At 40.5% G+C, this 1,013,452-nt stretch overlaps 39 protein-coding genes and 1 long non-coding RNA gene across 66 annotated transcripts; 20 read left to right on the top strand and 20 right to left on the bottom strand.

Annotated features, from left to right (window-relative positions):
- Positions 1–797: 797 nt before the first annotated feature.
- LOC143180414 (deubiquitinase DESI2) lies at positions 798–2,984 on the bottom strand. Of its 2 annotated transcripts, none has more exons than XM_076380128.1 (6): positions 2,534–2,984; positions 1,706–1,886; positions 1,566–1,638; positions 1,391–1,484; positions 1,183–1,324; positions 798–1,114 (listed from the first exon to the last, which is right to left on the bottom strand). In XM_076380128.1, the coding sequence occupies exons 2-6, from the start codon at positions 1,829–1,831 to the stop codon at positions 938–940; spliced, it is 612 nt and encodes a 203-aa protein (XP_076236243.1). In that variant the 5' UTR covers positions 1,832–1,886; positions 2,534–2,984; the 3' UTR covers positions 798–937. The 2 variants fall into 2 exon arrangements, with proteins under 2 accessions (XP_076236243.1, XP_076236242.1); XM_076380127.1 differs by having other exon boundaries at positions 2,538–2,984.
- Positions 2,985–3,786: 802 nt separating this feature from the next.
- On the bottom strand, positions 3,787–13,246 carry LOC143180461 (neurotrimin). The gene is made up of 10 exons (XM_076380203.1): positions 13,112–13,246; positions 11,199–11,300; positions 8,529–8,747; positions 7,182–7,303; positions 6,963–7,104; positions 5,771–5,868; positions 4,806–5,108; positions 4,312–4,504; positions 4,178–4,231; positions 3,787–4,104 (listed from the first exon to the last, which is right to left on the bottom strand). Exons 1-10 carry the CDS (start codon positions 13,149–13,151, stop codon positions 3,971–3,973), a joined length of 1,407 nt encoding a protein of 468 aa, XP_076236318.1. The 5' UTR covers positions 13,152–13,246; the 3' UTR covers positions 3,787–3,970.
- Positions 13,247–35,087: 21,841 nt separating this feature from the next.
- Positions 35,088–45,931, top strand: Dcma (decima). Its single transcript, XM_076379974.1, has 5 exons — positions 35,088–35,347; positions 35,581–35,747; positions 40,524–40,660; positions 41,423–41,599; positions 45,710–45,931. The coding sequence occupies exons 1-5, from the start codon at positions 35,222–35,224 to the stop codon at positions 45,877–45,879; spliced, it is 777 nt and encodes a 258-aa protein (XP_076236089.1). The 5' UTR covers positions 35,088–35,221; the 3' UTR covers positions 45,880–45,931.
- A 3,037-nt stretch (positions 45,932–48,968) lies between these two features.
- Positions 48,969–50,251, top strand: Atpsyno (ATP synthase subunit O, mitochondrial). Its single transcript, XM_076380055.1, has 4 exons — positions 48,969–49,084; positions 49,285–49,329; positions 49,489–49,599; positions 49,692–50,251. The coding sequence occupies exons 1-4, from the start codon at positions 49,052–49,054 to the stop codon at positions 50,136–50,138; spliced, it is 636 nt and encodes a 211-aa protein (XP_076236170.1). The 5' UTR covers positions 48,969–49,051; the 3' UTR covers positions 50,139–50,251.
- A 241-nt stretch (positions 50,252–50,492) lies between these two features.
- Positions 50,493–55,132, bottom strand: LOC143180037 (uncharacterized). Its single transcript, XM_076379561.1, has 9 exons — positions 54,189–55,132; positions 53,695–53,927; positions 53,331–53,618; positions 53,094–53,254; positions 52,870–53,005; positions 52,495–52,798; positions 52,263–52,422; positions 51,323–52,179; positions 50,493–51,250 (listed from the first exon to the last, which is right to left on the bottom strand). Exons 2-9 carry the CDS (start codon positions 53,917–53,919, stop codon positions 51,162–51,164), a joined length of 2,220 nt encoding a protein of 739 aa, XP_076235676.1. The 5' UTR covers positions 53,920–53,927; positions 54,189–55,132; the 3' UTR covers positions 50,493–51,161.
- Positions 55,133–55,270: 138 nt separating this feature from the next.
- On the bottom strand, positions 55,271–60,988 carry Tsr (Cofilin/actin-depolymerizing factor homolog tsr). Of its 2 annotated transcripts, none has more exons than XM_076379563.1 (3): positions 60,834–60,988; positions 55,997–56,239; positions 55,271–55,913 (listed from the first exon to the last, which is right to left on the bottom strand). In XM_076379563.1, exons 1-3 carry the CDS (start codon positions 60,834–60,836, stop codon positions 55,713–55,715), a joined length of 447 nt encoding a protein of 148 aa, XP_076235678.1. In that variant the 5' UTR covers positions 60,837–60,988; the 3' UTR covers positions 55,271–55,712. The 2 variants fall into 2 exon arrangements, with proteins under 2 accessions (XP_076235678.1, XP_076235677.1); XM_076379562.1 differs by lacking the exon at positions 60,834–60,988 and adding an exon at positions 56,307–56,444.
- Positions 56,993–57,797, bottom strand: LOC143180039 (uncharacterized). 2 transcript variants are annotated; one of them, XM_076379564.1, is made up of 2 exons: positions 57,442–57,797; positions 56,993–57,182 (listed from the first exon to the last, which is right to left on the bottom strand). In XM_076379564.1, the coding sequence occupies exons 1-2, from the start codon at positions 57,680–57,682 to the stop codon at positions 57,022–57,024; spliced, it is 402 nt and encodes a 133-aa protein (XP_076235679.1). In that variant the 5' UTR covers positions 57,683–57,797; the 3' UTR covers positions 56,993–57,021. The 2 variants fall into 2 exon arrangements, with proteins under 2 accessions (XP_076235679.1, XP_076235680.1); XM_076379565.1 differs by having other exon boundaries at positions 57,517–57,797.
- A 2,407-nt stretch (positions 60,989–63,395) lies between the features above and the next one.
- On the bottom strand, positions 63,396–66,663 carry Rtf1 (RNA polymerase-associated protein Rtf1). The gene is made up of 7 exons (XM_076380870.1): positions 66,476–66,663; positions 65,814–66,069; positions 65,314–65,718; positions 64,994–65,234; positions 64,184–64,910; positions 63,841–64,108; positions 63,396–63,749 (listed from the first exon to the last, which is right to left on the bottom strand). The coding sequence occupies exons 1-7, from the start codon at positions 66,554–66,556 to the stop codon at positions 63,643–63,645; spliced, it is 2,085 nt and encodes a 694-aa protein (XP_076236985.1). The 5' UTR covers positions 66,557–66,663; the 3' UTR covers positions 63,396–63,642.
- A 362-nt stretch (positions 66,664–67,025) lies between these two features.
- Positions 67,026–73,406, top strand: LOC143180891 (uncharacterized). Of its 5 annotated transcripts, none has more exons than XR_013002200.1 (15): positions 67,026–67,650; positions 67,796–67,949; positions 68,568–69,181; positions 69,264–69,440; positions 69,515–69,876; positions 69,956–70,222; positions 70,290–70,652; positions 70,732–70,975; positions 71,050–71,258; positions 71,332–71,470; positions 71,548–71,804; positions 71,871–72,036; positions 72,119–72,291; positions 72,386–72,478; positions 73,268–73,399. XR_013002200.1 is itself a non-coding variant. In XM_076380924.1 (15 exons), exons 1-14 carry the CDS (start codon positions 67,147–67,149, stop codon positions 72,402–72,404), a joined length of 3,648 nt encoding a protein of 1,215 aa, XP_076237039.1. In that variant the 5' UTR covers positions 67,026–67,146; the 3' UTR covers positions 72,405–72,431; positions 73,268–73,399. The 5 variants fall into 5 exon arrangements, 4 of the variants coding, with proteins under 4 accessions (XP_076237039.1, XP_076237038.1, XP_076237037.1 ...); XM_076380924.1 differs by having other exon boundaries at positions 72,386–72,431; XM_076380923.1 differs by lacking the exon at positions 72,386–72,478 and having other exon boundaries at positions 71,955–72,036; positions 73,268–73,406.
- Positions 73,407–76,375: 2,969 nt separating this feature from the next.
- On the top strand, positions 76,376–78,185 carry LOC143180649 (delta(3,5)-Delta(2,4)-dienoyl-CoA isomerase, mitochondrial). Its single transcript, XM_076380528.1, has 7 exons — positions 76,376–76,556; positions 76,710–76,860; positions 76,933–77,021; positions 77,118–77,245; positions 77,330–77,610; positions 77,728–77,854; positions 77,937–78,185. The coding sequence occupies exons 1-7, from the start codon at positions 76,505–76,507 to the stop codon at positions 78,033–78,035; spliced, it is 927 nt and encodes a 308-aa protein (XP_076236643.1). The 5' UTR covers positions 76,376–76,504; the 3' UTR covers positions 78,036–78,185.
- LOC143180650 (dynein regulatory complex protein 8) lies at positions 77,736–79,631 on the bottom strand. 2 transcript variants are annotated; one of them, XM_076380530.1, is made up of 4 exons: positions 79,521–79,631; positions 78,857–79,097; positions 78,540–78,750; positions 78,310–78,432 (listed from the first exon to the last, which is right to left on the bottom strand). In XM_076380530.1, exons 1-4 carry the CDS (start codon positions 79,624–79,626, stop codon positions 78,310–78,312), a joined length of 681 nt encoding a protein of 226 aa, XP_076236645.1. In that variant the 5' UTR covers positions 79,627–79,631. The 2 variants fall into 2 exon arrangements, with proteins under 2 accessions (XP_076236644.1, XP_076236645.1); XM_076380529.1 differs by lacking the exons at positions 78,310–78,432; positions 79,521–79,631 and adding an exon at positions 77,736–77,876 and having other exon boundaries at positions 78,857–79,514.
- Positions 79,632–80,018: 387 nt separating this feature from the next.
- Cpsf1 (cleavage and polyadenylation specificity factor subunit 1) lies at positions 80,019–86,063 on the bottom strand. Of its 2 annotated transcripts, XM_076380526.1 has the most exons (20): positions 85,895–86,063; positions 85,303–85,517; positions 84,908–85,215; positions 84,579–84,829; positions 84,312–84,493; positions 83,950–84,234; positions 83,699–83,872; positions 83,457–83,594; positions 83,229–83,378; positions 82,978–83,139; positions 82,679–82,914; positions 82,387–82,597; positions 82,150–82,316; positions 81,835–82,078; positions 81,583–81,768; positions 81,251–81,499; positions 80,849–81,178; positions 80,506–80,779; positions 80,293–80,422; positions 80,019–80,205 (listed from the first exon to the last, which is right to left on the bottom strand). In XM_076380526.1, the coding sequence occupies exons 1-20, from the start codon at positions 86,061–86,063 to the stop codon at positions 80,019–80,021; spliced, it is 4,248 nt and encodes a 1,415-aa protein (XP_076236641.1). The 2 variants fall into 2 exon arrangements, with proteins under 2 accessions (XP_076236641.1, XP_076236642.1); XM_076380527.1 differs by lacking the exons at positions 80,019–80,205; positions 80,293–80,422 and having other exon boundaries at positions 80,520–80,721; positions 80,858–81,178.
- A 6,484-nt stretch (positions 86,064–92,547) lies between these two features.
- Positions 92,548–110,921, top strand: LOC143180424 (uncharacterized). 2 transcript variants are annotated; one of them, XM_076380138.1, is made up of 4 exons: positions 92,548–92,736; positions 106,690–106,940; positions 109,784–110,037; positions 110,718–110,921. In XM_076380138.1, exons 2-4 carry the CDS (start codon positions 106,692–106,694, stop codon positions 110,719–110,721), a joined length of 507 nt encoding a protein of 168 aa, XP_076236253.1. In that variant the 5' UTR covers positions 92,548–92,736; positions 106,690–106,691; the 3' UTR covers positions 110,722–110,921. The 2 variants fall into 2 exon arrangements, with proteins under 2 accessions (XP_076236253.1, XP_076236254.1); XM_076380139.1 differs by lacking the exon at positions 110,718–110,921 and having other exon boundaries at positions 109,784–110,041.
- A 3,419-nt stretch (positions 110,922–114,340) lies between these two features.
- Positions 114,341–395,293, bottom strand: LOC143180792 (uncharacterized). Its single transcript, XM_076380754.1, has 20 exons — positions 395,250–395,293; positions 385,441–385,609; positions 238,833–238,923; positions 181,365–181,411; positions 153,534–153,631; positions 138,508–140,468; positions 130,700–130,772; positions 130,230–130,270; positions 128,572–128,730; positions 126,664–127,737; positions 126,469–126,587; positions 126,224–126,384; positions 125,783–126,054; positions 123,829–124,069; positions 121,408–121,542; positions 118,865–119,059; positions 118,111–118,173; positions 117,188–117,456; positions 115,021–115,238; positions 114,341–114,642 (listed from the first exon to the last, which is right to left on the bottom strand). The coding sequence occupies exons 2-20, from the start codon at positions 385,606–385,608 to the stop codon at positions 114,367–114,369; spliced, it is 5,661 nt and encodes a 1,886-aa protein (XP_076236869.1). The 5' UTR covers position 385,609; positions 395,250–395,293; the 3' UTR covers positions 114,341–114,366.
- On the top strand, positions 389,834–391,383 carry LOC143180098 (uncharacterized). Its single transcript, XR_013002073.1, has 5 exons — positions 389,834–389,842; positions 389,922–389,964; positions 390,085–390,136; positions 390,223–390,626; positions 391,361–391,383. It is a non-coding gene; the product is annotated as an uncharacterized LOC143180098 (long non-coding RNA).
- A 9,467-nt stretch (positions 395,294–404,760) lies between the features above and the next one.
- Tfiia-s (general transcription factor IIA subunit 2) lies at positions 404,761–406,384 on the top strand. The gene is made up of 4 exons (XM_076380934.1): positions 404,761–404,966; positions 405,257–405,361; positions 405,448–405,577; positions 405,677–406,384. The coding sequence occupies exons 1-4, from the start codon at positions 404,895–404,897 to the stop codon at positions 405,706–405,708; spliced, it is 339 nt and encodes a 112-aa protein (XP_076237049.1). The 5' UTR covers positions 404,761–404,894; the 3' UTR covers positions 405,709–406,384.
- Positions 406,239–408,481, bottom strand: S2p (membrane-bound transcription factor site-2 protease). Its single transcript, XM_076380933.1, has 6 exons — positions 408,295–408,481; positions 407,853–408,131; positions 407,310–407,660; positions 407,059–407,217; positions 406,715–406,972; positions 406,239–406,607 (listed from the first exon to the last, which is right to left on the bottom strand). Exons 1-6 carry the CDS (start codon positions 408,367–408,369, stop codon positions 406,239–406,241), a joined length of 1,491 nt encoding a protein of 496 aa, XP_076237048.1. The 5' UTR covers positions 408,370–408,481.
- A 775-nt stretch (positions 408,482–409,256) lies between these two features.
- LOC143180529 (8-oxo-dGDP phosphatase NUDT18) lies at positions 409,257–411,525 on the top strand. The gene is made up of 4 exons (XM_076380319.1): positions 409,257–409,521; positions 409,783–410,323; positions 410,829–410,934; positions 411,025–411,525. The coding sequence occupies exons 1-4, from the start codon at positions 409,425–409,427 to the stop codon at positions 411,262–411,264; spliced, it is 984 nt and encodes a 327-aa protein (XP_076236434.1). The 5' UTR covers positions 409,257–409,424; the 3' UTR covers positions 411,265–411,525.
- An 803-nt stretch (positions 411,526–412,328) lies between these two features.
- On the bottom strand, positions 412,329–414,279 carry LOC143180612 (uncharacterized). The gene is made up of 3 exons (XM_076380470.1): positions 414,064–414,279; positions 413,682–413,888; positions 412,329–413,298 (listed from the first exon to the last, which is right to left on the bottom strand). The coding sequence occupies exons 2-3, from the start codon at positions 413,886–413,888 to the stop codon at positions 412,423–412,425; spliced, it is 1,083 nt and encodes a 360-aa protein (XP_076236585.1). The 5' UTR covers positions 414,064–414,279; the 3' UTR covers positions 412,329–412,422.
- A 1,274-nt stretch (positions 414,280–415,553) lies between these two features.
- Positions 415,554–419,746, top strand: LOC143180212 (uncharacterized). The gene is made up of 10 exons (XM_076379776.1): positions 415,554–415,704; positions 415,846–416,053; positions 416,267–416,551; positions 416,618–416,891; positions 416,964–417,159; positions 417,279–417,463; positions 417,544–417,739; positions 417,823–418,038; positions 418,217–418,462; positions 418,666–419,746. Exons 1-10 carry the CDS (start codon positions 415,656–415,658, stop codon positions 418,812–418,814), a joined length of 2,004 nt encoding a protein of 667 aa, XP_076235891.1. The 5' UTR covers positions 415,554–415,655; the 3' UTR covers positions 418,815–419,746.
- LOC143180096 (chymotrypsin-2-like) lies at positions 419,032–420,624 on the bottom strand (the record flags this gene model as incomplete). The annotated part of the gene is made up of 5 exons (XM_076379627.1): positions 419,032–419,274; positions 419,752–419,886; positions 419,990–420,094; positions 420,145–420,337; positions 420,449–420,624. Coding segments are annotated over 5 exons (852 nt in total), but the record flags the coding sequence as incomplete, so codon positions are not given.
- A 1,095-nt stretch (positions 420,625–421,719) lies between these two features.
- On the top strand, positions 421,720–429,178 carry LOC143180095 (uncharacterized). Its single transcript, XM_076379626.1, has 23 exons — positions 421,720–421,822; positions 421,935–421,943; positions 421,986–422,068; positions 422,122–422,139; positions 422,183–422,363; positions 422,410–422,632; positions 422,710–422,994; positions 423,309–423,582; positions 423,722–423,923; positions 424,024–424,202; positions 424,310–424,505; positions 424,615–424,830; positions 424,900–425,139; positions 425,250–425,390; positions 427,458–427,760; positions 427,816–428,084; positions 428,161–428,271; positions 428,315–428,605; positions 428,650–428,663; positions 428,725–428,878; positions 428,916–428,941; positions 429,030–429,061; positions 429,105–429,178. Exons 1-23 carry the CDS (start codon positions 421,720–421,722, stop codon positions 429,176–429,178), a joined length of 3,624 nt encoding a protein of 1,207 aa, XP_076235741.1.
- A 718-nt stretch (positions 429,179–429,896) lies between these two features.
- Positions 429,897–642,952, top strand: Nachralpha6 (nicotinic acetylcholine receptor alpha6). Its single transcript, XM_076381441.1, has 14 exons — positions 429,897–430,265; positions 490,487–490,626; positions 499,774–499,818; positions 532,668–532,777; positions 549,279–549,459; positions 565,592–565,667; positions 569,211–569,405; positions 583,763–583,849; positions 600,262–600,348; positions 638,241–638,350; positions 639,813–640,015; positions 640,530–640,730; positions 641,100–641,233; positions 642,839–642,952. Exons 1-13 carry the CDS (start codon positions 430,130–430,132, stop codon positions 641,182–641,184), a joined length of 1,656 nt encoding a protein of 551 aa, XP_076237556.1. The 5' UTR covers positions 429,897–430,129; the 3' UTR covers positions 641,185–641,233; positions 642,839–642,952.
- A 15,719-nt stretch (positions 642,953–658,671) lies between these two features.
- Positions 658,672–660,994, top strand: Mrn (general transcription factor IIH subunit 4 marionette). 2 transcript variants are annotated; one of them, XM_076380437.1, is made up of 7 exons: positions 658,672–659,416; positions 659,512–659,636; positions 659,705–659,910; positions 659,976–660,149; positions 660,226–660,312; positions 660,398–660,613; positions 660,697–660,994. In XM_076380437.1, the coding sequence occupies exons 1-7, from the start codon at positions 658,903–658,905 to the stop codon at positions 660,776–660,778; spliced, it is 1,404 nt and encodes a 467-aa protein (XP_076236552.1). In that variant the 5' UTR covers positions 658,672–658,902; the 3' UTR covers positions 660,779–660,994. The 2 variants fall into 2 exon arrangements, with proteins under 2 accessions (XP_076236552.1, XP_076236553.1); XM_076380438.1 differs by lacking the exon at positions 660,697–660,994 and having other exon boundaries at positions 660,408–660,573.
- Positions 660,995–661,029: 35 nt separating this feature from the next.
- On the bottom strand, positions 661,030–662,951 carry Cycc (cyclin C). Its single transcript, XM_076380442.1, has 5 exons — positions 662,501–662,951; positions 662,322–662,428; positions 661,919–662,125; positions 661,576–661,827; positions 661,030–661,496 (listed from the first exon to the last, which is right to left on the bottom strand). Exons 1-5 carry the CDS (start codon positions 662,530–662,532, stop codon positions 661,294–661,296), a joined length of 801 nt encoding a protein of 266 aa, XP_076236557.1. The 5' UTR covers positions 662,533–662,951; the 3' UTR covers positions 661,030–661,293.
- Positions 662,952–664,550: 1,599 nt separating this feature from the next.
- On the top strand, positions 664,551–668,263 carry Spred (Sprouty-related protein with EVH-1 domain). Of its 3 annotated transcripts, XM_076380441.1 has the most exons (7): positions 664,551–664,705; positions 665,711–665,835; positions 665,932–666,038; positions 666,118–666,286; positions 666,486–666,547; positions 666,615–667,165; positions 667,376–667,532. In XM_076380441.1, exons 1-7 carry the CDS (start codon positions 664,686–664,688, stop codon positions 667,530–667,532), a joined length of 1,191 nt encoding a protein of 396 aa, XP_076236556.1. In that variant the 5' UTR covers positions 664,551–664,685. The 3 variants fall into 3 exon arrangements, with proteins under 3 accessions (XP_076236556.1, XP_076236555.1, XP_076236554.1); XM_076380440.1 differs by having other exon boundaries at positions 665,711–666,038; positions 666,522–666,547; positions 667,376–668,263; XM_076380439.1 differs by having other exon boundaries at positions 665,711–666,038.
- Positions 668,264–671,577: 3,314 nt separating this feature from the next.
- Positions 671,578–673,407, bottom strand: Fdx1 (Adrenodoxin-like protein 1, mitochondrial Ferredoxin 1). Of its 3 annotated transcripts, none has more exons than XM_076381360.1 (5): positions 673,193–673,407; positions 672,469–672,562; positions 672,304–672,355; positions 671,871–672,118; positions 671,578–671,789 (listed from the first exon to the last, which is right to left on the bottom strand). In XM_076381360.1, the coding sequence occupies exons 1-5, from the start codon at positions 673,259–673,261 to the stop codon at positions 671,686–671,688; spliced, it is 567 nt and encodes a 188-aa protein (XP_076237475.1). In that variant the 5' UTR covers positions 673,262–673,407; the 3' UTR covers positions 671,578–671,685. The 3 variants fall into 3 exon arrangements, with proteins under 3 accessions (XP_076237475.1, XP_076237476.1, XP_076237477.1); XM_076381361.1 differs by lacking the exon at positions 673,193–673,407 and adding an exon at positions 672,845–673,074; XM_076381362.1 differs by lacking the exon at positions 673,193–673,407 and having other exon boundaries at positions 672,469–672,667.
- A 13-nt stretch (positions 673,408–673,420) lies between these two features.
- Positions 673,421–676,666, top strand: LOC143181122 (sorting nexin-24). The gene is made up of 3 exons (XM_076381363.1): positions 673,421–673,591; positions 675,530–675,723; positions 676,123–676,666. Exons 1-3 carry the CDS (start codon positions 673,439–673,441, stop codon positions 676,280–676,282), a joined length of 507 nt encoding a protein of 168 aa, XP_076237478.1. The 5' UTR covers positions 673,421–673,438; the 3' UTR covers positions 676,283–676,666.
- A 9,644-nt stretch (positions 676,667–686,310) lies between these two features.
- On the bottom strand, positions 686,311–686,907 carry LOC143181119 (uncharacterized). Its single transcript, XM_076381359.1, has one exon. It carries the CDS (start codon positions 686,900–686,902, stop codon positions 686,324–686,326), a length of 579 nt encoding a protein of 192 aa, XP_076237474.1. The 5' UTR covers positions 686,903–686,907; the 3' UTR covers positions 686,311–686,323.
- Positions 686,908–687,044: 137 nt separating this feature from the next.
- Positions 687,045–947,471, bottom strand: LOC143181118 (semaphorin-1A). Of its 2 annotated transcripts, XM_076381357.1 has the most exons (15): positions 947,379–947,471; positions 918,979–919,158; positions 849,046–849,142; positions 845,154–845,205; positions 805,914–806,084; positions 737,183–737,270; positions 716,761–716,865; positions 714,219–714,307; positions 713,736–713,877; positions 698,168–698,516; positions 697,612–697,694; positions 697,430–697,528; positions 696,100–696,384; positions 689,123–689,266; positions 687,045–687,393 (listed from the first exon to the last, which is right to left on the bottom strand). In XM_076381357.1, exons 2-15 carry the CDS (start codon positions 919,073–919,075, stop codon positions 687,077–687,079), a joined length of 2,118 nt encoding a protein of 705 aa, XP_076237472.1. In that variant the 5' UTR covers positions 919,076–919,158; positions 947,379–947,471; the 3' UTR covers positions 687,045–687,076. The 2 variants fall into 2 exon arrangements, with proteins under 2 accessions (XP_076237472.1, XP_076237473.1); XM_076381358.1 differs by lacking the exon at positions 689,123–689,266.
- Positions 947,472–953,140: 5,669 nt separating this feature from the next.
- LOC143180309 (uncharacterized) lies at positions 953,141–953,808 on the bottom strand (the record flags this gene model as incomplete). The annotated part of the gene is made up of 1 exon (XM_076379944.1): positions 953,141–953,808. A coding segment is annotated over one exon (531 nt), but the record flags the coding sequence as incomplete, so codon positions are not given.
- Positions 953,216–956,173, bottom strand: LOC143180308 (alpha/beta hydrolase domain-containing protein 17B). 3 transcript variants are annotated; one of them, XR_013002105.1, is made up of 4 exons: positions 955,047–956,173; positions 953,973–954,105; positions 953,755–953,892; positions 953,216–953,340 (listed from the first exon to the last, which is right to left on the bottom strand). XR_013002105.1 is itself a non-coding variant. In XM_076379943.1 (4 exons), the coding sequence occupies exons 1-4, from the start codon at positions 955,745–955,747 to the stop codon at positions 953,809–953,811; spliced, it is 777 nt and encodes a 258-aa protein (XP_076236058.1). In that variant the 5' UTR covers positions 955,748–956,173; the 3' UTR covers positions 953,683–953,808. The 3 variants fall into 3 exon arrangements, 2 of the variants coding, with proteins under 2 accessions (XP_076236058.1, XP_076236057.1); XM_076379943.1 differs by lacking the exon at positions 953,216–953,340 and having other exon boundaries at positions 953,683–953,892; positions 955,047–955,535; positions 955,677–956,173; XM_076379942.1 differs by lacking the exon at positions 953,216–953,340 and having other exon boundaries at positions 953,683–953,892.
- A 136-nt stretch (positions 956,174–956,309) lies between these two features.
- Positions 956,310–960,106, top strand: Homer (homer protein). Its single transcript, XM_076379941.1, has 6 exons — positions 956,310–956,503; positions 957,632–957,788; positions 957,862–957,993; positions 958,072–958,566; positions 958,670–958,945; positions 959,042–960,106. The coding sequence occupies exons 1-6, from the start codon at positions 956,478–956,480 to the stop codon at positions 959,225–959,227; spliced, it is 1,272 nt and encodes a 423-aa protein (XP_076236056.1). The 5' UTR covers positions 956,310–956,477; the 3' UTR covers positions 959,228–960,106.
- Positions 960,107–962,087: 1,981 nt separating this feature from the next.
- Positions 962,088–971,202, top strand: Sbf (SET domain binding factor). Of its 5 annotated transcripts, none has more exons than XM_076380591.1 (21): positions 962,089–962,799; positions 962,997–963,082; positions 963,155–963,442; positions 963,513–963,732; positions 963,818–964,059; positions 964,142–964,447; positions 964,531–964,708; positions 964,788–964,992; positions 965,072–966,673; positions 966,745–966,935; positions 967,032–967,427; positions 967,498–967,714; positions 967,793–967,994; positions 968,072–968,217; positions 968,297–969,142; positions 969,208–969,355; positions 969,425–969,570; positions 969,648–969,874; positions 969,955–970,161; positions 970,238–970,320; positions 970,392–971,202. In XM_076380591.1, exons 1-21 carry the CDS (start codon positions 962,700–962,702, stop codon positions 970,482–970,484), a joined length of 6,129 nt encoding a protein of 2,042 aa, XP_076236706.1. In that variant the 5' UTR covers positions 962,089–962,699; the 3' UTR covers positions 970,485–971,202. The 5 variants fall into 5 exon arrangements, with proteins under 5 accessions (XP_076236707.1, XP_076236706.1, XP_076236705.1 ...); XM_076380590.1 differs by having other exon boundaries at positions 967,029–967,427; XM_076380589.1 differs by having other exon boundaries at positions 966,745–966,938.
- A 427-nt stretch (positions 971,203–971,629) lies between these two features.
- On the top strand, positions 971,630–977,579 carry Ap-1-2beta (adaptor protein complex 1/2, beta subunit). Of its 2 annotated transcripts, XM_076380256.1 has the most exons (11): positions 971,630–971,739; positions 972,117–972,279; positions 972,877–973,047; positions 974,300–974,326; positions 974,427–974,672; positions 974,755–975,015; positions 975,094–976,201; positions 976,277–976,505; positions 976,566–976,917; positions 977,006–977,197; positions 977,276–977,579. In XM_076380256.1, exons 2-11 carry the CDS (start codon positions 972,172–972,174, stop codon positions 977,348–977,350), a joined length of 2,769 nt encoding a protein of 922 aa, XP_076236371.1. In that variant the 5' UTR covers positions 971,630–971,739; positions 972,117–972,171; the 3' UTR covers positions 977,351–977,579. The 2 variants fall into 2 exon arrangements, with proteins under 2 accessions (XP_076236371.1, XP_076236372.1); XM_076380257.1 differs by lacking the exon at positions 974,300–974,326.
- Positions 977,580–977,734: 155 nt separating this feature from the next.
- Positions 977,735–978,869, bottom strand: Rps27 (ribosomal protein S27). Its single transcript, XM_076380258.1, has 2 exons — positions 978,758–978,869; positions 977,735–978,066 (listed from the first exon to the last, which is right to left on the bottom strand). The coding sequence occupies exon 2, from the start codon at positions 978,063–978,065 to the stop codon at positions 977,808–977,810; it is 258 nt and encodes an 85-aa protein (XP_076236373.1). The 5' UTR covers position 978,066; positions 978,758–978,869; the 3' UTR covers positions 977,735–977,807.
- Positions 978,870–979,605: 736 nt separating this feature from the next.
- Positions 979,606–986,851, top strand: Ubr1 (Ubr1 ubiquitin ligase). Its single transcript, XM_076381341.1, has 3 exons — positions 979,606–979,758; positions 980,079–980,306; positions 980,549–986,851. The coding sequence occupies exon 3, from the start codon at positions 980,582–980,584 to the stop codon at positions 985,862–985,864; it is 5,283 nt and encodes a 1,760-aa protein (XP_076237456.1). The 5' UTR covers positions 979,606–979,758; positions 980,079–980,306; positions 980,549–980,581; the 3' UTR covers positions 985,865–986,851.
- A 1,642-nt stretch (positions 986,852–988,493) lies between these two features.
- LOC143181111 (CDK5 and ABL1 enzyme substrate 2) lies at positions 988,494–994,282 on the top strand. Of its 4 annotated transcripts, none has more exons than XM_076381343.1 (10): positions 988,494–989,062; positions 989,922–990,299; positions 990,383–990,506; positions 990,578–990,705; positions 990,905–990,943; positions 991,485–991,570; positions 991,644–991,750; positions 991,826–991,932; positions 992,016–992,220; positions 992,305–994,282. In XM_076381343.1, exons 1-10 carry the CDS (start codon positions 988,641–988,643, stop codon positions 992,443–992,445), a joined length of 1,737 nt encoding a protein of 578 aa, XP_076237458.1. In that variant the 5' UTR covers positions 988,494–988,640; the 3' UTR covers positions 992,446–994,282. The 4 variants fall into 4 exon arrangements, with proteins under 4 accessions (XP_076237458.1, XP_076237457.1, XP_076237460.1 ...); XM_076381342.1 differs by having other exon boundaries at positions 991,617–991,750; XM_076381345.1 differs by lacking the exon at positions 990,905–990,943.
- A 6,100-nt stretch (positions 994,283–1,000,382) lies between these two features.
- Positions 1,000,383–1,008,738, top strand: LOC143180537 (T-box transcription factor TBX6). Its single transcript, XM_076380327.1, has 5 exons — positions 1,000,383–1,000,598; positions 1,002,020–1,002,167; positions 1,005,690–1,006,002; positions 1,007,950–1,008,096; positions 1,008,181–1,008,738. Exons 1-5 carry the CDS (start codon positions 1,000,499–1,000,501, stop codon positions 1,008,703–1,008,705), a joined length of 1,233 nt encoding a protein of 410 aa, XP_076236442.1. The 5' UTR covers positions 1,000,383–1,000,498; the 3' UTR covers positions 1,008,706–1,008,738.
- A 2,461-nt stretch (positions 1,008,739–1,011,199) lies between these two features.
- LOC143180094 (phospholipase A1) lies at positions 1,011,200–1,012,646 on the bottom strand. The gene is made up of 4 exons (XM_076379625.1): positions 1,012,364–1,012,646; positions 1,011,476–1,012,223; positions 1,011,368–1,011,419; positions 1,011,200–1,011,319 (listed from the first exon to the last, which is right to left on the bottom strand). The coding sequence occupies exons 1-4, from the start codon at positions 1,012,644–1,012,646 to the stop codon at positions 1,011,200–1,011,202; spliced, it is 1,203 nt and encodes a 400-aa protein (XP_076235740.1).
- Positions 1,012,647–1,013,452: the final 806 nt, after the last annotated feature.

Raw genomic sequence — 1,013,452 nt, 5'->3', positions numbered from 1 at the left:
TATAATGCTTCTGTATTTAATCCTATGTCGTGCAAAATTCAAGAGCACCTTTACAGAATTTGACATCCATATGATGTAAAATCGTTGACTCAGAATATTTTTCAATTATAAAATTATAAATACATTTTTCCATTTTATAAAAGTACTTGCGGAAAACACATTTTCATTGAACCATACATGGAAACAAGTTATTTGTAACTTGATTATATATGCATTACGTATGAATGTCAATATTTATTAAATTCATTATTCATTTAATCTTCCTAACAATATTAGTGGCAGCTGTACAGAAAATTGTCGCATGTATAAATAATATAAATAATCATATACTCAATTTTACTTAATCAAGTTCATCAAGTAAATAAATGTTTGGAGGAAACATCACAGAATACTTCTAAAATATAGTATAAAAATTGAATGAAGTAATTTTTTAGTGCTTTGACAAACATTGATATAATTAATATAATTTAAAATATTAATTTTGTAGTATAATTTATGAAATAAAAGTCGCATGCACAAACCTTTTAGATTCGGAAAATTTCTTAACATGTAATGTGCTTAACTGATACATAAATAAGTTCCAGTCTCTTTATGGCTTTGATTTATCCATAATTACCTATTAATTATACACCTATTAAACTTCGACTGTGTAATACAACAAAGAACACACGCGACATTGTATACTGCCGTCCAATGTTTAGGAGACGACATGTTGCAAGAAAGGCAATTCTTTCAGTACTATATTAATCACCAGTGGAATTCAGGAGTACAATATTAAATTTGTACCTCATTTTGACGGTTCTGTTTCACGGATTCCATGATCCTGGCGATGTATTCACTGTCATGATAAATTTTCTTTGCTTGTTGCATAAATTTTCTAAAAGGTGTAACTCCTACGGCATTTTGAATCTCCTCTTTCCTCAGAATTAGCCGTATGTTACAAGGAAGTATCAGAAGGTGGTGTGCTTTCATGATGGCTGACCTGACTCAAAGAATGTTGAAGTGCATCAGGCGTTAGCCATTCTTTTGGTAAACAACGTTGAAGGAATGGTACACAAGAACTAAAATAGGCAAGACGGTTTACCCAACCAGGTATTTCTTGACCACATAAAATCTGAAATTCAGAAAAATAATATACTATTTTGTATAAAAAATTTTTTTATCATAATTGCATGTACGCACAAGAGTAAGTTGGCTGCTAAAATGGTTACAGTTTTTATTCATTAAATGATAGCGGTCACCCCTAAAATCTTTTCCTAATTCAGTAACAATTCTGCTTACATCTTCTTCTGTAAAATCTGTATATCCAATATGCACTGATTGCCTGTTATAAGAACAAAATGCTATTATATTTGAAATTTTGATAGAGGAATGAATGAAGTGACCTTACCTATATCTAAATTGCTCTCCTAATTCTTCAGCTACTCGTGGTGTGATTTCAAAAATTCCAGAAATCGGTTTAGAATGTCCACCATATGCATACTCTATTGAAAAATAATAAAACTTTTACTGAGGAATATAAATATTTTGTTTACTGAGGAATGTAAATTTTTTGCTCTGCTTACCTGTTCCATAAATTTCAACTCCTGAGTGAAATACACCTAGTCCAATAGGTGTAGTATATTCATTTATCCAATACTAAAATAAACAGTTTATTTACTGAATGCTGTACACAGATGATAATAAAAAAAAATAATTTTCTTACCATATCATACACATTAAGAACTATTGGCTCACGAGCCATTTTTGGTATTAGCTCTTCACTGTCCTGTGGGTAACCCAGACAACTGGGGAAGGAGAGATTACAGCTAAGACCTGACGAAAACATCATACAGATACTTGTACTCGAAGAGACGAACAGCAGCACTACCTATGTTCCAACGCACCTAATAAGCAAATACATATGCTATATACTTTATCTAAACTAAGCAAATAGCCATGAATTACTACTAAAATAAAATCTAACACTACTTCTTTACATAGTATCAAAAATTTATATATTTTTTTTTTCATGAAATATATATTACACATTGTTTTCTAAATAAAAAAATTCTAACAAAAACATGATTATTTCATAAAATATTTCTGAATAAATTATATATAATTTAATTTAACAATTTCCTAATAATTCTTAATTTCATGCTTCCATCTGTAAGAATATGTTAAAATATCCAAGATGCAAACATTAGACACATTAACACTAGTAATGCAATTTATACAAAAGAAATGATCAATCAACAAATACCACGTCTGATTTTTTAGAAATATCAAATAACAATGCCAAAGCCAAAACATAAACAAAGGAACTTGAAACTACCTTTTGCAATTCAGAATTTATCTTATCAACACTACTAAATTGTTAGATGCATATTAATGATACAACATAGGAAATTAGTTAACAAAGCCTTCTACCTAAGTAAGAAGCCAAGAATAAACGTATTTCACAAGATAAGAAAAAAAGGAAATGTAATATGAATCATCATGTCAGATGTTTTGTATGTACAATGACAGAAATCAAAATGAACTCTGTTACCTACAGAAAAAAATGATGACTTCAGCACATCATTTCTTTTGTGGTTGGTCACAAAGCATCACAAAGTCGCAAGTATACGGTAGACATCAAATTTTCTTAGAGAAGTTGCTGACATTAAACAATACACGAAGTCATTGCATGATTTCGAACAAGGATGTTTTCGGTGACCGAAAGAATAAAGCGTCCTTTATTTATGTGCTACAAACTTGGAAATAATTGTTCAAAATCTTTAGATACTCATCAACACGAAACACATTCAATATTCTCCATTCACAGAAAGTGATTTACAAACAGCACACATTGTGTCAGTAAGGAATCTTTCTCCCCACTTGAAACATGCTAAATAATCAACAAAAACTTCTCCTCTATGATTCAACTGTATATATCAGACACTACTTGTTATTTTTAATGAAGGGTTCAATTAATTGTCTGCAACGACCACTAACATTAAATTTTTTCTTTGTCTAAAAGTTTACACAAATTGTTTATAATAAGAAACGATTGCCATTTATCTAGTGATATCGGGTAAATTTCTCTAGGTGGATATTAAATGTTGGATATTGGACAGTATAATAATTGATATACTTTTGTTTCCTAAGTGTTATTTAAAAGATTTTGAAATTTTACGTTAACTACTTAATTTTTTTTTTTATTTTAAAATGTGTTCGAAAGATAAAACATGGTAAAAAACGTATTAACTAAAAGAATTTTTTCTTTTAATAGTGTTGGTAGCGGAAGATAAAAAAGTATTACAATTATTGAAAGGATCAAAGTGCAATTTAATTTATTAGATACATCTTATCGTTCCTTTAATGTAATTTTTCTATATATAGTTATTTTTCGTTTATTGCTGGAAGTATTTATCTTCCTAAATATAACCATAGATTTAGAATATTGGTATAGACTTATTTTTCAACGTATTTTGTGTCACACTCAACATTATCGATTCAGTTTAAAATAAGATTGCAGCGCCACCAGTGGTGGGAATTAAATCTCAGTGGAACGAAGATCCAATGTAAGTCGGTATTGCAGACCATTTGACTCTATAGAAATAAAATATATTTGAAATTTGAATTTCAAATATATTTTAGATTGCAGATGGATTCCGTGTGAAATCAAGCATGATTTCATTACAGTTACTGCGTCAAATTTTAGTTCACACTACATGGCAATAAACAGAAAATAATATTCTATATAAATTAATAGGATTTTATGTAGCTCAAAGTAAATACAATATAAAAAAATGATCAAAATGTTGTATATCTGAGTTTATTTACAACCTTAAATCTTATGATCTTCTCCTTACAAAAACTTTATCCTAATATAGGACAATTTCCTTCTAGACCTAATTTTTTACATATAATGTTGTGACTAACTCTATAAGACAATTTTAATTAAATGATTCCGACTGTAATTTTATACAAACACTTTGCAGTCTCAAAATTTCACATTAAAAGTATATACTACACTTATCATCAGCATTATCATCATCATCTTCGCTCGATTAAAAGATGAACCACTTCTTTCAGATTCCAAAGGAGAATGCTGCGACATCGATGCAAGTTGCACCACTGTAAACCAAATGTGATTAAATCTTCTCATTGTTATAATCTATATCACTCAAAGACGAATGTAGATTTTTACCTGGTTCGTCTTTGTTTTCTTGAATGGCATTCGTTATGTAGTTATCCGTATCGACTGCAATAAGTTATATAAATCATTAGAATGCATCGATGAGAACGATAAGGAAGAAACGTTCAGTTATCTTTATTACTCACGAGCTCCTTCCGTGGCAAACCTCATTATTTCCGAGGGTTTGCTCCACCCATAACGATTCTTCGATAGAACGAGGGCTTCATAGTGGGTCGCTTCTTCTAATCCAGTCAAATTAAAGGAATACGTATGAATAAAGCTGTTGCCATCGTTGCCACTAGGTATATACAACGTGTGCCATTGGCTGGGAACATTGTTCTAAACAGAAAACAATTTATATAGGGTATTTTTTGAACAATTGACTATGAGTTAAAAATATAAAAATTAAAACTTCTCGTGTCACACAAAATTTAAGTTTTGACTTTTAAGAAGAGTTTCAGGTTCCCTGTACATAAGCATGTATTCTGAGTGAAAGAGATATGAATAATGGATTAATCCCCCTTTCCCAGTGAATTAATATAATTAGAAAGATTACTTCAGCGGAAAGAAGCCTTAAAATAAGAAGGGAAGCAATCGAGGCAATTGCACCCGCTGCGATCCAGGCATTAAGGAGTCTTACCCTGTATTTACGAAATCTGAACTTGTATTGGACAATGGGACTGTAACTGTAGACCTCCCAGACGAAATTGTACGAGGTCTTGGAGAGGCTGTGGGAGGTCTTCTTAAAGGTGGCGGGATTCGCGATGCCCGACAATTCGACCGCAGCCTCGGTAATTCCCAAGGAATTAGAAGCCCTGCACAGGTAGAATCCATAATCCGTCGTCCTGACGTTCCTTATCACTAAACTGTGATCGCTGCCCGCGTTGTGCTTCACTATCCTCGACGAGTATTCCACGCTTCTATTGTTGAAGTACCACTCCACCTACGTGAGCAAGATTTCACACGGTTGACAGAGGAATTCAAAACAGGAGCTACGTGTATTCGTCTGTCAGTCAAAGAGAGGAATCGTCGATGACGACACGAGGAAAAGTAGCGCGCTTCAGAGTGCATCGACGATTCGAAACTTTCTTTATTGAGAGAAGAAATGCAGCGTCAGCGTAGAGCTTTTAACCCTTCTTCTTGTCACTTCTCAAGAGAAGCGTCGCCGGTGACGTTTCTGGCGAATTGATTTGTCAGGGGTTGTTGCATTAAAGGGCAAGGCGGTGCAAGATTATTTGAGTAAAATTCAAGGATTATGCATTTATCAGTAATTGGAATTTTGTTAACAGCAGTTTAGCTATTGTTATAACACGTAAATTAAGACTGAGTGATAGGTGTTCCAGAATTTAATTCCAACATGTTTGAATATGACTAACAACGAGATGCACGCGAAACGTGGATGCAGAGGAATATGCCTCATTCCTGATGCATCTAACAGCGACTTGAAATCCAAAAACAGAACTGGCAGCACGGGAAGCAATTAAAAGTCCGACAAGAGATTCTGTCCCAGACGAGAACGGGGGTTTGGTTCAGCGTGAGCGTATTGTTATTCGAACTGTTAATTACTAGCGTATTGTAATTACGTAGTCTTGTAAAACGGCTCACCGTTGCCTCAGGCCAGGCTGTCACTGCGCAATGTAACTGCACTCGTACTCCAGGGGGGGCGTGCATCCAGGTCTTCGTCATCTCGATTCTGGGCTTGTCTGATATCGTTTTCGATTTTCAATCGTTTCAGTACAAAAGATAGAACAATGAAAAGAAAAAATAAAGTAATAAATCAGAGGACAACGTTTAAAGAAATGAACAGAAAAACATAATTTCGCGAAATGTAGCATAAAAACGTAAATGCACATATTGTTATATATGTATTATGACACATGAAAAGTGCACATGATTAATTCTTGCCCAGATCTCTGTAGCTTCGTTATGTCCTCATCAGTAGAGCAGTTTAGCTCGCGCCGTTTTCACTAATTAACGAAGGAGCAACGTTCAGCACCGACTGAAGTTGTTATCGTGAGAAGATCTCTTCTGATAACGTTTTACAATTTCCCGTAAACATCTTACTATCCCGTTTCCATTTCTCTAATCTCCCTCATTTTCCCAAGAAAACTTTCGCGCGGAAACCTTCCCGGTTCTACTTTCGTCGGCCATGACGTCGTTGGCTTCGCCAAGCTATCGCGATAACAAACATGTTTCTCTTTAATGAAACGCAGAAAGCTAGCGAGGATTCTTCAGGGTGCAGCTACGTTTGAATTAATCGTCTCGGGAACGTACGTCCGTGCACGGAAGTAATCGCGCGCGTCATCCTGGATGCGCTCTTAAACGGTCCTAATTAAATTAGGAAATTGCCAAGCATTCCTCTGTTTAGTATTCCGATCGAAGGCTTGCACGATCTAATTGCTGCCACGCGACGTTCGGATGCGTCAAATCGTTCGCAGATGATAATCGTTCTTCGAGACGATCGCAGCTTTTGCCGGAAATCGCGGATTAATCACTCGTTACTCAAAGAACGACTCTATAGACTCTTTTACATTCCATTTATGACTAAGTAAGCTTGTTGCACGAAACGATTGAGGCGACCTGTTTTTGGCATTCAAGGTTTTGAATATCCAGATATTCAAATTTTCAAAGATTCAAATTTTTAAATATTCAAATTTTCAAATATTCAAATTTTTAAATATTCAAATTTTCAAATATTCAAATTTTTAAATATTCAAATTTTCAAATATTTCATTATTTAAATATTCAAATTTTCAAATATTCCATTATTTAAATATGCACTGCAGAATTTACTTACATCTGATGTACACGTCTATGGTCGCACTGGCAGGCTGGCCGACGTCGTTATTTGCGACGCAAGTGTAACGACCACCGTCGGTGGGGCTTTCAGCGTGGAATCTCAGACGCGGTCTGGCGTACGGGAACGGCATGTCCTCATCCTGCCGATGAATTCAAATTGGCACAGTTCTCAAGATTGAAGACTCACCTGGGAAGACTCTGAGAACCCTGAAATTACCTTATGCTTCCAGTATATGAAAGGCACCGGGACTCCTTTCGCAACGCAGGATATGTCGACCTCCTCTCCTAAATTCACCTCCAGTTTTCCAGACTCTGGCACAGGCTGCACAGTGGGAGGATCTGCAAAGAAAACATTCCAATATACTCACACTCGATTGAAATTAATAGAATCAGCCCGACCACCGCTGATGAAAGGCATGTTCGTAATTCTCACGATCGGAATTGGATTCCACAGTATTTGAATTTAAATATCACAGAGGTTTTCGACGTCCGATAATATTAATTAGACCGATATCAGACGTTCCTGAAATTAATCTGGCTCGGCCCAGAGGTAATCGTGATTGGACGAGGTGCTACTCCGATTCCCGCGGGACAGAGGGAAAGCGGAAAATTCGATTGCACGGAGGAACAGCGTTTCCTATTTTTACACGCGGCAGCCAGCGCGCGACACGAAATGGAACCGAAATCCTGCCGACTGGGGGGAACTCCATGGAGGATTCCACAGCGAAGGAAACTTTCCTGAATTTGTTTGCAGAACGGCGCGCGAACTCAAAGGCACCCTCGAGCCGTCCATAATTTCACGGTGACGCGATGGAATCGATACTCGTGTTTAGCTTCGCGCGATACGGTTCTTTCCCCCTCGCCGCAGCTGGTTTTAAATTATCGATTCCAATTAATTGCCGCGCTCCGTTGCTCACTGTTGCGTGGCGAGCGGCAAGAAAAACGGGGGATTGCCAAACAATTACCGAGCGTTGGTATTAAATGTTATAAAATAATGGCGAGTACACAGAGTGAACTGTGATGGGAGAACTAGTTATTGGAAATGCTTTGTTAACATGCATCGAGTTACCGTATACCTACGTACCTTGAGAATCGAATGGGAACAGCTTTAAAAGAGGACCTGGAGTTCGCAGTTTCGAGTTTACCAATTGCTTGTGAATTTGGATTTGGGAACAGGTGGAAACGAATGAGTTTGGGATTGAATGCTGAATCGATTCGCCCACCTTGTTTACAAATAATAAATCTAAGACGTCAAGATTATCTTTGTTCCATTTTGAAGAGTGTCCTCACTCGATTTTCAAGGCAAAAATGGTATCACTAATCGCGAGACTGTCTTTCACCAGACTGCTCTATGTGCTTAAGATCCTTGGCTCGAAGGATCTAGTAAAGTGGGTCATCAGTGTCTCGAGGTACCCTGGATTGCGAGATCGCGAGAGATCGATGGCTGGGCTGTTGATTTCTGAAGATTCCACGTGTTTGCTTTCGCTCAGGAATCCTTGGTACCAAGCGGATATTTACTAAGCAGGATAAACAGGCAGCTTATCGTCCATGGCGATGTACTTACACATTACTTCAATGTCGTGCACTTGCGTGGCGTGTCCCCAGGGAGCTGGTCGAGACGCCTGGCATACATACTTCCCAGTATCGTTCTGTTTCACGTACGAAACTTCCAAGCTTCTGTTCGCGTACATGCGAATTCTTTCGGGCGATACATGCTGTGGTTCACCGCTGTCAGCCAGAAGGATACGGTCCCTCCACCATCTTACCCTAGTTTGCACGTTGTCTAGACAGAGAGAGGCATGAAACTTTTCAATTTTCTCGGGACTTGAGATATAAAAAAAATTAATAGTATAGTTGAAGGTTTCTTCCTTATCGTAACCTACAGGGTGTTTGACGAATAAGACGAAAATGAAGATAAACGAAATTCGATTTTAGGCTTCGTGTCAGAATTATCAGAGTAAAATACGCGCGAAATGTGTCTGACTTGGCACTTATTCTACTGACTTTGCTGTGCTTGACTTGACTAATGTACGCCGACAGTAGAATAAGTCCCAAGTCAGACACATTTCACGTACATTTTAAATGGTTTCGCAACAATTAATGATTCTGAAACGAGTTTTCTTTCCCCTAAACTTTCTGACATCTATTGTCTAACATCCTCTATAGACGATTTCGGGTCACTGTCATAATAAGATGAATAAATACGGCAGTATTAAGAGCAGGAGAATACTTGAAAGTTGAAATACTGCAAATTGCTTTACATCAATGTAAACGCCTCGAGGGGTCTTTTGTTCTTAGATTTAGGGTGGAATACCCCTGGGCGTGGGTCAAGAGGTCAGGCTTCTAAAAGCTTCTGGGTGAGCTAGCCCCTTTCAGTCCTTAGTTCCTATTTACTAAACTTTGATTATTGCCAAAGTACACATCTTTAACAATTTAGCATTTAATTGACCCAAACGAGGGGCTGTTTATTCCTAAATACTCTGTCATTATTAATAACAGTAGATAGAGATTGGAGAAGGACAAATTAGGTGCTTCCTCTGTAAGTGCTTTTCCCTCGACCTAATTTGTCCTTAATCCCCTGTCGATAGAACACGAAGGGAGGCTCGGTGGGTAGGGCAAAGGGACCGTGTACTTAAATCCGCATCAAGTCCTTAATCCGTGGCGATCTTACTAACCCTTGATCGTCTTAGCGTATGCGACCTCTTGTCCAAGTTGCGACAAGGTAAAGCGAATGGCTGACAGGCAATCCTGTTTAGCGAAACCGCCGATGACAGCTCGATCGATTGTACGGTAAATTGTTTGCCGTCCATACCTGCGTATGGGTCTCGCAGTGGACGCGCTTCCATGCTTAGGGAAATTAGCATCGATCGCTGCCCGAAATTCTGACACCGTTCTCGTTCTTTAAACGATCGTGTTAAATATGGGACGCGCGGTTTTGCGGTGTTAATTTTCGCGCGAGGAAACTGTACGGAGAAAATACAGCGCGATATTAGCGAAAGAGCTCAGAAACGTCTCGTGAATTAACTCTTAACGCACTGCTTTTTTGCGATTAAGGGACTGGATTACTTTGATGTCCTGAAGAATAGAGGAATTTTGGGTATTAATTCTGGAAAAATTGCACACGCGATTTTACTTATTTTTGGGTATGCTTCCTTCTGGTCTCTTTCCCTTAAAAAATGGAGTACCTAATTGTATAATAAATAGGTGAAGATTAGAGTATTCATGCTAAAACAACCTCTGTCAAATTTTATATTTTTAGATGATATTTAGTGGAATCTGTTTTTTCTTTTTTTAGAAAAATCTGTACCAATTGAACAATAATGAAAGATGACTGTAATTGAAACAAAGAATACTGCAATAAAGGTTCAAAGTGGTGACCTCGAGGCAAGACTGATTTTTATTGCATCATTCTACTATGTACTAACGTAGATTATGGTAGTAAGGAATATTCAGAAATAAGTAGAATATCAAAGTTTCGCTCCGAGTTTAAAACAAGAGGGAAAGAAAAATTTGCACAATTTATAATGAATGATATGAAAGATTCGGATGAAATATGAAGGGTTAAGGACAGCTGTAAACCAAGTCCTTTCTCAAGGCTACTTGGTTGAAGGCACATAAATAAAAATCTCTTTTGTTCAGAGAAACTTTGGTTATAAATTTTTCCAGCAGAGAATGAGAAAGGGAATCAAAGTTCTCGGAGGTCTCGCGCTCACATATTAATCAGAAGAAATTATGCGATCATTTAAAATGTCAGCTAATTTGATTAACTTCAAGCTCTTGTACCAACATTTAAATATTCTATCTTCAACAAAGTGGTCAAGGTTCTCTAAATATCACTAATCATTTAATAAACATTGCTGAATCCATAAAACCTTCATAACTCCAGCAGATAACATTTCCATCCCCAAACTTAATATTCCACGACTCGTTTATAACATTTACAACTTCCATGAATCTCCAGTCACACCTTTATTATTTACTCGATGCAACAGGTGATATTTGTTTGCAACACTTCCTTTTCCGTGTACGCGTCACACCTATCCTTTTCATCCTTCGATCTCCTGTTTCCGAACAGTACAACCTATCGACTCCCCCAAATGGCTGCGCTCTTCCCAGGTGTCAAGCAAGAGGAGAATCGATCGCGGTCTGCTCTCGTAGTTGGCATTTCGCAGAGATTCCACGATTGATGAAACCAGTCGCTCGTTAAGCGCGAGAACTTAGCGTGGAAACTTACCGAGGTCCTCGACGTAACACGGAAGTAGAACCGTGTCGTTCTCGAACGTCTTCACCGTCGTTGGATAGCTCTTGAACCCGCTGTTTACGGCGGCCCCATATCCTGCAACACAGTATCAGTTCACACTGTCACCATTTTCTCGTTAACGAACTGTCAGAAACTGTTGGACCGAAACTCAGCTCGAAAATATTCCGTTCCGATTCCCTATCCGACCTCGCTTGTTTTCGTCGGTCAGGACGCGCGAACCTACTTTCCAGTTGACCAGCGGCTCTAACTCCAGAATTACGCGATAATTCGTTTCCTGGTTTCCGTCGAAACTCGACTCGCGAAAAGTTTGAACGTAGGTTTCCTATGCATTATGTATGCGCAATTTTCGCGCTGCGTACGGCGAAACGTCGACCAGGAACTGCGGGTCACCTCGATTCACCGTGTCACGGGGTTACTTCGGCTTTCCGGATTACTATGGAGGGCTGACAATTTGGAGAGAATAGGTAATTGTCCCAGCAGCTGACTGTGGCCTGGACACTAACGCTAATTTTGTTTAATTTTAAACCTGAATTTTAATAAAAAGCCAGGACTACTAATATGAAAACGAATGATATCATCATAAAATAGTAGGTTTAGTTATTGAGATGGATTTCAAGTGGCGAGGTATGCATTCTTTGGTTTCCCACTTGCTGGACGTTTGATATCTTGAACGTCCAGATATTGGGACATTTACCTTAATCCATTCGAGATGAAATATTTCTTGTCAGATCCTCGGGAAATGACATTTTCTTTTATTTATTATACTACACATACGAAGTCTCATGCGTCTTTTTTGCTAGGTACTGCGTTACACACTTGGGATATAATGTATATTGGATGTATCAGCAGAAAGGAGACGAGTAACTTTGCGTGTCTTGGGACGAGGTTCAAAGCTGCTATTTCAAGAATTTTTAATTACGAAACGCGCTGCAGTGTTGTATTCTGAAAGATATTTGTAAGAGGAGTGCTCGATGTCGTCGAGATAAGCCAGAAACAAACGTGGAAACTATTGAGGACGGAGGGCGAGATTAATTTCGACGAATTTAGCGGAATTGAGAAAGTTCTAGGGAAAATTGAATAAATTCTCCTGTCTCGAATTGCAGTTAGTTTATACAGGAGGAATACGACTGTTCTCTGTATGCTTGTGTGTTCCTCTGTTCGTGCAAACGCTTCGTAGAAAAAAAAAAATGTCGAATTACCGCTAGTGTTCGCGCGGAATGTCGTTTATCCGAGTTTTTGACCAAGATTAACGCGTGCGTGGAAACAGGAATCCATGCGGTCATGTCACACCCGTGTCAAAAGTTTTATCAGACGAGCGTTTTGCTTGGACCCGATTGTCACTGGGTTTGGAGCGGAATAATGGCAGTGACAGCGAGAAAAAGAGATTATCGCATTTTGAGCTCTCTGGAATACGTAGTTTTCATTCGCGAATTTGTTATCGAAAGAAAATTCACAAAAGGGAAACTTTCCAAATATGCGTTAGTCAGAGTAATCCATAATATTTCGTATTGCCTTATAAACCAGATTTAGTATCGAATGCATGGAGAAAATGACTGGGTATTAATTAATTAACGGATTAGTGAGATAGCATTAATAAATAATTTCTCATTTTCATTCCGTTTGCTGTCATTTCCATGTACAAAGATACTACATTTACTTTTTAAAAAACTACAATTTTGAGAAACTGATTTTTCAGATATGTATAGTCAATATTCTAATTGACCTGAGCATACGAATATGTCAGTGACAAATTATTATGAGCAGCAGCGAGTGAGAAATGTAGCATATAAAATACCTGAAGTACCAATTTTTCCCTTTTTTGGACGCACATATTGCGTCGAGAAAAGAATGCGTGATTTCAATGGAAAATGCTTGTATCCACTCACCGATGACGAAAATGCAAAATATCCAACGTAGAAGCATCATGTTATAGAACCATGTACGTTCCACCACCCTTGAGCCGCGAACACACGAAGAATAGGAAGAGAGCTTCCGAATCGTGCTGTCGTGCGCGTGTACTCCTCGACTTTTCACGAGACACTGATCTTCGGTTAAGATGGTGATCGTGTCCCCGCGATCTTAACACACACACGTTCCAGCTCACGCACACGCCCCTCGTCGCGTGTAATTATGACCAGTTGCCCATTGCGGTGTTCAGGGATGCTCATGTCGTGACCCATGAAAGCGCCTCAAGTGCTGCCATTGTCTTTCGAGGGGGGTCTCCCACTCTTACCTCTAATCACGAGTGTCTCATTAAAGTCAGTTATTTCATTTTGTTAAACAATAATTCATAATTGAGGGTCAGAGAGTAATTGATTGAGGAAGCTTTTGGAGCAGTTTTTGAGTTACAATTAGTAGTAACAGCAGGGAGTACTCGGAAATGCATGCAAATGTAGACCTAGTCTTCTTAAACTTTCAAGTTTCGTCGTATAAGACTGCACTCATACTGTGACAGTTCTTCATTCTGTTTCACGAACGAGTTCTATTGGATTTGTGAATCTGAATGAATTCTGAAGGACGGAAAGTTTTAGGAAGAGATGGTGAAGTTGTTACACAAACTGTCTGACGAATAAACTTTTGGATCTGAGGTATGAAGTATATAGAAAACGGTCGAATTTTGCGGTAACGTTCGTGGAAAGTTTGTAAGAGGGATGGGTCACGTTCGAGCTGAGAACCGTCGCACCCTATTGCGAGTAGCTACTGTGTATACGTGCACAGGGTGTCCATCTACCAACACCAAAGGCATTCTTCTATAATTTGTTCAATTTACGCACTGACACGTACCATACATAGAGTCATTCATCGAGTTATCCATTAAATCGTTAATCTAATACGTGAATCGACGGTCCGTTTTAAAAAGAGTCGACAGAGTGTACCCTCATCGAGCGTAGTAAACAAATGAAGATGTCATAATGTCATTCACTCTATCAGGTTTACATATTTCAAAAGACTTCAGCAAGCTTAATTGTTTAACGTAATTTTGCACTATGAAATGCTCTCTCAGCGCTGGCATGAACAAAAAATTGATCTCTTCATCCGATGAAAACAACGCTTTCAACTCGACTAGACTCTCAGAAACCTCGTTGCGGACAATGCAACTGCATTAAGGTGGCATTCGTTCTAAGATTCAATTATAAGTGGCAGCTTGACCCCGCCCAGAGGTAATCTTAGATTTCTATATTTCTGTTCACGTAATAGGTAAGTCATAATACAATTTCCACGAAAATCGTGTTAAGCGTTTCACTGAATCCAAGATTCCTGAGGATTTGAAGATCCTCAGGATTTCGAGGCTCGTCTTCGTACAATCCCTTTTTCGCGTTTACGTTTTTACCATTTTCCAGGAATACAATATTGAATCATCGAGTTTGCGTCGACTCGTGCCTCGTAGTTAACCGCGTAATGAAAAGGGGATTCGAGAACTCTTGGTCTCTGCTAATGGAATGGAAGAGCCTTTGTGTCCTGCAGACGGAGGACGTCTCTCGGTGGATTATCGCGCAATTCATTGACGTGCAGCAATGCTTTGGCCGAGGACATGTGTACCCTGGCAACGTTTAAGAGCCATTGAACAGTCCCAGAAACGAAGCCAGTCGAAATGATAGCTAAGACAACAAATGAGAAGGTTGACAAAGTCGAGGGCAGAAGGAAATGACCGCGAGTGCATAAGAGAGATATTATAGTCCACTTAACTGACTATTGTCATCGCGGAGAATACTATTGGACTGCATTGTTCGTGTATTATGAACAGGGAATGTGCAGGGAGGCCCAAGGATCGTTTGCCCCGATGTATTGATAATGTTATGCTGCATAGAGTGAGATCGAGTCAGGCATTGACGTCATTGTGCAACGAGCAACCTGTTCCCAATCTATAAATAACGTGAAATTAACGGAAGGTTTTGATAAACGTCATTCAATGTCACGCGGACTACGTTTTGGGCAGATCCACACTGGACGAAACTGACGGATCCAAATTGGCCATACATCTCAGGCAAAATTAATTTGAAACGAACAGATGACCCATCGTGACCCCTTATATAAAAATGGATGGGAGTAACAGCGTTCCATTTATTAACGAAAATCTCGCAATATTGTATTAAAATAAATCAGGATACGGCAATGTCAAACTCGAGCATTCGATTAAAATGTTGAAAATTCTGATTTTAAGAGGGATTTTTAAAAAATAAAAATAGTAGTATCATTTTGAATATTGTCATACAGATTTTATTTCGTATTTGAAGTACCTTGTGTAATGGTTTCCCAGCAATATTTTTTGGCAATTGAGGTACTTCAAATTTACTCGGGGCGTATCTGCCTTAATCTGGGCCACGTCGAAACAGTGATAAACATGCTCCCCAAGACAGTCCCTTTTCCTCGCAGTATTTCATTCTCCCTGCAAATAAAATTACGCAGATGTTCTCTCGGCGCTGACCAAGGAGATGGTTTTCAAACGTCGATCTTAATTTACAATTCAACGCTCTCCCGCGATACTTTATGCGTCGCCATGAAAGTTCCCGCGTGAGAATGCACGCTGGAAGCTTTTTACAGTCACCTCCTCGCTATCTCGGGTTTACCGACCGTTTTTCTTCTTATGTAAATGCGACGAAATGGAAGAAGTAGCAGCAATGCAATGTCCTCCCTTCGAAACTGCACCCCCTGAAATCAACTTAGATATTTCGATTCACTTCGGTCTTCATCGCGACATTATAAGGGCGCGTTACACCCCATAGTGTTCTGAAATGGCTACCCGCAAAAAAATCAAAATTTCCATCTCTGATTATTCAATCCATGGTGTTATTAAGTTCTTACATTTTCGAGGATCTTTGTTTGAAATTTTATTTAAAAAAATTGATGACCGTTATTTTACATACATCTTATAATTCAAAATGTTGTGTAACATTAAAACATTTCTAATAAATATATTTGCTTTCCTCTTTAATTAAATAATTTCATTTTCACTTAACATAAAATAATAGAAACTTATTAAGCAAACTTAATGTCACTAAACTTGTTCACAAGAATTTATCCACCGCCAAGGTGAAACAATTTCTCGTACCTAAATCGTCGTTTTCGAACACTGTGCATCGCCTCCGTTTTCCCGCCCCCTCGATCGGCCCTGCATTAATTCCACCCCGATGAGAATGGTCGCTTTTATGAAACCTCCCCCGCTGAACTGAATTCCCGAGGTTTCCCGATCGTTGCCACTTTTTCTACCTTCGAGAACGTCGTGATCGTAAATATTCATGGCTGCGATGAAAGCTGCGACGGTCGGGTAAATATCGCCGACTGTGCCGCCCTATCTTTCCTTTTCGCGAGGCATTCAGCTGCCGCTGACAAATTGCGCAAACCGCCGTCGGCGACGCGCGTTTTCGCTCCCTTTTGCACCATCCGAAAACTGCATCTCTGCGGGGTGTTTGCTCCTGGTTTTTCCGTTTCACTGTGAGGCATAGCTAGGCCTCCGCCAAGCGTTTTCGGTTTTAGAGGGTGGAAATTGTCTTCTTTCGCGGGGAGGACGTGAAGATGGAATTAACGGTGTAACGAGTTCAGAGGTTTTAATGGAACTCCTTTTTTATATTCTTCGTCTTCCTTTTTTTGATACTTATCTGAGTTCTTCGTATGCATGGCATTGTTCTCGTTGGAAACTAGTTTTAGTCGGTTTATGATGTTATTAAATTTGAGCGTGAAATTAGACAAGGTTCAGGTGAGAGCTTTATGTAATTTTTCTATTGCAGTCTTTTTCCGCTGTTCGATTCTTTTGCTTTGAACAGGAATGCATTTTCCTAGCTTAATTACAAGCCATTCGCAGCATTACGTGCTGCATGCGCTTTACCGCTTCATTATGCCGCGCTTATCACTTAGATAATCGAAATAACTCGCCACTCGAAGGAGCTTTACACGTATCCCGACCGCATTAAAAGCTCGCTAAAGTGCTCCGCGTAATAAGCGGCTCGCGCAATCCCAGTCTATAAATAATGGCCCCAAGCTACGCGAAAATTTTGCCCGCCACGTTCGCTAATTTGCGTATCGTGTTTTTGTTCAGAGAGGTGCTCGGTTATAATTACGTTCGGATATCCGTATGATTTTTGTGACCTTTAGCTTCTGTTTCACACAATTTCGATACAGTTTATTTATACCTTTGAAAATTTGAAAATTTAAAATTTTTGAAAATTTAAAAGTTTGAAAATTTGTGAAATTGAAAATTTGAAATTTTAATTGAAAAATTTGAAAGTTCAAAAATTGAAACTTTCGCACGAAAATGCGATGAATGTAACTAATGAACTCTTCGCCCTTCGACGAATTTCCTTGATCAAAATCGCCCACCTCGCGAATAGTTTCGACGTACTAATTTGATAGACGTAGTAACTACAATCAGGCATCCATGTACTTTGATTTCGCAACGTTCCTAATAGAATACCAGAGCATTTAGCTCGCGACTGAAGCTTGCTGTGCGCCGACGAAACTTTCAAGGGCGTTTTTGCCTTTGATTACTTATGCATTCTTCGAATAATCTGCGGCTTACATCCGATATTTCCGGTGGAAAGGACGAGGTAAGAAGATATCCTGAAGTCACATACGTCTCTCAGCATTTCGAGGAAGGTAAAAAAAGAAAGGCGCAGAAGCGTGAAAGTGAAGCTGAAGCGTCGGGAGAGGAAGTAATCCTTCTCTCTTCAGCTTCAAGTAGGACGTACCAGTAGTCGTGCGAATATGTGTGAATGTGCTTAATCCAACATGAAGAAGACACTTTAGAGCGGTTCTCAATTATCTGATACACTCAGTGAAGTGGCATAGAAGGCCTGTTAAGCTGATTGCAAAATCTGTTTACCGAGAGAGAGGTCAACGAATTCGGAGCGCTCGCTCATTCATAGTTTACCGAAAAACCACGAGGAAATTAACGTGTTCCACGATTATCCACAGGATGCTAGAAGTAATTGACTTTTTTACGGCTTCACAAAGGCGGGGATATCGATTTGCATATGAATTAGTGACCTTAGAAACTCGGTCACCCTCTTCAGGAAACTGAATTTTGAAACTTCAACCCTTCATTAATTCTCAACGTTCTTTAAAACAGTAACCTCTGTCAGCGATTAATTGGATCCAGTAAGTGGAACTCTGAAATACGTGTCATTATCAACAAGTGCCCAACATACAGAGTCCCATCCTAGCAAATTTTATTCGCTCCTCCCGCAGCGTCGCTACCCCAGACCGACCCTGGTGCAGAAATTGTACTGTCATCGAGCAGACGGTGACTAAAAACTCGTGGTTTAATTAGCGCTAATTTACCGAAGCCCTAGCCACAAGCGAGGCATCGTAACTGGATGTGTGTTTACACGGTGGGCTCAAAGGAATATCTGCCAGTTAGGGTCGGAAATGGGATTAATTGCATAGGTCACGGTGGCCACACCGGAAACTTTTCACGCGCCAATCCACAAACGAACGCGGTTGATCGTTATAACTTTAATTAAAAACTCGCTGACGAAGGGCTCACATTATTCGGAACAGTCGCTGGCATTTTTTCTTCTGTGGCATTGTCGGGACGCGCGACAACTCAGCGCACGGCGATTATTTCGCGAAAAACGATGGCAATTTGCGCGGGCAGGCCGCGACAGGAAATTGCACCTTGCGCTCCGTAAATAATATCAGCAGGGGCACGAGGAATAGGGGGAAAAAGGATGTAAAAACGCGCGGGATGAACGTGCGTCCTCCAGTGGCTCGCGTGAAATATTTGGGGGAAACGGGTCGATTAATTCCCGCCCGTAAATTAACGCGAGATTTTATCAGCGGCCCAGACTAAACGGCCCGTTTCGAGCAAACGCCGAGACGAACAATATTTTGAGTCGCATTTACACGTACGCAATCGTCATTTGTTCCAGCCACACCGAAAATGCACGCGAATGTATGAATAGAACTCGCCGCGTGCACGATAAAGCGACCTGAATATTCCCAGAGAAATAAATTTTTATACCTTGAATTAAGGGTGCGAACACATTAGGGTACGAATACACTATTGTCACGTCACGTGAAATCACGCCACAGATTATAGCAAATCCATAGTTTGAACCGAGGTTTTTCCCTTATTTTAGACTCACTTTGCTATTTTGCTATAATATGTAACGTGACAGTAATATGTTCGTAGCCTAATTGACGTATTAATGCAAATCAATGTCACGATGCTATGTTGAAGGGAATCAAATCTATCGAAGTCGTGCGTATATGGAGCACAGGGTGTTGTACTTTTTTATTGGGTATAGTATATACCCAATAAATAAATAGGGTAAATAAATGGGGTGAAACGGAGTGATGTAACGTGGGCGAGGGACGGTGGAAAACTCGGCCCACTTTTCGAGGTAGAAACCTGAAGCACGAGATGGAAAGGTCGGTTTAGAGAGGCTCGTGTTGTGAAACCAGCCGCATGTGATTCGAGGAACAATGAGAACATGCCGAGGAGACCACAGCCGAAGGAATAATTGCTCGACCCTTGGTCAAAGTAAATTCAAAGGAAGGAGAGTATATTAATGAACGCTGTCTTAAAGATGGAGCGCATGGCTGACATCACGAAGAGACTGAACAAATGCAGTACTATAAATTGAAAGATTTTCAGAAAAATCCTTAGCTCTTTGTGACTGCCTTTTGTACCTAATTATCAGACAAATTGTCTTTTTTCTGTTTTAGTATAGGAGATTTTCGTTTAATCAGCTTAATTAATACATTAAAGTTATGTGTCACACTTTTTTGATGACTAATTTTATTATCCTCAGTAGATTACTGTTAAGCCATAATTGAAGTGTTAATTAATATTCTGTTATATATTTATCGTCAATTTCAAATAAAGGAGACTACAAATAATTGAAACCCAGTTAATCAAAGTTCTGCAGTATCTTCCACCCAATCTCTCTCATGAAGAAAATATCAAAGAAATCTTGGGTAAGAACCCTTTTCAATAGCGAGCGATTTGTAGTCGTTCCATTTGTAACTGATATCGAGCTTGTGACCGACGTTGGCTTCTCTGCATACAAAATGAAAAGGGTTCATTGATTCTTAGGTACTATAGGGCTTTTCATGTCGCTGGTGATTAGTATAAGTTTCAAGCTTGTTGCATATTCATACCTGCCGTATGAAATATAAGTTACTGTTTTCGTGGGGCTGCCGCGACTCGCAGTCTTCATAATTTTACTTTTATAAAACGCAATGTTTTATTCATGAGAAAGTTAGCTACTGACACGGAAGAAAGATGAGAGTATGGTGTGTAGTGGTCGAAACAGTGGTAGGTCACTGTTCAGGTTTCCATGCAACTTAAGAGAACCTAGACTATGTCTAATGGAAGATAATCATAACAGTATATGGGCAAGTCGACGCACAGACATAAATGGGAGACGTATGATAGAGATCGATGCGAGACGCAACGCACTTGGGTCAAAGGTTGCGCATCAGCCACTGCGATCATTGGAGTGCATTAAATTTACATCAAGTGAATAATTCTATTACAACTCGACAATCTGTAGCATGAATTCATACTGTAAGGGACTACAGAAAATTCTCAAATATATACTTTCCAGTTATTTAGATTAATGTTCACGGTCATTTATAAATCGACTGTGTTAGAAGTGTCCTTTTTGAACTTTTGAAGACTCTTCAGTCGCTCTTTAGAATTTTTACCGACCCTCGATGACCGTATCGAAAGAGGCTCATCGAGGGAAAGGGGTTTTATCTCGCCCCGTAGTCGTCAAAGTCGTGCAAATCGGATCCATTAGGAATCCTCTACTTTGAAAAACTCTCTAGCTTACCCTATTAGCATTTTCTCAGTCTCGATGACCGTATCAGGCCATCGAACAAATGGGACTCTTCCCTCGCTTTGTAGTTGTCACAGTCATGTGTAAATCGGATCCATTAAGGATCCTCTACTTCGTCAGACACTTTAGCTTCCCTCCCTGACATTTCTCTATTCCCTGTGTCCGTGGCAAAACTTAACATTAAGAAAATGGGTCTAATTTTTCCTGTAATCGTTTTTAAGTCAGGTCTCCTGAGCGTTTTCCACTTTGCTAAACTGTGCCACTTTAGCTACCCTGCCACCCTATTTTCTGCCTCTAATAGCGATCAAGGCTCATCGCAGGAGACGATGAAAATTCCAAATATTTATCTCGACGTGCTTTCGATGTTAATTATTCAAAGCAAAATGGGCGAGTTATGCTTCAAGGAGTATCTAGGAGCGACAAGGGCGCATGACCTATTCGTAGAACAGATTCACCGAGGACTTCGGGGTCGTTTGGCGGCAGCTAGCGAAAGCCATTAGCGTGGGCCCTGAACTCGACTCATAAGCCAATCGACTAATGAGAGGCGATACGGAATCCGATTACCACACGAGCAAAGGCTAGCGTTTCGGTTCACCGTCCAGTTGTTACAGGATTTGGTCAGAGTTGCTTTCAACCGTAGTGTTTGCAAAAGTTTCGCTACCTCATCCGATTTTCTTCGTGGTCACAGTTCCATGACCGATGTTGACTACTGTATACTCCCTGGTTTAACTTCTGGTTTGGAAACTAAAGTCAGAAGGTTAGTTTGGACCATATGGAAGCTCCAACTAAATTTACCCTTTCTGGTGTTTTCTTTTAAATACTTATTGCTGCGTCAGAGGAATATTTTTGTATTATTATGCAAGCTAAGTGCTTCTATTTCATAAAAATAGGTAAGTGAATACTGTGGATACTTCTTCGAAACAGCTGTCAGAAGAGAAGTGGTAGCTACTTCGTCTGTCGTCGTCGAATAACTCGACAGAGTCTATTCAAGTCATGGTGGCCGTATGATTAATCCGACGCTTTGCGGTGGCCACGTTTGCCAGAGCAAGAGGCTTATGACATAATAAAAGCGAGATTACTATGACAAACACAAGCCACGCTGTTGTCGTTGTTAAAGAACGATTTAAACATGGCATCCTCTACTCTCACTCTATGCTCTCGAGTACTGAGAGAATCTCTTCGCGAATATTCCTTAATTGGACCGCCTTAACGTAATAGAATTTCACTAAAATCCCGACGACTATCAGTGTACATGATTAATACCGTCGGAAAGGAACATTTTTTGCAAGACGAGAATTATTCTAGGAACGGGATGAAGCATGGTCTGGGTGAACCACGGTTCTCACGGAGATCAAAGGGAATACACAAAGAAGCGACAAAGTGCGAGCCAAAGGACGAATAATTCATACGGTCCAGGAGATTAATTTGGTTAATTATGAAGGACTGGTACCAGACATTTTCAACCAAGCCTCTCTCGCGTATTAAAATCGAACGAAAACGTCTGAACGTCAGAGGAATCTTTAATTTCGTTCCTCGAAGCCTGCCGATAACGAGGAACAATGGAGGATGACCTTTACTGGAATCCCGGAACCGGGGGAGAGGGGCAACGTCATGACATTGACTTTCATCCAGCGATTCTTCCACAGACATAGCGACAAATTGAATCGTGACGATGATCGTTCCAGGCTAAGTGCCTCTGTCAGGAAGTAACTCGAAAAGGAGCTATCGATCGCGTGCAGAGAGGACAAGGCCGAACTGTCGTGGGAATTCTCGAGAGAGACGTGTCCTTTTTAGCGTCCAAGTTATCCTAACCTGGTCTCCTCGGATTTGTCCAGGGAATCGCATGTTTTATTCGACCGTTCAAACATTTACGGTCAGCGAACAATGGATTATCTGAACGGACAAACAGACGACAGTTTCGCGGCTAAATGGCTTAAATGGACTTTGGTTGAATCGTTCCTTTTAACGCCCCGAATTATACAGGACGTTAACAAAGATGTGGGACACTTTTACGGAATTGGTTGGAGGCATTAAGATGATTGAAGAAGTTCGTGCATAAAGTTTCGCTTTTCAGGGGGACACCATTGTACATTATCTATTATATTGGCTGAGAAGGCCTATACAGGCTGATATAATGGTCTCACTTAGATAGCGCAGTCCACTTTTCTTCTGTTGAAAATGTTCAAAAATTTCTGACATGTTATTGTACCCTTAGCAAGAGTAAAATATGCTACTAAAGTGGAACCATCCATTTTGGTGTTACTCTATAGACTATCTACTATCTCCAACAGCAGTTGACTCAATCGTCAGAGGAACTATAACACACTGCATATTTTACTTTCGTCGGATACTACTGCAGAGAAGTTAATAAAATAAATTGAGATTTATTAGAAAATTCCTTTCCTTAAGGCCATGTAACCTAAGCAGCCATATTGACTCCAAGTCCTTAACCAGTCCTAAAGTTGAAAGACCTAGGGCTGAAACTTCTGCTTTCTTGGTACAGATTATTACAACTGTTAGCTAGCAAACAGGTAGCTCCAATTCTCGTAATATTTCAACCTCTCTGAACATACATTTCTAACGCCACTACCACTACCTCGAAGTTCAAGTCCTACGAAAGTATCCCACATTTTTATTGACGTCCTCTATTCAAAGTCTGGCCCAAAGGTGTGCATCGGGGAGGACTTTTTAACGAACTCAGTGGATGCGATTAAAGCTCGCGAGTCGAGGAAACAAAGGGGAGGAAACTAAGTTATCGTGTCGTCACAGTTTGCCCGGACGTGAAAGAGGCTTCGGGAATCCGGAACGAAGCGATACCAGAGACAATGAGACGCCTTATTTCCGACGCTTCGACGCGTAAATCGTTGATTTCGACGGAAGAACGAATCGCTGAACAAAGTTTACGTTTAGTCGATGGAGAAGGATGGGAACACTCCTTGCGTGACTAATCCGATAACGAGAGATCGCTCCAGCGAATTCGTCTTAGCTCGTTGAGACCGTGTTCCACGATGACGCGGCATAAACTAAACGCAGGATCATCTGTTGTTTATCTCGAACCGGAAACAGCGATTTCATTCGGTCTCTGATGCTACCTGGAACCGATAAGCTCGCGTAAGTTTCCAGGTGCTAATTAGACATCTGTTTTTCCCGATTTAGCACACTCGAGATGAGTATATGGAAGTAAATGTCGATTTAACTCCAACAGGGAGAAACTACTTATTAATTGAACATCCGCTGTGCTCTCGAGAGATGAAGATGGTGGCTGACGAAGCCGAGGCGAGGTTACTATCGACGTGAATTAATGTTGGAAGGAGTGAAAACAGGAAATGATGTATGGCTTGATTGTACGACTATGAGGTAAATACCAGAGGGAAATATAAGTTACTGTAGATTCATTTTGTAATCAGTCTTTATGACAATTACTGTCAATTTTTTGCGTTACACAATATAAACTTAAGCTTCAAACTGTTGAATTATTAGAGTTCTGTTAACATTCTGTTAATTAACAGGTAAGCTTACTGATATAAAGATTTTGTATGAAATTTTCCATTTCAAAATATATCTAAATTCTTCCAGATCCCTCAATTCAATTAGAAGACCCTCAATTCGAATTATTTTACTTAACTCTAGTATGATCGCGAATATTCAAGACTCGTGAACGCCATCACCAAAGTCTCTGTTTGTCTCACGCCCATGTATAACCTCGTTGTCCCTCTTTCACAAGTTACGCAATCCCTTTGATGCAATCTAAAGACGGCATCTATATGCGTCGTACGTTCTCCACGTACGTGTGAAATAGTCTATGCATCTACGTGCGTATTTTGACAACTACATCGAAGGGGGGAGTCGGGGTAAAGAAAGTCTAGACCTAAGAAAAGGAAAAGAAGAAGCTCTGAACAGAAAGTGGAGGTATGGGGTAGCTCGGTGTCGGTGGCGTAAGAGAATGAAAGTTCTTAAAGAGATAGAATACCGAAGTGAATTGTTAGACGCCCCAAGAAAAGGATCAAGGCGAAGCCACGGGATAAGGCGTGATTGGTTCGAGACGCGCGATTGCAGCTGACTTTCCACGCTTATTCGATTTTCGACTGTCGATACGTGGTCGAGAGCCAGCCGACAGGTTCTCACAGATTTTCGATAGCTTCTTTCTCCCCGTGATCCCGTACCCACTCAGCAGAGCGCTCCAGTTTCAGCCGCCCGTCGCTCGCGTTTACCATCTCCATCTGTTTCATCTACTTTCCCCCCTATTACATCCGTTTTTCTATTGCTTTCGCAAAGCGACACCCCTGTGTCTCGCTCGTGCACCCGTCGGCTTTCTGTTCTTGCTGTTTCCGTACCCTCTGTGCGGGCGAGAATGACTTCCTGTTCCCGATTGACCCACTGACACACAAATTTAGACTTCTCCGTTTCCCTTTGAATTATCCGGTCAGTTTCACCCTCCTCGCTTCACGGAAGCTGAATTTTATGACCCGCTCGGTTTTTCGCGATCCCTCTCGGGAATTCCTGTCGACCGTGGTGATCGCGGCCGATTGATTTCCATCGACCTAATTATTTTTTCCTGCCCGCGTAGTTCTTTCCAAGGGTCTCTCCAAGGCGAGTCCCCTGTGCCACGGCGAGACTGAATACATTTCAGATTTCTTAGTGTGTAGAGGTATTCGATATTTCCAAATTGCATAGTATTTATATTTATAGACCTTGTACAATCATTTGAGATGAAATTTGTAGCCAAAAGTATATTACACAATTTTATTTCATGTACTTTACATGTTTCAATAACGTTAAGGTGTCCAAATACTTATGCATAGTAGTGTATGTAACCTTTTTTCTTTATTTCTGTTTTTCAGCTATATAAACTCCCACTCAAAAGTACTCAACTCACTACTTCGCAAGGTATATTCTCTAGCTATATAAAAAATCTTCAGGATTTACAAAAAAACGATTTAATATTGATTTTCGAGCGAAGATGTAATCTAATCGTTAGCCTGCCCTTGTTCCCTTTTTTACTTGAGAATTTCTCGCTCCCTACTGTGCTACCCCTTTAGCAAACGACCCCCGTGTGACTGCGTTTTTGCCTTCCTCGTCTGGTCATCTCAGGTCTCCGTCATTTTTCATCGTTGGTGGTGAACGCCAGACAATTTTCCTCGGCAAGAACGAGGCAAGCTGAAGCGGCGGCAACCAGCGATTTTCGCGGAACTTTGGACAAAGTGTTATCTGTGCACTTCGCCACGGTCCTGTGCTTCTTCGCGCTTAATCTCACCTCGTCCCTCACCCCCGAGCTCGTAAATAGTTGAACAGAGGTGGCGCGTAAATTCACCCGCGGTCGTTTAGCCTGGGATCGATGATAAAATATGCAAATAAGACGCAGGGGCAGGAGGGTCGTGCTAGTACTTAAAAAATTCGAGAAATATCACACCAGCGAAATTGTGTTTCGGCCTGTCGAACGAATTCTCGTGTAATTGCTCGAAATATCAGCGATACGATTGAAAAAAGTATCCATTTCGGCACCTGTTTATCATGGAGGGTTGAAAGCTGGAAAAACAGTCAGCCAGCTCGTTAATATTTTGTCGGAAAATTATTTTCTTCCATTGACAATGCAGCAGCGTGTGCTTTTAAATGTCGATGGAGGCTCTCCCAGTCGCAGTCCAAGGGCCACGAGCGACGCCAATTCGAAACAATAAAGTGGCTCGCGCCGCGCTACCAGCTTCGACGGATTAATTAAAAATCTCATTTTGTACGCTCGTATCGCACGAACATGCACGGTGGCTTGTACATTTGAATTTAAATGCCGAGCCCCCGTAATCTCGTGGCGAGTTTCTGCAGCCTTAAAAATATTGAAACAACTGATGAATCAGCAGTGGAGTAATTCATTTTTAACAGTTCGTAAATGAATGGTGAATTGCTATCTTAATCTGAACTCCTTCGTTCTGAATTAAAATTAAAGAAATTTTAACTAAAGAAATTTCCCCCTTAAAAAAAGAAACGAGAATCAGTAAAATATATTTATTTTCTATTTAATTACTTGTACGTTTATTTTAATCTTCATAAACTCGACTTTAATCCTCTTTAATTAACTGGTGCATTCCCAAAATTTTAAGCGGCTGTATAATATTTAACAGATAACAAAAGAGGTGGGTAGACCGCCAGAAGTTCGTCAAAATCAGAGAGAAACCAGTTGAGCGTTTCTCTCGTAAGCTTCACATAACTACACCACTACACTGTTCACACGACCACGAACATGAGAACCGTCCACGTGAAAGGCGAAACTGGGCAAGCAGGATCGTGCATTGAAAATGCTCCACCGAGGCCTTCCCATGTTCGCATTTCCATCGTGGCCCGCTAGTCCCGATTATCGTTGACCGCAGTTCCGATTTTTAATAGATGCAAAACGAATGCATACATGCATGGCGACATGCAAATCGCGGATTGCAGGGAGCGTGTGCGCGCCAGGGCGAAAAGTGCATGGGGAGAGATTGAAAATCTGCATATTCCTGGAAGCGATTCCTCGGCGCAAGAAGATTAATTTAAGTCGAATTCCTGATCTGGTCGCGGACGTCCGTCACGACTTTCTGACCATTAATCGAGGGGCCAACGAGTGAACGGTCCCGATTCCTATCAGCCGCTTCCTCTTTCATCGATTTCCGTTTGCAACGCGCTGCTGAAGTACGCCGCGCTAATCGCCCGACCTGGCAATTCCAGTCGCGAGTCGATGTAAATGTAAATTCGCATCTGGCACGGATGTATCGTGTGTCAACGGAACGCTACCATTGAAAATTAGGACCGATATTAATAGAATACCTCCGACAGAATTATTGCAGGCCTCGGTATCTCACTGTGAATATTGTCTAAATATATAGCGTATTTCCTCGAACACGAAATTAAAGGGTTTTACCAGAGGAATTCGAATCGAATTTTACTATTTTTCACTTCTGCAGGGACAAACAATAGGGGATTGTATCGCTGAAATTCCGCGTATCGTGTTTATGAAAAAGTCGATTTTCGAAACGTGTGTCAAGAGAGATTAAAAACTGATCTCTGTCAAATGAGAATGAAACGTCGCTGTATGTAATATGTGTTGTTCAATAAATACGGCGAAATGACGAGCCATCAGGATGATTGAACAACGTTTAGTACACACATTTTCCATTCGTTTGCGCTTTATTGCGCGGATGATCGTAATTCGAGGATTTACGGGTGACAAGTGTCTCTTTCCGTCAGGCTCGAGCAATAAGCAACAATTTCTTTCGTCGGTTGATATTGCAGCTCGACACACTTGGTTCAGCGTTGGGAAACCTGCGGCCTTTATTGTGGAACGAAGCGACGAAAGAAGTGAGCGCTGTACTTTAATACGTCGGCCAGATTAATATTTGAAGGACCCCTAGACCATGTCTGAATCCCATCCTCGGAAGGTTGAGAGTCCCTGTTTCTGTGTCGGACGTTTATGACATGAAATTTGCCACGGATATCCGTTTCCTCGAGCACAGAAGCCACGCCACTGGTATTTGTCTCTGAGCTTTTGGCTCGACAGCTGACAATGGTATCTATTGTAATTCGTTAATGTGTACATATGTTATATACTTCAGACTAATTAAACGCGTCCTATATTCGTAATCATTCTTGTGAAATTGGTTCTTGTTATCCTCCCTCTAACTCGGAGTTATAATTTTGATTATTATAGAAAATAATATATACTGGAACTTCAATTAACCAATTTAACATAAATGTCAAACGTGGAGTACACTCCTCTGATAATTAATTTTATTATCCTCAGTAGAGTAATAATAATTAAATTAAAGGTCAAGTCTTTTTTAACTCCTGTCAAGTTCAATCTACCGTATTGTACTATCCTCTCATTATTATTACATCCAAAATGCTGTCCTGAATAAACGAGACTGGGCATAATTGAGACACGGTTAATCAGAATTCTACTGTATGTGTATTTTCATGGTATGTCCATCTTCAACTCTGCTATTCTTATTATTAAACATATGCTATTCAAACACTTTCCTTTTTATTATTTCTAATTTTACTGTTTTACTTTACGCAACTGAAGTTCTAGGATCGAATGCACCTTCTTGTATAAATGTATTTACGCCACAAAACATGATGTTATCGAGCTTTCCGTTGCCACTCTGTTCTCCGAATCGAATTACCTCTGGAATCAAGTAGTCTAGTCTAGCAGAGGTCAGACAGCCAGCGTCTTATGTCTCGTTCCATTTTTGAAATTGATTTCAGTCGCGACCCTGGCTTACTTATACTTTTATGCTTTCAAAGATTAACAAACGTCGTTGGCAATACGAGAGGGGATCAAGTATCACGTGAATGCAAATTTTAGTATCGGTTATCCCAATTGCATGCTAGGAAACTCATTCTATTTTAGCGAGTTTTCCGTGTGATCCCTGGAGGCTAGAGTGTCTCATAGAGTGAGAAGATACGAGTCTAACTTGCTAAACCTCGTGAAGGCGACGATTTCTCCGAGATCGCAGCAAAAAGATTATCTGCTGGCCTCGAACCGAGCAAAAAGGAGGATTCTTGCTTTACAGACTTTCGTCCGCAAAACTTGGCAATGATTGATGTCAAGGACCCTCTTGTGAATCCTAAGTCGACGCAATACAAATTTCCCTCGTTATGGGGATGGTCTGACAATCGAGGGAACGACTGGTTCACCTTCGTGTAGGAAAATTGACGGAAATTTTGTAAATAATGAAAAAACAGAAGTGGGAGCGAGTAAGCAGTGATATATGGAGGATATTCATGAGCAAGTATTAATTATTGGACTCGTTCAAATATTGACCGGTATGCTCCGCTCCAAGTTAATTGTTATACTCTGCTAAATTGATTAAACGTTTTCGAAATAATGCAGGAATGGTTTATTGCTGTAATGCTTCCATTATGAAAGGTAATATGTATTATATGATGTCGAGAGTGGATCAGCTACAAAAAGAAGGGAGAAGGAAAAATACATTGCCGCTAGATGACATGTTGCGATGCAAGCGCATCGTGTCGCAGAGAACTTCCAAGGGGATTGTAAAATCGCTTGGGATATCCTTCTAGGTTCAACAGACCCGTAAACCTAAAAGGTCAAGTACTTCTATGAATTAGATACTGTTTGGCCAAGGAAAGTAACCAAATTCAATAAGGAGAACTTTGGAATAAAATATGTTCCTCTAACTCTAAAAGTGGAATAAGAATATTCGATAATCTGAATGAATACACAAAACGAACTCCTTAGAACCATACTAATCATGGCCTTTAGCATAAAATGATGACCCCTTTATATTCTTACTTTACCTACTCCCGTCTATCTCGCCCTTCTTATGTACACTGTCAACAATCACTGCCAAGATTCTCTCTCACTGGGAAGTTCCCTTGAGTAAGTATCCCAGGGGGTCGAATGTCTGACCATACACCGTTCCCACTACTTACTGGATAATACCTGCTAACTTTGTACCATTTACATATTGACATATCTATTGAATTTTACTACTTGCTCTTGTCTAACCATCTATTGGTTCGTACTACTTATACATATGTATATTTAGTCTCCTTCCCACCCTTCTGCCTCTCATACCCCTTTCGATTTTCCTTTTCCATTTCTTATATACTACTGTCCTCCTTCCTTTCCTGCTCATGAAGGACGATAGAAAAAAAAGAATAGGCTAAGGAGAGGAAACAGAGGAAAAAGGAGAGAGAATTTAGGATGTAAGTCCTCTAAGGGATAGGTCAAGGATCAGAGGAAACTCCCCCGCGTGAGAAAAATAAGGATTAGGAGGAATCCTGTCCCTTGAGTGACCATTCTTGGAATGATCACCCAAGGGGACCTGAGAGTGAAAAAAGGGACAAAGGGACAGGATAGTGGTCACCTGTCCCTTGAGTGACCATTTTTGGGATGGTCACCCAAGGGACCCAGAGAGCCCAGGGAGATCCATCCCCGACAAAGTCGAGGAGGAATCTAAGGAATCCACGATTCGGAGGTTGTATTTATACCAATCCAAGAGAACACCGTAATGACCTCCATTTAACCGATTGGCTGATTAAACCTGTCGAATCGAGCTATCAAGGAATATTTCGCGGGAAATCGATGTATCCCATAAAATAATGATTGTCATAGTAATTTTATCCATACATACTATTATCAACAATTCTATCTTTCATTTACTGCACACTATTAATTATTATTTTTCTCTAACACCAAAATTCATATCAATTCGTTCAATTTTGCAGTACTTTCTCATTTCAAAGGAATTTTCTCGCTCTTATTTCCATCTCCTGGTTAGTATATCGTACACACTGTGAATGTGTATTCAGTCTTCAGAGCGTTTTTCAGTCTTCCACATCAAAGCGATCACCATTCGCGTACAGTGTTTGCTCGCACTGTTTGTAGTGGATGTTCAGAAATATTGCTCACCGCAGTGTAGACCCGATTTATGCAAACTTACTAGCGGGCAAGCAGTGCATTTGACATGTGCTTTTAATCGCGCATGCACCTGATGATGCGCCCTAACGTGAAATTGGTCTGTCAGTTCATCGCGCCTGTTGCTACGACACGGGCTCACCCCCTCCAACGCAAACGCAGGTGGTGTACCTGTTACTCGGAAGAGCAACCGTTTAGTTGCTTTCGATCAGTGACTTGGATCGGAAAGGCTGAAAGTGGTCTCGCTGTGGAGGATCACGACACCAAGTGAATACTTTCCCCAGCTGCCATGTACAGCATTTACTTGCTAGTGCTCTACCTGTTATATGTCATTTACCGCATCTACGTTCTGATTCGCATCGCGACCCAATAGAGGACGCACAGAGAATCCTTGCTACATTGGCAGAGTGTCGACGCCACGTGATTTATTCCAGACTTGGGTAAATTTGGTTTCAAATGAGAATATAAAGTAACATTCTGAATTAATGAACTGTATTATCTTTATTTTAAAAATAACGTGGATAAAAAAAGTAGCTTTATTTTGTGTTAAAGTTAAAGAAGTCGATTTTGTATTTAAATTACGTTTTATTTACTTGTAATAAATTGTTGCATTTATAGAGTCTAGAAATTTTTATAACGTAACCATGTTACTTTTCAAAATTGTTCTTGAATTTATATTTCTGCTCCTGATATACTTAATTGTTTCTCAAATTTTTATTTAAGCAGTGACCAAGCCTGATTTATTCTCGTTTATCACCCCTAGACACCCGTGCTGAGTGGCTTGCTGATTCTAATTCCACCGACGTCCAGACTAAAAGAAAGAAAGAAAAGGTAGCATTAATAATCCTAATCTATACCTATCTCTGAATCCAGTTCTTTTCGACTGGGGGATCGAGGGAGCTACGCGACAATAGCACCAATCAATCCACGACACCCATTCCACGTTCGAAATTTCATCACAGCACACTATATCCATCTAGTCGTGCTGTTCACGATACTACCATTGTATCTTCTCTCGTCCTTCGAACAGTACGTGCATCTTTAACGAATACAGAATCCGCAGTAGTATAGCGTCGAGCAAGTCAGTCGAACAACCGCAACAAAGGATCCAAGATCTCCTTATCATCCCTCGCGGTGCCTTCCACTCGGCAATTTGATGATACCAGAATCTGTATTCACGTTGTCAATAGGAAAAGTGACCCGACGTGAGATTTGTAAAGGTCTAATTGTAAGATAACTTTTCATCCCGCCAGAAGATCTTCCATAACGATTGGCAAGGAGACATTAAATTTCATTGTTCCTGTTATAATAGCTGGTCGGAGGGATTCCTCTCTGATGAGACACGAATTCTCTAGGCAATTACTTTCCACGTAGAATGGCATCCTAACTTGGGCGGCTGGGAGCTCCTTTTAATTTAAAATTAGTCCACGAGATTAAGAACGTAGCTCGCGGAGCGAACGAATAACACGGTGGAAATAGAAAATTCTTAATCTGTGTTTCACTTTTCTGACCAGCTCTGCATAATTCCTGCCAAAGTTTCTCTTCCTTTCTCCCGAGTCCGACTGGCAGTATTACTCAAAAGGCTGAAGAAATATTATCGTCTCCAGGAAAAGGCGCTTGCTCCTTAGACCACGACAGTTCTTCCGTCTTCTACCAGAGAGAAGACCTTGGTTATTTTCCTGCGTCCCATCATCCTCCCTGTTGCATCTCGTTTATTTTTCTCTGAGCATGTTAGATACACACGGTTGAGAAGAGACGCGAACGGAAGGAAAGGACACCGGAGACTCGTTGGTGCCAAACTGTCGTTAACGTGCAGGCGAAATACAAGCGTGGGTCTTGTTAACCGTACAACGAAGGTAACTGTATGCGTAAATGACATTACGCGGTGCATGCATGTGGTAAATGTTGCGCGTTAAGTGGCCCGCAATTCTCCGCGATAGGAGCGCGTATGTGGGCTGTCCGGAAACGCTGAGGCTGAATCGATATAAGACATTAAAGAGGTTGAATAAAGAGAGATATTTGTACTCGGAAACTTTTAAGCAGTCTCTGAAGGAATTCTGTTTCGATTCATACGGATCCAAACAGTTTGGAATCGCTTACCAATTTCTAATAAAGTAAACTGTATGACAAACTTTTCTTCGAGATGGAGTATAAACTTCAAATAACGATTGCGACATTCTTCGTTTCAATAAAATCTGAAAGATTGAAGGATGAAAGAAATGAGAAAAGTATAGAAGAAAATGTCGTGTCATTAAACGAATGAAGTAATCAAGTACCTGCTCCAAGGAAAATCTTTACTTTATTATAGTGTGTATAAGATGAACTATGGAACTTCAGATCCGATAAATCGAATACTCAAATATACTTTGAATGTCGTTTCAGTAGATTTATTCCATAATTATACAGACATATTAAAGAGGATGTAATTTAATGAATTGAATGCAAAGAGATGAATGAGAATGCAATTCCCTCATGCCTGAACGATAATAATAATGAAAACATTCCCTACATTATTAATTTAAGGAAAGAACTTTCTTAAATTCTGAATCCAATAGTTATTAATATATGTTTGCTCGACAGAAGAATTCTTATTTCGCTTAACTTATAAAGTGATTCTAAACTTCTGTCTGTTATTTCAACGGAACTCCTGGAAACTCCCCTGCACAGAATTATGAAGTATCCGGAAATAAAATGATTAATTTAGGAAACAATTGTACGTACTGGGTAAGCAGTGAACGCAGTATTGTTCGAATAATTACGATCAGTAGCGTCTGTAGGCACAGTTGTGTGGATGGATCGAGCGAGAGGGTTATAGGTACGCGACAGTAGTAGACTGACAGGCGAAGTCAGACATGCGCTCTTAAAGAGGGAACCGCGGCCAGTGAAAGAGGTCCGTAGCAAAACCCACGTTTCAGTTTGTCGCGTGTGCTGGCACGGCGCGCATATCGTCCCGGCGATAACTCGTCGAAGGATGTCGTGGAAAGTCGCGACGAATTCGCCGGGAACAGTCAGAAACACGCGAACCAGTTCGCCGAATTATCGCGAAAGATGAAGTCAGCGTCGAGACCTAGCTCGAGTACCAACAAGTGTGGCATCTCGTTCAACTTCGTAAGACTCATCCAGAGAATACTTCGGCCGATAAATTGTCGCGTTTTCCCCTGTTCCCAACGTCAGAATCGTTAAACACCTTCGTTTAATAGCCTCACGAACTAGCATTGCCTAGTCGACGACTACTTTGCCCCTGTTATGCGAAGAGAACAGTGGTTTCAATAGTTCCCAAGGTTCAAAACTGACAAACGTATTGCATTTGTGTCTCGCAGACTTCTGTGGTTGCATCTTGATCGCACGATCTACGTATGTGATCGATACTCCTTTTGTATCTTCAAGCCGCAAGGACAGAGGTTATTCTGTTCATTTTTCTTCATCGGAGGACGGAAGTCTTTTCTGTTGAAATAGTCGATGTAAAATGCTGTTCGTATGTTTCATCCTTTTCTTGTATCGTTCGGCCAGGAACAATCGGTCGGGCTGAAGCAACCGTTCCAGAAAGAGGATAAGACCGAGGAAGCTATATTTCAATTCCAGATACGTGCTCTTTGGCCACAGAAGTATCTTCGTGAAGCATTCTTTACATCGACACGTGTGTTCGAGAAATGGATTGAAAATAAAACGAGTATTTGAGTGTGCTCGCTGGTGCATCTTTTTGTTTGTGCGATAAACAGCTTGCAATATCGGTAAATACGTGAACGCCCTATTGTTAATTGCCTTATGGCAATTAGCAATCAGTAAGTCGTCGCTGAAACGAAATAATGACAGAATCGCTGGTAACGTCGGTGAGCAGCAGCCAAATCCAAACTCCAGCGCCGAGCCAAAATCAGCCTCAAAATCATCCACAAGATGACAAAAGCGAAAAAACGGAGAAGGCAGTTTTCATGGTAAATTCGAATTTTCCTTTGACTATGTTCGTAACTAATAATCGATGTACTCTCTTTTTTCTGGTACAATATTGTCTGTGCCCATTTCATATTAAATCAATCATCGAGATACAGCTTAATCCAGTGATCGTTAGTTACGCAACGAATTGCTCGATTTACATCCTCACGAAGGGTTTAATCGACCTGTTCACGAGCGCGCGGGATTAATCGCGTGCCTCAATTTTATTTCGCAGCAAATACAAGAAATTAACATACAAGTAGCGCAGTTCCGTGATCTGCTGTTGAACGTTGGCCAATCGCGGGACTGTCCAGAATTACGAGAACGAATACGCAGATTGCGTCGAAATTGCGTGGAATCGTGTAAGAGCACCGCCCAGCTAATACTGCCACAAGTACGAAGGTACGTAACATTTTTCATTGACAGATTCTTTAACACTTCAGCAAGGGCTACTGCATGTCCTACAGACTCCAATTTTTCAGATATCATCATCAAACGCATATAGAATGCACCGAGTCATAGTCAGGTTTAGAATTTTATTCAACTTAATTTTCCAATGTTTGTAAAATTCGTAGCTATTTAGCTTAGAAGACGCAACCTCTCTCATGCTGCAATTTTCATTTCTACTTACATAACCATTTTGGGATTCAAAATATGTCATCGGTGAAGGATTGACGTTGACATGTTAGCCACTGTGCAATTTTTCAATGTCCTTCGTATCTTTTCATCTTTGAAACTGTGGGTACAATAGACTCGTGTGGTTTTGTGCAGCCACAAATAAGTACATAAATCAAAATATCTGGGGTTCTGCATATCCTGTTCCTGTATGTAATTTATATGCAGTTGTATGGTCAAAGTTAAATGAGTTGATCATACATTCCTAGAATTTCAAATTACTTACCAGTTCAATGTTATACGAAGAAGTCTCCTTAAAATTAATTTGTTATAAATTTCATAAAGTACTGACAACAGGAAGGTATCCAAAGACACATATTATTACAAAGCAAATTAGAAATTATAGGAATAATACTTTCTTGGAGGTCTATATATTCACATATAGAAGCACAGTATTAATGACGATGAACCAAGGCGTTGTTACGTTTCTAAGAATACATGGGACGTCACGTTCAAGTAGAGGAATCCAATATAATTACCGATTATTGATTTCAATAAATACGCAGGGGGTGAAAGAGAACAAAACGAATCACTAGCTAATGTATCATCACATCCGAAACTCACCGAAACAATTGAGATAATTATCTCCGCGAGCATAATATAGAGGGTCTCTAAAAACAGACATGCAGTTATATTTCTAGCCACCTTCCCTAAAACAGATTACCTTCCTCTCAGATATCTCGCACAAAGGATACCGCGCGAAATTGCATAACAATGGCGGACGCGTTGACTCTCTTGGTCGTGCCTTTTCAACTGCTCAAGTACCTTGAGTAACAATATGCATCTCCACAGAAATATTAAATCGCGCGAAATTATCTCCGCGTAGCTCGACTTTGCAGCAACCAGAGTGGTCATGCAAGACTAAAACGCGAAAGAAGAGCGTGGAGACACCGTGACGATTGATTAATTAGTTTACGTCAATTAGTCCTATCGAACGTTAAACGAAGACGTCGCGCGGAACGAATTCAAATTGCTTCCGGTTAATGAGATTCCAATTAACACAGTAAATAGATTGCTAGGATAGAGGCCGAACGGTGAACACGTTCGTGACCAGTTTCCGTTCCGCTCCCGCGGATAACCAGACGATCTCCCTTGATGATACTCGAAAATGCGCCGCCGTGAGCCGGAAATCCCTAAATAAAAGGCATTGTCCGTTTCTATTGTGCCTGGAAGATTTATCGGACTTATTACGACTACGCTCGATCCCTACCGAATTACATTTAATTCCCGCGGGAGAGGAAACAGCTCAACCCCTCGAGTGTAACGCGAACCGACTCGCTAAGCCCAGATTTGTTCGCGTTTCCTGAAATTATCGTGACAATCTTGACATATATTCAAGGGAAAAAGAGGGAATCGCGAGAGCTAGTTGTTTCGAGTTCCTAGGGAAATGTTATCGATTCATAGAAAAGAAGATACGATTGGACGGTCGCAGAATTGGCAAAGTAGTCTCTGGGAATACTTCAGAAGCTCCTGCGATGTGCTTTCCTTTGAGGAATAACTTTTGATCATTCGAAAAGTTACACTTTCTTAAACTTGTTCTGCCTATTAATTTATCATTGAGGGATTCTTAATTGCTTTCTTCATCGATTTATAAAAGAGAAAATGAATAGACCTTCCCACGTAAAAAGGACCAGACTTGTTGATTCTTATAACCGATAAATTGCTAATTAAAAAGAAACTGTCTTTGTTGGATAATAAACCATTGTAGCGCAGAAGTCTCGTCTTATGTCGCACGTTTGAGCATCGCACTCCCGTTTATTATACGTTGCCATTTATGTAACTGTTTAATTATCACATGTACTCTGAGAGCCGCTGGACAACACGCTGCACCGCGACCCTCTTGACTCACGTAACATTGCATATAATATCTGTCACGCTACAAATGTCAGGCACAGGGGATTTGCAATAATTTAAGCGTCGCTGAAGCATCTATCTCGCGAAAATTGGACGCGCGATTGCACACCCGTCTAGTTTCGCGACTCCGTGAGGAAAAAGTATCCAGGCTTCAGCCATCGATACCTCGCGGAGAGCACCTCCGAGTCTACAATATGTCACGAGGTCGCGGAGAAACGCTCAAGAACGCCTCGCGTTTGATTTATCTTGCAAACAGTTTTTCCGATACTTCCGCGCTGGTACAATAAACGCGGCTCGTGCGACCTTATCTTACAAAATCACGCTACTTCTCTATCGATTACGTGACACACGCCACGCGCTCCTTCTCGTGCTTCTGTAAAAATTGACCTCGCCCCCTGCTCCCCTTTACGTGGCCCCGCGATCATCGCTGTCGAAGAGTTTACGCAGAACCCTGCGAGTTGACGATTACATGTAGCGCTTTCTTCGCGAACCTTGTGGCAACCTCTTTGAACGTTTAATGGATGTCAGAAGTTGTGAACTGTACTCCCAGCGACACATATATTCAGATAGTTTCTATATACGTCAAGTACTGTTGATAGCCCAGAAGTTGTCAGTGGATCTGATTGGCTCCGCAGAAAAATACATAGAGATGGTATACACGCATTTCCATTATTGGCCAAATTGGTCACACCTATTACTGCTACTTGCAGTGAACTGAGCACTCCTCTTACGCCTATGCCGTCTCACTAACAACTTCTGAACTCCAAACAGTATATCCTAAAGGCTTGTTCAGACACAAAATTCAAGCCACTTGTATTCCAGTAGCTCCATATCAAGCTTGTGTTCACACAAATCAAATTAGGGTATTCGAAAGTCTCGTTCAGATTAGTGGAGTTACTTGAATAAAATTCAAGCCACCTGAATTCACATAATTTTACTAACCTAAGGAAACCTTAATTGAATACCTTAAAGCTTTAGGGACTTGAAAAAGCCAAGAATTGTGTAACAGAAAATGACCCAAATTCTGACTTCCTCGCAATCAGGGAGCCTTTTTAAAACACTAAGCAACGCGCCTAGGGGGTTGCAAAGTTCGTCCTTAACGATTTCGAGCTACATATCTGACAGCCGAGTGTATAAGGGAGAACCAAGAGGAATCGAATTTGCTCCATAATTACGTTAACAGCGATAACTCGCGGATACAAGCGAGTTTCTAGACCGCGATTGGATTGGGAATTGGACGATAAGGGTAACTCCGAGCATCCCCCTGACTGTAAAACGCCAGCGACCCGACATTAAACACAGCGAATCGATGGCTGATTCTCTGGAAACGTTTTAATAGATTTTTACGACGGCGAAATAATGACCGTGCACCGACCGAGGGATCAAGCAGCACGTGAAAATCATCTTTCGTTCCGCGTAGCCGAGATCTGAGGCTAGTCTAGGGAGATATAAAAGTCGGTGTCACGCGAGGCGATTTTCCGACGTCACAGTCGTGTTCGGCCGTTTAACCCCCCGTCGAGGAAATTACGCGACTGTAAAAAACATCGGGCGAAGTTTCCCTCGGGTTCGTCAGCTGGGCCAAGTTTACACTTGTCGCCCGCGCTGGCCACCGCGCGGCTCGTTAATTCCGCGATTTACCGCCTCGGTTTTTTTTCTCTCCTCGCGAAGAAGAGAAAGCCGCGGCTGGCGATGCTTCAGCCTCGTTACAAATGAAAACGCTTTGATTTCGTGTTTGCGGGGAAAAGGAGTTAAATATTCAACGATCAGATGAACGCGAGAATTGAAAATACTCGGGGATGGTGTACAGGCTGTTTCACAGCGCGTGAGCGGAGCGGGAGGAATTTAGCGCGGAAAAATAATGAAAAAAGTTGGCAGGAACGTCTGCCCCGCGCGACCTTGTTTCTCGAGTTACACAGACCCGCAGGTTTCCACCATTCGCGAGGAAATGTCTTCTCGTTGGCTTTTTGCTGCGTTCGAAAGTTTCGGGCATTGGTATGGCTCGCTGGGAAACTTTTTAACGTAGGGGAAGTACATCGACGTTGTTTGCAATTGTTATTATTATTATTGTTAGCGTTTGACTTGGTCTGACCTCCCCAGTGCCCAGTGTCCACGGAACTAAAGGTAAACTTTCGGCGTGTGTAATAATGGAGACTTGGACGTCCAGCCGATTCGGTTCTAGACTCCCTGGCTGCGTATCGTGGAACGAACTGTAGACATTTTTCCTGTTTCGTGTGGGACGAATGAAATTCTCTCTGCGAATTAGTTAACGCATTGCTCGCACTATTGTAGTTTCTCTCTTCTTTCGGTCGAATTTTTCGGCCCTCGATTGCATTCCCTTTTAGTTCAAAGAATTAACAGAAATGGTACACGGTGCAACGAGAGCAACGTTAATTGGCCTCGAGGGGGTTCCTTCGATTTCCCTCGGATGTCAGTAACTGCATTTTTCGTGTAATTAACTCGATGAGTCGCGGAACGAGAGTTCACTAAGTTGTCGGCCACCAAATGAATTACGGTCAACGGACAAAAGCAAAAGGTAATAATTGCGAGGGTGTAGGAAGGGGAGGACGGTTTTATGACCAGGCGAAATCTTTAACGAGGGAACTTCCACGGTAAAAAGTAATACTCCACCGAATGACCTTTTGCTTTCAGGACTACGGACATCGGGATCCCCGTAGACAGCCAGAATTTGACTCTGCTCTTCTGCCTCGTTCAACTATTCCTACGCGAGCTGTGGAAGAGTAGAAACTTGATCCGTATCGTGCCCATGGACATGACCGATTATTACAGTGAGTACAGAACATTCCCGTATTTCGAGTTGAAATTCCTCCGGTCAGGGTCGCGTTGAGGCGTTTGAATAAATTGACAACGAGGCCTGTGACATCGTTCATGAATGCAATATCGCGTCGACCTAGTGGACGAGTTGCCGAGAACGCGATAGCAAATTAGATCTTGTGGCAACTCCGATCCCAAGATGGAAAGAGGTCAACGACTAACGAAACTTTGTCTGCTGGAAGAATTCTGACCAGTTCGTTCGATGGTACCGTGATTTTTTCTATGCAGGGTGATATCGAAATAAGTGGCTCCACTTTGCTGGCGTATCTTTCTTTTCTTGAAGATAGAAAAAGGTTATACACGTATAAGGTGTTCGATGACAGTGTCAGACATTTTAAAAGGTGATTTTCCATGTCGAAATAGGACGAAATTTGAAATAGGATAAAAATGTTTAATAAAACTTCTGTGAAATGTGTCTGACTTGGGACTTATTCTACTGTCGGCGTGCATTAGTCAAGTCAGGCACAGAGAAGTCAGTAGAATAAGTAGTGAATCAGACACATTTCAAGCACACTTTAGACGTTTTCTCAGTAATTAATCTATACTCAATTTCACCTGTCATATTAAACATCCTGTATTCAGAAAATTTCGGAGTTCCTCTGTGGAAGTGTTAGTTGTGAAGAATTCTCTCATGAGTCTATAGCTATAACGTTCAAACTGTCTTTGAAACTCTTAATTAGCACGGTAATAAATTTTTAACTTCGCGAATTTTGCAGAGTCTCGACCCGGTGCTCCAAATATTGGCAACGCAATTTCGCAAATTCTCCTGTGCAAACCAATCACAGTGGACTTCGCTAAAGAAGAGCTGCGCAGCATCAAGAAAGATTCAGAGGAAATTCGGAATCTGATCGACGAACTGCAAGAGTTTATGCCCCAGTCGGACGGCGAAATAGGTGATGTCGTATTTTTCTCTGCCATTCTCGCCCCCGTTCTCTCCTTTTCGCGGAATTTTATTTCGCAACATAGGGAACGCCTCTTGTTTCTTCCATTCCCACGTTCCCACCTTGTTGGTCGAATTTATACGCGCGCTCGCTTTCGGGGGATTGCATTTATAAGCGCTAGCGGTTACTGAAGCATGAGTTTAATATGATTCAGAGATAAATGGCTCAATTGCAGAATGGTACATAGTACCAGTAACGAAAATCTTTAAAAAAAGTAATGATTGAAACAAGAAGTTAAAAAATATTTCTGTTACTTCACTGATCTGCAATTTTGAATCTTTCCGTATGCCAGATAAAATACAGCAAGGCATTGTAATTCAATCTTCGCTTAAGACTCTTGGAAGTGTATCGCCTTTTTTATTCGCTTCTCCTCCGAGTTATAAATTCCTTTCAAGTACCCATCTCTGAATCAGCCAGTACACCATGGCAAGAGCGAGCGTCTTTCAAGAAGATAAAACCCCTCGCAGCCCGAGCTTCCCCGATAAGTCTTAACCGATTTCCAAACCATAAACAGCGTCGTTAATTCAATATGGCGTTCCCGTGAACGCATCAATCTATTTATCCCTTAATATCTCATTCACCCTCGATCCCTCTTTCCCCGCTCGTTCCTATGCCACTTCTCGCCCACTCTATTCAACCATCTCTAATCGGGTTACCCCAGAGGCCAAGGTCTGGATTTCAAAGGAGAACGCGTTCTCCACCTCCGTCTATCGAACTTCGTCCTGCTCCCTCCTGCCCAACTACCCATTGATTCCACGGAACAAACGTATTACCTTCCGACAGGATAAGGCTCTCGCTATAGGGTTATCCGGTTCAATTCTCAACCGGATGCTACACGACGGGCCTTAATTGTCCGTCGACATAACGAGCGAGGTTCGAGAGCGTTCTCGAGTCGATCGAAAAAGAATCGCGGAAGCTGAGGACCGCGTATCGTTGCGCCCGATCGTAAATCTGAAATTTTATGCACGGCCATCGAAGCAGAGGCGAGAAAGAGGACGGTACACAGGGTGTGACATTGAGGAGGAACCGGGTCAAGGTCGAACGGAAGCTGGGACTTCCTCCTCCAGTGTTCGCCGGCCGAGAAATTCACGCTCGAGAGAGAACGTGTGCGCGCCGCTACAGAAGGAAATAAGAAGCCGAGGGGAATCGTGTCCGACTTCTCGGCTGAATTTTCGAAAAGGGTCTCGTTTCATGCACGCTGTACCGCGAGAATTCGGTCGAGGGAACGCGTACACGGGCGCGACGGCGGGGAAAAAGGAACGCCTCGATGGTTTCAGGAGGCTCCGCGGAGAAAACTCGGGACACGGGGGTCGAGCGTGACATTCGAAAATTCGGTGACAGCGATCCTTCTCGTTTCGCCAAGGTGCATTTAAACCGAGACGGTGAATCCTTATTCTTTCCACATATCGGCGAAATTGAAGCATAGTTGAACATTCCTCAGCACCTGATAACCTTTCAGTGGTACAAAAATTGGATGGTTTCAAATGATTGATATCGTTTGTAAGTGGGGACACTATTCATCTGATAATGGAATCGCATAGGGGTCATTTCAGTGGGAAAATGGACACTTTGAAGTACAATCAAAACAGAAAAAAGTCTTAAAAAACATACATAAGACATCCAAATATCATAAGACCTTCAGCATGAAATCGACATAAAACAGACGTCGTTAAAACGTCATGTGGTATCTGGGAAAGCTTCTAACAAACAAGCTTCCTCTCTCTCCACTTTCTCCTAACTCATTCTAAATACACGTTAACGCATGAGTGTAATGGAAACGCGTGTGTACGCGTAACAGCGGCAGTGGAATAAACGTGTACGCGTTGCGGAAGCGCGGGAGCATTATTTAACGTTAAACAGTGATCGAGGTCAAGGATAGGTGGAAACGTGGAACCCACGCTCCCGCGTTCCCTCCGCCTGACCGCGGAAATGGGAATTCGTTGCTCGTGGAAAAAGGGGTGGTGGGAAAATCGAGACGGGTCGGGGGAAATATGTTCAACCGCGAGCTGATAAAGCAATTCGAGCCGACGATTCGCGAAACAATCGCGGCGGCCGAGGTCGATCAAACGTTTCGCCCGCGTAAATCGGCCAGACTCTGAAACGTCATGGGCCGACCTTTACTCGATTTCATCCCTGGCCCTCTGTTTCACGGGATGAAATTAATATGCGCACGTACCGACGACGCGTTATCGGTGTCGAGCGTAGCCGAGGGGTCAAGGACGCGCGGGTATTTCATGTTTGCCCTCGCATCGCGACGGGGAGATTTCCGGGGGAAAAACGGGAAAAAGGGTTTTCGTCGAGTGGACGAAACGCGAGGACAGGGGAAGGGGTAAACAAGAGAAGGAAATGGCTGGCGAACGAGCGAGGCGAATTTCGGCCACGTTTCCGCGGAACGAGGGAATCGGGCGTCCTACGTGATTTTTTGAAATTCTGCTCCCGTCGAGCCGCGGGCAACGTTCATCGTTAAGATTTTCAGGTTCTATATGTCAGCTTCATTTTCAATCCTTGGAGCAGAATGCGAAAAGTGCTCTGCTTAGGCATCGTAATTTGTCACGGTCGCCGCAGCCGTCGGGAGTTTAAAGGGGTATTCCCATGTCGAGGTCTTGTTAGAAGAGGAATTTTTTCGCAAACTATCACGCGAGACATTTTCAATTTGTCTATGTTGATGTTGCGAAATAATGAAATTCTGAAATATATTTCGCTTGGAAATTTAGAAATACTGCGCGGTAGAGAAATTGTAGGTTTTTAAAGGGAATTCATAGAAATTCCTCTAATGATCAAGTCTACGATTGAAAATATCTTCTTAACTCCGTTCGTAATAGTATTCCTTTGCATCGAAATAGCATTAGCTTCTCGGAAATGAAGACACTTCGTCTGACTATTCACTTCGATATCTCCTTGTATCTTTCCAAACGTTCTGCTCTTCGAACATAAAAAAAAAGTACTCATCGATCCTACGTACCTCACTTTCCTCCACTGAAAATCATTCCTCCTGGCAGAGGAAGGCTCCTTCCTTTGACAAATCTTGAAATGTACCAGCGTCGATCCACGGTTATTCATCGGGCGTCTGAAGCAAAAAGAATTCGAGCTTCAAGGAAAAACCGCATCGAACCATCTCACGAAATTAAGTCGTTATCGATTACGGTACGATTTGCTTTTTTAATCTTAAAGGAAACCTCAAAAAGGATCCCTTCAATTAGAAACGCATTTGCTTCGGAACTTCTAAGGAACTAAATTACCCTCCATTAACTAATTATACGTTGAGTAGCCTCTCATTCGGCCGCGCAGTACCACGAACTAACGTCAAACAATCGCGTAATAGTATTCCACCGTTTCGGGTAGTTGTTTTTAAGGGACAAAGTAGCATCTCAGGAGGGTCACGCAGCGCAGTGTTCCTAAATTACATTTTACCTTCAAAGTGTACAAATCGCTGAGAACAAGTTATCTTATTAAGAACTAAAACTTTTCTTAATTATTTTCTTCATGAATTCAGTATACGCAGGGTGTTGGACACGCAAGGCTATTTTACGTATTAAAAGAGGAAGAAAATCAAGAATAATGAAACTGCTTTGGAGCTTCGTTCCAGAGTTATTAATTGGTGCGAAAACGTCTAACAAAATTCGTGTGAAATGTGTCTAGCTCGGCGTGCATTAGGTCAGACACAGCGAAGTCAGTAGAATAAGCCCCGAATCAGTCGAAAACGAATCGTGAAATCCAATTTCATCTGTCTTGGCAAATGGCAGCTGAAAATGCATCGTAAGCGTCTCAATTTTGCCTCATATAGGTACCTACTATTTAACGATCAAAAAAAGTAAATGGAGAAACTTTTCTCAGTCCGTGCCAGTATAAGGAGTTCTACTCCAAAAGCTACCATTTCGGAACACTGTGCAGCGTATCACCAGGCTCCATTTTAGAAGCCCGTCACGGTGGTCTCTTCAGGAAAATCTCAAACATTGATGGAATCTCTTTGCCCGACGGGATTCACTTAGCGATAATTTGCTCTCGGCGAAAGGCCACGTCGAAGACGGAAGCTAAGAAAATTCTGTTTTGTGCGTGTCGCAGAGAAGTATACGGCGCTGCAGAACTCGGCGAACAGGGGCCCCCGTGTGAACGGGAAACGATTACATCGATGGAAACAGAGCAACGACAGGCCAAGCAGATTCGCCAGACAGTCCTACTTCCACGGAGCTATGAATCTCTTTTGCTGCACCGCGAGAGCCAATTACGTCTAAATCAACCGACCGTCATACATTTGCCCGCCAAAAGAACGCAACTTTCGTTTTGACCACGTCCAACCAGACTGCACACGCTCTTCGACATTCTACGTGAACCCTCGTTGCGTTCGGGAAGCGTTCTTCGAATCGTAGGGCACTGTCAGCGAAGGGAAAGGCATTCGACGCTAACACCCGCCGCGTTTCGTAATTGTGGAACGCGACACCTGCAACTCAGTCGATTAATCGGTACGGGAAACCTGAGGCAAGCTTTATTTAGTTTGTAAGTACAGAATCTACGAATATATGTATACTTACGCGCACGTGTTTGCGCGGTACACGCGTTTTCTCGTAAAGCGGACATATTTTTTTAAAAGAGCTTCTCATTTACCAAAGGAACCGTTCAGGGTTGTATTTTATCTGACTTCGATGCAATCGCGTTGGACGTTCGCATCGGTGATCGACCAACAACTTCCGTGTAACGATCGATTCCTCGGTGGATTATTGTACACCTATATTTTTCGAGTCCCGAACTGCAACGATAGTTAGGTGGATTATATATCGTACTTGTCGCGAAGGAGGGTCGATATCAGAAATGAGTATCGTAGATGTAACGTCGTCGTTTGATCGTCTAATTGTGAACTGGAACACTTACGTATGGAATCGTGCAACAATTGTAGAGTTGTAACTGATTCATGCTGAGGTGACCAGTGAAATCTAACTTCGAAACTCAAACTCCATGGATAATTAAAGTTGGGGGCACACGATACAGGTGAACCTGTACGCGATCAAATGTCTCCCTGACTGCGCGCTATTTGGAAAAGAAAAAGAACGAGAGGAAAATTGAATCGTTGGGACGCGTCGCCAGCGGAAAGTAGATGACAAATTGCCAATCAAATTAGATGTTAATGATATTCGATATTCTCGTAAGTGGACCAACGTACACCACATATCGCTCGTTTACAATAAGAATGACGCAACTGAATATTTCTCAATTTCGAGAGTTTAGCTACGATGGACTTTGAAAGGTAGTGTACCTTTGTGATAAATAGAGTTAAATTCGTACGTTGATTTTTTTCGACTTTATTATATATAATCATTTTTTACTGTTTAAAGAGGTCAGTTTCGAACACCTCCCTCGATGCAATGTACGTAGGATCGTTTGAGTTGCTTCGCTCTTATCGCAAATGACCGATGCGATTGTATACACGATTTATTTTGAAGTCAAATATATTGCTATATGAGTGTTAGGGAAGAGGAAGACGATATATATATATATGGGAAATCTATATACACGTACAGATATCTATACATATGTACACACATTACACGATCACGTCCCGTTCGCATAAAGTGTCGGACTGTTTTTTTCGAAATTAAGGAGTAAAGGTAGAAACAAATGTTAAAGGAGTACAGAACAAAGTAGAGAGTAAAGGTAGGAAGTGAAAGTAGTCGTATTAATAAACAGAGAATAATCAAACAGAAAAAATAATCAAAAGTGATAGGGTGGTACAATGATAAGTACATGAGTTAGGGACGGAGATAATGATAATGTACTTATACTACTATAACTATAGGGTGAATGAGAAAGGGAAGGCCAGAGATAAGGTGAAGGAAGGCGCTTGGTAGATAAAGCGAAGTAAGGGAAATAGTGAGGGTAAATGAGGTAAAATGGTGAAGTGGGCAAAGAGTTGAGAATGATTAAAATTATGCTACAGAAATAGTGAAGATTGATAAAGTAGAGTGAAAACAGTGGTGGGGATTAATGAGATGGAGTGCAAGGGTAAGCGAGAGAAAAGACGAGGAAAAATATTGAAATTGTAAAGAAGGAATTAAAAGATGAATTGAATAAGGAGTACTATTTAAAACTTTTCTCAATTTCTGAAAAAAATAGTTTGTGACACTTTGTGTGAGACACCTTATGTATATCCTCTTGATTCGTTCATTATCGAAAGTGATTAATTATTATTATTCTATTATCAATTGCAAACATCGGAGTAAATTATGGTTTTAAATGAAATGTCATGTCTAATATACCAAACAAATATTTCGAAACCAATTAAATCGATTTGACATGACGATAATCTATATTTCACTGGCATAAAGAAATCATCAAAAATCTATAATTTCGATCAAATCTAGAAGATATAAGAACGATTTTCGCACCTTTAGCTACTTAAAAATATACTTCAACCCACGTTAATAATAATGTACGGTTGAAATGAACCTGTGTCCAAATTCTCAACTTGGAAAGTCGAATATTCGGGAGACCGCATTTAATTTATTTATCTATTAATCGACATGATTGTATGTACACTCGTCAAATTCCGTTTTCCCAACGAGTCAAATCATATAATGTTCTATCCATGTTTCCCATTGCAAAAAGTTCCAATAAATCGTCAGAAGCACGAAATTGGATTTCGGAAGCACAAATTGAATGCGAATACAAACAAGAGTATGCAAAAAGCAGATAATACATATCAGTTGACAATTTAATTGGAGAGTTTGTCCTGGTTTGATTACAATGCTATTACACTGCACACAACATGGAAATTGATGTGAATGTAACGATGTATGTACTCGTAAATGTCTTCTCTAAGCAACTAATTCCCGCGTATTTCCATTATCTGGCGGTGCAAAGAAAATTACTTGTTTCAATCGGATTCTTTATGAAAAGTATCATTGTACGTTACATCGTATTTGAAAGGTAATAAATGGATCACATATTTAAATAGCATGTGAAATTTCCATGCGTGCTAATTGTAACATTAAACAAATAAACTATACAACCTATTACAAAAATCGTATTTCTTCTGCTTACCTCAAATCGTAGTGTCCAAATATTTGTGCAACATCTGCATCCACACTTCTTTGATTTTTCCTCTTGGATTTATTTGTTAACATTTTTTCCTAATGAAGAGCGCGAAGATTTGAATAATCCTGTAATTTCAACAAACGGTTAAATGTCACAGAATACGAAATTTCTATAGACAGTACTTGTTCGTGGACTTATCGACGTCGACTAATCTGCAGTCGATAATGGAAGCATGTTGCGCCCTCTAGAGATGTCGCTTTGAAAATCGAAGCGTGTTTAGTGTATTTGCCAATATGTACATGTGAAGCAGCTCAAGTTATATAATGGTGGACGTATAGGACCACATTTGCGTTCACGGATTTGGATAAAGTGCTGTGGATGTCTATCACAATGTCTTTTAGCAGAGTAATTGTAAGTTGTGTAAACATCTCAGATTTGTTACATTATTTCTGGTCTTAAGGTATTATTTCAAATAACTTTGTAACATTGATTTTCGTAAAAGACAGTACAGTTTTAGTGACAACCTACCTGCTAAATTGGTGAAACGAAAACACTTATAGCTCGATTTAAAAGATATCGTACATAAATAATAATATGTATTTCTTTTTTAGGCACGATCATTTTCCTCCACCTCTGCTGTCCAGCAAATGGTCAAGGTATACTTTTTAAATATATATTTAATACAAAATTATATAACTTAAAGTGAAATGATTAACTTAGATTCTTGAATTCACAAAATAATAATTTATTGTAAAAAGTGAACTGTACAAAATTACAATTATAGTAAATAATATAATGTTTCTGCTTCCCATTAGCCTCCTATCCAAGTGTTTGGAGTGGAAGGACGGTATGCTACAGCACTTTATTCGGCAGCTTCAAAGCAGAAGTCACTGAACAATGTTGAGAAAGATCTGATCAAATTACAAGTACGTAATTTCAAATTGTTTAATAAATTCAACACTACAGTGCATTAAATATTAATTACTTTTATAATAAATTAGCTTGTGTGTCATACTAGGATGTCTTGAAAAAAGATAAAACTCTGAATGAATTTGTGAAGAACCCATCAATAAAGCGAAAAGACAAAGTTGAAGGCCTTAAGGCTGTTAGCACCAAGATGAGTTTGAGCAAAGAAACTGGAAATCTGTTAGCTCTGCTTGCAGAGAATGGTCGACTTGGAAAGGTAGACAGTGTAATTAACACATTCAAATTATTAATGGCTGCTAGCAGAGGTGAAGTTGTTTGTGAAGTAATTACTGCTAAACCACTTGATGCTGATATGAAGGCAAAACTTGAAACTGCCTTAAAAGGATTCTTGAGTAAAGGCCAAACTATACTACTCACGGCAAAGGTTGATCCTGCTATTATTGGGGGTATGGTTGTATCTATAGGTGATAAATACGTAGATATGAGTGTTGCTAGTAAAGTTAAAAAGTATACTGAAATTATTACTGCTGCAGCGTGATCACTTTTTATAACATTCAGTAAGGAAACATAAAGTACTCATATAGGCATTCACGAGTACAATGTACATCGTTGAAAAATAAATTATTCCAAATCCAATTATACCTGTTAAAATGGTGTTTCTTATTCCATTAAAACCATTTTATGTATAAATTAATTACAAAATTTTTTTTGTACGTATTATATAATAATAGCGACGAACTAAATCTTATTTTTCTAATATTTAAACAGTTTTATTTAACAGTGATAAAATTCTAGAATTGTCATCAGAAAAGTATTTTTATTTGGTATTACTCATAAAGTTTACAAATTTCCTGTTGTAGCATATTAGTATGTCTAGAAATTAAAGACATTTGCGAGGATTTTTATTAACATTTATATTATGATCAAAATACACATTGCTATTATTTTGATTAAAAAAACAGTCTATTTTGCACAGAAATTGGAATGCTATGAATGACAATGTTTTTATAAAAACAAATATGTTTAAAATATTTTAAAATGCGTGTCTCAACACATATAATACTTTACAATAATAAATCTTAAGAAAAGATTTAAACATATCACAATTTTGCTTTCTACAAATGCATAATTGTACAATATTATATCATTTAAAACATGATTACGCATAACATAAAAAATAGATTACAATAAAATGATGATAATACCTCAAGATATAAGATTTAAAAAAATTTTACAATACTAAAATAATGCAACAATACTATACATACCCATCCTAATAAACAGTATTCAATGGATATTGTATAATTTTTCCTTCAATCTTGATTAAGTAATATGAACTGCATTAAAATAGGACTAGAAGACCAATATTGATTCGAAATGATAAACTTTAAATTTTATGTGTTAAAATGCACATATAGAAAAGCTTATGCTCCATTTGTGAATATATTCATTATAACTAGAAGTGCAGAAATAAAGTGAAGGCACACCTTCATAGGACATGTCATTTAAGAACTATGAATTAAAAGTAAAATAATTTACAATTCTTCCTGACAATAAGATTTTACAGCACAACTGAAGGTATATCATTTTTTACTAAGACCCAATCTTCTTCTTCAAGTGTAGTTGTCAACATAGGTTCTTTTGATATAACTGAAAAGTTAAATATTTATGCAGCTGTAAACGTCTATTAATAATTAACCATATTAATTTCTTTATACTTACTATGAAATTGGACGTCTAGTTCATGCCTGTCTATTTCTGTTGTATGTGATTTTCTTGTGTCACTATAATTACTCTGTAATAGGGGATTAGTTAATTTATCTTGTAGAAGTTTCTGTCTACATTCACCTAAATCTTCCAGTTTTTTTAATTCTGTTTGATAACTAACGTCTTCATCTTCAGATTCGGTGTCTGTATGATCACTATGTTCATTATATTCATTCTGCGTATTATCTTGTCCTTCCATTAAAGAATCATTGGAATCTATCTTACAATCGATACACGTAATTATGTCAGCACACTGAGACATATTTGAATCACTGGTAGCAATTTGACTACTTGTCATATACTTTGACAAATCGAAATCTAAAACATCGGCCAGAAGCTTTTCCTTATCTTCAACATCTCGTTGAATTGATTCAAGATTTCTATCAGTTTTCAATATCAAATCGTTATCGATGCTGAGCGTTAGTAAAGAAGAATGTGTAGTCTTTGCATCATTAGCATTTATTCTATCTTTATTAAGAGTAGTTAAGTCATTAAAGTTAGACAACGATGAGCAATTATCATTTCCGTTTATTATCCTATTGCGAGATTTCTTAATTTTTCTTTCTGGAGTAAAAACAACATCTTCAAATTCTTGCTGACTAATTTTTTGGAATATCTGCCTTCTATCATTGTACTTTTCATTTTGTTCAGTAACATTTCTCGTAGAAGCATCACTCTGTTCTGTTGTCGTACTACTCTCTGCTGTTAACGAAGTATTTAAATTATTTGGCGTTTCAGATGGTATTTCAACAGCCTCTTCAGCTTGTCCAATCGAAATTGCATCAGCATCAGCTGTAACAACTGGTACAATACTAAAAAAACAGTATTTTACTTAAATAATTTTTGTACATTTTTAAAAAGAGTTAAATCAGATGTTTTTCTTTCAATATCTTACCCCACAGATTGAATGATATTAGATGGATTAATTTTATGAAAAGGTATAGCTGGAACTATCGCGCTTTCTTTCAACTTAGAAGTCAATTCTAATATACCACTAGTAACGGGTTTACTAATTTCTGCAAATGACGATAATGCATCTGGCACATTGTTTACTTCTAAAAATTTAGTAATTCTTAAAAACTGGGAAAATAATCGAAGGAAAGATTGGAAAAAATTATTATATTTACCCGATGAAAACATATTACTTTCAGGATAATAGGCAATGCGTATGATATTCCGTTCTCCTTCCAAAACAAATATTTCATCTTTAGTACAAGCAACATAGGTAACACGTCGTAAATCTGTTACGATAGACGTTATCGCAATAGTTTGGGGATTTACAACATATATAATATCATCGCTATACGTGACTAATAAGTCGTCGCAGAACGGTAAAATAACACCAAACGTCGGTTCCCCACGATTTCTTTTAGAACTTTCTGGTGCAGGATTTAGAAGTTGTACCTCTGTGTGCCCAGTACGAATAGCATCCTAAACAATACATTTTATGAATAATAATAATTGATGATAATAAATTTAAAGGAATCTGCTTTAGTGTGTACCTTAAAAATAAGTGTTTTTAATACAGTTCCAGTTTTATCAGCTTGCCATAAACGTAGTCCAGGTCTGCTAGCATAGATTGTTGAATCTTGTCCATAGTTTTGCCGACAACCAAATATAGCACCTAATTTTCCTAATCTGAAACATTCGATCATTAGTCTTTTTTTTTTTTTTTTATTTTTATAAATCATTATTATGAATTGTCCATTAGAAGTTTAGTACTAACGTTTTTCGTTCTTTTTGACCAACTTGTGTTACTTTTCCATTCTCATTCCTGTTCACTAATATTGTTCGTAATGTAGTTGAAACCAACAATAAGCCTTGCTGATAGTTTAATTGTACTATAGCATATTTTTCATTCAATAATTCTGATGATTTTGACAAATGCTATTAAAATTTGTAACGAAATTAGATTATGATAATTTCAAAATAATTATATTTATCTTTATTTTTCACCACATACCATATAAAAATCAATTTCAGTTAGCACTACTAGGCCATCCTGATCTCCACTAAATAATTTCATTCCATTCTTCGACCATTCAACTGTAGTTACAGAGCTATTGTGTAAACCACTAATACTGTATCTTTCTACTTGCTTCTTTTGCTTTGGTTTTAAGCTATCTGGCAATGAATCTGGTGGATCTTTAGGTATTTGAAACACAGTTACAACACCATGTTCACTACCAACAGCAACCATATAATCTACAGTTGATATAGCTTGAATGCATGTGATTTTTGAATTAACATTCTGGAAAGTAGAAATCACTATAAATACAAATATAAAACAATCCATCAATCAGATATTTATTATAAATATTATGTACCTCGCATCTAAGCCTCTGTAAATCCTGCTTCTCTCTATTAAACCAATATACTAATCCATGATTAGTTCCAATAGCAATATATTCAGGTACTGCTGCGATGCAGGTAAAGCTAATATTGTGAGTGAAAAGTCCAGTTTGAACTTTAGCAGGTATTTGCTGTAAAAGCGTTGCAAGGGGAGCCCATTCTCTTAAAGGGCCACCATCTTCACACATAGGTGTTGTCATTGTAATTTCTATAATGAAAATGTTGCAGTTTTAACATGCAGCATGTTAAGTATACATTTCATAAGTTGCATTCTATCAATAACCACTCATAAAATGAGCTTGATACAAATAAATTGTAAATATTTTAACATATTTATATAGAATATCATAACATTTTATGTATCTGCAAACTGTGTCTTACTATATGATTATTAATAAGTTACACTATACTGTCAACACTATTTACACTACCGTCATCACACAAATATATTGTAAGTATACTTCACTACCTTGTTGGTGACAAAACAATTCATAGAAAGTGGTACAGTGTTATTAGATTACATTTTTTCATCGAACTATGTAAAGTAATATCCTTTTATCGTAAGGATTACGATATTTCTTCTAATTGTTTGACACTTCGGCAATCAGCATCAATCAACATTGACTGCACGTCCTCTACTCAGTTTGCCATAAACTACGTCGTATATAGAATGGATACGATAATAATATTGCTGTACTCGATGAATATTATTTTTTATATGTGATTTTTACAAGGTAGGCATAATTTATTTTATTTCACTGATATTACAAATACAGTAGTGTTTTATGCAAAGCTTTTCACTTATGGAAAATATCACGAAGATAAATATATCTATAATAGAATGCGTTGCAATGAAGGCGCATGTGTAAGTGTTGCCACGAATGCATTTGCACGTATGCTTTTAATGCACATGCTTATATTATCTTATCGGTTTCTATTCTTCAAATTTGAAGCCATATTTTCTCGATACTCAATAGAATTGAAAAATTACTTTAATCAAAATGAATGCGATAAAAAGTTTCTAGTAGGATGCATATTTTTAGTAGGGTGTCTCAAAGTATAGAATAGAAATAAAACTCGGTTATCGAAATCGTAGCTTTGACAACAAAAAAATAAAGAACCTTTTTTGACTTAGTAAAATTATATAATATGCATTCGTACAAAACAATCACCTAATACATTATTAGTTATCGTTCATCACACGTGGTAATAAACACTAAATTTGTAATATTACCATTTGCCAAGTATCTTACACAATCGACTTTAATAATCAACAAAAAACAGCGATTGTTCACTGCATAAATCGAAATATAACAGTCGATACTACGTTAAAGTATTTGGAACGTACTTTTTTTTACATTTACATTGAATATAAGGACTTGTAGAAAATAACTGAAGCAAAATTTATTTTATATATAAAACGATTAATTGACTTATCATATACAAACGATATTACTAATTGCTATTATTCTTTTTTTATATAACAAACCAAACAACTGAATTTCACACGTTAGGAAAATGTGGGACTTACTAACGGGATCTCACGAGAAGTCATTATGAAATGAATTTAATTTAAACATTATACAGCCGATGACAAAAGTGTAATGCTTCCATTCTTACTGCCTGACTGGTTGTAAACTGTTATTCTTTTACAAGTATCTTATAATTATAATAATAGTATAATATTAATATTAGATCAGACAGATTCACACAACGTTCGCAGTATGAAAAGTGATTTTTTTTCTTTATATATATTTTTTTGTTTCTTTTACGTTCTTTTCTGCTAATGTATACGCTCCCCAATGACTAATACATATAGCGCAAATACTTGGTAAGTCGTTTCCGTTTAAAAGTGAAAAATGTGTAAAAACGTGAACCTTCGATGCGACGATGGTATAGAGCATTATTCTGGGGAAGGGAATTTGCGTATTGTTTTTTTCACTTGATTTTTCTCATTAATATTAATAAATTTTGGATTCGCTGAAATATACTCCTAATTCCTGTCGGTGGCTCGAAGCTTCTCTTCAACAGCTTCTTCAGAAGCCTCTGAAAGGTCTGTTGCCTGTATGTACTTTTGTACACCAACTAAGGACTTTTTCAAAGCGTCGAAAGAACTCGAGTACAACATCTTCTTCTTCACTTTGGCCGTGTCAGGACACCACGACATCAAGAACAACTTTTGTTTCTTGGAAGCCTGGAAAATAATAAGTTCCATTTGAACATCTACATTCAAGGAAAGAAAGGTACAATTCAACATTAAAATAATAGAAGTATTACCTCAGAAGTACCCTGACACTGATGGGTGTACTCGAAGTCGAAGAGGCCGTAGCGACATTCTCCGCTTCCACCCTTCTGCAAATCTTCGAGGAACTTATCGTAAGCCGCGTCGCGGGGTCCAATCACTTCAACGTCAATTTGCTTCTCGTCCTTAATGTAAAAAATTACATATCGATGCTTTTTGTCCTTTTTAATCTCCTCGTACGTTGTCTTACAAACGTCCGCCACTGTTACTCCGGATGCCTAAACAAACAAAAACGTAATGGTTATTAATAAAATCGCCGCACACTCCACAGTTGGTCACACGTACAGAAAACATTTATTATACAAGGAATTGGCTTCCCCGCGAAGAGAGAACTAATAGAAGGTTTCAAGCGATATGCAATCCTCGTCGGCACCGTAAAGACAAATCAAGTGTAATACTGAGTCACAACGTTGCATAATAGCTCGATGAAAAGTTTGTTTATAAAACTTAATCGCACCTGTTGAAACTGATATCGCCGACAAGACTTATAGCTCCTAGTACGATTCATAGAACCTGTATCTTTATCGCTACCACTAGGAGACTTGCGTTTTCATTTATATTTCAAAACGGGGGAAACTTATTTACAAACGAATAATAACAAATAATACAATGGGGCCTATCGAAATGCCAGGCAATCAAAATTAATTGCAGCAGTTGATAAAAACGTGATTTGCTAACGACAATAATACTCTGCATCATTTTTCAAAGATTAGAAGCTATCGGCGATCAACCTCACACTCTGGCGCACTCATCGATCAGGGATCCTTCGTTTAGTGCCGTGTGAGGAGATTATCGAGCGTCGGACATCTTTCTGCATTGCGATAGAACAGTCGTTGACTGACGAGGTGGAAAAGGGGAGGAGGAGGAACAGGAGGGCCGTGCCAGTATCGGCTGCTATCGGTATTACGCATCGTGTTAGTCTGGCCGTTTAAGCTTATTTCGCGGGCAAACGTGGGGGGACTCGTACCGAAATAAAGTCTTCCCACGCACGACTCCGACGCTAAAAGAGATCCCCGACATCCATTTCTAAAGTTATCCCCTTACCCGCGGGGCACGTGCCACACGGTACACGAAGAAAGCTCCCCTGTCTGACTGCTCGTGTTTCTTCCACTTTGTGGAAATTGATGAAATACGATATTTCCTTGTTACAGTCGATACAGCCTGAAATTATTAAGTGCTGAAAACTTGTACTGTCATTCAATCTCGCTTACAATTTGGGTAAGACTAATGTGGGATACCACGAGCACGAGTTAACCTCAAAAACATGCCTTACGCTATGCAGGGTCTGCTCGTTATAGACTCACAGCTCACTAATGAATTCATAGCGAGGGATACATTTTTGAGGTTAACTCGTATATCTCTACATTTCTGGGGTTAACTATCCATGATAACTCGTGCCTAATAAGAAAGGCTCGTTTACTTGAAATAATTTCAAGATATCGCGTATGTAACATTTGGTTTCTGACAAATGTAAGCTTGTTAGTAAGTAATGAACCTATATCGAGGGAATACTGTACGGCCATGACATGATGCCTGGCGCGAAGATTTTGCAAATGGGGAGAGCGAAAAACCGCGCGCGCGCGAGCAAGCAAAACGGAGAAAAAGAGAGTAACGAAAGGGGAGGGAGGAGTAACACTACGGATGCGCGACACGACACGCATAGAGTGAAAAGTTCGAAGTGGGATAGTAGTTATTTTTGAACAGCTTTCGTCTAGGATCAACGCTTTCGAATGGGAAAGCGTTTATTCAAATTCACGAGAGAAAAAAAGAAACTCGTATTCCAACGAACCGCGAGAAACGATGTTGCGACAAAACGGAGATTCCACGGTTATAAACAAGAAACTGCAAAACCGCTAAAATTAGTCGTATAAAACGTAATTCGATATTTAAAGTTGAAGGCGGATCGTTTGCCAGCTCGCACGCCTTCGAACGTTCTAACATTCGATCATTCATCGAAATAAACGATTTTACATACAGTATTTCCTTGCTACGAGGTCGCTCTTATATCTTGAAATTATTTCAAATAAACGAGCTCTTCTTGTTAGACAGTGTCATTCACATTTTTGGTAAGCCTATACATAAGTTAACCTCAGAAATGTATCCCTCACTATAAACTCACTAGTGAGCTACGAAACTAAAACGAGGAAACACTGTATGCGTGGGGTGGTTCCGAGAACAGAAAGGGTTCTTGACTCTGCAAATAAAACTATAGAAATATTTATTTTCAATTACATTTCCTTGTTAACATTAACCTGAGTATTTCTGTAATTAACCTAAAAAAATATAAAGTACTAGTTTCAAGTAATCGGTAGTCTTGCTATATTCTAAATGCATTTGAACGAACGGCCATAGCATTGTCTACGCTCCAGCATAATGAACGCGTAAGGGTCGATCGGGGTGCAAAAGGGTCCGGACGAAAAGTGTAACGTGGTTGGAGGATAGCCAGTGGATGGAGGATGCAATTCCTCGGTCGATATTCTGGCACGACGGGGGATGCCGGTTAGGGCCAGACTTGGCTCCCTCTAGGGCGTTGTTGTAAACGTCTCTTGTGTGTGGCACAAGGTCAAACGGAAGATGATTCACCGACGAGGAGCGACATGGTCGGTCGTTTGACTGGCAAGTAAACTGGTCGTTTACATGTATGGCTTTACGCGCTATCGCCTGCTCGCTTAATAAAAAGAGACCGCGACAGTGTTCGGCCTTTGTCTCGAAACGACTGAAATACCTTTTGAAAAACGTCACGTTGCTCAGCCGAATCCGCGTAAATTTCGATGGTCACACGTGAATGAACACTGAAACTCTACTTTTCCTCAATATTTCATGATTCTAGCTCCTGGCTACACCCATTTCTCTTCCTCGAGCGGAGTGCCCTCCCTAATCGTTTCAGATTATCGGCTACTGTCACCAGAGTAGATTACACGCAAAGGATGAGTAACAGTCGATAAAAGAACCTGACGATTGCATTTTTTGACGCAGAACGTGAAACAAGGGAGGACAAACGACAGCACAAGCAAGAAAGAGCAAACAAGATTGACCGTCGCAATGTCGAGGATAATCACCGCGCTTATTCACCGCGTTTACGATGGCGTCAGTGAACTTTGAGAGTCACTGGCCTGCAAGAACCGACCTCCTTACGGGCTCATTGAATTTTTCCCTCTCTACCAGAACTTCTCTTGTAGTTCACTGTCATCCTCGAGGCTAGAATGAGATAGATAGAACAGGGGGGAGGGAGGGTTAGTTTCACGAGGAAACCCAGCTCTTCATTACCAAGGATACAGAGCGTCCGTATCGGTAACTGGCGTTAATATTTCAAGTATAGTTGGAGAACGGTAGTTACTACTTGTGCCAGTTTCACATGGTTAAGTTTCTGTCGCCAATTTGCCGGAAACGGAACGCGACTATGCTTAATTAATTCTTCCGGAACTTCGACAGACACGCCGCGCGTACGAGAAGAAATCACTCGTCAATCGTCGATCATACAAATGGGACCTTTGAAGAAAAATCACGCACGATTCGAAGTGAATATCGTCGACGGTTACGGACGATTAACGTCCTTCAAAATGGCAAAACGGAACGGTGTCCCTATGTCGAAAATAATTGCAGTCGATAGATAACACTGATAAATGAAAATGGCAGAAGGCAACTGTTTCGCGATGTGATAAATCTGTCTTCAAATAAATCACGGATTGCGCACTCTTCGTTCACACGAATTTATTTCACACTTGTACAGCGCACAGTTGACAAACTTTAACAAAGACAAAAGGTACACGTTTGAAATAAATCAAGCGATAAAATGAATTCGAAAGCGTACAGTATTTAGTGGAAAGAGGATAGTGGATGATCGATAGTATAGTTCAATATTTCGACATCTTGTCCAAGAATTGGAAGGAAATTTCGATCTGGCGTAACCTACGTTCGTTATATAAATTTTTGGCAATTACGATGCAAATTTGAAAGGTGTTCAAACTCGTGACGAAACTGCACGATGATAACAGTATTCGAACATATTTCGGAGCGTTCAATGATATTAACACGAAATACACGGAACAAAAGAGTACAAATATTCATAAGCCACTCAATCGGTAATAAAAATCCTCCAAAAAGAATTCGCCGCACTTATTTTTGCTGTCGCGAAATGATCATGAAACCTTCGAATCGCATTGGACTGATTCACACTGAACTAAGAACATGTGACGCGAACGAAATAAGATTACTCGTCGAAAATACTGTAATCAACATCGTAGTCTTAAACAAGGGGACTCAGGATTCGCCCAATCCATGTGCAATTAAATACCACGACAACTGAGAAAGAGAATTCGCCAAGACACGATTGCCATGCGACGCGATACGTTACAACACAACAGGGAGTTTCTACTCTTCGATGATGGAACGATTTTTCTCCAGTCACCGATCACAGTTGTTCCTCGAGTCTCTGATTGCCGTATCGCGAAACTGGAAATGAATCATCGTCGTTTCCTGGAAGCAAAGGAATCGCGATTGGCACGTAAAAATGCAGCTACGTGAGAGGTTTTCGAAACGGTTCTCGTTTCTTGTTTCAACCGTGCGTCGAGATATGTGAAAAATCGATGAGCACAGATTCCGAACGGAGCGGCTCGGAATAGAGGAATCGATGGATCGGTGTGGCCGCGAGAGAGGAAAGCGATCGTTCTCGCGGCCGTATTGCCGGGACAGAAATGGCGACCGGCGCGTCTGCTTCGGCCATAACCACAAAGTAACCCATATCCCGTACCGGTTCCCCCAGGATCGTTGACATTTTTCAGAAGACGGATGCATGCACAGTGTGATATTTACCATTTCGTGATGCCGTAGCCGGTGAGAAGAGTCACGTAAACAAGCACTTTTAACCTACACTTTCACGAGAGCCTCGGTTCTGGTTGGAACTGGATAGGCGCAGTGTGTCCAGTCGCGGGGGTCGCGGCTCACGAACGAACGGAACGAACGGAACGAACGGGAAGGGAGGCTCCTCTCTCAGCCAGCTTTCCGCGAATCCTGTATCCCTACGCCTGCGCGCGCGCACTTCACATTAACACTGTCTTGATTGGCCGGCTTCTGACTAACGAAAAAATTCGCGATCGAATTTACGTACGCTTTCCACGATGAAATCGTCTAGCGGAACGTCTACTACGTTGTTCCCAGCCTTTTTACTAGAGACGGACGATTTAAACTCGCGTGAAAGAGAATTTTAATTTCGAGCCGGTAGGATCGGTTCAGTGCGCAAGCGTTGTGCGATGCGGTCGTGCCGGTCGCTCGCCTGGCTTTTAATTTCGACTAGAATACGGGTTTCTGATTAATTAAGTTAAGAATAAGATTATAGGGAGGATTCTTAGAATAGATTGGGATGACTGTTGGATCGATTCAAGTAGCAATGACATGTCATTTGTGAGAATTAATCATCGACGTGAGCTGCCGGTCATAGGAGCCAATCATCGTGAGGGATGTGGGGAAATTACCTTATATGGGCAGCGGCATGCAAGCGACCGCATACAGACGTCGCGCGTCGTCTCGTGCGCATGCTGCATGGTTTGCGTGCGCATGACGCGCAACATATGTGACAGTTTCAAAACAGACCGAACCGCGACAGCACGTTATTGTATCGGTAATCTCTATCGGTAAATTTACGAGAACACGGTAGACAGTATAATTAGATATATCTATCTGAAATGGTTTTATATAAACGATTTACGAAGATACGTGCTAAACGCAATTTTTATATATTTAGATTGGGAAATGTTTAACTAGTGTATTTGAAATATTAAAGTCGTCTCCTTTCACATTTTTTAAATTAAATTAATAACTTTATTGCTTTATTAATTTGAGATAATACAACTGAGGTGACAGATATCTATGTTTTTAAGAGATAATTAAAACTTACGTTAATACGTGCTAATAATGATTAAAGGTATAATAAAGTTTGTTTTATAATTTATTTGGTCTAATATAAAAACTGAGTATTATAACATGTATAACATGTATTCCAATTTAATTCAATTTATACAATATTGTTTATAATTGAAGAAAATTATAAGTCTTTCTAGAACTTCTCATCCTACAGAGTTTAGTGAATTATCTAAAAAATGTAAAGTGTCTCAGATTCTCTTATAAATAAAAATATGAATTTTTCTGATTTTTAATGGTATACTGTGTAGGTACATAATATGTACAGTTTTGGCAAATTTATAGATAATGACAAACACATGCTTCATTTTGACAGTACCTTCTACATATTATTCTATATTATTATTATATATAAGCATTTATCATATTTGTGAATAAGTTTAAACATCTTGGATAAATAAAATTTTACAATAAAATTATACAATTTTAAATAAATATTTACGTGCTCACTTGTTCAGTTATTTTAGTATCTAAATTAATTTTTTATAAGTATTAAAAAATACATGTCCTGATACGTTGAAGTATAAAAATCTATTTATTCAAGATATCTTATCTATGATCACATAGTAAAACAAACCTAGCAGACAGATAAAATACAAAAAAAGGAATATCTAATTTCAGTTAGATACCATAGTAAAAATAACATTGCCATAGTATAGTCATTAAATATCTGTTCGACTTGATAGACTAAATTAACAATAATTGCTGAATTAACTAGACAAAATAAAAGTATACATCTAAAAATATGTTTTCGTCATTGTTTCAAATAGTAATGTGTATATATATATATACACATTACTAAGAATTTAGCAGTTTAAATTACTTGGATTATTTAGGGAGTATGTACAAATTGTTATTGTAAAACACATTTTGAAGCTTCAGTGGCCAAAGTATATTGGCAGTATTTTGCAGCGTATACGACTCTTGTAAAACACTGCAGAAGAATAAAAAAATATTGATACGTATATTACTCTCACAATGTTTTCATACCAAGCAATGAATTATATTGTAATTAATATTTTTGCTCACTTTAAATTTATATAACGTTTATATTTTTTTTCTTATTTTTGTTACGAGGTGGTTGCTTATCGACGTTTATTTTAGAATACGCAAAGTGAAAGAATATCACATAGCAACATACATAAATCATGATTAGTATATTTATTATCAGTACCGATTTCTAGTATTAGAACTATCTATTCAATATTAGTTTTTATTGAGAAATAAATAGTTTTACTATTTATCGTATTTTATCTTGGAAGATGAAAATCTAGGTATATTTCTGATAAAAAAGTCACATTATTGAAACAAAAAACAAATGCAATTACAAAGTTCTTAAATAATTCAAATCGTAATACTTTTTTTTAAGTACTCTTTAACAATATCATTTAAAAAACAAAAATGTTTTAACGAACATTGGAACTGCATTCTTTCAACACAGAATGCAGTGACTATGATGTTATGAATATAACTATATGGTAGGAACCACCATGTATCCTTTCTAAGAAAAGGAGTCATTTATAACAGAAAGAAAGTAATCATTAGGAGAACTATACATAAGCTAGTTCCTCAGTCAACTGTTGCAAGATTTCGCTCTTGTTTTAATCAGATGATTCAAGAGCTACTATGTGTGTTTCCAGAACTACACGATAATGATACAACTTAGCTTTGTAATATGTTTCGGATTTCTAAAGCTAACAGAACGTTAGATGAGCCCTCGTTTTTTCTTATAATCCTCTAAGTTCAAAGATCGCCGAGGTCCTGTATCTTTAATATTACTAATAGGCTTCGGCAATACACTAACCGGATTATCTGTAAGAAACATGGATCATGTGCAATGTGTATTTTTGTTCGGAACACGTAATATGAAAATTTTGTGGTAATATTTTTCAAGAGAACTTACTTGGGATTGGTACTTCTAAATCTATTGTAATGTCAAAATCATGAGCATTAAATAAGTCTTCAGTACTTTGCTTTTTCTTTGTTTCTTGTCCATTTTCTTTCTCATTATTTGTTGCTACCATATCAGTTTGTTGAGGAGTTGCTTTTTCATTTACTGGAACAGTCGATGTTACTTCTTCATCTTCTGGCTTATAAACCATTCTTGGTTTAGTACTTCGTCTAGTAAATGGATCATCTACCTTTTTACCCTTATTAGCCTTAATTTCTTCCTATGATGTGAGAAATATATATATTAAATCCTAAAATTAATCAAATTCTACGATAAAGAATATATATTAAATTACCATAATAGCTTTTTCCGCTTCTTCAACATTCTTTTTTCTGTTACGGTCATTAATATACGATATACTAGATATTGTTGCAGTACGCATTTTATCGAGTTCAGAAGCGCGTTCTTCAAGCTCGCTCAATTCTTGATTAAGCCGACTAGCAGTTTCATCGTCCCCTCTACAGTTAGCTGCGTCTCTTTCTCGCATAAGCTGTGCCTTTTTCATTGCGTAATTATATGGAGTTTGTTTAAACCTTTCTTTTTCTCGTACTATTTTCTCGATGTCTTCTTCTTTGAATTCATATACCAAGGCTTCTTTTATGTCTTTTAATTTTTGTTCAACTTCTTCAAACGTAGGCATGGATATCCCTTGTAAAGCACAAGTTTCTTTCCATTTGAAGAATTCAGACTCAGTGAATTCTTGATTTGATACAAATTCTAATCTGAATACTCGTTCTTGAGCTCCGTGTCGTAATTTTAATCCTTTATTTGTTCTTGTACCGCCAAGTTGATAAATCTTTCCTGTTTCACAGACACCGCTAATTTCAGCCACTCTGTAGACAGGTTTTCCATTGTTATTTCCAATGCCAATCCTAACAAAACAACCTTGTACTACTCTGTCAAAGAAAGGTAGATGTACGAATCTTTCCATTTTATGGCGAGATAATCTAATTTTATTGAGGTCCTCCTTGGTACTGACATATATTGGTTTTTTCGGTTTGGCCTTGTTACTAGTAACCGATCTGTAAAATTGTACATTTGATTATTAAAAAATGATACCGCTACTTTAATTAGTATTCGTAGTTCAGAAATAATAGATACTGACTTTTTATCATTGTCTGAATCAGTGTCTCTACTATCACTTGAAGATGTCCTACGATGAGACGACGGCTTAGCAGCTTCTTCATCTTCTCCACTATCTGATGAACCACTGTCATCAGAATAAATATCAGACGCTTTAAGTTTTGTTTTATTTGCACCTCCTTTATGATCATCTTCTAATTCTTCCTCTTCTATGTCTTTTGATTGCTGTTGCTGTTGTTCTATCCTTTGTTTCTCTTTTTCCTCTAATAAAAAAGCGTATGTTTTTGAAACAAAATAACTAAGAAATGAAAATATATGAGTACTACTTGTTTGTTAGTTTACCTCTCTCCTTTTTCTCTTCTCGTCTTGCTTTCAGAAGAGACATTGCATGGAACTTCTTATCCTGCTTTTCTTCTATTGTTTTTTTACGATCTTTGCTACGTTCTTTAGGATCTGGTGCTCTATCCACCTTCTTCTCTTCTGTACTTTTTTCTTTCTTCCTTGATTCTTTTTGTTTCTTCAGTTCTTGTTTTTTAGCCATTCTCAATTTCTTTTCAATTTCAAATCTTGTTTTCATGATTTCACGTTGTTCTATACGTTTAAAGATTTCTTGTTCACGTTCTTTTTCTGTCATTTGAGCAAGTCTTGCCTGATCTTCTGCATCTCCCATTAATTTGTCATCATATCCATCATTAAACTCTTCTTGACTTGAATCAGAAACACTGGCATCAGAGTCTGATACTTCACCTGAAAGTGTAAAATTATTTGTTAAATTTGTTAAAACTCTCTGAATGTTCATAATGATAAAGGATAATTTTCTTGGTAAATATTAACACAATTACCTTCCTCTGGTTCTGAGACCTTCTCAGTTTCCTTTTCACTAGCACTTTCTTCACTACTAGATTTTGTCATCTTTCGTTTATTTCGCTTAGTTGGCACTTTCTTTTTCTTATTTTTACCAGCCTTTGCACCCCAGTCATCATCAGAATCCGATGTATCTGAATCTCGTTTGTCTTTTTTAGCAGTTCCATTGTCCTCGTTAGATTGAGCATCCTCTTGAGTTTTGCCCTTTTTCTTTTTAGCAAGTGACAGTAGGTCCTGATTTAAACAATAATTGTGTGATTATAAATCAAATACATTCTGCGTACAAAAAAAGATGTATGTAATACAGAGCATGCCACGAAGAATCACTATAAGTTCTGTTCACGGTTTCAGGTTTAATAAAATTCCACGTTATTTCGTGTATAAATAAAACAGAAATTCTACAGTAATAGAACTTCAAACATATATCGTTTAAGAGTATAACTAGGTTATGTAAAGCAAGCTTTATTTGTAGATCGTTTCTCTCAAAATACGTTTCGAATATACAGGAACCGATTAGGCAAGAACAATTTTATTACTGAGACGCACCAGATCGACTTCTTAAATATAAAATATTAGCGAAAAACTGTAAGGTAAGCGAATGTACGAGACGAAATTTGTATTGTAAGGTTATATCATTTACATTATCTAAATCTGAACCACTTTCCGACGCACTGCCGCTACTATCGGAATCTATAAGAGCTTGATTCTTTCTCTTTGGCATCGTCACGACGATTTGCACACGGAGATCGTGAAAATTGCACGCCCTCCTAACAAAGACAAATCTAACGTCATGCAAGATACAATAAACTAGGAAGACCGCGTAGAACTCGAGACGTTAAACATCAACGCCGACACAGTGGCGTATAGCACGGCATTCGATTTCATCAACCTAGTTTTAAAATTCGTTTTATGATTTACTATACTCAATTATTCTATACAATAATCAGCGATCTACCAAATAATACGATATTTAATGTGTAACATTTCTTTCCCTTTACACAATTAATAAATTTTAATTTTTTTTACTTCAGTGTTAATTTACCAGGTGTAACGGCTCTCGAGTTAGGAATATTCTCTTTCATGTATTGGCAGCCATGAATGTTGACACTTTTTACCGTCAATGGCGTACGCTAGACGCGCCTGTGTCGATGTGTCAGAGAAATTTTGTACTATATTGGATTTTGTATGACGTTACGGTCAAGAAGTGAGATGTAATTATAGGAGTGGCATTTACAAATTAATTGTAATAGATAGTAGTGTCGTAGAGAATGTGAGCATTCTAATTACGGATGTTTAAAATTAGAATGTTCAATGGCTGTGAATATGGAAGTAGGAAAGGATACATCCAAAGAGGTTGACACTGAAATTTCGGCTAGCAATTCGATGGAATTTAACAATGGCATTCGAAATGACGATGATACTATTCGAGATCTCGAGAATTCGTTTTCATCCTTTGGAAACAGAACGATCGACAGCGAAACATGCGAGCGTACCGTTATATACAGGGAACTTGGAGATCCTGACGTTTACGTCGAGGATTTAAATGATAATAGAATATCGAATGATGACAAGCGAGAAGAAGATATCGAGAGTGAAGAAAAAGAGGAGGAATCGTCGGATGTTAAGAATGTTTTAAAGAATGACTGTAACACCCAATGGTCAGAGGTAAAAACAGAAAAATCTGATGGCTATGCGTCTCAAGCTCCACTAGCTTTTACAATTGATTTTGGTAATAAAGAAGTTGACACAACTAGGTATCACAATTTATTTGAAAGATATAATGCCAGGCATAAACGAAATCTATCTGCATCTAAGGTATACACTGTTGTGTACTTGAATTAATAAATGTAAAATTAACTGTTAATATTACTATATAAGTAATATAAATTTAAGTATGGCATGCTAAAAAATAACATGGACTTTAAAAAATATGTGACTGAGATTGTATTTAATATTTCAGGTAGAAATGAATTCCAAGAAATCTGGCAGTTCATTTTCTTCTAATTTAGCTCAAAAGCAAAAAGTTTCTAGTACTCATTCTGAGGGGTATTTTAGTAGCGAAGATGATACAAAAAGAAAAACAGATCAGTTGTCAGAAAAACTCAAGCAGCTAGGTAATTTGAATAACTTAATTATGAAATATTCTTTTTATTAAATTGTAGATGATTTAGTTAAAATATTTCATCTTTTAGCATGAGATGCAACACACATGATTAATAAATTTTTACCAAAATAACATTAATTTTTTGTATAAAATTGATATTTACATTTTTTAAACATCTACTAATATGGCACTCTAACTTGTAGCATGATTTAATAATTTTATCTAATGAACATATGTTTAACTTGAATTGTTTGAAATAATGCTTGATATTTTTGTAATCACTGAAGAACAGTTCCTTCTGAAGAGCCATTTTAATATAATGGAAGACTATATCTGTAATGTATGAGTCATGATGAAGTCATCTTTACTATGCTTTTTAATATTCTTCTCAAGTACTTCGATATGCTCACAGTATGTAGGCTGTTGACATCAATGATTTTAATATGGCATTGACATTATACCTTTAAGTTAAATTGGATTGGAAAGTTATGGTTATTAATATTCAAATTTCTCACTAACATTTACATGTTATTTACAATTACTATTCATTTCATTGTTATGTTTCTATTGTTCTATTTCATTATTGTGTTTTACATTTTCATGATTGTGTTGATTGATTTCTTTTTAGGTTCAAAAGTATTTTCAAAATCATCTCAAATTGCAACAAGATCTGATTCTGCAGTGAAAGTATCAAATTTTCAGAACAAGCATGATATAAGAACTAAATCTTTCGAACAAACAAACCAGAACAAACTTCCTCATAAAAATCTATCTTTGGAACTCAGTTACACAGAAAAAACAAATGTCTCACCATATTGGGTACCTCAAAAGTCTGCTACCATAAACGATTTAAGTAGAATTCAAGCAAACAATTATGATGATAATAACAGTGAAAAATTGTATACAAAAAATATAGATCGTGAAGACGATTATGAAGATGAAAAAGTCTCTAACATTAATTATATTAGAAATAAAAATGTTAGTATGAAGGAACGCAATTTATCTAGTGTTAGTTATACAGTGGAAGTAAATCCAGATGAACCAGCTGATACAGATATAGACACTTTCAATGTAAGTAATGTTGATGGAGGATCAGATGGTGCAATTAGTGAAGCAGGAACATATACCATACACAAAGATTATACTGACGAAGAAAAAGCAAGAATGGACATTGATAAAGTATTCAGTGTTGGTGTTTTGACTGAAGATGAAAGTAACGAAACATGTATTCATAGCTTTAAGGTAAATTTAATATGCCTTAAATTTTTATTATTAGCACACGATAGTCTCTTGTATTAATTATTACAATATTTTTCTTTCAAAGATGAGTGTTTCAAGGGACAACAACACATGGATATCAGAGTGGGCTAATCAAGTAGCGGAACACAACTCTCTGCCACCAGCAATTGGTGGACCAACTGGTCGTACTCCTCCACTAAGTCCTTCCAAGATACCGTCTCCTATTCATACTAGATCTCAAAGATTGGCTCGCGGTCGCAATGTAGGAAGTACACGTAATTGATACAATATTACTATGCATGCAGGTTAAACTTATTCATCAATAAAACTTTATAGGAACAAAGTGATAGCAGTTTAGATGCAGAATCGTATTTGCGAATAAAAGAAAGAAGTGGCTTGATTTCAAATCAACAAATACTCATTGATTCTGGCGGTGAATCAGACGACGATACCAGCAACAGTTATAACACACCTCCACATAGTTCACAAAGAACGCCGGTACATGGTACTTTAGCACGGCGGGGAAGCTTATCTGAATCTCTTTTTAGAAGGATTAATACCAGTGAAAGTAGAAGAAGTATTCGCAAATATTTGAGCTCAAACAAATCAAAGACTGAAGATGCGAGTGCAGAATTAAGTAGTCCGTCCAAAGATTTTGCTTCCCTTCATTTAGGAAGACGAAGTAGCTCCTTGGACAGGTAGAAAAATAATTTTTATACACGAAATTGATCATTGTAAATTATGCACAAATACTATTTTTAATCCCTCACTATACAGGAGAGAATATACATCTGATACAACTGAATCTAATACGTCCAGGAGAAGTAGCGTGAAATATTACCAAGACGATGAATCTAAATATACGAATAGCCCTGTTTTAAGTCGTTTAAGGCCTTCTACACCAAAATTAACTAACAGTCCAATCGTAACTCGTAGAACAGTTACACAAATTCTTAATTCGCCAGTCTTAGAAAGGACTAAGCACTTGGCAAAATCTACTCCACAAGCTAAAAACATTGGGTACTTCACGTGTGTTGAAAACAGGTATGCATGTCAAATAACAGCCAAAAATACTATGTGTACACAATATTAAAAAATTTCCTTCTTGAAGTCCGTACATGCTAAGGAAGTCTAATAGTACTGCAAGTTACCACGAAGCAAGCGTCAGCTTTAATAACAAAGAACCTCTGACAAAAACGAACAACGTTCTTCAAAATAGTCCAAATCTACAACGTAATCTGAGTATCCAAAGATCATGTAGTAATGCGAATATTAGAAACATAAAGTCACAAAACCAATCGTCTCGACGCAGTAGTTTTAATAGTAGTGACATCGAAAGAACATCTTCGGGAGGAAGATGTCTTGCTGCTTCTGACAGTAGCAGTGAGACTGGTGAACAACAAATCAAATCTTCGTTAGCTTCGATATCTTCTGGAATTAAATTAAATCGAGCTTTTAGCATAAGAAGAGCAAGGTACTTCCATAAAGATACAATATAATTGATGTAATAGGTGAAATCGTGAATAATCTATTCAAAATTTTTTGTCACACAGATTAAACTGTGAGTCTGATACAACTCCAAATACAACTCCTGAGGAAAGACGTAGAAGAGCTCAGAGTGAAGTAAAAACAACATCTGTAAATAAACAACAAAGTTACCATCGAAGTCGTATAAGTAGCGCGAACACGCATAACAAGGAACCTCTGAAAAAAGCAGAACCCATCAAACCTAGAGCTGTATCTATATCAAGGACAGATAGTACTAGAATTAGTATGAGAGTACCAAAATCATCTCATGTATGCATCTTTAATACACCATTTTTTGTGATGCACATATGTCGTAATTTATTCCAATATTATGATATTTTTAGCATACTTCTACTGCACAGCAGCTGAATCAAAAAGTAACTAAAGATCAAAAATCTGGTAGAAGTAATTCAACATTAACATCAAAGGAGGTAGAATTTCAGAATTGGAAGAGAAGGAAGAGTTATGATCCAATGAAAGCAGCTGCCGAAGGCAGAAAGAAATTAGTAGATAATTCGAAAAAACATCACAGTACGGAAGATAGTTCGGGAAAGTGAGTATGAATTTACGAAACATCTTTAAAATCATTTATCATTCATAATTGTAATCTTTGAATATTTTTTCAGTCAAGATAATTCTGTGTTACGGTCAGCCAGTTTTCATGGTACTGGTGGTGCACTGTCATTAGCTAATGAATGGTCTGACAACGAATTAGATTTTGCTCAGAATGACAATCAAGTACCTCCACCGTGTAGTCCTCAATTGGTAGATACATACATATGCCATTTCTAAAAGAAAGTGTAACTTTCTTATAAATAAATAATAATTTTTTTAATATGTAGGAAAGCGACAGTGACGGGGAAACGTCATATTATTTACAAACAACACAAAATGTTGTGTCAGCTATGACAGCCCGCATTACAGTCTGTCGTTCACCTTTAATGGATTCAGATAACGAAAGCGACGAAGACACTAGTCATAGTCTACATAAAAATATCTCAAAGACATTACATCAACCTAGCGATACAGAGAGTAGTGATGATCGTCAGCCTAATACACAGAGTGCTATTTCAAATACTAAATATAACAGAGCGTTTAGGTAAAATTCATAATATTTAACTTAGGAAGTGTTATGATAACTTGTATTCTAACAATTTATTTATAGTTTACGTAGAGCAAGATTAGACTTACAACCAACAAAACTACCAATAAATGTAAATAAAAATAAATCAACTACACATGACAACAGGGGAAGATCTGAATCTGTTACGAGTATTAGCAGGACTGATTCTGGACGTTTTAGTATGCGATCAAACAGGACCTCGAATACTGTACATATCTTTTTCTATTTAAACCATGTATCTCATACGAGGAATGCTTTAAAGACATTTCTAGACAAGTTTTTTATTTTAGGGTCCTAAAATTAAGCCAAAGGAAACGAAGAAATCTGCAACACCTAATGCAAGAGAAATCGAAATGCAAAATTGGAAACGGCGTAAAAGTTATGATCCCATGAAAGCAGCAATGGAAGGAAAGAGAAAAGCGGGTTTAGCAAAGAAAAATGCAAATACAAATCTTTCTCCGAGGTATGTTTTTGCCCATGTTTACTAACTGAGGAAATAATACAAAAGTATTTAGGTACTTTTAATATAAAAAGTAATTATTTCATTATGTTGGTAGGACCGATAGCGATCGATAATCTAATGACCGTCGGTACAAGCAAGTGGTACGGAAAAGACTTGTTTGATTTTGCGATGTAGATTTTTTTAAGAGGTACATTAAAGAACGTAACTTTTCATGTTGTTGCTAGGTCTGGCCTCTTGAGAAAATCATATTGCAATAATGCTGCTTTTTAATTTTATTTGTTGTTTATATTAATCTATTGCCTATTATAATGCACTATTAATTCGTGAATACTATGGATATTATCTCATATAAAACATTATATGAAGTATATTATTTTCTCTACACTATACGTGATTGATTTTATTTGTGTCACATAAATAAAATCCATATTATTCATTTCTCACTTTTTGGCATAATTTTTAAATGAATTGTTTTTTAGCCAGTTTAGCTACAGAACATTTTTTTATTTTTATTAAAGAAATGTTACTTGTAAATGAAATAATTAAAGGATGAAATTAAGTATACACACATATTTCTGTATAATAAGTGTGCAGAAACCACAGGCTAGTTTGTTGTGGCTTATTAATGTGATATACGGCTACATTAATTTTTGAAGCCTTGTTTATTATTTTGGTTTGTTTTGCATGATTTCAGAAAGAATTAAATGTAATAATCATAAACATGTTTATCATTGCACAGTTCCTAAGATCTCATTTAAAAATTCATAGTTAATTGCATAAGATTATAGAAAATAATCTAGAGTCATTATTGACTCAATCGCGAGTCAATCCTAAGTCATTGTTGAGTCAATCTTTTTTATTCTAGTTACATACGAAGCTTTTAACAGTTTACAATATTGCAATAAATGTGATTTAGTAAGTGGTTTTTTCTTCATATAGTATTACTTAACACAAATATTGTTTGTTTTGTTTTTAGTCACGTTGCAAGATCACGCAGCTTCCATGGATCATCAGGATTTGGAGTTAGCGATTGGAGTGATGAAGAGTTGACTATATCTGCAGATGAAACTACTCTTTATTAGATCCTGCTAGTAATGGTATATAAATGAATCTAATTATAAGAATTCAAACTATAGTAATTAATGTATATAAAAAATAACGAAATCAGTTCTTACAGAATCGCTCTATAAATAGTTCTATACATTTAAAATTGTATTGAATGGAGAAGAATGTTAAAAGATCTTTTCTATATTAAAAGATTCTATTTTTTGCAACTTTTAAAATTAAGAAACTATAGATCCATCTATCCATGGCTGTCAGTTTTTAATTTTAAGTTGAAATATTCGTAATATTAATAATTCTGTGTTCTCATACTTTAGATTCTTATGTTTCACAGTATAAATTCTAATACTACATATTAGAATATGTTGTGTTTTATATTGTATGCTGTGTATTTAAAAGAAAAAAAAACGTCAACACTCTCTAAAATTTGTGGTAACGAAAGGATCGATTATAGTTCCAATCTTAAGGCCTAAAGTTAATGAATACTAAATACACAAAATGGTATGTGTAATTGGTTTAATTGTGATTGGACCAATTATATAGAAATATAGAGTCACTAATACCTTTATATTTATTTTTCGATGTAGTTACATTAATCATTTACAACGATTTCTAAATGCAATTTTTTACAGTATTGCATGCTCTCTAATTTTCTGCAATCAAAACTTACTTGTTGCTTTACATACTATTGAAGTTGATGTGTATCAATAATAGTACCAGAAATTTACTAGTTTGTAATAAACAAAGGTATACATGTTGCTTGATGACAAACTAAGAAGGGTTTCCATATGTCATTAAATTTGTATATGAAAATGTCTGTATTTCAGCATAATGTATACAAAGGAACAGCTCTATTTGCTCTTGAAACGTATAAATGTAATTACTTCCAATAATTTAATAATTATTGTGATCATATTATGCTTTAAGATGTTAGCAGATATTAAAATATTATATTTTATTATTGACCAATTTAATTGTACATCTTTACGTTTCTCATGAATTGTGTAAATACTAGGAAAGTTTTTGAATCGATTATGGCATCGTTGCATATTCGCTTAATAAAGCTTAACGCGATTAATGCATTGATATCAATCGTATAATATAGGAACAATATTAAACTCATTACTATATGATTACAACATTGTCTGAAGAAGAAATTTTAATACGCACTTGTTCAGAGGTTTATATAGTTTGGTTGTACTGTTTGTTGCTCTATTATAAATTTATTGACCTCTTAGAACTGTATAAGATTCAGACAGCTCGATTATTTTTGTGTTCATCTTATCCTGATGAACTGTATTATGTACATTTTTTACTGCATAATGTTTTATATCATATTTCATTTTCTATTTTACATATTAATAAATCTCCAAAAAATATTAGTACATATATACTCAAATATTTCGGAAATTGCTGAATTTTTCACTATACATAAAAATTGCATATCATTTTATCAAAAATTATGCAGTAAAAAAGAATTATATCATCTGATACTTATAAAAGGTAAAGGTATCAATCAATGAAATGTAATACTGTACTTTATTCAAAGGTTCTTTCAAAAGGAACTTCATTATTGAAAAAAATTATGTGTTCTACATATTATTATTATTATGATTATTATTATTATTATTATTATTATGAACATGCAAATCGCTTCCTGTATGTTTTGTTTTAAAGAACCTAAGAAGGTGCTAAGTATAAAGTTTCTTTAATTTAGTTTTCCAAATCCCACTTTTCCACTCGATCATAGTAAGTTAAGTAATTTATAAATGATATGATTAGTGGATTTACAATTTAGCATAAATTTTATTTCAATATCATGAACGATAATTTTTTCATGTACGAATAATTTTCTCGCGAATGGTGTAAAATAAGTTTCACATTATAGAATATGTTTATATATTACAAATTTTTAATGTCATGTTAAAAATGATTCATAATGATGCATACTTATAGTGTTATTGCACCTTTCTTTGAAATGAATATTCATTTCACGTTTTTTCTTCAAATAAAAATGGGCTTCCATTGTGAAGATTATTGTGATTTCAAAACTATTGCTATATTATCGCTTAGAAGAAATTGACGATAATAATCGCTTGTCTATTGTTCCGCTTTACAATTGCAAAAGTGAAAATATTTTACGAATATTGCTTATTATTTAACTGATGATTGGTTTGTATTGTCAGTAATCTCTCAATTCCATACAATTTTAATAAAACATAAAAAGAAAAACATTTTCAGAAACTTGTAAATAATCGAAAATTTGATGAAATGATATTATTATAATAATAAAAATATTTTCTTTTGCAACTGATAGTTCCAAATTTCACACTTGTATACGACAGCAAGTCATTCATATGCGTGATATTTATAACTAGATATTTGTATCTTCTACTCATTTCAATTCAAACTATGATTAGGCTCTTTCTTGTTAATTAAAAAAATTATACTGGATATTCGATGTAATATACTATAAGATTCCTCTAAAATGTTTTAGAGCGAACGCCTATACGAATATTATGTTCATACGGCATAGAAAACGCGATATATATTTTTCTATCTGCGATGCCTAGTGATGAACGCAATATGTTCGATCTTGATTGTTAATGATTTTGTATAATAATTTTCAGACTGTACACGATTTGTTCTGATCATATACGTGTTGTTCAAGATGTAAAATGAAATAGTAATCACGGTTGTAAAACATCCTGACATATTTGACAGGGATATAATAAATCATGAAAGAACAATAACCTAAGCATTTGTTCACTCTTAAACTTAATCTCCTGTAATTACTATCTATCGTTTGGGTTGGGCACCAGTTGGATAAAAATATTTAGGTTACATAGTTAATAGTAAATACTAACATATCAGTATCATAGTAAAAAATAAAAAGTCAATGTAATATATATGATAAAAATTGATATAACAATTTAACTAACATCACAATTGTCAAAACACAGATTGTGTTATATAAATACTTTTTGGACAAAATATCTTTATTATTAAGCAACGAAGTATAATCTAGTTATTTGATGTTCGATACTTAGTCGATTCCATTCGTGTGTGAAGTACACATATATTTCGCAAAGTATAAAGATTTATTAGTCTTACAGTCGTATTTTATAAATTGCATTTTTGTCTCAACAATATGGCGTTAAATGTAGTCAGACGTCATTTGTTAACGAACTTATTCAAATCACGTAAGCAATTTGCATATATAATACATATATTCTGCTTTCTTGTTATATTTATGACATTAATATGTTTTGGATCATTAATCGATATTTAAATTCCGCATATACAAATTTTCAGTTTAATTAAGAAGCTTACTAAATAATAGTTGTACTTTTCAGAAACACAATATATTAGCAAAATGAGTTCTGCTGCAGATAAAATTTCCGAAAAATACAAAACATTAGCTGTATCATCTCCCAAGCAGTTTCTTTATATGGTACAATTAAATAGACCTCAGAAACTTAATGCTCTCAGTGATAGTATGTGGAAGTATGTATATCTGCTAAATAATAATTAATATTATTATTGAAATTTGATATTATTTGTTTCATACCCATATAGAGAAATTACGAATTGTTTTAATGAGTTAGCAACAGAATCAGATTGCAGAGTCATTATTCTTTTAGGCAGTGGTAAAACATTTTGTGCAGGTATATTCTTTTCTTTTTCTCTTTTCATTTTATGCACAAATATGTTGTTCAGTAAAACATTAATCAATTGTAAGTAATATAAAATAAACTTTACAGGTATTGATGTTCAAAATATGTTGCAACTAGCACCCCATTTAGCAGAACAAGAAGATGTTGCACGGAAATGCAGAATTTTGGAACAGAAAATAAGAGAATACCAAGACAGTTTTACTGCAATAGAAAAAGTTATTCATTAATCATATTCATTTTTTATATGATTATATTAAATATTTTAACAATTAACTTGTTTATGCAAAATTATCTTTCAGTGTCCAAAACCTGTAATTGCAGCCATACACGGTGCTTGTGTTGGTGCTGGTGTAGATATGACATCTGCAGCTGACATTCGTTATTGTTCTTCAGATGCATGGTTCCAAATAAAAGAAGTTGATTTTGGTATGGCTGCTGATGTAGGTACTTTACAAAGATTTCCTAAAATTATAGGCTCTGATAGTTTAGTCAGGGAACTTGTGTATACTGCAAGAAAATTTAGTGCTTCTGAGGCATTGCAGCATGGTTTTGTTAGCTGTTTATTTGATGATCAAGCAAGGTAGGAAACTTTTATATGTATTTTATATAAGTAACACATGACAAGATAATGTAATCATGTTTATTAATACTTTTGGGTATCATGTGTAAAATTACAAGTATGTGCCATTCTTTTCAGCTTATTGAAAGGCTCGATAGAACTTGCTGAAAACATAGCAAGTAAAAGTCCAGTTGCAGTACAGGGCTCTAAATTAAGTTTAAATTACTCAAGAGATCATTCTGTTCAGGAAGGTCTTGAACACATTGTAAGTTTTAATATTATTCCACCTATAATGATAAAATTAATATTATGCAAATATATGTATATTGCTTAAACCATGTTAATAGGCAATGCATAATAAAATTATGCTTCAAAGTGAGGACTTTATAAATGCTGCAATGTCACAAGCTGCTAAAACTGGGACTCCAGTTTTTTCAAAATTGTAAATGTATATTAATATACATGTAACATATGCAAAGCATGTGTATATAATAACGATTTTTATATTAAATTTTATATAAATATTTTTATACGAATCGTACTAATATAAATGAGGTATATGTTTCTACAAAGTATTTTGTTTATAAAAGAAAATATATATATATATAAAACGCATGAAAAAACTTTAATCTTATTTTGGTACTAACAAATCTTTTCCTAACTGTACTTCCTTTACTAAGCAATGTTACTTCGAATAATTGTAAAACTATATTCTTCAAGTTAAACATCTGGAAAAGACATAAGAAGGCTTTCCAATCTACGTTTTTTAGGCATAGCTTCTAATCTTGCACGTTCCATTTCATCAAGGATAGAGTAGACATTGAATTCATCAGGTATTTTTACCTACAAATGATACTTGAACTTTCTATGTTCGATATTTAGACATTTCAATTCTAATAACTCTTATACAGAAAAAAAATGAATGAACTTAAGAAATATTTGATACATACAATTAGCAAATTAATGTAATGTTCATAATTGATCTTTTTTGTTTCTGGATCACATGCAATGGCCATCATATCAGCTATTTCTTCTTTCGAAAATGGTTCTCCAATTTCCATCATTGCCTTTTCCAGATCATCGCGCATAATATACCCTCGATTTTCAGGATCAAATAGTTGAAATGCTTCTAACAAATCTTCTGGTTCAGCTGGTTTATATCTAAATGATGAATGTAACATAATTTTAGTTAAGGTCATAAATGTAAAAGAAAATAAATTACTTATTTATTATGTGTTTGGTAAAGCTAAGTTTGTAAATAACTAACTTGCGTTCATTAATAGCTTTACTCATATACTCTACGAATCTGCTTAAAGGTACACAGTTATTGGCCACATCTTCTACTTGAACTTGTATCTCCTGTAATTCCGCCTCAGTAACAACACATCCTAATGCTCTAATAATAGTTCCTAAGTCTCTAACATCTATTTCACCGGTTTTCGCGTTATCAAATACATCAAATGCTTCGCAGAGTCTCTTATCTAGCAACGATGTTTCCATAATAGACACTGTATAGAAGAAAATCCAAAGAAGTACGAATACATAAAACGGATATTTTTATAAAAATGTATAATTTAAAGTTACAAAATATGTACAAAAAGAAGAACAGTATAAAATAGATGGTAGGTACATAATATTAAATAATTAAGTAGAATATGTTATTTTAGTTTGATTACATTGTGTCAGCAATCTCAACGTATTTGAAAACATTTTACTTACTGCTAATTTTTTATGTTTATATGTAACAATTATATTACACTCAAGTTAACTACTTGATTGTACGTGGTTTGTGATTGTTTGATCAATATGATGTCGAAATCAAAACATTGATGGTGAAATATTTTTCTTTTATAGTAACTTAGTTTTTTACTTTGGATACAACATTAACAATCTGCAATATTCTGTGTATATAAACACAGATTAATACGTACTTCGTATACTTTCTCGTTTACTTAATCGCCGATTAGCAATGCTTTGTCTTATAGATGCCCGACTTGGTGCTTGAGTGGCGTTTCGAATACTTGTTGTCGACTGCATTTTGATGTAATTTTTTACTAATGTTCCTATTTATATGTTCATACAGTTCTAAGAAGTACTTAAAATATTATTAGTTTTTACAGATGTTTATTTTATATTGCATACGCTTTTATGATGGATAATGACTTATGAATTTAGCGAGATAAAAAATCGACAATAAACTTTTAATTTGTACATAATTCATTTAGACTCACATCACACCATACACTGGTTTATATATGCACACTTCAGAGCTTTCACAAGAGTTTTGAGAAAAATACTATCGTTGCCATGATTAAATGTATATACATCGGGTGCAAAAAATATGAGCAATTACTTTTTTATTTGAAATAGAAAAAATACTCTCTTTCATTAAGATGTTTGTTGCGTGGAATGACAAAAAAGGCAGCGTCTTAGAAATGAGCAGTTAGTCGATCTATCTCGGTGAGATCTTCTATAATTTCTTGTACACGCGTTCCAATTTTTTTCGCTACGTCTATTTTTTCATTATTAGGTAAATAAAGATAGCGCCAAACTAGATCGCCATCAATTATACCCCTTGCAGGATTACCTTGAGTTCGAACATAACTTTTGTAAGTACTGAAAAAAATATTAGTTATAATCACAAAGGATATTCCTAACTTTAAGTTCCAATTTCAGTACATGATTTTAAATAAAGATAATTACCGGTATGCCTTGGGATTCAGTCCAGCGATATGACAAATATGAGTTACCAAAACATTTTGTAACATAAGTAATCTTCTGTACGTTTTTTCTGGCACAGGTAAAATATAACCCAGACTGCCATCAAGGGTTGCTAACAAAAGTCAAGATTAACATGTTACTCAAATATTTAATTAAGATTTATATTTTTTTCCTAAATTTTTAAATTCAACTCACCATACATAGTAACGTGGCGCTTATCTGCACCAGAAAAGTGTTTTTTGTCATTTGCAGGGTCTGAAACTCTGCATTTTATTCTAAAGAATGTATTTGCTTTCTGTCCTAAATGAAAATCAGCTTTCCTAATTAATTTCTGTCCCCCAAGACTTTCTCTTGATTCTGGCTGATACATAAATAACGCAATATTACTTTCACCATCAGCCACAAGAAATCCTAAATTAGTATTATCAATTAAGTATTCAATAGTGTATACTTCAGCTGGTCTAAAATCCTGTAAAAAATGTTCTTTTGAAAAATCTGATATTATAGAAAACATAGTTAGGAATTAATTTTTACTTACCCTACTAACAAGTGACAATGTTCTGTATTCTTCTTGAAATCTTAATAAACTAATTGATTTATATACATCCGCTATTAAAATTAGGCTTTTAATGCTTAACATTTGATGGATATAAATTTGCGTGTCTATAAAAGCAACTCCAACAAGATCATTGTCCTTTAGTTGCCAAATATATATCTTCTGTCCAACTGCTGAAACTAGAAATCCTGATACTTGTGTGATGGCAGTAATCGGACCTTTTTGTTCTTTTGCATAAATCTGTTTGAATCTATTCTTCGTCAATGGTTGTCCAGGTTCAGGTACAACTTCAATTATGTCAAATATAAGTATCTGGAAGAATGAAAAATTCATATTCTAGTCACATAAATATAGTGACTAAGATATATTAATTTTGAGGTTTACCCTTCCTCTGCTTGTAATATCTTCACCATAATTATAATTTGTTCCCAATACTATGTAACCTTTTAAACCAGATCGTGTTCCTTCGTAAGCTAACGAAACATTTTTTAGGCAAGTAACATGTTCCCACTGATCAAGTTCAATTTTAGTGTTGGGAATAGTTTCCCAAGAAACGGGCGAAAATAATACTATTGAAAATTGTTCTTGGGAAGGGTATATAAACCTATCAGATCGTTCTTCTTCTGTGAATTCCTAAATAAGAAAAGGAAAGGATAAGGAGAATTTCTGTTACTCAGAAGTGTTATATAAAGCTTTTAACTTTTAAGTATTCATACCTTATCTTCGCCGTTAAATCTATAATAACTTTTAAGTGGTTCAGCTATACTCGTTATCACACAATACGTTTTACTTTCAAGATGGTATGTAACAAAATGAGGTGTACATCGTAATGGTACCTTCCTAACAGGCCATGGAGCGTCATATGATAAATGAGTTGGTAATACACATATCCTTAATTCTTCCTGAAAAGTAAAATAGAAGATATACATTTATATTCTTACTTATAGTAATTTGTTATACGACGATACCTTTCTGTTGAAATAAAGAAAACCTTGTGGACAATTTATATTATTAAAAGGTGCAAAGGAGGTAACAGGACCGTCGATACCCATCGGATGGGTACGCAATTCACCACGTCCTGTAAGAAATATCCAGTGAGGATAATCACTGCAGATAAATACTCCATTGTATCCTGCGATATTACTAAAATATCGCATCATGCAATGCCGAGTTTCATTCATTACAGGCATGTCTTCATCTTTTGGTTTTGGCCTATAAATGAGTAATAGTAAACGAATGATAGTTATGAAATAAAAAATGTCAAATTTTGGAAGAAGAAGTACCTTAACTGTCCTGGTATTATACCATGATCTAACTTCTTGAACCTTAATTTCAAATGACCCTTGGGATATCTATAAGTTTGATAAATTTGAAGTTCTGAATCAAGTCGTACTAAAAGCATTGGTCTGTTTCCATGATGACCTAACGCTACCATTAAAATCTCGCGTACCTAGGATAAATATATTTTTACATAAGAAATAGGTTTATTATTTGACATTTTTTAAAGTGATTTACAATACCTGCATCTCAGGATTGGGTATCTCATTAACAGGTGCTGTTTGTAATGTGGTAGATTCCATACTGTCATGTAAAACATATTGTCCATATCCGAAATTGCGGATAAGGTAAGATAATCGTAAATCAGGAAGAGAATAGATTTCTAGCGTTCCGCTATCTCTATATACCAATAACCAATATGTCGGTTTTATTTCTTGTAAATGTTTTTGCCACCTAAAAAGATTATTATAATTATACGTATTATATAAAAATACGTTTATCCATGTATTAAATAAATAGGTAAAATTAAATTACCAAGGAGTCTTTTTAGACGATCCTTCGGGCACTTTACTATGCGCTGATGCAGGCATTTGAAAAGCTGGTGCATCGCCGTAAAGAAGATCATCTTCATTATCGATATTGGCAACGATTGGTGGTTCTTCTATGTTATGTTCTTCTTCAGGTACTTCATCTTCTATATTTTCAGGTAATTGTGTAGTGAATATTCCACTAACATCTCTGTAAGCACATAGTGCTTCTATTTGAGGGCGCTAAAATTTGAATGATGAGCAGAATAGCAAAGATTAAGGTATTTTATAAAATGATTAACTTACAAACAGTAAATTAGCTGTTTGAGCGTGTAATTTCGCAGTTCCACGTCCTTCTCTAAGAGTCAGTAACATGACTTGTCCATCTTCAGAAAGTAGTGTTACATAGGGATCTGCACAACTTGCGTGTACAATTGGACATCCTAGATCTATAGGCATGTGCTGGATCTATAATTAGGATATGTAAAAATATATCTATAATTATTTTCATAGATTAATACATGAATTATTAATTATCATGCGAATATTATATGTACCTGTTCAATTCCTTGCAGAAGTCGTACACCCATTTGTGTAACTTGTACTATGTATCTATTTGCACCAAGATTTCCAGCATAAACCGTACTTCCCTGTGTACTAAATCCACTTTGATCCACTTCATTAATTTCCTGGCCAGTTTGTAATATCTGGAAACATTACATTGTTAAATGATACATATTACATTTAAATATAGGAAAATTTAATTTATGCAAACTGCATAATACCATTGTTGAATCTTCTTGACTTAAGATTAAAAAGGCGTGGGATCCTTCTGCTTCTGGTCTTACTTGTTCATCATTATTTAATGTGCCAATGACAGTCCACATATCTTCGCATCCTGGTAATTCAAACGTCGTTACAACCTGTTTTATAATTCAATAGCATTTTTATTAGGTGATGTAAGAATATATCAGATAAATTAAAAAATGTAATTGACTGTTAATTTATTAAGATTCGAAATACTTACCTGAGGACGAATAGAACGTTGAAGCACACAGAGTGCACCATTTTTGCCATATCCAGAAGTTGTAACGAGCTCAACATCGGGATCTGGACTGTGTGAAAATTCCTCTGATAAAAAAGCAGGTTCACCCATTGATATATTGCCACATGGACCAATATTTAATAAACTATCACATACCTACAATAGTTTAGTTAGGTAATTATTTTTATTTTTAATAAATCTGTCCATGAGCAGATACATTTGCACATAAATACCTCAAATATGTATGATGTGATTTGAATAGAAGTGTGGGTTTCACTTCCATATACTTCTAGCTCTTCTGGATCTTTTATATCTAATACATCAGATGCCATCCAATCTCCTATGAAATCTTGTTTCACTTTTTTCGCTGGTGTTTCCTCAGTTTCATTTTCTTCAATTGTTATTTCACTTTCATACAGATTTTGCACATTTTCTGACTCCTTCTCCGTAAATCTTAATAAAAGGGAATTACCAAGACGCGAACCCAGGAAAAGGTAATTATCTTCACACATACATACCTATGAATTACATTTTGTAGTAAGAAGTATTTTGCATATGTAGAAGTTGAGTATTTTTTTCTATAAAGTATACTTACACATGAGGTTAAAACACTTGCAGCAGCTTTGTCAAAGTGAAAACCTCTTACTGAACGCATACTATCAGCAAACAAAGACAATACGTACAACTCTCCACTCTTTAAAGAAATTACTAATCGATCTGAAGATATAAATGCTACTTGAGAACCTTCTAAACTGATCTTCACTCCTTCTTGTGGTTCTGTAATCACATAGGTAATTGCAGTGTGTAATTGTGGAGAAGTTTTCACTTCAAAAGGAATATTTATTAATTATTCAATACTAACTTAGCGGAAAATTTGTACTCGTTTCTGCTAGATTATTCAGAGAAACTCCATAAGGTGGGATACTTTGATTTAAATAAATGAGTGAATTGACTGCCATAATTAATGTTCCACCAAGTGGTTTCTTCACAGGTACTGCTTGATAGCAGTCAAATGGTAAATTTGATACAGACCAAATTATGGGATGTACTCTTTGTTGAATATTTAGGGATATTGCGACCATGGCACAAGTATCCTGTCTAACTGCAATACGCCTATAATTTTGTATTATATTAATTGTTTATCAATGAATTTTTACTAGCTAAATTAAATAGAAAATATATAAAGCTTACCCTGAAAATGTTCTTACTGGTTCATACAATATCAGTAATGTTGGTTCATAATAGCCATGCAGAAATTGTAAATCTATTATATTGTCCATTTTTTCTTCCAAACTTTTTAGAACTATCATATATGATGACAATATAGGAGTCTTATTTGACGATATTTTGGCATTATCAAGTAAATCTCCATCATCAAGACTTGGATCCTTCTTAAAAGGCAATACAACTAATTTTCTACCATATATTAGCATCACTGCACATCTCCCCTCAGGATCTACCCTAACTATAGGTATATGATGATGATTTGTCCACCCATCCTAAAAGGGAATTGCATCAAGTGTTAACAATATCCTTTTTACAATATAAGAAGTAAAACACATTCACTTCATTTAAAGTGTAATTACCCGTATTTCTTCTTCTTCAAAATAATGTAAAGATACTGTTCTAAGATCATGAATATCTTGGTCATATTCTACCACTGATAATTTTGCATCTCTAAAGCTTAACAGAAGAGAATCCCTCTGAGACCCAACAAGAGTTACTGCTTGCATTGACATTACATTTCCATGTAAAGTATATTGAGCTAAACATTCTAATTTCATTTTTGGTGGACGAGATTCTATAGGAAGAAGAACATTGCTATTTTAATAAATGTTGCTCAGTTTGATAATCCTTCAACAAATATTCTTTTAATCAATGTTATACAAACAGCTGATTAGTCTATAACGAAATAAAGAAAAGTAGTATCTTCTATTTTGTGAAAGTTAATGATGTGGTATTATCTTTAGTGTACATATAATTTGTACCATGTGTGTAATTTTACACAATATTTAATACTAAATTATAGTGTTCAAATGTTTATAAGATTCAAGATACTTTAGAAGGGGAATGTACAACAGGTTCATACTAATTTAAATTAACTTGAATTAAATTTTGGCGGGCATTGACCAATTCTTCGAAAAATAGGTAATTTGGATAATAAATGATCAAACATACCAGTATATTTTTCTCTTTTTGTTATATCAACGTCCGGTATTAACCGGAATACTCTAATAATATTTGCGCCTGCCACAACAAGACATTTTTCCAAACGATTAAAGAAGTAACAAGTTATGGCATGTTCTACTCCCGTAGCGGGATGAGTACTTTTACAGACTGAATACATCGTAAATTCTATCGTTACTTGTTAACAATTAAAATCATATTCCGTAAAGGTTAACGTATCATGAGTTAAAACGTATCGTACACAATACCGCAGATGGCAAAGATATAGTCATTGATCATTTGTAGCCTAGATTTGTCATCTACTTAATCTTTTCTGTATCACAAACTCGAGAACACGAGAGCCCTCTTGCTTACCATATCGTGTAATTCCCCATTACTATTTCTGTGTCACACTCAATGTTACCAGCTGGGAGTAAAATAAGAGTGCAGCGCTACGAATGGTGAGTGGTAGGAATTAAAATTATAATGCCGAAGCGAAATTAAATTCTGACGAGTTGATAACAAATTGATAAAAAATATGTAGGAAGCTAAATAGTTGACGAAGTTTACTGAAAATCCAAAACTTCTATAATTCCAATTATTAAAGCTCTCTAATTAGCTCAAGTTCCTTAATAAATTATTTTCAGACATGAATTCATATGAGCTTTTTTTCTAAAAAATAATTTTTTATTACGTTTGTAATTAGACAATTCTAATTCTTCGCAATTTTACAGCTAAATTAATATTACATATCAAAGTTGTACAGTGATATAAAGTTGTCTGCGTTTAAACAAAAAGAAGGGGGACGAGATTTGATTAAAAATATGGTAAAAAGATTAAATGTACAACAATAAAGACTTTGAAGCCAAGTTTTCTAAAAGGGGATCGTGAGACACTCGATTAATTATGTCTTACGTCATAATTTAATAAAATTTGACCTGTGCTTCATCCTAATCTACATAATTAGAGAAGTATCATATGATACGCACGCAGAGACGGTCTTCTCTGCATTGTGTACAAATTTTCTACGTCTGTCCTTGCTTTTCTTATCTGTAGCCAACATAAACTACCCTACACTAGATTACACGTTTTTATTGCATCCACAGGAAAAGACTGTGTTTCTGGAGAACGTGTTATTGGTTGACGATCGTGAGCAACGATCGCCAACAGTAAATTACAGGAAGTATAGCAGCCTCCTGATATTTCGAATGACGCCTATATGGATCAGTGGTTCCGCATTTAAAACTGGTCGACCTTCGTAAGCAAGCGAGAGAGAGACAAGGAGAAAGAAAAGATCAATCTACAGAGCGGGTTTTAACTTCAAAAAGTTCAATGGTTTGTAAATGATTAATGGAGGAATCGCGATTACGAACTAGCGTCATTGCACAATATTGGAAATTAGAAGTACAGTTGCGTGAAATATTGCTTAGCTTTTATTAATGCAGGAATTATTTGTTGCTTGGCGATGCGTGCAGTTTAAAGTGAGAACATGTGCTTTCGATTCCCTTCAGAAGTTAATTGGACAAATAGGAAAAATGAAGAATAATTGAGCCACTTCGATGATAAGTGACGTAAATTTAAAATATCATAGGTCGTTTCCAAATAGATTTGTTTATTATACTTTAATTATTATTAATATATTATTGATACTTGTCTAGGTACTGAATGGTAACTAAATAATGGATATAAAAAATTAATGTTAAAAGTAAGAAGTAGATATAATCTCATAATATGCTTTGTAATTACCTTATTATTTTGATATCTTCATATCTCATACACGCACATTAAGATTTATAAGAAAATTAGTACCTGAGTTAAGTTAATTTTTACTATTACACATCTTTCATAAATCCAAGAAAAAACATCACCATTGCATTTACCAACTAAACGATTCAGTTATGAATAAAATACGTATTTCCTTTAATACTTTTTTTCTGCCCATAATTGTTATACACATTCGATGGTTATCTGATTTTGGCTGCTTTTATCGCGGTTAAAATTTCTAGAATAATCTTGGTGATTTCATCATTCGAAAATGACTCTGACGATATTCTTCCCATACGCAGATACCGCGTTGAGAGTACTTAAAAGTGTCAATCTCGCTATTAGCATCGATTTTCTCTCTGTTAGATATGTCGTTAACGCGTTGAACGGCGCGCAGCACAATTTTCCGGAAAACAATTCAAAGACGCAGTTTCATTAAACATTTTTACTCTAGATAACTAAGAGTCTTACTGGTTGATTTACAACTTCAATTACAACGTTGACTGGTGATTCGCTTGTCGACCATTATTTCACCTTCAAAGCAGAAGCTTGGAATTAATGTTGTTTGCATTTTATCAAATAAATAAACCATGGCCAAATGGTTCTCAGTAAACTACATAATTATTCTGTTTTCGTCGCAAAAAGCGTCTCACAAGGCTTTAGTGAGTCGTAATTAAATTTTGGGTTTTAATTACTGTTCAAGTACAGAATATCAAAGAAGGTCACGAAATTCGTTTTGATTAACCAGGGACTATGTTGGTCACATGTTATTGTTCCTAAATTTAATTAATGATCCTGTCTCACGATAAATTGTTTCCTATTTGCTAGGACTTTGTTCGAAGCGCTAGTTGCGCAGAATATTTCACGAGGAGGATGATATTCCTTATCTGGTTTAGGCTATCACAGATAAAACATTGGGACGTCGCCTTATCGGCGTCGCATTACGTGACGCATTTCAGGTAAATTTTCCAGGTCATTCGATGAGCTATTATTCCCACGGGAATGAGGCTTCGTAGGTTCATTCTTATTAAAGTAACTGAGATTTTTGTGAAACTGAAAGATTATTCATGATTTCTACTGATTTTTTTATTTCGGCGTAAAGGGAGAATATTCCTTGGTAAAACCTCAAATTCATGTCCTTATTTTGTAAGTTCTATGTATTTACTTTGAACAGAAACGCCAATTCTACTTGTAATAACATTAATAGCGCATCAATCATTTTCAATTGCTCCATGCATCGATTTGCATACATTGATTTACAGAACTGCTATGCTGAATTTACATTGAATTATTTCTGAATCTATTTGTTCAATGAATTCGAGATGTTTCAAGTAGTTCTCTCACGCAAGTAAAAAGCAATTTGTTTTTCAATAACCATAAGTATCAGATCTCTTAGTAATTCATAGTTCTAATTCATGGTGTCAGGAAAGATTTGTTTATCATTAGATCTTACTTCGTGACAGAAAACGAAAGAACTAGTCATTTTTATCAAGATTTTATTTACTGACGCAAATTGTAGTAGTAAAAATAGTTTCCAAGGAAATAATTTTTCTTTCCTGCAATTGAAGAGGAAAAATCCTCTTTATAAGCAATATGACTGATACATCTGTAGATATGCATACAAATACAACTCATCCTTAAGAGTTCATTCTACTTGCTCTGATAAGAATAAGAAAAAGTGTTATATATTCGAAAGTACTTGCTTTCTGAATTGTCGATACCTCTTGAGTGCAGTAGTTCTTTGTGGGAATCTCCCACAAGGCTGATAGACATAAGTACTGTTATCACTATATTCTAAGACCAACAATACTGTTGATCAGATAAGCTAATCTGATGCAATATTATCAGTCATAAGATCAGATCTTTGTGAACATATCCGTTAAGAACTTTCTTTATTCTCGATGCAACTAGGTCTCCAAGACATGAAAACTGCTGTGCAGTAAAAAGAAATCAAAACTTAGATGTAATTTTACCGTGATAGTTATTCACAAAACTTCTTTTATATAATCTTTAGGAACGCAAAAATATAGAATACAATATTTCCAAAAAAGTTCACAGGAGATAGAATCTGGAACTGGAGTCACAGCTTGGCGATTAACACCCAGCATAATATTTACGACTCCTGAGGATTCACAAATCTTCCAACGCAAAGTTTAACTTTCACATTGGACATCGTATAGCAGCAAACATCCATATTAAATATACAAGAACCTGATCATCTGGCATTTTAATGTGTTGAATATTTGAACAAGATTTTGTTTAAAAACCAAGTTAATGGTGTGCTTAATGACTATTCAGTTATCTACTACGCTTACTCAAACGATTTTTTAAAAAGCTGTTCGTCCGTCATGTTACAATTTTCCTGTAATAATCGTTTGGAAATTAAATCGATAACAAAAACCGCAGGGAGAGTTCGCATATTGTTAACACAGTGTTTATTGATAACATTGGCAAAGTGAAAGTAGTGTTCTGGGAGATCACGGAGAGGAGTGGCCGCCGAAGGAAACCACGATTAAGGCCAGAGGAAAAAGAGAAGACTTCAGACGTTAATTGGGCAGAGGAACAATGGGGTAATGTATTATTCCCCGACAAGTCGAAATGAGTCATGCTTATGTGCGAAACGGGATGTCTAGTGCTACAGTCAGGCCAAAATCGAGTGGTTCTTCAAGGCCATTGAAGTACTATCACCACAAGGTGATTTCATTTATTTGTCTTGCAGAGTGAGCGTAGTCGCTTTTGATCACGCAATAAGAGAAGCATACTGCTGAAAAGGTTTAGAATTCTCTAATAATAGAGTCGAAAGTTAGTCTACTAATTTAAAGTAGAATAAGACATTTTATATCAGCCTGTAAAAAGTGACCCCTATACGTAATGATTATTTAATGAATAACGATTATAGCTGCCACAGCACAGTAGCTATGCACTATAACACGTGGTACATGCACTTTTATGCTTAACTTATCGAGCAACTTTGTAGATTATCTAGAATACCGGAAACCACTTCTTCGCAACGTGGTATTATAAATTATGTATATGTTTTGGTCCGTCAACTAGAATCGGCTTCTAGCTACAATTTTGTAACAAGAAGAAAATAGAACTACCGTTTCGTACATTGAACTTCTCCCAATACACGCTACGAATTTCAACGCGAATAACGCTCCATTGAAAGAAATGCAAATGGCTTTTGACGTGTCGAAATATATTGTTTCGGACGAGACGTCAATCGCGATAAAAAACATTTTTCCGTGCTATCAGGGATTTAGAAAATACTTCGTCACCACGTCGAATAACTCTGCGTGTATACAAATAAACAGCAGCTTTTTTCGAGTAAAATGATTAATAGGTTTTTCCTGCTTAGGAAAGTACACTATATAGAGCCAGAAAGAGCAGTGTATGGATTATTATTCGCAGACAGTACTGATATAGAGTAGAGTGGTCCATAGAGGCTGTTGAGTCCGTCTGTCTCTGAGCGTCCCATTTCACTTACGCGAGATAGAAGTGTCTATCACAGTTGAATCATACAGGGAAAAGCGAGCAAAAACAAGGGAAGTCCATTTTATCTCTGAGTGCATTCGGTACAGGAGGTTTCACGCGATTCGCAGAGATTTTGAGAATAGATGGAGATTACAGTCGTCTCGTCTGGGGAACGTTAATTGTACCGTTGCTCCAAATGAGGCTGACGCGTAAACGATGCTTATCGAGCCATGAAGTGGGCAGCAGCTCGGCTCGAATCGTTCCCAAGTCTCCTATCGTGAAACGAAACCGATAGTTCTTCACAAGCTCGCACATTTTTTATCGATTAGATCGCGCGAGAAACTGTCAGCATCTTTGTTCTAATCGAAGGCTGACGCGGGTCAACCGAGAGGCGCTAATGGACAATGAATTGAAATTAATGTCGCCCGATGCTCTTGAGCCCGATTGACATCTTTCAATGCCACAAACAGAACGAAAAACTATTTGCGATGGCATCTTGCTCGTACCTTTATCAGCAGCTGTCTACGACTGCTGTTTAATTTTTAGGCTAATATTGGGACTCATAAATTGGCAGCTGGAACGAAAAAAAGTATGGATTTATAGTAGTTATCTGGATGAAAAATTATAGCTGACTCGTTGAATCGAGGAATGTAGTTCTAGTAAATAGTACGATTATCATATCTCGTTTTGTTTCACAGAAAAAAGTGATTTAATGGATTATAAGAAATGTTTATCTACTCTTTGAGCTTTGAATGTTGAGATTATTATAGGATTTAATGTCACACTTAGAAATATTAATAGAGCTGCAGAGAAACGTTTGGAAAATACTTCAAGTAGTTCCAGATAACCAGGGTCAGACGTCTTCTAAAACATGAATCTCCACTGCACCGCGAATATATGTACATACAAGGGTAATAAAACAAAATAATTAAAATTAATCAAAAGCTTGCAAACTTTGTTCTTCTGCAGTTTTATACAAAAAGACTGCAGACTTCCACTTTCACAAATAAGAATTGGAGATTGTGTCACATAATACAGAAGTAGTATACAAAATATATAAATCCAGATCAGTTTACACATAATTGATCGATGCCATCTAACATGTTAAGAGTACCATCTCAGCTCACCTTCTCCGCCAAACATTTTCCAAAACTTTCCCATTACCATGCTATCGAAGGTTCATAATCACTGTTCACCTTCGGTGTCTCATTGCCAAATGCAGCCGTTTCGCGTTCGACAGAGCCCGATCGTACAGCAGCGTTCAAGAAACGCGTGCCATGGGACGTGACGCGAAGGCAACGGGACGTCTGCGCTGGGCATCAATGACACGCGCTATACTCGTTCCCGACTCGAGCGGTAAAACTGGCAGCGTGGGTTAGACAGTGTGCAGAGCCGAGAACCGTGTCAGTTTGCGCCGAGTCCTCCGTGTGGGAGCTGCGCTCTCTTGGTGTATCGCAACGTGGGGGTTGCCTCGACCGTATCGTGACCGATTTCCAGATGCACAGAAGAGCAGCGAGAGCTCGTCAATCGAGGAACAAAGGTTCAGTGAGTTAAGTTTGTGAGTGAGAAGCGGTGACCGTCGCCACTTCGCAGCCAGTCCGCCACGTTCAGTCCAGGTAGGCTCCTCTCGGACGCTACTCTCGTTCCGTGACCCTGATGACGAATACCAGTGACAGAAACTCGCATCCGGAATAGCCTCGACTTGGTTTACTTCTTCGCCATAAGCTGTGCCCAGCGGTTGGTCCCTCTTGAATGTGATGGTCATTCTTGAGCAGCTTGACCACTGCTGGGAGCAGATTGGCACTCTTTTAATTGGGCACACTTGTTGCGAGTTTCTGGTATTTCAGAGATTTGGGAAGATGTTTGAAGACTAGTAAATATTATAAGCAGCTCTGGTTTATTCACGAAGGTATAAGAAATGGTATGAAGTAAAAAGGTACAAAGCGTACTTGTGAGTTTTTAGATTGTTAAGTTATGTATTATGAGTAGCTTTGATTTATTAAGGAGGGTGTACTGAATGAGGAATATTTAAATGTGAATTGTATGTGTATATACAATATTTTACCCTAATGAAGAATATTGTAAATTTTATTGAAGGTACTCCAGGTCAAAAGTAGGTACTTTCCTATATAGTATTACTTGGATAAGTAATAGCTAGTGATTCGAAACTTTCGACCTGTACTCTATTGTATATTCTGTTTAGGATGATATTCTCGCAGGATTTGTAACAATGACCATAGGAGTCTTTTAAGTCGACGTGCCGACGCCTTTACTGACCTGCAACAACACGATTGTCATTATCAGTCTTCAGGGAGATAATTCCTTATCTCTAGTTCCAAATGTCTGTGACTTTTCTAGCTCAGAATTTTCTGATATAGAGTGATCTTCTTAAATGCTATATCTATTTATAAGCTCGTGTACTTTGCCAGTTGATACTTCTCTAAAATGAAACTTGAGGATAAGCAGACGCATAAACGTAACATTATATCACAGAGTTAAAATAACCTTTGGTTCAAGTAGGATTTTCCCGTAGCATTTGCTTGAAAAATTCCTCCTACAAGTAATTGTAAGTTCGTTATAAATACTTTCACGAAGAAAGAATCAAGAACCTAGTTCAACAGAATATTACGAACTATGTTTGAAGTATTTGATCTGATAACTAAAAATGTTTTCTAGATTAGCAAAGGTATTTATACATTCTAAATCATTTTCTAGAGAAGGCATCCTTAGACACAGGTCATTTGTTATCTAATCATCAGTTTACCAGGAATTGGAATCAGAAATACCAGCGAATGTCACTTCCTTAATTTGAACACAAGGTGCCCACGTTCTAAGCGTGAACTCATTGAATATACAAACTGTCAGAGTGAACGGTGCCGTATGCTAGGATGTTGTCAAACAATGTTTCACTGACATCATAATTCCGCCAAATCCGTGGTACTAAGAGATACTGTGACGATACTTTCGACGTTCCACGAATTAGAACGACTTCACATGTATGCACTATGGTCAGAAAAAATATACATCTCTAGCTCGTTCCTTTTTCGTAACATTAACAAGTTAGCTTTTCATATGGTATAGAATCACTTATATCATGCAATTTATTTTACAGCTTTCACAACAGAATCTTGCTGTACCAACTTCTCCCAGTTAGTACCAGAACTTTCAGTATCTCTACTTCTCGACTATTTTATAACATTACTCATTCCGATTTCAAAGTTACAAGCTCTTGCTCCATTACAAAATTAAAAATTGATTACACCACACTGTATCATAATAATTTAGTTTCCAATTACAAGACAATATGATGCAAACAATTTCAACTTCCTGCAACGATCAAACAGTGTTACCAATCGATTGCGAATCTCGCAGCTATATGAATCATTTTTCCGCTGAATATCACTCGTTACACGTACGATCACCGTTGAATCTACGTCTATCTGCTTAATAATGAGGGTACGATAAAAAACACAAGGATATTCTGATGTTTGACTTTGAGAACGTCACCTACTCCGAAGGCGTGTTTCGATGCAAGACCGATTAGGAAACGGGATTGGTCGTATCGACACGGTAGCAATCTACTTGCGAACCGGTAATCGCGATGCCCGTAAATCGTTTTCCATTTTTGCATCGCTTTATTGTTTTTTTCCCTCTTAAGACAGAGTCACATGCATAGATATCTCGTCCTTGCGTGGCAAAACATGCATACAGAAATTAGCAATCTTATAATTAGCAGTCCGTTGGATCGCGCACACGTGAATCGTTCGAACACGTGTCGGAGGCCAGAGACTTCCCCAATGCGTCTGCTCACATTTTCTCAGTTAAAATTTGAATTTAAAAGTGCCGCGAGTGGGGGGTTTCCATTCATCAGGAACACACGTCAATGTGCTCTCGTTCCATTGATACGAGAATATTCTTCGAACCGCCAGGGCGATTGCTTACATTTTATTTGGGAGTGAATCATCGAAACGCGGAGGAAGTACCTCGTGACGCAAAACGTGTGGTTCTTTTACAATCAGCTGCGAAAATAACTTCGCGAAGGGGAAATCATATCATTATCAAGTTTGAATTAGAAGAAGTCGGCTGTTTCATTTTTCTTGAGAATTCTGTCTAATTGTTTTGTATTTTGCTGAATTGGGGAAGAACGTGTTATTAGTTTTGTTATACTCTTCAAACCAGCTTTGTCATTGGTGTTTGACACAATCCTTATTGTGGATAGAAGAAACGGTTTCAAACCTGAATATTTACACATTTCAACTCAAATGTCGAGCGGTGTATTTACTTGTCCTTATTGGTGGATGTGTGTTTCAGGTTTGGAGACATGATACAGCTTGGTGGTATGTGGATAATATTATATAAAATTAATATCATTAGATTGATCATTATTGTTGGGAAAATGTTCCCCACTGAAATTCGTAATCTAATAATTTAGATTATATCGAGTAGTTTTACTGTTTACTGCAGGTGATATATACAGTATGTTTGATCTCATCATTATCGTTAATTATGCATACTTAGAGGGGGGACAGGGCGAATCAGTTAAAGTACGAAATGAGATTAGATGCGTTACGATAATTTAATTAAGTTGACAACTTGCGTTTTTTCTAACACAGCAACGAGCTGTAAATTAGTTTTTTTTATGGCTGATTAGAATGTACAAGGTCACTAATAATAGCATTACTTTCAATATTACTGGATGTTGTTACCTGTATAATTTACTGGTGGTGGAATATTACATTTACCAAGCGAGGTCTTTGAATATCCTTCTCTATTTATTTCTTTTTTTTTTTATAGCGAATATAAATCTTAAAAAACGTAGTTAAAGTAACACGAGAGATTTCGTGCAAACACCAGGAAATTATTGACAACTAACGCACAATCACGAAAGACCATTCACTATTTCACAATTCACGCGCGGTCACACGAGATCGCTACGTACAGGGTGTCTCAAAACTGGTGGTAAAAGCAGAAAGCGGGTGATTTCTTTTACATGAAAAAGTTGTGTGAAAGTACAGTTTAGAGTGTTTTAACAGAACACAACGTAAGGGGAATATTTCTGGTCTGACCACTGACTAGAAGTATTCTCCTTTCGTCGTTTACCCCTCAAATGCCTAAAACTGTACTTCGGTACACTCTTACTCAGCTAAAATTTAAAGTCAATTTTCTCGAAAATGAAGACAATATTAAAAAATTTGATTCTACATTTACAAGTTATTTTTTTTATATAGAATCACCCTCCTTCCATATGTACCATCAGTTCTGGAACATCCTGTGTGATAGATAGTCTGCACGCAAGCCATGTTAGCTAGACTGTTTTAACTGATTTAAAAAAAGTGTCATACTATGTAATATAGCTGTAAGTTGTTTTCACTAACTTTTTCTACTTAAGTGTTCCAATTTCATTTCGCGCCTGTGCAAATTGAATAAGAAGAACTCAATTTTGCAATCACGTTGTGAATATAAATTGTTTTTCGTTTCACATACAAGTTTCCTTTACAATTTTTCCATGCTTAAATTTGACATTTGGTTGCTCAAGGCTACAGATTTATAAATCGTATGTGTAGATAGCATAACACTTTGCATCGTTATGTGTTAATGAATTTTGTAAACAGCGAGGAAGTAATTACAAACGCTGCCTGCGGCATTAAGAATGACAAGAACCATTGACTTCCTTTTTTTTCAGACACAATTACAAGCTTACTTCTGATTTTCTATTAATGAAAATGTAAATAGTTAAGTCTTGGTTTTATACTTAGAATAAATTTTAAAATACACTATGCATCTGGTAGATACTCACTACCAAGAAAAATGAATGAAATATTTATAGAAATTCCTGGAGAAATTGCTCGCAACATAAATCTGTACATTACTGCAAAAACCTGAAACCTGTTCAGTTTTACTTTCTACAGTTTATCTTTCTTTTTCGTCTCCATGTTGTTTTTTCTTTGCATCTATGAATAAGTACTAACTCAGAAGTATTCGAGGCTGACAGCTTCTTTTAAAATCTTAAAGTAGGCACCGTACTGAAGTGTTACCACAGACAGTTAAAAAGGATTTTCTTTTCAAAATACACATGCTTTATTCTCGACTCAGCGTGGCAGAGATAAAACCTACTTGCCTTCCGAACGACCTATTCAACGATGACGATTTTATTCAGCTTCCTTACAGCACGGTACCAATGAGAGTCGACAGAGATTCGATCAGAAATGAAGAGAACGCCTCTGCATGCCATTTTATCCGTTTGGATGCCATTCAGGTCGCAGGTGACTGGCAAAATCAAGCTCAAGTAAATTATCTCGTAGATTGTCCGCGTGATGAATATTTTAGAACGTAGAATATGAAACAGAATTGGCATTACACTTATTTAGCAACTCTAACTTTGCTATGAAACTTAATTAAAATAAAAAATTGGAATTAAAACAAATTACCAGCTCTAAGAAAACTAAACTTCGAACCCTTTTTAAGGAACACTGTGTACACAAATGAGTCGAAAAGCTTTTCAAGTTAGATTCTATCAGAGCAGCAAGGTTACAACGTAGATCGCAAAACCGTGATAGAAAACTTCAAGCTTCTCTCTTACGAACTAGAATCTAAACATCTCCAAGCGCCAACATGTAACATTTAGCTCACAATTTACTTAAGAAGTTTCTACTCGGTGTTGTTAGCGTTTCTTACTATAAGCCCCATGATATACGATCGCTCTCGGTTATTTAAAAACGCAGATTGCTGTGGCAAAGTTTGAACCAGCGCGCGAAAGTTTCGATCGTGGCGTGACTATTTATGTTGAGTCTATGGTACCGCGATAGCACGTTATCAGTGACGCAAACGCGATGCTCGACGTATTCGTTGTTCGTGTGATTAAACACACTTTTTATTCCCTTCGTTTGCTTCTCGTTGCTTCGTTCTCGGGGTAATATCGTTCACGAGACTATAAATCAGTCACCGAAGCTAATGACAGGTTTCTTTGTTTGGTTACACGTAACAGGGGTGTTATAAACGATATGGGTGATTCAGTACAGACGATTTTCTTCGTTTCAATCGATCTGCCGGATCGAATGTGAACTTCTTCCTTCTTCCTCTGAATTGTCTCTTTTCCTGGAGGGGTTTGACAGCCGTGGAGAACTCGCGTGCTTACGTACGCGTGACTCCCGGGCCTGATTAGTGTAAACGATGTTTTCTGACGTCTTGTGACTGTCTGTGTATTTCCACATGTTTGATGTGACGCAAGTAGACGGGGTCTTTGGGATTTTTACTGTCTGGGATTCAAGAATAAATTTGAAGCTTCGTTTCAGAGTCCTTAATTGTTGCAAAAATGTCTAAAATTCGCGAGAAATGTATCTGACTTGGGACATATTCTACTGCCGACGTGTATTAGATATGTTAGACACAGCAAAATTAGTAGAATAAGCCCCAGGTTAGACACAGCGAAGCCAGTAGAATAAGTCTCAGGTCAGACACAGGGAAATTACCAGAATAAGTTCCAAGTCAGACATATCAAAGTCAGTAGAATAAGTACCAAGTTAATCACACCGAAGTCAGTAGAATAAACTCCACACCAGACACAGCGAAATTAGTAGAATAAATCCCAATCTAAGCGTGACAAAAATCGACTTTAAAATAACTCCAAGCAATCATCTTCAATATTTCACGCTACTCCTACAAAATCCAGTACCTCCCAAGACACTCATGCAAACTCGTTCTCAAGAATCGCAGCACTTTCAACCGAAAGAACTTTCAATCCCCCCGTGTCTATACAACGAGAACGACCGAAACAATCGCGTTCGTTTCGTAATATTTAATGCTCCATTAGATTTTGCAGGTAAAACTAGTGCAAAGGTAATCGTTTATTTATCGTGGTTCTCGGCAAGGTGCGAAACCGGGTTAAGGTTATGCTGTGTAACCGGTAGCCATGTAACAGTTACGTCGCAACGATCAAGTCATACCGAAAGGTTTCGCCAGGGAAACCGCGACGATACACGCATAATTTATGATGGGGGATCGCGCGTATTAAATATAGAAAACTGTTGCCGGAGGGATGCCGGCAGACGACTGCTGGCGCTAGCCTGGAGACACGAGAAAGTGTACGCGGATCGATTCCACATATCAGGTTTACGAGAAGTTCACGTTGGCTGAAATTGCACGTTGCGATTCACGGGGACTACAAGAATATCGTGTCTTCCTTGGTTTCCTCTTGGGAACAGCCAGCTTGTACACGTGATCCCGTCCGCTCCTTGGCATGCCTTCGAGTCCACTTGAATTATTGGCGAGTTTCGTTGAAACTGACCGTCTAACTTTTACGTGGCAAAAAGGGATAGGATTTTGGTCGACGTATGCGCGACGCAGGTAGTGGAGGATCGTTTCTCTGCTGAATCGCGGGATATGAGAGACGAGAGTGACTGGAGTGGTTCTGCTTAGGTTGAGCTTGGGAATGTTGCTTGCGTTTGGCGATGGAAGGGAAAGCTAGCTATTTTCTTGGGGTCTATCTTCTTCTGATAATACTGTCTGTGGAAGTACAGTAGAGTTACGGTCTTCTAAAAAAAGCACGTGGATTGTTTATGAGAATCTTCACGAGGTGGTTTCTTGCTTTAATAAACACTTAATGTCGCGTTGGCTGAGAGTGACTATTAATAACATTATATAAGGGAATCCGTTTTTATGATTTCATTTTATATGTATTTATTAACGTGCGTTTTTAAGGTGCACTTTGCGTGATGGTAAGTTGCTTTTTTTTATAAAAATAGGTGGGAAGCTGAAATTAACTGAAGCTAAAACCTAATGAAATGAAAAGGAACTGAAGAAGCAAATAGATCGCTAATCTCCTCATGATTTTACATTTCTACATTTCTATATAATAGAAAATTGCTTAATAATTTCCATTATTCTAAAAAAGACGCCCAAGTGACCTACAGAATTTGTAATATTGCGCAATATTCCAGGAGATAATACTTCTCGACGCAATACTCCTAACTCTTTATCGATCACGTGTAAACAAAGTACACATTGGATCACGCTATTGAAACTCGTAATCAACTACAATTTGCACATGTACGCGAATTCTCACGTTAAAGAATTATGAAACATTACTTTGTAATTTAATTACACATTCATTTTGCCTGTAATTTTCTTGCAATCAAGTTCTTTATATCGAATGTACGAAAATCGACAAGCTGATTGAGAAACAATTATAATTCGTGAAAGCTGTAGCCATGAACAGAATATTTTCAGATGGAAATATCGATAGCAATTCGACTTGCGTACTGTCGCAGTTCGATCACGTTTCTCACGTCGGGGATCACGTTTCCCGCATAGCACGTGCGTTATTGCGTAGTGTTCTCTGCTCGAATAACGAAATCTGGGAATCCTTTGACTTCCACATGAAGAACAAACTGGATCACTTATGTACGTGACATTTGCAGGAGATCATAAATAATACTGGATTTTTTTTCTGAAAATTAAAGAAGGTATCAGTACATAGAAAACATGCTAGCTTATAATTAGACGCGCTTCGAATGTTTTCCATTCGTGGAACGTGGTTAATCCTTTCGACTAGATTTACATCTTATTATAGACTGGCATGAGTCGGTAGTGAGAATAACGCTATAAACTCAATACTTCGTCATCGGTGTTTTTATCGAGTCTCGTTCGTCTTGCTCGTCGGACAAATATGGGAATCAAAAATTTCTTTCGCTCTTATCGATAGAGCATCCCCCAGCGGCGTGTTGAAAAACAGGAAATTCGTGTTAAGAGGAACCCGTTTTATAAGCTATTACTTATTTTAAGCGGCAGGCGTTTTTCTTCTGAAGAGATGAAAAGACAGAGTCTGTGTGTACCTTGTTTGCGTACGATTGATCAAAATTGCTCTCAACTTGTTCGCACATTGTTCTTATAAATACGCTTCATTCATTCGGATCTATCTTGGGCGCTAATAAGTTGCGCAATTACTCAAGGATTTATCTCCCATTACGCACACACCGCTGTTATCCTATTGTTTTGTTATCGTCGTGATGACTAAAATATGGGGATTAGTAATTTATTACTGAATTGTAATTAAGCGATCGATTACTACTCTTAGAATCATTCGAAAGTAAAATAAATATTTTTGCTGCGTGATCTGCCAAAGGAGAGTCAAATATATTGTTTGAAGTACTCAAACTATAATATTGGCTTAATACTGACTCTTTAAGACAATTAAAGCATTTTTCTGCCCATTTAGTATTGTCTATAAAACTTCTTCCTAACGATATGTGTTCATAATTTATCCTTTTTCATCATCTAGACATGTTTTGCAGTTCGAAGAATTTTGTAACAAATTTATTTTATTGATCTGAGGCAAAGTCATGAAGGATAGATCTATCTTTTATTTATTTAATAATGTTTACTTGTCTGCCTCATGTGCAAAGATATTGTTATATGAACTATCACATGTTCGTCAAGCTGGCATCACGAGGTTAAACGACAATTAAAAGTAATCAAGAGCAAAGATATCGAGCTAAGATATCACAATTTCCGTACACTAGATGCGTATCGATGGGATTAATTTGGATGTCTGAGCGTCCGTTTTTGGTCGTTTAGATAAAACGACGTGTCGTAAAACACCAAGTACAAGTGCAATTCCATCGTACCACACACGATAGATTGTCAAAGACAAGCAAATATTTACACGTAACTTCTTACAAGTACTATCTCGGATTAACAGACTTTATGACTTATATCACTACGTCCAGATATTTCTATCGCTAAAGGAGACTATGCTATATTTTGCTACTATTATCTTTGCGAATCTAAAATTACTCATTTATTCTGTTTAAGTAGCTTAGTCCTGTTTTATCCTATAAAATCCTAGTTTTTCTGTATTCGTGCACCATTTGTAGAATAGTAGTGGTAATTTTTTATAATTGCAACAATTTTCTAAATGAGGGGCTTTACTTATTTTTTATCATAGAGAAACAAATTTTTTTTTTAATTAGAAATATAATAAAATTCTGAATTCGTAGAAAAAAATAAGGACATGTGTACTTTAGTAACGAATGCACTGTTTATTTATCTTTGCCAAGTGCAAGTGTACCCATTTTTTTTAATCAGTGCATCACTCATTCTTGAATGTTTATGATTATTTTTCTCCACGAAAATATTCTAAAGTTTAATTATTCGTTTGTTGTTATCGGTAGATCAGTGTAAGATTTATTAAAAAAATAAATATACGAAATTAATAGTATCAGAACCAATTTGTAGCTATTAATCTCTAATTCGAACAATGTTTCATATCACAGATTAGGTGTCACTTTTCTATCAAAACTTTAATACATGCGAACGGCTGATAAAAAGACTTCTTAATCATATTAAATCTCTGCTTACACAAAAGAAGTTCTTGTTTTTTGTTTTGTCAAAGCTTAAGTCCAAACATGTGCATACATTTACAGTGATTCAATTGTATGCAAGAATGAAAACGAAGGCGGAACGTGACAGAAAACTTGTCTGGCTACGACACGTCCCATTCTACTGTTAAAGAAATTACGCACGCTTGGTAGACGAATCTCCCGTTGTTCGTGCCAACCGTCGCGAATGTGGAATAATTTTTAAGAAGAGAATTGTTTTGTTATAAATGTTCTATAAACAACGAAAATTACAGAGATATCAGTGACTGTGAAATGTAATAATATTGTGCAACATTGGTTCGAAATGCACAGTAATTCGAATTAGTGACGGCTGATTAAAGGCACGACTGCATTCTGTGAGCGTAAATGGATCAAGCATAATTATGGATATTTTTGTAAATTGTAATACATAATTAGCAAGAACGTTTCAATATTTATTGGGATCAGGAAAATACCGTTAATGAAGATCGATGAGCGATTATTTTTTTTCAATGCCTGCTTATATTAATCTTTATCATATACATAGTAATCGCTCGTGTACTTGTAATTACGCAAGACATGGTAGAACAGTGTTGCGAATTATTCAGCTATATAGCTCGAATTGTTAATTACCTATTCTTTTAATTTTGCTTCTTTAGTGTTACATTATGCTATTTCCACTGAAGTTCCTCGTATGTTATCCATGCCAGGAAATACGATAGCGTCTTCTCGGTAGGTTATCAAAAAGAGATGTTCCTCGAATCGTCTTCCATCTACATACTTTGATAAATAAAGCAATTTTAATGCATATAGATATATATATTTCCGATTTCTACGCTCTATACGATAAAAAATCTAATAAATTTCTGCGTCTAATAATTTTCATGCTCATATTTTAATACTTTAAAATAAAGTAAAATATATGTATACTGAAAATTTAGGAAACATTTTATGGACACCATGAAACAGTCGGAAGCAGAGTCTTTTTACCTTCTTCGTATTTACAATACAATTTTAGCGTAGCAACGTGCAAGCTTGTAACGCGAATCTTCGAACTTCAACCTAAGTAAATATGCATATTATTATCTACTTTATTTGACACTTGTCATGTTTACCTTCGTTTCGAACAAAGTGCAAAAACTGCACACGAGTGCCATCTAACTAAAACTGATAGACGTAGAAAAGGATTGTCATAGTATATTTTGGTATTTCGGCAAACTCATTTGCCACGGCTGATGTGATAAATTTCAAAAATACCACCTGTTATCTTTACGATTCTCGTCTCGTTATCAGATGTAATCATTAGTATAAAGTCGTAACCCTGTGTGCCGCGTATAGATGCGTATTTTAGTCGCTTTGGAAAGTGTCACCAGTATCGCAGCAGTAGTCGTATCGAGAAATGGATGAGATCAACGGTAAACCATTAATTCAAGGGTTAATTCGCCTTGATAATCGTCGCTTAGTGCTGGTCCTTGATACAAGTGTGTCAGTGAACGTCCTCATCATTCTGCTTTAATCCTCCATCGAAGTGCAAAGTGTCTGGATACAAAATCTCTCGTTTCCATTGGCGAACGACATAGTATTCCCTTGAATTTTTCGTAGACTAAAAACAGTCTCCAACAGCTGATGGTATTCATCCTTCTCTAGCTATTGGAATCTCAAATTCTTAAAAATGTCTAAAGGAAACTCTGTGTTTCAGTCGCAGTAAAGTATCTATTTTCGAGAACTTAGTGTCCCCAGTACTTCAAAGAAACTTTACGTCTTTCCACTTCCCGAAACCTGTTTTCGTCTCTCCTGTTCTTTAATTCCCTTTCCCTTGCTCCGCACCAGCGGAATCTATTTTTCGCTCTTTTTACGATCGTTGTGCAACATCCAGTGGTCTAGTGCACGTGCAAGTCCGCCGATTCGCGGGAAAACGCTGCGCTCGATAGTATCGCAGGACATTGTTCGCGTTTCCACCAGGCCGCGGGAATATCGGCGCGAATGGGCACGTTAATGTTTTATCGCATCTTACCTCGAAAATAGCATAGGACGGGGAAATGACAGATATCGATCGCGAGATCGCGAACAGCCATGATCGCCGGTGTATGTTCATTCTTGCGTAGCCTACTTTTCGCGCAGCCCCGCGAATATTTATAGACTTTTACTCCGACCGAGCGTATTTCTTCAGCACTCAAAACAAACCCGACGGGGCCGATCGATTTGTATTCCGACGGCTGGTTCTGCGAGCGCTCCGTTGATCGTAGCCAACGTCACTGAACCCTCAACAAACTCGGCCGACATTTGTTCAAACATCGGGCGTAATTAACTTTGGAACACTCTCGCGTCGAAACATCATAAAAGTGTCAAGGTTGTTGCACAATTTATACTTGGGCGAGTGCATGCACTTGCGTCGGGGGATCCCAAAATCAACGTTGGAAAAGAAATACTCTTTCGAGTAGTTGCGTCTGGCACTGAGAGGCATTTTCTACTCGCGCAAGTGGAATTCAGTGGCGATAAGTCTGTACCTCAGAGTCAGACTAATCCAGGTCTGTTTTTTTTTAAATAAAGTTTTTTACAGGATATTCCTTTCTCTTCATTTTATTAGGATAATAGGAATTTAGTTAAGTTACGTTATAAGTGGAAAAAGATTAATAGTATAAACTATTTCAAGTATTATGTTAAGAAGTAGTTGTATTTATTTTTCGGGTATCCTGAAAAGTAATAAAAATGGGCTTGGGTTAGGCTGGATCTGAGGTGCAGAATTATTGAGTGTAATATTAATTAAATTTCGAAGAGTATGTATTAAGATCTGTTTTTTGCTTAATCGAATGAGATGGATATATTTTTAGGATTTTAATTCAATTTTCGAGTGTTCAGTCACTCATGCGATGAATCGATTCTTGTTTTTGAAAATTGTGGAACAGAAATAGATTATGAAAAATTGAAGGTATACGTCGATTAATAGCTACAAATTAGAGTGCAGATTAGAGCGGAAACAGTGGTATTTGTGACATCTTGATGATATAGTGGATAGCGAGTGTCCTCGAAAGGGAAACAAGTGCGTGTTCGGTCAGCTAATTTTTCTTCAGAAGCTATCATTTACCGTCTATCTAGTTCTCAATGTTATACGTCATTCCTGATGGCATCCAATAGCTGCTTTGTTCGACTAACCTACTTCGACGAATATGTTCCTTCGTCTCTACCTGTCAGGTAGAGTCACCTCAGTAATATCGTCATCATTTGTATTCATTGAGTTTTAAATTACGGAAGGATATTAATAAGGACACTTTATATTAAAGCATGACCAGTGCTGAGTGTGCTCGTTGAAAAGTCGAGTTTGTTTTTTCAACAGAACGCCCTTCTATTTTTTATAAGATAGAATAATTATCCATCACTTTAACTTTCTCTTCAATTCAATTCGAATTAATACAAAACTTATAATTCCAAGCATTGATTCGAACAATTTAACAGTTCAATTATATAACACTGCCAAGAAGCGTTGTTTAATTTCGAAATCGCAGGGCCCTCTTCATACTTTCAACTCCACGGATAAGCATATGCCTATTAGATAAGAGCCAAAGTGGAGCAAAAATTCATATGTATCTATTCAGAACGTATCGAGACCAGTGAGAATATATTTAACACGGTAAATGCGATCTGGACAGAAGTTCAGAGTTCTAGTTGCATGTAGATCGTCGTGTACACGTCGAATCAATACCGTATAGCTAGAAATAAAGTACGTGGCAATATCCTTACCGTTGTTATATATAGCTTCATTTTCTAAAATTGACCAATGCCATAAATAGAAGGCGCTCTCTGAAGTCATACACGAGCGTAATCGAGACATAAAAGTAGAAAATCATTTAAAAATACACTCTGAGGTGTACCTGGGGAATAGTTAATTGTGCTATACTTACACTATATGAAATCTCTAAGTAACGCTTGATTACTTAATCCCCCTTTTCGTGCACTAAAAAATGTAGCAAATAAAAATTAAGTTCATTTCATTCATTTCACGAAATATCATTCTGTATGTCCATTTTCAGGATTTACTTTTTCAGATATATCCTAGCCCAACATAGTTTCTTATCAGGAAACTCTATGTTCTATCGGGAAAGTGAATTTTCCTCCTTCGTTTTCAAAGGCCAAACGAGGCGTGCAGTGAACGCGTCACAAATAAAGAATTGCTAACACCAGTTGCAAAACTAATGAGTGGTCTGTTTGCGATTTCAGCAATGTCCTTGGAGGATTCGCGACGATCGCAGCGGCCGTACAGGTACGGGATGGTTCTCCTGTGCGTCGGAGCTCTGATAAACTGGTTAGGCCTCGCCGAGAACTACGTCGAACCGGTACGATATGTCGGTGTAGCTTGCATAATCGCGGGGGCTCTTCTCATATGTGCCGCAATGTGCTGTTGGCTGCACGCACCGCCAAGTAGGGCAACCATGCACACACAACACACGAATCATCCGATCACTGCTCAGGTAAGACTTCATTTCCTTTTAATGGACCGATAAAGTAGGAAAGTGTCGCTTGCTCGACGCGTCTTGGTCCCATATTACACTATTCCTCCGAGAAACCTTTATGCAAGCGTCGCTGAAGTTGGAGGCAGGTGGACTTGCACCGAGTGCTACAGTTGGGGAGCAGTGGCAGCTGTTGACAGCTGTGTTATTTCATTAGTAGCTAAGCGTTGCGTAGAAACACCTTCTATAGGTAAAGTCGAAAAGTGTCTCAGTTTGTGGTACTCTGGTACAAGTGGTAGTCTGGTATAATTGTATCGTGTGGTCATTTTGAGTTATGAGGAAGGAGAGCTCTTAAGTGTACAGATTTTCTTGGAACGATTTTACACGATTCACAAAACTCTGACGGTCTGCAATTAGTATGGATGATTAGTTGAATAACGCGTAAATGATAAATGCGTAACAGGGTGACTTGAGTGGTACTGCATTACGTGGATATAGTACTAAGATTGATGTCTGGTAACGTGTAGATTTACGTGTCTGCGGGATGAATCAGGCGCTGCGTGTGCAATGAAAATAAAAAGTTGTCCTCTCTAGCTTACATTGACAAAAAGTGTTGCTCTGAGCTTAGATGACTAAAAAACGATATTCCTCGTAATATAGATCTCTAGTACTAAATCTCAGCGTTGCACGTAACCAGTGAGCTTATCCAGATTACTGAAGTCAGCTCAGTTTAATAAACTGAACTTTACGATAATCCAGGATAATCAAATTCATGATAATTGAAAAGTTTGAAAATAGTTCTTAATCGAAACCTATCGGTTTATAGTCTTGAATCGATTCTGCTCAACCCCCTGCCACAAACTGCGGAGTGCTCGTCTATAATGTACTCCATGCAGTCTAGTGATTATCGTCGTCTGTAAATGGCTCACGTGATAAAAATAATATCCTTCGATCGAAATCGTTGCCATCCCCTTTTTCTCTCGAGCGATTCGTTCCTCTCGAATCGAGGATATTTATATCTGCCGTCTGGCCTTTTGTAAAAGTCCGATGACAGACATAAATTCCATACTGGCAGATTCAGTAGTTAATAAAATTTACTCCCAACGTTTATAGCTGAACGCAGAAACCTTGGGTCTTTGGAATCAACGAACGCAGGGACACAGCGTTTCGTCGAATTCAGATGATTTCGCGATTTTCGCTGAAATTACGAGAATTCTGGGAACCTATCAACTCGTTTTATCCTGACTGTATCCTGCTTTGACTCTTGTCGCGCTGAACCATCTTCCTGCGATTCTGTCGCGTCTTCGTCCGCTATGATCTCCTATTGTCTCTCATGAATACACTCCCATTGTGTTCGGGACAGAGCTTACGTGTCTTCCACAAAAATTGTTTTAGGAAGTTCTTCAATTTCTTCGGCCAGTACGTAGGTGTAGCATGAAGGCGCGACTTGAAACAACGACTGTCCTTCTTTCCGCGGCGCGAGGAGAAACAATAGAAATGCAAAGGTCTGTCTGCGGCACGATGCACAAAAGAGGTCGATGGTAATTCCAATACACTTAACTACAGGCGGAAGGATATTCACTCGAAAACTCGCGTCTATATTTGTCAGTAGTTATCCTTCGATTTGTGTGCATGTACTGTAACTGCAATTTGCATACAGTGGAGTTAATTTCAATATTTCTGTAATAATTAGCATCATTAGGAGATTGGTGATTAAGAAGAAGTTTTTTATTTGGAGAAGTATTGTAAAAGTTTTAAAGAAATCTTAGAAAAACCGTGGAACTAATTAATTTAGAATTACAATAACTGACTCTGATATATTGGACTGATACTGTCTTCTTTTAGGCCTGTAGATTGAACATTCATCTGGTTTGCTTAAATTTTTTAGGGATTGAGTTTTCTTAGTTTTTTAAACTTTTTAAAACCTACGACATCTTCGATTATACTTCAAAAGCAAATTTGTGTTTCTCTACATATAAAATTCTCACTTAATTAATGATATAAATTTCGTACCAGACACCATAAATTCTAGTACCCATAAATCTCGATCACTCAAGCTGAATTTTTCTAATTCTAACTATAACACTCGTTTTCATCTCAGATTCCCTCATCGAAACACTGAAATCCTTCGTTCCGATTCTGGACCACGAACAAAACTGCCAAGAACATAAAGCAGCAGCTCGACCAGTCGCTCCGTGTCGCAATCGCGATTTCGCAGACCCCTGTCTAAGCGTGCCACGAGCACCTCAAAATTCGATGAACAGCACCAACCACTGGCTTCAGTCGTTCACCTTGCAACTACGATTATGCAATATTCATTCCTTATAGTCTCTTACAACCGCGATTTTATTTCTGTTCTCTGCATCCCATCAGTCCCAACGCGCCCTTTCGTGACTGGCAGAGTCGACCTGCAAAGTTTGTAAAGAGCGCCGAGGCGAACGTATAGCTAGATATCTATAGACGAGTCGCGATATATATAGAAGAATACCCATTTCGGGGTTAATATCCTTGTGGCTCGGTATAATGTCGTCGTAAAGTCGCGCAGTAAAACTTGACTTAAAGGGTCATTCGTTGGAGTTTTATTCTTCATTGATTGAACACGGGAACTCCTACCATCAGGATTCTTTTGATTCTTGCTTCGGTGAAGAACTGATTGTCCTGATTGGGGATTTACATTTATCATGACTCAGATTTGGCGATTTGAGACATATCATATATAGGGTGTTATTTAACTCTTAATGAAGTTGATTGCGATGCCTACTAAGAGCCCACATTTTAAAGTCTCAAATAGTGATGGCTACGAATTCTGTAGATGTAAGATTGTGATTTATTGTGCGATTCATATGGTAACTTTATTCCCGCAGATAGACGATCCCATTCATGTAATCTCAATCGAGGAACCATCTAGTGGATCCAGACAGAAGCCGCCAGACTATGAGGCTGTCGCGGATGCGCCACCTAGTTACGATGATGCTATCAAATTGAATCCTAGTCATCTGGTTAGGTTGAGTAACAGCAGTAGCGCGTTGTCGTTGCCAACTGTGCACAATATGGTCCCGAGAACTGTGGAAATTGTCTCTAGGGATCCAACGCCATCGCCACCTCCACCATATGCTAGGTAAGCTTCATTTGCACCCTTCATCTTTTAAGATAAATTAAATTCCCTAGTTGCGCGATCACTTTATAGCAGTTCCACTGAAAATAGTGTAATGACCAGCAACTTAGGGATTTTCTCGACTCGAGAATCGCCAGGCTGGCCTGACGTATGATGGCAGGGGAATGAATGAGAACGCAGAGTTCTATGTATACACGTACAAGGAACTGTGACGTGATTCGTGACGCTAGGTACTGTCCCATAAAATATGATGACGTCAACTCTTGCTATAGATGGTATAGCAATTACATGTGAAATATAGATAGAGTTTGATGATAATAAATTAGAGGTCGTGGACTCGTGCTCGTCTAAATTGACGTATGAGAAAGAAATATTCTGAGTGAATAATTTATTGAGTCGTAGAAGCTTACTAAGCATAATTTGTTTTTGATGATATTGATGAATGGCTTGACTATATCCTGCTATTCTAATGTATTTTTAGACATAAATAAGCGCGTCAAACGTTCATTGAAATGAACGTGTAGATTTCATGTTAGGATAATTTTGATGACTCTTATAATATTAGTTTTTTTTTTTTTTTCAAATGATAGAGGAAGTTACTATTACTTCCATTGCACTTCAGATATGTTTTTGCATATTTTCTGAAGATTCTTCTCCTGATCGATTTTTGTTTTGAATTACAGGTGAAGTCTTTGGCTGCGCCAAACATGCTCGCACCAAACGAGACCTGCGGCGTATGTCCAGCGTTTTGCGATACTATTAAAATTCGACGAGTACAAAAGCGTGATAAGAGTTCGAGGACTCCGTCGATGACGCGAGCGTACTCAAGAAATGGTTACGATGAACTGTCGTAAACTCTTGACCTCGTCAATATAGACTAAAACTCTTTGTGTTCAAAGGATTACCGAAGTAATCCACCAAACAGGATCCAGCTTTCGTCACTGCATAAACACAATCACACGAAGATAGAATTTTACGATGTTAGTTCTTCTATCGAGCAGTGGACTCGCTTAAGAAACGAACAACGATTGAGCTTCGAAGGAAATCGAAGAAGAGATCAACGAAGAAGTCACGTACACTGTGTTTCTCGCGAAACGAGCCTAAGAAGATATTCCGAAGTACCGACCTAAGCAAGAAGCCTAAACTCTGCTGGAAATTCAGATGAACTTTAGGATACACTTGTGTGAAGTATGAGTATGATTATCGATTCCATTTGGCTGATTTAGAGCGAGTCCAAAATAGCAAATAGGAATCGTTGATGAAGAGATACGCACTGTTTCGATGTGTTGGTTGGGAAAGTAGTGTGGAGAAGCTTTCGTATGTGATTCGAACACTTTTCTTATGAACTACGAAAGGTGTGGTCACAGCTGTCGAAGAATCCTAGCAAGAAATGCGGCGGAAGGTGAAGGAAGAAAAGAACAGGATGTCCCAAGTGTTGGAATTGAAGACGTTCTGGGCTCTCATCGCTTAGACATTTGTACAGCTTGTTAAAGGGAACATTTTTGCTTGCCATATGATTTGTCCATCATTGTCATTTTACACGTATATATACACATGCGAATCATTCGCACGTCCATTTTATTGTGATACGTATTATGATGCTGGTATTGCGATATGTCACCGTCGAACACGACGTTGCTTTGTGAAACAAGACTCTTTTTTTAATAATGAAAATGCAAATACAAGGATAATAAATTCGTAAAGTGAAGTGGTTTCTCCTTTATCCTGTTCCTCTTTTTATCCCCGAAAGAAAATTCGGAGGTAAGGCTCTGCTGAAAGTTTGTGAATCAAGCGTGAAAGAGTTGAGGGTCTCTACTTTTGAGAACTCTAAGAAGAAAAGAATTTTTGAATCTTCTCTTCTTTGTATTTCTTCTTTAACGTTTTCGTCACAGGATGAAGTTCTAAGTTATTTTTATTTTCATTACGTTTGGAGTACTTGTGTAAGTGGTTGATTTTCTTTCCAAGAGTAGCTTTTCTTTTCTTATAAGGAAAACGTTGAGGGTTCATCGATAAATACCCTTTATTCAATCGGAGTAACATTTATACTTACTTAAAGCATGTCATTGAACTTATATATTCGTACAACTTTGTTAACGGCAACAATAATAATCGTAATAATGACAAGAGAGAACGTAACGACAATAGAATGGCAATAATGGTAATAATAGCAGTAATACCGGAATGGTAACCCTCGAGAAGATCCATCGATCTCTAGAGATCGCCACTTCCAATCTTCTCGCCCGCCTGTGTCGATCCACGAATTGAGCAAAAAAATACTTCTAATCACAGTGACAGTGGTAATCATAATCGTAATGATAATGACAATGACAAGAATAATGATAACGTCGAGATTAATCGTAACCGCCGGCCGACTATCGCTATATTTTAATTTATTATTACCCTCACTACACGGTGTTTGGTTAAAGTATAGTTTCCATGTTTTCACGATATCTCTCCTTGTGTTTTCCTCTCGAAACAGACAAATAATTGATTCTCCGCTATCATCCCTTCGCCTCCTCCTACATGTATATACACTGTCTCGTTCTAATGACCGTAACGAAATTATCAGTCCGCGAAATAATAAGCGCCGCTCGTCGATATCTTCGCCTCGTTGAGTCCTCGTGCCCCCTTATCATCGGTCTACGTGAAAATTACTAACGATTATAATCTCCTCTTTTTCGTATACTTGTCGATGCCGAAAACGAACCGAAAGCGCTTTGGTTTGCCGATCCAGCCGTGGTCTATTGTCGAAGACGTACGTTCACACTCGAGTTAAGCTTCAAAGAGGCGGAAGATAATCGGTCGCCTCGCGATATTTACACTAAGATCCGCGCTTATATTACAGTACACTAAAAACAAGAAATCATAGGAGGGGGTTGCTTTAACGGAACTAATAACAATTCGCGGCAATGGCTCCGCGTATCACCCGGTAATTAAGATCCATCCAACAGAAAGATGAAGATATTGCACACACACCGAACGAGTGTCCTTCGTTCTAATGGATCCGCGACGAGCACGAGGATTGGCTCTCCACGTTTTCGCAAAGCTCGTCAATTCTTCGCCCTTAATATTTGAAATTCGATAAATACACCGTGTTTACGATTGACATCCGTTGACGATGGGGCAGCAGGAACGATTCCAAGTACACTGTGCAATTTCGTCCTCCCTTTCGCTCTTCTTCTTATTTTTTGAATTCATTTCGCGCGCACAGTCTCCTCGTCACGCTCCCGCCACCCCTGATCAGCTTCTCGCCGATCGATCGTATAATATTCGTATCTTTCCCCTCTGCGACTATGTACACCCTATGGACAATTGTGTGTATGTTGCACTGTTCGTAGCGCTCGTCGATAATATAAATGCGTCTCGGTATACTCGTCGCTATATTCTATATCAGACAGTAGTAAGAGTAGTTGGTAGCAATAATAATGATTGGATTAATCCTAGAAACGATCTCGGGTGGTTGTAACAGTGACGAGAGTAGTAGTAATAATAATATCTAGCTGTAATAAATACGCAATAGTAATTCGTAAATAAGTAGCCGTCGGTTTTAGCAGAAGCAGCATTATTCAGCGATCCATCGCGGCCGTCATGAACGTTGATTCGCTTGACGATTAGTTAACAGTTACACATTCGGTAAGAGCGACACGTTTCGATATACATTTAAGCTAAACCATTCGTTCCCTCCCGCTAACCATCGACTCGGTCTTTTTACACGCCTCGGACGACCGAGCGTTACCTTCGAATAATAGAAATGTTCCGTCGTCTTTCGGCCTATTTACACGATGACTGCGCGGCCCTCGGGGACCTTTTAATACTTACGCGGTACAAGTTAAATTAATTATGTACAAAAGATATCGCTATGAGCAACGTCAGTTCGCACGAGATCCGTCTGATCACCCTGATCGACCATCGGGGGATACATTTAGATACCGTTGTAACATTTACTAACAGTTTGTACAGCCGTCGGGGAGGCTTCGAGCTTACCCTCAGTCGACACCTAGAAGTGGTTGAAAGCACCATGCTCGCTCGGTAGGCGAGCAGATCACCCGTTAATACGTAAAAACATTGTTTTCCTTTTTCCCTCTTCGAACGAGAGGCACTCTAGCAAACTCTCTCGATCTAGAGTCTTTATACTTAAGGAAGAATCACTTTCTTCCCTATGTCTTGCATCTATTATCAACACAGGATAATCGTTTCACATTCATACAGACTGTCCAATCGGCAATCGTATAAGAAGCGATCTTCCTTACTGTTCGTCACAAGAATAGGTCACTTCGTGGAAACGCGTCCGTGTCACGTTACATCAGAACTTGTCGAGCATTAAAGATGGTCTCAGATGGGTGTTGGTAGAACAGTGAAGTCTTGAAGGGCGGTTTTCACCGTCTCGTATATCGGTCGGTTCGTCTCGTCCGCGCAATAGCCATCGGCGGTGCACAGGGTCTGCAGCTTTGTCAGGTAACTGTCCAAGTTCTCGTGGCCCATCTTTTCCTGCGGTCCACCCGGGGCGTTCGGTATTCGCACGTGCTCCAACAGCGTGATCATGTTCTCCCGCAGCGACTGATAGTACTCGGTCAGATCGTTGTTTCGCTGAGAAATGGCTGTTGTTTCCTGCAGAGAAACAAACCTTTCTTTACGAACATGAAGATATATTAAATGTGCACTTAAAATTCTATAGGAAAGGAATTCAAAAGTCTACGTCTGTTATCAACAACTGGCAGCAATGGTACTCTACGTTTACTACAGAGTCTAGGCTACTTGGATACATATTTTGCTTCTGACCTGGGCTGAGACTTGTAAAAAGATTGTTATACTTATATTCCCTGAGATCTGAATTTGAGGAAGTTTATCTTTGAAACTAGGCGTGTTCGAAAAGCTCTCTGCCCAGAGTCAATCAAGCTCTACATGTCCAATAACTGGTAATTACTGTGTCTCCTCTATCATCGCACGGTAATAATCAATTACCGACTGAGTAACAAGCCTACTGACCTTTTCACCTTGCTTCAACTGATTCTCCATGGCGGTGATATCGGAGCGCAAGCGCAGCACCTGCGACTCGACTCGAGCGTTCTCCCTCTGAAGCTCCGTTATCTCGGCCTCCAGTGTGTAGAGATCCTCGCCCTGACCACTGGCGGTACCGCCACCACTCGTGTTACCCTGACCCGTACCCACCGCGCCCCCGTGAGCCGGACCACTGGTGTCCACCCCTGAATATAGGACATACACGGTCCACTTTAACAACCTATCCTATGTCTCATGGGGTACATTTGTTTTACCAATTTCTAACAGCCTCCTCCCTCGACTCGAGTTCTCGAGACGTTCGATAGTATATTCGATTCTTCGAAAACAGAATGTCAATCAAGTCAGCAACCTCGAGAACCCGTTTGCCTGGCGAGGAGAACCGTCAGAAGCCAAGGCGGCTAGCTCACAACCTAATCTCGACTGTAAGCTCGATCAAGAACTCTGTCCACTCGTTACGGAAGCGGTTTCATATTACAGAGACAAATGTACTAATACGTTTCTTGATAGGTGTGCGGGGTTCATATATGCGTAATAAAATGTGAGAATGTGGCGAGCATGTAAGTAGCGCCTGGGGGGGGGGGGAAGCTTTTCGGGGACAGCGATTTGGGTTGGATCATCGAAGCAAATGTTCACAGCAAAGACTATAGTTAGCCGTTTCGTCTCGCAACGCTAGTCGGTTGCCAGGCAGTTCTAAGTGTCCCAAGTCGCTGCACGGGATTTGTTTGAGATGTGGGATCGGTTCCGTCTGCAAGTGGTTCGTGCTGAAGTGATGGGAACGATCTGGTTAAGAACCGTTCTTTCGGCGAAACGAGTGACTCGGTTCATCGACATACGCACGAACCTACTAGGAGAGTGCCGCGGGAGCAGAATGATCGGGAGCGATGTTAGGGTGTCTTGGGGTAGCGTGAGGTGCCATCATACCAGATAGAAGAAAAAGATGAGAGACACCGAGTGCTGGCCTTTTCTTGTGGCATGATACGTGGCGTTTTCGACAGATATACAACAGTGTAACAGCTTGAACTGTTTAGCAGAGCAGCGCGGCATTGGTGTAGCCAACACTCGGAACGTCATCTCGTAAAAGTAAAATTACTGATGTGTGGATTTTTGTATGTAACACCGAAAACACATAGAAAACAAATGGCGAGTACGTCAGTCCCTTACCTTCAAAAGTAAATGTTCTCCTCAAAGCTCAATGACAGGAAAGGAGCTGATCGTGATCCCAGAATAAATCAGAATACATTATTTTTCATTATTATGATATAACGGTTGCTTTTGTTTGTCTTGGCTTTACATGTTTCTCTTGCACATAATCATTGCGGGAGGTAGGATCTCGCGAAGGGCCAAATTCGTATTTGGAGAAGGGAGATGGGGGCTAAAAGTGACATAGCGTAGGCCGGGGGTGTCTAAGTTCAGGTTTCTCACTTCTTTTTTTTCTTTTTTTTTTTTCTCTTGCTGACCAAAGAAGGCTCTGTGTTTTATGTGAACACCTGAATACGAATATATCAGAGAAGAAAGGAGAGAACTGAAGGTAAGAGTCAAGTAGAAACAGTAAAAGAAAGTAACTGAATAGAGAGGTAGAGAGAAGTGGGAGAGGAAGAAGGACGAGGTAGCTCTTGTTGGTATGACAGCACATCATTGCGTGAAGAGTAGAGTATGGCATAGCACAGGATCAAGTACAAGGTCATATATGCACAAGTTTACAAATAAGGGTTTATAATTTTGTCACGGTATGCTGTCGACTCGCCCAGCCAATTTCCAATTTCCAATTACTCTTCAATCTCTTCTCTTTTTGCTCAATCAAACTCGATCCAATGGACTTCAATGAAACGTCACGACTGGACGAGTGCGACATGAAAGCGTAGAAAAAGAATTTTAAAAGGCAAACTTAGACGATCATGCCTACTCTACAATCCCTCTTCTACCCCATTTCGGTAGTCAGTCGCATATCGCGACGTGGTCCGTGGCTCAACGTGAATAGAGTCTCCATTTCATTCAGCCATCGAGAATTCATTCTATCAAATCTCAATCGACTCGTTTCACGCGGAGCCGCAGGTACCTTCTCATTCTTCAATCAACAGTGCCGTGTATCGGTATTCGAGGACATGAATCACATCAGGGACAGCTTGATCCTCACCGGCGATTCCTTTGCTGTACATGCTCGACATGTCCTCATATTTGGGCTTCTTCACTGCGTGCCCAGCTATGGGGCAACCAGACAGGGACCTGTGGGTCGAGAATGACCCGTTTATGTGGCCGATCCCGTCGCAGCCTGGCGTGGGACAGTTGACACCCTCGAACTTCATCGCTGTGGCCGCTGCGACCGCTGCTTTGTGCTGCTCCAGGGTGCTACTTGATTCTAACACTCGCGGTTTGTTCCTGTTAGCCATGGGGCAGCCGGACGCGCTGCAACAGGAGTTATCAAAAACGCTATTGGAGTTATATTATTTCACCGTTCCTGGTGAAGTTCTTCATGCTTTGGTACGCAAGTGCGTGGATATGAGAAGCTTAGAAGAGAGATTGATGAGTTAGTTAGCGGATATGATAGAGCTCGAAGTTAGAATATTCTAAAGCTGAGAGTTACTTTTACTATTTTCAATGTTGAGGCTTTCTAGTGGATCAGGGGAGGCAGGAAGACTTAATACGATAATTGTCATGATGGACACCAATCACCACCAATTGTTTTCAACTTATAATGTTCTCTTATAAGTGGAGTTATCCAAGTCAGAACTCTTTAAAATACACATGGATAATTTAGTGAAATGAATAAACTGAAAAGCTGCGAATTTTCTATGCATATACTATATTACTTGACTTCTGATAAAGCTACAATGCATACGAAACATTAAGAAATATCTTCAACAAGAACAAGAGTTATACCCAAAAGTCTCAATATTGAAAAAGCCTCAAATTTTCAAAACTAGCTTTAACACGTCCATTGTCCCATGCATGGCACATGATGCACAGTCTATGACAATACTCGCTATACTAAAGGACTGGACAGTAAACGTGTCAATTTTTACAGCTCCATTTCCACGATAAACCGATAGGAATTTTTACCTGCGATGCGACAGGAATTTGCCAGTGGCGTGGCCAGAGCCGTCGCATCCGGGGATCGGACATCTGTAGTCCAAAAGCCAACATCACCATTACCCAAAACCATGACATCCCATCCACACAGAGTGAGCATGAAACGAGCGGAAACCACTAGTTATTAGTCAGCGTCTTTGCGCCAGGAAACGAGGATAGGGTTCGAAAGGGAAGCTTCTTGTCTCGGCCTTCAGACGGATCTTAGTGTGGGCGATGTGGTCAGGAAGACAGCACAGTCGCAAGTAATGCAAACGAGGTGAAAGCGTGAATTAGGATCGCGATTAGGGGCAACACACGAAATTGCACAGTTCACAAGAAATTGGTGTTCCCATAGAGTCTACTACAGCACCCGACAGACTCGAATATGCAAGTTTTAGATAACACATCAATGGAATGTTTCACATGTCTGCAATCTTAGTGTAAAACACGAACCAGATTGAAGCTATCAAGAAATTTGGGATTGTAATTAATGACAACGCAAAATTCTAGGGTTCCCCAGAAATTGGGACTTTAACTAATCCCATAGAGTCTCTAGTTGCATCTGAAAAAACCAAACACGCGAACTTCAGAAACCCAGATTTCAATTAAACAGTAGATAATATAGACTTTAGCGACTTCAATCGAAAGGTAGATGTTAATAAAGCAGAGGAAGGCTAAGGCAATAAAGACAGAAGGATGTTATGGTAGACTGTGTGCTTGAGGAAGACAGTGTACCATGACTAACCTCAATGGCTCAGAGTCTTGTCCATCCCGCGGCTTACTCTTCGGTTTGTTAGCCCGTGGACAGCCCGATAGACTTCTGTGAGAGGAGTAGTTCCCAGTCACGTGACCAGACCCATCGCATCCAGGTGTAGGACACTTCAGCTCTTGCGAGTGCGCTTGGATTTGGGAGCGGTCAGCTCGCGGGCAACCGGACAGGCTGCAAAGGAAACAGAGGTTCCTGTTGTACAAACCTGTTCCAACTATACCATGACGATTCTGCGATACTTTTAGTTTAATATCAGCAATACAAATGATTAGAGCTTGCTCGAGGAATTAGTAGCGCATGAATCCCCATGGTCAGAGTTACGAACGCACACCTCAGAAACATCCAACGATGGCTTCAGCAACACATCGCATGCAATTTACGCGACGTTGCCAAGAAGTCTCGGGTACTTACGTCCATTTACCAGGTAGAAGATCTCGACGAGCCTTTAACGAATTCTGAATAAAGTTTCAACTAGTTTATAAAGTTTGGTTCATGTTTGCAAGTTTAGCTCACCGAGATCGTCTACTCAGGCTGCTTACACATTAAAATCACTGTCAAAAGGCAGCCTTCCGCACGGATTGCTCTTAGACGACTTGCCTTGCGTCCAGTTCGAACGAAGACATTAAACAGGGAGGTTTAAGACTCGTGAAGAACAGTGCGTTCATTCTCTCTCGAACGATCGAATTGAGTCTTAGGTCCCAAACAGAGGTTTATTCCCCAGGCTAGGTAAAATAATAGTCGCACAGTCGAAACGGGCAATCGACGAAGTGTAATCGTATAATAATATGATAGCATGCAAATGGCAACGCCGTGTTCCAGTTGGATCACTCATGAGGTGTCGCTCGCACGAACGATCGCGTTTTCAGGTTCATGTCAAGTACAAGGTTAGTCTTACTCTAGGAACACTGAAGGGGAGAGCAGGGAGCACACTCACACCTGACCCCAGTGAAACTCGTCAATTGCCAATTGTCACATTCTTTTTCTCGTTCCATTGCGTCTTTTCCAGCGATCTCTAAGTTAACAAGTGAGCACGCGTTGCCGAATTGCGGCACTCCGTGATCTTCGTTACATTTTTTTTTTTACGTTCTCTACGTACTTCTGCTCTGACATGGTCATTGACAACAGTTCGCTACGAAGCTGCCCACTCGAGGCTGGCGAAGCGGTTCTTGAACTGGCGGGTTCGGTGATCGGACATAAATGCGCATGATAACGAACATCTACGTTAAAGACTGGTGGAAACGTCTTTACCACGGTATTCTTAGTCGCTCTTAATGATTTTGCCATCCCTTTTCGTAGGGGTCGGGTCGAAACAGGGAGCAAATGGTAAGTCATTCAACACGAAACTCATCTACACACTTTGGTACATGGTACATCGTACGGTAACGCAATAAGGCTGACTGGCTAAGTATGTAAAAAGGTACACAAATAGAGAGAGAGAGGGGGTGGGGGGTTGGGGGAGAGAAAAGATAGACAGACCGTGAATGAAAAAATAACAAAATAAGATGCGTTACATCGGTATGCTTAATAATGTAAATAGCTATTGTACCAATGAGTAATCCACACGTATATGATAATATAGAAATACAACAATATCGAATAAGGTAGTACAAGACTGGTTCAGCCGGGAAATGGTTGGGGTGACTGGGTATACTAAATAAATGATTAGTGTCACAAAACACTTAAGAAGCCACTACGCCACGGACCACCAATATGCATCGATGCAATATCCCATCCATGTATCTCGCACTTTTGTGACGTTACTGTAATGTATGCATGTTAACGTGTATAATGTACGATTCCCCTTTTAAGGAATGTGTGTTCGTAAAATTTTAGGGATCGTACTACTTGAGGAATCTGTTTTTGGGCGAGAATAATGGGAGAACTGAAGGAGTCTCGTCTGTGTGGGTATAATGTAAACGTAACAGAATTATGAACCAATATCCCTACTATTAAATGAGATACAGAGTCTTCGTTCTTTAAAATTAATCCCATTTCACGGGAAATAGTAGCAGAGAAATTGGCGAGACTGTCAATTGCTTTCTTCTTAAGCGTGACGTGTAAGTAGAAACGTATGGTATGTAGTCAGACACGCGAAATTATGAATAAATACAGTACATTTCTTACTATAAATCTGTTACTTATTATTTCCTTCTGTTTACAATGAGAAGTAAACTTCTGTTACCCTATTCTCCCCTTTCCATTGTGACTTTGCTTTAACTTTGACCCGTATGTAATAACTTAGCAAGCTGGACTAGAACAAGTACCGAAAAGTTGTTTGATATAACCTACATGCCCGCGGATAAAAAAGTTAACTCGATAGCGTGATGTGAGAAGTTCCATATCTCGATTAATTCCAGAGATATTAGTCTGCAAAATTCTACGCCCCCCTGTCTGTGTGTACGTGTGTGTTCAGCGTGCGTGCGTGCGTGCTGCATCGCTATATCAATATATATAAATATACACAATCGGATGTCGTCGTCAATGTTTGAATGTCAGTGTGAATGTGAATGCTGCCTTGCCTTCTGTGGGTAGCGTAGTTTCCCGAGACATGACCCATGCCATCACAGGACGACGTGGGGCACTGTATCAGCTCCTTGCCGTCGCGACCACGAGGGGCGGGCCGAGGCGCGAAATTCAACGAGTGCCGCCTCATACTGTATCGAACAACATCACAACGATAAAACACTCTTAACGCGATTGCTCGTCTCTCGTATGCCTGTTTCTAAGTGTCTCTTAATTGGTCAACTACTAACATATTCACCAAACGTACGGTTGGTGATGATGAACGCGATTACTGTTATGTATTATTTTCTTTGACGTGGATTTAATGTATTGTGGGTGGAAGGTCTTCTTAGGAAAATATTATTATTTGACGAAGAAGAGTTTAGGGGCTCACGTTGTACAGTTTACGTTAATTAGTATATTATGGTGCAAAATCGAACCTCATTCGAATAATCTAAGTAGTAATGGTCAACCACTTCAGAAACCCTCAAGCAGTCAATGACTATTTCAAAATTTGTCTACTTTACGCCTACTGAGAAACATAAGACTCATAAAAAAACCTGTCAATCTCTAAAGAAATATTGACTCTCGAACGACACCACTCGATTAACGTTACCACTCGTCTCAAAGCCTGTCGGTAGTCTCGAGCACCCCGTCACATTCCTTCCACTCACAATACATCAGCAATCGGACATCCAGCGTACGAACGTGGCCGCAACGCAATCGCCGCATCGTTACAGCACGGTATAGCGACGGAAAAGTTTTATTGCGCTCCGCAACTTTTCCTTCTCGCGGCGAGAGGGAGGGTGCGCCGTGTATGATGGTGGGCGTGATAGCGACATATGAGCCGAAAAAAAAAAAAATCTGAAAAGTTCGAGTTGGGTAGAGAAAGAGCAAGATGATGGCGCAGGAGGAGGAAGAGGCGAAAGGAATATACGCGAGAGCGGTTTGCTTCGGCTTTTTTCTCGTCTCCTCGTAGATGAACCAACTACCGCCGGCTATGAGAAGCCTCGAAAACCTCGATGGCCCTTGAGTGGCCACGATATTGCTGGGCAACCGAGCCGACGGATGCGGACTTGAGTGCAATTCACCGCCCCCCGGATGCCCAGCCTCCGTATTTCCCGTGCCTCCGTCTAACCAGTTCCCTCTACTTTCGTATGGACGATAAGTCGCGATGTCGAATCCCTGGCCCTTCAACCTCTAACCATGTACCGCCACCGATAAACAGGGACGAATTCCCGAACGTTCACCGTAGTCGATACGATATACTATTATTCTTGAGAATGCATGGCTTCTCTACTTAATTGTCTCGAATGGTTCCCATCGTTTGAGCGAAATGAGTCTTTGAGGGGAGCCCAGGTAATATGATCGAAACACAAACGAGGGTTGCGTCGCAAGTGCCATTGATAAGGTCGAAATTTCTGTGGTAACATGAGGATTCACTGGGAGGGTCTAATTTCGATTCACTTTGACGAACACTCCTAAAATTTGGCAACAGCATCTTCGCTCGATCATTATGATATTTTCTATTAGCGATACTGTTCGTGCAAATATATTAGATTCCAGACTGGGCGGGGATTAGGAAAGAAACGAAACGAAATTTTGCCCGAGGTGCATTTCAAGGGTCTAACCTCGATGGGACGACGCAGGGTCTCGTCCCATAATCCAGTGCGGTGGCAACTGATTATACCCCACCTTCCCCTTCGACCTTATCCACCCTCGGCAGCTCACCGCCTCCCACACCCTCGCTCCGCCGCCTCCTCTCTCCTTATGCGCCGAACCGCGCCTTCTCCACCCTACCGCCTGAGCTTTACGTCAATTAGAATAAGGTTGGCACTTTCGGTACGAAGAGTAATTACTTTAATTAACAAAATGGAGGTAGGTATGCGCGACCTGCGCCTCCCTCTACGCCGACGTTAGCCGCCGTCACTGTTTTGCCCCCGTGCGTCTTTTCACCCGCGAATATATATCGCGAGAGAGATTCGCGCGACCCCTTCCGCAAGGCAAGTACCAAACGTGCGATGCTCGCATGCACGGTAATATCCGTGGACGTTCGTCTGACTCGTTGGACGTTGCGTTTCCCCTTTGGCTGATTAACTTGGTCCAAATATTTTGCATTTCTCTGTTCTCTGGTTGTCGCGTTTTCAAGTATCGGTCGTACTCACAAGTAATAATAGAGAAAAACGGGAGAAGACATTTGAGAAATGAGGTACCTGATATTACTTGTGAGAACTTGTACTACTTTTTTGTCCAATCATGTTGCGCGAAAAGGACTAAAAATTAGGTCCAGGAAATCGAGGCGTTTAAGTATTAATTCAGAAGAATTTTCCTTTTCCTTTGAACGGTTTCAGACGTATTTTGCGTGAACGGGGAACGTCGTTGTTTCTTTAGTAAACGCGTTGCTGCTTTAGAGAATTAGATATTCGTTGGTTTCTTACCTATCGTCTTTACCCGTAGGCTTATCGAGAGGCCCCATCGTATGCTGAGGAGGTGGCATACTATAGCAGGGTGTCGGCGTGTAACCCGCTGGGATTTGGTAACCGGAGGTCACAGGCCCTCCTGGATAGGTTCCACCGCAATTATAGCCAGCAGTGGGGTAGGGGGTGTAAGTGTTCCCAGGGTACTCCGGTTGTACGCCAGTCATGCCGTAGCCTGGATGTGGACTCATTGGTCCATACCCTACAAACAGAAATTATTCACAATATTAATTCTATATCACGCACAACTCCCCAGCAAAACAGAAATAACATTTACTTAAAAACCTTCTTCACAAAAATCTACCACACTTTAAACCTAAATTCCTATATCCCATTTTCTCTCAATTTTCACCAACTCCATTACACATGCCTAAACCCACCTTCGCAACCACAGACAACTCTGCATCTCATATTTTATTATTTGTCACAAACAGCACACAAAGCAGAATCACTTTACCGCATTAAAAGCTCGAGCAGCGAAAACGACGCGACTATGCATTTCATCTGCTGGACTGCACCCCTTTATGAAGAACCATCCTCGGGCGAGGAGATTCGCGGACGAGGCAGCGTAACGAAGTAAATAAAGAAGCGCAGGAAAAGCATGGAACAGTAGACGAACAAAGGCGTAGCGAGAAAGGTTCAGTGCGACGCGACGCTTGATTAACCCGTTGTGAGATCTATGCATTCATTTATCGGCCGGGAAAGAATTCATTTCATCTGCAGCGCAAATAGCTTATGGACCAAGGGCGACGTCGCTCGCGAACACGACAACGCCGAACGAACGAACATGCCGGCGTGCTGTGTGCCTCGAATGTTTCAATTTCAATAACTACTCCCCAGCGTCGGAGTCCGCACAATATTGGCCGCGCCGGACTTTTGCTACGGCTACGTGTACGCGAAATATTGATAATTAACAATGGTCGTGTACCGCCACAGAGGGGGCGGCTCTGGTAGAAAGGGGTGCCTGGTGTACATCTACGGAACGGCAGCGCGAGAAGGAGATGGACAGGTAGGGCGTGAGAGGTGCCGACGAGGACGGACAGAATGGGTTCTAGGTTTGGAACGCCAAGGCACAGAGAGACCGAGGAAAATGAGAGTCGGGCCATAGGTGCCTATTATGGCAGTCATGTACTGTTCTGGCGAATTTTTATTCGACGGTTGTAACGGCGTATCGTTCCCCTGTACCACCCCCTCTCGGACCCCCGCGCCACCCCAGCCCCTCCAGCTCTTTGTTCTTTTTCCTATCCCTCATCTGTGGATCTCCACCGCTGCACCTCCCCTGACCGTTCACTGTTACACGCTACCGATGTAGCAGCACGCTCACGGCGTCGCGTGTATCTCGTTCATACACAGACGCTGGAGAGTTAGCATGTCAAGGACACATTGGCGTACCCCCGCGTTCCACCCACCTCACGGATAATTTAGGACAGCGCTACTGTTTAGGGTGCAACAGTTTTTGAAATTGTTCGAGAAGTTGGGGTTTTTTGGGATTGCAGTAGGCTGTGGAAATCCTGAGTTAACATTTTGGGTAACTAGCAGGATAATGTCAGAGTATTTTAAGATAAGGCACTGTGTACGTGAGAGATCCACATCTCGAGAGTTAACTCTATACTAAGAGCATAGCGCAACATCGATTGAAACTTGAACTATTTTATATTAAAAATAGACAATCATCAAAATCAGATATCAAAAGAATAGATCAGGTTTGATCCTGTGAAGTTAGTCAAAGTTCCACTGGACAACCTCTTGACCGACTGATATAATTTCTAGAACTGTTTCAATGCGTTTGGATGCTGAATGAGTCAACCAGTGATCTCTAACGATGAGATGGTCGTAAGTCGCGGATCATAAAGTATTTCTGAGAGATGGATGAAGAGTCGCCCGCTAAGTTAAGCGATAAATAGCGATAGCTCACCAGTGGGATCACGGTAGGCGTCCATGTAGTGGGAACCCCCGCTGTCAGGGGTGCTCTCTCGACTGTACGCCGTGACGTGCACACCGGGTGGCGGAAATCCTGGTACAGGCCTGATTCCTGGCCCCCCGCTGAAATTGACCGGCTCGTTCGCTGTTGAGAAGTCAACGGGTTCGGTTTGCTCCTCGATTGGTCTGGGCGCTGGGAATCCTGGTCCAACTGGAACCGCTACAGCTTCTCCATGGCCAGTTGGATACTGGGGACTGGGAGCTCCGCTGCAATCAGATGAAAATGATATACGATTTAATATTACTTCGTTTCACTAGAGAGGAACTTTCATTTTAAGTTTGTTAAATGAAAACAGTGAAATGACAATCTGAATAAAACACGTTTGTTGTGGCTCATGACATGGCTTTTAATGTAAGAGAATGAACTTTTAATTACCTGTGCAGCCTATTCACACTGAGGTCGAGGGTTTGACCCTGTGGACTCGGGACCTGAGGACTCGCCGTCAAGTGGGGACTGGCTGCCGCTTGGGGACTGCCGCCCACAGTCTGACCACCACCGTACTGAGGACTTAGACTATTAGAGCCGTATGGAGGTGCCTGTAACAAATTCCACCAAATATTTCCAATTAAAAAATCCGTCATTCTTTAATCATAGACATTCTAAAAATTCTCAGTACTCGCCTGTGGACTAGTAGAAGTCACGCTAGAGGTCGACAAGTCCATCACGGATCCTCCAGGAGAGGTCGGAGGACCCCCAGGTTTCTGCATCTGCTGCACTTGCGCGACAGTGACACATTTCACTGGAACAAAACATCCACAAAATCAGATCCAACCACGTACCAATAAACCAACCTATTCTCTCACTTTCAAACTGACCATCCTCTGTCTTCATCATTCCAACAGCAGTAGCAGCAGCCATCGCCATCTGATGCTGTTGAGCAGCTGCCGCAGCCTCTTGATGATAAACTCTTTCCTGCTCCTCCGGAGTCATTCCAGTCTGGCCCAGATAGTACATATTCGTCCTCGAATGCAGCTGCTGTTGCTGCTGCTGTTGTTGTTGCTGCTGCTGTTGCTGTTGCTGCTGCTGGGATTGAATCGGTGCACAGCCTTGAGTATCGTACCTCTCGTAAGCTGACGTGGTACCAGGATCGTACGGTCTGTGATTGGCAGCGCTGGCTACCGCGTTTTCGTAGCCCCTTGCGTTCGCGATCTCATTGGAGTAGGACACTACTGGTCGCGCTATATTATTCGCGCCAGGGTGCATGTAGGCCCTCGCGTGCTCAGCTGATCTGTGATGATAAAGCTCCTCGCTGGTGGTGGCCGCAGCAGCAGCAGCCGCCGCCGCTGCCATCATGGCCGACGGCTCGTAAGGAGATCTCTGGGACATCTGATGACTCATCCTGGTGTCCTCGACCATGGGCATGGGGTAGGCGACCGTGGGCTGCATCGGCAGGACGTGGTGCGTCGGATGCTGGCTTGGATGATGTATCGTCGCGCCGATGGATCCCCTGGAGCCCATCGCGTCCATCGAGGACATGGAGGAGGAGTTCGAGTCCTGATTCATATAGGAGTCGTAACTGGGTCGTACAGTTGGTGGTGGTGGTGGCGGAGGTGAGTTCACTCGACAGGAAGCGGCGTCCTCCGTCTTCGGCACCAACAGATCGGCGTTCTGCCCTCTGACTGGCAAAGTGCTGCAGCAACTGCCGCTCGGCGTCATGTTCTCAGTTTTAGGGACCACTTTAGTGGCACGGGACGAGGGACTGTCCTCCGGGGTTTTCGGAGGTTTCACGTTGATCCCCGTGCCCTTCGTTGTCGTGTAGTAATCGTAGGTCAGGCTGTTTAAAACTGGCTTTGTGTCCTGCGTCGTGGATCCGTATTGCGCGTAGCTTTTGCTATCCATCGACGAAGGCAACAGGTTCGTGCTGATGTACTCTGGCGGTATTCCCGACACTGTCGCGAAAATAGGGTTACGTTTTATTTATGTTGCTGTAACGTTACTTGTAGGTGGCTGTTTAGTATAAGGTGACCTGCATGCACTTTGTACAGGGTATTCAGTTACAGGTGGAAGACAATTCAAGAGGTGATTCTAGTTTTCAAGGTAAAGGGAAATTGCAACTGAGTCTTTAACAATTGCTTGATAAAATTCATCTGAAATTTGACAAATCGAATGGCAGTATTATTATCGAGTATCGCAGAATTCTTTTTTACGCCAGTGATTATAGTCAACGCTTATAGTTGACAAATGAAGGCTCGAATTTTTACATTTAGGACCACTTCTTAAATTTTTGGTAACTGGACACCTTGTACAGTAAGAAATACAGCTACAGTGTAAAACATTACTAGTACTCTATATCTACCGACACTATGTGCAAAGAGCAGATTTCTAAAAATAAGCCATGGAAGATAATGATTCATGAAACGTGAGATATGACTAGCTGAACACTATCTAGAATTCAGTATTAAAGTCCTCACAGTAATCTATCACATAACTCAAAAATGAATTAAAGGATCTAAAATTTCGTTTGCGAGGTAGAAAGGATGTCTAAAAATCAACTGAACATGATAAACCTATCCACAAAATCGCCATTACTTCTATCACCACCGTATCAAAAACAGTCGAAATAGAAGGATCCGATAACTGGCAAGGAACGATCGCACGTCTCACGTCGGCTTTCTTTCCCCGAGTGTGGAAAGCTTAAGCTCCCGGGTCTGATTTCACGAAGGGGCGTAGGTCGAATTTCGTGCTGGACGAATTCCAGGCACGTTGGAGGGCTGCCGCCTTACCTTGAGCCTTGTGTCGTGCCTCGCGTGCGGCCTGCTTATTGGTCGCGGCAATGGGACATCCGGACAGGCTCCTGTGCGTGTTCCGGTTCGGGGTGACATGGCCACGGCCGTTGCAACCAGGCGTCGGGCATTTCAAAATAGTGTCATGCATCGCCAGAACTGTGAGAACCCAGAGACACGTGGCGTGGTTACAAAGAACCGTCCTTGGACGATTTAGCGACAGCAATCATCGAGCCACACGCACATACACGCACGTCTGACGAGGAACCACCCCTGGAGGTGTTCACCTTCTGTCGCCTCTCTTATGCATTGAGTATAATTAGACGGTCGTGACTGTCGGCGTTCGTTTCGGTTCGACGTAGGACACCGTAAGAGAAGAAGAGATAGAAAGAGAGACATGTTGTGTGATAGTAGTATACAGAGGACAGAACAGAAAAAAAAGTAAGTAATATAAGGAGAAGAAGTAGAGATAAATCAGACGGGTTACAACAAACGTCACGGGATGAAAATACAAATCAATGTGTAACAGTACAATCAAGTATACCGAGCGGGTAGAGAGAAACTCAAGTAAAGACATAATCAATTCAGTGAAAATTAATCAGATAATAATTTGTAGCTTGTGTACTGTGGTCCTGGGTTTGCTACGTGTACCTGGGGCGGGACTGTTTGGAGGTCTCTCGTGTGTCTGATATACAAAGTGCAAGTTACTTAGCTTTTTTGCGAATATACATATCTTTCTATTTTATCTTCAAGGTATAGAGAAGCATCCAATGCAAACTTTATCATAATAGAATCTAGTAACTTGAGACTTCGCTGCAGTGGTATTTATGTTTGAAAGAATCTCTGACAGTAGACTTCAATATTTCATAAAGTAATCTGTGCTTAAAGGGAAAATAAGGGATTCTAAAAATTCTCCACTATCTTCCCCAGTTTCTATCTTTCCGTGAGACGTATCTAGGTGCGTGGCTCGTCAGGGAACCGTGTCACAGGGGTGGTTGATCGCCGTTTAATTATACTCAATCGCAGAAGTCCTCCCGTCGACTCTGCCGTGTGCGCATACGCATATATGGGGATGGTCGTACCGCCCGTGTCTCGAGTTCTCCAGATGTTCGACAGGCCGTCGGCCCAGCGTAAGTAAAATTCGAGTGTGGTGATAGAACTCTCTACTAATGATTGAACTACAAACAGAAACGGTGAATGAAGAACGGAAGATGAACGCAATAAATAAAGCTCTCTACCCCGCAAACGAAAAAGCACAAAGAATATAACAGACAGACACATAGACACACACAGACGGGTACGTTTCAACGCGTCTCACTGTCGATTCACGTTTGAATCACGCACGTCCATGTTCCTCGTTACGTCACTGTCGCGTTTACATTCGCGTCGAAGCCCCGAAGCGAGGAAGTTTGCGCAGGTTTCGTCCCAAGGAAAATTAATTTCTACGCGGGCGCGGGTGGAGAAACGTAAGAAATCGTTGCACTATGAATTTTTCTTGAGAATGCAGATCCGCGATGAACGAAATGAAGTGTCGGCAGAGGATAAGTGCATTTAGGTTCAGTCGCCACTTCCTTGCCCCGTCGCGCGAAAAAAGGCAGTCTCGCAAAAAGAAGATGCATCTATGTAACTACGATAAGAGCGATATTGCGGTTACTTACTTTCTGGTGTTAGTTTACCTTTCCTTGGACAACCGGAAAGACTGGAATTGTAGTAATAGAAAAAGGTGAGTTCTGGTTGCGATTGATAGTGAGTGGATAAAATATTGGACTTCGGGAAACTAAAAGAATTCGTGAGTAATTATGTCGTCTAAACATATTAAATATTGTTCATGGTAATAAGTGATGTATGTAATGCTACTGATAATTACTGTTCCAGTTACTGTTCCATTTTAGATTCAAGTAGCCTTGTATTATACTGCGAGATGCTAAAGGTCTCTCAACGACTATTCATGGCAAAACAGTTAGACCCTCGATTGTATGACTCAGTCATGATCCGAAATGTAGAGTCGGTCTGTTCATGGCACAACTATTCACGCACGGTTCCGCTTGGTGTTTCCCTCCTAGCGCGTAGGTGTCTAATCGACCAGGGCAAAGTGCAGAGCACAGGTTAATTACCGATAATTGCTTACCTGCGGTGGTGAGAGTAGTTTCCGGTCACGTGACCCTGCCCCGTGCAGCCTGGGGTCGGGCACTTGTTGCCTTCTGTAACAAATCAGACCGTAACAAATACTTAGTAAATTTCGTACAACTTCAATTTATTTTCTCCTAATTTTCCTAATACATATTCTTATTTAATTAATGTAAACGAGAACTGCTTTTTAGACTGAACTATAATTTACATTGTAAAGTAGGTAACAAAAGCTTGAAATGGAACATTCAATTTAAATTAAAAAGAGATGTCAATAATTATATCGATCAATGGGCGATCAATGTGGAGTGAACGATAAAACAGTCCCCCTTTCGATTCAAGTGACGTGTTACAACTGATCGTATTGTGTTCCTTAATTAATATCGATTGCATGCTGCAGAATTGTAATATTGAATAAAGTGTAACTCATTCATCGTTTCAATTGTAAACGAATTGTGTAGCCATGTCGTGTCGAAATTTCGATATAAATGATGTTGAAAACGCAAGTGATTCCATTTTATGACAAAATATTGTTACTACAATGGGACTTTGTAAAACTGAACTACCCGTGATGTATTTGCATGTTCACTTTCGCTTTGAATTATCGAGTACACCTGTCGATGATCACATATACACAATAGGTGCAATGGGATAGTGCTTTCATTGCTCTAAAAAGAATTTGTACTATAACTCCTGCGTTTGTGCTATTTAACTTAGCAACACTGTTTAATATTTATAACGCTATTCATTGTTTATATTCACATTTAATTAATAAAACACGAACTATTTTATCATGCAATACCAGTACAGAGCCAGATCATAAAAATATGATATTAAATGTCTTGCATTGTTTTCCTACTTCGCGTTCTTTCCATATTCAAAAATTTAATATTATAATTGTCGCTAAAATTTTTCATTTAAAATTATAGCAGACTCTTAATTCAATGAAGCATAAAATTAGGCAGAATCTCCTGAAATGCCGCAGCACCGTTATAAAACAGAGTTTTTAATTAGCACAGCGAGATTCAGCCAGCAAAGAAATACCAGGAGCAGTAAAAAGCCCGTCGGCCAATATCCTTTCAAAGCGACTACAACGTCGCGTGAAATTGAATGAAAATTAGCTATCGAATGGATGACAACTGCTATGTCCGACACCGTGGTGTACTTTTACTCGCTGCATCGTCAGGAATGCGTCGTATTTCTAGTTCGTCAATATTCGTGTATGCTCAGATCGTTGAACTTTCAAGCAAATAAACTCGTCATTGATTACTTTATTTAATGAATGAAATCAAAATTGTGAAGATCTGAAGTTTAGTACGTACTCTGTCTCTTTTTATACGATTCATCCTCCTGCTTCACAAAGTAGCTTGATTTTGCAAAGTCCGGTTAATCGAGCTAGATGAAAACTGACAAGGATAGGCAAGGGATCTGAGATATCAGCGTGTGGCTATCTTGGATCATGTTGCACGAGTTACGCAACTGCGAATAACCATCAGGATTTCTCTGTCCCGTAACTAAGCCTCGGGGATTAGCACTGTGTACATGTTCGGACTAAAATTGCTAGTAAAACGGGAAGAGAACCCAGCTTCTTCGACACTCTGAGTACAGTATGAACTAGTCAATCTCATCAGTGTTACGGTGTAAAATATTGAATGTTAGAATATTGTATATTACTGTCGCCTAGGATCTGTTGCAAGAATTATATTTCTGTACCATCACTAACTTCGATTATACACACGTTTTACACACTAAAAATTTGCGAATCTTCACTCGCAAGTTCCATTAAACATTCCCATTTAGATCTGACTTCGCTTTACTATTCAGGTCCACAAAAAAGAAGGCCAAACTTCTGTGAGACTAAAGTTACAAGAAAACTTTCACGATACTCTCTGCATCAAGAAGAACAGTATTTCGAAGCCTTTGTAGAGTATAAACGTCAGCGACGAAACTCGTACACCAAATTTGTCCAATTGTTTCCCCTGTTTTTTTCGCAATTTTTTTGCCTCGACGATCACCGTCCTTGCAACAGTCACGAAATTGCATCGGTGACATGCTCAAGCAACCTGCACCATCTGTCCTGCACTTGCTGTAACTTAATGGCTGGTATGGCGCACGTCACGTACGATCGTGTTCGTGTTCTCAGGGTGGTCTCGCGTGACCAGACAATTACAGGTTTCCAGCACGCTGTATGCAGCCTAGAAACGCTGATCCCTCAGGATGAGACCACCGCACCAGGGTCTCTTCGTTCTTAGCCCGACGTTGATTTTAATAACTATAGAGAACTCTTTTCGCGGAGATCGAGATCAGATTAACTCTGCTGTCACAGTTGCCTAGCGAGAACTGTAATTCTGATAGGCGATACGCTAGACTTAGTTTTCCAGCACTTAACACTTGCTGTGCACTGTGATTTTCTCGGTAGTCGCGCAAGATTTTTAATGTACACTTTGATGAACGATTTTGACAATTATCTCATGGATTAAATCTGAATTAAGTCCGCGTTAGTTCTGGGTTATTTTCGGTTTCAGCGAGACTACTTAATTATTATGTATACTCAGTTTTTCATACATAGAACTTTGGTAGTCTACAACTCGTAACTTACTAGCAACGTGTAACTTCCACTAGCACATGTAACATAATTACGAGCTATTGTGTTACTAGGGTGCCTTCAAACTCGATCTCCGTATTTGACACCTCGTCGAACCCCTTCAGACAAATTCTGTGTTCTAGTAATCCCATTTAGACGTGTTCCAGTGGGATCAGGGATCTTTATCTTACGTATTAGCTGGTTTCATCGTCAGCGAGGTCGATTCGACGTTTCTTAACACGAAGAGCCTCGTTCCGACGATGGTACACGTACTTTCGTCGCGTGTGTTAGAGGGGTTCGAAAAGGGATGTCGAAGCTTCGAAGGGGAAAGGCAACTTTAGGTTAGTCGTAGAGGTTTCCCTTGAAGAGAGCGCACTTTTATAAACTTTGTCGTGTACTAATCCTCCTCTGGCCCTGATCCCGTCTAGCCAACTACGCCTGGCTCCGAGGAACGGCCGCCATGATGCCGAGAAACTTCATCAGGCTGTCATTTCGCGTTTCCTAAAAAGAGAGACGTAGAGGAGGAGCAAGGGAGGGTAAGAGAGAGAATCGATCCCTGCTTAGATACTCGCCTCCTCTTAAGGCTGGTCCACCTTCCGTAAATTGGATTACGATACGTGACGTCATTAGCGACATACTTTATTCGACGAGCAGGAAGAGGCACGGTGAAACGGCAGCGTTTCGATCCTGTCGATGGAACGCAAGAAACACGGCCAATAGGTATTAATAAAACGAGAAATGATTGAATCTGCCATTTTTGTTCCCGAACGAATGGAATTTCTACTGGATTTTCTGCTCGAACGAAAAGCCTGACCTCTGCCCCGGGGGGATGAAATCTGGCTCGTTCCATGGGAACACGTATTTTTAATAATTCATGTTAGCGGATTCAAAGTGTAATTATTGCGAAAAGAATTAATTACAGGTTTCGGATGGAACGTATGAATACCTGTATTTATTTTTTCGTATTTTAACGTGCAGTTTTCAAAAGGATATGCGAATCGGTATTCTGGACGAGAATTCATAAATCTGTTACGTGACAAATGTTATCTATATTAATTGTAGAAAAGTATTATTTTTCCTTGGCTATAATATTCGATGAACAGTATTATAATAATTCAATTCTGGGAAAATTTGTATTTTAGAACGCACGTGATGTTATAAGTAGTAATATCCGTCTAGATCAGGCATAATATAGTCAGTTACTCATTCATTGACCAAAACTACTTATTTCCATACCAATGAATATCTCTAAAAACCCTCGAAAAAAAATGTTAAAAAATGACAAAACGTGCTGCATTCTAGCTACATTTCTACCGAAAGAAGTCACACCCATTTCTCTCACACTGTTTTCACGCTCAAAACGATACACAAATCCTTCCACCCCCATATTCTCCGCTCTAGACTCTAAAGCGAAAGTGGAACGATTTCCCCTAGAACAAGTGCGATTCAAAGTTTCGATTAATAGTTTCGATGGTCGTGAGCACGCGATACTGGCGAAAGAAAAAAGAAATAGAGAAGGAAAATAAGAACGCGAGGAATTACGGGCACGAAACCCGTGAAGGAACGACGCCCGGATTCCGGTGTTTTTTAATTAGCGGGAAGGTAAAAAACGGCAAGCGGGGCTAAAGTGAGGGCGAGCGGTCGGCCGCCAGCGGGATTAATAAATTAGCCGTAAGGTTTTAAAACGGGCGGCTGGTGCCTAAGCCCGACCGAATAGAGGAGGAAGTGGGAAAAAGAACGAAGGGGCAGATAATGGTTCCGGTCAACAAAATGAATACCGGCACGCGCTGTTCTTTCCGGATCTCTGAATAGACTTGTAACGAGTCGGTCGGTGCCTCTCCACTATTTCTCTCTTCGCCACGTCCACTCCCTATCTCCTTCGTTTTTTTTTTTCCTATGGGAAGCCGACGATGGGACTGCGGGAGGGTCAGAGAGAAAAGAGGGAAGAGGGGGTCCGATGGGGGCGCGAACGAGGATGAGTAGCTGGCGGCTGAGGGTGAGGCCGTGGCCGAGTGTGTAATTGTGTTATTTTGTTGCCATTTCACGTGAGGGTCACCACGGGCGGGACAGAGGTGTACATAAACACCAGAATTGTTTTATTCATTCGGACCACCGCGCGTACGACGCGTGCCGAGCTCTTTCTGTTCTCTGTCGTCTCGTTCCTTCTCCTTTCTTTTATTTGCGATCGCGTAGGAGTGTCGAAAAGGGAGTAACAGGATTATGGTTAACCCTCTCGGCAGAGAGCAACGGTAGGTCAAAGTGGCTGGAGTTAAGGTGTCAATATTAATATGGTGGGATCACTGTGATTCCATCATGATAAATTATTAACCCTTTCTTGTCCAGTTTCTCTTTTACTGAATTATTTTCTGAGAAGTGGGTCTATCAGAGAACCACAACAGAACACTTGTGATATCAGACTGAATTCAAACTGAATGTCAAAAAACAGTGATACACATGAAAGTCGCGACAGAAATCTTTAAAAGTTGTCCAGAGACAGTTTTCGTATCAAGTATTAAAAGTTGAGTTAATATAAATACTATCATCCCCCAGAGGAGTCTACTAGACTTCAAAAATTGTTATAGTTTCAACTTTGAAGCCACTTATACCAAAAATAGCCTTGTCATAAAAGAATTTTAAATTTCAGAAGACACTCTCTATTTTCATGTTCGCAATCGATGAGCAAGTCCACCTTGCATGCAAGCATATCAGTAAATAGCAGCAGTTTTATTTTAATCGCTCGATATCTGCGACCTTGTCTCGTTTTAATCATAGAAGAAACCCTCAAGTGAGACTTCTTCGACCCTGTAAGTATCCCCATCACGTTGTCGTCCCCATCGCATCGTCATAGGATCAAGATGATGCTCATCGGTACGAGCCCAGCAAGGGCAACCGCGGCCCTACCCTACATCCTATAATTATTCCAAGCAAATCGTGAAATCCTTCGACTTGAGCAGGTGTCGGCCGCAAAGTAGAAGACGAAGGATTCTAAAAAAAGTCTCGCAGGGCAGGGAGCGATCGCGGGGTACGGTATTTACACGGGGCGGCGCGCGCCCTTAACGCGAGGGTAGAGCCCCAGCGCGCGAGTAAAGGTCCTTTTTATGTGTGCGGTCGCAAAGGCAGCGTAAAATTGAGTTACAGGGCAGTTTATTTTTTTATTAGCTAGGCCAACCCTGCCTGCCTGCCCGTCTGCCTGCCGCGCGCGGTTTCAACGCGGAAAGGGTGGTTTTTGCGGCCGACGGATTTCCCGATAGCGGTTTTATGGCGTGTCAACACGCTCTTACGCGGACGCTGTGTGCTGCCTCGTGCACGTTGTGTGGAAAAGGGCAGCGAATGTGGGAAAAAATATGAGAGGGGAGGGACGACGGGGTGCACGCGATCCTGTCGCTACCGTCGAAAGGATCGGGTACGCGTACGGCGAGAATGGGCGAGACGAACGACTGCCGCGATTAAAACTATAGCTCGACCAGGGTCCGTCACGCTTGTAAGTATGCGATTAATCGTGACCACTTATCGCGACCCCACGTTTATTCGCCGAGATTTCCGTGGCGGTGGATTACTCGGCCTATCTGGGCCCTGAGATCTTTTAATAATCGACCGTTGCGCGAGATTGACAGCTGACAGGGAAATTTCTTCAGGATAAATGTTACGTGTGACGATAAAAAATTTCTTTTTGTATGATTATTAGTAATATAATGTTGGTGTGATTTATCAAAAATCGTGTGTGTAGTTGTTGTTTATTTTACGTGCAAGAATATTTTTATGTACACGAATTTGGGGATCAATCCAATACGATTTTTTAAAATTATATATATCTAAGTGTCTCAACTGAGAATACTTTTAGATAACTAAAATCTAGTTATGAATCCATGAAATTCCTGTTAATATTTTCCTTTGTAGTAAATATTTCAAGTATTATTCTTCTGTATGAAAAGTATCGAAAAATATTGCTATGTGTTGTCTCTCTCCCATGTCTAGCCGCCTCAATTCGCTTCGAGATTGTTCATTTCAGCCGTGGCCAGAGAAAACGCTAAAGGGATAATGAGGACAGGCAGCAGAGCCGCACGACGGTAATAAGGTAGCATGGTGCGCCGCTGGGTTGCTAGTCACGTTTCTAGATGCTGACAGCTGCGGCTTATACGTATGACGTGGTATCAACCCCAAATTTCCCCGCCTAGGCACATCGTGTCATCGCTGCCCTAAGACCCTGGAATGCACTCGAACTCCCACCTGTCACACCATGCGATACCCTCCCTTGCCAGCGTACAAGAAATTTTCTTTGATTCCCTGTCATCGCATATCGGGGGGATTTTCTGCTAAACTCCGCTCAAGGGAAGCTAATCTCTTTGACTTTGATAAATAACTTTTGATAAACATCCTCTTCTTATTAACTGCCGTCGAAACTATCGGAGCTAGATAGATACAATATCCTTCTGTAGAATATTAAAACATAACCACGATAAAGAAAGAAAAATATGAAATTAGTTTAAGTTAGTGAGGAAAGTAGTGTTATTTAAATATTGTATAAGCAATTTGGGTAAATATTAAGTGCTCAAAGGATAATCCCAAAAGTGTCTACACATGTGTCTCTTGTAGTACCGACGCTCTAAAGTGTCTCAAAGTACCTGAATATGTCTAACGGGTGTACGTTTCCCTGTGTTATGACTTGAAAATTATCGAGACATCCCGCGACGTAGCGAATAGTTTCGAAGCAGCGTCAAAGACAAGGACAAAGGCGACTGCAGCAGAGGATACGTAGAATAACTTTACTTTGAGAGACCTTGATTTCACCATTTGAGTCATCGCCCCTCGCTTCGTAATTATTGATTTTCCGCGCTACCCTAACTGCCCTAACTTCATAGAGAAAGCAAGAGACAGGGAGAGTGAGAGACTGCGAAGAATACAGCACGCGGGAGAGTCGAAAATGCCCCCTCTCGAGGAGGATAACGCACGGACAGCAACCCTACCGAGCATTAGATTCATCAATGATTTCAAGAGTTTCTTATCCGAACCTCGCGAAGCCTAATAACTCGCAGAACCTGTTCGAAACGTTGCTCCTACTTGCAGTCGTTGAAGTCTCGACAAAATATACCGATTCAACCTTTCAACTATCCTTAATAATACTTTCTATGGTATCCTTAAGTCACTTCATAAAGATCCATACAAAAATACCAGATAATCTATATTCAAGGATCAGAACTCCCACTAGAAGACATGAAAAATCTCACCTCTGCTGAGACTGGACGGTGACATGGACATTCCCGGTCTGCTTCCGTCAAAGGTACCAGACCTTTCCGGCATTTTCATCACATTCTCTTGCTGTCCTGACCCAGTTCCAGACGATACATCGGCTCCCGTCGTGGGACTGGACGTGGTCGTGCTGGTCGAGACGGCGGTAATAGAGATACTACTCACATTGTTCCCATTCCCGTTACTAGGGTTAGCATTGTTGCTCCCGCTACCACTACTGCTGTTCGCGTTCTTGCTAGCAACATTGTTATTACAGTTCCCGCCGCTACTGCTGCTGTTGCTCCCGCTCGTCGTGCCACCGTTCGTAGTGCCGCAACTGGTGACAGCCGTGACACTGACTACCCCTTCCCTGGCTATGTCTTGTATAGCACTGGCTGCCCTCGAGCCAACCCCAGCTGGCTGAAGAATCGTATACTGTTTCGAGGAGTCGGGACTGGTCACTGCTGGGAGGCCACCAGTTGGGCTCTTGTTGCTTGTCACAGCGCTAGGTGATATCTCGTGCCTCGTTACGTGATGGACCTCCTCCTTCGGTGTCTTCAGCTGGAGTAGGGAAACCGTGGAGGAATGTTTATCCTCCGCGGTTGGCGATATGCCTGTAACAGGTTGCGGTGTGGGCATCGTGGGTCCTGGCCCAGGTGCTGGGTAACCGACAAACGTAGCGGATGCTGGGTACGGGCCGATTGGTGGAATCGCCGCGGAAGGCACGGCCACTGACGCTGTACCGCGACCAGTCGTCTTCGCGTGATCTGTGTTGGGTGGTCTGAACGCTGAGGTCGCGGAGAATGGAGAATTCGACGGTGGCGAGGACGAGGAAGACGTGGCAGCGTTTGCCAGCTTCATACCGTTCTCGTTGTACTGTCTATGGTAATTCGAGTAGAGTGGGTGTTGCTGTTGCTGCTGCCTTCCAGCGTTCTGGGGTGACTGCCCGTTCCTGCACGCGCGATCCCTGTCCCTGTCGTTCATTTTGTCCCTGTCAACGTCCTCCTTCTCGGTGCTTGGATCTGACATGTCAATCTCTAGTTCGTTCGACGAATCGTCCACCAGTTCGTTGAAGTCTGGCGGGTCGTATCTGGAGTATTTGTCCGTCTGTCGACCCTGAAGATCCACGTGACTGCCGACCATGCTCTTGTCATTTCTCTCTTTGCTTGACAGTGATCTGACAGACACTGGCCTGATTTTCCCTTGCTCGCTGTTGATCTGATTTTGCACCACGACATTCTCGTTCTCTGTCCTCAGCAGAGTCTCGGGCTCCTTTTTGATTTTCACTGGGTGCTGTTGTTGCTTTGATGGATCTTGCAGTTTTAATTGTTGCTGGGACTTGCTGTTTCTGTCCTGCTGCCCACGAAACGTTATCACGTCCTTTAGAGAACAGCCAGCTTCGTTGCTGGTTGTCGAAGAGTTTGACACTGAGGAAGGAGATAGCTTTGGGTTCTCTTTCTTCTCCTCGAAGAGATTCTCGAAATTCGACTCGTACTTGTCTTCGTCCGAGTTACCTCTCTGATACAGAGAACCTCTTGGACCAGGCCAGCTTCCCGATAAACTCTTCAAGGCTGCTTCGGTTTCTCTGATAAGAGTCTCATCGTCTTCAGGCTCTTCTGAATGTTTACTCGATTTCCTCGCCGGGCTGCCAGAGTTCCCAGCAGCGAATGCCCGCTTCTTTTGCGGCAACGGTATACTTTTGCTCAGGTCGTTCGTGTCGATGGACTTTCGCGTGTCATCGTCGCGGACGCTTTTCCTCCTTCGTTTAGCGGCAGCATCAGCTGTCTCCATTTCTTGGGGAATAGTCGTTTGAGCGGGCTTCTTGATCAACGGTTGCTGCTGAAACTGCTGTTGCTGTTGCGGTTGCTTAGGGTTCGGGCTGACAGACTCTGCTTCCAGCTTCCGTTTTTTGAGATGAGCCATCGCATTCTGGCCACCTGGCACGCTGGTCAGTTCCACCCTGGAACACAAAAATTCCAGAGGATCAGGAAATCTGCTCTCTCGACGGATGCATGGATGCGGTGAGCTCGATCTACGAGTGCAAGCTCGTTGCTCAAGGTCGGCGCGATCTAACGAAACCGACCGCCGCAGCTCGTTACCATTATCTCTGTCACCTCCGAAGCATTCAGACCGCCCTTCTTCTCGACAGCCTCTCGTCTCTCTATTTACTGAATCGTGCATTCAAAGCCTAAAGTACCCCAGTCTTTCGAAAAAACTTCACCTGAGAACAGCGGAGGTCCATCGCGGACATCGCCCCAAGTCCCAGGACCCGTTCCATCCAGTCCAGCCGTTCCAAATCTCCGAATGAACAGATGCCAGCGAACGTATATATCTTTATATTTCCTTCGATTAAACAACACTCTCTCTGTCGGTTCAACTTTCTCTTAGGATCGATCCGATAGCCGTCGAACCGATCGTCGGTGCACGTACCATGACGCGGCACGCAAGCGCGCGCGCGTGTTTCACGCACCAGTGTCACGCGTGCTCGTCGACTCGCCGATACGTATGGACGGACTTTGCGTCTCGCAAGTGCGCGGAGAGCCCTTCCAGGCGGGGTGCTCGTGAGCTACTGTGCTATGTTTAAGTCGGTGCGGGGGTGGCGATCTTCCAGAGGCGCGCGGAGGGGATGGAGACTTGCGCGGGCAACCGGCAGCTTCTGCTTCGCCGCGAAAAGTGGGGGCGGGTTCTGCGCACTGTCCACCCCTTTCAGCTTAGCTGAAACGCGATTCCCGGCCTCTCAGCACGTCCCCTTATTCACCTTACCACCCCCATCGCCTGCGATCGCACAGAAAGGAACACGGCCCCTGGATGCACATCAGCCTGTTCAGTGTGTTGGGGTACGTGCGCCGTACACCTCTGTGTTCGTTTATAGTCGTCCACGTCTCAACTTCCATACCCCTTCCCCTTCTCTGACCTCTCTCTCTCCCCCTCTTTCTCTCTCTCTCTCTCTCTCTCTCTTTCTCTGTCTCTCTCCCCCCCTCTCTTTTTCGTTCTACCTATGCGTACCTGTGCTACCTGGTCCTCTTTGCTGCCTTAAGAGTTCTGGCAACGTTGGTTCCCGGAGACCTCCGTGTTTTCTGCCTTTTCCTCGACGTTTGTTGTGACATCCGTCGCGTAACGAGGAAAGTCAAATTAAATTAAAATCAGCAGCGAACGCGCTGTGTGACCACTGTTGGTATTTAACTTTGATTATGCAAGCGGTGGCTCTTCTCTACGGGCTTCTATTGGGTTTACAAGAAGTGGGCTCAAAGTGCACTTCTTTCTCTCCTGGATATTGCGTTTAGGTGGATAGTTGTATCGTTGATATGATTTTATTCAGATCGGTTTGTAAATTATTTTGTTACTTTTAAGAAATACGAAATTTTAGTAACAAAGAATTATTATCTGGAATTAGTATCTTTCTCCATAATTTTTGACTACTTATGTTTCTCTGGTCAAGTAACGAACGTTGAGAACATTAATTATGCTGGCCCTGAGGTCTTAAAAAATCCTTAAAAATGTCTGTCTTCCAAACAGCCACGAGAATGTTTATACTTTCAATCGCCAGACATCCCTCGATCTGCTCGTACGGTTGGGAGCGATAGCGGGAACGTACAACTCGAATTAGATAAACCCAGGTTCCAAGAGGCGGCGCAGGAAGAAGAAGAGCAGGATCAGCGTCGGCGCTTAGCGAAGCTTCCAAGGATCTCGGTAGCGAGAGGGCTTTCCTTAAACCCCAAGCCCATCCTCAGACCGCGGTAGCTCGGGTTTAGTCGCTCTAAACTCCTAGCAAGGGCCGCGGGAAGAGAATGTGCCCCAAAATCGGAAGTTAAATCGCATCGACGGCTTAAGACATTATCACTTTTCTTTGCTAGCCAGTGCTTATCGGTCCAGCAGTCTGTTGTCGGCGTGGAGGACGAGCGAGAGGATGGTGGAAGCGGGCGGAAGAGGAGCAAGGAACAGTCAGAATCCCTTCCAGTTAGGGATCAATGCTTCCTCGTCCACCCTCCAATTACGTGTCATCCCTTATGGCCTGTGGGGAATAATTAGAAAGCAGCCCTTCTCTCAGGCCGAGTGCCTGCGTTCGTGGACGTATCGCGAAAAGATTAGTTTCGTTTTCGCAGGAAAAAGGTCACCCGTCTGCTGTTAAAGTCTCTGCCTGGACCAGTAGCCGCTTCATCGTAACAGAGAAAGCCAGGAAAAAGTTCTTCCGAGGTGCTCCATTTAATTTACCTTGCTAATACGGCTGTTAAACGGCAGAGTCATTGGAAGTATTCGGTCCTGGGATGACACAGTTACTGTCAAGCCTGCGCCAGTAGATAACGGTCCTCTCTCTAAACAGACGCGAAGATTCTCGACACCTCAAAATCCGTACTCGTCAATTAATTAGCAAGTAGCGCCCGTGGAGGTGGGGATGGTTACCCAAGAACACTGGGCTCTAGAGCGGACGATGGTGCCTCCTCTGAAGGGATTAGAGTATTAGGCGACGTCACGTCACTAGAGTCTAAAGGAGTCTCCTTGGAACTGTGCTCTTAGAGATAGCCCAAACTTACACACCCCCGCCTTACCGATGCTTCTTTAGGTGCTCCCACTCTCCTTGTCTCTCATACCCTGCTCGAGGCTGGTCCTTCTTCGAGCCCTCGACAATTCCAATTAGATAAACCACCGACGGATCACGGTGTTCTTAGCGGTTTTATTGGAGCTCTGTCTTAGAATTTCTGTATCTTTTCAGGAATACCTGATTGTAAAATGGTAAAATTGCGTGAAACTTTAGAAATGGTATCTTCGATTTATCTTCATAGATATATGATTATTATTTTGAGAATTAGTATTAAGCACTGTTCTATTTATTTAATAAAATATATGTTAATGTACCCCAAATGCGTCAGAATTATTATCATTACTCCTGCGCCGTCTGAACACCCGCCGAGGGTGTTCTCGCGAAAGGAACTCGTACATCTTTTTCTCGCCGACGTTCAAGGGTGGAAGAGGCCGCCGCTAGGCGAATGCCGGATAATTTAGGGGTTTCTCACGCGTGGATAATGGGGAACTTGGCTAATGCACCCCACTTGGCACCACATGGATTCGCGTGAATTCTGCGGCCCAGTCTTTCCGTTTTCCCCTGGCTTTTCTTAAACATTGGTTAAGTGCCACATACACTTGGTAAAATTAACGCAATTTTGATGAAATTGAAACCTTCAATATAAGCTACAAATTATGATAAAAAAGGTGACGTCAAAGATGCCCACAAAATTTTTTTTAAACTGACATCACACAAACCTACAATTTTTAAAAATACCTAATATCAAAATTTTCAAATAAATATAACCAGCCAAGGTAATTAAAAAGTTGCTAAACAGTAAAATAGTTGAACCACCTCGAATAGGAGTGTTGAGAACTCTTATTTAACACAGAAGGATTAAAGAGCGCTATTGTCTGACCATAGACAGTGGCATTCTACTGAGCCCGATTCCTGCCCGAGAAACCTAACGAATTGGCTTTATTTCCAAGGGGATTCCGTGATGCTGCCGTTGTTCCCTGTCGAGCCACCCCTGTGCCGGACTCCGAGAGAAGATTTTAAAGCGGACTCGTGTCCTGGCATCGGCGGAAACCAAAGGAAGAGAACGCTGTGACTGGGACAGCTGGACACCGCTCCACCGCTCGGCTCCGGGGAATACCTCGTCCCTTTGCCAACTATCCACCCTTACGTCAACCACTTTGCCCTCTTCCCTTTCTTTTCCTCTTTCCTCCTCCGTGGCCTGGCCTCGCAGACTGACGTTTTAAACCAATCGAATTCTGATCAAATATTTAGCGCTGCCGGAGCCAGCGCTTTAAGTGGCTCTTCCATCGCTGGACCCTGTTCTTCTGCAGACCTTGCGTCGTTGTCCTCCTCCGTCCAGCTACTGCTCACTCTAAGTGGGAAATATGGTCCCTTATTCCAGGAACTTCTGAGTGTTCTTACGGCAGCTAAAATGGTTTCACTGGACCCTCGTTGTCAGGTCATTCCTATCATTTCTGAATTCTTCTGGTGTTGGAGAAGAAGAGTCGAGATGATGGTAATTTTTGAAAATTGTCGGATGTCACAGGCCAGCTCTTGGCTCGATTAAGAGATCAGCCATTGGATCAACAGGCACGGTCGAAAGCGTAGGCTTTTTTGTCCCTTTCAGCATACGGCAATACGTCACGCGTCCCGGTTTCGGGGCGTAATTAAAGAGAGCGCAGAACAGCATGACGCCTCGGGCCTGTCTGGGGTAAGGAGCGGGGCGAGACGGCCCTGTCGAGGGTGTGGGGTATAAGGGATGTGTTTTACCGAGGGATACTTACGCCATCCCTACGCGGCACATATTTTCATATAACAAAACCATCTGCGTGCCGCGCATAACAAATTTCAACTGATTTATAGGGAGGTCGGAGTAGGCGGGCGCAAATTTTCGCAGTTACGTCGACGCCACCGTCAGGAACTCGGACGACGCTGCTCTTTTCCGCCGATTTATACGAGGCGCTCTGTTATTGGTGGCGCGATCGCGAAACGAGTGATTCTTTGCGGAAGAATGCATCGGAAGTGTGGGAAGAGCCTTTTGGCAACGAGTCCTCGAGTTTGCGATTAATGGATATTAATATAAATATACTGTGCATGAAACTGTACATTTTCTATTCAAACAAAATATTAGTTCAGTTATTGCTTACCCAATTTCGATACTTCCATATCATAAAATACTCAGACACATAATTTCAGCTGTATTTCAGCCTTTCACTATATATCTCTAGTTCTTAGAATTTAGCACTTTAACTTTGTGAAACACGTTTCATACTTAATTATCATTAAATAAGTTTCTCGAATTATTCTCCTCGAAAATATTTGAATAATTCTAGTACTCATTCTCCTTCAAATAATTATTTCCATATTCCCCGCCACTAAATAGCTGCATAAAATTCCACGAGATTAAAATATGAAATCGCGAAGGCATGTAAAACCGTCGGGCAGAAAAGTTTGTACATATGCTCCAATATTTCTGGGATCCTGCACGAGAGAAATCGGAAAGGACGGGTCTGTAAGCTTCACACTGATATCTACGAGGAACGCGACCCTAAAGGGTTGCACGGAGGGGGTTGCAAAGTCGGGTATGTACAGAGAAGGGTAAAGAGGGAAGGGGGGTGGTAAGAAGGGACCGTGCTCGGACCAACCGACGACGGACCGAGCCATTGGATCGATAATGTCATAGTGACAAGTACCAGCACGTGTATCCTTCTTATGCTTATGGCAATATTGTGCACGTTCGAATCCACCTCAAGGGCTGTTATACACTTTTCCCATTTACGTTCAGCAAATACTGTTGGGAGACCAGTCATAACTCGATGGCGAGTTGAGACAGAGTATCGAACCACTGTAACCGAAATGCAATATTAATTAAAGACACTCTGGTCTATAAGAAGAAAATACGAACGATATTGATCGTAGCCTTAATGAATTATATAGGGCGATACAAAATATGTGACACAGTTTAGAAAAAGGATACATGATAAGTATTCAGGGCTCGTGAGATACATAATTTTGCAGAGAAACTTCGCTTTTGAGAGACAGAATTTTTATACATTTTTTTTTTGAAGTTATATCACACGTTTTAGGACACCACGTATAATGAGAAGTACCTCTAGCGACATGCTACCCAGAGAGGTCCGTAACTTATGATTGACAATTTCATTATGCCGGTTTATATAAGAACAGAGGCATCTGGAAGGGAAACGCGGTGAAAACTAACGTCAGAGGGAAGAGTTCTTACTGTAAAACGCGGAGGGCAGTAAATCCTGAAACGAACCTGGAATAAACTGTCCGAGATACGACTATAATAATATGCCTCCGTCGACGCCGCCAGATTGTTACGGCTTGTTGGAATTGCCTTGCCGAAAACCAGTCCCGCTTTCGCGGTGTTCTTGGATTACGATGCAATTTCTCAAGCCTCATGGGCTTGCACTGATGACGACCCTTAAAACTCGAGAGCCCCCTTTTGTCGAGGCTCTCGCCGTCGGAATTATGTGTGGCCGTGTGTGTCGATGAATTCGAACGATGCGCCCTTCGCTGTTTCCGGTGTCACAAAAGTTTTTCGCCTGGCGCATCTCATGAATAAATGAACCGGTCATTTCGAAAAAGCCATAACTACGGGTCCTCCGCGATGCTTCATTTCTTTCTCTTTTATTTCGCTTCGGCTGACTTTATTTTTCAAGTCAAAATGATTTCTTATGTCTGCAGTTGCACGGTGGAAGACAATTTATGACATTCGCTAGAGCTATACGAATGGAAAGTTTTTAGGAAATTTTTTAGTAAATTTGTGGGGTAGCTGCAATTTTTTTTTAGAAATATGTGACCTTCTTGCTCTGAGTTGAGAGGAAGTTTTGTATCTCTGATAATTTTAATGTACATATGTGAATTATAGGTCGCTGTAGTTTGAAAAACTTTTATTTGGTTTACTAAGCCTATGTGATTGGGTAGTCTTCCTGAGATATCTCACGAATTTCTAACCAGAGTATACTCCTTTCTTAGGTCAAAGATTTCAGAGTGATATACTAGAATTTTTTATAAAAATATAGTGATTTTTATTATTCAAAATTTGTCGAATAATACTGTCCTTAAGAACACAATTCAGAGCCTCCTGTAAGTCGAACACCACGTACAAATCTCGTTTACGACAGTTCTCGGTCTCTCTCGCCCTCTTTCAAGTAGAAATATACGAAGAACGCAGAGTTCTTTGGCTCTCTCTTATTCCGTGCCACGAAGTGTTATACGTGCGTGCACGCGGCCATAAAGTGAAAAAAAGGTCCAACAGCAGTTTGTTACGGGGAGCAGTTGTAACGGAAGGGCACGTATCGGGTAACGTGATTACAAATATATCATAACCTTCTTCGCTTTTCCTACGGCCACGTTCCTCGAAAGGGCCCGTGTGGGAGCGTCGAGCGTGTCCTTCGACACGCGATACACGTGCGTCGCCTGTCGATGCGGCTTTATCGCAGCAAATCACTGCCGGCCCGAAGAAATAAAGACAAAAGGGGACCGGGGTGAAAAGGGCACGTAGCACATCCCCTCGGTTAAATCGAATTGACAGAGCACGTTCCGTGTGTACTCGATGGTCGAGAAAGGAGTCTGGCTGCTTTATCGTCCTGGGATACAAACACTGCCCATCAAAGGGACTTACTGGGCTTCATTTTTGCGAAACTTTAAATCGATAGAGGAATTAAATAGAATATAAGTTGGTTGAAACAGGCATGACCTACTTGAGGAAAAATAACGAGACATTCTTTACTTTACCTTTCCTATGATCACAGTCTTATGACCCATATGTGGATCAGGATAATTTAACGATGATTTTGTACAGCATTAGAAATTTCTCAGATTTTTGTCCAATTTCTGACATTTCTTATCATTTTCGATAATTTCACCACACTTTTATCACTTTCCTGAATTTATAAATAACAGTACATTTTTGTTAAGCTACAATGGTATTAATACTACATTATTTATATTGCTGACGTACAAAACATTTAAGGCACAATCAATCATCATCCTCTATATCACCCTATATTCAGACAATTGAGCAAATCATCGTTCCAGGGAAACACACATCCCTCACATATTGAACCTGGACCTAATGAAACCCTGTGCATCCTTCTCCGTCAGACGGCATAATTTGTACGACAGCCAATGTCGGTGGCTCCGAAGCGAGAGTCCAGGGGGTAAAAGTGAGCTGAGAGAAGAATATCGTGGATAGAGGAGCAGCGATCGTATCGCGGATCAGCGTACCGGAAACGGGGACCGTCGCGCGAGCAGCCAGACAGCCAGATATCTCGGAATGTTTTACACCTCATTAGGCAACAATGTGTTGTTGCCAGGGTGAATTATATCGGGCATGAGACGCCCGTCAAGACAAATGGCTCGAACCGGAGGTAATTGTGGGCTTTTATTAGCTCTGGTTTCTCCTGTTGGCTGCGAATCGCGCAACGCCGTCAGGGAGAAGCAGAGACGACGCCGAGCGCGAGGCAACAGCAACAACCAGCAAACCTATAGCAACCCTTCCGCCACCTTCTCGTCTATTTTCCTTCTCCCTGTGCACCGACGTTCGTCTTTGTTCCTCTTTCGCGGCACGCGCTTAATTACTCGCGTGACAGTAATGCGGGAATGCGAATCTCGTCCCTCTAATTCCTGCAGACTCATCCTCGATGCTCGACTTGTAAGTAAGCGGCTCGAGTCAGTTGCGCTGAGGTCTTTGCTGAAGCTCTGCCTTTTTAGGTTGGCGATTAGAAGCGCGGTCGACTGCTGGATCGTGTGGCAGAGGAAGAAGGAAGCCTTTGATTATATGAGAATTTTGGGGGTGGATTTGATGCGATGTGGAATGAGTCAGAGAGGTTGATAGTTTATACTTGGAGCAGTTGAGAGTTTTTGGAATGATTGTATGCAGTGATGAGATTGTGATTTGTATTTGAGGAAAGGATCTGTAGAGATTTTAGAAAGTATTCAAGAATTTATGAGATATTAATATGTGGTAAATGAGGTTCCATAGAATTTCATGCTTAGGAGAGGACCCTGATTTCCTAGTGTTAGTAGGTTCTACACAGGTTTTGGGTTATTTACGTGGGACGATAAAGTCTAGCTGTCGACGTTGGTTAAAGTATGCCAGAACGGACGGGCAAGATTAATGTGGTCAGCGTGTTTCTTGAGATATTTCACATACTTGCAAGGTTAATTACATCGCTGTGAAAATTGTTGTGGCCAGGGTACTGCCTATGACGAGACCTGAAATTTTAGTGCTTTTGGTCTTCTCAGTTCCCTAGGTCTTCAGAAGTTCTAAATATAATATTGATAAAGATTCTGGGTATAGAATTAATTATTTATTGACAGTTTGTTTTCGAAATTTAAAGATTTGAAAATTTGAATATTTGAATATTTGAATATTTGAATATTTGAAAATTTGAAAATTTGAAAATTTGAAAGTTTGAAAATTTGAAAATTTGAAAAATTTGTAACTGTAATTCAAAGCTGAAGATAAAATTTTACTCTGAATTTTCTACTACTCATTATACTAGAAGTCTGACTATAGACTGCACTCATACTACTAATCGCGTGTCTGGTTACAGACGGGGCATATTCCACTACCAAACTGATGCAGCACATTTGCCAATATTCTCTTTAAAGTTATTTAACCCTTTAATAGGCTCTTTTCCCCCATGTTTGCCACAAACATCTACGAGATACCGAAAAGACCGGAATTCCCATTTACTTCTCATGCAGGGCAGACTTTCGAGGTCGGTGCCGAAATCGCAGTATTTTTTCCAAGAGGGAGGAAACCACAGCATTCTGAAAGGCCGCATTTTCGCGAGAAGAGGGGCCACGTATCCACGCGTTATTACGCCTCTAGGAGGTACAACACGCTCGGAGGCATATGCGGGCCAAGCTTGTCCCCGTCCCCCTTTCCCTCCGACGTGGTTCATGTATTTATGCATTTCCACCCAACCGCCGCTTCTTGACTAACGTCTACGCGCAGACACATAGACGAACGTGGACGAGGCATTGTGTACCCTCGCGATTTACATGTATTGCTCCTCGATGATGTGCCGTAAAAGATGACTGGGGGTGAAGGGTGAAAGCGCAGCGGAGAGGACAGAGAATTGCTTTTAAATTAGCAACGTCGGTATACCGATGAATTATCATTTCGTGCAGGGTATTAAGAAGAAAATCATCTAAGTTATCCTTTCATGCGTTTGGTATATCTTTTCAGAATGATACTGCACAGATCAAAGGGAAAAATAAATTATCACAGTTATATGCCGAACGAGTACTACTTTCAAAGTTTTTGCTACTTATAGAACTCTCTTAAAGAAAACTTTATGATATCCAGTAAATCCGCGAGTAAGATAATTGAAGACGATTTAAATTTACAGAAGTACATAAACGGTAATATTAAGCCAAAAAATGGACCAATTTAAATTCTACTGTTACAAGCCCGCAATTAACGATCACTACGCAGAAAACAGTTAATTATGATACACCAGAGCGATTTAATTAAGCTCAAACGAAATGTTAATCGCGGTAACTGTTAGCAAAGTTCGGCCAGGGAACTAGAACACGTTGTATACCAGCTGTAACGTCAAAGTAAATTTCAAATTTCTGCGGAATCTCTCTTTCACGGTAACGAATGGTTCCGTGGTTGGCTTTCATTATTCGACCGCCATATTTACTCATTGAATTCAATTCGGATTCACTTATGGTATGATTTACTCAGCGAAGGCGTATCTGAGGATGGTGATGGGAATTTATTGGAGACGTAGGCCGTCCTGAAAACGGAGAAGGAAAATGCAGACAGAGGCGGGCAGGATGAGAGAGTGAAGGAAGGAGAGAAGCTGAGAGAAAAGCTCAACGAGAGGGACAACGGGCAACGAGGGGAGAGGGAAGTGAAGGGCGTCCTTTCTCATATTCTACATCCCACACGATGGCTCGTGAATGTTACAGCGGTACCTATCTTTCCAAAATTTAGATTTATAGCCTGATGTGTATATTCTATTTTTGATACTGCAAATATCTCAATTGATTAATTTTTTGACTGTAGAATGAAGTTCTAGGGTTACATAAATGGGATCTATTAGAGCTAATTTTAAACAAATGTTTTTCTGTGGATTATTATGAGACTTCATTATTTTGCAGATTTGATTAAGAATCTACTGTATCAGAATTGTATAATTATTGCCTGCTCTTTCAAAGATGTACTTTACATGTTTGGATTTTATTACAGGCATCGGATGTGTCATATAAATCTGTTGAACGTGAATAACTTCTATGTTGTATTCTGAATAAAAAAGAGCCGAATATCTGTGGGGGGTCTTTCTGAGAATAAAATCTGTCCAGCGGCGTGATGGTGCTCTGAATGTATAGGATGTCGCTTTATTGGAGGATGCTGAATTTTTATCCGTCCCCCGCACAAATAGAGGCCATGTAGAGCCATCCAGTATGGTCGTTCTTTAAAATGCATGCCGCCCTTAAATCAAGACAACAATAATTGTGTCCACTATTTGGATACGGTCGATCGAATTTGGAATATTTGTTGCTTCCTTACCCTCTGCTACTAACACCCCTCGTATTTGTCAGATCTGCTGACTCTTCAGTTCCGTGTAGAAAGAAAATGCACTCAAAGGATAAGATAGACGACTTTTAGAAGCAAGAACTTTGGAAAATATTGGAAATGGTATTTTCAAGATGCATTCTTCATTTTCTACTGAATTTAAGATTTATAATTTAGGAGAGTGACTAATTTCTCTATTGCTACTCCTATTTTTTAAATAAAAGCCTCCTATTTTTGAAAGTGTATCAATTTTTGTCATTTTATTTTAAAATGCTTCTATCAAAGATGAAGAATATTAAATATGATGCATTAATTTCTTTCTCTGATAAATTTGAAAAGGGGGAGTAAGTAAAAAATGAACAACAATCCCGTCGTTGTGAGCGTTAATTTATGCCCACAGTGAATTCTGGTCGATCAACAGGGGAGCTCAGAATGTCACAGGCTCGAGTGATACCAGAGGGTGGAAAGGAGAGGGCGGGCCTACCCCCCGCGAACTCGAACATGAATTAAAGTTTTAATTTCTCTAAATCACTGTTCGCCTTCGAGAGCTTTCCACCAGACGGTCCGTTACTTATAGCCTTTGCCCTTTTTACCGCCTTCTTTTTTCCCATTCGCCTCGATCTTACCACCGTCCAACCCTCGCCAATTGGGAGAAATCGATATGCACTTATCCGATGACTCTCGAGACCCCAGGCCCCCTACCCTTCTTCTTTCCTTTTTTCGGCCGTACTTTTCTAGGCATAACTGTCGGCAATCGTTCGCTCGTAGAGATTCAAATTTTACTAGCCACCACTTTCCTCGATATCACTCGAAAACTTTAATCAATCGCTTCACGATATTTACTTAAAAAAATAATATAATGCAGCAAGACAGATCAATAAGAAGAATGTTAGAAGAACAGACAATCTCTAATACACCCACAATCACAACTCTAATCCCTGCTCTAAATACTTAAAGTATCATAGGAAGTGTTTATCGAAGTAATCCACGTTACTACTAGTACCATGCTTAACATATTTATAGTTTCATGACCCATATATGAGTCAGCTACCTAATTCTAATATTAACTAGATCTTCTTAATGACGACATATTTTCTTCCTTATTCTTCAGTGGACTGTGATCGAATCAAGCATTACCTCAAATGATATCTCCCTAACTCCACTTAAATCAAAGTTTCCTCAAGTTCGCGACTGAAATACGCTGACAATGACTCACGATCACCCCATGAAAAGTGTAACAAGAATCGATTCCAGAGCAGAATGGAAGCTGGATCGCGCGGCACACTTTGCGCTCGATATCCCTCGTGGCGACGGGGGTGAAACGGGGGCTGTTCATTTAAAATCATGACGCTGGGTAGGGCGAGCAGTCACGGCGGAGGCGTTAGTATTAACGTTAGGTAGGTAGCAGACCGGGGCCACCTACAAGAAGTTCGCGCGCCCCCTTACCCGACCGGGTAACATATTGTTTCCATTCTGCTCTCGGGCTAAAGCGCAATAAAAAACTGGCATAAATATCGTCCCCCCTCGTCCCGCGGCGACGATGCCACCAGAGTGGTGGGCCGCGACACCGAGCCAGAACCACTGCAAGAACAGAGTCTACGCGGAAACGTTCTTTCCCGCTGGAGAAACGCCGGGGACTAATTTGTCTGAGTGGCTTTTTCGACGGGTTTATAGAAAGGGAGCCGCAGATTGCGAGGTCCCTTGATGTTTCGGGCTCCTGCGAATTGTTACGCCAACGAAATATGGTATTCTCGCGTTCGGGATGTTAAGGAATCATTAGAGCTTAAAGGGCACGTCGAGAGGAGAGCGTAGGGCTTGGGAAAGTGAGTCATGTCAGATTTCTGACGTGGAAAAATCTGGGGAGCTTCTGAGAGACGCGATTTTCTTTAACTCTGACTTCTGACCTGGTTTGAATTTTGATAAGTAAATTTATGAGTACTTACAGCGTGACAGGTTCCTCAGGGCTCGAAGGTGAAATTGAGAGGGACATCGTGCTTGGTAGACATCTTGATGTTCCTGGCGACCTGACTCGGTCATTCACCTGTAACAAAAAGATCATGTCAGAGCTGATGGACACTTATCTACGAATTTTTAAATGAGTACCTTCTAATATTTTCTGAAAATAGTGTGACAGTATAGTACTTTAGTCAAGGGTATGGTACACTGTGAAATTGCTGGATACATTTGTCAGGGTTCAAGACGATCCGCTTTAAAGAGGATTATGCGAGCGATCAAATTGAAAAATACTGAAGAAACATTCCTTCGTGCACCTTTCGAATTCTTTGCACGATCCTTGCTGTCGTCGATGGGGAATTGAGCAACAGGTAGAGCAGATATGTCCTCGAGGCATCATGCTCGACAGGGCATACGCGTGATTTACTGTATAAGTGACTCATCGAAAGCACCCTTTTCCCTCTCTTATCTTCGCTTTTCTACTTCAGACCAATGTGAAAGAAATAATCCTCTTATCTGTCACTCCGATAATGTTATATTTATAAGAGAAAGTGAACGACCTGCACAAGAATTTGTCATATTATTGGATTTCCACCGGGAAGTACTTTCATAAACATCAGTAGTAGTAGAGCAAGTAGAAAAGTCTATCAATGGTCAGACAAGCAACTGAAATCACACTTAATCTTAATTTAATTTTTAAGATTCACTCTTTTTAGATATACAATTTCTTTAAAAAGCATGTTCCACGCATTTTTCATATTATTACACAAAAACTTACATTTATCTCCATTGTAACGCTACTGAAACAATTATTAAGTAAGATATCATTCAGAATTTTTTCTCTATAGAAAATACATTTAAAAACTCACAAAATTAGAAAATGTCCCGTGTTCCTACAAACATTTTCGACGTCTCTTAATCAAGGCAGTGGCAACGAGCATAATCGAATCGGCGCGAGCCGACAAATTCAGTCGGAATTGAGCGAGCCCGCGTCCAAAGAAATATTACCGCCATATTTTTCTCGAGTGAACGATGACTGAAGCCCTCCCGCGATTTCCGAGGGATTAATAATGGCAGTAGGACCGTTCTACGACAATCGTAGAGAGAAACAAACGCAGCCCCGAGCAAGTGGACCAGACTCGCACTGACATCAATCTGAACGAGCGAGCCGCACCCCTAACGAGCCACCGAGTCATATAAATTTTATTGCCATTTCATAAATCCACCACTGCCGCGTTGTAACCGTTCCGCTGCTTCACCAGAGATTATCAGGAACGTATAAAGTTGCAGATCGTTGCACTATTATGGCTCGACTGTCTTTCGTAATGCTTTTCGTCTCGCGGGGTACCCGCAGGGGTTGGTCGCGAAAAATGTCGCGAAAACGATCGAGTAATGTCACTAGTTCTTGTAGGTGATAAAATGAGGATTTAAAGTAGAAAAATTGTATTTTCCAGCAATTCCCTTAGTGTCGTATTTACAATGATTATGACGTACACTTTTATTGATTACATAGGGGGCTAGTCTGTTACTTAATTGTGACATTATTGCTATTATTACAAATCAGTGTGTAATATAAATGAATTCTCTAACTCTAAACGTTTAAAAATATTAGTCAAAAACTAAATGCATTGAAACTGTCCAAGTGGTAAATAATTCATTTGCAAACAAGTGTCAATTATCTCAAAGACGAAGCTGCCTAGAAGAAAATTTCATGTCTCATTTTTGGCCAACTTTCGCGGGAGAAGTAATTCCCTCTTCGTTTATTCCACGAATTACGCGTCGCTCCGTAGTTTTCGAGCACTATCCCAAAGGCATTTCCATAGCGCATGAAAAATGCATGTATTACGGCTTTAAGATGTAAATAAAAAATATAAAATACGACGCGTGCACAAGCGGGAGGCATGGAAATGCCGGGATTATATTTATAATAAATAAGACAGCGGTATGTACGCGAAGGAGGAAGAAGAAGCACAGTTAATTCAGTTTTATACGACAACACTTCCGATCCACGGTAAGCCGGCGACAGTCTCAAGTTCCTACCCTCGCGTTCCTCTTCATCTTAACGCAAAGACGAACCAAAACCTGATTTACATTTCTTTCTCTCCGCCGCTATAAAAATTCCGCGACGATAACTTCCTTTGTTCCGACCCTCTACGGTCGTGGGGACGAGAGACCCCTGCGGCTGGAAAGCCACAGGGAGTCCTCATAACACCCGACTAGTTTTCGGTTTACATTACATTTTTTCCTTAATTAAAGACAATGCGAATTCACCTTTGTCGAACGACCTTCCTGTATCCCTAAAAAATGTCAAGGAACCCCGAAAGCCTTTACTCTATGTATTTCTGAATCATTTATAATTGATATGAATTATACATAATAATAGAACTAACGAAGATACAAAAATTGACATTTTATAAGAATATTCTCAAACTTCTTACCAAACTTCGTCAAGAATCTCCTAAGAAAATACATTCTTCGATTTTCATGTACCAAGAAAGCAAGGTGCAATATCCACAAAAAATTCTTCCACTTTTTTCCACGAAGAAATCAAGATCCAATATCCACAAGAAACTCTCCACACCGCGAACTCATCGCATCGCAACGACGAGTACCAAAGTCACCATTACCATATCCCGAACCGCCACGACGTATCTGCATAATGACAGTCCCAGCCGATGATCGTTCATTCAACCGTTGCCAACTGACGCAAGTCAGGCGAGGGGTGGGGCCGAGAGAAAGAGGGCAAGACAGGATCGAAATGTAATTAAGAGAGCAAATAATCCGAGTCGAACAAACTCCATGAAATGGATCAAAGAACTGGTAAGCGAGAGGGGTTGGCTGGCGAGGGGGTTGGCGGGGGCATGTAGCCGACGATAGGAGCGCGTTGGTGAAAGGTAGCGAGGACGAACTACGACCGACTGCTTCTCCCTGTCGTTCTGCCGTCTAGCCCGAAGGAGTAGGGCAACGAGGGGCCTCGGCAAAGACCCTCGATAAATATTTCCGTCAAGTGACCGGGGTTGGAATTCAAAGAGAGCCGAAAGGTGGAATCGAGAGCGAAACGAGTCCATCCTCTCTTCAAGCGGCAGTTCAAGGGACGGTCGACGCGGAACGGTGGGTGGAGGAGGCCTGCCAGCCAGTATATTTGCGTTACGTTACGTAGTTGCGCGTTTAATCAGCCGTATACCCGGAAAGGGCGCGTGTGAGAGGGAAGAAGGAAAAGAGGAACCCGGCCTCGACTTCCGGATACTAAAGGAGGACGAGCCCGAACATCGTTCCGCCTTTTGTGAGGGCAAAGAGAGCAGATTCTGTGTTTACTACCGGACTCTACGACTGCTTGTATGGAAGCAGATCGTCGCTTGTTGGAGTCCTTTTTCTGCTTACCTTTTTTCCTTTCCTGCATTTTTTTTAAGATTGCATGGGTACGCATTGAGAGACTGATTTAAAATTCACGAGAGTACTAATCGTAAGTTTTTAGTGTAATTCTGTGTATCATTTTGTCGTTCACCATGCATCATTTTTATTTATTTTTTAAACTGAAGATATGAAATTATTCTGTCTGTTAAAGTTAGAATAGAGTTCCTTAAGATTTGTTAAAGTTTTGACTTGAAATGTGATTCCGTTGAAGTAGGTATATTACTGTATGGTTATTAAGCATATTTTGTAATTTAATTTTTTAGTGTATTCATAGATGCTGTTGGAAATTCGTATGAGAGAAGGCGTAGGAGGATAAAGGAAGCAAGGGAAAACGGTAGAGACGGCGCCTACGAGACGTCGATGGCGTGACAGATTGCCTCCAGTATTTTCCACCACATATATCATCGGCATCCGCCAGTTCTTAGTTCTAGTTCAATGCTCACCACCGTCGTCTCCCTTAATTGGCACTACCTATACCAATCTACCTGTGCCATCTTTCAGAAAATTTCCTACCACAGTTCGCTGAGATAGATTATATTTAGGAGAACGATATTAAGTGAGAGACAATTAAATTTGTGTGATCAATTTTCTGTAGACTCTAGCGAATAAATCTCTTAAATATTACTACTTACTTAAATATTATTCTACTGCTCTCTATATCCTCAGATTTTTTCATCAATTTTTTAATTTCTGAAATCTTGACTTGAAATCTTAGCTAAAAGATGCTGCCTGAGTTTTAAAAATAATATTCAGATAAAAGAGCGTTACATAATTTTGTACAATTTTCATTAAACCTGAAAGTTTTTTCCTACATCGCAGAAAAACCCTAAAACGATATATTGTTTGATAAATACCTCACGTAAATCCTATTTAAAACTAGTCTATCGTTAATTATCCCCACGCCGACGAGATTGGATTTCAGAATTAAACTAAGGAGGCGCTGTAATATATCGATAACAGAGCGAAGGGTCAGTGACAAACTGCAAACCGCACTTTCATCGTCAGGGATGCGATTAGGGAAAAATTCGTCCTGTTTTAATGGGCAGTGAAAATTAAATACCGTGGTGTCCACCCCTTAGGTCCAGCCACCTAATAATTCATACGAGGAATGTAAAAAGGGCGAGCCCTTTTTCCGCTCCCGTTCCCCGTTGTACCCGCGCGAGGACGAAGGAGCGAGGACGAGAAAAGCCAAAGGGGGTAGAAAAATACGAGGCCGTGTTTATCTTAAGATTTGTAGCCGCTCTGTTCTCGATATTTATTGGCCCTTTCCGAGGCAAGGGCAATGCCACCGCCTGACGGACCGTTAAATTTTATTATGTTTTTTCCACTGATGCCGACATAACGCGTCACAGGATATGGCTCGAAATGCCGCAGTAAAGATAAATCCTGATCGTTCGCGGATCATCGTTTCTTCGCGGGAACACACGTCGTAACGCTTGTGTTTACCTCGAATTCTGGGATGTCTACCCCCAGCGATACGCCAACTATACATGTATGTGAACAAAGTTATAATGGAGGTTCTCTGTTCGGATCTCGAAATGCTTTAGGTTTGCCAAATGCGTCGCTGAAGGTAATCAGAGAACTGCTTTTCTAATCCTTCTAACAAGAAGATGAAAATATTAACTATGGATACCAAATATGGCTTATATGAAGAGGAACTGTGAGATCTTTGAATATTAATACACAGTAGAACCTGGATTGAGTGACTTAACACAATATTCAAAGTTGAACTACTACCTATAACAAATGAGATAATACTTCAAAAACACTAAACCGAAGATCTGTAGGACCACAACTGTGACACTAATGATAACCCGCGTCTTACGCCGACGAATTCATAAAGAAGGATCTCGAGGACGCGAGGGTATATGGAACAGCCTAACTGCCTACCGAGGTCATATTTAGGATTAAGGAGACGACGCGACGGTTGCAACCTCTTCAGGGCGATAGTTGCGAGCGCAGCGGAGTCGCCTCGCTAAACCGGGCAGCCCATTATCTTAACAAATCTAATCTCGCGGTGGGTGTTTATAAATGTCTTGTTTTCCAGCGTAACGCCGACACGAGGCGAGGGGAAGAGCGTTTCCAACCACATTTCGGCTGGATTCCCTCATTAACGGAAGTGGGTGGCGAGAAACGTGGCATACACTTGCGAAACCTTCGTGCTCCTTGAGGGCAACCCAACTTCTCAGGTCTTTGAGTACAGGGTGGCGAAATTTTTAAGGAAGCTTGAAGGCTTTGTAGAATATTTATGAAAGCTAATTTGGGAATTTTGGAGGTCACGATTTAGTGAAAAAAAAGAGTGAAGAAACATTTCATATGCTCTTAGAGTAGAGTATTTTTCTATCGAAAAAGAAGGTACTAATAAGTAGTAAGATATCAGTTGGGAGTTAAAAATTCTTATATTTGATCTTAAGAAAAGGAATATTTCAGCTGCTACAACTTTATACTACCTAATTGACAGGGAAAAGAATAATTAACATGCTGAAGATCCAAACAATTTACTAATTCATTTAAGCTTCTAATCTAGTTCGACTTTCTCGTTCAGACGCTGATCAGCATCAGTCTGTCGAGGAATTCGCCTAAGTTTAAGTGGAGAGCGTGCCTAGAGCATTGAAGGTAGCGTATATGCAACGAGAGAAGCTGATGAACACAACTAAGGTATGCGAGGGTGGGGTGAATGTCTGTTATTATAGGACAGAGAGTACAGCTCGTCGCAAAACTAGAGGCTCTAATCCCTTAAGAACAATAATAAGAATCCTTCCTCCGTCGCCAGGATGGAATCAGTGTTAAAATTGCCGAGGCGTGTGGAGAGACAAAGACGAGGAGGAAGGCTCCAACTTAATTCAAGGTCTCGGCAGAAGGTTGCGCAGCGTAATCTCCTATTCGACTACCCCTCGAGATCCTTCAAGAACGCCTGCTTAAACCTTCGCTCACGCTTTCTTTTAACCCTTCTTACATTGTATCTTACTACGCTTTTCATAATTTAAGCACCACCAGGGAATGACTAACCTCGGATTGCTGGAATAGAATGAGGACGATTGTTGCTGAGGCAAATGGCGTTCATGCAATAAAAGTGAAGTTTAGCGAATGAGCAGGGAGTGTTAATGAAATATAAAGCTTGTAATTTTTCTAGTTATTCCGAGGAGAAAATTATAGGACACTATATAGACAGTGTTTGGAGATATTCAATTATTTGTAACTTTTAATTATGATGGAAATTGATTTAACATAGAATATTTGAGAATCTTGCTAGAAACTTTTGCCTCCAGTTTTGGGTCAACTTTTCTACTTTTTATCAATATTAACAATACAGGAGGATTAATTAGGCACCTCGCCAAGGAGCCATGGCTGCAACTCTTTTTCTGTAAATTTTCATTCGACTCTCGTGCGAGGAGTCTACGTTGAGGACTTGTTTCATCTTTGGAGCCAGGACCGAGGCTCTTCCTCGTCCTCGTCCTCGGCGTAATTTGCACGCAAAGTACCGGGAAGCTGTACTTTGCGAGGCCCCGTAGTGTATGTGCACACATAGGCGTTATGCATGGTCTGTATTCAAAAACATTATGCTAACGTCCCTCTCTTCCATCTGATGAGCACATCTTAATGGTTATTGTGTGACTATGTACATCATATTTTCATGTTAACGTAGTAATTACGAGGGACACTTTAGTCTCGTATCTTCTCTTTAATTTCTTTAACATAAATATCTAGCAAAAGGTGTGGTTCATTCACAGTCAAATATACGAACGAATAATTTGTCTACAAATATAGAAATTATGAAAATTTTTCATTTAAAGGTTTCCCGATTTTTGTACCCTAATTTGTCTCCAATTTGAATGGTAAAAGACTAATAGGGAATTAGGTACATCACGTGTACACACAGCTAACGAGCTCCGAGCAGCGTCAACGAACGAAGAAGGAGGCCTTCCATCAGATAATAAAAAACCTGTCACGTAGCGGCGGGTCCGCCGAGGACCACCAACTGAAACCAGGAGGGTGGCGAGAAGGAAGGAAAAGAATACTAATTCATTATTCAATCTGGGTCGAGTGATTAGCATGCGCCGCTACCCAGCGTCTTCGTCCTCGACTCCTTCTAAATAATGTAAGACGTATACCGCCGCAAGAACGTGCTACTACAGGAATCCCATCCCTCCATCGTGCAATTTTGTTCTGTTTCAAGTTCACATTTAAATAATTATGCACGACGCTCTTGCAGCGTGCATGGAAAAAATATTTATTCAGCTGATCCTTGAAGAACTAACATGTGCATTCTCTGATGAGAAAAAAATATGGCGAAGGGAGTTAGATCCCTTGAGGACAGACACAGCGTTTCGCGTGGAACTTTAGCAAAATTTGTAATTTTAATTTCACAGGAATAGACAAATCAGGCAATTCTGATCTGAGATAAAAGCACTTATTCTAGGGATATTCTAGGGAAGGAATAATATCCTAGTAATATACTAATGAAATTTCAAGTGAATAGCAAAAAGTGAGGATAGAACTGTTCTATTAATTAGGCAAACTAAGGCAGAAGAGTGTAACGAAGCTAAAACTAGAAAGTAGAAAGAAATAAAATAGAAACTAGGAAAACGTCCATTCCTTTTCAGTTCGATTCTCTGCGCTATAGCTGCAACACTATCGATCACAGCGCTTTTCTCAGTTACTACAATCGTATTATCGTAAGGGAAGATTCCACTCTGCGCTCAGGGCAAACAAAAGAGCGCAGCAGCGAAACTTCACGATGTCTGCAGGCATTAAATCAACCTTCGTCAACGAAAAAAATCTCGGGAATCTGAATCCGTAGTCGGGGGTAGACGGTGCGAGCAGAGATAAAGCATTTTTAATACAATTAAGCGAGAACCTCCACGGTATCTGTTCTTCTTTCTTCATCCCCCTGTTAGCAGCGTCACCCGAGGCCCTGGTGGTCTCAGCTCGAGATCTGGATGTAAGAAGGGTTGTACTCGGCTCGCCTCCGGGGCATGTTAATGCACTCCAAGATCTTAGCACTTACACTCCAACACGCCTATCCTCGACCTCGTCGTTCTCCTGCCTGCTTTTCCATCCCCAGCCATTTTCTCTTTCTCTTAAACTACCCCCGACCCAAGTCTCCGCCGCCTCCAGAGGGCTTTCACGGACGACGCCTTAAATCCGGATCTCTGCCCTCCTCCCCCGCCTCCAACCCCCCCACGATTCTTATTCAGCCACCTTCTCAGTCGCCTCCTGGATCCGGCAGCGTTGGTGCTGCGATTTTCTTCGCTGGAACGCCCAGAAATCGGGTTTCCAGAATGTACGGCTGCGGTGGCGAGAAGGCCAGCCAAGCACGATCGAGGGGGTATGGCTTGGGAGTTTCCTGTGGCCTCCGGGCGACGATGGTTATGGTTTCCAGTGCAAGCTGCTGTGATAGGGAATAGTTTCTGCGTGGAGGTATCGGCAGGTTCATTCTGCTCTGTGTTTACTCCTTAGAAATACTGTAAATCTTCAAATTGTTAAATTTGAAATTCAAATTTGGAACTTCAACTGTAATACATTTTGAATTTAAATTCAAAAATTTAAAAATCTATTTCGAATTTGAAGCTTCAAATGTATATTTGAAATTCAAAAATTTATTTTGAATCTGGCGGTTTTCTTTCTTCTGAATGTTTCATTACTTCCTCAAACGTGATTTCCGCAGGCTCGGGAAACACGATTCCAAAGACTTTAAAGTATCAACAGCAATTCTTGCACACCCTCAGAAGTACTTTTGAACTTTGTAACTCTGTCAATTCTTCAAACTAGAATCTAAACTTCGCTGGTGCTGTGCCAGTGTCGCGAAGTTCGCGAGACAAGAGGAAAAAAATGTTGAATTTTTTTGGTTGCCTCGAAGTGGGACACCCCTTCAAGCGCACGACGGTTCCGCTGGACCCCTGGAAATCCGACGAGGGAAAAAACGAAGGCAGAGAGGGCAGAGGGGGCGGGCGATTGCTCGCAGAAAGAAGTCTTAATTAACGAAGCCATTGTTTCAGCCGTGGAAACGTCGACGAGAGGCGACAGCCACGAGGATCGAGCGCGGCTTACCAGCCTCGCTCGCGGGGGAGGTCGTTTCGTCGCTGGCTAGGGGTGGAAAGAAAAAAAGGGCCGATTTTTTTCAAGGACGATGGGCACACCGGCCGCACCGACCACCGACGGTGCCGCGCACAAGGGTACACAAAGCCCTTGACGGATGGGTAGCTTGGTGGCTGTGCCGCAACCCTCATGGTTACGAGTGACCACCTGTTGAGGATCCTGCACGCACCTGTCCACGCACACACGGCTCGTCCTACGCGCTACCCCACGAGCCCCGTCACCGTGGATGATATTTCCATCCGTGATGACCGAAGAAACGGCCCGGAATAACGAGTGTCGACGCGCTGTGTCCACACCGTGTCAAGTCGCTCGGAAGAATGGCCAGCCAACAGGTACCACTGCCACGCGAGCACTGGAAGGCTGTGGTCCACGCGAAAGTGGGGAAATAGAGTATCGTGGTAGTGAGTGAAGGGGATAAAGATGGGTGGTCCATGAGTGCTGAGTTTTTGAGTTGATTGAAATTTAATGGTGGACAGTTTGATAACTTTGAGAGAGGAGTTTTGACAAATGAAGATTTTTCTGTTTTTTTGCATTTTTGATAGGGTTGATTGGAAATACTGAGATGAGGATTGTAATCAAAAGTATCTGTAATGGATTTTCACATCTGCGATTATAGTAATTTCTCGGCTATGCATGAGACAAAATTGAATAGATGAATACATATCACTATTTTAGTAGGATTAGTGGTGATTTCAGAAACCCACATTAGTATTATTCTAGGTTTCAGTAATGCCCTACTGGTGATTCTTCACATCAAGTGAAATAATATTCTAAATCCACGTATACATATCCAAAATTCTGTATCCTACATTAAAAATTATAGCTATAAAGTTACCACAGCATCAGTGCCACAAGAAGTAGCATTCAATATGAAATATTATAGTAACATTTAAAGCACCCAACTTCCCCAGGCAAATGCTTCTCCAAAATTCCATAAGACCCACGAGTCGCGATAAACCCTTTCAATGACCGTGACCGAAAGTCCACTTAATCGTCCGATTAATCACAGCCGAAGTCCCCTTTACATTTATCGGAGTGGTCGTAGCGTGAACGCGGTTCGAAGCAGTCGGTCAGCGTTTCGAACGTGGTGAAAAAGTGCTCTGTCGTTTTTACCGGTCGAGTGCTCGTCAATCCGTAGATCGAGGGCGGTTTTGTTTTATTTTCTGTCCCCTTTTTCCTCGTCCTGGTCCTGGTGGCTGGGACCACAACTGAAGGACGACGGGGAACGCTTTATTTCCACCCCCGTCGCGATTATTCCATTTGTTTCGCAGTTGGCATCGCATGGCTCGCGGCGACGGGTTTTCTCTCTTACCTTCTCTCTGTTTACCCTCTCCCCCTGTTCCCTACAACGATATGGAGAGTTCCATGTTGCGTCACCCTCGCCAGCGGATTCGAGCGTTGAACGAATCGAGCGTCCAGCGTTATCTCGGCATATCCACAGGTACGCTTAATACCTACCGTCGACGTATTTATTCACCGAAACACTCTTCCATTTTGACGAATGACGCGGCCTGTCGTGCCTCTGTTTGAACGCTGTCGAGTATATTTGCGACCAGCTTCGATCGAGCTACGGTTCATTGTAAATTTGGATGGCCTGGAGTATAAAGCCTTGAGATTCATTGTAAGATGTAAATTGTGGAAGTTCAGGGGACTGAGAGTTTTCGAGTTTAGGAGAATTTGAGGACTGCAGGAATTTGTGTGCGTAACTGTGAGAGAATTAAGTGTATTACTAGTCTTGAACGTCACGAAATATTTGTCTTAAAAAAGTACAGTGATTGTGAGAAAATGTAGAGAGGAATAAAGTGAAAATCCTGATGTGCCTTTTTATGTATGAAGTCATATATAATTAAGTGATATAAAGAATGATCAACCAGTTATTCTTGAATACAATTAACTTGCTGATATTTACTGTACAATGAAAATCAAGTAAGCGAGGTTAAAGGGGAGGAACCTAGAAGTGCTGAGGAGGGGATCGATGCTTATTAGTAATCCAAGATCGTCTTAGCCATTACGCATTAAGATTCCGAGATAACCCCCGAGATGCTATTTCCAACCCTCTATTCACGTTTCACCTTCTCCCTGGCAATCCTTCGTCATCAGTCTCAACCGTCTTGTCGTCGCGTAAGACTGAACATTACGTTCCTCGAGGATGTAGGCACGTCTTCAAATTGCATTGGCTCGTGTCACCTGCTCGAATCTGTCCCTGATTTTATCGCCCTCAGTTACGAACGCGTTACCCTCCCATAAATTCCTATTCATTGGTAACTAAAAATACCGTGTCAAGTAGTGAGAAGTAATTACAGTAACTACTGTAATTTTATTTACTACCGAATCTCGAGCCTTTTTATTTGGAATTCTATATTATAGAACAGAGATCCTCTACATAAATTAATTCTCTCCAGAAAAAATGAAATGAAGTGTTCTTTAAAGAACTGAAAACCAAAGTATCAGAAAGCAACAGAGACATGTATCCCTTTTCAATCGAAGGATTCATCAAACCAGCGTCAATCGATCTCCTTAAACAATCCATCAACGTCCCATTGCAATTGAATCTGGTCGGTCCAGCGTCCAGCACGCTCAAATTCGTCAAAGTGGTCAAAGCGGCATGAAGGAAGGAGAGACCCAGAGGCCTGTCAGCGGAGGGAACGGTCGGTTGCATCGAAAGGCAATCGACGAAGAAAGTGGCAGGAGTGGGCCAGCGGTCGAGCGGACTGGGCTTTTTCAACTTCACCGTGCCACAGCTGGAAAGAGATCGCCGTTTAAGTGGCGACTCGCTAATGATAGTCCAACCCTTCGAGGACTCCGCCGAGGCTGGCCTCTCGAAGTCAGCCTGCATCTGATGGTAACTTCAATCCGTTAATTGGTGTACAACTTTTTTGCCCGTGTTTCTTCTCTTCCTCTTGCCTTCCCCGCTCCCTCCCACTCTGTCGCTCTCCACGTGCTCTCCATCGTTCTCGTTCCTCTTTCTCGTAACGGTACAAAAGCGAGGAAAAAAAAAATTTATTAAATTAACGGGACGACAGGTGACGTCGTTCAGTGGCTTCACAGAAAAAATATCCCTCTTCTCTGTAATCTCCCTCCGAGCCCTCTATATTTTCACCCCCCCTTCCCTCCTCACCCCTCCGTCGCGGAGCACTTTATCCTGGCTGGTCTCGCTCGTTCTCGACATTCGTGCTTGAGAGAACTTCGAAAACTCGTTTGATCGCACGGCGAGTAATTTTTTAAGCCTTCTCGGCAGCAGAAGCGCGGCAAACGCGACCTCCGCGTCGCAGCGTGCTGGGCAGTTTTGCTCTCTCTCAAAGAGACTCGGCCACACGAGAGAGCAGATAATTTGCGGAATCTCTTCCAGGGGGATTTACCAATCGTGTCCGCGTGTATCTGTACAAAGTTAGCAGTCGTTTGGATAGATTTAAATATTGATCAAGTCGATAGCAGCGACGATGTGCCCACGATCAAACGTATCGGATAAACCATGCGTTCGATACTCGAGGGTCGAGGAAAACGAGAATTCGGGAAAAGGACTGTTTTGAGGGAGGGTCCTGCAAAATGCATGGTGGTTACTTTTGCGAGGGTCATCGGTTGAAACACGATTCCTTTTTTATACTGTATAAAAAATGAATAGTATTACTCTCAACTTACTGTAATTAGAAATTCTTAAGACTTGAGAAATAATAAGGAATCTCAAGAAAAGTGAGAAATATTAAGACTTACAGAGTAATTTTTGAAAAAATAAAATAGAGAACTCTGATATTTTTTATTTTAATTGAAAAAAAGCTGGAAGGCGAATAATGCAAAAAAGTCGTTACATTACTGAAATTTGAGAGGCTCCACGTGGTCTCAGTTATCGTTATTATCGATTTACGCTCGTCGAAATGATCGTTTAGCAATTCTAACTAAAACAATCGGCGAAGAGGGACAGAAGCGGCGCTGATTCGAATCGATTAAAAAAGGAAGTAGATATCACGACGGCGTTGAAATCGATTACACGACAAGCAATGTAAAAATTATGCAAATGCCGTTTACAAGTGAATGGGACCCTCGCGGGGCGAGCGAGGCTACAATTAAGCAGGAGCCAATTTAATATCGACGGAATATTCAGCGGGACGGTATTAAACGAGTCGACTGACTCGTTTATGGAAAAGTGAATCGATATTATCGTTAATCTCGACTCTCTACTGTTACACATCATATAATATATCGTAGAGGTATTGAAATAAATTCTTATTAATATTGTATACTAAAGATTAATGTGTCTTAAAATTGTATGTGAATATTTTAAATAGAAACAGTATGAAGGCGTTAAAACATTTAAATAAAATATTCTCAAGCGTTTAATTTGACATGAAATTATCGTGTTGGATCAGCGACACGAATACATCGTTGGGGCAGACTTTGCTCCCATGCTTAAAGCATCGATGGAATTACCGGTGGGTGATGAGTTTAACAGAAGGGATAGACGAGATGAGAGATCCCCTCCCCTCTTCATCTTCACCTTTCCATCGTACCCATCTTCTTCCCTTTTCGATCCCGGTCTTCCTGTCTCCACCATCCAGTGGCAAAGCGTGGTGTTAGGCCTCATTCCCTCGTCCTTCATTTAGTCGTTAATATTATCGCGATGTCTGCGAGCGTCTAGCAAGATATTGGTAATCTAAGACCGACTGCTCTTAAGGAAACTAACAAAAATGACAGTGAAGATTTTCTATATTTTAGTGTCGTATATTTGGCAATTTCTATTTTATAAATAAAAAAAGTTGAAGGAGTTAAAGACACGTGGATCACATGATTTTATAATAAACATCCAGAAAATCGGATAGATCATATGAAACTGTAATATTTTGCTACATGAAGTTAAAGTTACGTGATCTGACTAGGCATAGCCATAATTGCATCCGAATAAGTATTAATTATAAAATCCACAAGTGTACTTTGCAGTGAGTGATTTGTTTCAAATATTATCGAATTAGAAAAATGAATGAATGATCGTTTTTGAAGGACTCCTCGAACGTTACATTACGCGGCTGCTCGCGGTGGCCTTCATCTACATATGTTCTCGTCAGCTGCGCTTTGTTTCCGGAATAAGAGCTCATTACGAATGCAAAACCGTCAATTCATATTCAAAATTTTATATCTCGTCCGCGTTCCCGCGCCGGGGCTAATTTATTCGGATTCGATCCGTGCCATGACAAATCCAACGACTCTAACTCTCTCCTGCTCCCTCCCTTTCGAAGCATCCCCTTCTCATCTTCTCCCCTATCCCCTCCGTTCTATTTCGTCTTCACTCTCACAGCTACTAATAATACCTCGCTTTTTATTACTCGCCTCCTTCTGGTTTTCAGATCAATTTTTACAACCGAAAGAGCCAGCTGACGTGATCGCGTGATTCTAAGGGGTTTCGATTGGATGTACTGAATTGATGAAATTTGTTCCGAATAGATCAGACATAAAAGGATTCGTAATGGTGAGGTTAAATATTAGTAAAATAGAGAAGAAACGAATTAGCTAGATGAAAAGACTAAAAACAGGGAGAAGGAGAAAGAGTTTGACCACTCACCACTGACCCATCACTTCTACTCTCAGGCAGGGGGTAGTAGGACCCTTCTCCATGGGTCAGGCGAAGAGGGGGTAGGACACTTGGAACACCTCTCAGATGGGGGACGTCCAGGGTACTTACCTGGAGCTCCCAGGAGAGCCTTCCGTCCCTGTCGGAGTCCTGGAGACGACTGAGAAATTTGTAGGTCGCGAGGTGTATTTATACTCTTGCTAAGGTAACGATATGTAAACACGGTGATTGACAGATCACTGACATCGCGATATCGGACCATCGAATGTTATTTCTGGAGAAACTATTTTTTATAAATCATAATTTCATCAATGATTATATTTTATGTGTCCTACTTTAATTATTCATTAAATATTGAAGTATAAAGCATTTGGAATAATTTTCTGTTTCAAATCAATTTTGTTTTATTTCTAACATGCAAATGTCCACTAAATATTCATTCAAATGTATGTAGTATATCATACAGATTTTTACTTCAGAATCTCAACATCCTAATACGATATACGTGTATACCCTTACAAATTATATCTTCAAATTTTCATGCATAACAGCAAGGGCCTGTATAATACCACTCCGCGAAAGTACATCAGAGTTGCAGGGGAAAAAGTCGAGTGGCTCCCGTGTTAATACTAACTCGCTCCTTCGACACCGAGAACCAGATACCAGGCAGCGCATCGGGCTCTGCACCTCGTTCCCTCTTCACCCTCCGCTTCTCTTTAACTTGCTTTACTTCTCGTCGAAGAGATAATCATATTAACCGGGCTATAACTTGTCTATGCATAAGCATAATACCGTGGCTTGGTCTCGGGATCCTGGCCAGGATACGGGGTATATTTTACGCGCACAACCCCGCAGGACCAGGCCAGACCCCAAGCTCTCTCCGTAGTCGTTGCTGGGCCGTTCAAGCCCTGGCGGAAGGGCGAGGCACGGGGAGAAGTTGCAACGTACAACGTTAATCAGGCTAATTGAATTAAGCACGCGCGACTGTTGTAATTATGACTATTTATAATGATTCCACCGCGCGTATCTACCCTCACGATTCGTCTTTCTCGCGCCAGCACGCCGCCGAGGAATATTAGTTTACACGCGCGTACAAGGCCTGCGTTTAACGCCTCCCGCCGCTGTTATACGAGCTCTATTCGCTTCCCTATCGAGAGAAACGAGAAATGAGAAGGTAAGTTCTCGTGGAAGTACGGTGAATCCAGCTATGATTTATGTCCTCGAATTGTTACTGGGGATGACATGAAGAGTTGGGGTGAAACTTGAAGTTCAACTTCAAAGACTGAAATTTTAAATCCCTCCTGTTGTTTCTTGACACAAATTTGAGAGGTTTCCAAGATTCTCGTTTTATCCTCTTGCTAGGTATTTTAGTTTGTTTATTGCATCCTTGTATATTTTATTTTAAATTAAAGATTGCTATTTATGTGAATCGTGATATTTAAATTTTCTAATATATTTGAATTATCTTACGTATCCTACGAAATAACTCACAGTAATTGCCAATAGTAAACTCTTCGAGTAACACTGAAATTCATAAAAAGAAGTAAGAGTATCAGAAAATATGGCCAATATCGAGAAAACCGCAGAGTTCCAAGTGACACAGAGACGTAAAGAATCCCCCGCGTTTTTCGGGGGCAAACAGCGTAACCTACTTATCTAATTCGCTCCCTCTTTAGTCGTAAAGACGTCCTGAGTAAACGTAGCGTGATAATGAAAGCGGGTGTTTAGTCAGGATTTCCGGCCGAGTCGTTCTCTTTGCGCCTTTCTCTCTTTTCGCTTCTGTGTATTTATACCTTCCCCATCCCTGAACCGCCCCTCGCCACTCCCTCCGCCCCGTGCACGCATACACCGGCAGCATGCATCACGAGTCGTACTTCATTAAGTCGGTAACACTTCTTCCAGCCACGTTACTCATCCCTTTCACGGGACGGCTCTCTATGAGAGAGCGGGAGATCGAGAGGGAGTAAGATTAATTGCATTCCGTCAAGAGAGGAGGCGTATTTTAAACGAAACCGCCGGTGCTCGCGCAGAAACGCCGAGGCGAGCTGAAAGGAACGAAAGCAGAGGAGGAAGGAAGAACAGCGCTGTGGGGGGGTGGGAGAGGGGGAGGGAAACGACAAGCCCTGAAGAGGAAAGACGAGACGAAGCCGTGAGCAGAGCGAGATTCCTGCCACCGATGGAAGAAGAGGACCCCCGTTCTCGCGGCTGCAAAGAGAACCCTCCCCCGCCCCTCTGATGAACGAGGAGGGTGGAACGGGGAGCCTGGAGAGGAGACACCGCCTAAGGCCTTGTTGTATTTATCATATAATTACCATAATAGAGCCTCGAACCACCCGTCGCCACCTCCTGCTCCACCACGGCCCCCCCCCGTTGCCGACCACCCCCAATCTACGCTCTGTTCTAACAGCCGCAACCGCAAATTGGAAACTCTCGAATACATTTTCCCTTCGTTTCTCTCTCGTTCTTCTCGCCCGAAATTGTTTGCCGCTGGATGTCGGTCGGTTCCGGATGGGAGGATGTTAAGTACTCTATTGAGGATCATCGTGACTGAAGTATTAGTGGCTGGACCAAATGGTGGATCGTCTTTTGGGTGGAGTTGATTCTTCTTCTGATTCTCTTTCTGAGCTAGAGTTCACTAATATTTTGTCACTGTGCAAGTTGTCTTCCAAATGGGTTGGTAAGCGGAGTGATTGGATAGTACTTGTAAAAGGTACCTAATTTTGATCTTGTTCTCTGTGCAGGGACGTCCTCATACAATTTGCTATGCATGAGATTTCATGAGGTTTGAATATGTAAAGAAGAAGCTATTTCGTTATGATAATTGAAGCTAAATTTAAGATTTCATTGATGTATGATTCACTAGAAAATTTCTATCTACTGGTTCCACAGAAATTTTAATTCTAGAAAACTAAAGTGACTTAGTAATATCAGTCTTAACACTATACATCACTTTTCATTTTATACTACCCTCTATATCCTCTTTCCCCAGACACCATGCAAGAACCATACGAGCCACTTCCCAAGACGATCAACGTTCAATCTACTTCCAGCGCTAATTTCACGGAGGATCCTCTCCTAGAAAATAAATGAGCAATCTGTCGGGGCACATAGAAGCGTCAGTAATGGACAGGAGAATTTTCAAAATTTCATTTCTCCAGAGGATTTCGCCCAGTTGACTGGGGTAAAAATTCGCGGACCATCCACGTCTTTCAGGACGTCCCTCGCGTGTCTGCGCGCGTGAAAAGAGAACTCCCGACGCTGGCGATGCATACGTTATTCGCGAGCAAACTTTTCCCCGAGAGCGACCTCTCCTCTCCTTCCTCAATTTCACGATATAGCGTCGACGACGGCGTAGACAACGATGGCGTCGGCGGCGTCAGTGAATGGAGCAATTTATATCGATAGCTTACTCGGCCTGGCTGCGCGATCGGTCCCGAATCTATTTTCAAGGTCTATTTCGAGTCGTTTGTATCCTTTCCTCGCGATATTGGCTATGACATCGGGCCAGAGTGCGACAGGGCTTCGAAGATGGCTGCTTATGGTTCTCTCTTCTGGTCGTTTCGCTTCAACCACCCTGCTACCGTCGCGGTACGCACAATATCTTTCGCTCGCGATGGCCTCCACGGTGATTCCTTTCAATAAGGGTATCCTTCCAGTTTCTTACTACTCTTCCATTAAGGGGTGGCTGTATATCCCGCGGAGAACTTATGGCCATTTATTGGGACTCCAAATCAGGGCTGTTATGCGGAAATATGAAGCTGATAATGGTCGTCATCGAAAGAAGATTGGAGAATTCTTACATAGATTATTGCGAGGAAGTAGATGGCAGTAAGGGGTAGTGCTGTGTTAGTTCTGATTGGTTTGTTTTGAGAACCAATGCTAATTTTTGTGATCATTGTAAACACAGAGTTCAATAGAGGATGACTTCTCTATGGTAGTGTTTACTACTGAAAAACATGTTCATCGATTATTATTATCCTGAAACGATATACCAGAAGGTTTGCTGTACCTATTTTTTTAAATATAGTTACCTAAAACTTATCTGAACTTCCAATTTCTTAGTATCGTATTATCAGTCAAGGAAGAAAGCTCAATGGGTATCAATAGTTTCGCAAACTTTCTAACAGTAGTTATTCATTCTTCTTCTTTGTTACCTAATTATTACTCGAAACGTTCATCCCGCTGTGAATAAATAGGTTAATGAGAATATTCGCGAAACAAGTTTTCCAGTATTGATTATTTTCAGCCGTATTCACACTTCCTTAATTTCGTCTACCGGATCAGGTCGAGTGACTTTGAATGAACCGAGGAAAGAGAGGAACAGAGGGAGAACGAAAGATAGACGGTTCTTGAGAAGGGCCAGAGGTGGCTTCTCTGGTTTCTTCGCCAACCACGAATCACCACCTCGACCCCTTCCATTCACTCTCTTTTGGATCCCTAGATCCCCCCCTTTTCCTGGTCACCGATGTGCACCCGCTGGAAAGATATTGCAGCTAAACACTCGGTTCTTTGATGCCTGCTAACCCGCCCCCCTCGGCGCAGCCAGATAATTAACGTTAAAGGTTAATCCTGCGAAGAACGATGACCAGATAAAGGTGAATCCATAAGAGACAGGTTTAATAACAGGTTGCCTTTCGCTGAGGCGATAGCGACGTTCTTCGTCAAAATTCCACGTGAAAGTAATATACTTTTGTCGAGTAAGGAGACTGCAGAAAATAATCATCTCTTCATAATATCAGCAAAAATGCCTGAAATAATTGAAATTATAACCAGAATTTTTAAATTTCGCAAAATAAGATCTAAGTTTTTTATTTTCAGCCACTGATATAATTATTACCGATTACATGTGATGCAAACACCAACTTCAACAATATTTATGTTTAATTTCGAAAAAGAAGCGACTTGTACGGCTCACTGTTAATAATAAATCATCTATATGTATCGATTAATCAGAGCACAAATAATCTTAATTATCACGACACTCCCTTAATAGCGCAATTAACTCACGCGCGACTCAAGCGGAGGCGAAATGAACGCGGCGGGCAGCGTCGAATGTCCTTTACGGTCGTTTCTTCCACGTGAAATTGTCGGGTGGCAGAGCGGCGCGCGAGGCGCGTAAAAACGTCTAAATTGCGCGTAAATAATTATATTTGCATATTCATTGAAAGGTAAATATTTAATGCCGACGCGGACAGAAAGGGGCAGCGTGAAGTGTAACGTATACGCGGAAAGCGAGTGTCCGGTACATGGAAAGAGGGGAAGGGGTTGGAGGGACGGGGGGACAAGGGGTTGTCCTGGCTGACGAGGCTGGCCACTAGCAGCGAGAGAGAGGTCGACGGAAAAGGGGTTGAATATACATCGCGCGCGGCTCGACGCGGAAATTTTAGCTTAATTTTACTTAACTACACCGGGGGTCTGGTTCGGCGTGGGGCTCTCGCCGCTCCCAGGGACAAGTGTTATTTTTGTAATTCTCGGCGGCGCTAATGGGAGACCTCGGCTTAACTCCCGGCCACCGACAAAAGAGAGTGTTTACCGCCCAGCGACGAATATACAAATCCGCCAGTGTAAACGACACCGACCTGGTAACTGGATTTTAAGCGGCGCTGATACCGCTGCGGTCTTTGTTATTTGGGAAACTCTCGACGGGTGGCTGCGTTTCGGCCAGACCTTCCTTTCGACTCGGGGAGAATTAATTCCTTTTTTGTTTCGTTGAGGAATTTCACTGATGTTACAGGGATTGAGAATGAGTCGATGGTTGGGTGGATCGAGAGACGTGTGAAGTGGATATGGATTATTTGCTGTCAGACATGTACAAGTATGACCATATCTAGTGAGGAGAATCTTGGTAGATACATTTGGGGTCTTATAGGAAGTTAAGAGTTTCATAGGTTTGCAAAAGTATAGATTTGTGGGGTGTCTGATATGATACGGTACACATTTACTTCAAAGGTAGAAGTATCTTTCATGGTATGAAAGCAATCGAAACTTGATCGAATTTGAATTAAAAAAGTGAAATTACTAAACATGAAAGTTGCTATTAGAGTACGTAGAGCATGGTTTGTTAATATTTTTTTTTGTATAGCAAGTAAATATTAAAACTACCTTTACATCTCGAACTTTAATTTTGCATATGTGCTGCTTCAATTTACCCAAACCGTGATTCAACTTTTAAACACGTTTCCCCAATTTGACGATATAAAAGCGTCGACCTAACCGTACCAGCTGAACTCATTATAAATTCGTCCAACTTATTTCACTTATAAATTTTAATTTTCCAGCGAGTCACGTGAAAAGGACACTGATGAGATGAAATTTCCGTTTTCAGATTTCCCAGCTAAAACTGTCTGACAGCGAGAGCGTGTCTGTTACACGACGACGCCACACTACTACCAATTGAAACCACTAAAAAAATTACTCTCACAGCAATTATTACCAAATTCATAATACACCAATTTCACCCTAAATCCCAATCTATCATATTTAAAATCGCAAAAAAATCAGAGTCCCCATTAAATCAATTAAAAGTTCCCGAAGAGCGTGCCTCTTCGCCGCCTCCCTCGGAAGTAACAGTACGAATCGAAAACAGTTTCCTGCCGCGGCGAAACGAGGTACACGTTACTCAAGAAGACGCGAAAGGGACGCTGATGAGATTCGAGGGAAAGTGTAGCAGGTATCAGGCGTCGCAAGTTACAGAAGCTGGGACGCGTATCGAGCGTGAATATTACATCGATCAGGGTTTGACGATGATAGGGGAATAGGGGGGCAAGACGAGGGAGGACAGCACGGGATCCAAGAGGGTGGAAGGGGGGATGATGTCGCCTATTATCCGGTGAAACACCTGAGCCCCTCGGGTTCCCCGGTTACACGTCGCTCGTGCCTCTCGCATCGCGCTCGAGAGTGTATGAAAACCAGCACGCACTCCACCGCCGGCGGCGTCGGTATCGCGGGCTAAATTACACGGGCTCCGCGTATTATCCGCCCCTAAATTATTCCCTGCTAACCACAAAAATAGCCCCTTGCCGACCCTATTCCTCTTCGCATGGTTTCACGGTTTTCGCCGTTCTCACCGGTGTCACCCGGCACGGTCATCGTCTCGACCACATCGTCGGTATACAGGGTGAGACACGTAAACCCAAACGAGTAGATACCCTCCAAACTATAGTGGATATAAATATGAAGGTACCAAATATTCGAATTAACAAAAAGGTGGTTGAATTTCAGAGTTAATTCACACACTATGATTTTTTCTCTTTAAAAAGGATGTTTTCAAATACAAAATACGAGTAGTTACTCAAAGTTAAAGATGTAAAGATGAAAACTGGTCTTGAAAATTGAAACTCTATGCCTGAAGTAGAATATCCTTTCTTGTATCGGTTATGAGGTTGTGGAAATTGATTAGAAATATGTGTATTTAAGTATTAACAGATGTCTGTCTATGATGTGTCGTTTCTACTTACGCATCAGTCTTCTAGAAAGCATATAATCAAAAGCAGTATATTGTTACTGCTACAGTGTTAGGAAATTAAAGTAGATAAAAGTTGTGAATAATGACATATTTTCAGGACGTCAGGTCTGAATAATAGACGCATCAAAGGTGCATCAATAATCGTTAACAAAATTTCTCGCACGTCCATCGACGTTTTGAACTTTCCCAGGCGGTATCAGGCGGCACAGGTGAATATTAACGAATGTTTGCCTAGGGGAATGTGTCCTGTCCAAGCATGATGGACGCTTTCGAAGGCAGAAGTTCGGATAGAAGTAAGCCTCTGACGTCCAACGTTCGACCCCTGTTCGACAAGAGATGGATCATCCAATTCCCGCTACACGTATCTGCCCTGGGCTACAGCTACCTATATAATTTATCACCTCAATAATATATTAATAATTATATTTGTCCCATTATTTCGACCCAAAGTTCAATGCAGCTAAGACGTATTGCACGTTTCGTGAGAAAATCTTACGTAAGTGGCTTCGTGTATTGAACTGACAACTTCTGGATTAATATTGATAAACTTGGAAAGACGATCGACGCAGTGTGCGCATGTGTGCAAGACAGACGAAAAGTTTAATCATAAAAATTGAACGTGGAAAAGGACAGCTGACCACTCGTCCCGATGAAAGATATATGCTGTTCGAATCTTGTTATATTTTCGCGTGATGCATTATATAAGCATCAAGTTTTGAAAAAATCTTAGGCCACGTCGACGGAGTCCTCGACTGTATAGGTAATTTTTCTTTGCTTCCTGTATTCAATATATTGGCAACAATACTTTTATTTATATGTTAAACTCCCGAAATTGCGTTTTCAAAAGTACTAAAATATATTTCAGATTTTTATCTTGCTTTCTTTTAGACAATATCCCAAATTATTACGTACGAGCTTTCCCATTTCTAAATTTCAATTATTCTCATGTGTCTAGCTCATCCATATTAATGTATTGTATAATAAAGACGTATTATTATTAACCACGAGTTTGTAGGTGAAAAAAGACCTTCGAGAGCAACCAGACCTGACCACCAGGTTGTATTCGATAAAAGATGGATGGTCCAACATGGAACATACGGCCGATCGGTCTCCGAGCTGACGCTCTCGAAGATGAAATGCACCCTTGGCGACGTCGAGATCGACCCCAGCTCTTCCACTCGTCCTTTGCCCCCTTTTTGCAAAGCGACCTCTCGAACGGGCATATTTACGAGAAAGATGCGTGCCCCGCGTTGGAAGCTGCGATCATTGCCTACTCCCTTCGATACCTACGATTTCGAATATAAATTCTTCCATATGTAACTTCGAGAAACGGTTATTGGCCCAACTAAGGGTTATTAGGTCCGACGTAAGTGGACCCTGTTTGGTGACCAGGCGTCTCACGTACCCTCGTGAACTGGGATGTTCCAGATGTAAAGACTCTTACACTTATTTACGGTGGAAGAACGTGTATCAAATAAAATATCGTCTTCTCTTAATTTCTTTACAAACTATCTGTTCTATGCTATCGAAAATAATTTTTTAATTCGACTAAAAGTTCCCACACTGTACATAAATCACCATAGAAAGATTGCAAATTGTATACTATTTCTGACTCAGATCCCCCTTCTCGCATTTCTCTCGCAATAATTCCGCTAGATCAAGTTTATCCTCCTACAACCCTCTCAACTGAGGAACCACAGCAAGGAGCAGCAAACCATGAAAGACTGCCTCAAGAATGGCTCAATAATACTTCCATTCGCAACTTAAGGAGATTTAACGAGTGTACGCAGGCAAGGTGGCCCGGTCGGAGATTTATACGAAGGGACAAGCGAGAGAGACGTGGGCGAAGAGGGCGCAAGGGGTTTCCCGTTTCCTCGCGGGCTGCACGATGGCCGCCCGTAGGTACGGCAGTACATTATTTCTTGATGTCAAATAAAGCAATTAGCATGTGCCCTGACCAGGGTCCACGGGTTCTAACCCGAGTAATCTCGCCACGGTCCCCGGCGTGTGCGACATCTTCATCAGAGACGGACCCTCCCCCTGGCTCCCTCCTTTCTCCGCCACTTTCTATTCTGCCCACTCCCTTCTCGCTGGACGATACTACGCTCACGTGACCGTCTTGCGCCCCCCAGAGACAAGGGGCGTTCAGAACGAGAACAAGAGCCAGAGCGAGAGGGCTGAGTGGAATTGGAGCGACGAAGGGGCGAAGGAGGAGGGGGACGAAAAGGCGTGTGTCCATCCGGTGCAGCCGCTTCCAAGGGAAATTTCACAGAGGCTGACCCGCTGCTAATGAATGTTATATAACCCTTTTAATGCTTTAAGCCTCTTAGATTTTTCAGAGAGCCCTCTCCACGCGCCTCCTTCGCCGCTTCCACGCCGTGCCCCCTCGGTGAGGACCTCTTTTCCTGTGGCGCGGCAGAAGTGACTCGTCGACGCGGGAGAAAAAGAGCGGGACGGAAGCGGGGCGGGTCGTGGCCTCGGGGGTAGGTAATTATGTGGCGGACGTAAATTAAGCTTGTTTAGATTGGGATTTTTATTAAGGCCTTTTATAAAAGAGTGCCGCCGCTAAATGGCGCCGCGAACGCTTTATCCCCCGGTATTCCTTTTTAAACGCTGCTCGAGGAGGAACGACGCTGCCTTTATACACGTCGATCATGAAAGTTAAATCTTTTTAGTCCATCGAATTCGGAGAACTTCGGATCGCGGCTTGAAATTATTATTAGCATTTAGATGGGAAAAGGGTACTTTCCTCGGGCGACGTTAAACGCTTTCGATATGGTGAATCTTCTGTGGAAGATCCCAGGAAAATCGTAACCAATGATTAGGGGAAACGTATGTAGAGATAGAATGTACGTAACAGGGTGTACGGAAGAAATAAGTAAGGGTTAGTTTAACTGTGCTTTAGGAGTGTATTTCGAAGGTTTCAGCGTTCCTGTTGTCCCCCATTTACTGGAGGCAAGGAAAAACTTCAGTGAATTGTGTAACTAAGGGCAAGACTGTCGACATAAAATATCTGACAAAATAGAAGTTCCAGTAAAATTGACACACGAATATTAATCATTTTTCTATTTTTTCTTCTTTAATTCCTACTACTAATAACACGTAGGAAAATAAAAGATTTGAATGAAAAAGATGTGCAACAGATTAAACGACGGTTGTATGCAGAATAACTGAAATAATTGAATTCGTTCTTGCACCTAAGGAACAAGGATTTCCTTCTTACCAATCTAATAATTCCCGCAGAAATCTGCCCCGAGACATGTTAATTTTACTTCGCCTTTAACGAGGGACCACAGCAAACAGTCAGCCCCCTTCGCGCGAAAGGTTTGCACGCGGAACTTCGGCAAGCAGTTCGCAGATACAAACTGTTAGCTATATATTGGAAATACGCATGCCTTCGGAGCGGGCGGAGAACGAACTTCTCGGTAGAAGTTTAATTTAACTGGGCGGGCAGCCGGGCGTGAACGCTGAATGATTTGTTGCAAATCGAAACCGCTTCAGCGCACTTTTGCGCCCGATTCGAGCGAACGGTGCCTTATTTGTCGCCTCGTGCTCGCTTCGATGCATTTACATACATTTCAAATATAATTCTTGCGTAACAGGAAATCTTCAGTCGACAGAAGTCTACATAAATCTTGAAATTAACACGAACAAGTGTATTTATAAAACGAGCCAATATGAAATGACTAAAAAGTTAATATTCACTGAGAACTAATAACCTGATCACTTCTATGAATAACTGCTCAAGTAAATAAGCTGATTCGATGAAGTTGGGTGCAATGATCACTACCCATCTTTCTATTGAATTTATCGTTAATTTCATCGAATTATTGAACTATTGCGCCTTCTAATTTTCTCCACATTCCAAGCTAATAACCTTCGCGGATGAAGAATCGTTTCAGTTTATTTCCCGCAGTCCCAGACGAGCATCGCCTTCAAGAGCAGAAAATAATCGATAGCAATTAACGAACGACACGATCGTTACCGTGGACTCTGGGAAACATCTTTCGAAAGGACGGCAGTCCTTCGAGTATTGAAAATCGAGGTTCAACGTTGGATTCTCTGGGATAGCTTTCGCGAGCGAAGGCTCGGGGTATGCTCGCTCGTTCTCTCGATTAGGCTTTGCCGTCATTAAAAGTTTATAAAGAAGCAGAGTTACCGGTTGCTGGGTGCTCAGAGACGTGAAGAAGAGAGGGTAGGGCGGAGTGAAGGGATCAGCACTCCCCCCAAACGTCGAATGGAGGCTACAGAAGAGAGGCAGACAGCGTTGAAACGAGGAAGAAAGAGCGAGAGATTCCAAGCAAGTTTTCTCATGTGCAATGCATAATGAGGAAAGGCAGACGGCGCACAAAGGACCTATAAATGAGGCTTGGGTTGAATGTATATATACATTGTAGGCAGATACGCGCAAGCAACACGCGCGAAGCTGTTGTAACGTGAATAACGCAAGAATGAGCGCAAGTGACTTCATGTAACCCATAGATTATAGGGTTACAGATACCTAAGCGCGCGAAAGTTAAAAACTCTTCTCTCTGACTTTAGTTACATCCAGTGACTTCGAAAAGGATGGACTAGTAAAACTTTTTGAGAATCTGCCTATAATATTACGTATGTAAGAAAAGATACCAAACCTAGTGAACCCTGTAGATTTTAATAATTTGCGTATAGATCTATAAGTTTCCCTCATGATAATAACTGATAATTTTCTTTTCGTATATCTATAAATTAATAGCCCACGTTAATAATTATCAATATACAGCTCAATAAAATATACAACACTACGCTCTATAATACTTTCCTTCTTTAAGAATAATATGAGGGTCTTAATTAATGTCTATTCACTTCAAATACCTCAATTCTTCCCTCCTAAGTCCCAAAATCATTACCAATAATTTGTATAGATTACCACGATTCAATAATCGCCCACTACGAATCGTCAAGGACTGTTACACCTCTATCAATAGATTTTCACTCATGTAAGGGTTGTTGATTGCTTGGTACAGGGAGGGTAATGGCGAGCAAAAGTACGGAGCACGCAATGACCAAGGCATGCATGAAAACCGATTAAAGGTGTTGGATCGATCTTCCCTAGTAACTGACTCGCTCTACACCCGCTGATGGAAGGTGCAAATCGTCGATCGAGTTGGTAACCGCGCGCAACACTACTCACGCGGAAGGTAAATACGCTGGCTCGAGGAGCCTCGCCACTGATTTCGGGCATCGAATGTTTCGTTTTCTATCGATTAAACTACTAAGCGAGCGGAACACCTTCCTGTGGCTTACCTTGTTCATGATTTGGCGGGGATAGTCCCGCCTTGCGAGGGGCGACTCTGTAACAGAAACAAAAATATGTTAGAGGTGGGTTTTTAATTAATTATAGGATTTTGAATAATTGTGATTTAGAGATGTTCATGCAGTATATTGATGTTGATCCTTGGGAAAAGAATTTTCCAATTTTTCTTAAGTAATAATTGTATTATTAGGTGCAAGGAGGTCTTCAGTGCAAAACTTGAATATTGGATAAAGTGTCTTTAAACATTATAAAGTTTACTCCTTAGTGGTGACGCTTTTTTTTGAAATTTTTAGGATAATTAATCTTAGAACCTTCTTGCATTTTCGATGACATCTTTAGTATTAATTTGCGACGCATAGATTCGTAAATTTTAAGAATAATGCAATGAAATGCAGTAAAACTTGATGTAGTTTAGAGTCCTCAAGCTGTTCTTGCATCCAACAGTACAATTTTGTGTTATTTATTATTCCCCAAACATTATACAACATCCTCGCTACTCCCCCACTTCCTACTCTTGAACAATTTCTATTCAACTCGCACAATCTTCCCGAAAAACCCAAATCCCATGTGACACTTGAACTGGGTGTCATTCGCCCGCAAAAAGGGGTAATTTTCTTGCTCCCCGTGAGGTCGAGTCTTCGATGCTTTTCCTCGTTGCTGTACTTCATGACGGCAGCCAGTGCACGCAGGGGTTAATCCCTGATCGTGCATACAGCCCCCCCGTCTTCTCTTCTCTTCCACCCCTCAGCGGGCACCGCCGAATTCCCGTAATCTAATGAATGGCCTAACCCCAATATCCTCTCGGTTCAGGTCCGCCTACCCTCTATGTACTAGAGGGCCGTATGTACCATGCATGTAAATACGTTTACGGGCGAAAGACTCGGGACGATATCAGCGCTCACTTGCGCTCGTTTCTCTGCATTGCGAGTTCTTTAAACCGTCGCGACCCTCCAGCGATAATTAATTATCCTGACGTTATCGCGACCATTTCCTCGATGCTCAGCCCCTCGACTTGATACACCCGAGACGATCGAATCAGACGTCCAGAAATTTCCTCTCGCTGCCCTCTCAAGCCGCGCCGTCGCCTTGCCCGCGGTTAACGAAGAAACTTCAGCGAGCGTAAAAATAAGGAACGTTAATTGTTGACGAGGCCCGTGGACGTGCCGTCTGGAGACGAGGAAAGCAAGGCTCGCGGTTGTCGGTGACTTTCAGTGGTCGGGGGCCACGAAGAAATTAGTCGGAAGCAAATTGGTAAGCGGCGAAAGTTTTCAATGTGGCTCGTTAGGTGTAGTGACCCACGCAGGGCCGAGCAATGTCTAATGGAGTACTGTCTGCAGACTCGTGACCAAGGATGCGGCGAAACTTTGAAAGAACAGGAAAATGACGGTGCGTCGATATCTGTATGCAGCGAGGGTCGGCGGGAAATTTCAAATTGATACTTCTTCGGGGAGTTTCGGTCTTGGGAGATTTAATAAAGAGATTCTTCGGAGACTTCTTCGGGGATTTAATAAAGAAAGATTAGAAGAAAGTTTCTGGCTGATCATAAATCATTTTCTTGAACTACTTGCGATGTATTCCTTGTATCTGTATAAACAATTTTAATACTAATATTGATATACCATGCTGATGTTACTAATAGTGAATACAGATTTTTCACTGTGAATTACCCAAAGTCTAAATTCGTCTTAATCTACTGAAAATAATCTATTATTGAATTCTCCTTAAACGACGTCCATGGTTTGAACTTTCATAATAATATACGCGTCACAGAACTGAAACATAAGCTTGTCTCCCCAGACCAATAGCTAATTACACGGCGGGGCAAGTCGAAGTTCTTCCGGGCAGAACGAGGGACGAGGCAAGTCAAGCTGGAGGCTGCAGGCCGCCTCGCGAGAGGGCAAGGAAGCGCAAATGTGTTTATTTTCGGGGAATAATAAAAAGGGTCGTCCAACGTCCGTGACGCAGGCAATCGTACACCAAAGTTGAGAATAATGTTTCGGACACGACGCTCGTCTGGCTCTGCCCTGCCTCTACACCACTCGTCCACCCATCCACCCACCGACCCCCTCCGCCACCCTCCGATCTCCAGCAGCCTACCCTTATACGCGTGTCCGCCGCAGATTCAGACTCCTAATTAAGACGAGGGTGCGAGAGGGGTTTCAGGGGTTTCTCCCGGGTTCTCCCCGTAGGGAGGTGGGAGAATGTGGGCGAGGGTAGAAGGAGGAGGGTTTTCACGAGGTAAGGGGCACCCATACCGCGCCGGAGGGGTAAAGCCAAGGCAAAGGGGGTAAGGAATATTGATCACGAGGCCACCACGACGGCGAGGCAGGGACTGCCCGTACTCCTCCTCTCTTTTCCACGCCAGGCCACCATCTCTCTCCCTCCCTTCTATCGTCTTGGTCTATGTAAGCGTGTCCTACGCTCTCCCACGTAACCGTCGCCCGTCTTTCGCCGCTGCTCTCGCCGTGCAACCGGCCAGACTAAACCACCAAACGCCAGATGCGTGAAATCAGTCGGTTAAAGGCTGCCCCGCAGCCTTTGCGAATTATTGACGCTGAAACCGCGACCGCGGAACAGATGATGCTGCGAGCCATTCCGAGCTCAGCCTTCAGGAAGAACCAGTCACCTCGCTTGACCCTGACAGACGTATAATGAATTGCAGTACGCGGAGGACACTAGGCGGCTGTTTTGCGGTGGTGAGGAAATTAGTTGGCGTTGGGGATTTGTGAGCCGTTTGGTCGTCTTTTTAGAAAACGTGAGAAGAAAGTAGGTGTGTGGGTATTTATGGTGTTTAGATGATCATGCGTGAATTTTGGTCATTATTGATTTCACATCGTAGAAAATTGTTAATATTTGGAAATATGCAATTTTTGGGAGTGAAATAGAAAAATTTGAAAATTTGACAGTTTGAATATTTGAAAACTAGAAAGATTTTCAAATTTGAAAATTCAAAAATTTGAAAATTTGAAAATTTAAAAATTTGAAAAATTGAAAATTTGAAAATTTGAAATTCCTTATAACAGAGAAATAGTATTGAGGTCTCTCGTCAACCCTCTCTTCAATTTTTCTTTGATTTCCCCTCTGAACGATGTATCTATAACTCAAACACCTCACATACACCTATATCAAAAGCGTCTACCATAATTCCCAGATAAACAACGAAAAAACTAAAGTTCTGCGGAACTACTGGCGTGAGTCTTGCTCCACAGGTGAAACGAATTCGTCGAAACGGGGAAGGCGTAACGTCGAACAGAGAAAGAGGACTCCGTCGTCCGAAACTTCTGCTCCCCCAAAAGCGGGGGTGGCCTGACGAACTTTGACGCACACGCTCGGCCGAACAGGATCCACGGTCGTAGACGTGTGCAGCGTTCTCACGAGTTTTCGAGAGATCTTCCAGAATGGCAAGGAGGAACGACTGGGCTCGTTCCCGGGGCTGCGACAGAAAGAGAGCGGGACGACGGACGAGCCCGAGTTTACACGACGTACCGACTCTCGCCTTTCTGTCCGTCGCTCTGCCTTAATTAAATCTCTCGACCTTTCTCCCCCGAAGAACTCGCGGCTCTAGCTGGAGAACTAGAAGTAGAACGGCCCTCCCTTGTCGTTTCTTGCCTCGACTTCGCTGTCGTAGCGTGTCGGGCTTGTGGAGATTTTTCGTGCTAATTACTGGGGACACATTATGTGAACGCAGCAGCGCGGAGTTGGATGATGTGGAAATGTTTTTCTTACCGTGTCTCTGCAAGGTTTCTTGGGACTGATGACAGAAGGGGACGTATGATTCGGATGATGATGAACATAATGTCATGGTGACTGACAATTATCTTTTATCGAGAAGAAGATTTCTGGAGACTCTTACCAAGAAGGGATGCGTACAAGAACTCTTTTGTAATGTTCCTATTTTTTTTTAATCTTGTATGTTTGTAGGAGGTAGATACAGTTTATCCTGAAAGGCATCATGTAAAATATATTCTTTACACTCATCTCTCTCTCTTTATATAGCAATGCATAGTCCTCGTTAAAAGAGTATCTAATAGACATACTCTCATACCGAAAGTTATCGATCCTCCATCGTACAATAGACGCTTGATCTATCACGGACAGCGTCGTTCCTTGGCCGACCTCTTCAGAGATTCAATGCTCCACCATTTTCATGGTACTAGGTGCCGTTATTCGGTCCGGTAACGAACGTCAAGGGCGACCTCGACGAGGCCGGAAGAGATCTCATTGTCCAGAAGCGGAGGCCACGATAGGAGGGTTGCGCGGCTGCCGGCAACCAGCCAACTCAAACTTTGATATGGTTTCCTAAATAACCAAGGCGACCGATACCGCAGCACGATAGTCCTCCCACCTCGTCCCATCCACCCCTGTCACCCCCTTCCTCTATGCCCCCCTCTGACCCCCGCCCACTCGTCTCTGCATCCACTCCGATCTATGGCAGGGTCCATGGTGGGTATCGTAACTACTGTCGAAGCATATTGAAACCCTCACACCACATCGATGACCTAACTCTCGACGCCACCCTTTTCCCACCCCCGATGCAGGATCGGGCACAACCGGTGCCCTTCTCTCGCAAAACCTTCAGACACGAGTGCGTTTGTCGTTTCAACGACGAGGCTTGCCCGCATGCACGTCCTGGTCGATCGACCTCTGTAACGACACTGGCGTGATACGGTGTCTGATTTAAGAGCGACAGGCAATGTGGATGGTAGATGAGAATCGAGGAATGGGGGACGGAATTGAAACAGAAGTGCAGATAATGGGGAACGATTTGTCTGCAAGAAGAGAAACGAATAGCTTAACATTTTTTGAGATTAGAATTTGTGGTTATAGTTACCCGTGGAAAATCAGCTGGGGTGTCGAGGTAGATCTAGTAAAGATACTGTCATGAATTTCTTCATTGGCTTTTCTACTGTTCGGAATAATGTTGAATGTTTTTCTTAATTACGTGCTCGAATCAGTCACGATTCGGGGCATCGAGAAGTCCGAATCCGAGCTAATGTTCAGAGGGCCATTATCGCCGTCTTAAAAGACAGAAGTGCTTGATAACGATCGAGTACGAATTCACGCGCACAGAGAGCTTAGAATATCGTAGCAGTAAGCACGGGCGAGCGGCTGTATCTGGAGGTTAACTGTTTGTCCGCTAATTAGAAGCTAACAGCAGAACTAAAGTTCGGAACTTTAAAGTTTCTTGCTTCTGCAGGAACCTCCTACGCCCCCCCTCTGTACCCTTCTTTAGGGGCGGTGCAGACACCCCAGAGGCAAACGCCCTGCCGTCCCTCTGCACTTCTTCTCTTTCACTCCTTCGTCTACGACCGGCTAGCGTTAATTACTAATTAATTGTTTCGCATGTTTGAGTTTTAAATGGATAAGTTAAACAGCGCATAAGAGCCCCTGGACGTGCAGAGCCGTGAGTCTAACTTCCCCCTTTTCGTAACTCCTCTTCTATATTCTTTCTTCTTCCCCCTCATTTCTTCTACCCCGCCTCGTTTCCCCTTTGCGCACGATTACCGTGCAAACGGAGTGCTGTCGGTTAACGAGGTCAGAATGTCCACGCGAGCGAAAGCTGGACTACCACGATAGGTATGTGCTTCGCTTTTTATTTCATCGTCCAAGCGTTTCATTTTCTTCCGTGCCTTCCATAGGTGGCAAATATTGATGCAAGAATACGAAAAAGAATACGCAAGAAATATACTATACGTATATTTAGTATATAAGAAATGCAAGATATTGTAATGATTATGCAAGAAGATTTGACGAGTTTTAGAGTGCTGGAATTTCGAGTGAAACAGCTTTTAAATATTGCAGTCAGCAGAACAGTAAGAGCTTGCGATGCTCTGCAAAAGATCTCTGTCTTCTAATCAAAATTTCATTCATCATGAAATAATAACCATTAATTTAAATATTTAAATTAATGCTTCGCATTACTCCCGTCTTACAGACGAGAAATCCCCGATGACTGGGTGTCACAATCCTACAAATGGTTTTACTTCCATTTTGAAGCGATGGAGGGGGTTGGTTTACCCTTCAAAAGTGGAACAAGACGTTCCCGCAGCTGTAATCGGTGCTCAAATAAAAAGGCGCAATGCCAGATAAAACATCCCATTTGTCTAACGACGATCCTCTCTGGGCCACGGTGTACCTCTTCTGTCTCTTTGGATGAGGGAGAGCGGGAGATGAATCGGGGTGGTAATCATCTTAAACACCATTGTCACAGACACCTCCTCGTATACGCCGCTGCCACTCGATGCCACACCACCTGATTCTTTCGTAATTGAGATGGATCGATAAGGACAACCCCCTCTAGGAGAAGAGAAAGAGAAGAAAGCAAGAGGAGCCGAGGGCGTTGCTTTTTTAATTCGATGAGCTAATATACCGACAGTTACATTAATGGTGTCCCTGGAGTGTCGCTTTTCTCCAGAATATCGAAGCCCTGCTCCTTCGAATCCCGAATTTTAGAATCGATAGATTCCTCAAGAGTCAAAGTAAATGTATCATGAAACGTGACTCAAATTAAATCCCATGCCAGATGTAAAATAGAGAAAAATTCTTTTCTAGCGAAGTCTACAAATCTATACTTATCTAAAATTCAGAGAACCTTTTACAAATCCAATACATAATAAAATTTGTCTACTCTACTATCCAAAATGATACTCTAAATCCTGCACGACCCCTTCCCACAGCCACCAACTGAGCAACCGAGTCGAAGACACGTTCGAAACGGCTGGTAGCTGGAACCTCCGCGGGGGTAAATAATGAAGAACGGAATAGAGTGTCGTGGTGCAGGGGCCAGGAATAAATCTGGAATAATCGGAAAACGGGTCGTCGAAATCGACGTCTGTTATTGACTGGCGTGCAGGAGCTAGCTGCGGCTGGAGGGGGTGGAAAAGGAGGAACCCCGGAGGTGGGAGCGTCAGAGCAGAAAGGTAGAAAACAAGAGAGCGTGGGGCGAATCCGGTGTCTTAACCGGCCGACGGGGGGAGGACAATTATTTACCGGGGGCGTCTAGCACGACGTTCTAGCGCGACGCTAGCGTTGCGTCGTCGACGAGAGGCGAGAGTCCGCGGCTGTTAATTGCTGGCTGTCAGGGGCACGCAGTGACATGGACCACCGAGGGACCGCCTCGTCGAAGGCTTCGCACGCGTTTACCAAACCCTCTTTTCTGGGGAAGATACGAATTCTACGACCGATGTTGAGCTATGCTTCTGTCTAATCTTCCACGATGACCAGAGGAAACTTTGGTATGTTTTTTATTTTCTAGAAATACTCTATAATCTGGAGTGAAGGAGAGACCTTGTGAGTGTACTTGATTTTGATATTATAGTGCTGCCACATAGAGAATAAGAAGTGAAGTTGATTAAGAGTATTCGTGTGGACCATTGGTTGTATAGTGAATAATGCAGTAGATAAGATCAGTAAGAGTCAGACCTTCGAAGAGGGTTAAAGGTATATTAAGCAGCGTGTAGGTTAAATCTTGGCTACATATCGCATCATCCCTAAAAAAAGTTATCAAAGGTTCACACGGAAAATATAGACTATTTTTATTTCATTAATTCTTGTAATATTTTTTCAGCCCTTGGAGTTCAATAATTTCATTAAAAGAGCACCAAGGTATTATCGATAACCAGAAGAATATAATAGCTAGAATGTTAAAGAAAATCGATTAAAATCTTTCATATCCCCTTCAATTCGGCCCAAACCCTTCGATTCTGATCGAGCCAGGTTAGACGAGCAGTGACGGAGCAACGTGGCGAGCAACTCCGACGCAGGACGTAATTTGAACGTTGACAGGTATTTATCCTGCGCGGCAGGAAGCGGCGCTATGTGGGCGGTCGAGCGAAGGTGGATAGGAGGAGCGGAGAAGTAGCGTGACGACGTTAAGAGCATTAAAGAGACGTTTTCCGCCCAACACTTAGGTTTTCGTTCTCGCGCCCACTCCATAGATTCCCGGCCTATCGGCTTAGCGCTTGGCGGGCGGTCCTGAGCCACCCTTGGCTTCCTTCTACGTTGTCTTCCACCGCCACCGAGCGAAAGGACGGTTGTTACCGTTGCCGTTTCTCTCTAAGAAATATTTTCCTAAGTGTGTAAGAACTTAAGTACCACGGGCCCCGTACGGGGCTTCTACTCATTAGAGAATCTTCTTTGTAGAGTAACAATGTTGCGGCATTAGGGAAGCGAAGGAGCAAGATGAAAGACGAACTTTCCATGAGCCAAGACGATATTCTATTTTTGTCTCAATATATTACAGAAATATAAAAATCTTTTAATTAGGCTTCTGAGAGTATTTCCTGCATTTTTAATTATTTTGTAATAACTAAATTTAGACACAGAATAATAAGCATTTAAAAATACTGACAAATTCTCTGGAGTTTTAAGAACTATTTTAATAAGAAAAGGAATGTTTAATAAACAAGAGCAAAAGTTTCAGTACCTAAGAAAGATGGTGAAGGAACCTTTCATTTCAGTATTTGGAAGCCAACAGGCTAGGAAGACCGAGGGTGGCGGAACGCGTCGCTTGCGGTTGCGAATTATCAGCTAAGAGGAAATTATGGAAATAGATATAAATCTAGAAGAGTGCAGACAGCGTCGTCACAGTCAGACGAAGCAACCAATTTCTGGAGGGCACCGTAAGTCGGTGCACCGTCGGAGGCTGGTCCGCCTTTAAAATAATGGAGCTTAAGTAGCCAATTTGAAATGTAAAGATCCATCAGCATAAATTAAATATGGCGTGTCGACGTAAAGGATTGTGTTAGCTTCGCCGATGATCGCTTCTGCGAAGGAAATGGTTTTGACGAAATTCTTGTACAAGGTAATCATTCATTTAGATACATTATTCGATAGTATCTCTAGTTTAGACTTAAAAAGATAAAAAATATTTAAGGAGAACTATTAATAGTTCCCACTTTAGCTTCCATTATATTTCATAGACAAAAGCCACATCTGATTGGGTGATAAGTATGGCAAAATGCCCCAGAAAAATAAAAATTCCTGAAAAAGTCTCCCCATTCAAAAATCATCCCCCATCTTCGTAAAAATCCAAATTCAAAATTTAGTCGTCCACAAAGAGAGCAATATCTACAGGGTCAAGTGCTCGTCGGCACGGTCGATTTGCCAGTAATTTTTCCTTTCGTTTCCTTTTTGTTCCAGCGAGGGAGATCCGTGGAGGCCACCCCATTGGCGTGAATTCGCGCGGAAAGATCGAAAAGCGAAGAATGCGTGGGCCGAAGCTGGAGTCAGCGAGCTCTCGCGTCATGTGCAGCAGACGCGACGCGTGAATTAACAACTCACGCGTCATATCGCGCATTATTATCCGATACATCGAGTTATATATCAAACACCTTCGACCCCCTCGGTCGGCAGTCGAACACGAACGTACGCTCGGCGTTTACGCGGAAAACGCGCCAACATCGTGCTTAACGAAGCTCCTGTGGGGAGGAAAGGAGGGCTATCAGTTCCAGACGAAAGCCAAGACACCGTTTCGACGTGCTCAGTCTCGCGTATCACGAGTCGTTAATATGCCCTGGCTCACTTACACCTACGTTTCTTCGCGAACGACTACCATCGACAATATTTCGAGGCATTTGCAAGCTCTCCTGAGGGGATGACGCTGATACACGCGAGTACTGAACCGCTCTTCTGGAAAGCTTTAGGGAATATACTTAATTTAATTATGATTTCTGCGATTATTGCTTCTTTGAAATTTTTGAGATTAACGAGCCTGTCTTCGTAATTCCTTGACGATATTTTTTATCTAATTTTGTGAGAAGTTCAGAGCATATTAGAAGCTTATTACTGCTTCATCGATTTTTATTTTTTATTGTAATGTGAGTAAAAATGATCTTCCATAAATCTCTGATCAAATTATAATCACATCGAGGTAAGACTATAAGAAGTTACTCAATATACACAGTAGAAGATATCACCCTTCTATCCCTCTTGCAAAATATCAAGTGAGTTCAACTACTCCACAGGCCATCTCCTTTCCTCCAGAATCCCTAGAAAGCTATTTAATCGAATTCTGCGGCGGCGAGCTGCATACCCTGTAAAACGCAATTAACACATGCTGCGGCATCAATATTTCTTCGAATATTGATCGACGGAATTGGCGAAACGAGAGGGAAAAGCTGGTGAGTCGCGTAGCAGGAGGTTAACGCGTTTCGCCCGAAACTGCACGCGTTGAAAAGGGTTGATTAGGGATTCGGCGCGTTGGGAGGGGGCCGAACACGTCGGTTACGTTGAAAGGATGCTGGACCGTGCTTGTAGGCATCCGTCGGTTCGAGGGCCCCAGCGAGGTTCAGGGCAAATGGCAGCGGGATGATTGATCGCCCGGCTAATTGGATGATCGATGACTCAAGTTCATCAGTGGCTGTTCAGCTCCTGGCAAAGGATGCCTGGTTCGCACGTGAGCTACCTTGTAACCTACGCGTGTCTGAGTCGGTGTCTGTGTCGAGACCGACGCGTTCCACTGTGTACGAGGCACGCGAGGAGGACAGATTCGGTGTCCCTGGCGAGCTGGGAACGAGCTTATAATATTCTTTGGTAACCACTGCCTGATTCCCTTATTATCCACACACCCCATCCTTTGACATCTACCTTTTTATTTATTTTATTAGAGATGAAGTATTTACAATGATCTAAATATCTATGAATCGTTTAATTTCCTCAGGGAAATTTCCAAAAATGACCCAAATGAATAAAATTGTATTTGTAGTTTTTTCAGAATTAATTCCCAAAGTTTTCATTATTTTTGAGGGAGTCACAATGAGGAAACCCCTTAAATATTCCTCGATGTACACTTTATTTTAAACAGTAATTAAACTAGTATTTAAGAATGTCTAATAGTTTTCTATAGAATCTATCAGTGTGGCAAATTTTGTCACCTTCCTCGATTACGTTTGAATAATCCATGTCTATAAGATCTTCTGAAATAGAGTACTACTGAAAAGTGACGACGCCTATAGCAAGCGTCTTTGAGCGAAAGTAGTTCTAGAGAATGGGGTAACCGGTAGAAAGCTTAGTTCACAGTGTATGCATGATATACGGTTGGCACGTGAATGCAAATCAGACCGTAAATCACGGGAACAATGTCTTAATGTCCCGGTCATACGACGCCCACTGGCGCTGCAAGACAACAGCCTTGGTTTTCGCGGGAAGGAAAGGGTGCCTTTTCGGATATTCATAGGGAAATAAATTAGTAGGCACACGCGTCGCGAAGGAGCCATTACCGTCACCACCGTGTATCTCTGGCTCATAGAGGGGCGTAAAACTTCCCGATGAAATTACGATCGGAAATTAAAGTTGGTTTGAAGAAAGATAGATACGCGTTAACACTGCGTGGCCCGATTTTTCTTATACATTTAGGAACAAATCTGTACTGATAAATTATTTTGTCATAAAAAGAAATCATTTGTAAATCTAAGGTTAGAATTATAAACGTAGAGATTAATTTTTATTTGAAATACTTCTTAAGAGTGATTCAAAAAAATTCTAAAAGTCATATGGCAATGAATCTTGTGCACCTTTTCCCTACTTCGAAGGTCTTAAAGTTTCCAGATAAAGAAGGCAAGGACAGACAAAGAATATCGCCTTCGAGTGTTCGTTTATGTCATTTAACTTGCAAATCCTTCCACGGGGACTGCTGATACCCGTGGAACATGTGTGGAAACTGAGGGAAACTCTTAGCCTTGCCTCCACACCGTGAGCAACTACCAGGAGGGTAGATGGTGGATCGGAAAATGCAGGAGCTATAGAAGGAAGGGGTGTGTAAAAATCTGAAGAAGCAAAGGTGGCAGAATCCTATTAAGTGGAAATGGAAAATAATCCCTTGTAAAGGGGATACCTACGTTTTACTTAGAAACGTATTAATACTAAAAATTGTTAACTCCAACCCTTTTCTCAATTCCATGAAAGAAGTTTGTTTATGTGCTGGGTGCTCATTGAATACTCCTTCCAAAAAGAAGATGAAACCTAAATACTGAACGATGTAATTGAAGTTGTTGCTTAAGTTTAAAGCTTGTACAGTGTTCGAGAAGGAAGCAAAGAGTTCAAGAGTTTAAAGAAGAATTCACTGAATGTAATTCAAAGTAAAGGAAGAGTTAGTGAATAGCGACAGGCTATGTAAAAGGAACAATGAATGTATTATTTTTATACAGATCGATTCAGAAATAGAAGCAAACTTTTCTTACTTTGAGATTAAAAATTAATTAACTAAAAATAAACCTGGCAGTGCTACCTCTCTGCGTTAAACTGGCTTTTTACTGCAAAAAAGTTTTACACTGCTCGTACAGATCACAAGTTGCTTATTGACTTTTTAATATGCATAAAATGCATCTAATCTCATTTCATTAAACATCATTTTCTACTTTTCTAAGGAAAATCATCCCCTATAATTTCCATCAGAATAATTCTGAAGAAGTCCGACAAAAAACTGAAAGTGATGAAGTACCCAGTTTTGCACGCATTATGCTCGCGATAAATCGTCACGAGAGGAGTATAACAAAGGTCGTAGGTCCCGCAACGTATGCCCAGGCGAACGATAACCAGACCGCCGATAAAATCACGGCAACGGTTATCAGGATTCAATGGCGGTCGTAGGCGGTGCAACGAGGCGAAAAATTGCACGATTCCGCGTGTTACGACTGATACACTGTACAATTTCTCCTCTGCAGCGGCGCGATAATGATATTCAACGGCGTCGTCGCTTTTACGAGCGATTATCGCCACGGAATCCTTCCCCTCTTAGAGAAAAGGATATCCTCGAAGAAGCTAAGATTCGTCGGCGGCGCCGGACCCGCGGCGGGCATAAAGGGAATCGCGCCATCATCGTAAACCGACTAACCAACCCCCCTTTCCCTCTAACGTCCCTCAAAGAGAGGAGAAGAGCGACGTCGGGGAGAAGATTCGAAGCAGTTCGACGTAAACTATCCGGCAACCGACTTTGATCGCACCCACTTCTCCATCATCCTCTCGTCTCTGCCACAGTGCTGCTGTATTCGTAGGGAGTATGTACAGGGTGATTCAAAAATAAGTGGCTGAAATTTGGAAATGTATTCTGTTTATCTTGAGAGGAACTCAGTTGTGAAAAATCGCTAAATTTTGAGTAGATGCAGAATCAAGAATAGAATATATTTTTTTAGTAGAATAGGACTAAGGGGTGAATTTTCCCTCTTTTTAACTTTTTTGAGTTTTAGAGAAAAATCAGAGTCAGTATATTATTCTCTTATATATTTGTTAGTCATACCTTTCAACAACTGTCATCCATAACTGTCTCACCCCTGCAAGTTTTCTAAAATCAGTCACCGCCTTCTAGGTATAGTAGACTCTATAAAAAACCAGCAGTAGTGTCTTCGTCGTGGCATCTTTCTTTCAGTCTCCTAAGATTCTTCCGTAACGGCACAAATTTCCGCCAATAAATCCGTCGGGGCAACAAGAATTTCCCCCTAGACGAGTAATCGTATTCCCGTTTTAAATGTATTCACTGGCCGCCCCCTCGTGCGTATATGGGTGACTGCCTCGCGTATACGAGTGACGATAGAGCGGGGTGCACGTTTATCCGTATAAAGAAAGGTGGAGAAGGCGTGGAGTGAGGGAGTGGTATAAGAAGGTAACAGGTTTCGCGAAGGACTCTCACGGAAACACATGTAAGGGCTGCTGGGGGTGGAATCGGGGTAGGTGCCGGAGGTTTCGCCGAGGGGCAAGAAAAGAGGATTCGGACGGCTTGTAATCTCGGCTCAAGGTGTCGTTCGCCGCCTCGATATCCTGCTGGACAGTGGGGGCGAGTCTGAGACGAAAGGAGATTAGAACGTGCTGGGTCTGACTTCAGGATGTCGCGTAAATCGACGGTAGTCAAGTAGAGACATTTAAGGAGAAAATTGTGATCATCGTCCTCAGCTGTCTAGGAGAAATAAAAAGAGTTAAGAGTGATGGAGTTGAGATTTTGGAAATCAGGGGTGGGTCTAGGTTAGTATTTAGTCTGACTTCAAAATGTGTAATAAAATGGGGATAGTTAAGTGAACATTTGTGAAGTCATTTGCTATGTTCTAAATATGGAATCTCAAGTTTGAAATTATATACATAATATTAGAAAAGGGACATCTCTATGCAAGTATTAAAAAATTCATGGCTCTCGACCTCATTATACTGAACAAAGCAAAAGACCAACTAATTCTCTCTACGCGTTATTAAGGCGAGTATCCAGGATCGAAATAAGCAATAAGGAAGCCCTCGACACTAGGGTTGCAAACAATTTTGTACTTGTAAATAAGGCCCGTAGGGGGAGGCATAAGTAAATTAGGCCGGACGAGACGAAAGGTTCTGATAAGAATCTCTCCCTCGGCTTTTTTAAAAGCTGACTCCCAGGGAATTGAGACGTCATCACGATGCTCTCGCTCGTTTTCCCCCTACCAGCCCCTCGCCCTTGCTTTTCTGCCTCCTTCGAGAGCCGTTTAATACCAAAGCGACGCGCGTTTGCCCTAGCGAGAGCTCGCTCGCGCTTCATCCTTTGTTTCGCCTTCATGAGATTTTTAAACGGCGCGAAATGAGCTTCGCAGCTCGTCGCCCTAGAACGAACGATTATCGTCTTCTTGGACGGCTGACTTAATTCCTTCATCCCCCTCGCGAGCGACAGAGAATTTAAAAAATTACCCCTCAAACGAGCCACCCCAGAGCGTCTCTCCTCTATTTCTAAGCAACTCGAATATACGCACGGTTTATTAGCGTCTATAAAAATTCAGCAGTATAATTTTCTCCGAAGCACATAAACAGGGGGTGGAACGTCATAGACAGTACAAATGGCCAGAGGGTGATTGCATCAAAATAATTGAAGAATATATAATAAGTCCATCTTTAGCATGCAAATCTGAAAACGCTAAAGAATAAACTACCTCAATAAATTATTCAAAAATAAGTAACACTTTCCATTAGTCTACTCAAGGATTCAACTCCACAAAACGTCTATAAAAAGAATTATTACCCAAGATGATCGAAATAATCACCACACAGTGGTTCTACGATTGCCAAAGATTGCCCAATTTCTCAAAGGCGGACGCGGAGTCAAAGACAACTCGTCCCGAATTTCCAGCGCGAGGATCTGACCGCGAGAAGGGGATGCAAGCGGTCGGGGGCGAATTCAGGAAGGAAGGGAACCGGATTCCAAGCATTTGTATCGTTTTGTCGTACTTCAGTGTCGGCACGCGTATCGTATGGCATCGCATTATTGCTTTTATGGCCAATAAAAGGAAGGCCGCTCCGGTGAGGCCAGCTCGTCCTCCGCAACGACCGTCCCCTCGATCCATTCGGTCCGTTCTATCCAGAAACCATCATCCACTCTCCACCCCCCACCGATCCCCTTTGATTCCCCTTCTGTGTCCATGGCTGTTATTGCCGCCGGGTCGTTCGTACGACCATCGTAGGTGTTGCGATTGGTTTCGTATTTGGAGGGAATATAGTTCGGGGACTCCCCGGCCCAGTTAACCGTTCGGTCACCCTTTGGGACGTTCCGAAAGGAAAACGGCTCCTGGACCTCTGACACCTTCTTACCTTGTGCAAATAGGGGGCTTCTTGGTCAACATTTACTTGTACCACGGATATGGTCTTTGTTTTCTTTCATGTTTGGTCAATGGGTTGGGGGCAAGTTTCTTCAGAGAGTTTGGGATGGAAGGAGTTTTTCTAGATATGTCTGGGATGGATGGTGCTTCTCTACTTATTTCATTATTTATACTTTTACTTTATATTTAGATATTTACGAAGCCATTTTTTGACCACTTTTTTAAATGTCAGTGAATTTTATGTAAATCCACAGCATATTGAAACATATTAAAAATTAAGATTGTAAGTTCCAGGTCAAGTTGCCCTAAGCAGTGTACAAGAGTTAATGCATGCATAATGTGTTATAAATACACCATCCCTGACAAAACTACAGGCTCCTCATTTTTCCCATTCATTAATCACAACAATTACCCACTAATTACGATCATTATTCACCAATCCCGTTACCCAGTGATCACAATCGTTATCCATTAATCACATTGTGCGGAACCCTTAATCACCCAGTTCCAATGTATCATCAATACCAGCTCCAGAATCTGTAGTTTAAATAGTCGGTGGCACAGGGTCGGGTAAAATTCACGCAAGAGGGAAACTTCAAAGAAGCATTTCGAACAATTACGTTTCGTCGTCCAACGACGGGTTACAAAGGCGAGCCGCTTATCTCGCGTGACGCACAGAGGAGCGTCGCGGGACCAGCGGGACGCGTAGAACGCCAGGCGTCGTTAAGGATAGGAACTTGTCATTCTTGTAGAGCGTAAGCTCGTCTTTTCCTCGAGAAAGAGGCGATCCGTTGCACCTACAGGCGAAAGATAACCAGTCCCTGTCCCCGACACATCCAACGCCCCGTTCCATCTTGGTTGTCCCGAGCGACGATATATCTCCCGTCGTCCCCTTTCGTCGCGCGTCTCGGCTGCCGGCGTCGCCTCCTCCTCGAGTTCCGATGCCCCAAGAAGGGTGCACGATGACACTCGGTTACGACATTAGCGACGTTTCCCACACTGTCTATGGGGTTTACTTCGTCAATGTCAGCCAACGCGCGACACCACCGTCGACTTTCCGTGAAAGAACTTTCCGAGAAATAAACCCTGGAGATTGGAGAGCGCCGAGCGACGCTGGACGAGGAGAATAATGCCACTGATTTCGGGGATGTCTTTGGCAATCGACGGAGTTTGTGAAATATCTGTCATCGTAGTGGAGAGTTAGATACTTCGGGTTTAGAATCTTCACGCGGCGTTCTTGGGGAATTTTGAAGTCTTGGATGCTGAGTTACTGCTGAATGGAAGATTAGGTTTATTGTAGGTAAATATTGTTGGTAAAAGATGGGTTAGAATTATGGAAATTATTGATATTAGTAATAGCAAGTAGTAAAGAAATGCTTAGATAATATAGATTCTGAAATTACATCGTTGTCTGACTGCAAACTTGACCATTCCCCTTAAGTATTCAACTTCTTTCAATGTTCTTCAAAATTAAATTCACTTATCTTCACCTATACGCGGCGACGTTTGAACACTTTGGGACCCCCAATCAAGGAAACAAACCGAAGATCGGTAATTGATCGCAGAAATCGGAGGGTTTGCATCAACCATGCTTTCCAACGCGACAAATTAAATCCCTCTCGTCTGTCTCATACCCTTCGTCCTGCATAGAGGAATCTGGGGATTTCTAAGGAGTTCCGCTTCGTCGTACGCTGCTTTCTGCCTTTCCTAGAGGAAGAAGCTCTCTATCTGCGAAGTCAATAATCAATACTGTTGCCTCTAATTCCTGCTCAGCCATGACCGCTAATAAAACATTTACTTAAAGAAGTTACAATCATATCAAAAGTGACATAAAAAACCACCTACTCTTATATTTCAATAAAAGACTATGAGTCCATGTATTCTTCGTTCATCCCTCGACCATCCCCTAGTTCCATCCTTCTAAATACAAGCCTCAGATCTCACTCGACAAGCGTTCACAAACACGGTGAAATCAACACTATCGACAGGGAGCCAAGAAAGCCACCCACATTTGGTGTCTTTCAAAATCGAACTCTGGCCGCCTTGAGGGCTTGATTTACGTGTGTAGATGCTCGGGGAAGGCATCGCCTCGCGCCCCGCTACTCTGACGCAACCACTCTGATTCCAATAACCATGAATCTATCAGACGTCAAAACGCAATCTCCACCTGAAAGCGGCCTGCCTTCGGCTGTACACTACTACGCCCTGGCGACCACAAATCTCACGGTATCTAAAATCGTATATCTTATACTTGCTGGCACCGCGTGCAACGTGGATGTAAAAGAGTCTGGGCTCAAGAGGGAGGGAATAGTCCCTGGGAAAAGGAGAGGGACGCCAGGTCCGCTAGGATTTCTCTCTGTTCGACGCCGACCAGGAGGAGAGCGGCAGGAGAAAATCGGGGAGATTGCACGGAGCGTCGGAGAAAGTTGCAAACTCGAAAACTTTCAGAGGCCCTATTATCTCCGACGAGACCACCGTCCGGCACCAAGGGGGTTGTCCGGTATACCTCGACCTCTAAATACTCCACCCTCCGACGTACCCCCTCGTCTGCTTCGGAGGTTATTTCAGAAAAGTGGGAAAAAGAAGACGAGGCGAAAGGATGTAGAATGCATGGATGTAAGGAAAAGCTGAGGTTTTGGAATGGTGGATACGTAAAAATTTCTACTTGGAATATATGAATTTCTGGCGTGGCATGGAATTCAGAAATTGGTACGACTATTCGTGGATTTCTAAATTAATTTTTGCTTTCATATTAAAGTCTTTTTAAGATGGCTACTGGTATAGTCTAGAAGGTTTCAGAAATACCAAAGATTAATAACCCTAATTAACACACGAAGCAATTCCTTTTGAATATTTGAATCCTATATGTTCAAACATTAAATAAAAGTATTAAACAAGCTTAAAAATTCCTCAGATGAATCTGAAAAATTTCTTCAGTGGAATACGTAGTGTCTAAAAGCTACTCTCAGGCATCCAACTCTCCAACTCTGTGCACTCTTACGCCACGTCTGACAAGATATCATTACTTTCACTTAAAATTCTTATCGTGAAAGCCGCTATAAAATAGCTGAGAATACAAGCCCGTGAAAGGAACTTTGGAAGGCACCATCTTGCAGAAATAAGTTTAGCGTGATTTCAAGACGTCTGTAGAAGACGGTATCGCCCGTCCGCGAGGAAAATGAGGAATGGTGCCAATGACAGTGTTAACGCTGTACAAATGAACGCACGCCAAGGCTTTGACGCGGGGTAATTTATCACGTTATCCTGTCGCGCCCTTCCGTCGACTTCTTCGGTTAAGAGAAAGCGGAAGACGAAGCGCGAGAAAAACGAACGGGTGACTGGAGGGAGCCTGGGAATCTGGTGACGGTGATTGGGGACAAATATAAATAAGCCAATCACCGAGGGGTTGCCACCCGCGAATTTCTCCGTCTTCTTTCGCGCTCGTCTCTAGAGAATGGATGTAAACATGGCTTAGCGGATCTTCGTAATCCTATGGAATAGAAGAGAATGTGTGAGGATGCGTGGGCCTGAGAAGCTTTGGGTTATCGAGATCGTTTCGCGTAAAAAATGTCGCGTGATTACTCTATGTTTCTTTGACAGAGGATGGCGTACCCCTTTCGCCTGAGTATTACGCTTCGTCTGTGTACATACCACTACACTATGTGATAAAATTGTTCAATTATAAAGACATTGGATATAGTTTTAAGTAGTGCATATGCACTATTTTTATTAAATAATTCTCAAAAAATGAGTAGTTATGTTAAACAGAAAATAATAATAAAAGAAACCTACTTGCTAATATAGTTCTCATTTTCTGATTTTCTAATTTTTGAAAAAAGATATTTTTTACGCGTGCCAAAGAACCAATTGTTTCATAATATTCCTCCCAGAACGTGTATCAGCGATTCAGAAGAATAAGATCAATTTTTCATTCAAAATCCGACAATAAATGACCCCGCAGCCGTGACATTGCTCGCAGCTTCTGGTCGCCACCTTTTCTCCCTTTCTCTCTCCCTCTCTCGCTCACGCCAAAAGTTTTTCCAACTTCGTATAATCATTTTTCCCGGAATGTCCCGGTGGTACCCCCTCCCGCTCCTGTTCCCACACCCCTGTGCCTAAGCCGTCGCTTCAGTCGGCAACCCTCCCCTACGACCGCTTATCTCAGAGAAATTCTTTTCGCGGTTTCTTCCAGGGAACACAGCCGTTCCCTACCCCCTTCCACTTGCAGGTTCGTTGGCGCAGAAGAATTTTAATTCTTCCCCTTTCCACCCGCCGAGAAGTCCCGGATGATTTTCTTTCCCACGGATTTCCGCGAGCATTCGTACATCAAAGAACGCCCCTTGTTGCTTTTGCGGGGAAAAATGTTTCGGTTGTACGTTTTCGTAAGCGGAATCGTAGATTTCGAGGATTGTTATTCTAATTGTTGCACGGCTCTCGTAGAAAATTAATTTCTTGTGGAGTGAGCCACGCTCGTCTGAGATATCCCTTTTATCTCTGGAAAAGTTTCTGTCTGTTGCACTGACTCTTGAGCACGATAAATTATTTCTGCTGTATGCAATTTTATCTCTTCTTATTGCATCTCGCAGTCTCCAGGAAGTTCGTAATTAATTTTGTAAATAATTTAGGGGTCTACGGTGCTGGGAAGCAAATGTGCTCTCACTTATCCGAGATATGTAAATTTTTGGGGCTGGAAGATTCTTTACACAAAGAAGTGGCGCAAGATTTTGTAATTTGTTTCTGGGATGCAGGTTTGTTAAGAAGAAAACAGGGATTTTCGGGGGACTGTGCATTCATTTATAAGATTTATATTCATTCTGAAAATTGGGTAATTTTTACTATGTTTATTTGAATTTTATTCATTAGCAGGGATGAGAGAGGAAGGCCTTAGTCACCTTGTAAAAAGTGTGCTGCTAACAAAGTAAGCAACAGAATCCCGTCGATTTTTAATCTGCCCCGCTAGCATTAATAATACATGAGCCTCGCGCGTTTATTCGTCGAAGGTTGACCGTTTACAGGTCGCATCAAATATGCAGGTGTCCCGAGGAGCGGCAAAGAAATAAGGAAAAGGGAAGGTGGAGGAGGGAGCGCGTGGTGATTAGATAGGGGAAAGGTCCAGGACGTCGGGTTTATTAACGATATCGCGAGCCAACGAGGGTGGAAGAAAGGACTCTCGATAATTTGCTGGCTCATGCACCTTTCAAAGAAAATCCATATTCTGAAGTTAACGAGATTTTATAGCCTGGCATTGGCTGTTACTAACCAATGGTGCTTGTAGATACTGCTGAGATTAGAGGGGATAACTGGTCGGTCCAATGAACATCCATAATTAATGTCTTCGTTAGTTATTATTGCACGAAATTGCAGAGTTCATTCTACAATTTTCGGAAAATTACACACGACTTTAACATTTAATACTTTTTATTTCGTTCTATATTAATACTGTCTCCATTAAAATTTATAGTTTAGAAAGTGTAATGTCAGTAATTTGAATTAGTACTAGAAGTGTGACTTTGAGTCTCCCTAAATAATATTTTCCCTAAATTAAGATTCAAGCATATATGTACTTGCAAGTTGCTGGTCCAGGTGGTGGAAAGACCACAGTCTCTTCCACAGGCCTCGCAGCCGCTGGTTCTTTCGCCGAAGGACGAGAACGACAGAGACTGGCACCTCCTCGCAGCGACAAATATGGAATTTGCATATAAATCGGGTATTTCCATCTGTGGCCCTGGCCCTGCAACGCCGGTTGGTTCGTTCATTCGTTCGCGTGATACAGAAATGAAGAGATCTCCCATTTCCTCTTACCAACCTACCACCCTCCTATCCCCTCTCTTTCCTCTTCGCTCGGAAATACTAACCTCTAGATATTATTAATAACCCGAGATGAGATCGAACGCATCCCTCTTCGCCGTATTGAAGGGGTGGAAAATGGGAGGAGTCGAACGAAATCAATCTGCCATTCACTCGTCGAGATGTGACTGCTCTCTTTTCCGATTCCCTTTTATCAAACCCGCGTTCTCTGTTCTACCCTCGCGAATCTGGCAGGTGACGTGAAGTCTGCACTTCAGAATGGTTAAAAACTTAAATATTAAGTGCTAAAAAAATATTAAGTATACTCTCACGATAGTTAATTAAGAAGTATGCATAACCTAATACGTGATACTAATTGGATGTATCGAATGACGTTTCACAAAATTCCCGACAATTTCACAACGTATTAACTTCCCTTTCGTGCGATTAAATCATGGGTCAAGCATAAACGTCTCATTCCACTGCCCTCGAGATTCCAGCCAGGAGGAGCGATCTCAAGATCGCTCAGCTCAAGATCGCGTTACACCGTTTACCGCCCTCGCTCCCGGTGAGAGAATCTGCAGCACTTCCTCGCACTTTTTTCCTCCGCTCTCTTGAAGAGGAACGAGAAGGGGGGCGGCACGGGAATGGGGCGGAAAGCAGCTTTGTAACCGAAAACCTCCTTAGGCTCTCTATCATTTTTAATCGGGAGAATAAATCGTTTGATTCAATTATCAGGGGCATCTCTCTCGTGCCGCCCTCGAGCACCTCCGTCGAGTGGCTCCAGCCAAAGGGAAAAAAACCGTCTCTTTGTCCGGCTTAAGAATCTCAGAGACACTTAAGAGGCTTAGGATCGGTTAAGGTCTGACGTTAAACATTGCGACCCCTTCCACTCGCTCGTCCTCGCCGAAGACTCTTAATATTCCTTCTGCTTTTTCTCTGAGTCCACGATCGCTTCGTGGCCCATCTGTTCCGATAGTCCACGAAACATGGAGGCGTCCGTCTCAGGGATAAAATTCGAAGTGGAAGGAGGTTGTTACTCAGAGACCGCTAATAAAGGATAAACTCGAGGATAAAAAGGGAGCCACGTGTTGCGGCATGGCGAGTGTGCGTGCCAAGCCTCCAAGGAGTATTTCAGAAGAGGTAGAGGGGCTGAGATGGAATAGTCGGTCGGAGTCTTTTCCTTATTTTTATCAGGTTTTCCAAGGGGATGAATATTTAAGGGAGGCGGACTTAATCTGCGCTCGGGGATTCGCGGCAGACGCGTATCGCAAAGCAGCCGATCTCTTCCTGCTCTTTTTTCCCTCTCTCGCTCTCGCTCGTTATTCCCTCGCCACCCTCTGCCCCCCTCGTTGGACGGGGGGCAACGGAGTCGAAGGAGGCGAGAGACCGGAGGTGGAGAAATAACGAAGAGCATCCTGGAGGATGGAGCACGGTTCGCGGTGCGTGTTTCCCTAAATATTTTATGGCCGTTATCGACTCTTGACCGAGGAAATTCCACTGGTAATTTCAGCCCCCGTCGGCTTTTGATAGCGAAAACTGATTTCGCGGCGCGGCCTTAGATACGTCAGCGAACGCTATCCTGCGGGGCGCTGGTGCAAGTGTAATTAAAGGGGAAATTGAAAAATGAGAGGAGATAGAGAAATTTTGGGACAAGAAAGTAATGCAAATTCTAGCATTATTAGAAATTAGCGAATTAATAATCTTCAGTTTTACCTTCAGGATTTTGAAATATGGAGAAACTGGGACAAATTCATTATTCAGTAGAATAAGTCAGCGACTCGAGTGGCTTCTTTAATTTATCTTCCGACGCTAGCTGAAGATAGTAGAATTTCAGGAAACAAGCAACTCAGGAAATTCAATCATTATTAAAAATTAGTGAACTGATGACCTTCGAGTTCCTCGATTCATCCGATTTCTCGAATAAAGTGTTCCACAGTCTTCAGAATAACCAGCAAAATCCACCCCAAAGATGCTTAAACGCAGCTTTCACAAGCCTCACTTTGCAAGCGATCCTCCATTAAGGCTGTCCTAATAAAAACGTTTCTCACCTGCGAAACTGTTTTTCGCATCGCATTAAAACGTCAAGCTCGTTGATCCGTGGTCTGGTTCGTTTCTGGGCCGACGGGAAGCTGACGGACCAGCGACCCTCTGACACCGAGACAGGATCCCAGGGCTTTCCCTTGCAAATTCTCTCTTTACCACTTCTCTGTAGCCCACCGCCCCAGGCCCCGACCACTCTTTCTCTCCCGGGGGTTTGTTTTAGCAAGAACTCGCCCCCGAGTTTTCGGATATACACGTATATACGTATACACACGGGGTAGGTACATGCACAGGGTGCGTGTGTGCTGGTGAGGGTGTACTAGGGGAGATCGGCGGAACCTCCACCGCAACCGGCGGTTGCTGCACGAGCAAGCATGCCTGCCAACCTTTATTGGTTTTTACCGAGCAACACACAGTCCGATATTTTTTTATTACGACAAAGCACGCGCTTAACTCCCTCCCCCGCAGCCAGACCGCGCATTGTTCGGCATTAAACGCTGCAAAGGTTGCCCGGCGGAAGGAGTTAACGTGCCTTCGCGCAAGAAACGATAGCGGCAGTCCGGAGGGATCTTCTCGGGGTTTGGAAGCGAAGAGTGGATCTGGAAACGCTGCAGAGGAAGTGATTCAGCCGAGTTTCTTCTTTTTATTTCGCTGTTTCCACTTCTCAGTGAGTTGTATTCTTATCTCTGCTAATGACACTCTGGTGTTTGGTTTTTAAATTTCATTTATTTTATCTTTTAGAGTCTCAACTACTGTAATTGTTAATTTTTGTGTATTTGGAAAGTTGTACATGATTACTTATGATAGGTCAGATTTTTAGACTATTCTGCGTCTCATGCTTTATATCATAGTATTTTTTGATATAGATTGCACTTGAATGAAATTTAAAGTTTTAGTATTTTTAAGATTGAAAGATGTTTTTCGTACACCCGTTATGCAGGCAACTTCGACTTTCCCGAGCATGTTCGTTTCCGAGGTTCCGTGAGGGCTGAGTCGAAAGTAGCGTGCCAACATTCAGCCACGGGAATTACGAAATACTTTTACAAATTAAATACGCGTAGGCATACGAGGGAAGGCTCACTGGCGTTGGCTTCCATCGGACCGCAGACTCTCGACGACGTATTTTCAACAAAGGGCGAACACCCCTTTCGGATCGTCGTCTCGCCCTCCACAATTTTTCAAAGACGGTTCTACGTTTTCCTGTGTCCAAATGCACTGCAACTTCGCTGGTATGTAGCCAATTAAATTGCTTCATACTTCAATTACGGAGAATTTCCTTTGCTAGTAATATTAACAAAGTGCTGCGCATAATTCCGTATCCAGGGAGCCTCACAAAGAACACTGAAGAGCTGCTCACGTTTCAAAAATTAAACTCCTTGACTTCTTGTAGGTAATTCTACGTATTAAAAAATGATATGTAGTTCATACACTTACTTTCAGACCAGAATAGCCTAGCGCTGAAAATTTCATTAGTATTCAAACCTTCTCTTTTAACATAGTCTTTCCAGTGGAACTCCACAAAACTGCATACACGCATCTCCAAGTTACAGTGCATTCTCTACCCAATCAAACACAAAATAATAATTACCATATTCAGGAATCACCCGCGCTAGTCATGTTAAAATATCTGGATAATCACATCTCCAAACATACTAAATCCCTTTCCAACCTTCCACCCCAAGCGAATCGATCCCAAAGTGAAAAACAATCAGGCAACAGTAAAATTCGTTAACGTTCCCCGCGTCGAGCCATTGAAAATGAGCAACAGAGTAACGCACAGCCAACAGTTCGTCTTTTTAAGGCGGTGGCAGAGCGGGGGGCAAGAGCGAAGCAGGAAAAAATAGCGGAGCATTAAACGCAAACAAGGGTAGCAATTTCGGAGGGGACTCGAGGAGTCGAGAGGTCGCGAGAGTGGAAGCGGAAGACGAGGGACTCGGCTTGTACGCGTAGAGTCAGTCTAGAGGAGGAAGGTAGCCGCTAAGAGACGAGGACCGAACTAACCCAGCCGCAGCAGGGATAGAGAAAGAGAACGAACGAGCGAGAGGGTTAAGGGGCTGGCTCGACCAGGGTTAAGAACGCTTTAGAGGGAGGCCCGCCGTTCTGGCGCAGTCACACGATACTTTTTAATTTACTAAAAATGCGCATTCAACCCGTCAAGTGGCTGGGAGCTGCTGAAAGGGAGGCTGAAAAATCGACGGAGCAATCTTCGAGAGCCTCGTCGATGAACTTATTCTGCTTCGAGGAAATGGAGGCAGCAGAGAAGGGGAGTCGAGTAGAACTAGCCGATCCCTGGCCAGGTGTAGATGACACGGATTTATCGTATCCCTTATTCGTGAACTCTTTTTTTCCCAGTCTTCGTGGGTGGTACGGCGGTATTCTTTCGGAACTAGAAATTAGTCGACTGGAATGAAGGGTATTCTACCTTCCGAAATGGTCATATAAATTTTCCTCTCGAGTTGGCCAGAATCGCGTCTGGCTTTCTCGCGATATAATTTATAGCGTTATAGAGCGTATAGAAATCCATGGTGACCGAGTGTCCATGGGTTGAATAAATGATCGTTACCAGTAAACTGCAATTAGCGGAGAGATACGTGTCGCGAAAGTGGATTAACTTCGAAATGAAAATTTTCCTTACGAGGGCCATGAAATCTTCCCTCGCTGAATTTTTCGCCCCCTCGATGACAATCCAAGCGGAAGAAGCGATCCCAACCCCTGTCCCGTCGCTGGCCACCCACGCAAAGGCAACCTTCTCCCGTTTCCATCGGCTTTGTTTGAAATCACGAGGTAAAAACCCAGAATGGCTATGTAATTAGGTATATTAAGCCCATGGAAGATGGAATCGATTCGACGTTTTCGATGTCAACAGGATCTAATTGGCCTCATTATGGTGTACGATTGGTCTTCAAGAGTCGAGGAAACCAAACTGCTCATTAGCGTTTCATACTTTGTAGAAATCTTTTTAATCAGATTTTATGGTCGATTTTTCACTGAATTGAGTCGCTTAAAAATTATAGTTTGATTTATAGGGTATTGTTTTAAGGATTCCTGTCGCGTTCAATGTTCTCATGGATCGGATGCTAAAGCTCATGACCTTGTGGATTATCGACTAAAGACCATATAGCAGAAGGGGTAGGGTGCCTGGGAATAGTTAGGGTGGAAGATAATTTGAAGTAACCGCGACAAATTCCAATATCTGGAGAAATATGCGGTGTGGCGCGTCGTTACCAGCCGCTATGGCGTTCCTCGCGGTCATGTCTAACCTTCGTCTTACTACCAGAGGAGCGCGAGTTGAACTGCCTTCCCTTTTTCATTCGTCAGGTTGTGTACCCCTGATAGAAGCATTGGTGGTTGATTCTAATTGTGGTATCAAAAAATTCCTGGATATCTGGATTTGTCATCTAGAGGAATATCAATTTTTATATTCTAGTAACTTTGGGGAATTATCTAAAAGTCACGGGGTTACATTTTTTTATATTTTTGTGTCTTTACTACCTTCCTAGTTTCTGCCTATTTTTTTTCCTAGTATTCCTCGAGTTCCTTTTTTTAGTCCTTTACTTGTCTTTTTCATTCATCTATTTCTTAATCTAGTAAAAGCAAGATATTTTCTTTCAACAGGGAAATCTGAGTCAAGAAGGGAAGTTATATACCTTCTTCTAGAAATTTCCCTGAAATATCCAGTCGGACCCTGTTTCCCTCCCGATCGTCCCATTTGCTGTTCCATTCCCGATTCATTCCGTACACGTCACAGTTTGCATTGTGCCCGCCAGGCCAATGTGCCCAGCGTAAAGCGATTCCCTGACGAAATTTAATTAAAACAATCAAATTATGGAAGGAGACGATGGCTGAGCCGTCGAGATCGCGAGGAAGAAAGGAGAGAAAGGAGGAAAAGTGACGGGACAAGCCCACGAGACTGGAAGCCGGATAAGATTTTCTTCTCTTGCGTTTATTTTCGCTCGGTTTCGCCCAGCCTCTCCATCTTTCCTCTTTCTTTATTTTCTTGCTTGACGACTTAACCGTATTTTCCTCCAACAAGTTTCTTAGTATTACCACATTCTTCACCTATTGTATTGCATTTTCTGATACTTGGTAAAAAATACTCAGGAGCTTGATGAACCAATTAATTAATCGCCCAAATATTCCAGCAAGAAAATCTGGTATTATATAGTAGCTTTACATCAAATAAGCTATTGTCACTATTTAGAGTGTCAATAAGAAAAGAATAAAATGTCTGCTTAATGCAAGCCCTTAAATCTTAAAGATCACTAAATGTTTTCTCCATTATCGCGTATTATTCGCAGATACTACATAAACTCGCAAGGTGTCTAAGAAGCAGTCCGCCAAACTGCGCCATAGTCAGCTTGTTGAGGAAGTTCTCGTTACTGCGTAACTTTTTGGGAGTTCAGTTCGTCATTATACAGCGGGAAAGTTTCGGCGGAAGTTCAAGTTCGTATTCGAAAGTTCGAGTTCGGGGAAAAATGAGTGCCAGTGAAAGTTCAGCTGAAACAAAGTAAAACAATCCCGTCACGACTGCGATATTGGAATACGTCTCTATTTTAAAATCATAACGACGAATGTCTTACTGAATCCAGGGTGCGCAGCTCCCTAACTTATCATATTACTTCTTCAATTAGTTCGGTAAATATGTAATGGTTACCGAGCGTCAGTGAAGTTTCCTCTCGCCAGTAAAGTTTCCGCCGGTGTCTCCGCTTACATGTTTGCTGTAATAACTCCATTCTCCTTGATAACTTGGCCAAACTTATGCAAGCAAAATAAATGCTCCTGTATTTAAATGTTACTGGTTTATGCTATGCTAATTACTCTTCTTCGGTTGCTTTCGATGACCCAATTCTGAACTCCTTCAAACTCCATTTATTTCAGAAGATTTAGTACACTTAGTTTTAAGAAATTCATCGGTATTCAGCGATTATCCACACTTTATTTACGAGGAAAATTCAGCGTGTAGAGGAGAGTAAATATGATAAGACATCAAAGATCTATTGACACTAGACCTTAGAATAAACTCAGAAGTTCTCGTGCACATCCTCAACATAGTTACAATCGTCTACTAGTATGAACACTAATAGGTAGCGAGAGATTCTCAAGTAGAAACCTACAGTCAATCCACTGTTGCCTCCAGCAGCTCACTAAAACACGAACCAATCGAATTTTCACTGCAAGCATGACGCGACTGGTTCATTCAGCTCCTTTTTGCTGAAGTTCGTTCCCAAGGAAAGTTCATCATGGCGAGCACTTTGGTACGCGACAAACGCGTGGCCGTCCGTCCAGTTCCGGTTAGTTGGCCCGCGGCTACTTAGCAGCTACGTACCTACTTTATACTTTGTTTGCTCCTGATGGCATTAACCCCCGGGGGTGATTGCGGATCCTGCCTCGGTTTGCCCTAATACACCCTCCTCGTATCCACCCCCGCGCGCCCGTTGTCCGTCTGGCTATCCATCCTCGAAGGCAGGATAGCTCTCGCTACCGGCTACGAGGCTGTTAGCATTGGCTCCACGTGCCTGGAAATCCTGATCGACACCTTCGCCATGCAGCCGCTATCTGACCGCTTTTGCTCTTCGACCTCCAGTTACCCTGCTGCGCCGCGAATTCAATTCACTGGCTGAAGCAGCACACCTCCTCGCTCGTTTATTTATTCATCGGGAGAGGACGATGCCGAGGTAAAAATAAAGCACCGTGCTAAATCATTCGACGAGGAACTATGATTTAATGATGAGAGTCGCGTGGAGGTTGGGGGACTGACAAAATTGCTGTGCGCCCAGGGACAACGTTCTGAGGGTTTCATTGAGAAATGGAGACGAAATTAAGGGCGTGACGAATGATTTTGAGCATTGAAAGTTAATATTTAGCAGTTGGGAATTAGTAGTTGGTAGCTAGCAGTTGGTAGTTGATAGCGTGACTTAAACGTCACGAGGAAACACCAATTTTGAACTATGTATCGTATTCATCACTCACAGTATATCACTATAATAAATCAATAAAATCACAGTCACAAACTGCATAAGCAAGATGCAACCAAATTCCTAGATACCACATATTTCATTTTACAAGCAAAGTTAACCTCAGCTGTAACCAAGAAATATCCCACCTCTATAAATCGTACCAAAACGCTGGTACACGAATATCGGAGCTTCGATTGGCCTCCGATAAGGCGCGCTAATGAAATTGCGAGGCGGAAAGGTTCTGATGCGAAACCGCGAACCACGGCTCATTAGTTGCCGATTTTATCCGACGTAGGAGGTTAAGGGGTGCCTGAGTGTACTGAACCAGCAATATACGAATAATCGATGGATCACAATTAACGGATATTTAATGCACTTGTGGCAAGTTAAAAATATTTCATAAAAAGAACTTTTGCTGTCATATTTAATACCCTGATCTGTGGAGGTGTCACGGAATCAGTGCTGGATCTATATTTCGCGAGGATCCATGGCCCAGACGAGGGAAAAACGAAGTTTGGCCAAAAGAACGTGGGGGTGGTGCCGAGGGCAGAGAGGTGTCGCGAAAAGGCTCGGTAGCGTTATTGGAAAACGATGATTTACGGTAATGGGGGGTTTTTCCTCCCTCGCCAGGCGGACGAGGATGGCAGGGCGTAGGAAGAAGAGAGTTTAGAGGCCAGAAGTGAGTTCCTACCTCCCCGTGGAGCTTGAAAGGTGGGGCGTTAATAACGTTAATTAATATTTCGCGAGAGGTTTGGCGGTTCGCGAGGGGCCGATACCGGGCAACACGCTGCCAGGAGTCGTAACGCGCTACGGCAGCCTGCCAGCTGGCATAGCTACTGGCAATTTAGGATGGCAGATCGCGATAGAACCGTCAAAGCCTACTGGCTTTCCGTCTCTAATTGTCGCTCGAGGTTCCTTTTGGATTTGGTGAACCACACTAAGAACCAACCACCACAGGGATTATCCTTTGCATACGAGAGTAGGCGAGACTCTGATCCTCCACTTGACTCAAATTTCGTCCCACGCGAGATGAACTATTGCAAACTTTTTGAATTTAATGGTGGATTCTCTTATTTTCTGAGGATTTTTATCAATAAGTACCTGGCGACAAAAGGAACCAATGGTAGAGTATCTGTAGTGGAAGAAGAGAAAGACTTGAAATGGATGTTCAATCAGACGTCTCATCCCTGGTCCAACGAATTCAAATCCGTCGCATCAATGTTTTATTACGGGCATTCCTCATGTAAATTTCTCGAGACTTTATGACAATGTAATCCTCACAACCGCAACGAGTGCGACGACGCCTCTAGAACGGAGCCCCCGTTGGTCGTTCGCTGTGGTCCACGATGAGGGGTGATTTTTATCTTCGCCAGCGTCTCCAACCTTCTGAATACTATCGCGTATTGTCGGCTGCTCGTAACTCTAAATCTCGTATTTTATTTCTTACTTTTGTCTGAATCAGCTTACATGCCTGTCAAACTAGGTAATCTGGTTTCTTTAAATTTTATCTTCCATAGATACGATCGCTACATAGGTTAACATTTTAGTATGATAGTTGTCAATGGAGTAGAATACCTAGTATAAAGGTATACAAATTTTAGTTAGTACAGAATTATTCGTTGAAACACCTCGATTCTTTTTTAAATACTCAACAACGAAGAATATTGTTCCACAGCAATATCACACAATATTAAATTGAATACTAATTAAATATAAGAATTTTCTCAAACCACTCGATCTGCAATTCTTTCGAAGTAACACTCGACAGGAAGCAGTACTATGAAAACCAACTACGAAAAATTCCAAAACTTCCAGAAGCTTTTTGCATACCTTCGAATCCGGAAGCGCCGAAAATAACCGATTCGAACAGTTCCAAAGAAGGAGCGTAATCGAGAACCGCAAGACCAGTTCCAACCACGAAATTTCTCGATTTTATATCGCCCCGAAAGTTCCTCGTCTCCGTGGAAGTTTAGTGAAAGAACGAGCCGCTTCAGAGGCGAGTCCCTCTCATGACCGAAACGCCATTGAGCTAAGAACGAGTATAACGCGGAGGATTCGCGCACGATGAGGGGATGGATCGGGTGGTTGACTAAGAGAATGAAGGAGACAGGGGTTGCACGGAAGAAGAGGCGTGGAAGGGGTGAGCAACCTGGGATGGGTAGGTGACATAAAGCCGGTGTACTGAGGATTGCGTACGAATAACGGAAATTAAGTGTCAACCGAAAGAGAGGAGAGAGAGACTCGAGTCGAGTGGAGTCGAGGATCCCCCTCGTTCCCCTGTCGCCAACCCTGCCAGCGACTCGTACTCCTTTTCAACAGCGTCGCCTGTTCGGGGGTGAGAAAGACGAAATACGATACATAAGCGCCCAGCCAGGATTAACGCTACGTGCACGGCAAGCCTAAAATTACCAAGGCCTATCCTTCCTTCAACCATTAACCATTTCCTCCTGCCGTTTATGGGATTTTAACAACACGTTGTACACTGGGCCAATGACGAAACGTCGACAAAGTTGTCTCTTGGATTTTCAGTGGAGAACAAGTGTTCTGAGTCTTGGTAATTATCCCTCTTTTGAATAATCAATTTTTACTAATTTCGAGGTAATGAAACGATAATACGACGCCAAGGTAGTAAGGCAGACCAATGATTCTGCGTATAATGGGTAAAAATGAAGCTATAGTCGTAAGTGGAAGATCGCCGATAGTAAAATCTTCGATTTAACTCGGATCCACGGGAAGAATATAAGAGGAAGGGTTAACCGTGGGTTCGATTGAATCGAATAAGATCGTCGTAAAGGGAGCAGAGGACGGTAAGAGACAACGTAGAGTAATCCTACGTGAATAGTCCGAGGGGTTAGATTCTGTGGAGGGGGCGATGCCAGCGTAGCCAACCGATGCTCCGATCATATTTATGGGTTCACTGGCTTCTCGGTGTGGATTCCCGTGCTTGGATTACGCCGCCAAATGGGATACCTTACGGTATCCAGCCTGCATCCCTACTTGCTCCTTTTTTCTGATTTATCGTGAAGGAAGATCAGCGTGGATCTTGACTCAGCTTGTTTTGCTGAAAAGACTGATCTTGGGAAATTATATGGTGAACAAATTGCACGAGTGTTTATTTCTGTTAGAGCTCTCTGTTTCATTGCAAACAATTTCATAGCGTGGATTCGTGGGGATAATACTTTCATATAGTAGTTTTCAATATTATTGAGTTTGAAAATATTTTTCGAAGAACCTTGCGAAGAAGGCTTATGGAAATAAAATTTGTGCGAGTTTCAGTCTAGAAATTACTATTTTAAGTTCCACTTAAAGTCCTGGGCTCAAATTCATACAAATTCTATTCTAGCGAATTAAGAGCGATGACGTGTCGTCGTGCTTTGTCGAGGAACATTTCGACTCGCGAAACTATGTTTAGAAGAATGTCAAGAGGATTTTGCTAAGTTGCGCGAAGATACACGATACTTTCGGGAGACGACATTTCATCTACCCACGAACGATGCGGGACTGCGATTAAATATAATTACGTTTGCGAGTGTCAGTAAAATGTGGAGAAGAGAAACAGGGAACAGAAGACGTTCTCGTGGGACTAAGAGAGCCGACAGCTCTCAGTGATAATGATTCACCCGGCGCGGACCGCCTTAAGACTCTTCATTTGTATTTTAATTAGTGTCGTTATGCTAATTATGCGCCATTGCTTCTTGTCCCGAGACGTTTTTGTTTTCCATCGTCTTCTCGTGATATTCGGCGAAAAATACCTTCAGTACCTAATGGTGGGCGAGGGAATTAAATTCCGTACGCGACTTATGCTTATCCAATTCTAGGGATATTTAAAAATGGAACTGGTAATTAGTTTCCTACGATAATGCAAATTGTAGAGAAATTTCATGCTAGCAGAGAAAGTTAATATACCAGACATGGTAAATGGTCCCTCCTTCCTACGATTTTTCTATTGTCATCAATATTCAGTGCAACTCTTGTACAGTGGATTATATAGAATGTTTTTCTGGAAACGCTATTTTTTCTTAAATTTCTAAATACTATTTTTTACCCTTCTAAATAATAGAATAAGCAAAAACAGAAATTTAATATAAATCTGGAATAAGTTGCATATGAATCATAATTTCTCCGTAAATAAGTTCGATTAATATGTAAGAAATCTTGCACCCCCCTAAAAATCAAGTCATTTCACCTAGCCCTCCGTTCTCACGTCTTCTTTGTCACGCTCCACCCCCTCCCTCGGCGCTCGGCCGAGCTTGTTGCTTTTTCCTCCCCCGAAGCGAGGCTGGGAAACTTTTTGTTATAGTCGCGCGAACTTCTTTAATAATGCAACTCTTTATATTCACGGGCGTTTTTAACAAGCGTCGGCCTCGAGATTAGGTGAGAGGAGGAAAAGTGACTGGGCGCGAGGTCGAGGGAGGGCGGCGGCGAGATAGAGGGCTAGAACGAGAGAACTCGAGGCGTGAACTCGGAAGGACCGCGGCACTCGGCTCCGAATATGCCGCCGTTACGATGTTTCTTAATTATTATTATTGCCATTGTGTTGCCACCGCGCTAAATGTGACCCAGCCCTCGCCGCTGCGACAGTAACAACCGCGCAGCTATGAATTGCTAATCTCGTGCGACTACGCAGTCACCCCCGTGAGCCTCCGCGAGGAAACGGGGGTGATCTCTCCCGTCTCTCCTTCAGACGGGGCAATTTCACTGACGACCTCGCAGTATTTTTGTATTTCCTGCTAACGAAAGGACCAGGATGCAGGGTAGTCTCAGGGAATCCAGACCCACGTTATGTTCTTGAAAAATTACCTGAAGTTTGACGAATTCGTCTTGAAGAAATAAGGAAATGAAGAAGAAATATTGTTCAATGGGGTGTATTTTGAGAATATCCTCGTTCTTTGGCTGCTGGATGTCTCTAAATTTCTTAGTGTCTGATTTTGAGTTACCATATTGGTAACTTATATTCTGTATCAGTATGTTACGTGAGATGGAAAAAAGGAAATACTTACGGTGCAAAAATTGGAGTATTGTTAATTCTACGAGTAGAAAAATGAGTAGAGTAGCTAATCTGGAACTCGTGTGCATGAAATTTCGACGTCCATACGAGACAAAAGTATACGTGGAAATGGTGTATGATCTGTGAAATAGAAAATTCACGGGATATCGCTGACCGTTGTATCGCGGTGAAGATAAACGCGAACACGAACGCGTATCTGATGGGATTGAAAAGGGGTCTGCAAATTTTTATGGTGATTGGTTAAGCGTTGGAATTAAAAATCGTTAGTAGAATGGGAGAGAAAATTTTTGATTGCTCTTTTTACAGGAAGTAAATATTTTATGTCACTCCCGGAGAATTGTTTCCATTATTCTGTTTCCCACGTTCTGTGGTATGCAAATTTACTGTTTCTAGTTTTCACTGTATTTCAAAGGGTTAATTAAAACCAGAATTTTTATATGCAAGTGTTTTCGAAGGCTTCAAAGCCTAATATTTTTACCTTAGAAATGAAATTATTATACCATATAAAATGAAAGTCATGTTCCATTGACTTGTTACCGATTTTCCAAGGAAGGCGACTCTGTTTTTCGATGGCAGGAGGGTTGAATCGTAGAAGGTGGGCAGTGAAAGAGGAAATTCAGGTTTTTCGCAGTCGCTGCGGGGGTGCCGCTTTTCAGGCACCAAAGCGATTATGGATTTCTTTAATAAGAGGCCGCGTTTAAACAGCTTTGATCAATTCACCCGAGCTAATTCCCACCCGCCGCGACCACCACGACGACCTTCGCTCTTCTCTCGTCCTCCCACACCACCGTCGGTTTCCTAACGCTCTGTGACGTCTCGCGTTACGTGATTTAAGGGGCTCTAAAAACCTTCCTCTGATTAAGCGACTGGCTCTGCCGGAACGTCGCTTGCCCTTTTCAGGGGCCGTCGCCCTTCTTTTTGCCCACGACCCCCGACTTATGGACTTCGTGAAATCACCCTGACGACGACGATCGACGAAAGTCCATTACGTTTCTACTGGAATTTCAATGAATGAACCTAACGACCAACGCGAAAAACACTGCTTTCAGCGCCGACTAAGTCAAGAGATTTATACACATAATGAGGATGAGTTTTGAGAGATTTTCTCTATAAATACATTCGAGTGAAATTATGAAAATATTCGAATCCTTTTATTGGCAAGCTGGTTTCAATTTTGGAAGTTCTAAAAGGGGTAGTTCTGTTAATCAGAGCCCTATCTCCTGGAATTAATAATTTATGGGAATCACTTCCTGTTCTGTGTTTTTGTTCAAGAGGGAAAAGAAGGGAATATATTTCAAGGGTTAGACACACAGGACAGATATATGCTGATATTAATTTTCCAGAATTCTAGCTTCGAGCTATCCAAGGTTTTCGAAAGACAGAAGATCTATAGCTGGAAGTCGGTAAATGAGGATGAGGCGACGGAAGAGGTCGATCCATGGTCGTCAAGTTAGTGAAATGTCTTTGCGGTGATTGAGCAAATATTTGATGAAGCCAGCGAGCCCTGCTCCTTCTGCCTGGGGGATGAAACGTGCGGACGCACAATCCTCTCTGCGATAGAGAAGAACGGAGAAATCGATAGGCATAAGCGATATTCACCAGGGGAAACGAGATTCGATGCTACATTCAAATTGATTTAAAACCGTTCATTGGTCTCTTTGCGTTGCATCATCTAGCTGAAGCAATTAGAATTACTCTAGGACACGTTGCACCTATTTTACGAATATATGAGTAATGGAATTATGCAAGTACCTATATGTATTAAGAATGGAACTTCTGACAGTAATTCAAAGAAACTACAATGAACTACCACTTGCCATATGAATAACTAGTAACCAATAAGTAGCATCAATTTCGCTAGAAAAATTGTTTTCTAAATATTCCAAGTATCTAAAATATTCTATGAGTACATATATCCTGATCATTTTCGTAATAACAATCGCCTACGTTGGCAATCAATGGAGGGAGAACTCGGTCGGAGCAGGACCGAAAGTAAATTGAGTTTAATTTATCCTAATGCTTATTGCCGGCATCTGAATGGGAAGAGATACAGTATAAGCTTAATGAAAGGCCAGATGGAAGTCAGAAATCAGAGGACCGACCTTTTCTCGGCGTTTCACAAATTAAAACTCGCGCAATTAAGCGGTCAGGGAGGCCGGGGTAAATCTTGCCTTCCTGTTTACGCTTGCGTTCCTCTTCTCGTCCGAAACCCGACTGAACCTTTGCCGGCAGGACACGTCCCTTCTTCTCTGGACGAGGAGAGAGGAAAAAAGGGAGGGAAAAGTGAACGCACAGCGTCACGACGGCGACGCGACGCCGCCGTTGGCTGGCACGAAAGCAATTATACAATTAGTTAAAGTATCTGGCTGCGTAACGGCCCATAAAACAAACATGATTGCGGCCGCTAACTACCGTGAATGGAGGGCGATACAGGGGCAAGGGTTTCGTTCTGAATCCTGCTGACGAGCTAATAACTGCCTAATGATTTTATTGGCAGCCCCTTAGGTGCCTTTCAACGTTTTCTTGTCTTTCTTGTTCCTCGTAAATTGCGCTATTGTACCATTGTATCAGGATTATTTTCACTTGACAGGTTTTCTTTAATGTACATGGTACTTTAATAATAAAACGCACTGGACTATTTTATCACAGAATTATAAATGCATCATCAACTTAACCACTAAAAAAAAAAGAATAAAATACAAATTTGTTGTATAAATTTCTTAGTGTATGTTAGAGTATATAAAGTTACTCTGTATTAATTTTTAAAAAATTGTCTGAATCTCCACTTTACCTTTTCGATCTTTAAATTTCATATACTTCCAGTATAGCTATTCAGCCTTTTGGTCTCTATAACTCACGATAGCTTATGATCCCCTTTCTTCCCGTTCCCTCGTGATTCCCGTCAAATCGTTGACACTCGCGGAGGCCATAAAGAGGGTCGATAAATATTTCAGAAAAACATAAACACCCGGCCTGACGCAAATCTCTCGAGCGTCAGCGCGAACGCAAAGTGATATTTGAGCGAGGTCGGTTGACGCGGTACTCGAAAGAATTTTAACATTCCTCGGGCATGTGCTCTGTTCGAGCACCCCAGGGCTCTCGTGTATTATGCATAGCCCGCAGATCGCGTTTCCACTTCAGAAGAGACTCGCGAAGTCGCGAACACTGCGGCTCCACGATTTCCCGTGGAATGCCCTCGATGTGAAACCGAGCGAATGAATTAGCCCTCAGCGAAATGGTCGCTCTGGAGTGTCGATTGTTACCAAAGAAAGACTCTGTTATAACTCGTTCGATGCATTAGCGTTGGCTTAGGTAGGGTTAATGAGCCGCCAGAGGTCCGAGGCTCGACGAGAATAGAAGAATTGGAAAGGAAGACACGGTTTATCGGTGACTAAGACTGACTAGCTCGAATCAATCGATCATCACTGTCAGTTGAAGTAACAACTCATATTCCTTCGTGCAAAACGGTATCGAGAAGAGATTAGCGGCCCTCTCTCCTCCCTATCGTGAATCGAGTTACGAGAATCACTTTTAGCAGCGCGGCAGAGAGTAGAGTCTGCTCACGTGCTCGCAGGCCATACATTTTCACTTTGGCACACGTGTCGTCACCTTCGTCGCCCCTGTAGCAGCCGTCGCCAATGTCGACGAGGGGGACATCGGGAGAAAAAGACGACCTCTCGCCCATTTTCTCGATACAACGCCGCCTCTTTCCCGCCTGCAGAGAGACGAAATGGAGATACGATGATGCGCTCGGTTATGCATTATGTATATACGGCCAGCTAGGTCGGGACACAGAGCCGCTAACTGAAAACCGATTTCTAGTCTCATGATCTGGGTACCACGATTTTTCTGCCATGAAAACGAGCACTTCTCGCGAGTAACGAGTTTCAAATCCTTGGATTCCCTTAAAAGACACGAAAGCGTCTAATCAACAATTCTATAATAGATACAAAAGGTTTCAATATTTGCCACTGTGTTCTACCAGCGTAAAATCCACCACCGTTGAACAGTTAATTTTCCCTGCTCACATGTTAACTCTAATGAAACCAGCCACGACACTTTACAATCTCCTTGGCAAGGGAACTACCACAAGAGTAAGCGAAAACGAAGGCGTTTCAACCATTGACATCACCGTTCCCAGAAATTCCAGCCAACCAGCGCCTATATTAGCGGTAAGGAGAGGTACACGGGGCGCGAGACGAAGACTGCATAAATAAGGCGAAGGAAATTTGCAATTATGAATCGAGGCTAGAAATACACGACTGCTGTCCTCAGCACCTACCCCTCCTCCAATCCTTCCGCAACCACCGTCCCCCGTTCCCCGCGCCGATCCCGAGGGTTTCTATTCGACGTGAGTGCATACCCGCACCACCGAGCTTCCGCAGAGTTCCATGGAGGGTGTGTCGCAGGAAAAGTTGAAGGAAGCACAGCTGACGAGTATGCAAATGCGAGCCTCCCCCCTCTACGTCCCCGTGCACCTCGGCGACCCTCATCGCGCTGGGTCCTCCCAGACACCGACGAAACAGTGCAATCCCTATGTGCGGATTCGCATTAGCGAGCAACTTTCTCGAGAGCGGTTTCCAGGGGAAGTGGAGGAGGGACGAAAGCCGGGACTGCGGAGCCATTGATGTTGCCGGCTGATTTCACGGCCTGCTTAAATGCAGTAGAATGAATCGTTTAGAGCGTCTGTCGATTAAGGGGCCATTCCACTGGGAGATGACCAAGGGTTGAACCTTCTCTGTTGATTTTTGCGGTGGTTTGTACTGTTTAAGGTGAAGTAGTAGAAGAATTTCTTGGATTGAAATTTGAGAAATTCTTATAGATACAAGAGTTTGGAATGAAAATTTGGGAGATCAGATTTTTTGAACTTTGAGAAATTTTTAAAATTGCGTCTTCCATGACGCAACTAAGTCTTCTATTAAGTGTCTACATTTTCTTGAAGAATCCCATGTTTAAAATATCATTTCCCTGTGGAAAATAGATACTGATTAACGTCTGCAATTTTGGAACCCTACATTCTCAAAAGACGTATACTCTTTTTCGAAGGAAAATGGCTCGACGGTGAAACTCGTTTTCATAGTGACATAAACTCCAGCGAGGAAGAAGAAAGTCTCCTCAAGATCAGTCACATGGACTCTCCGCCAGCCGTAGATCTCATTTCCATCTCTCATTTCCATATAGGTTCGAACCATTTAGTTCAAACATTTCTTTCCTCGTGCTAAAAGCCTCCGCAGTTCCAGAGACGTCTTCGATGGCACCTAACTTACAATTTAAATAAAAGCAAACACACGTACGACTCCACCTACCGTATGACGTTACTTCGTATACTCTTTAGACCAACCTATTGCGATGCGACAGAGAACTTTCAATGGGCTCGGAGATAGAAGACGTCCCCGACAGATTCCGGAGGGTGTGATGAATGTTCCTTAACCTCGCGGCTTTTCAGCGTTCTTCCCTTGACTTGGAGATCAATCGCTGGCTTATTCCGTCGAACGCTGCGCAGTTTATCGTGCAATGGCTCGATAAACGTTTCATCCTGGTGACTGATTACAGGCTGCATTGCGATGGGACATTAGCTGTTTTATAGTTGAGGTTTCAGCAGGTTCATGATAAATTATTTCAGTATAAATATCCATATTGTAATGAATTTTAAAATTATTGAACAAGATACTATTAACCTACCATCTCTATATCTTATAAAATAGAAAATGTTGAATTCTGATGACTCTAAAAAGGAGGACTCAAAATGAACTGCTTTCCATTTTTTCTATAGCAGGAGGCAAGAAGAACTCCACTAATTTTTTGTCAGAGCAAGTAATTATTTCCTCGCAATCAATCATGCTATTCACCATACTGAGCCCAGCAAAAGGATTTTTGGGCTCGGAGGATCAATTGTTTTCTACTTTCAATGCAAGGATCGAAATGGAATGGCGAGCATCGTCGCTAGTAACGCGGACAATGAATTTCACGGCACGTGCCCGTTGTATCTAGCGTTTATACTCAGAGCTTCTGATTGCTTCGCACAAAGAAGTTCGTGAATAGTTCTCGGGGCGCTGTAGCCGGCGTACAAAGGAGGAATTCGATCTTTGGCGAGGAGAGAAGAAACAAGGGACAGCAGGGAGGGTGAAGAAGGGGAATAGAGAGAGGGCGAAGCAACAAGGTTCGTTAATTTTACGAGCGCCGAATTCGCAATCCGACCGATCGGATACTAGGATGATCCCGACTCATATATAGAAGCCAAAGATCAAATAGCCTGGGTCAATTTGATAGAGCACGAATGAAATGGTTATGCGTAGGCCTGGACCTCCAAACAATCTCGTGTTCCTTTTTCCATAGTCCTGAATATTTACAGAACATTGCGTTAAAGCGAAATTACCTGCTGAAATAATAAGCAGCGATAGGATAACAAATACTGAAAAGATATTTCTGCATTCCAGATATATCTGTATTTAGATAACAGATTTATAGTTCTTTTCATAATTCTGAGATATTCTCTATACTGCCACTTTGGTCCAATGGAACGATGGCGAAAAATTGTCCTCCAACCCCTAGCATCTTACTTTAACATCGCTTACTGAATCACCGAAAATTTCCCACGAAACTACTCTACAGATATCCAACTCGGCGAAGTTTGCCCTAAAACCGATGCTCGGTGGAAGCATACGAGGGATTTAATAAATCAAGCGGCATTCGTTAATTATGTACGTCATTTCCCTCGGAATGATCGTCCGGGCAATTAGGATTCTCGCGATTCTCCGCAAGGCAAGCGATGTCCCCGTCGATTTCGGCCTTCGCCACCGGAGCAAATTTCCCGACCTACGGTTCTATTTGAGGTTACGCTAAGCAAGTTAGCACAACCCCAACGTATCGCGTTAAATTATGCTCAGAAGCAACGCGCGGCTGTCGCGGATATGTACGTACGCACGTAAGGGGTGCACGCGCGCGCACGCGACACGTGTGCAGCAGGTCGACCCTTTAAGCACCGTAATCACGGTAAGCGTTGCACGTTTACCAGGGCGACCTTTTCAGAAACGTTCCAACCGTTCGGTGTCACGCGAGTCGCATTAGGCCGCAAGAAAAAGGAAATCATCCGTCTCCATTTTCTTTAGTTGTCGTAGCACGAACGAACGCTGCCCAACTCTAGCCCGCCCCGCGTGAAAATGAGCGCAACGGGGACTGGAACCGCATTCGTGAAATTGAGGTGGTTAGTCGGGGTTGCATGTCCCATCGTCGCACTGCTGACTCTAGTTTCTGTATTTCAACCATTTTAAAATTAGATCGCCCGGTTCTCGATATGCACAATAATTGTCGGCTGCACTCGTTCTCCTTATCTTTAAAAGCCAGCTTGTTTTATTCGTGGACTGTATTCGACGTGTTTTGAGGTGCAATACATATTGAACGAGCTGTTAATCGTACGTAGTCGGTGTTCGTAAATTAGCCATATGTGGGCTACATTGCTTAACAGATCATTAAATGGGGAAGCAAGCTATAGACTCCCTCTGGGAGACACTGCGATCAGGCGTCGAACCGTAGTCATTTGACTGTGTAACGGTGACGAATCAAACCGCACCGATTTGACATGGACGTGTATAATTACGTCGACTCTATTTAACGATCGAACGCTGATATAACGGCGGTTAACGGAATTACACGTTGCTTAATGTATCCACTATCTGCCCGATAACCATCTCCCTTTGTGATGTATTGCCTCTGTGCTTGTGACACGTCGTAATCGATCGTCATGCATATCGTACGCTAGTAGGTACATCGTCGTACGCGTAATTGATTCGGCAAGTGAATCCGGAAATAGGAGTGCTCCTTGTAAGCTAAGCGATGAGACAGGCTAATCAGAGAGAACAGGGGTAGATGTATGAACCCTATAGAGTTTTTAAGATACTAGTGAAGGATATGTTAATATAATCACCGACTAAATTAGTTAAAATAAAGAAATTCTTTGTAACAACGTTATTTTTAATATATATGACGAGTTTAATAATCCAAGGGGAAGCGGTGACTTTAAAAACAGACAGTCTTGTAATTCGAGGTCGACGAAACGACAATGAACGGATGAGGAGGTCGCATTGGCGGCTTCTCCTTGGATAGAAACGGTAGCTAGACTGCTCGTAGGCGCTTTGGGGCCTATAATCATGCGTCTTGATTAATGCCGTGCGCTCAGTGATCATCCCCGGGTCTCTAATGCCTCGCTTCTGCGTGTTCTAGTCCTTTCTAGCCCCTAACGCTCTTCGGCTCCTCCGTAGGCCAAACTTACCAATATTCCTTGTCTAGGGTCTAATACCCGGTGGCACGAAAGAGCTGGTAGCATTAATAAACTTTCAATCTTTTGAAAGCTTTATGGACCTAATCTACTTTGACTGTAGGTACTCAGTGGGTTCTAGATTTAAGATGTGTTACTGTGGGAAATAACTTCGACGGTCTGACGAGCGTTTCAATTGTTTTTATCGGATTTTGTGATTCATGAGTTTAAGCTTCCTGATCGTTTTTAATGGTGTTTCACTTCTGGGTGCACTTTGGGAACCACTACTTTCAGAGGCTTCTTACTTAGAAAATAGTATTAGTCGGTACACCCGATATATACTGCATGTAGCGTTCACCGCAAGGGGTATGCCAGATAGACAGGTATATAACATCGTTCTAGAAGAGGCTGCAGATGAGCTTGGAGGAAACCATTACAGGCTCGTGTTCTCGTTTGATCCTTCTATTCGTCTCTCTTTCCACTTACAAGCGCAACCTCTTTAGGGAGATAACCCAAAGCTATGATGGGAGCTTATCTCGAGCTTACATAGAAATTAAATTTACAACTAAAAAACAGGACTCCCCTAGAAGATTCTCCAGCCTTCAATGAGCCAAACAGAGCACCATCTTCCAAAAACCAGGATCCTTAATCAAATCTCAAGTCTACCACTGAACATAAAGGAACAACTCCAAATAAAGAAATAAAGGAAAGAGAACCATTCGCTCAGCATTCATCAGATACCTACTGGCAAACACAGACAACTGATAATACTTCTCAATTGACAGTCAAATAAATCCAGGTCTCGAGTAACAAAGGGGGAAAGTTGAAAGGGTGGCTGGCCGATAGGTAACCAAGCGTAACCACGAATAGTTGTAACCAGCGCTAAGTGGAGTCGTAACTACGCGGATTCGTGGGTCTGGAAAGTCCTGGCAAAGCGCAAGATTAAGCAAATCGACGGTCGGTCGGCGTTTAAGGTCCTGGTCAATGGCGCGGAAGAGACGCGGAAGGAGGGCCGAGTAAGCAGGTTATAGCGGCGGGCAGGCCGTGCTCTTCTCGCCGCTGCTACAGATGGATAGGTAGATAGAGGACTGGTTTGGGTGGACCAAACTGATACAATTAGATGTGATCTTAACGCCATAACTCAGGGCTAATCTCAGGGTCTAGACCGAGCCTCGGTGAATTCCGCCTTCCGGCCAAGGCGCGGACTCACTTCATTATTCATCCCGCTCTGCTGCCGGCCCAGTTATCTCGCGCTATCCTAACCGGATGTCGTCCAACCTACCGACCTATCGACGAGAAAGCCCAATTCCTGAACCCTCTTACCCCTGGCTAATCGGAAATCGAAACAATTATCGGTGCTCGACACAGGTTATTTGCGATTAGAGTACATTTTTTGGATTGTAGATTAAGCTGACGTTTCGCTGAAGGCATTTGCCTCATATGACGCTTCCAAGTGAAGTATATAGGGTGCTCATGGTGCACCAGGCTACCTAAAGATCTCCTCTGTTTTTAATAACATTAAATTTTAGACAACTACAAAAAATGGTCCTGCAGAAAAAATTCGTGTCGATAAAAATAAAAGAGATATTTATATTTAGGTGGCCTCGTTCAGCGTGGGCACCCTGTATAGTATATATTCCATAAGAAAAGATAAAAGATTAAACTCTGTGTTATCGATATTATAGAATACTTCAATTAAAAAAATTGTAAGTTGTAGGAAGACAGCTAAGAATGAATTCTAAGTAGTGGATCTCGTTTTGGTACACTGTTTCCTGGTGAAGCAAACGTCGTCCCCCGGATGGATGTCGTAATACGACAATCATTCGAAAGGGGAGCAGTTTTTCCGTTTAATAAACTATAACTTCGTTCGTCATGAAAATGAGAGTCACGTTAAAATTGCACCCACGAAAGCTTCCTCGTTCGTCGGTTATTGACTGACTTCGTTTACGTACTTGCTGTTTATGATGCTACTAAAGTTCAAGAGAGGCGTCTGGAATGAGACTGTTAAAAATAAAGTGCTTGTGCTCCGTCAGAACTGTTCATGCCTTATTTCGTTTACTATACTCCTCCGTTCTTTACAGAAGTAATCACATTTCTAAAAATAATATTTATTTAAAGAGGACTTTATGGAAGACACTAATCAGATAGGAAAATGGAAATGCAATTCAATTATTTTACTAATATTTCAGAAAATCAAACTTCAATTATAAAAGTGACAGAAGTAGTATAAATGAAAGTAGTTCAAGTCAATGATTTTTCTGCCATAGAGAAGTATCGTACGTGTATGATGGAAATTAAGTTTGCATTTTTACTGTTTTGTTATTTAGAAGACTTGCACAGAGATAAGAAAAAAGTAAAGAAATCTCGGAATAAAACAGAGCTCGAAAAGATTCCAGCTACTGTTCTGTTTGGTTCACTGACTGAGATCAATTCGGGCTTGCGAGCAAGTTAGATGGCTTGGAAGTGCACGATGGTTTCTGACCCATTTACCCAAATCTAGCAGCGCTCAGACGGAATTAAAGATCCCGAGCGAGTCCAGGAAGCAGAAAGGAATATTTCATTAACGATAGGGAGAAGATTCAGCACGAATCATGTACCTAGTTCCTACTTGAAAGCAGTATATAATTACTCAAGAACTTAACTTTGGAAAAGTATTTCAAATTATCCACATTTCTCTTCAAATAATGTTTTCCAGCCCAGAATATTATACAACATACAAACTTTCAAGGAACAATTATCTGGAACCAAAGTACACTAGATCCACTAGGACTTCTCATTCCAATATTCTAAATGAGAAAAATTTTCCAAACCTTTTCTATGAACAGAAAAAAGTACACCGACAAACTCCAGCAAAAATAACTATACCTACTCTTTCCAAAGGCTCCCCCTTTGTCATTTCCTCGTTAAGCCCGCGAACTAAGGTCGAAGCCAGCAATTCGCGATAGAACCCAGCAGAAACGTCGCAGACAGCCGCGCCGCGAGTTTCTCCGCATTCCTAACCAACCAATCAGAGTAATGCCTTGTCATCGTTTCCCCTCGTTTTCTATTTCGTCCCGGTGCCGCCGAGTTCAGAGCGAATTTCAGGCTACCTGTGGCTTCGCCTAGTTTCACCGAGGAGCACGACAATGGGCGCGAATTAGCACTGTTGCGCGTGCATACGTCATATCGTCTGTATCATCAGCATTTGATGGCGCGGAAGGCGCGGCGAGGCTGACGCCGGTTGCCGTAGGGAACCAGCTGGCCGCTTTGTACCATCAGCCTGATTATATTGCCGTTCGGCGAGAAACATTGAGTCGCGCGAGCAACCGAGGGGCAGACAGGGTGGCGGCGATGAACGTCACACGCGGCAACTCGTCGTATACGCCCGTCTGTCGTGTATTCTGTATTCACTTCGCTGTTCCGAATACGTAGCGGGGTACAGGGACGCGCGTCTTTTGTCGGTCGAAGGGTGAATGCGGATACCGAGCGGGAGTATCGTCGTTCTTCGCCTTCACATATACCAAGCCCGAAACAATGCGCAATAACGAGCTGAAGATGCGGGATTAGCCATCGCGGAACGGGGATTCCAGCGAGAGAAAGGGATTTGAGGTGAAAGAAGACATGCTTGGGAGTATCGAGCTGAGAGCGGAGAATTGCAATTTAAGTGCTGGGGGCTAGGATTATTTGGGGGACAAGTGACTACAAGGGGCATGGAAGTGGTTTCGGATATGGAAAGTGTGTTTTAAGTATTGTGGATTTTAATTAAACAATTTGTTAATTTTAAGTAGCTTTTTTAAAAAACTAGAATGACTATAATTTAAGGATACCTAGATTTGACAAAGTTAAAAGTCTGTTCGCCTCTTCCTCAAATTTCATCCACCAATAAATTACACATTCGACCATAAAGAATTCTATGAACCAACCTTCCTCTTCATTTAATCACAAAATAATCGAGCAAACTGATAACATCAGACAAATGAAATACACTCGTGAATAGCTTCACTTCCAGTAACTCGTTTTCTTTAATCCGACGTCTCGTGGCGGACTTCCTGTCTTCAAGGAAGTCTGTTCTTGCTTCTCGTTCCACTTCACCCCTCCCAACCCTTGGCGTCGTTCCTTTATCAAGCCGCGAGAGAAACGTTTTGCGGTAACGTCGTCGTGACGCTGGCGGCTGTACGGTTTTTTTTATGACATTATTTATGATATTAATTTTGCCCCGGTAAAGGCAACCCCGGCGGGAGTTGTAAAGCGGGCTCCGCTCTCTTCCTGCGATATCATTGTCTCGAGCAGGCAATGGCATACTGCGGGCAAAAGGGGTGGGAAAGAAAAGGGGTTCCTGAGGCGGCGTGAATAGTGGCTCTCTTCTACAGGCTGGCAACGAGTGGAAGGAAGACTTTCGGTCTGCTAGTGAAAAGAGGAAGTTCTCCGCGACTTCTCTCGCTCTCCAGTGAATTGTTTGAGGGAGTCGCGCAGGAGAAGAGGAGGGTCCTGGTGTCAGAGGTACGGGTGTGTCGTCTGCGAGAAATCTCGCGACGAGCCGAGAAAATTCCTACGAAGTGCCGCGGCATCCCTTTGAGCGGCTGTAAGAGGACTTTTCGCAATAGTTTCTGGAGGAATTATCAGGGACTCCCGGGACTCGTTTCTCAGGATCTGCTAAGAGCTGTCGCTTGGTACACGCTTTAACGCCACTTCGACTCTTCTTTAATTGGAGTTGTTGAGTTTAAGACGAGGAATTTTTACTCGACGAGTATTCGAATGTTTAACGTTGTTTAGAGTCACTTAGCACCAGAGGTAAATTTGATGAAGAGAAGATAATAAAAATTCTACTCTTTGCAGAAGAATTCAGTAGAACCTCGATCAATACGTTTCAATTATTCTTATACTTCTTTTATACAGGATTAGAAGGATACAATGGAACACTGATTGAGACTCTCACTATAGTTTGATAATACTTCATCCAAAGTAATAAAATTAGCCACCAGAAGGGCACTTCGAGTTCAACTCTCGTAATAGTCCTACCTTACCAATTTCAAAATTACGTCTCCAGAAAATCTGACAGAGATCATACCAACCCTTTACGAAGTCTCAATCCCCATATTTTATACGTTAAGAATTTATTATCTGGCCCAAACTGAAGGCTCTATCGCATCTTCCGAAAGAACTCCCGACCATCGCTGTGTCCAATGATCGAACACTTACACCGAGATTGCCCCAGAAGTAGAGGTCTTGTCGCCCCGAGGGCGCACGAAAGAACGACGCAAGAAAATCCAACTCCCACGGATAAGTAAAATTTAAAACCGTTCCCTTCACGTCCTCAAATTACTTTCCGGAAGGCGGGAGGAGGGCTGAAGGGAAAGCGAGACCGGATGATGGTTCGCGAGATAAAAGCAAGCACCCGAGGAGCTTCGGTCGCCACCGAAAGCTCAAGGCCGCATTAATCTCGGTAATTACGTCACCTCTGTTTATCCCACCCGCAACGCACTTGTTTCTCTCTCTTACCACTCCCCCGTCTCTTTCTTTGCCCTTTTCCCTCGCCACGCTCCACACTCCCTCTTTCGCACTACAGGTCGTCAAATCTTGCAGTCGATTCACTTCTGAGAACACCCTTCAACGAGCCTCAAAGGCAGTCGGCAAAGGGTTGACGAAGCGCTGGCATTTTTCATCTGTCTTTTAATGCAGCCGAGATGTAATTAAGTGGCGCCGGATGAAAAAGGCAATTAGACATTGTAATGTCGCACAATTGCGACGACGAGTTTGCTCCTGGGTTAGGCGGGGGAAGTAACGTCGAATGGAAAGTAAATTGGTTGCAGGAGCTTGAGGAATCTTCTATTATGTTCTTGATTTAACTGTGGGGATCTGGGTGGTGGAGTGTATGAGGATGAGGGAATTGAAAAAAATGAAACAAATGGGGGATTGAATGTTATTCGAGGGTTGAGGGAATAATTGTTTAGAGTGTAAATGAAGGAGAAAGATGTGGAGGTGTAAATGCGGGAAGAATTTGAGAGAGTAATTAGAGGAAAGCACTGCTGTGAACGAGCCAGTGAACGACTTGAAAGAATGAAGTACGGTCTCTTATTTGCTCAAGTGTACGCGAGACTACTTTTCGGTGACACGCGATTAAGGGGTGTGGAAGTCATTTAACACTCGCTTAGAAACCAAATTTCTTGAAAAGGAAACAAGTTCCCGAATTTTTAATCTTTTCTATTTTAAATACGAAGTTTATTGAAATTACAACATTCAAAAGCTCAAGTTTGAACACGTGTCACCCCCAAGCTATTAATCTGCGAGAGACAATGACGAACAGGAATTAGACGAAGGAAGTTGCTGTCGTGAACTGATGTTTCGAATACTTTGCATAGTTCACGAGTTCGGTGGAACAGCTTATCGGCAGAGGGCGATGGGCAAGCGTGATTAGATTTCGTTCGCGCTGGATGTGGAGAAAGGAGCACGAGAAGGAACCCTTTGCCGAGCGATGTTGTCGGAACCGCATTTTCCCAAGAGAAGCGAAGAGGTTACGGGGAAGGCAGCGCTATGGTAGACCGCAAAACCAACAAACGATATGCGCCAAGAGCCTATGAGCCCACGTGTGGCCAGCATTCTTAGGTACACGTGCATGAAACCGTGGATGCCACGGATTTGAGCTGATAAATACAGCACTAGAGAAAGTAGAGTTACATACTTGTTTCAGGAAATTATATTTAGAGGAAGTACAGAAATTTAAATAAGGACATTGTGGAGAAAATGAAACAATAAATATTAAATAAAAATTCAATTAAAAAGTAGTTATTACTTTTACAATTAAAAGCAGTTTACAATTAAAAGTAGTTAGAATATTATTTAAAGAACTGACGATTAAATGCTAATAAAATAAAATTGCCTTCAGAAAGTAAAAATTAATTACTCGGATTTTAACATTTATTTTTAGGCTGATCATTGCATACCAATACCTATTCCATTACATTGGTACAGGAAATACAAACACGGAGGGGTGTGCTTCGGAGCGAATTGCCCCTAATTCAGCAATAGCATAGCTTAACCACAAAGCCAGCTAATACAGCGATTAAACGCTATGTACAAGCCAGTGACGTTTGCTCGGGGCGACACTTCTACTTGCATCGTGTCGATGCACGCACTACTTGGATTATCGACGTCGATGGCTTCAAATATTTAGGTACTCACGAATTACTAAAACGAGACTAACATCTATTATCTCTCTTATATCTTTTAAAATGTTTTACACAAACTAATATGAATTGAAGAAAAAATAATTTTCACCATATCTAGTATGGGCACAATGTCTGATATGTCTGACTTGACTTATACTACTAGCATCGCTGCGTCTAACCTGGCTACTCTATTCCGACAGTAGAATAGGTAAGTTCCGAGTCAGACACATTTTACGCGAATTTTAAACATTTTTGTAATAAAATTTTTCCAATTTTTTATTCTTGATTTTCGTCCTATTTTGACGTGTAATTGAGTGTAATGTGAACATTATTATAACAAAAATTATATTAGTATCCATAACAGTAGAGCACGTCACCAATCCAGAAATGAAACTACATTGAAGGTGGTAATCAGAGGGTCATCATGAGCTTCATCGAAACCACGAAGAAGGCGAACAGTTCGATCGAAAGATGCACCTCAGATTTCGAAGCCATCTGGTCCCGGTATTTCGTAGCTGGCTACCCTTAAGGGCCTGTCCATGGGGCAACGGTCAGTCGTTGCGGTCAACTACACAGCTTGTCTGACTCGCCTTCGTGCTTCGGGTCCTTTGGTGATTAACGAGAGGTCAAACCTACCGCCACCCGAAATACGAGCAAATACTCTCTCTCGTGAAATTGGGTTCCAAAGCGAGTCCTGATTGAGGTGTCCGCCATTGCAACCTTCGCTAGGCTGACTACTTCATCCGCGGCTAGACCAGTCGAGATGATGAGGAAAATTTGACAGTGGGTAGCAAACTTTCCCTACATGTAATAGACGAGAGAATCGAATATCGTCATAGCAATTGGAACGAAATTGGAAAATTAGATTGATTCTACTGTCAAGAGAAGTAGTTGAAAGGAGGTATCAGAAAAATGGATGACTTGCTTAGTCAAATTTTTGCACCTGTCTTAAGAGATACAGAAATGCAAAAAGTACTTTAATTATTAAAGAAAGGGCAACATTTTTACACTTCCCTAAATTAGTTAATCCAACAGAAATATAGTTCTCACAAAATATTCGTGGCAAATTGGATGATACACTTTGTCATACATCGTACCTATCTTTCACACCATGGTCATAATAAGATAATACACGAGGACGTCCCTAAGAAAGTACAAATGACGGCTGCCTAAGAGGCAAGTCTTCGTTAGCACGAGGACCCTAGAGTTTATTAGTCAATATAGAATGCTTAGTGTCATATCCCATCAAATGGAACGGCAGCCGAAGGAAAGAGGTTCGTGCGAGCCTGCCACTTTATCGGATTAGTCAGTCACGGTAAAAGCGTTCGGGAAAGCGTACCGTCCAATTTGTTAATTTCCCAAGTCGTGGTCGTTTCTTTCGCGCTGATATTAATTGGCCTAGACGTTCACGAGAGCCTCTCAATCCGAGGGAACATTGTATCGTAGACCTCGTGTATTATGAAACACAGCAGACTTTTAGAACATTATTTTCTGGTGCAAAAAAGGAAACAGGATTTTGACAGAAAAATAATAGAACGACATTAATAATCTAACCTCTCAGCTTCCGTTAAAACCTAATTACGTTAACACAGATGGATCTCATCCATCTCTAAAAATTGTGTTCCCTGGAACCCGAATAAAACCTATACAAACAAAACCAGCAGCAAAGAATAAAAAAATAGGACGTCTCAGTTTCGCTCCCGAGATCCTATAATACACCTGAATATTCTCTGAATAAATATTCCTCTTACAATATATATCCTTACACGATCCAAACGGACACAATTATCCCCAAGAACAGCAGCGATACTTTCCCTATCGTTAAGCCGACACGGTCGACGAGCGCGTCCCCATTGTCGCGGCGAACGAATCGAACGTGGATTCCCTGATCTGGCAACGTAGCTGACGGCGACGATCATTTTTTCAGCACGTCCCAGTCGAACTTTTTTTCGGTAGGGGAGGTTCGAGTATTGTTTATTCAGGAACGTATCAACGTTGCGGAGCAGGAGGATGGCGACCACGACGGGAAGGCGGACGAAAGCGAGAGGGCCGCGTGAATGGCGCTTCCGGTGGGACGACCAGTCGAGGTCCGTAGGGCTTCGCAGACTCTCGCTTCCGGTCAGGCGTCCGCGCTTCTACCCCATCGAATACACCCAGTCTCCGGATCTCCCTGTGTTCGTCGCCACCGCCTTCCCCCCGAGCGCCCTGCTTGCATCCTTTTCCCTTCGTTCTCCACAGGCTAGCAGGAGTTCGCTCGTACATCGGACCCACCGGCGTTCGTTAATTAAGATATCGATTCTTATTGTCCGCTGGCTGCCGAGTCGAGCGGACGTCCTGGTCGGCGTCCGATTTCACGCCCACGGTGCGCGTTCTCGGTCATCCACGGCTACCAACCCTCGGATTACGGAGATGTACTGTATCGATGCTTGTAACCCCTGCTCTTTGTGCCCTGAGACTTGGACTCTCTCTTCGTTACGACTGCGGGACGTGAAGTGCTTTGAGTGGCTATTTTGGGGGAGCAGAAATCGGGTTGTGAGGTTTCTTGTGTATCTGAGGAGCATGAGAAGCTGAGGAACGTGGAAAATTGAGGAGCGTGGAAAGTGAGAAACGTAGAAAGCTGGGAAGTATGGGAAACTGAAGTTGGGCATTTCTGAGACAGTGAATGGTTTTTTTCTTTCGTTGCGCGCTCTCTATCTCAGAACGACTCGACTTTAGGAAACGTGGAAAACTGAGAAGAAGTAAGAACTAATAAACATGGAATATTATAAAATATAGGAAAATAAGAAAAGTGGAAATCTAAGAAATTTAGAAAACTATGCATCTGGAAAACTATAAACCCTGAAGAATTAAAGAACACAAACAATAAAGGAAACCAGGCCGATTTAGGATCCAAAATCGGGGTACAATAATCCCAGTACATCTGTCACGAATGAAAATCTCTGAAGAACAGATTTCCTTCGTCAAAATAAGGGGTGATTTAACATTCTTCGGTCCAATTCTCCCTTCGAGGAAAAGGTACGAGGAATCTCTACAGAGGAAAGAATGCGCAAGGCTATCATCGAAAAGGCGGCACGCGACTGGCCGAAGGGTGAACCCAGACGTCCGTGGAAACCCTCAAGGAAGGAAGGATCGTAAAGGATGACCAGGGTTGTCACCTGATAAATATCTTTATGGCCGAGCCGACCAAGGTCTCACAGGGTCGCCATTCATCGCGTCCAGCCCTTTTCGCCAAGGTACGCCGCAGACGACGCTGAGGTGTGCAAGCTGCCGTATAAAAACGAAATACACAAGGGTGAAAGGGCCCTCCAGAGAAGAACGGAATCGGGTAATTATGAGGATTAATCTTAAGTCCCGTAAAGTCCACCACTTGTGGAATCTGATCCCCTTTCTGCCGCGGCGATTCAGCCATGAGCTTTTACTCCAGAAACGATGAAAAATCTGTCTGGCTGACGCGTGATTCATGATCTTCGCTCAAGTAATCGTCCTGGATAGATCTAATCCAAGAAAGTCACGATACTTTCCTAATGGGTCATTTAAATGAAAGTTGTAAAATTCAAGAAATGTAAAATAAAATACGAAACAGTGAAAACTGGATAGATCTTTTCATTTCACTGTATCGTCACTATAACTTCTCCAAATTGCAATATTGGACAAGAACAAAGGCTTGAAGATGACCAAAAATATTTTCCCCCGAATATGAAGGTACTAAAAATGGAAACAAATCGTCTAAAAATGATAGAGAAATTATCATACTATCGCATGGGCCGTGTCTGCATCTTATGGAAATTTTCTACGGCGATAATTTTTTTCCTCCCCACGTTCCCTCGGTGGGCACACGGCCGGCGTACGTACGCACATATGTAGAACGTCGAAGCTACAGGTGTCAGCGAGAACAGTATTTTTCAGTGAGCTCTGGCCGAGGGTGTAGGTGATAGAGGAAGAGAGCGAGCCGGGCAAAGAGCAAACCGGTGGAGGACAGACAGAAAGAGAAGAATGAAAAGAGAGGAGGAGAGAAAGAGAGAGAGAGTGGCCTCACGACGGCAGGGTGGCAGCCGTGTGCCGGCACGCACGTTGAATCTGCTAAACGTTCCCGCTCGTGCGTGAAATGCCTCGATATCACTGTTTTATTTCGGCTCGTTCGTTCCACGCCGCACTCTCGCTTTTGCAATTCTATCCTTTTTACCCTCGGCCCGTTCACGAGCCACACGCATACGCAACCCTTCCTCTCTATTTTCCGTGCCAGTTCGTGCGGATTTGATGACCCTTCCTGTTCGATTTGATGATCGTTTAATCGCCCACGATTAATCAAAGCACGCCGAGACTATACTTCGTTGATTGTACGTGTTCCATCGATACGCGTCACTGTTGCTTTTTCTGCTTGCCAGATATTTTTTAATTTTCGATAATATGGATTTTTCTGTGAAAATTGAGAGGGCTTTTCAATGTACTTTAACTATGAAATAATATCTGTATTTTCGAATTTACTGTTCCTGAGTGCCTTCCTGGAGATTCTATTACTTTGTCTGACTCATCGCAGGGTAATACTACTTAAAGAGAGTATACCATTTAGAAAGGACATAAATTGTCCTTTATAATTTTGAAAAACGTCACGTTTGAAACTCATGTAGCTAGGTTCTAGGGGTCATCGATGGATCGACGAATCGCAAGGTGGGCCGTTAAGATCATTTAATTAATAATTATCGACTGGCATAGGAGCACCTCGGCACAATGGACGCTGCTTCCTTCTGGTGTAATCCTTGGAAGATTAACGAGCCCGTGCCAGGAGGGACTTCTCATTTCCTTTCCCTCTCTGTCCCTCTCACCCTCGTCCATTTTCTCTTCCGTGCTCTCCGATTCTCTCCGGTCGGGTCCCTATCTCTCTTACGGCCGCAAGACGCCATAGCGCGCCTTGCGGTGGTTGCGGCAAGAACCCTCGCCGTACCCGCATTAACGCAATTATGAATTTGTCGCGTTGGGATCTGACAATACAAGATGTCGCTACCACCCTCCCGTCCCGCCGCCCTTATCCACCACGACGTCTCCCGACACCCTAAGTCGACGATCCACATTTACACTAAAACCGATTTAGATCTCCACTGGTGGAGAGGATTACCACTGGCGATAACTCCGCCCTTTTGAATGATAAAAACTGATGGACGCTTAGAAATATAATTAAATCTTTGCGAAATGTAGAAGAATGAGGAAGTACTGTATTCTTAGTGGTAATAGACAGTTATCATGGTTTAATAATAAGATTCGGGGGACTCATTAAGGAATTGCTGGAGAATCTTTAGCTAGTGTTGGGAATATCATGAAGGTGCTATAATCGATATTTTACAAAAATATACAAAGTACACATACCTATTTCAATGCTTTAGAGAATAAATTGGTTCCTAGTTCTTTTCATTTTCGTATCAAAAAAATGAAAGCAGCCTCTGTTAGAACTCTGACTACCTTAAAATCTACTCAGCTACCTAAAGTACCCTATCTACAATATTCTTACAAAATAATCCCCTTTCTGGCTTGCTTATCAACCCGCTCGATAACAGCTCGAATCTAAGTCCTCATCTCGCGACACGAATCTCGACTGGTGTATTTTCTTTCTCGAATCGATAGCAGCCATGTATCGCGTGCCACCTTGTTAACCGCGCGAACCGTTTCGTGGCGAGGAAAGCGGGCGCAGTTTCGGCCAAGGCAAGTTAGTTTCGAAGGGTCCCGACGATAGCAGTGGCAACGGTCCCCCTGTAGCATGCGGTGGCGTACAATGGCTAGAACGACGGCGGATCGTTGCGGCTGGCCGCAGGCGACTGCTGCGACCGGTTTCTCGCGACAAATTTCTCCTAGTTCGAGCGTTTCACTCCGCCAACCCTCTTCCTTTTCCCCTCCCTGACGGCAGCCTACGTTATCGCGTGCTAGTGAGCCATCTTCCTCCCCCGGTCCGTGGCGACGTTGCAACGCGAGAAAATCAATCGACCCGATGAGAGAGGTCCAGCTGGGAGGTGCAAGGATCCTAAGAGTCCTTCCTGTCCTCGTCTGGTCAGCTCGAGGGGCTGCCTAAATGCAAGGGGTCACGGGTCTAAACACCGAGCGGGGGCAAGAGGGAACGGTTCGATGGGGTTACCAGTGAATGCCTAGTCAGCCCTTAATATCGTAAGAGCTGGATCCACGCAAACAATCCTGGCGAACCTAACGCAGCCAACGGTTAAGCACTGGGAAGCCCCAGCTTTACCGTTCGACCGCCGCTGGCCCTATTATCGCTAACTAATAAGGGACCTAATTGAAACGTCGGTCTTTTGTTTCCAGTACTCCAGCGCTGCTCGCTTTTCCAGACTCGCTTGTACACGCCGCTGTTTGACCAGCCTGACGAACCAGCGGAGGAACGGAGAGAGAGAAAGCTTGAACCGAGGGGACTCAAGTACGGATTGAAATTAATTTTCGAACTCGATTCGCTGGAATGAATTTTCGTTCGAAGCGTCTAGAATCGACGCGAGGGAAATCGATGGCTTGAACGGTTTATCTTGAACAGTGCATTCTGTGAAAATTATTTTATGAAATATGGATTATATTTTGGTTTAACTATTACTTTAGGGTCTTAACATTCTTTGGTAATCCAAATATCAAACCTGTTCTTCATGTATCTTACTTTGGCCGACTGACGTCAGATGAGGTATAGGAGATCCCCTTGAAAGAGGAGCCCTCATCACGTCATATAAAGGACTCCAAAGTCCTAGGATAGCACAGTAGCTTATAGAATTCTATTCTGATTGCTGATAAAGGGAGAAGAAAACAAATTTATCTTATTCTGAGATAATAAAACACTACGAAGTATCGAATGAAGGATAGGAAATGATGAATATGAGACAGCTATCCTCTTTAAGATGTCCTTCGAAATAGGCTCTATACCAAGTTCTCAGTGATAATTTATAAGCCTCGACCACAGGGTAATACCTTTCGTGGCCTTCGTCGCGACACGCTCAAGGCTCAAGCATAACTATTTTCCACGGGCCAAGGGAGAGTGGGCCTCGATTAAAGTAACCACTGTCATCAGAAGAGATCGCTTTCACCCTCGAGGCGATGCACGGTTACTCGAGGAGCACCATTGTCGTGGACGTCGTTCGTATTTCGTATTCCACGCATACAGCCATGCTGTGCTCACTTCGAGCAGGACATTATTCCTGCTGGATGCAATCATATTAGTTTCCGAAGTTATTAGAATATTTATGCGAGACCGACGTGGGGTTATGCACGGTGCTCGCTCTCCTCTACGCTTTCTCGTCCCCTACGATCCGCTCGTCTATGTCGCCGCAATTCAGATCGTGAAAATCGTGGCCTATTGGTCGATAAAAGTGGAGAAAATACTCGAGCACTGTCTTTCTTCGCGGCGATAACTCGAAGGAAACGATATTTGTAGTGATTTGTGAATTTTGAAGCTTGAATACTTTAACAAGTAGTGCATGCTCTCATAAAAATTTTATAGGTGATTCTTTGAACTAAGGTCGACGTATTGGTGTCTCATTAAACTTTCATTTTTAATGGAACTACTTTTTCTAGTTTCATCTGTTTTTGTTTTAGGATTAAATTAAGACATAAATTAAAACTTTTGTGTATTATGCAAGTCGCTTCGACTTGCAGTCACAGATATAATATTCCTAGTCTCCACATGGCGACTAGGAAAAAAGAAGATTGCTATAAAGGTAATAAAAGACTCGAAGAACAAAGACTTACCTTGTTGACGCGCAGTTGGACTAGCTGCTTGTGTAAGACTTCTGTGCAAATCGTCTGAAAGGCCACTCTGCCGTGTTTTGCTCAGATATAGCTAAAACACAGAAAAATAAAACATTTGAATACCTTTAAAGCATCGTATCGTTAAATAACTATTAGTTTCTTTCACATCAAACGCAGAATAACGTAAAAAATTGCGAGGCGATGCTCGTACGGGCCAAGCCTCTCACCGACTTTACTCTTATCAGGGATCCACTCGACTTTTGTTTCGTCCTCCAATAAGGAACTCAGGACCCGTCCGATCGAAGGCTTTCGGTATCCTGATCACGCGCTAAGGGCGAACCATCCCCTTTAATATTAGGACCAACTCGGACCCGCCGCTCGTCTTGGTATAAAATAAAGGGCTGACATGTGAGCACAGGGTAGAGAGAATTGAGCGAGGGAGGAGAGCGTCGAAGGAGAACGGGATACAGGGCGAGCAAGGAAGACGGCTGAGGGAAGGGTGGCTTCACCACCATCCTGAGGGATGACTGAGCGAGTCGGTTAAACGGGCGTCTTCTTTCATAAATTTCGAGGGCCTCCCCCCGGATAAAGGTTTAGAATAAATCGTTTGGCCTGTTATCCACTCCGACGTCGGCGGATAACGCCAGACGAGCTGCCTTGCGCGGTTCCAAGCTTCCTTCTTACGCTCTTCTTTGACTTTATGTGATAACAGATTGCACAGTGTCTCGTAAACGTGACACAACAATCTCATGAGAATCAAATAAAAATTTGTCTTAAAAAATTATCGACTACTTTAAAATTTTGAAATATTCAATCTCTATGAGGGCGCAACCTGGATCATCTACTGCTTCTTCAGTAGTTGCAACATACTCCTCAAGGGAACTGTATGAAAGTGCTATTTTCAATATCACTGATGAAAAATGATTATCCTAAGCAAGAGATCTCTGCAGTCTGCAAGCATGACTCGCTATCGAAACCGACGCAGCAAGCGCAATATGAAAGTGGAAAAAGCGGGCCTGGAATGCTCATAAATACGTCCTCGAAGATCGCACAAATCGCTCGTCGGAGGCCAATCCCCTTCGACGTAGGCTGCCAGAGATACGAGAGGGAACCCTTCTTCGTCTCGCGGGTAGATACTCTTGAATACGGTAAGTATACACGTACGTGTAGGTGTGCGAGTATGCACATACGCGACGATATAACCAGTCCAGAGGCATATAGCACTAGCGATATAGAAAGAAGGAAGAGGGAACGGGAGGGAGCTAAGGCGGAGGGAGCGACCGAGGAGGGCAGAGAGGTCAAACCAGCCAGAAAGCCAGTCCAATTTCTCAAACCTGTCCAATCCGTGTCGTATGCAAAATCAATCACGTTCCTGCTTCTCCCGCCGTGTCCCGGGGACCCCACGATTTTCAAATCCAACCGAAGCCACGCGGTAATCCAACTCCTGGGGCGAAATTTCTCGCCCGTCCGCGATCGCCTGGCCGCCGGGACATCTTCGTTCCATCGTCCTCCCGTCTGCGAGGGAACCTTGACGTCTCCTATACGCGGTATTGTTGAATTTGGATTCGTCTTAGATTCAATCAATGGGGTATTTTCCTTGCTGAATGTCTTGAATTATTTTTCTACACTAGATGCATGTTCTGTAGTTGAGGGTAAAGAAAACTAATAGGTTTCAATAGTAGAAAAATATCAAAAATACTTCTATAGTTATTTTGCATTTTTCAGGTATGCACTCTGTCCTAATTATTTATTATCTCTTCCCTAGCTTCGTTCAGTCTCATCTCCTTATACTATATGTAGGCACCCAAGAAACTCTAAATCACAAATTTCTACAAATCTAATTAATTATATCATTATTAAAAATAGAACTGAAGTTCAAAAGCACTCCTTTAATATCCACATCCAAACTCAACTTCAACTCCAACACAGTCTCTCTAATTTGCCCCCCAATCGAGACAGGAGAATCATAGAGTAAGACAATCCGTACCCGGCAGAGAGATGCAAATTCACAGGAGCAAACACGCGGACGTGCGTGCAGGGAAAGATGAGAAAAGTTAACCTCTGCCGTGAGGTCATTAGAAAGTTCTTCCACATGGGCTCTCCATTTGGAGCCTACCCATTGATATGCATCACCTTCGATCGGTCGGCTGCAGTCATTACGTGTGCTAAGGGTGGCGATGCGAGGGCGCCAAGGCCGGGTGGGCTTTAAAAAAGTAATTTGCCCTTGGACGTCGGCGACTTCAAAGTGCTTACGGAACATTTGTCCCGCGAGCGGCCGCCTTCCTGCGACGCTGCCGGCCACATTCTACTTGCGCACCCTTTCTAGTCGACGGCGCATCAGACTTGCTGATTTTTCCTGGGCGAGAACGTTGACAGCGTTGTCCAGTGTCGGCTCGCGCGCTAAGGGTGCCGGAATTCGGACGACCGTGGCGGAAGGAGCGTGGCAGAGGGCTATCGACTGCGAGGGGTTCGAAAAGTTTAGCATACGCATTTTGTACATTGAAATCCCAACACGCTCGTCCAACTTTAAATTGAAACTCGGCTGCCTCCGATCCTGTGTCGTCGCCGTCTTTAAAATGGCGTCGCCTAGATCAGCGCGAGGAAACGAGCTTTTCGAAGGGAACCCCTTCCCTTAACTGTTCGACATTTCGGAGAAACTCGAGCGGAAAATTCACGCAAAATGCGAGCCTTTGGGAAATGCGAGCTGTAAGTGCTACTGGAATTTTTAATCTATGGGTTGTAACTTTGTTTCGAGGTGCTTTGGAGGTTATTGGAAAATTATTAGGGATTGTAATATCTCACTCAAAAAATTCCGAGATCGTCTTAGGGTGTTAGACACATGTTTCCTATTAAGATTTTTAAAAATGAAAAAAAAAATATTCTGAATTTTTTAAATGTTAATTTTTTGGTTAATTCGAAGCCTCTTAAAAGCCTGTGATGGACAAGTGTCCAAGTCGTAACCAAAGAGTAATAAATTTCCATGGAAATCGAAGACCAGCAACAGAGATTCGTCGCAACACTTTTTCTGCCTCCCCCTCTAGCAAATAATCCAATCTGCGAGCAAGTTCCCGCGCAGCTAAGGCCGGTCTTTATGAGAGGTGACCATAATGAGACCGGGCATTTTTAATTAAATAATACTAATCACGGAAACCCTCTTACGCAGGCAAATCTCATCTGGCCCCCTCTCTTCCCTCCTATCCCCCTACCAATCGTCCCTTCCAGAGCCCCCTCCCGTACCAACTATCTTTCTCTGTCTTTCGCCACCGCGAATCGTCTCTCTTTTAGACTTCGAATTGTAATTAACATTTGGTTCTCCCATTAGTGTAATTAAAGTGCCATTCCATAATCTAGGAGGCCGAGAGAGAGAAGAGAGGGGTACCTTATCTTTCAGACTTCAGCCTCGGCTGCGGGGGTCGTTTTAACCCCGCCGGGCGTCTCCAGCCCCTTTTCACTAGCTAGCGCGCTGCCTGTAGCTTCCTTCGGCGATAACTCCTTTCTGGAAGAGGACTCTCCTTTCCAGAAGCTGGGGGAGAGAGGATCGAGGAATTGAGGCGGGCAGGGAAAAGAAAAACGGCGATTAAAACGTTTGGAAATCCGATCCCGTGCCTTTCCTTCGCCTCCAGAGTCCAGAGGCGAGAATGCTCTCGAGAGCGGCAGGGAGAGTTCGAATGGAAAGCATCCGCTACGATCGACTCAGATACGGTGATAAAGTTTTAACGAACTTGTCAAAAGGGCAATGCTCTGTCTAATTCCTGCATGGAGAAGCGGTTGGCGATGTTTAGGATGACTCAAGGGGTCACGAGGAAGGGATTATTTGGTCTATGAGCTAGAAAATACAGGTAGTGTTGGAGAATAATTTTTTCCCTTTTTTTTTGGAAGACTTTATAGTAAAGGGTTAAAGAGCCCTGGAATACTCTGAAGAAACACTTAATCTTCTTATGGCTATACAAGATATTCTATACTAAAGTGAAGTATCCCTGTTAGAATTGCTCAAAATTCTCCAGAAAAACGCGACCTCATATACCTCATATACGGTCTAGCTATCGCCTAAAGAATTCGTCAATCTGACTAATTTCCTTAAAGAAGGATCCCAGATACTCCTTATCAATGATAGAAAGCAGACTAAAGCGAATAAAAGTCGGTTGGCACGTGTCACAGGGGGCAAGAGAAGCGACGATGCGGGTGGGAAGTCTCCTCAGCGTTAAAATAAAGAAAAACAAGGAGATAAGAGACCCTGGTTGCGTTGACATTTTCCGGTGGTTGAGTTCATAATGCGCGCGGTACACAGGCCTCCGTCTCACCGGCTGGGGGTTCGCGGTTGCCCCGCAAAGTGCCACCATAAAAAGGCGTGGATGTGTTTATTCGGGAATTTGCCTTTTTTCCTTCCTCCGTCGAGCGATCCGCCGCCGCTGCGAGACTTTATCTTATTTTCGGCGACGATTCCCGAGGATTTATGCCCTCTCGGTCGTCGCTGGAGGAAGAAGGAGAAAGAGGGAGCAAGATGGCGATAACCGAGCGACGCAGAGGCAACGAGACAAAAGGGGCGAGGGAATGAGTGGGTGTCGGGAAGAGTCGAAGGAAAAAGCGGAAGAATCACGATGCAATTATTTTCGTTCCAGCTCGTGAACGGATTTTAAGGCCGTCCAGCCGCTGGACCGAGGAGGAAACCGAGCTGCTCGGGGAGGAAGACCGAAGGCCAGGAAGAAGGATTAACCTCGTCAAGTGGGAGAGTCCGTGACAAAGACGTTAAAGTGGTCGGAGGGGATGGGATATATATCGGACGAAATCTGGGGTGGTGAACGTTCACATCGCTCGAGCGCCGTGGGACGTCGAGACACTAATGGCATTTTTATTATTTCTCCACGGAGCCCCTACGCCGATAATGGGCCACCTATATGGTCCATTGGACGCGTGACAGGCCTGACAGCTCCTCTCACCTTTTCTTCGGCTCTCGGACACACGACTAGATCAATGCTTAAAGGGCCAAGCGAATCGCGATGGATCTTGATTTCGAGAAATGGTACTAAATTCGATTCTGCCATGAAAAAGGAAAATTGTGACAAAATACCTGTAATATTACTACTTATATATTGGCGATAATATTGTCTGAATTAATATCCTAAATTCTAAATACTTTTTAATTTCTTTTTACACCAGAAGTTTTAATATACAATATTTAAATATTTAGTATAAGTGTAACTTATGTTTGAAGAGTATAAATAAGGAAAGAAATTTACATATTACAGAGAAGTAACAGTACAGTGCATAATGTTTTCTGGCTACGTCTAATGCCCTATGATCGCAAATCATAAACAGCTCGCAAGTGCGACTCACTGTGAACTCATGTGCCCACAGAACCATTGGGCTCCACTGGGTTTTGATGAATGAGCCTCTCATAAAGCTAAAGTATGGTAAAAGCTACGGCGGCTACTACCGTAATATTCTATCCTGCCTGCTTTTAGAATCGTTAATGACTAATGGCACCAAAAAGAAGCCCCTCTACTCTGCTCTGCTTAAGAAGCAGTATGCTCCGTGTTCGTATATGTTTGAAAATTTCTATTCCTTAGTAGAGTTAAGTTAAATCGTTTAAATTATGGAATTTGTCACTTTGATAGATTTAGAAAATGAATAGAAGAAAAATTAGGAGTTACCTTCAGGATACTTTAAATGCTTTAGCAAATATAGTAAGTAAAGTAATACGTTGAGGCTATAATTTTTTGAATCATCGAAATTTTAAAATATAGCTATAAAAATTTAGTTATTAATATATGTCACTAATCTTCTCATTATAATTATTAGAGAAAAATGGGGAATTCATGATTAATGTTCCCAACGCGATGACCATTGTCTCTCTAAGTAGCCGGCTTATCGTGAACGAGCACACAGGGAACATCACGTACAAGATACGCAATAGGCTTAATCAGAGCTTACGATTACTCGCGATTCGAATAGCAACGAAACTGACGAGAGAGGAAGAACGTGAAGAAAAGAGAGGCGTAGACGAGGGAGCTGGGGCGGTCCAGAGCTACGGATTGGCGTAGAAAGGAAAGGGGGAATCGAAAAGTACTTTAATATACGGCAATCCCCTTGGCTTGGAACTCGCAAACTCGGACCGACTAGCTCTCATTGCTGCCATCTCTCCCTCTGCCTCCCACGCTCTCAACCCCTTTCCTCCCTTTCACCGCGTGTGTTTCTCTGGTAGTCGTCCCATGGCTTGCAATGAAATTTCGCGTCTTCCGCGCGGATCGTCTTTGATGATCGTTGCTGTTCTAATTGCAGAAATACGTGGAAATCGGCTTCCATTTGTACGCAAAAACTATCCCTCTGCCGCGTCAGTTCTGGCTGTAACTGAAAAAGACTCCAAGCGAGAATCGACTAACCGTTGCTCTCGTAATATGAACTCTGCTAGCGATTAGCAGACTGCTTCGTGATTTCATTTCAATTTGGTGAGGGGTAGGTCATTTCATTTCTTTTGATAGAGATTTGTAGTTTTATAATCATACAATTTTATGGGAGAAACTATTGATGCTAAACGAATTATCTATCAACTTGTTTTTACAGAGTTTTTAAGGGTATAGAGTTGTAAAAATACGGACTCTGCAAAGAGAGAAGTAGGAAATGTTCTAAGTTGGGAGGTTTTCTATGTGGTTATCGTCTGAAGGCTGGCGAAGTACCACCTAAACTGTTTACTTCAAATAATGGAAGTAAATGAACGCCTCTGAGCGAAGTGAAGCGGTCCAATAATGATAAAATGTCGAAGAAGACGAAGGAGAGCTGGACCCTACGTCTTTCCTGTATACCGCTTGATTTGGCTCTCGAGTCCCATGAGAACGTAACGTCCATGGAAACTTGAACCTATCATTTATCCTTTTATCGACCTCGATACCTTGGAAAAATCGTACGTTTTAGCGACGTTGCAATTTTTCTTTCTAGTAGAGCCTCACGATCCACGAGACTAGTCGAGACTACAAGAAGATGTACATTTTGATTTAAGATTGAAATTGTGCAATTTGATGATGGTGCAGCGTTCCCTAATGTTTGGTATAGTTACCTTAAGACGTAACCTGAAACTCAGTTAACAAGGTTCCCCGCTGATTGCTAGCGAGAAACCATTCGCGTGTAATTTGTTTATCCCGATCACGCTCGTTGTTCATAATTGCTTAGCCCTGTTCGACTGTACGTTACCCAAGCGTTCACGTGTGGCGCCAGAACAGTGGCTATTATCACGTCTGACTCGGGGCTTCCTTTAAGAAAATTGAGATAACACCACCTCAAGGAAGCACAGTAAGTTCTACATTTCTAGAAAGGGTATCAAAGAATAGTGGACTTATTGAGAAAACTTGGGGATCCTCGTTTACACCTAATTCTTTCTAATTGTAAGATATACCCCAAAGAAATCAAAAGGATCGAGAAGACTTGGAAAGAAATTGTACTTAAACAGAACATTACACTTTTAACACCCCCTGAAAACAGCCTCCTCTTATCAAAAAATTGATTTTTATACAAACTGATCAGGAACATTTTTTTTCAGCTTCATTCCAAATGACACACGAAAAGTCTATTCCAGATACCAACAAAACTCAACACCCCCAAGCCACTTTCATATAATCTCTATAGAGACATATAATCATTCCCCACGAAAATAAACTGTATTCTATTACAACATCTTAAAGAACTCAAAATGTAGATAAAAAGGTGCTAAAAATCGCAGAGAATACATAATCAAAACGTTGTCCTCCTGGTTGAAGAAGATCAGAGTCGAAGGTCGGCTATCGCGGGACAGCAGGGTCTTCTCTTTGGTCCGCGGCGGGGCGTAAACGGCGTAAAAGCGGCACCACCCCTTATCTACATATCAAAAAGGCAATCCGGAGAACTCGCTTATGTAAACGGCGTGGGAGGCTTCGTGTCCCAGGGCGGGAGGGGGATAAAAAGAATTCCGAAATCCGTGCGCTAATAAACCTGCTCTCTGGCACCACGAAGCTTCGTCATGCGAGGCCGCGAGGGGAGAGAGGAGCTCTGACGAGATATTCGTGGGGTTAAGCTCTTTAAGCCGCGGATTAAGCGAGGCGGCATGAGAATTTAAAGTTCTCCCGCCGCCGCCGTAGCTGACGAGCGGACGAGCTTCAGTAGCCGGCTCGGCCGCGCGCGTACGTGCAAAAATAAAAATTAAAAGTATATTAACTTCCGCCGAACTTTTTACATACACGCCGAGCGGATATTAACTTTCACGGATAATAACGAAATACCACCTGACACGGGGCTAAAACTCCGTTTCGCGAGGAAAAGTTGCTCGGGGCGCGCTCGAAACCGCGCGAGCACGCCTGCACCGACTCGCTTACTTTATGTGTTAATTTACGAGAGCAAATTCTCTGTTCCTTCTTTTTTCTCGTGCACTTTATAGTGTCAAATTACCAGCGTTTTTTTTTTCTATCATACGTGAATCACGGCGCAAGTTCAAATTATTGAGCACAAATTTGCTAAATTATATACAGCAAGTCCGTCTACTTCATTTGCTGAACATAGTTAAACATAGTTAAAGCTGTGTAAATATGGCTTATAGGATGTTTCCAGCGACGACTCGTCGCTACTTGCAACTCGCCAAAGCGAGTGCACTTTTAAGTACTAACTTTCCCAGGAAGCAACGAACATCGGCGTAAAGTGATTTAATAATTTTCACGGGGCAATTTTCGCATTTGCAGCGCGTGGGATTCAGTGTAAACACGGTCGGAAGAATTTAATCAGTTCGAGGGCTGGAGAGCATTTTCGAGCGGGTACACGTCCTTCGGCTTGGTCTCTTTGGGTTCGCCTCCGATCTGCCTCCTCGAAAGCCCCGCCGCCGCTCTCTCTTGTCGGCGTCGACCAAACTCTTGGCAGCCCTCTCGCCTCTAATTCGAGCATTCGTCAGGCTGCACACACGAGCCATTATAGCCGAAAGTTTTGCCGGCATTAAATGCTAATGAGAGCGGCTGGATTTTCCAGCGGTCAGAGGCCACCGCCACTCGTACCGATTACGATTTTCAGCGGATTCGACCGCGCTGTACAAAGCTCTCCTTTCATTCAACGTTTGGATCCGATTCTCGACTGTTATTTCGTTTCGAGAACCGAAACTTCACTACTCACTTCGGCTTGTGGACACGCCCACTCGTTTAATCGATGATTGGTGGAGTGGTGGTCTGATTATTCCTTTAATCAGGGTAATTTTCATGGAAAATTTAAAGGTGTTGAAACGTGTGTTGATTGTTCAAATTGGGAATCTTTTTTGGAGAGATGTGAAGCAATCGATTTCAATTTTCGAAGTTTCAAAAGTTATGAATTTTTTATGTAGAGTTTTCTATGTAATTTGTTAGGTTTTTGAAAATCATCCCCTGAAACGCAGGAAATACTGTATTTCAGACTTCTATTTGCGAGTGAATCCTTTTAAGTTAAATTAAATTGAAATTAAATTTATATTGAATTGTTTGATGAAATAGTAGAATCTGTATCAAAGAGAAATTGATTAAACTATTAACATGTTGCACCAGACCATTAACTTACAACTCCGCGAGCTGGGGATGATTAATTAATCGCTGGCCGGGTAATTTGCAATTTAAAGGAAGGAATTAACTTTACGAGTAGCATATAATTTAATTAATCTTCTCCCTTCGATTAAACCAGCGCGCGTACGTGAGCCTCGAGCCTGATACACGATTAATTCTAGGCGTTGCCGATAAGACGATGCAACCGCACAAAAGGACGATGTATAGGTAACTGAGGCAATATCTGACGGCGGGATGGAGACCGGCCAATTAAGTGGACCCTGCAAAATTGCTTTTTAATTGAACGACAGGAATCGACGATTTTAATTACGAGACTGCCTGGTTACTCGACTATTATTAATAAAACTTTTATTGAACGTGAGGTGTCAATTTATCGCTCGACTAAAGCCCACAATGAAGGAACTGTGACAAATTAGCTAGCGCTGTTCATGGGTGACAAAACCTACATACTAAATTCCACAAGAAATTTACGACACAATTATATAACAGTGAATACTAAAACAAATGCAAGGGAGTATAGTTCTTGGATGATTTTTCTGTATCAAAGCTGTACAAATTTTCGGGACAAGGAAAAATAATTTTCACACATGAAATATGAAGTAACTTCAGCCTCGCGCGAGGTGACGAAATTGCAAGCACGAATGAAGGCACAATATATAAATGTATGTACGTAATGCAGTCATAATTTTCCTCGGCTGAAGTCGTCTCCAGCGGGCAATGGATCTCGCGTTTCCACCATCATCCCATCATCCCCCAAAGCCTGCAGACGCAACAACCCCCGTTGGCCCCCCTCACGGCCGCCTTTCACGACGCTGGCTAATGTCTTTTCTGTGTTGCGCTAGTCGTCGTCCCTCGACAACGCGGCTGGAACGTCCTGCCATGGTATTATCCTATTTCGCGAGCCGTTCTATCCTCAACGTTGAGTTACGTGGATAACGTGCACCGCAACTTCGCCCAAGATACCTCGCCGAGAATGAAACTTACGGAGGAGACAGGTCCTGGCTGCTCAAGGCTACTATGTGGCTGTCCCTTCTCCCATCATGGATTTTAATCATTATATCCCTTCTCTGACCTCTGAGCTCTTTAATACATAATATGAGAAAGAGTCCTTTACCCATAATTTCGTTTAGTTTGTCAAGGAGAAGAATGACAGGAAGAAAGCGATTACAGTAGGATTTACTCCTTTCAGTTTGTAGTCTCTGTGTTCCACTAGACTGTCATTAAATCAGTTCTAACTTCACTCACAATTCTATTGTACCTATATGTACATTAGCACACCCAATAATCGAAACTCTGAATACCAAAAAAAAGTCAAGATCCAGTTGACTGAAGTGCTACTGTACAAGACTTATAACTGAAAAATACTGTATTCATTTAGAAGGGGAGAGTAAAGAAAGGTTGAACAGATATTTAATACAGGAAGTATATTATGGAAAAGGATATCAGTTTTCCGAGACCACGAGGCTTTCCACGGACACATATTAACAAGAGTTCAGTATCTACTGCTTAGGTGCGGCATTAAAGACGCTGCCCCTGACTTAGGATGCACAGGGAGGACCGCGGCTGGATCACGTTGTAATGTAAGAACCAAGCAATTTGTTGGTATCAGGTGCACCGAGTATCCCAAGTTGTAAGCCCCCGGTTTCGCCCTCTGCCGGCAATTAACTCCATTACCACCCTGTAACGTCGTGAGCTGACTTGCCTCGCAGGAAGTACTCGCAACTCGTTAAGCCTTCGGGTTTTGGACTTGGGCCCTTCGCTGAGCTCAAAGGGACACTAGATGGGATGGAAGTCTAAGACCAAATTAAGTACCGTCGAGCTTGGTTTTTGAGGAATCAACACACATAAAAGTCAAACTTCAGTAATATAATATCCTCTATCTACCCTCATACCTGAAACAGGACTCTGAAAATTCAAAACCATAGATCACCAAGAATCCACCTACTCTACTGTCCTCAGGCCAACCTCAACAACCTGTTAGAAAGATTTCGGTAAATTTTTCGACACCAACGCGTGAGGGATCCTAACAAATGGCTCTCTTCCGTCTCCCACGTCCAAGGAATAAAATAATTCAGCTGAATTATTTCCCCCAGCCTAAGACAGAGTATACAGCGCGCGGGGGCGATGCGAGGACGTGATACATTTGTGGTGATATTAGCGCCAAGGGATGAAACCAGGACAGGAGCGTCTCGCGACGCTAACGTATGACCGCAAACCCCCACGAGTACTCGTCGTCCATATAACTCCGTGGGTTCGATTCATATATTCATAGGGAAATGGCAAGGCGAGAGGCGGAGAAGTTCGCTATTTGGGGATGGTGTGTGTTCTGCGATTGCTACCGGTCGCGACCTCATGCATACATCACGGACGGAAAGTGATGGAACGCACCCCCGACACCCAGGTCACCTACGTCAACCTGACTGATTACCAACTCCCTAGGACGTGTACCGACAATGATTTCGGGTCGTCTGCCAACCCATCGCCATCTGCTTCTCGCTTACTTCTGACAGTCTCAAAGACGCCTGGGGTGTCCAGCAGGTGGTGGATGTTGTGGAATCAGTAGTGGATGCTGGGATTAATAATAGAGGGAAGCAAGAAAATGGGACTTCATGAAATAGTGAAACCCTAGATGATAATATAACGTGGTATTCGTATCTAAGATGCAAGCATAGGTAAATAAAAAAGGGAAAATATGTAATTTAAACTAAAAAACGGAAATTGATGTGTTGTAAGCCGCTAGGATATTCTGAATGACTCCGCGTTATGATGATCGTTAGAAACCTATTACCATAGTACATTAATAGATACCTGGACTTCAAGGCTAGTGTATTACCTAAGTGCCCTAAGTCACACTGTTCAAACTTTGCAGGAAAATAAATCAAAAGTGCAAGAACCTTGTAACTTTAGAATTTGTAATTTTTTATACCTTCATTTTTGAAAAAAGTGTATTTAATACACTCTGGCTCTGAGGTTCAAAGATGGATTCTCAGGACATACACTGAACCCTTATTTGAGATACATAGTACTCTGGTCGCAATGAAAACAGAATAATTTCACGACGCGAGGAACACGAGGGACACACAGCTGCCCCATTCTCGGCTACGTGAGGCGGAAATGCGTCACAATTTGTAAAACGCTACATCGCGCCGCGGAGAAGCATAACCCTCGCCGTAGGAGAATATGACGTCCTCGTAAGCAAAGACAAGGAGAAGCCAGGCAAAGAGGAGGAGGCGGCAAGACGATAGAGAGTTTACGAGCGAGGCACTATTAGACGGATGTTGTCAACGCGTAATTGCCAATGGTGCACTAACTCACTTCCTACGACTTCGCGGCTCTTGGCTCTAACGATGCATCAGCATGGAATACCGGCAATAACAAATAACATAGCCCCGTGACTAGCACCTTCCTCTATGTGTCATGCTGCATCATCAATTATTAAGCAGCTTAGAACTACCGATGGCCATTGGGTGACCAGACAGCTGGGGTAATAATAAACTGCTATACTTCAGAAGCTGATAATTCATTATATTTTTAAGCTTTCATTGAAACTCATCCCTATCTAAACCTCAGTTAGATCAGGTCATAGTATCTATACTAACTTAAGTTTGGTATAAAAAATGTCTCTTGATAACTGACAGAGATTAATACATTGAAAGATTGTGGATCTTCTATGGTGACTCCTCACATCATATTATAATACTAACACTGTGTTTTGTAGTCAAACTACTTCTTTCACGAATACCAAAACTACCCAGGATTCGATCCTCGAAAAAGGGCCAAGAGAAAAGTTGTCAAGAGGACCCAGCCATCAAACTTCCCATCGAATGACGACGTCCGTGAATGGTCAAAGGTCGCCTGGAATAGGACTTGTACAGGCCCGCAAGTGACCATCGCGAAAAGGGCGTTCGAGAGCACGAAACGAAGGAGAGGTCAGAGAGAGCGAGGAACGACGAGGAAGAGAGAAGCGCGGAGGTCGAAGGGATGGATCGAGGCCTAAGCACGTTCTCACCCTTGGCGCTGCTCGTGAAGACCCTCGGAGGGCCTAACGAGCGGCTTTGTCATTTCTGCGTCTTCCATTCCCGTCCTCCCCGCTCGCGCTTGCGTTTCGTACTGTCGCTGTCTTTCTCTGTTAATGATGCCCCTTCCAATACACGTAAATAGGTCCAAGCCCTTCGCGACGCGGACTGGCAAGCAGGATGAGCGTGGTACACGCTCGTCTTCCGCCGTTAGCCACTCAAGGACGAGTTCCCATCCACGCATGTTGCTTCATCCGGGGGACGCTTTGAGAACGTAGGCGGTGGAAATTCTACGCGAGGCTGGAACACTTGTATTATCATTAACGACGATTAAGGCGCGTGCCAGGCACAGAGATTTCGATGGGAACAGGGACCACGACCGCACGTACGGTTATGAATACATTACGGATGCAGGAGGGACTCGTGCTGTGCAGTGAGGACATCGTTCCATTGGTTGACAGAGGTGGGTTAGGGAGATAATGGACCTGGTTTTTGACCTGGAAGCTTTCGATACTTGTAGTTCGGTGAAGATTTATCATTAAAAGAAGCTGGGCGCTTTACTTGTTTTAATAATTTAAGGAGTAGATTTCTGAAGCGTCAGACTTAATTGTTCACTGTGAGATAGAGACACAACTAATCTATGGCCGATTTAAAAGACTTTCTGAAGCATAACATTAAGCGACAGTACCCTTGTATCAACTTTTACTCTTCTAGATGCTGCACTACATCTACTGTTAATGGACCACTCTTTGTTGAATTAGTCCTCATTCTCTGTAACTGTTACTCCATCCCACACAACCTTATATAATATTATTTCCAATAGACGTTCCCGAACGATCAGGAGTGTGTACACACAGACCCATATTTTGAGATGTTTAAGAAGTTAGGTGGGGTTCCACGCAGCAGGAAACGCTGATTAGTATCCGGTAGGAGGAAAGTTTCTCAAGGCAGCATTATACGAGTTCGCCTTGAGATTCTAATGGATTCTCATTTAAATAGAAATCTCATGCCGATGCACAAGGGTCGTGAGCCTCTATATGCGGCCAAGATGGAAGGACAAACCAACAGTCCAAGTGTGTTTGCCATCCAAGTAATGGCCACGAAGGGTCCTCTTCTGGCCTGCCCCATGGACAGTCACGGTCAAGGATGGGTATGCAGAGAATGGGCGCGCAAACAAGGCACCCATGACCCCATGTCTGTGGACACGACTCTTCCTATACAGTCTTTAACTTCCCATTCGATTTCCTTATTTCGTCCATACTTTCGAATTCATTTTTACCGACGAGGTTCATATGCCTTCTTCTAACTTATGAAGATTCTCAAACTTTACCGAATAAAGTTTTCAATTAAAGGAATGTATAAGAAATATCGATGTCCCAACAATAAAAATGTAATTCAGTAACGAATTACTGATAGCTATAAACTGCATGGAAAACGAAAATATCTCAATGCGAACCAGAAATAATTTATTCGAATCGTCGGAACTGGAGCGGTCGTTTTGCTCTAAGAAAACGTCTACCATTCGGAGATATTTCTGTCCGCGTCTCCACAATGCGGTTCCGTGCAGAGACCGTGCCTATATATACATATAAAACGCTCCTGCTAGCTTTTTCTCCGCTACAGAATTTTCACCCCATTTCGCAAGCATGTCACTTCCTGCCGAAGTTCGTATCGGTCTGCGGGTAAAAAGGAGCACGCGGGAACGTTGCGTTCATACGTTTCCACAATGGTTGCCCGACGTCCATGGTCAGTCGACTGGTGGTGCTTTGCATGCAAACACAAAGCGTTACATCTCCTCTGATGGCTGGTCAAAGGGACAGTAAATTTTGAAAACTACTGGCGTCGACCCACTACTTATCGCTGAGCTGGTCCTTTTTTCCCTTTATTTATGTCCAGCACAATTTTTTGTCAAAGGAAGTGTGCATTACAAAATAGCGGTACCTAAAGTATTTTTAATTGTTCAGAAGATTGAAGATTCATAAAATTAGGACTCACAGTTTAAAAACTTGGAAAATTAAGAAATTAAAAAGGAAATAAAGCTCCACTAAATGAAAGAATTTAGGTACCTACATTATTCAAAATTTGAAGAACTCAACTGTACTTCAGACTATTCGATTGTCCCATTAATAACCACTTCTATATAAAATAAACAAATCCATTTGCCGCAATTTCCCACAGAATCCTTTCAATTAAAGCGAAACCTCAGGGTATCGACTTCAAGAACGCTAGAACTGAAGACATTTCCCCACGTAATGCCATCGTCCTGCCGATTTGTTGCATCCAAGGAAGGAACGGGGCAAAAGAACGACAGCGAGCGGAATCAAATCAAAGTTAGACTCGCAATTGGAATCCTAGAAGGAACGCGAGACAGCGCGAGCAAGGGTAGAAGGGAGCGAAGGGGTCGTCGCAGGGAGAAGAAAAGAAAGCGAATAAGGACAGCTAAAGGGGAGAAGGGAGAAACGGCTGGCTGGCTGTTCTCGCCGATCAAATTTCCAGAATGGCTCGAGCTCCATTAAACAGGTCCTACTTTTGCTCCTGCAGCACGGGGAACCCGGTTAACCCGTCGCAAAACGTTCAACGAATACCTTCATGGGCTACAGGGGGACAGTTTCCCCCTTCATTTTTCTCGTGCCGCAGTCGGAAACTCGATCCACGAATCCGAGGATCCCCGAGGTCTCACACGATTGAGCCCAATCCTGTGTTTGATATTATTGGTCCGTCTCGATGACATTTTCTCAGCAAAAATTCTACGGATTACTTGTCGTCTGGGTGGACTTAATGAAATCCTTGAACAATCTTTGTGAGAAGTTGCTCAGGACACTTGATAAGAGGATCTCTAAGGAAGCTCTAAAAGAAATATTAAAGTGGGGAATAGAGAAAGCATTGGTCTTTTTTTAGAAGTGTAAAGTGTGCATATTGTGAAGTTTGATGAGTAGAAGGTTACATCGAATTTCAGTTCTAAGTGCACCGAATTGGAATTATTCGATTGATCTTAGAGAGAGAGAATGTCCTCCATTCTTTATTAGATGGATCAAGAGAAAGTGTCTTTATAGTTCACGAGACAGAATATAGAGTTCAAGCTAGCTTAACGATCCCAACTCTTAAAATTGACAAGTTTCAACCACCATATCAAGCTCCTACCTTACAATTATGATCATTACAGCTTCAAACACGAGCCGATACCATGTCGTCATAACGAGCAGACTCTGAAGCATAAGTCTCGCATCTATTCTTACACACAAGGCCTGATAACCGATTGGAGTGTTGCCTGCCTCCGAAACTTTGTCTACTCGCGTTACATAGCGCGCGTAGTATCTTCAGTGTCTTCTGTTCCTTGATATCAACAGCTACTCTGCCTCGCCTCGATACTTCCTTCGTCCAATATCCGCATTGTCTTGTCTTCTCCGCGTCCTCGCTTGCGCCTAAACTAACCCCTCAGTGTTCGACGCCGTCTCTTTTCGCCTCCCTCTTCTGCTTCTCTTTCCACAGTGTTAGTCGAGTTTGCGTTCCAAAATCATCCCTTGCCTCTTGCTAGCGGATCTTCGCTCGGGGATAAGGCTATCAAGTGCACGTTGCGTCTCAAGACTTAGCTTCGAGATGGCTACTGTTTTGTCCGGAGGATGCTGAAGATAGCGAGCTCGTACGAGAGTAATTAATACTCTTATGTGCAAATAAACTATACCTTTAGGTTCAAATTAAGACAGTCATCATTACTGGCTCTACAAAGTGAATTAATCGAGATTGATTGTGATTTCTCGTGAAGTTTGATTTTCAGTGAATTCTGAAATAGTCTGAATTGTCAGTCAGTATAAAATCTCTAATTGTCAGACTAGTGATGTCATAATCTCCTTAAAGATACATCACGAGATGTACTTTGCACTGATTTTATTAGATTATACATTTTTGACGTAGAAAGAATTTTCCAACCTCCGTCTATCAAACGTGGCATGAGAAATATCAGAGATTCACACCAAAAAAATAAAATAAAAATAGAAGAATCTTCCCATGAAATCTCAATAAGGTTCCCGCTGTTCCCAGCATCCCAAGAAGCAACACTGTCAAGATACTAATGCCACGAGTTACTGGCTATTACCATGCCCAACGAGAAGCACCTATTACGTCGTATTCAAATATTCCCTGGGAGACGGTGTATGGGGCCATATAACCAGGACCAGTGAGGTATCGAAGTCCCGTAGCCTGTAAAGAGTTTATCGAAGAAGAAAGGCCGTTAAGGGTAAAGGGTAGTTTTGAGAGCGCAAAAGAAAAGAAAGGGAAAGAACGAGAGGCAACGAAGGGGTGAAAGAGCGAGGTAGAGAGTGTAGCGGGACAATCTCATCTCGATCCCATCGTACATCGTGCCACCCGAGACCCTACATCTCCAGCCTCGTCCTACGTCCCTCTGAGGGACCCGTACACCCTCCTAGAGTCTCCTCCACCATCCCCTTCCTTTACGTTCTGGTAGGTACACCGGCTCCTGCGACCCTCGACGTGGCAAATTGAGCACACTCACCCCTTGGAAAAGAGCGAGTAGCGTTACGAGCGATATATGTGAACCATTCGACAGACAAACGGCTCTCTTTCCCTCTCGGATACTCCCGTATTGTATGTCTTTTCTCCTTCTTTACAAGCCACCCCACCCGGTCCCCCTTGGATCGTAAGTCGAGGAGAGCAACGCGAGTCAATTGAATGACGACTTAAAAACCTTTCGATTGAAGCAGAAGAGATGGGACACTTCGTAATTAGGTTGAGGCTAACTGTTATTTTTTGTGTTACGGTGAAGATTCTTTAAGGGAAGTCCATAGGGAAGTGGGACAGTCTTCAAGAATGAATTATCAATAGAAAAATGTAATTAATATAATAGTAAGTTCATAGTGGCAGATATGGGTGATTGAAAACAAATTTCGCTGAAAATTGGGTTACCGAATACCCTTGATCCTCAGTGAAAATCGCCTACGAAATTCCTTCGAGGAAAAATGCTGACTCCGAATTCGTCGCGAAAGAAACGGCGAGGGTGGAAAAAACAGAGGGGAACGGCGACAGCTGAAAGTATCCTGGAAGCTTTTCATAAATAGTGAACGATACCCAGGGCGAATTCAGACGCGGTGCTGGCCTTCTGAATCGGGCTCATCTCGCGCCAGCGCGAAAGCGGTGGTTTTCACTCGGGTCTAATAAAGGGTTAATTAATACGCTTTAAACCGTCGCTCTCGAAAGGGGTGCCCAGGGTGGAGGCACGACCTACAAAGTCCTCGAGAGGACGAGAGAGGGAAAGGTAGAACGAGAGAGAACGAGTAGAGAGCGAAAGAGAGGCGGCATGGCTGTCGCTTTCACACCGCACGGGCCTCGAATCGAATCACTGGGTGTTATTGCGTGAATCCCCCTTTACCGACACCTCGTTCCACCTGAAAATACTAACAAACATCGTTTGGGATTTTTAGCGAAATCCGTGTTAAGAGAAGCACTCGTGGGTGTTGAATGGGGACTAGAGAACTTTGAGGTCATTTATTATGGAGAGTAAATTTACTAAGAAACTATCGGTAGTAATGAAAGTCATCAAGATAGATATTCTTATCCCTTAAGAAACGAGAAAATGAGAAGACGTAAGTCCATAATACGCCCTTGATATTGAAAATTTGAGTAGGCTTGCAGAGAAACGACGACAATGTATCAAACAAGAGCAGTAAAGGTAACTCTGCTAGGTCCCATTTCCTTAACAACGCACTGCAGCGTAGAAATACGAGACGCAGAGAGTCGTGACGAGCCGAGAGAGAGATCTACGTATTCACACGTAAAATTTGTGCAAGTAGCTAGCGGAGGCTGCATAATTACCCTCCCGGTGACACGACACCGTGCAGGGGACGTAAAATCAGCCGCATTACCGGTAAATCCGTGCACCGGCAGCGTCGTGGGAGGCTCGTTGGAGCATACGGGAGCAGGAACGACGCCTCTTCCACAGTAAACCCAATTTATTTCGTTCCGGGCAAGGGAGGTGAGAGCGAAACGAGAGAAAGCCCTTCTCGGGGTGGGCGCCAAACGGTGATGCCACCGGCGACTTGTGAACCACTTGTCGCTGTTACGGCCCCATAAATTCACGGCGTCGCCGACACAACGAAGAAGCGCCTCTCCGTTCCTCGCAGACTGCTACTCAGAGTCCCTCAGACGCGTGTTTGGATGCCTGCTTACTTACGCTTACCCCAGCCCTGGCTGGGATTCACCGCCCGCCACTGGGACCCTAATCGAAATCAACGTTTCCGCTCGTTACACTATTCTATTGTCATGTCCTAACGGGATTCTGTCGAGGAAACATGGGAAAAAAGGGAAGACGCTCTGACAATGGGAAGGTAAAAGATTCATGTGATTTTGGAACGCTAGATGATGGTACGAACTCAGATTCAGCCCAGTGTCTTGTATGCGCCTAGTATCTATAGAAGAAAGTTACCACAGTTGGATCACCGTGTTGGTACTAACTCAACTTCAGGAAGCTTGTCTATTTTTTGGATAAGCACTACCATAAGATTAGTTTTCTTATGCCAGCTGAGGGTGAATACTGCGATGGTCTCCTATCTAATTTAATCTTCGAGAGACTGCTAAGAATAGCTAAATCTAGATCACCTGAACCTGGGGACCCAAGAAATTCCAAGACACAGAGTGGTAGAACCCAGAAATTCCAAGGCTCCGAGATTTGAAAAACAGAAGCACCGAGGAGCTAACAACTAGTCCCAGGTACTTTCTGGCGACTTTTTCACTCGCTTTCAAGCAGTATCGATTTTCAGGCGTGTGTTTTCCCGAAAAGCTTGAGGCTTCCCAAGTTCGCCATGTGGGCTATCTACCAGCTAAAGGATTGAGCGACTGTAGAACAGCCCGACGACGAAGAGGGTCAGGCGATGGATGACAGACATGCGTGGAAGAGAGAGGTGGGCAGAAATGACGGGGAAGAGAGGGACAGGGAGAAACGGTAGGCTTCCTGCATCCGACGTCTCGTCGAGGAACGTAACATAACGAGATGAAGTCAGTGGTGTATGACGTCACGGTGGTGGGCGTCCTCGTCGTTGCGCTAGCTCGCTTCCTGGCGACTGTTTCCGTGGAACGGCGGAGACCGTCAACAAAGGACGACCAGCCAACCACCCGACGAGGAAGGGAAGGATCCGTCCCACCCATATCTCTCTCTCCCAGTAACCGTATCGCACTGGGTCCTACTCGACCACTGGACTCCGTGTTCTGCTGCCGATGCTTGAGACGAGATTGAAAAGCAACCGTGCAAGACGATTATATCACGGAAGCAAGTGGTACCCTAGTCATGGGGACCCTTCACGGAACACTTGGGAAGACGGATGAGACACTTTGACGCAACGAAGTGGATCTTAGCCAAACAAGATACTAGGCGGAATAAAGAAATTAAAGTTAAATAAATGTGTCTTCCTTCCTTAAGCGCAAATGTTATAGAATGTTTAAAGCGAAACTAATTCAAGAATCGAATTGAAGTTTGCAGAAAATACATATGTCATCGTATGTTCTATTTCATTCTATAAGGAACCAGTTATTTTGATCTGTTCCTAGGATCGGTTTACAGACCACTAGTCGACGCTATCTCGGTAGCTTCTACAGAGTGCGTCAGATCCGTCGGAGAATACAGGATGAAGAAAAAGGAACGCCAAGGAAGGACGAAGCACAGGGTTGTAGCCATATATACGACGGCCCCCATTGAACGTCGTACTTTGAAAACTTTGGACGTTAAGAGAAAGGGTAGCTGGCTGCTCAGGACGTACTGTAAAGGCTCCGTCTGGGTGATAGAGATGGTTGGCGTTGGTGTAGGGGTGGCACTACTGCGAGAGCTCCTAGACATCGAGTCGATTTAAGGAGTGCCAGGACCCATGCAGTAGCAGAAATGCTGGGATTTTGGATTCTATCACTGAGGGCACGAGCTATCTTTAGAAAAGGGGACAGAGCAATGAAACGCTTTCATTCTAGTGAAATCTTTAGATAGAAGTGAACGAGATTGAGGAAAATATAGGGGGACAAAATCGAAATTCTTCGAAGGCCATTCGTTATAAAATAGCTATCTTTATTTAAGAGCTTTTAAAGAAAATGCCTCCCTACGTAAGCTTTTAAACTTACAACAGTATAAGACTTCCCAAAAGCTTAGGATTCGAGCGACAGTCCGTCTCTCTGAACTCAGTAGCGTTGTTAGGACAATGGTCCATCAAGGATATCAGAAGGAAGTCATTTTCCAAGGCTCGAAGACTATACTCTCATAATAACGCTTCGTCCATTTTGTCAGCGTAAAGACAGCTTTTAGCTGGCCCGCCAGCCAACCCACCTAAGCCGCGTTGCGCTGTTGATTGTAGGGAATGGTTGAAACGCAAGGACTCGTGCTAATGAAGGACGAGCAAGAGTGGGTAGTCTGGCACAACGACGCGAGCAAAGGCCAACAGGTCGCCATTAGAGCATACTGTTTCGAACTACTAATAGCCAATTCATGCGCCCGCCCAGCCAAGCCTTGGTCCGACAGTTTCCCCTCCAGCTACCGCGACTAAGATTGTTGCCCCATATAAATAGACGTGGCAACACCATGACTCTCCCGATCTTACTGATATACATACGTGCCATACGCCATGCAACTGGCTGAGATGTTGTTAACCCTTCGAGCATCGCGACTGTGAAAGCCATCAAGCTATGTTCGCGGTTTACCAATTGTCAGTGGTCGATATTTCATATTGTCGGTGGTGACATCATTTAAAAATTTCCAGGTACTCAAATATTCAAATATTTTAACGATTCAAGTATATAAATTTTGTTATCACTTCACAGTTACTAAATCACAGTTGACGATTGGAATAAGAATCTTCCCACAAATTCTTCGCAAGACCATTTTCATAGTACTTATCTATCAAAGGCAAGTGTTATAACTCTGAAACGTTTGAATGAAATCAAAAATCGTCCGTTACTTCATCCTTAGTTCACTGGTCTTAAAATTCCTAAGTTTGCGGGACTGGAGAACGTGGAGAATAGAATGCCGCGCGATTATCGTCAAACTTTCCTGCATCTTATTTCATGGCAGCGAAGAGCTTCGACAGGAGTCCTATACATTGGCTGGGCGGGTAGCTACCAACGGATATACGAGCTATTCCCAGTGGTCCGCACCCTTCTTGGTACAATACTTGGTCTTCGTCTTGCGCGCTCTGCCCGCGTAATTACGAGGGGAAAATTAAGCACCGACACAGCCGCCGGTCGGTCGACCTGTCGGTCCTTTCGCTCGGTTAACGAGAGCAAGACAGGGTTAGAACGCGAGCGAACGAGGGACGGGGACATCGAGGAGAAGGAAAGGAATCACGTTCCTGGATGCTTACACGAGAAAGACGACAAGGAGATGGGGGTCTGTGCGAACCAGCCGCCAGGAGTCTTCTTAGATCTCGGCAATGGATCCAGCCACAAAGCGACCATTAAAAGATCATATCATCCCGACGTTACGGCCTTTTGAAATCCTTCATCGAGATATTCCTGCAACCGCCGAAACGGCTATTCATCCATCTATCCATGATTACAAAAGTTATTGTTATCCTCTCCACGCTGTTTCTTTTTCTCTTCGAGGGTGACGTGAGAGCTGGAATACAAGATCCAACGCGTTTGAGAGTTACCCATTCGATAAAGGCTTGAAAAAAATGTGCAGGATAAATGTGTCTTGTCTTTCTGCATCGAAAGCAATTTTTCCCGCGCTAGTTTATGTATAATTCCATTGACGCCGAAAACTTTTGGAAGATCGCTAAACCAACGAACTTATGTTATACCGCAGCTTATGGAAACTTCCGATGCAAGTGCCCTCCTTTTTCGGCTCATACAACGCGTCTCTCCACTTTCTTAATCCGTTTCACCGCGCAGAAGATTATTTTACGAGCCTGCGGTACTGTGGCATCAGCTGCGTCTTCGTTGAAACCCCAGCACTCTCCACTGGAAAGAGGCGAAGGGAGGGAGCAGGACGCCAGCGAGGAACTGTGCTCTAATGCGAGTTAATAATACTCCCCTATTTTTTTAAGGGTCACTATTTTATTTATAAGGCACAGTCCCATACGCGTAGAGCAATATTTACCAGACAAACGACTATTATCTCGCACCCCGCTACGTTCGGTTAACCGAGGGAGGGAATCCATTTCCGAGAAAGATACGACCCTTACTGTGAAAAATTCTGCACCCTCGTTGCGTATGCGAGAATACTGTTCCCGATTAGTATGAAACTCTTCGAGCGGATTAAGGTTCGAAATGCCCACGTATTGGGGGATGAAGCTCGTATACGTAAATAATTCCTTAGATGAATGTGGAGTAATTTGCTACGTGAATTTTTATACAATTTTCTAATCTACGAATAATACTGAAAAGTGTCCTATTAATTTTCGTACTTCATTGTGAATGCTTCGACAATGCTCAAATTTGATGGACACTACTGTCATATCCTAAGCAATATTTTAATATCTTAGAGTGAACTGATGTCCAGTAAGGAGACACATTTCTTAAAAAATTAAAAAATCAAAATTCAGTAGAATTACCAATGAAAGCTTAATAAATATTACTTTCCATCAGAATTCTCATCATCTAAGCATCTTAATACTCGAGCTCTCCTATACCTTAAATAATATCATCTATCAATAACTAACATAAAAGTTTTCATCTAGAACAAGCCAGCTCAATCACGCGTAAGGTTTTGTTTCTAAATACTCGCTTCATAGAAGACTTCCTTGAGCACCGAGCCCACAGTAACAACGATGGTAGTAAGGTAACGTTCCAGAAAGTCCGTTTAACGTCTGACAAAGGAGCCCATGGAACCAGAGGAAACCTTGGCGCGGCAGTGGCAGGACAAAAGCGGTCGCTGCGGTAATTATCGTCTGCATGGGCGAAAGGAAAGGACAAGGCGCGTCCACGTGAACGACGCGGTCATCGTTGGAGCTCCGCAACGGCGACCAAGAGGAGAACGACGACGATGGCCGGCAGCAGGGAGAAGCTGACTGGGCTTCGCCGAGTTTCTAGCCAACCAAGCAGCCATCCAGAGTGCTGGACAAAGTTTCCGCTAGTCGTCGGGGCTTCCAGGCTTCTGGAAACTTTCGGCCCAACCCCCGGCGGACAGTCACCGAGAATTGGGCTTCTCTGTCCACCCACCTGGTCTGACCACCGGCTGCAAACACGGCCGCTGCAGTAATTGCAATAAACGTCTGTTCGCCGTCGACGGAGAATTTGTTCGCCGACGGAGAACCTCGAAGCTAGTGGAAGAAGACAATCGATCCGCTCCCCCTACGTAATGGTTCACGGAGAACCTTGCTTGGGAATTATTGCATATTGCGTCGAATATACCGAAAAATTGCACCGCGAGGAAAGAAAAATTGCTTCTTGGAAGATTGGATAAGAAGGATGAATTCTTTGTGGAAAGAGCTATTTTTATAGAGCTTTTATCCAAAGATTGTTTTCTGGGAAAATACTGTGTTTTCCTACTATGAGATCATGGCTTATTAAGGAGACTATAGGAAAGAACATGTTTGTAAGGCCAGCTGGATTACTGGTAGCTCAGTTCGATCTGTGGTAAAAAGATAACTGTGTATAGAAAGATATAAAAAATGTATTCATTTGTTCTAAATAATTTGTTAAATTAGTGAATACTTATACATATGTAGAAACGTAGCGTCCAAGCAGAAAATACTTTAATTGATTACGTAAGATACTCTAGACAATGTTATCAATGGGTCAAACTGAGTAATTCTAATTTAGAGAGTCTAGGAAGTCTTGGTCACAGTTACTCCTACATTTTCCAAATTTGTCAACCCTCTAACTATACAGAGAGAAACCCACGATGTCCTCCTACTGGTAAAAACACATGTACGACCTAATTGAGTAGCATCTCGAGGCAGTGAATCCAGTGAAACCCGGTTGCGAATCTCAGAATTCATCTCTCGTCTCTCGCCAGCAACGTAACCAATTACAGTATTTTCCAGCAGAACGGCGCGTCTTCGACGTGCTCAGTCACTCCTGCCCGTGTCTCTCTTATGGAGCGTATGTAAATTAGACTCTCTGTTCGAAAGCACAGCCTCCTTCAGAATCTCGGTGTCCCGCTTCCATCCATCTTTCCCTTTCCATCCCCGCGAGCACACGGAGTCCTAAGACCGCGAGCGCCGCCGCTGATGGGTTTGTATTCTAATTTCGGGCTTTGGTTTTCGCCCGGCTTTCCTCGCGAGAGGCAAGCCAAAGTAACGCGGCAGCCACGCGGGGCCAGGGGTGTACGTTCTCCTGCATCCACCCACGAGGATGAAATCGCTTTCCGACTAATCCCAGCGGAGCGTTCCACCCTCCCCCGAACGCGGCAGCCTCGGTTCCACCGCGCGATTCACCTTTCTTATCCCAGAGCCAGACTCCTTCTGGCCCCCGTCAGCTAGGCAACCGAGGAATTCTGGATTTTAATACGCGCAAAATGAAAATTAACCCCGTGTATTTGCATCTGGTAATGGGAAAAAGAACGGTTGCTCGCGTCTGAGAATTCTGGTACACAACAGGCGTCTTGGGAAACACCTTTCCTTGGAGGCCTCGAGCTGGGGAGGGAAGTAGAAGAGGTGGGGTTTGTGAAATTAGGGTTGGAGAAATTTTATTTAGAGTGTGCTGTATTTGTTGCAATGATGTGTGCGAGAGAATCACCTTGTTGGAGTATTAGAAGGGGGAGGAAGTTGGTTTGGGGAGTATTGAAGAGACTACTTGGTGTAGATGAGGTGGGAGGTCTTATCTTGCAACAACTGTGCCGAATGTAAGTAATTTTAGATTATAAACGAAAGTTGTCAGATTTACTAGATAAAAGAGAGTAGAATGGAATCTGACGTATCCCATTTCAAGTAACCACGAACCAACACAAAGGAGTTGAGGTTTAACCAAGCCTTCGAAGGTGAATCGCAGCGTAAATACCTGTGAAATGTCCTCTTTTCCCTGACTGACCCTCTACTGAATACATCCCCTTTCCGTGTGCCATAGAAAAGTCAGCCTTTGCCACCCTTTCTGTCAACCCCCTTCAAAAAAAAAAAATTGTCTAACAACCCCAACGCATCTCTTCCTAGTCCCTTCCTCTTCCTGCTTCCCTTGCACGCTTAAAAATAAATACGACGCATCGATCGTTTCCCAAAATAATCAACCATGCATCCTGCCAACACTGTGCTACATGAAAAACGTAAAATGCACCCTCGCGCGGCGACCAACTCGCGTGAAATTCCATTCCTCGCGAAAGGGAAGGAATGGTAAGGTCGCCTTTGAAATCTCAGTTCCTATCAGCGCGACGCTAAGTCGGCTGTGCCTTAATTCGCGGGTTTATATGGGGATAGGCGAACATTAATTTAGATTACGCCTCTAGCCGGTTGTGGCTAGTAAGGATAAGGGTCGGGCAGAGCTGGAATTGAAATCTCCTCGGTGACCGACCACGGCTATACGTTACACACCTTTCGCTATTAAGTTCGAGTTCGGCACGGGGCAATATGATCTACTGTGCAAGCGGTATTGAGCGTAGGAAATCCTTATCGCCAGCGAAGGTACACGGGAGATCCGAGATAGGGAAACGGCAGGACTAGTGGGGCAAAGGACCGTGTCTATAGAGGTTCGTCCAAGTCCTAACCACGGCCTAACGACGGCTATCAGCGGTATATCGGGAAAGGAGAGCCTCTGATCTTATCGGCGCGTTACCACCTAAGCTGTTTGCGTCTTGTAAACTCGAAGATTACCAAAGTGGTCGACGTCTCTCTCTCTATCTCTCCCTTCCTCCATCTCTATCCATTTCTGTCGTTTGTCCTCTTCCTTTCCTGATACCAGATAACGTGACCGTCGAGGAAGCCGTGGACGAGGGTCTTCAAGTGGATGGAGGCGAAGGAACCTTGGAAGGCATTGAATGTGTGAATTGCGGTGTCTGGGCTCCCTCGCCTCATCGTGATTTCACTCTGTAGGCGCACGCAGGACCTCGCGAAGGGATCCCAGCGATATGACTGATATGGAAATTCTGATTAATCATTGGCTGGTGAAATGGGTGGCACCTTATAATGAACCCATGTCAAAAGGTGGATGAGTCTACTTAAAAAGGCGATAAGAATATTAAAAATTTAGCTCTGAATTGATACGACAGGGTCACAGGATTTATGCTGATTTAACTTCGTCAAATTTTTGTGTACTATTACAAGCCACTTCTAATGGAACAGCTGTGATATTGCTACATTTTATAGCAAGACTAACACTATACAAACTGAAGGTTCAAAACGATAATCTATAGGAGAGTCTCTCTGAAGACTCCTTCACTCCACAGAACCATAAATATAAAAGAATCAGTAACTGACAGTAAGTGACCAGACACAAAACACTATGCCCAATGTTTCCCCAGCACCAGCAACCACAGCCACGCGTATCGCTCGCGTTCGATTGCATTAGTCAAATCACGGAATAGTTGGTAAAGCATTCGACTCGCAGAGCAACACTCGTCCGACTAAGTCTAGGAAGTTCGGATCTACCCAGTGTCACGTAGACACGGTCGTCGATACACTGAATTCACGGAGGCATTTGCTATGCAAAGTAACGAAGTTTCTGCAGCTAGCAGGCTGGCTCGTGAAAACGGCAAGACCCGAAGAACCGTAGGCGGAATAGGCGAACGTGGCGCCCGTAGAATCGCGGATTCGCCAGCCAAGTAATAACTTGGAAGATGCCATGGGTTTGCCTGCGGTATCGCGTTTAGGGAACACGTACGAAAGTGGATAAGCAACCGACGGGCGAACTTCATTCGCGGACTGACGCGCGCGGAATAGGTTATAGGTAACGTGGGCATCACACGTATTCCACCGTCTAACTCTTCTCTTCGACCGACCCTCCCCTAGCACGAGTATGCAATAACGACTAGGAGTTGCTGCAGCTCCCTACCGAGTCGAGGAGACGCTTTAACGCTGACTCCTGTGACCGTAGTTAGCCCACATTAGTAATCTCCCCTAGGTGTTCCGGAATTCTGTGTCCTCCGCGTGTACGCGGACGGTCATCGAGGATCATTATGAATTCAAATCGGAGGTTCGAGGAAAGACGATACATGGAGAGATTATTATTGAGAAAGAGTCAAAGTGAGGGAAATTCGTATGAAATGAGAAGTAATTTCAAAACTGAAACGCTGCAGCGTTTTGTATCGTGTGATGAGAAAGTATTTTTCAATTGTATTCTAAAGAATATTTCCTCATGATATAATATTCATACTACAAGTCAAATGTCTAATAAAGTGATGTTTCTGAGATCGATTGAATTAGATTGAAACTCGTCTGCCCTTAACAGTAGAGTATGACAGTCCCTACTTTAGTCCCTTGCTAATCTTCAGTGCCTGCATTCAGTTAGTATACCCCTTATCCCTAGTGTAGTTAGCGAACCCTTTGTCTCTAAAATACTATCTGTAAAAGTCGTATGAAGTATCCCTAATTTAATTAAATTGAGACTATTAGGTATTATTGGAAAAATATATCCTAGTATCAGTAAATTGTGTAAAAGCATAGCTATCGTTGCGAAACTTTTTTCCATTCTCGTATCCCACGTGAATCGCGGCTACTTTTCTTCGATCTGCATATCACCCCCTCACCTCGTTCGCAGACCACTATCGCCGTAACAACTGTTACAATTCGCAAGTTCGCCGTTCTTCGGTCACGAACCATTTATTCGCGCACTCGTTAGTAGCGAGTTAATTAATACGCGCTGCAAGTATCGAGCAAACGTTTTCACGAGGGTCTACCGCGTTTAGGTGTTGTCCACAAGGAAACACGGCTGCCACGGGATTATTCGTGAATCGTGTCCAAGGCGAGGCGAGTCGGAATCGGTATCGGGGACTTCGACCCCTCTTGTCACGAGGCGAATACGAAATCGACGAGTCGGTCTCCGGAGGGTCGAAGGGTCGTTTCCATCGCCTTACGGGTTCGCGCCAGACCAAATTAACCATGAATGGCCAATTAACCTGGAGACTGTGCCAACTAACCGCCATGGCCGACGTTACTCGTGAACCGAATTGATCGTCGTCCTGCTAGTCGAACAGTTAATCGCTGCTGACTATGGTAACGAATACACGACGAACGATTTTGCAAACCCCACTTCAATCTGTCGCTTTTCGATTACCTTTGATCTCTTAGACTTTGATAAGACGCTTGACTATTTAATGAGGTAAGAAACTCTTTTTATATTTGAGAAAATACTTCGTGAGTACTTTAAGAAAATTGTACTAGAATTGGGTAAATATTAAAAATATCAGGACGCAGTAAATATCAAAATTATCCTTTAGCTGTAATAGTTTCTAGGAAGTGTATATTAGTTTGTAAGGGCTAAAATTATTCTCAATGCGATTATGCGTACTGCCTAAATGATAGTCGTGCAATCGCCACTGTTAAAACACGAAATGGTACCTGGGGTTTGAGAAAAGAAGCACCCCCCGTTTCCCACACTCTCAACGCCCTACTCTAAACCGTCTTTCACGGAGAAAAGGGGCGAGAGGGAGGTGGTTACCGTACCACGCGATGGTACATTTTTAATTACTTACACCCACGCAGCTGCATCGCGCGATGAGTATAAATCAAGCGAAGCGCCGCCCAGCAAAGTAATTACAGCTTGAATTTTAGATAATGTTGCCGCAAGCACGGTTCACCCACCCCTCAATTCACCTCTCCACCCGCTCAGAACCCCACACTTTTCATCCCACCAGGGCTCGCAGTTTGTCTTGATCCATTGTAAATAAGTCGTTACTTGATCCCTGTTGAGAGACAGTTTTTTCCGAAAGTATCACGAATTTGCTTACTTCATGTACAATGTGTGTAAATATAGTACATTGTAAATAGACACAACATGAAAATGGATAAATATGAGAACTTTACCCCAAAAGCATCTGGCCAACCACAACGTGTGGAATATTACTATGCATAGAATATTGCATTTTGATGCCCATGTTAATAGAAACTACCGCTAAGATAAGAACTCGTCTCACCTCTCTACGCCATATATCCCACATTTAAAAACCAGAGTCTACCAAAGTGTTACAATCAACACAACCCTGCCTGGTCCTCGATCCATATTTCGAGCAGTAGCACATACTAATTACGCTCCTTGCTAACTTCTTCCCGCTCTTATACGTGTCCCTGCAAGCTCTCACCAGGAATAGTTTCAAGATTTGTCACGGCTGACGACACCGGTAAGTATAGAGTCGCGGTTAAGCGAAGGGTGGAGCGAGGGGGCAAGGCGAAACGACGCTGGAATTGTTTACATAATTATGCGCCAATTAAGAGAGCAGGCTGAAGGAGGCGCAAGAAGGAAGAGCTGGGAGGGAGGATCGGTAGCGAGTGGCTGGTGAGCAGCCATCTCGATTCCAGCGCAATTAAGGTGCGGTTGAGGAAACCTAAAAAAAAAGGCGAAAGAGAGAGATAGAGAGAGCGAACGAGCAGTACGCTAGGAAAAGAGTGGAATTTAATTAGGAGAGCTCGTGCTCTCTCGTATTTCCAGGCAGCCATGAAGCAACAAGACAGAGCGGCACGAGAAGTTGGCGGCGAGGGACAGAGGCGGTCCGCGGATCGGAGAAAAACAGCGGAGCGACGGAAAGAGAGAGCAGGAGAAATTATTGAGGCGCGTAATTCAAGAGAGACGAAGAGAAAACGATGGAGGCAGCGACGGGATATCGTCAGCGAAGACATAACAATCAGGAATATGATAACACGCAGGATAGATGCTTACCTTCACCTCAGACCTCCTCGCGGAGGATTCTCAGGAGCCGAGGCGAGCTTCACGGGGGAGGGAAGGTGAAGCGAGATGAAAGATGATGAGTGAAGGAACCGCGTAGGGGTAGGAGGCGCTTAATTAGAGCCAGACTTCCGTAGGATGCTTGAGGCTTCCCTACGCTCTAAAGTTCTATCTTCCCACAGTTTATCCCCGTAAAGTGGCTATCTCGAAATTACCCTCGAAATTATATCGAATTTCGGACTCAGTCCGTGGCCCGGACTGTCATATTTCGTTTCGCGTATCGGGGGGAACCGCGACGTTTCTAATTCGTCGTCTTCTACACAGAATTCGTCGAGAATGTTATACTCTCTAAATGAATACGCACCAACACAGGTAGAAATACCTACTTTCTATATCCAGTGTTGATGACATACACCAAACCTAGATTAAGTTTTCTTATTATACTGATTCTAGTTTAGAAACTTCAAAGTATAAATATTTAAAAATTTGAAGCTTTCAAATATGTGCCCCCAAAAGATGCTACATTACACTCGAATGTAAAGAGAAAGTTTCAAGTCTCAAAAAGTGACCACTTTGATATAAATTATCTTTACAGTCAAGCTCACAAATTTTCTAGAAGCTCCATTCTCGTAACGCACGAATTCATAATTTGATAGAAGACGCCCGCTACCAACTTCATCTTAACCCTCCGTTTTCTAATAAGGACAACGATTTCCGCGGAGAATGGAGTCATTCCCACGAACAGCAGCGTATTTCGCGCGAGCAATAGCCGCGACGGCAAGTCGATGTTTACTTTATCCTCGCTAATCAAGGGACGTATTTGCGTTTTATAATCCTTGGTCGGCTAAGAGGGTAAAATCTGAAAGCTTAGTGGAATCTCCTTTCGGTCGGATGGGTAATCCTGGCTTCGACCCTCGATTCCACTCCCCTGCCAGCCCTACGGTCCTCCCAACTGCTGCTGGAGGAAAGCGTCTTCATGAACGTCTTCGTATAACGCCGAAGAAGAGACTCCGCGGCAGCGTCGCTGACTTAATGGCTTATTTTATCCGGTAATATTGCTGCCTCGACTTCTAGTATAACCGCGATGAATTATTGGCACGATCGAGATTCGCGCAGCCATTCAACCAGTCGTTGTGCGCGTGGTCTCATTCTGCCGACGCTTTTATGATAAATTCGATTATATACAGAAACTTGATTTGTGACGCAATTGAAAGGAGACGATACCTTGTCCATAAATAAGCCGATTATGGAGAATAAAATTTACTGAACGAGAGTTTGTGTTTTATGGAACAATAGATTTGAATATTCCTACTTCACTTCAGACTTTAATAACCTTAGATCACTAAACTTAAAAGCTAAGGTATGGTAAAGTAGATTATTAGACGAATGTTTAGTGATCTAGGGATAAATGAATTTTGTTATATTTGTTTTTACTTCAGGGTGAAAGTCTATTTGATTTAATTTCATTTTTGTTTCTTTTGTAAGAGTAATGCTATAGAAACGTACGCTTTTAACCACTGATACGGCTGTACAACTGGCATAATTGATAGCTATCAGGTACATCAGTGTCCAGAGCAAAGGGAACGCTAAGGGGACGAGCCAACAACTCTTATCGATAATTCACTCGATCTGACCGCTTCGGTAGGATCCGTGCATACCACCCTACAATTTTACCCGCTTCACCCTATTTATATGATTAATGAGTTTATAATGGCAGTGCGAGCTTGCAATTTTACGGACAGGACGTAACAACCCCATTTCACTGGAAACAGAGAACGCTCACGTGAAAGAATATGCGTCTCCTGCGTGAAGGGTGCCTCGAAGACGCATAATCAATGTAATACGATAATAATGATATGTACTGCGCGTACAGTGTTGATATTTTTATGGTAATTAGAGACTGACGTAAATATTTCTATGAACGCATAATGTCTTCGTCACGAGTATTACTACTGTCTGACCAAAACCTTCCATTTCTACTGCAATCATTCTCGAATTAAAAAAGAGGATAGAATTAGCAAAAACTAACTAGGAAACTAATGTTTAAAATTCAGGTAGTATATATAATCAGTACTCTCTTCTACAAAAATTATTCTCTGATTAATTTAATGCAACCTGAACTTTCTCATCCTCAGACAACACTTACAACAAAGACCAACTTTTTATAAAAAAAATTAGCAACAATTATAATCCTATATTTTCAGAGACAGGAGGGCTCTATAATTGCAATTGATCGGTGTAAAATTTCTCTTAGATATCCGAGGGGCATCGAAATCGCAAGCCCAGTGAAATCGAGCTATTGAATCGACATCCGTCATGCGAACGCGTCTGGATCTATACGTGTTCTACTGGTAACTCTAGCCACTCAATGGTAATTTTCTCTGGCAGGCATGCGACCGCCACTCGTACGACACGACATCACACCAACTATTCGCCGATTTTTTTTCCTCCTTATTTTTCAGTTCCTCTCGTGCAGTTTCGAGAGGGCAGCGCGTGCACGAAACGAGACCACGGTAACACAGTCGTGGCAAGAAACGTTTCAAGGTGCATAAAAGACCGTACATTTATGTTTCCCTTTAGGGTCTACGGTTACGAGCTATGGCTACTATTTCGACGGTAATAGGGAAGGTAGATTTTAGTACTGGCGAGTTGCTTATCGAGTGGGATAGTAGAGTGTCGTTGGGTAGAATGATAAGTCTAAATGTAGAGAACGTTTACGTCTTTGGAAAGATTAAGACTAATTATGAATGATTATTTACTTTGATAACTTCTATAGTAATATTATATAATTAACAGTATTAGAAGCAGGTTAAAGGATTTAAGAATGGTGATTTAACATTCTGGCCAGCTAGTTTTCTTTAATCAATTGACACGATATAATAGCTGGTCGTTGATTAAAGGACTAAATTTGCAAGCTAAAACTTGGAATGCACTTACAGTATTAACAGTGATCTGAATCCTACTAATTAAATATAATATGTGAAGAAAAATACTAGGAAAACTCACTTTTCACTCTAAGCAGAAAGTAGACTCCATATCACACGATATCACCATCACGTACAACAATGAACTCTAAAAAACTTCACGTAATACTTCTTCGATAAAAATTTGTGTGAATTCTCGAAATCACGAAATATCCACTATGAAAGATTGTCCCTCGTTCCACTACTCTTCCGGTAGGAACATCAAAACACATAAAGCATGCCAAGGTTCAAAGCACACTCATCGCGGTCCGTCGAACTGGTAGCATAGTAGCTTGCTGTGACTTGCGCTGACTTATGCCCGCGTTTACGCGCCACGTGGCCTCTCGCGATGCCACACCGTCACTTGCACGCGAGCAACGTGACAAAAGTGACAGCGGCATAGGTACGATTCACCTCGCCTATTCTCCATCCCACTTTCCTAAGCAGTTCTAAACGCGCAGCCAGGAGTACGTGGCTCACAAGCACGTGGGAAAAGGCGCGTGCGAAACGAGCGTCAGACGGCGGCAGCCTTTACGGCACTGCTTTCATAATAGATGCAGAGACTATATACGTCACCGCACGTCAGGCTGTAGGGTGAAATAGCACACGTTCGCGGCTAATTTTGTGGACAATTGCCATCGAAAGGTCCAAAGTGCCACGTGCTCTCCCTTCGACATAGTCTTTACCCAGGTTGCCTCGTCATGCTTTATCTTTTTCGTGACGAGAGGTTCCGTGTTCTTAAAATTCTGAAGAATTCTTGTAGAAGCTCTAGATCGAAACTTTGAGAATAGATGAAGTTGTAAAAGTTTGAAGAGACAGGGTGAAATGAAGGCTGAGAGGAGTCTAGAGAATTTGAAGCTAGGTAATCTTTAGTAAACAATTTCTGTTTTCCTCTTATCCATAATTTTTAATTGCAATTTTCTTGCAATATTAACGAAGCATTTTAATTTCTAACACATCTCTTCTAGTTTCTTTTTATCCCCAAGTTCAACGTGGTATTTCAATGTTTCAAATCGAAAACTGCGGCAGATTAGAGAGTCGCGAAAGAAGCGTGACGTTTTTTAAAAGCCATGATTTTCTGGCGAAAGCTCGCATTTCGGCGGCGGGCGCGCACGTTGAAGGAAGGCCAGATCGGTTGGCCCGTTTAGCTGCAACCTGGCAATTACCTGTAGGGCATAATTGTCATCCCTTACGTTTTCCAGGCAGGCTGCCCCGACTCCTTTCCTCCCGACCCTTGCTCCCTGGCCAGGGCCACCCCTGGGCCACTCTAGCTGAGGCGTCGGGTCACGCAAGGCCGTGCCTGTCGCAGAAGTCCACGCGACGCGCGCAGCCACGCAATGCCGAAACAATACCGACTTACCTTACTGGTATCAGATTTCTAATTACTAATTTACTCCCCGCCACCAACCCCCCGGTTACCCTTCTACCTCTCCAGCCTTCGAGCAAGCTCGACACCGTGTCACGACGACGCGAGAACCGATTTTCGTGGCTGCAAACTTCGCCTCGGAATGGAATTTTTATTAATTTTCCTGGCCTCGCGATTGCGATATCATGTTAGCAGAAGTAAAAAGGTAACGTGCAGTTCAGAACGTTTGAAATCTAGCTTGAGGACTTACCAGACAGAAGACAGATTGGGCTACAGCGATTAGAGTCTCTAATGCGGCCTTATCAAGACGTAGTATTTACCTGCAAACAGAAAATCGTCGTTTTGAGAGATTAAAAACGTGATACAGTGGCGGGTGACTTAGATCTACGTTTATGGAGAATAGTTAATGAAGAAGGACGGTAGGCATCGGAAGCATACTGTCTGATGCGAACGAGTAAGGAACGAAGGCGGGCATAATTGCGAAAATTAATTATTGCCAAGCACGAATGTCATGTGTCTGCCTGTTATTAGCTGGCGGGCATAATTTAAAGGGAAGAGACTTGTTAACAATGTCGTCCTCGTCGCGGAAGCTCGGTCGCGGTAGGACGTAGCTCTGTCGGAGGATGTGATTTACAATCGGAACGCGATGCCATTAGTGGTTTGGGCATTAGCTAGATTTTATTCCTAAATAAAGTCTTTTAAATACCTACATATACAAAACTTTAAGTAACACACCCCATTAGTCGGTTTTATGCTCACGCGTATCCACGACTTTGATATATTATTCTACACATAAACTGTAACAGTAAAGTATCACATATATGCAAAGGTAATTTATTATATACTGATAAAAATGAACCACTGCTCATAGAATATTATTATAAATAAACTTTCACACAGAAAATTACAAACACACTGTAAGAATGATAAAATATAGCTCACTGTACGTACCCCTATAGTGTATAGTATAGCACTCAAGTGTCATTGAAGTCGAAGTAGAATAAGAATTTTATAATCAGCCTTCCAAGTACTAGTCAAGAAATATTCCTACTTAAAGGGCAATTTGATAGTATCAAGCTTACTCAAACGCTCGTCCTAAAAAAGACATCACCCTACCATAACCCTAAGTCCTTATTAATCGTTCACCGACAACCCCTCCTGTCACCTCTTCAGGGCCAATATTCGCCTCGGCAAACATTATTCCACCCATAATCCTAATTTCGTAACACAAGATCTACCGCGTACTCGCGATGCATTATCGTCTCGCGGAAGGCCCGCGTCTTTGAAGCGTCGGGGCACGTTACAACATTTACTCACCGGTGTTTAACCACTTATCACCGACGGATCTGAGGACGCGGTGCTTCTGCAATGCGCCTAAAGGCAGATTTCCGTGGATGGGAGGACTGGGTAGGGCACGAAATCGTAGCTGCACGCCACGAACACGGGTGCAACAGGGACGAATGGGAGAAACGCCTGAGCGAAAGCAGCCAGAGAGGAAGAGAGAGACATCAACCGAGCGCGTATCTATTACGCGGAGCGTGTAGGAGCGTTTAACGCAGGAGCGTGCGAGTTAGGCGCGCGAGTATCGGCGTCCTTTACCCACACGCCGCGCGTTACACACCTCACATGCTTCTGGGACATATCTGGTGAATATCAAGTCTACTCGATCTGGCTAACTGCTTGCACCCTTCTCTATCCTTGTCCCAAACCCTCCAGAGGTAACCTTCCCTTTGCGCTGGGATATTTGCCGATTCGAATTGGTTTCGTGATTTCGTTCGACAAAGAGATCTGCGCGTTGTCAGTTCAACGAGGGACTGAACTCTTCAGGGCTTTCGAACTTTCCTTGTTCCTTGTTGACGACGTGGATTTTAATTTGAGTTCGTTTAAATAAATTATTGGTTCAAGGAAATGAGGATATTCTGTCTAGTCACTGATACCATTTAAACTACTTAGGAAATCATAGATGTATAAGATCTGAGTACAAAAAATATCGAAAACTTAATAGATGGACTTTAGAACTTCAGATAAAGTATATAACACATTAATATATACAAGATTGTATGTATTCGTCAGTACTATCGTCTATATTACATCAACTGCAAGAATTCTCATAAATTAGTAAAGTATCTCTTTGACTTATTAAAATTGAACTACTTATAAATTCCTCAGGGTGCCTTTGCTGTATTTAAATCGCTCTAATTGCTCAAAGTATAATACATTAATTGCACGCCCCTTCGAGTCACTGAATCCCAATTACCCGCAACTAAGTTCTTCAAGATCTCTTAATCCTATTGCTTCAGCAGTCCATCATCGGTGAAAATACCGCGGGGGAGACAATGAGTGCTAATAAACCGTACCGACAGAAACTGCATCGGCGGGACAGTTGCAGTAGCCGATGAAATATGCATTCGACGTTAAATGAAATCTGCGAAGGATTGATCATCAGAGACCGAAGACTGCGCGAGGCATCGTAAAGTATGATAGATACGTGAACGAGCCACGCCGAGGGAGAAAGGGTTACAGGTTAGGTGGATGTGCCAAAGGGCCTTTCTGCTTGGCTCTGATGTGGTTTGTGGCCTGAGCTTAATAACCGTCGGCCCTCGGCCTCCTCAAACAAACGTCTCTAACCATTACGCGCCCCTTGGCCCCCGGCGCTGGGTGTTCTCAGGGATGACACAGAGTCAAGAAAGAAGACAATGGTGAGACTTTACGAACAGAGGTGTGAAGGCCTTGTGGAGAGTACAATATGCATTGTATGTTAGCCGGGAAACCTGCTTTAGAGCTGGGTTTCTTTAAAGAGGATTCTTTAAAGCTGCTGAACTTCTTGGATGTAATAATTGTTAAGTGATAAATGATAAATTCAGTATATCTCTTGTGTCAAATAAATCTCACGATAAATCGTTTTCATATTTCTGTCATTTCACTGAACTTCTAGCGCAGATTTCTCTATATACTATTTGCAGAGAGAAAATTAGGGTCCCAGAAACGCTAGAAGAATTTTCACAGAGCTCTCCACTAGAGCAAAGGGAATACACACGCGCATAATATTTAAAAACGCTAAAATATACTGAAAGGTCATATCCTCGTTCATTTGAGCCCCTGAAGCACGGAAACGAGAACAACAAGGGAATGTTAATACGTACGTAAAGCTTGACGAGCAGGACGTTGGAACATGAAGCGAGCCATAAACGCATTTGCAGGAATGAAGAAACGCATCGTCCAGCGGGAAGCGAGCAAATGGAGGAGCGAAAAAAACAGAGACGGTCCTCGAACGAATCAAATAAACACGGGCGAAAAGCGGCCTCGGTCGCCGAAAAACGGGGTTGATACATGTCGAGAGGTACTCTGGTATTAAAAACGCGGGCGAAAGTCACGGGGAACGAGGCAGCGGATTATATCGTTGCCCCGAGCACGAGTCGTGTGCAGGAGGCAATGCAAGAAGAGTCATGAAAAGGGAGGAGGGCGGCGAGTGGCTCATCGACTGGTACAGGCTAGTACCGATATTACCCTGCACCCCCGGAACGACCAACTACCGGCACCAAGAGGAAGGGAGAGAGAACGAGAGGCGATGGAGATAGAGAGGGAGGCAAAGAGGAACATGTAGGCTCGCGTAGGTATCCACTTCCCTTCCGCGATCAATTAATTCCGGACACTAATGCTTTTCTAAAGACACACACCCAGAGCCCTGGGGGCTCACCACTCGGCCGATAACCAACAACTATTCCTAGACCCGTCCGTCCGAACCATCGAATTACACGTCACGCGATTCCATCGCGACTGAGCTGCATTCTCCCTCTCGACGGCTGCTACGCTGACGAGGAGCCCGATCGGATAGAAATTGGCTGATACTTTTTGAATGGCGTACACGCTGATGGTATTACATCGACGTATCCTGGCGGGATTTTTTCGCTGAGATATTTCGGTGAGGTGGAGATCGAACATTTTTTAGAATACTGCGTGTATTCTATGGATTCGTTATAACGTATGCGATGCATTATGGTATGTGCACAGTTTGTTGTTTGCAAGATACTTGTGTAAATAGTATGTAAAATTAATGAGTATTGATCTTGATTTCTTCATTTATATATTGATTGTCACGCTATGGTCGCCAGAAGTTCTTCAGGCTATGCACAATAATGCTGTTGATATATTTTGCGATATTTTCATTCTTTTAGAATTCTTTTTTTTTCATATCACTAAACGCAGAGATTTAAGTGATATTTGTACGCTACGAATATCTGCAGCGTTCCAATTTTCCCTCCATCTACGACTGCCAATAAAATCCAGCAGAATCCTAGGTCCTCCAGCGAACAGATATATCCAGTCGCCATCGGCTAGATTTCGTTGCTCGGGAGATCCGCATTCCCGGGCTGCGATAAATCATCATTCCGTCCCTCTCGCGTCTTCTCCGTCTCTATTTTCAGAAAATCGACGATGGCTGCCCCCCTCCCACCCTGTTGCCCCCGTAATAGGCACCTATCTGCACGTTACTCCGCGACTACGACTACGAGGCCGACTCTCTCCCCAGAGTATTCTAATTGTGAGAGACAGTCCCGGGAAAATACTCGACGGAAGTTTCCTCCAGCTTCGCCTCGCCAGGCATATCGCCGGTATTTCAATGTGCCACCAACACCATCGTGTCCCTGCCACCGACGCGGCAACTCTTACCTTTAGGTAACACCTACGCCGTTTCCCACCCGTCCGACTCCTCCGCGGGAGGAATTAATTCCGAAAGCAAAATTAAGTACCCTACGAGAGGCGGTAAATACAGTCGCCGAAGGTTCCGAAGACTGTAGGCAAACTGGAGGCGACCACCGTCGCCCCTGCGTTCTGCTTCGTCGGGGAGGAAGAGGCAGATGCGCGACTCTCGAAGGAGTCTTCGCGAGGTCTTCGTGGACTTGACGTCTGCTCTGGAAATAGGCACGAGAAGTATGGGAATATCGTCGATTTTTCACTGGAAACGGGGACACGATAGATTTCTTTACGCGAATGCATCAAGGAAGAAACACCTGCTACTGCGCCCTCGACTTACGAACCATTTTTCCTGGCTTGTTTAATGCATCGAGTTGGACTAGACGCGATCAGACTGCTGCCTGCTATAGCGAGAGAGTGTCTAGTGATTGTTCGGAGAGTGACAGTTTGACATGTGTATTTGGAGCTGGAGATACGGCTGTATTGAAGGGGAATGTTCGTGTGGAATAAGAACTTTAGAAAGTGGTTCTACTGAAGTAATGAAAGTATTATGAAGAACTTAGTATTTTAGAAGTATTCAATATTCTTGAATTTTTGTATTCATTGGTGAAGATTTTTTTTTGAGAACAAGAGAGATCAAGAAACGTTCATTTGTCTTGTTGCTTTATATTCTGCTGAAGTAACAGATTACTTGGCATGTTTAACGACAACCCTGTTGCCAAATTCTTTGGTAATGCACCGTCGACGAAGCTTTTGAGAAGTTCTCGAAAGTGACGTTGATCCCTCTCCCGTTATTCATTGCGACTGTCGCTCACAATTAGCCGTCCCGAAGGATCTGCCAGGAAGAAGAGAATAGAAGGAGCACTGGGAAAATAGAGGAGAACGAAGTGGAGGACGCGAAGGAAAGATAGGGGTGCGGGGATAGAGTGACTGCTACTTGACGGCGCATCTTACATGACAGTCTTTGTACTAACTATCAGGTAACTCCTTCCTGTCAAACCCTTCCTACTTTCACCCTTTCTCTCTAAGGAAGACCTCTTTACTCAGCCAGTCAGCAGAAAGCATAATTAAAAGCAGATAAGAGGAATACGTGATAAAGAAATGCGAAAACCAATTGCAGTAAAGTATTATAAATAAAATTAAATAAAAATAATGAAGGATACTTAAAATAAAATATTTAAACTATTTTAGTTCACGGTACAGTACCAGTAGTGTAACATAGCAACGTCTGACCAATTATAGTACAATACTACTTAAGTACGCGAGTGAAGCTTAGCTACAGACGACAGCTTGTAATATTACAGGCAATTGAATTTCACATAAATATTATCGTACATCACTACGAACCACTTCCGCACTATCCAGTATAAGCACAAGCGTCAGAAGACTATGCCCGTCTAGTTATCGATTCATACCACTTCCTATTAGTCTCAAATAGCAAACGCTTCCTGAGATCCCCACTAGCCTCCACTAGAAAAGTGCTAGAGCCAATCGATACGAAATTACTTCACCCACATTGTTGCAAGACCGAGCAGTTTTCCGCAAACTTTCCTATTTCCACCGCGACTCTAATCTCGCGATCTTGACGCAGTGTACTTCAATAATACGTGTACAGTTATTCGCACTGGATACGGTGTTAGACAAACGCAGTCCTTCAGACGCTCGATACTCGTCAAACTGCTTCACAGGTATTCCGTTGATCTCCCGAGCGTCTGCCGTAACAACGAACAACCATCTCTCCCCCGCGTTAATTTTACACTAACACACTTTTCGACACACGTTCTCGCCGCGCACCCACACGCAGCCACTGTCTGAGGAAAGCGTGAATGCCCAAACGAAGGTGGTGCGCCGTAGGCAGGGACAGCTCATTAATATTTAGACGTATTTTGAGCGGCGAGCCACCACTACCAACGCCATCACCGTCGCTAACTCCAGCCCCATCGTCGTCGTCGCCTTTATACATAATTATACGCGCGAGATTGGCGAGTGTCGGGCGAGTATCGCCGTCTAAAGATTATCTCCGCCGTATCCAGCCGAGAAATTTTCTTCGCGCACAATTCGCTCAGACAGTCATTACGCGGCACAGTATTGCGTGCTCATTTCGAGTCTGCACAGCGGTTCGAAGACAAAAGCAGCATGCCAATGTTCACTGTGGAATTCTCTGCAGTGTGATTAGAGTAGAAAAATTGAAGTCGTGAGGTATTCGAAGAATCTATCGCCTGCTGCAGTGAAATTGTTGTAAGCTTTTTTAGAATAGCGGAAAATTGAATTGCGGAATAGAATCATGGTACAACAAATCGGCGTCCCCTCGATACGACTTAATTGACAGAGGGGATGATTAAAATTGTTCCCTCCCTTCAGACATCTAATATTCTCGACCATCGTCTCGTCTGTAGTCGGAGTCTCACAAAACGTCTAGAGTTCCTGAAAGAAGGGGCCGGTGAATCGGGAAGTTTCGATAATAGACGAAAATAGTTCGGCCATCGCCTTTTGAGCCGTTCCTCCGCGTAATTTCCCGTGAGCATGACTTATTCATTTGGTTGCTGTTAATTAACCCTTTCCCGTATCTTCCCTGCCCGAAGAAAATATTGATGAAGGATAAAACACGAGGCTTGAGGGAGCTAGAGACGTTCTTAAATGATAAGACCTATACATTTTTCAGTTCTTGTTAAGGCAAAGGTATTATTATAATAGATATTATAAAGAAGTAAATTTCAAACTAGGTTTTAATCACAGAAGAACGATAAAAATATCCTTCCCTCAAATCTCCTCTATCTAACCTGAATCGGTTTGGAGACACTGATCTGAATTGCTGCCAAAAGCCAACAACCAAAATAACTTCGGCCTTTGGTTGCAATTCGGGCGTATCGATCATTATTAGAGGTATTTTGGCATCGATAGACATTGACTACCTCATAGAGATAACCATTTGGAAGCCAATGCTTCCATTCACTTATGGATGATATTCATTACTCACACTGCGATTTTTCACTAATTCAGCTTTACTTGACATGAATGCGATACCAGAAATACATTGAATGAGAATTGAGAAATCTGAGGTAGGTCACATGAATTCTTTGAGGTTTAAGAAAAATACAATATTTTGATTCTCACTAGGGGTACCTCACACTTTTTCTACTAGGAATCTCAATACTATGGAACTTTAATAGACATATTGTGTACATACGTGACTATCTCGATATTGTTACCAAGTAATCTTTTCCTGTCCTAGAATTTGGTCATCAAAAATGGTCCCAAGAAGAACCGAAACGTGTCCATATTGGAGATAAAGCTTCACGAAGAGAATGGAAGCAGCAACGAGCAACAGACCGCAGTCTTTTCCAAGCTTTCTAATCGATTGCCACGAGTTTTAAACTTTACGCCGCCAGCACCAACGTCGTCTCCTTTTGCGCCCTCCAGCCGTTCTTCCGTTCGATTCGCAAAGCCGACGGTGAACGAAACGAAGGAGAAACGAGGCAGCACGAGGCGAGAAGGAAACGAAGAGCAGAGGAGAAAGGGAGAGCAGGGAGGGCGAAGTCTGTAAATTTTCTTACATTTTATGAGCCATCAGAATTTCATAACCTCGAGCCAGTCCGCGTGGTACTTTGCACGGGAAAAGTTTCCGCTGGCTCGGTTCTCTTACCCGCTCGGTTCTCTGCCCGTTTCGTTCTTCCCACTTTTTCGCCCCTGTGGCACTTCCTCGCTACACTCTGAGCGACTACGACGAGACCAGAATTGAAACAGCCGAGGTGAATCGCGACATAATGGACGCCAGAACGTCGAAGCAACGTGAAAAGATTACAGATTTTTCAATAATGATGATTATTCACCAAAGAAACACGAGAACTATATAGACAAATACTACTATTATCATCTGCCTTTAAATACTAGGCCATCGTCAATTTATCATTTATCATGACTTAAGTACTCATCCACTAATAATACTTTTTACTAAATAAAAAATATCTCTCACAAAAAGCATCCAAACATACTTTCCTTCCCATTTTATTTCACCCAAATCACGATTTTCCAACATTCGCTCTGTGCATCAATTAAACATTTGCTAATGTTCGCACTAGACCCGCGGAATAATGGGTGCATATTAATTACGACGACATGGATGCCCGACAATGAGGACAATGCAAGGGACGATCAATGAGTAGCGAAGAGTATTATAACGCGAGCGAATGGTAGAATCTCTCCCATTCATGGGTTACAGCGCGGTGTCACTTTCTCCTTCGATTCATTGATTTGCTACCGCGCTTTCCATCGCTGTCGCTATTCGTCAATGTACGTCGATTTCACGTGTTCCACGTTTCGTTTATCAGCGGCGACAGCCTGTCCTTCGGCTTTTCGAGCGGCAACGATTTTGGTTAAATTTGGTTAACCGAGCACACAGTTCACAGCGGGGGGTCATGGAAATCCTTCGACACAGTCGCGTGTTTCGCGATCGTGCTCTCGCATGACTGCGTGTTTAGATAGCTTGACATGCTTGACGCGACCGCGTCGATGGTGGACTCGTTAACTCGGATTGCGCTGATGGTTAGTTCTTTCGGTGCACACACTAACTTTCGTGTCCTCCCTGCCAGTTGAAATGTCAAGCTCTTGCATGGAAAGAAATGCCGCGGAAGTTGGAATACTGTAAATTGATTCGTCGGTGCTGTTGTTGGTTTTTCCACTGGGAGGGTTATTTGTCGATGTCAGCGGATGGAGTGTTAAAAAGTTAGGTCTTGAAGTGATGCTAAGTTGTGTGTTTCGTAATTGAGGACTAAATATTCTTTTATAGTGGAAAAGTTTCAGAATATGTAAGCGGTAGTAGGAACCGATGTCTGACTTATTACGTGGCTATACTACTTCATCCTTAGAATGACGAGGAATGAAGTTTGTAGTATTAGCAATTGGGTTTCGTTTATGTTTTCTTCAATATTTTGAACAATATTGAGAGATACTATTATAGTAATTCATTAGCTTTAACATTCACTATGATTTAGAAATAAATTTATAGAATTTAAAACATCCTTCCTATGAAATTTAAGAGTCCGATAAGTTTCTCAATTTTTCTGAACTTACTCTAATCACTCAAAATTTTAAAGATTCCTAAAGAATTCTCTTTTTAGAGCATCCTTGAAAGAATATTCTATCAGCGAAAAACGAAGCAAGTGGAATTTTCAAAAGTCTATGTCCCTCCTATCGAAACGAATTCACGAGCGTCTCCATAATGGCAGGAGTGGCCACTTTCCTCTCTTTTTGCCTTGAAAATTGCTTCACAGAACAGGTTGCAAGTGGGCGGTTCTCGGTACCCGTAGAACCGACGAGAATAGAATAAAGCTCGTCTTTGCCAGACGATGAAAGCGGATACCGACAAGTAGAAGAGCTCAGAGACGTATCGGCCATGTTGTCAGCAAACTTTCGTCCTCCCTCTAAAATATAAATGTATACATGCGAGCTGGCACGATACAACGCTTCTCCCGTGAGTTCTACGTTGTTATGGAACTTACAGTACATAATGGTAGCTCAGGTATACAAATATTTAAGCAACTGAAGAAAAAAATAGATAGATGAAGAGTTTTTAACACGCTGGTAATCACGAAAGTATTGAGACAGAAATGGAGAGATGACTAGAATTCAGGGGATTTAGAACTTTTATAAATTGAAGATTCCTTAGACAGGATATTCGTTTCTAAGAAGACAAGTAGAATAACTATACAATATTGATTGTGTCTTAAAGGACTGAGTGACTAACATCGATAATTATACGATTAACAATGATCATAATCATTCCATCGTTCTCATACCAATTTCCAACCCATTGAACATTATCCCGTTTATACCAGTGGACGGTGGACCCACTGGTAGGTACACGTTTACCCAAAGGTCTTTATCTCCCTTCATCACGAAACAGTTTCACCCAATCGGCACCGATGACACGCACCACGAAATAATTACAGTCATTTCGAACCACTCGCTTTATTGGTCGAGATAATCTCCTCGCCCTACTTCCACGTCCTACCCATTTTGTCGTCCTACGTGACGTCCAGCTAACTTGTAAGAAGGAAGTCGATGATAGAGAAAGACCTCGCCCTGAATCTCCTGAAGCCACTCAGTCAGTCAATCAAGAAAAGAAATTTAGATAGTATATTCTCTAAGAATATTATCTACTTGTAAAAGATGGAAAATATCAGGATCTGTTCTCACAAGTGCTGACAATAAATCCAAGTTGCCAACCTGCTACTCCGAATTGTAAATATGTAATTTTCAAAGAGAAACAGAGGATTGAAAAAGCTGACAGAAAAACGAAGTGCTCGACTCTTCCGCGAAGATAGTCTCCGTGCATAGTCGAGCAGAAGCAGTGGAAGCGTCCGACCAATGTTCAGTCAAACAACACAACTGTGGGAAGGTTGACGGCACACGCGTACACGTATGGTGGCAATTCACCGCGAGACGGTCGGGCAATATTTCACCGAGGCAAATCGGGTGAAATGGTTCAGAAAGGATCGAATCATTCGCGTTTTGGTCGAGCAATTCAAGCACACCCCACCAGAGCTACCCCCATCTCTTACCACGGTGCCCTTTTCCACGATTATTCTGTTTCTATCCCGCACACAGGTGTTTATCCGACCGTACACCCGGCACTATTCTCCCCTCGATTCCTTCTACGATCATCGCTAGATTTATCCCCGTCCAAGAGGAACGCATTTTCGCTTCCGTTTACAGGACACACGATCAGCCAATAGTTACGAAACAAATACAACTCGATTAATTGTCACTTAACCCTCACATCACCTCTGCCAAAGGCAGCGATAATGTCAAAGCGAAATTCGATTTAGCGATTACCAGAACGCACACCTACAAACACCTACGACCTGAAGAAGCCCATCAAGGGGCCCTCGAACACAAGGGGAACCGCACGTGAAACCAAGGTGTAATCGATGCAACATTTCGTCTACTTACATGCAATCGTGTACCGCGAAGTAGCGAGTCACTCAAGTTCCTCCCCCTTTTCCTTCGGGGTCGTTCAATCACACCTGCTGGATCCTCGCGTCCTGCCACGGGTGCAATCGTGCGGGTCGGCGTTGGTCAGCATTGCGTGCGTGCCGTGGTGGATGGTTTAGTACGCGTACCCGCGCGGAAATCGTCGTGGAAATCCTCGGCCGTGGATATCCTCGCCGTCGGTCGTACGTAACGATCCCCGCTCATGCCGTGAGAATCTCTCGCGGCCACTTGTCTTGGGTAGCCGCCAGGAGCCGCGGGGGCTTCAGAAGAGGAGAGGCCAAGCTTGAACGCAGCAGGGGGAGGAGGTGAAGGTGGAGTAGGAGGAAGAACGTGGATAGCGGTGGTGCTGGTCTGGAGGTGGCGGTGATTCCAACCTCGTGGAGAAAGGGGGATGAGGAGAGTCGCAGGAGGTAACGCGAGGGAGAGGCCGGAGGTGCTCTGCCCCACCCGTACTCGCCTCTGATTGGACCACCCCCGCTCGAATACCCCGGCCATCCCTCTCCCCCTCCTCCTGCTGCTCCTCTTCGTTCACGTCGTCCTCCTCTTGCACCTCTTCCTCCTCCTCCTCCACCTCCTCCGCCTCTTGCTCCTCGTCATCCACCTCATCCACCTACTCCACAGCCGCCAGCCTCAACCTCCTTCTCTTCTCCGACGCTACCTTCTAGCTGCTTCTCTTCTTCTTCTTCTCGTTCGCGCCACCTCGCTCTGTCCGCCGGCACGCGTAAGAACGCCCGCCTCTTTTTCGATGCACCGGAAAACAGGTGCGGAAGCCGGTCGTGGGGATTCCAGGATTTCTACTGGTTCGCCGGGAGAACCATCGCCGACTTGGATACCCAAGCTTTATTCCCGGGATTCCCGGCGTCGAGGAACACCCTTCGCCCGGTGCATTTTCAAAACTACGAAAGACCTTCGAATGCACCATGCTCGATACATGCTCGCCAGCCCTCGAATCTCTGCCTCTGTGCACCGCCGTGTATCGCGACGCTTCGGTAAACTGCCTTTCGGAATTCTCGTGCCCCTGTCCCTTCTACCCCTGCGACGGCTCTTCATGATTATTTATTTTTAGTGAAATCGATAGGGAACGGCTGGCTGAAGAAGACTGAGCTGTCTTTCGGGGTGGCGATTCGACAGACACTGTTTTTGAAATGAAGGCATTTCGGGGGTGATTTTTAGGGAAAGAGGTTCCATTTTGGGATTCGCTAAGTGAAGTAGATTTGTGGTTGTTTCATGGAGAATATTATGCTTAGATTAATGTATTTAGATCTAGTCTTATGGACTTTCGATTCTGATTAGAATCACGGAGCTATCACTTCTGGTTTAAGAAACCTTCGATAAAGAGATACAAATGAAATCTTAATTTCCGATTCAAGATGAGTTAGAAATGTGTAAGAAATGTGTAAAAATGTAGGTTTTAGAAAGAAATCAGTAGTACTTCCATTAAGCGAAACAACCCCCCAGGCCATCTATATTTTACTTACCCCTACCACTGATTGTAAGACGAAGCATCTCATTCGTGGCACAAATTCAAATTTTTTGAATATCTGACTTACAATATTAGATAAATTACACTGCTTTCATGCTTCCACGAGGATGCACCAAACTCAAACTAAGATCACGCATGAGTGACAGTGCAAGACCAACGCGACCTGTTCTCAATCGAACCCTTTAAGCTGGACGTTCCCCAGTCGAGGCGCGGTTATCGTATTTCGAGCGGAATAAACGATTCGCGCGTTTCGACTATAAATTACGGCACATTTACGACCAACGCCCCGGCGGAAGGCATCCAGGACAGGAGACGGACAGGGAGCATGGCGAGGATGCCTTAAGGCGACGGCATTTCGATAATTGGAAACCAATGAGGCGGCAGTGGGAGAGTTTTCGGGGTAAAAATCAACCCTTCCACCCTACCTTCGGGCCCTAATGAAGCGAACCTTCGGCGTTGCCTGCCGACGTGCATGCCTCCGCGTCGTATTAATTGCCTGCCCCTTCGACTTCCCGTCCCTTGCCATCGTCTATCGTTTTCCTCCTTCACCGACCCCCATTGCCACCCCGCTCGCCCCCGGCCACGTCCTCCAGCGCCCATCTACCCCTTTCGCCTCGTCTTCTTACGTCGCGCCGTCTAGCAGTTACCCGCAATAGCGCATTCTTCGACAAATTGGATCACGCTATCGTGCGAGCACGCGACGGTTCCACTGGCGACCTGGGATAGCTGGTTGCGTTGGATTCTGACAACCGTTCGATGTCCACGATCGAAGAGAAAGGGTCTACTGTGCTTTGAGGATGCTGCGTTCTGAGCTTTCATTTGGTTTCGAGAGGTGGTTGAGGCTTGTTATTTCTGAATTATTAAATCGCTGTAGCTAGTGTTTTACTTATATACCTATGCACGACTGGTTTGCACAGTGAAAACTTTGCACAGTGAAAGTTGGTAAGGTTATTTGTAGTACTTTCTTTGAGGATATGAAGACTAAGTAGGTGAAGCAGTCGTATCACCTTCAATTGTGACTATGTTATGCGATAGATTCACTTGAGGATATGTAAAGCCTTGTCACTCCAATGAAGTCTTGCAACTTGGTGTTGGTAGACTAAGGTTCAGTGTTGTTAGAGAAGTGTTACACTTGTCTACTGTCTTATTAAGAGAAATTGAATGTTCATTGTAGGAATCATTTATTCACTAAAAGAGGTCTGTATATTTAATAACCCAGCTGTTAAATTGCGATCGTTTAAACGTATCGCACGTTGAACTTCACAGAAAACATGTGATTATCAGTTCGCTAACAATTCATAACAATTTGAAATTTGTGTAATTGTCTGCACGGTCGAACGCGGCCGATATCTGTGGTGGAAAACAAAGCCGATGAATGCAATTTACCTGGAATTCGCGACAGAACATTCGCCTCCTTATTGTTTGATCCAGAATGATTAACCGCAGCACGTTTTATCATTCACACTGTGCAATTTATCTCGATAATAAAAGCCTGTTGCTGCGTGAATTATACCAACATCAGGGAATTACTTTCACTGTGACGAATCGCTTACTACTTCTCACTGCACTTGTTTCTATAAAGAATACCGTAGCCTCCTTAAATCAATTCTTACAACTGGGACACAACAATTGAAAAAGAAGAATAAATTACTGGAACGATAAGGAACAAGAAACTCATGAAGTCATCGCATTAGAAACTACCTGACCCAAGGAAGAAAATGACAACACTTGACTAAAACGATTAATCAACTGAGAGAGCTGCACTCACTCTTCTTGAGTTTCTTTACGATAGAATAATTATGATAGTCTGCCTTCCGCGAAGGAAGATTGATTTATCACTTCATTTAACATAGTAAGAGTAATTTTCACGCAATTCTGGTAATGGCACTGCTATCTATGTAATATTAATAAGTGAATTTTATTTGTCGAACTTCGTACAGTTAAAAGAATGAATTTCTACAGAGGAAATTGAGAACACTGAAATACTAAATTAATCAAAGTAATTTTTCAGCAAAACCCATGTGTTTCGATAGCTTTAGAGGTAGCGAAAATATTGCAGGACAACCCTTAGCCCGCGGCTTTAAGGTTGTCCAAGGTTAGGGCCACTCTGAACGTAATTCCGTTAGGTAGGCCTCGAATCGATATAATCAGCGAACGAGCAGAGAATGAGTTTTCACCCCCGCTGGTTGCTTCACTACGATTCTTCCTCCTAAACTCGAACCCCGCACGCTCTGTAATCTTCAGTCGCTCTGCAGACCGACCCTTACTACTGAGAAAGGGAGCGCTACCCGGCAGGAAGCTATGCGACGGCTTGAACTGGTGTCATCGAGAAGAGGCTTGTCTTGAGGATCTGACTATGGAATGCTTTCCAAACTAGTGGATTGCTGTCGATAACCGATCACTTGTTATCTAAACTATTTCATACGACAATCCTCATCGCAAAAGAACTACAATAACTTAAAATGCTTGCAAAAGAATCTCCCTCGCGCTATTGAGTGCCTATTTCAGTAGTTAATAATCGAATATTAATAGATAATAATAAACTCATTCTAAACCAGTGATTTAAAAGATAGTGTTAAGTTCTGAATAATGTTATTCTTAAAAGTTTTATGATTAACTCAAGTTGCCCTCAAATTTCAAGATCCCTATTTCGAAACCACAAATAAACGAATATTATCCACAAAAAAGGATACTACCTCTCCCATCACTCTAAACAGATACGTACATGTAAAGTTCAGCTCACCAGTCACGATTCACCAAAAAATTCACCAATTCGTTTCCTCGTTAATCATCAAACCGAGTCGCCCGTCGTTTGACACCACGCTGAACGTCACGCAACACTAGGGTAACCGTGTCAGGGGTTCCGAATGCGACGATCGTTTAAAACTAGTTCACCCCCTGTTACCGTGCACCGTCGGCGAGTACGTCAACGCCATACCGTGCAGATTAAAACGAAAAAGTGTCTGTGCCGCGGTAGCTACCTATCGCTTCGTCGATGACGAAGTCAAGACGCCGGGATGAACATGGGCGCGAGATGTGGCACACCCCGAGACCTAGACACTACTGAACCAGCCCCATGGCAAACCTTGTTAACGGCAGTCGACAACCAAGTTTAAACTTCGGGTAACAATTCCCCTACCAACTCACTCTCTCATTCTCTCTCTCTCTCCGTTTCTCTCCTCGCGTGCTCTCCTCCTCCTCCTCCAACTTCTTGGGGCGTCGTCTCTCCCCCTTTTGTCTTTCTTGTTCCTTGCGGGAGAAAGGTGATAGAAGAATTCTCAAGAGCTCGCCGTAATTAATCATTCGATCGAGCAGGGTCACTGCCACTCTCTGTCAATTACAGCGGTCGGCGTTAGCGTTAACGATTTTGAGGGCTAGGTATACAAGAATTGGAGCTTGAATTGTGCAAGGTGTGACGACGGAAGATAAGATTGGAGGAATGAGTTATATGGTGTGAGAGAGTACGAGGTTCCATAAAACCGAAAAATAGAATTCTTTTCTACAGAATAACACTGAGACAGGTGGTCCCTTAAACCCTGAGAGTCTTGTGAGGAACACGATGACTATTCAGGTAATAAAAATCAAGTGCTGTATTACTGAAGAAGAAGAATCAGATAAATAGCATTTCAGCAAAGTATACGCCCACATAATACAACAGCACCAAGTCCAGCTTCTCCTTTCGACCTAAATTACAGTCGAAATCACTGAACAGTCAAATCCCTCCCATTGGACAACTAGAATACACCAAAGTGAAAATGTAAGTCTTGTGTACCATCCCTTCAGAGACCCCAGTTCCATTTGGCGATCCATGTTTCAGGGCAACTCCAAAAACTTCGGTGTCATCGTCAAAGGGTTGACGATCTCAGTACAACGATACACGATAACCCCACTCGAGCGGAAGCACAACTCGCGCGGAGGATCTCGGAGCAACTTTAGCCTAAGTTGAAGCTGAATCAACTTAAGGCATTGCACGGAACTCTGAACGGGTACCAAAGAAGTCCCCTTGTACTTGGCCTTGATCGGGTCTGTCTTTGGAAACCAGGACGAAACACGCCAGCTGTCGTTAACCCCGAATCCCGGTGATCCTTCGTGGCCGAAATAGAGAGTGAGCGGAGGCGAAAGAGCCGCCAAGTTCACCGGCGCAACCTTCCTAAGCGGCGCGTTGGTGCGAAACTTGGTAGCCGCGTAACAAGAAAGAAGTAACTATCGTTGGGGCGGACTAGTTTGTTCAATGGCACGAGCGCGGGGGGGGCCAACAGAACGGGGAGGAGGGAAGGCGTAGCCGAAGTTCTTCGCAAGAACAAGAACAAAGTTCCAGGCCAAAGCGCCCCTCTCCTCCGCCACTTCTGATTCTCTCGTCGTCCCACCCATTATGTATATGTATATACGCTTGCAGATGCGCGCACCGGCTCACCTCGAGAAGTTTAACAAAAATCAAATTCCAAGTGCACACGTTCGTCCCTACATCGAGGCCTACTCTCCTCTACTTTCGCCGAGGGGCGAATCGGGAGGAGAAACTGCTTAAACGTTTCAGTTCCAATCGAGTATCTCAGGAGTTTGAGGTGTTTTTCTGGGCAAGGACTTCGGGAATGGTTCGATGGAAATTGGATATCTAAGTGGGAATGGACGTGTTTTGTCTGCTGATAGTTTTGCTGGGAAAAAGTGGGGAAAATGAGAATGATAAGGGGGGTATGAAATGAGAGCGCAGTGAAAGTGAGTTCAATGACAACGTTCTGTTAAACTGATGAACGAGATTGGCGTACTCTAAGTTGGCTGAAAATGATTTTAACTTGTAGATGTTTTATAGTATCATGATGACTACTGCCATAGTTCTTTGGAGGAGAAAGATAGTTGCAAGCTTAAGGAATATATTTTCTCGGAAGGTCGCTCAAATGAGAAACCCTCTAATGTGATGTAAGTAAACTATGCAGGTACTATATCAATTATAGTATACCTGATATGCAATAATTTTGTTGAACCTAATAGAACACTAACACAGTCAGGTACCAAGTATTCAGAAACTATCATACACGCTACTCCAAGTGTGAAAGATATTATCAAAATCAGAAATTTGAGGCTTTCACGGTTCAACACCTCACAGTACTCACTATTAAGGCCTTTACATCTAAGCTCTCTGTTTTCAGAAGAACTTTCCCAACATTTCGCAAGCATTGCAGCTTCATCACGGGGTCAACAGATAAATACTATCAATAGGCGTATTAACGGAATAATCTCCTAAACTATAACCATTATTTAAACAAAAATCACAAACTAATACACTTACAAGTGTGGTCACGCGAGACCAACACTGTACCAAAAAAACGAAGTTCACAAAAACCCCCCAAATGAAAAGAAGAAGAAAAAGAAAACAAAAACCAACGAAAACCAGCAGATAAATTGACCTCGTCAACCACTGCAAGCGAATGATGGAATCTAATTGAACAACCTGTACTTACGTTTTTATCTGCGAAGAGGGTAGGCAGCGATTACGGGAGGATCGCAGGTCGCCACGAGGGTGGCTGGCAATCCGTTCGGAGCCTGGCACCGTGGAAACGCGGTCACTGGTCGAGATTCAGCGGGTTGTTCTCGGTAGGTGATGACGGAACGCGCGTGTCTACGGTATTCAAAAGAGGAGCCGGTGGACTCGTGATCGACGTTAACCAGCCAAAACGAGATCCGTCCAAACCGTCCGCGCCGCGACGTCGACGATGAGCGGCGATTTTCCACGAGCAGCTCCGAGAGGTCGTACACAGCGTCGGTAGGAGGACGCCGGAGGAGGAAGAGGAGGTGGAGAACGAAGAGACGGAGGTGGAAGTGGAAGGAGCCAGAGGAGGATTTCGAGGCAGTGTTGGTGAGGAGAGTACTGCTGCGCGTTGCCACACCGTCGCGAGGCCCGATTCTGTGTGCGCTCGTGAGGAGTTAGATCAGAGGAGTGGAGAGACCAGAGAGAAACGGAGAGGCCCGGGGAAACACAGGCCAGAGGACAGAGGGAGAGAGACGAAAGTCGGAGGAGAGACGCGAGAGAGAGAGAGGAGGTTGGATGTGCGCTAGCCCGAGGTTGGTGTTGGTGAGTGTAAAACTTTTCTCGCTTGTGTTCGTACGCACGCATCGACTCGCCTTCGAGGAAGGGAGCAAGGGGGCAGACAGAAAGAGAGAGGATAGAGAGAACATAGAGGAAGAGACGAGGGAAAGAGAGGCGGATGAAGGTGGAGGAGGAGGAGGAGAGAGATAGGGCGTAGTACGATTTTGCTGGTACGGAGACGAGCTTCCAAGCAAAACGCGTGGTCCACCTCCGAGTTATTTCCTTTTCCAGCAACCCACCCAACCCCCACGGCCTGGATCCCATCCCTTAGGCTGCCTGGACGGCGCAAATTATTACCCGTCGCAGGTGCATTTTTTCTGCTCCTCTGCCCTCTCAGTCTCGCGCCGCTGCTGGGCTTTCTTTTCTTCCATCCGTGGAATATCAACCACGTCGCGGGAAATACCGAGGAACTGTCAGCCGCGAACTTTCGTTCCTTCCGATTGGAGGTGAGCAAGAACTGGGGTCAGTCAATGGATCCTGATCGTTTAGACACTCTGTATCGTCTCGGAACTTCTTCATTTATGCTTCCAGGTGAATGAGAAGGATGCTGAGATTCTTTGATACTCAACTAGTACGACGCCAGCATTATGATATGGTAGGACTACTGCGATACTATTATAGAAGATGACTACTAGCAATATACAGAAGATTCATAACTTTCAGCTTGTTAATCCTTGTAGTTATACACAGATATTTGTTATACCAATTACTAAAATTTAAATATAAGTAGATAAGTACCAAGGTACCAAGACCAAGATTCTGAACTTTCATAATGCTGTAATACGAACAGAAATTGGGCGTCCCCTAAGACAACTAGAACCGCCTTCAGCCCAGCATCTGGGATTCTTAGGTCAGCGACTGCAAGTCACAGAGGAGTCGAAAGTGAGCGGAATCGCACATGAAAACCGAAGATGCCGTACGATCGCGGATAGCAGCTCGTTCGTCGACGGTAGGCAGGCTACCGAACGTCGAGTTTAATGCAGATTAAGGAGCACGGGGGCTGGAGGGTCCTTTGTAGAACGCGTTTCGTTCGGTATTAGCTGGAAGTAGCTCGTAGAACCGTGGTATTACCTGGAATTACGTCTCAATCTACCGTGGCCGTCGACTAAACTAATATTAAAACTTTTAACGTAGTTAGAGCGCGGTCCGTGGTTGCTTTACCGTCCGTGAAGCGTCTCTCTCTTTCGTCCCTCTTCCTCCTTGCCTCTCTGCGCGCCCTTTTCCTCCGTCGATCCTCTATCTTTCTCTTTCTCCCTGTCTCTCTTTGTGTACGTGCACGCACGGGTTGCATTGACCGTTACTGAACTTTGATGTGTTTCCTGCACAAAATTCACCTCCGAAGTCATAAATTAGCTACGGAGACCGATGCGTCTCTCCCTTTGGCCACCACCCTTCGAGCTGCACCAATACATCGGCCCTATCGCCGCTTGCTCGAGAGACGGTCAAAAGCAACCGAGCGACGCATATCTCTGTCAGATCCCAGCAAATTGTGGGACGGCCGCCACGCTGGCCCATCTAGATCGAGGAGAAACTCATTTTTCAACAGGTCTACGAACGCGTTCTTCCACCCTTACGACTGAATATTTATCGGGCGACGATGAACGACGGAAGGGTGGCTCGCACAGATTCGAGGAAGTGCTTCCTGTATACCTTCAGCTATTCTAGGCCTCAACATGTTGATTGCTGAAGACTTGTTACTTATGTAGTTTAGCTAAAGACGAAGTATTCAAATTAATTAAGTAGAATCTCCAGTAATCGAATTTCGAATATTCATAATGGTATTGGTAGGAAGAATAGAGTAGAACATTGATTGAGACATGAATTATAATTCAGTAGTCATAGTCTAGCTATAGTCAGACTGTACTCTGCTGAAGATAATAAACCTACTTGATCAAGGTCTTATTCTACTTTACTCTCATGCATCTCAGGGACACTGGCACTGGACATAAATAAGTCTATCATGCAGTTTGTATTTTATACGAAATGTGAGAGTCACAGTCAAAATGTCACTTTCTATTTTATCCAGATGATATGTATGTAACAAAAGTGTGTAACTTTAGATTTATTACTTAGCTGTTCTGTAAGAAATACAAAATTCTTGAGTTTCTAGAAACGCAGAATTCTTATCGTTAACATGCAATTCAATTTTACTTTCAATCAATCCCTCCATAATTATCTCGACTACTTTATTTCAGTTCCGCAAGTTTCTCTCCCGATTTCAGTACCAGTACGCGTCACACCGCGTCCACCAACGTCGCTTTCATCCGCTCGAACTGTTTCGCCAGATTAAAATCCTTTTTCGTCCATTTACTCGACAGTGACCAAAATCAAATTGATCCATTAATGGCTCCGTTTAAAGCGCTACGTCCCGCAGAAATAGTGGGCGAAGCCGTTATCTCTTCTCTCGACAGGACAAGAAGTTTTTATTCCGACGCTTAAGGAACGGTCATGTCCTGCCAGATCAGAGTTACTCCATTTAGAATCTATTAAGTGGATTAAGTTCCACCAATGAAGTACTCCTTCCCAGCTTCGTCGCTTTCTCTCTTACTTGCTTTCTCCTCCATCCCTCTTTTCGCCAACCGTTGGCAACTTCTGCTCCTTTCAGCTTCCTCCGAAAGTTCCGCGGCAAGAAACTACCGTCGGGGAGCAGGGGCCGTTGGGGGAGGGTAGAATTGAAAATTCACGCGAAAATTTACGCAGGGAAACGTAAAACCGCGAAGAAAGCGGAAATGCGAGATGTATTATCAGGAAATTACCGTGCGGGAAATTATGTGAGGAAGGAAACGATAAACCGTTCCAGAAATGAACCGAACATCCAGCAGTGTATTTGGATGAGTTTTCGTACTGTATGAGTACCCTATTGGTTGCCAAATTATTTACTAATTTTGACTCCATTTTAAACTAGAGGTTATGGATTTTACTTATTTATAATTCAATTTATTGCATTCCTTGGTTTTTATTCCTGTGTAGAAGTGTGTGGGTATTATGGATATCTAGTTTACTATTATCACTACACTTTTCTATAATTAATAAGTGAGTGTGGTTTCAGACAGTGTTGCTTTATTTAACGATAATAGTAATCAGTACCTGATCACTAAATAATGAGAAATATTAGTGTGGGAGTATGTAATGTGGAAGCCCAAATCAACTTGAGTACATTATATCATACCTATGCATCTGTAACTAGAGTAAACACAGAACACAGTCGCTTTCCAGAATTGAGTCGATTAAATTGATGAGTATACAACCAAACAGACATTAGAGGAATGATGTTATACCCGAAGCTTCCAATGAAGATGGGCAAAAATACTGTCGTCTTTAGAACATTCACACGTATATTTCTTATCAAAAAGATATTCTAAGACATTTGTCATAAATTTTCCACGTGAACTGGAATACTAAATTGTTAAAGAGAGTTTGAAAGAGAAACCACTGGAAGATTATTCAAACCGCGTTCCATATAGTAAATATTCTGAACACGTATCGCGACGATTTGGTGTAACGTTTAAGAATCTTAATCTTCCACATTCAACGCGTGCTAGACCGAATATTAGAGACGTTTAAATTCCTCCTTCGTTCTCCTTCATCATCAAGAGCCTTACAGTTAGTATTTACACAACATCACCAGTCGCGTTCCCTACATTTTCGTTAATTAACCTTCGTATAATTACTGCTTACTGCCGCTACGAGTTTCCTTAAAAAGTCATCGAGCATAAAGCAAACGTACACTCTAAAATAAATCGATATGGTTCTTCGTTTGATACTGCTCTCATATCTCTATATAATAGTTCTCGGACTCTTGATTTCCTATCAATTTGCTTAAAATATCCGACACAGTGTGAAATGCTGCAGAACCCAATTCTACCTTTAACCAACAACAATTCAAATTTTCAAAATCGTTACACGAAAATTGGTACCTGAATCTTTTTACAAATTGCATGATATCTACTGCTGCTAATAATAAAGAAAACTATCTACTCTGATCTTACATTATTTTATACCAAATTCCTCTTTTCTCCATGCCATTCAACTCGTAGAACTCATTAATGACTGAGCACGAAAAAGGAGCGAAACAACGGAGAAACTTTTCGATGCTGATTCGTTCTCGAATGAAACGTTAATGACTCGAAGAACTGGCCATAACTAACGTTCCACATTACGATCGCATCTGAAGTTTTACATCATCAAGCTCAACAACTTCTACAACATCGTCAAACAACTAGGACACATTAATTACCAGTAATTAACGTCTACACAAGTGTCCCGAAATTCCATACCAATCCCTGATCAATTCAGCATCGTCAATCAATTGCGAAACAGACTTATGCGTTCGAGGTGAAATTTCTACATCGAAATGTATAAAGATGCTCTCGAAGCATAAACAGAGAGATCGTCCGAAGGGAAATCCCAGCATTCCTCTCAAGCGCAGGAGCGACATCCTCGCATCCTCGACTCCCGAGGAGGAGTGCTGGAGTCCTGCCCCGGCGATTCCCGACGTTCCTCCTCGCGCGGCCATCCCAGCCATGAAATTCTAGAGCTTTTCCATCCCTCTCTTCGTTTCTTCCCTCGTATCCGCCAGCTGTCTCTTTCTCCTCGAGTCGTTCGCGCACGCGCCTCCTCCGGCTGCCCACTCTCGAAAGCTCGAACTTTCCTGCGAGTGGAGAGGGGACACGAGGGAAAGCTCCGCGATCCACGCCTCCCACGATAGGCTTACTTTCCTGCAACTTTTTGTCGCTGTTTTCGTTGTCGACGTCGTCGTAGGTAGTCGTGGTCATGCGTGCCCTCGCTCCAAAGAAAAAGCTCTGTCTTGTCTTGTCCACAGTCGAAAGAGCTTTCCTGCACACCGACAGCGTTTTTCCCCTTTCACACGCACCGCCTCGTTGTCCTCTCTTCCTCAGTTTTAATCTTCTGCAGCTTCTGTCTCTCTTTCCCTCTTTGAGGCTCTTGGCTTTTTTCTGTTCTTATTGTCGCCGCGTTCTCGGCTATCATGAGCAATAAACGTCTCCGCTCGCGAAATTACTCGTTGGACGATGCCATAGGGAAAAGATTTTCTTGGGACTGCGGAGAAAGCGTGGCAACGTGTTCGAGGAAAATGAGATTTGCCGCTGGACAATTAAAGTTTCTTTTTTTCTAATTAATTGGCTGAGTTCTGGAAAGTATGTAGGTCTCTGGTTCGGTTTGGTTTGGGGATTTGGGAACGAGGTGTGAATTTTACCGAGGGTGCGCGGAGAATAGTGATGGAAATCGAGAAATCGAGTTTGGAGAATAACGAGGGATTTTATTGCTGTGGCGGTAAATTATAAGTCACTGTTGTCGTGAGTCTGACGCTCACTGTGGATCTGTTAAGTCTATCACTTTTACTGGCTTCCTACTATGGTTCCTTCCACCCTTTATACTTCGATTCCCTAACTCTGACCTTTAGTCTTCAACTCTTGGATCCTAACTGCAGTTTTCGATCTCTTCTAGCTTGATTGCGTTAGTGCAATCCTACTGCGACCTGGAGAAGGGAATTCGTCACTCTGAACTCAAGAGATTTCCCAAAATGTGTGCTAATAAAATCACCTCTTCCAAAGTATTTAGTTGAATAATAAGTTGTGATACTTTTTACACAGATTTATATCAGTCACTTGTTCTTCTGAATGAATCTTTCTCGATCTGTTTCCAAGATACTTTGTTACCTCTCTGAGTCGACAAAGTCATGAAAATTGATGGAGCATTTGATTATACAAGTAATCATTTGAACTCACTTAATAAAATACTAATTCAATCCCTACACGTTTTTTTAAAACACTTTTTTCATAAATCTAGAAAAGTGCACAAAACATAAATTATAACATATGATGGCACTTTTTCTCAACTTCTGTATGAGTATAAAGGGCAATAAGATGAGCACTTAGAGCTATAGTAGTAAAGAAGTTTCATGCAAGAAAAAGATGCAAAGAAATTGTTTGAAAGCGTAGAGGTGTATCGCGGCTAGTCCTCAAACTCAGGTGTCGAAGTTAAGAATCTAACTTCGCGAATATTTACTGCGGGGCCGAGTTGCGAACTTCCGAGATCACTTAGGTCACTAAGTTGCTCATTGTGTTTGAAGAATAACTTAGCCGAAGTTCAATGAGTCGACTTTGAGCGAGTGAAACAGGGGAACCGCGCAGAGTTCCCGGAATAACAAATGGAAGTCTAAAGGCAGCCAGTCGCATTCTCCTGAGAATCCTTTTGCAGTACAAGTTCATCAATGGCACCTTGACAAGCTTGAGAAATATCGTTTTGTTGCTCGAATATCGTTTTGTTGCAGTTCGAAAACTACGTGGTTTGAAACTGTAACAGATTCAAGTGTTCGAACATTTGTTACGAGTTCAATTTTTCGTTTGAAATATTTTACAAATCTGCAACGATCCGCAGAAGGAAAATCAACACAGACCCTCAAACTGCTGTACACCAAGACATAATTTTAACTCTTCGATTCCCAAACATCTGAACAGTCTTTTCCTCGAGATAGAATCGTGCATCTGGGTTCCAGTTACTAAGAGACAAGAGGCAAAGTTCGAAAATCTAGGAAAGCACTGATACAATTTCAGAAAGCATTTTGCAAGTTCTCGAGACCAGTCGACAGACAAGACAAAATATGACAAGATAAAACACTATGAACATGTATACACGCATCTGTACACGCGTATTTGTACGTAAATACAAGAACCCCAGGCGTTACGTAGCGGGACAAACAGCAGGAAGGGAAGAAGTCGAGAGAGATAGAGCTGCGGCGCGTATATCTATCCATCGAGGGGGAGAATGATGATATGTAGACCAACACATCAATCCATCGGTTTGTTATCTGTTTTTGCTCTCGTTCTATGTATCACCTCGAAGCATGGGGGCAACTCTTCTATATTTCCTCTCTAAAATTTTCTTGCTTCTCTATATTGAAGTATAAGTCCCGATGAATTCAGCGGTCAAACGTAATTACTGATAAAACTGGTCACTGTAGCGTCAAAGTATAAATTTTATTGAACAACTTAGAAATAACTCTTGAATAAAGGAAGCCGAATTTTCTGTAAAATTCAGTCGATTATGTGACCATAAGAAAAGACTAATGGGCCTTTATAAGATCTGATATAAAACAGATATGTACATAAAAATTAATATCGAAGTGACGAGGAAAATTTCGAGGATCATAATTGTCCTGTAAGGTTCGAAGCAAGCTGCAATATTACGGGAATAACGGATGACGCGATCGAAGGGTAAGAAAGGAATACCGTCGTCGGCCCTCTGTCGATGCTCACCATCGCGATATTAATTGACGCAAGAAATTAGGTTCGCGATCCCAAGAATGATTGATCGCGTAATGAGAAATCCCTAATAATGACCCGGTCGTTTGGAGGGGGTGGAAAGAACGACGTCGGACCAGAGGCAGGGATGGAAAGGTATTAAGAAACGACATTAGATTATAATTTATATTAAAATCTGTGCAAGGAGATAAAGAGAGGAGACACCCACCGACGGTCGACCTCAACCCTTCGGCATTGGCGTAACGCTTCACATTAATTCGGTACGAACACGAAGATCTCAGAGAGACATAAGATTCTCAAATTTAGGGTCCTGCGCCGCTACGATAAAATAACCAGAGCAAAATTGCTCAATACTGTGTTCTGTGTTTTTATCAATTTCTGTGTTCATTCATGAGCTCTAATGACACTTTATATTTTCAAAGAAAACTGTCAATTTCACTTAGCTACGCTATTCGAACAAGATATTTAAAGAATCCTGTAGTATCAAAATGAAACAGTGTCGATAAATCGTAGACCAAGGCGTAAGTAGAGGAAGAACCATGGTCGTGATCGATATGGGACGAAAGCGGCATTTTAATTAGGCTCTACGCCTATGGAAAATAATCAAGGGGGAAGGCCAAGGGGACGCTTTATGGTGGAGAAGGGAGAGGGAGAAGACGAAGCTACATCGCATAGGGCAGGCAGCACGGGAGAGTATTATAGTGATGCAAAGATGGGATAGGGGAAACTTCGGACTTATTCCGGTTAAGATATTAAGTGTGCAACAATACATGTCTCCACTAACGTTACATCAAACATCACCCAACATCCGCTAAGAATCCTGTTCAGCAAGCAGAACATTGCAAAAAATCTATCGACACAAATTTGTCCGTGTAACTTTCGTTACCATAGACAGCATCTGAGGCACCGTCTCACCACCGATGGTACAAGTCCTCCGCCGAGTGCGTCGAATTCTCAAGGCTCCCCCAGTCCCATAATAAAATGCATGATTTACCTTTCCGTTTGGCTGAGCGGCTTGTGAGGCGCGTGAGCGGCGCACGAAAGCGCAGCAACAGCGATACAGCGTGCCGAGGCCGACCAACCCTCTTTACTCAGCGGCGACGTTACGAAAGGCGACCCGCGTTACATTCAAGCGACAGGACGACGCCATGAATTATAAAATGACGGTAAAAGCGAAAGTTTCCAGCGGTTTCGCGGAAGCAGAGCGAGTAGAGAGCGAGAGAGGGCAGCGGCTGGTGGCTCTACTCCTGAGGCAGCCTGCCAGCCAGCAAGCCAACCGACCAACCATCCAAGCCCAGCCTCCTTCTAATTTAATGAAATAGCGAAGGGTTAGGCTCCTAGCAGGTGAAGCACCGAGCAAATGTTTAGGCAAAGTAGCCCGGCTACATGACGTGGCCCCCGAATGTGGAAGTGCGACGTTTACACGTTCAACCACGTCCCACCGCATCGAGCTGTGCCCGACTTTGCTTCGCAACTGTCTGTCCCTTGCTCTCCTCGGCCTCTGCTTTATCTGTCTCTCCCTCTCTCTTCCTGCTCCAACCCCCACTCGTCCCTTTGCCCTTACGTCCGATCTCCTATGCCACCGTTCGTCTTCGTCCGATCCGCTCTGTCTTTCCGCGCTGGCCTCGACCTCCCCCCTGTTCCCGACCGTACCAAGCGTCCTCGTCCATCGTGGAAGAGGAGATCCATTAAAATGGATGCGCGAGACGCTTTTTGGCGAACGACGATGCCTCGCGTCCCGTCCGCGCCGGGAGCCTACTTCCGAGCGACGAACATGCAAATTCGGAACCGGTTACGCGAGCATTCTCACATCCGGAACGACGCGGTAACGAGAGAAATCCAACGAGACGTCTCCTGGATAATTTCCTTTCTGGGACGGACGGGGATGTTCGCCGCGTCCGATTGTCCCTGGGATAACTCGAGGGAAGACGTTCTTTGCGCGCGATTGAGTATTCTTAATATGTGGAGGACGACGCGAAACTTTCTGTAATGCTCCTACCATAGGGTCCTGGACTGACGGGGCGAAGGGAGAGAGGGGGAGGAGAAACTTTTGGGATTAGCGGAAATTTAAGCTTGCGGAGGAAAGAATTCACTGGACTTGGTATCTGAGTTATCGTGTTGTGATTTGGGGAAGTGGGCTTCTGGAGTTTCGTGAGATTCTAACCTACGGTTATTATTGTTTGGGAGATTATAATTGTAAACTAGTTTCATGAAGCTCCACGTGTGACAAAGTTGGAAATTGTAGAATAATTATAGAATACTTGCAATAATAGATCTCTAATATGAATTTCAATAATATGAGAACTTAGAAGTGGAGATGTAATGATTTACCTATTCTACTGATTCCGTGCTAATAATCACACAAATACTTGTACTGTAATCCTATCCACAAAAAATCCTCAGAACATTCAATCTCTCTTTAATGAATTCATAATACCAGAAAGAGCTCAGGGTGAATAGAAGAGGATAAAACTTTCCCCCTGAGCGAATGGGAACAGGTGGTCCACGTACTAATAAACCGAGAGGCAATAGTGGACGGGGTGGCTCGATGTCTCACCGTGAAAAGCCACAGGAAACTGCTGGTCACCGAGGATGGCTCCGCGCGGTTACACGGAGATCTGGCTAGCGAGCCTCACGGCCTGGGATATTCTCGCGATATCGTCGAGGAGGTCTGACGAGGCGACGATGAAAACGAATGGAGAGGATGTCGGGCGACGGGTAGCAATCTGGAGGTATTCCCTGGACGGTGAGGCGCGCGATGCCGTGGGGTGAGAAGGCGCGATGACTATGCGATAGGCGAGGAGAGTGTCAGCGCGAGAGGGGGAACGAGAGGTGGCGGAGAGAGTCGTGATTACAGTGCCGTGTATTCAAATGGTCAGTCCGACCCACACCAATCACAACGAGCAGCATCCCCGATACCCTTGTCTAATGCCAGAGGGACTAACGTCGCTGTACAGGCCCGCCAGTCGGCCACTGTGTGCGTGTGCCTACGCGCTGATGTCGTTCCTCGCACATCGAATCGAGAAATGGTAATATGCAACTTGGCCGACAAGCTTCCCTCCGTCGACTGGAAAATTCGAAGGACCTCCCCAGAGATCGGGCTGACCGTTGCAGGACATCGAAGGACCCGAGTTCTGCCCTTTCGTAATAACCGACGGTGGACGTTGGTCGAACCATTGAAAGATGGTACGCGTCAACGCGCTGACGTATACCAGCTGCCCGGAGCGAGAAATTGCATGCCATTGTGTCGATATCGCGGAAGATTTCTTGGGAAGGAGAAATATTGCAATTCCACGTTGAGCACTCTTCGGGGTCTACGGAATTGGGGAACTTCTCCAAACCCTGGCCAACAAATGAGGATCGTGTTCAGAAATCTCACCTTCGAACTGGACTGTATCAGAAGTTGAAAATTGTCTCTGACTACCCAGATTATTGTTATCACACGAGAGTAAGTAGAAATATTACAAATTATAGATACAGTATTTAACTAAAATAACGTATCCATATGACAGGACAGTGCAAATAAGAATAAGGTTCATAGTGCTAGTTTTAAAGTAGCATTATAAGTAAATTTTTGATAGGTTATTGTACACCCTTCTTTCTGCTGGAATAACACTGATCTCATTACCCTAACAACACACCAGCTGAGGCTCAAATATGCTAAAGAATTTAGTGTTTCCTAGATTCCACTTAAAAACAGCTGCCACGAAATCGGCTTCGTTCTGCCTGATGGATACTTCACGCCCGGTAAACATTATGTAAATCCAGCGATCGTCGAACGCGAAAGATAACCTCCTTGTCGGCAGGCGTGATAACTTGCGGCTGGCAGACATGCAGGAGGACGAGAAGGAAGCGGAGAAGATGGCGAGAGGTCGTAGGACGACCCTAGTTAGTACGGGTTCTATGAATCGTTAATGCTAATCAGGATCGCCAGGCCCGTGTACCATGGACTAGGTGACGTCAGCCCTTCGTCAGAGATATGGCTGCGACGAAAGGGACTTGATCAATTAACCCCTCGCGATATTGATAAACCCCGAAACGAACCCGCGAAATCCTTCTGTGGTCGCTTCGAACAGATCAATGTGTGCTGTATCCATTAAAGGACCTTCTCCAAGGGTCACTGTTGAATTAAGATAGCGGACCCTTGATTGTGATTCCCTACGAATCCCTTCGCCCCTTAACTAACTGTATAATTAATTATTTTTACTCTCGTAGATAATTATTTAATTACAACTTTATCATTTATCAGTTAGAAAACCAAGTATGGAGTAAAATGTAGAAGAAATTCCGACAAGTGGTAAATCGAAAAGCTATCTAAAGCTATTCTGTTGGAGCTAACCGTACTGATAAACCGATCTAGTAATCACGAGACGGCAGCGAAGAAGCAGAGGACGGGAGAAACAGATTAGTAGAAAATCAGTCCCCTTTCTCAAGACTCAGCAGAATCTACGATACCGTAGAACAAACAGTTCGTGAAAGGGTGGTGGGGTCAGGCTGACGTTCCACCCTCGTCCAGTTTATCCGCGACGACGAGGCCACGGGCCAGATAGCTAGTGTGCCTTATCTGCCAGCGCGAATATAAATTTCCGCGAAAGGCCAGCAATACGTTAGGACGTAGGCACGCACGCACGCCGATCTGCCATCTCCCATTATCTCAGTGTTTGCTCCCACTCTTGACCGAAGATTAACGCTCGTCGATCGCGAAACGTATGCGCGTGCACGCGTGTACCTTCGTCGAAGAGCGTCACGGATCTAGGAAAATGACCACGAGTAGAGTTTATGGGCAAGCACTCACAATACTCTCGACCAAACAGGAAAACGAGATCCGATCGCACGTAAACCACGTCTAAAGGAACGCGCGATCACCCCGAGTCCGAAGTTCACGAGATTTTCTTCGGGACGTCTTAATTACGGCTACCCCTGTGGATCGAAGTTTCCAAGGTTCCCGACAAGTTTTCCGACCAAAGTTTCTGCACACAGACGAGTGTATGCAAGGTTAGGTTTAAGTTCAATCTCATAGATCCAACCACAGCGACGGCTGTTTTAGGGATTCTGGAATGTGTATGGGGCTGATTAGTATCGGTAGATCACTGAAAATTAGAAGGGATATATGATGGGACCTTTCGACACTGTGAATTTTATTTCTATAAACCAATTATATCGAAATTAATTTACTTTTTATGAAGAAGATTCTAAGCAGAAGGTGGTGCAACTTTGAGATGGGTGATATTTATTAAAGTGAGTGAGGAATTCTTAGGACCCACAGAATACTACAGTAGTTAAAATATTTCATAAATTTTTAAGGACATTTCAGAGTGATTCATCATGTATCAAGACTGAGGATCTAAAGAAGCTCACAGAGAAATGGAACAAACAAAAATCCTATGTTTCTTTCACAAATCTATGGATTAAGAGTGAAGGCAGAGAACCGAAGTTGATCAAGTAAATCCAAGATGGAGTGAAAGAAATTTTCTAGCTCGACGTTTTACTATTGAATTAAGCTAACAGTACATTACAGCTATCAATGGAGTGCAGAGCATTTTTCCCGACGGGCCAAGCGAAATTTCAGAGCAAGAGCAAATACGCGGTCTTGACCACCTCAACATCGACAAATTTCGCGAGCGGCGGTTAACTAGGGGTTTAACGAACGCAATATGTCGAAATCGAGTGAAAGCGGAAGAGCAGCCGGGGCGAAACCAGACTCGATTCAGGGGATGGATATGGCCAGTGCCAGTCATTGTGAACGCAAAAAACACGTTTTGTCGAAATGAAGCCGAACAGCCGGCAGCGATTTTTGTCGGTTATTCAGTTATTAGTTCCATTCAAGGTGCCTGGCCTGTGTTCGACCCGTTAGACGAGCTCTCGTTTCGACCATCGATAGCCTATTGTTTGACCAATAGAATCTGCGAGGCTTCGGTCGGAAGTCCTTTCAAAAATGCCTGACACAAGAGCAATGTAAGATTGTTCAGACAGGGAATCGGGGAAATAAATGGAAATTGATTGGGAAAATGAGATTTGATTAAAGCAGAGAAGATATATTTAGAGAGGGAAGTATCTATCATTGTGGAGGATTATTTAAGCGACTTTATCTTGGGGAAAACTAAACTTGAATTGTTTCACGTATTTACTTTTAAGAGAAATGACTTTGCAAGTAGGCGTTTGTAGACGATTGTATGATTGTCACTGACAATCTTCTACCACTTCAAGTACTGACAGGATGGCAAACGATAGAGACACATCGATAAGTTTGAAGAAATCTGGGGGAAGAATGAGATTGTGACTAGTCGATAAAAGAAGGATGATCTGGAGATAAAGGTAGTGGCATTAATTGAGATTCGAGATAGAGGGTAGCAAGTCGTACATGGCAGAGTGTGCTTAGATAGCAATCGCATGAGCAGTGACAATACTGATCACATTTATTCGGGGGAAATAATCATCTGAGAAGTCCTGAGTAAGCTGAACATACTTCTTGATTTTATGAGTTAATTCTAAAGAGAATTATTTTTCTATGTGTAATACTTCAGAATAATTAGAGGGTAGAAGAGATCCATAAGGGTGAAACCCAAAAAGATAAGTTAAAATGAATATCACCCATATTGAAAGCAACAGTATGTTCATGTATACGTAGGATACATTTTTAACATAACAAGAAACCAGGCACACAATTAGAGTGAGAAAATCTCAGGTCAAGTGGTTAAGAAATCTCGATCTGGAAAGGGGTGTCTCAGAATCCAATCAGCGTGCTGCCCTCGGACGACGGCAAAGCGAAGCTGGATAGCTGGATTACTTTACAATTTCAGGCATGGATTTACATTTCCTTTGAAATTTTTCACTAAACTGAGGAACTAATAGCAGGAATATTCAAAAATTTTAACTAACCACAGAAAAAGAAATTTAAACAATCATAAGAAAAAAATATAATACTAGAACTTAAGGCAATTCGATGAATGAGAACGTAAGTGTTAAAGGAACTATTGTAAGGACAATAGGTATTGACTCTGGCGTCTGACCATTACGGTCTTTAATTACTTAAGATAGATCACCTCCCAGTAGTATAAACTAGCGATAGTCAGACATTTCAACTCTACTGAATAACTTAACACCTAATTAAAAAGACAACTAAAACCTATCATCGTTGAATATTATGACATCTTTAGAGGAACATAGCGTTCTTACTGACCAATTCATACACAGCTCAATTTCTGTCTTACCCTTCCTGTGCTACTCCATTAAAATCAACCCTTAAAACTAGAATTCTGTTCAAATATTCCCCTCAATCAATACACCTCAAGAAATCACACTGCAACTGTCTTAAGATGAAGCAGACTGAAAAATCCTGACCCAGAAGACAGCAACATGAAGCGTGAACGAGCATCAACACGGTCAGCGGGCAAGTTAGATAGCAAAGGGGTTTCGTCTAATAAATTTTATCGAGCGGATGTATTCAGGTAACGGAAGGCTATTACAAGGCGATATCTATCGAAGAGGGGTGGTCGGGAGGGCCGCCTGGAGAGAAATAAAGAGCGATTGCCTCGGTAAATCAGAGTCCCCCCCATCGCTACCATCGCGTCCTCCAGTCGACTCGCTCGGGGGGCCACCTTCTCCACGGAGTTGCCGTGCTGCATACCAGCCACGAAACGAAGAACACGAAGAACATACGTATCGGGGCATTAGCGGACCTTTGTCGTCCCCGGCGGTCTCCTTTGCTCTGCGTCCCGTTTCAACCCATTCGGGCTCCGCCAGCAACGACAAGCCCCGAGTATTACTCCACGCACTCGCCCCCGCCGCCAAGTATTTCCCGAACAGCGATAAAACGGCGCAATGCATCATCCAGCCGTGGAAATAAATTGTGCCCGAACACGAGCGGAATCTTCCTCGTACTTATTTTTACCGGCCGCTAAGTCGAGGATTTCGAAAATCGCTCTTCCGACGAAGTTCTGCGGAAGTTTGGGGATGATGTTACGCTATCGGAGCGATTTAATTTCGCGAGATGACTCTACTAGGAACGATGATTCGAATTAGAGATGAGAGGAAATCAAAGAAGTTTGCGAAGAAGACTTGTACACATATTGAGTGATCACTTATTTAGACATTCAATTGCATATTCCATTAAGATGTCAGATATCTTATAAAATTTTCAAAATATTATGGATATATTCCTACATCCCCTAAAGTTATAACATATACTATTTGGAACACGTAAACATTTTAGTTTAATTTACGATCGTGTACAAGTCTATAAGTTCAATCCCTATGGAATTTTACAAGCAAACGTGTAGCTGGAAACGTGACCGATAATTTTTCGAACGATGCAATTCCTCTTGGGATAAGCTATAGTGCATATCGCTGCGTGTTCCCTGTGCGATACGTGGCACAGTTATTTAGAACGGAAGAATGAACATGCGCGCACGATCAACCTCTTTCCGACCGTATCACTCCCGAACCTTGCTCACGTAATAATAAATCGACTGATCGCCGTCGATAAGAACCGCAAAGATACGGCGTTATCTCGCGGGATGCGCGCCGCGGTTGTTTTATACACAATTTATTGGTTAAGCAGTTTGTAAGGGTCCAAGAGTAGCAGGAAAAGCTAGGAACCTTGCTGATATAATTCCAGGCTAATTTTCCAACATTATACAAGAGTTTATTAATTAATAAAAATGTGTGTATTTGAAGAAAGAAAATAGTATTTGATTATAATAACGAAATAAATTTGTTAAACTCCACTTGGAGTATGACTGTACGATTCATTTAATATTTTACTACTAATTGGATTTACTTTGAATTAATCGCGACTAACCTTCACTGGATCGAGTCCTCCTACTCGAGTTACTTTATCCTCATGATTAAATTTATCTTTCCAGCTCGCTTAATCTCCAAGCACAGTTTTCTATACGTCTAACCCACGGATTGCCACGGATTGATAGCAGTGCGGATCCCAGCGTCGAAATTTCCGCGGAATATTCAGACCGTCGCGCGCGAGTGGAACTTCGAAATTATAAACTCGTCAAGCATTTACGAGTAACGATTAAAGCCAGCTCACGCCGGTATCATATGGATCACCATAAGAAGAAGGGAGCGGAGCACACGAGCGGAGAAAGACGGAAGAATATTTACCGGTATGTGCGCGTGGTTTGCGCTGAGGCTAAGCTCGTGATAGCTGCGAGACGCACGTTCTCGCGTTTTCCCTCTACTCGAAATTCTCTCGTCTCCTATCTCCCCCATTTACGACTTTATTCTTTACTTTATCATTTTCCTGAGTCTATATGAGATTTGAAAATATTTCTACTTATTGCTAGCTTCGAGATTTGATAATGTTTAAGATATCTAGTGATATATTGATATCTTTGACATGTATGTAGGTACGTAAAGTATTAAAAAATTAATTACTAAAAAATAACATTCTTCACGAGACGATAACTCTCGTCTTAGTCTACTTAAATGTTCCTTTAGCACTTTTTATCTTGTATATTTAAAAAATATATATCTCTCACTGTTTTTTGTTTCTTAAAGTATTTATCATTTTTCTTTTAACCGATCTATTAACTTTTATTCTCCAAATTCTTCCCCTATTTTCTGCTATTTCTTTACCTTATATGATCATTTACTTTCACATGTGACAGGCAATTTATCAAAAGAGCAGAGCGCGACGACGTAACGGCTTATTCATGCGAAGAGATCACCCGCGGGCTTCTCCACAGAGCGAGCTCGCAAGCTCGAGGAATTACGTACGTGGACAACGCCTTAATGACCAGCCTCCCTGCGGTCCTGCTCGGGATTTCTCGGGATTCGTTAAAAGCCACGTTAATGTCTTGTTCATCGTCCGCCGGACTCCCTTTTTTCCCCGAAGATTTGACAAGGGTCTAGGAACTTGTTGCTTACTATTCAACAGCTAACTTTGTTAAAAAAAGACTGAATTATATTCTTCAGCAAGCCAAAAATAATAGCTAAAAAAGTGTTATGGAATCTGATACAAAAAATACATTAAACTAATTTTGTTAAAGGAGCAGAGAATCCCAAAGTATAATAAGAAATTAATTTGAGATTCAATACTAATTAATTGGGGAGTTTCGTAAATTTCTAAAATATAGAGTTCACGAAGTAGCTACTCAAAAATATGAATTATTCCTCAGGAACACAATTCCAGTCAAAATTATATGAAGAGCTTTCCCAACACGTCCACGAGCAATTCTAAAATAAAGAAACGAAGGAGGACAAATGTGCCTTCGAAGCAGAGATTTATAGCTCGCGATTCCCGTTCGCCTTCCATCAGGATCGATTCCGCTAAGAGGAAAGCTCTCCTCCGCCAGAGATCAGAGGCCTGCCTCTCTTCCGCGTGGCAAACACGAGCCACGACTTTCCAGCGACGTGGGTACGAAAGTTTTCCGAATATCGGATTGACGTATCGCCTCGAAAATAGCATGGCGAGTAAACAACCGATACGTATTCGTATCACACGAAACGTCCCGGGGGACGTCCGTCTTCTGAATGCATCCGCGTGTTCCGATGGCGACGGGCATCGAAAACAGAAAAGAGGGACGTGGCAGCCGCGCTGGACAAACCAGGACGAGGGCAGACCAGGGAAAGGACCGCTGTAGCTCTTTTGGATATGAAATGGGAGTTGCTCGTGTTAAATGTTTCTCTTGGACAGACACTCTCCTACATTGATCGATTGGCATCGAACCCAATGGTAAGTTCCAATATTTGCCAAAAGGACTTCAGACTGAAAAATTTGTTTTCGACTAGCTTTCCGTAAAGTTATTTCGAGTCGATGCTGACTGTAAGTTAAAAAACTATTTCACTCTCTTAGCTATTTTAATAATCCTAACGCAAGCTCCTAGTAACAATTTTTCGAAGCTGCAATTAAATAAAAAATGCTAGAGAGCTGACTACGCGTTCACAAAAAGGTTATCAAAGAAAATAAAATTTTGAGTAGCCTTCAAGCCATCGAAACGAATCGAAAATAGAGCTTTCGGTGGTAACGTGGTTTTGAACTTCGTCCTCGATGAGTCGATTCCCACTTGCTAGCGTAAAAAAGAAAGGGTAAAAGTTTGACTCCAATTTCTTTGGCCTCGTTAAACAAGTTCGCGCGAAGTAGCCAGGAAGTCTACTTCCAGCACGGAACGCCGTGGTTGTCAACAATTGAAAGAAAAGTTTCGGCCGAGGTCGCGTGGTGAACTGTTTAATCGCGAGTCAACGCTCCCGCAACTATGTACGCAAAATATTCGAGTCAGGGAAAACGTGCCTTCGAAACTTCCGCCCACGAACTTGCATTCAAACTCATAGTTCAGTGTTCTGTCGAGTATATTCAAAGTAAACTACTATCAGGTCACCGATAAGTCTCCAAACTGTAGTCGGATTCAATGTCACTGGGATAAATTCTGTTAAGTCGAATAGTTTAGTAGAATATTGTTAGATCATCAGATGCATTTTTGTATCTTACAGAGTTACCCTTAATACACGTATATTCGAATAAAAACACCACAGGAAAGAACTAAAAATTTCTAAGTGATATGAGACCATATAAAAGTCTTTCAAGTAGTACAGGTCAATGATAGTTACTACCAACCTTGCATAAAGCCACTGTATTGCATTTCTTTGAGTCAGAATACTTAGATCCTACCACTTTTGCATTAATATTAACGAGGAGTTACTCTGAAACCCATACTGTGTAAATTACCGAAAAAATGTGCAATTCTGCGACAATAAATAGAGCACCCCTTGACGCCCTGGCAAAATTGCTCGTAAACTCAACGAAAGTGCGTCTATAATGTCGCCGTTAGGACAATTGCTAGCGAATCCACAGAAACAGTTCGTGAGCATTTTACGAGTCGTTTGAATATAACGAATCATGGATTTTAATGACCATCAACTTCTTCCACCCTCTTTTTTTCATCCCCATCATTCGGACATTGAATCTCTCTCCTACACAGATTTATTCTCCCCCGAATGGTTCCAAGTCAGTTACACGTAATGCATCAGGTCGTACCAGCTCCAAAATATTCGAATAAAATAGTTATCTCCCATAAACGAGTAGACAAGCTGTGTAGGAAAGTCAGAATATTCCGCGTTAACGACAGACTAATGACATACATGGTCACTTTTCTGTCAATGACCGATCGTATCATCGTATTTGCCAGCTTGAAGTTAGTCGTGTAGACTTGGCACAGGATTTCGAATAGAAGCCAATCAAGTTACAGATCGTGGGGATGCTTAATTCCTCGTTGAAACTTTCCTACATACTGTGTAATCTCTATCTTTCGGTATACTAATTATAGAAATATCCCTGCATAACTATATTACAATTATTCCCACTTTTAGATGTATAATTATATGACTACAGGTAATACAGAAAATTAGTGAAAAAAGAATTAAAAATATATTCTTAACTCCAATTAATTTTGCATATCAGCAACAGCTTCCTCAATTTTTAATTATTTAGATTAGATTCCTGTTCCTATCCTGCTCCAATGCTTTACAATTTCCTTCATTCCAGAAGCACCGAAAGAACGATGTAACCCTCGAGAATATTGCTCTGGCAATCTCCTTTCATCTCCCACAGATTCGTAATCGCTGGCCCGTCTAACATACTCGTTTCCTGTTCACTCTAGCCCTGACGTTGGGCATCAGAAAAATTGCTGCTCGCCAGCAGCGGGAGCGTATTAAGGAAAGGGCGGGATAGGCTGACCGCATTAGTTCTGGCTCGTATGTACAGAAGAGAAAGTGGCAGTAAAGGGCCGACTAATCATAAAGGACGTGGGAACCAAGTGAATTAATCAATGGATTAAACGCGAACTACGTGGAGCACGTAGGAAAGGGACAACAGGACGAACAAGGGGGTTGGCGGGGGGGTCGAGAGTGTTTTGACCAGGAGAGGGGTGGCGTAACCCTGACATCTCTCGTTTGTCACACAAATAACCGAGCATTTGGCGGGAATGTACCTACGGTCTCTTCGCTCGATGGACAAACTCTACGGAGGATGACGAATCCCCACGGTACGTTCTATCAGTCGCGTCTCGCTGTCCCACTGGAGTTGGTTGGTTGCTTGCTAGGCACGAAAACTATCGTTGAAGTCGCCAACTTATCGTTAACTCGATAATCTTGAATATTTTCATAGAAAGTAATGAACTGACTTTGAGAAATTTCCCTGGATAAATAGCTTAACCATTAATTGTTTTCCTATTTTCTCTACAAAAGAAGTACAGATGCGGTTCCCAGGGAGGGTTTAAAGTACCCAAATCAATTTCGTCAGATGACAAGGGAGAACTTGCGCGTGATTAGTCTCGGAGGAATATCTTGCGGTTGATTCAGGGTTTGCTGGTACGAATTGCGATACCTCACCTTCCCGTCTCCGAGCGTGGGAAAGACAGGAGGGCAGAGAGGGAGCAGAGGGGAAGAGGAAGACTGGAGAATTCAATATGAAGCAACACCGCAACGTATCAAACATCCGTCGGTCTTCATCTTCCTTGTCTGTTATACCGAAGATCGTCAAGATACGGCCTCATATAGAACGCATCCCCAGCCACATACACTTGTGATGAGTGGTGACATCGGTAGCGTGGTCTTTGATGGCAAAGTTTTCCATCCGGCAAACATCGGCTCGCGGAAATGGATCGAACTTAGCGAGCTCGCGTATACATCGAGTCAAATGCAACGGGAAGTTGACTTTAATCGAAGAAAAAGGAAATGAGGGGAAGACTTGGAACAAAAGGATAACTTCTGCTTATAGGTGGATGAAAGTGAAAATTATTGAGAAACGCTCAGGCACTCTGATTCTTTTCTGCAAGCCTACATGTGAAATTAATTAAGTGTTTTTCTTGGGTCCTAAGTGTGTTAAGACGTAAGATTATTCGCATAGGAAGAAAAGCTATTTCTTCTTTTCGCTTCGACATTCACACTGGCAACGTCAATTCAGCAAATACGAGTATCGTAGAAACAGGGAAGACGTCTGTGAAGACAAGGGCCGCCTAATGGCAGTAATGGCTAATAACCTCCGAATCTATCCATGCTAATGACCGATGCCCTCTCTAGTCAGAAGCCACTTGTACCTAATACGCTTAATACCCAGGCCAACTTGGCACTCAAGCCAAGTTCAGGGCTCGACTTGCAGAGGTGAGTTCGAGTGCCAGGAAGACACGCGTCACATTACCTATCCAAGCGGTACAGACAGTCCCGAGGTCTGGGACTAGACAACGAAATGGCTGGAGAGTAAAGGGAACGAAAAGACAAGAAATAGGAGGATGAAGGGAAGAGGAGCAGAGGACGAAAGAACAAAGCGAGACAAAGAAGCCGATAACGACGCCATCTGGCTCGCGTCGCAAAACTTTCCAGGAGTTTTAATACTCCACTGACGGCAGCGTCAGAACTCTCCTCTGTCGAATTCGATGAAATAAAGACTGCTTCGCTTATTCCAATGACTCCTCTCTCCATCTACGTTTGCATTCACACGGAAGAGGATTAAAAGTCGATTGTTCGAGGACATTTATTTTTGAGCTGATCAAATGGTAGGAAGAGGGTGGGCAATTACTTAGGGGAGTAAATGAAAATGAGGAAACTTGGCATCTTTCTTTGGAACATAAAGTCGGAACTAGTAACTAGGAACTATTTAGACTTTTTTAATGGAGGTCTACAAAAATTCCAAGAGGCAAAGTTCTACTTAATAATTGCAATTATATTGACGTATTATCCTTAACGATAACTCTCAGAATACGTAAGACTCACCTGACAACTTGAGCGATCACCCACAAACACTATGACACATCGTAAAAAATTTGCAAATATTCTACAAATAGTGAAGCATAGAGAACCCTACATCATTCTAAAAATTCTCCATTCCTCTCTACTCTCCGATCCCATTCTAAAATTTTAAACATGCAACTCCACTTTCAAAGCATTTCCGAGACAGATTGCCGCACAAACTTTCGCGTTAAGTGCAACATTATGAACCATTCATAAAACACGTCCGAAAGCCATTCTCTCATCGAAAGTTCAAACGTTCTTCATTCAACGTGACCACGATATGCACTGCATGAGCGAAGCAAAATTAACGACGCAACAGGGAAACGAATTATCCTTTCAATGCTACCAATTCGTCTCTCCGTCGGAACGAGGAAAAGCAACGAAGGGAAGGGGAGGATTTTTAAGGACCCAGTCGAGACGGAAGGGTCGTCGAGGTGACGGGCACGTCGAACGACAGGCGAAAGGAAATTATTGAGCTAATTGCTGATAAGTTGTCAACGGAATGCTCGAAGCGAAGGTGATGGCGCCAGGTCGTCCGCGGAGGAAAGACAGAAAAAGGGGGATGCGCCGCGCAACAATCACCCAGAAGGAGAGTTTTTCCTCTTTCCCGCGACGTGGTGAGACCCTCTCCCGCTTGTCCGCCTCTCCAGACAGAAATATGCGAAGCCGCGCGCGCCGGCTGTCGAAAAGCTCGGACGCTTAATTGGACAAAGCCCCAACCTTACTTGGTGAGGGCCAGGCACTCAGCCTCGGTCGCAATATGCCAAAAAAGGAGGAAAAAAAAATATGAATCACTTCTCGCAGGAGCTCGGGATGCGTACGAGTGGATGACAGTGTGCGAGCAACGGCTGTTGGAAGGGGGTGGAAAAGAATTAACAGCCTGGTCAAAGAGCGAAATTCTAGATGAGGGTGGGAGCTTAGCTCGAGGACGTCTGTCGGCTTTGCGTCTACTTCCTGCTGTTACCTCGAGATCGAAAGCGCAATTATGCGATCGACTAATTGATAGGGACCGTTCGACTCGTGATTGTTGAATCGATAGACGATATCGAGGGTTCAGTTTCGTGATCGCGATGATTAGAAGCGAGTCGAGTGCTACCTGTTACTTGCCTCAATAACTTCCTAGTGGATTGAATAAATAATTTGCCTTATTTAAGACGAGAACATTCATAACTTATTTCAAGAAAGGGGAAAAAGATTGAAATATTATTGACTACCAAGAAGACCAAATAAAATTAAGGAAAATACAAACGTCAAGGAAGAGGAATTAGTAGGTACGTATATTTCCACCTTCTTCGTTGATGTTCAGTCGAAAGTTGCCGCGCCATTAAGATACTCTATTTACACTGTCGGCAGCCACGTCGTTTGATATTAATGTTTTTCTTGCGATGCGTTTCGTGTGCCAGTAATTACCAAGGTAAATAGTCGAGGCAAAAGAGGGACGTAAAGCAATAAAGAAGTAGGATGACGAGAGAGCACGAGTGAAGTGTAGTGAGCTAATTGAGCCGACTGATAGCTTCGTAGTACCTATCCACTTTCTTCCTCGATAAGTGCTTACGAGTACGACCAAAAATAAAATGAATGTCAAACACGCCTTGGGATAACGCAATTACACCGTCGCTGGTCCAAGGGTTCGAGCCATCAATCGACAGACCGCGAAGCGAGTTCATCGCGCGAAGCGGCGTTAATGCAATTTTTACCAGCGTGAAAATTCATTTTCAACAGACGCGTATCTCGTGACGAGCGTTATTATCCCGATCCAGCGTTCTGTTATTTCCAAACGGCGAAAGCAGAGGCGAGAGCAAATCTCTCGACCAACCGGCGCGTCTCGCAATGCTCGCTCATTTGTCTCGTAGCGGCTAATGAAATTATAGCCACCGGCCTGGCACGGTCATCTCCACCGGCTGTCTTCCTTCTTCCAAACTTTCTCCCTCTCGTTCTGCCGTAGTGTCGCATCGCCGCTGCCCTCCTGCTCTATCTATCCTGCTGTATAGTGGGTAGAGGTAGACAGGGACGAAAACAGGGAGAGAGAGAGAGAGAGAGAGATGATCAAAACGTCGGGAGAAGAAGAGATCCTTCGAGGGACCTTCCCGAAGGAATAGGAAGGAAAATTGCGGGGAAACTTGTTTCGCGGATATCTCTTTGAGCACTTCTCGCAGATGACGGGAACCAACGGCTGATATTGCGACAGTCAGCCACCGACACCTCATTCGGCCCAGAGGATGGCATTATGGAGCTGTGCCAGGACAGAGAGAGACGGAGCAAAGAGAAAAATCGGTGCTCGGTAGGACGCTGTAAATGAAATCCAGCGAGAGTTCGGCCAAAGTGGACACTGCCATGGAACATTGTACGCCCCCCGTGTGGGACTTGTGTGAGACTATATTAGGAGAATAAGTACGTGCAGAACATTGAATAAGGAGATCTGAATTTTTTATTTAAACGAGAACTCTTTCCTTGTGAAAACAGGAAGAAAAATTACAATTAGAAGAATATTACATTATTCTTAGTCCATAAAAACACTTCTACCAGTTACCGCCTCATCATGTTCCAGGCTAAAAAAATTTACATTAGCATCCCCAGCGATTTATCAAGATATGATAATTCGAGCATATATATGCATAAAGCAGAGCCTTGGGTGATACTATCCACGGCATTAGCATCGAAGGTTAACCTGTCGTTCGTAGACCAGGCATATTCTGGAATCCAGTTATCAGCTAATGAAAAGAAGAGCGACTGCTCAATCTGCTCTGTTCACAGTGGCTCGTAACTGCCTCTAAGATCAGGGGTGGAAAGGAAAGGTTGCCCCGGGAAGGGCTTATCTCGCTCAGGATTTTTTAAGATTAGCCTCCTGTGTCGTATTAAGTAAAGACCGTTTAAGCTCGCTTGTACGGACTGGGGGAACCGACCCCCAAAGACTCCTCTTCAACGTTCTGCCTTCCGACACCCTCTCGAGGAGCACGATGGTGCACGTAAATAGCTACTTGTCGGATCGTTTCGAAAACCTGCATGCAGGTCTGCTAGCGAGCTGAAATTAAGTCTCCCTTGGGATAATATCATGACAAAAAATTTCGGATGAAATCGATGAGAACTTGTAACTTCCTTTACAGGGGGCTTGATAAGTAGAAGTATTAATATTATAAGGTACAAGGATATTTTTAGCATAGCTATCGCTTCAGATAATGATACTGCAAAATACAAAATTTACCGCCAGATAAATCTGCAAGTAGCAACCCCACCGTTAAGTTAACCTCTGAATTAGAACTCCACAGATTGCCTCAGCGTTCAGTAGAAGATACTCTTTGCTCTGTCTTAAAACATTCAGCAACTTTACCGTCTTGTACAGCGTTTTTCGCGCAACATTAATATTATTATTTCAGCGATTGAGCCCGCCGACGGGCTCGTTTATTTTTCTTTCCGTTTTCCAACGTGAGCTGCGAGAAGGGGTTCCCAGAGCGTCCCTCTACTAGCCGCCCCTCCGCCACTTTCATCCGTTCGTGGCAAACGGTTTTTCCCGCAATTTCCTCGGGACTGCTTGTTACGCAAGTTTTCCACCCCAATTGACTGCCCCCTCCTCGGCCAGATTATTTTTATAATTTTTCTTGGCGCCCACCCTCTCTTTTTCCCACTCTACCTCTCCCACCCTAGACGCGGGAGCAACCCTTTGGCCGCCTTGAAGCGAGCCAGCTCACCCCTAGCACAGGGGCCTGCACCTGCTCGCCGTTAATTTTTATTAGGCGAGCGAATGACGCGGGAGCACCTCCAGCTCGATTAACAAAGCTGTCTGTAAGGTCTCCTTGCCTCGTATAAGGCGTTTTAATTACACTGGCCGACGAGGAAACTTTTTTCATTTGCAGGAAGAAGTCGCTTTAAAAATTTCAGAGGAATTAATCTATTTATGAAAACACGCCCGGTACGTATTGAAAGCGGTACGCTACACGGAATACGTTGTCTACTTTCTGTGATAGTGGCGAGTTATAAAACGTTCATGGGTAACGTTCTTCGAGTATCTGAAACTTCGGAATATTACATTGTGTATATATAGTACATAGGTATTCGAACCTGAAATCTTTAGGTTGAAGATCGTTCCTTAAGGTAAAAATCCCAATAATCGACCATGTCCCAATGCCTGAACATTAAAACTAATTTTATTTAATTTTGAACTTAAATTCTAGTGTGGCTAATAAAAAACAATATCTACAGAAGCAAAACGATATCAAAAAATAGAGTATTCAGTTACTGTATCGGGACACGCATTTTTACGTTGTTTACTTATTGGGACATATATCTTAAGCGTCCAGGTATTGGGACATTTACCCTACCACGATAATTGTAACATTTTTTGACGAAATGATGTTTAAATAAAACAAATGACAGTGTTTTAGAATGCACGATAAAAATTCGTGGAACAATGTAATGCAGGAAATAATTTCAATCAATCTGCCGTTCGTCGATCACGGCTTTACTTTCCTCTCCCATGGAAATACCCTGAAAGCTGCCTCCCGATGCGAATGAGGGCAAGCAGGCATGGAGAACAATAAAGTAATCAGAGGAGCTTTTCAAATCGAGCAGGAGAGGCCGGGCATTCATGAAAAACTCAACGGAGGTTTAAAATGTGGGCAACCACTCGACGTGGTAAGGGGAGGGCAAGAGAGAGCGGTGAGAGTTCCTACATTTTACGAACCATTGTACACGCTCCTTCCGCATCGAAAGAATTTTAATATTTGCCAATTTAGCCGAGCGTACGGGAGGTAAAGAGCCGAGCAATCCCTCGGCGCGATAACCACATCAAGGCGCCTCCGACGGTTCAGCTTTTGCCTTTGCATCGGTCAGTTTGCACGCTCGGACCGAAGAAAGAACAGAAACGAACTCCCACGAAATAACCTACGGCTCGGAATCAACCGCGCGCCAGAGGAAATAATAAAAGGAGACTGGCTGCCGATCGGCAAACGATCGACTTTCCCGTCGAATTAAATGCGAAGACTAACTAGCAACTATTCCACCAATTTAACCATGGATATATTGTAAAAGTTTGCAAATGAACGGATATCAAAGATATCTCTTTTTTATACTTCTTTCTCTTTCGTGATTGATATCGACTACTGTGTCTACCGACATGTGTTCAAAATTTCATTACACCGTTTAGTAGAAGTTACTACTCCTATTATATAAATTAGTTTTATTACCTAAAACATGTCTGTATTATATCTTTGGGGGTACATGACCAATAACGATTGTCTCCTCAGAAGATTTGAGGATTTAACAATTTTGAGATACTCAAATTTTTAAATATTCAAAATTGTATCAACCAACTACGTTCAACTATATCCAGAGAATATATGTATATCGCTTTCCAACGAAGCATCAAAGCTTCTCTAAGGCTTCCAAATTAAAAGCCACTGTTCTCCGATCGTAGAAGCTAGACGGTGTGGTCCAAAGCCACGAAAGGAGCAGGCAGAGTGGATGCGAGCGCTGTCGCGACGAACTTTGATATTTCGTAATTCCATTGCTTGCAATTAGGGCCGGTAATTACCATAACCATTAGCGGGCCAGCGGGACGCGGCGGCGAGAAACTACCCGGAACACTCGGGATACCCCGGCTGTGTCCTGGACATAAATACTGGTGGTCAGCCCGCTGTAGGAATGGCCACCATCCACCAGCACGAGCGCGCCAACTCCGCCGACGTAGCCGGACACACAATCAGGAACTTGCCTGAGGAATGCAACCGCAGCCAGTTTCTTAGGACGGTCGAATTAAACTCGTTCCACGCGCCAACCTCGGGAACCAACGTTCTGGACCGCGGCGAAAGGGACGAACGCACGGAAAGACGCCCGAGGTTGGAGCAGGGAACGATGGAACGCGGCCAAACCTACAACTGGAGATAGACATTTCCCTGGGACGGTGTGCTTCATGGATTGGACACGTGTTTGAATGCGTTTTCCCTCGTGGAAGACTCGTGCACGATTTGCCAATGTAGTTGAAGAGGAATGCGGAGACTGTGGTAGTTTAAAGGGTCAGCCTCTGCTTTCTTATGGACTTTTCAAGACTGAGATTCTGACAATTTTCGAGAGTAATTGTAGGATAATTGCAGGATCGAAGAGTGTAATTAACCCTTAGGATTTGAAGACGGAGTCACTTAGAGATTCTGTTACTATGTATTTCTATTTCTGCAGTAAGCTTGAATTTAAACTTTTCAATTTTCAAATATTCGAATTTCCAGCCCTTCAAATTTTCGAATGTTCAGACCTTTGAGTTAGCTAAAAGAAGGAAATTGAACTAGGTCAGTTGACACGAGCGCAATAAAAGCATTTATTCCGCAACGTACCGAATGCTGCCCCTCATTCCCGAGTAACAAACTCACCTGTCCCATACGCACTACGTCGTCTCCCTCCCAGAGCGACCGATTAATAAATCCGCGGTCGAGGGAATAGTAGCGAGACTCGGTGCGCGGGAGCAAGCAAATTCAATTAATCCGGCATATCGACTCCACGGTGGACGGGTATATATCAGGTAGACGCCTGAAATATCCAATTTTCTGAATGGAAAAGCACATCAACCGAATGTTTAATTGCTACTCAGGATCAGGAGTGGTCGGTCGCCGTACTAACTGCATCTCCCCTTGCAGCAGTCCAGCAACTTCGCCTCTCTCCACCTCTTCTGCCTCTACTTTCCGCCGCCTCTGCACGGTTTCTCTTTCTGGTACGGCATCGCTGCCTTTCCACCCGCTCCCCGTCTCCTTTTCCCGCGGCACCGTTCACCCGTTTGTTTCTCAGTCTCTGCGCGGTGGTATCAATTAATCTGCCCTCCTCTCTGACCCTCTTCACCGCGTGCGTTCACCCTAGGCCCACGCGCACGCGACGGTATTTCTGGCCGAAACTTCGTTTCGTAGTCTACTGGCTGAGGTACTCACCCTCGTTCTACGTTTTCATTTCGCCTGAGAGTCGGCGAGGCTCGGACGGAAGAACGCGTCCATTGTTGGGCTTACGTCGATTATTGGAACTGCGGATGGGGGTGCGTGTGACGCTCTTAGGGATGGAGTATTTTAACATAGGTAATTTGGGAAACTGCAAAGGCTGATGGGCATGGAAAAATTAAGGAAGGTATACTTAGTTCCTTACTTGTATAACATATCAAGGGGAGGAGTAATGTCCCCTTCTAAGGCCATGTGACCAACAATTTAAAGATCGAAATTGCTACGTTTCCCCTACTATTTAAAAAAAAATTGTATGTGGCAGGGTTTGAATATTTGAACTTTCATACTGGTTTCTTTTGTATTTTAGAGGAGTATAAGACACTCTCAGAAATGTAAATTCTTAACATTTCTAAATGTCACGTATCGCATGCAGATTAAATTATTTCAGACGCTCTTTGAATTAATAATAAAAACATAGAACAGTTAGCCATTCGACTGATACCCTCGACGTTAGCAGCAGTCCATTTCCTCGATCCTATTCCGGCGGGTTCGTAAGTCCCGCGGGATGTGAGATGTCCCGAAGTCGATAGTGATTAAAACTTTGACTTAACCTACCCGACCAGAACTGGCGCTGGCTATTCGAGGATCGATTTGGTATTCCGAATATGTGACATCTCGCGAGTTCGTTGCGACGAGACGGCCCCGCTGCGCGAAGAATGAGAACTGATGGAGACACGACAGCAATAATTAATACTGATCAGTAGAAGCATGTCCATTTTTAGATACAGCGAAATCAACGCTCTCTTCATTATTTTGAGCGCAATGTTTTCCCTAGTTTCTCAAAAATATTCCTAAAAATTCATGACTGAATCGCGAAGTAGATCTAAGAAAATTATTTATTGGAACTAGAGAAAGTTCCCACCTCGTGATTTCTGAGTCTTATCACATTTTACAAGAGAATGCAATACTTGCCGAAACTTCTCCCAATTTTGTATATTTCAGAGTTTCGGGATAACAGCCAACCAAACAGGGACTTGCTGGTAGGAGCCGAGTGCTTACGTTATTAAGCAAATGCACAAGGATGGCGCATTGTATGAGGGTCCTGTGATGCGGGCCTAAACGCCGACTAAGCACCATGAAATTCTCATCGATCGAGGGCAGCGACGACGTTGATGTAGACGTCGTCGTCGACGAAGAAAGAGGCGCCGTGGAGACCAACATGCCAATTTACAAGCCATTAAAATCGCCAGTGCGTGTGATCCACGTACGTACACGCATGCTGTAACATGAATTCGTGGCAAATTGTTCACTGAGAAAGTTCTACCTTCAAATCCGTAACCACTTCAAGCATTTATGAACTATTCAGCTATAATCTGTAATAAATTTTAAAATACGAAAATTGTAGATCGTGGGAAAGTGAATGCATATATAGTTTAGTTAAATGAAACGGATCCTACTCGGACACAATTTTATACCTACATTACTGAGGGGAGAATACATAATTTGTGGAAATATTTAGCCGCCACTGGCCCTTTTCAGCCTCAAATCAACGTCAAAGAAGGCAACAGAGCGAAGGGTAGGTCGTGCTATCCAGACCGTTTCGCATAAATATTTTTCATCGCGTGTTTCTCCACCCCCTCGAGAACCAAACGGAGAAATGTTTATCGTGCATTACCGTGGGGGCAGGGGGAAGAGAACCGCGTGGATACATTTGTTAGGATAAATTCCAGCTGTCTGCAGGAAAGAGAAAATGAGAGAGACAACAGGGGGAAACGGGCAGAAGTTTTGAAGCATAACGGATTACTCGGATATTTAATGTATATACGTGATTTCAAATTTCGCTAGTATGGAAAATAGTTGAGAACGAGGGGTTCAGGTTGGACAGTATCAATTACCTAACTACGTGCCAAAAAAGTGAATAAAAATTGTGGACGAGAGAGAAGCGGGAAGAGAGCCGTAAAACGATTGTCGTTCGCGCATTCCATTTGTCTGTCCGGAACTTTTTAATTAATAACATTATAGAGCAGTCGGTACTCATGAAAATTGCCCCATCCTCCCAGCGAAATCCACACTGCGGAACGTGTTTTCACACCTACAAATGTGTTCTCGCTTTAATTCGCTCCGTCGGAAATTGATGATTTTTATTCGACCATATTTCACGCGAGATACGTTTTCAGAACTACGGCGTGGCTTTGATTGGGCCGTATCTATTGACTAACAGAATGAATAGATCGTTTAAAACGCGCTGAGAAAAGTGAATCGAATTTCCCTGTGAATTCCACTGCAGCACAGAATGCTGAGAAAAAAGGCTGCACACAATTGGATAACGATTTCAAAGCTTTATCCACATTAATCAATTATATTTCATTTAACATACTAACTGTTCCATAGCTATTTCATTCTCAAGAATACGTTCCATTATTTTACATTCTTAGTCAACCCATCGACTTTTTCAATTCAAAATTCTCTCAAGATACAATGCATAAAAAACGATTATAATAAGACCACAACTTGTAGATGTCGACAGTCGGTCGATTCGATATCCAAAGCAATTGGACACGAACTGACGAGTGCCAATATGGCCAGTAGAAATTCTCTCCAAGGCAGCCTCTCGTTTCACCTGCAAGGTGCGGCGAACGAAGCGAGAGCAAGGCAAACTTTTGCGCCCGATCCGTGGTCAGGATCAGGAACGGCTGGGTTGCGGGTGGCAGATCTGCAAGCCGGAATGGGATCTGTCCGCTCCAGACGTTACTACCCCGCCTATTCCATCCGAAAGCAGTACAAGTCGCCTCTACGTACCACCCACGATGAGGAAATGGAACGTCGGGGACGGCAACGCTGAGAAACCTCGTCCTGGCCAGCCGAACGGAGCCTACTTCCATCGTACGCGTGGACCAAATGAATTTTCGACACTGCATCGCCTTCTATTGTCGAACGAATGAATGTCCTTTGCACGACAGCTTGCTTGGCCTTTCTAACTATCTTACAGAGTATGCTAGAGTTGGTAATATAAGAAAAAAGTGGCGACTTTAAGTGGAGGAATAAAGAGAAAACGTGGAACCAAACTTTGGGTATGGTACTTCGTTTTCTGGAGAAATTGACTTTGAATTTTAGTGGAGTATATGTATACTCAAGTGCAAGTTTGGATGCTGAGAGGTACACGAAGTAAGGGGAACGCTCCTAGCTGCAGGAGATAGAGTCAGTGGTCAGACAGAGCGTTATTGTTAATTCATGTACATCTCAAGCGTCAGAATTGTATTTTCGTTCAGCCGTGTCTGATGAAAATTTAAACTCAATCTTCTCAAACGCGGAGAATGATAGCAAAAAATTATATTCGACATTCTTCACTAATTTGTTTTATCTAAGATCCTCATTTTTCTGCTTGTACTACTAGACCTTGGACCACTCGTTTACGTATCTATACTGTGGCACGTGTAAGCAGAAAAAGTGTGTACCAACTTTAAAGATAGAGAATTCAACGTCTTCAGCTACCAAGCAGCAAGGAGTAGTTCATTACATACTTTGTAATTCGTTTCAACTTCATTTCCCTTTACTTATTCACACCCCTAGGTTGCTGCTCCCCTAACCAGCCTGCTTTCTGATAAGGATCAGAAGCTACTGGCGAAGATTCTGCTTAAAATTTTAAATAATTATTCGAAGAAAAATCTTTCTTCGCGTAAACCGAGCAACGCGAACTTCTCGAGTTTCCCTTCCGCAACTTCCCCTGGTAACTTTTGCGAACTTTCCGAGTCAAAAAGTGCAAAAAAATAAGGCACCTTCAGGTGTTAAAACAACGATGCTTGTCTAAAACCGACATGCAATATTTTAAAAAACACCTCGTTGCGTTTATTCGCGGGGTCGGCGTACCACATCGTAAAAATCCCTCGTCGAACTTCATAAACAAACTACCGAGACGTTTATTATCCGCGGTTCTGCGGTGTCGTTGGCAACATGCTCAGCCCGTCGAACGCAGAGGGAAGTCATTTTAATGCAGTCGTCCTCCTATGATCCGTAAAGCAATGGTTTTATAGCCCGAATTTTCTCCCCCTTTCTCGCAGTCGCTCCGCGCGCCCTGCCACGCAATTTCGGCCGCGCTGTCTTCCATCGCCTCTGCATCCGTGCGCGTTTTACGCACCCTGAACACGTAGCGGCACGATATTAGCCTTTCCTACGGAGAAGACCTCCCAACGCGCGATCTACATATCGGTTCTTTGTGTAAAAAGGACCGCCAAACAGAATTTAAGGTTATTTCGCAAGAATAAGAATGCGCGCGGACGCGAGACGCGGAAACCGCACGAAACGCCGAACAATTCTTTCGGGATTCTCACGTTCCTGGGCCACCCAACTTCGGGGATGAAAATGAAGGTGGAATTTTTTTCTGAAAAATGGGAACCTCTGCAATTGAAGCACGTTTCTGGGGACAAGATGAGGTTGCTAGTGAGTACAGACGGTGAGACGTGATGCAAAATTTACTTGAATTCAATCCTAATAGAAAGATTTAGATAACTGTATGCATCACCCTGTATGCATTCACCATTCATGTCGATTTCGAAATATACTAGCAAATTACTCCTTCAGAAGATACCTGCTCTACTTTACTTTCTCCAAGTGATTCCAAACGTTCATCCCCTATTTCGAAACGATTCCCACGCAGCTGGAAGTGTCAACAATTTTACGATCAGCCAGCAAACCGTTCGACGCCTACCCTCACAATGCCTCAGAATACCGACGAATTTACGCTGTCCTTTTCCCGCGCTGAACAGCCTTTAGACGGCATCCTTCACCTATCATCTGTCTCCAGGGAGTGCATTTCATTTTCGCGAACGCGTACCAGTGTCTGCTCGAAAATTTATGAGCGTCGGTGCCGCAGAAGCAACCGCGGTAGCAATCGTGCGACGCCGTGGCAAAAAATACACGGCACCGATTTTACATGTGACTTTACGACCCGACGTGCCTCTGAGACAAGTCGACAGTAAATAGATTTTCCTCGGAACGACACGTTTCCCGTGGGGTGAGGGTCGAGTACAAGTTTGATGTGCAATTTCACTGCAACCGCAGAGTTTGTGGAAAAATATTCGGCAAACTCTTAGGATTTAACCCTCGGAATATGGACCATTTAAGGCCCTTGGGTCAATCGTGACCTATGTGTGCTTATGTTAGTGGACCTCCAGTTACCTTCTTTGTCAGTCACTCCTCAGCCTTTGATCAGGTTGGATCGACATTCATCGACCTGATCGTTGTCTACTGAAATATATCGTATATAGAATTAGCAGAATTCTAGCTTCTGCATATTTTTATTTATAGAAAACTTATAAATTATAGAAGTTAGATTGGATAGCTAAATGACGAAAGAACTAAAGTTTAACAAGAACTATTAATACTTCCAGAGAACAAGTTTCCTATTTTGACACACTATGTTAGATTAACATTCTAAACGCGTCCACGTTAATCGTCTTACCATCTCGGTTTCGTACGATCTAATTCGGGATATGACAACATGGTCGGAGGGTAAAAGTGTCACAGTGACACGTCACGCGTCGACCACAAAGGAGCTGCTCATAGTCATATTTGCGGATAATATTGACCAGAGCTGTCAGACCCTCGCCCTTCTAACGAATTTCATATTTCCTCGCCAGGGGTGTCTTCGCCCTCGTAACAGTTCCAAGTGTCGGGATCACCATAAGATTCCCGTATATTATTTTCCTTCTGACCTGTCTTCGTATTTACCGACATATTTCCACATTTCTCCGTATCGATGCTCTTCGTGTCTAAAAGTATTTTTCTTTCCACCATTGGATTAATTCTGCAGCTTTCTTGTTAATACTAGACATGTCAATGATTAACTATAAGGGTACTTACAAAAAATTGTAAAAGAAACCTATTTTATCTGCTTTGATGAGTAATGTTGGTTTCGAAAATAATTTTCTTTAAGTGGGATGAAACTTGTTGAAGTTTAATCAGTTAAAAAGTTATAAACGTGAGAAGATTTTGTTTTCAATTTTATGGGCTTTTGTAAGTTTATACATGAAGGGAATGACATGCATTCGACTGTAATATTAGCTACGCTCGAGCGAACGTCAAGGCCGCCTTGGCGCGGTTTGTCCTTCTGGTTGTTGTTGCTCGACAAACTGCCCGAAAATTACTAGCTAGTGTGGTTACCGTTAACGATATTTGTAGCAGGACCGGACTTGAACTTCTCAGAGGCTTCCCTTTCGCTGCTATCTACGATGGCAAAGGACTCACGACAGCTAATGGTCAAGTCTGCGCGACCTGAATGACCACAAAGTGATCGCCTTCTCCACTTCCTGACTTTGCCTAAAGTGTTCCTGCTTTATTGGCGTTACATAAAATGAACGGGCTCCATTTAACGTAAACAGCTCAAACTGAACACTTTTGTGTTCCAAACACACTGTAACCAACACTTTTAGGACATCCCGTAGGCACTTCTTCAATATTTAAACAAATACTTACAAAAAGTTCGTAAACAGATGATGGGAGCTTACATGCATTTATTAATTTTGCCGTGCACAAAATAAATCTTGTGCTTATTAAAAATTCTTTTAAGCTTCCAACTTCCTGCATCAAAAACAATTAAACTGGCACTGATCCAACTACCTTTTCCAGAATATTAACTCCAGCAGAATTATTTTTACCATCCACTGACGTTCCTGCTTCATACCCAACTTTCTATCCGACATAAAACTATTTTAGCTTCTTACCTCCTTTATTCGATCTCGAGAGTCACAACTAATTCGCGTAGTTCGATCATGGATGAAATAAAAATCGCGGAACAGAGGGATCCTCGATTTAATCCCGCGCCATGGCGGTCGATCATTGAATTACGAGAAGAATCTCCGGCCTAACAACCGATTAACGATCCGCGGCTAATTGCAATTGTGCCAAGCTGCTGGAGTACGGTCCAAAGACGAAGGGATTAAAAAATGTCCCGATATAAAAGCAGCAATAGTAGCTCTGCCTACAAGAACGCACGGACGGAGGGTGAGCTAACGCGAGAGAACAGCGGAGGAAATCCAAGTAATTAACAACTTTTTGAAGCCAAGGGATAATCTCTGGACGGATTCCCTTCGTTTGGCTGAAAGAGTTTTCCCCGGCGTTAAGCCGTGACCATTTGGCCAACGTCGTCGTCGTCGTCGTCGTAGCCGACGTCGTCATCGTTCTCGTCTTTTTCCTGAGTACCAGAACCTCCTCGTTCTACCTCAGTGTTTACAATTAAACTTTTTTCTACCGCCCCAGCCCCCTCAAGTCCTCGGCTGTCCGTCCTCATCACGGTTCTGCTTAGTGATTCTAATTGTCGACGAGCCATTCCTTGACAATCCCCTCTAAGAAAAGATTAGAGGATCGATATGTTTGAATTATGTTTTACTGACAATGAGTCTCTCCTCGTGGCGATTTGGTTCACTATATCCTGAGAATTCTAAAAAAAAATACTACGATATTCCTGGGACAGGGAACTAGTCTGAGGAATGAAATAATCTTGAAAGTGATCCACTTCTTAAAAATCTGAAGTGATAACTTTGAGAAAAAATGCAGATCAAAGGAAGAATAAATTATAATATGTACGTCCAAGGTTCCCCCAGACCTGAGTCTCGACTTGCACCATAAGGATTATTAAAATTCCAAAAATAACGCGTGTAATAACAGGTAGGGCATGAAAAGAACGTAGGGCTCTTTTCACTCAACATCGACGTTTTCGGGGAGAACTTTTAATACCTTCCGTTAGACGTCTACACAAAGCTCGTTGCGGCTGCTTAGCTGTTTACCGTCTGGCACGTCGTCGACAGGAATTGTTCCTGGCCTTCCCTTTCCGTACACCAGTCCACACGTAAACACGTACGCACGAGCATATGTTCGCGTATAATACTGAGCGCTCCCATACAGACGACAAACTAGTTACAACTTTGGATATGTAATCGCGCGTGTGGACGATTAGACGGTGGACCAGGACTGCCAGAACCATCGAAGTGTCGGATTACAATTTCGACCGTGTTTCGTCAAAAACGCTCGATACTGAATGAATATTACGTCCATCATGTTTCCACTATTTGTGAAATAGACAAAATTTTATCGTATCAAATGTGGCACATTTTAATTTGTTACACGTATTTTTCTAATGGATCACAATCAACAATGGCTGGGAGTAATATTTAGTCTAGTTGAAGTGGTTGGAAATTAGTTGTCACACGAAGTAGTGGCAAATTAGGGAATTTGTTCCGGTCAGGTGTCACGGGCAAATCGCGCGAAAATCCATTAAAGTTTCAAAATTATATTGAAATGTCCGTGTTAGCGTGTTCGGCAGCGCTTGAACGAAGACAAATTACGTTGGTAGGGAAAAAATGTTTAATGATTGCAAATTTTTGGAAAGAAATTAATGGCACAAAAGACTCAATCAATTAAGTGAGAAATACACAGCAGAAGGTGATAGAAGCTAATCAATGTTATCGAATATAAGCCATACTATTTCCTTGGAATTTAAAGATCACGCCCTTAATATATTCTTTATCAATGATAATCCACGAACAAAAATCAAGAGACAAACAAGATATTATACTGAAGAACTAAGAAAACTCAATATTGTTTCTCTAGAAGACCTCCCAATATTTTTCCTTCTTCTGATGGCAAATATGTAGTGGTGTACAGTGCACATGCAAAAGCTAGACGTACACAAGGGCCAAAAGCAGATAGGATTCATGCGACACGACGAATGGTTCTTCCATTGTCGGTCGGCTGTTAATTAGATGTCTAGTTCCACCGCTCAAATTCACCTTACGCGCTGAACCAGCCAGCCCATTGTCGCAGCTACTCACGCTGCTCCTACACCAGTCGACAGCCACTATACCCGCAACCAAGTGCTCCAGCTATGAATGGTCGTAATATTACAACAGCAGAACGTGATGTAAATCCGTGAGAAAGCGGGGGAGCAAACTCGCACCTTGCCCTCACCCTCTTAAGAAACACGGCCGTCGGATTTTGCGGTGAATCATGGTCTCTGCAACACCTTGAGAGATGTCTGCCAGTGTCTGCTCAAGCGTCAGGCATCGATTCCTCATTTAGAGATAGCAGAAATAGTTTCAAAAAGAATTTATGAATCATATTTAGACAAAGTTTTACTAACAAGGAGAGCATCCCAATTTGAAAGCTTTTGTTAAGCTTCAAATTTTTAAGCTAATAATCTTTTTGAGATTCATGAAATATTATACTTGTCTAACTAGACATGCCAACAACAAACCCCAATTATGTTACTTCCTGCGCATCGTCCCAAACTCGAGGTTATACTACTTGTTGGTTGTCTGACTAGTGAGTACTCATACTACTTTCCAAGCAAGTTCAAATATACATATCAACCTACATTATTCTCTAAATATATAATATTCTCTATATTATTCACAGTAATATAATATTGTTGACCTTCGTGTAACCAATGAAATTATTTTTCTCCGCATTTCATCGTTCCTCTCGCGATAATTATCCTCGTTTTTAATTGGCAAGTGTATCCATCTCGCGTTTGCAGAGAGTCTGCACTTAACGAACGGAGATGGTTGCCTTTAGCCAGCGAAAGGACAATCGTCGTTGTACATTAATTGGCGCCCGAGATCTTTGTCCCTGAGCGCGATTCGTCCATTGTCGTCGCTGGCTGAACAGCCATGAGTCGTCCTGTCACGGTTCGGTTGTTGCATTCACTGGATTAGCCAGGATCCGCGTGAACGCGGCCACAGCACGTAATTGCGGTACGAATTTCTATGGGTTAGCCCCCGCGGAGGGTACGATATACAGGTATCCTCTCTTTCCTTTTGGATTCCGCGTTACCTCGCCTCTCAATTTCTCCGCGCTATCCCGCAGAATGAACTAGTGATGGTCTTCGATTAAGTCCCTTCCATCGTGCCGCGATTGTGGTTACCGCTGTCGGGTACCGCTTTTGTTACAGAACTTTCCAAACGTTAATACCACCTGCCAAACTATGAAGCCTATTTTCAGACACACTGTCCTTTGTTAATGATTTCAACAATATTTTCAATTTGTGTTACACTATTACAATTATACCATTGTGTGAGTCGTGACGTATGTATAGGACTGTGACAGACTACGTTTGGTTTTTGTTAATATCTGAGTAATAAATGAGAAAATTTCGCAGAATTTTAATTTATGCTTCCACGTTTAAAATAAGGGTGAAGAAAATTGGTAGGCCAGCACCCCCTCGTCGGTAATCTAAGCACCGAAATGAATTATATTATTTGCTGTTCAGCGTAGAATAATTAAAAGACGGCATGACGTCCTGTGTGGCTGTTTCCAATGCTCTGCAATCTGCAGAGAAAAGGGTGGAAAGATTGACAGTGAATTATTTAGCTCTAGCAATTAAAGGTGTCTAACCATTCGTTAGCCCTTTTCTTTCCCCTTTTCATTATCCTCTCCATTATTTCCTTCAATCTGGAGCACCGTGGTTTAAAAAGAAAGTAAACTAGAAATCGTTTATCTACACCCTCTATAATCAATATCAGATCAGATGATTTTTTTTATATTGAATTATATTGTTCATGCTTAAGTACATAAAACAGAGGCAAAAAGAGTAGATAATAACACAGATAATACTTCCTTGCACAACATTACTGCACGTCCACAGTTCAATCCCACACTTTCTCATCTAACCTCATCATCTTCCATCCAAAATAATTGACAGAATCCATACATTAGCAGTTTTGGAACCAACTGCACCATACTTTCGCGCCACACAAAACCGTCTACATTTCGACTCCAAGTAACATCGTTCAGTCATCGCCGAATACGTCCGCCGCAACTTCGAGAACCTATCGATCAATTACTTGAACGAATACGAATAATACCGCATAGGTTTTGGCATGACTGTTCTTAATTACTGGATATGATCACGGCCGAGTGCGCAGCCAACAAGAAAACATATAAACGTGGCCGTGGCAGACTTAATCAACGTCGATGCGTCACGATGCGCATGATGCGTAATGAAAATTGATGAGATAATCGAGGTGGGCTATGACATACTGGCTCATCGAGGGTTGGGCAATAGGATAATATTGTTTCGAAGGTATAATGACAACGAGCTAGCTACGAGGGCCCCAAAATGTATAAAGGCGGTCTCGATTCTCCAAAGTGACTTCAACTAGGGGCTAAGGATCGTCACGGTGGGGCTGCTCCTCCAGGAGTAATACGGTTCTATCGAATTTTCCCTACGAATCTCACGTAATAACAGCAAGACACGTTAAAATGTTTATCGCGAAAATTTCGGGGCAACAAATCAACGACAAATGCATTGATAATGAATTCTAAGCTGAATTCTTTTAACTTGAGTATATTATGATTATTAACCATGATTGATGGTAGTATAAATTGATTGTTAAATAAGCTATAATTCTGAAATATGAAGTAGAATAATTTTGAATTATAATTCCTTTTTATGTTTATTCTTAATTCTTCTTCCCAGTCCCTGCCTGGTGTCTATTCTGTGATCCTTGCTGAAAACTAGAAACACGACGATATCTTTACTAATTTTCTTCCACACCTCCTGTGCCTCCCCTTCCGAATGAATACAATTGGCTACGTGGGTAGATACCTACGCTTACGTCGGAGCGGCATTGTAAATGCGAAAACGAGAAAATGAAGCTCGGTGGAGCGCGATCATTGGGCGAACGTAGCGGAACTCCATTTCCGTTGCTCGCGGAAACTTCGGTTGTTCATTTAACCTGGTTCAATGAGCCTCAGACTTCGTAACGGCCGATAGAAAAATACCAAATCGACGCGTGGCAGCGATCCAGTGAAGCGACAAGTTCCCGTCTAACAAGCGATCCCCATTACACGGCCACCCTCTTAATTAATGCAACTTTTATTATTGTTTCCTTGAATAATTCAACCGCGCGCGGCAGATGCCCTCCTCGCTCCCGTCCTGTTTCCTCGCCTGCCCGCTCCCTTGAAAATATCCCATCGCCTCGACACACTGAATGCTCGCGAAGCACTGAGTATCATTGAAAACAACTTTTGGCGCGGTACAGGTAGAAAACGGCGGAGGACATATCTATCGGAGCGTGAAGCGTGTGCGTCGCGAACAAAAGTTTCGAGAACATAAAAGCGATCCAACGAACGCGGCCACGTGCTCCGAAATCCTTCCTTTTTATCGTATTTCTCTCTTACCCTTTCATCAACGTGTTAATGATATTTTTCACGCGGTACAATTATTCACGGGGCTGTAGTCATTAATTGGGTATATTGCAATAAGATATCGCGAGGAAAAGGTATCATAGGTTATCAGGAATAAAGCTTTCAAGAGGAATAGATCCAGATTGATCGCTTTTCTTGATAACATTCTCTTGAAGTAAATAAGAGAAATATCTTTCTTATTACGAGGTAATCTCGGAGCTTGAACAAATTGTAACGCGTTAATAGTTTTGAATGAAGGAAGATTTATTGCGTTCGCCGTAATAGCGTGACGGAACGAAGGAGAAAAAGGATTTCAAGCGAGCGAAACGTTCACTGCTGCAGATATTCATCTCCCTGATACATTAATTTCCCTCGATTGTGTGACGTGAAAGTTCTAGGCGTGACGAAAATTCTCCTCCCTGCTCAACCGACGGACATTTTATTTCAATTTTCGTTTAATGGAAATTAGCCTGATACAAAGCAACGGTCTATAAATTTCACTTATAACATTGGCAGTATGAACCAGTGACGCGAGAAGTTGGGCAATCAGGTGCTTCATTACATAGACTATGCTTTTATTCTTTAGCATACTATGTATTTGCGCTCGGAATATTGCAATTTATTATGTGATAAAAATGGTTGACGATAAATATGAATTTTGTTCGCTTCAAATACGAATAAAAACGTGATATTTGCATTATGAATGTGGTCACTTAAGGAAAAATGAAATTTTAAATGAAATAAAATTTTTCTCGTTACGGGCTTCACCTTCTACTATAGAATTTTTTATTTCACCTGCTAATTAGTTCTGTCCTCCATATGGCGCACCTGCACTAGACTGCATAAATACCTTTTTCTAGAGTACAGTCTTTTATGCAATTAAAAAATTCACACTGAAGTACTCTAGAGATAAATAGGTGGAATATCGTGAACTTGCAGAAAAAAGTGTTAACATTTTAATTAATTAAATTTGGAACACTTTGAACGAGTCCCGAAGGGCTATAATTACCTACTTCAATGCTCGAGAGATTTGAATAAACTGAACTTCACAAATTTTCGAGGGAAATATTATTTGAAGAGTACCGATTCTGTTACCTAATTATGTAATCATTAGTAATTATTGAAATTAATCGACAAAAATGTTTCCATTACATATTTCCCACTTTCAAACACGAACAACCCTTCAAACCTGTATCGTTCGTGGTAAGGTATCATCAAGAAACAAATAAGAAAATTGAAATTCAAATGTTTGAGTTAATTTCGTATTCCGCGACAATCGTTCCACACTTGGCCGCCGTGAATTGCAAATACGTCGAACTTTCCAGCCGAAGTTATCTCGACAGCTTTAAGATCTACTGAATCGTTCATCTGTAGCTTCACGTTTTGCATTTTTAATGTATGTATTATAAACGAAACTGCAGTTACAATTTTAAAAATATATCATTCAACATCTACCGTACTTTAGTTTGCTTTACCTTCGATTTGAACAAACATAATTCTATTCTTAAAGAATAGATAATATCAATCATTTTAAGTGTGTATCTAATTTGAACACTAAATCCTAAAAAGTGTCAAGACCGGATAAAACAATCCAATACCACAAAAAATCGACAAAACAACATAACACACAACAATAAAACATATGTCCTACATTCGACGCATATTGCTTCGAAATTCGCAGAACCACCCCTATTCAACACGTAACGAGGGCTGCGTGACGGCTAGCAGATTTCACAAAACGTCTGTTTTCATAGGTGTCTTTCAATACGCGCCATATATCCACTATCCGCAGCGTTGTAAGTGCGCGAAATTGAACGGAAGCTGTTTACGGGACACGAGAGAATCGCCTCTCCGCGTTCATTCGTTGCAAAACGAGCGTGCAGGAGTTAGAGGCGGGGAGAGAGACAGAGAAGAGAGAACGGGAAATCCTGGTGGCCCGGGAAATAGGAAACAATGGTCGAGCGAAAAACAAAAAGATCATCCCTCTTGCGCCCGGGCTGCTCCCAGTCATACGAACTGCCCCTCGTTCTACGATAGACTTCAAGTATGAGCTTCCCGGGCATGAAAGAAATCTCAATATTACTGACAAATTTGAAAAGTTTCATAATTGATTCCTCGCCGGCTTCCTCGCTCTTTGCCGCGCGCCCTTTCATCGAAACGAGAGGGCAGATGAGGCGAGGAACAGAGGGACAGGGAGAGGGGAACGGTCAGGCACGAGCCGAGGGGTGAGAACGGGGATGTAAGAGGACAGAATGAAGAGCAGAGGCAAAAACAAAGGCCCCCTCCACTCGGAGCTGTCCGATTGAAAGGATTGACGCTTCAGTTTCCGAGATATTCTCCAAAGAACTGACACCTTTGTCTTCGTCGTGAACGGACGCTTCGGCGTCCTTCTTTCTTCCCGCCGATTCGTTCGTTCCATCTGGAAGCCAGTGAACGAAAGAGGACTCCTATTAACCAGAAATTCGAACGAAATGGCGTGGTAATCTTTGAGAGTCTTTGAACGCGCTGCTTGAAAGGATTACTGCCCGATTCTACGAGAAGCGATTGCATTGAACAGAAAACGTAGGAGAGTAGTGTTTTTTGGATTTGTGAAGTGTAGAAGTCTGTGAATAGTGAAACTGTAGTTAGACGAATATAATTTGAGGTGTAAAAAATATTGTTTCTTTTTAGAAAAACGTATGAAATTGAATTGAAGATGTATTTTAAAGTAAGTAATGGAGGTTTGTATTTTTTTATGAAGAAATGCCATAAAAAGGATAATAGCAAAGATTGTAAGCACGTTGGAAGGAATGTATTGTACCCTCCAGTTAGTGATTTATCGCAGTAATTACGGGGATGTAATCGATTGTCATTAACGTCTCTTTATAGCTGCTATACGTCGCTGCGATTTTTATTAGAGTCGAATTATCGCGGTATTCTTCCCAAATAGTGGCTTCTCACGACAGTCCTCGATTGTCTTCCGAGAAGCATTACCAATAACTCACTTCTATTATTATCTGTCTACATTTCTGTTATCGAGAACGTAAATAATGGAAAATCAAATTTCAAGGAACCTGATATTCGTTAAATAATAATTTTTTTATTATTTTGAAAATCACGCTCACATTCTTCTACCTTAATTTGCATTAACGAATCTACTATCGCGTCTCATTTCCCTCGTATCAGTTTTTAAAGGCCTCTTGCCAGCACTTCAAAAGTTTCCTCGCGATTTCTCTGAAGGACGGGCGGTAATTAGGACGAGCCTCGTATCTCTTCAAGAACCGGAAGTCCTGCGGGTTATCAAACGGTCGTCGCACTTCCTACCCGACCGTGTCACTTCGATCTACCACAGGTCTCACTTAAAAACCCTTTTACTCTAATTTCGAAAAGATCTAACGAAACATTTTCCAAAATTCAATGTTCTATGAATAATGACATCTATGGATAATAAAAAAGTAATTCCATAATACTTTTCCTACAAATAATTATTCTTCTACTATATCTAGTCTCATTTAAGACATATGTAAATAATCCTCCACGCATTTTCTCCAACCATAGAGGATAATAGACCCTCACCTCCCAGCGTAATTCATACCCAGCAAATATGAATCCACAGTAAGCGCGAATCGGTCGGCCACAGCTCCCCGAAGCGAGAGCAATAAATTTTACAATTTAAATCGAGGCATTTCTTACCCTTCAGCAGCGTCGCGTGGGAATTCGCTGGGAGCAAGGTATCTTGAATGTAAGGCGACGAGAATATTTCGAGAGCTCGGCCTCGGTCACGTTCCAGTCCGCGTGTCCGTCACGTATGCATATCTTGGGACACCGTACTGAAACTACCCTTGTGTCGACCATCGGTGACCGCGTCTCCGTCCTTCTCTCTCTTTCTCCCTTCCTCGTTCACCTGCCCCTCCTTCTCCCTCTGACACCCCCTCGCGGCCGCTCCCGTGGGATCGTGGAGCCGAACGTACGTGGTCAACGCGGGCCAAACTGTCGGCGAAGTTACGTAAAATAGTTAGCGACACTTCCAGCTACCCCCTCGTGCTACCCTCCACGTCGACCCCGCGGTACTACCTACGGACAGGCAGCAATGGTACGGACAGGCTGCCTAGCGCCTCGAGAGTAAAAGGAAGACGACCGATGGAAAGAGGAAGGGCATGGGAGGCGTACGTATCCTGTCCGTTCGTCGCTGATGTATGGCCAGCGTAGGGACCTTGCACCCTGCCTGAGATACAACACGTACGTGACCGATATGCGCGAGATACCTAAGTCTACGGATATCGTTCGTCGTGTACACGCTTCGTTGGGAGACATTGTACGCCGTGGACCCGTGTTTGCGCGGACAAGGGATGGCTCAGCGCCGAGGTGGGGGCGTGTTTCTATGACAGTTTGAGCGAAGTCGATTTTGAGCTTGTGTGCAGTGTCGATTCCAGGACTGGTTGGAATGTTTGCTGGATAAGGCGTTAGAAGCTTCAGTGAATGCTCCTGTTCAACGATGTATGCGATCTTTTATGCTTGTGTAATGGTTATAGGTATGTATAGAACACTGATACTTTCTGTGATCAGACGTTATACAGTAGTCCAGGATTATGGTTAGGATTTTCATGTTGGGTTATAGGTACGTGACATCTTCTCTATTTTCGTTTCTATTTTCTCAGCACAATTGACTTCTTATTCTTTAATTCTCGTATCCCAGAGGTCTTTGTGTTTATAAATGACATTAAGCTGCTCAGTGTGAAGCTAACTCGAGAATCTTCCCTACAAAGACGTAGATATATCTACAAGACATTCCATTCCGAGAAGTTGCCTTATCCTCCATAATATAAGTTGCAGTTTCACATGCTCCGTTTGACATGGCGCTTTCAGCGGCGAACAAAGGGCAAAAATTCAACGAGTCCGAGGATAGCGGCGCTTTGAGGAAATTCTGAGGACCAGGAAACGGCGAAAGCAGAAAGAGAGACACGAAGACAGGGAACGAAGCGGGCAGAAGCGAGTTAATTGCCAACTCGTTCGTAACGGGAAGCAAGGCCTTGGCATGTCGGTTCTCCTGGTGCCGCTTGTGTTTCTAGGACGCGGTCCACCCTCTCGCCTCTTCTCTTCATATCCCCGTTGTTCCTAGGAGCTCCGCAGACTGGCTCGAAACGCCCGGGGCAACGGTGGTTCCAGGCACCATGAGCACAACTTGGCTCCCACCACCCGACAGAACCATTTTATTCCATTGACTGTAACGCGAAACTTACTTGGCCGGGCACTAACCGTTGCTGCCACTGCTGCTACCGCTACCACCGCCTCGTCTCTCTCCCTCTCGTCCCTCCTTTCGGTTACACGCACATTCCCTCTCTTTCTTCGCCTTTCGTCTTTCCATCCTATTTCCCTTCCTCCAGCAGAGACGCGGAAGCAGGCTAAACAACAAGTTCAACGATACTGTTGTACTTCCATCTCCCGGGGATATGCTGGAACCCAGAGAGAGGAACCACCGAAGGTGCATGCAACCCTTCCCACGACCAGTAGCCATGCTGTCGACGGACATCTACTCTCTTTCAAGTACTGAACCCCCTAGCAACACGATACTATGGAATTAAATTTCGAAAAGTTGAGAGAATTTTCAAATTCAGAATTGGTTCTGTAAGTGAGAAGTGTTGAGAAGCATGTCAAAGACCTGATCTATGATACACAATTGTGCCTATAGTTTAAGTCTGTCTGTAAATTGAGCCCATTGATAAAGATAAAAAATAGTGAAACAATCCTATGATTATTTTGAGTTTTAAACTTTACTCCATAAAGATCCTAATAAGAAACACTGAATACTAATGAAAATACTATCGTCTAATAAAATAACAGTAATAAAATACTTCCTAACAAACCCCATACTAACTTCCCCGAGGTTTATCCAAACTTTCGAACATTTCTTCCCACTACCTCACAAACACCTTGCACCATCCAACAAGTATTTCCCTCCAGCAGCGTGCCAAATTCAAAGTTCTCATTTATAATATCTCATAAATCTCCAACTTCATAAACTGAACGATGACGTGATCACACCTGCGATTCGGCCAAGTATGCAAACTTCCGGCAGAGTCTTCGGCGGAGTACAAGGAGACTCTTCATTTCCAAGAGCACGGGGAAGTCTCGAAACTTTGGTATCGAGCCGGGGCAGGGTCTTCGCTGGGCGATATTCAAGGTCGATTGCCGGCAAGGTCAGGCACGCCGCGGTCATATAGGTCAAGGTTCGCGACGAAGGAGGCGCGGTAGTCGCGGGAAAGAAAGGATCGCGGTGAAGGGAAATACAGTGGTTGGATAGTCGGTCAGGCAGATGAAGAACTTTGACCCCTGAGCTTGCCCCCGTTAAAATATTTTTTTACGACACTTTCCCCCGCGAGAGGTGGTCGAGCAAAGCCGAGTTTACTGACAGTCGAATTCCGGCCCGAGTTCGCCAAGTTTCGCCATTAGACACGGTTAAAACTTTGTTCGAAACACTTTCGTCCGCGTGCCGTCCGCGACCGTGAAATAAGCGTGCTAAATTCTGAATATTTTCCTCCTTCGCCTTACCTCGGCCTTCGTTTCGCCAGTCCCAATGTCATGGGCCCCTGGCTCGACCATCGTCCCCAAACCCTTCGCGCGAGTTCCATGCTCCCACGCCACCCCCCACTCCCGACCTTCCAACTTTCGTACGATTCGAATACGAAACTTGCCGGGGAATGAATTTATGTAGTCGCTAATTTGCTTTGGGGAACGTAAACGATCTCTGAATCGAGCGTATTAAGTAGGGAACGCTGGTCCCGGACAAAGTTGCTTCCACTTGGACCGCTTAAGAACTTTTTAGCCGTACGACGCTCCTTTCTTTCTGTGTTTTGACTATCCTTCTTTTTGCGCAGGAAAGTTTCAGTCACGGTAGATTTTACATTCATGAGTTTGATGGAACTATGATTAGTGTTGAAAGAGGTTGCGATCTGGAAAAATAAACTAATGAGAGTGATTTTTTAAATATTTTTGTAAACGATACTTTAAAGATATGTTAGAAGTGATATGGTTGAAAGCCATGTTCCTGAAGAATACCTAATTACTTAATATACCTTGAACTCGAGTTTAAGTAGAAGAAGATTTGTCTCTGCCAGACAGATGATTTGTGCCTATTTGCTTCTCAAAAAGAATATTTCTTACTTCTCATTTTGAGGTCTACGCATCAAGTTTATTTACGACGAATATCCTCGAAGGTCCAGAGATATGTCGCCTCAAATGTCATCCAACATTCGTGTCCTCTTAGGATTTATTTTCGTTCATTTTTCAATAAAGGCAGTCAGATTCCCTCATGGCTGCCTATAAAATGGCATTTTTGAAAGAGTCCAAGATAAAATAGCAAAGCAGCAGCGCCGTGTGTTTCGTACGGCTGTAGTTGTTCCATTGTACCGACCCCTTCTGTGCTATAAATATTTTACGTGTTATGATTTACGCACACCACGATGACCATTGCGCTTCTCCCCCAGTTTCATGTGTCTTTTTTTATTCTCCGTACGGGCGTCGGAGTATTCCAGAAAATGGGGTAAAACCCGGGACTCCCTATACTTTTTCGAGCTCAAATAATTGATCCAACAACATAGGTGTATCGCCGCTTATTTTTTACAACAATAAATATTGATTGAAATATCGTAATTCGTTTGGAGTAATGTAATATCTTTTGTACACGCTTAAGTTCTCCCTTCTACCCTGTATTAAATGATTTCAGTCGAAATCGACAATTATTAGCAGAGGTGTTTCCAGGAAAGAAGGGAGGCAGTATTTCCAGGATGGAGGGCTAATTGTTGTCGAACGAAAGGTCCGAGGGGGTGACCGCATCCCCCACGGCATCAACACGGTAAGGCACTCAAGCTCGGTCGTCTTTTAACTCGTGTAGCGCGCATTCCTTCACCGTACGAGAGGGTTAAATGCGGAGTTACTCCCCCTTTAAGCCTGTTATATGTCTCGAGGGGGTAGTCCAGGCCTCTTTCCTATTTCCTGCCTGGCTGCAGAAACCAAACGGCCTTCGCGTCTTACCTACACGCCGCGGCAGATTTCAGGATAATCAACGAGAATAATTGAGCAGTACTAATTAGCAATTATTAGTTAATTGGCGAAGTCAAAGTCGTACGTTTTATAACCCTGAATATTGTGCCGTGATATACAGTCCTATAGAGGAAAGTGAGGATAAATCTTTCTCCTTTATGAAGAATGTCTGCAGAAGTTCTAGAACTGACTTCACAGGACAGTACCATTTTTCACCAAATTGAAAACTGACTCAACTATATGGACCACTCCATTTCTATCATTGCTCGGACTGTGAATGATTACAGAGATGTTGAAAACATAAGAATGTTCAGATCTAGTAAAGAATGTAGTGTCTGTGCGCGTGCGACCAGTGGGTGCACAGTGTCCAACGAAAACAAGCCGTTTCGGGATCGCACAAACAAATAAGTCAATAATACGGTCCGATCGAACCACTAAAAATTGGAAGCACAGCGTGAAATTGAGAGGAAGTTATTTACATGGAAGGTGATCTTTGAGAATGAACAGCGCGAAGAAGCTGTAACTTTACCAATCTCTAAACTCAACCTACATAAAAAGAGAACATTGCCTCTGGCAGCTATCTACTGACAGGGTACGCCACGATTCAGTCTACCGCACGTCATCAGCATCAGCACGTGTACCATCCAACAGATTGATCCGATTCGATAACTTCGTTTCCCTTCAGCTGAATAATTTGTGTCGGGCATTTAGCTACGCAAGTGCTCCCGCCTCGGCGATCAGGCCAACTAAACCATCGAGCCTGACGACGATTAATCCAGTATATCGCGCACCGTTGGGAATCATTAGTCGTCGCTGGTTCCGCCTCAAGATCGTCAGTAGGACCAATATCGGTCGTCGATGTCGAGAAGGTGGCCCCAGTTTGAAGGAAACGAGGGCCACGGAGGGGTAGGTGGCTGGGGGGCGCCTATGGGCGACTCCTCGACTGGATTAAAGGCGCATTACACCGCTCCAAAGGGCCCCTAATTAGATCCGGAAAGAAGCAAAGGGTTCCCCGAGTCGCGTAACTCGGTTTACCGAAGGGAGAACCTACCTCGGCTCTCTCGGCATTAACGGCTTTTGCGTCCGTCGAGAGACGACCTTTTACCGCCCCCACATCACCCTCCTTTCATCCTCGTCTTCACCGATCCTCCGATGACCTCGCCTACTTGCCCATCAACCGGAAACGTTGTCGATTAATATCGACAGATCGTGTTCGTGACTCTTTCAGGGATACCTGTTCCAGAGTCCCTGTTGGCCACTTTGACGACGGGCTATGAACGCTTTGAGGTGGGTTAGAAATTCACTCTACCTCTTGGTTCGTACGATATGTTGCTAGTTTAACTTACGATATATATGTGTTAAATATGGAGGACCTCTTGTATTATTATATAAAATTAAGAGTACAATTTTGATGAAAGTCTTTTGGAATCTGAAGGGTTGTCTCACTCTTTAAACTTAAATATGTGCTTTGTATTTTTATCTATGTTACAAATTGCTAAAGTTCAGTGACCCTGAAAATCATAAATATATTCCATTACTAGAAGATAAACAGTAGAATTCTTTCTGAACTCAACATATAACAAGTTATTTTGCTTGAAATTTATAAAACAGGAAAAGTAGCTTTCTGAACACTGAACTGATGAAAGCCTGTTCAAATGCATACGCAAGTATGTCCTCTAAATCGGGAAAGCCTAGTGAAACCGATGCATGGTACGATCCGAGCAGAGCTCAGAATCGGAGATATTTCAGCGCGCGGTACACCCAGCGAAATACTCCTTTTATCGGACAAAGTTTGAACCATTCGGTTTTATGGGTGCCGAGCTAAATACACGTAAGGACTAAGTCTACTGTTACGTTTCAGCCTTCGATATAGGGGGATCGGAGTTGGACGGATGAGCGTGCACGAGCTGCCGTAAGTGATTGGCAAACAGACCGACCGGTTTTTACGACGCCGCCCTCGACATCTTTGTCCGCAACTTCCCCGCGATTTCGTTCACCAATTTGGCCGCTGATCAGCTCGGGACCACATAAATCTGCCAAAGGTCGTAAACCTTAAATATCGATTGCTACCGTAACCCTCGCCGCTGCGGTAACAGCGTCGAGCATCAAAATAAAATCGAAAATCAGTCTACCAGAACGGTCCATAAATTATTCTATTTTCACTATTCCTGGAGGCGCTCACATTGTTCCTCTTAACATCAGTGAGCCAAGCTCTACCATAGAAGAAAACGGTTCGTTTCGTGGAATATCGAAACACGTGTCCCACGTCAGAGCGACAAGGAGCTCAAGGCTCGCGTATACATCAGCTCCAAGGGGAAAAGGCACGGAACATCTGAACACGTACGGTACTGAACGAATATCCTCTGGCGCGCCTTGGCAACGGGCTAAAAAAGGAACAGAAGAAAAGAGTAAACGGAAGAAGAGGCGAAAGAGGCACGGAGAGGCGTATCTGCCGCCCACGTACATTCCATCCAGCGGGTTTTGGCGGATCCTGGGCGTTCCTGGTACCAGGCACGAAGCCCAATCGTGGGTTCGAGATTCGAAACCCGGCCGGCGCACTGAGGACGCCGACGCCCACCGTCCTCTCGACCCACCTTGTGCAGGGCCGTAGCGCGCACCGCGTCGCGCAGGCGAAAAACGCGCTGACCTCGATACCACCAGCCCCTCTGCTCGCCACCTACCATCCACTGCCACCCCTCTGTCTCACCGTTACCTCCTGTCGTTCTAATTCTCGCCACCTATGTACACACGTACGTAGAACGATTTCAGAAGCTGCGACCGACCTGCCCGTCGCGTCTCTCTCGCCGTGGATGCTGATATGGGTCTCATGAAATCTCGTTCCAGCTGACTTTTCGCACACAGGCACACAGAGACGATCGCCCCCTACCGAATACATTACCGCTTTTACTTTGCCGCGAATATCGAAGACGGACCGAACGACTGGTCTGACTACGATATTGAATTTCTACTTTTAATTCTGACGCCACCCTGTGTGCTTACCGGGCTTCATAAATAAGGACAAGCTACCCCCCCGGGGCTTTATATTCCTTCCATCGAGTGCCTTCTAGCTCGTATCACAAAGTCGAGTGTCCGTCTGAAGTGACCTCGGCAGCAGGATGAAGCTAACGTAATCTCGAAAAGGTGTTCTATTAGGTTCCAGAGGAATCTGGTTAATGAAAGTCCTCGAGAGTGTTCGAACCGCGTTTAATTCGGCCCATAAGTTAAGAACTCTGAAGTACTTTTTAATGCGGTAAGTACACGGTGAAGGAGATTTAAAGTTGCTCGATAATTTTCGATTGGAGTTTATAAATTTACGGAAATCCTGCTCATTAAATGCTAAATTGTATCCCGTGGCGCCTACCATCTGGCCAAAGAGTGTATGTAAACACTTTGGATAGAGGATACCCCGTAGTGACCCAAACGAAAATCCTGTTAATGGGGAAAGCGAATTTACGCATATCAGCTATGCTTTATGAAATCCTAAAGACACTCATCAGGAATCGACAAATATTGTCTGACTGGAAACGATAGATTACAGTAAAGCTCCACTGAATCCAACGTACTGTTTTATATTCTTTATCTCTCTTAATGAATGGATCGTCCAGAAGAAGATCCAGTATCGAAGAAAATGGAAAGTCACATAGGACAGGTCTTCAAGATAGCTCCGTTACCAGGGCATTAACTTCCGAGGGCATACATCCTGGAAAGTTCCCGCGCGAGCCGATTCGTTCGCAGGAAAGTTACTTCCCCGTAAACAACAAGTAGTTACCTACTCGAGAAACGTTCTGGTAGACTATTTTCGTTTGTGAGCGTGCTCTGCATGTACATGGGAAACCGTGAACGCGTAAAGGATGTCCGCGAAAACTGGAACTCGTAAACCAGCGGCATCTCCGTCACAAAGTCGAGAACTTAAGACTCGCCGAAAGGAAGAGAATTCGAATTCGCATCTTCGAGAGAATTTCGACTTCGCACTGAGACTGACGATGCAATTCAATCGTTCTCATTTTACCTGTATACGATTTGTGAAAATTTCAGGTGTTCAGTAATAGGAGTTAGTCAAGTCACGATAGAAATTTATACTTTTGTTAATATCTGGACATCTAGCTAACATTGACAGGGTTTTTTTATTAAATTTCGAAGGGTACTGCGTTTGATAAGATTAGCATCATAAAATAAAATATGCTAACATCTTACTTTTAAGTAGCTTATACTACTAGCCGATGTCTGACTAAGCATTGATTCATACCACTTGCCGCGTGTCTGACCACGCACGTACTTCCTCCACTCGCACAGGTCCATCAGTACTACTTGACGAATAATTGCAAAACTATGAAAAGTTTCCTCCAAACAGCTCTAAAAGCAACGTCACAAGTATCCTCGACGATCCATCGGGCGCGATAATCAGGAGACATAATGCGACACATTCGGAATGGAAAGAAGTAGGTGTCGATAGTTCTGGTAACGATGGCTCGCGATGGTGGTGGGTCGAGTGAAGGCCAGGGCTTGTGTGGGGGGGGTAACGACCATCAGTCATTATTTTCCGCAACATTTAGCAAGCACTTCAAACTGTTTCGCGCTCCCAGCTAGGTCCGCTATCCTGCCGCGGGTCTGAAACTTTCTCAAGTATGTGCCATAGGAGCGAACAGCGTACCGCTCTCTTCCGACACCGCCACCCTCTCTCTTTCTCTCTCCCACTCCTTTCCTTCCCTCCTTCGTTTCCCTTCGCTCACGAGAGCTCAGGTTTTTTCTATTGCCCCCTGAAGATGAGTTATGAACCGACAGGTCGCTCGAACATGCTTCCTCATCGACCCCGACCCGAACGAGGACTCGACAGTAATTAAGAACGACCACCAAAAAAGGACCACGCGCTTTCCACCCAGATACAATTAAGCGGACGTCCAGCAAAGGATCTTGAAGGGGCGCGTTGTTGGCGGTCTTGTTGCGAGGAAGAAAAATTACCAACCGGGAAACGTGTTCATTCGACGAGTAGTTTACCGTTTTCCGCTGTCTGCGCTGATGGACCCAGCTTAGAGTACTTTGAGGGACAAGAGTAGCTTAATGTTAAATCAATTATGGAGAGAGGAGCTTTGAAAGTTGAAGTACACAGGGCTATCGAACTTCTGCTGCAAATCGGAATATTGTTCATTTTTTATAAAGTGGGGTATTAATGAATCAGAAGTGGGAAAGTAAGATGGAAATAGACGAGTGTTACTGATGTCCTAACATCGTAAGCTCATCGATCGCCATGCCAACTGTTTACTAGATTTTCTACTACTTCTTGTTACCTCCTTCTCCAGTGTGGGTAGGAGCCACGGAGGACCACGGATATTTTAATCGAATTTATCGGAATACTATTCATGAGACGGAAAGAGAGATAGGGTCGAAGAAGAAGGACGAGCAGGTCGAGCAGAAAAGGCAGACAGAGTCGTATATCTCGACGTCACGTATAGAGAAACTAGTAGCGTCGGATGTACACGTCTCGCAAGCTTGCCACCGCTGGCCATCCTCTATATCTTTCACCCCCTTCGAGATTGTCGAAACGTGCAAGCCAAAAGTGCCGCATGCTGCACGTAAGTTTCCACAGAGTAACTTTTCCGTCTATTCTTTGGCAGACATACTCGGTGCACCAGCTAATTGGAATTACAAATACTCGCCTGCTGCCCCCTTTTGAACCACCCCCTTTTCACAATTCCCTAACAATTCACTTCATCCATTTCTCATGTGGACATAACTCTGTTTGAAACGCTTAAGACACTTCCGATTTTAGAAACAGTTACGTTATAAAAGATAAGCTGTATTACTAACTTTTTTAACTCATATTTGAGGCCATTGTCAATGTTGTAAAAATTACACGTAATGTGTTACAACATTATTTTTTTTGTTAATACTCTTTCGTAAATCACTTCATCTACCGCGTAGGGGATAATAGTTCTTCAAGTTATAAAAGAATTGTTAATTTCCTGTGACCATGCGCCATCTGCATTGTACGTATTGCTTTTACGGATGAATAGTGGCATTGAGTAATGTATTTAGGGTGGTCAACTCCTTGCGTAAATTTGAGCGACTAGAAGGCCAGGAGAAGGTAAATTGATTTTGCACGGACCGTTACAGAACTTGGTCGATTTATTTGATTACGGCGCGCATGATTAGCAATATTGACAAATTAACTCTTGGCCAGTTGCTCGGACACTTGGCACGCACACTGTTTACTCCAGGCTGAAGTTATCCTGCCTCGTTTAGAGGGCTCGTTTTGCTGTATATACAATCTACTATACACCTGCGACATATTGGAATATTATATACCATCAAGAACAAAAAACTAATAAATATCAAGAGCTTAAATAAATCAATAAAAAATTATGCCTAAATAACTAATAATAGAAATGAATTCTGAAGTATCTTTAAACTTCAAGATTATTTAAAAGCACAGAAAATATATAAGCTTTCGAACTGAGATTTTAAGTTTAATATTATTTTAAAAAAAGGAAATAAAAAATACGTAACTTTGCACTGCTTCTAATCCTCCCTTTTCAAAAGTTTCAATACATCACATGCAAGGAGAATTTCGCGAGCAGGCTTTTTGGCATATTGCTTTGAACAGCGGACAATCTTGAGATTAAAGCTCTGGACAAATCAGAGACGGTTCCGTCACCTAAAAAAGCATCCCGAAAATCGGAGGAACAGTTCGCCCCGAAGACGAGTGATGCAAAGAAGACGAGGAAACGAGATACGCGGAGACATTCGACTCCATATCCATATCCACATCAAACTTGTACCTCGCCCCCTCGAAGCCAGACCTGAAACTTTTCCTCGTATGTAATTCGATATGGAAACGAAGTGGGAAAGGGAGCTAGCTGGGAACGAAGAACGCCGCTCAGAGACGTAAAACGTCCATACTGATGCATAACCCGTGCTCCGATTCAAAAATCCCTCGTTCTTCCTTGCAATCGAATATTTTTCGGGTCAACAGGATCCTTCAATCCCGCAGAAATGAACGAAATTTATTAATTCAACTTTCTTCGGCGTGTGATTGAGTTTTCATAAAACTATCAAAAATGTTAATAAGCCATGACAGAATACAGTGAACAATAAAATTGATTATAATAATGCATGCACAAAAAGTTATCAAAGTCCTAACAAATTTATTCTTCAACTGTGTTCGATGAAGCACGGTACTATATATTTGCTAGGTAGTTATCTCCCCACCATTGCATAAAATTGTACAGAAAGATTCCAAATCCATGGCATAACGAGTGCAGAAGCACGCGCTTCTAGACCTTTAATGTCCCACATGATGTGGCATCCGATATAACGTCGCGTAATTTGGGGCCGGTCATGGGGATCGTTAAGGCGACTGCGAAGTCGTGGGCACATTAAACGTCGAGTCAACACTATTTACTACCCCCTAAATAAGTTTACGTCCTGTCGAGATCCTCTTTCACGCAGTCCTCCCCCATTTACAAAACTGAACTGTCCTTTGAATTCAAGTGCGGTAAAATTCAGTCCTACCATAAAATTGGAACTATCGAATGGGGCACCGAAAATACGAAGACCTGCGTATACATACAACGACATTTTAATCCTGCATCAGCGATTGTTCCATAAATCAATGCGAAACTGACTAAGGCCAGGCAAATAAATCGTGAGTCGAGACAAGCAACAAAATAGGCGAGACATAAATCGTGTTTGTCTCGATCGGATCAGATATGCCGTATTCGGAAGCTAAGTACACCTTCAGGGTTGTCGATACTTATGTCCGAACAACTTTATCCCCGGCGAGTGACCCTCGTTCGCTGCTCGTACGCCAGCTCGTGAACGTAAGGGCGTTAGATCAGTAGGGTTGGAACGAAAAGGAGTCTCCTTAGGGCACTTAAGGGTGTTCTCCTGCGACCCTGTCGACCCCCGCCCCCTGTACGTCCTGCGACCGGATTCTCCAAACAACTTCATGATTTGCTTGATTGCACCCACCGATAACTGCTCCTGGGTACATACAAGTGGTTCACGGAAAAGTGGAAGCGTCATCGTTCTATCGCGGGCTTCGAATCTATTGCTTCCCTTCTGCCAAACCCTGTCTGAGATCGAAGGGGCTGTCTGTGTATAAATCTTCCACATGTTTGAAGAATGTGATAGGAAATGAATTTGTGGTGGTAGAATCTCTTGAATGAAAATTCCTATTATTGAGATTTGAGGAAGTGGCTTTGGCAGAGATTGCAAGGGTAGTATTCTAAAATTTTTTTAGGAAAAACTATGAACTGTAGTGTCTTGTGAGTTTTTACATAAATCCTTTCATCCTTTCATCCTATCAAATCCTCCAAAAATGTTATACATTCTACATAATCATAAACCTAAACTTGGATATATAAAAAAGAAATAGCAGCAATATTAGCGTAGTTAGAAAGACGATTCAAGGATAATTTTCGACTGATCGCAGCTTCTAATTGGCCCCATGGACATCAGTGTTGGTTTGCGGGTCTGGTTAGCACCGGAAGCATTATTTCCACCTACCGTACGCTACTTACGTTACGGGCAGCGTAACGAGAGTTGAGGAACGCGCGTTTACGTTCCTCAACCCGTACGACGGCCGTGTATGTGCGTGTTCAGGAAGGACGCAGTCGGCAAAGTACAAGCTAGCCTTCAGCCAGCGTGAAAGGCCCTCGGCCAACCAGATTTACTACGTTCTCCTGTAATTATCATCATAAAGTCGACTTTACGAGCAGTAAGAGCCCTCGTAAAGGAATGCTTCATTTCGCCCTCGCCCACCCCCTGCCGCCCAGTCCCCCATGACCCCTTTCGACGACCCTCGGGCAACACCACCTACGGGAAACCACCTTGGCCATCTCTCGGCCACTCTCTCCTGCGCTTCACCCTTCGACCAGTAAGCCTTTCCTTGCCTTTCCCGCGACGCTGCCTCTTCGGCCGCACCACGGATGTTAAAACCTGCCGTGGGCTATCTTTTCTGCTAGCTGCACCAGAGATCGTGAGAAACTACTGAGGGGCATCTGTTCGGACCACTTGAACACTAGAGGGAAGCGAGAGAATGAGAAACGGCCTAATTGTAATTAGTTTCTCGGACCTTTGCGCCTGGGTTTCGATTGGGGCTATTTCCTGGTGGAATAAAAATTAGATGAGGTGTGGTATTGATCATTCTGTTGTTGTAGCAGGAAATCAGAAGAGGGAAAAGGTGTTAAGATTCAATAATAAGGGAATTTGTGTTATGAAAGGTATGAGCTGGCTTGATAGTATCTTTAGCTTTCTATTAAATCGAAATTATTTAGTATTTCGCCATTTTCTTTTTTCAGAAACTCAATAAGACACTGATTGATAAGAATTATCGAGATCTTTGGGAAATCTGAAAACCGTTTGTGCACTATAAAATAAGTCCAGCGATTGCAAAGGTAGCACCAGCTACGAAAGGTATGTTTTATTGAAGTTATATTTACTACTCAGCCAGCAACTTGTTTACTTTCTAAGACACACAACACTATGTCCATTTGCTGTCTAGGGAAACTACCCTCCTAATATAGAGATTTCCATTAACGCTATGTCGTTTAACTAAACTAGCTTCGGAACGCCTTCCGCTGTCCATGGAGGATTATGTTTACTCACTGACGAACAGAGTATCCGGACTCTGTTGCCGATCATTGTTGTTTCTTGACTTAACTTCTTTCGTTCCTCCGTAGCTAGACTATAAATACATCCACATGTTCAATATCAGTAGATTTAATTATGTCTTAAACCTTGAGAAACCAACAGTAAGTGTAAATAGTAAAATTATAAATTCTCTAGGAAGTTAGGATACCAATTCGAAAATTCATTCAGAATAACTATTTGGTAATAGTACCATTGTTAACATATGACTAACTACGTAAAAAATTGAATTATTTGTTCCATTTGGACTCCTAAAAGTCAGCGAAAGCGTCACTCGAAATTGGAAGACCCTCGTAAAACAATTCGCGTCATTAATCGACAGACTATAAATTGACGAGCGAGTCCCTACCCCATCGAGTCCCTTCGACTCTCCCCCGAATATTGCCATGATCGAATTAACGATCGGCTTTGAACACTACGTTTGCTACCTGTCAAATACTTTAATGCCATTATCTTCATTAGCTGCGGGACCAACGCGGATTACAATACCTAATGAACCACCTCGTGGCGGACGAGAGCAACTTTTTCCAAGCTCTCTCTTTGCCTTTCTTCCCTTCCTTCTCCGTTACGTCCGCATTACTCGAGCCCTGTTCTTTCCACCTCCCTTCCTCTCGCCGTGACATCGTTGGCCAGCAATCTCCCTTACCTCGAAGGGAGCCATCGTGGATGCCAAATAAAAATAAACAGATTTGTTTGTATCACAAATGCCCCGTCTACGGGAGGCCCTTTGAGTGGAGCGAGACGTCCAAGTATTTTGGTTAACTCGGATTTGCAATTTTAATTACGAGATGTGCGATGGACAAAGAAGAGAAGGGGCGGGGGAAGTGTCGATGGGGAAGACAACATTAGCAGAGCAAAGCGGAATCGTCAGACGAGAGGGAAACTTTGGCAGTGTTTGATGCTGGTTTATTTCAGTCTATGACGATTAATAATAATGTGTAAACAGAATCGAGAATGACTTTTAGCGCTGTGAATTATTTTACCACCCACTTTTATAGATCTTCTAAGAAACCTCTAAAATTACAATTCACACATTAATGTGTGAATCAAAATTCTTAGGTTCAAAGCTTATTTGATCGAATTTTAAGCACCGCCTCCAGGATACTCAACTCCTAAATTTCCCACGACCACTTAACTCGATGATCCAACCCCCCTGAAGCCGCAACGCGAACGAAGTTTTCTAAATAATAGGTTTCGCGCTATTAATCGATGCCTTTCATCTATTCGCCGGTCTAATGACCATCGCGTGTAACACAGCTTTCTGCAATGGCAAAGTAGCCTAACGAGGGAACAATTTGGGACTGGTCCTCCGATAGATAATTCACCCGCGAACTGGCCAACTCGATTATCCCCGATATTGCATTACGCGAGAAATAATGGAACGAACGTAATCTCCCCCATCGGTTTTTCTGCGTCTCCGAGCTAAGAAGCCGCGAGGTAGAGGAGGGAGCAAACGGAACGAGGGCGCCTTTGCTATCCTTTGACTCGTCCTGTGGCCTGCGGTGCATTAAGAAATGCCGAAACAAAGGCGGAGGGACGTCGAGAGAATGCCCGTCGACTTTTCCGTCGAATAAACGAGGGGGCCACGTCGCGCTATCGACGAGGCTCCTCTGCTTTCTCTCTGCCTTTGCAAACGTTTTAAGTGGCAAGTTGTCTTGGCCGACGCTCCTTTTTGTCCTTCCTCCGTCGATTCGTCAAAGACGAAGTTCGCCGCACCAGCGAAAATAACCATCCCGCCACGGATCCCGATCTCTATCAAAGGAACCAGCTTTTTTCGAATGAAATGCGCTACCCACGTCCTGATTTCTGAACCAACTCTTCTGATACTAGTTGCAATTTTTCTTTACTACCCTTTCTGGTATTTCTTTTTTCTAGCAGAAGGGTGGGAATTGTACGAGACTTTAGTCGATAACGAGTTGCTCTAACTCGTGGGACTCGATGTGAATTGCTCTAGCTTTTTATTAAAAGCAAAAAATAGAGCTTAGTTCTGGATATTTCTTTACTTGTACTTTTCGGTATTCGAAAAATGTCAGTGTCTGTTGGGATGTATTTTACCCCATATTATACACCTAATTTATTCCATGTTTATCGCATTTGCCTTGAGGAATTTGACTTGTATCTCTCTGAAAACTTTGACAGGCCTCACGAACTCCTATTACTGTGGCATACCACATGGGAACATACCGTCGTTTCTGGCCAGGTTCATACTTCACGCTTGGCGTCCACAGTGTCATACGGTCTAACGTATCGACTGTCCCCGACATACCTACATGCTGGCAGTTAGCTCCAGTTTGTATGACAGCCAACGTCAGCCTGCACAATCGAAGTTCAGACACGCTGGCCATCGAAGATTCCATCAACAATTGGATACCATTAACGATGCCTTTAGAATGGCACGCGGGACATGAGAATCCGCTATGTTCCGAGAGACACTAGATACGTAATGTAAAGTATCTGTCTCGTTAAGTTGTATCTACTGTACCAGTCACCCTTGAAATAATGGAAATTTATTAAATGGAATATGTGGAAAATAATAGTGACACCTTTAAGTGATAGTCTTTATGAATTGTAATTTTTAACAAATCAGAGATGTGACAAATTTTGGTCTCTTTATTCCTGGACTTCTTTAAGAGCTTTGAGAAGTAATTATAAACTTCTCATTTATGAAGATTTTTTGATAATTTATTGCGAAATGGATAAAAAATCTAGGTGCAGGAGGACAATGGTCCAAATACCTATGAGACACAGGATACGGTTGCCTTAGGCATACTTTGAATAAGATCGAGAAAAGAAGGAAGGCAGAAGGAGAGAGGGCCACGGTATCCCATCGGGAAAAGGGATTCGCTGCCCTATCTGCGAATGATTTGTGAATATGCAAGGGCAATAGGACGCCTCCTTCGGGAACTCGATGGTCAAGATAGTCCCCGATTCCCCGGGCACCTAAAACACGGAAAATATTCGAGTGGACAGCCGCAAATTTATCGTTCGTGGCATCCCTAAATTTTCCATTACACATCGAACCCTGAACATGTCGGAAAAGAATGTGCTTGGAATTCATTCATTTTCCTATCTAGTATTCTCATAAATATCCCCCCTTCCCTCTGTCTTTATGCACAAATACCCGACTAATTTTCAAGCAATTATGAAAATGACACTTGATTCCACTGGACAAAAAATATTTAGTACAAAATACCTTTGAAGATTCTCAATTCTTATACCATATATGGGTGATTATACTACTTACTGAATATTCAGCCACATATATTGACATATACTACTTACTGAATATTCAGCCACATATATTGATATGTACTACTTACTAAATATTCTGCTGCATATATTGATATACGCTACTTGCTGACCGTCTGACGATATTCAGGACCATACTACTTGCTGTACACCTAATCAATTTAAGTCACCTAACACATGAGTAGATGAAATTCGAAATTATATTTATATACCAACGTCAAATTGATTTGCTCAAATATTCTCTGTTTAAAACAGATAAATTGATGAACCAGAAGACCACAAAACTGTCCTTAGTAGCCGACATCAATTTTACTGTCAAATGCGTAAATTCAAGGTACATAAAAGACAGGATGACGATGAAAGGAGCAAAGGTCGTGCAGTCTGAGCGAAGTGCAAAACTGCATTTATCGTTTCGCACCCCGCGACGAGAAAGGGGTATTTCTTTCGGTCGTTATTATGGCTCTTAGGGTTGTTAACGCCTCGCGGCGAGCACCCAGCCGCGGTAATAAAGCCCTAAGAATACAGAGCCGATCGTAAAATGATAATTGCCCGCAGTAAAGCTAAGTGATATTGAACTTGATGTCGACGCCGAACGGCCGAACCAAGCGGAACCGAAGCGTTATGGTGCCGTCTACAGGGCAGGTGGCTTCCTTTGAGGATATATACCGGCCATTGCGTCCATACAACGGTTCGCCACTAAAATAATCATCGGAAAGAACTTTCGCGAATTTCGGCGCAGTTACGACCCCCGTCCTGTCGCTCGAAAGAATTGCGAAAATTACGAGTTATTAAGTAGGAAAGCCTGGAAATTGCTTTCCTAGAACGGTTCATTCAGCCCCCTTAAAAGGGCACGAAGTTTCCTTCTCGACGAACTTCGCGAAGACCAGTTACGTCGGCCTGAAATATTCAGTCTCTTAACAACGCATGGAAAAAACATACACCATCGAGCCAAGTGTTCATGAATCTAAACGTGTGCTCCGCTGCGAACTTATACTTTGCAATTCTCTAGGATTATTTTCACAACAAATTTAGAGGAAATTGAAGTAAAATAGGAAATATACTATTTAGTACATTATTTCTAAAATTATATATTCTTGTACCTTCTCTTTTAAATTGAAGTTTCATTTATACTTTGTCTAACTAAAATGTCAAATATCATAAAAATTATAACTAATCCACCATCCTTCAACGCTTCCCACACCCTACCTATATTCCCGCAGTATATCTTAATTCAACAAGCTATAAATTCGTCCTCGAAAATCCTCCCTTCTTTTTAACCCTTCTCCTCATTCTTACAGAACTCCGTCACCCCCGTTGCTTCCATGATCCTACGCCTTTCCCGCATTCATTCCGCGATCCTGCCCTTCGTCCCTTCGTTTTCGACTACCTCAGCACACGCGTAGGTCGCACACACCCACGCGCATTGACGGCGAGCCGACAGCGCGTATACAGACACGCACGCCTCTCAAGGCGCACACAAGTCGACGGTTCATCTCGTCGCAGGAAAGTTTCCCGCAATTTTGCGTCTCCTCGGCGGGAATAATTCATCGTGCCCCGTGAAACTTTTATGATTTCCACGAATAACGTGTGACGACTCCAATCGACATCTGAAGGCGTATCGACGCTGGGCCATCGGTACGAATACCGTGGCATCGCGGGGGAAGTAAAAGGAGGGAGGGGAAAAATCGTGGCGGCCGAAATTTCGCGAAATAGTGTTCGCCGCATGCTAATAGCGTGAGACGTGCTGATAACGTAACGGGAACGTCGACGATGGGGAGAGTGTAACAAGCTGGGGTGCGAATTCGTTGAATCGAGCCGCGCTATCCGACAGACGTAACGAACGTGACGAGAGGCCGCTAGAAGTTTTTTAATGTGAGAATGTAGCACGTGCGATTATACGTGTCCCGGTGCAGTATGCATATTGTAACGGGGCAAAAAACGAGCAGATGCTGGCATTCGAGAAAGTTCGCCGCGCCACAGGGCACGTAGATGTTTTACATTTAAAATGGATACACGGGCACCGTATACGCGTTATTCTTCCAGGGGCCGCGCGCGACCGTGTGCTTTTTAATGATGCCGTGTTCCAGGCGAAAATCTGAATTCCTTAGCGCCGGAATATTCATAATAGAACTTTCCTGCGTTCGAGCCTACGTACATACGTTAGGAAACTGTTCACGTATCGATGAAGTATTGGGGAGTATAGGAAACGCAAGGGTTTAATAAAATGCTGCTGGGGGAATACGATATTCGAATATCTAAGGTAACACGAGGACTGAAATTAAGAAAGTTAATATACTCCCAATTTACAGTATTAGGGAGAATATTATTCTCACCCTTCACTTCTTAAGAATTATTCGATGAGAATGGGAGAATTCTTTAATTTAATTTGTATTCTATATGAAGATATATGTACATCATTATAAACACGAAAGTAGAAGCATTCACTTCTTTCTGCAAAATAAATTTTCTAAATAACAAATTAATAATATCAGGCATATGGAATATTGAACTCAACTTTTCAGTACCTGATAGTGTCTATATGTCTTTATCCTAATTCAAAATCTTATACACTAAGTTATCGAGACCGATGCGAAGTACAGTGTTAATTTGTCTGTCCATATACAGATCATTTCTACTAATTCGAAGCAGAACTTGGAATAGATACATTCTTTCCAATTTTTACTGATTATCTATCATATAGATAATTAGATATCTATACCCACATATTTGCATTAAAAACACCTAACATATAAATACTGAGGTACCTGAAGTTCGAAAATTTCCGGGCAATTCACTGGATCACGTACATATCTTACCTACAATAGTAACCCAAGTTGAATAGTAACCCAGGCTGCAGCTTTATGATCGGAAATGTTAAGCGAAGTTGAACTAGCTCGAATCGGGAAGGGCGCAGGAAGTGCGCGCGAAAAGGGCAGGAAGGATTAAAATGGGCCGTGTGTATAATCTACTTTGCATTTCCACGAACCCTTTCTAAGCGCGGCGACTAATACGGTAATGCATCGGAATCCCCTCAACGGGCGCGGTAGTTTCCGGCAGTCGTAAAGCCGGTTTAAGTAATTCCCGATAGAGGGAAGCTTTCTCCGTGTAGCTTCCGCCACGAAATCTCTCAGCGAAGGTTCGTCTTCGACACTATCCCTATACGAATTCAAATAACTTATTTTTAGAGAATATCGAAGGAATGAGCTTCCGCAGCAGCGCCAGAGCAAACTGAAACAGAGCACCTCAGGGTAGTAATTTGAGAATCGTTAATAGTGGAGAACTTTTTAATGTTCTGTTTGCGAAATTGAATGTCATTAAATGAGAGGATTCATGTTAGCCAGTTTCTTAAGAAAACTGTGAACCAAATAATCAATGCGAAAATGTGTCTCAGTCAACAGAGGATGAGAAAAGTAAGTAGCTTAATAGTTAGGTAGCCAGACAGTAATGACTATAAGACAGAAAATCTAAACTTAAATCATCCGGAATTTACTAAGTGGAATGTAACATTAAATAGAATTCAGAATGGCGAAAAATCACGTAAAGTATCCAACGTCACGTGGTGGCAGTGATATCGGAAAGGGGAATAAAGGACAACAGGATTCTGAAGGAAACGCGAAAGAGAAGGTGTGATATCGTCTACGTGAAGGTTCCAGAAATTGTTTAACTTTTGTGGGGTGGTAGGCGACATCGACGATACAATAATGGCCCTCTGATGCGATTTTAACTTTTCACGCCCCTACGGCGTACTGGATTCCATCACTGGAATATCGGGCGTGCTATGATAAAGCACTGAAACGTAGGTAGTGCCGCGAACCACGACCATCAGTGGAAAAAAGTTCCTCGCCGACGTTCCCTGGATTCTGACCTCACGAATTCCTTCAGGACGGAAACGAAATTCCAAAGAACTCTTAAAAATATCGTCTATCACGTTAGGTTTCGTTTCTCGTGAAAAAAGTCTATTGTTATAATAATTCTGTCACTCGTGTTTTAAGAGAACTTTACACGAGTAATAACTGGATGATAACATTCCGAGTTGTGAAGAATAATTGCAAGTAAATATGTAAGATAATAATTTATCAACTTGCCTTTAATTTTTCTGGCACTCTATTTATCATCGACTTACTCTGAATTCATAGAAAAGCCTACAATTAAATCTGACAAAAATGTCTTAGACAAATACCATTAACTTAATTTTTGAAACAGTTCAAAGGAGACCGATCCCAGAACAAAAGCTCCAGCTTCCGTCGATACGTTTCATTACACCAGGGTGAAGTATTAGCGCGTATTTCACTTCTGACCTGTACAAATGGTGTTGTTTGAACAGGATTTCAGGAAGGCGACGTAAATGGCATTATCAAAGAATACCTGCCCCCATCCAGGACAATATTTCCTGTCGTAATCTGCGCGAGGTACTTCAGAGTTAAATACATTACGCCGTCCTGAGAAGGTTTTTCTTTTGTCTCGGAGAACCTTAGCATGGAGGTTCCACCGTGAACAATTTATGGCTTAAAAAAGGAAGGGAGTCACCCTCCGGGTGAAAAGGACAGGGGCACCGGTGTCGAACTAGACGGTGGCTCCTTTCCTCCACCTCTTCGCGCTCCCGAGGGGTCAAACTTCTTGTAAACCATAAAGAGGATTCCCAGTCATTAGATCATTTCGTTAAAAGATCTTGTACTTCTTTCTATCTCCATCTTCCTACTTGACTTTACCTACGAGTCGTTCTTCAAAACTTTTACGAGATAAAAAACGTGGCATGGGAGGACTTCTATCATACTAGTGCTTTGACATAACACCAGATAAGCTGATTCTAACTACTGCATCTTGGAAAATTAGTAATATATTTATAAATTGAAGATTCTTAAAATTGTCTATCGAAGTTATACACCTCTACCCTTCGCGATTCGAAAAATATAATTTCCTGTCAAACAAGATCCCACATCCAGGATATACTGAATCGATAGGAACGCGGACAAGGTAGACTAGGTCTTACCACCGTCAGAAATCCGGGGCACGAGGACGCAGGCCCGTGATTTCGGCGTTCCCCAACCACCATAGATCACCGTGTCGCAGCAATTGAGTTAGGAAGGAAGGAACCAGTTCGGCAAACACTTCTGTCCCCCACTCTCCTTTCTTTCTTAACTTGCTCCCTCTTAGCCACGAAATTTATGGCTTAAAAAACTCCCGGACGGGCGAGTCGTTCGCTTTATCTGTAATGTACTGATCTTGCCTTCGTCGAGGAACGCGCCCCCTTTGCTTGCCACTCCTTGGACCGTGCCTGGACGAAGGAGCCCACGATCTGGATACGGGATACACCCCCTATCCCTCTGCCCCCTGTTTGGTACATAAGGGTGAGCCACCCTGCAGCTCTCATGATTTATATCGACAAGAAAGACGGAACGTGCGAATGGAACGGGCATAGAGGACATGGGAAGAAAGAGAGAGACGATCGAGAAATCAACGGCGACCCACGGAGTCAGGACCCAGCGAAACTCGAGATACGTTTTGATAAGGGTCCACGAATCGCGAAATCCTGTCGGAAACACTGGCCCAACAGCTGGATTTCCCAGGGAGCCCGTGGGTGGATGAAGACAACGCGGAGGAACACGAATGATAATATTATCAGTCATGATATATGTAAGCTATATTCTAAGTATAATATAAGTAAGCTTAGAGAAGCAAGAGTTACGATATTTTAATTTTATCATGTAATAAATTTCAGTGATACAGAACGAACTGCATTCGGACTATTATTTCGACACAGTATTGAAGCAAGGTCAAAACGCTAAAAATTGTTATGTGTATAGTAAAAATAGTTAATTGACAGTGCTTTTTTAAGAGAATGCGAAGAATTAAGATGAAAGGGAAAGAATGTCTCTTCCTTGCGCATCTACCTAAGAGTTCCAAGTTTCCCAAAGACGTCCTACGATTACCAGAACTCGAAGTACGAAGTTCCCTGCGCGAAAGGGAAATCGTGGGAGAGAGTAGAGAAGAAAGAGCGGGCAGTTTTGCAAACAGATCGGATGGCCGCCGTCTCAAGACGAGCAATCACTTAGGCAAATATTCACGCGCGAACGCATCTTCAGCATGTGGGTTACTGCCGCGTTGGACCACGGAGGACGTGTGGGTCATAGGGGCTCCTAATTGGGGTACACGTTACCACCCATTCTAAATCGATACTGTGTACTCTTTTGTAGCTGATACTTGCACATATCACTGCTGCCTTTTCATACAATTTTACCTTTTACTTGAAATTGTATTTTAAAAAAAAATTTTAAAGAACTAAATGTCTGAATATGTAAATAGATGTAGATATTACTTGGAAGAAGTCGCCGAAATATTACAGTAATATTTTGTCTGACATATTAGTTTTGAGGTCCAGCTACAAATGAAGAACTGAAGTATTAGGTACAACAGGAGTGATGGGAGGACCCCGAGCGAGACGTTGGTTTAGAAGTTCTATCCGAAGAAGGGGGATGTCGAAGAAAATGGGATGAAGGAACTGTCCGATTAAGTCTAATGAACGATGGTCGCCCGGTGAACGCTTCAAAGAGGTCCCAGGCACCAAACGATTCATCAGGATACATAGAGCTCAAATCTCGAGGCTTCTGCGGTTTGGCCTCCTTGAGGTCCGACCAGAAAGTTCGCCCTAAGGACCAGAATCCGGCTCCTTAAACCTGACCTTCCCAGGTAAGTAAGCGTGATTCCTTTGACGATATCTCCTTCTGTTGGCAAAGAAAAGGGTGCCGCCTTACTTCGAAAGGGCTTTCCCAAAGGCGAAGACTCATGCTAAGATGTCAGCGATTCGATTGCTTTCTCAGCAACTGCGAACCCTTGCTTTGCTATCGTAATCATCCAAATTAGTGGTTCGTTTAATCGTTCAATTAGGAATCTGACGAGAATATTATAAAGGAAACACTGGCTTTCAGAATCACGTTCGAGGTATCGCGTATATAATAAGATTAAGGTTTGAAAGGGAATTAATAGAGAAAGTAAGGTTATTCACGAAAGTGGATATGTAGAATCGAGCCAGGGATTAGGTTGCTTATTTATCATACAACAAGTGTGGCCAAGTTAAAGTCATTGTCTTTGAGGAATCGTTGCTCCGCCACGAGGGACAAGGGATCTTTAACGCATCTGTCGAGCACGATAGCAGCGATTACTTATGCGTCCCGTGCCCTCTCTTACCAGAAGCTCGCCTCCTGCACCCCTACTGGGATGTAAGAGACGTGGGATGCAGGTGGAAGTACAAGGGGGGTGAACGCAAGTTAACGCGAACATATAAATTAGCAGGACATCTTAGCAGGCCGCTTGCAACTTAGTCACGTAGCGGGTTTAAACTTGACAAGAGGTGGATCCTACGACGGCGAACGCGCGCCACCCTTGTCGGCTAGCACCCCCGTCACCTGGCCCCTTTCAGTCCTCCAATAGTTACGACCAGAAGCTACCAATCGCCCTAATTTTCGACCACAATCTGTGCAACATTTAAGAAACCTGAACTGTTTTTAGTATTAAATCCCTAAAAATAATTACGATTTTTACTCCAAATTTCAAATACTGAACTTGATGAACTTTTTTTTTTAACTCAACATCTAGATTCTAATCACTAAGATAGAATCAAATGTTACAAAAGTCACATCCTCCAGAATAGTGACTGTATTCTTAGAACCCAGTAGCTTTCTCCTTCGACTAAAACAATAAGTGTGAAACACAAGAAAAGTCGATGACATCGTGTAATATATTCTCTGGCGAACAGAAGTCTAAGGGTAGATATAAATCACGACGATAATATATCTTGGAAAGCGCGATTTCAAACGATTCAGGTGGTAATCCCGTAACTGATGAAGAGTAGCCGGAGGCGAGTCGTTGCTCGATCTTATGTTAACGCAGGTATACGTCGATAAGGGAGGATGGGGGTACACGGTATCCTTCGGGGAAACCTCGAACTTTCGATTTATGGGCCGTCGTCTCGAGGGATCCCCGTACTAGTCCCCGGGATGTGGTCAAAGTGACAGGGTGGGCGATTAGGTGCACAATACTCCGCAACAGTCCGAAACAGCATCTGCGCCGTTCATTGATCACACTTGAGAGCGACAGTGGAAGGACCCGGAGAAATTCAGAGAAAGAGGGGGAAGTTATTATGTGACCATGTTAGATTCCATTTTCCAGAACAGTCAAAGGGTGCTCACGGCACGTCATCTTCAATTCCAGGCTCCCCCTTTTACGTGGTCCAGACTCTTTTTACGATTCGAATGTCTGTTTTCCTCGACTTTTTTTCTCCACTGTCTGCTTTCGTTATTTAAGTTTCCCAGTTTATACGGCGAAATGTTTTTGTGGGTTTGACTTCCTTCAGTACGCGAATAAGCGACGTCGGAGAACTCAATGTGTTGTTTGTTGGCTGACTTACGTATTGGGAAAATAAAAGGTTTCATCTGAGATAGACGTGTGCATGACTCATTACATTACTGGCAACAGAAAAGAAGGACTTATGTCCTTGGTTTTTATTCTACTCCTTGCAAAGCCTCCAATTAATGGTACCTACTTTTACGATGATCCTTTGAGAAGGTCTGACTGGCACAGCATTATTTTCCTGCGATTATTTATTACACTACAACTATTCTAATGGTGCAAAGCAGATTACTAAGTCACACTGACGTAGCAAAATCTTGGAATCATGTAATCTACACATAGGCAACGAGAGGGATCCATTACCAAGAAATTTTCAGGTGTACCCAGAGGAAGCCAGAGCGTCTACAGCATTGGAATACCAGCGTCCGTGCGGACGGTCGCAAGACAATGTTTTCTTATAATTAATGAGTAGGATATTCTGAATGGACTGGTGTACCGCCTCGAGGAGAGAAAGGGTACAGCTAAGAACGTAGGAGCTACCTTCTAAACTCCGAAAGCATTCCAGAAATTCCCTCTCCTCGACCTGTCTCTTCCTCTCTCTCTCTCTCTCTCCCCCCCTCTCCCACAATTCCGCTGGAATGTTGCGGCATTATTGGCTACGTTTATCATCCTCTTTGCAGGACACGCATGAAATCTTTGCGCGATAACTGCTTCCTGCTTGGACCTAAACCCTTCTAAATAAAGTCTCTGTCCGTGTGATTCGAGCATGAAGAAACATTCAAACGTTTCTTGCGATTCAATCTATCTATCTCGGTGAAAAGGTGCCAGCAATTTCAGAAACGACGCGGAACTCAGCACTTCGGAAATTTACCAATATCCTGGGAGATCTATGGCGTAAGAAAAAGATTTTAGATAAATCAACTAAACACTGTAATAATAGGACGTGAGCGAAGATTTATGGCGTGATCGGCTGAGGGATTTACGGGACGATAGAAATAATCCAATCCGAACAATATTCGACGGGGCAGGGGTGTTTTATTCGGGGGCAGATTTTTTTCTCTTCTCGTTCGGTCCCTGCCCTAGCTTTTTACATCCTTATCCCATCCTTTTTCGCCCAACGGGTCTGGCTCGCTGCCTCCGCGAAATTACACGGCGGTCGAATTTAATTATGTCTGGAATTCGGCGCTAATTAAGTTTGATCGAACGAATCCGCGAGTTTGTTACTGGAGTTTGGCCCGCAATGCTTACGAAACAAGGGTACACCCCACTGCGAGCATAATGCAAATTAAATTACCCTCTATGCCTGCTAGTCCCGAATTCTATCGACGCGATGTCGGCATAGTTTCTTTTTTCCAGTCGCCATAGCAAAGAATCCAGGCGAAACGATGGAGAAACGCTCCATATATGTGTCGCTTTGACTTTGTGGGCGAAATGGAATCGAATGAGAGTAGAAACGAAGTGTGTTGGATTATAAAAAATTTCGACGCGTTTCGTGGACAGCGGACCAGATATTTCCGCGAACAATGCCGACTCTTGCGATGCAGCGACCAATTTTTTCGATCGAGTCCTGCGAAAGAACAAATATGCGCCGAGCGTATGGAGGTCAGAGGGAAAGGGAGGCAGAGGCGACTCCCTCAGGCGCGGGTAGGTTTACCCCCTGATTGGATGAATATTAAATTCTGGTCACCGGCAAACAACCCCTCTCCCTGCCCGCTTCTTCGGTTACGACGATTGAAATATGTATCCGCCGTAAAGTCAAACAACCCGACCAAGTGCATGACCCGCTACGTGGCACGAATTTCATCCACGATTTTCGTGAAAAAAAGGGAAAAATGATCTCTGAGGTTGTCTACTTGAAATTGTAGACGAGATTTTGGAAATGACTTTGGTACAAGAATGTTTAGGTTTTTGTACTTTTAGTCATCATAGCTTGCTTGACTGACGAACAATTGATCTTCGAGATGAATTAGAAGAGAGGTAACGAAGGGAGATTCTTACGCCTCTGAAGGCAGTAATTGCTGAGGATGAGACAGGAGTTTCGAAAGAATGCAATTTTGTTTTGCGTCTCGAGTGGAAACCCTGTCATCAACCACCGTCGATGAATGTCGATTGTTCATGTGAATCGCGAAGATGAGTTGGCAATTATCTCCAAGGAATTGAACAGATTAGATGGGTGAAGTTTAGTCAAGTATGTAAGCATTGATAAAAATAGTTCCATTTTAAATTTCAATGCTCGTTTTAGCCTTTAACAGGAGAGAGTCCACAAGAAAATAATGAAAGGATTAACAATGCAAATAGGATAATGGCACGATGCTAACTTCGAAACGCAATTTCCACAATAGTTGAAACGTGCGAATACAGCTCACGAGGATGACGCAGGACTTTCGAAAGAATGTAATTTCCTTTCGCATTTTCCCGCCGTCAAGGATCATCATCAGTCGCCTTCGTGAGCAACGCGATCCTGTGACGCTTACGAAGATGAGACGGCAATTATCTTGGAGAAATTAAGGGCGAACGGAAGATACGCTCTCGAAGGTGCGAGGCAGAGGGAAGACTGGGGGGCGAGGTCATGACAGAACAGCCGTATTTCGGCAAGAAGGGTGGTACGCTTAATTTCATAGACGTGGCGCATGGGGCCATGCAAGCAAGAACAATCGAGCCCGGGAGCGTGTGCGATGGAAGGTTGGCCAAGGGTAGGCCCTACGTACTGCGAAGGGATAATTACAATAAGCAACCCTCGCTGCCCTTACCTCATCATTGATCTAAGAAATCCACTGGCGTAATTTACCATAAATTTCAGTAGGTACAGCCACAACCGTACCTTGACAGGACACTGCACACTTTCTAGCTCAATTTAATTTCAAATGAAACACTTCAAACAATTTGAATACTTTGGTACGAAAGTGTCAGAAATTGACCATTACTACTTAAGGTATGTCTGCACTATTATCGATCGCTACTACTTGTTCTATGTCTGTACTATTATTGATTACTGCTACTTACTCTGTCCGTATATCACCTATTACTACTATTATTGACCTGTACTACTTGCACCATGTTTATACTATCATGAATTGTTTAAAAGGACATGCAACTGCACTATGCGATCGTATCGAGACAGAACATTATCAGATGAATAAAGTTCCTTAAACTATACAAATTCCTATTCTATTACTTTTTTATTATCATGCAGAAAAAATCTGTAGTTAATTCAAGTTGAAATATTTAAATGTTCCGTTTTATACTGTATCGCCCAGCCAAACTGCACCTAAACCTTCCTTCCTCCACGATTCCAGGAAACGTTTATTCGATTCGGGTAAGGGCAGATCCCCATAATTCTCGCACGTACACGCAAAACACAGTCGGCCCGATATACTTTCGGTAACGAGCGCATCGCGAAGTACAAACTTAACGACGCGTCGCGCCACGATAAAACATCGGCGAATTCGCGCGATTGAATTACAGTTTAATTAACTCGCGGGCAATTAAGGCTCTTCCCTTCCTCCTCCCCTGGCCCTCGCAACACCCGGGAAAGGGGGCCGCCACCGTCGCCATCTACCTAAAATGAAACCGTTTCCGCTCTCCGTCGAATCTCGTGCATCCGCGAGCCCCGACCGTTTCAAGCTGCAAGTTTCGAGGGTACTCGCGATTTCATCGGAAACTTTTGCACGCTTCGATCGTTTCTTCTTTTTTTCCACCGCCCCCTCGTTCTCCTTCCCACCCCGTCCTTATCTGCATCTCTCAGACTCGCTTTCATTCCCTCTCGACTGTTGCCTTCGTAAAACCGCGCCGCTGCGAACCGACGTTCAAACGCAGGTGCATACGTGCCGATAATCGAGAGGGGAACATGGTTTCGTTGCTCGATTAAATTCACACGGACAATACACGTGTGAATGACAGGTACGAGAAGTAGCGACTCGTTAATGGCACGAGGCGACTCTGTGGCCAGTCTTTTATTAAACGTTCAACAGTTTTGAAAGCTTCTAGAGTCAGATATCTTAGGGATGAAATGTGAATGATATTAAGGATTAATGAGAAAATGATTAACTATCGATGAATAGAATACTCTTGAAACACTCGTTATCCCACTTCAAAGAAAAATCTCCGAGAACAAAAAGCAATCTCCCTGAAGCGGGCAGGACAGAATTAGACAACAGCGTTAACGTGGCCGCTCACCGACAAACATTAATCCTCCGTCACATATGCAAGGATCCCAGTAACATGTAGTCAGTATACATGGTACAGTTAACCGATGGGAAGCCATAACTGCCGCGTAGGCGGCCGATTTAACGACGAGTGAATAATTATGGGGCTTTACGGTCCGATGCTGGAGATGCTCGGCGCATGAAGCACCACTATGCTCGTAGTTATATTTATGAGCCGACAATGACAGCAATTTTGGGTGCTGGAACCGTCGACCAAACGATTCCTAATCGAGCCATGCTCTGTGATTCTCCATCGCTCTATTTGGAACCTAAGGTGCCCGAGAGAAACCAGCTTGGTTGTAAAACTTTTGAATCAACGTTACCGAGTAAGTGTTTCATATCGTAAGGGAAAAGAATTTCCCCTTTATAGAACGCTTACGATCTGCAAATTCATTCAGCAGTTGATCGCTACTCTGGAGGTAGAAACCATTTCATGACGATCGTTTGATGGCCCCGCGCAAGAAAACGCGTGCCATGGAGCAATAATACCCATCGAAGAACATAGCGATCGTTAATGTACAATGAAACAACACCCTGTCCCTTGATTCATCAGTCGTCAAGGGATGGGTTTCACCCCAGAGGAGATTGTTCTACACTATTCAGATTCTATCATCGTTCATCATGTTATTCATCTGTTAAAAGGCAATATTTGTGTGGAATGCATTTATTAAGAATTTTATATTGCAAGAGATTTTACTGTTATAATTTCTAGGTTCTTATAATGCACATAGATTAGGTATATCATTCGATGATGGTAGAGAGATAGAGACAGTTTAACCGAAGACAACTACCTTCCTAGGATGGAAACGGCAAATTCTAACATACTATTCTCTGAAACCCGTCCCATGGTACGGATTAAATGGAAAGTGGGAGCCAGATAAGTTCGTTCGTTGGATGCGAGCATTTATAATTAAATGGCGTAGTTACTTATAACGCCGAAGTTGGTGAAGAAGCAAAATTAGGAGATTGTTAGGATTTGGTTACCTAGGTAATTTTCTTCATAATATATGGCGGTGCATGAAAGTATTCAACCATTTTCTTCCCATTTTTACCATACAAACCTATTATATAAAAGAAGGAAATATTCTCTACTAAAAAATTAAAGTTATTTCGATACAAACGTCAATTCTCTAGAGAAATGTTTTCAACATAATGTCATATCATAGCATTAGAACTTATAGTTCCATACATATAGTCTTTGCCCTATAGTTCACTTGAATTTTCCCCCTCGATTCTCGTTACGAATATGGATGTGACTACTTTCAGCAGAATTATCCATTGTTTCACTTATTAACTGAAGTCGTGCTCTGTCGCGTGTAGCGACATAAGTCGTGGCGCTGTCGGAAAAGTCGATATCGAAAGGCACGCAGGGCAAGTGACGCGGCCGCGGAGGAAGGGGTGAACCGTGCGTCGCAAGGGTGTCGAACGCCCAGGTCTCGTGACAAATAGAAGCTTTGTGCCGCGACAATGGGGAGTTTATTTCCGGGCCGGCTGGGGCTACAATGTAGGCACTATACTGTAATTAAATTCCCAAACCCAAGGATTCGGAGGTTATAGAGGACCAGAAGGAGGAATAGGGAAGCAGGGAGGGAGCGAGACAGAAAGAGAGTTCGGGGTAGTAGTAGACGGGGAGGAAGAAGGGAGGGGAAAAGCAGAACCTTAGCATATTGCATACTGACCGGTCCGCAACGGTTTGGGTTTCTCGTGGCTGACGCCATATTGTTTGCTCTATGTTCATTCCTTCCTACCTTCCCTTCCATGAGCTGCAGCCAAGATGAAACGAATTCCACCTACGAATATCTTTGTCGAAGCCAACAATGTGATCGGGGAGCTTTCGTCCTTACGTGTAGAGTATCTTGTTCTATTATTGTCAAACGTGATTCGAAAAACCCTGAGTCGAGTATAACTTGAGAAAGAAAAATTTAATCTGCTAGGACCCACACTAAGCTTAGTTATTCTTAGTCATTAAATTATTAAAAATTTCTTGCACAACATTTTCTCTAAACTTCAAATAAAACTTGAACTTTACACTATTAAGTACTCCCAGTAACTTCTATCATTTATCATTCCCGAAAATTTCCCAAAACATGGTTAATCGAATTTTACACGTCCTCCGACAGAAAATATCGGCCACCCTCTCGGTTACGAGAAGGCAAACACAGGGGTGATAACCGAGAGTGGGCACCGAAATATAAAGACTCAGCGGATCCTCGAGGCTTAACGGCTTGCTTGTACTAAACGAAGAGCAAAGAACGCGACACCGTGCTCGATGTCTCCTCCCCCTCGGAGACGGGACGGTCGTGTAATCTATATTGGAAGTGCTAACTAAAGTCTTAGATACTTCGGCTTCCAGGCAAAGGAGGGATGTTTGACAATAACCAAGAAGAAGAGGGAATGGGCGTTCCGACCTTCGGCAAAAAGTTTGATCCGTCTGATCAGGGAGGATGAACCATTTCTCCTGAATTTAACCTTTGCAAGTACGTGATTGCGATTCCTTAATATTTGATACCGATATCTGTGATGGATTCGAAGAAAATTAGATTGTATTAATCAGAGAATAAAAGTCCACTTTGATCTCATCAAAAATTGGAGTGACAATACACGAAAAAAGCAGAATCTTTTTAACTTAAATAATGCTAAGCTGTAGTTTTATATTATACTTGAATGCTGGCTCTAGTAGAGACAAAATAAAATACCCATCTATTCCATTACGTAACAAACTAGTCCCAATATTAGCCCACGGAACAACTTTTATGTAACTCGTTTCGCGAAGCCTTAAGTCCGTACAAGGTATCCCAGCGTCAAGGGCTTAATACCTCGCCATCCCCTTGATCGTCGCAGCACATGAAAAGTACATCCTTCTCCGCCGTCTCCAACGGAGTTAATAACTTAATCGCAACGCGTCGATCCTCATTCCCGCAGACCTTCTTAAGGAGGGTAACCACGCTGAAATCACGCATCCCCGTGAGACGAAGACAGCGTTTTAATGCGAGGGGTAAACGCACGTACAGGCACGCGAGATCAAAACATCGCGAGAAAGAACGTAAGGAGAACGAGACGTAGGAAGCCTCGAAGAATAAAGGAGTGTGACGAGAGCCAAGAGAAAGAGAAGCAGACGAAAACGTTCGTGAGCGGGTCGCAAGGGCGGGGTTGGCTAAAATGAAAGTTGGAACCACGGCTTGCCACAGCAAATCCGGCTTGATTAAAACACCGTAGGAGGAATCCCTTACCCCTTTAGCTCGTAGCCACCAGCCACGTCCCTACACCCACCCCCGGTTTATTTCGACCTTCTTCGGTCGCCAAGGAGCGCGCCCGACGTATAATCTTAATGCAGTCTTATACGGAGCGGAACGAGCCTATATTTCATTATAACCCCGCAGTTCTTCCGGAGCCCTTCGCGTGCAACCCTTTCCATTTCGACTGCCATAAGCGCGACGGCGCTCGGAGCGCGAGCCCGACCGGGATTTCGCTTCGAGATATCGCTCCGCGGAATGGGGGTCTCCTTCCGCGCCAAACCAGATAGAAAACCGGAGGGTGCTACCGTTTCGAATAGGAACACGGGGCTGACGGAGGGCGGCCGTGGGGTGTAAGTATCGAAACGAGGACATTGGCTCAAGTGCCTCGCCAGAATGCTTTCCCTAATCTTTTCCCCATCCTGTCAAAAAACTACACCGGTCCCCAGACCGACCCGACGGAATTATAACCCGTGATTGCGTTTGATAATAAGGATAGCTGCTAAATCAGCGAACGCGGGGGAATAGAGGAGCTCGGAGATCGATAAGTGGTCTGTTATCTCAGCGCGGTGGTTTCTTACATGTGGATCGATTAATTCAATTTTCTATATGTAGAATTGAGTATAGAAGTGTAGGGTTGTAGTTTGGAGCTTCTTCTTAAGTTAGTGGTGCAGGTAGTACCTGCAATAATTTTCATTATTCTCAGCATGAACGTTTTCTGTTTTCTGATTTTCTAATTTTTAGGTTTTCAAAGAGGATATGTGCTACTAGTATTCATTTCTTTGGATATTGTAAAAAGAAGTTTCTACATATTTCTGTGTTTCTTTGCAATATTAGTGACCCTCGATTGCAACAGACGGTGCAGACTACATAACAGTGGAGTGTAATTATTTTATTCCTGCATTAAATTCGAGAGTCGGTGACAATAGTCGGTAGAGTTACCGACCGACAGACGAGAGAATCGAGAGGGTAGCGTCGTGACTTCGAGCTCGAGGGGTAAAAAGAGAATGTATTTACGACGTTACAATACCCCACGGGCTAATCCTCGCCTCGAGCTCTGCCTAGCCCCGATCGACCCTTCTCCTTGCTCTAAACATCGCAATCTCGACGCAAGAACATAGAAATTCGAGGGAAATGGGGTTCCTTTATTTCTTTCTCCGCTAATCCAGATAGAATTTTAAGCGAGATAGAAGGGACTGGATGGCGCGAATTGCACGGAGTAAATTTAGCAAAAAGAAATTACACATCTACCGTGCTTTAATGTTATAAAAATTAATGAATGCTCCCTGTACAAAGAATTCTTCGTTAAGGGGAATTCTCTTTGTTCAAGCGTGAAAGTTTAATATGAGATTCCTTGTGCAACGGCAAGAAGGTGCAAAATTTTATTAAGATCCGCTCAAAAGGCAAATTGCTTGTCAACGATCTCTTTATAATACAAGCTTTAAAGCCCTCGACCACGGAACACCTTACTCGACCAACCTTTCTTTCTCGAGGCCTAATTGACACGATTTTTATAAACTCCCCTCTGGTTACAGAGGGTTAAGCCTTCTTTTGTACTGCCGCTAACACTTTCAGTCTCAGACCCTTCTGTAAAAGAGTCCCTTTGTAGGTAAAGAGTGCGACGATGTTGGTGCACAATTATGATTTTCATCCCGCGCAAAAATGTTCAAACCCCGCGAACGAAACGGAGCTTACATCGCAGTAAGCTGCTACTTTAGATAGCAGAATAACGTATGGTATTATTTCGACACACAGTCGACTTACGGTTACCTCTTAGTAACTTAGTACATACCTCAGAAAATTTTAACTAAACAAATTAAATGTATCAATTCTAACTGAAATAGCCACGAATTTTTTCCTAAATTATTTTTATAAAAATTCACATCTAAAACTAACGAAAACTGATAATATCAGCTAACATTATAATCTACGTAACATTAAACTAGATATAAAATTTTAAGTATGAATGTACGACTGAAATTCGATATTTAGAAGGAGAGACTTATAACACACGTGACAAAATGAATAATCGAAAGGTAGTTCGGTTTATTTTAAACCCATAACATGACAAAGGGGTGAGTTTCAACGATACCTTCGTTCCCCATCAGTTTTATGGGGTGACCGTTACGAGGACTTCAAATTGAGAGTCACTGACGTAAATATAGTTACAAGGGTGAAAACGGGGTGCTCATTCCAAAGCCTTGGGATCTAGGTATCCTCGCGCATTCATTCATAAAAATTCACTCAACCGCGTGGCTACTCCCACTGAGAGAATTGGAGGGTTCGTTCCAACCCCGATCAGTATGACAGCCTGACAAAGTTAAAGGGTAGTGCGCCTCGTCTTTTCAGCTCTCCTCTAGAGGAAGTGGTCGCTGATGGCATCTTAGGGGAACGTAAACCCTTTCCTCTACGTTAAATTCTAAACAAAAATGCTAGGAACAGATAGTTTCGCGAATATACTAAAATTTATCTTTTTTTTTCCACCCTAATTTTATAAGAAAATTTATTTTCTACTTCGTTGAAGGAGAAATCGACGGATTAATATTTTGGCGAGCAGTATTGATGTAATTTGTAAAGTGAAGTGGAAAAATTCAGAATCTTATCTAAAATTAATGGAATTAGAGGATATTTGAGAAAATCATATGTTAGTTAAAATTTATATATTCCTTTTTCTTAATATCTTATTATTAATTAATTCGTAAATCTTAAAAAACGATTATTGAAAATTCCTAAAATGATAGAACTTAATTTCCTTAATTTTTCGTTTAAATATTACTGTACATTCTGCAAGGAATAAAATAGCAGAAAAGAAATTGCAAGAAATTTCAAATGGATATTATCCTGAGGCAATAAAGGTTCTCCTTTAAGAAGGATGACTGCTTATAATCGTAATCATAACCGTAACGATCCCGTTGCTTCGGTCGGGGCTGATTTTAACATTAATATTCGAGGGGCGTGTAGAGAATTACCCAGAGGCTCGTATCTCGCGACGTTAATAAAGAAATCATTAACAATCTCAAAATGTCATTCATTCATTGCCTTTTACAGCCCTCAAGGGAAAATATAGAAATGAAAAACCGTATCTTAACACAGCAACGATTATCAAACATAAATGTATTAAAGTGTTAATCTGATTGTTAGTCGAAAATACCAATTATCAACTAAATATCATCATTAATTAGCGACTGAAAGTTCCAGTGAGACTCCTAGCTATCGTAATCCTAACAATATAGGATAGTCTTTTATGATCAATCATTTAAAAAGTAATTGGATTCTGTACAGTTTGACGATATAATGAGAACAAACATTTTCTATACCGCAATAGCCATTAACGAGTTAAATAACTTCAGAACTTTAATTTGCTATACTGCAATAGTTTAATTCTATCAGTATAAAATCGAATAAAACATATGCAGTTATATTTTATTTTAATTAAAGTTCTCTCATTACTGTACGATTTATTTTTACTATTTATGACTTTATGTACAAACATTTAACTACAAGTGGGCCATGACTGTCGACTGTACTAGTGGCACCCTCTCTGGACGATTGCCCTCACGTACCTAGGGGAGAACACCCCTTATTGATTTTTAAAGTCGATATTAGTATAGTGTTTTCCAAAATAAAAAAATATTGGTATTGCTGAAACCTCAAACACACTATAAAGGAAACCTATTACTCAATGTATTGTAATTCTTTTTGTTAAAAAGTTCACGGGTTTCACAAGCCCTCTTACCATTTTCCTGTCACATCCAACGTTATCGATGCTATTGCAGCCACTATTACAACGCCACCAGGGGTAGAAATAGTAAAGCAATTAAGCGTAAATTAATATATAGTTAGTAATCATAGTTGAATATTATGCATATATTTCAGACTCTATGATACCTACTCAAACAAGGAAAAAAAAACTATGCTGACACATATATACATGCAAATAATTCGAAATCATTTTCGTAATACACATATCTGTAGATAAAATCAACATCGCCACAATATCTTATGTATTTATGAATTTCTTAAACTAATTGATAGTTTAAAAAAAATTTATACGAATATGCAGACATTGATTAAAGTATAATTAATGAAGAAAATGAAATATGAAAAGTGAGTTGCAAATAGGTTTGAATAAATGAGAATTAATTTGAAAAGATCCTCCAGTTTCAACCTCACCAACATCTTATTCATAAACTCACGAAATGTCTTACTCTCCCCCGTTATGCACGCCTTTGGCTAAATAGCTAACTTCGGACAACTATCCCAATAGATTATGATTATTGTGGAGGAAAGCTTTGATTTATGCAATTATCATAAATTCAGTTCCCCCTAGCAGGTTGAGTATGCTCAAGACGCCTCCGATCGTATTTCCATTCACAGGATTTCAATAGCAAATTATTTTCCCGTAAAATACGTGCATTCATCCACAATGAATGATATTCCGGAAAATTTTAATGAATGTACTGTCCATGTTATCCCGTATATTAAAAATATCCTAAGGAGCTTTAACTCCAAATAATTGCACAATTCCGAATTTAAGAAGATTAAAAAACTATTACGCAGCCATACATTCATGTCAGTAAATTATTAAAATGATGTTACTTGATTACTTAAATATTATACATAAAATTACAGAAAGATCATTCATATTTTTAACACTTAAAATTTCATAGTCATAATTTACAAAGTCACAAACTAGAAAATGTTTTAAATGAATAATAGGTAACTCATGATTGTCCAAGACAATAGACATATCATATTAATTTATATTATTATTATATAAGACCGAAATGTATTGATTATCGATTAATTATAAAAATATTTTCTTGCTGCTATAATTGATATTCTGAATTACCATCTGTTTCCAAGCATTCATTAGAAATGAGACCGCGCACTGTGCACTCACTTTCTTAGAGTATGTCGATAACAGAAGCTTTTTCCCGCCAGTGATCTACCTTACCGATAAATTTAAGCTCGACTTGAGGGCAGGACAGACCGGAAATGTAATGGGTGTCCGTGGCTCACGTTCTGAAATACCGACTTTTCGAAAAACCACTGGGTACCGAGCGCCCTCAGCGATTTTCGAGCGGTGGATGATGGAAACGCATCGTTTTCATCACTGGCGTTGGTAATGCCAGAAAATATTCCTACCATACCACCCAATATACAGGATGTGCCACTAAACTATTCCTACTCATCCTAGTAATTTCAAGTAATAAACAAAACTGCTATTTGCAAAAGATAAATTGTTGTTAAGAAATTGTACCAAAATGATAGTATTTATTCTAAATGAGATGGCTCATTTATCAAGATATCTGACTCAAAGATATCTGACCATCGGTCAAGCTGTTCATTGGCCAGAGTGATTCAGGGTAGCGAAGAATATGTAGACCAGGATAGTCCACGAAATTCTTCCAATGGATTGTCAGGATCATCCGCACCCACTACAAACTCCGGAGCAAGTGACCAAAAGAACAGCAGTTACTGAATTGGGAGATAAATCGACCGAAAAATATTTGCAAAAAAATTAATACTTTTCGTTAAATAAACGCCTCAACAATAATTGCTGTGATACATATTGTTAATAACAATCGCAAGCAGTGACTGATGCAAGTTATTAACATTTATAATTGTTAGTTAAGGGAATATTAAGAAATCTTCAAGAATTACCAAAGTAATTCAACGAAGAATAATGTACTACAAGTTAATAACTTCAACATTCATTAATTAACAATTACAAATATTAATAATTTACACAAGTACACACTATGTGTGATTGTTATTAACAATATGTGCACCAGAAAATGTTGCTAAAATGATTATTTCATGGAAAATATTAATGTTTCGATAAATATTGTTCGTTAGATCGGTCTTGAAATTCTAATCAACCGAAGGACTTCTCTGATTGGTTCCTCATCTTCCTAAGATAGTATAAATACCGCTGCAGGAGCACGAGTGTCTCACTTGCCGCGGGTCCTCCGGCGGGTGCGGACCTCCCTGGGGATCCTGGGGGGACTCCTGGGCCTGGACCACCTGGGACCTCGGACTACCCTGGACCCCTGGACACCACTGACCACTGGGCAGCTGGTGGATGACCAGTGGTCATCATGGATGACCGGTGAGTTTTTGCTCAAATTTTCAATTTATATCTTCTGTTACCCCTATTTCGAATGTACTGTGCCCCCTCGTCTTCTGCTTTGATTTTTTTTTTTTTTTTTTTTTTAATTTTTTTGTGTACTGTGGTACATTCTAACTTCTACTAATAATTTTGCACTCTTTATCAACGTTTATAATTTTGATTCCATCTTGGTTCCATCCAAACATTGACCTGCTTCTGTTAATTCCTCCCTTTTTTCTCTGCTACACGATTCTCTATTCTCTTCTTGATTTCATCACTGGTTATAATTATTATTCCTATCTCATTCACATGTACAATGTTTATCGAACGAAGACATCGTATCCCCCGAGGGATTTCATATCTATTTCTAATTTTTAACATTTCAGAATTTAGGTGAACATCGAATTAAAGTATTAAAAGAAGAATTCAAACAGATGCCAACGTCGTTTAATTCTGTTTTCTGTCTAAATATGTTCTCTATTGATTCGAAGTACGGATTGTTCTGTAGATCCTTTTTCATTTCTGTGATGCCTATATGGGTCTCCAGCACAGCAACCTCCTCGTGGTGAGACCCGGGCCGGTTCTGTCCGGGCTAATGGCTGTGCCAACGTTGGGGTATTCTTGGGGAGGCTCCCCCAATCATTGATATATTCCTCTAGAAACTCTTCCTTCGCTGATTCTCTCTTTACTCTTAACTTGAACATTCAAGAACGAAGACGTCGCATCCGCCGAGGGATTCAACGCTACTAGTTTATAAGTCGCAATCGCGTAGAATATTTTTAAGACCCTACTTCTAAGTTTCCATTGTAAAGTCATTGTAACACTGCCAAGTTGTCATTTCTTAGCTCTCTTTGCTCGGTTACTTCCTCCTCACCTTCTGTGAGGAGGTCATCTGCTTCTCTTAGTAGAAGCAAACGTCCAACTGTGGAATCGGCGGTCGATGGAGCTTGCTCTTCTTCCCTTGGGGGTTTGTACTAGCGAGAGACGATGTGGACACCGAATGGTGTGTGGTATGACACACTTGCAGGTGGAAACCCCACAGTTCAATCAGGCAACTGATTGTGCTGTGAGGTGCCAGTCGCCTTCTCCTAGTACCCGCCTTCAAGGTGGAAGGACTCGCACCACCGATTGTCTATTTCATGGTTGCCTTTCGCGGTAGACTTTAAATATTCCCAATCTTTTCTCAATGATTACTTGGCTCTACTCTAGTTTAAGGTCCAAGCTAAAGATATGGATGGAATTTGATTTCCATCCATGTCTTTGGTTTACTAGTTCAAACCATAGACTTTAAGATTATAACTTAAGATTTTATCCTTAAGACTACGGAAGACAGCTCATCCGCCGAGGGATTCAGCACCTTTGGTTCGTAAAGTTCTGTCTTTACTCTTTATTGTTCGTGTGAATGAAGACGTCGCATCCGCCGAGGGATTCACCGCTTCTAGTATATAAGTCGCAGTCGCTTAGAATATTTTTAAGACCCTACTTCTAAGTTTCCATTGTAAAGTCATTGTAACACTGCCAAGTTGTCATTTCATAGCTCTCTTTGCTCGGTTACTTCCTCCTCACCTTCTGTGAGGAGGTCATCTGCTTCTCTTAGTAGAAGCAAACGTCCAACTGTGGAATCGGCGGTCGATGGAGCTTGCTCTTCTTCCCTTGGGGGTTTGTACTAGCGAGAGACGATGTGGACACCGAATGGTGTGTGGTATGACACACTTGCAGGTGGAAACCCCACAGTTCAATCAGGCAACTGATTGTGCTGTGAGGTGCCAGTCGCCTTCTCCTAGTACCCGCCTTCAAGGTGGAAGGACTCGCACCACCGATTGTCTATTTCATGGTTGCCTTACGCAGTAGACTCTAAATATTCTCAATCTCCACTCTATGATTACTTGGCACTTCTCTACTTTAAGATCCAATGCAAAGGCGTGGATGGAACTTGGCTTCCATCCATGTCTTTGCCTCTCTAGTTTAAATGCACTGTACAATTGTCGAGTTGTCATTTCTTAACTTCTTTTTTTGATACTTGTTCCTCATCTTTGGTGAGGAAGTCACCGCTGCTTCTCTTGGTAGAAGCATGTGACCAACCGTGGAATCGTCGGTCGGTGGAGTGTGTTCTCCTCTTGGGGGTCTGTACTAGGAGTGACGCCACGGACACAGTAGGGTGTGTGGAAAGACACACTCGACTGTGGAAACTACACGTTTCCGCCTTTTGCACATTCTCTTTACCAGCCTGTCGGAATTAGGTCTACTTCGGTAGCTCCTATGTGGCAGCAGGGAGCAATGGTCAATTGACTGAATCATGTAGTGCCGTACGCCACTCCGACCTACCGGCCTTCAAGATGGTAGAGCTCACACCATCGCTCGTCTATTTCACGGTTGCATTAGCTGTAGAGTCCAATTCAATCAAACCATTCCTAATGATAGCTCGACAGTTTCCTACTTTAAGGTCCAAGCTAAAGGCTTGTATGGAACCTAGCTTCCATTCATGTCTTTGGCTTGTTAATTTAAGATTTTTGTAAAGGGAGATCGATGGAACTTTGTTTCCATCTATCTCCCTGTGGGTCTCCAGCACAGCAACCTCCTCGTGGTGAGACCTGGGCGGCTTTGTCCGTGCCAATGGCTGTGTATCTTGTATTAGATGTAAGAGTAGTTAGGTAGAAGTATGTATTATTTTCTTCGTTCTCTAGAACATCTGTGGTTCCTTTCTTGTTCTCGAGGAGGCTGCCTTAATTGGAGGTACAGATTGTTCTGTCGATCCTTACACATTGTTATGATCTACATATGGGTCTCCAGCACAGCAACCTCCTCGTGGTGAGACCTGGGCGGCTTTGTCCGTGCCAATGGCTGTGTATCTTGTATTAGATGTAAGAGTAGTTAGGTAGAAGTATGTATTATTTTCTTCGTTCTCTAGAACATCTGTGGTTCCTTTCTTGTTCTCGAGGAGGCTGCCTTAATTGGAGGTACAGATTGTTCTGTCGATCCTTACACATTGTTATGATCTACATATGGGTCTCCAGCACAGCAACCTCCTCGTGGTGAGACCCGGGCCGGTTCTGTCCGGGCCAATGGCTGTGCCATCGTTGGGGTATTCTTAGGGAGGCTCCCCCAATCATTGATATATTCCTCTAGAAACTCTTCCTTCGCTGATTCTCTCTTTACTCTTAACTTGAACATTCAAGAACGAAGACGTCGCATCCGCCGAGGGATTCAACGCTACTAGTTTATAAGTCGCAATCGCGTAGAATATTTTTAAGACCCTACTTCTAAGTTTCCATTGTAAAGTCATTGTAACACTGCCAAGTTGTCATTTCTTAGCTCTCTTTGCTCGGTTACTTCCTCCTCACCTTCTGTGAGGAGGTCATCTGCTTCTCTTAGTAGAAGCAAACGTCCAACTGTGGAATCGGCGGTCGATGGAGCTTGCTCTTCTTCCCTTGGGGGTTTGTACTAGCGAGAGACGATGTGGACACCGAATGGTGTGTGGTATGACACACTTGCAGGTGGAAACCCCACAGTTCAATCAGGCAACTGATTGTGCTGTGAGGTGCCAGTCGCCTTCTCCTAGTACCCGCCTTCAAGGTGGAAGGACTCGCACCACCGATTGTCTATTTCATGGTTGCCTTACGCGGTAGACTCTAAATATTCTCAATCTCCACTCTATGATTACTTGGCACTTCTCTACTTTAAGATCCAATGCAAAGGCGTGGATGGAACTTGGCTTCCATCCATGTCTTTGCCTCTCTAGTTTAAATGCACTGTACAATTGTCGAGTTGTCATTTCTTAACTTCTTTTTTTGATACTTGTTCCTCATCTTTGGTGAGGAAGTCACCGCTGCTTCTCTTGGTAGAAGCATGTGACCAACCGTGGAATCGTCGGTCGGTGGAGTGTGTTCTCCTCTTGGGGGTCTGTACTAGGAGTGACGCCACGGACACAGTAGGGTGTGTGGAAAGACACACTCGACTGTGGAAACTACACGTTTCCGCCTTTTGCACATTCTCTTTACCAGCCTGTCGGAATTAGGTCTACTTCGGTAGCTCCTATGTGGCAGCAGGGAGCAATGGTCAATTGACTGAATCATGTAGTGCCGTACGCCACTCCGACCTACCGGCCTTCAAGATGGTAGAGCTCACACCATCGCTCGTCTATTTCACGGTTGCATTAGCTGTAGAGTCCAATTCAATCAAACCATTCCTAATGATAGCTCGACAGTTTCCTACTTTAAGGTCCAAGCTAAAGGCTTGTATGGAACCTAGCTTCCATTCATGTCTTTGGCTTGTTAATTTAAGATTTTTGTAAAGGGAGATCGATGGAACTTTGTTTCCATCTATCTCCCTGTGGGTCTCCAGCACAGCAACCTCCTCGTGGTGAGACCTGGGACGGCTCTGTCCGTGCTAATGGCTGTGCATCTTGTATTAGATGTAAGGGTCCTTAGGTAGGGGTGTATAACAATTTTTTCGTTCTCTTGAACGTCTATGGTTTCTTTATTATTCTTGGGAAAACTCCCTTAATGAATTATGTATTTCTTTTGACTTGTGGTTCTGCTCTTTTTCTTGGAGAGGCACTTTCATTCATTTACCTATTGTTGATTTCATCACTAATAATATTTATCATCACATGAAGATCATTCATCGAACGAAGACATCGTATCCCCCGAGGGATTTCAATTCCATTTCATGTTTTTAACATTTCAGGGTTTAGATGAACATCGAAGAAGTATTCAACCAAATGCCAACCTCGTTCCATTCTGTTTTCTGTCTAAATTCAGAGTCCGGATTGTTCTGTCAATCCTTTCTCATTTCTGTGATTACCATATGGGTCTCCAGCACAGCAACCTCCTTGTGGTGAGACCCGGGCCGGTTCTGTCCGGGCCAATGGCTGTGCCAACGTTGGGGTATTCTTGGGGAGGCTCCCCCAATCATTGATATATTCCTCTAGAAACTCTTCCTTCGCTGATTCTCTGTTTACTCTTAACTTGAACATTCAAGAACGAAGACGTCGCATCCGCCGAGGGATTCAACGCTACTAGTTTATAAGTCGCAATCGCGTAGAATATTTTTAAGACCCTACTTCTAAGTTTGCATTGTAAAGTCATTGTAACACTGCCAAGTTGTCATTTCTTAGCTCTCTTTGCTCGGTTACTTCCTCCTCACCTTCTGTGAGGAGGTCATCTGCTTCTCTTAGTAGAAGCAAACGTCCAACTGTGGAATCGGCGGTCGATGGAGCTTGCTCTTCTTCCCTTGGGGGTTTGTACTAGCGAGAGACGATGTGGACACCGAATGGTGTGTGGTATGACACACTTGCAGGTGGAAACCCCACAGTTCAATCAGGCAACTGATTGTGCTGTGAGGTGCCAGTCGCCTTCTCCTAGTACCCGTCTTCAAGGTGGAAGGACTCGCACCACCGATTGTCTATTTCATGGTTGCCTTACGCGGTAGACTTTAACTATCCCCAATCTTTTCTCAATGATTACTTGGCACATCTCTACTATAAGAACCAAGCTAAAGGTGTGGATGGAACTTGACTTCCATTTATGCCTTTGGCGTATTAGTTTAAGGTTTTTGTAAAGGGAGATCGATGGAACTTTGATTTCATCTATCTCCCTATGGGTCTCCACTCGCAGCAACCTCCACGTGGTGAGACCTGGGCAATCGGTTCTGTCCGAGCTAATGGCTGCGAACTGTCAATAGATATAATATACTAGCTGTAAATATAGATACACTTCGTAGATAAATTAAAGGATGAATTATAGGATCACTAATTGTGGCCCTAAAAATTGTCAGTCGCTGAACTATAGTCGTCAATTATTTAATTGCCTGTACACATATGTTATACGAATGCGTTAATAACTTGTTAGGGCACTCTATATTTAATTTTAAGACAATATGGTTTTAGTTTTTATAACTTATAGCGCTAGACTCTTATTTAACGCGTAGCCTATCTTGCATAGTTGTCTATGATACTTGTCCGTGTCCCTACTAAAACCGATGTAGGTAAGTATGTATTGATTGCCCTGTCGGTAATAAAATATCAAATTATTTTACTATTTTATTACGAAATTTAAATTCAGAGTATCACTACATATCTGAATTTCAAAGTATAATGAAAATACCTGTTATTTTGTTTCTTAATGACAATATAGTTTATTACCAACAGTCAGTCATGAGTGTGGAGTAATGATTGACAAATTTCGTATTCAATTTCTATCCACAATATTATATTAGGAATATTTTATATTAGAAAATACTGATATAAATTAAATTAACACAAAAGCTTGAATAAAAATCAGTCTGTTTTTTGTGTAATGAAAATTGTTATGTTTCACTCTCAAAATAAATTTGATTGTTTAATTGGAGTTGGTGCGATACACCAAAAATAACTTTGAATGAAAGAACCTACAATAATAATGTCGGATTTAAACATTAAACGTACAAGCCATTCTACATGGTTAGAGGCAATTCCTTTCCTCTCCAATTACGTGGTCCAAACTTTACGAACTTCGTCAGCGAATCTCGGTGGGAACAGGTTCGAAACTCCTTGAGAAACTTTAAAAATCGTTATTTTACAGAGAAGCCGAAGCTTCCCCTACCGAGTTACGCGAATCCCTCTTCACGACTCCCCGGCGAATAAAATGGAACGGAAAAGGGAACAAAACAGTAACCATACAGCAGCAAGAAAAAGTTTTTCAATCGGCCAAAATGGATATCCCTGCACGCATTTAAAGTTATACAAAGCAGAGTACATTATTTCACTGTGTACAATTTATAAATGCTATTAAAATATGTGCCTATGTGTATTTTAATTGTAAAACGCATAATGAGAATCTTAAATCATAATCCAATAGTTTCGTTATTTAAATTCACAAATTAAGAGACGATTAACATGTATATTGAAACGTATTCCAATGCCAAACATAAATAAAAAATTATTCTTAATTTCGAATTATTATGCAATGAAAATAAAATGGAAAATTATCTATTTTATTGGCGCGGAAAAGTTTGAACTTACGTCGACATTTATACGTGACAATTGATCGATGATAAATACCATCCCGTTGAAGTAAAACTTCAGCAATTTATGCAGTTATGCAGTCTATTTTTTACGTTCAGAAAGGTCATTTACTCGCCACTCGTTTCTGCAATTTCATGTACCAGCTTACTATTACAAGTAATTAAAACTTGACGTTTCTCGTAGTAATGAAATGCTTACCATTCAAAACTTTACTGATATTCACGAAGTTCTGTTAAAGAATTCCAACTTTTCACTCTCATTCATTAGTATCTATAATATGCAGTAAATTAAATCGTTACACTAACAAAGAATAATTAATTTAAAAACACCAATATGAAAGGTTACTTCAACAATAAAGATATATCTTAATTTAATTTCACAGAATGTAATTTGAGTACATCATTAATACCAGACCCTCGTATAAAAATGCTCAGACGTACTTTCTTAATTAATAATTTTTAAATTTAATTTATTTCTGAATAAACGCATACATCCAGTTTGAAATTTTCAACCTTTTGAAATTTTAATCGATATGTCTACAATTTAAAAAAGGTGCACTATAAATTTCTAAATGTCAAAGAATCATCAAAGTGTGTCCCAAAATTCGTTACTCTTCAAGTACTGAAACTAATTAATCTTATAGGAAATTGAATTCAAAGTTATTGGGATGAGGCACTACCCTACTGTATTGGATTCCATAAGAGTCCAACAAATCGTCAATACGTGACAGAAAAGAATGGAAAGAGTAATTGACCTTTTCGTTTATACAGACTGAATGTCGGCAAAAGATTTTGGATAACAGATTCACGCTTCGCTTACCTTTTTCGGCGAGGGATGCAACACGGTCACAGGAACCTGTCGAGGGGTTGGAACGAGCGGCGCCTGGGTCGACTCCTTCGCAGAATACACAGGCTGTTTTCTCTCTCTGTTGGTCGGCAGTTCGAGCAGGTGCTGTATAGAATGATTCTGCCTCTTCTTCGATGCCATGCTACGCAGACCAGACAACAAGCTATCAGCAGCAATATTAGCTACCGTTCATGTTCAATTCTAAATACGTACAATAGCAGGCGATAATAATACATTCTATCAATAAATAGCGAATTAATCACTAATAACATAATTACAATACCGATTATTGCATAACAAAATTTATGGTAAACCTATATAATGAATAATCCAAATATTTCGTAGTACATGATGTACATTTTCAAATAACTAAATTCTGCTTCCATTAAGCTGAATATCAAAATACAATTAAAATAACTTTAACAAAAATGATCTTCGAAAAATATACTGGTGAGTACGAATACGAAATTGGCATTACATTCGACGTACGATAAACAAATTCCACGTGATAAATATTATAATTACAGAGGCTATCCAAATTTTAACGTAACGGCGCGCGTAGATCCCTTTTTTCCAGCGGCGTCGTGGAACTGGATATCGGATAAAACTTTCGCATTTAACTTTTCCGTCCTGTAGGGGAAACGGCCAACAAAGCTCATCACCGGAAACTTTTCCCAGACAAAGAGGGACGAACGGTAGCGGAGCGAGATAGAAGATGACGCGCGCCGCGACGCTGACCACGATATAAACCCAGTCCGCACCATCGTTTCTGTACTGACGCTTACAACCACGAGATCTTGCTCAACCATCCATTGCAAATATATTTTTTATGGGTCGATGAATCAATCAATCTATCAGAACTGTCGCCATAGCTTTTATTAACGTAGCTAATTTATATTATTTATAACGTAAAGTTATATTTAGTCAATGAAATATAAGTTTCACAAATGATTAAGTTTTGTAAGTAAACAACATGAAAAAAGTCTAAAACGTCAATCTTATTTTCTATGTGTACAGGCTATTACAAAAAATGTGGGGTATTTTCGTAGAATCAATAATAAAAAAAACAATGTGAAAATTCGCGTACACCTATATTGAGTTACCTCGATTTATTCCGTTATACGTAAGCTGTTTTGTGTTCTTTGAAATACTGACGTAACTCTAAGACGCGAATCAACAGCTATCGATCGGTCGTTTGGTGCCATCAGCTGGTCAGCAAGTGAGTTTCTTCAAGGGTCAGGGCTCGGTGATTTAAATTTTTATGGTACGTATCCTACAAGCATATGTAACACATGTCAAAGTATGTATCTCCGATCGTTGAACCTTGAAGAGATAGACATTTGTCGTCTAGCTGGTAGCAGCAAACGACAAATCGATAGCTACCTCAGTAATAGATATTTTCAAGAATTTAGAATATGCTTCAGATTCTATAAAAATTATTCAGAATAATTTCAGATTCTATAAAAATTCTCCACATTTTTTGTAACACCCTGCACATAACTTTGAATATTCAGCTTTAAGAACCACCTGCATACTTATAATCAAAATTTTCTCTGAAAATATCTAATTACTAAAAAACACAGAGAAGCTCCAGCGAAGATTTTCATACCAAAGCTACATTATTTCTATCATACAATTGTTTCAGGTCACCTAAAAGATTCTTGATACAAGTTAATTAATTTTTCCGATGTAAATATCACATCACAGTCCCCATATAAGAACGTATTAAAAATAAAAAAGACTTTGCTCTGTGAAAAATGTACTCTCGTCATTAGTGTACACGGTTATTAAATTATAAACACACGAAGAGGAAGTTTAGTGTTTCTCACCGCCGAATTGCCAACGCGAGGAAAAAGTAATGCTCTTGAATGGCACAAAGCGAAAGTATCGCGTCGGCGAGCGTGTATGTGTGCGTTTAAAGTTAACTGCACGTGCTGGTGTGGTAGATTGCTCAGCGCGCCTGTCGACGAAGCAGGGGTAACGGTGGGGTAACTCACCCCTGCAGCCGCCGCGAAAGTTTGCTCTCTCGCGTGTTTACGCACGCGCCAGATCCTGCACACACGCTCGACCAAGTGCACTTATTGCAGCGCACGATGTCAGTGAACATCACGACCGTGACCTTACTGGCCGAATTGGTATAGAGAGACCTAGAAGAGGTGCTAAAAACGCGCGAATCCAGCACAACTATTTACCACGATGATCAGATGATGTACCAAGCACAAAGAGTACTATTCAAAGCTTGTATCATAAAATTGTAAAGTAAATTACGAAGCATCTTGGAGTTACTAACTCTCATATGGTATCGTATTTTGTGACTGTTTAGCTTTCAGTGTGGGTCAATAAAATTTTAGTTATTGTCAGTTACGACTACATTTATCATTAGTTTGAGAAGAATTGAATTAAAAATGATTTAAGAAATGAAGTACAAAAATAGATACATTAGAATACTGTGTAGTTCTTGTAGATTAAGTTGTATTTGTGATGAACTCACGACGCTAGAATACTACATACTTCCATTATGGTATTAACTCCACGCCAGCTAAGTAATCCATACATACCACTTAAGAACTAGAGTATATAATGCATTGTACACAGAAGTGTAAAATTGACCTGTCTTTTCACATGTAGTCCGTCCGTCTCAGTATTCATAGCGGTCGATTCGATGCGTTCTACTGCAGTAGATGCAGATAACTTTCGTCAGACACGTGCGAGTAGTAGGAATATTGAAGATACGCGAATAGACCTGGCGAAAGTGGGTGCCGCTAAATTTATTTCCGCATGAATACGTGCTATAATTCGCTTTAAATTAGACGAAGTATATTTGTAATAAATACATATTTATACGTTTATCATAATAATTACTGGACAACTAATACCTTTACATTGAATTACACTATCTTTTGAATTCAATTAGGTAGAAACCGATATGCTATGTACATTTGTATAGACCCGAATGTTCGTTTGTACAGTTTATACACAGTAGAAATGAAATGGATATTGATTTTTGTAATTTCAATACCGAGATTTCAGACCAGAGTACAACTATTTTTATGCAATGCAAACGTATTTTCCTAATCAGAGAAAATGGTAAACCAACAACTGCATGATTTCTTAATTGCCTCATTTAGTGTTGATTTAAATAGTTAGGTAATTTGTATATAAAAGTGCTGCTTTTGAACTAATAATAATGTTTTTCTCTACTTCCGTTATCATTTAAACTTATTTTTATTCTGATTTAAACCAAATATTCTGGATTTTATGCAAAAATTGATTGACATATTACAAAGTAAACTGAATTTCCAATTTACTCTAGTTTTAAAATAAAAATAAAAACATGAGTTCTATGACTTTTTTATATCCAATGAAATATTCATTTAAAATTTTTATTAAACTCTTCCATTGTATCAATTTGATTGTAAATTTCATTTATAATAACGTTTTAATTTCATTTAGCGTGTTAGAATATTCAATGATTTTCTCTCTTGTTTCATTTCCTCGTTTGTATTCTACGACTGTTATAAATGTATGATCATCTGTTAAGAGATATAAATACAATAGAGATGTAAAATGTAATAATACACCACGAACTCCACCGTCAAATAAATATTTCGTGGCAACGATAACATTTCCATCTCCTTTCTGTTCTTCTTTAATTCCCTTCGATCAATCTGTGTAAGTACATGGTTAATGTACACCGTACACTACTATCGCGTTTCTTTAAGCTTCATTCAATTTAAAATACCGAAATTAAATAACAGATTATCGATTTCACCAAACACATACCTCCACACCAAGAATCCTTTTATTTTAAAATAGCTTCGTAATTAAAATAACATGTGATCCATTTCTTTGATTAAATGCAATTCCACACGTGTAATTATTGCATACACGTGTGTTGAATTTTAACTCCACTCTTCATAAAAGTTTTTCAGTGCAACGTATAGAAAAGAGATACTTTCTAATTTCAACAACCTATACGTATTTTTAGCAATTTAATTCATACAAACATTCATCGCTGTAAAACATAAATATCTGATCACTATTTCATCGTATATATATATAGCTACGTATCCCCGAACTCTTCGTTAATCTTTTTCAAAATCAATAAACCATTTAGGTCATAGGAAATTAGCGATACTGTGAATAATAGCTGGAAAGCACTGCAATTGCTATCGACTTACACGAGAGCAATGTATTGCATAATATTGGTTAATGCGCCGGTGATTCGAATCAAACAACTTGTACCACTTATCGCGGCAAAATCTACTCCCTTGTTCAATTTTCCAACATTAGATGTGCTCCAAATTTTTAGTATTCATATAAGTTTGATTAACTACACATTTTTGATTCATTCCTTTAGAATACTATGACTCAAGTTGAATTAAAACTCAATTAAAATAAATTCATTTCTCCGCTGTGATGAGAATCATGAGCATAATTATTATAACTAACAGCAGAATTTACTGCAAAGATTCATAAGTACAAACATTTTCTCGAGTAACCACTACATATCCTCAATACTAGTAAAAACGGTCAAACTCGAATAATTAAATCATTTCACTGATATTGCGTAGATGACACCGCGATGAAAGCAGGGAGGAAAATAAGGTCCAATAGGGGAAGAAAGTAGAGAAGAAGAAGCAGAAGAAGAAGGGAGAGGCGGCGGAAGGTACGTATTTCAGTCATCCGGCCAACTTTTGCAAGTTTAATGCCCGAGCGCTCGAGTAATTTAACACGACGAAATTAACTTTTCAGTTTTACCAAAGTTTCCTGGCAACTTAACCACGTTTCTACGTCCCTCTCCATCCCATCGCGCCTTCTCGCTTCTTCTGGCTTCTTCTTCTCCGCCCGTCCCCACCCCGAACGCGAACACGAACGCCCAGGACCAACTTTTAAAGCGCTCACCGTGGTAACAACTGCGTGGCTTAGCGCAAGCTCTACTCAACTATAATTCCACCCTTAAGACCCGAAGTTTACGACGTAAACTTCCTTCAGCGTGACGGGGTAGCGTCGGCCCCATGTCGATACTTCGATTTCGGGATCGGGAAAGACAAAGACGTCCGACAGAAACCGAAGGTGACCCGTGATATCGGAGATTTGTGAGCGAAAACAATTGGATCGACCCGCGAGGGAAATTCTCGGTGACGCGACAGTTACTGGTAACTATTGAAACGGATATCTGAAGATGCTACCGCGTTGCCAACGTTTTTTGGATAATCCTCTCGGTTGAACGAGGATAAGCGAGTTGCAGTCCCACAGCAAGTAGCAGTCGTTTGAAGACAATAACCATTTGCAAGCATTAGAGAAAAGGGAAGATAAAATAAAAAGTGAAATTAAAAACATAGTGGCAGGTTGTGTCTAATATGGGCAACGTGAATTAATCTATAATCATTTTGAAAAATGTAATTTCGAATGGTCAGATGCTTCTTTAAATGATTAGACGGACAAGTAGAAACGGATCGTGTTTGGTCAGACAGAGTTAAATACTTCATGTCAGGCGTCTAGGGTTACAATTCTGATTGGATTGGCAATATAACACCAGTAAATTGGATACCTTCATATTGAACATGATATTGGAAATGTGTTCCTATTTTCTATTGGATCATATTTTGAAAATATGTAATATTTCTATACGCTACAGTATTTCTTCGATTTCTTGTAGAATAGATGAAAAACTGACTGCGAATCGAATAGGTTGAAGTTTAATGCTTTATCAACTGTATGGGGACAGAAGATTCATGTAAATAGAGACAGATGTAAATTCATTAAATTAATTGTGTGTTTAGTTGGATTGCTAATTAATTATTAATTATCGTTGCTCGACCACCCAATTATTTATTTATAAAATTAATATTTAGTTATGTGTGACGCGTAAAATATTTTCAATTCACAGAATATTGTAACAGCAATACTTTTGGCCAGTCTTACGTGAGCATTGTACGCGCACGAGCAACTATCAGTTACTTCCCATTCATCTGTCCCGACATCCGCAACTTCTCAACGATTTCGAGCCTTTTCGCCAAGAGTCAGCACGAAAACTATCGAACGGATATCGAAGGTTGAAATATCGTATCCATTGCTCATGCTGAAACGTCACTCCTTCCGGTAAACAAAGCATTTAATGACTAAATGCACAATCTACGTTTTTCATCGCCGCGATTGCAGAAACGCATTGTCTTCATGCGTCATCAGAAACGAGCGCAGTCTTAGCGAAATAAATATTTCACGCTTAAAAATAATTCTATCATTTTGTTATAAATGAATATTTCAATTGTAATATTTATTTTATTAAAACATAAAAATCATAAAAAATGTAAGGTACAATCAATTTCAACCCCTTCTTGCGATTTATTCCATGTAAAAAATGGAATCCGCGGAAATAAGAGGGATACACGAAAAATCACGTAAATGTACGTCGGGCGAATCGATGTGATTTCAAGTTTCATCACTATTATTCATTCTTCGAGTCTTTGGCAAACGTGCCCTCGATATAAGAGTTTGGAAGAACTCGAGGGATCAAACACGTTCTATGTACGAACTTTGACACAGGTCAGCAATTTCTTATCCAATTTTTATTTAGTATCGAAGTTACGGAAAAGCTATTCGCTACGAAGTTACAAGTAGTATAAAATTATATTTGAGAAACTCCTACATCGTTCACTTCGAGAGATTTACATCTGCGTGACCAGTTTTAAACAATTTTTATGCAGTTTTATTGTTCAAACATTCCCCTTTCTATATTACTATTGCGCGAATATTGTTCGATTGATCCCAATAAATTCGCAATACGACGCAATAAATGCGCGTCAAATATAATAAATACAGCAGGTTTTAAATAGTGGGTAATAAGTTTTCTGCACTGTTTATTGCAAAACTATGTAAATGCACCAAGATTCACGGTACGTTTCACTCGTTTTTAAATGGAAAAGTGTAAATAGCAGGAGCAAGAAAATTATAACGATACAAATTGTACCTTACACCCTATTCACAGAAGAAAAAGAATACCTGGTGCTGGACATAAATTATACAAAACAGCCTCCGTTAAATAAAACGCATTTGTTTTGATTCGCACAATTAGGGGAAGTGTTTAGAAATAAAAATTTGTACACAAGTAATTAAAATCTATAGTGTAATAAAAAAAGACGTATCTGTAAATTAAAATCACCCATCTAAAAAAGCGTAAAACGAACAGACAGAAATATGTCGAATCGAAATAAAAAATCGTTTCATATTTAAAAAAAACCATTTATGAGCTTACACTGATTGCATATTTTATACTCAATTTACAACTAGTACGCGCTTATCAAAAGTTCAGCTATCCTTTTTTAGCTACACTTCAATATCCGAAAAATCTAATTGCAAGAGCTTCAACAACTGATTCAACGAGATCACCGAATAAAGTAATTACGAGCATATACAATTATCACACGTAGACGCCGTTATACGATAATTCACGTCGGTAGCAACCTCGATATGTCCCGCTGAGGCAACGTTCAGAAAGACCATTGTTCGTACGCGATAGCAACATTTCCTAAGTGTTTTCTCGAAAGGCGGTGATAGACGTGCTCTAGCAGATTTAGATGCACTTAATGAGTTCCTTTTTCCGCCACACTCCGTATTGTGTCGGACGTAGGCGCACGGCGCGTTTACCCCTTTCGAGGAAGAGGGAAAGAGCGCGCAGCGAAAAGGTACAAAGCGACAAGGGGTCGACAGTGTCGCGCGATGTTCGCGCGTATGGAAAAAGAGGTAACAACAACGAAACACCGGATTTAACTTCGTAGCCGCGTTCTTGCGGAGCGCGGGCGAGGAAACAACAGGAGGCATCCAGGATTACGACGACATTCGTTGACGACGACGTCAACCTCGACGATGAGACGCACGCGCGTGGAATTTGAGTTGAAAAGGCCTTGGGCCACGCTTCGGAGGATCTGAAAAGCCCCCGGCCAACAGCCACTTGGCGGAATTCGAAGCACAATGCCAACAACGCGGAATTACCCCGTGGAACCGTAATGATAGCGGCTTAATTAGTACCTCTCTAGTTTTTCATGCATCGGGCTGCATCCCAGGTGCTACTAAACGGGGCCAGAACGTACCATATAGCGTGTCGCAAGACAGAGAGTCCTCTCTGGCCCATTGTGCTCCCCGATTCTACTCATTAAATAATATAGGTTATCGAGTGGTCGCTCGCGAGAATTACACGCGATCGCGCGCGAAAAGATTGAAGGAAGTCGACTGTTGTTTTGTTGCATCATAGTTAGGTGAACGCGAAACCACTGCTTTAAACTACGAAGAAGACAGTTTTATAGCGCACGCTTTGTGCGAATGTATGATGCAGAAAGAGAGGACAGAGGATATTTTATACGTATGGCTTCTTCAGTTATGTTGAATTCAAAACGCGACGTTTTATGCGCGCAGGAGTATGCGAGTTCTTTTTCAGAAAAATTGCTGAGCGTAATTTGCATCCGTTTTCCCCCTCAAAGTTATTTTTGATTCGTGTACGGGGGATGCTTTGTATTCTTCCGGTATGACATAGATTTTAACAATTACCCGGTCGTTGCAATGTTTCACGTAGTACGGAGAACAGACAAGTTCCATGCCAGAGGTTTCGTACTGAAGTTCGCTTTTTATTCGCGAGATCTGTTGGGCCGAATTTAAAGATTGCAATCCATTTGCGTCGCGCCCTATAGAAAAACATGTCCCGCGCTAATTAATTGAAAAACGAAATTGATAATCAAAAAACAATTAGGACGAAGTACAGATGCAGACATGAAATCGATTGGTACAGCTTCCGACGAGAAATGCAACATTCAACAAATACAAATTTACATGTTATTTGCTCTAAAGTTTTCAAATTTTTGAAAACTGAGTATCTGAAGCGAGATCAACCTTTTATCCTAAAACAGCATTACTCACAGTTTTCAAACACACTTTTCAAATATTCAAATATCTCAACTCCACAAAGAAACAACTGATTACACCATCACTGTTTCGCTTCGAAGCAAATTACAACAATACTTATAGCAACATAGTCACAGCCACATAACTTAGCGCAACGTGCGAAATAAGCATTGGATCTACTCGAATCTAATCCCGCGTTATTTGCGCGAGTCGAAAGGCACGCTACTAGCAAAACTCAAAAGTAGACTCTATAAATACAAACTAGAGTTCCGCGTCTTACATTCGGCCGCGATAACACGTAAGAAACAATTGCTGGTCGTGTGCTAGCACGAAGTTCCCTCGGTTCTCGATCAAATCCGCGCACCTACGGGAGCGCAAAACTTTTCGACGCTCATGAAACTTTCGAACGACGCGACCAGCCGTGTATTGGTAAGTTCATAGCGGGAAGGGGACCAACTCACAGAGGATTAATCTCACATTGAGTCTGCGCGCTCGGAATCCCGATAATCAAAAGCGTTGATACTCTCGCAACAACCAACGGTTATATAGTTTCTGGTAAATGATCAGCTGACCTATTCCGTCCTCAGAAACGGCAGAGACACGGCACCGGTACGATACCAGCAGCCAAAGCCAATGATGCACAGATTAAAGAATCACTCTCCCATCCCTGGATTGGATTTGAATCCAATACTTCATAGATCTCAATCGAATCGATAGACGATCGCTAAATCCTCTATAGAGTAGCTATTCAGTTTCAAACTATCTACTAAAACTTTCAAAATATAAATTCGTTCAATGCTTCAAGACTAAGTACTGTCATTTCAATTCAAATTTCTATCTACTTTCATTCGATCAAACTTACGCGCTACGATGATCATACATACGTGTTGTACAAGTTACAAAACTGATTGTCACGATCGTTTGGTAATCCTGTCTGGTATAAATCATTCCTCGAGCATCGTGTCAGCGTGTCCACTCACTGCGATGAAATCGGATCACGAGCACCGATGTAAACAAGCAGTTTACAATTTCACCGAGTGCTTCGCGGACCATCGTTCCGAAAATTTGATCGTTTCCCACGTTTATTTCTTAACACGTTCCACGCGGTATTTGAACGTTCCACTCATAGCGATGATCAGGGAAGAAGATCGTCAGAATTCTGAGCGTTGTCGCGGAGGCTATGGTGTCTCGTGTCCTTCACCACTTTACTCATCCCACTGTCACCCCGCGAAACACGCGACACGTTTATCGCTGGCACGCGTCCGGCGTTACCGACGGAGCAAACTCGTTACTAGGTTAGAATTCGCTGAAAAGGGATCCCCCGTGAGCGCACGCCGCCAGAAAGCGGTCTCGCTTTTCCCTTCCCTCGCTCCGACCGCCCCTCTCCGCGCCCTCTTGGCCCCTACACATCGCTACTAGTCGCCTGGATCTCGGGAAAACTTTGCTGGAAAGCGGCAGGCGGCTGCGAGCCTGGTGGGGGTTGACAGATACGGTACACCCCATCCAGAGTTTGAGTAGGGGAAACGCCACCCCTCCCCGAACCGTCTTTGTCTCTGTGTGTAAGCATGAACGCGGTAAATAAAAAAGTTTCAAGTCACTCGCGAATCCGGCAGGCGGCAACGCGCAGGAACCAACATGGCGGATTACTTCGCAAAACTTTCTTGGAACACCTACGAACTCTCGAACGGCAAACCACCCGGCGAAAGAAAACTGTTCCCTCGCGGAGCGGTTGGCCGCGCAACAGAGAAGATTAATGTCAACTTAGGGGAGGCTCGACGACGCGAATTACTTATCAGTAAACTTGGGAAGGAGTTTGCGGATCGCTAGTAAGTTGAACATCGGATCCGATGAGACAGATAGATGAACGTTATGAGATCGGATTAGCGTCCCTTTTGCAAAATTCAGAGTCGATATTTCTGTCAGCGACGCGAGTCAATGATTCGCGTTTTAAAGTTAAACGCTTCGGAGTAGATCAGAGGGTGACTGTTGTGTTAAGAAATCTTCGTAACTTCGTGGGAAAGTTTGTCATTGGATCGCTGCGTTTCCTCTTTCGTAAGCTTTACTCAGAGACACGAAACTTTTCAAACTCCCTGCATGTGGGACGGTAGTCACGCGAACGTATCACGTGGCGAGCATAGAGAAGAGCGCGGCATGGTTCGAGTCAGCTAGAGAGCGCGATAACTGATCGAGGCCAAGGAAGCGTCGAGGCAGAGCGGTTTTCGAGTCTCGGGGTGTCGGTCCGCTGAAACTTGGAAAGTGCATACTCGACGCGTGGCCGATGATTTCCTTCTCATCGTCGGAAGCTGTCTATTCGCGGAGGTAGCCGTACCTGGTTGCCTGCCGCCTGCCCTCGTGGGAGTCAGCTAAGGGAAATCAATATCTCACTAGGGGTAGAGAATACGAGAAAGAGAGAGACAAACTAGCAAGAGTAGGAGTCGGCGAAGGAAAAGCAGGAGAAAGAGGAGGCAGAGAAGACGTAGGAGGAGGGTGGTCGTCGGGCTGGTGGGGAGGGAAGGAAAGAGAAGAAAGCGGAGACAGGGAGAAAGACGCAGTGTGCGCTCGTCGACCTCCCTCGCTCGTGGTCCTCCGCGGTGGCACGCGTGAAATCAAGCCTGCCACGGGCAGCACGCGTTAACTCGTGCGACAATCCCCCACTCTACGCTATTACGCTCGTTATATTACCGGCCGCGCTCGGTCGGTCACACACGCCAGCCACGGGCCGCTCGTTCTGTCGGTAGCGCGTGCCGCGTGTGTTCTTTCGCGCTCCAACCAACAACCACCGTGTGTGTCACACCGCGCACGCTACCTGGACAAAAACACGTTAGCCCGCGTGTGCGACCGTGCACGGCCCAGCTCTCGTTCTAATCCTGTCGGCCGCTTAGCGGGAACTGGAGACGAAAACCTTGCCCGCGCCGCGTTGCCGTCCTCCGGACTCGCTCCAAACTCACTCTCATTCTCCTATCCCCTTTGCTCCCTCCCAAGCCCCGAGACCCGTTTTCTCGCTCTTGTCCCCTTTCGACGGCTCGCTCCTCTCGCTCGCGCCCCGCGTTTCTCACGCCGCGCGCTTCTCAGCGAAACTTTCCCGGCGTCGGGACACGCTGCCACCACCACCACCACCGCTATCGGTACCGGTACCAACACACCCTCGCTCCGCCTCTCCCCGCCAACACCGTCGCCTACCGCACCGTTACCTACGTCTTTTCCACGTTTACCAACACCGACGACCACATTCTCTACACATCCACCGCGTTCCTCCGCCACCCGAATCTATCCATCCTTACATTCCGATTCTCTCTCACACCCCCGCCGCCTCTCTTTCCTTCGGCTATCCTGCGCTTCCTTCTCTTCGGCTCGCCTTCAAGTTTCGCCCAACTTTTCCAACCCCCCTCGCGGAACAGCGCACGGAGCAACACATCGACGCTGCCAGCGACGACATACGCTGCGTCCCGCACGCCGCGGCTCCTTTCTCTCTTTATTTCCTTTCGCCTACTGCCTCGCCGCGAGCGAACGAGCACGCTACTTGTCCTGGGGATGCGCGTTACAACTTCAAATGCACTCTCGTCGATGTTCGTTAATGCTACGCTCGGTGACCGCGCATAAACAGGATGAAGTTTGAGGAGAGATGGAAGGGTGATGAAGCGATTTGGATTCTTCTGGATGAATGAGTTCAGTATGTGCGTGGATGCTGAGATTGCTTGGATTTGGAAATTTTGGGGGAGATTCTTGAAGAAAGTTGTAATTGCCTTGATTCTTGCTGTTACTGTGCGTATTCACCATCTTGTAAAGTAGAAAGTATAGATTTTACTAGCGGGCAGGAGATTGAGACGTTTTGTATCAGACATTCGTGACAGTGATTGCCCTGGGGATAAAGTATTCGATGAACGTATAGTTTGAATGCAGGTAACGAATCGAGTGCACTTGGGTATTGATTAATTATAGGAAAACGTTGCTGAGGTTAACGTTACACTAACGATACAGTAGAGCGAAGGTATAAGCTGTATCAGGTTGTGAACAGAGCGTGATAATCCTTCTCTCCTAACTGTTAGAAGAGTTTTTAATCGGATTAGCTCGATTGCGCTTCATCTCGTTAAATTTCGAGGAACAGGTCATCTATTTAAATGCAATAGCTTCGAAAAGAAGGGAAGTCATTCTTTTTACTTCACGTTGGAAAGTTTTCTAATTTCAGCGCTGGAAGAGCTCTCAATTGGATCCGATCTACGAGTGAGATAAAGGGTGTGGGTTGAGGAGACAATGGAAACTTCGTGAAGAGTATATAACGATTCGAGGAGGTGTAAAGACCAGTACGTGGACACATTCCGTGGCAGGAAACATTTACGCGCGAATCATAATGCGGCAAACCTCGTAAGCCCAGCCGACTGCGTCGAACGAGGAAACGTCTATTGTTGTACATGCCTTAAGCAGCGGCACGCTCCGACAAGGGATTGAAGGGAGCGGAAAACGGGTGTGCGCGTGGCCGGACGTCGTGACGCCTGCGTCAATCTGCGATTCATTGCCCTGGCAACGGCGTCGCTCACCGTCATGCCTTTTTCTCTTTCCTGCTTAGCTCAATCGCCGTTTCACTTATCTCCTTCGACATACGGATATTCCCATTTTCCTCTCCTCCGACTTCCGTGTCTCTCATCCCCCAGCGCCGTTTTCGCCTTGCCCCCATCCCGTCTTATACTCGCATTACAGGGAACAAACCATTCAAGTTTCATCGACGTAACAAGTGGATATTGTCATTTCCTGTACGATCAGTTCCCTTGTTTGCATATCTTCCCTCGTCCTCCCCTTTTATCCTTCGAACTTAATACGACGCGACACCTATTGTCTTCGCTTAATGGTCTTCGATTCTTCAAATGATCACGTCGAAAGTTAAAGTCATTGGATTTTCATCGAGAACCCAGAAATATCGAAAATTAAATATCGAACGGAAGATAAGCTTCTAAGATACGTGAAATAAGAGACCGTGTCTCTTTCTCTGTCCGTGCACTAAAGAAAAGAGAAAAGTATCACCTTTCTTATTCTCGAAAATACCTATGTCCTCCCTTTGAGAAGACCAGGGGATGTCAGTTCGGAGGAAACGTCATTCTAATGTCAGTACTTTTGCGGTAGACGATAGAGATTCCCCCCCATGAACGATGCATTTAAGTCGAGTGAATTACAATGCATCGTCGCCTTTGTAACTTCGTTGCTGTCCACGGGATAAAACGAAAATGATTTCGGTATTAAACGACGCGAATAGAATCGGCTAAACTCTGAGTAACAAAGAGCTCCTCGTATATTTCACAGCGCACCCCTACGCTGCTTGCTAAGTGACGCGTGACCGAAAGGAAAAGAGGAGTTTCCCAAGTCTGCCGACCCAGGGGCCGAGCTTACGTTTTTATCGACGAAAGGGCGAGTCTCGCTGGCAAAAAAACATAACTTCTACTTTGGAGTACAGTCGAGTACTGTGTTCTCATGGGCGAAGAAATTTCTCGGATATCGAAGTGTGCACGGTTAGCAGCGCTTCACGAGAAACCGAGTAATAAACGAAAGAACAACTTTCGAAAAGAGAGACGAAGGTTACTTTAAACGCAACTTCTCTAATGAAACTCCTCGAATCTATACCCCCAGGAACAGTTTTGTTACGTCATAGGAGAAAATCTTTCCAGAAAGACGCTCAGGCTCCCCCTATTATGCCCAGCACTTTCCACTTTCATCGATTGAATAACGAACCCTCCCCCGCGCTCTCTTTATCGCAGATAAACTTCTCTGTCATCATAACTTTGACGTCTCTAAATGGTACGTATATCCGTAATAAATTGTTCTTGCAAAGTTTCTAGATGGCGAGCTATATAAATAGTCTGCTGGATTCCCATCTCCGGACTCGTGCGCTTCCTACAACCCACCTTTACTCCGAGCCAGCCTCAACCCCCCTTCGAGACGTCGCTATACCACTCTTAAAGATGCTTTTCATTGCACTCTCGCACAGAGGAATCCGATCGATGACGCTGTCCCTTTCTCGCGCCGTCGTTTCGCCTCGTTCAACGTCCTCCTTCAACAAGCTAGATCTTCCAATCCGACTGTACGCATCCTCCATTGTATACTTTGCGACCTTATCTTCTTCCCACACCAAGATACTCAAAAATCTCCACCTACTTCCACGTTTCTTTTTCTCTTTCCTTAGACATCCCGATTCTCTTCAAAACGGATGCCAACTACCCCAACGCTAAGCTTTAGAGGCGTGTGTGTCGTTGGATACGCGCGTTCAACTTTCACGATCTCGTCTCGCTTTCGAAAATCCCTCCTCTCAGGAAACTTGTTAAGCTCCGTTTATTGGTTTCTTCTAACTCCGTTACCATTGAAAGCTCCACCATTTCGTTCCTCGCGCCCCTGTATCTCTATCACCGTGAATTTTAATCCCTTCTCAAGCCTCTGTTCCTGTTTCATCGCTTCTCGTCCATCGTTCCCACTCGTCACAGTTCACATTGACTTAATTGACCTTTGCTTTGACTCAATCCGAGCGATTCCCAAGGAAACCACCGTGTCGAGACGCTCTATGCGTTTGTAAACGACAAATCGCGACTGTATTGGTTGCCCATCCGAGGTATCGACGATTTGAATCGCTGAGGAAGTTGATCGATCTCAAAGCGGATATATTCAGAGGGATGTAAACGAGTATTCGAAGGAAGCGTTTGAATAACTTCTGTTTATAAGATATATCATTGACGATTTCATCGGGCTCGAGGGCTCCTCTTCACACCTTTGATCATCACCTTTGAAGGGGATTAAAAGCGAGCGGACTTAAAGATTTCACGCCGTTTCAATCGAGCCAGAAGTGCATCAAAAGGACGGGGTATTGTTATTGTTACACGTTGTCGAATCCTATGCAGCGTTTTCGAGAGATTCAGAAATGATAAATCCGAGGCGAAGTCATAAAGAACCGGGTGTAATTTTTGCAGGGCAAATTCATGGAAACTGCCTATTCATTTCCGGCCCGAGGGACTTTGTACCTCTTTCGGTTTACCGAGAAAAGTTCGCACACGCGCTCGAAGTTTTCAACGGTAATTACTTGGGCATCTAAACTTGGTGGATAGTAGGAAGACTTCCCCTTAAGTTCCACCTGCTCGCCTGAATTAATAGGATGGAGTTACAATCTTAATTATTAAATAAAACTTTTAATGGTAAGGCATTGATACAAGTGAAACTGGAGGAATTAAATGTTATTGTGTTTTAGTGGATAATTTTGTGTGATACATTCTGTTTTTCAACATTAGACTTTCAAGATATATTCTAAATTTTTCATCATACTCAAGAAACAGTACGATTTAATATTAATAGAAAATATAAAAGTACTACAACACCTATCACTAGCTATATAAAAAGCCGCAAGATATCTAACATAGAACATCGAATGAAAAAGTGATAAACGTAATCACTCGTATGTGAAGATATCAGAAGACGTTTAAAGGAAGTTTGGATTGTTAGCTTCCAAGTTGGAACAAGTTCAGTTACTACCCTCATAATTTCTCAATTTTTAAAAAGTCATCCAATCGTAAAAGGGAAGAATCCCAAATAATTGCTGCACACCTTCGTTGGCAGTAGAAAAGATAGTGGCGATGATTCTGATTGTCTTCACAAGCTCGAGTAATAAAATAGAGGGAAAAGCAGCGTGACTTGAGAGGAAACATAAACATCAAGAAGCTGAGCCACCGAACAGCGACTGCCCAGTCAGCGTTTGGGTCAGCCTGAAATCTGCGAGAGCGAAAGCAGCAAGCGTGTAACTACAGCACCTCGTAACTAGGAATGCTTTAATGCTATCAGCAATAGTAGAAATTGTTCGTCGAAGGATATCTTGACAAACGACTACAAGAAATTCCTTTCTCAATGGTATAAAGTGTGCAAAAAGTATAACGTCGAATTTCTACAAGATATTAAGAAACTTTGAGCGAATAGGCAAAGTTTTAGGAATTTGTGTCAAGTAAAGTTTAATGAGCTAGAAGAGATTTATGGTTCATTAATAAAACTACCAAAAGGACGGTGCATAATTTTCTCGATTGCCAATTCTTGTAGATAGAGACACAGAAATGAATTCGCTTTAGGGCTTTCTCTGAATTTGCATAATTGGAGAAGAAAGTATTTAACAATGTTTGGTAGAAAAGATATGTGGTAAAGTTTAAAAATAGTTAACATATACATATATAAATGGCAATTATTAATAATTCTAGATACCAGCAGAGTTACAGAGTATCCAACAACAGATGTCAGAAATTTCAAAGGATGATTCTGCATACTAAAATAAGATGAAAATCAACAATGACGAAATTGCATTTGAAATTTTATTCCCAAATTATTGGCTGTTAAAGATACACCTAAAGTACCTGTATATGCAATGTGTCTGACTAGGGACTTATTTTACTGACAGCATGCATTAGTCAAATCAGACGCAGTGATGTCAGTAGAATAAGTCGAGTCAGACACATTTCAAATCTTGGTATTTCAGGTTGTATTTTCAAATAATTTATGGTTTAATAAGGAAAACGCAATTTCGTCTATTTTTTATTTTTGCTCTATTTTTGCATGTAAAATAACCTCTTCAAATCTGTAATATCTGTTATCAAACATCCTATATACACACAATAATTCATCTGAAGTACAAGTTCAAAAAATACAAGACACAAATTGAAGTATAAAAAAGTTGACAAAAAAATATATAAAAAACTAGTGGACTATAATTATATAGCATAATTATAAACTAGTATAATGATATACTTTTTCAAAAACATTAATTCATAAATGAAAGCAAATTGGTATTTATATAACCTTTAAATACTAATAAATAAAATTTACTAAGTTGATGTTAAAATGAGCATAAAAATAAATTTGTCAAATAAGTAAAATAAATCTGTGATTCGAAATATAATTTTGTTATGTTATCTTGTATTCGTATTTCAATTTAATATTAGTAAAAACTCAATAAAAAGCAGTTTTGAAACATAGAATTATTATTTTGTATAAAAATAAGGTGAAAAAAAGAAACTCACCGTAACGGAGACTCATCTGCGAAGAAATAATTCACTTTGATTTTCAATGTTCAGATTCGTATCGCGCAGAAGTCAATATGGCGTCAAAATCACGCGGGAAATGCCGTGAATTTGCCAACCGTCGAAAACCTGCCTGTACGCTTTCTTAACTCCCTACTGATCGTATTACGTCCCGAACATTAGTCCACACTACGGATTAAATCTGTTAACATATTGCATGCAAATCGTCAAACTGTATTTTTTATTACCTTTCTCGTTACCCATGGGACGCAATCCATTCGATATTAAGAGGCTGCTCATGGACGCCACGACGAATCAAATAGATGCGAAACGTCAAACTCCTGACAATGTAATCGTATCCAACTATATCTGAGATTCAAAGAAAGTGTTATTAAAGATAGCTATTCGTGTACGAACTGGATTAATTTTTATGACAATTACGTATTTTACCTGCAGATTTGTACATAAAAATAGGCACGTCACGTTAATTGAGATGTCATCGCTGAACTAACTGCGCGCGCGTCGTAACTTGTTTCACGGAAGTTTGAAATTGCTCTCTAAATTTTGATTCGTCTGCGCAGAATGTGGTGGGGGGAGGAGCTGCAGCAAGAATCTCGCAGTGTGCACCACGTGTCCGCTGAGAAACTTCACATAGAAAGTAACGGGCCACGTTGGTGTTACAGTTACCTACCGTATTGACCATGTGCAGGTAGTATCATCAAACATTTACAAAGTATACGTGTTCTATGCGTAACTATGAAAACAAGTTGATGGAACACTTCCTCGTACAGATTTAAACGTAGTGTCATACGCTTACTTCATTTTTCTTTTTGGAACATTACTTTCTCTTTTTCATAATTATTCTACAATAGATATTTAGACAGAGTTACTCAGCATGAATGAATACTTATTATGAACAGTTAATTGCTATTTTTTTATTGATCTGTAAATTTGATAAAGTATCTTATGACAATTGGCTGCTTTCTGTGGCCCTCTGGTGATGAATCTGAGAGATATCGTCATGATTCATGCTTGTTTCTAGATAAATATCGAAAAATAAGAATGACAAATAAAAATTGGGATAAAATTGTCAAATATAATATACTGTATGTTTTTATCGTCTTTTAAACATCCTCTCCATTAAAATCCTATAATTTGTTTATTATTGAATTTGTTGTATTTATAATGCTAAAGGAATTACACATATCTATATCACATCTGTACATACATAAATTTTTGATATAAATGTATACGTATGTGAAAGTATGCATAAACTAGAGCTGATAAACTGAAAGATTCTACATCAAACAGAAATCAATACGATATCTTTTTTCGTAATCATTGATTCATGTATGCATGCAATAAACAGCTGCTGTATACATTCGCTTAGTAATACAGTCAGTCAACAAATACCGTTGAAAGGTTTCGTTACGCATGAAGTTTACATTTACATTAAACCACATCGACTTGGTTTAATATTGTGCCTACCATACTTTAAGGACAATGTCTTATCAATTATATCGAAATACGACATTAGGTAATACGTTACAAGAAAGTCTGGATGAATTGATTCAGGTATACTAAATGTGTCTAATATTGAGGTTAGAATTTACGATGAGTATTGAATGCAATTGATGTTGAATTACTGTGAAAATTTTGAATTCATTCTTTATATTACGTAGACATTAACTCCAGCAATGTTATAATACTATTTTTACACATGTTTATAAAAATAAATGTAAATGACCACGTTAGTTGAACATAAATCGTATACGAAGTTTCGAGTTTATTAAAAATGCAGATAATACTTTCGACAGAAATTCTATGGGTTTTATTATAAATTATGTAATAATATAATGTTGTAGTATGGACAAATTACACCACAATTAGCAATTAAAGTATTATTGCAATTTGATAAGGCAATAAATCAAGCACTTGCAACCAGAGTTAAGTCAAGGCTTACATTTAAGGTACCTCAACATAATAGTCATTGAATAAAAATTATTGTAATTGAACTTTGGAATTTTTATAATTTTCATTTAAATAAAACTTTTAGGCTGGTAAATTAAATACTTATAGATTTTGTGATAATGTATGGACATTCATGCTTAATGATGTAGAATTTCGAGAAGTTCAAGAAGTTGCTATAGTGGATAAAGTTAAAATTGTTGCTTGTGATGGAAAGAGTAAGTCTGTTTTTTATTCACAGTCTCACTAGTATATTTACATTGTAAGCAACAAAATTTAGTTAAAAAGAAATTTTCATCAATTTTGTATTATTTTAGCATTGGATGCAGATGCAGCAACAAAACGATAACATCACTTTTTAATACAACTAAGTATACTTTATTATATCACAGATAAGGAAATACTAGCCATAAAAAAATTTTACAATAGATAAGACTCCAACTTAAATATATGAAATGTGTAACATAGGTATATACTTTTTATTCGCTTCCCCATAGTAGTCAAATTTTACCATGCAATAAGTATAATCATGACACTGTGAAAGTAAACCATAAGAATTACTTCATTTTTTTATCATACCAGAATGTAGCATTAGTGTTATTTTTATATTGTATTTGAAAATGATAGACTTTACATTTTATATTATATCCACTGCAACTTACCCTCAGTAAATACAAAAATATGTTGTACAGTATGATCTTCCTATGTGGTCCAATTTGTTGTTCCAAAGATGTAAATAATTCTACAAACGAGACTGCAAGGTTAACTGAAATATCTAAGTGATACAAAGTGGCATTAAGATTATATGCAAACAGTTAATTGCAATGTACTTTGTACTACAGACATAACTTTTGAACAATAGCAACGTTTTTTTACTACTTATAATAATTTATTCATAAGTACATACAATAAGTTTATGATAAGAAGTAATGTACCAATGCTTGTTATCGTTAATATAATGGTTTGTCTGATATTCTTATTGTGCGGTGTGAAATTTAATAAATAAATTACAAATATATTTGTAATATACTGCCCGTCCGTAAAAAAACAAGGTACTATATTAACAATTACTAATCCTGCAGAAAAGATTACAATATATTCACAAAAATGTGATACAACTTCTGGTAATTTGGGACTTAAAAATGAATATTTTGGTACCCAATCAGATACATCAACTGTTCGATAAATATCTGCAGGATGGCCCCGGAATAAAACATCCTTTCCTTCCTTCCTTTTGATCTGAATAATCTATAATAAAAATAAATATATAAAATGTTTGTATTTATTTTGTACATACCTACTATAAAATTTTCATTAAGTCTCCTCTAGATGATATACTTTCATACTTTACATACCTTAGTCATATTATCAAGAGAAGGCTTTAAACAATGAGTGTCGTGAAATGAGCACTCATGACTTGCATGACAAAAATTTTGTGACTGGTTAATCATAACCCTGGCTGGAAGACAAGAGTGTGGAGGCAAATGAAGAGGAGCAGTTTGTGGTCCTTCAATGTATTCAAAGCACAAACTTCCAGCAGCTTCACTGTCTGCTGTACAACAATTTATGACACCATCAGTTTTTTGCCTAGATGGAACTGACTCATCATATTCCTATATTAATATGTAAAAAAATATAAGCATATATCAGAATACAAACATAAAAGACGAAAGATTACAATGACTATTAAAATTGTTACCTGAATGAATGACTGTTTAACACAATATCCAAGAGTAGGCTGATTTATTGTACTTAATAAACAATCATACCAATCCTCATCATGTTTTACAAGACAATCATTTATTTTATATATTGTATTCTGTTCAACAAGTCCTGTTGGAGCTCGTACAGGTGAATTCTATAAAAATATTTTTATGACATTGTTCATTACTTTTATCAATATATATTCTTGAAAAATGAATTGTATGTCAAAAAGAATATTCTACATACTGGTAAAATAGTTTTTACATATACTCCATTGCCAAATGCATAAAATGGTGCCCACAGCCAAGGAGAAAATATAAGAAGAGTTGCAGCTAATGTAGCCAAAACGAGATTATGCCAGACTCCTGCACATACAACTCGTAATTGATTCTTTAATGGTAATAAATCAAGTTGCTCACTGTTTACAAGAACATAAGTCATGGGTATTGTAAAGACAATTAATATTCCTACACCAAACAGCTGAACATCTTCCCTGGATGCAGCCAATGCATGACCTATCTCGTGTGTGATACCACAAACTATTATTGTAATTATGTAATATCCAATTTCATTAAGGGGTATGTTTATGCCAGGTACCTATAAAGATAAAATTGTATTATTTTTATGTATTCTAAAATTATAAATATAGTACTTTCAATGAATATATAATTTATAATTTTCGAAAGTATTTTAAAATTGCTTAAGAAGTACCTTCGATAAAGAATTCTTAAAAAATCATCATACTATAAAAATTACAGGCACTTAAAAAAGATATTGAAATAAATTTACCACAGGTTCTATTAATGGTTCTGAATTACTATTATCAAGAGATGATCCACTAGTCCATATATTGAATGTCATTTTCAAAATTAAAATAACAGCAAGAGGCCAAAGAATAATGCTGATAATAACACCAGCATTGAACCATGCTGTCCAGAATTTGGAATGGCTCATGCCCCATTTTATTATTTTACGATTAAAGGCAGTGGTAAACCATTTAATTCTTAACACTTGGATTTCTAAACCAGTGTTTTTTAAGAAGTAGAAGTATGGAAAATGCGAGCATGTCTACAAATAGAAAAAAAGTTTTTGTTATTTCTAAACAAAACGTTTTATAAACATACTTATATAATCTATGTTACAATTAAATTATACTATTTATCGATATGTTTTTATATTATATTATTAAATCAAATTTGTATTAACTGCGTTAGTTCATAGTAAATTGTACCTTGAAAATTACATCAAAAAAGAATAACGAACAATGAATAAGACCTATTGCAATTAATACACTTATAGCGTCCATTCTTCGTTAGTATTTCATCTATACGTTTTTTATTTTATTCAAATCAACAATTTCTCTGTCAGAAATCGGTGTGATAACCCAACTTGAATAAAGTTGGCTGATAGTGCTGATCACTCTCAGACCGAAACACTGATCACACGTGACTTTCTGACAGCTGTATTCCCTAGATAGCTAAGTAGTGATGGCTTCGAACTGACACAATCACTTTGACTCGAAATTCGAATCGTTACAGAATCTTAAATGGAAGTTTCGAATCATTTCGAATTTGTAACGTAAATTTCGAACCGACAAGTTTGGCAAACTTTGAAATATTTAAGTCATCTTCCTTTAAATAAGTTATACTTTAGAGTTTTTGTGTACTTAAAAGTATTAATTATCAACTAAAATTTTGTTCTTATATTCTGTTCAAAGCAGAGGGAATGGCATGTGCAATACATTTTTTGCTTGATAAGTATGTCAATAACACCGTTTATATCAAAGTATTCAATACTTTCAAAATATTTAAAATTCATTAAGACTTTCAAGACCTATTAAGATTCAAGAATGACTTATTTTGAACATGGTTGAAAATGATTCGAATTTTGATAATACTGATTTATTGAATTAACTTCGAATCGTTAAAAAAAATAGTTATTATTATTCTTCTATAAACCTGATGCTTTTATTATGTAATTAAATGATGCCACACAAATTTGAATGCAATATTCTTTGTATGAAAAAGGAAAAATTATTTCTGTGAAATATTATACTTCATACAAGCTTTTTATTATAGTATGTATTGTTTTAAGCATTTCCTGTATGTTTAATATTATGTAGCATTCTAGAGAGAAATTCTAACTTTACGTCTGACTTTATTCTCAAAAGTACAGTTGTTCAGTTACGTAGCTGCATTCCCTGGATGCACACGCCTAATTCTGTCATGTGTGATTGCCGTTACTTTCACTTTGTTTATAACCTTGTACGTTAAATTAATAGGAATGCTACGTTATATTTAATATTTGATTTACGTTTTATTTGTGTCCACAATTTAAAATTAGTGGTACATTTATTACGACATGTCGTTAACTATTGAGAAACAAATTGAATTATTATTAGCTGGACATCCTTTGGAGTTAGATGACACTAACCACGCCGCACTGAATGAATTAATAGGTAAAAACACATTTTATACGCGTATTTTAATATTCATCATATATATTTTATAGTTTTTAAGTGTACATAATATTATTTATTGCACACTGTAACTGAAATTACAAAGAGATTAAAAAAATATGTTAGATATCATAGAACATTTAGCCAATTTGAATTTTAATTATTTGTAAATTTGTTATATTAAGACCCTATTTCCTTAATTTATTATTAATAGTTTATATTTAACAATATATATACATGAAATATATATACATACTTCAGGAACTAAAGGATTTCAGTCAGTGTCAAATAATTATGTACCAGTTTGTCAAAAGACTGTAACATATATTGTTGCTGCTGTTGTTATAAATGATCAGGGTAAAGTATTGATGATGCAAGAAGCAAAGGCTTCTTGCAATGGAAAATGGTATTTGCCAGCTGGTAGAGTTCAACCCAATGAAAATTTATTTGATGCTGTTAGAAGAGAAGTTTTGGAAGAGACTGGTCTTGTATTAAAACCAGAGTCATTGATTCTAGTAGAATGTGCAAGTGGTTCATGGTTTCGATTTGTATTTACTGGTGTAATAACTGGTGGCAAATTAAAAACATTAGAAGATGCAAATGAAGAATCATTGCAAGCATGTTGGGTACATAATATAAGTGATCTAACACTTAGATCAAATGATATTGTTCCTTTAATAGAAAGAGGTAAATCTTATGTTATGAATAAAGACATTCCCCAACATCCAAGCTTGATGCCGGATAGTAAATCATTGAATAAGTTGTTATTACGGCTTACAATCACTTCAAAGAAAAGATCAACGTAAGTTCAATGTTTTTACATGATATTTTCTATAGTAAATCGATATTTTATGTTTATTTTTATAAATATATTACTGCTTATGCTTGATTTTCCTTTAGTATTTGCACTTTCCATATAAGGTCACTGGTGGTAGTTTTCATAACAAAAATTCAACAATCTGATTATGACTGTGAATGTGGATGAAGGCTTAGATTGGATTCTACTAGGTACACATACATATTGATGCGCTTGTACATATACATATGTAACAAATATTTAACTTCGTCAAATATTGTTTCATGCTGATAATACTAACTATTATCAATCTGTTTAAAATATTAACCATAATTATTTGTAAAATTTCTTCTTTACTGCAATAGTATTTTATAATATGTTAATATTTCTTTGAGTTTAACCACTTTACACTTATGAGTATTTTATTTAATACTTGTTTATAAAAGATATAAAATTGTGTTATATTTGTGATCATTCTTATATAGTATTTTATGATATACTTTATCAACAGGAATAAATTACACGTTCTCATATCAGACACAATACCATCTTATTTACCAATTTGTGAAATCAATCCAAATCGTAATCTTTTATCTACTTTGCGTAATTTTATGGAGGTGAGCTATTGTATATGAAATGAATAGTTTTATTGCAATGTATACTAAATAACATATGTATAATAATTTTGTCCAAAATATTTTATTTAGGAATTGTTTGGCAGTGGAGTTGGACAACATAAACCGCATGGTATACTTTCTGTGCAGTTCAGTGGAGGAGAAGGAAATGATGGACTTTGTTTAACATTATTAGTATCATTTAAACTACCAGTAGAAGATGTGCCTGTTATTGGAAAGTATATCTGGCATGAATTATCTGAAAATATAGGTACAAGTATTACTTATCGTCTACCGCGCAACATGACCGTGCCTTTAAATGTAATACGATAATCTCACATAATTACTTTACATAAAAATCAGCTGCATTTCAAGTAACATAATAGATGACATAGCTCATATTATGTATAATTGTTTAAAACAAAAGTAATATTGCATAGTATCAATATTTAATAATAACTAATGAAACTAAACAAATATTTATAATTATGAATTTACATTTATCCTAGTCTAAACCAATGATTTTTAAACAAATTTAAATACATATTATACATCTTTCATAAAATTTTTCAACATAAACGCAGTACTTTTAGATTTAAATAAAGATATATACATTACTGCATTGTTAATTAGAAAATAAGTCCAAATACTTTGAATAGTTACCAAAAATTTATAGATCTCTTTATTTCAGTCTTAAAGTTCATATTTAAACATGTCATAGAATGTGGAATTTTCATAATAATGATATATTTTGAGGAAACATGGACAAACGTATGACTCATTGAATAGAAATTATTATCATACATAACATAGTATTATAAAGAAACATTATTATTGTTTGCATTCTAAATATGATCCAAAAATATAAAATAACTAATAACTATATATAATACAGTTTACAATTAATAATGCACAAATATTTATATGCACATACTTATGTTTTGTGTTAAAAAGTGGAAAACGTATATTACAATACTTATAATACAGACACATTGTTATTATATATTAAAATAATCTGTAACAATATTTAAAATAGCTTCACAAATTATTCAAGTATTAAATAAATCTATAACTTCTTGAAAGTATTTACAGAAATAGATTATTATAAATATTGCATTTCTGCATTAAATGCAATATTTATACACAGTCATCTAACAGAAACAAAGTATATTATACATATATTAAAAATGTTATGTATTTTATGACAAATAAATATTTTATTAAAATTTGTTTAACTTATTTTATATATTACAATACATTAAAAAAGAATGCAAGTGTTTGTGTTTTATGAAAAATTTATTTTTGTTTTCATACATATATATTTCTTGTTATACTCATGTTACAGACAATATATCATAAATTTAAAAAAATACATACTTACATGATGTTAAAAAAAAAGTTTAAAGTATAAGGGTCTTATAGTACTTACCATGAAGGAACTTATTTCTTAAAGTGAGCAGAAACTTTGTATATTTGAGTTGATATTGATATTCATATATCAGTTATACTGGTCAATTTTTCATCATTAGCTTCATTTTTTATAGGAACAACATTATTTGTATCAGGTATTACTTTATTGTCAATACCAAAAGTTGATAAGTTATCAAACCAATTTGAAGGTACTATTTGACTTAAATCTCCTATAGGATATATTTGTTCTTCATTACTTTCAGGATTATTAAAACTAACGCTGACATTTACATTATGTTTCTTCATATGTGTTGTTAAATTGCCACTGTGATGGAAGTCCTTTCCACAAATCTTACATTGGAATGGTTTAATACCAAAGTGTATCCTTTTATGCGTTGATAAGTTTCCACTATGTGTGAACTCTTTCCCACATATATTACATTTGTAAGGTTTTACACCTGAATGTGTCCTTAAATGTGTGGACAAATTTCCACTATGTCTGAATGATTTTCCACATGTTTGACAATCATAAGGTCGTTCACCAGAATGTGTCCTCATATGAACAGCTAAATTTCCACTGTGTGTGAAACATTTTTCACATTGGTTACATTTATAAGGTCGTTCTCCATTATGTATTCTCATATGTATAAATAAATTACTTTTATGCCCAAACTGTTTGAAACATATGTTACATTGGCATTTAAATTTTTTTCCTTGATTTAATTCAAAAGAGCCTTTACTTGGCGTGCTGGGAGAGATAGATTTTATTGAAGGTACTGACTCTGAAGCTGTCAGAGCTTGATTCTTCAGGTTAAATTGTAAATCTTGAGAAAGCTGTGGTTGTTCAATCTTAGGAACAGCATTTAAATGACATTGTTGATTCATATAATTCAAATTTGGATCTTCCTCTTGATTGACTTGGAATACTGTATTATTTTGTACAAAGATATCATTTTCCTAAAATATTTACATATAATTAGCTTTGTAACATATTGACAGCTATGGAAATTACCACTGAGTCAATACCCAAGATTTTTCCAACTCGTAACATTATCTTAAAGCACTTGCAATAAATAGATATTGATTTGACATTTATCAACATTTGGACAATATTAAAGTTATTAGGAATATGTAAAATGATAGTGTCATTAAACTATAATATGTTCTAAGAAAAATTATAAAGAACATAGAAACAATATTTGGCAGTTAACGTGTTAAAAACTATGTGTCATTAATAGTATTAACAAGTATCAGGTGAGGACTGCGTAATTCAATGATGTTTATGTTTGCATAAAAGTTGCTTGTAGCTATAAAATGTGCATGGAAATTATAAGACCTACTCCTATCAGGAATAAACATTGCTGTCCATCATTTTCAGTTTTTGGTTGAATCTCATTTGATAATTCTGCATGATTCCAAAATTGTGGCAATTCACTGTATTTATGATCAATACTTTGAGAAATGAACATTGAGGTATTGTTTCCATTATAGTAACAAATATCTTCTATATCTAAACATTCATGCTTTATTTGTATGGGATTGAACATCTGCAAAAATATATATTAAGGTAATTTCAATTGACAAATAATAAATTTGTTATTTATAAAAAGTACATGAATAAAATGGAAATAAAAATGATTTTTTAATTAAAATCAAGACTATTGAAATTGGAGCAGAAAGTAGTTTAAAGAATGAATATGTTACATCGTAAAAAGTACGTACATTTCTGCTATACTTTTTATTTATTAGTCATTGTGTTAATATTTGCAAATTCTCATAATTCGATGAAATAGTGGTACACTGATGCACATCATTTCACACACATACTGTAGGTCATGTGTATGAATGTACATATTAATCTTTATAAGTATTTTATAAATGGTATAAACAATAAAAGATTCGTTTTCTGGTTCGTTAATGACTTAATATTTTTAAGGATTTTTTAGAAACTTGTTTATCTTATTTATGCCTCCCAATATATTTAAGATTCGAGGTACACATTCCTATCTATTATACGAAATTCTGTGACGAAAACTTCTAAGAAACATGCTTCAATTATGAATCTTCCTAGATTTATGGCTTTAATCGGATACATAAATAAAAGAATAGATAAACATATTGAGAAGTGCAAGATAGCAAATATTTGAGTTTTATTATTACTTCAGCAAATGAGCGATACATACTTATAGATAATGTAAAATATATTTTTGTACATAAATACATATATTTACATACAATTTATGTGTAAAATACTAACACGATGAGCAGCTCATACATTTAGTATTCATACAATGTATTTTAGTAGTAATATTTTCTGATAGTAAAGATCCATTAACATTTTCGTGTCACTCCCAACATTACCAACAAGCTATAAAAAAGAAAGCACCGCGCCCGATTCAACTTCACCTGAGTGCTGTCGGTCCCTGTTCTTACAGTATTCCTTTTTGGATTCATAATTCGTAAAACCAAAAAGAAGAACACATAATATATTACGAAATGCATCAGCATTTCTCGCTTATTAATAACAAAAAAGGGGACCAGGTGAAGACCGAATGTAACACTGCATTTAAAAATAAATGTATACTTAATTATTAGTAAAAAACGAAAAATAAAGTTTTTGTTCAATTGATGAATATCTTTTTTTTGATTACTTTACTATTTCTTGTTTATTATTCTTCTAACGAATTGAAGAATTTGTATTTAAGTCAGTTGCCTCACAAACATCATTCGAAACATTATACGAACTTTGAATTCTCCGTACTTAGAAGTTTCAGCAGACAATTAACTATTATCTAAATGCCTACATTTATCACACTAAATGGTGATATATTACTATGTCAACATTTATATCATATGCTCTCTGTTGTTTAACACGTAGTTGTTGAATTAACGAGCAACCGTATCGTTAATGCTAATAATTAATTTTATTTGGTAGACAGTATAAATTGCATTTTGTAATTGCAGTTACAGTTTTGTGAAGATAATGTTACGAAGAAATTACTGCAATAATTAATATGTTTACATTCTTATTGCATTATAACAGACCTATTTAAGGTACCTACGTAGGTAGTCCTTCTGTTTCCCCTTCCAGTCTCTTCCATGCAGCATGATTACATCGTAAAACAATAAACGATACCATTAATTACTGTAGAAGTACCTAATCGCATTGGTTCCGTACTTAATTACATTTTTGAACCGCGGTAATGATGATCGAAGGTGGGGCGATGTTTGCCTCCTGGATAGCAACATTGAATAAGGCTGCTATATAAGAACTAGTTGTGGATGTCGAGTGTCGATGTTACCGCATCATTAAGATGGGATTCTTAAGAGTAATTTTGTTATGTTTTGCGTGTATACTTTCAGGTATAAATTTTTTTTCAAAATAATTTTCTATCTAATTGTGTAACAATTATACATACATGTACATACATTTGCTATATACTTATTTCATAAAAGAAGATAGTATTGTCTGTAAACGTATCTTCAATTTTTGTCGAATTTTAGTTGCAGCCGATTCAAGTATAATAGCTGGGTATGCACCTGGTGTCAGTGGTATACCTTTTATCAATGAAACATGTTGTACGGCCGATGAAATTTTACAGAATGCGAACTTATCGAGTTCTCTTGAGTGTGCTCGTACGTGTACCGAGGATGAGCCTCCAAAAACTTGTTATTATAAATTTATAGTAGAACGTTACTCAGCCAACAACCAGTAAGTATATCCCAAATAATTTACACTCTAGAAATTTCGATATTTCTGAAAAGTCTTTGCTGTTTATGGTGCTTCCACGTCAGTATCCAGGAGACTTCAATGCCTCTACTTTACTGTAGAAGGGCGCGTTACCGTGAATGAGTTGAACTTCGATATTTTTCTAAATGTCATTAAAATGACAAAATTGTAACATATTTCATTTTTCTTTTTAAGGGCGTGCGGTCTTTGTACTTCCAATTTCACCAATGCTCTCTGCCCCAATTGCCAATGTGTATCGATTAATGGATTAGAACGAATGGTTTTAACTGTGAATAGAATGATACCAGGACCAACGATACAAGTTTGTCAAGGTGATTTTATTGTGGTTGATGTTCTAAATAAAATTGACAGCGAGGCATTATCAATCCATTGGCACGGAGTATTCCAAAAAGATTTTCAATATTATGACGGTGTACCCTTTGTAACACAGTGTCCAATCTCATCTGGAAATACTTTCAGGTATTTTTCAGGTATTGTTAAGGGTCTATAGATACATGGTTTTGACACTATATTGTTGTCACACAGATATCAGTTCCCTGCCCTTAACAGTGGCACGCACTTTTGGCACGCTCATACAGGATTGCATAAAATGGATGGTGTTACCGGAACTCTAGTTATTCGAGCACCAGAAGAGGATGAACCAAACGCAGATCTTTATGATTTCGATTTAGCGAACCATGTGATTCATCTCTCTGATTGGATGAATGAAGAATCAACGGGACGATTCCCAGGTCGTAATACTGGGGTGGTCAGACAGCTTCCTGAATCGTTGTTGATCAATGGGAAAGGACAATACCGAGTAAATATACTATACTAATGTTTGACTTTTCCTATTTTTGAATTTTTAATTACTACTGATTATGATTTTTAGAACAGCACAGGGACATACGGTTCTATGGAAGTCATTACAGTAGATCCTAATCAACGTTATCGTTTTCGTATAATTAATTCGTTCTGCACTATCTGTTCTGGTTTACTGACCATCGAAGGTCACAATCTCACACTCATCGCTACAGACGGTGAATCTGTGGAACCTGTTGTGGTTGATTCCATCGTTTCATTCGCAGGTACGGTTTGTCTGAACGTTTTACGCAAAATCGCATAACAGAAACCAATAATATGAGTACATAAATGGATAATTGTAGATAGGGAACCATTCTTATTAAACAATTTATGATTCTTGCAGGAGAAAGATACGATTTTGTTATAAACACTGATCAACCCTCTGGCAATTACTGGATACAACTTCGTGGGCAGGGCGATTGTACCAACAATTCCATTTACGCCCTAGCTATACTGCATTACAGTGATGCATTCTCGGCGCCATCGATGTCGGCGCCTACCTATAGTTCTCCACTGGATCAAGGAGTCGTGAGTTATTTTTTATGTTTCGCACATGTAACAAGAAACAATGCATTTGTAATACTAGTGATATTTTCTCATACCAATAGACGGTGAATGCGCAACAATGTGATTGTACCAGTTCATGTTCAGACGATATCTGCATCAGTCAGTTGAAAAGTGCAACGTCAGTTGACAAAGCCATTTCGCAACCAATACCAGACTACAAATTTTATTTACCAATAGGCTCTGTTCCATACTCAGTGAAAGATATTTTCGAGCCCAACACATACAAGAAATTCTTAGGTAAGATTAGTCAGATAACTTTTGTGAAATATTTTTGAGTTAACAGTCAATATTCGTTCTTGATTTTTAAATTGTTTAAACAGTCCCGGCGCCGTACGTACCCCTCACGATGAAGATAGCCAATATATCTTTTGAATCCCCGTCCTCACCGATTCTTTCTCAACTGGAGGATGTCCCTACCTCACAGATCTGCAATCTTACTAATTTACCGTCGGATTGCACAGATGACGTGTGCTCGTGCACTCACGTTATAAGCGTTCCTTTGAACTCTGTCGTGGAAATCGCAATGGTTGATGAATGTGAGTATATAACTAATTTGTTTTTTAAGTCTAGTGCAAGACCCACGAAATTTTTTGAAATACGTTAAAGAAGCAGGGGATCGGAATTTAAATGGCATCCAATCTCGATCTGATAAAAAAAAAGAACTTTTTTGTGATAGTTGCTTTTAAAAAACCATGTAATGTTTTATTGTTATAGTTGGTACACCAGGTCTAGCTCATCCTTTCCATTTACATGGATACGCATTTAGTGTCGTGAGCATGGGACAACCTTTGGGACCAATGACGCGTATCTTTGGTAGTAACATGATGAGCATAAAATTATTGCAGGAACTTGAAGCGAACAATACGATAACAAAAAATTTAGATAATCCAGTTGGCAAGGATACTTTAGCCATACCAAATAACGGATACGCAATATTCCGTATCCACGCAACAAATCCAGGTAATTTAACATCACTATTAATATAAATATACAAGCTTATTTTCCATGCAAAATTGCGTATAAAAGTAAGAAATTAGACAAGATCTGAATAAGTTATAAAGTTTAAGAGACTATAATTTTTATATTACTGTCAATTTACATCTTAGTATAACGATAGCTGCTTACAATTTTGCTAAAAATTGATCCTACTTTACATTTTCAAGGATACTGGTTCTTCCACTGCCATTTCGTCTACCATCTGATGTCCGGTATGAGCGTCATTATAAACGTGGGAGAACAAAGCGATTTGCCCTCTGTGCCAGACGGCTTTCCGAAGTGTGGTAATTTTCTGCCCAACATTTATGAAGGATAAAAATCTGCACAAAAGACGAAGGAAGGAATGTTTTTCGCCTACTGACTATTCTTCTTAATTCTTATCTTATCGCAACGGTTCCATTCGTGTAATCTATAGCTGGCGTCCAGAATGCTTTGAAGAGACGTTGATTTTGCGGATCTCATATACCTATCATTAATTTATGTTTGTTCTAGATTTAGTCTTTATGATACTGTGTATTCGTGCAGTAACTTCATCAAAAAAACCGCAAACGCAATGCGATCGTCGACATCACGAGTAGGAGGGCACTCCACGAATTTCGATTCACACTCCCTGCATTCGTCGAGTGCCATTTTATTCCTGATTTCTTGGCTATCCACTTTCCATATGAATATACTCTGGTGTATGCGTCTGGTAAACCGGCCGCGCATTGAATATAACCAAAGGAAACAATCCCAACTTGTGTGTTGTTCACAACTAGAGGACCACCAGAATCACCCTGAAATAAATATTCATTAGTGAGTCATTAAGGTAGCTCTGCCACTTAAGGGTCAATTATTCGATCCAGATTTAAGTATATATTTTATTTCTTGTTTTTACTTCATTATATGAAAGGTTTATAAATGACTACCTGACGATTTTATATGTGTGTAAGCGAGAAAGTTATATCATTCATTCAGTCCACACAGTAATCTTTCGACTAGTGAGTGAACGTTCATACCATTTTATCTGCTTATTTAATCGTAGACAACAGGAAAATCGATTAGAAGCGAAATGAATCACCTTGCTTTAATTAAATTCAACAAATTTTTGTAGGCTTCATTAATCGAAAGACTATTGTATTTCGATTTTTTAAGCACCATATATGTACATAAGTATGAATTGTTAAGTATCGGAGTTTTATTAGCAGTATGATAAGAACTGATGACAATGCTGTAATAATTAAATAATAATAAGTAATAAACAAGTGACATACTTTGCAAGCTCCTTCACCTGACTTTGTTAGCGTACAAATATTAGTTTCTCTGATTGGCATATTTTCTTTACACAAACTTTGAGATATTATAGTCAAATTGATTGCTTGTAATTTGTTAGAAACACTTGAATTTGTCTGAAACAAGAAGATTTTTAGATCGATTAATATTTTTTTATTATTTAATTTATTAATTTGAGGCACAATACATAATTTCAATATATGAAACACATAATATTACCGATAATTTTTTCAAAGATTTTACTGTAGTATCATTTTTATTTAGTTTCAAAAATTTGTTCCGAGATACTGCAAAGTATAATTTGTTATATAACTTACGGATAGTCTTCCCCATCCAGTTAGAACAGCGGTTGAGTTTTGAGGAACATTGTATACAGTTGCAATAGGAATTGGTTGAACATACTTAGTGAATTGAATGTCTCTGTTTACGCGTATCAGACCAATGTCGTTAACTATGGTTTTTGGATTGTAGTCAGCATGCCAGATCAATTCTTCGGCTTTGTAAACATCTCCATTATTCATTAGATCAATGGTCCCAGCGACCACCGAATAATATGTCGGCGTATTCCTGTGTTATATGTTCTGATTTAGTACAATAATAAATACTAATAATTTAGTATTTTCTTGGCAAAATTAAGTTTATAAAAACTGAAGCTTGTTTTTGTAAAGTTAGACTTACTTGTAAATACAGTGAGCAGCAGTGAGTACATAACGCTTACTAATAATGGATCCTCCACATACGGTGTAAGAATTATTTAAAATTTGCTTTACTGACACTTGGTAGGGATACTTACCCAGAGGAGCTGGACTGCCACCAACGATTCGTGGGTCCAAACCTGAACGAATGTATAGTATAAAATTAAGTTAGTAAATATTCAAAAATAAAATATATTATGAAATGATGTAAAACAATATTACAATTAGTGTGGACAATCAAAATGGTGATGGAAAAGATAGTCAGTGCGTACATGGTGATGTGTTAATAGATGCATAAGCGACTAAATTACCTTTTGTTGTAGCCTCTATAAGTATATTACTCAAGCTATAGATTAGGTATCTGATAAAAGTGACTAATAGTCTTGATGTGATTAAAAAACGTGTCGATAATCTCTCTTTCTTGAACAGCTTACGTAAATATATATATATATGTATAGTATAGTATATTTTATGTTAGTACCTCTTTATGAAAAACATTTGAAACCACTTTTAAGAAAATGATTACACTTACTTATAGTTACATAAGTTAAAACAAAAAACACTGTACTTGTTCTGTTGAAAATAATTGTTCGTTAATAATAATTAGTGGGACAAGACTCTGTTCTCATTGCGTGCGTGCACAGAAGAATGTGTTTCACCTGGGGTGTTTGAAATTGACTGAGACAGGACGAACTTGCATTTCATAAATGGCGCCCCTTATCTTAAGTATACAAAATGTTTATCGGTTTTCGAAAATCAATGCATGTGTGCATTTAAAAATGTAAAGAATGTGATAAGAAAAATAAAAGCAGGTGCAGATGGTCAATTTATCAAAACGATTTTCGTTGTTGATTCTTTTGTCTGCGGCTGTTATCAACGTGTGAAACAGACAACTGTGAATGATTTTAAAATAGTAATTTTTCAGGATTTATGAACTCGAAATATACACTCTGTTCTTGAGAAATTCTTAAACGACAACATCGATTCTGAAAACAATAATAAACAAAGTGCACGTGCTTGTTTTATTTTTGCTTCAGAAATCATTGGCCATCTCAAATGTTTTAGTGCCTAAATATGGGATTAACCGCATATTTACGCATATATCGATAAAAAAAGTATAGTGTATGAAAATCATTTTATGACAATTGATGTTTTAATAATTCATTTTTATTTTGACGAAATTCCTATCCATTCTCAGAGTATTCATAATATTACAAATAATATTAACACTAAATCATATTTATGAAAACTAATATGCAACTATGCCTTCCTACTCGGAAAACTCATGTAAAACTTAGGTATTGTGAAAGAAATTTTGTGAAAGTTTATGTAGTCATTATAATTTTACTTTTTAATAGTAAATGTTTACTTAGAATATAATAATATTTTTTCAAAAATAAAATTCTTGACTCTAATAGAAGTTTTAATTTAATATATAATAAATTAAATAAAATTAATTTTCAATTTAGTATTTCCCAGTTTGAAGAATTCATTTTTCCTCCAAGCGATGATTTATTAAGGTTTAGCACGATTAAAATTGCAAACTGTTATTACCCAGAAAAACGACTTTGTATGCAATACGTGTGATCTCAAACCCACGCAAGTAAGTTGAAACTTTGGAAAAGCGATTAATTTTATCAATGAAAAAATATACAGGAAAACAATTTTTCGAATGTACTTATCATATATAAGCAAAGTTTAAAATTTTTCAAAACAGTATTATAGACGTTGCTACAATGAATTACATTCAAGAAATTCTTCTATGGTTTGCGTTTTTTGGTACGAACATTCCTTTCATTTTCCGACTGATGCGATGTGGCATCCTATGACCGTTTCAATTTTTATGCAACTATTATCTGTCAAATATTTCACAAGAAAAGTTAAAATATTTTTAAATCGTATACTGCGGATATTTAACGTTTCACTCTTCTCATTTAATTTCAGTGGTAATTAAGCATGGGGCAGCCTTGGGCAATGTCAAAGCTGGTTACATACCTGGCGTCGGTGGCATGACACACATCAATAAAACGGATTGTTTAAACGATGAACTTCGTCGTAATCCTTCTCTATCGAGTGCTCTAGAATGTGCCCGTACCTGTAATCCTGGAGAAAAACCAAGGATTTGTTATTACCATTTCACTCTTGAACGTTATCCTGTCAATGGCTTGTAAGCATCTGATCAGTTCTGTGATGTTCCGCTTGCCTAACAGCTTATTCAAATGACTTTGACAAATGTTCTTATAGAGCATGTGCACTTTGCACTCCCAACGTTACTAACTCCGTGTGCGCTAATTGCCAATGCATACCTGGCGATGGAGTGAATCGTATGGCTCTAACAGTGAATAGAATGATGCCTGGTCCAAGTATACAAGTCTGTGAAGGGGATTATCTCGTGATTGATGTTTTGAATCATATTGACGGAGAAGCAGTAACAATTCACTGGCACGGACTGTATCAAAAGGGCACACAATATTATGACGGAGTCCCCACTTTGACTCAGTGTCCAATAAATAGTGGAAATACTTTTCGGTAAGGTTACAAAATTAATTATAATAAGTTCGTATTGTTCTACTCTATTCAACGGGTCAATATTTTATAATTGTTGAAAAGCTATTTGAGCAAGCTGTCATACGTATCGGTAAATCGGTTGCCACTGTACAGGCGTTTTGATTGTAAAGCGGTGCTGATTAATACATATTTCCTCGTTATAAACTCACAAGCTCTCTTTTCTTGTTTAGACAATTCTAGTAGGACTAAGTGTTTAAATAAATTTTATAATCTATTTCGATATTAGCTTAATGCTGTTTAAGTTTGTATTAGAAAAGGTTTGCTGTGTCTCGCAGGTATCAATTTTATGCAAGTAACAGTGGCACTCATTTTTGGCACGCTCACACTGCGTTACACAAGATGGACGGAATTTTTGGTAGCTTGATCGTACGCAAACCAACGAGAGAAGATCCTAACTCATGCCTTTATAACTTCGATGTATCGAGTCACGTTATACTTATAAATGATTGGATGCACGAACAGGCCACAGAGCGATTTCCGGGACGTAATTTAGGTGTGACTGGTCAGTCGTCTGATGCCTTTTTGATAAATGGAAAGGGAAGATCTACAGTAAGAATCTATTTTTATGTTGTGGAGTCGATCGAGCTTATTTAGAATTAAAGAGCTCTCTTAACTTACTTCCTGAAATATAAGGGTGCATAGATCAAGACTTAATTTATCTGACGAAATGAACTACTTTTATTTGTAGAACTTTGATGGTAGTAGGACAAACACTAGTTTCGAGGTGTTTACCGTAGAAGCCAAGCAACGTTATCGCTTCCGTTTAATTAACGCCTTCTGCACTACATGTGCTTCACAGTTCACGATTGAAGGGCATACACTCACTGTTATCGCGGTCGATGGTCAATCTGTGTTGCCTGTTAAAGTGAACACTATCGCTTCGTCAGCTGGTCAGGCATTAACGAAAATCTTTAAATAGTATCAAGTTTTGTACTTTATTAAATTGTAGAATTTTTTATTTAAAAAAATGCGTAACTTTTGTTCGTACAGGAGAACGTATTGACTTTATTCTAAATGCTGACCAACCAATTGGTTCTTACTGGATACAACTTCAAGGTATAGACGCGTGTAACGATATTCAACAATTAGCTGTATTGCAATATACGAATGCATCTACTATACCGACGACAGAAGAACCTGATGCTTCAAATAGTCTTCCTCCGGGAATAGTGAGCAATGAGATACTTCTTTGTTTTATCTTGTTCTAGTTGATCTCATATTCAATGAGAAACTAATTATAATTTGTACTGATTAAAACGAGCTTTTGTCATTGTAGATATTAAATCCATATGGAAGTGACTGCAGTCAAGAAGTTGAAAATGGTATCTGTATTAATGGATTAAGGGCAGCGCTTGAAGTCGATAAGAATCTTTTACAAAAGAAACCTGATTTAAGGTTTTATTTCTCTCCGACTCTTCACCCATATACTCCTGAGGATGTTTTCAGACCTAACACATACAAAACTTTCGCAGGTAACGTAATGAATGAAGGGAAAGTGATTTTGAAATGAATGGTAAAATAGAATAAAATTTTCCTTGTGGTCATTGATGTAAATTCATTTTTTTTTTATATACAAATTAGTTGCAGTCTCGCCGTTCATAGACCGTACAGCAATCAGCAATATAAGCTTCGTGAGTCCTCCTTCTCCGCCGCTCTCGCAAATAAACGATATTCCTGATGGTCAGTTTTGTAATTCTAATAATTTGCCACCTAATTGCGACTCAACATCTTGCTCCTGCACCCATATGGTCGATATTAAACGGGACGCTGTCGTAGAAGTCGTACTCATAGACAGATGTAAGTACATAAGTGTGTTGATTAATACTTTTTTAGAAGCTGTCATTGTCAATTAATTTGTACTTACAGTTGGGGCGCCTAACATATATCATCCTTTCCATTTACATGGGTTCCACTACCACGTCTTTGCTATGGGACAACCTTTTGGCCCTCTTATAGATAACAATACTGAAATAACTCTGGAGCTCTTCAAGGAAATGGATAAGAACAATCAGATAAAACGAAATTTCGACTATCCCCCTGGTAAAGATACCATTGCCATACCAAATAATGGATATGTAATATTTAGGTTTCTGGCAGATAATCCAGGTATGGATTTCCGTATCGAAGTACACATTGTGATATTTAGCCTATTTTTAGGATCATTAATATCAAGAATTGTTTTCAAGTTGACTTGATTAACATTTGCAATTATTAAGGTTACTGGTTGCTCCACTGTCACACGGTCTTCCATCAAATAGTGGGAATGGAAACTATTATGCATGTTGGGAAGCGAGAAGATTTACCGCCCGTACCGAAAAACTTTCCGAAATGCGGTAATTATGTACCAAAGATTAAATATAGCAATAATTAAAAATTGCTATAATTTATTTCGTGCAGATTGTATTCATCAAACGGTAAATAAATGAAGAGTGTGTTCGTATCGTATAATGAGTGGTACAATCAATGCTTTCATCCTGTTGGTAACATTGCGAGTGATACTGAAATAGCGATAGAATTTTAAAGCTCGAGGGACTCATACTTATTCAATTTTGTGACACAAAAATGTTAAGGGAGTTCGTGAACGTCTCGTGCGAATGACAAATATTAAAATTAACTAATAATACTGCTTTACGCTTATCTGTGATTGAATTTCTGTTAGACTCGGTAAGGTAGTCTGTTTTGGATACGAAAGTTCATAAGATTATGTGTCTACTCATTTTACCCGCTGTGACTGCAGTCTATTTTATTCTGTATCGATAATTTAAATGGTCACCAAGGCTTCTGTATATCTAATTAAAATTACCTTAAACAAAACTGTTTAGACCGGATGAATAAGAATAGTTATTGTTGAGCGTCTGCTGGTAAAGTTGAATGCGACATTTCGAAGCTGCCTTCTATATAATTCCAGTATACTGCAAATAGTAATTTGACAAATTCAATATTATCATTCAATAAAGCAACGAATACTGAATTTTACTTCATATCTGCAATTTCTACAGATATAAGTCAGCGGAAGCGCCTTGACGACAGTCCGCGCTGTTCTCCTCAACCGCAGCTGTTGGTAAGCAGAGGTTTCTATAAAATTGGTGCAATAATATATTGCATAAATAACAAGTACACGTACTCAGCGTAAACGAACTCCTATACATCACAAGCACACAGTTATTCTGAAAAGTGCATATTATCAGAGCTTATAACATCATCTGTTCAATTCTATAAGCTCCAAGAGCTTTCATGTGCAACAAGTATCGGAGCACACATGCATATTTGCATAATAGCGTATTCGTTCCCCGTACGATTTCCAACCTAATTATCAAGAAGCACGCGAGATCCTTAATCCGGCACTATGCTCAGAGTATATCTAATTATCATCGACAATCAACAATTCGTTAGCCCCGTAATCTCTATTCGATGCAGACAGGTGTGCGAAAGGGGTCGATTGGTTCATCAACCTTGTCACCCCTAGCACGTTCTATTTACACGATTTCGCCTCAGCAGGCACGAAGTGTAGCGATCGCGTATCAGCCTCAGGATCTCGGCCCCCTATCAGCTAAACCCCTTCGATGGACCTCCTCATGGATATCCTCAAGTATCGTTTGCCACTGTCGCTACAGAAATGAACATACACACAGGTGCGCGCATAACGTTCGCACGCACACCTAAGCCTACATGTGTAAAAAGTGGTTCGAGCCCACGCACGAATCCATACACCTCGCGTACAGAGGGGGATGCACGCACACAGCTCGGGATAGTCACACGGTGACGGTGTGTTGAGCTTATGGGGGTTCACGCGAGGTGGCTGAGAGGGAGACGCAAGGATCCAAGCATCCAGCTGCGCGAGGGAGAGAGAGAGAAGAAGGGAGAGTTCTCCGGTACACGGTGGTGGGCAGAATATTGATCTGTGGGGTGGGCTTCGGGGATGGTGTCCTCGAGCCCTCTACCCCAGGCCACCCACTCTCTCCTGGTCCTTCTTCTCTGTCTCGCCAGAGCACCCGGCTGGTAGCCGAACCGAGAGTGGGGAGGACGCTAGTTGCGTGGTGGTCCAGTCCGCAGCTTCCCGCGAAATCGTGGTGGGACTGAACGCGAAGCGGTAGGGGATGGCGTCGAGGAAGGGATGGCGAACGGATAGGGGATGTTGGAGGGAAGGTTGTACCCATCGTAGAGAGCCTTCCTCGCGTCTATATCGCGGCGGTAGCTGCGAGTCGCGAGAGCTCGACCGGTAGCTCGTACACGACCCCGACCGCCTCCTATTTCAGGGTACTTTCAGTTCCGTTTGGATACCCGATCACAGAACGAGGCGGTTTTCTCCCCCTCTTCTCTGCCACCGTCTATTACTCTCTCTCGCACACTTTTTTGCCTCGCACACTCTTCACGCTTTCTCACTTTCTCTCTTTCTCTCACGCTCACCCCTCCTCCTCCTTCTCCTCCTCTTCCTCCTTCTACTCCTTTTCACTCTCTCTCTGTCACTCAGTCTCTCACTCTCCCTCTGTTTCTCTCACAATCACCCTCCTTCTCTATCCTCCACGTTCCCTCGCTTGTCTCCCTCGCTCTACGCCTACCCTGTTGCCCCTTTGGTTCTATCCGCGCACACGCCTCGCCTCTGTCCGCTTCACCTTTTTCTCGGCCGTTGTCTCAGTCTACCGCGAGTCGCCTACGTCTGCTTGTAGACCTCGTTACGTGGCCGCGTGTGATAGTGCTTCGACGAACCCCAGGAACGAGCGCTGCTCGTTCGTTACTCGCCGTCCGATCGCCGTGCCACACCGGCTTGACTTTATCTCATAGCGGCCGGTGCGCGCGATGTCGGTCAGTCGTACCTCGGACGCGGAAGTGCGCTTGACAGTGATCGAGGAACGCTGAGCGGAGCCAGCAACAGGATAGCGCGACAAGCGGCACGCTTAGGCGAGAAGATTGAAGACGATGGCGGGGCGACGTCAGCGTGGACCACAGGGATCGTTTGCAGCCTCGTAGAAGACCGAGGACGCGATCGGCGAGAGAACAGAGAGAAAACGGGTTTACGCGAAAGTGGGCATACAGGGAACGAGAATGCTCTTGCATAGGAGCAGACGAAGCAACCGTGTAACGAACGATAAAGGGAAGACGAAGTGCGCCGAGAGGATTTGATGTAAGAGGAAGTTGCAGAAAAGTGGGAGCAGCACGCTTGGCCAAGTTGCCTGGATACGGGCAGCACCGTGTTGCGCTCCGGCTGAAGTAGGAGGAAGCCGAAGGTGGTGGAAGGTGGTGTGCTAATACACGAAAGGATGGAGGATACAGTGGACAGTAGAGGAACGAAGAAGACGATGCACGAGGCCGATCAGACTGCGAACGCAGGCTCGTGGTGCGTCCAAGGGTCGCGATAGCACGGTTGCCTTCTTCGCACACGCCACCGTATGATAATCGTGCCGGAACCTTGGCCAAGGCTACGTCCAGGCACGAACGAGCTACCGCGAGATTAGTTGAGATTTTCAGGTATTACGATCTCGACCGATTTATTCATGGAACTTCTGAACACTACGGCCGAGGAGCTGCGGGTCGACGAACCTCTTTCGCGATCCACTTTGATCCGCGTACAACGGTGGTCATGAGGTTTCTCGATGACAGATTTTCTTAAGGTCGAAGGTGAGGGGACCCAAGTGCGTGGGGAAAACTGGGGCACTTGTAATGCTTAATCCATTTTGGTCGTATCTCGCGCAGGAAAAGTGTATCCGTGACAGTGAATGCAACTGCGCTGCGAATACCAGGAAGGAGGACGGCGCAGTACTTTGTTGAATACACGGCGCTGATACGAACACCTGTGAATCAGGCGTATCTGAAAGACTCGTGGATCCCTCCTACGCGCGCGTACCCGGTTAGAACGTTGACGCGTATTTGATTAATGACACCAGACGACAGATGCCGACCGCAGTCGTAGGTACATTCGTATTGACAAGCTAAACATCAGTATTGAAAGCTTTTAGGCACGGATTCATTTTTATTTGCGTGAAATAAAATTGTGGGAGTTGTGCTTTTAATTTCTCGATGATGGCGTATCGTTTGAAATATCAATCAAATTTTATTAGTAATATCAATTTCAGGGGTTAATTTCCAGGAGAGCTTTCATCTATCAGCCTCTCGATACGCTTACCTCTTTTTTTTTCAAAATACATGAGAGCTTGCAACTGCAACTCTTAATCAAACGACAGCAATTCTCCCTGAAACAGAGATCGTTTTATCGATGGCAACACACGAAATCCTTTTTGGCTCATAGGAAAATAGTAAACCAGGAACAGTGTTGTAAATCTACAGAGTCATCCATTTTCATGATACTCGTAAAATATATGGCTATCACACGCGCCAGTGGAAGGATTACTGTAATCCATTTCCATATTTTTTTCCTCAAAATTTAAAAATCTCAAATATTATCGGGTCACTAAACATTATAAAAACTATTACTTCGAAAATCTGGTAGCACTCAGTTTTTTAATAATCTTCGTATCTTCGTAAAATAATTCATAAAGTAAATCAGTAGTATATCTCGCGTAAGAGTCAGACAGGTAGCCTACGAGTGCACATTACTCCCAAAGTTTTATTCGTGCAATTTCTTTTGCCTTGGCATAGAAAAAAGTTCCCAATAACAGATCTCCATTTGCAAAGAATAAAGCCAGCGAGCATCCTCTTAATTTTCAAGCAAGGAACCGTGAGTCCATGAGCTCGAGTCAGCCTGACATTCTGAACGAATTATTTTCAGGAGTGTAGAGCAAGAATGCTCGAAGCGTGGGGAAATTCGACGCGGACCTAGAGCTCCAGTATCGATACGAGGTGAAACTTGACAGAAGTTGATTCTGGTGTATTAGAAGCGATGGGAGAACGGTCGCTCGCGAGGACGGACTAGGGTGGCGAGCGCATCGCGAGCTGTTCGCACCGGATTGTACCACAACGTCATGATTGTAATCAGTGGAAGAGTACGCGACGCAGGGTTTCCGAGTGACGCTCGAGACTGTGATCGCAGCTAGAAGTGACACGAAATTGTGCAGTGCGCGTGTAGGACGAACGAGAACGCCCGGACTAGGGGCGGCGGAGGAGGAGGCGGTTTCGGGTAGCCGACCCTAGCGAATAGGAGATGTCAACCTGGACGAGTCGGCGAAATTCATTCACCATGGCGAGCCAGACTAGAGGTCCGCCGCGGATGCGAATAAAGCTTTATATGGTCAGCGCCGGTCTCCAAATAGTCCTTCTGCTCACCGTCCTACCTCAAGGTAAGCCCAGCGCCTGTCGATTTCCGTTCGCCCGAGTCTCCGGCGATTTTCAATCGCTCTGGCAATTTCGTGCCGCAGGGATTTATATCTCGGTCGAAAGTGGCTCGATAACGGGCGCTAATAACAATCGAATCCGTTCTTTGTGCCTTAAAGTGTACCCAACGCTCTAGGTGGCTGAAGTGGTATACAAACGTACGATAGAAACGCGAGACGGCGATGAAAAGGTAATTAAAGTTGTTTGAGAGGAGTGCTGATTTTTTAAGTAGGAAAACTTCGGCATTTTATGTCGCTTCGGTGACACATCGCTCTTTAAGGCCTTTTCTTTCGACAGTTAATGTTGCATCCTTTAAACGTAAAGTATCGGGGATATACGTTTATTTTTGTTCTTTCGTTTCATCACAGTGTTCTGCGATGTTCGCAACTGGTTCGTGGAAATGTATTCAATGAAGGGAGTTGGATACAACCTTCAATATAGGTTACGTTTCATTGATCGAAGATGCAGGTTCCGATTCGATTTAATTGAAAGGACGATTGGAATTCAAATTTCATTTTGCCACGTCGGCACAGGGTTACTTACATTCTACAGCGAACTATTTGCATGAGGGTGTTTCGCACAGTCGGATATTCTGGAATTTTTTATGGTAATCTTAATTGTGTAATTAATTTTGTCGTATATAAGTTTGAAGATGAACTGAACAATTATTCATGAATGTTTATTATATCTCCTGTGCTTTTAACAAGCATAAAAAAGTTATAATTACTTTGCCAATCGAATCACTTCAAGCGCTCGTATTTAGAATCCTTACTCGTAAGAATCTAGAAGAAACCTTACTCCAAACTTTCCCTTTAATGTCGAAAAAGTTTGGATGTGAAAAGAGGCCAAAATTTCTATGACCTCGTTTTCAGTTCCACCGTAGTGGGTCGGTTACCACCTTGTAAAGTGGAAATCCAAAGTGAACCTTAATTAGAGGTGGTACACCGAGCTTATCGAGACTGGCTTTCAGAGCTACTTACTCTATTTCCAACTCTGTCTCCTTCTTTGGGTCTGGTCTTCTACACATACTCGTATGTTACATGCATGTATATACATATATATATTTACTTCATAAATTGAATGTAAAGTAAATTATATTTTCTTCAATACGAAAGATAGATATCAAAGATATAAACATATATCTACGTGCATGTATCTACGTATATAAATGTGTGCAGCTAATTAAACTAATTGCATTTATCGTATAATGATTAATACCTTCATTAAACATAATATTTTAAATAATTGCAGTCTTGTACTTATGCAAGAAAATCATTTTTTTTAAATCAATTGGGTGAAAACATTTCATAGAATGCATAGTATTGCTCGCAGTGTCTGACCATATATACTCCACTTTCCCTTATTGGCTTACCCACAGCGTCTGCAGTTACAGACTATTCTACTTAAGAATCAGTTCGTAGTACGTTCAGTAATTTTTATACTTCCCCAGATTAATTTTTAAAAGTGAGGTATCCCTCTTGAGTGTTTCTCTACACCTAGTTTTATGATTGAGAAATTTCGCGTTTTATCTTCTCAAAACTCTGCGTTTTTAGTTAGAGGAAGAGTATTGAGTTAAGTATCGATTTATTGTAAATGGGAATAAAGTACAGTGGGGGTTAAAATTTCAAATACGTCTCCCCCCCTCTAATTTTTACGCGTTGTCGGCTAAATGGAAATGTCTGAAATTTAATTCCAGAAACGTAGTGCCTCCAGTCTGGCGCGGCGTTATAAAATTCACGAATACCTCGTTACATTGAAAATGTCCTGGGAGCGTGTATAATACATAGTCTCGTCAATCATGATTACGACCGGCACGCTCGGTGACAGTGTAGCGTATAATGAAATCAGTCTCACTTCACTTCGTTACAACCTACAGATTCGAATCGATGCGACGTCATGACGAAACCGCATTTTGCATCTCCGTGAATGGCAAATACGTTCGTTTTTATTTCGACTCAATTCGTCAGCGTAAACCGAGCGTAAATGATGCAGATTCTATGCGTCAGCGATGACTAATGACTAGAAAACACAGGTTGACAGCGCGGGAGCTTTCTAAGGAGCATATTACTTCACAGAGTTACCTTTCTGGTATTTTTAATTACTTAAGGTCTTACGAGATACATTGCTTTAAGTAAACTCTTCTTTAGGCAGTGCCTACTAAAAACGGAGCACGTCTTCAGCTTTAATACAGCAAGACACGCACATGTTTACAGGCATTCGAGTAAATACTTGAAGAGACATCCACTTGAATAAATTTTCCTTATAGTTCAAGTAAATAAAACGCAATATTCATGAGCCGGGAAGATTCTTCTATTCCCAGAATGCTCGGCTCGATATATCTGGAGCAGTTTTTATGGGAACATTATTCTTCCGATAATAATTTCAAATATGCCTGCGATTTTTCAAATACACGTCCATAACTCATACTAGAGCTCAACTTTATGTATATCGTGAAGACATGCGAATCCGTGAATTCACTGCAACTGACTATTGAAAGAGATAGTTTACTGAGAGTTTCCACGGAGAATTTTAAAGTAGATTGAAATTTTTTGTTCCTCTGATGCGAAGGATACGTTCGTTCTTTCAGTTGACTTGCTTCGTCCGCGGGAGTTTCTTCTCGAACGGGATTGTGCATTCAGAACTTTCGTCGAGTAGGATCTGATACTAGCAATTTAGTAAACAGCGGGTAATCTTCGATTATTTGCTCGTGGAAAGGGTTAAGCTTAGCAATAATCTGAATTATATGTGCATTTCTTTTCGATTCTATTTTTTGCAAAAAAAAAGAGTATTCTCGATCTCAATATCGATTATATTTTCCAATTTCCTTTAGTCATCAATCATACTCTTGGGAATAGATAAAGATGTAGAAAGGCAGTGGGAGAAAAAAGGTTACTGGATTGACCTCTCAAGCTTCGCGTTCTTTTCTGCCTCACCTTTGATAACCCAACGCAGTTTGATCGAATAACTTCGTGTAGAAGCTTATTGCTCAGTGAAATGAGATTTTCTACGTCGACGTTTGTTTTATTTCTTTTTTATGACGTAAGTTTCATAATTCTTGGCTCGTGTGAGTATTTCATTTAGTAATTTGATATAGTGAAACCATATTTTAAGAAATAAATTTTATTCCATAATAGAAAACACTTAAAGTACTTAAAAATACTCCAAAAATTTAAAACACTTGTTTCAGTTCACTATGCATGTAGTACTCTTTCGTAGCTAATTATAAATACATCTTTCGACTGATGCCACGTCGACACATACTATTCCTAAACAGAATTTTTGAGAAGAGCATATTAATCACTGACATGTGTTCCTAATAAAATATTTAAGAAACTCAGTGTAGTAATTTCTAGTGAATAATTTTGCAACAGTGAAAGCATAACAGCATGGGAACGTATAAATATTGAAATACTAGATATCTTATTGATTCGATTGAGTGTACAGCCACTATTATATTATTGAAATGAGAAGAGATGAGATGTCAGGGAAGAATTAATACAGTCGTTTAATTTTTTTACGAAGAATATGTTTTCAGAAGTCGAAGCTCGAACATTTCTTTCTTCAGTTGGGAGATTACGCCCGATAATAAGTCATCCGATTTATTGCCATGCTTCGGCTGAAATATCCCCTCGAAGGGGCTAGATTTCAGAGGTATCCAAGCCCAGCGGTGCTTGCGATCGTGAGTTATTTCCAACCAGAGTGCAGATAGCTTGGTGCAAAACCAGCTGAGACACTGCGTATTTTTCCATTTTAAGGTTTACACCAACCGATAGCTGTTTCTCAATTATTTACTTTGACAAAAGGATTCGTTGCCCGTTTGTCGGCAATTTTTTTACGGTAACAAAGCAGCCTTGACGAAAAATTACTCTCTCCAACGAAGAACACAGATTTCCTTTTGTACTTTTCCCTTGTTAACACTATGGAGATTAAATATCAAATTTAGTATGCGAAAAGGCATGGATTGTCGTGGACGAGTTCAGAGTGATTCCCAATAGAATTGACGAGTAACGATAGAATGTTAGTATTGTGTTCAAATATGTTTCAGTACTAAATAAATTTTCGAAATCATTCGTTAGCTATTATTCGTTAATACTGAATTGAATACACTTGTGATACATTTATTAAATAAAATTATATTAGCTGTTGGTTTTCTAATAATTATAGTATTGGCTATAATTATAATAGTTATAATATTATAACTTTCTTTGTGGATATTGAATGAATTACCATTTCTGTGGTTCAAAGTAATATAATGAAATTCTCAACTAACGGAGCACATTTTGCTTTAATGTATTATAGCCGCGCCACATGTATTTTAGGGGTTTTTTAATATTCGTCAGCTTATATTCGTTGATGCTTTTAACGAGCACTTTATTAGTATGGACTATATAATGCGGATAGAGAATTCTTTGCCATTTAATTTTTGCAGTTGTTTACTGCTGGAATTAATTTTTGTTTATCAGCTCCGCAGTGACAAGAGTAATTACTATTAGGAAATTCTAGTTTACGTAATGATAAACATGAATGCTTTCATATTGATAGCTACCTAAATTTTATTCATGAGAATTCTCATTCATAACGTTCATGAGAATTACATACTATGTATGAAAGTGGTAATAAATAATAATACTTAATTACACAAACTGTAAACTTAGAAAATTCAAATTCAAAGTTAAAGAATTCTTAAATGCAATAAATGAATCGTTATATTAACCAAATTTAGATAATATTATTAATGATATTAGAAATTTCTGTACAGCTATAAGTCTATTTTTGTGTTGTGAAAGATTTTTGTTTTTAATAACATAAATATATGTATAAAGAAAGGAACACCAATAACGTAAGGAAATATTCTGTCGGTGAGGGTTAAATTTCATTTCGTATTTCGCGGCGTTATGGTCAGCGCTAGATCGATATTGCTGCCTCTATTGGCCGCGTGACGAATTAGATCTTTTAACCGCTCGACGATTTCAGTGTCGCGCGCTCTTGCTTTATTCGTAAGGGATCCACGAAATTCCATTCAACTATTTAGATTACTCATTTTATTGCACTTAGTTCGTTATAGTGTTGCTTTAGTGACTAGTAAATAACGGAGTAAAGTGAAACGTTCGCAAGACGGAGGAGTTCGAAATTCAGAGATTCTCGTCAAACGTTTTCCTGTTGCTATTCCAGTAATGTCACAAGATATTCCTTAACTCAACGTGCTTCGATTTTATGGTAAGAATTATGAATAATAATCATTTATGACTCTATGTTCGCTAATGGTCGATCAATTATTATCAAATTTGTTGATGAGAAATCTTGTCAATATGGTTTTGCGACCCATTCGATTGATGAGAGTATCATAAATATAAACGATCGTGATTAATGTGATTGGAATATTCGCGAATACGGGTCAAATAGTTGAACACGTTGACAAAATCGTTATGTATGTTTCATTTCTGTTAGTATGGAAATAGTTTGATGATTTTCAAATTGGGGTTTAATTTTTTATTGCATCCTATGTTTCATAGCAAAAATGATGAGTTTTTCGTTCGGACACTCTTGAGTGTTCTTAATCGTTCTTTTGACGCTTGAGGGCGTGAATTTCAAATTGAGATATGATACATAAATGGCGACATTTTTCGAACTTCATGATTATAGTAAATAGTCTGTAATAGAATTCGTGTATAGTATTAATTATTATTAATGCACATTAGTAGAAATACGGAAAAATGTTTAAAATTTCGAATTCTTAAAATTTCAAATTTTTTAAATTTTAAATTTTTAAAATTTCGAATTTTTAAATTTCAAATTTTTAAAATTCAAATTTTTAAAATTCAAATTTTAAAAATTTCAAATTTTCAGATTAAATTATGTTTTTTCATATAAAGACTTGTTAACAAGAAACAGAACTTCAAAATTTTCAACAGTACACGTGTGCTTATATTACCTTAATCGAAATCGATTAATCGATTTCCTATCGAACCTTCCCTGCATTACGCAAAAATAGAAATTGAAGCACAGGTGTCCATAGTACGATGCAAGTTAGGGTCGAGTTAAGTGCACGTGTACTCGATAAAATTTAAAGTTCGTGTTTTCAAAAGCAACGTTTGGAACAGAAAAGGCTATTTCTATTCTTCCACTCATGTTTGCTCGAGAAATTACAGTATCCCTGACCATGTTATGCAATTTCCTCTTACCCTGTGTGTTATTTTCAAAACTATGTCCACGTAGTTAATATTTCATTCTTCGAAGCAATGCAGCCTGTTAAGTATCGTTTTTCTGTTGGTAAATTATCGAGGTGCGCGTAACTCCTTAAGTGCTTGCGATTGTCAGGCGTTGAGATTTTTCTATCGCATTACTGAGAGGCTGGAAACAACATCCATAACGGCCGATATTGATTCGCAGAAACACACGCCCCACCTTCTCGCTCGAGCGTACACACGTACCACGCGTGCAAGTACGTACGAGCATTAACTGAAAGGAGTAGTGCTGGAGTGGCTTGCGACCGAGGTTTTGCCAAGAGGAAAAATGTTTTTCTGCCCCGCGTCAGTAAGCCTTGTCGGCTTAACCTGTCCTCTGCCTTATTTTCTCCCTGTATTAACGCACACTTGCAATCCCATGCATGCAAAGTGCATCCGTGATGCGATGTTAGGGCTTGTAGCCAGTTAAGCCTGCTATACGAGTTACTTCACATGTTTGAGCTTCTGAATCCACTATCTTCTGGCTTTGGCTTTTGAGCAAGAATTTGTTGCCCTCTGTTTTACAGATTCTGCCTCTGTCCTTGTAGCAAATAGAAATATCATGAACTCGTTCTAATGAAAAGATGGAAATTAGTCTCTAGTGCTGTGTTTCGGAGGATAGAGGTGAATAAAAAGTTTGCGTGTTTCTCACTTTTTCAAGGGACTTCAAGGTCCCCGAAAATTCGCAAATTTAAAAATCTGAAGATTTCTGATTCCTTAAAATTGTCAAGAAGGCCACAGAAAGAGCTCTGAATAGAATACGAGAATCTGTGACCTGTAGAAGTCTTTTAATTTTAAACTTTCCATTAAATCAAATTTCGCCTCTCGCACTCAATCCCAAGTTCCCAAGCCTTGCTAAGCATCACCACGTCTTGTAAGCCTCGAACTTCTCTCAGAAGCTTTGGATAACTCCACTAATAGATCACTCATTGAAAGCGCTCAACTTTGAATCCTGAGGTTCAATGGTCTCGTTTGAAGACTCTTGTCCTGCTTAAAGGCCCGCTACAACAATGCTCTGCGTGACTGCAATCTAATCACGTTCAAAGCTTCTCACATTACGTTATGCATTACATAAGCTGAAACGCAAGCGTGCGAGCTAATTTATGGTTGCACGTTTCCGCAAATTTCTCTATGCGACCGTAGATTTATATGAACCCGTGGTGTGTTTGACACCAGCACAGACACGGCTGTACAGGTGGCAGGGGTAGCGGATTTGTTTCACTGCCGCTGCTGTCGGGCACGATTGTTGTATCATCCGATTCAGAAAAGGGATCCCAATGCTAAATCAGCCCCGTGGATCGATGGAGGCTCCTGTTGGTTTGAGGCGAAATTGAATTCGTAGTCTCTAGTGAATCATGTTGACCGCGTATCTGATAATGAAAATTGTGCCCAGTGTTTTATGACGAGTTATAATTTGTACTTTCGCGAGGCAATTGCGTAGCCGGAGTAATTGGAAAGCTGTTCATTACGGATCAGCAAATGGGCTTTAGTTTTAATGGAAAAAAAGCGGAGGGTATTACCCCGTGCAGAATCGAAACGCAGGAATTCTTCTTTCCCTGTCCCGCTTTTAATGTGCCAGTTAATTATCTGCGTTAAAAATGTCCCATGTGCTCCCATTACTGCGGTCGTTCGAAACTGCGAAAATCGTGCCAGTTATTGTATCGGTGCTTTCATTTTAATTAGAAACATTTGGTTATGATATTCGTCAAAATACAATTTCACGTTTGACGTAGAAATAAGATTCTCGAATATATATTAAATTTACTTGGCGGGAGAAATGAATCAGTGTGTCTTCTGATATATTATTTCTGGGTAAACTATTTCGTTTAACTTGCTGAATATTCTTCTCAGAATTCGTAACTTTAATCCTGTGGCATCTGTTAGGTTTGAATATCTGTATATTCAGTCTTCTTGAATTTTGGACTTCAAGATTGGAATGTTCTTATACAAATGGAACAAGATCGACCGCGAGTTGAATTTTGAAGGAAAATTTAAATGAGTACCGAAACGCAATTGATGAACTTTTAATTGGAAATGGTGGCTCAGGAGCATGTTCTTGCAGCTCGTATGCTCTAAATACTGTGTCATTCGTCGGGGCGACTTGTTAGAACTATGTCTCAGAGGTATGCAATATAAACACGGAACTTTTGTCGTTCCCACGTCGAGATGAAAATCACGATCCGAATTAACTCTCTCTCTATACGTTACGCCAGATGACAGTATAAATTTCATTCGAGAAAGTTCTAAATGTGTTCCTCTGGGTGTTGGCCTTTACTACCATCGAAATGATTAATAATCTGCCACGAAGGTGGAAATCCCCAGAGGAGTTGGTTAGAGGAACGCCTCAGCATCTTCATCATCGCGTTCTCGCGTTGAACTTCTCCCAAATTTGCACCGGAGGGAAACATAAAATGGCCAAGATCCGGCAGGACTTTTCAAGGTTCGTTTACACGAATGAAAACCAGACCATACGCTGATTCGTTTTATTTAAATCGCTGCTATCCATAACGTCTAAGGATATTTCAAATACTTTAATGATGATTTATCTTCCGTCTCGAGCAATTTGGAAGACTAACATGATTCAATTTAAGCCATTTGGCCTGACTGACTGATGTATTTCTAGCTTCTATGTTCGTGGTGCTTCAGGTTGCTTCTGAAATATGTGGAGTTAAGTGTAGAAAAATGAGGAACGCAGTTCTCATTATATCATGTTTTAGTAATAGCCTTTCTGAACCTTGGCTAACTGTGAAATGAGTTTTCTGCATTCACGCTTTATTCTACTATTATTAATCCCAGAAAATCCAAGAGAGTCAAAGAATATTCACAAACTTTTAAATAGCTTTTGGTTTCTCTTACGAAGCATCTTGTATTCACTTCTAATAATTTGTTCAGAGCAAATGCTTCACAGTGTACAGTATTTATTTCTACAAATTCAACACTTCCTACAGTTCAGATACGCGGATTCATAAATTGAATGCATAAGAATTCCTCTTCGAAAACACGTAGTGTGCCTATCAGTTCAGAATAGAGGATTGAAACCAATCGCGGCAGTGACAAAACAAATACGAGCTCGCCACTCAAAATTGCCACGCGATGAAAAAGCAACACCAGAAGCAGACAATTAAAAGCATCTACGAGCACTGTATCACGGGTTCCCGAAATTAAACCAATTGCACTCGAGCTGAGGTAGTCGAGGCAATCGCGTCCGAAACGGGAGTGGCTTTTCTGCTATCAGACTCGAGGACAGACCCTCCGTGCGATCCGGTGCATTCGCGCCGTTAAAGTTCGCTCGCCAGACACCCTCGAAAGTTTCTGGCAATGATTCTCGAGCAGTTCGGCTTATTTACAAACCGCTAAGCGCGAGAAGTAAATACATGGGAGGAGGAGGTCGGGGGCTAGGGACACTCGCCAGGAAATATCGTCGTGTCGCCAGAATAAATGTACGAGTTGCACGCAAACGCGCCACTTGCGATCGGGGAGACCGAACTTCCTACCTCCGTCGTGGAACTTGAAGTATGTACACAGTATCTGACACCCGAAGAAACTCCACACGGCGAACCGATGCGGGACATAGCGGGCGTTCCAGTTAACGGGCTGCGAAATGGCTCTGAATGCAAGCCCTGACGCCGAGCGGTGAAAAATGTGACCGAAGTTTGAGGGTGGGGGACCGCGTCGGTGAAAAATTTAAATGCGCCCAAAAGTTTGAGAGACGTAGAACCCATATGCGCTGCGTGGACATTTTTTCCTTATTTCTCTGTCGATCTTGCGGAACGATATTCTCAGTTACTCTTTTTGACTCTAGTTTTGGATAAATTACATTGGTAGCTCTTGACTTCTGGATTCTTAGTTCTTGCATCCTTGGTTGCAACTACTTTGGTGAGAGTACTGCAGCTTTGTTAGGAGAAATATGTTGATGAATGTTATGAGAAATTATTTATATTTGTTATACAGGAAATTCACGATTCTTCAGGTTATTATTTTTGTTAGGTTTGCGTTAGGAAGGTTGGTATATTATTTGTATTATTTTCTAAAACAACGAATGGCCACTTAGTTTCATATTTTTCTTCGATTATAGAGTTTTCTTCAAATATAGAATTTCATTTATTTTGGAAATAATGGATACCCTTTGACGTAGCACAGCCTACCGACACTATTTTACATATACAGTTTGATGAATGAAACATTTCTCTCGAGGAAGTGGGTCTTGGAAGAAGGATTCGCTAGCATTAGAATTTGAATTTCTTAACACCTTGAAGAGTACCATGAAATTGAACCTCGAATGCAGAAATATCTCTATGAAATTCCTTTTGCATTAAATGAATTATGAATTTGTTTATATTCGACATGTTGAGTTTTATTTCATTGCTTCGATTTATACATATCTCGGAAATATTTTAAATATGTTTCTAGCTTGTGGTTGAAGATTGAGAATTCTCTATTGGCCATTAACTTATTTTTCCATTAACAGTATAATCTATGCTTTTGACAATTTGGATTTGGTTTGTAATGACATCAAAGGATTAAATAGCTAGGGCGATTACTGTACAGAGCGATCAATCTACGTCTCCATTAAGCGCGAGATCCTCGAATGTGTATTCTAGCCTTTGGGCTCTTGACGAACAGGGAGCTACTCAGGCAATTTCATGCAAATGCTAAAGAAGCTTAGACGGAGATAATTACACAACCAGTGAAATGTTTAGTTATCTTTGGAATAAAATTACTAAAGAATTTTAACATACGTGAAGTACACTCACTTCAAATATCAAAGAGTTCAGAAGTAATACAATCCTCTCTTTATCCCTAATCTGAAATAATGTATCTGAATGTTGAAACATCTAGTTCTTCTTCTATCAGAAAAAACACATACCCCATAAATACCTTCACTTCAGTCCCCACCGAATCATCCACTGTACTATTTTCTCGAGATATTTATCTCAGAAAAGTTTCCCCAAAAATATCAAAGTTACCATTACATCAAAATAGGAAACATAATACCTTAAAAGTTTCTCTGATATCAGACACCTGAGTTAACACTCATATCCCATCTTCGAAGGCCCTCGATATCCCGATCGTTAATTCTTGCACGAGACCCCTCGGTCCGTCATGTCACTTGTCAGTGACATCTCCTGCCACTGCGCTCGAGGACGTGGCCAGGTGGCCACCAATATCGCCTCGATTTTCATGCAAAAGCGCGGGTATTAACCGTCGAACGGTAGACTGGATCAGTGTTGCTCAGGCGATATCGATACATCATAATCGGTCAGGGCTAGTAGACGGCTGCGTTTGCACCTGGCCATGCTCGAGCTCCCGCCACGGGACTGGCTCCCTGCTTTTTTCCTCCCTTGTTCTCCTCGAGCGTGGCCGTAGCAAAGTCGCAAAGGGGAAGCAGGAGAGCGACGGAAATAGGCTGATGAAGAGAGAAGCGGAAAGATCCCTTTTATAATTAGGCCCACGGGCGAAGCGTTGCTCCTCTAATTACCTGTCCAACAATCCGGCAGCGAATGAGTAAGTGGCTCCCGCCTCGAGACTAGCCGCCTTCGTTGTTACGAACCTTATTCAGTTATACGAACGGTTCCGTACTACGCCTTCAATGTCCTTGTACACCTTTTTTCTTGGCTCCTGAAAACTCCTGTCGACCCAGAATGCCCTGGACACGAGCCGCGAACAGGAGCTGTTGGGAGTGGACGAGTTTGAGTTTAAAGGGTTTCACGAGGGGGGGAAAATGCTTCCCAACTTTCACTGTGGAAGGTGTTTCTGTGCGCTATATCGCTACTGGGCACTCGCCTGCGTGATAGTAGATAAGTTTCTTAGATCTTCTTCGAGGGGATCAAGAATCGCTGGTGAAGATGGAAATGCGATGATTCCTGTGGAATAAGTTAAAGATTTTCTTTTTTATGCTTTGTTTTTTTTTTTTGACAAACTTGACCCGGAATTTTAGTTGAGTACAGGTGCACCAGATTGTACTTTTAGACTCTTCAGGATTATACGAAGTGAGGGAAAAGTAAACTCTGCAGTAGATAAAGACAGTGGTCAGACTCGAGTATGGCTCAAGTGCTTAAAATTGTACCTATTGCCATTCATTCCGTCTGCTAAAGTCAGTCAATATTTAAACCCGGTTTTCTCGAAAAGGAAACACAATGTCAAACAATTTTTTTCTACATTTTCCACTCATTTTTTAATCATCATCCTTTTTGAGTGACCACCTTCCTACCTTGTACTGTATCCTAGCTCACAGAGTCAGATCTAAACTCAACTAGTCTCAAAGATAGATTTTCGAATGCAAGAAGAAAATTTCTTACTTCTTGGAATAAAAGTGTGAAATTGAAAGGTGCATCAGTTGGTGCAGTTTTGGGAGAATATGTTTGGAATTCGATACGCTCGAGGTCTGGTCCCGAGATATTTCTTGTATTAAAGCAACTGGAGTTACTAAGGTAAAAGGAAATAAAGAAAAGGCGGAATAACGTTCTGCTACCAATTGCTAATACCGCGAATTTATTTCTCGAGAGGATACGAGTTCTCGAACATAGGTCAGAAAGGCTGATATCGATACATTTGAGAACGGTTCTCTGTTTTAATGATATTAGTAACGTGTCGTTCAGGGGAAAGACTTTTAACACGATGAATTTAACGCGGAGTCGCAGTACGGAGCAGAACGTCAACTTAATTGAAACAGAAAATTGCATTTAGGTTAACGAGCGAGCTTTAGATCGCATGAATAGAACGGGGTGCATGCGTGCTCAGTCGCCACCCAATTATTACATTTCCATCTAATTACGCCAGAGACTGGCCTTCCATTGACAGTCGAAGCTCCTCGAATCGTTTGCCTTTTTCCACAGGGCAAGCAACACTCCCTCGCAAAATTTCGAGGCAGACCTTCTCGATACTCCATAGCTGGGAGCCGACTCTTAGCCTCAGCTATTTGTGTGGTTTAAACAGAAAGTTTGTGCAATTTAATATGCGAATACTTGTTCGAATAAATAATGGATTGAGGAAGAAGCGGGGAATGCTTGTCAATATTTTATCTGCTCTCGTTAGTACAAAACACGCTTCAGGGATATGGAAATAGTGAAGCAAAGTTTAGTTGCCTGATTAAATAAGTGGGGTCGAAATAATTAAAGGCAGAGTTGTATCTAATATACGTGGAAAGAAGCGAGTAAAGTGAAAACGTTATTTTATTTTAGTTCGCAAGCTCTTCGTTCGTAGAACAATGAGGAAACGTTCCTTCTGTTGACATTTTATTTCCGTAGACCGTGTACTAGTTAGCGTAGAATATTGTCAAGTGGTGTTGCTTATGAGAACTGATACATTTATGCTTCAGGATAAAACAAAACAAAATACCATAGCTGTCTCTGGACGTAGTACATTCGTTCATGCAGAAATAAACGTTATCGTAATTGATTTCAGTGAATTAAATATCACGATATCGGCAGATCGATAATATTGATCTTCTCAACATGCAGATGTGCTTGACGTTGTAAACAATAGGGTTGAGCATTAGATAAGTAACATCTTGAGTGGGATCTCCACCCTAGAGTTATGAAAGTTGCTTGCTCAGCTGCATGGGAAGCTTGAGATCGGTCAACAAGCGTAGGTGGGGTCCTTTGCATTTTTGGGGGCGCATGAGTCAAGGTTATTAGCATGTCTTGCAATTCAGAGCTGTTTATACGTGGAAAATGAGTGAGTGCAAATTTTTTCCAGGATGTATTTTTCCAAAAAGATTTACAAGTTGGGTCGATACTTATTTTATACATTTCCTAACTAAGTACAAGTTAACGGGGAAGCTAATTCATGCAACAGCCAACATTTGGTATTATTTATCGATTATTGCTTCATGCGCATGGTCCAGAATCTCCTCCAAAGTTTCCGTGCCACGGGAGTCGCTCTTTTTTCTCCTTGTTCGAAATAACGTTCAATCTCGGCCCATGCGACACAGACTATGAGTAGGCAACGTGTGTGCTGGGTAAATTGCTTCTTCCATAATAGAACCATTATTGTCCATCTGTTGTCCGATGGTTTTAAAGTTTTTAAATATTGTTAATAAAGTTTACAAACTTCAGATGTCGAGAGAATCTGTATTACCAAATTGATTGTAACAAAATTATTTGACAACTTTCAGTAACCTTCGAACAAAAGTCTTCAGAACGAAAATGCAGCCTCTTGGATTCTGTCTCATTATTTTTATCGCTTGCGTTATGGATCCGATAATAAAAGCCATTGTCTTCGACTTGTTCTTGCACGATAGCGATCGGTGACAGCAAGACGTTGGAATCGATAGAAGAGTACATTGAAAAGCGGTAGTCAAGTGTTTATCCAAGAGCTGTAAGCCTTCGTGATTTGAGTAGCCAAGGCTGCCTCGGTATCTACGGCCTCTTAAACGTCGATGCGCATATACCGGTTGACCTAATAAGGATAGGACTAGCACTTCTGCCTTTAACGTTTTCCTTGTGCTTCTCTACTGTAGATGAAGCAACTGTATCGGAAGATTGAAATTCTGAGAGAAACTGCAGTGTCGTAGAAGCAACCTCACGATGAAAGGGTCTTATTCAAACTGTACTCAATCCTTTGAAAATTGTGTTCACGTGATTAAATATCTGATAACTTAGATTTAATTTTAATAAAATTCTCTATGTAAACAATTTCTAATGACATTCAAAAATATTACAAAAATCTCTACAACAATAATTTGAGAGTAAATTTCAAGAATCGAGTAAAGAATCAGTGGGCCTCTATTAATTTTATAATTAGACTTCGAACGTTTACGCCTCTCACGAATTTGTGTAAAAATATATAAAATATTCAATGTAAAATACATTTAACATATTTATAGAGCGAGAGAAATTTCGACTTCGACTGTGAATTCGTATAATCCTCGCGATCTATTCACAACAGTAAGTTTAACAGCTCCGTTGTGAAAGGCGTAAGCCAGCAGCATCTGATTTAGCATCTCCTTGTCAACATTGAGAGGCATCAATCCCAAATACCCCGAACAAAAGGTCAGAACAAAGGCGACCGTTCTGAATACGAGAAAAATAAACCGGCAGTGTTACTGGATGAAAGAGAATCCGAAAATGAACCGCTCGTAACCTTCGTCGTGCCGAGCGCTGTTTGGCCGCAGCCAGGCTTTCTCACCCTAACGAACCCGATACAACCGCCCTTGTAAGCGCCCCGCTGCCACGCCACCACTTTTATCGCCGGCTACTCACACATCGATAATCGTCGACTGAATCGTAGTAGCGGCCCTGCGCGGTAGCTGAAGGCAAAGAAGGCATGGGGAGGTGGTAGAGGATGGCGGTAGGCTTGTTGCTGGCGTGGCAGCGGAATGTGGAGCAGTGTGTCAGAACGACACCCTTCTGAACCGTTCCACCGTCACCCGGTCGCTTAGTTCTCTGCGCTTTTCACTCCCTTTCACAAAGACTGGTCTACCCTCGGCAACCACCGCGCAGGCTACAACTACAGGTTCATCCCTTCCTTCCAGTGCTCGATCTCCTACCCTCTCACCATCCTCCGATTTATCTTTTCCCTCCTGCGCGATACACGCAACGCAGACTTTTTCGCCTCCCTCTAGTTATCCTACTAGCCCTGCACGATTGTTTTTACCCATCGTTTCTCTCCCCGATTCCAGCTCCCCTACCCTCGTCTTTCGATTTTACGCCCGAAGCTTCACCTTTCCCCCTGTCTTTCGGTTAACTCGAAATCGTACTTCACGGCTATGCTTTGCTCGATGCGAATACTTATTTCTGCTTTGACAGGGTGTTGTTTTTTTTCTCGATGACACTATGCTTTGTTTAAACTGCAAGTGCTTTCTGTTCTATCCCTAGATTGTGACTCTTTGAAATTTTTTCAACACTATTTAATCTCGCTCTTTGATTTATTTGGCGCTGTAACTTTTCTTTATGTTCTGATTGAACAGTTACTGAGGATAATTTAGCTTCACGAGATTGCTGAGAATGAGATGGAGATTACGAAGAGGTAGTGTTACTGAATGAAGTTGTTTTCAATGATGTATAATTGTATGGTTGTAATTATGCCTTTGGAAAGTGTTTAACTGCACATATAACTCGAGTCGAAAAGCGTGTAACTATAACAAGATACTTTCGCGTGTATGTCGAAATAACTACTTCAGTTCGTTGGTGGACTATAACAGGCACAAGTATTGAGCTATTTCTACACTGAGGCAACAACGAGGAACACTTTGTCGCCTTTTGTTATTTATAGTGTGCAGCTGAAAACGTTTTATGTGTTTTCGGCCATATGTGCTTTCGAACTTTTTGAACCTATCGTCCAAAAGTGTTCCATATTTCACCTTATTTTTCACACAGGAGCCGATAAAATGTTTCTCGTCGTTGCCTCAGTGTAGACATAGCTTCACAATCAACAAGTAACGCTGTTACAGTCGAATCAAGATCGCTGATGAGTTCGAACAGAATTTTAGCTAATTAATTAATTTCCATTTCGTGGTACATAGCGTGCGCAATATGCCGTTTCAGTTGATGTTTCTTCGAACCGTTCTTCTGGTCGTTATTAAGCCATTAAACATGGAACGGATGCTGATTACAATATGTAATATTGTTAACAGTATACCAAGGTTATTTGCTGCTTCACTGGTACGGTTTATTTCGAACTAACAGAAAATTCGAATTAAAAGTTATTTTTCTAATGAAATCATTTTCAATTTTCCAGCGCAAGAAAGCAAACAAAGTTTCAATCATAAACAAGGTCATCCCGTTTCTCATTAATTTTACATTCTACTTCCGCATATAAATGTCTTTTCTGTTTGCTAACGCCGTGTTTGTATTGAATAAAGTAGTTATGAAAACCTCGCGAGAGGAAAAACAGACTTCTCAATTCAGCTTCGAATTTACGCAACTTTGCGGTAGAATAGTTTCTATTATTTTCTATAAAATATTTAGGAAAAGGTTACAATGAATTTTAGCTAATCTTGACCGTCTCAGTTTCTATTACATGTAAAAGCTATTTTTGCGGGTCGTTTGAAATTCTGCCTCGCAGATTACGCTATCACGCTAAGTGATGCCTCCGAAGAGCGAAAAGGAAAGGTTAGGCGAAAGGTACAGGCGATTACAATAGAAAGGGTAGTTACGTTAGGGAAAAGCGATTGTACTAGCCAGCTTTCCCTGACTCGCGAATGAATTCCTTTGTAAAGGCAGACTGTTCCGTCGGAATTGAATTGAAAGAAGGTGAAATCCCCATAAAAGGAGTTACAAAAAAAATATTGCCAGATCGTAAGTGAGAATGAATTCAGTTCCTATCTGTGATACATCGCGCAGATCATAGGCCGCGTTCTATCTTCTCGTTGATGGGCAGCATTTGTTCAAAATATCCTTTTTGGTTAGATATATTACTAAACGAGACGGGGTCGTATACCAGCAAATGGATTTCCGAGTGGTATAGCCGGAGTCACGCATTGCTGGGAGTAGAAGACCTCGAAAGCAGCGGGTCTGACAAAAGAAAAATGAATGCCCAAAGAACGAGTGGTCAGTATTAGAGAAAAAAAACCTGCTAGAGAAACCGTTTCCTTCCCTATTTTGCGACCACAACCCCCGTAAATTTCTTCGACCACTATTACATTGATAAATAGATTTTCGCTATTGTAAAGTGGACGTGAACGTTAACTTCCCACAAACGAAACTGAGAGAAACCGAGGAAAAATTGCAGCCCGTTTAACACCGCCGAATACAGTTTTCAACGTACGATTCTGTATTCGAAATGTGTAGGATCGTAAGGTGCGCGATTCTCGAGTCATCGAGATAGGTGGGAGCGATACAAAGTCGTTGCATCGCGAACCGAGTGTTCCCTCTCGACATATTCCGCGTGCGAGGAGAGAGCAGACGATGCTTTAACGAACGTATCAAAGCCAGAGAAGGGGAACAGCGGTGGAGTTGGTGGCGGAGAGGTGGCTGAGGGGAAAAAAATATTTCACCGACACTGGCTGCGACGGGAAAGCAATCGAGGCAATTTCGTTCTCCCTGCAGTTGCAGCTGCTCCGTATACTTCCTCTTGGTGGCGCGTCGCGCAAGGGCGCGAGCGCGCGCGCACGCCTCCAAAGAAAACGCTTTACCCGCCTCTGGAGGGCAATTGCTATCTACGGACGGTGAACCTTGTCGCGTAATTACTCGTCGTTTAATCTCGCGACTTTTTTCTCTATCATTCATTACTGATACTTTCGGTGTCGTGTGCACACATGCTAATGTGTGACACCATCTCGTGTATTCGGATCGACGTCGATCTTTTTCTGGAGTGGGATTAATATCTACCATCTCGTATCAGTCTTCTTTTGATGTTGAAGGGCTGTTTATTCTTCACTCGCCTTGTTGATTTATATTGCGAATTGGATGTCTCCTGTGAAGATCGCTGGGTGAGGTGGTAGTATATTAGTTTTCGATTTTCGATTTGAAAGTGGGGTTAAGCCCTGATTTAAGAATTCTTTTGAACTTATTGGAGAGAAGAATGCAATGATTCTTTGCTGACGAATGAGTTTGTGAGAATAGAAACACTAGCTGGTCTGAATATAAAATATGTACGTATATCTACACGTGTATCTATACTGTATATATATTTTTCCTATGTACGTGTACCCATTATGTACAGCTAATATTTTCTCTTATCGATCTTCTGTAGCCAAGCATCTAAGAGAAAAGCAGTTACGAAGGGAAAGAGGGAATTTTATTACGTGCCCGATAAAGTGTCCCTTAAGAGCACTAAGCTAAATGCAAAAAGTGATTTTTTAAAGCCCAGCTTCTGAATATTTGGTCCTACACTTTTATCCTATTTTCTCTCGTTAAATATTTATTCAAGCGGCTTATAGAATTTAAGTTACACTTAAGATGGAAAAGAAGTTTAAAAAGTAATGGATAAGTTCATTGCTTTGGATAAGGATTCTTTCACTGATAAGAATGTGAATTTGGCACGACGAAGGCGAGATAGCTTCGCAGAAGTACCGGTTTGTCGAAAAGCCTCATCGAAATTCCGCGCTAGAAGAAATCTCGTTCTACGTCTTGTTTGAAGAGAAAGCACTTTAAAGAGACGAGTGGCGTTTTCAGAAACGTTTCAAAGAATACAGTTGAGTTGATCCGAGCATCCCTTCATTCCTGTTACTTGTCGAATAGTTTTCAAGCTCTTTCATAACTCCTGTTTGTGATTACGGCCAGATTACAAAATGCGAATAAATTCCGAAGCTCTTTTGCAATTTTACTTCTTCCTCTATCGCACAGTGTTCAATTTCATAAATTTCTTCAGTTAGAATTTAATTGGAACATATTCTCTCCCCTTTCCTTAAACAGTTTCTTTCCCTCGCGTCGTGTCGTCTTGCCTTATGTATTCAAGTGCACCATATTTCCGTGACACGTACTCAAATTCAGAGACAGTGCTGGCAAGCATCGATTTCTGTATTTTCACCGAACAGACGCGTAACGAAGCTCGAGAGGGACTCTGGGGAAATTAGGAATCAACCGCTGCGATCATTAGGTTATCTGCCGGTAAATATCAGCGTTTTCATCGCTATCCTCGCTACTTAAGTCCCAGCAGCGTAGCGCGATTAGCGGTAATGCAACTGACAGTTCGAATTTAAAGTGATAGGGCTCGAGTGCTTAAAAAATCATCTCCCTGATATTTCAGACTTTTGCAGGTCGCGATGAATTTCCTGGGTCTTGAGAAATTTCTGTCATTTCGCATTAATTTTCACTGAAATCCTATACTTACTAAAACATGTCCTACCGTTACAAAATATTAAACAGTAATAATCTATTAATAAAAAACAGTAGACCGTACAACTTTTTCATTTTACTTCTCTGTAAAGACAAAAATGAACAAGTTACAAACGCAATTGCTTTCAAATTACAAGCGAATACGAAGCAGAAACTGTCTGCGGAACGATTTCAATCTGCCAGAAGCGATTCAGTTGTAAACTATGTTATGACGAAAAACACAGGGTAGAGAGTAGAATCACGGGTATGGCAAATAGGATACTCGATCACGAGATCGCCTCGTACAGGTGGGGAAAAGATTCTTCGGATCGTTTACGCATCCCCTAGTGGCAGGCGTACAGGAAAAATATGCCCAGATCGAATATACGATGGCGTAACCTATCTATCCTGTCGAGCGAATAATGTCGTGCCTCCATGATACACGTGACGAGCTCACCATCGACGATACGTACACGTTGGCGTTTGAAAAATAAGCTCTTTCGAAGGCAGCTGCATTACATCAGATGCGAACCATGAATACCTACGCCCAATGCCAGATGCATTCGTTTCCTTTCTTCCAAGGGGATCATAGAGAATACCACGCTGCATTTATACCTGTAGAATGATCTCAAGTTTATTTATTTCTGCCCTTCTAGCTGCGTTAATAAATCTACATGGTTACGTGGGTGGAAGGGAAAATAATGAAAAGTAGAATAAATGAGTGTGTTCTTGGGAAGAAAATTTTCTAATGATTGGTGAAATTCTAAGCACTTGTGTCGATAATTATTTCATATTCGGACTATCTATCTGATATAGTAGATTTTATATCGAAGGGAACTGCTTTTTAGAAATTGTTTTAGATTTCTCCAACTCTTCTGCTTGTTGGTTCTACAGTGCGATAAACTTCAGGACAGCGTGCAGGGAAACGTGAAAAAGTAGATGCAGAAAGTAGATACAAGCTAAACCTGGATTCTGTAATATTTATGACGTGTTTGGCTGCAGGCGTGCTACGTTTTTAAATGTCTGCAGATGAGGATTTTGTACCTAGAAGTGTTCTCCTTTGTCGTAGAACTGTTTTCTGTTTGTAGAACCCCAGCTCGAGTACAGTGCATTGCTGATTAAAGAATTATATTTTGAAAAATGCTGCAAAAGTGAAAACTCCATTCTTGGTTTCAGTCCACTTTTAAGACAAAGCACCTGTTCTGAATAGTTTAAGCCAAGAACGATTGTTGCGAAAGCTTTCCTTGAAGCACGCTCAGAGAACTCCAAAACAAGTTCAAGGATGACCTAATTATGCTTAGGACAGAGGTTAATTAGTTAGGCCAACGTGTATTATGTCATCGTCGTTTCAACGAGACTTATATAGTTGAACGTGGAAATGAAGTGGACGTCTCCTTTCTAGCGGATGGCATTATTCCGCTCAGGAAACGTTCACCTCACGTCACTTGTAATCGCGTTCCACGAACACCCCTTCGAGTCTTTTGTAATTTCACCAACTTTCAAAAGTCCTGCCTCTTACTGTCGGCACCTTATTAGCGCCACGAAACTTTCCCCTTTTACGCTGGAAATTGGCAGCCGTGTATCGACAAATATCTTCTCACGAAGACAATCAGGGCGAAACAGGTCACCCCTTCGATTTCGAGTTTAATGGCGATAATTAGAAAAAACCATTGAACTATATAATCACATTGAGTAAATTGAGATTATAGCTTCGTAGATGACAGAGAAGAGTTCAGCGTCTTTTTTTCATGTTAATCAATTGTTGATTTTTTTGCGCTTTTTGTCCTTTGTTTTTGTGTCTTCATTGTAAATTTCAATTGTATTACTTTATACTACAACTACTTTATAATAATTATGTAATCAAGTAATGATTCAGGAATTCGATTAAATCAGTATATGTATAGCGTCTGGTTTCATGGTCACGAAAGTCCCATGCTTTGTCTCTCGTTAAATCAAGACCACTGGTGTTGCGCGTAATTCTATAATATGATGGCCAGTCAAGTGCCTCTTTTGCTTCCAACAGAATGCCTTTGTTAGCACAATTTGATAACTCGTAGGCGGAAAAGCACGGTGGTAAGCAGTCTCAAAGATCGAATATCTAGAGATGCAACTACAAAGGCAGCCAAAAGGATAAGCGAACCGTATCCTGCTAGACGTCGTTGCTTTCACGTCTTTCTATTCACGGTACTCTGCCCTTCGCTGTTGCTATGGTGACGATATCGAGGGTGGACGAAGGACTGACTTTCTCACTTGTCTAAATAGAAACATTCTGGAAAATATTTAGTATCAACGGAGCCAACTGAAAGTTATTTTAACCGTTTTTAGATAAAGGAAACAATTTTCGTACGTAGTTAATTACTTATTGTTAAATTAATGTTATAACGCCTACTATTATTCTGGAACACAGGAAGCGCAGGAAAGTGGCGAAATTACTGTTGGGTAAGAACGTACTCACTGACCCAGTAACATAAGCTGCTTCTAAACGTTTCAAGTGCATTCCACTATGCATCTGCTTTAGTCTTAAGTGTTTAAACACGTGAACCTAGAGGGAAGCCCATTTATAATTCCCTTTTCGGAGCTTTCGTCTTCTATCAACAGAGTCGTTATCAATTCCACAATCGACTCTATCGGAACTGTCAGTTTCATTAAAGGAATTTTGTCTTTGCGATGTGTGCTTAATAAATAAGACGAAAACGCGATTTGGGAGAGGAGTTCGCGTTCCACGGCCACTATTGACTATTTTCCTAGGAAAACGAAAGAGACGTTTCATTTGCTTCGGACGACACTTCCCTGGGATACTTTTAAGCAGATGCATTTATTTAACGGGAAACGAAATCGCGAACCGCTTCTTGAAAAACCATGGAAGTGTTCCGCCCAGTATCGATAATCAATACGCGGTGGTAGAGAGTAATTATGGGAAGGGAAATAATTTCGGATGCAGCCAGTTTTAATCCCTCATTGAAATTTTCATAAGGATCTACCGGCACGAGCAAACTTAGATTGATTTATTATTTAAAGGCAGACTCGAGATAGTTTATATTCTGAACACGGCTTTACAAAAGTTTGACCGAGACAAGAGAAGAGAAATGTAGGAAAGAAGAAGGGGAATTGTTCGAAATGATATTTCTGAAGGCGATGGGTGGATTGAATAGCCACAAACGGATAGAGCTTACAATTAATAGTATAAACAAAGCAGGAGACAGAGATAGAGAGGAAAGATAAGCTGGAGCTCGTTAGTTGGGAATCTATTTTCCACCAAGCTTGTACTTCGTGATTAACTTTTAATTAAAATCCTGATCTGAACAAATCCATCCTTTAAAGATTTTCCAATAGTTTTTAGTGCCTTTTTTGAACAGAAAACAAAAAAATATTGTATACTACATCACTTTTCGACATCACATCGCACTGTAGAAGCAAATACTCGAGATACCAATACTCTTCACAGCTAACGTGTTAATATCTCAAAATGGCCATTATGAACGAGCAAAAGTTTGTAAGTGGAGCAATTTCGAGGAAGCTCGAGCTGGTCGATGGTCGTTGCTCTCAGGCCCGTAATAATAAATCAACGAGTTTTTTTTTTAATCGAGGTCGGACTTTTGATTGCTTGAACAATCGTTCACGATAGCCCTACGTTTCCGCGAGAGCCTCGAAGCGCGCAACCAAAGTCTCTAAACTGTCTTCCTCCTCGAAACTACGACTGGATGAGGCCAGGCCGAGGCTAAAGATCGAGGGACAAGATTGAAGCTAAATGAGCTCGAGTGGGTTCGATGGAGGAAGGACGAAAAGGGACAAGAGCTGGCCGCGAGGAAGAGAAATCAAAGTGCAGGAGCAGCAGAGGGTAGAAGGACAGGGAAGGAAGAAAGCAACGAGGGATCCTGGAAGAAAGAGGAAAACAGAAACAGCAGAGAAGCGACCAGAGTAGAAGTACCCAAAGCTTAGCCGCTTCGAGATCGAGGAAGATGGGAATTGAAGTTTCTCCTTGCCCCTTCATTCAGTTCTTTCGTGCGTAGCAAAGGATCCTTTTCTTCTCGCTACTCAACGATCCGCTCCTTCCCTCTAAACTCGCCGCCCTTTGTTTCCTCTTGTGCGCGTTTCTTCAGTTCGCCGTCCGATTCCGACAAACTTGCCGACGAAAGTACTGCGAAAAACGGCTGGACAACACCCACGAATGATGAAAACGTCGAGACGGCTCGGGGAGGGGACTTGACTGTTAAACCGTGTTTGCGCTGAGGTCAAAGAAAAAGAAGAGATACCGTGGGATGGACAGCGGAAAATAACAGCGGCGAGAGGAAGAATGCACGCGAGGTTCGAGGGCGGGACACTGACGGATGAATAAATTGCGAGAGTTTGCGAGTGAGAAATACTGACGTTGACGGGGGCTACGTGTAACGGCGGTATTCGAGGCAACGGGACGTGGATCGTGAGAGATTACGAAAGCGAGGCCAACTGCGGGGCGCGGGGGATGGAACGGAGTCAGAGGAGAACGCCGTGAAGGGACGTGCGGCAGGAAAGGGAAGAAGAGAATTTTGGGGAAAGCCTGTTGCTATGACGACCATCCGGGTCTAAACGGTTGACGATAGAGGCATCCAGCCATACTTGCCGCGATATCGTTATCCACGTGTAAAATCCACGCCGGGGAAATCATATTCGATTTAACGTCATTTCTTCTCGCGGACACATCGATTTTCCCAATCGACCAGCTATATTTTCCACATTTCGCGATTTAGGAGGGCCGCTTTACCTGTGCCAAGCGGTCCCAGGCATTCTTTTCGCGTTTCCATTTGCGAGACTGGTGCTTCATCAAAGACGGAACGTGTGGCACATGTATTAAAGCATGCGCGAGAATGTAGGCAATAATTCCAGAATGTTGGGGACTGCGGTAGATTGTACAAATTTGTTTGCCTACAACGCTGGAATCCTTGGCGTCCAATTTATTCCTTATATGATAAACTGTTCTTTGTTGTGCGAATTCTTGTCTTCTTTTCTTGAAATGTAATTGCAGGCTGGTAATGTGAGGAGTGTAGGGAAGAGACATTTAAATAATTAGGTTGTCCTCAGTGTTTCTAATTCCTAATATCTAGAAACTATTGTAAATGTATTTTTTCATGATCAACGTTGATAGTAATCGGTGTAATACAATTTAAGAAATTATGGATTCTTACGTATATATTGAATACGTGGTGTAATAAATAAGAGTAGCAGAAAGAAAGTTTTCATATACGCATGAATAATGTTGGCGTTACGTTTCATAGCAGTGAATCTCGCGAGCGTTCATAGCTCTCTAGGTTCTATGGCTGTGATTTGCACGTCCTTTAAAATTATGGCATGCTTCCAAGTGCTTTCACCACTCTTAAGTGTTGACCACTGTGTTCTCTGTATTTACAGGTCGATGTTATGTCACTGCCTCTATATTAAATAGCGGTGCATTTAATTCCTTCAGAAGTGGGTATTAGAAACAGCAATGCTTACGAAAAGTTTTTTAATTATCGCAGTATATTATACCGTTTAGCAAATTAGTTCTGTTGGATTGCTTTCTTTGTTCACCTTAAAAATATTTACATGTAATTATTCTTTTAATACCACGTAAACAGCTGCGACTAATTGGCGTGATTAAAACGCAAGTACAAAGAAAAAATGTAAAAGGGCAGAGAAAGGGATGCTGGGTCAGGTATAATTTGCAGACTGATATGACGAAACTATGTCCCTTCATAACTTTGTGTGTGTTAAATTAGAACTTGTTTTGGCTGAGGATTATTAACACTAACAAGAACTTTACTGCACGAATTTCACTTAAACTTTATGAATTATGTATCTGTTCAACGCCTTAGGAGACACATAAACTCTTGAATGCTATAGCGCAGGGAAAAGGCCTCTGTACCTTGACATTTAGTAACACAATTATGTTCGGTGTAAGTAATACATTTTTAATGAAACGAATATGGCAAAGTTAATGAAGGGTTTTATATACTGTATGTGCTAGATAGCTTCTAGTAGCTTGAGCGAAGCATTAACAACGTTTAAGTAGAATAGGAACGCAATAAGTCAGACATGCAAGTAAATCTTTAATATCTTTTCATTTAGCTTCGTTACTAACATAAAATTGTTTCCTTCGATTCGAAAATTTCTTTGAAAAAATAATATAGTAGAAGAATTCACATTTTATCGCTCTTATTCACTCGTTACAATATCTATTAAATAAATCTGTGTTAGAATTTGATATCTCCTCTATAAATTTCTACGAAGAGCATTAAGACGATACTACGTGAGGTCTTGCTGCTTTTATAAAGGTAGTAGAGGGCCACGTTTATCTCTGCGTTCTCCTCTCATTCGGATCATGTCTACGAAATCATGGCTCGCTTCCAAATACGCCACCCTTCCTGTATCTGCTGTTTCTACGATCGTGCAATGTCGTCGATGACACTTGTGGCACGATCTCATCTATCTGTGGTCGTACCATTCGAGTAATCACGGTAAAAAGAGGTATTGAGTGAAAATAAGAAACCAATTCAGTCATTCATTCCTTGCAGGTACTCAAATTAACTCCCTTCCTTTACGAGGAAGGAGATACATTTGAAAGAAATTCTACTATTTTTATTTTAACACACTTTAACAAAAAGTACAGACTTTTAAATAACTCAACAGCTTCTTTTACTCTGGCAGCTGTTTGGAGTTCGTTGAAACGAGGTAAATATTTGAACATGGTAATAACAGTTTTCCTCGAGCATGATAAATGGAAATTGGCTGAAGAGAAATCGATGGGAATACGATTTACGGGGGATGGTGAATAAAATTAACGGGGATAGATATAAAAGATTTTCGTTTCGGTATTCTTCAAGAATATACACGACAAGGGGGCAGAGATCGATTTTCATTAATGAAATGGGACGAGGGTTCCATCGACCATCCGAGTGGCTGCAATATTTCCTTAGCCTGCCTTGACCCGTTTAAGCGGTTCTGCCAGGTTGGCCAAGACTGATCAGCTGACTCACTGCTTTCAAATATGCGTGAAATTTTTTCACATTATTTTGATCTTCTCGAAACAATTCGTTGCTCTTTAATTGAGAGCGATGACTCGAGCGAATCGCGTGAGTTTCTGCACTAAATGGAAGGTGGAAATGTATTGGCAAACACCTTTGTAGAGTAGCGCCAGAAAGAACAGTAAAGTGGCATTTACTCGGCGAATTGGTCGTTATGCATACAGCGTTCAATTAGAAGGAATTTCATAAGTAGGGTACTTAGAATTCCTGCGAAGGATAAAGGCAAAGTGTACTGTTAACGAAGGAGCTCAACGAGCCATTGTGAATTCAATGTCTACGAAAATATCTTGTATTTTTGACACCTTCTAGGTATGAGAACCTTTTATTAAATTTGACGTGAAAAAGCATGTAAAATGTAAACCGCAGTGAAAATGTAGTTAAAAAGTTGTGGAGGGAAAAGTTAAATAGGATACAGAATTTTAGCTGCATCGATCAGGATAGACTGTCTGACCATGAATAGTCCGTTTCTCCTGTTTCGAATTTTGTCATTTCCTAAACAACTGAATTGCAATTTTATTTACTGTTTTATGTGAGCGTTATTCTGAAACTAGTTTTCGGTTAAGGTTTATGGCTTATAGGTGCTAGATGTTTACTCTTTTAAGGGGAATATAAAGTTTTTTCTTTCACGCAGAATAAAATAACTATTATTACTCTCGTGTAGTTTTAGATACAAAGTCATTTTACTGTTATAAATGAACCCATTAAATTTGAATAAAACTACAAACTAGTATTAGAAAAATCTGTTGATTCTGTATAGAAACAACCGTACGACGATAATACATTCTGCATTGTTAGAACTGTTCTCTATTATATTGATCCAATTAAAAATCTAATCAGCGAGAAAGCCTCGCGCATTTCATATTGGCAGAGAGCAATTGATATTGATTTCATGTCACTTCCCTCAGCGCGATGACAATTAAAAGCCACCATGTTGACAGAGTGACAAAGTTTTGTATCTCTAGGAAGCGGCAAAGTACGCATCGATCGATACGAACGTTCACTGTTTTGTGCCTGAATTGTCTGTTCGTATCAGCTAACTTCCTGTTGCCGGATTAAGTTCGAACGAAATCAATATCACCACAATTCTGAAATTTCCACGACCGTTTACGCAAAACAACTGCCTGGCCATACGCTCTCTTTAAGTCCGTCGATTATTGATTCACAATTAGGTAGTAAAATGAAGTTGTTGGTTAAATGCTGTTTAAACATTCTGATACATTCCATTGCATATTTACCAGCAAATTATCTATCATTTACTTCCACCATAGTCATGATATTGTTTCCATTCATCGAGTATTATTTTGCAGAGAATTTTGCTCCTAATTGCATAGGGAGCACAAACAACAGTAATTGTATTTATAGATTGATTTGTGTTTCCATCCGGAATTTACAAATATTACACGCAGATACAGACAATATAGAAATAATAATATACATTTAAGAGAATTAGTGATAAATGTTCATAAACAGTTACTTATTAAATCAAATTAAGGTTTCATTCCCTCTGTCATTTACACGTTCGTTTTTTTTTAATTTCTCTTTGTTCTTATCGTCAGTTTCATGCGTATGTATTCATCCTGGCTCTTTCTCTCGGTCTCTGTTTGTCTCCGAGCTTATCAGCAATTCCGATTGATCGGGTATTGATAGTGCACAGTTGCCGTTTCAATCGCAGATCGTGGTGATCAAAGTGGATGTAACGAACTCGAACAGTTTGAAGAGGGACATTCTCGCGTTTGAGATTTTAATTACTCTGTAGTTCGAAATTTCTAGTTATATATCCAGAATACTTTTCAGGTTCAACTCTTAGCCTTTATTTAATATTTCTTTTTATCTTGCTATACTTGGCAATATAAAGAATATTGTTTTCAGATTGAAATCTGACGAGCGCATTCACTTTGCCACATAAAGAATTAAAGTATAAAGATACCAAAGAGTAGAGTCATTTGCGTCGCTGCTCGCCCTGTAATGTTTCTGGTGTGATCGTAAGCTGCGCTGCTCTTGCGACATGAAAGCTCGTACAGAGGGTTGTACGATTCATGTTTCGCGGCTTTCACCATTTTAATATAACTGTTGCGCTCTGCGTGCCAATAACGAGCCTATCTCGTAGCCGCTTTTCAACAAAAATGGTCAGCTATCTTATCGCACGAGGAATTTACTGTAAAATCCGTAATGAATATTCAATGAAGAATATTTCGAAGATTTCGTGACGAAAGTGCTTCCTTTTAACCCCAATATTTAAATAAACTATTCGTTATATGTTTTTAGGCCTACTCGATTTGTGGATATAAAAAATACATGGTATTTAATTTTAGTAAAGATTATACTATTGGAATATTTTTTCCATTATCGTCTAATAGCATTCACTTCTTTAAAATAGCAGTTTTAAAACTCTAATTAATTAGATACCCCCAAAGGTGGCATGAATCATGGCAAGTTCCCTGAACCAAAATTACTGGCAATGTTTCGTTCAACTCCCATCGCAGCTCGAGCGCGCCCACGTAAAGGCCAACCATACTCAATAACAGAAGTCATAAATATTCAATGCGCGTCCGGAGTAGACTTAAGGTGATCTATTGAAACGTCGATATTCGATCAGGGGCCTGGGTGATGCTCGCGGAAAACCTGCTCGGCCTCTGTCGACCCTGGCCTCCTCATCTCACCCCCTGACTCCAAGTATCAACAAGTCACTGTGCGCTGGCAGAAAACCAATGAAAGGGTTGCTGGCTGGTTCAATCGAGGTCCAAGCCTACTGCTTTCGTTTCAAACGGAGGCTCTATCGACTGTGCTTACCACCATCTTTCGATCGTCCCGAAACTTCTGAACCAACAAAATTTCCACACGCGATTAATCAGCGGGAACTTTAATGAGAACTTATCCACGGACTTTTAGACTCATCTAGACTTAGCTTCGAAACGCTCCAGCGTCTCTTGATAATGAGAACGTAACCAGAGACTTTTCGACTCATCTAGAATCCAATTTCTTCTGCCACTCTGAATGCATCATTTGAACTCGTTAAGGCAGGCGCATCGATCCACGATGCCTGAACGCAATATCGGAGTATCTTAATTTCCTGAAGCCTCGGAAAGTAATTATGCTTTCATCAGGGTTTCTGTGCAATCGGTGACAATTAAACTCGATGTACGTCTCCCCATTACTCCCTGTTGGGGCGCGAACTAAGGACCGTTTCGGGGATGAAGTTTGGCGGTGCGACGAGTTTAAACTACGTTTAGCATGGCCCCGCCTTACGAGTTACGCTCGATTCGCTGTTCGCGGTAACCGGGCCACGATAACAACGGGAACGGTGGGATGGGCGAGGGAAAGGTGAGAGGGGGTTGAGCGAAGGGGTGACTAAGCTTCGTCAGAGTCAAGCACATGCAAGGCAAAATCCCGGGGCGGTGGGGGACGGGGGAGGTCAAGGGACACCATGTATTGTTTATGCTCGACGTTGTCGGTGTGTTATCCGTGGCCTACGGTCTCTGTTCTCTTGCATATTTCACGTTACGTTTCTCTCCCTAACGACGATGCGCTAACGAGATGATAATAAAATATTTGGCGACCCGTGTCCCCTTTATGGAACGACCCCCGCAACAGGGTACTGGGATCGTCCCAGGCACACCGTTTACACACGGGAGACGTTATGAATTAGTTGAACGATTGGTACTTGATGCGGCCCGTTTGAGGCGACGCGTCGTCGCTTCATTCAGCTCTGCCTCGGTCGTTTTTGATCTGAATGAGAACATTTTGAAGTGGTCGATGCTTGTTCCTCCTACCATTAGCGGGGTTTCTAGTCTTTGGTTCCAGGCAGTGGCAGAGAGTTAATAAGAGCCATTAGGTACACCTCTGTGTACTTGTGTATGAATTGCACTAAATCGCCTAAAGCTTGCGTGGAATGTGTCTGACTTAGAACTTACTCTACTACTGACGTGAAGTAGTCTGGTCAGATACAGCGACATCAGTAGAATAAGTCCCAAGTCAGACACAGCCCAATCTTGTCTGTCTTCAGAATTTCTGATCATTGCTGATTTATATTGTGTAATGGAAGCTCATTGAAGATAATTATGTCCTAATATATTTAATAAACAATATATACAATATTTAGTAATTGCATAATGGTGACGATACCACTAGTACTAATAATTGTAACGAAGTATTGTTAAAGCAATGTTATTTTTAATAAATAATATTTCGGCCTATTTTTCATCACGAATGCAATACTTCTGATACAAATTTCGATATTATACTTCGGAATAATACTTGCAATTGCTAAATTATTGCAATATATGTCTCATTTATACAGCGTTGTTGTAATGATTCCTGGTATTACTTTTGCTAAATATCGATGGAGCTTTTGTTATTACGCATGCAATACATTCGACATGTTTACAACGGAATTAGCAACGTAGGATTATCCTTTGTTTATTGTTAATTACTAATTGACACTTTCCTCGTCTGTGACAAAGCTTCGCACATAATGATACAGACTGTCGTACTATATGAATCAAAATGTCATTTACGTTCAAAGGAAACCAAGGATATTCGTTAAATATAAATAACAGAATTATCTTTTATAATTTGTTACTTTTATGACTGTATTTTCTGTTCCTTTCATTACATGGAATTACATTCGTTCAATTATGTACATCGTCGAGTAATTCGAAGCAATGAAACCAACACATGAATATTTTATATCTCCACTCACTGAAAAGTGTAACAAACAAAAGATTCTACTGTAAACTGAACAATGTCATTGATATTTGAAACATTTGATAGTCTCTGGAATAGTGGCGGTTAGCGAACATTGTGAGAGCAGTAGATTATGAATCCTAACACTGCACGGAGATAAGGGCGTAAGTGTAACGCGGAGTAGAAGTTTGATAAAGTAAATTCCTCGATACTTAATATACGCGTTCGTGACGCGGCATCTACGCTACGTGACATCAGTTGCCCTCGAGACTCTAACTAGAAACTTCTCGCATGAAATTTCTCGTTTCCGCGAAGGCTGTAGTTAACACTCCCCGGTTAACACGTTAAGAAAATACGCGTCTAATAAATGGACGTGTAACTACTTTACAACTCATAAATTTTCATGGATTTAATCGCAGTGCGCTTCATTATGAAGAATCCACTTCAACGGGGCGAAGTAACGGTCTGAATTATTCAGAACGATAGAGCTGTTTTGTCATCGTTACGCTGAACGTTTCCTTTAATCTTCATACAGGATTCGCAGTGAAATTTCGCTTCTGAATAAACATATACAGTAAAATCCAGCGAATACGAGTTTTAATTTAACGAAACGTTTTAATTAGAAGGACGTAAGGATGTTCGCTTGTCGTTTCACGAATACTGACTTTCTTTAAAGAATTCGTCGGCTCTTTTTCCTTAAAAAAGTGCTCGCGTTAAATATTTTTATCGCGCGAACCAGCTGCCGCGGTATGAGAAATTTCCACAGAAATTCAGCCGTTTACTTATTTGTAGCTCGGAGGCTTTTTCGGAGGGTGGAGTTTGGGCGGGCGCTTGGAGATTTAATACCGACAGGATATTCGACAGCCTTGACTGACCCGACCTGTGCATACGCTGGTAAAATACGCCGTGTTTATATCTCTGGCCTAGGGAAATCTAGAGAATGATTACCCACGAGGTTTAAATTGCAAATAGACGTACAGCGGAGCGGTGTCTGCAGGGGACATGGCTACGCCGACGAAAATCGGCACAACGTCTCGCGTAAATCATACACCCGAATTAATAACTTTCTGTTCCGCCTAGCGAATTTCATTCCGTAGTAATTCGAAATTCTGCGCGTTGCAGTATCGGTGTACCCTCGTACGGCGGCTCATTAATCATTACCGGTTTGTCTTCTAGAGCTCTGTCTGTGAATACGCATTTCAACGATCTAACATTAGCGAAAATTAATCGTGTAACTTTGGTTTCCTAAGAGGAACTTCTGTCGAATAACTTCCTATGATCGCTGGTTTATGAGGAATTCAAGTCGCTGTATTTTCAGACTGTCCGACAACAGCTGCTAGGGATTTTATTGGGAGACTCTGTGTGCCAAGATGGAATGATAATTAAAAACGTTATTACTAAATTAAACGTTAGAAATACTGGTAGAGTCCGTCTGATGAGAGAACTTATACTACTGGCGGTGTACGCGAGCCATGTCAGACGGAGTCAGACTTATACTACTGCCGGCGCGTGGTAGCTGATTGTGAGTCGGATGCAGCGGCAGTAGTATAAGTACGACCATGTCTGGCCTGGCTAAAACGCCGCCAGTAGTATAGGCCTGCGTCAGGCACCTCCTACGCTTGTTTTTCATGAGTAATAATTTACAAACAAAGACCCAAACGCAATTTTATCATTCTACATTTTTGTCTTACTTTGACGTGTACAAGCACTTATAAAAATTTCTAAGAGTTGTTGAGTATCCTTTATAAATTCAAGCTTTTAGTATGGATATGTAATACATGGTACAAGTATTATATTTTTAAGAGTAAATATATCGATGCAGCAAAATAAGGCACTCATGATATAGAAGATCTGAAAGGTACCCTTAGGGAATTTTTTTGCGCATCGTTTTTTCTCCCTTGATAATCTTTCTTTGAATCATATTTTTCTATGAAATAATATAGGTATAAAATTTAATATTTAGTTAGCTCTGCATACGTGAAAACATAACGATTAAAAGTTGGCCAGTGATTTTCTTTCAATAATACACAGGAAAATCGCTGCACATTTTAAGCTATAATAACTTTGTTCTATCCGGTCGGGGATTACCATATTTCCAGTGTAGTTACCATTTGAATTCAGCCGTCCACAGCGAGCATCAAGGAAGCTATCAAAATGGTTCGTATCGAGGGTCCACTCGAACAACTTATTCGGAAGTTGGACGATTCCCAGTTAATCGGTGCCGATCGTCGAGGAGGCATATCTCTTCAATTTATTCCAGAGCAACCGGCTTTTGTTGTAAGCGGATTCGAGAGTTCGTCCATTTGCCGGTGGAAGAGTCTGCCACGGATAGAATTCATTCTGTTGTGCATACTATCGATTATTCACAGGTTCTATTCACCACTCTTACGTGTCGTTTTGACTTTGAAAACACACTACCTTCGATTCTCTGTGCCTTGCTCGACAAGCTCGTTGATCGATGCCCGTGAACGAGGATTCGCTGCACTCCACCGATAGAAAATCGCTTTTATCGTTGTCCACTGCGATCATTATTGCTCGTGGCGTCGCTGTTTCCCTGCAAACGGATCGCTATCGAGCGATACTTTTTGGTGTTTTTTTAGTTCGTTCATATTATTGGAAATGGTTGAAATATTTCGCGTGCCATTGAACGATTTGTACTTCTATAGGCGAAAGCACTTGTAAAACGAGCGGGCTGTAGTGAAGGAACTTGTAATCTATGACAAAATAACTATGTTGCAGTGGATGCTGTATATAGATATAAAATAAAAATATGAGGAATTCTTAAATGAATATATAGTATTACTGGAGGAAGTAAATTAGAGATACCAATAAGTGTTCAGGGTTTTCAACGATTCAGTATCTCCGACGATGTAGAAATCGCGAAATTTAATTAATTTCTATTGGAAAATTGTAATAATTTGAGCGTAATTAGGGATCACGGTCACATGGGGAGTCGATTTGACATGTATAATTGTGCGTGTCCCAAATTCGCAGTGGCAGTGGAAACCAATCCAATCGTATAGGATTCCAGCGGTAACCGATTTGGTAATACCACCTCTTCGATTACAGATGCTCATTATTCCTTCCTACTCCTGCTTAATGCCATCCGCATATCTCTTGTCGACCGACAAATTCGAAATGTCCAGCCTTAAATATGATAATAACGCTGGAATTATTGTCGATTCAGCAGAATACTCCTCTGCATATACTTGATTTTCAGAAAGTCCTATGGTCGGTTAAATGAAAAATGAAAAATCAGATCTTAACAGAATAATAATGATTGTTTGAGGTATTCAAAAGTAGGTTTTTCCTCAGAAAGCTGTTCAACGACAACTACAAATTTTTCCATACTAGAAAAGATATTTCCTTTGATTTCCACGATGTCGAGTGTTCGTCACGCAAGTTGCGCTATCGATTTCATCCTTTTAATTCTGATTTCACCCTCGTTCCTCGAGCGGAATTTCCACCGACTATGGAGATATGCAATCTCGTGTACGAGGCGTAATAAATTGCGACCATGATACCATAAGTTACGCCTGGGATTTATACAACAAATTGCTAGATATACGTGTAACGTGTAACCGTTCTGCAACCATGAAATGTGTGTTCTGTCTCTTTTTCCGAGTGCACCTAAGAAAGATCCCGACTGTCGAAGGAATACCTTTTTTCTAATAACTTCGAGCTGCTGAAATCAGCAAAATAAAATATTCTAATAAACTATTTTATTACGAAGAAACAAGTTTGATGTGGACATTAATATTAAACAGTGATCATAAGTTTTCGTTCAAGTCAAGTGATACAAGACCCTGGCACATGACAAGAGTGCAATAAAATTGATGGACATCGTGTAAAGGAAAATCTATATGCATTATGCATTTATGTATTTACGTGACAGTACATAGTTAATATGTAAATGTGTGCATGACTCTGCAAGCTTCGCTTATTGCGCTTTCGGGCATTAAAACCGTTCTCTCTTGACAAGAGAATTTCCCTTCTACATAGATAGATCTACTCTGCTCGTTTCAGAAAAGCTATGGTCCTATTTTCAAGGTTGACAGAAACTAAATGTCTCATTAAGATTCGTGATCTTCTGGCGTAATACAGAGTTTCTTCTTTCCAAACAAGAACCCTGTTCACTGAGGGAAATGCAAATCCTTAAATCTTGAATTCCGATTTCTACCTTGGATTTTAGGCACCGTAATACTCGGTGTTGTTCGTTAAATTTCCTCGACCATTTAAATGTAAAGCAGATAATTAAGAAGGTCTGCTGTTGCGTATGCATATTGGCTCGCCAGACTCTATTTGGTTAACTGGCGCAATGAACATAAAATTTGTTTGAATTATAAAATTTCTTGTTAATAGAGAGTAGAGTATAATTTACTATCACGCAGTTTATTTTGAATGCAGAAGATAAATATATATATGAATATTTTATCTTGTAAAATAAAAAGTTTTTCGTATTTGTTTACCACAGCTCACGCGCCATTTTATTGATGATTCGTCGAATTCATTTTCGTACGAGATTAAATCTGTCATAGTTCTTATTAAAATACCATTATTGTTTAATACTTTACGCGATGTTCATTGAATGTTTACATGTTTACATTCGCTGCATACAAGTCCCGCGAGTCTCGCGAATGATCAAATTTGTAGATCGACTTTGTTTCGAATTTCATCTACCGCTGTCGTGGTTACGACTGTGTTCCATAGGGCCATGAAAACAATTCATTTACGCAACGAGCCATTCGCTTCGAATTTTTCCACCGCGTTGTTGAGAGTATCAAATATATTTTTCTCGAACCAGACTTTCGTTAACTTGTTACTCCAATATTTGACTGCAAAATTGTAAACACACTATTTTTCCACTATACACAATTAAAAATTTGTAATCTGGGGAAACTCTATCGAATAATTCACCTATTAAATACATGAAAAACACGCTGGCCCATTTTAAATAATTCCAATACAAAATAGTGTTTTTCAAACAGAAGTTCTCTACACAGAGTAGTGAAGATAACAACAAATTTATAACTATAGAAAATACACAGAGTTATCTCCAAGGAACAGAAGCACATAAACCAGTTACCATTTATTCACAAGTATAACTCAAAAAAGGTAAATCTCAGTACTGAATACGCTGCTCTCACTTGTTAAGTCGCTCACATCTTTCTCCCGCGGTCCGATTCGTTAGCTTCAACTGAATTAAAGCGCAGACAATGACGCGTGGGTGAGACAGTACCACGTAGGACGTAATTTGTCAGCGAAGAACAAAGTGCAACCACAGACACCGCGCGTAACTTCTTGGACAACAAGCGTCTGGTAACCTCGTAATCCTTTGTTGCATAATGCTTCAAGGAGACAGGCAAAGACGCAGAGAGCGGCCGTAGTTCAAAGACTTAGACGCGTGACTCGAGCTTGATAAGGGAAATCAACGTTTCGGTCCTCGGGCGGATTAACGAGCGACAACAATAGGGAAGAACTATAGGACGTCCACGATCGACTTGTTGCCAGAGTTTGCGATCGAAACTTGGAACCTAGTTTGAAATGACAATCGGAAGAAAGCAGATAACGTATGCGGAGAATATTGATTTACGGTAGAATATAGGGAAAGGAGAGGGTAATGCTGCGTTTCCTGTTTGCTAGACCACCAAATGGAGGAGAGCAAGTAATGGAGATGTGGCAAGAAGGAACAGCAGGGTATTAGGTGTTGCGAAAAAGTAGAATTTTTCCTGTTCTGGCAGTTTAATTTCGAGTGTGATATATTAAGGTGCTGGGGAAATTGTCGATACGAACATTGCTGGACTCTGAAAGATATTAAATGTACCTAGGTTCAGCTTGAAAGTAGAAAGAGAGATTGATTAATTCACTGGTTACTATACTTCTCTAAGCACAGTCAGATTAACCTCGAGTGTTTACATATAGTCATTGAACTCGTTTGGAAAGAAGCTACACCTTTAATGAAAGAATATAGTGGAATAAATTTTGCCTGAGTACTAAATACTTGGAGAAAGAATTACATGGAAAAATTCTAGCGAGATCTTATAATATTTATTTAAATCGTACAAAGGATATAGCAGTAATTAAATTATACGTTTTTTTAACGAGATGGTAGTTATAATCTGTCACGATTAACCAACAGTTTTACAGTTCCCATGTTTTGCATTTTTTCCCTGAGGAAATAAAGACAATGTAGACGGCACAGTAAGTTGCAGTCCCACATCTTATGCTCAAAGTCACTGAGAGCAATAAGCAGCCGCAGACCCCGTGTATACCGAATATGAGTTTCCCGGTTACAAGTACCAAGCAGTTCCATATTCTAGGCAACGTAATATCAGTGGAGAGTAACAGAAATAATAGAAGTAGTAGTAGTAGCGTCGGTGTGCAACACATAGCGGCGGGAAGGTACAGTCGTATAAACTTTAATAAAATCAATCGTTCGATTTTCACGAAGATATCGACACAGGATCCAATAAAAAATATTCACGTGTGCTCCGCGGGATCTGATACATCGATAGGCCGATTGACCACAACTCTTCCGCTCCCCCTTTTTCTCCTTTCATTCTCTTTTTTACCCTGCGAACGCAGTCTCCACGGGAAGCACGTATCGGTTGAACGATTCGATGTGAAATTTGATAAAGGTACTGTTTGAGATATGGATAGAGTAGAAAACTGAATTTTTGAATAACATTTGTTCCGCTCGATAAACAGAAATACAAACAACGTGGCATCGATGAAATCGTAGCGAAACGATATCAATTATTCAAAGACCAAGTGGTTTTGATGTTATGTCAAATCGATTTTCTAGAACAGTTGTTCTGACAAGTTTAGGCTCTTTCCCGCTGGCAAAGCCGAAACAGTTCATATGCTTTTAACGCATAGTATATATTTTCCATTGAAACTCGTTGCGAGGCAAATTGAACGCGCAAAAATTGTATAAGTGTGGCAAATATTTAAAATACGCGTTCTCATTTTTGTGGTTTCTGTAGCGAGAAATAAATGCTGAAAATGAATGATATCCATACCTCTGATAAATACATTGTAGGCGATGTACATTTTATCAAAACTTCATACGTTTCGATCACGCTCTGTTTACTCTCTATAGGGTCCATAATCTACGCAGACAATATTCCTGAGATAACATTACCATTAGAGAATGAAAATCATGAATGTACCGCGAGTTGTATTTTAAAAACGCGCGAAAATATTAACGTAAACCCACCTGAATGTTATTCTTCTAATTTAACCGAAAGTAGACAATTTCTACATAGAAAATTGTTACGTATAATATTGCGCACGGGTTTGTAGCTTCTAATAAACTGAATTCCCTTTTACCTTCTTCATTCACGCCTTTGTATCGCGAACTTTGAAACCATGGCGTTATCTTTTGAAACGTAATTAGAAAGCTTTGTGCTTAAAATTGCGAAATCACCTGTAGAAATTCTATCCTTACTGAATTCGCGACTCCGTAAAATCTTCCACCCGCTGCCTGGTAATTTCCTTTATGTAATGAAACCTAAGGTTCTAAAAGCTTAAATGGCTGTGCGAAACTTAGCGTTACCGAGTCGTTGGTTTGAATACATTTCTATCGCTGCAACGACGCGTTTTTAACAATTTAAAAGAAAATATTGCAATTTTATGAATTGTAAAAGTCTCAACAAAATGTTTTAGAAATATATTCTTGAAACTTCATGTTGTAAAAATACGCGATAATCCATTTCCTCAATATATGCAGCTCTACGTAACCCTTTAATGATAACAGATAAGAGACGTTAGATGGAAAAACGCTCGGTTCGTGAGAGCATAAAATTTTATTATGATCGCGCGGAAGAACATTGGTTGGTAACGGTTGCACACTGTACACACGACACAAGCTACCGCTACCCACGATATGGAGATACAAAGGGAATAAGCCTCTGTAGGTTATTCAGATATTCCACCCGCTATAGAATCCTCCGTATGCGTTTCTAGCTCGGCGCGCGTGTACACACGTGTGCAACCCTTTAAGCGTAACCAGTCGCGGGCCTAACTCAAATAGTACTGTACGACTCGTCGAGGATATTTGACTTAGTCGAATATATTCGATTGTGCTCGAACACTTGAGCCACGTTCAATTTAACAACGAACCTGTCTCACGATGTTCAAGACCTTTATGAAGAGATTCCGCTGCCTCTGTGCTCTAGGCAAGCCACACGAATTGCATTTTACTTCGTATTTCAGATGGGATGGTTCCTTTAGATTGGGTTAAGTACAAAGGGAATGGAGGTGAAATTCCTGCCTCGTAATAGCATGGTGGCGTAGACGGATAAGAAAAGTGTTAAACACTTTTTTGTATTGTATTTGTTCTTAAGGGTGGTAGTATCAGGTACTTCTAATAGTGATTGAAAATACTAATACTATGCATTGAAACAGTATATCATTTCTATAGGGTTGCTGTTTAAGTAGCTTAAGGAATTAGAAATCCTCAGCTGTAAGATATGCCCAATCAAATGAATAGCTCCTTTAAGATCGTCAGTAAGCCTTCGAATATATTCTGAAGTATTCTTAGTTGAAACTTTCGTGTTGAACTTCGCATTCTGCAAGCATTGACATTGCTTCGGTCATAGCGATATTATTGTCAGAAACTTTAGCAATAATTATTGAAGTAAGCGCCTACAATAGTAAATCGAAATGGAATTTCACAAGACGTCCCTGAACTTCTCAGTTCAGTAAACTTTCCTCGATTTAGTAAGTTTCACTCGTAAAATTTAAGCATAAACGCTGAGTAGTTACTACCTAGTGAAGCTATAAGTATCGTGAGGCTGTGTGCAAATCTAAAAGTGAATGCAATGCAATGAAATTAGTTTCATTAATAGGCGAAAATAGAAAGTACTCTATGATTTATTATCCGTCGCAGAGGCTTTCAGAATAGATCTTCTTAACTTAATAGATCTGCTTCTGTTGGTTTTCCCATACAAAAGAACCGTAGCATAGGTGGATGAAGGTATCGAGGAGATTTCAACGCGAAGGAGACAGTCGTATAGGTCGAAATACAGAAAAGTATTTCTGTGTTCGAGTCGATACCCAAATATCGGAGTCTCTCGGTTTTCCTTATAGACTTGGAAACATACGTGCAAAACAGTATCTCGTATGTACTTTTGCCGCGAAGGTATCTACGAACCTTACAGGATAAGAAGCTGTCGTAAAATTTGTTATCACGTTGGCTATGAAACGTCGTTCTACGATATACTTACTTACAAGTACAAAAAGGAAATGCGAGTATTATTGGATTTTTTAACAGAAAGGGATATCTTGTTTTACATTTTGTGCCTGATGTAGCAGGGCGATGTTTTGTTATGTTGAATGGATTGTAATATAGTACTACCTTATTTTTCTTGTATAAAAATAAATGCAATATTATCTGTGGAAAAGTAAAAAGAGAAGTATAATTCAGAATTCTGGAAAAAGGAGTTTTACTATAACATACCTAAATGGTGATAGTAGTGTTGGATATTTTCTACTGCCTTTTCACTTGTTTATCTTCGTATTACACAGCGATCTAAGTCTGTATATTATAGGTATTTTCTTTCCATATCGAGATTTCGATTTTGGTCAATCTTTCATGACCTCTCAGTTGCAAGGAACAAGATTGTCGATGAGCGACAAGCGTGAAAAGGTGCAACGTGATTTTCGACGTTTGTCACAATCTCCTTGTATCCATCGAAAAGGAAGGACGTATTTCTGTCGTAGTTATACTAGAACCTTGCTTTTCTTGGATTTATGAAATTTCACACGAAATTGGTTTCATTTCTTCCAAACCTTTGAAAAATCTATAAGCTGACGTGACAGGATTTTTCATCTCCTATCCTATAATCTTTCTACGTTTATTTAGTGTTTCTGAGAATTTTATTCAAAACAATAGTGTACTAATGTAATCATTTACATCGTCTTTGCATGTTATTGAATTTATTATATTTCTGTTTTTTTTTTATTAATTATTATATGTACAGTGAATTATATTTCCTTCTCAGAAACGATAGATTTGCACTCTCTGAAGATCTGTGTTGCAGCTTGAATTCGACTGAAGTAATTTCCTTCACAGAATAGTGACTCGGTCCAGTGATCAGCGAAAGGAGCTAAATGCACAATGAGGACTCGGCAACCTTATCAATATGTATTTACGCTAACCATGCACCCATTGGTCGTTTGAATCGAGTGATAGACACTCGATTGGATCCGCATGAGGTGTACCAAGGCGCTTCATTGGCTTTCGTTTCCTCGATTTATCGTTTCAAACGTCAGGAGTGACAAACGATATCGGGAGTCGCTTCTTCCTGTTGTCGAGGGACAGATCCTTAGTTCGGAAAAGCTCGTCTCCGCACTGTCGATTCTTGCATGACACCTCGGCCGACATTTTATTTAAAGGATAGATAGTACTGATTTTATATAGCAGCGATTTAGTCACCTCGTCTATTCTATTAATTTCAATGAAACATAAATCATTTACAATTTCAATTACTTATTCAGTTAATACTGTTAACTTAAATAAAATATTTTCAGTAACTGTTCGAAATTGATATTAAATCAGTCCAGCTACCTTCGTAAGTTGAAACGACTTTAGGTGACAAGTTTATGTATCGTAGTATTTCACCACGTCATAGATCTGCAATTCCGATTTCCCGGTTTCCCTATTTGATATTCATTTCCCTCTAGGGACCCCACGGTGTCACACCAACACTATTTTTCCGTGGAAGTCACGATGGATTCGCAATTGCATTTTTTATAAGACCACCTCCATTTACGTACTTCGATCAGCCACTTTTACAATTTCTGAACTAGATTTCTAATATCCAAGAAAATCTTTGTACGCGACATTCGTTGCGATAAATACAAGTTTGACGCATCATGACAAGATTAGGGGCGCGTTCCAGTGTAATGGGAATGAAACAAAGTGGATTTTTGCCCGAGTGAAAATTCGCTCAGAGATGCTTTTCTTTCTACAACGGTTTTCAGTCAAATGTTTTTTCTGCTGGATTGACCCAATTCCGGATTCTAGTACACAGTCGCAAGAAAGTAGGTCATCCGTCAAAATATGGACATTTGACGTTGCGTTGCTTGTTTTGCGCAGGAAGAAATGCATCGCGCGTGTGTAGTTCCGTTTTACCCGAAATCTGTACACTGTTGTTTCAGCAATATTCAGAAATTGGTCCGAATTTGATTGAAAACAGTGAACACGTTATGTGCTTTTGGACGTAACAGCAAAATAACAGTTGCACCCTTCAAATGGAAAAAAAAATGACAGCCATCATAACGTTACTTTAACATGAACGTACGCAAACATTTCCAAAGCTCACTGTAGCGAAAGTACTCGTTCTCCGTCGAGCACTAGATATTAAAACTAACACCAACAGGTTACTTATTAATTACGAATACGAAACACTCTTAACTTCCCCATCTCGAAGTTAGAAGCTTCTGCATTGTAATAATTGCATAATGTTAATTAACGGCGTCGTTGGTTGATAATTACAAAGTAGCAGTTCATTTTGTTGCACGCATCTCGCACTCGACAGTGGAAGTATGATTTCCTTTCAACGGCTGCGTTCCAAGCAAATTAGATTTAATTAACTTTGCTAAAGGAATGCAAACGAATTTGGTTTTCCGTGGGAAGGTAAGGAATGGAAAAGACGCAAGCAGATTTACAGCGGGACATCGTACGTCTGAAATCATGAAGTGCAAAGCAAGCGGAGCGTAGCGTTTACAGTCAACTCGAGATTCTCTGTGAGCTGGAAATCAGCCATCGCGGTGCCTCTGATGCGTTAAGTCAAGTCATGGGTAATGGATGCAAAGTCAGGAATAATGCGCATGAAACCTACGACACAATACGATGATATCTTGCACTTCTACTGTGAAAATTGAATCCGAATCGAACGCTTCGTTTTACTTTGCGAATGTGTGTGGAAAATGACGACAAACTAGGAGGGACTATAGTTTGCGATAATGAGTATCTAATCAAATATTACCATGGTAATAATATCAGTAATATGAAGACATACAGTTAGTCCATGTGAAAAATTTTAGGAACACTTTAACCATAAGCAGGACAAGAATATTTCTAAGGGGTACTTTTGTTATTTATGACAGAAGTAGAAAAATGATATCGCAATATACAATTTTTCACCAAGTAAATTAATGGTAGTTCATAAATAGCAGTGTATGTGGGGTGGAAGGTAGAGTAGATTGAGCATGGAAAACGCTCGGTTGAAACATTGTTAGTGGTCGCGTGAATTATGCGAGTTATGGCAATTAACGGTGCTACAGCTATTCGAAGATCGATCTTCGATGAGTTGTCGTCACTCCCACTGCAATTCGTACGCGTATACAGGTATAAGTGAGAGGTACGTACCTGGAACAAGTGACCTGGATATCTGAAACGACATTTGATCGAACTGAATTATGTAGGGCGAAGGGCATTGATTCCTCTTCGATAGGTTACCCTCGAAATTCCTCTGTGCTTCATTCGAAACTCCTTCGGTGAAGTTTCATCAACTCGGAGATTCCTCGTTGGAAATAGTTACGGTTGGAGAATAATTCGAGTAGTTCGACAAATACTAGATGTTTATTATAAATAATGGGATTCTTTTGACAGACTGTATAAAATTGGCATGCTATCGTCGTCAAGCATTTGAAGAATCACTAAAAGTGACACAGAAAAGGAAAGAATCCCTACTCTAAAGAATTTTTACCAATCAAGGGAAACAATTTTAAGACAATCTTGCTTTACCTTTTTCCCCAATCTGTTTCTTCTCTGGATTTTTAATTTTAATTTTCTTTACTCAAGTTTCAATTTTACTTTTATCTTTAAAGTTTTGTAAAATTTTCTGTTTGTTATTAGTGTATTAGCTGACCGCAGTACGTGTATGCGTGTGTGTTAGTTTCGTTCATGAGTAGAATCTTATCGACATGGTGCTACAAAGATTACCTCGGTGAGTGAAGTTGTTTCATTTCTCGACACTGAAATTTACTCAAATATTAATATAATTAGCATGCAGTACGTTGTGTCTATATCGAATAATTATATCGAAGAATATACTTCGTTTCAATGGGTATCATCAATATTCATTATCAATGCTTTATGGTAAAGCAAAACAGGAAAACGCACTTTTCGCATCCAATGAACAGAAAACGTATTCGAGAAATATACGGATCGATTATTCGAAGGATGCTATTTTCGTAATTTCGAAACAAGAGCTTCGTATTATGTGCGTGGATACGGTATGCCAATGGAATCAATAGTTCGGATAATGAGAGTGCAGCTGATCAATGTCAAATAATTAGGAACTACTTTGCTCTGTTCTATACATTATGTTGTATTAATTATTGGATTATCATTCTTTGATGAATAAGCGATCTTCATTAATATCACGTTTTATCGATTGAATCTTCATAGCCATGGCTAAACCCACATAGCGACGTAGGATAGTGCTGAAGCTTTGATAGGTCTCTTGGGCAAATTAAAATTAATTAATCTCTAAATTTGTGGATATTTTACGAGTCTATTAATTATTCCTAAGAGCAACTATAAATATTGTATAATCATTTAGCGGCATAAGCCTTAGCTATTAAATTATCCATACTACCAACTTATTAACTACCATTTAATCCTTATCTGTGAATGTGAAACGTTGGCAAAATTTTAAGGACACATGCGGATAGAGTTCTAAAATATCTACTTCTTCTCCTTGGCAATTTAACTAGTGGCTATCTAAAACTATTACTACCAAGTCTCTTTTAAAATTGATTTCAAAATGTAAAAGGTGTCGATCAAAACTGATCTGATTATACGAGTGGATTTCCATAAAATTTGCCTTGCTTGTTTCACAATTTAATAAATCTAACGTACGAGCTTACAGTGACGCACAGCCACAGCTAGTAACCCCGTTTGTGATATCATAAAACGCGAACTGAAATACCTATTAAAACCCGTGTGAACGATAAGCATGCCTACGGCTGTAGGATACGGCTTATATAGTGTCGGATATCCTTTTGAATACAGAAATTCTAAAACCTTTGCTTCACCATATTGCTTTTATGAGGGCAGCATGCCTCTAGCTCGTGAATTTCAAATTGCACTACAACAATTTTTTATTGTCAACTACTACTATCAAAGTGCGGGGTATGCAATTTACTGAACTATATTAGATATAAAACGTAATCCATATTCATCAATTTTTATATCAAAGTCTTCCTTATTTATGCCGCGAAAAATGTGAATCTGATTATATTTACAGCAGCTCCAAAGGTTGTTAAAGCTATATTGGAATTAGAGTATGTGTTTAAAGTACAGAAACGTAAACCAAGAAATTCGTAGCTTTTACTATTCAAAGCATGTTTTAGAATGCCTTCAGCAAGAAGAATTTACGAGGGTGCAATATTATCGCTAGAAGCACCGAATACAAGCTATACAAGTCGATCTAAAGATCATGTATTATACATTTGAACGGTATTTGGGTTAATGGCAGAATTCATGTTATATACGACGAACTTCGCTGCCGAACTTCAACTTTGGAAGTGATTTCGTCTGTGTCTTCCATATGAATGCTTTGCATGCAAATGCGTTCTTCCCTCGATTTTGCAAAAACCACTTATGTGGTAATGGTGGAATTAATATCCCAAACGTGGATATGAAAACACGCTCTGTTACATTCGACCCATTTCCAAAGACAATTTTCTGCCAGCGAAGTGATAACAACTAAGGTGATTCCCTTTTCGTCTTACCATTATTCCCTTCTTTCCTGAACTCTCGTTTCATACTTTTCAAACGTGCTGAAACTTCAGCGCAGTCCTCTTATTATTACCTGAACTTCATAATCGCCTCCCGTCGCTGGTAGCACACTACACGTAGAAAACACAATAATTACGTTTTTCATTTAGGAACATCAAGAACTGTCGCCTTTATCAATTCCGAGCAACAGTTAGAACTCGAAGTTTTCCTGTTTACGGTCTGCCAGAATTTAATCTAGCGCGTCGAAGAACAGGCGGTTACCTCTTCTTCCTCAGTAGTAAAGAAATTATGTCCACGTCGGCAGCTAATCTCATTCAGAACTCTAACAACTTGGTATCATAACGTCCCAGACACGGTAGACTGCAATTGCGTTTCCTCGCTTTCGCCTCAACTCATAAGAATATTTTATTCCTCTGGTCTCTCATTAAAACCACGATTTCCCGCGAAAATGAACCTTTAGCGCCGCGAAGACACGAAGTGTATTGACGTGAAGTATCAGCAAGGGTACACAGAAAACGCGAGGCTCCTTTTGCTTGCATCTCACGACTGCAGTGGCCACGCAGCTTCTCCTGTGGGAATCGTTCGAGCGGCAATGGTAGAATTGATATCCTAGGCATAGATATGGTACTCCTTGGTCACAACCGTGGCAGTATATCGAAATACAAGGGTTTATGATCCTGGCGTGCTGGCACTTTGCCCGTAAATCGGTCTGACCTCGTAGCACCGAAGGGAGGTTCACTCGGTGCCGTGGCTACGATGGCTTTCTGCCATCCACACGTGGTTCCAAGCACCTGTAATCTGTCCTTGAACTTCTTTCGAACCGTGCCTTTGTCTCGCGAAGAATTACAGCGATGGATGTGAAGTAACTGGTAGATTTAAGTGGCAACAAAGTAAAAAGTTACTCTTTTTTATCGGAGAACATAAGTTTGATATTAAACATAGTATTGACTGCTGAAAGTGCTGGTATAATTTATTTCACCTTTTCTATTTCAAAGTTTTCAGTACATGCTTCCATGGACTGAAAACTTTCGCTTCTGATATTTATTTCAACCCCTCAAGTTAAAATAAATTAAACATTGTTCTCATGTACATATCCCCTCGTTTAGATATTCCTAATTTGCTTGAAGTTTCTCAATGTGTATTTTAAAGTTGCCTCGTTGTTCATAGCAATACCCAAAGGTCTCCAGTGTTCAGAACCTGGACATCTATTCCCACCGGTAGACATTGGTCATCGATCAAGCTTCCCGGTTTCGCGCAAGGTATTTATCGCGTCGAACGGAAAATAAAAGTTTCGCCACAAAGATCCTCGCGCGGCTGGAATAAAGAAAGCAAAGAAAAAGGGACAACAAAAGGCGAATGCTTTGTGTCGTGCGGGAGCCTTTATTCCCGCGATGCTTCAGGTAATAACTCATCACAGAAATTTCCCTCTCGTCGTGAAAACATTATCATGCACACGCTGCCAGGCCTCTGCGCTCTTGTCTCTATTTATAACGTATCAGTTCCTCCTCCGGCGCCGCTGCTTACCGCCTCGTTCCGCTACATCTCTTGAATGGTTTAATCCTTATGGGGCGGTAGAACGCGCGGGTCAGGAAAGTTTTCGCGTTTTGCTGGTAGGTAAGTAGACGAGGACGAACGTTAATCCACCTACGCTCCGTACCTCCGCCGCGGCTTTGTTAATGTAAAGTTGGCTAATTAATTTTTTTCCCCGAGTCGTTTGCGCGTCCATGGAAAAAGGTGTGTCACGCGAAATAGTAAAAAGTTATCACTATACGTTCTCCTCGTTCACCCTTTCTCCGCGGGGTTGTTTTTCTTGCATCGCGACGCCGCTGCGAGAAAGGGGTTCCGCTGGCCTCTTCGACGTAAAGGGAGGATTTTACATTCCCGGAGCAAATTGCCGTAGGAGACGCGCTGCTATAAATTTCCTGGCTTTAGAATGCCCTTTGTCCGGGGAATAAAACGTTTCCCTTCCGTTCTGGGTATTAGCCGCAGCTCATCGCACGGCGTAACTGACTTCTTGCAAAGTGTGTTTTTCTGAACTGTCGATAGGAACGGAATGGTAACAAAACAAGATTTCATTGCAATGGAATTTGAAGTGTATTTGAAGTGTATTGAGTACCTCCACTTTTATCTTACGGTTCGTGTCTTAGTGCAGGTGTAATTGAAATTTAGGATATCGTTGTTTGTTCGTATTTGCAACTGGTTTCATAAATTTGTTAATGTGATATCCGTGTGTGCTCGTGTAATTAGCGAGGGACGAGTCAGTAATGAATTCAGCACGAGCAGAACGTGTTTGCTGGAAGCAAACAGCATTACGGAGTTTAACCACAATTAGATTCTTATCGTGTGTATTTCTAGTTTCTATGTGCATCTCTATTTTCTGTTCTTTCTTCTTGTTAGTGTCTTCAGCTTTCTCAATTTCCGCGCTAGAATGTGGCAAGTTAATTAACAAAGGAAGTTACCATTATATCAGTTAAAAGTACCTATTTCATTTCTGTTTAGAAAAATCTTTGTACTCTGGAAACCTATTCTGGGAATTCTATTTTACTTTGTAGCATCGTTTCTCTTCATAAATTTATATTTTACCCGTTGCTCGTTAGGAGGAATCTATTCTCGAAATTCTATTCTAGTTTGTAGCATCGTTCCTCTCCACAACTTCATATTTTATTCATCATTCATGATAGTTATCTTGTGTTCTCTATAAATGTGTTCAGTTGTAATTTCAATCGTTATTTTAGTCTTCTGACGAAGTTGAACCTAGTTGGAGGTATACATATTTGGCCCTCGTGGCTTAAGCACACTATTTAGATGGCATAAATTGCAGAAGGCCCTAGTTGCAACATAGTCACGTTAATATTTATGAGCTGCCACGACGAAATAAGCTTAAAGTGGAGGATACAAGTCGTTTGTAATTCGTTCTTGACGTTGCCTTTAATCTTTTAAGATGTAAGGAATTATTCGCGCGGAATGAAGGAACGTCGGAATAGTTTTCCCTTCATAATGAAAAAGTCGAGTGCCTCATGAATTTGAGACTTTTTATGAAACTAAATACAGAGATATACTTGAAAGCAAAATGCATCCTCTTATTTGCAACACGTTATTTTTATACAGTTTGGGTACTTAATATTCCTCCAGTTTTAATTACCCTTATATTTGCAGCTAGAATGGTAAATGCTTGAAATGTAATAATAGAAAGAAGGAGCCTTATATTGCAGTTACTTCTCTTGCTCTGCTTCGGCCTTTATTTCGCTCAGAAACATTACACCGCTACATTGTTTCTTTTGTTATCAAAGTAGATTTAAACATTTGCAGTTCTTGCTTCTGTAGGTTCTGCTTGGGAGATTCTGACATTTCCCTTTGCAGACTATTTCATTACATGGACAATAGGAGAGCACCAGATTTACATAGTCAGTGGCTGAAGGAAGGGTTGAAGCCTGGTCTCTTCTATAACTGTGCTACCCTTTCCCAGTGACAGGTTAACGCTTGTAAAAAGGGGAAGCAAAGAGTTACTCAATCAAACGTAACTAAACAAATCGATCAATACCCATGGTCAGAATTTCTACACGTGCACATAGTTTGTTCAAGAATAAAGGTTGGTCAACGTCAACATATTTGCCAGCGCTGATCACATTTCGTACGTTACTATTCTAACTAGGAAAATTCCAGGAAGCACTTCATTCAAGGCTTTATTTGCATGAAAGTTCCGCGAGTGGCTACAGCATCTTGGGATTTCTGTTACAAAGCGTAAAGTGGGTATTCAAATGAGGCAAGAAGGACAGACATAAATCTAGAATGAATTTACCGATATCTAGAAGAAATAGGACGAAGAAATTGCGAACAATCCGATGTTCTTTCGAGTCTGCTTTGATTTCTTTGAAACCAATGAATATTCAATTTCTCATTGTGATATTCGCGGAAACTGTCTTCTGGTAGCTTTGTCGCTTTTCTTTATTTCCCGCTGTCTCTTCTCTCTTTCCGACCTGTTAGTGGCTTTCACGAAGAAAATCTAATTTAAGTTCTTCGCGAGTGGACCCGCGCCACTTTCGATTTTCTGCTCGTCAGAGAACTCGAACAATGGTTCCGCGTCATCGGTAATCCATTCGAAGCCACTCAAACGAATTCCGCGGATCTTTAAACTTTTCTAGGGCATAACAAATTTTTCCAATTCTTATTACTTCTTCCGCAACTGTCGAACCATTTCAAACCAGCGCGAACGTCTGTGGAACTTCGAATGGAATCAAATTACTCGTGCTAATAATTCGCGCGTCTCGTAATCGTTGTTGCTGCGAAACGATATATCCACATGTGTACCTATTCACGGTAATTTCATTCGGAATCTGAACATGGAAGGATTTCAAATAACATTCAAGCTTCCCTCTGCATCTTAAAATTGATATTGCTGTACAAATTCGATATTACTAGCGTCTTAAATTTCAACGTGCAGTGTAGAACGTACTAAGTGTACTACAAATTACATCAAAATCGTGGAAATTCGTGTATACCGAGATGGATCGTTCAGTACGAGGCTTCCATTAACAGAAACCTAATTAAACCTTTTGATCAGCCTGAGCTAGAAACTGAACGATCATCCTCTGTGTATAGTTATGTTGCTACGTATAACGTACAGGTGTACTACAAATTGTAGCAATAATTAGTAGACACATACCGTAAAGGATGAGTGTGCAAACGCATTCAGAGTTGATTCAGTGAAACGTAAGATACCCATCCTAAAACTCTATAAAGTACTCCTAAAATTCATATAATCTTAACATAGACAAAAGTAGATCCAAATAAGACACAAACTTCCCTTAAATTATTTTATTTTCTTATCCTAAGAAAATTCAACTCAAGTTACCTAAGAGAGCTCAGTAGATTCGTATGTGTAACACACCACTTGCAAACGTAAATGAAATTTCCTTTCCTGATCATCTATCGAACACGAAGCCACGAAAAATGTGACACTAAGTCCACTCGCAGGAATAATAATCATACAGTGTCTACTGAATCGGATTAATCGAATTTTCGATGAAATCGATGCGAGTCTGGTGAAAATCCGCGCGCAGACAAATCGAGTCATAGCGGCAGATCTCTCCGCTGGCAGAAACCCAATTAAAGCTTTTGATTAGTCCGTACCGAAAGCCGAACTCCCCGTTCGTTGGATGCCTTCCGGTGGCGTAGTTCTGCTTCGCGGCTACACACTACTGTACGCGGTCAGTAAGTACACGCTGTTCGCAGAAATACGCTCAGCGGCGTTAGTTCCGGCGAATTTCTCTGCTGCCAAGTTTCGTTGCACTCGCCCTGCTCCCTCGCATGGAGCACTGGTTACATGTTTACAATCCTCTGAAACCTTTCCTCGCTTATGCGCGACCGCACATGTCACGAATTCTGGGATTAGTTTGGGCTGGAGCCTTCTGAACGATGCTGAGGGTAGGGAGCAGAGGAGAATGGTGAAATAATGGTGATGACTTGAAAGAGGGCATTTCATTTTGCAAACTTAGGGTGGAGGCTCAGTCTAGAGTTTAATTGAATCTGGATTGTGTATAGAGATAGGGAGACGTAAAAATGATTGGGGATGGGATGGATTTGTGTGGTATCTAGAATTATGTGTAAATATGTTGTTTAACTGTGGTACTGAGTAATCAAGATACTTGTTATCTGCGAGGAATACTGTTCGATAGTGGAACATCAATACATATTATATTATTGCATGTGGATATAATTCAACTGGTAATGGACTGTGTACTATTGATTTATGCGGTAACCCTTGGTCTTGATGAACAAGGAATTAGTCTGCTTAATGTTAATAGTACAGTAGATTGAAGCAACCACAGGTGTTTTTAAGAACAGTGTGCAATGGGATTGAAGTTTTCACTTTTTATACTTGAGGCTTAGAAATTTAATTGGTGTTTTATTAAGGGGTGCTATTTAAATGCAATCTTATAAATGAAAAACGTTAATTTGAAGAGTATACTATTTACAGCACGCTCAATGCTACGGTACGGTCGATATAACTCCATCATAAGCGTTTAACGGAGCGCGAAATGTTTTGTAGTAAAAAAGTGGTTCATCGATCATTACCCTTCCTGCTTAATATTTTTTTATGGTAGGAGTATATTACACGAATGACTGGTATTTTACACTGTGTACATGTATGTCTCTGCACAGCTAACTGATTGCAATCAGGGGAATAGTAGTACCCAATATCCTACATGAATTACATATTGTATATTATAATATACTCAACCCCTCTTTAGAGTCCCTAGTAAATGGTCTTGTGTATTACAACAGTTTCTACTGAAGCTAATTCTCGAAGATAAATGATTTCATTTAACTAATTAGATGTGGCAGTTCATTTCGCCAATTTAATATCTTTGTTACACAGGATAATATTCCTAAAAATTTCTTGTAACTAGCATTTTCTCCGCGAAGGCTCGAGAAATTCTATAAAAATTTTTCTCAGTGAATTTAAGAATGCACGCTTGTATCAAGCTCACCGAGATTTAATGAAGTGCTTCTTTGAACAAACTTAAGGGAGTTTTACTCCGTTTTATTTCTTGCGCCTTGTATCAACCCCTTGGAAATAGAATTTTAGAAGAGTTAATATTTGCAAGAAATGTTGGAAGTGGAGTTAAAGTTTGTGGAGACACATATGTACCTATATGTATGTGAAGCACATATACATGTGACATCCTCTAGAGCCGCAACTGTCAGCAATCTAAACAGAAGTTGGAGAGGTCAGGGAACAGGGGTCGATAGGATATTCCGTTTATATCGTGATCGAAGTTACAGTCCACACCGTATATATTCTTTGTGGATCAGTGGAGCTTCGAGGTGTTCCAGTCGCTCCCTTTCTCTCTCACAGCTTTATCCCCCATTGCATTATCCGTTTCTTCGTGCAAACAAACTACATTCCTCCTCTGGCGCTTGGATGCACCACCGAGGTTTGTCTGCAGCAACTTATGCACGTCGTTAACGTCTCTCGTACGAATGCACATTTAGAGTATCACGAATGGGACCATCTGTGCTTGAAAACATCTTAGTTCCAGGGGATTTATTTAATTGATGACCGTGTTGCTACTTCCTGACAGTGTTGATAACGCTAAGTCTGAAGAACTGCCTGAAATTTTGTTTACGCTTTTACCTCTTCTTAGGAAATTTACGCACTTTTTCTGCACAAAATGTTACAATAATATAAAATATGAAATCCAAATATAAAACAGGATAATATTGTTTAGACATTTACATTTTACCTTGATTCTCGCTGGATAAAATGTGAATACTCTGATGAAAGTATTCTCTGACCAATTATAAGAATCTTTGGTGAGTAATTATACGGAACATGAGCAGCTTCTACTTTAATGGTGGATAATCATAAGGAAAATACCAGTACCAGCGTATCAGAGACTGTAATGAACTAACTCCACTGTTTACGAAACTTTAAAATATTTAATCCAAAAGAAAGAAGTAGTAAAGCCACTGAGAAGCTTCATTACAGTAAAATTATTCAAATTATTTCTATAGCTATGAGAAGTATGGATAGAAATTACTGATAAATTAAAACTCTTAAACACTGTAATTAAAGATAGTGCTAGATCCATACCAAACTAGCTACTGACTAGGTTTGAAACTAGTCGAACGATGACCAGCATGAGACACAAATCGCGCATACCCTTGCATGAATACAGTTAGACTACACCAGTGACTACGAGTTTCACAGGTTTTCCACCTACACATAATGATTCATCTTTGTTATCAGACACGGAGGGTGCAATTCGAAACATTCTCAGCATTTAGTTGGTGTAATCCTTTGGATGCTCTGACACTGGCATGGTCTACGTTCCTAAACTAGAGTTAGCGTTTCGTTGGTTACAAAGCCATTGCGTTTGTGCGCTAATAATTTTCAGCGATGTTTCGCGCCTCAGATGAAATGCAAACTATGGCGAAAGGATAGGCACGGTTTAATAGAGAATGGACTTGCGAAGTAATTCATAGGAATTTATTACCAGAATTGAAGAACAATATCATTTCAGCTGTTTAACTTAAGTATATGGGTCCCTTGGAAAATTTTAATCTACTCTTTCTACATGAATGCACGTATAACTCAGTACTTATCGATTCGAGTTATAGAACAGATATAGGTAGAATTAGTGGGGACACCTTTTACATCACAATAATACAAGTTGCACAATGATGCGGCTGGCAACAGCGAGGTAACTCGAATGCAAAACTTCGAATCGAATTTTGTAACAAAGATCGTTTTACACGGAACTAAAGTTCTCCTTGGTATAGAAGGAAGCCCCAGAACTGTCAATTCAGATCAGACCACGGTTTACGACTGTGTTAGCGCGATAGGGAAGATAGTAGGAATACTATATTCAAGTTAAGCTAGTGAAACCGCGTGAGTCGTGGATCATCAGCTTATGAATGCGGCACCGCTGAGCAAGCCTGTCGACGTACGCGTGCAGGCAATCCGATGAACCAATTAGTGTTCCTATTTACGAAGATCGTCATTCGTAATGAAGATCTTCATCCTAGTCATCTGGTTTAATAGAATTACGCGACGAAATCCCGTATCATATCACGTCCCGTTGGGGTTTATCAGGTCAAGCAACGTGGTAAAGTTTAATAAGACCTCGGTTTTTTTATTAATACGAAACTAATGAACCTAAGAAGGTAGTTAGCACATGAATTCGACACTGACAAGTTTTTAAAGAGATGAACTCTTTCTCAGCTGTTGGCAAAAGTTGGCAAGAAGATAAATTGGATGTCTAGTGATCCATGGTATTATACTCAGTGTATTTTTTACATAATATTACAATGTCAGTCTTAATTTTTACACCACATTTATAATTAGGCGAAAAACAAGCATGGCAATATCGTTGGGTACCTTTTTAAAGAGTCACGTATTATTAGTATCCATTTATGGAGGATGAAGAATAGGAACTTGTAAGTTTACAGGGCGTTCGTTCACGATAATCGCATACATGTGATGCATTGCATTGTACGCTCGTCCAAGCGTGTATGTGCGTGCAGGCGTGTGTAATACCCACGCATGAAAATACACGTGGGCGAGCTGACGTCCATAGTGTTGCCCTTCCGTTGTGGGTCGTCATACTCTGATGGTGGGAAAGTACATACCGACATACAATACGCCAGCAGTTTTCAATATACGAACAGATGAAAGATAGTGTCAATCTATTGTATGTTATCCCTTTGAAAAATAATTTTACACGTAGGGGATGTTATCCCCTTGTAACTTTCAGATAAGTTTAAGGCCGAATAGAAAATTCATGTCTCTATTTCAGATATTCAATTCAGTTAATTATTATATTAAAATAGTTGCAACTTCTAACTTCTAATATATCGAATCATACTTATTGCCCTTGAATTATTATAACTATCCATCTGGAGTTATTAATTTTTAAATTTTGCTATCAGCCACAGTTCTGCAGGTTCTGATAATGTGTTTACAGGATATGATATTCACATCGATGATTTCCATAGACAGGCTTTCTCTACCAGTGGCACGAGGAGCGCTAACATCGAAGCTGCAAAAAAGGCACCAGTACCTATTCACGATGACACTCGTTATCACACATATTTTGTCGGGGTACACATAACGCCTCGTAACCAGTCTGTAAACGACGTTCCTGTCTCTCTTCTATGCATTCATCTTGTCTCATTCTCGCTTTGCTCCTTGTTCCTTCAGTTCACCCTTTCAGCGGCTTCTCCAACCCCTCGTGAAGTCATTCTCATTAATCTAAATCGACGCTGACAACGTTTCGTCTGAATGAAGCCGTCGCGATCCTCTTTCAGTCAGCCTTTGTGGCTAACTATTAAAAGGCTCATCTACTCTCTGTTTAGCGGACTAGTGGAATATTCTATAGTGCAAGGCGCTAGGAAAAATGCAGACGAATATTTAAAAATTTATCTCTGTCGAAATTGCCACGTTATGTAGGTGAATTATTCACGTTTCAATACATGCCACAGATGTCGAGTTCGTAGCAGCTGCGACATACCAAATATTTGTAGCTTATTGACCATCGTTATTGACTGTTTCGGTTTTTATTCGCTGCCAATGTCCTCGTTTCCCTCTTTTCCAATAATTGCAAACAATTACTGAAGGAAATTTATACGACTTCAGGTTTTTCTATTTTCTAGAAGATAGTAGCTTCAACGTCAAACGTTCACTTTTCTCGTATTTATTTCTATTTAAAACAGAACATGACTTTCGTCTCTAAATTTCTTCATCGTTTGTCACTGCACGGAATGCATATAAATGAAAAGATCTTTTGTGAAACAGTTTACTTGCCTCCTGTGCTCGTTACGGTTCACCAGTTATTGTCATCGTGTTTCAAGTCGTCAATGCGTGCAAATTTGTCGTTTCGTGCAGACTCATTCCGACTTTCGGAACAACTTTGAATTGAAACCAATCTCGAAGAGAGGATCGCTCCGATTGACCTAGAATCAATCGATCGTATCGTTTTTATTTATAGGTAAACTTTTGCCTTGACAGGAAATAAGAGTGACTCGTTCTCGTGGACACATACGAACAACACAGGTCTTATAAAATATGCAAATCTTACTTTGAGTCCTAGGGGAACTATGAGAATTATAGGTGAAATGTTTTCAATTGGAAAACGTCTCAGGACAAGGTAGAACTAGAATAATTTAGACTGAAAACTTTGCAGATTCAGGAATATGCAACAATCTCGACATATTATATTCCTGAAGAATGAAGGACTGGAGGATTCAGGACACGATTGGCTGTTGCTTGCCAGCGTCGGATATCAGGCTCGAAGCACGTGTTCTCTGTGCGGTATTACAAAGGTGATTAATCAGACCAATATGCCGCTACTATATAAACTACAGTTTGACAGTCGATCAATAGGACGTAATACATTAGCCTAATCCGATTAACGATGACATTGATTTCATTTTAACGACGAGGATTTACTTTAATGCGCTTGCATCCTTAGTAATTACCTCAATAGACATAAGTAGCGCTAAACAGTTGAGACGATATGTCCGCGATTTCAGTGCACGACGACATTGGACTGATCGTCGGTATTCACTTGTACGTAGAATTCATTCTACATTATCGATTTACTGTTGCGCAAGCAATCGTCCAATTCAATTCAAATACAGCTTTGTGTGCGCAACAATTTTCTTGAGTGCATTGTGCAACTATTGGAACAGATGGTAACGGGGAGTTGCATAAATTTTGATAGAACAAAGCATCGCTGACGTGTGTTGGAAACGTCAGAAATTCGGGACGTAGGAAAGCGTTGCTGGAACAGTGGCCAACGCGAGAGCGTTATAACGAAGAAATTCGTAGCACGATTGATAGGACGAAAGTTACTGCAGCTGAATTTTGCACGCGAGCACCGATATTCACGGCGCTGAGAACTGTAGAATACCAATGCGGAAGTAAGAAGTCAAGAGAAATCAATATTGACACGATGGGCGGATGAGAAAAACGAGATTATCAGAAAAGATAAAAGAAATAAAAAATAAAGTGGTGCGTTATACAGGTAGAATGTGTTGAAAAAATTGCCAGGAACGTATATGCAAGGATTGTCTTCTTAATTTTTTATAGTTTCAATTTTTTCGGTACCATCGCCTGCAATTTTCAAAGGGGGTTGAATATTTTAGTAAAATGGTGAATTGGTCTATGCCAGAGGCGAATGTTTCATGCGCGATACTATCGCTCGTTCCTTTCACAAATTCGATAAAACTGAAAATTTGTAAATAAAGGCTCACCACGATCTCGTGCACAGGTCATTTACTCTGAATAAAGTCGGTGAAATAAAACCACAATCCACGCACGTATTCACGGTACATTAATTTTGATAGCAAACAATTTTATCGCGACATAGTTCAATAGTTCAAATCCTTTCAACCAAAAAACGTCACTCTCAAGAATACCGTTTAAAAGTGCTGCATTGTTACTTAAAACACAAACTTTTTACCGAACATCTACGTATCCACAAATACCAACTAGGATTCTTTAAAACACCAACCACTCTGCGAAATTATTATTTTTACGTTCACTTCCTCCATGTAAGCTCTCACTTCTTCAGCAGAAATCCTTGAATTAAACGTAGCTGTTACATGCACATCTTCTTAACTCAGAATGGAGTATCTTGTGCAGAAGGATGAGAAAGGAGAGACGAGCAGTACTTGCATAAAGCAGTGCGTCAATGGTCACGATCAACCGAGCACGTCGAGGCACAAGAGCAGGTCTCTGAATATGCCAGGGAAGACTAAAAGGAGACAGTGAACAAAGGGTAAGGGCTGTGGAAAGGAAGGGGGGGGGGGGGGGGGGGAAGCGGAACAAAAAGTGCGAGGTGTATTGAATCCTCGGTGTTGTAGTACAGATGGGGTGGTTCGCGAGCAAGTGCATTTCTCGTATCCCCACAATATTTCGGTCTGTCTTCAATGGGTGCACGTGCGCCGAATTCGACCGTGGGTTCAGCCATTATTTTCACGGCAGACACAATCCTGTTGCATTTCGCATTCGGCCGCGGCACCGTGTTCGGATTCTGAAGCTGGTTGAAGCGCGCTCGCTGGAACACAATGTCATCCGAACCGAATGAATGTACACGCGTCAAGTTTGCTGACTGATTAAGAACAATTCTGATCGATGGACCCCCTCAGGCATGATCCAAATTTTTATTTCATTCGATTCATTAGAATATGACTTCTGGCAGTGTTTAATGAACTAAGAAATAAAGTATAGAAAAGGTGTAGGGAAAAACTTATAAAAGGATATTATATAAGGGTATTACAAGTGTATTAAGGGGAGGTGCATAAGTGTCATTCAGTTTTGGACATATTAAAGAATCATTTTTTGTGTGGATATCAGTTCTTAAGAATATACATTGGAATAGGTTTAGTACTAATGCGATATTCTGAATAATGTTTATCTCTGTGATTATGAATATGGATTCCAAGCACGGTATGCGAGAGATTAAAAATGCTAGTAGTTTCAATTTTGTGAGGGCCGAATGTGTGCAAGCTTAGCAGGTTTGCCAAAGGATTACTATGGCTTACTCGCTATCGCCGCTCCGTAATACATAGAATCCACATTCGCAACACGACGTACGATGTCCGCCAGAGCCGAAGGAATTTCCGGGCAAACTCCTGTTGAAAGGGGGATTTCACGCAACAACAGAAGTTAATATTAAGGTGTCGATCAACGGTACAGTTATCAGCTGGGAAGCTTGAAAAGTACCTAAAGCATTTGGAAATTCGCAGTTAGACAGAGATGTCTGGTATAGGAATCAAATAAAGAATTTGAAATTCTTGATTCGGTAATTTTGGTACCACATTAGCGTGCATATAGATATAACTCTCTCTTTAGCTTTGTTTAATAACTGCAAAAAAGTAAAAAGATTGGACTCTCACTGCAACAGGTACGAAATATTCTGTCATGTCATATATTCACATTACGATGCGTTTTATATAAATGCATCGATGCAAAAATAACTTTGGTATCTACTGTTGCACAAATTTTTAGCTTCAACATACCGTGACGACGTATTCAGTGCTGAAATCTGTCATAATTGCTCATGGGGATGTTGAAATTTCGCAAGTGTACGCTTTCGAAATATAATTTTTACAAATCGAAAAATGACCTATACCTCTCTGGAATTTTATATGTGCCTATATTAGACAATTTCAAAAAATCAATTCTTCTGGTTATGACTAAAATAGTATTTTTCGTGTATACATAATTTTGGGGATACTTTTTACTAATGTCAAAACGATTCACTTTTGTTGCAGAAAGCCTGTGTGGACCTGACGAGAGACGCTTATTGAATGAGCTGCTGTCGTCGTACAACACTCTGGAGCGGCCTGTCGCTAACGACAACGAGACTCTCGAGGTGAAATTTGGCGTCACATTGCAGCAAATTATAGACGTGGTAAGTCATTTTTCTCTCATTTGGGTCACATCAGTTACCCCGTTCTGTACACAATTGTCAGGCATAACATAGACAGAAAAATACATCAACGTCACTTTGATTTCGTCAGTATTGAAAATTTGTTAATAACTGTGCTTGATTTAATTCAAAAGAAAAGATCTACATTGGAACAAAATTTACATTGATTTATCCCCTTAATTTGATTCGAACTTGAACTACGTCTGACCATACGTAGGGCTGTACTACTGAAATCTTCAACGAGTAGTACAAGTCAACGTACAAGTTGGAAGTAATCGACATTTTCATGATTTTATCTGCGCGTAATCGCATTTACATTTAAAAAATTACGAGTCGAGGACGTTTCGCGTTTCCCTGTCCGACGAAAATCCCATTAAAGAGGATTTGCGTCGGGAAGCATTTTCGCTTCCATTGGCGGCAAACTGCACAATGCGACTGGCTCACCTATGTGTACGTTCCTATCGATGAAACTCTGATATTAAAGATTTCTATTATAACCCTCCTCCTTCTTTCGCTATACATATATGAGGAGTTACTTGAATCGTATATGAATACTGTCTGTTGCCATTCGATCGAACTTCTTTTATCGCGCATCCATTGATCGTTTATTCCTGCCATAGTGCTGTATAATGATTCGAGACCAGTATAAATGTATCTATCATAAAATTTAACGGTAGGTTCGAAAAGTATTGTACAGTTTGACTTTTCTCTGCATTCATATTTTCCTAAGGCAGTTATAATACTATTACCTACTTGTTTGGCTATTAAAACTTCTATAACGTAGTAAAATGTAATCGCGCAAGTAGATGCAAACGTAAGAATAATAGCGCTTATGTATTCAATGTCAATAGCCGCGTAATACTTTCAGAGATTACTTCGACGAAAGATTGCGAAGGTCGAGGTAGTGTCGTGCAATTTCCGTGGGTAGATGCGCCTTACAAAACGGCCAGCCTGCAATCTTTGCGTAAACTGCAAAGATAAGGAGGCTCGAGATTAGCTGCGCGAGTTTCTGCGCGTCAAAATATCGGTCTTATCTAAATGAGAGAGCGGTTAACAGGACAAGGGCGGAGAGGCCGAAAATGAATAGAGGGAAGAGGTGGTGAACGAGCCAGATTGCATTACGTTCTCCATTTTCGCTACACTTACTTCGGCCATTTACTTTATGTACCCTTCCTTTCACGCGATACACGGTTACGAAATACCTTTCTACTATGTAGGTATTGCAGAAGACGATGTCTGAAAACGTTTACACGGACCATAAATGATTCTTTATGAAAAAGCATCACGTGATACAATCACTATGGAGTCGTTCGAGATATGAGTGATGGTGTTTAGCACATTATTCCTCTAAATATTCATGAAGACGATCTTGCACTCGAAATTTTTGTTTAAATTGAATTACAGTACAACCTTGATGATTGTAGCAAAGTAGGGTGAAAGTACAAGTATCGAGGCTTGTGCAGCTATTAAAGCTTCAATTTATTATTAATTTTATTCCTCAGTATTCAACTATCTCTAACGAGTCATCGTTTCGTATGAGAGTACTACAAAGAATAATAACAGTCAGGAAGAATGTATTCTGTGATTCATAAGAACCCATACATACCAAACAAAATAGTAGCAAGAAATTTCGGTATAAGGCATATTCAGGATGCAAATACGCGAAGTGCAATTACTATGCATGACAAGTATTCTTTTGTGTCTGTACCCGCTTGTATAGTGTACGTGTACATATTCGGTCGAGAAAAGCGTAGAAACTCTGATGTAAAACTGGCGAAACGATGCGCCGCAATTCAATTGAAAATAACCACGGACGACGAAGTCACAAAAAAGGAAGGGAGCAGTATCGAAGAAAATTCCTTCTTCTCTGCGAGGCAGCACAATATAATTCGCGCAGACGTAGTAGCATTAAGCTCTGTCGAATCTGGCTCGGTCACAGTATATCATCAATATCTAATATTTAACTGTAGCATTGCTCCACGCGAACTTCGTTCCTGTACAGACTCCACACAGGTTGCTGTTCAATTTGTCCGCAAATCTCGAAGTTTTTCTTGAACGCTCTTGACATATGAACCCGATTCCATTAGGTGAAGTGTAGCGAGTATGTGAAAATATTTTCTACTAGGTTGCTGTGATAAAGAAGGAGAATTTTTCGTTTTTCTCAACGAACTTCCAATGTGAAGCTGTAGATTTTCCTTCACGATCTGAAATTTGTAGAAAGAAATAAATGAACAGGCCAGGGGTTGACTCACACCCAGAGGTAGCTTTTCCAGCTTCGAATGATTTTATCCACCTCTACGATGTAATTTCCTGTTATTTATGTTTACAAATATGCACATACGTCACTAGTATGGAGAAGCGATTTTGCAAAATCGAACATTGTGTTTATACTTCCGCACTATCGGCAGCTCGGAGCAGTTTTAATTGAATATTTCGGGTCACGGTAACCAAACTCAGTGGGCCAAACCGTACGTGCTGGTCGGAAATCCAGCTGAATTCGTGACCATAACAGATGGCGTGTGATCGTGACCAGGATGGTGTAACTTATACATAGATTTTCCATTTCTGGCCTGTTAATACACGGGGGATTCTATGTACATATACCCTCCTATGACAAAATGCTGCGGGTTGGGAAAGTTTTGGTACTAGTTGCGTGCGAAATGGCGTCGTGGTTAAAACTGTACAGCCTGCTCCGAGCAACACGTTATATAGTTCGACGGAGAACGCCAAAAAAGTAAACTTGATAGTAGTTACTATACCACTATACACCAGTAGACTCTGTACAACTTCGCTAAAGGCACTCGTATTTTTATTACTCCAACCTCGTGCTGCATCTTGAACGTCTACTTTAAGCCTAGGGCTCACATTTTTCCATACCACGAACCAATGATACTTTTTCTTACGATGGCAACTCTCTAAGCATAGCATTCATACTAAGATGTTTTAATCGGTCGTCACTGGTTAGCAGAGAAATGTTCAAATATTCAAATATTCAAATTAAATTAAAAATACGAAGATTTAAATATTCAAGGCATTAACATTTTTAAATGTCAGATATTCGTGTATTCCAATATTCTTTTACTGAAATTTTCAACTTTTCAAATATTAAGGTATACGTATATTTAAACTTGGGTATTCACGTATCTTCTTTGGCGAGTTCTACAAACTGGCAATGCCATATTAATAGATGAGCGTTTTATTTGTGGAGCTGTCCTGGTTTTCCAAAATCAAGTTTCTCCAACTGTACTCGCCTAGTAGGATGATTTTTTAGTATGTAATTCAATTACTAACTCTACCAACACTGTTGTGAAAATTTCAAATCTATCTCACCTAGTGAAGAATCCATTCACCGAAAAAGCGATCCACTGGGAGTTGCGGGCAATTACGCTAGGGGGATGACATCGTAAACACCACGGCGCGATGAGTCGATCGACAGCGTACCGTAAATTATCCCCCAACCACGATATGTCGTATTCAGTAAATGAAAACGGTAAATCTTGTTTTGACGCTGGTGTTTCGTCGTTTGACCATGAACTCTGTATTTACGATCGGCATAATGGAAATTGCGTGGCTCTATCCCTCTTTTCATTCTGACCGTGCTGTCAGCTCTTCGTAATCTATCGAGACCTCCTGCCGATTTTCAGTTTCCCTACGTGTTCTTGTTTCGAAACGCGCGCACACGTACACAGTTTCAGCCGCGTACACGGAGGCAGCAGCCCGTTCAAAGGCACCTCCACGACGGAGCGAAGTGACGAGGAAAGCTTTTTCATCAGCGTCGCAATTATAAAATGGTAAAGCTAGCTCATCATATTACCAGTCCTACAGCATTCCGCTTGCAAGTTGTTGATCCGTAAAATTTCACCACGACGCGACTTTGTTTTCACTTTTCTCAGCTTTCCCTTTTCCCCTGTAGGTCTCTGATTAATCTGTGCGCTCGGGGGAGTGACTTTTATTTGATAAATTCAATGTCTGAATGTTTGGTCCAGTAATGAGTTGTAGTCGTTGAAAATATTATATAGGTCATAATAATATTCCCTTTTGACCTATTTTCTCGTTATAATATTACGCGAAACAAGGCAAATTAAATTGGCGACACAAAGTTTTGAGGGAACGCTGCCCTTTGTGCTGTAATGCTTGACTAAATCTTACGTACACAATCTCCCGTGGAATCCACGCGTAATTAATATAAAAGCATTGTACAGGGTGATCCATTAGAACAGAATTACTCGTGCTTGCTATCTCGTTAATAGATGATGGTGCTGTGATAATTTTTCAATTATAATGGTAAGCACTTTTGAAAATAAAAGACAATAAGACGAAAGTAAACGACAATGATTATATCTAAACCATCAGGTCAAGCATTTATTGAAAGATCTCATAAAACCAGATAATTGAAATTTCAACAATTTCATTTTTAAGAATATCTACAGATATTTTATGTTTCACTTTCAATTTCACAGTGCATTCTCACTATACCGATTTCCAAATAACCACAGTGCCACGAATTACGTAGTAATTGATACACGTTATCTCTCTCCAGAAGGAAGCACAACAATGTAATCTCAAAAGCACGAAGCGTTAAATTAATCTCATTTGCCCGTGGCTCTGTTTTCTTCGTAGGATTGTGTTACACTAGCTTTCACGGTATTTGACGCCGTTGTGTCATCTTTTTGTGTAAGTATTCAATCTGATGTTTCGCTGGCGAAAAACAGGTTGTACCGAGTAATTTCGCGCACTAGACCAAGAGATATTTCCAAGTGGAACATAACGCGTTCCATTACTCAGCCAGCTTGCTCCTTCTTCCGCGCCATCTTTTCCTTAAGTCGCATTACTCAAGCGCGTTTGACTTTTTACCTCGTTTATACTTCCTGAACGATCGTTACTTCGAGAATTGCAAATTGGCTACCTTTATGCATTTTTTATCCTAAACTTCGGCCAGTTGTTTTCGTATTCCTGCCTACGCCGCTTGAATAATTCTCTACCTCTCGGTTATCTTTAATTGCAAATGCATATTGCAAAATTACGAAACTCGGAATTACTTTTCCAACAGTTTCCCTGAATTTTCACGAAGCAAATGTTCACGGTTCTTTTGGAACTTGATCGTTCTTTAGTTTGCAATGTTTACCGAGATTTCTGAGTATGGAGATTCAAATAGGGCCGAGGGAAACTTTAAAAATGTTCAGGTTCAGAATTTCGTTTCGAAAGTTATCTCAACGCGAAGTGACATAAGTTTACAGCGAAACACGATTCGGATGCAATCCTGCGCGAAGAATGTCCCTATTTATCCTTTGTCAGAGACTTTAATTAAACTTCGAATGTATCGTGTTTCTAAGAAGAATAATATCCTATTAATTAGCAGATCGGCAGAGCAAATTAGAAACTAGATATTGCTGTTAACCAGCTCTCATAGTGTTGGAAAAATCAGAAAAGCAGGAATAGTGTTACAAATACGACAGACATTTTTTATCAATACTTTTCACAAAACATAAGGACAAAAATATTCAAAATTATGATAATCTTAACATCATACTTTTCTGTCTAAAATGTGTCTCTTTCTATGTACTTCAGAAGTTTCATTAGAATAATGAAAAATTCTGGCGACTGTAACACTTAATATCTTTTGGAATTCGAAGATGCTGCAAAAGTTCACCGACCCAGAACTTCATAAATTTGTCGGTGTCCAAGCACGAAAATTGTGGCCATAATTTTTCATACGAAGATTACGTCGTGGTCTACGTTTGTCTATAAATTTTGTTGGTCCTTGTGTTTCATATCTCTCTTTTCCCTCGCGTCGGGCAAGATATCGAGTTATACTACTGATTGGGTCGCAGTACATGCATTCAAGGATCAGTAGCTTGTTGCGAACCTTTGTGACATGGTTTCTGCTTCTACTATGTGTACCTTCCAAGGATCAAACACTTTTGTCCACTGTTGAGGTAGAGGAAATGTCGTCCCTTTAACTAATTGTAAGCATCAAAGGAGCCAGGTCAGGTTTAATATACATAGTAATTTTGCAACATTAAAGTTGTCAAAGTTAATCCTAAAAGTGCGTAAGAATTGTAAACACTCATTCACACGAGGAAAAACTATGTACTTCACATGGAGTATTTTATATCTCAATAATCATTCTTCATTTCAATGCATTTATACAGGCTACAAAATGAGATGTGCTTATTCATTCAATTCAATTTTTGATTGTCATTTCCTGTACACGAAAGCATGAACTTCTGTGTGAAACAGTCGATACGTAGAAAAGTAAAAGCTTCGCGCTTAGCTATGTATCTTCTGAACAAGCCTGTACTACAGGTATAAAAAGAGTATTTTTTCATCTTTCATTCATTCGCATTTTTTAATGTCTCGTATTCGTTACCCCGTAACGTTTATTCAAGCTATGAAGCATATTCGAATTATCGTTCACAAAGAGTTAAATTGCTTGAAACGCACACTTTGAACGTGCATTCTACGCGTACAGTAAATGCTAGAATTCGTATCATCGCGAAGAATTTTTTTTGATCTTTTACTCCCACGTGATACGTTTCGCAGAAATTAATCACCGCACGAAATGCAGCTTTTCTGTTTACAAAAATGGTTGTTTCACCGCAGTGATTTCTACAGTTTTCATTTAACGATTGACTTTATTTTCTGTGAAGTTGATTTACAAAGTTTTTCATCGTTTCATTAAAATCATTATCCCGTGAGCTATTATCGTGTTACATGTCTGCAATTTTCATTACGAAAATACCATAAAACGTACTTTCACTTTTTGTAGTTTTTCCAGAATAAAGAAGAAAAGTTAAATCCTTTCTACTTCTGACTAAAAGCCTCCTGTATTACCAGAATCAATTCTTCTACGTTTTAAAATAATCCCTATGTAGATGTAGAAAGCTTTTGAGTTAAGAAATGAGAAGTAGTATCCATAATATAAAATTGTTATATTTGAAGTAATGAAATGACATGACAAAAGAAATCTTTTCTTTAAAATAAATCAACATGAAGTATTCGATAATGTTTCACAATTCAATTCCTCAATTGCTCCAATATTCGCTGCTTCTGTTTCCAGCTGTAATTCAATTTTAATTTAGATCCTGCTACCTCGTTCAATACTTTCCAGTTGCTAGAAGCTCACATTCCTGTCTGTTCTCTACACCCAGAATTATCACATTTCGCTGCGCCATGGAATACAACGAAATAGTATTCCCGTGAAAAATCGTATTTTACGTGTCGCACGAGCGTATATTCCAGCCTTCGCAACAGAGGAATTTGAAGGCTTGACCTGTTCGGATCGACCTTCGATTCGTGTCAGCTTTGAAGTGAATAGGGATGCGGGTTACGAGGAAACGTTGCATGAACCGTGGCCAAAGGCGTAGGTGCGAAACAATTTCAATTAGCTTCGACACCTGCATTAGTGCTATATACGTGCTCTGTTGATACCAAGCACAGACTGAGACGCTCAACAAATAAAATCTGCAAGGCTTCGTGATACTTGGCGGTGTGTCACATCAAAGAACAGTTTGCTTTTCACACATTCTTTGCTGTTAGCTTGCGCTCTAGTAGCCATTCTACGTTATTTCGATCCGATTCGTTCGGCTGTGATGTGTTTATCTAAGTCTCTATTGAACTGCGTATCGTACGTGCACAGAGTTTGAACGAGACGTGAAACATAAGAATACCTATCACCACGATTTTATCAGTCTGTTGTATGTTTGTCACGAAGCCCCAGTTCTTTGGCGTTACATTTTTAAAATTATGCTTGGGTTTAGAGGGTTTCGATAGATTGTACGTATTCGGCAACGTTGGTCGAATAGTCTGTGCTGTGCAAACCTGTAGCGCTTCTTCGATTGAATGTAAATTATGGCGCGAATTATAGATTGGTTAAAAATACGCTCGCGTGAACTTGGACGGAAGGTGATCAGAAATAACCTAATATCCAGTTTAGTTCCATAGCATGGTTTGTTTCGCGATGATCGATTCCATAATTTGATTCTGCATTGATTTTCGATAATCTAGTATACACTCCCTCACGCTGTGGAACGCGTTCAACGATTAATCATGCTCGCATCAGTGTTTATTTTCGTAATAAAATGGATCCATGTCCGCGGTATACGAATCGAAACTTTGATCACGCGTTGTTGTAGCAAACGACGGTATTAAAACATCCTGAACAGACAGCGAACTTACAGCATAAAATACAATATAAACCAGATACTTAATAAGCGCTTTTGCTACAACTGTATGAGTGTACACAGCTTCTTAATGAGCTGAAATCTGTGCTCGGACATTGGTAGGAGATTGACCATAAAATATGCGAAATTGCAGGTAATTAAAAATTGAAGAGCAAAAAGTTATCTCTAAAGCTCTCATGGTCCTCATGGTTTAAGGATGGGCTTCAGGCGCGGCGCCATTAATGCAAGCTGTGCATACAATCAACTTTATATGCAATTTATTCAAAATAGACACGAGAGAAGAATTCGCGTTGCATCCCTAATTTATTTTCTGCTGTGAACGCTGCTCTGTAGCCTTTTCAAATTCCCCGCTGCCTCTCGAGGGGAAACACTCGATCTGTGGCCGAGGGAATGGCACTGAAATTCAAAATTTGAAATTAGTAATTGCAAAAACGATTCTTCTCTTCTGCTTAGCTGAACATGTTGGGCCATATCTATCACGCACAAAGGGAGTGCCTTTGAGTCGTATAATGCTTCGCATGATTCATCTTGAAAAATGATACCGAATCAGCTGATATTTCCCTGACTCTAATTCCATCTGAACGATCGTTTCCAAAGCGGTTTGTTGATTGACACCGTCGTTAAAACACATTCGTTCCATAAATCACTTTGAAGTTCTGATCAGTCTGCGGCGAAGTGCGGTTCCCTACAGAGCGTTGGAAAACGAACGATTGCGGCAACAATTTGTGGTCACTGGCTCTCCAGCTTTCCACGTGAATTTTACGATTTGCTGGCTTTGCTCTTCCCTCGTTTTCACGCCTACCGCCGCGTTTACACACGATTTGTATTATTTGCCACTTTGAAGTGGCTGCCTGGCTAAGAGATACATCGTTAACTTGCAGTTTCAATTTCATTCTGTAGAGCTTTGTTAACTAAACAGTGACTAATTGTACGTTTGTGCTTTCAGGATGAGAAGAATCAGATCCTGACGACGAACGCGTGGCTGAAATTGGTGAGTGTATTGCCAATTACAATTCACGATTCATAGATTTTTGTTGCGTTTCACTTTATCTGTTTTTTTAATATCTGTCGAGGACACACGAGAATTGATATTGCAGACAATATTAATCGTCCGCTGCATGATTTTGTATAATACCAATAAAATTCGATATAGAATGCGGTACAAAAGGTATTGAAACTCAATTTCAACAAAGTGTTCTCATATGGAGTTGCGTGATAAATTATTTCGATGTGTCCACATTCTGAACGTTTTTACGTTCGCTGATGTAATTCGTTTTCGATGTCCAACAAAGAAGGATCATTCATTTTTGTCGGGTACATCGCGTTCGGTCACGCATAATTTCCGATGGAAGTTACGTTGCGTCCTCCATCAAATCGAGATTCCAGTTTTGTTAAAATAGAAATACACATAGCAGATCTGGGGCAATGTGTCGAGAATGTAATTTTTATAGGAATAGTCCTGCCGTCTGTGGAATCACACTCTGGGAATTCCCTGTAGAATGAAAGACAAAAAAATATTTCCACCAACAGAATTTGTTTTTGTCTAACAGAAATTGCATTTGTCATAAAATGCAGATGAGCTGCTGATGGAACAGAAATGCAGTCGCGATGGTCGGTGTCAGTTTCTTCGTATCGAGTGGCTGTTTCAGTTCCCTTGGTATTCTCCCCATTTAAGGTGTAGCAAGTGTAGCATGTTGCACGATCGGCTATGTGGGAAAATGAAAGCTGTTACTGTGCCGTATAAATGTCCCCGCAACTTTGGACTAGATAATGGATATAAATTCGAACCTATGAAATATCTTTGGTGACTATCTTAGGGACAGTTCCTAATTATAATCTCAAAGACCAGATATCAAGCATACTAATGTTTAAGAAGAATTATTCTATAATGAAAAATTGTGTTTCGATAATTATAGTTTCACTAATTTCATACCAATAATGCCTGAGGGAAATAAATGTTATGTGTATTACAACTCAAATTAGGCAAATAGAATCTATCACAATCTGGTAATTAAACATTAATTAAATAATTACGTAGGTATATAGTTCTGTGTGCCCTATATTTGTCTATGGACAACAGCAGTAATTGTCCAGTTTGAGCGATTAAAATTATACGTTTTGGTTTGCTTAAATTATATACCAATTAGATTGGTACATATGCAGCAATTTGAAGCGATAGCAAAATTGATTTTCCTATTCTTACTTTCATACCAAAAACATGTACTATTTTCATCATGCTCTCCTGTATACAGTGTAAAAATTAAAAAATTCCTCTACCTCAGATTCAATATAAAACAGTAACGCTTGTAATCTTTATTTCTAAACATATGACCACGTGTTTTGAGGCAGCCTGTACAAAGGATCAAATTATCCTCTCATCATCGAATAAAATCGCTAAAATCGATCCTCGTTTACGGTGTTACATATCAGTTCGCGATCGAGTGAACAAGAAGGCGTATGCATCACAGTCGCATCGGGGACCTCGAACCATCCTTCTCTCGTTTCTTTTCCCGCGTCGCAGCTTCGTGCTTCCCCTGGGGTGCGAACCGAACCTGTCGGACGGAAAATAGGGGTGGCTGGCAGCCACGAGGGAAGGGAAGGCAGGGGAGGAGAAAAGTATGGCAAAGGTGGAAGCGGCAGGGTGTAGGGTGGGAGGAGGGGGGAAAAGGATTCGAGAAAAATCGAGAAAGCAGAATGATGCACTCTTGCGTCTTTCTGCAGTCTTGGCTGGATCGAGATGAAAAGGACGGGCTACGTTTTCTGACGTTGCTGCTTCAAATAAAGGAATGGAAATGAAACGTGGGGAGGGACGATACGGTTGCGTGACGGTGACGTTTTGGCCTCCTTGTAACACGCGAAAACGACACAGGAATTTATTTGCGACTGTCTACTGTGCTCTCTGGGGCTGCACTCCTTATGCATATTTCACCATACTCTTTTTAGGATAATTTTCGCAGAACGTGAGTGCTTCTGAACGTGTACCATTTCCAAATTTTAGGTCAATATGTAGCGACTAGGTTCATCTCGTATGAATTCACACCTGCAGGGTACTTTTATCGTCACTCTGTAGTTCTCCGTGTCAGTTTCCGGTAGGGTGAATTCAATTTTAATTTTGAGTCCTAGAATACAACCAGTTAGTCAGAAAATATCGTGGCATTATTTTTAAAATGCTTCTATAAACGATGATAAAATTGATTTTTCAGTATTCCGAACCTCGATGAATGCAAGCTGCATTTGTCAAGACTTCTTTCCCATGTCTTCGTTTTATGATCAGTTCGAGATAACCTGCTGGACAAAAATCGTGACAGCTTATGAAGTGAAATATCGACCCTTGGAATGATTTTCAAAATTTTTATAGTCACTTCGGAATTTATTTCTATCAATTTTCTTGGCGTCGTAAAAACTTGGACGATAAAAAGAAGAGAACTTGCGAAGATTGATGTATAGAATTTTTATGTATAGTATAAGTTTGAGGGAGGATACCGAAGTCAATGTGCCGTGAAATTTACTCGCTGCATAATCAATTCCTGTTGCTTTACCAATTTATTTGTTTTACAGTTTTACATTTATGCTTACATAAATTCCTCGAAAATTTCATCCAGGCAGTGCATAAATTATAATTCCATAATTTAAATTCTGTTCTCCATTTGGAACAGTGGGGGCTAATTTATTACCATTAACGACCACCACCGTGTCTTGGATCCACTCATTACTTTTATCTACTTCGTAAATCATACCGTGTCGATATCATCCGGCTTTTCGGTTTATAGCTACTTTATTTGTCTCTCAGGGATTGATTTCTAACGGAGGTAAAGGTTCCCCCACCTACGTTCGATCAATTCGTCACATTGTTCCTTATCCCCTTTCACTTCGCCACCCTTTTCTTACCCTCGGACCTACAATCCGATTCTATCCGGGCTCTTCTCGTTCTGCTTTCTGTCCCACCGCCCGTTTCTGGCAATCGTCGGGGAAACCTTCGAGAAGCAGCGAAAATCCTTCTCGATGTAACACTGGGAATCGATCCCGACAGGGAGGAAAAAAAGCAGGAACACGGAAGCTTTTTGAGCAATTAATTAACTCGGGGACTTCCCTGTGGATTTTACTGTGGTCTGTTCAGAATCAAAGATTCTCCGTATTTAATCTATTTCTGTCTTCCTGCTATAGGCACGGAGATGTGCATATGCACAGGCTCGCGCGGTTTCTATCAGCTATGTTAATTAAACTCGTTGCGAGTGTTTGCAGCGTGGATTAATTAACGTTCCTTCTGTTACTACTTTTGCTGTCAGAAATACGATTAAGTAAATTCTTTTCTGACGGTTATGAATACTTGAATGCTTTATGTGACCGCGCGAGCTGTACAAGGGAACGCTTGTCCCCGTTCTGTTTAATCTCTTGGCAGACTATAAATCTTCGGGCGATTGTATATTTTTTCATTAAGAGGCTAAACAGGAAATTGATATTGCGAAGTTACGTGAACCCTGGAGACCATACCTTCCTTTTTTGTCTCGAAAAGTGTACACTTGGGTGCAGGAGGATAGATGGACTGTTCGACTGTGGACTTAAGTAAGGGACCTCTAAAAATGTATTATTCAGTTAAAGTACAGTAACACTTCCATTAATTGGTTCTCAATTATTCGTAGTTACTTAGAGTTATTGCTGTCCAGTGTAACGACAATAAAAGTACAATAGAACACTGATGGAGACTTGAATTATGTTTCAACAGTAGTCTCCTAAAATAATAAAATTTGCCATCAAAGTATATTTTACGTTTAAGAATCTTGTTACACCCATTAATCTAGCTTCTGCTATGTAAACTTCTGCTTATAAAAATCCTCTCAAACTTAATTACATGCCTTCCTAATATCCAACCACTGTTACTAGACGCTTTCTAACATCCTAACGAATGCAATTACTGTTAAAGACTAACTTTCCTTTGTGTATTGATTAACTAGTTAGCTCACGAAATATAGACGTAATCAGAGTTTCTGTGACCGATACGAGCCTCCTTAATAGCGGTAGTTCCGCCATTCCTTAGGTGTTAGTGTGTTAAAAATGCATGGCGAAATCCTCGACCGATGACGAAGTTCCAAGGAAGAACGTTAACTCCCGCGGCGTCGACCGCTTTGAAGTGGCCAATCAAAACTTCCCTATGCGCCGAGCTAAATAGAATTTTGGAGTAGCGGTTGAACAGAACGTGAGTAGGTTGGTTCATAGGGTGTTATAAAATATCGAGTAGGTCAGTCTGTTATGTGCCTCGAGACGGACACGCATCCAGCCGAGGTATCTTTTCGTTTCGGAGGCAACTAGTTGCGGAACTTCGGGACCTGTTGAAACTCGGTGTAATTCATTCTCGGACGAGAGTCACTGAATAGGACGCGGGTTATTCCTGCCGTTTCGGTGTGAAAAGAGCAGGAAGTACACAGTTAAACGGACGAATCGATACGAACATAATCCAGATTCCCAGGATGGAATTTAGTGTACCAAACCTACTGTACGTTCGGCTAGTTCTCTAAACAGATATGCTAGGAAATATGTTCTTTGGAATGAAAATTATGTACCAAGCTTTGGGAGTTAATATCTGAAATAGGTCTCGGTGAGCTTGTAGAAGTGTTATAGATTTTCACATTTTTTTCTATTTGCTAGGATCACATATTCGTGCTGCGTTGTTTAATAAATGTACGTATGAAAGAAATAGAAGGTACAATTGGAATAGTAATTTTTCAGAATATAACTAGTTTTATTTCTTATAGTTTCCTTTAGACATGTATATAATTTACAAATTTTCAATCTCTATTTTCATGATAATTTTACTGTTTAAAAGAATAAATAGAATAATCAACTGTAATACGAGCTAGAGAAAGATAATGATTGAAAAATATATTTCACAGGAAATCCATTTGACTAAGAAAATATAACAAGCTAGGTACACAACGATTTGTCAAAAATATTGGAATAATAACAGTGACAATTCCTTGAAAATATCCGAAGAGGAGGCGAAACTACTGGCTTGTCAAATGCCTCGGTTGTTTTCGCGCTTTGCTCGGGCAAAAGTGAAAGCACTGTTTGAACTGTGTACCACTTGCGCGGGCGAAAGACCGAAAAATAATTCAAACCGAAGTTTACGGTCGCGGGACGGGAAATTGTTGAATGCCTCCTGTGGAAACATTTGTGCACAAGGCATGCAGCGAAAAACTGTAGCGACTGACAATCAGATGCGCTCGACAAACCGGTGGTTGACTGTCGAAGCAGATTTCGCTTGAATAAGAGCTTTTATCTTGCCCGAAAAATCCAACGGTGAAACTTGCTGACTCGCTGCGCTTTTACCGACGCATTTCCTTCGTTTTTCACCCGTCTAGACATTCGATAAACGAGAGGTAACTTTCGAATAATTTCAACAATGAGTCTCGCTAGAAACAAATACGTTTCAAAGAACGGGATCAGACAATGCTTCTTAAAGAAACATTCGTCCGGGAGCGGAGGCATTCCAAATGCGCCACTTAAATTTCGAACAACTTTTGAATGTTCAAACTGTTTTCTAAGTAAACGCAACAGCGCGCTGCTGGGTCGCAGTATTCCATCGCGCCAAGATTTCCCGTGCTCTTTAGCTTCTAATGGAATCTTTACAAACATTTGCAACGAAAATTCGTCCCTAATTATCGGGCTAACTGCGGAGTTTTAGTTCGTAACACCCGTCAAATTACGAGTTTGAGTTCAGAATGGTATCACCGTGAAGGTTCCACTGTTTTTTATTATTGAATTTAATTGCGGAAATATGCAAATTTATAGACTTGCAGCAACTTTTGAATGGTGGTTAATGAACGGATATACACTGAGAAAATTTTGAAAGATTGTAAGATACAAAAATTTTCATATGTTCAAATTTTAAAATTTTTAAATTTTAAATTTTAAATTTCAAATTTCAAATTTTCAAATTTCAAATTTCAAATTTTCAAATTTTCGAATTTCAAATTTCAAATTTTAAAATTTTTAAATCTTCAAATCATCAGGTGTTCTGTTACCTAAAATTATACTTAAGTACACTCGAACCTGACAACAATTCAAATTTCATTTTCTTCATCAAAGCTATAGATTTATATTTCACATGGGGAGTTAACCACTTTTCTACTTGTACCATTACTCTCGGTACGCTCTCTGCGTTCTCCACGGGCGTACTACTTACTGGTCTGACTCAGGCGAGAGAATTCTCCTTACTAATTTTACGCCACGTATCACCTTGATTAACTTACTCAAACGTCTAGTATTTAGTCAACTAGACCATCTCTCTTTACACTTTGCACGTACATATCACCCTGATTTCTCACTAAGTATCGAATTTATTTCTAACACCACTTCTGGATATTATCCTGATTATCACGCTAGACCACATTGGAAATTTCCAAAAGGCATCTTTGCAATCGATGCCGATATCAAAATAATTGCGTGCGCCTTGTCTGTGCTACCTGGAGCACAAGACTAACGATGGGGTACAATGCATCTTACCTTTCGTGAAGAACAAACGTTGAAGGAGATCGAGGGGCCGTCCTAGTGCAGATAGAGCCACGTAACGTCATCATGTAGGAACATGTCGGTCATGTTGGCACAATGTTCCTACTAAATGTATGGAATGGAGAAGGTTGTCGTAGCACTCACGTCTGAGCAGTACCAGCGATAGAGTGACGTCCTTCTAGCTTTCGCATTTTAGATCAGTCGATATACCTACCTGCCAGCTATGAACGTTTACGCGGGAACGTTTCAGAGAATTGAGGAAACGAAATCTTTAATATCTGAGCGTTTTCGCAACGACAGTGCGTTTCGTGCTTCGTTTATCTCATTCGGATTCCATTGACGGTGCACTCAGTTTCTGTTTGAGGTGTACCACTCGATAAAATTGACATTGCAAACGAATGCTTGAATTATTCCCTGCGCGTGATTCATATTGCGCTATTAGTTGAAGCTTCTCCCCCTCGAAATACCTAGTTTAATGATTCCTTCTGTGGTATATATTAATTATTATACGCTAATTCATGGATTTTCCAATGAATTTGGAGTTCATGGATTTAAATGCAAAATATTTTTAGATTATATTTTAATTTCAACTTTATCCCCATCTAAAAGCAAATAATTTTTCGTTCAAAATTTCTTGACCAACTTACTAGTCTGACAATTCTTCACGATCATCTGAATCCCTTCTGTCGAGTAAGGGAAGATTTAGCGTTCTTTTCGTCGAGTTCGTCTTCAAAATCCGTTTTCAAAGGTCACAGAGCAAACGAGTCCTGCCTAGAAGCAGGATTTATTTTTATAAATGATCCACCATCTGAATTATTGGTGGAAGGATAGCTGAACACAATCGTAATATATCGCTGATAATTACTATCTTCCTTTCACCGTGCCTCTACAACCGTTCTAAACATTTCTTCCACCACTTTTATTTATTTTACCCAGCAAGAAGCTTTTAGCTCTAGATGAACAAGCCTCTCTGACGAAACAATTTACGTTCTTCGTAGAATTTTACCTGTGATGTATGATCAGGGGATAGCCTTGAAGCGAATGGACCGCTGAAAAATAAGAACGACGTTCATTTTTAAAATTGAAATTCCGCTGTGTCAGCACCGTTCGAACGATTTCAATCAACCGTTCATATTCTACGTCTAACCTGGTTCTCGTTGCTGAATTTGACGGTTGAAAGCGAGGATTAATCGAAGTACATTATACCGTTTGCCGTATAGAACATTGCGCGAGTAACACAGTAGCAATGGCTAGAGTAATTGCATTGTGTAGTTTCTATTATCAAATCTCGGGAAAGTTCTCGTGCCTAGGTCGAAACAGGTATGTAGATTATGGTGAACGAGGAAGACATTCTTTGTCTTGCATTCACAATTGTCTGTCACGTAATTGTTATGTTACGTTTATGTTCGCTGTTGTAACAAAGGAAGATTTTTTCAATCGATAAGAGGATACGATTTTTCCTTAGGTTTCTTTCACGTGGATTGGAGTACGCGATTGGAAAACGATATAGTGGCGTAAGAAATGTACGAAATTGAAATGAACCGAGCCATGAAATCGAAATTGTCGTTGCAAGCGATGGATACGAGCGTACCCAGAAGGTACGCGTTGGTAGAGTGACAGTAGAACGAAGTAAGCTGCGTAATTAAAATGAAGTCGGTCGTGAAATAACAAGCAGTGTAATGCGATTATTAGTAGTGATCCACAAAAATCATCACGCAATTTTGTAACGGTAATATGTATATAATAGACTGTTGGAGAGAATACATATTTACTGTTGCTATTAATTTCACATTATCCCTTCTCATCAAAGACAATAACTATCAAATAATGTTCGCTATGAAAATCAAAGTTTCTAAACTCAAGGAAGTTGGATAATTCAATCTAAAGTTTGTTTCACAAGAGCCAGTTCTTTAAACGATTTTGCAACGCCAAGAGAGGATGATAGCATATTGTGAATGGATTAAAGTTTCTCTTCCTAGCCCTGAAAATTTATTCAGAATTGCTAGGCTCTCCAGAGGCTTTTTGGTCATCTTCTGGAAATGGGATACTTTTTAAACAATGTTATTTGATTTTTTCTGGGGTATACCATTTTACTTGTTTCAAGTACCCACGTTGAATATACCAGCATTACTGTCATTTGGCTGCTCGATAAAAGTTCAAAACGACCAATTCCAGCGCAGCAAAATTTTCTCAGTCATCTTGATTCTGTGTTTATCCTGGGTCTACAAATGCAGCCAAACAACGCTTTCCGAAATAAACATTTTATCGTATTTTTAAGTTGGGAAAGAATACGAGGAGCGATTTCTACGACAGACCAATCCTTTTTATTACCACCAGGATACTTTAGAAAGGAAACTTGTTTGCTCTTGGACAATTGATCTACGAACCAATGTCTGCTAAATTGTAATACAGTTCGATGAATACGTAGTACAAATCAAGACAGATTTTCGTTACCCTTTTTCAATGTGCCATAAATTGCAAACTTATACGTTTCAAAAATGTTCAGTATTATATTATTCATAATTTGCTCATTATTTTCGTTACTAGTTGTAGCTTCTTGTCATTCGTTGGTTTCATTTGGTCCCATAAATCAGTGAACAAGGTTCGACATTTTGGTGGTTGGAGAAATTGTACTGGAGGAAACATCGCCGAATGGAATAATTTATGTGCTTTAATGGTTATCTCGGAACTTGAATCGGCTAGTGTCACGATGGTATACATTAATCCCTCTGACGATTCCCTTGGCCAATTTCCGCCTAGTCGACAATAAATTTTAACGTCACGTTAACGGTATCATCTTTCAGGCGTACTATCAAATATTCCTGTTGCGGGTGTTGCGGAATTGCATCGTTACGGTCCTTTGATTAACTTCCTTTTGTGCAATATGTAGCGCTGTTCACTGTACTTTAACGTTCCTTCAATATCTTTTCTCATAATATGCAAAACGAAGAATAGATTGTTCCTCCAGTCACTATTTTCAAATTTAATAATAGCATTGGCTACTAGCTTTATTGTGAAATTTTGAAATCCACTATCTCGTTATATTACAATAATATTGTAATTTACCCCTTCTGGGAGATAATAAGTATTTAATTATTTGCACATGATAGTGATTCCATGAGCTAGTAATTATATCATTATATTATTTCACTACATTTATCGCGCATAATACAAATTTATGACTAAAATACTGTTTGGTCAAACTTACTGACTTTTCATAGAATGAAAATTTTCGGTAGTACTGCACCTTATAATTGCTTTCTTGTAATTATAATTTGAAATTCTTGTAATTGAAAAAGCTTTTAACTATAACGCACTCGATATTTTACTACAACACGGCGACAAATACGTTGCAGTGCTTGCACTCTTCTATTATTAATTATATACCACTTTCGTTAAATCATGTCTCCCTCATATTGATCGACGCGCGACGAGGTTTGGAAGATTTGAAAGCGTCGAGAATGCACTTGAAAATTCCCAGTGGCTGCTAAAACCATGTCTCCTCGCGAAGACTGAACTTCGAGGTAGCATTAGTCCGCGATTCAGGGGAAAAAAGAGAATGAAATGTACTCGCAGCTTTTCACCGCCCTTCGGGAATTTTCTTCCTCCGTTGCTAAAAGTCCTGGATGCAAATCAAGTTCACGAACGTACGTGACCTGAATATTGAAATTATTTTCAGGTTTTAGGTACTTCCAAGCAATAGATTCAATCGAGTTAGGAATACTCTGCGATAATTATTCATGGAAAACGTGTAAATGTATGAACATATAAAATAACTTATAAATAAACTTAGAATTGTTTCCGAAAGCTGTACAAAAAATTTTACAGAAATTTATTTAGTAGGTATCATTAAATAGCTTTCGTAGTGTTTACTATTTATACTGTTAATTATTAGTATTCATTTCTCAAGCTTTTTCGATCATGCCTGGGGTTACAAAATGCACTTCGATAAGTCATTTTAAGAGTGCAGAACTTTACTAGAAACCTTGTCGAAGTTGAAATGTAGATCATTGTAGAGAGAGACGTGTTCAACAGGTTTGGCTGCAATTCTTACGATACACGTGTTATACACCCATAGAAAATTTTCTTCTCACAGATTTCTATTAGATTTACTGACGAAGCTCTGAATGTTGGTCTCTGAAAGCGAGGTTGGTCACGCAATTGAATCTATTTGTAACCAGTGCTCGCTTGGAGACGAGGGAATGTAGTGAATTCACAACATTCACAAATACAACAATACATCCAGTGAAAAAATTTCATTTTCTACATGGTGACGTTGAATTAACTTTAAACTCATTCTTTCAGCTGAATGCTTGCCTATTATTTCTTTTTTCTATCAATACTAAAACATTTAATTCCCTCTTTCAGAAGCCTTAGAAACTAATAACTGATTAAAGCAAAGCTACAAAGAAATGATTAATTCTAGACATAATGAAGGTCTCTCGTTCCTATTACTAACTCGATGTCATTAGTTTTAATAATGTCCACCTATGCCTGGCTCCAGAGCAGGGCAGTTCGACACACAGTAGAAGGGAACTGAATAGTTCCACTGATAACAAACTCGTTTCGTAAGCGATTAGCACTTAAGCCCGTCTGATTGATTATTGATCACTGACCCTTTCTGTACATACGTTCCATTATGAACGATAGATAAATCGAGGGAAAATGCCATAGGGGCTTTTGTACCCCTCTTTATCATTCTCAATATATTTCTACAGTTAACGAGAAGCGGTTTCAAGATAATTACGATCGATTTCTGTCTCTCCTTTCAAACATATTAATAAGAAGAAACATCGGAGAAGCATTTGAAGCTTTTGAAAGTCGTACTCGAAACTCGTTAAATGTCGAATTACATTCATCTAGAGTTACAAAAGCCTCATTGCTCACCTCGTTTATGACTATTGTAAACAGAGACACAAGAGGACACTGCAACAGATCTGCACAAAACAGAAAAGGCACTTGAAATTCGATATAGCTTGTGTTACTGGTTGTGGCGTTTCTGTCCCGTGTGAGTTTAAGCACTGTATTTTTTTACACGTTATCCTCGTACACAGAATCATGTAGAACATGTTGCTCGAGATGATCGAACGAATGCCCGATACACCATGGATGAAATTCCCGTGCGCCTGTTGGATTTTCCCAACTTCAGCAACAAATCAGATGAACGAAAGCGATTTACTCCGTTGTTTCTGTCGAATACCAATGGCCACCAGCTAGAAGAACTTCGTTCAGTAGTTTTGACTTATAGCTGGAGGTGGAGCAACGCCCTCGCTTCCTGCACCGTGCTGGAATTTTCGAAACATTTCACAAACTGCGATAAATTATCGATCATAGATTGAACGGTCCTTCCTCCGGGCGAATGATATACACGCCCGTATTCTATATAACCAAATATTTGCATACCCTTTCGAACTATCTCCTGGATGAGGGAATTCTGTGAAGCGTCGTGAAACAGGACAGACGGTTGCGAAACGTAGGCACAGTGGATTCTGTCAAATGAATAGAGTAGATTGATCAATGACGAAAATAGTGAGGAAACGCTTATTCAACAATATGGTACCTTGAAACAGAATACCAAATTGTTAATTAGTATTATTTATTCAGGGTTTCTGAAAACCAATGTCATAAGCAAAAACGTGGTGAGATTCTGGCATTGCGTTTTATCTTCTAAAAAATTGACCTCGAATTTTAGCCTCGTACAGATTCACCAAAATACAGTTTTAGATATTCAAAGCATACACAGAGTCAGAAGAACACTCCTATTTTTCAGTAGATACAGACAGTGGTCAGACTAAGTATTTCTATCACCTAATGTATTCTTCAAGCCCTCAAAATGTTCGGAAACTGAAACTTAATTTTCTTCTTCATGTGAAAGCACAGTTTTTCACTGATTCATCTGGTGTTTCTCTAAAAACATTTCCTGGTTTAAATCTTCAACGTAGTTAATAGCCACAGTATCGACAAGCGAACAAAACTTATACGACTTAACGGGAACATTATATGAAATTTATATAGACAGACGGTGCAAGCTGAAATCAATATTAACGCGACAAGATCCTTTGCCAGGGTCCACCATGTTTTCTTCGTACGTAGAAATCCAATGGTCATGTTTAAGCTTTACTCTCGCATTTGTGGAACGCTGGCCATTACAAAGAGGTACGTGGAATTACTTACAGTAGCAGAAGTGATAAGCAGAGGTTCGTGCTGGTCATAAGTCCTGGCGATCCTCTAAGGACGCTGGGAAACGCCGTCGAACGTTAACCGATAGCGGAATAGATAGACTCTAGCGTCGACATAAATATTCCGATACGAAGGTCGTTTTCTACCATTCTTTGTTACGCCTGGATAAGGATACAGTTGCTGATATCGACACGAAAAATTCTAACGTATGTAGGCCTGGCTGATCTATTGTGGTCGTTTGGACACTATGTATTACGTAAAGGCTTAACAACTTTATAACTGTAATATTCCAAGCGGAACGATATAGTGCATCTACGTCTGTACATAATTTTTATGAATTATCAACGCCCTTGATTTAATTTCCCATATTTCTCTGGAGAAAGTGTAGAACAATATTTTAGTATCTTAAAATCAACTAATTTGTTCATCAATTTCGACGGTTAGAGCACTTATAGGTAAATTCAAGGGCAGAGCATTAGCCGATATCCTGTCAAACGTGATTTACACTAGTTTAGTATTCAATGGCTGCAGAGTCACGATGCAATAGACTGCATTCACACTATAATGCCAATCGCAGTTAAGAGGCCATTCGTGTAATGGAAGCGATTCCGCGAGTTAGTGGGAATCTTCATCTAATTGCCCGTGATCTTTCACTGCATTTCCAGACGAAACTATTAATCCTTGTCCATTCACAGTATCTCCCTTTCATTGCGAAGAAATTATTCCACTTCAAAATGAATATACAATTTAATTTCACTTTCCAAGGTATCGCAAACATTAGACGTTCCAGGATAGTACAGTTTCATGTTATCGTCCTCGCTTTTCCTTCGATTTTGTTCGTCATCCTGACATTTGATTCGATTCTATCTGATTCCGCAGCTTGAACGATATAAACGAGCTGGTCCTCAGTCGATACGCCACCATAGGGAGCTGCATCGGGTAAATCTTTTCTTACGAAGGAATTCGTTCTTCTGTACAGAGTAATGCACGACTTTCGATATCCGCACGAGAATTCGAGCACCATGGACTGATTTATGAGCTCCTAAGCGAAACAGTAGAAAGAAGAACCCACCTGAGGATCTCCTGGGAACTCAATGGAACGGATGGCTATGGCGATTTTCGACAGTCTAATTCCCTTGTATCTTCGATTATTAATAGCTGTCGTTCGCAATGGTACCCTGCAGACTTCGCTTTCCTAAGATTGCATTGCACAGAATGCATAATCTATTGAACCCATCTTCTGTTACTTTCATTCTTCTATTACAGTCACATATGGAAAGTTATAGCGTTGAACAGTTCCTGTGGCACGAATAGAAATATGTGTCTGAGCATATATGGTCCACTTCCACTTATTCTCCTGTGAACTTTACTATTTCGCTCCTCCTTCGTACTTTACGAATATGTAATCACTTCTACCTAACAAGCCTGTGATGTCGACTATTACAGTCACAATCGAAAGACAATTTCCAAGTGAAAATACATATATGTATATATGTGAACCAACGTTTGTTCAATAATAAATTACTTCCAACCAAGTCGTAAGTATAGGCACTTCGTGTAGTAGATATTTCACAGTCCAATTTATTTTCAGATAATTTCGTTCGATCCAAAGGTATGAGTCATGCATATTACTCTACATTTCAACGCAGTTACCGCTAATAAAACGATAATTCACTTGACTCTCTCTCTCTCTTGCATTCTCCCGTTTCTATAGGTTCGCTGGAAGCAATATCCCGATCGATAGAAAATAATTTGCAACGAATAAATTTTTCGAGCGACTTATTTTTTCCCCCTCTTGGTGAGTGTCGCCGATAAAACGGGTACGTGTTTTCAGACACAACATTCTTGAATCTTCTAAAGAAGTTCAAGTGCATCGCGCGGTAAACAATTCCCCAGCTCTCACTACCATTGTCCCCGTGTGCCTCTGCATGTTTCACTTTTTCCCTTTGTCCGTCTGTCCTGCTTCAATTATTCGCTTTCATCCGTCCGTCTGTATTCTATTCGATGCACTTGCCCTTTTCCGCGCGCGCGCACAGACACGCCGCGCGGCTCACAGCGGCCCACTTACGTTCGAGGCCTGCATTTGAGGCCCTTGATGCCACGAGGACCCTCTCCGTGCTCCAACTGCGGTGAAACCACGTACACGCGACCTCCCGCCGATCTAACTGTATTGATAACGACGACGTGACAGACCGCTATAGCGCATTATGAACTTCGCGATTTCCAGCCTTCATTGGCTATTGTCTTTCCTCCGTAAAACATATCGAGAAATTGAATATGAGGTCAACGCTGGGAGCTCTGGAGGCTCTAAAGTGCTTTTAATGGAAAAATTTAAGGACTGCATCGCGTTGAATATTCGTGAATTTAGTTCCAGGAAATTTTATTTTCTTGAAAGGTTAAGCGTTTAAATAGACGTGCAGTATTTAATAGTCACTAGCTTATATAACATTGAAAAAGTTGCTCCGAGCGCCTTAGCTTTTCGAAACATTTCAAACTCTGAATATCAATTTTTGAATCTTCGAGTGACTAGAAAAATATGCAAACTTGTATATTTATCTCATTATTTATACCTTTCCATGTGAAACTAAATTTACATACCTACACCTATGACTATTAAACTTGAATGCCAAAGGTAATCTGAAAAAGTCTATGTATAAAAATCTGGTACATACTGCCCCATCTCATACGAAACTAAAAGGCCAATGAAGTGCCTTCAAATTTCCATCCCTCGTTATACAGACACACGTGTACACCCAAAAACATTTCATTGTCGTAAATTCAAAGTTGAACTTTGGACTGGTCGCTGATATTGCGTTCCGTAACGTCTGAAACAGCAGAACGTCGTTAGAGGGATACTAATCCGCGAGTATTAAGCGAAAAAAGTGTACGCACGCGGATGAGTTTTACGGGCGACCGCGTTCCCGTCGAAGTTCGCGGTGCCATCGGGTACGAACTCGCGAGAGACCTCTCTTTATTGTCTGTGCCGGAAAGTTTTTCGACCCTTTTTTTTCCTGCCTCTCTGCGACAAGAACTTTCAACGAGTCTTTTTCGCGGCAGCGTCAACTCCGGCGTTTCTCTCCTAGCGAGAATCTCATTGTACAGTCACTGCATAAATTCATTAGCGGCGACTTCGCTGTGATAACGTTCGGTCCTGTCCCGTAAATTGAATTTTTCGATGCATTCACCTCGCTGCGACAGATTTGCCATTGGACTGCGAGGTCCGTGGTCGCATTTGTGTTAGGTTCATGGAGACGAGGAACGAGAGAACGCTGTTTGTTTTTTCTTTTAATTACTGGTCGCTTTTAAGTCTTGATATAGAGGTACTAAGGTAAAAACCACCTAAATATTATTTGCTGTAGTAAATCACAGAATTTATAAAGAATTTTAGGACGCTTTTAAATATTTGAAATATTGGTCCAGTGTAAGTAGCAATAAACTTCCATGTGACTATTCTGGAAAAACGAAATTATGCGAAAAATTTTCTATCTTCCATCTTGAAAACCATCCTCTTGTGCATGAAATTTCGTTTCACGGCAATCGGATCAAAGTAACCATTCTTTAGATCCATCAAAGCGGTAGTCGAACCCTTTGAAGGATTTCAGAAGCAACTGAAGTGCAGCATCTGTGGCATACTTTTTATACTTGGAAGAATTTTGCGGTGTCCTCTACGATCAATTAATGTGTTATGACATTGCGTATTCGCGTGTCATGGCTTCGCCTGGTTTGAGATATGAATTTGGGATAAACCTATTAATTCGTAATATTTCCTATTGGTGCCTGGCACTCATTCTTTATTAATTTCGATGATTGCAAAGATGCACGTCCCTCAATGCACCGCCCTGAGCAGGAGGACACAAGATCGGAACGTACGTGACAGTGCAGTTCAATTGACGAATCATAAACTAAGAACGTCAACCATTCTCATCAGGGCCGACGAATTTTCTTATTCCTTCAAGCTGCACATACAAAATTGAATCCCTCATACATGGAAAGTGGTACTTCAGTTTCATTTCCACCAGCGAATAATCCAGAATATTCTTCCGCGAGCATCTTCAAACGGGTTGTCGCTGAAACGCGAAGATGAAATTGTTTTCCAATTTTCCTGCCACGTTAGGATGCACAGGTAAACTGCATTTTCTGCGCGGATGTTAAGATCGTTGCCATCGCCTCTCCGCTTTCAGCGACTCAAGTACTTTAATGGTGAGATTCCTGTACCCTTTGTTCCACAGTGTCGCGAATCTTCGAAGGATTTTCACTGTCGCGTGTAACAGAGATCCACCTGTCACCCCTGAATCATCGTGACACAGTTAAACCTTGGACGTGTCCATGGCGGAGGTAAATTGGCCCTAGGGACTGCAACATATTGTCCAAACCATAGCAGGGACAGGTAGCAGTACAAAAGCTACGCGACGACGCGGTGAGATTTACGCGGCAACCGAGGTGAGCTGTAAACGGTGACCAGCGGACAATAATCTCGATCGTGCTACGTTTAACGAGCCATCAGATTTACGTTGGACCGGAAGTAACGACGCGACATCGCGCTCAGCAATCCTGGCGTGTAGCTTCCAATTACCTTGAGCCATTTTCGTCCACGGAAATCCTTCGTCGAGGCCTGACTTCCAATCGCGAGTGCAACACGGAAGGCTCGTTCATTTCGCCCTTCATCGTTCCAGCTTTGCCTCCGCAATTTCGCTGTGTCGTCATTGTGATCCGATGCATATGAACGAGACGCATCGACGCCCCCGCGATATCGATTCCCCACGAGTCATTGAAAACTCGTTCTGTTCGGTCCAGTAGCGAGATCGTTTGACCACCCTGGGAAACTGAGGGGGATGGTCGATACGCTTTGCGATCGATCGATGAAAGAGAAAATAATGCGTTGCCATGGTCTTATATGAGGATGATTTTATCAACTTGAAAGCTTTATTAAATACAGAACGACTTTTGATAATTGTTTAGTGCGGATTTTTGATCATTTTTTGTGACAATCTTGTGAGTGATTGTATGTGCTGCTTTTAACGAAACGAAAATTTTGAAAAATTACATTTGCTTCTAGAAGAAAATAATTGGAGTAGTGTCTATGTAAACTATAAATAATTTTTATATTGCTCTCTATGCAATGTTTGAGGAAATCGTTTGATGTACCTTTTAATAACTAAAACTAGGTTCCTAATGAAATTTCTAATTGGGTAACAGTGAATGAAAATGTTGATCCGGCATTTCTCTTTGTTAATGGACAGTGTAAAAGGAATAGATTGCTGATTCGATTCTAGTGCATTTAGTTAACGATCACTTTCACTTTGCCGAGTAAAGCGTCGGGATTATAATTCGCCGAAATGCTTTTAGTAGCAAAACGATGCAAATTTGTATTGCGATATCTCTAGGAGCAATACCCAATAGTTGGGAATATCCGATAATCAGCTACTGGAATCTCGTTAATGCGGCATTATTTCGTGCTGCAATTGTTTGTTCTGTAGGTACTAAAATCCCTGGTAGTATAGTGCTCGAAGATTTAGTATAATGCTTTCTCGAGTTTCACTTTAATTTCTGCGAATTGTACCAAGGAATGCTTCCCCACGTGTTAATGCAGTTTCTTGCTGCTCTGTCGATTCGTTTAAAATGACATTTGGTGACCAATTGTGTTCATTAAAATTTAATGACCAGCTATGTTTATTGCTATTGTTTCTCGACAGACGATTATAATTTTCATGCTGACATTTCTGAAGTGATGAAAGTACGAGTTTTATTACTTTTTAAAATTTTAAGTGATTCTTCCGCGCTAACTTTGCAGAAACAAATTTTCCTAACTCACACTCTGCGTTTTATTATGGCGATCACGATACCTCTATATTTACAATTGCACGGTTCCTCTGTCGATTGTCTAATTAAAACATGCCTGTACTCCCTGTCTGTTGATAATTTCCCTGAATTTCTTGTCTGTATTTTGGAGAGCAAGCTGCAGTTTCCGCTGTTGAAATTCTCTGTAGGGGGTACGTGTCCTGTTCATTTCCATAATTTTTATTGGAACCTTCCAGCTGTTTTAATTAGAGTCGTTGACAATAGCAAAACAGACAGAACGTTCGTTAAAATTCTAATTTATTATATAGAATTATAAAGCAAAAGTAAAAGTACATATTAGCGGGGAAGAGTATTGAAAGGCTTCAGGAAAATGATTACTAGCCTAAGTAGCTAGGCGTGTATTGATAGAGGGGAGCAATTGTGGCGTTACTAGTTCCAAAATGCGCATATTAACGATAGTCCTCGTTAGTGCTAATGTGGAATTGCATTGACATTAGCTAGAAATTACGTGTACATGCATGATAATGTGGTTGCTCAAGAATACACGCATCGATTTGCTTTGTGTGGCTTAACACGGGAATGTAACGCTTATTAGAGTGAATATGAACATATGTATACATAGTATGTAATAGTAGGTATTTACATGATGGAAAACTAGTAATTTCATAAAGTAATAAAAAATAATAGATACTACATTTCTGGCCTTTGCAATCGAGTTTATTTTTACATTTCCAACATCATTTGCCAAAATTACGGATTGCACAGGTACAGCTATTTAGCATCGAATTAGGAAAGTGTACTTTGCATCCTTCGCGTTAATCGCGCCCACAGTCGCATCAGATATGGGATTTGTAATTATGAAGGCGTGTAGATAATGCCCCTGTTATCAGTTACGAGACACGTACATTAGCGCAGTGATGCTACAATCTTGTGATAACAGTACACCACTCTTGTCTCTATACTATTAAAGGGGTTATAGAAATGATAATGCTGCTTACGAACTTCCTAACAACGTTTATTTAGAGCACTTGCATCCTTCTTAAATAATCCAACCTAACTTTCATTTGTTTAAATACTACACAACTAGAGACTTCCACGGCTTTTATCCAACAATATAAATACTGTAAAAAAGCTTCTGTGATAGTAGGTAAAAGGAATATTCGTGATAGAACACCGATAGCAAATATACGTCCCAAAGAGTCCATCCACATTTTTAATTAAACGTGAGAATATTTGATACAGACCAGGTCTATTCCTGGCTGGGCAAACATAGTGTCCGGGAAACGAGGAAATCCTTCCTCTTTTCGTACACGGAGGCGAATAACGGTTACTTAAACCAGGACGAGGTAAATCCTTCAAATATTTGTTCCGTTGAAAAAGCCGTAATTCACCGCGAACCAGAGGGAATCAATTTTTAGGGGGTGCCGATAAATTCCATGACATCAGTGAGAGATTCCCAGAGTCACCGTCTGAATTAAAGTCTTCTACACTGAATTTCACTTACAGTTCCTCCCGTCCCGCATCTTTCAACTTTTTTACCGATCTCAGCAATCCAGCCTCGAGCTTTTACGAAGAGTTATAGGCTATTTCACTTCCGGCGATGAACACCAACCCCGCCTTTCAACCAATTACGTGGTCGACGCTTTGTCACGGACACCTTCACTCCTGTTTCGGTCTTTACCTAGAACAGTGCACTGTTTTACACCACCATTCAAAATTTCGATTGGATGCACGAATTTAGAATTTGGAAATTATTAAATGTTATATGGAGAACCAGGAATCCTGTGCATTTTTTTATTGGCTGCTCGGAGTTCGAAAATTATTCGTAGCTTTTTCTTCAGAAATTTTGCACAGATGTGAGCATTCGTTTGTGTACTGGAACGTTCAACTTCATAAATTTAAATGAAAAAAATTTGCATTACGATATAAACAGTTTAATGCTAAAGCGTCAAATGCAAGGACCGCTGCAAATATTTCGCTCGAGGAGGAAATGTGCAGCTGTTGCTGACAAATGACTAGTTTACATCAGGAGAAGAAAAAGAGCGTAGTTTCCACGCCGATTACGTAAAACTAATTGCCTCACATTCTCGCGTTGCCGCGGAAAGAGTTGCTTGAAATGAAGAAAATTGTTGCAGTCTCTCGTTACGTTCATTAAAATTATAATACGACGTCTATTTTAGACATTTAATGATACCTATCTTGCATCATTTCAACTGTATTAAAGATCCACATCCAGGTAGAACTAATATAATTATTTTCTCAATACGTATTAATTCGTTTTGATATTCTAAATAGTTTCAATAATTGATATTCTAGAAATAATAAAATGATGGATGTAAAATAGTACAACTCAATGAAATGATGGCCTCATCAACTCTCGACCCTTCAAATTCTAGATCTTCCTATGTCGAACTACTCACAACCAGTATTAAGCCTATATACACGAATGTACGTAGCTAGTTAAGATTCGATGTAAAATTAATACACGAAGTGATTATCACAATTAGCTGGCTACGTGGTTGGTTAACATATTAACCATTTTCCGGGTTGAATCGTGGGTAAAGGTCATGCCCCTTTAAGCGTAACCAACCCTAAGGGATCGGATGATTCAAAGGCAAGTTATGAATTGCCAGTAATTGACGTATTTTAATATGAAATCATATGTGTATTTTACTGTAGCAGCTGCTTCACTTGCTCACACCTAAATCACGTTTAAAGAACATCAATGTAAGCATGTACCAGCAACTATTTGGCAAGCACCAGTTACCATTTGTGGATTCAGCTGGATAAATTGCAGGTTAACCAACAACAGTGGCGAACGTGCCGAGTTTAATACGAATGTGATACACCGCAAAGTTCGTTAAAAATTCATACAGCGCTTAATCGACCACTCGGTTACAAATGCACCCATTTTCTGTTTGACCTGAGTCCTCATGTTACTTCTTTTCACGTACTGTTCACTCGTATCAATTGAAAAATTTATTCTCTCTTTAATACATTTGCTCCTCTTTATTTCCTATTGCTATCTGTGTGACTGGAATTTTCAGCGATTCGGATGATATTTTACTGAGAAGGGTTAATAGCTGCATAGTAATATACAGATCGAAATATCTGGTCACTAAGTAAACATTGGAATAGAATGATTTCTGTGAGGTGTAAAGCTTCCCTTCGTGTTTAGTTTCACTTTTGCGTGATGCTTATATTATATGCACATGTGGATCCTCTATATATGCTGTTTGTTAGTCATAGAGCACGCTTATTTTTATGCTATGTGCAAATCGTTGAAGCAAGTCAAAGGCTCTTTCTAAATCTTATATTTCAATTTTTATTTCCACTGCACTCTCATTCGTCCACGCATTTGATGTCTCCTGTTTCAAAGGATCAAAAGACGGTAGCTCCTGATCAGACAGCCGCTGCATTGTCCTTTGATGTCGTGCTCTAGATTACTGTCGATAGGATAAAGCCACGTATTGAAAAGCCGCAACGCTTGCCGAGACGACGATTAGCAAAGCACGATACCACCCTGTGATGCTATCGTTTGATGACAAAAATGGCATTGCGCTATCAATAATTCATTATAGTATTTTTCATTGATTAGATTCAACGACAAACGCCACGTATGACAATCTTTCATATTCACTAGCTTTCAAAGTATCCGTATTCCTTTTCTGTAACCATCTTGACATTCATGAACAAATGGTGCAGCAACCGTGAAGTTCCTTATTTACGTCAACAGGTCCTCAAGTCTGCTATGCTGCTAAAAAGTTATAATTAACGGCGGGATGAAATATCAGTGACTGTTGTGACAGCAGATTGTACTCGTTCTTGTATATTTATAATATTTGTACGTCATATATTCAAACAAGGGAATATCATTAAAATTGTTTGCGTATATTTTATGCCATATTTCACTATGAAAATTTCTGTTATAAAAGTGTAGAAAATATGAGAAATTATTCAGAGACTTCATACCTCAAAATTTCGTGTTTCACGTTTCGTTGGACACTTTAGTTTCGGCAGATGAAAGTCTACAAAAAAAGCAAAAAAACACTCTCGTTTCCGAATGGCCAAATTCGAGACACTCCTTAATTGTTTAAAAATGCAAAGTTATTTTTTACTGAGACAGCAGGAAAAAGAAAAGAATTTTGAAGAAAGAAAAACATACTTCGTGCCAAAGTAGAGAACCTTATTCTCTATGTGGGTTGAACGGGTGCGCTCGCGCGTGCATTAAAAAATCCCTGTTTGCATACTTTCTACTTGTTCCACCGTTGCTTTCAGAAGCAAGATGGTTTTCAACTTCGTACGACTTTCGTGTTTCCCAAAAGTGTAAAGTAGCTACTAGTGCTAATGCATCAGAACGTCGCTTTTCAGGTTCAGCGAATAATATTTATGCAGGGAAATATGCACTTCAAACTAATCGTAAGATTCATTTTACTTTAGTGCCACAAATAACTCTGATTATTTAATTAAATACCTTCTTCTTTAATTAAACTATCTTTTAAAGACACTAAAAATGGCTTGACAGAACTGCAGACACACCATTTTACCTACTTGCAATATTCAACTGCATATGCACCTACCTGACCGATACTTATTATGTCACAGAAGAGACCAGTTTCAGAAAATAGACTAGGAGACCTATAAAAAAGTAGTAAAATGAAAATTTGATCATCTACCTTTAATTACCCCTACAATCACATTTTTAAGAATAGCTATAAACTCGTGCACCTTTTTATTTCTTCCTTTCCTTAAAAAAATCAACGTAAATGTTGAATCATTCCGTCCAGTATTTTCTCCCTAACCATTAAGGCATTGTTCGGTAAGATCTCATAAATAATCTCCCTTTCTCTTTGTTAGTTCCTTCGCGCACATATGTACCCGTGCATGTGCGTGTGTTGGTACACCTGTACAGAGGTACTGAAAATAAACAAGGAACAATAGGACGTCTCTGGCATCAAAGCTTGCTCTTCTCCCACTAATATACGACTCTCTTTCGGAGCATGCTGCCGTTTCCTCCATACGGGCCGCGGAGCTTTCTGTGGTAGATTCGCGGACTGCACGCCAGCGCGCGCAGAAACTTGTGTGCGAATTCTGCTAAGCATTCGTGTGTTTGCACACCCCTGCTTACATTTCGTGCGGGCGTTTCGCACACAGTGAACGTATGCGATAAAGTGAAATGCAATTTCGGCTGGATGTTAGCTTCCCGTTTATACCTGGCTGGAGATCCTTTTAAAGCGTGCTTTCTTTCTTTGGTTCAATAGGCGAAACACAGAACGACACAGATGGTATTGTAAGATGTTTCTTTAGGCTCTAAGAATCGGTGTCTGCCATAAGTTCTCGGCGAAATGGAAGCTTAAATAGAATCGAGATTGATATTTCCCTGATGCATCAATCGATATTTACGACTGTGATACTTGCGTAAGAATGAATTATATATGTAGTGCCTGGAGTGTACAAAAATGCACCGACGTCGAATAGAATCTTGGGTACTATATCGATTTATAAGATGTAACACATAGATACAATTTACAGAAATATTCATATGTAGGTATTCTTATTTTCTGAGGTTTTTATCTTGAGCGCTACATACGTAGAGCTTTTGTTGTAATTTTGTTTAATATTGTATACCCCGTATGCAACCGTAGATACTATACGTATGCACTGCACAAAATAAAAGGCATCGCGAACAATACCTTAGAATTCTATATAGGTCGAGGCAAAAATTAATATTAAATACATCACCTGTGGGAAAACAGACGCACGAGTGCAGAAACGAAACTCTCTGGGAAATCAGAAAGCCGAACGAATTGATATCCAGTGTAGTGAAAACGTTCCTTGAGGGTAGGTCCTGAGAAATGAGATTCCAAAAGCGTGTGAACTTTTCGTTAGAAAAATGGCAAATGACATTCGCATGGAATAATATGATGCGAAAGTGTGAGTCTTATACTTTGTTCTTGGATGTTCTTCATTAATACAAACAGTTTTTATAGAACGTCTGTCGTTTCTGTAAAATATCCCATCTCTCTTTTCTTCCCTGTGTCCGAGTCATTTCTTTTGAAATATGCAATTTCTGTATGGTGAAGTGAAATGTTGTCGCGAAAGTCACGAGCTGGTGAACGTGTGCTCACGATACTCAGCATCCGTTTTCGTCTTGCGACTCAGTACAGAGGAGCCACGACGCAGTGAATTTTACAAGACACCAGTTCGAGGGATTTTCTTTCACAGTCGACCTTATCCTGTTGCACGTGACTTACTTGGATTTAATTTTTTCAAGCGTACTGTATACGATTACATTTAACACGAGCGTGCAATGAACAACGCGTTTTCCTGGCATTGCACATCTATTCACATGCGTTTGTGTCTGGCAGCAATGTACGAGGGTCATTTTGGAGATGAATCAATTCCAGGGCAAAGAGAAATCGTGCTATTTGCGTGAATTGTTCTGTAAAACAGTCGTTAAATTAGATCTATGAAAAATAGCATCGAAAAATTAGACCTTTTGGGGGATAAAATTGTAGCAACCAAAGGTTTCATTTTTTGTGTAATTTTAGTAACACATGATAATATTCATCGTCCTTTTCTTATCAAAGATACTATCGTTAAAGATTTTGTCAGTTAATGATAACTGCTATTTGATCTGCACCCTGCATGGTATCTCGTCCACTTGATCGTTTCAAACATTACATGGTACAAGTGTACCTTTCATCGAATATGCGTTTCTGAATAAACGGTTATATGTATGTACAGCTTACTAGTATGTACCAGCACATAGTCGCGTATCGTTCAAGAATTCACGCTACGTTGACTTTGATTCCCGCGCAATTAGCGGCAGGATTCGCTTTCGCGCGTGCTGTCACGGAGGAATTCAGGCTGGTGCATCAGAGCTGTTCCATCGTCGGTATTAATGCTTAAACATTGGTCACAGGTGTTGCGATTACAAGGAGAGACGCGAAGCAATTGCTTCACGATGGAATAATCCTTCTCTTGGGAGCGCAATGAATTCTGGGAACAAAGAAGATAGGGTTCTCCTTTCGTGACTAAATCAATTGTCTTTATCGTTACGTCTTTCAAATAAACCATCCGACTGTTTGCCACTTCCTTAAGTAATCTTATTTATACTTTCTTGGAGCTTCTCATTCTTAAATCACAGCTTCTTAATCGGAAAGCAAACGTTTCGTCAGCGAACATTATGTCAACGTTATGTCAAGTAAGTTAGAGAATAATTTTTACGTATAAATCCGTGAAATAATAGCGCGTAAAGCTGAGGATTTCAAAAGCGTGGGGAAATTAAGTTCAAGGTATTCTACTGTGGAATCATGGAGTAGAACCATTTTAATGGAAGTCTTCGTTACGTGCAACTTTTTTTTTCCTTTAATACGCAAAGAATTTAATTACTTGAGACTGAAGCTAAAGCCGGTTTAAAATACAGAGATTCTGTCTCACAATATTTATGAAAGGTGGACATCCTGTAAGAGGTACTTTATTAAAAGTTACGATATTATAATGGCTAAAAGAATATATATTGGTCCATTGCTGCAAAAGAAAGAGTATCCCTTAATAATAATTTTTATTATAAATTGCTTAATGAGGACAAAATATTGACTCCTGAAATACGATAACGATACACTGTCACGTCATTGTATTTTTTAAAAGACATTTAATTTTTAATTACAACAAAAAAGTGAAAGAATTTGTAAAATTTACATGTTTCAATATTACGTTTGAGATATTTTTCAGAAATAATCAAAGTTAAAAGACAAACCTATTGTAGCTCTCCAGTCGTTCCGATAAAGTAGCTCACTGTTCAATTCACCATCACGCAATCGAGTTCAGAGCACTTCAATCACGAAGTAAACAGTAATTATACTATGTAAAATGACTGTTCATTGCTTCTGAGAGTGCAAAAGAAAGTTTGACGTGCTAATAACTGAAGGACCGTGCGACAAATGCAGGAGCAATAATTGAAAAATCACGAAATCGTCGAAATTGAAAGAAAAGCTTTCCGATGACGTTGAAATAGTTTCAGAGGATCGTTCTCCCACGTTACCCTTGCAACAATGGTACTGCGACCAGACCGTTATCGTTTTTTTTTCCATCGGCTTTGTTCCAACGAAATGGATCCTGTTATTCCTGACAGTAAGTTACTTTAATTAGAAGTACTGTGGTCTCAGGTCATTCAACGACGCCGACGGTTCTCTTTATCCACTGGATTTCAATGTGCACAAAGGCAAAGGCAGGAATTAAAAACGTAGTCGCGTTAGCAAGTGGTAATTCATTAAAAATGAATTTTGTTAGGAGTTACACAATACACATCTACATATTTTGTATTTTGGTGAACGTTTAAATTCTCTTAATTCCTCATAATATTAGACTGACTGTTTCAAGCCTCTCAAGAGTCATATACAAAAAAGTAATCCATTTTGAGTATCCATTTAACTGCACCTGCACTGATTGGTATCCTGATCAAGAGATTACTAAATAGCAAGCTGAAGAACGATAACCGTGGACACGCTGCTGAGACATTCGATCTACACCAACCTCTTCCAAATTGAGAAACTCGAAGGATCTTCCATGTTTGATGGCATTTAATCCTGGGGACACGCGGGCGTGCACAGGACGCCATCAAATGAACAATTCAAGCGACATACGGCATGTCCCGAGGTTCCTACCAATCCCAAAATCCGTCGGCTCGTAATCTATCCCGGACCAACCTGCACACAAGTTACACCGCGCGCGCCGGAGCAATCTCCTTCGCCGCATAACCCGATAATTCTAATTATCCTAACAAGATCAATAATTTCTGTCGACCCTGATGTACGCTATCTCGACGCGTGATCGTCCTATGAGGTTTCTATCAACGACAGGGTCAGACCCAGTTTCGTTGATCTTCGAAGAGGCAACTTTGATTACACAGCTACACATACATACTTCGACAGGCAGGACTTTGAGCAGCAAGGATCATATATTCGATTATCGGCTGCGTTTCACTTGGCTAGACCCTGCTCCTGTGTATTCGGTTTGTTATAATTTGTTTCTGATGTTGACGCGAACTCCGCGTTGATCATGTTTGCTTGAACAGGTGTACGTGTGTGGTTAGAAAAATATTGAACTGGGTATTGGAATGTAAAAATTTGATACAGATTCGATTTGTTTCTTTGGTTTTGTAAGATGTATTAGGATAACGCTAAATATTAGTTTTGCTGTACTGTCATTAATTCTGTTATTTATGCCGCGGCGTTAAGTTATTCTATTTATAGGTGCTTTAGAATATCCTCTTTAGTGTCTTTGGAAAGTGCAGTCGTTCATAGAGCGGCATGAAGCTTTTATCAATTTCATTTCAGTCATAATATTTATCGTCGTATAGAATATAAAGTTAATATGTCTATATGAATTTTATGTGATATTCTGGTCTGCCGACGATATAAACGTGAACGTTTATCTACTGATTACAATTAAAATTGAGCCGACTACAAATATCTGTATTAAAAATGTAGCGATGGAATTTCAATGACGATGTTCGGCAAAGATCAATGTTTCTGTGTTAAATGGGAAATAATACGCGAACGAAATTCGTGAGAACTAATTAATTTTAAGTAAATATTAATCGGGTATAAATTCTGATTTTAATTAATCTAAAGGTATGTATATAGCTCATTTATCTGATGTTTTCATAAGCATATTAATATTTAAAAAAAAAACACTTTTATTTGAATATGTCATTTATTGGGGAACGAAATTCCTGACATTTTTCTGGTCGAACGATCAGACTAACGCTTCAATGTCGGAATTGATGGTATTTAAACATCCCATGACGAACTTGGATTCTGCGGGGGCGTTCCTTAGATTGGCATGATCGTAATGTCGTAGAATCGGGGTAATAACGTTGTGGCTTCGAAAGATCGCCATTCACCCTCAGCTTTAACCGAAAGCACGCGTTGTATTAATGCACGGGAGAGAGCTGGTCAAGTGCATACGTCCACCATTGTGGTCATCCGAAGATGGATGCGGTAATCCGTTGCAACCCGACCGATGGGTATTTGCAGCGACTAATCCGATCGAGATATATCGCTTTTTCCTATGAGAGCACGGACGATTTCAGTGGAAGTGACTACGTTCTATAGAAATGCACTCGGAAATTTATTGCCTTTGAGAAATTGAAGGGTTCCCTGTTGCACGAAAAACTGCAAAAATTACTGCACTGCTTCGATGTATGATATGCGATCATACAGAAATCGAGGTACGTGCGCAAGCACCTATTGAAAAGAGATACCCCTTCAGGATAAAGACTATAAAATAAAAATTGGATCTACGAAACTCTAATTTTCAACTATTGCTTTTTATTAGAGAATAACAGAACTGTATAACAGTATTATATTAGGGGTTTGACAACAGGTGTCACAAATTTCAAAGATTGATTTTACGCGCTAAAATAAAACGAAATTGCGTTTGGAACATCATTTCTGAGTTATTGCTTGAAATACGTCTGACTTGTCTTACTCTACTGACGGCGCTGCGTTTAACTTGAGTAATGCTCACTAACAGTAGAATAAGTCCCCAGTTAGATATGTTTCACGCAGACTTTCATCGTTCTTGCAACAATTATCAACTCTGAAACAAAATCTGAAACACAATTTCGCCTTTCAGTATTTTTCACATTTATTGATTAACACAAGACAGACAAGACTTATCGAGTATGAAAACTAATTTACGTTTCGCGTTCATCGTGCACTTGTGATTTTTATACTCATCATTATCGTTCATAAAAGTAAATCCTATAAAGGTATAAGTATTCCTTCTCCATAGATCGCAGACGCGCTTAATTCGAATTTTAATGAAACTTATTCTAACTACATTGAATTTCAATTACGTGATGCATAAATGTGAGCACATGAACTTATACCTAATACTCCGTCTTATAATCATCCTCGGTGAATCGTTTTCCCATAAAGTTTTCTGGCGCATCCCATCGAAGAAGAAAGACACCTGAGACCGGAAGCTTTGCAATAACGAGGAAGAACTTACCCAGAAATCGATCCGCTGCGCCTCTAACCCTGGAACGAAGGTATTAACGAAGGTTCCCTTGGATCCAGATATCTTTAGGCGAGGGTTAAACAAAAACATGTTGAAAACATAATATAATTAAATACACTCACAAGAAACACGACACTTCACTTCGCTTCGCTTCACTTTGTCCCAAATTCTTCTTATTTACTCTCCTCCATATCTTCGATCACAGCCTAAAAAACCACCAACTTATCATTAGAGGAAAGGGGTGTTTCGACTCTAACGCTAAACCGCAACCGCGAAATCGGTATTCGATGTTGCCAATCCTATTACCTCGATCGACTTGCAAGCAGAAAAGGCAAACAGCACCTCAGTGGCCCTCAGACTGACCATTTCTCCCTGAGCCCTCACAGGAACTACCGAAGTAGACTTGCTAGGTAGTCGGCTAGTAAAGAGAGGCGACTCGTATGAAGTAGGGGGTTTCTACCTTCAAGTGTACGAGAAAATGCCATAAGCAGACTGTACACCTTCCCCACTAAAGTGAGTGCATGGGTCACGATAGACCTGGGCGCAGGATTTTACAATAAAAATCTCTATTTTTCTTTTCTCTTACGCGTCATCTAATGTTTTACAAAATTAATCGAACTTGCTCTATTTTGGTATGTGCTAAAAATATTCTTCGTTACCAAGAATGTTTCGAGCCCTTTGCAGTGTTCACTCATGCGTGAGGTGAAGTGTAGAATAAGAAACTTAAAGACACCTAGAATGAATCTTGTATATTGTTAGCCACTTTCTTTTCCCTTCTCAAAGCTGGCTCTTCTTTGACTAGTCCTGCGTGCACTTAAACGTCAAAAAGACTCTTCATCGCAGCAAATTGAAATTCTAAAGTGAGATAAGGATTATAATATGTTCTGTACCACTAACCATACAAAATTAGTTATTCTTATAATGATATATTCTTATAAATATCTATAATACCTTTGCTTAAACTAAATTTAAATGCTTACGTTAAAAAAATATTTGATACAGTTTTTATCTTAGAGAAAGCTTTTTTTAATTAGCATATCATGTATTAAATTGGCGCAGAAATAATCTGAAGGTGTTATTTCGAACGTGATACGAGTGTAAAAGTATAAATAAGCTTCCTCTGCAACAAAAACACTATCTTTCAAACCCCAGGAATGTGGAACTGCTTCCAGCTGTTAGAACTAACAAAGCAATGAAGCCACTCGGTGAATCAGTGAGGTGAAATTTTATTTCAAACCACCGGAAAAGCGTTCGTTACCTCTCGTTTTCATGGCTTGGGCAGATCACGGGAAGCTGTTGAATCACTGGGCGAAGGAACTTGAACATCTTGGGGTAGACACGCTGAGTCTCCGGCACCTCGCACGGAAGGCGAACTTTCACCCTCTGAATTCCTCGTTTGTGCAATTCAGTCGCGTAATCTAATGAGCAAACGCCGAGACCTGCCGTCCTGGCCCGGAAATTGAAGTATACATTATAAAACGCTGCGTTTTCTATGCAGTTTGCACGCCAGCATCGTGAAACCAGGTCGCGCATTCCTCGAAAGTCGTCGCGCTTAAATATACAGAACTGTCGGTGGTGTGCTTTTTTTACTTACATCTACTTCTTTTTATCGGTGGTTGCATGTCAGCTTTAATTTCATGGGAATCGAGGAGGAACCTAAATTGAATATGCACTTTGATCTAGAGGCTTTGAAACGTTCATTTTTCTTCACAAATTAAAATTAAAATTAAAAGAATTACCATAGAATGTTATTACTATTTCGGAATAAATAGAGTGCAAAATTGGGGGAGGAAAGTTTTAGTAAAACAGTGGAACAGTGATTAAAACTTTTGTGACATATTTATCTTGTAGGTATGTACAAAAAGTGGTAAATGCATTCTTTCTAAATTCCTGTAAGTGCTTGAGGACATAAACGAACTTCTCAGGTAGGAATGCCGGATTGTAGTTAGCGAATCGTAGCTAGTATTTCCTGGAATGTATGTAAACAAATTTGAGGTTGACCCCACCAGGAAATTTATTGCGGTCGACTTTTCAGAGGACTGCCGGCAAAACTTTCTGCAGTTGTTCTTTGACCGCGGTGAGTGTCGGATGTGAAGTATCAAAGTTAACATATGGTGACGATATACACGCTACATATTTTGTTCAAGTATGGTTATACACATTACATTCTATTATTTTATATTAATATTTTAAAAAGCAAAAACATCTTTTGTGTTAAAAATATGTAGTCTTAGAAAGTACCACATTTTATCTGATATGTCTTTAAAAATACTATATAAGCTTCGTTTAGTATACCTATTCGTACTGAGCTTTCAAGATTGTATTAAGTGAAATATCACCAACGATAAGTTAAAATTTCATAAACATATAGCTACATTTACACAGTCCTCGAGTTATTTTTAATTATATTCTGTTTTAATTCATCCTTTACTTCTGCCCGAGTAAAAAGCACAAAGGATGTTTGTACAGTTTATGTTTAAAGAGTTTCATTCTCGGTCTTCCTGTTACAGTTCCATTTCCTTAATACTTTCAGATTGAAATAATAACAATTACTCGAGCTCTCTGAAACGTCTCGTTGTTATTAGACCGTAATTCGCGATGCCTGATTTCCACTATTCTCGTGTTCTTAACGGATTTATCTCCTTGAATCTCGTGCTTTGTGTTTCGCTCGCGAACGCTCTTAAGTATCACCGTTTGCGCGCTTGAACAAGATAGAAGTGAAGAAAGCCGAAAGAGACGATGGTTTCACGTCGTTGACGCTACACGAGCGTTCGAATGAAATCGAGGGGAATGTTCACAGTCGATCTTCTCTATTCAAGAGATTTAAGCGAATTTTGAAGCTCTTTCGCTCTCTGACAGAAGGAAAGAATTCATACGAATAATTAACGTTCCACCTAATGGAGATTAATTAATTTTACACGATTTTGGATTTGAGTGAAGTTCCATAAATTTTCGAGATTTATTACTCCTGCAGGACTAACGAAAATTAATATTCTTCGCATTTAAAACTTTTACTGAAAGCCAATATAAGTGTTGGAAGTTTTTAATATAATTTTTTAATAGCAGAGTTTATAGTTCTTCGTTTTGATTGAAAAAGCGATTTTACCAATCTTTTATGCGATAGATTCTTTTATGTATTCAACTATTTTTGGTATTATAGAGATAGATTAAATTACCGTTTCAAAATTTTTAATCAATATAATCGTAGGAAGAAAGTATTCACCTGATGCAAAAAATAATTAATACTTATTCACTATAAATAGTGTTTAATTGATAAGTTTGCGAAGATATTTTTAACACTAATTGTTGGTAATTCTGTTTTAGGAGTGGACGGATTACAACCTTCAGTGGAATGAATCCGAGTATGGTGGTGTAAAGGACCTCCGAATTACACCGAACAGGCTTTGGAAGCCAGACATCCTCATGTACAACAGGTAATTCAATCTTGTTACATTTGCATACGAAATTTGGATTTAAGCGATAAATCGACGGGCATAATTACCCCGTGGACAATATAAAAATACAGTCGAATTCGGAAAAATTCGTTCTCGTTTAAAGCGCAAGTCAACAGTTTTATTCGCGAACAAAAATTCGACTATTTAACACAGCATATTTATTCAGTAAAATGATCGGCCGTATCCTCAGAATAAAAATATTTCACTTAAAATATTCCTCAAGCCTGAACGCATCCCGTTCATCGGTTAACTTGAAAACAAATTTTATTATCCGGTTTAAAAACTTCTTAAACCAAGTGCCGATAAATTTCATCGCGAAGTTCATCGTAGAAAAATCGAGTTATACTGCGCAAAATTGTGATATCCCGGGTGCATTGTATTTTTTTTTTTTTTCGTTAAATAGATCGCGAGCTTGACGAATGAGAAACAATATCGCTGAATCATTTTAAATACCGAACGAAAATTGCAATTATCTTTTATGTATCGTGTATCACAAATTGCTCGATTTGCTTTGCACTCTAATGAAATGAATCTGCAATTCGTGGATATTCAATATTTCTGCAATGTGGAAAGGGGAATAGAGAGTTGCAAATAATTTTCTCAGATTGAACTAGTGGTAAAATTTTCGTTTGTATAGTTAAAAGAAATAGAGTTTGTTCTTCAACAGTAGTTCAAGACCTAAATACTTTGATTTTTATTATTCTCGCGTACTTTAAATATCAACGAAATATTAATATATATGAGTTTCAATTTAATTCACGAACCAATCAGTTTCGAATATTACAATTCGATTTAAGCATTTCCATCACAAAGTGGTCACTTAACAGTTACAGTATAAATCGAATAGGAAAATTGTTAAATATTAACCGAGCAGAATCGACCACTCTGAATTCTATCCCCGATAATTTTCGTCGAGCAAAAGTTCGAAACGTCGAGCAAATTCGTGATACACGCGGCACGCTCGCGTAATCCGATGCACTTGAGCTGCAATTACATCGGGCTGCATCGCCGCAGAGGTTAAGCTGTCGAACTTTCAAGCTCGTTCCCGAATTCGTGTCATCGATAATTCATGGAGCACGACCGTTATCCGAATTAGTTTCGCGGCATTGGCATCGGAAGTTTCGCAAAGAAACGTCCGTTTCGTCGTAAAATCGTTTTCCTCCCTCCTGAACGCGAATCGACCGCGCGAAACGCGAAAGAAACGGAATAAACGAGAAACGGCAATGAGAACAGAGATCTAAACGTAAAACGACGACGCATAAAATGCCAACGAGATTAATGGAGAAGAGAAAGAAAATTCGGGAAATCTCGCGTATCGAGTGAACGTGTTAAACAAACCGCAAAAAAAAAGAAACAGAAAAAACACATGAAAAAAAAACGCAACAATCGAGGGATAAACTTTTGTAGAAGCTTTGAAGAGAGGAATTAAAATTTTGAGAATGTTTCAGAAACCCACGGCGGCTAAAGTATGTCGTCGATGCGTAAATCGAATTACGTACGTTCCTTTGTTTTTCACATGACGTTTTTCCGATTGCGAGTAATAGATTTAAAGCGCCGAGGGTACGTAAAACTATCTACCAGCATTGCTTCGCATCTTAAAAGAGTATATACATGTACACCATACACGTTTTAGTTATATATATAAAATATAATACATACCAGATATGTATTATATGTTTATATGTATACCGAAATCTTTGAAGTGCATGCGTTTTTTTGTGCCCAAGTAACACAGTATTCTATCCAGTACGTACAACCTGTATATCTACATTTTTCATTTTTGTAAATATTTATATATAATACATATAAATAGAGAATTTTTCCAGAGAATCTTCCGATCCTAGCCATAGAATGCGTCTTTTTTCCCACGAGTCGCCCGGTTCAGCTATCCACCGTTCCTGATGCCACGAATCCGCTGTATCATTCTCGTTTCATGGTTTCATGGGAACGCTTTGAAAGCTGGTCGGCTCGTGCGCGTTCTTTCGTGCATTTCTCTATGTCTATATATGTATACATAAATCGCGAGAACGCAGAGGCATTAATTACATACGCATAAGTCATGTCCATTACTTTTTTTTTTTTTTTTAAGTGACGGATACCATGGCGTTACATTCGAGGCAACGCGTCGGTGCGTACAAAAGTGCACTCGAATGCTTTACGACCTCAGGCCGGTAGTATATTCCTGTAAAAACTGAGTTTAACGATTCGAACTACGATTACAGTCGCAGTGTTATCGAACATTCTGAATTCATGTATAAAATTACTACGTACTGAACGAACTTTACGAGATATCACGATTCTTCATTGCTACGGGGTAACTGATACATCAAACAACAAAGCGATTACTGTTTACTGTAAAAGGGAAACAAAATTGGAAAGTCATATCGCTCCATTTATAGTAGAAACATTCTTTCAGAAATTGCTTTAGACACTGTATTATTCCAACATTTGAAAGAATCGATACTCCCAAGTGTGACCAACGCGAGCGACGAGCCCCGATACACACGAGGGATACTCTCGCACATCTCGTTGCAATCGTGTTATCTGTTTTCATTGAGAAAACGAAGAACAATATACGATCGCAGCGAGATTGAGCGTCAGAATATCGCTCGTGTGCATCAGAACTGAGGAAAGACGAATATCCTGAAAGAAGTTGCGAAAAGCTCAACGCGAGTAAAAGCGATTCCTCGACGATTAACGCCGTGGCTTCCTTCGTCTCTCAGCCACTTAATCCACAGCCTTTAGATTAGTTAGCCTTAGATACTAATAGGCTGTAACTGTGTATGCTGCGTGCGCGAGCGAGCAGAGCGGAGGAGCACCTTCGCGACGTACTCCACGTTCTGCTGGCCCGGAAAATTAATTCGCCCGCTGCTCGGCTGCCAGCCGATCCTCATCGCCGCCGGAAATCGGTCGTCCCGTTAAACACACCCGCCATTCCGCCGAATTACTACGTATCGAGATCACGTTACGCGACGCGCGTACCAGCCTCTGGAACCCCCTATCCGTGCTGTTGAATAATGGATTATCGAGCGAGCCCACGATTTAAGCCGCTGCGACGAGACGGATGAGACGGTTCCTCCGCGAACGTGACAGGTTGAGAACCCCCTCTTTTTTGCAGCCTCTCTCGAGATAGATTGCGTTTGACGTTGGAGATCGTTCGCTTGAAAAATTCAGGGGACGACCAAAGTGGACGTGGAAAAGTGTTTTGACGCTGAACTCGTGATGATCGTTTTTCCCCCTTCTTTCTAACCAAACTACTTTTAGACTGGAAAGTAGCTTTCGCAATTAGCGAGTAAATTTTGGTCAGTCTCGTTGATCGTGATGGGAGGATTTACGATTTGCTCCTTAATGAGCGAGGCTAGTTTCTTTTTTGTTAAGTAAAGTTATCGTGAAGTTAACTACCGAGTGATTACCACCTTGTCGTGATAGAGTTTTTGGAACGAGAAGCACGATTAGTGTCTCAAGTTTCAATTTCGTATTAATTTTTTTCAAACTCAATTTAAAGCGTTAATGACGTGCTCGGGAAACGCGACCTTCCTCGTCCCTTTCCCCAGTTTATCTCCAAATCACTTAATTCTCCTAATCGCGTTGATCCTTAAATGCCGGAGACTCTCTCAAACCTCGATAACTCGCAGGAAATCCGGATAACCGTGTCCCGCGTTGCGGGGGGGACTAAAAAAGAATAGCGCAGACGCAGATAACATGTACTAGGAAGTAAGGAGAGTAATGGTAGGATCAGATGGTGTAGATGGATGAGGTGAATGGCGAAGCGCTGAGTCCTCTTTCAACGACAACTAAGAACTGACCAAGCTGGTCAACCCAGGTCTAACGAGAACCGCGAATTCCATGTGAGTGGATGTTCCAGTGAAGCAATTAATTGAAATCTCCTAAAGAAACTTTTCAGACAAATTGCTCGGTAGGTTGGGAGACTTTTTGAAATAGTTTTAGTCCCAGTTCTATTATTCCGGATATTTAGTTCTTCTTGGTTCCTTTGTTTGGAGTAAAGCCATTCTCACTTTTGCCATTTTGGTTAATTCGACCATACCAATTCTCTCAGTCTTGACTAATTTTCTCGGATTTAATTTTGTCAGTTCAATTTGTACAGTTACTGACACGTATATTTGAATTCATCTGATTTTTTAAATACAGTGATTGAAACTTCTTTTTGTTAAAAACTGTACGTTGTAAAATATCGGAGATCAATACTCTGCCCCCTCTTGTGTATTCACGAGGATGTCTCCACTTGAGAGGAGGGACAAACAGAAGCAGCGTCAGTAGCAGGTTAATCATGTTTGAATTGCGCCGTGTTAGCAGAACTTTCGTGAACTTGGAATTGATCCTCGATCTTTCTACAGACGCTGGAGTCTGTTTGTAATGGATAGTCATTGTTTCAACTACGTGGCACTACAATATACCATTGTGAGCCATTCAATTGTATTATCGAAAGCCAGGCCAGTTAGAGTTCTCAAGGCACCGAATCTTGAATTGTTCTTATTCAATTTGGAACTTTCAAGGAACGATTATAGGATAGTCTAAACTATTTTCTCTGAATTAAGTCATTTTTAATGGTTCATATTTGAACAATGATACATGCTTCGAGAAATAGTTGCTATTAGCTAGTGTTCAATCGCGTGAAGTTCTTAGTGCTTTGATAAATGGTATCAAGACACTTGAATTGCTTCCTTTATATACTGCTTTTATCGAATTCTCTGAATTTATGGAGTGAACGCGAAAAGAAGGTTCAGTTGAAAACGGGGAAACTTATGATTATGGTATCATATTAAAGATACACATAATATATATTACGCTATGTCGGAACTCGTAGTATGTCCGTTTCGATGATAATGAAAGCTTATCGGTCTTCGAAGCTAGTAAATATTTCATTGTTTTCGAAACAATTCAATCACATCTACCTCTACAAAATATTATATTTATACTGAAAATTTTCTGTAGTTCAAATAACGTATTTCCTAATTAATTTATAAAATGCTTTTACAATTTCACGCAGAAATTCGTTTGCTTTTTCTGTACGTTATTTTACTTCGAGTAGAATCGTTATTCCGAGAATAATAATCGTAATTACACATTTTGACGATATTATACAAATAAAAAGAGCATAGCAGTTTGTATTTACGCGATGTATTCCATCCTCGAGATCTCGAAGCAAATGAAACTGATATCGGAGCATGTGCCCATTTAGCAGCACACTGTACATACCCCAGGGAACAGTTACTACGAGTAGTTCTTCCAAAGAGGAAGGTGTTTCCTGCGAAACCGTAAAGCGAATCCCGAGCATCCCGCTCGAAGGTACTTTTAGGCGGTACTACTGAATTTAAGCTGCTATAACCTGGAGGTTAAAGCTTCAGGACTGGCGTGCAGCCCGTAAAATCCGTTTCATCCGAACACCTTCGCGAATGTACGTACCGTTGTGTTCTACCACGACATAGCCACGAATAGGCCACATACTTATGAAATTTGTACAATCTTCATCTAACAGGATACTGATCCTTATTCTTTGATCGATTATCAACTCAATTTGACTTTCGTTTCCTCCTAAAGCAGGAACTAAACCTGTCATGAAATTATTTTTGTAGCTTAACTTCGATTTAACTGTGACTTTAATAATACATTTTCGAAGAAGTCAATAGCATGAGTGTGAATTATTAAATTCATATTAATTTGTTGAGAACATTTGGTTACAGTTGGCTCTAAAGGATAAAGCAATTTGTCGAGCATGAAAGGCTTCTTATAGTCTTATGCCATGTAAAAGTTTCGGCTGGGTTCTCGAGAGAATACATGATAAAGGAGTACAACGACCAAATTGAATTGGATGGTCGAATTCGATTTACTGTAAAATTCACAGGAAACACGTTGCTGCTTGGTTTGTGTAACGTTAACATAACGAAGTACGCTCGATGTTTGATCGGGTGAATTTCGCTATCCATATTTGTCGAGGCAAATTTCATTTCTGCTTATGCTCTCTCGGAAAATGCTACAGGATTAAATATCGAATTTTGTTATTCAACCCTATTAGTTTTGGCAATATTTGCATCTTTCCATTGGGTTTAAATGTTCTCTGCAATACACGGAGCTTTACGCGTCACTGAAAGTGTTTTACCGATTCTTTAATTAATCACCCAGGTCTGAAACACGTGTTTTGTTACTCGAACTCTACAGTATCTCACATATTCAGGAACATTTAATACCATGAAATACTTCTCTCCGCAATGAAACTACACGTTCAGTTTACTTTTCCATAAAATCCTACCCCCGATTAGTTCCGCATCATAAATCCACTGAAACAAAGTCGCTGTTGATCACTTTCATTTCAATGAAACCAACTCCAACACGCGAGTGAACAACCGAGTTAGCATCCCGCTGCCCTCAACTTTCCAATCGCGTGTCGCACAATTCGAAACAACTCGCTAAAGAGATTCCCCGTTAGCCTAAAAAATTTCATTCCCTTCTCAGCGAAACGCTTTTATACAACGTACGAAAGTTTCACCGACCCTCGCATCGGTTTCGCCCGAGACCATAAACCGTCCACGAAAATGGAACATCCTCTGAAGTCCAACCCGACGAAAGCTAATGCACGTCAGCTGCTCGCCATTCTCGCATGCTTCTGTATTCGTTATAATCGCGTTACACGCTGTTCTTGCGGTAATCACTCGGTTTAATCGGCTTAAGAATAGCAGAAGGCAGGAAATCGTCGGTCGCAGCGGCGATGGGACGTCAGATCGTTCGTCGTCGGTTTAGCTCCTTCACCTACTTCCACGAGTCTGACTCGTGCATTTTTTACAGTACCTTCGCTGTTGATTACGCGGTAACACGTGATGGGGATTCTTCTTCGCGAGTAACCGATCACGCACCATCGCGTGAGGGAACTGTGTTTGGTTAACGAAAGCTCTGTGATTGGCAGTTTGAGACAGACACCCGTTTTAGGCCCGAAGCACACGTGCGATATTTTGACGCACGATTTCATTGCGATCATACATTTTTCTTTGTTTTCCCAATTACATAGAACGAAGACAGATATATAATTGCAACGAGATCCTGCGTCAAAGGGGTTTGTTCCTACAACACTCTTAGATCAGCAGTGAAGGCGACAACGTTACGAAAGAAAATTGTAGATGAAGGGGTCAACTTGATCCGTGACCATCCCCACCGATCTGTCGGTCAGTGAAACGTGGTTATGGTCGACGCAGGCCAGCCGATAAACCCTCTCCCACGCGATTAATCACGATGCTTCTCGCGTTCGAAGTTCGCTCGAGCTTCGGCGGTGGCGAGCACGGCTCGCAGCGGGTGGCGATCGTAATTATGTGGATAATTAATAGAGATGCGACGTCGGGCCACCGCAGCATCGGACCCGGTACCCGCCCCCTCCAAACATGCGCAACACGTAGGGACACTTTGACATTCCTGCAGACTGCAGGCCAGACGGAATACGGACGAATACGCATCGCGATCGCGCTAGGGCCGAGCCACGAATCAATCTACACGCGGGACACGTACGTGTTTGACGTGTATGAGCCAGCAGGCAGAGTTTCTCGAGGTATGCAAACCGCTGTGTCGAGGGCGCAGCTGAGACTGAATGTGGGCGACTCGCGAGGGCGTTTCGACGGATACGTGACCACAGCTCTTAGAGCTCGGTTGTTGACATTGCACCGTGGGAGTCAGTGCGAAGGGGAGCTAGTGGGAAATGTGGGATGTGATATTTCTAACTGGGGGATTCTGCCTGAGGGGAACGACTTGTGGAGGTTGGTAAACGTGCGTTCGTTTGATGATGGAAATTTTAGGGAATAGGAGTACATGGTAGAGTCAGTTAGTATTGTAGGGTTGGTTTTATTTTTCTTCGTCGATAGTTATTTCTGGGCGTAGCTGTACTGGATTTTTGATCAAATTGAATTTTTTAATCATTTCGCTCAATTTTCGTTAAAGCTTCTGTAATTTCAAAGTGATTATATCGGATTCGTTTTCTTTGTTACGTTTTACAGAGAATGCAACAGGCTTTACAAGTTGATTAATCGCGTCGCGTAAAGTGAGACTGTCGTTTTGATGTAAAGGTTATTGTACAATGGAACGTATAATGTGTGTGCCATTTTCCTGGGGTTCTATATTTTCAGTCGACTGTCCTTTCAATTTGAAATTTTATGTAGGCTTTACTTCAAAAGTTTGATGTTACGTATATTGAGAGGTTTAATCAATTTCCATAATCTATGTAGATTGAGACAAAAAATATAAGTAGTTGTTTTTGAGATGCTCGATGTAAAGTTCTGTTCAACGCTGGAATCCCTAATGTTTTACGGCGTAACGACCCTTCGTACTTTGATTAATTGAAGACGGTTAATGGATAATGAAGTAGGTTAATGGATAATGGAGTAGGTTCTGATGTTTAGCGAAAGAACAACGTCGAAATTAATTTGCCGTTTAATAGGAATACTCGTTTGGACGATACCCAACTGATAAATTGTGAATCTCCAATAAAAAGTCCGTGTACTCTGTTTTAAACAATAATGCATTATTCATATGTAAATAATGGCCGCCCCTATTTTTTATTTGGACTGTTATACGGGCAAACTGTTTGCAAGCCTTGCAAACGAGCTTCGACGACACGTTTTATGAATAGGTATGAGGAGAAAATGTGCAAATGTGTTTCCAAAAATATTTTGTGAACAAACCATAACCGAAATATGCAAATTTAGGGAAACGTGAATTCGAAACTTCTTAATATTCCTCGATGAAATTGCTACCTAACAAGTAAGCTTTGAATTACACATTTTTTCCTTTTAAATCAAACACTTGTTAAATTCTTCAAAATTTCAATGTTCCTCTGTCACCGCGATACAACTCGAAATTGCATAATGTTTATCCATTCGATGAAACGGGAAGGAAATACACAAAGAGTGACTATGATATTCCATTATGAATTATGCCACTCCAAACAATGTAACGCGCGGTTCACGAAGTGCTCTTTACTGCAAAGTACACAATATCCAGTTCCTTTTCGAAAATATTCCAGCACTGGCTTCAAAGCAGGATGGCAAACGCTTGAAACCCACGAAGTTTCAAGCACGCCACTGTCAAATTATTAGTGCAACGTCAGTATGTATAGGCGTCGCACGGTGATTTGGCGTCGTTAACTTCCCGACAGTTTGCTCGACATTTACGATGGTCGAGTTGAAACGCGACCCCCGTCTCGTTATGTCGCTAAGACTGTTTGCTCATGGGCCTGTAACAACTTGAACAAATACACATCTGCGTGGCCTTGTGGGAAGTTCAGGCGGTTGTTACTTGTGAATTTGCGACGCCGAGAATGGTGGACAGAATTCATACTAGACAGGAACGTAAGCGATCTCACATTTGATCCTAATGATGTTACCTGTAATTGCCACGAGGTCTCTAAGACAAATTTTTAGCTACTTTTTTATAGGATGAGTATCTCTTTTTATTATAGCTCTCATATAGACTAGCCCTTGGTATACTCTGTCTCGAACCCCAAAAAATGTAGAGTACCCCTCAAGAAATAGAGCACATTAAGAGAAGCAAGACAGAGTATTCTCGATTAAAGGTACAGTGAATTTCTTCGCTCGCGTTGCATGGGATTCTTGGAAGGGATCTCTGTTATACTTTCTCCAAGGACGAATGGAGAACGTTAGAGCACTTCTACACACACAAACGCTCGTACGTGGGTATCGTCCAGCGAGGGTGGAATCGTGTAGCTCTGGAGAGCCGTGAAAAACAGGATGAAATAAATTTCTTCTACAAGCAGTACTTCCTTGCGTGAGATCGCTCTTGCGGGGGAATGAAAATTCTTAAGTCGAATCACTACGTACAGTTGCCTCGGTTTCCACCGAAACTGCAGTTTCTGCGAGTTATCTTCGTAATTGAAGCACATACGCGTGAATGAACAAGTGTATACGAGTGGTATCTCTTTGACCACGTACACACGTACGAATACACGCGAGCAGAAGAGATTTAGAACCGTGGCTCGGTTCAAACGCGAGAGCGGATAGGGAGGAAAGTTTTCAAGCGAACGACGGGTGAAGGAAACAGCAAGAAGGGAGCGGGTTCCGCGGCATGGTCGATGAAACCTCAACCGCCCGAATTTCTAAAGGAGGCTCCCACTTAAAACCCAACGCGTCGTCTTCTGTCGGAGAAGACGAACTTAATCCGCGCCAATACGAACGCTGTAGAAACTCGAGCTAAATCCCCGAACGCGACGCCTAAACTCGCGACAAATCGCAAACGTAAACCGGGTCGGACTAAGATGGGGACGATGATCGATCGTGAAACCATTTCCCCGCGGATTTCGTCGTTAATTCTGTCGCGAGGACATTCACACGAACAGCTGATGCATTGGTCATTAAGGGAAATGTAACTGAATTACCAGGGGCCTTGTTTAGCGGCCCTGGTGGATACTTGCCTTGGCGATATATACAGAGATAAAGGATTTGTTTATGTTTTACGAAAGCATGAGAAAATATAATGTTAGTAATAGTATTATTTTAAGCAGAATAGAAGGTAATGAATATTTACTTAGAAGGTAATAGGCTATTTACACATGTGAGCCTCACGCGAGGACTTATTCTACTGCCAGCACGTGTTAGCGAAGTCAGACACAGCGGCAGTGGTATAAGTATGCCTTCGTCTGACCTGGATACGCGCGCCGCCAGTAGTGTAAGTCTCACGTGTCAGACGCACTTTAGTCACATCGCCAACAATTAATAACTCGAAAATAAAGCTTGAAATTTAATTTCATCACTCTCAATTTTCATCGTATCTGACATATAGAATCTTCTCTCAAAATAACCTGAATACACAGTATGAATATCGAAGAGTTGCAGAAACCTAGCTATAAAAACAGTCCAATCGTTATACCAAACTGTCGATATCGACGATGAAATAAATCCGACTTCACTGTCTGTACATACGTAAATCAAAAGCTCACAGTGGAAAAACATGACATCGTAAAATGTCGGTTATAGCTCGGCAGTGTTAAGTGGTCATCGCATTAATATTATTCGGGGTTGCACAATGTCCAGGGATAATAGAGAGCGGGATAGCCGTTATTCGCGAAACAAAAGAGGAGAATGCCTCTTCCGTAGCACAACTTACTTGTTGCACGTCGCGCTCGACACCTCTTCTGCCGTGAATATCGCCGCCCAAAAGCGACAGTCGCGCACAAAGCGGAGAATCAGAGAGAGAGAGAGGGAGAGCAGGAGGACGGGGAAGGGTCAGCGATCTCGGAGGACAGGATTTATCCAAAAGCTAGACAATGCTCGCCGTGCAGAGATCGTCTTTGTGCGGCGGGGAACAATCGACGAAAGTGCGCCTCTTAGAATTCATAAACGGCACTGCACGCCGCGGCGCTTTGTTACTGTAACGCGAAGGGGTGGAAGCGGTGCCCAAGAACGAAGGAAGTTATATACATTTCGAATTGGCTTGTGGCTTTCATTCATCTTGATTTATTACACGGGCTTGGTCTTCTCTAATTGCAAGCGTGATCAAAACGATCGACGTGACTTATTCCTCGTTTGATTAATTGGTCGCTGGTAATTGGATCCTGTCTTTTGTTTCTTGCTGCACAAAATTTTGCACACGCGAGGTATACAGGGTGAATTGTCTCGAAGACGGAAAAGCTTTTCGTTCGAAATTTCTTCCCTGGGGGTTTCAGTTACCAGTAAATTGGGTTTGATAATTTATTGATGTACGATTGAGTGGGACTTGGATCGTACATCTTCCATACTTTTAGTTATGACTAAATCATGTTACCTAAAAAAATTGTAGTTACTGCAATGACGAAACACAAAATTTTTAAAATGAAGGAAAAGTGTTCATGCCCTCACGCGAGTGATTATGGATGCAGTACATTACTATTGGCTCAAAACGAGAGTATTTTTTAATTGGAAGGCACATTGGACCACGCACGATCCAATTACCAGTATTTAAAAGGTCGAATAAAATTTGAATGGTGGGATACGAGCTATCGATTAACGCTAGCTTTTAATAGAACGATAAACGAAAGCCGCTGCTGTAGTAGGATCCTTCTGTCTCTCTTTCCACGCGCACCTACCTTTTTTGCGAAAGGCACAACGTTCGAGATAAATGCGCCGAGATATATGCAACGCATCGCGGATTGTTTCGTCGTGGCGCTGTGCATCGTCGCATCAGCCGAGAATAAAAGGGAAGACGACCGTTTATGTAACAGACATCGCTATGGAAAAAAGAAAAAATTCGCTGGTGTCAATTACAGCCGTTTCTCCGTTTCTCGCTGAATTACGCCAATAGGATATTCTCTTCTCGCGCAATTGTTTCCTACCCGGTGAAAAGGAATGTCGGGACGTGGAAATTTTCGAGGCATTGTCCATGCCAGGCGACGTTTCGTCTAGATCGGACTCCCTACGTGCACTGTGGTCTCGATAATTCGAAGCGAACGTGACCAAGGCTGACTTGATTTACCGGGTGCGAACAAGGTGAGACGAATGTAAAATGTTTTAATACTGTTACGCTTTACTGTGCTACCTTTTCGTCTTGGAGAACCTTATTCCCCAGTTAAATTGAGGAAATTAATTTCCATTCAATGGCTAAGACGTGGAACGTAAATTAAATGTTTGAAACTAATTGAATTTGAATCTTTCTCTGAAACTTTCACGAAGATTACCTGAAAATTATTCGATTCACAGTTTCCACGTACATTCTTAGAATATATTTTTTTAACAAGTCTTTTAACGTGTGATTTGATGTAGTATATATTCATGTAAGTTAAGTTGGATTATGAAAGTATAGAGACTTTGTTTTTCAAAATTTGTATAGAAATCTGTGGAAATACATCTATCGATTTTCCCTCCAAGTTTTGTCTATCTATAACTCAAGTTATTTGCTAAGTAGGCAATGTCGAAGCTCCGCTGCACGAGAGTGCTTAAAAGTACTTAATACCCCTTCGACATATTTCAGTATGCAAACTTCGAAAGTTGTCGGAATGATCGAAAGTATTAATAGGAAGTGTGGTATTCGGAAGTTAGTGGATCTCAGATCGGTCGACGAGTACGAACTTCGAAGTCCTCCTTTTAATTGTGCCTGTGACGAATTTGCATGCATACGAAAGCGTAAGATTCACAACGATTTTTATAGCATGAGATGCTATTGTGTCGGTATTAAGGTTTTTTCAGTGGTCGCCTTCTGTCTTTCATTAAAGTTAATTGGAGGAGCATTGCGCTTCTTTAGAGTCGTTGCAATGTATTAAACCTTCGTTTAGTTCTATACAATTATATTTCTTGGACTGTTCTTTGCTAGAATAATTGAGCAACTCTTGTATGAGAAAGCTGAATACAATTCTCAGTGTTAATTGCGAAATAAAAAGCAGCTGTGTCACTTGGGCGAGACAAATGGTAACCCTGGGAAATATAACCGAGAGGCAATAGCACAAAGAAGTCAGGGTGTAATACTAGAACGACTCCAGGTAAAAGAAACGGCGTTATTGTACATTTTCTTCGTAAATTCGTAGGTTTTCTGAAAAAACATCCTAAGGCTTTCTGAGTTAAGTCGAATCGAGCAGCTAAGTAAAATTACTCCTGTGGGAACTATCATTTCTATGGTAACTACGCTGAAGGAGTAATACTTTTAAGGCAACTTCTAAGCATACAAACGTACAAATTATCCATGGTAAATGGTTCATTATCCACCGCAAGATCTATTTAAGCTTCTCAATATGTAAATATTTAAGTTTTAGAAATGCAATTTATATTTTTCTTTAACTTGGACTAAGTTTGTAATTGCACTTAAGTATTTTTCTTAATTTCTGAGAACTAACACTAAGGAGAAATTTTATTTTGAAAGCAAGTAGCTCACGAAAGAAGTAATTATGTTAATGTATGGATTTCCCAATTAATCTCGTCTCGCAATATATCGCCAACATTGATTAAACACCTAGAATTATTAATCGCATGCACAGCTGTTCGTAAACTAATGTTTTACGTAATAATTAGAAGTCAGAAATAAATAAATCTATCAAAATTATTCGAAGTAACTATATTGATTTTTAAACGTTAAAAAAAATGAAATGTCCAATACGAGAACGAATCATACGTTCGCAGAAAATAAAATGTGAGTTTAAATAAACTCTAATATAATAATGATGTCAATCGTTTTAATGAATTTCCGTTATGACGAGATCTTTCAACGAGAGACTAAAGTATGTGGCAAGACCAAGTTGAAAGGGACATAAAAAGTGATCTTGATGGAACACTTGGTTCTTTGTGAAAATTAATCGAACTTTTTTTTACTGTACTCGTTTCACTTCTTCTCGACATTCTTCTTCCTAGGGCCAGAGATTTTGATTCACTTTATCTCTGATATATTCGCTCAATTAACTGCTCGATGAAATACAACGTCAGCTTAACGTGATGCCTTTGAAAGGTATTGAAGATAAAATTTTTTTTTTTGTCTATCTTTGACGTTTCTACCATGTAATACACTGTTCATTTTTGTCACTATATCATCCTTTGTATTAAAGTACTTGTCCTCGATATCAGATAAAAAAATTCATGTAACTAAATCTTTCAAGGTGTTATATGGACATCATAATGAATAAGAAGATAATTAATTAAGCTAATTTCTTGCATCTCTTAATGTAGAACTTATAAAATCTTTGCAAAGACAAATGATATTATTTGTAGTGACTCTTTAGATATCTTTACATGATTGCATGCTATCTAGGCACAACAGTAAACCTACATATCTACATATACGTATACATATACATACACATGTATATGGTATTCTCTAGCCCAGCAGTAACATTAATTGGTTTGAAATTCTAGTTACGCTCTATTACGGATAGTTGTTTCGGTATGCCACCAGTAAACAATAATGGTCATATCAAATCGTTAATAACTAGACAATAATTGTCGGTAATTGAACAATCTCTGACAGTTGTTTATCTGTTTGTATGCAACTTTACTGTTTGGTTAAATTTACATAACGAAAAGTCAGTATACCTCAATTTTGTCTGCGATTATCTACATAATTATGCAATCAGTGAACACGGGTGCTAATAATTGTTACAATCTGGCACTTTATCGATTCTTTTTCTATTGGAATATATTTATAAAAATGAACGTATAACGTAAGTGATACGTAGATCTATAGAAAGAATTAATAATTTACAAAAAATTTATTAAGTAGAATTACATTTCGTTCAAACAAACATACACTCATTTTTCTGCAGCCTTCTTTTGTATAGGGACAATGGTGTTCAAGTATTCTTTAGCTTGGCGTACACTTCATTTTCCCTGAAAGCTGACATAACAATAAAGTTACGCTTGCAAGGTGCACAGCTGGTATAAGATAAAAGAACGAGAGGTCTGATGCCCTCTGACTTTTATGCAGAGGATGCATATGACGGCTTCTTCCTTCAGTACGCTTTATTTGCGATGCTCTTCGAAAAGTAATAAGCACACAAATCATTCAGGAAACAAGACGTGGATCTTAAAATGTAAAACTGACAGACATCTCATTTCATTTCGTTCTGCAGTAGTCCCTCTAAATTATTCTTCAAAGATTAATGTCGATGGAACTAACATTGAGAATAACATTGGAATAAAATTCTTCTTGAATTCTCCTATTTTCATAAAGGCTTAATGAAAGAGAAAGAATCGCATAAAGTAGTCTCCAAATTAATTTACCTTCCTCTAATCTTCGGCAGTAGGATTTTTTTAAAGCTCATGCAGCTCTCTTATTTTATTACCATTATTATATAATTTAAAAAAGAATGAATATTCATTTTTAGAGATAAGACGAAACATTGAAGCTTACAAGTCTTCTTCGTTAATTTTACATGGATCTACTCTTGATTAATCTCTCTTCCTATCAAATAATTCACATTTAAATTCGTAAAAGCGCGATTATAGTTGAATTAACCAGCATAATGGCTTTGGCGGTTCAGCGTTTGCATAAGCCTGGGGTACATACCCTTTAGATAATACTGGAATAGAACGCTCTTTAATTTCCTTTACTTCAGTGGCGACGGATAGTTAAAACCATCGCATCTACATTCAGAGATGTAAAACAAAATGAACAAAGTCGAGCAACGATGTAAAGAGACTGCAATTAATACATAACGTAACATAAAATTCTGGGAAGCATTTTTGAAATATCTAGCCCCTTCCTCCTCACAAAACACCTTGGAAGAACTAAATTACATTACATTAGATAACAAAATTACATTAGATAACAAAATCAGAAAGACTTTCTCTGTAAAAATAGAAATTCGAAAAAATGATTTTCTGTAATCACTCCTTTCTAAAACAAAAAACGATCACACTGAACTGTTCCTTCAACTTGATCTCGCTAAAATCAATAAAAAAAAGTTTACAATAATCGTTGAGTCGCTTACGACGAGAGAAATACGCGCGAGTCGAGAGAAAACGAAACGATACGATAACGAGTCGGATCACAATGATTAATGGAGTTGTGATGTCAGTGCGGAGGAGGGTTTCGACGGGACGTACCAAACAAACGTGGTGGTCTCGAATAACGGCCACTGCTTGTACGTCCCTCCGGGCATCTTCAAGAGCACATGCAAGATAGACATCACTTGGTTCCCCTTTGACGACCAACACTGTCAAATGAAGTTCGGATCCTGGTCCTACAACGGCTTCCAGGTACACTACTGTCTCCACTACACACTAAACACGCTCAGAGTACATACGGAGCACCAGAAATTCTTTTATTGGTCCCGTATCTTTTCGAGCAGCGCGCCCACGCGCTTATCCTTGAAGCGTACGTAAACGCGCCTCCCAATATTCCAACCGAGGGATTATCCAAAGGCGAGTGCTCCAAGTGCCAGAAACGTTGTGGAGAGAAACGGTGCATAGTTTCTACGATACTTTAGCTCTGCCTCTGCCATCGCGCAGATTATTTCGAACGCTGAGAAGCTTCCTTTTCGATGGTCTACTTTCACGGTGATCGTAACTTTATTATTCGTTGTTAAAAATGGAAATATCGATATTTCATAATTCTGAGATTTTATCAATCTTCCTATTAGTAGAATTGTATTTTATAGAAACTATTTACAGGTTGACTAGACAATGTTTAATATCGTCCAATAGTTATTTTTTAATATTCTGTTCTTATGATTGCGTTCTTCAAAAAATAGGCACTTTTATTTCTCCAATCCACTTAGGTCTATTATTCTTATCAAATTCATCCCTTGAGACGTGTATATTATTACTATCACCGTACCAGTAAATCATCCTAAAAGGCCTGAGACTTATACTAGCACTTTTGAATGAAAGTAAAAGAACGCCTTCAATATCACTCTGGTTGCGATTGACCTGGATGCAATAGTCGAATCCTGGGGCTGTATCACAAATCAGCGATGAAGATAATACTTTCGTCGAAGATTCATAACACGCGTTCGCGACGGTAGAATAGTCGGATGATTCTCTTCATGGCGTCGTGCGCCGTAAATGGAGACGCTTTTGGAGACCCTCTCGACATTGACGAATCCTTATTGCCACGACATTCGACTCCGTCCTCCCGCCACCTACGCAGAAAAGAAAAGTCCTCCTCTTGATCCTACGCCCGTGAAGCTCCCTCCGAGGCTTCTTTGTCCGACACAAGAACTCAGTGCAACACAATAGCAACGCTCCATAGATAGCCGTTCATTCTCACGCTTCGTAGCTTCAGCTCAGATCTGTATATATAATATAATATAGGTATATAAACATATATGGTACGATATATATTTTTTACGTATATATATGATACATACACGCACATGTAGTAACATATGTGAAATATCGAGAAGTGTGGGAAAAGAAGAGGGTGGAAAAGAGGCGGTTGTGATAGCATGGGGATGGTTACATAGGAATCTAAAGTGTTCCCTCTCGCTACTTTCTCTTTTTTTCACGTTAAACTGGGTAATTCATTCCATATCAGACAGTGCTGAATGAGTCCACCTTATGAAAACACTTGTAGAAATGTGGCTTACTGAAATGCTTTAGAAACATAATTTTACTAATTTCTCTTTAATTTCCATGTTACATAATTTATTAGAATTGTCTCATAATCTCTTGGTAACTTGATATTCGTTCTCCTTAATGAAACCGATGAGGCAGGAAAGCTCCTTAGGATTTCCATCAGGATTCACCGTGCTCTCGATTAAACATTAAACACAACGTCGTTGTCATCCTCCAGTTGACTCACAGGTGTCGGGAGTAGACTTTTTCAGTAGTTCCTTCCTGTCGAGATAATTAAATTCGTCCTGCCGCGTCGAGAACGTTAAATACCCGCGTGTATTATTTAATGCCGAAATTTGTCGGGAATGCTCATGCTCGGTGGAACGTACGCGGAACAGCTTCTGGTAACGCGTATTTGCAGGTGCGGTTCCGTTAATTGTATTCCACTTTCAGGGCGGTCGGCGCTCGGAAATGCGGTAATAGCGTGAACCATCGTCGGATTAGAACTCGTCGTATTCAATTATTTCCGAGCTGCGGTTAACTTGAGGTAATTGTCATTAACGAAACGATCACTGGCTGTTATTGACGCGTCAACACCCTGCGATGTCAGTAGACAGCGAAAGTGGCGTTGGAAGAAATTCAGTTCGTTATCGTCGACGTGAATAATTAATTGATAGTTTGCTCGTGTTGGATATATGATAACGCGCAGTAGTGCTAAGGAGTTTCGTTGGTACTTGAAATTTAACTTTCCCGTACTAAACTGCTTTATCGAGAACTTTTAGATGAAACTAATGTTAGTGATTTCGAATACTCGGTAAATTTTCAGGAGGGGAATTCTTCTTTATTGCACAGAATGGATTAGCAAATCGTGTGTATCCTTTGTGACAGAGATGTGCGCTTCTTTTTGGGACAAATCCTTTGCTACGACGTCGCAGCGCAGCAGATTTCATTCCGCGTTAAATCTCGTTAAGCGTACTCTACTCGACTGTAACCGAATTTCAGAGAAGTCGGGATAATCGCCGTTAATGGAACGACACCTGCATGCTGCAACATCCTACGGTATTCCATTACTACTATTTACTATTTACGGTATTTTCATTCACAATTTAAGACGTTCCTATCAATTTCTGCATCGTGACATATTCATCACTGCATTATTGCACGTCGCGACTCTAAATTTCTTCATTTCGACTGACTAACGAGGAGAATTTTAAGAATATAACGTCCTGCTTTCAATAAGGTTAAAAATATTAATTTTGGATGCGTGAAAGTAATAGCTTAGAAGGTACTAATAATTGCAGTTGTTCCATCTTCGTCAAAAGCTTTCTAATTAGAATATTTGAAAATTTGAAATTTGAAATTTGAAATTTGAAATTTGAAATTTGAAATTTGAAATTTGAAAATTTGAAAATTTGAAGATTTGAAATTTGAAATTTGAAATTTGAAATTTGAAAATTTGAAAATTTGATCGCAAGTACACCATTCTATTTTCTCACTAATTTTTGCACGACTTTTATCTAAACCACGTTTCCCACAACATTGGAGTCCATGAAGCTATACAAAAGAATAAATTCGTTGCATCAACGTAACATCTCGAGATGCCTAGGTTCAAATGCGATATGATAAATTCATTTCACTTACGATTCTAACTGGGCCATTTGCCAAGTGATTGTCGGCGCTCACGTTTCAAAGCGCGCGTATAAAGGCTCGTACGATTCGTCCTTCCTGTTGAACACGACGAGTGTTCATTCGTGCCACGGTGCACAGGCAAAATGTGTGAAATTGCGATGCTGAGATCGAAGGCATGTCTTTCACTGAGAAGGTGCGCTCAAACCACTGAAATTTCTAAATAAACTGAGAATTCCTCAGATCCATATCAAGTATTTGAACGTAGATCAATTCTTGTATAGAGATTTAGAGTCTATGCCTGACGAGTTACTAATAATACACGATAATCCTATGTCAATAGTTTCATGTCGGTAAAATCAGTAGAATGTTTGGGAAACATCGTTTCGTTGAAAGTATATAAAATTCAAATAGCGAAGCGTACTCTGCATGAGTGGCAGTTCCGTGATAAATAGTCGGTAAAAAGTAGTGCTTGAAAATTGATAACACGCATCAATTTTCCAAGCAACGATCGAGCAGATAAACAGACAGGAATAAATACATTTGGAAATTCTCTGAGGTATTATCCATATCAATCAGAATCAATTTAAAGCGAGCGAAAGCAGTCCCGTAGGTGTTACAATTTAATATTTGTACAATGCCTCATACAACTCGCACAAACGACAGGGACATTTTCAGCAAAGTACACAAAATTATTCAAGGAGTTTATTTAACGTTTAAGCAAACGTACCTTTTATTGTTTGGCAACGATCATAAGCTTTAATCGTGAGTTAACGTCGATCGAAACGAGCAACTTTCGTACTGACGATATTCGAAAAACGTCAAAAGTAATGAATGATAGCTTGCAATGTTTTATCCTGTACAAACAATACCATGGAACGGCTAGCACGTTATAAAGTTGGGTAATCGTCGCGAACGGTCGAGGACGCGCTTGTTGCAATCGCAGCACATGAAAAACGGAAGTAAAAAAGGCTCAGAATAAAACGTGGATAATTTATTGGTGAAAATAGTGTTTAATTATAATTGTCAATCTTGTCGCGTCCCTGTGTCACTTGACACGAAATCGAGATTTTTCAGGTTTTAGTCCCTTAAAATTTGTGTTCGTTTTATCTCGACACATCGATTAAGGTACATTTAAATTTTGCATAAATGTCACAGGACGAAATAAATCTACTACTAGAGTTACGAAATAAAATATTTCCGCAGAGATGGAAACACGAAATATTGATTGCGATGACCAGCTGAATCGGATAGGTGTTAGACAAGTCTAATTGTAGTGAAATCCCTAATGAGGAATCAATGTCCCTCAAATCGAGCTTTATTAAAAGCCTCACGAGCGAACAGCGATTTTCCTCGGGTTAATTATTCTTGACATCAATCATGTCATTCTTCTGGCTCGAACAGCGGTGCATCAGTGCCAGGATTCCCGTTTCATGAATCCACTGATAGTTTTAGGGCTTTATCGTGAGCTTTCCTGCCTCCAAGATAAGGACTTCGATCGAGCAATTTGCATCTGTAATATAATTGTTATAAATCAATGACCTAATTTTACCGGTAGAACAGAGCTTTCAATGCTTTCAAAAAAATGAAACATGATTTAGTAACAGCTGTTGTTACTTTACGTAGCATTTAGTCTTCCTTAAAGTTAAACACTTTATTTTTGACATTTTTTAAATAAAGCGAGAGGGGGAAATTAACTCGAATGAAAAAATATGTAAGTAGCAATAGATTATTTAATCATTCAGTTCTACCCACTTTTCGAAGGTTTCACGATTGTTTGGAATATGAAATTCGATAATGTGCACTCGTTTAATCGTGAAAGGTCTGCTTAAAAGCTGTGTCTAGCGACATCTTGACGACTGAGAGAATTTGTTATGCGTACAGAAGCATGCGTGTATATGATATTAATGTACTACTTTTATGTATGCATATTGTTCATTTACTTATTCAAATTTTTTATAACTTTTACTATTCTATAGACACGTAATTGATATGAAGAAACTTTTTAGATGAAACTTTTATGCGTTTCAAGATTTCCTTGAAAGACGACATTCTGTTTTACTGAGCTTCAGTATACCATCAAATACTTTAATACCTGTACCTATACATCTTTTTACCCGAGCCCCGTAATTCGTACATACCTGTATGTCAACGCACTTAAACGCATAATGACTCGAGTCACAATTAACCCAAGCACAGAGTCGTATTTCAAGGAAACATTGAAAACCGTATCGCACAATTCAAAGGCATTCCTCTTCCCGCTAAGCTGCAACAGGAAAAAGAGGCAAACGTGCAAATGGTGCGCTTTGCTTGCTTATCAAGTGCGCCGTAAGACTTTATAGCAACATTGCCAGAGTAAATAGCAGCGTAACGCAACAATAATAGTATCGTTAGCATACCGCGGAGTACTCTGCGCGTACGCGTATACGCATTTTCCATTAACCAAGTCGGATATACACGAAAGGATGTACGCATAACAGATTCGCGAATGCAATCTCGGCACTCGAATTGGCTATAAATGTGGTGGACGTAATACGTACACTGGTGTCAGCATTAACCCCTCGGATAGACGAGGGGTGCCGCCTGATGTCGCTTACCGGTGTTTCTTGCTTCCGCGGGCTTTTCTACCGAACGTATCGAGCGAGCTTTCACTATATTACAACCGCGGAGCATTTAGACGCGCGTACGAACGATCTATGTACGACCATGTGCGAAAGAACCGAACTTAAAGATATAGAGGGAAGAAGCAAGCGAAGAAGGAGGATATCGCGTGACCCATCCAACACCCCCTCGGGAGAACATACATCACATACTATGTATTAACTTGCTCCCCAAAAAACCTCTGACCCCGTCCCCCCACCGTGGAGATGGATAAAAACTAACAAAGATAGCGGACGTAGGGGACAGGATGACCGAGAACATAAGGACCCAGAATATACTTATTCTACGTCGTCCGGTCAAAGCAGGGACCACGTGATTATGTCTGAGCTGGGTATTTGCGCATCGCATGGAAGAAATGCCTATGTCGCTCTACTACCGACTCCGCAACGCTTGTCCTCGCCGATCCTCCAACCGAACCATACCGATCCATCTCGAATTTCGAAACTCGTTCGCGACTTTGCGTTTCTCTGCCGAGCTAGATCTTTTCGCCAATGCGAAGCCTTGATTCAGCGTCCTCCTTTCTGCTTCTGCGCTATCGACGACTCGATTTGCATGACCGCGACCTCTGCAAATGCATTGTTGCATGCATGAACGATGATTTGCAGTATCGAGGAGGAAGTTGCGCCTTCTGGTTCACGTTCAGCGAATTTATAACTGTGGACTGTTTTGCAGTGTACTGCGTTTAGAATTTGAAGGGGAACATTTTGGATTAGCATGTTCGGTATTATTACAAGTAGACGTAAATATACTTGAGGTAAATATTGTTTTCCATGGAGTGCTTCTGAAATGTGTAATGGAAGTTTAGTAGAGTTTAGAGTTTTTATAAAGTTCTTTAAACACGTAATTTTTTATTGTATTCTGACAATGTAGAAATTTTATTATGCTCTAGGGATATTTTCTTATTATTAGTGAAATATAGCAGTAAAGTTTAACCTAGCGCAGGAACACTCTGAATAATTGAACCTACGTAATGCAAATCCTGACGAGCTGGAAGGGAAATTTTCAGAATAAGTACTTTATTAGGAAGACCTAAGTAGACGATAAACATTCGTTACTCGCAAACTCAATTGCATCTAATTTTTCAAATTAGATGAATTCTTCCTCGCTCCTCGCGAACAGCAAAGTTAAAAATTACTCAACAAAACGAAACATTTAGTACATGCAGAAGCATTTCCTGGAAACTTAACCGCGCTCATCAGCGAACGTCAAGACTCACTTTCCTCCTGTCGAGTTGACGTGTTCCTTAAGCCGAGAGGAATAATTAAGGCTCCGTTTTATGCAATTTTTTACAGGCTTCGCCGGCATTTTAGCTTGCGGCTATTTCGTTCGCCAGAAACTTTCAAACGGATCTCACCGCCAGACTTCCTCGCCTTTTTCTTTTCGCTCTTTCGAATCTTTCATTTCCGCCGTTGGGTTTAGTCCAACCCTCCTGTTGTTTCACAGCGAGGCAACAGCTTGCGAATTAGACGCAAGGATCGAGCTATTTACAGTCTGTCGATCCGTTACCCAGAACCCAAGAAAGTTTCCATCGTGGAGTCGATAGCTGAGTGACGGATTCCATGCAAGTCAGTAGTCAACGTTCGCTCTTGAAATTCTCCGTTCTCCCACCCAGGACTAAGCTGTGGTTCGATAGATCGATCGCATACGATTATATATCGATCACGTTCGCCACACTGTGAACGTTGTTGGTAAACGCTCCCCTCCAACCGTCTTTAGTTGCGCTTTTGGTTAAGTACCCCATGATTTATTTCATTTCCTTCTATTGCGAGTGCAAGAGCGAGTCTTTAGCTCGGGAAACGCATAAGATCTCATGTCATCTTATTTCAGCAACTGCTTTCGGTAGAACGATCTTTATCCTTTCAACGACGCGTGACGGCGTATGAAAAGAAAAATCTAGATTAGAAAAGTGTTATCAGTACGCACTGCTTAAACCAGTGCCCGTGTTCTGTAGCAGCTCATTGAAGCTTTCAAACAGTCGACGAGACACTTAAAACTTTTCCCTCCATTGGAGTTCGAAATGGTAGATCGAATGGTGATACAGGTTTAGCAAACAAACTGAATTTTAATCATACCTTCAGCTGCGACTTTTTCGCAAACAAAGTTTCGCACTGTTGTATATTACTCCTCATTCTCGATGCATAATTCTGAGTGGAATAGCGAAATTCTCAATTGCTACTGCGTGCTTTGGTACCTCGTATACATGTAGAGGCCAGATAGCATCAACGTAAATTAATTTAGTCCGCGTGGCATCATTTATATGCACGTAGCAACTAAGCAATTAACGTTTTACGAGAATCCAGGGGATAGCATGGTTATAACTGGTTTTACGACAGTCGCAAGACGGTTGATAGACAGCTCGTAAATCCGCGATACTGCATCCCGGAGATGGCGGCTTGCTTGCTGCACGTATCTGATGCACGTTGTTAATCATAAACTGTTAATCGCGTTCATGCTCGCTGGACAGTTGGCCAGTCCACAGCCTGGAACAGAAACTGACAAACTGCAGGCTTGATACTGTACGTGCAGAGATCAAGATATCGAGTGCTTGAATCCGTTTGCGATACGCCAACAGATCGGCGGACTATCGAGTCCCGGTTTAACTGAATTGACTACGTTTGCTATCGTGGATGAATATGTTTGGTCCCTTATCTTCTCGTGGCTTTGCAATGTCGAAGAATGCTTCTGAGTAAGTAGACAAGATTAACTAAGAAAGTGTGAAAAAATTTGGAGACATAAAGAATTTGCAGAATTTTTTGTTCCTTAGACTTGATATTATTAAAGAGTGCATATATTATGATCATTTTTGTTGAACACTTATTTGTTAATGATGGTTTAGGATGAGATTTATTTAGAATATGGTAAAATTTATTCTCATATTTCAAACGGTAATTTGAATGCTATCGATAATAGGCTGAGGATGACGTGTTTCTGTTAGGAGGAGCTGAGGATCTAAGTGCAACCTGTATTAGAAATCGATGAGCTGCTAACACGAGCGTGTACACGTGTAGATCGAGATACCATATGTCTTCGTGCCCGTAAGGCCTTAAGGACATGAGATAAATTGAATATCAGGTCCTGCACCTAGATGAAACTTATCTACACTTCAATAAACGATCACGTTTTATTATCTCGTAATACATTGTCAGCGAGACTTTTACGACAAACTGGTAATACTTTTCGCAATATTCTAGTATATCTTTTCTTGACAGTATAATGGAATATGCCTCCATGAAACAAGTAGAGAAAGATTAAGATCGTTGATAATTTGCTATCTCGTTATTTTGCAAGGAAAGATTTTTTTAATTCCGTTAATTATTCGACATAAATTTCAGGATCAATCGAATCTTAATTTATGTCCAAGGACTTGCTTGATTTAATTCTTACAGTATGAAATTGAAAAACGCTTCATGATAGATTTTTATGTATCATGAATCAAAAAGTTTCAATTTCCCTCCAAGTACGCGATTATTGTTAAGTGGAGAACTTGAGGAGCCAAACGTGAACTGACTAAGCTTAGATTAAGTGCATATGTGTTTGTCTCGCATACACCTGTTGACATCAATCGTAATTCTTTTATCTGAAGTGTATATAAGAGATGAATTAATAACAGTTTCTTTTTTAAATAAGTAGAATAAGACAATGATAAGTGGACCGACGCCGAATTGGAAAATTGTAAATTGCTGCTATTTCTTTTCGTAACGAAAAATATAAGCACAAATATTTACATTTAACTTTTTAAACTGATTTTGCACTACATTTTTCATTATATGTTGTGTATAATATTATGGAAATACGTGTAAAGTTTAAGAACCACTTTGCAAAGTTATAAATAGGCGAGAAACATTTTCCATTCCATTTCACTCAATATTTCATTTTCAACATCATTCGTAACATTCGCTAAAATTACTCTGCTCTTCCACGTTTTTCGGTGATGATAAAAAACTATCCTCCCTTCTGAATATTTAGTTGCTCTTCAACCATGCAAGCGTTCGTAAAATTGAATCATGGAAACATGTTGCATCGCAACGTAGCCTCCTCGTAAGTCTACTTTGATCCCGCGTATGAAGCCCAGCAAACATTCGGCGGTCCCCAGATGAAATTTTTCTTCTCCACCCCCGACCGCCGTAAAATAATCGAGCCAACCACTCGATACCTAACCTTCACCTGTTGCACGTGTGTTCCTGCCAGTGCAACGACATCTCGAGATACTTCACGTCGACGCAGCCGCTCCATTCTTTCCTCGTTTCAACGGCCAAGGCCTGTGCGTTAGCTTTTTCACCTTTCATCCTTGTCGAGTATCCTCCTTTCCAACGATTCGTGAGTCGTTGCCTGTCAGGCCACACTTCTTCATAGCGTGACCTGAAAGTGGCTTCTCCCCTGTCGGGCTCCGTTTTATCTGCGACGTCGGTGATCCGTTTGACCGACTTCGCTAAACTTTGTGTACGTGGACTGCGTGGTTAATTATAGAAGAAAATTAGATTAGCGATTCTGAGGCGAAAAACGTGGAAGACGGTGTTCGTGTTCGAGTCAGTTTTTGTTGGAGACACTTGGACGTGGGTGTGTTATCAAACGTTGCACTCACTTCGATTTTTGATCAGAGTGAGGTATAATTAAAGTTATGAATATTTTCTGTGGATTTAGGTACATATCGATTAGAATATTCTTGAAAATTAAAGGAATTAAAATCTGCGCAATTTTCCAACTCCAGATGGTAATTTTACATTATCCACTAGTACGTACATAATCTTAATCAATAATGAACATACTCTGCGCGAATAGAAATTTTCTACTGCTACTCCAGTTTTTCATAGAAGGTCCAAGAACATGGGACACGAGTACACCTCATGCTAACCGATTTACTCGTGTGTGCGAGGCAAATTCATTCCGTTCGGATGCGTTCTTATTTGCGTGCCTCCTGTTGCAATCGAGCACGAGTTGATTAGCCGAGAGGAGAAAAAAAGAATAAAAAACGAAGTGCCTAGCTCTGCAATAAAACCATAAAGAGACGGCGTGAAAAGGAGCAAAACTGCTCGATGCTCGATGCTTAGGGTGCTTGCATAGGACCACGCTCCGAAACTTTACCAGCTTCTCTTGATGACACGTTGAGTACTCTGTTCGCCCCTTAGCACTTGCGCGTTGATTGCGAGAAGTTGGTGGAGCACCGCCGAGCGATGAAAATCGTCCGTTTCTGGCTCCATCGAGCTGTTCGCATTCCTCCGATCTGGCGAATTAAATTCGACTGGTTTAATCGGTACACTCCAAATAATTGACTAGATACCTCTCTGTGCACGCCACCCGAAATCGATCGATCGTTCAAGGGTAATCAGAACAACCGTGTAATAAATTATTCTATTCGCTCGCGTTAATTAATAAACGGGCTGTGTTAAACCATTGAGCCAGCTGGTAGCATGTTGTCGGAACATCGAATGGTAAATAGGGGAAGTCATCGGCGACATGACGCTCGTAAAAATGTGCTCCCAGCGCGAACGCAATGCGTAAAACTGCGGAATGACGAGTATGGTTGTGATCCATTCGAGGATGGTCGCCAAAACGGGCGGTTTTCTCGCTGCATATGCGTGCAGAACGAAAGAATCGCGGATTGTAAAGAGAGAACCGTAAAATTTTTTCAATTTTCTATAAAGATCGGTCGTAACACCAGCATCTTCTCCCGCCTGCGTCATTTCACGTGTTAGCGCGCAGTGGCAGTGGTTTCCGCTCACTCTACTGTTCCTTTACAGCTTGGATTTACTGTGACACCCGAAAACGGGAAAAAATCTCGGCAAATTTCATTTTGTTCTTTGCGAAAAGCAAAATATATTTTTCGGTAGAAACGTACTGGTTAATAGAAAAATTTTTGATTTGATTTGCCATTAAATTTCATGCATATTCTATCTTTTCCTTTGGTTTCGAGATTACAGGAAATATTGAATCTCCGTGTTGAAAAAGTGCGAATTCGTAGATATAAAAAGTTCTTGCCCTAATGACTCATGAAAAGCGCACTCCAGGAAAGGTTTCCGAAAAATGTGGAAATTTGAAATCTCAGAAATTGAAAATTAAAAAAGTTTTGAAATTTCAAATTTCCCATGAGAGTTTCCCTGAATTTTCATAACTGTTCCCGAATGTGAGGCAAAATACCAGTGAACTGTTAACCAGTCGTTTCACCGACAATATTGCTCGCGAATTGTCGCGTGTACACGCGTTAATCGAAATCGAGCGATAAACAGAGAAAGGATCTGTTGGGAACATACGGGACGCGTAAATCCATGTATGAGCCCACATATACGAGCATCAAGGAATTTGCTGAAAAAACAAATCGGTCGCTACATTCGTTTCGCTCCAGGTACAAACCGACTGCCACTGCCAGCCCGTGGAAAATGCAGTCCGAGTGCATTTCATTGATTACTGTCTCGTATATTACGCCCCTGCCCCCTCGCCCTCGTCGACTGTCTCCCAGAACGTAGAGAAACTAGGAAGGAAAGGTGAAAACACTTTCTGAACACTGTTCACACGAACCCCCGTAACTTTCGCTCAATCCCCCATTCACCGCCCCCGTCACACTCCGCCCCTCTAACATCACACAATTCCAAACATTCGATCGTGATTAACAAGCTAGATATAAGTGTACAGCGCGTGTGTCGCATGTTATGTGTATATGTACATCTGTTCGTGTGTATACGTACGCAATCGTGTAAATACTACGTCTGATCAATGTGCAATTTGTGTTCGCGGTACTATAGATGCATGCTTCCCCTCTCTATCTAACTGGTTCACAGTAGTATATGTCCAACTTTATGCGTGAATGTATCCTTCCTGATACGCGAAATACACGGATTTAACGGCGCGAAACTATTGATGTACCTTATTGTTAGTCGGAAATAATAGTTAATGTATCGAAATAATAGTGAATAGTTTTAAAGCTTGTATGATTGTAGCTTCAGTATAGGCACAAGGTGTTTGACAGCAGATGTAAAACATTTTAAGGAGTAATTCCATATGCCAAAGTAAGAAGAAAATAAAAAATCATGAGAAAGTATTCTAGATTTCGTTTGTGGGTTACTAATTAATAATAATAATTATAATTATTAATTATAGATTACTCTATAGATTGTAGACTCTACTGCTACTGGCGTGCATTAGGTAGGGCTGACATATTTTGACTTGTACTACTGCCGCTGCGACAGATCTGCCACCGTCAGTAGAATAAGTCGGTTATGTGTCAGACATTTGCTGCAACAGTGACTTAACTCAAAAGTCTATCGCTTTTAATTTATTGTAGAAAGAACGAACCTTCTAATATTATTATTAGCATATCAACTGCGCAATATATATATATCAAAATTTTACGTGTTATTTTGTCACTCTAAATTTTTATCTTATTCTGGCACGTAAAATCATTCCTTAAAATTCCTGACACTTGTTGCCAAACATACTATAATTATTTCCGACCAAAATTCATCGAAATCGTATATTAATTTATTTATGAAGAACCGTTTCAAGTATCGATAGTACAACCTAGACGCCAGCTATACAATATCTACTTGTAGTATCTGTTCTACAGTAGTACGTCAAACAAGTTAAAAAAACTATTGATTTCATTCGAACTCAGACTACTTAAATTTTACTATACCTAAATTATTTTTATACTATCCAGTACTTGCTTCGATTCGAATAGTTTCGTCGAATCTAATTCGACTCCTTTATTGTATGCGCTTCAATAATCCCACTTCCAGCATTCTATCAGCGAACTCTCGAATCGCCGAGACTCATTCGGCCAGTTAAGTCACTAAAGCAATATTCGTTGTCCTACGTGAATAGAAATGTGTGCTCGTATACATATACCTGTCGTCGCCGACATGTAATAGCCGATTGTACTTATCAGTGAATCCTTCATAACACTACCCCTGTATTTAACAATGCAAGAGCTTCCTGTGAATATTCGTACATCCATCGTGCTCCATTGTCCAATTCCATTCTGAAACAATCCTGGAAGGAGTCGTTGACTAAAAACTGTTGTTAGTCAGTTTTAACATGCAGACGTTATTAACTCGTAAAACGGTGGCTCTGTTCATTGTGCTGATCCATTTCATTTAATTATCTTTGGAAAATATTAATTCTCAATGAGCGATGAAAAATTTATGTGTCATTGAGTGTCAATAATTTCATCCATAAATTTAATGTATTTTCGTAGCCACAAAATTGTGTTATTTTGTTGAATTGTGTTCGGTGCGACGGATGTATCAGCTCAAAAGCCTGCACATTGAACACCGTAAATTTCGCGGAACGCGTTCAAGTTACCTATCACCGGTTTAGGATTAATTGTCAATCGTGCATGGACCGATAAATTTCGGAACGACGTCAACGCGCAGAGTCGATGGACGCAGCCTTGCAGCGCTGCCTTGCTCCCCTAATTGAAAATGACAATTGCATCGATAGGCAGACTCGTTCTGGGAAGTACAGCGAACTGACATTTCTGGGAACCTTTTTAACATATATTCGAATTGAATGTTATACATAAAAAATTGTAGGGTCTAGATTTTTCCCTTTCACAGGATAAAGTAATTAATCCCACATTTTGAATTTTATAAAATTTTATTTCAAAAGCACTTCATTATTGCTTAAATTTTCATATTAACAATAGAGTTAGCGGATTTGGCAAATGAGCGATTCATTCAAAATTTGAAAAAGTAAAAAAACAAATTTTTCTCAATTTTGACTAGTGTACGACTTACATTTAATTTTTACTTTACTGTCCTGCTGACATATTCATTTAAGAATGGCAAAACGTCGCGTAAATTTAAATGCATGGCTGTCAGGATATTTGTCATCGATCTCTCAATACGCAACTCTAATTAAGTATAAATATTAACACGTGTACGAGCAGTTGGTGGGAGGCGATTACTCCGGACACACCGTACATGGAGTAAGCCACAAATCCCTGGAGAATAAACATGGGAATCGAGCCGTTTCCATAAAATATACGTCTCACGATTAATTGTGGTGGACCACGTTCGTAGCTGCGCGCAATCGTTAGTGTTGCTCGATGAATTTTAAGTCTCGTACACGGTACTGTAAAAAGTGCATCCAAGCACCCGGGAATTATGACGAAATAAAGGAAAATTGTCCACGAGAAAAACGAAATAACAGCTATATAATGTTCATCTAGCAGAATCGGGATAAAGACTTTTCGCCTGAAATCAACTTCCATCGTACAACGGGATTATTAAAAATAATTTTTCATTAATGTATTAAAATTTAAGAACTCCCAGATACGATACACTTAACCATTATTTCACTTCCACATTTCATAGTAAAAGCATTATTCTTATGTTGAACGTCGAATTATTCTTTGAACGAGCGATTGAATTAAAGCTGAAAAGCAATTGCATTGAATCCCCTCATTGTTAGATCTATACGATTCAGAAAATTTCGATTCAATAATATCGTTTACTTTGAAAGTTCCACTATGGTTGTGGATCTTACATATTTCTTATGTCTTGATACTTTCTTTAACTCGTTAAAAGGTTCCTTCAGTTTCTTTGAGGAAAGAAAGGTTCTCGTCCAATGAATCGAGCGATTGAGTCCAATATGAATTTCAAAGTCGAAGACAGTCATCTCGGCTACGAAAAACACAGTGTTAAATCCCTCGAACGATAAAGATACAGAGTGAGTTAAGGATACTTCGGGTTTGGAAATGCCGCTCGTAAAAGTTAGTACATTAAATTGCATCTCGTTTGGCATTCGATCAAAGAGCAACAGATAGGCGGGCGTGGGTGGTACGGAGTTCGGAGGAAATCGGTGATCCGTTTAAAGACCGTTCGAGGGTAGAATAAGTATCCTTCAGAGATTTCTCTTTGTTACCATTTCTGCTCTTTGCTCGTTCATTGAGAGACCTCGAGAGAGAGAGAGAGTAGGAAAGCAAACGAAACTGAAGGTAGGGAAAAAGCTACGTACAAACAAAATTGACTTAATTGATTTCTACAGAATTTCAACTTTCTCCAATGACGAAACTCTCTTACGTCATGATTTCGTGTAAATATGAAAATACCTCCAGACGATCGAAAATAGTAAAAGACTGTTTTCACGTTACTGTATTATGTCTTGAGACTCCAAAATGCAAGAAAGGTATTCTGAAGGTGACAGTAAAAAGAGAGTGATATGTAAAAACGAAGTAAGAGGTTCCCAAACTGTCAGAAGTTATCTCGAAAGTCGTATACTAATCCGACAAAGAACGTCTGTCAATGTCAGTAGGCCGAGTGATTCTAGGCTGCGTCTGTCAATCGTCACAGATCCGCTTTGTCTCCTGTGCACCAGACACGCATACGAAACAGCCTTCACGACACACAATAGTCTCCCGAGTCTCCTTCCTGCACGATTTATCGGGTAACACTCCCAACGCTTCGTGATCTGTGTAGTGGCGGAAGTAGTAGATGTGTTCCGCGAATCTAGGGACAGGGACAGAGTGCATGCATGTTCGCTTCCTGTTTTCTAGCGGAACGCCCTCAACCGTAGACACGTGCAAGTCTTAATCGAACTTTGACCTTGTTAGGTTAATCTGGAAATGAACTCAGAGACGGGCAGTGACTTGTCGGATTTCATCATGAACGGGGAATGGTACCTCATCGGTGAGTTTCTCTGAATGCAAGTTTGTTGGAACGATCGTAAGTTAATCAGGACCGTTGTCGTGTGCACCCGAGGCCACGTGACATTCAATCGAAGACGTTCTGTGACATGTATGACAGAGATGCGGAGATAAATCGCTGAATACTAATTACCTTGAATTTTCTATTTTATTCTGCTCATTGAGATGAAAGATGTTTAACGACTGGTGATTCAATGTTATGTAAATATACCTTTCGATATGAAACTGTTTGATATTACGCCAAAAGTGTATTAATAATAATTAATTCTGTGGTGTACCCCAAATGGGAATTAAAATGGAAATATCGTTAAATATTAGCAATACATACGATTTTACCCGAGGCAAGTAGAATGAGCATGTGTGTGGTCAGACAAGCGCAGGTCCGCCCGGTCCTAAGTAGTATAGATTAATATAAAATCAGCCAACGAGTACGATTAAATAATATATCCAAAATGTGAGTAATAAGTACTAGTAAGTGAAAAAGGTAATATAAAAAATGTAAGCAATAATCTCTACTTACTTATTCCAGAAGAAATAATTTTCTCAATCCAGAGGAATACCAAAAAAAGGTTCACAATTTGCTCTATTGTAATAGAAGAATTTCACACATCGAAACGACATCTTGCTATTTTAATACGTGGTTTCTTAACCATTTCGGTTATTTAAAACAGCATTTCAGAATGGAACATACGGTCCCTAGAATCTCACATTCCTGCCAAAAAAACTTCATACAGTAGCAGAAATATAGCCTACAGACATTTTCCAACGAATACCTAAAATTTCAGCGGAGATAGCTTGGCATTTTTCCCGTGTTTCACTTAGGAGTGGTTGGCATCGAATCGGTTAATTCTCAGCTTCCTAAGGAACGATGCAGTTTCCATCGCGTCCCCTCGGGCGCGAGATGTTCCCAGCGTCATATGACGTCGTCAACGCGTAAAGGAATGCCGATGGAAGTCGTTGAGGAGCCACTTGGCTGATGCTGCGAGCTCGAAGGCGATCTTGCACGCCATAGGTCGCGTTCTCTTCTTCCGCGCCCCATGGACACTCGAATCGATATCGCGATTGAACGAGCCCCGAATGACTTTACGAGGCTTCCGTTTCACGTGCCCGTCCACGACCCCATGTCGTGCTATGGCTTTATGGTGCTCCTGTCGAGCACCGACGCCGCCACTCCTTTCGCTTTTCCTTTTTTCGCAACCCTTTTACGAGTGCATTTTCCGCGTTGGCACATCGCGCGCGATTGCCTTCGTATTCGGCTCACGAACAGTGATTCTGTCGAAGGTCTCCGATGTCGACGATAGGAACGTCCAAAATGCCTGGGTGGAATAATAGGGAGAGGTGGCAAGAATGTCGGAGAATGTGCTGACGCGAGATTGCATTAATAAATTTAGATTTCTTTGATGCCGTTGGGGCAAAGTGCGATGAGATGCTACGAACTGAATAGTCTCTTCCTTCGTGACATCCTAGGTACTGGATCCTCCCTGAGAGGAAATCCGAGAAGATGATTCTAGGGAGGGGGCTTCTAAGACTGTGTGGTTGAATACTATCTCTGAAGACATTGGTATAATTAATTGGGTGTTTTAGCAAAATGAGTGAAATATGGGAGAGCTTGAAAATGTTGAAGAAAGTATTTCTGTCGAATAAGTTTAATCTGAAAAATTCCTCCGTTCGAAGAATAGTGTGAAATTAATTATATGCTGTGCGTGGTACACAGAGATTATTGCTCCCTTTGATCATTTTTCTACATCAGTCGTGATTTCTTGCTAATTTAAGAAATCCAGAAGGCGTCTGCAAAAGAGCTTACAAATTACACTCTGCAGGAATAATTTCGCGAGAACGCGAAGGCGGAGAAAAGAAGGCAAGGCGCTTCGTTTCGATGTGTGAAAGACTTTTCACCGAGTCGCTCTATTAAAAACTCTGAAGCAGCCTTAATATCCATGAAAAATCTCAGAATCTTTCATCTTGATGAGCGGGAAAGCGCATACAGATGGAAAATAAAAGTCTCAGGGCGCGACGTCACTTTTCACGAGGCGAGCGCGGGGAAGGGAGAAGTGTGTAGCGTACGTGAAACTGTTCCCTTTCAGAAAGTTGTTGGCAAAGATAGAAATCATCCGCATCTCCCAGCACTCGTCCACGCTGCGGGAGCAATTAAAACTACTATGATCCGCGGGATAAAAGTGGCTCTTCGCGACTACAACGGATAGCCCGCCATTTGGAAAATTAGCATAGAGATATCAGAGAAAAGTGCCGACCGTGCAGCAACAAGTGACTGACCCTGATACTTTCTTATCCGAATTATCGGGCTCAGTCGGAACGGCTCGGTTCGATTGAAAGTAATTAAGAGGCTCGTTTCATTTAGCGCGATTATTAACGCGACACTCGCAGCGAGAGTAAGTATATCTCCAACTCTCTTATTGAATCTCTACGAGCCAGCTGTGTCGCATCGATCCATGTTAATCCTCTTATAGAGGCGGCACGAAATCGCGCAGAAATATTCTTTCTGTTACGCTGTCACGTGCCATTCATCGTTCGAATGTATCATGATGGAAAAAGGGGCCGACATTCAAAGCGAGATATTTCACGCAGTTATATAGTAAACACTGCAAGATTTCGTTGTAATCGTCTCGTGAAAGTGGTTAAAAGAGAGGAAAAATCGTCCTCGTATTTCCGCTGTTGTTTCTGTTATGGTTACGCTTGGATTTCCAGCGATGCACACGCATTGTAACTTCGAATTACTTGGACACCTGCCGTGAGAGACACACATGGTCGCAAAATACTTGGGGAATATTTCCCTATGACGTTAACGGAGCGTGCAGTTCACACTGCGCGAGCACGCAAACAAAACTTTCAATTAAAAGTCGTGAAACTTACTCGCTTTGTACATGATTTAAATGATTAAGGTCCTTAAAGAAGAATATGTAAAATTAGAAATTTTCAAATTTTCAGATTTTCAAATATTCAAACTTTCAAATTTTCAAATTTTCAAATTTTCAGATTTTCAAATATCCAAACATTCAAATTGTCATAATTTTTTTATTTCTTTAAATTTCTGAATTTCAATTCCTGTAAAAAGCTCACCAACCTCTCGACAAATAATTTCACAATTAAACCCGAAAAACGTAACCGTAACCGAACACTACTGCATTTGAAACTGTTTCAGAGCTCCCGTTTACTGCACCCAAATACCAGAAAATGATTAGCGACATTAATTGGAAGTTTTGCTAACCAAATGGTGAGTCGGAATCCTTCCATGCCGCGCACGTGGCCTGGGTTAAAGGATGTCATTTAATCAACGCGTTTCAACGAACCGGTTCGTAATTAAGCGTTCATAGGGAAATTTCGCCGCAACAAATTGCACGGTCGCGTAACGTACACGCAACGAACTTAGACCTGGCTAGCCATCGTTCCACAGAAACCAGGACAAACTGTCCTTCAATTTCTCTGGCAATTAGCCGTTCGAGGGACCATTACTCTCCTTCGTATTGATGATGTTGTGCACGTAACGCTAATCGGACTCTCGTTACAGGAATGCCTGGGCAAAGGAACTCGGTAACGTATCAGTGTTGTCCAGAGCCGTACATCGACATCACCTTCATCGTACAGATTCGGAGGAGGACGCTGTACTATTTTTTCAACCTGATCGTGCCGTGCGTCCTGATATCGAGCATGGCCCTCCTGGGCTTCACACTGCCGCCAGATTCCGGGGAGAAGCTTACCTTAGGTAACGTAACTCGTAGCATGCCTTGCCTGCGTATCACACCAGCCAGACACACCTCTTCTATATACATATATACATTATATTATATATATAGATAATATATTATACATATTTTTTCTCTGTCTCTTCTTCCGTTGGTTCTTTCGACTGTACACCATACGTGTATGTCTATCTATCTATCTATCTTTCTATCTCTATCTCTCTTTGTATATGTATGTATGTACACATACACGGAGTTTTGTGACTGTTTGATTTGACTGTCGGATTATGTTTCTGATAGTTTGTACCTATCGGCACTGAACGCTGACTGTTCTGAGTATGTTTTGTTTGGACGACGAAAGGAAGTAACGAGATTGACCCACCTTTCGATCACGGACAGCCGAACGACATTGCAAAATACCATGTCGGACGTTTTCGATTGGACGCGTTCGATTAGGCGTCTTCGAATCGTCTAGCCACCCTTTCTTGACGACCCTGTTTCTTGGTAGTGAATAGCGACAGGTGAATGCATTAAGAGTCGTGAGAAGCCCTTCACTTCTAGTCGCAATTACATCAGGCTAGATATTGGAATCATCTTTATACTCTGAATGTCGATTACGGAGACTTCTGGTTTTCTGTTTTAGACAGTTTTGCAATTTTTTCTGGTATTCCGTTGAAGCAGAATCAACATGGGATTCAATTTTTTCCAGGCTTTAATTCCATTCGTTATTCGATTTGCGTTTCGTTATTACACTTTCTATGACGAACGCAAATAAAAATATAGGGTCTAGATGAAGGGAATCATTGAAATACTTGTAACAGAATATTTCGCCAAATTCATCGACACATTTGTTCAGGTTGTCTTCAAACTATAGGCTGTCACTTGCGTGAATAGGTACACATTTTCTATTCCTTGAATTCAATATAAAAACCTCAAAAGAGGTTGCTCCATTTAGGTGCAACTAATTTTCAAACAAGATTAAACACATAAATAAGCTCAGATTATTCATTCTCAAAAATACAAAGTTTAAGAGACATCTGCATTTAAAATGCATCGCGAGAAGATACCCATGCCTATATCTACTAAATCTCTGCGTCACTGGGATCAAAATTCGATCACTGTTTATGTTGCTTCCTCAGGTTTATACCCCCAAAAAGTTCGATACATTTTCCCTACGAATCTACTCCGCGAAAAATGTCTCCCAAATTTCAGAGATCGCCTACTTCTATTCTGTCGACGTGTCTCGGCAACAAGGGTCGCGTAAACGTGAAAGCCTTACGAAAACGTGTTCCGTATTCGTTGCACGACGCATGCCAATACCACGGCGTCGTACGTTCCCTCTTAAAATAGCAATATCTATGGGAGCCCTCTGTTCCCTCGATATCTTCCGTTACTTTATGCATTCGCCCATAAACGATCGTGGCTGCTCCCTAACGTCTACAACGTCGCGTGATTTCAATTTTGGATAGGATGCATCCCGTGGATTACAACGGGGTAGAATCTCTGCGCGATGGCATGTTGCACTATCGTGCATTATGCATCCCAACGTGGCGAAGTTCGCCGCGGCCTGTGTATGCTTCATGAAGCCTGGAACGATTGGCTCGATACGTCTTCTGGGATGGGAGTCTGACTCTGCGGCAACCAGCTCGCGGACAGTCGATTAATTATTCGCGACGATGCATTACAACGACGTGAAGCGCTCCTAGGGACGCATAGGGAAGAACGTTCTCCTTGTCTTGGGAGGAAGTTCGGGGTACAGAACCCGAGATTTATTAAAGTTGCGCGGCTGCCGCTTTTGCCAGCTGGAAAACCCCACGCGGTCGGCGGAGAAGTTTCCGTGAATTTTGATCAGGAAAAGTTTCTTCGATTTCGTTCCATATGGTAGGATTTTCTGAATCTTGTTTTGGCGGAACGTTGAAATGGTGGCGTGCTTCGAGAAAGATGAAGAATGAGTTACAGTTATAATCGACTCGGTTCAAATGATGGGCAAGTTGATTGCTTCGTGATTGTAGAGATAGATCAACCCTAGTGTGTCAAAGGTGTTACACACAAGTGGGATTCAATTCATTTCTATCGTATAAAATAGTACACGATGCATCTTCATACAAAGTTGTACACTTTGGATACCGCCATACCATAGGTTTATGTATTTCATGTAAACTGATTTCTTATCAAAGGAGTATCAACCTGAACCCGAGTGATGCACAAGAGTGAAACTAGGCCTTGCTCTTCAAATAAGTAAATTTCCTCGCTGTAACTATTCCCCTGTGTCTCTTAACGCAAACTCGATTGAAATTACTCCACGAGGTTCACCTAAATCGCTAATAGAAATGCTGTTGCCGAACCGCTTCGCAACACTTCGGTTTCCATAAATTACTCGGTTGCTACAACGGGTTAACGCGTCAGGAACTTCGAAAGTCTTTCGATGGGGCAACATGGCGCGCGGCGCTCGCTCTCTTCACGAGTCCTTGAAAAGCGAAGTCCGTTGGCTCTGGAAGTTTCGAGAACTGAAAGGTACACGCCAGTCTCCGGGGGTCAGGCCAAAGGTTAATTACACAAAGTGGCTGTCCTCTAGTTGTTGGTTCCCCTGCTTCGCCTGCTTTGGGAGCTTGTTCGCGAACTTACGTTTTCACCGATCCATATTTATCTCTCCTGTCACGGGGCACCTTGTGCTGTTTCTATTAAAGCGTTTTGATCGCCGTAGCAGATGGAACGAGGCGTTATTGACATATCGAACGGACATTTCAGCCGGCAGTCTTCGATAAAACGTATAACCGAAAGGCTGAATGATGTCCTCGGGTGAAACGAGCTGTAATGGAAACTGTCCCATTCGAAGTATTGACGTCGATCCCGAACGACTCTTTGATACACGGAGCCAGATTTCACTGGTCGCCATATATTTCAACAACTGCGGGTGGTTGCGCTCACTTATTCCGCCAGACGGAGCTCGATCATTCTTTAATGCTTCTCTTAAGAAACCTAAGCCTTGGGTCTTGGACCAGTCTAGGGGAATGAAGTGGCTTTCACGCGAAATAACCCATTTCGAGAATGGTCATAATTGTGATGGATTTATAGCGGAAGAGGTTTCATAGTTAGACTTTGGTTTCTGACATTTATCGCGCCTTGAACTCGTCCTACTTTAATTCCTCCATCAATAATGGAGTGTTTAAGACTGGCTTTACTTTAACTAAGATAAGTTAAGATTGGCTGTCAGTGCGGTGATTGGGGCTGCTTTCGAAGCAACGAGAGTGTTTTATAGCGAATTAGAAGTATCCTATTTCTGATAATGACAAACGTCAGAATAATAACAGTATATCTTCCTGTCTGTCATAGAAACACGATGTAAGGATTGAAGCTACGCCATAAAATTAGATCAAACTTTTCTTAATGATAATTGAACGATTTTTGAAATTTATTCGTTCAGAAGTTAGGAGGCTATTCACAATATTTGAATGCAGTATTTTTAAATGTAGACTATGGAGATAAATCAAAGGAAGGATAGACTCGCTGCAAACACTGGTCTCTTATGATGAATGGGTTCCGTAGGAATCGACGAATCGCTCTGAGAAACAAGTTCCGATCGAGAATGCGCGGAAATTCAATTTCCATTCGAGAGGAACGACAGGGCAGGATCGATGTTGGCAGGGATTCGAGACCCGTTGACATTGTTTCCAGTGTACCATTGCTACTATCCACATGGCCTTGTGTATACATACAAATAGGTACGTGTCCTGCATGCTGCGTGTTCACTGAACCTACGGGGGTATATAATTTTCCGAACAACGCCTGGCTAGCAGGAAAACGCCGTGAAAATACTCCGTTTTCGCTGACCACTATTTCCCTCTGGGGACGTGGAGGCACATTGAGCGCCGTGGCAATAGTGTTGTGATTTTTTATTTGCTCTTTGGATCAATCGCCTACATTTTAATAGTGTATCGTGAAACTTTGATAATAACTTTAGTTGTGATAGTCTACTCACGCTTAATATACATTATAGCAAATTAATAAGGTAATGAGAACTAATTTAGGGAGCTTTTGGTAGACGTTCCTTTTATATTATAATATTGAAAGAGATAGAAAACACTACTTTCGATTGCACGCTACTTTTAATGAGGTTTAAGAGTACCTGATTTAATATTACAATGGCATACCTGAAGTGTCTGCAATCCGTCGGAGTTCTCAGATATGTCCCTAATATCAAATTATTTCAAATACCACGCCAGGGTGCATCTACACTCAACCAATAGCAACGGCCATTGACCGATGGCGAGAGTATAATATCATAGAAATTCCATTCCAGCCGAGTTTCATCATCGCTCGTAGCCCCAGGTATAGTCGATGTAAAACGAATTCCGTTCGAACTCGACGCAGAAATAAGATTCTCCTTAGAAATTTCGATTAGTTCGGAACTGAGTTCAAGGGAAAAAAGGGATTGGAGTTGCCGCATTTTAATTTCATCTTTATTTCCTTGGCAGGATTACAGGGAACAAGGTGCCAAGTCTTTGCGATGTTACGTACAACAGATTGTAGCTTTATAAAACTGAATGAAATTTAAAGGAAGGCACGGAATGGCGAGCGAAATAAAGAGGTAGGAGAAGAAAAAGAATTAGCTCACTTGTTGTGAGAGCTGCGAAGCATTCGCTTTACTGGACAGTAACTGGTACTAATTAGAGCTACGTAAATTTAAATCTTAAGGCTGGTTTCAAGAGTTACGCGAAGAGGCTTATGCAATTTGTCATGTACTCTTAGAACACGCCACTTCTGCTTATAACGAAGTAGGACTTGGGGCTTTAGTTTAGCACCCTGTTGCCACACTAACAATGACGGGCTCGAGGCTAAAGATTTATGATACAAAGGAAAAAGATTTCATTAAATATTCATTAGGAAATTTCAGAAGACTCCTTCTGAGTCACAGAAATTTATATACATTATCTCTGTACAAGACTGAGCACCCTCAAAATCTGGAACTCTTTCAGAAACCATTCCTCTGCAATCTACATAAATCCTATAATCAGTATCTTACTGAATTACTGCAGCCACAAACAATTAACTAAAGATACAGGAGCTCAAGGAAATGAAAAGGGTCGGGATTCTTCTTCTCACTTTTCTGACAGCACCTAAATCCAGCACGAATGCTAAATCTATTCGTTGGATCCAGAGTCATGATTTATTAAAAACTCCACCTTTTGCGTACACATGTATGTATGCATAATTCTCGAAAAAAAGGAGAACGACGCGCGGGAAGTGGCCTGAAAGCTTTCCGCTCCGTAGGGAACAAAACGTGAAACGTTGCATAATCAAATCCCTTTGAAGAACGAACGGAATGTATTCGTTGTGCGTGTCATACGCGAGCTTACGTCGCGCGATTGTGTGCTAACGAGAGGCGGTTGTGTGGGTGTTAACGCGACGGCAAAGAACAAGACGTATAGAGTCGGAAACGGTCGGAACAGCGCAATTAAAACATAACTGCGGGTCGTTTGTCAGACCTATGTGCGCCGGAACTGCAGTCGTCCGACCAGAGGAGGGACTTATTAAAAATTGCCCTCCTCTCGTGCAATTTTCAGGGCACGATGCTCCTGAAATCCCAAGAAAGCGAATTATACGAGCAATCGAAGGTCTCCAAAACACACAACCGCATTTATGCACAGTATGGAATAGAAAGACTTGAATGCCATTCCTAATTACTTTAGCTCTATGATATTTGCATGAGATATGAAATTAAAATGGGATTCAAGGATTTCATTTTCGTTTGGTGAATTAGATCCAATTAGTACCAAGGGGAATTCTTTATCGTGGTAGAAATGATAATGAAACCATCAGTAATGGTTTCTATGTCGTAGGGGCTCTCATGATTTTATGTATTACCATTCGATGTATATAGCATGCACTAGGTCAGGTATCTGTTTAGAAGAATTTTTCTAAGTAATTTCTCTGTGATTGTAAAATTTATAAACAAATTGTTCTCGTCGTATTACTTTCGTTTCTATTTTCACAGCCTTTTGCAGATGAAAATGCGCCATCGTTGAATGGTTAAGAAATGTTAAAGTTCTATGGCCCTTGGTTCCTCAATTGCGATCTCAAGATCTAAAGAAAGAAAGATTCGAATGAAAATAATTTCGAGGTGCTCATTTAGACTTGAAAGGCTCGGTCTATAGAGAAGTGTTCGAATTAGGAACAGAGTGAAGGAAGCTACGTGTAAGTTTTTGTTGAGGAATCAGCGAATTTTTTCATACTTGAAGTGCATTCGATCCGAATCGGAAGCTCGTTAGGAATTCAAGCAGCATCCTGCTGCATTTCCGCGATTCTGCGAAGCGCCACGCTTTCACGTTTCTTTTTAGCAGAGCAACTTTTTACGTTTTATATATCTCGAGCGATGCCCTTAACTGTGCGCGATTATGCTCCAGCATGGCGTTCCAATTTCCGATACGGACTTCCACTCTCTTCTGTGAAAAACATGAACTTCACTTGCTTGTAAAGATTCTACACATGCACACCACATCTCATAAGGTTTCGAGCAGTCTAGTTTGTTCCTTTCAGAAATAGATGAAGTAATTGCTTGGCAGTAAGACTGCTTCGTTTAAGAACAGATAAAAAGCAATTGAAGATACCTGAGAATTTCTCAGAATAATATATCACATATATTGCCAATTGCAGATCGCTATGTAATTACTATTATTATCTATACTTATTAGTATTGACAACTACAGTAACGAGATAAACGCTTCTAATTTTGGATACACTCTAAATTAATTTTCATCTCATTCATTTTGCTCTCTAAAACGCTAGATTTTATTGTCAGAAATTGAATAAAACTATCCTCCCATTATTCTGTCAAGTTTCCACGACCAGTTATTTCAGAAATTGGAATCGCGCGACAAATCTCTCGAAAATTTGTTCGAAAACTCAAGCCGTGAATGCAGCAGCAATAGCTGTACATCTTTTCACACGTGAAGGGTAGTAATTACGAGTTACCTCAGTGAACAGATGGAAGAAAGGTCCCCACAGGAAATCTGAATAAGAAAGATCGGATCTCGCGGTATTCGGACGCCTCGTGCTCGTCTCATTTTCCCACGTCTCCGTCATTGTTATCAGGCCGTCTTTCCAATTCCCGTTTATCCTTCTTCCGCGTTTTCTGCTATTGTTGTCGCTCCGCGGCACTCGCCCGTCTACCAGTCGGTTAAATCCAGCTCGAGAACTGAGCAGACGTGCTCCCTTCGCGCCAAAGAAACGAGAGAACTCGACAAGTCCCTGTTGAAACTCCACGAAATCTTCCACTGTTATTTCGCCTAAGTTAAACAGTTTTGGTAACTGTTTTACGGATCAAGTAGAGGAACGAGCTGATCCGTAGTTAAGGCGCTATGTTCGTGTCCCGAATGGAAGACGCGATGCTATCAGTGAGAACAAAGTTACGGCAAACAAGCATCTCGAGTCATCCAAAGTGAAGCTAGTGTTTTCGCCCTTCTCCACTTTCAAGTTCCCTCGTTCGCCTTTAATGGCAAATTTACCTTTTTTTACTTCCGTCGCTGTCTATATCGGGCTATTGTACATATTTCAGCCAGTTATATTTACCTTCTTTTTTACTAATCGGTTTATGTCTGTAAATGGAGCGCTCTGGATGTTTATTATTACATAATGGTTAATGATCCTCTGCTAAAACGATGGAAGTTTCTTCGAATCCATTATTTCTTATCGCATCAAAGGTATCATTTTGACAGAAAGCGATTTATCAAAACTCATCATCGTTCATTTCTAATTTACTCGTTTTTTCTTTGAATCGTCAGTTCCCCCGTTCTTGTAATTAATTATCAGCCGTACTCTGTCCTGCATTTGCGATCTTTCTTTCTGAAAGTTTCTTATATGAGGACTGCACTTGGAGTTGCGATTCACTGAAGTTTCGTTGAACGTATTAAGACTTCGGAAGATCAGTACTTCTCGGAAGTTCAGAAACTCTTGAGAAGTCTGTTGAATCGCGGCGATCCGCGTCAATGCTAGCTATAGGATAGAAAATTCGATGCTTTCGAATATTTTGTTGAGAAAGGATGAGTTAACTGGTTTGGTTAGCGATGTCATTTTCTCTGATAGCCTTAATACCTTCCAATGTAATTTTGCTGTAAACGTTCGTCGTACAGCTGAAAATAAATATATCTCAAGTAGAAGCATAAAAAAATTATTGTAATATAAGACGATATTAAATTTAAATATTTACATATATAGTCTACAGGATAGATACAATTTTGAAGATTACAAATTTCATCTTCTTCTGTTGCCATAAATTTCCAAAGTTTTCTTGAGATCAATAGCAAGTCGAAAATGAGCCACAAAAGAACGTCTTCACTGTCCAATGTTAGAGATTCAAGTCAGAAATGTATTTTATCAGTTTTCATTAATTCAGTTAGCATTTTAATCGTCGTTGCTAGACACTCGAGACAGGGTTCAGGTCTGTTCCATCCCCAAGATCTCATTATACACCCAAGAACCATTTCCACCGTAGTCAAGAGCTTATTGTTATGGATAAAAATATAGCTCTTTAGACAAGGCGTTATTATGACAATCATGAATGAAATTTCCATAATATAATGCTGCTGTAAATTCTGAACAGTGTGGGCGACGGCATCGCGAATTTCATTAACCGGATAAATATGAAGGAAATGCACGGGCCATGTCCTCGCCGTTGAGGCTGCAAAGCGACACTGCCCTCTTCGTGGAAAGTGTATTTGATCGAACATTACCATGACAAAGGTTGTCGCCTGTGAGCACACGAACACCCCTATCTCCGCCCAGTACGTTCCTGGCTTTACTAAGAGTATCACTTCTCACCTTGACACGCTTCTCACAGGCCCCTCTTTCTGGTACTCCACTCCACATATATTTGTGTAGGCAAATTTACCGCGATTTAGTGCCAAAGCAAAAGCTCGATTCAAGCTTTTGACGTCGTTTTAGGAATATAATTATTCTTGTGGAGAGTCAGCTGGAAAAAGAGGTCGAAACTGTCGATTTCGAAAATTCAGTGATTCTATGTTTGGTTATTGAAGGTCTCGTAAAAATAGTCCTTGCCAATTTTTTTCCAGGAGAGAAAATATGGATATTCTACTATTTTTAAATCTTCTTCGATAGATTAAAATTTAAAAAAATATTCAGTCTATAATTTGGAGTAAAGGATGTTGTATCAAAATGAATTTGAATTTTAATAGCTGTATGAATCTACAGGTTTCGAGTCTTACGTAGTGTAGATGTTTCAAGGAAGAAGAGAAAATTTACATTTCAAGTACGTGAGTGATTCCTGTAGTCACGTCGTCAATTCTGCTTCCTTATTTGGGGTTTAAGACGTCGATAAACGTGGTTTCTCATGCCACTCCAACTCAGGGAACCCTGACGTCCTTTGGTCGGGGGAATGAAGTGGTCAGACGGTGTAGTTACATAGACCAATGAACCTTGCTTAAGACTGTCAATTAAAGCGTGATATAACCTTAGTGAGAGAACTTCCAACGTGCTGAGAATGAGTCCAGATTCTTCATACAAACCCCTGCGTCTGATAGTTGCGCTACAGATTTTAAAAAGACAACGAGGGATGTACAAATAAGAACGATTCCTGATAAAGAAAGAGTAAATGAAGTAGGTTCCCACGTCAGAGCATGTCCCGAGATATTTGCTTATCTCTTCAGGTATCGGAAATCAGACCTGACTCGATACAACATACCTTACTCACCACTTTTCCTATGCAATCTAACTGATGAAGTATTGACATTTCTCTGGAAGACTGTAGATGCAATCGGGTAAAATTTGCGCTCAAAGTTTTGCAGTCGTCAAAAGAAAACTTGACAAAATGAAGTAGGTATAAAATCGTGTGATAACTAATATTTTGGACGTGTAAAGGTTTTTTTAAATCATTTAATTTAGTTTATCAACCTTTAAGTACTTTACACAGGTATAAGTTCAAATTCAAATAAAATTTGAATATTTGAGTATTTGAAAATTTGAAAATTTGAATATTTGAAAATTTGAATATTTGAAGACTTAAAAATTTGAATGAGAAGCGCATTAGGAAAATATTCTATACTTCTAAAACTATACGAAAACGTTTCACAAATGATTTATGCAAACCATCCTTTGATGCATTTCATTGATCATTTCCATGAGAAAGGATATAGGGATACATGCACGCGTTCACAGTCGTATATCATCATACGTCCACTGCCACGCCGTCTTTCGCCTTGGCACAATTTACACGACCGATTGTTTCCAAGTGTGTAACTAGCGATTTCGGGACGATTCGTAAATGGTCCGTGAGACAGCGTGATTTATCAATGAAGCCACCCCGCGCAATCTGTCTGTAACGACTAAGAATACGACGAGATTTTCTCCTCATAAAACACGTGTTCCCCCGCCATGCAAATGCTTTCCGCAAATGAATGCAAGCTTCCCTTGTTGCTTCGAAGTTAATCAGAAGATTGATGCCCCGATATAAGTGCGCCAAATTTATACTCTTTCTCTTGTAAGACACAGTATTTCTATCCTTGCTATTTATGTTTCCATCAATTCCAAGTAAATGTATCAAGATTGAAGTCGCGTCAGGAGTTACACGAATCACTCTCGTATATTAATCAACTATGCACCGTCACAAGCAAACGTCGTTACGCAGTTATAGATTGAATCGGAACAAACGTACGAAACTAATTGTAAGGAAGTAATTGCTGGCTTTCCTCAATCCTCGACTCTATCCTCTGCTTCCTGACCAACAACCCTGGATGTTATTGGCGGTTTGCCACCTGCAGCGGATGCATCTTGCCGCGGTTTACACCGCACGGTACCATCGAAATGTGACCTCGAACTCTTATCTGTCTCGTGTCAGGAACAGGCTCTAAACGAATTAAAATCCTCTGAGGGGAAAGAAACTAGATCCAAATTCCTGCGGGAAATCCGTGCCGAGTATATTATATCGAGGCTATACATACCTATTCTACTGACACCTGTGTGCTGAGCATCCCAAATGGTTCAAGTTCTTCCACTCGTATTGAACCGTTTGAAAAGTAAATTAATAAAAGTTTTATACCGAAAATAAGGAAGACAAACTTGTTAAAACATTTAAAATTTTAACTAAAAGAATAAATATGGAGCTAAAGAAAAACGTAGTTTACTCAGAAATAGAGTACATTTTTGTTTTTCAGTTTGTGTATACTAATTTCGATGGAGCTGTAATTTCACACGATATCCAGAAGCCCTTTACGCAACTGGGATTTCTGCTTGAAGCAGGTACTATATACGTCAATGAGTTTCGTGAGTAGGGTCCATACGATCTGGTAAGAGGACATATAGATTGCGTCCATTATGATGGAATTCATAGTAGAGTGAGAATAAACGTTAGTTTGTCTGTCCATGTTCAACAAATATTGCGGATATCCTGCAGCCGCATAAACGGAGTAAATTTAACATAGATTTGCATAATTTCCATAGTGAAGATCTTAGAAGACGGATTAACGCGTTGTGGTTACGGTATTTTGAATGGACGAACATTCCAGGGCGTCGGGTTGCTCAGTTGCCTGCTATCTTGGAATACAGATTACGTCTTCATATACCTAAGGGTAATTTAAAACGCTTACACACTTTCGGCTTCTTTAATAATCTTTCCATTCTCTGGCATTAAATTGTATCTCTGAATATAACTCAGTGAAATTTAGACGGACGTGTAATTAAAAACATACGTTTTATCGCGTGGTACAATGGGTATCGTAAACTCCCTAAAGACACACAATGAAATTTAAATACATTATTAAGTTACCCAGTGTTGAGAGATAGATTAATTAGACCCAGAATAACGTTTTCGCCACGAACACGCAGTCGTTTAAATTATTAACAATGTTAATCCAAGCGGTTGCCTTGAAATTCGAAAACCATTAGCCGCGTTAATTCGAAATGTTGTTTCCTTATTAATTTAGTAATTTCGAGGTTAAATAATCCGCGAGCGTATCACGTTTCCTCGCATCAGCTGTCATATATGTCCTCAATGTCCGATAACTCTCAGAATTTAATATTTATAAGGGATTTACTAAATCTATAACTTGAACATAGTCTAGTACATATTATATGATCTGATTAAACCCTTTAAATGGTAGGAATCATCCAAATTATATGAGACTGTAGGTCTTTGTCACTCTAAATCAAATTATAAACGAATAGGATAACCCAGTGTTTGCAGCACACAAAATGAATCAGATAAATAGAAATACATTAATTAGAATTAGAAGTTATCTATGAATCATAATTAATTATCTGAAATCAGAAATAAAAATGCTTAAATTTTGACTAAACGTGCATTAAGCTCTCCTCTAAAACACTCTATAATTCTTCAGCGTAACAGTGATTGAACATCATCATTCGGTAGACAGTCCTTTGTCGACTTCGATCGACTCATTTATCATGCAACGAGAGCATTCACGGACCGCGAAAAAAGGGGGCTAATGGTGGAAAATATTTGCCTTTGTCAAAGCGTAGACTATCGCTCAGAGTCGAATAGAATGTTCCTAGCCAATGGATTACCCATACCACTGTTACTAATGACGCGGTTGTCTAAATACACTGCGGTTGAACGTCGCAACTTTCCAACGCGCCGAGATAATCCGTCCTCGGCAACTCTCGATCTGACAGCAAAAGTTACTCGAAGATAAATATTCAGAACGATTGGTGTGATTCCTAACAGAAAGCCTTTGCTTGTCTGAAATCTTTTTGGAACGTTTCAGAAGTAGATTTTGAGGATTTGAATATGTCTGACCACATATGGGGTTATACTACTTACCGAGTTTCTGAGCACAGGTACTAATATACAGGAATTATGTTAATTGTAAGAGAGTTCAACACACTCTGCTATAACACCTACTGTATTGACTGCATACAGAGGTTAGATTACCTAGTGGTGAATGGGCTTGCCTAACAATGAGTTCCTCTACTCAATTAGCGTTCAGCCAGTGACGAAGATTTTCTACTTACTGGGTGTTTAGGGATACTGCTTTTGTGTGGCTTAAAATATGAAATACTATTCAGTGATTTTTGCAACTAAATGCGTCAGTGATCAAAAAGGAGAAGTTAAATTTTATAATAATGGCATGTAGTCAATCCTTACAATCGTTTTTTCTAATAATAGACAGAATATAATATATATACGGATTTTCACTTAACTATAAAGGTACAGGATTATTGAGTAGTTTTCTTCTTTCATCAGTTTCCCTGTTTTAAGTAAGATTATTAAACTTGAATAACTAGAGCTGTGTAAGTCTTCAAGACTGAGTTCAGAGCTTCGACTTAAGGTCATCTCTCTTGAAGTACAGTACAAGAACTTCTCGACGAGCGAGCTTGGAAAATTGACCTGTCTCCTCGACAAGGATAGGTCGAATATCACTCTCGTCGATAGTTTGGTTTCTAGGTTGAAAGTGCTTTGAAAGGATCCGCAAATAGAGTGCATCAAAGGCGACAACTTTCTTCCATTGAGAATCAGGGAAGTCGATGACTAATGCGAGAAAAGGTTGATTAGCATACGTATGTACGTTTTGCTTCTGATTCTTCGCTCTTGCTATTTTAATTCGAGTTGTAGATGATTGTATATCTAGGGCAGTTGAAAGATCACCTGAATCCATTATCGAATGTTTATTAATACAATATTAATGATAACACAGATCTTCTTTTCAAGCCATCTAATTGTAAGTTAACCCAGGTCAGTTTTGGTCAATATGTCTCAATTGTTTCCACAATAGCAATACATTCCATATATTAGCATACTATGCATCACAAAATCAAAAAAAGAGATTAACCTCAGCAATAATTCTCCTGCATCTAAAATTGATGAAATTCTAATAAATTTCACGAAATGCTAATAAATTTAGCAGCGACATGTTCTTTCCACTTCCATCGGGAGCAAGCGAATTTATTTCCCAAATCGACTACATTGAAAGTCAACAGATTATTCCCGAAACTTCGTTCCCACCATAATTCCTAGAAAATTCAATTCCAAAAGCTACAGCGAGTCTGCCGTACGATGAACTCCACAAGTGTTCGTCGAAGCAGACAAGCACGCGACACACGCTCTCGTTGGAACGTTTTCCGAAAGTCAGGAGCGTTCCTCCGTGGAAACTCGGAAACTCTCGAGGGCCAGGCGTGTAGCACGCCCTCGAATAGAGTAGGTTCCTACCCCGAAACGACAGTATTATCCTCGAATTTCCCCGAAATCGAGCGTCACGAGCGCGATCTTATCGCGGGAACGTGCCCGCAACTCGACCCCGTTTTCCAACCATGACTGTCACGACCGTGATGCAATCAACCACCGTCTATGTACTCCCTCTCACCCCCTAAGAAGACTCCACTTTGACGCTTGCATATTTTTCGGCTATCGCAGGGGTGACCATTCTGCTGTCGCTGACAGTTTTCCTGAACCTCGTGGCAGAAAGTATGCCGACGACTTCGGACGCTGTCCCTCTCATAGGTACCTATAATAATTATTAACAGATGGTAATTACGCATCCCTTCCCTGGCAAGCGTGTGTTACGCTATCTGTTCTTTGTGTCTGTAAATATGTACATATTACATATATCGTATTTTTTGCCTGTCGTTGAGTACACCCTCTTCAGGAAGCAAGTCCCCCAGAGAATCGCAAGGAAGAAAAACGCGAGGGGAAAATTGCGTGGGACGGTAAGAACGTTGAAGGTCGTTCAGACTTACGAAACGATTTGACGACTTCCGCCGCCTCGAACCCTCCGAGTCTATTCTTCGAGGGTGCGCCAATGAGAAAAGGACAATTTCGATATGGGCGTAGTTGGGAAGTGGTCGGTCCTGGGTCCACTGACTATCTTTCCGTTACGACAGAGTCGAAATAGCTGGTGGACGCTGCGGGTACCGCGATTGCACGGTTGCCTTAACGCCAGATACGAGTTTCTTCTTCGCTCTTGATACGCGGCAAGTAGTAGAGCGCCATGCTTCTCTCGTGATTTCGTTTCGGTGGTTTCGTACCTTTGACGTCGTGATCAGTCTTTGATGGGAAAGATTTAGAGACGTGTCCGGGTTTAGATACGATTTTAACCTCTACAGGTTTTGTTTATTTGTTCAGCACGAGCGATTTTAGATTTTTTTAAATCTTGAATTCTTGGAGCCTGAAATTTTCAAATTTTCAGAAATGTTTTTATAAATCTTTTTATTTGCTTTGTTACTTAAAGGTTCTTCTTTTATGCAGTGTTTTTTAAGGAATTCTATATTTTTTTATTTCTTTTTTTGTATAACGAAACAATATTATACGAGATAACACTAATTTTTCGTTCACACAAGAGTTTTATTTGAGTTTCTCTTAATTGAATATATGGGAACTGATTCCAAAGTGTAATAACGCTAAACAAACGAAAATTTTCTCTCCAGTTCGAAATTAAATTTTTATTCATGTGTAACTAGCATTAATTTGTTTCCATCATTTGCTCTATTCAAAGCTGGAATAAACTTTATTTGTCACCAAAAAGTTGTTTGTACCTATTTTGTTGATTTAACAAGCTCCGAATGGAAAATGGTGCTTTGCTGGCTAGCACCTATAATTGTTCCGCGAAGTTAATTGCAAAAACGGAAATTTGCTTTTCTGTCGAAGTAGATAGCGAAATATTGCGGGCTCTCATATTTTTCCCAGTTTTCCAACGAGATTGGAAATCGCGTTACGTCGAAACGCCCCGTCGGTTATGAATCATCTCGATGATTTAGAATGAAAATAAGCTGGATGGATGAAAATGCAGGAAACGTGTCGCGCAAGGCGCAAAATCAAAATTGAAATATTATTCTTTTCTAAGGTGTCAAAGTGCAGCAAGTTGTAGATACTTGTGACTGGTAAGAAAAATATTTCGAAGAAAAAAGCTGTTCACATTTTGAGCACTGATGAAAATGAATTGTATAGTGTTTGCATTTGTTAGTAAAAAAAATCGATTAACTTAAAAATCGTATCGTATCGCTATAGAATTCGCGAAAGTAAATATAACAAGATGCACGCAATACATCCAAGTGGAGCACTGAAATTCATGCATATCAATTTATTTAAAATTATTCTTTTATTTGTACAGAGTATACATTATACATGGATATTAATCTTGCGCATAGTATGCTCTGCACTTCTATCATTTCATATTAAAATATATGCAATTCAATTTATTTTAAAAAATTTCTTTTCCACTTCCTGTATTGCAGTACCTATATTGCAAAGCATTATATTAAATAATTTTAGAAAATACAGAAAAATTTCTTTATCTACTTTTCTTTTATTTTGTAACGATGATTTGATCAAACTCTGTATTTAATCACCCATTTAGACAATTGGAAAGCAGTATCAGTAACAGTAATAAAACTAGACTTTTATGTTTTAATTAACAACGTATGCTCTGGATTTAATTATTTCCCATTATCGAGTTTATATTGTGCAATATAACCAGCTGCATTCGAAACACGCCACTTGTGCCATTCCTCTAAAATTTTGCGGAAAAGCTTTGAATGCCAGTAGATAGAAAATTCCACAGATACGTGGCTGCGTTCTAGAAATGTCAATAAAATTCATCAGCAACATGGAAACTATTTCTCTTAACCATATACCCATATTTCATTGGCTGATCAATCATCACCGAGAAATCCCACCATCAAACGTTCACTTATATTTCATTCTCGAATTTACTCACTTTCACCTGCGACATAATTGCAACATTCGAAGTTTGAAGTTGATTTTAGGGGAACATTTCTTGCACTAAATTCTGCAATCGCAACGCCGTTGACTTCAGCTTTAACGACCCTTTAATTTTATTACCAAAATTTCTATTTAATGTCTCAAACTCGATGGCAAGATTGTGTCACCGCTATACGATATTACATCATCAATACTGGAATAAGAGATTCGAAATTTGCCAGATCAGCGAAGTTATCTCGGAAATTCGCTGTGCTACTGAAACGATTACGCAGAAATTTATCACTTGTCATGCTCAGCTGCCATCAGATTTAGACATTCGAGGAGACAAACGCGTCGCCAGAGGGACTCTCTTTCTTTCATAAACGCTCTTCCCCGGGAAAAGAGTTCCCGACGGCTCGGCCGTTATGGCATCCTGCGCATTAAAGTACGTGCAAGTTTTAAGGGCCATCGTGGCGGCCCGGGACCCCCGTTCCGAAAGTTGTAACGCGTTTACACCGAACAACTTTCCCGCTGTTCGCTCAAAATCCTTTTTGCGGTGAACTGGACGAGGCGAAATTCTGAGTTCTCCCTGTTACCGCGAACGAATAGCACGTACCACGATGTACGTGTTAACGACCAACTGCGAAACACTTTTCAAACGCTTAATCTGTTTGGGATGAGATTCGTACGTGTCAGTTGTCGTGGACCGCGGTTGTAGCGAACGAGTTGGTGAAGGATTTCTTTCTCCTAAAAAATTGAAAGGTAACAGCGGTAGTAATTTAATTTTTGTGTCGAGAGTTAGATTTAGGGGAATGGTTTCGACTGGTTTGAACGAAGGGGAGCGATTGAAAATACAATTAAACTAGATCAGTTTACCTAAACTGAAAAATATTGCGTTTCCTGCATTTGTTGTCCTTCTAGCTCGTAGCATAACAAGGTGTGATCACTCAGAAATCCTTTATTCAATAGAATCGAATTACTTTGGTGTGATTAAGGCTAGTATACGTACAAAGGTATACGTACCTGTACATCGTAGGCGAGAGATTAGATCAACGAAATTTAATCTGTTATTTATGATCATGAAATATTACAGAAGAAAGAACGAGACAAGCAGGCGAAATCTCGAAGTGGAATTCGGTCATTTATTTTCTTTCTCGTCGATATTCTTTCAACGTTTCTTTCTAAACCCTTCTGGAGTCAACTATCCGGCTTGTGTTACGTTACTATTTAGATTATCACCCCGTTTCAGGATGTATGTCCACGACAAGTGCCAAAGATCGTAGCTGCCTGAGAAACTGAGTTCCCATTGGCAAACACAAACTCTCACAACCATAGAACTAAAATACAACTACATTAATTTGCCTCGATAGTTAATCTGACTACTAATCCCTTTTCAATCTGTTCTTTCATTCGCCAATGGAATAACCAAAGGGTTGCTCGGACTCCAAGTTTTTGAGGCACATGTATTGCTGGTACTTATACTTGTTGGAACCTTCAAAACATGCACGGTTCTTCCCCCCTCTGCCCTTTGATGTATTATATATTGATTGTTAGCGTTCCACACGACAGTTACGTGTATTTAGAAACATACGTTAATTAACTTAATTGTCCCTGTGTCCCCGTGTCATATACTAGAGAATTACTCGTAGCACACCGAACACCTAGGTATATTGCTGTGTTAATTGCCTGTTGAAAGGAGCCATAGTATACTCATAGTCTGCCGTTTCCCCTTGGGGGTTTAGCAAGGGATATTCCATCAGTTTATCGGAAAGCCCGTGCAAACAGTAAGTTCAATTTCACGGGCTGATACGCGCTACTTCAGTTATAACGCGATCGAATGCAGCTTCGGTTGTTTTTTGCCCTAAAAAATAATAATTCTGCTCACGCAGTTGAGTTAATGTTTTAACATTTTCTTTCGTAACCGACGATACTCGTACACGTAGCGTTGAATGTAAAATACTATACTCGTACTCAGGCGAGATGCACATATTTTCTTTTAATATACTTCCATTTGGAAAAGTAGAGTACTTATTATTCGTTCGACCCTGAGTCAAATGAAACGGATACTTTTAACGATTCCGAAAATTGATTTTAGTTTTAATGGATGGAATCGATAATGGTACTTTCGCGAGAGAAGTAATGGCAAGGAAAATTTGATATTATTCTGAACGGCCTTCGTTGTATTCCTTTAGAATGAAATAAGAGCTAACTTAGAGATCCAATTTATTTCCAGCTCAGAGGTTTGCTCATACTATCGCGGCTACTGTATCGAGTCTTGCAAAAGGTATCATGTTTGGAAAGAAGGAAATCAGTCAAGTCTTCTTAATTAAACCAATATTTATTGTTGTTGTGTTATTTATGCAATTAGATGTGTAGTTAAAGTTTGCTAACGAAAGGACTAGTGTCTAGTTAAAAAAGGAGTACAATATTGATAAAAGGACGCAACAATTTCTCTGTTTCGCTACGCAGTACAGTTCAAATCACCATTTCACGCTCTAAAAGAGCCTCGTCAGGGTAAAAGCAGACAAAAGCTACTCAAAAGTCCGACAGGAAACGAATAAAGAGTCTCACTTCTGTACATCTGACACTCATTGTTACATCCAAATTCGAGGCTCACAAACGAGTACATCCGACACTTTCTTCGCAACAAAAAAGTTATTCCTACCCGGGCGAGTAAGCCACCGCCAGTTGTCGAAAGATAAAGGCTCACATTGTCTTCCGCAATCTTCGAGGGTGACAAATGAGGAAGACAATAGAAAGCGACTGGTGGATCGGTCGATCTCCGCGTCACTCGATGGTCCGCTGCTTTTCGATCCGCGAGAGCGACGAGACCTATAGAAAGCGGAAGCAAACAGTGGAAATGGAAGAAGAGGAACGTTTAATCGAAACCGACTCTTAGTTTCAAGCTTATAAAGCAACCCAACTACCCTAGAACGAAAAATTGAACGAAATCATAAGTGGTGCAAAAGTTACAGTCCACGAACGTACTTAAACTCAGGGGATCGCCTCACTGGGCTAGAAACGAATCCATTTGTGCGTGGCTTAGTTCGAGGAAGAACGTTCCTTTATTTTCTCTAGAAGTCATTTCCTCTGGTCGCGTGGCCAGTCGTTTTTTTTTCTCTCTTCTGCGGTCGTTGTTCTCTCCGCGACCCCTCAATGTCCTTTTTCCTTTTTTTTTGCGCGCGTCGCATCAACCGCCAGGGTAACCAGTAACCACGATGCGGCTACACTCGTGAAAATTGTTCCCAGCTGACTGGAGGCAACAGCGTTCCAGCGGTGGCTACCCCTTAGCCACCTAGCTAACTTTCTTTCTCGGGCAATTAGCGACGCACGTGCTGTCCCGCGCAAAATTAGTTTCCAACGAGCGATCAGAGGAAGTTTCAGCTTTTTTCGGCGGGTTCGATCGGCCCCGTGCGGCTTATTCCCGGCTCGGCTGTTGTGCCGATGGAAGCGAGGAATTCCCTCCCGGAGGGGGGCTGTTAATGAGCATCGAATTCGCGGGCAATTAGGAACCACGGGTGATTTATTCGATCGTCCTTTCAGCATAACGAAGCACTCTGCCGCGGCGCCGTGGGAAAGACGATTCTGCTTGTCGTCGGATCCTTGGCTCGAGTGGTTAGCTGGAGGAGCTTGTCCAAGGGATTAATTGGAATTTGATAGGAAAACGTTTCGCCTCTTTCATCATGCCGCATTTATCGTCAGCAATTTGTGTGGAATTTATTCCCTCGACTTTCTCGTCCCGTTCAAGACGAGAGTTTCTATGGCGCAGTAGTACAGGTCAATCGTGTCCGCTCCTTTGCAATCTCAACCAATGACAGCAAGTCGATTCATACGGAAAGTAGGCTGATGAGTTCTGAGAGTTTTGTTGCTGAAAGAGGAGGCTTCGGATTGTTTATCAATGGTGGTGCTAGTTTTGGATCCTGGCACTGATCAGTAGTACAAGTCAATCGTTTACTTTGGAACTGGTAGAATTTGACGAGGAATCTTGTTAAGTGTAACAGTCATTTAAAAATTTTGATACAACTTTCATAGTAACATTCCCTTCCTAAATTCCTAGAGAAGTTAGCCATTTGCCAATTTCTCGTTTCTTCATTCACAGCGTGGTCGTGTTACGTTGCCATTACTACTTGAATAGTCAACACATTTACAGTGAAAGTGTTGCTCGCGACATAACCAACGTCCACTGGTCTCTTCGATTCCCATTACCCAACGATCAAACACCATTATTTTCCCAATTCGACATTGGCTAGGGTTTCACCATCGAGCCGCGCACGTTCCGCGATATTCGACCGACCGAATGGAAATAAATCAAGACAGCGTTTCCGATAACCGCGTCGGTCGCGTCGAAGCGATAAACAAAATGAAAAAGTGAGGGACTACGAACGCGTGTCGTCGGCGACTACGCGTTGCTTTGAAGCCACGGACGACTTCTCTACCCCCGTTATGGCGTTGTCCCGCGCAATTAGTGTTATCCCTTAGAAAATCGATGTCTACCTTTCCAATATCGGTTAAATGAAACGCTGCCCGTGAAACGCTCAGAAAAATGCTTTGTAAGGGGATCGATTCCCTCTCGGATATTTCTCTTCCTTCTACTCTTCCTTCTTTTTCGAAAGAGCCGTCCTTAGTGGCTTCCAGCGGAACTGGAAAATCTATTTTGTTAGCTTCGGCGCTGCCTCTGTTGGAACATTTTCTAAACAAGATCGCCTAACGCGATAAGTAACAAAGTTAATTAGAAAAACTGCAGCGAGCACGCGAACCAAACAACCCTTTTTCACCAGTTGTCCTGTTTAATGGCATTGGCTAATTTTATTTGCAGTCGGGCTCCATTAATGAAAAACCAACTATTTTGCAAAATTGATCTCTGGATGCATTATACATGAATCGTCACAGTGCTTATCGCGAAAACTGCTGGTCCTGCGCAATCCTGTGCGGTCGTGGCAGACTGAAAAATAAACTCGTGATTGTTCGTCGCGTCATTTATGGTGCCCATTTGTTAATTCGACACTGTTGGTAACCCAGTTTCGCTCAGTGACGGACTCGCTCGAAACCCGATGGAATAATGCATAACGACGGCAAGAAAATAGCGTCGAGCGAGAAAGCTGATACACGGCCGACGAACTCTGACGCTTTGTCCTGATATTTTTTAGGGCGGCTTGAACACGGCCCTGATCGAGGCGCCATGCAAATTTATGCGGAAGCTCGCTCTGTCGTACAGAATAGTCGACTCAGAAGACAGGCCATCACTGTCGAACTGTGGTTGCGCAAGCGTTCATGTACTGTCCTGATAGCGGATTTCGTATGTACCTTATGTACCGAGACTAATATTGTATACATAGCATTCACAGCGTACATTATTTATGCTGCTATCACGAGCTTCTTTTTCCTTAAATAAATTTCCTCCAGACGCGGAGATCGGTGCATGGAGTCGACCCAGTGATGCCCTGTTCACGTTTCAGAATCATAATTTTCCTTTTAATAAACAGGAGAAAGATGTTAGGGTAGGATGGGAAGACATAAGGGATTTTTGTTTTATTTGGTGAATGATGGACGCTGTTTTATGAATAGAGGAAAGTATCTAGTAATTGACACTAAACTAGTTATCGACACTTTCGATGAATTTAACATCGCTAGTTTGAAATTTACAAGAGGTTATCAGAGTGATGATACTATTAAACTATACGTGCTATATTTTATTATAAATAGTCTACTAGGTTTTGCTCAAAGTGTCAATACCGTCTATGTATATGTATTTTGTTATATGAAACGTCATAATTAGCCTTCTCATTTTTGTATCGCTATTAACAACATTTGTGAATACACTATATCGCGCCGTGAAAAGGAGCAATTAAAATAATATTTAAAAATTTCATCAGATCTTGCTGATATTCTCGTCACCTTTTTACTCGAAACTAAATTATATAATTCTCTCTCCGCGTTTTTTGCTCAATATCCACGGCACGTTCGTGCTGTTCCACAAGTAATTACAATTTTACTTAGCACAGCTTGAAGTTCCAATTGAAAGTTTAAATAGTGAACGAAGGGATTCACAGAAATTTAAACTAGAATAATTGACACGTGAGATGTAGTGAAATAAATCGAATTAAGAGTTTTTCCAGCGATGTTTATTAATTCTTCAGCATGTTGGTTCTTTTTAATATATTTTTTTTAAACTTTAATCAGAAACGAAGAAGGTATAACGTATATCAGTACAAAGATTGAGATAAAGGATCGATATTATTTAATTCCGCTTCAGTCTTCCCGATTAGAAGAAAGTTTGTTCCAATTTCAGAAATCGCTTTTAATCCGATCGAGAAATATTATATGAATCTGAACTCGTTTTATCTCCCCGCTTAGACGATTCCATCTCGAACATACGTGTGGGTACACCTATACTTCACTTGTGACCGTGTATGTGTTTGTACGTGTAACATCGAACGTAGCAAATTTCAATTTCCATCACAGTTCGAGACCCGCGATATCGAATCTGAAGGTCCCGGACGGTGTACCGAAATCAAGCGACATAAAAAGTTCCCGAAGTATTAGAAACGCAACTGTGCATGTAACCATGAACAAAACGTGGTATCTATTCGAATCTGTGACAAAACGAGAAAAAAGGTGTCGAGAATAATAGGAATTCTGCATTCCTGCAAACCAGCGCGTAAAATAAAAAAACTGGTACGTTAAAAAGAGGTCGATTTGTTAAATCAAACGAAAATTAGTAAAAGTGTTTCTGTGTCTAAATACATTTAATTTTGTTTAAAAATATACGCACCAGTACTTTCACCGAATTTTTATTGTAATTATTTGACGAAGGAATTCGGTGGTCCCAATCCTCTAATGAAACACAACGATAGATTTAGTACAAAAAATGAATAAATTAAAACCTGTCGCACGTTTCTTTTACGCCAAACGGGTATACGCGTAATTACGTAGTCGTTTACGTGCTCGATGCAGTTTAAACGAAATTATAAAATCGCCTCTTTAACAAATCGCCAGGAATTCGAGCGTAAAATTGAAGGAATTAAATTCCGTAGCCATTAGCGAGAGGTAGCCAGCAGAAATAAATTTCTGCTGGAAGAGTGAAACGAAAAGTTTGCGAGGAAAATATCTGAGAGGGCTCCATTCGCACGAAACTTATTCGCTTGTTTCTCAGAAGACAGTTACCATCGACGACATATCGTCCAGAAACTTATTCGATCCTGACAACTTCGTTACTCACCATTTTCGTTCTCCCTCTTCTTCTTTTTAGGTTCTACTACCTTTCGCGATCGAGATCAAGAGATAGTATTAACCTTTTCTCGACTACGCTGACGTTTTGCTTTGAAAATATTTCTATAATAACTAAGGTACCTTCAGAATGAAAACTCTTCTTTTATTCAAATCTATGCAAATTTATAAAGTATATCTTTCAGTTTTCAGAAGTCTATTACAGATAGAAGTTCTCGTGATATTTCTCGGTGTAAGTAGCACTTTAGTAGCTGAAAAATCTATAGCCGTACTAAGCTGTAATTTCAACAACCAAGATAAAAGGTTCTGCTTCGAAAAGGAGAATAAACTCCCAAAGGGAGGAAAATATCCTGCGCGTAAGATAGTCAAAACTTCAAGGCCAGCAAGGAAATCCTCGCGTGCTTCTGCTTATTCCCAGAACGGAGTAAATCCCAATTCAAACTCATGAACAGATCCTCACATTCTCCTCTTCCATGAGTTCTGCATATGACTGATACATTACACGGGTACATCAAGTTTGCAGATGTAGACAGTTAAACTGTGGAAAATCCATAGAGAGTAGTTCTAGATGATAGGGAGATTTCAAAAGTCAAGAGGCGCTTGAATTCCAGCTGAATTTTGAAGATTCACGGTTTTGCTGTTCAAGTATCTATGATTCCAGAAGCTACTAGCGTCATTCGTTCTCTTATCGAAGCAAAAGGAAGACACAGGTGATCTCTATCCCTAACCACTCTCTGACTTCGTACGCCCAATCAAGATAGCAATGTTGAAGTCTCAGCAAATTCCAATTCTTTCCACAATTGAACCTTTCTCTAACAGCAAAAACATTTCCTTATCTCCTCCATAACCCAATGTCTGCGCAATGGTGCATTAACTCTCGGTTAGTTTCAAACAATTTTAGAGCAGTTTCACGATAATACCCATTGTGAATCGCAAGTAATACTATTAAATCGATTTTAATGGACGTTCAAATGTTCGACAATGATAAACGTTAGAATATGTGTATGACGATCCAGGAGTTGCGCCAAGTGGCGTCAAGTTGCGCCATTCAACTTCAACTTCCTCCCTACTTTGACGTCGTCGTTTAGTCGTCGTAGGTCGGGGATTCTTGTCGTTCTCTCGCGATTCCGCGTGTTCCTTAAGACGGCAGATATGCCCCGTAGCGCATACATCATCGATTCGAGTCAAAGCTGACAGACAATTTGGATCCGCGTTACTGCCTGAGCAGAGCTGAGAGTTGCGAGAAACGAGGAAATAGAGGCAGAGCCTGGGTGAAACGATGTTGCAATAGCTCGATTTAATGCCTCGCGACGCGATCAGTTTTATTCTTTGTCACTGAATCCATACATATTTCGGAAAAGTATAATATGAACCTGTCCCAGGAAATAGATGCCGTGCTTACCTTCTCCAGATTCGAAAGAGAGCACTTTTATTTCATATTTTAGTATTTCATACAACATATTGCCTATTGCTTATGTCAAATTCATAAATAAGGGTATAAATTTGAAGATTTAATAAACACCAGATTTTGAGAAAATTAACCATTTAGATACATACATGATGCTTCTAATGAAAATTGTATACTATATACCTTTTTATAATTTTACAAATACATTTAACGTGGCGTACACTATATATACATTCTTAAATTATTGTACTATTTTACACGAACATGACTACTTTATAATATCTATTAAATGCTTCAATGTCATTAGTGCAAATGGTACTCTAAATTCTAAATGAAGCTAATATAAATTCCATGGAAAAATTTCAGTTGGTCGAGAGTTCGACGGGTATGTCGATATATACATATATTTCAATGTGTCGATTGGAAACAATTACTTAGACCGATATTTTGCGCAGCAGCCTGCATATATCTGAATTCGAACGCGCCACACGGAATGAACGTCGCTTGAAGCTACATCCGCCAGGGTATGCTCGATTGAGCACGCTAAGTTAGGAACTTTCTGATTAGGTAATAGACGTGATTAGCCAAGTTCAGGATGAACTTGGAATTACTGACGCGTTTAAACGTCGCGTGCAAGCTTTTCTAATTAGTCTTCCGCTCCAAGCCCGTACAGATTTGGCTCTCTTCACTGTTCCAAATCAAGTGTTCGTCCACGTGGAGATATTTTCCTCTCCCACTTCATTTTCTCATCCCTGATTTCAAGCTAGAAACGAACAACGGTTCATTCGGAAAGATAATTCATGAAGATTGACGATTCTAAACTCAGAGTGAAACGCAGTATATCCAGTTTCGATTTCAGAGATTAATTAAAAATCCAAATGCTAATTACATGTATCAGTAACTAAATTCTTCAATACAAACAGCATGAATGCTTGCTCGAAGAACAACATAATCTATATTTCACGCACGGTGAAAATATCTCACTCTCCCTCAGAGTAAAATCTATTACACGATAATCCAAGTATTTTATTGTGCTTTATAGCAGTCGTGCTTCGTGATACCTCGAGAACTGTGTCGTCTATAAATCCACATTTCCTCAGAATCCATCGTGATTCAGCTAGGTGAAAAATTTCACGTGTGATTGAAAATTTCATCTTCCTTCGTGATAAAGAATATTAAACGCTTGGTCATTTTCTATTTGACTTCAGGTCACGTTTAACACGTGGTCCCCATCCAGAAATTGCGTCGAAGTGCGACTATTGAACAGGTAGTATCACATGGTGCAAATGAGAACAAGGAAGAAATAAGAGCCACGTTCGAAAGTGTGGGTCAGGGGGATGATAAACGTCAGCTCGGGGAAACTTGGTTCGATTATCCGCTATACTTTACGGACCGTTAAAGGCGTGGCTAATGCAAGCTATAAGTTCAGACCAGAGGATTACCTTGGACGATCTGGCTGTCCGTTTCGCTCGGGGTTATTCCGACGAAAGGCGGTTTAATTGAATTAATAAAAAGACGCTCGCGATTACGCCGACAGCGGTGAACAATTGCAAAGGGCTGGCCCTAGGCTCGGGGAAATCTTCTTAGTACCCAAGGCACGTAATACTCAACAAATTGTCGTTTCTCGCCTTATCCCAGAGATTTAATCAGGATTTATTCGCTAAATTAAATACCTCCCTTTTATTTTGGTTATTGGGAAAGGAGTTGCACACGTTTAACAATTCCGTAGAATTATTTTGGATTAATCGGTTTGGGTGATAACAGGCATTCAGTCGGGGAGCGTTAGTGAAATTACAATGCAAAATGTTGGTCGGTTCAATTGTATCGTGAAATAGTTGCCGACGGGGATGGAACCATCTGTCTGCGGTTTCGGAAATTCGTGGAAACGGTCGTTTAGTTACATTACCGATGAGGTTGTTTTTATTTGAGGTTTCCTGTACATTCAAATGGAAAATAAGTTTGTTCTACTACTGAAAATCTTTAAAACTCTCAAGATCAATAATTTTAGCTCCCAATATAGTAAAACGAGAGAGGGGTGAATTGAAAAGAAATTATTTTTACAAAAGATTCATAGTTTTCATGAATTATTTCAGATCCTTCTCTCTTATTAATTTCGAAATTAGCAATCGTGCCTCTGAAACTAATACAAGTAAACTTTTCCCATTTGCTCTTCACAGTAGAAGAGATCGCGCAGTATAAAGCTTTCACGCTATCGTGAAACTTTTCATCGACTTCTCGTCTTTCTTAGGTAGATACTTTGTCGAACCGGGGGAGTCGTTTTCAAAATACTTTCCCCCATATCAGCGGATTATCGGGCTCAGAATGGAAATACTTTCCCTTTTCACGTCGCGATACGTAAGCTCCCAAACTTGTCCTTTTTTCAACTCGCGAAACTTTCGGCGATAACCGTGGTTATCTGTCGCATTACCTGCTCCCTGTATCACTGGGGTTTACCCTTTTCTTCTTCATTTTTCCTCCTATTGTAGGAGGGGAGAAAAATGTTTCGGGAACCCGATGAAATTTTACAGCCCGCTGAACACAATTTGTTTCTTTCCCACGGCAATACGGTCAGTGGTTTTCATAGGGAATTCATAGCACTCGTTGCTCTAACGATCTTGCTCGGTTAACGCTGGCGAATCTACTTGCTTTTACTGCTGAAAGTTCCGAGTCATCGGCGAACTTAACAAAAAATTATTAAAGGGGATTAAAAGTCTGTCCTGCGAACGTAACTTTAGTACCCTATAAGGTAGATGTACTATTTCATTTATTATTCATCACGTGCGTTGCAGTAGGAAGACGTCGATGAAACACATGAAATATGAAATCGTATCGCTGCGGACATTCTGTCTGTTACTTTATAACGAAACACAGGAAGAAAAATGGAGAGATGTTTTTCAAGGAGACGATACATTATCATAGACATAGATAAATTTCTATTTTCGTCTTGTACCTACTTTTTCTGAACGTTCTTTATTTGCTACCTTTATTTCTAACAGAATAGAGTCGACAACCGATATGAATATAATTGGATTAATATTGAAGGTAGAATGTAAATGAGAGAATAAGTTGAGTGTAATATAGGTAATGATTCTTATCAGAAAGATACAAACTTGTCTAATATAATTTAGTAATGTTCATACTGTTTAGTAATATAAATATTAAATAAGAATTTCACTTGATTACTCAAGATGAAAATAGTAAAAATTCGTACCAACACTTACCACTTTTTCCTTTTATCGACGAAACAGGAGTTACTGAGAGATTCTGACATTTTCTATAACGGACATCTACATCGTCGCCAGAGCTCCCTGTACAGTTTCATAGAATCTGTTAATCCCAACGAAAATACCTGTCGATGACCTGGTGCTAGATGGAAACTGGCGACGAACGAAATCTGTCATTCCCCTTTCCTCCCTTTCCTATGATGGATCGTTGTTTAGAATCACTCATATGTTCGTAGACCGAAACTCGTACAATGGATAAACGATTTTTCCAAGAGGTACACGTACCAGCTTGATAACTAGAAAACTTTCCAATCGTCTCTTTCCTTATTTCTTTATATTCTATTCCCTTCTGCCTCTGTTTCTCAACTTTACATCTCTCCATTCTCTCTTCTGTGCGCTTATATCATCAATCTATTTTTTTCTACTTGCCTCTGCGTGAACTTCCACTCTTTGACTCTCATTTTCATAATCGCATAGAGCAATTTTTCTTCCTTCTGATATTCTTCGGTTTCTTTTTTTCGACTCTTTTAATACACTCTGTGCTCTGTCATTTACCTCCCTGAATTTGGAAATTTCGTGTTAAGATAGGTCTACACTACACGTTATATAATAAAGTTATATAACTTTTTAGAAAACAGAGAAGAGACGTATGTTTAACATCATTTTTAGAGTTAAAGTTATGAGTTGGAGGCACTTAAGTCTTGATTTTTAGAACTCGGTGTTATCGCGTTTTTTGGTATAAATATAGCAGTGCAAGGGGAAATAGAAGTCTGCCGTCGTAGGCAAAACAGTACACCGCAGCCTCCCCCTGGGAAAGCCGACGATTTTTCCTGAGGTTTTACGGACCGCCCGAATCCGCTCACGATTTAAATGCGCCATTAATTCTACGGTACACGAGACGCTTTTTCCTGTGAACCAGGCTGCGCCTGCGCTTCCTGCGCTTCTTGGATCTGTTCTACTTGTCCTAATTGAAAATAAATCTTTCAAAGTCGTTAGGAATTACTTTTATAAAATAGTGATGCACGCTGCTATTCTAGAAACTCCAGTCAGCAGGATCCTTCGCTGAAAAATAAATAGAATTTCATACACATGTTATTTCGAGGAAATATGTATACCAAAGCATTGCCCCCAAATGAATTATTTCTATTTGTGAACGTTCTTCGTCGCTTTCTAATTGCGCAATTACTCTAGAAAATTGGCAACAATTATGGTAACGTGGGTAGAGTAAAATCGTCATGCACGAACGAAATTGCCTTTTTTCGGGGACATTAATATTCAAGAAGAAGCAGCGACGTGAAGAAAAAATGCATTCGTAAAGGTACTTTTTTCCTTGATAAAAATGTCACTACGAGAACCTCGGTGGTCATGAATTCACCCTGTTGCGCGGACGCTCCTCTCTCACTATCCGCATTATTTATTATTTAACTCCTGCCTCCCAAAAGGCTCGATAAACAGTCGCTATTTTCCGCAATAAAATACCTACAACATTGTCTCTGAACACATTAGTTTAGATTTTGGTTTCCCCACGTTGGCGACTCGTTCTCTAGCATGATGCATCAGTTATCAGAGGCTGTGTATCTTCTGTAGTATCAAATGAACCGACTTTTCTGAAATATCCAAATCTGAGGACGAAGATAATAGCTGCTAATAAATATTAGGTATACCAAGCTTCCAATTTTCCTCATCTACATTAAAAATATTTTCATCTTCACTTTCTTCTATTATTCAATTATTCATAACACTCAAAGGGTAATCCCCGAGCTGAATAAATGAATTCACATATCTCTAAAATTTATAAAGATGCGATAAGGGCAGAACCTCGACCTGAATTCTAAACAAAATATTCCCCACAATGGATTCCAAAATATTTTCTTCATATTCTTCGATATCATCGAAAGCTGTACTCAAGCTCCTCGTTCTTCCTCGATCCCCAAGTAGCTCTAAATCTCAATCTCCATGAGAAACAACGACGACGATGCTTTCACGTTCCCCCCACCTTGGTTCTATCGCAACAGAAATATATAATGCAGCGTCCCAAATTCTGTTTCAACGTTAAGGAGTTGGTACTAGCGACGGTTTAAGATCAATCGCGTCCTCCATTCGAGGATCAGTCACTCGATCCCAGATAAATCCTCTCGCTTCGATTCCCATTCTTCACTTTATCGGGTGGCTGTTTTTGAAGCCGGGGATTCACCTGCGTGTCTTGATCCCCGGATCGTCAGTCGTCTGGGACGACCAACAGGAAAGAGCCAAGGGACGACGCTCGTGCCAATGGGTGAGCACGATCGTCGGCTTACTTGCTCCGGGCACGAATACGAAATGGATCATTGAGCATGCTGGGCTACCGACTGTTTCAGGAGTGACCATCTTGTTATCGCTGACGGTGTTCCTGAACCTCGTCGCCGAGACCCTGCCCCAAGTCTCCGATGCTATACCTCTCTTAGGTACATTGAGTTTCTGCAAATAGATGTGTACCAGAGTGGATCTCTACCTCCCGCGTTCGAAGTTCCCTTTCCCACCTAGATCTCCGCCCTATTCCCTCCGATCTATTTCGCGGACGAGAAGATTTCAAACAAGTACCTACATTCTTTTTTCATGAGCTTCGTTTAAAGTATAGATGAGAGTCATGATTCTCTGATATTGATCGAAAAATTTCCCTCGTCTGTTTTTTCTGTGCGGGAAAAATTAATTGCCGAAGTTTCGTCATTAAGTTACCGTTAACTGGAGTTTGGTTAATTTTATTGGAACTATGCACTCGCTTCTCTGCTAATTTTGAAATTTAATATTTCGAAAAATGCTGTTTGGGAAACTAGAACTCTTGTACTCTGCGAGAAATTATGTTTATTTGGATACTTTGGGAGTAATTAATAGAGGTATGCAAATTGGAGGGATGCAAGCTCACTCTGGAGGAATATGTTTGAAACTCTGTAAGACTAATTAGACATTAAACGAAAATCTAATTTAACGTTAAATAGAGATATTGTTGTCGATTAAGGATTTTTGATAACAATGCTCGAATTCACGCATTGTTACTCTCCTTCGAACACAAACAAAGGAATAATGTTGGGAGGAATTTCCTTCCTGTAGTTTCAAACAATCCTCCCCACCCGTGGCTGTAGTTTCAGAACTTCGTGGCGAACTTGCCGAAATTTAATTGAATAAGTTCGGATCTCAAACGCGACAAGTCGGTGTCACCTTGTGTACTGAAAATCCTTGTCGGGTTCTATACCTGGCCAGGTTTTATGACCTTTTCTTTCTCGATATGACAACAGCCTGAGGTCGAATTATAAACATAATTCGATTAGTATCGTGTTGACAGTCGTGTCGAGAGGTCGTGTTGCTTCTTCAAGTCTGTGCCTTCACCTTTGCCAGAAGTGTTTGAAGTCAAATTTTCAAAGCGTGTCTATTTAAAATTCAAGTTAATTCTTTAACGAAGTGTGTTAATTACAAATAGTGCTTCCTTAAAGTTAATTATAAATGGTTCATTTCGAAAATTGAGTGACGTGTTAAGCAACTATAAGTAAGTATTAGTATATTATTTTCGAATTTACAAATTTTTAAAATTTTCAAAGGAATTCTTTATCCCTGGCGATTCATTTCGCGTGCAGACTCGTAAAGTGTACTACATCTAAGCGCCTTTGTATTTACGTCTTCAACGTCATGCAAATGTCACAAGCTATTTTACGTCGACGGTACAAAGAAGTAACAAACAATTCTTGGCAAAGTTCGACCGTTTGTGTATCAGCTTTGTCTCGACACGTTTGCTGAAACTGTCGAAAAGGCTCGTCGATCTTCGACTCGAAGGGCCATTATTGTGTCGAAACTTCGTCCTCTGGCCGTAGAGCGTAACACTTGCGTCGAATTTCTGCACGTTCGACAGGCGGCTGTCGATTCGGTCTTCCTTTTTCCCTTTTAGCATCGATCGTTCAGCCCATCCATTTACCTGGACGCTTGTTTTATCGGTGATCGAGTAAATTAAAATGCTTCGGCCACCATCCAACCCCGTTATGGATCCGACTGGTGTCTTTGTTCGCGGAAGCATAACCTTTCATCCTCGACTCGGTCTCGATTCAACCTGGTCTCTGTCAGTGCGCTCGCCCCGAAGAAATCGGCGTTTCCTTCGTCCCAGATGACGTTTGTGCTATTGGAACGCGGATCGTTCAAGAAATTAATTAAAACGGAATCGAGGGAGGGACGTAGGTAGAGCTCTCGAAAGAGGGGAGAAAGCAAACGGAACGAGGGTAATTTGTCTCTGGAGAGAAAGATGTGGATTGAAAGTTCCACGAATTGACGTATCTGCACGGGATAATTGATTTCCTCCACTTCTGTTTAAATACCGCATTACCCTTTGTCCGTGTATTAATCGCACGAGTTTCAATATTATTTCCTGACATGCTCGGAAATCCAATTAAACTCTTTCGACTGAAGAGCCCGACATATCTCTCCAGTTCTCGCTTGCATTGTCGCTGCGAAAGAATTATGGGATTGCATTTATTCCGGGATGAAATTTATGTTTAATTGAAAAAAGTAATTAATTATATTTATTAAATCGTGTAGTAATGTGTATCTATTGGGTTATTGAATCACGTTCGTATTCTTACTGCAAGTTGCTTAGAAGGATCTGGGACTTTTTCTTAAACGAGTGCATTATTCCACTTAATTAACCATTGCCAAGTAATATTTTCCCAATAATAACTCCAATAGAAAATGACAAGAAATACTAAAAGAAGCATTTCTTTATTGATCTAGATATGTGCTGAGGCTTTGAAAATATAGGTCAAATCTAATGGACTTGTAATTCTAAGCCTTACATTTTTTTAATTTATAATTGGTAATAGTGTCGAGTGTTTGCACAAATATTCACAAGAATAGAGTGAGCGATGTTAACTAAAGTCTCCTCTAAATATTTAAAATATGATGGACGCTCGTTAATTTAACAAATTTTCTTGTACTTGTTTCTTCTCGTGTAAAATTGAAATAAGGGCTATTTCGAAGCAGGACGATTCGATGTTGCGAAACGCTGTTCTCGCGAGAGGAAATAAATTCCTCTTGTTGCTCCGTCTCCTCGTTCTCCGTCACTTCTTTTTCTTTCGTTATCTCCATGCGCATATACGAGCGATTGTTGTTCCTGTGCGATCTCCGCTTGCTTGTTCCTCCGAAACGGTAATTGCCTGGCTTCGTACCTCTTTGAAAAGGAGCATCAACGAGATGCAAAATCCCGACGCAATCTTACTTCTCATTTCGAATCTCAACCTGAACCAGCCTTTGATAATAATTTATATACTGCTCTTTTATTGCCTACGGTGTCAGCCAGTTGTGGAAGAAAAGATAGTGCTTTTAAAACTACGATAATGGACAGTAAAATATTAATTAATGGCTAGCTTTGAGACGAAACTTTAACGAATCCAATGCCACGGAAAGAAAGTGAAAATTTATGCTTTAATTTCAATTAAAAGTTGTCAAAATATTTGAAAGTTTATCTCATAATCTCAAAAGTATTTACTTCGCTTATTTCATCCCTCTTAAAACTATTTTCTCCTCATCATCAAATAAACAAGATAGAATCTTAGAAAACAATCCTCAGGTGGCTAACTGGCTCTATATAAATCGAATCTATCGATCATCGTGCGATAAATTTGCGATATACCCAAGACTGCTGTTCAATTGTTCAGAAGTCGAAATCGTATCGAGGTATAACTAAAGAAGGGACTCGATCTCTGTCGGTGTCTTCGAGACGCATGCAAGTAGTAGATGCATTGTTCGTTTACCACTCACGTTCGAAAGGTTTCGCCTCAATTCCTGCTAAGAACACTCGACGCTCGTTTTCTTCCCTTCGTTTTCACGTGCTATTGTTCCGGTCTTCGCGCCCCCACCCTCTCCCCTGGCAGTTTGTATTTCATACGTACCTCAGCCTTGTTTCGCAAACCAAGCTCTCGTTAGATCGTGGATGCTCGGTGAACCAATCACTCGCAAGAAACGTGGACATCATATCGAGTCTATCAATCGATAATAAATTTACTTCGCTAAGAAACGAGCTACCCTTCGATACGTAACGAGCAAGAATATCGAGCATGTTTAGATTACATTCGATTGGATATTGTTCCACAGTAAATTTCAAGTAAACGCGTCAATTGTGTTAAGACAGGCTGACACCGTTCGCGCTAGTTCGCAAGTAGTACAACCTTCGACACGTCGTGGTTCTTCGTAACGAGATCGAACGAGAACGAATCCAGGCTTAACCCAGACGAACGACGGATTACTTGCTGTCGCAGCGAATTTCATTTTCCCTCTTATATTTTAGAAAGTTCATCTGTCGCTTCAGTGTTCCTTTTTCTCTCTTCGAGCTGAGTATCTGTAAGCTTTCTTTCGTTACTTTCCTTCCTTACGTATTGTTCTGCACAGTACACTCGAGTTACGCTATTATCTCCTTCGTTCGCTTCGTATATTTGTCAAGCAACACATCGCTGAACGCACGAACAGTAGAACACAGAACACATTTACACACTTACGTTTATATACGCGTGCAAATGTGTGACCGATGAGAGATTTGCAACGTTCATCGGTGTTCGCTGCGAATGGTTTCGAGACTTTGAAATATTCATTTTTAGAGGTACATTGACTGTTTGGTGCAAGCTTTATTTTGCGATTGATGGTCGGTGATATTTATTTACGAAGGTACTATGTCTTGTCACGAATAATTGTGTTGAGACAGAGTTTAGTCGTAGAATTTAAGATAGTAGAATAGAAGGTAATATCTGTTTTAGTATCTAGCTACCACTGAATTTATCTATGTGAGTGCAGTTTTACGAAAGTGTTAATTTGACAAGAGAATGCCTTTGCTAAAGATATTGCAATATTAAGTGTTTTAAGTCTAAAAACAATTGTATTTTTATATGAACCTAGCGTAGTGAACCATTGTTAAAGCAACTTGTTGAAACTTCTCTAAACTTTTTCAGACTTATTCAGACTACTAATATAATTTAGATTCTCGTTTGAACTTATGTAATATGTATTAATAGGATTCTTCTTGTGAAGAGGAACTAAATAATAACAAAGTATTTTTTCAACTAAAAGAAGTTTGATGCATCGTAACTCAAAATTTTACTTTCATTACAATCTAAACCTGAAATTTTTAGCACTCTATATTTTTATTAGTATGTGACCATAACATTATATCTTCACTCTTTAATGACTTCATAAATAACAATTCAGATCGATAATTTTTATTCATATTCTGTGCGTACATAATTATAATGGAATAAAGATAACAAATGGATGAATAAAAACAGACTGGAAAAGGAAGGAATAATTACGGACGAACAGAGAGTAATTACAAAGTTAAATGGGAAAAACGTGTAAGAGGCACGTGAAACGAGCGAGAAATGAAAATTGGAAACAAATGGAACGAAATTTATTGGTTTACACTTACAACACGTTTTTCAGGATGAAAGACTTGTTTTCGATTGATATTGGGCGAGTAATTGAAAGTTGCAAACGAGAAAACACTGACAAATTTAATTCTTCTTCTCTCCCTGTCAATTAAATTCGACTAAGTTAGTTATAACAACTCAGCAAACATGTAATGTGTAGTAAACATTTATCTTGAAGCATTGTACTAACATGGACAACAGCGTATTTTTTTATTTGTGAGGAACTTTTTAGAGAATAACTTTCGCGTTACATATGGTGGCCAGTAGAAAACACAGTTTCAGATAATCGTAGACACTGTTAAAATATAATCGACAAATTATGAGGCTCATTGCACTCCTGCGCCAAGATTTATTGGCTAGTTTCAGGGGAACGATAAAAATTGGTGATAGCCAGAAGCATAATTAACGAGATGCTAAAAACCAGTTTTTATTTCTCTATTTCTCTCTGACAAGAACATTAATTACCGAAATAAAAGTTGCTTTACTTCTCACAGTCATATAAATTTGTGTGAAAAAAAAAAATGTTATTTAGATTCACCTCAAATAGTAATTTTCTCATAGAGTACTCTCATAGAGTAGAGTTGATTAGGCGACACGACGCGTGCACAGAGACAAGCAATGCAAAGAGACAGACGAAGAGACGAACCGACCATCAACGTTCACTAACTTTCGATTAGAACTAATAGATGCTAATGAGATAGAATGAGCGTGCGCGCCACGCATCCGTCGCATCTTCATGATTTCCTTCATTAACCTGATCAGTGCGAGCCAGGCAAACTGAGTTAGTATCAGAATGCCTTGCTACCTGTTAGGGTCGATGCAACAGCACGCGTACGTGATATGTTTCAAGTTTTCACGGCGTCCCTTCTCGAATTTCGCTGCAATCGATAAACCAAATGCGATTCGGCATGTAATACGTGCGAATTGTACACTGTATTGCAACTGGTGTTCCGAGTTTCGACGTATTGTACTACAATTTTGTGAAAAATTTGCCTAATACATCAATTCCAACGATGCCTGCACATTTCAATGAAAGCTGATAATTCGGTTTTGATTTGAAGTCAGTCGATACATATATCGCGTAATGTTCTTAAAAGCGTCACACCATTCGTCTCCTTTTATTTCAAAAGAAATGAAACTGAAATTGTTCGATATTACGTTTCAAAGGGAAAAGACAAATTGCTGCTTTTATCGCGTAGATAACGCAGCTTTTATAGCCGAAGAGCCTACATTATTCTTACGTTATCGACCAATTTTTTCCACCAACAGAGAGAAATTACCGTGAGACTAAAAGAGGACAATGAGGACGCAATAACAGAAGCCCGTAAGGGAGATTAAACAACTGTGCCTGAAATTTATTACTAAATAATTTACATGTAACGCTAAGCTCGTTATCGGCTGCTTGCGTGGAAGATAAAATTTAACTGTGTGTTTAAGTTACGATGGATTAAGCCAACTTTTTATGTTCGAACCTAAACTAAACTGTATAATTGTTTATTTGAGCTCGTTCAATTATTTTAAAAAGAATGAATCGAATCACCTTTGAACAGAGTGAAAATTTAATCGTACAAAAATTCAATACAATTTCACGTAAAAATTTCCTTCCTTTTTAAAATTACTATGCCCTAGAAATTATATCATTTATATCAATATACATAGTATTTTCCTACAATAATTAATTTTGTTCGATTTGATTGCTAAAAAGAAATAACAAATATCCTGAAAAACGGGGCGAGTGATTTGAGGTAAGTGTTTCTCCCACAGATCAAATTTAACTGTATAACAACACTACCTGTTGACACAGAAACTCGATATTGAAAGTGAACGCTTTATAATTATACAAAACAAAATTAGTGGGGGACCGCGAAGAAAATGAATTAAGTAATTAAATGTACAGAAGATATAAATTCTAAAATACTTGCCCTTTTTTTTCTACCAAGAATGGCTCGAAGTGACGCCAACCCCGACTTTCGTCATAATTATATCTAGTCAAAAAATCTCGTCTGATGGCAGATGTCGTTGCGGAAATCCGGCAGATGCATCGAATGAAAATGAATTCGATGTTAAATGCAGACTCGAGGTGAATTGTCACGAAGGAAAGAGGCCGAATTAACGTGGCAGTTTTGAGGGATGCAAACAAAATTTAATTTTTCACCGTAGCTCGTCGCACTTGCCCCATTTTCCAGGTCCTATAATCAGTGCAATACTTGTCTCATTCTCCTTACCGTTCATTACACTCTCTGACTAAATTCCTTCGTATAATTTGGTCCCACCTTACAGTTAAAGCGTTCAGAATTTGCTACAATCGCTGACGTTCCTTTCGCTTCTGTCTTTTCAGTTAATTGCATATTTTCTATGCAACGCTTCCTTGATCATTACACTTTGCTCTCACGTTCGAAATTTTCCCATCATAAGCTCATGTATCACGAGTCTTATTCGGCTGTCTAATTATGCAGTAATTCGAAAATATCTGAATTATTAAGGTGCAATGATAACTAACAATGGTTGCTAGGTTCATATAGTTAGCATATAATTTGAATAGGTTTGAACTGTACATTTGGACGTCTCTCGATGGGGTACGTTAATACGCTTCACAGAACTCGCTTTTGGTTCTTTAATGACGTTCGTCATTAGGTACGTCTACTATGGTTTCCAGCTAGCCAGTTAATAACGTGCTCAGTAATTTGCCTTTGACTTTCTCGCTATACTAACACGTTCCTAATCATTTACAGTGGATTCATTTGATATCGTGTCTAATATGACTCTGATGTCTAAAAAATTGAACACTAGAGAGTTGTGTTCATCTAGCGAAGCATTTCTTGTCAAATTAGCAATTTCACATGCTGAAGAATTAAAAATTGAAGAAAAGGAAATTTTTTTAAAGATTGAGGAAGAGGAAATTGTCAAATTTGAATCAGCTGAGTCTTCTATTTGTCTGAAACCATGTTACCTTCTAATTATACAGTAGCTATCTCAAATTTGTTAAAATAAGTATTTCTATCAAAGTATCATTAGCTTGAACGTGTGTCCGACAGGCGCGCAACCTGACGAAAACGTCCACCGAATTGTTGCAAGTTTTATTGCTCGCACAGAAATGGCACATCAGACACCACACAATATGCCACGCTCGGGGTGACGACACGATAGGAGAAGATCGTTTCTCTTTAAATTAATTTGAAAGCTAGTCGCATCACGTACTGCCGATAGTTCTGACGATCTTTGCTCACATGCATGACGTCGTGCCGTACTACTACTATTACTGTTACTATATTTTCTTTTCTTGTTATTACTATTACTATTGTTGCCGTTATTAGTGTTACTCTGATTGATTCGAGACACTTAGCATTAAGCGATGACACCTAGATTCATTTTTCTTGTTGTTTGGATACACGAACGACCACGATTTCTTGTATCGAAGCTGTCTAAAGGTCTGATCGATTTTGTGTATCTGGCGAGCTTTTCTCTCTTCTTTCTTACCGTCTCTTTAGTTCGTCTCGATCTGCTGCTGCATAATGACTGTCTACAAGGAGATGTCGAATATTCTTACGCCTGTCTCTTCCTTTCAGCCTCTCTGTCTTTCTCTATTTCTATTTTTCTGCCTCTGTCTTTGTTTCTTGTGTACACTATTTAGCTCTGACTCTTTCCATCCTCTTCAATCTTCCTTCTTACACCTCCACCTCCTTGTATCTTTCGCGCGCGCTCTGTCTGTCTTTTTATCTCTCTGTCTCTTTCTCGCTACTTATCTAGTCTGATTTTGGTTTCGTCTATGCAAGCTGCTGGCTCATTGGGTTTTCTGAAAGTGCCTGTAATACTCAGACATTGCCTGTAACACTATACGCTTTCCACATCTACATTAAGTATACACGTGTAATGTCTGTTGATTGATGTTGGTTTGTATCGTACGAGCAACTTAGTATATTATACATACATAATATACTACGTATAGCGAACTAATTTATGTTGATTATACGTACTGTGTGCGTTATATATACGTATATATTTAATATAATTATTTTCGCACGACTATATACATATATACATATTTAATATTGACATGTACAAAGTGGTTACTGATTTAGCATCAATGATGAGCATCGCATATTATGATGCACTATATTATCACGAGAAACCTGCATAAAGCCGCAACATTAGAGGAATTATTTTGATAAGTCATTATTTCGGTGTATGACTTATGAGGGAATATTTCTACTTAAGAATTGAATAGAAAATTATACAATAGCGTTAGAATCCCTAGTTAATTATAACCCAGAATTTTCCTTTCGAAAAAAAGAGGATCTATAAATCACATCTGACACCCTTAACGAAAATTTCAAAATAGTCTCTCTTATGAATTGCAATTAGCGATGGGGTCGCAGCACATGGTCTGTAAATTTTCGAGCGAACTGAGAACACTGATATTCTAGGCACTTGGAAACTATCTTCAAATTCAAATACAAGTTTCACGGTATGGAAAATTCGGGAGCTTCCGAATATTTGAAATTTCTCGACTCACATTAATATTATACTTTACTGAAAAGTTATCATATGTGAAAATATTGTTCGACGTACTTCAAAAAGATAATATTATCACCTGTTCCCCACGAAAATTGACATATTTGAAAAGATTCTAAGATCCCTCTGATAATGTTGCATAAACAATCTCTCAAATTTCTTTCGTCGATGATATTTAAAGACAGTTCGAATACCCATCGCTGGTTGTAATTGTTCGATTTAGCGTGGGATGATCGCCAGATGCGATCTTTCACTCGCGAAGGGGAATCGCTCGCGCGTAGAAACATTTTCGCGAGCGGCACGGGAAAGTTTCGACTTTACGACACCTACGATAATAATTATGAGGCCCAGCCGCAATTACGCAGGCGCATTAATTCAAGCTTTATAGACCGTATCTGTCTTTCTCCGTGCCGACAGCGACGTTTAGTGCAATATGCCACGGCGCCTGCCAGAATTACCGGCCCAGGTAAATGAAATTGGCACAAACCTTCCCGTCCCTCTTCCCCACCCCCAACGCCTTAGCCCTACCCTCCTTATCTTCTTGTTTCAGCCTTGATCATCCTTAATTCCCACGCTTCTTGACGCTTTCTCCTTCTTCGTCACTTTCTACGTGGAACGTTCTCAACCTGAAAACATTTATTTCACCAGAATCTCTTTTCATTATTCACAACGAGTATTCTGGGGCAGATAATGTGGTTCAGTGAGAGACGACTCTTTTCACGAAGAATATGGAATAAAATTGTGCAGTTCACTTTCTTTCCTCCAAGACCATCTCACTGGGAAGACTTTTTCCTAAATTTATGACCCGATCAGTTTTATTATTAATTCCGCTTTAGAAAAGTTTACCAACGTATTCTGCGATTTATGAAAATAAAAGAACATGCAAAGGCGCGTCTTTTAAATTCGAAATATCGAAGTTTTTGAATTTTGAAAGCGTAATATTCTTGTCGACAAATTATTCTGCGCTGAAGTTGTCTAGCCTTACATCTATAATTCATAGGCAGTTACATTACGGGCGATGAGGGTTAAGACAAGTTTGTCCAAACCTCTGAAGTGCAAGAACAAGCGTTTGATATGATATCGGGAGAGGTTCTGGAATATCTACAAGGCAAATTGCTGCAACAGCTGTTCTCTCGGATCAGAGGGTGTGGAGAATTCTCCGAGAACAAATTCTTTACTTGTACCACATATAAGGAATTCAAATTTTCCTGTTACATGATTAGCTCCAACTTGGCAACTTGCGCTGGTATACTTTATAACAGTTTATGTATCTACGAATATGATTTTTAAATTCAGACTAGGTAAATTTGTTAGACAAATTAATGACGAGCAGAATATTTCAGGAATTTCTAAGGATTAATTTAAATCAATTTTTTTACAATTTCCTGAGGGAAAATTCTTTTAGTTTTCAAAGGGTACGTTGGTGAACTTTTCAATTTAGAAAATACATAGAAGAACGCAAATTTTTTTTAATAAAATTGGTGTATTTCAGTTTTATGTATTAAGAATCATTCTACAGATTTTATTAAAAATATTGTAGTGTTTTAACACTGCTGCTTACTTTTCTTTTAATAGATACACTACTCTATTTCTTCCGTTTAATATCACTGCAGTCCACCGAAACATTCCATTTAAATTATTCATTTTCCCTCTTCAAATCTATCGTCCTGTTCACTGATATTTCCTTCCTCCCAATCTCTCAACGCTCTCCTTATTTCTACCCCGCAGACCCAATTGCGTTTCGTTTTTAATTCGATTATCATCCCCGCGATCTCTTCGTCCTAATTTCTTATATCTTCCACTCTCCAACGCCTCTTTATTCGTCCCTCGTTTACTCTGTCTCCGATGACATTTCATTTCTGCATTTTTCTTACTCGTGTTCAAGCCACTACCATCGTCTTTTTTTTTCATTCAATCCTTTCCTCTTTGCGACCCTTCGTTTCCCCCACCCTCCGACGTGATCTATTTACTACTGTCATTCTGTCGTTCGTGTTATCTCTTTCACTGTGCCCGACTCTGTTTAGTTTCTTCCCTGTTTCCCTAAGGGTACGTTTACTCTACTGCAACATTCCGTCAGTATGACGTACTTCAATCGCTCGAAAGTGCTTGTTGATTCTAATGGAACAGCAGACTCTAATGACTGTTGATAGTAACATGGAGCAAACTTGAGCTACTTTCATGTTGAAGTATTCCAGACGATTCATTTGCAGGCAGTCCGATTTTTCGTTCATTGAGTTGTCATAAAGCTGTGAATCTTTTGTAATTGATGCTTCTTTCGATCACTTTTTACGCGAGACTGTATTCTGGTTTAAATGGAATCTATGAAGCAAGATGGAATGAGAAATTTTATAATTTTAGAGTAAACTACTCTTAAATGGTAATTCAAATCTCAATGTTCTATTGTTCTCGTTTTATTATTTCACTGACTAGTAGTAACCCTAGATAAACGGGACTGCAAACAGTTGAAACTCAGTTGATCTAGGTTTCACTGTGTATCAGACTACTTGTCCCTGAAACGCTCCGTCTTCGCTCCTTGGCCCAAATAGATCGCGTAAAACCAACCAATGCCCACTGTGCGCTCCGTTGCAGTAGCGTGAAAGGACCCTGATACGCCGCTATCAGCGAGCACTTCCTTGTCACCTTAATTCCGTTACTCTTCTCTGTTTACACACCATTTCTCTTTATCTGAGCCAACCAGTCTATCCAACGATCCCCATCGCTCTTTAACCCCGCTTGAACGCATCTATAATAGCAGACGAGAGGTCCAGAGGTAAGATACAGCTCTTGGCGATAATTTCTGATTCAATTGACCCTTGAACGAGTGAAAAGATCTTGTGCTCATTCCTTGCTAAAAGAAGCTTCTAAGTTGGCTAGGAAAATAGCCAAGAGGGTAGTACAGGAATTCAAAAGCAATTTCGTGGACAGTGTTTCCTCGATATAGGCTTATGGCTATCTGAAGTGTTCAAAACCAGGGATATATTCCAGAGATCAACTTTCAATCATGATGTGACAATTCTCGTTTCGAATAATCTCGAATTACGATCGATATCATAACGAGCTTATAACAAGGAAACACGAAAGTCGAAAGCCAAAATTGAAAGTCACTTTTGCTACACGTTCAATCAATCTAGCTCCTCATCTCCACAAAATCGAAAAAAAATATTGCTCGTATCGCCAAATGGAAAAGTCCACAAAGAGATGCCACAGTGAATATTTTCATGAAATGCATGAAATTTTCGATTCGCATTTCTATTCAAATCAGTGGATGGAATATCGAGTATACATAGAAACTGTGCTCGAAAACAAACGTTACTCATTTTCCCTGCGCACATCCCTAGGAAGAACCTATCACCCCTCAGAAGGGTCAGGCTCCATAATTCTCTACCACTGACGGTTGGTCAAATTCTTGACGATGCAAGTTCAAACTCCAGCAAGCAGGAAAATTTGACGAGAATCGCGGCTCGAACTCGATCCTCGCGCCCAAGTCGCGCGTTCTTTCCTTCGCGCGCGTCCATGGTGCGAAATTCAGCGAGCAAAGGGCAACGCGAGAGGGCAGGAGTAGATTAGATGACTACGACGACGAGGAGTGGTAAAGGAGAAAGGGAGAGAGGCCGTGTCGTAAAAAGAAGCAAGAGAAATTGAATTTTTTCTATCCGGCCATGCCACATAAATTTCCTCCCCCGAAAAATGTGTTCCTCCCCCACGACCTCGCGGAAAGGGGGCGGCGAGGAAGGCCATGCACCAGAGAAAAAGCGCCTCTGGCGAAAAGATAAACGGATCGTGAAAATACGTGACCCACAGAGCGCATGGATGGAAGAAAAGCGACAACGTATAGAATTGTAGTCTTTAAAGAGGACAGACGTGACAAGTCGCATCGACGGCGGGCTATCAATGTCGCTGGGAAGAAATAGCGAGCACGCCGATCTGGATCGGATCTATTAGCTCTCCATGAAAGCTTAAACGCATACATGTCCGATTCCTAGCTTTTTATCGGCATCCACGTTAGGCGCGCTGCCGAAACTGCTGGCCGAAAGAGAGCCTGATCCAAAAGCCCCTAACAATGGGGGGATGACCATCGTGGAATCGGGAATCCGTTGATATCGTGCTTTACGTCGATATTAACCCTTTGAGAGTGTCATTTTCGGCAGGCAATAACAAATTCTCCTATATCGTCGATATTCACAGGGGAGAATTGAAATCTCTTTCTATGGGCGATCTGATCCTCGAATTCAAAGTATAGGGGCAGAAAGTTGTGTCAAAACGTTGAAAAGACACTGGAAAGGGTTAGTAACGAGGGATCGCTTAATTTCGATATTGCCTATCAACAGCACGAGTCGTCAAAGAGGAACGAGTAGATTAAACCCGTCTAGGGTCGGACAAAGGAGAGTTACGAAAAGACACGGTCGTAAAAGCGATCTAACCGCGAAACGAGAACTCAGTGTCATTGGGAGCATGAAGAGGAAAGGGTCCCATTTCCGTGATTTCTGCGTAAACTGCAGGGTATGTAGAACTCGACGGACGTGTCAGCCATTTTTCGAAGCGACGGGGCTTTCAAGTGCATTCGCTGGTTAGCAAAGTTGGCAGATCGTGAATGTAATCGGGCCACGATCCCTTTGATCCCCACGAAATTCCGTGACGGAGCGGCGGAATTACATGAGAGATACGCTACTGGACCATGTCCGATAAAGTTTAATCTAAAAGTCCAACGTCGCTGACTCGTTTCGGGGTGTCCTGGCCCACGAATGAGAACATCTCTAGTCGCGTAAGGAAGAATAAAATTAAAGTCGACGATACTGCTCCCACGAAGTGACCGTCAAGTAATTTTCTGTTGAAATCTGAAATGCTTCCATTTATTCATTTTGCTTTATTTTTGTTGCCGCGCAGACGACGTGCACGACGTTGCTCCGTTTGCGATGATATCGCGGAAGCGGGTGAACCGTTTGTTGATTTATTTATGCCCCACGAAGATTGCGCGCTTAGAAAGTTTTCACATACGCTGGAATGAACGGTGGTTGAAATGTTATCTCGAAAGCACGTGTAGGTAATAAATAGAAGATGTAGGTACTTAATCCTCTATAATCTGAAGACGATAAAGGAGTCCCAATTGTAGTGTAAGTGCGCATTAAACTCACGAAGAGAACTCTCTACGGGTAACGACTACTTTTTGTGAGTCCATTAGTTTGTGGAGTGCATCAACTTCAATCCATTAAAATTTGTTTCTTACTAAATTTGAAAATTTAAAGATTTGAAAATTTGAAATTTAAAGATTTGAAAATTTGAAATTTAAAGATTTGAAAATTTGAAATTTGAAGATTTGAAAATTTGAAATTTAAAAATTTGAAAATTTGAAATTTAAAAGTTTGAAAACCTGAGAATTTGAAATTTGAAAATTTGAAAATCTCAAAATTTGTTTAGAGCTCTCTGACTCAAAAAAGAACTCTCACGTCAATCCTTCTTTAAGCTCTCTATACCTCGATAAAAAAATGTCGCAAACAAGTAACAATTTTCCGAAACAATTAAGCAGATTATAGAAGATTAAAATTTCCCAGCAGCGTCATCAGTTGCCAGCAAAGTGGCATTTCTCTAAACCTCATTTTTAGCACGAAGTAACAAATCACTTCCGTCAACTTCATTAGCGTCCCCCCTACATCTCCTCGACTAAATTATCACATCGTCTTTCTCCTGCTAAAGCCTCCTTAGTTCCCCGAAAAGGTCGTCGCGGTCCTCTCGCCTATTCGCGAGCTCCTCCCTCATCCAAGAGTTGGGCAAAGTTCGACGTGAAGCTTGATACCCAGAAGGGAGATAACTGAAAGCGAGGATAAGGGAGAGCGAGAGATAGCAGAGTGTAAAAAGCGAGGGAGATTCGAGAAAGGAAAACACTGCATTGGAAAGGTCTCGCAACGGTAATGCTCTGCTCTCTGTGCACGGTTGTCGGGAGCGCGAACAAACAGCGCGCAGCCTTGAACAAAAGGATCCTTTTCCTGCTCCTCTGCTCGCGTTCCCCGTTCCTAGTTGTCTTTCGAGAACCTTTCACGAGGATCTCCACGACATCGACGCAAAACATTTATCAAGACTCGCGTTCTTGTCCCCGCGCGTCCTCCTCGCGTCCTCCTCGCGTCCTCCTCGCGTCCTCCTCGCGTCCTCCTCGCGTCCTCCTCGCCGCGGCTTCTACGTGGGTGACCGACGAAGCGCGATTGATCCGACCCCATAGGTGGAAACGCCACGAGTGCACGTCGTCTACGCTAATCCAGATATCGAACCAGGCGTGTGTGTGTGTACGATGTTGCAGGTGTGACCATCCTGTTGTCACAGACGGTGTTTTCCCTGCTGGTGGCCCATGTGTTGACGCGAACCTCCGAGGCGGTGCCACTTATAGGTACCGATCCACCTTTCCTACCTACACCCTCTCTTGCGCAACAGAACTTGCGTACGAGGAGTTTTCTTTGTGCTTATTTCAACAATATTTTTATTTCAGTTCTTTGACAATTCTCTGTGACTTGAATATTTTATTATGTACGTATGGTACTCGTTGCGATTTGAGGATTATGGAGAGAGAAGGTTTAACCTAATTAGTGGAAATGGAGTTTCGCGAAGTAGACCATAGAATAAATATCTGGGTTTATATTTGTATATGTAATATATTAGAGAATTAGTGAACATACGAGATGGAATTTTTCTGACTCAGATGAGAAGCAGTGAATAGTAAATTTGAATAGTTAATAGTAATTTAAGAATACTTATATTGATAAATATTTACAGTCTGCAATTTTTATTTTGATAGATATTTATATTCAGGTATTGCAGTGTATATTAATGTACAAAAGTAGGGTGTTTGTTTTTGCTATCATGCAAGAAGTTTAGTATGACGTTTTCTGAAAATGACAAAAACTATACGCATTGGAATTAATGCATTCATGAAACACCTGGCGATAGTATACGCGACAATTATCGTATGTACATATCCGCAGTGCTAAGCAAGAACTGTGTACATAACTGGTAATAACTCTGTGATTAAGCAAGATCAATATAAAGTATGAGTGCATTATTTATCAATTATTTACGATATATTACAAAATTACCTTCACATTATTGTATGTTCTATTCAAAGAAAAAGCTTAAGAATAATTGAAACATAAAGCTTTTAATAATGCCTTTAAATCGCAAACGAACTTTAAGACAAAGAAAGTAATTCATTTAGACTCAAGAAAACTCCTCCATTTTCTCCAGTTGTATGTTAGAACCTAGTGGTCTGTCCTTCGTCTATCTGCGTTTCTTCTATTAGCAGCTTATTGTGACAATGGTTTCCATTGTTGCGCACACCTACTACTTAAAATGAGATGGACTTCCTTCCATTCTATCTCTATCGTTACACGAACGAAACCGTTTCTTCCTCGACGATTCGTCGTTTATTGCTAATCCTATTTATTCGTACACGAAACTTCCTTCGTAGTAATATACTGTTCTCTACTATAACTTGCTACGACGCTGTTTTTACCGAACACGAATGCAATGATTTTCGAAATAAGTATCTATTAATGAAATTAATTGACTGAAATAGGCCAAACTGAATATTTTATTTAACGTTCTCTGATCTCTGTGAAAGTACTAATTTTTTTGGAAGATAGCCTTTTAGTTTATGAATAACTCAGATTCCTTTTATTAAAGTACCAAAAATTGGTACTTTCACAAAATTCTGAGATTACTTACATCAGCAGTCCTTTCATTTCACAATAGTTACATATACCACAATATTGTACATAATATTTCAATTTCTACTAAAAATTCTATTTAACAGAACCATAGTGACATCCATATCACATACATACCTACTGTATACGTCTGTTAAGTCGACAGACAGAAGAAATGCTTATCGAACTGATTCCAGTAGTATAAGTCAACCTACTCAGCCACAATCATAGACTCGAGTAACATAAACTTTCGTTATTCGACGAGTCAGTCATACCTACTAATCAGTGCTTGTAGCTGCGACAAAGATGAAGTGTCATCCCAACTGCCCTCGTACCAGCCGTGTACAGTAGGTATATCTAACAGTGAAAGAAGTCATCCTTGCGCCAATCGGACAGGTGTTAAAGAATCCATCTACCAAAATCTTTTCACGTTCGGTAAAAACCGCGCGCGTGGAGCGATAGGAGAAGGTGGCGCGAGGAACAGCTTTCTTTTCGATCTTCAAAACCGCCCCTCGCGACGGGCTCAGCGTATCGCGGAACCGCGGCGCGTTCTTCTCGTGCCGCCGACTCATAAGTGAATGGAAGGGGTGCCTAACCGACAGGGGTGGTGCGCATTGTGCGACTGTGAAAGCGTGGAGCGCGAGACTCGACTCGAGGATTGTGTGACGACATACGAGTGCAACATCGGTCGAGCGCGTGGCTCTGGGTTACAGGCAATGTCTGCTGAAGTGTAATCGGTGCCTAACGCGTGTTCTGACGCGCCGCGACGCCCGTCGCGCTTTCAGTATCCCCTATGCGATGAGCAGGGTTGCTGTGGGAATTCTTTCCTTGGGAATAGTGGAGGAAATTGGAAGATGAGAGAAGAAATGACAGCTGTTCTATTTAGGGTCTTAGGTCTTGGCTTCAGGGTCTTGGGTCTTGGGTCTTGGGTCTTAGGTTTTGGGTTTTGGATCTAGGACTTAGGATCTAGGCCTATACCAATAGGACACCCGCTATTTCTTCCCTCACCTCCCATTTTTCCACACTATATTCAAAGAGGGAGTTCGTATGGCAACCCTAGCGATGAGGCTTGGTTCGAAGCAAGTCTCGCGGCTAGTAATAAATTCCAGTACTGTCATATATCAAAATAAAATGTCTTCCAATGACAGCATAGAGTAGAGAATATATGACAATACTGATGGAGTCAGACAGCTTCGCACTTTTTTTTACTTTTATTCGATCTGTGATAAGGTAGAAAGACTCCAAATAACTCTAAATGATCTCAGATCTATCAGTTGCCTCGAAACATGTAGCAAAACAAGTCTCATCATCTAGGGGACGCTTCAGTCCCGATCAGGTAAGGATCGGCGCGACGAATCATGTCAAATTCTACTCATCCATAGGATTTCAATGCTCGTTTAAACTTCTTCGACTCGGGATCCTCCCACCCCCGTCGCCTGTCGACGAATTCACTCGCGACCCGTCTTTATATTAGTCAACTCCTCTCGGACGATCGAGAACGTGTTTGTTTCCGTGGATCGGTTGAAGTCGAACGGTAAGACGACAAATGGCAGCTCCCACGGAATCGACTTCAATTTCTATTTCCCTGTCTCTCGATCTCTGTCTCTTCTTCTCGCTGACTCTATCTACGCTTCGTTCTTTCTCTGAAACTATGTTTCTCTTCTTCTTCTTCTCTCTCAGGCGCTCGCTAGTTGTCTGTCTCTTTCTCTCTATCTCTTTCTGTCTATCGCTGTTGCCTACCTACGCGATTAGATTTCACCTACACTTGTCTGCCCGATGACACGATGCATCACGACACGCTGATGAAACTGATCTCCTTTGGTCTTGGGACGTAGAGGGATGGCTCGATTTAGAGGTTTAAGAGGTGAAAGTCGCCTCGCTCTAATCCTGGTTTACATTTCAATGAAACTTCGGAATAACGCTGGATTCTTAGATTTATTTCGTCTGTTCAATCTCGACTGTTTTCGTGTTACTGTTGAATAATTTATTCTGTTCCTATTTGGAATACTTATGGTCGACCATATTCTCTATTCTTATATAAATCTACCATCTCTATTTCACTATGCTGAAATTACTTCCTTTGAACTAAGAAGACACTGTTAATTTCAAAGGAAAATTTGTTGCATTGAAAATTCGTGAACTAATATCGTAGATTTTATTGTGAAAATTTGGTTAAATATTAATATTCAAAAGAAAGCTTATCAGAGATGAGATAGAATAATATCCACTGACTTTCCATTTAGCGAAATTACGGATATCTTAGATGTTAGACATTTTCACGATTTCAATCTATTCTAAGTATTGAAATGTAGGTATTCGTGAAAAACGGGGATTGTACTGTGACAATGAAAATCAGGATTTCGAGGCGAGTAGAGAACTTAATATACTCGAATGCAAATTTGTAGAAGCGAAGCGAACGTGATTAATAAAAGGACAACTTTACGGTTACGGACTGATTGTTCCCGATTGCAAGGGTCTTTGCAGAAACATTGGATTTCCGTGTGATTGCATTTCCGATTTTCTTATTTTTATTGTAATCAATCGTACGAAATAGATTGCGCTACAATTAACGAATAATCCTTGGAATTGAATCGCGTTTCCTGTGCAAACGACCACTCGGAGCATGGAGAAAGGGCTGCGAAAAAAACGATACTTTAAATAGTAAAAATACACCGTGTAAACGAAAGTTCTCCTGTCGCCGACAATTTCTATTAAAATCTAATCTTCCTGCTATAACATGATTGATTAAAACACGAAAGTTTGTTGATTAGAATTTGTGGCTTTTACTGAATCGTACCTAGTAAATAATTAATTCTCAATAGAAGAACAACTCTTTTAATGAAATTCAGGACTATTCTCCTCTACTTGTCAAGAAATTAATATTTAATAATTAAGATAATCCAAAGATTAAAAGGTTTGCCCAAAAAGTTGAAAACAATTTTGTAGTAGAATATTTTTGTGGAATGAGTTTCTCTTTTTCCAAAATTTTCCTTTGATCTTAACCTTTTGTCACATATGTGCGTACGTATAACAATTCGATCTGACTGAATACGCTTCCACCGACACATGGAACGCTTTTACAGTGGCGTGAAATTTTCAAGAAAATTACCAGAGAAATTCACAAGTTAATATTAAAACGGTTCGGTGTGTTGAAACTTTACGAGTAATAATCTAGACGGTCGCGAGTTATAACTTTACAGAGGTATCGTTCGCATAAAGTTCACTAATGGTAACTTCCCCCCAGCCAATCCTTCTGATTAATTATATCGCTTCGAGTGGTCGGCGGGCGCGAAATGAATTTCAGCAATTCGATAAAACAGATTTCACAGGCGACGTTTAAACTATTTCTATCTGCCTAAGAAATTTAAACGGGTCAAGGGAAAACGGTTGGGCGTCCCGCGTCGCCCGGAAGTGCAAGATGGAATCTCGGATCAGTAATGAAATTTTCAACCGCTACCTCGTAAACCTCGACGAATCACTGTTTCGAATTTATGATTAATGAATATCATGAAGAACTGCTTTAAAGTTTGCGGTTGAAATCGAGTAATACCTCCTTCCTTCCGTCCCTCTTCCTTTAATATCCCTCGACTAGGTGAAAAGCACAGAAAAATTATGGCTTCTTTACTGAGAAATATATTCACTCCAGACGAACTACAGTTTCGTATCGCAATTAAAGAATGATAAACGATGCAACCAAAAGCTTTATCTCGTTACAGGGATTAATCGAAACACCAACATGATTAAAGCAAAAATCAACGGTGCTCTTTAAAACACTTCCATTAATATTTATATCCGTGACCTATAAAGAAACATTAAGGCAAATTCACAGCAGTGTGTGATTTATCTACTAGACCACGAATACTAGAGAATTAAAGACCTGTAGAAATTCGACGCGAATGAGAAAAAAGTAAAATACTCATTTTTTGGTTTTAAAAGTAGTATAAATTTATAATTTGTGAGACGATGAATTTAAAAATACGCGAAACATATGAAACATGGATTTTCAGCGACATCTATTGCTTTCCAGATACTCACAGCCAATCCTGGCACAATTTGATGAAACGCATTAAATGGCCACGCATTCCAGTTTAATTATTATTGCCCTAGATCGCGACACATCTGGCTACCATATTCGAAAATCGCGTGACGTGTTTTGGGCACAATTTTGCAGAGTTCGTTCATTAGTATCCAGTTTATTAAACGAATGACATCGATGACACTGTATTGGAAATTTTAAGGATATTCAGGAAATGTATCGATTTTTTTATTTTTTCTATTTGACTCGATGTAATCATTTTTCGTAGATTTTTTAAATTTCTTGGCTTACTAGAAATTAGTTATTTATTGTCGAACAGAGCTTTATGAAACAGCCTTTCCTTTTAGCGGATCACAAAGCATCGCGGTAACTCTGACAGAGAGATTAAACGAGCAGTGAAACTTTGCCAGCCACTCGTTCGAAACCTTTCACGGACTTCAATCGAGAACGTTTTTGCATATCTCATCCATATTAACGCGCAGGCACATCAAGTTCGACGAAAGTAAACGCTGGTTATTAAAACCTCCGGAAGACGTGCTCAAAGTCAAAAGGCTGAAGATCGGGTTTAATTAACAAAAGATTAACCAAGAACCCATCCTGTGATCAAAAGCATGCATTGAGAAATATTTCTTATTTTGATTAAGGGAGATAATATAATTAGCCAAAAAAATATAATAGCTCACGAAATTGCTCATAAATGTATTGCATTTTACTGAAGGGATCTGGATCCAATTTTTTGTTCTTTTTTTGTTGCATATATTTTAATTTGTTTTATGGTAGTTTATACGAGATATCTAGTGAAATCGGTCAATGGAAAGTCAGACATTATCAATTTTCAACCACCAGCGTTCCTAATGACTTAATTTCCGATATGATAGATGCATTTATTGCACAAGTAAATTAATACAGTATTGTATACTTGCAGTAATTTTCCAATATCTCGTGTAATGAAAATATTTTAGTATAATTCATTACTGAGGAATCGAGTTTTGTCAATTTTATCTCACACATTATTGATGGTCTTTAATATAATTTATAATGCATTTAGTACAGTGAATGAATGTCAAGTCTACTTTACTTACTTTTATCCAATTATAATTTTAGTATTAAATCAAGCCATACGTTTTATTATTCATAATTCATTTTACTATAAAAATGTTTTAAATCAATACATACGATTCTACTTTCGCTCGCTTCAAAGTATTTTCAATATTTTTAATTTTAATTTCAACTCAGAAGGTACAGATTGAAATAATCCATTTATATATATTTTAGTGAAAATATCGAAGCTTCGAACAACATTTAATTTTTCTCCGTATATTTCAGTAACATCGAAATGCACGATCAAAATAGAGCAGTAAAGTTTTAATAAGAAATGATCGCGTAATTAGTGGCGGAAGATTCTTTGAACGGACGACCGCTTCAGAATCGACGTGAATCTATTATTTATTCGACCGACGGCGTATTTGCGATTCCTCGAACCCGTTGAATCGTGAAACAAATTCAGCCAAAGAAACGATTACGACGACAATGTGGTTCACGAATCGATATTTTCAACGCATACCAATGAAAATTGCACGACACGATCGCATTCCATGCTACAGAGAATCGTGACACTTTACATAGTTAATTTTACTCATATTTCAATCCCGTGTCGAATAAAATAATATCAATTTGAACGTCGAGTCGTGCAAGATAAGTAGGTAATTATTTCTCATTATCCCAGCTAAAGTCAGACTTTCAAACTATTATGACTAGCTAAAAAGTTTCACGAAACTACGAATCTTTTGAGATACTTTGCATTTTCTTTGTCAGAGATAAGCAAATTACTCCTTCTGAAATCAAGAAAATCCATGTTTCTTAATCAACCTGTTTCAAAGACTGTCACCACATTTCTTCCAATATAGGCCTGCACATAATATAATTTAAAGCCACTTGTCTGTTATTACAAGAAACTCTGCATTACTGAGACACAAACACTAGAACTATTAAAAGACAAATACCAAAAGCACACAATTTGTCGTATCGTCACGGTCGCAAGTGTAGAACTTTTTCCACCCAAACAAAGCACATGAACGCTTTCTGGAGCCTGCAATATACACGCACGCGCATCAGTATTCGCGAGGACACGGTGCAGTACGCAAACGACGACGAGGAAACGAGACAGAATTTCGCCAGAGAGGCACGGGCGGCTTTTGTAGCGTGATAACTTTACAACTCGAGACTTAATGCAATCTTAGACAGGGCCAAGGAGGACACCCGCTGCACTTTGCACGTGGCGTTGCCCGTGTCATCGCTATCCAACTTTGTTGATTTAACGGCATGAAACTGAGAAAAAGTTTACGTCTGTCGCCGTATGAAAAATTAATAGAATCCACGATCAGGGTAAGCGTACGTAGACGATTTTCATGGGCAGGCGGTGTTTCACGACAGTAAAAGAAAGTTTTATGGGGACGCGGCGCTGGCTTCATGGAAAATGAAGAAGATTTCCCCGCATAAAATTTTAGTACAATCGATTCCCTTTTTTATTTCTTTGGTTATTCGTTCCTTTTTTATTCGAAAAATAAATTCGACGCTCGCTGTGGAGACCCTTACGTATTCCTCATAAAACAGGGGGATGTAAATATTTCTTAGGAAGTCAGAAAATTCTTCTATAAATATTTTTTGTATATTTTAATTGGATCAGACAGTGGTTCACAAAGTCGACAGATTTTTTTAAGATTTTTAGAGATATAATACAGAGGGAGTAGAATCCTTTACGATTCTTTGGAGATGTATGATCAATCTGTAATCTAGTATCGCTTTGATACTATCATATTCGATGTTGACGATTTAACTTAGACATGATTAAAAGAACCAGCAACAGACTGAGAGATCAAAGAGTGCAATATTCACGAGTCAGAAAATTACATTGCGCGACGTTCAATCTACCCAGCTGAGTCGACCTAAAATCTTTCGTTATCCCTTGATCGACCCAAATGGAAACTCGAATGCCTTGCGCCACTCAGTTTCATCCTAAGCAGCTTTATCGAAGCTACAAAAGGTCGCTCGTGCACAGCAAACTCAATTCGAGCCAAGCGAAAAAGTAGAAGGAGGCTTCCGTGAATGTAACGCTGGTAATTGTCACGCTCGACGTCGATCCTGTAAGCTCCTTAGTAAAGGAACGATTATCATTTCTACATGGTTTAGTGCATTCGCTGTAGCTGAAACGCTAGCGTGATCGTAAGTGATAAAGAGTAGGTACGCTGCACCGAAAGCTCTGAAGCAAAAACGATTATTACTTCTAGCACCGTTTACGCTCTCTCTCTGTTTCTATACCTTTCTCACTGTATCTCGCTCTCTGTCTCTCCTCCCTTCTGTCTGCCCTTTCGCTCCTCGGTCTGCGTTTTAACTCTCAAGTGGTAGCTCGTTAATCAATGATGGAAAAAACACGAACTAGAACTAAGGAGAATGCTTTGCGTTCTCGTCTTTATGCTAAGACTTTATGAGATCCTCGTACCAGGACTTTGAACCTTCGAGTTGTTTTCAGTGAGGTAGAGAAAGGGTGCTTATAGGGGGCGGAACTGATTAGATAAACAGGATCCTTCGTCGTATCTCAAGGAGACAGGCAGCTTAGAAAGAGCTTTGATTGCGCTCGTACTGCTCGAAATAGTCAGTCACCAGCGATAACTTCGCTATTTGGGGTTGTAATTGCATCCCCAATACCACTCGAGGGTTAATCTCTTTCCTGGCTGACCACGCACGCTTTATCTACTAGTAGCCTTGTTGTCTTATTGCTCTGCAGTCACGAGTCCTCAACTCTCGTAGCTGTAAGTTGACTGGAACGTAAATGAGTAAACTCTGGGCTAATTACTGTATTCATGATTACCACCATCGCCCTGGCTGTCGCTGCTCTTGATCACTTTGCAAAGTGTCTTCTTCCTCGTCTCTGAAACTGCGCTGTTGATCGGCCATAAGTCTATCTCGTGGAAATTGCGCACACGTTGCCTCATTATCGAGTTCTTTGAAATGTGATTGTAGATCTGTCGCCATTTGCCTTTATTCTATACTCAAACTTGTTCATGAAGGAGTGCGTTTCGTGTGCTGGGGAAAAGGAACGATTTCGAGGGACATCCTTGTATCTGAAAAGAAGACTCTTAATTGTGATATTTAAAAGCTGCTAGAATATTCAAAATCCCAGTGGTCCATTGTCCTTCTAAAAAATTCAATCAATATAAATCAGTAAGTTAAGAATACACTAATGAAAAATGTCTCCAAAACTGTCACATCGTGATTTGAGGAACGTGCACGAGACGCATCTCCGATCCTACTCTTTCCTTCTTTCTCTCTCTCTCTCTATCTCTCTGTACCAGTACGTCGTAGATCGTTCTCCGCTTTCTCGACGAGACAAGCAAAAGCTTGCGACTTAGTTAGCGAAGCGTCTAGGAATTTCGAAGGTCTTATAGCTCGCAACACGGCGCACCAACAACGAGGGTCGGCGCATCCATCACAATGCAACTAGCCTCTAACGTCTCGACGACACGATTGTCCTGTGCTATTTACGAGATTCTGGAACGTAGTGCTGTCGTGCATGGGGCAGTTAGATATTGTTTCCGACATCGAGAGGACGCATAGAACATGTTTCTTGGATGACGCATCCCTCTGTGGGAGCAATTTTGCATCGCTCTGCCACACGTACTACGTGCTCTCTTCTCTCCTCCACTGTTCCCTTCTTCTGCGTCTACCTTCCATCTCTAATTTAACTTCTTCTTCTACCACTACCACTTCTTCTTCTTCTTCTCTTTCCGCTACTGCTGTCGCCGCTACATCCTATAACCACTTGTTCTCATTAGTTTAACTCACGGCTTCTGTACACGGAGTGGCACTGCTGAACTTGCAGCTGTAGTTACTTTATTACCCAGAAGCTAAGTAAAGGGGTGAAATTACGGAATTACATTGACCGAGCGAGCGTTTCCGTTGAGCGTCCGTGTACTTCCTGGCCCCGACGACGAAGACGACGGCGACAACGAGACGGTGAAATACGCGCTGCCGACGGTGAAGAAATAATAACCTTATTTAACACTGTTTAACTGTCTTCTTGCTACTCGAGGGAAAATTGCGGGCACTAATTGCGGTGGACGTTTTTACATGACGCTAACTACGCGCTTCTTGCTGATCCTGAAACTCGTTAATTGCTGGGAACCCGTTGTATTTGTTGACTCTTAAACAGGTCAAACATTATGAAACGTCGCGGTGAAATAGTTCCTCTCGTGTACTTCGTCCAAACTGTTCTTCCATTCTTTTTACTGTTAATATCCCGATTGAATGTAAAGTGACATGTCTGAGAGATTTCACTCGAGGCACGAAAAGTGACGTTACTGTGTGGTTCAATAAAATTTCATTGTATAATAATAGGAATTTCTCTACTATTAAGCTATTTCTCTACTGTCAATGTGTCGATATTTAAATAAGTGAACGAGCAACCTTCAAAATGAATAATTACTAAAGTATTCTCTAAGCTGTTTCTAGAGAAATTCCCATTATCCGTTTATGAATTAAACAACATCGTGCGAACCTCCAGGCTATATCTTCAATCACGCGAGATCATCAAATTAAATTGACCTCGCTTCATTAATTCAACGCTGCACCGCGCAGCTCATATCGGTTCGGTGTTCTCAGGCTGATAGAGTCACGCGCGTCTCGATCGCAGATTAAACAATCCAGTAACGAGCGTTTCAATTAAGCAGGAGATCACAGGTGGTCCAAACTTCGCCGCGATACGTCGTCCAGGTTGCTCGACCGTCGGAAAATCTTCGAACAAGGGCTTTTGAGTAATGCGACGATTCAAGGGAACCGATCGTCTCGGTCCAAGGGAAACGATCTTCGCGAATCGAGAGACCGAAATCGATAGTAGGTCGATCGACTCAATCTAACCGATTTCCACTATCTAGGTTGAAGTCCTGCAGGAAGAAGGAATTTATTTTCAAATAAATTTTTCGATAGTGATGTATGTAATAAGATATACTTAAATAATAATCAACAATTCTCCATTTTTGTTTTTCCTATTCATTTTTTAATGCTAGAGCTATTTCTCTGTAAACGATTCAAATTCTTGGTACTTTTACAAGTGAACTGTCTTCATTCTTAAGATTTCTATCATTTAAAAAGATTAATCTGAGCCTTCTTCCTGTGACTTCCAGCCTCTACTTCTACGTAAATAGTGTAAAACACAAAAATCTTCTGAACTGTATAAAATTTGTGCTCCTTAATAGACGTAGATCCTCTTTCAAACACTTAATTAAAATAGAGAACTGTAAAAGAGAAGCAGAAAAACAGGATCACAGTTTCTAAAGGAAATTCACTCGCTCAGACTTCGGGGAAGAATTAATCAAGGTTGGGAAATAAGAGAGTAAAGCAAAGCTCGGTAATGTCCGCGTATTCGACAAGCTTCACGCTGTGCTTGCGGAATCCCGCGGAATGTAATTTCGGTACGTGACCCGCGGCATCTCGGCGGCGGGCCGAACAGATCAGACCGCGGAAATGATCGCAACGCGCGTGGAAAACGCGTTAGGAGCACGGTAATACGAAATCCGTGGCCACGAAATCGCAGAGCACGCAGCGTTACTCGCGGTACGCGGCTGAAATGGCGAAGCAACCCCCGAACGACATCCCATTTTGAATGAGATATAGCAAAAGGCAAATCGGCGTCGCACGAGTTGCTCCATAGAGGCTGGCTGAGGCGTCAGCGTTTCTCGAGGATTTCGCGTTTCGAGGGAACCTGGGCACAGTAGAGTCTCCGTTATTTAGTCCGACGAAAATTCCCGAGGAATTGCTTGGAACATTTTCGGATATTCCAACTTTTGGATCCAGGCGTATTTATTTGATGCTGGCTCGTTAGAGTAATTAGAATCTCGTTATGTGGAGTGGATGCATTAGAGGTAGAGTTGGACGGAGATAGTGGGAGCAAAGACAGTTTTGAGAACCAAATGTGCTCGTTAAGAGGGAGCTGTCCCATCTTAGAGTTTCTATTCTTCGTGAATTCCTTTAACTTTGATCCCTGATTTTATCCTTACCAGTCTGCAAGCCACCAGCAGTGAAATAAGTAATTTCTACTGAGAGGGTATTCAGAAACCAGTGGTACAAACGGATAGGTGGTGATTACATATAAAAAAATTAATCAAAAGCACAGAATAACATTTTTTAATAATTGAATTTATTTTTGAGAAGAGTGTGCTTGAATTTTTTTAGTATAAATATATTAGTGTATGGAGATAAAACTGTCTGTCTAGTGACTTTTTCTACTGAAAAGTAGAAGTACTTAAGATTGGACGTACTTGGCTGTACTTCTATATTAATTGTGCAGGAAACGAAAAGAGTTATTAAAAAACTTTGCTTTATATTGTCGACTTATTTCTTCATAGAATCTTCGTGGACTTATTTTATTATAGGAGGACCACTTTCCTGCTTGCACCACTAGTTTACATCCCAAGTATAAAGAAAATGTTTGAAAGTGTCAGAAATATTAAGGGATGATCCTACATACCAAGATAGGATGAAAATAAAGAATAATGAAATTGCGTGAGAGCCTTCGCTTCTAAATTATTAATTATTAAAGCACGCCTAAAGCGTCTGAAATGTGTCTGACTTGATTTATTCTACTGAGATCGCTGGCGCATTGGCGGTAGAATAACTTTCCAACTCAGACCTATTTCTAACTTATTTTAGATGTATCTTTAACCACTAATAATTCCACTTGAAATTCTCAAATTCAATATCATCATTCTTCATTTTCGTCATACTTTCACGCGTAAAATCGTCCCTGCAAATTTCTGACATCCACTGTCGAACATCCTCTACAACACAGTAAATCAATACACCTGTAAGTTCATCTTAAAAGTCTCAAGTTTCCTGAGCTGAAATACTTCTCTCCCAGCAACAACAACTGACAGCTCATCGCGTAATTAAACGAGTACCTACTTAAATTTCAAGCTTCAGCTAAAAAATATGATATACCCTCATGTCGTAAAACGCATCATGAAGAAAAATACATCGCATACACGCTTCGCGTACAATGCATGGACAACATTTAGGACGTCCCGCGACAGGTATCGGAAATTCATGGAAACGTCTGAGGAATGTTTTATTTAAATACGTGGATATAAGCGAATCGCGTCGACGACAGTTCTGAAAGCGTGGAAGAGTTGCGCAAGCGACTACGTAATGGAGGAGACAGAAATCCGCTTTAGTCGTAGCAATTCTTCCTTCCGTTTCCGCAGCCCCGCGTCCATGCGAGAAGAACGACCGTGTTCGAGAAATCGTGCAACTTTGACGAAACGCCAAGTCGGCGAGCATTCTCTGGCTTCCCCGGAAATACGTGGAGCTGGCGGTTTCTTCGCTGCTCTTCTTCCGTCGTGCAGCTGCCTTTCCATATCGGTATTGTGACTGCTCCGCGAGGAAAACGACCCTTTCTCTCCTCGTCGAAGCTCCTCGAGATTCGCTCGACCCATCTTGCTTCGCGTCTCGTAGAGTATTGTAAGGAAGACGATCCAGTCGTAGGGCAGTACACTCTGAACCCTTCCGATCGTAACTAGTGGAATGGGTTTCTGTACTTTGCATACGGTGACGTTTCCAGTGATTCAAAGCACGAGGCGGGTGCATGAATATTTCGTCGAATGGATATGTTTTTGAGGATTTGCCCAGGAGCACGGTAATTGTTTTTAGCGATGTTGCGAAATTGAATGGAGAGCTAACTGATGGATAACAAGCGCGCGAAGTGCTCGTATCAAGAGCTTTTGTTGAATGGTGTCGATGGAATATTTGTATCGTAGCGTTTTATTGATACTGAGAATTAAAGTGGCTTTGATGTGTTTAATCGCTTGTATTGCGATGATGAGTTTACGTCTTGATGCTTTTTCTGGGTTCTTTCGATTTTTAGTTGTTAAGATTTTGTGTGAAATATTTGCGGAAAAGTTGTTTGGAAGAATCTACTGACTGGATTTATAAATAATGTTGGTGAAGAAAGTTAAAGGATTGAGTATTAATAGGTGAAAGATGGTCGGAACGAAGGAGCAAGTATAAATCAAGAATTTCAAGGTGGGATTTTAAAATGAAAGAAGAAATTTAGTTTTGATGCCGAATAATGGAATTCAGACCTCAGAAGGGGGTATATGAAACAAGAGGAGAAAAATGGATCGTTGGAAAATATTGATAAGTCGGAGATGAGGAAACGCTTCTACGTGACAATGTGAGAAACGTGCTTATTGGTTTTTAAAGTATCGAAGAGTGATCAAAAACCTGTGAAGAGGAACACAAAATGGAAGATTAAAGACCATTGAACCGTAATTCGGTCACGGAATTGATAAAAGGGGAACAAATGCAAAACTATGAAAAACTCGTGATAAAAATACAAATCCTCCCTCTTAAACAAAGTACAGCTATAGTTATAATATCCGTAATCTTTTTACGGCATTTTATGTCACGGCAGCTGACTTTCGAAACACATACATGAATATCCGCCTTTCGCTCGATGAACGTTTTATTAGTCTTCAGAAAATGAGAAAACTTTTAATTAAAACAAATTTCCAGCAAAACTGTATTAATTAAGGGAAGTGTCAAAACGAAGTACCGAGAACTGGAAGTAAATGAAACAACTTTCCTGTTGCATGAAACAGAAATTCCTCTCAGCCTGAACGTAATGAAAACCGAAAAACTTGAATGCCAAATTTTATTGACTCGCATTATTCAAAAACTAAAGAATCACCTTTCATTGCGAAATCCCTCATCGAAAAGCTAGAATTCCGCAAGGCAACACCAAGTATCAGTTTCCCCCAAGATATGCAAACTTTCGCCAAAACGATAGTTACGTACCTCGCGAACATTTCTCGTTAGTTAGAACCAAGAAACTACTAAACTATACTGGACCATCGAAGGGGATGCAAAATACACGATCCGTGGAGTTCGCGTATCCAAAGTAAAAATAACGAAAGGGGTGGAAAGTTCCAAACTTCACCCGAGGCAAGGAAAAATACTCCAGAAGAGCAGGAGCATGCACATGTCGTAAAATGCGATTCCCCGGCTGCGATTTCGCGAAGTCGTCGACTGAACAGCGAAGTGGAAGCGAAGCTGAAAGTCGAGCGACGAAGATTATCGATGGCGCGGGGAAAGTTCGGAGCTCTTTGAAGGCGGTATGAAAAATCGCAAAACGCGCAGTCCATCGAGCGAGAAATCTAGCGTGCAGTCAAAGGGCGGCCGAAGCTTCATTAAAATCACGGAATTAAGGATTCGCTCGGTCGAACTGATGCAGCTGAATCGAGACTTCGTACAGAGGGTGAACAAAGGGAGTGGGGAGAGGGTAAGTCAATGTCGAGGCAGAGTAATCAAGGGGCAGATTGAGCGCGTGAAATCGTGGACGAATGAACGGGCGCAACGCGGACTGCACAGAGGGCCAAGAAAAAGGAAACGAGTAGTCGAGGTGGAAACTAGAGGGACGAGTTGGGTACGCGATGATGTAACGAAGGCGGTCGTTCGAAGTAATCAAGGAACAGGGTGAAATAAACGAGCGACTTCGATGAAAGGGAATGCGCGAGAAAGAAACGAGTTTCCTTCTTAAACAGCGAGGGGGGCAGAGAGAACGAACTGCGAGGGAAAGAAGGAATGACGAAAGAGGGGATACAAGAGTGGCGGGTGTTGTTGGCGTTCGTGGAGGAACGAGTATACGTGGGTAACTCCACGTCAGCTGCGTCGGTTTTATTCTTCTGTATCAAGATTTTTATGCCGCTGAAATGTGACAAGTTTCGTAAAGAATCGGGAGACATGGCTAATTTTGACGTACGGGGCTGATTATAATTTTAAAGTAGACACTGATTGAAGAACTTTAATGAGAAGAGAAGGAATCGCGGAATGAGAATATAATCCTTTCCTAATATTTGTTAACTTGAATCTAAAAGAGCCATTGATCAAACAGTATTTCAATTCTGGAGATCTGAAGTACCTAGAGATAATTAGACTTATAATCATAGTGAGATATTTGCTTTTGTTTCATAAAATAGATGTACCGAATACTTTACTCTATAATCTTCCACTGTTTTATACTATGAGAGTGTATGGTATTTTAAAATATGAATGCTATCAAAGACTATCACTTCTCTTGAAATACTTCTCAAAATCAAGGTTACAATTTACGATATTTTATTTTATTACATAGCACGGCTTCAAGATTCAGCAATGAATCACACATTACCGTTTAAAAAACGCATAAAATCGACCGCAGAGAAGAGAATCGTTAGTCTCCAGCACCACTGGAGCACAGAAGTAGAAGGGTTCGCTGGTTATCGAACGCAAACCAACCGAAAGCGATTTCGCGTGTACCTGTACGATGGAAAGTAATAAATGTTTCACGATCGCGTAGCAAGTGCCCTACATAGCAGACTTCGAATACAATTCATGCAGGGGATAGAAAAATTGTTCTGTCGTTGAGACCTCTATTACAAATTAAACCTCGTGATGCAGAAATTGCATTTGAGGACCTGGTACGTAATAAAACGAGAGCAAGCTCAAATTCATAATTCAAAGGCTTCTTAATGTGGAAATATTTCCATACAGACTTAACAACATATTCCAGAACTACCATCGTCATGGAATGCTAAGACAAGGAACAATTCAGTCACCTGCGGATTTCGACCCTCGAGCAACCAGAAATGAAATTAGTAGACGAAGCTCGGCCGTTTTTGGTATCGAAATAAATGTGAACGAAACTGAAGCTCGGACGAGACACAAGAGGTGCACAGTTTTCTATTAATATTTGAACAAGGATGAAGCTGTCTCGTGTTTGCCCAAAGGCGGCGCAAATACTGGTATTTAACTGCTAATTAAACACACGGTGTTAACTGGACCATGTAATAGAACGATGCGATCCGTGTCGAATAGCATCGCGATGTACAACGTACTACGTTCGTTTGACTTGGCCACGACTCGAAACGAAAAATCATCGCTGACCAATGAACTGAAAATTCGCCCGAGGTTAGTTCTGATGCTCGTTTCCGCGCTGGCGAAGTTAAACTTATATGGCAGGCCTCGACGCTATTGATTAGCGTTTTATGAGAGCGCTAACTTCTAACAAGATTTTCTGCGCGTGATTCCGCCACGAAATGAACTGGTTTCGCACCGAAATGTTACGCATCCTTCGTCAGACGATGTTTGCCGCTATGAACTTCATACACGTCTAACGAACGAAACGACAATGCATGGTCATTCGCTTGTTTCACGGGATAGACGTTATTAGCTGCGCGCAGCAACAAAAGAGTGGATGCTCGTGATCCTGCGCGAACTTCGCGAGCAATCGCGCACGATTCGAGCGCCTCGTAACACGATGCACATATTAATGAAGCTGTGTGAAACGTTTTTCGCGTGCACAACTGAGAGATCCTCGCAATTTGCGTTCACCATGTAAATCGTGCCGCTTGTTTGCCTACGTGCTCCTGCAATAAATATTCGTGACCCCACGTGCGTCCAGCCAGCCCTCTGCCAGGGCAATACATACATCGTATTGTATAAGCGTTACGTTTCCATTAAGACTGCATGAATTTTAAACCCCGCTCATAAAGCGTACTTACAGGGAACATCATTTTACCAGCGCTCGAAAGAACCTATACATATGAATTGACCTTAAAATGCTTTCAGAAAACTATGGGACTTAAAATGAACCTCGAGTACTGTGAAAATGCCAGAAAGTCATTTAAAAGGAAATTAACAAGCGCCGTTGGTATGGAAGATGAGATCCTTGAAGTGTACTGTCTAAATAAGTCCCTCGTTTTCTGAGACACAAAGAAGGAGTTACAAACGCAACATGCTTTTCTATTAAACAAACTTGGGCACTTCACTTTACGAGAACACTTCATAGACGATTATTTGTGCACAAAGGGTGAGTCAATGGAATGAGAATCATTCTGCGTGCGATACGTGTATCAAAGTCACTCGCGTCCCCTTAACGCAAAGTCTTTTCTACTCAACGGCGAAGTCGTTGACCGTAACCCCTTGAATTTCCATTTTTCCCCTTATTCCCCTCAGGTTGGGTTCACTTTCCCGCACCCCTGAGAGCAGCTTTTTCAGTCAGAGGGTCGGACGGAATCTCTCCACTCGCAGAGGGAGGAAAAGTTGTAACACTGTAAATATATGGCCGCGACGTTCGCTTTAAGATTCATTAATAAAGAGGAACGCAAAGGCAACCGCTTTCATATACAACGATTAATCACGTCAGTGACGCTTATGCCGGCCTTTATGGAGCCGTTAAACGCGCGACCACCAAGATAACCCCTGAGTTTAAAAGCCGCCCTTTAGTGTTGCTTCTTCAACGCTCGAGACGCGTTGCCGCCGCCGAGATTACCCTTTTACAATACTTTTTCTTTCCCTTTTCGTTTCCGCGTTCCTGGTCGCACCGACGCGACGCGTACCTCGCCGAGCCGCCAAACTGCTGATATCTCACCCCCTTCTTGGAAAATATTGCTCGGAACGATGGATTTGCATAATTAAGAATTACCGATCGAGTGGGACAGTGCACGGTCTATACAGTCAAGAGAGAATATAGAGAAATGGAAATTTAATGAAATTGGGGGATGGGGTAGTCCTGGGATAACGTGTGCAAAAGTTTCGAATTTATGAGCGTCCAGGTTTCAAGTAATGAAACTCGTAATAGTATGTACAAGGGAGCTTTGTTAAAAATATGAGAGCCTTGTTAAATGTATACTGTAGGCACTTAGCAATACATAGAGAACAGACAACAGTTACAATAAGCAGAGTATAGTAAGTTGAGAAGTTATTATATGGTATGTGAATAGACATGACAAGTAATTGTATCATGAATCAATAGTTTGGATAGGTGTATTAATTACGACTAACTTCGTATAACTATTATAATAATAATTAGTATTATTTGATATAATATTCCATTCAGTATGGAAGAGACTTTCCAGATCGATTAACACACATACGTATACAACAAATTTTACGAAATTTCGATTAGTAGTCTGTAGAGCAAACAGCAGAAAACAACATCGATTACGGAACGCCGTAAACCTAGGATACAGTAACATCTTCCAGTAAGTCTGTCGCATAGCTGTGCTAAAGTATTCAGTTACCCCCCCCTGTATAAGAAATATGGAACACAATTTGCTATAATTATTAGTCTACGAGCAGCTTATACCTTAACATAAATGCTAGGTCTACGTTGAAATGCACGTCGCATAGACATTGTAACAATATTCGTGGCTTAATACGTAGAGTACTCTTGCATCCTCTCGTAGTAATTGCATTCCGTAGCTGCATGCCAATGTGTTAGACCTTACCCCTTCGAGGCACCAATCAGGTCAGCGATTCGCATCGTCGCAAATGATTCGAGAGGACTCGTTACTGAAGTTACCAAACACTTCATCAACCAGATCGATTGCTTGTTTTTTTTTTCAATATACAGGCTGCCTGAGAATCGGTGATACAAGTTCAACCTACATGGGAAAATAAGTCAGAAATATGGGATGAATTTTAAGTTTGAGTTTTGAGAGTTACGCCAGGTAACTGTCTGACCACTGTCTGACTCAATCTACTGTAGAGTAGAAACTTGACGTATCTCTCAAGCCCCAAATATTATACTTTGCGCATGTGTGCTCGACTAAAATTAAAAGCATATTTTCTGTAAATCAGAATCAAATATCTACAAATTTTATTTCATATTTTGAACTTATTTTCACATCGGAAATCAAATTTTTTTAATCGTGTCATCGATGCTCAGACAGCTACGGGTGAAGGAAAGTTCAAAGGGTGATTTTAGACGTCAAAGTAAGACGAAAATCAAAAATAGCAAAATAATCTTCATAAGCGTCGAAAGAAACAAATAACTGAAACTCAATTTCTCTAGTTTCAGGCATATTCTAGTAATTTTCAAACTCTTATATCTAACAAACTATTTCTCAAAATCAATTTCATTATTCTCGACTTTCCTCTTATTTTGACGTCTAGAATCACCCTTAAGTTTTCCCCTGCCTGTACATCCCCTCTATCACAAAGCTATTTCAACTCTCAATACACCTACAATAGCCTCGAGTTACAGTAAATTTATGAGAATCGACCCGTTATGGTACAAAGATAAACACGATAAAACAGATACTATAACTTGTAGCAAGTCCTCTTGGCATTCGATGGTGGGTGGCTGACCGCGGGCAAGATTAAAACCAAAGCATACGTTTGTTATCGTAAAGTGCACATGCAAGTAAGTACGCTTCTCTGTTCTGTGTCTGTAACCTGCTCGGTGCTTCTTCTCTGCCGTAGTCGAGTGTTCTGCGCGTTTTTTACGATCTCCCTTTCGTTCTTCGCCCGCCTAATTTCTTCCTCTCTTTATTTCCTTGACCGCGTTTCTTTCGTTGTAACGAGGAACGATCTCGCCGAAGATCGACAGAAACGCGGCCCCGGGTCGCAACGAGTGAATGGGCGACGGAGCAATCGTGTCACGCGTGTCTTCGTTCCCCGAATCGCGAGCGCAAAGTACGCGATCGAGGATCGAGAAGCATAGGATCCACGGTGTAAAGGTTCTCCTGCACGAACTTCCCCCTGGGGAACATGGAACGACAGATACTATGATGGAACACTGACTGTTTTGCTGTCAATCCTGTGAAAGACATTAGGGCAAAGTCCCTGGAACACTTTTTTGGGCCTTTCTTTTTATTAGATTTTTCTGAACTTCGAATTAAAGTTTCTGGGTTGAAATTTACAAAAGTCCGCCATAGAGTCTACGTTACAGTAGTATAAATTTTTGCTGAGCAAATAGTGTCGATTATTGTGTACCTACTTATATTACTGAAAGAATGGGTACGTAGACACTTTTAGAGATTTACTGCGAAGAAAACGGTTTGTGTTCCACAGCGCTATGCTGCGAATGCAGTTGAAACGTAAATAGATTATAAATATCCGATGGTTATGGTTCTTTCAGACGAGATACTTACTAGTGTAACGATAACCGATAAATTTTAATAAAAGTTAGTTTATTTTTCGGGCAATTGCTTTTTGAAACTCACGTTCAAAATCTAAAAATCGAAGAATTAGTCGTAACAACGTGAATGTTGAAGCAGTACTTTATTGCTGATTTCATTTTCTAATGGCTGGAGGATTGATAACCTCGTCCAGTGATCAGCTTGAATATGGTATTAACAGAAGATACGTGACACTAGACATCGAGAACTCGCTGTTTGCAATATTTTATGAGGTACTTGGCACCTCGAGAATATCTTTCGTGCCTAACTAATCGTCTAATCGCGAATGAAGAATGCATATCTTCCATGACACATGCTATCAGAACCACTGGTGTCTCTGCAGTGGTAGCTACCTGACTACGTAGTGTCTCGTTTGAGCCAAGTCGGACGTTCCATGGCCTCATTTTCCATGAAATCCCTGGTACGAGTGTGTGAGAAACTAACGATAGTCGTGAGGCCGAATGAAAGATTAGCAGGGGTGAAGCAACATAGATAGACAAGAGGGAATAGCGTGATTGTAATTACAAATCCGCAATTCCACGACCCAGACTCGGTGAAACTCTGCTGTCTTTCATTCTCAGCGACTAATCGAGCGGATTTCCGATCTATTACCGTGACTAATCGCCTCCTTTCTGTGTTTCTTTCTTCGGGGTATCTTCGGGAACACCCCGAATTCAGGGTCGTACTTCAATTGCATCATGTTCATGGTGGCGAGCAGCGTCGTCCTGACAGTGTTGGTGCTCAACTTTCATCATAGGTCGCCAGACAGATACGTGATGCCAGAGTGGGTAAGGAATTTGAAATATAATTAACGTGAAAAAGGCTAGCTATTCATTCCAACTATTCATTTTTTGTCGATATCACTCAATTTTTCCATATTAATCGGTTTCTCCTACCTGTCTTGAGTGTTTTCTAAATTTCTGTTGCCTTTTTCTTTTATTTAATGAACCTGCTGCTAATTTTTTATTCTTTGTCGACCTATTAAATTTCGTTGGAATTAGAGGAACTGTTCTAACTCTTCTCTTAAGTCTACTTTAATGATTACATTTCTAGGAGGTATTAATAATTCCACGAGTTTTACTTCCTTATTCTTCTGCTTCGTGTGTAATCAGACACAGCGAAAGGGATGTTTTATTTAAGAAATCTTATAACTAATTGGATTTGAAGCAGAATGGAAGTTGTACGTTCTGAAATATTCTGTTCGGTAATTAGGAGATTAGTATATTTGATATTTAAATGTGGTTTCACTCAATTCACGGTAATTTCATTATCACAAAATGGAATTTTAGGATTATAGAGTATATGTATTACATATCTCTGTGCTCATGAAATTTATTAACATATAGAATATATCATTACATTGAATATATTCTTCATAATATAACCACGTGATTACGAAGCGAAATTCAAATTTCTATGATGATTGATTCAACTTACGAGAATACATTATGAATCTTTAACACAGAAGAGTATCAACATTCATGAAATTCAATAAAAGATTTATCAATACAATTACACAATCTTTGTTAGCATCGAACAGTCTCTTGCATTTAACATCGAATTTTATGACATGAATTTATAATAGATATCAATATAAGTAATAAATTACATCATATAAATTAACAAACAATAAGACTTAATCATTAAAGAGACAACAAGAACCACATGTTGGTAACGCTAAAAATACTGCTCGCTTCAGTCTTGTTTCCCTAACAAAAAATTAAGAGAAAGATCTGCGCTCCCTAAAAGTCAAGTTCCTAATCTCTTGAAATTTGTTTAGTTTGTTGAAACACAGAAACATTCTAGGGGAAGTGCACGTAAAATACCTGGTGTTTTGGTTCATAAAATTCTCTGGTCTCATCCGCGGCGGCCATTACGGCCATTAAAGACAGTGCTTTAGTTGCTGAAAGTTTAAAGCGCCTCGGAGGCGTTAGCGCTTCTTCTTGACCGTTGATTACTGGAAGTTTCATAAACCAGAGAAAAACGTATCTCAAGCAGAGACAAGAATCCTACAGCTAAAAAAAATTCCGCGTAGTCCTTTGCTCGAAACGAGTCTGAATTTTCTCTATAGAACAGGGAATGCGATAGTACTGAATACATGTATTCTTTAATACTGCCAAGAACGGAAGCTTCGAATACGATATACAGAGAAAAATCAAGATTCGCCTCGTTGCTAGTACACGCAAAAAAAATTCACATTTCTGCCATTTCAAAAAAGTTAAATAATTTTCATTCTGACGTTGCGCTCAGATAAAAATGGTGTTCCTACAATGGCTGCCATGGATGCTGTGCATGAATCGTCCGGGAAAGAAGATTAAAAAGAAGAACCTACTTTCGAGCAATCGGATGAAAGACATCGAGCTGAAGGAAAGAAGTAGCAAGAGTTTGCTGGCGAACGTTTTAGACATCGACGATGATTTTCGTCACAGGAACAACGCTGCAAATACTCCTGGGTACATAAGGTATCGTGCTTCTCGGAAATTCTCGAATTCCTCAGCTGCTTCTGAAATCTTGTTTCATAATCCGTATGACAGAAGTTTGTCTTATGGAACCAGTCATCCTATACACGCGGAATCTAACTGCATAGAGACAAATATTACCAATGAATATATAACAGAGTTTAGCATAAATATTTTATGAATATCTGAAAGTTGTTTCAAAGACGGCATGATAGAATAATTAGCATATTTAGGAGTTACTATAAGAATTTTAAAAAACATGACACATTGGAAATAAAAAGCAGACACTTCATTGCAGGTATCGAGCTCAGAAAATGTTTAGCATACATATAATTTAGCAAATACTTTCAGTCAGTTTGAATTATTTATGTTACCTGGATTCCATACAATGGACTGGTATTAAATAACTTCTGTTGAAGATTCTATGGTATTTCATGAACTATGTATTTCGTATTCCTTCTACGTCCGAAGGAAATAATTCGTTTTCGTTGATTTTGCTTAATAGTAGGTCGGGGTTCGGTACACCGATATCGACCGGAAGGCCAACGACTGTTGAGGATACGTCGGCGGCGTTACCCCTCAATGGCATGCAGGAAGAACTGCACACAATCCTCAAAGAATTGCGATTCATTACGGATCGCATGAAGAAGGCGGACGAGAGCGACGAGACCATCAGCGATTGGAAATTCGCTGCCATGGTGGTGGACAGGTCAGATGTGTATCAATTTTATGAACTTCCTTTTCGATTTTCTCTGTCACTATTCAGAATGAAAACGTAGGATATATCTTAAAGCTACTATCAATATAAAAAGTTTAATTAATTAATTTTTGTAACAATTCGAGTGCTATCAAGAAGAATTGAGATTAACTATGATAAAAAATAGTTATTATTTACTTAATACATAAGGGTAGATTATGATATAACGTAATTTAACTTGTTTTATGCCTGCACTCATTTATAGCACATTGTGGTCTATATTATAATAACTAACTTTCCTAATTATGATGCGCGAAAGATATTTGATTTGTTATCAGTGAATTATGGCGACATTAAATACTGTGTTCCTCTTCATTGCAGGCTTTGCTTGTACGTCTTCACACTGTTCACGATTTTCGCCACGATAGTCATATTGTTGCGTGCGCCACACATAATCGTCCATTAAATCGACTGCCCCGGTCAAGTAACCGAAAAAATGCACAAAAATGCCAAAGGTAACATCTGAATTTTATACATTTCAGTCCTACTCTACACTTACAGATATTCGTGCTAATAAAATTTCTCACTTGATTGTTAGGATTTAGCTAATCGTTAAAACACTGTAAATTCTATAATTTTTATCTCGTTGCCTATAGTCTTTATACAGCATGATTCTTATACAATGTTAAATAGATTTCTTTAGAAATTTTAACCAGAGTCTCTGGAAATGTGCCTATTCGTTTAATTTTTATGAATTTTTACTGCAGTAAAGAGAACAATTTCAATTTGTACTGTATTCAAATGTTAACAGTGAAAATGAACACCGCCGTGCATACATTTTCCATAGAAATTCATGTATATGTTTGAAATTGTAGCGCTGTCAGTGTGCGCGGCATGATGGCTGCGTTCGAATATCGTGTAATGCCACTCTTCACGCAACACGCGGGATGAAAACGAAATTAATATAGTATGGACACGTTAATTTGTTTTACATAACAAGCTTAGCTCGTCGGTTGTCACGTTGATAATTTCTATGGAGTAGTGTACAATTTTCCACAAATAATAGACAGTGCCGTTTGAAACTGTCAGCGCAGCAGAATTGAATTTTCGAATGCCCGCAGAGATTTCGATGGAGACGTCCTCGCATGAAAAAGAGAAATACGTTGCTTTACTATCCAACATTGTTCGATAGAAGTACCTTTGAAACAATACTCTTTATTATTCTGTCATACTTAAAATTCTTTCCATTATTATTTAAATCAACGATACTATATGTCTTATTCTATGTATACGAAGTGTTCAAAAAGAGGTGTCAGAAATGGAAAGGAATGATTCTACATGTCAAAATGAAACAAAAATGTTCCAAATTAATAATTGTTGAAGGTATACTTAGAATACGTGAAAAATGAAACATGTCTGACTTGGCTTATTCTACTAGCATCGTTGCGCCTGACCTGGCTATTGTACAGCGACAGTAGAATAGGTAAGTCATAAGTCAGACACACATTGTAGACATAGGTACATTCTTAAAATTTATCCAGGAACCAAGAGCTTTTTTGAAGAACCAATAAGAAACCACTCATCAAAATTTCTGACACCTGAAAATATTTTCCCCAGGAAACATTTGAAGAATATCTTCCCACTTAAAAAGCAATCGTACACCTGCAAGGCAATCTTTGCTCTTAATTCAGTTTTCGAGTTAGTTAGCACATTTCCCAGACCTCATCAATTTAAATAGCTTTGGAATTCCTGATACAAGAGAACCACGCTGTATATTAATTCCCCACGATGCCCAAATAAACTGCAATAACCGCGTTCCGCGTCAAATATCGAGGCGAAATTGAAACACGTTCCCCAGAAGCTCTGTATTATTCTCCACTCTCGCCCCACGAAAGAAACGTTCACGATACAAGCCCCGTTGTCTCGCGAGCGTCCCTAAAGACATCTTAACGAGCACGTACATCCGCGCACTTAAAAACCCAGCGTAATAACTCAAAGGTCGGTCCGCGGCTAGAACGAGTCCCGAAGTTCGCTCGTCATAATTCAACGGTGAAGCGACACGAAACAAGCCGAGCTCACCGTCCCACTTATATATCTCTCTCTCTCTCTCTGTTCCCCAGAAACGACGACACGTGGGTTTCGAGGAGGCTGTTACGGCGCGGCGAAATAACGAAACAAGAAAGGGAAACGGACTCGTTGCTTTACATTTCCCTCCTTCTCGCCACGGTCATTCTCTGTCTGCCCTTTCTTCCTCCATTCTTCTTCCCCTCGGGAGAAGAAAACCGTGAAATGGGAAAATTAGACAAGAGGAGTGCACGACAGACCAACAGAGACGCGCGTGCAACCTGCTCGCAGTTAACGATCGGGGAGGAAGGAGTGAAGACGCGAGAGGAGGACGACGCGTTCTGGGGCCGAGGAAGCTGAGGAGATGCCAGGAAGGAGGACAACTACCAGTGGCAGGGAAGTCATCGTCCATTTGGGTCTTTTACTTCGCCTTAGACGAGCCGAGGCGCCGAGCGAACCGAACGTTTTGCGTGTCAAATGTCAGGGGTGGTCGAGGAGGTTTAGGGGCGGGAAGTAGTAAAGGAACGAGTAGATCGCGGCGGGAGGACAGAGAGGCGCCCTCGACGTTACAATGTTGACAATACACGGCCACGTTGCGCGTCTACTTTCTTCTTACCCTCTTTCAAACCTAACAGTCAACCGCTGTCACTTTCTCTCCGGATAGGTAATCGATGTTCAATCGGACGACGACCTGTTAGTTAAATTGTAACGCGCGTTATCACGGACCATCGCTTGGAATTTGGCAATTCCGAGCGAGCGGTGTTGTACATTCCTCGAGAGAGCGTTGTCGCGGCCTTTCAGTAATAATAGTAACGGCACGAACGAGAAAAGAGAGAACAACAATAATAGTAATAATAATAATAACAATAATAATAATACTTACGATAATAACCTTAATAATTAATAATGAACATACTAATAATAATGATTGAATAACGTTGAAGATAATACTATTAACTATACGATACAGATATGTTGATAAAGTTTGAATAATAATAGTGATAATCGCTTAGCGCGGGGGCGTTCCGTTCGAATCGCGAACATTATCGCGCCGCTAATGGTCTCTCGTGAAACAGACGGTCTTTAAATAACTGCCAAATAAGAAAGCTCGAGTCGGGGATGTCCAACCTCTCCACTTGGTGTAAACGTACGCAGGCTGCTTGTGATTCTCCTTCGATAGCGTGCACTTGACGTACAATCAGGGAAACAAGAGACAAAAGCCAAAATTCCGTGGCCGAGCCACAATCCTCTGTTCCGTTTATCTTCGAGACACGATTACGATATGCTATTCTTCCGATCGAGTCGCCTTCGAATCAAAGGGAAATGAACGAACGTCTAGGGCTCCGGCGCGACTTAACCGGAAATAACGAGTGGAACGGATAATCGATAGCGGCAAATTGAACGATGCACCTTCGTCGCGATCGCGCAGGTTCGCGGGGATCGACGAAGGAAAGGCCGAAACGAAGGGGACGATAATAGACAAAACTGCCAAGTTGGACAACCCCTGCTTCCCGTGCACACGCGAATCCGCGTTCTTGGAAGATCCACGAAGGCCCCGCGATAACAGGTTTCGTTGGGCTGCCAGAGGAAAGAAGGTCAGCGAGATCGATCGCGCGGCAACCACGCACACGCTTGCGACCCGCGTCTTTTTTTTCCCTCCCCCCCAGACCATACGGAAGCTTTCAATGACTGTACTCTGATCGCGTGGAAGTTGCTCGTTGGGGAAACGTCTCGTTCGAGTTGATCGCAACGGGGCTGTTCACGGCTTTGATTCGCACGCAGTGTTATTTAAACTATAGCGAGAGACAATACGTTTGATTTGCGCCAGCGGCTCTGTCGCGTAGACAAGCATCGGTTCTCGTTCGATTACCGAACTTCGGCTGCGTTGGCCACGGTGTTTGGACCGGGTCACCATTTGGATACTTCCCTGTGTTGTTACAGTGGTGGCGTAACGATGGCTCGAAATCCAACTAAAATTGTCACTCCTCAATTAACGATAGTGGTCGATACCCAGTTAAAACGAGAACGAATATAACGTTTTCCGTGTAAATATTTGATCATCTGTGTTGTGTTCCGTTAGGTCTGTCTGGATATGTCTGGATCTACTAATTGAGGAAATCTAAAATGAGGAACAGATTGTTTATTCATTTTTCGATTTTGATATTTGATTGAGGTTGGTATTTAAATAGCAAGGTTTTTATGCTTCAGACCGATAATCCTTTATCTTTGTTTCTATCTATTTAGCTTTGAGCCAGGAAACTTTCAGGTCACAGACTGTAACTCCATTTCTCTCTCGTACCGCGAATGGGAAAGGAGTATTCAATAATTAAGAGCCCTCGATAGGATCTTCAAAACTTCCATTCGTTAAAGTAGCTTTCAACCATAATCGGAGGGAGATAATGCTGTAGCTCCCGGTACGTCGACCACGAAGTAGTTCTCAACTGTGCTTTTGTATTTGATAAGATTGTGTCTCTAGCAAAAATTTCGTAGTTGTTGAACATTGTTCATTTCCAAGTTATAACTACTGGCTTATCATTATAAAAACGTATATCTTGTGCAACGTTCAGTTCATGGCGATACAGAACATTCCGTTTTGCATAGTTTCTCCTTAAATATAATTTTAATTTTGCGTGAATTACGCAATTCGATCTGAAGCAATTAATTTCGTTTTCAAAGCAGTATAGCACGGTCAAATGATTAATTAAGTAATGTGAAAGCTGGGAAATTGATACAAAAATTATATAACTGGTACAAATCAATTTTCATTTAGCTTGTGTAAAAGTCGACTAGCTGTCTTCCCTTTTCCCTTTAACAGGTGTAACAGTCAATCAGCACTTTCTCAGAATCCCTGTTAGCGTAAACTTGACGAGTCAGGATATTTCAGTAGCGAAAATCACTGAAAAGAAATATGGCGGTCGATATAACGTGACACAGCGGATTTCAGGCTTCTCGTGGTGTTTTCGTAACCATCGTGAACGTGTTTAATAAAACTAATACGGGTACATTTAATGTCCTCACGAGCTTTTGTACGTATCTACTCATTCCTCGAACGAGAAGAAGAATATGGAGAACGTCAGTATTAATCCCATTTCATTTTTATCGATATACATCATCGTAACTTATGGTTATAAAGAAACGAGATTAGAATGCTAGAAGAATTTTAATGAAGCCTAAGATGATTCTTAATTGCGTGTTAATACCACAGAAGGTAAACCTACAGCAGAATACAAGGAACGTGTTGTGAGAACGTGTTTTTATTTTTCATGTAATAAAAAATTAATTGACTTAAGATAATATAAGCTTAATAGTAAAAGTAACAAATTTTAAAAAAACAGTCCACTGAAAACTATTATATTTTATCTCGTTAAAAATCTAGTATATTTAATCAGTTTTTTGTATCATCTTGACATTTCTATATCACTTTTGCATTCGTCCTCTCTGAATTTACATTTTAAAATACCAACATGTGATTAAGAATGATCTTGCATCAGAACGCGGTTCATTTTCACGTAAAATTTCTTATACAACCTTTAGGTAAACGTAAGAAACGATAAACGTAAGTACTCTTCGGAACGTGACAGTTACGTTTCTCGTATCGTACAACGAATGTAAAGTTAATAATATACACCAGGAAACATAAACGAGAAACGATTATATTGTAGTTGTATATCCACGATCGCTTTTGCAACCGCGCGTGCATGTGAAAATTACGTTCCAGAGGGCAGACCAAGAAATTAGTGATACATCCACGTTACGAAACAGTAGTACAGTCATTGATCTCCGCATCGCACAAAGAATCGTTTAGATCTTAACTTACTGTTAGAAACTGCTCTGTTTTCTCGTAGTAGCGTGTCTGTAGGGAACGTGAGTGCGTTGAAATCGTTGAAACGACGCGGGAAACATATATATATTAACTGAATAACTTGGAGGTGTTCCGATTAAATACTCAAAATAAATTATGTAAATAAGAAAAAAATGTTTGCATGGCGTGGGACTCAAATACATCGTAGCGACGTAATAGATATCGTAAACAGTGTCAGTAAATAACTATAAGGACATACATTTAAGTAAGAGTACCTATAAGAGTCTAAATATAATAATTTCTCTCGAAATAACCGAATGGAACTTTCAAACGTAATAATAATCAAATTTACAAATTTTTCTCGCGACAATGACAAGACGATAAGGAACGTTGGCAATCTTCGTTAAAATTACATTTAAATAAACTAAAAAATCGTCGACTCCTGTTCGATTGCTAATGTCAAATTCAAAAGGGACTATCTTGTATCGCCATACATGGGAAACGCGCGTTCTACGATAAAGGATCTTCCAAAAATTTTCGTCTCGAAATCGTTTCCACATAGTTGCTCGTAATCGCCGACAATCATTTCACGTGACCCTAGAAACGCGCGATTCCAATAGACGAAGCGACCAGAAATTGCTATTTGAGAGAACGTTTACAAGTTTAATCGTATGGCGATGAACTTCGTGGTCAGTTTTAAGCACAACGAATACGTATTGAACTCTTCACGCACGGTAGATCGAATAGGGATAAGATCGACGATTTTCGGGCGAAGCGAATTCGAGGGCGACGTTCAATCGAGGCGCGCTTTCGGTCTACGATTTAGGATCATTTTCGAATTCACGGTAATAAGATTTATGAGAATATATAAGAGCGATCGCGATGATTCTTCGTTCGAAATTACAAGGATCGATTGAAGGGTGGTTCGATCGAGGTTCGCTTTTTAGTTTCAAATCCGAATTTCATTGAAGCAGATGAGATGAAATCGCGAACAGGCAGACCAAATAAATATTACGACAATGACGTCGAGATAGAGCGCCGTGGATAAAAGGTAGAATAATTTATTCTAAAATGGTGAACAAAAAAAAAGGGTGCAAAGTTTTATATCGAAAAGAGATGTAAAAGCAAGGAGCGCATTTTTAATACGAATGCTCATTAAACGAGACTAGAGGGTTAAGAAATTTCGCACGATATTTGTATTAAAGGATCGAATTCGTTAGGCCATCTTTAACAGACAATTAATGCGTTACGCTATGAGAGAAACAATGGAGTCCGTGTAATGTAATGATTAAGATTAAGAAATTGATAATACGGTAATCGTTTCGTCGTCGGTGTAAAGGTGTTATCGTTTCTGTCGGAAACATCATCGTTAATACTACTATCATTACGACTACAACTATTACTGCTATTACTACTACCTATGATACTATTACTACTACTAGTACTACGAAATGCTATTATTATTGTTATTATTATTGTTGTTATTATTATTTTATTATAATTCTTCTTGTCATCGTAATTATTATAATGATCATTGTCATTGTTATCATTAGAAACGCTACCATAATTGATCACTGGACACCAGTATTGACATTACTTGCTATCAGAATTGCTATACAGGGCATTCCAAGTATATGATACAATCTATATTTTAAGTAATTTATCCTGAAGACACTAACTGAACATGTAAGATAAATTTTTTAAATACTCCGTAAAAATGTCATATGTAGAAGTAATTTATAAAAAAAATATTATTCTCTTACCTCTCTGCGCTCAGAATAGTATGATTAGTAAAAGAGACTGTTTGAAACGTAGAAAAATTATGAGCTCCATGAGTAGCATTCGCGTGTCTTGGCTTTTTTAATTATGGATACGCTTGATAAAAAGAAATAATAAGATAAAGAGATTAAGCATTATGATGGATCCTCTTTTAACTACATTAGTCTGCAACTTAATACTACTGAAAGGAATGGATCTACGAAACAATTCTTTACATCTTTGTTTAATATTGTCACGAAGAGTTCTCTATTTTTGCGATGTATCACATATCTCGGAACCCTCTGTATAGCTTCTTAAACAGATAGAAACATGGTAGCAAATTTTGTTTCATTTGAAATCGATCGTGGTATTAAAAACGTGTTCAACTCCTTCGATATACGACATATCTAGATGCTAAATTAATGAAACATTAACTCGAAGAATTCGTTGATGTATTAAAATTAGGCTACACATTAGCAAAAATTGTGAAAGGAATCGATACTCATCGATAAAAATACTCTTAACTAATTAGGCATATATAGTTTAAAAAAGACGTCGAATTATTTTGATCTCATAGTACGCGTGCCAAAAACACTTTTTTAACAAACGTTCCAGAAATATTTTGAACACACTCCAATTATTTTCGGTCGATATCGATCCCCACTCGAGGTTCAGCCGACGATCGCAACATTATTCAAACTTTTCACATTATCGCGAGCAAGGGTGAGCAAAGTTTCTCCATCGTGAGGTGCGCACAATAAAAAAAATCGAAACGGAGGAATTCGCAACGATTACAAGGCAGAAAACGCGCATTTTTCTCGAGTCTCTTTCCGATAGGACGGCTAGATTTCTTGTCTGTGCTTCGATAAAGAAGAATAAGGGAACGCGGACGAATCCCAAACCGTTTGATAGGCTCGATCATTCCAGGACGAATAGATCGAAGTGTGTGTGTATCGTGTACATAACTTCTGTGATAAGAATTAATTATTAATTATTGCCGAACGCGAAACCCCTTGAGATGACTCACGTCGACTTCGGTGCCATCCCATCGATCCTTCTCAATACCCCCAACTAATTATAATTCCAAGGAACTTTAGCAGCTTAGAGCCCCTAACTCTGCTTCTCCCAAATAACGCACACACTTAGACGTCTAAGAAGAACCAAATACCTGAACCAAGTATCGACTAACAGGCTGTCTCGCTAATGAGCATCGCCAGCCATCGCCAGTCGCAGACTAATTCGCGGAGCGAATTATCGAAGTCGCAGAGAGTTATTTTTTTACGATTTCGTTTCGCGCGACCGATCATTGCGATCCTCGAGTCGAATCACGAACCATCGTCGTTTGTTTCTCTCCTCTTCTCTGCTCGTCGCCGACTCTCGTTTCGAAACGCGAATCCGCAAGCGCGCGCGCCTTCTCGTCGCCGCGAGCGATCGGCCGCGTTTCACGATTTTCGTCGGGCGACGAACGCGCGCGGGGGGGATGAAGGACGCGGCGAAACAAAAGTCAAAAGGCGTTATGCTCGCTCTGGGAATGGAAACGCTGGAACGGTGTTAATCGGTCCACGCTCCAGTTAATTTTATCCGACGAACGATCGGGATATTCCGAAATCAGTTTCCGCTTTAATGAGAAAACGCGCTTTCGTGTCCTTTCCATTCGTCGATGCTCTTCGATTTCCCAAACGCGTCGCCGCTCGACCGTTGCGAATCATCATGGCATGCATACGAAACGCGGCCGTCGCGGTTCGCGTGTCCCGATACATCGAATCATTTGGTCGAGAAAACGGCCCGCGCGATACGGCATTGTTCGATCCGATTCGGCCCCGGGCCATAATTCGGCTATGGTTAATGGATGGATTCGAACATCTGACCAGTAATCGTAGGCAGCCGCATTTCCAGTCGGCTGGCCGGCTGATCAAAACCATCTGCATCCACTGCGGATTTTCTGCCCCCTCCTGCGGGTCGAAACGCGTTCCAACTTTCTTGCACGACTGTTTAACTGCGTGGACTGTGAGAGATGCTTTCGGGGAGCTTGTGGGACTCGAGGTGATATGGGGTGGCTATGGGACAGTGGTTTCACGGGGTGGGATTTGTGGAGTGAAGTGGCTGAGAAGAAGTAACTTTTCGTAAGGCTGTGGTTACAGTGGATGCGTTTTCTGACGAACTGATGTTCTGGCGAATATGGCTGAACTTGTCTTGCTCATATGATAAATAGTTCGGATTTATTCCTTAGAATATCAGTTCATCGGGGAATGTATCCACTGTAGCCGCAGACTAAGAGGTAATTTTAAATATTATATGAATTGTGGGAAGGCTATTTGGTGTTAACTGAGGACATGAATGAGTATTGATTAAAGACTTTCATGAGGTTTTAAAGAAGAGAATTTTATTTTTATATTTTTGAATCTTTATACACAAAGTCATTAATAGTTTATTGTATACTGAAAGATAATAGAGAATACACCCTCTAAAATCACTTCACCATGGACCACAATATTTATAAAACACTATAATTAAGAATATACTTTTCTTTCTTACTACTTCAGAATAGTCTCCGTGTACCAAACAGAACTCCAAGCACAAGTACAGAATCACGGCTGGCTTGAAACTCTTCTAGCCACGTACCACTTGGTCTATTCGAAATAACTATACTCCTATCGAGTCAATTGTTCATTATTTAAAACTTATAGAGGAGTCTAACAATATCCAACGATTGATCGAAATTCCAGCAAACGATCTGAACGGTTTCCACAGCTGTTCCGCGTTAATTGGAATTTAGAGTCGCGATCTATTGAAACGGCAGGCTCGTTTCAGTGTTGCTATACGAACGGTTTCGCGTTACGTGTGGCAGAAACTAACGCGTCTTCGTTCGTGGCTAATTGCTGTCAATTACGTCGAGCTCTGCTTGACGAACGAAGGTGAAGCTGGATACCGGAAATGGCGGGGCTTACGGTGGAAATTGCCAATTCGTCGACTAATTTACCGGCTCGCAGCCAATTTTCGAGTTGATACCGAAGATGGAGGGCGCGAGAGCCTGGATACTGTACATGCTTGGAACATTATCGGCAATCGAAGAAGCCTTCGGTGAAGTTCCTATCGGGGATTCCTTCCGCGGAAAAGCAGCTTCTAGTTCGACGCCGCGCGAAATTAATTATGAGTTTACGGAAGGCCGAAAAACGCGTGCAAACAAAGGGGTAGTTGAACCGCCCACGCAAAGGACGAGTCGTGTAACGAGCATTAACCGTTGTGTAGGTGCGAGTGTGGGCCTGTGTGCACGGATATTAGGGACAGTATACGTAAAAGGGAATGTTTAAGTGTCTCTGGAACTACTTGTGACGCGGACATTTTGTCGAGAGCAAAGTTCTATAGCTTCAAAGAGAAAATGTGGGTAACGTGTTCAGGTTGTTAAGGAGAGTTTAGGACCTTCGTAGTATGTAGGACTCGCGGAGGGGAAGAAGAATCCATATTTTGTCCTTAATAAGACGCCTGAGTGCTTAAAAGTATCGACGACACCTAACTGTTCCTCTTTTGAGTGTCCCACTTTACGTATAAAGTGCTCCCTTATTGGTGGTGCTCAAATTGGGAGCAAGTTTAGTAGTTAAAAATAATTAGAAAAGGAGGCCGCATAAATATCTGACATATTAAATATTCTTTTCCGATTTTAGTCATTTCTGGGGCTTCTATCAATTTAAGTAGGTATTTCTTATCCATTTGAATTGGCAGCTGAATTATGTAATATCCAGGTAGTACAATTTTATTATCAGCAGATATAGATTTATAAAAAGTTATTCACTACAGATAACTTAAAATTCAATCCCATAAAAGAAGCTACCAAAATATGATAGCAGCTACGATACAATAAGAATGAACATGTTTCGCGTTTGTATGAACTGTTTTACGGCTTCCTAAACGCTGAAATTAGTCTTTCAAATGGCTCCCGTTGATAAAAAAACGATCTCATCTCTTTCTATTTTCCTCTTCTCATTAAACCATCCTATAATTGCACCTCACAGTGACTCCACCGACATTTCGAGCACGGATGGCACCGGGAGCGACGTGCCAAGTCAGCGCGTCGTCACAAACACTTGTTACGCGCTAAGCGATTTCGTTTCGAGCGAGAGAATGCGGAATTAATTGTTAAGCGCATAGTATTATTAACTATACATATATACATACGCATACATTGACACACACACACGAATATACATAAAGATACGTATAAATATAGACGCGAGCGTGCGTATGTATAGATCAAACAATATTACGTACCGTATTACATTACTTAGGCGATACGTTATATGAATATAAATTCTATAAATTATACATATATATATAAAAAAAAATATAAATATATATATATATATATATATATATATATATATATACATAACGTACACACAAACACACAGACACACATTTAAATAACGAGCGGGACATTATTCGTGTAAAAACAAATAAGCAAAAATTTAAGGAACATACCATCCACCGTCGAGGGTGGAGCGCTACGAACACGTTGGACACGTTCAAACCTAACGTCGAGGTAGCGAGCGAGAGGTGTTACGTAAATAAAGTCGTAGTAGATTAAGGGATTCATCGATGAACTAAATACAAAGGAATTGAATTAGGTTACACGGGCAACCAGGTAGTCTGTCCCCGCATTCGTGTCTGTTCCTATTTCTCTGCAAACTGTTGTACGCGGAGGTTGATTTTTGTATCGATTCTTCATCGTTCCGCGACGCCCGCGAACGGAGGCGCGTACGATAAGCATTTGCAAAACTGTGATCGGTGTTACCGCGTCACGTCCGACCGCCATCATCCCCCACGTGACACACCGGCTCGCTGGAATTATTTTTATTTCGCGGCCGCGGATTCCTTTGCGTTCCGTCGACCGACGTCCGACTATGTTAATTAAAAGTAACCCAGCGAGTCTCCGCCCCCGCGACAGAACCTTTGTTTACATTTGTATAATCACGCGATCGCATATTTACACGGGATACATGGGAGAACGGAACCGAGTGGACTCGGTCGCGAGGTGAGTTCATAAACGTGGGAATTCTGGGAGGACGTATCGCCTCGTCGATAATGACACAACTCCAAATTTTCCTGCTTTTCAATGATTAATGTGGAAGGAATTGTTCTTGGACCGACCAGGTCCCCTTTTTCGGAGAATTATGATTTTTGAGTTGCGTCACTGTTGCAGGACATGGGTGATATTTAGGGTACAAGGCTACAGGGGATTTTACTAGTCAAAGTAAGACGAAAACGAAGAATGAAGGAACTGGGTTCGAGGCTTCGATTTGGAGATATTAATGTTACAGATTTAGTTTGTTGAGGATACATCTAAAGGGCGCGTGGAATGTGTCTGACCAGGGACTTGTTCTACTGACTGCGTGCAGTGGTCGGGTCAGGCGTAGCGGCGACAGTAGATCAAGTCTTAGTCAGACTTAAGTCAGACACACTTTTCAGGCATGTAGACGTATTTTTAACGATTAATAACTCAGGAATGAAACCTCAAACGCAATTTTATCATGATTTTCGTCATACTTTAACGTGTAGAATATCTACCTAAAATTTCTGATCCTATGTACAGGGATTTCAACAATAAGGGAGGAAAAATTTAAAGGATAATTTTAGGCATCAAAATAAAACAAAAATGAAGGATAATCACACTTATAATAATTGAAACATGATATTTATCAACTTTTGTGGAGCATTAATAGCATTAAGAAAAAGCTCTGGAAAAAAGCTGTATGACAGTCAAAGTATTAACAAATTAATACTGAAACGCGATTTCAATATTCTCGGTTTTTTCCTTAATTTGATATCTAAAATCATCCCTTGAATTTTCCCCTGCTCAACATCCAACACACTCAGAGGGATTGAATTCCATCCTTGTTCCTCTCGCGTTCCCATCGCTGGCACTCGTTGAACCTAACAAAGGGCAAGGGCAAACGTGCACATAATATCTCATTCTCAACACGCGAGTGCTCGAGGGTGAACACGAGAGGAAAATGTAACGGTGAGACCAAAAGGATCGCTCGACACCCCGTTAGGCCGAGTTCACGCGCGATTTATCGACACGCCAATCCATTTGCATGTCACTCGAAACGACGCACAATGACGACTAATTGTTACGAATCGAGAATTAAAGGGAAAAGAAACACAAAGCAAAAGCGCATCTCGAACATTTATCGACCATTGTATACATATATCTCTATACGTACAACACCCACGTCGATCGTGCATATAATATTATATATATAGAGAGATATACGCGTATACATGCGAAAAGGCCAAAATGGTATATCGAACGACGAGCACCGAAGCTGCTGGAGAAAGTGCATGCTCCGTTGCGTTCGTCATAGAGAAATATTTTATTTCGGATGGACTCTAGCAAATGGATGAAACGATAAGACATACGCGGTGCAGTATGCATTTGTTTCGAAAGTTTTCCTAATTTTGTATGGATTTACGTGTCGTAATGGCGAACACGATTGGCCCATTGCTTCTCCAATTACTCGGTGTTCGCTGTTCGAAACGCTGTTCAGCTCTCTCATAATCTAGTCGTTGAATCGATCCATAGGCGTTTAACGTGGTTTAGAAGTATATTATATCCGCGAGAAGTGGGAAGTCGCTCGTTTAGGCAGCGTGCGGCGTGCACGAAGGGCGAATCCAAGGGGATACATAATAAATAATTTAATAAGGTGTAAGAAAATAAAGCCGCGTGGTATGCTCAAAACGTAGAGGAAAGTTTTATCTCTGTACATGCGCTTAAGAGAATCCTTACCTAGATATATTACGATTATTACGACGTTAATGGATGAGATTGTGGAAGGGAACGCGAAATCGTCTTGTTTTTAGGATTAAGTTGAATAACGAAATAGGAACCGTGGGGTGGATCGATTCCGATTCAAATCGCGATCTCATGGCGCGAGGAGGTTCTCTGAAAATCTAACATTAAAATAAAAGAAAACACATATGTATTTCGAACATATTTGGAAGATAAAAGATGAATGTATTTCACATCTTCAAACACGTTGAGCTTACGATAACTCGATGTTGCCTAATTTAAGTTATCGCCATCCAGTTTATTCGAACAGAGCATCTTTTGAAGCAGGAGGACTATACATATTTCTTTCTAACATTATCAGGCAAAATTGGATGTGTGAAATTTCCCTGGCAACGTTTTCCAACAGCCTCAGATTTTCAGCCAATGATATCTCGCTCCATGCGAATCGACATTCGAGTGAAACGCAGCAAAGGATGAAACAAAAAAGAAAATCGAAAACATCCTATCAGCTCCGCTTCTTCCGCCCGAACGGAAGGAGGACGAACGACGACGGGACATAAAACGCGACAAAACGGAACGATTCGAGAACGTACATACAGCGATAAAACAGTATGTGTTATCATTCATCAGTATTATCTTCAGGAATAAATATATACAATAACACAAAGAATCTCAAAGTAACGTTAACGAGTAACGATACATTTTAGGTAAAGGAACAAAATAAATAAATGCAAATGCCCAATCAGAAGACGCGCAGGATCGATCCATGGCCCCTTCTTCAGTATCGCAAATATTCCTTGTGAAGAATCTTATAACATGATATCGTAACCATCATTTGGCGTGGTAGTTGAAAACTACAATATACACGTTTCAGTTTCCCAATTTTTTCTCTAGATTCCCTTAATTTCTTCCACTATTTTCTAAATCCTAGCGTGGAGTGTGAGTTAAATTTAGTGATAAGTAAAATCGCGATAATCCCACCACGCCAACTGAAAAATAAAATACTGTTCCTACGTTCTTCAAAACACTTTGCGCTACTCTTTTCAATCAGAAAACATGTTATATCGATTTTCATAGATAAAAGGATCCAAAGCGAAATCCTCAGTGGCGGGGTCGACGATCGATCCTGCGCAGTGCGTTCGGGTCACGTACTCCTAATTTGTATTCAAGTTTTACACAAGTTTATCCGATGAATTTATCAGTATTCTTTACGAAAGCTTTTATTCTATAATCTGTACACGACTCGGCCAGAGCTCGAGGGGTCAGGCCGCGACGCCTGTCGGTGTCGTGGCAGGGCTGCTCGCCTGGGACGCGATTATCAACAACAAAATATATACATATATATACATACGTACATGCGATATATTTTGTGGTAAACTCATTTCCACCATGCAATGACGATGGCAGTTAATACCGTTTCTGAGGATAGCTCGTCAGGTAGTCGGGGTATCGACAGGCATGTCCGTGCTTTGTTAAACGTTGTGTCGACGCGTGTGCGAGCAAAACGTATCGATGAGCGAACGGGATACCGAAGAATGAGAAAGAAACATGCGTGCAAGATGAAAGAGAAAAAACAGTGTGTTCCGTAGAGTTTGCTTTTGCATTGCTCGACGATTATTTTGTACATTCTGCCTGCGTGTTTAGCGTAAACTGCCGCCGAGGGAAGTAGAGTCCCTGATCTTGCATCGCCTAGATTATTCACACTCTCGCGATCGTTCGTTCATGGAAGAAATCAGAGATCAGCCCTTGGAGCGCTCGACGAACGAGTATAAGCGTTTAGCTGTGAGTACTATGCGTTAAGCGCATATAAGAGTTCGATGAGCGTAATTAGTGGTGAGGACGAGAAGAATTTCCCAGACGGCGTTGCTGTTTTAGCATTTTCATAACGTGACGAACGATCACGATGGTGTTGATACGTTGCGTGTAATTATTTTCGTTGTAAATACAGCGAGAGAAATGTGATTGGTGTTTGTCGTTATCGGAGAATGTTAATCTATACTGAATTTTATAACGAAGAACGAATGATATTGTATATCCTTCTTCCTAGGGAGTTATCTAGAGGCGTGAAATGGTTGAATGATTTCCGCGATTTATCCATGGAGTTGCAAAGGCCGTTTTATTATCGCTGCTGAATCGACTATCTGGAAGCACGATTTCCCGAAACCTGCCTCCGGTCATTGTACGCCGCGGACGTGTCATTTTCGATGGGTTTTTGACTGTTCGGAAGGGATGGTTCAGTAAAAGCGCGCGATGAATTATAATTAGATACATGTCGTTCGACTGCGTTTGCAAGGACGCTCTTATTTATACTTTGTATGTAGGACACATCCCGTGGAACGTGTGTATGTGCGCCGTTTAAATCACACAGAAGCCAGTTATCGGATTATTTCATGCATAATCAAGCCCGGTGCATTGCCTTTGAACATTCACTTTGAAGGACTAATTGTAATATCGATCGTCGCGGATTAATAAACCTAACGGTCGCGTTAGGTAAAATTCGATAATTCCACCCCCATCCAACACCCACCCTTTAACTCCTCCCCGACCTATCCGAACGTCGAACGTTTTCATTCCTGTGCTCGTGCATCTATACGGGGCTGAAACGCATACATACAAATACCGGTGGTCGTCTCGCATTTTTTTCTTTCGATCCGCGTAGCGTGTAACGTTTTCTACAGATTTATTTCGACCGTGTTGCGTCGCAGACTCCTTTGTATATCGAGTTGAATTTTCTGTACATACGGGCAACACGTGCGCCACAGTTGTGTTAAATGCGAAAAATAAAACGATGTCTTACCGAACCACCTTCCCTCGAGGCGTTTTTATTTTCCTGAGAAAAAATCGTAGAATATTCAAAGCTCTAAAAATCTAGAAAGCAATCATAAAACGTTAAATTTTTAAATTCAAAAATTCAATTTTTCAATTTTTAAATTCAAAAATTCAATTTCTCAATTTTCAAATTCAAAAGTTCAATTTTTAAATTTTTAAATTCAAAAATTCAAAAATTTGAAATTTGAAATTAAACGAAAAATTATTTTTTATTACGTTTGTAATCAAGTATTTCTAATTCTTCATAGTCTACAGTTAAATGTATAGTATACATGAAAACTGTTTAGCCACCCTGTACACACGTTTATGACCTAATCTATCAGGACACCCTGTATTTAATACCATGTCGGTATTATAACTTTAATTCTTACCACTCATGGCGCTGCAGTCTTATTTCACGCACAGCTGGTAACGTTGGGCGTGACACGAAAATGGTAAGGAAGCTCAGAAAAAAACTTTACTTGTTCAGTCTATAACACGTTTAAAAATGACTTTAATAAAAACTGAATATTTTCAATATTGTTTTATAATGAATTGTGGAGTTCTTGTAATAATTTTACACCCCAAAAGTAAAGTAAAAGTTCCAACCAATAAGATCAAAAGAAAATTGGAATAATCATGTTTGCAAGATCTGTATACCATCTATATTGCTTATGAATTATGTTATAAGTCACTTGCGGTGTCCGGTGCGAGTACTGCGATGACCGCGAGTTTGTTTAACTATCCACGAAGAAGATACGAATATTAATTTTGTAATTATCACCTACAGAGTAATATCTTTCCATAATACAGTATTATTTACATGACTCATTTAAGCATTGTGTATTATTAGTTAATAAGAAAAGGTTGAGCACCTGAGAAAAATTTGGAGTAATAATATAAGTGCGGTTACATACAACTATTGCTCAATGTCATATATAAGATTTTCTTAAATACATAAAATAATGTCAAATACTATAAGCGGCAAAAACTTGCTGCGACCTACCGGATTACAGTGTAAAAATCTTCAAGAGTATTTAAAATCACGACCACCAGAAGTCTTAAACAAACTGTATCACAATCCTCCAATTTGTTTGGCTGTATTTCGTGAATTGCCTGTAATAGCAAAGCACTATGTTATGCGATTACTGTTTGTTGAACAACCAGTGCCTCAAGCGGTTATTGCTTCTTGGTGCTCCAAGCTCCATTTCGAGGAACACCAGAAGGTAGTTTCGATATTAAACGAATTAAATGTATGGAAGGAAGCATCGATACCAGGAGGATTACCTGGTTGGATTCTAAATACTACATTTAAGAAAAACTTAAAAATTGTCTTGCTGGGTGGTGGCAAACCATGGACGATGTCAAATCAAATGGAAACTGATAGTAAACCTAGAGATGTTGCATTTTTAGATTCATACGCATTGGAAAGGTGGGAATGTGTTTTACATTACATGGTTGGTTCGCAACAACAAGAAGGTATTTAATGTGATTAAAAAATACTTAGTTACCTAAATATTCGATTTATATGGAATGTTATTGAAATATTTCTGACAAATTAAATCATATTCTAGGTATATCAGCTGATGCTGTTAGAATTCTTCTTCATGCTGGGTTAATGAAACGAGATGAAGCTGATGGAAGTCCTGTTATCACACAAGCTGGATTCCAGTTTTTGTTATTGGAAACTGCTTCACAAGTATTTATATATAAATTATTAAATGAAGTCATAATTATGTGCATAGTGGTAATAAATCTGTATTATAGGTGTGGTATTTTATTTTGCAATACTTAGACACAATTGAAGCTAGAGGACTTGACTTGGTTGAGTGCCTTACCTTTCTGTTTCAACTAAATTTTTCAACACTTGGTAAAGATTATAGCACTGAAGGAATGTCTGAAGGTCTATTGACATTTTTACAACATTTAAGAGAATTTGGTCTTGTTTATCAACGAAAACGTAAAGCTGGAAGGTAAAGTATTATATGTATATCTTCAATAAAGTACTTTACATAAATGATACTATATTTACTTTTAGGTTTTATCCTACACGATTAGCATTAAATATTGCCACTGGACAAAACAAACCACTATCCAGAGATCCAGAGAAAGAGGGTTACATAGTTGTTGAAACAAATTACAGAGTGTATGCTTATACAAACTCAAATTTACAAGTTGCCTTACTTGGTTTATTCTGTGAAATGTTATATAGGTATGGTAGCAAACTTGATTTAAATTTGTATTAAATGACAATTGTACAAAATATTTCTTAAGGCTGTTTTCTGCAGGTTTCCAAATTTAGTTGTATCAATATTAACAAGAGATTCTGTACGTCAAGCATTAAAGAGCGGAATTACTGCCACTCAAATTGTAGGGTATGTTTTACATAATATTTTTATTTTCTATAGTATTCCTAGATATGAAAGAAAACAGTTAATTTGCATTTTGCTATATTAACAGTTATTTGCAGCAACATGCTCATAGTAAAATGATAGAGGCAGGTCCACCAGTTCTGCCTCCTACTATTGTAGACCAAATTAAATTATGGGAAAATGAAAGAAACAGATTTACATTCAGTGAAGGGGTACTATACAGTCAGTTTCTTTCTCAAACTGATTTTGAAGTACTCAGAGATCACGCTCTTTCTACTGGAGTATTGATTTGGCAAAGTGAAAGGTTTGTCTTCTAATATAATCATTTACGTGTTGTCATATATGAAAATACAAAAAAGGAATAAAAAAGTTATATTATTTATACAGAAAGCGAACTATGGTGGTTACAAAAGCAGGCCATGACGATGTAAAGAAATTTTGGAAACGATATTCCAAAGGCTCTAGTTAGTAGAACCAGTATATCTAAGGAATGTGCCACAGTTGCGTAAACATCGACAAAATGATTTGCATAGAAAGTAAATCTTCAATTACATTGTATTTTTTTATCTTTAATATCTGTATTATAATTAACTTATTAAATATAATGTTATATAAACGAAATATGAGTTCCACTGAAACATTGAAACGTAAAAATTGTTATGAAATGAAAGTACAAAATAAGTAAGTACATGCTCAAATACTTTGAAAGTAACTTTTTATTTTTATTGTACAACTATTTATTTTTCAGTATTTGTCAAAATTTTGTCACTTTATTTTGAAATTAATTTTATAAATGTTATCTTAATTGCACAAAATATGTGAAAATGTATTAAAAAAATAAAAATATTAATATAAAGTTAGATATTCAATTATAACCAATGCCAATTTATTAATAAAATAAATTTAATGGAATAAGAAGGTTCACCTTTGTCACAAGATGCTTCAGTATCAGTCCCAAATATTTGAATTTAATAAATCTTGATGTCAGCGCTGTGGTGCTGCTTTTGGCTTTGGCATTTTAGCTAGTAAACCTTGAATTTCTTTCTTTTCATCGTATGTTTTCCATAGTTCATATAAATTGATGATATAACGTGCAATTTCTTGAATTTTCTCCATATCAGCATTTAGCTCAGCAAACCATGATTTTAGATCCTTTTGTAATATAACACAAGCTATTTGTAAACATCCTAAAAAACATTCTTATTAATAATTCAGGACAAAACTTCATATTTTTTTACCATACTATTACAAGAATCACTGTCTTACCAATAGCTATTTGATATGGTGGATATAAAAGGCAAACATCCGTTCGTAAGCTATCATTAATTATCCGCCAAGCCAATGTCAATAATTGATCATCTGGTCCTACATCTTGAATAAGAATTAACAAAGGCCTATATGGTTGGTATACAATTAAACAACAGTCTAAATGCTCCAAAAGATAAAATTCACATTCTAGAATATGGTTTGTACGGTAAGGAAATTCTTGTGAATAAGCATAATTGAATTTATTTTTCACTGAAACATATCAAATGTAAATTAGTACATGCATAGCTACAAACTGCTTCTAATTTATTATAGAGACTATATGTTGTTAATACCTACATACCTACAGTTTGACATGTTGTAATTAATCTGGTATTAGAAATAACTCCAAATTCTTCTACCTTGGATGCCAAGAAAACTGATGTAGGTGCTAATAATAAAGGGTCTATACATTTTAAACTATTGCGAGCATAAAACCTTTTAAAATATACAGTTGCTGTAGCTATAACCTGTTGCCTGAGCTTCAATTGTTCACCTAACACTTGTATCACTAAAACAATATCAAATATATTTCAAAATGTGTGCCAAAGAAAAGCACAATGTACCTCATAAATGTTACATGTATGCAGTTACTTTTAACTTACAGTTAAGATGATAGTGCACTAATCTTTGCAACAATCATGTTATGTCGCTCTACAAATTAAGACAACATACAAATTAATCAGTAGATAGATCGTTTAACTTACAATTTGAGAAAAAGATGAATAGTTTTTGATATTCTTCCTCTGTTAAAATCGAAAGATCGTGTTGTCGTTCCCGTACCAGGTCTTGTTTATCAAGAAGCCACTGTTGACTAAAAACATGAAGCAACCACTCATTTCACGAATTAAAATTGTTAAATAGGACTTTAGAAAAGTAAACTTACTGATGCGAGCTTTGCCAGAAGTTTCCAGCCATATTATCACTGTCAAATATATAGCCGCAACAAAGTAGTATAAATTTCGCACCACTTTAAGCGCTTCTCGATTATTTCCAGAATCTGGAGGATTTTGTTTCACAAGTACCCATTTAGACTGTATTTATTTTGACCGTGCTCTGTTCGTCAAATTTAATGCAAATCTTGCAAATGTCAATGTCTTTTCGCGGCCACTAGCACTGTTTAAATTTATGCTTTCTTAAACAACTTTAACAAGTGATGTTTTGCGTTCGAAAACCTTCTACTCATTTTGGACAATTGAAAGTGGCTGTTCATACGACCCAAGTAATTTCCTTTATCTTCTGTTGGCTTCACATATCCCTATGTTCTCGACTATCCTATTCGTTAATCGCTATTTTTTATTGAGATCAAATCACTACCAATAGTAACTTACTGACAATGAACAGTAACCGGAAATACTTAAAAGAATGCTTTGTTGAACGTAATATTGCGCGGTAAATATGAGAAATTATAATATTCTAAACATAACATGTTCACTTAATTTGATTGATATTTGATAAAATATGTTCGTATAAAAGAAATGTTATGAGAAAATGGAATATATTAGATGATTCTATTTAGAAAAGATGCGGATCATGAAATACCGACACGCGTGGGAGATAGAAAATAAAATAAGATCGTTGACATTTAATAATTACTAATCATAACGTTCAATAAATTTTATAGAAAAGGGTAAAGAAGTTATTTGAGGCTTTCATTAAATTTCTATTCTCAATGTAAGGTAGAAGTTCAATTACTAAATTTTGTTAATTGAAAATGTATAAGTGCACTGAGTCTCCTTCTGAAAACCTAATTACTTATTAATAACAAAGACGTTTGTGTTGATTGATTTCTGTTACAAAAATATCGTTCTAATTCTTTAATAATTTTATCGTGACCGTATAGTAAACGACAATAAATCAATTTCACCTTTAAAATAGAGCGAGAACGCGGAGTATTTTTATTAAAAATTTGCACTATCGCCGATCTATGATTATCTTTTAATATCGGCCGAATAAATGTAGTGGAAAATGAATGTAGGTTCAGGGACACGTTTAAATAAGGATGGATAAGCCGATAAAAGTACTAAAGTCAATACCGGTTTGCGCAAAGTAAGAAAATAAAAATTTGTACTCGAACGCCTACTGAACATCCAAGATATCGTTAAAAAGACACTCAAAATAACGGAGACAGTAAAAACACAAAAATACAATTGTCATACATTCAACAAAAATTGCTTCGACTATAAACTAAACGCTACTACAAACTTCCCACTTCCCGATTTCATTAATCATAAGACAAGTGCATAAATTCCAGTAGAACATTTCGCAAACAATGGGAACATTGCATAACAAATGCACAATCTACGTTTCGTAATATACGAGCGCGAAACGTACAACATTTTCCCACGTATATTTCCAGAGAATACCCAGTACCATCGCAACAGGTCATATAGTCTACACCTAAATTATTTCCTAAATTACAAGAAAAAACAGCTACTTAAAAAAGCATAGACATAACATTATTCAATTCCATCCATGAATTAAATTAGCTACGATCTCGCAGGATCACGAGCAACCGTTACGCGCAGCGTCCGCCATAGAGACGTTAGCGCGGTTAATTATTAACAAGACGGTATAGGCGGCATCGATGAATGAATCCTGTTGCGCAGACCGGTAGCTTTCATTGTAAGAGTCGATAGCTACCGTGCAGTCAGCGAGAGTTGCGGGGTGAACGTAGGTGCGCGAGCTTCGTCCGCTGGTTTTTCGGTGAATCCGTGCCGCGAATCGCGACAAAAGGTATCCCGTTGCGCGTTTGTACTCCGATACGATGACCGGTGTGTCAATTTACAAAGCATTCTCGCTGTACGTGCAGGAGAAGAGATGTTTTCGAAACGAAAGCGACGGTCGGTAAAACTAAAGGGAGCAGGCGTGGACTGTGGGTTCGTGACGGGCGTGGGGATGAACTCTACGGGGAATGCGAGAGGGAGGAGGACTGGGGCGCTTCCTGTGGTTGGCACTAGCCTAAAAAAGCTCCATAAACAGAATCGCGGCCGAATGTCTTTTCAATGCAACGAAAATGGTGAAGTGTGGGAAAAAGTGGGCATTGAGTAAAGGCTTCGACAGCTCGAACCATGACAGAGGCGTCGGAGGAGTAAGTAGCACTCGCCAATGCCTGCGTACTATCCGACGATTGTTCCGCTTCGAAACCTGAAATCTCCCGTGTCCTGTGCCTTAACACTTCTCGCCTCTTTTACCCAATTATCACGTTTTCTAACATGGTGACTTGACAGCTCTGTCTGACCTCGTCCCACCTTTTCTCCTGTCAACATTCCCGATACCCGTCGGCTAACCGCGTCCCGAGCACCACGGATTTTCGCCAACCCCTTCGAAATCTAATTTTCTCCCTCTCTAGAGATGTGTCACGCTCTTTCGATGCCTGGTCAAAATTTACACATTGAAACGCGTACGATTTCGGTCGGCGTGTCGGTGTGTTATCCTGCGCTCGTGTAGGGGTGACCGTTCATTCATTAAATCGATGTCAGCGCGTAACATCTGCTATCTCGTTGTGTATAACAGCGATTCTTTCATTTCATGTATATGTTCCTTTAGCACGATTTTATACCGAATTTTTCCTCTGTACGGACGACCTTCGGCCGTCTGTAACGTCGTCGATAAAATTATATTTTTATGTACTTTGTACAATCTAAATATACGTTTCTTGTAACTATGTAATCATGTAAATGCTTACCTGAGACTGAAATATTTCATTGATCTTTTCCAACAGAAAAAGTAGGAGTAACAGAGCTTTTACTTTGCATTCATTGATAGCTTGTATCTTTTTCTTTTAAACACTCTATTGAGTTGTTCATTTAAAAATTAGTTAATAAGTTAGTTACTATTATAGCATGATATTTTAGAATTGTAGAACTGTAAGTTTTATAAAGAATATATTAATGTTTTCTTTTTGTCATAAAGCTTTGGAAAACCTTTTTAGTAAGAAACTGGATATGTTAAGAATTAATTTGAGAATCTATGTTTGTTGTGATTTTATTTTTGTTTTATGTGTTAGTAACAAAGTATTACAGTATCTACAATTTTGAAACATCCTGTATATCATTAAAGCAATATGTATTGAGTTATCTTGGTTTCTTTCTAGTGGTAACTATTTGGTGAGGGTTCGTGCCCAGGTAATGACAAGGGATGACAGTTCTGGTGGTTGGGTTCCTCTAAGTGGCGGTGGTTTAGCAAATGTTTCGGTTAGACGGAGACCTACATCCTCAGGTGGGCATCAGTCTAATAATTCCAATGGATCTGGTAATTCTACTTCGACTGTCATACCCTCTACTACCAACTCTACGCACTCTGTATCAACTACAGCTGTCACTACTACTCAAAGCCATGGATCTTCAAATAGTTCCCCACCTGGTGCAACTAAGAAGAGACATGAGTATCTTATTTATGGGAAAAGGATCACTGATCAATCAGTAAGAAGCATACTTAATATAATTCTGATATATTAAAATTTAATCTGTATAAAATTGTCATAACTTTATTGTTTTCCAGGTTGTTCTTAGCTGTACCATTAAAAAAGATTTTGAATATAATAAGGTAATGCCAACTTTTCATCACTGGAGGACAGGGGAGAAAAGATTTGGTCTTACATTTCAAACAGCTGCAGATGCAAGAGCTTTTGACAAAGGCGTCCGTAAAGCTGTTGAGGAGTTGTTGGAAGGTAAAAAATTTTATAGAAAATAAATATTGATACTTAATATTAGTCTATACTTTATTAATCTACTTACTACTTTGCTGCTATTCTTTATGGAATTTACAAATGGTAAGAATACTAAATGTTTTTTAGCACTTACTATATTGCTCAATTGTAAGATCTATGTCTTGTGTGATTGTCTAATACAAGTTTGTTTATAACACAGGTTTGGCTAATTCAACATTGGCTGGTAATACATTAGATGCTGGTGATGAAGATGTTTTTATGGTAAGTATTCAATATCTAAAGATAAGTAAGATAGAGTAACATAAATAAAGTTATGTTCATTTTACAGACATTAAACTTACCCGTGGAACCACCGGAGCCACGTCCGTTATCAGATACTCATGGTATAGCGCGAGTACCCAACTATCAATCCCAGTGTTCAGAACTTCCTGATTCACAGAAACCTATCCATTACATTGGTGGATCGTCTATAAAAATGCCGCCATCTCAACATCCTTTGGCATCGACTGCAGATGTTGGATCAGACAACTATCCTTATGTGCAGCTCACAACGCTTAATCATCATGACTATTTATATCCCATTATCGATGATCATAAAGGAGACCGGTTAGATAGACACAATACCGGCGGTTCTTTGAAGAAGCCAGATATTATAGTTACTCAACCTACTAAAAATAATATGAAACGTAACGTTCGATTACGATGTAAACATTGCCAAGAGCTGTATACAGAACAGCACAATCCTAGAGGGTCTTGTGAAGATGCTCCTGATCCTGTTAAACGAGGAATCGCAAAAATTTCGTGTCTCTCGTGTGCTCAGGGCATGTTATACCATTGTATGAGTGATGCCGAAGGTGATTTCTCCCAGAACCCTTGCAGGTGAGTACAATTTTTACATTACTTTTCTATTACTTTCGCTTGATTCACTGGAAACATTTTTCTAAGCTTCATAGTAACACAAAGTCTGAGATTGTAGGTTTTTAATATTTATAATGTATTCAGCAAATATTCGTTAAATTTCGTTTCGGGAATATTAGATAAGTTTTAGATAATTGGGAATACATTATAAATGAATATTGAATTGTGCAGTTGTAGCACAGAAGAAGGATGTGGACGCAGGTGGTTTGGTTTGGCATTATTATCACTGATCGTTCCTTGTTTATGGATTTACCCTCCACTCAGAGCTGTTCATTGGTGTGGCACGTCCTGTGGTATGTGTGGAGGACGTCACCATCCGATGGAATAACTGGAGGAACCCTTTGATATCTCTGCTTCATACTCAGTCGAATCAGCCAACTTCTCTTCATCACGTGGTGCTGTTGCCAATGTGTACGAATGTCATGATCTGAGTATGGGTCGTTGTCAGAGGTATCAAAGGGGCAGACAGCTTCCAGTACATGCACTTATCCATCAGCGTCATCTCTGAAGTAATTTGTTTCGAAAAAGCAACAAAACGCCAAAAAAAGAGTACGAGCACAAATTATCGCATTTAGCCCTGATACCGTTCTATACATTTTGTATATTTTATTAGCAAAATGCATTATTTAGTCACACCTGTACATTAAATAATTCGAGAATGGACGTTTAGTACATATACTCTGAATAATTGGTCCATAATAACAGTAATCTGGACTGACCAAATATTTGTGATATATGGTGCACATTGTAAGAACTCAGTCAAGAAACGAGACGTACAAAATTTTTATTCCCAGTTTGAAAGTTAGTTTTTGCCTCGTGTGAAGTCTTTTACAATAAGAATGGTCAAGAAACTGTTTGCTATAAGCTTAGAGAAATTTTATTTTCTTCATAAGTAAATTAATAATGATACTATGTGTTAATCTTTCTTGTACGTTTTTTGTAAAATTTAGAGTGGTCAGATTTTCTCACTATAAAATATGTTCTTTGGATTCTACTTCTTTTATTTCTATGAAATTTTTTATATTTATATATTCAAACCCAGTGCTGACAATATTTGTACTATACTGTTTTATATAATTTTTTTTAGACAAGTTGTTTCGGTTAAATTCTGTTTAATTGTGAAGTATATACAAGATGTTAAGTCTTAGGTATTCTACAGGAAAAATAATCAGTAATTAACACAAACTGGTTAATAAAAGCTAGTTGCACTTTCACAAATAAGTATCAAAATTGATCACAAAATTGTTATGATATTCTTTGAAGAAACCATACAGCCATTCAGGAATGACAGTAAATGTATTTGTAGCAAATATTTTTTACTGTCATATTGCTTTGTTTTCAAAGTTCTGTTGTATTGTACTCTTGGGTATTTTCAAAATATTAGTATTTATATAGTCACTAAATCGTTCAATGGAATTTTGTATGCTACTGTGTTGGCGTAATGTTAAATGCTAAATAATATCAGTATTTACTAGTATGGTACTTTTAGTACTGTCAATCTTATTGTTACTTCATACACCATGAAGATAAGTTCAATAATATACATATATTATTAATTTGAGGCTTATTACATATTGGAAGTATTTTCAGTTTAAAGCTGAATAATATAATAAATTTAATTATATTACAAACTGTATTTATAATTGAAGGAAATCTATAAAAAATTCACTTTCTGCTTTTTATAAAATATTGTGGATTGTTTGCAAATCTGAATTTATATTTTACAATGTATCATAGTCTTCTTGTAACATACATACTTGGCATTGTTAAAAAAATTCTAATTTACATCTATCTGTATTTTGAACTATTTTTTTTTAATTTCACTAGTAATTAGTAGACAATTCATTTCTCTCTATCTCTTCTACAGTAATTGAAAGATATGCACACTATTTGAATGTTTAGAAAATTAAGATGCTTTTGAAAGAGAGATGCTGTTCATTTTTAGCAATAATTCTGCTTATTAATAATCTTCTTGTACATTTATTATTATCAGCTTTATAAACCATAGTTATATGGTTTTCATGCACTTGGGAAATCTGAATTTTATATTTAAATTTTGATTGAAAGAACATTTATTGTGAATTTATTAAACTGCTATGTATAATTAAGCGTAATTTAAGAGCATAATTGTTTTCTTGCTCAGTGTACGTGACTACAAATATTAAGGCAGGAAATCCAATAACAACACTCAATCAAAGCTTCTAAGATGACATGGTAGATAACCCAAATGATCGTGTTATAAATGTTGTAGAAAGTTTTTACATTATTTTTAAAATACGATCTATAATAATAGTTGATAAAGTCAGTTGCAGCTTTGGATTAGTAAAATGAATTAATTATTGAATGGCTTGATTGACAAAACTTCCATTTTTCCTGCGAATATTTAGTTAATCAAGAAAAACCTACGAAATATTTTAGAAACGTACATAAATGCGGTGGAATACAACAAATCACTATTATTGTTCAATAAGTTTTGTTGTGTCGTATGTTTCTAGTCCCATAATAGTAATGTATTTTTAGTTCATTTTAAAACTGAAACAATGTGTTTTTTCTACATCAAAATTTTAGTTCGTTCGAAATTTTACGCGATGTATCTATAAACCTTGTAAATCTGTACAAGAGATGTAATTTCCTAAAAAAAAATATTTAGTACATCTTGTGTATAGTTGCATTACATATTTAGTTTTAATTATTCTATTTTTTTTAACTCAATTTAAAATAATACGTTTAGAATTTCTTTTTATAAGTCTCGTTCGCTAAATTTAACGTGACATAGTTACGTGCTTGAAACTGCATTAATGTAACTAATTTTATGTCTGTCCTTGTAAATTAGTTACTTCACGGACAAACGTAACAGTATGTGTAATATATCCCCCTATCTCCCTGAGTTCAGAAAAAACGATTTTAATTAGGGCTTAAAGTTATTTATTATTTACTTCGAATTTCAAGCAAATGATAGATATATTGCGAGAAAATGTAGTACAGAAGTGCAATGGTTAATTTGGGTAGATATTAATATATTTAATTTCATAATTTATTTACTTGCACGCACAAAAAATAATTTATGTATAGATAAACTTTTGATTTGGAATGAATATAAATAGAATCTACATTTTCAAGTAACTTTTATTCTATCCTTGTAATGGAAGTATATTTTATTACATTAAAATATACATTTCTAATGAAACAATAATTATCAAAATTATTTTTGATACTTTTTGTCACTTCGTGAACTTAGGGAGACGATAGAAAACCTAATATTGTATAATTGAGCTCTCTATATGAATCGACATGCGTTCATTTTAAATTTACTACCAATTAGAGTTACTTGTACAAAAAATTCTGAACAAATGTTTAAATTTATAAATTCGCAGATGTTTAGGAGAATTTATTTAAATATTTGACGACTGTGTATATATTAGCTTGTTTACTGCGCTCGAAATTAATAGTTTAATTCCGATAACAAATTATCTATCTTTATCGATTCAAAGTATTCCATTGATACATTTATCGTAGACAGTTTCTTTTTTTGTACGATATTTAATTAAAATATCACGAGCCTTTTCTTAGTTACAAAATAAGTACAAAAGTTATTTTTTCAATAAGTCCGTTGTGATGACTCATACCAAATGAGAAATACACATATAATCATCTTCACAGGTGTAGTTTTGTATAACATAGTGTGACCGAATGAATGTACTTCTATTTAAATTCTTTTAATTACGGTGCATGAGTGTCGGGTGTGAGTGGGTCAGAGATGTTGCAACGTGTCTATAATTATAGTGATCAATAATGAACAGAAAATATAAATAAAATATAGTTTGTACGATAATAATTATGACAATGTTGGTGATAATAATTATCGACACAGAAACAGGTGTACATGCATAAATAGAAGTGCAAGATTGCGTACGCGTATACGAGCCGATGAACGCGAGAATGTATGCACGTTAAAATAAAAAAAAAGAGAGAAAATATGTATACACAAAGCTATCGTGAAAATTGTCAAACTGGGAAAAAATGCATAAAGGTGCCTGCCAGTAATTGAAAAAAAAAAGAAAAAAAATGTGTAATGCATCAGTGGCAGCGCTCAATCGCAGTTTGCAAGATAGGGTATTTTCATTGATGACGTAAAAGCTTCAAGGTTAACGAGTACGATTTTAATTCACAGATTCATTATATCATAAATGTTTAAATCTTGTATCATTGTAATTAAAGATATGTATCATAATCCAAATGTATAAGAAATAAATATATTGTATCATGATGAAATATCATATAAACCAAGTTTGTTGCTCTAAAAGTTTATGAAATACATTAAAATACTTTCAGAATGTGTGATGTTTTCTTAAATCACTGGTCATTAAGAAATATCAAAACGTGTTACATTTAATTTGCATTATACACAATCAAATACAAGCATTTTGCAAATTATAGACAAAATATATACAGATTATCTTAATTAGAAGGCAAAATATATGTTAGTGGGGAGTTGGTGTGTGACCATCTACATAAAAGTTTCTTGTTGCCTTTGGTAATTCCAATTCTATACCATCTAATTTCTTCGTTAATATAATTTGACAACCTAAAACAATAAGAAATTATGTTTCAACAGCTCATGAAAGTAATATTGAATTCTAAGGATATTTAATTTATTTCTGGATACCTAATCGTGAATTCTCTTTTAGAAAAGGTGCTAAATCTAACAGATCTTCTTCCTTTTCTTCAGCCTGTGGAAGCTTGTCCATATAATCATGATGCACGTATATATGACAAGTGGTACAAGCTAAAGATGCTTCGCAAGCACCTTCCATTTCAACACCATATCTATGAGCTAGGTATAATACATTATCTCCTACTTTTCCCCTTACAGGTATTCTCTTTCCTGTTTTGTCAATAAAGGTTACATTTACACTAAAAAATATTAATGATATATTACAATTTAAAATTATTCTAAATTATGTTTGCATAATCTACAGACTCATATTATAAGAATTTATAAGCTGTTCATAGTTAAAGCGATTATTTACAATTTAATAATATAGTTAACATTCTAATAAAATGCATATTTATTTATAGAGTCTATCAATTTTACCTACACATCAGCTTCTGTCTTAGGGTCCTGCATTTCGTATTCACCGTGAAGGGACCCTGAAATAAGTTTATCAATAACAACATTCGTTCAAATTAGTAAATTCAAATTTCTCTTTGTATCTTCGTAGCGACATCTACAAATATGTGTTTCGCAAAACTGGTATATTTACATCTCGTTGTATGAATTTCAAACTTCGGTATTGCCATTGATTGATGATTGATTGACAGAGGTGCTCTTTTTAGTATATGTCTCCATGACGAAGGCTTCAAAATAAATGTCATTTTTATTGTTATTTTAATTCCCAGGTTTTCTTGGGATATTACAACGATATCATACACATTGTCACGCGAACTCTAATTTTTAGGCCACTATACATAGAAACTCAAGTTTAGAAACTCAATAAATTAAAAATTTTCTATATTGCTTTCGTATTTTAAGAACAATTATTATTCTACATAATAGGGTTCGTTTTGTAAGAATAATCAAGTATTTGCAAATAAAATTAATTAATAGATCGACATAATTAATTTCCATATTCCTTTTACCTCTGAATTTCTAGTAATTATTTGATCATTGGCACCCATGGGACACCATGCAGCTCTATCTTCATTCGCGCGGGAAAACACAAAATCCTTCTACTTATAATCAAACTATAATTTACATATTTGTAATTCCCAATAGTTTCGTCAACCTTTCGACAACAGTTATCGAATCAATAAACAAATCTTCCGATTTTCCTCTCAAACTGAAACTATTTCACTGATATACTACTCTAGTCACAATCTTCAACAATACCATAGCAAAAACATCAGGGTCTCCTAATCCTAAAGCTACATTCACAAGATAGTACACGTATAAAACATGAAAATGCGGAAGCATAAAGAAACGCGTACATCAGTAGTGCAAGGTGCACCTAAACAGTTGGCAATACTTTTCGCGTACTCTCCAGCGTAGTAGTGCATTCAACGATGCACTTGACACGAACGAACACATGCATCAGCGAGCAACCTGACATACGCTCTCATGCGTCGAAAGCGGAGCGACTGATGCATCGCGTTTTTTGGTGCAGTTGAACAGTGGCGTCGTCGTATCGGTTTGTCGTACGCGTTTCGAGACCCTAGAAATTTGCCAGCGATGCAATGTATCAAGCTTTCATCAGCGGATACCGTTTGGCCGAAGTGTCACACGGCAAGTCCTACTATGTTTACTGTATCGAGGTATCGGAGTCGGAGAGTGGCAGCCGATACTTCATCGAGAAAAGGTACAGCGAGTTCAGCGCGCTACATCGCACGGTACGTTATTTTATAAATATCCATTCAAGCTATACGCGTTCCTTGCGTAACAATTATTTCTGACTGTCAAAAACATTCTGAGCAGCCAGTTTTCTTGGCACGACATTTGCCACTCGCCATACGCCCACGACTTCGCGCAAGTGTCGAGCTTATAGAGAATAGGAGACCACGAGAGGTCGATTCGTGGGTTAATGACTCCCTCTCGACTTGTTGCTAACAAGAATCGAGAAAATGTTTCTGGAGTATCAAATTCGGAGCTGTGAATGTGTGAATTGGAAGTATACATGTGTATGTAATGTATGCATAGTTTCTGTAGGAATTGTACAGAGCCTGATCGTGTGAAGTGGGTTATAAATGATAAGGTAAACGTGTTTGGAGCACTGAGAGGAGCGTAGTGACAGAAATATTGAGAGATTAGAATTTCAGCCTCTTTTAGAATCGTAATCAGTAGTTATTATTTATTTTAAGTAGATGTATGTTGCTTCTCGATGTTTTAAATTCTGATCAAGCTGTATTTTATACAGAATTTTATTTCTCTAAAAATATATCGTATCGTAGTGCTACTATTTCTTTAATACACGAAAAGTTAAATTGTACGAAAAGAATTATATAAATAACTGTGTATGTATAGTTGTGGCGGACCTTGACGACAGATCTTACGTTACGATATAAGAGAGGAAAAGACAGAGGTATTTATTCTCTTCTATACTTTTTCCTCATTCGACAAAGGAAAATAGAGTCATTCATCTTGTCTCTTTTCCCATTCAGTTTAGCTCGCATGAATAAACGCGCGTGATCCAGATTAGTATTTGTAGAGATGTGCGTACTACGGTGCATTGTAACACACGTGTGTGTTATGTGATAACGCGCACCTGTTTACATCATAAGTTACCTCCATTATCATCTGACTCTTGTTAGTCACGATATATGTAGAGTTGTCTGTCAGAAATCTGTTCACTGCAGAAAATGTATTATAAATGAAAACTAAATATGCACAAGCGTAGACATCACAAATTATTGTATTATTATAATATATCTATCTGCATTTATGCAACCGCAACTGGGAATATTTAATGATAAATACGAAACCGAAGTATTTTTAAATATTCAATTTATAATCAATATTGAATAATTTTGCTTTTTAAGTTTAATTTGGACATAACGTATATTGAATATTAAGTACTATTATTATATATTTAAATAATAAATATATTATATCGCGATAATCGAATATTGATTTGTTTGTAATTGCATAGCAGTTTAATTTCATTTTTGCTGCATAATGAAACGTTTTCGATAGAGTGTGATTAGTCACATGCCAGTGTGCGAATTCCATCATTGCTGTAATGATATACGATTTCCGTAGTTGGTGTTCTCTGACAATCGGCTCGTGATAAAAAACTGTATACGCGGTTAGTATTTTCAAGTCTTCTGAACTGTGGTGTAGTCGCTTGTTACTCCTACGCGAAATCAGAAAAATTCATTAGCCTTAAATAGCCATAACGTTTTAAGTGTACATACCTTTGATACGATTGTTAACTTGCGGATATGTTTCAAATTAAAGTAAGTAGCACTTTGAGAGAAATTGTATTTCTAAAGAGCAATTTCTAAAGAATGAAACTACTAGCTTTTTCAAGATACCAAACAGAATATAGTTCCTCTCACAGGAACTTAAATTCATTTCAGTGGAACATTTGCTAAAGTATAAAGTGCACGTTCCTTAGATAATAGTTTACTCGCATCAAACGCGGAAGTGAAACGATAATTCTCAGAACTGGAGAAGATACTATCAAGAACGTAGCGAAAAAGCAAGATAGAAACATTGAGACTCAGGAAATGCTTTTAGAAGACTAACACTGTCGCTGTAGAACAGAATGAATGTAATTGCTTGGAATAAAACTGTTCAAAAGAGATTCATGTTGGTCTCTTTGATTGCAGTTGAAAAAGGAGAACGCAGACATCGCTTCGTTCCCACCGAAGAGAGTAAGAAATAGCCAGCCAAAGGTGCTCGAGCAGAGAAGGGTCGCTCTGGAGCTGTATCTCCAAAAAATGTTGCGTCTTTCAGCCACGAAGCAACAGGTTCTCAATTTTCTCGGTATAGAAGGTCGAGCAACCGGCGCGTCATATAAAAGGTATGCGTTTGTGCAATTGCATCCATGAGACTGCATCGAGTCATCTAGCGCAAATTCCACTGGATATTTTACGCAGTCTTATGACTCTATTACTATCTTGCGCCAACTTCCCGCGATTAATGTTCCAAGAAACTTGATACGCTGTTTTCTATTTTCGTCTCAAAGTGATGATTCTGTTTTCTTGTTAAGCACATTAGCAGATAATTTTTCTTAATTCTTTAAGTGGATTCCTAGCGAATCTAGATTCTAGATAGTCTCGAAACGATAAGCAACTGTTGAATGTGATAGATATCTTTAAATACCCTGGATTTTAACTGATTTTTATTAAGTTAAACGTTCCAAAAAACTTGATAAGTTATCTTGATCTTGATCTTGATCTTGAGCATTGTTTTGTTTCAGTACGTACAAGAACGCAGAGGATGTACAGCATGAACATTCGAATGCACTCGCCCATCATCCTGTGCTGACTTTCCAGTATGATCCATATGCACAATCAAGCACCACATCTAGTCTTCCAGATATCGTAATTAATGGAGTACTTTTGGGTATATACCAGTAGTGAGCAGTTTACATCTTGCTCATGCCAGCCGTGCTTTCCATGGAAAGCGATAAACAGGAAATATTTCTGAACAATGTCCAGGAAAAATACTGTGCTCGCATGAAAGTTAATGCAATCATGGGCGTGCGTAAATCGATGAATGTACATACATAAAAGAAGTAGATGCTTCCATTTCTGATGCTTCGTCCCTAGAATATGCAATGATGGTTATCCATCCTCCTCTCTTTTCCATCTAATTGTGAATTCTATGAAGTCTACAAGGAAAAGAAAAATCGAGCCGACATGCATCACAATGCAATGGAATTTTATATAAGTACGATTATATTAAGATGTATGCGGCTAGTTAATCGTGTCGCCAACCAGGAAAAAATATATAGCCTTGTTATATTTATATCGTTGACTTATTTCATTTCCTCGTCTTTGGTTGATGACGATTTTAAAGAAAAGAATCGTGACACTGAAGATAAACGTAGTAGTTAGATAGCCCTGTTTTATTTGAATCATCGTCTTGTTTATTTCATCTCATTATTCTCAGTTTACATTACTTGTGACATTCATCTTAATTCTATTTTAACGTTATCGTATAGATATCTGGATTGTAAATGTAAATGTGTAACTTATAAGCGGATCTCTTGCGGTACATTCGCATTCTTATTCGTTTTTACTACCGTTTTCGGTTGGACATCACGGACACCCTATGACCCATCGACAAAAAGAACTGCGCTCAGTGTATCGTAATGATCGTACGTCGAATACTAACGCGCGGCGTTATATAACGTGAAAATAATGGTACACCTTCGCGAATTCGGGATAACGATACATTCTTTTTGCTGGTAGGCGGTTCTGTCAACGGATGATTCATTTACCAGGGGGGGGAATTCACCTAACGACGCTCGTTAATTATAGCCATAATGATTAATCTGACTCATGTTTCAATTGGACTCACTGATTTTCTATTACCTTAAAACGTTCACAATCCTAGTCTTTAAGTAGCGACTCATCTGTCAATTCCAAAAAATCATAAGTTCCTATAATAGCTTGCTTCCTGAGAAGCTACTCTCATAAAATTAAACAATATTTGTACTACTCTGCAGTTCTTCAATCTCTAAAAATGCATCAACGAAAAAGTGTTGATTATTTTATGCAGCAAAAGGTCCTGACGCGATTATAGGCCAGGATTGTGAACGTGTTAACAAGATGTACCGAACGCTAAGGGGGCAAAGGTGTAAAGGGAGACGGTGAATCGTTTGGTCCACTGGATCGGGTGTGTTAAATATTGCACTCAACGCGTAGTCCTCGTTTCAATGTGGGGGCTGCTGAAAAATAGGAAACACTCTGTTTTTTATCGCGGACACGTGGTACGTTTCACAGATCGAATGATGCACGATCGTTCCGCGAGCTTTTTCGCGACTCCTCGCGAACAATCGCGCAACGGAGACGCCGTGATAACGGTAGTAACATATTATGTATATGTATATCGCGGTAGGACCTTGACAATTCGTATATGTACAACTTACAATCCTCGCTCATCATCCTTGATTTTCTGCCTTCTTCCTGTCGATACAGTTACACTAAATGGGTCGCGGGTTATAAACTGAACCTCCCGATAAATCCGTAACTCTTCGTTCATATCAAATGTACTGCGTTTAAATGTATATATTATATACAAGCTCCTCAGTCTTGTGCGAAGTATAAGAAGACGATTTGTTTTTTTTAGGTTCTAGCCACTTCCTGCCTCGGATGAAACTATTGTTCGAATCTGTTGTCCGTTCAGATGCTAAACTTCTCTTTGTTGTCTCATTTGTACGTGATCGTGGCGCATTTTGCGTATTAAGCGAACGAGTAGGAGACAGGTGTTTCACGCCTTACTACGGTTTTGCCTTTGCCAGCTGTTTGAATACAAAATTCTTAGTGTAAAAGGATATTAGAATTTAGATGCTCATTATTGCCCGTATTTGGCAGTTTTCTGTGAATATTTGTCCTGTTCGGTGTCGTTCGACCTAGTCGCCTCGTTTCCGAGCTTTCCTGTTGAATTTTGCTAATGGAAGGTTTTAATCTCCCAAAATTGATTTTTTAAAATAAATAGAGCGCATCTCGACGTTGAAATCTCAATTTCATTAAGAAGAATTCATTAGATCTCTAATGTTTTAGAGATTCTTTTTTTCAAACGTGAAATAACAAATATACAAATTTAATTTCTCTTATCCATCTGTTAATAAATAGTTTTGAAGGATTTTCTAGTGTAGGAGATTTCAAAATTCATCAGAAAGCCAAGAATTGAGGAGACACTAAGAAATCTAATCAGTAACAAATGCATACAATTGTCTCTGTCGGTCATTCAACTTGAAACTGAACCAAAGAGAGTCTAATCAACATTATATCTAACCGAAAATCGTATATCTATTTCAACGATGGTTAATCTCATACGACTTTGGAGTGGTGATTCTCTTGTCTCGTACCAGTACCAATGATACCTCTAACACCTAGTTAATTACTTATTATCGTACAAGTCTTGCGTAACTTAGAGTAAACGGAGCAGTTGGTCGTCGTAAGACGCGGACAGTATGGGTCAGCGCATCGATGAAAAGGTAATGCGTTGCAAAAGAAGAATCACTGCGTTGCTCGATCGAACATAGCGAAATTAATAGCACAAGTAGTAGTAGCAAAATAATACTATACGTAATAATGTCAAGGTAGCGGTGTAGATATTATCCTCCCTTCCTTATCTATTTTATACCGTAGGTGTTTAAGCTTTGAAAAAAGCTTCGGCGTTAATGTTATCATTTCACCTCCAAAAAAACAATGAGTATTACTGTACAAAACAAAAAATTCTGTATGCCTTCGAACGCGCATACAAATATGCGCGTGGATAAAGTACAATGTCAACCCTTTATTCGGTAAAGATGCTATCAAACAACTGACACCGTTTGTAATGAATTAGCTGACTTGAATTGCTACAGCCATTAGCCAGGGAACTATAGTATTAGATGGAACCTGACCTACTGCTTCGCCAACACATGGTCGTTCTTATTAGATAGGTACCACTGTGCCTAGAGGTTTAACTGCGGTAATCTAATGAGGACCAGTGCTTCCTGCATGGTAATGGTATTCTTGTTGTTATCATATTACGCTTATGAGTCTACCAAATAAAGGGTTAGACGCAGGTCATTGTCATGGTTGCGACACACGTACTCCGTTTGCGCACGTACTTGGTCTTGACACGTTAACTATGCAAATTTTGGTAACATAAAACTCTGACGCAAGGAATACAGAAGGAATGTAAATTTGAATCTTTTCTGCTCTCTGACTGTAACTTTTTTCTTTTGCTTCGCCTAGAACGCAATTAATAAGAGAATTTCTTTAGCTGATTCTTGATTAGAAATTGATAAGTTTGTATTGGTAGTATGGTAGCGAACGTGTCAATGAGAATCACAATAGCAGCAAGACGCACAGAGAACGATGACAATTATTACGTTGCATGGCTTGAGAACGACGCGGTTGGGATGACTCGTTTCGTGTGCTTTTATCGATTATTTCTACGTGTATGCCATTTGCCTACGTCAACACGATCCCAGCTACATTCTATCTAATGTTAATTAGGACTACGATACTATGTACAGAAAACGCATTGCATTGGCACAGCAAACATGTGCACCTGGACTGCCATCCGTCATTTCACTGATGTTCATTACTGAATTATGAGGTTCATAAACACACGAGCACCTTCAAATTTGGGGACCTCTTTTAGCATCTGAATAACCATCCTCCAGTAAACTTTTTAATTAGTTTTGACGGTCTCATAAGTTTCCTCGTACGACTAATTGAAAGACAGTCCTATTTGCTTTTTGGCTAGAATGATAGAAACATTGAATTTGCTTCTATTAATCTCTTTACGTCCGAATATAAATCTGTCGTAATATTTATATTAATAAAAAAGAATTCATTTAGAATTTTTTCTGTTATTCTTAAGGAAGAGTATCAAATTCTAATTTGAAATTGTAAATTAAATTGAAGTATACATATTGGTAATTAAAAACGTATGAAAGAGCTATAGCGATCGTAATTATAGAAAAGCAATTAAGCTGAAAGTCCACACGAACGTTTGACACAAGATCGCTCCGTTTCCCGAACCTGATCTCTGACACTATGACTAATTGCGAATCTATCTGCGAGCTATGTATATATAAATGTGATGCAGTTTGCCCCTAGCACGGATGCCTCGGTCATAGTATAACATTTTTGCCATTCATATCGCGAATCAAAGTCTACGCACGTATGACGTGCCCTGTCAATAGCGTTAATTGTTTACTGTGTTTCAGCAACGTGACGGAAGCGGCCTCGTACGACCTCGATCGTGCTTCTGCTTTGATAAACGATTGAAAGTTCAGCTATTCCGCTTTTAACCACTCGTAAATGATAACGCGCGAACAAATGACCATTATCTCCGTTAAAAGTATTAACAGGTTCCCGTTATCAACGACCATAGTGCCGCAGTGACTAATTACAACAGACGTCGACAATCGTACAGAAGACACACTTCAGACTTTGTAAATGAATGACAGAGTGATTAACTGTCGCAATCATGCGGCAATTTCAACGTAATTGCTCCCCTTATCGCGCGCATTATTATTTATCCCATGAATTACGATCGAAACCCTCAGCTACGAAACATGACAAGTCCTCGTTTTCGTGTAATGCAATTTATGTTCATCGATAAAACGTCCTTTCTCACGCCAAGGCAATCTGTATTCCAAGCCAAAATCAGAGGTCGAGAAACCTTCGCTGGGATTCGAGATAAAAAAATACTTGCCACCCTCAGCTACGTTCTTTTCTCATTATCTTTATTTAAATCTTTACTGGATCGTTACATGATTGTAAAAAAAGAAAAGGTCGCTACTCTCGTTGCCTCGAAAGAACCGAAGGACTTCCAAAAGCCATGTACAATCGTTCGAAAATGAAACTCGCTTACATGGAAAAAACGTAGTCACAGGACTTGCGCGGTTTCGCAACCTAGCTTCGCGGTTGCTCGCGGTTCCACGATGCCCTCGATAACAATAGTTATCGTTGTCTCGACATCTCATTAAGCGAAGCGAGTCAGTTCGATAGGCGCGTCAGTGGAAACGTGTCGATCAATTGCCGCGAGTGTTCCACCTACTTGCTAAGCGGTTGGCAGCCCAGGCCCTTAATGGAATGTTGCATTTACTTTACCTAATTAATGCGATCGTTATTACGTTTATAGTCTCTAGAGCTAGCGCGTGACGCGTGTCCCGTCCGGGTATGCGCGAGCATTGCCGTGTCGTTCAATCGAACGCGTTGATTCGACTTTCAAATCGCGCACCGTCTGAGTGCTCCCCCAAGGCTCGAGACCCTCCTCTGCCGGCCAGAATAATTCGAATACTTCCAATTTACTCCGATCGTTTGAATACTTCAGCAGTTGCGCGAGCCACCCCGGAGCATCTCTTTAAAATCTCCTCGCTGCCTTTCTACATTCGAGTAGCGTCCTCGATGTAGTCGCTGCTGGCAATAAAACGGATTTGTTTTGGGTCTGGAATTGTGCACGGCCATTCGTGGTCGCCGTGCTTATATGATAGGAGCACTCACGAATTTAGGGCTTCTGCGTTTTGCTTTTGTATGCCGGGGGATCTGCGGCCGCTGAGACGCCAATGGCACAGCTTTTAGGAAAGTATTGATATAAAAGTTGATGGTTGATGTTTAGTGTCGCTACCTGAAATACAAGACGGTGCTTTTTCGTGATGCAGATGATCGATCGGTTCCCCGTGAATATAAATCTAATAGAACTTATCGTTTCTAAACTCAGTATTGTCAAATGCTATACATATATTACGCGGGATGTTTCAGGAAGAAAGATCGATATCGCGGAACGTTACGGTATCAGTTATTCTATGTACGTGTCTTATTTATGGGACACTGTTTTCTGTATGAGATAAAGATATATACTTTTAATAACTTATTACAGACTCTGACGAGTTATGAAGTGTTTTTCTCTTGGAATATTTTTATACCAGGACACATATCATCTAAACCTTTTTTTTTTAGAATAACCTTTCAGAATATCGATTTCTTCTGAGACACCTCGTATAAGTATTTCAGCCAATTTTCGTACGGAGGCCCATTTGATTTTTACCGAATCGATTTGTATAAAGTTAGAACTCGACTCGATTTATCGCGCATACCCCACGCCCGATAATATTCTTCTGCACGTCACACGAATTCGTCGCATTCCCTCGAATAAAGTAGCGTCCCTGTTTTGCGAAGAAAGAGAGCCTTAATCTTAATGTGTTTCAATTCAAAACTGAATCTATATAAAAATGGCGTGCACTGTGTGTTTCTCATGAAAAATGACAAAGTAATGATTCGAAAAAATCCCATCGTTCCCTTTCCCTCTACAGAATAGATTTTTACGTCCTAGACTGTAATGTCGACGAAGTCAGTTTTAAACGGAGTACTATGTACAGTGTCCTTATCGATATAATTAATCACAATAGTCTAAATAAAACGCTTTGTATACATACATGTACATTCATACGCATCCTCGGTTCATCGTCTAATTTAGAAATATCGTAGCGTATAACAATTCGCCAATAATATTTATATTCATATATTCATATATATATATATATTTATATTTGTATAATTTTCTTCATCATCTTGACACAAGGTACCTAAGTTAGATGCTCTTTTTGTATAATATATATATATATAAACATCGTATTTGTAAAATATGCGCCGTTTCCTACACGGAAGTTAGTGTCAGGGAACCCAGATGTAACGCGAGACGGCGGCGGAATTTTTAATTAAAAAAGATCGCGGACTTTCACAAAGACCGCCGAAAAAGTGTAATTAGCTGCCTCTCTTATTTAACGCTTTCACTCTCTCCGTTTTCTTTCACTCGTACTCAGCCACACATCCATTCGTTCTTGCTCTCTCCCTCTCTCTCTCGTAATATATTTACCTCTACGCGGATTAAAAAAAAAATATATGTTATGTATATATGTATACGTACTTTTGTATATGTTATTATGTGTAGTATGCAAATATGTATATGCAATAATGTGAATGCAACATGTATGCGTACGCATACGCACGTTCAATTACGTGTATGCGTACACACACGGACATTAATGCGTGCCACTGCTGTCCGCGTGACGAGTAGCGTAACGAATGAATTCTCGATCTCATTTAAATGATTCTCAACGATAAAAAACAACTTCTACTTATTTACACGTGACTTTTTCTTCCCTCTTCCAGCACGCAATTTCCCAGAAACTGTCTCCCTACGCGTCCTGTTCTCACACTCTTCAGACCGTGCCTCCTTCAGTGGCCATCAAACGCGTACGCTCTCACAGTCCCTCTCTATCGCAATCCCAAATCAGTTCCCCTATTCTCGTCTCTATTTCCTCCCCTGCCAACGCTCAATGACAATAAGTGAAAATCGATAGGCTCGTGTGGTTTTTCTAAATTCACCTTACTGTTCTTCGTTTAGAAGCACGTTAGAATAGTCGCGGCAGTGTTGGTTGACCAGCGACAGGACACGTCTGTCCTGAATGGGAGACTCGATGAAAAGAGACCAGTAATAAAAAGAACGAAAGACATTTTCCATTGAATTTCATCTTGTCTTAAATATCTTGATCGAAGCTATATTTGTCAGACACTTGTCTCTAAATATACAGACCTCTGGTTATGGCTACTGACAGGTCCAGGGTTTTACCCCAGTTCGTTTTATCGTCTCTTGACGTACCTCCATCGTTCTCCTTTTCTATTAACTTCTATGGCAGAGTTTATTTCTGTATGAATAGTTTTCCTCGCGCATTAAACGTAACCATAACCGGACATCTCTGTGTCTTAACATTAACGTATTTACATGTTACATCGATTACGTCGGTTCTGGAAAATCGAGTGACGCGGCTCCAACGATATCACGGTCGCGCCACTTGATCTACATTCCGCTTCCTTTGTTCTCTTTCCATCTTCACCGATGTATCTAGGACAAACGTTAGTCGCTGCTTCTTGCAGGCACTCTATTCCGCGGTTAAGCTGCGAAGGAGATACAACGTCGCGCTGGGTTCGCTATTATACGATAGTGAGACCGATTTACGCCATTGTCAAAGGCATCCACTTCGCCAAACACGCCTAAGACTCCTTCTCCTCTTGTTACATTCCCTTTCGACCGGGCTACCCCTTCTTCGAGGATACTTTGTCGCAGAGAGCTCCCCGTGCACGCTGTCAATTTTCTCGCTAAGGCGCCGTATAGCAGCTGCGAGCTCTTAAAGGAGAATATCCTGCGTAATGAATCGCGCGAATGCATTTATCAAAGCTTTGCCGCGGGACTGTCTCGTCTAATTAAACACGCCAACGTAATTCATTCTTCTAATAGCCGAATCCGTCCTACGAGCATGGCAAGCAGCGTGGGAACAGACGAAACAATAAAATTCATTTTCATTCACTATCAACAAATACTCACGCGTTAATTTTCCTATCTTCAAACATGAACGTACATTATTTCTTCGTCAGATAATCGCAGTCGTGCGACTCATCCGCAACGTTCGTTTACGATTAAAAAAGAAAACCTCTACATCTCGCCCCGGAACACCGCCGAACAGTTATACATCGATTTAACACGTTCCAGCCAAAAATACATACTCCTCGAAGACACCACAACGTTAAACGTTTCCTTACTAAATAACCGTACGTGCTTCAACATCACAATTCTCTCTCTTCCCCTTTCTCCCTTGCTATTTACCAATACTCACAGCACGGCAATAAGTGCACAACAATACTTGGAATAAGTCTTACTTAAGTCTCTCTCTCTCTCTTTCTCTCAACCCATTCTCTGTCTTCTCTGTCCCTATCGAAATAACGTTTAAACGAAACATAAATGAGGCACTTGCCCGAATTTATACCGGCCGCATTTTCCCATTTTCTCCTTGTTTTATAGATCAGAAATTTGCCAACAATTAATATACTGAAGGCACGCCTCGTCTAGCGCGAACGCTCGAAGCGTCCTTCCGCGAGTTCACGTTCCTCAAACTCTGGCCCCCAAATGACGCCCGGAAAATCCTCTCTAAACGTTCCCAAGGTACAGCTTCGAGCTGACCTTCGCCCCCAAAGGCGACCCCAGTACTCGATTGCTGTATGTAAGCGGCTCAGCAGCTCGGAATTAATTCCCCTGACGCGCAAAGTTCTTATTTGCCGGGAAGCATAGTTTGAGAAACGGCCCTCGGAGTCAGGACGCTCCCGTCTTCGTCCTTAAATCACCGCGGTTCTATGCACCTAAGCAGGCCACTGCTACGAACACAGTCTTCTCTGATCGTATCACACTACACAGCTACGAATCGATCCTTTGTCCCGTCGTTGTTGCTCGCCTCTTTTGTGTGTCTCTCTTGCGTGTATACATATATATGCATGAGCGTGTATATATAATATATATCAGTCCCTTCATTCCCTATATCCCTCGATTGCCGTACTGGTGAGAAACACGGAAAGGAAGAACTCGAAGATCGAATTCTGGCGCCTTAAAATTAGCCCGGAGAGTCCTCGAGCGTCCCCATGCGCGAGTCGCCGCGCAAAGGACATCGTAGAGAGCTTGCTTCGCGAAGCGTAGCAGATATTAAAAAAATAATTCGCGTCTTTCTGTCCGCGGCACGTTTTAGACGACACGACACACGCGACACCGGAAGCACGCGTTCCTCGGGTCCATCCTCCGCTCCGAAACAGCGCTCGAGGCTTCTGCGCTCCTTGCTGAACACCACACAGGAGACTTCCGAAGAACGCCGACCACTCTTCAATTCTGTCACGGAATTCCGAAACACGGAAGCACCCCATCTCGAAAGACGATCGTAATAGCACAGGGGAGGGAACGTTTTGGCAGTCATCGCGGGGCAACGCTCCATCCGGGTGACGCGGGGATCGAGTCTTCCCCTCGTCGCGCGTCTTCTAGCTCGGAGATGGCTTTCTAGGTCGTCCCGGTGGATCGATTCACCGGTGAATCCTTAGCTCCAATCCAAGGGAGAACGCTCGGTGTCACTTGCGCGCCGCTTCGTACGTCAATCCACGTCGGAAGAACATCGAGCTCGCGCCGACACGCTTCTTCCGATAGCTGGAGCTCCTGAACAGTCGATCAGCCCCGTCAGCCATCGACCGTGATCTAGGCGGGGGGCTTCTCCTCGCGTCGCACTGGCTCGCCACGTACATGATCATGTCGTTGAAGTTCGGCAGGAACTGGGGGTTGAACAACGACAGGATCCTCTCGTTCAGCTCCCTAGGGTCTCGGGTGGGCACCATGTAGTGATCCCGCGTGTTCGTGGTGTCTGCCCGATTGTAATCGGCTAGCATCCTCTGGTGCCCGCGACAGAGATCGTCGAGGCTGTTCGCGCTGCTGCTGCTGTACTCGTGGAACCCGTTCATCGGCTCCGTTAGCGCCGTCTCGGTGTACTCCAGCCCGTGGAAGTCCTCGTATCTCCGCCTGTAATCGACGATCTTCGACACCGATCGCGAGTCGTAAGGCGTCTCCCTGGAAGCAACGATGAACTCCATCGATCTCTCGTCGCTGGCCACGGTCTCGTAGGCGTCCTCGTCGTGCTCCAGCGACTGGTCGACCATGTTCAGCTCCGACAACTGGTTCTCGTCGTCGTTGTCGGTGACAGTGGCGGCGTCCTCGTCGTCGTCGTCGTTACGACCGTCCGATTCCGCGAGATCGGAGGAGGAGGAGGAAGAAGAGCCGGAACCCGTCGGGTCCTGCGGCAAGCCTCAGACGGCCCTGTGTCGTCTTCTATATCATATGTACGTCTTCTTCACCTTCTGCACCGGCTTGTTCTCCGCCGAGGAGTTCGCATTCTTCCCATTCGGGTTCTTCGGCGGGACGTTCAGCACCAGGTTTATCGACTTGTTGTTGAACCCAGGCGACTCGGAGCTCTCGGTCAGTCTGTTCAACTGCTGACGCTGCTCCGACGGCTCTGGATACGGGGCGCCGCGTAGCCTCTGAGAGAACCAGAAACCGGAAGCGAAACCGGCCACCAGGGAGAAGAAGCAGGTCCCTATCAGAGCGCCCGTCAGAGTCTGGGCGGAGTAGACCACCGGCGTCGCGATCACGTCTGCAACGAAAACCGAGTCAGAACGAGATGCCAGGATTTCGGGGGTTTAGTGGGTGGGGAGGTCTGTGGGGATAGTAGTTCGTCTGGACTGGGCACGAAAGGCTTATTGAACGAAGGATCATGTTCATTTTGGCGGTGTTTTGGACCAAATTGGTGCTTTCTAGAGGATTCTAATTAATAAACTTGGTGGAGATTATTCGATATTTGCTGGTAGGAAGGTTGATATTCTTCATTTTGATATGTGCAAGAAAATTGTGAAAGAAGTTCATGTAGATTTGTTTTTAACTACTTCTGAATATCCACCATTTGAGATTGATAAATTAGTGTATTTAAGTCCATCGTCAATCCACCTGAAACTTTTAATTATGTATAAAATATAAATGGTGAATTTAACTATACCTTGTAATCAGAAGACCAATCCTGTTCTTTTCGTTTCAATTATATCTACGACATAATTGCACGGTCCAACAGACCACCAAACCAGACATTATCTTTCGTTGAAAGCAGAAACTGTCGCGAGTATAAATCTTGACGAAAATTCCGTCTTTAGAAAGGTTTTAATATCTCGTAAAAAGCAGGCAGGAAAAAATCAAGCTACGTTGCTTTCTGTACTCGTCAATTAAAATTGTGCATTCAGCGTGTCATCAGCGTTCCCATTAATGCGAGTCGCTTAATCGCCAGCGGCGGTGCTACATATTTGAACCGTTCGCCCGAACTTCATTTCTTCTCGATATGCCGCGCGAATCCATACATTAATGCTAAAACCTCGACCGTTTCGTTCAGCCGTATAAATTACTGGAAAATCTATACCGAATACAATTCTATCGTGCCTCGCGATCCCACTGGTCACAGTTGATCGCGGTACCCTGGAACTCTAGCTAACGTGGACGTTGCATTCACCGTTACGTTGTACGATCGGCTTTCGACGAGCAGAAAATGGAATCACGAAAACGAAATGCTCGCGGGGGATCACGGCGTAATGACGAGGTACAATTGGGAGCAGATGAGTTTGGACCTGAAGGGTACCCTGAGATGAAAGGAACGCTTCTCGGCTCTGATCGTACATTTCTACGCGATACACCACTTTAATCAGGACCTCACGAGCGTAGTTCATTCAGACGGAGATCAATCTCTACTCTTTAAATTTCGTGAATTCAGAGCGCTCAATACTGGATAAGGCATCAGCCAATAAATTGTAGTATTTAAGAGACCCAGATCCAAACTCGCCTGCTCTCAACTCGGTCCGCGGGTCCTCGAAAAGCAGGACTTTCAGGTTCGAGTTTCAGCGTTGGACGTTGCTCGTCCCCGCGTAACCATGTGCACAGGTTTTTTTTCGGGACTCTTGTTTTCTACTTGGACACGCGTAATTTTAACAAAACCGGATGTCAGGAACACGAGTGCTGGTGCGACTAGTTACAGACAGACAACAGGGTGAGTACGGTGCACAAAGTTAGGATACAACGTGTATAAGTGAATGTACGAGGAGAGTTGCGACTGTAAACGAATTAAACCAGCTCGAATCACTGAAGTAAAAACGAGCAACGTGATTGCGCGCGTGTATGAGTGTGCGTGTGTATGTTCGAAAGCGCGTAGTGACTGTGGAGAAGGTGGAATTGCGATTGAGACTTAATGAACCAAAGGGAACACGGAAAAATGCATCGTGATGTAATTATTATTTATACATATTATGTAAGTGGGTGGACCATCTGGATATTGTGCAAATGATTACCTTGAGGCTCGTTAGCTCGTGGCTGCGTACGACCGTACTGATTTTCTCGATCCAGCTCGATGACGATTTCATTGTCCCGTTCATCGGGCTGCTCGCCTCGCCCGATTTCGGGCGCAATCGCTGGTTGCACGGGTTTCGCCATCTCTGAAGCAACATTTCACCACTTTGATGATGGGAGGTACAGATGGCAATCGGATTTGAAGGTAGATAATGAGTACAAGTAATATGACACGTCGATTATTGATAGCCGAGGCGGCTGGAAACACATGAACTCCCAGAAGCCATGCAAACCAAGATCGATTATGTTTTCGATTAATTTCCAAGACTTCTGAAAGGCTAATCATATGAGAGTGATAATAGCGAATGCATTGTTTGAGAATAATTAATGGAACGTTACCACAGCTATGGTTAACACGTTCACACAGATGTGTATCTTCACTGGTAGCTCTGAGGCTTCCCAGAGTTACTAATCTGTATTAATAGTCTACATTAATTGCAATTAAAATATTTAGATTAGTGCTTAGACGCTATACTAGAATATTACATGCTGTGTCAGATAGTAGAGTTTCTTAAATAGTATTTTTTCTTTGCTATAAGCAGGTAGCTGTGAACGTGTCAATTATAGACGTTCATACTTATGTATTAGTTACACAAAAATGGAGTATATTCGTCTGTGTTAATGACACTTCCTTGGTTATTAAAAGATGGGAATGGAAAGAGTCTCGCAATGTGTTGATACTCTCTGCCTCTGCAGCAGCTGGATTTCACTGGTGACGTATAGAATGTTGGGGACGTTATGTGGGCACACGAAGTGGGCAAGAAGAGGTCGTTAGCTGTGCGATACCCATGGCAGAATACGTAAAAAGCGTTAGTATAGGTAACGGTGAAAGGGTAAAGCGGTTCGCTACAAATTGTAAGTAGCCGTCACGGTCAATGAACGAAGGGAGACCATCGCGAAACGATATGCAATATGCCTTTTGTTGATCTCGCTGCCCGATATGGAGACTCTCAGGGTATTTGTTACAGGATTCAGCTGGAATTTACGACTTCTGCAGCTGTTTCGACGCTAGCGTAAATTTGTAATGGTTTACTGAAATACTGTTTCATTAAGTGCAAATTAGTTTTTAGTAAAGGGGATCGCATCTCATGTCGATCACGTCGTACAGCAGCAATACATCCTTGTGACACGGAATATTAAGTAGTAACAGTGCATAAAGTTAGTGCTTCTACGTGATCGACACAATACGTATTAAACCAAATGGAGAGGACAATTAATGACCGAATTCCGAGTAAATCTCGCAAATTAATTTACTCTAAGGAAATCAAACAGTCGTTAAGTTTCAGTCTTCGACAAGTCTATTTACATAGAGAGGATTTCCACTTCTCATTATACAATAAAATGTACAGCCTACATTGCGATACCTTCAACCATTATGTCAGAAGGAAATCTATTTAAATTCCTTAAACACTCCGCGAACGAAAGTTAAGCTTTAGGTGCCTAGAAGAAACTACAATTAGCAGCTACCATTAAGAACGTATTTGCATTGTACGGCACCCCGAAAAAGGGGAACCTTATTCCAGGACCAAACGACTGTTGTTTTCAAACTTTTCACGGCTTTCTTTCCACCTACGCCACGGTTTTGTCCCGCGCTGCAGTCCCGAGCCAATTTATTTTTCAATCAATCACTGGAACCGCTGTTACGTTGTTTCCGACTGCGCAAAAATGACTGAAAGGCGGCTTTGATTAAAGGTCGTATTAATTCGAAACGGTTTTCGTGCGTTCTGCGCGGTGTGTAATAACACGGTGCTCGCTCGGCCAGAGAATTTCAATACGTGACGACGGGTTCGACGGTATCCCTGGAACGAACGCGCAGAAAAATCGGAGAACCGTACGTCGTACCGGTTCCGTACTTCTGATGCTTGTTAGTCGTCCAACCTGTGCGCATGATAAGGTGCACAGCGGAATAAGTTCCGTACAGTTAGAAATTATTCAGCTGCCAGAGTTTATCGAGGCACGTCTACAGCCGAAGGAAATTATACGTGTCTCGATGATAAGCGAGTTCTTGCGTCGCGCGGGACAAACTGGGACCAAATCGTGCTCACTTTCCGCGAACGATTCGGTTTCTTCTAGCGGAAAATCCGTGCCTCGTTTGCATTATTGTTGAAAGTCTTCCGCGGATACCCGCATTGTCTGTTTATGGGTTAATATAGGAGAAAGTAGGTATGCACCGTTTAACGTTTTCCTTTTTCTGAAGACTAGTGTGAAAAGAACTGGAGGATATTTAATATGCTCACAGTCTACTGAAAGTGTACTAATTCAGTTAGTTTGTAAGTCGGATACAAGTTTCAGAGAACTGTTAGAAATATCAAAGGAAGGAGAGTGAAGAAAATGTATCATTATTAATGAGATCTGTATATCAAACGTGTCGTGAGAAATTGTTTAAATTGCCCTGACCTACATATTGTATGGATCATGGAACTGTGAGCATGTTAATAAAGCTACTTCATAGTATCTTCTAATCAACTTAAGGAACATCGATAAGCGAAAAATGTAGATTTTAATAAACTTAAAATTATCACGCTCCACGTGACCGTAGAATTTTAGTTATTCTTGTGATACTTAAAAGTTTGTCTAAAAAGAGTCTATTAAATTTTGATCACAGAAATATGGTAATAAATAACTCTCCCTAATTTCTACTTTCTTCATCTTACTTCAAATTACAGAATGCATTTATCCACTCCCTGAAAATTCCACTTTCGACACAAAAGGTATTAATGGATACGTGCGTCGTCTTTCTATTTACAAAAAAAAGCAAGTCTACAACACATTCCACTCGGTAATTAGCCATCAAAGCCGCGGAACGAAGAATGCTCGTTGCAACAGACCACGATATGGATCTACTCCGTTCATTCAGCATGCATATACGATCTCTTAATCATACTAATCGTCCCGCGTGAATCTAGCGGCCAATAAACAACAGACGTTCGACGAATTTTTCCTCTCGTCAATCGTTAAGGATGAACACTTATAAGCTCTAACGAACGACGCTCGCGAAAGCTTCCACAAAACACCCAGCGCAATATTTTCTGACGTTTAATTAAGTAGCTGAGCATCGGGCCTCGAAAATGCATTGCGGTTGATTAAAATTAATTGGCGGCTGCATGGATACGGATGGATCTCGTTGGTTAATCCGTTTTATGCAGATTTAACGAGCGCCGCTCGGCGACGGGCATCGAACACTCGTCACAACGAGATTCTTCGTTCGGCAGCCGATGTTTCAATGCACGCTGCGCCTCGTTCGAAGGAGCTTCTTGCCTAGTTCCAAGTTATGTGTAAGTAATAACGATGAGCGCCTTAAGAGGCAACTTTCATCCGCGATGGCCGCGTAAGCGCGGCAACTTTCAGCGAAAACCAGCCTTTCATGCAGTTCCGTCTCGTGGGTAATTCATGCGACCAATAAAAGAGTAGTAGGTCAAACTTGCTCGCAGAAGAGAGCATGGGCTGTACAATCGGCTCGTGGGACGTGACGGGGCTGTCCGCTGCTTTTGATTAACCTAGGGAGATTAAGGGGAAGTGTTCCCCGATTCAGAAATTTGAAAAATGGTAACTTCAGCTATTTCTTTTCTCTGAACAATTTTTTTAATCTTCTTTTAACTACTTTTATTCATGTATTCTATTTATGAAAATTCTCTACAAAATTAGTTCCTATCGTGTACACTCTTTTTATTGCATATTCAAATGTCCTTGTTGAAATAGGGACAATATGTTGAGATCCTACTTTTCTCAGGATAAATATGTAAGTCGTCTAGGTTTAAGGCTTTCATGTGACAGTATAAAAGTCGTCCTCAGTAAAGGAAACTAATAGTCTGTGCAATGCAAAGTTTACAAAAATGAGGTTTCAGCTGGAAGTTTTTTTATAGCTGAAGCCACTATACGTAACAAGTTTCTTAGTAAATGCAGAGCCTGGTAAGTGATTCGAAGAAAGTTGAACAAGCAGCGAGTCTTCTAATCTCCGCCGCGTTTCCCGCTCGATCGTCAACATCGTCTATGTCTATCCTGCATCAGGAACAACCGTTTTTGGCACTGTAGCTTGAGCATCTATCCCTTCGCGATCTCAACGACTTCTAGTCGCGAACGACCCAAGTGACGCTCGTTAGGGACGTATCAGGCGACATAAACCGATGCATAAATTCCAATTTATCCTACAGCCTGTACCACGTTCCGCACAACCGTGGCGATGTTGTACACCGTGTTGAATGTCATAAATCGATTCTGGCGAACGTTCAGCCAGCGCGATAGCTGGCTATCGCATCTACATACGCGCACCTTCGACAATACTCGACGACAAAAAGGTGACTTTCGGACTTCCCTGATGCACCGTGCTGGCTGTTTGCTCGAACGTTAGGATATCTTCACTTTTTCATGTCGGCGTGTTTCCACGTCGAGACGCTAGCCCTGAGCTATGTAATGAATGCTTCCCTTGGAAGTGGGACCATTTGATTTGAATTATGGTCACGATGTGGATTTTTACCCCGTGGAATGGGAGATATCCCTTTGGTGTCTTTAGATCTAAGTTTCTCAACCTTTTTTCGCTTGTGGCTCTATGGCCCTTCCTTTCCTTTCTTTTTTCCTGTCCCTATTCTTTTCCAGTCCCTATCTTCCTTTTCCTCACTTTGCTCTGAAAATTCAGTACAGAGACCCCTAGTTAGAGGACCTGCTTCAGTTGATAAAAACTGAATAAAAAGAAGGCTGATCGGTACTGTATAAAAATACGAACGCAAGTCCGTAGAAATGTTTCAATACGGAAGTATAGAACAAGTGGAAAAGCCAGCTGCCATGGAGGTAGTAGTTCACTGGCTTGGCTGCCAATTAAAGAGATAATAAAAATCTAGAATCGATGTACAGAAGGCTCGTGGTTCGATGGAGAAAAGGCAAGAAGGGGGAGAAAAAGATTGAAATGCTTCTAAGTAGCTGTTATGGTCGGTGGAGGAAGAAATCGCGTTCCTAAACGGTCCCGATGCACCGATACGCCATGCACATTGCGTACGTTCAGCATGTAAGCGCCCGATGCGAATTCGATTACAGCGGAAAATTGATGGTGGCCGATAAGCCGCGTGAAATATGAATATGCTGAAGTTTATAAGACCCTCTCGTGTGCACGCGTGCATGGAAGTTTTAAAGCGGACGTCCACGAAGAAATATTGCGATTTTTTATCTCTCCAACGATAGGAATAATTTTCGAGGAACTTTTTCCAGTCGATTTCAGGATTCGATCGAACCTCCGCGGGCGTTTCTTTGTTTAATGGATAAAGGAGCGAGCAGAAGAACAAATCCAAAGGAGAGGAGCTAGATGTGGAAGCTTTCAAAGTAAAACTGACGTGTGCAAGTGCATGTGAAACATCTAGCAAGAGTTTCACCAGTTTAATGAGTAAATTCCTGAGAAAATTTATAGTGGAACAGGCGAAAGACCTCAATCTCGAGTTTAAAGCGGAAATATGCGGCTTCATTTGAGACGATGCAAATGCGAAACGATTTTAAACGAAAGGATTATTCAGGTGTGTAATTTTTTGAATTTAGAAACTTGTCAATTTCAGATGTTTCTGAGTTCATGTAAAACGCTCTTTTCCTATTTCTATTTACACTCGACAGATCCTCCATTATTTATAGAAAGCCCTAAACAAATTTTTTCACAGGAACTCAATTCAATCTTCTAACCCACTATGTACCAGTCTACTACAACGCTTCACAGGACACCAGGGAAAATTCCCTAAAATTCTTTTCAAAGACGCCTGACTACCACAGCGAACAAGACTCCACTCATATCCGCGATCCACGCGATAGAGGCGTTGAAAATCGCTGTCTAGGAACCGTGATCCACGAATGAAATTCTTTCGAAGAAAGCTTCGCTTCCTCGAATCGACTGTAGAGCCGATCAGGAAGCGTGGCGCGCGAATATTCACGGATGACTTTCCTCTAGGCATTCCCTTCCAGAGTGCAAGCGCGAGAAGTCGACAGAATAAACTGTTGTTGTTAAGTAGGTAAGTCGCCGTCACAGTCGCTGGGAAAGGGAAGCTTCCAGGATAACCTAAAGGCGGGATTTCCTATCAATTGTCGCATGCTACCGATGCACACTTTCGAACGTAGAGTCTGGAGGTAGATAAAAAAATTCCACAGGGTATCGTGCAGCTTCCCAACAATCGTGCCGCTAGACTGTACACGAGACTCGATTCAAAGGAACGATCCATTTGGGGAACGAAAACTTCGGAAACTTTCTGGTCGTCTCGAGACACGCAATTCCTTACATCGAAACTGAGCGAACTAGGTCTGCACGAATTGTGCTTCGCCAAATGCTCGATGTGGCGGAAGACTTGCTATTGAAATTCCGAGAATTATGAGATACAGTAATTTCTTTTTGCACAGGCGTTGTAGGTACCATTTCTATTTCGTTGATTTATCTAAGGAGAGTTCTTTTTTTTATTTAAGCAAGAATGTATAGGGTATATTAGTTTCTTTTTATATTAGACTTAGTTTTTAGTTTCATTTAGATTCTGAATATACACCGAGAGAATACTGTACTTGCTCGATGGAATTTTCCCTAAGTCTGTTTTTGATAAATTAGCTGCCCTGTGTACAACGTACCCAATTAATTTTTAAGCTTGTTTCAACTTAATAAAATTAATAAAGAAAGATTGCAGCTTTGCTCAGAGATTAAAAGTACCCTCTGCAATTTCTGAAGGTATTCATCTGGTGCCTTGCATTAAAGCTGAAAATCTTAAAGGAACAAATATTGCCATGCCACGCGGTCGATAAATATTATTAATGTTTAATAGAGGCACGGTGTTTAAAAAACCTGGAGAAACGAAAGAGTGCAGCCAAGTTACAGCGTTCAACGTTTCCATAGTTCCAGAGGAACGAAATCAATTTTGAAGGTATAAATTCCTATAAGTACGGTAATCGAATTAATGAGTTTAATTACCTAGCTCGTAACCGCAGCCCTTGTGCTTCCCGGTCGTAATGTCCTGGAACAGGGTTTTGTCGGCGTCGCTGTCATGGAGCTTCGTCGACACAGCCACACAGAGGTTCTTCGTGGCGTCCCAAGCGCAATGAGGATCCTGAAGAGCCACGCAAGACGCGCAGGTGCCTGCTGCTGGGGAGTCGCAATGGTGAAGGGGGACTGCACGAATTTCGGAGTCTGCAAACACGACCAATTTGCTCGCCTCGCCTGCCAGGTGGACCACCAAAAGGTCCTTGATTGCTTGTCCTAGAAATTTCGATGTTCACATTACCATCAGTCTAATTACACTGGGAGTAGAGGCCAATACAAATTATGGGATATTTTTGTGCTCGATCGCACAGAACCATGCAAATATTGCTTTAAAGTCATGTTTAACCGTAACGCATATATCGACATGAAAAATTTGATAATATAAATAAAATTGAAGCGAAACGAAAAGCCATGCCTTTTGAAACATATGTGATCCCCTTTTAGGAATTATTGAAAGGCAAAGAGCAAGTTTATTGCATTGTTGGATTAAAATTCGAGTCACAATTTTTTCGTTGGATCGTAAAAAAGCAGGTGAAACAGGCGGTTATTTTTCATGAAGAAATAAAATAAATGAAGTTAATAACATTTATTTTCTCTTTTCCCTGTATTTCATTCACAAAGAAAACGTGAAATACGCTCTATTATTCAAATTTTTCTTCCCCACGAAGGCTTCCATTAAACGTCCAGAAACAGGATCCACGAAATCCGCATTCAGTTTGCGCGAATTACTTGTTTCGTCACGTGAAACGCGAATTTTTGCTACGGTTTGCTACAAATACGCGCGACCGAATAAATCACATGAATAACTGAATATTTGCCTGCAAGTTCGTGACGGTTCATCCAACGAGTCGAGAAACGAACCGCTATACTTTTACTATTTCATTTGTTTATTTATTTTTTCGTCTCGTTACAAGTGAACTCCTATTACGAAGAAATAACTTTCTGCATATTTGTTTTTCCTCTCCTTTCTTTCTTTTTTTTTTTTTTGCTTTCGTTTCTTTTTTGTACCGATCCTGTGTGGAAAACGACAGATCGCGCATCGGCAGAACCGTGCATAATTCAACGGGGTTAATTAAATTCTTGAGCACCGAAATTTAGATTCACGTTCGATCCTTCCCCAGAAATTTCCTATTTTGCATTGTAATTGGGTTGACGTGTTATCAGACCCGTCCGATCGAACATTGAATTTTATGAACGGTCGCGTTATTCGGGCGTGGGTGTAAACAAACAAAGAAACGAGGAATATTTCGAGACAGCTTACCGTATTTCAACACTTGAACGTCGCTGACGATAACCTGGCCGACGTTGCTGAGAGAATCAGGCGCGCGAGTGTTCAGCGCTTTGAGAACTCGGCCGTCGTCTACGCATAATTATGAAATTATGTTAATCGAATCCGCGGGAGTGCTTTCCGTTCGTCGTCGTGCGCAATTATAGGCCACTCACCTGTTCCTATATAGAGGATGTCGTAGGCCTTGCCATCCAGCGCCTTTACTTGAGAATCTACGGCGACTTTGGTAAATCTGTAACTGCAAAACGTCGTTAACTTTAATTATCAGTCTTTAGCATTCTGTTTTCCGAGTCAAAAATATTCAGAGCCATAAATAATTTCTGCTTTGGCCTTCTCCCTTTAGCAGAATCTGTTAATGCTGGCATGAGTACATTATTTAAAGCCGCTGACAGAATTTACTTCGATGAATATTGAATTTATACAGAATCCACAATGTATATTATTATTTGCATACGAAAACTTCGTACAGAATTACAAATAATTTTGAACATTTAATGATTATTATCATTAATAATTACGAATTATTATATCTTGAATGGTATTTTCCCCATTTTGTAAACCTTGTGCAATGGTTAAGTAAATTTGACTTGGAACTAAATTTCAAATTTCTTAAAGACAAGTTCAGTCCACATAAAATTCGTGGACTTTTAATTGAAGTAACTTCACGTACTTGTACCATAAAAAAGTAAGAGGGGAAGAAATGCAACTCACTTGAAGCTGACTTTGGTTATCACAGGCAATGAGAAGAAAGACTGAACCGCGTCGTCCATGAGGGGGTGCGCCTTCACGAAGTTCACGGTCACGTCTGGAAGTGTTCTGGAGTCCTTCACGCACGCACCTGGCCTTGGCTCGGGCACCTTCTCCGGAAGTACCCGTAGCCAGTTGCTGTTTATGGTCTCTTGCTCCTTGAACGCACCCTGGAAGACTTCGAGAACGTTCTTCATGGAGAACGCGCAGACGGCTGACCCGCCAATGGAGTTCACGGGAGTGGTGAAAACTCCGTAAACGAGTCGCGCGCGTTCACCAGCGTAAACACCCTCCGTCACGTCACTGGTTGACTCTGCGGAACAATTGAAAAAAACAATTGATCTATGAAATGCCTGAGCGATCGCTTTCGATTTGATCGTTTTTCAATCCTATCGTTTTCATTCGATAGAATGATCGCGTGACCGTGCACTTCCGGGAATCAGGGCTTCATCGGTGTACCATCACTTTCAGTTTACTGTGCGAAGAATTAATTCCTGTAACAGTGGGAATCCTGAGACTCCCTGAGATCTCTTCAGACTGATATTTACCGCTGCGTTTTATCTGAATTGAAGGGAGCTAATGTTGGTGCATTACACTTTTAAGGGAGAAAAGATTTATTGATATCTACAGTCTTTTAAGTCAAATTTTATCAATGAGTTTTGCAGGTAAAAATAAGATCCAATAATTGATGAAATATAATATGAATCTAGACTATCTATAAGCATCGTCCACGAGTTTATACCAAGAAGCTTATGTATGAGTCAATGTTTAAACGATATTGATACAATATGCCCAATTCTAAACCACGTTATAAACAGTTCAAGGAGATTAGGCACCTTTCGAAGCGTCACAATTCAATTAACAGAACTCTGACTTTCCTGCTGCTAATTAAACAGCTATTCCCGCGTCGCGCCACGCTCTCGGCAAGGATTACAGAGTTTCTATGCGGTGTCTTGGACAATTACAATTTCCAAATCACTGTTAGGAACCGGGATATAATCAAAGGGTTATTAGTGTAACGAGTATCGCTGTTCGCGGGGCTGTGCAATGTTAATGCGATACCTCGTTACGCGGTAATAACAATTTCGCGTCGGTAACACCTCGCATTATAAAATTAGCCTGCTCTTGTAAAAACAACAGTTCAAGTTCGTCGCCGTGCGTATGTGCTGGAGAAATTGTAACGTTAATTCCGCGGCAGCTAATAAGGTGTTAATATTAATCCGAGCAGCGACCTCTGGCATAATAGCAGTGAATGACGTTACATCCACGGTGTAATATCAATTACGTTGCTCTGTGAACGGGGGGATAGGGGAAAATATGGCCCTTCTCGCGGCAGCCCTCCGCTATGTAAAGTGACAACACTATTTTCGACTGTTGGATTTAATTGAAAATGGACCGTGATATTTCGTTAGCGTATTATCCCGTGGATGAATTTCGTTCTCGGTTTGGAATCGTCATTTCCACTTTAAAGATTAGTTAATACACGTTTGAAGAACAGGATGAAGTCTTTTGTTAATGAAATCCAATTTAGTGGGTAATAACGAATATCCTACGGTTCAGGGAAACTTTCAGGAAGTTTGAAGATTATTTTTCAGAGACTAATTCTGTTTAAAATAATAAGGTAATTTATTTCGTAGCGACTATTCCTTGAGGGTAACACTCTCCTATTTTTCTCATTTTAAAGACAGATTGTAGAGGCAGAATCCTTTCGCAATGCTGATTAAATTCAACTGATTAAACTCTAAAAATAAGTTTCGTGATGCTTTGATCGAGATCCTTTCGTTCCATATTTTCCCATTTTAATAAAGCAGTTCACAATTAATGCAATTCGGTGCATGGCATGAACTCAGTGTATGCTTCTAAAATACATAAAGAACTCTGATCATGAATCCCTCACAATAGCCCCCTACTGAATCGTCATTCCCCTAACGTAAGAGATTTCCTCAATGTTCCATATCATGCTCCGAGTACATAGATGTAAACCATTTCAGATCAAATGGATCCGAGCAGAATCCAGCAGAATTAAATATCCATCGACGATTCGAAGCGAATTACAGGGGGACAAAGAAGAAAGGTAGGGCAATAACATCGGGTCGGGTACTGAAAAAGAGCAATCGGTGCGAGAGATGGAAGGATCGAATATGAAGATAAAGAGGATCGTCAAACGAGCGTGTGTCCTCGTAGTCCTTTCGCGCAGGATAAAAATAAGAGAGGTAAAGAGGCTCGATCTCACAAAGAGCCTAAAGCGATCTTAAATTCAAATTCGGCCTGGATGCATAGTTTACGCCGATGACACGAGTCTTGGCGTTGGCATCTAAATCACACGGGTCCCATCAAATGGTCCGCGCAGTCGGCTACTGATGGACATTAATATTAAAAATTCGTCGGGAACAATAACGTTAAAGAAGCGTAATCTACGGTGTGCCCAGCTCGTCAGAGCGGCGACTGAATGGCGAAAGCGAAAGAAAACGTGGGGTGGAAGTTTTCCGTCACCTTGCCGTTAATTCCGCACGAACGAAGCTAAAAACCATTAATGTAGCCATTCTTCGAGGACATTAGCACGGTAGAAAAGGTAATTCGTGTTCCATAAAACATTGAATAATACGTCACGCTGACGTCTGCCGGTTCGCTGTGTTACGAACAGAATCGGGGACAGTAATTTTCGAAATTGCCGCGGGTTCCATTATCGTTGCGCCTGATTGGACGGAGATTTCTGTCATCTTTAATTTTGCATCGACGAGACGATTTAATGCGAATGGCCTAGAGGTACTATTTGGTTCGTAGGATGTACTGTCTATTATTTCCCTCTTTTAGGTGAATATTTTTGTTGGTAAATTTCGTCCTCTTTCCACGTGCCAATTTTGTGTTTCCTGTAATAGTTATTAGTCGTCGACCATCATGTTTACAAATTTCGTCATTTCTTTTGCGCGGGGATTACGAGTTTATTACTGGCAGTCAAGTTCCTAGGGAATTAGGCCAATTTCGTTGGGAAGTTTCTCTGGTAGGGCATCGCCCTAGTTTTTACCTTGCTTGAGAAATTACCTGAAGAAGATTCGAAATGACAGCAGTCGAGTTAATAAGAAATTTTCTGGAATATACTTCCCTTCATCGCTGAGCAAATTTTTATGAAACGCAATGACGAATTAATTCGGTATATCGAGTTATGTTTGCTCAGCGATCCCTGCTTCTCACTGAGTTACCAAATACGATTTTTTTCAAGGTAGTTAAATTAACTGTTTTTCACATTGTCGGGTACCTTTACACATGAATAATTTGCATGCTTTTAATTACTACTTTATAATTGAATACTAAAGCTAATTGCTAAATAAACGCCATTGTAATTACAGTGGATATTTTGAAAGGAGTGGCTACTATATTTTGGACCGTCTGCACGAGTGTATTTTATTCATTAATGACGTTTATATTATCAACAGCAGCAGGTTGTAAAATATTCCTCGTTTTACGTATATTGTAGGTAGTTAAAGGAACCCTTTGCAGATGCTACAATAACGCATTCATTTTTTATTTATTTTTACTAAAATACTTCATAAAATATACATATTTAATATTTTTATGCACGTATAATTATTAAGAAAAACCCTTTGATTCCAGCGAATGGAATCACATTTAGTATTTAATCATATAAAACGCTCCCTTAATTAAAAATTTAAATCTCCCATTCTACTTAGCAAAAATAACCAATGCTGCTGGTACCGTCATAAACACAATCAAGTCTCGAGCAGTTTGAAAAGCTGTAAGAGTGACAACGAAGACAGAGAAGCGAGAAGCGTGAAAAGCTTTCTACAGGCACGAAATACAGCGCGCGGAGAACGGAAGCGCGAGCATGTAAAGGCGGGTTGCTGTAATTACAAATTCGGTTGGGAGATTCGAAGGAGCGGCTTGAAAAGATGATCAACGGGGCGGAAACGCGGACGACTTCGCGAGTGCAAATTGTTGTTCGTTTCGTCAAAGCGGGGAACGGCACTTTCGAAGCACCATCGCGCTTACGAGAGCAGTTTCCAGGTAAATACTCTCCTTGCTTTAATAAAGCCGCGGATCCTTGATCACGAAAACACTCAAGCAGGTGAATAGACAGGCGAAGTTGAGAGCGCGCGGCAATGTTACGAGGTCGAGCCCCTTTAATGCTAGACCAATTGTTCTTTTCCCAGCTAGATTAGCACGTGATGCGCTTTTTTCCTTCGATCATACGCTGTACACTGCCGTTCTTCGCGCTAATCGCTAAATTTTATTTCGATTATATGAGGTAATCCGTTTCTGTGATCCACTTTTATTAGCTAAGAGTATAGAATCATTTTCTCAATTACGGTAAACGATGAAATGATACTTTCGTGCCTGATCGAGAATGCTCTATTTTTTCACTGATGCAGACTTAGCGATTAAAAAAGTGATTAAGAAATCTCTTCTTCTTAGAAAAGATTTTCAAGATAATATCAGAGGATTGAAACTTTGCAAGGTAATTTTTGAACTTTGAAGAAAGAGTTTTTTCCTTTTAGCAGTCCTATGAGTCGAGGAAGTTCTTTCAGTGTTCTGTAAGTTTCCACTAAACAAACCTTAGTGTAGACCACTGCTTCTATTGCCTCTGTATTTACTTCGCTTGAGAGTATTCTTATCTTCTGTGTGTCTTTAATGCAGGAAGCTTCGCTTTATTGATTTAAAGCACTTTGTTTTGTATTTTTGATCAAATTTTTCGGCGAACTTTTATTGTTTTCAATTTAAACTGCTTCTCTGACACAACCCCCGTGAATAAAAGACGAGAGGAAGCAACCGTGTTTTTTTAAAAAATACTAAAGTCACCTTCAGGCTTTTTTCGTCGATAACTGAGTCAGTCGACATTCCGATAACTTTCAGATGCCAGATTATAAACACGGAACTCGCAGACGGCTGTATCAGATGCAATAAACATCAGCTAAATGCGGACTGGCATTGTGTTTTTTATATTTCAATGTTGTATCACCACTATTCGGGTAGGTTCATTATTCATGCAGCGTTATTGAAATTTTATGCAACAGATTACGAGTTTTTAGGCCAAAATACGGATTTCAATTAAAAACAGTACAAAAGGAAGTATTCAATATTCTAAACGTAAAGTTCCACTCTCGAAGCACGTAAATCTTGAGATCACTGAATTATATACTTTACAGCAGTTCACTAGAAGGAGTTTTAATCAAATTTTCAAGCGTTTTTTGCGATTGAATCCACGTCCGACACGGGGGTGGAAAGTTTACGTGAACTTTTCGTCTGTGAGTGTTTTCTTTCTGAAATTTCCAGTGGAACTTCTTTCCGAAATATGTTTTCCAAGTCGGTGCTTTCTAAACGTCCGTGCAAGTTTCCGCCCCCTACTGTTACGTAACAAAATATTTTTACTCCAGTCCAATGCTCGTTGTAAGTTCCATGCCAATACAGTGGAGGCGAGTGTATACAAGGGTTCAGTTGTCTGTCAATGCACTCTATGAACTATGCTGTGACATAAACTCACATAACTTGCAAGTTATCTATGAAAAACTTTATTATCAATGTTATACAATTACATGAGGTTAGATAAAATTCTCGGTGCCACTGAGAAAGAATAATTCTTTGCTCTAAAATTAGTAAAAATAATACTATATAATACCTATTATTAAAAGATGTAAAATTACTTCTATAAGGCTGTAAAATATTCAGCTATATAAAGTATTTTAAGAATCATTTTATCATTAAAAGCAGTTGAACTGATTCACTGAATTCAATTAAATACTCTGATGATTTAAATGTTCAAAGTGTTAGTTTTAATTACCTACCGACTGTCTTCTGTCAAAGCGAAGAATGATTAATTAAATCATAATTAACTACACAGAGAAACTCTTAAGGTAACAGTTTACCACGCAACTTTACATTTAAATTACATCGAGTATTATTAAACGCATACAATTCTGTTCAACGAGGCTTGACTGCCGAGAGCACAAGCCAAACTGGTAGAAAATATATTCATACATAGAAGTTGCTTGCGCAAACAGTTTCAACCGGCGCAATTTCGAGAATGGCGCGAGAACATTGAATTCTCTCAGAATCTCCTACTGAAACTGGTTTTTCGGTCACATGGTAGACCTTCGTGCAATCCCTTCAATTACTCAAATCTCGAACGCAGTGCAGCAACATCGTGGCTAAGACGATCGAGGACAGTTACATGAAGAGTGTCCCTCGAAGGATCTCACGTTTCGTTTCCACAACATCAGCCTGTTTACGAGCAACCCGCCTCTCGCTTTAATAAGTCGCGAGGAGATGCAGCGCGTTCCATACGCTCGCGAAAACACTTTCCTCGACGAATAGTAAAGGACGAAGGTAGAGAAAAAGCGAGTGGAAATGTCGAAAGAGCAAGCAAACGTTCGTCTGTTTTCGCTACGTGGTGCTCTTACGTTATCGTGCTCCAGTCCGGGGTGTCTCGAGTTTAAAAGGTCGAACCAACCCGCTTGGGTTTCTACTTCTGCTCTCTCCTCTCTGACCTATGCATGAGATCCAGCGAAAAAAGAATTAGACTGAACAATTATAACAACGCATCGCTGCGTAATTTTGAAGATAAATTCTCTGGCTATTCCTGCGATATTTTGCAGGCTGAAAAGAGATCTTGTTACTTAGATATATGAAGCTGGATGGGCAAAACATTGAAAATATCGCTAAAAGCAGATTTAAATAATGATTCATTTTGGAGTAAAAGAATTTTTAGTAATTTTTGGTATATTTTCCTGGTCTCATAAATTCAGTGGATAGTTCCTCTGCAGCTATTGTACTTCGTGAATTCATTAAAAAATTGTTTAATTAAAACAGTATACTGAACTAATGTAGTGAGCGAATTTTTAAATAAGTCAGAAAATGAAATTTTTCTCTCATTAGATTCAGATTAAAATTTAAATACATATATAATATTAATAGATACTATTTTTGGAAAATACGTAACAGTAGACGAGCTCTAAAAACATTGCTTTATTATAATTTCAATGAAACCTACTTCGCACCAATTTATCCCCTCAGCAAATTATTCAAAATTACCCACCCACGTTCTGATCCAACGACAAAAAAGACACCTTTGATGGGCCAATTTTTCCTTTCTTTTTTTTCCTATCGCGACACGTAGGTAGAACCACTGTATAAACGAAATCCCAGCGATGTTGAAAACTTTCCTAAGGAATCCGTCGTGTTCTTTTTCCAAGAACGTGGCTATCTTCCGGCCATTCGTTTCTTCTCTCTCGGTGACAAAGTGTGGCCAAGGGAAGTTTGTCAAATTCGCCAGTGGTAGCTTTTCCAGCCAGCACCGATGAAGATCCCACTGTGGGTTGCGCGCACACGACACGCGGATCGTGATCCCTTCGCTTATTCTTCCCTTCCTCTATTACCCATCTTCGACCTCTGCCGAGTCCTCTCAGGGCATACACCAGGAGTTTGCGAGGGAAGTGATGCCCCGGCTTGAATCCAACCAGAGGGAAGTTTAATCGAGGGAATACTGTTGATCCATGAGCTCGAGGCGTGCGCGGCCGCGCGCACCAGGCTTTTTGGTGGATAAGTTCAAATAGGTCAGGCTCCTTTTCAAAGCGCGATAGTTATGATAAGAGGGAGTACTGGTCATCCTATTGGAAATGACACGTAAATGGGAATCCCTAAGTAAATTGTGGTGAACGGTAATTTAGTCGATGGTGCATTTTTCATCTGCAGCCTCGGTAGATGTGGGTTCGGCCTTTGTAAATTGAGCTCCTCGGCGAGCGTACGAAATGAGTGTAATCGTTTTAGAATGGTAATTATAGGGATATCGATTTGGAGGATTCAGTTAAAGGAGATGGAAGATTTTTCCTGCAAGCTTCTTTTTTTAGCTACAATATTCTATAATATATAACTCGATTGATATGGTTTTAATAATGGGTTATAAGTAACTCTGTTAGAGAATACTGTATCATATTGTGCAGACATTTTCTTGCTTCTATTATTTTTAATATTGAAATTTGATAAGAAGAAATTTCGATGGATTTTTAATAATGAGTTATAATAAATTCAGTAGGGAATAATAATGATTAAGATATTTTACCGTAATCAATTGTATGACGAGGTGAAAACTTCGATTCTCGCTTAAAGTCAAAAGCACAGTGAAACGGATGGAGGAAGCTTCACGACAGAACTTTCGTCCAAGTAAATTCAAATGTGCATGTTACTTTCCACGAGAAGTTCGCAGTTTCCGAAAACTCGACCACAAGAAAAACGGATCTACGGAGTGTATGGCCAGTGAGTTGCAGAGAAACTTTGCTACCGCATTAAGTATGAAGATGTTCGTTAAAACAATTTCCACGGTCGTTTGACAGTGAAAGAAAATATTCTGTAGCCGTTTGAGTTAACGATAACTCTAGCTTCAACTGCAAAATGCATCTTATTATTAGATAGATCGAAAAATACTATCAAATACACATGGATCAAGTTTTACCTGATAATAACACACCAATTTTTCCTTAAAAAGCTTAATAAAATTCTTCGATCAAATAACAGCAAAAAAAGCTCTCAATTTGTGGCGGTTCATTAGTCAGAAGGTTCGGTATTGCGAGTACATTATTATCGAGAAGACAAATCTCGCTGTTGAAAGTCTGTATGCAACACGAGGAACAATAAGTAACTGATTTTCAGAGGGAAAGAGGAATCAATGCGGTATGGTTCGCGGTAGAGTTTTTAACCACGAGAGACCGTGGTGCGTTGTTTACGCGGTTATTTGTCCTATTTCAAAGCGAAACGAATTAATTTCTATGAGACCGACACAAACGTTAATTCACCGTAAAAAATGCCTACGTTTTTGTTAAGCGTATACCCATAAAACGAACTTATTATCACGATCAAACCTCGTTTCAAGAGCCACTTGGATTATGCTTGAATACCTTTACGAGTTCCACTAAAACTTGAATTTCTAATTTCATGGGAAAGTTACTTTCTTTAATGCTCTATATAATTATTATATATTATCACGTGTAATAAAATTACTAACAGAATCATTATTTGCAACGCAATGGCCAGATTGTCGTTTCTTTCACTCCTCTTTATTATATTTCCCCACAAGAGGAAATTTCACTAATGATCATTCCATTTCAATTAGCACCTACATATTATAACCCTCTAGATTTACAATTCGAATTAATTATCCTTTCGAACGACATTCGTACAACTACAATGACACAGACCCCAGCTCTGTCCCATAAGCAGTCTTATTAAAGACAAGCATTTCCTATAAAAAGTTTTACTTCTCTTCCACACACTCCAAACTCTGACCTTAAATTCTGTTCTCCTTTAATACCATTGATAATTTTCCATAGAAATTGCGCTCTACCCAGTAACAAGGCCATTCGCCTCACGGTACAACTTTGCATGGGGCCATCTCTTCCAATGGCACACCACCGTGCAGACTAAAAGCGTAATTCTCGGTCAGGAATCGAGCGTGTCTTCGATAAACCGCGTCCCGATTTTCCGCGCGATCTCCTTCTATTTTCTTTTACGGAGGCATACACCGTCGTCTCTTTTTCCCTCCCCTCAGCCAGCGGAAATTTTATCAGAACGTATCGGATCCTTGCGCGGGAAACGAACGGCACCCGATAAGTATGCATTCTGCACGGGCTTGGTTTCTGCACGAATAACGATCAATAAATAACAAAGTTCCAACCATTGTACATGCACCAGTGTATACTAACAATGTCTTTATTCCGTGCCCCCCTCTCGCCCCTTTGCTATTCAGGTGAAACAGCTTCGTCGGGGCATAAAGTGGGGAAGTAAATTTCGGGAAATTCTTCCGGCCGCGTCTGACTTAACAGGAAACTACTATCGTGGCCGTTAGTTTTACGCCACTTGAACGAAAACCGTTTCCACGACGCTTTAAAACGGTGTTCACCGCCGCTCCTTTCCGCGCTGATACATCCTGCGCATTTTCGCGATTGAAACTTTAATCCCTTATCGATCCTGATTCCTTGATTCGCGTTCACCATTACCGCCGCCGTCCCTGGATTATGTATTATTAATAGCGATGCTATGAGCGGGAACACTGCTCTTAATGACGATTAAAAATCGACAAGGGGTAATCAAGGGACTGATAAATGGCACGAGGGCGCGATTAGCGAGTATTAACCTCTCGGGGACAGAATGCTTTTAAATACGGTTATCAGAGAAATGGTTTTAGAGAGGGCGATAAATCTCCTGGAGGTTGAGAAATTGTGTTGTATGAGTGGTAATAAGGTTTGAGTAATCTTGAGCTGCTAATTATTAGGCATAAGAAAATTGGTCGATTCCGTTTTCTCCGTGGTCCCCATATGGAGATACTGATACTTTTTTTCTTTTAACTGGTAAAAGTCGTAATTTAGGTAATTATCTCTACTCTTAATAAATTAGTAAATAATTCTAGAATTTATACTTATTTAAGTATCGATAATTGTTAATGAATACGAAATTGAATTTGAAAAATGTCCGAGTGCGAAAGGTTAATTGCACCACTTTCGAAACTAGCCACCAGATCCCATAATTCAAGAGATATGTGAACGTCGATTAGATAATTAGTTAATTAAAGAGTGATTTACACGGCCGATGATGCAACGACTTGTCAGAAATTACAGAACCCGTGTAAGGATCTGCAGACTGATAAAAATTACATCCAAACATCGATCAGTGCTTAAACAATGAGACGAATGACATCATACGCCGCTTATCGTCAGCGCTACCTTACTTCTAATGATAGCGGAACACACGGACCTACTCTGCATGGCTTCTCAACCGTGTCCAGCTTTTTCTGCCTAGTCGCATGACATTATATTACAAGGTGACGACAAACGGGATATAATAAATGAAATAAGTTCAGGGATACCGATGAAAGTCGCACGAATTCCAGAACGCCCAACGGTTCGAAGCATCGCCCATGGCTGGTCTCGTATCGCCCAGCATCTAATCACCGCGTGGCAGTTCAACGCGCGGCAATCAATCATGTTATTATATTAGACTGACTAAACCCGCCTCAGGATCCCAACTATGTAAGTGGTAATTTTCTTGGCTCTAACCATGCCTGCCTTTGTGCCACCGTCTCGTGATGAATGCATATTTCGTCTCTCGTTAGAGCTCTGTCCGAAAAAGGTCTGGTATTGAAGTGGGAGAGCGACGATGGGGAAATAATGACCCACGCTTTGCTCACTCCTCGCAGAGCATATGGTACCCACATTCACATTCTCCTAATTCCTCTAGCGATGTCTAAGCGATGAGTTAATAGTAATTGTAAGGTATCCGATTGTTCTACCGATAGCGTTGCTAACAGACAACTGTTATCAGATATTCGATGAATAATTTTGCATAGGATTTGCCTTTATGCAGGTAAAGAAATTGAAATGTTCTAACAATGAATAAAGACACTCTGCACCTCAATTTCAAATTTGAAGGAGATTGTCTCTAAATAGTATGGAGTATATTGAAATTGCTTTCAAACTCTCTGTAGAATATTCAAAAATTTAATACTTCCTCTCTGTAACCTCATCAATATAACATGAATTATCTAATAAAGATAGTTTCAGTTCTGGGCAACTCAGCTCCTGCTATCATAAAATATAGAAAGAGAATATAAAACATGTTCATTAACATTGTTCTTTACTATTCTAAATATATACAATATTTGTGCATAATATTAATGCAACTACATTTGAGGAGTACCTTTCAGAGACAAGAATTACAATTTTTTAAAATAATAAAATAAAAAGATCCCAAGTGTCCCCAAGCATTTCCCCTACCAGGCCGAACAATTTCTCCAAGAAACCCAATTACTCACGAAAGAAATCGAACCTCCAGCTAATAATCGCTCATTTAACAGCTTATTGCGTCCGAACAGTCTCCGTATCCACCTCGTCCGAACGGGATCGTGTCCAGGGAACAGCGGTCCCAGTCCCCAGTATCCAGCCCCAGCATCCCAGCTGTTCCCTTTCCACCGTCCAGCAGTTTATTTCCCCGCGAACCTTTATCCACCTACTATCCATCTACGTTCCCCCGGTTCCCCAGCGACCGTCGACATTTTTTCTTCTCGTAGCGGGCGTCATCTGGAAAGGGCAGGTCCGAAGGGACGGCGGAGAGCAGATGAGCGTAGGATGAGGAGGCAGACGGCGACGGAGGTGGGCGTAGGTTGTCCGTGCAATCGGTGGGATAGTCCAGGACTGCTGCGATTTGGCAGCGATCCACCGGCGGCTCTCCGAGAGGGAGCTGGACCCTGGCCAACTTTCCACGGCCGGATAGGGATTTCGGTTCGATGTGCGGCGACAATATTCTACGTTTATACGAGAACCCACCGTGTCCCGTCTCCCTCGTCCCACCGAACCCCGCGTGCCCCCAGCGTCACCCTCTGTCGCGGTGTCCCCCCTTTCGTCCACCCGTTCGATCCTGCGGGTCGACGGTGCGCAGCCATTGTGTCCCACACTCGAAGCTGCCGGTTCATTTCGCTGCTCCATAGGCAGCTGAAGCGACTTATCGAGTGACGGAGTATATAGGCGCACGGAGCCAGAAAACCGCTGAACGTGCCGTTGAATACCTATCCGGCGGTCGTACACACCGAAACGACGCTGATTTCGAGCGTGATCGAGGAACCGATGCGGAGGGAGGGAGGAAGACGGTTGATGCGTCTTCTTCGATTCAGGGTTCATTGATTTCTGCCTCTTGTTCCGCGGTTGGAGGCCGCGGGGGACTTCGAGAAACCCCCTGGTCCACTCTCACTTTTTGTCTACTTATTTCGAGCGCTCTTCTTTTCGTCCTTTGTTTGGGGGCCCTGTGGGCTTGTGCGTTCGATGCGCGGAGAGATTCTGCGAGTGTGTAGGGAAATTAAGGTAAGTGCAACTGATGCTTGTATTTGGACGAGGAGGTCCTGGTTTTGGAATAGCATTGTTGAAGCTGGAGCGAGAAATGTAAATTTTACGTTTCATTCTGGTTGGGGATTACTATTGTTGCAGAAATCGGACTGCGGCAATATTAAATACCGAACGACCATCAAAGATAACAGGTTTTAATTAAATTCCTTCCCTGGCATGTTCATGTCAATTAATCTCGGCAAATGTTTCAATTAACGGTTTAACGGTAGATACTCCATTTCTGCTGACCCATCGCAACAAATTCACCGACGCGGATGTTTCCTCGTTTGAATTAACTTTTGACCTCTTTCGGCGAACTTTGGAAATTCGTTGATTAAAAACTTTGTTTATGACACGGGATATCTGGATCGATGGCTATCGAAAAATGAAAGCTGTTCGCGTATACTTCCACCGATATCGACGCCAGCGAGCCTTCAGTCGATGGTTAAAATTCAATGATACCCTTAACAGTCTATGTTGTAATCGGTGGAGACAATGTTTGACAGCTACCACCAGATTTCATTTGGCTCCCTCTTCAGCGATTGTGTTTGTAGTCACGTATGTGTGACACATATCTCGGACATGAAGTTAGTTTACTCCATGGGACTACTCAAAACTTGCCCAAATTTAGAAAATTGTTTGAAATTTGAAAGATGGTACTTCATTGATTGGATGAGAGGAACTATGACTAAAATTGGAATATCAGAGTCAGGAAATGATGATTGAAACCACCGCTGAAAATGGAGATGAAAAAGCTACTTGATCTAATATTATCACAGACCCTCTAAATCGAATTGCCTCGACTACAACCTCCAATCTTTCCACATGAATAACACATAAAAACAGAAGATACATTGAATAATTTTAACTTCCACAAAAATCACTAACTGACAGTCTAACATAGTCCCCTGTCAGCCTCCCTTCCAATTTTCTGTATCCGCCAGAATTGTACGACACCAGCTCAGCCAGGATCCGTTTTACCGCGGAATCGCCATTTGCGTGACGCAGCAGAAAGATATTGAAGAATCGAGCAAGCACAGGCCATAAACGCAAGCGACGACCCTTTTCCTCGAATGATAATGTAATAAGTACCCATGATAAGGGAAACTAGTTTGATCGGACGAAAGAGCCACGGTGGGAACGAAATTGGTAGGTCAGCAACGTTAAAATCGCTGAGTAGAAGGGAGGACGGAAATATAATGGATATTGGACGAAGTCAGTGAAGAAAAATAGGGAATCGAATCCGTTTGCTCATCACCTTATCGTTTAAGTAATAATTGCGCTCCTGCATTCGATCCGCTTAATTCACTCTTCGCCGAGGAAGCATCGGTGACAACCAATTGCGATAGTCTTGGCCAACAGGGAAGAGTTACGCGATTGCGGCGGTGATACATGGGTAGATAGCTAAGGAAGAGAGGGATCGAGCTCAATGGATTTCTAGTAAGCTCCCCTATAAGGAATATCGAAGGCGTCTTATCGCGAACGATATTTGTAACCGAGATTCCCGATTCTTGCCAATTTACGTTGCACTTTCGAAACTGCTCGCTGCAATTACTCCCTATTGATTCAGGGCCAAGAAACCGAACAGTTACGTAGCCTTGCCAGCTCACGGCATCTAATTTCGCATCAGTGGGTTAAAAGTGTTGCCTAAATGATGATAACTCGCTGAATTTTCTGACTAATTGCGGATAACGTCTGGGTAAGGTATTGTTGTTTTAGACCGCGTAACTGTTGAGCTATTCGTCCCTTTTGTTATCGTACATTGTGCAAAGGAAATGACGCGAAAACATGGCAAGCTTGATTTTCAGCCGAAATAGCACGGCATGTACGGGGTATGAAATTAAAGAGCATGACCCTTGAGGGTTGTTAGACAATTCGGACCTTGGACTGCAGCCCAATTAACCCATACATGCACTTACCCCTCTGCTTTTAGCCAGAACTCGTTCTATTGTTGGAGATTACGTTGGCATATCTTTTAAGAGATCAAGAGAGAAGTTTTGAATAAGTTAGGCATAGTTTTCGTCTGAATTGATTTTCAAATGACTGTGAATTATGAAATTTCTTCCTAGAAATAGATTATTCTAAGTAAGGAATAAAATCTTTTCTAAACTCTAATAGCCATACGCAATAATTAAACTCATTACTAATTTGAACACTTCTAGAAAGACTAATAAAGCTTCGTTTCAATTTTCCTCTGCTAATAATTATCGAATATTAGTATCTCATAATGGTAATTAACGTCGAAAATGGCCTCTAGAATTTTGCATAGCCACAGGGCCACAGGAAATAGCGTATATCAATTCAAGAGAACGATCTATATGTATTCCAATCTAAACGTAACAGACACCTTCATATCTCATGAAAATTTAACGATCCAGTCATCCTGGACATTGAAGAGACATTTAAGACGACTGACGATCATCGCCTGTCCTTTATAACAAAACGGTTTCGTAGCAAAATTGGCTGGCTGACCCCGATCATATATTTGATAAGTGTCTGTACAGAGCGAAGTGTGTACAAGGTAGTACACCGATAGCCCAGCCCCTCTGTCCAGTGCATAAGGACGAGAGTGTACTCTACGAGGATCTCGACAAACGTCATAGCTCACGAACTTATACCATGTACGTGTATAGGTGTGTACGTGCAAGCATACTCACGTATTTCATTGAAATAGAAAGGGTATTCGCCAGGCACCGAACAGTTGAGCCTTGCTTTCAGGAAGCTCGTCCATCTGTCGCTGAACGCATGAGGTCCGCCCTTGTCGTGCTGGCACACTCTACCGACTCGCGAGTACACCGCCTGAAACACAAATTTGAGGGTCTCGAACAATTGGCTCCTTCGATTCTTTTTACTGGGCGCGCGTCTTATTTGAACCTGCGCCGACCATTGTGCCAGGCTGCTTCAGTCTGTTTCAACGTCACCAAACAGGGGACAGAAGGGTATATCTTGATGAGGGAAAATTTGCTTGCCAGTGAAAGATTGATAAAGTGGATTAATGAAGGGTTTTTCTTTAGGAGTTTCATCGTTACGATGCATTTACAGTAATTTTGATTAGCAATGTTTCTTAATAGTATTTTCGTAGATTTTATGTAAATTGATGAAATCACAGGAATTGAATTTAGAAAATTTGAAAGCTTTACCTTGCCACAGTTCATGTACTCGACAGCAGTCTCTCGGTAGAAGAAGAAGACGTAGTCCTCGTACGCGAACGAGCTGACGAAATTGGGTCCTGCAATTAGGAGATTGAGTTTTGTTAGCTAGGACACATAGTGTTTGCTTAGCATGGTCATTCATACGAATGAAGACACGATTGTTGAATAAGTCCGAGATATGTGGTGTTAAGAAAATTGTGTGCTGGAAAATTTTAATATAAATACTGTATACTTGCGTTGCTTTCATATAAGAGGATTTCTTTGCATTATTACTTTACTAGGTTGTTAAGTGGTCGCTGCAAGAATGCACTTTGCAAGAATGCCACGTCGTTATTAGATTTTCGAGAGTAGAGCTTGTCACCGAAACAAAAATTTACAAGAATATGGTTATTTAATACTTATGCAAGTTATGAAATTAGAAATGCTTAGAATGTCTTGAATTCATGTCACTTACTGTTCAACATACCAAAAGCATACTTGCATAAGTATTTTATAATTATATCTTACTTTAGTTAGAGCACGAGCAGAATTTTGAATATAAAAAAATTGAGATATTAATTATCAAGCGCAGTGTATTAGATACCTATTAAATATCAGTTGTAATTTTGAATAATAAAAGGACCTCAAGTATTCAGAATATGTCTTCATTTATTAAGCTCCTTCTCTAAAACGTCTATTCCGTTTTATTTCCTTTTCTAATCTTCTCCATTCATGTTCTCCATTCATGTTATGTATTCGAATAACAGCCGAGATGTTTCGTGATGCAGTGAAAATTATCTCTTCATTTCACGATCACCGATGGATCTTCAATAACGTTGCAATTTAAGAGAACCAACCGATGATAAATTGCCAAGAGAATGGCCGCATGGAAATTGCGATCGATCAAAAATTCCAATAGATAAGCTTAAAAACGGATTACGTAATTTTGTATGAAACTTGTATCGCGAATTCGTGGCAGAATCTATCGGCTATAAATATGAGAAGCACGAGACTAGGGGACGGGGGTGGGGAAAAGGTAAAAAACAGCGTGTCGACAGATAGGTAAATTGCAACGCGTAATTTATGCAAAGCTTCTTACATCGCTTAAGCATCATCCATTATATGCGGAGAGTAGCGTAATAACAAACACAATAACATGCGATAACTTTTCACGTGCAACGATGTCGTAAAATTTTATATGGATGCGGCGCACGATGAGAAGATAGAAGCACTCAGAAATAGGATGGAAATTGTTCGGCGTTCCCTATCACGTGGCCGTTTGTCCAAGTGTTGCCATTAAAATGTCGATTAAAATGCAAAATATTTCAATTGCGCGAGGACGCAGAAATAATTTTTCGCTTTCCGAAGTTCGACAGCGATTGCCCTCCATTTCCTCCCCCGCTTCCAAATTAACCGTTTTTTCGTCGCTTTCTATTCGCCAGCGTTACAATTTATACCGATATGTGAATTATCGATGACAAATTCCGTCCCCCTTTTTCCATGGCCAACTGATGTTCCCCACCAGTTTCCCAGATGCTTCAGAATCAATGAGATTAATTGTCGCGACAATGTATAGGCAATTAATGCGCGTATTTAAATTCTACCACGAGCGGGATGAAAAGAGAAGGGGATGTGACATGTCGTAGAAAGTTATGCACGCGATAGAATGCACAGCGTCAGTAACGCAAATGGGACGACTCGTGTCTCTTGTTTGGATGGAAATAAAAAGCGCAGGACAGGAAAAAAGTTAGATCGTGTAACAAACTTTATTTTCCCGACGACCTCGCTTTTTACGTAAGTGCAACGATACAGTAGTAAATTCTCTTCCTTTACTATGCACGAAATTGTTTGGAGGATGCAGAGATTTAGCGCGTTAAATAATCCCATGGAACTCAAGATTTTTTAAATATCTCCACTATTACTATAATAAAAATGTAGCAGGACCTCGATTAAAGTAAGTACCTTACTTTACTCTGAAGCAAGTTTCACCATATCTAGAATCACGTCTGAAGCACCCTCCAGATTCTTAATTTTACTAGTTGCAGAAAACTACTATTAAATCACTGTTCAAGTTTAAGTCGATCTTTTACTATACGTTCTTTGTCTTTGCAGCCGATGACGATACCTCTCAGTAAAAGAGACCACGGATAATTGGGACCTCATTATTCGAGGTTCTACTGTATTCTAAAATCAGAAGAGACTCTGAAAAATCTACAAGGAAAGGTTCTCTGTAAAAGACTCTAATAAGATCAGAAATATCTTGACCCGGGACACGAAGTAACTCCTTCACCTCGCACGTAAAAGCAGGCAAAAGAAAGTCCTCCGGCATCCCTTTGTACCCCACACCATTTAGCAACAGCATTATACAACACTTCTGCAAAGACACTCTGCATAATCCCAAAGCGACGGGGGCGCTCGAATGTTCAAAAACACGGGCAGAAAATCCGGAATAATTCGGAAGCGGCGTTAGGCAGCGGAGGGTCGTCTGGAGATAGCTCGCGATGGCTTTGGCCCGCGAATATTCTAATGTAATTAGCGTGACTTCCATTACCGTTTAGCTGGTTCAGATCCGAGCGCTCGGTGCGGATCTTCTCCCTGTGAATCAGCGGCTCGCCACCAGAGAAGTCGGCCACTGTCGCGGCGTACAGCTGTCCCTCTGAAACATGCATAAAACGCTACGTGTCAGTCTGGATGGTTGGCTAAACGAATCGCCTCGTAGGAGGGTCGCGCAGCTCGACGCGCTGGCAAAGACACCTTCGAGTTAATTTCCACGTCTTGCCGCGTCACTCGAACACGCCAGTTCGCGAAATGCACTCTGCCAGCAGCTACCGTGGCTTATGCCTACGGGTAATCATCGGGCATTGTCGTGCCGCACCGCGAGCAAGCTTCTCGGGGGTTGCAGCTCTCGCGCGGAATCGTATCTCGCGTTGAGCCCTGGCAATTAAAGAGTACTAAATTCCACTCGGGACATGTGTATGCACGTGGATTCTGCCAGCGTTCATCTCGACTGTGCTATAGATTCGACCGTGGCACCTCATCAGGCGTCAGCAGATTCCTGAACACGTGGGGAGAATTTTGAGGAATTTTTTGACTCTGTTACAGAGGCGACGGTTTTTCTTAATCTGAGGAAAGGTTGCGAATGGTAGCGATGGGAACCGAGGTTTTCTAATTGTTCGGTAATATCCGGTGAGTGATAAGGCAGATGGATTGGCTGCAATGTTGCAGAATTTATTGGGAGCAGTTTAATTAAACCGAGTCCTGAAAGGCACTTTAATTAACCGACCGCGTTGCAATTACTTCAAGAATCGCTAATTTCCAGGCGGACGCTCCGAGATGTAATTTAAACGCGTGAATTTTCGCTGTCGTTGACGGAAACGTAACAAAGTGGGGGGTGATGAGCTGAACGATCGTCTTTGTATAATAAGAGGTAATTAGATTGGCCTTCGGTTTAAAGGCTTCTTTGGTAAGCTACAAGCTTGACTGGCTTTGTTGCTGCTTACGCGCAGATAAAACTCGACTTTTAGGCGTGATAGGATTAAATTGCCGGTAGATCGAGTGGATATGTTTCATATCAAAAGTCGAGAATGACGAACTCAGAAAAGAATCTTCCAAATATTTACACAAGGTCCAATTCATTACAAACCATACTTAAATTGATGAGTTCAAGAACAGAAGTCCAAAAACCACATCTTGAAACACTTCATCCCAAAGTGTAATTCTATACACTTCACCTGAACCCCAAAGCCAGAGTAAACCAAATCCCCTTGTTTCCCATATAATTTTAGGCCCTATGATCCAGATATACTCTCATCATTATTCCTTCAACTCACCGATTCAATTACCGTGTCTGTACAGCACGCATTTTACGCTCCCAGTCCTCAACCTAGCAACATCCTCGATCTTTGCTACTCCCACCGTCTCCCCATATTTCCTTCAACCCTCCCATTCGAAACTGTCGCGCACGAATCCCTCTTCTCCAGCAGGACCCGTCCCCCACGTGTCCACCTACACAGCCGAGTAATTTTCCTCGGTGTTTCGGTAGGGGTCGTGGAATTTTGCGCGAATCCGCGGCTTTCGTACCCGCGCACACGGACCAGGGGTAGCCGAGGTTGTGTACAGGCTGTGCGGCGTTTGCAGAGAGACTACATTTTCCCTGATACTCCCAACGAACGAAGATCCTCGAAGGCCGTGCACTCTCCTCCTCTCGCGGGGCTTCCATATTTCACGTTCAAAAAGCACGATGGGATTTGAGGCTGGCCAACGTATGCGCGCGATAAGTGTATATAGTGGGCCCGGCGGTCATATATAACCGGGCAAAGTAGACGTTAGACTTAGGGGATGAACGTGCTCGTTGCGGGCTACAAATCTACGGTGAGCCCTGCAACGCCGAAGCCCGCGAATACTGTACACCGTCATCCTGGTAATACCCAACGACTGAAGGAAGCTCTCGGCTACGTGCCGGGTTCTTTGCACTGGCATTATTAGCCAGCGACGCGACAACTGTCGTGGGAAATGACCGAAACCCTCTGTTTGCCCCCCTCGTGCGCTCTTCTCTCTTTACCTCTCGTCTAGGCTAGGTGGAGAGGTCTTTCTCGTTGCTGATCGAATCAACTTGATTCGATAGAAGAGAAAACGTAGAGGGGCGAGTGAAGAAACTTTTGTGAGGTAAACTGAACGAAAATATAATAATTTAATAAGGAACAAGTGTGGAATATGGTGTTTTATGGACTGGAAGGTATTCCACAGTGGATGTTGAATATATAAATATGACGTATAATGTGTGATATGAAAGTTGCTGATATCTATGAACCTTCTTCTGTCAGTTACTATATACAGGGTGTTTCATAATAGATGTTAGAGATTTTGAGAAGTGATTATGTATGCTAAAAATGAAAATACGCCTGAAATGGTGAGAATGTGTCTTACTTGAAGGCTTATTCTACTGTCTACGCGTGTAGTCAAGTCAGGCACAGCGGTGGCAGTAGAATATGTCTTAGAGTCAGACGCATTTTTCTTACAGCCTTAAACTTAATTTCATAATTTTTGGTTATCGTCTTATTTCATTATGTAAAGTCATCTCTTCAACTTTTTAACATCTGTTACGAAACATTTTGTATACTTTTGAAGGATTTCTAATGTATTCTTAATATACAGGTAAACATCATATTATAGTACACAATGCTTATTTTTTTCTACCTATTTTAAAAAAAAGTATAAATCTTTCCTTCAAAAAACGACTATCTTTAAAACATATCTAGCGATAATTGTATCTTCGTTCAAAGCCTCGTTTACCTAATTCCTGTCTAGAGCTTTCTATAGAAAAACAGGTTTTGATTAGCAAAATTGAATTATTTCCTACGAAAACAAACTCCCAGTCGGTCCTCCGTTTAACTGTCCACAGAGGTGCGCAATTTTCTCGATAGAAGACCGCGGGAAAGTGAATTGACAGTTCGATAACAAGCCACCGCAGTGTCTGGCTACGTGCTACGTATGCGCGTTATTTGTGTCACTATTATTAGAGCGGTATGTGGACATTGCACTTGGACTCGTTGGAACGGTCGTCTCGTGTAGCGGCGGGTTGATTTGGCTTTGTTAACGTCTAACGAGACTAAGGTCCACTTTATTCCGCCGTATAAATTTTACGCCCGTGTATTAACTTGGGTTTGCTATAACAACGCGCCCCTCTATGCTTTACCGTGATAAATGTTGACTCCGTTTTATTGTTTTCCGACTTACGCAAACGGAGACCTCGACTAAATTGGACCAACAAATAAAATTCTTCGGGCTCGCCTACCGGCCAACGACACTTTTATTTCCTTCCATTTATGACGGAGGAACTGTTGTTCAAGGTAAATTCGGAAAGTTGAAAAATTATCGATATTATAAGAGAAGGTTCGATCAGACATTAAGCGAAAATTAATTTCTTCCAAAGAATTGTTAAAAACAATTGTTTGCCATAATTTACGACAGTACAGCGCATGTTACATGTACATGAAAAATGGATACTTGTACGATGTTTAAAGCCTGTCACTCTAAAGTTAAAAACTCATTAATTTCCTAAAGATGAATATTGGTAACTGGGGTACAGATAGATTGCCTTATCACTTGAATAATGATAAACGGTACTGCGCATGGACCGATGGAGGCGTCAATGATCCGCTGTCGAAACTGTTAAATCCATCAGAGTTACAATGTTAAACCCCAAGTACACGATGTACGCTTGGATTCATAACAGCTAAGACGGAGTTTCCTATCTATTCTCCACTGATATGCGCATCCGATGCCAGTATTATGCACATTACACGTGTCAGAACTACTCACGATCTGCAGAGACGCCACGTGTAGGTGTCATTGCTGGTTAGAGGCAATCGCAATTATGCCGAAAACTATGCAAATCCGTAGAGATCGCAGCCATTGGAATAAGAAATTATCCACAAGTCCAAGTGCTGCAAATCGCTTTATGTCTTTATACTGAACAAGAACGAGGATTGAGAATTTATTCTAATCACCTTATCAAGTTGTTGTTAAATATATGAGTACTATTAATTATTCCTATAATCATTGACCTAGTTTCAGCGAAAATTGCTCTCTGGAAGTTGGTAACTCTCAGTGTGTTGACACGATAAGGGAGTACGGAGTCTCGAAACTGTATAAATGGATTCCAAATCCTTTAGAACATAATACGATATACTGAGAATGTCAGAGAAGGTTAATCTTGTAGCGATTACGTTACAAGCGCAAACGGCGTAGTCTAGCAAAGTTTAATTAGATAGAAATTTTATGAAAATTTGTCAAACCTGCAGGAAAGGGAACAAGTATAGAGAGGATAGTATATATACTGGGAAATGGCTGTCGACAAGTGTCTCTCATTTGAATAAATCTTCTAGGAGTGTAAAACAATATATTATGACGAACAACGCGTGAAATTGGACGGGCTGGAAATTTGGATGATAGAATGGACGTTCTGTTCTGCTTCTCGCGATAACCATGACATACTTTGTTCTAAATATATGAACTCCTTATAGGATTATTACACGAATGTGCCGTGGCAACGTCATAAATAGTCATTCAAGGGGCGCATTCATATACGTCGAGTTCACTGCCTGTGCCAACGGATGAAAAGGACGACTTTGACTTTGCATTCAATTAAAGCTCATTAAGAGTATATTACGCGGATAAACTTTCGCTACGTTTTAGTAAATCATCAAGTACAAGTAATTGAAGGGGATGTGTTTAGTGAATGTTTAACTGTGTTTAACCACATGGTTTTCCTATGGCGGTGAGATTTTCTTATAAACATAAAATAGCGCATATTTAAATTATTTAATGATTATACTACTTACGCTTTTAAATTACAAGAAATGCAGATAAAAAATCTTTTATGACTATTTTAATGTAGCAGTTTATACTGCAGTATTCATTAGGTCAAATTACAATTAAGTGAAATTCTCGACCACTTTTCAGATTGAATTTTCTCGAGAACGAGACTTCGCATACAAAATTTCATTTCAGATTTGAAACTCATTTTCATATATCGCGTCTCGCTCGTCACATTAGAAGTAAAATTTGGAAGGAAATTGTTTAAGATTCACGGGGGTATTTTTCATAAGCAAAACAAGCGAAGGGTTGCGCTTAAACCACGAATACCTGTAACCCCGATGTATTTTAATAAACCGAGGGGTATAGATATTTTACCAGTGGACTCGGCTTCACAGAAAGTGCACGATCACTATCCGGAAACGGATGCGCTCGTTGCAGAACCATTCAGCATTCTGACGCGTGGCGCATACGTGAACAAAATATGTTTCCTCTTTTTACGGCCCACGTTTTGTGTGCCCATCATTCCTGCGAACTCGAATTCGATACATAATATCACCCTGGACAAATAGATCAGAAACACTTGCAAACAATTGTATTTAACTCAGCAAAATACAGAGGAGTAGATTCAAGATACATACATCTACAGTAATATCTGTTCGATAAATATTAGTAGAGGTATCTTGGTTCTTTACTTCTAAAGATAACCAATTTCACTTCCAAGTACACATTTCAGGTTTATATTTAACACTACATTTATTAATCCTAGATACAGCCTTATCTCTAGGCAATATACCTAATTCAGACTTCAACTCGAAATAGGATGTAAAGCAGACAGCCATAATTTCACCAAGCAAATTTAAAGCGTTTTAAGATATTTCTAAATAACTACTTATTTACTAAAATTATCAAACGTCTCATAAAGTCCAGATTCTTATCTGCTACTCAGAACACCGATGTTATTTTACGATTCTAATTATTAGTTCATAAATTTCTCATGAATGGCGAATATTGAAAACAGTGGCGAAACTGTGCTCACCTACTTTACAAAGATTTCTCAACGATTACTTAATTTATACATAGAAAATCGTAGAAGAACCATTCGATCTATCCTCCCCCTTAAACCCAGCAATAAAAGCGTCATCTGTCTCAGCTCTTCTCTGTCTCTTCTGCAACATAATCCTCACTATGTCATTAGAACGTCGCGAGTTAACTGCAAACTAAAACCACCTTTTCGTCACCCACCGTCTCTCGTAACTCGCTGGAGGATCCTTGGTGGATAGCTAGGACACGTTTCGTCGTTCGTTTTATCAGTAGGGCAAGGGAACCGTAACACTCGCAGCCAGCGTAAAGGCGGAATAATTTGCCAGCGGTCGTAACTGGATTCGTTATAAAATTAGCAGTTTCGGCGGAGACGCAACGCAGTAAAAGATAAGCTGCCATGGTCCCCGAGCGGCGGTAAATCCGTGTCTATGAAATATGGATAACCAATCTCAGGCGAAAGGGGCCTGTTAGATTTTATACTTTCGCGGTCGCTGGTCGCGTCGTTACCACGGACGACCGTGTTACGTGGAATGGAGCACCATTGACCGTGTGGTTGCGCTGCCGTATATTTCGCACGGTAGAGACTTTCGATGGGAGTGAATCGTCGCGCCGCGTAATTATCTGATTTTGAAGGATAATGTTATCCGCCGCGGCGCGCCACCGAAGGTTAATTAAACTTCCTAAACACGACGGGGATGAGCCTGGGAGAGAACGGCGACGTCGTGGAAGACCATTGAAAGCGGAGATCCGCGAAAGTTGCGGGAAACTTCTTTTATTTCACGCTCGGAAGGGAAGTTGCATCGCGTGGTCGCCGCGGGAGTTGCTCGCGAAGCGACTTATTTTTAAGGAAGTATAATTCGCTAAGTTAGCCATTCCGGTCGGCCTTTGTTAACGGCCCACGCCCACGTTCATAAAATGCGACCTCTTTCGCGGCGAGCGAACACGTTTGATAGAGATATTTATGAGGACGGCCTACAATGTGGCGCATCTCTTCCCGCGGTGCAGCTGAATATTATGGAATATTTATTTTCATGCTTCTTTTCGGGAGAAGTATTCGGGAGGATGGTAATAAATCTGGGGGAATGTCCAGGATGGTTACAACGTGAGATGGAAAAATTTGGGGAGAGAACATTTAGAAAAAATATGAAATTAGGTATATTCGATTAACCATAAAATGGCACACTAGGGTCCTTCATGGGCACAGCTAGTCAGATAAAGTGGGCCATTCCAGGGTTAGAATAAGATTGCAAACTAATTGCATTGAATCCACGATTCTCTCCTTTCATATAAGACGTAGTGTTCTTGAAACTATTATTCAGTGATAGTTAGCAGAAATCTGGCATGTGGAAGGGATTATTAATTGTTTCGAAGGAGCCGAATCCTTGCAGTGTTCGAACCCTTTGTTACGTGCCACCCTCTATGATATGCAAATATAGGGAATAGAGAGAAATAAAGTCGAAGAACGCTTGAGCGTTATAAATCTGATCTAGACAGATTTGCTGATTAAAAGGATTGAAAAGTGCGCGATAGGTGTGATTAATACTTGGTAACACGTACCGCAATTAGCTCGCAATGAAACTCGAAAGAAAACGGGAACGGAATTCGCTCGTTTATTTAGTACATGTCAGACACCGAGTTCACCAGCTATCATTTATTTCACAACTCCATAAAACTTTCTCGACGGGGGGAGATTCAATCGATTCACGGGGAGGTTCAGGCCCTTCGATTCACTTTTTGTTTAAAAAATCGGCAAACTTTTATACCGATGACGTTGCCCCGTTTAAATCAAATACAGCGGACAGTCATTTTCAGCGAGGGAAGATGTATTGCTGTTTGAATAGTCGGAACTGACTATAAATGTGTCGCTTTCAAGGGAAACCTTTTCGCCATCAGAATTTATCTTTGTCCGCTGCATAGGCTGTTACTCCCTAAATCCTAAGAATAATCTTTTTCATATTTTTACATTCGAACCATGGCTGCCATTAAAACCAAGGACACACTCTATTCCGCAATTGCGCATTTACTATCCCACTTTTTTAATATTCACATTCATGCAAAATATTCTCTCTATAATATTAAAAGGGAGGATGGAGTAAATTAAGATACTGCACTCTGAAATTCCACTCCACTTCACAAAAGCATTAACTGCCTTCTCGACCTCCGTGTATATGCGAAATGTCCCTCGAATGGCGCTGTATTCGTGCAATTACCGGAATTATCGCCGTGGCGAGTGTTTCGCAATAACAATTACGAGATGGCTGTTGTTTTCGGCGAACAACGATGTCGACGTTAGTTTCCAAGGAAAAATTAAGCTACCACGTTTGCTGCAGCCACGATTAGACTCGAGATTCGAATACTGTGTCTTGCACGGTACGTCTGAGGGGCGGAAAGCGAGTAACCGTTCCGGTAAATAAGCTTCTGCGGTTTGCTGGATTTCACGGCGAGTTCGAGTCTACGAACGTACAGACGCCTGTTACAGGGGAACGAGGATGGTGCTTGTTGCGAGCGTAGAATCGAACAGGTTTATAGGGATTCGGTTAATTTCCCTACGAACGGGCATTGTGATTGCTGAAGGGGCCTTCAGGGGTCGAGAAGGTATTTATTAGCACTTTGACGGCGCAACTTGTCTGCCACGTTCCTCGAACCGGAATTTCTGAAGCTCGTGCGTTAGAAATATTGCAACATTGTCACATTGCAGGAGGAGTTTAATGCAAATGAGAATGTACAGTTTACGAAGTGACTGAATCCTGACTCGTGGAATATAATATTTGTAGAAATGGATGGTCAAGGAGAAGACGCTAGATATGATTGAAAACCACGGCGAGTTAAGATTACAAGGAACACAAGAAATCAATTAAGGTGGTCCACGTGGCAATTTCATAGTTAAATATTTCTGCAAGGAAAACTTTCAAGCTTTTAAGCTGAGGGACCTCCGTTTTTCAAAGTTTGCTATGCACACAAACAGCGAACCATTTGCAATATTGAAACAGAGACCTATATTGTACGGTCAGAAAATTGATTTTTCGACCAAGGTTTCTTTGTTTACTTTATCAAGAATTTTTTGCTTTGAATCTTTTTTACTTGTTTTCTTGTGGCAAACAATCCGCAGAAATGTTCAAGTTCCGCTATGCATTGCGAATCGTGATGTACGCAGGACGCATCGAGCAAGCGGATCGCGAATTTGTACGTTTGCTCGACGTGACGTGCGTAATCTAATAGTTGTCAGATGACTCGATTATTGGTTATAACGGTAGAACAGTTGTTGCTACGGACCTCATAAAATCACTGTGTATTTTATTCGACACTCTACCCGAATGGAGTGTAACCATTTGGAAATTGGTAATAGATTGTGTTGGGTAACATAATTTCTCAATTTGATACGATACTTGTAAAACACACATTTACGCTTCAAATATGGTAATCGTTTCTGGTGTAATATTTTTCAACTGCAATTCCTCGCTGAGGGAATTTATAAAAATGTTAAAAAGATTTAAACGATAAGAAGACTTTAATAATTTTACGCAAAGAATATTGTTTATAATTTAGCTACCTTGCAAGTTTCTAATCAACCTAAATCCTTTTCTTTGTAATATAAAGTTTCTTCCTTTGACGCTGTTTAAACGAATCTCGTCAACAGAATTTAAAACATGCTTGATAAGATCCCGTTACACGTTTCGAACTGATCCAGCCTTTGATAAATTAACGAGCAAATAATATCCTTGACATTCCAGGATGCTGGTGGTAGCAAACAAAGGCGTCAAAGTACCCATAGAACTACAAAGATCATCACGTTAACGTTAACTTCACCGAGCACCGCTGAACAGCGTCCATAATTCAGGCATGATCGCGCTGGTTGCACGATCGTCAACAATTCCTCGAAATTCTGATCGGTTTTCGTCGGGAAAAAACAGAAGATCGATCGAGCGAGAAACTTTATTGAAGAGATGCGAATTTTAAGCTCCCCAAATCGGATTTCGGCGGAGTTGATGAAAGTTCGGGTTAAACCGAACCCATCTGCGATTTCCGGCATTAACCGCGCCCCTATTAAGCGATCTGATTCACCGATAGCGTATCAGGAATAGGCCACAGCTGATTAAGATTAAATAGAATTTGATTGAGGATCGATTTATCGTGGCTTTGAAATTCTAAGCTCCAATTAACCGGAAAGCAATGCATCGCACGAATTTCTTTCGTTTAAATCGAATGATACCGAAGAAAAATTTTCCTCGACCCTTTCTGACGGTATGCAACTTGGGAATTAGATACTTGTGTCGTGTACAGTCTTCTTTTTTATGATTTTTATTTGGAGTACGTTTCAATTGCTTTGGCAGTAATTCACTGGGTCTTAAAATGACTCAGTTTATATTTATTAGTAATATTTCACTACTCATTAATGTTGTCTTTAATACATTAGTGAAATATTTCAGCAAAATCAATATTTCATATTTTAATTTATTCCATACTTATGCAAATACGATATTAGAGTACGAATCACTTTTCATTAGCTCCACGCGTCCTATTTTCCATAATAAATTGCTTATAATGAAATTCATTCCAGTATAATTATAAAAACGTTTATTGTAACTTATAACAAAAACAATGTTGAAGGTAACCTTCATCAAGAACAAAACGCTTTTAACCAAGTGTGTAAAATGTCTAAACATTTTTATCTCATTTAAAATCGTCCGTCTACCGCAAAACACCGAAATATCACATCTATCAACGGACATGGGCAGAAGCAAAAATAGAGATTTCACGTCACTGCACATGCACCTATTAAAAGCAGAAAAGCAGTATTCTTTATTCAGATATCTGTAAATGAATTCCTACGGATAAATTCAGATTCTAAAGCAGTCACGTAGACCGATTAACAATTAAACGAAACGTTCCCCAAAAACCTCGAGCGCGATCGCAATTCCCTCGGAGATGGTCGCGGGAGATATGATTTATAATACGGGAAAACGGGTGACAAATATTTCCCCGCGTATATTACAATGTGGTTGAAACCACTTTATCGAGCCATATACCATGGCGAGGTTTCCATACCGTATCGATGCGTCGCGGTAGTCGGTGTTTATCCAATGAATGCATATCGATCTTGATCGTGCTAAAATTTCGGTCCGAAATGGAAACGATACGCGTTCTGTGTCTCGTCAATCATTCGATAATGGCCGTTCCAAGGGAATTATCCCAGCGGGTATCGTTTCACTCTTTAATCCAAGCTTGTGCTCGTCCGACACGTTATCGCTTATTACGATCAGCTTTACACTTAGATAACATTATGCATGCCCCATCGTCAGTCAGATTACTAGTTATCGCGTCACATTTTTTCCTAACTCACCTGTACTCCCCCTTTTTTCAGGACTACGGATGTTTGCGATCCACCATTTACACATTACGCTCGTATTTTTCTTCCTTTCGAACCAGCGTCAATCAAATATTTGTTGGTCATCGATCGTGCCAGATTCGACAACCATATGCTCGTGCAGAGGCGTTACACCTAATTCCCTTTTACAGCAACTCGCAAACAGCTGACGATTTTTTCGTCCCGATTTTTACTTCGTTTAGAACTGACGCTGTGATTAACACACTGACCGATAGTTTCGAAAATCGCTCAAAATGACGCCAGTGTGGCGACAAGCAGTCGACGTAGTGTTAACGAGATTTTTTTTTTTTTTTTTTTTATTCACCAAAGTGTCGCTGTGTTTCTACCTAGTTTTGTGGTTTTGTTATAAAAATGGTAATGTTCCGAATCGAATACAGAAAGAAATGTAATATGTTTCTACTGGAGAAAGAGTAGATATAAAAATGTTAAAATTCCAATAATAAAGAAATCTATGTAGACGTGACACGTACCACTTTCCCACTAAGCCTCTCATTCTCATTATAGAGTGAAACATGCCCAAGAGTCAGAAAAATATTGCAAGGAAACAGCAGGTCCAAATTAATCACGAGTTTTTCACTTTTCAACAGCTCGGGTCCCGCCCCACACGCGACTGAGAACCGCCTGAATAATCACGTCTGGTCACATTATCGAGTTCACGCTTCACGCATAAATTTTTATTAAATGTTACCCTGTGCTCGGGCTATGGTCAACCTCACCGTTCACGGTTAGTTTTACATCCCCCGATAATCGGGCCTGCATTCAAACGCCATGCCACTCCATTACGTCTCATATCAACGAGTTCATTACTTGCCTCGAGTTTCGCCGCAGATTCTGTCGCTCTCGCTTTCTTTTCTCTCGCTCCTCCCCGCGGGGACGACGGCGGTTTGAAATGTTACCAAGGACGCGTTGGTGAATATTTATGATTCCGTTAACGTGTTCTCACGCAGAACTTGATTTATGGCCGCACATTGTTCCAGTCATTCATCAAGCGGCAGCGCGATAACAAGGAGAACCTTCAGCCGCGGTTTCGATATCTTTCCGCGACTGTTTTTGTGTCGCTCGTACATACAACTTTATTCGCGACGTGCTTAGCGATCCCATATCGATGCACCGAAATCGATAACTACTGGACAAATGCGTCGGCTGCGCACGATAGCGGAGGCTGACGTGACGCGGAAATCGGGCTGGGAAAAAAGAGGAAGAGGTTCTACGCGATATTTTGATCTATGGAGACAAATATTTTGTCCAAGGAAGCCGTGGATCAAAATATAGATTTCTGCTGCAATAAATTTCGAGGCGGTGGATGTCGGTCTGTGGTCCCTGACGCACTGCAATTCGACGATTTTTTCAAAGGATAAGGAAGAGGGGGATTATTCGAAATATGTTGAATAGTCTGGACTTGTACTCCATTTTAAATTATTATATGTTATTCATATTATGAACTGAAATTTTAAAAAACTTTGGAAGATGTTAAACACTTATATCTATTTCTCTTCCTTCATTATTGACATGCAAAGCAAAAACAGTTGAATTTGATTCTTTAATTGCCACTTTTATGTTAATAGTAACAAAATAAACATTAACGATCTGAGACCGCTAATAGTCATTATGTAAGTTTTAATAGATGTAGTAGTTAAGAGTTAACAGTGATAATTTCGATGCTAAATAATTTCTCGATATTAAATCCGTATTAAAATTGGTTAAATATTTGCCATGGTTTACAAGCGATTTTTCAACACTCTTCTATTTAATACTAGTTTCAAAAGCTCAATGAGCATGTATGAATGAAACCGACATACATTCAATCGGCATACACTTGACTAATGTGAAGTGTTTAACTACAAAATACTTCACTCGAACCTATTCCACCCTTCTAAAACAGCTTTGACCGCTTCCCCACATCAAACGTCGAATCAGTTTACTAATTCGTAAATGATGCCACACTCGTCGATTTTTGACACTCCACTTTTGACGCCGTGAAACCATCGAAATCAATCGTGTGTTTGATACGAAATTTCGCTCGTCGAAATTGTGCTTTCATGTTGAACCACAGCTGCTAGTATTGTTTACAGGACAGTTCGATGTCAGATACGATATTACAAATATTCGTAACGAGATACAATTCGGTTGTAAGCGACGCGGATGAAACGTACCTCATAGAATATTTATGCGCGTATGATTCAATTAATTTAGGATCGATGTGATCAACAAGAGAGGCACTGGCTATCCATCATTTATAATCCACAAATTTAGAGTATTTTTTTATTGTTAAAGCAGTCATTCCCTCGACTAATCGTGGTTGATGACACGCGTCTGTTAAATCGATGACAAAAGTGCAGCCTCGTTTACCCGTCCCTTTCCTCCGTTTACTAGCAGTCGAAAAACCTATCGGTGGTAACGCACGTCGATTCAACTGAAATCAAGCACGCGTATTGGCATTCGTTTATACTACCTTAATTTAGCGTCGTCCGTTCTGTTACGAGGCGAATTGAAATCACTCAGCGCAGGGGATTCGCCTATTCGACACAGTGCGTTTCCGAGTTGCGTGACAGGCAACTTTCCTTTTTACGACTGTAAATACTAGCAGCGATAATAATATCTCTATCGAAACGTTTACAGGTTAAACCTCGCTTCATTTGCGGTTTAAAAGGCGCAGAACGGTTTCCCTTGCGGTCAAAAGTGAAATTACCGCCAACTTGCGGTCGTCGAACTTTTCGCGGAACTTTCGATCACGTATATGACTTGTATTAAACTAGAAGAATCGATTCCCACTATATTACATTTTTATGCTTAGTGATTTGAAACGTGTTTCTAGAATTTCTCAATTTTAAGGTTTTGAAATAACATATCTGTAGACTCGATAATTTCATAAACGCATGAAATATACTCATAGGCACATATAAAAATATGTTAATGGATATTCAAAGTTGCAGAAATTCCTCAAAAATGAAACATTCCAGATACGAGTTCTCTTGAATACCAATTATCACGAGTGTTAAAATAAAAAACGAATATGATCTGAATCGATCCTTAAAAATCTCTCGTGCTAAGCCTGTCGCAGTCTAGTCACGAGCATACACCGAGAAAAAAGGCTGTGTGCATCGAAATGTTTACTTCCATGAATATTTCTCCAGTGGAACTACGCTGAGGTATTAAACTGATTCATATTCAGAGAGCATATTAAAAACGTGATCCCATCGCTGTTAATAATAGCGAAGGAACATTCGCGTATCGACACGAGAAATCCTGCGTGACGATCTCTGGCAGGGCGATGATACAACAGCGTGATACCTTAGCATATTTCTCTGTCGTTCGGCTGAATTATACGAGACCTCGCTATCTTTTCTTTTTCTGGAGTAGGTCACTTGACATGCGATTCAGTCACGCGAGCAGTCTGCGCACAGGCTTGCATCTATCGCGACGATTAAATGCAAAATTAAGATGTATTACTTGTAAACAAGATGTACGTGATACCAAACGACCGAAACGAGGATATACGCGATTAACGCGATTGCTCGCGACAGGACCATTTCTTGCCCCCTCTTTTATTTCCTGCTAACGTTTTTTCCCTCTGCCCTGTACAAAGTTAAATTCAAGCGATTAAACGAAACAGAATTCTCTGCCATGTAAACGAATTTTATCTCCTACTTCGTTGCTCGCTAATTCTGATTCACTGTTTTCTACTTTTAAATGAAGTAGGTCGCGGCGTGTAAATCGAGAGAAATTTTGATATAGGTACAGGAAAGGCGGATGTAATGTCACTCCATGTATAATAAGAGAAAAATGTGGATGGAATAAAAATAGTATGTAAATACGATTCGGAATATTCTGACAGAAATTCTAATAAAATAATTTTTTTTTCAAATAATTGTAGATTCCAGGAATGTTTCACGCAGGTATTGTTTCTATATTTTCTCTTATTATTTTCACAGAGGCAGTTCCATAATAAAAACCTGTTAGTTTTGCTTTTAAATTTAGCCTTCCTTTTCGTTACCTCTAAAAACAACGAATTCACGCTTTCCTTGGGAAGAGGAAATAATCTCATCGCGTCCGCCTCTCCCACACCCTCAAGTTGACGAAAAGTATACAAGTTTAGAAATGGCCTAATTTTAATAATTAGGTCGAACATGAAAACAGCGGTTCTGAAAGCTGCAAGGTTCACGGGAGAGCTCGACTCTTTTACCGAACGACGGCGACGTGTCTCGGTGGAAAGTTCAGCGGTTGGCTCGTTTAAAAGCACCCTTTTCAGCCTCGTTTCGGAATTTTCCATGCGAGAATTTCTAATTGTTCAACGTGAATGACTTCATTAGCATGGAAATAAGTTACCTTTTAAATGTAATATTTAAAACCGTGACACTACCGTGTCTGCGTTTCTCGCCCCGCGACGCGAATCGAATAAACTTTGTCCGTATTTGCCCCTTTTCAGCTCCAAACTTGCGTGCTCGTTTCTCGCGAAAGCCATTAACCACGTTTCTCTTTCTGACTATGCGAGAAACGTTTGGAAACGCATCGAGGAGAATTTCGCTGGGAACGTTGGGAGACTAAGTCGGGCTATCTAAGCATAATGGAATTTCAATGGGCTCCATCCATCGCAATCTGATCTGTTATAAGCGATACACACTTCACTTGTTAGGTTCGGCTGTAAGATAACGCAATGTGATTCGCCAGAAATTTTTCGATATGTTACCAATAAGATATCATTGCATACTTCGCGACCGGATTTGGATAGCATCGAAAAAGTTTATCTACTTTACATGCCGAGAGAGGCTATTTGTCACAACGTTCGCTTACACTTGACATGTGCATATGTTACATAACATTTTTTCCTAGTCGAGTAAAGTAGATATACGTTTCAATTAAAGTATCTAGACTCTAGACTGACGCGACCATTGCGTCTCTGATAGTCCCTGGCACTTTCACAGGTTCGCTATTCAGTTTGGAATTTCCAATACAACCGTAACGTGAGATTAGAATTGAAGCGAGATTAAGATACGGCCGAATACGTAACAGAAATATCGAAAACTGGTTGAAGAATTGAAGAAAATTTCGAAACGGCTTTTATTACACGCTTCGCGTATCCATAAACGAATCCAGAGAAAACAGTAGCATGAAAACTAATTTACAGCAACGATAAATCATTTTTTACGATCGAATTACGTCGACGTTGCTCTACCATTCCAATCACAATATTAATACACCAGCTGCGAGCTAAATATATACAATTCCGTCGGTACGAACTGCACGAGTGGAAACGTGATTTTACGTCCGCAAATCCCTGCATACCGGCCAATAACTGACAAATAGAAATTCAAATGGTAATTCCAAAGGACGTAACTGTTTTAATAATACAGTAATCGTGGAACTGTATCTAGGTTAGTAATGAATGATGCTTTCATTCAGATACCCACGTACAATACTGTTTACCATACGAGCTTATTCGTGACGCGACTTCCACGCAACGTATCGATATGCCGCAAACGACGCAACTGCATTGTACTTCCGCATATTTCTCCTTTGTTAGGCAGGGTTAGCTGACGCCGCGTATTATTCGATATGGCCGACGCATTCGCGCACAGGACTGTCTTATTAATGCCAGAAGTGACTGTGTGGAGCGTTTTACGCGGAGACAATGGAACGTAATGATTCTGACAGTATCTCTCAGTTATTAGACGGATTATTGAAATTACGTCCCCTTTTGTCTTTGTCGCAAGCCAATAGCGAAATCATGAACTCGACGAGCATGGTCATTCACGTTTGCCAATTGAACGTTTCGTTTATAATCGCGCGCAGTTCGCGGCCATGAAAAGGTGTCCCCGCTCGGCAGTTATTTTGGATATTAAGCCACGTTCCCGCGTGTGCAATATACGCCGCGCTAGTGAAGTCATAAAGCTAATGGATGTAGCTATTCACGTTTGGAAATTGAGCACGTTACCTTATGGTTTACGCCCGTGACAGAGCGTTTCAGGGACTAACGATTTTGAATATTGAGCCAATTCTGTGTTGGCCAGGGGATATGAGAAGATCTGACTCTCAATTTTGGCTTCTGTTTTCAATTGTCTCGGATTTATGCCCTGCCACTGTCTGTTTGATTAGTGATCTCTGATTTCATTTCACCCGGCGAGGGATTTACGAGATTCATTTAAATTCTACGAAAACTATTAGATATCTACCTCTTCTAGATACCTATCTGAAAAGAGAGTTTGTAATTTATGATCTCGTCACGATATGTAACTTTAAACTGAGAATATTACGTAGTATATACGTGATTTCAATATATTACTCAAGTAACCCATAATCACTGTCTAAGCCTGCTTATGCTCGTGAAAAATCGTGATCGATCTTAAAACATAGGCTGACTCGAAGTGCGTAATTTTCTGCTGACGATAAGCATAATCTTCGTTTACCATAAATCAGGGGTGCTAATTTGTTGCGTTCACGCACCGCGTAATGTGGAATATACTAAATAAGTTTGACGTCACGGGTGTGACAAATGAGAGAGCCAACCGTGTCAAAGGTAATGCATACGTGATACATATGTATTTCTGAGTTCTTCCAACAACTTTGTCGAAGCGACGCGCCGTTTCCTTTTCACCCTGGTATTGATTTTGCCGTGGAACTTTTCTGGAGAAACACGCAATCGCACGTGCTATTTAAGCCCCTTACAAGTTGCTCACGTGTATAATTATACTTGGTGCTCGTGAAATGGCCAAACGAATCAGCCTATTCCACTGATAAGGAGATATCGCAGAAACGCTGGTCGATACATGCATTCTTAGCGAGTTAACAGCTTTGAATGTGATCCTTAACCTGCACTAGGTGATAATTAAATCTAATTAAATTTCTACTCTTTTCTGAGGGTTCTACACAGTGAGATTTTTTAAATCGCAAATTTTCTAACTCTGTTATATAAGTCTGTTATTAACTCTGTTATATAAGTAATTGAAATATACGTGTAGTAGTGTTGAATAATTTTTTAAATATTTTTATAATTGTATTTTCAAGGATTTATGAATATAAGAGGTATTAACTGAGCTTCATCAATGACTTAACAAACACCCTATAAATTTCACGTATTGTTAATTTAGCTCTAATGAATTCCACTTAAAGCACCCCTACTGGGAGCTGCAATTATTTGCAATCGCGTCTCGCTTGTAACTAAATATAATTTACTCGTTAGTAGTAGAAAGAATTAGATCAATTAATTATTTCAGAGAAATAATTCCGCTTGTTTTATGCTAATTTTTACATTGTACTGGTTACAGAGGATTTTAAACGAGAAGAATACCAAATTTTCCCACGTATCGCGCGAAAATGATATCGACGAATAATCAATGAAGGTAATGATCAAATTTCTAATCATCCTATTAATTTCAATATCGATTGAATCCAATATTGCCAACATAACAACATTAAAAGCAGTGGTACTTCACGTGCTTATGAAATCATATTTGTTGTAGACGTAGCTATCAATATTTTAAGCATAAGGGTTACTCACATGCTTCTCCATTTCAAAGTAAAATTCAATCAAGAATAAAATTTCTACATTGCCTTAACCGCACCATTCTGCTACTTAAAAATTTAGTCAAGAAAAATCGACTATTCGCTATTACCTCACAATTCCTCCTCTGATCACCAATATTCACTCCACAATTACATCCTCAATACCTTCGCCCTATATCCCGTATGTCCCTGCAGTAACATTACCAATAACAAGAATTCACTCTGGCTCGAGGCTCCTGACTAGCGCCATCAGAACCAGACGTACGTCAATTACCAATCATCCCCGTTCAGAGACTCGCAGAGCGAAATTACGTGGGACGACGTTCGATAGGATGTCAAAATAGCCAGGGACACCGGAACAGCATTAAAAAGCGTTGTCACCGCGTTGTCGTCGGTTTTGGAAACACATCTACTCAGCGCTCCCGCGTGCATCCAGCGCGCGAATTTACGGTGACGTGTCGCGGACGCGCTGACGTCCCAACGTGTTTATCAAATTCGCGAAAGGGCCGTCAGTGTATACAGTGTGCATCGCCGCCAGCTCGCGTAAAGAGACCAGAAGTGCTCGTGACTCGGTCAACGCGCCCGATCGAACCCCCTGTCTACACTGCAGGTCGACCTGGTCACTCGAGAGTGAACTCGTTGCTTCGTCAAAGCGACGCTTGTCGAACCTATCCCGCGACCAACTTGGGACCGTCATATTTTTTTTCAAATGTGGTCAAGGGTCTCGTCGAAATTAGTTTTTCAGCGACCCAGATCGGGCTGCGTTTACAAGGGAAACAGAAACGTCCAGGGGACTTCGAGCAAGGGGAAGAGTGACGTCCAGGTGAAGCGCAACACTGTGATTTCTGTTGAAATCTGAATGAAAAGCTGAACCCCGTTTGAGTATTGGAAATTGCAGAGTATTGAAAAAGGGTTCTAGTTGAAACAGTTGGAAGCTGGTGGTATAGACGACCCATTGAGTAAAAATGGTTAGTTGAGATGGTTCTGGGAGTCTATTTTTTTTTAGACAATGCTTTTCTGTCGTGGTGATTTGAAAATCTATTATGGAGGAGTTAAATGGAATTTAATTTAGTAAAATCGTTCCCCTAGACATTTTTTAATGGTGAAATTGTTAAGTGTCCTCCAGGGGACACTGCTTTAGTTTTCTTTCTACTCCTCTGAGAAACGATTATTTTTTTTTGTTTCCTTTTTTTACTTATTCTTGTAAAGGGAATACTGTACTTTTAAAACTTCTTAAGATATCGAAATAGCTTTTAATGTAAAAATCCTTCTAAGATTCAACACGAACACTATCGATTTTAATTCTTCGAACATTTAAAAGAGAACGCAAGCTTTTTAGCCTTAGGATCGGGCAGAAACCGAGTCACCTACTTTCCCGTAAGCTCCTGAATCCCCCCAGAGGAACGAACTTCTTTAAAACGTGCCCCTCCCTTTATGCATAAAAAGGTATTTCCCTATCGTGCCCCGAGATCACGAAACCGAGCGAAATTGTTACGCAAAACGATCGTATCGTCGCACGGCAACCCTAAAATAGTTCAACCGCTCTCTTCTCGGACAACTGCTGATTTGCATATTTATTTTCCGATGATAATATTTACATATGCCCCCGTGGACATACTCGTTGCGTCCCGCGACGAAAACGATACGGTCTCAGATCTTTCGCACGCTCTGGAACTCTTGTTTTTGCTCGGCGAAAGAAAAATGGTGGGACATTGAGATAACTCACCAGCAAACACTGCGGTGCTGTTGTGCCGTGGATCGTAAGGGCAAAGGCCCAGACCGTCCATATCGCTTTCTTGAACGTATGATCCATCCTGGAAAAAAAAGAATTGAGAATGTTAGTACATATCAAAGTAGGTATTTTTTAATGGGCTGTTATATAGAATACTAGAAAAGATTTAATATTTCTGGAAAAGTGTGCCACAGCAGAAAAAGCAGTCATTTAGTCTGACCAATGGAATTAATAACAGTGAATTCGTGCTTATTGCTACAGTAACCAAAAGGATTTTCTTCTCAAACCAAGAAGATAAAAGAACCAAGGCTTTTTCATCTTCTTGTAATTTTATTTTATTTTGAACCGATCAACTGCCTCACACTTTGTTACCTACAGGATTTTATAAAGTTAACCCTGGTTCAAGAGGGTGTATTTGATCGCCCTAGGGAAATTTCTTTGGGAGAAATTTTCTCGCGGAAACTTCATTTCCTGTCTTTCTTTTTAACAGGAAAGAGGAAATTGTCCAGCTGAAACTGAACTTAACAGTACAGTAGTCTGCTTCAATTTAATTCACTCGAGATTTTTAGCCACCTGCTTAAACAGTTGCTCAACTTATATCAAATTTTGGCTCTAAAAAACATCATCTTTAATATTATCTCTGGTAACAGGTTACTTCATTTCACTGAAATGACTTAAGCAATATCTGGATCCTCTGAATTTCTAAGTAAAGCAGAAAAATGAAATACTTGCTTCATTAGAATAACAGAGAAGAGTTACGCCAAATATTTACTTATCTCTTGTATTTCCTTTTTAACATTCGTTTACGCTGAAACAAAATAATTCCACAGCAGAAAAAACTGCGCATTCCACAAGTGCGAAAACAATACAAACACAAAATGAAATTCATTAACGTTGTTCATTCCTGTGTATTAGTCGTAAGACGCTAATGCCATTGTGTAATTATAACTGTAGCATGTAACTTCGTTGAAGTCCCTGATTGAGTTTCAAACTTTGTCATGCAATTTATTCCGTTACACTGCCACTACTTTCGCTGTGAAGTTACATTGTGAAAAGGATCATCTTATTAACGCGCTCTCAGTTCGAGCACATACACTAACTCCGCACACGATTATGTGTTTTATAAACTTTTTCTCCCACCGTTACAAGATTACTTCCACTGACTGGGAACTTCTGTCTAGTGAAAATATCGCGCTTTTTTCCATGATTATTCCCCGAACCAGCAAGCGACTAGACTCGTATGGAAATTTTGGATATCCTCCCAATGGAGGATCACGTTGCACACTGTATTAGACGTCAGATGTGCAGTCGCGATTAGATTATGCAAATATCACGGGAAACAGTGTAACAAATATAACATAATCCATACGTAGGGACATCAGCGATGAATATCAGCTCTAATAAACCACTCATAGATATCATTTTGAATAATTTGCAGAGTGCTTCCTTTTGCAGCTTGACAACGAAGATAACAAGTGGATATATTATCGTTATGTACATTTCCACTTTGTGACGTGGAGAAATTATGGACGTCTCATATATTGTATAATGCAGTAGTTATAAAAGCTATGCACTGCACACTCCAACAAATAAATTCTCAAAATGAGAGTTGAAAACATTTTTAATAGACGTAGACTGCACATATACGCTGTTTGAACATTTCATACCTAATTTAGCGCTCCAGATTCTGATAAAAAATAAATTTCCAAAGTTGAAATACTTTTAATAGAAGTCAGTACCATTCTGCTATAATAACCCATCCAATTAAGACCAGAGATTTCGCTTTCTGCGAAGTTATTCATAGAATTCCAACCACGGAAAATAGAGGATAATTTGATAGACTTAATGAAAGTCATACGTAAGAGAAAAAAGATAGTTCGGTTTTAAAGACAGATGAGATTCGAGGTAACCTGTGTGCATACGAAGCTTTGGTTAAAGGATGCCCTCATTTTGCATTGCCGAATTGTGGGTTTGCCCCGACGCAGATGCAAAAATCGAAAAATCACCGATACACATAGGAGCGTGGCCGTGCACAATCGATACACATTGTGCGCACGTGGAGAAGCTATGTCGAGATTGACCCGTTTCCCTGAGCACTTTATTCCTATCTCGCTTCGCCCTTTTCCGTATTTGTATTTCCGGTGACGTGTCTCGAGGAGCACCGCAGAGCAGCCAAAGCAGCAAGTTCAGGGAAAATCTGCGCGTTCAAGCAATAATTCGCCCCTTTGTGAAACGTTCGATCGAATGATGCTGACAAATCGAATTAGCCTCGCGTGAATCGGCGATTTATACAACGAAGACGGATTTTAATCATGACAGTGTGCACTAGTAGTCACTTTTAGTTACGTTTTAGAAGGAAGTAACAATTGAGACCTTTTTGCAGGAAGAATTCTTTTCACAGAGAAAGGTTTCTTGCAAGAATAATTAAAAACGTTACAGAAAAATATCACAGTAGCACTGTAAATTAAAATTGTTTAGTCTCTCAACAAAACTAGAAGTGTAAAAACAATAAAATTGTTGAATCAGAAATGATTGGAAATTGACTAGTTATACTGACTAGTTAGTCAGTTAGTTAAACTTCATTAGTGAAGTTGAGAGTCAGAAACAGTCTCAGTTACCAGAAATGCAGAAAAATTTATATAAAAATTCTACGTATTGTTCTAAATTTCACTTATCAGAGCAAATTTTGATAGCACTAGGTATCAAAATATACACGCCGTAGTTCGAATAGCGTGGAATTCTAAAGCTAATGTGAATAGCATTCATCGAAACTCACCTGTACAAAAGGAACAAACTTTCACTGTTGAATTTCACCTCGCTAGTTTCACGAAAACACGAAGAAATACCACACCACAGGTTCCCGGTCCATTCATGGTCACCGCTTGAGTGAACACGTTCCAAGCACGTAGCTACCATAATGTAGACTAGTGTACAGCAGCGTTTATGGTGTAATTAGAGTTCGATGATTGACGTTCGAGAATGCAAAAATCTCACGGACACTGACCCAAATTGAGCTCCGTATTTGGCGTGCGTCTCGATCGAGGGTTGAATACTGATTGTTGATTATCCTGACACGCGTTGGCTACCTGATCCCCTACCCTTACTCTTGTTATTATCCGACATCTTTGTTTTCATCGAAGGTAGAAGTCTAGATTCTGACAAGTGCAGTCGACTGTATTCTATTGTTTATGTTGAATAATTTATTTTTTTTTAAGTTCAGTCTAGAGGGTGCAATATATTGCTATAGAAATATTGTGAAAATACTTAGACCATAGACATGAATATTTTATTTTGGGAATATTTCAGAATTCTATAGCAAAACACAAGGTAATTAATTTGCTTGTTGTTCGACTATGTATCTATGCATAAAAATTAAAGTACGAAAAATGTTACATAACACATTTTGTAACACCTGAAAAGCTTGCTCCATAGTTGAATGAAAAAGACTTTCTGAGGCTGCGTGGCACATTAAAGGAGAAATATTCACCATTCCAAATTAAGCACTTCAATTTCATGGAACGTCGAAGGAAATCGGAAACGAAGCACCGTGTTTAACTTAATCCCATCCAACCTTTCTTCGTACAATCTTTGTGCCGACACTCGGACAGCAAGCAAATTATTTCAGACAGCAATATTTATGGGTCAGCCCGAGGAAAGAGACGATGGGAGCAATAGAAACCAGGGCGAACGGAGCAGAGGAAACAGAAAAACAAGTTTCCATGGGGCTAACTTATCTTGTAGATGATGGAATGAGCCGAGGGAGAAGCGTTGCGATCAAACCAAACGAACCGAGGGAAAAAGGAACAGAACGAAGGGTGGAACGTGGCAAGAGGAGTGCAAGCAGAGGACTTTCGTTTCAGGAGATACGAGGGGGTAAAAAACAAAGAAACGAAGGAGGAAAGGTTGATCCTATATGGTACGTGACAGTCAGGACAGCGTCGCAGGATGCGACACGCGTTGCAACGAACGCATGGCGTTGCAATTTCTTTATATGCATGACGACGGTTACAAGCCAACCTGGTTCGCATTCGTGGCATTACCGTGATTGTCCGCGGTGATCCCCAGCACGTGAAGTTTTTCGAATTGGCCCCGAGTGCTGACACTGTCTTAGAGAGGAACAGGAAGACTAGGAAGCTTGGATTAGCGATAATCTGGTGACACGGTTGAAATTAATCAACAAAATTGCACGAAGGATAGTAACTATTAATGGATTGTTTAACGCAAGATAAATGACAGAGATGGTACAAGAAATTTGCGATTCTATCTTGAATTTGCAATCAGTTATCAGGCAGGGTTAATTGGACCAGGAATGGTAGGTTAGTAAAAACAAATTGGATCGAAAAGGATTGAAGAAAAAGCAATTCCAAAGTTTCAATTTATACTTAATACAATATTCGTTCAACTAATAAAGAGGAAGTCAATTTATGGTAACTTCAATTTTGGTAACGTATCTGTGCGTATAGAAAAATAAATTAATATTGAAAATTCCACGAAATTCCTCCCGTTATCGTGTATGTTACTCTTTCACTTCAGTGCATACTTCGCATATTTGTCATAACTTACTCGAGTCGAATTTCAAGTATAGGAGCATTTGAGGCATTTGAACAACCTAGCCACGGGTCAGTTGATTTCGGGAAATAGAGCGTGGTTTCACAGGGAAAACGAGGGATGCAACGATGCCATCGACGATACGGAATGCGATAAAGCTTTTCCTCCGAAGTCTGGCCTCCAGGAGTTTTAATTGAAAAATGGATTGGCTCGTTCTTCGCGGAAAAATTCAATAAGGAAGTTAATTTCCTGGGATCAGAGCACCGTTCGCGATGGATACTTATTTTAACAATCGTTGATAAAACTGGTGAAACGAAGCTGACTTTATGCCTTCAAGTGAAAGAAATATTATTTTGTTAATCCTGAGGAAACTATCGAAATGAAGTATTTACAATACGCCTCTTTTGCCTCTGTAACACGTACCACTGAAAATGAAAAACTAAACTAAAACCATCATCTTCAAATTTCTCATACCATCAAGTCCGTCTACAATGACAGCCGAGTAAGTAGTCTGTTATCAAGCCTGTACAGCACCGTAAAGAACCCTTAACGAAAGACATCCGTCGTTTAAAACGAAAATGATGCATCAAGCTCACAATGGCAGCATGTTACTCGAGGGCTCTTATTTCGTCACTGTTTACCAAGGAATACATACCAAACGCTAAGCCTACACGTATCTACATACATTAACTAAAACATTACACAAAAAGCCTGTAGCCTCTATCCTCCCAACCCAAAACCTCGACAACTCCCACACCCCTATGTCACACCCTCCAATAACCCAAATTATCCCCACTTACGCGACATAAATTTTTCTCTACCCAAGTGCACGCTGCTGCAGCAAATTGACCAATCCAAACCCAGACAGAACTTTCGTACTTATCCAATACGACCACAATTCGAAGAGCGTCGACGCGACGACGAGCGAAGTGGGAAGAGGGAAGAAAGGGTGTTTTTGACCTTTTCTTCACGCAATATTCCTCAGCAAGGTTCGTGGGGGCACGGGGCGAAAGGGAGGAAGATCGTGAAGCCAGTAACCGAGGAAGGTTAACGGAACGTTTTAGGGGGGAATTCGTATGCCGAGCTCGTGCGAGGCTCGCTTCGCAGTCCCTGATTGAGTTAGCCAACCGTGCGACGAGTCGCGGTATACGCGAATCGCTCGTAAAATCGGAGGGGGTTCCAGCGAACGTATCCTGAACGAGGCGAGGGCCGATGAATACGTGATATCACCGCACTTTTTCCGCCGCCGTCGCCTCCTGATACCGTCTTTCCGCTTCCACGGCCAAACGTGGCACGGATTTCTGCTGGCGCCTTTTAGGGCGACGTCCCTGACACGAGCGACGGACGTCGAAACGCAACCAGACGCTCGAAATACTGGCGACGACGACCATCCCCCTTTCACGAATTCATTAGCCGCTATTAACTCGCCCTTTCATACGATTGTTCATTCGTGACGTGCCTCCGCTGGCAACCCCGCCTCGAACTGGACTTATTTTAATAAAAACCCGCTGTTATCTCTCGGCAACCTTGCCAACGACTAATTGAGGTGCTTGTCGCGATTCAGTCACGTATTCGGACCATTTAGGATGCGAAAGAAGCAGTTGTTCGTTCTGTACTGTTTCGGAGTGGCGGGCTTGCGACGTGAATTTGCAAGATGGACATGGGGGCGGAGGTTGATGGTTTTTGATGCGCAGGGGAGGGGAATGGGTACAGTGGGATCTTGATTAAACGAGTTTCGCTTGTCGAATTATTTGCTGTCTCGTTTACTTAGGACTAGACGGATAATAATAGAGTGCAGCAGGGCAGATATTGAGAGTTGAAGTAGGATTTAATAGTGGTCCAGGGAAAATTGTGTAATTAAGTGTCAAGAGGGTGTTTCAGGTTTGATACTTGTGTCGAGTTGGTGGGGTTATTTAAAGCTCAAATATCTACAGATTTTCAGAAATCGATATTTAGAATATTACGTAGAAGAATTACCTACGTGTTATTAAATTAAAATAATCAACTTTTGTTTCATTAAGAGCTGATTACTCTAATCAGAGTACGCGAAGAATATGAGTACGATAGCATCTACAATTCATTACCTTCGAGGAAATAAAGACAATGTTTTCCCTTGCGAATAAAAATGTATGCAATTATGTAATAAATCTGAAGTGCGTGTTAATGAAATTTCCATAAATAATCCACTTTTGCTACACGAAGGGATGGTCTCTTGTGGCTGCCACGGGTACCTTGTTCCCAATTAAATTATCCTCCATTTGAACTGGAACGTGTAACGCGATACTATCGATTTATTTCACCGTGACGCTGGAACTCGTTAACTCGACAATTGCTAAAAGGGAAGAATTTCGCTGTAACAATTATCAAATTGTACCACACCCGATTTGCGTCCAGAAACTTGATCTTAAGCGACATTTATGATTGGATCTAACAATATCAGAATATTCTAATTTTACAATTATTGGAATTTCTAACAATAACAACAGAAAATCTTAAATTTCATACATTCATTCGTCACGGGTAATTATCACATTTACAAAATAGTTTGACACCACAATATAATTGCATTCATAATAACTCGCTAATGGAATATATGATAGGTTTTCGTTTCTTTCGATTCATCATTGTTACATTCATTATTGTAAAAGCAATCGATCAAACAGAGAAAATTTCATTCATTATAATGTATCAATGTAACAGGATTCTGAGAACGTAATGAATCTGCAGACACTTCGGAAGCATCAATCTGGCCGTCGATTGTAATCCCTGAGAAAATTCATTAAATCCCCGCTTAATGGAAATCCAAAAATTTCAATTATAATTTCAATATTTCTCGATCGCCGATGATTGAAATAGAGAAATCTACATTATGACAGAACCTCCATCACTGTTATTTCACTGTGCATTCCTTGTTACCATTTTCACTATTCATACTTGTACAATTATAAAAACTCTCGTTCAGTATTTATAATAAAGAAGCCAAGACTTCAATATAGAAAAATTACTAAATAAATGAAAAAGTTCTTCAAGAGAATAATCAAGAGTAAACTCCTCAAATTTAGGTGTATCAACCTACTATAATGACCGTTTACACAATGGACCTACTTCACTAAACTAACAATAAGCTAAATTACACATGATACTACTCATCACATCGTCAACCAATTTCAAATGAAATACTGTCCACTGTCCAGCAATCGCATGGGTAATACACTGCGTTAGTTCTGGCAACACTTTTACCAAAAGTACTCCAGCAATCAAACCATCAAAATTGATAAGGGCAAACGAAAGAGGTGAAACGTTTCAACATCACAGATTATTTCCACGATCGGCACCGCTGATTCCATCGGGCATTCATAATTCGCCGTGGATGCAACATCGTCGCTGGACGATTTCGATTCACCGAGAGCTTAATAAAATATCGCGCCAGCAAATACGGCCGAGTCATAAATTAAATTCTATCTATGCCAGGGCGTCGATTATTGCGGGTAATCGATGTCGAAAAACGTACGACCGTCTGTGACGAACGGCATTAATTATTTTAACGTTTTATCAGCGCTCGACCATGGCCTACGTTTGTTCGTTATACAAGGGGAATGACGAAAGGGAACCGCGTGCGGTGAATGCGAAATTTTCTGCCAGTTCTGCAGTCGTTATATTGCGATATTGCGGCTTCTTTCGTCAAACTAAACCGCCATGATCGATTTCGACAACAGCTTTCCTTCGCGGCCGTTACTCATGGTTACGCTCAAAGCCTAGTTCACATTCGAGATGAAAAACGTTCACTTCGCGTAGAATTTTCGTACGTTTCACGCGAGATAACGACACGACTGGCAATTTCTAATTAGCGAAACGTAGTTATCTCGTATAGCGAAGATAATTCTTATTCCACGGAGTGAAATGCTTCTAATGGAATTTACTTGCAACGTTCAAGGCTCCCAGGATTGAATGAAAGAATCGGTGAAAAATAACTTTGTTTCAAATTAGAATTACTGTGCGTGGCTTGACAGAAGTTTCAGCGTGCACAGCGTAACAGTCAAAGGTTAATACTCCTGCGCGAAGAAAGTACGGTAGTACACTGGTACTCTATTAGTTTCTAACAAGTTTCTCGGCAAGAAGAGAGCAGCGTATTGTTTGTTCCATCCAGCAGATTCGAGCGCGTATATTTCTATTTCACTTTAGTTAAAGTCTGGCCGACTTCGTATTCCCGTCTCAGCGCGAATGGCTAGTTTAAAAAGACTCGATATCCGTTTTCTTTCATTTTCCCTGCCATCCCCCCCTGTTTTCCATGAAGATACTCCTACTCTCGTCTGGCTCGCGCGAGCAGGCACGGCGAAGCCACTTTAGCGGGAGCCGTGTAATTGCGAGCGGTTCAAGAAACAGTATCCACGGGGTAAACGAGCAAAAGGATGGTAGTTGGAAAAAGGAACGAGCGATGGGCCCCGATAAGAACGGCGTACGTTGGCGTTTCGCTTGCCAATTTCCGCAAAACCGCGGGAGTTCTGCTCGTTTTCGATTTTCTAATTTAAAAACTGAATAAACGAACTCCGTTCTTTCTGTTTCCAATCTCCTCGACGCGATTTGTTTCCCATCGACAGTCCTTGACAAATTATTATGGATTCGTCATTCTCGCGGCACAGCCATACTGTGGCACAATTTTAATTCTGCGAGAGATGAATCGTCAACATTAGTGTTCAACAGTATTATAACATTCCCGATGTAGAGAACGACGTACACTCGTGTCTGAAAGTATAGAAACTATATTCAATAAACTTTCATTTGATAATATAGATCGTCGATAAGCAGAAATTTTAAGGATAATTCTACATGCTAAAGTAGGACGAGATTTCGCTGTCTGATTTGGGACTTATTCTACTGATTTCTCTGTATCTGACCTGGAACCTATTCTACTGATTTCTCTGCGTTTGCTTCAAACCTGATTCAATTTATCTTTCCGTACCTGGCTTGGAACCTATTCTGCTGATTTTGCTGTGTCTGACTTGGAACCTATTCTACTAGTTTCACTATACATATTTGCCTTGGGATTTAATCCACTAGTTTTACTATGTTTGATTCGAGACATATTCTACTGATTTCAATGCGTCTCATCAGGTTAGTCCATTAGTAGTAGAATAAGTTCTAAGTCAGACACATTACACGCAAACTTGAAATATTTTAAGTGTAATTTGTCGCTGATTTTCGAACCTTTTTCAAATATATATGATGTGATCGAGCGAGTGTCCTAATATTTCTGAATGGAAGTGTATAAAAGATTTCGCGATGCAGTTGAGTAATAACAAGCACGGTACTCACCGCGAAATAACGAATGCAAGAAATTGCTCTTAACAGAGACACAAATAGCATCGTTGGGAGACCTCGAGGAAAGTTACCCTCCCGATGAGGAGTCGACGACGCATCCACCTTTGTGAAACTTTTCATAAAGAACAATTCCCCTGGGGAAACGGGAGATCGCTAATTAAAAGATGCGCGGTGAGCTTTTTAATTAAATCCTTTGCGCCTGGAATAAAGTTGCGGGCGAAGATGTAACAGCGAAGGAAAGTTCGTAGCCACGCAGGGCCAAGCCCGTGCTAACAGTGTAATTGCAGAGTGCATCCACGTCGCAGGATACTGTTCACAGGAAGCGTTAAAACTCGAATGTGGCTCAACCCTGCCGCACTTTGGTCACCGTTTCGACGCGATAAAAGCATGGACAGTCTGTGACAGTGTCGTTTTCAAAAGCTGCCGAGCAAGTTATTGACCATCTCTCACAGAGCCACGCGTGCTGTAGCTTTCCATAAAACTGAACACACTGCTAAATTATGCAGGCATCGTCGCTCCGAACAGAGCCTTCAGAAATTCTACCCTATTTCTTGTTTCAATTTCCTAGCAATCACGGCCGAGCCATAATGCAGCTACTAAACATATTTTTATTGCGACGGGATAAGCTATCGGGGTTGTGTAATTATCTTTCGTCAGTTAAACAAGAGAAAATTACCTCAGTTTTTACGCCAAGCTAATCATTTCGAATTCGACAAGAACTGAACGTTACCAACAAGAAGTCAAATAGTACCGTTCACGGATCCCTTAGTTAACGAAATAATTAAGTGCCACCGCCTCACGCAAGCGCTAATTGCATCCGACAAAGAAACCCGAAAGGGTTGAGCGACTTTTACGCGAATGGAGAAAAGCGGGTATATTAAACGAGAGAATTAAATCCAGGATACAGACGAAACTGTATTTAGCATCGTTAATCACGGCCGTGTTTATCGTTCGACGGAATAATAGCGAAAGAAACCGAGATGCAAATGCGCATCGGGCTACCTTTTTTCCCCGCGGTTGATACAAATTGCATTGCTCGCGGCAGAGGCGAGCCTCGCGGGCAGCTATCTCTAACAGGGCGTTCGCAATTATTGTTTCACAACGAAATTTATCGCGAGTTCTTCCCGCGAAACTTTTAAGACCGCCCGAAAGCGAACGTTCCGCTGAGTTTCGAGCCGACACGGAGAACAACAGCTCGCTGAGCCAGCCGGCCTGCAACTTTTCTAATTAATGGTAATTAGCCCGGGGTAAGAAGAAGTTTAAGGCCGCGATAAGAAACGGATCGCACGTAAACGGGATTTATGATCAAGCATTGTTTCCTTGCTTCCTGGTTTCTCAGTGATCCACTCATTTTCTTTGCTTTTCTGTGGGCCAATGAGATCGATCTTTTGAAATTTTTTAATCAAGATTTCATCTGTTACCTCTATATGGAAATAATTCTTCACGAGAATCGATTCAGGTATATTATAATTATATATTAATATCAATATTCGGTGAGCGATGACATTTTGGGAACAGAAATTGGTTCAGATTTTTCACCGATGAGATATTTAAGCAAGATAAAAAAATAGGTACAACTGAAGTTCTTTTAATAGGGTTTGGCAAATTTGATCGATGTTATAGGAAACATGTCTATTAATTTATTAACAGTAACAATCATTTTTCCTTGTTTATTCTTTCTCTTGCATTAAATTGATATAATTCCCACCTCTGTTTTCAGTTAATCACAGTCCCATTAATTTCGCTTTATTAACAGCTCACCTGCAAATAGACCACTGATTCTGTAATCCAATAAAACGTATTAATGGCGGTGCATTTATGATCGTCTATGGTCGAACAGCGTTCGCATTAGTGCATCAGAAATTCATGGTCGAGTAACACGCGGTGGTGTTACATGTCTCAGGGTGAAACGACAGTAATTGTAAACTGTCAAAGGCCATGGCGGACCCATCCTCGCGTCCATCACCATTTTTTCGCGGTGTTAAATTCGTGACCCGCGTGAAAAAAAAAAAAAATATGCATCATAATTCGCTGGCACGCGGATCTCACCCCGAACGAACTTGACGCGCGAATGAAACTGACACGATATCGCGTGCGCGGAACAAATGTCGTGAACAATTTCGCTTCGAAAGGCAGGATATCAAAATACAGAGATACTCGGATTTCTATCAAGGAAAATATTTCCATGCAATAAACCGTGGAAAAAATGGAAGGCCGAAAAGCGATAGTGAAAAATATGCAGTTATCGTATTGTGCTGCATCGAATGGTATGCGCGATGTAATCGAGAAAAACGCGATAGTGGGCGCAAAAATAAGTCGCGAACACGCGATGTTTTCGTATGGAGCTGCAGCCTCGAATAACGTTGCGATCGTTCCAGTCTCGGGTGTGGTCTAAAAATTTCGATACGAGGGATAAGCAAGTATTCCATAAATCTTATAATGGAACGATAATTGTTGGAAGGTGCCTGGGGAGACACGGTGAGGGTTTCATCTTCGCTTGCCACCACCTGTCGTCCAACAATTTCCGCTAAGCACGAAAACTCGGATACAAATTGTAGTACCATTGTCCCATCACCCTTCCGACAGCATTGTCTTTCAATGATCAAAGCGACAACACTCACTCTGGCGTGATAACGTATCATTAATAACGCTGAACGAGTTCCCTGTGGAAATTCAACTATGTCGCCCTTAAAATTTGTAAACACTTAGGTTATATTACTGTAATGATGTATAAACTTGAGACGTTCTATGACTACTGAATTTTGTACCGTGAGTGTGTAAGTTTGCAAGAAACAGAAAGGAGTTTTAGTTTATATAGGAATGAATTTGTTGTGGTCGATACATGAAGGTGTTGCAAGCTGAACAAAGATTAATTTGTTTCGTTTTTCGAACACTGAGTAAAAGAAGTTAATTGATTACTTTTTCATTCTACTTTCAGTTTTCCTTTTGGTGTAAAAAGCTTGAAAATGCTCGCACGAAAAGTAAGACTGGAAAAAACGAAAACGAATTCAGTTCGATAAATGAGTTGGTTATGGTCGATAAATAAGCTGTTCCACTTAGGCCATTCACGGTCGACCATTCACTCCACGCAAAGAGAAATAATATTGAAAAGTTTGCAATTAACTTTGCAACACCTTGCAAACTCTTTCATGGGCTTCCAAAGACAGTCTGAACTGAAGTTTACAAAATTCTACTCTGTTTCAGACAAAAGCGCATTCCACTATAAAACAGATTAACTGCTTTAGTTAAAAAAGACTAAAAGCGTATCTAATTGAAAGTCATTCAGACTAATAAAGCTTAATTAATGGCCATGTCTAATTTTATGGTTTTGTGGGTATCTAAATCTAGACATTAGGTTCTGTAATTCTACCACTAGAATCCACCACTCGATTAGATCGATTAAATCTGTTCTCTACCAGCAAATGCAAGCAATTTGTCCTGAGATTAATTAAATAATGTTCTTTATCTCACATGACCCTTTAAAGACTGAAGTTGCGAAAGTGTTTTATCTATCACTAGACTGACATTTCGATCGTAATTAACAATAATAATAATTACAGTAATAAATTTAAGCTAAACTTATATTAATTAAAATTAAAATTAGACCCCAAGCACAGCTCTTTGCACCAATCACCATCGAACTCTCAGTTCAGGCCACCTAAATATCTCCTCTGCTTATGACATAAAAATTGTCCGTGACATAGTTTCAATAGTTTCGAAGAAAGAACATTTCCTGTAAGATCATTTCGTTTAGTCTAAGATTCTCGTGCCATTAAAAACAGAGCAGACATTCAGGTACCCTACCTCAGTTCGATCACCCTATGTACCAACTCCCCACGATTTCTCTGTTAAACAAAAATCATGATTCTCCGACGCAGGACAAGCGGTTAAAAATTGTTCCCCCCTGGATTGCTGCTGGCTGTGCATGACTATTCATAAGCGACGCCAAGCATCAGGTAGCGTCGCGTTTTCGACAACGGGGTCGGGCCCGTCGCGAAATGGGGACGATATATTCACGAACGCCTTGTGTAATCGTGGATTATACAGGGGAAGCGTAGCGTTGGCCGTGGAGCGAAACAGGGCGAGCGTTTGTTTTCACGCGTGATAAATTCCGCGGTAGAACAATAATTATAGAACGCCGCGAGATAGAAGCTGCGCGCCGGCACGTATCCCGCCGCGGCGAACTACCCGCGACATAACTCGCATCAAGCGCGAAAACTCGAGCATATTTCGGCGTCGGGGCTCGGCAGTTTCCCCGTGATCAAAGTAAAGATGCTGCGGGGCAATCTTGTTTACGTCGGTTGGGAACCCGCGGCCTGGTTCTCGCGATCAGCCTCAGATTACCGACGATTCCTGGGAAACGGCGAATCTTTCGCGTGTTACGAGGGAAATCAAGGGAAGCCAGCCAACCTGAACAATTGATATTTCTTGTTTAGTGTGCCGTACCTATGTACAGCAGAGTAACTGTTATCTACGTTTGCAGGTAATCACGCACGGAGATTGTAGGAGAGGAATTGAGCGCAATCGACTGCGGGATGATCATGCTATCGGGCCTTGTGAGCAACACCGAGACCCTTCATACGAGGGGAAATGTAATGACGTGATCAAATACCTTGTACCGCATGGAATTACAACCGTTCGACGATATTGTAATACGCTGAGACTGGAGCAGCCTTGGAAGGGAGATTAAGGGTGATTGCTTGCCAAATACCCCTTGAAACGTATCCTTGAGTGGTGCTGTTGCGATGACTATGCTCTTAATTGCGGAAAATTCGGTTTTTGCGAACACTCTGAATAATCCTTAATGGATATCTAATGGAATTTCTTTCGGGGATTAAAATATTCATAATGTAAAGCGAAATGAAACATTCTGGTTTAATGCTGGTATTACTCACTCATAAGATCAATTTTGCGCTTTTGTAGTTTGATTGAGATATTTTGTGAAAATTCCTTACCTGGAACAAACAGAAATTAAGTGTTAAAATATGTTTGAAAATTTTACATATTGTGTGTTTCTTATCGCCTAGTAAAGTACAGATGAAAAAGAAGTTTATATTTACTTTCTAAGAGAATATAAAAAAAATATGTTCATCATTCTTGTTGTTCATTCTTTTGCCATTTATCTTCTCTTGTAAAATAATATTCAATAAAAATATTCATGACTTTTGTTTCCTGAATCCAGTTTATGTGTCACATAATTGAGTATTAAAAAATGATACCTACAATTGATTGAGGTATATTCAAATCTAAATCCACAAAAATAAAATGGTAATTCATGTAATATTACCTATATTCACGTACTCGTCTATTATTGAAGTAATCCATTAGAAGAAATCAATTATTCTCAATCAATTTCGCTCAATTACTCTGCATAGTTAATAGTTAAAGATTCCAGCGTTGCAATTGAGCTGAGTTATTTACTTTTTCATCAAGAGACTCATACGAACATTCTTTTTACTCTTCGAACGCTCACAATTCTAATACCAACAACAATGACAACGTTCAGAATGATATCTTTTAAAAATACTTTCATTCCGCGGTGTATTTGCATAATTGCTGAAACCAAGTACTCGTAATAACAATTAAGTTGAAAATTCATGCCGAGTATCAGGCCAGTCTACTGATTTCACTCTTAAAATTATGGAAACCTGCAGGAGAATTATAGCAATGAACGATGGCGCGGGTGCATTGCAAAAGCCAGGAGGACCGTCGGAATTGTCAGTCCTTTGTTAAACCCGAAGTAAGAGAGAAAGGGGAGCTAGTAATAAGTACCCTGAAATCAAGTATTGTATCATCTAATGCGTCTAATTAAATTCTTGGGGTGACAAAGTCGGGTTTAATTGCAAAATATAATTCAAATATTACTTAATATACCCTCTGTACTTCGCTATTCGCCACGAAATAATACCTTCAATGACGAAAAATGATTATAATATTCTAATAAACGTCACTAATATTCTACCTTAAAAATGCATCGAGTTAATCTTTCCACTATCACCGTGCAAATGAATTATTGCTTCCTTTCCTGACGAATAAAGAAAACATAATGGACCTTTATCTTCACAATAAAGCGTGCGACTAAATTGTACTTCAAGATTCATTAAATCTACTCAAAGAAAGTGAGCTCAGTGCTAAAGAATAGTTATTATTCTCAGAGTAGGTACAATAGACATTGAAATTTTAAATCCCAATTACGAGCACCTCGTTCACTTCATTGATTGTCAACATTTCCTTTCACACTGTTTTCTGACTATAGATTCATGACTCGCTGATGAGTTTATAGTCAAAGATATGTTTTCAGACTTAAGAGACCAACTTATACTGAAGACACATCTATGATATAACGAATAATTGTCCAGCAAATAGAGACACAACCTTCCTCAGAGAACCCAACAATATGTGATCTCTTCAGCATCAGTTCCTAGATGCTTGTTGCATCCTCACATGAAAAGGGATTCACGCAAGTTTGGAACTGTCTAGCCGACGCCGTCTCACAATCCAAATCGTCTGCGGTAGACACAGCGCAACAGTATCACTCTTGTATTAGTTTCTAGGATATTTGCCAGAATGTTTGCACGCTCATTATGCGCCGTCACATTGTTCTTTCCCTTTGTGCGTTAATTCGACATCCCACATCCGTGTACCTCGATACGGAAAGCTTAGCCTACCATTATTAACAATAAGTTAGCGAACGGAGTCGCGGTTACCCCTGGCAGCGTTGTTGCTTTGATCGTCGCGAAACAATACCGAAAGGATGCACGAGGGCGGCCGCCAGTATACAATCTGTACCGCCACTCGAGTTTTCCTGGTCGCTGTCGCGAATTATATTCGAAAACAGGAGCTTCTCGGTAATCCTGCCGCGAATGCATGCTGGCGATTATTGTTTTACCTCAGAATTTATCGTACTTGCTCCGCGGCGGGAGTTTTATTCGCGAACTTTGCCTCGGCCCCACTAAAGAGCGATTATATTAAATACGTCCAGGATTTAATGCCATGGAGCCTGTTGCTTAATTAATTTAATTAATTAAAGGTGGAGGACGGTGCACACGGCGTAATTTAAAATCAATGTTTTTTTGTTAGGTTTTCAAAATGTGTAGAACTAGGAGAATTTGTGTTAATAATTGCTTATGCTATTTCGGAGATAGATTGAGTTGCTCTTTGAAAGCATTTTATGGAAACATATGTGATAATATATATCGAGAAAAATGTCCAAAATTTGATCCACTTTTCACTCCATCAATCTACATAGTATAACCTGTTAACACTGATGATGAGTGAAATCAAAGGCGCTACTACTGATATCATTTTTCTATCATTATAGGCTCCCTGCAGCATTTTACTCGCAATCTCGTTTAATTCCACTGAAATTGAAATTCAGTTTTTCGGAAAATGCAATTCTCACGTTTAAAAAAGCACATCGAATGTGGTAACGATCGTAACGAGATTTTCACTTGAGCTACGCGAAAAATGCAGGCACATATATCCATCAGAAAATTTATAAATTGAATATCTCTCAGTGCAAACAATGTTTCTTGTTAAATTAATATTTAAAAATGCCCATACAGGATCGACTAATAATTTGTAACGGAGTATTTGTGAACCTTTTTAATTCCATTATCGCCTCGTGTTGCTCGACATTCCACAGTGGCCACTACATTAATTCAATCGAAAGCTTTAAATTTAGAATCGATCTAATTTGGGTGGCTGACGTCTGTACACGGCTGACGTAGTAGAGATGGTTATTAAGGATACGCGTTTGAAGAGCAAAGTCACTGCAAATGAAATTGAACGCGATCAGACAATTTTAGAGTCCGTCGTGTGCACGCGTCAACGCTTTTAGAGCGACGTCATTTTCGAAGATTGAATTGGGGTTATAAAAAAGTCGAGAAACTTTATTTCTTTACATGAATATTGAGTGGAATTTATGTCCCATTTATTCAGAGGGCATAGACATTGTATTACATCTTTCTTGAAATTAGTGTTGTATAATTTTTACTACTTTGTGATATTTCGAATTTATTGTTCCAGAAGGCGATTTAATATCATGGCTCAATCAAGTAGGCAGAGGTAGAGAGCGATGAAATAAAACGTGAAAAGATTGCACGGCGTTTAGTAATTTGCATACCCCTCTATGTATGTCGGGGGGAACTCTTCAAATATTTATCACCGATCTTTGGCACGGTACTGAGTCGGTATTTCATGGTCCTCTGCGCCATTTATATACATATGTGCCATAGATTCGGCTACGTGTGAATTACCACAGCCATAGCGAATCTTATCAGGTCCGAAAGATCTGTAAATTATTGCGTTCACTGGGTTCTGATGAATCGAATGAACTCAATCTAATATCCATCCCCAATACTAACACATGAACTTCCCTTAGCACTTATTTCAAACAGAGTACTTTTATTCATTTATGTTTTCACGTTACTCATACAAAATTTTCAGTCTACGAAGATAAATCATCGCTGAAAATTTATACAGTGCTACAGTTTTTGATTTATCTCCAAACATGAAATATTTGCGTAGACTAAGTTGAAATAGAATAAAGTAAAGAGAAAAATCGGATAGGTTTCAGCTGAATAAAATATTGCATTACATGGTAAAAAACTGTAATAGCTAAGGTTCTAAATATTATCTCACTCATTATTTTCTATGTTACGTAAAAAAACAATAAACGAGACAGTCAATGATAATGAATGCTCCTCGAAAATACTTGAATATTAAAATCCCAGGAAGCACGAATATTCTTCCTCCACAGGAACATACATTTTGCAGCGATATTACCGCGTGTCTGTACATCCACATGTATATTCTCCTTCCGCTTCATCTGTCGCGCTGACAAACCCCCAATTCCCCTCTACCCACGAGTCACTGTCAGATTTCTGTTTCATCCGCGGTCCGAGTGGTACTTAATTAATTTGTAATTTCGTCGCGTCGATGAAACGTGCCCCGCGGTGGTTGCTCGAACTTCCTGTCTGTTTCACGGCGACGCGACGGTTGTCTGGCCCGATACGAGAGATCGGCGAAGGCACACGAGGAAAACCGCATCTTGAGTCTATTTCAAAGTCACGACAAGCTCTCCGAGCGGCAGAGACGACCCGATTAACCGGCAGATCGAAATAAGCTCCGGCGCTTAATTAAGGCTAATCGAGTTAACGAATATACTTGCTGCACATTGGTCCCTTTCCGGACTCTACCCCGCCGATGTGTCTTGATACCAATCTACAGTTGTAGCCTGGCGTGCTGCCTGGAAACCGAGGCTCATCCTCGGAATTACCCTATCCCTGCCGCGTGCTTGCTCCCTCGCTGGATCGAATGGGCTCCCGTCGATAGTTCACCACTGGGTGTCTCCTCTTGCACGGTTATTCCACCATAATTACTCGTAATAACTGTGAACTCGTTTCGGCCTAGGAGGGCTAAGGGCTCCCTTTTCGATCGCTCGAGTATCGGGGGAGCAAACAAGGGTTCTCGTTGAGGGTACGTGGTTTAGAGCGGTTTGAGGAAATCAGGCGAATGTAGCATGAATGGCGAAAGTAGAGTATATAGTATGGGGAGTACGCAGAGTTTTTGGTTTTAAATTATTTGAACCGGAAGGAAAAATGATAAAGAGCTCTTCGTACGATTGTTGCTCTTGATAACTGTATTGGAGAAGCACCTCGAAATCGAGCAAATATCTGATTCATTTGTTTCTTTTTTGTTTTCTTTTTTTCCAGAAAATTCGAGACCCTTTGCGATGTTGTAATATTCACAAACAAATAGAATATGGAATTGTGTACCAATAATGAACGATTCAATTACGAGGAGTGTGTTATGCAATATATTAATGAAAACGTTTGAGTTCAGTGCACTTAACTTTAAATGCCACGATCCATTGTACTATTGGTATTTTTGCGCTTCATTAAGGGAGTAATATGCAAGATAAAATGAAAAGTCTCTTAGGATTATTTTAAGCTCTCCAATTCTTGTTTACTGAAGGTAAAAACCACCGCTTCGTTTGAAGAGAGATTCTTGTTTGTTTGAGAATTGTTTTCGTCTACAGATTACATTAAATGCACGAAAGAGAGAGCTCTGTTGCAGATAGAGAAGTGTTTCTACAGTGAGTACGGTACGAGAAATTTTGTTTTCACAGAGAGGAATGAAGCAATAAAGCAGCGCTAGAAAATGAAAGCGTCATACGATTCAATTATAAATGGACAAGGGAAGCAAACAGTGTAGGTGCAAAGAATATTGACGTGAAAGATACTCGGCTTGATTGAAACATTTATCTTTTACGAATCCTATGATTCGTGTACGTGACCATTCCTGAAATTTTGTAGGTAGTTTATTTGAGCTGATACGCACACGGTTACAGAGAGGAAAAATAAAAGAATTTTTTAATTTCTGAAAACACGAAAAATCTTATCCTTTGGTTCAGTGTCTAGGACAAACACGTTTATCACCGAGAGAAGATTATTGCTGCCTATCAAACAGATAATCACATGGTGTCGGTAGGTTAAAGGGAGCATAAAGTTGAGATGGGGTTAACTTCTCCTTGATGACTATGCACATGTTAGGTCAGACTAAACTTGAGATGGAGGCAACTTCTCCGCTGCGATTATGTGCATGTTGGGTCAGAATCAAATGAGTCGTTTCTACAATAGTCTGCTGTAAGTGCTCCATTCCGCAGTTACAAGCAGTACCGCGGAAGAGATGCAAGTTAAAGTGCCACGAAAGTGAGAACACTGTCAGAATGCAAGAAAAATTAATTGAACGTGAAGCACATTTTACAAGGACCCGAATGAAACTGCCCTCAATTTTCCGTGGTTCATCTGTTCTTTGTAAGAATATATAGCTTCTACTGACTTTGAAATTCTATCACGATTCAACCATAAAGTGGAGCCCTAGATCACAAACTACCGCAGAAAAAGAACTCATCGTATTTTTTTATTATTTATACGTGTCCAATATCGACGTCATTATTGTTTCATGTTCCGTAGACTACTGTTTACTTCATCTTTTGTTACAATGCACCAAGAAAGTACACCCTTAATCCAGAATTACATATGTTCTCGAGTGAAACAGAAGCTTAAAACTCCCTAAGTTACAGAACTCTCGTAGCCCTTTCTCAACTCACTGTCAGTCACTTAAACCCCACACAAGGGAGTTCAAGCGGGTCTCGAGAAAAGATTAAAAATGCTTTAAGGAAAGAAGAAAGTGGCGTGAAGGATACAAATGACCCAGTCACTCCTGTCCGCCTTCTAAAAGACTCTACCGACTAGCACAAAATGTTTTGCAAAAGCTGCCTGCTTAGAAGCAGAGAGAAATGTGCAATAGAATGAAATGCCACGGTAATAATCCCAGATATGAACAATATGGTTCTAACGAGCTATCCTAACAGAAACAAGGTCATACATGCAACACGTTGCAAAATCTTCGTCGTTCGTTTCGCGAAGCAATGTGTTTAACGACTCGAGCAAGTAGCGACGCTCATATCGTATACGTTCGTCAGGCCAGGTGTAATTCTATAACTTCAAAAGCAGAATATCTACACGAGACACGTGACATTAAGCAGCGAAGCAGAATGTTCAACCGACTGATTCGTACTATCACAGGTTGCCGCATGGTGTGACAACAGTAGCAGAGGAAATAAATATCTCAAGCATCCCCATTGACGCTGGGACTCGATTCTCCTCCCTTTAAATAAATACGATCGACCTTTTCAAATTCTTCACACGCCATCGTACCAATTTATACATCGTCTTCGAATTACTTTCCTGCAAGACTCGAATTATATTGCGCGCACGTATTTATTTGCATTGCTGATACGAGCAGACCACTTCCAGCGATCCTTCTACGAACGTCGCGACAAATATCCTCGACAAGTCCGCACAAAAGGAGCAGCGAGATAGAGCTGAAGGAGCGCGAGGAGAAAAAGGCATGGAGTGATAAGAGAACTGGCAAGGACGTGCAGGAACGATTTTACATAGAGACTGCTTTTGCTTCGATGATCCTCGATCTACATCGAGGGAGAGAAACTGGTCAGGAGTTGGCGCAAAAATAGAAGAACTCCATCAACATTTGCTCAAAGTTCCCTGATTTTATCAGCAAATGTAACAAGATTCATTGGACATCTTGATTTTATCAAGTTCAGGTCGCTCAGGCCTTATCTATTTCAGGTTCCATGTTCCATTGTCATCAGAAATAGGTCTCGACCACCAAAAAATTCGATCTAAAACCGATTACGAATTTCATAAATCTCCTGGCTTCTTATCCATTAAATAGAACAAAGATTGTTCACCCTATAATCAGTCTTTAGACAGAGAGAACCGACTGTATATGCCCTTAAGCTTATACACACGTACTACTGTCAGAAGGTCAGAAGATGTCAGTGGATCTAATTGGCTCCGCGGCGAAACACATAAAGACAGCACTCACGCATACTGGTCGAATTGGTCACACCTATTACTACTACTTGTATTACTACCTATTACTATCCAGCCAAGCACCCTCCTTCCCCCCGTGCCGTCTTGCTAACATCTCCGAGCTCCCAGCAGTATAAACAATTCATACACCCCGTCAGAGGTTTCGTGCCGCCACTCAATTAAGCCTGGGAATTAGCAGCGTTTTTCTCAAACGTCTTTTTCCCCGTCGAGATTGGACCTGGCCAGTTCCATTCCAGCTCAGAGCCGACCGATCGTGAAAGGGGTCCTCTTCTTCCCGCGCGAATGGGCCACTGAAATGGCTCGCTAAAAGCTAAAAGCCGGACGGACGAAAGCGAGAAAAGGAAAAGGGACGGGGGATCGCAGGCGGGACAGAGGAACGGATGAACGGACGTGGAAGACGAGCAGCGAGAACAGAAAGAATCAGCCGTGGAAGGGAGTTTTTCCGGCGTGAGATTTACGCGAGAGGTCCGCGTGCACCGGAAGTACGTACGTATGTATATACCGGTGTCTACACCGACGGCAGAACGTTCTCTGCTCAAACAGCAGAGCCGAGTCACCCCTTCTGTCCCCCGCCCCCTCGCCACGCCGCCGCTTCGCTGTCTGGCAATTTCGTTCGCCTTGCACGAGGAACGAAAAGCGGGCGTGGCCAGGGCATAAATCGCTAAATCCCGTCCAGTCTTCGGTCAGTCTCCTCTCCTCTCGCGCTTTTTCGCCAACCTTTTTCTTCGACCCGCCGTATCGGGGAACTAGCACCAAGCGAGGCGTTCCCTGTCGTGTCGAAAACGCGGAACGAGAGCACGGCTGCAACTTGCACGCGAGGAGAAATTGTCCCCTGGAACAAGTTTCCGTCGTGGACATCTCGCGGACACTGTTCGCGAAGCTGCGCGAGAATTTCGCAAATTTCTAGGATCTTTCCAGGATACCCACGCCCGAGCAGTTTATCGACATTCGTTCCCATCTATCGTAGAAGGGTTTCGACTCGATTCCACGACGAACTTTGAAAGGAATTTTTGAAGCCTTATCGACGCCGACATCTGGAACGTTCCACTCCCGATGGTTTACAGGTTTTTGCGAAAGGGTTAGGCTTCCTCTGAAAACATTCACTCAGCGTTGGTGTAATTTTAAAGAGAGCCACGTGATTCCACGGAGTAAACGCAGTTGATTATTTATACTTCTCTGTGAGCGTTAAATGCGCCTGTACCATGTGGAATCGATGGGTTTCGAGGAACTAGGGAAGCGAGGCTGGGAACAGGGGAATTCTATTTTCGACGTTTTTCCTATTTTAGGGAGAATCGGTTCTATTAATCTTTTTTTGCGCGCCGAGGATTATGTGAATAGTTCAGCGCGATCCAACATCACTGACAGTCGTTTTATCGCGGCTAGACTTTATATTTCAGTGAGCGAAATTCGACAAAACCGTGAGGATATGCGACACTGTGAAACAAGGAGAGAAAAAGGGAGAATAATGTATGGACGTTATTAAATCATGAGGAATAAGGAATGAGCATTATTAAATCAGAAGGAATAAAAAAGCATTAGAGGTGAACTCCATGGTTCCTGGCATTCCAGTTTATCGCTTCTCGGTTAATCCCGTCGCATTTCTTTCGCTGGCAGAACACCACAACACATTGAAAAGGGGACTGTTAAATATCTTGTGTCCCTACGATTATTTTGATAAATTTCACCCGTTTTTAGCAACTCCTTCGTGTTCGCAGAGGGAGCACTATAAATGTGTCTCCCTGTTTCACGTCTAACGAGAGGCACAGAGAAGGTCGCCCGTTCGATGTTCTCTGAATGCTCGAGGGCCCTTCCAAAGTAGTCAAGGACATTCTACGTCAGACAGTGGTCAAGAGGGCAGCGGTGTACACGAGGATCGTTACGATGGCTCCCTCCGTCTGTTCGATATGTAAAATTTCGATTCTGAAGTTTGACTATTTCTTAAATGGTCACATTAACGAATAGCAGTTTACAAGTGTTGATATTGAAATTATATAAAAATAATGTTAATTGATCTATGTTGTGAAACATCCTATAATTTTGCTAGAACAGACGCTTAGGAAATATATACTGTAAAAATTTCCTTAGCCCACATGGAAGAGAAAAAGATCGTTTTGGGAACTCTTTTAGAATAAGATTTTCCAAGAGATTCTCTAAAATCTCACTCGTAAACTTCTTCAAATTACTAAAACGCTGCCGATAAACTTTTCGAAATTTATCTGGTTTCGACTTCAAATCCCGGCAAGATTGCTAGAACTACTTCAGCATTAAATGAAATGTCCATTTATTTCGTCGAGGGGAAGAAAGTTGTCCAATACTACGGAAATGTCTATTAGGACTCCCTTGTACTTTCGAGGATCATCGTACCAAGTCCGCAAAGCGGTTCGAAATCGGAGTCTCTTTCAATGTGTCGAAGATGTCCCAAAATATATGAAAAGCTCGAAAATAAGCAATTCTGGGAAAGTAAGCCAATAGTAGGAAACAAAATCTTGTTTACAGTCAGAGTACTCAAAATACTGTAACTTCAGATATATGTACAAGATTCTTAAGCATAATGTAGCCTGTACAAATGTTCAAGTGTTTTTAAAATTCAAAACTATATTGAATTATTCAGTTTCGACTCCAAATGCAAAAATGCGTTAAGTTTATAATTTCAATTCATAATCTACTAATTTATAATCTATAATTTATAATCTACTCATGTTTTGCACATGGTCTTCTATTTTCTCATTCGAGCAACTGAGAGACTATAATTGTCGAAGATCCAAGTTCAACGAAGATACTTTGAATCACATTTGATAATAATAAATTGAAAAGATCCTGAAACCCACTATTCGAGAGACAATTCCCGAATTGACGACCTCTCTCAAATAATCGAATTTCCATGATCGTCGATAAAATGTTAAAAATCCTTCCAATAAATAAACTCCTAAGTATCTCTAAAACAGCGACTCTGTCAATCGCAGCTTTATCAGCATTACCGTCTCGCCTCAATAGTTTTTAGTTTTTATTTTATTATTTACTGAAGGGCAATAAAACCTGGCGCACTTTACGGCCCATCCGTGGCCTTTGATTCGAACGATAGCGCTGTGATTTTCTCTCTTGTCTGTCGATCCAGCTATGACCATTACGATTGGATTCGGTTTAAGTCGAGAGAGACAAGAACTGCAGCGGCGTTCTATGTGTCGATACGGTGAGGCTGTCGTGAACGTTTCCAGTGCTAAAAGCGGACAAGGATTTCCCGTCGTCGGGCGAAAAGCCGATACGTTCCAGGATTACCCGCCGCCGATCGGAATTTTCGGGCGGATTACGAGAGAGCTACCTTGCACCTTGGCCCAGATTACAACGTTAAGAACCGCAACGTGGAAGCCTGAGAAAAATTATAATCAAGCCACGCCACCTGTTGTCGCAATTATCGAGTCGAACTTATCGAGCTGAAACTAAATCCGAGTAGATATATTTCGAGTAACAGACCGAGTTTCTATTTTATGCTTTGTTACCTCTGCAGAGACCAGCTATCTACTGGCAGAATCTATTATGGAACCGGAACGGATGTAAGATTTAAATAATCTATAATAAACTTTGCAGCATATATCTATTGGTGTAACAGTGGAGATAGTATTTAAGTGAGTTACTCTTGTATTACAGGTAAAAATAACATTTCCAGTTTCTGAAGCTCCATTGATTACCTTGCTCTTCAAAGACGTAGAATAAGAACTTTATTGTCTTATGAACATATATTGCATCTTATATGCTTTTTTTATTTTAAAAAATTCCTTGTAATTCAATCTTTTTCTATAAAAAACATGAATTTTACCTTGCTCAATTCAGTTAACATATAAACCCAAATTTTCTAAAAATGTGGCTCATGTTTTTCCTTAGAAATACAGATTTAATAATATCATCTCAAAATTCCCTTCGATGTCTCAATTTCCATCGAATCATAATCCCAAAATCTTCTTGTTTCCCCAACTCTCGAAATCACTGTCACGAAATATGATCGACAGGAAGGGAAAGAAAGAAATTGTCTCCAGTTAAGGGGTCTGCGGTGGACAGTCCAAAGGCGACGTAGCGTCGCACCGTCGAACTTCGTTGGTTCGATACCTCGTGCGGTTCTCGAGGGCCCTTTCGGAGCCTCAAGTAGTCAAGGACATTCGTGGTCGGACAGAAAGGCGATGCACAAGAGGATTACCTCGCCGATCGGACTTTCCATGGAAATTCTGAAGAGTTTGCCGAAGCCACGAATGGGAACAGAAAGTTTGTCCAGTATCGTTCCCGGGTCGCCGCGTGACGAATGCAACGAAACGGTCAATTTCAATTGCACCCGACAGACAATTTCCATATCGCCTGGGCTGAGTCGGTCGACGCGAACGAGCGAGTGTACCCGACGTGAAAAATAATTTCAAGCCGGCTCGACGCGATCGTTGATTCTTGTTGATCGTCGCTGGCAGAAACTGGTACGCGTAGGCTACCTTAATTTATTAGATACAAATTTGTACGTCGACGCGCGCAAACTGCTGCGAAGGACGGTTCGTACGGAGCGACGGACAAGAAAAGAACACTCCTTTTTCCTCCCTGACGACCGGTTTCACGGTAATTACGCGTATAACGAACCGGATCGACCTCATCCGAGAGCTGCTGCCCCGCTGCAAATTCACATTTTTCATTATATTTTATAGGGGAAGTGGTAAATGGATTTCGCCGAGGACTGCGAAAACTGGATAATCTGATTTAACCGTTGTCACGTTGACGTCTCTTTATGGTCAAGGGTGGACAGTTTCGCTAGGATCAGTGCTCGAGATATCAGCGTCTATTTCAATAAATTTCTGCATGGATTTAACCCTTTACGTCCTGAATCATGCTGATCTTATTTTAGTCTGCCATCTCTATTCTAGGTATTCCAAAGACTGTCCAGATAATTCATCCGCGTAGAAATATTTTTCGCAAACTAATTAGATCAATTCTTACTATATATTGTGAAACAATATTTTATACAATTTTTGTTATACTAGTTTTGAAACTTGTAAAATAGCAGAATCATTTAGATATCCCCTCAATCTTCTGATTGATATATTAATAATAGATTCAATCGATATTTAAATTGAATTACCACTGCTATTAATGATTATTCTGAAGTTGAATAATTACGTGAAAGCTGTTTCAAGCTTCTACGTATATAATCAATTACTTTAGTAATGAATGTAGGTATTTAATCCCGAAAGCAAAATTCATTATCAGCATTCTTTCTTTCGTCCCTAAAAATCATGCAATTCAAACCTTCCCGAAATAACAAATGAATTTGCTAAATTAAAATGCTGTAAAGTAGAACTTCCACTCTCATCCAGCTGTTCACTTCACTCGAACATTACAGTTCGCGAGGCATGCAAAGGAGAAAAGTAATCACAATGTGGTACACTCTGGAGGGGAAGAAAAAAGGAAAACCTTTCAAGGTTTCTTAGTAAATTATCTCGCACGAAATCCCAAACGACATACTTTCAGAATGCGTGGTTGCCATCTTTCTTTGCCTCGTTGTTCCCCAATTGACAGAAGTTGACGGGAACACCTGTACCTTCATCGTCGCTGTACATACAGGATGACGTTAACGCATAAAATCGTCGACCATGAAATTACTCGCCGCGCTACAAACGCAAGTTTAAAGGCAAACGGATGTCGAGGGAAATACCTTAGTCCCCTCATTCTCCTTCTCTTTATTTATGTATCTCTATCGGCAATCTCTTCTTCCAATCAACTCCTCGAGAGCAATGAACCTTGAACGTGTTCGCGAGCCTCCAAAATCTTCAAGGGTCCCCTCAGAAAAGCCAAAGTAAAACCCCGCGATTTCGTATTAAAAAATTTCTCCTCGTAATCTTCTTCGAAGAGGAAAAAAAAACCTGCGATCAATCTCAATAAAGTTACCCGAGACGAAAGTTAATTAGCCGAACCCGCAGAGGTGTCTCGAAATATAAAAAATGCACGATTCATTCCAGCGAGTTCGCGTTAATATCCAATCCTTTCACTAAAAACTCTGACACACCAGCGAGAGGAATTAGGAGGAAGAGTCCCTTTAGCGAAGTGTGAACGGGTTAGGAAGTTCGCTCGCTCCCTAATGAAGATTTATTCATCCGAGTTTAAACCTGGCCGATTAATCGCGCCACGGAGGCTCAGCACTGTTCCAAGATAAACGTCCTTGTTTGTCCCATCCGTGCGTTCGACTTAATCCACGTCGAATCGGAAACGCGCAACGGCACCTCCCCTCGATAAAGTTTATTTAATTCCGACCGCCGCGACACAGAGAGGGAGCAATTGTTTTCCGCGCGTTTGAATCGAACAGCGAGCTCCATCGAGGACTGTCGTGCCGGATTTCCAGGGTTCGTTGGCTCCGCGGGGAAATGCGACTGCCTCTGTAACCTTTAGAAAGGGAAATTTGCAACAGGAATGCCTTTGATCTTCGCTGAGAGCCGCGGCGATGCTTTCCATTTGTTTTTTGCCAGGTTTTCGGCATTACAAGCGGCCCGTATCCAGCAAAAGCGAGCCGAGGGAAGAAAGCTAGCTCGCTCCCTCTCGGCCCGATAGGTCCGCGAATAAAAATTCAGCAGGCTGGTGCTCGCGACCGAATGGCGTTTCCCGTTCCTTTTGCCAGCGATCGATGTCGTCCATTTATCGAGAGCATCCGGGATCTCGAGGGTCCTTCGGCTCTGGGATAATTTATGCCCGACTTCCTGGTCGTCCTTTATCAATTTCTCGCCGTGCGAGCATCGATAGGACCCGACCGAGCTTCCTTAAAACGGACCAGAATCGAAAGTCGAACGTTCGATTAGCATGCGAATGAAAAGCGCCCTGGCCAGAGTCAACGTTTCGGTTCTCTTTGGGATTCCCCGCTTTTTTTTTTCTCGTTTCTCGTTCGACCAACTGTCGGACGATATGTTCGACCGCGTAATATCGAATTCAGTGGGGAATCGGATCGACCTGTTCGAAAGGAAAGCCACGGAAGCTTCGCGAGTTGTTCTTTATCGATTCCCTTGCGAAACGCTCGCCCGTCGGGGGCGGAAAGAACAAGAAGAAAGAAACAGAACGGACAGTTGAACGTTGACTGGGAGCAAAAATTTAGAGCCGACGCTTTCGGTCTTTTAACTTCTCCCCGCTTTGTTCGCTCTGTTCGTTTCGGTGTACGTACCCGTATTTATTGGAAGCCCGCGTGCGTGTAAAGAGCCCGATGCTTCGAAATGAGTTCTCTACGTGTACTTAAAAGCGACGGAGAAAGGGGATGCAACAAAGAGTTGCGAAACCAGAACCAGCTTTCTTTTGCTCTTCGCTACAGAATACCGAGGATACATCAAATCCCATGGAGTTTGCGGCTTTTGATTTCTTGGTAATTTTTCTATTCTATATTCTACCCAGACAAGGACAGGTATGATATGAAAACGTGACAGGAGAGTGAGAATTGAAAACGTACCGACTGTTTCAACGTAGAAGCTCGACATTAAAAATCATAAAGTATAGCATGAATCAGTGGCATCCGGATGAAGAAAAAAAACGCTAAAAGAATGACAAATCGTGCGATAACTAACAGATGCGCAGACATACTTGGATTAATAATAGCACTGAATGAAATGATAGATCATATTAATACTATGCCTCAGAGCCAGGCTATTCCAAGTCCATTTTTGTTATCTTCCAGGAAAGACGAAAAACAAATGCGATTACCTCTTTCTTAACATAGAATTTAAAGTAGTTTATACTTCCTTAAATTACTACTAGTATTCTAATAAAATCAAGAAAAATCAATGAGGCCCGGTAAAAAACTGAATTAAAAAAAAAGTAAACTCAGATTAATCTAGCTTCCGAGGTACAGAATTATAAAACAAAAAACCACAGAAGACTGACGCACCTTAAGGCCACTCAGACATAAAGTAGATTCGAGTGCCCATACACAGACAAGCATCAATAATCAACAGCTCTAACTCGATCCTCAACCAGGACTCCTCCCCAGGATAACGCAGGAGCACCTTTCAGCCCAGTAACTATCACGCTTAACGTTAACAGCGTTGAACAACATTTACCTATCTCAAGAGGGAATAAAAGAAATCCCATGGCGTGTACGGTCTTTTCCAGCGAAAATGACTTGCCAAGCACGGTGAATAGGTTTGTCAGTTAGCTCGCAGGACTCCCTGTATAGCGGTGAGAAGCGGAAGGGTGGCCGGGGTCTGCGACCCCTTACGGAGGTAGGTACGATAGCCAGGTTAGCTGGCTGTGCTCCAAAACACCGTGCCGTACGCCCCCTATCTGGCATCTCGTAGCAGCTTGGCTCGTGGAGAAGCGCGCGATATTGCTTCGTGCCGCTTACCCCCGGCAATGTAACCCGTATTATCTACCCTTACATCCGGCCTGTCGTTTCCGTTGAAATTTAGGGACCTATAGAGTCGATCGTCATTAGCCGAACACGGTCAGGGAAACGCTTTTCGCTTCGCCTCGCCTCGAAATCCGTAGTAGGTTACTAACGGCCAGTTAATTAAGAAGGGAGTACGCGCGATTGCGTATTAAGGTTGTATCGAGCTACAGGCAATAACCGAGCGTCAGCATCGTTCAAGTGCTACCAGCCAGACTAACTACTAACGATGGTTCGCGAACAACTTAACCGTGAACTAGTTATCGCTGCATTATTTATCGATAAATAACTGCTGCAAGGCTAACTAGCAATCGGGGATCCTAGTGGGAAGTTTCAACCGACGGAGACGGGGAATTAGCTGACCGCTCTAGAGATATCTCCCGCAACTGATGCTGTCAGTTGTTTGCAACGAGTTTTCGACTTTGAACGATTACATGGAGATACGAGGTTATACATTATTCGACGCTATAGTTAATACGTTCTTTTGGATTGTATAGGATGCCTTGTTCGATACACTATCGAGGGAGAAGAATTAGTTCTTGCTAAACTTTACAATTTTTTCAGAACGTAGTAAAGATTGGTAAAAGTCATTTTTGGAATAATCATCTCTGTTTAAGTACTAACGAACCATTTTACTAATCTAGTCTGTTATACTGAAATAGACTCGATTTCAATTCCGTTGTATTAAACTGTAATAGTAATAATAAAATTAATAATCTTTAATAAGTAATGAGTTTTTTCACAGCGTATGTAGAACTCCAGAAAAATACAATAAGGAAACGGTTAAATTCGTTTCCACTAACATTTTAATCTCGCAAGATTTCCAATGCCAAAGAAATCGGAGCACTGTTAAAGAAAATGTAGATATGACAGGAAGTAGATACGACTGAACGACCTGCATCAGGCACATCTTGATATCCTATTCTAACGGACCACCCACAGTAATGCTTTAGAATCTGTGTCGGCAAGCATATCGAAAGAGCGACCTTTATGCCACTACGGGCCGATATTAACAATTAATATGCGCGCACATATAACCAATGCTGTATGGGTATTGTCCCTGGATGGCATAAGTCGGCTATCTCAGGTTCTTGCCCATCCACTCCAGCAACCGATAGATACAATAGCGCCATTCCGTGGAGATATGGTGCCGTATGTTACACGTACAGCGACGAACATCCGAGGGGGTTATAGAATAAATATCCTTTATCGGCGCCAGAGAAAAAGGATATCGGAAAGATTTTAGCTGGGACGCGTTGTTCCGCGTCATTTAGGAATTTCGGCCAGCCGCCAAGGAAGAACTCAGCCGAATAGGAAGCCGATACCGATACCGATACCGCTTGATCGCCACCCTCGCCTCTGACTACGCGCGACCTTAATTTATTCGGCCAACTTATCTAGCCTAACATGCGACCTGTCACTTTCAGGGTATTTAGGAACGCGTAGTGCACGCTGCCGATAACAAATATGCCCGAACGATGAATCAGCCGTGACGGATCGCTTAATTAAATTACAATTAGTTAATTATGAACGGCGTGGCACAACGTGCACAATACACTGTCCTATTGTAATAATCATCGGGGGCCATGATTAACAATTCGGTATGTCGAATCTCGTGACCTCGATCTTGCACAAATAGATCGGCCTCCAATGGCTGATTACTCGTTACCACGTAATTTACTTGCTGCCGCTTGATCGAACAGCCGAGCACAGGGCGGGCTGAAAAGTCGGCCGTGAACTAAACCTGACCACTGAAAGATTTTACAGGGAAGTTCATTTAATTTTCAAGTCGTCTCTGTCGTCGTGTAATATGATAGATATGCATGGGAACGGATCAAAATGGGATTATTCGCGGGGGAACTTCGAACCGAAACGTCAGAGAAATTCAGTTGAAGCGACTTCAGGGTATTCGAGAATGAAAGCTGCTTTGCATTCAGCTTGGAATACTTAATTCGAGTCTGACGTATTTTGTATTATTAATTCTTCTGTGGGTTCCCGATGCTTTTAGTTTGGGAAGATATCAGGGTGACTGAGGTTTGAACTAAAAGGGGCAAGCTTAATACGCTCTACCCATTTGCATAACTATTTTGAGAAATATTTTCTGTAACTTTTAACCAGGTTATAATAGGACACTATAAAACAGAAGTTTCCATTAAATTCAGTATGGAAAAGTGATAACAAGGTCATGGGAAAAATGCATTCTCCAAAGTTTCGGTTCCACTCTTGTTACATACTGTTTAACCCATTTTAAGGCGAACGCTCGGCCGACATAAAAGTTTTGCTATTATCACTGACTAACCCATATAATGTATCGTTTGAGATTGCGTGGGGAAAGCTGAAAAAATGGAACTTTGCGTCAGGCAAATTATTGCGAGCTCCAATACAGGCTGCACCTTTGCTGTTCGATCGAGTTTAATAATTTCGTTGTTGGAAATTCCCTGTTGCGTTCCAGCAGAAACGACATTTATAAAGCTCTGGGCTTCGAATTTTTTTTCCCCCTCGGTACCGTGCGAAACGAAAAATCGTAAAAAACGCACGGAACCGTGTTTCCACGCTGCGGGCGAGCGCGAAATGAAAAAACGAGAAACTGATTCGCGAACGCGTCGATATCATAAGCTAAATAGTTTACGAACGTGAGGGAGGAGTTGGCACGAATTTTCCTACATGACTGTTATACTCTGTCTACAGCGTTTATTTGAATTCGATGACACTGAAATGTACGATAGAAAATGAATAGAGAGAAATAAATCGAAAGGAGGCACTATATCGTACCTATATTACTGGTGAAGTGATTGAAATCGTTTTGAAAAATTTTTGTTTATTTTTTTAATCACATTCCTGAAAATGTTACCTTCAAATTGAATATAAGTTATTTTGATTTGAAACGTATATTTCAAAAAGTGAAATACTGAAAACAGGAAAATTTGTTGGAGACATATCCGATGAATGTGAAAAGCGATGAATAGTTAAATACTATGCAAAGTTTCAACATTATGCTATAAAATTACATATATCTACGAATATACTTGTATAATATGTATCTAGAGGCCAAGAATGAAATTCTATGCCCGACTGGTACTAAGTTCACATTCAACTCATATTAAAGAGCAAAATTAAATAGAAGTCTTGTATAGGATGTCCACAAAAGAGCTGGCAAAAGACTTTTAGTATTAAACCTGGAAACAGCGAAAAAGGAAGGAGCTGGCTTTTTTATGAAAAATTCACCGCGCACTGGTTGTCTTGATTAATGCAGCGCCATCTTTCAAATTCTCATTGTTCGAGGCGAAAAACAAACATGGGAAAAAAAGGGCGGAGATAAAAATCTCAAACAGGAGTTCGAGTCAAATTGCGAATGCAGGATACAAATACAAAATGAAAAGTAAATTCTAGCTTTGACTCCGTCAATTTTATTCCATGTGCCTTTTAGTTGGACGCAGTAATTGTATTAAATAAAGTGAATAAGCAATATATTGCTGCAAAAGCTGGGATTCTGGAAATTCTACCATACTGTTCCATTGAAATTCCACTTACTGCGTTGCGCAAAAGAAAGGACAGACAATTCAGCAATATCGCGAGTGCAAATTACGTTGACTAACGCATGTCACGCAAAGAAATAGGGAACTGTGCAATATCGGCGTTACGATGAAAAAGTCATTTACAACGAGTAAAAAATTCGACAGGGATGATTAATACGAGTACCAGGTCGTGGTGACGGTTTTTTTCTCCTCTCGTCGCAAGATTTACAAAATTACCTCGTTGAACATTTCCTCCTACAATACCACTGTTTCCTGGGAGAGTCGTTTCTAAAAAACGATCCAGCATGGGAAATTTTCGCGATCGAAAAATTAAGTTTAATTACTCGGCAATTAATTTAGGGTTCTTTTATACATTAAATTCTTCAACTACAAACTAAATCAATTTCAGTTGTACCTACTGTCAAAGAGAATGAAATATTTCCACGATATTTTAAATAGTATATACCTCGTACGATTTTTGAAATATCTAAATATTATTTTATTCATGGATATTTCCATATTTATGGATTATTCTGTTTCCATATTTATGAATTTACTTTGAGATGTTGAAATACTGATAACGGATAGTTTGTCATCTTTAATTGTATAGAAGAAAAGAAAATATGTTTAAACTATGCGTGGAACATTTCGAGCGAGAAGTTTCAGCTAAAAGCGGAGACAGCAAATTAGTTTACGAACGTATTAATTATATTTTTCCAAGGAGACGAGTATTTTCACATGACTGATACATTAACGTTCTTCGCTAAATTAAAACACGACATGATGGGTCGCATGAATGCGAACGAAATCAAGATAATGTGTGCATCGCGTTGGGGTTCACCAAACACGTCACGCGTATAGAGGGTGTTTCAAAACTAAGGGTAGCAAGTCAAATGAAACTGACTGGGAGAGACAAAAATATAAGTGTAACTTGAATAGCCAATTTTTACCTTCAACTTTTTCTTCTTTATCTTTTCACATCAAGTGTGTTAAGTAATATTGTAAATTATAAAATTCAAAAAATTTAAATCAGGAATTTTGAAGCACCCTGTACAAAATAAAACATCAAAGTAGAAGGGTAAGGACGATCTTCGTGTTAACACGATCATTACTATAAAAGTAGTCCAATTCAAAACATGCACATCGGCGTTGTTTCAAAGCGTGATCGTCCTCCAATTAATTTTTGCAATCGCGTTTTCCCCATTAACGATCGATCGATCATGAACGGGCAAGCAAACGAAACGTCCGCACCCGTGCGAACCTCGCCTGGTGGAAACGCATCGACCATATCGCGCAAATAAATTGCGATTATAAATCCACGATTATGGCCAGCTTCTCTATCTGTGACAATGAAAAACCGATTGTATTTGCCAGACGATTAATGTGGATCGACGATCCTCCCTTATTTCGCGTTTCCAACGTTACGTTTTCCCTTGCAGGGTAAATACCATGATCTATGGACTTGTTCATTGGGAACTATTCACTTATTGAGATCCAATTGTTTCGACTTTTATATTACATACAGGAATTATTATGGTTCAGGTTTCTATTTTTATAGAAAATAAATCATTTTCAACCCCAAAGTAATATTAAAGAGTATAGTTTTGATAAAAAATTCCCTATTCGACGCAATGTCTGACCATACATTTCACGCTGAATAACTTTTAAACCAGACGACCGTAAGCGAATAAAATTATACCACATTTCCAGTATTTTCTAACAAGCTTTCTGTGCGATCAAAAAACTGTGAGCAGCCTTTTTAAAATTCATAGAATTTGGAACAGTATCCCACATAAATGGAATTCGAAGCACCGTATTCCATTGAAAGAGGAATATGCTAATTCAAATAACGAAGTACTTTGATTAACAAAGTCGTTTCACCCACGACATAATATTTAAAATCTTTCGCCCATGCATCTACTGCTTTCTTACAGAACTACATTCGATGATGGCGAAGATAACGCGATTATTTATTATTCTCGAACGTGTGAACGGGTCCATAAACGACTGCACTACATATTAGAAACGAGGTCGACGACGTTCACAGTTTCGTCAGCGTGTAATATTTGAGGTAGTATATCGGGCAAATCCGGGCTGGTGACAGGGCACATAAGTTAACGAAGTTCGAGGTTGTAACCGAGCCAAGTGTGCAGACCGATTTTCCAAATAAATTGGGATTATTCTATCATTCTGACGGGAGATAGTCAGCCATAAAAAAAGAAAATAAAATTTCAGCGGAATGTTTTCTCACACTTGATAAACATATTACTCCAGATTAAAAGAGGACATTAAACGTTATTGGCCGTGTCTCATTCGCTATTGATTGGTGAATAAAAAAAATTCAATCTTCCTCTGAAACATTACTAGTAATCATAAAGGCACACCGAGTGAAATTTTTGGAAAATTAGGTAGTGCATAATGAAAATGTATATCTGAGACGACGATTAAATATTTGAATACACGTTCATAATTTCTGGTCCTACATTAAACCCACTGTTTAAATTTCAGCTAATCGACAGTAGGTGATAGAAGTCGAGTATAGAGAATGATCCATGAATTAATAGCCACGGCCTGAAGTTTCGAAACGAGAGCGCGGGATCGTTCGAATCATGCGCGTTGCGTTTTGCAATATTAACGAGCGCGTTATTGCCCCTTGTTTACGGTTTGAATAAGGTACACGCGAAGGTAATAGACGATTAATGTTGCAACAGTGTTTTAACCGGGTAAAATGAAAAAAAAAGCTCCCCTCTCACCCTAAAATCCGACCGCTGAACGATGCACGGCTACATAAATTAGCTGGGCGCACAGGTGTTGCCGCGCCAAATGCGTTCGCCGATTCGTGGAAATAAATCATTATGACCCGTTCCCCGCATCCTGCGATCTACAATCACGATACAAAATCTAACCTCGTGTATCACGAGATTTTTCAAGCCCTTTCCCTCCCCTCACCATCGAGCCGAACAACGCGATCCAGCGCCCAAAAAATTGAATACTTTTCACTCGACGTGCACGTCCGCGTCAGAAGGAATTAAGCCCGCAACTCACAATTTAACAACCCTTGAAATGCGATAATAGTTTCAACTCCCCGCGCGATTCATATTTCGCAGAGGGAATAAAAGCGTTTAAGAAAGCTTTACTTCATTGCGAGTCAGTCTTTAGAAGATTTTAAGACTGTTTAAGGAAACGGTACGTTTTTATCTTCTGTAAGTCGCAGTTTCGAGTTCGAAAAATGGATAATTAGAGATAAGGAGTTCTCAACTATAAATCCAGCTTTCGCGACGTCGAGTAATACCTTTATGTTTATCAACACACTATCTGGAATAGTTAGTACCGCTTGATTCTTATTTAAAGGCTATTTGGAAAGGTTTATGGCGTAATAAGAGATAAAGAATCCTTGCTCAAGATGCATTAGATAGTAACTTTCATGGAATTTACTTACTCGCGGTGTGAATTCGGTGTTCGAGCAACCAAGAATTGAGATAACAAGTGTCTTACCTGAAACAAACAAAAACATTCGCAATTAAAAATGTGGCGCAAAAAATAATGAGGAATATTTTTCATTCGATTAAAGGAATCCTACCACAAATCCTATCTAGTTCCCTTTTAGTCTCTTAGTCCTCTCTTAATTCCCCCGAAATAACTAAATCCTTAACTAATCCTCGATTAGTCCCTCTCTAGTCCCTCTGTAGTCTCTTTATCCGCAGACATTTAGATCAGAAATAAAGTTCCCGTACAAATACGTGCAAGATTCTTAAAAAAGCTCAGCGTGCGCGTGTCCATCAAAATTGTCCGAGGGGATTGAACGAATAAGTGTCGCTATTTGTGTTGATTTTCATTTAACTACCCTTCAGGTGCATGCAGTGCATCCAGTGCGTTAGACCTGGCGTCCCAACATTATCCCCTCGATTGTAATCAATCGATGTCATAGAAAGTTAGCGAAGCGCATAACAACAGCTACGTCAAATGTATCGGTTAATTCGCGCAAATAAATCGCAATTATCCTAGCCTGGTCTCACGCGATTCCGTCATTAACAGTAACCTCTGTTCTGTCTTACTCGCTAACTACTCTGCGCGTTCTTAAATTAATCGGACGCTTGCCCCGTCGAGATATATCTGCGAAGACGATGCATGTTCTATGCTAATACAGTGCACGTGTTAATTGTTGTTAATCGATTAATCTTTCAGTCGCGACGACTCATTACGTCCGCGACGGAGACCATGCTACCCTTATCTTCCGCGGGCATTAACGCTCGGGTCTTCCGAGCGTTGTTGCTAATACATTCTACACGTTTCCTCGCAATCAATTATTGCGCACCTGCACGACGGAAAGCAGTTATTGCTAAACGGGGGTCCCATTGTTCGTTTTCCTTTTTAGACGCGGTTCCATGCTTCGTTTTTGAACTGTAACGCAGCGTTAAAAAGACCGCGGAGATAATTGCGCTCATTTCATGTCGAGATAATGCGAGCATATCGTGAGAAACGCAGCTGCAGCTATAAATCGGTGGTACTGAAAACCGCAACGCTCTCGTTTGTGCTTGTAAGTTTCGAGAGAAAGTTTCAAGTGAAGCACGATCCTATTTTGAATTTCAAATGATGATCGCGAAAGCTATTTCAACGCGTATATTAGAAATTAGTGGGTAGCGTTTGAACTGGCATATAGAAATGTGTAAATTCTATTGTGCATTTGTCACGTTTTCATGTTTAGATGCACTCAACCGATAGAGAGATAGAAATCAACGAACGCGGTGGTAGATTTACAGTGGCAGTTAGTAATCATAACAATAATATTAGAACAGTAATTTAGTCAAATGCAAACTGTTGATTTAATCCGATCAAACTAATTTGTAGAATATCACATGCCCTGACACAATTTGAGCTCGAATGTTACATTGACTTCCACTGAAACTGAATACTAGTTATCAGTGATATAATATTTAGACAATGCACATGTAGGTATATTTATTACTACCTGAAATTCTGAATAGCTTGGAGATAAAAATTCAAGTTCTACCTTGCAGTTTTCATGGAAGCTAAATTAATTAATCTAGTGTCAAGTCAATCCCATTGAATCAATATATAATATGCATTCCTGTGTTTTGCTACTGTATACAGAGTTATTGATCCTTGAATACTTGACAAGTCAATAAGAGAGACTCCTTGGAGTAGCTGTGCATCCTCTTAGACAGTTTGAAATCCTAGGAGGGTCCTAAGATTCAATACAACTTAGAGAATTCTCCTGTACTGTTTATCACCCATCATGGGATCAGAAATATTGATTGCAAAATTCCTCGAATCGTGAATATTAAAGCATTAAATTAACGAAGTGTTTGCAGAGAATTCCGACAGACTTACAGCAGAGAAACGCGTGAGCGTCAGCAGAAAATTGCTGGAAAAGCCGCGTCGAAAAATTATTCGTTAACGTTAACTCGATAAATAACCGCGAAAAAACGTGAGCAGGAACATCGAAACAAATACATTCTACTGACCCAACACGTCGCACTAATTGAAATCATTACGTTCTATAAAGCCGTAACAACAACGAACAATCTCTCAAACTGTTTGCATTTCTATTATCCTTTTCCCTCACAATCACCGCTTACGAGTGTGCCACGAGGTTGCGCGTTTACGACAAGCACAATTAAACAGAATGAAAACAGTTTCCCATCGCGAAAAATTCATTGTGGAGATTCAGTATTCCATTATGCCGTGCATATATCACACTGTTAAACTCACCTTACTCCTCTTTTAAATAACACTATTAATACTAGAAACTCCTGGGGACTGTGATCACTTCTTTACGAAACCTCAAAGCAGAGTATCAATAACAGATAATATTTCTACCCCTAAAATAGTTACTAAAATTCCTATAAATATTTCAGTGACAGAAGACAATTTCTATTTCCCGATCAACACGTCTCTCCATTCAACAGTATGTATTTATGTAAAACCTAGTTTATCGAAAACGTCATCCCCAAAACTCCCTGTCATCCCGAAGATTAGAACTTTCATTAAAATCTCACCGACAGATTTCACGGGAGAGGCAAACAAAGTGGTAGCAGAGAGCAACGAGGAATTCGTTCGAAGAGCAAGGGATATCGCGATTATCCGCACGCGATAACGCACGATAGTGGCGCTTCGGTGGAATCGCGTGCTGGAACCGAAGCAAATGACGGAAAAATACGAGTCACCGAGCTTTCCAGTAAACAGCCAATCGATCGATCAGCCGGTGGTTAGCATGCAGCGGACACGTACACATGCAAACGCCACCGATCAGAGACGTACGTACGAGCGAGCGGTCGCGCGCGTGCGATTAAGCCTCACACAGGTCGGACACGCTTCACGCCGTCGAGTTTCGATCGTCGGCGTTCGACGCCCCCGCAATCCAGGCCGAATTGTTATCGGGGATCGTGGTGAATCGTGCGGATTTAAATCTAGCTGGGGACGAAATTTAGAAGCGATATCGATTCGATGTCGGTAATTAACGTCGTCGCGATGCGGTCCGCTACTAATTGCCACCGAGAAGAATAGGCTCGATTTTCGAGGCTGTCGATCCCGCTGGAATTCGCTCTGGGAAAAAAATGCACTCTCTCTCTTTCGGGGGTTCAGGCGCTTTTACAATATCGCCGATTACGTTTGTTACGGTGAATTATTGAAAGTACTGGATCCTATTTTAGTGAGTAGCTCGCTGTAGAGTGGATTGCATCGTGCGTGTCTGTTTGATGGTGAACTGTGGTAGAATAATGAAATATATTAACTGACTGAAATATATTAATAAATATAGAAACAAAAAGTGTTCGAGCTTTAATGATACTTAAGATTTTATCATTATTATTATTTATATGTATAAATAGATATTTTAAGGATTTACGGAATTGTTAATTTTTTATTTGGTAAAATATTCTTTCCAAGGTATGGTATGTTATAAAGTGGGACACATTTCTTTTGAAACAGTTTTGCGTAGAATAAAAACTGAGAAAGCTATTTCAGGTTAATTTACGGTATCTCGTCCTATACGGTTACTAGAGCTGCATGTGACAGTTTCTCATCTCGCTAGAACTTGCGTAATGTCTCCTTTGCGAGTGTTTTTGGAGTTACCACTAAAAGAAAATTCGTATATCAAGGGGTGCCTTCTGAAAAATGTATCTTCTATCATTCTAAATATTTATACGACCTTTTTCAAACCTCTGGAAAAGCTTATTCGACGAAAATACTCTTTGGCAATTTGTTTTCCAACTTTTCAGACCCCCTTAGAAACTGCTAAACAGAAATTACAAGGCAGAGTCCCAGACACTCGTTTAGAAATCTTTAATATTGCATTTATCAGTATTCTCACCTCTGAATGCAGCGGATTATAGACATCTTGAAATTTAGCTCACTCAGCCAGAATATCCAAGATATTTCTCTAAGAGGACCTAAGGGTAAAAGTGTCCCTTGATAGGAGACAGTGTTCACAAGATAGTGAATTCTGGGGAATTCAATTGGGAATGGCGAACGTCCCCGCGGCGCATCACGAGTCTGCGTGTTCCCGCAGAATGAACGAGAGACAGAGGAGAAAATGGACAATGAAGCAGCCCTATTAATTATTCCAATTAACCTCGAGTGTCCCTTCCGCGATTCTTAATTTAACACAGGCTCAATATTCGCTTAAACCTAGGCGTATCTTATACACGTTACCACGTCACTACGAGCTGCTACATTCCTAGAAACAGTCGTTCGAATATCGACATCGATGAGTTAAACTTGGAATCCATCGATAGACATATTAATATCGTCACCTAAATCTTAAGCAGACGAAGAACTATTTTAGCCAAAGTAACGTGCGAAAATATTACAAATTATTTGAAACGTATTTAAGCACCATGAGAGATTGCCATTTCATTTCCTCTCAATTTTCCTAAGCTCAATTCCCCCAGTAACTAGCCACACACGTTGCACTTTTTCATCGAATCGACCGCCATCCCTCCCTCTCGAATACTTTCGTTATTCACCGTACACGTCCGCGGTGACAATTTTCTCCTCGCCTCTGTGACAGAGGAGTCAACGCATGGCGCCGTCGATTACTTCGAGCGGAAGCCGAGCCGTGGAGGAAATTAATAATTGGACTTTTTCGTTAGCGAGGGCAACGTTTGCGGTTTCTCGCGTTGACCTAAAATGTCGGATGCCCGCGTGCCCAGCCCGAGGGATAATGAAAAATTTACGGTGTACGGTAATAACAGCATCGGCGAGGCTGTGGAATTACGTGCAAATGGAAGGTGTCGTGTCCAAGACGCATTTGGAGCGTGGAGCGAGCGCAAAAACGCCGCGCGAGATCGCGCGAGTCAGTATCAGGGAACGTTAATTAACGTACTGAAACGTAATTAACCTGCCTTGGCGAAAAGTACTTAGCAAACAAGCTTTAATGGAAACTACAAAAGCATTTAACAAATAGACAGAGACCACTCGGAGCTGTCCTAATACGTCGACCCGCCAGTTGTTTTGACGTTCACTGTGTAACCCCTTTAAGCCATTTACAATTCCAACCTCCCTTGGGCTCGCATTCACGTCGTGATCAAACCCATGACCAGTTCGGTATAGGTGTCCGTGACAATTTGTCAACATTCGAACGCTTTGACTACAGTGTCACTTATGGGAGGGTGACAGTTTCACTGATGCAGTGATAAACGATATTAATCTGTCTAGCTGTGGACTAACAAGATAGGAAATGCCGATGTGTCGAAATAGGACAGTTTCTTATTCAGATGCCAGAGTAAGAAAAATAACCTACAATGTTTATACTACTAATTGTAAGTAATAACTTTCAGCATCAAATTATCGGTTTCAAACACTCCCTAACATTATTCCGACTAACAGTTGTCATCGAAGTGTGTCGCTTGCAAATGCCCTAAAGCAGCGAAGAACTTGAACGTCGTCTTGCGACAGATTCGGTGGAAAAGCTCGCGTAGAAGCTTGTCGAATCTGCCTAAGCGTTCGTGCGGCTTCCTACATGTACGTGCACAGCGAGGGAACTTCTACGTTAATGAATTCACCGTAATTACATACCTGCTATTTTATACACGACATTACCGTGCTTTCGCATTGTTCCTCCTAGTCGGCGGTATGATGAATACCGTATTTGTCATTCGTACAATGCATCATCTCCGTATTGCCGGGTCGTGAGAAAACTTGAATCGCCATTGTGATGATAATACAATTATCTTGCTTCCGTAAGTGGAATGATAGATCGAGAATATAACGAAGCGAGTGAGCAACGTGGGGCGCGCGGTTGGAAAGACCATTCCTTTGAAATGGATTTCAGGCTAATTTGAGAAAAAAAAAGTTTATGTAACTTTTATTTGTGGTTCTTGGTATCCATATAATCGACCTAAGAGTAGGATGATCGGAACCATTGAACTGGGTATGAACAGAGAAGCTTAAATATAGATATCTACTGAAATTCTTACTTGCTACTCCATCAGATCAATAAATAGAATAGTCGAAGCATTTAACGAAAATCAATTGCTAATGGCTCTGTATATTCAGATGTAAGTTATTAATGGCTGAAAACAGTCTCTGTATATAACTAGAAATTTTATATTTCAGAACGTTGATAGCAGTTTTCCGTGATCAAGTGCTTCATTCATGGACGAGCGTAACGAGGTCTATCGGATAAAAAGAATTCGTAGAACATCCGAGCTAGCGAGAATTCTGAACTACGTCTCGGAGTATCAACTACAGTGCATCTGGGAAGCCAAACATATACGAAAAATGGCGGATAACTCACGGGGAAGGGGTTAGATCAATCCTTAATGTCGTTTTGATATCGCTCACATTCTGGATACGTAACTTCTTGCTGGGAAGCTTTTTTCGAGATCCCACGCTTGCCTCGATGATAATACTTCGAACGAGTGGCGCAAATGTGGACAGTTATCGAGCAAAAAATTTATCACCCGAATAAAAGCACCGACACGAAGAATAAGGAAGCGAATTGTCCTAGCGCGATTGTGTGCTGTAGCACTGGCTGGGAATGCAGCAGCGACACGAGCCACGTACTACCAACATATGTAGGTCGTATTCAACTTATGCATGTGCCTGCATACACGCGTACACGCGTAATTTCACAAATGGCTGCCTTTTGTGCACGGTCTCGTAAATATGCAAAATTACGTGAACGATTGGACGCCGTTCGCGCTTCTCGGGGCAATTTTCATGACCGTGGAAAATTATCATCGGGCCAAGTATTCCGAATTGCTATCGGAGGATTACTCTTTTTCAGCGGTTCACGATTGCAGAGGAGTAACACTATCGCCCTAAGGAGCACAGCTGTGGAATCTTTAGCTGAAATGTTTCCTATGTACTTAAGTAAGCATAAAGCGATGCTTGACGAATCGGAATTCAATTTTTATTCAAATTTTCTTCATAGTTCACTACTCTTTCCCTAATTATGAGGTGTTTTACCACATTTCATAGATAAAATATTTTATCAAAATTGATGGACTGAAAAAGTACATATATTTTTTAATCATTCTGGTCTTCAAATCAAGTCGATTTTGACCATTGGTTTTACATAGTTTTTTCTCAAATTTCTTTTCGTACTTAAAAAATCACGATACGCTCGCCTTAATTCCTGTGTACCAATTACCATGAAAGATGCGAGCAAAGTTGCCTCGCATCCAACCGTCGGCTTCGTTAATTATCCAACCGACAGCAGACATCGCAAAGTCCCTTTATTGTAACATCCTCAGTTTCCTCGATCCCTGTCTCGAGTTCCGCTGCGCGAAAGAACAGACGGAGGAAGAGTAAAGCGAGAGGGAAAGAGCTGCACACGCTAGATTTCACGAGTCTGTTTAGAATTTCATTTGCCGGCAAAGTTGCCGCAAATTCTTGGCAACGTGACAGCCTCGGATGCGTCGACTATTGGATGGGAAAACAAAGACATACGCGAATACGGACGTGACGGCGCGACCACCCGTTATATTCTGACAATGCACTTACAGGCGAAATGTTTGATCTTCCCTTGACTGTCGGCCAATACACTAACGACAAGAAAGAACTGTGAGTACAAACACGCCACGTTCTCTGGAAGAGAAATTTGAAAACACGTTCTTTGAAAATAGAGAGAGACTCATACTTGTGGAGGAGCCGAGAGTGGAATGAGTATTTGGAATCAAATGTGAAGTGGAGAGAAATGAGAGAGGCTTTATTTATGAATGAAGGTGATGATTTAATTAAATTTTGTGGAATTAGAGTATGAATCGGAAGATTAGTAATCCACTTTAAATCTCGGTTTATCTAGACGTATAAATACTGCAAGTACCACGCATTCACATATAATAACACTATTATAAGATAGTAAAGTTGTAGTAAAATACGCATGGATCTCACGTTAATGACAATCTAAAAAATGTTATACACTCCCTGGGTCGAGTAGTCACGCTCTTAAAATTGAATTTCGCCATTCCGTCGTATTATTGCATAGAAGGTTGAAATCAAGTCGAAGAGGAGGCTTCTCAAATGAATTCCAAAGCATCTGTTTATGCGGAACTGCAGTGGATGGCGTACATTAATAGGTATTCGAAGGATTATTTTACGTGATCAGCATCCGAACTTCCCGCGCGCCGCAGAATTCCTATTGGCAATGAAAAACTACTTGGTATTCCCGTGAAATGCTCAAGATGCCTGTTTAGAATCATGCATAACTGTCCGCGGGCTAGCAGATTTCATCTCTCGACGTCGAATCGGCGTCTAAGAGCATTATAAAGGATCTCCCGTGTACTTGTAATAGCCTGACTCATCGATCATTACACGTGTCACTTTGTACCTCTCCCATCATCTCGTTTGAGATCGCTGTTTGATTGATTTCATTACGCGGATATCGCGACGACGCGCGTCAACGAATTGACGTTCAGTCCAGAGAACAAACGGAAGCAATTTCGCTCGATTTCAAATACGCCGAGGTCGGATCGCAAATGGAAATGGGTCCTGAAGCGTAACGATCCTTCGTTCGACGCAATTATAAACTTCATTCCTGGCATTTTTGCGTCCCGCTTCGATGAATAATTCGCGAAGATTTACTCGAAAAAAGTGAAATAAGAATCCAGCTCTTCAGTCGTTCAAACTTCGAAGATATATTTAATTTTCATTTCGTTCTATTTTGTTTCCCCTATAACGTCGGCTCAATATTCTCAGAAGAATGTTCCACCATGTTTTATGTTATTGCTATCCGGTAAATATTTCAGTTTTCTCTAACTCCACGATCGACGAAGAATACAGATAGAAGAACGTGCACAAGAGAGATCAGTCTGCTGGATTTCGTAACGCTGTATAGATGTAAAAATATCCAAGATCGTTCGTGCATTCCAGTCATGCGTTCCCACATGCAAATTATGTCATTTAAAATCAGGAATCCATACATACTGTCCAGGAACATGATAGTTGAACTCGGAAGGAAACTCGGCTATGGAGTCAATTTGTAGCCTCGCGTGTTTATTGCGATGTGCCGGTTCTCGTTCGGTGATAAAGAGCAGGAATTCAGGGTTCGGCAAGTTTGGGCTAATAGCGCCCTATATCTCACACGGCTGCGAAGGGAGGTGTCCGTTTTAAACGTTGTCATGTACATAGGGGAAGCTAGCGTGTGACTTGTCGGGATTACACATTTCGTGTAATTCGATAGTACACTTTTACGATTTGCTGAATAATTATGTATCTTTACGTTAAATATTTTCGAAGCACTGATGCTTTAATATTTGAGAGATAAAAAGGCGAGATAACTGGTGAGAAGAAAATATTTATGAAATGTAGAGTTTATTCTTTTTAGATTTATAGGGTTATAAAAGAGTCCATAATTGTTAACTGACGACTGTTATATATGGATTCCCATACCCAACTAAATTTAAATAAATTAATATTTAACTGTGCTGAGGACTTTAAAAACAATTTTCGCGAATTTCCTGCTATAGAAATAACAACGAAAAAATTTGGAATTTTTAAAGTATGCAATCTATCTTTGGTAATATACAAAAAGCATAATATAATTTTAGTTAAAAACCCAGTTGTCATTAAAAATTATTTATAAACTTCGTGCTGCAATGGAGTGAGTTTATCGTGACACGAATATGGAACGGATGCATCGCGGAAATGATTGAAAGTGCATCTAAAAGCTACGTATGTACATCTTCCAATATTGAAGATCCGATAAAAATGGAGATCAAACGTCGAATCGGATTACCGCATCGAGTAGATATAAACTCCGTGTAGGTAAATGCTTAAATAAAAATCTGGGGAACGGTTTAATTAAAAAGTTAGTACAGAATCCGATTTCGCATAGCTTTGTGGTGCAGTATTAAATAAAAATCGTAGACTATGTTTTAACGCTTCTTTAGAAAATTAGTATCGTCAATGTGATTCAATGCACGTAACCTTGTTCTTAATTACACTATCAACTATCATTAAGGTTTATACTTAAAGTAGAACGAGTAATTCCTAAGTAGCGGTAATAAATATTTATTTTTTCTATATTTTTTACGACTGAAATTCTACTATAAGTCCAAATATATTTTGTATACATTATGCACTTGTTTACTAAACATTTGGTCATTCCAGAATTAATCAGTTGATAGCAATCTTGAGCAAAATTAGAGGCTTTTATCGGGGAGCTGTTTCTAAGGAAATCTTACTTAAAACAAATTCACTAGAATCTAAGTAAATTAGCTTCCTTTATGCTAGTTGATCTCTAACCTATTTAAGGTCACGCCAATGGCTTATACTTAGCCATGACGAGGAGGGTCCCTGTTCTCGCAGTAATGATGATCGATATTCCGCAGAATAGTTATGGTTAATACCTTGTGAGATCATTCAGAATTGAATATGTATTACCCTGTTCTAATACCTTCCTCTGCTCCTCCATTTCGAGCAGATAGATATTTATGTCCTAAATTGAAGGTCTAGACACCATTGAATAAAATTTTTATGTTCACTAAATATTAAAGAATGAATTATAACTTCTGATTTATCAAAATGAAGGGAAAAATGAAATTTCTGGTTTCCTTAATTTTTTGGAGACAAGATAGGAATAGTCTCCGAAACTTATAAAAAATATGATAAGTAGTTTTAAAGTACTTTTAAAGAGAGAAACTCTGAGCGGGTACACAATAAACGAGATAAAATCAGAAATTAGTTAAGAGTGTTAAAACAGTAAATGATATGCTGCATGATGACCGATGAAGAGCACTTTAAACATTTACTACGAAGTAGTTTCAGCCAAAGTGGATTATATCTTCAAAACGACTGGTTTACGAGTCCATATCTACTAAGACTAGCGTCCTTCGCTCTCAGTTTTAGAATATACATCTCTATTTCATGACGTTCCACATATAACAACTCGACGAGTGACTCCAATCATAAAGCAACAAGCATAACTTTATCTACAAACTACATTCACGCATCACTCTGACTTATGACTCTCGCGAATTAGTCGAATTCGTCGTTAAAACCGACAAGCTTTTAAAAGACGTGCTATTCTCTGAGCGAGAACAAACAAGGAGGGGAAAACAAATCCCGAGAAACTCTCAAGACTCTTTTATCCAACGTCGGAGTGAGACGGCTCTGGTCGAAAACTAGGCCAAAATAAATTCGTTAGACTGGCACGCTGCACCTTAGAGAGTCCGTGTCTATTTATTTCTCGGGTTGGAGATTTAGATTCCAGCGCTGAAAAGCCTGGTCCCTCGATTCATTAAGTCGACGCGCGCTAGCGCCAACCCCCTAGTGATCGATATTTCGTGGGATCGGTCGGTGGAGATGTTGTTTAAAATCCGGCATAGTTTAGCCTGGCTCACGCTAGCAAACTTTTCAAAGTGCTCGGCGAGATAGCGTTTCCTCGAGATCACACCGTTACCGCTACACTGATTTACTACGCTCCACGCAAATTGGTAGGTGTTCGTGGAATTAATCCGTGTACACAGCGCGGCGAGTTGCAGTTCGGTGGCTACGTATTCGTTGCGCACGACTCGATGCATAGTTTCCGCGACGATAGAGAATTCATTACGGTCCAGCTAAATGTAATTGATATTCCGTGGGTATCTCCGAGTAAATGTTGTTTAAAATCAACTACGCCCTGTAAACTTGATGTCTGCGTATTAACCAGGCAATCCTGCGGCCGAATCACCCCAAGGACATGTAGGCTAATCCCCCTGCGGTTTCGTTTTCCTTCGTCGCGTCGCAACCCGACCGATTTAGGTATCCGTGAAACTTTCACCTAATCGTACCTTCGAGCCCCCCTAACGCGAGGATTTATCTCGAGATCGGCCGCAAAATCTCCTCTCGGCCTGACCTGTCACTCCGTGGACACGCGATGCGCCTACTTCGCCGGTTGCAAATCGAGTCCACCGTCCCGATAACAATTCCAACGAATTTACGCAACTGGATTTCCTGTTCGACGTATATTCGACCTCGACACGCTGATGAACTACAACTCGGAGTTAATTACTTCGAGGCAACCATAACTCGACACACCGATATCTCGACGCGCCGATATTCCGTGGGAGCGTCCCGTTTGTCGCAGTAAATTATGTTTAAAATCGAACAACGCCGGATGCTAATCGCCTGTTCGCTGAAACGGCAGCCGTTCGATCCATGGTGCCATACTTTGAAATCTAATCGCGAGCTGTGTATTAGGTTATCGTGGAATAAATGCACGTTATCGTCAGGTATCTTGTTTCCGTGTGTATACGATAACTATTACTATTAAAGGGAGGGCTGTAAAACGAGTGTAAAATACGAGAAAATAGAAGAAATTTTAGTAAATATCATACCAGAGAGACCAAAGTGTTAAATTTCAAAGAGGTATTTCTCTTTCCAAGCCTCTAAGGTAGAATATTTTCCTAATATAAGTACCTCTAGAACTTCCATAGAGATAAGACCTTCCGAGATTAGAGCATCGCTATATGAAGAGACCTCCACGGGATTCCTCCTCCCTAGACACTCTAGTTTTCCTGCCTCTTTAATGAACAAGCTTCCATCTAATTTAATGCATTGCTTCAAACGATTCTCGATTTCGATTAAACCCCGTAACTCGAAACTCGGCGATAGCCCTACCGACTAGCCAGATCAGAAACGTCTGCCGTCGCGAAGTGAACTAACACAGAGCAAAAATCAACAAACCTAACCTCGTTAAAAAGATAATCCGCCGTCGACTGAAAATCGATTCCCGGCCGACGATAAAAGAAGGAATCAGCCTTTGAAACGCGAAACAAAGTTCGCCTCCGGAGTTACTTCTCTAACAGAGACAAGTTCATAACGAATGAGAAAGGACTGAACTTTCGAATGGACTCATTAAATTCGCGTTAATAGCGACCCGTATATCCTGGGTTCTAACTTAATAACGTGGGATGCTTTTAAAGCGTCGATAACAAACGCATCAATGCAATAGCCGGAGATTGTTGGTGCACTGAGCAAACTTCACCAATGTTTGGAAGTGTCTTCCGTCGAGTCATCGACAAGACAGGGTCGATAGCGGAATAACCGAGGAAGAACTTATACGTATGTACTCGAAGGACAATTCGACGCGACCTGGGTACGCCACTTGTCTATTTATTGCAAGTCTATGGTTGCCTGTTAAAGTACCCACGAAGGGGGAGGTTCGTTAAGTTTCAGGGTAATAGCGATCGATATCTTGCATGACTGTTCTGGGCAAACGTCTGTTTGGAATCATGCACAGTCTAGCTAACCGCCACAAAGTTCCATCCGCATTTCTGTCTAATGTTTAAGAGAAAGCTGGAATTAACCCCTTGCATTCGGCCTGGTACTCGAGAGATGGTATAGGTTGATGTTCGCCGCCTCCTTCGCGAAGACAACCGAGTTTCGGTACCATCTCTCTCCTTTCTGAGGTACATCGTCTCGATCGATGAGAGTTAAAATTATCGTATAAATAACGTTCATTATTTCACCAGTAATTGGAGTGACGCAAGAATGAGCCAGTAGCGAAATGAATCAACTTGCGCGGGTGATTGTTCCAAAAAATCTTTTGAACGAGGAACTTCTGTATCAAGTATCGTTAACGAGTTTGAAGGCTTTTAATTGTCTTAACGGGGAATGATTTTATGAAACGAAAATGCGGTCAGTGGTACGTTTGTACGGACTATTAGGGAAACGTAATTGTTCTGGTAATGTGTGTGGGTACTTTGAGTTTGTTTAGTGCTGATTAATGTATGACTTAAGAGAAAAGGTGAAGAAGCATATGTGTAACGTTCACTTTTAATGAGTCTACCTGTTTGTAGGGGATTATCAAGCTGAGTGTGCTAATATGTATTTTATATTAGAGGCATATGGCTTTTACTTTGCGAGATATTGACGATAAGGATTGCTACGTGCACTTTCTTCTTGAAAGGTTTGAAAATTTGAAAATTCCAAAATTTGAATGTTTGAAAATTTGAATATTTGAAAATTTGAATGTTTGAAATTTTGAAAATTTGAATATTTGAAAATATATAAATTTGAAAATTTAGCCATCTGAAAGTTTAAAAATTGAAACCCCGAAAATTCGAAAATTGTCTCATTTTCTAATTCTTGAATATTCACTATTATTTTATAATTTGAAAATTCTACTCTATATCCGCATAAATCAAGTCACAATCACTCCTTCAATTACGGAGACAATAGAACAAAAACAAAACGAAGCCCATTCAGAATAAAAATAACATTTTTCATTCGTGACGTTGTTTCCACCAACTAATTAATTCATTCCAACGGTAATATCTACTCGGTTCAAAAATAAAACTTCCCTCGGAAGCATCTGTTCAATTACCATCGAGTATAACTTTTAATTTTTCTCGAAAAATGACTCCCATAGCAGATATTCCAACATCTACAGAAGCGGCCAAGCAGAGCGAATCGTAGGTGCTCCTTTCGAGACAGGGAAACACGATAATAGTAATGAAATCTTTCTCTCTGGTAGGGAAATCATATCGGGCCAATTACGAGCGTGGATAATAAAATCATTTTAAAACCTTCGCGCACACGATGGGGGTTAGAGGGATGAAGAGGGGCCACGTTAGTTTTACGAGGGGATGGTCTGGCTCGCCTTGAATCTACTTATTACATGACAAAGGGTAACTTTATTCAAGGATGAAAAGGAAGAGCTCGAGGTTGATTAAGTTGGCGGTGGCGGCCGCCGCGACGGTCGATATTCCGCGCGGCTATTCGAGCAAACGTCTGGATTATAATGACGCTCGAGTGCTTTGCGAGAAAGTTTCGGCCCGCTGCTGGTATCAAGACTGCAAAATGGTCTATCAATCCGCGTCTTTGGCCCGTGCTCGACCGTGCGCGAGACAGTGGGTAAATACCCATGATGGTTCGGGACAGGCTCGCGCGAATGCGGGTCTTTAAGGTCCTCTGGAAATTTTCACGATATGCTAATGAACTTGTTTATTTTGAATCTCGACGGGGAGTTGCGAACGAAGCCACCGCTGCGTTAACGAAGTTCACGAATGCGCGATTTACTCGCAGCTACTCATTAAATCGTTTTTAGAACATTATTCACCGCGAAACGTGATTATTCGTTCGTGCTTCAACGAGACAAGTAGTTGCCAGACGAGGAGGCGGGTTTTTCTTTGTTCGAGAAGCAGAAGGGAGCTAAAAGGAGGGACGCGTGTCAGAAAGGGGGAAATAGGACGTTGCGTTTCGAGGGGAGGCATAATTATTTCTATCGGGACGATGGGAAATGAATTTGCAAATTGTCGTATTGTATGCAAATGCGTAGTAAAATATTTCTGATGTATGCGTTGTTTTTGTTGTTGGTAACCAGTCATTTCTCTATTCGCACTGTTACCCATTATTGTTTGATTTTTCCATTATCGCTGGTCCTGTTTGCTTATCATATTATGCCGCCGATGTAAAGGGAAAACGTCATGTCTATGAATTTATACAAATTTCAATGAAAATTTATTGCAACTCTGGAGTCACCGGTTTTGATACTCGATTGTATTGACACATGTCTGGTAACGTTGATAAAGCCTATACACGCGCATGAAATGTAAGCCAGAGGGTTGTGAATGCCCTATAGATATCACCTACACAAAGATAAAGTGTGAAAAAAGTCTGTTACGTTAAATCCCCTTTACATTCGACACGATTTTTGCAGTGGTTTTTGATATATTTTTATTTTTTTCGTTGAACTGATATATTGATGGAAAATCTGTTATTTAGTGTCACGAACTAGGTGTTAAAACGTATGCTAAAATACCAATTCTTTTTGTTTCTCTTTTACGCGTGAAATATTTCATGACCTGAAATACGAAGCTTCAGTATAATACAAGGAAAATTATACATTCTCAATTAATTATTCTAATTGTGACATCAAATTAGAATGCACAAATACGCTGCGCAGTATTAATATCAAGGTCTTTATTCATTTTAATAACGCGCAGTTAAGCATTATTAATTTGCCATTATTAATTTCCTAACAAATACCATACATCAAACATATTTTAACGCGTACGAGTAAGTAGCCAATTTTCTGAAAGCAAAAATTTCTAGTTTTCATTCTATTGAAAGCAGAAAATGAAATACCGAAAAATATGAAATTCAACAATCACAGCACGTACCCGCTTTACATAGAAACTCAGTAAAACCGGCAGAAAAAACAGGAAAATGTAACAATTTTATAATCCCTGTTAGGACATTCATTGTTCCACATTCGAATACTCACAACTGTATATTCATTTTTTAGTCCCGCTAAAACAAACAAAAATTTCAACCACCATCGAAGAAGAATTCCTATGCACGTGATCCGAAGTTGTCGGCAGTGTACATGTGTAAAGGAGACAAAAGTCAGAATTAGCGGCGTAAACGTTCCCCGTAAATCACGTTCTGTGCGATAAAAATCACGGCTGTTCATGATCGGCGATTTCCACTGGCTCGAGCCGTCTGTTCCTGATTACGAGCGAGCGGTCTGTGACGGAGTTTCGGTAGAGGCCTGCCACTTGCCATTTCACATTAGCCGTATAACCTGCATGCAATTGCGTAGGGAGGTCAGTGGCAGTTGCACCTATGGGCTACGTGCAGCCTCGAAACTCGACACCGGCTGCGGGCGTACGGACTCGAGCGTAACGTGCGTAGATACGTTGCGACAATCGACCATACATTCTGTGCAAGCGGAGAAGCCACCCTCCTCCCTCCTTCATGTTCTATAAAGGGGATCTCGTCTGACACCGATCCGAATAGAATAAATTCGAGTGAAACTAGAGAAGAGCTTATACCGCTCGTTCTTCCTCGATTTACAACAAACTCCATATTGCGGCGTGATACGTATGCAGCGAGAGCAAAAGATTGCAATTTTAAATAGATATTTCATAATTGCATGCACGATAGTCCTTCAAACAATGTTAATTTTATTTATTATTTTTCGAAATTTGAGACTAAAATGGAAAATATATTTTAAAGAAAAATTACTTTCTAATGGGGCACTGCCATTTTAGATTCGTTAAAAATTCTATCACTTTGGCAATGATTCTACCTTTAAAAGAAATTGTTTTTAATTCATTTTCGTAATTATTCTAAGTAGATTGTGAATAACTGGAATAACTTTGTCGCTTAAAATACTATTTAATGGTTCAAAAACATCTATGAAACATAGAAGCTGGATGTTCGTTAATAATAAATAACATTTAATATTCACAGTGGTTCTACTGTTTTATACCGAATAATGTTCGCAACAGACCAAGCTTCTGACCAGGATTATTCCATTAGATTAGCGATCCCTTAAAACTTTAAATGCTGCATAATTTATTCTTCGAGAAAAAAAAGTTCAGGCGATTTGGTTAACCGCGACCTGTATAAAATGTTGGCCTACTGTTGTATACGAACGGCTAGATAGCGGTTGGGAATTCAGTGATACCTCTGCGCCACTAAGTTTTTTGGGGTGAGTCTACATGGCTTTTAAGTAGAAATTCAATATTTGGTTAAATTTCACTTGCATCTCTGTTCCGTCCACTCCCGCGAATATAATCCATCTTGTGCAAATTAACCTTCTAGCCGCGCCACATGACCCATCCGCACGCACGTTTCCAAACATATTTCAACAAGCTGTGAGCGTGTCCGTGAGAATCTTCCATATGCATTTCGCTTATAAAAACTTCAAATGTCAAATTTCTCTCGCAAATATTCACATTTAATACGAGCAGGTAGAAAACACATCAGTTTTAAATAAAATCTCATTGTTCTTTTCATTTGAAAAAAAAAAACTCGACAACGTGCTCGTTTCCAGAACATTTAAAAACCGTGCATATTTGTGATCAAATGTGTTTCGTAAATCATGAAACAGAAAAAAGGGAGAAAAAAGGCAATTTGCGTAATAAAAGTGAAACATGGAAGCGTTGAGGTACAATTACCAATCGATAAAAATGTTTCGCGTGGTTCTTATCGTGGTAAAATAAGAATCTACAATGCAGCAATGGAATACATAAAACCTACAATAATAAGAGGTTCCCTTTTATATGTGTTTTATGAAGGTAGTAAGGGCAGCTCGTGAGTAACATCCCCATGGAATACGACGCTCAGGGGCCCAGCGAGGAGATAAGGATAGTGAAGCGCGAAGATTGAAAAGGAGAACGCGGAGAATGGAAAGAAATTAAGAGCGGGTAAGTTGTGACGACATTTCATCGAACCTTTCATGCCTCTGAAAAGAGAGGTGACTATGTATACATAAGGAACGAGTCACGCGATTCAAGTAACTTCTATCTCGTATATAATCGAAGATTGAAGAAAGAGACTGTAGCAGAAAGTTGTATAACGTAAGAAAGTGCTCCTGATTTTCTTATGAATTTTCTGTTTTAATGAATTTTCATGCACACTATCCTCCTTCCTTTCAAAACCTTTCTAACTTTCCAAGAATATGAGGAAGTTGTTTCTAATATTAATGAATAAAACGGTAAAACAATGAATAATTTACCCTCTGGCTTTAGAATCTTCTTTGAAATTACGAGATCTATTTTGAAAATAATCACTGCCGGAAATATTTAAACAAGTAATAAATATGCATTAAAACTCTCACTCTTTAAAATGTGTTGAAAAACAAGTACAATCTCTCAACAATGCATAATAGGATTTTCCCACAACCAAAGAGGAATATTTTAAGAAAATATTATCAAGGCTTTACGCTCAGAGGAAATAGGAACAAGAAAGACCGATTTTTTCAAAGCGTTCGGGTGTATGTAATCCCTTAAGACGCTTTGAAAATAAGCCCTTCAATTGCACGAGCCACTTTATATATTGAAAGTAGAGAGAACAGCATCAATGCACAGAGGATCGCGTACACGTGTATACGAGAAAGGGTAGATCAGTGCTCCCACAGGGATACACGACGGAATATTAAAAGAGTCAGGGGTCGAGCAAGATACGTGGCGGAAAAAAAGGGAATAAAACCGGAAACGCGCGAATATTTGATGAAGCTTTTAATGTGGAATTAAAGAAAGTACAATTCAGAGAGGGAAAAGCCGGCGCTGTTGTAAGTGCAGCCCAACAATGAATGCAACGAGCAACCGCCGAGGGAGGCTTTCGCGTATACGTTTCACGCGAACCAGAAAGAGGTGTGGTGTTTGCACGATAATTCCCGCTGGAATGCGATGGTAAGGAACGCGGCAAGATGCATGGGAAATGCTCGTACAGGGAATAAAAAAAAGGAGGAAACGGTAAAACGGGGAAATTAGAGTTACGTAATTCCTGGGAAATGTTTCATAAAATTGTTAAAAGTTCTCGCACGAACTCGCCGCGAACAATGTCAGGGTAACGAGGCACGAGCAACTTTTAAAATCGATGCACGAGTTGGCGGCGAAATATGCAGACGATTACTTCAAGAAATGTATATATATATACATATATTATTCCCGTCCAAATATTTTTCTGAATGACGACAATTACTTAATTAAAATTTTCTACCCAGTGCAGGAAATGAATTAATCACAAGCACGGCTGACAATGTTGCATGAGGCATTAAATATACAATTTCCAGAACGTGTTTTTTGAATGTCATTTGTGAAAACAATTTTGCAACAGTTCTGAAGGCAATTTTACGCGTCTCGAATGTCTAAAGTGACATACGAAACTGCAAAATGTTAACCTTTAATTTGCAACATTTGTAACTGTAATTAGACCTCTCTGATACACTACAGCTTACACCAATGTCGTTACAAGCCACCACTAATTGCCACGATTTTTATATGTATCGTGCAGATGAAGTCTGTCCACATTGCACGCAAATAACGCTCAAAGACGAAAAAGAAATTTGGTTACAAATTGGTGGTGGAGCGATAGCCTCTCAAAGAAGAGAAAATTAATGCAGACACGGAGGTAGTCGCGTGGTTGAACCGAAAAAGGTAATATTCTTCAGAGATAGGTCGAGAAATATGGCACGACGCGACGGTATGAAGAATCTTCGTCGCGCGATTCATCGTACGTATACACTTGTGGAAGAAGGGGCCAACCAGTATTCGACCCGACAACTCCCTCGGGAGAACTGCGACCGTACAAGTCGAAACAAGAGGAAAGGGAAGAGACGCGCGAAGGTAGAGAGAGCTTACACAGGCTCCTTTGAGCCTCGAATTGGAACAATGGAAACTGGTTAACTTCAAACGAATATTCGATAGGATTCCCGACATTCGAGCAAGGAAATGAGAGAAAAATATTAGGAGGACTCCATTGACGTGCGTTGATATGCCAGAACAATAGAGTCTGTATGTGTGCTGTTCCGCTACACCACGTTTTCCTATTCTGCCGGTAGCTCCCTCAGGAACAGAGGGTAAGAGAGAATCGAACAAGATGGAGTAAGAGGAAGAAAGCGACGCAACGGTGCGCTGAGCGCTAGAATATTGACATTCAAACGCGGCTGAACTACGATTTAGAGGGATAAGAGCGATTACCGAGCAAGTATCATCGATAGCTCTAGCGAGCGTTGTTTATGGGTCCCAGTTTAATCGTTTGAGCCTCTCCGCGCCTTCTACATTTGAATATCTATGAATATTCTACAAAGTATATGTTTAAAAAAGACAGAATTAACAATTCAGGTATTCTATTGTACTCTATAAATACTGTTGATAGAATAGGAAAGAAGCATCAATTCGGTGTTTTCGTAAAAAATGAATGAATTCTGAGTAACATGTTAAATGACGATCCTACAGAATCCAATGTACGAATCCAAGGGGAGTCGACGAGTTCGAAGAATGCATTGCCCTCAGTTTGCAGACACTCTCCGTAGGTGGATCGATGAATAACAAATAGGTAAAGGCTGGCTCGAAAGCAGCGCCAAACAATCCGATTGCGTCCATCAGTTTTCGTATCCCCTTGAAACTTGGAACGCCAACTTGGGTATTACCTTTGATACTCGAATACTCGAGAATCTGGCCTGGGATCATACATTTACCCTTCTGTTCGTGTATCAACTTTCCCCGATCAGATCGGCTCAATAAATACATTTGGAGAGGAGGAAGTTGCTCATCGGGCGACTACCACTCGCAAGAGGTTCCAGATTGAAAATAGATCTGAATAAAGGTCAATCGGACGGCATCGGGAACGTAAGTTATTGCCTGTCCTCTGGGTCACGCGAGCTTTGAATTGCAAAAAACTGGGACTGAAAATGAAAATCGGGGGAAACGGAATTGAAACGATCGTTGTATCGGGATCGCCTTGGACAAAGAATGAAATAAGGGGGCAATACGTTGCTAGAATAGAGCCATGGATGACCTATAGGGCTGAAAGGATACTGTACACGGTCGGCGTATGATGGAAAACGGATTTCTTCGATCAACAACTCGATCCACCGGACAAGAAGAAGATTCGAAGCAACAACAATACACCGTCAACTGTGATGATTCTTCCAGCTTTCTATTCGCTTTATGTCTTCGCAATTCAATACGCTCCTTCGATTTCACGACCGACAATCGCGAATTAAGTGAAAGAGCACACCCCGACCCTGTCATGAAATATTTTTATTACACGTAAGTAGGTGTGTTTCGAGATATAGAGGTCGAGATGAGTCATGCCATGCAAACATAGATCTACTACTTAATACGAAAGTTAGAAGCGTAGAAAATATATCAGATGATGGTATTCTGTGATTAACTTGAAATAGCGAGAATATAATCTCTTGCTTCATAGCAGCGAGTCACGTTTCTGAACAGGATTATGCTAATGAAGTTAATCAAGAAGATGGAGTAGAAAAATTGTTCGATAAATTATTCATTCAATTTTGAATTCTGTGTCAATTAATTTTGATGCAAACTTCCCGGAAGGGGCTATAAAGCAAGTAGTTTTAGATCGAAACAATTTTATATTTCAGTATGCAGTTTTCACTAATTAAAATCGATAGCTTTCTAACACGCCACGAAAGTAATATTTGTTAAGGTGAGTTAGGAATAGAAGAAAACAATGGAGTACCGGTGACCTGTTAATCTACAGCTAGATCTACGTAAGATTTAAAGCAAACCTGACCCCAACTCGAACCGATGTTAATCTTACCCGATGACTGTCTTCAGCAAACACAATGACGACGTTCCCCATCACGCAACACAATGCCAAGAACGTCTTCAGTAAAACACTCCTAACAATTCCTTGAAGCTGCCTTCAAGACAGTGCAGATGTTAACAATGTTTGCAACCTATAAACACTTCACTTGTCGAACTACTTTCGTTGAATTTACCAATGACACAGATAGCAACGTTCTGAGGTATCGTTCCTCTAAAATTCAACGGTATTCAAAATTTACTGCATAATGTACAGAAAAGTGTTCCAGAGGATTTAAATTGCACGTTATACATACTGAGTTGCAACCATTAGGAAGACACTTCATTACAAGCTTCCGAATATGTGAGTGCAACATTATCAGGCACACGGAACAACGGCTCCCTCGGGAATATGATATCAAACAGCACGCGAAAACGAAGAATGAAAGGGTCGAGCCAAGGGACGGTTTCAGTGTCAAATATTGGAAGCATTGCATGCACGTAGCGTCAAATTACGAAGCGAATAAAGAGGAGCAGGCTATAACGAAACTCATGTAATGAAATAACGAACGTAGAGCAGCGTAACGCAAAAGGACCAGAGAAAAAGAGACTATGTCAGAATATTGGATTAATCGAACCTTCGTAGTGAACGTCATTACATAGAATGAAATATAAAAAAAGCTATCATGTTTTAGTATTTATTTCACCGTAGAAATTGTACCTTCTATCATGACCTATTGCATAGGAGATAAGTAGGAAGTGGCTCAAGTTTTAATGGAACGAATGCGCGGGAATTGCGTTGCGGAAAGAGCAAATGACGCAGATGTATCAACAGAGTTTACCGGAGGCAAAGTTGAAACGCTTCGAGAACACGACACGGAAGATTACAGAAACTGAAAAAGCGGCAACTTCGTAGCGGCGAAGTACGAATAACTCGCGATACTCGTACAAATTAAATAGTCGCTCGAACTGGTGCACTGCACATGCGACATCTCTAATGTGGAGAAGCTGAACTGGCTTTTTCTGGTTCCGCGAGGAAGGAGATATTGAATCGAAGCGGAAGAGACTGGTGGTTAGGGAAATATGTAAAACGAAGGAGCCGTGAGGGAATGAAGCTGTAATTTCGAAGCGGAAGATTGTTTCCGCGGTAAGAAGAGTCGCAGCGAGTTTCCACTGCAGGATACTCGACAAGGAAAGCAGCAAAAGTAACAGGGAAAAATAAGTTGGAACTCATAACAGCATAAAAGAGGAGCGTCGGGTAAACAAGGGGAAAAGACTAACCGAAAAGCTGGCTCGGTCGAAGAGGCGGCAAAGCGGAAACAATGCGAGGAAACGAGATATGAAAAATCAGAGGGAACCTAAGGGGGTTGCTTTAAAACTGTGTATCAAATAAAGAGCTAATGAAAGTTCACTTCTTCTATTCCCCTTCGGAGGACTAGAATCGCCTAGAAAGCTTCTAAGTGTAATAAGAACGCGAAAAAAGAGCGACTCAAGAAATTTTCTGTTATACTATTTCTGGGAATTTCTGAAGTGTACGTTAATTTTCAAACGAAAAAAAACGATATTTTCAAATTTAAATTTTACATACATTTAAATTGAAAATAGCAGGTAAAAATATTTTCAAATACAAATTTCAAAAATGAATATTCCTAGAATATTGCTCTAAATTATTAAAGATCATGCTCCGTGACTTCTCACCAAAGTATCTTCGCCACAAGAAAATAAAATTCCAAGATACTTCGGATCCTGAAGAGACGACTGGTCGGGGAAGTCTAGGAGGAATTGGAAAAGCGACTACTGAAAATGAGCGAGCGACGATGCTAGAAAGGAGCGTGAAGCGAGAAAACAAGTAAAAGGAAATGGAAAGTAGGAATCGTAGGTAAAGTTGAACGATCCTCGTGGAAATGGATTTACCGAAAAACTGACGTTTGAAACACGCATCGAATATTCCCTGAGCAACAGACGCGAGACCAACTTCCGCAAGAGAAATATGAAAACGAATATCGGCAAAGTTCTATCCTGTTGGCAAAGAACAACGTCGGCAAATTACGTGGGGAAATGGTAGCCGGATATAAATAGAAGGAAAAGAGCAGAAAGTTCGTCGAAGCTGATTCGAAGCCACGAAAAAAGGAAGCAATAATGGAAGCGGAACGAAAGCCTGAGCAGAAAAGAATGCCTTGAAATGAATGAACCGAGCGCGTCAACCAGGGGGAGAGGGTAGCAGCAGAAAACTATCAGAAGGAAAGCACTGCAGAGGTTAAAGGGGCTCCTATGGAAATGGATGATTTGGGAGTGGCGGGCTACAGACGCCAAGGGCTCGTCTTTTCGTGTACAAGAGGTGAATTTTGGAGAAGGAAACCGGCCAGGTAGGAAGGAACATTGGACCAACTCCAGAACACTCGAAGAAGGAAGGAAGTAACCGGAAAGTAGGGGGAGGAACGTGGATCCACGTTGCAGAAGAAGCCGTCGACTCTTTCGCAAAGGACTCGAGACGAAAACAAGGAGGGAAAGAAAGCAAAGGTGCGGGCAGAGGAAAGAAGGGAGAAGGAGCGAGAGGATGGACCAAAGGTGCGGGCTCGTATTCGGAAGCCATATCGGGCCACGTGACCCGAATACACCAACCCCCTCGAATTTTCTTTTGGCTGGACGTGAGAATTAGGCTTCCGATAAAGCGCCCAACGACAGCTCGGATCAGTGCCTGATGCTCTGCGGGTTTTCGATGTGCACCCCAAGAGCCGCTGAAAAGGCACGTCCCTCCACCTTCAGGCCGCTGAATATTTCCGATAAACTTCGACAAAACGATCCATACTAAGTCACCGACTATTTCAAGAATTTAGGCTATTTCTGTCGACGACAGAATCTCAAGCGTCTCTCTTGGTTATGGAAAAAGTGCCTGAATTCTCCGATGGGAGGTGTACGATATTACTTAGGCTATTCTACGCTTTAATTATAGGACATTTTAACTTTAAACTTTAAATAGCTATTCCTCGATGTAACTGAAATAAAAAGGTGCGAATAACTTGTTGGGTTCAAACTCTGAAAAATGGAAATTCCCGCTATCTAATTACGCGATTCAATGTTTGATTACTGCGACGAGGAGAAAATAACCAACTTTTCTTATTAAATGAAAAAATGATGTCTTTCATTAAAACTCCAGAAGCTGTCGGTTCAAGTTCTCCAACCGAGTTGTACAACCACGAGACAAAATTATTATATACCTACTGATAACAGGATATTGTGCTGAAATTAAGTTACTGTATTCTTCTCCTTCGAGAACGTACAGTATCAACATCGTACCAATTCGTAGTGTATAACTTATTCGTAAACCAATATCGCGAAATCTTTCCATTTCGACCCTCAATTTTTCATGCTGAAATTGCTCTGTTGCCTCCCTGTTGATCAGCTATTTTACTATTCTATAGCATTATACTTTCATGTCCCGAACAATACCTTCATAGCTCAGGACAATGATTAATGTGCCCCGTTAAATGTATACTCATAATGTTGTTACTGTGTCCCATAAATGGTAGCTTAAATAGGATCCAAAATAAATTCTAAATATAACAGATTGCAGATTTCCGTCAAAATTCTACATTTTTGAGTACACCATTCGAACTAAACGTTTTACTTTCCGATGACGTTTACATCGACGATGGAAAACCGATAACAGATTAAATCGGATTACGCTCGATCTAAATTTTGGTGCCGTCTCGTTCTCGCGCACGCGCCAACGCGAACCCCGATGATATTCTTCACCGACGAATATAATTCCATTTCCCTCGCCCAACTTTTTTCAATCACTTCCCATTTAATAATTTCTTTACTGTTCCCGCCGCTCCCTCGTCCTTTCTTCCATTATCCCGGACCGTATTGACTTAATTAATCGATTTTACGGAATCCCCCGACCCCTCAGTTGATTTCTCCCGGCCAGCAGATGAGACTCTAACGACGCCCGGCACGGAAATAAAATTGTCGAGATGCGACGTGAAAAAACTAGTAATACGAAAGTTATGGACGTCTGCGTGGAAAAGTCTATGAAAAACAGCTTGCGGAGTTTAGTATGTTTTAAAATAATGAATCAAGTTTCTGGAAAGGATTGTGTTCCTAAGATATTATCGCATTAATGGATCTAACCAGACAAGACGAATAAAAAGATTCTTCGACATTTTTATCTCAACTATTTTGGTTTCCTTTTTACTACGAAGAAATGGAGTATCCAGTTCCCAGTTCTCAATAAATATTTTGCAGGTGTTAGCTATCTTGAGTCTTCGAAGAAGAATCGTGAATGCAAAACTGATCTAATGCCAATAGCCACTGGAGATAATAGGGTGTCTCGATGTCGAAAGGGGACACCGACCACCTCGTCGAAGACTTTCGACAATACTTCATCGACGAGAGGCCGCAGGAAGGCGACTGAGAGGCGCCCTCGATTGATTACACGAGGACTTCCCGAAGACATTCGAGTAAACGACCGATACGTGACACGTTGACGCTCACGTGAGAATGAGACGTTTCATTCGGTCCCTTCGATCGGTCCATTCCCGCTCTCTCGCGGATATCGGTTCACGTGTTACCACTACTTGCACGCCGACGAGTTTTCCTACCAAATGGTCATCCTGCAATACGATAGGTTACACCCGAAAGAGTTTCGTTCGTGACCCTTCCTTTCACCGTTACGATTAACTGCATGTGAATTAGCTATGTATAGTACAGTGTTAATGAAGTTCTAAATTTAAGAGTGGCTTCTGATTCGAAGATCACGTAAAGGAAATGGAATTATCATCGTATCGTTAAAGTAATATCTGAAGTACCCAGTCAAGTACTTCTTGATAAGATTCTAATATACATAGAAAATTATTAACGACAGGAGAAATAATCAAATAAAATTTCTTTAACTTCGATCAGCACATACCACTAGTCTGCAGCGTCTAAATTTAAATACTCATCACAGGAAAAGCTAGATAAAATTAAGCCAGCACAGTTTAATCGCCAGCTTAAATCAGCTATGCATAGAACAGGAACAGAAATCTCGTCCTCATCAACTGCCTCTGAACAACCCACCATTTTTGTCGTCAATCAAGCCATAATGGAAAAATAGTGGTAAATACTTCAGAGCCCGCCTGCCACTCCATTTACGAAGGTATAATCCAGCGTAATAGGTGCGAAGCATGCATCCTAGCACGTACACTCTCTTATCTCGATTTTCTATAAAACCGTCGATCGCTACGTTTCCGTAATTACGTTCCGCTTGCAAGCTACCCGAGAACATTGTCCCCAGGACCTTCCATACATTCTTCCTGCCTCTCTCTTTGCACCTGGTGCACGCGACACGAAAAAATAACGAAGTCTAATATACGAAGATAACGACATTATGCCTCGAACGTCGTTACGTCCATCGTGACCGAATAAATCGGCCAGGTTGCTAGAGAGATGTTGGGGGTCTAGGCGTCTCTGCTCTCGACCCTGTAGTCGCTAAATTATAGCCCGCTGTAATAGCCGCGAAGCATGCATCAAAGCTCGTTCGTACAGTCTTATCTCTTTTTCCCTTTAAAATGTCACTTAGCGAGGTCCTGGTCGGGCGTGCACACGCGTCAAACACAGGGCCTCGATGCACACGAGCGCGTAGAGATACCGAGAGAGGGTTGCCTCTGTTTGCTCGGGATCACGAGAAAGAGAGGGATACGCGACTAGATAAATCACGAGTTCATGCCACTTTTCGTCTTCTCCTTTTGCTCTGCTATTCTCCACCCCGTCGTCGGCATGACGGCGCGTTTCCACGACGTGCCATTATTAAGACGCTGGGCGCCGCGACGCCTCCGCGCCACCCGCCACCCCCGCGTGTTTCCGTTACAGTCGCCGGACTTGGCCGTCGTTGCGCGTTCGATGATCGCATAAAGAAGTTATCTTAGTCTTACGATTTATTTACAGCGAAGTTTACGCTGGATTTACGCCACCCTCTGACGCTCGGTGTGGATAGACAAGCTAGGTTCGAGAGGGGTGCATGGGCGGAGTGGAAGTTCTTGAACTGCGCGTGAATTTGTCGACTTTTCTCCTTTCATATAATTTTTTAAATGAGATATTATACTTAAGATGTAAAATAGTGTATGAAGTGCTTGACAACAGGTGTTCAAAATTTTAGGGGGTGGTTCTACGTAGTAAGTTAAATTAAGATGAAAATAAAAAATGACGGTATTGCGTTTCAGGCTTCGTGTCAGAATTATTAATCGTTGCAGAAATGTTGTGAAGTTCGCGTGAAATGTGTCTGACTTGGGTCCTATTCTACTGCAGCGTACCTACACTAGCTGTGTCAGTAGAATAAGACAACTCTAGATATAAATGTAGAATTTCTAGAACTACACGAAACATAAATACCAGTTTGTATGCAAGAGTTTCGTTTCATATTTAAACAAATATAAAAACATGAAATTTTATACTCGAATTTAGCTCGTCCAATATTCAGCAATAATTGTAGCGATATATTTTATTATCCCCATAAAGATGAATGAAATTATAATTCCCTGGCAAAGACAAGCTATTAATAATCGTACGAAATATCGCGAAAATCTGACGCAAAAATTACCCACGCAATAATACGATAAAACGACAGGTATAGAGTAATCGTTGAGCTTCGACGCATGGGCCGATTTTCAATTAATTCACGACATAATTTTCGCATGGAGCGACCGTCTGCGACAATAAAAATCAATCCCTTGACAATTTAATGAAATGGCAGTATAAAATAACAAGGCAAATTAGAATGCTTCATTATAAATAGAATTGTAAATAAAATACTTAATGATATTCCCAATTATTAATAAACTTAACGACAAAAGTATGATGCATTTATTTTATTTACGGCACAGTATCCAGGAAACGAATAAGAACTCAGAATTGCGATGCGAAAATAAAATAATAAAATCGAACTATTCACCTTACAGAACGTATATAATATCTTATCGTATATAAACGCAGTAAACTTCAACTGTTTTTTTCGTCGTTCAGTATCTCATGCACATGCACCAGATCGTCAAAGAGCACGATCGTTGCCGAGATTCACCTGACAGATTTAAAAAGGCGAGGCGGAAAAGGCAAGTAAGACGATCCTCGGTAAATTGTTACGCCGATCGGCGAAATCAACAGATTCTCTTCTATTTTTATTCCTGATTAAAAACAGTGCCTTCGAGCAGTGAAGAGCTGCAGCTCGTAAAGCGTGCACAAAAGGAGGACAAAAGAAGAGGAACGATTCGACGCTGCTGTAAACGCGAGTAGAAAGGTGTATTACAAGTTGGGACGTGCTTTTTCCGGAAGCCATTTCTCTCTGTGCTTCTTCAAACTAACGTGTTTCAAAAGTCCTTTTGAAAATCTCATGGCGTCTCTCTGTTGCACGTTCTTTGGTTTTAACAGATGCCTGTGACGCGTCGAAGCGAAAACGCAATGCAATAAATATTATTAAAGCGTAACGCTGAGTTAAGGATTCGACCACACATGAAAGGCAGGAAGTTATTTTCTACATAACTGTATGAAACGATCAAAAAATAAATACAATTCTGTTTTATCACATAGTTGTATAAATTATTGTTTTACGACACCAGACAATCCTGCCTATCGATATTGGACAAATCGAAATTTAAAAAAGAAAATAGGTAGAGGCATATATAAAATATTGAAATGCGCAAAACTAAATTTAGAAGCTGTGGAAAAAGCGATCACAATTTTGGGAATGGTAATTGCGGTTTGTATTTCGTGAAAGCACGCTGAGAATGCTACAGTTCGTTAAATTAATATGCGTCGAATCGTTTTTCGAGTAATTTGATCCCTGTTATGTTAAACGATAAAACATTCCATAATGGTATTAGATGTAAACCGACGAGTATCTGATTGTAGCTTTTGGTATCGTTCTCCCTTATTATTATCGCAGCGTAATCGCATTATGTACACATTCTGTTTGTTACACCAATATTTAGCATCGAGCAATAAATCATCTCTAAATTCTACCTTTCTAACATTATTTACCGAGAAATTTACTACTGCTCAGTTTGTAATATCTAAAATGTTACTCATTTCCTTCTACAATTTAATTTCATTCGAATATAATTAGTATATTAAACTGATAATACAAATCATTTTAAGATTGAAGATTATAATAAAACCCATTCTCTATAACATAATTATCAGCATTTGTAACTAGTTATAATTAATTACAATACTGTGTATGATTATCAAAATTCATTTGTCTAAATTAAATATTGGATTAATAGTCACGATTTATTTCAGTGTATCTATTCATTCTATATTAATATACTAAACGTTTAAACTATATGTAAAAATAAAGTAAAATATTTGGATCGAATTCGTAATAAAACGGAAAAATATAAAACAAAACTGTAAACGTGCTACACAAATAAAAAGGGATGCTAGAAATTCTTCCGAATAAAATTTCATTTCCAAATGAATGAATTCTAAAAATTCGTTAGCAATGCAATATGTCTGCATTAACATAGGTCTGTCTATTGTTCACTGTTTCTACTTTCAAAACTAACGTGACAATTCTGATACCATAGGATTATTCAGGAGTATAAGTCAATAGAGTAGAAAACAATAGCAAATGATAATGAAAATATTTTCAACAAAGAAAAAAATATCTAACATTATGAAGTATAGAGTAAAACCCAACTAGTACAGATTTTTTCACGCTATTCACACAAAAAATAATACCACGTTAAAATAATAATTTAAACTTAAATTTCTTCCCAACAACTATTCCAAAGGTATAACAATGTTCAAATAAGCTCCAGTAGTTCAAATTAGCCCCGATGTACACAAGCGACGTTTATTGTTGCAATTTCGCGACGATGATATGCTTTTCTTTGTTTTCCCAGTTATGTTAACAAGGAAGACAAACATAATCATAGTAAAAACGCAACGACAAAAGTCGCTCGTGTGTATCAGGGCTTAGAGGTACAGCAGCGCTCAGAATCACCGAGCAGGTATAGCCAGGTGTCTCGAAACAAAGGGCTACTTATCGAACGACCTTGGCGTATCCGTCGATTAAAAAAGATCCGTAGCGCTTACCTTGATGGTGAACTGCCTGCAGAGCGGCTTGTACGCGTTCGTTCCACAAACGAGAAATCGATCAGGCCCTTGTCTGCCGAATACTCGTACGTAATTCTGACACTCGTCCTCGCTGCGTCCTTTCAGATAACAAAGTTCGCGATGCGCCCCGCTGCTGGACCACTGCAACCTCTGCAACAAACAAGATCAAACAGCGTTACTTTGGAATCTAATTTCGTTCCAGCTTCCAGCTCGCACTAGGAGGTTGTGCATTTGTAAAATGGGATCACACTGTGACGCCTATGGTGCACATTTTACAAGAATGTGTGATCGTGAAATTTCAGAAACTGAATTAAGACGCCATATTGAAAAACCATTGGCTTGAAGAACGAGGTTATATTACACATTTGAGGCATTGTAAAGTAAAATTACCTGATAATTTAATCGCATGTTTCATAAAGGAAATTAATGATTCTGACATTCATTATAATTTATGATGTTAATTTAAAATTCAATTTTATGTTGAAAATAATTTCGAATATTAATATGCGTATGTACCACCCCTAATAACAGTGCACTAATGTAATTCAAATGAGGTTACTACATAGTATATGTAATCTAACTTTAATGAAAATGTTAGCTGCAATGAAAATCGTCGAATTTCTATCACTATGTACTCACAAAATATCACACGCGTCTGAATGCTACGAAGGTGACAGACAGACTGAAACTAATAATCCAATGTCAAGGAATTTTGAAGGCCAACGAGTGTTTTGACCGCGACAAGGCTAAGTGTTCAAACAAAACAAACTTGTAGAAGATTTCCAAGCCTATCAATTTTCGAACAATGATTTTATAGCTCTCACCTCATTGTTGAAAATAAGTTCCCGAGTTTTGATTTTTTGCAGTGATTTTCTGTTCCTATATCACATTTTCACAGGATTACGTTCCCTACGCGAGCGTAATTATATTATGTCTGATATTTCTGATAAATTTTCACGATTCAGATATAAATTCAACAAATTTCAATTGATTTTAGACGTTTGACAAACGGAACGTGCACTTCGCGTCATTTCCACTCGCGCGTCACTTTCGTTCTCTCTCGCGCACATACGTCAGCGCCTGTAATTACGCTCTCGTCCGCTTGGCGCGTCTATTTGAATCCTCAATTGCCGCATGCTAATGCAGGTGAATGTCATTGACTTTACATATGATTGAAAGAAGTTAAGCATCATACGGGGCCACGTGAAAACCTTCAGTAAAAATAACGGTGCATCAGACGTCATTGTCCTTTTGAAACAGAGTTATAAATTCTCCTTTCCAAATTTCCTTTTTAAAAGTGTATTGATTTATTATACTTTATTATGATTATAGAAAATAGTTTTCTTCTTTGAATAATATAAGATATATGCTTAATAGTTTTATTACGATTTATTTGGATAAACGTTAATTAGCAGTTCTTAGAAAACCAAGATACGTAGCTCTTTTTTTTTGGTAATAGAATACGTATATATTTGATCGCTCATAATGGATACATATTTCTGTGGAAATATCGATGTAATTTAACATGAAAATATATTTATTTTCTTTTTGAACGTACCTGGTACATGTTCTCGTTATTTCAAAGAAATGATTACTTCCTTGTATAGCTAGTTTTTACTGCGAGAGCATCAAATAATTACGTATCTAAGGAATTACAAAAGATTCTTCCGTGATATTACGTAATATTATCTTTGCGACTAACAGGGTCAATAAATATCGAAAAAATTGAGACTCGTAATACTAAGCGAATAGTAGATACTAATCATTAGTTCTCTTAATAAGGAGAAACGTTTCATTTCCTTATATAAGGTTGAAGATCCACAATATTTTCCAGCTGATTTCTGTTCGAATAAAAATCAGTACATAATCCAAAATTATATAGTACATTTGGAATAAAATAATATTTATGAATATGCTTCGAACAATTTCTAAGATCCCTTAAAATGTAGTAAAACTGTATACGTACTACAGACTTTAACATGAATTTCGCTCTGCAAAAAATGCCAGCATGCTCCAGAAAATGTCATGCATTATAAACGAAATGGAACATGTAATATAATTCTAGGATTATCCGAGCAAACTTCGATATTTTGCGCACATGAATAATTTAATTACGGAATTTTACCGAATGCAATGTTACAATTCCGAGTGGTTTTAAAATGTTTATTCATAATTTTCTTCCTGCTATATCAAAATAAAATGGGATCGAAACAAAAAGGCAGCAAACAATAACTGTTCTAAAATTCCCTGTAGTTTATAGCCGGTGGAAAGCCAGATGAATATAACACTGAAATATGAGAGAAAGTAACATTCAGAGTTTATTCAAATTAATCACTCTAATTCGACGCGGAAACGGAAATGTCGTTATCTAAAAGCGAAAATAAACGACTGTGTCGACCACGAATTGGCAAACAGACTCTGTCAAGCCAGAGTGTAATTATTACAAAATATTTTCTCTGCGGTGGACGATCAAAAATCAGACGTCGCTCACCCTGACTGGAAATTCCGGATTTCCTTGCACTGACAGATAATCGCTCGGGGCAAACGTGAAAAGATCCAGTGTATGCATGATACAACTTGAGAGAAAAAGAGAGGAAGAGAGAGATAGAGGAACAAGGTGGAAGGAAGGTTGAAAATTGTTGGGAAGGAGAGGGTGGCGGGGTTACGACAGGAACTGCAGCTGCATACTGTCGAGCAGAAATCCTTGAACAAGCTATCCAGCCCCACCCCTTCTCGCGCCTTTTCTCATGGCTGTAAGTGTAACAGCAGCTAGCGTTTCGTGCTATCTTTTTACGACTGCTCACGGTCGACCCAAAAACTTCCTCTCCTTTGATAATTTCGGATGACCGAGACGCACGGTTACTACTTGCGGAAGGTAAATCTTATCAGTGGCTACTGCTTTGTGGGATCCACTTTTTCACGAGAACGACGACGATAACTGATCTCGTTACAGTGCATTATCTAAGATCGTATTTTGCTCTAGCAGCCTACATGTCGTCGTGGGTGGTCCCGTGCATCGTTTCTTGCCCCACAGTGGCATTCTTTTTCTCCTTCTTTTGCCTATCTTCCATACTTCCCTCTATCGTCTTAATATCCTTATATTACCTTCCTCAGTTGCTCTCATAGCTTCATCTAAACCCTCTATCTCCCTCGCTCTTCCTAAAATGGTCCAGTAAAGTCTCGATAAATTACTTTAAAATTTATTCCGATACCTTTTCGCGACCCAGAAATTTCGTCTACCGTGAAATCTAATTTTGCCCTGGAGTGGCTCCATGTAGCCCCAGTGTATCGCAAGTTATAGGAAATAAATCAATTTTCTCACTTAGTGTATCGTAACTTCCTTCATTCTTCCTTCCCATTTCCTTTTAATAAAACGACACTTATAGAGCGCATTATGTGAGACTCTCCTGCTGGTTGGTTTCCTTCAATTAAGCTTTTATATTTCTGTTAATCACCGAAACGTTTCACAGTATGCTAGTTTATTAAGATGTGATTAAGTTATTAAATTCCTGAGAAGCTATTTCGAGAATCACCACGGCAGAAAATAAAATCATTTTGTACCGAATCAAATTACGTGACACGGTCTGTCAATCAAATTCCCTATCTAAATTTCACAATCTAACAATCCGATTCGATTACTTTATCAGCCAGAAACTGTATTTCACAATGACATAATGTGGTTCCTCGCAATAGAACTCTTTTCGTTCTGTTTCATGCACTTCAATTATTAAACCAATGATAAGAGATCGGTTACCTGTGAACATCTCAAATGCCCTACGTAACAGTAAGAAAGCCGATTATACCAGCAACGATAACAACACTAGGTAGATTCTCTGCAGTCCACCAATAGGGATTACCTAATCCACAAACCGAATGCGACTCGATAATTCGGTTAAACCTGAACCAACCCTTCAGATACCAACCACCGAAACCACCGATTGTAATTTCCCAGGTTGATCGATCACGCGCCAATAGACCCCTAAAAATCCAGAATCCCTCTGAATGATAAATAACGACAGGAAGACGCGAGTCTCGCCCGTTCCCGGTTCAAGGAAACCAATTACTCTTTAAGGCAGCCTCCAGCGATGGGCACGCTCAAAACTGCCCAATCTGCAAATAGAATTGTCCAATTAAATTTGATTTAAACCTTACCCGTGCTCGATGCCTAATTAATTCCCAGCTTCGACCGTGATTTCTTGCCGCACTTTCTCGCGACTGCAGCGAACCAATTAAGCCGTCGAACGCAGATTTCGGGTCGAGTGTGATTTAGGAACAGCCATGGCTCTCTATGTACACTCTCTGCAGTCGCACCTTCCATTTCTCTCTCTCTCTTTCTCTACACCCCTCCACCCGCCCAGGCATCACCCCAGTCCATGGTTTTTGTACTAATTACAATGCGTCTAGAGATCCTGGTTCCCGGTTCCGTCGCCGCTCACCAGTAGACAGGTTACGCGAGTTACAACCGGACCGAAAACTTTCGACCGCAAAATCGTGCTGCATATTCATCGAGTAATACGATTTCACAGTTTCGGGGCTCCGGCTGGTGCCGGTTTCACGCTCTAACCCGCGGATAAATTCGGCTTGAAACATCGCTCCAGCCCCGTTATCCGCCGCTACGAAACTTTTTTCTGGGACACTGAATACATTCTGTCGGATTCCGACTTCACTTTGACGCTCGCTGCGCACGGATCATACGAAACGCTCTGCTTATTTGAAAGGGTAACGATCCCAGGCTATCGAAAAAGTTAGCCCCCGACTGTTTGAATTTCTGTCCGCGAAAGGGGCTGCTGGCCACTTGAGTTTTCTCCTCCCTCTCTTTCTCTCCGCTCCCTTCTATCCTCGTTGAGTTTTAGTTAATGACCAAGTGACAAGAACTTCCTTCTTTCTTTCCCTTGGAAATGCGATTGAATGTGAAATGCGTTTACTCGAGGGGATGTTTGAGACTTGTGTCTCTTTCGGGACGCTGGAGGGTTTCAGTTGATTTAATGCGACCACTTCTGAGACACTCTTTTTACGCTCGACTTTCACGAATGCTGGAGGCTTTTTTGGAGAAGGTCATTATGCGCGAGAGAGATGCTAATTAGATGATGCTACGATGGAATTACTTGGGAGATAACATTGTTACCCCTGAGTTATTTCATTTTTTGAGACAGTTACTACGAGAGATTACTAATTTACTAGTTGTATCTAGAATAACAAATCAGTTTTTTAGTTGCGTAATCGCGTGATCTCGAGTTAGCAGAAATTTATTGTCGAAATTTAGTTTATTGTGCTACGACAGTAAAAAATAATTTTAGTGAACAGCAATCCAAGACAGCATCAAGATGCATTTATATCGATTTTTTAATTGACAAAAAGTTTCAACTTTTACCTAAGGAACTGTATTTGTGAGAATAATAATAAAACACGGTTGCAAATGTAATTTTTCGTTTCGAACCTCTAACAGAATTTTCACAACGAAAACGGATTCAGGAATTCAACGATGCGGGTTCCAAAGAATGTGGACACTTTTATTCCAAGTTGGAAATGCGTGGCCACAATTTCTGTCAGTTTCACGCTCGAACCCGCAAGCAAACTCGCGCAACGAAGAATATCACTGTGCCCGACGACTCATCTCCAACATTTTTGTCCAACACGTTGCGAACACTCAGTTTTCGGAGCATAATATCGTTCCCAGTAGAATTTCCGACATTCTCTGACGTTTCATTTGTATAATTCATTTCGACATGGGAGTATGTTACAGCAGCGGATAGAAAAAAAAATATCGTGCAATCCGAAGCTACCAATGGTTGTCAAATACGATGCAAAAAGTAAATTTAGGAACGTGGAGCCCAGAAAATCTGGTATCTGTTTTCTTTCCATTGCAGAACACAAATATCGCATCGGCAGAATAGTCGATTCTAAATAGATTCCAGGCGAATACATTTAACTGTAGACATTATTCGAATCAGTGGAAAAGTTTCTACCGAACCCAAGCAACCGTACCATCCGATTTCAGTTCAGCTTCCAACGGAAAGTTACGCTGCAACGATCGGAGGATAAAGTCGAAAATAATGATTCGATGCGGTAACTTTTTTGTCTCGGATCGTGCTCGCGTAAAATCGCCTTCGGAATCGCAAACACGTCTGTCCGAAATTGCACGAATATCCTCAATCTCCTTTTGCGAAGTTTTTTATTTGCTGAATAAACAAAGCGCACTTTCTCAAGTTATTTATGTATTGGGAAAATTGGAAAATCGCTAAAAAAACATCCGAACATACAGTAAAAAAACAATCAGAAATATGAACCCATGAGTGAGTGATACCTACATATGTATATCATGAAACACAAAACTAATACGATAATTACAGTACTTTTACACTGCACGTATTAAATACTTATCAAACCTAATACGGACCAAATTTTACGTGAAGGTGCCAGAAGATTGTTTTCGTCCTGATGGCCAAGTAAAGTTCAACATGTTGAAGACAACGTCCAACAACTTCCACTATACAAGAATTACAAGATTACGTTTTGTCCTGAAGCGAACCTCTTTGCATACTATGGTAACCCTCGCCCAGGGGGCTCCAAGTCCACTTTGACTTCGGTATGCAATGTTTATCTCCCAGCCACGACATAAGATGCAAAACTAGAGGAGTTATACGCTAGTCACCGTCCGCGTGCAAGATACATTCTAAGGATACATATACATAAAAATATGACAGCCATAAAATGAGGGTAATGAAATTTCAGTTTGCGTCAGAATGGACCCCAAGCCTGCCGTTTAAGAGATAATTAGCATTTACGATATGGACGATATTCACGACAGATGACTTCCGTTACAGATCGAAAAAGTGTTCATTACTCCGTTTACGATTGATTCTGAAGGTAGGACGCGCAGTATGTTTCGCCCTCTGTCTTTGCTTAATATCTTCCGGCCGTTAAGTGTAAAATCAAGCAGAAGAAAAAAGATCGAAGTTGTATAATTCGGTCGCGAAACTAGAGAGCTGGGAGGATCTGGCAAGCGGTCTTTTCAATTTCTCTGGGACGGTGGACGGCTTTGCTTTAGCCCTGTGGATTAACCCATAAGCGGTTAGCGTATACACCAAGAAGATAGCTAGGTCACGTCTACTCCTGCACACTAAGCACGAATTAGCAGTTAATCAGGCGATTCGCGCGCGAAAGAAAACGGTCCTGTATCCTTTTAATGTCACGTACGTCGTTTCGTTCTCGTTAAACAGGACAGGGAACGTGTGCGAGTTCGCCAGCCTCGTTTCTATTACAATTAGAAACGTTACGGTTCCGTGGCTGAAATCACAATTTTTACGAGACGCCACTCGCCGTTTAATTACCTTTTAAGCTTCGACAAACTTTCCTAACTATACGCTTCCGGATGGAACGTTAATGTAATACTAATCGGTGACTTTATTCAACACTTAATGGTAGTATACTGAGTTAATAGCAGGTAAGATATATTATATGTGTCTATCAAGAAGTGTGACATTTTCGTGGAATGGTATTCATTTTTACTGGGTAGTATTAATGATTATTTAATTATTATTTATGTTCGCTTTCTGAAACCAGCAATCTATTAGGGTATATGCCTCGATCCATTTCTGTCTTGATATAGTTTATAAATACATGTTTTAATTGCAGATAAAATTGGACTAAAAGGGCAATTTTAAGAGATATTAGATTTGACTTAATTTGTAATAAAGATAACATTCATTGCATCAGCATGGTTATTATATCTATACTATCTAGAATTTATTGCAATAAAATGCCATTACCTGACTTCCGATTCCACTGCGATAATTTTGACTATCTACAAAGGCAATAAAGTTTATATAAAAATGTAATAGCTTCATTATCAATTTACTTTTGCAGATCAATAACGTTAGTATCTCGAATAAAATGGTATGAATATATTCAAAACAAACAAGTTTCATCATTTGCGACAAAAACCAGTAATTGCTTCCTGCCCTGATTCTTATACAAAAATCGAAGTAATTATAAGCCTATATTATCATAAATCAATCTTTTTCTAATGCGCCTTTATATATCTTAACTACCAGAAATTATAATCGACAGTAAAGATACCTTATCGGCATCGCACACTATAAACTTCGAAAGCAGCGAACGATTCAACTTTTGTTATTTCTAATTAAGAATAGCGTATTACATATTCCATGCAATTTTTTTCTCTTTTCGCCTGTTGTTACGTGATACAACGGTATTCACGATTCAGGCACGTAACGTTCACTGAAACTATTACGTATTCGCAATGCAAAACACCCTTGGCGCAATGAACAAAGATACCTCGGGGTTCTCTGCATTGGCTTCCTCGTCACGAGGTTGGGGGAAGCGATCTGCATTTTTCAATTTCTCTCATCGGTCGATAGCTCAGTTCCTTCAAATAAATTCGTCGGAAAACATGAAATATGGGCGTAACTATCGTCTGCGCCATGGAAATTGCAGCACAAATGAACGCTGAAGTTATCAGCGTTATGCATACGGGAGAAAAAAGAAGTTGCTTAAGTTCCAGCTTCATGCATATTCGTAAGATAAAGTAATTCGTTAAAAAAAGCGTATGCAGTTTCAACTGGAAAAACAGCAAAGGAAAGGAGAGAAAGACAGTTAAAGAACGATGTTTTGTTGAAAAACATTGTTCATCCAATACTTTTCGTATCTTGCTACGTTCGTGGTTTCTTTTTTAATAAAAATTTTCGACTATTATATTTTTATATCCTCGGAAGCCACAACGGTGAACTTTTAATTTGATCCTTTATGTTATCCGATGAAAAAAGTCTCTCCTTACAAAGAAGCATTACAAAATTATGTGAAATGGAGAATTTTAAGTCTTTTAACCTGTTCGATTAATCGAGTTTAATGAAGAACGTACAAAAATAGATTTCATTCGAAGCGTTCAAACGTTTCAAACTTTTTGTTAATTTCAAAGCTTAAAAAATTCACTGGATTTTGTTACAGCGTGTTCAATGAAATATCTACAAAGTGGATTTCGCTTTTGCCCTGTGCGCGGTTTTCCATAAACCGCCGAAGCCCTTTACTCACCCTCTCCTCTGCACCACTAATTGTTCGAACAGGAATTCTTTTTCTCATTTATTTTCCATCATTTATAGACGATGCCGCCGTTGTCAAGTCGAACTGCAAGAGTTCGCCGGAGTTCAACGATATTAATATTCATGTCTCTGGCATTATTAGTCCCGTGAGAGATTTTAGTGTAATTTATTCCTATGCGCGGTTTAAAATCTGATCGAACTGACAAAAAACGATTCTTTTGACAAATATTTGCGACGTGGCAGACAATCGAGATTTATATTTTTATTAATATTAACAGTATGTGAAAAGTAATAAAACTATCTATTCACAGATAATGTGAATCCACAATTCTGGGCTACTCCTCGTTAATGCTTGATTAAGACAGCTTTATTAATGGCTATAAATCGCTGTCAATTGAATGTGGTCTATATCTCACACATTACTCAAACAACTGATGGTATAAATTAGATATAACTTATTGAATTATCCATTGAGATGTTATATTAACGAGTCACTCTTTCAAACGTTTTCAAATTAAATCCACTGAACTTTATACTACCCCAAATACCCATTATATCAAAGTATACTGTTCTCATATAATGAGAATTCGAATAAAATATGTATAATATCCTTCCAATGTTCCCAATGCGATCCCCACGAATTCAATAGCTAGGTATACCTATTAGATACCACTTTAAAACCGCAGTAAATTATTTACAAACTGAACCCGAAATTGCCTACTTAAGAAACTAATCAGTATCTCACCCCTCCTTTGCATCGTTTCACAAGTTCGTTAATTAACATACTTCGTTCAAACCAGCACACATTTTCTCACCCCATAATTACCACAAAACGTGACCCAGATGCAGCGTATGGTCCCGAACCAATAAAGATATCATCTCACGGGCCCTGATTTTCCCATCGCGAAGGAAAAAACGACGCGACATTTTTCAATTTCCCCATGGCGACAGCTGGCTTTAACCCTTCGCATAGAATTGGCGATGGTCATCACCAAGGCGGCTTCCGTTGGAAACTTTTCCCAGGTCTCAGAACTTCCGCCCTCGCAGTTTCGGTGGGAACTTTCCTAATTCCAGCGTGAAGTGGTGAACGGAGAAGAAAAGCTACGAGCGTAAGAACAACGATATGGAATCGTTCGACCGCTTTCCAGATGGATGTACGAGCCGTTTGCACATAGGATTTTGTGCATCCACTGACGTATATACATATGGGCACAGACGAATGCATCATATTTCCAATGATGGAAATCGCGCGATACAAGGTATATACATATGCAATCAGTTGGGGGTGCATGCGTACGAAAATCGGAACGCGATTTATGGGGGATCGACGATATTTGCGTTTTCTAATTTAATTTTTGATGGGATGTTTGATGGACAACTGACGTAGGTGTACAGTTTTGGCAATTTATATTTTTCAATTTTGGAGTAACGTAGGTATTTTGTTCGAGGAATTAAAATTTAAAGATTTAAAGATTTGAAGATTTAAATATTTGAAAATTTGAAAATTTAAATACTTGAATATTTGAATATTTGAAAATTTGAAAACTAGATAACTGAAGAATTGTAAAAATGGAAAGCTTGCATATGAAAAATTAATTTAGAATGGAAAATTAAAACGTTTCCTGGTAAGTTTTATCCCTGAAGCCAAAGAAGCACAGTACCACGAATAATCAGGATTGGAATACGAAGGAAAGCTTCAGCAAAAAATATTCGCACTTCCTCGCAGATATATGGCTCGCGAAATAATTAAATAGCTATTCCATTGCATCGCACAAGAAGCCAGTTATCGAGGCTAACGAAGCGAAGTGACCGTTCCCGCAAGCCGAGATTGTCGATTAGAAGAAAAATTGCGGTACACACCCTCGGATCGCGTGTCATTGCGAAAGACCAAGCGTGACCGTATAATCGGGAAATTCGTTCCGATTGACGATTCCGTGACCTCTCCGCGCATACCGTCTGTGCCGTGACCTTTCTCAAACTCTTCCAGCATGATAAAACACTTGGAACGAAATCCCTCTAATCTTACCCCTGAAATTGCCAGCAACCGACAAACATGTATATTATTTCAGTGAATCTCCTACTACGTGTAAACTAGAGTCAAAGTTTACAACAGATACCACGCTCGACAGACGCGTCTGGCAAAAAGTGACCGAGGAGCGGTGGCACGTGTGCAAGTAGAGCATCGTCGCGTCAAACGCAACAAACCAACGAAGCAACTTTCGGCATCGTGATTAGCCAGGATCCACAGCCGGACCAGCAACTCTCAATTATCCAGGACCGCTTTAATATTCGGGCTTACGTTCATTCGGGTCCTACGCCGCGGCAGAAATTGAATTGCAGATGAATCGGCTGACGTCGGTCCAGGAAATGGACGAATACAGCGGTGTCCGGCATGCAGGATGATTGACGCAGTTAGATTACCCGTTTGAACGAGGATACGTTGACGGGGCAAGGCGGGAGATGATACGACGCGAGGAAACGGTCGTGTTTAAGGTAAATATGCAGCGAAGCTGACATAAATACCGCGCGAAACTGGGTTCACGGTGTTTTAGCTGCTCCAAGGGTCCTCTGGTGTGACGGTCCGAGTGCTCCTCTATTCGGGACTCGTTACTTCGCGATGCAACTGCTGGTCACACGCGAGAAATAGGACAGGCACACCGTCGTGTTTGTGATGCACGCGAAGACGCGGGGCGTCGAGACGCGAGGACGTGCTGGTCTATCGCACACGCGACTGGGACGTCCGTGTCTCGATGCGGTCGACGTCTCTCTGGCGAATGTTTAAACTAAGCAACGTTCACGCACGCTGAAATGTAGATCTCTTGGAAAATGGAGTGGACTGCAGATGGAGCAGAAAATTGAAGAAAATCGAGAGGAAACGAAGGCGAAGCAGGGCATTGCAAAGTTGCCAAACAGATAAATAATTAAGTGCTGCACTTTGATCTCCTTGTTCTGTTTCATTTTACTGAGTTCAATAGGGACTGTTTCTCGATAGTACCTTTAAGAAATTGATGTTATTCTCGGATTCCCATTTCTTCTAATTTTAAGGTATAGTAAGCTTCACAGTATTAATCACCACATTCGTTCAAGAGTGTACGAAAAATTTCCTATTTATTTATTTAAAATGTAGGCAGTATAATGGAATGGATGGCATTTGAAACTTCAAATAAGCATAAAGTAGATTATACATTTGAAATAATTTCAGCGTTTATGCAGATACCTTTCACACTATATTATACGTTATTTTCCTAACACAAACATGTTTATTCCCAAATATTCCATGGTCTGGTTAACAACACTCCTATGAAAATCAGATGGCATCCGAGCGTAACATAAGTACCGAAAGTTTGGTCAGTAAACTGAAAATTGACAGAACTATTTCAGTTTCATACGTTCCAACAGCCACAAATTTATAGTAAGACTTTAATAGTATTCAATTCAGTCACAGTATATTATTCAAATATTCTACACAGCATATAATAATAGTAATCAAAAAATACATATTTAAAATCGTTCTTTTTCATCTTTTATATCTAATCCCTCGAAATTATCGCGATTATATTTGTAACCACTTAATATTGCAAAGAAAATTTCTAAATCTGAAACATCTCAGAGACCTTTCAAGTAACAGAACATTTTGTTCTGACACTGCTAATTCTATTCTGGTAGACAGTTGGTTACAAATGCTAAATAATGGATCATTCTCAAAATAGGAATACTTACTGAACGTTCACAATATTTTAAAAATATGTAGATGCAACTCTGGTTATCAAGTTGAGCTAGGAAAATATTTCGTAATCGAAACTGAAGACCAGAAACGAAAAAATAATCCGATCGAAATAAGTTTCTGAAGTATCGTGTATATCTGCATGTACAACGAGATGTATCTTCCACCACGTGCAAATATTCCCATTTCAGCTGGGCGGGACGAATATAAACCTATTCTCCTCGACTCGACATATACGCGCGCACATGTGCCGTGGGCACGCGTTGATCTTGGAAAAATTCACGAGTCTAAAGTCCCGATAAACTTTCCCTGCCGATAAGCTTAGATATTCCCTGCGTTGTTCGTAAAGTCGCGACACGCTGGGAAAAACTTTACGCTGCCGGGAGAAGATATTTTCACGAAAATTCCAAGCATCGGTAAGGGTGTGATACATTCTTACGTCGAGTTCTGACCGACATCCAAGTCCGAAATTGTCACTCCACGAATAAACGTGAAAATTAACGAGGAAAATTCTGCAAGTTCTTCCTATAGCGAACGTCTCCATACCGACAAATTATTCATCAGATCGTATTGATCAGCCCGTGGTGCGTTAGAGGGAGAACCTGTGTCAAATTATACGTGGCTTTAGCCCCTTAAGACGAGTCGTTTCGTATAATCCCTGTGCTTTTAGAGATAAGGAGGAGCATTTGAAGCGCACGCCATTTGATATCGAGAGGAATTATCATACGCTCAAAACCCAGTTTCTGAATCTAACAGCAGGGAAAGCTTCAACATCTGGAAGCAGTTTTATTTCTAATTAATTGGCGATATGGATGAAATGGTCTGCAGACTTCTCTGAGTCTATGATAGCCCAGAAATGGCTTTTTAAAAATTTCCTGGCAATACGGAAATAAACTTTTCCATTGCTTAGAAAATTTTTTATCACGCATCGTATTTAAAGCTACACAAAACTACACAAATTTTTCCTTTGCTGCTAATGATACCGGTCATTTCATACCGCACAGAAAAAGATTAACGTAACCTAATATACCTTTTAATATCTCTCATCATTCCATGAACCAAACTTTTTCAATAAGTAAATCTCAACCTAATTATACCTCTACTTTACATAAAACCTCAACCACCAGAGCTAATTACATCACAGTTTTTACGCGCGTGGGAAAAACTACGTACACCGATTATACATCGCAAGACCGATACAAGTGATCACAACATAGCTAGAATCGTTAGCGTTATAAGTCACAACGCCAGAGGAAATTAGAAAACTTCATTCTAGTGGCAATAAAGTTACGATACGAGACAACATAGTTAAAACGTGATCATCCAAGAATCCACGGTACAATTCTCGTATGATATTTCTACGATCGCAGGAGTACTGTCGACGTTTCCCTTCTCGCGGTTCAAAGCACAAACGCGTGAGAATTCCAGTTCCCCTTCGATCGTGATAAATTCGTACGCGCTTATAGTGAGCAATAGCTTCTAAAGAGCAAAAAAGACTAGGTGCAGACTGTTTCCCTACGATGGGGGTATTCTTGACAAATAAAGCTGCCAAATAAATACTGTTGCACTTGCAATTTCATAGCACACTGATCAATCGTTAGTTAGCGGTATTTGCTGTTTCCATCTTGCCCGATCCTCACCTATATTTCTAAGCTTCGATTCACCCGTATTCTTCCTGGCATTCTTTTCTCGCGATGCACTCCGTTCTGTTATATTATTCAATTAAAATGAACGGTCGCCGTGCTTTTCCGCGAGTTCAGGAAAAACAACCATCCTTACGATAACATGAACCGTGCTTTCTCCCATTAGAGATGAGAATAACGAACTCTTTTGTTAAGAGAGGAAATATTTAGCGGCGAGCTGTGTCAACGAAGGAAGTTGCGGTACGAAGACGTTAATGTACCCCGCGCGGTTTTATTAATACCGTTTCTACTTCAATGTCCTTAGAATTCCAGAGTATTCTATCGTTAAATCAATTTGTACAATTTTAATTAAAAAATTCCTTTTCGTGTCATATAAATTACAACAGATCCTTTTTATTATTTTATAATACTGCTTCACCTGTAGATGTATCGAGTCAAGACAAATGTTTACGCTGCGAACACATTACTGTCACGTCACGTACTATAGCAAATCCATAGTATGAGCCAAGGCTTTTCCCTTGTTTTACACCTATTTTTCTATAATATGAAAGAAATTTGTTCTAAGTTTAAAACAAGGGAAAAGCCTTGGCTCACACCATGAATTTGATATGGTACGTAACGTGAGTTCACGTGACGTGACAGTAATCTGTTTGCACCTTGTCATTTATCAAAACAAAGTATTGCAAAATCAATGAAACAATATAGATTGTAGATACCTTACAGCGTCGACTGCAGCTAGGCAATTAATCACTGCGTTGAAACTTAATGACGCATTCAGACTTGTACACTTTCACGAACGTTAAGATTAGCTATCACCTCAAACCGAACATCCAACGCTCCCTTGCAAGTCCTCTGCCACGCGTTCCACGCTTTATGACGCGCTACCCAAGGAACACTCGAGGTAAATGCACGCGACTTTAACCCTCGTCGCAACAGAGGATCCGGCATCCGCAGACATAACGCGCCCGACAAACACGAAATCCACATTAATGTCCTCCACGGTACCGCGACCAAGAACAAAGGGTTGGCTGAAAAGAGCGACAAACGTGTATCTCTCTGCACAGAAAGAAGAAACAGGGGGGAAAAAGGAGGAGCATCGATGTAGAGGGAAAGGGAGCAAACTAGAGGGTGGGGTGGATAAAAAAAAAAAATCTCGAGCGCTCGAACCTCAAAGTCCGCCCCTCCTTTGGAAACGAGACGCCTAAACGGTACCACTTCCAACAACGTTTGCCAGAATACCCCGAGTCCTTTCTACCATAAAAGTCTCTTCGCGGAGAGTTTAAAGAAGGGGTTGCGCCACGGCGTATATGTACGTATTATCTACCCTTTCTCCCTTCGGTAGACACAGAGGCGCCTTTACCGAGGCGCACAATTTTGTACGTAGGAGGAAAAGGCTGCTGACTAATGGCGCGCGCTAATTGTGCCGCCTGTACTATACCCCGTACCCTCTTAGACGCAGCGAGAAATCGGGGGTTGGGGAGACCGCCTCGAGGGGGTGGTGGAGATCTGGCTGCGAAGAGGGACAGGGTGGAAAAGGAGGTAAGAGAGAGAGAGATAGAGAGAGAGGCAAGGGAAGGGCAAGAGAGAGGCTCGATTACGTACAACCGTGTACACGGATACAATAGCGGAAGCAGAACCGAGGGGAGGGCTAGAGAAGGGGACGCTTGGAACCTGCGATAAATAGATTAAATTCGCCCCTCGACTCCCTCCTCTTCGACGGTGTGTTCAGCGGAAATAGATGGATGGCACGCGACCAGTATTACTCCGATATGCACCCGCCTCACCGTCGGCACGCTGATAATCGAGCCGCGATGCATTTCCCCCGCACAATATCGCGAATACCAGGAATCCTCTGTGTATCCTCCGCGAGGTCGCCAACAACTGGCCACCGTTATGCGAGCTCTGCACGATGAGACCTGCCTCGATGAGGCATGCATCGCAACAAGTGATGGGACTAGACCTCCTCGAATCATTACGACTGTTATTGGATCTTCGAAATAATTCCAAGTGGTCTCAAATCTGTCATTTGTCGCGAGGCAAGCCTCGAGGCGAGTCTTATCGAATAGAACCCTGTATGATCCTGGTATTGGACGGATCGAGTGACTTGTTTCCAGGATGCGCGAGACGAGATACATGTAATTATGACGCTGATAATAAACCGCGGAGTCAGCGGTGCTTGTTAAGATACACGCTGAAATAGAGTCGCTGCCGCAGCGGAGCGCTGTCCCCCCGAGATAACGCGACGTTTCTGCGATTCAGACGGCCAGTCGCTTCCGCGTGCCACTTTGTTTCGTTTCGCCTCGAAGATCAGCCGGCTGACGAGACGCGTCGCGTCGTTCGGTCACAGGTGAGATTACAAAGGCCAGAGACTGGCTGGGAGCTCCCTTTGAACGCGTTATTGCGGTTATCGTCCCTTAGACCATTACTTCGTACCCATTTTCTGTGGCTTTGAGCCCATTACGCGTTACGAGTTCACTTCAGCGGCAGAATGGGGTGGATTAAATTGTTGGGATAGGTTAATATATTAATAGGCGGGCGGCTCGTCGAAGGAACGAGTTGTGTTGGCGTGATTGCGTTTGTTGGATTGTGAACTGTAATTATTCGGACAGGTCGATTGAGCGAGCAAGGTCCAGAGGAAAGAATGTGAAAGTAAATAGATCGTCGTAGATCGGTTTCCCGTGAGCGGTTTAGCGGTTCTTTTTCATGTGGGAACCGATTATTAACACTTCGTGGATGGCAAAGGAATTCGCATTCCCCACGATTGCGAGGAAAAGCGTGGAAAATTAGAGACAGCTGGAACAGGAAAAATTACCGATTATATGCAGACTGAAGGGAGGAGGAATTCACCGTGTTCGCTTAGGTGTCTCTCTTCGAATTAATGAAAGACTGTCGCCAGGCGGGAAATAAAATATTTTCGCGGTTTGTTTATAATGTGTAGCTGTACACGGTAGTTTCTAACTTTGCTTCGACGAGGGAAAGCTGAGATAAATGATATGGAATAAATGTAGATAAGAGGGAAAGGCAACGTTCTACTTACAGAAATATTTTCAAACTTTCACACTTGAAAAAGTGAATTAACCGCGAGTTATTACGAAGCGGAACGAACTTGACAAAATATCGATTTCTATTGCGTTTCAAGTAGCACCTGTGATCTAATTCTAGAATTTATCAGGACCGAGCATCTGTCGTAGAACACCCAAAAAATTGTCCTAAACACTTGTACTTGAACTATGGCGCACCAGTGCATATACTGGATTTTGCATTTTAACAGAGGTTTCCAGGGTGCGAAGTTTCCTGCCGCAAAACAGGTATGAATAATGCAGATTCATGTGTACCAGCTGCAACAGTGACAAGTGAATCGCAAAGGAGATACGTCTGTCATTGTATATATCTTATTACCGTGTGAACGTCAAAAGAACAATTTTTTTGGATGTGTATTATGCAGTGGTGTTTGCTCAAAGCTTGCCACTCTTGCACCTTATACAGACTAAAATACATCGCGATTGAGTAGATTACTTCGCCTTTAGTACAATGGGACCTGAACGTAGTTTTTGAATTTACGAACGTGCTATTAGTTTTATTATCATTCCCGTGGAATTTAAATGCACTCGCAACCGACCGATCGATCAGCTAAAGAAACCTCTAAATTTTTAATTATTCCATTCAAATAAAAATTTACTATTCGCCCAGCTGGTTCTTCAATACTCTAGGAATTTTATGTCCCTGTTTCAGGAATAAAATAGCATCATTTCCATTCATACTGTGCATTACGAAGATGGTAAAAAATTAAAAACATTGTTGAGAAATAGAATATCTCTTCGAAATGTATTTTTTGTACAACATACATGGAGGATGAAATATAGCTATATGTAAATGTGTCTGGAGATATGGAAAATGTTTTTGCCGAGCACCGTGAGTGTCTCCAATTTCAGAAATAAAATAGTATACAGGTAAAATTGGGAGAAGTAAATACACGACAGATGAAAATTGAATAAATACCGATTGCACAGGTAATTCAATACAGGAAGTGGAATTTTGGATAAGATAGAAAAAAGAGATAATAACTGTTCGATGGAATTTTTTGTACAATAAATACCTAGATAATTCAAACATTTATTTTAATCTACTTTAACAGTAAAATTATGCTAAGCTTGGCCTACGTATTCCTCTATAAGATGCTTCCTTTGTACCAGCAGCCTGGTATGGTCTAGATCGATCTGGGATATTTACTACGTACACAGGTACTGGAATATGCATACAATTGTACCATATAGTACACGCGTGAGTGTACTTACGTATATCATGAAATGCACTTGATCTAGAGTTTAAATAGGTTAAGTAATCTTAGAATTGCAATTAGTTATAGAAGAAAAAAGAAATAGTTTAATATACATATTTGAATACTAGTCATCTAAAAGAGAGTTTGAAATACCATTCTGCAAATTAAAACGCATTTGAGAAAAGTCAGACTGAATAGTTTTATGGAATTTACAGCCGCTCATAAATTTAGTAATAGATTATATAACTTGTACACTATTAAAATTTCACTTGCACGTACTAAAGTTGAAACAGCCTAGCAGTTGCACTAATTTATTTACTACAAGATTACGCTGTAAATCTTTACCTTGCAAAATCGCTATCATCCACCTGTTAAAATCTATCAAAACTCCCTACGCGTTCCCAGACTAATTTAGTCCAGTCTCACAGAACGGAGTCTCCATATATGCTCTCATACGGAACTTTCATGAACGGACAGTTAATAGCTTAGAAAATATTTAACATTAAAACTTTGAAGAGAATTTATCCCTTGCAATATAAGCAATTATTAATTCGCTCTCTCGATAACTGCATACATTAGTTTCGCCACGTCCAACTCGCAGCTTTATCACACGTTCCTGTCACTGTCATTCTAGTTAAATTCTATTTCATTACTAGTTTAGCACTCAGTCGGACTTCAGCCAATACTGCTCTCAATTCTTACTAGTTTAGTTCCCAGTTTCACCTCAACTTTGACGCGAGACAAACCCGTCTGCCTCAGTCACCTGTACTCTGGACCAATGTGCCATTAAACCAAAGCCCTCACAAATTTCCACTGACAACTTCTCGTCCTATTCGTTCCTCAGAAACCTCCCCGCTGCAACCCCCGAGCCGCCAAGTCCTTCGAACACCAGCAGTCACGAAACACCAGAAAAATGAGTCCCGTGCAAAGCTCCAACGTTAGCATCGGCAACAGCAGAGGAGCCGACGCGACGGTCGATTATACGTGATCGATCAGGAGCGCAAGTAAATAATCTGCCCGCGGCGTGTCTGTCGCTATCGCCACTATCGACGGTGCTCTCTTGGAAAGCAACCGATCGCAAGGAGGGATGCTCGTCAGGCGACGTGATTCGTTCTCCCTGCGATTCTTGACGAATTGCTGCCCCTGGCGATCGTTCCACGACGATCCCCAAACCGTGGAAAACTTTTTCGTTGGTCGTTCGCTGGTTAAACCTCCCTCCCCGAATCGATCGTCCGCCGACTATATAGAACAGAGACCCTCTGCGACCGCTGCGAGGGGGACAGGGGGAGACGATCGACGAAGGAAAGGACGAGGATTCAATGGAAGCACTGGATAGAAAAAAGGATGACGAACCGAGTATAAAGCGGCACAGGGAAATAAAGAACGGGGACGAAATAGAAGAAGAAGACCAGGACCGGACGAAACGGCACGGGCAAAGACGAGCGAAGAGTAATAGACCCGAGAAAGGGAGGAGAAAATGAGAGAGAGAGAGAGACGCTTGTCCCATGTTACTCACTCCAGACCGATAGAAAGGGAACGAGAGGGAGAAAGAGAGACTCCAGAGATCGTGACGTTATCGCGACGGTATTAACTCGAATCGAGCTTCCGTTAGGTCGAACCGCAATCAGCTACAACGAGCGAAGTCGACGGAGCGTAATCTTTCTCCGTGGTGCCCTTCGTTCCCCGCTTCGCCAGCGCTCGATATCCCGCCATTATGCACTATGAAGTTGCCCCCCGGACTACAGAGCAACGAACTAGACGCAGCGAGGAGGAGGAGGGGGCTAGAGACAGCAAAGGAACAGGAAGGAAAGATAGCAGAGTGGACGGGACACGTCGTGGACAGAGTACGGAGCAGTGAATGCAAGAGATCGCGTCTGGGGAGGCTTCCAGGTCGAGAAGCGATGAGTCCACGTCGTCATATCTATTTGGCGTATCTTAGCTGTCCACCTATCGGCCCAACATCTCCATCTCGACCCAACCAAGGCCTCGAGTCATCTATCCGACCCGCCTGCTTCTTCGCCATCCGGCGAATTGTAGTTTCTTAGAGGCAGATCCTCCACTGGGTCAGCCAGGACAGGGATTAAACGGCCGTTTTTTCCCTCACGGAGCGATTGTAAAGGCACACCAGACGGTCCTGGCACGTCTGTCGAACTTATGGCTGGCCGAACAATGAGCCTGACGTCGCGCACGTTGGAGAGCACCGATTTGTTTTGTACAAAACCCAGCCCCGATCGATTCGGCGGTTTTGTGCGCGGCAAATTTCGCGTGCTGACGACGAGTCTCTGATGGCTCGTTGTCGATTACCTTATCACGTGGATGGGATGTAACGGGATGGCATGATCGTTGGCGCTGGGAGAGATAGAGTTTTAGTATTGGGAGCGTTGGTATAAAATAAAATTGACGAATCAGGGTTTCACGATTTCGTTGGTCGGGTTCTATTTCGTTTCTGTTTGTCGTTCGCGAAAATTACGCGGAGCGAGAGATATAAATAAGGACGAACGGGTAGGTACGGAACCAAGTGACCATAAATTGATATCTTCGATAGGCGTGTGCAGCGATTCATTGTCACGGGCGGATCCTTCGTCAAAGTTCAATTTAGCTAAACTGCTGCGCGCCCATATTTCCTTTGCATCCCCTGATCTCCTTTTTTCTGCTGAGCGAACAGCCAGATCCGACGATTTATTTTCGATACTTGACTTTGGGTAGTCTCTGCGGTAACGGCTCGAGTGATTCGGCGAAATTTCTTCTCGCGACCCCACGCTCCCTGTGTAATTTCATCAGGTGTCCGTCAGCCGCGACTCTTTCACTCCGCCTGCCAATTGTTTTTCGAGAAAGAGGGAGGGAAAGTAACGCGGAATTGCGAAATTTGCATTTTCTGAGTCGAGGAAGCCACGCATTCGAAATGCGATATTACAGGCATAAGGGGTCCTTTAAGTGGATCGTTCGCGTTATTAAATTCAAAAAGCGGATTTAAAAAATTTCTATTGTGCAGAGGAAGCGGTTGGGAAAAGCGGTTGGGAAAAGCGGTTGAAATTTTTATACAATTTAATGGCACTCTTGGGGACGCATTTTTCAACAACAAACCGCACGATGGAAAAGATTTTCCATTGAGTTTGGAGTTCAACTCGTAAGAGATCTTCTGGTATTTTATTAAATATTGGATTACTGAGCTCGTTTGCAGATAGAATTCACTTTACTTTTAATTTATTGTTACCTCGATTTATCTAGAAAAATTTATTTAAGAAAACTGCTGAGTTTCCGGTTTTATATATCGCAGAATCCTTTATCTTTGTATTTGTGGGGAATTTAGCAGTGTGCTGACCCTATTTAGCTTCACCCCTTCAATTTTTAAACTTTATCGCAGCTGGGAAAAACGAGGAAGTGCACGCTGAATAATTAACCATCAGAGGGTAAGATTTATTCCACAAACGCGTAAAACTTTAATGCTGCAGGAACTCTGGACGACTTAAGATATTGACGAACCCAAATTAAACCTTTGTCAAATCTCTTAATTGCGAAATCAGGAACTGAAAGTTAATTATACGCGAATATGCATATTTTACTTTTTAATACTAGATTTTAAGTATCTTAATATTATATAAGACCAGAAAATTGAATTTAAATCTTCGAACAAGTTAAAGAACTGCATAACTCTATAATTAATCGTTTCGCCCATAAAAAATGATACACTACTTTTTATACACTAATTTATTCCCCCACCCGCATGTTGTCAATTGAATTAAGACTCCTTCCTACCAGACGACTTTATGAATCGTGAAACCCTTTTATTCAAAGTTTGGAGTTCGTAAAATCTTCAGCGGGCTAGTAGAAATTTTTCCTCTAAAAGCCGAATCTGAGGCACGTGTGCGTGAGACACGTTTTATTGCTGATGAGAAAGACGTCGGGAAAGAACAATTTTCCTGGGGCTGGAAAACCAGCGGAAGCTTGAATGGGCAAGAGCGGAAGTCATTCTGTGGATTGAGCTAGCTTCTTAAAATGAAGGAAGAACAAGAAGAAAGGAAACGGGGGGAAAAACGAGAAGTTGGTCAGCAAGTTTTAGCTGTCGCAGGTGCGGTAAACAATCCCTATTTCACTTTAATTCTACCGGAAAAATTTGTACTTTCAGTAGCGCGCGTGTTCTTCACTCTTTTCTTCTTTCTACCTGACGATGCAATCTCACGGTTGATCGTTTTACCAAGTGCAAAGTCACTGACGAACCGCAAAATGCCATTTATCAGGGCTACAGTTTTTAGACTCGGGATGAGTGATGCAAACGTTTCTACAAAATTGTATTATCTAATTGGATCTTATCAAAAACACATCTGTTAATCGCGACAAGATCTTTGTGCATGATAATACTTCTCTGATTTATTTCTATTTCCGAGAGATTGATGCTGTCTTTTTAATCTATGCAATAGAGCTGTCAATTTTTATGGACATTGTATACTAGCTGACTTCAAGGCGTGTTAGGGAATCTATTGCGTCATTGTCTATAGGTAGAATTCATTAACCTTTTCGAACATAATAACAGTTGACATTATTGTATATCGTGCGTGGGGTGCAAAAACACCCCTTTGTAATTTCCTTGATACGATTTTTATAATTTTTTAATATCGCTATAAACGCATGAAATAGATAGAAAGTTATTCTATGAATGCCCCTGCTTTGTATTCCTTTATTTTCAGGTAATAGTTTAAACAAAATATCATCGGTGGAGTAAAGAGGTGATTAAATAGAAAACATTCTTCGACTTCAAAGAACTTGATAATGACTCGAACGCGACGGATAAAATATTCTCTTCCTTTTCAGAAAATCGCTGGGACAGCCATCGTTGTCAGAAAGGATTGCATCTCGAGGAAAGTTTTGCATTTTATTTCACGAAAGTTCAGAGTTTTGCGACAGGACTTGCCGTCGGATCGAACGAATATCAGTCAAGATATTTCTGTGGAATAGAAATTCAGTTTCTGTTCTTTCCGTCCCAAGTATTTACGAAACTAAAGATAGAAGTTAGATATTGAAAAGCTACTGCTCCATTTTCATTGCAGAGTCACAGTGTAACAAGATTTATCGTTATAATAAGAAACGCGTATTTTGAAGAGAAATTTTTGGCTTAAACCGATAAGAAACTGTAATAATTATGAAATTTAAAATTATATTCGTAAGGGTTTTTTTCTTTGAAAAGTTTTCTCTCTTTCTGCACGCAGTTATTCATTTTAATCCAAGTCATGGATACTATCTGGTGAAAAATTGCTACTTGAGTGTCATTACAACAAACTTCCCACAGCGGAAGAAAGAAAACTTTTCTTTCAACAAGAGGAAGCACAAGATAAAGTTATATTACATCTTTAAAAACTGTTCATGTTTTTCCCTCTTAATTCACAAAATTATAGCTAGGTAATAGCATTAAAAAGAAAGAACAGAAAAATTTATTTAAAACCTCAAATTCCTTACGATAGTTTCACCTTTAATCATAACTAATAACCACACATATAAACACACGGTAAAAGTTTAAATAAAAAAGAGAGTGTCCACATTAACTTCTATCCTGAGTAGCATACTACATTCCTCTGTTTTTTGTAGCACTGCTTATTCTTTCCTTTTACTTAATTAATTAAATTTAAATGTCTGCCGGAGGGAACCTTCCACAAAGCAAACAGTAAACATCAATGAAATCTACATGTCAATAATTCTATGAATGCAGATGTCCGACGCTATCGGAATTGTAAAAGGTGCATCGGTTAACAAGCGAATTTCCATCTTAAATTTAGTTATCGTAGCATTAGCGAGCCGCGCTTCAAACACCCGTGATTTTTACATTTTATGCTGCGGTAGTCGGGTCAAAGGCAAAGCCACAGGTGGATGGGGCAGGTTTTTATTTCAGCGAAATCACGTCAGACGTTAATTCGAACGTTAATTTCGAATAACCGATCCAGCTGTTCGAGAATCAAAGGCGTTTCGTGAAAGGAGAGCAGAGAGGAAACGGTGGCTGAAGGTGCCCCTAATTAAGCGAGTTATGTCTGTATAATTAGCGGATTGGAGGAATCGAACAGTTTCGAGGCTTTTAACAACGTATCAACAGAGTCGAAATCAAAAGGAATCTAGGCCGCGCAAATGAAAGAAACTGTCATTACTATTTAGCAACGATATCTTATAAAGACCAAATGTGAGTACTTTTTCCGGCTTTCTCTTTTAGTTTCACTGATAATCATGTCTATGAGAAAATCTCCTGACACAGGAAGAAGAGGAAAAAGCTTCACTTCCATCGAATGCGTTCAGCAGTTTTATTTTATTGTACCTACTTTCTCTGTCGAAATTACATCTAATAATGTCTAACGATGGTACTTTCAAAACTTCCTCCTCTTTAAAAAAAAAAAAAAAATGGACAATGAAACAAAGGCTGCTTTCGAACTCGTGTTACTTTTATATCGTGTACCAGCTGCTCCATGTTAAATTACAGTATTCCTTAGTAATTCCTATCTAACAGTTACAGTAAGCTTGATAGCCGTAATTAGCATAGTAATTACTCCGAATTCATCGTTACAGAGAATTCAGAAGAGTCGAAGTAAGTCGTGTAATTCAGAAAAAGCAAACGAGTGCCCCCAGAAGATAATGTAAGAAAAATGGCATGTGAATTTGCCTCTTTACTCCATTTCTGGCAGACCTGGCAGTAGAAACTGGAAACTGTCAAAGAGCTCCAAGTAATACGACATTGAATTTTCACGTAAATCGACTCGGTCGAGGAGGACGCGGTGCATCGCAATCAAGTGGCATCTCGAAGGAATGCCTGCTGCGATGTCCCTCTCAGACCAGTCAATTTTGCCTCGCGAAAACGAAAATTTATTTAAAGGACCATCGCGCGTTCTTGATTTCGCTCGCCGCGTCAGCGGAAATTGATAAGCTTTTTATTATCCGGGAAAGTGCTTTAACCGGGAGAAAAAAACGACAGAACGTGGCTGGTTGAATCGAGGGAGATTCATCGTTGGAAATTATGCAAATTTTTCAATTTCTCCGCGGTGGCGCAAGTCTCGATTGAAACCTGGTCCTTCCATTGGTTTTAATCGCGATTATTCTCTGTGTGGCATCAACAACAGTTTACCCCGTTCGATGAAAAAGCTTTTTAACGAGTGTTAAAAAACTGTAACACGCCCTGACATCTATCGTACTTATCTGAAGTTATTCGCAAGCAATTAAAGCCCTAGCAATTAAACCTTAACTTTGTAACCATCAACGTAGAATTAATTATATTCATCGAAACTTTGAAACCATATTATTAACATTAGATTATAGTTCGTTAACTTTAGGTTCATTATTTTCCCAGGTTATTTGCACTCCCACGTTCATAAGTACTTAATTAATGAGATTCACTACATCCTTTATTCGGCCATTTGTTTGAACAACATGAAAGGGTGGAATTTCAATTTATAATGACAGTAGAATGAAGCTAGGTAGACGAAGATTCACCTTAGATTGCATTATAACGACGCAGAGTGTGTCTATGATTTGTAACATTGCCCCAATGGGGTTACTGCGAAAAATCGCCTTACGAGGGGACAGACGTGGAAGCAATTTTTCATTACGAATTGTCAAGACTAGTGGGCCTGTCTGTCGGAGTCGTGAATACACACCAAGGGGTGGAACCACGCGCCAGTGTCGACGCTCGACCGAAATCATTTGTCTTGGACCGAAATACCCGTGGAAAATCGTACCACGCAATGATACAAATTGTTTCCCTTTCGAACGACTTGTTTTCTTTCCACACAGAGTGTCCCGCGACCAGACGCCCTCCAGATAATATTTAGTCTAGTTAGAGGTAATTCGAGGGAGAGCAAAGTGGGCGACCTGCAAAGCAACCACAAATGGGAGCCACGATTCTAACAGGATTTAATTAGACCTGCTGAAATTAAAGCGAATCGCGAATGAAAGCGAATCAGGATTAAGTAGAAAGGCGAGCATGCACTTGAACATGATGTTTCTAGGCACTGGAACAGAATACATGACAGTGTAACCTCAAGATAATTTGACTTGCATAATTGCATGTAATCGAGACAGTCTCTAGAACCCGAGCTTTTTGAATTTTCAAAAAACCACTTTTTTAAAAGAACAGATATACTGTAGAGAGAAAGATAAAGAGGAAAAGATGAAATTTTCTCTGCCCTCCTCAACATTATCTCTCGCAGTGTCTACTAAAATTAAAAATTTCTTCTTTGATAATATTCAGAAACATCTCTCTCTATGAACCTTTATCCTCGACATGTTAAATCGTGCTTTTAAATCATTCTGCACACTTTCCAACGCTCTTCCTTTCTAGCATGATTGAATGGCTTACCGAAAATGACGCACGGCAGGAAACAGCCGGCGAAACTGTTAGCGATTTGAATTGCTAAGCTCGAAAAAACACCGGGCACCGATTATTAATCGTCCCTGAATTCATCTTTGCCGCGGTGGAAAAATAAGGAGATGCAGGCCGGAGCAGATTTGCGTTCTTTCATTCCTCTGCATTACCATAGCGTGCTTTCGAACTCAACGCGCGGAAATTTACGGGCACAACGAACGAGGGGTGCTTTTTCCACGGCCAGTGGAAAGTGCTAAGCCAGTCGGTATGTCTGACCGAACTTATGGTTACGCAGAGAACGAGAGAACGGTGGCTGACGTCGCCGCGCGAGTAGTACAATTTGTCTCGAGTCGAAATATCCCTGGAAAATGAAGTGGACGACTATGTAAATTGCTCTCGTCAATTTTATTCCACGACTGAACCGTCACAACGTCTGACTGTGATCGCCCCGCGTATCAGTACGGGGATTTACAACCGCAAACGTGCTTGGCATTTTTCGTAATCAACAGGCGTACTCCTATTTCATACTTAGCGCCATTTTTATCTCGACACTTTCAGGCTTAAGGAAATATGAGTAATATATTATTAGGAAGCTTGTGTGTCTTATATTAAGTGATACGATAGTATTAGAAAATGATTAAGCAAGATTGGCCTAAATAGAAGCAATATTCTCTATTCGTACAGCAATTAGTAAGTGACCTATTTCGATAAAGGCATAAACAGTTTATTACTCGTTAGCAACAACTGGTAACACTCGAAACGATTCTCTAAAGAAAAAGCTGTGCTCTTTTAAACAAGAACAAGAACACAGAGAACGGCAGGTGTAGAAACACGATAGATCGATATGGGTACACTACACACCTATCGCCCTTCGATTCTAGCGGCTGAAAAAGAGACTCTTGTTTCGAGGATATGAAAGGATTAACGAAAAGAGCATTACACCATACAGCAGCGCGAGCTTTACTGTAGCAACCCTAAATCCAGTGTACGCGGGAATCCTTTGACCATCCGATCACTTTGCTCTCATCCTCCCTCCTCTTTCTTTTTCATATGAATATTTCCAGCAACGATGACGAGCGCAAAGTGATCCAGCCTATCTGACGGACCCACGGTTACGGAGTCAAAGCGACAGAAAGAGAGTCGGTGTCGTCGTTCGAGTGGCACGATTTGTCTCGCGCCGAAACGCGAACGAAAATTCGACCGAGGGACGTGCTCGTGCCTCCCCACCTCCCATTTCCTCCTCGATCCTCCTCTGCCGCCACCATCATCCCCATCGCCGCGAGTTCCCCGTTCTCACTCTCTCTTTCCCTTCCGTTCATTCTCCATCTATCATCCGTGCACGTAGGTACGCGCAACATAAAGTACACACGAGGAGAGCGCATAGAAGGTAGCGGCAAGTTTTTACGCGGCTGGCCCGAGTGAATGACCGGTCAGAGCCGCCTCTCACTCTCGTCTCTCCCGATCCTGCTGTCTCTCTTTCCCTCCACGCGTGTGTATGTCGGCTCTCCCGACAACACGCGGACAGAGGGACAGGGAACGGGGGTAGAAAGAGAGGGGAACGAGGGGGGAAAGGGCAGGGGAGGGAGAAAGAGAAAAGGAGGAACACGCGGGGGATAGATAGAAGGAGAATCGAGCAGCCGATGCAGCCAGTCGGCTGCAACGTGGCAGGTCATGCAGCGCGCGATACATTAGGCGTCGTGCACACTAAAACACCGCTGACAGATAGACAAACGCATTTGACGTTTCGAATCTGAAACGGGCCTTCCGTTGTAGAACTCGCGGGAGAGCAACCGGAGCCATCCGAGCTCCGCGTTACGTCCTACGTGAAACCCATTGTTTTCGTATTTCAATATTTCGCGCTGTAACACTCACTCCCTATTTCGTTCTCCCCCTTCGTACGTTTTGTTTCCCCCTCCTTCTCCTATTTTTATTGTTGCTCGCTCGCGGTTCGTTACCGAGTATCCAGCCTGTCGGACGTGTATTCTTGGATTTCGGTTCCCTCTTTTTTTTCACAGCCGTCACGAGGGTTGAACGTCTCGGGTGTCCTAGTATTATGATTCTGTAGACTGTGACACACATTTTGCTCCTGGTTTGTTGGGGTAATTAATCGAGAATCATGCAGCTGACTTTAAAGCCTCGTTCAAACTAATTTAACTAATCTGAACAAGGTTTAAGTTTTTCAGTTCAAGTTTCACCTACGATTTTGTCTTTTTAAGAGTTACTGTAGCGTGAGTCATCGGAGAGAAAACGCTTTCACGGTGATTTATATTAATCATTTTGGAAGAGAGCCGTGGCAATGCACGAAGTTTCTCCAGTTACTGAAATCAGTGTTTCTGGACGCTTAGATGGACGAAGGATGAGGAGATTTAAGTAGAGTCAAATACAGATAACGATATAGTATGTACTATTAAATTTCTCCGAACGAAATTAGGAGAAATCACTTTCCAAGGCAGGTTGCCTCTTTTGTTCCAGCTATCAACTTTTCTTTGTAAATTCTGGTACGGAAACGCAAGTGTTCCATCGCCGTATCTTGACCCATTCGTTTTAAAAGAAAGAGTAAACGACCATACCGTTATCGCCGTCGCACATGTCGCCGTTAAAATTTCACTATCAGCGATTTATGCGTGTACATTTCCACAGACACTATGTCACACTTTCGCCCTGCGTATGAAATACGACAACTATTTCTGGTAGAACTGTCGTTAACGCGACTCTTCATTTCTGGAAACTGTCGCGCCAGAAACGCCAACACGGTTGTCATTGCATTATTTTAAACGACGATGCATCACGATCCGTGGCTCGCAATAAGCGATACAATGAAATCCTTTGAATTTCCTCTATCGGCAGAACCGCTACGAGAAAATCATTTTCTCCCCCAGAAGCTGTGCCCTGTATCCTTTTTTCATCCGATAGAAGGTACAAACGGGCGCTATTGTTATCGTTGAGTATCGCGCGACGCAGCACATTTATATCCCTTAAAGCGCGGACGGATCTGTTATTTATTCCATCCTTGGCGAAATTTTTCAATTTCCTTCGCCTCCATTCAACGCCACCGCCATACGTATTCAACGCGCGCGTTTCCATAAGGAATGTATTGCTTGTTTTTCCCCTGCTCGTCTTCCCCACTGCTGTCTAGCTCAGTTCAAGATTCAGTGCGCATCCCACCTGAAGGCTATTCCACACAGGAAAGCTTAAATGCTAAAGGGACCACGGGATCCAGCGGTATCAGGTACCGCACTTTGTTGCAACGTACTGAATTTGCTTGCTCGCTTTCTACCGTCTTAACGTTACGTCTCTTGGACTTGGACACGGCCACTGTACACGACGCCACTCGTTATACAATGCAATATCGTCTTACTCCATTTTATTAAGGCGTCGGCTGCTAATGCACTGGTTGTACCGGTGATGTTAAGCAATTAGAATAGTCTGCCTGAACAAGGTAATTCTATGCTAGCGTTTTGGGTATTGCTTTGCCATCCTCGTTAGGATATGATGATAGAAACTTCAAGTTTTTAAATATTCAAATTCAGGTCCAAATTTTACCATGTATATATGTCTACTGGTGTATTTGGTGTGACGAGTTCTACCAATTCATGAAAGTTTTGTAAAAAGCGAGCTACACTTGGAAATCTCTACTCATCAGAATATTCACAACCTGAGTATCTGAAATACTAAGTCACACATAGTACACCTCTGAACCTAATATTCAGAGTAGAGTTACAAGAAAAAAGGTTACAATCTCAAAGACTCCCCCTGCTAAAACTAGAATTTTTCGCATCGAAACAGAATGAAATGTCCAAAATCGTAAGCAGCTCAACGTTCGAGATAGTGCTACAAGAAAACGAACTCAGATGCGAGCTTACGGTTGACCTAAGGACCAGAACAGTATACAGGTTTAATATCTCAAACAGCGAGAGAGAAAGACAGAGGCCAGGAGCTCTCGAGCGTGCTTCTTACACGAGTGACCAGCTTCCGGAGCCGCCTTATCTGCGGCGCACGAACAAGTGCAGCGTGGAAGCGTTGCATCGCGGCATTACGTGCTGATTATGCGAGACAATAGCTGTTTTTGCCAGCGAACGATTGCGCCGTGAGTAATCTGGCCACCGCGGCCCGTTCGTGTGAAAGTTACAACTGTTCTCAGCGGTGAACGGGGAACGTTAGAAAAACGTTTATTGTTCGAGGAAGCCGTAATTTCCCTGTCGGAACACGGTCGCATCGGGGAGCACATCAACTGGCGCTGTGTACGAACCAACCCCCACGAATTTCGTCCGCGGCTTCCATTCGCGCAAAAATCATTTCGCGCGAGGAACGCTGCACGCTTTTTTATCGAAACGCTCGCGATATCGCGTTTCGCGGCGGTTTTTGAAATATGCAGATGAAGATACTGGCGCAAGCGCGTTAGCCGCACGCCCTGCGAGTCTAAAATGCATGAGGTTTCTGAATGGAGCTCGGCGGGTGAACTATGGCATGATGCAGATCTTTTAGACAAATAAAAGCGGCTTGTAGCGGTAGATTTCTATTCCAATGTAATTTATTTCGGTTTTACTGTTACAGAACCACTTGTGGGTATATAATTGTTTGGAATTGTTTAGAAATTGTATGTGGTCTGTAGATATCTTTATGGTGCGATAATCAGCGTGGAAGATCCATAATTATGATGATGAAAAATTGTTTCCTTTAAATGTGTCTAGTAGCGTCGATACTCTCACGAATTTTTATTTATGGAAACATTCTTTAACATCGATAAAATGAATTCCCCGAGTTCACCGAGAGTTCACCTCAATGTCTACTACTATCCCAGGCATTTAATCTATAAACAAAATAGCAGAATGCAAAATATCTCGTCGAAATGGAAAAATTCAAGGGAGATTCTCAATACCCGTGGAGTCGGATATTCTTCACGATCTATCTAGCTCGTTTCTGGCAGAAGTACATAGCCCTCCACCAACCGACACCTTCGCTTCGTAGAATGAGCTAAAACGAACGCCAACCGAGATTTATGTACTGTCTATCGGTTCCACGAACACGCGATTCTCGATCTATCGACAAGTAATCTTATCAGGCACTGCGTACAGTCGTCGCGTGATATCAGGTCCGAGCCTTGATAGATGCATTCTGCAGATCTTGCACGTAATATCAATCTTCTTCGTGCCGGGGAAAAATCTCATGATATAATATCGAAGCGAAACTAGGATATACCTAGTACTTGCAGATCCAGTTATTCGCCAACCGAGATCTCGATGCATACTGGGTGTTCTTAGGTGAAAAGGCCTGGAGATTATCTACGTAGAAGAACTCGATCATCATCAAAGTGAAATGCATTCAATAGATATTGCACTCACACAAATTTATTACATAATTATATAAATCGAGAACTTCAAATTTAAGCAACATTATCCAACTTTTATTTGTACTTTATTTAGTACATTTTTGTTCGAGGACACCTGGTATAGCTTGTAGACTTTCTTTAGCGAGCTTAATTTACAGTGTTCGTTAGAGGACAGTGTACTGGGTACACGTAAGAAGGAAATGTCAAGCTATCGATAAGGCTGACGACTATTAGCGGCTAGGAAGCCTGTCGTCGATTGCAAAATTTTAACTCGGCCCAACTTTCGCCTCTATCTTGGGGCTCGGTGGGGAAGGGAAGTATTAAGAAGTTGGATGAATCATGAATAAATTCGCCCGATAAACGGTCGCCTTTGTACAGCCCAAGTTTCTTTATACCGGCTGGACCCTTACGTCGCGATGATAAAACTTGTCTCTCGAGGACGCTTGAATTATTAGCGCGGACGCAAATAGAACGAGCTGTCGCTGAAATTCGCCCCAAGTTACCACGGCGTTAATTTCCCCGCGTACACTGACCGTGCTACTGTATAATCAATCTATTAGCCAGCTATTACACAGCAATTTGTCATTGGGAATTATAAATACTGTGTGATGGAATTCGAGAACCGTAATAACTGCATTAACCATATCGTTAATGACTTGCCAGTGATCTTACATCTCTTGCTATTCATTTACGGTTAAATTAATCACATCCATGTAATTTATATTCATTTAAATAATTATTTGGAAATATTGCATACATTAGAGAAGACTACAGTTTTTAGGTACATAAGAAATTTTAGTATATAGCCAATCATAAATCAAAACCTGATGAGAGTTGAAAAATCAGATGTCCTGACATTCAGAGATGACCATGAATATCAGGATATTGAATTTTCCGTATATTTACATAGTAGGAGGATGATAGGCCATAGAATGCATGCTTATGTAGGATAATCGCGTTATCGGATCATCCGGATGATACGATTACACGTATCGTTCGCATAAATAGAAGAAGTTCGTCTAATACTAGATGGCACCTAATATCAGACATTGGCTATGTCTCTAAAAACTGAAAAGCGACAAAGTGAACAAACTGTGAAAGTAAAGAAGGGATTCCTCTCTATTACTTTTGCAGTTTGGCTGTTTTGTTATGTTCGATTTTTTAAAGATTTGGCTAATGTTCGGCGTTAGGTGCCATAGGAAATCTTTATCGATTTAAATACTTTTCAATAAATTATATTAAGCAAAGCAAGTTAGCTGCGATATTGATCTCTTATACCCGAAAGCAGAGAATCAATATTTGATACTTAGCAACACATAGTAAACTCAACTTGTCGTATGACTCCCACTATAAACCGAAGAGAAGAAGATAGTTCTAAAATAACTGAATACGTTCACCTAATTCACAAGATGAAGAACACTGTGCATTCAGTCTACAGCTTTGCATAATGCAGCTTTGGCAAGCCGCTGCTTTTATACAGACGAGCAACCAGTGAAAAAGAAAATACAACCCGCAGTAGGAATTCCGCCAGAGCTTTGCTCTCAAAATGGAGTGCGTTAAAAAAACCAGAAAATCTCGATTAACAGCATCCAAAGAACTGATGGTTAGCCTTCTCGCCTAGATTCCAAAGTACCTCTCATTTAAAGCCGCTTCAATCTACCTCGCGAAATGTTCCAACACATAAAACAATAGAGGAAAAATCAAAAAAAAAAAAACCTAATCTAGGATCGAGTCCTTCTTCCTATGAGAACAATATTATCGTATAAATCAACGTCCATTGGCCGAGTTCAAGACCAACCGCTCAAGCGACGAAATTCTTGACTCCAATCAGCTGGCTGTTAAATACTGTCGAAAAAAGAGGGATAAGAGGGGAAAGAAGGCGGTGGAAGACTCAATTAGCCCCGCGGAAAACTTTCGTCATGGATTACGACGTCAACAACGTCCTCACCGAGCAACCAACGTTTCGCATGCCTGGCGAAATTGCAGTCCATCGAAAAGACACTCTTCCGGATACCAAACAAGCTCTAGCCCCCAGTTTCTAATCCTTTAAAGCGTTCGTCGTGTTCCCAGCGAGTCAGAGCTTCCTCCCATCCTGCATCGTCTTCCGGTTCCTCTTCTTTTCCGTTTCCACCGACGACTTAACGGTGGCCTTCCTCCACTGAAGAAGTTTTCGTGGCGCCGTCATGGCGCGAATGCCACCCCCAAGGATCGACCATTACAGTTCAAGAACCGTTCAACTATTTCGAACAAGCGGGGATGCTCGACCCACCGACTCGATTTCGTGAGAGCCAGTCAAAATTGATTTTTGTCCCGCTTTAACGTCGTTTATTATCTCCGCGTAACTCGGTTCGATCTTAAGTTCCAAGTTAAGTTCCTGGCTCGATAGCTCTCGGTCGTATTTCCGGGCGCAGGGGAACGGATGATGCTGTTTATTTAATTCGGTAATACCTTAATTCGATTCTGTGTAACGTCGCTACGTAAAGCTCGCGAAAACGCTGGCTTTATTAGAGGCGGAGCGCAGAGCGATACTTTGATAGAGAAAAAACTGGCGAGGTTGGAACACGGGTTAATTGGCGGCTGCGGGAAGAGCTTTCTGGTCGATTAATTGCTTTAGGTCTATCGAGTTTAAGTAATTTTTATTTGTCTGATCGCTGCAGGACTCGTTCCTATACTCTTCCCTTCTTTGTCATAGTTTCAAGCCCTCTTTGATTCTCCCGAGCTTCGCTGTTCTTTTCGAGCTACCTTCTACCTTCTCTGCTCGCGATAGTTACTTTAGGAGAACTTCCTTTCTCTTATGGTGCGACAAGGTGGAACGCGGATGGTTCAGGGAATAACACGTCACGTAGCTGCGCTGCTTCCAGAGTTCTCGTGATTCTAGCACACCGTCGGAATAGATTGTCTTCAGACATGACTGGGATCGTTCTTCAGACTTTACACTAGCTGCTGAAAAATTTGACGCTCGAGAAGTACTATTTGCAGTCCATACTCGTTCCGAGTCTTCAATTTCGTTTCGTTTCGATAGTATTCTGCTGTAGTAGCTCATGAAGAGGAGGTCTTGTAGCAGGATTTTCTGATAGCTGTTCATCTCGGGGTGATGTTTAGAATAGACAGGTTTACGAACGCGGAGAAACCAGTTGTTGGGGTCTAAATTCGTTCGGCTACTTGGTAACAAATATAGTGCGACCTCGTTTACCTGACCACAACACTCCAGAGTACAATGAGACATTAGACGCTCTATTTGCATTTATAGAACGGAACTGGGTCAAGATGTTTCCTATCTACCATTTTGCATAAGCCCATTCCCCACTGTCACTCAACTTGCTAGAGCCCAACTTGCGAATATTTTGAAGCCTGGTTTTCTGAAATATAAATCAACTAGTATCGAGTTTTGACTTCTTAAGCATTCTGCATTATCATCAATTGTGAACTCAAACAAGTTAACGTTCGATGGTAATAGGCACGTAAAATAGCAAATATATTTCATTTAGCTTGCTACGCAAACAGCTAATGTTTAGCAATAAGCTCGTTCCTGCATTGCAATAGAAGAATGCCTTGCTTTGAAGTTTCACAAAGCGACTTGGAACACGTTGCAAATTATTCCTGGAGTCGAAGGAACCCGTTACACATACTGCCTGTAATTGATTGTTTATGCGAACTGTGGGAAACGAGGAAGTGTCTGACAGTGGAATGATTGAAAGGCTTTCACTTCTTGCTAGCGAGACATTGCTCGAACCATTGCGTTACAAGATCATTAACAAGTGGTTTTCATGCGAACAAATCTGTCAGAATAATTAGATTTTCCTTTCCTTATAGGGGCCAGAAATTACGACCAATTTTATGAATTTTAAAGTTTATAAAGTGATGAAATCAGTGTATAATAATTAACCTCCTTTTTTAAAAATATCTATTGCATAATTGAGTATCTATGAGATCAGAAATAGGTTTAAAAAAATAGTTAATAGTTCTAATATGGAGTGGAGAAAAGTTCGGTTGTTCACCTCGTCATTTTAATAATAAAATGTATAGTAATTAAAACTGGTGCGCAGAAGCGCCAATTATTATTATAATATTAACACCGACTAATGGATACAGATAACATTAATAACAGGTCATACTTTTCTGACTAAGCTAATGGTGCTAACATTAATAGGAACACGATCATTAATATTCTTAACTCTACTTTATCAACCATGTAGCAAATAAAAATGTTCTTTCTTCTACAGCAGGTATAGCGATAAACATGAAAGTGAACAGTGCTGTTCGCTTTGCAGTTGCACAATATACCATTAAAGGGGTAATCGTGTAAAGCTTCGCCTCGAACGAACCGGTAATAATCCAATTCATTCGCTGGAAATCGACTTCTGGAAGACAAGCTTGTTTCTCTAAATATCGAAACCGCAGAATCCAATGCAGCGTTAAACTAACAAATGGTCTATGAAGACACTTCGGAAGATGTCGAAACATCCAAAAATGATTTTCTTTCATGCAGAAAACGTAAGGAAATTTTGAAATATTATCAAATCTTTTAATGCTAATCACAAAATTGTGATAACTTAAATATTCAAATATTTAAATTTTCAAATTTTCAAATTTTCAAATATTCAAATATTCAAATATTCAAATATTCATATATTTAAATTTTCAAATATTCGAATATTTAAATTTTCAAATGTTCGAATATTTCGAAAAATGAATGTTCGTTACAAAATTGGGAGATTAGGAAAAAATATAGAAAAGGAAGAAACTGAAAGGAAAATAAATTTTTATCTGGCAATGCCACAAATTCACAGTTTGTTCAAAGGAAACTCCCTGTTACGTAAAATCACTTTCCTTTCACGGAACCTGAGCGTGTCAGGCGAAATTGATTACTGTCCACAAAAAAGGAAGTTCTTCTATCAGTAATGACTTTTATCGTCCATCCCTGCCTAACAGGGAATCTCATTCTCCGATTGTGTAACGCATCATAACACATCCCTGTCATTCAACCTTCGCTGCCACCGTAAGAATAATTGCTTCCAATTTATCGCACCGTCCATGACTACTCGAGCCCAGAGATAGAGGAGTCGATTAATACGTGTCACTGTTCTATCAAGCACGCCACGATGACGCGTCCGCTTGCAGAGCGGGAATGCACAGAATCGATGGAAGACCCTGGTGCATTTCACGTATTAGCGCCATGGCGATCATATTTTTCTCGGGATTGAGAGCGAGAGAGCCAGAAAAAGAATCCAACGAGAAGAGCATTTTCTCTCGTACCGTTTAAATCCGGCAAATCAAAGTCGATTGAGCGTGCGTTGGCTCGAGACCGATATACCAAACCAGCTATAAGGATGAAAGTGTCGCGAAGGCGAACACTCGCTGACTTTTACTATGCCATTCTAACGCGACCGAGCGTTATGACAGTGGAGCTGTCTTCGATCGATCACCAGCTCTCGATGCATCCCTTCACGATCAAAATCTCCTATCCCCTCTTACTTCTGCATTGAATCATGAGTAGTTTTTCATGTAAAAATATGAATGACACTATCTGAATTCTTGAAGAAATGGGTTCTATGGAAATTTTCAGTGAAAGAGAGGTGCTATACAAAAATTGATTATTATACAGAAATATTAAATTAGTGTTAGAAATTTCGACACACTCTTGCAGGAGTGAAATAAATCTTCAAAATAAAAGCAATTTATGATCAGAAGTGTTGATATGTCCTTTGAAGATTGAGTCTGAAAACTAGATAAGTATCGACAGATTGCCACCTGCTTTGCCTTGTGCAGAATTTTTAGGATAATAATAATAAGTGCACCTAGTACACAGTATTTCCTTCTAAATTTTGGTGCAAACGAAACTGACAAAGAACTAAGATTCAAAAAGTCTGCATTCACTTCTAGCTAAATCTAATTATCGAGTTCAACCTCTCTCAAAATTCACACGTTTATCCTTCCCCCGAGTTTCCTTACGAGCTAATTTCGCACAGTTTCGCGACTCGCACCGTTTCCAACGGGATCAATATCGAGTTTGTGATTCCAGTTTCCTACTTCCGCGCATTTGTGTCAAATAGACATGGCCGCAAGTAATGTTAAGAGAAACAAAGTCATTCTCGCTATCAGATTGATTGAACCGGCAGGCGCGACTCTGAGAACGTAAAAGAAGTGAGTTTTTCGACACGTAGTAGAATTATCTAGCGGTAGCGATTCCAAAGCTTCGATGGCTCGAGGACGCAAAAGTCGATTGACGGGTCTTCACTATTTGCCAAGAGATTCGTGAAAGGTGCATTATACGAAGAGTTCGAGAAATACCTATTATCATGCAAATTTATTCGCACTTTTGATCAGCCGATTTGAAATTTGTCGACGCAAGCGACTTTTTTCTTTAATAAATTCCCGACATCTCTTTCTCCTCGTCTATATTGAAACAAAAAAAAATCAATTTAAGAATACAGACGTGATGGACTATGTTTCAAAATTAAACAAAACTTTTTATAAGCTTTTCTCTACCAGAGGCTGAAATACGAATTTTTGTTCCCGATGAAAGAATTTGTAATTTCCCTTCTGAATGTTAATAACTCGTCCATGGTAAATAAATATTGCTCTTGCGAACGTTTCGTTATCCGCATTCGTTACGCAGTGATGCCAGCGACCGTATTTCTTCCCCAGAATTAAAAACACTCGTTGCATTTCCGAGATAAAATCAGAATTGTTTCGCGATGGAATTTTCCCGATTTTAGATAAACGCGTGCGCGCCAGCGGCTTTTATGCCCTCCCGTGGATTCGAAGGGAAACAACGTTAATCTAGATCGTTCAATCATTCTTTATCGAACTTGCGGATAGATGGTGTACAGGTTTTTAGCATTAGACTCACCTGGTCGACGATCTCCGTCAGGTCGTGCAGGCTTATGTTGTAAATAGCATTCCTGAAAAACGAAACGTGAACGTTTTAGTTTCGCCCCTAAATCCTTCTCCGTAATCTTTCCACATCACGCCTTCAGCTCCCTCAACAATTTGAACTGAAGCGCGGATAAGCATTAGTAATTACGACAAACACGACAAGTCTGATGGAACGGCGCTCCTAGGGAGTCGAGGAAAGAAATAAATCCTCGAGGAAGGGAAAAACTCTTGTCACAAGGCATCGTGTCCGAATTTTCGCGACTATGTAGTTCAGTTGATTTTCTCGGTGCTAATTGTTTGCTTTTTAAGTTCCTTTAAGAGAAATTTGCTTCGATGTCAGAGAATTTTTACTCGAAAATTGAAAAAAGGAGTAAAGTAAAGATACAGATGAGTTTTATTTTCGTTGTCCTATATAGAATTTTCTTGAAATCTAGTTATCTACTAAAGTGTAATATTTTAGTATGTTAAGTATACTAATTAATAGACGCGCGAAGTGCTCGTATTTAAAAGTAATTTGCCAAGTTACTTGCTCAGGAATTTTCTATCAAATACGTCTAAGTGAGTGCCGCACGTCCTATAATAAGTTCTGCGCTGAATTAATTAAGCACGATGTTGAGTTAGCTCAGTTATTAAGCTCCATCCGATACATCGCTTTTAATACGTCACACGTAACGCAACTTGGAAACTACGTTTATGCAGTACTCCACTGCAATTACTTTATTTAATCGGGACAAAGCTGTTCTCAAGACTTCTTACGTCATCTAATCAACAGTCTAATAATGAACCAATTCAACGTTTCAGCTACAATTTGTCTAATGACTAGAAAATGAGCAATGCTGAACCATGATCTATTCTCACGAACTTGAAGGCCAAATTGGAGCAGATTATGTTTAAAAATTACACTGCTATATCAAGCAGTAATATAGAACTGCATGTAAGTATCCTTAGAAATGTGTGAAATTTAATTAATATGGCACCTCTTTTTTTTCTATTAAAGTAATAATTATAAAATACAAAAATACCCACATTTAAGTATGTATCAATTGCTTTGCTTGTAATGAAGACATTAAAAGTAGGAATTCCTGTCTTTCTTCTTAAAATTGAAAAAGAGTGGGATGAAACGTGATCAGAATATCGGTAGGTGGAAGATTGATCATCCACATTATTCTCTGGGGCGAATGGAGTCAATTACGTACTGTTTAATCAACTAACCGTACCGACATCGTGACAACGATAACCAACGCGCTCGCGGGAATATCCATTGTCCGCGTACTATACATTTTTATGGCGCTGTTATTTTAATTCTGATAGGATGACATTATTTTTTCACGGTGGTCCAGCCATCGTGTGACATTCGTAGATAAAGTGGCTCTTTTGTTTCGCTAATACAGTGACCGAACCTGTCGCAGCATTAACTTCAAAATACCCATGATTTTCACTTAACTGATTTTTCTCGATTCTATGGCGCGCCGTTACTCGATCCACCAAAGCTCAAATAAATTTTCACTTTTCCGTCGTGAAATCTGCTTCCGATCGCACATTAATTACGTACTCTTTCGCTGATTCTGCGCTAGTGAAAATGCTCATACCACGATGAACAACGACGATAACGTCACGTCCAATGCTTCATGCGACAGGCTGCTGGCACAAATCCGTGAGAAAGGAAATTCATTGACTACAATTATTATATTCTTTCCAAGATGAATAATGTTCCTCGGAACAACCACTGTCATCGTATTTCTCCTGCAATTGTGACACATTAAAATGGAACGAGGATCTTCATTGAAATCCTCAGCTTTCTAATACCACGATGTCGGCATAAGTTGCTTGACTCTGAACGAATTTACAATTCAGTTCGATAATTTTCATACGGAGGGTATGGAAGGGGCGCGACAGGTCCGTTTACCGAAATACGATCAGAAGCAGTGATCAAACTCTCCTAACACGTAGGTACCTCGTTCCGAGACTTTGGTTCGCGATAATTAACCAGGCAAAGCAGTGTACTCACCTATTATTGTTACATCGGTTAACCAAGCAATTATCCGACGTAGTACTAACTACTAACTACTAATCGTGGTTTACTCAGTCAACCAGGCGGCGCTCTAACACTAAATTGGATCGAGTTCGGCGCAGCAATATCAACGTTTCGGACACGGCGCCTACCTTCGCGGATCGAATTAACGCGTCACCGAAACGTAAAACGCGTTATTGGGAAACTTTCCAGCTGGATATTAAGCAAAACGCGTCGAGCACGGGATGCAGGAACGGTGGAATGGAATCAGCTGGCGGCGAGGCGTTCAAATTTAATTTGAATCGATGCCTCCCCCAGGGAGAATCAGCCGATTTTCGCGCAGCCACGTAACTCGAGATCCAGAAATCTATTCTCGATCTAGGTGAATTCGATCTGTATGCCGTTTCTTGATTTCGAGCGCCGTTCAAAGAGTTCAGGGGGAGTTCAGGGGGAGTTCAGGGGGAGTTCAGGGGGAGTGCCGCGACACGACACATGTCGTGAGAAAAGTGTCGGGAAAGCGTTCCAACCGGCGAAATACGATCCTCTATCGCGAAGAAACGCGTCACGGCCGGAATTCGAAAACATAAACCACAGCCGACTGGAATTCAGTGTTCTCTCGCGACGCAACGATTCGGAATTTACGACTTTTCCTCCCTTTTCGAGGATTTACATTTTCTTTTAGCCGCGACACTTTCCCCAGAGGAGTCCTATATATTCGAGAAACATTGCACTCCGTATGCGCCGTATTTTCTAAATCTCTACGTTTTTACGGATGGTCATTGGCTAGCTGTTCATACATACAGTGTGTTTTACAGGAAGAATATTTTAAAAGCGAATGCTTACTTAGTCAAAGAAATGTTTTTAGTTTGATCTGTCAGAGCGTAATCGAATTTCAATAGATACAAAAAACCGGACTTTTTACTGCAGCAGAAAGTATCACATAGCATATGCATGTGTGAAGAACGAAGTGGTAGTAGAAGTTAAATAGCAGTTTCAGTGAAATGAATAAACTTTTTACGAGAAAAACTCAAGTATTACATCCACTTCTTAATAAGGTTTTATCAGTTGCTCCCCTTTTGGAAAATTTTCGAAAAATTTGTAAATTTGAAAATTTGAATATTTGAATATTTGAAAATTTGAATATTTGAATATTTAAAAATTTGAAAATTTGAAAACATGAGAGAAGAACTTGCAGATCCCACTCCATTAGACCCATAATCGAGACTTTACAGTGATAATCTCTGCTTTGAAATGTGCAAAGTAATTATAAAACAATATTTCACCGTAGAAGATATCTCCTGTATCGCTTTTAGCTCATCACTGTCCAAGCACTCCCATACGAGTCTCCACATAAATCTCAAACGATAAGAGATCAAAGTTAAAAAATACCGTATCTGCGAATTTTTTTTGAAAAAAAAAAAAAAGGTTGAAAGGAACGGTCTCTAACTACGCGCAAGGGACACGACCTGTCGTTTAACACGCTCGAACCGCAAAAGGTTAAAGCGCTATGATAATTGCGATAACGGCGACGACGAGCAACAGTTTTCCTTTCCCGTTTCACAGCGCGCGGTAATTGAAAGCAATTTATTCCATATGAAAAGCCCGGTGGCTCGGCTCGATCGATGCTAGGGAATACGACTCATGTAAAATTAAAGAGGACACGTCATAAGGGGCTGCAGGCAGCCTCATAGCTCCGATACTCTGCGTCATCGGGCTCGTGCTGCGTAATCGAGGGAGTGACTCGTCGGGAAAGTTGGGACACGGCGATCGAGCGACTGGAATCTAGCCGATGACCATCTGTTGACCCCTCGGCGGACGCGCCGTGGGGAAAAGAATCGAATCACGTAACAATTACCTGGCGCCAATCAGGATGGAAGTGGTCGCGCGCTCCAGAAGCTTGAAGTGCTCCACGTGGCTCTCGTTCCCCAGGAACCGCTGGCCAATCACCTCTCCTGAAACAGACGAAACGAAAGGGACACGTTGAGAAAGTTGCCTGAACAAACTGCTTCTGCTGCATTCACGATGTTACTCTCTCTCTATCAACTCGACGCGACAGATCCCGCCCGATCGGTGAAGTGGCTCCACTAGGCGACTCCGATCGACACCTTACCCGATAGTTTCACTTCTCCCGCGATAACAGCCACCGATATATCAGCTCCCTAACGATTATACCGCCGACTCGCGATTACCCTCGCAACGATAACGATCGAACGGTGACTAACCCCGAGAGTCCTCGTGTCCCGACTCCATTCGCCGCGATTGCAAACGGAACAGCTTCTCCCCTTTTTCGCCGCGCAGCCATTACCCTCACGCGAAAAATAGCGCAGTATCTCGAAGAGGAACCGGCTCTCTCGCCCACCACAGCCGCCGAGAGACGAGCGCGATCGCGGCGCGCTTTACCGCATTATAAAACGCCTCATCATTACCTCTTCGCGTACCTGCCTCGCTTCGAAGACCGCGATTGTACGCGACGCGTCCTACGTCCATGAATGGATTTCGCCCATATACACCCGTCCCTCCCGCGGCCGCACACCCACGCGGCCAGATTTATGCGCCAGATATAGATACGTGGGCGTATCGACGGCGAGCCGCATCTCAGTGGAGGAAGAACTTGTTTAGAGCGGTCGTTCGACCGATAAAAGAGGGGGAAACGAGGAAACGGAACGACGACAGACGGAAAGGATAAGACTGACGTCGTAAAAAGGGCGCAGGGGTGGAGGCGAGGACAAACGAGGAGGGAGGAATAAAAGGTCGGCGGAAAAAAGGGTGAGGGCGAAGAGAGAACAATCGTGGGTCGAGGAAAGGGAAGGAAAGTGGGTTATAAGAAAAAAAGGAAACGCAAGAGACGTCGGTCGTTGTGGAATAAAACTAACGCGGTGGAAAGGGAGAATAAGAAAAGGACAAGTGGAAGGACGACATAGGGGCGACAGCCGTGGACAGCGGAGACAGGGAAAAGGGAAAAAATTGAGGGGGAAGAAAAAGAAAAGGGAAGAAGGAAGATAGCAGCGTAAGAGAGTCCAAGAGAGTGTCTCTCAGCCTTTAGTCAACGATAAAGCGCTACGCCTACTTTGTGGCTGCTCCCTCCCTTCTCGATTCTCCCTTTGCACCCTCGCCCCCCTCCTGGACCCTCTCTGTCACTCGACCGCAGTCGCTGCACCGCTTCCCCTCTACCCTCCGTCGTGTTTCTGCTCTCAGCCTCTCGTGCTGCTTCCCGAAGCCGTATCTGGTGCAGTGCGCGTCGCGCGATTCGCTCCTCTCCTTTCTTTTCCTTCTCCCCCTCTGCTTATCACTCTATCGCGGTTATTCACGGTTATGCTTTTTCATCCGTGTACCTACAAACGCGGCCGCAATAAAGCCCCCTGCTTGGCAGACCGACCAAGAGTCGGGGAAAAAAAGGAGGAAAGAAAAGGGAGAGGCTCGAGTAGTATTCATCGGTGCTCATCCGATTTGTACGAGTCATTTTCTGAATTGGCAGGCTCGCGACTTGGATCTCGACGGCTCTGCGTTCGACGCTTTACGGAGATGTTCGAGTGGAGTCTTCAACGAGGATTGTCCTAAGCACTCGTCACTGGAGGGAGAAAAGAGCGTGCAAACTTGAGTAATTGAGCGCTGACGAATTTAGGATCTTAAATAGAGTTCCTACACCCTCTAGCCTTAACCGTCGCGTGTGCGTGTATCTAGCTAAGGAAATGCGAAGGGGATCGGCGAAGTTCAGCTTCTTCCTGTTCTTTTCGATAATAAAACAAGAGCGAGTCGATAATTACTGGAATTACTGTAATTATACGTCCCTGCATATCGTGGATATTTTTAGCTTAGCAGTCACGTTTGCGCGATATGAAATGAGATCGTGTCACGTGTAATGAGGCCGTGTATTGAAGCTTCTCGAAATGTCGAAGTATTGGGTGTTCGTATGACAAGGTTCGAAGATTAGAAAATTTGAGAATTTAGTAACTTGAAAGTTCAAAGATTAGAGTGTCTTCGCTTAAGAAACAAATCTCTTTGATCCTATCACTTTGCATTTAATTTATTTCAAGTTGAACTACTGTCTCCATCACATGATGATGGAATGCAACGAAGAAGGCTCGCGTGCAAGTTATCGACACTGCAGTTGCCGAGATTCCAGCAAATCAGAATGATTATTTCAAGTGTCTCGACCTTCAACGAACATCAAACGCTCGCTGATACTTTCAGTAGCAAAACGCGCTTTGAGTTGCCCAACTACCTAGACGCTGACCGAAATCACTAAACGCAATGACTCTTCGTTTACCGAATCCGACGAACCTTTCATTCTGGAGCGTACAAAGCATTCACTAACGCTCATTCATTCGTTCGACCACGATTGCTGTTTCCAAGCGCGTTTTGAGTTCCTCTGTATTTCCAATTCATCCGAACACGTGTTTCCTGTTTCGCTATAGCCCACGCTCAAACTTGACTCGATATAAAAAACCTGACCTTTTGAATAATACGCAAAAAAAAGGCAGGCCAAACGTTTGTGTTTGATTACGAATTACGATGTTGGCGGGCTTTGCACCCACGATCGATATCGCAATTCATAATCTGGTACTGCAACGTTCAATGTCTCTCTGACTGATAATAATTAAAGAACCACTATGCGCTTCATCTCTTAATTTGGTGATCGGATTATCCTTTTTTCTCGTAAGTCTATCTGTCTCTGGCTGAATAACTCTTTTTAATTTTATTGCAAGTTCAGGAGGATTAAGAAAGTTCATATCACAGATTATGAATATTTGCTGTTTCTGTGTCTTTATGCAAAGTATCTCGTTATGCATAACACAGCACGGAGCAAAACATGAATCTTGAAAAGGAATAATCCGATAAATACGCCGTGTACCTTGTTACTTTTAATATTGTTAAGTGAATAACTCGTTAGCAGTTTTTTGCAAATATTCGGTAAAAATTCTTCGTTCTCTGTAATGTATAGATACGCGTACCGCTTAGGTACAATGCGAATCAGCCGATGTTTCAACCGGAAACAAACAGATAAAAAGGAACATAAACAGCAAAATTGATTGGGATTATGATCGTCAAGCCTATTCTACATCTTACACCGTTTACCTCGAATAGAATTTTTCCGAGCTTCACGTGTTTATCGCCTATTAATTCCGATAGGATGCACTTTATGAGCCAGTAATACGCGCGAATGCAGCATAATCGAACGAGACAGTATGTAGGAACATGGGAACCAGATGTTATGACCGAATTACGAGCAAACAAGATAGTCTCTTCTCCTATTCAAATTACTATCACACGACGAATCTTAATTTCACCATACATATACCTACTATATCATATGGTTCACGTACTATAGAACATGGATATATGCAATTTTATTGCCCAATAAGATGAGACATTGAAAGACTTCCGCATGTTAAGTCTTTCCTGAGAAAGTAAATAAAGTAATGTGAGATTTTTAGTTTGGGCAAACGCCAAAAATCTCCCCTGTAGATTGAAAACTATATGTAAATTTCCAATATTTACAATTCGTTTGAAGTGAACCAGAATCGTCTGGCGAGTAACTCTGATCTAAAATCGTAAGTCGTAAGATCAGTCTGCTGATAGAATGGATTGCTGACTTTTATTGCAAATGTTTGCAAAGCTTTCGCAGAGAGTAAAATAGATGTCAATGGATCTTGAAAATGTACGATCGCGCCCGACTGACACCCTTACGCCGTTTTACGAGCACAATGGCTGCTGACGAAGAGTACGAGGTACATACATGTACTATATATGCGCATGTATGTCTTAGCCTGCAGGCAATTTCCATATATTACAATGAGAACAGAGTTTCATAGAATTTACTGAATGGGTGATTACAGGGGACGCACGTTAGCTGTTAATTATTCTAATCAGGCGTCTCTTCAAGATGAACGGTCATCTTAATTATCCGCTGATGTATCCATAATTTCACGCTACGCTGAGAAAATGTCACAGCCCTGAAGCACCTAGACTACATTAAGTAAATTTTCACTAATTTCAACCGGTTTAAAATATTACTCTCAACGATTGCTACCATAAATTTGAATACCTCTACGCGATAAATTTATTATCAATTTCAGTCTTCGTTTAGAGCGACTACAGATGTTACGTGTGTATTTTGCAGGTCAGAGAATTGCAAATAATACTGACCAATTAATTTCAAGATTACATGGAACATTGTTTAACGAAGAAAAAGGCATAAAATTGCAGACAGAGAGAAATTTCCTGGACGGTAGGTTGGCTATAAATGCAAGAGTGTTACAAGCACAGCAACTGAACCGTTAGTTACGGTAAATTTCCGTCTACAGTCTAAGCACAATGCTCGTACCCGTGCTCGCCCATGGAAGAAGCTGTTCTAATGTCAACGTTGTCATTGTAATCAGACTTTTTTCGTTGTTTTGTGGCTCCCAGCGATCCACGAGAATCGTAGTCGAGAACAGTTACTGGAGTGCTTGTCTAATTTGTTTCGGTCACGAGAGCTCGTAAAAGAGACTAATATTCTTGCGTCAGGGTCATAAATCCTGTGTCGAAAGACGTTCGTTTTTTTCCAGTTTTTAGGATCAACACGCGAAATCATCGGCCAAAAAACGGAGAAATTTATGGGTGAAACTTCAAACACTCCCCTTATAACTTTGTTCGTTTGCTGTGGAATATTTCAACTTTATTATAGTTGTTACTTAAAATTAAAAACGTAGTTTTTGACAAAAACAGAACAATAGGTTTAGAAGGAAAATGGCAAAGTTATGCTTTTCTAAATTATCTAAAGAATTTCATTATTACAAAATGGTGTGTTCATTATTTTAAAAGTGGACTTTAGTTAAAACATGTTTTAATCCTTCTAAAATTACATTTAAAAAGTATTTTTAATTTTAATCGTAGTACTGTGAGTGCTGCTAAAAAATATTAGATTACATCCTTAAAACTGTGTGTGCAAATTTAATCACCTATTGTGCAAATATTTCATTACAACCACATGGATAAAAGTATTGTTTGTTCATAACAGTTACCTCTACATCAAAACTTAACATCTACTTTTCCGTTGACACACAAAAGAGCGTATTTAATGTAAAAAAAAAAAAAAAAAAAAAAAAAACAGAATGGTCTATTTTTCGCTATAGCAATAGAGCATACATTCTACTCGTAATATTAGTAAAATTTAATATGATATGGAGCTCAGTTATTCAATACTCTTTTCACATCCCAGGTTTTAATTTTCATTAATAAAAAAATTGCTAAAAAAGTCTGGGACAGGAAATAATAGAAAATTCTGTTTCGCAAAGAAGTAATAACATCTGCGATTTTAAAATTCAAAACTTTAATTCGAATGAAAAATAATTGATAAAAACTGTGCCATTTAGAAACTAAGTTACTCCAATTCTATTCAGAAGAAAAATAAACATATTACCGACTCACTTCAAAAGTCTCTCCACGTGTAACCATATTTTTATATAATCCCCTTCCACAAAGAATTACTTCGCCAATATTCGTTCAATCAAACTGACTCACCGACCTTTAAAAAAGTAGCAAATCAACCCAGAACAAAGATCGCTAACTGCTCGTTTTTTCAATTCCCAATTTCACCCAGCCCAAATGAATCAATTTTTAATCGAATAAACATTTTTCCGTGCAACAAGTAATTGCTATCTGAACCGAAATAGTCGGTTGAAAAGAATAATTCTAAACAATTATTTCCATCAAACACGTATTCAATGCGCCCCGAGTACCAAATTCGACCCACCGAGCACCGCAACCCAATAAACCGAAAACGAAAATCCAAGTCCCTCGAAACTTGGCGAAATAGAAAACAGCTACAGGAGTTATTAAACACCGAAGAGGGAAAATCGTTCAGTGACGCGGTATCGACATCCACCATCGACCTCGATTCGCCGTCGCGGGGGAAGTTGAATAAGACCTTCGCCACCTCGAATCCCGCGGCTCCGCAATTTCCGTTTCCCCCCCGTCGATCCAAACAATTTGGCTCGAAATGATAATGTTGCTGAATTTACGCCCCATATTTACAGCGTACTCGCACGAAGGTACGGACGAACGCAATCGAGTACCAATGGAACGGCGCGTGTGTGCATATCCAGGTGAAAACGAGCGAAACTTTCTAACCCATTTGCAAGGGAGTCGTATCCTCCTCCTAGTCTATGCCACACGGCATACCTCGCGTCCGTTAATTTCGCCAGCGTTGTTCTTTACGAGCGACCGATGCATATGGATGTGGTTGCCCCGCTATGAGCACTCCGTGGGTACACGATACACACAGACTCGGTGTTACGACAGTACGGCACAGCCAGGCCTGGCACGCGCCAACTCTTACAACGTAATTTCTTATTCCCGTCGTGGTCGCCGCCTCTCATCGGCACGCGACCGATGCGGATAGCAATCGATCTTTCCCGTAGAAATACGTTACGTCGTTGTCGCCCGTCGATCCTCGCCGACGCTGTTTCCTGAGTTTATGCGTCCTAATTAAATTTTTCCATCGACCGCCCGTTTATTTTCGCCGCGACGCCGATCGAATAGGATTGGACAGTTTCAGTGGCATCGGTTTGCTCGCCGTGACGTATGACGAGACTGTTTGCTTAGTCGATTAAATTGATTGTGACAGTATGGAAAATTCATAAATCTGTAGGCTCTTGGTACAGAAAGTTGCAATTGTTTATTCATTATGTGCGCAGTCTGTGGGAGAGATCGAATTGGGGAAAGTATATAGAGGAGACTGGTAATGCGATTGTAAATTCCAGTAAATGGAGAATTAAATTAGTCTGTGATTTTGTGCAGAAAATAGGAGAAATCGACTGTGGTTGAAGGGTTAATCAGAAGAATTAGTCTTGATTGGAGTGAATGAATATAGTGATTCATGTATTCGTGAATGGGTGTTATTTATCGCGGGTCATCGTTGGAGATCAGTAGTCAGGCGAGCTCGAGCAAGCATGCGACAGTAGAATGCAACCGTGCTACGTCAGACACATCTTTACGAATGTTTCATCGATTATTAATCTCTTTTATTAGGTCTCGCGTTTTTACCCCTGGCAAAGGGAAGTTAATGGAGCTCTTGAAGGCTCTTCACTGAATTTTTCCACTCCGTTTCGAGAGTTCCGCGTCGCTAGGTTCACGGCACAAGTTCGTCGAAAAACGTAGTCTGACGATTTCAGTAGTTGCCATCGAACGAATTTTCCTGCGCCTTCATTTACATTAATCACTCGTCATTTTAGCCAAATTCGTAATGTATCTGTGTTAACCGAGCTTCGAAAGTTGCTTCGTTTGATGGTAATTTCGGATCGGCGAAACTTCGACATCCGATGGAACGTTGCCTCGTTTATTCACATCATCGAGTTACGCTGTCATTAAATTAACGAGACTCGTTCGGGTCCCTTGTGTCGTTTCGCGGACTAGGATCGGGCTACAATCGACAGTATTCGAAATAAAATTTATTGGGATTGCTTCATTCGGTATCTATGTCACGATTCGTCCCCCTTTTTTCACTCTTTGAACAGAGAATAACTGTAGCGTAACATTCAACATTTGAATGACCTCAAAACCTCGAACCTCGAATCGTTTTCCTTTTCAATGTATTAATATGCGAGGGTGAAAATTTGTAACCTTCGTTTTGATATCAGATACGGTGAGGAAATATTAATACCGCAGAAATTTCAATTCTATTTTAAATGGAAATTAATGGAATTAACCTAAGTCAGCGTATTACCATACCACCAAAATACCTGTACATATTACTTTAATTGTTCCCGTACTAGATTATAGCTTCTCTCAGAAGTCTTGCGATGCTCCTCAGGATTTTACTTATCAGCCCTGAAATTGTTAATTAAACCCCTAAAGCCATGTATACCTGTTATCAAACACCCTGAAGTTCGAAACTCCGCCCTCAAGTTATACCTAGCTATTATGGAACACCCTGCACGTCGAAAGGTCAGGTGGCGTCCTCCAATCGAAAATGGTTCGCGAAAAGTCCCTCTCCACTTGAGGACTCAGCCACGCGCCTTAGCGGCGTTTCTCGTCGCGAAACGGCCCAGTTCGCGGGCTAATTCGCGCCTCTTTCGTAACAGCAATTGCACTCGCATTCAAAACGATTTGAGCGGGAGTCGTACAGCTCTCGGCTAATGTCACGGGGCCACGTGTTGCCACTGGCTCCGAGCACCGTGACCAAGCCTGCATATTTTCATCGCGTTCCACTGGCTCGCTCGCGCGCAATTTTTACACCGATTCCCAGTCTAATAGGATCGCGCATAATTCCACCGCGTTATTTCACTTAAGCCACTAAATACGAAATATATCCACTCCCTCGCATTTACATTTATATTAGCTTATTATTCGCGCGACCACGTTACTCACCGCGGTTCCACCGCCGTCTTTTTTTTCTTCTCCTCTCCACCCCCTTCCCTCGTCTCCTCGTGCCCTTAGCTAGGCACTCTACTTCGTACACCGCGCTAAATGTATGCCGCCTCTTAAGAGCTTACTGGCCGGAAGCATAGAAGATGAAATTTACTCAGCACTCTCGATCGCCCCTAATATTCACCGAGCGTCTGGCCTCTGGCAGAATTTGAACCGCCCTGACGGCACTCCAGGGTTGATTCGACTGGCAGACGTGCAGGGCCTATCTACCGATCTACTGCCGTGGTAATTAAGTCAAACAAAGGCAAGCGTGACGATCGATTCGGTCGTCTACGACCGACAAAATGTCACGTCCCTCCGCTCCCTTTTTCTCTCCTCTCTTCCACACATTCTATGCGCCTCTCCCCTTCAATTTGCCCCATCTTCGCTTTCCCTCTCACCTTTCCTATTTCATCCCTCCCATTTCGATTCACCCCTCTCCTTTTCCCTCCTCCTACGAGCCATACACCTGTGTCTTATTTTTAACCCTCCTCTGTCCAGCCTCTACGACTCCCCCACACTCGCACATGTCCTATCTCGATATCCACGCGTACCAGATAGCACGGACGCTCGTTTGTTGCCCGAACCTGTTAACGCTGAATACCACGATGCGACTCTATCGGATTCATTGAGAATAAAGCCACGGTGCTCGCGGGGGCGTCTCGCGGCAAATGGAATTCGCAGCTTCAAACTATCTGCCGCGATAAACGTAAAGATACCCTGGTACTTTGACACCCGCGGATTCTGGCGTGAATGCAGCTGAAAACCTAACGCCCCGCGCGAGATCGAATACATTACTCGTGGAAGATAGGATCGGTGCTCTTCGACGTCCACAGAGAGACATTGAAATAATTGTAGCATGCATCCTGGCCGCCTCTGTGCGCGCTCGAGGTGAAAAATCGCCTGTTTCCCATTTCCTTCGCATCCATTTTCGCGCAAACAGCGGAGGCGTCGAGGTTTCGTCAGTTTTCGATTACGACACCGCTGAAGCGTTAAGTTTCACGGAGTTATCGGATGGCGGTGTGCAATTAGGTATGATAAATGAGTGGAGGGGACAGGTGATAGGAAGAAAACGGGAGGCACTGAGGCTTTTTAAAGGCGGGTTTGAGGGAAAATGGAGGGTGCGCGAAAGGTGGCCTGATGAGCGTAAAAAGAATAAAAGCGTCTTCGGTAGGCACTCAGGTCGACGTGGAGGTAGGTCATGCCCTCGCTTCTCGACTCGTACGCTGGATAAATGAGCTCGCCGGCGGTTCGATTCCATTAACAATAAATATCTGTCGCCCGTTGAGATGTAAAGCAAGGAAGTGCGGGTTAATGCTCGGCAGCGCGTAAATAAGGGAAGTTACTCAAAGTTGTTCGCCTAGACCTAGCGCAATGTTAGAAATTCCGCTCGGGTACGGAACTTTGATAACGCTGCAACTTCAGATAGGCAATGTTGAGACTTAGATTATAATGCTTTCCTTAATTTCTATAGTGCTCCATTCCGTTGAAAAATGATGTTGAGTCCTGTACCTAATATACCTCGTTTCCCTTTACTTTTGTTTGAAATTTATTTACTCGAATTGATTATCGCCAGAAAGTGGATGAACAGAAGCATTGGCAACGGCACCATAGACCGAAATGGATGAAATATATATTAGGTCTGAGAAGCAAATTAGATTTGAAATCGTAACCCGAGATTAAAACTTCTCAAAGCATCGACTACTATTTCTCAACCGATGAATAATTGTCGACAAACAATATGTACAGCAGCAGGACCGAGATCGTGTTTTTGGTAAAGCAAATAAATCAGACCTGTTGCGACATGATCCTATTAACGTTAAGTACCATGATTTATTGCTGCGTCTGTATCGAAGCGGCAGAAAGGACAGAGAAATGTTTTGTTTGTGGCCTGCGCAAACAGTCTCGCAATCCATTAAACTATCGCCCGCGGTGGATCGACAGTTAAGCGTTTTCAACGTCCGTTCGCCAAAAATCAACTACATATTTTTAACAATGCTTCATTTCAGAAATGCACGAGAAAACCGTCATTTGAATTATAGTTCAATCATTTCGGGAATCACCGACGCACCAATTTATCTCAATTCGATTCAGCTTATTCAAACCTGTTCAACCAAATAATATCAAGTGATTTCAAATTGACACCTAAAGGACAGGACAAATGTATAAAAATTTTCCTGTATCAATTTCACTTAAAATAATCCCGAAAACACCCAATCAAATTCCTACGTATGCATGTAAATATCGCAGATTTCATGACGCGTATAAAATCGAGCAGCGTCCCTCGCTGCCCTCAACCGATTATCGTTACATCTCCCAAAGTTATTACAATGCTTTACATCACCCTCGCGTAATTATTTCGTGATTCGCGTAATAATACCCGCGCATCGATGCAAATTATGCAGGATTATGTTTCGCAGAAATGAAACTCGCCGATCTCGGAACGCTGGAGATTTATCGAGTATTCAACGCTTGAAAACACGAACAGGAACGAGAAGAAAGCTGGTGCCTGCTGACGTTTCGACATAAATTCGCACGGCAAGCCGTAGGCTCCATTAAATGTTTGGATAAAACATCGGCGACCGTTTCGATGTTTTCATTTGTAATTTCAGCCAGAGCCGAAAAACATTTTCGCCTCAGAGCGCGTAGATCCAGCTCGCCGTTCCAGTCGAGCGAAAATGTCACGAATAAAATATGCGGGAGAACTGGGTGGACGATACCGACGCCATTTTCGTAACAGAAAGCCTGTGAATTTTTTAATATCGACGACGACGAAAGAGAAGTTCGAAAGAAATATACGATGGTGCGTGGGTCGACAAAATTTCGTTGTCGCGTGTCGCTTAACTTTTATCTCACCGCTCACGAAGTGGGATTACGCGTTCAACATGAAGCTTTGCAGTGGAGTGATATTATGTAACAAATCCACAGATTGTTGACACAACTTGTGTATTTTGTATTTGCACTCTTGGTGAGAATGAAGGTGAACAATATTTAGTATTAGGTATGTTTACTAATATACCTGTTTGTGTATAAAATCAACAGGATGTGTCGTAGAATTTGCACGGAGATTTATCTACGTTGGTGAATTCTATTATAGAGAAAGGTAAGGTTTGTGCATAAATTACAACATGGAAATACAGGATTAGCAACATCGCTGATGGGCGAGTGAATCTCGTAAATGCATTTGAATTGAGAAAACAATGGGAGTGTGGTTAGACGGCTCCAGAAAAAACTTAGCGGTATTATGTTTTTTCCCACAAGATTGTTGCCTTCTCACTATTGTCTCCTCACCAGGAAGACAATGCAGATACCATTAAACATGTACGAAACCACTTCCACCGGTTGAGGTTACCGGTTCTGGGGATTACTTTGACCGATCGATATCTGCATAATTATTTATTTATTCTCATTGAAACCACGTAACTTCTGTGGAACTAGAAATCCGTGCCTATTATGCGTTACAAGCGTAACTGTTATCGTAATCTCTGAATTGGATCATCCTCGGATCAAAAAGCCAGTGTATTTTCTGTAATTAATAACCCGCTGGCAAAGTGGATCAATTCTGCATATGTAATAAATAGTATCGTTGGGTTTATAGTAAACATTTTTGTGTATATTTAGATTGAATATTTGGAAGCGCAATTTTATGAATAAATTGAAAATCTATGATACATAAATATCTCTACTCCAAGTAAACATGTTCAATATGACTCAAAATTAACTCCGCTAACTAACTCTCCACTTAACCGCCCGTTGTGGGACAAGCTAAAAATCGCACAAAATTAAAACCACCTGGTTTTGTCTAGTATACCCATACCATCGCGTATATTATAAATTCCATCACAGTATATTTTCCTTAGCCAAATAAAAGATGCGACCCGTAGGGGATCGAGTCAGCATGGAACCTAGTCACGTCCTGGCCCTTCGTGTTTCGGCTGAAACGTTTGTCGCGCATCGATTCGAGTTAACGCGTAACGCTGGCATTCAGTCGGCCGTCTGCGGCCGAGTGTAGCCCGAATAAGAAAGCTCTCGGGTGTTGCTGACGAGTCGAGGACAGGGAAGTCGAGGGTGTGAGGAAGGCACCACGTTAAAAACCCGTTTGAAACGTTCAGGCGAGTGCACACGGTTGATGGGAGGAAAAAAAGAGTGCCCTCGGCGGGTTCCTCTAGGAACGAAAGGGCTGGGCCACGGGGCGCAGCCCCGACCAACCTCGCACAATGAATGGACACGGTAACCTTTTGCAGCTTTCCACTGGCACACGGCTTTCGAGACCTTTCTGCACTCCAGTCACTTGTAAAAACGCAGAAACCCACGCTTCAATGCTTTCTATCAGGCCGAAGAGTAGAAAGCCGTCAAAGTTTTGCGACAGCTTTCACGAAGAAGCGGCCGGCTGGCTTTTTGTGAACATTGTTTTCCCGACTGACACGCCTGGCCCGCGGAGACACAGCTATCTCCACGAGGATTTTATTGGACAGTACAATACGAGCGAGGTCGTCCTGGAAATTTCAGTGACACGAATCGGATGACGGTGTGCCAGAACTGCACGAGCGTGCAACCGCTTCCTTCGTTAGTTCCTGTGCTTCGCGATAGGAGATAGATCGGTCGGATGATCGAATAAGTTTGCCCGGAAAACCACGTCGGCTCGTCCGAAATCACGAGTCTGGTCATTTCTTTTTCCGACCAAAAATCGACTGAGTTATATTAATATTCCCAGCCATGGTATATCAAACAATGTCGGGCTTTCGTTGATTACGAACTCCATAATTACGGTCATTTGTCTAGCGACGGACATTTGTCTCTGGTTTTAGAGACACGCTTTGCTGGATTACGAGCCCGAGGCGTCGGGTGGAGAGATCCTTTCTCTATTTATAATGCTTGCGTATTGAGTAGTACTGCAGGAGAATCAAGACAAGACCACATTTGTAAGAATCTTCTAGTCTTGAGCGTGCAATTTGCTAATAACATCGAGCGTTTTTCAATTACCGATAATTGGATCGACTGAGATGGATATTCAAATTAAATTCTCAAAGTTTAATAAAATACACATCTAACACGTCAATAAAATCATTTCCCAAAGTATTCAAAAGGACTAACTCTACAAGCAAAAACTTTACGAAACGAACAGCGGTATTCCCCCTTCCCTGTAGAACCCTTAACCCCGTGACTCCAATAAAAGAAGAATGCATCGCGGTTTCCGCGCACGGAAGAATCCAGAGAATTTCTCCGCAGAAGAAATGTCAATCTTCGAGCGAAAGTTCGAAAATCCGCGAGTTTTCGCTGACGCGACTTCCCGCGAAAGCCAAATCTATCCATCTCCGTCTCGGGACTCTAGTAGCGAAAGATTCCCCGGTCGTTCCTCCTCTCGAGGAGCGGTACCTCGGGTGAGGACGAGGGTTAGGCAACGCGAGGGGTGGCTTTCGTTATCGCGGTTAAATGGGTTACGCTGAATGTAAGCCGAAATCACGGGTGGCTGGCTGCTGGGGCTCGGCCCGTTACCGAGCTCCGCTCCTTTTCCCTTCTTCTTCGTCTCGTTCTTATCAGGCCTGCCTCTTTGTCGTCCCGCTTTGTCCGTGCAAGAGGCATTGCGCCGTCGGTTCCGTGCCGTGTATTCAGCCACCTACGAGGGCCGCGTGCATTCGACGCGGTACGGGCCGATTTCGTTTGCGCCGCGAGTCATTCGACGCTATTCTATGAGCCCTTATTTCTCTTCCGGCTGTGCTGACCGTAAAGCAAACTTTGATCGCGCTGGTTGCGTGCTGCGCGCTCGCTCACCTGTGCTTGGCCGCCTTCCTTCGGCTAATCGTATCAGCTTCCGGCATCGTCCGCCGACGAGTATCCATACGTGTATCTTGTTGGAGGAAGGGGCTCGCGTGGACAAAGTCGTGGGGAAACAATGCTTCTGATCTAATTAGTTTGTTTTCGTGAGGGAGGCGTGTGTGAGTAAGGGTGTCTTGACACGAACAAGTGTGAGTATCAGTATGGTGGGAGTGTTATCGAGCTTGTAAAGGTACAAGTTGAGAGAGAAAAGTAAAAAAACGTTTGTGGGAGAAATAATGAGCTCTGTTGATTATTTGGGATAGACAGTAGCTTGTGGTTGGGGCTTGTCTGATAGTGCACCGGGCGTTTCTACTTTCTGGTCTCAGTGAGTAGCGAAAGATATAAAAAATAAGAAATCGTGTTGATGACTCGCGAAAAGTAGCACGCAGGTCGTAGATGTCGCTTGTCTGACCATACACGGGGCGTTTCTACTTGCTCGTTTCACTGAGTGGCGAAAGATATATAAAATAACGAATCTTGTTGATGACTCGCGAAAAGTAGTACATGGTTTATGGTTGTGACTTGTCTGACTATGCTCTGGACGCTTCTACTTTTCCGTTTCACTATATCTAAGCTGATGACCAGGAGTCGATAGGAGAAGTAGAAAATATGGAAACATATTGCCTTGTGTGTTGAACGAACAAATGTTACACTCCTACATAATTCATCGAATACAGCAAGCCACGTGAATCTCTGAATTTTTAGGAGAAATCATGTAAAAATCAGTTTGAAAATAAAATTGTATTGAAATATCATAACATTAGTGACGAATTTTAAAAAGGTCCAGTTAACTTCGACGAAATATATGAGAAATGATAAATGAACGCACTGGTCCCATTTCATTTGCTATATTAAAAACCACGTGTCGGAAAGTCGAACGGAATCGGGTGATTCGCTGCGTGAGAACAAATATTTATTAATAAATATCGCTGTTACTGTTTACTTATGAAAATCGGATTGCTGCATCGAAATAAATATTTTTAATAAATTTTGGTTTCCTATACCTGCGGCATGAATATCACTTAAGCTAGTAGGTATGTACCGCTTGGGGGATTAACGAAAAATAAACATATCACTTGCACTCCGATATGCAATTTTAACAATGATTTATCTTCGGCATGCTACGTTCGCAAATAATAATTAACCACTACAGAGGAATCGTGAAACATAGGAACATTTTGTTATCGAACTGTGTCGCTTTCCTGCATAATCAAGTAAACAAGACACATTTGTTTATTTGTACGATTTACATATAGCTATACCGTGTTTGATCGAAAACCAAAAAATACGAAGAAAAATATTCACATCGTACGTAGCAAATTTTTCATTCAAATTGCTGGCAAATACCTAGGCACATGTTGCTCTTACAACGACTGCTCACAAACAAACCGATGCCTATCATACTCTCATTTGATTTTCTTTGCCAATTAACTAAAATGATGTGATCAATCGATATTTAAGCGCAGGCGACTATAATACGCTCCAACAACATCGCGCAAATATTTTCACTTTAACTACCGGCTAGAACGCGATAATTGAAACGTCGGAGCAAGGCGAAGGAAAAATAAGTAAAAACGAATCAACGACCGTGCTGCGTTCTATTTTTCTTTGGCAAAAAGTAAAAGCCGCCTCTCCAAAGAGCCACGTTTAAACGCTTAAACGTGGTCCTGTTTGAATCTTAGATCATTCTTTTCCGCTTTCATCCTTTGTCTTTGCAATCGTAAAAGGAATTGAAAGAAAACTTCAAGTTCCAAAAGTTTCTTTTAAATCGCCAGTCATTCTAAAGAACTTCATTGTCAAAACACAAACAGGCGCCCGTTCCAGCGTTCATGATTTACGTAATTAGATAGCGCGAGGCTCTCCCGAAGCGTTCCAGGATATTTATCGCAACGACTCGCTGCAATCCCAGTCATTTCAAATATATAAAAATTTATTCCATCGAGGCGCTCGGGGTGAATTTCCATATAACGCCCACTTCGTCGCCAGTTATGTGTACGCGTGCAACGACGTATCGGAAACTGCTTTCATCGTTGCGCTCAAAGGGTGAACTCCTTTTCCGCCTCTTTCCTTACCCGCCACTACTTCCATCGATCTCGCTCAAGCGCGACTTAATCAAGGAAGTTATAAGTGTTACAGCGTTCCTTCATCTAAGCCTTCGCGAGATCGCGTATCTCTGCCGGAAGCAGCGGCGAGAAGGCCCTACGTGAGTCGACGAGCCTAGGCGATTTGCCAGAGCCAAAGGCGTCCGAGGAATTCGCTTCCGTCTGATCGACCCTCTTTTCCTGACTGTTTATTGAAAAAAGGAGAACCGTGCTTCGTATTGTTGGCGACGCGATTGCTCCGCGTTTCAGGAAGCTGAACGTGTCCTTTGAACGAGGAACTCATTTCATTTGATGAATACTTCACATGATTTTGAAGGGAATGGACGTAAGAAGTGTAGTAGAAAATTGTAAACAATGCAGCAGACAGCAGAAGAATGCAGGAAATTAAATAGAGGTAAGAAATAAAAAAGTATAAGTGGTTATATACGGAGTTTTTGACGATAGGTGTCGGAGATTTGAAAGGGCAACTCTACAGGATAAAATGAGAAGAAAATTAAGAATGACGAAAATATGTTTGACGCTTCGTTGTAGAGTTATTAATTATTAAGAAGATTTCTAATATACGCTTTAAAAGTGTCTGACTTGGGACTTATCTACTGTCGACGTGGACTAGCCAGGTCAGGGACAGCGAAATCAGTAGAATAGGTTCCCAGTCAGACACATTTCCTCAACAATTTATAACTCTGAAAGGAAGCCTTAAACACAATTTTATAGTTCTTCATTTTCGACCTATTTTGACATGTAGAATCACCTTCAGATTAATCTCACGTTATTCCACAAACGTGTCAAAATTGCTAATTACACTAAAGTGTAATTGCCAAGAATAAATTAGCACGACAAATCTTGAAACATTTATCAGAGTAACGATACCATAATTACAACCGCACTTGGCAGACGCGTTAATTCATTAATTCACCAACAGCCCGTTTCGCTTTCATTTCCGCGTGCCGTCCCTCCCTTTGTATTCGCATCGATTTCAAAGAGAAGCTCGATCACGGAGGTAACAATGCCCGTCTTTCTTCTTTGAGTAATCGTATCCTTCACTCGAGACAGGAAACCATTTACGTGAGTCACGGAACCCGGAACGACATGCTACCCATAGATTTAAGAATATTTTTCAGCATAGCCCCGTACACACTGTGTTTTATTTACATACATCTCGCGCCGTGAAACTAACACGATCGCGCGACGTCGCGCCCCCGACCGCACACCCACACGACAGTATTCGGTATCGAAACGAGAAATCCCCTTGACACGGTATTTCGCTTCGATAATTCGCTCTCTGATGTTTCCGTTCTTACCACGGTTTCAATTTCGCCGTTCGTTGAGGACGGCTTAATCGAGAAACGTACAATGAATGGAAGAAACATAACGAGGTCGTGATATAGCAGCGATAAAAGGTGAAGGCGCTGGCACATCTGGAGTCATAAGTCAAGCACTTAAGAACCATGTTCTATATAAACCTTAAGGAGTGAGACATTGAGAAATGAATGGCGATAGTAATTTCAACTGATGCTTTAGAAATTTTCAATCTGGGTCGTATTATCCTTCTGAAGTAGTTATCAGAATTACTTCGATACGTGGATATAGCACTCCTTTCACAAGAAAATGCTTTTCAAATGCTCCAAATTTAAGTATCAGCTCTAAAGTATTAGTATACGTGCATTCGGTAATTAATAACTAAGTAGCTCGAAACTGTCATATTCAAACTCCTCGTTGGAGACTCACGCCCTCAAGAGCATTACGCAACACTTGAATGTAATACAAGTACCTCGCTAAATATCTTCCACCCACTGCATACCGTCTTATGTGCTAGTATAAATGCATCGATGTGTACAAGTGCAGCAGAAGCGACAGCTGGAGTCATGTATGAAGGATTTATGCGCGCTGCAGAGTCCAGCAGATAGTAGACGAGACACTTACATGGGTCTAGGACCTCCCTATTTACGTGAATCATAGAATCTAACGGGCGAGCAGTGATACAGTAGTCCATCGAAGTAGGGATACGCTGTTTAGGTGAATCATAGTGACTGGCAACTGTGCATACACACATATGTATATACATGTAAATGTGCATTTGATGCTGGAATATCCGCAGAATTTGTAGCATTGTCATTGATTATGGCCTCGTCCGATGAACGTGTATCTCTGCATACGTAATAATGTGTACAATCGAGCGTGTACTGTTGGCAACAATTTTCAAACTACTTTCGTTGTGTTAGAGTTTCTTCCAACATGATCCATACAATATTGATCACACAGCTTCTGGACACCTGTTAAGTTCCGTACTTTCAGAGAATTTCAAGTAGCCCAGATGACGGTTTTCGTGAACAAAACCACACTGACCACCCCTGGCAAAGTTATATTAGAATCACCTATTAGTTCCCTTATTAGTTTTTCCATCAAACTTCGTAACATTCTGTTAGAAGTGTTTGCTCAACTAAAGACCGATAAGTAGACGAAAGCGAGACGTTGATAGTTTTACAATAATCCTAAAAGCATTCCAACCTGCCTCGTCTTGCGAATTTGTGTCCTTTCATGGATCGTTTATCATACACGACGAGGATAGTAAAATAAACTCCCGTGGGAACAGGTAACCCCAGGACAACCACTAATCCAAATAATTTCATGAATATTTTTCAAAATTGCTAAGACTCAAGGGGAAGATACAGACCTAGCAATAGAGATTCACGAAATCCAACTTTTTCAAGTAAGTAATCTATCAACATTAACCAAGTTTGTCCACAAATCTCTGCTACCTAATCATCCAAGCAAATAACCTGAAGACAGAAAAGTGAACTTTATTCCAAGTAAACTAAAGTTAGAAAACCTTAAAACCCTTCATCTCCCCTGCACTCCCCACACTTCGCATAGCCACTAGCCTGCAGACGAAAGCATAGCTGCATACGCAGGGGAGTAAATTACGCACGTACGTGCTCGAAAAACTCGAGCGCTGTACGCACGAAACGTTCAGCTTAGCGGAGGTCCCGCCATACAAAAGCCACGTAAATACTCTGGCTGGTGTGGCCGTAATTTACTCCCCCGGATGTCCCGAATACTTTCTGAAGTAAATCTCCGAGTGTATTATCCGGCGTAGAGTTCGTCCAGGGCTTCTAAAAATAGTATCCTGCGGGAGTCGTATCTCGGGATCGGGACGCTGGTCGCAATGAATCCATGAGTACGTCGCGCGACGGAGCGTCGGGAAATCGGTGGAGGCGAACGAAAAACGTGACAGCGGGACGCGAGAGGCGACCGATCGTGAGTGGCCCGGAGGGATATCGTGTGCCAGTCGATGGAAGGGCAGGGACAGCGAGAGAAGAGGGCAAGTGTTATGGAGGGGCCTCGAGGAAACGGGCAGAGAAGGAAGAATGGCGGGGGAGTAAGTTCGGTGAATCATCGGGTCACGCGACTAAGGCGAACCCGCTCTGCGCCGTTGGTCACCGTGGCAGCTCGGTACCAACCGGTGCCACTCTCCCTTAACCTATCCTAACCTCGCCTTGGAGACGGAAACCGACCACTTTTACCACCCTCTGCCCTTCGCCACCCCTTCGCGTCTTTATCCTAGCCACTCGTATTATTTTTTCAATGTTTCTCTTGTTGCATTTACGCTCCCCCTTCTGGGAAATGTCCAGTGCCTCGGCCTGCTGGGGGACCTTTATCCTCGGCTCGTGCTCCCGCTTTTCTACAATGCCCTGCACTGAGTTTTATTTATCAGTTTATTCCTTCCTCAATTCCCTCTTGTTTTTTTTCACCCGCTACTCTGACCGTGACTCTCGTATTTTATTCAAGATTCCGCCGTTCCATCTCTCGCCTGACCATGGACGAGCCGATTCTACTTAATCCGCTGTTTTCATTTCTACGAGTCCCAAGGCGCCCAAAGGTCTCGGCGCTTTTGCTCGGTGATATTTTACGGAGTAAGTGGACATTCGTGGAAGAACGCGAGAGAGGAATTGCAGTGGCAGAGATATTCCATGGTACTGATTTTTCGACTTCTCTGAATGCTAGTCGAACCCCCACGTTCCATTCAACTTGGACGTGACATTGATATTTTATTCAACCCCCTCTCGTTCGTTGCCCTCCACGTTTGCCACCGCGCATCAGCCATATGCATATCTCCGATAGTCCACCCCTCCTAATCCACTGTAATCGATACACGTTTACATACAGGGTGTCCTTCTTAATCGACAGACTTTACAGTGTGTAAAATGATAATACGCGCTGTATTTTTCCTGAGAATAAGCATTATTTTATTTTATGTGCCTACTAGCTATTATAATTATTACCAAACATGAGACAATCATCTATTACTGTACTTCGAATAATAGTTATTGCAAATCGATACTATAAATTGTACCATATCATTGCACGCTAAATTTCATCTGCTAGTTACGAAAACTATGCTGCTGATATTATTACGCATAAACGCATCTTCATCCATGCAGGGGATACGAAACATTGCAACCGCAATTAGATCATCAATCTAAACAATCGCACACAGGCAAACGCGTTTCAAATTGGTCGAATTAATGATGCATTTATGGTAATATAATATTTTTGAGGGAAACGTAATCAATCTCAAAGTTTTGCTTATACTGTAAAATAGTAGCTAGTTATTAACTGTGTCAACAGTAGTGAATACATAAACTCTGGGAAAATGTAATACGTGACAGGAATGAATGAAAACTAGTTAACAGACTTTGCATCAAGATTGATTAACAGCTATCTCGATAACTGATAAAAACGAATCCAATGTCCGTGTATGAAGTTTTTTGCTCTAAAATGCCCTGTCAAACATGCGAGAACGGTTTATCAGTTACCCTGTGGGACACCTTGTATATGCATACGCTTTTTTTTGTTGGGCGCTGTCATTCGCAACGATCATCGACCCATAAGAGCCGAGCGACACGTGACCACGTATAATAGCCGGAAACTGGGTGATGGGCAGAACTAATTACCTGCACGTTACGCCCGTAATCTTAGCCGTTACCTGCATTAGCGCGCTGTAACACTATGACGATTCATAATACACATGATTCAATGATAAGAAACTATTCATATGAATGGCTATTGTTTTCAGCTTATATCTACCAATACTGGTCCATAGTACGAGTAAGAATATTAATTAATCTTATTAGCACCACTACACAGCTAAGCTCATAATTAATGGAGCAATGTTTTCCGCAACACTAATTACTATGTACACACAAGCTTCCAAAGGTCAAGTCTTCACTTTCATTTCCTTATTTTTTTAAGCTGGGACTCTCGTGCACAGATGTGTCATGAATTATGAAAAAGGTCTAAGTAAAAAATGTAAAAAAATTGCAGTAACATACGGTCCCATCTAAATGATATTTAAACAAAAATGACCTTCATGTATCTTAAGCGGCTCCACGTATAAGAAAGATCGATATGACCATATAATGGCCCCTTTAATATCAAATAATTTTTGTCCTGAAAATTTTTCTGTTACTTCTATAGTTTCAAAGATAATCAAGGTGCTACTTTTTACTGGAACACCCTGTATATTTAATGTTGCACCAATTTACATTACAAAATAAGCGGTGAATTCAACTTTTTTAGATGTTTTACTTAGATCACAGTTATAATTGCCAGCACAAATAAATACAGAAACTTGCGCACATTTCTTCACGCCATATCGCTTAACGTGGCACGCAATTGGCGATAAAATACAAAACAAAAGGAAGAACGAAAGATTAAAGAGAAAAGCAGAGCACAGGGAAGCATTTAGTGACCTACATCGCGTACTCATCAGTGCTCCGTGGCGGCACTTTCGATCGAAATTAACGCGACTGTTCGGGCGAAATCAGATCCGAACTTCTCCCATCGGGGAATTTAATCGGCAGCCGTTGTAAAGCGCCACGAGCGACGTTATAAATCCCAAAGTTACGCCATCTTTAAGCCGAAGACGAAGATACCCAAAGCCTTCTGTATCACACTTAGCAACGATTAAAAGTTTTTAGCCGCGCCGCGTAAAGGTTTGCTTTCTCGCGGTTTACAACCCTGCCTCTCTCCTTTAGCCACGCCATTATTTATCGTTTCCTCTCAGCATCGTCGTCACGTTTATTGCGACGTAGCCATGATTTCTGCCACTGTCGCTGAAGCATTATCGCCATTCTTGGCCCAACAGAGGCGTCCCTTCGAACGATCACCGTCACTCGACAGAAGTGCCACAGCACGAGGCATACCCCGTGCGAGCAGCGCTGTACAACGCTCGCTTTATGGTCGCGTGATGAACGACGCTCCACGTTGATGTCGGTACAGCATCCAGAGTACGAGCTGCGAGGGGATGGAAGAGGCACGGGAGGCGAGAGCAGGAGAGGAATAGAAAGGGGAACGGAGGGAAGAAAACGCAACAGAAGGGCAAGGAAAGAAGGATAGAAGAGAAACAACGAGATCCATGCGCCTCTGTACTACCGCACTGTCACGAATTGCCTTGTTTTCCCTGTGTACACTCCGCGCTGCACACACGCTCTCGTGCAAACACGTACACGCGGCGCATTGTGCTGCATTCGAAGTCGAGTCAGGGTCCGCAACCAGTTCCCTCTGTCCTGGTCCTTCCCACACTCTCGCTCTCTTTTCCCTCCTGCCACGTTTGTCCCCGGTACCCTCGGCCTACCTGTAAAAGCTGCGGAGATCTGGTTTACCTACGTGATTCGTGTCGCGGTGCACGCTTTTCCTACCGACGTTGTTTCAACCCGAGCCAAAGGAAATTGGGCCATTCATCAGCTGCCTACTTTTCGCATTTTTCAAATAGCCAGCGCAGAGAAGCCGCGTCTCGGTCTGTTCGACAGAGATCCTACGGTCACCTCTACTTGCTAACGTGATTAATATAACTTTCATCTGAAGGATATTGTCTGGATTTGTTAGGTATTCATTGACCTGTTCGTTTCTGTATTTCTAGACTCGCGTTAGAGGGAAATAGGGTGACGAATTTCGATTTGGATCGTTTTTTATGAAGTGTTTTAATATGTCTGGACCACAGAGTTAGAGTGTATTAAGTGTCGGTTTATAAAGTTAGGGGGAAAGCAAATCAAATGTATGAAAATCTTGTTGCTTTAGAATCACTAGAGATACATGTATGTAGACATATATATTTTGATAGTAAATTTCTAAAAAAGGTGGATTTAATACACTCTGACTCTTGGATAAACAACGAGAATGATAAAATTGCAGTTAGGACTTCGATTCAGAGTTATTTATTGTTCCAAGAACGTCTAAAATTCGCGTTGGATGTGTCTGACTTGGGACTTATTCTACTGTCAGTGTGCATTAGACCAAACCAACCGAGACAGTAGAACGAGTCCCGAGTGAGACACATTTCACGGGTGTTCTAGGCTTTTTCTCAATAACTAATGATCCGAAAACGAAACCTGAAATTCAATTTCATCTATCTTCGTGTCGAATCTCTCTTAAATTTTTTGATTATATGTTACTGAACACGCTGGATACATAATGACTCGTAAATTAAAAATCACAGTAAAATTAATTCTCTTACTTTTAATTCTTCTATCCTTTTTATTTCCATTTTAATAGACGTTCAATTCAGTTTCAAGAGATTTCAAAATTACAGGATGTAGTAAACACGAAGAGGATTCTGTGGCTGCTTCGATAAACTCTTCCCCTTGTGTATTATTGATCGATCGAGCGGTCACGCTTTGAATTAACCTAAACACTAGTGACGCTCGCCCATAAATGCAATCGCAATAAATGACCCTTGGCTACACAAGTCTATAGTAGCAGGCAATTAATCCGTCACGTAACAGCTTAAATTACATTTTGATAACTCTATCCTTTCAAACTTAATAGCTTTAAATATTTAGAGAAATCATGAATTATGTACAATTATAAATATTATTCACGCTGCTAATTGCAATCGCTCGAATAAAAAGAATAGATACAGTTAACTCAGAGAAACTCCAGCAATGAATCATTATCTGAAATTCTACCAATAAAATATCCACGAAAATGCAAATTCTACGTATACATTTTCATTAGGACGTTGAAGAAGAACGGGAATTCATTTCCGGCTGCCCTCTACGCTGCCAATACTCTTCTCTATTCCTAGCCTCCGTTTTTGCCATTATTCATCATCGATTCTTGAAAACTAGGAATCCCCCAGTAGATCTGTCGTTCCGACCTGAATCAATTGGACCGCTAAAAAGCTCGTCCGATCGAAATTGCAAAAACAGAATTCAATGAAACCACTTCCTCCCCGTGGACGTCCCTTCGCGCAGCGGCTGAAGAAACCACTAGGCGTTTCCATGCAAGCGCAGATGCCTAGCGTCAGACGCGAAAAGGGAATCGGTCGGTCGATTCAATGTCCCGATCGGCGATCCTTAACTAATTCCATCGGCGGATAGCGCGGCAGGAAAGAAGCCGTAAAAACGGCCATAGTCGAGGAGCAATCGGCGACTCGACGCTGGCGAGTGTCGCAATCACAACCAGTTACGTTAATCCCACAATCTTGTCCAGCACGGTTCAGCAGGCAAGCTGGAACGGTGGGGGCCGATGACTGCACAAGACGATTCAGCGTTCCTCATCGTCGCATCATCGATGATGGCCTGGCCTTCGCGCGCTCTTCCACCATCGCGGCGCAACCGTGAAATGAAGCAATCCTCTAGGAAGCGGTAAGAGGCGAAGCCTTTCTGCGGGAACAGGGGAGGGAGTCGGGGAGAGAAGGAGAAGAGAGCATTAGCGACAAAGGAGCAGTGACGAATCGACGACGGGTGCAGCCGACAACGAAGCGCGAGCGTTTTTCTCCAGTGACAAATGCTCCCGATTACGTCTCGCGGCAGCTTCGATCGTGTCGTTAACGCGGATCCTCGGGTCGAGGGGATTTCTGTTACAAGACGTACGGCTCGATCATATTCGAGATGCTCGGAAGATCCGTCATTAGCGCGCGGAAATCCTTTGCCCGTTTGATCTATCCAGGCGTGCGCGTTGCTGGTATTGGCTGATCGATGCGAAGGCAGCGGGGGTAGGATTTTATGGATGATTGGCAACGTGGCACACGGTATTCAGTTTACGCCATGCGAATAACGAGCTAAAGCCATACCTTCTTATCCGTGCATAATGCAGGCTGTGTTACCTTCTACAGGTGTATGCGACACCTGACACGTAATGTGACATTAGAAAGGAAGAATCTCAAGTGGGATGTCTCGTTTATTTAGGCGATCACTTCACGCACCTGGCATCTTGATTACTTGTTGATGTGATATATGTAATTAGGATCGATTTATAACGATCGTTAGCTGAGAAGCTATACTCGTTAATAATGTACAGGAAATAGGAGTCATTTAACCAATTAGGATTCGTTGTGTCTAGTAATACTAAAGTTGTATGATGAGAATCAATACTTTTCGACTAGATAGTACAGTAGGTGATAGACACGCAGAGAGGTCAAATAGCTAAAGGCATGGAAATACTCGATGATAAATTTTAATCAAAGTCACTTCCTGTATTATCTATCGTATCAACTGTAATCCAATCAATCCTAGGCGTTGGTGATTGCACGCGATTAATCACAGCTTAATGCATTTGTAATATTGTAATGCAACCTTCATTCTTACGATCTGCCCATCCGTCTAGGTTCGTATTACATGGGTATCATGAATATACTATTAGGCGCCATGCCTTTCTCTGTTCGAATCGCAGAGATACAATAAAGCAGTGAGGAACTGGAGAGTTCTTGCAGTTACTTTACTTGGAAACAAAGCATCAGCGTGTATTTGTATACACGATGACAGGGACAAAGTGGAAAAAGCTACTTTGCTCCCAGGAGTAGTTTTAGACAGAATTGGTGTATAAGAAGACATCGGTGGCTGAAGGAGAACTTGTGGGAATAGAGATTACTGGAAAGTCCTTCGATACCCAACACAAATACTACATTCTGATCGACATCTCTTGCAATATTCACGGCTCGAGACTGGTTTAGACCGACAGCTTCAAATCGTAGGTAATACTAACTCAGCTGCTTGGAAGTCTACAGTACCAGTTCACTAACATATTTTAAAACTACCATTCATAATAAAAAATATTGACTTTTAATTTCCCCAGTTTTTGCTCTTAATTAGAAATTATTCAAAGACTCATATAATTTCCAACTGATGTACCGAATGCATTACACGCACATGTTTCTAAAAGGTGCTGCGCTAGTGGATGAAGTTACGTAGAAACGAAACTTGCAGTCATATTTTAATATCATGGATATACTAGCAGCTTAGCACTGATACTTTAAAGATATATTCCAGGGTACTCACGAGCTTGTCAAAAGCTGCAGCTCGCAATTTTTACATCCTGCCGCGTTATACGGTGAAAATATCGCAACAGGAGTAGTTAAATGACAACATTTACCCCGACATGTAATCTCGTAAAATCTTTGCTTAGTACAGGCAGAGAACCGTGACGAAGGCCATGGATATTAGTCAGCGTCGCGGCGAGTCAACACGCGAAGCAACAACGAATTGTCGAGCTTCAATTACGAATATAATACTTTGCCCAAACCGACAAATGCCTGTGCCAATATATCACCCAATGGATAATATATCGTGACATTATTATAATTCTGTGCGAACGAAAATGAGGTTCTTGTCGTGAAATCCACGAGATATACGATCCAAATATAATAACCATACGCCATTCATGAGGTGTCGATCGTACGATCATTTATCAAGCCCTGGATACTTGCACGGTGATATATTCCCTGGACCGAGCACCACCTTGACGAAATTGCCACGACTACTATGCGCACCTATACATCTTAATCGCTTTTGTTAGCGGAACTTTTAATTATGAATAATATCCCGTCTGTTCGCTTCGTTTTGAGTCGGTTTCAGAATAAAAAAGGACGCCCTAATTTATGACTCCTAGGATACCATAATTCTTTCTAATTTTAGCGACTGCAACAGTGAATGGTTCTATCGCAGATATTCTTGACTGCGATTCGAAACACCTGTCCCGATGAAAGAAACCTAAGAATGAGAAGCTTATAAGTTCTTAATAGAAACAACACTCGCGTATGTTTTTGTTCCATCCGCTTGTAAAATGTATTGACACAGATTCATTGTTCGATTTTAGGACACGTCGCTTAATCAAGCATGGAAAGATTACGCGGCAACAGCCTTGAGCGTCAAGGATCGCGGATAATCGCTTTATATTAAGGCCGTAAACTGCAACTACTATCAAAGAAATATCAGAAGATAATCCTTACGCGCTGCAGGACCGAAATAACGTCAGATCGTTAAAAAGTTTCGAGCCTCGTGTCATCTCACGCATCGCTTATACACGTCCTTATATGCGCCATAAAACTCGACGGATTTATACGCGTATCGGATGAAATCCCGATATTGCCCAGTTGAAGTATACAGCGACGGCAGCTCGATTACGAAAACGCTTTAACTTAAGTGGAAAATGTTCCTCTCAATATGCATTCTCTCTATTCCACTCGGCCTGTACACCACGCCCGATAGAAGGAACAGTAATTCAAGAAAATTGACAGCAGTAACTTTTCCCGAGATTCCATAAAATCTCCAGTAACCTCGTGATAAGGTGACAGCCTAATAACCTGTTCCTGATGCATGTGGAGACGCCATAGAGTAAATCACACAAAGCGTCGCGAGCCATTTCCCCAGGAGCCCTCAGCGATAGCGACTGAATTCCCCGCTGGTATTTTAGGGCTCGCCACGGTCCCTTTTGTGACAAATGGGATACCGTTGTCTGGCCTCCCCACGAGCGGCAAAACCACCCTGCTCTAACGCGTCGAAGAATTTTGTCCGTATCCCTAATAGCTCCCAAGAACCAGGGGCTCGTAACTCTTTCCGTGAAGCCCTCTGCATACCAGCTACAAGGAAAAAAGGATCGCGATAAACACTATTCTTATCCACTTTGCGACAGCCTGCTTCCCCTTGTACACAGGAATTTCGTATTTGATCGTAAAGGATTTCCGCGAAACGTTTCGGCTTGCCCCGCTGAATTCCGCTTATCGACGATGCCAGAATTGTTTGATCATCGAGTCAGCAAACCCGCGTTATTACGTTACCTGTAGCCGCCGCGAGAACGGAAATGGTCCTGCTATCAGATTCGAAAGACTCGACCCAGCTCGCCAGTGGACTTTCGGTACGTGTTCGACCCGTTTCCAGGTTCGGCGCATTATGCAGCCCATTTGCGCTACACCGCGACCCATCGTATTTAAACGACGCGTAAACACTTGGCGACCCGCTGGCTAATACGATGGCTGGGCGAGATTAGCTCTGGACCGAGTGTCACCTCAATTATGGAAACTGTTTTTACTCGAGCGGAAAACGCGCCGCGGGCAGCCGTTAGACGAACGAGTCTTCGTGTCGTTAAGCACCATGGCCACGAAAAACAAGTGGAAAGAGAAAGTGTATTCCGCGACGTGGCGTAACGCGGGAACACAAGTAACGTTTCCTCTCTAATGACCTTGTATTGTCCGACTCCGTGGCAAATTGCTGACGTGTAACTATTCACGAGCTTCCACGCGATTATGGAAAATGCGCCCTCTAACGATGTAAGCCCCTTCCGGTTAACCCGGTTGTGTATCTTTGAGACGACTGGGATCTTCCTGCCATCCTGTCTTTTATCCTTCGACGTCTACGTCGTATTAAAAGAAAATATTTGATAATAAGGTCGTCTGTTGTTTTTAGTGGAACATTTTAGTGTTCCTTTCATGGAAGGAGAAGGAAGGACACGATAGATTCTTTGACGATGTGAAATTATACCGCTTTGTTGGCTTTGCGAGTCTTCGTTTTATTAACATGCTAATTGGTGTAGAATTTAAATTTTAACTGACAAGTTATATGACTGCAATTGAATTATCATATGGTAGATTCGATAGTATTTGCAGTAAAAAGTTCTTGTGTAAACTTTTGTATAATAAATGTTAAAATGCGTTTATTAGTGGTTGCCTTCGTGAGGACATTTTTTCATTGTATGACTATAGAACCGAGTGACCACCCACCTAAGGCAGCGTTCAGTGCCCAAGGATGTCTGAGTAATGAGTTTCACCCTAACTGCGTTCGCAACCCCCACTGATCCATGAGTCAGAATCCGTGAATCGACAGGGTGAGTCAGTTGACTCTTAGCATACAAAGTAGGGATAGCCCTCGAGTGAGAAATTACGTATTCCTTAAACAGAGAAACAAAATTACATCCTACCCTTTCTCTTGTTTCACTTAATATCAAGTAAAACATCACTACAATATTACAAATCACTTCTATTATGGAAACACACTTCCAAATACCTGAGAGAAAATACAACAAATAATATCAAAATATCATAATTCATTTTTAAAATTAAACTGTGCGTCTCCAGTTTCACAAACACAAAGACCCTCTCCATTCGTCCCCACAATTACGAGATACAAACCATTACTGTAGAAGATAGAAAATTATCAAACCTCGAACTACACCAATTCCAGCGCCCAACGAACGACATTATCACTAAAGGAACTCTCGCCCCAAATTACGGTCGTAACCTCAGCAAGAAGCAATGATCCACGGTGGACAGGGTGAGTCAGCCCCGTGATGGAAGTAGAACAGGGAGACGTCGGTGGGCGCACTACATCAGCTGCCAGGGCTGCTCTAAATTATGGAAATAATATGTAGCAGGCATGGGCCGAGTGGAAATTAAAATGCCACGGTCGGCCAAATTAAGAGTAACGCGATGTGTGGGAGTGCAGGCTGGCGGTCGTGGGAGGAGAGGCTTTGAACTCGGCCGCGGAACGTGTTACACGTACACGTCACAGGAGTCGGCTGGACACATTCTCTGACGGAGGAGGAAGAGAGGCCCGAAGCAGGGGATAGATGCGAGCAGAGCGTGGTATATCGGCCCTCCAGACGGGGAGAACGAGAGAGGCGAAAGAGTAGATCTTGCACGCGAGCTCGCGTGATCTACATTGACGCTGACGCACACTCACGCGCCCATGCCGTATTCATTTCCACTCTCTTTCTCTTTCTCTTGATGCCAGGAACAAGAGACAACGACAGCGCGCAGAAACGTGAGAGACAGACTGAGAGAAAGGATAGACATAGTGGTGAGCTGGATGGAGGCGGGGAGAGTGACCGAGGGAAGAGAAAAAGAGAGAGGGCGCCCCTCTCACGTGTAATATAGTAATAACGCGTAGCAAAGCTTTATCGCCGTATCGACTCCTCTATTTATTATTCACAGTGTGTCCACGCACACGTACGCTCGACTGCGTAGAGAAGATCTTGTCTTTCTCCCGGGATAATAAACGACAGGCTCCCAGAGACGAGCAGGGAGAGCTGGGACCAGTGACCAAGCGAAGCTGATCTTAATTCCCTGCTCGTTCGCGTAAAAGAACACCGTCCAGCGGTCGACTATGCAACGCTGCCCGCGAACTAGTGCACTTTTACGTGGATTGCGAAAACGCTAATGTCGTCAGGGACGAGCCTCGCTGAGTGCTCGTTCGCGACAGGTAGATGAAAGCGAGAAGATGCGCCGCGACAGGGGCTCCAGATGAATCTGAAACCGATAAAGCGCGCCGCTTCGTCCAATTGAATTAGAATTAAGCGACGCCTGACACGCTCTTGTTTAAACCAGGGTAGTTCATGAGAAAGTGTTTAATCAGCCGAGAAATGAATGAGAAAAATATGTTAATCCAGCAGCGTGCGGTAAACATGAAGTTTGCTAACCGTTGAGAACTTGAAATTCATTTCCCCGCGAGAAGAAAAAAGTTCGACTGCAGGAAGAATACCTAACAACGATAAATAATTGCTAGAAAAGTTCTGCTCCATGGCGAAGCCTTTCGCTAGAGAGGAAATGCCTTTTAGAATTTTAATCTCGTTTCCCCGCGATTATCCCCTAAGAATAATGAGAATGGAAATTCTTCGAAACAATCGATTCCGTAGAGGCGTTATCAGTTCCTTACCACAGGGACGTCGCGTGTCCTCTCGACGATTTTCGGATTTCGAGCTTCGACGTAATTGAAATATTTCAATGAACCCCTCGGAGCGCATTACGGGGCGCGATTGAACGCGAGAGGGGTCGGAGATGTGACCAAGCGTGATCGGAATTAGGTATTGTGCGGGGGTAGTTTATCTTGCGGTTGTCCCACTCTTCCCTCCGTCGGCTGAACTTCTCCGATGATTTATCTTCGTTTATGTTGCCCGTAACCAATTTCCGCAACTTCAACGTGAATCAGTCATGAGTTCGCTTCGCTTTAAATAAGTTCCGATCCCGCCGTTTACCTTCGTTGCAATTATATTCGAGCGTAATTTTCAGAGTCGTTCGTCTTCGCGATCAGGCCGCGGCTGAATGTTTCAAACAAGTCGACGGAAGTGCATGCTCGAGCAGACGATCCCACCGTATCGGCTCGGTTTCCTTAAACCTGACCCACGCATACGCGAAAATGTAACCTGAATTTCACTCTCTACTAACAGCTACCGATTATCATTGATTGCGTGTCATTTCGTTGCGTTTTGAATACCAGTGGACCGTATATCGGCGTGATCTACACGCGACCTGCATAAAGAGACACGCACACGTGCATTTGTATGCAACGCTCATAATCGGATTTGCAATTTTAACTACCCCTAACGATATATGTATATTGTTTACCCTGTTTTGAAAGTCATCGGTGCGTCGGGCAAGATTGTTGCGAGATTATACCGTACTGGGAATATGTACCATATTCTTCAGTGGTATTGAGACTTAATGATACAATGGAACCTCGATTAATCGAGTTATAATTGGCTACGATGTTTGATATCCAGATTCTCGATTATTTGCTGTAGGATAAGTAGGACCTTGGCTGAAGCTCAAACTAGAATTTAATAGTATTCTACAGGAAATACAAATATTAACTATTAATACTAGTGAACTTAGTAAGCAGTCGGTTAATTGAAGTCCCTTTGTACCTATTTGAAATTTAGAATTTTATAATAAATAAGGAACTACTACTGGTAGCCACAACTGGAACCAGATCACAGTTAAAATAAAGCTTGCAGAAGCTCCGAAAAGAACACACAGACTTTTTTCATATCCATATTTTCTCGTCCACGCGAAAAGTGTTTCAGCTGGTCGAATCGGGAATAACCAATTACCCAAATATTGGTTTATGTAACTGAACTATTCCGTATGTGGTAGAACCCGAATTCCCCAATTTGAATTGTACCATAGTACACGTATACGCTTCTACGCGTGTGCTGAAGCTCCAGTTACGTCTGTAATACGAGCTGCAATCTCTGCGCAGCGTGTCTGAACAATTTATCCCTCCCTTACATTGGACGTAATATTCATCTTGACCGCGTTACAAGCTTAACGTCGGACAGACCTAGAGCCGTCGCTGCCTCGAATACCCACTAGACACACTGGTGTGAAATCAAATTCAAACAGTCTGTGTTGCTTTACCAAGAAATTTGCGAGCTCGACTCCATGCCATTAGGACAATTATTCTCTTCCTGAAACAATCAGCATATTTTCTGAGAATTCGAAGAACTGTCGCTTCGTCTGCTTTAATACGGTATAATCCAGAACACAAAATCTAAATTTCCAGAATACCGTCACTTTCACGAACCCTAGCTACACGTAACGAAAGGGTTGCCTGAATTAATAATTAATAGCGATTAAAGTCGAAAGGAACGGAATCAGCAAAACTGAGCTCGCAATCTGTGCAGTGGGAAAGCCGGTCGTCGACGCTGGTGCGTGCGATGGTGAATTTTGCACGCGAGCTCGGGGTAATGCGAAAGGCGGACAGGTACGTCGATGAGAGTTACACGGGGACGCGTGTTCGTGTGAGATAAATACGTGCAGAGAGAGCAACGTCTCCAGAGTGAAACGTGAAGCGGGAGTTGGCAGACGGCCAGCCTAGAATCGAGCTTTACCGGTCGAGCCGAGCCGAGACACGACGGCTGGCTTTACTACGCGCGGCCGTACACTAAAATTGAAAGAAGCGCGCCGTCGAGAGAGCGATTCACGTCAGCCTGATTGGAGTCTGCTCGAGGACACGTAGCTGGCTCGTATTCGAATTCGCGTAATCGCGTCTGCCGACGTGTGCATCCGGAAAAAGGCCCCCCTGGTGTCTTTGTTATGTTAAACGTTAACCGTTGTTTCCACCCTGTCACGGGATTAAAGGGAACAGCGTGCTGAGATTTACGGAACCCCCGTGAATTTCAATCAACCGACGAATCTTTTTTATGCCCCTCGCTGAAACGGAAAATAGGTACAAATAGATGCTCTGGAATAGAAGTTTCGCGAAGAAGAGAGTTGTTAGAGGAAGCGAAGTTGCTTCCACGGTCTGGAAAATACAGTATAGAGAATTTATGAGTTGATAATTCTTGCAAGAAGGGGAGAAAAATAACGATAGCGACAGGAATCGTGAATTACGCGCGCGACTCATTCGAGCGGACGCGAATTTATTTTTCGCGCTATGGAGGCAGAAAAATTCATCCCGACGTAATTAAGATGTTAGCTTGCCTCGGGCGTGAGTTTTCCCTTCATCGAGCGTCCTCGTCGAATCTATTGCGACAAATTCACGGTAAGGTCTTACTGGAGTAATTAGCATTGCGGAGGAACGCAGAGATACGAAGGAAAAAGCGTGACATAAGTAATTAAACACCGCAGCGGGCATACGATTACGCGGTAAATTAACAGGAAATTGTTCTACCTCTAAAACCGAGTTTATTTTATCGAGCCGCGACGCGTCGCCGCAAAGCCTCTTAACTAGGATCGTTATCATTCGCCGGCGAAAGGCTATTTTTCCATAAAACGGAAGACAGAATATCAGCGTTTAGTTAAGTTGTTACGGAAGGCGAGCAAAGGGGATCTGAGAATTTAACGAGTCACGATTGAAATCGCTGTTCACTTCGAGGGACTTATAATCAAGAGTGGCCGACGGAAAGTTCGATACGATCTTAAATGCGTCGAATGAACGGATGGCCGTGCTTCAACTTCCGCGTCGACTATTGATCAATTCCATCGAACATCGCATTATTCCTAAACAGCTTTCGAACTGTTTCAGAAACTCTAGAACCGCGATGTGACGGTAACTACTGGGCGTGAGAACAACTTGCGCAAGAGAATCTGTCAGCAACTTCTCGATTTGTCGATCTGGCCTCGATAGCTAAGAAGACGTGAGCCCCATTTATACCTTCGACTTTTTAAACAACAGGAATAGAGCGATACACCAGACAACGTGTCTTCAGAAAGAAAGATCTTCGTTTGAGACATGTGCACAGTTAGTCTACAGAATGAATAGAATACGGACAAAAGCGCAATGCAGAATGGATCTCAGAAGATTGTCGCCTCCTCTCTATTTTCAATATGTACGTCAACCCTTCAAATGTGATTACGAGAAGTGATACATCACAATGGCGCGTCGTTCCCTCCGATGGTTAAACTCGAGGCGACAGCTGTCTCTCGGCGGCTCGACGCAATCTCAAACAATAAAGTCATCTTATTTAAAAGAGGTAGAGGGCAAAGCAATCCTGTCAGCTGGATTGCAACTTATTGGAGTCTGCCGGTGGCATACATTTGAATTCGTTTAAACGTGCACCGTCACGGGCTCGGATTCGTGGCTCCCGTGAGTGAATCTCGTCGAGATCTATTTTCCAGGAGAGGCGGGACCCTCGACAATGTTTGTTTTTATCGAGCGGAATTCTTATCGTGCCCTCGCGTGCCACGACAGCGCCTCGCGTTGCCCGCCTACCCTCCTAGGCAGAGTCGAGCCAGAAACACGGCGCACGTTTTCCCTTCGAGTCTCTAACCCCGCTTTTCCACGGCCGTTCTTTCGTTTCTCGAGTGCCTTGACGGCGGGAAAGCCACCTTTCTCCTCACCCCTTCGCATAAACTGTCTTGCTGAATTTCCACGAAATGCGGTGTCTCTGTTTGCTCGGGGCGTCCTGGCTCCGAGCGACAAGGGTCAATGAATTCAACCGTACGCGAATTGCGATGGGACTGCGATCCAATCCAGAGTAGAATAAGTAATTGTTTTCGACAAGGGAAGCACACAACTCGTTCCCTACTGACTTTCGCGTAACTTCTACAGAATATGTAGTGTTGCACCGATCTCTGTCCGTAGAATGCTAGCTTCCAGGTGAAGCAAAGAAAAAGGAAGAGGAAAATAGAGAATAAAGTTGTAACGAAGAGAGCTCCTCGTGTGTAATACTCACTTTTTGATAAGTTTCGTGAGCTGTATGTGGAAATACTCCATTTTGAGAAAATATGGCCAAAATTACTCCATGTGTCTCGTCTTCTTAAAAAATTTGAACATTTGAAATTTTAAATATTAGAAAATTTGAAAATTTGAAAATTTGAAATTTTAAATATTTGAAAATTTGAATTTTTGAATATTTGAAAATTTGAAAATTTGAATATTTGAAAATTTGAAATTTTGAATATTTGAAAATTTGAATATTTGAAATTTTAAATATTTGAAATTTTGAATATTTGAAAATTTTAATATATGAAACTTTCGAACTTTCTACAAACTAAAAAAGAGACATTAAAAATGGAGTGTAGCAATCGAAAAGCTTTCTTCGTAGACCAAGAAGAACCTCACGTTTTATAAAAGATAATGATATTTGTCCTGGCGCTATCCACCGATCGCCATATTTGAACGTCTATATTTTCTTCAAAATAGATCCTCTTCTGGCGATAGTTACCTCAGCAAATAAAAAAGGTTCATTTCAGTGAGCAACTTATAGGTCCACGTTTCGAAACGTGTCTGATCTCCGTCGGCGGAAGCTATTTCATAATGTTTAAACAACGGAAGTTGGCTCGCGTGAGATAGACTGAAACTTCAATGAGTTTCAACTAGCAACGTAGAAGAGAGGAAACGAACAGTAAAGTAAATGGAAAATCAATGCAAACGTCCATTCCTTCGATAGACGAGGAGAATTGTATACGATTCCTCTCGTTCTACTTCTCAAGCATGTTCTTTTGATCCTTTTCCTCTCCATTCGTCTTCTTCCTTGTCAAGTGCATCTCTACACAACAGAGAAACTTTGTCTTATTGTTTCTTGCGAGACCTAGTGAATTGATTTCATAAAAATTTCCTTCCATCAGCAACGCAATGTCAAAGAGAAGGTAAGGTTATTTTATTAGGTTCGAACGGAAAAGTTATCGTAACCTTCGAATGTTGGCAAAACTTTCAGATGCAGACTTTACTGTCTCGAAGCTAAGGAAAAAAATTAGGATTTCAGTTTGTAGCGTCAGTTTCGATAACTTGAGGGCAAAAATGACTAATGTGGAGGAAATGAAAGACGAGATCATTAAAACTTGTCAACAAAATTTTCATTTCGCGTAGCGAAACAAACTACTTATAAGCTGTTTATAAGCATACTGTTTTCAACTACACTCACCCACTTTCCTTCTTCCCTACAATAAACCAAGCGAAATAACACTGACTTGTTTCCTTTTTGATGTTACTTTCGTATGACAGCACAAACTTTTCAAATAAAAAATTGCACTACTATCTTCGTCTTAGTAACTACTACATGTATAAGATTTCAGGTCTAATGTGAACATTTAAGGTGTAAAATAAGATTTAAAAGTAGATTAATATTTTAAAAGTTAAAGTAGAGAAATTTCATGCTAATTATATCACGACTACTTGAACTCTTTCTACAGTTTTTAATTACGCACTTTTATAGCCCACTTATAAAGAAGTAAAATAACCGTATATGTTGAGATTACATCAAGATCGTCATAAAAAGAAATTACAAATAAAAAGCGAAAAGAATGCTTCTTACTCTTACTTTCCTTAAGTGGTTTTGATGAGACGAATCAGTAGAATTACCAAGTGTATGGTCAGACGCGCAACAAACGTCAGATTCATAAAATGAAATACAATATTCTTGAAAACTATATTTTAATTTCATATTCTAGACATTACAAATTATACTCAGCTTCATATATCTCTTGGTATCACTGTTTCTCGCCACTGTTCTCCAATGAAAAACAAAATTGAGGAAAATAAATGTTGAGAACTATCAAAGAGTATCATGTGCGACAAGAGAACTCGTCCCAATCTCCCTCTTTCTTTTTTTTCATCCTTCTTCCTTTGTCCAGTACTTCAGCAGAAAGAGGAAGCAACGTTTCATTCCCTTTTCACGCGACATGCTACCCCACGGGGGTTTTAAGAAGCGAAGAATTCCATTGTCCCTCAACATTTTTTCGTAATTAAGCATTACAAGGAAGAAACTTTGATTACTAAAAATAACTTTGTTGGAGTGTAAGTACAAACGTAGCGAAAGAAACGTCCTATATAAAAGAAAAGTATGCAATTACATTGTTTCTGTCAAGTATGAAATTAAATTCTCTTTCGAAAAAACAACATATATGTAACTGAAAAAACATTTGAATAATAAAAACTCGTAAAACTTCAGAGGAACTGAAATAATAAAGTAGGGCACGAAGCCCATGAAACGAGTTTAATTCAATTATGCAAACACATAAACTCAATCGATGCTCTACAATTTCTATTAGTCTGAATGATAAACTTGTTGGTATTTCGCAGATGTAGTAGTAGGTACGCTACTAATTAACAATATTTGTGCAATCATAATTTCAATTAACATCCCCCTAGGAAAACTTCCACAACTTGTCACTACACTGTTACCCAATTTAATGCTTCTCGTAAACATTCAATCACTCGTGCACTTTTAAATACCAGAAGAAAGAGAAATGAGAGAAACTTGATCACAATGAATTCAAAAACAACACCAATATTCACTAAATTAAAGCACAGGTTCAAACATCTCCGAGATTCTTTTCCCCGTGGTGCCGCTAATAACACGCAAGCGAAAATTAGCGACCAAGTCGTTCCAACTACTCGAAGAATTTTCATTTGGCGTCTAAAGCCGTGAAAGAATCACGATTGGTTTCTAACCAACTTCCCGGTTCGTTCTGGTCTTGCCTCATTCCTTCAGAAATGCTCCGGAGCACATAGCGCATCTATGTACTATACCTAATTGCAGTATTAACCTCCAGCACTGTCCTCCTTCGACAATATAAATTTTCCCATTTTCCACCAGAACTTCGATTAATGGAAGCCCCAACAGCGATGAGTCTTCGAACCAACATGAGATGTCGCGAACAAGCCGAAAGGTGGTTAAAGAAAATTGAGAGAAGCCAAGGGAGAAAAAAGTGGGGAAAGGAACAGAGAAAGAGACAGGGGAGAAGAGAAGACAGCGAGGGGTCAGCAAGCAAGGCGGAAAAGACGGTCACTGCTGTGGTTGGAAAATTTTTATTCGGTCCGCGTTTAACATCAGCCAGACCGACGTTTCGGTGGGAACCGTGACTAGGGTTTAATAGCGACTCCCATTGTAACGCCTTAACCTCGTCGACCATACACAGTTATATGCGAGGAAAAGCCAGCCCTGAACGCGGTAATGCCTATAAATTTAAACGGCTTTATACGCGCGAAAGCCACAGTCCGTTCTGGTCAGTGGGCGAGGCTCGCGTCACTAGCGCCGAGACCTGCGAATTTGTCGCGAATTAAATACGTAGCCTTCCCCTCGCTCGACTGTCTTGTGGAATCGACCATAAGAGCTCGAATGTAACGAAAATACGTGCAATTCTGTTGATCACGGCCTGGCTCGGCTTCCATCTATTCGAAACTCTCTTACGCGGTCAGCAAACCGCTGACTGTTATCGCTAATAGAGCTAACGAAGCTCTCGGGACCGTTCTGGTTTTATTACGTGCGATACGGTTACGATTATGCTTGTTAAATTTGACTTCGAGGATGGAGAGAGTATGCATAGCGAATCTGTTTTTTTCTTGGAAATAATTTTTTAGGTAGAGATACCAGAGGTGCAATAATTTTGATGATTTGCATGAAATACTGAAATTCAGTACAGTGAATATTCTTCTTCAGTTTCAAACGTTATGGATTGTCTGTCATGGAGTGAACGCGCTGTTTTCTTTTTTATTCGTGGCTATTGTTCTTTAAACCAGTGAATATATTTACTGAATCGTTGCGATTCCCTGTTAGTAATAACGAAAGTAGAACAATAATACGTGGCAATACATAATACAGGCACTCTCGCTGTAACTTATCACACGATAAATTGTTGCGTCTCTGGTGTAATTACCTAACCAACTCGCTGCTTTCGATTACACTCTCTACACATAAGGAACGACCGAGGCAGAGCTCCGTAAAATTCGAAAATCCTAATTACTCGGAAAGTTGGTGCGCCACGACATCGAGTTCATCGTGTCGCGTGTAATATCAGTGGCACGCTGCCAAATGTAACCTCCCGTGATGAAACACGCGCGCCCACGAACCGTAGAGGATGAAAATCCGTGTTCAGGTCTTTCTGCGCCTCGTGGCTTAAAGACATCGAAAGGTGGAGTTCAAAGGCGTCTAAGATTCTGACCTTAATTGCTTCTTATCTGAGGCCAGAGGCTGGCCATCTTCAGAGGTCGTATCTCACCAACCGGTAACGGACCTTTTTTCGCGCGACACACACCGTGACGAATGCAAGGGCATCCGTGGAAGCATCTTCGAAAACTTTATCCGCTCTTTACGACGGTCGTAGATACACGCGAAAGGGAGTTGCTGTGAAATGGAACTAATTTACCCTTCTCTGCGCGGACCGAATAGTAGTGCTCGATCTTGTCGGCGAAAAAACGGGAGCTTCGCCAGGGCTGCTGCGACGCGTAACTCAGCTCGGTTCAGCTCGGCTCGGCTTAGTCTGCGCGCTAGCAGGGTTCGTTTGGCAGCGCCGAGCGAGACGAATAGCCTAAGAAAAGCTAAGTCGCCGGAGAGTGTCTCCTTCATCCCTTCTTATTCTTTCCTCCTTCTTAGGGGCTAGAAAATGTAGAACTCGGGAGGAAGTCACGAGAGGTGGATTTGAGAGAGAGAGAAAAACACTCTAATGGTAGCCATTTGATCTTCTAGCGCATCACGATCCTCCATCTGCGTACACGGCTGAGATATTCGTTTCGAACATGACTCCTTGGATGACTGGTTAAATAGTGCACACTTCGCAGAGGATGTTGCGACACTACTGTTAGTGTCTACTCGACACATTCATGGTTCAGTTATGTGTTAACCTTTTGTTGTATGCAGGTACACAAGAGCGGAGTCTGTACAGTAGTAGGTTGTAGACGTTTACTTTATGCAAAACGGGTGACAATGTATATAGTGATTTATTATTGTAGCTGCATAGTGGATTAAAAACAAAGATTTACATACATCTATCATTTTTAACAAAAGAAACATCAGACTTTCTCTTTTTGCTACAGTAATAATGCGTCACTCGGTGAACCTACCAGATAATTAAACGTAATTACAGTGAATTAGTAACTATTAATACAACAAATGCGAAACAGTACTATATTGCATTAGTATCAATATTAACGCCTGGCACAATTATTCTAGAACACCGAAAATTAATTTACTAATTTATAATCTCAACAATAATAAATAAATTAATACTCAATTACGGAAAGCAATCTCACCATTGCGCAAGCATCTAATTATGAAAAACCGTCGGAATCAATATGGCATGCGGGATGAATAAATCCAGTACCCAATTCCAGCAACAGCGAAACGAAGATCCATGTTATGTTTCTCTCGAATCCAGAATTGTCTCCTCGGGGTATAACCTCGGAGAAATCCCTCGGACACGGATATGCCATCCGTGTCATCATTGTTTTTGTTTCCTGGTGAAACACGTAACAACGAGACACACTTGTCTAAATGTGCGTGATATATGAGCGGCACGACGTAACGTATGCACTCGCGTACACGCAGCTAAGCGCATGTAAGAAACCGTGGAACTATCGGACGATGCAAATGTCAAATTATTTCTTTCTATACATGGCGCAGAGCGGCGAAAGCTCGTGGAGAGCTCGGTCGAGAGCCGATTCATGCATGCATGGACATAGGTATACCCACGAGGCATTCAGACATCACTGCTGGTCCAACGAAGTCCAATAGGAGCCACTCACGGGTGAAGAAGGCAAAGGTAGCCCACGATACTGAGGGATGAAAGTGACTCTGGTCGAAATTGGCGGTTCAACCGACGGACGATCTTGCCAAAGCCTCGTTTAATAATCTCGACAGGTTAAATTCGCCTGGTGGCACGAGGAGACACAGACCAAGCGCTCGTTTTAGCCATACGGTCGTAACTGGAAAGACGTCGATCAATGAAGTTGTATTTACAGTCTACGATTTCTCGATCCCTGCGATCTAAATATCACTCTGGGTGTTTCGGCTTCGATTGATCAGTCGAAAGCAACGTGTTCTTATCTTTTTGTTGCCTGATCTTTCACTTTCTACCCGTTCCGCTTTCCCTGTTTATCCATTAGACTGTTTGCATACACCTATTTATCTTTGTCTCGGTGCTGCACGAGGAATCGAAGTTCCAGCAGAGATGCGGGTAAGCAAATGTACCATCAGCGATACGCTGTTTCACCCTATTACCCCTTTGTTTCTCTCGGATATAGAGGCAAAAGCGTAAACATTTGAAGTTTTAATGAAGAGTGCAGGGAACGACTGATGAATGCAGGTAGCAATGACTTCCCAGTGACAGCAAGTTCTTCGGTTAGGAAACAATCGTTCAGAGTCTAATAACGAGTTGGACGAAAAGTCCAACCTGATCCATGTTGAATTTGAGTTTCCCTTCTACATCTACAAAATTCTCAAAACTAAATATTTACTAGATCACTATTTACACTTTGATAGGCATTCAAGAGACCTCATTTGAAGGATTCTTCCAGAATAAAAAGACGCAGATTTGAGACCCTTCTCTGACCATAATTCACAACTCAATATTAAGGTAAATTAAATGTTTCACAAACGAATCAAGAACCACGCCCACATTCGTCTCGCCCCACCCCAGAACACGGAAGAAATGACCAAATAACACGAGGATGCTCCGAGACGAACCGTAGCGGAAGGGTAAGCATCTTTTTCAACAAGTCTCGTTCCCAGCAACCCTCGAACGCTAACGATACGTATTCACACCTCGGCTGGGCAGATGCGTGCACAAGTGCGCGCGCTGTTAAGCGTATATCAGAGGATATGAAGCCAGCGCGGTCTCGCGATTGGAGATCGGAGTCGGAAACGGAGATCGAGCAGGCGGTCGCGAGAGGGAAGGGGCCGAGAGAGGGATGCAGAGAGAAGGAGAGGAGCATGTAGTGCGTCGGTGATTACGCTCGAGCGTGCTGCGCATTCTTGTTCTCTCCTTTCTCCTCGGACTCCTCTAATGTCCTGGCCCATTACTCTTACGTTCCAGCCGTGTGTGCCGCGGCATATCCACGAGCAACCGTGTGGAATACCAGAGAAAATGAGAAGCCGGCACAGAGAGGGTAAAGGGGGCGGAAGTGAAATAGTAGCCGTGAAATGGTAGCCGTGAGGTGGTTGCGACCAGACAGGGAGAAACAGAAGGAGACGAAAGGAGCACAGAAACGGGGGCGAAAGAAACGGCGGTGTCGGCGATGAAAGAAAACGTGGGGGGAAACGTTAGTGGGTGACGAGGGAAAGGGTTGGCCCGACGGGCGCGATTATGCAGACGGTAGCTCGCGGATCGGCGGGCGAGCGAGTGACGTCGACGGGCGGCGTGAAGTCGTGAGCCGCGTTGAATTCAGACGAGCGAGGCCGACTGGAGTCGCGGGCGCGGGTGTGCTGCGTGTTAGAACGCAGTGGGCGTACTGACTCGGACTAATAGGCTAACAGGCTAATGACGACTCGTTTTGCCCTCTGATCTCCGCTCCAGGCCTCGCAATTATCGGAGTCAACTGGTACGAGTTGACCCACCGGCTGGCTTTTTACGGGCCCTTCCATTCATGAAACCGTGCCCGCTGGAATGTCCTACACACGCTGGTCCCTCGCATACCGACCACTTCTGGACATATTCATTTCTATGCCGTAATGCCTGTTCTCCTCGCTTGCGGACCGCCGTTTATCCGTGGCTGCTTGCGTTTGAATTTCGCCCGACACGGCTGCTTCCGTTTGAATTTTCTCTGGAACGCGACTGGTATTCGACCCGACCATCGGACGACCCTTTACCTCTGACGTTTAGAGTAAAGGAAATCGTTCAACTATCACTCGGATCTGCCTGTTATAGTATATGAATTAGTGAGTCGAAAGATAGGATAAATCCAAAAATTATAGTTTGAAATGTAGTTCTGTGGAGTTTACAGATTCGGACCACAGAACCAAAGTGCATTAAGACAATTTATTCTCTGTGTGATTTAATATTCTTTTGAACCTGGATATCGGTTGGAGATTATTTGAAAATGGCTAATTTTGGACTTGTTCTGTTCTTCAACTCATCGATGTAAAAGGCTGATGTTTAGAATTGAGTCATTTGTAATGCTGTGTTCTTTAATTTTTTAGAACTTTTACATGTTTGTGTATATTCTCTTGCTCTGTTTAAATATGGTCTTCCTGCAGTTATTTTTTCAAAAACTGTTTAATAATAAAATCCCAGTAATGATTCTTGAAAAAAGAGAGTACACGCAAACTATGTATTTATTCAAATCCACCCTAATTTAGCTCACTTCCTTAGCGAATATATTAAACTTCGTGCTTTCTTATTTCAGCTAGATTCAATCAAGGAAAGAAGCATTAAAATGAATGGACGGAGGAAGCCGACCCGAAGAGCATCTCTTAGGTTTCTTAAGCGCTAACTATGCAGACATCTTGATTCATTTTTCCACTCCGCCCTTGAGGCTTTTACATGATAAATATTGAAAACAAGCAATTTCTATGGCGTGCATGGCTACCTCGGTAGTAGCTCAAGACAACAATAATGTTCTGCAGGGAAGCATTAATCTTGCTACTGTAAATCTTTGTTGCACGGTTTCGCCATCCTCTAAACCCAGATGAAACATTCTCCTTCGTATTTAACGCATCATTGCTGGGTTTCGTACTGAACTCTTCTATTTCGCAAACCCGCTACTTGGCTTCAATATTTTGCAATACAAATTACGCGAAAATAGCTATTGCATAAATAAAAGTTAAATTGTTTCTCGAAGACAATTTAAGTTTTCTACCATTCTGTGAAATTACTAGGGAATGGAAACGATTTCTTCTTTTCTCTCGTCAGATCTGCTTTCAAAGTCACTTCGCCAACTTATAATCATTTCCTTAAAAAAAAAAACTCCCTGCTACTTTACACGATTCATCTATCTTTCTTTTAGATACTGCAATTTTCAAAATGAGATATTTTGTAATTAAGAGTTCCATGTTAATCGTGACAGCGTACGAATCGTTTCCTGTCACTTAATTTACATCAAAATTCATATCGTCGCGTTCACCATACCGAGGATTTCTCAAAGGGAGCGTTCAACGTTTCCCCGAAGTTATATTGAAACGCGGATAGCGGCACGAAACATTAATTAGCCGAACGGAAGCAGAAGCGTACAAAACAGAAGTTTATTCCGACATGGTAAGATTAATTCATAGCTTTTTTTATTACCTGACATCGCTCCCCGTAATATGTTGTCTCTGCCGGAAGTTCCAATGCTTTTTCGGGAAAATCTACTAGAATAGTAATTTTCTGTTACTACTCTCTGGACCCCTGCCCACCGAACACTCTAGCATTTATATTTGTCAAGTCAAATTGGTTTAATCTTGAAAAAATTTAATGGATTCCACGTCATCGTCATATCTCGCATTACGAAGTTTATCGTGAAAAGTCTGTTCATATGAAATACGACATTCACCTACGTATTGTTATGAAATATTTTATGACATAGAATAAATATGCAAATATGCGAAACAGGAAGGATATTCATTTCATTAAATAAAGCAACAAAAATACCTCGCTATTAAAGGGAAAATGCCTGTTTAGTATTTTGCGAATATTATACTTGTACATAAAAATTTGATCAAACTTCAAACCGTGTCGTCTTCCATCCGATATCATAAATTTTCTCACGAAACTTATCCTCATGGATGTCTAAATCACTTGTATACCTTATGAATATCTCAATCTCCTATCTTTCAGAGATGCAAAGGTTCCATAGACGCAAAAATACAAGCCACAATAAAAAATCACATTTTTCTAAAAACAAACAATATCTCCCAGCTAAAACAAGCACCAAATATAATTACTTGAACATTCCAGCTCCTAGAAACACTCAGGAGCCGAGTTGCATTACCCTTAAAATAGGAAAGATTCATTGAATCTCTATTTATTATTCTAAAGCTGCTCAGAAACTTTACACGGCGCAACGTTGCAGCAACAAAGTTCCAAAGCAACACAGAACTTCCGAACCCCCCTTCAAACAGCTCAGCCCGAATAAAGCAACGGACTCTAAAATATTAATCAAAACTCCGCGAGTCCCGTTTGCCCTTTCAGTCTCCCGGCTACAGTTTCCTAATTCAACCCATACAAAAATGATCCGAGCAATTCGAAACTCTCCAGGCACGAATAGGTAACAACAGTCGACATACACCTTATCGAAATGTCGCCCAGAGACCATTCCGCAGACCGGCACAGAAAATACCATCACGACTGGCGAGGAGCCTGGCGGGGGGTTCAGCGTCCCCCGAATCTACCAATTCCGAGATAGTCAACCGCCGATGAAAAGACTCGGTCGAAAAGGGAAGCTGAGTGGATAGCTGCGAAAGGGTAGGGACCTAGGAACGCTCGAGCGTTCTGGCATGCTGATACCGTCCTGCAAGCATGCAGATACACCAACCTTCAACGGCCATTCCCCTGGCATCCTCCTCTCCTTACCCATTCCCTGAGCCCGACTCGTTTCAGAGGCTGGAGCGTGTTCAACCAGAGATCGAACTGCGCAGAAACGTCGACGAGGAACGACGTCGGGGAAGAGGTCGCAAGGGGGCTAGCCCAAGGTACCGTGGAGCCGAGTTAAGAAGCGTAAGCGCCAAGGTGTAGGACGCGGCGATAGGGCGCGGAGGTTTTAGGGCCGTAGAGATACCAGACGGTGCCGTGGGGGAAACTAAAGGAGTAACCGAGGGGGAAAACCGAGAAGGGAGCAGAGGGGGGAACAGAGAAGGGAACAGAGAGGGGAACCAAGAGGGGGGGGCAGGCACTGTGAAGTAGGTTTGGCGTTGAATTATGCCGCGTATGCAAAGTGCAAGTTATCTTGGCAAGTGATAAGGGAGACACGCGAGTCGTGCATATCTCAGAGGATATAAGCAACGACACTTTGCCAGTGGTGAGGCCAGACTGATGCGAAACGTACCGCACGTCCCGTGGCCTGTAAAGCGTAACGCCGCGCGGCGCGGCGTCCGTGTGCCTGGCAGCGCGTTGTAACGCCGCCTCGCTCGGATATTTGCATAATATTTACACAACTACGGTTACGAAGTATCTCTGGCCGTGGCGGGCGCTGGCCCGCGGTCTGCACTCGCGGTCCAGTTACACAGGGCACTAGTTAAATTGCACCAGATTCGGGGGAAGAAAAAAGGGGAGGAAAGTAAGAGCTGAGGCGTTTCACGCTTGTCCAGTTCGTTTTAAAACGAACACAACGTATCCGGCTACGTTTTCGGCGGTGTAATATTCTCGTGTATCGTTACTGAGGAGCTTGTTTTGTAGAATGAGATAAGTAGCAAGGTCCCATGCTGCGCGTTTGGAAAATGACTAACCTACCGTGGGAAACCCAACGAGGTGATCTGAAAACGGACCAGTTTTAACTGAGGATATTGCATTTGCATAATTATTTCGGTGTTAGTCGTGAAATATCTTAAATTTAAATACGTTTGACCAAGGTGCACTGAGATTTCATCTAAATCCTGATCAAAAATATCCTGCTACTTACAAGCCAAAAATGAATGCTTCCTTTACTTACTTTTTAACGAAATATCTCGGAATGGTATCAACCGATGCTAAAAGGTCTGATTTTATCGTACATATAACGATCCGCAGATATATTAACTCTGCGTGATTATTACTTCTAGAATTAGCCTAACCGTCATGGTAAGTATTATTATCAAAGAACGGTATGGTATGAATAAAGCTTGAATAATGTGTCTGAATTCAGGAACTGCTTTGATAACAGATTGCCGTGACGCGAGAACTATTTTTAATCAGGCTATTGCAGCTAGTCGGCACGACATTAAAAATAGAATTATACGTTTATTATGCGTAGGTACTCAAGGTCCACCTCCACTATACTCAGTTTTTCCTATTGATTAGACTACGTCCAAGGCCGCAGTCGAAAGTAGCAGAAATGACGCAAATCGTCTCGCTGTTTTGGATCAACGTCGTTCCAGATGGGCGTGGGTGTCACGGTGCGACCGCGACATTTTCGAGCAGACGACATTTACCAGACTGAAGTCTAAGTATAACGAGACGGTTCTCGAAGCAAGAAGTCCGAAATAAGCATTCCTTTTTCGTGTCGGGAAACACGTTTGGCTTGTTCCAATACCTAGACGTTAGATGCTTGAAGAGATAGGCAGAAATAATTAGGCGAGCGAATGAATCGACAATCAGATATGTAGATATTCCGGAGCACGAGTAGTACGGGCAGCGATTAAAAGAAAATCTTAATTAGTTCACTAGTTAACTAAATACATGGCCAGATAATTAAACGATCAGATCGACCGAGAATAGAAAACTAAATGGTTGGATTATCAAAGAAATAACGCGTATCGAAGTTTTTTAAGAAAGACGCTCGTTTGGTACGTGTTTTATGAAGTCTTGCAAATGTTGTGTAAATTTTATACTACAAATTAAACATTTTTTTGATACGTATATGATACCTACACATTTCGACACACAATTTCATAATATGACAAGTACCTCCATTTTATATTAAATAAAAGAAGAAATTTAAGAAACCCTCGTACAAAATCCATTGAACCTTGGGTCACTAAAGGGTAGTTTCAAAAGAAGCCTACCTTCTTCAACAATCCTCAGTCTCTTTTGAACACCTGTTCCAGGTCATAAGAAAGATAATATAAAAATTTAGCGATTCTAGAATTCCTCGGACACCAGCCAAAGCGAATATAGTAAATTCTCCTAATATGTTCGCTACTCGGAATTGAATCTGAACACATATGAGACACACTGCAAGCGATTCGTACACCATTTCAACTCGAGCTTCTTGAGCTTATCGAGCTTATCAAATTTGTTTAACCAAAAACGTCGAGGCCCTACCTGGCCTTATATAAAAACACCTAGTACATACATAATTAAAGAAAAACATAACGAATGATGAAGAAAAAGAGCAAATGAAAGGATCGAATGACATTAGAAGAAAAAGACTACTTCGCGTTACAATCCAAGTCCCTCATATTGCCAAGCTCACTTGGCTAGCCTCGAGAAGGATCCCTTCAGTTGGCACGGACAGAAATATAAAAACAACGAACAAAACCTGGTGAACTCGTAAGGAAAATTTACTGTACGTAACTACAGACATGTAAAATCGAACCGAGAAGGGACGATTATTAAGTTCGTAACGAGGGTTTTCTAGGGATCGTTTAGCAGCTGCATGCGCTTAAATTCTACTCGTATTGCTGCATTTGCTCAAGCTCGGGACACATAACTGCGGACGAGTCGCAGCAGCAAGTGCAACCTGCTGCGCCGGCGAGATGATTTACTACGACTCGAGAGCGACCGGTGGCCACGACCGGAAGAGAGAAACGCGGGAGCATTGCACCTCTTCTCGCGACCCCGTACACGCGAGCTCGCACGTACACGCGTGTGTAATATCCACAATAGGAGGAAACGGCGTGGAGCAAATTAGACGTAAGCAAGGAAGCTCCCGCACCTACGGCTAATTAATACAGCGGCAGGTCGTTAATCGAGCCTCGTCGGCGCTATTTCGTGACCGAGCCATTAAATGATTTTTGAACCCTTCTTTCACACGGTTAGCTGTACCTGCAGCCACGACCACCGAGGTCTCGCCGTGACCGTGAATCCCGCCAACTTGGGATATACGGAGCGTGAAAAAGATGGTGGTCATGGTTCGCTTAGGATGAATCTTCCTACACAGGCGTAAAAGTTTCATCAATACCCAGATTACGAAACGGGAGGAAAGTAACGCTGTTTATTTCTACGTATTCCATTCGACAGGGGGATAAAAGTTTCAGAAGAAAATCGATTGTGGAGGACCGTTCTCTTGGAAGTTGCTGAAGTTTGGGCGAATAATACTGTTCACGAGTAAAGGGGTTGTCCTCTTGTCGAGTGTCGGAAGCCACTGGGAATGGAGCAAGTCTGATGATTGATTATTAACACGTTTGAAAAATGAAAAATCGCAAGCTCGGGGTCTTGAATTCAGAATTAAATGGCAACCGATTTATTAATGTATCTTAGAGATGAGCAAAGATGTAATTGAGTTTTTTTAATTCTTTCTAATTAGCAATTTATCCAGTTTCCTCTTCATCGTTTAAGGATTCGATAATGAGCCTTTTAGAGTTAAGAGGGTTTAATTATTCATCCTATAATCTACCACACTGCGTATATTCCGCTGCTTCGCAACGAAATTTATTTCGACGCTGGACGAAACCGTCAGAGATACAGTATTTGTACTACAGAAACCCTACAGCGGCAAATATTGGAGTTCAGCACCGAAAGAAATTAGTTTCGTGGAGTTCTGCTTTTAGTTGCTGTCCCAGTGCGAAGACCGACTTGTGCGGAGCATTTAGATTATCTTGGAACGTCAACTTTACACTTTACACCCCGAAGTGCGCCTGTAACTCGATCACGAATTAAAACTCCTTTAATTGAAAGGGTTACTTCCAAGTCCTCTTCGATGCTTCAACTAAATACAACATCTTTCGGAGAACCGCCTCGTTGAGATATTCGCCAGAAGGACAGCTGACATAAAAGTTTCTCCCCACAGCATGCTTGCTGAAAAGGACACAGCGCGATTGTAACTTCATCGACACAATGGTACCAGCATGAAATGACACTTGATGACTAACTCTACTTCCTCTACCACCGCTAGGACTTCAAACCCTAATCAGTCCATTTTTTCAAAATTAAATTCTTTACAGAATCTTATTGCTTCTTCTTCATTTCATTAGAATCATAGGAATATAGTAAAGTTACATTATAAGTGAAGGAAATTTAAGAAATAGGTAATCACATTTGTTTCTTAGCTCTTCCGAAAAATAACAAAAATAGACTCCGGTTAGTCTCGCTCCAAGCTACAGAATGAATCCAGTAAATCTTCAACACAAGAAACAAAAAGTGTTCCAATCCCATAACCAAGCCCTAACCTTTCCTTCGCGTATCACTTCCCATTGAATTGGTCACGACTGGCAGAAACTACCAGCACCAAAGCCTCCTTCGAAAACAATTATGCAGTCAAAGCATGTCGCGGTTGTCAACGAAATCCCGGAGTTTAGACACAGCCCGGTTACACGGGCATTTTCGAGCAATCAATTGTCTCCCTTTGACTCGCGGCTGGACCGGATGGATCGGATTGAGCATTCGCCGTGGCCAACCGCGGGATCGAGTTGATCGTAGTAGACGGGAAAACAAGTATCCTCGATTCGACGGATTCTTCCGCTGCTGTGGCAATTTCCGGCTCGTTTCTGGCCCATTCCCTCCGCCACTCGCGGCGAGCGATTCTCGCGTGTTAACTGCGCGCTCGCACGCACCGCTCGCACACACTCGCGAGCAGACGTGAGGGAGGGGGAACACGCGACCGCCGCCGCGCGGAGATAAAAGACAGACCGCACATTCGTCGTACCGCGTTACGTTCCGCACCGCGACAAATGCAACGCAAATTGTGGTGCATTAGTGTAAATGAATGCGGACGAGTTGGCGGTATGCAAAGCGGGCCTCTGGCGGTGCGCGCGTGTGCGCCTGTACGTGTGCCCAGCTGCGGTAATATTAAATTGCATTCGGTGGATACGTGCGCGCGCGGACCCGTGGATCCGTCGCGGCGCGGGCTGAAAAGCTGCAAGGAAAAACCAGCACAAGGGGCGCTAAGAAAAAAGGAACGAGCCGCGAGCGTCTGTCTCCTCTCGTTTCCGCGTTACCGCGTTAATCACGCACAGCAAACGCTTCTTCTTCCGGAGAACTTGGGGTTTTGCAGAACTGTGTCTAATCGAGGCATTTAAGGGGAATTGATGAACCTCGGCCTGGGCGGCGAGCTTCGTGCCACGAAATAATGAGAGCTAAGAATTCTGGGGATATCCTTGGGATGGATTCGATGCAATTTAATGGTATCAAGAAGATAAGAGGAAGTAAAGGTTTTAGATTTTTATGAGATGTTGGAAATTTTCTCACAGAAATTAATGTGTATTATTAATAGATCCTAGAATTTTTGGAAAAGGTAATTACTTTTTTGGAAATCTGTAATTTTAGTATACCTTCTATAGTAGCTTCGCCATCTTCTACGGAAGCGCAGTAGATTGCTTATAGCACAGACGTAATTCGGCTGTTTCAAGAGGATTAGTTTCCAACCGCTTCATCACAGCTTCGACAGGACGGAAATGGGGCTTTCGAGTTACTTATTCGTCCGAGTTTCTTTCCACCGTGGATCTGTTTTTCCATCACTTGCATTCCACAATTGGTAATCTTGACGTAACGCCGCTATTATGCATTATTCGACGGCATTGTTGCCTCGTTATTCTGATTAGTATCATTAGCATACGGCACAGTGCTCGTCCCGCGCGGAAAATTTCTTTAACAAGCTTCCCTCGTCGGTGGCGCATTGTAAATTGTATTTAACTTCGGTCTGTTTAACTTTTTCTTCTTCGCTTGATAACTCGCAAAAATGCATGAAGACCGACGGCCGTGATTCGACTGGAACACGGCTCTCCCTAGTATAATGCATTCCTGTTTTTCATCAGCCGAGATACGCAATCTCGATCGCGATTCAGCCGATAAAATGAAACGTCGAACACGAGGGGAGCCAATTGGGTCTAAAAAGGGGATTCAGATCGAATCGGTTTCATCGCGAAAGTCTACGATGCATGGCGAAACGATGCGATACTAAAAGCCAAAGTACAAAACGTTCACGACACAACGGACAATCGATAATACGCGTTTCTTTCTGCCCGTGTTTGTAATTTCCTTGCACCTTCTCCATCGTTCTTCTCATTTCGTATCCCCCGTCTGATTATTTCGATACATTAAACATATACTTGTTCAAGGTTTTTATGGGGCAGAATTTTTCCAAGTCACAGAGTCAATGGCAGTGTCGTTTCTATGTTAAATTGTGTATCAAAGCAAACCTCAGTGAATCGAATATCACAAGAACTTAAGAATCGATAATTATCGGACGAATTGAAGATTACGAGTAGAAAGAGTATTATAATAGACATAAAAGAACGAATGGAAATATTTCTTTCTCCTTTGCTTCTCTATTACTGTACCTGGCCCATCGAATGTTATGCAACCACAAATGTAAAGTGAAAGTATCTAGAATTAGACCTACATGTTTTTCCCACTATACAGTTTATATTGCTATTTAAGATCCTTCTAATAAATCATTAGCTTCTGTATAATAAAAACCATGTTCAGTTGATATCGCTAACATTTGCAACGACATTTGTACAAAGCGATCACAATTGAATATCCTCTACCAAGGCTCCATTCAGCTCGGGATACCTGTCATTAAGCCCAACCTATTCCCCTGTGGACAGTATCTGAAGCATCAGCTAGATATCGATACGCATGATGCCTCAAGGCACTCGGAATATATCCGACCTTTACCTATTCCTCATCTATTAACCTTTCTTATCTAACCAGTTAGGACTTGCATCTATACCTCGTCCTCTTAGCGTGTATCATGTTTTTCGCGTTGAACAGCAGCGGGGGGGTTGACGGTGAGACGCAGTTGTCGTCGGTAGGTGCAAAACCGCGTGGATATCTCTGGCCTTATAACGTGTATCACGCGTATAAAATAACATATACGTATGCACAAGTTTAACGTTCTGAAGGGACAGGTTGTTCCATACCATAAACTATATCCATCCACGGGATCCCTTCTCCTTTCTCTCTATCTCTTGCTCCTCCCCCTCCACTTCCCCTCTTCCCCTCCCGCTTCACCCTACACACGTCTCTTATTATTCCATTTCATTCCACTCCAGGTCGTAGGTAGTCACGTTGCACGGAGCTTCTTCTCACGTAGCGCAGCCATGTATGCCCGGTAAGTAAGAAGTTTCCACGTGTATAAAGCAACGATCGTATAAATACGAGGATCGTAAAGTCGATGCCGACGAAAGTGACGCGGCCGGCGCGAACGCCTCTGCTGACTCGTAAAGTTCCACGCTGGTTTCCCCTTAGCGCTCGAGTGAACTAACCCAAGGAGCACCGAAATACCGAGCGTGCGCTAGTAGCCGAGTCCTGGACACCACGTAGAGTCAGACGTAGTCTGTGAAGTAATCGAATTCGAAGAGATTCCTGGCGAGTGGATTGAAGATTGCGGAATGTCCTCTTTTTATAAAGCTTCATTTTCGAGGAAACCAATTTTCAGAACAGGTGTATGAGCGAACAGAGGACTATTCAACGTCGTTTCTTTCAGGCGATAATGATCTGGCACTGCTGTTTGTAGTACGGTTTCTGTTGAAAATTATAAAAATGGTTACAGAGGGTTTCCAGTGATGAAAAAAGGGTTTTAAAGCAAAATTTAACGGGATAAAAATTGTAGTGAATTGTTGAAACCCTGCTTGCTGGTGTGGAGTACATACGATCATACAAGTAGATGTGTCGAATGGTAGACAGACACAGCTGTACGCGTCCAGAACGAATTTTCGTGTATTGATTTTCAAAAAAATTCAACTGTTCATAATAGTTAACCCTTTCTACAATTATATTTGTATCTACAATCATCCCTGTACATTGAATTAGAGGAAAAGTAGAGGCTTCATTAGCATTTTTAATAATGAAAATTTGGAACTCAAGAAACATTATTCACAGTTACAGTGATTTTACGAACAATTTTAAGGGGATCAACGAACCGCTGAAAGGCAGAGACTCATTTCTTTGTAACTTCTGTTAATCCGTTAATCTGGCGCAGTTCTGAGCAACGTCAAGAAGCCTGCTTTCTCTCATAAGATACTTGGTAAAAGGGAAAACCTGAAGGAGAAAAATATACACTGGCTCACGGAACTGTTCAATCCGACTTATTTCTGAAATGAAAACAACACGACAGAGCAAATCCTTTGAGTGAAAAAGTGAAGCTGTACGCCAAGTTCCTCCGAATGGCTAATATTTTAATCATTACAGTATCCAATCGGGAGAAAAAAAAAAAAAGGAACAGAAGAGAAAACAGGTTTATATGTTCTTCTGCGAGAACTATTCGCTCGAATATACGCGCAAATACGTACAAACGAATAAGAAGCAACCTCGCCATGAAATGAGTCATGAAAGTAAAACACACAAACACGATGCTTGTTTCATCTCAAGCATTGCGCGCTAAGAAGCCCTATAAAACAGTTAAGAAGGTATACGAACGTACTGAAACGCACTGAATGGTAGCTGGCTGTTTATCTTAAAGCAACGCTTACACACTTGACGCTGGCAACAGTCAACTTTACAGGTGTCGAGTGCCTCCTTCCCGGGAGTTTTACAGAAGGAAAACGACTGAAAAAATCCGCCAGAAAGCGCGTTCCTCTTAAACTTTTTACCACTCGATATTCAGACCCGCGCGAACACTGTTTTAACATTGGCTACGTCACAGTAGGTATGTATAAAAACGAAAAGATGTAATAAAAAAACGCTACTAAAAGTTATTATCGTGTTAAGGCGTGAAGCAAAGAGAAAGATTCGCATTCTGACCGTAAAGAAACGCTCGCAAAATTATAATTTATTGGTGCTTCCGCTGTGTACCTACGTTTCGGCGACATTTAAGACTCGTAAATCCTCGTACTTCGTTTAATTAAAGTTCCGCGCACGATCAACCTTAGAACGGAGCGCAGTTTAATCAGGGCAAATTTATTCTGACTCGAAGCTCATCGCGCAAAGGGATTAATCGGGATCGTGATCGTGAAACGTAATTGAAGACGCGATACAGAAGCATTTTGGAAGCTTGAGGAACTAATACACAAAGCATAAAATCAAAAGGACTAGGAGTTAATATCTCTGGAAGGTAGAGATGAAGGTTCCCCTGTTTACGGGCCGCTTTAACAGCGACATATGCACCCGCTACCAATAACGACTTCATTTTCTTGTCAGACTTCAGATCACTATATCTGTACTTTATCGCGAGTGAAATAAAGAGATAACACTGTAGGACAGAAGAAAATAACGAAGGTTAGAAATGACAAGCATTTTTCGAGCCTAAAATATGAATGGACCATGTGCGTCTGACCATGCGTCGACCATTTCCACTTGCCCCTCCATGCATTGAGCCAGACCGTTCTTAAATTTTTCTACTTACAGAAATATGATCCTTCGTTATACTGAAATGAAATTTTAGTGTACAAACTATAATTCTAAAAGATTTCATACAAATTCACATCAAGGTGACCAATGTCTAGAGTCTAGGCCCCTGAAAGAATCTGATTTGGAAAATAAAGAAGAAAGAATGAAGTAGGCTAAAGAGAGATAGTTTGGAAACACCGTGGGGGAAAAGTCCTCTTAATAAATGTTTCGATCGTGGACCTGTGTGGCAGAGCACGAACCAAGTGCACTCGAGATTGAACTGAAAAGCTACATATGTATCTGCAATCTTAACGCTGAAGAGTCGTCCTGCTCGCGCCTCTTTTCAAGCAACGCTTATATACGCGCGCGGCACTTAAAGAGGCGAGTGGCTGCTCCTCTTCTTCTTCTCATGTGCTTTAAGGCGTCGCTCTCACGAGCTGCAGTACGTTACTCGGCTCTACTTGTAATTACCATCCCGTGTCGGAAGGAAGGGCAAAACGGGAAGTAGATACATACACGCCGGTCGTAGCCTGAATGTAGCTGGGCTTAGATGCCAGAGAGCAACAACAATCTTCCTCTGATAAAATCCTAACGATAAATTAATCGAGGAAACGACTACGCTTTTGCCTGCCCGCGGGGGAGGCTTCTTACAGTCTCGAAACGACTCGGTTCTGAAGCATTCGCGATTTAATACGGGCTGCTATGTAATTCATGGCACCAACGAGAGTGGGCCACTTCTCATTTCTCAAAAGAAAGTCTCCTGTGAAGACAGTTTATCTTACTAATTTGTTTTCTCTCTAAATGAGGGATCGCACCTTTTACTGAATTTTTGGACAGAGATTGCCATAATTTTGTCTTACACCCAACGCACGCGTAGAATGGAGCAGGTGATCAAAGCTATTCGGATAATATTGTACAAATTAGAAGAGATTATCTAACGTACTATTAAATGCATTCTGTACAGATGATAGTTCTGGAAATTCCAAAGCTCCTTTCAGAGTTTCATATAGAGTTAATGCACATACAACGCAAACCAATTTAATCGTATTAAACGATGTAACACGAAGCACCAATAAAGTATGTTTACCAGACAGAGATTGCAAATATGCGGATCACATGCGCTGAGTCCCTCAAACAGAAAAACAGAAGTGTCCAATTTCAAACGTATTCTATTTCCACATTTCCCACTCAACACAATATAATAGAATTTCGCCACCTGCATCCACTCTGCCCTAATAATTCTAAGAACTAAAATCTTTCATCGCGTTATTAGTTAATTAAAAAGAAACAGATCCTCCTAGCAAAATTACGAAAAACAATAGAATCATCCAGACCTGACATTAAGTTACTCAATTAAACCAGAAAATGAAGCACCTACTTCGTCCTAGAATTGCTAACGAAATTTCCGCGTTAAATGTAAAAGAAGGAAAATTCGCAGGAGAATATTCCACGTAAAACCAGTCATAACTGTAACACGGAAAAATTTCCACATGCGTGCGTAGCGCGAAACAAGAAGCGAAGGAAGCGTTCCTAAGGGCGACGGAACGCCCTAAAATTCCGCACCATTGTAAGTTCTTTTATATTTCCGCGGGCGAAGGTATACGGTGCTCTTCTGGCTAATGGAGATACAGCTCTGGACGCGTAGGGGTAAATTGGCTCACAAAGGGGCGAACCACCCCTAGGAAAACTGCGAAGACGCCAACACCGGTTCGTCACGGTACGCGATTATACTCGCGGTCGTCCGCGCGGTCGAGTGGCGTGCTGTAGAACGCTCGTTATAAAATCAGGGAAAATGTACTTCGCGGCTTAAGCTATTCCGATCTCATTTTGCCGAAATAACCGCGGCAATTTTTACTTTTCATTTCGTATTCAATTTTCCCTTTGCGCGGCTAATTTCAATTCCACTTCATTAGCGGTCTCTCGTTTCACGGTAGTTTTTAAGGTTTGACGATATTCCGCGGTTCGAAATTGCCTTTCACGGCGCCCCTTAGTTTTCGTCACTTTTTCGCTACCTACGACTGATTACACCGGAATATTGCATTTTTTCTCCCTATTTCGAAAGTCACTTTATAATGCAGTATAATTATTCGGCACGTTTATAAGCGAAATTAACTCGGGTGACTTCGACGAAAGCTGGCTTAATGAAAAGCTACGCTTCCTCGGAATACGAGCTCTTGAAGTCTTTTAAAAATCTATCTTGGCTCTTGAGGTAAAGGGTACAAGCGCGTTTTGAAATCTACTATGGAGTGAAGCGTAAAAAGGTACAAGGCACGATGCTTGTCCTTTTATATGCGCAGTACTAGTTAGGCGTTCCTTTTTTTAAATTGATCCCTTTGATTTTTCACTTTTAATAGTTTTTTTTTATTGCAGTTCCTTCGTAGCTTTTGCATTCATTTCTGTCGCGTGTACTTCCTTTGTAATCTAGTTTTAATGGATTATAATCCGTGGACCAAAGACTAATAAAAGATTGAAAAAAATAATAATACGGTAATTTATTAAAACGAGATCAATAGAAATCAGATAAATTTGCTTTGAGTTCACTTTTAACTAATTTAAAACTTATTTTTATATTGCTTTCATATACGATGCCCGATCTATCATCATAATTTGATTATACTAATTCTTCAATGCAACCACCGAAGAGGTACGTTCTCGTTTCCGCAATTATAGAATTGTTTCATCGAGAAAAGCGCAAACAACACTCAACAATTAATGTTTTAATTGTATGATTCGCAAATTGCGTTCTACTTATACGGCGGCGCAAGTCGGCATTCGTTCCAAAGAATAGTTCACCCGATTTTAACTCGTTTACAACTCCACCGACTATGTTCATTGTCCACAGTCTCTGTGAAACGTTAAGCTTCCAGGAGAATACCAGGCCGGTCGGCCGTTAAGAAATCAGAAAAAAATACGTCCCTCTGTGGAAAGCCAGCCACCTAATTCCGCCAAAGTACATTGTGCATTTTCATTTTATTTTTCTTCCCGTATACTATTAAATTTCTCGTTTAACCCACTAAGCCCAGAATTATGTCCTCACTTCTTTCGAGTCTATGCTTCATGATATTTGCAAGCATTTTCGAGAGCTCTCCATATAAGTACGAATATTGCCTGAATATTCATTGTTTTGCAATCTCTGCATACTTTTGAAAAATTAATCAGCCTCGACGCTTGATATTTTCATTTTGATCATTTTCATAATTTTCTCGGGGCAAGACGCAAGCGTTTCTCCGCGCTCGGCGCTGTCTCGTAAAAAATTCTAAATTATTGCAGGGAAGCGCTTTGTCCTGGAAAGCTTGATATCACCGGCTTGTCACGGGTTACGATTACGCTCGTTGTCGTATCCGGCCTTACCAGCACCAGCCTCGTGAATGTATGCGAGCGTGCAAGCGACCTAAAGATCCCAGAATCACCGGAACACGTTCAACGTTTAATGAGAGTGCAATTGTACGGGATGAAGACAAATTCGTGGCACGAGAGGAATAGGGACGATTTTCTTGGACCGAGATAAGTCGAGAATCCAAGACAGACCTTTTTTTTTTCAAAGATTTCTACCCTGGAAAAATCACGTCTAATAATTGCGTTGAACACAGATACGTCACGACATGGTTAAACTAAAAATATTCTATATTGCAAAAATTGATTTGCGTCGAGTGTCATAAAACTGAAATGAAAAAGAGGCAGTCATATATATCGTTTCGAGAGAACAGAGAATTCACTGCTATGAATTTCATTTTTAAATCACTCATTAACCCAAATTCTGCCGCAAATTCAGTAGCATATTAAAGCTCGCTGTCGAATATTTATTGTCGATATTCATCGTGATTTGTTTAACAAACAAACTGCCGTTTTGGTTCCCGACACACGCGTGCGCGATGCAAACAACGACGCCGATAATAATTTAATAGAACGGTTTATCTCGGCGGAGTTTGCTTAACCGTGATCGAAACGCGTTCGATTCACGCGATAGAGTGGGAAAATATCGCGTCTCGAGTCTCGGTCGCGTCAGCTAGCACGCGACATTTTCCTTCGCGAAGTTATCGCGCGAAACCGTTCACACGGGCAACGAAAATTTGTATTCACCCACGGGTTGTCGCTCGTTATCGGCGCCCCTGTATTGCATAGCAGCAACAACGTTATCTAAACTTTCTCATACGTATACAACTACCTAGTTCGCGCGTCTGCCCCGTTTATCTCTTTTATTTTGTATCGGCGTATCCAGAAAAAGCACTGTCTCCCCGAGCAATATTGTTCCGAGCAACTGCCGCAAAAGGTCATGTGCCGTCGCTGTTTTCCCGCGATTTACAGCCATGTTGTTTTTGCGCCTCCGAACAAGTACAATTCACCTCGAGAATCTATTTCATCGCGTCGAAATTAATCCTGAAGGACTGACGGTGACACTCTGAACGATTCTCATCGTCAGAGGGACGGACGTGAGAAGGATATGTTTCCTAGTCAATGAAGAATGTTGAAGTATGTTAAAAATAGCAATTTGTGACAGTGGTGACTAATCGAATCAACTCTGATAGAATGAAGCATAATTTATTTTAAGCTATTCTCAATCTTCGCTTAGATAGGGTCCAACCTGCTTTTAACTCACTCCAATTCCCTCCAACTCGCACAGATCTCCTTCAATCCGTTCCACTTCACTTCAGTCCCCTCGCACGAGCCTTAAGTAACCCAAACACCACTATTCAACGAGAAAGAACTCGCAGAAGAAATCTTACTGCGATACCAAAACAAATGCGATATAACGTCGAAGGCTAATACGTTCAACTTTACGAGTGAAGTGTTTATGTACCAATTTACAGTGTCTTTGAGCCAGCTTAATATTCGCACCTGCTGAATATTGCTTCTAAGCTGCGAAGTAACGCAAAGTCAGCCAGACACTTGCACCCTGAGCTGGTCCATTCACGAGTTGGAGCACACCTATACCTACACGCGTCTGTGGCACAAACGTTCCTCTCGTTTATCCCCGCTTATTTCAAGCGCATATCTATGAGCTTATCCAGCGTCAGCGCATCGACGATCGTAACTGCTTACCTATGCTTCGATCCATAGCTTACGTGTACGTGTATCTCGGCTAGGACGAATCTACATGGTTCGAACACCAACTACTCTCTGCCCTGCCTTGATATTCGCAGTTATCTACCTTCTGTATACGCGTCTCTATGCACACGCGCGGCCTAAAAAAAGACTGTTCTCCCTAGGGCAGTCTTTTTTCATCGTATATTTATTTTTCCATGTTGCTTTGCCGTTTCGCGTTTAATCGATATACGTTACTGTATGAGAGGAACGTTTGACTTATGTCAACCAATCCTCCGCGAATTCCCTTCCCTGCTTTCTCTGTCTGTATCTCTCCCTCCCTCCCACTGTCGAACAATACACACGATTCGTTTAAAATTCAAATACCGTATTTACTGAAAGTATTTCAAACGACCGCGATATTACTCGTTTATTTCCTCGTGCGATTCGTGTGTAATCTTTCGAAAGCCAATGCGTTCCCCGGGAGCGAAACGCGAATGGCTTGCCGGTTGACCTAATATTTATGACTAAACAGACCGCGTATAATGAAATACGAAGCGCATTATAATAGCATGACAGAGGAAACGGGACAACGCGGCTGCAATTGTTCCCCATTCGTTTTGAAGAGCGCGCGCTTGGTACGCGCTGTAAAATATCGAATTTTACGATTATTTAACTTCAGTCAACGTCAGACCGCCGCGGCGTCAGCGTCGTCCGGTGAGCGTCACTCCGACAGTAGAAACTTTATTCTTTTCCGCCAATATTTATTTTCAATATACCCTCTTCTATTATTACCGTTCCATCGATTTCCTATCGGCACTGATTACCAGTAAATTCCACTGTGATTACGCGCGTATCCCATCGCGATATTACACATTATACACGGGGCTTAATATACTCGTCCCGTGCTCGAAGCCTGTTTTCAAGCCGTCGACGAGTGCCGCGCTCGAAATGATCGCCTTCGCCATCGTGAATCGTTATTTATTCTTAATATAATGTTATCACGACGGCATCTTATTGATTTCCCGTCAGCCTTGCCACCAGAGAATTCTATCCCCGGACATTAATAAATCTATCCGTCGTAACGGCATCCTGAAACGTGTGCAGGTCACGGATTGACGAGTCGCGTCGCGACGCGACGATCGCTTGGACGAACGACGGCTGCGAGGACGAAACGGGCGTCGTTCTCACGGGACGATCAATCACTTCGAGAAGTATTCTATTCCCCTTCTCCTCTGCTTGCCACCCTTCGATTCTCCTCTTTTATCCATCCTGCTCTCGTTCAGATATCGTTCGTTAGCCATCGAGCTATCGAGTACATTAACGATTGATGTTTAGTAGCCCGATCGATCCAATTTATCACTGCGGTCAACTACCGAGAGGTTATTCGACCGAGGCAAACAGGAGTTTCGTGACAATATTTTCCTTTCGTATGCTTTTGCGAGGCACAGGAGTTTTCTCGTCCTTCTACGCTGGATCCAGTTTGATTAATATTCATTAATCAACGCTCCTCTGGTCTCTATGCAATCGTTCGTTTGCCTGGAAGAGTGGATGGCTAAATATGGATGTGTATACCTTTTCCAACTCGTCGATGGTGATTGCTGAGTCGTTGTTTTGTCGAACAGAGGAGAAGCGGCTTGATTAGGAGAAGCATATCTGGTTACGTCAGTCGAGGAAATTATGTACTTAGAAAGTTCACAATTTCATATGACCCTATTACGGACTTTTATGTGTTCGAATAATGCGCGGTTTCGAGATCATGATCGTCGATTGTAACTACTTCGTATCTTGAAAGTGCACGAAATTAATGGTTTAATGACAGCCAATTAACCTTTCACTTAATTTGTGTCCTGTTTGATTTCTCACATTATAATCCAAGAAATTGCAGGATATTAGGTTTTGTGTGGTATGAATGTTAACGAAATCTGTTTTCTACTGTCTCTTAAAATTCTAGTAAAGACTCCTGACCGAATATTACCAATAATGACTACGACTACAAACGAACACGTACACAAGGTATGGCTCGCGTATGTGAGAGAGCTAAAGCTGCTAGTGGCAAGATTGCACTGGATGTTTTAATGAAAGCCCTGAAAGCTTTTAATAAAACCAGTATACACGTTCAATTTTTCGTAAGATTTTAGTTCAGGTACAAAATGCTATTACTTAGACACGATTAAATGCAACTATCGCTTCAACAATTCCGGCTATTAAATCAACTCTGTAACTAGAGAGGTAACGTAATCCAGCGTAACGAATCTTTGTAGTTCTGTATTCGCCTCTATTAATGATCAAAGTTAGCCTGATCAAAAGGCACCATAAAATCACAATGTGGTCTCTTTAGTAGTTACTATTCTATGACCAAGCAGAGTACACTACACTGTGATAATATTCGTGTAGAACTTTACGAAGCTAATTGTTGTAACTGAACTTAATTTGCTATCTGCGAACTACAACATATGTACAATATCACTATCAATTACGAAACTGTTGACACAAACCAAAGCTATTAAAACTAGTAAGAAAACTGATACCTAATGGTCACATACCTAATCAAATTTTCAAATTTTTAAATCTTTAAATTTTCAAATGTTCAAGCTTTCACACTTAAATTCAAATATTTAAATTTGATAGTTTCTAAACTTTTTCGCTTATTAGTTTGATATATTGTAATGATCCGTCTACTGACAGTACATACATTCGTGACAAGCTTATAGTACTTAAAACTTCGCGAGTGAAACTACTGAAATTACGTGTTTCTGAAATTCCCACCGATTAGGATTAATGGCTCCCGTTGTCGATAAATTTTCAACTAATTTCGTGATTACACGCGTTCCTACAGAATTCATGATACCCCTCGCTGCACCGGGACACATATCCCACAAGTTATGACAGCGTGGTACACGAGTCTTACCAGAAAAGTGGATTTGTCGGAGAGTACGACCCAAGTGTAACTTTCCGGGACAAACTTCTGCGAGTTTGGTTCTGCCCCAGTGGAGATCTTAACCGTGGATATGAAAGATTAACCAGTAAACAGAAACACGAACGTGTCTCGATAGCCACCGATCGGTACCATTATCGACGTAGCCCAGACAACGCCTGTACGAGAGAGCTCTGGCTTGCCAAGAAATTCCGCCACGAATTTAAATATTTCACAATCGACGATCGATAGGCTGCGTTACGTAACACGGACCACTCGCGAATAATTAACGTCCTATTATAATTTCAATCGCCTGGTGAAACGGCACGCCAGAATTTATCACTCCGACTTCTGCCCAGAGATTTCAAGAATCCCGCTATGCTGCTGGACGAATATCTGTTTCTATTTTTCGTCTATGGATTTGCAGTCAATTTATTACCGCTTTCGACATCGGGTCGCGCTCGAGAATATCCTCGCGTCCACCTAAATCGCGGTTACGAAACGAGCCATAATGGAGTGGCACACGTGTCCTAGCAGACGTCTAGCTGGAGGAATGAAAAATCACGCTCTGTGTCCTCGTTCCACCGTCACGCGTGGAACTCCGAAAATGAGCCAACGACGTGCCCCGAGGACAATAATTGTTAAAATCTCGCCCGTGCCTCGGCGCATTGTGAATTTCGCCTATAAATAAACACAAACGAGACTAGCTACGCAACATGCACGTTACGCTCGCTACACACGCGGAGCAGTTAATGAAAGTAGACTACCTGTACTCTGTCCAGCGTGTCCTATGCATGCAGCCGAATTGCATTGGACTGAGCAGCTGTATAAGCTATGGAAACTGTAGCCCTGTGACCTTACGGTTTAAAATATGACTCCTTGCGCTGTTTCCCGCGAGAAGCACGCTGAGAATGCGCGTGGAAAGATTTGCTAGAAAGATACGCGCGCAGCGAGTTGCATTCCAGTCAAAGGTGCAACTTTCGAACGCGATTTGGACCATTTTCACTTTACCAGCTCTGCTATCGGCCGTGGCCATGGGTAACAAGGGTGAACGTTCATGTTGTGTTCCAGCTGTGCAGTATGGTGCGTAGTTTCAGTTGCACAGGGATGAACAAAATTTTCGAACGACCGTTTCTACTGAAGGGATTTACACGAAACGTTAGCAAATATTGAGAACACGTTTTTGAAAATTGGTCCCAGTCGTGAAAAGTAACAGAAGATTGGTACACGTGTATGGACTGTATACACAAACCCTAGTTTTATTTATAGAGACTCTAAGCTAGAAATATTACTACTGTTGAAGTATGTAATCGCTTTTAATGCTAGGATGTACACAATGGTACTAAAAAGCTCGATGTATAGTTCTTTTGCAGTACTTTGAAAAACTCAAATACAGCTATTCACAATTATTTTTGGTGATTATTATAATTAAATTCTCCTTATGCAATAATATAACACTAGTATCCAAATTAGGTTCAAAGATAATTCGGTTAGCTCGCTAATAGTTCAGCTCCCTCCCAACACATAGTAATGCAACGACGAAATTTGCATTGAGGAACGTGTTAATGATTGACGACCGTACCCCGTCATAAATTTGCAACATCATGTTAAGACAGCTATTCACTGAATACAAGCTGCTGACTTCCCCGTCATCCATTTTGGGCTCAGCAGTATAATAAACAATAGAAATGGCACCTATGTACAGAACTTCAACAGAGAACTATTCCCTTCAAGTCTTCATCACTTACTAAAATCTCTGACAGTCGCTTTTTCAAGCTGAACCAACAAATTTTCAAACTGCCTCGCGTAACGAAGTTCTCTCGAATTTAGGACTTCACTGTTTAACTTTAGTCGCAGCAAAGGGATCAAAACCCATTTGGATCGAAACTCGGGTGGCTCGTGATCGTAATCATCGGCAAGTGACTATGGCGGTGGTTATAGACTTTGCTATGCAAGCGTGCATCCGTTGCAACACCTGCATATTCACGCAACCGTTGACGGCTGCTCGGTCTCGAAGCTTAACAAAGTTCTTCTGAGTCCTAACGAGCTTACTCTTGACAAAAGCCAGTCAAGTGTACGGCTTCCGTCGTTGCGATGCAATGGCTAACCTACATACCGATATATTATTGCGCCCGATTCGCGCTATCAATGTGTACGCGGCTCTGTATATAGTCGAAACGTGTCAACGTACCCAGCAGACTGTTCACTTTGCGGCTCCTATTACGTAGTTGAATAGATTCTTTCCGATTTCAGTAAATTACGACCCACTTCCCCCATTACGTAACCGTTGCGTCTTCTGCGAGCGTGTAACGTCTCGTCTGAAACAGTCGCAGATAGATACGGGGAAAATTGGAGTCGTTCAATTGAATAAACGCCGTGCCGTTCTTTCCTAGCCAAAACTGGATTTGCATCACAAAGAAAATTGAAGGATATTTAAATTGAAATATTTCACGATGTTCATTATTATTCTAACCAGAAACAGACACCTCAATTAGGAATCTAAAGCGACTTGATACCTCAGATTACGTTGAATAACTCTTTTCGGTGATCTCATCTCTATTCACCGCAACACAGCAGTTCTCAAAGGCATACGCCAATAGCACTTAATTTCTACGATTGCTGTAATCGAAGAAGCTTTCCATGCTAATGGAAGGATGTTCACGTAGCCAAGGAACTCGACCATTTCCCGAGAGCACACGAAGACCATACAATTCGGCTTTTATCGGCTGGTTCGCCTTTTCTCGGTCTTAGACGTCGGGCTTAAGGAATTCCACGCGAAACAGAGTGCCCTAAATTCCGGCTATTTGGTATCTCTAGCGTCGCGGTGTCTGCTACACGTATTTCCATAACATGTACACAATTGACCGAAAGCATCCGAAAGCACGGAGTGTATAATCACGTGGCGTAGGTTTGCGCGCCGCACGACCGTCCAATTTCATCTGAACCGAGCTAGAGCCGACCGACTACCTATGTACCCCACCGTTCCTGGCGTAATTGAATACTCAATAGGATTTACCAAAGCGGACCAATGCAGTGGTCGCGTCGATCGACACGACACACGCCAATATTTGATCCGTGTCAAAAGCTCCGAGGCAGATTCACGTACGGATTTCGAAAGGTCGTTAAACCCGCTTAATGGCCCCTCCCATCGAGCCTTCGTCCCTATTGTTCTATCCTCTTACCGTCCCACCCTCTTTCGACTTCATTTTCTACAACTTTCGCATCGCTTCTTTTCTGCTTCCCTATCTAGAATCATACCTTGTATTATTAACCAACTCCTGTTCAAATGGGGACTTCCTACTGATATATTTCACTTACACAAGATCGGCTGAGAGGGTGCACTACATTGATATAAAACGTTAGAAGCTTTTTTATAGCGAATGCAAGTGATAAAGTCACGAAAACGGCAAGCTGTTTATAGCTTTATGACGATCATCGCTCGAGGTTTCATAATTTTAAGTTCTTTTATTATGTAACACACTCCATAGACTTCTTCGCACCCATCTCAAACTCGCGAACTATTTAATAATTTAATAACTATCTATCCAGCCGTGTATACCATAAAATATTCAATATCTAAAACACTTCTATCGCTCCCTACACCCATTTCATTTTCCCCAAACAGTTCACAAGCGCGATCTAATAACTTCGAGCAGCGCATAATCACGCGCCTTTTTTTCAGCGTTACGTCCTGGATCAGCGTATACGCAGTCCCCCCAAGTCCATAAAAACCGGAGTGAAAGTAAGGTACATATTCCCCTCCGATCAACGCCGAAACTGCTGCTTTACATTCATCCTCCGTCCCGAATGTTCAATAAAAAGCAGAATAAATTTTACCACCTCCCCGGAAGCTGTCCTTACTTTTGCATCGCGAAACGTACCGAAGAAAAACCGGCTACCAATAATAGAAATCTTTATCCGGCCACGTCTAATTTATCTTCGTTCTTCCTGCGCCAACCGCTCCCCTTCCCGCTTCCTCTCATCCTCTCAACCCCTCGGGTTACTCCTTTTTCTTTCGTTCCTCTTTTTCTACCCTCGTCCACGTTTATCCTGGCCTCTCCGACTCGACTAGAGAGAGCGTGTCTCCGGAGCAAAGCGTCGAGTCGATACGGCGTGTTGTGCTTAGCGCTGGCAGCACCTGCACGACAGAACGACCACGACGACGGGCCAAATCCACAGGTGCGGTCGAAAGGGTGTTCACGTCGCGCGGAAATGCCTTTGAATCGACGGAATACGGCCGACGACGAGGATGACCCGTCGGCGAGAGCGACGTGTATACACCGCCGCTCAAAAGTTCGACCACCCTCTGAGCATTTGCATTCTGCTAACGAATACAAAACGCCTCGAGCACCGAGCAGCCTCCGTGTCGCGATACTCGCGGGTTAATCGAATGATTTGCCTGACGTTGGGGAATTTTATTCCCTTTCAACGGCGTGTAATAAAACTTTACGGCGCTCGGAATTGCCTGCGTCCCTTTGCGGCTTCATAACGCAAGGGTACGTAATCTATCTCTGTGAAAATTGCCTTAAGACTTCTTCTGAATGCCGTCGCTACCTTTTGCTCGTGCCTGATCCATTTAAGATACGGTTTATGTAGTTTTCTGCAGAGGCTACGACAGGATATATTGGTTCCGAGAGGAATAGGTAATGGACAATTTGCTTTTAATTGTCGCGTTTTGAAAATCGGTGAATGTAAATGAATCAATTAAAGTATTAATGTCGCGAGACGCGTAGGTAAGTTAATGATTCTCGTTAACCTTTGCAACGAAACTTTTGAATGGCAGTGTATGTGTATATGTCGAACACTCGGCGGACCTCTCTCCCTCTATCGCAGGCTCTTCAAGGTAAGGTACGCCTCAGCCGTTCTCGATTCACATAGGGCGACAACCTTCGAGTCGGCTGTATGCACGGATCGTTTCATTCCGAACGGCGGGCTAGACGCGCGTTTTCCATCATCGGGGACCCTTTATCTCGCGCGGGGAAAATTAAATTTCTCGCGTGAAAGGGTCCATAGAAAAAGAACACGGCGAAGAAGCGAACTAACTTTTCCTTATCGGCGAATTCCCGGTAAACGGTGTTATTGTTTCCTGTTAAACCACTATTGTAAAAGGCTCGAGAAGAAAAAGGGTTGAAAAGAATATCCCTATACTTAAAATATTACTACACAAGTTAAGAGAACCGCGAAGGAAAGAAGATGAACAAATCGAGAGATCTAAGCCCCTTTTCTTATTAAACTCTTCGTAAAATGTGCTTCCATTGTTCCCTTGATAGTCTGTCGCGCATCACCGTAATGAAGTGGAACGAACTCAATGGAACCTCCAACATAGGAGGCCATTAATCGATGTAATTAATTTTAGTTCGCATAATATGACGTTTCAGAGCGCGGGAGCACCTTCTGCCAGCTAAAAGCCAAAAAAGCGTCGAAACAATCGTGCTGTACAGAGAGCAGAGCAAATGTGACGTGATTACCAAGTATCGGAGTTAATGACGGAAAATGAATGCGCCGAGCGCGGTCGCGTAAAATGTGGCCGCTGATTCTCGATAGACTAATTTCGTTAACTTTAATTCGATTTACGCATATATTCTAAAACGGCGGCCAGGATCAATTTGGTAATTCAATGCATCTATAAAATAACGTGGCAAGTGTCTGGCTTCATTATATGAAATTCTCTCGCGTTCGAAACCTGACGCAGATCAAAGTCAGCGTCGCATTATCATTAATGTGATGATAAAAAAACACGAGTGCTGGAGTTTTTAGACTCTCGATTTCGTTGTCTTAATCGAAGGTACTCCCGCTTTGCGTTACAACGTATTATGGATTGTCTGAAACCTTGGAAATTGTTAAATAGCGACTAATGTATTACTTACGAAATTGAAAATAATGTAGAGAAATTTGAGATTTTTTAAATTGTAAACTTTGAAAATATGAAAATTTAAAAATTCGAAAATTTGAAAATTTGAAATTTTAAAAATTTGAAGATTTAAAAATTTGAAAATTTGAAAATTTGAAAATTTGAAATTTTAAAAGTTTGAAAATTTGAAATTTGAAATTTTGAAAATTTTCAAATATTAAATATTCCGAAATCAATTCTTCAAATTCTTTATTTCTTTTAATTTCTCCAAGAAACACATTAGCCATTTATAATTCACTCGTCAACTGATAGAAAATTATTTCCGTTAATATTGAAAGCCAGGAGAAAGACCTGGCGCTTCAATTTAACGTTAAGCAGAAGAAATCGAAACTAAACTGTAACATGCAACAGCAGGATTTATGATTGATGAAATAACTCACGATGTTTGACGTGCAGCCTAGGAACGGGATCTTGCGGCCAAGCCACGTTTTGCGCGGCTAAGCTGATTAGCGCCAAAACTCGCAGCGATGTGCTCATTTTGGAAGCGCGTGGCCCTGCAGGGTATCTTATGAATCAGCGGTAGCTTTCAATCCTCGTCATCGCCGCTCCGATCGTCATTCCTGAAACAAATAAATCACAAATATTTATGCCAACCAATTTACCATTAAAACCATTGCAGATTTATTCGTAAGTACATATCTAGACACTTAAATTCGCGTCCCAACTCTCCAGTTACTCCATTTCTTCTATCCTTAACACCACCAAACTGGTAATCAAGAACAGTCTGTTGCCACTGGCCCGGAGGAATGTTTCGCGCGTAGCCGCGTTAAAAATGCTGACATTTCTTAAATCTCTCGAGTTTTTAACAAGGGGGATGCTGGCGGCGCAAGCTGAGGCGCGGTCGTCTTTGTTCTTTTTCGTGGAGAATTTATACATGCACGACTTCTTGCGATGGCGGACCACCGCCTCACCAGGCGAGAGATAAGGAGGAAGGGAAGGAAGGAAGGAAGGAAGAAAGAAACTAACGGGTAAGATAAAAGACTAACGAATGAACGAAGGAGGCCCACAAGTGCTGCAGCAGCGACGACGATGAACAAGAAGACGGTGGTATGCATTATGCAGAGGAGTCAGCAGCTGGAGCTTCTATTTGTCCTGCTGCTATGACTTCGAATACGGCCGCGATTAGGTGGAAAATCGGATGTACAGAGATGTATAGTATAAAGGTTGCCGTTGAATCGGGCTGCATATCTAACCACCGCCACTACCATTCCCGCTCGGAATCATCTTGTGTATACGTAGAATGTAGAACTTAATTCTGCTCGCCTTCCAGTCTTCAGACGCTTAAAATTCAGCCCCGACGTTGTAGCTGTGGTTTACGTTCTCATTGTTCGTGCTACGCTTTAAAATGCGCGAAAGGATTCAGCATCGATCGCATCGCGGTTCGATAACCGTGCATTTTTAACTCCCGCCTAATACAAATTCTATTAGCGTAATTAGATTCCTCTACGCGAATGTGAAGATCGAGAGTCTTAAATTGAATTTAACTACGACGAATCCAACTGCATCCACTCGGAAATTGGGACACAGATAGAAAGTCGAAGCCGTTTTTCTTCCCAGCCTCTCTTTAAGCTATCCCCTTAGTTTACACCGATGTTTCCACTTCTAAATAATCCAGTTCTTATCGGCTTCGAGGGGAGATCAACTTCCTGCCGTGTTAATAGAACACCGCAAGCTATAGAGCTTCATTTAGTCTTAGTCCATTATCCTGGAACTCTCAGAACAACAAAGAACCTGATTTCTGGTAAACATAGTCGGCATCCCGACAATGTCTCTGTCAATTGTATTTAAAGTCGTTACTATTTATACTCAAATTTAATCTTTTGGATGAACCCAGCCTGCCGAAACTAACTCGCAACGAGAATGATCGAATGAAACGTAACACTATTAAACTCTGAACTCTAATCTCTCTTATGAACAGGAATGATCTAGGAGCAACTTCCCGATGATATCTCGCGGCGCGATATTAAATTTAATGAAAGTCTCTCAGACTTCCCAAGGGATCGCTTAAAAATGAGGAAAAAGTGCAGCGCACGGACCAAGTGTTCAGCAAGGTACGCATCAGAGAGCGAGCGACTCTTAGGCGTGGCTCGCCCTACTTTCGAGACACGAGACGAGCTGTAGGATCGAGAGTCACTTCCCTCCAGCATCGTCACCCTCGGTTTCCGATTCCCCGTGGTAGCACCAACAAAACGAGACTTTCTCTTACGTCAGACAAGTCACGAGCCATCGCGTCGTTACGACCCGCCCAGCTACTGCTTCCTGGACCCGATCGAAAACCCTCGGTCCCGGAAAAAACCGATTTAATTTTCCTCATTGGATCCGTGTCATGGCAGGGAAACCTTAGGGAGAGAAGATTGTGAAATCAAGCAAAGAACTTGCGACGGTGATAACGCCTAGAACTGAGCGAACGACATCGTCGCGTCGGAGCAACCGAACCATCCAACAGGAGTTTCAAGAACGATGAAGAAAATTAAAGACCGCTGAGTTGTGCGAAACTGTTGCCAATCCTCTTGTCCGATAGTTTTACGACCGTGTAGGTACGTGCGATGATTCACAATATTATTCAGACATTTGTCATTGAGAACATTGATTAACGGGACATACTGTGTGCTGTAATAGTTAACATTATGATTATTTCATAGGCTGTTTCCTAATTAGGGATTATTCCTTAGTAGATGTTCAGTGTTGCCTTGATACACTCATGCTTTCTTGGCACTATTTTGCCATCTTAACTCCTGCGTCTTTAATTCTTCACTCCTGGTCTGAGTTAGGTGTTTGAGAAGACAAATGTTAATTTCTAGAGAAACTTCTTTTCTATTCTTCTTTCGTAGAATTATAGTCAAAGAAATCTGTATCACTCAGCGATACATTAAATCACAAGTATTCCTCCAGGCCATTAACACAGCCGAGCATACACAGTTGAAGCTTGCACAATACGTAGGTAATGAAACTCGATTAGAATCCTAAAAGCAATGAACCACTCGATTACCCAAGCATAAGGCAAACAGTGCGACTGAGGGCACGTTCGACGTAAATGGGTCAGCAGCATACGAAGGAAGGGAAACGATTTCGCTCATTCGTGCTACAGGAGCGTTCACGTTTTAAACAGCTCAAAAGAAGAAACAATAACACAGAAAACCCTTTCGCAAAAGACCACGGAATCGCGATATCAATAAAAAGCAACGCCACGAACGTGGTCGCGAGCACGGTCTCTTTCGAAACAGAGATTAAGTGGAACATGATTCAAACCTAGAATGATCGGATCTCTCGCTGCATTGGCAACGTTATCTGTATCCAATTCCTGAATTTTATAGAAAGAGACGAGGAGAGCCTGAGAACCACGAATGGAAAACAGCCACGAGAAAAATACGATAAAATCGAAGCGAGATTGCAGAGGCTGGTAAAACTTGTGGCCAGTCAGGGTGGAAAGAAAGCAGGAGGCGTAGAGAATTGGCGTGGCGGGCAAGAACGGCAAAACACGTTCCGTCTAATTATCCATGCGCTTTGTGCGTATAGTGGCGGAGCAAGAGCAACAGCAGCAATGGCAAAAGCATCAGCCACGATACCGAGCATGGCTGTTCGGACCGTGGATAATTCTAGGCCGATCGCTCACCGTTCAACGAGCCGAGGATCAAAGCAAAAACAGTAGGCGCGCGCTTGTCTTGCTCGCGATTTCCAGCCTGGTGAAATCCTCGACGATTTTCTACCGTGATCGTTTGTTTCGTACCAACGCAACGCCTCTTTCAAAGAGCGTTTACCTATAGCTCCTGCACGCTGCTCTTTCTTCCCCTCCACCTTTTTGCTCCTTTTCCTTTTTTCCCTGGCTGTATATCCTATCCGTGATGCAACACCTCGGACCTTTCCTATTTTTAGCGGTGCATTTACACTGAGATCGTATCGGGCATTCCTGCGAGTCTATCGGGCAATTTATCGCAACGATAAATTGACCATGTCAGACGCGGGGCATCAAAAGTTCGAAGCAATCCATTTTTATTTCTCTACTAGCTGCCGCGGGGAACAATGCTTATTCCGTGAATATCTCGGCCATGAATCCGCGGACGCCCAGTTGACTTTACCTTTCCCTCGGTATCGATATGTTTACGATGCCAGCATGCCTGTCGATACGTCGACAGCTCTGTTACCGCGGAAATTTCCGCGTTTATGAATTTATTGACTGAGAAAAGATATCGCCAGACGGGAGATCGTACGCTGTGGCGTCTGCGAAAGACTCAGGCTTGCATTAAGGAAGAGGGGAGCTATAACCCCGGGCCTCACCCTTTAATAGACTCCATATTTTCATGTAAGTAGATCAAATGAATTTTTGCAAATACTTAAGAAAAAAGTTATTTCAGATTGATTAATGGCTTTCTTCATAAGCCTCATTTGCAGCGGAGCTTTGCTTTGCAAAGATGGAGTTCACTTTGGGCCAAGGATTGAAAATAGTTGTTCTTCGTAAAATTCTGTCAAAAAATGGGGAATATTTTAGTATATCGAGTATCAATCCCTTCTCTCCTTCTCCTACGCTCACAAAATCTTAATTCGAAGTAGAAAAGACTTACCCTCGTGTCTACACTGTTACCACATCACCTGGATAATTTATTCTTGACAAACGCGGACCAGAACGAATAGCAAACTGTGCATCTTGGGACGGAGACAATACGTGAGAAACTTTACGCATAAAAGACAAGGTCATGGCGTATGCATAGCTGCTTATGACCAAGGATTTCCGCGTAAGCGCTGGCATCCCAAAACTTTATCAGAACTCTCTCAACATGCTACAACAACTTCTTGATGGCGTCGTATAAAAGACAAATACTGCCTACTAAGTGTGTAATCTAGGTGGGGGCGCGCATTTCATTTCTGACCACAGGGAAATGCTCATTCATTGGACCAGAGTCAAAGTTAGTTCACTGAGTATGTTGAACCACACATGGGGGAATTAATTGTGTGCACATGGGTATGATTTAAGGCAGTGATTTGATTACACTTTGTCTTTCACATAATAGTTATTACGTTCACTATTATTTGTACGACTATTTATATTACAATTACTAATAAAGATAACTTTGCTTTATGATCATTAATGGATAAGCTATTACACGAAGCTTTGGCGTAACTTTTAACCAAGTATCGTGAAATTACTACGTAGAAACGAGAAATAAAATGGTCTTTAGTCACCGGGGAAAAGTGTTTCACGCAAGAAGGTCACAAAACATTAACTTTAAAACGAGCCAAGTCGCAAGTGAGATAATTGCAATTCCTTTTAAATCAATTCCTCCATTGCTCCGTTTCTCTATTCTGCTTATAAGCCTTAACGAAGTATTGCTGATGTTTACTAACGCCTTGCTTATACATACACGAGCCCCAGTGGATTAAGACTCTTTCGTTGTCCAAATAGAGCGAGCGAAAAACAAGGCAGCGTAATCGCGAATGCGATTTCGGTGAACGTAATTTCAATAAATAAGCGTCCTCGATGACTTGCCGTGGATTTGTCGACGTGACGCGGAGCCAACCAACCAGCCAGCGTACCGATAATGTAATCGTGCCGCTATGTCATGCGCAATACCTCTCCGAGTCCCTGCCGTTTAGGAATGGAATTTGTTGCCTCTGATTGCGACAAGTTTCGAGGAAAAAGAGTGCGCTCATGGCAAGCTTCGGCGCACCGGACACAGGCGACGGATAAAAGTGGGGAAGTTGAGGGAAGAAGACAAGTTTACTAGATGAAAGGCGCCAAAAAGAAGCGCAAGATATCTGCGACGAGGTCGATGAATGAGTCTACCAACGGGCTTTGAGACTCCAAGCAGACTGTGATTAATAAGTAACGTCGATCTCGGCTAAAGTGAAGGTTCTTCAAGCTTTGGGTGCAAGTGTATCCACCGTTGCGCTTCCTGGAACCTAGTCAGGCATAAATAACAATTTTTCGAAAATAAATGCCGCTCTTTCATGGCTCTGCCACGGTGTACGCGGCAAAATAAGAGGTACATAGAAATTGCTCAAGAATTGAACTGCATTTTCTTAAAGATAAAATAGCTCTGCAGGTGAACAATAGTCAGATAAAACTGCATGGCGATCAAGAGAAGCTGAAATGTACGTACATAGAACGTGGCGTTTGTAGATGAAGTATAGAGTACTCGATTCCCTCCACTTTTTCATCTTTAATTGACAATTTTGTTTATCGAGTACTCTCGCTCGAACAAATGTTTATAGAACATAATAGTGAACTTTGTTTTCCAGTAAATTTGACAAGCGAAGTTTCCAACCAAACTAACAGGAACATTCAGCTAATATCAATTTGTTGAATCTATTGGACAAATTTTGCGACCCTTCGGTCGGAAGCGGGATAAGAGGATAGTCAATAACAGTTCAGAAGTCAGTAACCGCGAAATCTAAATTTGTAACTCATTGTGTAAATTGAACCGCGAAACTTATGCTAGTCTGCCTTGCATAGTTCCATGTGCATGTGAGAAATATCTCAAATACTATTTCGTCTTATATATTGAAAATTTAATAAGTAAAATAAATTCATTAGTTTAATGGGAATTTAATGAACTAACGCCTCCCAAAATAATGTTGACCTAAAATTTCCATTAATATCACTGTTTGTGCAGTATTATCTGCTCTCTTTTCATACATTTTTTATGATTCATTATGGTCGATTTCAACTTACAAATCTGAGCACTGCCCTCAATTCGTGCATCACTGAATTCTCCGACCCCATTTCACGATCTTTCTCGATATCCAAATACCATAAACCAATAACCAAAAAGCTAATCAAAGATAGATTGGACCAAGTATTCTAAAAAAGGACCGTGCAAAAGTTCGAAAGAACATAAAGTGGTCGCGCCAGATAGCAAACGATTTCGCAGCGATCAGTTACGGTTCCGTAAACAGGGGAACAATAAATAATCCCAAGTGGCGATGTGACGAAGCCGTAAACCAAGTCACTGACCCAGGCCGATTATACGGCGCGTATGCAGATTCCACGGATATCTGTAATTTGGATTATCGAAACGCGTACACAGGGACGCGGGTCAGGCAGGCTGCGTTGGACGCTGTTAGTGTAGCAACGATACTCGATAATAGGCATTCTCCCTCCCTGCTTGATACACGGGAACACAGGGGTGCACGTGTACACCGATCAATGATATACAATCTCGTACACGGGATGAAATCAGCTGGAGCGAGGGGTAGGGACTATATCGTCGAAAGATAAAACAGCCATGTACCATTTCTCTGTGCACCTACTTATCAGCGTAACGACCCGCCTCGAAATCGCAGGGAGTTACAAAGTCGCCGATGTACGATACTAACGGGTTACCGGGTCGAGACAAGTGGCGAACTAAGTGTGCACCTGCAGCCACGATCGCCAAGATGGGGAACGTCGACCTGAGGAGGGAACAGAGAAGGGAGACGAGGGCGCGAGCAAGGAGGAGAAAACGCGGCGGGCTATTTAAACGGACCAACCAACTGCTGCGAATGAATGAATATTCAGGAGCGCATGGAAACTGCAGAGAACGACGATCTCCGTGGCCCCAGGTGACCTCTCGTGGAAACGACCAGGTGAAATGGTCCAAATCATGGCGAATATTCAGATCCCGACCCTCTCACTGCCGTCCTTGTGCAAATTATTCTCGTTACGAATGCCTGTGATCAAGGCTACCCAACTACGTAAAAGAGTGTAACCAAAACCACGATCCCCCTTGCAAATTTCTTCACGGCTGTCTCTTCGACTAAAGAGACGTCCCTACGAGCTTTTGACAAAAGAACAGAGGCGGGGAGAAGCGTTCTAACGGCTTCAGCTTAGATCTCTGCACTGTTGCAGGATTCGGTGCACATATCGGGGGACTCGAGGATAATGCACTTGAATCTTAATTGCTCCTAAATACTTGATTCCAACTACGGCGTTCGAATATTAAGAGAACAGGTGTTCCTAGGCGAAACTGGAATTAATAATTGTTTAAATACCATACGGTGTTGCTGGAATGATTGTACCTTTTAACGCGAAAATGATGAGAGATGTGGAACGACTCGCGCTTTTATTAGCGTCGATAATAATGCGTGTAATAACAAAGTTTCACGCGCTTCCAATTTTCCCGACAAAGTATAGCGTTCGCTAGAAAACTTAGTGCCGCTACTTAGACGGTTTGCTCTATAATTTTATACTGGGCCGCTGTAACTGTTTTTTACGAGTATAGGTCTCACAGGTCGCTTAAAGATAACCGTAACCGTGCTCGGCTATACTCGTCCCGCTCGGCTATAACTTTAGCACCTGCAAACGACATTTTCGACCATCTCATTGTGAGTCAGGCATCGTTACACTATTCAAATACTCTGCCTTGCGGGCGTTTTACAGCCACCTCGTTTTTGTCCCTCCCCGTATACCTGAGAAGCAAAGTGCAACTCTGCAAGTTGCTGCGTTGCAATTCAAGCCTCAAGATCGTGTTGCAAAAGAAGCAGCTGACTGTACTCCACTTGCATCGCTCAATATATGATACGAAGGAGTTCTTCTACGTGTATAGAGAGCCCTCTCGCCTGAAGCCCCGTGTCATCTACGAAAATACTTCCAAAGTTCCTCTCCTGTAACGCGTGTGCAAGAAACTACTCAATCCCGACGAAAGGACTTACGCCCATGTACGGCACAGAATCATCATGAATATTCTTACTTATTTCCCCGTAGTTCGCCCGCGAAAACAAAGTTCATTTTCATTTCGTGATCCAATCACGAAAATTGCATTCAATCAGTCAACAATGGCCCGCTCAAAATATTCATATTTTCTTCACCGAGGCCGCATTGATCCCACTGGGAACGTAGATAATTCCAATTTGCGAAATATTCATACGCTGCAAGTTCGATGTAAAACGCGATGACTTCGATGAATAATAAGAATCCTGAATATCTGCTGTACAAACGGTCGAATAATCATGGCCCAGTAATTTTAATCCGATTCGCGGATCGATCAGCGCTTGTCGTGTCAGGGAGGCTCATTACCTAATGAGACAACCCGTGCTTTCTCTCTGATCGAGCCAGCTCCAGAGCTGTGTAAAAACGTGTCACCGAAAACGGTAGCGAGCCATAATGACAAGCGGGGAGAATCGAGCGGGCATACTCGCAATCTGCTCTCTCAGCCATGTGAAATTAGCTCTATATGGCGCAAGTCCACTCGCCAACTACCGGTAATTTCCTCGGGGAAGAATCCTGACAACGCTATATAGACCTGAGCGTTTGTCCCCCTCCGCGATTATGCTGTGTTTTGGCTAGGTCGTGGAGCGCTAATTCTCGCGAGTAATTGCCGCAATTAATACAGCAGACGTTAACGGCAAAAGGCGCAAACCACGTGGTCGCGTTCTCCATGTGAAATGCGGGGAGGAGAAAATGAGACGGTGAAAAACTGTGAAAAACGGCGAAAGAATAAGACAGGTCGAGAGGAGGTAGGGACAACGGTGCTTCGCGGTGCAATTTCTGGAATGTACCGTGCTGCTGATCACGACCACCGTTGCTGCATCTCTCGCAATTTCCGTTAGCTAACCCATTCGCCCACGTGCAGGTATTCTTTGTTGCCACCGACTCTCTTCCGCGGGATATACCTTCGAAGATAGTCTTAGATGCTCCTCTGTACGTGGTATGCTTGAAATTTCACGTACAGCGTGCAATATAATTTTGCGGGTAAGTGAATTGATGATGACGTAGGCAACGTTGATAAAGGCTGAAGTACGCGTGCAGGTACTCGGGCAAAGTGCGCAACAGAAATTTCAATAGAATTTGGATAGATTTCAAATGCAGCATATGGCAGCGTTTGGCCGATGAATGCAGCAACATTTGTAGATCCAATTTCAGGAGAGCTACTGTTAGAGATACGGTTTCTGGTGAATGTTACGGTACCAGCATTTTACCAGAATTTAATCGGTGTAGACAATCGTTAGCAATTTTGGGTGAGAAGTACGGTACAGTAGAACATCAAATTGTAATTTTAGAACTCGTTACTTAGGTTTGGATAACCAGCTAATACGTCGTTCAAACAGGCGCTAGCTAAATCTACTCTAAGTTTCTAATCCCGGGGTATAATTCGCCTTAACAGAACGCATCAATCTCCGGACAAAACTATAACAAGCCGTGATTTACCGAAACTGTGCAAAATGGATGATCCAGTAACCATATTACGTGCTTAGAGATGCAAACTACGCTCAAGTATGGGAAAGCTCGTAATCGCGTTCTCCAAGTTAATTTCTCAAAGACATCATCGTTCTTTCCCGCGTTCGATAGAGCGATAATACGATAAAACCGACCAAGGAACACATCCGCGGGATCGAGCCAATTTCCACGTCTCAACGTAATACTGCCTCCCCTATTCAAGCGAAAGCTATCGAAATCGTGAACCTGTCCCTCTCGCTTTTCCCTTTTCCGTCGCCCCTGGAATCTCGCGCCCACGCTTCATCCATTTCACCTTACGCTCTTTCTTTCCCCCCCTCTCCTCGTTTACCTCGCGTCACAGTACAGAATTCATTTTATCGCGACAGCGACGACGAATCGATATTTCTCGTTCTTCGACACAAGCTCGCAATCCGATAAACGAATGACGAGAAGATTGCGACCGACGTTCAATGTAATAAATGGATAAAGATGTGAGCTAACCCCTAGAGATACGAAATTCGTGAGTAGGAACCAGAGTACCTGGGCCATGTGCTATTTGTGTGTGTTAGGGGTCTCGTGATTATGTGTGCGTACGCCAGGTGTTCGAATCAGGGGTTGCACACCCGGTTACACGCATAGGCAGCAGACACAGTATCTTACGAGCTCAACCTGAACGAGTAGTTTCTGAGCGGAATCATGCTTAATATACGATGAGGAAGTTCACATGATTATATGTTGATACAAGGTGTGATGTTATTATCACTCAGATGGTTAATTGACGAGCTTGTAGAGTACCTGTGGGATTAAATAATGTGGAGAAATGATGGCAGTAAAGCGTTTATAGTAAGAAGATACTATAGTTTCTATTGTGAGAATCACTGATACCCAACTCCTACACAGTGAACATGGTTTTACAAAATAGACGTTCATTTAGGTCACGACCTTCCCTTATTGGAGGCAGATCTTAAAGGCTGCATAGCAATCACAGATAATCAACGAATCTTACTCCGGTTGCTTCGATAAAATATGCCTTATCGTGTTTCCCCTAAGTATGTTGTTTCACGATCGTAAACAGAAACTACCTCATATTACATTAAGAAGATATCGCTTTCCCTAGGGTTTAAGATATTCCTTTCACATCTATCTTCTAAAATCCGAGCTGATTTATTTGGATGTTAAAAAAACTCAATAGAGTAAGAACTTCTTTCTCACAAGCTATAAAATTTCTAGATATTTTAGGATCACAGACTTTTTCAAGATCACAAATAATCCAGAGACCTCTATATATATTCAAATAATATTTTTATCCTCACCCTTCGGTGAGGTCGACTCAAGACTGTTTACGTAAAGGCGATAAAAAGAAATCTTCTACCCTTCTACCCAGCCACCCCAGTCGCATATCAATGAACCCGTTACCTCGATCCCCGGCCTACCAGCCGATAAAGAAAATTCAATTCTGACGATCCCGCGGAACAAATGCATCACAACTTCCTCCAGTCTTCCAATTTCCGTCAGTGGCTTATCCCCGACGTGGAGGCGTCTTCCGTATTCCATCGAAAGGTGCCGCCTATGGCCCCATATACATATATACAAGATCGTAGGTGGGAACCGGCTGATTCAAAGTGCCTCACGCCTGTGGACGATTGTCATCGATCGGCCGTGCACGATTTCCACAGGCGGAAGCACGCTAGAGGACGATAACGCGCAGGAGGCAGAACGACGAAGGCGATGGCGATGGCGAGGGTGGTTGGTAGATGTCCCCCTTCTCCGTCGACCATCATCGTCGTCAGACGCCGTAGCTGCGGGGCAATCGAATTTTCATCGCCGCGAAGGCAAGCCCTGAATATTCATACGGTCGAATCCCTTGCACACGTCCCCCAGCGGTTATGCCCCCGTGTGTTAACGTATAGGTACATAGCCGTTGGGTAATCGTACCCTCCCACCCCTTTCTGACCGCCAGCTGAATTTAAACTGATGTGCCAGGAAGGGGCGCGTGATCGCCCTAGGGCGCTTAAGCAAATCGAACGTTCAGAGGGAGCACGGCTGAACCAGCCGTATTCTTCCTCGAATGGGATACGGCAAGTGAGCCACTCTCTGCCCCATCCCTCGACGCTACTTTGCGCCTCTGTGCATCCACCGCGGGACCGGATGCTGCCAGTAAATTACCGCTAATAAACACCTGATAGGATTATCGAATTGATCGGTAGCTGGGCGATCGGCTATCAATCGGCCAGCGACTCGATTTGTTCTTTGGCTGCGAGAATGTTCGGCATGTTTGCCAGAGGAATTAGGCTGATCGTCGGTAAGCGCTAATAGGAAATCGATAGCGCTACGTGTGAAGTTCCTGGGGGCAAGTAGCGAACGTGTGATGCATAATGAATGATGCAGAAATATGTTTGTATGATACCTTAAATGGTATGACTGTAATTCCTATGTGGAAGTTGGGTGAAATTTCTTGTGAAGCTTGGCTAAATGTGGGATGGATAAAAAATTGCCGCGTTAGAATGTATTTGCGCTAGGTTATTGCTAGCAGAGCGTTAAGAATGTGGAACAGTCTGCAACTCTATGGATCGAAAGCACAGGAACACTCGACCACTTACACGGATAGATACATGTCTACATATTGCCATCGAAGAAAAGTTCCTTTTTTATTGTAGTCATTGGAAGTAATAGTAACTCCTGCCCATGAACCACTTGAAGATATGGACTTTCCAATAGTTTGTTCGAACTTGTTCAAGCGACTTTACCATTAGTCAATGGAACCTAATCTTGTGGCAGTAAGTCTTTCCAACTTGCGAGTAACTACGGTACTTCTAACTATAACACTTCTTACATCCACAAGGCTCTAGTTGATCCTTGTAATTTATTACTCGTTAAAAACTTTCTACCTCTAGGAATGTCACTTTTATTGACACAGTACTTTATTCACAAGTTCATTCTATTTATGAACGAAACTATTTTTGCCTTTAGATAACAAAGAAATTCATACCGTATCGTCTGACCTAAAACAACAGCTCTGAAAAATGTCTGCAACTTTTCGATTCTCTTTCTACATCATCAGGCACAAAGATTCAGACGCAGACTATTGAAATCGATCGAAATGGACTTATCGCCATCTCATTTTCTACTCGGCCCGTGTAATCACTAACCAAGTTTCCCTTAGTACTCCAGTTACCCCAAGCAAGCAGAAAGGAGGAGAGGCACAAAATATAAAAAAGGGGTGCAGGAAAAGAGAACAGGCAATAAGTGGAGAAAAATCAGCCGCTTTTCAGTCTAAAGCACTCGAAGCTCCTTGTAGTTCGGGTTGCAGCGCGATCTGACGCGTGTACAGCCGTTAAACCGAACACTGCAGGGTGGAGGGAAAAAATTGAAAGAAAAAAGAGAAGGGTGGGCAGACAAGGGCGAGAGAAGGAGATAGAAATGTCCAGGGAGAACGAACACGTTTGAGCAACACGACGTACGGAAAAGAGGGGTAGAACTGGCAGCTGGCATATATGCTCGGCTGTCTTCTAGCTGAATGAAAAGAGACAGCGCACGCGCGAGAGGAAGAGAGAGGAATAAAAGTGTCGGGAACGGGGACGGCGACGGGGTTGGGGCTGGAGGGGAGGAAAAAAATAGGGGGAGGAGAAACCGTCGTGAAAATAGAAACAAAAACGGAGAAAAATGGATAGAGAGAAGTGAAAGAAAGAGTGACACAGTGGAAGGGCGACGCGGTGGGACGGGGGATAAAAGCGAAGACAGATCGAGAAACAGGGAGAAAGAAAATGTAAGAGCTGGTGGAATCGCCGCGAGAATCGAGGGCTCGCGGCCGTCGTTTTCTTCCCCGAGATTCTCGTCCAAAGTACTCCGCAAACGCGGAGCCTACATCCATTCATGATTTTTTCAAAGGAATCTCCTATCCTTTCATATCTACTCTTTCCCCAGCTCTCAACCTCTGCCCGTGTGGACCGCGAGCTGAAATTATTTAGCCACAGCTTCTGGCCGCTGGCGATGCACTCATTCTTACCGTTCTCGCGCTTTTCAATGATTCAACCCTTATGACCAGATCGAAATCAATTGCACGCGACTTCCAAAGAAACGGCAATTAACGCTTTCGCAAAATTTGCGAGTTTGCGTTATTTAAAGGTACTCACGCGCTTTAGCATGCTCAGAGAGACGGTTGAATGTTCCCACGATACGTACGTAATATATCTATATATTAAAATTTCATAAAGTAGGACGGTGAAATTTGTCTAATATAAAATAAGGTTTCTATAATATTTCAGAAAAGTAATATTCACAATTCACTTATTTCTATAGAATTTGAAAGTATTTTCCGATGAAATTCCTAGACTTTTAACGGCGGATATAAATTTTAAACTTCCACGTTTAAATCTTGCAAAATATATTCCTCTCCTGTAGCTTTCGTAATAATTGTATTACTGTTATTTGAAGAGTCTATTTATTTCGATATTTTCGTTGGTTTCGACAAATACATTTCGAGTTTCCCGCATTATTTGAACAGTTTATTTGCATATTGGTTTGGGCACATAAAACAACATAACAGTTATTATAACTGAGTATAATATATTGATAATCTTTTACTCTCCCTTTTTTTACGTAATTTGGTAAACAATTTATAGAAATTTTAAAAAGCATGCCATAAAAGATACATACGTAAAATTCCTACTATTGAATTGACTATTCTAGTGCAAAAAGCAACAATTCAAAGAATAAATAGATAAAAATATATATGTACGTGTAATAAAAAGCATCAGCCAATCGGAAAACGATTGAACATTCTTTATAGCAAAAAAGCTAATGAACGACGAGAATTTACTATGCACTTACATAACTTTAATTTGACAGTCTCGGTAGACTTTGTTCATTCTGACTGGGAACCATCCGCTTATTTCACACCGTAAAATTTATGGCCCGACAATAAATCAATGACAACGAGTGCAGTTTTCCAGACTGTGGCTATTTCAACGTCGCCGATGAGATCCATAATTTTTACTCTACGGCAGAAGGGTTCATTCAATCGCGGTGTTCGCCAACTGTTTTAAAACTTTGCCTCGAAATGTTCGTCTCGACCTAATACAATTCCGTGCAGACATCGATAGTCTGAAAATTAAAGGCGATCGGCCAGCAATGATGTGATAGAGAAAGCAAAGCTCTCAAATTAACTAATCACTTCCCAAAAACTTGATCGATGATAACAAGAGTTATCAAAATTTCACGATGGACGTCTATAAATAGTGAACGTAGCTCGTTAACATCGATATATTAAATATAATCCAGCGAACCGTAAAAATTAATCGAACCATTAAATTCCATATCACCTAGGACAGTGAAACGAAACAGTCGATACCGCTTCCAAGAACGACCGATAGTTTCTGCAATAAAAATTGATAAAGAACCCTATCTCCACTGTATGCGGATTTTGAAAAATTGTCTATCAGTTAGCCTGGTTTATTTCTCGAACCGCTTTCCCTAGTCGTCTCAACTGATTTATTCGACGCCATATCTTCTTTATCATTTACTTTCAGCCATTTTTTACCTGTCGTTGGAATACTCACAAATTTTCAGCAATTCGATCGTTTCTCTGTAAAGCAATACGTATCCGCTTGCAACAGATTTTCGATACTTCAAATAGGAACGATAAAAGATGGAAAGGATTCCTTTGATTAGAACAAACCACTATGTTGGATTTTATTTTATTACATTTTTAACATCTTTTCCCATTTCATTCTTTATTCTTTATTTCACACTATCTACCTACATAACGTGCAATTTCGCATCAAAAATATTACTAAGATTCCATAGAAATGGCGAATCTCATTTCTCTCACGAAAAAGCCGTTGTATGGAAGGTTGCTCGTGAAGAAGCGCCCGAAACCTTCATTTTTAACACCAGAAACCCACCAAAACAGTCGAGATAACTAGTTTCAATCTTTCTTATATAAATCGCTCGCATTTATATCCCATATTCACGCTTTCCAAAAATATATAAATACAATAAAAGGGAAAGCTACGAACATACGTAATCCAAGGCATAGTTATTTTATTTTTTGTACTCTTAGCTCTAACCACTGTGACCAAAGCGAGTACACAAAAAATCGTATAGCGATCAATCTCAGCTCAAAGCGAGCCGCAGCTAATGTCAGGGGAAAAACGAAAGCACCTGACCAATAAAGGGTACCGTAGTCGTTAATGGGGACATGTAAAATAACGCTGAAAATGCCAGCGAACTGTTACTGTTATGTAATGTTCATTAGAAGCAGGAAGACGGTCCCCTCGGAAAGGTGTGCTCGTGATAGGAAAAGGAAGATCGATTATTCGATCCTCCAGTGATTTAAAGCGAACGCATGGCATTCCACGGCGAAGCGAGAAGACTATCTTTCTCTGGACCGTCAACCGCGGTAAAAGACCGGAAACGAGCGTGCAACGGCCGCAAGTACGTCTAACGGTGTACCGTCCTCCTGCTCTTCCCCTCTTCTTCTGGCCGCGAGTTCACACTCACGGCTCCCCCATTGCTCGCTTCTCGCGCGATTCGTTAACCTCTGCGGCGTCGTCTAATCCTTCTATCGGCAACTCTTTCCGAGCCACGGCATTTACGATCGATTCCGAACTTCTATGGCGAATTCCAAGGCATCTGCCTCTGTCCTTTGATCAACGGTACATGCACTGAGAAAATCGAGCTGAATCGAAGGCAGCTCCGCGAGAGGTACCCTGATAAGGAATATCACCTACCGAGTGATCAAACCCATCCAACTTTCACGACTATTTTTGCAATTAAGCTTGTTAGGCGGAAAAAAGCTGCGTCACTTTGTAAGAAGAATTATACAACTTCGCGAGGTATTTCAGTGATTATATTTACGTCTGGTGGTAGATATTTCGTAGAAAACACGGTATGGAGATGAGTTCTTAAGTTTCCACCTCGGTAGGAAAGTACTTTTTGGTCTGTGTGTTTAAGATGGAATAAAGTACACAATGGGACACTAGAAAATAAAAAATGACGTAAGTGGTCGTGATACTTATTGTATTTTTAGGCTTCTTTTTCTGCAGTCGCTGATGTTTTTCTGTGCCTACTTTAATTGCATAGTTAAACAATTTGAAATTCGGAAGAGGATAGCTGGTATTCCTAGTGATATTACACGTATATTTCGATATGTCTCAAGTTCCTCTACATATATGTACTTCCTGAGAAGGCAATCCTTTGATCTGGCTATTGCTTTGGTTTGTACAAACAGGATTGCCCGTCTAGCAGCCTTTTGATGTTCTACAACTGATCCTACAAAGCCTAATCCGATGCACCTTATTGCTTTTATGCTTTCCGTAAAACCGATAAAATTTTCTTTTGTTGCTAACTGCTGTCGATATCGATTACTTCCTTCCCCTTTTGTTCCAATTTCACAGAAAAATTATTGCATTACAGGAGGCACATAACTTAGTTATCGACAAAGCACACATGACATATAGATAATCCAATTCCAGTGTAAATGTTCCTTATTTAATTACATACAATTAGTTGCTTAGATCATTTCACATACTAGGCGTGCCAAGTGCATAAATTACACCTTTCGTAGATAGCATGAGTAATTCTGATTGATGTCAGCTCGTAAATTCCACAGACGCTAGAATATTTCAATTTTACACGACATAGGTATACGTAGATACAGACAAGAACGAAAACACAACGAATATACGACAAATATGATTTTGAATGATATTTCAATAGTCTGCATAAACGTTGTCATGGTAATTCTAAAGTAGGACAAATGAAAAATGTCTCTTCGATTCTGAATAAGCCATTGCATCTAACAATGAGTTAACATTCGACTCTGAGTCAGTAGCGTTACGTTCCACGCCTAAGACAATGGAATGTCTTCGTGATTCAGCCATTCGACTTTGGCTTGAACGTATCGAGGCGAACACATAACAGGCAGACAATCGGTGCGTGCCAGGATAAAACTCGGCACGCGTAAACTTAGCGTGCCACGCTACTTGTGCCTGACACAAGGGTCAGGTAGGTAAAGTTAAACAAGAAAACGAATCAAACTAACAGTGCGCAACCTCGAATTCCATCAACCGCCCCGTCGACGTCGGAAATTTCTGTAATGCGTTTCACGTTGCAGGATGGAAACGGTGCACCAACCGACACACACACGCGAGAGAACTCACCCTTTCTCCTACCCCTGAAAAGGAGCCCCGAGCGTAAACGCGTTAAAGTAGGTAGGTAGGTATACATATACCTAGGTAATAACCTGAACACACTAAGCCTGCGTTCACAGAAACTTTCCCCCCGAATTCACTGCAAAGTTACACGTACACATGCGGATGGACAACCCGTCTAGACTACCCGGTTGACTACCAGCTATCCGCTATAGACTCTGTGTATCTATCAAAAGCGACGGCCAGTAATGGGGATCAATCACTCCTGAATTCCAATCCGTCATACAAGATTGAAATACATCCAGCCTGTTTGAAGACCTAAGTGATAGCGTCTGGTCTTGTTAGTGGCAGGCATGACGAAAACGTAAGTATTGTTGAAAACGATATGTAGTTCGATTTGTTTCATTCTTGCAGAGGATCAAAATTAAATCTATTGATGAATGTTGACTTAGGTTTGATCGAAATACTTCTCACATTTTTTATAATTTCTTGGGGTGGAAAATAGGATTCAACGGGGCAGGAGAGTTAATAATAAACTTTTTTAATTGAAAAAAAATCGCACAAGTTACCTAGAAATTTGTCTCCTCTACGATCAATTACTGAACGCGCAAACAACGCATAAAAGCGCATCCTTAATTCCAATAGAAGAATCAGAGAGGGAAATAGGATCTCTCAGCGTCGCGATCACGCCTCATCCGTTCGATCTTGAGTTTTCCTTTCCAGATCCCTGGCTCGTCGATACCTCGTTGAACTTTACGTCAACATCGACAACCATTAATATTTTTTTCTCTTCCGTCTCCATCTCGATAGAAAACGAGGAACAGTGCGACGGCACCTGAATGGGTAACGAGACACGAGTACAGTGGCTGAAAACAATTTCAAATTCACGCATCGGTACTCGACCACCGTTAAATTGTTGTTGAATTTAGAGCTTGTATACAGGTGCATGTTACTCCTTTCGTGTATTTTCTCACAATTTGCGTCTCAAGTGTTCTTCGACCGCCAGCGAGGATTGTGTTGCGGGACGCATTTACTCAGTTCATGAATGAATAAGGAGAAAACGTGACGTCGAAGATGGCGTTAAGTATCTTGCGTAATAGCGACGGAATGAAGTTACTGCTGTGAATAAATGAGGGTGACAATGCGATTGTTACTCTCGAAAAAAAAAACGGAAACCAAACCTCGATAGTGAAATACAATTTGCCTCCTTATAGAGAGATCATGATTGATGGTTTGAAAATCCCATCTTCATCGACATCTTTCTACCACGAGAATATCACGCCCTTCAATTTACGAACCAGGACTCTCCTATAACTCTGAGTCACTCTGAAATTCAAGTATTGCAAGTAACTTTCATCATTGGCGAATTCCATCTTCTCGCAAGAACGGATCTTCTTCTTTAAATGCTACTCGAAGAGACCTCAAGAAAAATACAGGAGTGCCAGCGTGAATATACCTGGCACGTTGCATATCCACGCCATGGATCAATACCTATCTTACGTCGTACCTGAACGCCGTGTCTGATCCCAACATCCACACTCTCGAGCTCGACACGTGGAAAGTGATCGTATGTACTGTGTTTCATAACGCACGTGCAAAAACAGGCAAATGTGTTTTATTAACCTCAGTAAAGATTTATGGAACAAGTATATAAATAAAAAAGACAATTTAAATATATACTTTAAAAAAGCAAGTAGTAAACATCGCTATGAATCATCGTCTTATCTCGGACTTTAATTTACGAAAAACTACAATTTTTTCCATTATTTAATGCTCTACGCCAAATTATATTAATCTTGCGCCAAAACCGCAAGATTAGTAAAGTGTATAGTGTATTTTTAGAACACCTTGTAGTCAAAACCTATCGAAATGACAATTCACCTCGAAATAAAATGCTAATTTTATTTTCTACCTCGTGTACAAACACATTTTGCCTCCCACTGATTCTCCTCGTTGCTTCTGTTATTTACAATTCCTGTCGGCCCATTCCCCTCAAATCATGCGTGCGTAAGACTCTCATAAGTCAGGGAATTTTTCATCAGCGAAACCACGACTGTCGAATAAAGACGTGAAATAGAACGCACGGTTGGAGCGCAAAAAGTGGTGTGCGCGCTCCACAATGCGGTGGGCTCGGACGGCCGCGACGCCGGCGACGAGATGGTGGAAAGCATCAGCAATGGTCCCGAGCGTAGTAAACTTCAAGGCTAACCGTTTGCCCGTGTACAGTCCCCGACATAAATTACTGACAATGAGTCCAACCATCAGCGGTCGTATCTTGAAAATGAGGTGCGTCTTGGTAGACTCGTGCAACATGCTCTGCGCAGTGATACTGTTCATATACCGAAACGAGAATCTTGTACGCAATATTACATCTTGGAAGGTGTAAAGAAGATTAAAACCTCACGATAGCGGCAGGTACCAGGCACACGATGTTCGCAAATCCTACATCCCTCCTCTACGAACAACATCGCGGAGCTCGTCGATAATTCGCGTTTTCACATAATTAAATCGACACGTGTAAACGCACCCACAATTTATTAGCCGATACCAAGCAAGCTTGTACAAATTGTAATCGATTGAAACGTACTATACACGATTTATATTACTCCTCTTCTACCATATAGATTTTCTAATATTTACCATACCATACCATAAACAAGATAAATATCCAAATGGATTTTGCTCTTCGATAAATTGTAAGTGTCGCAAAAAACTCCCAAAACGCTTCAGACGTCGAAATCGCAAGGAAAGACGAAGACAGAGATAGACAGTGACAGTGACATAAAAATTCCACACGTATCTTGAATCCTCCGAGATCTCGAAAGCTCACGTTCGAAAAAATGTTCCTTTAACCTGATATCCACCTCGCCACCTGACTGCTACCTGCACATCACGAAACATCCCCAAACAGCGCGGTCGTTCTTCGAAATACCCTCGAACAGCGAGAGAAGTCAGTACTCGGACATGTACTCGCATAACTATGCCATTGGTGCAAGTTGTGGGCAAGATTGTTCGTACGGAAGCAACGATTCGTCGGATTAGCGACTACCGAGGAATTTTCCGTGCCGTCGGATACAAAGGAAGGGATTTGTTCACCCTTGCAAGAGCAGTCGTCCCTCTACCATCACGTGCAACCTACGCGTCTGCCTGTGCGCGATAAAAGCGCGTTTTCCCTCTATGAGAGTGCAGTGACGCGTTTCGCACCTGTTGGAATGCGAGAGAGAAAAAGGGAGAGAGAGGCGACAGAGGAGGGGAGGTGGCGAGGAGGCGAGGAGAGGGAAAGAGAGATGGGACGGAGGAAAAGTTTAACGTTCGATAGGGGGTATCGTGCGCGGCGAGAAGATACATAGAACGTTTCCGAAAACACGAGAAACGGATAAAGTCGAATGGATTATGGATTACGTAAAATCGTTTGCGAAAGTTCACCCTGGAACGAATTCGGTGGCCAATTAGGCGTAATAAAGCCGGGTGAAAGTCGAACAAGATTTTTCTCTCACGATGAACGGCCATTTACGAGGAAGAAAAAAAGAGACACGAGACGTCCATTTGCGTTCCAGTTATTATCAGGCGATATCGCTCGTTTAAGGACAACGATGCTTTAACCGAGGTGAATTAATTTCTTTTTTTTTTCTCCTTCGCGAATTGCGCAACGGGCGCTGGAGAAGGTGGCCTCGGCTGGATATACTTATCGGCTTGCCAGTTAATTATGTACAAGCGACCAGTCCTACGAGATTACGTATTAAAATTAAACGACGGTCGCTCGTGTTCATACGCGCTGTTGGCAGGTTATACCGACATCATCGAGCGTTCGGCTATCGGGTATCCCGAAACATGCGCTGAATCTTGCAAAGGAAATCTTATCCAACCGTTTGCCCGCTACTTTTACCCCGATCTCTTTCCCTTAATTATCCGGCGTGAAAACTCGCTCGTTACACGCCGCTGTAATCCTAATCTCGACGACTCGATCTCGCAACTACGCCCACAAGCTACACACTCAAAACCGGAATTATTCTAGCTGAAAGCACCAGTTCTATGCACCAAATACGTGTTTGTGATTCCGTATCGACCCTAGGGCTGCACGTTGTATAACTGAAGGGCTTGTTTCGGCTTGCACTTCTTTTTAAAAAAGAAAATTGACTGTAAATCAATTACAGACTTTTATGAAACTGTTTAAATAACTTTTCAGAAAATAGTCCACGTCTAATTTTTGAGTATAATTAAGTTCGAAAAACGAACTTTCATTTTTTCAATTAATCCGCAACCGACACACACAGAAATGGTAGGAGTTAACTCGTCTCTGTTAGTTAACAGGTGGCGACGCCTTCGAAATAAGCTGGTCGATTGCGTGTGGCACGAGTTAGTGGCGAAAATGTTCGGCTGACATTCAACGGAGCGCGCTGCCGTGGATGAGCCTTTGAATTATCATTTAGCATATTCCTACACGTGTACCTTACGTAATATAACATGGGAGAAGAGCAGAGCGAGAAGAGGAAATATAAAGCTGTTCGGTCCACTCGACAGTGGTAGGACGACGTGTACGAGGATTTCTCGGGTCGAGTATACCTGGCCCACGCCATTGCCCGTTTCTTACTCTGTGGGTAATGGCCTCTTCCCGCCCCGTTCTTCTGCCTTCACGCTCGACCGTTCTGGCAACCGATGACAGAGAAGCTAGTAAGAACCCGCACTCGTTCGTTCATTCGTTCGCTCGCTCGCTTGCTCGTCGTTCAGAAACGAGCGAGAAAGATGGACACTCCATAATGGAAATTGTAGTCGGTGAGTGAATGACTCCGAAGCTCCCTCTCTCTCTCTCTCTCTCTCTGTACGTGCACACACACGTATCAAAGGGAATGAAAAATGTCTTCCTCCTTTAGTACGAATGATATTCGAATTTTTAGACCCGACGCAAAAGCGCGGATATTACGATGTGATATAATTGTATTGTGAAACTTTTTTAGCCACTTAGTATTTTCATTAAAAATTGCAATGTTTTGAAAGAAACATTTACAGAGTGAGGGGTAGCGATACGCAAATAATTTAATCTTTCTCAGACGATTTAAACTGAAAGAAAAATGAATGAAACTACTTTAAATGTGGGGTTACAAAGAGAATTATTCAAATATGCGCTACAACCGCCAAGGCCGATTGTTAAATAAGAAAATAATACAGGATGAAGGAAGGAAAAGTATAATGTATTAGCGAGAAATTATTACGAGATTTTTATTCTGCAGAAGAAAGAAATGAGAGAATGAGAAAGAATGAAAATACTGATTTTAATATTACGGATATAGAACATGGTACTTCTATGAGGAGAACTCTTTCACGTGTAATGTAACGAAGAAGAAGAAAGAAAGTAAGAACATTGCGTACCATACAATTTAACGTCGAATCAAATAAAATAAATTATGTGAAAGGCTCCGATTTTCTTACATAGAAACAGAATACGTATCAGATATCACTGACAATTAATTTCTTAATAACTTCGCTATAGGATTGCACCAACTCATAAAAACCATTTCCTGGCCTAGTTTCATGCATCTAACGAACATTTATAATATAGAAATATTATTTAATGAATTATTTTAATTCCTTGATAACCATTAATATTGTCTCCTTCAAAGCGGACCAAGCCACGCATAAAGGATTACTGTATGCAGTACGAAAACTAGATATCTACCGGATCAAATTAATGCAGCGTCCCCTCATGCTTATTCAATGAAAGGTGAAAGAAAAAAAGATGTAGCACGCGAAGAAACCAGGTGAAAACGTGTTTCAGTGGTGCACCAAGCGCAAGAAAATCCATTCAGAAGGATCCTAACAATCTCTCGGACTGGGAATATAGGACGCTAAAATCAGACATTCAAAATTAGTAATACACAGGCGTGTGCACACAAACAGGGAAGAGCGGATCACAAAGTGGAAGAGGAAAGGTGCGAATGGCGAGCCGCGAACGATGAACAAAAGCCACCTGAACAAGGGTGAAAATAAGCGACAGAGAGACAGAGACGGAAGTAAAGACATCTCGTTAGAATACCAGTTCCGTTCTACCAAGATTCAGATTCTGCAGTTTCGCAAAAGAACTGTGCTCTCGTATTTGGTCCACCGCAGCCTCATCCTCGTTATCGTATAAATATCCACTTGGCACCGTTCCAAATATCCATCCCTCCCGATTCTTCTCCCTTTGCTCCCGCATCGACGTTCATCAGGACGAGGAAGAGAGATGAAAAAAAAAAAAAGAGGAGGAATGTTTTGTCTAGACGAGTCAGAATCGAGAACAGGAAAAGAGCGGAGCCTAGCTGGTGTCGCTGCTGGCGAACGTCAGCCTGGTGTTCTTCGACGTCCACGTTATATATGAACGTAGAACCTAACCGGCACTTTCTCTTCCGCGAGCCTACCTACACGATTTGCGACTTTAGCATGAATAGCCTGCTCGTGTTGTCGGTATCAGCTGTTACCGATGACATTAATGACGGGGGCAGCAACGTCGTACTACCTTCGAAGCCTGACATCGTCCTCGTGAGCAGATATGGTATGTACGGTAAAATCAATTATCTTTAATAGAAAGGCTAGTTTTCTTAATAGAATTTTTTGAGAGATGATTGAATACTGAATGCTACTATTTATTAGTACTAATACGAACACTAATAGATAGTTTTGTTTTGGAGTACTCTAATATATCGCTTATATTTGTTGCACATATGTTGCAAATGTCACACAGCATATGAACTATATGATGTACTTTAGAGTGAATAGTGTCAAATGGTGTGAAATGATGTTAAATGTGTAGGTGCTAAACAGGAAACGAAAGAAACCCTTCACAACTGCAACGCGATCTTCAGCATGCACGGTGGAAAGAACTGATGGTTTGTAAATGAAAAAGTGAGCAGAGACGAAGCTTTTAGTTTCCTTGTACGCGAGGTGTTTCAATCAAAATGAAAAAGAGAATAAATGTTTGTTTCGCTTCGTCTTGCTTTCAAGTTGATGAGTAGTTTTGTACTGCAAGCGTCTTCGTTACAAACGGAGCCAGTATTTAAGTAGATATAACTGATTTTACTCAGAATAAACTGCATCCTATTAATATCGTATACTTCGTGTGTGACTCACTATTTCTTTGTAAACACTTCCACGATAGAGTACGATTCGAGAATGGCATCTTACGATACCATTATCTAAATAAACTAGTGTACTCTTCATAAATAGAAGTATTCAAATAGACCTGTTTGCAGCTTGGACACGAAACAAACTAAAATAATCACTTACGTAGCACTGAATTAAAAACTTGCAATCCATTGTATGTACGTGAGATTCAACAGACAGCACTCTCATCACACAAAATTCAAATGAGAAAACTGTTAATTCCCAAACTGCTGGTGATTTTAATATTCGGCGTGGCGAATTTAATTAATGCGAATATAAGAAGAGGCTACGCGATAAATCATCACGGTACATACGGTCCAACGTGTGCACCAAGGCAAGAAGGTTCATAAATTTCAGGCACAAGTCGAAGTTTGCCAATTAGAATAATATGAAAACCGCTTGGTTCTCGGATTTACATGAATCGTCTATTCGCACTACCGGTATCAACTCTTGCCTCGTGACAAATGACCAGAATGGAATAACGCCAACTTTGCACTCCGCGATTAAGATTGTCGAGTCGTGCCATGGAGCCTCTGAATAATCGCTAACATACATTATGCATGGATATGAGTGGAAAAACTTCGATTCGAATTTAGATCGAATGAGATGCGAGATCGAAATAAGTGAAGTTTGTCTGTTCTTTCGATAGAAATAATAATCACGGAGAAAAGTAGTAATTTAGCCTTCAATTGAGAAAATTATGTGTATTATAATAAGTACATTTTGATTATTGCACATGAAAATTATGAATATTCTATTACTGTCTGAATTATCAGAAACTGATATTGGAAAATATATTTCCATAGATAAAACAGTATTGAAATTTACATTTTGAATAATGCTCTTTCATGTATCGTTACTTTCTCCTTTCAGGAGTCAGTCGAATATGTACATAATATTACATATATTTTCCATAAATATACCCTTTTTTAACTTTCTCCTATCAAACAAACTCGTGAACGTTTGATGAAAGTTCATGAATCACGCAAAAGGTTACTATACATCTTTAATAAACGTGACACACTTTACTCCTTTCAATACATGTCCCACGACTACTTCTAGCTGTCATCTTTTTCTTTTCTTATGACCACGAATTAAGGTCAAAGTCATTACTATTGTATCCAAATTAACGTACGACGAATTTGTATAAAAATTATACTGATATATCTCTATCTTTTTAACATCCTGTAAGGTCGATTAATATTTATTCAATACATTAAACCAGAAAGATTAAATTTCAATTAAACGAACGAAGATAAATACATTTTATGATACAATATTTTATACGTATAAACTGCACCTACCATTTAGTGAGCAATCTTTAAATTTAACGAAAAGAAATAAGTATATCTTTACTCTTGTCGCCGGAGTAAAATACAGATAATGTTAAAGTATACGAGAAAAAACAAGCACTTGAGTGTCCGGTTAGACGACTAGCCCCTAATTAAACTTCAGTTTTCGTTTAAGAAGAAATGTTGCATACTACATAAAGTTAAAAATATTCGTGGAGCATATTAAACGGACCTTGTTAAATCTCAATGAACAGCACAAACAAACGGTTGCATTGCACACCAGTCTTCAGATCGCTCGAGTCATTATAAAAGAAAATAATTCGCTTATTATAAACAATAGGTCCTACTCGGAGCAATAGGCGTTGTGGGAGCGATCGATATACATTTGCCACAGACAACTGAATCATACGACAGAAACTGCCAGTCGCTGAACTTCAATTAAATTCTGTTAAAACCATTGGATGTAAATGAAATTTCATATCGAACAATGTCATTCTACTAAAAGAAATAGCAACGAATGTTTCAGTCGTCATTTCGTCACGAAAATGTTCAATCTCTGACGATCGAAAATCTCACAATTGAAATAGATTTTTAACTCGGTTGAAAAATGTGTAAGGAAAATTAAATTCATAGTATTCTAAACAACATCGACAAACGTAGGAACGTTTTTCGTTAAAATTTCTAACGAGAAACGTTCGAACGCTCTTGTATGGCCCGCTGTTCCGTTTGGGAAGACAAAATCGGAGTCGTTGGAACAGCCACGTTTGAGACGTTTTCTTTCAACGCCATGGAGGCACACACCGTGACCACAAGCTTATGGTGGTCGGCCACCACGCGTCGTTACTTTCGAGTCGTGGGGCCCCTCGGGCGAAAACCTCGAAACCGGTTCCAAGCGCACAGAATGGCTGGGTAGCCGGTCACCGTGTATACAACGACTCGCCACGACTTTCTAAACTTCCGTCGCGCTCGTAGACATACGTGCACGCTTGCCTGTATGTTCTTTATTTTTCATTTTTTTCCCCCTTCTTCGACGCATCACCGTGGAATAGATGTTCAGGAAGAATTTGCTTCGATAAACTCTAGCGACCATGTTAGTAACATAATACGCACAACTTTGCTCCGAAAAACTTACTACCACCCCCTACCCTCTCCTATACGTATAATACCTGATCAAGCGTGAAAGAAGATATACAAGAAAACTCGCAATTTGCGATATCTTAACACCATATTTATCCATATGGATATAAATAGCACGAACGTTTTATCCACCCACGATTCACAATCGTTCATCTATTTATTTACATGACTACATTGATAACGTCTGGATCAGATGAAACAGCAATGAGCGATAACAGCATTTTCTGCGTAACGAATCACGTTAGGATTATATACTACGAAAGTTTTTTGTTCAGTTAAATTTACATTGCTCTGTATTGTACTTTGTATGTGATGATTAATCAATTAATATTTGTAATAGTTAGTAAAATAACATTTGTAGACGAGTGACAAGATTTGTAAGAGACTGACAAGAAACGCTACATTATTTTTCGGTGTTAGTCTTTGTGACACGGACCAGACAGAGCACGCTACGACATTGGCGTCGTCGCCGGCGCACGCGTGTATTTACTATTTACGACAAAGGGGTACGCCAGTCATACGAGAATAAACCAACCGTTATCGCGATTCGTGCCAAACGCGACTCCTTACACGCCGCCAGCATTCTTAATTACGGTGGACAACGGTTTGTATTCACCGCGCCTATTTGCAACTAACTGACGGACCAATCAGCGTCCTCGATTTTGAAACGATGATAGAATACCCTGACAGGATCTCCTATCGCCAATATTAAGCGCCACCAATCAATGGATACAATAACGCTTCGAGAGCGAGAGATTCTCAAGTGAAGTCTCGCGCGCCGGAGTGAAAATTAACCCCTTCCCGCTCTACATTTCAGAACAATAAGCACTCCAAACGTGTCATATTTTCTATATACACTTTCTAGAAGCCTTATTAACACGAGTAAACCCGGGAAAAGGTTAAAATGCTGTTCTAAAATAGAAAACGAGACTCACCAAAACTGTAGGACTGGATTGACGCGTGGTGCACGCTCCGCCTGGTAAAATCAACAATCCTCTGGGCCGAGTGATTCGCAAAAAAATCCCAATGGATGTCCAGCAAAAGATCCCGGTGAGTAGAATCAACGTGACAGGGAACTAGTTTTCTAACATAAACGAGCGTTAAACACAGAAACGGTTTACACCGAAACACCACCGAATTCACTGTCCTGTTTATAGGACGTCCCACGTTGCGTTACGGTTCCCGTTTGTGGCGCCGCGTGGGCGTGAATCACGACACGAAACGAAAAAAAAAAAGAAACGAGTCTCGTCGGCACGTAAAAGCCCCGGTGAGTATCGCGAAAGGCTACGCGCGTAGGACGGAACGAAACGACGCGCGCGCTGCTCGAGACGCAACTGCCGCCACTGTCGGTCCTGTTTCCCGCTGTACCCCACTTCTTCGCGTCGTACCCCCACCATGCTAGGCTTCCATAGTCAACCATTCTTCCCACTCCGGTGTCCTTTCCGACCATTCTCTGATCCCTTCTTCGGCCTTCGACGATTCTTCGATACCTACATGCTGCACACACAGTGCACGTTTCAATCACGGACACCCTCGTACACACTTGTTCCTACACTAATGTATAGTTAACCAACGCACAAATCTTTAATCGGGTTCCTTTCATTAACGCTTCGACTGCTGCACCGCGATTGCCATGAAATTCTACCTACCTTCGTGACACGTTTTTAAGAAGTAGTATGTGGATGCAAATTAGACTTTTTAACATTCGAGTTTAAAAATGGAAAATTGTTTTGAGAAAATAGGTCGTGGAATAAAGAATAGTTTCTTCTTGTGTTATGTTTTTGAGTATTCATGGAATTTGAGTGTTTGTTTCTAAATATTGATGTGAAACAGGTGGTTTAAGATTGGTAGTGAAACTTTATCTACTACATTATTAAACAAGTTTTTATAGGATTGTCGATAGTAATCGAACTGGAGGCATTTTATCGAGGATCATTTCTATTATTCTAGATATTAATTATTTGTAAAATAACTGTTATTTTCTGATGTTCTGTTATATGCTTTTTTTTTTATATCAGCCGCGCGTGATTTACTATATGAGTAACAATTGTTTATCCTTTTAAAGATAACTGCTTTTACGATGATTAGTCGTCTGTAGCATGATAAGATACTAACATTTTGACATCCATTTGTTATTGCCACAGGATCTACGCGCTAAAACATAGCAGTAAACTTAATTACATTTTTTAATTACAAAATTTGTACAATTTTTTGTCATTTTGTTATTTGATATTTTAAATAACTGAACATTGAATTTTCTAGTTTTTCCTATTTAGATTATATCGCAAGAAGTTGATCGCCTACGTACACGTGCAATACATAGATTCTTTAGTGGACATTATAGTAGTATGTGATATAAAATACCTACAATTGTCCAGCAGACTGCGTGACGCTAGTAATATTCTACATATGGCAGATCATTGAAGTACTTGATAAAATAATTTAAAAATGTAATTCCCCGATTGTATGGAAGCTTAACAACCATACGCATTCCCCTGTTTATCAAGACATCTGCTCCTAGTTTTGAAACAGTCTTTACTCAATATTAAACATATTGTAATATAAGCATTCTTAATTATTCCAGTTCTTCATTGAACTACACGTAGGTACTTTAATACAGTTACTTCCCAAATACTCTAATTTATTATACTGCGTGGTTTAAAAACGAATCTTGAAGTTCAGTTACGTTGTATCGTAACTTTGCACCGCGCTGCATAGGAAATAAAACATGCATGGCTTTAGAGGAAATTATTATGAAAGAAAATCATCTACAGATTTTAGTCTTTAATACGCGACAGTGGCGCAAAATTTTGCTTCTCCCTTCAAGTAGCTTTATACACTGCTTCGAGGTATAGTGCAGTTGTTGAAGCTCGAGCTGCCGCGTAACCTGTTCTCATTTTTATCATCAGCATCAGGTTTCAGCGCAGGTGAGCTGCGAAGGTGCTGAGCCGAGTCCAGCAAACCAGCTCATAGTTCTCGAGCATTTCCTTCTCCTTCGTTGTAGAAACGCATTGACCTTCGAGACACGATATCAAGGATCGATACGAACGTTGCTATATTATCGTCATTCGACGATATAGCCGAGATTATCCGTTTGCCTAATAACGAGTAACGATTTCAATTAATTGCTAGGGCAAGCGTTTCACCTTTCTTGAAACTTGAAACCATGCTTGGGGACGGCGTGCTTAGTCGAGCGACCCTAACGAAAAGAATTCCAAAGTATACGCAACTTAATATACTTAAACGTGCTCAAGCGCCTCTTTGGTGAATCACTTCCTAACACGTACTTTCTATGAATTCTAAATTATATAAGTTGAATTGTCGATGAAAGTTAATAAAAGTAATGGAAAATCTAGGGATAGAGGATAGAGAGATAAAAATTAAGTAACAAGAAACTCAAAGTCATTGAGATAATTTCTTTTAGCTTTATTACTCCATATCAAAGTGATATATTCCATTTACTGAAAAACTTGTTATATGTATTTACTATACCAGTGTTTTGCAATAGTTTAAATTATAAATATATACTATTAGATACATAAGTTCTGAACAAAAATCGATGCTTTTTGCTCTATGTAATCGATGCGATAAAGGCAGTGTAATTTAAGGACGCGATTGGATTGTGACTCAATTCACAAAACATGGTCAAGTTTTCTTTTCTTTCTATAGGATTTTATTAACATTGTTATTCCAATAGCATTAATTACAGATACCAATTTGTAATGTAGAGTACCAACAAAGGAAAAAATATTTAAAAAAAAACATCACGAGTACATATTTAACTTCAATTTTAGAAAATAGATGAGCGACTGCATTATTTAAATATAATTTCTACGATTACAGACGTTACATGGTATGACGATTGATTGCTTAAACAAGTGGATGACGTTTTCGATGCTGTTTTAGGTGAACGATTTTATTCGACAAATGACACGCGATAATGCGAGGTCCATTGGTAAAATAAGCTGCATTGGAGAATGTGAGCTCAAACGTGTAATTTACATGGTAATCATACATTGTTTCAACGTCAGAAGACTGACAAAGTACTTCGCAAATGCAGTCAAACACTCAAGTCAAGTGCGATCGAAGTATAAAATTCTAAAATAATCCTAGTCGGGTGTTCAGCAGTATTTCGGACTACGCAAATCTACATAATTTTTTTTTTTGTATTATAAGAAATAACGTCATTTGCCTGTTTACATCTTTACGCGCTAAATAAACAATAAGTTTAGTATTTTTATGGGAATAAACGATACTCGTCTTTCTTCTCTTTCTTCTCCTCCCTCTATGGATTTCTATAACGATCTACGTGATTCTTATTTATCGAAAAACTAACCAACTAGTTTTGCACTAATCATCTTGTGGTATAAGTATGACGTTAATGATCAGATAATGGATCATAATCTTCATCGTTGATATCTCCTCCCCCCATCTCTTTGACCCACCTTCTCCCGTAAGTACATTAGATACGACCGAACAGAACACTGAGTATATTATTTCTAATACTTCTCACTTACACGCTATTATGTACAGAGTTACGAATACCGGCGCATCGTGGCTGTAGTACTCAAGAAGACCATCGGAAGGTACCACTCCACCGGCACGATGCAATCATGAAAGACGAAAGTACTGTTCAGAACCGGTCGATTGCTTTACGCGCATGAGAGACAGAGTAGGACAGTAAAAATAGTTAAAGAAATGAGCGAGAGAAAGAGAGAGAGAGAAAGAACAGTCGGGAAACGAGAAAGAAAGTAGAAGAAAGAGGGGACGAATTTATGTATCCGAATATGCTGTACAAAAGTTAGTTTTCGTCCAATTTTATGAACGATCACTTCTCATTTCCGTTAAGCAGTGGATCGTTTATTATTCTCCGACCTATGTATTTATTTGAATTTCGATAAAAACTGCTTTCTGGGATATCCGTCGTCCATAAAACAGGACATTTTGTCAAACGACAGTATAAATTTTTTTGTTTTCTCAAGTTATGAAATACGGATTAGAATCGTGATTGATAACAATCAATTAATAACAGCGGCTACGTGAAGGCCAATGGAAGAGAAGTATCGAATTTAATACATTCATACCATTCTACGTCATAGAATTATTGTATATGGTTAATGCTACGGGAAAGTGAATACAAAGAATACGATATTTATAAGTATGACGTAAATCATACATTGAAACGCTAAATTAACGAGACGAGGAAATTCATTAAAATTCTAAACGTAAACGATAGAAAAACATAGAATATTAATAAAAACACAGCAAAAAGAAAATTGAACGAAATATTGAGAAATTTTATATTCACTTTCCGAACATTCATACGATAGTCACAATTACATATACATACATATAATTTTAGTTTATACTTTTCATTCAGAGATATAAGTAGCAATGTATTCAAAAGACAACAAGGACGGGATAGAAATATTCACAATATGTTTACTGCGAAATTAAAAAGAGCTTCTACAGGTATACATACATGTTCTAATGCTGATTCGTTCCATTGGCGGCTCCACACAGTTGTTCACGTTGTCGCATACATTATACATATACTAATAAAAGAAAAGTCGCTTAATTGCATTGTATTTACATTATTGAGATATAAAAATACTAACAAGAAACATACCTATAGACAAGGTTCTCCAAACGATTCACCTTTTTAGAAATAAACTAATTCATAATCAAGTTTGGCAGTAATATTGTCCCTATCTATTTGCATTCTTATTATTGTTTATAAGATCCTCATTTTTATTCACTGTCAGTAAAACGTAACGTTTTCTAGGACCTTTCACACTTACACGTTCCCTTAACGCTATCGATTAATTTTTGTCTCTATCCTAAATTCTTTTTACTACCTTGGAAGATTTCCATTGCTCTCGCTGCACAGACCTTCGCTGTGAGTTAATATAAAAACAAATTTTTTGTTACTCATACAGCTCTCATATACACTGATTTCAATAATCCATTTATAAAAACATGCGATTTCACATAATATTCACCGCTGAACCTAATTCTTTCTAAAGATGAGCGATAGAAAACACACAATGCAATCCATTCATCTCTCATTCATTATTAAACCTATTAATTACTTTTTTTTTACGCGACAAACAAGTTTAAATGCATAATTTCGTAGTAAAAAAACAACAATTGGAGCTTTTAAAAAATGTTTGACTCCTTAATAAGCATTTATAACGTCCAAATATAAATTAAAAAATATAGGTTCAGCGAATTCTCGTACCACTCATTCGCTACAATTGAATATAGCATTTATAGTGGCAAAGACTGTTTTAATGGGTGTAAGTCATTCAACTCCCTAATCTTAAGGAGAATGATAATAAAAATAATAGTAATACTTGACATATTTATCGTAACAACGTTCCACAGTCTACACTGCAGAAACGGCTTATAACATACACACACATGCACCAATGTGTGTTTGCATGTGCAATAAGAATATTTAGTATGCACAGATATATTATCTCATATTTCTAGAAATATAGTAAATTTTATAAATGTGTCAATACATGTGTTTATGTGCACAATCTCACTAGCACTGTTACAGCCCAGATGTGTATCATGCATAAAAATCTGTGATTTTCTTAAAGACCAGTTGGAAGAATAATGGAACGGCAACTCGTGAGACATGGAATTTGTGTTATTTAATTATTAACACTTAGTCTCTAAAGTTGCTTGTCTAATCTTATCAAAGTATTGAGTATGTAATCTTCTTTTAACTTCTGAATAATTTCTTGAATCTTCGGCGGACGTTGCCAGAGATCCAGCTGATCCTGAAGATAGTACTTCCATTCCAGTAGTTGTACTGAAGTTACTTCACTTGCTGGTGGCGTTACACAGTTCACCGACGCTTTTACTTCGCGGCGGTGTTTTTTTAGACTGTCGTATATTTGAAAATAAATTAACTTGCACTGATGTCTTTTTTGCAGTCTTTGAACTAACATCTGTATGTACGTCTATATGTGATGAACTTTTTGAGCGTACAATATGTAGGGGACTCTCTCGATTTATAGTAAATCGAGAAAATATACCAGTATCATTTGACAAAATTTTTGAGCTTGCAGCCAGTCTGTAAGCGCAGGGAGAACACTTAGGCAAATTTATCATAATTTTATCTGGCTCAAGTGTCAAAGATGACCGACTAAATTTTCTTTTGGAAAAACTTTTAACCACAAATTTATTAGATCTATCACACTGTAGAACCTTTTTCGTGAACTCTAAAGGTTTCTCATTACTAGCTTGCGTTTTGTGTTCTTCACATTTTTTAGAATTGATGCTTCCTTGACTACTCACATTAATATGCCCTCCACCCTGCTCCCCCTGACTCTGGGAGAGGCTGAGTCGCCGTCAGTTTACCAGTTCTACGCTTACAAATTGCTTCAGTCGTTCCAAATATTGATTATATAACTCTACGTCATTGTGGCCAGCACCCTGAAAATATGATTTTTATCATTCACAAGATTTCTGTTTTTCTTTTTCTTGAGAAAAAAACAGAAATTAAAGATACATACCTCAACCCATAATGGTTCTACTGCTCTAGGACATTTCTCATAAATTGCCACACCGTGGCTAAAATGTATCACTTCATCTTCAGTTCCATGGATGACCAAAACAGGAGATGTAACTTTGGGTACCTTATCTATACTGTAAAGAAATATACATATTAATATTACAAATATACATATTTATAAGAAGACTTAACTTATATAAGCACTTTTCAAATAAAATTAAATTTACAATAATTTTTAAAATGTTATCTACTAATAGTCATTGCTTTTAGTAATATTTATCTACCTATAACTACAGTCATTACAACAGACGTAAATGCTTCAAGAGGAAAATGTTTAATTGAATGATCTACAAACTACAAATGTTCTATGTACATGGTGTAATCGATAAAACATTTAAATTTATAATCTTCTTGTTAGTATATAACATAAATTCACCAATATTTTGAATACTGTCTAATAGAGAAATTTGTAATTAACACATGTATGAGTTTTATAAACACTAACAGAACAGTATCAATGCTAATCATAAATTAAAAAAATATTGATAATTCTAACTTATACTTCTTTAGACACAATGCAGTGAAAAATCTACCAGAGGTATGTTGCATGTTGTGTCACTAGTTGAGCACTAAAAGAAGGTTAATAAATATGTCGATATTATGTGATGTAATTTCATTAAATAAGGACAAAGGGCGATAAACTGACGACGAATATGTGACAGTAGAAACGTAACACCTATTAGCGAAGAATACGACACAACGCGGATCGTGCAACTTACAGGTTTCCATGACGCAAGTATTCGGATAAACTTTTATTGCTTCCCACACTTTAATTCGGAAAAGCGAACGATTGCAGAAATTCATCGTATCGATTAAGATATTCGACGCGTCTAACAGAGGTTTTAGATTGTAAATTTAGAATACGCGTTATGTATACGAGAAGAATACATACATACATATCTGTACCCACGTGTGTGGATGAGTATACCTAGACTTAACGATAGCAGCATTATAAAGTGCGTTTCATTAATACAGTAAAGAGAAATGTAGGTGTAAAGACGAGAATTGGTCTTACCTGGGGAAAGCGTCGAAGAACCAAGTCCTTTTAGTGTTAGGAAACGCGACTCGCATTCCTGACATCAAAGGTGAATGCAGAACAACTGCGCCAACCTCATATCGCGCGGCGAGATCAACCGTGGGTACAGTCCCGATGCTTTGTCCATATAGAATAATGTTTTCCGGGCTAATACCGTAACGCGTTCTAAGAGCGTGCCACGCGGCGTCTATATCCGCGTACAAGTTTTTCTCCGACGGTTTACCACCAGAAACTCCGTAACCCGAGTAGTCGTAGCTGAATATGTTACAATTGATTCGTGACCCGAGTCCCAAATAAAAACTGGACATCTGTCCAAGATCGACCGCGTTCCCGTGAGAGAATAAAATCGTGAAACGTGCAGTGGCCGAGCACCGTACAAACAAACAGGCTATTCGGTTCCCTCGTGATGTTCTTGCATAAAAACCCTCCACCGATTCTTTCTCCCTTTCCGTGTACTGCCACTCTGCCCTGTCGGACAATGATATCGTGAACTTCGAGCCCTCATCCTCGATGAATTTGTACGTCGGCCGAGGCGGTAGAAATGCTAGTTTTGCAGCGATCGTGGACGGCCAAGGTGGACAGCAAAACAAGCAACACAATTCACCAAACCTTAATCCGTTCATTCTTCTATGGTCGACTCCCACATCGAGATCAACGGTCTGACTTAAAAGCAGTTCCATACACTGTAACTTTTTCGCACCCAGTAATTCAATCACAATGTCATTTGTTATCGTACTCCTACAAGAGTCCCTCGCGATACGATGATTCAGCCATGACGGCTCGCAAGACGGACGATTTCTCTCCCTCTTTCTTTCTCTCTTTCTAACACAATGCCCCCACCCACCTAACGTTGCGCACTTTCATTGTATTCAGGTGAAACGAAACGCGGGACAAGGATGGAGCGTAAGGTGCTACTTTTATGCGTTCCTTCTCTACTCATTGCACGCTATTGGTGAAAAATTGAAAAGCAACGGGACGATTCGATATCAACGTAACAAAGAATGGTTCTGTATTCAAAGATCGTCGCACGGGAATTGCGTTGCCAACATAATGAGCTGCGATACGAGATGTTCCGTTGTTACATGAGCATACGGCTTTCAATGCACTGTCGTCTAGTGACTTTTTCGAAGGAAAGGTATGAGGTTAGCAGTAGGACAGCACTTTCGTGGAAAATCGATTAAATCCAGGTATATGGTGGAAACTCGACTAGTTTCATGCCGTTGCGTGATCGTTGCCGTTCGCTATATAGTTTTAGCCGATGGCGGCTGTCAATTGGTGTACCTTAGTTTCTCGTCGAGCGGATTTTTATAAATTTTCAGATAATTTTGACAATTCCTATACACAAATCACCGTCACGTACTCACGTTAAATTCAATTTTCTATGAGCCTGTGAAATTAGCAGTTTTTTGTATGACATCGGGCAAAGAAACAATGGGGTAAGTGAACGTGGTGATACTCTGCACCGCCTTTTAAGGGTGTGTAATATACGTACACACGAGGCACAATTTCCACGGCGTATGCGAGTACTATAAATTATCCTTAATTCTTCTATTATCGAGAGCCGTCAATTAATGTAATATATGTCAATTGCATTGGGTTGCTTAACAAGCCGTATTACCGTTTCCTATTTATGATCTTATTTCGGACATCGTCGCAGATACGCGTTTAGGTGGGTGCGTACAGAAGATGAGTCTGGATCAGTATGTTTTTCTTTTCTTTTCTCTATGTATAACTACGCAATAGGACAGCGAAAGTAGGATAAGTTGGTGCCTCGCGAGATATGTTTATTTTAGGTGTTTACTCGTCTGTCACTCGATATATTTTTAAATTCGTATTATTAAAAAGAAATTCCGCTAATTATAAAAATATTTATTTCGTCACATTATCTTCTAAAAAATCTCCCGTTTTTGATTAAATCATCACATACTGTTTTAAACTATTCAAATTTAATATCTTTATTTTTTATATGATCAAACGAATTTGTTGATCTATCTTTAGAATATGGATAATTGCTTATAAAAATATAAGTGATATCTTATTTCTTTTCAGATAAGCAGCATAAGTGATTTACATTTTAGTAAAACAATAGTTTTGTCTATGATAGAAGATTTATTGATTGTTGATATTTTCTATTATTCTTAAACACTGTATATAAATTGTACATACATATTGCACGTATAGTAAAGCCAGAAGGATCTCATAGAAATATATTTATTTTTTATAAAGGACATTATGAACATTTTTTTTCTATTTTTTTAAATTTCTTATATATTAATATGATCATTCCACTGTTAAACCACAAGATTGTCACATTTCTGTTACACTAATTTTAAGGCATGTAAATATATAATACAAAATTTGAGATTTTTTTAATGTACTTTATTTCACTGCATTTCTGTAGGATATATAGAATAAAATTCTGCAAAAAGATAAACTTGAAACTATCATTTATTATTAATTCCAATAGTTTGTATATGTTATATTGTACAAGGTATAAGTAGGTTGTGCATGTGTTAATGAAAAGAATACATTTAAATACCTATCTTGCTTTTAATAAATTACAGTGAACAACCAATCTTCACGTGCAAAGCGCACGTGTTTCATATTGACCCCAAGACAAAACGATCTTGGGTATCAGCATCTACAGCAGCAGTGTCTGTGTCATTCTTTTATGACTCAACAAGAAGTCTATATAGAATAATTTCTGTTGAAGGAACAAAGGTGATTAGTAACAAACTTATTATGGAAGTTGTTTTTATAATTTTTCAATTAACTATATTTATTTTGTTTATAGGCAGTAATAAATAGTACTATTACTCCAAATATGACCTTCACGAAAACATCGCAAAAATTTGGCCAGTGGTCAGATGTTAGAGCCAATACCGTATATGGTCTTGGTTTTTCATCTGAAGCAGAATTAGGAAAGGTTTGTGAAATATGTCTTTAGTTAACGTACAGCCATATGTACATCTCAATTTCAGAGACAATATCATTCATTTGGCAGTTTATAGAGAAATTTCATGAAGTAAAGGAAGCCACAAAGTTAGCTAGTGCTAAATTACAATCAAACAGCTCATCTGTTACTCCTGCTACTAGTGCAAATGTTAGCCCGATTACATCACGATCGTGTATGCCATCATCGGAACAAGATCTTATAGATCCACCGAATTCATCAATGATTAATTCCAATGTATCCACATCGAATAATCCAAACCCAAATGCCAACATGATTTCTACTCAAAACAGTGTGTCTTTGGTAAGCAGCAGTCCCTTACCTGGTAGTTGTCAGAGTAAAGTGGATGATGAATTGAAAAATGCAGTCCATTCAAGATCACAGAGTGTTTCTCAGCAGAGTACAGAAAGTCCACAACATCAAGGAAAACCAACACAACTTAGTTCTTCACAAAGTGGACAATCAGCTGAGATGCAACTTAAATATGAGAATGATAGGCTAAAACTCGCATTGGCACAAAGCTCTGCAAATGCTAAGAAATGGGAGGTATGATCTAAAACATAGTTGACATTTAGTTGCATGATGTTAGTTTATACCTATAAATTTATTCATTATTTTATTAACTGTTGAAACTTAAATTTAATTATAGGTTGAATTAACTGCACTGAAAACAAGTAATGCAAGATTAACAAGTGCATTACAAGAATCCACAGCTAATGTTGATGAATGGAAAAGACAATTACAATTGTATAAAGAAGAAAATGCTAGAATCAAAGCTAAATATGCAGACTTGGAAGCCGGGAAAATTGCAGAAGGCAATAGCGAAGCATTGAGGTTGAGAGTAGAAGCATTGGAAAGCGAACTTAGAACGCGAAATGACGAAATCAAAGCACTCACTATGGCTACAAAAAATAAAGATTTTGTAGTACGTATATATTAAAATATAATATGATAAAGTTATAAATTGAGTATAATGTAATTTTGTTTGAGCGCTTCTTAAATATATGCTTTTGTTTTTTAGGCCTTACAGAAAGAAAACGCCGAACTCCGTGAAATGTTAAGGGTTGTCCATGAACAATTAGAACTTGCATTAAGTGCGAATAAAGTTCAAAAACAAAATTTGGATACGTTAAACGCAAGACTAGCTGGATATATACAAGATTTGGTAACTGTACATCGAGAAATCACGAACACACTGCAAACTTAAGTTTGCAAATAGTAAGCCCAAAAATATTTTTTTGGGAATTTTGTATTTACAGTATAAGTGAAGTATACAAATGGACGGTGTAGATTGATACAAAGGGAAAGGTTCCAAGAAAACCATATATAGTAAGAGAGAGTCTCGAAAAGCAAATTACGAGCATTATCTTGAAACAATAAAGATAAACTGCATCTTTACAAAACAGTTATTTGGTGTTAAGTTGTATCAGTGTTTGGTGTTATTCTTCTCGAACTTCTTTTGTGCCATACTCGTATCTTTTTTGTATATAAAAATACTCATTTTTTTTTTCTTTTCTTAAAAGTATTCTATATATTCTTTTTTTCATTTTGTATATTGCACTTATAGAAAATCTATCAATATAAATTATAAATGCAAAAGATGCTTCGGCTTTTGCATGGACGGAAGCGGAACTCTGTTTTAGATATTGTGTTTTATATTACATCATAAGCATATTCTTAAAAGAATCATCATGCATTATTTATTTAATATTCACTATATTATTTCTTTTATACAATTTGATATAGTGTTTCTTTTAATGTATTATTCAAATTAGAGTAGTTATAATTTGGTTGATTTTATTATTACATTTAACTATTTAAGAAATAAATTATAATTATAACTATACTGCGGTCATCATTACTAACGCTATTTCACTTATTGCTATCAATCTTTGACTCATTACTAAACTGCAAAGTCTAACTACACTATTATGACTATTATTACCATTATTAATACTACTATTAACTACCTCCATTACCACTACTGCACTACTATTTGCTGTTATTATTGCCCTTGATATCATTGTTAGTGCTACTTCTATAACTGTTACTACTGTTGCTATCGATCAGGTTGTCATTACTTGCTTACAATGTACTTCTATGATATTTAGAAACATAAAACATATCAAAAATGTTACAAAATTCAGTGTGATAAGTCCTCTCAATGTTTTTTTGGAACTTCGCCCCTTGAAATCAACAACAAAATTCAGTTACCCGTGAACACAAGAAATGCACAATTAACATTAGTAACGTTTAGTGATACTCGATTATGTAGTATAACTATTTAATTCAACTGTAAATTGTATCCATATTGTTCTATCATATATTATTTACCTTTATCAATAGAATAAGAATATATAAAATTGAAGAGTCTGGCATGAGCTGTACAGTATCGTTGATATATGTATAACTCGACAACGCATATGGCATGAAGGAACATATAACATAGTTCATTTACAATGGGTAAGTTAGTGGTTTTAGCTTGGAGGATTAACAGATGTTTCAATACTGTGCAGAAGATGTTTTAATGTGCAAAATGTTTTGTTAATTTTTTTATGGAAGCCATGATATTAATTCATTGTTGAAAAAATAAATCTGATGTTTTCCAATGTAAATGATTTGTTATTCACTTGTCATTTGTTTTTGAAATGTTTTATAGCTATCAAGCCAGATGTTCTTCAATATGTTATATTTGAATAGTATAGTTTCATTAGAAAAAATTCACCAGAGAATTCTAAACAATTTGGAAAATGTCAAGGTGATATTTCTTGTAACAATAAATCATTTCTAGTAGTAAAGAAAGTGCAAAATACTAAAGAACGCACTTTTTATTATACCGACAGTATGTATGTATGTACGTTAAAATGTTGCGGAGATAAATTTTAAATTTGAGGAATTGGAAACAAAAGCCTCGCTTGCCATATGTAATCATAATAAAACATTTTCAGACGGCTTTCCGTGATTCGTTATCAATTTCGTTATCATACCCTTATTTTTATAAATACATATCGTACAAAACATTTTGAAGTTCATGTGATTTCAGTATTTTTTTCTGTGTTCGTAAATTTTTTACATATTTAACAACAATAAGTAAAAATAGCATATATAATAAAGATGTAACATTTGTAAGAATAGCATTTATTATCTTTATTCATAAAATTACATTTAATATTTCAATACAGTTAAAATTTAAAAAATCAATGTATCATTACTCATAATGAAGCTGGACGGTGTATATTGTAATATAAAAATAAGATTAAAAATAATTTAGAGATATATTCAAATATCGGAATTTTAAAAATATACGAAGGACTTTCCCGCCTTCATGAGTATACATGTATACCACATTGTAATTTACTATACATCTCATCTTATTGTTAAAACATAATCATAAAACTCATATATATAATGATTTAATTTTTATGTACATTTCAGCAGTTTCAATTATTTGTAAAAATATTTTACATATTATTTTACTGTGTTTAGAAACATTGCCCATATTATGAAACATTATAAGCCCCATCTAATGTTGAACTGCATGAATTATTTTCATAATTTGTATACATATATAGTCGGGTTCTAATACGTGAGAATGCAAGTACGTACGCACATTATGAGGAGAGAGCAGTGACTATCATTACCACAATCCAGATTGTGTATTACAAGGAGCAGTTCACAAGTTTGATAGCATGATTTATAGTACTCTTTCCACATTTCTCTTTAATCCACTCATTAGACAAAAAAATGCATGGGTAATCATTTATCTCAAGATAGAAAAAATGACGTTTATTAAATAATATAATATCATAAATACGTTTGAATTACTTTATTCCCCCAACCGATATTAATCGCTTTAAGAAACCTTCTTTACTGCCAGATAATATTATAGAAAAATAGAAATACAAGAAAGTCGATCATTGGTCATTTGAAGAGTAATGAACTTGAGTGCAATGTCACTTTATTTATATAAATAGTATATTTTTGCATAATAGTAATAGAGTATACCTATACTGTGAATGCGAATATTGCACATCTCGTTATGCAATTATTTTCCACTATGAATGCGCTATAAAGTTGTATCAGAGTAACATCTATAATAACGTGCTTGTTTTCAGATCTAAGGTACTCTTAGTGACTGAAGCAGAAGACAAAAAAAGTAAAATTAAATGCGAATTATAGCGCGTTCGTCTGTTCGTTCGTACATCCGTGGCGCGTTTTGGTTCATACGCGGTTCAACAAACACCCAATGTGGCGCTTGAGCCAGGAAGGTTATGGATTAAAGCATTGGGGTGTGGCATTGTGTTGTGATTTATAAAATAAGTAGAATATCATAAGCTCACGATGACGGGTGAGCTTATTTCCTGAACGCGACGATCGCGAAAGATCTCGCTCAAAGCAGTGCGTGGAGTGTCTTCGGAGTTTCAACCACCGTCTGAAAATCACTCTTCAACGACTACAAAATTTCTAAAATGTATTCGTGATATTACTAAGTTTCTGGCATTTTATTTGGAAATTAGTGTGGCATTCAAGCGAAAGAACACGAATCGCAAAATGTTTCTAATGTCGTGCGGCTGATTTACATATTGTTGTGTGTTTACATGATCCGTTGACACAAGGTAGTTGATCGTTGCTTGGTAGGATACGGTCCATGAAATCACGTGTATTGAAGTTTATGTGGGATGTTGGGCGCTATCACCCCCACGCAGCCCCACGAATACACCGAAATGTCTCGGTTAGCCGACTACTTTGTTGTGGTCGGCTACGACCACGAAAAAGAGAGTAAGTTTTCATTCACACTGTTACCCTGAAATGTTACATGTCCAAAATTTTGTGTGTAATATTTAATTTTATAATCGTCTACTTAGATACTAGTATTCAAATTTAGAAATTCACATAAAAACTGATTAACTGCTAGAAATTTTAAATAATTTATCATAAATGTACGTTGTATATTATATTTACTGTTTCTCTTGTAGGAGGGGGCATAAGTAATGGAATTATTTTACAAAGATTCCCAGAAAAGGATTGGCCAGAAACACCATTTATTGAAGGAATAGAATGGGTAAGGGTTTACTTTATTGATTCATGCGTATCTATATCATATATCATTATAATACTATGTGTCATTTTGTAGTTTTGTCAACCTCAAGGGTGGGCTCTATCTACAGAAAGACAAGAACCAAGATTTTTTGTGTCAATATTAACTGACATTGATGCAAATCGCCATTATTGTGCTTGCATGTGTTTTAATGAAACAGTGTCGATTATGCCAAGTAAGCCTGTAGATGAAGAAGAAGATCCAGTAGATGGTGATAGCCGTTCTTTGGTTAGAACAATACCTGCAATTGCACATCACAGCATTATGTATGCACCCAAATGTCTGGTGCTGGTTTCCAGACTTGATTACATCGAAACTTTTAGGGTATGTAAAATTTTGTATACATTAAGAATGTCATGATAATTGTACTAATACTTCTATATTGTTACATTAGAATTGCCTTGGTATTATATACACTGTGTACATAGAAAATCTTGGTATACCATTAGAAACATTGGTAGGAAACATATTAGGTTGTATACAAGTCCCACCTGCAGGGGGACCACAAGTACGATTTAGTATTGGTGCAGGTGATCGTCAGGCACTTCAACCTCCAATTAGTCCTTCTCTTCCAATAACTCACACTAGCGTAAATCTTCTTTTTCAGCAGTTAGGTAAGTGCATAATGACTTACATTTTAAATAATATATTAATTTTTGAACGTTTTCATTAGTAAAAAATTCTTTTTCTATTTCATAGGTATTCGTAATGTATTAGTATTGTTCTGTGCTGTTATGACAGAACACAAAATACTTTTCCATTCTGCAAGTTACTCGAGATTAACTGAAGGATGCCGTGCTCTTACTGCACTAATGTATCCATTTAGATACACACACGTTTACATTCCTCTTTTACCAGCAGCTTTAGTTGAGGTACTCAGTACCCCCACACCATTCATTATGGGAGTACACAGTTCACTGAAATATGAAGTTGCAGAACTTGTAAGATGTATTTAATATTAGTGTAATACGATCTTGTATTACGATACGATTATTTTTATATACACGTTATATTTTTTTTTAGATGGACGTAATAGTTGCTGATTTAGATGGAGGTGCTATCATGGTTCCAGACGGAGTTTCGCTTCCGCTACTTCCAGAACCCCTTCTGTCGCAAACACAAGAAGCATTGTCTTTAGTATTGCAGCCAGAACTAACTTGTGCAGACTACGCCTTTCCTCCACTTGCAACACGAGCTCCTCATTCTCCTATGCTGGATAAGGAATTAAGAGCAGTTTTTATGAGAACTTTTGCTCAATTGTTGCAAGGTTACAGAAGCTGTCTAACATTAATAAGGATTCACCCGAAACCTGTTATAACATTTCATAAGGTTTTTAATTATTATCTTTTTCTCGTTTTTAACAACAATTGGAAATGGAAAAGTAATATGTAATTTATATTTTCCATCTCCAGGCAGCTTTTCTAGGAGAACGAGGCTTGACAGATTGTGATTTTACAACTAGAGTTTTGGATTGCATGTTTTTTACTTCCTTCATTGCAGAAAGAGGTCCACCATGGCGGCCTTGCGATGTATGGGATGAATTATATAGCAATTTGAGTGACCAATTGAAACAAGAAGCACAAGATCACAGTCAGTAATAATATAATATGTTGCAAGCAATGTATTTTATGCATTTCTATTTAATTTGACAAGTGTATATTATTTTTAGGACTTATTTTAACACATATTCAAGAGTTAGCACAACAATTATACACAAATGAAAATCCAAATCCCCAACCGTATGTGCAAAAGATCTTGAAACCACCTGAAGGTGCATTCGCTAGAATACATCAACCTCTTTTACCGCGTATTAATCCGGAACAAGTTCAAGCAATTATAGATGAAGGTCTAGCTAAAAATAATCTCAAAGTTAGGTTGGTATTACGAATAGACTTTATACATTATTATTATATACAGTGCTATTTTATAACATTTTATACTCATTGTGTACAGATTATCGTCATTAAGACCATCACAACCTCGTATTGTACCTATAGGTCCACATATTTCATTTGTCCATGACACTAGACATTTGGTTAGCAATTCTGCGCGAAGACTTGAAGTTCTACGTAACTGTATAAATTGTATATTTGAAAATAAAATATCAGATGCTCGTAAAACCTTTCCAGCTGTACTGAGAGCTTTAAAAAGCAAAGCTGCTCGTTTAGCACTTTGTATGGAATTGTCGCAGCATGTTGTTGGCAACAAAGCCATGTTAGAACACCAGCAATTTGATCTCGTAGTTCGATTAATGAATTGCGCATTACAAGATGATTCGTCCATGGATGAACACGGAGTTGCCGCTGCACTTCTCCCTCTTGCAACTGCATTTTGTAGAAAACTATGCACAGGAGTAATTCAATTTGCTTACACCTGTATCCAAGAGCATTCTGTATGGCAGAATCAACAATTTTGGGAAGATGCTTTCTACCTGGACGTACAAAAAGATATTAAACGATTATATCTTCCTGGAGAAAACTCTCCGCCGCGACTTATGAACGATGGTATTTTGAGTCCTATTAGTCCACGTGATGGTAAAGAATTTCCTTTCCGTGACAGATACTCAATTTATCAAATTCAAGAACCATCGGCTCTCGAAATAGCTGCCGAACAAATGAGAATATGGCCAACGATAGATCCTGAGAAACAGAAAGAGCTCATTGCAAGTGAAGAAAGTACTATGTACAGTCAAGCAATTCACTATGCAAATCGAATGGTTTATTTATTAGTTCCATTAGATATAGGTGCGAAAACTCATCGCCAGGATAATGTTTACGATGATGAAAGAGCAAGTAATAGTATTACAAATAGTGTAGCAAGTGATAGTGGAGACGCAGAATCTGGATTTGAAGAAACCGATCCCGGTGAAACTGGAAGCGCCGTTATTCGAATGGTTTCGCGATTCGTAGATCGTGTTTGCACTGAAGGGGGTGTAAGCGCTGAACACGTAAGGTGTTTACATCAAATGGTCCCTGGCATTGTTCACATGCATATTGAAACCCTTGAAGCTGTACATAGAGAAAGCAAGAGGCTACCTCCAATACAAAAGCCTAAAATCTTGACACCCAATATGCTACCTGGCGAAGAAGTCATTATGGATGGATTACGTGTTTATCTTTTGCCAGACGGAAGAGAAGAAAGTTCTGCAGGATTGCCAAAAATACCACCACTCTTGCCAGCAGAAGGAGCGATATTCCTTACTAATTACAGAATTGTATTTAAGGGAATACCCTGTGATCCATTTGCCTGTGAACAGTTAGTAGTTCGAGCTTTTCCTGTAACATCTCTAACTAAGGAAAAACGAGTCGCTGTGCAACATTTAGCACACTTAGATCAGTGTTTGCAAGAAGGCCTTCAACTGCGTTCTTGTACTTTCCAATTAATAAAATTAGCTTTTGATGAAGAAGTTACGCCTGAAAATATTGAAACTTTACGAAAGTTAGTTCATAAAGCTCGATATCCGCCACACATTTTTCATCATTTTGCTTTCAATGGCCAAGTATTAGTCACTCAAACCGCACACCACAAAGGAAAAGAAAAAAATGCTACTCTTAAGTGAGTCAAGTTCTATATATAAATTCAGTTATATTTATCACTGACTTAATATAAGAATTGTTATCTTTCAGAGGATTTGCTAAGAAAACTCTTTTGAAAACTGCTCGTAAAGCCGGCTTTAAGCCAAAGCAGTCGTCTAAAAGACAAAAATATGTCTTGCCAAATATGAATATAATTACTAACAATAAGTACATGACATCACCTGGTCGAATGAGTTTACCAGTAACAGATAATAATGATCTAAGTCATGATGATGATCTTAGTGGTGAGTTTGTTCTAATTATTTACTGTTTCGTACGTGCTCAAAGAAACAGCTTTGAATTTCGAAATTTATTAACACATATCATTCTCACAGTAGATGACTTTGAGATCCCTGGCATCGTAACTCAACCACCGACTGATGCAAAAACTTTGGAACGATTATCCGAACGAAGTTATGTCAGAGATTGGTATCGTTTAGGATTATATTCAAATGGTCCACATAGCAATCGTAGGAATGAACCATTTCGACTATCTTCAGTGAATTGTGTCTATATGATTTGTCGAAGTTATCCTGCACTTCTTATTGTTCCTTCGTCAGTGTCAGATGAAAGTATTCGCCGATTCTGTCGACTTTATAGACATAACAGAATTCCAGTTATCACTTGGAAGCATCCACGAACAAAGGCACTTCTTATTAGAGGAGCAGGTTATCATGGGAAAGGTGTTATGGGCATGTTAAAAGCCCATCCTACATCTGCTGGGAATTTAAAAGGTACTATCTGAAAATAGAATATCATAATTGTTTATTTTCTTGTTTAAGTAACATTTTTCTACATTAATAGCAACATCTTCGGAGACAACATCATCTCTAGAACAAGAGAAATATATAATGGCTCTTGTATCTGCAACACCATTATCCGCATTGAGACAGGGTTCTGCATGGGGAATGTCTGATAGCTCTCTTAGTATTGATTCTCTGTTGTTAGCTGCTGAAGATCGCAATGCTACTCCTGAACAATCGCGACGAAATCCATTTAATAAAGCCATTGGAACACTGAGGTATGTAATTTAAAAAAAATGTTATTAATATTTTCTAAAGTGTATTAAGAAGTTTGTACAATCATGTACCGTCTATAGTTCATCAGGAGGTAAGGGTCCTAAGAATTTTGGACGTTGGGGTTCGTTAAAGGATAAAAGGCATAGTTCTCAAGCTTCCTTAACTTCAGTTCATCAACGTGGAACTGTGAGACATTCTGCGGATTCAGATAGCGGCACGGAATGCGTTCATACTTTCCAACGTGCTGCTCTGTATATTCTTGGTGAAAAGGCGCATATGAAAGTAAGATAATTAATCTTGAAACTATTAGCAATTTATATACTTCAATGTTACCATAACTGATTTTTATAATACTAAAGGGTGTTAAAGCGGAATCAGCACCGAAAACTGATTTCATTCCAGTGGAATATTATGATGTAAGACATACTAAAGCTGCATTTAAGAAACTTATGCGAGCCTGTGTTCCTAGTTCTCCAAATATAGAACCTGACCAAAGTTTTTACAAGTATGTTTAACGTTTTCAAAAGAATAAAATAATTGTGTTGGTTATGAAAATTTTTAACAAATAATGGTCATAATTTCAGATTAATTGAAAATTCAGAATGGTTACAGCAGCTTCAGAATTTAATGCAATTATCTGGAGCTGTCATAGACTTAATGGATATGCAGGGTTCATCTGTGGCTGTTTGTTTAGAAGATGGTTGGGATACTACTGCAACAGTTTGTTCTGTTGCTCAAGTATGTCTTGATCCTCATTATAGAACCATCGATGGTTTCCGAACATTAATCGAAAAAGAATGGCTTGGATTTGGCCACAGATTTGGTCACAGAAGCAATCTCGCTGCAAACTCTCAAACTACAAATTTCACTCCTACTTTCCTTCAATTTCTAGATATAGTGCATCAAATCCAGAAACAATTTCCATTAGCGTTTGAATTCAATGAATACTATTTAAAATTTTTGGCATATCACTCTGTTTCTTGTCGTTATCGTACCTTCTTGTTAGACTGTGAATTCGATAGAGTAGAATGCGGCATTACTGCCGTGGAAGACAAAAGAGGCTCCTTAACAAGTCACCACAAAGGTGTGGATACTGGTAGCGATGACGAAACTTTTTATCCTGGAGGTAGACTAGCAGGGACAAATACCGGCTGTAATCTCGGTCAAAGCATATTTGATTACATTGAAAAACAACATGCAAGATGTCCCTTGTTTTACAATTTCATGTATACTCCTAACACGGAGCATACAGTGCTGAGACCCGTTTCGCATCTACCGAATCTCGATATTTGGCAGTATTATTTGGAAGAAGAATTGGCTCATGGGCCAGCATACGATTTAGAAGTTCTACAACAAGATTCACAGCAAGAAGAAGAAGCAGAAGCTGCTGATGGTGTGGTGAAAAGCAATCGCAAAGTAGTTACACAAGGGTAAGATTCAACATATACATATGTAACTTATTTTGTTACATTATTAACATCGTTTATAAATTTAGGTACGATGGTATAAGTACAATGGTTCCCGATCAATTTTCCCATCTTTTAGAGGAAATCCATAAATTAGAAACTGAATTGGGTCATCTACCACAAAAGTGGAAAGTTCTTTGGGATAAACTTGAACTGCCAAATACGGACTCATTGGCAGTAAGTAATACGTATTTAATTTTTGAAAGAAGAATGCTAATATTCAATGTAAACTTTTTTTACATACAGAGACATGCGTCATTTAGCACAGCCTTGGTCCGATATCATGGTCGATTGATTCATAAACGATCGACATTAGAATTGCTTTTAAGAGGTAAACTTGCTGGTGGAAGTACTTCAGGGAACGATGGTTCCGTTTACGCACACCCTCATAGGTTATTTGTCTATTCAGTTATTCATTGATAAATACGCTAAAATTAATACTAAATCTTCATAAATTGTATTTTTGAAGATTCGAAAGATTGGATTCAGCAACACCTACTCATTGTGATGCCTGCCATGGTGTATTATGGGGTCCTGTAAAAGCTGGTTTACGATGTGTTGATTGCGGTCATGTGTGTCACGATAAATGTGCTGATGCAGTACCAAAAAATTGCACAAAGTACAAAGCGGTGACTGATAATTTACAGACTCATACTCTAACACGAAGTGGTGGTGATAATGGAAGCGTAAATTCAAGTATGAATGTTACATTACTTCACTTACTTATTAAGAAGTTTTCTGAGTCATGTTATTCATTACATATAATTTCTATGTAGGTGTCACTACAATACAAACAACTTCACAACAATATTACGAACAATTCTCTAGCAATGTTGCAGAAAATAGAACACATGAAGGTTACCTTTACAAGCGAGGTGCTTTGCTTAAAGGTTGGAAACAGAGATGGTTCGTGCTCGATTCAATCAAGCATCAGTTAAGGTATTATGATGCAATGGAAGATTCTCATTGTAAAGGATACATAGGTATGGATAACTCACTTAATAAACAATATGATATAAACTATGTAACAGTTAAAATTTGTTTTGTGTACTTTTGTAGATCTAGCTGAAGTAGTTTCTGTAACTCCAGCTGCACCGATGCCGGGGCCACCAAAGAAAACGGACGATAAATCATTCTTTGATGTAAGTGTAAAATTATTTTTAAATAATATTAAATGTACATTTCCTATTACATAAATAAATTCTATTTACAGCTACGTACAAACAGACGTACATATAATTTTTGTGCTGGCGATGCAGCGACTGCACAAGAATGGATCGAGAAAGTTCAAGCGTGCTTACAATAACTTGGTTATACCTCTAATTTAAAACTTGCAAGTGACTGATAGATTAAAACAAACTTTAATTTTGTTACATTCTATTGTATAGTCTAATAGTACTATTATAGACTGCAATAATTTTGCTTTAAATATTTTAAAACCGATGGTTGTTGAACTGAAAACAGTATCATAAATTGAATGTGATGTAATCATATCTTTGACATAGCATTATTATATAAATGTATATTGTAATTATATAATTATGTTAAATTTGAATTATTTCAGCTGGAAGATGAAAGATCGATGCATACTCAACTAAACGTTAACAAATTTTTTATTTTATTATGTTTTTAATTTTATGAATTATAAATATAAATCGACCTTAAAATATGTTAAAATGTTGAATAGATTGCCTGTTCTGAGAATTATAGTTGTAATAACATCTTAATGTAATTACAATTGTAGTTGTGTAAGTCGCGATCTCGCTTATTGCATAAGTGAAGCGTGAATACGAACAAAGATATGTTTTTTTGTCGAATTCTCATGTAACATTTTTTTCATAACTCTGCTACGCTTATCAGTAAAATTTACATTAAACAAAACCTTTGTATACTGTTAATTATTAGTTAAATTTACTCTTGTATTTGTACTATTTTAATCTCTTTACTAAACACGCCATTGATATTTTGCTCGTACAAAATATATTTATAGTCTATAAACAAAATTTTCAAATTTTTAATGATAAATTGAGCATGTGAAAGTATGTTTAACAAATTATATAATGTTATCATAATTTTTTTGATACTTTGTTAATGTCGTTACAGCAATTAAGTAATTGAAAATAAAGTTTGAAGTTTTTTAAGAATTATGGAACAGAACATCTGGATATTTTTTCATTAATCTTTCTCTAACTTTTATTCGTATACCTGTTCTAAATTTACATACTTTAAATAGCCTGATTTTTAAATATTTTTAGATCAGACTACTACCAATTTTAAAACAGTTTTTTTATTTGCCGTCTAGTGATTATTAACGCTAGTATGAACACCAAATAATTATTCAGTCGCCAAACTAAGTGTTCTATCGTTTATGATCCTAGAATTAAATTTCACCCTAGGTATGCCCTCTATCCCGAATACAGAAAGCACAATAGAACTTATTGGAACGTATGGTTCCATTGCGAGCATTTGGTCTGTGGTTGAAGGGCGTTTTGCTTAGGGAGCTGTCAATGTCCTGTCAGACAACGATTTTTCACATTTGTTAAACATTTAAAACAATTGAGGTATTTTAAAACTACATATTGTTAAATAAGGGTTTTAATCAATCATTTCAATTGTTGTGAATATTAACGGTTAAGATTTCATTTCACGAAAAAAGTAGATACAGGATTCAGATACATCAATACTTTTTCGATATTCCGTTACTTATATTGCATTTTAAGTACTCGTAAAACTTAATTAAGTTTTCAAATTATAAAAAACATTGACATTTTTTGTAAAAATTAAACAAATTTAAGTAAATTATTCGTTTCTTTGAGAGTTAGTAGAATGGCACTATATATTCTGAACATTGATCCAATCCAAATGGTTTGCTATATTGAAACCTTATTTAATTTTGCTACACTATTGTATCTGCAATACAGAGTTGTTTCTTTTTCAGAATATATACTTGTACATTCACATTATAATTTTGTGGATTATTAAAAAACTTCAACATGACAGATTCCAAATATTTCACTACTACAAAGAAAGGAGAAATATTTGAACTTAAATCAGAGTTAAATAATGACAAAAAGGAGAAAAAGAAAGAAGCTGTGAAAAAGGTGAGTTGAATGATTAAATTTTGTAACAATGAAGTAAAGATTGTAAATCATATAACCATTTAATGTTCATTATATTTATTTGATCACATACTCATAATTTATAAATAGAAAATAATCTTATGCAGCTTAATTTTAAAAGGTAATGTGTTTTCTGTATGGTAAGTGATGAACATATCACATTTCATTCCTCAATATTGCATAATTCAGTTACTATATTTGTTTAACTTTGTGCTTTCATTTGCAATGTTACTACTGTGTGGGCTTATAAGCACCAAATGAAAAAATCTGTTTCATGCTGCACAAAGAGGACCATTGGAGGCGTACAATAAAACTCATTAAAATTAAGATGTCTTAATGATATTGTTATTTATTTAGTTCACATTTTTTATTTGCCTCTCATAAACATAATTTCATTGATGAATTAATATTGTAATGATCATTTCACTACATTTAGTATAATATTCCTATAATTTATTTCAATAATAATAATAATATAACTATTTTTACAGTAATTTTTATGTAACTAGAATTATTACTTTTGTCTCTCTAAAAATATTCTTTTATTAATTACTTACATAGAGTATCAACTGTGTTTAGGTAATTGCTTCCATGACTGTGGGCAAAGATGTATCAGCACTTTTTCCTGATGTGGTCAACTGCATGCAGACAGATAATTTGGAACTGAAGAAGCTAGTGTATTTGTATCTGATGAATTATGCCAAAAGTCAACCAGACATGGCTATCATGGCTGTCAACACATTTGTTAAGGTAATGTAGCTCAGAAGATCAATACCTATTTATCATGTTTTATTAATGCACTTTTATCCTCTATATATTTTAATGACACTTGGATGATGTTGAGAGTCTCTGTCTGCAAAGAGGCAAGCTGGAAAACAAAGTTCCATATGAAAGTTTTCTTAAGTTTCATACCTTTTTTTTTTCCAAATAAATTTCATTAATTTTACAGCCTGCCTCGCATCATGTACAGACCGTGCTTTGCAAATTACATCAGTTTGCACAGAGCTGTCTGCGTTATGGGACGGAATGTACCTTTTGTTCTCTCTTACTGAATTGCTTATTTTTCAAAGGGCACGAGACTGGAATTTGGCTAAATAGAATATAATTATTGTTGTCCTAATTTGTAAATTATATAGTTATATATTAATTTCCATATACCTGTCATGATTCTGTTATGTTTATTACCAAATTCCAGTATCTCTTTTCAATTCAGTTTAGCATTAAAAACAAGAATGGAATTATGACAGTTGTAATATTTAGTAACATAATTAAAAAGATCATTCTAAGAATTCAAAATGCTAGTATTTTGATATTAATGCACTTTGTGCTATTTCTCAAAATGGAGCATGGGAATTTTTCTACAAGTCACAGAAATATTATTTACTATTAAATAGCTTGTAGAAAATTATATAATAATGATATAGCTGTATACATATAATAAAAATGTAATTGAATTTTAAATATTAAGTTTGGAACAAACAGCCTAAGTGGTAGAAACAAGAATTTATTCCTTAGTCACAAGTGTCTAATGTGTAAACAGCATGAAGAAACCAATTCCTTAAATGTTCATTTTATATATGTATGATTGCATTATAAACTGCTGCTTGTATGCAGTGCATATTCACACTATCTGCACGCAAAGTGTTTTATTCTTTTCAAAACTTAAGTGTTAATAAGTGTAATCAATGTTTAAATTGATATATAATAATGCAATTATTATAAACACTTAGATGTACATTTCTTAATGTTTGAATAGATATGTAACATATTCTTATGTGCATGACACTGAACTTAATGTGGAACTTGTAATTTAATTTTAATTTGTAAATTACTACAAAAAAGAAAACTATAAACATAGAAATTACAAAGAATATCTCGTGCTCTTTAAAAAATGATCAGTTCTACATCACATTACATTAAATGGTTGATAAGTATAATATTTAACAATTAATCAAATGGTGACGGTGACCAATTTGACCTTTTTCGTTCTGACACGCAAAAGGAGCTAGCGACATCTCCGATGATAAAGGTACCATACCACTTTCTACTTCGTTAAAATTCATGGGTTGAGATAGATAGCCACTGCTGTGACTAGACTTGAATCCCTGGCTTGCCCGATTTTTGCGCAGGATTGCGAGGACCCAAATCCACTGATTCGAGCACTAGCAGTTCGTACAATGGGTTGTATACGCGTGGACAAGATTACTGAGTATCTCTGTGAACCATTGCGAAAATGCCTGAAGGATGAGGATCCATACGTTCGTAAGACTGCAGCAGTTTGTGTGGCCAAGCTGTATGATATTAACGCAGCTTTAGTTGAAGATCAAGGATTTTTGGATCAATTGAAAGATCTCTTGTCTGACAGTAATCCCATGGTAAATATATTAACTTTACCTACTATTTTAATTTTAATATCAATTATATATTCACTCATTTTTATTTTATACTTCTGTTTAGGTTGTTGCAAATGCAGTGGCTGCTCTATCTGAGATCAATGAAGCAAGTCCAAGTGGACAACCTTTAGTTGAAATGAATGCACAAACTATTAATAAACTATTGACAGCTCTCAATGAATGTACAGAGTGGGGTCAAGTTTTTATTTTAGATTCACTTGCAAATTATTCACCTAAAGATGATCGTGAAGCACAAAGTATCTGCGAACGTATAACCCCCCGCTTAGCTCATGCTAATGCTGCAGTTGTCTTATCTGCAGTTAAGGTATCAAATAAGTTTTAATCCTCTGGTATAAATTCATAAAATTATTTCATTTTCTAAAGAACATTCTTTTTTATGTAGGTTTTAATGAAATTAATGGAAATGTTGCAATCAGAATCCGATTTTGTCGGCACGTTAACAAAGAAATTAGCTCCTCCACTTGTAACTTTACTGAGCTCTGAACCCGAAGTTCAGTATGTAGCATTACGAAATATAAATCTTATTGTTCAAAAACGTCCAGATATTTTAAAGCACGAGATGAAAGTTTTCTTCGTCAAGTATAACGACCCGATATATGTTAAACTTGAAAAATTAGATATTATGATTCGTTTAGCATCTCAAGCTAATATAGCTCAAGTTTTATCTGAACTGAAAGAATACGCTACAGAAGTTGATGTTGACTTTGTACGAAAAGCAGTAAGAGCTATTGGTCGTTGTGCCATCAAAGTTGAGCCGTCTGCGGAACGATGTGTTTCGACGCTTCTGGATTTAATACAAACGAAGGTCAATTATGTCGTACAGGAGGCTATTGTGGTTATAAAAGATATTTTCCGAAAATATCCAAACAAATATGAAAGTATTATTTCAACTCTTTGTGAAAATTTGGACACGCTCGATGAACCTGAAGCACGCGCTTCCATGATATGGATTATTGGAGAATATGCAGAACGTATCGATAATGCAGATGAACTACTGGAAAGTTTCTTAGAAGGATTTCATGATGAAAATACTCAAGTACAATTACAGTTACTCACTGCAATCGTCAAACTGTTTCTTAAAAGACCTACAGATACTCAGGAATTGGTTCAACAAGTTCTCAGTTTGGCTACGCAAGATTCTGATAATCCTGATTTAAGAGATCGAGGATTTATTTATTGGCGACTACTTAGTACTGATCCAGCAGCTGCCAAAGAGGTTGTACTTGCAGAGAAACCTCTTATTTCGGAAGAAACAGATTTGTTAGAGCCGACATTGTTAGATGAATTGATATGCCACATTTCGAGTTTAGCATCTGTGTATCATAAGCCACCCACTGCCTTCGTTGAAGGTAGATCAGCAGGTGCTAGAAAATCATTGCCTGCTAGGAGTAATTCGAATGAAGATTCAGGACAACATGCAACACAACTTCACCCACAAGTCATTCCAGCTCAAGATTCTCTAATAGGCGATCTTCTGAGTATGGATATTGGTAAGTAAAGTATGTCTTACTATTTTTAATATTTTTGCTGGTTTTGTAATTTATACATTATATTGACTTTTACAGGCGGCCCAACTATGGTTACTCCAACACCACCTCCACAACAAGGGTGGTTGGATGGAATTTTGGGTGATACCGGAACTAGTGCGCCTGTAGTATCTCAAAGTACTACAGGACTTCTTGGTGACATATTTAGCTTTAATCAAGGGCCAACATCGTATGTACCACCTAAAATTAATTGGTTGCCTGCTGAGAAGGGCAAAGGACTTGACATATGGGGAACATTCTCACGGAAGTAAGTAATGTGTATGCAAATCTGAATAGAATGAGAAACTTCAACATTATTTTATATTAGGAATGGGCAGATTAGCATGGATATGACATTCACAAATAAAGCAATGCAACCTATGGGAGCCTTTGCGATACAATTAAATAAGAACAGTTTTGGTTTAACACCAGTTGCTCCATTACAAGTACCAACTCCATTAAATCCTGGTGCTAGTGTAGAAACCAGTGTAATTCTATCTACTGCTGGGGCAGTGCAGCGCATGGAACCTTTAAATAATCTTCAGGTTGCAATTAAAAATAACATTGATGTATTTTATTTTGCTTGTATCGTACCCATGAATGCCTATTTTGCCGAGGATGGCCAATTAGACAAACGAGTATTTCTTAGCACGTGGAAAGATATACCTGCCCAAAATGAGGTATTTATTCCTATTATTTTATATTATCGTTAAAGTTATTACGAAATGAATCGTACTAAAGTCAGTGCATATGTATTAAATATTTTAGGTACAATATACATTAAAAGGAGTAATGTTGACTGCCGACCAAGTTGTCCAAAAAATGCAACAAAATAATGTATTTACGATTGCTAAAAGAAATGTAGAAGGACAAGATATGTTATATCAGTCTCTTAAATTAACAAATAATGTTTGGGTACTAAATGAATTAAAAATACAGCCAGGAAATCCTGATGTTACAGTAAGTATAGATTTAAATCTTTGCGCTTATTATTAACAATATGTTTGTTAATGTATTTCTATTTGCATTTAATTACAGTTGTCTTTAAAATCTCGCTCCGTGGAAGTTGCACCAGGCATATTTCAGGCATACAATGCGATTTTACATTCTTAAGTAGTAAATTAAAATATTTGATATTAAGTTATAAAGATATCATAATTCATTACCATAATTGGACATGTTAATGCAGATCATTTATGTACAACATATATAATTTATCTAATTGAAAATTATTAAACGCATTTGTTTATATTTTATAATAAATTTAAACGAATCTAATGTACTGTTAAATTTATCATACAAGAAGTGAATGTAAGTGAAAATAAACAAATTGTGTTGATGACTTACTTGTACGTTTATTGTATTTTGTCGTAGAGGTACAAAAATTTTGTGTACATATCAGTATATCAATTTTACAAATTTTAAAAAATCAAAAAGTTTCTATGTCTATTACACACATTTAATTAAAATGACAGGTATAAAACAATAAAAGTTAAATACATAGTAATTTTGTTTATTTGTTGAATATAAAGAGAAATGTATACATTATGTCATTTTAACAATTGTTACATTAGCATTGGACCTTCCTCCTGAAAGAGCAACCTTCAGTTAATCGGGCTTTGCCACCTGTGGATGTACAAAGTATTGTACGGCAACCATCACACTCTACTGATCTTTGTGCATGTGAAAAGATAGTTTTGATGGCATAACATCCAGGGCATTTAACATCCATAAAGTAACTATTTGGCTTTTGTACAAGCCTTTTCAATTTGTGTTTCCTTTTTTCCTCAGCTGGGCTTGGATGAAGAAGATCCTTAGCAAGAGGCATTCTATAATAAAAATAAAATATGTTGAAGATATCCGATTTGCACAATGTGATGAAACATGTTGAAACGTCATGTCTTATGTTCACAAAAAAGATAAGCATAAAACATTGTAATGAAATAAATATTAGAAATTTTGAAATAACAGTAAAAAAATAAGTTTTAAAATTAACTTGTACATATTATTATGTTAATCACAATTATGAACTATAAGTTGTTAAACGATTAACATAAAGTACGAATTACAATTGCAATTTACACGATTTCACTAATGCCAATTTATGCAATCTCAATAAATGAGAAAAGACACTGTGACATATGTGAATTATTCGATTTTGTATAAACTTATCGCAAATAGTTCAAACTATTGGCAGATGACAAGTTACGTAGTCAATACGTCTGCAGTATGCAAGCATGCTCTAGAAACGCCTACATTATACTGTAAAAAACATTTCAATTTTGTTTCTGTTTTCATGATTACATTTATATAAAACAAATAGAAATGTTCAAATAATTGATTTTACAATAATCGTGCGGAGTGCTTCGTGTATTGCTGAAACATTTTTCCGATACAACATCGTTGTGACCCGAAGCCGTATAAACATATATCATTACAAAATATAGCAAAAATAAGTGATTTTTCTCATTTCGTAAACAGAGCTCGTACTTCAATATTTAATTTGTTGCATTTACTTACGTGATTATATTCGTATTTCGCGTTAAATTCAATAATCACACTCTTAACCACGTGCTATCGTAACAACGTTATTAACTGAAAAGGACAGGTTTCGTCTGGTTTTATATAGACAAAATCCCTAACGCTAATGCAGTACTGCCAATTGAATAAATTTATATTACTCAACAACGAAAAACATAAAGATAAAATAAGTATTGGCGAATAATAACAAAGAATTTCAATGTATGTTTTATTCAACTTTATTTTATTACATGTACAGTTTCCTATGTCAGAAATAAAATTTAATTATATAATTTTAAAATAAAAAGTTCATCATTTTTTTTTAGAGTTATATGTTTTGCACTATTTTGTTTATTGAACTTTCTTTTATTATGAGAACACCTGGTGCTTTGACAATTTTGTTGAACATTATAAACAAAATTTATTTTTATAGGAGCTCAATAGTGATTTTTATGCATATTAAAATTTTTTTTCATTAAATTGTTCAAGAAATTGTTTTCTGCATACTCATTACATAATGAATAAGTATTTTTATATATACTTTAAAGTACGTTATCTGGTTTTTATAAATTTAAATACATTTATAACTCATACTTATTTTGATTACTAATTTTACATATTTTCTAATTTGAAGTTCTTCAGAATTATAAATTATTATTACCCGCAAATGGATATCCTGGCGCTGTAGTCAAATGTGAATATCAAAATGAAAAATCACATCTAATATACATGTAGTTTTGGTCTTTAAACTTCATAAGCCATTTTGTGCATTGTTCAAGCAGCTGTGCAAAAATATTACTTATCATTTCGTTTTGAGACATCAAAACTTGGTTGATTGTTGTCATTGAATATACGCGTCTTTGATGTGAACTTGTGATTACCATACGACAACGTAATTCTCAATTAATATCGTATTCGTAATCGACAAAGTCATCGACAGACTTAGTGAAACAAAGAACTTTTCGATATCTTTTATTAACCTTGGCCTGATCGTCATAACAGTAAGTATCGTCTTTAGAAGAAGTTAAAAATAGTTTGGTTTAACGAAAAGTCTGTCGCACTTATGAAATAGTTTTTTAAAAGAGTCATTTCCTTTTTATATAATATGGAAAATTTCGTAATGTAACGTTTGCTTTTTATCGTCTATGCATATTCTCATTCTGCTTCGAATTTCTGGAAATGTTATTTCGTTATTTTACTTGACACAGTCACTGTTCGAGATTATACGCAGTTGTTAATGTTTCTTAATAAGAAGTTGAGAAGCACTGTTACATTCTCGACATATTTTGTTTCTAAATCTTTGGTAACCTATTACTTTCAGATTATGGTCGAGTAAAAATGAAAGTATTATGCGTGAAATAGAAGTCATAACATAAACATTATAATTCATATGAACTAAAGTATCTCGCATAATAAAATTCCACCAAATGTTTTGGTATATCTTTCATTGACATATTGGATCAAATGACAATGTGAGAAGTGTAGTGAAATGCACCTGCTTTCCATTGATACATTATATTGAGAACTGTTCATCCTGTGTATTATTGTGGTTAGTACAGCAATGGTTATCAAGAATGTGTTTTTGTAATAACAAATTATGTTGTTGTACAAATTATAAAATAATAATATCTTACTTTTATAAAACGAAATAACAAATTTTTTTATCTACAAATTTATGAATAAATTATACAATAAATGAAGATTTCTCTTAACATATTATGTATTGAATCAGTTTTATATAAGTAATTATAGTTAGTAGTGGATTATAGTTAATAATTTTTATTATTTCAGTACACATTATTTCAAGGACTTAAATTTATCAAAATGAGTGAGGAAAATGTACAAGATTCCCCAGATCAGAACATCGAAGATGCAGAATCACCATCAAGTATACCTGTACATCCTAAGTTTAGTCAACCATGTGTAAGTGAATGGATGCAAATCAGGAAGAAAGGAGAACTGTCATGTACTCATTTCAAGAAACACTGGCGAGTCTGGGTTCCAAAGATATATAATCCAGAATTAAATCGCAACTGCTTGGATTCAAATTTTGATGATGAGATAGCACAGAAGTTACTTTTTTACACCCTAGGAGAGTTTATTTGTAATGGAGATCCAGAAGTGGTTTTAAAGCAGTTATGTCAAACAGATAACATTGTATGTGGAAAGGTATTTAAAATGGGAGATCCTACATATAATTGTAGAGAATGTGGTATGGATTTAACTTGCGTCCTATGCGTGGATTGTTTTAAACAATCAGCCCATCGTAATCATAAATATAAAATGGGTACCTCCAGTGGTGGAGGATGTTGTGATTGTGGAGATACAGAAGCATGGAAAAGTGAACCATTTTGCAATATTCATAAGGCTGGAAGTCAAGCTAAAGAGTCTCGTGGGAATAATAAATTGCCTGGAGATATAGCCGAAAGAGCAGTAGTAACCTTCGAAGCAGTACTAAGGTATTGCTATGAAATGTTGTCTTTAGAACACACAATAACCTTACCTCCTGATTTACAAGTCAAAGAAACTGATGAGGGTGACTTATCACTTTTATTTCCTTCTGATACTTTTTGTACAGTTCTTTTTAACGATGAGACTCATACGTTTGATCAGGTAATCAGTACACTTACATATGTTCTAAAATGCTCGCAAAAAGATGCTGTGGAATATGTGACAAATGTCGACAGAGAAGGTAGAGCTGTTGTAAGATGTTCAGGATTTCAACAATGTGAAGATTTGAAGTTTCATATTGAAAGACTTACTTTGAGGCACAGTAATAAAGCATTAAAGGTTCTTGTAGTCCATGCTTATATAATTGCCCATCAAACGTTCGCCATGAAACTGTTGAGCTGGTTACAGGAATTTATAAGTCTCTGTGAAGGTTTTAAATTACTTTTGAGTATTGTTGCACTCAATACAAGATTACGAAATATTTCTATCGTAGAGGGTATACTGATGAGAGATTCACAGTTGTGGAAATCTGCTAGAACAGCATGGCACAGACTGTTCATGGTTGGAATGCTTACAGTATATGAAACTAAGAAAGATTTAGCAATAGTGTTTACTCGCTGTTATGGTGCTGTCATGAAAGATTTCATAAGAGATGATCATGATCATTCATTCTCTATTGTTTCACTTTCTGTGCAGTTATTTACAGTTCCAACATTGGCACATTATCTTATTGCGCATCACGATGTGTTGTTTATTTTACTAAATACATTTATTTCTGAAAGTTCACGAAGATGTAATACCGCCGGAAAGTTGGAATTTGAAAGAAATATTCCTAATGCCTCTTTTAGAAGAGCACAGCACATACTTAATGATCTACGATATTTGCTAGGTGTTAAGCCAGAAGTTTGGACAGATGATCTAAGAAGAGGTTTCTTACATGGATTGTCATGCTTACTCACATTGTTTTGTAGTATGCAAGGTATGGATGCTGTGGTAAGGCAACTTGGTCAACATATGGAATATGAACCTGAATGGGAATCTGCGTTTAATTTACATTTAAGACTATCACCAGTTATTACTCTTGCGTTAGAATGGTGTGGTTCAGATCGAATTGTTTTAGTAAAAGCTTTTAAACTGGTTTTAAGTAAACTGTATGAACAGCCTGGTCATGAATTTGGTCCAACCCAAGTGAGAGAATTAGCAGATCATAGTGCAACATGTCTCCAATATGATGTGTCATCAGAACCAGTGTCTATACATCTTCCACTTTCAAGATTTCTAGCTGGCCTCTTTTTGTATCTCGAAAAACATAATCTACATTTTCAATATACAAAGTTTATTAAAGAGACAAAGCCAACACCAGAACAGATTATAGAGCCTGTGTTAGTGGCTCAAGTAATGATTTCACAAGTACTTGCCGGTATGTGGAGAAGAAATGGATATTCTCTGTTAAATCAATTATATTTCTACCATAATGTCAAGTGTCGTTCAGAAATGTTAGACAGGGATATCGTTTTGCTTCAAGCAGGAGCATCTTTAATAGAAAGCAATGAATTTTTAATTCATGTTTTAAATAAATTCAATCTTCTAAATTGGGCCAATCCGGATTTTGAGACAAATGATTTAAAAAATCCCGAAGAAGATAATATTAGACAAACTATTAATTTAGTTGAAGAATTTCTTTTATTACTGATAACAATAATCGGTGAGAGATCTGTACCTGGAGTTGGACAAGTTACTCCTGAAGATCGCCTGAAAAAAGAAATAATTCAACAGTTGTGTGTAGAACCCCTTTCTCATTCAGAGCTTAATAAAACATTACCAGATGATGGATCTTCAGGAACTGGAATGGAAAATGTAATACACGAAGTGGCAGATTTCAAAAAACCTTCGCAAGCGTCAGCTGGGAAGGGTGTTTACCAGTTGAAACCACACTTATATTCAGAATATAACGTATTCTTTTATCATTGTACGAAGGAAGAATTAAGCAAATCTGAAGAGGTACAACGAAAACGGAGAAAAGCTTTAGGAGAATTAGAATGTTGCCCTCCTCCTAAACTTCCAAAATTGACAGAAGTATTTAGTTTGGTAACTAATTTACTGCAGTGCGACGTTATGCTACACATTATGCAAACTGTATTGGAAAGAGCTCTTAATTTAATGGCTCGTAGTTTTTCGGAACCACAAGTGCATAGAGTTTTACATCTCATTGGATATGCTCTCCAAGAACAAGAATCTGGTTACTATCCTTTCTTTGCTTTTACGGCAAGAGCTGGAAAATGGAAAATTTATAAATTATTAGAAGACCTTCGTGACAGCCCTCGTATAGACGCTCATAAAGATTTACTGACTTGGGTTTTAAATAAGTACAGGGAAGTCGCCGGTAACACAGTTGTGGAAGTCAGTCAAACACCTGCTACGCTCCAGAAGGAAGCTACAAGCGATACTGAAAGTAGTAAAAGTGATAAGGAATGGAGAATCAAAATGGCAGCACAAAAGCGTGAGGAAATAATGGCACAAATGGTTGCTATGCAAAACCATTTTATGAAGAAGAATGCTAAACTATTTGAAGAAACTGCTTCTGATATGAATAAATCCAGTGACCTAGGTTCTACTATGGATTTAAGTGAAACTGTTCAAAAAACACCTGTTGCCCTAGGTAGTGGACAAACGGCAAGAATGTGTAAAGAAAAAACTTACACTTGCATCTTATGTCAGGAAAATCAAACTGTCACAGCAACTAGTCCAGCAATGGTATTAGCTGCGTTTGTTCAACAGTCTACAGTATTATGTCAAAACAGAGCCGATACTAGTGAACCTTGCTCGTTGTTCCTTTCTGCAAACCTAGGTTTATCACCACATACTAGTACATGTGGTCATGTGATGCACGCAGATTGTTGGCAAAAATATTTTGGTAACGTTCTTGCAAAAGAGAATAGGAGGCCTTTCCGTTTACGACAGCCTGCCAGTTTTGACGTGGAGAAACACGAATATCTTTGTCCACTTTGCGAATGTCTTGGCAATACTGTCTTACCCCTTTTGCCAGCTTTAGGAACATTACAGCCAACAGCTCAAAATCATGATCTCTCATTTGTTAAATGGTTTGAAGGTTTGAAAGCTGCGGAATGTCATTTAGAAGTAATCGGGAACAGTGAAGATTGTAATTATAGATACGATGATGAAGATGAAGATTTAGCAGCAGCAGAAATATTACAGCCGATTTATGACCAACCTGGGCCAACTCTTTCTAAAAATTTAATATCTATGATACATCTTTTCGAGGAAACGACATACACAAAAAGATTGCACGTTACGAATGACAAACGCGACAAACGTGGCAAACGTGACCCTAGTCATGCCAACCCCATGCCACTTTTAGTATGGAAAACAACGGCATATACCTTTCATGCTATAGAGTTTCTTTTACGCGACATGAATAAACCTTTATTGGGTGCTTTATCATCTAGACAAAGAGACAGTTTGGAAAGTCTCGCTAGAATTTCAGCAATTTTAGGGTCTGTATGCGCTAATAATGTAATTGTAAATCATGCTTTTTCATATTTAGCAATGGTTCTGAGAAACCTAGACCATCAAACAAGTATTCTGGACTGGGATCCATTTGGGGTCCTTGTTCCTTTAGTCAATACGCTTCCAAGTGTATTTCATGCAAAATCCGATACACCACGATCAATTATCACAGGTGGAATATGTGAATTTTACGCTTTGCAACTTGTATTTATAGCTTTAATAGTAAAGATATTAATAACAACGGATTTCAATGAAGGCATGGACATAGAAAATCAAGAAACAAATGAAGAATCATTTTCAGAGTCAATTTTAATATTGGTTCCAGTACTGGGTATTAAAATTGGTACACAAACGGCTGGTCAAATCTGGAGACGAGTGAAAGAAGCTTGTTTGCCTTTCCTTAGATGTTGCGCTCTCTATTTTCATTATGTAACTGATGTTGCAGTTCCGGAAGAATTAACTCAAGTAGATGGGGCTACATATGAAAATATTTGTGCATATTTAGGACTACCTACGACATGTGACGAATTAATAAAACCAAATATAAACATAATAATGCATCTGATAAATATTTGGATAAGCCATCCTACAGTACAGGAATACATGTCTGGAACTAGTACAGCTATAGTAATAAAGGAACCGTTGAAAGTTAATAAACTGGTCGAGCTTCCAGAAGATTACAGTGAACTGATAAATATGATATCGTCATTTACATGTCCCAACAGCGAACGAGAGGATTCTAAAAATCCGACAATGTGCCTCGTTTGTGGAGAAATGTTATGCTCTCAGAGTTACTGTTGTCAGACTGAATTAAACAAAATTATGGTGGGTGCGTGTACGTATCACGCAAGTAAATGCGGCGCTGGAGTAGGAATATTTTTGCGAGTACGAGAATGTGAAATTCTTTTCTTAAGAAGTCCAAATCGAGGATCATTTGTTTGTCCACCTTATCTTGACGAATACGGAGAAACAGATCAAGGACTACGAAGAGGAAATCCACTTCGATTGTGTCACGATAAATACAAGCAACTGAATCAAATGTGGCTGGGGCATGGACTACACGAATCCATATCAAGGGCTATCGAATCCTCAAGTAGTTTCATGTCAACACGATGGCAGCGTCTATAATCGTTTTAGGATTTCCTATGCAATCTAGCTTGGACGTTTAGTTAAAGAAGTACTAAATCTATACTTAGCGTAAGCGATCATAGCGGCTAATGTTTACGACTGTTAATTATCTGTTTGATCATCACAAGAAACTGATAAAATTATTTATTTTGAGAAACACAGCGTGGATGATGACTTTGTATATTTAAAACGATCGGATGTTATTCCCGTTATAATGTCGTTTTAGATTATTTCAGAGTTTACGGAATTTTCTATTATCATTATATAAATTAGATATACATTTCTTTATGATTATTGACAAAATGTTGTACGAATTTTGTTGCTTGTAGAAATTAGTTTGTAATGTCGTTCGACTAATTGTCACATTGTTTAACAAATTTTAAAGTCATACAAATGATCTAAAAAGTGTCTCGAAAAACTCGTCTCGAAAAATCGTCTCGAAATTTTCTGTATGTGCTGTTTTGAAATAATCTCATTTGATCTACACTACTTTTGTTGTTATTTTATGTAAAGACTGTAGATTATATTTAAAACATTTCGTGTCATGAATTGTTATATTTCTAGAAGATTTAAATATACAAGTTTCGAAAACAGATACCTTTGCAATAATGAAACGTATTTGGTTTTAGAACTATAAACAGTACCATAATATATGGATGGAAAATGAAAAATATGAGTATTGAAATAATTAGTTTTAAAAATTACAATAAATAATGTGACATAATACTTGTTTTCTCATTGCCAGTCTTTTAGTTGAACACATATGATGTAAGAAGATATGTAATTTAAGGATATTTTCTCTTTGCATAATATTAACATTGCATAATATTATAATATTTTTTATATTTAGATTAGTTTTTCCGCTTGTAATACAGCATTGTATTAACTTCTATGCTGTATGATTATTTAAAATTAGAATTATTTAAGTATAGATTTATAACATCAGAAAAACAATGTGTAAATAATAATATATCTCAATTACTTTAAGACGCTTAAAATCCTTACATAGCAATACAAACACGAATATTTTCAACTTTGTTTATGTGTGATAGATTTTGATAAATGGTAACACTGATTATTTATAAACGAATAATAATGTGTAAAATGTTTTAAAAACGTGGTTTAAGAGGAGATTTTTAATAATTAATAACAGAATGCAAACTGGAATTTCAATTGAATTTACGCGTTTAATATCTCATCAATTATTTCTAGTATTATGAGTATATGATAAAACATTATTTCATTGTCCCTTGTTACCTTTTTGTTTATTATTTATTTTATTAATTAGTTTGAATGAAAATGCGGTTAAAAAAAGTTAAAAAGCTTTTTTATTTTTATTTGCATGACAAGCTACGCGTCCCTGAATATTACGTTATTACATATTATTCTTATTAAAAGATCTGTTTTTGCTTTCGTTTTATCATAAAAACGAAATAAAACATTATCATTTTTAAATAAAAATATCAGTTTTAAAGATAAAGGGAGAAATGAAAAAATTATCATTCATAAGAGTGTATTTGAGTCGTAAAACAGATAGAAGTGGAAATCGAAGCTGGCGGCAAATGATATAGAGTTTATGTGTGATATCCCATGATATACATATACATATTTTCATTTCTCATGTATATGCATATACACACATAAGGAATACAGTGGTTCTCACTCAGTAATTAAGTAAATATGTACCCCATATCCTTCAGAGAGGAAGGAAAAGAAAGTATATTTTATATTTTTTGAAAGTCTAAAAGATTTTGACACCTCTAAATTACAGAACTAAATGTCATTTGAAACATACTAAATATGTATACGTACATATGTATTATTTCGTCGACGATTATAGCACATCTGAGACTGTGCGACTCCTCTATACTTCCACGCATCAGCGCTAGAGGGATTTTAAATTATTTCTACATTCTCAAAAGTTACCGTTTAGTATTTCATTATAAACATATTCTTTCAAATAATTATAACTTCGCCTCTAAGGCAAGACCTGCTAAATAAGCCTTATTGATTAATCCAGTTTTTAACAGGTTCTGGATAAAACGCATTTTCTTCTCTTTCCCTCTTATAATGTTTATTATTACAACGTTCACTGCACAACTGATATTTTATTGCGCCCTCTGCGTTTAAGAACGAGTGAATCATATGTTTTGTAATTATTGATTGTTGGTTGAATAGCTCATTGAAAAAATTGTATTTTATTTCACTTATAACAACCAATTAAATACTTGACAATTTGTCGCTCTGTGATTACAAACATTCCTAATCAGCAACAAATCCACGTTATAAAACTTGATGCGCAAAGTGACAGAAAATTGATAAAGTTTATTATGAAAGGAGAAACAAATAAATATACCTTCGATTAGTGAAAAAGGAGAATGAAATTTCTGGAAAATGCTGCACATTTCTTCGCTATATAGACCAGAATTCGCGCAGCCGCAGAAGTACGTAGAGGATATCACTTGGCCGCTAAGAGAATGGGTTGTAGTGTTGCGTAGTAAGAAGGAAGGTTGTTTCATTGGTGGTAGAATTTGTTTTTTAATCTTATGAGAAGAAACGGTACGATGACGAGTGACACCGGATCACGTTGGTACGTGCGCAACGCGGGAACGTCGATGAAAAATGCCAGGACTAAGTGTACGAGTGGTGATAATGAATTGTGATCCTAGTAGTTGTCCTCGTTTGATAAAAGAGTCCTTTACGGACGTTCGTCCCTTTCCTGGTCGTTTACGTCGAAATTCGGTAACACCGGTCTCACGACACGGTCAACCGTGGAATGGCAGCAGCCTTAAAAAAGAATCATTCACGCAGAAGGTTGGCCGCCCTAACGTTCCTTTCGAACATCTCCCTTGATGGCAGCCACCGCGATACTAAGCTAGCCGTTCTCACAAGGAATGGTCCTGCTCATGCTCGTACTCTAAGCGACAGTCAGGCACATCAGGCTGATGTTCGTCAAATTGACCTGGACATTTCCAGTGAGGACATTCTTGATGACTCTACGGAGGAGCATTCAATACACCCATCTGTAAAGCAATCATCCTCTCCGCAGTTAGCATCTAAGAGTGTTGAACACAATTCTTTTAGTTCAAATTCTGATGGGCTGTTGACTCCTGCAAAGGCAGCAGTGGCTGCTTTTCTCGAACAGGAAAGAAATTATCCGCAACTGTCTACTGGATTTCATAGTTCGTTCAGAGAACGGTAATCATTTCTTTGAGTTCCTTTGAGGATAAGAACGATACATTTCTGTTCTGCTTTTGTCGAGTTTGTTTATTTGTTATACTGAGTGTTTACATGCGAGAAATTTGCTTTGATAATGTTGTTTGTAGTATGTTAAAAAGCAGAACAGGTATGATCTAAAGATAGCCATCAGACTCTGTGTATGTTCCATATTTTATTTATATTTTGTAAGTAATTATGAGTTTACTACATATTTATGTCTATCCGTGGAATAAATTACCTTATGTCAACAAAAAAATGAATTGATGTGATCTCATTTGTAATCTTAAAAATGATTATAGTAATTGTAAATTTGGTTATTTGTCATATAAGTTCTAGAAACGCAATATTGTATAATATTAAAGATTGTTTTTATTTATTAAATTTTTGGTACCAAATGACTAGTATTCATAACACATTTAAACAAAATATAATAAATATCTGGAGTATCAGAAAAAGTTATTCTTTTTTGGAACCATATCCACATGTATTTTTTTTAACATACTTATATCATTTTTATTAAAAAGGAAATATTTACAATACTATGAATGTACATGTTAAATGCAACTTTATTGTTCAATAGAAGCATACATTCAATTAGACTAATTCAATTGGTAAGAAGTTGCAATGGTATTGTGTAATACACTAATTGTGTTATATATTAGATGATGTAACTAATGTTTTAGAAAATTACAATAGTTTACAATAAATATTTTCAGTCATTAATATTTCCAATAATCAAAATTTCAAAAATGTAATATCTATACTTTTTAAAGTGTATATTTAATCATGTATACTATTACATAATAAGAAGGAAAATATATGTATTTCTGTTCCTTAGTACTAGCACTACTGGTAGTGAATATTCTTTGCCTGAAAGGCGAGTGGGGTCTTTACAATATAAAAAGCGTATAACTCATCAGACATCTACTCTTTCGGAAGATATTAAACATCAATATAATAGTTCCAATGAGAGCATTGGCTCTTTACGTTCTAAACCACAGTCTACAAAATCAAAAACAAAGACATCAAATAATACACAATCTGGATGTGCAAACAGTGGTATAATACCAGAGGTCACACGAGAATTGCGTTTAATGCAGCATCCTATAAATGGCTACAAGTTTGGAGATGATAGACTGGTTTTGGTTTCTAGTAAACGTGTGCCATTCCTAGTATTCTCTGCTCTTCCATATAATAAAGGACAAAGATCTAGTTGGTAAGATAAGATTTGTCATATTTTGCAGTATGAAAATTGTATGAATGCATTTGCTACAGTCTTCCCTTTTTCTTATTTTTTAGGTCTGAATTGCGTAAAGATACAGGACGAAGAAAAAATATTTCTTCACAAAGACCATTGTCTGCAATAAATGATAATATTGATCCTTTTGGTTTATTGGGTATAGAACGTGCTAAAGACGGCCAGGTATATAAATATATATATAAATTTATGTTATCTCAATTTTAAAGTGTACTTGATTGGTTCATTTGTTTTAGGAAATATCTTACGGACAATTGCTTGTTCCATCTAGGCAATTTCAGAAGGACAAAAAATTACACTTTAGTGATAACGAGGCTATAGAACTTACACATGTAATACCTACCAAACATCCTATGGTTTCAAGGTATTCCTTAAATAGTAACATATTTTTGTTGTCTATAATGGAATTTATGTGATTGTTTTATTATTTTTCCACATACTTTATATTATTATATATTTTTTTTAACATCCTCATTCATCTCATGTAATTCATGGATGTTTCTCATAAAATAGCATATCATTCATTCCTGTTATAACAAAATGTTTCAACCATATTTTTGCAGGACAAAAACAATTACATGGAATGTGGATCACTCTAAATGGTAAAAATAGCACGATATTATAAAAAAAATTGGAATAGGTATTAATAGGAAAAAAGTAATAATGTCTACAAAATTAAAGGTTTTTTTTTTATGTAATGTATATACTTAGTTAATTAGAATATAAATGTATATTGACACGTAATTAGTATTTTTTATTAATTTTTTTAATGTAACTTTGTAGTGAATCTACATAATTTTTTTGAAAAATAAATTAAATTGAAATTAAATACTTTCAATGAGCAAAATTGTTTTGTTACAGTAAGAACCTCGGACTTTTGTTACAATTGAACTATTTAGTAAAAATGAATTATTTAGGTATTATCGTTCATGTACCTGCACTATCATTAACATTTTCATTTGTACACGTTCACACGTCTGCATTTATAACTTAATTACTAATTACTGTTAGGAATTTAGTACATAATTAGTATTTACAATATTAGCCATAATCGGAAAGTAAATATTTTGATTGCATGTTTAGAATTTATATAAGAATTTATGGCTTTTCTGTTGAATTTTAGTGCATCATGATTTGTTATAGGTGTCTATCCTACGATACAGCTACGCATCGCACTCAACATTTAACGCCCGAATCTCCACCATTATCTTTTAATGCTGAATCTAAAGGTATGTATTTACGTAACATCTGAATTACCTAATCTATAAAATGTAGAACAAGATTTTGTCTTCGATATTGTAGCTCATGACTGGGATGAACAATCATTGCAATACAACCCTAATTTGCTAGATGATCCGGAACTAATAGCTGGTAAACACAGGACGCTACTTACGTTTACATCATACATGGTATTTATTTATATATGTGGTATAATATAGCAATAATTGTTCAGCAATGAATTAGTTTTGTCTTTGATGTTTAAGGCGTCAGTTATTGATTATGTACGACCATCTGATTTGAAGAAGGAATTAAATGATAAATTTAAAGAAAAGTTTCCGCATATCCAACTCACTTTGAGTAAATTAAGAAGGTCAGTAGTAAATACTATAATAAATTATAAGTATATATACATTTACGACGTAAAACTTAACAGTGTTGTAATATTATGTTTAGTTTAAAACGGGAAATGAGAAAAATAGCAAAAATGGAGTATGGTGTTGATCTCTTGACGGTAGCAATGGCTTATGTATACTTTGAGAAACTAATTCTTCGTAATGTTGTCACAAAACAAACACGAAAATTATGTGCTGGTGCATGCTTGCTTCTTGCAGCTAAATTAAATGATGTTAAAGGCGATATTCTTAAATCACTAATAGAGGTATTTATTATTCATATTATTTTGCTGTGTGAATGAGTTTTATATATCGACTATTTTTATTAAACTTCTTTTAAATAATTCCAGAGAATTGAAAGTGTATTTCGTTTAAATCGCAAGGATTTGATAACTTCTGAATTTGCTGTTTTGGTGGCCTTAGAATTTGGTTTACATCTCCCAACATGGGAAATATTTCCGCATTATCAGAGATTAATATATGAATCTTGATCTTCTTTGAAATCGTGTCGTTTTAAATAAATTTGTAATATTTTTCTTACGAGATTGAAATTTTCTAACTGATTGACAAGTACAATACGCGGAATTTTTTGTATACAAAATGTACAAATAAGAGCAACAAAAAGAAAAAGAAAGAAACATGATACGATTACAAGGAAATGTATTCTGCAATATGATAAAAAAAATATAATTAAGGATAATTATATTTTTTTTTTATCAAATCATTCTTAATTATCAGCTTTTTATATCCATTATAGAATTCTTCGATATAGTACAGTATGTATAATTAATTTGGTTTTCTATAACATTCATGAGCTTAATGTGCACAATTGTAATCAGAACGATTATACAAGTAGTCGAACTTGGTGCATATGAAGATTATAAGAATTACAAACTATAGTACACGTGCTCAGAACACATTGAAAGTTGAATGCTTTCTCTTTCAAGTACTTATAAAGTTTTTTACTTTAGTGTTGTTTTTCAATACATAAGCGTCTCTTTCAAGTATAGTACTTATTGTGGTACTTATTATAGTTACATAATACTTATTTCTCAAAGCTTAGAAATATGATAATCTTTTAAAATAAATTATGTATATTTGAAAAATTACGAAAAAACGTAGCAAATGTTACAGCTGGTGAGAATTTTCCAAACCCTAAATTTTAATGTATATAATCTGGAATTATAAGCAATTTCAACATTTTGTAAATGTATGGAAATTTTGCCACTTATACAAGATTTTTAGTTTCGCATATATTTTTTGTGGAGTCGTTTTTATTGAAGAGAAAGATACATTTGTTGTATCAGGCAGCTGATTAGGGAATTAATATTCACAATCGTTTATACATGTATATACATTCAGAAATGCTGAAATTGATTCTGTGTGTATAGCGGGATATGTGATAAGTAATAATTATTTTATTTGTACATTTAAGTAGTAAGTTTTTGAAATTCCTTAAAAGGTAAATGTTATATTCTGTTTTAGCCACACTCTTTACTTGTCTGATTTTTTTTTTGACTAAGAATACGAAGAATAGAAGAGAAAGTAATTGAATAAGTACATACATATTAACACATAAATGTTTTAGAACTACATTTACATAAATGTTCTCTTGTTTATCAAACTGAATGAAAAGATAGTGGTACATGTTCAACTTTATGCTTAAAGATCTTTTTTTGGCTCCTCCATATGAACTCAGTTATTTTATCTTCTATTTTCTTTTTGTCTAGTCAATATGAATATAATTTTTTGTTCATTTATACACTTATTAATGTATATTGAAATGGATAAGATTGGTGCGTTTAAAGTGCTATAACGTCTTTTGTACATAGAAAGAACAAAAATTTGTAACGACAGAAAGTCATTTTTTTTTTTTTAAATTTAAGTGTTATAGAAACTTTTTGTTATACTTTAAACATATAATTGTGTTTGTAGTATAGTGTTACATGCACCGAAGTGTCAAGAATTGCACATATTAATAAGCGAAACCATATAATATCTGAGGAAAATTAGATTGATAATGACGCAATTCCCTTAAGGAAACAACATACATTTTATAGTAAACTATTAAAAAATTGTGCTGTGTATGGTTAAATGTTCTTTGTAATCCAAAGTAAAACACCATAATGAATGGTGCTGTAACTTCAATTTCAATATCTTGGCACACTTGCCCTAATCACACTTAACATTGAAAAAATAATAGAGAAATGTCTCAATTTGTCAGATAGTTATTTTTGTATTATTTGTTTTTTCAGCTTTTTATTTTAGTTGTATATATAATGAGGTAATATAAATGATTAATATATTGAATATTGTTCATAGAGATAATCATAATTGTGATAGCTTTTTTAAAATTTTGTTTGTTGATCTAGATTTTAAGGTATTTATTATCTTTATTTCCTGCAAGAGAGTGCTTATGCGTCTTATAAAATATGTGTACAGAAGTTGATAACAGTATTTATCACATTTGGACGTTAAGTTTTAATTCAAAGTTCTATATTAATATGTTACACTTACATATTAATCCTAATAGAAATATATATTTGTTTTATTATTATGTAAATATACTGTAGTAGGATTAATATGAAATCAAAGGTATGAAAATTCCTACTTTGTCGTAAATGTTCTTCTCATCATAAATATTTATTATAATATAAAAGTACGCCTGTAAAGGAGGAAAGCTTTAAAATTCATTATTTTCCGTCTTCTATGTTTCAAATGTTCAATTCTTGATTTTCAATACAGATTTTTTCTAATTTTTTGTTTCAAGTAAATCTACGATAAATCAGTCTGTAATGTAAGATATTACTGGCAAGGACATAAATTTATGTTCTTCACAATCAACTACATACATTCTAGGAATTCTCATAATATCCATAATTAATTTTATTTATCACTCTTGATCTTGTTTATTCGTCATTTTCAATTTGTACCTTGCCTGTAATGTCATAAGATGGAGAATGTGATTTACATTGTAAACCAATATGTTAACAGGATTTAGTGAGTAGATCATAGCTATGTATACAATGTACGTACAAGGATTTCACAGTCAAAGTGGACTAACTCTACATTTTTTCAATTTAAATTGCAGTTTCCTGAATTTCATTAAGATTAATTCCGGTGCCATACTGTTACTATAGTTCTCTTTAGGTAACAGTACAAATTATAATCTTTTTTATCTACTTCAATTTCTTTAGCTTTAATTTTTGCTTATTTTCCTATTTTGAATGAAGGAACTACTTTAGGAAAAGTACTTGGTGCTGTAAATATTCTTTTTAAAGTTAGAGTAAGTGTTTATTGTTAGAGTGTTCGATTTCACATGTGTATTTCAAAAATATTAACAATGTATTCAGTTTGGAAGAAAAGCAAGTGTAACAAAATAGGACATTCAGGGTAATTTGATATAGACACAGAGGGGATTATGATTTTAATTAGTAACAGTACTCAACAACTTAGTTCTATGGAAGCCAGTTAAGACAGATTTAGTCTACTGTAATTGTGAACCTTTCTTTATGTATACACATTAAATGTATATATGTACATGTATATGTAACTTCATACGGTAAACATATATGTGTATAACGCGTGCGGACGTTCGTGCATGAATGTACAATACTTGTACAGACAGCTTTAAGACTGAAAACTTAAACAAATCAGTTTTCAGTTTCCTTTTTCGATTTTCCTTATCGATGTTAAACTCAACTCTAGCCGATACGATTAGAGATCAGAACGGAAGTAGAAGACGGACTTTGATACGACATATTTATAACGGCGATTTGATAGAAGACGAATTACGATTCAATGAACAGATTAGTGATTAAAATACTTGGAATACTTGTTCGTAAGGAATTTATACGTACCTAAATAGTCTTCGATATTATGTGATACCGTTTTTATTTGTGTAACACTATGCATATATGACCTATCCATATTGATATCCCAATCGTGTAGTTGCGAATAACTATTTTCAGTGTACTGCGTCAACATGCTTTCTGGAAAAGATTCAAACAAAATTTTTATTTTTAACGGGCTTATAACAATCATTACTTTAATTTCACGTCGCAAAATTAATCGAGAAATACCTCGCATATTTTTAAGTTGTATGCACAAAATTTTAAACAATTGACGCATCTCTGAAACTGTTAACAAATAAGAATAACATCTGTGAGTTATTATATACTTACGATAGTCTGTCAATTATACCCTTTTCCATCTTATAATTTGTTGCAAATAGCGATCGATACTTTATATACGGATCGTTTTCATATCGAAATCTTTCATTTAGTTATTATAATACGTTAGGCTACAATCAAGAGAATGTATAAATGCAAATAAAATATGAAAAAACTATGTTAAAATTACTATTGATATTCTCCTAATTAACATGTAACACAGGGACGTCTTAAAAACGCCTTAAAGATATCCAGTAAAGCCTTAAACGTTCAGACATAAAATGAACATAAATTAGACGTCTAAGACGTGTGCTATCTGGCATCATTGTCTGAACAATGCTCGATATCCCGATTATATAGGAAACCGGATGTCCCTATAACACGATGTTGATAAAAACAAATGTGAATCAGACACATGAATCGCAGTCGGCTTATGTCAAAAGAAAGCGCGTAGAACCGAGTCGTTCAAAGCGTGCCGCTGAATACATACCCACGCGTGAAAACCCGCCCGGAAATGCCACTTTATGACCTCCACGTGAGATTCAAGAAATTAACTTTCTTCATGTTGGACCAGTGTCTTCGTTTTCGCAGTTTCCTCCTTTGGCAAAGATTACCTATGCACATTTTTCTTGTATTTAAAAGAAAACAATTGATCGAGAGAAATTTCAAACACTCATTTAACTAATAAAACACAGGAGAAATATATAGAATAGAACCTTTTTGGATATAGCCACAGATGTTTCGTTGCATTCGTGTGCGCGATGTTCACAGGCTGACATGTTATCTCGTTGTATCTAGAAACAGGGAAATTCGTGTCTCGAACACGTTTACTCTCGACTGTCCTGAAATAACAATACCTTTTAACCGCTTCTGTTGACAGTCATAGCTTATCCAACAGTTTATTTAATGTGCAACGATTTCAACTGATCCTTAGTTGCAAAACATATGGACATGGGATTCTTTAGAAGATAAGTTCTTCTTCCAATACGATCTGTTTCTCGCCAGATTTTCATAGTACATAGATGGAACAGGGTGATTTGAATGATTTTTTCCCGTAAGGAAAATGATCTGTCCCACTTATTCAGAAGCAAGAAATCTTAGTTGGGACAAATAAATAAATAGTCGTGGAACGATCGAACAGGACTTCCGTTTGGATTCACAAACACTCGCGGTAAAGTGGCCACTCGAAAGTAAACGTCTTCGTTCTCGTCCTTTAGCACTACAAGAGAGAAAGTCTACTTATCCTTCCTTCTGTTTATCCCTTCTTCCAAAGGTTTCTGCAGTAGGAGATCCTGCAGAGAAAATACTTGAACATGATGTTAAGAAGTCCAGCAAATCCTGTCATTCCAGAAAATAATCTCGATTATTTTCGAATGGAGAGGTACAATCCATCATCGCTGCAATTATCTTTACTCACTCCGTTTTGTCTTTTACATTTCTTCTTTAATTAATTATTCATTTTGGGGGAAGAGGAAAGTTCCCTCGCATTATATTGTTAATTCAGATGAACATAGTTCTTGAAAATATTTTACCACCAAGGTGCTTACGATAATGATGATGTGTATTTTTACTTTACCTTATTGATGGTGCTTTAATAGATGATATTAATAGCAGCAGTAAACGTGTTTTTATATTGACATATAAAATGATCTCACCAAACGATTTCGCTTCTTTGTTCATAATTCAAGACGTCTCGGAAAGTAACCATCGTCTTATTATGGGGCGCATAACTGTCGCGTGCGACGGACAGGAAGTGAGCCGTAAAACCTATTTGTCGGCTTCTCCTTATCCAGTTTCCCCCTTAACCATACCTCTTTCCTTTGCTGAAAGCTTTTGCCTACCGCTGGCCGGATTACGCACGTTCCCCATCGCGTTGCGTAAAAGTCTTTAACACGGCAAGGATAACGACGATTTCTACAAATAAAATTCAAAATAGAAATGAAAAGTAATACCTTACTCTCAAAAGCAATAGATTAAGTAGAATATTTTATACAAACTTCGTACACTGAAGATTTCGGAATATATCAGGTTTAAAACAGCTTAAGCTATTTCTACTGAATGTATTTTAATGAAATTCTTCCAAAATGTAATGAAATTCGTTTCGCTGTTTAGTTTGCAAACTATTTATAACTCTTCTTCATTAAGGGCCCTTGACACCTAATTAGGTACTTAGGATTAAAATGGGATAGCAGAATGGTCTTAACAGTCTGTCTAATCGTGAAGGGTAAATGGTCGGATGCCATAGAACGTAAAATTCTCTTTGAGACCCCCTTTAGCGAACCTTGAAACCAATCTGCCAGCAGGCGTGAGCTTTTATTGTTGAAAAAGAGATTGTAGCATGTTTCAGGATCATTTTAATGGTACTATTGCTTACCTAATTCCTCAAGCACCAGGTATCGGTTAAAAGCAAACTGTGAAATGTGATACCCACCTACTAATCCCAAGTATCTACTTGCAAGTAACATTAAATACAGTAGCAATTCCAATTCTAGATTTTGTAAAAAATCTTCTCAAGCCGTTCATAAACTTCAACCTAAAAGAAAGAAGAAAAAATAAATGTGTTTATCATTCGTCAAGAAAATACTTCATCTGTAGGTAAACTGTAAATCCTACCCCATCGAGATCCTGTCCTCTTCCGAAAACAGCTGTATTCCTTTACAAGAAAGTTTGTTGGTCCCCTTTATCAGAAGCTTCCTTTTTTCTGCCTACAATTTTTCTGAAAAAAATTATTCAGTAAACATCCCGTACCTCTTGTTCGTCTTCCATCTTTAGCTCTAATATCTTACACAAAAATTGCATTTACTTACGTAAAAAATACTATGACTGATATATCAATGAAGCTCTTCTTCGTACGCCTTTCACAAGCTCGTACGCCATCGCAGAAAGAGCAAGAGAAGGCGAAGAAAACGAGGGAACACGTCGCTAAGATATACCAATCAGTATGCATCGATAAGGAAAGATTGATAGAGAGGATTGTCGACAATCGATTAAAAATTCATCTGAATGATGGCGACGGGCGGCTGCGATGACACGATCGACAGGCATTACAATGCCGTCGTAAAGCAGTAGAATACAGGTAGCCCAAGCTGTCAGGTAAAGCTCGCACGCTTTTGTTGTGGGTATCGCTTACAGTTAATCCGCAATCCGGAACCCACTACAATGGTGCGATGACCGGCGTCGTAGGCGGCAAGGGGACCGCTTTCTACAACTGGAAAAAAGGAGGAAGCGACGACAGGAGCGGTACAGCACGAGAAAAAGGGAACAACGGAGCGAGAAAAGCGTAGATTTGTATCTCGCGCCGCTCCACGCTCAGCTCCGCGCCGTTCCGCTCCTCTTTGACCGCCGACGCACCGCGGACGGATTCTTGATTTTATCTTCTCGCCTCGTTTCGTCTCGACTCGAGAACAAACTATTAACGGCCGTCTGCCCGTCGGATTCTGTAATTTATGATGACGATTCGCCGCTCTTGTACTTAATGCTCTCCCTTTCCATCCTTAATGCGATCGTGTGCCGAGACATGCGTCAAAATACGCCGACGAATAAATCCGAGCGAAATCAACGCGAACGGGTCGCGATTTATGTTGGATCTGGTCACGTACGATTTTCCCGTGACAATTTTACGCGTATGCGTGTGTTCCATAAGTACATAGGTAACGTTTTATTTTTAGAAGGGGTATCAGACTGTAATACACAGGCCAAGTTAATACTGATGAACGTCTAAGTAATTTAATTATTAATCTGCCTTCATTTATTGCAAATTCTTTCATTATTAATAATGCAATTAACTCACTCAGAGACCAGTGCACAAGCGTGTGTTAATTAATTTCATTCTCTTCTTTCTATGCTTTTTTATTCTTCTTGAGGGTTGTTGTTCTCGAATTTTCACGAAATAAAATACATCATCTTCCTTCGAATTTTAAGAACAATATGAATTTTGTAGACAAATTTTTATTTCGTTTCATTTGTACATGCAACTACCAGTTTCCACATAATTTTGCGATAGAATGTTTTTTTGGAGTACCTATCTATTCGTCGATACTTTTCATTTTTTTCCTCCTGCTATCGCACGTGTTTCCAGATGCACTTCGCGGCTACGTTGCGGGTAAGTTGGAACTGCATCGACCAATAGGAGTAGCGTGGGTGGAGAACATTGTAGTGGTAGGGAATGGGCATCGACCAATGGGAAAAGGAATACCCGAGTACCGCGATGAGTCGCTTTTGCATGTCCCTCAGCGCATCCTCAGTCGTCATCAGACTGCAACCTGGAAAACGTCGGTTAGCGACGACTACAAACACGACTTTTCTACGAATTTCTCGTGTGATCGCGTGTGCAGACGCAAAGTGACATATAGTACAGTGCATCGGACACAAGATGAATTCGATTATGGCCATGCCGATGGAATTGCAGCTGCAACTGCACCAGCAAATGCTCTTCCGGCAACAACAAATCGTTCTTCGTAGACACAGATCAGGTTGGTGTTTTATCCTTTTCGTTGATTGTTTTCTTAAGACGTCACTTTTTTAGTGTTTTAGTTTTCCGATATTTTGCAATGCCATATAGTATGTTGCAATAGTCTTATTTTGAAGTATGACATCTACGATAGATCCCTATCTTGATTCGAATGTTCTTTGGAAATTTGGTAGACATAATTTATATCAGATTATTTCATCAGTAACATTGTTCCTCGTTTTATGTTTTGAAGGAAACAATGATCAATGTCTCGGTGAATAAATATGATCGTATTAAATGTCTTCAGGATATCATAATTTTTAAAAAGATAGGCTGTGCTTATAAAATGATCCGAAACACGTGTTAATTATTAGTAGATTGAAAGGTGTAAAATTTATTCTCCCTACAAACTTTTTTAATAAATAGGTCGACTTACCACCTTAAACTCATTTAGAATAATATTGTGTCACGCAGAGATACACCTATGTATCCGCAAAACTAACTTCGAGTTTTAAGAATTCGCAAAAGCGAAGGTTACTTGATTTAGCAACATTAAAAACCATGATACCTATGATGTATCTACTATTTCTTCTCCTAAGTAGAAACTACCCGACCGTAATCCGCTAAAATCACTTAGGTCACGCTTTATTCGATCGAATTAATTAAGTCACGCTTACGTAACTGCAGACCAATTAGATTCCTCGATCGCCAGATTTCACACGTTCGTAAACACGCGTCTCACCAGAGCCGCATTTTCCCAATTTCCCACGGGAAAAAAAGGAAGGCGTCTGGGGTGAGGAAGGTACGCGTAATACGCGACAAGTTGCCACGAAGGCGACATAGATCCGCGCGAGTATCCTCTCGGGCAAGATGAAAGGCGCCGACTTTCGGTCGAATGGTCAATCGTTATCTGCCTCTATACAACCGTTCGGTCCTCTCGGCGTCTTCTCGGCAGGAAGAGAAAGAAGACGAGCCGATGTCCGCAATTATCCTAGACGGGGACATAATACCCGACCGCAGAACCGCGAGACAAGTGGAGGGCGAATCGGTCATGCGGGCAAGCAACGTGGCTCTATGGGATCCACTTGCAAAAGGTGATCCTCCTGGCATTCGAGTTACCTCATCCGCGCAATTTCTTGTCCTCCCTCAGCTTGGTCGGTCCAGTGTTTAGGTAGACAGCCTAGGGGACGACAATCAGACGACAAGACACAATTTCTTTGCGTCAACAGTTTGTCCCATCGCGATCCTTGCGGTGAAGAAATAATTACTATTAACTCAACCCTTTGTTTTATGCTTCTTTGAAATCTGAGAAACTTGGGAACACTGTTTGGGAGAAAATGTGACATTTTTCTTATATTTGGAGTTATTAGTGAGAAGTAATATTCACTCTTTATTTTATATATGCGTATTAATAAGTAATATTTGTTTTATTATTTCTAGAAGACATGCCGAGCTCGAACATGTGGATGACACCTAGCTTTGGCGAAGGACCACCTCTGTCACCTGAGGTAAAGGTTGAACTAGAGAATCGGGAACTCTGGCAGCAATTCCACGCCGAGACGACGGAAATGATAATTACGAAGTTAGGACGGTGAGTCTATAAATTAGGATATTTCTTTAATTGATTTGATGTTTCGACCACTGTTTCGATAAATTGTTTTCAAGAATTGTGTGCGTGTTAACATTTGTCAGTTCGTGCTAATTATAAGGTACTATTTCTCTAAGAATAGCCAAATTTTTGTTGTACCTTGCATTCCATCAAGGGTAGAATAGCCCGTCAGGCGCCATACGACCACACCCTCTGTCGCGCTTGGAACCCTTAGTGTCTTCACCTGAAAAAATGCGACCTGCCCCTGAATTGTTTCGAATCACTACTACCTACCATATGCAATAATACAGATTTTATTTTACGCGCAAGTACTGCATTCAAAAACATCTTTACACACTCTGTAAATAATACTGATCACTTAAAGTAATACAAAATTATTTATAAATTTCACATACTCCATAAACCCGTGTCTTTTCTAGTATCCACTAAATTTATTTTTTAATCATGCCGATTTCTTACGAACATAATATCTAATAATAGTACCTATCTAGTATCTAAGAATTTTCTATTTTTATCTTCGACAATCGTAAAGTCACGTCACGAATGCAAAGTATCCCGTGTTACATACCTATACACTCGATGGTCAGGCGAGTAGACGCCTTTAACGAGAGATGCCTGCGAGCGACGACAGGGCGATTAGTTTCACTGGAGGTGGTCAAGAAAGGTCGTAAAAGTAAGGTCGGTGACGACGAGTCAGTCGTTTATCGATTCCACCGATCTCTGAATCGCTTGAACCAAAGGTAGATTTGCGGGAAAAGTCGTACGACCGGACGGATGCAGGACGAATCACGGCTTCCGGTCGCTCTTGAACGGAAATGATCAAGCTACCGGTCACTCCTTTCCAGATACCGAGGCGTAGGTATCTGAGATAACAGATTACTAAGAATTTCGCGTTTGCATCGTGTTAGATAACTCGCTGATATGGCGGCCAGATGGTTTCATTTTGGTACACGGAAATAAAAGGGAGGAGGAAACTCTTGACGCGGGGAGAAGAGCGCGGCGGAAGTTTCCAAGCGTTCAATAAGCTCGATTCTGAGTTCGAAAGGAACTTCAATGTTGACTAACTTGATATTTTTCAATATCGATGGTTGTAGCTTATCTACACTGCATAAGAGTATTTCCTTATTTTCGTTATTTTGGGTTTGTTGTCCCAGCCAGACGTAGAATACCGCGAATAAGTGGGATTCAAGGAACAGTGGCTCACCAGGGTAGACAGCTCGTGGGCGGTCCACTTTTTACAATACCAATGAAGGTGTTTGCCCGTCCGAATATTCGTGCCTTCCGGCCTGGCAATTTTTCCTTTCCCAAAGTGCACCACGTGCCAACCACGTGTACTCTGTTTCAGTCCCTACTTGTACCGATCAGTATTCCGTGGCACGATCGACTCTTCAGTTTTCCTCGTTCCCTTTGTTCGAGCTTCACTTTTTCGATGCACTGTGTCCTTCTATCACTTTTCACCCTCGTCTTACCCCCTGTGCTGTTACCGTCCTTGCGTCAAAGCTGACATGAATAGCTGCAGAGAACGTGCGTTTTAGAAATGCAACTCGACCTCTTCGACCGCGCTCGTCGTTTTCTCTTTGCGTATCCGTTTCTCTTTTTCTCTCTGGGAGTCTTCTTAAGCGGAGATAATTAATTTCACGTTTCGCTGTGATTCAGTTGTCAGTGTTTCGTTTCCCAAACGCTCCCATGGGTTTACAAGTTTACGGCAGTAATTGGGGCTGGAAAAAGTTCTGTTTAGCGAGGAAAAACAATTTCATGGATTCCTTTCAAGTCCTAGGCGAGGGAGTTCAAATTATAGGGAAAAGATATTGCGTAGTTTTGATATCGAGTTAGCAGGGTGTACATAAAAATGTATTTAGAATCCATTGCCGAGTGGGTGATTGGAGCCAAGCTGTTTTATAACACACCCCCGCAGCACGGGACGTTCGATTCATCTAATCGCCCAAGATGAAAGGGAAGTGAGGCGCGTGCTGCCGTTACACGCGCTGTATCGCGCTATTACGACATTATCTGACTGTTTGATAATCTCGAGAGGCTTTTTAAAAGGACCAGACACGCTTGGATCATCGAAGCGCACGGGTCTTCCAGCAGCCGTCGCGACGGCGTAATCCTCCACTTATAAGGGCGCCACTTTTAGTGGATTCAATAAGGGGGGCAGGACGTCGATGCTCTTGATGATTTTCTAACAGAGCTCTTCCGAATTTTTTCTTCTTGTGCTGAATAAATCATGAGGCGAACGATGCATGAATGGTAGTGTGCTTTCCACGTAGGTCATTTATGATTAAAGGGTGAACTGTAGCGACAGTCACGACATATTTTGTCTTCTAAAATTTGTAAGATTCATTATAGAATACTTGACACTTACGCAATTTCCTTTTTCGGATTTTCCACTCTTAATTGCGGTTGATAGCAAGAGCGATACTGCGTGCAAGGTTTTAAAGATTAAAGTTTTAGAGGATGATTAAAAAGAAGATTGAGTGTATGTTGCTTTGTGTGAGGTCTTAAATGTGCTTTGAGTTCAGGGAATTGACTACGACAGTTGAAGCTTATTTCACGGACACAGATTGGACTTCCCGCTGCTAATTACGTCCATTACGCCAGATATGTATCGCTTGTGGATTTAACTTTTAAATGCTCAGGGTCAGGTACCACTGTGATCATAGGTTTATGTGAACCCTTTGCAGGTTTAACACTTAAGTGCTTTCATTTCGAACAAGTGCAGTACAAAATTTAGCAATAATCAGTACAATAAATATCATAAATTGAGTAGATGTAAGAGTATAAAAAATTAATTTCTTACACAATTATAAATGCTCTTAAATAATATTTATTAAAAAAGAAAGGGTCAGGTTTTATTTTTACTTTCTTTTCGTTCAATTCTGTTAAGCGCATATATGCACAAAGAAACGAAGTGACTGCTGGAAATTCGCAATTAGATATGCAAACGGGACCGAGGACCGAACGACCACAGATTGACTTTGGGAGGTTTACTTACGGGATTATCCACGAGTTTGAAATGTTTACACGAGGGGAGAACTCGTTGTGTTGGGATCGAAAGATAATGGCCGTAATGCTCTCAAAGAGTCGCAGGAAGTAGCAAAAGTTCGAGTCGCTTTTTCGGTAACGCCTATTCGTTGCCAAGACGTTAATGACTGGGGAATTTTCCGTCCCTTCCTTCAACTTTCGTTTGCTTATCCTACCTGTGTAAAATGCACTTTTCACTCGTAGTGGATGACTGTTAAGAGTTGAGAGTTTGCAATACGAGCGAAGCAATTTCCCTTTCCTTCCAATTTACCTAGTTCAAAGTGGTCTTAACCTTTTAGTACTTATCAGAAAAATGTAATAAAAAGATCTCTTTTCTCCCAGACAGAATTGATGCTGGTACAGGAACTGATTAATTTATCATTCAAAACTAACTCTTTGGACTTGGAATAATCTTATTTAAAACGCTCAGAAGTGCAAAGGTTTAATCAGTTCAATGGTTAATGGATCATTTTGTTTCAGGCGGATGTTCCCATCGATTCAGCTAACTATTACTGGATTAGAGCGACGTGCCCGTTACTGCGTCCTCCTCGAAGTGGTGCCAGCGTCTGATCGTCGACACAAGTACGTTGGCGGCGGTAGTTCTGGCGTCGAGGATGGCTGTGGGAACGCAAAAGGATGGACGTCGGCTGGTCCAGCTGAACCTCAGCCACGGATCGATCGAAGGATTTATTTGCATCCGGACAGTCCAGCGACGGGTGCACATTGGATGCAGCATCCTGTCAATTTCAACAAGCTGAAGTTGACCAATAATGCTGTGGATCCAAGAACTAACGTAAGTCCAATTCTGTTTATTAGTTATAATTAGGTAGGTGCCTAAACTTTTTTAAATCCTACTGGGAGCCCTTATAAATTTTATTTTAAATGGAGATTTCATCCTACAAAATTTTATCGCGAAGAGCTAACTCAGTTTAAATTTTAAATATGTGGGTACATTAATATTGCCTTTCGTTAATTGTTGCTCGGTGAAAAACGCATCTTACGAAAAGGATTGATGGAGTGTGACGGAAGTCCGGAGAAAGAAGTTAGGGATTTACTATGAGCAGTAGCGGCTTACCATTTATCTAGATGTCCCATGTTTAGACAGGCTAACGTGTCCTGCAATGCCTCTTTCTCTCTCTGGTTTCGACTTACGTTCCTGCATCCTCAAGCGGTATGCGGGAGGTCGCCACACACAGATTCACCCTCTCAGCTACTCGTTTCACTTCCGATTAGCTCCTACTTTAAGAAAAAACAGACACCTCCTGTTTCCTAACGATACTCTACTTTGCGTCAATTAACTTCAGCTTCTTCCCCACGCGCAATTCCTCGGATTTCGAGGCCAGAAAAACGAAACAACACTTCTAATATTTCTGATATTCTATTGAAAATAGAATTGTCAGTACAAAAAAGAAAAAAGAACAGAACTCTTATTAATTTATCTTACCGCTATCTCTTCTTTCTTAATGAACCATTACAATTATAGCTTCCTATCCCATCCCAACTAATTCACGAAATTGCCTTTTAAGATATCTTTCCATAAACCTCCAATAGCAACGCACCGTGATTACGCGAAGCACTCAGCGTTGAAAACTCGTTATCCCTTCTATCTCTCATACCGACGCGAGTCATCGGTGTGTTAAACCATATTCCACGCTTAATGGGACCGTCCGTTAACACTGGAGGCTCCGTTAAATGGCCGAGGTGACCAAACTCGGCTCATCGGCGCACAGGAGCCCAGGCTCAGGATTAAAGTCTCGAAAAGGGAAAAGGTCGACACCGCGTGTAGATATTCTCGTTGTACCTTTAAGAAGACTTAAGCTACTCAAAACTGTGCTGGGTACGCTGGTTTCGGCCTCTGTCCGTGAAGAACGCAGATTAACACGGTCCACGACACCCTGTAATCGATATACCTCCCTTTCTTCGGGGCGAGTGGGTTTGTTTACGCCCTGACAGAATAAGAGTTCTGGCAGCTGCCAGCTTCGCCGTGGCGCCCCTTGCCAGTTCCTTCGGTTTTCACGAATATCCCGGAAATTACTTCTGCGGATCTGCGTCGTCTCGAGTGGCCCAAAGCACGCGCGATTCCTTCATGGAGAATTATTAAGGGGAATCATTATAACGAAGGGATCCTTCCTTGTGTCCATTCTCTTTACTGACGATTACTCTCTTGGGGATTTCGGAAAACTTATGAATTTGGTGTAAGTTTCCTTGTTCCTGCAAGTAGATTAAATACCTTCAGGAGGTAGAAATCTACCCCACGAAGCCACTTGTATAAGTTTAAATAGCGAAGGTAGTTAAGGGTTAACAAACTTTGATATTTGAACTAGGTATAACTACCACTGTTATACATACTTTTTACCCATATCCTGTGGTTCAGAATAATTGCTTTTTGCGGTGGAAGATAAGGTACTCAGTACAAGTGTTGAAGTCGTGGAAGCATCGCCGTGTAAAGTTGCAGTTCATGCAAGATTTTGAATAGGTCGGGAGTGTGTAATTCCGGGAAGGTTGAAGGGCCAGTCTGGTTTTCGAGAATCGCGTCTGTCTCAGGCGTTGTCGGCATCCTTAGCGAGGCGCCAACTTATCTTAACGAAGCGGCACTGTTTTACCCAATTCTTCAAACTAATTATAAATTTGATAAAATCCTCTGTCCTTCATACGTCAAGCAGAGTGAAATCTTTCTTCCCATTTTATATATGCTTTTCATTTTGAATCATATACTCATAGAATCTAATTCTTCTTACAGGTGGTCCTAACATCGATGCACAAATACGTTCCTCGAATTTGGATCATTCGTTGCGACGACGTGACTAGGCTGAGCGATCTGTATTCTCATCCAGCTTCGTCGTTCAAATTCAATGAAACGGAATTCATCGCCGTCACTGCTTATCAGGTGAATATCAGCATTTAAACTTCATAAAATCTTCATAGTATCTTAATTAGGTCAGTGTTAATATCTTTAATTCAATAATTCTAGAATGAGAACATCACAAAGCTGAAGATCAATAACAACCCATTCGCAAAGGGATTTCGAGAGTCGGGACAGTCCCGGTGCAAGAGGAAGTTCCAGCAAACGGAAACAGAAACAGCGAGTCGCGTCGATGATGAGGAGGGCAACCTATCCTCTGAGTCTGAATCGAACAGAGCATCGAATCATTTGGATGTCGTTGGTCAGAGGCCAAAGACCGCATCTAGTGAAACAGGAAGTCTTGATGACAGTGGAGTTAGTAGCTGTGGAGGTATCAGTCCACCTCTACCACTAATTCATCGAAATTCGCCATCGAGGGAAATTGATCGTGACGCGCAACCACGTTTGCACAGACCCTGGGTCGATTCTCCACAATTTTCATCCACATCAAATACTGTCACGTCGAACTTGTCACTCAAGTACGGCGAGTTAAATGTGCCATACTACTTGCTTCATCCATCTCTTGCTGCATTACAATCGGAGCTCGTTAGGCTACCGTACCAATCGACTGCACAGTTTTCGAGGTATTACTAATGAGAAGATTTATTGATATATTTTGTATGTTGTTACGCAGAGCCGTCTTAAATATCGGCTGTAAGATTAAATTTGTAAGTAGAGCGAGTTACGAACAATGAACCAAAGATTTTTCTATATTTAGGATACTGGCGATAGAATAATATTTTCTACGGTCTTTCTCACTTTTATCTAGTTGAATAGTTGATTATGTAAAAATGGAATATTAGGTACCTAAGAGGAGGTTTGATATAAAATGTATTTGAAGTTTGACATTCGAAACAATCTAGTTGTGAAGGGATGCACTTCTGGTAGGTGCATGTATGCACAGTGTTTCCGATTGTAAATTGTAAAAAAGTACATATCGTATTCATCGATGAATATTAAGCGTAGGAGAAAGTATTGTATTTTTTCAGTTACTAATAGATGACCAAAGATGTTTCACATGATCGTTTCAAAGATTTCTTTGTTCTTTGTGGTCCAACACAGATGTTATAATAGAATTTTCCTATTCCATTACATTATAAGAGACGAACCTAGAAGTACTTTTCACACTCGGGTTATTCTAGAAAATTAGCAGTAAAGATCCATTTGATTTTTGCGATGAAACATCAAAGCGGATGTTGAACGTTGATGCAAGCAATGCTTGAAGAATTTTATCTGCGATGACCAATCGACTAGAAATAAGTACCTAATATGTATTACGAATATTTCACGCGAGAATGTAAATAAGTATAATTCAGTGCCTTGATAAAGGAACAGACCAACATATATAATTATAAATATAATTATTATTGTTATTAGTGATGCGTTCTCTCTGAGCCAAGAGTATGCAGAAGAGTATAGACGCGTAGTTTACCAGTATTAAAAAAGTCTGTATTATTTCTTTAATGATTGTTAATCAAATACGTGCATGTGTTTGTGCGTAACATGTACCTTTACTGGTAAATTTGTACTCTAATTTTTGAGAGACCAACATACTTTTATTCATCAATATATCGTTACTTAAAATACGTAGTCTAAGAAAATCGACGATTTTTCTACAGTGCGTTACCGTTGTAATAAATTACGTTTTACAAAAATGCTTCAATTTATCTTCCCTACACAATACCAACCCTCGATTTTTACCTATAGTCAATCATAGAATATGATACAAGTCTCTCTCTGCTCTTTAGACTGCTGTCTAATAGAGGACTACCTAGTGGACTGCTCTCTGGAGAAAAATCAGCGTCATTAGGCAAATTTCGGAAACCGCCGTTCTCAAGAGGAAGTGTCTGCAGAGACACGAGTCTTCTTAGAGATATTTGTGTCGCGTCTACGTGTCGCCCTTCCAAGGTTCCAACCGACTTCTATAGAGTATCGATGTCTTCCAAAACACTTTAAAATCAGCAGGGCGCCGGTTTGTCGGCTACTCAATGATGTCTGGATTCGTCAACGAGTTTCCATGCAACGATCTTTCAAGTCCTCCAGCAAAACAGTACGCAGTCATGCACCCAGCTATCTTTTGTGCAAGACGTCATTCTTGAGAACGGCAGAAGCCTTGGAATCATAACATAGACAAGTACCTATTGAAAAACACGGAAGCCACCAAGACAGTAGTCGTTTCACGATGGTGGTCCTTGAGGCTTTTCTACCGGAATTCTCATTATGATATTTTGAGCTACTGTTTGTCAAGAGATCAGTTCGTGAGAATGAAGTGTAGTAAAAGTTTTCCAGTAAAAATCCTGTAACATTTTTTCACATAATTGAAAACATTAAATTTGGAACTATAATTCTCTGTAAAGCTGAAAAACTCAATTTTATACAAGTTATACTTTAAGATATTTTATTTAAGTTATACATATTAGGTACTACATTACATATCATACAATTTACAAAAATAGCGTCGAAGTGAAGACATCTCCGTCCCAACAAGTACAGTGTGCTATTTTATATCAGAATAACTTGCTGGAATTAATTATGTGTTACAAGACTTTGCAAGTATATTAATGAATCTATGATAAAATTCTGAGATATTTCCAAAAATCGGGATGTTAAATGTTCTGGATACGAATTCAGATCGTTTCAGTACAGAATCGCTTGTGACGCTTGGAATATGCAAATCATTGCAATCACTCGATTGTACAACTACTGTCAGCAAGAAAAGATTGAGACATAGTTTGTCTGGCCAATCGACATTGTCATGAATACATTTACGGTTGTTCAGTAGAGCAGTTAACGGGATTTATCGGTCGGTAGATCACGAACGCAAGATTTTTCCGGACAATTCGTACTACGTCTGAATACGCAATCGCGTTCCGTGATCGGACTGCACGTTTCGCGGTACCGTACGAAGATCCACTTGTTCCTGCACACCTGTTCTGATCGATGAAGCAATGAATGGAATGCTACATGATCTAGATGCATCATTCGTTAATTGATTTCAGCAAATATCGTGTTGCAATGTAAAGTAGTGAATGGTCGCTCTACTTTTCATGTAAATGAGCTACATAAGATATTCAATTACAGCATCGCGCTACTGAATTAATTTAAAAGCTTGATTCAAGTGTATCAGTAAATAGAACGCTTTGCAATACGTAGCTCTCTGTTTAGTCATGCTCAACACAGAAAAGAAAACTCCAATCTGCAGTGTTTTCTTTAATTGTACATATTAAGTGGTCCTAAAAACATTATACCTTTTTACAATCGTAATTAATTTGTCACTTGCTAGATTACTGTCTCCCCTTTCTTCCGCACTTTTGTATACAGTCTTCTAATTCACGATTCCGGAGCTATCGTGTCACGAACTTACCCTCTTACTGTTATGTCATCTGGTAAACAGCATCTCTCGTCGCCGCGTCCGTTCCTATATCTAGGACAATACGGCGGATGCTTCCCAGTGAAGCAGAAGGACCCCCTGGTCCCGATCGGGGTGTGTTGTCCCATGGGCACATATTCGCCGGCTCTTTGACCGATTCTGGGCCCGGAAGGGCATCGTCTGGAGCAAGGCTCCGCCATGGACTCTTGACCGCCGCTGTCGATACTCTCAGCCATGTAACAAACGACCCAGACGTGACTGCAGAGCTGATAATTCGGCTTGTTCTCGCAGAATGGCTGCACTTTGCCACCGTTTACGCAGAAGTCCACGTGTCCCATGCGTCCACCTTCCCCATAATATCCAGCATTCGTGTGAATCACCTCCACGAAGTCTGCGTCCCCGCTGTCCAAGCGATTCACGTAGCCAGGACGTAGCAGAGGCCTGGCTGGATCCAAGCCAATTATTCGGTGCATTCTGAACAGCAGAAAGTTTGCCATGATGCCACAGATGTGGGCACCGAGTGAGTGGCCCACGCAGGTCGTTCTAGAAATCGGTAATCCCAGGTTTCGCAAGGTGGTCAAGGTGCCTGCCAGGCAGCGGGCCACTGGACGAAGATTCGATACAGCGGCTGGGTAACAGGGTGGTGCGCATAGGGCACCCCAGTCGACGAGGAATATGTTATAACTTCCGTTTCTAAGGTAGGCGTCACGGAGGACTGCTATCGGCAGGGTGTCATCGCCGCCTGAAAAGGTGCGAGAATTTGGTGACTTTGAATATCTATTTTTAGTCGGTGTTTCTTTAAATTAGAGGCTAAAAATGTGAAAGGTAAATAAGATGAAAGTGGTACATTAATTTGCTATAAGTGTAATTTCAAGAAAATACCTGCGTATCCGTGCACAAGGAAAACGTTCTCTTTGGTGGGATCGTAATCCTGCCGCAGCCAGTCGGACTCTCTGGAGTCCAGTTCTCTTCTTGGTCGATCCTTTGCATACAGGAAGACCTTCACGTCAGGATCAGGGCAGGCATCTCTGTCGTTTCCTCGCCTCCAAATGCACTTTTCACGATTATATTCTGCCGCGGCACCGTTTTGTATCGCTTCCTGAATTGGTCCCTTGGGTACCTTCTTTGATAGAACTTGAACCAAAATAAGGAATAATGTTGTCATGAACAAGGACGATCTTAACGTTGAGGCAAGCATCTCGCGGCACGAGACGTTCGTCGATGGCGCGATACGAGAACTGATCACCAATGCACGGTGATTCTTCGAGTGCCGTTTTGTCCTTCCTTCACTCCCACTTTGCCCACCTGTCGAAGGTTGTTAGAAAATTAGGGGATTCGTGGGGGGAAGTAGAGGAGGAAGGCTATGTGATCATCGATAGTTTATAAGTGAGGTGTTATGATCACCGATTTTTAATGGTTCAGAGAGATTACTTTCAGTGTAAAAGTCTGGTGTCCTTTATATAAATATACATGTTAATTTATCGAAGAGAAAATTATTTATTCCTGAAATCATGAATTTTGAATTAAATGGAAAAAAAGGAATTTAGAAAGAAGAAATACCAAACATTTATCTTGTGGATGATTGAAAATATCATAGCGAAAGAGGAAGAAAGACTAATTTATCTTGTAGTTAATTCTGCTGAAATCCTTGGACACTCCTTGACCTATCTGTATCTAAATTTATGTTTACGAATCATAGTTGTATATTTCCTATATTTGCTTCAACTGTTGAATAACTTGAAAATTCTCAACAAAATTAAAGGAAGATTGCTTAATACTTTTGATTTATAAAAGACGATAATGAAGTATAAAATATTAGTAAAACAGTGGAAAATCTTTTCAATCTAAAGTGATCGCATAAACCAAGACTACTGTGGAATATATGTTCTCCTTTTAGTTCTTTGAACCTATTGAAGGCTTCAGGAATAACAAAAGATTGAGGTTCACGGAAAGTTGCGAAAGTGCATCGAG

Source organism: Calliopsis andreniformis, chromosome 6, assembly GCF_051401765.1.
Source record: "Calliopsis andreniformis isolate RMS-2024a chromosome 6, iyCalAndr_principal, whole genome shotgun sequence".
Lineage (NCBI taxonomy): Eukaryota > Metazoa > Arthropoda > Insecta > Hymenoptera > Andrenidae > Calliopsis > Calliopsis andreniformis.
Note: the sequence above shows the minus strand (reverse complement) of the source record. Positions and strands in the feature narration are given on the sequence as shown.

Coding starts and splice junctions, on each gene's coding strand:
- LOC143180414 (XM_076380128.1), bottom strand. CDS start 1,831: ATGATGTTTTCGTCAGGTCTTAGCTGTAATCTCTCCTTCCCCAGTTGT. Junction 1,485..1,565: donor AGTTGAAATTTATGGAACAG/GTAAGCAGAGCA, acceptor ATTTTTCAATAG/AGTATGCATATGGTGGACAT. Junction 1,115..1,182: donor TTAGCAGCCAACTTACTCTT/GTGCGTACATGC, acceptor TCTGAATTTCAG/ATTTTATGTGGTCAAGAAAT.
- LOC143180461 (XM_076380203.1), bottom strand. CDS start 13,151: ATGATGCTTCTACGTTGGATATTTTGCATTTTCGTCATCG. Junction 7,304..8,528: donor GCACGACATTGAAGTAATGT/GTAAGTACATCG, acceptor TTTTCTTTGCAG/ATCCTCCCACTGTGCAGCCT. Junction 5,869..6,962: donor CATAGACGTGTACATCAGAT/GTAAGTAAATTC, acceptor AAACGATATCAG/ACAAGCCCAGAATCGAGATG.
- Dcma (XM_076379974.1), top strand. CDS start 35,222: ATGACAGAATCGCTGGTAACGTCGGTGAGCAGCAGCCAAATCCAAACT. Junction 35,748..40,523: donor ATACTGCCACAAGTACGAAG/GTACGTAACATT, acceptor TTTTGCTTTCAG/GACTACGGACATCGGGATCC. Junction 40,661..41,422: donor GGACATGACCGATTATTACA/GTGAGTACAGAA, acceptor CGAATTTTGCAG/AGTCTCGACCCGGTGCTCCA.
- Atpsyno (XM_076380055.1), top strand. CDS start 49,052: ATGTCTATCACAATGTCTTTTAGCAGAGTAATT. Junction 49,330..49,488: donor CTGTCCAGCAAATGGTCAAG/GTATACTTTTTA, acceptor GCTTCCCATTAG/CCTCCTATCCAAGTGTTTGG. Junction 49,600..49,691: donor AAGATCTGATCAAATTACAA/GTACGTAATTTC, acceptor GTGTCATACTAG/GATGTCTTGAAAAAAGATAA.
- LOC143180037 (XM_076379561.1), bottom strand. CDS start 53,919: ATGACAACACCTATGTGTGAAGATGGTGGCCCTTTAAGAGAATGGGCT. Junction 52,799..52,869: donor TAAAAACACTTATTTTTAAG/GTACACACTAAA, acceptor TGTATTGTTTAG/GATGCTATTCGTACTGGGCA. Junction 52,180..52,262: donor AATATCATTCAATCTGTGGG/GTAAGATATTGA, acceptor CTGTTTTTTTAG/TATTGTACCAGTTGTTACAG.
- Tsr (XM_076379562.1), bottom strand. Junction 55,914..55,996: donor AGTGTCAGGGTACTTCTGAG/GTAATACTTCTA, acceptor ATTATTTTCCAG/GCTTCCAAGAAACAAAAGTT.
- LOC143180039 (XM_076379564.1), bottom strand. CDS start 57,682: ATGCGTGTCGTGTCGCGCATCCGTAGTGTTACTCCTCCCTCCCCTTTC. Junction 57,183..57,441: donor ATATCTTGAAATTATTTCAA/GTAAACGAGCCT, acceptor TAATAATTTCAG/GCTGTATCGACTGTAACAAG.
- Rtf1 (XM_076380870.1), bottom strand. CDS start 66,556: ATGCCAAAGAGAAAGAATCAAGCTCTTATAGATTCCGATAGTAGCGGC. Junction 66,070..66,475: donor GTGGTTCAGATTTAGATAAT/GTAAATGATATA, acceptor TGTTTAAATCAG/GACCTACTGTCACTTGCTAA. Junction 63,750..63,840: donor TTTAGAAGTACCAATCCCAA/GTAAGTTCTCTT, acceptor TGTTTCTTACAG/ATAATCCGGTTAGTGTATTG.
- LOC143180891 (XM_076380922.1), top strand. CDS start 67,147: ATGGCTGTGAATATGGAAGTAGGAAAGGATACATCCAAAGAGGTTGAC. Junction 67,651..67,795: donor GAAATCTATCTGCATCTAAG/GTATACACTGTT, acceptor TTAATATTTCAG/GTAGAAATGAATTCCAAGAA. Junction 72,292..73,267: donor AATACAAATCTTTCTCCGAG/GTATGTTTTTGC, acceptor TTTTGTTTTTAG/TCACGTTGCAAGATCACGCA.
- LOC143180649 (XM_076380528.1), top strand. CDS start 76,505: ATGGCGTTAAATGTAGTCAGACGTCATTTGTTAACGAACTTATTCAAA. Junction 76,557..76,709: donor AACGAACTTATTCAAATCAC/GTAAGCAATTTG, acceptor TGTACTTTTCAG/AAACACAATATATTAGCAAA. Junction 77,611..77,727: donor TTATTTGATGATCAAGCAAG/GTAGGAAACTTT, acceptor CATTCTTTTCAG/CTTATTGAAAGGCTCGATAG.
- LOC143180650 (XM_076380530.1), bottom strand. CDS start 79,626: ATGCAGTCGACAACAAGTATTCGAAACGCCACTCAAGCACCAAGTCGG. Junction 79,098..79,520: donor TAAACGAGAAAGTATACGAA/GTACGTATTAAT, acceptor TCTTCTATACAG/TGTCTATTATGGAAACATCG. Junction 78,433..78,539: donor ATTACATTAATTTGCTAATT/GTATGTATCAAA, acceptor TATCATTTGTAG/GTAAAAATACCTGATGAATT.
- Cpsf1 (XM_076380526.1), bottom strand. CDS start 86,063: ATGTATTCAGTCTGTAAAAGTACTCATCCCGCTACGGGAGTAGAACAT. Junction 84,494..84,578: donor GAGTACAAATTTTCCGCTAA/GTTAGTATTGAA, acceptor ATGTGATTACAG/AACCACAAGAAGGAGTGAAG. Junction 80,780..80,848: donor CATTGTCACTTGTTAGTAGG/GTAAGTAAAAAT, acceptor CATTTTTTACAG/GATTTTAGACCAGCTGAAGT.
- LOC143180424 (XM_076380138.1), top strand. CDS start 106,692: ATGTCCTTGGAGGATTCGCGACGATCGCAGCGGCCGTACAGGTACGGG. Junction 106,941..109,783: donor ATCATCCGATCACTGCTCAG/GTAAGACTTCAT, acceptor TTATTCCCGCAG/ATAGACGATCCCATTCATGT.
- LOC143180792 (XM_076380754.1), bottom strand. CDS start 385,608: ATGGCATCGAAGAAGAGGCAGAATCATTCTATACAGCACCTGCTCGAA. Junction 238,924..385,440: donor TGCATCCCTCGCCGAAAAAG/GTAAGCGAAGCG, acceptor TCTGTGTTTTAG/CTATATCTGAGCAAAACACG. Junction 130,773..138,507: donor ACCGTCCAGTCTCAGCAGAG/GTGAGATTTTTC, acceptor GATTTGTTACAG/AAGGCAACAAGTGCCCGACC.
- Tfiia-s (XM_076380934.1), top strand. CDS start 404,895: ATGTCTTATCAATTATATCGAAATACGACATTAGGTAATACGTTACAA. Junction 404,967..405,256: donor GTCTGGATGAATTGATTCAG/GTATACTAAATG, acceptor ATAATGTTGTAG/TATGGACAAATTACACCACA. Junction 405,362..405,447: donor AGTCAAGGCTTACATTTAAG/GTACCTCAACAT, acceptor TAAAACTTTTAG/GCTGGTAAATTAAATACTTA.
- S2p (XM_076380933.1), bottom strand. CDS start 408,369: ATGGACGCTATAAGTGTATTAATTGCAATAGGTCTTATTCATTGTTCG. Junction 407,218..407,309: donor ATGTAAAAACTATTTTACCA/GTATGTAGAATA, acceptor ATATTTTTATAG/AATTCACCTGTACGAGCTCC. Junction 406,973..407,058: donor TTAAACAGTCATTCATTCAG/GTAACAATTTTA, acceptor ATATTAATATAG/GAATATGATGAGTCAGTTCC.
- LOC143180529 (XM_076380319.1), top strand. CDS start 409,425: ATGTCGTTAACTATTGAGAAACAAATTGAATTATTATTAGCTGGACAT. Junction 409,522..409,782: donor CGCACTGAATGAATTAATAG/GTAAAAACACAT, acceptor TACATACTTCAG/GAACTAAAGGATTTCAGTCA. Junction 410,935..411,024: donor CTTTGCGTAATTTTATGGAG/GTGAGCTATTGT, acceptor TATTTTATTTAG/GAATTGTTTGGCAGTGGAGT.
- LOC143180612 (XM_076380470.1), bottom strand. CDS start 413,888: ATGTTCAATCCCATACAAATAAAGCATGAATGTTTAGATATAGAAGAT. Junction 413,299..413,681: donor AATGTTTATTCCTGATAGGA/GTAGGTCTTATA, acceptor TAAATATTTTAG/GAAAATGATATCTTTGTACA.
- LOC143180212 (XM_076379776.1), top strand. CDS start 415,656: ATGGGATTCTTAAGAGTAATTTTGTTATGTTTTGCGTGTATACTTTCA. Junction 417,464..417,543: donor CTCCACTGGATCAAGGAGTC/GTGAGTTATTTT, acceptor TCATACCAATAG/ACGGTGAATGCGCAACAATG. Junction 418,039..418,216: donor AATCGCAATGGTTGATGAAT/GTGAGTATATAA, acceptor TTATTGTTATAG/TTGGTACACCAGGTCTAGCT.
- LOC143180095 (XM_076379626.1), top strand. CDS start 421,720: ATGCAACTATGCCTTCCTACTCGGAAAACTCATGTAAAACTTAGGTAT. Junction 422,364..422,409: donor AGTTAAAATATTTTTAAATC/GTATACTGCGGA, acceptor ATTTAATTTCAG/TGGTAATTAAGCATGGGGCA. Junction 423,583..423,721: donor ATGGAAAGGGAAGATCTACA/GTAAGAATCTAT, acceptor TTTTATTTGTAG/AACTTTGATGGTAGTAGGAC.
- Nachralpha6 (XM_076381441.1), top strand. CDS start 430,130: ATGTCAACCTGGACGAGTCGGCGAAATTCATTCACCATGGCGAGCCAG. Junction 569,406..583,762: donor CGGGGAGAAGCTTACCTTAG/GTAACGTAACTC, acceptor CGGCTATCGCAG/GGGTGACCATTCTGCTGTCG. Junction 640,731..641,099: donor GCTGCCATGGTGGTGGACAG/GTCAGATGTGTA, acceptor TCTTCATTGCAG/GCTTTGCTTGTACGTCTTCA.
- Mrn (XM_076380437.1), top strand. CDS start 658,903: ATGTCAAATACTATAAGCGGCAAAAACTTGCTGCGACCTACCGGATTA. Junction 659,637..659,704: donor TATTGGAAACTGCTTCACAA/GTATTTATATAT, acceptor TCTGTATTATAG/GTGTGGTATTTTATTTTGCA. Junction 660,150..660,225: donor TTCTGTGAAATGTTATATAG/GTATGGTAGCAA, acceptor TGTTTTCTGCAG/GTTTCCAAATTTAGTTGTAT.
- Cycc (XM_076380442.1), bottom strand. CDS start 662,532: ATGGCTGGAAACTTCTGGCAAAGCTCGCATCA. Junction 662,429..662,500: donor TTCTGGCAAAGCTCGCATCA/GTAAGTTTACTT, acceptor TCATGTTTTTAG/TCAACAGTGGCTTCTTGATA. Junction 661,828..661,918: donor TACAACATGTCAAACTGTAG/GTATGTAGGTAT, acceptor GATATGTTTCAG/TGAAAAATAAATTCAATTAT.
- Spred (XM_076380439.1), top strand. CDS start 664,686: ATGACAGAGGCGTCGGAGGA. Junction 664,706..665,710: donor ATGACAGAGGCGTCGGAGGA/GTAAGTAGCACT, acceptor GTTTCTTTCTAG/TGGTAACTATTTGGTGAGGG. Junction 666,548..666,614: donor GTGATGAAGATGTTTTTATG/GTAAGTATTCAA, acceptor TTCATTTTACAG/ACATTAAACTTACCCGTGGA.
- Fdx1 (XM_076381360.1), bottom strand. CDS start 673,261: ATGCACTACTACGCTGGAGAGTACGCGAAAAGTATTGCCAACTGTTTA. Junction 672,563..673,192: donor GTGCACCTTGCACTACTGAT/GTACGCGTTTCT, acceptor TTTATTTTGAAG/CCTTCGTCATGGAGACATAT. Junction 672,119..672,303: donor CCTAAGACAGAAGCTGATGT/GTAGGTAAAATT, acceptor AATATTTTTTAG/TGTAAATGTAACCTTTATTG.
- LOC143181122 (XM_076381363.1), top strand. CDS start 673,439: ATGTATCAAGCTTTCATCAGCGGATACCGTTTGGCCGAAGTGTCACAC. Junction 673,592..675,529: donor TCAGCGCGCTACATCGCACG/GTACGTTATTTT, acceptor CTTTGATTGCAG/TTGAAAAAGGAGAACGCAGA. Junction 675,724..676,122: donor ACCGGCGCGTCATATAAAAG/GTATGCGTTTGT, acceptor GTTTTGTTTCAG/TACGTACAAGAACGCAGAGG.
- LOC143181119 (XM_076381359.1), bottom strand. CDS start 686,902: ATGGTCGACCAGTCGCTGGAGCACGACGAGGACGCCTACGAGACCGTG.
- LOC143181118 (XM_076381357.1), bottom strand. CDS start 919,075: ATGAGCACATCGCTGCGAGTTTTGGCGCTAATCAGCTTAGCCGCGCAA. Junction 845,206..849,045: donor TCCATCCTGATTGGCGCCAG/GTAATTGTTACG, acceptor TTCGTTTTTCAG/GAATGCTATTTACAACATAA. Junction 697,529..697,611: donor CATCCTCTATATAGGAACAG/GTGAGTGGCCTA, acceptor AATTATGCGTAG/ACGACGGCCGAGTTCTCAAA.
- LOC143180308 (XM_076379942.1), bottom strand. CDS start 955,747: ATGGAACTGCTTTTAAGTCAGACCGTTGATCTCGATGTGGGAGTCGAC. Junction 954,106..955,046: donor TTCTTCGACGCTTTCCCCAG/GTAAGACCAATT, acceptor ATTTCTTTACAG/TATAGATAAGGTACCCAAAG. Junction 953,893..953,972: donor TAGAACCATTATGGGTTGAG/GTATGTATCTTT, acceptor TCATATTTTCAG/GGTGCTGGCCACAATGACGT.
- Homer (XM_076379941.1), top strand. CDS start 956,478: ATGACATCGGGCAAAGAAACAATGGG. Junction 956,504..957,631: donor TCGGGCAAAGAAACAATGGG/GTAAGTGAACGT, acceptor AATAAATTACAG/TGAACAACCAATCTTCACGT. Junction 958,946..959,041: donor CAAAAAATAAAGATTTTGTA/GTACGTATATAT, acceptor TTTGTTTTTTAG/GCCTTACAGAAAGAAAACGC.
- Sbf (XM_076380588.1), top strand. CDS start 962,700: ATGTTGGGCGCTATCACCCCCACGCAGCCCCACGAATACACCGAAATG. Junction 964,448..964,530: donor CTGTTATAACATTTCATAAG/GTTTTTAATTAT, acceptor TTCCATCTCCAG/GCAGCTTTTCTAGGAGAACG. Junction 969,143..969,207: donor CGCAAAGTAGTTACACAAGG/GTAAGATTCAAC, acceptor TTATAAATTTAG/GTACGATGGTATAAGTACAA.
- Ap-1-2beta (XM_076380256.1), top strand. CDS start 972,172: ATGACAGATTCCAAATATTTCACTACTACAAAGAAAGGAGAAATATTT. Junction 974,673..974,754: donor TGTCTGACAGTAATCCCATG/GTAAATATATTA, acceptor ACTTCTGTTTAG/GTTGTTGCAAATGCAGTGGC. Junction 977,198..977,275: donor CAGGAAATCCTGATGTTACA/GTAAGTATAGAT, acceptor ATTTAATTACAG/TTGTCTTTAAAATCTCGCTC.
- Rps27 (XM_076380258.1), bottom strand. CDS start 978,065: ATGCCTCTTGCTAAGGATCTTCTTCATCCAAGCCCAGCTGAGGAAAAA.
- Ubr1 (XM_076381341.1), top strand. CDS start 980,582: ATGAGTGAGGAAAATGTACAAGATTCCCCAGATCAGAACATCGAAGAT.
- LOC143181111 (XM_076381342.1), top strand. CDS start 988,641: ATGGCAGCAGCCTTAAAAAAGAATCATTCACGCAGAAGGTTGGCCGCC. Junction 989,063..989,921: donor CATAGTTCGTTCAGAGAACG/GTAATCATTTCT, acceptor TCTGTTCCTTAG/TACTAGCACTACTGGTAGTG. Junction 990,944..991,484: donor AATGTGGATCACTCTAAATG/GTAAAAATAGCA, acceptor GATTTGTTATAG/GTGTCTATCCTACGATACAG.
- LOC143180537 (XM_076380327.1), top strand. CDS start 1,000,499: ATGAATTCGATTATGGCCATGCCGATGGAATTGCAGCTGCAACTGCAC. Junction 1,002,168..1,005,689: donor ATAATTACGAAGTTAGGACG/GTGAGTCTATAA, acceptor ATTTTGTTTCAG/GCGGATGTTCCCATCGATTC. Junction 1,006,003..1,007,949: donor CTGTGGATCCAAGAACTAAC/GTAAGTCCAATT, acceptor TTCTTCTTACAG/GTGGTCCTAACATCGATGCA.
- LOC143180094 (XM_076379625.1), bottom strand. CDS start 1,012,646: ATGACAACATTATTCCTTATTTTGGTTCAAGTTCTATCAAAGAAGGTA. Junction 1,012,224..1,012,363: donor CCTTGTGCACGGATACGCAG/GTATTTTCTTGA, acceptor GCACCTTTTCAG/GCGGCGATGACACCCTGCCG. Junction 1,011,320..1,011,367: donor GTGACAAATTAATTACGATT/GTAAAAAGGTAT, acceptor GTACAATTAAAG/AAAACACTGCAGATTGGAGT.